This window comes from Phaenicophaeus curvirostris, chromosome 5 (genome assembly GCF_032191515.1).
Source record: "Phaenicophaeus curvirostris isolate KB17595 chromosome 5, BPBGC_Pcur_1.0, whole genome shotgun sequence".
NCBI lineage: Eukaryota > Metazoa > Chordata > Aves > Cuculiformes > Cuculidae > Phaenicophaeus > Phaenicophaeus curvirostris.
The window spans coordinates 65,291,239-66,372,128 of NC_091396.1; the positions used below are offsets into that span (position 1 = coordinate 65,291,239).

The 1,080,890-nt window shown below is 46.1% G+C and overlaps 7 protein-coding genes, 3 long non-coding RNA genes and 1 other non-coding gene across 19 annotated transcripts; 4 read left to right on the forward strand and 7 right to left on the reverse strand.

Annotated features, from left to right (window-relative positions):
• The first annotated feature begins 75,776 nt into the window (after nt 1-75,776).
• MDGA2 (MAM domain containing glycosylphosphatidylinositol anchor 2) lies at nt 75,777-435,039 on the forward strand. Its single transcript, XM_069856787.1, has 17 exons — nt 75,777-76,241; nt 207,325-207,464; nt 234,787-234,961; nt 267,563-267,759; nt 273,118-273,250; nt 294,406-294,675; nt 313,897-314,226; nt 327,118-327,411; nt 362,904-363,173; nt 388,809-388,957; nt 402,582-402,759; nt 410,897-410,917; nt 416,976-417,131; nt 418,147-418,305; nt 426,723-426,853; nt 433,746-433,851; nt 434,707-435,039. Exons 1-17 carry the CDS (start codon nt 76,169-76,171, stop codon nt 434,793-434,795), a joined length of 2,871 nt encoding a protein of 956 aa, XP_069712888.1. The 5' UTR covers nt 75,777-76,168; the 3' UTR covers nt 434,796-435,039.
• Nucleotides 400,533-719,964, reverse strand: LOC138720596 (uncharacterized). The gene is made up of 3 exons (XR_011337441.1): nt 719,845-719,964; nt 719,163-719,804; nt 400,533-400,564 (listed from the first exon to the last, which is right to left on the reverse strand). It is a non-coding gene; the product is annotated as an uncharacterized lncRNA (long non-coding RNA).
• On the reverse strand, nt 539,359-542,658 carry LOC138720766 (uncharacterized). Its single transcript, XR_011337471.1, has 3 exons — nt 542,401-542,658; nt 539,913-540,040; nt 539,359-539,397 (listed from the first exon to the last, which is right to left on the reverse strand). It is a non-coding gene; the product is annotated as an uncharacterized lncRNA (long non-coding RNA).
• A 9,683-nt stretch (nt 719,965-729,647) lies between the features above and the next one.
• On the forward strand, nt 729,648-749,043 carry NAA30 (N-alpha-acetyltransferase 30, NatC catalytic subunit). Of its 3 annotated transcripts, XM_069856881.1 has the most exons (5): nt 729,649-729,791; nt 730,108-731,040; nt 738,700-738,823; nt 740,813-740,868; nt 748,177-749,043. In XM_069856881.1, exons 2-5 carry the CDS (start codon nt 730,111-730,113, stop codon nt 748,312-748,314), a joined length of 1,248 nt encoding a protein of 415 aa, XP_069712982.1. In that variant the 5' UTR covers nt 729,649-729,791; nt 730,108-730,110; the 3' UTR covers nt 748,315-749,043. The 3 variants fall into 3 exon arrangements, with proteins under 3 accessions (XP_069712981.1, XP_069712983.1, XP_069712982.1); XM_069856880.1 differs by lacking the exons at nt 740,813-740,868; nt 748,177-749,043 and adding an exon at nt 739,560-740,584 and having other exon boundaries at nt 729,648-729,791; XM_069856882.1 differs by lacking the exons at nt 738,700-738,823; nt 740,813-740,868 and having other exon boundaries at nt 729,648-729,791.
• A 23,417-nt stretch (nt 749,044-772,460) lies between these two features.
• Nucleotides 772,461-783,685, reverse strand: CCDC198 (coiled-coil domain containing 198). Its single transcript, XM_069856908.1, has 6 exons — nt 783,378-783,685; nt 780,119-780,195; nt 775,702-775,788; nt 774,933-775,031; nt 774,353-774,518; nt 772,461-773,553 (listed from the first exon to the last, which is right to left on the reverse strand). The coding sequence occupies exons 1-6, from the start codon at nt 783,574-783,576 to the stop codon at nt 773,309-773,311; spliced, it is 873 nt and encodes a 290-aa protein (XP_069713009.1). The 5' UTR covers nt 783,577-783,685; the 3' UTR covers nt 772,461-773,308.
• Nucleotides 783,686-784,853: 1,168 nt separating this feature from the next.
• SLC35F4 (solute carrier family 35 member F4) lies at nt 784,854-917,974 on the reverse strand. Of its 5 annotated transcripts, none has more exons than XM_069856865.1 (8): nt 917,742-917,974; nt 809,389-809,577; nt 805,091-805,388; nt 796,342-796,561; nt 789,301-789,426; nt 787,981-788,173; nt 785,842-785,931; nt 784,854-785,242 (listed from the first exon to the last, which is right to left on the reverse strand). In XM_069856865.1, the coding sequence occupies exons 1-8, from the start codon at nt 917,842-917,844 to the stop codon at nt 785,001-785,003; spliced, it is 1,461 nt and encodes a 486-aa protein (XP_069712966.1). In that variant the 5' UTR covers nt 917,845-917,974; the 3' UTR covers nt 784,854-785,000. The 5 variants fall into 5 exon arrangements, with proteins under 5 accessions (XP_069712966.1, XP_069712967.1, XP_069712970.1 ...); XM_069856866.1 differs by lacking the exon at nt 917,742-917,974 and adding an exon at nt 823,623-823,679; XM_069856869.1 differs by lacking the exon at nt 917,742-917,974 and adding an exon at nt 809,902-810,182.
• Nucleotides 917,975-952,985: 35,011 nt separating this feature from the next.
• Nucleotides 952,986-955,838, reverse strand: LOC138720767 (uncharacterized). Its single transcript, XR_011337472.1, has 2 exons — nt 954,723-955,838; nt 952,986-953,358 (listed from the first exon to the last, which is right to left on the reverse strand). It is a non-coding gene; the product is annotated as an uncharacterized lncRNA (long non-coding RNA).
• A 455-nt stretch (nt 955,839-956,293) lies between these two features.
• Nucleotides 956,294-1,022,157, reverse strand: ARMH4 (armadillo like helical domain containing 4). Of its 2 annotated transcripts, XM_069856807.1 has the most exons (8): nt 1,020,799-1,022,157; nt 1,018,726-1,018,935; nt 1,017,298-1,017,516; nt 1,001,581-1,001,826; nt 961,741-961,772; nt 960,645-960,749; nt 957,281-957,415; nt 956,294-957,075 (listed from the first exon to the last, which is right to left on the reverse strand). In XM_069856807.1, the coding sequence occupies exons 1-8, from the start codon at nt 1,022,102-1,022,104 to the stop codon at nt 957,007-957,009; spliced, it is 2,322 nt and encodes a 773-aa protein (XP_069712908.1). In that variant the 5' UTR covers nt 1,022,105-1,022,157; the 3' UTR covers nt 956,294-957,006. The 2 variants fall into 2 exon arrangements, with proteins under 2 accessions (XP_069712908.1, XP_069712909.1); XM_069856808.1 differs by lacking the exon at nt 960,645-960,749.
• A 21,193-nt stretch (nt 1,022,158-1,043,350) lies between these two features.
• On the forward strand, nt 1,043,351-1,057,943 carry ACTR10 (actin related protein 10). The gene is made up of 13 exons (XM_069856887.1): nt 1,043,351-1,043,475; nt 1,045,383-1,045,455; nt 1,046,256-1,046,338; nt 1,047,288-1,047,396; nt 1,049,599-1,049,706; nt 1,050,087-1,050,154; nt 1,050,464-1,050,543; nt 1,050,941-1,050,976; nt 1,052,852-1,052,931; nt 1,053,022-1,053,095; nt 1,053,485-1,053,566; nt 1,055,434-1,055,635; nt 1,057,331-1,057,943. Exons 1-13 carry the CDS (start codon nt 1,043,399-1,043,401, stop codon nt 1,057,510-1,057,512), a joined length of 1,254 nt encoding a protein of 417 aa, XP_069712988.1. The 5' UTR covers nt 1,043,351-1,043,398; the 3' UTR covers nt 1,057,513-1,057,943.
• Nucleotides 1,057,944-1,058,941: 998 nt separating this feature from the next.
• TRNAK-CUU (transfer RNA lysine (anticodon CUU)) lies at nt 1,058,942-1,059,014 on the reverse strand. Its single transcript has one exon. It is a non-coding gene; the product is annotated as a tRNA-Lys (tRNA).
• Nucleotides 1,059,015-1,059,096: 82 nt separating this feature from the next.
• On the forward strand, nt 1,059,097-1,072,143 carry PSMA3 (proteasome 20S subunit alpha 3). 2 transcript variants are annotated; one of them, XM_069856914.1, is made up of 12 exons: nt 1,059,097-1,059,212; nt 1,060,729-1,060,811; nt 1,061,852-1,061,975; nt 1,062,785-1,062,886; nt 1,063,021-1,063,094; nt 1,063,681-1,063,753; nt 1,065,396-1,065,461; nt 1,068,804-1,068,850; nt 1,070,988-1,071,055; nt 1,071,194-1,071,258; nt 1,071,793-1,071,881; nt 1,071,983-1,072,143. In XM_069856914.1, the coding sequence occupies exons 1-11, from the start codon at nt 1,059,192-1,059,194 to the stop codon at nt 1,071,835-1,071,837; spliced, it is 768 nt and encodes a 255-aa protein (XP_069713015.1). In that variant the 5' UTR covers nt 1,059,097-1,059,191; the 3' UTR covers nt 1,071,838-1,071,881; nt 1,071,983-1,072,143. The 2 variants fall into 2 exon arrangements, with proteins under 2 accessions (XP_069713015.1, XP_069713014.1); XM_069856913.1 differs by lacking the exon at nt 1,071,983-1,072,143 and having other exon boundaries at nt 1,071,793-1,071,976.
• The last annotated feature ends 8,747 nt before the right edge of the window (nt 1,072,144-1,080,890 follow it).

The following is a 1,080,890-nucleotide window of genomic DNA, read 5'->3' on the forward strand; positions in this document are numbered from 1 at the left end:
CCAGTGGGAGGTGTCCCTGCCCCTGGCAGGGGGTGGAACTGGATGGGCTTTGAGGTGTCTTCCAATCCGAAGTCTTCCATGATTCTATGACTCTGTGACACAAGTTCCATAATGTGGTGCTTGAAGTGTCCAGAGTGGAAGAGGAGGCACTGATGGCAGTGAGTGCAAGCAGAACAGGAGGTGACTGGTCTTGCAGCGAGTGGTACATGGGCTATTTTTGAGCCACAAGTATTTTCTATGAATCACAGAATCACAGAAAGTAAGGTAAAGGCTGAAAAACACCTTTAAGATCATAAACCAAACACTACCAGCTCCACTAATAAACCATGTCCCTAAGCACCACATCTCCAAAACTTTTAAATCTCTCTAGGGATGGTGTATTAACATTTCCTAATACACAATCTAGACCTCACTTCTTCTCCAGGTTAAATAACTCCAAGTCCCTCAACTCTTCACCAGAACCCTTGTTCTCCAGCCCTTTCACCAGGTTTGATACTGTCCTCTGGACATGTTTCAGCCCCTCAATGTCTTTCTTCTAGTGAGGGGCCCAAAACCGAACCCAGAATTCAAAGTGCTTACATGGCTTTGTCCTGCATTTACCTACCAGCAGTAAGGCTGTTAGTGTTGCAGGTTCTTATTCTATTAACATTATTGCTCAATTATCCCATAAGGGCCCTTGGCAATAATTTGATACTTTGTGTAGTTTTACAGTCCACTGTCATCTGAGTCTACTGCGTCATCTGAGCCTACTGTGTTAAAAAAAATAATAAAATTTAATGGGTTTATAGTCAGGAACTGTGGTGGGTTGATCCTGGATGGACACCAGGCATCCACCAAAACCGCTCTGTCACTGCCCCTTCTCAGCTGCACAGGGGAGAGAATATATAATTTCTTGCTCGTGGGTTGAGATAAGGGCAGACAATGATTACTCACCAATTACCATCATGCGCAAAATCAGCTTGATTTGGGCATATTAATTTAGATTCAGATGAGAGCAGGTTAATGAGAAATAAAACCAATCCTTAAAAGATCTTCCCCTCACTCCTTTCTTCTTTTCAGGCTTAAGTTTACTCCTGCTTTTCTCTACCTCCTCATTCCCAAGTGTGCAGGAGGATGGGAATGGAGGTTGCAGTCTGTTCATCACACATTGTCTCAGCCACTCTTTCTTTCTCAGTGAGAGGACTCCTCACATTCTCCCCCTGTTCCGTTGTAGGGTCCCTCCTGTTGGAGAGAGTCCTCCTCGAACTTCTCCAATATGGTCCCTTCACAAACTGCAGTTCTTCACGAACTCCTCCAGCGTGAGTGCCTTCCATGGGGTGCACTCCTTCAGGAACAGCCTGGTGCAGCATGGGTCCTCCATGGCTCACAAGTCCTGTGAGGAGATTTGCTCCACCGTGGGCTCCTCTCTCCATGGGTCCACAGGTCCTGCCGGGAGCCTGCTCCAGTACAAGCTTCCCACAGGGTCACAACCTCCTTTGGGCCTGCTCCATGGACCACAGGTGGATCTCTGCTCCACCACCAACCTCCATGAGCTGCATGTAGGTACCTGCTCCTCCATTAACTTCCAGCTACCAAAACCAATGATGATGAAGGCAATGTCCATTGGATAAAAAAGTACAACCATATTAGGAAGTTATGAATCCTACCCAGGTCATATCAACAATTTAGCAGTCGTGCTCTAATAAACCATTGTGAAATTTGTCATTTCAAAGCCAGATTAAAGCAGTTTCATATAATAAAGACATCACATCACACAGCTGAGGAATTATGTTCAAGCTCTGTCTCCACAATGAACATCTGGGTGCCTAAGTACCGAGGGTACCATGACTTCTTTTGCCTGCTCTTTTCATGTTGATGAGTGAGCCAAACAGGGTCTTTAATAACTTGCCTCTGGAATGGTATTTTAATGAGAATCTAGAAAGACAGAGAGGGGGAGAAAAATCACCTTATTTAAATAATATAGTAACTATGGGATAGTCTGTGCTCTTATTTAGGAACCTGTGGATTCATGGCACTCATTACAGATCAAAGAACTTAATTCATAGAATTATAGAACCATAGAATCATAGACTCATGGACCACAAAATCATAGAATGGTTTGGATGTGAAGGGATCTTGAAGATCATCTCCCAAGTGACAGGTGGTAGGACAAGAGGGAATGTCCTCAAATTACAACACGGCAGGTTCAGATTGGACATCAGGAAAAACTTCTTCACTGGCAAAGGCTGCCAGGGAGATGGTGGAGTCAACATACCTGGAAGTGTTTAAAAGATAGGTAGATGAGTGTTCATGGACCTAGTTTAGCAGTGGACAGGTACAGTTGGAGTTGATGATGTCAAAGGTCTTTTCCAACCAAACGATTCTATGATTTTTCAGTCACCCAGCTCCAACCTCCTGCCATGGGCAGGGACACCTCCCACTGGATCAGTTTGCTCCAAGCCCCATCCAATCTGGCCTTGAACACCTCCAGGGGTGGGGCAGTTATGACTTCCCTGGGCAACTTGGTCTAGGCCTTCCTACCCTCAGTGTGAAGAATTTCTTCCTAATGTCTAGTCTACATCTTCACCTTTCCAATTTCAAGCCACTTCCCCTCATCCTGTCACTCCAGGCTCTTGGAGAAAAGCCCCTCTCCAGCTTTCCTGGAGCCCCTTTCGGTACTGGAAGCTGCCCTAATGTCTCCCTGGAGCCTTCTCTTCTCCAGCCTGAGCAATGCCAAGTCTCTCAGCCTGGCCTCGTAGGGGACGTTATCCAGTCCTCAGATCACCTCCATGGCCTCTTCTGGACCTGTTCCAACAGTTCCATATAATCTGTACATCCTTGTTTGTGAGCTGAAATAGAGAAGAAGTTAAAGAGTCAGCATATGCCAGTGCGAGCAGCAATCTGTTACGGTAGTGATTTCACTGCTTGCTGCACGACAGAGGGTTGTGCAGTAACACAGCTCGTTATAACGAATGTACTTTATTTTGTTCAGCCAGTCATGGTATAAAATATTTGGCTACTGTTTGCATTGTCTGCCATCTGTGTGGTCAGCAAGGTTGTCCAACAACATCTGAAATGTCACTGCTTCAAACACGGCCTTAATTGAAAATAAATCAGACAGATCTTTTTTATTAATCAAATACCAGCTGATTAATGCAATGTGTTTTGATGTGAAATAACTGCTACCCAGATTACACTGTGCTTTTGCATGGAGTTTCTCCGTCTGCCCACGGGTGGCTGCTGACTGCAGCACGGCTCAGGCAGTACAAGCAGTGGTGTGAAGGCTGACTCTGACCCCAAAAAGGCTTTTAAATACCATACATCAGAAAATTATGGAATCACAGAATTGTGGCATGATTTGGATTGGAAGGGACCTCAAAGCCCATCCAGTTCCACCCCCTGCCAGGGGCAGGGACACCTCCCACTGGATCAGGTTGCTCCAAGCCCCATCCAGCCTGGCCTTGAACACCTCCAGGGATGGGGCAGCCACCACTGCTCTGGGCAACCTGGGCCAGGGCCTCCCCACCCTCACAGCAAAACATTCTTCCCTGAGATCTCAACTCCCCTCCTTCAGCAGCTGATGTTTACAGTTGTCAGATACCATATAATCTAAATTACCTTCAATCTAGAGCTGGAGCCGTAACAAATATACAGTTAAAATTATTTCTTTTTTCTTTAAGACAAGAACATGGAAACCTTCAGAGTTTTATTTCCTACATGGATGTCCCCTTTTTCAAAAATCTCTTTAAGAGCCATAGACTTTAAGTTATTTTCCATCCCCTTCTAAAGTCATGGAAATGGGCATCCAGAAGTAACTGTGATTTGTCCTCCGCCTTAGAGCACACAGTTTTGATTGCCCTTATTCCACTGGCAAGGCTTCATGCTCAGAGGTTGTGTTGGTCAGTACCCAATTAGCAGCCCAGCACATCAGCTAAGAGGAACACAACGCTCCTCCCTGGACCACCGGTGTTATTAATGCCTCTCTCTGGCTGCTAAGGGATCTCCAGACCCTTTGGTGACCCTTGGTTTGGAGGTCTCCATGTATGTTTAAGGCACGGGTGGACGAGGTGCTGAGCGGCATGGTTTAGTGTTTGATAGGAATGGTTGGACTCGATGATCTGGTGGGTCTCTTCCAACCTGGTTATTCTATGTTTCTATGATTCTCCTGCCTTTGCATGCATCTCTGAGACAACCCCCTCTAAACAAGCAATAAACAAACATGTTCTTCCAGCAACCCCATGGTAAAATGAGAATCTGAGGTCATCTAGGGCTGAAACAGAGCCAGATGTATCCCAGTATCCTGTTCTTGACCTGACCAGTGATGAATTCTTAGGGTAAGATAAGGATAATAAGAGCTTTCCAGCTCCCTGGACCCATTAGGTTAGTGGCTGTGCTGGAGCCTGTATCCTGACTGGGTGCTACTAAATGTAACATCCACACATCTGCCAGCCCTTTTTCCACCAACTCACTAATGCTTTTTGGCCTCCTCCACATCCTTCAGCTACTAAAAATCTCAGTATATTATGTCCATAAAGTCAGTGGTGGGAGCCCTGTGGCCAACATCTGATGTCAGAGCCCTGCTGAATTATACAAGCTGTACAAAGCAAAGTAAGCGAATGTCCTGAAGAGTGTGCAACATGCTGGGTGAGAAGATGCATTGTGGAGGGGTGAACGGATCATTACCTGTCTTAAAGCATAAGGAACACAGACTTTATGTTTTGACCTGGGTCACAGGGAACTATGGCAGAGCCAGGAACATAAACACATCTCCTAAATCTCAGTATTGTTCCTTTTCAGAAAATCTTTGTGGTTTACAACATTTAATAAAAGAGATTCTTTTACCACAACATTTTTGGAGGTCAACTGCCTCTTCTGATCTTATTTCTTCACATTTCTAATTAAACTACCATGAATTCCCATCAGATTTCAAAGGGAGGGATCAGGAACCATTGCTTTCATGATCTGGTTAATATCTGTAAATATCAGCTGTTGCCCAGTTCCCACTGTGAAGTAATAGGTGGAAAGAGGAAGACACCATAAACCACTTTTTACTTAAAGGCAAAAAGCAGTAAATGATTTCTATGTACTTGGAAACCTGAGTGGGTTTTCCTAAGGCTATAACTTTCTTCTTTTTTTTTCAAAAGAACCCATCAGAGGTTCCCATTTTATCAGTTCATAATTTTGGGTTTTTTAAATGCTAGGTTTGGGGAGGTTTTTTTCATTTCTTTGGTCCTCAAATTCTCCATGCTTGCAGAATAGGTCTCCCTGCAGAGCAAGAAAGCTTTGCATGGCATAAAGACCCTAAATGTCTTTCCTGCATCACCTCCAGGCAAGGAGATCTAAAGGACATTACATGGGGCACAATACTAACTCTGGGGACATCGGAGCCGCGTCCACCTCTGTGCAATGCTCTTACTGGTCCCAGCACTACAGAAAAGCACTGCCTTAAACAATGTACACGACCCTCATTGGGAAGAATTCCTTCCTAAAATCTCATCTCAATCTCCCCTCTTTCGGCTTCAAACAGATCCCCCTTGTCCTTTCCCCACACTCCCTGATCAAGAGGATTCTTATAGCAGACGTGCTCTAGCCCTTGGATCATCATCACGTGCTCCTCTGAAACTGTTCCAGCAGATCCACGTCCTTCTTACCATACGGAACAGAAAGCATCCCATATTTCAGCTGTAGGGATACCAAGTGGGTATGAAGGACCACCCCATATAATACAAGTCATTTATTTATCTCATTGTGAGATGCATGTTGCGTTCTGAGCTACATGGTATAAAGTGAAACGCAAGATGCTAAAACATGCAAGAAGAGGTTAAGTAGAACAATAATTTGATCTAATATTTTTCCAGCTTTAAATAACCTGTAAGCACAGTGTAACAGTTGCAGAGCTCTTAAAACCAGTCCAGCTTTTTGAATAAATGACAAATATTATAAGCGTGTCTTCAAAAGGAATTTACAAAATGGAAAAGTCCAAGGCACAAAGTAATTCCTCATTTTCTGGTAGAATATTCTGCTGCTTTTAGAACATTGACCAGGAAGCAAAACAGTACCTTAAACAGATGTAAACTGATTAATAAAGGCATGCTGAGAGCCATTCCAGCATGGCAGATGAATAATCTATATTTCACCAATCTACATGATGAATCAGTCTTGAGGCTCTGGATGATATTAAAGTCGCTGGCCTCTTATTACAAAAACAAAGAAATCAAAAAGGGACCAAATGCCTAGTAAAATGTGTTTTCGAAATGCAATTAAATGAAAAACATTTTGAGGTCTTGATGATATGAAATGGTTATGTGGACAGAAAATAAAGAAAAACATCAGATGTTCCTTCTCCCCTACCTGGAAATGCCAAGAGCTGTCTGCTGCTCTGGACGGGTCTTGCTTGGCTGACACGAGCAAGACAGCTGCTTGTGGGAATTAGGCTTGAAGTGTAGGACTACAAAAAGCTTAAGCATATTCTTATTTAGTCTTGTGCATAAGGACCAAGTAATAGATTGGATGTTGATAGCTTGGATTAACGTGGTGAACCTGCTCCACAATCTTCTTAAATGCAAATTTTCAATGTAATGTGGCACCAAAACCATTACAATCACTCCAGTCAAACTTGAGGCAGGACAGGAATTCTCTCCCTCAATGCAGCTCTGATTTCAGGGCACAAAGTGCCTCATTTCCACTGCTGCACAATGTATTCCCTGACGGAAATTAACTGAGTATAAGCCACAGAGATCAAAAATCGAGAGGAATAGCAACAGAAGTCATAGAATCATAGAATCATGGAATGGTTTGGGTTAGAAGGGACCTTAAAAATCCATCCAGCTCCACCCCCTGCCATGGGCAGGGACACCTCCCACTGGATCTGATTGCTTCAAGTCCCATTCAACTTGGCTTTGAACACCTCCAGGGATGGGGCAGCTGCCACTTTCTTGGGCAACCTGGGCCAGGGCCTCCCCACCCTCACAGGAAAACATCTATCTCTAATATATAATCAAGATCAGATGATGCTGGATTGAAAGAAAGTTATTGGTATAGCTTAAGTTGTATGGGTTGAATGAAGTTCTCCTGGAGAGCCGGGCTTTGGGTGTCACTACAACAATTATTTCATTCACCTTATGGTAGAGCCATAAAGGAAGTGTTTGTTAAAATACTGCGAAGAAAATCCTTGTAGCAACAACAATTAATCATAGAATCATAGAATCATAGAATAACCAGGTTGGAAGAGACCCACCAGATCATCGAGTCCAACCATTCCTATCAAACAAGTTGAACGCGATTTGAGTTTGGGTCCATGTTGACTCACCTGTGAGTATTTTTATTTTAGTTGTGATACCAGTTCTGCCCCATATAGAGCTCCAGAACTGTGAAGAGTTTCACCTCCTGGAACTCTATCAAAAATCAAATCAAATTAGTCTGTAAGCCACTGTTGTGGTACAACATTAGCCAAAAAGCAATTGTGTTTGCAAAGTCCTCTGCCTTTCCTGACAGCTCTTCAGTTTTATTTCGAATCTACTTGAAGGAGCAAGAAAAGCAAAGACCTTGCTTGGAAATGCCGGTGGAAATGGAAATGCCTGCCTTTGTTTAAGCTATATTGTATTTTGTTTTCATCTGATAACTTGCTATGAATAGCCCCATTGACTCTGAAATCAGAAGTTTAATTCATTAAACAACTCTATAGGAGGTTGTAGTGAGGTGGGAGTTGGTTTCTTCTCCCTGGCAGCCAGTGACAGGACAAGGCAAAATGGCCTCAAGATGCCAGGGGAGATTTAGGTTGTATATTAGAAGGAATTTCTTTACTGAAAGGGTTCTCTTGCCCTAGCAGAGGCTGCCCAGGGAGGTGGTGGAGTCCCCATCCCTGGAGGGGTTTAAAAGTTGAGTAGATGCAATTATGTGGGGACATGGTGTTGTGGCAGACTTAACAGGGCTGGATCAATGGTTGGACTTGATGATCTCAAAGGTCTTTTCCAACTAAAACCATTCTGTGATTCTCTAAATGAAATTAGCTTTTATTTTCCAAATCTAATAGCATGGACAGACACAGAAGTCATGGGAAACCAAAGATCTTTGGGCAATCACCTTCTAATTGTGTCAGTGCTCCCTGCAGGTCAGAGTTGTCAGTTCTGGGCACAAAAACAATCCTTCAATCTCCATCAGGATGACTCAGACAGAGGACGATGTTGCTGGGAAGCTGCCTCTGCAGACAGTGGCGCAGTGGGAAACTAAGTCTCTCCAAACTGCTAGGAGGACAGTGTGATACAGTTGAGGATGTTCTGCCTGGGAATGACAAGGCTCCAGGGAGAACTTAGAGCAGCTTCCATTACTGAAAGGGGCTCTAGAAAAGCTGGGGAAGGACTTTTACAAGGGTCTAGAGCCATAGGATGAGGGGGAATGGCTTTAAATTGGAAGGGGGAAGATTTAGACTAGACATTGGGAAAAAATTCTTCGCAATTAGGGTGGGGAGGCCCTAGCCCAGGGAAGCTGTGGCTGCCCCATCTCTGGAGGTGTTCAAGGCCAGGTTGGATGGGGCTTTGGGCAACCTGATCCAGTGGGAGGTGTCCCTGCCTATGGCAGGGGGTGGAACTGGCTGGGCCTTGAGGTCCCTTCCATCTCAAAACATTCAATACTTACATAATTCCATGAAACTGAGGTTTTGGTGGTTGTTGATGGTTGGACTTTCCAGTCATGTTACAGTTGGATCTTCAAAATCAGGGATGATAGCAGAGTGGAAGTAAAAGTTCAGCAGCTGCAAAGCATCACAGGTGAATCAATGCACCTGCAGAAGTTATTTAAGCACCCAGGTGTTAAAGAAAAATCGAACGTCTTACCACCTCTGTTCGCGATGTTCATTCTGCCTGATCCTTTACCCTGACATCGTAATTTATTTAGAGTGATATTTCAAAGCCTTGAATTAGATATTTCTTGAAGGATGTTCTGACCCTCTCATCATCCAGTGTTTTTCTGCTCTGCCTTCCTTTGCACCTGTCGTTTGGTTTTATGCTGCAGGCTTAGTGAAGCAAAACTGAAGTTCTCACCATTCCCTGAGCACTGGTGTTACAGAATCATAGAATCGCTTAGTTGGAAAAGTCCTTTGAGATCATTGATTCCAACCGTATTTGTCCACTACTAAACCAGCTCCCTGAGCACCTCATCTTCCCGTCTTTTAAACCTCTCCAGGGATGGGGACTCCACCACCTCCCTGGGCAGCCTCTGCCAGGGCCCATGAACCCTTTCTGTGAAGAAATTATTCCTGATGTCCAACCTGAACCTTCACTGGTGCAGCTTGAGGCCATTTCCTCTCATCCTGTTGCCTGTCACTTTGGAGAAGAGACCATTATCCACCTCTCTACAACCTCCTTTCAGGCAGTTGTAGTCAGTAATAAAGTCTTCCCTCAGTCTCCTTCTCTCCAGGCTAAATACTCCCAGGTCCCTCAGCCTCTCATTTTCTCCAGTCCCTTCCCCAGCTCTGTTCTCTTCTCTGGACATCCTCCAGCCTCTCAATGTCCTTGCAGTGAGGGGCCCAAAACTGAACCCAGGATTCAATGTGCAGCCTAACCAAAGCCCAGTAGAGGGGCACAATCCCTTCCCTGGTCCTGCTAGTCACGCTGTTTCTGATCCAGGCCAGGATGCTGTTGACTTTCCTGGCCATCTGGGCCACTGCTGGCTCATATTCAGCTGCTGTCAACAAACACCCCAGCTCCTTCTCCTCCAGGCAGCTTTCCAGCCACTCTTCTCACAGCCTTGAGCTGCACAGGGTTGTTGTGACCCAGGTGCAGGTCCTGGCACTTGGCCTTGTTGAATCTCATCCTGTTGGTCTCAGCCCATGGATCCAGCCTGTCCAGATCCCTCTGCAGAGCCTCCCTACCCTCCAGCAGATCAACACTTCCACTCATCTTCTTGTTATCCATGAACTTACTAAGGGGACAAGATGATGTGTTGCTTTGCACAAGAAATTAGTGGTAAGAACTGATTAATGCTTACCCAGCAGATATTCAATCTGATTCAGATTTCAGACCAATTTTACAATGGTGTTCCTCTAGTGAGATTGATGGAGATGCTTCTGATTTACCCTAAGGTCCATCCCCTTAATAGAAATGAACTGACTAACAGAAATATGGTCAGATTAAAAACCAGACAATGTGATTTATCAGTTACTTTTTTTCATAGACACTGCTTTTAGGTTTCTCATTTGATGTTCCATCTTGTCTAGCATTTCATTTGTGGCCTTATTCCTGAGTGGTCTTTCTATTGACCTAAGGGTTTTGCTCCTTAGTGCATTAATCAGACTACATTTCTCACAGTCTATTTTAGCAGCATTCCTTTAATCTGAAAGGCTTCTCTCACTTTGCCAAAATAAAAGGGCTCATTCTATAAAATTTTCAGCAAAACCATTAATAGATGTTGTATCTTGCAGTACTCATTCTTTACAGAATCATGGAATGCTTCGAGTTCGAAGGGACCTCAAAGCCCATACAGTTCCACCCCCTGCCATGGGCAGGGACACCTCCCACTGGATCAGGGTCTCCAAGCCCCATCCAGCCTGGCCTTGAACACCTCCAGGGATGGGGCAGCCACCTCTGCTCTGGGCAACCTGGGCCAATGTTTCACCACCCTCAGAGTAAATGGTTTCTTCCTAATGCCTAATCTCAATCTCCCCCTTCCAATTTAAAACCATTCCCCTTCATCCTATCCCTGCCCTCCCTGATCAAGAGCCTCTCCCCAGCTTTCCTGGAGCCCCTTTCAGTACTGGAAGCTGCTCTAAGGTTTCCCTGCAGCCTTCTCTTCTCCAGGCTGACCAACCTCAACTCTCTCAGCCTGTCCTCATAGCAGAGGTGCTCCATCCTTTGCATCACATTTGTGGGCCTCAAATAATGCCCTCTGTTTTGTTAGTGTTGTGGGTTTTTCTTTTTTTTTTACTTGAGGACTTTAAAAGTCATCTTTAAAACTGCCACCTGTAAGCTGTTGGACTTCTACTCCACCTAACAATGTTCACAACAGTAATAGAGCCATTTCAATTCTCACTTTGTATGAGGCTGCTCAGCTTGCACCACTCTGGATCTGCAGGTCTTTCAAGACCCAGGTGTGAAAAACATTTTCCAAAAATAAAGTGAAATCCTGCAGCACCAATCAACACTCCAGAATGAATCTTGGCAGAATTATATCAGGGAGAAGCAGGAAACTGTTTCTCACAGAGAACATGGTCAAAAGTATCACAGAATCACAGAATCGCTTGGTTGGAAAAGACCTTTGAAATCATCGAGTCTAACTGTACCTGTCCGGTACTAAAGCAGATCCCTCAACATCTCATCTGCCTGTCTTTTAAAACCCTCCAGGGATGGGGACTCCACTCCTGCCTGGGCAGCCTTTACCAGGGCTTGAGAACTGTTTTGATGAAGAATTCTTTCCTGATGTCCAGTCTGAACCTGCCCCGGCACAACTTGGGGTCATTTCCTTTCACCGTATCACCTGTCACTGGGGAGAAGAGACCAACACCCACCTTGCTACATCCTCCTTTCAGGTAGTTGTAGTCAGTGATTAAGACAAGGAGATAAAAGAGCCCTAAACTGCAAAGATGATTTCTCCAAACCCAAGTATTCCTTGGAGCTTCAACTTTAATCCATTCTCTTATATTTGGGGGGAGTTGTTTCAGGGCAGTGGATTTGAGCCCAGTTCCCAGAGGATTTTTATAAGCAACCCCTACCCCACGCTCCAAGTAACGGGTCAGCAGTTGAGACCTGCCCAGTCCAAAGCTGGAGAACATTGGTGGTAGTGGGCTGATGCTGATCATAGCATCCCATAACTCTGCACAGAGTTTTATCGGCACTGTCAGTTTTATTATTTCATTATGACTTCAGGACTTGAGCCCTTAAGTCAAGTCCACGCTTATATCTGGTGTTGAGGCTTTTGAATTGCATTATATTTGTCTAAGGAAGCTCCCTGAAAATGAAGTGGGTGATTTCACTTCTTTATGTTTTTCATCTCCCAGTCAACAAGTGAGCTATTAAAAGATTCATAGCATAAATGATGAGCCAGAAAATCAATTCATATTGGTATTTTCACATCCCAGCCTAAAAGTTCCAGAAAGACTCCCACATTCATAAACATTGGAACAAGAAGGGACCACCAGGATGGGCACCTCTGAGCAGCAACTGGTGGAGAAACTGTGACAGTGATTGCAGTGGACTGCTCTACTCTGAGTTTGGAGCCGAATGCAGTTCTGGGTAGACTGAGATGAGATCTTAAGAAGAAATGTTTTGTTGTGAGGATGGGGAGGCCCCATCCCAGAAAAGTGGTGGCTGCCCCATCCCTGGAGCTGTTGAAGGCCAGGCTGGATGGGGCCTGGAGCAACCTGATCCAGCGGGACACGTCCCTGCCCATGACAGGGGGATTGGAACTGGATGGGCTTTGAGGTCCTTTCAAATCCAAACCATTCTATGATTCTGTGATACGATTCTATGATTCTGAAGAGTTTTCTGGGCTTGGTTAGGAGACTATGAAGGTTTGTTTGCAACCCTTTCAGAGCTATGCCAAGATCCTAATTAAAAAAAAAAAAAAGAAGAAAACCAGATTAGGATAACTAGTACCTCTTCTCCCATTGCAGCTCTTCTGGCTTTTATTTATAGTCATTGGATTTAGAGCTCTGAATTAAACAGCTGCTCAGGAAGAGGAATGTTTTTGCCCCTTTATGGATCCTTTATACACTGTGCACAAGCTAACTCCTAACTTTATTTTAAGCAACTGAATGCATTTCATGTCTCTCTGTAGAGGACCCTCTGAGAGCAGCTCTGTGCAGACATTTCCATTCTCCTTTCAGCGTGCAGATGCCCCAACTGGACCCAGAGTTAACCAATGGTCTCAGGAATGCTGTACACAGAGTGCATATTGTATCCCACATTCCTGTTCCCTTAGTCATGCACATGAAGACCTCGCCGCCTTTTCTTCTCCCTCCCCTCCTTGTGCAGCATATTTGCTTTTGTACAAGCAGGGTTTCCTATGGACATGGAAGACGGCGCTTGGGGTGAGGAGGGACTCACCTGCACTTACAGGCTTTCCCTTCAGCTGCGCAATCGCTGCATTTCACAGCTTTAAGACATTGTTTAACAATGAAAAGCATTATCAGGAAACCCATACACTTTCTCTTTAGTGGTCTCCTCTCATCTCAGTCTCACACTGAGAAGGCAGTTGTAGTTTTCTGCGATTACGTGGTTTGCTCTATCCAACCAGACCTTCAGAGGAAGGAAAAAAAAGCCGGTGTAGAAGCTAGAAGCTTTAACATTTAAATATGGATTTTCAGGGCTACAGGAGAATAACTGAGTGGTTAATTTTTTTATATAATGATTATTCCTGCATCTCTTCCAGGCATCTCCTGCACAGCTTTCAGGGAAAGCACAGATCTGGCTTCCACATCTTTCAAAATAGTCATTATTTTTGCCCTTTTCAGCATCACCTCATAAAAATAAATTATAGGAATTAAAATTGGGAAGGTGATGGTTTAATTTCTCAAAAGTGAAATAATCACTCAGGCTTATGGAAATTGGGTTGTCCAAAAGGAAATGGGGAATATAAAATGTGAATATCAGATGGTTGGAAGGAGGTCATGGTGCCAGCAGTTTTGGTATAGTCCTGGGGGCTCCTCCCCCACAGCAAAGCACCCGCTGAGCGTAAACCCCATACTGGCAAGGGGGATCACATCTGCATCATGATGTGTGGCTGAACCATGTACCATAAAATTGGACTTCAAAAACCATGGAAAAGAAAACCTGTTTCATATTCAGGAGGATCTGCAGGGTGCCCAGGATGTCGCTGTGGGATATAGAATCATAGTGTATTTGGGGTTGGAAGGGAACTTAAAGTCCATCAGAATCCACATCTCTCCCATAGGCTGGGACATCTCCCACTGGATCAAATGGAGCCCCTTCCAGTACTGGAAGCTGCTCTAATGCCTCCTCTTCTCCAGACTGCACAACACCAACTCTCTCAGCCTGTCCCCGTGTGGGAGGTGCTCCATGATCAGATCATCTCTGTGGTCTCTTCTGGATGCACTCCAATAGATCCATGTCCTTCCCATGCTGAGGACTCCAGAACTGAATGCAGGACTCCAGGTAATATCTCACCAGAGCAGAATAGAGGGACAGAATCTCCTCCTTCACCCTGCTGGTCCCACTGCTTTGGATGCAGCCAAGGATACGGTTTGGCTTTCTGGGCTTTCAGAGCCCGTGACCAGCTCATTTTGAACTTCTCATCCACCTAAGTCCTTCTCCTCAGAGCTGCTCTCAGTCCATTCTTCACCCACCCTCTGTTTGTGCTTGAAATTACCCAGATCCACATGCAGCACCTTCTCCTTGGCCTTTCAAGTGGCTTTTGCATTGCAGGGGCAGATCTTCCAAGGGGGAAAATCAGTGTGGGCGTGATTAAGTTGGTGCAGCTCAATGGGTTTGTACCCATGCTGTATGTGGCTGTTTGCAAAGGACATTCACAAACTTATCTTATTTTGCCTGTTCCTGCATTGAATCAGCTTGATTATTCATGAAACGAAAGCCAACGGTAATGAATGAAATTCATGCACCACACATTTTGCTGCCTAATAAGAATAATGGCTTAAAAAATTAGAATTGACCTAGCTTGTGAAGGACTTTGTGTTGTCACTGTGATGCTTTTCCTTGCAAAATTCCCGCTTTGATGTTGAGTGCAAAATCTCATACTAGATAGAAACATACGAGATGCTCCCGGCAGGCTCTTTGTCATCCTTGCCAGGAGAGGAGGGCTGAATTCTGGGATCTCAGAGCTCAGGGCATTTTGAAATGTGCAGCTCCTTTTCTTCATGGAGTCGTTCAATATTCAAAACTAGGTTTGTCAAAAATGTGCTAAGGAATATTATATTGAGGTGTTTTCAAGGGACAAGAAAGAGGGAAACATCCATACTGTGAAATAAATTAGAATCACAGAATCACTTGGTTAGAAAACACCTTTGAGATCATCAACTCCAACCATACCTGTCCACCACTAAACCAGAAACCTTAGCACCTCATCCATCCATCTTTTAAACTCCTCCAGGGATGGGGACTCCATCACCTCCTTGGGCAGCCTCTGCCAAGGCCTGAGAACCCTTTCTGTGAAGAAATTTTTCCTGATGTCCAGTCTGAACCTGCTCTGGTGCAACTTGAGGCCATTCCCTCTCATCCTACTACCTGGCATTTGGGAGAAGAGACCAACACCCACCTCACCACAACCTCCTTTCAGGCAGTTGTAGCCAGTGATAAGGTCTCCCCTCAGCCTCCTTTTCATCAAGCTATCTTGTTACTAGACTGTAAAATACTGCATCATTAAGAGAAGAGCACAGCGCATCTCCCCTGCGTTCTTGTAGATCCCAATTCATCACATAATTACTCTTGAGTAAAACATGTGCCAAACTTTCTGCATGTGCTTCTGTGCCTGGCTGAATACAGATGGACTTAATCATGTGCTTGTACACTTTGCTCAGCGGGTTTCTTAATTAGAGAAGTTGTTTAAAAAAAAGTCCTATGGTGATAGCTTTTCCATTCTTTCCTCAGGAACCAATGTCCTTTAAAACCAGGGATCTGCAATTGCATCTCAGCAGGTTACAAAATATTAATTAAAGCCACACTCATGCAAACAATCCTTCTTTACCAATGAGCCCAAGGGGAGAGAAATCCAGGCACCGTGAACTGCTTGTTTATCTGAGCACAAGTTCTTCTGTAAAACATTTTAAAAAAAGTGATGGGATCACAAAACCAATGTCATGAGGAATTCACTGTCCTGTATCATCATTCCTACGGCACCATCAACACAAGTTCAGTGACGTACTGAACAATGAGAGGCTTTGAGAAGCTTGATCTAGTGGGAGGTGTCCCTGCCCATGGCAGAAGGTGGAACTGGATGGGCATTAAGGTCCCTTCCAACCCAAACTGTTCCATGATTGCGTGCTAAGAAGACACGAGTTCATCATCACGCATAGACAGGAAGATAAAAATGCTGCAACTCGCTAATCTCCATACACTTGGAGACAAACCATGATGAAAATGTCCCCCTGTATCCATCCTGGCTCAGGCCAAATCCTGTCTTCAGTTTGGAGCTCCTTTCTCCAAGAAGGATATTGAGGGACTGTAGCTCATCCAGAGAAGGGAACAGAGCTGGGAAAGGGTCTGGACCCCAGGGATTCTGGGAGCAGCTGAGAGACCTGGGGCTGTTCAGCCTGGAGAAAAGGAGGCTGAGAGGAGGCCTGGTAGCTCTCTGAGGCTCCTGGCAAGTAAGTTGTGGTGAGGTGGCTGCTGGTCTCAAGTTGTACAATGGAAGGTTTCAATTGGATATTAGAATGATAAAATCATAGAAAATCATAGAAGGGACCATCTAGTTCCCACCACCTGCAATAGGCAGGGACATCTCCCATTAGATGAGGCTGCCCAAGGCCCCATCCAACCTGGCCTTGAACACCTCCAGGTATGGGGCAGCTACCACTTCCCTGGACTGTTGTTGAAATGTTTCTTCATGGAAAGGATCCTCAGGCATCAGCGGAGGCTGCCCAGGGAGGTGGTGGAGTCCCCATCACAGGACAGGTTTAAAAGATGGGTAGATGAGGTGCTCAGGGATCTACTTCAGTGGTGGACAGGGATGGTTGGACTCAATGATGTCAAAAGTGGTTTTAGAAACCACTGATATGTTGGCTGTAAAGGCAGAATGTTCAAAGGGCTTGGTGTGCTCGAGGCTCAAGTAAGGGCCTGGCTGAATAGTTTCTTTTAGAAGTGGTTAAAGGTGCCATTCAGCCAAGTGCCTGGCGATAAGCAGATTCAGTGCCAGGTTGGATGGGGCACTGATCTAGTGGGAGGTGTCCATGCCAATGGCAGGGGGTGGAACTGGATGGGATTTGAAGTTCCTTCCGACCCAAACCACTCTATGCTAAGCAAAGATATGTGTTCAACATCACACAGAAGCGTACAATAGACTTATAGCATTTTTTTTTAACAGCAGGTTTACATTGAAGTGCTTCACAGAATGTTTTCTTTCCGTGAACAGGGCTATCTGGGCATCACATACACACATGTATATTTTGCCATCACCCAAACTAAAGCTATGCGTGTATCGAAAACAATGGCTTTACTGACTCAAGCTTATGCTTCACTTAAGGTAATTTCTTTAAAATCACTCTCCAAATTCAATCTAAAGACCACGATCTTTCTTTTCTCTTGTTACCACTGACAACCCTTCAGCTCCCTCTCCAAAGAGAAGAGAAAAGCTGGCTATCGCTGAGGGACCACTGGAGCTGGAAATCGGACTGCTTTCCTGGATAGGTGGCAAGCAGCAGGACATTTGCTACAAAACAGGGAATGAAAATTACTTCTAAAAACTGAATATAGGGGGAAACATAATAACTTTATAATAAGAATGTATTTTTAGAACAGTAGCAGCTTAGATTTGATTCAGTTACTGGAAAAATTGTGAGAGGAGAGGAGAGGAGAGGAGAGGAGAGGAGAGGAGAGGAGAGGAGAGGAGAGGAGAGGAGAGGAGAGGAGAGGAGAGGAGAGGAGAGGAGAGGAGAGGAGAGGAGAGGAGAGGAGAGGAGAGGAGAATTGAAGTAGTCACCATTGCTCCTGCCAAGCTTCAGAGTGCAGTTTGAGTTTCCATTCACTACTATAAAATATATTATTTTTGTAGGCAGTTTTGATATACATTTGGGTTTCTCGAATGATCTGTGGAATTCGATGGTGCATGGGTAAAAAAGAGAGAAGAGCACATTGTAGGTCCATAAAAACAAATAGGCAATAGGTGTATGTGGATAATGTCTGTATTTATCCTCTCTAAGAGAGTTGAAACAGTTTTAATTCCATTCAAAGGAGTGTTTTGGAGATTATCAAAACATTTTACTATTATTGACACATTTCAGCTTTATCAAAAAGAGGGAGCTGCAATGATTCATTTTGACTCTTTTCTTTAGAAACGGTGTCAGAATTGACGTGTTCCCACAAAATATTTTGATCTTTGCTGAACAATACAGTTCAGCTACAAAAGCTCTCAGGAGAAAACAACTTCTCCCTGAAATGCGGACTCTTGGATCTTCCCACCTGTGCCAAACCCACTGCAAAGCTGAAGGTTCTGGAAGCAGAGGGTCACTGGCTGGATGTCCCTTACATGTGGCAGAGCACTGTCCAGGTGTACTCCATCTCCTTCTGCCTGCAAAGCAGTACATCCGCATGGAAACAATGGGTTGCTTGCGTTAATCATAGAATGGTTTGAAAGAAACCCTTAAACACCATCCACTCCAACCCCCGGGCAAAACCAGGGATATCTTCAACCCGATAAGGTTGCTCAGAGCCCCACTCAACCTGACCTTGAAGGTTGTGAGGATTGGGGCATCCACCACCTTTCTGGGCAACTTGGGCCAGTGCCTCACCACCCCCATTGTAAGCAATTTCTTCCTTAATTCCTGTCTAAATCTCTCCTCCCTCAGTTTAAAACCATTGCTCCTTGTACTGTCACAACAGGCCTTGCTAAGAAGTCTGTCCCAGGTATTCCTAGACACCCCCTTTCAGTACTGGAAGGCTGCTCTAAAGCCTTCTCTTCTCCAGTCTGAACAACTCCAACTCTCTCGGCCTGTCCTCATAGCAGAGGATCATCTCCATGGCCCCCTCCGGAACCATTCCAACATCTCCATCTCCTTCTTATGTTGAGGATTCCAGAACGGGACACCCTACTCCAGATGAGGTCTCACAAGAGAGGAATAGAGGGGTAGAATCACCTTCCTCACTCTGCTTGCCACACTTAGAATCATAGAATCATAGAATCATAGAATAACTAGATTGGAAGAGACCCACGGGATCATTGAGTCCAACCATTCCTATCAAACACTAAACCATGTCCCTCAGCACCTCGTCCACCCGTGCCTTAAACACCTCCAGGGAAGGTGACTCAACCACCTCCCGGGAAGGTGACTCAACCACCTCCCTGGGCAGCCTGTTCCAGTTCCCAATGACCCTTTCTGTGAAGAATTTTTTCCTAATATTTTTTCCTTCCAGCCTATACCTTCTGATTTTCTGTCTGACCCTGACTTCTCTTGATGCAGCCCAGCATACGGTTGCATGTGGATGAACCCAAATGACACTTGTTCCCCTGAGGGGCACGGCCACTCTGGTGGCTGATTGAGATCTGGCAACTGATTTAATGCCTCTGATCCCCTTCTTGCAGCAATAGCTGGACTTGTGATGGTGGTTTATTTTCCAAAGGAGCCCCCAGCTAAACAGGGTGAGGGGCCATGGGGCAGCACAGGATCCCTGTGCAGGCACCCACATGGTATTTGTGTTGTAGAAGTGTTAGGACATGGGGATGTGCTGGTGTTTGCACCACTCTGGATGTGCAATCACAGCCCTGAGGTGCCACAGCCGCTGCTTTTCTCATTGCAGAAACTCCCAGGTCTGTCCCCAAATGAAACTCTTCAACAAGTGAGCAACATTTTGAGGAGTAAAGTGAGTTTTCTTCTCAGGGGGAAGTGTTCAGCTGTTTCAAAGGGAAAACCCCAAGGTGGGATCAGCTTTACTCATCTCTGTCCATGATGGCTGGAGACAGGTTTCTTCCCAAAAATCAGTAATAAGAGACGCTGGAAGCTAAAATTAAACCAAAACAAGAGGTTGCAACACATCCTGCTCCTGTGAGGGGTGTTCACTGCTTGAATCCATGTTCCCTCTGCTCCCACAGCTTGAGAAGGATCCTCTCCTCCTGGATTTGAGAAGCACACGCTTAACTCCTGTGCCAAAGTGACTCAAGCCTAAAAGATGAACAAAAGATGAGTGGGGTCTTCAGACACAACCTGTTTGTCACATTCCCTTATAGTTGCTGACTTCCTTGACTTCTGGTGGCAGTGAGATGTAATTATTTCCATTTCATAGGAATGGATCCAATGGGGACACAGGGGAAGGTGAATGCAGCAGAAAATAATGAGGCTTCTTTTTTTCTCCGAAATAGCAAATGTCTACCATGATTCAGTCAAAAACCTGGTGCAACTTCTCTGATGTCAGAGAAAGTCATCATCTGATGGATCTCTTTGCATTCCTGACCTGAATTCCATGTGAAAGTGCTGGATGTGCTTTCTTTTGAAACTGTTCCCTGTAAACCAAGGAAAGAAACAAATTCATTCACCCATTTGACTTCTCTTTAAGAGAATGGGTTAAAAAGGAGCTTCCAGACATTGAGAATGTCCATCCTGTGTGAGTGAGAAGCAACTACACACCCCTCAGGACCAAAAAAGCCCCACCTTAACCTCCCCTCCCCTCTTTTGTGTCACTTTGGGTGTCCTAAGGGACACATCAGCATTATCAGGCGTAGGCAGCTCTTTAAAAATCTCTGCAGAACTGGGATGGGAGTTAAGAACATTTTGTTACTATTTTATGGCCAGCTGTTTTCCAGCCTCTGTCTGACCCTGACTTCATAAGAAGATTATCTTTGGAGCCTAGTGTGGGTTAGGGAAGAAGAGCCTATTTATATTATATTCAATTTTACATCCTTGAAATGATGTTGAAATGAAAACTCTCCTAGATCATTAGAATCACAGAATGGTTTGTGTTGGAAGGCATCTTAAACCCCATCCAGTTCCAACCCCTCTGCCATTGGAAGGGACACTTCCTACTGGAACAGGCTGCTCAAGGTCCCATCCAGCCTGGCCTTGAACGCATCCAAATGTTTTGTTTTAAAATAGACTGCGTGTCCTCTTATGGAATGGCTGAGGGACCTGGGGTTGTTTAGCCTGGAGAACAGGAGGGCGAAGGGAGACCTCATCACTCCCTGCAGCTCCCTGAAAGGACATTGCAGTGAGGTAGGTGCTGGTCTCCTCCGCCAAGCTGGGCTCTTGATCAGGGAATGCAGGGATAGGATGAGGGGAAAGGTTTTCATCTGAAAGAGGGGAGATCGAGATGAGATCTCAGGAAGAAATATTTTGCTATGAGGGTGGGGAAGCCCTGACCCAGGTTGCCCAGAGCAGTGGTGGCTGCCCCATCCCTGGAGGTGTTCAAGGCCAGGCTGGATGGGGCTTGGAGCAACCTGATCCCATGGGAGGTGTCCCTGCCCATGGCAGGGGGTGGAACTGGATGGGCTTTAAGTTCCTTTCCAACCCAAACCATTCTATGATTCTATGAAGTAAAAAATGATAGGGTGAGAGGAAATGGCCTCAAGTTGTGCCAGGAGAGCTTTAGATTGGATATTAGGAGAAATATCTTTATTAAAAGAGTTGTGAAGCACTGGAAGAGGCAGCCCAAGGAAGTGGTGGAGCCTTCATTCCCGAAGGGGTTCAAACAACATTTATATGTGGCATGTGGCGACACGGTTTAGTCAGCACAGTGATGTTGGCCTGATGGTTGGACTAGACAAACTTTTTTCCAACCTTAATGACTCCATAAATCTATGACTCTAAATTGGTGAGAAGTGCAGAGGAACTGTCACACAGAAAGGAAGGAGTGAGGAGGAAATACAGTTTTATGGCTTTGAGGAGTTGACAGTTAGAAAACCTTTCCTGCTCATCAACAAGACAAATAGTGGAGATGCTAAAGGCTTCTTACAGGGTAGGGGCTCGCCCCAGACCAGGCTGCAGTTTGGTCTCCCGCTGACAAGAACAAGTGAGGGCCAAGTTTTCTGTATGAATCAGGTCAAGCAGAAACTTGAAAATGCATTTCCCATCTCTTGGCAGCACATCAGCTGCCGGACTAACACCTGTCCTCGCTTCACACCTGGAAACTGTCAGAACTCCTCTGCTCCTGGAAAAGGCTCTGCTTTTGGCAGCTCCTGTCCCCTGACAAAGATGCTTTTGAAACCTCCTGTAGAGCCCTGTTTATAATCCCAACCTGCTTGTGGGAGGGTTGAGCTCCACTGATCATGCATGGATTCAAATGAAAAATCACCAGGTTAGCATTTAGGGCTGTGATTTTTTTTTTAATCTCTCACAAAGTGCTGCTTCTCCAGCTCTGCAGCTCGGTTTGGTCAGGTTCAAAGAGGAAGAGAGTTTTATCATTTAGAAAAGGCCAGAAAAATCTCAGCCTCTTTTTTCTTTCGACGTTAATAACCATACATTCGCTCCTCTACCAATTACAGCACAACTAATGTCAATTAGGGACTAAAATCTGTCTCTTTATTTGCTGTGTTCAACAAAAAGCATAAGGATGTGCGAAAACGCTCAGCAGCTGCCTGGCTTTTGCAGCAGCCTGCGTTGAGGAATGAGTTAGCTCCCAGCACCCCAGGAGACGTGGTTTGTGTCAGGAATTACATGAGTTTGATTTTCTCCCTTTGGAAGATCAAGGAAAGATCACGGCTAGTGCATCATTACTTTAATTATGCATTTGGAAAACAAATTTGGAGACCCAAAACGCAGCTCCTGGGGAGACCCAGGACTATGCCCCACCCGAGGGTCTGTCTTGGCCAGGAATGACATGGTGGCAAGCAATGAGATGTGTGAGTGACTGTTCAGAGCTATCCTCGTCCACCAGGAAAGATCTTCAGGAGAGGGAGATGAGTGTGAGGGATGAGGAGGGAGAAAATAGCTCTGCATGTTCTTCAGGTTGGAATATTTTCATTTGAGCTCATTATTTTACCAATAAAACTCATGTTCGAGTGATAAGTTGACTTGGTTAAAGGGTGTTCAAGGCCAGGTTGGATGGGGCTTTGAGCAACCTGCCCAATGGGAGTGTCCCTGCCCACAGCAGGGGAGTGGAATTGGATGGGCTTTGAGGTCCCTTCCAACTCAAACCATTCTAGGTTTCCCCGGTTTGAGACTTAAACCAAGAACTCAAGATGCTCCACGCTGTGAACAATCAAACACAAATATTTCTTTGCCATAAATTTTTAACAAGAGACATCATTTACTTGCTTGTACAGCTAACACCAAGAACTTTTGGAGAGTTTTTTTCAATGACTTCAAATTAATCAGTCTCTGGGCTGAGGAAGATGTCATTCACAATCAGAGCCTGCCTGATATCTCACTGGTGGTCTTGATTCCACTGTCTTTTTTTTCCCCAGAAAAATGCCCTGCGGAGATCAGCGTGTGGTTTTATAGCCAGGTAGAAGTAATCTATCAAGGGAAATTGCCAGGTCCAGAATTAGGAAGTTTTCTGTGGCTCCCTATCTCCACAAGGCTGTGAAAGGGCATGCTGAGATTGTTCTTCAATAGGAAAGAAACCAATAGTTTCAGGCCAAACTCACTCTTCCATAAGAAAGAAGTCAAATAAAGTCCAACAGTGACCTTCCTCGATTTGTTTCCATAGTAATCACAGAATCATAGAATGGTCTGAGTTCAAAGGGATCATGAATGACATTCAGTCCAACCCCCTTGCAATGGGCGGGGACACCTCCCACTGGATCAAGTTGCTCCAAGCCCCATCCAACCTGGGCTTGGACACCTCAAGGGATGGGGCAGCCACTGCTTCTCTGGGCAACATGGGCCAGTGTTTCACCACCTCAGCATAAAAAAATTCTTCCTAATATGTAGTCTAAACCTCTCCTCTTTTAGTCTAAAACCATTGCTCCTTGTCCTACTGCTACAGCCCCTGTTAAAAAGTTTTTCCACATCTATCTTATTGTCCCTGTTGTGGCTGCCCCATCCCTGGAGGTGTTCAAGGCCAGGTTGGATGGGGCTTGGAGCAACTGGATCTAGTGGGAGGTGGCCCTTTCTCATGGTTGGGGGGTGGGACTGGATGAGGCCAAGCCAAACCATTCAACGGTTCTATATCCCAGATGTTTAAGCTCTGCCTGCGGTCAGGCCAGGCCTGGATGTTGCCCCCAGCCAGGAGAGAAACACTAGATTACTTCATCTTTAAAAACTCCTAGAGAAACCTGGCCAGTTAGACACACGCACATATATACTCACAGAGTCATAGAATAGTTTGAGCTAAAAATGACGTTTAAAGGTCATCTAGTGCAATACACCTGCAAGGAGCAGATAAGGTTGCTCAAAGCCTCATCCAACCTGACCTTGAATGTTTCAAGGGATGGGGCATCCACCACCTCTCTGGACAACCTTGGCCAGTGTTTCACCACCCTCTCATTATAAAAAATGCACACACTTATTTTCCCATCCTGCAAAACACACACAGCAGGGCAGCTCATAAGCACTAAATAATCATAGAAGCATGGAATGGTTTGGGTTGGAAGGGATCTTAAAGCCCATCCAGTCCCACCCCCTGCCATGGGCAGGGACACCTCCCACTGGATCAGGTTGCTCCAAGCCCCATCCAACCTGGCCTTGAACGCCTCCAGGAAGGGAGCAGCCACCACTTCTCTTGGAATGTCAAATCCTTGGGAAAACTGGAAAGGGGCAAACTTCCAATATCCAGTGCTGGGGTTTTTGGTTTGTTTGTTTGTTTGTGTGTGTGTTTGTTAACTTAAGTTAATTAAAGTGCAAGCTACAAAGGATAATAAAGTCCAAGGAAATAAGAGCTTGGAAGGCATTATGGTAGTAGAAGGGGTTGTTTCTTCATCCTGTGCAAGCAGCTCCTACCACCATGCAAGTTCCCAGGGTCTCCAGCATCAGGAGTGATGCTCAGCAGCCTCAGAGACCACCAGGGTTGGGGGGCTGTGAGGCTGCAGAAAGCAATGGTGCCTGATGACAGTAATGCCTTTTCATTATCCTGAAAGCTTAGGTAATGAATTCAAAACCCAAAGAAGGTTAAACAGGATTAGAAGCATTCTTCTCTTCCAAATGCAGCTAAGAATAATCAAATTGTTATTCAAAACAGGGAGTGGGTAGTGTTTAATATATCAAGCATGCCCTTCATGAGGGTTTTTACCTCCCACATGCACTAATCTTTTGGCTGTCAGGCTCTTCTCCATGAGAGCGTCCAAGGTGGGATGTGGGAGATCTCACTCCTTGGGGACAGGGCCAGTCGCCAGCACAGCAGAGCCAGAGGGCTGAGGAGAAAAGGAAAAAGTGGATGCAGCACATATGGGGCAGCAAGAAATTTGCTCCAGTGTGCAAAAAAAAAAGGATATTTACTGTGTTTCTGTTGTCTTCAATACTGTCTTCTGTTGTCTTCAGCTTTTTGTCTGTTCATTATATCTGTGTTCAAGATGCATCTCGCATCCCCCTGTGCTCTGCTGTGCTTTGAGAAAGCTATGATGAGAGGAAGCAACCATTTCCAAACCTGCCTTCTCTTTCCAAAAAAACCCTCATCTGGTGTATTGTGTCCAGTTCTGGAATCCTCAACATAAGGAGATGGTGCTGGTGGAATGGGTCCAGAGGAGGTCGCAAAGATGATCAGAAGGCTGGAGCACAAAACAAAGGCTTGTAGTGATAGGATGAGGGGCAATGGATATAAACTGGAAAAGGGCAGATTTAGACTAGAGATGAGGAGGAACTTCTGCACAATGAGAATGGTGAATGGGAACATGTTGCCCAGGGAAGTTGTGGCTGCCCTATCCCTGGAGGTGTTCAAGGCCAGGTTGAGTGGTGCCTTGGGTAACCTGATCCAGTGGGAGGTGTCCCTGGCCATTGCAGGGGGTGTTGGAACTAGATGATCTTTAAGGTTCTTTCCAACCCAAACTATTCTATGATTCTATCATTCTATCGTTCTCTGATTCTATGATTCAAATCAGCACAACAACCAGGCAGCAACTCTGGTTCTCCTCTGCCACACTCAGGGTATCTCGTGCCTGTGACCACTTTGATTTTCATAGAATGATTGGGTTTGGGTTGGAAGGGACCTTGAAGCCCATCCAGTTCCAATGCCCCTTGGTATCACATCTCCATCACAACATGCTGATGAACCACGTATGTCAAAAATAAGTCTTTGAAAACCATGGCATGATTCCATGGATCTGCACCAGGATCTGCCACTATGCTGCTTCCTTCTCCCTAAGACCACCCTGCAGCATTGTGTTTTCCCTCTCCCCCAAGGAAAATGAAAACCCCGTTGAAATCAAACAGGCTTCTTGAGCTTTCCTCCAGCTGCCGTGGCTGAGTAAATAATTTACTTTGTCAGCAGGAGACACCATTGTGCCCCCAATCAATAAGACTGACATAGGCGAGCGTCCCTTCTTATTAAACGCTCCTCATCTGCTGAATTGGAGTCACAAGTCTATTTTACCAACACACATCATCTACATGGCTACATTAACAGTCAATACCTTTCCCCTGTTGTTTGTTAGGTAGATTGGGAGACACCAGGGAGTTTTAAATCTTATTCCCAGCCAGGGAGGGATTTTAATGTCATTACTCACACTGAGATCTTCTCCGCTCTACAAATAGGCCATTGATTTTAATGGGGCAACTTGTAGTGCGAGGCATTATTTAGTGTGATTAAGAGTATTATAATTTGATGACTTCTGTTCGTTACCGTAATGGGATGTGCAGATAGCGACAGGATAACTGGGCATTGGTTTCCCACTGAAATGAAGAAAGCGGTGTGTGAGATACGGGAAAGGGTAATCTGCTCTCCAGCTCTGGGAGGTATAATTGAAACGAAGGGGATGCTCATGTGGACTGCATTTGCCTGTATTGCGTGGCTGTTTCCGACTGTGTGCCAGCATTTGCAATTTCCAGAGTCTGGGAAATTTCTGGACTTTTTTTTCCGTATTTCAATCTCCCATAGGAAGATTCAAACAAAACAGTCTGAGTTTGCTCATTCTCAGTTGAGCCACAGCCTCCAGGGCTTTGAGGCTCTTGGTGTGCAATGGACCCTTCCCACTTTTATATGACTATAAAGAGCAAAACTATGGGTTTGGGTTGGAAGGGACCTTACAGGTCATTGAGTTCCAACCACTCTGCGATGGGCAGGGACTTCCTACTAGATCAGGCTGCCCAAGTCCCCATCCAACCTGGCCTTGAACACCTCCAGGGATGGGGCAGCCACAGTTTCCCTGGGCATCCAAAACTTCCCTGGGATCCCTCAGTAGGGACCTCTCGTGCAGTTGTGCCCACTGCCTGGAGGCCACGGAGGAGCCTTGTCACCTTGAAAGTCCCTTCCTATCCCGGGTATCATGAAGTGGAGGGGATTTGGTGTTCCCTGTCCTGGATGGAGAGCTATCTCTTGCCCAAGGATGTCACATGTCACGTGTTTGAGCAGCCTGGTCTACTGGGAGGTGTCCCTGCCTGTGGCAGGGGTGTTGGTCCATCAAAAATGCTGTTGCATCAATAGCTTATATGGCAGAGAGCAAGCAGTCCTCCTGCGTTGCAGAGCTACGGCCTCTGTGGGTATGTTTGTGCACACCGACTTTGGTCCTTCAAGGCAGGTGTTGTGTTGAATCTGGGCCTTCACCGTGGTTCATCTGAGGACAACCTGTGCACAGATTTGAAATGCAACCACAGCTCATGTTTAATTAGCTCAGCTCCAGACTTCATTATGGATTAGAAATTCAAGCCAAGCCCATCAAGAAGTGTTGGAGAGAACACAGGCTGATGTATAGGCTAGAAGTAAAATTAGTAACACCTTCCAAATCTGATAGCAAACCTGGGGAGGCATGAAGGACATCACCACAATTTACTGCTTATTAGTCACTGCATGGGAATGACCCTGTTGTCTCACAGTCCTTCAGATGCTGTCTGGGCAATGGTTGGAGGATGTGTGCCAGCATGCAAGGAATTGATTCTGCAGGTGCCAAAATGCCATCCCATCAGTGTGACGTCAGACACTGGGCTGGTAACAGAGGTGAGATGAAACCAGGCAGCTCCAATGCCCCAGCCAGCAGCTGCTGCAAATCCCGCTGCCCGTGGAGGATGAGTGCATGCACTAGGCTGACCCTCCCTTGCTTTAACTATAGGCAATTAACCACATCATAACATACAGGATGAGAAGACAAGTTATAACATGTAGGACAAGAAGAAATGGCCTCAGGTTGCTCCAGGGGAGGTTTAGACTGGATATTAGGAAAAAATTCCTTACTGAAAGAGTTGTGAAGCATTTGGAGAAGGCTGCCCAGGGAAGTGGTGGAGTCTCTGTCCCTGGAGGGGTTCAAAAAACATGTACCCATGGTAAAACAGTCTCCCATGCAAAGCTTTTTCCAGTGTGCAAAGCTTTTTCCAGTGTACAAAGCAAGAATCAGATGGTGCCACTCTTTCTTGCAGGCTTGCTCTGAGTTGTGGTGGGACAGAGCTATCCCATCTGAGCTCACCAGGTACCTCATGTCCCTGTCAGTAACACTCTGCAGGATACACACCATCCTGGGAACAGCAGCTTCATTCTCAGACCAAAGGTCTGGCTAATCCAATGTCCTGTCCATGATGGTGGCCAAAAGTGGATGCCCAGGGAAGATAGAAGCACCTCTCCCAAATGACAAGTGACAGGATGAGAGGAAATGGCCTCAAGGCGTGCCAGGGAAGGTTTGGATTGGATATAAGGAAAGATTTCTTCACTGACAAAGTGGTGAAGCGGTGAAGCCCTGCCAGAGGCTGCCCAGGGCAGTGGTGGAGTCTCCATCCCTAAAGGGGTTCAAAAAACACATGGATGTGGCACCTGGGGGCATGGTTTAGTAGGCAAGGCAGGGTTGGGCTCATGGCTGGACTGGATGAGCTTTGAGGTCATTTCCAACTTTAATATTTCTATGGCTCCATGATGCTATGATTCTATACCAATCTCTACACACACAAAGATAGGTAGCAGTGGCTGTGGACATTTTGGTTGCAGGAAAGCATTTTCCCTGGTGGTTATTCTTTCCCTTTGTGCCTTCTTTGGGGAGGCTGCCCTGGAGTAGCCCAGCAGCCAGGTGAGGGACTCTCCAAAATGAGAGCTCTGTGGAGGAGAACGTGTCACAGGGGAGAGCATCTGATTTCTCCAAAGGAGAAAGTTTTTTTGTCCTGGGGGATGAGAGAAGGAATGTAATGAGAATGTGCGAATACAATTAACAAGATAGGTTGTACTGCAGGGAACGCGGCCAGAAAACAAGTGTGCAGAGCACCCCTGGTTGCATTAAATGAGGCAAGAAACAGGGGCATTGAATGTTCCTCGCTTCAAATTAAAATCCCCAGGAAGAACAATGATAATTCCTTAATTCATCATTAAACTACCCTAAATATTCCCAGTCTTTCTATTTTCTTCTATATCTAGCAGATTTTTTCTGCCACGTTTGCAATCGCATGAGTTATTATAGACTATCTGGAAGCCTTCATTTAAAAATCTCTGTGTAATTACTCCCAGAAATTCCATTTTTCACCATCATGTGTATGGGTAGAATCATAGAATCACTTGGTTGGAAAAGACCTTTGAGATCATCAAATCCAACGATACCTGTCCACTACTAAATCAGATCCCTGGGCACATCATCCATCCATCTTTTAATCCCCTCCAGGGATTGGGACTCCACCACCGCGCTGGGCAGCCTCTGCCAGGGCCTGAGAATCTTTATGGTGAAGAAATTTTTCCTGATGTCCATCCTGAACCTTCCCTGGTGCAACTTGAGGCAGGTTCTTCTCATCCTATTGCCTGTCACTTGGGACAAGAGATCAGCATCCACCACTGGGAGTTGGGTTCCTTGAGTTGGGGAAAGAATAAAAAAGCTCCCCAAAGCCTTCTTGCATGCTTGCTGTTTCTTGCAAGAGGAAAGCAGGATTTCACTCTCTAATTAAGGAGGTAGGTTTATGCCTTGTCTCTCCTTTGTGGAAGCAAGGAGGTTAGCAGCTTGCTGGAGGAAACGTGGTGAGTGTGGAGCAGTGCAGTTTTGAATTCCTGCACAGCAATCCCTTGTTCGCTGCCCTCTTCTCCAGGTGGAGGAGACCATTGCTGTTTGGTGCTTCACCCCCAGTGGAAGGATGTGGTCAGTGGTATCGATGTGTGAAAAGATGAATATGAGCCAACAATGCGTGCTTGCAGCACAGAAAGCCAACTGTGCCCTGGGCTGCATCAGAAGTGGGAGCAGCAGGGGGAGGGAGGGGATTCTGCCCCTCTACTCTGCTCTGGTGAGACCCCACCTGGAATCCTACTCTCAGTTCTGGAGTCCTCAGCACAGGAAAGACATGGAGCTGTTTGAGCAAGTCCAGAGGAGGCCACAAAGCTGATTTGAGGACTGGAGCATCTCTGCTATGAGGACAAGCAGAGAGAGTTGGGAATGTTCCGCCTGGAGAGGAGAAGGCTCCAGGGAGACCTTAGAGCAGCTTGCAGCACTGAAAGGAAGTAACGCTTTCGAACTAAGGGGCAGGAAATTTAGACTGGGTGTAAGGAAGAAATTGTTTATGCTGAGGGTGGGGAGACCCTGGCCCAGGCTGCCCAGAGCAGTGGTGGCTGCCCCATCCCTAGAGGTGTTCAAGGCCAGGTTGGATGGAGCTCTGAGCAACCTGATGGAATTAAAAATGTCCCTGCTCCTGCAAGGGGGCTGGACTTGATGACCTGTAAAGGTCTCTTGCAACCCAAAGCATTCTCTGATTCTATGGTATGGGGGCAACCATGGACTCTCTCCCCAGAGCCATAATTTGTGCATCCAAGGCTGTTGTAAAGCTCTTACCATGAACCCAACCCAAGCAGGCAATCGCATCTCGATGCAATTATAGTGAAACACAGCATATTCAGGCTTCGAGAAAGCTGCTGTGGGCATTTGCAGTGCAATGTGAAAAGTGCTGTTCTCTCACTTGCTCTTCTCATTTCTGAAGCTTCAGCCTAACTTGATTTATTCCGGTTACTTTGTGGCTCTTCTGCATTTAGAGAAACAGACTTCTTTTTAAAGGACTCTTTGAAAAGATGTTTTCATCTTTCTTGTCTGGATTGAATTGATATCACAGCTTGTTTGTCCCTGACATTGGTAAACAAACAAATGCATTCTTCTGTTGTTAAATATTAAAAGAGTACCAAGTACAAACCAGATGATTAATGACTTGGATGCTTCCACCTGGCAAACCAAATTACTGAGAATATTGGACAGCACAAACTTCATAATAAATTGATTATTCCATCCCTGCTTAAATGTAGGGTAGAAGGAAAACAAACCCAGATGAGTGGGGAATGAACCAGTCATGCATGGACTCAGACCCTGAGACATCCTTTAGATCATTTCAAGGGACCACTTGTAAGCGCTGAATATTTCATCAGTGCCAACTGCTGGAGGTGGGAGTGGTCGGTGCGTAGTCAAGCCCTAATGCAGTCAGGACTGGATGAGCCGCTTTCCTACATGAAGCCAGGAATGAAATTCCTCTTTATTTTGGGGATGGGGCACTTCATTTTGGCTTTTCCTCTGCAAGCACACAACTGGACCCCTTGTCACTCTCTAATCCCCCTGTGCACAGCTGAATCCCTTAGTTTAACCGATAACAAAACTCCACTCCTTGTTGAAGATAGTGTTAGTCCTTATACAAACTGGCTTTTGAAGATCATGTTCAGCTTGATTTTCTCCTCTACTCTGCTCCTGTGAGACCCCACCTGGAGTCCTGTGTCCAGTTCTAGAATCCTCAACACAAGAAGGATGTGAATGTGTTGGAATGAGTCCAGAGGAGGCCACAGGAATGATTCAAGGGCTGGACCACCTTTGCTATGAAGACAGGCTGAGAGAGTTGGGGTTGTCCAGCTTGGAGAAGAGAAGGCTGCAAGGAGACCTTAGAGCAGCTTCCACTGCTGAAAGGAGCTCCAGAAAAGCTGGGGAGGGACTTTTTTATAAGGGTGTGAAGAGACAGGGCAAGGGGGGATGCCTTTAGATTGGAAGGGGGAAGATTTGGATTAGATATTAAGAAGAAATTCTTCAGGATGAGGGTGGGGAGGCCCTGGCACAGGTTTCCCAGAGCAGTGGTGGCTGCCCCATCCCTGGAGATGTTCAAGGGCAGGTTGGATGGGGCTTGGAGCAACCTGACCCAGTGGGAGGTGTCCCCGCCCAAGGCAGAGGCTGGAACTGGATGGGCTTTAAAGTCCCTTCTAACCCAAATCATTCCATTATTCTATGATTTTGTATTTTGCTTTGTATGAGCTTTTGTTATTTCTAAATGCTGAACGCCAAGATGACAACTACTGAGGGAATACCAGGTTTCCCCCGCATGCGTTGGATCTTGAAAACCTCCAGAAACCTTTTATTTTCTCTCATCTCCAAATAAAATGAGTCAGAATGAAATTTCAGAATGACTCGGTTTAATTTGTGGCTCACTGTCCTGCCCACACAGATGGACTCTTCTCTCTGCTAGACTCTGAAGTGCTGCTCAGCTCTGTATGACTTCTGTTCATGAGTTACAAAAAGGGCTGGAGAGGACAAACTCCATCCCTGTCCACATTTGACGGTGAGACTGTGGGAGTGGAGTAGCTGTGGACACCACACACATAAATTCAGGTGTAACGGATGAGAAATGGTTGTGTTGCTTTTTCAGCGTTGCTCTTGAGAGTCCCTTCCTCAGCCACCTGGTTACCCTCAGGGTCTGATATCATCAGCACACGACCAAAGGGTTTTGTTCAGAAACACAGCATATCTGGCTGCTTTCTTTCTCTAAGAGGTAGCTTTGACATAGTAAAAGATCATAGATTCATAGAATCATAGAATCATTAATGTTGGAAAAGAGCTCTAAGATCACCCAGTTCAACCATCAGCCTAACACCACCATGCCTGCTAAACCATGTCCCAACTTCTATAGGGTTTTTGGACCCCTCCAGGATGGAGACGCCACCACTGCCCTGGGCAGCCTCTGCTAGTGCTTCACCACACTTCCAGTAAAGAAATGTTTCCTGATATCCAATCTAAACCTTCCCTGGCACAACATTAGGCCATTTCTTCTCTTCCTATCTCTTGTCATTTGGAAGAAGAGACCAGTGCTCACCTCACCACAACCTCGTTTCAGGGAGCTGCAGGGAGCAATGAGGTCTCACCTAATCCTCTTTTTCTCCAGGCCGAAGTCCCTCAAACTCTCCCAGAACACCTGGGCTCCATCCCCTTCCCTAGCTCTGTTCCCTTCTCTGGACATGGTCTAGTCCTTCAATTTCATTCTTGTAGTGAGGGGCCCAAATGTGAACCCAGGATTTGAGTTTTGGCCTCACCGGTGCCAAATATAGGGTCAAGATCTCTTTCCTGCTCAGATACTGAGAAGTGGTGAATCCTGGTTGACCGTTTCTTACTTTTTAAGCAGATTAATCATTTATTTATTTGGCTAATTAGTTCATCCATGTTAAAAGCAGCCTCAGCTGCTTGGAACCACCCTGCCCCCAGCAAGCGGGCGTCTAATGGGGTTACCACCCACTCGAAGAAGCAGCTCTGAATGAGAGAAGGAGAAAAATAAACAACATTCCCCATTCTGTTTAAGGGAAGGATTATTCAGCAAAAGAAAAAAAAAAAACCAACTGTGAAAGGCTTTAAATAACACTATTTCTCTTTTCCTCTCCTCAAAACTGAAGTTTTTATTGCTTTTTGCGGTGAAGCCTAAGGCAGGTTACGCTATTTGAAAATAAACTGCCATCAACCTCCAGCAAATACAAGTTGTTGTCTCTGGTTTCCTCAAGCCAGCTCTGATTTTTTTTGCCTTTGTAAATGTTTATTTCCCCTAACAAAGCAAGAAATCCAGTAGAATTCATTTGATTAACCACACCTTTCTGTACAATTCACTGCAGGAAGTCAAGGTGAATTTGTAAGCAGACACACAATGGAAGGGCTCATAGCTTCACAGAGTGAGGCTGGTGGGATTTGGACAAGCTGGAGAAGTGACTCAGGGTGCATCTCAGGAGGTTCAACAAGGCCAAGTGCAAGGTCCTACACCTGGGTCAGGTAAGTCCACGCTTTCAATACAGGATGAGGGATGATGTGATTGAGAGCTGCCCTGAGGAGAAGGACTTGGGATGCTGGTTGATGAGAAGCTGGATATGATCCAGCAAGGTGCACTCTTGCAGCCCAGAAACCAACCGTGTCCTGGGCTGCATCCAAAGCAATGGGATCAGCAGAGCGAGGGAGGGGATTCTGCCTGTCTTCTCCACTCTCATGAGACCCGATTCAGTGGGAAGTTTCCCTGCCCATGGCAAGGGGTAGAACTCTTTGGGCTTTAAGTTCCTTTCCAACTCAAACCACTCCATCATTCTATGACTTTTATCCTATGTCTCACCTTGTCTTGTGCTATGTTGGTACCTTTTAAACCCCTAGGGGAGTGAAGCTCTCTTCCCTTTGGGACTGTGGATGACATTTCATTAAGGTTGGAAGAGACTTCTAAGATTATCCAGTCCAATTGTCAGTCCAATACCACCGTGCCTACTAAACCATGTCCCAAAGTGTCACATTTACACATTTATTGCACCCTTCCAAGGATGGAGACTCCCCCACTTTCCTTGGCAGCCCCTGCCAGTGGTTCAGCACTCTCTCAGTAAAGGAATTTTTTCCTAGTATCCAATCTAATCCTCTCCTGGCACAACTTCAGGAAATTTTCTCTCATCCCATCCGTTGCCAGTGACAAGTGGAAGAAGAGACCAACTCAAGACAACCTCCTTTCTGGGAGCTGCAGAGAGCAATAAGGTCTCCCTTCAGCCTTCTCTTCTCCAGGCTAAGCAGCCCCAGTTCCTTCAGGAGGGATAGATTGTCCCAGTGTGCCAGGAGCCAGCAGTGAAGAGTCCTCTCCAGCAGTCAAAGGTCAGGCTGTGCCAAGAAAAGCTGTTTTCTGTCTTGTTCTTCACAGATTCATAAGAGGTCCTGCTCGTAGCAGCTGGTTCCCTTGAAAAGCCAGTGAAGTGGTGTGTCAGCTGCAACCACACAATCCTTCCAGGCATGCTGGCTTGACCGGTGACCTTGGCTACATCTGATCCATAGACCTTCCAGAAGGCAAATGGATAAGAAGGTGGAGAGAGCTTATACCTCCTACTGTTGCTGTAGACTAAAATGCCTTTTCCTTACTGTGCAGATCTTCACATACCAAGGAGCAGCTCTGGACAGAGGCAAATAGCACAAACCAGACCCCAAGACACATGAGGTGCTTTGGAAATCATTTACAACTGGTTAAAAAGGAGCAACTGTAATCCAGTGGTGAGCTTCTGCCTTACAACCTTTAGTTCCTGATTCCTAGGAGCCCACTGGGTGCTGCAGAGGTGCTCAAGCAAGTGGGGAGCTGGAGCAGTAAGTGTGCACGGCCCCAGAGACCTGGACCCATGCTGACTCCATCCGTTTAGAAGCATCTCCATTCACGTTCTCTTAGCTTGACTTGTGAGATGATCCTGGTGAGGTTGTGTCACAGGAAGATCAGCTCAATCTTCCCAAAATAATTATTTTTTTTGCCAGTTCAGGGCAATTTCTTTGTCACTTGGGCAAAATGATGGCCCAGGTTTGCGTTGCATTGAAACAGCTCCTTAGGCAGACTTGGTTGAATGGCTCTGGCAGTTGTTTTAAAAAGAAAATGAAACCTTCTCTAAAGAAGGTGGATCTACATAAGCTCTCACAGATTTATTGCTTTAAGATCTTCAGACTCTTTTGAAACGTAATGATGAGGAGGGATGGTTTTCAGCTGCAAGAGGGGAGATATAGATGAGATCTTAAGAGAAATCTTTTCCTGTGAGTGTGGGGAGGCCCTGGCCCAGGTTGCCCAGACCAGTGGTGGCTGCCCCATCCCTGGAGGTGTTCAAGGCCAGGCTGGATGGGGCTTGGAGCAACCTGATCCAGTGGGAGGTGTCCCTGCCTATGGCAGGGGGTGGAACTGGCTGGGCTTTGAGGTCCCTTCTAACCCAAACCTTTCTTTGATTCTAGGATTCTATGATTTGGAGGCGAATAATTGAATCTGCATCTTTTCATAATGGGATTGAATTTGCAGTTTGATGGCAGCTATAAATCAATGCATACTTTCCCAGAAAGCAGCAGGAGTTTGCTTCGGAAAGGTAACAAGATTAGTTAAGAAGTTAAATACCATTACATGTGGAATTGTGGCAAATCGTTTGTGCCATGGTCTTCTGATTAGCCTTATTACTCAAACTGCCACAATTCCTAGCCAAGTTCTCTTTGCATCATCTATTACAACAGGTCTTCCTCCATCAGCACAGTGGGACTGTCCTTCCTCTCAGCCCTGACTTGAGGAAGCCTGCCAAGAATCTGGGGAGACCAGCTGATGTTGCCCGGAGAGATGGTCAATGCCCTGTCCCTGGAGATGTTCAGCGCCAGGTTGGATGCTTCTTTGAGCAACCTGATCCAGTGGATCCAAACAATTCTAGGATTCTATGATTCTGTGATTCTAAGCTACCATGTCTGCTCCTCTTTGTGAACAGAGGGTACGTTTTCTCCATACCCTGGCCTGAAGTTTTGTGATTCTATTCTAGATGGAATCAGACCAATTTGTGGTCCACATGGAGTTTCTTCTATAAGTGACAGTGAATATGACCATGGTCTATTTACTAACATTAATGCCAGATATTGTTTTAAAGAGCTTGTTCCTTCAGACATTTCTCTTAACATGAAGAAATAAAGCAGATAAAGAGGGTAAAAGGCATGCTGGGCCGACTCCATTGCTCCTAAAGTCAACACAACTAATTCCATCAGCTTCCTTGTGGTTTCCAGGTTTCCCAGAAGTTATGCTGACATTGAGAAGAGGAGGCTGAAGGGAGACCTCATCACTGTTTACAACTGCCTGAAAGGAGGTTGTAGTGAGGTGGGTGCTGGTCTCTTTGCCCAAGTGACAGGCAATAGGATGAGAGGAAATGGCCTCAAGTTGCACCAGGGGAGGTTCATATAGGACATCAAGAAAACTTCACTGAAAGAGTTCTCAGGCCCTGGCAGAGGCTGCCCAGGGAGGTGGTGGAGTCCCTATTCCTGGAGGTATTTAAAAGACGGGTGGATGAGGTCCTTAGGGATGTGATTTCATAGTGGACAGGTATGGTTGGGCTTGATGATCTCAAAGGTCTTTCCCAACCTAAGGATTCTATGGTTCAATGATCCTTTAAGTGACTTTTTGAGGCTTTGAGCAGCCCGATCCAGTGGTACATGTCCATGCCCATGGCAGGGGTGTGGGACTGAATGACCTTTAAGGTCCCTTCCAATCTAAACCATTCTATGATTCTATAACTTAGGAGCATGTATCCTTCTGTCAGTAGCTGACAGTGTGGTGCCTACATCTCACTGGCCTTGGTGGTACTTCAGTAGTGTATGTAGTCCCTTCGCGAAAAATGTGATATGGACTTTATTTCCACACATTCCTGTATGTGGCAGCTTCCCCCTGGCTCTTTGTTTATTGTCTCTCTGTTTTCTCTGCTGTTTCCCAGTAGTGGTTTGGGTTTCTCTTTTCAGCCAACAAAACCAGTTCACAGCTGGCAGGGAGGCCGGTCACCAGCAGCCAGATCATCTTATCCATGATCACCCACAGCTCTGACCCAGGGATCTGTCCCCGCAGAGAAGGCAGAGCCACTTCTGGCTTACAGCCCATGGTGAGCAGCTTTCTCCCTTAGAAACCATTCAGGGGGCTTGTGAGTGAGCTGGCAGGGCAAGGAGACAGTGTGATGGATAACTAAACAGTGGCAAGATCGCACCATTAATGATCTCAAGCTCTTTTGACACGGTAAGCTGACATGTCCATAAATACTGCTCAGGCTAGTGCCAAGGGCTCTGTGTTTCTCTGAGCTGTTCAAGTATTCGTCTGCTTCTCTTCTCACATGCAGGAACCAGACCTGCAAGTGCTTTTAGCTAAAAATCATTGCATGCGTTTGAGGTTTCCTGGAGCCAAAGAGCTGCAGTCAATAAGTGGAATCTCTGTGAGAAGTCAAGTTAGAAAAGGAAAAACTGAAGTTATTCAAGGGCTGCTTCTGTTCTATAGCTGTGACATGCAACTGGTACGTGGGTTGTTGATGAATACAAACCCCTTCCTTGCAGAGGAGCAAACACAAAACAAAGTGGTTTTGGGGTTGCCAGGTTGCTTTGGAGCCTCACATGAGATTCTGCTTCTCAGGATGGCTGGCAGTCTCCTGTTCCAGGCACCCAGGCTGTTTTTGTGAGATCTCTGGTTTGCTGGTTAAATTAGTGGGTTTAGGAAAGAGCACAAACCCAGAAACATGGATCAGAAGGCAGTTTTTATTTCATTCAGTTCTGGAAAATGGAGTCTGTGTTTTCTACACAAAACTGAGGATTTGATGCTGTGTGACTCCAATGTTAATATAAAATAACTGTACAATCATAGAGTGGTTTGGGTTGGAAGGGACCTCAAAGCCCAGCCAGTTCCACCCCCTGATATGGGCAGGGACACCTCCCACTGGATCAGGGGCTCCAAGCCCCATCCAGCCTGGCCTTGAACCCCTCCAGAGATGGGGCAGCCACCACTTCTCTGGGCAACCTGCCCCACCTCTGGAAAAACTGAAGGTGTCTCTCAGCCTGTCCTCATACAGAAGGTGCTGCAGACCCTTGGATCATCTCTGTGGTTTGCTCTGAACTCACTCCAACAGATCCGTGTCCCTCCTGTGCTGAATCCATTTTCCGGTATCTGTGCAACAACCTGCTTTTGACATGTGTCATCAGTGACAACCCCACCAACTGTAGAGCAGGCTGGAGCAGTTCAGTGGCTTTAATATTCAGGTGTTTAATGAGTTGTCCAATTAAGCTGTATCATGGCCATTTCGTGCTGCCATTGATCACAGAAACCCAGTGGAGTTAAGTGTCTGACTCATTAGGATTTCAACATAGAGATTCTTAGCATTTTTAAAACATAAAGAAAGAAGAAACTTAATTTCTTTACACGGTTCTGGTGGAGAACATAGGATAAAAAAGAGTAGAGCATAGAGGTCAGGTGTAGTGCAGCACTGCATGTAGAGCAAAGGTGGGGAGGCAGGGACTGTTTCATGCAAAACAAGTGAAACTGTTGGCCTCTGCAACTGGCATCTCTCCAGACCAAGCCAGATGCCATTTCAAGTCTTGAAGACAAGTTAACAGGATTAAAACTCGCTTCGCTAAATCTCAGCTGGTTCAGAAATGTACCCACCAACTTGAAAACAAGCTGGTGTCAAAGGGGTTCATGCTGTGCAACGAGAGCTTTGCACGGCTACAGCAATTGCAGTGTCGGGTGGGAAGATCATCCACTTCCAATGCCCCCTGCCATGGGCAGGGACACCTCCCACTGGATCAGGTTGCTCCAAGCCCCATCCAACCTGGCCTTGAACATCTCCAGGGATGGGGCAGCCACCACTGCTCTGGGCAACCTGGGCCAGGGCCTCCCCACCCTCACAGGAAAACATTTCTTCCTGAGATCTCCTCTCAAGCTCCCCTCTTGCAGCTGAAAACTGTTCTCCACTTGCCTTATCCCTGTGCTCCCTCCAGCTCCCTCCATTTGTTCATGCTTTCATGAGTGTTGTGTTAGCACAAGCAATTTCATGTGTGATTGGTTTTTGGAAGTGTGTTGAACACTATCCATTCTCAGATCTCATGTATTCACTATGAGGTTCATGTCATAAAATGCCAATTATCTGTTTTGAATTATAAAGGCTGAATCTCCCAGTACACTTGCTCCTCCAGGTAGAACAGACTTCAGTGAGAGCATCTCGCTGAGATTTTTCCCTCCCAGACATTGTTTTCCTCCCTCCTAACCCAGTAAATCATCTGTTGTGATCTTAAACCACTTCCTAGGCTTGGAGTTCTAATCTTTTATTGACTGAAGCACTGCTAATGGTTCTTAGGACAGTAATAAATATGTGTTCTCTGGATTGGCTTTAATTTATAGCAGAAAGTATAAACCTCAGGTTGCCGATGAAATCTCAGATCTGTGTGCAGTTATTGGGTTTTTTTTTATGTTAATACTCTAAAATATTAATGTGAGCAGGCTATGGTTGAGGGAACAGAAATGAGTTCTGGTCAATTACAAGTAAAGATACATTTTTATAATGTTCAACAGATTACATTTAAGTTATTGCTATTTAAAGAGAATTCAAAGCCCAGCTGTGTGCTTTCAAGCTAAAAGATGCCTGCACCCATACCTGGCTCCTCTTGAGGATGGGTGCTCAAAATTTTTGCTCAGAGCAGTGGTGGCTGCCCCATCCCTGGAGATGTTCAAGGGCATGCTGGATGGGGCTTGGAGCCCCTGATCCAGTAAGAAGTGTCCCTGCCCAGGGCAGGGGGTGGAACAGGATGGGCTTTGAGGTGCCCCAAAGGTGCCACAGTTGCATTGACTTTATATATTTAATGCTTTGTACTCTTAAGTCTAAATTAAATAATGAATTTAGATTAATCTAAAATTAACTGTTTATACCTATTGTCTTTATACTAATAAGACATTAAAAAAAATTAACCCCTGAATAGGAAATGTGAGAAGTTCATTCCAGCACACAGATATAATGTTCTCCATTGTCCTACCCTCAATTATAAAGTTAAAACAGTGGCAGCAAAGTCATCATTTATAGAATCATAGAGTCATTTGGGTAGGAAAAGACCTTTAAGATCATTGAGTCCAACAGTTAACCCAACACTGCCCAGCCCACCACTAAATGCTATCTCTAAGCACCACATCTCCATGTCTTTTAGTTACCTCAAGGGATGGTGACTCCACCACTTCCCTGGGCAGCCTCTGACAGTGCTTCACTACCCTTTTGGGTAAGAACAAATAGTTTAAATTGGAGAGGAAGAAAAGCTCAGGAAGTTATTCCCAACTCTACGTGTATTAAACACATGGTACTGCTATTTCAGGCTGATTCCTCTCTCAGCATCAGCTCTGTTCATCATTTCACCCAAAGTCATTTCCATCTGCAAATTCCAGATTGAGAATTTCCCCCAAACCACTCTATTTTTGTCTGCATGTGTGTGCATGCACGGCTTCAGCAGTGTGACATTGCCCCAGGATCTCACCAGTCTCTGCAGAGGATGCAGAACCATTTCCAGAGGTCCCTCAGTAAGGTCAGATCTCCACATGGCAACATGGGGACAACTTTATCCACCCAATGGGCCAGATGCCTCTGGGTAAGGGAGGAAGAAACCCCTGAGGGGATATTGATGGAATAAATATCTACAGGTGGGTTTTACCATGTTTTTGTTTGCTTGTTTGTTTTCCTTTGTTTTTCCAGATCTCTCCATTCCTTTCAGGTTGTCTCACACAGACACCGTTAAGTCCCACCTTCAACGTGCTCCTGACATGGACAATGTGGCTGCTGGAGAAGGTCCCCTGCTGCTGTGCTCTCCTGGTGCTGGCAGGAGTGAGTGATGTGGCATTATTTCCCCATCTTCTGGAAAATAAGATTTATCTCTGGGCAGAAGCACAGATCTGAGTTCTGTCTTCCCAGAGCATCTCAGAAAGCATCAGACAATGTTAAATCTCCTGGCTATTTAAGCAAATACCAGGGAAATAATTGCTGGCAATTCACTGACAGCTTGCAGCAAGCTTCCCATGAAGTTCTGCAATAAAACAAACAACTGATGCACAGAAAACATGACAAAAACACTGTGTTTATAATGCCATTTTTTTTCTTTCTTGCTCTAACTTATATTTAAATGTATTGAATAAATGCATCTAAATAAGTTTTCCACTATAACACTGGATGCTACGAGCTGATGTCTCATCTTACTTACTGATTTATTTTAGCATAAATCTGCTGTACAGGTGAGTTTGCTGGCTCCTGCCAGGTATGGGGAAATCCGACCCTGGCCCAGGTTGCCCAGGGAAGCTGTGGCTGCCCCATCCCTGGAGGTGTTCAAGGCCAGGTTAGATGGGGCTTGGAGCAGCCTGATCCAGTGGGAGGTGTCCCTGCCCATGGTAGAGGGTGCAACTGTATGGGCTTTAAGGTCCCTTCCAATCCAGACCATTCCATGATTCTATATAAAAGATGTCTCAGCCCTTTACAAACCTTGGCAACAAATGGTCTGAGATGTTTCCAGCTGGTGACACATATGTGGATTGGAAAATCTGCCTCTCATGAGACTGAAATCCAGCACAGAGTGAGGGCTGGGACTGTTTGCAGTCAATCAGAGAAATGCACTGTCTTGCACAGGAAAATGTGGTGATAAATCTAATAATGAAGTATTTTCAAGAGCATTCTAGAGGCAGCCTCTTCCTCCAAGCCCCTCATGCTCTGTGGCTGGGAGAGTGGCTGGGCTCTGGTCTTCTACTTGCTCCAGCTGTAGCAGCTCTAAAATTAGCTCAGCAATAAACCCTACTCCATCCGGGATTTTAAATGTCATTCACTGAACGCTCTGATCCTCCTGTATGCCCGAGCTCTCTGTCTGGTGGGGATTCAGTTGTTTAGGTAGAACCTGAGCAGCATTATTTACTCACAAATGCCACTAACAAGCTGTTAGGAGCTTTTAGTCCTGTGTACAGGAAACGCCACCAGCCTGGTCAGGTCTCTGTTGCACAGATCAAGAATAAAATCTACAATCAGCTGAAGCCAATGGAGTGTGAAAACCAAGCAGGAAGCAGCATCATAGAATCATAGAGTCATTAAGGTTGGAAAAGGCTTCTAAGCTCATCCAGTCCAACTCTCAGCCCAGCACCACTGTGCCTTCTAAACCATGTCACAAAGTACTAAGTTTACATGTTTTTTGAACCCCTCCAGGGATGGAGAATCCACCACTGCCCTGGGCAACTTCTGACAGGGCTTCACCCCTCTGTCAGTAACGAATTTTTTCCCAATACCCAATCTAAACCTCCCCTGCAGCATCTTCAGGCAATTTCCTCTCGTCCTATCACTTGTTACTCTGGAGAAAACCCAGCACCCACCTCACCACAACCTCCTTTCTGGGAGCAGCAGAGGGCGATGAGGTCTTCCATCAGCCTCCTCTTCTCCAGGCTAAACAGCCCCAGGTCCCTCACTTGCTCTCCAGTCCCTTCACCAGCTTCATTGCCCTCCTCTGGACAGGCTCCAGCAAATCAATGCCCCTCCTGTACTGAGGGACCCTTTTCTGAAGTCCACAAAAGCATTTGCTTTATCCTCATTACCATGATGAACCAAAATGGGTCCCATTGATGAACGTTAGAGAAGAGAGCTCGCACATTCTCAACCCAACCTTCTAACAGAAGCAACCCAGCATGAATGGGAGCTCTGGAAGGACAAGGAGCTCCCCGAGTGCTGTGTTCTACAAAGCAGTACATTGAAACATCTCTTTTCTGCAAAAAGAGATCCTTATGGGGATGAGAAAAATAATTATGATGCTAATATTCTCTAATTAGCAGGAAAGTGACTAACATTGCTGTCAGAAAGGACACCAGAAAAGGATGTAAAGGCTGTGCTCAGTGCTATGGCTACTGTAGAAAAGGTCTTCTCTTTTAAAAAAGTGTCCAAAACTGAGAATTAAAAGGAGGAGAACTACATCGGTTAGACAGATGCGATGTCCCAGAGGAGGGAAAGACAGGATTTTGGGGGATGCAAAGCTGTCTCACATAGCTGCAGTTTAAAAAGAGCCCTGAAAAGGTGTGCCAGGTCTGGAGGCCCCTCTGGAGCGGCTCTTCTCTGCTTTGCCACAAGACTGGGAGACTCCCCTGTAAAAGAGAAAGCTTTTTGAAACCCAGGTCATGCCACTCATTGTCCCCTGACCTCAGCAGGACACATTCCACACCACAGCTCCCTGCCAGAATTGAAACGCAGCTCCCCTCTGGACTCCCGCAGGGACCCACCTCTGTCTGCACTTTCCACTTCTAGCCCCTTCCCTCAATTTTTCTCAGTGCAGATGTGCTCACAGCCCAGAAAGCCAACCATGTCCTGGGCTGCATCCAAAGCAGTGGGACCAGCAGGGTGAGGAAGGGGATTCTGCCCCTCTAGTTGGCTCTCCTGAGACACCACCTGGAGCCCTGTGTCCTGTTCTGGAATCCCCAACATAAGGAGATGAAACTGTTAGAGTGAGTCCACAGGAGGCTGTGGAAATGATCCAAGGCCTGGAGAACCTCTGCTCCGAGGACAGGCTGAGAGAGTTGGGCTTGTTCAGCCTGGAGAAGAGAAGGTCTGCTGACCAGTCACCAGAGCTGGTGACTTCCATTCGCAACTTGCAATGTACGGCATCCAAATCTCACAGAGCTGCAGCACAACAAAATTTGTGTTATAAGCTCCTTCTAGGAATAAAAATATCCTGCATTATAATCTGCTAATCCTTGTTCTTCATCCTTCAATTTAGGGAAACAAAACAAAACAAATACATTTTAAACAAATAAACAAAATGTTTCACCCAGTAACTCCAGTTTAATCTGGAAAATTGTTATTCTGGGATCTGAAACAGAATTGTGGCAAAAACCAGGAACCTTTACCAAGAGGACTTTAAAAGGTCATCACTCAGAAGCAGGACTGCAGGCTGGGACCCAGCTGCCAGGAGGACAGAGAGGAGCAGTCCCTGTGGTACATACAGGCTTTTTATAACCACACAGTGAGCAGCAGGTAAAGCAAAACAGAAGCAAAGGTTATAAAAACATGCCAGGTTGGATGGGGCTTGGAGCAACCTCCTCCAGTGGGAGGTGTCCCTGCCCATGGCAAGAGATTAGAACTGGACGGGCTTTAATTTCCCTTCCCACTCAGACCATTCCATGATTCTGTGATCTGCTCCATTGCAGGTGTGGTTCCATATTAAGAGTTGGGTAGCAGATCTTCTCAATATTTAAGAGTTGCTTCTCGAAGTTCTAATATTCCTGGACAACAGGTAATGAAATTTAACCCTGACCTTTCTCTATTTTCTTTGTGATTGTAGCATCTTGGAGAAGAATAGAAAGCAAGCAAGCCAGGCATGCACATTTGCGTGGGCAATTATGCCCCCTAATTTGCTGCTGTAATTACGATGAGAGCACATTAAAATCATGTAATTGCATGCGTAATGGATAATTAGGCATGTATGTGGATACAATCTGATAGCTGGCACATTTAACTGTGGCAGGAGTGTAAATATTTTTCACAAGGGTTCAAAATAAAGAGCTGGTCCCTGCTAGGATGTGGGGCCACCCTCTCCAACATCTACTCCCCAGCTAAAAGGATATTTCGAAGTGGAATTTGTCGTATTGTCTGTTCAGTTTGACCCTGCCATGAGAAGGCTATGATGGCTTTTCTCTGCAGATAATGTGATGCCACCTCTGATGCTCTTGGTAGAAATTACAGGGTGCTTGTTCACAGCCAGACTGAGGAACCACCACAGCCTTCGCTGTGACTGAGCTGCCTTTACTTATCAGAGTGAGGCAATAAAGGGCTTGGGGAAGTCTTAGTCTCTTCTGCAGCTTGGTTGAGGGCAAAGGCAATTAGCCCTTCGACAATGACTTTAACAACTCAAACCTGATCATCAGCTTTGTCACTTTGTCATTGTCATGAACAGAGCAGGTCACTGTGCTATTGTTAGGGCAGGCTGACCCCTTGCTCGCTGCCCCTCTAGGGACCAGATGAGCTAGTTGCTGTAGAGATGTTGCACAATAGCTTGTCTCAATTCTCTAATTAAACTTTGCCGAGTGCAAAGATTCCAAGGGAAATAAAACATATAAATCGAAACTGAAGACGCAATGAAAAGACAGAATTATGGAGGTTTTAGAAAGAGCTGTTCAGTTATTGCTGTGATTTTTGTAATGCCATCTATAGAGAGTAATTTTGTCATTGTACTCCTCATCATCACTTTAAGTAACCTATTTATAGGATAACGAGATTAATTAATCTCATTAGTTCAGACTGCTGGAAGACCCTAATGGATTTTCATCTAGGATTTATGTCTTCCTCATCCTAAGAACCAGGTGAATACAGGAAATTTCCTTACTGGGTACTTGGTGTCCTCTTTTTCCTGAGAGTAGATGGTTTTTCTGTGAGGATGACAGCTCTGCTATCACTATCTGCTATCATCTCAGTCCCTGAGTTCATGTCTCAGGGTGGTGCAGAACCACCCTGGTGCAGAACAGGACCAGTTTTCATGTCAGGAGAGATTCAGTAGAAGTGCAAAACCCATGAAAAGCCTTTGACAGAGGACAGTAGGGTAAACGAGGCAGGAGAAGAAATGACAGCAGTGAGGACAGAGGAGCATGGAAGGAATATCATGGTCTTCTTTGACCTCCAAAAATCTGTGGCACTGCTTTACTGCTGGAAGCACAACAGTGACAGTCTGTGATGGCAGTAGCATCTCTGAGATAATAGAATCATAGAATTGTTTGGTTAAAGAAGACGTTTGAGATCATTAAGTCCAACTGTACCTGTCCACTACTAATCAAGATTCCTGAGCACCTCATCTACCCATCTTTTAAACACCTCCAGGGGTGGAGACTCAGCCACAGAACCACAGACGTATTTAGGTTGGAAAATTTCTTTAAGATCATTTAATCCTACTGTAAACCTAACACTGCCAAGCCCACCACTAAACCATGTCCCTAAGCAGCACATTACCTGTCTGTTCAACCCCTCTGGGGATGGTGACTCCACTGCCTACATAGGAAGGTTCTGGAAGTGCCTGAGAACCTTTCCAGTGAAGAAATTTTTCCTGATGTCCAATATGCACCTGCCCTGGTGAAACTTGAGGCTGTTTCCTCTTGCCCTGTCAAGGAGGTTACCAAAACAGGTTTGCTTCTCCAACATCTGCCAGCACCACTACCTGACGGGAGTCTGATCCTGCAGTGCACAGCCTTCTGCCATGGGAGATTGCAGCCCCATCATTGCATCCCATCGGATTCCCTGTGCCTGTCAGTGTCACCCAGTTACAGGGTGTGCTTCTTCACGGCACCTGGATCCAAAGTAGTGACTCACAAAACTGCAGCAAAACCAGGAGTGAAGACCCTTAGGGATGGAAGAGGCAGATGGGAAAAAGCAGCAGGAAAAACTCTGAGCATCTGGTTGTGGTTTGTGTCTGTCATGGGAGGTATGTTATCTTTCAGAGAGACGTGTCTTAAACAGTTTTCTATCAGACTCATCAGCTCCCTTTCAGTTAACGCAGCGATCGGGGCTGGGGTGCTGGCACTTCACATTTATCTTGTGATGTTTCCCGGCGCTCAAGCAGCGCTGGAGCGAGATGCACCGCAGAGGTTTTGCATATCGGGGCACCATCTAAAGGGCAGCCATTACTGCACATAAATATTCCAAAGCAATCCACATTTACACGACAGAAGTAGAGGAAAGCACAGCCTCCTTGAAGATATTGCTGGAGTTAGCACATGTGTTTAAGCAAAGCTGCTTTAACCAGAACTGAATTAAAGCATGTCTGGAGAACAAGTCTTATGAGGAGTGCCTGAGGAACCTGGGGTTGTTTATCCTAGAGAAAGGGAGGCTGAGAGAAGACCTCATCGCTGTCTACAACTGCCTGAAAGGAGGTTGTGGTGAGGTGGGTGCTGGTCTCTTTTCCCAAGTGACAGGTGATAGGATGAAAGGAAATGACCTCAAGTTGCTCCAGAGTAGGTTCAGATTAGAGACTTGGCACACGGTTTTTTCCCCTCCAAGAACTAAACCACACTGAGGAGCACCATCCTCAGGGCTGCAGAACTGACATGGGGCTGTCATGGCATCATGGAATGGTTTGGGTTGGAAGGGACCTCAAAGCCCAGACAGTTCCAACCTCACCTACCATGGTTGGAACCATGGGCAGGGACACCTCCCACTGGATCAGGTTGCTCCAAGCCCCATCCAACCTGGCCTTGAACACCTCCCAGGAGCTGAGTTTGCTCCAGGCATTTCATACACCCTGTCCTGCAACCCCATCAAAGCATTGGTCTGAACATCTGCATTGTGGCTATCCTGACTCATAGGCTGACGTGTGCTTCTCTTTCAGCAATGTCACCATTCTCCTTGCTCTTCTTGGGAGCTTTTCTGTGTCTGATGATCAGGTGTGAGACCCCTTCAGCGGTACCAGCCCTGAGTGGCACTACCAGCGTTAATAAGCTAATTAATTTCATCAGAGCTCTCACCTTCTTTTCACCTTACTTACTAATTCCAGTGAAACACATTGCTTCTTTCAGAGGTTTGGGAGAAGATAAATAAAACATTGCTTCAGACTGTTTATACCTGTCTTGACATTTGAAATGTACCAGCTCAGTGATACGTTGATTTGTTTCACCAGACTCATTCTTCCTCGGGAGAGTTAATTGAATTGCCATTTTATCTGATTTTACCCTCATGCCTCGCCTTGGTACAATCTTCACGGCTTCATTACAGCCTACACATTTATGAGCGTGGAAATTATTAGCAACTCCTGTTTTTATCCTCTGCTGCAGAGCAATGGCAGTGATGACTGCCAGCACCTAAAGTGTCTCCCTTCTTTGTTGTCCAAGTTGCTGGTTGTGTCATAAATATGCTGAGTAACTCTACAGGCACCTCCTGTCTAATGTTACCTCATTGTAAAGCTGCTGTGGACTCTCGTGGCAATGAAGTGTTAGGACATGATTATTCATAGAATAGAATCATAGAATCACAAGGTTGGAAAAGATCCTTGAGATCATCGAGGCAAACTTTATCTGTCCACTGCTAAACCAGATCCCTGAGCACCTACCCATCCTTTAAACCCCTCCAGGGATGTGGACTCCACCACCACTCCTCTGCCAGGGCCTGAGAACCCTGTTGGTGAAGAAATTGTTCCCAATTCAGAGGCTTTCTGTAAATAAGTCTCTGTCTAAGGGTTCAGGGGTGGGCAGGAGCCAGGAGGGTCTACCCTGGCACCTCTCTGGCTCACCCCTAATTCCTGCAGTGAGCAATTAGGTGTGCTGCCATTGTTTAAGGAAAATAACATTAATGGAGGGGGCATTCAGTGCAGAAATGACACAATTACTTGACAGCTGTTAATGAGGATTGAGGAGCAAACTGCAGCCACATACTGGATGTTGCTGCTTCCTGAAGCTGAGACAGGGAGCTCTGAGACCAAGTGCAAACAAGTCATGGGGAGTCTCCTCCCTGTGGCAAGAAAACACCAGAGCTGTAAAGCTTTGCAGTGCTGGCAGAAGGCCACGGGCTTCAACCTTACCTAAAACGCATCAAAGACCATCAGTATCTTCAGTTGACTTTAGTTGCCCAGAGAAGTGTTCAAGGCCAGGTTAGATGGGGCTCTGAGCAGCCTGGTCCTGTTGGAAGTGTCCCTGCCCATGGCAGGGGTTTAGAACTGGATGATTTTTAAGGTCCTTTCCTACCCAAGCCATCCTATGATGCTATGATTCTATGATTCTATGATTCTATGGCTTCAGACACTCATCCACAGGACACACAATGTACCTGTCTGGAGACCAGGCTGTGATCTGGATCTGCTTTTCCCGCATCAGGATGAGGATAAAGCCATTGAGGGACCATCCCTGTGCCCACTGCTCAGAGCAAAGATGGATGGCTCAGCCATCTATGCCATCACTGAATGAACCATAGAATGGTTTAAATTGGAAGGGACTATGAAGGTCAACCAGTTCAATCCCCCTGCAGTGAGTGGGGGTGTCTTCAACTGGATCAGGTTCCTCGAAGCATCATCCAACCTGACCTTGAAGGTTTCCAAGGATGGGGCATCTACCACCTCTCTGGACAACCTGTGCCAGTGCCTCACTACCCTGGCAGCATGGAAAAGATGTTCAGCATTTTGAAATACCAGATTTAATCTGATAAAATGTCTTAGAATCAGATTTTATGTGGAAGACAAACAATTGTGAAGAAACATTTTCAGTTACTCTTACTTAATCCGAAATCAATACATTGCTTACATGAAACAGAATTAAAGACTGCTTTACAGTTGTCTGATTTCATTCCTCAATAATAAAAATTGATCCACCTTTCTTTGAAAATAAAGGGAAAAACCCAGCATAACTGATTGCTTTCAGCAGCTTTCACCTGAAATATCACAAAATAACATTAATTGTAATTAATTCTATTAAAAAACATTGTTCCCTAAGGATGGGTCAGGTACCATAATGCACATTAGAAAGCAGCTCCTGCCCTGAGGGTTTTACTTTATGAAAATGATGAGGAAGAACATCAGATGCATAAGAGCATCTTCTTTGCTACCTCAGTGAGAAACTGAGGAATGGATTCAGTGCATGGCCATGCTCATTCAGGGAGATTCTAGTAGAGTAAAATCCATCCCCAAACCTACAGTGATTTGCAGCAAGGTGATGACCATCCTAATAGGTGCTAAGGCTGGTACCAGAACTGTATCCCTAGAAACAGAACAATTTGGGTTGGAAGGGACCTTTAAAGGTCACTCAGCCAATCCCCGCTGCTGCAGTGAGCAGGGGCATCTTCAACTCAATCAGGTTCCTCAGAGCCCCATTCAACCTGACCTTGAGTTTTTCCAGAGATGGGGCAGGTTGCCCAGAGCAGTGGTGGCTGCCCCATCCCTGGAGGCGTTCAAGGCCAGGCTGGATGGGGCTTGGAGCCCCTGATCCAGTGGGAGGTGGCCTTGCCCATGGCAGGGGGTGGAACTGGATGAGCTTTGAGGTCCTTTCCAACCCAAACTATTCTACGATTCTATGATACTACGATCCACAACCTCTCTGGGCTACCTGGGCCAGTGCCTCATCATTCTCAGCATGAAATCCTAAGATCTAGTCTAAACTTCTCCTCTTTTAATTTAAAACCATCATTCCCTGTCCTATTGCTACAGGCTCAGCTAAGAAATATTTCCCTATCTTTCTCATAAGCCCCCCTTTATATATCAAAAGGCACCATGAAGCATAGCTCTGCAGCACAGAGACAGCAGGATTAGGGAAGGGATTGTCCCCCTAAACTTGGTGCTGCTGAGGCTGCACCTCAAATCCTGGGTTCAGTTTTGGACGCTTCACTCCAAGAAGGACATTAAGGGGCTGGAGAGGGTCCAGAGAAGGGAATGGAGATGGAAAGGGGCTGGAGAACAAGAGTTATGTGAAGGAGCTGAGGGACCTGGAGTTGTTTTAGCCTGGAGAGGGGGAAGGCTGAGGGAGGACCTCATCAGTGCCAACAAATGCCTGAAAGGAGGTTGTTGTGAGGTGGGGTCTGGTCTTTACTCCCAAGTAACAAGTGATTGGATAAGAGGAAATGGCCTCAAGCTGCACCAGGGTGGGATCAGATTGGATATTAGGAGAAACATCTTCACTGACAGAATGGTGAAGCCCTGGCAGAGGGTGTCCATGGTGGAGTCTCCATCCCAGGAGGGGTTAAAAATAAGTGTGGCCATGGCACCTGAGGACACGGTTTAGCAGGCATGGTGGTGTCGGGCTGACAGCCGGACTGGATGAGCTTAGAGGTCTTTTCCAGCCTTAATGATTCTATGATTCTATGATGACACGCTAAAAATGGCTGTGGCTGGGGCAGGCTCAGCACTTAGGTGAAGCAATTAATTAAGCAGTAACGAACAGCATGACAGACGCAGGAAGAAAGGAAGATAACCAGGGTGGAAATGTCTGATAAATGGGAGGAAACATGACTATGAAATGAGCCCTGAGCTGTCACCGTGGCCCCTGACAGTGAGGCCAGGGAAGGCAACAGAGCCCTGAGGACAAAGTGAGCATCGTTCACCTGGAGCCACCAACCGTGAACCTGGTGTGCTGAGCCCAGACCATGCAGCTGCATTATGAGATGTCACTTCAGTGCCTGCTGTGCAGAACTTACAACCTCGAGCAGAAAGTAACATAAATACATCAGATCGATTTCCTTGAACCAGCATAAATCTATGAAGTCAGCAGAGCCACGCTGATTTACTTCCCGCGAGGAAATGGCCAATAAAGATGATGCTTAATCAGTGTCTTTCTCCTGCGGGACACATGAATCATCCTCTGTTGCCCTCATGCTGTGACCAACAGATTGGGCTTGTCCAAAGCCTCTTGCAGGAGCCCAGGCGTGAGAAAAAGAAACGTCAGCATCACCCACATCGCTGCTGAGCTGCTCCAGAGGGCGACTGCCCTCAGGATGGGTCTCATTCTACACTGAAATTTGTCTTTCACCTCCCACCCAGGCTCATTGCTTTCCCTTTTCTGCTGTTAAACATGTTTCTAACACAAAGGCCAGGCAAAGCATGGCTGAGAGAGAGGCTGTCTGTGAAATATCAACTGATGGGAAGGGACAGGAGGAGAGGAGAGGAGAGGAGAGGAGAGGAGAGGAGAGGAGAGGAGAGGAGAGGAGAGGAGAGGAGAGGAGAGGAGAGGAGAGGAGAGGAGAGGAGAGGAGAGGAGAGGAGAGGAGAGGAGAGGAGAGGAGAGGAGAGGAGAGGAGAGGAGAGGAGAGGAGAGGAGAGGAGAGGAGAGGAGAGGAGAGGAGAGGAGAGGAGAGGAGAGGAGAGGAGAGGAGAGGAGAGGAGAGGAGAGGAGAGGAGAGGAGAGGAGAGGAGAGGAGAGGAGAGGAGAGGAGAGGAGAGGAGAGGAGAGGAGAGGAGAAGAAATCAGTAGAGTATCCTGAGATCCCGCAGAAACCTAATTCTATGTCTGTTCTCTTTTCTTTTATTAACACAAAGGCAATCTGTCCTTTCACAAAACAATTCTTTGTTTTCCAGTCTGGAGTTTCCACGTGAACATCCATAATTTCACTTGATTTAATGTATAATTAAAATGAGCTAATCAACCCAAAATAATATCTCAATACAAACAAAGCTTTTCCTGCTTTCCAGAGGAAGCCACCATTCGAGGAGCAGATTATACTTGTGTTAAACCAGTGCACAAGTTTTAAATAACTTTAGTTTTAGAAATGACATCTTAAAAATGACCTAGTGGAAAGGGACCAACCTGAACACCACTGAGTTTTGACAACAGAGCCTTCCCTTAATGAGAGATGAAATGCATTAAACAAGAGATCACAGAATCATAGAGTGACTGAGTTGGAAGGGACCTACAAGGATCATTGACCTCAGCTCCTAATGCGTAGGTTTAGCACCCTGCCAGGACCTCTACCTTCTTATGCCACCAAACACAGTCTTCTTCAATCAACAAGTTCTGGGAGTCCTCAGAGCAGACTTCCATTACTGAAAGGGGCTCCAGGAGAGCTGGGCAAGGGGCTCTTGAACAGGGAGTGCAGGGACAGGATGAGAGGGAATGGTTTTCAGCTGAAAGAGGGGAAATTAAGATGACATCTTAGGAAGAAATGTTTTCCTGTGAGGGTGGGGAGGTCCTGGCCCAGGTTGCCCAGAGCAGTGGTGGCTGCCCCATCCCTGGAGGTGTTCAAGGCCAGGCTGGATGGGGCTTGGAGCCCCTGATGCAGTGGGAGGTGTCCCTGCCCGTGGCACATGGGTAGAACTGTCTGGGCTTTGAGGTCCCTTCCAACCCAAACCATTCTGTGATTTCTTGAAAGGTCCACAGTCTCAGTCCACTTTTTGTGTTATCTTGAAGGAGTAAAGCAGTTCCATCAGCGTGATGCACAGTGCTTTCACATACACACCATACCACTAGCTATAGCTTTGATCGACTACATGGCAGTGACAAACACAGAGCCATGTCTCACCTCTATTTCACACAAGGATCACTAATGCTTCTTGGTGCCTGGTGGTAAAGACTCACCTCTTTAGGGTTGCGCAAAAATGCCATTGGAAAGAGGCACAACAGCTAAAAACTGCCTTGTCTTCACTGGAAATTTAACTGGAGCAAAGCCAAGAGCACATCTATTATATTCATAGTGAGGATAAGTCCTTCATCATCTGCTTGTAACGTGGTACTTAGAACATCAGGAGGTAACACTGGAAATTGGTGCAATCGGTTCCCAGAACAGAAGCCTTAACACAGTAAAGGGAAATAACAATAACACAGAAATAAATTGCCACAGTTACAGTTGTTTTATTTCTCTCATATTGGTAGAAATTTAATATCCCACTAGAGCAATTTGGTTGTTTGTTTGAAAGTTAACTTTGTCCTTTAGGAAAGAAATTGTGAAGGAAGTGTGTAGATTTGTCCAATGTCAGAGAAACAGAAATCTTCCCTGTTTAAGCAGACAGCCAATGGTCCCAGCTTCTCCTGCAACCAGCATGGACGGTCTCTTGAAGAGCATTACTCACATTGTCTCACATGCTGTACTTAAATGATTAAAACCCTTGAACCCTCCTATAGGAAAACTGTCCCACATGCGATGCTTTTGTCAAGTGCACAAAGCAAGAACCAGACATTTGGATGCTGCTACTCCTGCTTGCAGGATGAGGAGCCCCAAGATGAGGTGGGATAGAGCTGTCCCACCCGAGCACTCAATGTGCCCATCTGTAAGAGACTCTGCAGAACGCACATTATCCTGGGAACAGCAGCTTTGTTCTCAGACCAAAGGTCCAGATAATCCAGCGTCCTGTCCCTGATGGTGGCCAAAGTGGATGCCCGGGGAAGACAGAAACACAAGGAAAATATCATAGAATCACAGACAGTTTTGGGTTGGAAGGGACCATTAAGTTCAACCCGTGCCACGGACAGGGACACCTCCCACTGGATCAGGTTGCTTCAAGACCTGTCAACCTGGCCTTGAACCCCTCCAGGGATGGGGCAGCCACCACTGCTCTGGGCAACCTGAGCCAGGGCCTCCCCACCCTCACAGCAAAACATTTCTTCCTAGCATCTCATCTCAATCTCCTCTCTTTCAGCACTGAAAGCTGCTTTAATGTGTCCTTGCAGCCTTGTCTTCTCCAGGCTGAACGACCCAAACTCTCTCAGCCTGTCCTCATATGGCAGGTGCCCCAGCCCTTGGGTCATCTCCGTGGCCTCCTCTGGACTCACTCCAACAGCTCTATGTCCTTCCTGTGCTGAGGACTCCAGAACCGGACACAGGACTCCAGGCTGGTTCTCATGAGAGCAGAGGGGCAGAATCTCCTCCCTTGCCCTGCTGGTGTCCCTACTTTGGATGCAGCCCAGGACAGTTAGCTTTCTTGGCTGGAAAGCAGGAAGGAACAAGGGTGCAACCACAAATGCTGTTACAAACCATGGAGTTAAATAATACCAACCTGTGTGAATAGCTGGAATGTGAAGGGAGGCTGTGTAAAGTATTTGCAGCGAACTAAAGCTGCCACTGATTTCAGGTCTCTGTTTTCTCTTCATTTTTGAGTCACTGGTGCAACTGCCAGGATGTGATGATTTAGAACCTGGCTGAAACATGGTCTCACATTTCTTCCCACATTGCCTTGAATGCTTTCCATGCACCATTCCTCAGCGAATCTTGTCAGAAGGATGTCTTTCACTGTGTTCTATCTCTCTAGAAGGGAATGCAGCATCAGATTGTTCTTGCCAACCAGAAATCTTCCCTCTCAGTGGTTATGGATGAGAAAAATCAGAAGCACATTCCAGAAATAAAGCTCCTTTGTATTCTAAAATCATTTTCTGGGCTACTTGTACCCTTTAGCATAAAGATTTGGTGAAGTGGTGAGTGGGACTGGATTTGTTAAGCAATCCCCTTAAAGGGAAAGGTTAAAGAGCTTTAATACACCCCACCCCAGACCTACCATCACGCAGTTGTTATTTACTGGCTTTAAATCTGTGATGCTTGAAAGCAGCAGGAAGGAGCAGCCTCGTTCAGTGTAGAAAGGCTCGATCAGACAGAGCAATCATTTAAAATGAAACTGCGTGGCCCAACTCAGGGGGATTCCCACTATTCTCCAGGATCAGCAATAATCCTAGAATGATCCTGGCCAGCCTGGAAGCAGCACCTGCCATTTCCAGTCCCACCAGGCTCTGCTCTGTTGCCAGTTTTTGGGTTTGGTCAATGGTTCTGTGACTCTGCATCCAGCACCACATTAATCCCACTTTGGTTTGGCCTTCGTGCTTCCTTATAAGCCAGGTAACGACTCAGCTGCTGTCAGGAAGATGCCTTCAGCCCAACTCAGTCAGGTTGCTCAGAGCCCCATCCAACCAGAACCTCAGTGCTCATGTTCCCAAGCTGATGGTAGGACCAGGGAGAAGATGCTGAGATGCTTTTCCTGCTCAGGGCTGCCAGGTGCAGTGGGGAGATGGCACCTTGATTTTAAAGTCCATCAGCAACCAGAGGGATCATTGAAGGACAGAATTCTTGAACCTCCCATCAGTCTGGTTCGTCTTTCATGCCACTGCTTCTCTTTTCTCCTCTTTTCCTAAGCTCCCTGGATTTTAATCATCAGAGAAATGGTTGTGACTACAGAAATTTTCAATTAGCCAATGTGATTGGCTGCGTGTAAGAGAATTAATGTAACATATGCTAAGTGTATGCATGACCTATTTAAAGTGATGGATAATCTTTCCTGGTAAAAGTCTTTTAATGGTACGTGCCTGCTACACAGCAGCTGAGTGTAAAATTGTGATTCTAAGTAATGTTACAGCTTGTGCAACTGCAAGGCAAAACCAGGAGCCAGGTGTTTAACTGATGCAAATCAATGCTAGTTATTTTAGACAACAAAATTGTGGAAATACTCTGAAAGGTTGAAGGTCAAAGGGTCGCAGACTTTGGATGCAACTAACCGGCCAAGGGCTTTAGGGAATTTACCAATATAGTGACCTTTAACTAGAAGCTGAACTCTTCAGTAAAAATGTGATTCTGGTCCTGGGTAACATTGAAACCCCAGAAAAATACACAAGTCTTTTTCTCCCTCAAAACTCAAGCTCCTTAGATCATATAATCATGATTTGGGTTGGAAAGGACCTCAAAGCCCAGCCAGTTCCACCCCCTGCCATGGGCAGGGACACCTCCCACTCGATCATGGGCTCCAAGCCCCATCCAGCCTGGCCTTGAACACCTCCAGGGATGGGGCAGCCACCACTGCTCTGGGCAACCTGGGCCAGGGCCCCCCCACCCTCACAGCAAAACATTTCTTCCTAAGATATCATCTCAATTTCCCTTCTTTCAGCTGAAAACCGCTCCCCTTCACCCAATCCCTGCACTCCCTGATCAAGAGCCCCTCCCCAGCTTTCCTAGAGCCCCTTTCAGTACTGGAAGCTGCTCTAAGGTCTCCCTAGAGCCTTCTCTTCTCCAGGCTGAACAACCCCAACCCTCTCAGCCTGTCTTTGTACGGGAGATGCTCCAGCACTTGGATCAACTCTGTGTCTTCCCCTGGACTCGCTTCAACAGCTCCATGTCCTTCCTTCTCTGAGGACTCCAGAACTGGACACAGGACTCCAGGCTGGTTCTCCACAGAGAAGTGCAGAGGGGTAGAATCCCCTTCCTCGCCCTCTCAGTCACAGATGCCTTGCAGGTCTCTGGTTTTAAATATTTATTGTATTGTATAAAACTTCCTCCCTGTTGTTTCATGTTGCTAAAGATGTGCCATTTCAGGGGGAGCAGAGAAGTCACTACTTGAAAGCCTTCAGTTTGGACTGAGCTGGTCAGAGCCCCGTGCCCAAAGTGCTCGCAATCAGCCTGCAGCTTCTGCTGATGTCGGAGCTCCCACAATCAGATTTAATCTTGATTTAGGGTCCTCGGGTAGTGTAAGAACCAGTGGAGGCTTAAATAAAGTGTTCGAGTGAGTAACTACTCTTCTTATTAAAAATTTCAGCTCGTTTCAAGTTTGAATTTTTCCAGGTCTGGGTGTTACGTGTTATCCTTAATTATTCCTTTTCCTGGTGGATGAAAGAGCCCTCTCTCATCAGATAATGTGTCACATGCAGGCACTTGTAATGATGAACAAGTCCCCTCTACGCCTTCTATAAACAGACCCATCTTGAGTCTCATTATGAGCAGGTTGCCCAGGTCTCATGCTTTCCTGACACCTCTGAGGTTTTCAGTGTAGACACCAAAATTGTATCTAGTCAGCAGGAATGGGGTCATAAACAATAGGTGCAACTGTGACACCACCTCCCTGATCTCCTTCTCGGCTGCTTGGTGGCTGCAGTCCTCTCCAGGCTTCCTGGTGCTGTGGCTGGTGCTCAGGGGCATGTTTTCAGTTTAGTGCTTTGCAGAATGAGGTTTGATAAATGCTGTGATTTGTAGTTGGAGAGGTTCTGGCTGCTGGGTCCAAAAAGTATTTCTGCAAAGGTAAGGACAGACACACGTAAGGACAGAGAAGAGGAGGCTGAGGGGAGACCTCATTGCTCTCTACAACTACCTGAAAGGAGGTTGTGGAGAGGAGGGTGCTGGCCTCTTCTCCCACGTGACGGGGGACAGGACAAGAGGGAATGGCCTCAAGCTCCACCAGGGGAGGTTTAGGCTGGACATTAGGAAAAAATTCTTCACAGGAAGGGTCACTGGGCACTGGCAGACGCTGCCCAGGGAGGGGGTTGAGTCCCCTTCCCTGGAGGTGTTTAAGGCACAGGTGGACGAGGTGCTAAGGGGCATGGTTTAGTGTTTGATTGGAATGGTTGGACTCGATGATCCGGTGGGTCTCTTCCAACCTGGTTATTCTATGATTCTATGATTCTATGAATTGGCGTTGGGATCTGTGAAGCAGGACAGCAGCGCAGCAGTCAATGGCTCAATGTCCAAATGGAGATCAGTGACAAGTATTGTCCCTCAGGGGTCTGTACGGGGACCAGTGCTGTTTAATATCTTCATCAACAACATGGACAGTGAGACTGAGTGTTCCATCAGCAAGTTTGCAGATGAAACCATTGACACACCAGAAGGCCAGGATGTCACCCAGAGGGACTTAGAAAAGTTGAAGAAGTGGGCCCACAGGAACATCACGAGGTTCAACAAGGCCAAGTGCAAGGTCCTACACCTGCATCAGGGCAACCCCTGGTATCCATACAGGCTGGAGGATGTGATTGAGAAAAGCCCTGAGGAGGAGGACTTGGGGTGCTGGAGGATGAGAAGCTCGACATGAAGCAGAAAGATAGACTCGCAGCCCAAAAAGTCAAATGCATCCCGGGCTGCATCCAAAGCAGTGGGACAAGGAGGTTGAGGAAGGGGATTCTGCCCCTCTGCTCCTCTCTTGTGGGACCCCACCTGGTGCCTTGTGTCCAGTCCTGGAGTCCTCAGCACAAGAAGGACATAGATCTGTTGGAGCTCTGCAGAGGAGGCCACAGAGACGATCCAAGGGCTGAAGCACCTTCCATATGAGAACAGGCTGAGAGAGTTGGGGTTTTTCAGCCTGGAGAAGAGAAGTCTCTGAGAAGACCTTAGAGCAGTTTCCAGTGCTGAAAGGGGCTCCAGGAAAGCCGGGGAGGGGATTTTTAACAAGGCCTGTTGTGACAGGAATAGGACTGATGGTTTTAAACTATGGTGCGGAGGATTTAGGCTGGATATAAGGAAGAAATACTTTTCTGTGAGGGTGGGGAGACCCTGGCCCAGGTTTCTGAGAGCAGTGGTGGCTGCCCCATCCCTGGAGGGGTTCAAGGCCAGGTTGGATGGGGCTTGGAGCCCCTGATCCAGTGGGAGGTGTCCCTGCCCATGGCAGGGGTTGGAACTGGATGGGCTTTGAGGTCCTTTCCAATCCAAAGTATCCTATGATTCTGTGAACGAGGGGAGCAAAACTGAGATGGGGGCTGAAGCATTCCCCAAACCTCAGCTCCCAGATGAGCAGCAGAACAAGCTAGGAAGCTGTCATCTTGATTTTCCAAGTCATGGGACCAAGCTGGCTTTTTGGCAGAACTATGGTTGCTTTCAATTGCTCACAGCTCTAGAATTTGGTGGCTTTGATGCTTGTATAATTTCAGTATAATGAACACCACTTTTATTATTTAATCTCCTTGTGTTCTGCTGTAGATTTAATGTTGCAAAGCACAATTCATCAGTCCTGGAGGAGCGTAATATGCCTGAATGCTGTTATAAATGTTAGGAGAAGGGCCACGGTCTGGCACAACCCCTCTAATTTATTTAGGTACTTACATGGCCTTCATCACCATAGCTACCTGAGTGGTATCATTAATGAATTCATTAACGTTAATGTGCTTTGTGTGATTTTTACCCTGGGAGGGGAAGAAATATTGTGCCTGGTTTGCTGAGCCAGAAGGCAGAGGGACATTTCGACGTCACACGGAAAGACTCTGTCAGGAGCAAGAAGCCAAGAAAGCTTACACTTTAATTTAATTTATCCTCCGAGCATGGTTCTTTTGAGTACACAGGTTCTGTGCCCCTTACAGCACGAAGGACACTGAGGGGCTGGAGTGTGTCCAGAGAAAAGAACAGAGCTGGGGAAGGGGCTGGAGAACAAGGGTTATGAGAGGAAGCTGAGGGACCTGGGGCTGTTTAGTGTAGAGGAGAGGAGGCTGAGGGGAGACCTTATCACTCTCTTCAACTGCCTGAAAGGAGGTTGTAGAAAGGTGAATGTTGGTCTCTTCTCCCAAGTGACAGGCAATAGGATGAGTAGAAACAGCCTTAAGTTGCACCAGGGCAGGTTCAGATTGGATATCTAGAAAAATTTCTTCACGGAAAGGGTTCTCAGGCCCTGGCAGAGGCTGCCCAGGGAGGTGGTGGAGTCCCAATCCCTGGAGGGGTTTAGAAGGTGGATGGATGAGGTGCTCAGGTATCTGGTTTAGTAGCAGACGGGTATGGTTGGACTCAATGATCTCAAAGAACTTTTCCAACCTAAGGATTCTACGATTCTATGTTTGCACCCATTGTCTGAGCCAACCTGGTGAGGTCTCCAGTTCCACACCAATGTATGTAGCTAAATGCTTTGGATTGCTTTAAACGTGCAATTGAAAAGCAACTTCTGGGGGGGGTTTATTAAACATATAGCTTGTTTTCTAATTCTTACAGTATTTTAATCTTGGATGTAGTCTTGTAGCTTCCTGAGGCCAATCAAAGGTGCAACTTTTAGTAAACTGTTTAACTTTCTGAGCTTCTTCCTTCTCCCTGTTGGGGAAGAGGAGAACAAGCGCTTCTTATCATATTTGTATAATTAAAGCAAAAAAGAAAATCACAGCCTCCACTGTGAGTCGCAATGGGGAATTCACGAGTGCAGAATACAGTGAAATACAATTATTTATCAGTCTTAGCCTGAGAACAGCTTTTATGAAAATCCTTTGTTATCCTTTCAGACAAAGACAGACAAGGCAAAACCACCCCATGGCTAAGTCACCATCTCCTTCAAAACCTCCCTTACTGCTTTATCCTTCTCTGTATTTTCACTAACATTATTTGCTCAATTTTGGGGACATTCCTGGTTGGGGTTAAGTTCGGTTTTCATGGAATCACTGAGGCTGGAAAAGACCTCTAAGCTCACTCAGTCCAACCGTCAGCCCAACATCACAGAATCTGTTAAATCACGTTCCAAAGTGGAACACGCTTTTTGAACCCCTCCAGGGATGGAAACGCCACCACTGCCCTGGGCAGCCTCTGCCAGGGCTTTACCCCTCTTTCAGTAAAGAAATTCTTTCTAATATCCAATCTAAACCTCCCCTTAAGGCCATTTCCACTTGTCCTAGCACTTATCACTAGGGAGAAGAGACCAGCACCCACCTCACCACAACCTCCTTTCAGTAGCTGCAGACAGTGATGAGGTCTCCCCTCAGCCAGGCTAAACAACCCCAGATCCCTCAGCCACTCTCAGAACCCCTGGGCTCCAGACCCTTCCCCAGATCAGTTCCCTTTGTCTGGACACGGTCCAGACCCTTAATGTTCTTCTTGTACTGAGGGAAGCAAAACCTGGAGCATTGCATGGGGTTGTGGTGACCAAAGTGCAGGACCCACCATTGGTTCCAAGTATTTCAACTCAGGTGCTCAGCCTTTGCTGATCTCAGAGGTCTTTTCCAAGCAAACGATTCTATGAATGTATTCTATGAAATGGAGAAATTCATATTCTTTTCTGTGAGGGTGAAACTGCAACCTGTTAAAGTGACTCATTGAGAGCCTCCCCACATGGTGCAGCACTAAAAGTGGGACCCGACCTAATCCCACACTTCACTGTTGATTTGTTTTTCAGAATATTGATGTATTAATCTAAACAAATAAGAAAAACATTTGTTGGAAGAGCTAATATTTCAGCTTTGAAAATGTATTCATACTGAATGCCCCTCTACATTTTTGACCCATCCCCACCAAACCAATTAGAAGTGCAGACTTGACCTCACTGGTGTGTGTAAAGTCTGAGAAGGAATTCAGGATACTCTGAAATAACAGCAAAGGCTGAATGGTGAAATAAGGATCGCAAGCTATGAGCCCTTTTCCTCTGAGAGTTGGCTGAAATCCTAAATTAAAGCCTTTCATCCCAGCAACTGGTTTGAAACTCTTGGTTCAAACTGAAAACAGTCAAACCCATCTCTTGAGACGTGAAGAGATGACCCCTCTGAAATCTGATCTACAGTGCACATCTTTAAAAGTTCCACTAATCCTCGTATAATTATTGTACGGTAGACTTATTTTTTTTCCTTTCTACTCCCCCATGTGCACTTCAATAGAAAAACACTCTTTATTTTTCTGTTTTATGAATAATACAGAAATACATCAATAATAGATAAGTTATTAATAAAATGGCCAAATATGCATTCCCCTCCAAATGCATGAATTTGAATGGAATGTCAAACAGATTACTGGATGAATATTTGATATTTTAATTTATTGGACAATTTCTTACAAGAATAGCTCAAGTCCTCAGCTAGACTTCATACTCCTGGCCCTCTATCACATTTGCCCCCAGCTCATGCCATGTTTTTACTATGAGGGTGGTGAATCACTCGCCCAGGCTGTCTAGAGAAGTTGTGGCTGCCCCATCCCTGGAGGTGTTCAAGGCCAGGTTGGATGGGTCTTGCAGCAACCCAATCCAGTTGGAGGTGTCCCTGCCCATGGCAGAGGGGTGGAACTGGATGAATTTTAATGTCCCTTCCCACCAAAACCACTCCATGGTTCTATAACTCTATGCCTATTTCCCTTGTGTCTTTAACCATTGCTGTGAGGTTTTCAGGACTTGTTCTGTCTTCTGACTTGTCCTCGGGTATGCAGGAGCAGGAACAAAGAGGGGACCTGAAGTGAACATAAGCCTTTTTTTCATACAGCAGCATTGCAGCACTGTTTGCATCCCTGTCTCTCCAGAGCAAGAGTCCTGCTCGCTTCAGAGGAGCAAGCTGGTGGGACTAGGGCTCCGCCAGGCTCACAGCTCAACACCTGGCCCTGCTGTCTGCAGTGTTTGGATCTGTTAGGTGGGAGGTTTCAGCTTTTGCAAAAGCTTATCTTTTCATGGACAAGTCCAAAGGTGTTGCTGTGTGATTTGAGGCTGTGCTGGACCCTCATTTTAGCTCCCACCTGAGGAACTTTGCCTGCTGCTCTGCAAATGCTCATCTGCCCTCTGACGTCTGCTGTGAGGAGATGTCTTTGCACCCCAGAAAGAAGAGACATCAGGTGCTGGGTGAATTTAGAGCACCCCAAAGACTGTTGTGATCTATGCTGAGGGACAGCCCATGTTTGACTGATTTTTTCCTAGCCATGACATCCTGACTGAAAATCAAATTTGACACAAGCAGGAGATAAACAACAGCCACCAGGGTTTCAGCACGGGATGTATCCCCACTCCTATCTCTGGCTTTCGGCTCTTCCCACTGGAGAAGTGGTAAAACAAGACAGGCAAGAGGATGCTCCAAATGGAGCAACTCCATAGAATCATTGAGTTGGAAAAGACCTCCAAGATCATCCAGTCCAGCCACCAGCCCAACCCCACCGTACCTGCTAAACCGTGTTCCCAAGTGCCACATGGCTGTTCCATCCAAACTGAATAGGTATAGTTTTGTGGTTCAGCTCAGATAATTTCCACTTTTCAGCCCACCTTGCTAAGCAGTTTGCAAAGATGAAAAAGAGACATCAGAAAAAAAACAGGAGTGGAATAAATGCCTGACTCACCCAAACAGCAATAGAAAAGCATCTTGTCTGAGAACAGATTAAAAAGGAATCATTTTTTGTCTTGAATTCACCTGCAAAACTCATAGCTGTAAGCTATTATTGAGGTGAACAGCAATTATTAGAAAGGTGTGTGAAGCACTTAATAAACTGGATGTAAATTAAAAGACAGATTTGTGAGAAAACTTACTGCAATATTAGACAATTACAACCCCTTGTAAAAGCCAGGAGACATTTCCTTTGATTTCACCCAGACTGAACCTCTAAAAGCATCTGCTCCCAAATTCCACCCTGTTTTAGTCTCTGATTCCTGAATTGGGAAAAAATAATTCGACACATAATGCAGAAGGGTTTTCAGGGTCTGACACGAGTTCTCGTTGAGCAAGACCCTGAACAGGAGCTGGACATCAAACACACTGCAGCGTTGCCTGTGCATAGAGGGAAAGCCCTATAGGTGCAGGAATACTCTGCTTTCAAAAGCACGTGGCCACCAAGCCAGAGCAACTGCGTTTATTACCCTTGTGGAGGGGCAGCATAACTGGAACAAATGTTTCCTAGAAACTCTACCAAAAGGGGCTGGGTTGGGGAAGATGGATAAGTTGCTAACATCACTCCAGGTTGGCACAGACCATTGCCTGTTAACCTGTGCACAAACGCCACGGCTCCAGACACTGCACATCTCTGTGGTGCAGTCCATGGAGTATCAGTCAGCTAAACAGTGGGGATTACTCCAACCTGTTTGTCCCCATAGTTATGCTCTAAGCACTTGATGAATATAAGGTCCCAGTTAGTGAAACTATCACCATGTGGGACAATCAGAGAATCATGGAACTGGAAGGGACCTCAAAGCCCAGCCAGTTCCACCCCCTGCCATGGGCAGGGACACCTCCCACTGGATCAGGGGCTCCAAGCCCCATCCAACCTGGCCTTGAACACCTCCAGGGACGGGGCAGCCACCACTGCTCTGGACAACCTGGGCCAGGGTCTCCCCAACCTCACTGGAAAATATTTCTACCTGAGATCACATCTCAATCTCCCCTCTTTCAGCTTAAAACCATTCTCCTAGTCCTATCCCTGCACTCCCCAATCAAGAGCGCCTCCCCAGCTTTTCCTTTCAGCACTGGAAGCCTCTTTAAGCTCTCCTCACAGCCTTCTCTTCTCCAGGCTGAACAACCCCAACTCTCTCAGCCTGTCCTCATACCAGAGGTGCTCCTGCCTTCACATCATCTCCATGGCCTCCTCTGGCCTCACTCCAACAGATCCATGTCCTTCTTGTGTTGAGGAAGTAATTTAAGGTCACTGCATCTCCTAGGCTTTTTTCTTCTCTCAAGCTCGTCATGCTATTTTCTAGACTCATGTTTCAGGCATGAATTTTGTCTCAGAACCAAACATGTCCAAGCAGACTTTCTCAGGAGATCTTCCAACATAGGCAAAGACACATTTGGCACCAGCAGGAGACTTCTCAGGCAAAAAAAAGCACATCACCTAGTTATTGAAAGCCTGTTTCACTGGGGTTTCTTAGCACCAATCAAGGCAAGCATAGTTTTTCAGTTTAAGAGTCAACAAAAACACATGAAATTCCACAAGAAGACAAAGGTTCAAGGAGGGGCAGGCAATCAGGGACCCTCAAAGTGAGTTCCACAGCAGCAATACTTTAAGAAAAAATCAATATAAGCCTTTAAGTAGAGGTCTTGGCTTGATTGCTGTTCTTTTACATGAATAACAATTAGTGGATTGAGATCTTCAAAGTGTCTGTGTTCTCAAGATGCTGCCCTGCTACCAGATGGGAGCTATCACTGTAAAGAGGATGATATCAAGTTGGGTGTCCAAGCTGCTGAAAACTACGTTTTTTCCCCTTAAGAATCCTCCATTTAATATCAGCAGTTTCGACTGGCTGCTTTAGGTCCAGATAGAGTAGACACCAGCTGCCAAAATCTTGTGTTTCGAAGAGGGGGCAATACATCACAGCCCTGACTTGGGAAGAGTGCAGGACCTCATGTCCCAGTGGTGCAACGGAGATAGTGGTTGGACTGGGAGAAAACCATAGGCACACAAAGCTGTGACCACAGCAAACACGTTATCCACGGGCCATGTGATGTTGTGCTCACAGCTTGCATGGTGACTGTCCCGGTGCTGCATCACATGGAGAGATGTGAAGCTCTGTGGCCACTGGAGCATGGAGAGGTGCAACACAGCTCCAAGGCTGGAACTTTACTTCCAGAAATATATGCTGGGCACAACCATAGAATCTTCAGATGGTTTGGATTGGAAGGGACCTCGAAGTCCATCCAGTTCCAACCCTGCCATGGGCAGGGACACCTCCCACTGCATCAGGGGCTCCAAGCCCCATCCAACCTGGCCTTGAAGACCTCCAGAGATGGGGCAGCCACCCCTGCTCTGGGCAACCTGGGACAGAGCCTCCCCACCCTCACAGCAAAACATTTCTTCCTAAGATCTCATCTCAATCTCCCCTCTTTAGCTTAAAAATGTCCTTGTCCTATGGCTGCACTCCCTGATCAAGAGCCCCTCCCCAGCTTTCCTGGAGCTCCTTTCAGTGCTGGAAGCTGCTTTAAGGTCTCTCCAGAGCTTTCTCTTCTTCAGGCTGAACAACCCCAACTCTCTCAGCCTGTTCTCATATGAGAGGTGCTTCAGCCCTTGGATCATCTTTGTGGCCTCATCTGGACTCATTCCAGGAATTCCATTTCCTTGTTATGTTGGGGACTCCAGAACTGGACACAGAACTCCAGGTGGAGCCTCATGAGAGCAGAGCAGAGGGGCAGAATCCCCTCCCGTACACTGCTGGTCACAGTACACATCCTCTGAGCATCTCCAACATGGAGCTGGTAGAAAACATAATGCAGCTGTAACCCAACTTTCCATCATGAGCAACTCAACACCTTTGAGAAAAAAGCATGGAGAAGCAGAGGCCATGCAGCTTTGACTAGATAGGTCCAGGCTCAGCCATGCCAAGCACACCTCACCTCCCTCATGCCAGCAGCTGCTTTGCTGGGGTAAATGAGAACACACGGATTTGCACCACCTGGCAAGATTGTCCTCTCAGCAAAAAAATTCTCCTAAGCTCTAGTGCAGTTCCGCAGTGCTCACCCTGCTGAAATATTATTACCACTTCCTCCAGACACATCTAAGCTCCCTTTCCATGGCCACGAATCATCAGCGAAACTCACGGTGTAATAGCCCAGGGAAAATTAATTTGTTCACCTCTAGGGACCCAGGAAGTGTGAGGCTCACAGAGACAATCCCTTAGCACCTTCCCCAGAGGTCTGGTCCCACATAATCCAGGAGTAAACCTGTCTGAACCCTGCAGGCGGTGCCCAGCATCCCATCAGCTCCACTCAAAGCCTCAAAACTGAATTAAAATGAGCAAATTCATTTACATTCTTAAGCACAGTGAGTTTAAAGCTCCAGTGGGTTTGTCTGGAAGGGGAATTGTCTTCAGGTCAGGAATCCCCAACATAAGGAGATGGAACTGTTGGAAAGGGTCCAGAGGAGGCCACAGAGATGATCCAGGAACTGGAGACCCTCCCGTAAGAGGACGGGCTGAGAGAGCTGGGGTGGTTCAGCCTGGAGAAGAGAAGGCTGTGGGGAGACCTTAGAGCAGCTTCCAGCACTGAAAGGGGCTTCACGAAATCTGGGGAGGGGCTTCTTACAAGGGCGTGGAGCGATGAGATGAGGGGGAACGGCTTTAAACTGGAAGAGGGAAGGTTTAGATTAGACATGAGGAACAAATTCTTCATACTGATGGTGGGGAGGCCCTGGCCCAAGTTGCCCAGAGAAGCCGTGGCTACCCCATCTCTGGAGGTGTTCAAGGCCAGGTTGGATGGGGTTTGGAGCCCCTGATCCAGTGGGAGGTGTCCCTGCCCATGGCACGGGTGTTGGAACTGGATGGGCTTTGACATCCCTACCAACCCAACCCATTCTATGATTCTTTGATTTCTGCAAGGATCTGGGGAGTGATAGCAAAGCAGAAACTGGTGCTGTTTCATCCCTCAGCCCACGGCCAGCAGAGTGCACTCAAAAGACGTTCTCTACTCACACAAACCTCTCCTGCTATTAAAACTCATCCTGTGTTTAATATGTAGTTGCTGTAGTGACGAGCTACTCAAACTTAATCGTTTCCCTCTGCATTATCAAGAAGAATAGAGATGCTCCAATGGGATTTCATTTTATTCAGGGAAATAAACTCAGGCTGATTGTGTTATTTTAAATAATTCCCAGGATTCATTTCCATAGTGCAACAGGGGCAACTTCACCAGCAGGAGTGGTGTGTATTAATATTTCCCTCAAACTTAACAAGACTTAACATTTTTTTTTTCTGCTGACGAGACATGAGACATTATTTTGGGAATGTCAACCATACTAGAGGGCTCCTTGTGCAATCCTTGTTTATGAAGCAGCCGGGCTCTGGGAATGGATGCATTTTTAGTGTTTTGTTCATTATTGCCAGAATGTCCAACTTCATCAGTTGCCCGTAATTTGTGGCTTGTGGCCACAATATAAAATGCACATGGAATCACAGAACAGTTTGGGTTGGAAGACACCTCAAAGTCCATCCAGTTCCACCCCACTGCCATGGGCAGGGACACCTCCCACTGCATCAGGGGCTCCAAGCCCCATCCAACCTGGCCTTGAACACCTCCAGGGATGGGGCAGCCACTGCTGCTCTGGGCAACCTGGGCCAGGGCCTCACCACCCTCACTGGAAAACGTTTCTGCCTAAAATCTCATCTCAATCTCTCCTCTTTGAGCTAAAAACATTTCTCCCTCATACTCTCCGTGCACTCCCTGATTAAAAGCCCCTCCCCAGCTTTTCTGAAGCCCCTTTCAGCCCTGGAAGCTGCTCTAAGGTCTCCCTGGAGCCATTTCTTCACCAGGCTGAACAGCCCCAACTCTCTCAGCCGGTCCTCATACAGTGGGTGCCCCAGCCCTTGAATCATCTCTGTGGCATCCCCTGTTCCAACAATTCCATCTCCTTCTTATGTTGGAGATTCCACAACTGGACACAGGACCCCAGGTGGGGTCTCATGAGAGCAGAGAAGGGGGGCAGAATCCTCCCTCACCCTGCTGGCTACGCTGCTTTGGATGCAGCCCAGGACGCGATTTGGCCTTATGGGCTCTGAGCACACATTGCCGGATCGCATTGAGCTTCTCATCAATCAGCACCCCAAGTCCTTCTCTGCGGGGCTGCTCTCAATCACGTCTTCCCCCAGTCTGTATTAAAACCGCAGAATATGAACTTGTGCAGCCCCATTTGTCATTGCTTAATTAAACGTGTCCCGTTTCTTTCAGACTGCCCTTCTCTTCCACTCCAGGGAATCGCTGTTCACATGCCAGGCAGTGTTAACACAGCAAGGCAGAATATTATTTTGATTATTTGCCACAACAGTGCTACATTTTGCAGCCAAAATTTATGTGTGTGCATACACATAAACAAGAACACACACATCTTGCTGGTGCAACAACATTGTCATTGTCAGAAGTCAAAACCTGGCAGCGGATGCGGCGGAGGGAAATGATTCTGCCCCTCTGCTCTGCTCTCATGAGACCCCACCTGGAGCCCTGTGATTAGTTCTGGAATCCTCAGCACAGGAAGGACATGGATCAATTGGAGCAAGCCTAGAGGAGGCCACAGAGATGATCCCAGAGCTGGAGCACCTGTGCTGTGAGGACAGGCTGAGAGAGCTGGGGTTGCCGAGCCTGGAGAAGACAAGGCTCTGGGGAGACCTTAGAGCAGCTTCCAGTACTGAAAGGGGCTCCAGAAAAGCTGGGGAGGGGCTCTTGATCAGAAAGTGCAGAGATAGGATGAGGGGGAATGGTTTTAAGCAGCAAGAGGGGAGTTTGAGATGAGATCTTCGGTAGAAATGTTTTCCAGTGAGGCTGGGGAGGCACTTGCCCAGGTTGCCCAGAGCAGTGGTGGCTGCCCCATCCCTGGAGGGGTTCAAGGTCAGGCTGGATGGGGCTTGGGGCAACCTGATCCAGTGGGAGGTGTCCCTGCCCATGGCAGTGGAGTGGGAATTCTACGGGCTTTGAGGTCCCTTCCAGTCCAAACCATTCCATGATTCTACATCTCAGAGCACAGCATGTTTAAACTAATAGAGTTCCCCCATCCCTCCTGATGTGTCCCTGTAAATAATGTCCTACAAGGGTTTGTTTTTTTTTTCTTTCCTCCTAAGTCCAAAGATATGGGACCTAAATGTGTTTTACAGGTTAACAAAGTGCATGCAAGAAGTCACAGAATCAGGGAGGAAAAGAAATGCTGCCTCTGAGCAGCAGCACTGAGGCAGCTAATTGTGTGTGTCTACCAGGTTCTTCCAAGGGTTATTCCTCCTTCATGGCCACCCCACACCCAACCCCGTGGGCACTGTTGGACCTGCTGCAAGGAGAGGCACTGCTGGTTTGCAGCTCTGGGGACAGCGAGCATCCAGGCGGCTGCTCTTCCTAGCTGGCAGATGGACTGCCGGGCCAGGCAGACGTAGTGTCTCACAGTCAATCTTATGTTTTTCTGCCAGTTTACCACAAGCCCTTCGGGACGATGAAGGAAAACTAGTGGACTAAGACAGGGTTTGTTTCAGCCTCTCACAGTGAAAGGACCTGGAGGGTATTTAGTTTCCATGTTACAGCTGGCGTGCCTAGCGCTCACTGCAGAGGCCTGCTCCTCCGCAAGATCCAGTTCCATCTCCCCTGTCCCTCATGTAGTGGAGTCCCCATCCCTGGAGAAGTTAAAAATTCTTGTAGATGTGGCACCTGGGGACATGGTTTAGCAGGCATGGTGGGATTGGTCTGGTGGTTGGACTGGATGAGATTAGAGGTCTTTTCCAACTGAATGATTCTTTGATGTGTTTCTATGATTCTATTACAAGCTGCAGCTCCTCGTGGAAACATCATGAAGAGATGAAGCTTATCAACAAAGTGAGCTGTTTGTTAAGGGCTCATGGTGCAAGATAAGGGTGGGGGTAAAATGTAGGTGAGACCAGCAGATGAAGGCAGAGGCTGCTTAGTGCTTCCCTTTGCTGAGCACAGACACCAGTGGGTGTGAGCACAGGAGCATCCTGCAAAGCCCAGCAAGCCCTGCCAAGTGGATTGGTCTGCTTCTTTCCATCTCTTTACAGCATGAAGCCTTTTTTACTGAAAATCAGTGGAAAGCAGCATTTTGCCTGGTTTTTTGGGCTGGGCTACAGTCGGGGAGAAGATGGATCTTAATGTAGATGTTAGTGCCCAGTGGGTGGTCTCCCTCTGTGTAAGGGTGAAGGGTAAGAGGGCTGCGGCCACTGCCATGGCACTTACATTGGAGTCACTTCTTTTCAGCCATTTCTCTGGATCCAGAACAATCACCGAGACAATAAATTTCAGCCACAAAGCATCATCCAGACCATTAACTGACATTATCCTGGGGTACAAAGATACAAAATGTAACAGTGTTTGACCTCAACAAACGAGAAACCCACCACAGAGAGCAAGCCCAGGGCACGCAGTGACATTTAGCTTGGCCTCAGAGCAGTGTGTCTCCCACCAGCTGCCCAAATTCTTTCATCCATGTAAATCCTTGGATGCCAGGAGGCTTCTTCTCAATTCACACCCCTCCTGGAGAGCAGACCTAGCCTGAAATGAGGCAGTTTGATGTAATTTATAATAGTTCTGAGACTTAAACTGCACCAGTGAAGATAACAGGTGTGTCTAAAAGGGTCCGTCACACTTAGTTATTTATCTAATAACTCCATCCCTCGGAGGTTTGGCCCTAAACATTGTTAAATGAACCTGTTTCAATTTTCAGAACAAACTACATCTTATCCAGAGAGTGTGACAAAGCGCAAGGCAGATGCTGCCTTGCCCTTTGGAGGATGTGGGTCCAGCCTTCAGTGGCTCTTTTCATTTCGAGCACCTGACCCAAGGAAGGGAAAGCCTCACAGATACAGCAGCTGAAATCCATGACTAAGGATGAAGTTGGAAAGGGCCTGTGCTGTTTAAAAAGGAGAGCACTAAATGTTTGCACTCTTAACCTGTTTCTCTGCTGGCATGAGATCTCACTGGGATCCCTGTATTCAGTTCCTCAGCACAGGGAGAGCACGGACCTATTGGAGCGAGTCCAGAGGAGGCCACGGAGATGACCCGAGGGCTGGAGCACCTCCTGTATGAGGACAGGCTGAGAGAGTTGGGGTTGTTCAGCCTGGAGAAGAGAAGGCTCCAGGGAGACCTTAGAGCAGCTTCCAGTACTAAAGGGGCTCCAGGAAAGCTGGAGAGGGTCTCTAGATCAGGGAGTGCAGGGACAGGATGACATGGAATGGTTTTAAGCTGAAAGGGGAGACTGAGATGAGATGATATCTTAGGAAGAAATGTTTTCCTGTGAGGGTGAGGAGGTCCTGGCCCAGGTTGCCCAGAGCAGTGGTGGCTGCCCCATCCCTGGAGGTGTTCAGGGCCACGTTGGATGGGGCTTGGAGCCCCTGATGCAGTGGGAGGTGTCCCTGCCCATGGCAGGGGGTGGAACTGAATGGCCTTTGACGTCCCTTCCAACCCAAACCATTCTATGAGTCTAGTCTATGATTTGCTAATTATGTATAATCTGTTCACACTCTAAATATGTTTCACATTATATGTGCACCCCAATTCAGCAGAATTATGAGACCGAGGTGAATTATTTAGTTTTGTCTTACTTTTGTTGAATGCTGGAAATCTCAAGCTCATAAAGGAGGCACTGGAGTATCAGTACAACTCACTGGCATTGCCAAACTACTCAGAATTTTAATGCTACTTAATGGTCTCCTTTAGTCAAATCTCAGTTATTTGTAGACCTGCTCCCGATGATGAGATAGAAAAGAATTTGCTTCTGTCTGGTGTTGGATGAAATGAAAAAGCTGCTAAGAAAAGAGCTTTTGAAATAAAAGGCTGCTGGAGTGAGGGAAGCATTCGAGTCCCAGAACTTTTGTTACCTGAGCAGTTAGCCTAATTCAGTTTGATTGATTTCATTTCATTTTATTTACCTCGCTTCCTCCTGCAACAGAGGGGCCGATAACACACACTTAGAATCATAGAATCGTTTGGTTGGAAAAGACCTTTGAAATCATTAAGTCCAACTGTGTCTGTTCCCTACTAAACCAGATCCTGGAGCATCTCATCTACCTGCTTTTAAACCCCTCCAGGGACAGGGACTCCACCACCTACCTGGGCAGCCTCTGCCAGGGACTGAGAACACTTTCCATGAAGAAATTTGTCCTGAATGCCAGTCTGAACCTGCCCTGGTGGGGCTTGAGGCTATTCCTTCTCATCCTGTCCCCTGTCACTTGGGAGAAGAGGCCAGTTCCCTCCTCTCTACAACCTCCTTTCAGGTAGTTGTAGAGAGCAATGAGGTCTCCCCTCAGCCTCCTCTTCTCCAGGCTAAACAGACCCAGGTCCCTCAGCTGCCTATCATAACTCTTTTTCTCCAACCCCTTTCCCAGCTCTGTTCCCTTCTCTGAACACACTCCAGCCCCTCAATGTCCTTCTTGGAGTGAGGGGCCCAAAATTGAACCCAGGGTTTGAGGTGCAGCCTCCCCAGCGCTGAGTACAGGGGCGCAATCACTTCCCTGCTTCTGCTGGCCACACGTGGGGCAACCAAAAAGTATACAGTCCTCTGAGTACTTGGCAATGGAATCCTGCTCATTGAGATGGACTTTGCCAATGGCTCCTTATTCATGAGGGCAGAAGAATATAGTCGTTGCACCAAGAAGTGCAGCAGAATTGCTAGCAAGACAGCATTGCTCACACAGGGTGCTTAATGCCCAGGGTCCTCTGAGACCCCAAAATGTAAGGACATCAGGCAGCCTGAGTGCAGCCTGGCAAGGTATGGGGAGCCTCTGAAGTCTCTCAGATACTTAATGGAGGCCAAACACCACTGAAAGGGGGAATGACCAGGTGAAAACCCAGCAGCTGGGGTGTGCTGAGCCACACTGTTGCCTCCCAGACACATGGAGCAGCTCCTTTGTGTCCCCTTGCTGCATCAACTCTTGTCACCAGGGTGTGGGACCCCCCCAGGATGGTGACTCTATGCCCTGGGGCACTCGAGCTTGGGCAAGTACAGTGTGTTTAGTCACTAGAGGATGGGGAAAGCAGCGCTGCTGCCCCAACGCCCCACCTGTGGTGCAGAACGATGCTGGGAGAAGGTCTGAACCCCTGGGCGTCCCCCAGCCCTGGGAAGAGGGAGCAGAGTGGAGATGGGGGATGAGGAGGGGACAGCGGGCTCTGCCAGGTCAAAACTCCTCGGAACCCGGAGTGGGGTGCCAAACCCCATGCATCCTGGCTCTGAGCAGGGCACATAGCACCACACATCTCAGCTCCAAGCGGGATGCACAGCACCACACATCTTAGAGTGGAGTCGGGTGCACAGCACTGCGTATTCCTGCTCTGAGCGGGGCACACAGCACCGTGCATCCCGTCTCCAAGTGCGATGCACAGCACTGTGCATCCCAGAGCAGAGTGGGCGCACAGCACCAGGCATTCCTGCTCTCAGTGGGGAACACAGCACCATGCATCCTGTCTCCAAGCAGGATGCACAGCACCACACATCTTAGAGTGGAGTGGGGTGCACAGCATCGTGCATTCCTGCTCTGAGCAGCACGCACAGCACCGTGCATCGCGGCTCCAAGCGGGATGCACAGCACTGCGCATCGTATCTCCAAGTGGGATGCACAGCACCACGCATCCTGTCTCCAAGTGGGATGCACAGCACCACACATCCCAGAGTGGAGTGGGCGCACAGCACTGCACATTCCTGCTCTGAGCGGGGTGCCCAGAACCACACACCCCGGCTCCAAGAGCACCTCACACCCTCGCTCTGAGCGGGGCACACAGCTCCGCACATCTTGGAGTGGAGCGGCACGCACAGCACCGCGTATCCCGTCTCCAAGCAGGGCGTGCAGCACCGCACATCCCAGCTGCAAGCGCGGTGCTGGGCATTGAGAATCCGTGCTCTGAGAGGGGCGCACAGCACCATGCAACCCGAAGAAGAGCGAGGCGCACAGCACCGTGCATCCTGGCTCCTAGAGGGCTGCACAGCACCGCGCATCCAGGCCCGAGCGGCGTGCAGAGCACTGTGCATCTGGAGCAGACCAGGACACACAGCACTGCATGTCCTGGTGCAAGAGGGGGGTGCACAGCACTGTGCATCCTGGCTCCAAGCAGGGCGCAAAGAAACTGCGCATCCTGGCTCCAAGCAGGGCGCACAGCCCCGCGCATCCTGACTCGGAGCGGGGCGCGCAGCTCCGCGCATCCCAGCTGCAAGAGGGGCGCTGCGCACCGCGCGTCCTGGAGAGGAGCAAGGCACACAGCACCGCGCATCCTGACTCCAAGTGGGGCGCACAGCACCGCGCATCCTGACTCCAATCGGGATGCATGTCTCTACGCATTCCTGCTCCGAGAGGGGCGCACAGCACCGCTCATCCCGACTCCAAGCAGGGCGCACGGCACCGCGCATCCCCGCTCCGAGCAGGGTGCACAGCACCGCACATCCTTACTCCAAGCAGGGCGCACAGCACCGCGCATCCCTGCTCCGAGAAGGGCGCACAGTACGGCGCATCCTTGCTCTGAGAGGGTGCACAGTACGGCGCATCCTTGCTCTGAGAGGGTGCACAGCACCCCGCATGCTGACTCCAAGCAGGGCGCACAGTTTGGCGCATCCTGGCATAAATCGGGGTGCCCAGCTCCGCGCATCCCTGCTCAGAGAGTTGGCGCACAGCACCGCGCATCCTGACTCCAGCCGGGATACACAGCTCCGCGCCTCCCGGCACAAATCGGGATGCTCAGCTCCGCGCATCCCTACACAAATCGGGATGCTCAGCTCCGCGTCTTCTGGCACAAATCGGGATACTCAGCTCCGCGCATCCCTACACAAATCAGGATGCTCAGCTCCGCGCATCCCTACACAAATCGGGATGCTCAGCTCCGCGCACCCCTACATAAATCGGGATGCCCAGCTCCGCGCATCCCTACACAAATCGGGATGCTCAGCTCCGCGCATCCCTACATAAATCGGGATGCCCAGCTCCGCGCATCCCTACACAAATCGGGATACTCAGCTCCGCGCATCCCTACACAAATCGGGACGCTCAGCTCCGCGCATCCCGGCTCCGAACGGAGCGCGGCGCCCGCTCTTGGCCCCGCCCGCATCCCTGCGCGCCCAGCGGCGGGGCCACAGGAGGCGGCGCGGAGGAGGAGGAGGAGGAGGAGGAGGGAGGCGGAGGAAGGCACGCAGCAGCGAGCCACGCAGCTTTGACGTCGCCGTGCTGCGGCTCCGCGGCTCCGGCTGCCGGCACGTAGAGCACAACGTGACGGCTCCTCGCCGCCCTCCATCCTCACTCCGCACCCGCGCACCAGCACCCACCCTCCCGCACGGCACAGGGGGGGCCCCCCGGACCCCCGGCCATGGATCCGCAGGCGCGGTGAGGGCTGCTCCTTGCGCTCAGAGCAGGACACACCTCCGCGGGCATCCTCCCCCCCCCCGCCCCAAGGCAGCATCCCACCTCCGCGCCCCGCGCATCATGCGGGGGCCTGGGCGCTGCTGCGGTGGCATCTGATGGCCACGGGGCGAGGGAGGCTGCGGTGGCCCCGCGCGGCTCTCGGTGGCCCCGGGAGGCGGCGGCGGCGGCGACCGCTTTGAGCCGGGGGGGGGGCCGGCTCGCTGCGCGCCCCTCCGCGCCTCTCCGCGCCGCCCGCTGCGCAGGAGGAGGCGGAGGAAGAGGAAAGAGGAGGAGGAGGAGGAGGAGGAGGACCGGAGCGGTGCCCGACGCCTGCCTCCCCCCTGCACGCCCCCCCCCGAGCCCTCCGCCCTGCTTGCGCGGGTTTGCGCGGCTCGGCGGGCGCTGCGCTGCCTCCCCCCGCGGCCCCCGCGCTGGCTATGTGGATGCTCACGCGAAGATGGATGTAGCCATCGGGCTGCTGGGGCTGCTGACGCTTCTGCTGGACGGCAGCTCCGCGCAAGGGGTCTACGGTGAGTGCGGGGGGTCACCTTGTCGCCACTGTCGCCGGGGGATGGAGAGGGGATGGAGTGGGGGGGGGGGGGGGTGACCTCCTCCTCCAGGGCCGCGGGAGCCGGCGGAGGCAGGAGCGGAGGCAGCGCCGTTGCCATGAGACGCTGACATTGCACGGCGGAGAAAGCGGGGCGGGGATGGGGGGGGACGGCGAGGGGCAGCGGGGCGGGGATGGGGGACACACACACACACAGGCGACTGTCCCCGCCGGGGATGCCCGCGGCCGCGGAGACGCCTTGGCCGCGCAGCTCCGCGCTTCTCCGCGCGGCTTCCCCCCTTGGACACCCTTCCCTGCGCCTCGCCGCGCTTCTCCGCGCTTTCCCACGCTTCTCCGCCCTTCTCCGCGCTTCTCCTCCCTTTTCCCCCTTCTCCACGCTTCTCCTCCCTTCTCCGCGCTTTCCCACGCTTCTCCCTTCTCCGCGCTTCTTCTCCCTTTCCCCTCTTCTCCTCCCTTTCCCCTCTTCTCCTCCCTTCTCCCTTTCCCCCCTTTTCCCCCCCTTCTCCCTTTCTCCCTCTTCTCCTCCCTTTCTCCCTCTTCTCCTCCCTTCTCCCCCCTTTCCCCCCCTTCTCCTCCCTTCTCCGCGCTTCTCCGCGCCCGCACTTGTCACCAGCAGCGCTGCCGCCCCGTTCCGCGGGCGCGGAGTGAGGGATGGGGTGGGGGGAGAAGCAAACTTCCCGGGGCTCTGCCGGGGGTGCGCAGCCTCCGCGGGTGGGTGCGCAGCCCCGCTCCCCCTCCCCGCTGTCTCTTCCCCTCCATCCCCAGGCAGTGACTTGCAAATCGGGCGCGGGGGGATGCGCGGAGCGGGGCGGAGGCAACGGATCCCGGTGGTTGCGGGGTGTCCGGCACCGGGATGCGGGTCTTGTTGCTTCCCGGTGATGCTCCAGTCCCGGTGATGCCCCATCCGTGGTGATGCTCTGGCGATGCCCCAGCCCCGGTGATGCCCTGGTGATGCTCCGGTGCTGGTGATGCCCCGTGCTTAGTGATGCCCCAGCGATGTCCTGGCCCTGGTGATGCCCCCGTGATGCCCCAGCTCCAGAGATGCTCCATTGATGCCCCAGCCTCAGTGATGCTCCAATCCTGGTGATGCCCCATCCACGGTGATGCCCTGGTGATGCCCTGGTGATGCTCTGGTCCCCATGATACCCCGGCTGCAGTGATGTCTTGGTCCTAATGATGCTCCCTCCCTGGTGATCCCCCGCTGCTGTCCTGGCCTCGGTGATGCTCCGGTCCCACTTATACCCTGGTGATGCCCCAGCTCTGGTGATGTACTTGCCCCAGTGATACCCTGGTTGCAGTGATGCCTCGGTCTTAGTGATGCCCCCATCCTGGTGATGCCTCTCTGCTGCCCTGGCCTCGGTGGTGCCTTGGTCCCAGTGATGGCCTGGCCCCACTGAAGTCCCTGCGCATCCCCGACTATGGTGATGCCCTGGGTCTGATGATGCCCCGGCCCCAGAGATGCTCCGTTGCCGGTGACGCTCTGCTGCCAGTGATCCTCTAGTCCCAGTGATGCTTCAGTGCTACCCCGGCCCCAGTGATACCCTGGCCCCAGCGATGCCCCAGCCCTGGTGATGTCCTGGTGATGCCCTGGCCCTGGTGATGCCTCGGCCCTGGTCATGTCCCTGTGCAGCCCCGGCTCCGGTGATGCCCCGGTGATGTCCCAGCCCCAGTGCTACCCCAGTCTCTGTGATGCCCCGGCCCCGGTGCTGCCCGGCGGTGGGGTTATGTAAGCGGTGTGGCGGTGCGGTGCTGTGCGGTGCTGCTGGAAGCATTGGCTCTGGCACTTGGTGTAGAGGAGAGACTTTATGAATTTACCAGTAAATGCTTCATTTGACATCTGCTCCAGTTCGGCACTGAAATATTTGCTTCCCACCAGCCTGTCAGCCCCAACCAGAGACGTATTTCCCCCTCCTTTCCTTTAATTTTGCAGGATTTCTGTGTAATTGGAAATGTCTGAGGGGTTCTGCTCGCAGTGGCTGGATCTCCGGCAGCGCTGGGGCTCCTGACACACAGGCACACGATTGTGGATGTGCTGGAATAGCAACTGCTGGCGTGAATAGGAGAGGGCTTGTTCAGGCAGAGCGTGGTTTGTGGGGGCCTACAGGAAAGGGAGCTCTCAGCATCGATGCACAGGCGATGTCACAGGCAGGTTTGTAGCAAGACTTTTGTTTAGCAGTGATGCCTTTTCCCTCCCGTAAAATGTAACGTCGTATTTAGGTTAAGGACGATGGGTGAAGGGCTGGGGAGCAGATCGGGGATGGGGGAGTGGTGTGAAATCAGTCATATGTAGCTGAGCTAGGTTTGAAACCTGTTCCGCATGCCTTTGTGTGTCTTTATTGACTCCCAAAGGTTGGTTTGAGAAAGCTGGAAAAAAAAAAGCAAGCCCAGGAGATGCATCCCAGCAGCCTTGAAGAGCCCTCTCTGTGCTCCAAGGCCATTTTGAGAAAGGAGGTTTTGAAGGGAATGATCTGAGTTGCATCGCAAGAGCGAGCCCCAGCCTGGGAAGAGGGAGCCTGCACAGCCTTCCTGCTTGGGAAAAAAATAGCTTTTTGTGGAATTTGAACAACTTTTTTTGGCTCTTATTGAAGATTTCAGGATCCTCACAGCTCAGCTTCCAAGCGTGGTGCAGTTAGGAGGGTGTCTTGCTAAGTTAACCCACTTGCTCCCAGCTTTTGTGCTGATCACCTGGGAATGCCGGTGTCCCTTCTGTGAGAGGGCAGAGTCCTAGCTCTGTAAGGAAGGCCTGGGGTGTTGTTCCACTTTGCCAAGGTGAAGGAACATGCCGTGGTGTCCATCCTCTCCGAGCCCTGCTGCCCTCTCCAGCCCTGCACGGAGAACTTGCTGCTCTGCAGGTCATCACTCAGGTGCCATCTGCCACTCCGACTTCACTGTCCCTCCCACTGGGGTTGTGTCTCCTCCACAGGAGGACCTGTGTCCTCGGGGTGGGATCTCGCTGGGGTTGTGAGCCCGAGCACCTCTGGGCTGCTCTTTGGCCCTGCCTGCCTGACCGCTGCCACAGATGCTCCTCTCTGTCACAGATGCTCCTCTCTGATGCTGCGGGAGGTGCAGAGAAGGACTGCTCAGCTTTTCCCTGCATGGACACAGTGCTTGGCACAGCGGCATGCGTGGCCACATAGAACAGTAGCACCTCAGAGCTGGCTTTGGGCCTTTAAATGCAGAATAAATGGTCCACATTTGCTTACTTCCAGTTTGTATAAAAAAAAAGAAAGTTAACATTCCGCAGAGTCTGGTTGTACATCTCACCGCTAACTTCCCTCTGTTGCTTCCCAATAATAAAGCTGTGAGGAAAAAGTCAGTTGCTTGGATAGCTGGAAACTGAGGTGCTGACACTGGGGACAGTTTCCCAGGGCTGAAGAAGATGTCAGGGCTGGAGCCAGGACAGTGCCCGCTGTCCCCTCCTCTGTGCCACACGCTGCTTCTTCAGGGGATGGGAAGAGAGCAGAGCTCCTAAATCCCCCACAGCAAGACCTACAATTCCTCATCTGTGCTGTGCCCAGCTTGTTTTCTTGGCTAAATCATCTTGAGAAGAACTCAAGTGCTGTAGGCACTTGCCCTCCCCTTTTAATTATGCGTGGCTTGCATGGTTAATAAAGCAGAAAATGCAGGTATTCAGAATATGATGGTTGTCTTTTCACCAAACATCAGGTTACAGGGGAAGAAATGGCTAAATGAGCATGCCAGTGTGGGCACGAGGTGTTTTTGAGCTGATAAGGGGTGGCTCATCAAGATGTGGGAGTTTCACAGGGATGAAGAGTGGATTTCCCCATATGTTTCTCCAGTGCTGAACTGTTCTGGCTAGGCAGCTTGCTGTGGGCTTGGGGTTTAGGTGTTGAGATGTGTGGGGTCTCCAGGGTCTCATCTTGTGTCCCATGGAGTGAGGAGCAGCAGAGTGAATGCTTGGAAAGGAACCTGAGCACTGCCATCACCTCCTGGGTAGGGGCTGGGAGGATGCCCAGGGAGCTGTAGGGACCTGGCGGTGGGTGGACCGCAGGGTGTGATTGCTCTGGTGTCACAGCCAACAATTTCTGACTCTGGGAAAGTGTTCCCTAAACATGGAAGTCTCCACAGCAATGGGGAGCAGCCACAGTACCAACTGGGCGAGGTGTCACTGCACCCATGGGGGTGTCGTGCATGGAGAGGTGCAGCCCCCCTGTGGCACGATTTCCCCATGGTCACTAGGTGCATTTTACACACTCCTTGCAGAGCTTGTAATTACTTTCCCCTGGAAAACAAGTGGGGAAGCTACTGAGGACAAGCTTTTCATGTATGTAAGCACCGGGTTCATAGGTGGAAGTGTGTGCGTGCAGTGTTCACCCCTCTGTGCACCCCCTGTTGAGTTTTGTACTGACTCCTGTAATAAAAAGAACTCAAAGCATCCTAGTGTGGATGTAGATAACGTTAGGATGGCTGTAAATGCCTCATGAAACAAGTGATCACAAGTGTGATGAGTATCCATTGTGCTCAGACATCTCAGAGTCTCCCCGAGGCTCTGGACCAAGTTGGGGTGTGGGACTCAATGTGCAAAGTGTTGGGAGAAGAAATCACGGCTGAGGGAACCACCAAGCTTTTCATTGCTGGGACAGCGTAATGTGGAAGTGTAGGTTTTTTATTGTATTAAATCATAAAGTGGTTTGGGTTGGAAGGGACCTCAAAGCCCATCCAGTTCCACCCCCTGCCATGGGCAGGGACACCTCCCACTGGATCAGGGGCTCCAAGCCCCATCCAACCCGGCCTTGAAGACCTCCAGGGATGGGGCAGCCACGGCTTCTCTGGGCAACTTGGGCCAGGGCCTCCCCACCATCATCATGAAGCATTTCTTCCCAAAATCTAATCTAAATCTTCCCCCTTTCATTGCCACAGAGATCGTCTTTGCTCCTTGTGCTGAGTGTCAAATGTCATCAAATGGACTTAATTTTCATTGCAGTTGTGCGTTTTATAGAGAAGCAGGTTTGGAAATGGGGAACCCAAACCCCAGAGCTGCTCCTTCCACCCCAGGTGGCAGCTTGATTGGGGTCTGATGAAGTGTTTCAGATCCCAGGGAAGTTGGAAAAAGGTCAGACATTGTTGGGAAAGATCTTGCCAGGGAGGTGGTTACCCAGGAAGGTGGTTGAGTCCTCATCCGTTGGAGGTATTTAGAAGACGAGATGCTCGGGGATCCCATTTAGTAGTGGACAGGTATGGTTGGACAACATGATCTCAAAGGTCTCTTCCAGTGTAGTGATTCTATGATTCTGCGATTCTGTTGCCTCTTTATAAGGATGATGATTACTTTGTGGTCTGCTCAGCTCCCCTGGGGGGATTAATGACGGCTGGCTCGGAGCCGGGATTGTCTGACCTGGCCTTTCCCTTGAGCTTGTCCTGGTCAAAGAAGTGCATTGATAGGATGAAAGGAGAGAGGGAGGGAAACCCAAACCCACTCAGAGCAAGAGCGTTTTCCCTATTAGCAGGGCCGGTTGCCCGTTTCTGCTGGCGAGGGCAGCCTCTGGATCACCAGCCCCAGATGGCAGCGCAGGGACGCAGGGCATTTCCGCGGCGCTGCTCGCCCCGGCCGGGTGTGAATGTGGGTGTTGTGTGGGCCGGTTTAACCCCACACAATTCGGGACATTGTGCAAGGGAAGCGTGGCGGCCCTGAGAACAGGGGAGGAATTATGTGATGCTGCAGGGGTTGGCGTTTCTGAGCAGCTGGGCGCTTTGCCGCCGCCCGCTCCAGGAGATTTTGCAGGAGCCAACGGATCATTGAAAGCTTTAACTCTTAACTGAGCCCCGGAGAGGGATCTCCTCCTCCCTCTCGCACCGCAGATGTTTACAGTGGGATTTCGGCAGCGGTTTGAGATGAACTTCGGCTTCACCAGCTAAACCTGGGAGAGTGCCGAGGCGGGGAAGCAGTTGTCGTGCCTCTTATGGACCCAGAGTGACCGGGATCAACTCTTCTCCCACCGTTCTTAGTTGTGCCATAGGTAAGGGGGTTGTGCAGCACCTGGCATTGTGGCAGCGAGGGATTCTGGGGTCTGAGTGCGCTGGTTTGTGCATTCGGGGGGGCTGGTTTCGCCCTGGGGTGCGGCAGTTTGGGGTTGAGGGGTGCCAATGGATAGAGTCAAACTAAAAATGCGCCGTAGTCAATGTGCGGGAGAAGAGCAGCGACGGAGATTAAACCTGACTGAATCAATGCAGAAACTTCCATCAGGTTTTGCATGTCCTGGGACGCCTGTGAAAGCTCAACACGTTCCTTCTGGCAGGCAGCGAGTTGCCTTCGTGCTCTGCTGGGTGGCATTGTGGCATGTCCCATCTTCCCAGTAGCAGCTGATGCTCTGGGCAGCTCTGAAGTTCTGGTCAAAATGTTGTCTTTGACTCTAGAGGAAAACTGGTGGCAAGGAAACAGTCCTTAAACAGACAAAAAAAAAGCTCTCCTGGCTCAGAAGAGCAAAATCCTGTTTAATTAGAATCTGTCAGATGAATTGCTGGGGAGGAAGGAAACAGATGAATGACTAAAGCTCAGTTCTGTCTTCTGTCCTCCTCAAATATATTCTGGGACCTCCTTGGGTGGAGGGATGAGCTCTCCCTGCATGCATTGCAGTGCCAGCCTATGTGGGGAAACACGATGCCCAGGGAGGTGATGGAGGCCCTATCCCTGGAAACATTCAAGGTCAGGTTGGATGGGGCTCTTGAGCAACCTGATGGGATTAAAGATGTCCCTGCTCTTGCAGGGGGATTGGGACTGGATGATCTTTAAAGGTCTCTTCCAACACAAAGCATTCTATGATTCTATGTGCATGTCTACTCCTGTGGGGCACTGGCTATTCTGCACTTCATCCCCTTCCTCCAGTGGAAAAAATGCTTTTGGATGGGAGGTGCTCGACCACAGGCCATGAAGAAGCGAATGCCACCAGGGAGGATGCTCCCTGCCTCCCTCTGCCAGTGCCAGGACCCTGTCACTCTGCCCCACTCAGATGGGCTCGGGACCTTAAGTTGTTTCTTAAACCATGTTTCTTAAACCATGTTTCTTAAACCTGGAAAAGACTCAGTTTCAGAGAAAGGGGCTTTGGAATGCGGCGTTTTGAGGGAAGACAGCTCCATCAGTCCCCACTACCCAGGTCTGACCCAGTGCACAGGTTCGGTGTTGGCAGTGCCACTTCATCACCACCAGGAGAGCCTTCCAGTGTAGCCTTGCCAAGTCCTCATGACTGCCTCCCTGTTAGATCCTTCGGTTTATCTTTTTATAGATCCTCTTTCCAATTTTGAGCTACGTCTGGATCCAGCTGAATTATTTCCTGCCATCTCCATAAATAATGGCCTTGCTAAATATAGCTGCAAATGGAAGGAAGTCGGTTTGCTGTTCTCTGATGGATTTTGAAGCCTGGCTCTTCTGGGAAGAGGACTTCTGCTCACAGAATCATAGAATGTCCTGAGATTGAAGGCATCTACAAGGATGACCAGAGAAGCTCCATGTGTTAAGCTGGTTAAGACTGACTGAGGTAGCTAAAAAAGGAGATAAATGTCTGTTACAATTATCAGGAATGAAGAGGCAGGCAGTGGTGAAGAGGTAGCTCCAAGCATCCACCTAAGGTGTTGTGTTGGAGAAGCCAACAGCAATCACTTGAAGTTACCAAAGCCCCCAGTGGAAATAAGGATGAGTTTTTTAGCTGGGGTAATTAGCGGTCAGAGCAGCTTGCTGAGAGATGTGCTGGACTCCCTGGTGTCCGGCATCTTTGATGTATAATCGAATGTTGTTTCTTAAATTGGTGAGCTTGATCCAGGTGGGGATTGCTGAGGGAAATTGCTGGCTGGTGGATGCATGGGAGGTCAGTCCAGACAAGACCCAGCGTCTCTCCTGGCCTCAGACTGGAGAAGGTAGTTAATCCTTTTTGAATATATCAAAGCAGTGATCACAGTAATAAATGTTACTTAGGCAATTATGTTATTAATGCATTACATTATTAAAACACTGTATATGAAATATGCTGGTTGGTAACTCTCACTGTGGGAAGGGGGGAGGAGATGGGATCAAGGGACTAGGAGGTTCCTTCTGCTCCTGCAGTATCACTTTCCATGCGCTTTCTGATGTGTACTGTGCTGTGTTCCAGCCGTGGCAGGAGTTCACAGCCAGGATTTTGTTCAGCATCTTCTGAGTGCCAAGATGCCCGACTCCCAGTAGCTTCCAAGTGAGAGTGGAAACTCCAAAACGCAGTGGCTGGGCAGAAGCTGGCTTGCTTCTCTCCAATCGCTGGCTGCTCTGCCGCTGCCACGTCATTGTGCTTCATGGCACCAGCAAACAGAGCAATCCCACTGCCTGAAAAGTTGTTTCATAACTTGGAAATGTGTTTTTTTGACAAGACAAAATAGCTGGTTATCCCTCATGTGAGGTGGAAGATGCAGTCTCTGCAGGGCAAATGAGTTGTGGAGCTGAGGGAATACTGGGGCCAGGACTGGGGCAGAAAAAAAATCAGGAATTGCTGGAACATGGCCAGAGTCTGAAGAGGTGGAAGAAGGAGGGTGCCAGGCACAGGAAACCTCATGCCAGGAGTGTACAAGGATGAGAAAGTGATGCAGCCCTTGGTGAGCTGGAATCTCCCTGCCTTGCTGCAAAATGTTTGCTCCAACCCTCCCCATCACCAGCCTGGGTTTTAACTGAGGAACGTGGGTGCAGAGATGAATGGAAGCCACCTGGAAGGGGGCGGAAGAGAAGGATCAGCCCTGGAGCAAGCCTGGGTGCTGAAGCACCTCTGCTATGAGGACAGGCTGAGAGAGTTGGGGTTGTTCTGCCTGGAGAAGAGGAGGCTGCAGGGAGACCTTGGAGCAGCTTCCAGCACTGAAAGGGGCTCCAGGAAAGCTGGAGAGGAATACTTGATCGGGGAGTGCAGGGATAGGGTGAGGGGGAATGGTCTGAAAAAGAGATTATCAAATCCAATCGTACCTGTCCACTACTGGACCAGATCCCTGAGCACCTCATCTGCCCAAGTAAGAAGTGATAGGATGAGAGGAAATGGCCTCAAGTTGTGCCAGGGCAGGTTCAGATTGGATATTATTCTTTACTGAAAGAGTGGCAAACCCCTAGCAGAGGGTGCCCAAGGCAGTAGTGGAGTCTCTGTCCCTGGGTGACCTTCGTGGTCTCTTCCAACCCAAAGCATTCTATGATTCTGTGTTCACAAACTTTCAGTACTGGACGCTGCTTTAAGGTCTCTCTGGAGCCTTCTCCAGGCTGAACAACTCCAACTCTCCCAGTCCGTCCTTGGATGGGAGGTGCTCCAGCCCTCAGATCATCTCCGTGGTCCTTCCAAGCGTGGTGCTGTGTCTCCTCTGGCAGAGTGATGAGATGCAGGTGACAAACACCCTGATTTCATGCAGCTGACAGCATCCCATGCCCCAAACTGCTCTTCATTCACCTCATTAGTTCAGTCTCCAGGATTGTTCCCTACTCCCTGATTTTCTTCCCTTTCCCCTCCACATCGCTGCTAAACATTGCAAAAGGGAATATTAGAAATCCGACACTTTCCTGCTATCTGCTCCCAAATTTAGCACAACCTCCCTTTTCCCTCTGTGCAAAAGCAAAGCTGCCAATGCAAAGCCTTGCAGAGCTGTTTGCAAGGGCCACCCCCGCAGCCCCACACCTGTAATTAATTCTGGTAATTACTTAAAGCCAGGCCAGAGGGGCAGTTTGGGTTTCTCCTCAGAGCTGTTAGGAGCAGTCTTCAAGTGAGGTGGCAAAGCCAAATGTAAGTTTTTCTTCTCTTTTTTTAATTTTTTTTTCATTAGAATGGCTCATTTGCTTGGGAGGGGGAAGGTTTGCGGGGAGAAGCTTTCTGATATGCACAGTATAAGAGAATGAAAACGTGATCAGTGAGGGGGCTTCTTTGTTGTTGTGCTCAGTTGTTTTGTGGGCTCTTGAGTAAAGGTCTTAAAGCAGCTTTGTGGTGGGTTTGTAGAGATGTGGTGGCCCTAGCATTGCTTCTCTGTCTCTGGGTCCCATCTCCTGGGTTTCTCCATGCTATCGTGTGTGATATTTGGCTGAATCCTGCAAAGGAAGAAAGAAAAATGACACTTGAAGGAGAGATGGGTCTCTGGGATGTGCCTGGTCTAAGGTCTCTGAGATTGGACCTTGGGGCAAAGGAAGAATGGTGGGGTTTTTTTGTGTAAATGGTAACTTCCAAGAGTTGTAGGTGTCATTGCAGGTGATCAGAGTGTTTTGAAAAACTGGGAGTGTGCTGAAGGCTTTTCTGTTTTAGGTTGGGTTTTTTTTCTGTTTTCTTGCATGAGTGTTTTATATTAAAACAGGATGGAATTTTCAAACAGGCTTTTTAGAATGAAAAAATAGAATGCTTTTTTCATCAAAATGACTCCTTTGTGGGGAAAGGGGAAGGTTTGGGGGAGAAACTTTCTTGTATGCGCTATATGGATACATTAAGACATGATCAACGAGCTAACTTCTTTGTTGTGGTCCTCAGCTGTTCTGTGGGCTCTTGAGTAAAGGTCTCAGAGCAGCTTTGTAGGGGTGTGGTGGCCTCAGCCAGGGCTGTTGTGGTCCCAGTGTTGCTTCTGCACCTCTGGGCCTGATCTGATTAGTGCTTTTTTTCCAGGTTATCATGTCTATTATTTGATGGAATCCCAGTGAGGAAGAAAGGAAAATGATGCTTGAAGGAGACATGGGTCTCTGGGATGTGCCTGGCCTCAAGTTTCCTGAGGCTGGACCTTGGGACAGAGGAAAAATGTGGTTTTTGTATATTGCAGGGGTCATTGAAGGTGATCAGAGTGTTTTTAGGAAGTGGGAATGTGCTGGGGGTTGTTCTGGTTTTGGTTTTTTTTGTTTTGTTTTCTGTTTACCTCTGTTATAAACACACTCTGGAAACTAAAATTCTGAGAGTTTAAAACATTTCTTTTATTGTGGAAGTCAGCAAAGCAAAGCACAGGGTGCTGGACACTGAGGCAGAGCTGCGTCCAGCCAGAAGCGTGCCCAGTCCTGGCTCCCCTCTTCTTTTATACATTTCTTTTTGATGTGAAAGCAGTTGCTCGTCTGTCCTCTATCAGTGAAGACATTCCACCCCATGACCTAAGCATTAGTCCTAAACTCAGGTATCTCGATCAGGATCAATACATTTAGATCTCCGCCTCCTTTGACCCTCACTCATGTTCCTTTATTCAAGCCAAAACACTGAATAGCCTGTTTATTATACCTCCATGAATGTTTTAATGTAAAACAGAACTGAATTTTCAAACAGGCATTTCAAAATGGAAAAATTGAACTGTTTCACTTCAGAAATGTCAAAACATTTAAATATTTTCCAGCTATTAGAAAAATACTGTCAGGAATTTATGGAGTAAGTCAGGCTTTGGAATTTACCTTTTTTTCTGGAGAAATGTTTTGTGGGAGGAGAGGGGGTAATGACTCATTTGAGGTTACTTAGCAGTGGGCTGTGTCTGGTGTGTTGTGTCCTAGGTCTTGGGGCAATGGGAAATGAGCTGATCCCAAGTCATGTGTTAGAACTTGTCCTCTTTCAGTAAATTCTTCCTTTATAATATGATTGTGTATGTACTGTCAGCTTCCTTCATGCTCATATTTGGAGTAATCTGAAGGTGAGCCAGAAGAGGTTCAGGTGGCCAAGAAGGCCAAAAGCATGCTGGCTTGGATCAGCCATGGTGTGGCCAGCAGGACCAGGGAAGTGATCCTTCCCCTGTCCTCAGCATTGGTGCATCTTGAATCCTGATTCAGTTTTGGGCCCTTTGCTCCAAGAAGGATATTGAGGGAAAGGAATGGAGCTGGGGAAGGGGCTGGAGAACAAGGGTTATGGGAGGTGGCTGAGGGACCTGGGGTTGTCTGGCCTGGAGAAGAGGAGGCTGAGGAGAAACCTCATGGCTCTCTGCAGCTCCCTGAAAATTTCTTTATTGACAGAGGTGAAGCCCTCGCAAAGGCTGCCCAGGGCAGTGGTGGAGTCTCCGTCCCAGGGGTGTTGTGTAGACATGACACTTAGGGACATGGTTTAGTGGTCATGGTGGTGTTGCACTGATGGTTAGACTGGATGATCCTAGAGATCTTATCCAACCTTAGTGATTTATGAATTAAAAGGAGCAAAGTTGTTGTCACTACTTGGCTTTCTTTGTGGCTAGAGGCCAGATCCAACTCCTGATGCCAGCTGGGTTTTGTCTAGCCTGCTGTGTCCTGTTGTATTGCAATGTAAATGAATTGATTATCAGTTAATCCATTGTACATGATGGTAAATGATAACAGGGGTGAACAGTTGTTTGAGGTGTCCCTTTCCATGTAGAAGCTGTGTCAGCAGAAAACAGGACTGAAGTGATTAATGTGTATGAATGATCCTTTTTGTGGGATGAGACTTAATTCGTGTTGATATTGATGCCTTCCTGGGATGCTGTGAATATTCATATGATGCCTGCTCTTGTCCAAATGCATATTTCCATACAAAAAGAAGGTCTTCATAATCTGTGGTCTGCCAAGTCAAAGAGCTTTTCTAATAACCAATGAAAGTGCTTATCTGAAGCAGAAGCTCTCACACTTTTGAGTTAGTTTAATTAATGTATCTATTTTACCTTATAGGAAAGCTTAACTTTACCTCAGGCGCCTGAAAAAAAAATTAAAAAAGGAATTTTACTGTTGTGGCTAAATATAAAGAGAACGTTTTGTTGCCCACAGCTGCTCTACGCTCAAGCAAGTAGTCCTCGCTCTTCAGGGCCTTTTAGAAGTGTAATACCAATACCCTGCAACTCAACTCCCATCTAGCCAAGTCTGATGGGATTTCACTAATGGGCTTTCCTACCCCCTTCAGCATTCGTGTAGGAGCCCCCTGGGAGCCCTCTCCCTGCGAGGTGTGATGAGTCAAGGAGAAGGGAGTGGTGTTTCTGGGTATTTTTGCTTTAAGGATTATGATGAGTTGTAGGAGGGATGCTGAGACTTGGGGCAAGCATGAGAAATGAGTGTGTTTAAGTAGTAGGTGGGAGTCCTTTCCCTCTGTGCCCACTAGACAAAGTCTGAATTCCTTCACTCTTGATGTTCCTTTGACAGCTGATGCTCTGGAGATGCCATGTGCTCTCCTTGAGCTGTTCAGGTAATAGTGAATGTGAAAAGCCAGAAATCTGGATACTTTATCTGCAGACAGTGTCGTGTTGCCAGTATGAGAAGCTGTTTGGTGAACCCTGGAACAGGCCAGGTGAATGTCAAATGTGGAAACTCAACAGTATGTTATTTAGATGGGGGTGTTGCTGTTTGCCAAGACCTTCTTCCTCTTGGTCAAGTGATGCGGCTAAGAAGTACTTGAAGCTTAGTTGGCAGGTTTCTTCAGTGACTCGTTCAGCATGGAAGCTGGATTTGTTGCATTGGAGGTGAATATGGCCAATTGAGCCGTAAGGACAAGTGCAGTCTTGTTCACCAGCTCAAGTGTTGCAAAGGTGGGACAGACCCGCTGTTCACATGACAAAGGGGATTTGCATATGAGGCTTCCAGTTTCAACCTTGGTCATCTTGGTGCAAGTGGCATGTTCACTGTTTGCAGGAAAACTGCTTGTAGCTGGGAGTGAGGAAGATGCATAACAGACTTCTCCTCTCAGAATTTGGTTCCCCATTGCTGCCTATGATACTCTTCTAGATGAGACTACAGCTCATCTGCTCTCTTGTGTAGAGCCACATCTACATGGTGTTCAGCCCACCAGGCTGGGAGAGGTTTTGCTGAGATGCTTTGTTATGAGATGGCTCAATTTGTGTTCAGAGATCCTACTGTAAGCAAGGTGCTCTTGAAGCTGTAAGTCCTTCTGTCTTGCATCCCATGGGAGGCCTGAGTTTTGTCCCAGTGCAGTAGGGTACAGGTGGGAAACCTTGAAGCCACCCAAGTCAGTGCAGTGAGTCAGCCAAGGAAAGGGTCGGAGAGGGCTGAGATCTCTTGGCATTGCCGTAAGTCAGATGGACAAACGAGTGACTCAAGGTTTGATGTAAATAAAGTCATGATCTTGTTCTGATATCATTCTTTTAATGAATGACCCTGAGTCAAACCAGCTGGATGGTGCAGAGGTGCTTTGAGTGCCATGACCATTACTCTTGGCATCTTCCAGGGCTAACAGAAGTTCAGAGCTCTGGGCTTGGCTGGTTTCATTCATGTTTTCCTTAGTGCTGGTTGAAAATACAGTATCCACAGTGCACGGGAGGAGACATTGCTGTGATCTCAAAGTCTCTCCTATGCTGATGCAACAAGCAAGCAGGGTTTCTCACCTCTGTTTTTCATAAAATCATGGCATGATTTGGGTCGGAAGGGACCTTAAAGCTCATCCAGTTCCACCCCCTGCCAGGGGCAGGGACACCTCCCACTGGATCAGGGGCTCCAAGCCCCATCCAACCTGGCCTTGAACACCTCCAGGGATGGGGCAGCCACCACAGCTCTGGGCAACCTGGGCCAGGGCCTCACCATGAAGAATTTTTTCCAAATGTCTAGTCTAAATCTTCCCCTTGCAATTTAAAGCCATTCCCCCTTGTCCTATCATTCCAGACCCTTGGAAAAAGTCCCTCTCCAGCTCTCCTGGAGCCCCTTTCAGTGCTGGAAGCTGCTCTAAGGTCTCCCCAGAGCCTTCCCTTCTCCAGGCTGAACAAGCCCAACTCTCTCAGCCTGTCCTCAGAGCTCCAGCCCTCAGGTCATCTCTGTGGCCTCCTCTGGACTTGTTTCAACAGTTCCATCTCCTTATGTTGGGGATTCCAGGACTGGGCACAGGACTCCAGGTGATGTCTCATGAGAGTGGAGCAGAGGGGGAGAGGAAAGTAGGGTGGGAGGCACGGTCTCGATTGGAGGCAAAAGTGGCTGTGGAAGAGCTCAGCCTGTGCTGTGAACCCGCTGCGGGAGCTGTCAGTGCTGGCAGCTGGTATTTTTAGATGACATCTCTCCTTGGAGGCAGGAGCCCAGGCTTCCTTTTTTCACTCTGAGTATGAAGCATGACTGTGCTGGTGCAGCGGATGGCGGCTTCGGTGAAGGTGGTGGGCAGCGGCCGTGCTGGAAATGCAACTGTTGTGAATGGGAGGAGGAAATTCCTTAACTGTGGGGCTACGATTCAGCCCTTGCACTGATTTATTTATATATAGTCTCTGCTACAGATATATCCTGCTACTAACACTGCCCTGCAGGCTTGAGCAGCCTTGCTGCGCTTCTACCGAATGCGCCTGCATCCTCACGGCTTGGTGGTCCATCATCTTTAAATGGTCTAAGAGCATCAAACCTCATGTGGGGCACCCCCAGTTTTGGCTGCAGGGCTCCCTCTCGGAGCTGCGCTGACCTTCGTCGGGCTCTTTCTTGGTTTCTGACGCGGGGGGATGTGTGTGCCTATCCAGGCAGGCAGAAATAAAGCAGATGGGAGCGTGTGGTAATGAGGACAGCGGAAGATTAATCTACGGGTCAGTAGTGCTCCACCATTGAGAGCTGCAGAACCGTAGCTAATACAGGAATAAATTAAATTGCAACAGTAGTTGGGATTGGTGTTGAAAGCCTGCTTGGCAAATTGGCTGTGCAGTGAAATATGTCCAGAGAGGAACCTGTCTATCACTGTCCCTATTTAAAACACTGTTTAGCTTTAGGGCCTTGTGTTTAAAAAGGGGTTAAAACCTCATTAACTTATCACAGTGCCAGCACGGGGGAGAATTCAGTACAGAAAAGCCCTTTTATTCTTCTCCCAGAGGGGTTGTGACATTTCCATCCTTGGAGATAATCGGAGTACGAGATGCTGGACAACCAGCTCTGGTTGGCCCTGCTCAAGCAGGTGGGTCAGAGCAGGTAACTTCCAAAGGTCCCTTCCATACTCAAATGTTCTGTTGTTCTCCATCAGCATGGGCTCCAACAGGAGCTGCAGGTCTTACAAGGACAGTTCTCTGGCAGCTAAAAACCACAATGCTTTCCTCTTTCTTCCATCATCTTCACTTCTGTTTCTTCTAAAACCAGCAAATACAGGTAATGTCCACGTTCCAGTTGGAAAACCAAAGAAAAGAGATGAAGGAAGAGGTAGTGGCATGTTTTCTACTGCGGCACAGGATGACAACTGGAAAATCCTGCTTTGTTTGTCATGCTGTCAAAACATTATGGCTAAAATTACCCCGGCAAACTAATTCTAACCACATGCTCTCATATGTTTTTTGAGCAAGAGCTGCAAAGCAAATCTAAAAGTGAGTGTACTTTGTGGCTGAGCCCCATCCGAAGAAGATGCTGTTGTGAGGCCACTGAGGACATGCTCGTTGAGGGATGCTTTACTGCATGGCTGTGGTGGGTGGATGCTGGTGGGTGCTCTGTGGCTCCTGCTGCTGCCAGGTTGCCAGTTGTGTTCGCAGTTGCATTTGGTGGGCATGCTTAGACTGGGAAAGAAAAAGAAGGTTATCAATGGGAAGGAAATTGAACCAGAAAGGTAGAGAAATCATAGAATCGTGGAATGGTTTGGGTTGAAAGGGACCTTAAAGCTCATCCAGTTTCATCCCCTGCCATGGGCAGGGACACCTCCCACTGGATCAGGGGCTCCAAAGCCCCATCCAGTGTGGCCAGGGATGGGGCAGCCACCATTGCTCTGGGCAACCTGGGCCAGGGTTTCCCTACTCTCACAGGAACGCATTTCTTCCCAAGATCTCATCTCAGTCTTCCCTTGTTCAGCTGAAAACCCTTCCTCCTTGTCCTATCCTTGCCCTTGCTGATCAAAAGCCCCTCCCCAGGTCCCCTGGAGCTCCTTTGAGCACTGAAAGCTGCTCTAAGTTCTCCCTGGAGCCTTCTCTTCTCCGTTAGGCTTCATAACATGGCTAACACAAGTCTGTAGCAAACACTGCATGTGCTTACATGCATGGCGATGTGCTTGTAGCATTAAACCCATGGGGTTTGGTGTGCAGGTCAGGCTGATGGTCAGTCAGCTCCTTGCACAGGGCTTTGCTTGTGCCATTCCCACGAAGGGTGGTGAGAGCCAAGGGCTGCCTATGAAGGAATCAATTCTCCAATCATCATGTGGGCAAAACCCACCAGGCGTTTGGCTTGCACATTTGATTTTGTAGCCAGGACTGTCTCTATTTCATAAGCCTGTAATGACTCACCAGTGGTTTGCTCTTGCAGGAATGATTATCTTGCTCCTTCCTTCCTCACATCCTTCAGATAGGGAATGTACAGCTCTTGGCTGCTTGCTCGGGGGTTATTAGCGTATAAAGCACCATATGGAAGGATGTTAAATAAATCACTGGCTCTTTCTGAGTGATGTTAACTGTTAGCACCAGTCCTTCTGAGAATGGCAGTTGTGTGGTTCTCCTGTTGTAGAGTTTATGCCGTATCCCTCTCAGAAGGGCTGATGCGCGTAAGAGCCACTCAGCACAAGAAGGAGCTGAGGTCCATAAAAGAGTTGGACTTCTATTACCTGAAAGGCTGTTGTATAACATACTCCCAAATCAAGGAGCTTTCTTTGAGGCTTGTACTGTGTGACTGCATGGAGTAGGCCTTGGTGGAGAGGGTTCTTCCCACGTGTGACTGTACTCCTTGATGGAAAAGTGCTTTTGGGTTGCTGCCTTCCAAAAATGCATCTCTGCTTTTGGGTGTAGCCTTTCCTTGCTCATATTCTCCAGTTACACATGCAGTGATAATGCTTCATCACGATTTCTCCTGTTACAGCAATGATACAGGTGTATCACAAAAATCAGGTGTGTGAGAATCTGTCTGGTTCAGCCATATTCAAAGTCTCAGTTTGTTGGTGGAGCAAATCAGATGTGGTATAGATGGACGATAAGAATGATCTTGAATGGTTTAAGTTGGAAGGGGGAAAGATTTAGATGAGACATGAGGAAGAAATTCTTGATGATGAGGGTGGGGAGGCCCTGGCCCAGGTTGCCCAGAGCAGTGGTGGCTGCCCCATCCCTGGAGGTGTTCAAGGCCAGGCTGGATGGGGCTTGGAGCCCCTGATCCAGTGGGAGGTGTCCCTGCCCCTGGCAGGGGGTGGAACTGGCTGGGCTTTGAGGTCCCTTCCAACCCAAACTATTCCATGATTGTGGTCTTATGGGTTTTTTAGAAGCAATTTATTATAGCTCTTAAAGTTTCTGCCCTGGCTCCCCGATACCCTTAAATATAAGGTATTGCTTAAGAGAAGCTGTTGTTTGTTGTGTTGTGCACTGGAATATACATTTACACTGGCTAATCCTGATGTCTCTCACCAGTTTTAGGTTGTTGAGGAGGTGGTTGTGGCTTGCAGAGGAGTGGTATGCAGTGTCTGCCAGCTGTGGTCCAGCTGGGTGGCAGTGGTGCTCATCTCCTGGTGCTTGTGCTGAGCCTGGGCAGAGCTCAGTGCTGATGTGGAGGTGGAAAAGGTGGCCCTGGGTGGTGCCTGTATTGTAGTGGGAAATGTGAGGCTGTAGATGCCCATGGTGTGGTGATTCAGTTTTGGGCCACTCACTCTAAGAAGGACATTGAGGGTCTGGAGAGTGTCCAGAGAAGGGAACGGAGCTGGGGAAGGTCCTGGAGCCGAAGGTTCTGGGAGCACTTGAGGGACCTGGGGCTCCTCAGTGTGGAGAGGAGGAGGCTGAGGGGAAACCTCATGGCTCTCTGCAGTTCCCAGAAAGGAGGCTGTGGTGATGTGGGTGCTGGGCTCTTCTCCCAAGTAACAAGTGGTGGGATGAGAGAAAATGGCCTGTTGTGACACTGGAGGCTTAAATTGGATATTAGAATTTTTTTTTTTACTGAAAGAGTGATTAAAGCTTTGGCAGAGGCTGCCCCGGGCAGTGGTGGAGTCACCATTCCCAGAGGGGTTCACAGAATGCGTAGCTGCGGCACTTGGGGACATGGTTTTGCAGGCAGAGTGGTGCTGGGCTGACAAATGGGCTGGATGATCTTGGAGGTCTCTTCCAACCTCAGTGATTCAATGATTCAAGATACGTCAAGTATCCCCAAAAGACTGACTCCTGCGTTGCTGAGAGACGCTATTATGTGTGCGGGGAAAGCTTCTGGTTTTAACTAGTTTGAGATCACTGTGAAGTAAGAACAAGATCTTACGTGGAATTGAGATCCTCTTAGGTTTCATTTTCCTCAATTAAAATCTTGAGTTTACAGCTGCGCACTTATAGCAGGAAATGCATTTTTCCACTTAAGACTATGGTTGTGCCACTAACTACATAATTGTAAGAGTGTTATTATACATTAAAATGTTAATAAAACTGACCTAAAGCATGGGGGCCCAAGTGGCCAAGAGAGCCAATAGCATCTTGGTTTCTATCAGAAATGGTGTGGCCAGCAGGAGCAGGGAAGTGATTCTGCCTTATACTCAGTGTTGATGAGGCTGCACCTTGAATCTTGGGTGTGGTTTTGGGCCCCTCCCTCCAAGAAGGACATTGAGGGGCTGGAGTGTGTCTGGAGAAGGGAATGGGGCTGGAGAACAAGGGTTATGAGAGGCAGCTGAGGGACCTGGGGTGGTTTAGCCTGGAGAAGATTAGGCTCAGGGAAGACCTCATCAGTCTACAACTGCCTGGAAGGAGGTTGTAGAGAGGTGGGTGTTGGTCTCTTCTCCCAAGTGAGAGGTGATAGGACAATAGGCAATGGCCTCAAGCTGTGCCAGGGCAGGTTCAAATTGGACATCAGGAAGAAATCCTTCATGGAAAGGGTTCTCAAGCACTGGCAGAGGCTGCCCAGGGAGGTGATGAAATCACCATCCCTGGAGGTGTTTAAAAGATGGGTAGATGAGGTGCTTTAGGGTTATGGTTTAGCAGTGGACAAGTACAGTTGGACTTGATCTCAAAGGTCTTTTCCAACCTAATGGTTCTACAATTCTGTGATATTTTGTGTATGGATCTTAACTTGTGACTCTGGATGCTCCCTTAGAGGTGTGGCTCTTGGTAGCAGTGTGTAGGGGAAAAAAAAGGTTCTCAGAGTATGAAAGCCCTCAATGTCTTGAAAGTGGAGGCTGGTTCACCAATACAAAAGCCATTTGGAGGGTGTGATCTGCAGGTCCCTGTGGAACTATGAAGGATGGGAAAATGGAGAGAGATAGAAATGAGTAAGTGAAACAAAGAGATTTCCAGGGGGCAGCAAATGAAGAGCTAATTTCCCTTCTTTTGAGACAAATTTACTGTGAAGCCTTAAGGGTAGGTCTGTGCTGCTTGTGCATCACCTGTCACAGTGGGATCAAGGCTCCTGGCAGGATTTCCAAGGCTTTATTGCCATGTAAATAATAATAATTAGCAGGTCCTTATGAAGCAGTTATGGCAGTGTGGAGTTTGGGGGGCGGGGAACAAAAGGAGAAATGTTAATTACTGTAAGAATTATTAAAGGCTCATTTGCCTTTCACAAAGGCAGGGTGAATGCAGGAGATCTGATACCAGGAGCTCGTTTTAGTGTGAATCCTATTGGACCTGTGCTGGCCCCATCCCTACAGCTGCTGAGGACAGGGCTGGAGCAGTGTGACCCCAGAGGTGGGTGACCTGAAAGCTGGTGTCCAAGTTGACAGTAATTTCTAGAAGGTCCCGTGGAACACTTTCTTTTTGTGTATATTTCTAAAGAACCCAAAGAAACTGCAAAGTTGGAAAGTACAGCAGGCTCTGCAAGGCTTGCTGGCTTGTTGCCTTTTAAAACAGGAAGGTGAAAATCAGGTTTATGGATAGTTGATATTGGAATCGAAGGATGGATGGTGATGGCTTTCTGAATTGTCTTAGAAGTACCTTCTAGGCGCATCAAAAAAGCTCGGAGCAAATCATAGAATCGTGGAATGGTTTGGATTGGAAGGGACCTTAAAGCCCATCAAGTTCCACCCCCTGCCATGGGCAGGGACACCTCCCACTGGATCAGGGGCTCCAAGCCCCATCCAACCTGGAGGCCCTTTCAGTACTGGAAGCTGCTCTAAGGTCTCCTCAGAGCCTTCTCTTCTGCAGGCTGAACAAGCCCAACTCTTTCAGCCTGTCCTCATGTAGGAGGTGCTCCTGAGCAGAGTAAGAGGTGGGAAACAAGGAAGCAGTGTGGGCATCTGATTCAGTTCATGGATGGTTAGTGCTGGCTCTGGCCTCTAATTAGCTGATAGAATGACTTATGCATGCTCTTATGGGAGGAGAAACCTGCTCTTGCTGTGGGCTGATAGTGTAACTCAACAGAATCCATTCACCTTTGCCTGGGAGAAAAGACTTTTTTTGGTTTTCCATTTGGTTTTCCATTACCTGCACACTTCTTTTGGGGTGTTACACGTGTGACTAGAACAGTAAATCACTGCAGTGATACAATAACATAAGGAATTGGTGTAGTGTGGTCAGGGCTTTTTGTAGGATAAAAAAAGCAGCCCAGGAACAGCAATGCTTAAGCTTTTGGGCATTTGTAGGGTTATGAAATGATGAAACCCAAATAATCTGAACAGTAAAGCTGTCTTATTGCTTGCTTTGAGGTATTGCGGTGCGTGTTCTTCAGAGGGAAGTCCGTGACATCTCTTGTCTGATCCCTGCAATAGTGGGAGCTCAAACAGGTCTAGGAGATCTGTTTAGAAAATAACTTTAGGGTTTGCTTATGTTTTTATTTTAAGATGAATCGTGAAGTTCATCCTCCTCCCTTAGTCTCTGAGCACAGCTCTGTTGAGTATGTGAGTTCTGTGGGCCCCTCCCTACAAGAAGGACATTGAGGGGCTGGGGTGAGTCTGAAGAAGGGAATGGAACTGGAGAAGGGTCTGGAGAATAAGTCTTATGAGAGGAGGCTGAGGGACCCGGGGCTGTTTAGCCTGGAGGAGAGGAGGCTCATTGCTGAGGTGGGTGTTGGTCTCTTCAACCAAGTGACAGGTGGTGGGATGAGAGGAAATGGTCTCAAGTTGCACCAGGGCAGGTTCAGATTGGACATCAGGAAAAAATTCTTCATGGAAAGGATTCTCAGGTGCTGGCAGAGGCTGTGCAGGGCGGTGGTGGAGTTTAAAATCCCTGGAGGGGTTTAAAAGACGAGTTACCAGATGAGGTGCTTAGGGATCTGGTTTAATGGACAGGTACGGTTGGACTCAATGATCTCAAAGGTCTTTTCCAATCAAGCAATTCTGTTTCTGTGAGTACCAGCTCCTCTGCAAGGGTTTTGGGACTGTTGGATTGAGTTGATTCAATTTTGTTCTGCAGTCTAGCAGAGACTTAGTGTCATGTGTGTCTAGCCCATCCCACAGACCTCTTGCCCCTGTGGGAGGGAGCTCTGCCTCAGCAAAAGGAATGGTGTGTGTTAGGAAAACAGCTTTTCAAGTCTTGTCTCTCTTGGACTGCATATTTCTTTTGATGGCATTTGGGGAGAAAATGGTGTTGAGCCTGCACAAGGTGGAATGGGGTCTTGAGAGGGAGTACATAGTGACAGAGCCAACTCTACTGGGACAAAGCTGGTCTGAAAAATGGGCAAGAAGTTCCACTTTGACAGCATCTCAGACACTATAGGAAGCTTTTGCCCAAACCTCCATGGCAAAAAGGGATTTAACATCCCCTCTTTCAGCTTAAAGCCATTCCCCCCAGTCCTATCCCTGATCAAGAGCCTCACCCCAGCTTTCCTGTAGCCCCTTTCAGTACTGGAAGGCTTCTGTAAGGGATTTTGGATCAGAGGTGGTCACTTGTGTCCCCCCAGATGAAGGGCAGCACTGTGGGAACAATTTCAGGGTATCTCTAAAGGTGTGCTTGAACCCAGCCGTAAGTCAAGGATGTGATGTGGAAGAACTCCAGGGGAAGTGGCATCGTTCAGCTGTGGCTGCTGGAGGTCAATGAATGGGTCATTCTAGGGTGGAGAGAGGTGAGGGGAATGGCAGGACCTGGTGCTGTGGCATTTAGAGGAATATGGAAACTTCTGGTTCAGCTCTCCGTCTTTGAAGGGAAGATACATGGAGATTTGTTTCTCCTCTCAGTTTAGAGATGCTAAAGAGAGTTTTCAAGCAGAAACCTTTCTTTTAGCCAGCCTGTCAGGCAACAGCAATCTTGGATTCTTTGAGAACATTGCAGTATCCGTGGGAATATGGAAGGGAACACAAACCAATGCAATGATTATGTTTGGATAAGAAGCAATAGTCTGAGTTTTAATGCCCATAGTGGCCAAGTGATTTATAGGCTCAGTGTCCTAGAAAAGCGAGGCTTACTCAGCCGTGCTGTCTGTCTGTTCCTCACTGCTGACTCTCAGAGCCGGAGAAGTGCTCTTGCTCATCTCAGGGTGTCCTCCAAGAGCAGGAAACCTGAAATCATCCCACCCTGTGCCCTCATTCCCGTACATGTGGCTCGTTTGACTTTTACTGTCAAGGACAGCTTTTAAAAACACAACCCATACACTTTATATATTCTTGTGCTGAGAATCTGGATTCATTGGAGCTCTGGGTGAAGTCACTGAAGGCTTCAATTTGCAGCAGTTTAATGCTTCAATTTTGGTCTCTTCTCCCAAGTAACAAGTGATAGGACAAGAGGAAATGGCCTCATGTTGTGCTGGGGAGGTTTAGATTGGTAGTGGACAGGTACTGTTGGGCTTGATGATCTCAAAGGTCTTCTCCAGCCAAGCTATTCTATGATTCTCTTGCTGGAGCCCTGTGGGAAGGTGGGTTAGTGCTGACTTGGGCAAAGGCTTGGTCCACTAATAAAGCAGCAAATGGAGCAGGGGAGGCTGGAGCTGTTTAATTTTGCTGCATAGGCACAGTTGAGGCTCACTTCTGGTGAAAGAGGAAGGTAGTCTGTGGTCTGTTTGAAAAGAGACTTAGGTGTAGGCCTGATTTGAAGGATGTGGCTGAGTACCCTTGTGAAAACAAAGAAGGATGTTAAATTCTTTTGGAAAGCTCTTCTAGATTTGCAGATGTAAAGTACTGAGAGCTCTGCATCTCTGAGGATTATTATTAATTAGGCTGTTGCAGTGAAGAGCTTCAGGCTATGGAGAAGCTCTGCCAGGGATTCACTGCAAGTGTGCACGTGGCATTTCAGTGTGGTCTAGGCATTAGGGTCAGACCAGAACTGTCCTACAGGGAGCAGGCAGAGCAGCTTTTCCCAGAGTATTTTGCTTGAGGAGTCAAGCTTGCTTCCTAGGGCTCAACATGCCCCATGCCTGTCCTGCTCAGGTTAGTTAGCTGGGTGAACTGCAAGTCATGTTGACTAACCCAGCAGATGTCTATCCTGCATCATTTGGGGCAGTTCTCACCTTGCAATTAAATGTGGTGTTGCCTTGAGGCAACATCCCAACAGGCTGCTCAACTTGGCCACCCTGTGTCCTGTCCCTTGCAGAAATCCTCTGCAATTCCAGGACTGGGTTTAGGAAAAGCCTTTACCTGCCCCAGGGGAACATAAGGCTTCAAAGCACTTGACCTCTGCTTCCTTGAAGAGCTGTCAGTGGTGTGGCCTTAGGTGTCTTAAAAGCAAGGTTGCAGGTGCAAAGAAGTCAAGTGGCCAAAGAGGCCTTTGGTTATAACTGTTTGTAATGGTTGTTGTGCAACTTGTGTTCCTGTTGTTTTGGAGAGGTCTTCATTTCATGTGGGCTGTGCTTTCTGAACCCAGTACAGTTCAAGATGCACAGCAATTACCAGTTCATGTTCCTACATACGGTAGAGATGGCTAGAAGTTCACGTAGGAGGGGCAATTACTGCTAGAATAAAGCTTTCTCTTATTACTGTCGGGCTGGTACCTGAGCCCTCTTTGCCATCACTGGAAAGGTGGTGGGTCTTATGGAGTTAGTTGTGTGACATGCTCCGTCATGGGGAGATAGCCTTCATTTTCTGTTAATTGAATAAAAACATGCACAATGACATCATGTTGCTCAAGCAAATGACAAAAGTTGAACTAGTTCAGCATGTTGGCCTTTTATAGCCCATGAATGAATTTGCTTGCTAGAGCAGCTGTGAGTGGAAGGGTTCTTAACCATGCATGTTTCAGGTAAATGGGTTCTGAAAAGTCCTTTCTTCAAGTCTCCAGAGAATGAGCAAGCAAGGAAAAAAGTCAAAGTGAAGGTTATTTTAAGGCACATTGTTTTTTGCTATGGAGTGCAGCACGGGGCTATGAAGCTCAGGAGGCTGAGCATTAAAATTACCATCCTGTTACATAAGAGCTAAATAAAGATTATAATCAAGACTTTACAGGAAAAGAGTTCAGATCATCAGTTTGAGTGCAAGAGTTTCTTTGAATTCCCACAGACACTTGGCTGTCTAAACACAATGTGGTTATCCTCCATACATGTGCCCTGTCAGGAAAACCACTTCTTACTTCTTTGGAAGCTCTTCCAGCCCTTCCCAGTCAATGACTTGCCTTTGGGTTTGAAGCAGTTATGCTTGTTGTGGTTGCAAGAAGCACAGGTTCACTTCTCCGAGGCATAAAGCCTTTAATTCTCTTGATTATGCTTGTATTGGTAGGGCATTTCTTTGGCCATGCTAAGTAGGACTTCATGGAACAGCTGCAGGTAGGATTTCGAGCTTTTATGGGTCAACACTCTTAACCCTTCAAGGTCTTCCTGAAATTCAGGCTCTTGGACCCAGATATGTTGCAGGACCTTGATGAGCTCACCTAAATGTGCCATCTAGACTTGTTAATAGTACTTTGTCCCCCCTGACTCATGGCCAGGGTAGGTTTGGAGGATGATTGAACATCTGATGCGGGTGATGAGTTAGCATCATCTCTCTTGGTGCAATGTGGAAAGGTGCTGGGATTGAGTGACTTTGAATTATTTTTTTAAGGCTAGTGCTTTTATGTATGAAAGGAAATGCCCTCCAGCTGTGCCAGGAGAGGGTTAAATTTGATATCAGGAAAAGTTTCTTTACTGAAAGGGTGGTGAAACCCTGGCAGAGGCTGCCCAGGTCAGTGGTAGTGTCTCCATCCCTGGAGGAGTTAAAAAAAAATGTGTGACTAGCACTTGGTGACAGGGTTTCGTGGGCACAGCGGTGGCTGGGATGATGGTTGGACTGGATGAGTTTAGAGGTCTTTCCCAACCTTAATGATTATATGATCCTATCTAGGAAACATCACACCTGTCCAGCAGGGTCTCTTCCATGCTAATGTGCTGCAGGTAGAGCAGAAGTTGTGACTTAAGCCTAACCATGGGCATAAGCAGGGTAAGGTCTGTTCTGGAGGTGGTGCGTCCCCCATGTGCCCTCCCGACTGCTACAACCTCTAAAGGATTGCCTGAAATGAAGGTTGCAAACACATCTGTATGTTTCAGAGTCTGAAATAAGCCTTTCCTTCTTCAATTCCCTGGGCTTCTTCTGAAACGCTTTCTATTTTTGGTCTCCAAAATATTCTCTGGGAGCAAGCTCTACAATTTCCTTGCCTGGTGTGAAGCAGTAGCCACACAATTTCACTGCTGCCTCATGGATCTTGTGTTATAAAAAACAGTGCAAGCTCACTCTGCCAGCTTCTCATGATATTAATGATTCTATGAGAGACTGCAGCACCAGGAGAAGCTGAGTGGAAGAACAATGTTTTATGTTATTACTGCTGCCATTTTTCTTTGCAGTACAAATATGACAAATTCAGATGCTGGTTCTTCCTGCAGATAATGGAAGTGCTCGTGTACCACAGTGGATGGTTTGTAACTGTGTGTGTCTGAATGGGACTGAGTTCTTCCACGTTATTCTAGAATCACAGGTTGGAAGGGATGTCAAAGCCCATCCAGTTCCACCCTCTGCCATGGGCAGGGGCACCTCCCACTGGATCGGGGGCTCCAAGCCCCATCCAACCTGGCCTTGAACACCTCCAGGGATGGGGCAGCCACCACTGCTCTGGGCAACCTGGGCCAGGGCCTCCCCACCCTCACATGAGAACATTTCTTCCTAAGATCTCATCTCAGTTTCCCCTCTTTCAGTTGAAAGTTGTTTCCCCTCATCCTCTCCCTGCACTCCCCCATCAAGAGCCCCTCCCTAGCTTTTGTGGAGCCCCTTTCAGTACTGGAAGGTCTCCCTGGAGACTTCTCTTCTCCAGGCTGAACAACCTCAACTCTCTCAGCCTGTCCTCATATGGGAGGTGCTCCAGCCCTCAAATCATCTTCATGGCTTCCTCTGGACTTGCTCTGACAGATCTGTATCCTTTCTGTGGATTTCTGGGCCTCAATTAGAAGCAACCTGTGAAATCCTCTGGTTATTTCTAATGCAGGATGGAGGCCTTTAAAGAGGTGTGTGTGTTTCCATGGTTGGAGATGGAAAACCCTTATTCTGCAGAGTGATGCTTTCAGTACATTTTTTTGTAGTTCTTTGCACTTTTTTTTGTTCTGGTTTTAAAGACTTTTCTGCTGTTTTAATTGGTTGCATTGGTTGTATCAGCTGATGAAGAAGGGGTGAAGGAAGAGTGCTCACGGGTTTCACGTCTGTGTGCATGTCTTACCTCCTGAACCTGAGTTCTGAAGTTACGTTTGTGGAGTGTTTTGGTGCCTGGGCAGGAAAAAAATGTGTGAGTGTTTTTTGTTGATAAGAACTTACAGGAATTCATTGAAGGACCAGTAGTATTTCTTCTACTTAAGACCTTGTCAGCTCCATGTGAAAAGTTCAAGACTGGCTCAGATGGCATCTGTGCTTTCAGTTACTTTTAAAGTGAATTTATGGTTCTCATGATAGTACAGAAGAGCTTGACAATATGATTCTTACGGGTTTGAAAAACAAGAACTTTGAATTGACTTCAAAGAACTCATGATGTATTGGCCCTTCCCATGGGTGGAGTATTGCCCCCCAAACACATCAACTCAGATTTAATGGTCTTGGTGAGAGCTTGAGGTCAAAGGACAGAGCAAAAAGCTGAAAATCGAAATGACTGGAGAATCAAGGAAAGAAACAACACCGTGCAGTGCTCCTGGCTTGAGGAAGAATAGCTGGGAAGCTGCCTGATGGAAAAGGCACTGGAGGTGCTGGCTGGTGGTGGCTGAACATGCCCAACAGCATCCTGGCTTGGATCACCCATGGTGTGGCCAGCAGGAGGAGGGAAGGGATTGGCCCCTGGACTTGGTGCTGGTGAGGCTGCACCTCAAATCTTGGGTTGAGTTTTGGGTGCCTCACTCCAAGCAGGATATTGAGGGGCTGGAGCATGTCCAGAAAAGGGAATGGAGCTGGGGAAGGGGCTGGAGCCCAGGGGTTTTGTGAGGGGCTGAGGGACCTGGGTTTTAGTCTGGAGGAGGCTGATGGGACACTTCATTGTTCCCTGCAGCTCCTGGAAAGGAGGTTGTGATGAGGTGGGTGATGGGCTCTTCTCCCTAGTAACAAGTGATAGGCTGAGAGTAAATGGCCTTAAGTTCCACCAGGGAGGTTCAGATTGGATATTAGGAGAAATTCCTTTACTGACAGAGTGGTGAAGCACTGACAGAGGCTGCCCAGGGCAGTGGTGGAGTCTTCAGTGCTGGAGATATTCAAAAAGTGTGTAGAGGTGGCACTTTGGGACACGGTTTAGTAGGCACAGTGGGGTTGGGTCGATGGTTGGTCTGGATGATCCCAGAGGTCTTTTCCAGCCTTAGTGATCTTGTGATTCTATGTTTCTGTTCTGATTCTTCTTTTTTTTTTTCTTTTTGCATGGAAATAATTGCAATAAGAGAGCTCAGAACACTCTGGCAGCCTTGTGTGGTTTCTCTAACTCTACCACAGCAATTAATCAATGTGAAAAGTAATTATGACATTAAATGACCAGTGACAGAACTTGTTTTCCCACCCACAAGCTTCTGTGATTTCCAAAGCTGTTCTTCCCCTGACTATGGTGGTGCAGTGGGAACTCTGATGCTGGTTTTCAGCGTCCTCTCCTTACTTCTTGAAGCATTCCTGGAACTTTGAGCAGGACAGTTACTTCCCTCCTGGCATATGGAGTAAGTGAAGGCATTTTGATAATGATGGGGAGGGGGGAAATTATTTTCTTGAAATAGAAGTGTTGACATCTGCTTCAGAAAATAACAAATGCTCAACCAAATAAATTCATTAAATACCCCTTGAGTGCCGTGGCAAAACTATAATTGTGCATCTTGCCTGACATCCTGAGCTTGCATGCAAGGATCGTTAATTATTCTGCAGTTTTCCCTCTTAGCTGAATGTCACAATAATGAATATTTATCGAACGGCTTCCAGAGGGTTGTTTTGGAGGGGTTTGATCACAGTAGTCTCACGCTGCTGATATGGAAACAAACGCCCAGGATATTTATAGAATCATGAATGGCTTGGGTTGGAAGGGAGCTCAAAGCCCATCCAGTTCCACCACTGCCATGGGCAGGGACACCTCCCTCTGGATCAGGTTGCTCCAAGCCCCATCCAAGCTGGCCTTGAACATCTCCAGGGATGGGGCAGCCACCACTGCTCTGGGCAGCCTGGTGATATGTATGTAAAATATAAGCATCTACATGTGCATTTGTTCAAATCTTCAGTGCGTATCCCTCTAAAGGCACTAAACCAAAATTGGTAGGAGAAGGTTCTGGCAGCTTTGCTGCCTTCACTTGGAGCTGCCCATCAGGGCAGAGTTCAGCTCTCATTGTGTTTTATTTTACATGAATAATTTATTCCCATGAAAATAGCTCTTGGCTACAGCTGTGTCTGAGAAATGGGGAAAGAACTTGAACTGCAGGAGTCCCTTTCAGTTGATCTCTTATTAAAATGATTTCGTTGTGGCTCGATATTTTTATTTGGCTTTTTCTTCATATTTAATAAAGAGATTAAATCCAAGCACAGCTACATAAATATTTTGGGGTTGAGTAAGAGGATCCGAAATGGTAATGTTTTGACAAAATTGAAAACCTAGCAATAACAACAAACACCATTTCACTTCAGCTTAATCTAAATCATTTTTCCCCTCCCCACTTTGGCAAGTGAACTCAAAAAATCAATATTTGCCCAGCTCCAGAATTGGGTCAAAAAGAGATTAAATTATTTCCCTGACATAGTCAGTGGCAGTGCTGGGAGCTGAATGTACGTGCGGAGCGCGCCCACCTCCTCCTGAATAACTAAACACTTGTTTATGTTTGTTATATCTAGAATTGAGGGCTGGAAGGGGAGATTTCTATGTATTAATCACTTTGCAGCTACATTAATAAATAAGACTGGGTGAGGCATGTGGCTGCGTGTTGGAACAAGCAGCCCTGCCCTGGAGCTGTTGGTGCTCGGCACCTACAGCTGGAGGAACGTGATGGAGCATCCTCGCTGTTTATCTTCTTAATCCCATTTGTTCCTTTCCATAGCTGTAACACTTGAAATGCGAGGCTCTCTGTGTGAGCATGAGCCAGCGGTGGCCCAGGTGGCCAAGAAGGCTGATGGAATCCTGGCCTGTATCAGAAACAGCGTGGCCAGCAGGAGCAGGGAAGGGATTGTGCCCCTGGACTCGGCGCTGGTGAGCTGGGGGTGGGAAGAAATATAGCTAAAACAATTATTCCCCTTTAAACTGAGCTGATGACTTGGTTATGTGACGCGTTGGCAGAGGCTGCCCAGGGCAGTGGTGGAGTGTCCATCCCTGGAAGGGTTCGAAAAGTGTGTAGACGTGGCACTTTAGGACATGGTTTAGTTGGCAGGGACTGAGGGGAGGTTGGACTGGATGAGCTTAGAAGTCTTTTTCAACCTTAATGATTCTATGATTCTAAATATTGGGGATTAGCCTTACTCTGCAGTGCTGCCAAATCTTGAAGTAGGCAGTGCTTTATTTATTCATGACTAATGCTGAAGCTGCTGAGGTGCTTTTACCGCTTCCTGATTGCTACTAGAAGAATGTAATAGGCTGGGCTGGGAGCCTGATGGAGGTGGCACTGCTCTTCCAGGTTGTGAAAGTCCTCTTTTCCCCTAATGGCACCTCAGCAATGTGTGATAGTTTGTCAGCATGAATTTACCCATAAAGTAAGACATAAGGAGGAATTTCTTCTCCACGAGTGTGGTGAGGCGTAGGAACAGGTTGCCCAGGGAAGTTGTGGCTGCCCCATCCCTGCAGGCGTTCAAGACCATGTTGTATGGGGCCTTGGGCAGCCTGATCTAGCTGGAGGTGTGGGAGGCTAGAGGGTGGGACTAGATGATCTTTAAGGTCCTTCCCAATCCAAACTACTCTAGGATTCTACCCACTCCCAACAGGTGAGGCCTTCTGCAGTCCCAGCCAGCTGCGTAAAGAATTGGAATCACAGCCTTGTAGAGTCATTGAGGCTGGAAAAGATCTCTAAGATCTTGGAGTCCAACTGTCACCACAACCCCACTGTCCCCCAAGTCTGTGTCCCCAAGTGCCACATCTGCATGGTTTTTGAACCCCTCCATGGACAGAGACTCCACCACTGTCCTGGGCAGCCTCTGCCAGGGCTTCACCACTCTTTCAGTAGAGAAATTGTTTCTGATATCCAGTGTAAGAAATCTAATAAGTTGGGGTTGGAGGGTTGTTTGAGCAGCCTTAGATCAGGCCCTCCAACTTGATAGACAAATTGATTTCTAAAGATCCCCACTCATCTGAACAGAGTATCTAGTGGACGGGTGTCCCTGCCCATGGCAGGGGGATTGGAAGTGGATGAGCCTTAAGGTCCCTTCCAGCCCAAACCATTCTATGATTTCAGTGTAATCTTCTCCATCTCGTTATGTTTTCTTTTATTGTTTTAAACCTGAACAGAAAATGAGTAAAGCGTTTGATCCAGGTTGCATGCTCTGTTGCATCATTAGTAGCACAATAAATAAATGGTGGTGGCATTGGAGTGGCTGTTGGGTAGGAACATAGCTGGCTGCGTAGCCACAGGTGCTCCTCTTTCTTCAGACACACCACAGGAACCACGATGCTGCTTAAAATACATGGCTGGTAATTCCTGCCTCTTGGCACTGTAGGATCCAGACTGTCATTAATGACTTGTGGAGGAGAAAAAAAACCTCAGCAACCTTCCAAGAGCAGCATCTGCAGTTTTGGTTCTGCTTAACTTTCCCATGTAACACTTTTTGCCTTTCTTCTTTGGTTTTGGAGGCATTGAGTTGTCCTGGCCACTGGTCACAGCCATAAATCCATCCATCAACAGGCAGTGCTGCAAGGTGGTGATGTTATTCCCCCCCAATAACAAATAAATAAAGTGATGCTGGGCAAGCAACTGCTAATTTAGAGCTACAGAAACTGCTGGTATAATTGAATTTATTTTTAATGCTTAGATTCATGGTTGTAGGAGGACTGTGATATCTTCTTGGGGAGACTGTGGGGAGTTTGCATGCCTGCCTGCAGGTCTCAGCAGTGCAGGACCAGTGGGGAGGTTAAGATTGGACATCAGGAAAAGCTGCTTCACTGAAAGGGTTCTCAGGACCTGGTAGAGGCTGCCCAGGGAGGTGGTGGAGTCCCCATCCCTGGAGGGGTTTAAGGGATGTGGAAGTGAGGTACTCAGAGGTCTGGTTCAGTAGTGGGAAGGTACAGTTGAACTCCATCTCAAAGGTCTTTTCCAGCCAAATGATTCTATGATTCACCAGGGTTGAGATGATGCTATGATTCACCAGGTGGGATGCTGGCGTGTGTTTCTGCGTATTCCTTTGTGCTGGGAACACGAGGGGATTGGCCAGGCCCTATTGACTCCAGTGTGTTTGGGGTTGGACCTTCTGAAGGGGGTTCTGAATTCTACCAAGAAGTTGCTTTAGGCTGCTATGGCTTCTTTTATTGACTTTGCTTCTAGTGTGTTGACTTGACACACTCCAATGATGGGAACGTGTTTAGTATTCAGTGCCTGATTAGAGGTCAGAGTTCTTGCATTTAAAGATGCTGGGATTTTAAGCTTTCTGGTTTATTTATCACTCTGATAACAGTTGCTAAATATTATTCCTACAGCTCATGAGACCCAAATTCTCAGTGTACACAGCAAACCACAAATACGCAGAAAAAGACTTTTGGAGGCCACGGACCTTGTATCTAAGCGAACAGCAGCTTCTATGCAAACACATTAAGCAAGTAATATCAGTTTGATGCTCGAATGAGTGAAGAATCCAAGTTCCCTTAGGTTATCGCTCTGCACATCCGCAGCCACTCCCTGTAATCTCGTTTAATCTGTTTATACGGAGTGGTATAAATTGAAATGACTGCCCTACCCGGCAAGCACTTCTTGTTTCTTCTAGCAAAAAAAATTAATTTTTATGGTTTTGTAGCTAAAACTGTCTCTCCAGCCCATCATGTTAGTGCCAGGAATGCATTTTAAATCTCCGAAATCAGCTTTTCCATAGATCTTCTCCTGCTCCTAGGTAGGATTTGGGTGTTAAATGCAGCTGGAGGCGGCTTCAGCACATAATGTATCCCCAGCCAGCAGCCTGCTGTGGTGACACTGTTTCCCTAAGAAACTGTACGTCTGTCTTGCTTTTTGTGAGAGAGATTTTTGGTAGTTCTTGTTACCTTATGTAGTGGAAAGCAGATGCCATCTCGCTTTCCATCCTTGTTAACATAGTGGCATTTCTGGCTGTGTACTTTCCCAGCACTGACAGCTCTGTGAGCAGGTTTGATGCTCTCCTGGAGCATCTCCCAGGGGATGGGGGAGCTGGAAACAACAAACTCTTAAGACCTGCAGAATGTCCACTGGACTTTGGACTGGACTTTGTGCTTTCGAAAACCAGTGTTAAGTGGCTCCTCACTTCATTAGAATCATAGAATAGTTAGGGTTGGAAGAGACCTTAAAGATCATCTAGTTTCAACACCCCTGCCATGGGCAGAGACATCCCACTAGATCAGGTTACCCAAGGCCCCATCCCACCTGGCCTTGAACACCTCCAGGGATGGGGCAGCCACAACATCCCTTGGCAACCTGTTCCAGTGTTTCACCACTCTCATGGTGAAGAAATTCTTCCTAATGTCTAGTCTAAATCTTCCAAATGTCTAGTCTAAATTAAAAAAATTGTATATCCTCTAAAATGTATTATGGGATTAATAGGTGGGGTTTATAATTCTGAATGCAGGTATGATGTCATCTTTTTGCTATGTCTAATATCTTCACATAGTTGGGTGGGCTGACTGTTCTCCTGGTCCAGCAATCGTTTATAGCTGGGATGATGAGGGGAGCTTGTCCCAGCTTTAGGAGTGCATTGAGCACGCTGGCCATGGGGTGTTAAGAAGGCTGTGGAAATGATTTTCGTAATTCCAAGTTAATTTTAGTTGGAAGCTTGAATGGCATATTGGAAATGAGAGTGGGTAAGGGATGCTGAGAACTTCATGGACTTGTAATAGCCAGAAGTTATCAGCATTGGAAGAGGTTGCCTAGGGTACTGGTGGAGTCTCCTTCCCTGGATGTGTGTAGGTGTGGTTCTTCAGGACATGGTTTAGTAGGCACTGTGGTGTTGGGCTAATGATTGGAGTTGGTGATCTTAGAGGTCTTTTCTAACTGTAAAGATTCTATGAAGCAGGAAAACTGTTGCCAGGGGCAGTTATTGATAGGGCTCAGGCTCAGGGCTCACTGGGGCTGCGCAGGAGATCCTGACATGCCAGGGTCTTTCCTTGGTTGCTGATGCTGAATAACAAAAGCTGTGATTACTGGTGAGCACAAGGAGAAGCAGTGAGATAAATACTTCCACCAAATGTGAATTTCTTTGAAGCTTACAGTGGCCACTGCCTGTGTCTGTGGTAATAACTTCAAAAGACAATAGTGTAAAACCAAACAGGACTGGAAATTTGGGGAGGTGAAGGATGTTGCTGGGGTACATCCCTCCCTGTCACAGGGTCATGGAATGGTTTGAGATGGGAAGGGACCTTAAAGCCCAACCTATTTTAGCCCCCCTGCCATGGGCAGGGACATCTCCCACTGGATCAGGGGCTCCAAGCCCCATCCAACCTGGTCTTGAACACCTCCAGGGATGGGGTAGCCACCACTTCTCTGGGCAACCTGGGCCAGGGCCTCCCACCCTTGTTGTGAAGAATTTCTCCCTAATGTCTCATCTAAATCTTCCCTCTTCAAGTTTAAAGCTATTCCCCCTTAGCCTTTCATTCCAGATCTTTGGAAGCAGCTACTCCCTGGCTTTCCTGGAGTCCCTTTCAGCACTGGAAGGTGCTCTAAGGTCTCCCTAGAGCCTTCTCTTCTTCAGGCTTAACCCCAACTCTCCCAGCTTGTCTTTGTAGCAGGGTTGCTCCAGTCCCTGGGTCATCTCTATGGCCTCCTCTGGACCTGTTCCAATGGTTCCATCTCCTTATTTTGTTGGGGATTCCTGAACTGGATGCAGGACTCCAAGCGTGCAGCCATCCCTTTACGCAATTAGTTCTCCCGGTCAGCGAACAAGTGAGAAAATAGAAGTGCAAACACTACCTGCATCAGTCCCACCTCTATATGCAAATTCACCACATCATTTCTTCCCATATCTGCATACACTGAAAACATACTATCAAAGCTTCAAGATGCTCCACCAGAGCCTCTGTAACACTTGTTTATCTCTTGCCTCTTTTACATATGGATTTGCATAGCTGAGCTCTGTGATGTAAATTGCAAACAGCAGGCAGAGGAGCCAAACCTGAGCTGTGTTATCGCATGTGAGGTACCTTCTGAAGGCATTGGTTTAATTGGAGTCCCTCCCTATTGCGTTGAACTCTCCTTTCTCATCCTTCACCTGCCATCCTTGACATATTCCTGCATGTTGTCCTGTGTGGGGCTGCTCCTGTCCAGTTCCTGCACAGGGAATGTGGTTGAAAAGCAAGCATTATGCTCCTGAGATTCCCTGTCTTGAAATTTATGGAGTAATAAAGCTCAATTCAACACGAGCCGTAACTCTGACACAGGATGGGTGGATCGGTTTCAGGGTGAACTAAGGCTGGTTTAGGCAAATCAGCCATCTGCCCGTGGTGAGTACAAGCAGTTGTGCAGCACGCTTCTGGGCAGTGTCTGAGCTCTGCCTGCCTTAGGTCTGTGACGAGGACATCATCCTCCAAATCAAGTTTTCTCCGTAGTTTGATTTCTTTATTCACCAGTTCTCTCTGGTTACGCAGTCTCTACTCTAAAAACCATCTCTTGAGTGAGGCAAAGCAAATCCCTCTCTCTGGAGTGGGTTGCTCCAAGGATGCTCGTGAAGTGCTGGAGCTCTCTGCAGCATGAGCAGGGATAAATGCTGTTGCTAGGGGAGCCTTGGTTCCACAAGGATGCTGATCTCCTCAGCTGGGTGCCTGTGGGCAGTTGTTTGTGTCTCATCGGCTGGTGCTGAGCTGCCTCCTCCACTGCTGGCAGTATCACCGCACCAAGCATGCCTTCGTTCTTCCCTGAGCATGTGTTCGCAGCTCCTAGAGTGGCTGGTGGCATCTTCTTATCCATGGCAGCATTGGAACTCTCTCTCCAGATGGCTTTGGATTAATGAGAACCACTGTGGATGGATGGGGGAGAGGATCCTTCTTGTTGAGGTTGTTTAAAGATCCTTTGTCCTTGGCACAGCTTGAGTGAGAAAGCCTGGAGATGTGCAGGAGGAAGAAGTTTCCCAAAAGGAGTTTTTCCACTCTTGTGTGGTAGGAAGAGGGCTAGAGAAGCCTCGTGCTGCTTTGAGCTGAAAGATCTGGAGAGCAGGTATTATGAGGAGTGGCTGAGGACCCAACACTGGGTCCAGGATTTGAGGTATGACCTCACCAGTCCTGAGTACAGGGACACAATCAGTTCCCTGCTCCTGCTGACCACACCATGGCTGATCCAAGCCAGGGTGTTGTTGGCCTTCTTGACCACCTGGGCCACCGCTGGCTCATTTTCAGCTGCTGTTGGCTAGCATGCCCAGGTCCTTCTCCATCAGGTAACTTTCCAGCCACTCTTCCTCAAGCCTGGAGTGCTGCACAGGGTTGTTGTCCCAAGGGCAGGACCCAGCAAGACTCTAGGGTGCACTGATCTGTGTGCCTGCCATTCCTCAGCAGATCTTTTTACAATTATATTCATTGTAGAAATGCTTTCTGTATGTTGTAGTGTTTGCAAACCTTTGTTTGCGTCTTCTAATAACCCAAGATTAACGCTTTGCACTTATCCTGGTTTGAAATGATAATGACGTGTTTTTTTCCCAAATATGCTTCATATAACAAAGTTGGTGAAGTAGATATTTTACATTTGAAGGTATTAGTTTCTGGTAGAGGAAGAGGGGGGAAAGAAAGAAGTTGCTGCATCTCTTTTTCATCTGTCCTTTGAGTGTTACTGGAAACCATTGTCAGTTCCACTGCGTGAAGGCTGTTTTCAGGGAAGTAGATATTTTGTGGCAGCGTTATTGTAGAATTATAGAATGGTTTGAGTTGGAAGGGACGTCAAAGTCCAGCCAGTTCCATCCCCTGTCATAGGCAGGGACACCTCCCAATTGCTCAGGTTGCTCCAAACCGCATCCAATCTGGCCTTGAACACCTCCAGGGGTGGGGCAGCCACCACTGCTCTGGGCAACCTTGGCCAGGGCCTCCCCACCGTCATGGGAAAATATTTCTGAGATGAGATCTCATCTCAATCTCCTCTTTCAGTTTAAAACCATTTCCTCTCATCCTATCCCTGCACTCCCTGATCAAGAGCCCCTCCACAGCCTTCCTGGAGCCTCTTTCAGTACTGGAAGCTGCTCTAAGGTCTCCCTGGAGCCTTCTCTTCTCCTGGCTCAACAACCCCAACTTTCTCAGCCTGTCCTCACAGCGTTGATCATGTTCCCATTCACTATACCTCTCAGTTTTTAAGCTGCAGAAGGGAGAAATGGTGACACTTCATTTTCAAAGCAAAATGCTTCTTGTATCTCGCTGGGCTTTGGTACGAGGCTGGGTCATGTCTCTGTTCTGCTCAGACACTAAAATCATGATGTGATGGGGTTCATGGCTGCGATGTCAGTGCAAGCAAATGCGAGCCGTGTGGCTCGTTAAGTGCCTGTCCCAGACCTGCACCTCAGCACCTCTGAAGTGGGGGATGCAGACCTAGAGGGCTTTTCTCGCCTTCTGCCCCAGTTAGCCGGCAAGTTTTATTGACATTGCTGACAATAAAGAGAATATTTAGCGTGCTGATCTGGCAAAAGGCAAAATGTTTTCTTTATCTGGATCAGCACCTTCTCTGTGCTCAGTTCAGACCCGCTGGTGTTGCTGACACAAACAGGTTTTCACTGCACCTCGGTGCCTCCAGCCAAAGCTGGTGATGGCTTCCCTGGTGCCTTCGGCTCCGATGGAGCTGGGCTACCTCGGGGGTGGCTGCTGAGCTCTTGGGGTGGAAAGCTGTGCCCGAGGTTGGGTATGGTCTGCAGGGACTGCAGGAAATAGAAAATGTGTCGTAGGGTAGGCTGTGCACCTTTGCTGTGAATATTACAGTGTGTTTATTATGAATATGAAGGTGTTCTATGCAGCAAGCTTTCATGAGGTTGATGTCCATCCAAAATTTACTCTGGAATCACGGGACCAGAGAATGCTTTGGGTTGGAAGGGACCTTTAAAAGTTATTCAGTCCAACATCCCTGCATGAGCAGAGACAACTTTAACTCATCGGGTTGCTCAGAGCCCCATCTGACCTGTTGTTGAATGTTTCCAGAGATGGGGTCCTCTCCAGACAACCTATGACAGTGTTTCACCAGTGTCACTGTAAAATGCTTTTTTATATCCAATCTGAATCTTCCCTCCCTTAGTTTAAAACCATTACTTTTTGTTTTGACACAACAGGTCTTGGTGAAAAGTCTGTCCCCATCGTTCTTGTAGGCCCCCTTAAAGTACTGGAAGGCTTCTGGGTGCTTGAGTTTGTCTTAATTTTTCCCATCTAACTTGAGTTGCCTCCATCTGAGCCAACCAGCTTTGACTCCCTGCCTCAGCCAACCTCTATCACTGAGAAAATGAGAGCTGTCAGCTGAGAAAGCGAGATGTCTGATCACAACTAACCAACCAATCTCTTCACACTCAGCTGGTGATGTCAGCATCCCTGAACAGACGGGTGAAGAGATGCCTGTTGAAAGTTTGAGTGAGTCCAGAGGAAATGATTCTGTGATCTGAGAGCATCTCTGCTAAGAGGACAGGCTGAGAGAGTTGGGGTTGTCCAGCCTGGAGAAGTCTGTGTGGAGACCTTAGAGCAGCTTCCAGTGCTGAAAGGGGCTCCGGGAGAGCTGGGGAGGGGCTCTTGATCAGGGAGTGCAGGGAGACGATGAGGGGGAAAAGGTTTTTTAGCTGAAAGAGGGGATATTTAGATGAGATCTTAGGCAGAAATATTTTGCTGTGAGGATGGGGAGGTCCCAGCCCAGGTTGCCCAGAGCAATGGTGGTTGCCCCATCCCTGGAGGTGTTCAAGGCCAGGCTGGATGGGGCTTGGAGCAACCTGATCCAGTGGGAGGTGTCCCTGCCCATGGTAAGGGGGTGGAACTGGATGGGCTTTGAGTTCCCTTCCAACTCCCATATGATTCTATGGCTCTGAAAGCCACCTTTCTAATGGGGTTTTCCACTGGAGGCACTTCTTGCTCTCTTCGTTGCCGAGACAGGGAACATTGGTGCTTATGTTTGCAGTAGTGCTTCATTAGCCACTGAAAATTTAATTGCATGTTAAGTGCAGGCTCTGTGCCATCCATTTTACTCTGGCCTGGAAGATCAACGTGTTGTCCTAGCTTGTGGGATCAGATAGCAATTTAGAAATGCAGTGGGGTCACTTCTGGCAATTTGGCCAAATTCCACGATGAGCCATTATATTCTGCCTACCTAAAATCTTCCCATTGCTTTGTTTAACCTCAGTTGGCAGCCAAACTGTTCCTCCTTGGCAGATGAAAAGTATGCCCGAGTGCTTAAAAGAGCAATGCTCAAGTTTTAATCGTTCAGCGTTCTGTTGAAGAACGTCAGTAGAAGATGATTAATGAATGTTGGAGACCCAAACTGGGCCTCCCTGCTTTACAGCAAAATGAGTGAGCAAGTGGAATGAGTGTGTATGGCTGTTTCTTTAGAAATCCCTGTCCTCCTTTGCCAAAGCAGCAGTATAATGTAGCACAGCTTGATTTACTCTAACAGCAAATTAGTTAATGATCCGGGGGGTTATTTGGGTTGGCTTTTAATTCGGTGCAGTGCTGATCAATCAGAATTCACAAGGGCACATGCACTTTCAGATGCTCTGGTCCTGAGCTGCTTTAGCAAATAATCCTGGGCTTGTTGATGAAGTCAGTTTTGACCCTGAGTGGGTGCGCCGTGTGCTGCAGCACCTTGATGTTATTGCACAATATAGGGAATTTCATCATCCAAAGAATATTCTTTATTATCATCTCCATTTCCTTTTTAGCTGGTGGCTTTGTGTCCATTTGATTGTGTCTGGATAGTGCTCAGAGGCAGAAGCAAATCTCTTTGTGTCAGCTGGAAGCTGGCAAGGGACACAAAGGGCTTGGAAATGCCGTTCCTATTAGCCAGTTGCTACCAGAGCTCGTTTTAGAACTGGAGTTAACTTGTAGTATGTAATGATGCCTCTTCTTTTTTTGCTGCACAAGAAGATGGAGAGTAGAGTGGGATAAGGTACTGTACATGCAGAGCAGAGCCAGCTGAACCAAACCACCCCACTCAGCTGAATCCATCATCGCTGGAACATCTGACCTTCGTACACCTATGTATGGGTTTTATCCTCGAGATGCTGCTGTGTGGTTAAGGCTCTGCAGAGGGACCTGGGCAGGCTGGATCGATGGGCTTGAGGCCCACTATATGGTACAACACTGAGGTCACAACAGCTCAATGCAGTGCTCCAAGCTTAGCAAAGAACAGCTGGAAAGCTGCCTGGCAGAGAAGGACCTTGGGGCACTGGTCAACAGTGGCTGAACATGAACCAGCAGTGGCCTAGGTGGCCAACAAGATCAACAGCATCCTGGCTTGGATCAGTTATGGTGTAGCCAGCAGGAGCAGGGAAGGGATTGTGCCCATGGACTCAGCGCTGGTGAGGCCACACCTCAAATCCTCGTTTCAGTTTTGGGTCCCTCACCCCAAGAGGGACATTGAGGGTCTGGACCATGTCCAGAGGGAGAACAGAGCTGTGAAAGGGTTTGGATCACAAGGGCTTCTGGGAGTGGCTGAGGGAGCTGGGGCTGTTTAGCCTGAAGAGAAAGATGAGGGGAGACCTCATTGGTCTCTGCAGCTCCTGAAAGGAGGTTGTAGTTAGATAGGTGCTGGTCTCTTCTCACAAGTATCAAGTGATAGGATGGGAGGGAATGGTCTCAAGTTGCACCAGAGTAGGGTTGGATTGGGTATTAGGAAAGATTTCTTCACTGAAAGAGTGGTGAAGCACTTGGCAGAGGTTGCCTAGGGCAGTGGTGCAGTTTCCATCCCTGGAGGGGTTCAAAAAAATGTGTGGCCGTGGTTCTTCAGGGCATGGTTTAGCAGGCACAGTGGTGTTGGGCTGATGATTGGACTGGATGAGCTTAAAGATCTTTTCTAACCTTAATGATTCTATGAGATTGGATTTATTTGTTTTGCTGAGGAGCCAGATAACAGGGCAGGAGAGCCAGATTTGGGACAGTATCAGCCACAAGTGAGTTCCGTGTAATTTCTCTACTTGGGGCAAGAATCCGTTTCTCTTCTGTGCATTTCTGAACTGTCACTGCAAGAGATGTTTTATATCTGATTGCTTACATCATAAACATGCCTCTAAAGAGCAAACATTCTCCCAGTGAGATGGTTCATGCAGCTCACAGATCAAAGGTATTTTGTAAATGCCCCCTGGAGGAGGTGGATGCAGCCCTTTACCATCCTATGCCTCTTGGATGTGGCTCTACAAGTCATACAGAGAGACACCAGTGTTGGCTGGAGGAGCAGCAATGGGTACCAAGGCAATGGAAGATTTGGGCTCTTTGAGTTGTGCAGGAAACATTCCTCACACTTTTCTGGCTGTGGCAAGTATCTTGGGAATGGAGAGGGCAGCCAAAGGGGTTCGTGCTTCGTGCAGAGTGAGCAAGCAAAGTGGTACTCCTGAAGGTGGATATTGTGTGGTCCTGTAGCACCCCTCAGTGCTGTTCTCATCCTCTAAAGTGCAGCAGGTGAAATTCTGTCCTCAATGAGACAGATGGGAACAATGCCACCTCATAGAATGGTTTGGATTGGAAGGGACCTTAAAGCCCACCACGTTCAACCTGTTCAGTCCCTCCCACGGGCAGGGACACCTCCCACTGGATCAGGTTGCTCAAAGCCTCATCCAACTTAGCCTTGGACACCTCCAGGTATGGGGCAGCCACCACTGCTCTGGGCAACCTGGGCTGGGACCTCCCTGCCCTAACCATGAATAATTTCTTCTAATGTTTAATCTTTTCCCCTCTAATTTAAAGCCATTCTCCCATATCCTGTCACAACAGGCACTTGGAAAAAGCCCATCCCCAGCTTTCCTGAGGCCCCTTTCAATACTGGAAGCTGCTCTAATGTCTCACCAGAGCCTTCTCTTCTACAGGCTGAACAGCCACAACTCTCTCAGCCTGTCCTCACAGCAGAGGTGCTCCAGCCATTGGAGCCTCTACTGGACCTGTTCCAACAGTTCCATATTCTTATTCTTCTTCTGGGAATTTCAGAACTGGACACAGGCCTGCAGGTGGGGTCTCACAAGAATATCATGACACTGCATGCTCTGCAGCTGGCCCTAGATGTATAAGGGGAACATTTGCTAGAAATACAGTTTGGATGAAGTCGTGAAAAATTCTTACAATGTCAACAAACTAAGTCTTATTTTCATGCAAAAGTCATGCATAACAATGGGTATTTTTAGCTTTAAATGAATATATGTTATCTGGAGAAGCAGGTTGCGTGCTGGATATGGGAAGGTAGCTGAAGGATTTCATGGTTGTCATTCTGTGTAATGTTCTACTTGGTTGTTAGCATGAGTGAAGCACACTTGTGCTGCTTACTGATCTTCTCATTATGTCTCCACAAATGCACGCTCCAAAATTAGCAAGTAATCCAGCACAGTTATTTTTAGTTTAAAGTTTTATTTCTGACACAATTGGTCAAGGAAAATACCTAGGACTTTCCAAGAAACTCTTGATGACAGTAGGAGAGCAACTCCTCTAGAAACCTCAATGATGTTGATGTCCCAAGCAGTTCAGACCATGTGGGTGATGCCCACCAGGGTCTGTAAGAACCTAATGCTCCATAAATCCAATGAATCAATACATTTTAGATCCCTGTATTTCAAAATCATGGGCCTGCATAAGTTTTCTAAGCAGCAGGTAGCACATCGTTCAGGGGATTCATAAGAATCATGGAATGTTTTGGGTTGGAAGAGACCTTAAAGATCATCCAGTTTTAACCCCTTGACATCTCCCAGTGGATCAGGCTGCCCAAGGCTCCAGCCAACCTGGCCTTGGACAACTCTAGGGATGGGGCAGCCATGATTTCCCTGGGCAACCTGGGCCAGGGCCTCCCCACCCTCAGAATAAACAATTTCTTCCTAATGTCTCATCAAAACTTTCCCCCTTCCAATTTAAAGCCATCCCCCCCGAGGTCTTCTTACTACAAGCCCATGGAAGAACTCCCTCAATGGTTTTCTTGTAGAAGAACAAGATGCTCTGATAATTGCTGCTGGTGATTGTGGTTTTTATTTGTGTATTTGGATATCCCCATAGAGGGTGTGTTTTGTGCCAAATATGGTTTGCATGAAATATAGAGAAGTGGTTTAGTTGCAGTGGTGATGTGCAACCCATTTTTGAAGTTGATTGGCAAAAATGTAATGAAAATGTTATCTTATTAGGAAAAAAAAAAATCTTCCCAGCGAGGGTGAGGAGGCCCTGGCCCAGGTTGCCCAGAGCAGTGGTGGTTGCCCCATCCCTGGAGGTGTTCAGGGCCAGGTTGGATGGGGCTTGGAGCAACCTGATCCAGTGGGAGGTGTCCCTGCTTATGGCAGGGTGTTGGGACTGGATGGGCTTTGAGGTCCCTTCCAACCCAAAGCAGTCAATGATTTGATATCAGTAGCCCATAACTGCATTTTCCCCTCAGCTGCTCAGTTGTGTTTCCTTTGCCACCTTGGATTGAGTTTTCTTCTTCTCCTCTTGTATTTGAGGTTTATATATAGGACTAAAAAAGCTTGTTGGGAGTGTCTGCATTTTTACCTTCAACAATTTCACCCATCATCATCCTGAGGGATGTGTTTGCATGTTGTAATTTCCTTACACATCTGCTCGGTGGTTTTTAACCTGACTTCTCTTGATTTTGGTGAGACTCCCACATTTGTTGGGTTCTGTTATCTGTAAAATGCAGTTGCAGGCACACTTTCAGAAGACATGCTTTTTATATGTAAATATATATATACACATCAACGTGTGCATACACACATTTACTCACCCTTTCTAGACTCCTTCCCATATCTACTCCAAGTCCTTTGCCGAACAAATTGTGATTGAGCCTTGATGCTTGCTTGGTCTGACAAGTAGTCAGCAGGCTTGAGCTAGGAAAATGTTGATGTTTGAAGGTTATTTGCTGATATCTGAGCTGTGCTGACGATTTGTAGACACCCTGGTTGTGAATTCCTTCTGCTCTGGGTCCTTGTGTTGATTTTTCCCTTATGGTAGTTGACATGAGAATCATTTCTCTTGACATGAGTGGGAATAAGGATGAATTTTTGGATTGGCAGAGTATGAGAAAGGATATTTTTAGAGCATGTTGTGGTTTTTTTCAGCTGGAATATACCACAAAGTCAGAGAGGTTGAAAGGTTGAGGCTTGTGTTTCTCCTCATGTCCTAGATGTGTATTAGGGCCATGAAGTTGGTGAGGGGTTTATACAGGGAAGCCACGTGACGAGTGACTGAAGTCACTTTGTCTGTTCAGCCTGGAGAAGAGGAGACTGAAGAGAGACCTCATTCCAGTCTACAGCTTCCTCACAAGGAAGCACTTCTTTCTGGTGAACAGTGACAGAACGTGAGGGAGGGGCAGGAAGATGTGCTGGAGAGGATTAGGTTGGACATCAGGAAAAAGCTCTTCCTCCAGAGGGTAGTGGAGCACTGGAACAGCTCCCCAGGGAAGCAGCCACAGCCTGGCAATATTCCAGAAGCATTTGGCCAACACCCTCAGCCCCACAGTGTGAATGTTGGGGTGTCCCGTGCAGGGACAGGAGTTGGACTCAATGAGACTTGTAGGTCCCTTCCAGCTCAGGACATTCTGTGATTCTAGGTGTGAAGTGGTGTTACTACGTAAATTTGAAAGGTCTTGGATTTCATTTGGTAACCTCTAGATGTAAGTCCAATGTGCTATAATTTAACTCCAAGAGAAGCAAATCTACTTGATGATAGCAGCCAATGATGTGTTTTTTAGTAGTGCTTGTGGGAAGAGTGGTGTATTTGTAGTCGGTCTCCATATATGTCCTTCCTTTGGCTCCCCAGCATAACAGGAAGAGGCACTGGGAGGAGCAGAAGATGCACATAATCTTATGCAGACAAATCAGATGAGATTGAGGTGGCCTGTGGGATGGTTAGGGAGGGAAAAGGAGTGGATTCCTGTTGTCTCTTTTCTCCAGGTGCAACTTTTTCCAGCCAGAACTTTGTGTTAATGGCATCTGTAAGCACTTCCATCAGCTCTTCTGCTCTGAGCTGGGTAGCTGGGTGTGGAGCGTGGCCACTGGTGAGCAAAGGAGGCTCTTGGGATGTAAATGAAGGAAAGCCTATTTCATTGCAGCTCTAGTTAGGGCTGTTTTCTTTACTAAATGCCTCCTATTTAAGACAGCTTGGGACTCATTCATTCCTGATTATGTTCCTCAGTTACCCTTGAAATAGCTCTGCTTTAGTCATGAGAAATATAAGTTCCTGTTAGGTCTTTTGTCAGCATTGTTGTAAAAATGACTGCCCTTTCAAGACTTGACTTAGGAACGTGCACGGCTTGGTGGATGTTTGGGGCACGTTGGTTAAAAGTGAGGTGAAACATATGTGACCTCTTCATTTCTTTAACCAATTTGAAGGTGGTCAGTTCCTTTGTGTCCATAGAATGGTATAGGTTGGAAGGGACCTTAAAGATCATCCAGTTCCAACCCCCCTGCCTTAGGTAGGGACACCTGTTTGGTGAGATGGTGCATTATGCAGGTGGTGGGGAATCTCCTGTACCAGAGAGACTGATAGCAATAATTTCAGCATTACTTGATCATCTCAACGGAACCACTGGACTGCAGGTCTGAATTTGTGCCTGCAGTTGAAATATTGTCCACTGTATGGATGGAGATGGCCTTTCTGTCTCCTTAGATCATAGAATTATAGAATGGTTTGGGCTGGGAGCTTAAAGCCAATCCAGTTTCACCCCCTGCCATGGGCAAAGACACCTCCTACTGAATCAGGTTGCTCCAAGCCCCATCCAACCTGGCCTTGAACACCTCCAGGGATGGGGCAGCCACCACTGCTCTGGGCAACCTGGGCCAGGGCCTCCCCACCCTCACAGGAAAACATTTCTTCCTAAGATCTCATCTAAATCTCCCCTCTTTCAGTTCAAAACCCCTTGTCCTATGCCTGCACTCCTTGATAATCAAGGCAATTCTTCCTAAATCGCTTGTGCCACTGGCTCTTGAAAGGCAGAGATAATTTCAGTAAGTAAAACTATTGTTTTAGTTAATTTTTTATTTCCTTGTATGTGTGTGTTAGATGTACCTGGCCATATGGGCAGTGTTTTGTCTACAACCCTTAGCAAGGTTCATGCTTACTGTGCTCCAGCCCCCAAACCCTGCTGTGCCCTTGCCACAACTCTTCCTGCCAGCAGGAGCCTCAAGCGTCCCCAGTGGATGAGGAGGTGTCAAAATTAGGCATGGAAAAACCTCCCTGTCCTTTTTTTAAAAGGTGTTGACCCTTTGTGTGATGCCAAGTAGCGAGCAGGTCATGGGTGCACCATGCAAAGGATCAAAGTGGCGGCTTGGCCAGTGCAGCAAGTGGTTTTCCTCAGCAATTCTTTAAGTGTTAATGATGTCTCCTTGAAGCTGTGGTGTGACAGCAGTGAGGGAGGGAGGTATTTTCCAGATAAAGATGGATATTCTTTTTTGTGTCTGTGCTCTGTGTCATGCAGGTCATGAACCTTCTCATCTACCCCTCATCATGGTATAAGCTTTAATTAGGACACTGCTTTGTTACTTCTTCTTTCCCACCACAGCAAGATTCTTTTTAGTCCTCCTCATCCTCAGGGTCCTTGCTATTAAGGTGCTTCTCCCCATGTTCTGAAGGAGGCACCAGCTGAAGAAGCTCCCCTGGTGCTGTGCCTGGGGCTGGTCCAGCCCTTCCCCAGCCTGGGCTCAAAGTCCTCCTTCACCTTTTGGGTGATACTTTAATGAAATTGGTTAAGAGTCAGGCTGATGCTCACCGTTTGCACACGTAACCTTAAGCACATTGAGAGGAGGGCGAGGTGGAATATTTCAATCAATGCACTTTGAATTATTTAAGAACCCATTCTAAACTCAGCTGATTTTAAAAAAAATCACCTTGAAAAAAGAAACGTGTTTTATGGATTCATTCCATTCTGACGTTTTCTAATGGAAACATTTTGATTTTGCCACTCTGAACTAAATTTCTACTTCTGAACCTGTTTAGTAGCCAGAAATGTGGAGAACCCCACAAATTAGCCAAAAAGACACTTTTGTCCAATTTAAATATACTTTCCTCTTTTCCCTCTGGAAATTATGAAGCTTATTTTACACTGTCAGAGCACGTTTGCTCAGCTGAGAAGCCTTAAACTTGGGCCCTGGCTTGCAGTCCTTCTAGTGTTGATCCTTGCTGTGCTGGCCACATGGCTCTGTGCAGCCAGCACTGTCATTATTGTGTGTGGGGGGGAAATGTGTTTCATTTTGAGCCTCTTCAACTGCAAAAAGTCTGTCTCTCTCAGGTTTGTTGTCTCTTGATGTGAGAATGGAAGGACTCCTCTCCACGGGCTGAGTCCCAGTTTGGTAGAGGAGCAGTGACAACTGCAATTGGGGTCAGGGTTATCACATTGACAGAAAATGCTCCTGAATGCTGGAGAGGAGAGGAAAATGCTTTGTGCCTTGCTCTTCTCTCTCAGCTTTTCTGACAGCTGCCCTAAGAAAAATCCTTAATCTTATTTTTTCTGGCCATGCTTTCGGTATCCTCCATCACGGGGGAGAAGAGTAGGGAAGGGATTGTCCCCCTGTAATCAAAACTGATGAAGCCACACCTTGAATCTTGGGTTCGTTTCTGTGCCCCTCACTTGAGGGGCTTGAGCATGTCAAGAGAAGGGAATAGAGATGAGGAAGGGTCTGGAGAACAAGGGTTATGAGAGGTGGGTCAGGGAGCTGGGGCTGTTTAGCCTTGAGAAAAGGAGGCTGAGGGGAAACCCGATTGTGCTCTACAACTGCCTGAAAGGAGGTTGTGGTGAGGTGGGTGCTGGTCTTTTCTCGCAAGTGACAGGTGATAGGATGACAAGAAATGGCCTCAAGTTGCACCAGTGTAAAAATTTCTTCATGGGAAGGGTTCTCAGGCCCTGGCAGAGGCTGCCTAGGGAGGTGGTGGAGTCCCCATCCCTGGGGAGGTTTGAAAGCTGGGTAGATGAGGTACTTGGGGATTTGGTTTACTAGTGGACAGGTGTGGTTGGACTCAATGATCTCGAAGATTTTTTTCATGCCGAGCAATTATATGATTTCAACAGCAGTAACTCTCAGCAATTTGACCTCCGAAATTTAAACCAATTGTTTAGTTTTATTAGCCCTTTCTCCAAGGCACAACCAACCTCTGCTTTGCACCTTTCTGATCCAAATCCTGTACACTTAGTTATAGCTGAGCAAATTTTAACATGAACAGTTTCCTACAATGAGCTTTCAGTTTGAGAAGCAAAACAAATTACTCACAAATTCAGATTACCTTCAGCAAACAGCAAGACAAAATTAATAAGGTGGCAATTAAAAGTGATATTTTGTTTCTGTTTCAGATGGAACACATTAATTTTTCATGTCAAAATGAGCTTTGATTTTTAAAGAAGTCCCAAGAACGAAAACAAAATAGAGGTTCAATCTGAGGCTGCCGAGAACATTTCATTGTGCCTGAAACTGTTTTCACCATAATTGTTTCTTTTTTTTTGAGAAAACCAAACCAGCTTCTGACTGCTTCTCCAGCTCTTGTGGGTGATGGTAAACTAAAGCAAGCCTGAGCAACTCTGGTAGCTCTTTGTGGCAGGTGAAGCTTGATATCACAGAATGGTCTGGATTGGAAGGGACCCACAAGGCTCATCGAGCTCAACTCCTGCCCTACACAGGCCAACCCCAATGTTAACACATTGTGCCTGAGGGTGTTGACCAAATACTTCTAGTATTGAAAGGTCATCTTTCTTGCTCTTCCAGGGTGGTCTTGCTGTTTTCTTCTTTGCTCTCGCACCGTGTTTTCTTCCCCCTTTTAATTTTCCTTCCTGTTTTCACACATTTGAAGCCTTTTCTTGCATTCAGTTGGCTTTTCCCTTGTTGTGTTTAACCTGTGTGCCTGCACTAGGGCTGGGCTATCAAACAGTGCCTTTTCTAAACCCCAAAGATGCTTTATTTACATTTGGGGCATCAGGAATGGAGCCAGAATCTCCTTGGAAGAGGCTGTCTTGCCTTTTTCCAGTAGCTTTTTTGTTTGCAAAGTCATTGCAGAGGCAGTTTTTTGTGTCAGGCTGTGGCCAGTTTGAAATAGAGCCAAGGGTGGCATCCAAGAACTAAGCTTGCTCCAAAATACTTGAGGAGATGTAAAAACACCCAATTATGTTATTTCAATGATTAGGAACCTGGTGCTGTGCCAGCCTCCCATTGGGTCAGCTGTCACTGAGCTGAAAGTTCTTGGTAGCTTGTAATAAATGACAATTTGTTTTCTTTTATTTTGAGATTAATTTTCACATTGTTATATCAGACTTTTCATTGCATTAAATCATATCCAAGTATCATCCATTTCACTTTAAAGGCATCTTCATTGGTTTATTGATATCTTTTTCTTTTCTGGTCTCTGTGCTGAAGGTAATTTTTGAGAATGGGGTTGATGAGAAATTGTGGTGTCTTGTAGACACAGAAGTCAGAATCCTGGAATGGTTTGGGTTGGAAGGGACCTCAAAGCCCGTTCAGTTCCATCCCCTGCCATGGGCAGGGACACTTCCCACTGGATCAGGGGCTCCAAGTCCCATCCAGCCTGGTCTTGAACACCTCCAAGGATGGGGCAGCCACCTCTGCTCTGGGCAACCTGGGCCAGGGCCTCCCCACCCTCACTGGAAAACATTTCTACCTAAGATCTCATCTCAATCTTGACTCTTTCAGCTTGAGCCAGTTCCCTCAGTGTGCCCAGGTGGCCAAGGCATCTTTGCCTGGATCAATAACAGTGCGGCCATCAAGACCAGAGAAGTGGTTGTGCCCCTGTACTCGGCATTGGTGAGACTGCACCTATGTTCAGTTTAGGGCCCCTCTCTACTAGAAGGACAGTGAGGGGCTGGAGTGCATCCAGAGAAGGGAAGGGGCTGGAGGACAAGTCTTATGAGGAGCAGCTCAGGGTTTAGCGTGGAGAAGAGAAGGCTGAGGGGAGACCTCATCACTGTCTAGAACTGCCTGAAAGGAGGTTGTGGTGAGGTGGGTGCTGGACTCCTCTACCAAGTGACAGGTGATAGGACAAGAGGAAATGGCCTGAAGTTGTGCCAGGGCAGGTTCTGACTGGATGTTCTTCACTAACAGGTTTCTTAGGCACTGGCAGAGGCTGCCCTGGTAGGTGTTGGAGTCCCCATCCCTCAAAGGATTTAAAAGATGAGTTGATGAAGTGCCTGGGGATCTGGTTTAGTAGTAGACAGGTATGGTTGGGCTCAATGATCTCAAAGGTCTTCCCTGACCAAGTTATTTGATGATTCCAAATGTCCTATCCCCACACCCTCTGCTAAAGAACCCCTCCCCGGCTTTTCTTTATAATAATAATCGTGGAGGAATGCAGCAGAGTTAAGTGGGGAAGAACAAAATCAAGAGACAGTCACAACATGCCTGTAGTAATGTCTTTTATAAGTATTATCCAGGTTTTCACAGTGAGCGAGCTGTGAAAAACAATTAAAAGGGAAAGACTTACAAACAGGCCAATGTGAATAAAATGTGTTGGGTGTGCTGACAGCCTGACAATGCTGACAGCCAACAGGTCACTTTGCTGTGGCTGCAGGAATGTTCTTTGAGCTGGGATGTGATGCTTAAGAAGGAGATGGAACTCTTGGAGCAGATCCAGAGGAGGATGATCTGATGGCTGGAGCACCTTCCATATGAGGACAGGCTGAGAGATTTGGGGTGGTTCAGCCTGGAGAAGAAAAGGCTCTGGGCAGAACTTAGAGCAGCTTCCACCACTGAAAGGGGCGCTAAGAGAGCTGGGGATGGGCTTTTTATGAGGGCCTGGAGTGATAGGACAAGGGAAAATGACTTTAAATTGAAAGGGAGAAGATTTAGATGAGACATAAGGAAGAAATTCTTGATGATGAGGGAGGGCAGGCCCTGGTCCAGGTTGCCCAGGGAAGTGGCTTCCCCATCCCTGGAGGTGTCCAAGGCCAGGCTGGATGGGGCTTGGAGCAACCCTGATCCAGTGGTAGGTGTCCCTGCCCATGGCAGTGGGTGGAACTGGATGGGCTTTAAGGTCCCTTCCAACCCAAACCATTCCATGATTCTAAGTGCAAGAACAACAGGGAGAAATTTCTCCTTTATATAATGTTTCACTTTGAATACAATAGTATTTATTTTACAAGCAAATCATTGAACTAGAAAAGGTGGGGAATTATGCAGATAATGTCCTTTCTCCCAAGACTGAGGAAATTCTTTAGGGAGGTGTCTGTCTTTGGTTTTCTTTCAGAGCTTTTCCATGGGATTGCAAGCATTTGGTTTAACTCCATACACTCTGGTTGCAATTTATTTGGGGTATTTGTGTCCCATTCTCTTCTCCTTGGTGACTTTAAGGCAGCTCTAAAGCTGCCAGCTTAGCTGGGACCCAGGAATTGGTGGAGACTTGGGGAATTTGTGACCCCCAGGCTAGAGCTGTGTGGAGTTGAAGGTTTGCGCTGCTGGATGCATCTCCCCTTGGGTTGGCCCCAGCAAACTCCTACTGCACAGCACAAAGAAATCCTTTATTAAGCAAAGAGAAACGTAAATGCCTATTGACTCCAAATTTGCAAGTGTATTAGTAATACTCGAATGCTTAAAATCCTGCATCCAAAAAAAGACTTTATTTCGGCTTGGGTGCAGAGTTCCTACATTAATTTTATTCCTTAGTCTGATGCCAACAGCTTATTTTTTCTCTGCCTGATTTTTTACAGATTGAAGTAATGTCATTAGTTCTTTGCACAAAGCCATCAGCTCGCTAAATTACCTTTAAGCATGACAAGTAGGTGACACCAGCATGATTGCCTACATTAGTCATGAGCCTTTTATGAGGCTTTTGCCAACCCAGAACTTCTTTCTGTCCAAGACAGTGTTTTGAAAACAAACATAGGAGAAAGATGAATTTTAAATAGCAGGGTTCATGGAAGTGCTTGGCTGGAAATGACCTCTGAGATAGAGTCCAAGTGTACCTGTTCACTACGAAACCAGATCCTAGAGCGCCTCATCTACCTGGCTTTTAAACCCCTCTAGGGATGGGGACTCCACCACGTCCCTGGGCAGCCTCTACCAGGGCCTGAGAACCCTTTCAGTGAACAAATGTTTCCTGATGTCCAGTCTGAACCTGCCCTGGTGCAATTTGTGGCCATTTCCTTTCATCCTATCACCTGTCACTTGGGAGAAGAGACCAGCACCCACCTAACTACAACCTCCTCTCATGCAATTGTAGACATTGAAGAGGTGCTTTTTCTTGCTGTATCTTGCATTGTGTGTTGTAAACCTTGCAGTGTATTCTTGCCATGAAAGTAGAGCAAGCTGTTCCTGAGACAGGAGGACTTGGGAAACCTCAGGGCAGGAACCCCAACAAAAATATGTGGCTATTTACAGGTGATTGTCTCTTGCACAGATACAATTGTGGGATGGAGTAAAGATGTGAAGTGCTTCTTCATTAGCCCCAGTTGGAGTCAGTCCTGATGTTCCCATGCAGCTGTGTCGGGAGTGAGAACTTGGGGACTCCAGCAGTGTGATCTGCTCACTGGAAGTGTGGTATAAAGCATACAGATTATGGAAAGGTTGTTCTTGTTGGTGGATAACCAGAATGGGGGCTGGTCCTGTCCTCTTGCCTGGTGGAGGAGAGAGTTAGGTGAGAAAAATAATGTACTGGGAGCTTGGCATAGGGTAATGCAGGAGTGGAGTGGGGAATCAGGATGGGAGGTTGCTGTCATAGGGGTGAGAAGAGGCTCTTTGCAGCACCTGAAGTGGGTGAGGCTCCCTAAAACATTGTTCCTGCACCACCCCAGTGCTTCTCCAGCTCCTGTGACCTCCTGCTATCAGTGATTGTAAACTGTGAGTGAAACAGCTCCCAGCGATCTGAGCAGCGTACAGAAACGCTGTCCTGTATGGCCACTTGAGCATCTGCAGGAACAGCTTCTATTGACTGCTTACAAGTGTCTTATCTCTGTATGGTCAGATCAATCTAGCAAACTGCCTGGCAGTCTCTGGAGCAGCCGGATTCTCCCCCTAAGTGGTTTGCAGAGACCTTAATAAAATGGCTTGTCCTCATGAAATGCTTCCTAGGGGCCTGGAGGTGCAGCCTGGTCCACAAGCAGTTACAGTATAGCTTAAATATTGTTTCTGTGGAATCTTTTACCTCAGGGCTCCAAATAGGTCTAACATTAGTGCAAGATGGGTGAGACAAGCAGATGTTAACGACATGAACATCCTGTACTTGGGACACAACAACCCCATGCAGCTCCAGGCTTGGGGTGAAGTGGCTGAAAACCTGCACGAATGAAAAGGACTTGAAGGTGTTGGTTGACAGTGGCTGAACACAAGCCAGCAGTGGCCCAGGGGGCCAAGAAGGCCAATGGCATCTTGGCTTGGATCAGCCGTTGTGTGGCCAGCAGGAAAAGGGAAGGGATTGTCCCCCTGTACTCAGCATTGGTGAGGCTGCATCTCAAATCCCATCTTCAGTTTTAGCCCCTCACTGCAAGAAGGACATTGAGGGGCTGGCAAACAAAGCAGGTCCCCATCGTGCAGCACCGAAGGTTCAGGTGTCCAAGGGTTTTGTCTCCCACAGCTTTTGAGGGAGTGATAAATTTGGTTATAAAATCACAGATTTCCAGCGATGGCTGTGTTCCATCTCAGTCACTCCAGGAGGTGTCTGAAGACTTCTTCAGACTCTGGTGTCCACTTAAAAGTCTAAATTATCATAAGATTACTTAGGTGGAAAAGACCTTTGAGAATATGTCCAACCATACTTGTCCACTACTAAACAAGATCCCTGAGCTCATCTACCCATCTTTTAAACACCTCTGGAGATGGTGACTCAACCACCTGGACACCCTTTTCCAGTGCCAGAGAACCCTTTTGGTGAAGAATTTTTTCCAGATGCCTAATCTGAACTTTGCCTGGTGCAACTTGAGGTCATTTCATCTCATAGGTTTCAGGAGAGGTTCCCACAACTGAAATTTTACTCCAACATCTCCTTGGTGAAGCTTTTCCTGCTATAATTTTTAACTGTATACCCAAGATCTACAGAGCCTTCTGGAAACTCACGGGGACAGATGGGTAAGGAGAATATTTTTGGAAGGCTTTCCAGTGTCCTACATCAGCAACAATCAACTTCATGTCTTAGTTTAGGAAGTCCTGGTGTTGAATGGGTGCCCATTCTTGTTGAAGTTGCTTGTGTGCTTTCCTGCAGAGCACTTTGCTGAATCACTGCAAGACAAGCAACAGCTCTTCCAACCAAAATTAAAAGTGCTATAAATGGTATTAAAAGATCAAAGAACCATCCTTTGAGTCGTCTTCAGAGGATTTAGTCAGATGTGAAAATAGCATTACTACAGGCAGGGGAACACATCCCAGCCAAACCCAATGATGAGAGAAAGGGAATTATATGCAAAAACGTCTCCAAAAGTAAAGAAATAGAGAAGATGCTTTTACCAGACAAGGTGAAATAAAACACAGACCACAAGAAGGGTTGGATCAAATGAGTCCTGCATGGTGATAGGCAAGGGGATGACCCTCAGTACCTGCGTGGTGTTTCTGAATGAATAGCAGGTCATACTTTGCATGGGGATGTGCATCAGGGAGGTGACACCCCTTGCCTGGTGCTGTGTGTTTCTGCGAGCTGGAATGAGATTGTCTGTTAATCCCTGTGAGCAGGTCTCCTGCCTATTGCAAAGGCGCTCACAGAGTGTCTGGCACGTTAGGAAGGTGCCAGGCACTGGGGAAAGGGGCACGGGGTGGCCAAGCGCTGGTGGCAGGAGTGCAGTTAGGGATGGGCATCATGAGGTGGGGTCAGAGGATAGGGAGCTGTTGGACTGAGTCCAGAGAAGACGGCAGAGGTGATCTGAGGGCTGGAGCACCTCCTATCTGAGGATGGGCTGAGAGAGTTGGGGTTGTTCAGCCTGGAGAAGAAAAGGCTCTGGGCAGACCTTAGAGCAGCTTCCAGTACTGAAAGGGGCTCCAGGAAAGCTGGGCAAGGGGCTCTTGATCAGAGAGTGCAGGGACAGGTTGATGGGAAAGTGTTTTGAGCTGAAAGATGGGAGGTTGAGATGAGATCTTAAAAATGAATGTTCTCCTCTGAGGGCAGGGAGGCCCTGGCCCAGGTTGCCCTAAGAAGTGGTGGCTGCCCCATCCCTAGAGGTGTTCAAGGCTAGGCTGGATGGGGCTTGGAGCAACCTGATTCAGTAGGAGGTGTCCCTGCCCTTGTCTGGGGGGTTGGAACTTGAATGGGTTTTGAGTTCTCTTCTAACCCAAACCACTCCATTACCATCCATTCTATGGTGATGGTAACTTTGTAAGTCTTCAAGAAAGCAGCTCCAGAACTGAACACAGCGCTCCAGGTGATGTCTTACAAGAGTGGAACAGAGGGGCAGAATTGCCTCCCCCCTATTATGTCAAGGCTGATGCTCCTCTTGGGTCAACCTTTGATTTCAATCCTTGACAAACCATGCCTTGATGGAGCACCCAGCTCCTGCTGGTGGCAGTGGGGTGACTTGCCACCTCCAGCTAGAGTTTCTGAGGCTTTTGATAGTAAAGAAAGGAATATATTTTGTCATGTTTTAATGTTCTTTGTTGGACTCTCTGCCCTGTATTGCTCCCGGTGTGGTAGACCAGACAGGACTTGGGAAATGAGCCAGCAGGTTCAGCACCAGAATGATCCCCGAAAGGAATAATCGATGTTGTTATCCTTACTTTCCATCTGTCTTGATACAGCAGTGGAATAAAAAGCATTACATCAGGAATATTTCACACTTGGAAAGCTGATAACAAGAGTTTAATTAATTGCAGCTCAGGATAAGCAGCAGACGTTTTCTTTTGCACCTTTGTGGTGGAGGAGGTGTGAGAGTGAGGAGCAGCTCTGGAGATGGGAAGTGAGCGAGGGGATTGCTGGAGCGGGTGTTTTTATCCCAGACACTTCAACTTGGGTATCTGGGAAAAATATGGGTTGGGTGAAACTTGTCAAGCCCAACAAATACCTTGTTTCTCTCAACCCTGACAGAGGGGCCAGTGTTTGAGGTGAGGTGGTTCTCCTAGAGTGTCCTTTCAGGTGAAGCTTTTCAGTGCTGTCTGATTGAAGATAGGCACCCCACTGCTTCCCTACTGAAATTCAATCTGGAAAGCCATGGGATGCCAGTATTTGTGTTCTTACAGGTGTCACCAGGCTGCCTGGTTTGCTGCAGATTTCTTGAAGTGCTTGTGGCTTTGTCCTAGAAGCTAAGGATGAGAAGTACTTCTAGGACTTGGCCTCCTTTGCAAGTGGCTCACAGACGTGGGGGCCACACAAGAACATGCAGGTGTGTGTGGCTGTTCCTGGCTGGGCTTCAAGGGCAGCAGTGTCCCATCTCCCTGGGAGTCACTGAGGGCTCTGCTGAAGAGAACCTGGTGGGAGCTGATCCTTAGGCTGGAGAAGAGGAGCCTGAGGAGCAGCCTCTGCAGCTCTGTTAAAGGAGGTTGTGGTGAGGTGGATGTTGGTCTCTTCTCCCAAGTGACAAGTGACAGGACGAGAGGGAGTCGCCTTAAGTTGTACCAAGGAAAGTTTAGATTTGATATCAGGAAATTTGTTTTTCCTGACAGGGTGGTGAAGATCTGCCAGAGGCTGCCAGGGCAGTGGTGGAGTCTCCATCTGTGGAGGGGTTCAAAAAACATGTAGATGTGGCACTTTTGAGGTGCTATGTAGTGTTTACTTTTGAAGTCGGGATCTGAAACAGGAGCTTAGTACACAAAATGTTGTCTCCATGTGTGCCCCTTCATGCATGCAGCTGCTGTCAACGCTGATTAGCCAGAGGTTTGTGTCCTGTGTGTTTAAGCTTGGTCTAGAAGTCCTGCAGGTCCATGAGATTACAGACAGTACTTTGAGGAATCACTGCACAACTGCTTTCAGAGCTGTCCCCTTCACTGGAGACGTAACTCGTATGATTCCTTCTCCTTAGAAGAAGAGGACTTCTTAAATGAGTTGATCGTGTTGTAGAAGACACAGGCACGGAGTCAGTCCAAGTTGTTCACCCTGCAGCATCCTTGTAGTCCCAGAACACATGTGGAGCAGTTCTTCCTGTTTCATGAGAAGCTGCCACAGCAGTTGCTGTGTGTGATGAGCCGTAAGAGCTGTGGAGGATTGGAGGGTTCATGTGAGGGCTAAGGAGGGGGTTTGTGCTTTAAAGTTCTCCAGCAGATGCAGCGTCTGCAAGCGCACAGCAGAGCTGCTCCTACTGCCTGCCATGTGCATCAGCTGAGCTTGTGGGTCAAGAGACAAGTGGGTGAATCTCCATAGACCTGTGTTATGGGAAGCATCAAAGCTGGTGGTGGGCTGGAGGTGCTCCCTGTCATAGAATCATAGGATTCCTTGGGTTGAAGGGGACCTCAAAGCCAATCCAGTTCCAAGCCCCCACCATGGGCAGGCACATCTCCCAGTGGGTCAGGTTGCTCCAAGACCCATCCAACCTGGCGTTGAACACCTCCAGGGATGGGGCAGACACCACTGCTCCAGGCAACCTGGGCCAGGGCCTCACCGCCCTTACAGGGAAGAATTTCTTCCTCATGTCTCATATAAATCTTTCCCCTTCCAATTTAAAGCCATTCCCCCTCGTCCTACCTCTCCATGCCCTTGGAAAAAGTTCCTTTAGCAAATGCCCTACTTACAGCTCCAGCCTTTCAAAAGCCGCATTAGTAGCTGCCAGCTTGGACTTGGTGAACTTTGACCTTGCTTGTCAAATCACTGCTGGGCTGGGGTTTCTACAAACCCCAGACCTTGCGCACAGTTCTGGTAGATGGAGTTTTGGATGCTTTAGTCATGTTGCTTGCAGGCCTTGGTTTAAGTGCAAATTCATTGCATTTAAAGTTAAAAATTAAAGATCAAACTTTCCCCCACCTTGCATCCTGAAAGGGTAATAATCATCTGAAATCTGTTCTTTTGGTAAATGTAGATTAGTTCATTATTTTTAGCCCATTGAGGCTTTCGAAGTTAATCTGTGGTTGACACAGTTTCTATTTTAATACAATTATTAAATGAGAGAAGCCGCTAGTTATGTATTAAAGAAGGTGTATGCCAAGGTTAATACTTGGTAAAAGAACTTTAATAACCAAACACCCATTTGTGGCTGTATAGCACAAAAAGGAGATGGAACTCTTAGAATGGGTCCAGAGGAGGCCACAAAGATGATCTGAGGGCTGGAGCACCTTCCCTGTGAGGACAGGCTGAGAGAGTTGAGCTTGTTCAGCCTGGAGAAGAGAAGGCTCTGAGGAGATATTATAGAGACCTGAAAGGAGCCTATGAGAAAGCTGGAGAGGCTTGTAGGGATAAGACAAAGGGGAATGGGTATAAACTGAAGAAGTGTAGATATAGACCACACATTAGGAAGAATTTCCTCACCATGAGTGGTGAGACACTGGAACAGGTTGCCAAGGGATGTTGTGGCTGCCTCATCCCTGGAGGTGCTCGAGGCCAGGTTGGATGGGGCCTTGGGTAACCTGATCTAGTGGGATGTCCCTGCTCATGGCAGGGTTGTTGGAACTAGATGATGTTTACGGTGTCCCTTCCAACCCTAACTATTCTATGATTCTATATATTTTGTCACATTTTAATGTTCTTTGTTGGACTTTCTGCCCTGTGTTGCTCCTGGTGTGGCACACCAGACAGGACTTTGGAAATGAGCCATCAGGTTCAGCACCAGAGAAGTCCCCAGAAGGACCAACCCAAATGTTTCAATGATATTCCTGGTGTCAACTTGAGTAGATCTCCATGTGTGAGCACTTACATGTCCACAAAATGTGATTCTGGCTCTATAAGTCTTAAGAGACTAAAGTAATGAAGTCTTCCAGGTATTAGAACTGTGGTGATCAACCTTTGTTGCTTCTAAAGTCAGATTTGAAAAACTAAGATGTGTGGTTTTGGAGTAGGGACCACTAAAGACTGAGCTGAAGGATGCAAGGTCTTGGTGGGGACAGCATGGTAAACTGCTTCAAAAGCAGTATCTTGCAGGATGGCAGTGCTGCCAGGTAGGTTTCCCACCCTTGTACCAATCCTCATCCCTCCTGACCATGGGGGACTTCAAAAGTCTGTGTGGTCCACTCAAGCTGCCACTCCATCTCTTTCCACTTTTGCAGGTGCATTGATTCACCTGTGATGCTTTGCAGCTGCTGAACTTTTACTTCCACTCTGCTATCATCCCTGATTTTGAAGATCCAACTGTAACATGACTGGAAAGTCCAACCACCAACAACCACCAAAACCTCAGTTTCATAGAATTATATAAGTATTGAATGTTTTGAGATGAAAGGGACCTCAAGGCCAACCAGTTCCACCCCCTGCTATAGGCAGGGACACCTCCCACTGGATCAGGTTGCCCAAAGCCCCATCCAACCTGGCCTTGAAAACACCTCCAGGGATGGGGCAGTCACAGTTTCCCTGGGCTAGGGCCTCCCCACCCTAATTGTGAAGAATTTCTTCCCAATGTCTAATCTAAATGTTCCCCCCTTCCAATTTCACCTTCAGGGATGGGGCAGCCACCACTGCTCTGGGCAACCTGGGCCAGGGGCTCCCCTGCCCTTATCATGAAGAATTTCTTCCTAATGTCTAACTTAAACCTTCCCCCTTCTAAATTAAAGGCATTACCTTCCATCCTATCACTACAATCCACCTTGCCTAAACATGGAGCAGAGGAGCATTTTGTGATTAACCTGTAGGTCCTCCTTCCTCTGGGTTGCTCTGAAACCAGTTGGGTTATGCTGGTGAGGACCTGTTTTCCAGGCTGCACGAATCTCCAAGGTGCTGCTATTTTTAGATCACTTAAATCTGTAAAATGCAGCTCTCTTTGACTGCTGGCACCTCAGTGATGTTTTTTAGAGATGTGAGGCTGTGTTGTCCACCACCATAGCGATCGTGAAGGAAATATGATTTGACCAAATTGCTGGCATTGAAACACAGTGATGCTGTTACTAAACAGTGCTGAGATCTTTAGACATTTTTGCTCTATTTTTGATGGATTACTGTGGTAAAATCTGCACTTGGCAGGCTGAGCTGAGGTTCTTGGGACCTGAATACTTTTCCAGTCTGGATCTTTCTAGAGACGGAGCCAGAGGCACCTTCTCTCAGGACAGGGCACACCACTGCCAGTTTAAATTGCTGCAGTTCCTAATGCTGATTACAAGGCTCATTTAAGCTTTTGTATGTTATTTCCTGGTTCCAGTTTCCTGCTTGAAAGGAGTTTCCAAGCTTCTTGGGTTTTTTTTTTTTTTTCAGTTTATGTTAACCTGGCAGCCAGATGGACTGTGTGCTGGGCTTTCTGCTTCTCTGCTCTCCCACTTCACTACTTGCAATGCTGTTGTTAATTAAGATGCTTTCCCCTATCTCAGCAGACAAATAGCTTCCCTCCCCTGCTGTGGGGCCAAGCAGCAATTCGGACCCTGTGCAGCAGTGATGCCTGTGGGGAAGAGATGGAAATAATTCTGGCTTTGTACTTGGCACTGATGAGGCTGCACCTTGAATCCTGGGTTCAGTTTTGGGCCCCTTACTCCAAGAAGGACATTGAGGGGCTGGAACACCTTCAGAGAAGGGAATGGAGCTGGGGAAGGGCTGGAGAAACAACCATTCTGAGAGGTGGCTGAGGAACCTGGGGCTGTTCATCCTGGAGAAAAGGAGGCTGAGGGGAGACCTCATCACCATCTGCAACTGCCTGAAAGAAAGTTGTGGTGAGGTGGGTGCTGGTCTCTTCGCCCACGTGACAGGGGCAGGATGCACCGGGGTAGGTTCAGATTGAACATCAGGAAAAAAAATTCTGCACAGAAAGGGTTCTCAGGCCATGGCAGAGGCTTCTCAGGGAGGTGGTGGAGTCCCCATCCCTGGAGGTGTTTTACAGACAGGTAGATGAGTTGCTGAGGGATCTGGTTTAGTAGTGGACATGTACGGTTGGACTTGGTGATCTCAAAGGTAATTTCCAACCAGAATGTTCTATGAAATACTTGCTGTGAAAATGCCTGTCTGCACTTCCCTTCAGCTGCAGATGTTGCTTCCCTGCAAAATGTGGAGTGAGAAACTTCCCTCCTTGTACTCAGATGAGTGTAACGAGCATTCAGCTTCCATGAGCAATCCTAATCCCAGCTCTCTGTCTTTCTGGCAGAACAAAACACCACTTTCTTGGGCTGTTTGTGTTGCAGCTTTCTGAGCTACTGTGCTGCTTTTGTGAGGCTGGAGCAGAGCCGGGGTGGTGGGAGTGGATCAGAGCCACTGCAGTTGCCAATCGTGCCCACACAATTGGCACGTTCACTGCTGGTGACTGTGTTGTGGAGGCCCATGCTACGTTGGTGGAGGTCATAGAATCATAGGGTGCTTTGGGTTGGAAAGGACCTGTACAGGTCATCTAGCTCCAGCCCTTGCCACGGGCAGGGACACCTCCCTCTAGATCAGGTTTTTCTAAGCCCCATCCAGCCTGGCCTTCAATGCCTCCATTGCTGCTTCTCCTGTTACAACAGACTTTCCTAAGCCATCTGTCCCTAATTTTCCTGGAGCCCCTTTCAATGCTGGAAGCTGCTCTAGGGTTCTTCCTGGAGCCTTCTCTTCTTCAGGCTGAACAACCCAACTTCTCTCAGCCTGGCCTCACAGCAGAGGAGTGCACGCTGCTGGCTCATGTTGAGCTTCTCCTCTCCCAGCACCCCAAGTCCTTCTCCTCTGGGCTGCTCTCAATCACGTCATTCCCCAGCCTATATGGATGCCAGGGGCTGCTCTGACACAGGTGCAGGACCTTGCAGTTGGCCTTGTTGAACCTCATGAGGTTCTCGTTGACCCACTTCTCCTTCTTGTCCAAATCCCTCTGGATGACATCCTGGCCTTCTGTCGTGTCAACTGTACTGTTTGGGTCCATCCCTTCTGCTCTGGGGAAAGCAAGGGCTGCTGCAAGGAAAGGTATTGGGGGAGAACAGCCTTTATCATGGGGTTCCATGCTCTTCTGTCACCCTTGCAACACTTTTTCCCATCCACATTCCAGACATGACATTCAAGAGTGACACACCAATAGAGGTGTTTCCTCTCCTCAAAGTCCTTTCTGCCCTTCACAGAGTATTCTTGTATCTTCAATTAATTAGCTGCAAGAAACATAAAACTGTATTTGCTCCCTAACGTCAGTTACTCTGACAGAAATATCCCCATGGCTTTGCTATCATTTATTACATTCACAGCCTTCTGCTTGTGCTTGGTGTTTTCATATCCATGTGATGTGTTTATATGTGCAGAACAGAGATCTTGGTTCCTAATCTTGAGAATGGAAAACACAGGAAAACAAAAAAATTGCATTTTAAGCTCAGGATCAGCAATAACAGTACTGGAGAGCTCACTCACAGGATCAGAAAAAGCATAAGTGATGATGTGAAGGAGAAATGTTAAATACAGATATCCTAAATAATGTTGCAGATACCTCATAAATACTTTGGATGGCCAAATAAATGGTTTTCTGCACAAAGAGAACAATTCTTGGTCTTTCTTCTATACCAGTAAATCCCATGAATATCAGTAAAATCGATCGTGTGGCACTCCTAGGAAGCAACAGTGCTTTTTCTGTAATTAATAGTGCTGCGTCTGGGTAAGGAAGGTGTAAAGCAGGTCAGGCATCATCCAAAGCCACTGGGGTGCAAACTTTTTCATAAGGGTGTGAGGCTCCTTGCGGCTGTCAGCATGGGTTCATTTACCCAAGGGTGGGGATAGAATCATAGAATTGCCTCATTGGGAAAGACCTTTGAGATTGTTGAGTCCAACTATATCTGTTCACTACTATAAACCAGATCCCTGAGCACCTCACCTGCCCAGCTTTTAAACCCCTCCAGGGATGGAATTGCAGGGAGGGTGACCCAAAGTTGTCTGACTTTTGTTTTATTTATTTTTTTTCTTTGATGGAAAGCTCTGGTGGTTCCTTGGGCAAAGTGAAACATCCCAACAGTGCAGTTGTACAGGGAACAAAGTCTGTGTCAAGCAAGAAGTCTCCAAATCATAGAATCACAGAATGGTTTGGGTTAGAAGGGACCTCAAAGCCCATGCAGTTCCACCCCCTGCATAGGCAGGGACACCTCCCACTGGATCAGGGGCTCCAAGCCCCATCCAACCTGGCCTTCAACACCTCCAGGGATGGGGCAGCCACCACTGCTCTGGACAACCTGGGCCAGGGCCTCCCCACACTCACAGCAAAACATTTCTTCATAAAATCTTAGTCTACCCTCTTTCAGCTTAAAAATGAGGCTATTATCTATAGGTCCTCAGTTAGCCAGTTAGTCACAACTGAATTTCCTTGAGTGTCCAGGATTAACAGTACCTATTAAACTCGTTTCTAAAATGTAAGGACAAGAAGTAGTCCTTGCCAAGCAGAAGGAAAGTTATAGACTTGCTCCAAATCCTTTTACCATCAGATCCAGTGATTTCTGATGGGACCAGACAGTGGATGCTAGGGCTGTGTTTCTGCGGTGTCTCCACCTGCTAGGAGGTGGAAATCACCAGGAGCAATGCCTTCCTAAGCCAGCACTGCTGCAGAAGTCAGGGCTGTGCATTTGCTTTGCTTTGTCTTCCATTTGTTTGTGTCACAAAGCATATTCAAAGAGCACGACCCAGACGAAGACCTTTGGTCTGGTATGAATACACGCTGTGTAAGGATGGTGTTACTGCTGAGTACAAAGGAGAGTCTGTCTGAGTGCAAAAGTCATTAACTCTTTGCTTGCCAAGAAACAAGGCAGGCAAGAGAAGAAAAAGCAGCCCAGATGGGGAGCAAGTGTTTTGGGAGAGGAGATGGGTCAACGAGGCTGGTGAGGGGCCTGGCGAACACGTCTTATGAGGAGCGGCTGAGAGAGCTGGGGGTGTTTAGCCTTGAGAAGAGGAGGCTGAGGGGAGACCTCATTGCTCTCTACAACTACCTGAAAGGAGGTTGTGGAGAGCAGGGAGCTGGGCTCTTCTCCCAAGTGACAGGGGACAGGACAAGAGGGAATGTCCTCAAGCTCCACCAGGGGAGGGTCAGGCTGGACATCAGAAAAAAAATTTCACAGGAAGGGTCATTGGGCACTGGAACAGGCTGCCCAGGGAGGTGGTTGAGTCACCTTCCCTGGAGGTGTTTAAGGCACAGGTGGACGAGGTGCTGAGGGCCATGGTTTAGCGATTGATAGGAATGGTTGGACTCGATGATCCGGTGGGTCCTGTCCAGCCTAGTGATTCTATGATTCCCTTTGTGTCCTGAGTCCTACTGATGTGTCCAGAGCACTAGGGTGTTTTAGGTTTTCCTGGCCTGTGGTGGGACAGTCTGCTCGACAGGATGGTTCATGAGCCTGGATTTGCTGGTAATTGCAGGTGAGGTGGTGAGGAATGTCCATGTGTCAGTGAGTTAGATGGGAGCTGTTGATGTTCTACCAGGATCTCAGACCTGCTTCTGTTCATGTCATCATTTAGTGGATGATTCAAGGATCAATGTGGTAATATTAGTTACATTGACTGAGTTGCTTGTCCCTTTGCAGGAAGATGTCTTTGTTCCAAGGGCACATTTTTTCCTGGTTGACTGGTTATTCTTCTAGATATTCTATTCCTAGATACCCATTCTTTCCCCTTCTTGCTTGTCCAATTCATTGGCAATCAGTGTAGTCTCTATGAGCAGGTGGTACTGGGTAGAAGCTGTTGGTGAGAGGTGTACCCTGGAGAAATGGGATGAGCAGCAGTGTAGAGGAGGTTAGAAGAGCTCATGGAAGTGAAGAGACAGTGAAACTCCTACTGGTGGGGGTGTTCTTGGATGCAGGGTGTGCTATTGAAGCAGAAACGTGATTGTTGTTAAACTAGTCTGCTCTCTGGTTTATGTTTGTGCTGAGATTTCAGAATGCCATCTCAGACCACGATGTCCGGGACTTCAGCAGGACTAAGATCCAGCTCATTGTTGGCCTTGCAGCACTGCTAGAAGAAGCTGTGCATCTTGAACTCATACCAGGGTGGAGGTCTTGTGCTTTGGGGAGCCTCTTGCTTAGCATCCCATGTTCCTACCTGGACATGGCAGCATGCAAAAGGAATGTTTTCCCTTAGAAATGGTTAAAATCTGTCTCATGCTCTACTCGGGTACCTAGTACATTTGAGAAGCTTGATCAGAGTGGAAACTTTTGTACTCTTTAAGACTGTCTTCATGGGTCTAACCAGGTCACTCCTAGCACAACTGATGAAGCACTGGCGCCAGCTTTTGGTAACTGGATTATCCAGGAGTTCTGTGGTTGTCGTGGTGCACTGCTGGTATTACATCTTCTGATGCTCGGACCGATAAGCCAAGAGAAAGGGCATCTTCAGTGGAAGATGAATGAGATGGCATTGAAATAGAAATGAAAATAGTTTTGGCAAGAGAGGTCCATGAATCCCATGTGCAGCTCTTGAGCTCAGAAGTCAATTTATTCTGAAAATATGGGAGTGTAAAAAGTACTTCTAAGCTTAAAAATAAATAAAGGAAATTATGAAGCATCCAATATGTGCTAGGAGAGAGAGAGGAAAAAATAGAAAAGACTTCACAGAATTGCTTGGTTGGAAAAGACCTTTGCGATCATTGAATCCAACTGTACCTGTCCACTACTAAACCAGATCCCTCAGTACTTCATCTGCCCGTCTGTTAAATGTCTCCAGCAATAGGGACTCCACCACCTCCCTGGGCAGCCTCTGCCAGTGCCCGAGAACCCTTTCAGTGAAGAAATTTTTCCTCATGTCTAATCTGAACCTCTTCTGGCACAGCTTGAGGCCATTTCCTCTCATCCTGTCGCCTGTCACTTTGGAGAAGAGACCAGTGCCCACCTCTCTACAACCTCCTTTCAGGTAGTTGTAGACAGTGATGAGGTCTCAACACAGGCTGTTTTTCTCCAGGCTAAACAGTCCCAGGTCCCTCAGCCACCTCTCAGAATGCTTGTTCTCCAGCCCCTTCCCCAGCTCCGCTCCCTTCTCTGGATGTGCTCCAGCCCCTCAATGTGCTTCTTGGAGTGAGGGGCCCAAAACTGAACCCGGGATTTGAGGTGCAGCCTCACCCGTGCTGAGTCCAGGGGTCAATCCCTTCCCTGCTCCTGCTGGCCACCCCAAAGTTTATCCAAGCTAGGATACTGTTGGCGTTCTTGGCTACCTGGGCCACTGCTGGCTCATGTTAAGCTGCTGTCAGCCAACAGCCCTAGGTCCTTCTCTGCCCGTCAGCTTTCCAGCTGCTCTTCCCCAAGCCTGAGGTGCTGCTGTTTGTTAAAAGCTTTGTGGCAGGGAATGGTAGGAAAGCAGAGAATGGTCTTCAGTAAGTGATATGAAGCTCTTTAAGGAATGAGCTATTTTCACTTTAGGGCAACACATTTTAATGGATTCAAGGAAACCCAGCAGGATAAATGACATGTTGCTCAACTTCATCCATGAGTTCTCTTTCTGTCCTTGAAAATCATATTTTGAGTACAGATATAGATAAATAGATCCAAAACATCAATATACAGGCACCCCAAATGTTACCTCGGAGCACTCAGCATCATCTCATGCCTCTTTCCTTTGATGCGAAGATATGAGGATCCCATGGGGCCATACGAAAAGCTAGAAGAAGTGGCAATGGAAGGGAAAAAATAGCTGCAGACAAATTGTTTCCTTTTTTGTAAAGAATAACTGAGTGCTGCTTTGCTGGAGACAGAGGAGGTTCATATCCTTAAAAGATAAGAAGCCAGGGTTGATGGTAGCACTTCTGTTTTGTGCTTAGTGACCTAATGCATGGTTGTGGCTGATATCCAGCTCTGTTGGGATTGCATAAATGAAAGAAACAAGCCAGGGAATGTCTCCCTGGCCTGTGGGAGGTGGTTGTGGAAGGGATTGTTTTCTCCCTGGGTCCCTAATTTCACTAGATGATTGTTCTCTATTTGAGAACAGTTTATAAACATCTGAGAAGGAAATTTCAAGTTGCTCCTCCAGGAGCAAAAAGACTTTTAAAGGGATTAAGAACTAGCAGGACCTGGAGGATGAAGGCTGAGTCTGAAGAAGTAGTAGGTGGGATCTTGTTATCAGTCCCTTTGTAACATACTTATGGTGCCAAAAATGTGTAGATATTTGAAGGTGGGGAGACCCTGGTTAGCATAGGATGACTAAATCAGCATCTTTATCCTTTCTAGGTTATGGGTGCAGCCTGAGGCAAAGAGCAGGGGCCAGCTCTGGTTCTTCTGCAAGACCGTGTCTTAATTTTCCTTCTTTTTGTTCTTGTTGCAATAATTAGATCCTTTCATTTTCTTTAGCTGTGTTCATACCTCTTGAGTCTCTCTAATGTATTTCATAGAATCATGGAATGGTTTGGGTTGGAAGGGACCTTAAAGCCCACCCAGTTCCAACACCCTGCCATGGGCAGGGACACCTCCCACTTCATCAGGTTGCTCCAAGCCCCATCCAACCTGGCCTTGAACATCTCCAGGGATGGGGCAGCTACCACTTCCCTGGGCAACCTGGGCCAGGGTCTCCCCACCCTCACAGGCAAATATTTCTCCCTAAGATCTCATCCCAATCTCCTCTTTCAGCTGAAATCTGTTCTCCCTCGTCCTCTCCCTACACTCCCTGATCAAGAGCCCTTCCCCAGCTCTCCTGGAGACCCTTTCTTTACTGGAAACTGCTCTAAGATCTGCTCACAGCTTTCTCTTCTCCAGGCTGAGCAACCTCAACTCTCTCAGCCTGTTCTTGTACAGGAGGTGCTCCAACCCTTGGATCATCTCTTTGATCTCCTCTGGACTTGCTCCAACAGCTCCATCTCCTTCCTGTGCTGATGGCTCCAGAACTGGACACATGGCTTGAGGTGAGGACTCACCAGAGTAGAGAGGGAGAATCACTTCTCTTGACCTGCTGGTTACACTTCTGTAGCAGCCCAGGGTATGGCTGGCTTTCTGGCAGTTTGCTCTGGCATCTGCTCTCATCTTTTTCGCTCTCTGGAGTCTCTTAACAGGACCATGTTCCTGTTTAAAACAGATGGACTGAAGCATCCCCTGGCATTTCTCCTCTTTCTACGCTAGTTATAGGAGCAGGCACCTAGCTGGGTTAGACCCTTTCTTTTTGGATTGCTAAAATTAAGTGGGATGGGTCCTGTACAGACTCTTTTTAGCATCCCTCACCATCTTTGATAATTGCGTTTACCCACCAGCTTACGTCAGAGTCTGAAGGTGACCGAGGGTCTGAGAGAAATAACATCTACGTACTTCACTCAAACATGTTGTACATAACCACCCTGGAGAGCCTCATCTGAGGGGGACAAGGCTACTCCAAGCTGGGAACAGGCTGTGTGGCACTTCACACCAAAGGACCGATTGCAGTAATATCCTGGGGTGAAAGTCTTGCAGAGACCAACAACAGGAGTTGCAACTAGTAGCAAACACAGCCTGACACGGTGGAGAAAACATCTGCAGAAAAACCCTTGCAAGAACCAGAGAGAGAGTTGAAACCAGAGGCTGGGGTGTGATACTTGCTGCTAAACAACTAATAAAAACTGGAACAGGCAGCACTTCCATGAGCTAATGGATTGTTGCCTGACTGATCATTTTGGCTTGAGTTGTTTTTATCTGGTGAGTTCCCTGTTGTCTTAAGCATAGGAGGTGCAATAAGGACACGTACCTTGCCACAGGACAAGGGTGAAGTGCATGAAAATGCCATATTTTTACAAAATGTTCTGTGCTATTTTCTGGAAATCATCCATTATTACAGTTGGTGTGATGATGTAGTGAAAGGACGAGAGGGGGTGGCTTTAAATTGAAAGGGGGAAGGTTTAGATTAGATGTTAGGAAGCAATTCTTCAGGATGAGGGTGGGGAGGCCCTGGCCCAGGTTGCCCAGAGCAGTGGTGGCTGCCCCATCCCTGGAGGTGTTCAAGGCCAGGTTGGATGGGGCTTGGAGCCCCTGATCCAGTGGGAGGTGTCCCTGTCCATGGCAGGGGGGTGGAACTGGGTGGATTTAAGGTCCCTTCAAACCCAAACCATTCCATGATTCTGTGATGGATGTTTGCTTGTTCTCCACTTGCCCCTCAGTCAGGGCCTGAATTTCATCTATGGTTTCAAAGTATTCTGATGTTCCTGATTTTGGGGAGAAGACTCTTTTCTCAAGGAGCTAAAACCATTGCAATAAATGTCTGAACGAGGGTGTCAGAAGTCACAAGGTCCATGTTTGTCTCACAATGGGGCATCTCAGGAGATAAGATACTAACAGTAGTGTTGGTTGCATTGAGGGAGACTGAGGACTTTCCACCAAGTCTCTTCCAAGAATGAGTATCAATACTTCTGTGGGACTGGTGCTTTGCTGTTATCCCCCCTAAATCCTCTCTGTCAGAGCAGTGCTGCAAGTCAAAATGATCCTTGTCCACTTGAAAAAGGTGGCAAATAGGAATCTGAAAAGTTAGGTTGTGAAAATGATGCAGGTGGAAAAATACACACATTTAGATCAAATCCTGGAAGCAGAAAGACAAGTTTCCATTCCTGAATTAAATCAGGAACAACTTCTCTGAAACCAGTGGGCTCATAGGTCCATAGGAATAATTCTAATTAGTATAAAACCAAAAATACATAACCTCTGTAGGTGCTGAAGCCTAAGCATGTAATCCTTCATCGTCTTCAGCTGAACGTTGTTTTGGGTTCAGTTTATGCAGTCCTAACAGCTGACCTTACTAGTGCTGCATAGGGTGATGGACAAAGTTTTTGTTTGTCTCTCCATGCTGATAACTACAGGACCATTTCTCATGACCAAACCTTTTCTCTTCTGTAGTGGCAGAACTCCAGTGCAATGGATGTTTTGTTGTATTGAACCCAATGAGAACGTAGCTTCGTTTCCGATAATAAATTAATGCCACATACATAAATTCACGGTAGTCTCCTATTGTACCTGCTTCTTCCTGTTTCCAGACAGCTCAGATGTGCTATTGGCAATAATTCTGTCTGGGCAGAAGATTTCTGAGCACTCTAGGGTTTAGAATGATTTACTGTGATGATTGGTGAGAAGGAGGTCTCTAAAATATGTTGAGTAATTTTGGATCTGGGTCAGAGTAGGTTAACAAGAGTTAGATGTTAACTCTGGGGAGCTGTGCTCAACCTGGACCCAGAAATGCAGGCACTTTGTTGAGTGCTGGAAAGTTTTAGGACTGGAAGATCCCCATGTTGCACCGAAGGAGTTGGGGTGCTGGTGGATGAGAAGCTCAATGTGAGCCGGCAATGAGTGCTTGCAGCCCAGAAAGCCTGAGCTGCACTGCATGCAAAGCTGTGTGCTCAGCAGGGTGAGGGAGGGGATTCTGCCCCTCTGCTCTGGTGAGACCCCACCTGGAACTCTGTGTCCAGTTCTGGAGTCCTCAGCACAGGAAGGGCATGGATCTGTTGGAGCGAGTCCAGAGGAGGCCATGGAGATGATCTGAGTGCTGGAGCACCTCCTGTATGAGAACAGGCTGAGAGAGTTGGAGTTGTTCATCCTGGAGAAGAAAAGGCTCAGAGCAGCTTCCAGTAAAGAAAGAGGCTCTAGGAAAGCTGGGGTGGGGCTCTTGATCAGGGAGGACAAGGGTAGGATGAGAGGGAACAGTTTTCAGCTGCAAGAGGGGAGATTGAGATGAGATCTTAGGGAGAAATGCTTTCCTGTAAGGGTGGGGAGGCCCTGGCCCAGGTTGCCCAGAGCAGTGGTGGCTGCCCCATCCCTGGAGATGTTCAAGGCCAGGTTAGATGGGGCTTGGAGCCCCTGATGCAGTGGGAGGTGTCCCTGCCCCTGGCAGGGGGTGGAACTGGATGGGCTTTGAAGTCCCTTTGAACCCAAACCATCCTATGATTGCTTGTCTATAATTACATGCTCAGGGCATAACTAGATCCTGTTTGTCTTCCCCTTTCCTTTCTATTTATTGCGTACCTTTCTGTCACAGGACTAAGAAATTGAATTCCTTTTTTCTTGCTCTTTACTTTGCAGTTCCTATTTGTTTGTCACTATTATAGCCACCTACAAGAAAGCACTCTGGCTCTGAAAGCCTCTTTCCTCCTTCCTTCCTCCCTCCTCTCTCACGTATTATCCTGGTGAACATCAAGCTTATATCTTAACTTTAGTTACATTTTAGTTTCTATTATGTAGTTTGCAAACCCATTAAGTCAAATGACAAAGGCGAAGAAATTCAGAGTATGAATGTCAAGGGAGAAAACCTTGTCAGCTGCATTTCTTCCCTTGCTTGATTTGATGTCACCCTGTTGTTATTTATGTAGTGCCAGAGCTCTGCCTGGCACTTTAAACACGAATGACAGACACAGGTTAGACTGAACACAAAACACACCAGCAGAATGTGGATTGGCACAGTCTGTACAGAAGTGTACGTAGAATGGTTTGAGTTGGAAGGGACCTCAGAGCCCAGCCAGTCCCCCCCACTGCCATGGGCAGGGACACCTCCCACTGCATCAGGGGCTCCAAGCCCCATCCAGCCTGGCCTTGAACACCTCCAGGGACAGGGCAGCCACCACTGCTCTGGGCAACCTGGGCCAGGGCCTCCCCACCCTCACAGCAAAACATTTCTTCCTAAGATCTTATCTCAATCTCCTCTCTTTCAGCTGAAAACTTCCTCCTTGTCTTCTCCCTGTACTACCTGGTCAAGAGTCCCTCCCCAGCTTTCCTGGAGCCCCTTTCAGTGCTGGAAGCTGCTCTAGGGTCTCCCCAGAGCCTTCTCTTCTCCAGGCTGAACAACCCCATCTTTCTCAGCCTTTCCTCATACAGGAGGTGCTCCAGCTCTCAGATCATCTCTGTGATCTCCTCTGGACTCGCTCCAACACATCCATGTTCTTACTGAAATGTTGTTTTTCCTGAAGTGGGAAGAAGGAAAATGTGGACACTTTTGGTCTCTTTAGTAGCTTTTTTTTTCCCCAATCAAATTAATTAACACACTGTTATGAAGGCTTTGATTCTATCTGTGGACTTTTAGACTAGGGTTTGCAAAGTGAGAGGTGAGAGATTTCTGAATTAGAGCCTATGATTATTATGTGCGGAAGATCTCTCTGATGTCTATAAACATCTCAGTGTGAATGTGTGTTGGGAAAAAGAGGAATTTTAGTAAAAGGCCACAATTGGTAAATATCTAAGTGGGCAAAACTGTCCACAGATAAGGTTATGCTGAGACCTTTAGAGGTGATGCCCAACAATGTCAACCATGGGCTCTGGAAACATACCCCTCTGGGTTTCATAAGGCTAAATGGTCCAAGTTCTACCTACAAGTCATGCAGGAGCCTGCGTGTGATGTAGCTGGGGGTCTCTGGTGCTTCATGATGTGCCTGATGTTGCTGTTGCATGCAACAGGCTTCAAATGCCTTGCACTTTAAATGTGAATGACAAGTGAAATCTGTTGTAAGGAGCAGTGTCCTTAGCAACATCTCACAAGCAGGTTTTTAATGAGCTGCAGATGCTGCAAAGCAAGTCCCAAGAGGAGAGACCTGTAGTTCTGAGAAACCTTTGGTGCCTTCTGTGTTTCACTATGCACTTTTGTGCCTTGTCTATTTTTCGTACTGCATGTTTGAAATAGGGGAAGGAAGCCCCCCCCCGCCCTTTTTCCTATGGTTCCTTGTTCAGGATGGATTTAGTCCCTTTTGAGTCTGGGTTTGGGCCTCATGCAGGAGCTCTGGAGGGAGATCAGCTTTGCTGCATTTCATGGGTTTGAGTTTCATCCCATTCTTCTTCAGCACATCACAAATACAGGAGATGGATGCCCAGGGAAGCAGTGGAGTCACCATCCCTGGAGGGGTTAAAAAAATGTGTAGATATGGTGCTTTAGGACACGGTTTAATAGGCATGGTGGTTGGATCCATGATCTTAGAGGTCTTTTCTAACCCTAACAATTCTATGGCTCTATAAATGCTACACAATATGGTCACGTTCTGAGTGTATTTTTAAGACTCAAGTTCAGAATCCCTTTCTTTCTGAAAGAAAAACCCCAGACACACGACCCTCGTCCAGTTGCTATCGGATCAATTGAGAAAATGCTAAAAATAAAGCAAGACAAAGAAGCCATTGATAGAGCTAATGGAGTTCCTTCAATACAGAGAGCCCTGAAGATCAATGCTATCGTCGTATTGTGGAACCAGCCACTTTGTGCAATCCGTAAAGTACGCTACTGCTTTGAAACAGCCTCCACTGTGAAAATAAATGCTGGAAGGCGTTAGATGTCAAGTTATTGGTTTGCAAGCAAATATAAAAACCAGGTAGTATTGCAAAGCAGAAATGTGGTAAAGGATATTTAAGGGTGTCCTTGGGAGCTAATAACTCCGAAATAAGCAATACCAATAAGCCACTTTGAACTACTTCACAGCATGATATATCCTATGGGTACATAAAGCCAGGCTCAGGGCAGGGGGCAGCACAAGTCATTTGTCAGAAACCACCAGGGATTCAAGGCCAGAGCTCACACAGGATCATGGATTGGTTTGGGTTGGAAGGGATCTTAAAGCCCATCGAATTCCACCCCCTGCCACAGGCAGGGACACCTCCCACTGGATCATGTTGCTTAAAAGGCCCATCCAACCTGGCCTTGAACACCTCCAGGGATGGGGCAGCCACCACTGCTCTGGGTAACCTGGACCAGGACCTCACCATCCTCATAGGAAAACATCTTGTCCTGATGTCTGATCTAAATCTTCCCCCTTACAATTTAAAGCCATTCCCCCTTGACCTATCACTCCAGACTCTTGTAAAAAGCCCCTCCCCAGCTCTCCTGGAGGCCCTTTCAGTACTGGAAGCTGCTCTAAGGTCTGCCCAGAGCCTTCTCTTCTCCAACCTCAACTCTTTCAGCCTGCTCTCATAACAGAGGGGCTCCAGCCTCCTGAGAACCCGCTCCAACAATTCCATCTCTTTCTTATGTTTGGGATTCCAGAACTGAACACGGGTCTAGGTGGAGTCTTAGGAGAGAGGAGTAGAGGAGGAGGAATCCCCTCTCTTGTCCTGCTGCCCACCCAGGCCATGGTTATACATATAAATCAAAGCTTAAGCATTGGGATGGTTGGAAAGAAGAGATGTCCCACTCGATTCTGGCCTGCATCCGCAACACGGCTCAGGCCAGTTGCAAAGCCTGCAGCATTTTGTGCTGCTTTTACTGATGGAATGCTCCATCCTTCTAAAACTACCACTAAGAAAACAGGAGAGAAGAAAATTCCTATCTGCCCTTGTCTTTGAAATAACTTTTCTCTCTTCTTCATTAATCAGGAAAGCCGTTACAGCTCTTGACAGCACTCTGGAGCAAAACAAAAGGGCCTAATTCACTAATAGGACCTAATGCATAGTTAAATTCTGTGGTGAGTCAGTCTATTTATCAAGTCAGTTCAACCTGAAAATTAGTCATGTAGAAAGATTTTGTTGGCGTGTACGGAGTGGGCACATTATCCTGAAAAAGGGACACGCGTACTGTGGGGACTTTGAGAACAGAAGCCTTATGCTTCCCTGAAGTGACAAATTTATTTGAAAGTCATTTCTCTGCCTGAAGAGTTGAGGTGATCAAGGTGCAGGGTACTAAGATTAGTAGAAATAAATTCTCCTCTGGCCTACATAAGAGCAAGGAGTTGTTGAAGCTCTCCCTGCAGTGTCCAGTTGTAGCCCAGGTTATCACTGAATCACAGAATGGTTTTGGTTGGAAGGAACCTTAAAGCCCATCCAGTTCCATCCCCTGCCATGGGCAGGGACACCTCCCACTGAATCCAGTTGCTCCAAGGCCCGTTTAACCTGGCCTTGAACACCTCCAGGGATGGGGCATCTGTGACTTCTCTGGGCAATCTGGGTCCTGTGAAGCTTGTCTAAAAGCTGTTTTAAAAAATATGGAAAGTGTGCTTCAGAAACCATCTTTGTGACAGACTTTTGTTTCCAGAAATATCTGCTGTGTACTTGTTGGAGAAAAAAAAAGTATTTAAGGTCTTAAATTAGCCATGCATTGAGTGCTCCAAGTCCATAGTTGTGTACCTGCCAGTGCTGATGTGTTGATTGTAGGCTTCATGTGCTGGTACTTAAACAAGATGGTGTTCTGTCTCTCCCCTCATGTGCTTGCAAAAGGAATTAAATGCCCAATAATGGAATAAACAAGTTCTGTCTTCCCCTGCTAGGAACTTCTCTGAGATGAACTCTTACTCCCATGTGCCTCCACAAAGCTGGTCCTGCTTATTTTTATCCAGAAATGACTGTTACTGTATATACTCAGTGAAAAGAGCCCCTGTGCCAGCTGGCGACGGAGCATGGAATTTCAAATTCTTGTGCCCCTTTGAAGTGGTGGCTGTCCCATCCCTGGAGGTGTTCAAGGCCAGGTTGGATGGGACTTGGAGCAGCCTGATCCATTGGGAGGTGTCCCTGCCTGTGGCAGAGGGGTTGAATCTGTGATGTACGAGGCTGTACTGAGGTTTGCGTGAGTGTGCTTGGGAGCCATCTAGGCAAGCTTAATGAAGGAGGATGAAGTGCTTTCTCCAGGCTCAGCTGGGCTGCTCTAAGTCTGATATATAGTCAATATGCCTGAGTACCATTTATTAAGACCCAGATATGGGTTTTCAGGAAGGCATTACCTGTGTATCAAGGATGCTTCTGGGAATAAAAGCCCGTGGCTGCTGTTTTTAAATATAATCCATCGTGACTACATAGGTGATGGATATGAAACCGTGCAGATGACCTTATATACTTTTTATCTTTATATGCTTTCCGAAAAATGGCTGTTGATTTCCTCTAGGTGGATGGAATGTTGCAACACGCAGAACTCCAGCTGAGATCTCCGCATTTGGCTCCCAGCGTGCTCAGAGGAATAAACCAGACTGGTTCCATTGAAAACACACTGCAATGGTCCAGAATGTGTTCTTAGGAGTGTTCTCCAGACTGATTGCCTGATGGGTTTATGGTGCCTAGATGGTTGAGTTTGCCTGATACATCCCTTTATAACGTCTGAGTTTATGTAACTTATAACTGAGGGACATTTTCAACTCTTCAGGCTTCAATTTTCACTTTTAGAGAGTCCTGCTAGAACTCAGGGATTTGGGAATGTTTTTGCTAGTATCTTTCAACCATTTGACAAAATGAGAGTATGGAAAATGGTCCTATTTTGCTCATCTTAAAAGACGCTCTTGGAGCCCTTTCCCTCAGGCATCTCTGGCACCTTCATTCTGTAGAACAATGCCTTGATGGTTAAGGGACAGATAATGCTTTTCTTGTAGAAGACACTCATTTGTCCAAGTTAAACTGCCTGAAAATCTAAACATCGGATCAGAAGCTTAGGGGAACTTTTTGTAACTCAACGTAAGAGAACAAGCATCCTAAAATTCTTATTCAATGTACTGAGTAGGATGGGAGGACCAGAAAAGCAGCCAGGAGGTGTTTAGAGGATGTGGACTATCTGGTAAGACACTGAGCATCATCTTGTGCAGCTGAGCAGGTGCTCCCAGAGAGAGCTGTTTCTCATACCCCATGCAGAGATCTTCATGTTCCCCTGTGTATTTTTCCAGAGCAAAAGAATTTGGGGCAAGGTTCTGGTTTCTGTGGACCAGGTACTGAACATGAATTTCTGGATTTGGCCCAAAGAAGATTCACATAGGTACAGAAAGAAATTTTAGAAGCACTGAGCCATCCAGTCTTTATCGATTTCAATGGAAGAATAGTTGGACACATCTAGATAAGTATGTACACCTCCATGTACCTTTAAATTTCAGCTTTAATCAACTACAGAGTCACCATCTTAGGGAAAAGACCACACAAGGTTGTTAATATCTTTTTATAGTGGAAAATGTGGCCATGGAAATAAAATGCCACCTTTCAGCATAGATGAATAAAAGGAATGTGGAGAAATCATAGAATGGTTTGGGTTGGAAAGGACCTCAAAGCCCATCCAGTTCCACCCCTGCCATGGACAGGGACACCTCCTACTGGATCAGGCTGCTCCAAGCCCCACTCAACCTGGCCTTGAACACCTCCAGGGCTTTAAGGTCCCTTCCAACCCAAACCATTCCATGACAATGTGCTTCTTTTGGAATAAGGAATTATTTCTTAAAATGAATAGATATTGTTATTTTTGTTCACTTCTGTGGGGTGAATCTGAGAACAGACAGACCAAAGCTTAGACATGGATTCAGCCTGTGAGTCAGCAAGCCTCAGGGTAGCCTGTAAAATAATCCTTGTGACCACATTACTGTGGCTTAACAAGTCCCTGCCAAGCCCAGAAGAGGGTTACTGTGATGGATCAGCTTGTATGTGGCAGCTCCTCATGAACCATAACAGGTTGCGTTGGAGCTTGAGATGTCTCTGAGCTGCTCTAGCTCAGCTTGGGGCATGCTGACCCCCATTCCTGTTGATGAATGATCAACCGAATGCCACAAGGGACAAGCAGGGGATCTGACACAGCGGGATGCTCCTTGGAAGCTTCTGGGATTCCTGGAGCCTACTCATAGGCTGGCTTTTCACAGGGCTTGTTTTTGTCATCTCCAGCACTTTTCTGTGATAGGATTCTGTTCTGCTTCTGTTTCTAGTGGAGGATTAGGGCTGCTGCAGCGATGATGATGGTTTGTGTCTTAGAGGTCCTGCAAGACATCCCACCAATAGCTAAGCAAAGCCATGGGGAGGTCAACAGGGTTTGAGCAACCTGATCCAATGGGAGGTATCCCCACCCATGGCAGGGGGATTGGAACTAGATGGGCTTTAAGGTCCCTTCCAACTCAAACCATTCCATGATTCTATAAGTGATGAGCTTTTTGCGTGGAGTGACATAAACCAGAGGCTGGTGGAGCAGCAGAGAGGTCTCTGCTCACAGTTTACGTGCCCAGTGCCCATGCTCTGCCTATCTCAAATTTGTCTAATTAGGCATTCCAGGTACTTTTCTACTTTGCTTTTAATTACTGTTTCTAGCAAGACTTGAAGTACCTGGACCTAAAGGATAATTACATAGCAGCTCACTAACTAACACTCCTCCACTTGAGACACTATGAAAACTGCAATATATCTGTTTCTTACCTGCAGAGAGCATTCATTCTTTAATTAACGTTTCTGGAAGACCGTTACAAATCTATTTGAGCCCCCTCTTTCTTTCTCTCCCATTGTTGCTCCTGTTCCTCATTTTTCATTAGCGTGGTTGTTCTTTCTCCAAATGGAAGTGTAATTGATGATCTGAGTAGTGTTTTGATAAACCTTAAAGCAGGATGGTGTGCAACACTGCCTTTCAGCTACCAGCTCCTGTAGAAATAAGGTGTCCTGCATCTCAGAGCCCTACACTGGCTGTTGCCCACAGTTCATAACGAAAACCCAACCCTTCTGCTTCTCATTCCTTCCACTGTTCTTGTAGAGGTTGTGTGGTTTTACCCATGTCTGGGTGCTGCTATGATTTCATAACAGCACCTCTCCTTGCGTTATCGGAGTGCTTGGTCAAACAGTGGTCATACAATTGTATGAGACCTATCAAGGCCAAGTGCTGGATCCTGCGCTTTGGTCACAAAACCCCCATGCAACACTCCAAGCTTGAGGAAGAGTGGCTGGGAGGCTGAAAGGCAGAAAAGGTCCTGGGGGTGCTGGTAGACAGCAGCTGAACAGGAGCCAGCAGTGTCCCAGGTGGCCTAGGAGGCCAACAGCATCCTGGGTTGGATCAGCCATGGTGTGGCCAGTAGGGCCAGGGAAGGGATTGTTCCCCTGTAATCAGCACTGCTGAAGCTGCACCTCAGATCCTGGGTTTGGGCCCCTCACTGCAAGAAGAACATTGAGGGGCTGGAGCATGTCCAGAGAAGGGAATGGAGCTGGGGAAGGGGCTGGAGAACAAGGCTTCTGAGAGGTGGCTCAGGGACCTGGGGCTGTTGAGCCTGGAGGAGGCTGAGGGGAGACCTCATTGCGCTTTGCAGTTCCCTGAAAGGAGGTTGTGGTGAGCTGGGTGCTGGTTTCTCATTCCAAGTGACAGCGGTACAATGAGAGGAAATGATCTCAAGTTGCACTGTGGTGGGATTTAGGTTGAACATGAAGAAAAATTTCTTTAGTGTCTAAGTGGTGAAGCCTTGGCAGAGGCTGCTCAGGACAGTGGGGAGTTCCCATCCCTGGAAGGTTTTAAAGAACATGTAGCTATGGCATTTTGGGGTATGGTTTAGCAGGCAAGGTGGGGTTGGTCTGATGGTTTCACTGGATGAGCTTAGAGGTCTTTTCCAGCTTTAACGGTTCTGTGATTTTAATCCCTTCAGCTGCCTTCCTGGCACAGCCATGGTGCCTGCAAGCCTGGTTATTGCCTTTATAAGAAAGCAGTTAAATGCAGGTTTGCAAATTCAGGCACACTCAGCGGGGTAACCTGTGATTGAGGTTTTTTCAAGGAGGTCTAACCCTATCCACATCAGCCTCTTAACTGAAATATGCAGTCATATCTCGGAAGAAACCCTTCTCCAAATATCAATGCAATTGATCTCCTTTGCACTTTTAATTAAGCCAGCGTGAGAGCACACCAAATGGTTTTTGTTGCTTGTTGCAGACACGAGGGTTTAGCCATAACCCTTCTGTTGATGCTGGAAAAGGGATAGACTTTCATCCAGAGTAGTCTAGAGAAGTGAGGGTCAGGAAAGCGCTTCCACAGGTTCTGTTTTTATAAGCGCAGCTGCATACAGAACCAATATGCTGCTGCAGTTTTGAAGCATCGTGGTTTGAGTGACGATGGCAGCAGGATGCTCTGCTTGGCTGTACAGCTGGAGAAGAAAATATCTGGCTGGATGCTTGGTGATGAAAGGACATGCGCTGTCTCAGAGGATTGACCTGGAGGTGCAATCGCTCTGATCAGGGCTGGATCCTCTCAAAACCACAGCACTGGAAGAGTTGCAGGTGGGAGGGTTACAGGTTGTGTATGAGGAGCACAAGCAGCAGCAGCAGCCATCCTTCTCAAACCAGCGACACCAGTGGTGACTGACCCCAGAGCTGGGAGATAAGATGGTGTGAATCCCTCCTCATATTTGTCAACTTTTGGTTGCAAGGATGCAGACGGGAAGGCAAAATTGTGCCTTGATTTATCTAGTAATACTGCCTCTGCAATCAGATTTTTAAGTGATGGTTTCTGTTCTGCAGCCCTGATTGCAGCACAGTAGCCCAGATGCATCTAAATCCTCTGAATGTGGTTTTCACTCAGTAAAAACAGTGGTGCCCTTTCTATGCTCCTCTCTAAATCAGATACTACCTTGGAGACGATACCAGAGCGACGTAGCATATCAATAACATTCAGTACGAATCCCATTCTGTGCTGTGCCCTTACAGGTATGGACGGGTATTACTTTATTAGAGACACAAATCTCAGTCTTTCTGTGTTGTTTCTCCACAAAATATGCTTTTGTCTTCTTAAATACAGCTGTTGGGTGATGTGGAGATGAAGACTATAATCTATGAGGTTCAACAAGGCCAAGTGCCAAGTCCTGCAATTGGGATGCAACAACCCCGCGCTGCCCCAGTCTTGGGGAGAAGTGGTTGGAAAGCTAATGGGCAGAGAAGAACCTGGGGGTGTTGGCTGACAGCCGCTGGACATGAGCCAGCAGTGGCCCAGGTGGCCAAGAAGGCCAATGGCATCTTGGCTTGGATGAGAAACAGTGTGGCCAGCAGGAGCAGGGAAGGGATTGTGCCACTGGACTCGGCATTGGTGAGGTCGCACCTCAAATCGTGGGTTCAGTTTTGGGCCCCTCACTATAAGAAGGATGTTAAGGGGCTGGAGCATGTCCAGAGAAGGGAATGGAGCTGGGGAAGGGGCTGGAGAACAAGGGTTATGAGAGGTGGCTGAGGGACCTGGGGTTATTCAGCCTAGAGAAAAGGAGGCTGAGGGGAGACTTCATCACTGTCTACAGCTGCCTGGAAGGAGGTTGTGGTGAGGTGGGTGTTGGTCTCTTCTCCCAAATGCCAGGCAGTAGGATGAGAGGGAATGGCCTCAAGTTGCACCAGAGCAGGTTCAGACTGGACATCAGGAAAAATTTCTTTACAGAAAGGATTCTTAGGCCTTGGCAGAGGCTGCCCAGGGGAGTGGTAGAGTCCCCATCCCTGGGCAGATGAGTTTCTCGGGGGTCTGGTTTAGTAGTGGACAGGTGTGGTTGGACTTGAAGGTCTTTTCCAACCAAATGATTCTATGTGTGGCTGTTGTGACACCAGGGAAGCTAAAGCTGTGGAAGGAATTGGCGTTGCAGGGTGAGGTCTGTGGAGAATCGGAGCTGACACTCATTTACATCCTCCTCCTCTGAAATGTGAACAAAGCCACATTCTTGCATTGCAGGCGTTCTGGGTGGGTTGGGGGGGGAAATTAAACTGTCTGTTTGTCATTCACAGCAGGGTTGGAGCTTTCTGTGCTTATTTAAGTCTCTTGTCTTTCCGTGAAGCAAGCTAACGTAGGTGCTAATGTTGAAATCTGCTGAAGCTTCCAACAGCATGAAAAAGGCCACGCTCAATGAACAGCTTATCAGTCATTATTAAAGCTGGCCAAGGTGGGAAACAGTGTGATCATCACAGATACCTCTCGTTATCGTTCACCGGCTGGCAGCCTTCCCAAAGGGAGATTGCCATCGGAGCGGTTTGCTGGGATGGGTGGAATGCAGATAGCTGACTTGTCACCGCTTACTGGATGCAAATGCAGCTCAACCTGGAGAGGAGAAGACTTAGGGGAGACCTTATTGCTGTGTGCCAGTGCATAAAGAGTGTCTGCCAAGAGGATTGAGACTCCCTTTTTCTGAGGAGTCACATGGAAAAGACAAGGGATAGTGGGAATAAGTTGCTCCTGGGGAGGTTCTGATTGGTCTCCAGAAGGAATTTCTCATCATGAGAACAGCTCAATGTTGGAATAACCTCCCCGGGGAGGTGGTGGATTCCTCTAGACTGGGCACTTTAAGGCTCAGCTTGACAGGGTGCTGAGCCATCTCATTTAAACTATAGATCATCTAAAAGGTTGAACTAGATGGTCCTTGAGGTCCCTTCCAACCTGTCATTCTGTGATTCATGCCATGGTGGACATATAGCCTGGATGGCTTAGATGCCTCATGGCTGTCCTGGGCTATGTGATGGAACTTCCCAGTCGTACTTCCCTGCACTGATACTGGCGAGTCATAGTTCTGCATTTTGGGTAACTGGATGAAGTTCTAGACCCTGCAGATCACTTTCTGTTAATTTACTCTCTCTTAGGGATCTGCGGTATTCCTAATGAGTTATCCGTCTCCTTCCTCAGCTGGAATGCACCAAGCCTACTTGTGTTATGAAACCTCTGAGCAGGTTTCAATGGGTTTTAGCCAATGGTGGGGCCACCTACAGTGAGATGCATCTGGTCTCCCACTAAATCTCATCCATCTTCCATCTAGATATTATTACTAAGTTTTGCCCTTGCTTAATGCAAAATGGGAGTTGAGCTTGTTTGGGAGAGAAAGATGACTGGGAAGAGCTAGGAGCTGGAAAGCCTTTTTGTTCTGTGGGTTTTGCTTCTTCTCCACAGCAAATTGCAAGCTGAGAGGGGATCCAGTGGTCTTAGCAGAAAAAAGGCACAAAGTAGTTGTTTAGATATTTTAGCCAGAGAATAGCACTTTGCACAGGAACAAATCAATACAAAACAAAGCTAGAAGATATTTGAGGTTCCCTTAAAGAATGAGGTTTATAATCAAGGGGACAGTGCGGCTTGGGAACAATTTCTCAGTAGTGGTAGGAGGGTGAAAGCCAGCTCTGGACTTCACAGGTGGCTGGTTTATAGAAGAGGTTGAGAGCAGCCCTGTGGAGAAGGACTTGGGATGCTGGTTTCTGAGATGCCGGACATGAGCAGGCAACCTGTGCAGCCCAGAAGGTCAGCTGTGTCCTGGGCTGCATACAAAGATGCGGGGCCAGCAGGGTGAGGAAGGGGACTTTCTCCAAGGGCGTGGAGTGATGAGGGGGAATGGCTTTAAACTGGGAGGGGGAAGATTTAGATGAGATCTTAGGAAGAAATTATTCCTGATGAGGGTGGGGAGGCCCTGGCCCAGGTTGCCCAGAGCAGTGGTGGCTGCCCCATCCCTGGAGGTGTTCAAGGTCAGGCTTGATGGGGCTTTGAGCAACCTGATCCAGTGGGAGGTGTCTCTGCCCGCAGCAGGGGTTGGAACTGGGTGGGCTTCGAAGTCCCTTCTAACCCAACCCTATCCATTCTATGATTGCAAGTTGAAGCCCATAATAGAGAGGTTCCAACATCTTTTATTCCTACTGACTTTATATTTGGGTACTTAGACATGAATTTGTCTTGTGTACATGGTGTTCCCCACTGTGAATGTAGGCATCTGCTCTCTATAGCTCCAAGTTTTCCACTCAGAAGGCCCTAAATTGTCCTAAATGAAGCCACGCAGCTGGAACAGTACTGTGTCAGCTCTTCCTTTCCCCAGGGGAGGGATATGTGCTGCTGTTTGAGCGTAAATAGTAATTGTACTCCTATTATGTATCCTCAGTTTCTGTTTAGATGGAAAACTTGTCTGTGCTCCCATTTATCAAAGTGCAATTGCAGTTTTTATATCCGAGTCATCCTCTGGAAAACTCCAACATTCCACAGGCATGAAATGAAACCAGTACAACAGCAAAGGAGAACATGTATGTTATTTTTTAATAAGGACTGGCTATTTCTTGGAGCAAAAGGTTCACCTTACTGAGAAAACTGCATTTCTAGAGCCTGCCATGCAAATCAGTTGAGGAAAACTTGACCTCCTGGAGGCACATCTGTACCTTGCAGTTACCCACTGCTGATGCACAGCTCCGAGTCCATTAGATTCAAAATAGCATCTTCTGGTGTTAGCTTTAATCTCTACTGGAAGGTAGATTCACTTGTGTTTCTATCTTTTATAGAGCCTCTTCCAGTCCTGCCTGCTCCTCTCCTTGAATTACCCTGAAATTACTCTTATTCTCCTGTCCCTGGGAATACTATGTTCAAGTTAGGAGGAGATGGCTGAGGTGGGGATTTTGCCTCCTGTGTTATTAAAATCATAAAAAGGCTTGAGTTGGAAGGGACCTCAAAGTCCCTCCAATTCCACCCCCTGCCATGGGCAGGGACACCTCCCACTGGATCAGGTTGCTCCAAGTCCCGTCCAACCTGGCCTTGAACACCTCCAGGGATGGGGCAGCCACCACTGCTCTGGGCAACCTGGGCCAGGGCCTCCTCACCCTCAGTGTGAAGAATTTCTTCCTAATGCCTAATCTGAATCTTCCCCCTTCCAGTTTAAATCAACTATCCCTTGTCCTACCACTCCAGGCCCTTCAAAAAAGTTCTTCTCCAGCCTTCCTGTAGCCCCTTTCAGCACAGGAAGCTGCTTTAAGGTCTCCCTGGAGCCTTCTCTTCTCTAGGCTGAACAACCTCAGCCTGTCCTCAGAGCAGAGGTGCTCCAGCCGTCACATCATCTCTCTGTGACCTCCTCTGGACCTGTTTCAGGAGTTCCATCTCCTTCTTGTGTTGGAGATTCCAGGTCTGGACACAGAGCTCCAGCTGAGGTCTCAGGAGTGAGGAATAGAGGGGCAGAATCGTGTCCTTGCTGGCCATGCTGCTTTGGATACAGCCCAGGACACGGTTGGCCTTCTAGACTGCAAGCACACATTGCCAGCTCATGTTGAGCTTCTCATAAATCAGCACCCCAAGTCCTTCTCTGCAGGGCTGAGAATTTCCATTATTAGGTGGCCATAGCAACAGGCTTGTAATCATCTGCTTTCTTCTGCACCAGAAAGCATCTGTAAGCCCTGCTGCCTCACGAACTGGCACCTGCTGGCATCTGTGAAGAAGCCGCATGTGGTGAGATGCTAGGTGGTGGGACCAGGTACCTGCCCTCATTCTTGCCTCTCCCCACCAATATCGCCCCCAGGTGCATCGGGAACATGCAGCAGGTTGGTGCTAATCCGAAAGTATCGCAGATCTTCTTCCAAACACACCAACTGCTCCCTGACGGGCTGTCCCTTTGCTTGCAGCAGTTTCAGGCTGCTGCTTCTCTTTGACGACACTGTTCCAAACACTCTCAGGACTCCTGCTTTATTTGCAGAAGAGGTCATCTCAGCTTCAGGCACCTGGAGGTTTTGGGGGCACGCTAATAACGCCTCGTGGGAGGTGGTCTCATTTTTACATAGTACTTTACTTATTAGGGCTCCTTTTAAAAGAATACAAGATATCTGGCATGGCCGTGGAGACAAGAAATGATTTGAAAGGTCAGCGCCAGCCTTTGTGTTTCTGCTTTTGCCCGTGGAGTTTTTTTCTTGTACAGGAAAGGCTGTGGTCTATAATTTATTGCTTTAGAAAGTGCTGAGAGGGCTGTATGAGGATTTTACGTGGACGCACAGGGCCATGTTTGCTGACAGCTCATCAAAGGAAGGATAGAAGGCAGCTCCCTGTGCCAGATCGTGTCTTGGCTACGTTGGTGAAATGCTAGCCCAGGTTGCCCAGAAAGGTGGTAGAAGCCCCATCCCTGGAAACATTCAAAGTCAGGTTGGATGAGGCTCTGAGCAACCTGATCAAGTTGGAGATGTCCCTGCTTAATGCAGGGTGGTTGGACTGGATTATCTTCAGGGTCCCTTCCAACCCAACCCATTCTATGATTCTCTTTCCACAGGTAACTTCAGAGGGCCAAAAGGGTTTTGTGTCATGCAGAGATTTATATGTTGCCTTCTGTTCTAAGAAAGAAGAACTGGAGCTTGTAGCTCAAGAACTTTGGAGAGATATAGCGAGCATGTACGGAATGGTAATTGCCAAGTCTCTGGAGCTAACAGCAGGTCCCGATTCCCCCCATATAGCTGAATGTGGGTTTGGCGCATTATGACTCACTCTCCTTTGCAGAATATGTGAAATCCTTGCATCTCCCCTACTCTGCTCGTCTTTTTCTCCTGAGGAAGGTGAAAATGAAGAAATTAATTTTCAGAGAAACCCTGATTGAAATCAGTGGGGTTGATTTCCAAGTACTTTGCACCTCTGATCATCATCCGGCTTCTCTGACTTCTCATTCTTCCAGTGTTTTACATTTTTATAGATTTACAGATTCCATGAAGAGCTTAGGGTTGATTGTAGGATTCAACAATTCATCTCCCAAGTGACAGTGACAGGGAAAGAGGAGGGAATAGACTCAAGTTGCACCAAGGGAGGTTCCAACTGGACATCAGCAAAAAGTTCTTCACTGAAAGGGTTCTCGGGCACTGGCAGAGGCTGCCCAGGGAGGTGGTGGAGTCCCCATCCCTGGAGGGGTTTAAAAGCCAGGTAGATGAGGTGCTCAAGGAACTGGTTAAGTAGTGGACAGGTATTATTGGACTTGATGATCTCAATAGCCTTTTCCAACCAAATGATTCTGTGGTTCACCATATTCCTACTGCATCTTAATTGGGACATCACCAAGATGGTACAAAATTGAGCTGGAAATGCTGGACAAGAATATGACCATGAACTTTTCATATTTAAACTAACTGAATTTGTATAATGGATAGAGTCATAGAATCATTAAGGTTAGGAAAGCCCTCTAAGATCCAGTCCAACCGTCAGCCCAACACCACCATGCCTACTAAACCATGTCCCTAAGTGCCTCATCTATGTCTTGATGCAGCAGCCTCTGAGTGATGATCCTAATGATGAGTTCCTCACTTTTTTCACCTCATCAGAATCCCATTATACCAAGAGATTCATCGCCCCTCTACCTTCCCTTTCTGATATATGCTTGAGGGCACCATAAAGCACCAAATGACCACGAATTCCAGGAACATTATAATCCTCTGGCTTTAGGGCTACTTTACTCATCATGTGAGAGCTCTAAGGGTGGAAATAGAATAAAATACAGACCAAATGCCTCAGCCACACGTGGCTGAGATCTCAGTGTAAGTGTAAATTGAATCGGAGCCAGGCTCCGCGAGGCAGGATGTGTTTTTGTGACAGAAGTGAGCTGAGGGAATCTTCAGATGAAAATGAAAGGGAAAAAAAGGAAGACTTGGGTATATTTTATTTGGATGAGAAGCTAAGGCTAAATGGAGTTCACCAGAAAAATAGAAATGATTGTGTTATTCTGTCACTGCAAAAAAAGAGAAATTCCTGAGAAAGTATTTCCACTCAAGGAAACATCAGCTGGTGAAGTTTGTTTCTTGGTTTTCTCTAAGGCCGTACAGCCCTGTGAACAGAAACAGGAGTTGCTGATTGGTGCTCATGTGTGGCTCAGGAGGTCGGTTTTGTAGGTGGTTTTCTTCTTGTGATGTACTGTAAATACAGGTAGCTCAGCTTGTGTTGATGAGCCTATGTAGGTTGAGAATGTGTGAATTTCAGGGTGGGAAGGCTGCTACCAGCTGAGATGCTGGAAATGTTCCACATTCAGGTCAAGTGTGTTGTCCGCAGAAGCTGAGGTGTATTCATCCTTTTGGACTGTTAAGACATGACTGTTCCCTGGAGCAACCTGCTCTAGCTGGCCTGCTTAGAGCCAGGGGTGTTGGAACAGTTGATCTTTAATTCAAGTCAAGTGACAGGGGACAGGAGAGAGGGAATGGTCTCAAGCTCTGCCAGGGGAGGTTTAGGCTGAACATTAGGAAAAAAAAAATCATGGAAAAGGGTCATTGGGCACTGTCAGAGGCTGCCCAGGGAGGTGGTTGAGTCACCTTCCCTGGAGGTGTTTAAGGGATGGGTGGATGAGGCACTGAGGGACATGGTTTAGTGATTGATGGGAATGGTTGGACTCAATGATCTGGTGGGTCTTTTGCAACCTGGCAATTCTATGATTCTAAATGTTCTTCCAGTCTTCAACCTTTCTGTAATGCTATAGTTTATCTCCACTTAAGTGAAAAGGACTGGAGCTATGTAATCCCCTTCACTTCCATCTACCTTCTTGGCCTTCTTCCATCCCAGTTCCTGTAGTGCCACCCAAACTGTGAAGCACTTTCATTGTATTTTGGAAGGTGTCCCACTGAGTGACTCTATTGGAATAACTGCCACGAAGAACAGAACAGCAGAAAGAAATAAAGCTTGTTATCTGTGCGAACTGGGTTTGCCAAAGCTGCACACAAAAAAATGAGTCGCTTTAAAGAAAAATATTTTGGATAATGGTACAAATAAAATTAAAATATGGAAATAAGCAATTAAAAGTAGATGAAAACATGTGTACTGCTTCCCAGCAAGCAAAATAATATGTCAAAACCCCCATTGTGTTAATGGAAGCCCATTGGAAAGTGTGAAACTGGTTTTGGGTGGTTGATCATTTGGTTTGGCAGAATTAAGAGCAGTTAAGCTGGACTCAGAACAGGCCATGCCTTGAATCCTGGGTGTTTAAAATAGGTGTAAAAGGAGGTGTTTAAAAGCTGAGCAAATGAGGAGCTAAGGGATCTGGTTTTAGTAGTGGACAGGGATGGTTTGACTCGCTGATCTCAAAGTTCTTTTCCAACCAAATGATTGTATGCTGTAGCTTTCATGTTTTCCTCACCCTTTAAAAAGCCTCTTCAACGCTGGGGTGACAGAGCAGTCCTACACATGATATTCATACAGCAGGGTGGAGGTCTGTCCTAGGATCAAATCTCTTCCCTACATAGAACAAAGTTTTCCTTCAGCTTAGGGCATGGTAGTGGTAAAACTCATTGCTTCAGTTCCTTAAACCTGAGTGCAGATCTACTGCATGCAATGAAGTCCTCAATAATTTATGATCTTTGTGTGGTTCTTAATAAGTCTTTGAAGTAATTGCAAGTGTACTACTGGCCTGGTTTAGTGTGCATATAATTATAGGATGCTGGTAGCCAGTGCCAGATACAACAGGGTTAAGATCTAGGAGAAGAAAGTGAGGGTGTTCTCCTCAACTGTGCCTTAGTTCCCTCTCCTTTCACAGAATCATTAAGGTTGGAGAAGACTTCTAAGATCCAGTCCAACCGTCAGCCCAGGCCCACCATGCCAAAAAAACGTGTCCCGAAGAGCCACATCTACAAGCTTTTTGAACCCCTCCAGGGATGGAGACTCCACTACTGCCCTAGGCAGCCTCTGCCAAGGTTTCAACACTCTTTCAATAATGATATTTTTCCTGATATCCAGTGTAACGCTTTAGAATGGAGGTTTCATCAGGTTTTCCTCCACTCAGAGAAGCCCTGATTGAATTCAGTAGAGTTGACTTCCCAGTACTTTGCTTTCCTTAGGCACAGCCCAAATACACCTTGGTTTGCAAGGAGCTCTGCTCTACAGTAGTTTCTGGTTTGATTCAGGCTTTGATCTCAAGATCTTCTGTCTTCCTGTTTGGCAAACCTGACTATTCTGGAGACATTTGAATTTGGAAGCGATGCTAAGTGTTGGCTTCAGCGTGCTGAGGGAGAAAAAGATTATCTGGCACTGTTGCTGAAGCTCAGCTGTAAGGAGAAAGAGGGAAGAGAACACAAGAGAGAAACATGTCACCATTGTGCTATCTTGAAATATGTCTGTGTTGTGTAAAGTACTCTTCTTCCTATAAAACCAGCTCAAAATCCAGGACCTTTTGAGTTTTTTTGGGAAAGTGTTTTGAAGAAATATCTAAATGAGAAGTTACTGCAGAAAATAGGCGTTTGAGAATTTGTGATCAGTGCTGGGAGAGGTCATGTATGATCATGATGCATGATGATCATGGTTCTGTGAGCCAGCAATGTGTGCTCACAGCCCAGAAGGCCAACCGTGTCTTGGGCTGCATCAAAAGCAGCACGGCCAGCAGGGAGAGGGAGGGGATTCTGACCCTCTGCTCTGCTCTCATGAGACCCCATCTGGAGTCCTGTGTCCAGTTCTGGAATCCCCAGCAGAAGAAGGAGATGAAACTGTTGGAACAGGTCCAGAGGAGGCCACAGACATGATCTGAGGGCTGGAGCACCTCTGCTATGAGGGCAGTTTGAGAGAGTTGGGATTTTTCAGCCTGGAGAAGAGAAAGCTGTGGGGAGACCTTAGAGTAGCTTCCAGTACTGAAAGGGGCTCCAGGAAAGCTGTGGAGGAGCTTTTCTGAAGGGCCTGGAGTGACAGGATGAGGTGGAATGACTTTAAATTGGAAGGGGGAAGATTTAGATTAGATATTAGGAATACATTCTTGATGATGAGGATGGTGAGGCCCTGGCCCCGGTTGCCCAGAGCAGTGGTGACTGCCCCATCCCTGGAGGTGTTCAAGGCCAGGTTGGATGGGGCTTGGAGCAACCTGCTCCAATGGGAGGTGTCCCTGACCATGGCAGGGGGGACTGTATGGGCCTTGAGGTCCCTCCCAACCCAACCCATTCTATGATGATCATCATGTTGTATCTATGATTCTCTGGAGCCAGGGCACCACATTGTAGACCGCTTAAAAAATGAAACCTTGGATGAAGAGGAAGGCAGTTTGAGCATCTGTGAGGACTGAACAGCATTCCAGCTTCTGTCTTACACTGGAGCAGAGCAATCTCATGTTCAGCACTTTGGCATCGCCCTCAAGCCTGGGCACTGCTCCTGGCAGGATTAGCCTGAGGGATTAAGCTGCTCCCTGAGTTCTGGTACACAAGTAAGAGTACAGTGGATACTTTGCTCTCTGGAGATGAGAAGATTACCTTAGTGCTGAGCTCGGGAAGCAGCAGATTGTTTTGTACCCAGCACGGTGTAGGTATTGCAGTTCAGCCCCAGCCCCACGCTGGATCTGTATCAAGCATGCTGGCCTGCAGCTCCTCATGTGTTCGTGTAAGTGTGGATGGCTTTAGTATCAATACATGTTCTGTATCAGGACACAGAATGAATAAAGCATGCATGAATAAATAATCTGTATTTCATATATAATCTTAAAGCTGCATCATCTGCTTTCCCTTCACTGTTTCCATTTCTTTTCCTTCTTTCCATCAATCTGTTCTCTTGAATAATTCATTTTTTCAAGCTTAGCATTTCTCTTCTCAAGGTTTCTCTTGCTCCCTAGGATTTCCATTTCTCTTTCCTCCCATGCTCAGTCCCTGTTCCTTGTGTTTCTCATGTCCTGCATCTTTGTGTAACTCTTATGTGCTCTGAGCCCAGCGGAATTGTAGAATCGTTTGGTTGGAAAAGACCTTTGAGATCATCAAGTCCGAACATACCTGTCCACTACTAAATGAGATCTCTGAGCACCTCATCCACTTGTCTTTTAAACCCCTCCAGGATGGGGACTCCACTATCTCCCTGGGCAGCCTCTGCCCATGCCTGGGAACCCTTTTGGTCAAAAAATTTTTCCTGACGTCCCATCTGAACCTGCCCTGGTGCAGCTTGAGGCCATTTCCTCTTGCCCTGCTGCCTGTCAGATGGGAGAAGAGACCAGCACCCACTGCGCTACAACTTCCTTTCAGGGAGCAGTGGAAAGCAATAAGGTCTCCCCTCAGCCTCCTTTTCTCCAGGCTAAATAACCCCAGTTCCCTCATCTGCTCCTCATAACACGTTCCCAGACACTTCGCCAGTGCAGATCTTTTCTCAAGGCTTGCACAAAACCTACTGAGCAGGCTTAGCTCAGCATGCAAGGAGTCTCATTAGGTCTTTTTGATCACCTCTTTCTTCTGCATTTTACCTGATACTGCGTGGCAGTATTGGATGGGCATTAGTAGGGATTGCAGCCAAAATACCTCCCTGAGCTTTCTGTAGCTCTGAGTGCATGGGTAGGGAAGCGAAGATTGAGTCAGAAACTCAGAATCATAGAGTAGAATCATGGAATCATTTGATTGGAAAAGACCTTTGAGATCACTGAGTCCAACCATACCTGTAAAACCCTTTGTGGCATTCGTGTTTGGAAATGGGAGGTAGGACAGTGTGAGGTTCTTCACGTTTGACGAGCTTGCTCCTGATCCCCCCCGGTTATAGTTGGGCACTGCTGGGAAGGGCTTTATCGCTTTCAGGGTTTATTTGTTCACATGGGTTATTTTAGGATCAGTGTAGTTTGACTTATCATAGGATAGTCCTGTTGCCTGGTGCCCAGCTAAATTTGTTCTGTTTCCAGTTTTCTCTCCTGTAATGCCAAATAATTTTACCCCTTCTCCTTGGAGATGTGCTGTTAATTTTGGGGTCTTCTTTCAGAAATTTCATCTTTCCAGATTAGTAAAAAAACTTCAGCGAGCAAACCCCCTCAAAACCAACCCCAAATCAGGTGCAAACCTTTCTGAGCTTCTAGGAGCAAATGATTTTTCATAGAATAATGGAATGGGTTGGGTTGGAAGGGACCTTAAAGCCCATCCAGTTCCAAATCCCATGCCATGGGCAGGGACATCTCCCACTGGATCAGGTTGCTCAAAGCCCCATCTTAGATCCCTTCCTTAAAGTATGTTATGCAAGTGTCCACCAAAACTTCTAATTCCTGGAGGAGTTTCACCAGTCACTGAAAAGAAGGCTAAACACACTGCCGTCTCCAATGGTTCAACATAAGTTTAAGCATTTCTGTTTGGAGAAATCCATATAAAAGGAGAAGGAGAGGATGTGGAAGGAAATTCAGGAACATTGCTGAGGCAGTAAGAAGAGAAAAAGTGATTGAGAGTTAGGAGGAACTGCAGAAGAAATCACGAGCAGATGTTTCAGCCTGATGTGGGAGCTTGGTTTTCTTTCTGGTTGTTAGATATATTTTTGCAAGGTACTAGAAACAGACATCACTGATAATGTGCAAGCCTTGCTTAGAAGAGTAAATGCAATAGAGCGGTCATAAAGTTCTATGTGTCAAAGAGGATGATCCACAATCACCTCATTGTCTCCTGAGCAGCCAGGAGCTGGAAGGTGGCTCTTCATATACTCACGGAATGGTCTGGAGTGGAAGGAACCTTAAAGCCCATCCAGTTCCAACCCCGCTGATATGGGCAGGGACACCTCCCACTGCATCAGGTTGCTCAAAGCCTCATCCAACCTGGCTTGAGCACCTCCTGGGATGGGGCAGCCACCACTGCTCTGGGCAACTTGGGAAAGGGCCTCCCCACCTGATCTTTGATCTCTGCAAGGCTACAGTGTTATAAATCAAGATAACTTTCAGAGTAAGGCCCGTAAATGAAGAGTTACGTAAGCTTTTAATGACGTTATCTTTTTTAACTTTCTTTTGGCTTCCCTCAGCATCTGGTTTATTGCATCTGCGGCACTGCTGGATTTTTAATGTCTGTGAATTTAAGTCAGGGCTGAACTTCATCAAAATGTAATAATGGCCAAATGTTGAAAGGCACATGTTTGAAATGCACAATTAACTGTGGCCTGAGCGAAGTAATTAAAAATCAGCCTGAAATGTAGGAGAGCTCCACACGGTATCGTGATTCTCCAACCAGCTGTTATCAAGTGTCCATCCTATTCCTTAATTATTTCTCTTCTTAATTCCATCCTGTCAGTGCCCAAGTGTGTATTTTTTCAGCAAAATAGCGATTTCTTTGGCTTTTTCAGTGTTAGCTCTTGTCTAACAAAGGAGGCCTGACTTTGAGGGTATGTGCTCACAATTGCTGAAATCAGGTCACAAAATGAACCACCCTGATTAAATATCTAAAGATGTAGATATGATGGACCATCACATCTACGTATCCTGAAGGTCCCCAGAAGTGATAACACAGTTTGGTCTTGAAAGGGTGCTGGCAAAGCCTTTGGAGATCCAGCTCAGCCAGAGCTGTACTCTGAGGACCCTGCAGTGTTCATCTTCCATGTTCTTGAGGGGCTCCTCTCAGCTTTTTGCTGGCTGAATTTCTATGGCACTTCTATCCCATTACTTTGGTTTCTCTTTGTGACATACAGTGAACATCTTGGGGGGGACAGTAAGGAATTTCGTAATTCATGAACATTTATGCTTGTAATGGAATGGTCAAGAGATTAATGTCTTACTGGCAGAGCCTGATGGGCTTTCTGCTTCTGGAGTAAAATATATAACTTTTTATTCTAGTAGTGCAAACCCAGACTTGAGCCAGGAACAGATCTGGTATCAAACCACTGGTGCAAAGAGCTGCTGTGAAACCTTTTCGAAGCTAAGAGCTGGATTTGTAAATTTTTTCATAGAACCATAGCATGGTTTGGGTTGGAAGGGACCTCAATGCCCATCCAGTTCCACCCCTGCCCTGGGCAGGGACACCTCCCACTCGATCAGGTTGCTCTAAGCCCCCTCCAACCTGGCCTTGAACACCTCCAGGGATGGGGCAGCCACCACTGCTCTGGGCAGCCTGGACCAGGGCCTCCCCACCGTCACAGGAAAACATTTCTTCCTCAGATCTCCCCTTAATGTCCCTTCTTTCAGCTTAAAATCATTCCCACTCATCCTGTTACTCCAGGCCTTTGTACAAAACCCCTCCCCAGGTTTTTTCTGAGCCCCTTTCAGTACCTGGAAGATGCTCTAAGGTTTCCTCTCAACCTTCTCTTCTCCAGGCTGAACAAACCAAACTCTCTCAGCCTGTTCTGATACAGGAGGTGCTCCAGTCCTTCGATCATGTCTGTGGCCTCCTCTGAACTTGCTCCAACAGGTCCACGTCCTTCCGCTGCTGGGGGCTCCAGAATTTCCAGGACACGCGCATTACACACAACTGTGAAATGGTGCAAGAGTTACACAATATCATTAAATCTTCCCTGCAAGCAAATGAAACTGTTTAAATGCTCTAAGGTGATAATGCTTCATTGTGTTTGAAGTTAATTAGTGTCTTTAAGGAGACATTTTAGTTGTCTGAATCTGGAAGGGTAGCTTGAACGGTAACTTCTCTCTGCTCTTTGCATGACCTCAGCTGTGCTGTCTGTCTGCTGAAATGGTGCCTCAGAGGGAAAAAAGGACCTGCTTTTCATGTGTCCTTCTCCTCATCCCACGCATTTGAAGTGAAATAATAAGTTCTGAGATAAGTGCCCGGCAGGCCCTTTGGGGCGTCACGGTGCATAAGGCTTCCTGGAAACCGTACCTACTGAGCCAAGCTAAAAATAGGGGAAACCTTGTGCTGCTTTTCATTACTTCTTCGGTGAGACGAGGGTGGCAAACAGGGGTTGACTTTCCTTGTTGGTGCGTGTTGTTCACACGGGTCTGAGCAGCTGTAGTTCTGTTCATCGCAAGCTGAAAAAGCACCTAAAAACCACAAGCTAAGGGGAAGTTTTTGTGTTTGGAGAATTCCATAGAGAAGGAGGGGATGTGGAAGGAAATTTGAGTACATTGCTGAGGCATTAAGAAGAGAAAAAGACTTGGTGGGTTATTGAGGGTTAGGAGAAGCTGCAGGAAGAAGTCAGGAGCAGATGTTTTAGCTTGATGTGGGAGCTTGGTTTGCTTTCTGGTTGTTAGACAACATTTTGGGAGATGCTAGATGTAGACACCATGGGAAATAGTTAAACCTTGCTTAGAAGGGTAAAGGCAGTTTTCCAGATCCCTATGTCCAAGAGGATGGTCTACAATCACCTCATCCAGCCACCAAGCAGCCAGGGGCTGGAAGGTGGCCCTTCACAGACTCGCAGAATGGTTTAGGGATGAAGGGACCTTAATACCCATCCAGTTCCACCCGACGCTGTTACAGGCAGGGACACCTCCCACCAGATCAGGCTGCTCAAGGCCTCATCCAACCTAGTCTTGAGCACCTCCAGGGATGGGGTAGCCATGACTTCTCTGGGTTCAATGTGTACCTAATCACGTGTATCTGGAATGATCTTCTCTATAGCTCTTTTTGTGGGCTCATCAGACTTAAGGAATAGAGATATCCTGGGTTGGGCTGGAAAAGGTTAAGGTAACCAGCAGAACTATGTGTTTTTCTCTCTTCCACGCAGTCTCTGCCTCTCTGCCATGCAGGAGTGCTAACCTCGATGCTTTAGAAGCTGAAGGCAAGCTGTGAAATAAATTGTTTCTCCTCTCTAAGCCAAGTCTGTAGGATCATCTGCAATAGCGGCCTGTTAATTTTCTACAATTATTAATCTACTGAGAAAGAGTATTAATAATGAAATCTCTAAATGTTTTGTTTACCCTTCAGTTTCTTACGAATGCTGATTAGAAAAGATGCTTTTTTATGGATATTTTGGAGAATTTCCAGTGCTGATAAATTAATCCACAGATTAAATGCGACCCACTTCTTTCCGTGTCATTATTTCACCTTAGGTATTTATATTCTAAAGTCCTTCCTCTATTGTACAGGGCTTCAAATCCTAGGAGGATTATGTGTAATTATGTGACAGACACATGGGATGGGAAAAGCTGAAAGTGGATGCGTTATTTTTCCCGTTAAGGGTGGAGAGGCCCTAGAACAGGTTGTCCAGAGAAGTCGTGGTTGCCCTATCCCTGGAGATTTTGAAGGCAAGGTTGGATGAGGCTTGGAGCAACCCAGTTGGAGGTATCCCTGTCCATGGCAGGGGGTGGAACTGAGGTGGCTTTGAGGTCCCTTCCAGCCCAAGCCATTCCATGATTCTACGATTCTGTTTTTTTAATTTACTAGCTGAGGAATTTTGTCTCCCTCTATAAGAGACAGGGTGAGGAGAGGAGGTTCTTCCTGCCCTTGATGCACTGGATGGGAGTATTTATTGCAATCATAGAATCATAGGATGGTTTGGTTTCAGTCCAGTTATCCCAGTTCTCATGCAACACTCACCACGCTTTCAGACCATGGAGTCAATATTAAAACTAATGAGCACACATTTGTCTGGTCCAGGCAGCATGATGCTGGCAGGCATGCCAGATGAGTAGACTTTTTTGGGCACCATAGTCTTTACAGAGCATATGTAGCCTGTAAATAGTTTGTGCATTATGGAAAACACATAGGAAATCATGGAATGATTTGACTTGGAAAGGACCTTAGAATCACCAGGTTGGAAAAGACCCACTGGATCATCGAGTCCAACCATTAAAGCTCATCTGATTCCAACCCCCCTGCCATGGGCAGGGACATCTCCCACTGGATCAGGTTGCTCCAAGCCCCATCCAACCTGGCCTTGAACCCTTCCAGGGATGGGGCAGCCACCACTTCTCTGAGCAGCCTGGGCCAGGGCCTCCCCACTGTCAGTGTGAAGAATTTCTCCCCAGTATCTAATCTAAGTCTTCCATCTTCCAATTTAAAGCCATTCCTCCTCACCCCATCACTCCAACCCCTTCCAAAAAGTCCCTCCCCAGGTTTTCTGGATCCTCTTTCAGCACTGGAAGCTGCTTTAAGATCTCCCCACAGCCTTTTCTTCTCCAGGCTGAACAACCCCAACTGTCAGCCTGCCCTGATAGCAGAGGTGCTCAAGCCCTTGCATCATCTCTGTGGCCTCCTCTGGACCTGTCAAAACAGCTCCATATCCTTCTTGTGTTGGGGATTCCAGAACTGGACACATGACTCCAGATGGGGTCTCACCAGAGCGGAGCAGAGGGGGAGAATCCCTTCCCTTTCCTTGCTGACCCCAGTGATGCTTAATCTTTAAAATAACAATCCAAGTTATTCCCCCAAGAAAGAGTAAGGCCAGTCAGTTCTTTAGGCTTTGCCCTGAAAATCTGTAGGTCTTGTTTGGCTGACAGGTTTGGTTGGAAATAGACTGATTATGAAATAACACATTTTATTGGTGTACAACCATTAAAATAGTTTGTTTTCATGGCTGTGAGCATATCTATAAATACACACGTATGATTTATATGTAAAATAGAGCGTGAGCTCATATCTTTGTAAAAATTCCGGTTTTGAACTGCTGGGTTGTTATTTTAGTTCTTCGAAGCGGGCAGATAAGATTTTTGAAGAGAAAATGTTTGAGTCTGAATGAAATGCCTCCAAGCGATGAAAAGTAATACCTGCTGCTCAAAGGGCTGGCGGAAAGTACAGATAAGTTTTCCTCTTCTTCCACAGAGAGACCCGCTCTCTCGTGCGTACCTGCCTGGCACACTGGGTCCGATGGTGCCACAGCTGGAAGAGCGCTCGCAGTGGCTCAGGGGTTGTCCAAGTTCATGTGCTGCTGTTCTTCGTGCATCACTTTTCAACTGTGCTGGGCTTTTTTTTAAGTTTAAATCCCTTAATTTGTGAGCAATTACAGAATGATTTGGGGTCGAAGTGACTGTGAAGGTCATGTAGTTTAGTCCCCCTGCAGTGAGCAGGGACGTCTTCAACTGGATCAGGGGCTCCAAGCCCCATCCAATCTGACCTTCAACATCTCCAGGGATGGGGCAGCCACCACTGCTCTGGGCAACCTGAGCCAGGGCCTCCCCACCCTCACAGGAAAACATTTCTTCCTAAGATCTCATCTCAATCTCCCCTCTTGCAGCTTAACATTGTTCCCCTTCATCCGGTCCCTGCACTCCTTGATCAGGAGCCCCTCCCCAGATTTCCTGGAGCCCCTTTCAGCACTGGAAGATGCTCTAAGGTCTCCCCGGATCCTTCTGTTCTCCAGGCTGAACAACCCCAACTCTCTCAGCTTGTCCTTGTATGGGTGTTCCTCCAGCCCTCAGGTAATCTCCATGGCCACCCCTGGACTCTCTCCAACAGATGCAAGTCCTTCCTGCACTGAGGACACCACAGCTGAACACAGGACTCCAGGTGGGGTCTCACCAGAGCAGAGCAGAGGGACAGAACTCCCTCCCTCCCCCTTTTACCACTGCTTTGGATGCAGCCCAGGACACGGTTCACTTTCTGGGCTGGAAGTGCATGTTGCTAGCTCACGGTGAAGTTCTCATCCACCAAACGGCAGCAAAGATCTCTGCTCTGACCACTGCCAACATCTTGGGCTAGAAGTAGGCAATATATGATTTTAATAATGAAAATGCTAAGGACAAATGTTATGTGTTTGGAGGCTTTTCTAATACTGACACTGTTTCTATAAAAAAATGTAACTATTCCTGCTGCAGAACTGTAAATATGGAAGAGGGTTGTATAAAAGTGAACATCTTTGCACTATTTATTGCACCTCAGCCTTAAGGGCAAGCTGAGAGAGTTGGGGTTGTTCAGTCTGAAGAAGGCCCCAGGGAGACCTTAGAGCAGCTTCCAGTGCTGAAAGGGGCTCCAGGAAGGCTGGGGAGGGGCTTTTTACAAGGGCCTGGAGTGATAGGATGAGGGATAATGGCTTTCAGTTGGAAGGGGGAAGATTTAGATGAGACATTAGAAAGAAATTATTGACGTTGAAGGTGGGGAGGCCCTGGCCCAGGTTGCCCAGAGCAGGGGTGGCTGCCCCATCCCTGGAGGTGTTCAAGGCCAGGCTGGATGGGGCTTGGAGCAACCTGATCCAGTGGGAGGTGTCCCTGCCCATGGTAGGCGGGGGGAACCATATGGGCTTTGAGGTCTCTTCCAACCCAAACCATTCCATGATTTAGTATGGCTAACAAATGTATTTCTATAAATCTGTTGTCGGGGACAGCACAATAATTATTCTGTTTTCTCTAAATGGACTTGGTTTTGGTTTGCTTTTGTTCTACAGATATTTCTCACTGAATGTTGCTCATATCTTCTTGATAAAATTCTGTGTTTTCTGGAAAATACTTGTTTTTGAACATGATATCAAAGTTTGTTTAGCTCTGTAGTTCTACCGTGGCATTCACTTGGTGATGAACAGGTTAGGAGCGTTATCCGTGGCATTTACCTGGCTGTGGAAAAGCAGTCTCGTCATGCAGACCTAATTTCCTCCCTCTGTGAGGTCTCAAGCTTATCCTGCAAAGCTAAATTCACCAAGACACTGAACTTAGATTATTGCAAACCATTTGACCTAGAACTAAATATCATTCTAATTAAAAAGCGATCCCTGCAGCCTATCAAAACCCGGCATATGGAAAGGCTTAAGACGGGCAGCTCCTGCGAGCAGGAGTAGTTCATGGAGGATGGTCAGTGGTGGGAATTGGTGCTAATGGGGTGGCAAAGGCTGGAAGTGACCTAGTTCACTCACCACCAATTACCGCTTCCACATGATGATTTGGAAACAAACGTGAGCATGCTATGATCAAGACAGGCCACTTGTGTAGTGCAGGCTGGAAAGTTGGGGAAAATAGAATCACTAAGGTTGAAGAAAAGCTCTATGATCATCCAGTCAAACTATCAGCCCAGCAGCACCATGTCTACCAAACTATGTCTCCAAGTGCCATGTCTACATGCTTTTTTGAATCCCTCCAGCAAAGGAGACTCCACCACTGCCCTGGGCAGCCTCTTCCAATGCTTCACCACTCTGTCAGGAAGGAAATAGGTTTGGTGAAATTTGCAAATAAATGTAGAGATGGTGATTGCAGGACATGCAGGGGGGAGGTGAGTCCTGGGGTTATATTGTAGTCTTGGAGGAGGTTTGGGGAGGGAAGTTTCTTGTGAAGATCTGAGATTCATAGCAATGTTCTAACTGAAAACAAGCTGCTAATGCTTCACCATGGCAGTATGAGGAGGTTTGGGGGGTGGTGGCATGTCCGTTTGTGTCAGTAGTGAGGATAGCACTAAACCACTTTTTTCCACGTTGTTTTAGTTGTTAGCATTTTAAAAATGGGTTTTGACTCCATAGAGACCTTAAAATCATAGGATCATAGAATGCTTCAGGTTAGAAGGGACCTTAAAGATCATCCAGTTCCAACACAAAATGGGTTTGTAGGAAATGTTCCCCACTTATGGGTTTTAGAGATTCAAAGCGCTTGATTTGTTGTTGCAGTACGCCTAAGCAGGGCTGAGGAGAACATGAACATGAACAAACCACCCTCCCTGGGGAGACATCTGGTCATGGTTATTACTTGCTGCTGTTGCTCTGCCCATGCTCAACAGTTAGAACTCCTAAATAAACTACTGAGCCCAACCAAAAGTTGTGGGCAGACAAAAAATTTTGCAGTAAGCCATTCAAAATCTTGAGATTCATGGATGTTCTGTCTTGACTTTGTTTTCTGTAATTATTAGGTGTTAAAGCCTGGCTTTGGACTACATAAAGGTTGTTTTTCCCTGAAGATCTCGAGAAAAGTAACTGAGCAGCAGTGTTTTTCCTCTAATATTTCAATTTTCAGCTCTATCTATAATATCTCTTCCCTTCAAATATTGCTGTATCCATGGGTTTAAGTGCAGGCTTATTACATCCCAGCATTTTGACCTGACTATGGGACTTCACAAATAGGCATCCCATTACCTCCAGAGTTGTTGCTTCTTCACAGCTTCTTGCAGAAGCTTATTTAAAACACTTTTTGTATTCTTCAAGCAGGAGACAAACATATTAGTAAAGGAGCAGCTAGTGTTTGCTTCCTGTACGGTAAACAAGGGCAGCTCTCTGTGAGGGGGTCTTCAAACCCTGCACATGTGGAAGAAGTCACCACTGAAGGTGCTTCTTCCTCAAAGCTGTTCCTCCTATGCTGGCTGTAGAGTTTGTGAATGTTACCAGGGCTACCTTCACATCCCCAAGCAACATAAATGCCTCTTGGATCCCTTTTCACCTTGCTGTCGTCAGTCATAGAATCATGGAATGGTTTGGATTGGAAGGGACCTCAAAGCCCACCCAGTTCCACTCCCTGCCACGGGCAGGGACATCTCCCACTGGATCCAGTTGCTCCAAGCCCCATCTAACCTGGCCTTGAACACCCCCAGGGACGGGGCAGCCACCACTGCTCTGAGCAACCTGGGCCAGGGCCTCCCCACCCTCAGCGTGAAGAATTTCTTCCTAACGTCTAATCTAAATCTTCCTCTTCCAATTTAAAGCCATTCCCCCTCTTCCTGTCACTCCAGGCCCTTGTGAAAAGCCCCTTCCCAGCTTTCCTGGAGCTCCTTTCAGTACTGGAAGCTGCTCTAAGGTCTCTCCAAAGCCTTCTCTTCTCCAGGCTGAACAACCCCAACCTTCCTCATTGCAGCTTCCTGAAGTCATCAGACTCCTCCGAGGAACAGGGACCTCCTTATTAAGCTGTTTCTGGTGGATCATTGGAAACAGTCTTGCCTTTATTTCCTTCACTCACATTTTCACACTGTCACATGTTTTCATGGCTCCAGCCCAAGACCTTTCCTGCTTCGCAAAGATGGGCGAGCAGCTGCCTCTCCAGCCAACATCAATGGCTTTCCTGAGAAGGTTGCACAGATAATCTCTTCATTGTGGCTGCAAAAAAACAAAGCCCTTCCTTCCTTCCTCCGTCACTTCCCAGCCCCATCCAACCCTTACTGAGCACCCGAGTGACTTGGCACGCGAGTATCAGTGGTGATGATTAAGCCACCGTAATTCTATCATGATGGGTTGTCTTCACCTTGTTGGGGAAATCTATAGCATGGATGTGAACAAGCTCAGCCCCGACTTTGGGATCGAAGGGTGGGTCAGCATGGTCTGTGCCACCTTTTGCTCTCTGCAGAACCTGCAGTTGCTGAAGGAGCAGGTTGTGTGTTTTAACTGCACCCATGACACAGAAGAATATATGTATAGTTTTTTAACTTGGCGTAGAAAAAACATGGAAAATTATTTTTATCACAGCTTTTCCTTGGCCAGTGATTAGTCATTGAAGTGTTAAAGTTTGCATTTGTTTTTAATAGATATAAATATTTATGTTTTAATATATTATAGATATTAAAGCCCACTAAAGTTCAGTTCACAACACTTTCTATGATGCAGGCTGTGTTGATTTTAGATAGGTATGGATTAGATAGGATTCTCACATACATCAGCTGTCAGAAGAATTCAGGGTATATCTTGGGATAGTCCTTTTTATCCCTGTTATCTGCTTTTTATCCCATCTACTGTCTGCCATCGTGTCTAAAATATTTGAGTGATCAATGGTGAATCTCTTGAAGTTCAGCAAGGCCAAGTGCAAGGTGCTGCATCTTGGTTGGGGCAATGCCAAGCACAGATTCAGGCTGAGTGGAGAAGGATGCTGGTGGATGAGCAAAATGTGAGCAAAGTGCACTTGCAGCCTGGAAGGCCAACCATGTCCTAGGCTGCATCCAAAGCAGTGGGACCAGCAGAGCAAGAGAGGGGATTCTCCCCTTCTACTCTGTGCTGGTGAGATCCCACATAGAGTCCTGTGTCCAGTTCTGGAGACCTCGGCACAGGAAGGACATGGATCTGTTGGAGTGCATCCAGAGGAGGCCACAGAGATGATCCAAGGGCTCGAGAGCCCCCAGTATAAGGAAAGGCTGAGAGAGTTGGGGTTGTTCAGCTTGGAGAAGAGAAGACTTCAGGAAGACCTTAGAGCAGCTTCCAGTTCTGAAAGGGTCTCCAGAGAAGCTGGGGAGGATTTCTTGAGTGCAGGGATAGGATGAGGGGAGCAGTTTTCAGCTGAAATAGGGGAGTCTGAGATGAGATCTTAGGAAGAAATGTTTTGCTCTGAGGACTGGGAGGACCTGGCCCAGGTTGCCCAGAGCAGTGGTGGCTGCCTCATCCCTGGAGGTGTTCAAGTCCGGGTTGGATGAGGTTTGGAACAGCCTAATCTAGTGGGAAGTGCCCCTGCCCATGGCAGGGGGTGGAACTGGATGGGCTTAGAGGTCCCTTCTAACCCAAACCATTCCATCTTTAAGGATGGCCATGGTGAGCAGTGGAAGCCCTACATCCTGCTGCCTGCACCTTCTCCCAGCCCTGCAGACCAATGCTATTGCTCAGGCACTGTGAATTTTCAGCTTTAGAAATGAGGAAAGAAGTTTCCTACTGTATTGGAGAGCAAAAAGTGTTTGTGTTGAGGGAAATGCTGGGGAGTACTTAACAAATGCTGCTTGAAAGGATCAGTCGCCCACAGGTCCGTTGTGGCTGCACGGAAGAGCTGTTTGCATGGTGAATCCTGCAAGAAAAGTTCCAGAAGCTGGAACTACTTTCAAACGTGATAAAAACAAACCAAACAGAATTCAGGTCCCTACCTTAATTAGATTAACCAGCCATTGACTTTAGCCCCTGAATGATTAACGTGCATGTGTTTCATCGAAATAATCTGATGTGGAAAAGGCAAAACCTGAGCAAGTCTGATAAACCTCAGGTCTTTAAATACTTGGGCAGATGTTGGGGGAGCTGTTTAAAAATAATTAAATCATTCAGCTTTTCAGTCACGTTTCAGTTAAACTGTTCAGGTTGAGGAACGTTCTTCAGCTAAGCTGATGCTCTAGAAGTTGCTCCGTTGTCGATAGTGTTTTATAATTGCTCCTCGTTACTTGAAATGGGCTGAAATGGATAATCCCATTAGGAGTGGTACCTTTTCAGCCGGTGCTATCGAAATGGGAGCAGTGCCCTCTTCTGAGGCTGGAGGTGGTGGCACAGTAACGCAGCAAGGCTGCCGAGAAGGAATTTGCAGCTAAATTTATGCTGGCACTCGTCCCTACCAGGCTGAGGAGTAAATGAAGGTTGGGTCCCAGTGGGCTGGGAGCTTAGCATCGTCTGGATATGCTTCTACCGGAGCATTTCTATGTGGCACTGGGCAGAAGCTGGCACAGGAGAGTCTTACTGCCTAATGCTGTAGCTTGTCTCAGGCTTAAGCCTGATTTTTGAGGTTGCATTATTGTGTGTAGGTGTATTTTATCCATTGGAAGTAGTAATTGTTACTCTCTAATGCATCATCCAGATGCTTCAAACACATTTAATTCTAGGTGGTTATTATAAGTTCCCCCCTCCTGTGATGTTCTCCCACCCTGGTGGAGTGAGAGAACTAATGTGGCAAGTAACAAAGGGCTCTTGCTAGACCCAGACATTATCAGAGCATATTGAGGTCTCCTGAGCTTCTAGCACTGAAAGGGAGCTCCAGGAAAGCTGGGGAGGGGCTTTTCCCAAGGGCCTGAAGTGACAGGATGAGGACGAATGGCTTTAAATTGGAAGGAGGAAGATTGAGATTAGACATTAGGAAGAAATTCTTGATCATGAGGGTGGGGAGGCCCTGGCCCAGGTTGCCCAGAGAAGTCTTGGCTGCCCCATCCCTGGAGGTGTTCAAAGCCAAGTTGGATGGCACTTGGAGCAACCTGATCCCGTGGGAGGTGTCCCTGCCCGTGGCAGGGGGTGGAACTGGATGGGCTTTGAGGTCTCTTCCAACTCAAACATTTCTGTGATTCTATAACAGATTTGCTTGTCAGCTACTGAGATGAGCATGGACCACTGCAGTTTTGAGGAGACGCAGAAAAGGAGGCAATTTATGAGGTGGAAATACACAGGGCAGAGCAGGCAGAGAGGGATGCTTGCTGACTGTCATCTGCCAGCTCCTAGAAACCTTCACTGCTGAGTCTCCCTGAGTCAAGGTGACATCTTTTGTGTTTAGGAGGATGCCCTCAATATGACTTTCTTCCATTAAACTTATGCTATGTGATAAGATATGCATAAAATATTCATCTAGTAGATAAACAGATGAACGAAGATGGTGAAGGGGTTGGAGAACAAGCCTCATGTGGGGCGTCGGAGGGACCTGGGGTTGTTTAGCCTGGAGAAAAGGAGGCTGAGGGGAGACCTCATCATTGTCTACAACTGCCTGAAAGGAAGTTGCAGTGAGGTGGCTGTTGGTCTCTTTTCCCGAGTGACAGGGGACAGGGTGAGAGGGAATGGCCTTAAGTGTAACCAGGACAGGTTCAGACTGGATATCAGGAAAAATTTCTTCATGGAAAGGGTTCTAAGGCTCTGGCAGAGGTTGCCCAGGGAGGTGGTGGAGTCCCCATCCCTGGAGGTGTTTAAAAGACGGACAGATGAGGTGCTCAGGGATCTGGTTTAGTAGCGGATAGATATGGTTGGACTCGATCTCACAGGGCTTTGCCAACAAAGCGATTCTATGATTCAGTGATCACATGAACACCAAGAGAAAGAGTAATGACTTAATAGTACAAGTTATAATGCTGGGAATAGCAAAGTATTACAATAAAAAACAGTACTGCAACCTCAGATCTTGATTATAGATCTCTATAACAACAAATCTCATGTCTTACACCAGTGTGTAAGTACAGGATGCCCTCACGCGATGTGGAGAGCAGGAGCCAATGACAATTGAGAGAGAGCTTGGCTCTTAAAGATAAATTAATTGCATATGATAAATTTAAGCATACAAACAACTGTCTCAGTGATTAATTTGTATTTATGCCACAGTAATATATTTGGAACATTCTCATCTCTTTTCATGAAGGATCACCAGGATAAATTATCTCCAAGTTCTCTAGATGTACATAGACGTGTTGTGTTTGGATTATGTTGAGAAGGGGGATTAAATCCTGTTGAGTAATTGCACAGCAGGATCTGGATTTGGTATTGAAGTGCGAGTTGCACTTTGAAAATGAAAGTTTTATGTATGAGGGAGAGAAAGAAATCAGGAACGACAGTTTATAAAAGTCAAACCAGTGTTTCTCTTCAACCCTGCCAGCTGAATGTAATCGGCCATCTGAGATGGTTTTCCTTTTATTCCGTTACTCCTTTAAAGAGATGTAAATTTTGCTGTTGAATAAGAATTGCCTTTGGAAGGGCAACAAAATGCATCTCAGCTCTCCGTGATGTATAACAAGACCATTAGAGCAACAACAGCCAATCTGATTTAGGAGAACCTGGAGGCACATTCGGAGAGACTCCAAGGAAGCACTGAGCCAAGCGTTGGTGTTGGTGCCAGGTAGGAGAATGAATCCTTCAGGATGACTGTTGGTCCTCGGCAGTCTTTGTGTTTGCACTGAGGGGAAGGAGCAGCCTGGAGAGCTGCTTTGTAGGACACAAACATGGAACTTGGAGGAAAATGGAACCACGGTGGTGGTTCTGGGTTACCAAATCCTGTGACTCTTTATTGCGGGCGGCTGTCTCATATAATTAATTTCATAAATAGATATAACTTCAACCAGAAGGTTGTTATGCTTCTGTTATGCTTGTTCCCATTATTGCCACGATATTCCAGAACCTTCTCTTCCCATTTGCAGCCTGAGGTAATTTCCAGCCAATCTGTTGTGATTTGTTCTTGTACGCTGAAAGGAATCATGAAATTATAGACTGGTTTGAGTTGGAAGGGATCTTAAAGCCCACCCAGTTCCAACCCCAGATATGGATACAGTTGCTCCATGCCCCATCCAACCTGTCCTTGAACACTTCCAGGGATGGGGCAGCCTCAGCTTCTCTGGGCAACCTGTTCCAACCCAATTCTCTCTACTGTACTTCTCCTGTGTGGATTTTTGTAGGCATTAATTGTGTCCCTGCTTGACTGTTGCTTCGGTAGCTCAACAAGCTAAAACAGTCTTTCCTTTTAAAACTGTCTGTCCCTTTTCTTGAGCATCCAACTGCAGACATCACATGTGAACCAAGGTGACAACTGGGTCAGCAGCAGGGAATTCTGCTGGTTGCACTGATGCTGTCTCATTTTGTTTTATCATCATAAGTGTGTTTTGGATCTGTTTATAGCCTTTATATAGGTCACTCTGGATTCCAAGGTGTTTATCCTCAAGGGACAGACAAGCACACGTCCTTGTTGACCTCTGATAGAGACGGGTTTTTTTCTACGGTTGTATTTTTGGCAAACAATTGAGACTTCAAACTGGGCCATTACATTTCTAAAGAGACCAAAATAAGTAACAGCAATTGGATTAAAATCTCTCTCTTCATCAATATCCTATGATGCTTGTGTCAGCTTTAGGACTACTGAAACCAGACAACCAGACCTAAAATAAATCGAGCCAAGGTGACTCAATTTCAATACAGAAAATGCGTTACCAAACAGACAGGGTAGCGTGTTACTGCTTGAAGGTGGCGGTCTGAATTTTGTGTGAGTAAATCCATCTTCCGTGGGAGGAAGGAATCAAATAATGGCTAGCTGGATGGGGCTTTGACCGACCTGAAAGGAGGTTGTGGAGAGGAGGGAGCTGGCCTCTTCTCCCAGGTGACAGGGGACAGGACAAGAGGGAATGGCCTCAAGCTCTGCCAGGGGAGGTTTAGGCTGAACATTAGGAAAAAAAAATTTATGGAAAGGGTCATTGGGCACTGGCAGAGGCTGCCCAGGGAGGTGGTTGAGTCCCCTTCCCTGGAGGTGTTTAAGGGACAGGTGGACGAGGTGCTGAGGGACATGGTTCAGTGATTGATGGGAATGGTTGGATTCAGTGATCTGATGGGTTTTTTCCAACCTGGTGATTCTATGATTCTATGATTCATGGGGCCTTATCTTGAGCCTGTTGACGTTAATGAAAGTTCTTCTGCTTGCTCTTCTTTTTTTCTGATTGTTAATTCTGAGTAAACAGCTTTGGGTCATCAAAAATCTGTTTATTTGAATTTATTTGCAGGTTAATTTGGGGAATTCATTTCTTCTTGAGCATGCAGGGCGTGTCGTGTTTGAAGAAGATGCTTCCAGTTGTTCGCATTTGCAGCTCTCACCCACGCTCTGTTCTGCATCCTGAGGAGTTGTTGTGAGCATCCTGATTCACTGATTGAAAACTTGCTTTTCCACGCATTTGTGGCTAAGTTCATGTGAACTTCTGACCTGCTGTGCTGAGTCTGGTCAAAGCTCAATCCTGCCGAGTGTGTCCTTTGATAACAGTTGTATTATAGATGTTTAAATAATGAGCACACAGAGCAGTTGTTGGGTTTATCTTCCTAATGAGCTGTAAAATCACAAATGACTAATAATTATCTTCCTTGGAACTTTATACAATGAGCATTGCAGCAGAGAGGTTGAAGTTCCCAGTCCATGTAACATCAGTGTGGAGCAGGAAATCTACTTCAAGACTTATCTTTTAATGTTTTCAAGAATTTAAATATTTATTGATATGCATATCTGATTTTTTTGACGTTATTCTGATATCAAAGCATGTTTTCTGGCATTCCTTTTTCATGTTCAAAGTGATGCAGAATCAGGAAGTGACTCTGGGGTTTCTGGTTTATCCTACTTTAGTAAAGGAGGTTGTGGTGAGGTGGGTGTTGGTCTCTTTTCTCAAATAAGAAGTGAAAGGACAAGAAGAAATGGCCTCAAGTTGTGCCAGGGGAGGTTTAGATTGGATATTAAGAAAAACTTTCAGGTGGTGAAGGCCTGGCAGAGGCTGCCCAGAGCAATGGGAGGCCTCCAACCCTAGAGGAGTTCAAAAAGCATGGAGATGTGGCACTTTGGGACATGGCTTAGTTGGGATGATGGGGTTGGGCTGACAGCTGGACTTGGGCTTAAAGGTCTTTTCCAACCTTAATGATTCTATGATTCTAAACATTTTGTGGGCCACAGACGCTTGAAGATGGGTGAGTGCTCAGGTACTGATGCTGCATTGAAAGAAGGAAGGGAAGTGTGAGCCACTGGGTTCTAGTGCCTGTAGCACAGAGCAGAGCCTGGTGTGCTGCTCACGCCATGTGATATGGAGCCCACCTGCTTGGCCCACACAGTCTCATCAGGGATGTGTGCAACCCCTGAAGAGCCACACACAGGTTACCCTTCGCAAAATCATGTTCTTCACTTAAGGCTTGTGCTTTATGGTTCTGGTCTGTGTGAGTGCTTTGGCTTGCAAAGCTGAGAGGACTGGCAATATGGGAAGGCAAATTCTGCTGCTGACTTCGGCTGTAGTCAAGGCTGGTGGAGGTTGTAGGTGCCAGCCAGATGGCAGTTCTCCCATGGTTGCAGAAAGTTGCTCTCTTTAAAGTTTGCTTAACTCATCCTCAAAGACAGTAATGGTCTAAAATTATGCAGCTCAAAGGGATTTTGTGCCATTTGGCTTCAGCCCATACCAAAGTATCTGGGCAGGAATCCTTCTAGACTGATCCTGCCCACACAAAGTTGCATATCATAGTGTGTCATCTTCTAAAATATGTATCTGCTGGTGTCTCTGGCATTCAGATTTTTGGAGCTCTCTTTTTAAGGAGGAGAAGTTCAGTTGATTTCAAGAGTGGCTATAAACATTTAGGCATCTGAGGTGGCAGGGAAGATGAGGCACAAGCAGGTTCCATGTATGCAGAATTGGTTCATAAATAGCGCTTGTTGTGTTAAGGTTGTCGGAAGAGAAGCCTTCAACACCTGACATGAAATACTGCTGAGAAGCACAAAAAAGCACGCCTGGATGAATTGTGAAGGTGAGGAGTGGAGGCATTGGTAAACAGGGTCAGTGAGGGAGCAAGCTCCGCACGGCAGTGGCGCAGGGTGAGGGATGAGAGGACATAAAAAAATCAGTGAAGCGCTGTAGGAAAGAGAATAGGCTCAAATGAAAACATGCTTGGTTATTTCAACAGAAAGAGAAAGTATGGATTTCTGCTGTCAATAGGTATAAACAGAGACACTGGATTTGAGCATCTCGAGGGCTTTCTGTATTAACACCTAATATTTACAATTCTAGTCCTGAAGGACTCTATGCTCGTGTCTTATGTCATGTGTTGTAAATTGTTCTTTGGCCTCAATGCACCCAGAGAAATAGAAAAAAGCAAAGGCAGGAGTGGGAGAACATCACAGCGTAAGAACAGGCTGTAGGTTGACACCATGTTCGCACATTTGCGTAGCGTGGGAACTAAATTGTACTGTGAAAATCTGTGTCATGCTCTGGCTGAAATCATAGACTCATAGAATGGTTTTGGTTGGAAGGGACCTCAAAGACCCTGCCTTGGGCAGGGACACCTCCCACTGGATCCGGTTGCTCCAAGTCCCATCCAGCCTGGCCTTCAACACCTCCAGGGTTGGGGCAGCCCCCACTGCTCTGGGCAACCTGGGCCAGGGCCTCCCCATCCTCACATGAACACGTTTCTTCCTAAGATTTCATCTCAGTCTCCCCTCTTGCAGCTGAAAACTGTTCTCCCTCATCCTATCTCTGCCCTCTCTCATCAAGAGCCCCTCCCCAGGTTTCTGGGGATGGGCTTTGAGGTCTCTTCCAACTCAAACCTTTCCATGATTATATGATTGTCTCTGCCTCCCCTTATTAGCCCAGGGTGCTTGAGGGCTAATATTAATATTTCAGTAGATTATGTTCTTTTTTACCAAGAGTCTTGTGAATGGCATTTTTACTGTAAAAGTCAGGCAGGTTTTCCTGCCAGGAAGAAACACAAGCAAACATATGTTCATATTAAATTGTTCAGTGTTGCCTAGCAAATAAATATTGCCTTTTAATACAGAAAGTTCTGGACAAGATGCCTCAGGTGAATGTCTATGGCAAGAGTATCCCTTCAGAGAGCGGCTGCTGGGTGACAGAGTGGCTGCTCTTGTCTTCAGCACTTTGGCTGTCAAGCTGAGGCTGCTGTCAGATGAGCTTCAGCTTGATTTCTAGTTGCTTTGTCCGGTTCAGAGGCATTGCTTCGTGTCTGCCATCGAGCCAGCACGGAGCAGAGTGAGATCTGGCCCAACAGCAGCTGCAGATTTGGGCTCATAGATCCTGTGGAACCTGCAGAACCAGCTCCACCAGCCTCTCGGTTTTCACAGAATCACAGAATCCCTTGGTTAGTAAAGACCTTTCAGATCATTGAGTCCAACCGTACCTGTCCGCTACTAAATGAGATCCCCTGAGCACCTCATCTTCCTGTCTTTAAACCCCTCCAGGGACAGGAACTCCACTACCTCTTTAAACTCCACCAGGGTCTGAGAACCCTTTCAGTGAGGAAATGTCCCTGATGTCTGATCTGAACCTGCCCTGTTGCAACTTGAGGGCATTCTCTTTTGTCCTATCACTTGTTAGTTGGTAGAAGAGACCAACAACTACCTCACCACAACTTCCTTTAAGGAAGTTGCAGAGTGATAAGGTCTCCCCTCAGCTTTTTTATGCCTAGGCCACATGGGTGGTTTCATCATCTGAGCTTCCAGAACATTGCTTATTTGAGCTTGGAAACGTCTGTTAGGCAAGAGTCATATGCCTTGTAGAAACTTCCTGTGCCAGAAATCCATCTTTTTGCATTTGAGTTGGTTTTCTAACAGCAGAAATCAGTTTGGTCAATTTTTTTTCTCCCAGTTTAAGAATAACTTTGTTTGGTTTAGTTTAATTGATTTGGAATTGATTTCAGATGAACTGTGGTTGTAGCTGCACAGATGCTTGATACAGCTTAAAAGTCACTGCCTCTTCTGTCACCTTCTCCTTCTTTCCACCTGCTTAATGGTCTTGTTAGCTTGGGGAAATGTTCCATATTCTTGTACAGAAGTTCAATAAAAGCTCTGAAGCAGAAGTCACAAACAGGAAGGAAGGCTCTCTTCCATTTTGGTTTGGGCAGGTTTTTAGATGTGGTTGCACCCTCCCTCCTCTTCCCCTCTCTCAACACATGGCAAGAGAGCAGCTCCCCGCTGATGCCAGGCAGCAATGCAGAGCAAGATATTGCTGTGGTATCATCCATCTTCTTGCTTTGCTTTTGGTGGCTTCAGTATGAAGTCACTGTTACCTTCTAGTTGCTGAAGAACTTTGCAGCCACCTCTTGGAAGGACCCCTGTGCTGCCGTGGGGTGGTGAGAGTGGAAATGGAGGTACCTGCATCCTCCAAAGGCTCAGTGGGACGGGGTGAGGCAGGGAGTTTTGCAGGATTGTTGCATGTCTCAGGTGACATGTCCCACTCAGGACCCTGGAACATGCTTTATAGAATCATAGACTCATTAAGGTTGGAAAAGACCTCTAAGATCATCCAGTCCAACCGTCCTATCACCTGACACTTGGGAGAAGTGACCAGCACCCACCTCACCACAACCTCCTCTCCAGGAGCTGCAGAGAGCGATGAGGTCTCCCCTCAGCCTCCTTTTCTCCAGGCTAAACAGTCCCAGGTTCCTCAGCTGCTTCTCATAAGACTTATGATCCAGAACCTTCACCAACTTGGTTGTCCTCTGGTTGCGCTCCAGCAACATGATGCCCTTTTTGTTCTGAGGGGCCCAAAAGCCAGGAGCAAGGATCTCATCTTTCGAGTCTCAGCTGAATATCAGCAAAGAGTGTTAGTTTGCTCTGCAATTTATAATTTAAATCAACCCATGAGGGCCCAAAGAGGGGTCACAGGTGGTGGAGACAGCTGAGTATCCTAATCCTTTTGCCACAAGCTCAGACCTTACTGAAATCTGATGAAGATGCTCTTGTGCAGGTGAATTTATGCTGACTGTTATGTTAAATATACGAGGCTATATTTTCTTTCTCTTTATGCCAGTTTTACTCTATAGGCATTTATTCCTCTTGTAAATCACAAAAGAGTGAGTCCTTATTAGTAGGTAATTGAAAATAGCTTATGTTATCCTAGCTGACCCTTGCAGTAATTCTCAACTCTTCCTTCATCCCCTGCTCTCTGCATGCAAATAAAATGGTCTGGGTGACTTTTCCCTTAAGAAAAGAACAATGTTGATTGATAGCCTGGTCAGGCAGGAGGTGTCCCTGCCCATGGGAAGGGCTGGAACTGGATGAGCTTTAAATTCCAACTCAAACCATTCAATGAGTTTTGCTGCTAATGTTGGTGGAAAATTTTGCTAAATCAAATTTTGATAGAGCTGATTTTTTCAGTGCATATTTAATTTAAATCAAACCAAAAAGGCTTTGCTTTGCTTTTTTCCTTTTCGGTCTCAGACTCTTCATCAACCTTCATCTTCTCTACTTAGATCTCCAACAGCCGAATTGGTTTTACAGAGTCATGGAATTAGAATCATCATAGAATTGTTCGGTTCAATAAGACCTTTGAGATGATTGAGTCCAATTGTAAATGAATGGAAGGGACCCTAAAGCCCATCCAGTTCCACCCTCCGCCACGGGCAGGGACACCTCCCACTGGATCAGGGGCTCCAAGCCCCATCCAGCCTGGCCTTGAACACCTCCAGGGATGGGGCAGCCACCCCTGCTCTGGGCAACCTGGGCCAGGGCCTCTCCACCCTCATAGGAAAATATTTCTTCCTAAAATCTCATCTCAGTCTCCCCTCTTTCAGCTCAAAACCATTCCCCTTGTCCTATCCCTGCACTTCTTGATCCAAGAGCCCCTCTCCAGCTTTCCTGGAGCCTCTTTCAGCAGTGGAAGCTGCTCTAAGGTGTCCCTGGAGTCTTCTCTTCTCCAGGCTGAGCAACCCCAACTCTCTTGGCCTGCCAGATCTGTGCTGCAGCCCTCTGATCATCTCTGTGACCTCGTCTGGAGTCGCTTGGTGCTGCTCCAGAGGGAAAGAAAACACAGAAAAAACCTTCTTGTGGTGCTGCTTCTTCCATGCAAGGAGCAGCCTAGCCCAGGGGTGCAGCAGCCCACAGATGGCCCCACTAGGGCAGCCCTGGTGCTGCAGCTTAGGTGTGGGGGACCTAGGCTGTCCCCTAATGTGCCACCATCCTAGCAGCTCACTCAGAGGGGAATTAATGCTGCCTTTGATGTATTATTCTTCATTGCAGTTTAATATCATTGATCAAAGCCTTCGCTGCTCTTTGAGCAATTGCTTAAACCCTTCTTGGTGCCTCCGTCCTCCTCTGTAGACTGGGTGCTTGTGTGCATGTGTGGCATGATGTTAAGCCTGTTGGATCTTGTTCTTCATATTAAAAAGACACTTAGGAAATCAGCTGTAAATTAAGATATAAAACTGTGACTTACCAAGACATACGTAATGAGGATATTAGCCATATTTTTATTTTTTGAGGTTGGAAGACGAATTTCTCCAGTCATTCTTTTTATTACAAACATTTTAAGCCATATGTGGGTATTTTCATTACTGAGTGCTATCTTTAGTGCTTTCAATTAATTTGAAATTCCTGGAGTCCATATAATCTGACAGAGTTTTCTGCGCTGAGAAATGTATTAAGGACAGCTTACAATGCACTAATTAGGAATGCATTTTAAGAGCCAATAATCTAATAGTTTTGAAAAAATCAGCCTATGCTTTTTTTCCATTCTCATTTCTTAAGCGTTTTGTTTTCCGAGATCACAGAAAGACTGTCAGGGCTGGATTGTCGGCTGCTGGAAATCAAAGTACCTAGTGCTTAGATGCTGCTGAATTGCTCCAGCTGAGGATATGGTCCCCAAATTTTGCCCTCAAGAATTCATCTGCTGTAGTTTCTTGTATAAAACTCTTCGAACGCTTGCACATTGAAGTCATAGATTCATAGAATCACTTGATGGAAAAGAGCTTTGAGATCATTGAGTCCAAATGTACATGTCCACTACTGAACCAGATCCCTCAGCACCTCTTTTACATGAGTAAACAATGTCAGGATAGGAGCTAAAAAGTGTTTTTTCATTTGAATTGAAAGGATAATGGGGAGTGCAGGCTGCTCGCAGGATCTGCAAATTAATTCTATGGTGCTGGCTGATGTTGTCTTCCCTCTGCTCATAAACAATATGATTTTGCTGTGTGCTGCTGAGCAGAGCTCAGCTGACAGAGGAGCTTTCAATATTTTCGTACTTTTTCTTTAAGTGTGGGAATGGGTGAAGCCAAACTTTGAGACTTTACGATGGGGAAGTGATTGACTTCGCCACGGTGTTTTATTAAGCAACAAGGTTAATGCCTCAAGTTACACCGAAGGAGATTTAGATTGGATATTAGGGAAAGTTTGTTTATCAAAAGAGTGGTGAAGCCCTGGCAGAGGCTGCCCAGGGCAGTGATGGAGTCTCCATCCCTCAGGGGGGGTCAAAAAACATGTAGCTGTGGCACTTTGGGACATGGTTTAGTAGGCACGGTGGGGATGGGCTGATGGTTGGCCTGGATGAGCTTAGAGTGCTTTTCCAATTTTAATGTTTCTATAGTTAAAAACTCTTTCTAGTGATTGCTATAAGACCTTTTTCTTCCCAAATGCCTTTTGCAAGGAATCTAAGTCATTCTTGGGCCAAAGGCTTCAGTGGCGTCAACTCCTGCTTCACCACCAGGTCAGAAGCTTTAGTGGGCAGAGTACAGAGTGAGCCAGAGTCACAGCCGTGCGATACGGGTTAGCTGAGCAGGTCAGCGTGTCTGACAGGGATACGCTCTGGGCATTTTACCTTTGCACTGCTGAGGTCATAGCTACAATTTCACAGTAGAATATAAGGTTGAAGAAATAGAGAGACAGATTGTGTTTCAGTTACATACAGGAAAATCACAAATTCTCTGTGCTAGAGGGTATTATTGACAATAGAGATGCTGCAAGGAATATAAGAACTGTGACCAGCAGGGTGAAGGGGAGGATTATGCCCCTCTGCTCCACTCTCAGGAGACCCCACCTGGAATCCTGTGTCCAGTCCTCAGCACAGGAAGGAAATGGATCTGTTGGGGCAAGTCCAGCAAAGGCCACAGAGATGATCCAAGGGCTGGAGCACCTCCCATATAAGGACAGGCTAAGAGAGTTGGGGTTGTTCAGCCTGGAGAACAGAAGGATCCGGGGAGACCTTAGAGCATCTTCCAGTGCTGAAAGGGGCTCCAGGAAAGCTGGGGAGGAGCTTTTTACCATTGTCTGGAGTGACAGGATGAGGAGGAGCGGTTTTCAGCTGAAAGAGGGGAGATTGAGATGAGATCTTAGGAAGAAACGTGTTCATGTGAGGGTAGGGAGGCCCTGGCCCAGGTTGCCCAGAGCAGTGGTGGCTGCCCCATCCCTGGAGGTGTTCAAGGCCAGGCTGGATGGGGCTTGGAGCAACCGGATCCAGTGGGAGGTGTCCCTGCCCATGGCAAGGGAGTGGAACTGGATGGGCTTTGAGGTCCCTTCCAATCCAAACTGTTCTACCATTCCATGATTCTGTCATTCCATCTTATACTCATCTTTTCTCCCTTATCTCTCTGGTTTTGTTTTTAAAGCCTGAGCCTCAATGCTGATCTTTATCATTACACTGAGAATGTGATGACTAAAGCAGAGCTCTTCTGCTTGATAACATTTTTCTCGCGTTCATCTGCAGAAATGCCCAAACAGTGTCTCAATGGCTGGGAGTCCCTCTGCTGGCCCCAACCCTGGGAGGTCACTGCTGGTGACTCTACCAGGGATCAGATGTGGCATTGCTGGAGCATATGGTGCTGCTGAACTTGAGGCTTGCGTGGTGTTGATGGTAAGGATCGTGCTTAGCACCACTGATTAGTTTTGGCTAGGAGAAATGAGCTCTATTTCCCACTCTGAATGCTTTAACAGACTTATGCGATTCTGCGAGCGACTCTGTAATGAAACTTAATGGCTAATTGCGCTGTGTTAATAAAACTGGAGAAGTCATCAGCCACTGAGAAGAGACTGGTGCATCATATCAACAATCATACACAACCTAATGTTGCCTGAGTACCAAGGTGGGAGTTCACTAATTTCCATCATTAATTTGTATTGATTTGTTGATCATTCATTGATGCCGATTCAAATAACTCGCAGAAATGCTGATTGCAAACTTAACTCCGAAGGCAAGTTGTGTGTTCAACGACACATCAATACTGAGCTATTAGCTTGACTTCCCAAGCAAATGGGATCCATTGGGAAGTGGTTTCTGTTTTGGCTAGTCTTATTGTCAATCCAAGTCTCATTTACGATGAAAAGGGTTGGGCCAGTTTGAAGCACACTTGATGGAGGAGCCTCAAAGACTATTCAGCTGCTAGGTCTCCTGGTACTAATTTAATTTCGAATGGTTGGACACAAAGGAGTATCCTAACAGTACTTCTTCTAGGAGGAAAACTGCAGTGTGAGCTCATCTCCTAGTAGGCATCAATGAATCACAAATATGAGAAGGCAAGGTTTGACTGATAGGGAGATGATGTAAATTCCCCAGTGCCAGGAGACCATCAGTGACAACTTGGATGGGGTTTTGAGCAACCTGATTGAGTGGTTGTCCCTGTCCATGGCGGGGGTGTTGGGACTGGATGGGCTTTAAGGTTGCTTCCAACCCAAATTATTCTGTGATTCTGTGAACTTGGCCCACACAGAGCCTCTCCCTAGAGGATGAGCCACTGCAAACTGGGCTGTTTTAAACATCTCCTTAATTCCTGGTAGCTCTTCCAAGCAGGCTGAGTGGTGGGTTTTGACAGTCATGTACAACTATCAGTCGTGTGTGGGCAGCTGGTGCAGAAAATCATGCAAGCATCAAACAGCATTTGAGGACCTTTGTCCTCTCCATTGTAAGTGCTCTTCTGCAGGTTCTTCTGTACAGCACAGCCTGTGAAGGGAAGGAAGATGCTCTCTTGCTTCACTTTGTCAGGGAGAGCAAGGATAGGATGAAGAGTTTTAAGCTGAAAGAGCAGAGATTAGATGAGATCTTGGGAAAAACTGTTTTCCTGTGAGCCCAGTTTTGGGCCCTCATGCCAAGAAGGACACTGAGGGGCTGGAGCGCATCCAGAGAAGGGAACAGAGCTGGGGAAGGGTCTGGAGAACAAGGGTTATGAGGGCTGGCTGAGTGGAGCTGGGGCTGAGGCTGAGGGGAGACCTCATCCCTCTCTGCAGCTCCTGGAAAGGAGGTTGTGGTGAGGGGGGTGCTGGTCTCTTCTACCAAATATCAAGTGACAGGACGAGAGGAAATGGCCTCAAGTTGCATCAGGGCAGGTTCAGATTGGATATTAGGAAATATTTCTTCACCAGAAAGGTTCTCAGGCTCTTGCAGAGGCTGCTCAGGGAGGTGGTGCAATCCCATCCCTGGAGGTTTTTAAAAGCTGGGCAGATGAGGTGCTCAGGATCTGGTTTAGTAGTGGGCAGGGATGGTTGGGCTCAATGATCTCAAAGCTAATAGATCAATGAGTCATTTTCTTGGTCCATCTGCTGTCTGAGTTGGTTTATTTTGTTTGTTTGGTTTTAACTGTGTTACTCTTTACCTGAAGCTACTCAGAATTACACAAGCTTTGGTAGTGCCTGGAATATATAAAATCTGGTGTAATAGGTTCCTAGCTTTATATAATGGAACATCTCCCAGTCATTCAGCAACAACTCCTACACCCAGTGTTTCAAAACAAAAACGTGAAAACTAGGTGTGAGACAGAAGCACAGGAAACCCTATTTTAATTCAAGGAATCATTTTTCTCCCTGAAAGGAGGTTTGTTTGTTCAATAGTCGCTGGGACAGATTGGTGCTAGCTCACAAGCAATGCAAATTGCTGTTTAAAAAGCTGTTTATTCTTGCTTAACACTATAAAGCAGCATCCTTTTCATTTGCATTCATGTAAGGGTATGTATTTTAAAATCCCTTTTTAATATTAAACCGTGATTCTTTTAGTCAGCAAACTCAAATAAAACCTTTGCTGAGGGCTGTGCAGCATTGAGGGAAACCTTCATTGCTGAGCCAGGCAAGAAAGGCTCCTTTCAGGACAGCAGGATCCCTGTTGCTGGTGATTGTGTGGGTTTTGTAGCACCTACAGCTCTTCCTTCTATATTGGGATGTCCTTATGAACTGGAATTTGGTTGCTTTTGCCTAAGCGGATGAGAAGTTCAGCATTGCACCAGGCTTTCAGAGGACGCAGGGGACTCTGTGTGTGTTTGAAGTGTGATTCTGGCAGCGCTTTGAGAGAAGGCTGACCCACTTTTCTGCATCTGCAAGCCCTGTGGGGCCAAGAGTCCAAGAGGAGGAGGAGCTCTGGGAATAGTCCTTGGGCTCTTTGGGGGCAGCGCTGGGATTGGGCTCAGCACTGGCAGAGGCTGCCCTGGGCAGTGGTGGAGTCCCCATCCTTGGTGGGATTTACAAGATGTGTAGATGTGGCGCTTAGGGACATGGCTGAACTTGGCAGTTACAGGTTAACAGTTGGACTCAATGACCTTCAACATCTTTTCCAGCCTAAATAATTCTACGATTTCTTCCCTTTTGGACTGTCTTTTATCTCACAGCTGGTGGTTCAGGCACCCAGCACCACCCACACAAGTACCGATTGTTGAGTTTAAGCTCTGCACCATTTAACTATTTCCATCCTTCCCCTAATGAGAGGCCCATGGCCCATCTGCAGGTGGTGGAGCACATCTCTGGCCCTCTTGGTGAAATGTCTCAGCATGCATCCCTGAATATTGTTCTTCCAAGTGTTTGTTCTGCCAGGCTATGCTTCACGATGACAAACCAGGATGGACTGGGCTTAGCTCCAGAGATGCTGGAGCTCAGAGCTATTCCACCTGAACTCAGCTGACATGATTGTTGATGCTGAAGATGCGTACAGGTCTGCAGAGCAGATTTTTAGCTCACTATGTCCTAACATTGTGTTAAAGCACAAGACTGGGAAAACACATTTTGATCTTCTTATTGGTTGCCAGCCTTAACCTTGTTTTCCTTGGTTGCACTCCATTGCTTCATCAGAAAATGCTCTATTATAGATGTGCCAGGATGTAGACCTTGGGCACGACTGTGGGCAAGGTGCAGCGTAATACTGGCACAATGAAATTCAAAGGTCCAGGTGTCTCTACATCTCAGAGTGAATCTCAATGAACTTTGCTTCATTCTCTCTGTGCTTGGCTGTAAGGGGATGGGAGATGGAGCCTGGCTAATTCTCCACCAGCTTGTTTAGCCCAGAGAAGAGAAGGCTGCAGGGAGACCTTAGAGCAGTTTCCAGTACTGAAAGGGTCTCCAGGAAAGCTGGGGAGGGGCTCTTGGTCAAGGGGTGCAGAGGTAGGATGAGGGGAATGGTTTGAAGCTGAAAGAGGGGAGATTGAGATGAGATCTTAGGAAGAAATGTTTTGCTGTGAGGGTGGGGAGGCCCTAGCCCAGGTTGCCCAGAGAAGTGGTGGCTGCCCCATCCCTGGAGGTGTTCAAGGGGCTTGGAGCCCCTGATCCAGTGGGAGGTGTCCCTGCAGGGGGTGGAACTGGATGGGCTTTAAAGTCCCTTCCAAACCAAATCACTACATGATTTTATGGTTTCCTTGCCCATGGTGCTGTTTGTCATGAAGTGTCCGGCTGGAGGTTTCTTGGTTAAAAATACATTTCTGAAAGGTGTTTTTTCATACTGGTTAAGAATTCAGGATTTTGAAGTGGTGATTTTTAATGTGTTTGATTTTCATGTGTCTGTGTCATTTTAGGTGGGGAAAAGTCAACATACTACTGTATGCTCAGAACAGCTAAATAAGTGAGACGTGTTTACTGCTAGACTATAATACTCTTGAAACAGGTCTGGCATCATCATCTGTTTTGTGGTGCCAGGAGCAACAAAGTGTTGCTTCAATTAAGCCTGTTGCTTGTAGATCATGTCTTATTTTAGAAGACTCCTTGAACCCACTGCCTGCAATCTGTGGGTTGCAAACTGCACGAAGAGTGGTTCAGGGAGGAAGATGGAGTGTGGGAAGGTTTCCCTCTATGCGTGTCTTGAAGAATTCCCTCCCAAATCCATGCGATCTTGGAAAGATGCCGTATTTGTTGGGTGCACAGCATGTTTCAACCTGGCATGTTGAGAACTAACCAAGGAATCATGAGAGTGGTGTTCTCTGAGTGTGCTGGAATAAGAGGCTGGAAATGTAGAATATCCAATGGCAGAGGACACAATTATGGAATAGGAGCTTTCAGAGAATTGTTTCTTGGAAAAGTCCTCTGAGATCATCAAGCACAACCATACCAGTCCACTACTAAACCACAGAATCACAGAATAACCAGGTTGGAAGAGACCCACCGGATCACCGAGTCCAACCGTTCCTACCAAACACTAAACCATATCCCTCAGCACCTCGTCCACCCGTGCCTTAAACACCTCCAGGGAAGGTGACTCAACCACCTCCCTGGGCAGCCTGTTCCAGTGCCCAATGACCCTTTCTGTGAAAAATTTTTTCCTAACGTCTAGCCTAAACCTCCCCTGTCGGAGCTTGAGGCCATTCCCTCTTGTCCTGTCCCCTGTCACTTGGGAGAAGAGGCCAGCACCCTCCTCTCTACAACGTCCTTTCAGGTAGTTGTAGAGAGTAATGAGGTCACCCCTCAGCCTCCTCTTCTCCAGGCTAAACAACCCCAGCTCTCTCAGCCGTTCCTCATAAGGCCTGTTCTCCAGCCCTTTCACCAGCTTTGTTGCTCTTCTCTGGACTCTCTCCAGAGCCTCAACATCCTTCTTGTGGTGAGGGGCCCACAACTGAACACAGGATTCGAGGAGCGGTCTCACCAGTGCCGAGTACAGAGGGAGGATAACCTCCCTGGACCTGCTGGTCACGCCGTTTCTGATACAAGCCAAGATGCCATTGGCCTTCTTGGCCACCTGGGCACACTGCTGGCTCATATTCAGTCGGCTGTCAACCAACACCCCCAGGTCCCTCTCCTCCAGGCAGCTTTCTAGACAGACTTCTCCTAGTCTGTAGCTGCTCAGGGTTGTTGTGCCCCAAGTGCAGGACCCGGCATTTGGCCTTGTTAAACCTCATGCCACTGGACTCTGCCCAGTGGTCCAGCCTGTTCAGATCCCTTTGCAGAGCCTCCCTACCCTCCAGCAGATCGACACTTCCACCCAGCTTAGTGTCGTCCGCAAACTTGCTAAGGGTGCACTCGATGCCTTCATCCAGATCATTGATGAAGACATTGAACAGGGCTGGACCCAGCACTGAGCCCTGGGGAACCCCACTTGTCACTGGCCTCCAGCTGGATTTCACACCATTTCCCACCACTCTCTGGGCCCTCCAGCCAACCAGTTTTCCACCCAGGAGAGTGTGCGCCTGTCCTGCCCAGAGGTGACAGTTTCCCAAGCAGAATGCTGTGAGAAACTGTGTCAAAGGCTTTGCTGAAGTCCAGGAAGACCACATCCACAGCCTTTCCCTCATCCAGTAGCCGGGTCACTTTGTCATAGAAGGCGATCAGGTTAGTCTGGCAAGACCTGCCTTTTGTGAACCCATGTTGACTGGGCCTGATCACCCGAAACCAGACTCATCTGCCTTCTGTTAAACCACTCCAGGGATGGGGACTCCAATACCTCCCTGGGCAGTCTCTGCCAGGGCCTGAAAACCCTTTCTGTGATGACATATTTCCTGATGTCCAATCTGAACCTGCCGTGGTCTACCTGGAGGTCATTTCCTCTCATCTTATTGCCTGGCCCTTGGGAGAAGAGTCCTAGGAAAACATGAGTGCAAAGCCTTAATTACCAGTTTAAGGGTGTCAAGAAGAAACAAGAATTCTAAGGCAGTGAGACTCAATGACTTTGCTTGCAGCAAAGACCCAGTTTAAAAACTAAACAAACCTCTCCAAAGAAATTTGTTCTCAGAAATCCTATCTGGAAATCCTGTTCCAGAGGGATGGATTCTCAGTGCTGACACTCCAGGTGATTCATTTTTTTTTCCAGGATCAAGAGAGAAACTGTTTCCATGACTATGCCCCGTGTGCAGCTGAAATGGAGTTACCCATGTTGTCCTCCTGTTTCGTTTGGAAGAGTAACTTGACAGCCAAAATCTGTAGAATCATCAAATGATTTGGGTTGGAAGGGACCTCAAAGCCCATCCAATTCCACCCCCTGCCATGGGCGAGGACAACTCCCACTGGATCAGGTTACTCCAAGCCCCATCCAACACCTCTTGGACACCTCCAGGGATGGGGCAGCAACCACTGGTCTGGGCAACCTGGGCCAGGGCTTCCCCACCCTCACAAGAAAACGTTTCTTCCTAAGATCCCATCTCAATCTCCCCTCTTAGAGCTTAAAACTGTTCCCCCTTTTCCTATCCCTGCACTCCCTGACTGAGAACTTGTAGTTTTATCAGAGTGTGTGCACATTAGCTGTCCTACAGTGTGCAGAAGAGCAGTCTGTCTCCTCGAATTGAATTAGATGACCTTTTGATGGGTGAAAGAAAGAGCAAGGGGTAAGTCAGGAGATAAATACTTGCAAGAGCATAGGGGAAATTATTCTTAATTCTTTGCCTTTGCAGGGCCACATGTGCACGACCCAGCTGTGGCAGTTGTGTTGGCAGCCCTTTGTTTTTGCGAAAAGATGACAGAGATGGTATTGCAGTGAGGTCTGTCTGATGGCTCAGCTGAAGCAGAGAGAGACAGAGTTGGAATCATAGAATGGTTTGGGTTGGAAGGGACATTTACTGGTCATCCAGTACAATTCTGCTGCAGGAGCAGGGATGTTTTTAACTTGATCAGGTTGCTCAGAGCTCCATCCAACCTGACCTTGAGTGTCTCCAGGGGTGAAGCCTCCATGACCTCCTTGGGCAACCTGGCCCAGGGTCTCACCACCCTGATGGTAAAAAAAAAATTCTTCCTTATATCCAGTCTAAGTCTGCCTTTCCTTAGTTTAAAACCTTTCCTTCTTGTCCTGTCATAACAGGCCTTCCTAAGAAGCCCCTCCCCAGATTTCCCAGAGCCCCTTTCAGCACTGGAAGCTGCTCTAAGGTCTCCCCAGATCCTTCTCTTCTCCAGGCTGTCCACGCAGAAATAGGTATGGTGGTTGGGCTTGTACTGAAGCCTTTCAAAGCTGAGCTCTCCCACCAGGAGGAACCTGGTGGCTGTTCTAGGAGGATGAGCAGGGAAAAGACTGCAATGTTGGATCTTCTCTGGCTTATTTGGATCCTTCTTTCATCTAGGAAGACAGCAGCTTTGCTGACCAACTTTGCTACCTACTACTAAACAAAGAAGGTTAAATGTTTAGGGACAAATAAATGCTGAGGATTAATAAGTATAGAGATGTTGAACCACAGAATGGTTTGGGTTGGAAGTTGGTTAGAGCCAATTAGAAACCAAGTTCTTGTGCTTTTAGGAACGGTTTCCTTCTCTGATTTTCATAGAAAACTCCCATTTAAAGAGCTTTTTGCAAACGATGCTCTACATTTGTGCTGCCTTAATTAACTGAAGGCTGATACAGCAGTGGTTAGAGTGGAAACCATCTGCTTTGGGGCTGCTGCCGAGCATGGAGAGCCCCAGCGCTGCAGTTCCTCCCAGATGTAATTATCTCTGACCACGGTTATTTGCTGGTGGAAAGTTTCACTTACACACCCAGAGATTTGATCAAGAGGATCTTGGGAAACAATGGTGAGAGACTTAAACTCCGAACAGTATCAGGACTCAGCGCAGGGAAGGGACTGTGATCCTAAATCTGGGGCTGGTGAGGCCACACCTTAAATCCTGGGTTCAGTTTTGGGCCCCTCACTTTAAGAAAGGTATTGAGAGGCTGGAGCGCATCCAGAGAAGGGAATGGAGCTGGGGAAAGGGCTGTAGTCCAGGGGTTCTAGGAGTGGTTGAGTGTGCTGGGGCTGTTTAATCTGGAGAAGAGGAGGCTGAGGGGAGACCTTATCACTCTCTGCAGCTCATGGAAATGAGGTTGTGGTGAGGTGGGTGCTGGGATCTTCTCCCAGGTTTAGTAGTGGACAGGGATGGTTGGACTGGATGATCTCAAAGGTCTTTTACAACCTAGGGATTCTATGATTGTATAATAAGGAGGAAATAATCTTCTTTTTTAGGAAGAGAGTGTTTAAAGTAATTGCAAATGTGTTTGTGACTCTCAGAACTAGATTTTCCTGTACTCATATCAGCTCTTATTTCTGCTAATTGCAAACAAAGTGACCAGGGATCTCAGTGCTGTTGCCATGATGAATGCAGTGCCCTGTGACAATAATTCTCATCAATGCTGAGTTTAGAGTTGTTTATTGACGATGATGTGGGATTTGTGGCATCCTTTTCCAATTGGAGGTGAGGTTCAGACCACTAATATATTCATTATTGGACCAGCTTTATTTCTGTGGGGAAGAATGGGGAATGGGAATTGTTATACAATTTTTCTTTCATTAAATAAACATTCAGGTTATTGATTACATTCTTCATTTCAGGTCCCATCTGAGTCAAAGGCGGTTGTAGCCACGTGGGGGTTGGTCTCTTCTCCTTGGTAGCCAGTGACAGGACAAGGGAAAATGGCCTCAAGATATGCCAGGGGAGATTTAGGTTTTAGGAGGAATTTCTTTACTGAAAGGTTTGTCAAGCATTGGAAGAGGCTGCCCAGGGAGGTGGCGGAGTCACCATCCCTGGAGGGGTTTAATGGAAGAGCAGATGTCGCACATGGGAACATGGTCTTGTGGTGGACTTAGCAGGGCTGGATCAATGGTTGGTCTTGATGATCTTAAAGGTCACTTCTGTGGGCAGCCTTAGCCAGTGTAGTTCTTGTCCAGTTGTAAACCATATCACGGAAAGTACTACTGAGCAAGCAGTACTCTTCTTGGGCATATGTCTGAAATGATTACTTATGGTTAAACCTCTTCGATATCTTCTCTTTAATATATCTTTTAATTTCATGTTTTAGATGGTCTCATGGCTCTGTGTCACCTTCAATAGCCTCAGTAGATCAGTGACAGCAGGGAGGAAAGGTCATAGTTCAGAAGGCTACCATGTGCTATAAATAGCAGTTCATATATTCCCGTAGATACATATTGGGTGTTTCCTACCCAGGTTGATTTTATACACATGGTAGCACCCATCATGTACTCTCTTCCCTCAACCCCTACCCACCAGACCAGCAAGAGAAGGATGAAGTCAGCTTTTGTTCCTCTTTGCTTGGACTGATTTTTAGAATCATAGAATATTTGGGGTTTGAAGGGACCTTGAAGATCATCCAGTTGCCACAGTATGCCACAGTCAGGGACAACTCAAACTGGATCAGGGTGCCCAAGGCCCCATCCAAACTGGTCTTGAACATCTCCAGGGATGGGGCAGCCATGACTTCCCTGGGAAATCTGTTCCAGGGCCTCCCCACCCTCATTGTGAAGAAATTCCTCCTTATATCTAGTCTAAATCTGTCCCTCTCCAGTTTATAACCATTGCCTCTCATCCCATCACTACAAGCCTTTTAAGAAGTGCCTCCCGATGGTTAGCCCCGATGTTTGATATCACCTGTACCTCTGTGACTTTAAGAGTTTTCTGGAGTTCAGGAAGCCTCCTTGATTGATAGCGCTAACATAAGAAGGCACCGAGCTAATTAAATCACTCTGCCACTTCCCAACACGACTGTCACGGGCTGACCTCATTCTGACACTACCCGGCTTATCAGCAGAGCATCTACTGAGTGAAGGGAACCGCAACGCTGTTTCTAGGAAAAGATAGATTTGGGGTTTTCTTCCCCTTACAACCCATTATGCTGGTGCTTATTGTTCCTCCTGCTGTGCCAGCATTAAAAACTTATGAGCTGTGGCATATGGTCTGTGTCTGTTGATATCTGCTTCTGGAATGGTGAATATGCTCCAGTTGGTCATGGGAAAAAAGGCGTGATAACCCTTTAGATGTGAAGATGGGCTAAGAGCCTTGTCTCCTTTAAGGACTTCTTTCTTATTCAAAGGGATTTGGAATATTGAAGTGGTCACTGTTGCACCTCCTGAGCTGGCATACTCTGCTCTCTTTCTAATCACAGTGAGCTGCTGGAGGCTGGAAGCGAATGGAGCTGGGGAAGGGGCTGGAAAAAAAGCCTTATGAGAGGTGGCTGAGGGACCTGGGGCTGTTTAGCCTGTAGAAGAGGAGGCTGAGAGGAGACCTCATCACTCTTTGCAGCTCCTGGAAAGGAGGACATTGAGAGATGGGTGTTGGTCTCTTCTCCTAAGTAACAAGTGATGGGATGAGAGGAAATGACCTCACGTTGCACCACAGGAGGCTTAGTTTCAATATTAGGGAAAATTCTCGTTACTGACAGAGTGGTGAAGCCCTGGCAGAGGCTGCCCAGGGCAGTAGTGGAGTCTCCATCCCTGGAGGAGTTCTAAACCATATAGATGTGCTACTTCAGATTCATAGGCGTAGTGGTGGTGGGCTGATGATTGGATGATCTTAGAGGTCTTCTCCACCCTTAATGCTCAATGATTCTGTCATTTCCTGCATCAGAGTGACTGGCTCAATTTGAAACCCCCTAGTTTTCTCCTTACTCCTGTACTGCTTTAGAAAATAAATGTTGTTGTGCATGTTTCCCTTCAAAGCTGACTAGCATTCAGCCCAGAAGCTGGTTTCTCCTTTGTCTCTTTTTGTTAAGTGTGTCTCGGTACCTGCCTACATATTCAATTTTGGATATTTCTGGTTTTGCCTTCACAGAATATTTATGGCAATTTTTCCCCAGGTCTGTACTGTCTGGAGAACTTGTTACAAGTTGAAAGGAAATTGCTTCTGTAGGCGTGGAAGGGTGTGCAAGGGACAGGGAAAGGAAATAAATGAAAATGGCTGGAAGAAAGCAACCAATAAAGGGGATGTACCTAACATCAGTGTGTAATGAGATATAGTGAAAGGTCAGGCTGGCCCCATTTTTCACCTGATAGAAGAAATCTCAGAGAATCATCAAGGTTGAAAAAGAACTCTAAGTTCATCCAGTCCAACCAACAGGCCAACTCCACCATGCCGACTGAACCATGTCCCAGACTGCCACATCTATATGTTTTTTGAACACCTCCAGGGATGGAGACTCCACCACTGCCCTGGGGAGCCTCGGACAGGGCTTCACCTCTGCTTCAGTAAAAATAGTATTTCCTAATATCCAATCTAAACCTCCGCTGGCACAATTTGAATCCATTTCTTCTTGTCCCATCACTTGTTGCTTGGGAGGTGAGACTAGCACCCACCTCACCACAACCTCATTTCTGGGAGCTGCAGAGAGCGATAAGGTCTCTCCTCAGCCTCCCTTTCTAGAGGCTAAACAGCCCCAGGTCCCTCAGCCGATCCTCACAACCCTTATTCCCCACCCCATTCCTCAGCTCTGTTCCCTTCTCCAGATGTGTTCCAGCCCCTCAATATCCTTCTTGGAGTTAGGGACCCAAAAGTGAACCCAGGATTTGAGATGTAGCCTCACCAGCATCTAGGCCAGGGGGACAATCCTTTCCCTACTCCTGCTGGCTATACCATGGCTAATCCCAGCCAGGAAGCTTTTAGTATTCTTGGTCACCTGGGTGTGTGGTGCCACACAACTTCTTTGCAGCAGAATGTAGGCAAGAGTTTTCTTTGCTTTGATGTTGTGGCTTTTCCCTTTGACCCGATACTTTGCTTTCCTCACATCGTGTGTGCGCATTGCCTCAAACGTTGCATTGGTGGACTCTCCCTTGCAATAGTTACTGTGGATAAACACAAGGCAAATTCTTCTAAAACGCCACAAACAAAATAAATGGCAAGGATATATTGCTTGAATGGCTTGTCTGGTATTAAATCCTTGGGGGCACATTTCAGAAGTGGTTGTTAATGAATATTCCTGCAGTAGAGAGGGAGGTGACATTTCATAATTATGCAATGGTTTCTGAACCATAATGCTTTAAACATAAAGAAATAAGAATATTTTCTATTTTCCTTTATTCCTTTGATCTCCTCTTAAAGCAATGTATTCTTTTCCCATAATAATACCCAGGGGGGTGTTTTTTCTTTTCTATATTGCTTTCCCAAACCCTAATGGATGTGGAACAGTGGCTGAGACACTAAAATGAAGGACACTTCAAATGTAATTTGAAGTTATATGAATATAATATGAGTGAAAATGTAATATTAATGTCATATAGATTTAAAAAGCAGCAGGATGTTGGCATAATGTTGCTGACTCTTCTAATTTTATCAGAAGGCTCATGATCTGTGCTGAACCTTCTTTTACCTTTCTGCTCCATGACTGCTTTAGAGTTTCAGTATGGAACCTTGTTTTACCTTTGTGCTGCGTGGCTCTGCTTTAGCGTTGGAGTATTTTATTATTTAAGAATTATAGTATCATGGAATGGTTTGGGTTGGAAGGGACTTCAAAGCCCATCCAGTTCCACCCCCTGCCGTGGGCAGGGACACCTCCCACTGGATCAGGGACTCCAAGCCCCATCCAACCTGGCCTTGAACACCTCCAGGGATGGGGCAGCCACCGCTGCTCTGGGCAACCTGGGCCGGGACCTCATTGTCCTCAGTGTGAAGAATTTCTTCCTAATGTCTGATCTCAGTACAAAGAGCGTTAGTGCTGCTGCTCTCTCTGCTGATCTGGTGGTCATCCAGACCTGCATTGCCTTGTATTGTTAGACCTGCGAGCACACCAGTGACACAGGGAACATCTAGGTTGGATGAGGCTTTGGGCAACCTGATCCAGTGGGAAGTGTCCCTGCCCGTGGCAGGGGGCGTGGAACTGGATGGGCTTTGAAGTTCCCTTCCAACCCAAACCATTCCATGATCCTCTCACTGAACGGGAGCAGTGCAGTGGCCGGCACAGAAAGTGAAATCCTGGGTCTTTAAAATCAGGATTACATTTTATCTCATCTGTTGTTTAGTTTGTGTTCCTTTATGTAACAGTAGGATTTCAACTCAACTTTCTTATCCTCCCAGTTGTGTCTCTGAAAATGTGAATAGTGGTGAATTTCACGGTTCAGAAATAAAACTGGAGAGCTAGAAATGTGCTTTGGAGACTTGCTGTAACAGAGCTGTAATTTGTAGCTGCCTTATTAGCAACAACAGTGCAGTTTTCCTACACGTACAATGTGTAAAACAGCTCAAGTTCCTGTCATTCGGGTTGGAAAGACAAGAAAATTAAAATAAAGGTTCTGCTTGAACTCAACCTCAGGTCCAAACCCTGATCCCTCTGACAGCAACAGAGTTTTGGTGTTTGCTTTGAATAGAAGCAGCATCAACTGTACTGTTTCTCTTGCTTAATTTTAGCGGTTTAATTAAGCCTTCTGATTTGCATAATGAGTGTGATAATACATTTAGGAAGATATATAATAAAAAAAAACCCAACCAGCAATAATGCAAAGTTCATTTGGAAATTGAAACAAAAATAACTGGAATGCAAATGAGTTTGGGAAGGTTTTGGTTGGGGATTGCTGGGTATTAATAACTTCTGTGGCAGTCTCTTCTGGCACTGAGCGTGCACGTGCTGAGTAAGCGAGGGAGTGTTCCCTGTGGTGAAAACACTCGGCTCCAGTTCTCCCATCTAATAGGATGCAGTTCTCCCAGGTTGCTGTGATGGAAATGGGTCTGAGCAAACGCTGGGCCTGGACCTTAAGGACCATATTGGGACCAGTGCTGTTTATTATCTTCATTAACGACATGGTGAGATTGAGTGCACCTGTAGCATGTTTGCAAGTGACACGTCAGAAGACCAGGATGGCATCCAGAGGGACTTGCACAAGTTGGAGAAGTGAGGCTGCGTGAGCCTCATGAGGTTCAACAAGGCCAAGTCCAAGGTCGTGCACTTAGGTCAGGGTAATCCATGGCTTCAGTCCAGGCTGGGGGGCCATGTGATCGAGAGTAGCCCTTCTGGGAAGGACTCGGGGGTGCTGGTAGAGGGAAAATGCTGGACATGAGCCAACTATGAATTCTTGCAGCTCAGAAAGTCAAACATGTCCTGGGTTGAATCAAAAGAATTGTGACCAGCAGGGTGAGGGAGGTGGTTCTACCACTCTACTCTGCTCTGATGAGACCCCACCTGGAGCCCTGTGTTTAGTTGCAGAGTCTTCAGCACAGGAAGGACATGGAGCTGTTGGAGAAAGTCCAGAGGAGTCCACGGAGATGGGACTTGGAGCAACTGATCCAGTGGGAGGTGTCCCTGCTCATGGCAAGGGGTGGAACTGGATGGGAGATTCCTTGTAGCCCAGACCATTCCACAATTCTGTGTTGATGCTCACCTGGTTTCTCTGTCTGGGTCTTGCAGCTCCCCCCACCGTGCGGATCGTGCACTCGGGCCTGGCGTGCAACATTGAGGAGGAGCGCTACTCAGAGAGGGTGTACACCATCCGCGAGGGCGAGACGCTGGAGCTGACCTGCTTGGTCACCGGCCATCCTCGGCCACAGGTGAGCCCCCACCGTGCCCAGTGGCAGCCTAGCACTGGTCACCGCACCTTTCCTGTGCTTGTGCTGACTCTCAGTAGGTTTGTTTCATCTTCTGCTAAGGACTAAACTGGTGCAGAGGGATCGAGATCAATGCAATAGGATTTGTTCAGGCCTTTGGTTTGGTATTGGGGTGCTGCAGAAGAAATATCAACAGCAGGAGGTCTTATGACTTTTTTGGGTGTCTGGCTAGGAACGTGATATTAAACTCAAAAATTTTACATAGAGTCCTGATGTGAGTGATCCACATACGTGGATAGAAGGAAAGGGAAAACAAATACGATGACAGGGACAACTGGAAGTGAGCAGTGTGGAGCAGAGTGAAGACCTGGAAAGTGGGCACATGAGAGCTGGGGGGAGTCTTGATGTGCCCTTGGGTCTTGGATGTCATCAGAACCACAGTGTTGCTGCCCTCTAGCAGATTAATTACCTGGGAGCATGGAGAGTTTTGGTGGGCTTAGATGGGTGATTCTACAGCAAAATGCAGGAGGCTTGGCAGGATTGTGTTTGAACATAACCTTTTTTATCACCTTCCCATTAAATGTCCATTCAGTTTTAGTGCTCTGGAAAGTCAAAGGGTCTCCAGGAAATCTGGAAGGGGCTCTTGATCAGGGAGTGCGGGGCCAGGACGAGAGGGCATGGTTTCCAGCTGAAAGAGGGGAGACTGAGATGAGATCTTTGGAAGAAGTGTTTTGCTGTGACAGTGGGGCAAAGTTGTGGCTGCCCCATCTCTGGAGGCATTCAAGGCCAGGTTGGATGGGGCTTGGAGCAACCTGATCCAGTGGGATGAATCCCTGCCCATGGCAGGGGGTGGAACTGGATAGGCTTTGAGGTCCCTTCCAACCCAAACCATTCCATGGCTCTGTTCTCCTTGCAGGTGGTAGTAGTGAAAATACATTTTTCTTTTTCTTTTTATTTCCAAGTGGCTTCCATCCACATTTTGTGGTAATTACCAGTTTTTTAAGTATTTCAATTTTTTTTTGCACAGGAGGTGATCATATTTAGTTTGCAAATTATATGGATTTTTTTTTCCCAAAATGATATTTATCAAGCGCTGGGAAGGAAATTTATAAAATCAGTAATTATGTATGTATTCTAAGAATGATCTTCAACTCGCTTGTGTTTCTCAAACTTTTTCAGTCATTATTGACAGGCATAGAAACTCATTTTGTTTTTAACACTGTAAAAAGTAAGCAACCCTACGCTAAGCATTTGTAAAGTCTCCATTGGTGTTCACTCTGTTTTCCTGAATGTCATGAGTGGGCAGAAAACATGCAATAACAGAGGAGAAAATGAAGTGGTGATTGAGTGCTGTGTGTAGTTGATGATAAGATCCATTGTGCATCCTTCCTTTGAAGAACTGTAGAATAATTAAGGATGGAAAAGACCTCGAAGATCATCAGGTCCAACCACCAGCCAACCCACGCTGTGCCGACTAAATCATGTTCCAAAATTGCATGTCTACATGCTTTTTGAACCCCTCCAGGGATGGAGACTCCACCACATACCTGGGCAGCCTCTGCCAGGGCTTCACCGCTCTTTTGGTAAAGAAATATTTCCCCATATACAATCTAAACCTCTCCTGGTGCAACTTGAAGCTATTTCCTCTAATCCCATCCCTTGTTACTTGAGAGAATAGACTGATACAGTATGTGGAATATTTCAAAGTGGAATAATTTGATTTAAGCTGAAGTACAGTAAAGCTTCATCTAAGCAGTTGTGGTTTTTGAAAGTTAGATAGAATGTCCCTCTGATAGCATGTTTTCTTTAAAGCAGTGTTTTAAATCAGAGGGAAATATATTCAGTAACAGCTCGTTGCACATGATTGATGGAGATCACTTCTGCATTTGACAGGCTGGGAGAGTTGGGGTTGTTCAGCCTGGAGTAGAGAAGGCTATGTGGAGACCTTAGGGCGAGTTTCCAGTACCTGAAGGGGCTATGAGAAAGCTGGGGAGGGACTGTTTGCAGAGTCTTGTAGTGATAGGAAGAGGGGCAATGGGTATAAACTGGAGAGGGGCAGATTTAGACTAGACATAATGAGGAATTTCTTCACAATGAGAGCAGGGAGGCCCTGGAACAGGTTGACCAGAGCAGTGGTGGCTGCCCCATCCCTGGAGGTGTCGAAGGCCAGGTTGGATGGGGCTTGGAGCAACCTGATCCAGTGGGAGGTGTCCCTGCCCGAGGCAGGGGGGTTGGAACTGGAGGATCTTTAAGATCCCTTCCAACCCAGACTATTCTATGATAAATGTTGCCCAGGCCTGATAAAGGGTGCTTGCTTTCTAAAACTCTTAAGAGTTTGATTTGCCGGCATTTTCAGCATCAAGAGCAGCACCCACCCTACTACTGGGGTACAAAGAAAGAGCATAAACAGGCTTTCTCAGAAGGTTTCATATGTGTCCTTCTCCTTTGTTTTGCAAGGTGCCTCCTGAATACCCAAGTTTTGTGTTTGGGACAGTTTTTACATATGAAGATAACTTTGTTGTGCACGTTAGTGCCTGCAAGTGAGTGCTTGTAGATCTGAAAGCTCCTCCTGGGGAAGAGGACAGGGCTGGAACTCCTAGAGCCAGAGTGCCTTTTGGAATGAGAGTGCCTTCAGCTTACCTTGTGTAAGCCCCTTCTGCTTGTGTCTGTTGGACTTTGGTGTTATTTTACACCGGGTATGAGGAACCGTAGCAGGAAGATTGTAGCAATGGGGAATTGGTTCAAATTAGGTGGGACCCATATTTTCTTCTCCTTCCTTCACAGATTGGAAAAGGCAGAGAGAAGGAGCTTCTTGTGGGGTTCCTCTTCTAAGGGTGTGCTCCTGGCTTTAAAACCAAAGCTGATGGAAGCTGGTGTGGGTGTGCATGCTGTGCTACGTGATCTGAGGCTGCCGGTGTCGGTGTCTGCTGCTGGTGTAAGCCTGGGAGGAGGAATGAAAGTTTTCTTCCCTTTCATGTCAGTGCTCCTGCGTGCTTTACCAAAGCGCACGTTTATGCCTTTTTGTCTTTCCAGGCGTTGCTTTTAAGTCTTCGATCAATAGATGCAGCTCTCAAAGAGGTTGATGACTTGTGTGTGCCTCTTTGTGATCAGCTCTGAGTCTTGTTGAAATGATGCTGCTCTAGAGGGGCCTCTCTTTGAAAATCTGTCCTCGGCTTTACTGCCTTCACACCGCGTGCTGCAAAATTGCCCCTAAAAGGAGTTACAGGCAGGTGGAACTAGGGATTGTCCAGTAGCCAGAGTGGTGGGCTGCACTTTCAAACTGGAAACAGCTTTGAAACTTGATTTGTGGTTTTTTTTGAGGTCTAATCAATATCGGTGAGGCCTTCGTGGAGAATAATGTAAAGCTACAGTAATTAATGTACCTGGGTTGGGGCGGTGCCAAACACAAATACAGGCTGGGGGGGAGAAAGGATTGAGAGCAGCCCCGAGGAAAAGGATCTGGGGTGCTGGGGGAGAAGATCAGCATGAGCCAGCAACATGCACTCTCAGCTCCGAAAGCCAAACTATATCCTGGGCTGCATCCAAAGCAGTGGAATCAGCAGGGATGGAATAGATTCTGACGCTCTGCTCTGCTCTGGTGAGATCCCACCTGCAGCCCAGAGTGCAGTTCTGGAATCCCCAACATGAGAAGTAGACGGAGCTGTTGGAATGGGTCCAGAGGAGGCCACAGAGATGATCTGAGGGCTGGAGCACCTCCCATAAGAGGACAGGCTGAGAGAGCTAAGGTTGTTCAACCTGGAGAAGAGAAGGCTCCAGGGAGACCTTAGAGCAGCTTCCAGCACTGAAAGGGGCTCTAGGATTGCTGGGGAGGGGCTTTTGATCACAGAGTGCTGGGATAGGATGAGAGGGAATGGTTTTCAGATGAAAGAGGGGAGATTGAGATGAGATCTTAGGGAGAAATGTTCTCCTGTGAGAGTGGGGAGGCCCTGGCCCAGATTCACCAGAGAAGCTGTGGCTGCCCCATCCCTGGAGATGTTCAAGGCCAGGCTGGATGGGGCTTGGAGCCCCTGATCCAATGGGGGGTGTCCGTGCCCATGGCAGGGGGTGGAACAGGCTGGGCTTTGAGGTCCCTTCCAATGCAAACTGTTCCATAATTCTGTGATTGGAGGGGAAGAGAACTGCAATGTAGCCTCCCCCCTAACAGACAGAAAGCTCTGAGCACCCCAACACATTCTTGCATGGCTGCTTTCTGTCTGTGTACCGACTGTGATGTGTTCGATGTATCAGTGCTATTCATAATTTGGAGCATTCTTATACACAGCCCTCATGACTTCATCTATTAAATGTGCCATTAGTTACCATGGAAACTAATTTTCCTTGATTAAGTTTTTCAAATGCCACATCCCTGCTCAGGTGAGGCTAATGGTGGGTGGGCAAATGCAATTTTTTTTTCCTGAATTACTGCTTGCAGAGTTTTGCCCAGAGGTTGGTTTGGATTTTTGAACAAAATTCTGCGAAGTCCTTTGGGAAGGAAAGCACACGGCAGTTCTTGCTCTGTTTGTGGCTGGCTGAGGTGAGCCCATGGTCTGTGTGGGACTCTGTGGGCTGGTGGTGGGTCCTGCAGGGCAAGGGCTTCAGTGTTGGGCCCCTCAGTGCAAGAAGGACATGGAGGGGCTAGAGCCCAGGGGTCTGGAAGTGGTGGAGGGACTTGGGTTGTTTGATCTGGAGAAAAGGAAGCTGAGGGGAGACCTCATCACTCTGTGTATATCCCCAAAATGAGGTGTGGTGAGACGGGTGTTGGTCTGTTCTCCCAAGGAGTGAGAGGACAAGAGGAAGTGGCCTCAAGTTGCACCAGGGGAGGGTTAGGTTGGACATTAGGAAAAATTCCCTCACCCATAGAGTGGTGAAGCCCTGGCAGAGGCTGTCCAGAGCAGCGGTGGAGTCTCCATTCTTGAGGGGTTCAAAAACTGTGTAGATGTGGCACTTGGGGACGTATCGTTTAGTGGGCACGGCAGTGTTGGGCTGATAGCTGGACTGGATGATTTTGGAGGTCTTTTACGACCTTAATGATTCCATGATTCTGTGATTCTGAAAGAGATGGCACAGGCTGGCTTTCTGGATTTCTGGTTGTTCACTGAAGGCTGGCAGATAAAGACCTTATTTGTCAGAGATTTTTTTTTCTCTGTATGTTTTTCCCTCATATCTTTCATCTCTGCGTGCTGTCACACCTCAGGTTACGCTTTCCTGTCACAAGTGATATGTTCTGAGATGTGATATATGCTGAGTGGAGGTAGGGTGATGCCCAAGTCCTCATGCAGTTGCTTCACTGTGTCTGCAGGGTGGAGTGTTCTCTGTCTCCAGCAGCATAGCCCAATGCTCTCTGGCCTGTGAAGAGATCAATGGGATGAGGTTTAACAAGGCCAAATGCCGGGTCCTGCACTTGGGGCACAACAACCCTGTGCAGTGCTACAGACTGGGAGAAGTCTGTCTAGAAAGCTGCCTGGAGGAGAGGGACCTGGGGGTGTTGGTTGACAACCAACTGAACATGAGCCAGCAGTGGCCCAGGTGGCCAAGAAGGCCAATGGCATCTTGGCTTGGATCAGAAACGGCATGAACAGCAGGTCCAGGGAGGTTATTCTCCTCGGATCCTGTGTTCAGTTCTGGGCCCCTCACCACAAGAAGGATGTTGAGGCTCTGGAGCGAGTCCAGAGAAGAGCAACGAAGCTGGTGATGGGGCTGGAGAACAGGCCTTCTGAGGAACGGCTGAGAGAGCTGGGGGTGTTTAGCCTGGAGAAGAGGAGGCTGAGGGGAGACCTCATTGCTCTCTACAACTACCTGAAAGGACGTTGTAGAGAGGAACATGATGGGCTCTTCTCCCAAGTGAGAGGGGACAGGACAAGAGGGAATGGCCTCAAGCTTCACCAGGGGAGATTTAGGCTGGACGTTAGGAAAAAATTTTTCACAGAAAGGGTCATTGGTCACTGGCAGAGGCTGCCCAGGGAGGTGGTTGAGTCCCCTTCCCTGGAGGGGTTTAAGGCACGGGTGGAAGAGGCGCTGAGGGGCATGGTTTAGTGTTTGATAGGAATGGTTGGACTCGATGATCCGGTGGGTCTCTTCCAACCTGGTTATTCTATGATTCTTTGATCCCCACAAATGTCCCCCTGCACTGCCCAAGCTTAAGGAGTCAGAGGAGGCAGCAGCTGCTGCTGACAGATGAAGTCCCAGCCACCTGAGAAGTCTGTGATCTCTGGTCCCAGCGTGCTCTGGGATTTTGCCTGTTTTGGGGATGGAACATGTCCTGATGGCACTGAGGCTTTCTTCTGCAGAACTATAGCAGATTCCTCCCCCTCACGTCCTTCTGCCACCCCTTCTTTTCTGCAGCACTATCAGATTATGTCATTTTATCCCCTTGAAATCAAGAGGATGAGACGTGCCCTTCATGCTGGTGGTGTGTGAAGAGAGCAGCAGATATCTTGGCTGTCATGGGAAGTGACGCATGGGAGGATTTACTTTCGGAAGACCCCCAGATTTGCTCCCTGCCTCTGTTTTGCTGTGTTTTCCTTCCACTTGTAGGAGTGGAGTGCTGTGCTGATGGCCACTCTGTCAACAAGCAGATCCTCCCCTCACAACCGAGAGGCTGCTAGGAGATACCTTCTGCTTCCCAAGCTCAGTGCTTGCACACCCTGAGCAGAGCCAGGACCGTGGCTCCTGTGGGGCCCTGGGGACATGCGCCATTCTGTTGGGAACATGGGTGATTTAAGGAGGTGGTCGTAGTGGCCCTGATGTCCTCCTTGGGCTGCAGAGACCCAGTGGGGGTGCTGAGCTGACTCAGGCTGTGCACCAGCTTGGTGGGAGCAACGAGGCACTGAGCACGCAGCCTGTCCTACAGCAACGGGGTGGTGGCTGGCAAGGGATGTTCTCAAGGTAGGCTTGATGCTTGAGGTGCATGGGCTGACCTGGGCAAGCCACGTTAGGACCAGCTGGAGTTACCAGAGCTGCCCCATTTTACACTAGTATTGTCCACAGTGTGTGGATGACAGGGTTTAAACTGTAGATTTATATTTCAGAGGAAGGACTGGTTTCATTTTAATTATCATCTAGTGTGAAGTGCTACAGTGGGGTTGAATAAACAAGTGGAGGAAGCAGTAGGCAAGACAGGGAAGCAGTGGTGTCACAGTGGGGGAAAGCCATGTATTGAGTTGCATTTGATTTGTTGGGTTTGGGGTTTTTATTTCCTTTCCAAAGCAAGCATGCTGAACCTAATGGTAAGGCTTAGGTGGGATGGATGAGGCTCCTCTTGAGGCACTTGGCAGCATCTTCCTGTGTGATGGGATGTCTGTATTCTCCAAACAAAGGCAGAACATGTTCAAAGAACAAGAGCAAAGTTATAAATTAGAGAATCATAGAATCACCAGGTTGGAAAAGACCCACCGAATCATCGAGTCCAACCATTCCTAAACAGAGGATCAATAAGGAGAACGTAGGGGTGGGGAAAGGGCTGGCTTGTTCCTCCTCAGAGCGAAACCATAGTTCTGAGAGAGCCTGTCCAGCCCAGCGCAGCCCAGGTCAGCAGCAATTTTGCTCACCCTTCGAACACTGGATTTAGAAGCAACAGCTGCCCCAGATGCAGCCCAGCACAGGGTTGACTTTCTGGGCTGTGAGTGCACATTGTCAGCTCATGTTGACAACTTGGGCCAGGGCTTCCCCACCCTCACAGAAAAACATTTCTTCCTAACACCTCATCTCAATCTCCCATCTTTCACCTGAAAACCATTCCCCCTCATCCTATCCCTGGACTCACAGATCAAGAGCCCCTCCGTAGCTTTTCTGGAGCCCCTTTCAGTACTGGGAGCAGCTCTAAGGTTTCCAGGAGCTTTCTCCAGGCTGAACAACCCCAACTCTCTCAGCCTCTTCTCAGGTGCTCCAGCCCTTGGATCATGTCCGTGGCCTCCTCTAGACTTGCTCTAGCAGATCCATGTCCTTCCAGTGTTGAGGATTCCAGAGGTGAATGAAAGGCTCCAGGTGGGGTCACCTGGGAGCTGAGCAGAAGGCCAGAATCCCTTCCCTGGCCCTGCTGGTCCCACTGCTTTGGATGCAGCGCAGGACATGATTGGTTTCTGGGCTGTGAGCACATGTTGCTGGCTCATGTTGAGCTTTTCCTCTCCCAGCACCCCAAGTCCTTTTTCTCAGGGCTGCTCCTAATTTGTTCTCCTCCCAGCCTGTAACTGTGCTTGGGATTGCCCCGATGCGGCAGAACGATGGAAATACACACCGTGCATAGTTAAACATGAGCTTTTTTCAGTCAAATGTTTATAAAGGGTTTTTTTCAGCATAAAATGCAGGCTAATTTAGTCATGAGTCAGGCTGGATTTTGTCAGGTGTTCACTGAACATTTGTAAAGCCTTCCCGTGAACTGAGGAGTGTCGTATGAAATCATCATCAATTCTCCTAACAAGAGCACAATTATTGTAATAAGGATGTGCAGAAGGCAGTAGGAAAACAGCTGTTCCTGTGTGAGCCCCCTCTCCTCACAAACTGCTTGCTTTGACCACATCAGCTTTTAGTAAGACTTCCTATCAATTAATATTGAAAATGTAGCACCCACTTTACCTCAAAGGAGCCTTTTATGTTTCACTCACAGCTGATCAAAGTGAACATCACGTGATGGTTTTGTTTTGTTTTCCTGAAATGCTGATTTTTTTTTATATTTTAAAGGATGAAGTGCCAGAAAATGCTATACTTTGTGCACGGTAATAAGGCGAAGGTAGGATTCTGCTCTGAGACTTTAGAGGAGGCTACACTGATCACACTCAGTAATCACGATGGTATGCATTTTAAATAACAAAGGTGTTTCTGTAACGGTGTCTGTTGATGGAGATACCTTGCTGCTAGGCAATGAGCTTGTGTGTCATAGTCTTAAGGTTGAAAAAGTCCCCTAAGTTTATCCAGTCCAATCATCAACCCAACTCCACCATGCCTACTAAACCATATCTTGCAGTGCCACACCTACATGGCTTTTTCAACCCCTCCAGGGATGGAGACTCCACCACTGCCCTGGGCAGCCTCTGCCGCCAGGGCTTCCTCCCAGTATCAGAAAGGGCTACAAGAAAGCTGAGGAGGGACTGTTAGCAAAGGCTTGAAGTGATAGGATGAGGGGCAATGGGAATAAACTGGAGAGGGACAGATTTAGACTAGATATAAGGAGGAATGTCTTCACGATGAGAGTGTTAAGGCACTGGCACAGCTTGCCCAGGGAAGTGGTGGACCTTTGAGATCTCTGCCCACCCAAACTATTCTATGATTCACCACTCTTTCAGTAAAATGCCCAATCTAACTGTTCCCTGGTGAGTTTTGAGGTGGTGAAGCTGGAAGGAGAGGTGAGTGAAGCATTGTGTGGTGCACATCAGCTGCTTGTCAACTCCAGACACTCATGAGCTGGAGTTTTGCTGTGTTCTGTGATATCCTGATGTACCCTGGGTGTTTGAAAAGTTTCCTTTGCTTTCTACTTTAAGAAGTGGTAAGATGAGAGGAAATGGCCTCAAGTTGCACCAGGGGAGGGTTAGATTGGATATTGGGAAAAATTTCTTTACTGACAGAGTGGTGAAGCACTGGAAGAGACTGCCCACGTTCCCTCTATGACTTTAAAAATGTAATTCTGTCTCAAATGCCATCATTTTGAAATGGTAACTCAGTCGTATGGTGCAAACAGCGTGTAGTCCCACTGAATAATTTGTGAATTCGCCACTGAAAGAAATGTAAATCCATTCCGTGGTGATGATGATTCAGCTGATCATCTGCAGGACACTGGATTAGAAGACACACGGTTTGCTAGCTGATAGCAGAATTACATTCCACAGTTGTTTTATTCAGAATAACTTAGCCAGTCATATCATAGTGATTGTCCTGATTCCAGAACAAAAAATACATTTGCATTTTTCTAAATAGGGCTGGGAAGTGGGAAGGGAAAGAGGTCAACTTAAATCAAGATAAATCCAAAATCAGGGCACGCAAATTGTGTATTTCAGTCACACTCTCTCAGTTGAGAATATCAAGCTTTCTAAAGCATCTGCAATCATTGAAATGAGGCTATCAGAGAATCACGTGGAGTAGGAAATGACAATCCAGGTTGGTGGTTTTTCACTGTACCAGTTTCATACTGACCTACGTGGAAGCATAAAAGCTATAAGAAATCCCCTATAGAAAGTTTCTAGTGAACACAGAGCATGAATTTCCCATCATTGGAAGAGGAACAGCAATATTTTCTTGTTAACAGAGCCATAGGTATTTCTCCTCTGAGTGGATTGCATCTGTCGTCTCCCTTTCCCCTGGATCTTCTCCCCACACTGTGCTCTGCAGTCTTTGATTTCTGTCTGTCTGTGGTCAGCTTTTGTTTTCCTTTTCTCTGATGGTCCTTCAGGGTTGGAATATTGACTGAAGGGATGGACAGTGTCTCTTGGATGCTGCAGGAGTAGCTGTTTTTCCATTACTGTTGTGCATGCTAATCTCATCATCAAAAATTAGGTGGGTGGTTTGGAATGAGGTCTGTTGCTGTGAGGTCTAACTTGCTGAAAAGGAATGTTTTTGATGAGTAAAGAGATGATTTAGTAACCCAGGGAAACCGGCAGCATCTGCAGATCAGCTGTGGCTTAAGCAGAGCTGCATTCATAGAATCACGGAAGGGATTGGATTGGAAGGGACCTCAAAGCCCATCCAGTTTCACCCCCTAACCTGGGCAGGGACACCTCCCACTGGGTCAAGTTGCTCCAAGCCCCATCCAACCTGGCCTTGAACACCTTCAGGGATGGGGCAGCCACCACTGTTCTGAGCAACCTGGGCCAGGGCCTCCCCACTCTCAGTGTGAAGAATTTCTTCCTAATGTCTAATCTAAATCTTCCCCTTCCAATTTAAAGCCGTTCCTCCTCATCCAGTCACTCCAGGCCCATGTAAAAAGCCCCTCCCCAGCTTTCCTGAAGCCCCTCTCAGTGCTGGAAGCTGCTCTTATGTCTCCCTGCAGCCTTCTGCTCTCCAGGCTGAACAACCCCAACTCTATTAGTCTGTCCTCATAGCAGAAGTGCTTCAGCCCTCACAATCATCTTCTTGGTCCTTGTCTGGACCTGTTCCCATAGCTACATTCTAGTAGCTGGTTTGTGAAAAGATACAGCCTAAGGAAGCACTCAAAGATTCTTTTTATGGAACAGAATAGGGATTCATCCTAATTGCTGTGGACATAAAGATATGTTCTCCCACATCTATGAAGGGAACCTCAGATCAGCGAGCTCCTTGCATGGGAAACCATAGCATCAAGAAGTGTTCATGGATCAAAACCACATTTGTTTCACTGCCCTTTTGAGTTCTCCAAACATGATGCATGTTAGATTGAAAAGTCCAGACATATGTTAGTTTTCCTGAGAAGGTGTGGTCTGACTACAAACTTGACCCTGGTGCCTTCTATGCTTGATTCCAGAGTTTGTCTCTGAAGCTGATGCCCTTGAAGGGGAGAATACCAGCATGTGCTTCCATGATTGGCAGTTCCATCACTGAATGATTGTTCTTCAGAGCCACTTTCTTATATCCCACTGCAGTCAGGGAGCAGAGGGAAGTTAGTTCTGTAGCACATTGTGGTTCTAGTTACTGTGAACTTAACTGTCCTGTTTTCCACCTGTCTTGAAAACAGTGCTTCCAGAGCAATAATTTGATGGCATCTGGATGCCAGGAGTTACATCTTCAACTACCAAATCAGGCTCTTGAGATAGTTGGGTTTGCATTTTAAGGAGAGAAATGCTACTCACAAACCCGAGTCCATCTGACCTGTCTGATAGTGATAAAAGTTTGAACAAATCAGGTTGTTTCTGGTCTGGCTGCTAAATGACCCTTCTGTGATCCTCCTGTATGTTTTCATTCTCTGTGCTGCTGCCAGCTTGTTCTTGTACTTAAAATGATGTTCTAGCCTGAGCTCTCCTTCAGGCACTGGCAGCTGGGAGTGGCTGTTTTTTGGAAGTACTGGGTTTATTTTTGCTGCTGTCCACCTGAGCGCTTGGATCTGGATGCTCTGCAGAGCGCAAGTGAGTTTATCAGGCTGGAAAATCCATCTGCCTTTTGCTGAGGGATGCTCTGGAATCAAGGCTTATTCCCTAGTGGGAATATGTTTGGTGGCACATTAGGCTTCCCCATCCACCCCCCAACCCACCTTTTGGAGTTGATTTAGGGTTTGATTTGGTTTATAGACCTGTTCTGCCTGTTACTAAAGGCAAGAAATCTAAACCTGAAGAGGGGAATATGAACTTTAAATATGCTTAACTCTTTAATCTGTGTGTAAACGTTTGCCTTCCCAGGCAAAAGCAATTAAGAAGGGAACTCAACTGTCACTGTCCTGATTCATTTGGTATGCGCAAAGTGTTTGTTTTGGTGCTGTACTACAGGGCACACAGCAGAGATGCTGAAATAAAGACAAACAGAACTAAAAATATTACTATTCTGCAAAATGTGGCTGCATTGGTTGTCTTGGAGGTGACTAAAAGTACAAGGAGCTTTAAACCTCATTTCTAGGGTGCAACAGTGCCATTCATTAGAACACACAGGAACAGCTTGTGTGGGAGAGGTTTAGATTGACACCAGGAATGTGTGGGATTATGGTGCCACTTAAGCCCCTGGAGAAGAGCAAAGCCTGAGCTGAATGTGTGACTCACATCTGCAACCAGCCCCTTGCACCAGCCCCACTCTCACCACGGAGCCCATAGCTCAGCACCGAGCATCACCCTGAGCACGCTCAGGAGGTGCCAAAGTCGCACCAGGGGAAGTTTAAAATCATAGAATAACCAGGTTGGAAGAGACCCACCAGATCATTGAGTCCAACCATTCCTATCAAACACTAAACCATGCCCCTCAGCACCTCGTCCACCCGTGCCTTAAACCCCTCCAGGGAAGGTGAATCAACCACCTCCCTGGGCAGCCTCTGCCTGTGCCCAATGACCCTTTCTGTGAAAAATTTTTTCCTAATGTCCAGCCTAAATCTCCCCTGGTGGAGCTTGAGGCCATTCCCTCTCGTCCTGTCCCCTGTCACTTGGGAGAAGAGCCCATCATGTTCCTCTCTACAACGTCCTTTCAGGTAGTTGTAGAGAGCAATGAGGTCTCCCCTCAGCCTCCTCTTCTCCAGGCTAAACACCCCCAGCTCTCTCAGCCGCTCCTCAGAAGGCCTGTTCTCCAGCCCCTTCACCAGCTTTGTTGCTCTTCCCTGGCCTCGCTCCAGAGCCTCAACATCCTTCTTGTGGTGAGGGGCCCAGAACTGAACACAGGATTCGAGGAGCGGTCTCACCAGTGCCTATTGGACATTAGGCAACATTTCTTTACTGAAAGTGTGGTGAAGCCCTGGCAGAGGCTGCCCAGGGCAGTGGTGAAGTCTCCATCCCTGGTAGGGGTCAAAAAACCATGTAGACATGGCAATTTGGAACATGATTTAATCGGCATGGTGATGTTGGGCTGATGGTTGGACTGGATGAGCTTAGAGGTCTTTTCCAACCTCAGTGTTTCTATGTTTTGTTCTGTGCTAGCTTTTTCTGCATGGGCTGTTATTCTTCCTAACAGCAAGTGCATTATTAGACCTTAAATAATCAGTTTTTCCCATTATTCTTATTAGTGGTGTTTTACAGAAAGATTTTGCTGCCCTGGGTGACTCCTCCCTCCTTAGTTTTGAGTGGTTTGACTGATTCTACCCCTGCCTGAAAGTTATAACTTTGGTATAGTCTTGATAGGTCCTTATAAATAATTATAGCAACATTATAGGCTGAATCCTTCGCCTCTTCTGGATTTCAACATCCAGGAGATAAAAATAACAAGTGAGATTTTTTCTTCCCCCTCCCTATATGTCTATCAATCAAACTGGTAAAGATATTTATGACTTGCACGTTTTAATGGTGTAATTAGGTATAATTATATGTTCAAATGATTACACATATGAACACTAATTACATAATTGGAGACAATTATGCTAACTAGGTAAATACATAATTAACTAAAAATCTCTTGTAAAATCGAGGCAATGGGCACAACAGCCAAAGAAAGTCAAATCACAATAGAAAGTAAATAACCCTTCCAGTCTGAAAACTCCAAGAGCCAGTGAGACGTGGAGCTGGAGAGGACCTGGCTGTTTAGCTGCTGGTAGGCTGAAGCTCAGTTTAGCTGCCTATCCTACTTTATAGTCCTCGTGTAAAAGGAAGGTAATAATTAAATGATAAAGCTGTGCTGTCATCATATCTGTCTCTGGCAGGGAATTTCTGACCTCCATAGGCTGGGCTTTGGTGGTTCTTTGAGGTTTGGGAGTTTTCAAGGTGGAGTTGTTTTCAGAAAATCAAAGAATTGTTTGGGTTGGAAGGGACCATGAATGTCATCCAGTTCCAACCCCCATCTCTAGTGATTCAGGGACACCTCCCACTGGATCAGGTCACTCCAAGCCCCATCCAATGTGGCCTTGAACACTTCCAGGGATGGGGCAGCCACCACTGCTCTGGGCAGTCTGGGCCAGGGCCTCACAGTCAAAACCTTCTTCCTGAGGTCTCATCTCAGTCTCCCCTCTTACAGCTGAAACCCCTAGTCTCCCTAGTCCTATCCCTGCACTCCCCGATCAAGAGCCCCTCCCCAGCTTTTCTGGAGCCCCTTTCAGCACTGGAAGCTGCTCTAAGGTCTCCCTGCTGCCTTCTCTTCTCCAGGCTGAACAACCCCAACTCTCTCAGCCTGTCCTCATAGCAGAGGTGCTCCAGCCTTCAGATCATATCTGTGGCCTCCTCTGGACTCGCTCCAACAGCTCGTGTCCTCCCCGTGCTGAGGGCTCCAGAACTGGACACAGGGCTCCAGGTGGGGTCTCACCAGAGCAGAGCAGAGGGGCAGAATCCCCTCCCTTGCCCTGCTGGTTCCACTTCTTTTGATGCATCCTGGGATACGGTCTTATGATTGTTAGTAATTAATATATAAGGGAGGGAAAGCTCAAACCTAGTCAGTTTGATCTTGTTTTAATGGAACAGTGCAACCATAATACACCAGGAGCAGACTCACAGTGGTGCTAGGGCCCTACTGAGGCTGCAGGGTGGAGACGTGTTAAACCCTCATCGTTGCCCCTGCAGTGCAATTTCCTCTGCACCAGCTTGCCTTCCACATCCCGTCCAACTGCAAAAATTTGCTATACCTCATGCAGTGGAAATGTCTGGAGCCTCAGTAACCTCCGCAGTGCAGGTCTGCGTTTGGGATCGATCATTACTCTTTTAGGCAATGCTAAACTGGCTGTAGCTCCTTTTCCCTGTGCTATTGACTTCTCCAATTTCAATATTCCCTGATTTGAAGCTATCTTGTCTTTGGAAATCATCTTGGTTCACTGTTGCTTAATATTGTGATGATTTCCTTAGCCTTCCCAATACAAATCCTTAATCCTATCCCTTAGCCCTGTCCTTTTATTTCTGGTTGTGAGCTGAACCAGGTTCTGGTTTTTCTCAATGTCTATTTGCAGTTCTCTTGATCTGCGGGAACTGTTCCCAGATCCCTTTCCTTAGCACTCGTGGGAGTCACTCAAAGGAATGCCAGGAGAGCTCAACAAGATGTGAGCGATGATATTTGTGATTCTTCATACATTTTCTTCTTGTTGGGTTCTGAATGGAAAATAAGAAATCATCTTGAAGCCAGTAGCATTCAAACATGTGCTTGGTTTCATTTCCCTGAACAAAGGTCTTGCAGAACCCTTTTCACCTGTGTCAGATACAGAAGACATTTAGCCCTTTACATTGGTATTTAATATTGGTTTAGATTGTCTGAAGCAGGTTTTGCCACTTCTTCATCCTTGGAAACAAAGGACAAATAAAAGAGTACATGGAAGCAAAACCATGACAGCAGGAGTGTGTTTTGGTGTCTGTCACCGGTAACTTCAAACAGAAACCTAAGGACTTAGCATTGGAAGAGGCTGCCCAGGGCAGTGGTGGAGTCTCCTTCCTTGGAGGGGTTCAAAAAATGTGTAGATGTGGCACTTGGGGACATGGTTTAGTGGGCACGGTTGTGTTTGGTGGATGGTTGGACTGAATGATCTCGGAGATCTTTTCCTATCTTAGTGATTCCATGATTCTGTGATTCTGAAAGAGCTGGCACAGACTGGGCTTTTGTACTTCTGATTGTTCACAGAAGGCTGGCTGGTAAAGATCTTATTTTTTGGTTCAACCTTACCTATATTGGGACTTTTTTTCTTCTCAATGTTTTTTCCCTCTTATCTTTCACCTCCTTCATTGCAGGGGTTAAAAAAACGTGTAGATGTGATGCTTCAGGACATGGTTTGGTTGTTACGGTGGGGTTGGGCTGATGCTTGGACTGGATGAGCTCAGAGGGCTTCTCCAACCTCAATGATTCCATGATTCTCTGAACTTCTACGCAGGCTGAGCCCTGATGTCCCTTGCTGTGTCTCCTGCCCAACCCCTGGAGGTTGTAGATAGGATGTGCTTTATCATCCAGCCGCTGGGTGTTGGTTGTTTTGGGACTACCTGATTAAAGGGTTGTGCCTGGTGACTGTGGAAGCCAGATATGGACACACTGACCTCTCATGAATGAGTATTCTCTGTTTCGGAATCAGTTTACAGCCCCAGACTTCATGTCATTGTGTTGGTAAATAATTTGTCCCTCTTGGTTACACAGCACAATTTTATGCTCTGTTTAGAAAATAAAAAAGGTGTACTTTTGGGGAAAAAGATGCTGGTTTGATAATTTCAGTCATTGCTTCTGATTTCTTATGTTACAGGAAATCGTGGGCTTGGTGCAGCATCTGTGACTTGTGCTCAGCAGCTGCTGATCTTTTCTGGCCTTAAGTTCTGTTGATAGCATTTCGTACCAAGCTGCCTTCTCAGCTGAGCTGCCAACTCTTGCTTGTCAAGATTCCTCCTCTTTCTCCTTTTCTCCCTGCTACCTCCCTTCCCAATTCTTCCACCTTTCAAGCAAAATGAAATGTCATCTCCTTTCTTTGTCATCACAGCTAAATCAAGTTAGACCTCAGGATCTCACCCTTGTTTTTAGCTCGATGAGATTGTAAGATGTAATTCCACATGTATGAGTGTTGGCACGACTGAAGGAAGATGGACGAGCCCAGCTGATGTTAGTGGATTGCTGAGATTTAAGGTTCAATTCAGAAAGATGTCTGGAAAAGTCTCGGAGAAGCTCTTGATGAGGGAGTGCAGGGATAGGACGAAGGGGGAGAGTTTTCAGGTGAAGGAGGGGAGATTGAGTTGAAATCTTGGGAAGAAATGTTTTGCTGTGAGGGTGGGGAGGCCCTGGCCCAGGTTCCCCAGAGCAGGGGTGGCTGCCCCATCCCTGGAGGTGTTCAAGGCCAGGTTGGATGGGGCTTGGAGCCCCTGATCCAGTGGGAGGTGCCCCTGCCCGTGGCAGGGGTGGAACTGGCTGGGCTTTGAGGTCCCTTCCAACACAGACCATCTCATGATTCTATGAAATGAGGCAGGTGAGCACTATCAGTCTTGGAGGGTGCAACACAGCGTGCGCTGTAGGAAGAGCTGGTAAGGTCTAATGCAAACCTAAAGTCAGAGCCTGGTGGTCATCAGCTTTCAATATTCAGGATGGATTTTCCTCTTAGTCTCTTCATGCACCAAGTCTGCTCTCAGTGGTGTTTGAAGTACGGCATGATTTCTCTGGATTATGTTTTATGAAGTTTTTAAAATGGGAACCAGTTTAAGTAAACAGAGCGATATTACATTGCAGGGAATCAATAACCTCGCTGCTATTTGCAGAAGACAATGTAGTGGAAAAAGAGCCATTTAAAGCCAGCGTTTTATGATGTTCAGTTAAGTGGATTTAATTTGTTCATGCAGAGGTGGGCCAAAAACGTGCCTGTGTTACTGTAGGAGTGTCCAAGATCACATGGTGGCCACGTGGAATGAGTGGTGGCACCTCTGCAGCTTCAGGCTGTGCCGGTGCAAGGAAGGCAGAGCCATGCTTGCTCCTGCAGCAATGAAAGACTCATAAAACTTTGCCCTTGGAGGTGCAAGCACCTTGTGGAAACTGAGAGTTAGCTGTTTAGTTTCCATGCAGGTGGAAAATAAGATCATTTTTCTTTCTCTTGTTGGATCATCTGTGTGAAGAGTGTGCTGGTCTCTGCCTCGTAGCCTTCTCCATCTGCACATGAATAGCTTCCAGTCACAATTCTGTTTTTGCTGTGCTGGTGTCAGTGACTGCTGCTTCTGTTTTCTCATTTGTGGAAACGTTTGTTCGTGACACTTATCAGTCAGTTTAAAGGCTGCACGGCTGTCCAAAATATTGCCCCTCATGAATGTTGGAGGAAATAATCGAGGTTTATGTTACTGATTTAGACTGCAGCATGGCTTTGAGCAAGGTGTGGTATATTAGTGGCGCTATGGAATTCAAAGGTCCAGGTGTCTCTACATCTCAGGGGGAATCTCAATGGATCTTGCTTCATTCACTCTATTCTTGGCTGCAAGGGGATCGAAGTGGAGACTGGCAAATTCTCTGCTAGCTTATTTAGCCCAGAGAAGAGAAGCTTGTGGGGAGACCTTAGAGCAGCTTCCAGTACTGAAAGGAAACCTGGTGAGGTGCTCTAGATGAGGGAGTGCAGGGATAGGACAAAGGAGTTTAATCTGACAGGAGGGAGATTGAGATGAGATCTTAGGAAGAAGTATTTTGCTGTGAGGGTGGGGAGGCCCTGGCCCAGGCTGCCCAGAGCAGTGGTGGCTGCCCCATCCCTGGAGGGGTTCAAGGCCAGGTTGGATGAGGCTTTGAACAACCAGATCCAGTGGGAGGTGTCCCTGCCCATGGCAGGTGGTGGAACTGGATGGGCTTTGAGTTCCCTTCCAACCCAAACCATTCCACGATTCTATGAAAGACCGAAAGAAATAAATTTTCTTCTTTCTTTATCAATTTACTTGTTGTGCGTCTCTGACAGCTCTTTGGGTGTGCTCTGCTAAAGCTGTTTCCCTCACATACTGTTTCTCCCAGGAGTCTTTCAGGGGGATGAAGTGGGTAGAGACTGAGAGAATGAGAAACAGAAATTACACCTGAAAGAATTGTTAAAAAAAGGAAAAAAGCGTAGATTTTAAACTGCCTGGATTTCAAGATGGCTTTGTCACTTTAACTCGATTCTGTTATGAAGAGTGGCTTTAAAGTAGAAAAATCCCATTTAGCAGCTGCTTTTTTTCTCTCTGTTTAGACTCTGGTCTTCTTAGTTTAATGACAGAAACACTTTTTTAATGCAGTTTTGCCTTTGAGGGAAAGTAGTTCTGCGAAAAAGGGAGGCGATCATAGAATCGTTGAGGTTGGAAAAGACCTTTGAGATCATCCAGTCCAACCGCCAGCCCAACACAACTGTACCTGCTAAACCAAGTCCTCGAGTGCCACATCTACATGGTTTTTGAACTCCTCTAGGATTGGAGACCCCACCACTGTCCTGGGCAGCCTTTGTCAGGGCTTCATCACTCTTCTGGTGAAGGTGGCTTCTGGCTCCCTACTGCTGCTTGTGCAGTGGTTAAACAGCAGCTTATCAGCTCCATTTTTCTCTAAAGTCCTCCCACATCACCTCTGGGTGCCATGAGGTGAGGGTTGTTCTGCGTAACCACACTGAATTTTGGGTAAAACTGGGCTCTGAAAAGTTTTGCAGGGAAGACCAACAGCCGTGTAGGGCACTTGGCTAAGAAAATTTGGCTATAAAGAGTTTTTTAGGATAAGGTTGGAGTTTTACGTCTTTGAGCACTGTGAGGACAGTGCATTGGTTGCAGTTGTGCAGAAGTACTGGGTGATGGAGGTCCAGAACAAGGTGATGGTTTGGGCAGTAGAGCCGATTCCTGGTGGTGAGCTCAAGGAGGGTACTTCACATCCCCCAGGAAAGTCCTTTGGTACCACTGACTCTGATTCCATGAGACATCTTGGATAGAAGATGTTTTGAATAAACATTTTAGGCTGAGAAAATAGAAAGTGATTTTGAATCCATTTTGCTACTGCTTCAAGTTTGCTTTTTATGTTGAAAATCGATCTGCTATCAGATTTTGGTCTCTCATGTATGTTTTAAAGATGCTGATTGCTTTCCCCTGATTTTTCATTTGATACTGAATTTGCTGAGCTTTACGCTCGCACTCTTGAGTGTGTTCCTGCTACTTCAATGTGTGCTGTGACTTTTCTCCATACCCTTGGCTGCTCTTCACCATCGTCTTCACATTTAACCCTCAGATTGACAATGTCACCTTAGTTTTTATTCCAAAGGCAATTGTAGAAGCTTCAGGGAAAGACCATGGAAACCTAATCTATCTGATTATTTCCTGCTTCATACAACCAAAAAAAGCTCTAATCTTTATGATTCACCAGTAGTTCAGTGCAGTGGTGGGACTGGCATGGAGCACATGGTTACTGAGATACTGCCTTCCTGTCCCTGATCCTTTTAAGCAATTGCAGCTTCTGAGAATTGCCTCCCTAGGAGGTAACCTTTGCAGAGCATCACTGGAAATATGTCATCCATGGATGCAGTTCTCCTCTTTGCAGCTCTTCCAGTGACTGGTCTACAGATTATTGACTCTCATACCATAGCATTGCTCTTGTAACTCATCTGTGTTAGATTATATGAATTTTTCTTCTTGAAAACTGTAAGGATTTTGGATAATTTCTGTACCTGTATGGCAACAACAGCAACTTATTATGCTCTTTGGGGAAAAGAAGACTCTAGATGTGAATTTCATAGAGTTCTCTGATGGTGTCATCACCAAGCTTAGTTCTGTGCTAGTGGCAGTAGCTACAGGTTACACAGTGTCTTGCATTGAGCATAGACTCATAGGATGGGTTGGGTTGGAAGGGACCTTTACAGGTCATCCAGTCCAACCCCCGTGCAGGAGCAGGGACATCTTCAGCTCGATCAGGTTCCTTGGAGCCTCATCCAGCCTGACCTTGAATGATTCCAGGGATGGGGCATCCACTACCTCCATAGGCAATCTCTTTATTTGCTCTTAAACCATTTCACAGAATCACAGAATAACCAGGTTGGAAGAGACCCACCGGATCACCGAGTCCAACCGTTCCTACCAAACACTAAACCATATCCCTCAGCACCTCGTCCACCCGTGCCTTAAACACCTCCAGGGAAGGTGACTCAACCACCTCCCTGGGCAGCCTGTTCCAGTGCCCAATGACCCTTTCTGTAAAGAATTTTTTCCTAACGTCTAGCCTAAACCTCCCCTGGCGGAGCTTGAGGCCATTCCCTCTTGTCCTGTCCCCTGTCACTTGGGAGAAGAGGCCAGCACCCTCCTCTCTACAACGTCCTTTCAAGTAGTTGTAGAGAGCAATGAGGTCACCCCTCAGCCTCCTCTTCTCCAGGCTAAACAACCCCAGCTCTCTCAGCCGCTCCTCATAAGGCCTGTTCTCCAGCCCTTTCACCAGCTTTGTTGCTCTTCTCTGGACTCTCTCCAGAGCCTCAACATCCTTCTTGTGGTGAGGGGCCCAGAACTGAACACAGTATTCGAGGAGCGGTCTCACCAGTGCCGAGTACAGAGGGAGGATAACCTCCCTGGACCTGCTGGTCACGCCGTTTCTGATACAAGCCAAGATGCCATTGGCCTTCTTGGCCACCTGGGCACACTGCTGGCTCATATTCAGTCGGCTGTCAACCAACACACCCAGGTCCCTCTCCTCCAGGCAGCTTTCTAGACAGACTTCTCCCAGTCTGTAGCACTGCATAGGGTTGTTGTGCCCCAAGTGCAGGACCCGGCATTTGGCCTTGTTAAACCTCATGCCATTGGACTCAGCCCAGTGGTCCAGCCTGTTCAGATCCCTTTGCAGAGCCTCCCGACCCTCCAGCAGATCGACACTTCCACCCAGCTTAGTGTCGTCCGCAAACTTGCTCAGGGTGCACTCGATGCCTTCATCCAGGTCATTGATGAAGACATTGAACAGGGCTGGACCCAGCACTGAGCCCTGGGGAACCCCACTTGTCCCTGGCCTCCAGCTGGATTTCACACCATTTACCACCACTCTCTGGGCCCGGCCATCCAACCAGTTTTCCACCCAGGAGAGTGTGCGCCTGTCCAGGCCAGAGGCTGACAGTTTCTCAAGCAGAACGCTGTGAGAAACTGTGTCAAAGGCTTTGCTGAAGTCCAGGAAGACCACATCCACAGCCTTTCCCTCATCCAGTAGCCGGGTCACTTTGTCATAGAAGGCGATCAGGTTAGTCTGGCAAGACCTGCCTTTTGTGAACCCATGTTGACTGGGCCTGATCACCCGGATCACATTTAAGAACTATAATGAAAAAAATTAATAGAGTCATAGAAACAATGCTTTGGGTTGGAAGGGACCTTAAAACCCGTCCAGTTCCAGGCCCCCTGCCACAGGCAGGGACACCTCCCACTGGATCTGGTTGCTCAAGGCCCATCCAGCCCAGCCTGCAAATTCCCATACTTTGAAATTATGAGGATGTATTTATGAATTATGTTTTCACATTGTTTACCGACATCAGAAGGCCACCATGAAAGTAAATAATTAGGAATTCAAATGGTGCTATGGCTGCTTCATTGTGCCCTAGTTAGGTTCTTTATTATGAAGGTGAATTCATTTTGAAGCAAGTTAATGCCTCTGAATAAAAAAAGTGGAGGGAATAATAGAATTATGACCTTCACAGATATTTGGGTTATTGCATGGATCTCCGTGAATAAATGATCTGAGGGCTGGAGCACCTCCCGTATGAGGACAGGCTGAGAGAGTTCAGATTCTTCAGCCTGAAGAAGAGACCTTATAGTGACCTTCCAGTACCTGAAGGGGCTACAAGAAAGCTGGGGAGGGACTGTTCACAAAGGCTTCTAGTGATAGGACTAGGGGCAATGGGTATAAACTGGAGAGGGGCAGATTTGGACTGGACATAAGGAGGAATTTCTTCACTATGAGGGTGGTGAGGCCCCTGGCCCAGGTTGCACAGGTTCGTGGTGGCTGCTCCATCCCTGGAGGTGTTCAAGGTCGGGTTGGATGGGGCCTTGGGCAGCCTCATCTAGTGGGAGGTGTCCCTGCCCGTGGCAGGGGGTGGAACTGGGTAATTTTTAAGGTCTCTTCCAATGCAATCTGTTCTGTGATACTAAAAAATTTCCTATCAGGAAGGCATAACTGTGTATGGTGCTTTTATGTCCTGCAGCTATTTCCCTTTTTAAAATGATTCTGATCTCAGTAAAAAGAAAGCTCTGGGACGCTGAGTTCAGTCCTTCCCAGTCAGTGCTAGAAGAGGTATTTGCCTGCCATGCAGAATGCAAAAAACTCTATCCTTCAGTGTGATATTTATAGTAAAATGTATATTGATTATTCAGTATAAAAGTGCTAATTTTTGGAAGCAGTGAAACATCTGAAAGTCATAAGGAAAAACATTATAGTCAAACCAGGATAAATTGCTTCAATTAATCATTTAGTGAGTTTCTCAAAGATGTTTGGAGAACTGGCGTATGGATTTTTACCCAAACACTACCTTTTCATAAAGAAATAAAATGGTTCAACTAAGTGAGGTGGTATGAGAAGGATCTAATAGAGAGGTGTTTGACCAGTTTACCTAGTGATTGCACTATTCCTTTCTTCAGCATCTACCCATGGATTCCTCTCTAACTGTTCAGTGATCACTTAAACTTTCTTCACTTATATCCAGTTAATATTTAGGTTTTCAGCCTTTGAGTGTAAGAAATCCTTCCTCTCTGCACTTTCAAAGCCACCACCCTCACAGTGAAACATTTCTTCCTAAGATCTCATCTCAACCTTCCCTCTTCCAGCTGAAAACTGTTCCCCCTCATCCCATCCCTGCACTCCTTGATGAAGAGCCACTCTCCAGCTTTCCTGGAGCCCCTTTCAGTGCTGCGTGGCTGCTTTTGGCTAAAAAGATTTTCTGGTAGGACTTGATTGCTTGGAACTTTGTGGGTTTAATGCTGGTTTTCTCTGTAATAAATAACCGTAATTTTTCCTTTGTTAATAAATAAAAGGAAGGATTTTTTTTTCCTATGCTTTATAGCCATCAGCTGGAAAATAACAATTTCTCTGTGATCTCTGGCACCGAATCATGGACCATGTCCTGGTCAATGGACCATGTCCTGCATGTTAACAGTTACTGTCACAGGCTCCTTTTAGTCTGATGAGTAAAAACTCATGCTTTTGCATGCCAGCCTACTGAAGTGTCAGTCTGTGTGTAAACATGAGCACATGAGTTGTCTCTTAAAGGCAACAGCATCAGGCACGTGCCTTGCCTGGGACAGCACTCACTTTTCTCCAGCAGGCTGAGAGAGTTGGGATTGTTCAGTCTTGAGAAGCAAAGGCTCCAGGAGGTCCTTAGAGCAGCTTCCAGGACTCAAAGGGGCTCCAGGAAAGCTGGAGAGGGGCTCTTTACAAGAGCATGGAGTGACTGGATGAGGGGGGATGGCTTTAAATTGGAAGGGGGAAGATTTAGATCAGACATTAGGAAGAAATTCTTCATGCTGAGAGTGGTGAGGCCCTGGCCTAGGTTGTCCAGAGATGGTTGTTGCCCCATCCCTGGAGGTGTTCAAGGTCAGGTTGTATGGGGCCTGGAGCAGCCTGATCCAGTGGGAGATGTCCCACGGCAGGGGTTGGAACTGGATGGGCTTTGAGGTCCTTTCCTAAACCATCCTATGATTCTGTTTCTGTGAAGTTTGAGCAGCTCAAGTGTGGACCAGTGAAACCCAGTCTTCCCTGGTGATCACATTTTGGCCACCACAAACTTGAAGCAATACAATTGGAAAGGAAAGACGCAACAGTTCTGTATCGGTTTTGCACTGATAATGGCTTTTTAGCCCCATCCAGGACACAGGTTCTTCATTTTTGACAGAAAGCAGGGCTTGCTCTGGGTTCGCTGCTTTGCTGCTCTAATATTCCATGTACAGATTTTTGAACAATGAATGGTTCTTTTACCTGAGGTTTTTTTCAAGCCCAGTATTTCAGACATTATAGTAGGAACAAAATACGATGAGAAGTTTTCATACTACTTGCATATCAATAGCTTGCAGCAATATCTGTTCCCATAACAATGGGCATTTGTATCATCAAGAAGTATGTAAAAGAAAGTATTTCACTTTTATAGTGTCAAATATTTTTCTTGTTCTGCTGCTCTCTTTTTGGAAATTAGCAGGTTTCGAAGCTGTGAAAAGTTGGGCAAAATGTTCTCAGAGGTTTTTTTTTAATCTGCTTTTTTAGTCTAAAAATGAAGTGACTCGTACTGAAGTTGCAGGAATGCTCACAGAAAACTAAAGCTGTAGGGTGAAATATGACTGCGTGTCTCCGGGCATCAGCTTAAGCCAATAAAATCCTGTCAGAGATATTGATGGTTGGAGAACTTATGGGCATCCACACGTCTGACCAGAACGTAGGTCATTCCAGAGCTGGATGGGTCATAACTTACTGATTTTTAGAAGTTGATTAATTTTTAATTGAATTGTTCATGAATCATTTTTACTTATGCATGTTTAGCAAGGTAAAAAAAAGAAAAGGGAAGAAAAATAGTGACCTTCCAATACCTGAAGGGGCTACAAGAAAGCTGGGGAGGGACTGTTCACAAAGGCTTCTAGTGATAGGAGGAGGAGCAATGGGTATAAACTGGAGAGGGGCAGATTTAGATTACACATAGCGAGGAATTTCTTCATCATGAGAGTGGGGAGGCCCTGGAACACGTTGCCCAGAGCAGTGGTGGCTGCCCCATTCCTGGAGGTGTTCAAGGACAGTCTGGATGGGGCTTGGAGCAACTTGATCCTGTGGGAGGTGTCCTTGCCCATGGCAGGGGGGTGGAACTGGATGGGCTTTGAGGTCCCTTCCAACTCAAATCATTTCATGAGTCTATGATCTAAATACACTTTGCTGTATTTTTTTGTGCAAATTACATGATATCAGCAGTTGCACATACTTATAGCACGTTATTTAGTTCGTTTGACAAGACAGACTGCCTTCCGCTGGAAACTTTTTGTGGGAGAGGAAGTGGAAGAAGATATAAGTGGTGGAATTAATTTTTTTTTCCAACTGAACATCAAACAGAGCTGGTTTTACATTTCTGATCACATGAAAGGAGAGAAAACACACAAGAGATTCAGTGAACATAAGAAATTCTGATTTAAAATACTTCCCAAGCATTTGAAATCCATGTGATGAAATTGTATCCTGCAGCATGGAGAAGCCGAGTGTGTGTTCCAAAATTATCCTGCAGCACATTGATAGGGATGATTTCAAGAGCCCCAGAACCGAGGGTTTAGAATAGATGTACAGACAGCTTGAGACTGGTAAATATAGCAGCACTAATAGCATCTCTCTCACACACAGACTGTATGTTGTGGATGTGGAATTTGGTTGATTTTCTTTATCCCAGAGCAGCGGAATGGTGTGAGAGTTGTGCAGATCAACTGGCAAGAAGGCAAAGTCACTTGGGGTTATGAATTCAATAAGCCAGAAAGAGATGAACATGCATGGAATGTGTTGTTTGCTGTACTTTCAGCCTCAGAAGCCCACGCCTGCTCTCATTCAAGAGGAGCGAGAATTTACACGAGCTAGATCTCGTCATGCATTTTTCAGTTCATTGCCTTTTGTAGATCTCTCCTGCCCAGGAGAACGTCCTGCTTGTGGCAAGGTGGTGGAACTGGATGATCTTTAAGGTCCCTTCCAACCCAAACCATTCTATGATTCTAAGTTCCTAATGAGGGGAAGGTTGACCCCTGCCCACCTTGTGCTTCTGTGCCATTTACTGGGATCCAGACCTCAGTTTTGGGTCAGGACTGGGAAAGGTGGAACTCAAGTGTCTCTGCACCCTAGGGGGATGATCTTCCTTCAACTAAGGCAACCCTTAGGGCCACTTTGGTGTCCACCAAGGACTTCGCAGCACAGTCATAGGACCTTTATTTGTGCAGTTGTCCCTGCATATGGCAGAAAGTTGGAAGTGGATGATCTTTGAGGTCCCTTCCAATCCAAACCATTCCATGATTCTATAAATGTGATTTCAATGAAAACTATGTTCAGTACATGGGTGCAGGCACCTTTTCTGGTGAACTCTGCTTCTTGCTACTAGTGGGCAGACATTCTGCAGCCATTCCAGCTCTGTGTAACTGATGACGGCTGGAGCTGCTCTCCATGTCTCTTCTAGAGGTGTTTATTTTTGGCAGCATTTCCATCAAAAGTAATTAACTGCTTCTAAGATACGATGGTAAACACATGATTGCTTTTTGGGGGCTCTCGAATGAAGTGTTTCATTGTAAGCATGAAACTGTTCAGTTTTCTGTAGAAGTTCCTCGAGTCCTCCCACATAAAATCATATGGTTCTCATTTTGGTGAAATATGTGCTCTGCTCACTTTTACAGATTTAAAGTAACGATCTTTTTTGGTGCTTGCTCAGATCAGGTGGACCAAAACAGCAGGAAGTGCCTCTGACAGATTCCAAGATTCGAGCGTCTTCAATGAAACCCTGAGGATATCCAACATCCAGCGCCACCAAGGAGGACGCTACTACTGCAAGGCTGAGAACGGCTTAGGTTCACCAGCCATCAAGTCTATAAGAGTGGATGTGTACTGTAAGTAAACCCTTCGGGAAGTCTTTACTCTGTTTTTTACTTACTAATTATAAGAGTTGACGTTAGAAAAAATGGCCAGCTCTTTGTGAAGACCAGTTTAAACAGTGCTTAGGGTCAGACTGCAGCTTTGGGGAGTGTTTATGTTTAGAATAGTTGTTGCTGCCCCCGGTGACGTCGGGTGGGGCTGCTCCCATGTGGAAATATCTTTGAAGGAAACCACAATACTTCAGTAAGAAGGATGATGTTCAGGTACAATTCAGCCTGATATCAGAGGAAGATCGGTCTGCAGCTTGTGTTGGGTGAAGGCCCAGTATGTAGCACGGCCCTTTATGGCCAAAATCGCCCTTGAAACTGGTGTGGGAATAAGTACAGATGGGCTTTGCTGTTTTGCTTCAGTTGCTGCTGAAAGGTGGTGCTCGTGAAAAATATAAAGCGTTGGGATTGCAATGCAATTGGTCACCAGAGCTGATGGAAAAAGAGGAAACAATTGAAAATGTCATGGTACAACAAATGCACAAAATGGATTTATAGACTTTGCATCTGATTTGTGTAGGAAAACCGCACACACTGTGGGTTTGTGTACACTAAGTGTTCAAAATCTGTTTGAATGCTCCAAAGACAGAAAGTCTTTGCATTATACACTTGGAGTCTCTTCTAATGCAAGTAGTGTCGTGTAAACATATATGCTTACATGCCGCACGTGTAGTTACATACCTAGAGCTTGAAATTAGCCTGTTAGTCCCTCAACAAGAAACCTGCTTATCTTATAACTTCCAAGCACTGGGGTTGTGTTTCCCCTAATTTTCTCTATGTCAGCCAAACCTCAATATGATGCTAATTTAGAGCCCCAAGTGGTGTTTGTGGGTTTGATATGGGATTGGTGGAGAGGGGCAGCTGCCTTGTGGGATATTTTCATGCCCAGTGTGTTCTGTTGGCTTCATGATGTGCTTAAGGAGCTCTAACAGTGCCGAAATTCTAAATCTGTTATGAACCATAACTGAATTAGGAAGTTGTTGCTCATTAGCTTGGAGCCCAATAAATGAACAGGCAACCGTAATGACTGCGTGTAAGCACACGATGCAAAACATGAATGTAATGGCACCAGGCAAGGTTTGCTGCAAGGGGTGAGCTGTACACCTGGTCCTGGCAACATTCAGGACTCAGTGGTGCAGATCAGGTCCCACCACTCCGGTTGTGCTGGGGCTTAGGCTGCCCTGGTGAGCCCCAGAGTCCTCTGCATGCACGTGGTTGCTGAAAGCGTTTTGTAAGTCATAGGATCATAGAAAGGTTTGGGTTGGAAGGGAACTCAAAGCCCATCCAGTTCCAACCCCTGCCATGGGCAGGGACACCTCCCCCTGGATCAGGGGCTCCAAGCCCCATCCAACCTGGCCTTGAACACCTCCAGGGATGGGGCAGCCACCACTGCTCTGGGCAACCTGAGCCAGGACCTCCTCACACTCACAGGAAAACATTTCTTCCTAAAATCTGATTTCTATCTCCTGTCTTTCAGCTGAAAACCATTCCTCCTCATCCTATCCCTGCACTCCTTGATCAGAAGCCCCTCCCTACCTTTCCTGGACCCCTTTCAGTACAGGAAGGCTGCTCTAAGGTCTCCCTGGTCAATAAAACCCCAAGAGGAAACATTTAAGCTTATTTTATGGATGCCTTTAAAACACTTCTCTCTTACCTCAGCACCCAGGTGTCAGTTTCTCATTAATTCTTAATTTTAGGCCTGGCTATGAAACTTCTGTTGTCAAGAAAAGCAGCCTCAAGCCTGGGCTGCTACATGATTTGAAATGTTGATTTCTCTTGAATTTCATTGAAGTTTTCTTCTGGAATAGATCTGGTTCCTTGTATCATATTTTGTTTAGCTGTTAATGTTTTCTCAGATTTGCTGCCTGGGATTTATTATGGGTGTAATTCTGGTTTTTACATCATACGCTGCTTCTTAACATAGAATCATAGACTAGTTTGGGTTGGAAGGGACATGGGAGATCATCCAGTTCAAACCCCCTGTGATGGGCAGGGACACCTCCCACTGGATCTGGCTGCCAACATACCTCAGATACAGATGATATCTTTTTGGAACAAGACACATGTCAGATTCCGGCTGTGATTAAATCCCAGGTGATTTCCCTTCATATGGAGGCTGCTATTTCAAAGGGGATTTTCATGATCAATTGTTTGCAGGCAGACAGTACAGCTGTGGCAAGCTTGGGTGCCACCAAAGATTGGATCTAGCTTTGAAAAAGACAGGAAAAAACAACAAGCCTGTGCCACACAAAACTCACAAGAAATCAAAAGTATATGGGAATTAAAATATTGCTGTTGAAATTTCCAAGTAGCTTAAAATAATTTTGTCCTTTTTAAATTGAAGGTTTCGGTTTGATTTTCTGTTTGCTGAGTACTTTGTAGATCAGGTGGTGTTTTCTGTGTCAAGAACTCTGGGCAGTACTGAGCCAGAATATTGGGTGTGTTTGCTTGAATAATTGCTCATGAGGTGCTACAGGGTAGGAGGTGCTGATGTCCTCTCTCTGGTGACCAGTGATAGGACACAAGGAAATTGAATGAAGCACCATCAGGGCAGGTTCAGATTGGACATTAGGAGGAGGCTGTTCCCTGAGGAGGCAGTTGGTCACTGGAACAGGCTCCCCGGGGAAGTGGTCATGGCACCAAGCCTGTCAGAGTTCAAGGACCATCTTGACAATGCTCTTAGTCTTCTGGTTTAGTTTCAAGTAGTCTTGGAAAGAGCAGAGAGATGGACTCAATGATGTTTATGGGTCCTTTCCAGCTTGAGATAGCCTATGATTCTGTGAAATAGACTGGTAATAACCTCTTCTTTAGAAGAAAACTTTCTGTCCTTCCTTATCTGTCTAAGAAAATAGGTTTTTGCTCTCCCAGCTTTGGCTGAGGATCCTCGTATCTGCCGTGAGATGGAAACAAATGCCCTCGGTCCTCTTGGCAGCGTATTCTCAGGAGGGAACCTTCCGTTCATGTCGAGCCACCGGGAGAAGAAACTGCCTCATCTATCTGAGCTGTGTTCATCCTAGACTTGAACTCTGTTTTTTCTTTCTCTGGAAGTGTCTCTTTAAAGTGCATCTCATCTTTCCTCTTTGAAGAAAAGCTTTTATACTTGACTCCTAGGAAGATTTTTTGCTTGACTGACAGAGGACATTTTCTCCTTTTATAAGGAAGGAAACTTAGAGTAAAAATGAAATATTTTGATTTAAAGAAGCAGAACTCCTACAAGAAAGCTTTCTTGCTTGTTCCTGAAGGGCAATTTGCCAGACCTTTAACAAAAGCATACTAATTGCTTCATTGAAAATATACATTTTTATTCTTCCTGCTTCACAGCCCTTATGGACACAAGGACAGGTGGCACAGCTTGAGTAAAAGAAGGAGGAGCAAAATGTCAGGTTTAGATTAAGAAATTAATTTGGAAGTCACTGTGACAAATGTTTATCAGACAGATTTGTTGCACAAATAAATTTCAGGATTAAGAGATTGATCTGGAGGTTTAGGCGAAGCAACCATTTCTTTGGCTCTGAGATTCATTAAAGTTTGGCTTACAGCTCTGTTTCCAGAAACCAACCCTTTACGCAAAGTTAGTCAGATCCACCGTAGGGTATTCTGTTCACGTGAAACATCCAACATAAACTGCTTCTGTGAGCCCAGATTTGACTTGTTTTTGCAGTGAAAAAACATTACAATCTGAGGGAGGCTGGGGCAGCCTGAATGTGGTTTATTCACTCTTTCAGTGAAGAAATTGTTTCTGATGGCCAATCTAAACCTTCCCTGGTACAACTTGAGGCCATTTCCTCTTGTCTTATCACTTGTTACTTGGGAGAAGAGACCAACTTCCCTCTCACCAGAACCTCCTTCCAGGCAGTTGTAGAGGTATCAACAAGTCTGAGAAGAGAAAGATCTAGCTTCCTCTTTCTGGTCTCAATTCCAAGCTCAACCTTGATGCCCTTATCAATAGGAATCATTTTATTCTGGTATTTTCATAGCTGTTGTGCATTAAATTCCTGTCTCAGACCAGAGACTTTGTTTGACAAAACATCTCCTGCAGCTGTAGGTGATTCTCAGGCTTTTTGATGCAACTCAGTCCTGGAGTCAGGAGGGATGGGACCTCTAAACTTCAACATTTGCCGTGTGGGATTGATTGAAACGTGTTCAGTGTTGACAGATTATTTCAGCAACCAAGGAGCATCACAGCTTTCCTGGCTTGGGATGACACAAGTGCTGCTGATAACGTGTCAAATGACACAAATATCAAACTGCTAATCTTCTTCAGCCTTGGCGTGTGTCTCCTGGTAACACGTTGCAAGCATGAGCCTGCAAGAGAAGTGTTATTCAGAGGGAACACAGGGTCTCTAATTCAGAGATGCTCATTTCTCTTATCAGTCTGGAAGAGGGTGCTGCAGGGCAACGCTGAGTGGCATGCAGAGAGGTTGAGTTGCTTTGCTCTCCATTTCCATCATTAGTGATCACGGACTTGACTGCTCTGTCCCACACTCACAGTCCATGTTCACTCCTTGTTTTATGCCCCTTGCACAAATCCTATTGTTAGAATCAAATGCAACTTCAATAATGATTTAACTCCCACTAATTGTTCTGCTGGGCCACTGTAGAATTACTTTGCATCGCACTTCAAATTCTTCAGTGATGTAGGATCTGAATGTGCCTGTCAGGAAGCCACAGTTTTGCTTTATCTCTTCATAAATTACACATACACAAGTGTGTGCTCAACTAACATGATACGCTTGCTGATATAGAGCAAAATAGACATGATAACAAAGATACAGCGCTGGCGACAGGGAGGGGAATTAGCTGAAACTGCCAGCTGCTCCTCAGATTGCTCCATGTCCTCAGCCTTCCCTGGTTCACCGCAGTCCTAAGAAGGCAGAGAAGCTGGATTTAAACTTGCTGGCATGAGGAGGAGGTGATGCTTTCTCCTGGAGTGCTATTTTTGTCTGGATGAGATAACTACGTGCTTTTCTTGAATGATAAGAAGGCTGCCCTCCAATTCCCTCTGCTAGTGTGTGACCAAGTCTGCCTGGCACTGGGAAGAGAGGCATGGGGGTAATTTTATGTGGACAAGTATTAAAAAATGGTCACTCTACACTAATTCTACTGAAACAATTAAAGCCAGAGTTCACGGGGAGGATTTATAGCAATGAGCTGTTTTATGCACATAGCATTAGAGGTAAAAGGGAGTATTGAATATGGTGTTTTCTGGCAAGACCTAAAGTACCTCCTTAGAGAACATCCATGCACCAGTCTTTCAGCATCCCATGGAGCAGGTTGCCCAGTGAAGTGTTGGCTGCCCCATCCCTGGAGGTGTTCAAGGCCAGGTTGGATGGGGCTTGGAGCAACCTGATCCAGTGGGAGGTGTCCCTGCCCAAGACAGGGGGTGGAACTGGATGGGCTTTGAGGTCCCTTCCAACCCAAACTGTTCCATAATTCTATGCTTTCCTGTTTCTGTTTCATGAGTGTGTTAAACTCTGTTCAAATATTCAACTCACTTAAAATTTTCCATCCTAAACAATCTCTATATTTTAAATTATAGGCATGGCAGCATCTTCTTTAGACCTGGATGTTATTGTTGCTGCTAGTATGCTTTTTAGGAGGGTGAGTGATGCGTATGTGAGCTGAACCTTTGTCCTGTCCGTGTTAATATTCCTATAATAATTTTTGTTCTGAATAACACGAAGCTGTTGGACTTAATATTTGTATGGTTAGAATACCTGAGTAGCAGCTTATAGAATCATGGAACGGTTTGGGTTGGAAGGGACCTCAAAGCCCATCCAGTTCCACCTCTGCCGTGGGATCAGGTTGCTCCAAGCCCCATCCAACCTGGCCTTGAACACCTCCAAGGATGGGGCAACCACAGCTTACTCTTCTTGTTGCCCTGAAGTGCACACACGGAGTATCTGAAGTCAGTAGACTTCATAGAATCATTAAGGTTGGAAAAGGCCTCAAAAGTCATCCAGTCCAACTGCCAGCCCAACCACATTGTGCCTACTAAACCATCTCCCAAAGTGCACCCTGAAAAAACATCTGCACCGCTTTTGAACCCCTGCAGGGATGGAGGCTCCACCACTCTCCTGGGCAGCCTCTGCCAGAGTTTCACTACTCTTTCGGTAAAGACAGATTTCCTAACATCCAGTTTAAACCTCCCCTACAACTTTGGCACTTTCTGATTGTGCTATGGGTGATGCTTGGGTGCTGAACTACTTGGCTCTGTACTTCCCATGATGTTAGCAGGGCTGGTCGAGATGCTGGTTGCAGATGTGCATCGCACGCGTTCAGCTCCGGTTGGGTTTTGCACTGCGGATAATTCCTCCTTGGGCTTAGATGCTACTTTAATCCCACACCTTCCTGGTGCCTATTTATGCATGCTCCTCTGCAGATATTTATATCAGTCTCCTGGCCACAGCAATTAATTCAGGGATTGAAAATGTAGTTCAGCTGCTTCATTATTTCCTGTGCTGCCTCTTTGCCTTGTGTTTGGCTGCAGTGAATCATGTGTTCTTATTGCAATGACAGTTTTAATTTCCATCTCTGGTATCTACCGATATTCATTGATGTGTTAGTTGATCATCTTTTTTGACTTTTCATTTATTAGAAGCCCAGTGACATGCTTAAATCCTCATTCACATGGTTGGATGAAAGACCAGAAATAATGAATGCAAATTTAAAATAAATAATATAAAGCAATAGCATAACCATTGGCATAAAAGGAAAGCAAATATATTCATCCTTCATCACTTTTTCTGCATGATACAATAAAAGAAGACACTTTGAAATGAGATATTATGCAGATGGAAAGTATTTCAAAGCTTTCTAGTATTGATAATTGTGATCTTTCAACATGAGAGAAATACAAATTTAATTTGTGGGTATGTGATTATTCCCTCTCTGAGGTCAAATTTGTGCGTTACAAACGTTGCAGTCACTGCAAAGGCTGCGCTTGGTGTTTACTGGCAGAGGGTGGCTTTCAGCAATACCCAGCCCAGTGGTGGGAGAGGTGAGGGTGGTAGAGGCTCTGAAGAGCCCTGGAGCTTGGATCTGTGCTGGACTGTGGACAAGAGCAGTTGTGGTGTCTCATGATGTGTCTTCATCACACCCTGGTTCATTTCCTAGCTTATAGAAATATGTATATTTAGGTTCAATCCTTAGCAGCTGGATTTTGGAGCTGCAAATGTGTTTGGACAGTAAGTTTCATAGATAGGTTGGAAGGGACCTCAAAGCCCATCCAGTTCCAACCCCTGCCGTGGGCAGGGACACCTCTCACTGCACCAGGCTGCTCAAAGCCCCATCCAACCTGGCCTTGAATGCCTCCAGGGATGGGGCAGCCACAACATCTTTCTGATGAATCTTTGGCTGGACAGTTGGATGACAGTGAATTCTGCCTCGTTGTGGCCTTAGGAGGTGCAAGCTTGCAGTGGAGGGTGTTTTTGGAAGCTGAAGGTATCTCACAAATAAATTGGAACCTGCTTAGTGATATCGGACTGAAAATAGTTTCCTACTAAGCATGCACACGTCATCCATGAGGGTAAGAAAGAACACCCAGCCAAGGGTGGGAGTGTTGAAGGATTTCAGAGGACAATGGAAAGTAAGTAAGCAAGCTACACTTAATTATCCAAAAAGAGATTTGCCTCAGGCATACAAGCAGAAATGCCTTTTGTGAAGATTTGTCTTTGGTTTATTTATCTAGCTCTCTTATCTATTTATTTATTTATTTTCATTGCATGTGTTTTTTTCCAGACACCTTTCTGTAACATCTCATCCTTTGTTTTTAATGGAAGAGAGTTTGAGGATCGAAGACTCTACTTTTCACTGCCTCAGATTTGGGTTATTCCTGCTTTTTAAACACTTGGTGCATGTTCGAGTAGAGGTCTCTGCTTCCCCTTTATGGCAAATTATTGTTCTTTGCTAGTATGTTGATATTTTTTTTTGAAGTCTTGATCCCTAGAGTGGGAGAGCAGGGTGGGCTCTCTACCATGGGGTTCAACTCTCATGGAGTTGTTGGGAAACAAGATCTCGCTCTACGTTCCCAAGAATCATAGAATAATAGAATAGTTTGGGTTGGAAGGCACTTTAAAGATCATCTAGTTCCAACCTCCTGCCATGGGCAGGGACACCTCCCAATGGATCAGGTTGCTCCAAGCCCCATCCAACCTGGCCTTGAACCCCTCCAGGGATGGGGCAGCCACCACTGCTCGGGGCATCCTGGGCCAGGGCCTCTCCACTCTCACAGGAAAACGTTTCTTCCTAAAATCTTGTCTCAATCTCCCCTCATTCAGCTTAAAACTGTTCCCCCTTCTATTGTCCCTGCACTCCCTGATCAAGAGCCCCTTCCCAGCTTTCCTGGAACCCCTTCCAGTACTAGAAGTTGCTCAAAGGTCTTCCCGCAGCCTTCTCTTGTCCAGGCTGAACCACCCCAACTCCCTCAGCCTGCCCTCAGATGGGAGGTGTTCCAACCTTTAAATGAACTTCGTGGCCTACTGTAGACTGGGTAGTACTGGTAGAAATGACACCTGCACCTCTGGTGCTTGTCCTAGCAGTAGAAGAGGTTTTCCTGACCTAAGTGGTGAGAAGCTGAGAGCAAACACATTCAGAGGGTTTAATAAAGCCTGGCACAGTGCAGGTGGATGTTATTGACTGCAGTGGTCCATGGCAAGAGTATGAAAGAAATTGGGAAGGACATAGCTGTGTTCTGTGGAACAAGTGAGGCAGCTCTACCATAAAATATGAATGCAAATGTGGAGCTCTTGCAGTGCTTTCAATACCTTTTCACACCCCCATAAGACACACGACTCAGACTGAATTAAATAGCTTTGCAGTGACTGTTAAATGTTATCAGTTCCTTACCTGCTTGTATGCATTTTTATTTTCTGCAATGAAAGTCTTTGTACAAGCCTGAAGAAGAAAAAAGAAAAGCCTGATGTTGTTCCATTGATGAAAGGTTGTACAGATAGTTGTCCATCAACAGCTCCTGGAAAGGAGGTTGTAGAGAGGTGGATGTTGGTCTCTTCTCCCAGGTGACAGCAATAGGGCGAGAGGAAATAGCCTCTAGTTGCTACAGGGTAGGTTCCTATTTGACATCAGGAAAAATGTCATCACAGAAAGGGTTCTTGTGCCCTGGCAGAGGCTGCCCAGGGAGGCGGTGGAGTCCCCATCCCTGGAGGGGTGTGAAAGAAAGGTGGATGAAGTGCTTCATGGTCAGGGTGGTGAGGCGCTGGCCCAGGTTGCCCAGAGAGGTGGTGGAGGCCCCATCCTTGGAAACATTCAAGTTAAGGTTGGATGGAGCTCTGAGTAACCTGACTGAATTGGAGATCTCCTTCCTTCTGCAAGGGGATTGGAATTCAAAGGGTTTTGAGGTCCCTTCCAAACTAAAGAATTCCATGACTATGCACCCTTAGCAAGTTTGCAGACGACACTAAGCTGGGTGGAAGTGTGGATCTGCTGGAGGGTAGGGAGGCTCTGCAAAGGGATCTGAACAGGCTGGACCACTGGGCTGAGTCCAACGGCATGAGGTTTAACAAGGCCAAATGCCGGGTCCTGCACTTGGGGCACAACAACCCTGTGCAGTGCTACAGACTAGGAGAAGTCTGTCTAGAAAGCTGCCTGGAGGAGAGGGACCTGGGGGTGTTGGTTGACAGTGACTGAACATGAGCCAGCAGTGGCCCAGGTGGCCAAGAAGGCCAATGGCATCTTGGCTTGGATCAGAAACGGCGTGACCAGGTTATTCTCCCTCTGTACTCGGCACTGGTGAGACCGCTCCTCGAATCCTGTGTTCAGTTGTGGGCCCCTCACCACAAGAAGGATGTTGAGGCTCTGGAGCGAGTCCAGAGAAGAGCAACAAAGCTGGTGATGGGGCTGGAGAACAGGCCTTATGAGGAGCGGCTGAGAGAGCTGGGGGTGTTTAGCCTGGAGAAGAGGAGGCTGAGGGGAGACCTCATTGCTCTCTACAACTACCTGAAAGGAGGTTGTAGAGAGGAGGGTGCTGGCCTCTTCTCCCAAGTGATAGGGGACAGGACGAGAGGGAATGGTCTCAAGCTCCACCAGGGGAGGTTTAGGCTAGACATTAGGAAAAAATTTTTCACGGAAAGGGTCATTGGGCACTGTCAGAGGCTGCTCAGGGAGGTGGTTGAGTCACCTTCCCTGGAGGGGTTTAAGGGATGGGTGGACGAGGTGCTAAGGGGCATGGTTTAGTGTTTGATAGGAATGGTTGGACTTGATGATCCGGTGGTTGTCTTCCAACCTGGTTATTCTATGATTCTATATCTGGAGAGCAGGCTCTTGGAGCATAGCTTCGGGATCTCCTTGCACCTTTGCACTGAGGTGTGTTGCAGGTGCTAATTGCAGCCCCATTGGCTTTGAGTCCACGACAAGATTTTAGATATCCCTCCAATGCCAACACGCCTGGCAGCTTCATCTCACCTTAATTTTTGAAGGCCAAGTGCTCGGTTTCATCAGAGCTGAATTTCCCGCTACCCTTGTTTAAATCTAATTGTAAATGCAGCTGCTATTTTAAGACTTGGCAACCTGCTAATGGCCTGATCCGAAATGATGTTGGTTTGCCTAATAGCTAGGGTTTTTATGCAGTAGGTGTTGGGACTGCAGAGTCCCTAACAGCATATTTGAGAGTTCTGATGGATTTTTAAATACCCTTCCAGCACTGAAGCAGGCTTTCTTGTAAGCTGCATTTCCCAGTAAAAGAGGATCCTGGCTGCCTCATGGCTGCCTCCTCACTGCAGGTTTTGGGAAGTCTAGTCAGGCTCCTTCACTCCTTTTCAGTGTCCCCTCTTTTTGGCCATCATCACCCTCTTGAGATCCACGCACAAGGGAGATGTCCTGGCCTCCAGCGCTTAATGGATGCGTTTTGGGCAGCATCCCTGTGCCAAGGGCGGGGAGAAGGAGGGGTGTAAGGGCGTTATGCCTGGAAACTTCAGTAGATGAAAAATGGGACTACAAGCTGATGCATGCCTTCTGTCCTGTGGACAGCCCGCAGATCAAGGCCAGGCTGGATGGAACTTGGAGCCCCTGATTGAGTGGGAGGTGTCCCTGCCCATGGCAGGGGGTGGAACTGAATGCTTTGAGGACCCTTCCAACCCAAGCCATTCTATGATTGTGTGATGATCCTCTCCTTAAATAAAGGAGAATCCGGCTGGAGAGCATCTGTGGACATGCAAATGTCCTTGTGTATTATATGCTTTGTTGCTTGTTCTCTCCAGATATTTTTCAGTTTACACATACACTCAAATAGAGCTTATAACGCACTCTGGTTTACAGGAATTCCTCTGGTTTTCACATTTCCTTTCTTTTTATAGAAATATCTGCATTGCCTATGCTTAATATAACTGTAGTTAAAATGAGGTGTAATATAACTTTGTGCAAAGCCTTAATGCTGTGTGTTGGGAATTTGGAGCAACTCATGACTTTTAAAGGAATGTAAGAGCATGTGTAATGTCAAAATTTAATGTTGCCTGTTTTTTTTTTTTTTGCTCCATTGCACTGGAGGCTCTACTCATCAATTAAACAGCTAGATATTAGGGGAAATCTGAAATACTGCATAACCAGGACTTGAATCATGGAATGGGTTGGGTTGTAAGGGAACTCAAAGCCCATTCAGTCCCGCCCCCTACAATGGGCAGGGACACCTACTGGATCAGGTTCTTCCAAGCCACATCCAACCTGGCCTTGAACACCTCTGGGCAACCTGGGCCAGGGCCTCCAGGGTCTCCAAAACAACCCAACACTCAAAAAACGTAAGTATATCATAAGTATGATATTGGATTGCAGTAAATATTATGTTATTAAAAACACAGCTCCAGAGCATTGCAGATAGAACAGCTGGGATTTTTTTTGTGTGTGTGTGTTTGAAATAGTAATTTATGTCTTTTTAAAGAGAAAAAGGCAATGAAGCTAGGGAAGGGGCTGGAGAACAAGATTCATATGGAACAGCTGAGGGCCCTGGGGCTGTTTAGTCTAGAGAAGAGAAGTCTGAGGAGAGACCTCAGCTCTGTTTACAACTGCCTGAAAGGAGGTTGTGGAGAGGTGGGTGTTGGTCTCTTCTCCCAAGTGACAGGTGATAGGATGAGAGGAAATGGCCTCAAGCTGCACCAGAGCAGGTTCAGATTGGACGTCAGGAAAAATGTCATCACAGAAAGGGGTTCTCAGGCCCTGGCAGAGGCTGCCCAGGGAGGTACTGGAGTTCCCATATGTGGAGGGGCTTAAAAGTTGGGTAGATGGAGTGCTCAGGGGTCTGGTTTAGTAATAGATCGGGATGGTTGGGCTTGATGAACTCAAAGGACTATTCCAACCAAGTGATTCTATGATAAAGCAGAAAATGCAAACCAGCTCAGGGGCCGTTATTTACTGTGTCTTTGCATAAATTCTTCAGTGCTGAGAGAAATCTGTACAAAATATTGAAGCTTTGCACTTGGATTCCTGTGCTCTTCCACTGCCCATTTGCTCATTATGTTCCTGCCGGATCCAAGAGGTCTCCTAAAATAAATTAAACCAGAGATGGACCCACTGTGTTGATGAAAGAGCACAACCCATCACCAGTGCAGCCTGCAAGGCTGTGAATGGCATGGGTTGATTTTATATTAAAGAGATGAACATGGAGTGTGTGAAAATATCCCAACTGAGGGCTGATTTGCCAGCTGTTTGATTGTTTTCCTCTGGCATTATCTGCAAAGCAATTATGCCTGAATCAAAACTTCTTGAGATGCTTTCAAGGAAATATTGACCGCTAACATTTTAATTAAGGCACATTGAAGGAGAAACATTTGAAGCAATAATAGGGACAATAGCAAAGCAGGTTCGGTTTCAAAAAAGGAGGCTTGTTTACCATCCTCCTCATAACACAGCCAGCCTGTATCCTTGACTGAAGTGTCAGCTTAAACGAGCTGGATGCATTCATTTTTCCCTCTTTGTCTTAAAAATAATAATAAATTGAAGGACAGGCAATTTTAAAATGAGCTTCGCCTATCATTTGCATCCATAGCCAGAACCTCTTTGTGCATGGAGCTCACGGAGCAGTGTGGGATGACTCTCTGAGTGCACCCAGCTCTTTACAGGGTGATTCTCAAGGGAAGCTGCTCTAAGGTCTCCCCACGACCTTCTCTTCCCCAGGCTGAACAACCCAAACTCTCTCAGCCTGTCCTCAAAGCAGGGGTGCTCCAGCCCTTGGATCATCATTGTGGCCTCCTCTGGACTCACTCCAATAGATCCATGTCCTTCCCATGCTGAGGACTCCAGAATTGGACGCAGGACTCCAGGTGAAGTCTCACCAGAGCAGAGCAGAGGGACAGAATCCTCTCCCTTTCTCTGCCTATCCCACGGCTTTGGATGCAGCCCAGGACTTGGTTGGCTTTCTGGGCTGTGAGTACACATTCACAGCTCCTGTTGAGCTTCTCATCCACCAGTATCCCCAAGTCCTTCTCTTCAGGGCGGCTCTCGGTGCATTCTTTGCCCACCTTGTAATTGTAATTTGCTTGGGACTGCAGATGACAGAGGGAGATGGAGGAATAGGCTGAGTGTTGTCTCTGGAGCTCATCTTGGGTGTTACTTGATTCAGACTTGCCCCCTTGCTTCAGGTTAACCATAGGCCTGTAAAACTGACAGTGGTGGGTTTGGGTCTTGGAGCTGTGCTGAAGAGTTAAGGGGAAAATTAGTCCTTTTCTCTGCAAAGAGAGGGATGGTTTGACCCAATCTCCACCATCCCCCTGAAAACCAAACGCTTGCACCACTGGCTTTGCACCCAGAGAAGTTCTTTGCCACTGAATTTTAAATGGGGTCCTCACACAGTGGTTTACCCCAAAATAAGAAATACACAGTTTCCAGGAAAATTTCTGCTCAAAATTTTTGTTTCTAAGCTGAATTCAGATGCCGTGGTGAGGGGAAGATAAACACCCTGCTTGCTTTCAGTCTGACTTGAGCTGAGACTTGTTCACGTGCCATTTGGGTTTTACCTGGGTGCTTATCTGCAGGTTCTAGTCATGTCTTGGGGAGCCAATTTTGAATAAATCTTTGTCATCCCCTCCTGCAGGTACCCATTGCCTTTCAGAAGTTACACTCCCTCATTTCAGCATTTGATCCAGTGGTTTCATAGAAACATGGAATGGTTTGAGTTGGAAGGGACTTTAAAGCCCACCCAGTTCCACCCCCTGCCTTAGGCAGGGACTCCTCCCACTGGATCAGGTTGCTCCAAGCCCCATCCAGCCTGGCCTTGAACACCTCCAGAATGGGGCAGCCACTACTTCCCTGGGCAACCTGAGTGAGAGCTTCACCATTACCATAAACTGTGTGAGCAGCCTTTTTGTTGGAACAGGGACACAGATCTTCCCCTTCCAAAAGAATTGCTGAGCTACAGACTCACACCCTTACTCACCATCTCTGTGTATCAGTTGATATTTTATTATCTTCTGGTAAATGGAATTGTTTTGGGAGGTGCTGCTTCACAGAACCACCTTTGGCAGGCTTATGGGAAGGGGAGGTTTAAATCTGAAACAGCAGCTGTGAGTTGCTATCCCACTTTCTCAGTAATTACTTTAAGCAGTGGGTGCCAGATATTTGGTTCGTTGTTTTTGACGCTGTCTCCTGCTGGAGTTCCCAGCAGATGTGCACTGGCAGTACTTGTATTAGGAGATCAAAAGAAGCAGGACCAGCAGGGCAAGGTAGGGGATTCTACTCTGCTCTTGTGAGACCCCACTTGAAGTCCTGTGTCCAGTTCTGGAATCCCCAACACAAGAAGGACATGGAACTGTTGGAATGGGTCCAAACGAGGCTATGGAGATGATCCGAGGGCTGGAGCACCTCTGCTCTGAGGACAGTCTGAGAGAGTTTGCGTTGTTCAGCCTGGAGAAGAGAGGGCTGTGGGGAGACCTTATAGCAGCTTCCAGCACTGAAAAGGGCTCCAGAAAAGGTGGGGAGGGGCTCCTGGTCAGAGAATGCAGGGATAGGAGGAGGGGGAATGATTTTCAGTTGAAAGAGGGGAGATTGAGATGAGATCTTAGGAAGAAATACTTTCCTGTGGGGATGGTGAGGCTCTGGCCCAGGTTGCCCAGAAACGTGGTGGCTGCCCCATCCCTGGAGGTGTTCAAGACCAGGTTGGATGAAGCAATCATGGCCCCAAGCCTGACAATAATCCAGCAGCATTTGGCCAACGCCACACGGTGTGAACGTTGAGGTGTCCTGTGCAGGGGCAGGAGTTGGACTCCATGATCCTTGCGGGTCCCTTCCAATTCAGGACACTTTAGGGTTCTATGAAAAGCATTCAGCCATGCCCGATCCTCATCCGCTTGTGATGCATGTGATTTGTTGATGTCCTGATTTCTATGAATAGGGTCATTATTTTCTGGACTAGAGCGGTGTTGGATTTACCTTGTTAATTAAGCCGTTATGCACTCAGTACTGGAAGTACAGGTGGTAACAAAAGCTGAGAGTGTGGTGTGTTTAGAGTTCCTCCGTTAATCTGGGATCTTCTGGAAACAAGCTGTGACCTTTTCTGTTGCTTTTTTGTGCGTGAGGAACAAAGAAAAACACATGGCATCTTAAAAAGAGCTTTACTTCTTCAGAGACTGGTCTGGAATAATAAGGATACTGCACTATTGATATTTTAAGGGAAACGCTGACTTGGCGTGACCATTTGTTCTCTGGCTTTGCTAAAAAAAAATTAACAAAAACCATGGAACCCACAAACTCAACCAAACAAAAAGAAACAGAGTCTTTCTCAATGGTTTTAATGTTAATGGCATATATGAAAAATATTTGCCATATTCTTGGACTATGGTTTTATTTAATTCCATAACTTAATTATGGAGGAATTTGGTGAAAGGAAAGTCACCTTGAGGAAAGTCAATGCTGGTCAAAAACACTCTGCTTTCACAGGGTTGCTCTTTTAATCCCTGTAACTCAATGAAATCAGGATCTTGAAAGGAAATGCTGGAGCAATTCAACTGGCTATGCATTAGAATTAACCTCTTATTTAGTTTCAGCAATGGGGTTTACGGCTCTCGGTGCTGCTTCTCCAGCCTTTCTGCAAATTCTGTGGTTTCCCTCACCTCCCGTTGTCAAAGATGTCTTAGTGGCTACGCTTGCTCCTGCTCCTGCTTTCTCTCGCTCCTTTTACATGGAAAATGCTGAACAAAAAGAGAAAGTCCATTAAAATGGTGCAGTCACTTCATAAAGGCTCCAGTGCGGCTCATGAGTGTTTGCTGGCCATTTTAATGAATATTCATTATTGTCAAAGAATTTATTAAGCATTATTTAAGCATATTTTATTATTTTTATTATAAATGAGGAAAAATAAATATTAATCTGTTGCCTGATTAATTTTGGAATAGGATAGGATAGGGTGGGACAGGATAGAATGGGACCCTCAAGGGTCATCCAGTCCAATTCCTTGACCACTTCAGGCTGACCAACAATTAGATTGTGTTAAGGGCATTGTCCGAATGCCCCTTAAACACTGCCAGGCTTGGGGCATTGACCACCTTTCCAGGAAGCCTGTTCCAGGGTTTGACCAGCCTTTGAGTAAATAAATTCTTCCTTCTCTCTAAACCGCCCCTGGTGCAGCTTTGAACCATTCCCACTCATCCTGTCACTGGATACCATTACATGGTGTATATGGCATGAGGATGCAAGTTGATAGAGGAATCAATTACTCAAAAGTACATGTGGATTTAAGTGTATGTTTGCTTTTCAAGGTCCTCTTGGAACTGATAACTTAGAGAAACTTGGACACAGTACTGAGCAACACACTTCTAGGTTACCTGACTTTGAGCAGGGATCATGCATCAGGTCATCACAAGAGACCTCTTCCAGCTCGACTGTCTGGGGATTCAGTGAAGACTTATAATTACTGATATACTGCACAATGTTTGTTCCTCTTTTGTTTTTAAACTAGACTAAGTTGTAGATTGAAAACAAATTGAACTGTCTTTGGAGATTTTAAGATGCCATTTCTGAAGATTTGCTTCTTGCTGGCTTTGGCAGAGGCTGCCCAGTACGGTGGTGGGGTCTCCATCCTTGAAGGGGGTCAAAATAGGTGTAGATGTGGCACTTGAGGACATGGTTTAGTCGGCATGGTGCGGTTGGGCTGATGGTTGGACTGAATGAGCTTAGAGGTCTTTTCCAACCTTAGTGATTATATGAAAAGCTTTCCAGTATCTTTATCTTCACTGGTTACTCAGATCTCTCCATATTCCTTGAGTGGGAGAGAAGTGAAATGGCTATGATACAGGGCAGATTAGAGGAGTAATGATATCCAAACCCAGCTCACAACCTGTCAGTTCTCAGTAGACCAAAGAGGTTTCTATGCAACCTTCTCTTTTAGGTGCTTTGCATTTGGTAGCTTCAACCGATCATATATTGAGTACCTGATGGACTGGATTCCCTGTTTTTTTACATAGCATCAAAGGGAATCAATCTTGCAAACTGGAGGGCTTCTGCATGCGTGACGTGTGCTGTTTAGCGTGAGAGACCTTCGCTCAGAGTCAGCCATGGAAGTAAGAGGAATTGACAACATGACTTTCCTTCTTCAAGAACATGTAATCGTGCAGTGTGTCCCTTTCTGTGTCACCTCTTAGTCCATGAAAGAGGGATGGGTGGAAGAATTGCCTTTAAAATAAACATGTCCCTCTATTCTCAGCACGTGGATATTGAGCATCCTGATGGAAATCTGTGTTGACTTTGATTGGGAAGCAAAGGAATTGTTTAGCCTAGAGAAGAGGAGGCTAAAGGGAGACCATATCACTACGTACAACTGCTTGAAAGGAGGTTGTGGTGAGGTGGGTGTTGGTCTCTTCTCCCAAGTGACAGGTGAGGAGAGGAAATGGCCTCAAGCTGCAGCACAGCAGGGTCGGATTGGACATCAGGAAAGATTTCTTCGCTGAAAGGATTCTCAGGCCCTGGCAGAGGCTGCCCAGGGAGGTGGTGGAGTCCCCATCTATGGAGCGGTTTAAAAGATGGGCAGATGATGTGCTTAGGGATATGATTTAGAAGTGGACAGGTACAGTTGGACTTGATGATCTCAAAGGTGTTTTTCAACTCAGGGATTCCTGATTCTATGAACAGAAGGTGACAGACTCTACTTATAAACCTCTTCCATTTACCGTATCTTTCTGGCAGCCTGTAAACCAGGGGCTCCATCCTGGCATGCTCCCTGCCAGGGGTTCAATAAACCTGGCCAAATTCACATGAGATAAAGCATAATGAATATGTATTTTGCTCTCTTTGTACCCCAATTAGATGGGGAAGAGCAGGATGCTTCACTCTGGGTCTTCATGGCCACGGAGAGCAGTGTTGCCATCACTGTTCATGTATAACTAAACACCCCTGCAAGGGTGGTGACACAGAGGACAGTACATTCGGGCAGCACATATTTTTCAAGGTAGCCAGGCTAAATCTTCAGGTCTCAGTGCTTACACGAACTTGTACCATCTGATAATTGTTGGTTTGTGTGTTCAGAGGCAAGAGTCAAATCCTGTACATCCCACTCATGAGATGGACCCTTTGTTTGTGATAATTTGTATCTGGCACAGCCTGGATCTCTGAGCTCACAGACCTCCTGGGCAGGGCACAGTTCAGCCCTGCTGCTTGAGCCACTGCCATACATGCAGCAGTTCCTTGGGGAACCTTCAGCTATTCCAGGAGAGACTCCTGGAGTTGATAGAAGGAACGTGAATCAAAAGATCTGATGATGTAGGACTTTTAGCCTAGAGAAGAGATGGATCTAGGGAGACCTCAGAGCTGGTTCCAGCACTGAAAGGGGCTCCAGGAAAGCTGGGGAGGGGCTCTAGATCAGGGAGTGCAGGGATAGGGTGAAGGGGAATGGTTTTCAACTGAAAGAGGGGAGATTGAGATGAGATCTTAGGGAGAAACGTTTTCCTCTGATAGTGGGGAGGCCCTGGCCCAGGTTGCCCAGAGCAGAGGTGGCTGCCCCATCCCTGGAGGTGTTCAAGGCCAGGTTGGATGGGGCTTGGAGCCCCTGATCCAGTGGGAGGTGTCCCTGCCCATGGTAGGGGGTTGAACTGAGTGGGCTTTGAGGTCCCTTACAACCCAAATCACTCCATGATTCTATAATTCTGTATTCAGGTGATATGACTCTGTGACACTGTGATTCAGGACTACTGAAATGGCATCACTTTGGGATGCTCATGCCCATATTTCCTGCAAAAGAGGAGATCCTTTCCACTCTGTGTGAATGCCGTGGTGTTTGGTGCTTCCCACAACGGCGCTAAGCGATGTGACTTGTATCTGTCAAGAGCAGTTTGTCTGTTGATTACTTACACCAAAGAACTTGTCTATATTCCAGGGCTTGCTCTACCAGGCTTTCAGATGCAATCACTCCACTTACAAGAAGTCTCTGATTTGTCTTGACCATTGATCTTGGCAATAAATATGCTGTGCTTTTTGAATCCGCGGTTTGCTCTCCTGAAACATCATCCAAACACAGTGTTGCTGGTTATCCAGGTTTGTAGAAGGTGTTTTTCGTGTGTACTTGTTTCTAACAAAGTGATGGATATCAGGAAGATACAGAAGGCACGAACTAGCTGTAAAAGCAGACGTTCACAGCCTTTAGTAAATATTATTAAAATTACAGCAATTTCAATAAAAGAAAACCAATAATAATAAAGCGAATGCAAGGGCGAGCATCTAGCTCCACAAAAGGGCTCTCAGACTTGCCTATTGCCATTTTTCATCACTCTGATTGCATCCCAGGCACTTGTTAAGGGCTATTTATTTGTATATGTTTGTAAATGTGGGACTGGTACCTGGTGATTATGGAAGCCACACAAAGAAAAGGTTTTAAGGTGGTTTGGTGGTGGGAAAAAGTTTTTTTGTTTCTGGCAGTTTCACGTATTGAAGGCAAGGTTGGATGGGGCTTGGAGCACCCTGATCCGGTGGGAGGTGTCCCTGCCCATGGTGCACCCGCCTTACCTGGTATTTCTTGGTGTCCAAAGACCTAGATCTTTTACAGTAAGCACTGTGTAGTACATACTGACAGACTTACTGGTGGAAATGAAGTAGTGAAGATTAAATATGCATGCATGCAGGAATGGAAATGTAAGATTTCTATTAGGATCAGCAAAGGAAGATTTGTATTTTCACGTTGAGCTCATTTCAGTGATGTTTAATTAGCCCTGAATAGCTGCCGAGGAAGTACTTTGCAGGGTTTGTTCAATAAAACACTCCAGACATCGGTGTTTTTAACTAAAGAAGAAAGCTTACAATTAATTACAGAGTATTAATTCCATAGTATTACCTGGCTGTGGATGCAGCTTTATTTTCCTCCTTGAACAAACTCTAGGAAGAGTGCTGTGAGGTTATTTCAATGGCTTTTACGCTATTCCTTTTCTAAATTAAAACTGTATCTAACAAAGGGTAATAGCTGAAGTTAGATCAGTCGGAGATGAGTACGTGTCAGATGAGGCTCGAGATAATTGATGCTGTAAATATCACTCCAGAGGAAAGACAGACCCTATTAATGGCTTGACAATTCGGTCTGTTTGTAGGAATCTGATTTGAGCCATAATAGGAATAGGCTGAGATTGTATAAAGTGCTGAGTTTATGGCTTATGGTGTCTTTCAAATTTGCTGTTGCTACTGGAAGTGCTACTACCAGCTGTACATGTCTGCAAACTTCCCTGGCTTACAGGTTGTTTCATATCTACTTCTTGACAATGCGAGGCTTTGCTGCTGTTCTGAGGGGACAGGGAATCACAAAATGGTTTGGGTCGGTTGAGGCATTAAAGTCAATTCAATTCCAAACCCCTGCCATGGGCAGGGACACCTCCCACTGGATCAGGGGCTCCAAGCCCCATCCAACTTGGCCTGGAACACCTGCAGGGATGGGGCAGCCACCACTTCCCTGGACAACCTGGGCCAGGGCCTCCCCACTCTTAGTGTGAAGAATTTCTTCCTAATGTCTCATCTAAATCTTCCTGCTTCCAATTCAAAGCCATTCCCCCTTGTCGCATCACTCCAGGCCCTTGTAAAAAGCTCCTTCCCAGCTTTCCTGGTGCCCCTTTCAGTACTGGAAATTGCTCTACGTTCTCCCCATAGCCTTCTCTTTCCCAGGCTGAACAACCTCAACTCTCCCAGCCTGGCCACACAGAAATGCTCCAGCCCCTGGATCACCTCTGTGGCCTTTTCTGAACCCATTCCAAGAGTTCCATCTCCATCTTATGCTGGGGATTCCAGAACCGGACACAGCACTCCAGATGGGATCTCATGAGAGCAGAGGGGCAGAATCCCCTCCCCTGCCCTGCTTCTTTTTATGCAGCCCAGGACATGATTGGCCCTCGATTTTGGGCTGCACATGGTCTGGGCTATCTTATTGGGATAAGAATTTGTGTCTTTTGAAGGCTTTCCAGCTCCTGAATACTTGCGTCTTAATGTCTTAATCTTAGTTCTTCTGAAGAGGAATTACTGGGAAGTGAAAATCTTTGAGCAGAGTCACCCGCTAGGAGTTCTTTGGTAGCTCCTGTCTTGTTATCTCGGTGGCCTTTCAGTCCCTGTGGTGTCAGACTGGCTTTGCCTCTTGTCTCGTACTCGCTTTGTTTGTGGGTAGTCACGGCTCATCATTTTCCCCAGCCATGTCCACACTGTGCTGACCCTCCAGTACTCTCTGATGCAAGCAGAATGAAAAGATAGTTTAAATAACTCCATTTCTTGATTCAAGTGCACTTGATGGAATGATAACAATCTGGAATTCTTTTAATCAACTCCAATTACCTTTTTTCATAGGAGTTAATATTAGACTTGACCGCAACACCAGTCTGGCGTGACCTCCTTTATCTCACAGCCCTGTCTGGTTGGGGTTTGTTCGCAGCTGTTGTTGGCTTAATGTAATAATTTATATTTCACTAAAAAGCATATGGGATTGGTTTGAGGAGGTGAGGAATCTTTTATATGCCTGGGTAGTCTGTTCCTCTCTTTAACCACTTTATCTTCAAAGAGACAAGTCTGATTCTTTCCCACACTAAATTGGGCTTCCTTGAGTTCCCAGCTGTTGTTGCTCCTTGTATATATTACCAGGAGCCTAAAGAGCTCTTTTGTACCTGCTGTTTTCCCACCATGAGATGCTTCCATCCTATAATAAAGTTACTGCTCAGTTGTCTTTGCTGAGAAATTAAATGTGTCTTGCTCTTTGCATCTTTCAGAGAATCATTAGGTTGGAAAAGACCTTTGAGTTCATGGAATGTAATCGTCCCTGTCCACTACTAAACCAGAGCCCTGAGCACCTTATCCACCCGTCTTTATACACCTCCAGAGAGGGGGACTCCACCACCTCCCTGGGCAGCTTCTGACAGTGACTCTGCCGCTGTGAGCGCACATCAGGAGTACTTTCTCCAGTGCAGTTTTCTATTGCCCTTTTCTTTGCTCTTTAATATCTTAATGTTGCTTCACAGTAGGCGATGCCAGATTAGAATCCTGTATCAGGTCATCAATTCTGTATACAAAAGAAAATGCTATCCTTGCTTTTCCTGCATGCAGTGATCGCAGAGCCCCATCCATTTCAGGACTGTGCCGGTGTCTCTCTCAGACCGTGCCAGGGTACAGTCTTGCTTTGTTAGCCTCTATGAAGAGTTCATGGATGTGTATCGTTCTGTGAGAGCATCCAACTCGCCAAATGCTGGGTCCTACATTTGGGACACAACAACCCTGTGTAGCTCCAGGCTTGGGGAAGAGTGGTTGTAAAGCTGCCTGGAGGAGAAGGACCTGGGGATGTTGGTTGACAGCGACTAAACAGGAGCCAGCAGTGGCCCAGGTGGCCAAGAAGGCCAATGTTATCTTGGCTTGGATCAGAAACAGCATGACCAGCAGGTCCAGGGAGGTTCTTCTCCCTCTGGACTCGGCACTGGTGAGACCGCTCCTCGAATCCTGTGTTCAGTTCTGGGCCCCTCATCACAAGAAGGATGTTGAGGCTCTGGAACGAGTCCAGAGAAGAGCAACGAAGCTGGTGAGGGGGCAGGAGAACAGGTCTTATGAGGAGCGGCTGAGAGAAGAGCCTGGAGAAGAGGAGGCTGAGGGGAGACCTCATTGCTCTCTACAACTACCTGAAAGGACGTCGTAGAGAGGAGGGAGCTGGGCTCTTCTCCCAAGTGACAGGGGACAGGACAAGAGGGAATGGCCTCAAGCTCCGCCAGGGGAGGTTTAGGCTGGATGTTAGGAAAAAATTCTTCACAGAAAGGGTCATCAGGCCCTGGCAGAGGCTGCCCAGGGAGGTGGTTGAGTCACTGCCCTTAGAGGGGTTTAAAAGACAGGTAGGTGAGGTAGTTAAGGGTGCGGTTTAGTGGCAGATAGATATGGTTGGACTCAGTGATCTCAGAGGTCTTTTCCAACCTGGTGGTTCTATGATTCTATGATTTCATGATTTGGAAAACCCACCGAACTTTATTCCTATGTGCACACGGTTGATCCTGCACATAGAAATTCAGTGTTGGAGGAGGTGTGGCTGTTTTCTGATGTTGCTGCTGTAAATATAAACCCCTCGGCACAAGTTTATCTACTTTCTAGGGACTCATAGAATCATTAAGGTTGCAGATGACCTCTATGCTCATCCAGTCCAGCCGTCAGCCGAACACCATTATGACCACCAAGCCATGTGCCACAGCTACACGTGTTTTGAACCTCTCCAGGGATGGAGACTCCACCACTGCCCTGGGCAGCCTCTGCCAGGGCTTCACTGCTCTGTCAGTAAAGAAATTTTTCCTGATATTCAATCTAAATCTCCCCTGGTGCAACTTGAGGCCATTTTATCTCATCACTTATTACTTGGGAGAAGAACTTCAATGCTAACTCAGTCTCATAAATAATGAGCATTGACTCTGTTTGGTGTCCTTGGATGAACAAAACAGTCTCTGCCCTCCTGCAGGGCTGCATACCCTGTGCTGTACTCCTGATGTCATTAGGACGTGCTGGCATGAATGGTTCACAGAAGTTTTGATCAGGTACATTTATAAACTCGTTAAAAGAATAAAGTAAACCTTCTCTGCATAACACTTTGTCACCAAGCATTTGGGAGGTTTCTCCTCTTCGATTCTTTGTTGGTAAGACTGAGGTCCTTAAAACATGAGAGCAGTCTCAAGCAGTGCAGGGTATTGTTGACTACTAAGGTCATTTTATTTGTCCTTTTGTTTTTAAGCACATTAACAGTCTCCTGGAATGTGTTTGATCTTCTCCACGTGGTGTTTGAAATCAATAGGCGCTCATCAGGGGTCTCCCAGGGTCACTATTAGTCTGGTGAGAGCAAGGAAGAAGAAAGGCTTGCATTGTTGGGGGATCTGGCCTTGAAAATGGTGTTGCTTTCTACTGCTGTATCCGTGCTGCACACGCAATGTGGCACCATAAATGCATCATAAATCTCTTTTAAAGGACTGTATGGGGAAAATATTTACGTGGAGCTCTAGGTAATTTATGTCCCCTGTTTCCAGCTCGTTGGGAGCTCTTGTCTCTCCATGCTGTATCAGAAACAATGTGGCCAACAAGACCAGGGGAGTCATCCTTCCCCTGAACTCAGCACTGGTGAGGCTGCACCTCAAATCTTGGGTTCAGTTCTGGGCTCCTCTCTACAAGGAGGACATTGAGGGGCTGGAGCACATCCAGAGAAGGACAACAAAGTTGGGGAAGGAGCTGGAGCACAAGTCTTATGAGGAATGGCTGAGAGACTTGGGTCTATTTAGCCAGGAGAAGAGGAGACTGAGGGGAAACCTCATCACTGTCTACAACTGCCTGAAAGGAGGTTGTAGAGCTGTGGGTGTTGGTCTCTTCTTCCAGGTAACAGGTGATAGGACAAATGAAAATGACCTTAGGCTGCGCCAGGGCAGGTTCAGATTGGACAACATGAAAAATTTCTTCATGAAAGGGTTCTGAGGCCCTGGCAGAGGCTGCCCAGGGTGGTGGTGGAGTCCCCGTCTCTGGAGGGGTTTAAAAGCCGGGCAGATGAAATTCTCAGGGATCTGGTTTAGCAGTGGACAGGTATGGTTGGACTTGATAATCTCAAAGGTCTTTTCCAGCAAAGCAATTCTGTGCTCTGTGCTGTGTGTACTAATGGATTCCATGCATGGCAGCTCATCGTCCTTCCTGTAGATGTGTAGTTATTTGTTGAATTTCTGTGCATTTCTGAATCACGTGTAACTGCTTTGTATCGTGCAGGACCATGAAGCGCTTCAAACCTGCATAATTACTGATAGTTTATGCTAGGTCAAGGAGGCTACAGTAAGGAAAATAGCATGAAAACCATTATACTTTTATATTTCAGCATAAATTCTGTGTTAGGCAGCCTAAATATATTCCTCGCTGCTGTCTCCTCTCTGGGCGTCTTGATGAAGCAGTGTCAATCAGTTTACCAGATGCGTGTTTTATTATTATCCTAACTTCCAAGCATCGCTTGCTTTGAACTTCTGCAGACAAAGGCAGCTAATTAACAAATGAAATCAGCAAGCTGTGTAGTCCCAGCAGCTGAAAAAAGATGAGATAGCAAATATCGCCAGTGATTCTGCTCTGTGTGTATGTGTGAATCTCCCCTGGAGCTCAGGTGATGGTTGCAGGAGATGGTCTGTGTTTCCTACTCACTGACGGTGTGATGCCTCCACTGCTTTGCAGGTTCAGGACAGAGAGGACATTAATAGCATCTGCCACTCTTCTGTGCACCTTCCACACCGATATCTCTGATCATCATGAGGAGACTCACAGTGCGTTTGGGTTAGACCCATTTTGAACAGCTTGTAATGGATTTTCATAGAATTATTAAGGTTGGAAAAGCTCTCTAACCACATCCAGTCCAACTGTCAGCTCAACCCTACCATGCCGACTGAACTGTGTCCTGAAGTGCCGCATCTACACATCTTTTGAACACTTCCAGAGATGGAGATTCCACCACCTCCCTGGACAGCATCTGCCAGGGCTTCACCATGCTTTCACTAAGGAAATGTTTCCCAATATCCAATCTGAACCTCCCCTGGTGCAACTTGAGGCCATTTCCTCTTGTCCTATCGCTTGGCACTCAGGAACACAGGGTTGTGTGAAGGCAATTTTTCCAATACAGTGTTTACGAAGCCTTTGCCATTTGGGTTTTGGAAACTGTTTGGTTCAATTCAAAGATTAAATACTGAAAAATTGAACCTGACGGTGGCATAAACCTCTGTGGAAAACAAACTTCTGTAATTATTTTCATTTTGATTAATAGACTTTATCTACATAGCAACACCCATGACTTCCATTTAATTGAAAGAATGATTAGCCAGTTAACTCTTGATAATTTGATCAGCCCCAAATTAAAGATATATGGTTTTTTTCCTCTTCTAAAACACTTCAGAAATTCATCTTGTTGAGCTTCCCAATGTTAAATCTTTCTCTATTGCAGTAAGATCTCCCTGTCTCTTCAGCGATTTCCTCTCCTTAGAATCATGAAATGACTTTAGTTGGAAGGGACCTCAAAGCCCATCCAGTTCCACCCCCTGCCATGGGCAGGGACACCTCCCACTGGATCAGGTTGCTCCAAGCCCCATCCAACCTGGCCTTGAACACCTCCAGGGACGGGGCAGCCACTACTTCTCTAGGCAACCTGGGCCAGGGCCTCCCCACCCTCACAGCAAAACATTTCTTCCTAAGATCCCATCTCAATCTCCCCTCTTTCAGGTGAAAACCACTCCCCCTCATCCTGTCCATGCAATCCCTCATCAAGATCCCCTCTCCACCTTCCCTGTAGGCTGCTTCTTCCTCCCAGGTTGTTTTCTGTGCAATATTCGAAGCCCATAGCTTCCCTTGCAGTCTGCTGAGTCTCTAACTGTTCCAGTGCTGCTAGGGAAGAACAACCACCCATAGATGCTAACACATATGCACAGAGCTTTAAATAGGTTTTTTTAAAGTCTATTTAGAAATTTGAATATCAATTAGTAACAATTCCATTAGGCACTGAAACCAGAGCTCTGGAGAGCTTTCCCAAGTGAGCCTTAGAATCATAGAATCGTTTGGTTGGAAAAGACCTTTGAGATCATTGAGTACAACCGTCCCTGTCCACTACTGAACAAGACCCCTGAGGACCTCATCCACCCATCTTTTCAGTCCCTCCAGGGATGGGGACTCCACCACCTCCCTGGGCAGCCTCTGCCAGTGCTTCAGCTCTCTTTCAGAAAAGAAATTTTTCGTAGTATGTAGTCTGAACCTGCCCTGGTGCAACTTGAGGCCTTTTCCTCTCATCCTATCACCTGTCACCTGGGACAACAGACCAGCACTCACCTCACAACAACCTCCTTTCATGCGGTTGTAGACAGTGTTCCCTCAGCCTCCTCTTCTCCGGGGCTAAACAACCCTGGTCCCTCAGCTGTCTACAATAACCCTTGTACTCTAGCCCCTTCCCCAGCTCCGTTCCTTTCTCTGGATGCGCTCCAGCCCCTCAATGTGTTAATTGTAGTGAGGGGCCCAAAACTGAAGCCAGGATTCGAGCTGTGGCCTCACCAGTGCCAAGTCCAGGGGCACAGTCCCTTCCCTGGTCCTGCTGGCCATGCTGATTCTGGTACAGACTAGGATGCTGTTGGCCTTCTTGGCCACTTGGGCCCCTGCTGGCTCTAATTAATGCCACCAAGTTCAGATGACTTTCAAACAGCCTATGTAAAGGCAATGACTTTGGCAGTTGTACGCCTCTATGGTGATAACTCTCCAGAACACCATGGCAGTGTCATAAAAAAAGCTCATTTTGCATTACGCTTGCAGATCTTGCTCTGCCTGAGTGAAACACAGCCTTGAAGAAGCATCCTGTCAAACACCGGTCCAGCCCTGCCCAACAGCAGTTGGAGTGTTCAGTGGAATATCACAATTGCAAGCATTGTTTTGTCTCCTATTAGTGCTCTTTCTTTTGCTTTGATGCAGTTTGTGAGATCTTTCTGGCACGGGAAAAAACCAGTCTGGTTCTGCAGTGCAGATTTGCTATTAAATGACAATTAAGGAGGAAAATCTTCACAATGAGGGTGGTGAGGAATTGGAACATGTTGCCCATGGAAGTTGTGGCTGCCCCATCCCTGGAGGTGTTCAAGGTCGGTTTGGATGGGCTTTGAGCAACCTGATCCAGCGAGACGTGTCCCCTGCCCATGGCAGGGGTTGAAACTGGGTAATCTTTAATGTCCCTTCCAACTCAAAGCATTCTATGAGTCTATGATTATGAAGTGCTTTGGCAAATTGCTCCCCACATTTGCATACCTAACTTGGACTTCTTGGAGGTTTCCTTACACTCTCATCAAAATCCATCTCCTGTCACAGTCCAGCACCATGGTTCTCCCTGTTGTAGAAGAGTATCAGATTTTCAAGGGATGAGCAGGCATCCAACGTGGACCCATTGCAAGAGAGCAGGTAGTGTAAGCAAGCGATGGCATCACAGCTTAGGATATCATGGAGGAATTATGGTTGGGAAGGAACTTTTGTCCAACCTGCAGCTCAAACCAGGGCCAGTTTCACAGTCAGGTAGGATCTCTCAGACGTATGTCCAGTCATGCTTTGAATGTCTCCAAGGGTGGTATCCTGCAGCCTCTCTGGGCACTTGTCTGATTGCATGAGGAACTTGATTTTCTTTTATAACCAGGAGGAATTTATCTTGGTGCAGCTTATACCTATTGGCTTGTGGTGTTTTGTTCTGCTCTTCTGAGAGTTTTTCTTCATCTTCTTGCTAACTTCCCAGTACCCAGCTGAAGAGAGAAGTTAGTTCACCCCTTCATCTTATCTTCTCTAGACTGTCCAAACCCAGCTTGTATGGTACCTGCTCCATCCCTCTGATCATCTTGGTGGTCTCCTCTTCATTCAGTCTAGCGTGTCCATCTCTTTATCTGGACAGTGCACTCAGGATGTTGGGTAGAGGAGAAGAATTCTTTCCTTGCACCTGCTGGCTGCCTTCTTGCTGTTGCAGCCTGGGATGTAGTTGACCACATCATGTTCAGCTTCATCAGGACCTTCAAGGCCTCTTCAGCAAAGCTGTCTTCTGACCGGCCAGCCTCAGCCTGCCATGTGTCAGGGTGTTGACTGCCACCTTATACTGTCAGGCCTTCACCAAGTCCTTTTTTGTAGGCTTTAAGTGATTTACTTTGTCCAGTCTTGATTAACTTCATTATAATGAAGCCAAGTCAAGACTTGGACTTCTTATGTTTTTCACCTAACAGAATGAACCTTCATCTGAGGGTCTCCTGACTCAATATTGGAGCTCTAGCTGCCAGATGTCCTTGTTTGTGGTCTAAGGATGTGCTTTAATAAGGAGATGCTGGGAAGCATTCATGTGTGAAATGTTCTGTTGTTCATCAAAACACGAAGAACAGGTGTTTCGGCCTAGAAATTAAAGCAAGCTAATTTAGTTCTTTTTATTTTCTATTGCGTGAGTCAAAAACATAATGTTTCAGCGATCTCATGCCTTTTCAAACGCTACCGTGATTTAAAATAACCTTTAAAACAAAAAGGAAATCTCATTAGGAAATGCCATCCTAATTTGGAGCAACAGTTCCATAATTTGTTTCTGTGATATTAAATTAAATGTTTTGTGGAGAAGAATGAAGGTAACATTTATTTAAAATCCATGTGCTATTACAAGATATTATTGCTTGAATTATTCCAAATTTTGGAACATAGTTGCTTTCCAATTTATCAAGAGACTCTCAAGCTTTGTTCTTGTTATGCAAATCAAAATGTAAGCATCTAAAGAATAATTTTAAGAGCAAAGTGTTCTTCAGTGTGGACGTTTGAAACAAGCCAATCTATTCAGCTTGTTAACGATAGGCTTCCTTTAACAATCCTGAGTATCTGCACTACACCTCTGATTTATGAAACTATCAAACCCCTAAAATCCCAAAAACTGTGATGCTGATGGTTCATCTCACACAGTACATGGTGGTGGTTACAGTGGTGGCACATGGAGGAAGGACATTGGAGCCGATGCGTGTGGTGCTACCCCCAGAACTACTGTCCCGTGTTCATCACCATTGGAAAGGGACTGAGGTGTGGAGGTGCCTTTGAGCATGACAGTGTTCCATTAGACATTGATGGTCACGTTAAGATTTGAGAACCTTGATCCTTGATCTGCATTTCTCTAAAGAGTGACGTCAAATAAAACTGATGAATTGGATCTGGGTAGTGTATCACACGAGACTTTGAAATATAGGGTTAAATCTTTGGGTGAGTAATTAATTAAAAATTACTTACATTTCATATATGTTTTATTTTAAGGAAGAATGGATTGAGAGCAGACCTGAGGAGAAGGACTTAGGGGTGCTGGTAGTAAAGGTCAACATGAGCCAACACTGTGTGATCGCAACCCAGAAAGCCAGCACAGTCCTGGGCTGCATCCAGAGCAGTGGGACCAGCAGGGTGAGGGAGGGTATTCTGCCCCTCCGCTCCACTCTGGTGAGACCCCACCTGGAGCCCTGTGTCCTCACCGTAAGAAGGAGATGGAACAATTGGAATGGGTCCCGAGGAGGTCATGGAGATGATATGAGGACAGGAGCACCTCTGCTATGAGGACAGTCTGAGAGAGTTGGGGCTGTTCAGCCTGGAGAAGAGAAGGCTGTGGGAAGACCTTAAGAACTTGAGTTTTTAATACTGAAGGGGGTTCCAGGAAAGCTGGAGAGGGGCATTTTCCAAGGGCCTGGAGTAACAGGATGAGGGAAAATGGCTTTAAATTTGAAGGGGGAAGGTTTAGATTAGACATTAGGAAGAAATTCTTCATGCTGAGGGTGGGGAGGCCCTGGTCCAGGTTGCTCAGAGGTGGCTGCCCCATCTCTGGAGGGATTCAAGGCCAGGTTGGATGGGGCTTGGAAGAACCTGATCCAGTGGGAGGTGTCCCTGCCCATGGCAGGGGCTGGAACTGGATGGGCTTTAAGGTTCCTTCCAACCCAAACCATTCCATGATTCTATGAAGAAGAATTGCTGATAAGGTTCTGACATTAGTTCAGCCCAGGTTGAGTCACACGGGGTAACATGCTGTTGCTGTGTCCATGCAGACCAGGTTGGTGCAGGTATAATTAGGCAAATTGTTCCTGTTCATTTTGGTAGCAGCATCGGTGCCTTTACTGTACCTGGCCGTACCTTTGAAACATAAGCTCTAGACTTAGAGAAGCACCTTCCCCTTGACTCCCAGCCCTCCAGGTTGCATAGCATCTACCTAAAGCTCCCTTGAGAGCTGCTGCCCATGTTATTTGGAGTTTGAAGTTGGTGAAAATGGCCATTGCATCTCTTTAGTTGTTGGCTTTGGGGGTGGTAGTGATGGTGTCCTTTTCAGCCTAATTGTACCTTCAGGGAAAACTCATTAAAACCAATAGTAAAACCACGCAAAAAGGAATCTACCCATTCCTGATGGAATAAAACCCAGATTAATTAATTATACTCACATTCCAGGGGCTATCGTTATTTCTTCCCTGTATGAGAGGAGTAGATTCTAATGTGAGGATCTAATTTTCTTGGAGCTGCTGCAGTGGGAGTAATTATAGCACATCTGTATTTTAATCAAGAGAAGCGTGTTCTGAGCCAGTGATGAATTTACCTGCTTGAAGTTAAATGCTTGTAACTGAAAGAACGGAATATGCAGTAAATTACTGTATTAAGTTGCCACTTTAAAGGAAAACAGCTGCATGCGCATGATCGTGTTCTAGTGGATCCTACCATTAGGATGCAAATTAGTCTATTTATTTCCAGAGTTTATAAACTATTTTGTCTAAGCCTCATTTGAGTTAAAATTGTAAGAAACCAGTAGGAGAGTTTGAAACCAAATGAAAGTGGAATGTTGGTGAAAACAACAGAAATGGAAGTGACATTGAAAAGAAACAGAATTGACTTTGGAATCCCCAACATAAGAAGGAGATGGAACTGTGGGAACGGTTCCAGTGGAGGCCACAGAGATCATCCGAGCGCTGGAGCACCTCTGCTATCAGGTCAGGCTGGGAGAGTTGGGGTTGTTCAGCCTGGGGAAGAGAAGACTGTGAGGAGACCTTAGAGCAGCTTCCAGTGCTGAAAGGGGCTCCAGGAAAGCTGAGGAGGGTTTTTTCCAAGGGCCTGGAGTGACAGGATGAGGGGGCATGGCTTTAAGTTGGAAGAGGGAGGATTTAGATGAAATGATACGAGGAAATTCTTCACAATAAGGGTGGTGAGGCCCTGGCCCTGGTTGCCCAGAGCAGTGGTGGCTGCCTCATCCTTGGAGGTGTTCAAGGCCAGGTTGGATGGGGCTTGGAGCAACCTGATCCAGTGGGAGGTGTCCCTGCCCATGGCAGGGGAGTGGAACTGGATGGGCTTTGAGATCCCTTCCAACCGAAACCATTCTGTGATTCTGTGACATTGCTTTATCTGTTATCACATTTTGTTATATCCACAAGGCTGAGGAGTAAGTAAAAGTCCAGTGGTGCTGGGTGCTGTGCCGATGATCGCAAATTCCAACACTGGATTCTGCTGCAGAAGTGCTAATGTTTACAGTAGTGGCTTGTAGAGCTGTGTCACCTCTCTTTTGCAGTTGACTCATAGAGACGACGATGCACACACTTCCAATCACAGAACCATCGCAGAGTCAACTGAAGACTGACTTCATTTGGGTTTTTTCTTCTCTCCTTCCAGATTTGGATGATCCGATAGTAACAGTCCACCAGAGCATCGGGGAAGCAAAAGAGCAGTTTTACTATGAGAGAACAGTGTTTCTCAGGTGTGTTGCCAACTCCAATCCACCTGTTCGGTACAGCTGGCGACGCGGCCAGGAGGTGCTGCTGCAAGGGTCTGATAAAGGAGTGGAGATCTATGAGCCCTTCTTTACCCAGGTAGGAATGATGGTATTTTTCCTTCTTTAGACTGCCTGCACCAGATTTATTGGTAACTGGACCTTCCCACACGTCTCTGCTGGGTTTGTCATGTGGGAATGTGGATGTGCCTTCCAGATAAATGCATCCTGTCACAAAGAGACCCATATGTTGTTATTCAAGTTGCATCAAGGGAGGTTTTGGTTGGACATTACGAACAATTTCTGTACTGAAAGAGTGGTGAAGCACTGACAGAGGCTGCTCCCCCGCAGTGGTGGAGTCTCCATCCCTGGAAGGGTTCAAAAAACACATAGACATGGTCCTTCGGACCGTGGTTTAGTCGACATGGTGGTGTTGGGCTGATGGTTGGACCGGATGAACTTATGCGTCTTTTCCAACTTTAATGTTTCTATGTTATTATAGCACTTCTGAATATCAAATATGTCTTTTAATTTTATGTGTCATTATGAAATAGGACTTTCTGGGAAGGTGCACAGTGAGTGCTGCCTGCAGGAGCTCCTTTGAAGTTGTTTTTCCTGGGCGCTTCAAGCTCAAACCTCTAATCTGGCTGCTATTTCCTAATCTTTTCCAATACAATGCAAAGTGATTCTGCAAAGAATTTAGAGCCTAAAAAGCTTTTCAAGGAGGCTCAACTCTATGGCTACTCCGTGTATTGGTATTTTTTGATTTTCTGCTTTTCCCTTCTTTGAATATAAGTTTTTGTTCCAGAATTACACACTTAAAAAATGAAGTGGCAGAAATGGAAAGAAGTGGTTTGTAAGGTCTTCCTACTCTTTCTCAAAGCCGTGACAGCAGACTGGGCCATTGAACAAGTCTGCCATATCAGATCAACTTAATTTATTGTTAGCATATTTCATGGAATCATCATAGAATCACAAAATGGTTTGGGTTGGAAAGGACCTCAAGGCCCATCCAGTCTCACCCCCTGGGCAGGGACACCTCCCACTGGATCAGGTTGCTCCAAGCCCCATCCAACCTGGTCTTGAACACCTCCAAGAATGGGGCAGCCACCACTGCTCTGGGCAACCTGGGCCAGAGCATACCCACCCTTAGCATGAAAAATTTCTTCCTAATGTCTAATCTCAGTCTTCCTTTTTTCTGATTTCAAGCCATCCCCCCTCATCTTATCACTCCAGGCCCTCATAAATAGTCCCCCCCCAGCTTTCTTGTAATCCCCTTCAGGTACTGGAAGGCTGCTCTAAGGTCTCCCCAACACCTTCTCTTCTCCAGGCTGAACAACCCCAACTCTCTCAGCCTGTCCTCATAGCACAGGTGCTCCAGCCCTCGGATCGTATTTATGGCCTCTTCTGGATCCATTCCAACAGTTTCATCTCCTTCCTATGTTGGGGATTCCAGAACTGGACACAGTCCTCTAGGTGAGGTCTCATGAGACAGAAGCAGATGGGCAGAATCCCCTCCCTCCCTGCTGGCCATGCTGCTCTGGATGCAGCCCAGGACATGGTTGGTTTCTGGGCTATGAGTGCATGTTGCCGGCTCATGTCGAGCTTCTCATCAATCAGCACCCCAAGTCCTTCTCCTCAGGGCTGATCCCAATCACATAAACCCCCACCCTCTATTGAAACCTGCATTGCCCTGACCCAGATGTAGGACCTTGCACTTGGCAGCATCATGAGGTTCACACAGTCCCTCTTCTCCAGTATATCCAGGTCCCTCTGGATGATGTCCTGTCCTCCCAATGTGACAACCACAACTCTCAGTGTGGTGTCATCTGCAAACATGCTGAGGGTGTCCTCAATTTCACTGTCAATATCCCTGATGAAAGTATTAAGCACCACTGGTCCCAGTACCAACCTTTCACTGGATCAGGTTGCCCATAGCATCGCTTGCAAAGCCTTGGAAAAAAACAGTGGCATCACCTGTTGTCGATGGGCCAAAGTGTGTTACAGTGTTTGCAAAATGAGAAAAAACAAAAGAAAAAAAGAGATCAAATTGGTTTTTTTGAATTCTCAAGCAATAATGAGGAAAGACAGAGGTGAAAACCCCTTCGTAATTTGGTCTTTGTAGCAGGAAGCAACCTACAACTTTCATAAATAATTTCCAGCTAATGATTTGCGAGCACCTTCATTTTTTCTTTTTATTGTACTTGACAGCTTTATATTGCTACAGTGGCTTGGTATTTTACTGAGAAATGTGTAGCCTGGAACCTTGCAGAGATGAGAATTAGATTACATCGTCAAGTTATCGGTTTCCTAAATGTGATGAGATTATTCTTAAATTAACATGTACGGACCCAGCTTAGCAAATCGGTGGCTCATTTCCGTGGACTCAAGTGTGTAAAGTGGAGGTTTTTAATGTTGTACTTAAAAATTCAGAGGCTCCCTGTGCATAGGCTGTTTGGTTCATATTTCAGTAAGAAAAATTTCCTTCAGGAGAGCTGGGGATTGGCTCTTGGTCAGGGATTGCAGGGATAGGATGAGGGGGAACGGTTTTCAGCTGCAAGAGAGCAGATTGAGATGAGATCTTAGGAAAAAATGTTTTCCTGTGAGGATGGGGAGGCCCTGGCCCAGGTTACCCAGAGCAGTGGTGGCTGCCCTATCCCTGGAGGGGTTCAAGGCCAGGTTGGATGGGGCTTGGAGCAACCTGATCCAGTGAGATGTGTCCCTGCCCATGGCAGGTGGTGGAAATGGATGGGCTTTGAAGTCCCTTCCAACTCAAACCATTCCATGATTCCATCAAATGCTAATGATTACTTTCCCTTTCCTTTAACAAGAACAATCAAATGAAATGCATCACATGAAATTAGAGTCAATATTTTTTCAAAACCAAATATATTTCTAGTTTAGTGGGGAGCATTCCTCCTACTACCTCTGTTGGGGTTAAATTAACGAATAAATCAGATTGTCATGTTGATAGTTGAAAGCTTATCTGTAATGTTTTTTACATTTATTGGAGGTCAAGTTAAATTAAATGTATCTTATCGGTGTGCCTACAAGATCCGATATATGTTTATAGGAGGAAAAGATAGAATTAAATGTTCAAGAGTCATAAGTGTCTACTGCACGTCTCTGCATAATTAGTTCAGCTTCTGGTACAGTAACAAACAGTGAGAGTTGATATGAGGAGGGACTGAGGGGATTTGACTTCAGAGCATAGAATCATGGAATGGTTTGGATCAGAAAGGACCTTAAAGCCCAGCCAGTTCCACCCCCTGCCATGGGCAGGGACACCTCCCACTTGATCAGGTTGCTCCAAGCCCCATCCAGCCTGGCCTTGAACACCTCCAGGGATGGGGCAGCCACCACTGCTCTGGGCAGCCTGGGCTAGGGACTCCCCACCTTCAAGGGAAAACATTTCTTCCTTAGTTCTCATCTCCACACTTTCAGTAGAAAACTATTCCCCCTCGTCCTGTCCCTTCACTACCTGATCAAGAGCCCCTCCCCAGCTTTCCTGGAGTCTTTTTCAGATCAAGAGAGATATGTTTCAAGTGGCAATTTTTAATGATGCTTTGAAGGTGGATGATCAATCTGAAAATGAAAGGAAATGCAAAGGAAAACAGATAGTAATTAAATATTATAACTCCCAAAATGGTAATTAATTTTTTCCAGTGGTTTTCTTGTGCTTTTAAATCATTGAAGTCATCTGGGAAACTGAGGAACCAGATCCAGTGGGAGGTGTCCCTGCCCAAGGTAGTTGGGTTGAAGCTGGATAGGTTTTAATGTCCCTTCCAACCCAAACCATTCTGTGATTCTACGAAATGAATTCTTGCATTCTGAACAGATGATTTTTGATGAGTCAGGTAAGATCGCCTACTTATTTTAGCTGCCGTGGGGAAAAAAACGTGACAAACATGCACATTCTCATCTGTGGGAGCAATTGAAATCTGGAATTTTCAAAACCAAAATCTTGATGCAGCATGTTTTCCGAAGAGCTTGTATCATTCGCCTTGCACGTTGCAATTGCACAGCCTGAGCGAAAGATTAAATTTGCTGTATTTACAATAATTATGCAATTAGACATAATTAAACTAATTATCTGATCCAATGAAGGAAATACATACATTTTTATAAATCTCTGCAATCTGGGGACATGATCCAGAGGCCATTGTGAGTTCGCTCCGCAAGTTGGACTTGGAGTCCAGAGCTGATGGTTGGGTTGATGGGATGTAGCTACTGTCTTTGCAGAACACAACGTCTTTGGTAGCCATGTTCCAGCTAACCTGGACTGGGTCCTTCTTCAGCCTAGATAAAGTACTTCTTAAAGTAGGATCTTTATCTTTAGAGGCAGCCTCTCAAAGCCCTGGTCTTGGAAGCGCTACATCAGCGTGTGCTTAATTATGTACTTAAATCACATAATTTCTATGGGACTGATTGCACATACAAAGCACTTGAGTTCCCAAGTTTGATTTCACGACTGTCACTTTTCTTTGCTGTATCTTCTCTTTTATTGATTTTTGCTTGGTCTGTACAAGCTTTTTTTCACAAACTACTATACTTCGCATGGCCTTATATGCCAGGGGCATTTAAAGGGGCAATTTGTGGATATGATGCTATAAGAAGGCTGAGGAGGGGCTCTTGATCAGGAAATGCACAGATGGGATGAGGGGGAACAGTTTGGAGCTGAAAGAGGGGAGATTGAAATGAGATCTTGGGCAGAAATGTTTTTCTTAAAGGGTGGGGAGGCCCTGGCCCAGGCTGCCCAGAGCAGTGGTGGCTGCCCCATCCCTGGAGGGGTTCAAGGCCAGGTTGGATGGGGCTTGGAGCCCCTGATCCAGTGGGAGGTGTCCCTGCCCATGGCAGGGGATGGAACTGGATTGGCTTTGAGGCCCCTTCCAACGCAAACCATTCCATGAATCCATGATTTCACCAGCTTCTTCTCTGGAGTTTCTGGTTCTGCAGTGTCCATTTCATATAGCACTGTGGTGGAAAACTTATATTTTCCAGTTCCCTCTTGACTGTGTTGGAAGGAACTCCTTCATTACATATCCCGTTCAGGTCCCTGCTCCATCATTTATGCTGCTGGCTAAAAATAAAATCCATCAGCAGCTCATTTTCAAAGGAAAACAGCAGGATTTCAGTAGCTTGTGATTTTATTCATCACGTAGATTGTACCTTAAGATATATTATCCTGAATAATGCTGCAACTTGAAAGACTTTGTCAAGCCAATTTCCCCCTTGCTGGTCTCTTTTTTTTTTTTTTCCTTTAAGTGGGGCTACAATTTTAGATTATGCCAACTGCCATTCTTTCAGGTAATTAAATAAAGTGTCTTTTCTGGACCACTTCTGATTAGCCACTTCTGCATCTTCTGCCTGGATCCTGGAAGTCAGTCTGAGTGTGTCCCATGTCTCTGCTTGTTCCTCTGCCTCCATCCTTTCCTAACGCTCTCTCTTGCTTACACAGGGGGAAACGAAGATCCTGAAGCTGAAGAACCTCCGCCCTCAGGATTACGCGAATTACAGCTGCATCGCCTCGGTGAGGAATGTCTGCAGCATCCCTGACAAGATGGTGTCCTTCCGACTCTCCAATAAGACAGGTGGGTCACCAGCAGCAACCTTCTCTGGACATTTGATTTCCCCGTGATCTTGCGTGGTCTCTTTCTTACAACACGTCTGGCCATATGCAATCACACGGTGGTCAGAGCTATTCAGGAGAAGTTGTAGAAGCCACTTTCAGGTTTTGAGGTTCCTTTTCCTCATCAAGGTTAGGATTTGAAGAAGAGTTTTGATTTATTGCACACAATACTTTTTGCTGTCTGGATTTTATATCAGGATTTATATCAGGCTACCAGAGGAAGCCATGGACATGATCCGAGGGCTGGAGCACCTCTGCCAAGAAGACAGGCTGAGAGAGTTGGGATGTTCAGCCTGGAGAAGACAAGGCTGCAGGGAGACCTTACGGTGGCCAGACAGTACCCGAAGAAGGCTACAAGAAAGTTGGGGATGGACTTTTTACAAGGGTGTGGATGCATAGAGCAAGGGGGGAATGGCTTTAAATTGAGAGGGGGAAGAATTAGATTAGAAATTAGGAATAAATTCTTCATGCTGAGGGCGGGGGGGGGCCTGGCCCAGATTATCCAGAGCAGTGGTGGCTGCCCCATCCCTGGAGGTGTTCAAGGCCAGGTTGGATGGGGCTTGGAGCAACCTGATCCAGTGGGAGGTGTCCCTGCCCATGGCAGGGGGTGGAACTGGATGGGCTTTGAGGTCCCTTCCAACCCAAACCATTTTGTGATTCTATGATTCGCATTTTCCCCTCGTTGTCAAGGTGTTCACTGCTCTGGGTAGACAAAGCTTCGAATTCTTGTCTTACTGCTTTGTTGACAGCGAGTTAGTTTTTATCAACAAAATATGTTAGAGAAGAAAATATATGTTTTTATATTCTTACATTAATTTGAAGGATTGATTTTGTGTTACTGATTTGATATATTCTTACATTGATTTCAACATTGATTTCTTACATTGATATAAACAAAAATATTTTCTTTCATGTTTAGTGTGTTCAAGTGAAAATATTCAAGCAGTTGTGTCAAAACGATTTGCAGGAGAATTGTGAGGTGGTTGCCTGTGGTCTCTGACCAAGGGGTGCCTCCATGATATGGCGTTTCTTGAGTATTCACTCTTTCTATGCTGTTGTCCTTGTGCAAGAAGGCACGTGGTTGGGTATTTCCCTCTCCTGGTGGCTGTATCACTGTGCATCTCCAGAACCCCATACTAGAGCTCGATCACAAGTGCAGCTGGGAATGCTGCTTTCCAGGAGAAGTACAGATGTTAACTCCCTTGAAGTGTCAGTGTCCAGGACCCACAGAGGATGGGACTGAAATGGTTTACAAATGTGATGCCAATAAGGAACGTTCCCACCTTAGGTTTCTGAAGGATTAGGACTTCCAGAGCAGCATTATCTGGAGAAGAGTTCTGCAGCAAGTGCTGTAATATGTGAAGACTTCAGGTTGGATCACATTGAGTGTGATAGCATGTGCCTCGGGACACTGAAAAACCTAAATGAACAAAACAGTTGAGGCATTAATATGCTGAATGCATCAAAGATGAATGATGAATTTTATTTGCACTTGCACATTTCACATTATTTCTGATCTTGCAGCTTAATTCTGAGGAGTTGCCTTCAGCTTCTTCTGAATTTCATATTTGATGGCAGCAACTTGAAACCTGTGGTATCTACCATTACTGTGCACAACCTGCTGCAAAGCCCATTCAAAGCTTGGCTTTAAAGCTGCTGCTGGCAGTAGGGGAACTGCAGACTCTGAAGGTATCTGGCAAAATGATTTTGATGACCTTAATTTGCTCACTCATTAATTTTCCTAAGGACAAAAAAATATCTCAATGTGTGGGTTTTCCTTCATGGGTTCCTCTGGTTTCATACCAGAAGAGGCAGGACATTCTGTCTGCCATGAAGAGGAGTAGCTGCTAGGTGGCTTTCCTCTCAACACCAGTAATGACATCCACCTTCATCCATGAGAGAAAGGATGAGCTGTTACTATTCCCATTTGTCAGAGAAATAGCTTTACTGCTGGAGCCAGAAGAGTCTCTGGTCACGTTGGACCTCATCTGCCACAGGAGTTCAGTTGTGTTGCAGCAATGGGGGGGTCATCAAACAGCAGAACTATTCCAGACTGGGGGCAGGTGATCATGATCTGATTTTGCAACAAGAATGAATTATTTCCTCCTTAGAAATGTCATGTTTATTTTCATAGAATCATAGAATGGTTTGGGTTGGAAGGGACCTTAAAGATCATCTCATTACAACCCCCCTGCCATGGGCAGGGACACCTCCCACTGGACCAGGTTGCTCCAAGCCCCATCCAACCTGACCTTGATTTTGGGAGAAGGGTGTCTTGATTCATTAACAAGAATTGCTCTTCTGAAGTAATTTACAAAGTAAACAGCTTAAAAATTAAAAAAAAAAAAAAATCATACTTTCTCATGTAAAACTTGGTGGCAACCATCATAAGGCCAAAGTTACTTAATAACTGCTGCAACAACTGATTAAAAGCAGTGACCTATGTGTTGATGACTCTGAGATGAAACTTTTCTCATTTGGTGTGACTTCATCTCATATGGAAGTTCTTTGGTAGAACTTCACTTTGTGTAACTCGTGGAAGCTATATAAATTGTAAATCCAGTTTAATCCAGGATAAATCCAAAGTAATGAAAATCAGAATCTGAACTTGATACTCTGTTTTGGTATAGAGCACTCCCAGCCTGCCCTTCTGCTTTGAATTTAAAGCTGGAGGAGTGTAATGGAGATGCCTACCTAATGGAAGCAAAGGAGAGACAAAGAAAAGGGTCTTTTCAGGTGTTAAACATGCATAATATTTCTTGTAATTGATGTGGCTACAAGTGAATTTAAGTTTAACTTCAAATCATTTGATTGTAATGTAAAATTACTTGCAGTCTGGCTGTTCTGTATTAGTCAGGTCAGTAAGGATGACTAGTGTGGGAAGTTCTTGATGCTTGGTTGCTACTGATGATTGAGGTGACTGAGGAGAATACTTGAGGCTTGCAGCAGCTGTGCGTTTCCGTCGCGTTCCAGTAATGATTTGGCTCACTGGGTTGAGGCTTTTATTGCAGGACACAGGGATGTTGCAAGAGTTGTCAGGCTCCCTTGACTGATCGACTCAAGAGCAAAGTTGGGAAGGTTTTTCCCTGCCATGGCTGTGCACTCAAGCTTGGGTTGCTCAGGGACATCAGCTGTCCCAGCAGCCAGATGGGGTTGGTGAGGGTTTTGTGGGCCATCTGTTCGCGGTGGCTTGCCATTCACCTCGATTGATTGACACGATGCGCGCACAACAGCTCGGATGCCGCAGGGAGCACCTTGGCTTCCCGCTGACCCTGATTGATTGCCACCACATGCTGATGCACAGCAGGACTTCTGCACGCTGTGACGAGTGTTTGTCACATGTGATGATTGGTGGCAGATTGTGCTTGAGGAAGTGTGCTCAGCACATGTGGAAAAAAACCCCGTGTAACTATTACTGCATACCTGGAAATCCTTACTGCTGTTAAGTATCCTGCTACTACCATGTTGAGGTTCTCACAGATGACAGTCAGGTCACCTCTTGAACCTTCTCCTTTATAATCTTCCCGTATTCATAGAGAATATGGTGACAGAGGCATATGAACAGAGTTTTTTCCCCTCTTTCTTTCTCTGAAACTCTCTCAAGTCTCCTCGCCCTTCCTCACAAAGAACTGTTGGTGAACGTAGACACTTGCTTCAAGGAAAGCATTGCAGACCCAGGTGCTCTGCTGCTAGTATTTATGCCGCAGGGTCTTTCATACATCTACATTCCTGCACACGCCAGAGTTGAGAAGCTAATTTGAGGAACACCAGGCACATCTCTGGGTGAGGAGTTCAGGTTTCTCTTCAGTGCTGCCTTGTAGCTTGTCCCTGTGACCTTTCTGTTTTCTGTGTTCTCTCCATCTTCCTGATTATTTGATTGCATCTTAAGGCATCACCAGAGTAACAATCAGTTACTGTGATATAACCAATCCAAAGGAAACTTTCTGTAAACTTCTTGAATAATCAGAGAGGTAATTAAGCTGATGCCATCAGATGAACATGTATCCATCAGTACAGGTTGGACATGATGCAGATTTAAACTGTTACACAGGCATCACAGAAAGGCAGAATTAGTTTGGTTGGAAAAGACCTTGAAGATCATCAAGTCCAACCATTGATCCAGCCCTACTAAGTCCGCCAACAGACCATGACCCCAAGTATGACATCTGCTTGCCTTTTAAACATCTCCAGGTATGGGGACTCATACACCTCACTGGGCAGCTTCTGAGAACCATTTCAGTAAAGAAATTAATTGAATCATAGAATCATCAAATCATAAAATAGTTAGGGTTGGAAGAGACCTTAAAAATCATCTAGTTGCCATGGGCAGGGACACCTCCCACTGGATCAGGCTGCCCAAGGCCCATCCAACTTGGCCTTGAACACCTCCAGGGATGGGGCAGCCACAGCTTCCCTGGGCAACGTGGGCCAGGGCCTCACCACATGCATAGTGAAGAAATTCCTCATTATGTCCAGTCTAAATCTGCCTCTCTCCAGTTTATACCCATCACTCCTCGTCCTATCACTACAAGCCTTTGTGAATATTCCTTCCCCAGCTTTTCTGGAGCCCTTTCAGGTACTGGAAGGTCACTATAAGGTGTCCTTGGAGACTTCTCTGCTCCAGGCTGAACAACCCCAACTCTCTCAGCCTGTCCTCATATGGGAGGTGCTCCAGCCCTCAGATCATCCTTGTAGCCTCCTCTGGACCCATTCTAACAGCTCCATCTCCTTCTTATGTTGAGGATTCCAAAACTGGACACAGGACTCCAGATGAGGTCTCACAAGAGAAGAATAGAAGGGCAGAATCACCTCCCTTCAACCCAGTTGCCACGCTTCTTTTGATACACCCCAGGATACGATTGGCCTTCTGGGCTGTAAGCACACACTGCTGACTCATGTCAAGCTTCTCATCAACCAGCACTCCCAAGTCCTTCTCTGCAGGGCTGCTCCTAATCATGTCCCATCCTGTATTGAAATTGGGGATTGCCCCAACCTAGGTGTAAGACTTTGCACTTGGTCGTGTTGAATCTCATGAATTTCTCACAGACCCACTTTTCCAGCCTGGCCAGGTCCCTCTGGATGACATCCTGTCCTGCCGGTAGGATTCCTCCTGATATCCAACCTAAATATCTTCTGGCACATCTTGAGGCCATTTCGCCTTGTCCTGTCACTGGCTACCAGGGAGAAGAGACCAACCCCCACTTTGCTACAACCTCCTTTCAGGCAGTTGTAGACAGTGGTGGTCCCCCCTCAGTCTCCTTTTCTCCAGGCTCAACAACCCCAGGTCCCCCGCCACTCCTCATAAGACTTGGTCTCCAGACCCTTCACCTTCATTAGTAGGTAGAGTCACCTCCTCATCATTTATCAACAGAATTTTGATAACTTCTGTGGTGTTTGAAGACCGAGGACACGCCATCATCTGTTCTGCAGGAGTTAAAATGCTTTGGCATCATTTTTCAGACACATGCATTTCTTTGTTCCAGTGCAGACTAGTGATAAATACAAGAAACAAAGTGGATGTTGTAACGAGCAAAGCTGAGGTCATCTCAGAAGCACTGTGACCATGCATATGCTGAAGCCCAAGGTGACAATTAGCAGTAATATTGTGCAGCACCAGGTAGAGGCACTTGTTGAGCACAGACCCATTTTGTATTTAAAGACGGCTATTATTCTGCCAATTTATTATCTAAGTCAATGAGAAATTTGAAGTGAAACAGAAGCGCTGTGAAGTGATTTACCTGCTGGCAGGTTGCTAGCGAGCAGCAGGAGAAGAAATAGAAGTCAAGATGTGAGGAAGAACAGCAGAGGGACCAATTTGGCAGCTCTCATTTGTTTTTAGTAGACAGAGTCCCTTTACAATCAGCATGTAGAAGTTAATTTGGGTAAGCTAATGCAAGCAGGAGTTGTGAAACCAAGTGCAGCGGCTTTCAACAAAATCAAGGAGTTATTCTGACAAGGAGGAACCCTGAAAATGTTCTCAGTGTATGTGCTTGAATCCACGCTGTCAGAAGAGCAGCTGGAAGGATGGGTGTCACACTGAGTCATGACCCCCATGCTTTCTATGTGACTCAGTTTTGTTGCCTCACTGCGTCCATGCACCCAAGAAGAAAGTCAACTGTTCTGATTTTGGCTCCTTCTTTACTCAGGTGGGTTTACTCCTGTCCAATCTCTTCCCCAAAGCCTCAGAGGGTTCTTACATGTGACGTTTCCCTCAAAACCTTGCTTGTCCTCTTTTATGCTATATGTTATATGCTATCTCCAACACCTTTCTTGTCTTCTGTTCACATTTAAGAGTGTTTTGGCATCATCTTCTTGGTTCCTCTTAGGGGTGGACGAGGCGCTGAGGGACATGGTTTAGTGTTTGATAGGAATGGTTGGACTCGATGATCTGGTGGGTCTCTTCCAACCTGGTGATTCTGTTATTCTATGATATACCTTCTCATCCTCTTGCCTTGTCTTTAGTGAGACCTTTGACAAGACCTCATTTAGTTTTCTTATAGCCAGGTTTGAGAGATGTGGATGGTTAGTGAAAAACTGACTGGACCTTTAGGCTTGAAGGGTGGCATGAAGCCTAACTGGTGATCATGTAATCTGCCAGCGATCTAAACTTGGAACAGGAGAGTACAATATCCTTATTAATGACCAAAACAATGGGACCAAGTGCACTTTTGATTAAGTCCTTGGACAATAACTAATTGGGAGTGGTGGTTAAAAGAAGGGTCTTGAGATGCTGGACAAAAAGGCAGTCAGGACCCTTGTGAAATCCATGCCACTTTCTGGCCCTGGGGAGGAATGGCCACCCTGTATAATGGTATGTCTTGGGGTCAACTGGCTGGAAAGCAGCATCACAAGAAAGGTGCTGGGTTGACCTGCAGACAAGTTCAACATGAGCCAGTAACGTGCCCATCCCAAAAAGCTAACAGTGAGCTTGGCTTCAGCCAGTGTGTCCAGGGCATTGTTCCTTCCCCACTGTTCAGTGCTTCTGAGACTGCATCCAAACTGTTGTGTGCAGTCTGGGGCTCCCTAGAGGAAGAAAGATATGGATGGAGAGGAGCAAGACAAGTGGAGGCTACCGGGATGGTCTGGATCTAGAGCATGTGACATGTGAGAGGAGGCTGAAGGAACTGGGTTGGCTCACCTTGGGGAAGATCCTCATATTTTGACAAGAAGAGGTCTAAGCAACCTGATTTAATTGGCATTTCTTCAAGCAGGGCTCTGACCAGAGGCCTTCAGATATCCGTTCTGATGAAGATCATTCTATAGATCTGTGACAAAAGCAAGCATATTAAAAGATGATAGTGATGTGGGAGTTGTTGTTTGAATTCAGAATGATCTCTTCTCCCCAGGATATTGTTTGCTGTGTGAGAACTGAGGAAAGTCCTGAAGACCTTTTTGGTTCTCTCACTCCAAGAAGGACATTGAGGGGCTGTAGTGTGTCCAGACAAAGGGAATCAAGCTGGGGAAGGGGCTGAGAACAAGTCTTGTGAAAGGCAGCTAAGGGATCTGGGGCTGTTTAGCCTGGAGAAAAGGAGGCTGAAGGGAGACCTCATTACTGTCTACAGTTGTCTTAAAGGAGTTTGTGATGAGGTGGGTGCTGGTCTCTTTGCCCAAGTGACAGACAATAGGATGAGAGGAAATGGCTTCAAGCTCTGCCAGGACAGGTTCAGATTGGACATCAGGAAAAATTTTTCACTGTAATGGTTCTCAGTCCCTGGCAGAGGCTGCCCAGGAAGGTGATAGAGTGCCAGTCCCTGGAGGTGTTTAAAAGATGGAGAGATAAAGTGCTCAGGAATCTGGTTTAGTAGTGGACAGGTGCGGTTGTATTTGATGATCTGAAAAGTCTTTTCCACCCAAGCAATTTTATGATGCTGATCGTCCTGCCTAACCTGGACCATGCATTGGTAAGGAGATGCTTTGCTTGAAGATGCTTAGCAGGAACTAGTGCAATCTCCTCTAGAAATACATGGATTATGCTTTTCCAGTGATATTTCTGCTTCATGTCAAACATGAGTTATTGACAGATGATATTAAAATCTGTCACCAGTTTCATGTGACTCACTGTTTAATCTTCAGAGCTGGGAAAGTTAACTTCAGATGCAGCTAACTCTGAATCGCACATCTGAATGCCCAGATCTAATAATAACTTGATGAGGGTGGGGAGGCCTGGCCCAAGTTGCCCAGAGAAGTGGTGGCTGCCCCATCCCTGGAGGTGTTCAAGGCCAGGCTGGATGGGGCTTGGAGCAACCTGATCCAGTGGGAGGTGTCCCTGCCCATGGCAGGGAGGTGGAACTGGATGGGCTTTGAGGTTCCTTCCAACCCAAACCTTTCTATGATTCCCTGATTCTTTTAAGAGCATTCATGATTTTTACCCGTAAAACCACAGCATTTCTGGACTTCCTATAGTATTTCTTCTAATATGATTCAGTAAAAGCAAATAAAACTTTTATCTTGATCTATAAAGCATTTTTATTTCCACAAATTAATTGAAAATGTGTATTAGTTTGTATATTAGCAGACAATTCAGGCTGCTTAGTGCAGGTCATCATTAATATGTAATATTGAGGCTGATTTTTGGCATCCTCCAACAGAAATAATCCGCAGCAGTAACTTCTGCCAAGAAAGATGAGTATTTCAAGACATGATTTTTCAGCTTCCTGACAGACTTCGATGAAATCACAGCTGAAGCTAGTGTTGTGTCTGGGTCATGTGGTGGGATATGGATTGAAAAATAATTAATTCACTTTTAATCTTTCCATGAGGCAATGCTCTGTCATGATGAAGTTGCTTTGTTTCCGTTCATTCAGACAATGTTGTGTTAAAAGAATTATCTCATTTGGAAAAAAAAAATATGTCTCTTAGCATCTCCTGGCAATCTCAGAGCACGACAGCGAGATGTGATCCCGCACTAAAGAGGCTTGAAATCCTCAGATAAAGAATACAGCCAGTTGTATGCTCAGAGCTGAATACTGGACATGGGTGGGTTTAATACTTTAGTGCAAAGGAATGATAGAAAATGAAGCTGAGAAGGACCCCAAGAGGTCATAGAATCATGGAATGTGTTGGGTTGGACGGGACCTCAAAGCCCATCCAGTTCCACCCCTGCCATGGGCAGGGACACCTCCCACTGGATCAGGGTCTCCAAGCCCCATCCAGCCTGGCCTTGAACCCCTCCAGGGATGGGGCAGCCACCGCTGCTCTGGGGAACCTGGGCCAGGGCCTCTCCACCCTCACAGGAAAATACTTTTCCCTGAGATCTCATCTCAATCTCCCCTCTTTCAGATTCAAACTATTCTTTGTGGCAGAATGCACTAGATCTGAAGCTTGTCCTATCAATGTTCATTTAACCCAGCTGCCACCAGCAGAGGTGCTGTGTTATTGGCAGGTGGTCTGGCCATCACTCTGGTCTTGTCCACCATGGCATGAAGAAGAGATTTTTTCTCTGCAGCAACGTTTTGTATCTTTGAAGGTTGTTTTCTTCTGATGGATAATGAACTTGGCTCCTTAATTTTTGCCTCTGAGTCACATCATCTCTACCTCACACTGTTCCTGTTCATCTCATCTGTCTACCTCCTTGGTGAAGTTGGGAGCTTCAAGACATGTAGATTACTTCAGTCCCATAAGCATGGGTTTCAGTGCAGGACTTATTTCATACATAAAATCATAGAATTATTTGGGTCAAGATCACCCAGTCCCAACAATCCCTGCACATTTCTGAACAAAGTTCTTGTTTATGCATCCCTGTAGGATGACTCCCTTTCAGGCAGCGCATATTGCTAATGTTTGCTTTGTGTACAGATTGCCATCCACCAGAACCCTGAGGGTCCTTTGTCTGCGGCTCTTCGTTATCCAGTCATCCCTAATCCACTAATTGTGAGGGATATCGGTGGTGTTGCAAGATGGGATTCATCTCACCTAACTAGCAGTCTGAAAGCTTCATTGTTGTAGTCCAGTGGTTGGTTGGGGAGCACTGTGCTTGGTAGAGACAGGGCTCCGAAAAGCGAGTCATCCCATCTATTTTTGGACAGGAGGAATTATGCTTTAGGGGTACTCCCATCTCATCGAGCTCCATGACCTTAGGTTGCGTGCCTGACTTTCGAGCGGCTGAAATTACCTAAGATGGATTTAAGCCTACATGTACAACAGCGCATCTAAATATAGTGATGAAGGGGACAGTGTCGTGATTGGGTTCAGTTGATTTAACACTGCTCTGCTGTAAAAGGGAGGATCCTGGCTTCCCTTCATCCCCTTCTGATAAAATGTCCACAGAATGAATAGTTCATACAGTGTGGGAGCTGTGAGCTATTGTCGTCGTCTCCAGAGCGTAACCAGCGAGGAAGTGCTCTGAATAGCAAATGGATCCGCCTCCCTTCCTCCCTGTTGGAGCTATCAATGCCACATCTGTGCGTGAACGGCAGCACGAGCAAAGTGCGAGTCATCAAAGTGCTGCTGCTGCTGGATGAAAAGCAGCCAGGCAGATCGGGAATAAAGAGATGAGTCATCAAAGCTGCATCCCTATTGGTTAAAAAACAGAGGATTTCAGAAAAAGTTGGAGGAGGAGGAGGAAAAAAAAAAAAGAAGGCTATTGAGAGTGGAGGGGGAGCTCAGGGAGTCCTGCACCGTTACCTGGGCTGCTGCTCACATACAAGAACCAGGGTGGTGTTACACAGCAGGAGGACTGAGTCAAGCTGAGAAGGGACCTTGTTAAACAGAATCTCAGCCTTTGCTTAATTTCTTTCCTTTAACTCCCTTCCCTGCTTTACTTACAACTTCATAATTTTCCATTCTTGATAGTACGCTGGATGTGAGCTGGCACTGGGTGCTCACAGCCCCAAAAGCCAACTATATCCTGGGCTGCACCCACAGCAGCGTGGCCAGCAGGGCCAGGGAGGGGATTCTGCACCTCTGATCCACTCTTGTGAGATCTCATCTGGAGTCCTGTGTCTGGAATTCTCAACGTAAGAAGGAGATGGAACTGTTGGGGTGGGTCCAGAGACTATCTGAGGGATGGAGCATGCCCCATACAAAGACAGGCTGAGAGAGTTGGAGTTCTTCAGCCTGGAGAAGAGAAGGCTCTGGGGAGACCTTAGAGGAGTTTCCAGTACTGAAAGGGCCTCCAGAAAAGCTGGGGAGGGACTTCTTAGCAAGGCCTCTTGTGACAGGACAAGAAGTAATGATTTTAAACTAAGGGAGAGTGGATTTAGGCTAGATATTAGGAGGAAATGTTCTGCTGTGAGGGTGGGGAGGCCCTGGCCCAGGTTACCCAGAGTAGTGGTGGCTGCCCTGTCCCTGGAGGTGTTGAAGGCCAGGTTGGATGGGGCTTGGAGCCCCTGATCCAGTGGGAGGTATCCCTGCCCATGGCAGGGGGTGGGACTGGCTGGGCTTAGAGTTCCCTTCCAACCCAAACCATTCCATGATTCCTGCAAGAAATCATGGCTGTACATTAAACAGATGCATGCACACACATATATAGAGGGTATAATTCAATTACATTCTCTTACTTCATTCTGCATATAAAATAATTCACAAAACTGGAGGAAATAATGTCTTCTCATTTTATTCAGCATAGATGAGTGAGTTGTCAAGGGCATGAATTTCTGGCTCTACATTGATATTGCTGTTAAAGTATTAGTTTTCTTTTGCATTTCCAGTTAATCCCTGAAGCCAGTTGTGACATTTTCTCAATTCCATATTCCCACTCCAAGTACATATATTTGTCTCACTGTAATTATAGCACACGTTGCCATCATGGTTTTTTCCGTACGCAGCATCAATGACAGATATCTGACCTCACAGTGCTGTATCTGCCTCAGATACCCACCCCAGGCAGTAGCAGAGTTTCTGCTTCTTTCAAGTTCAGTGAACATCAATATTGCCTCTTTGATTAGAAGACGTTTCCAGTCTCCCTGCCTACGATCCCATGGCAGCTCAGTTTAAACTGGGAGGGTTCACCAAAAGGGATCTTGGGCCCTGGCAGAGGCTGCCCAGTGAGGTGGTGGAGTCCCCATCCCTTGAGGGGTTTGAAAACTGAGTAGATGAGGTGCTCAGAGATCTGGTTTAGTAGTGGACACAGACAGTTGGCCTCAATGACCTCGAAGGTCTTTCCCAACCAAGCCATTCTATGATTCTAGGATTCATTTTGTTGCAGAGCTGCATTGTTATGTCAAAGGTGCTTGGTGAACCAATCTTGTTAGGGGTGCATTCTAGGGTGTTAACGATGACTGAATGACTGCCAACTTTCTGCTGGATCTGAGAAACTTTGTCCCTGTCATTAATCAAACCAGGTGAGCATTACGTGCTGTATTATTACTCTGTGATGATCAGTATATGTTGTAGCCGCATTCTCTAATTAATCTCTATCTGTCTGTCGTCAGCACCTAACTTTTCTTGTTCACATCCATTAATAATTGCTAAAAAACTGATGCCATTCTGATTTAAATTCTCTGTAGTGACTTGGCTTGCAGAGCCGCGGATTGTGACCCGGTGCACTTCCAAGAGCACTTTGTCATATGCGCTGTGGAGTTCACAGCCAGGCTCTACTGCCCGATGAAATACATTGGACGCAGAAGCAATACTTGCCCACGAAAGCCTCTGAATTGAGGTCCCTTCAAAAAGGATGCAGCTGCAATATGAATGGGAACCTGAACGGTTTCCCTCGGCATGAGTAGCGCCTTGTTCTTTGCAGGGAAGAGCTCGCGGTGGCACTGCGGCTTTCTTTGTTCCCTGGCAAACCAACCATGACTTTCAAATGTGGGCCTGGCGCTGAGAACCCCCTGCTTCTAAAGGACGGTAAAGATGCAGAGCTCTTTTCAACACTGAGCTGTTCTCATTGCGATGTCCAAATACAATGTTTGGAAAGCTTGTTCCATGCACTCACACATGGAAATATTTACCAAAGCTTGCCATTGTTTGGTAATGAATTTTACTATTCCTGTCAAAGAGGTGAAGGAAAGTTTCCGCTGGGCAGGTTGCCTGGCTGAGTTTCTGCCGGTGCCAGGCTGAAGGTTCTGGCTTGGACATGCTTTGCTTGCCAAACCTAGGTGGCCCAGTGTTCATCTCATTTATCATAGAATCATGGAAAAGTTTGGGTTGGAAGAGACCTCAAAGCCCATCTAGTTCCACCCCCTGCCATGGGCAGGGACACCTCCCACTGGATCAGATTGCTCTGAGCCCCATCCAACCTGACCTTGAACACCTCCAGGGATGGGGCAGCCACCGCTGCTCTGGGTAACCTGGGCCAGGACCTCCCCACCCTCAGCATGAAGAATTTCTTCCTAATGTCTCATCTAAATCTTTCCCCTTCCAATTCAAAGCCATTCCCCCTTGTCCTGTCACTCCAGGCCATTGTAAAAAGTCCCTTCCAGCTTTTCTGGAGCCCTTTTCAGTACTGGAAGGTGCTCTAAGGTCTCCCCAGAGCCTTCTCCTCACCAGGCTTAACAATCCCAAATCTCTCAGCCTGTCCTCATTGTAGAGATTCTCCAGTGCTCAGATAATTTTCATGACCTTCTCTGGACCCTTTCCAACAGTTCCGTCTCCATCTTATGCTGGCGATTGCAGTACTGAGCACAGGACTCCAGGAGGGACAGGGGTTCCAGGAGAGAGGAATAGATGGAAAGAAAGACTACCTGGCGGTCATCTAAGAGAGACCTCAGCCAGGGTGAAGTCTCTATCCTATCATGAGATGATAGGGTTTTCAGTTTTAGGTGAAGTGAAGAGGGTGGTTAACAGGACAGTAGCATTAAATTTCCAGAGGGCAGACTTTGAACTCTTCAGAAGGCTGGTTGGCAGTCTCATGGGAGACAGTACTTAAGGGCAAGGGAGCCCATGAGGGCTGGGAGCTCTTCAAAAAGGAAATCCTAGCAGCTCAGGAGAAAGCTATCCCCATGTTCTGGAAAAAAAGCCGGCAGGGGGAAAAAACAGCTTGGTTGAACAGAGAGATCTTGAGTGATATCAAGAAGAAGAGGAATGTTTATGGGCTCTGGAAGAGGGGACAGGCCTCTTGGGTGGACTACAGGAGGGAAGTGAGATTGTGTAGAGAAAAATCAGAAGGGCTAAGGCTCAGCTAGAAATCAGATTGGCCAAGTCTGTGAAAGATAACAAAAAATCCTTCTATAAATATATAAATAATAAAAGGAGGACTAGGGAGACCATACAGTCCCTATTGGATGCAGAAGGAACAACAGTGACAGGGGATGAGGAAAAGGCTGAGGTATTTAATGCCTTCTTTGCCTCAGTCTTTAATTGTAAAGAAAGTTGTTCCCTCTGTGCACAAACCCAGGAGCTAGAGGAGCAAAATGAGGCTCCCATGATCCAAGAGGAGGTGTCAGAGCCTTGCTAGCCCAGCTAGACACCCACAAGTCTATGGGGCCGGATGGGATTCAGCCAAGGGTATTGAAGGAGCTGGCAGAAGTGCTGGCCAAACCCCTTTCCATCATCTTCCAACAGTCCTGGAAGACTGGGGAGGTCCCACTGGACTAGAGGCTGATGTTGTGCCCATCTACAAGAAGGGTCACAGGGAGGATCCAGGGAACTCCAGGCCTGTCAGTCTGACCTCAGTGCCAGGGAAAGTCATGGAGCAGGTGATCTTGAGTGCAATCATGAAGCACATGCAAGAGAACCAGGTGATCAGGCCCAGTCAACATGGGTTCACAAAAGGCAGGTCTTGCCAAACTAACCTGATCGCCTCCTATGACCAAGTGACTCGGCTGCTGGATGAGGGAAAGGCTGTGGATGGATCTTCCTGGAGTTCAGCAAAGCCTTTGACACAGTTTCTCACAGCATTCTGCTTCGGAAACTGTCACCTCTGGCCTGGACAGGCGCACACTCTCCTGGGTGGAAAACTGGTTGTCTGGCCGGGCCCAGAGAGTGGAGGGAAATGGTGTGAAATCCAGCTGGAGGCCAGAGACAAGTGGTGTCCCCAGGGCTCAGTGCTGGGTCCAGCCCTGTTCAATGTCTTTATCAATGACCTGAATGAAGGCATTGAGTGCACCCTTAGCAAGTTTGCAGACGACACTAAGCTGGGTGGAAGTGTTGATCTGCTGGAGGGTAGGGAGGCTCCAAAGGGATCTGAACAGGCTGGAGCACTGGGCTGAGACCAATGGCATGAGGTTTAACAAGGCCAAATGCCGGGTCCGGCTTTGGGAGTGATAGTGCACTCCGTTTAATATTGACTCCATTTGGCAGAGATATTTTTGTTGCGTTAGGAATTCTGTATCATTTGATAAGTTTTCGTACATGAGCACCTCCTGTGTCTCTGTCAATTCTGGTATTGAACAGTTATGTGGGTTCTGATGCCCAACTTTCCAAACCAGTACTGAACAATACTTAGAGCTATGAAATACATCACTCAACCCAACCCTTGCTGGTGAGACTAAATTCTGCAAAACTTAAATAATAAAATCACAGAATCACAGAATCATTAAGGTTGAAAAAGACCTCCTGAGCTCATCCAGTCCAACTATTAGCCCAGTCCCACCATGCCAACTAAACCGTTTGCCATGTCTACATGCTCTTTGAACCCCTCCAGATATGGAGACTCCACCACTGCCCTGGACAGCCTCTTCCAATGCTTCACCACTCTTCCAGTAAAGAAATATTTCCTAAAATACAATCTAAACCTCCCCTGGTGGAATGTGAGGCTATTTCCTATCATCCTAGACACTGGAGGAGTAAATTGCTGCCTTACTGCCACTGCAATATATATCTTTTCAAGTGGTTTTGGTTGGGACCACATGAAAGCGTGCTTGAAAGGATGTGAGGGCCTTCTCAAGCCTCCAAGAGCTTAGCTGTGTACCTTTCAAAACCTGAACAGTTAGAATGTCTGTACTAGCTCCAACCATGTTTTGAGAAGGCAGGCTGGGCTGTAGAAGTGGAAGCGAACTCGGTTCGCAAGTTGATGTGGATACCATGGTGTGAAACCACTTGTATCTTGGAGGCTCCCCAAAGCGATAGATATAGGAGAGGCAGACCCAGCACATTCCAGGCTTATGCTTGGAATACATAGCTTTGTGTACTAGTTTTTACAATAGTGTCATTTTAATAAGAGTCAGATCATTCGTAGAAGCTTTTATCTCCTCTTCCTTCTGACTCAATGACACAAGTTCCTTCTATCTAAACAACAATCACAGCTCGAGCTGCTGGGACTGCATTGTGTGTCTCCTGATTGGAGTTCAATCATAGTGAATGCTTTACAAATGCAAAGGCTGTATAAAGTTACGCGTTGTCCTCGAGGCTTATATCTCATGTCTGTCCTTAACAAGAGCCAGCAGGAGGCATTTCAGAAGGATGCAGAAAACGCGTGCGGCAGGCAGATCTGTGATAGTCTGCCCTCCCAGTCCAGAAAGAGAGACCATTTTCTGCCCTGAAGCATGAGTTCTAATAACCCTTCAACAATATTTGCATATAATCATCAACTATTATAATTGCTTGGGATCATCTTGCCATCTTTACAAATGCCTGCTCCATTTTTTAATCACGCTGGACCAAAAAATATGGTGCAGCAGTGAATTACAGCAGAAGTATGAACAGTTTAGCCCCAAAAGTTTAGAAATCAATAAAAGAGACAACAAATCCATTTCAGAAAGAGGCTTAGGCCAAATTTTCCGTTTCCTGAAAGTGTAGGGATCTAAGAGGATTTGCAAAACACAGGGGTCGATGGGAGATTGGCACATGTGTGTTGCTAAAACCAGCACTCTCTGCCCATTCCCATCTCTAGGCTCCTGATGCATTTGTAAATCCTCATCTTGAAGGTGGGATTGACGTCACCCATCTTCTGCCATCTAAATTGTACCTGTCGAGATTAGGCTAATCTTTGGACTCCGTCTGCAGACAGCAGAGAGAGACCGATACCACAGGGGAAGGTTCTTGCCAGCAGATAGCTTAGGGTAGATAAGAGGAATTGCCTGGTGGTAGCACCTCTTGCTGTCATTGAAACTGGAACAGGGAGAGATCTCACACAAGAGCAAGCGGCACCTCCCAAGCTCAGACAGTAGCAAGTCCTAAATTTTGTGTCTAACAAGTTTGCTTAGAAAGTCTGTAAGGGAGAGCGATTCTGCAGCAATGCTGAGCAGCCTAGTCCACGGTTTGCTGACCCTACTGGTACATGGAGTTTTGTTGTCGTGCCTTCATTACTGCTTTCTGTGTTACAGCTTCACGTTCCCAGTCTGTAGGGAGGAGCATCTGCATTGCTGCAGCATCCTACTGGGAGCAGTTAGAGGTGTTACTTCAGTTTGGGAGGGGAAAGCATTTCTGGATGGAGTCAAGCGTATGTGCTATCCATTAAAGCAGACCTGCAGAAGCCCTTCACGCTGTTAATTAACCCAGAGTAATTATTCCATGTCTTCCAGCAGGTGACTAAACTTAACCTTGTTCATTTCTGCATCTAGATCCAAGCTAATGTACAGAAGCAAACATAAGCATGCTCCTACTTAGAGATAAAACCATTTTTCTGCCACTCATGATGCCTCAGCTGGATTTATCGAGTATTTGGGATTTTAGCCATTTGCCTCCTTCGTTACCTCACTAGCTGTCCCTGCTTCTCTCTTTTTCTTTCTCCCTTTTCTTTGATAAAACAGTCAGTCAGAGCTGTTATGAGAAGCCACGTGTCTCCAGCTTGTGTTTAGTACATTAGCCTCTGGATACTATCATTTTTCCCCATTCATGACTGGAAGGAGAAATGGTCAATGTTGATTGCATTGCGAGAGTGGGCTGTGCTCTCTGAGATGGGTGAGGACAAAGCTGAATGTGCTTCAGTGGTGGAAGGACAAAGTCCAAATAACCACTAGGAAACTTCATATATTCATAGAACATGTTCTGTGGTAATAGAACATGTTGGAAGAGACATTAAAGTCCATCCAATTCCAACCCCCTGCCATGGGCAGGGACATTTCCCACTGGACCAGGTTGTTTAAAGCCCTGTCCAACTTGACCTTGAACACCTCCAGGGATGGGGCAGATACAGCTTCTCTGGGCAACCTGGGCCAGGGCTTCACCGCCCTCACAGGAAAATATTCATTGTAAGATCTCATCTAAATCTACTTCTAATCTTTCCATTCCTAGAGAAGAATTCAGCAACATGCATGTGGCAATAATTCAGACAAGCAAATGTGGTAAACCCATTTCTATCCTTGGTTGCACTATAAAGCTGAACATAAGAGGCTGTGTGTTACTGGTGCATTGTGATACAGTGCATTGCAAGCAGAGCAATAACAAAGAATTGTAGAATGGTTTGAGTTGGAGGGGATCTTCGAGATCATCTAATTCCAACCTCCTGCTATGGGCAGAGACACCTCCCACTGGATCAGGTTGCTCCAAGCCTCATGCAGCCTGGCCTTCAACACCTCCAGGGTTGGGGCAGCCACCACTGCTCTGGGCAACCTGGGCCAGGGCCTCCCCACCCTCATTGTGAATAATTTCCTCCTAATGTCTAATCTAAATCTTACCTGTCTCCAATTTAAAGCCATTCCCCCTCATCCTGTCCCTCCATGCCTTTTTACAAAGTCCCTCCCCAGCTTTCCTGGAGCCCCTCCAGGTACTGGAAGGTTGCTCTAGGGTCTCCCCACAGCCTTCTCTTCTCCAGGCTGTCCTCCTATGGGAGGTGCTCCAGAAACAGCTCATCATAGGTGTGGATTCATATTCTGTTCATAATAGCCCTTTATATGCTGTGCTGAGTTTTATTTGCTGGTAACCTTAACCTCCACTCTGAATTTCTTAACATCCTTAGGATTAAAGGAGGATTTTAATGGCAGTAGTTGAGTGTATTGCTGGATTTTTGTTTGTGTTTGTCTGGGGATAGGTTGTAGTTAAGTGCAACTTGTGGTGTAAGCAAAGAGAAATCACTTTATGGAAACCATAATTTTCATGTACTTGAGTGTTTTGAGTGCTGTGATGAAAGGGATGCATTGCAGCATTTTTATCACATCAACCACTATCTTTGTCTCCCTACCTGAAGGATAGCAAAGGGTCCTGTTTCATCTGGAAGATTATGAAGCCATCAGGGTAAACAGCACCACCAGGTTGGGTTGACGATGTTGGAGCTTTCATGCTTTGTTCTGAGTTTTTAAGTGTTATTTGTGGTTCTCTTGTTCCCTGTTTCATGACCTGAAGTTTAGTGAGATCAGAGAGCAGCTGCGTGCCAGAGCTGTTCAGCAAAAATCATTAAACTCAGGAGGAAGAGAAAGAAAGCGAGGCTAGCTGAGTGCTGCCCTCTGGTTGGAGATGATCCTACCGATCTGGAGCTCAGCTGTACTTGTACAGTGGTGACCTGGATCCCCACTTCTGCTGCCTTTACCCAAGCAAAATCTACTTAAGCATGAAACATGATCTACTGCCCAGTTTCAGACCTGTAAGCCCAAAACAGGAGTCCATCAGCTGATGGATGCATCAACTATAAGGTCAGAGGATGTGAGCAAAGAAATGCTGACGCAGTCGGCAGGGCTGACTTGTTTTCTGTTCATAACTGCACCCAGCTTCTTCACCTTGAAGTTGGTTACATGAACCCTGGAATTCATGCTGGGAAGGATCTGCAGGGTCTCGCACTGGAAGACGCTGGAAGATGGGGTGTTGCTTGTAAACCTCTGCTCTTTTGCTCTCTTGAAGTGTTACCCTGGCTGAGGGTTGCCTGTCCTCTCAGCACTGGGGCAGGTTAAATGCAAGTGGCACTTCAGGACATGGTTTAGCAGGCATGATGGGGTTGGGTTAGCAGTTGGACTGGATAATCTTAGAGGTCTTTTCCAATTTCAATTATTCTATGATCCTATAAAAAGCTTCCCATTTGTGTGCTCCAGGTTCTGAACGCAGAGGAAGCCGATTCCTCTTGAGTGAACCTCAAAGTAAGAAAACTTATTCATAGTTGACACTTGCATTTGCCTTAAAGGATTAGTGTGTGTAACTTTAATATTAAAATAAGATTCATCTATAAAGCAGAACACATAGGAATATCTGCAATAATGAAGATACTGATATGATTTTTGAGTGTAATATTTTTATTTCCTTTCATTTTGTTGCTCTCTCATTTTCTGGTCTTCTTCACCCAGAATTTCAGCCCTTTTCCTTTATCCCTGTTTTCATTTAGCATCACTTCTCATTCTGTCCCAGCAATCTGTATTTATAGATTGGCTCATCATTTATGTGGTTTAGGGTTTGCCTTCAAGTGAAGCCTGAGTCCAGCACAGGTGGATCCCTCAACACAAAGAACAGGGGATGTCACAGCTCAGACTGTGATTTTGAATTGTAGAATCATAGAATGGTTTTAGTTGGAAGGGACCTTAAAGATCACCCAGTTCCACACCCCCATGCCAGTGCCTCACCACCCTCATTATGAAGAATTTCTTCGTAGTGGAAGAAATTTTTCCTGGGGAAGAGAAGACTCCAGGGAAACTTTAGAGCAACTTGCAGTACTGAAAGGGGCTCCAGGAAAGCTGGGGAGGGTCCCTTGATCAGGAGGGGCAGGCATAAGATGAGAGGAATGATTTTCAGCTTAAAGAGGGGGGATTGAGATGAAATCTTAGGAAGAAATATTTTCTTGTGAGGGTGGGGAGGCCCTGGCCCAGGTTGCCCAGAGCAGTGGTGGCTGCCCTGGGGGTGCTGAAGGCCAGGTTGGATGGGACTTGGAGCAACCTGATCCAGTGGGAGGTGTCCCTGTTGGGGACACGCAACAGTTATCTCAGTTGGCAGCCAAGTCCCAAGGAGTGGGACTTGGGAAGGCCAGTGGATTTAAGAGGGCTGGTTTTCAATGGGTAGGATCTGACTTGGAGGGAGTGACATGCTTTCCGTTCCAAATAAGAAGATTGTTATTAATTACTTTCTCCCACGGTGTAAAATCCAGCGTGCTGGCACCTATCCCTTACATTGTATGTTCCTTCCCAAGTACAGCCACTGGGTAGAAAATCCTCATCTGCTATTTGAACAGCAAGATGAAAGATGACTGAGCATGGTGAGAAGTGTGGTATTGAGGGGAACACTAGGATGGGGAGAAACCATCTTGGAGATCACTCAGTCGATCGGAACGCTGTAGCTGAAGTGCCTTTGGTCATCTCAGTTGGCTTAAGTGTGCTTGTCAGGGCTGAGCAATACTGCAGATGTAGCTCCACTACACCTTTCTCTTCCTCTTGTGTCTTGCAGCATCTCCTTCAATTAAGCTTCTTGTGGATGACCCAATAGTGGTGAACCCTGGAGAAGCAATCACGTTAGTATGTGTGACGACAGGAGGGGAGCCAACCCCCAGCCTGACGTGGGTGCGGTCTGCTGGTGTCCTTCCGGAGAAGACAGTCCTGAATGGTGGCACTTTAACAATACCTGCCATCACGTCAGAAGATGCTGGCACGTACAGTTGCATCGCCAATAACAATGTTGGAAATCCCGCTAAGAAGTCCACCAACATCATCGTAAGAGGTAAGATGAGCTGGTAAACAAGCAGCCTTTACCTTGGAGGATAAATTGTGTCCTAACTTGATTGGATAGCCATGTTCACATCATGTGTCCTGTGTTTCCAAATGTATTTCTGGTCATTTCTAATGATGTATGAGATGGATTAGTTCTGGCTTCAAATATGCAGTGGCTCTTGTGCTCGGCTGAAACCTCTTAGTTGGGGCCACGTTCCCATCCAAACTAGAGACAAATCACATAATCACGGAATTGTTTGGGTTGGAAAAGACCCTTAAGGTCATCAAGTCCAACCGTAAACCAGACACTACCAAGCCAACCAGTCCCGAAGTGCCATATCCACATGGGTTTTAAATCCCACAAGGAGTGGTGACTCTACCACATCCCTGGGCAGCCTCTGCCAGAGCTTGGCAGCCTTTTGGTGAAGGCATCTTTCCCAGTATCCCATCAAAACCTCCCCTGGGACACCGTGTCATCTGGGCATTGCCTGTCTTGGCAGTGAATGCATCCCGAGCTCCTGGAGATGTCATTACCTACTTCACCGTTTTCTTCTTCCTCATCAGCTGAACGTGTTACTGAAATTAAGGCTGTTGTGCCTGCTGTGAATCTGCTGCCATCAGACAACTGCTCCCTGGGTAGGAGCTTTAGATTAGTACCTATGCTGTAATTATAATAAATAGCAGGATGAATGCCTGTCTTGGCTAAAAGCAAGAGAAGAGTCCTTGCAGAACAACTACTGCTAGGTCAAGACAAGCTCTCTCTGGTTGTTTATTGCTTTCTCAGTAACCTCAGGGACATGGCCACTTGGTTTGAAGGAGTTTGATTGGCCGATAGGCACCATCGGAGTGGATTAATCTCCCTGAACCTAACAGTTCATCTGAAACTAATTTTCTATAATCTAATCTGTGAATGGTGGTGAAACATAAACTCTAACACTATAGGAACATTAAATAATAGCATGTGATTAATCAGACTCGGGAAGAACTGCTGCACGAAGAGCCGCTGGGGTGAATATTTTATGAGAGCCATAACCCCTGTTCACTTCTCATTGCCCAACGTATCGTCATCTTCATCAGGATGGGGAATTGGAAGCTATTTTGGTTCTGGGGGTCAGAGACATAGCGTTGCATCTGCAGAAGTTGATCAGGATGTCCACATATTTATTTGTAATATTTTATTTCCATTTGAGTTTTGACATTTGGCTTTGGGGTTTTGTTGTCAAGAGGCGAAAGCAGTCTTGTTTGAAGAACAGAGCTTCAACATTGATTTGCTGTGATTTACAGTGGTGATGAGGCTGTGAAGTGGAGATGCGAGTGAAACGCACACTCAGAATAAGCGAAGGGAAAGGGAAGGCTTTCTGTGAAAAGGGATCTCGATGTTTTAATTGACCCGGCAGGCACCACCAGAGAGCTCAGAGGAAAAGCCAAAGTCCCCAGGCCACTGCAGATACAAATTCCCTGAGTCACAGCAGAATAATAATATAGCCTCACATTTTTATTTATAGAACGTGCCCTGAGATGCCTGGGAACTGCAAGATGTTGAACAAAATATCATTAAAGCATTTGAGGCGATTTTTTTCCTTTGTTCCTCGCCACTGTTAATTCGGAGAAGGGACCACAAGGTGGAACAGCCCATTAAATAAATGAAACAGAGCTCACTTCCAGCACCAATCCATTGCTACCTGTTCTGAATTTCCCGTTATTTCTGTTAGAGGGAAAGAGCTGTCTTTGAGAAAACAGACTTTATTCTGGTCTTGGTTGATTTGATTGATTTCAGGCTGAGAGAGCTGGGGTTGTCCAGCCTGGAGAAGAGAAAGCTGTGAGACCTTAGAGCAGCTTCCAGTACTTAAAGGAGCTCCAGGAAAGCTGAGGAAGGGCTCTTGATGTGGGAGGGCAGGGATAGGACAAGTGGGTGTGGTTTTGTGCTGAAAGAGGGAAGATTGAGATGAGATCTTAGGAAGAAATATTTTGCTGTGAGGGTGGGTTCTCTGGCCCAGGTTGCCCAGAGCAGTGGTGGCTGCCTCATCCCTGGAGGTGTTCAAGGGCAGGTTGGATGGGTCTTGGAGCAACCTGATCCAATGGGAAGTATCCCTGCCTGTGGCAGGAGGCAGAACTGGATGATCTTTAAGGTCCCTTCCAACCCAAACTATTCTATGATTCTATAAAAACAAGAGAAAGAATAAATGCTCTCTCATTTCATCAGTGCTGGCTGCTCACCAATTCCAATTAGAAAAGTCTCTTTCCGAGTGTTTTCTTTAGATTAACGAGTTCTTTAAATGATTGCATGTCTGCTAGCATTTGAGTATTGGTGGGTGTTCTCATCAGTGGCATCTCCACATCCTGCACTCAGGCCAATACTTAGAACAGCTTCCCACAATGTATTTCTAGACAAACCCACTAGAAAGCAGAGGAGGCTCTGAGGGAATCTTTGTGTGCTCTTTTTCGTCATGTTCTACTCTTTAAAAACCAAAGAAAACGCTATCTAGCAGCCAGTCCAACACCCCTCTCCGGATAAACAAAGTCCCTGATAACCTCCATGGCCGATGTGTGGATTTTTGGCTGTTGTTTGAAGGACACTTGTGCATCAGCTTGGGAAACAGAGAAAGGTTGTACACATCTTAAAGTTGGGAGCACTGAAACGACTTGGAAGGGTGTCACTGTGCACCAACTTGAATTTGTTGCCTCATCAGCACCTTCTCCTGTTGCCTTCTTTAAATAGATCTTTCATCTCTCCCATTGTGACTGCAACATTTATTTTAGTGCCAATTGACTCCGTGTGACTTTTCCTGAAGTGGAAACATAGTGTCTGGAGTTAATTTTTCAAAGGGGTGGGATTCCCCATCAGCTTAAATACAAAATAATAATTTTATATGACCAGTGCTCCAGATTAGCACAAAAGCTTTTGCTGAACAAAAAGCACTCTGGGGAACTGCATTTTAAGGCCGAGATTGCTGGAAGGACCTATTCCGTTATGTCTTTAAAACTCTATGTGAACTGTGAGGTAGTGACTGCTAAACAGAAGGTGGGAGGGGGAAGACCTGGATTATGAAATAAATGAAATTTTTATTGCTTTGTAATGAATTTACAGAAGGAAATCCTGTAACTTGGTATTTCTGATGTCCAGTCTGGCACATCTGCTGACCCTTCTACTGCCCTGCAAAGGATCTGTTTATCCCTGAGCTTTCTTTTAGGAGTTTCCCGTGTTGATGCAGACCAGTTGCATGATTCCTGGGTTGGGGCACTTCCAAGCACAGTCACTGGCTGAATACAGAATGGATTTGGAGCAGCCCAGAGGAGAAAGACTTGGGGTGCTGGGGGAGGAGAAGCTCAACAGGAGCCAGCAATGGGCACTCACAGCCCAGAAACCAACCGTGTCTTGGGCTGCATCCAAAGCAGTGGGACCAGCAGAGTAAGGGAGGGGATTCTGTCCTTCTGCTCTGCTCTGGTGAGACCCCATCCTGGACTCCTTAGCACAGAAAGGACACGAATCTGTTGGTCTACAGGAGGTCACGGAGATGATCCAAGGGCTGGAACATCTCCGATTGGAAGACAGGCTGGGAGAATTGGGGTTGTTCAGCCTGGAGAAGAGAAGGCTGTGGGGAGACCTTAGAGCAACTTACAGCACTGAAAGGGGCTCCAGGAAAGCTGGGGAGGGGTTTTTCCAAGGTCCTGGGGTGATAGGACGAGGGGGAATGGCTTTAAATTGGAAGGGGGAAGAATTAGATTAGACATTAGGAAGAAATTCTTCACGTTAAGGGTGGAGAGACCCTCCCCAGGTTGCCCAGAGACATGGTGGCTGCCCCATCCCTGGAGGTGTTCAGGGCCATGTTGGATGGGGCTTGGAGCAACCTGACCCACTGGGAGGTGTCCCTGCCCATGGCAGAGGTGGAACTGGATGGGCTTTGAGGTCTCTTCCAACCCAAACCATCCTGTGATTCTGTGATGTGCAGGATAAAAATAAATCTGTCTAGTTCTGCGTCAGCATCTCTGCTGTCGTACCTCGAAGGTCCGCAAGTGCTGTTAAGAGCTGTGAGCAAGGCCCCCATGGGCTGGTGCCGAGTGCCAGAGCAGAGTCAAGGCTCACAACTGTTCTCCAGAAGGTGGATACGGGGTTTTGGCAGCACCCATGACAGTCGTCACCCATCAGTTTTGCAGCTGCTGGATGCTGACCAGTGGCCGAGTGATGGGTCCATCTGACGTGCTTGTTCGTTAGGTGGCATCGTCTGTGATGGTGACAGCGCTGGCCGGGAATGCTGGGCCCAGCATGCCAAGTCCAAAACATTACGTTTTTTATGCAGATAGAAGGACCTTTCTTCTTCCTCCTTTTTTCCCCTCTCTGTGTTCTGGGAAGGTCTCAGAGCAGACTGATGATACTCATGATTATTTCATGGCTGGAGAAAGCTGAAGGCCTTGGCAAGTATCCGTACTCATAAACCAGGCGTCGCTGCACCGCACAGAAGTGTCGATCACTGCTGACTTTATAATGAGGGACTGAGCAGGCACGTGGAGCTTTGTCAGGCAAGGTGCGGGAGGCTCCAGGAGGCTGGTGGGGATGAGCTCCCCAGGATGCTTCAGGAAGATGGAAGTATGGCAGCCCCCACGCTGGCTTTCAGTACCCATGGATGGTTGTGCTTTCCTCAGGGCAGACAAGAAAGCAAGAGTGAATTCATGAAAGTGCTAAGGTTTTGAAATTCGTATTCTGGAATAAGACTAGAAGGGTCCTCCTGGGTCATCGAATCCAGCTGTCTTTATCCCAGGCATCCATTTCATCTCATCTCTTGTATCATCTTTCCTTGTAAAATGACCACATCCACCTGCATTTTCAATATCTGCCCTCCGGCATCCTCTCAGTTTATCCCAGGGCCCTCTCCCCATATTTCACTGTTCTGACATTGAAATTCTCTCTCATTACCAGCATAATGCGTATGTGGTGGCTTTGCCATCCCTTGTAAGCAGCTTTGGAATGGATTCAGGCAACCTCCGCAAAACCATGTCAGGATGGAGGGCTGGGGTTTGCCTTTGCTGAACCACCCTGACAGTCAGGGACCTTCACCCCGTGGGGGCTCTCCCTGCCCTCCCTCTTGCGTTGTGTCAAGTTAGAGACTTTATAATTCTCTGCAGCTCCCTGAAATGACGTTGTGGTGAGGTGGGTGTTGGTCTCTTCTCCCTAATAACAAGGGGTAGGAGGAGAGGAAATGGCCTCAAGTTGCAACAGAGGAGGTTTAGGTTGAACATTAGAGAAAACTTCTTTGCAGAAAGAGTGATGAAACACTGGCAGAGGCTGCCCAGGGCAGCGGTGGCATCTCCATCCCTGGAGGGGCACAAAAAAAGTGTAGATGTGACTTTTCAGGACATGGTGGGGTTGGGCTGGCAGTCAGGTTGGATGAGCCTAGAGGTCTTTTCCAACCATAATTATTCTGTGGAGTTTTTTTTATCAGAATATTAAGCCTTAATTTCCTCCTTGTTTTAACACTCACCACCCTCCTTACTTTCTGCAATGTCTTGATGAACAAGAGAAACTACCTTCCTCCAGCGTGGGGTTTAAATGGACCTTTCAAAAGTGTTTGCAAACGGGCTTTGGGAGAGACTTCTGTGCTGGATGGAACAGCTCTGTAAATTGGAGACTGGGTACCAGCCTGGACTCTTACCCCGCAAAAGCATCCCCAGCTCTCCCGTGGGAGCCAGCACCTCTGCAGGCATCTTCCGAGGGCTTCTTCTAGCTTTTTAACCACAGGATCATGGAATCATGGAATGCTTTGGGTTGAAAGGGGCCTCAAAGCCCATCCAGTTCCACCCCTGCCATGGGCAGGGACACCTCCCACTGGATCAGGTTACCCAAAGCCTCATCCAACCTGGCCTTGAACCCCTCCAGGGATGGGGCAGCCACCACTGCTCTGGGCAACCTGGGCCAGGGCCTCCCCACCCTCACAGGAAAAATATTTGTCCCCAAGATCTCAACTCAATCTCTCCTCTTTCAGCCATAAACACTTCCTCCTCATCTATTCCTTCACTCCCTGATAAAGAGTCCCTCCCCAGCTTTCCTGGAGCCCCTTTCAGCACTGGAAGTTGCTCTAAGGTCTCTCTGGAGCCTTCTCTTCTCCAGGCTGAACAACCCCAACTCTTTCAGCCTCTCTTCATATAGGAGGTGCTTCAGCCCTCAAATCATCTTCGTGGTCTCCTCTGAACTCACTCCAACAGCTCCATCTCCTTCCTGTGCTGAGGACTCCAGAACTGGACACAAGCCTCCAGGTGAGGTCTCACCAGAGCAGAGCAGAGGTGCAGAATCCTCTCCCTCACCCTGCTGGTTCCACTGCTTTGGATGCAGCCCAGGACACAGTTGGTTTCTGGGCTGTGAGTGGACTTTGCCAGCTCCTGTTGAGCTTCTCCTCCCTCAGCACCCCAAGTCCTTCTCCTTTGGGCTGCTCTCAATCCATTCTGTGCTCAGCCTGTAATTGTGTTTGGGATTGCCCTCACTCAGGTGCAGGACCTATCACTTGTGCAGTTTAGTCCATGAAAAAGAAAGACATGCAGCCGCTTGTAACTCTTCCACCTAGAACTGCACCCTGTGGATGAGATTTCAATGAGACGAGATTTTAGCCTTGAAAACTTGATCCTACAGCACATCCAACTGCTGTCATAAGTTACCTGTGCGCTACCCTAAAAGTTTACTGCTCTGAGAATGAATGTGTAAAAAAGTTGAGCCTCAGACTTTAATAAGTCCATTTATTTTTATTATCTCCTATAGCAGTCACAGGCATGTGTGCTCTCTCCCAGGCTGGGCTGGATCATGGGCGAGTTCATAAACCAGTCCCATATAAAAATGTAGATGGGTTATTGATTCTTCTGCCCTTTCATTAGGGCTTGCCAGCGCTGTTGTGCACAGAAATTAGATTTTTAAATAAGTTTGCTGCTCTGCAAAGCATCTTATGGTGCCTATTGGGCACCATGGATCTATAAAGGTTTAAGAGAAAGGATTTAAAGAGGTAATGTTCATTTAATCTCTCTCCTTCTGACTCTTGCAGTGTGGCTTCTTTTGATAGCCACCTTCTTGGTTCTCCAGGGGGGCAAGGAAAAAAAATTATCCTCACTGTGACTTGGTGTGCCAGCAGCAACTACTAATTAACTACAGATTTAGAGTAATCTCCCACATGAGGCTGAGAGAGTTGGGGTTGTTCAGCCTGGAGAAGAGAAGGCTCTAGGGAGACCTTAGAGCAGCTTCCAGTACTGAAAGGGGCTCTGGGAAAGATGGGGAGGGGCTTTTGATCAGGGAGTACAGGGACAGGATGAGAGGGAATGATTTTCAGCTGAAAGAGGGGAGACTGAGATGGGGTCTTAGGAAGAAATGTTTTCCTGTGAGGGTACTGATGCCCTGGCCCAGGTTGCCCAGAGCAGTGGTGGCTGCCCCATCCCTGAAGGTGTTCAAGGCCAGGTTGGATGGGGCTTGGAGCCCCTGATCCAGTAGGAGGTGTCCCTGCCCATGGCAGGTGGTGGGACTGGATGGGCTTTTAGGTCTTTTCCAACTCAAACCATTCCATGATCCTATTGTTTTGGCAGAAAAAAAACTGTGTTTTTCCAAGTTTTATCTCATCTTGAAGGGAGAGGAAGAGAAAACAGTGCATGAGGTTTTGTTTCAATGTCATAGAGAAAGTTTGATGACCTTGAAATGTGTTTTAAGATACTTGCATTGTATCAGGCAGCTGTGGAGGAGATCAGGAGGCCTCTGCTGAGACTCACAAATCATTTTGGAAAGTTTTATGGGATCCGGATTAATTTTTGAGGCACGGAACTGTGGAATAAATACAAAGCGTGGAAGGGAAATGCATCCCACATTAGAACAAATCCAGGCTCTAACAAAACCCTTCAGTTGAATAAAGCTCTTGAGCCACACAAGAAGGAGGAGATGAGGACAATCTGATGTGCAACCTTTGGAAACTGGGGGTTTGCTCCAGGCTTTTAAGAAAGGCAAGTACCGTGCGCTGGGTGTTGTTTGCAGTGTGTGGCCAAAGAGAAGAGCAAAGATTTGCAATACATTGCTTTTTGGCATCCAGGAACACTCAGCAAGGCTATTATTTTTTTGACAGCTTTGGCACAAGGATTAAACTTCATAAAGGCACTGGCCCTGGAAAACACCCAGCTGTTATGTGCCGAGGGTTTATAATTGGTTTGGCAAGTGCTCAGCCCACTGGGGGTTGTGTCAGCTCCTCTGGATTGTTTAATTTAGATCCCAGTGCTTGTCTGGCTTGTGACAAGGCTCTTGAAGCTCCTGTTTGCCAGTGAGATGGGCAACCAGAGGGATGAGGCAGCCCTGCACCCTCTGATCTGGTCAGAATCGCAATCATGTTGGCTTGGTGAGCTGTGCCAGTGTGGGATTTGTAGTATGGAGAATGGTTGGGGGTTTTGCCCTTTCTTCTAGTTGGGGTATGAAAAAGTAATGAATGCCAGCTGCTAATTCATCTCTGTTGCTTATTGATCAATCTTCAGTCTGGTGGAGAGTGCGTCCAGAGGAGACCACGGAGATGATCCAAGGGCTGGAGCACCTCCGATAGGAGGACAGGCTGACAGATTTGGGGTTGTTAAGCCTGGAGAAGAGAAGGCTGCAGGGAGAACTTAGAGCAGCTTTCAGTACTGAAAGGGGCTCCAGGAAAGCTGGGGAGGGGCTCTTGGTCAGGGAGCGCAGGGATAGGAAGAGGGGAAATGGTTTTGAGCTGAAAGAGGGGAGATTGAGATGAGATCTTAGGGAGAAATGTTTTCTTTTGAGGGTACTGATGCCCTGGTCCAGGTTGCCCAGAGCAGTGTTGGCTGCCCCATCCCTGGAGGTGTTCAAGTCCAGGCTGGATGGGTCTTAGAGCAACCTGATCGAGTGGGAGGTGTCCCTGCCCAGGGCAGGGGTGGAACTGGATGGGCTTTGAGGTCCCTTCCAAACCAAACCATTCTGTGATGCTATGATTCAGCCAATTTTTTTAAATATTTCACCCTTATTTACCCACCTCAATACATGTCTGCTTAAAACTGGAGGTGAGGGCAGCCTTGCACTAAGCAGGTGGCAGCGCATTGTGTGCTGGTTGCTTGCAGGATGCTGCAGTTTCTGTCCCCAGACCAGCTTTATACTGCTGTGATTCTACTGGGACAACTCCTGCTATTCATCAGCAGGGAACCACAGCCAGAAGGTTGTGCAGTCTTCATCCCTGGAGGTTATCAAGCCCTGAACCACCTGGTCTGTGATCATGTCTGGCCTTTCTTTGAGCACGAGATTGGTCTAGAAACCTCTTCAGATCTCTCAGCACCAGAATATTTCCATGAACTTGGACGTATTTCCATGAACAGGTTTCCGTGAACATAGGTTTCTTGTCTTTCCTGTTGTGATGGTGCCTATTTCTCTTGCATATTTACTTCTGAAAGCCGTTAAAAGAGAAACTCTGCTGTATTTCACATACTTTGATCTTGGCTTCAACTTTTAATGGACCATGTATTGAGTAACTTGTAAACTGGAATATTCTTCATTATAGAGGAGTGCTTACCTCCCCTTCCTTCAAACGTAAAGCAGGGGAAGAAGTAGGAGCTAATTAACTAGAGCACACGTAAATCCAGACACCTGCCACATGACACCTCCAGAATAATAAATCCTTTTCTTTTAAAAATAAGAAGCATTTATAAAAATAAGAGAGAAGGTCCTGAAATCTCTGCATAGTATTTGCATTTAAATTGAAAGTGTGAATGCATCTGGTCTTGTAAGTGCAAAATAATTACTCAATATTAAAAAATTTGGAGATGCTCTGGTGGAAGGTGCTTGACAACTTAATTGTCCTGATAGCTGCTGGAAGTTAAGGTTTGAAAAAACTTTAAGCTAAAACATTGTTGACAGAAGCAAAATGAATTGTTGTTAAAATGCAGAGAATGTATCTTTTTTTAGCAAGACAAGTCTGTCTTCGGAGAGGAAGGTGACTAAAGGGAACATGCAGGCAGCATAATTTTGTCCAAATTATTAATGGCTTTAAATTGGAAGGGGGAAGATTTAGATTAGACATTAGGAGGAAATTATTCACAATGAGGGTGGGGAGACCCTGGCCCAGGTTGCCCAGAGCAGTGGTGGCTGCCCCATCCCTGGAGGTGTTCAAAGGCAGGTTGGATGGGGCTTGGAGCAACCTGATCCTGTGGGAGGTGTCCTTGCCCATGGCAGGGGTTGGGACTGGATGGGCTTTGAGGTCTTTTCCAATTCAAACCTTTCCATGATTCTATGCTGACCCTGCAGACCTGGTGGTCCCCCATCAGACTAGCAGAAGTAGAAATGGCAGAATGCAAAATAGACCCAGCTCCTGTGTGGCTGAGCTGGCAAGGGTTTGAGTGCTTAATTCAAAAGATGCTGTGAGGTGGTGCTGCACCGAAGATATTGAGGGTTATATCCCATCCACTTTGTTTTTTTCTTATGCAGTTTTTATTTCTGTAAGAGGAAAAGGTGAAGCCAGTGGCTGGACACAAGATCCACACAACTCAAGGCATTTCTAGGTCTTAAGAATGGCTGGAAGTCGAAACAGGTATTGGCAGGTTTCCACAGTTTTGGTTTTCTGGGGGCTTTATTGCTTTGTTCAATTCAAGAATGGCCAGGGAGGGTGACTTCTTACTGAAAGACATTGAAATGTGCACTGATATTGTCTTGCAAACCCTGCCAAGGCCACATCTCCCTTGCCTTATTGTTCAAAACCCAGTTTAAACACCCCAGGAGACAATGGCTGCCTGTGATCTGTGGTGCGGGAGGGTTTTCAAGATTGTTCAGAGGCAAAAAGCAAAAGCTGGATGGAGAGAGGTGTCTTGTCTCACAATCACTCTTTGATCAAACCACTGTCGTTGGAGCAGCCGAGCATTAGAATAGAACAAAAAATCAGAGGTGAGCAGTGGAAAGAGGGGAGCAGAAGGACTTGAAGAAATCTTGGCATATCCAGAGGGAATAGCTTAGGCACCCAAGGCAGCTACTTAGGAAGCTCACTTTGCTCCCAGTGTGCTAATTGGAAGTGCTTAGTACCCAGTGAGAATCATCAGATCGTTTGGTTGGAAAAGACCTTTGAGATCATTGAGTCCAACTGTACCTGTCCACTACTGAACCACATGAGGAGCTGCAGATGGAACTGTAAGCTGTGGCTTCACTTTGCTTTGTCCATTATTTTAATTAGTCATCAGCAGATGCGTGAGCCCATATCCATGTATTTCAACCTTTATTAAATGCATCTTCTTTCAGTAACACTGAATTTGGACTTACTTCCCTTACCACCCCCTGCCCTTCCCCCCCCCCCCCATTTATGTAATTCCCCAGAGTCATACCACGCTCCAAACTCAAAACCACCAAAGCATCATGAGGCAGTTTCACTAAAGCAGGGTTTTCTACCCCTGTCTGCAGGTTGCTTCATTCAAGTATGGCAAGAAGCACATGTCCAACTTGGATCTTAGGTATGTTTGGACTTGAGGCTAAGCTGAGGCTTGAGGCTAAGCTGAAGCATTACTCTGCTTGAGGTGCTCAGGGATCTGGTTTAGTAGTGGACAGGTACGGTTGGGCTTGATGATCTCAAAGGTCTTTTCCAACTAAGTGATTCCATGGTTCTATGGTTCAGGTGTTGATGTGGCCATGAAGTTCACAGTAGAATAGCATGGCCTTAAAAAGCATTTTGTTTATAAATGCAGTCTCTGTTGTTATTGAAAGTGTCCATGCCTAGTTGCATGTCTATAACAGTGGTGACTGTGGACGGTGATCATCAGAAAGGAACAGAAGGGATTAGTCATAGGATGCTTCAGAGCAGGCTCGTCTGTGTCCAGATTTGACATGTAGACCATACCGGTGTCACTATCCAGATGACCTTTCCTTATAGAGAGCTGATATCTGCAAGCTTTGTTACTTGGACATGATTTCGTTCTTCTGGTTTAGAGTTAAGCTGAGGAACTGTAAAATTTTTATTCTGGTTGGCAAAGCAAACTGGTATTTTCTATGTTCTTTATACACAAAACAATGTCAAAACGTATTTTAATGTAACAGAATGAAGTTTAATGGACTACACTATGATACTCACCGGCGACAAAAGGTATTTTGAACAGTTGTTCAATTGCCTCTACTCTGCTGAGCTGTTTGATGATATAGTTTAAGGCAATATCCTGTGGAATACAATGCAGCTTTGTTGCCCACGGCCAAAATAAACAAAGACTTCATGTTTCTTTGGAGCTTATGATAGGAACTTTTTTTGCTTCTATTGATTTGATAGAGGTAAAGATGTTTCTGAAGAAAGAAACATCAGAGAAGGACTTCCAGGAGTATTTCTGCAGTGGGAATGACTTTTTATTTGTACAGAGATCCATTTATGCGAGGCTTTCAAAGAAAATTAAATAACATAGACAGTTTCCAAGGTGTGGCTCAGGGGTGGCTTCCTTTGTTTCATACATTCATACATTTAGTTATTCAAACAGTGGAACTCAGCCCGGTTGTGTAAATGTTGGATGATAGCTTTGACAAGCTGGTGTCAAAGAAAATATTAAGGTGCGTTAATACAAAATAAGAGAAATAAAGACTTGGTGAAGAATGGACTGGGAACAGCCCTGAGGAGGACTTCGGGTGTTCATGGATAAGCTCAACGTGAGATGGCAGTTTGTTCTTGAAGCCCAGAAGGCCAACCATGTCCTGGGCTGCATCCAAATCAGAGGGACCAGCAGGGCGAGGGAGGGGATTCTGTCCCTCTGCTCTGCTCTGGTGAGACCCCACCTGGAGTCCTGTGTCCAGTTCTGGAGTGCTCAGCACAGGGAGGACATGGAGCTGTTGGAGCAAGTCCACAGGAAGCCACAGAGGTGATCCAAGGGCTGGAGCACTTCCCACGCCAGAACAGGCTGAGAGAGTTGGGGTTGTTCAGCCTGGAGAAGAGAAGGTTTCAGGAAGGCCAGGTCGGATGGGGCTTTGAGCAGCCTGATCCAGTGGGAGGTGTCCCTGCCCATGGCAGGGGAGTTAGAACTGGATGGGATATAAGTTCCTTTCCAACCCCGACTATTCTATGATTGTCAGTGATGGGATGCTTAGGATTTAATATAATCATGCCTTACTCATGGAATCCACCAAACCAGTTCCAGGTTAAATACATCCATTATGTATGTTGGACTTGTTTATTTAACCAGCTGATATATTTATTGATTGCTGAAATACTATATTTCAAAGCTAGTGCCTTTAACCTGGACAGGCACTGGAAAGCGGTGTCCAACACCTCTGTAATTGCAAGCAGAATCAGTGAATTGCTCCTGGAGGAGAAGAAAGTTGAGTTTTTATTTTCCTCTACACAATCTGGGACCCAGCAAAGACTGCAAGTATGAGCAGCAGCATCCAATAAGTTGCCTTCTCAAGATGTCTGGAGAGATTAGGAAAAAGGTTTAGGTTTACAAATATACTTTACGAGTCTTTTAGGGACTATCTAAAACCTTTGTTGTCAGGCTGTGAATCTTTGGAATTGCTGTTGTGTGAAAGCAGGATTGCTTTTCGCCTCTACAGAGATGAGGGACCTGGTGTGACTGAAGCAAGAGCTGATTATGAGAGTTGACTTCCTTTACCCACTGCCTGCCTTATATCTTTCTCTCAAGAAGCAATGAATCATCCCAGTAATCATCTTTCGGCACAAAGATCACAGCAGTAATATGCTTCTCCATCTTTTAAAGCCAGCAACCTACATTTGGATTAACAGACTGGAATTTCTAGAGAAGGAAGCTGGACTTGCAGCTCACTTCCCAAGCAAACTGTTCCCGTGGAGCTCTTCCTACCTTTTATCATATGATCACAGAATGGTTTCAGTTGGAAGGGACATTAAAGCCCTTCCCATTTCAACCGCCCTGCCATGGGGAGGGACACTTTCCACATCTTCCACCTGAGAAGCTGTGGGTTCCCCATCCCTGGAGATGTTCAAGGCCAGGTTGGATGGGACTCTGAGGAACCCAATCCTGTGGAAGGTGCCCCTGCTCAATGCAGGGGGGTTGGACCTGATGACCTTCATTGCCCTATCCAACCCAAAGTATTCCATGCTTCTATGATAATGAAAGTTAATGGAATCCATTTCTGGTGGCTGCATATAGATGGGACCTCATGTGCCATCCAACTGCTCGGTCAAGGTTATAATCAATGATTCGCACAGTTCTCCTATTTTATTGCTGTTGCTGGGGGCTGCACGTGGACACAGTCATCAGCAACCACAAAGCCAACTGTTCTCCGATGTCCTCTATTAACTTAGGAAGCAGCCAGTGACCAACAGTTATTACATCAAAGCCTACAAGTAGTGCAGCAGCTCAAGTGTTGAGTTATGATGTTTGCTGCCACTCGCTTGAAAGGTGCATTGAGGAGATATGAACGTTCTGATGCATTAAAGAAATGTTTGGGGTTGATCGGTGTGGGGGTGGGAAGAAATGACTAAACCTGATGAATGCAAATAGACCTTGGTTGAGATCTGCAATGCATTTTATTACTTTGAAATGTAATTAATGAGGGAGGGCAAAGACAGTTTAGTGAGGAGCCTGAGAACAAAAAGTGTTTCATCTTTGTTTATTTGATCACATTATAGTTCTTTGGGGTGTTTTTGGAAAAAGACTGGCACTTTCCTGAGTCTCTAAGTACAGTTACAGACTTCTTAGCACATTTACTGCTATTTTGTATCTCTGTGTGATGATGATGATCTGAAATTTCTCCTGGGAGGCAGCTGTGGTTAGCAGGTCTGCAGCACCATCTCCCACAGTTTGCTGGATAATCATACAATCATAGAAAATAAAACAAACACAAGGAATGATGCTGAGTTGCTGGAGCACATCCAGATAAGGGGAATGGAGCTGGAGAAGGGCCTGGAGCCCAGGGGTTATGAGAGGTGGCTGAGGGACCTGGGGTTGTGTAGCCTGTAGGCTGAGTGGGGACCTCATGACTCTCTGCAGCTCCCTGAAGGGAGACTGTGGTAAGGTGGTTGCTTGTCTCTTCTTCCATGTAACAAGTGATGGGACGAGAGGAAATGGCCTCAAGTAGTGCCAGGAAAAATATCTTTACTGATAGAGTGGTGAAGCATTGGAAGAGGCTGCCCAGGGCAGTGGTGGCATCTCCATCTCTAGAGGAGTTTAAAAAACATGTAGATGTGGTACTTTTGCACATGATTCAGTCAGCACGGTGGTGTTGGGATGACGGTTTGATGGTGTGATCTTAGAGTTCTTTTCCAACCTCAATGATTCTGTGATTCTATGAATTATAAGAGTGTACACTCACATGGCTTCAGAGATGTCAAAAGGTTTTATCTGGAGAATAGAGCAAAGAGAACTTTTCCTTCACTTCTGAATTTCTAGAAACTCCCTTAACTTTTTAGATGCAGTGAGCAGAGTCAGAGACCTCCTCTGAACTCCTTCTATTTGGTTGTAGAGAAACAAACTTAGCTCAGGTACATTCTCTGCACATGCCTTTGTTGGTTAGCATGCATGGTAGCAGATGAAGACAGTGGACCATACAGCCCACTTATTTCTTGTATGTAACACTCAGCTGGCATAAAACCCGATCAACAAGCGAAAACGACAGAACTTTGTTGTTTTTTAATTTAGTCCATGAGCCAGAGAGTAGACTTCATGAAGTAAGTGGCTTATGGCCCGAAGTTTGAGGTACTTGGAGAAGAGAAGGCTCCAGGGAGACCTTAAAGCAGCTTCCAGTAATGAAAGGGGCTCCAGGAAAGCTGGAGAGGGTCTCTTTCCATGGGCATGGAGTGATGGGACAATGGGAAATGGATCTAAATTGGAAGAGGGGAGATTTAGATTGGACATAAGGAAAAAATTCTTCATGCTGAGGATTGGGAGGCCCTGGCCCAGGTTGCCCAGAGCAGTGGTGGCTGCCCCATCCCTGGAGGTGTTCAGGACCAGGCTGGATGGGGCTTGGAGCAACCGGATCCAGTGGGAGGTTTCCCTGTCCTTGGCAGGGGGTGGAACTGGATGGGCTTTGAGGTCCCTTGCAACCCAAACCATTCTATATTCTGTAAACCTTATTTTAGCTTTCAGACAGTGCTGTAGCACTAACCAGGGCAGAAGGTAGATGGAAGTTAATATGACTTTCCTCTTAGACCTTGTTGTTCCATTATGTGGGTGAGAAACAGCTGAAATGGTTTGTAGGACTGCTCGAAGCAAAGAGACAAATTCAGAAATGAGGTTATTAGCAACTAATTGTGGTTGAAACGTGCTACCATGGGTTATTTTTAATTTTTCCCTGTCTGAAAATCATTTGCATAATATATTTACTGGATTTTGCGTATATAAGCATTGTTTGTTCTTCCATTTTCAAACCAAAAACGTCCAGCTTGTGTTTCAAAGTCAGTTGCTGTGGCAGTTTCCAGCTGTCACAGGATGGGTGGTTCATCCTCTTGAATCAAAGCACATCTTTGTTCTGCTTCCCAGGGGAGCTTTGAAAAGAGAATGAGAGATGCTCAGTAAAGACGTGTTTTGGAGCAAATTTACACTTGATAAAAGTCATGAAGCTTTCTTAAATAAATGAAATAATAATTAATTCTTCAAAACATATCAACTATTTGGGTTCTTGTACATGCAATTGCAACTAAATAGCAACATCCAGACCAACACCGTTCATGCCAGGCCTGATCAGCACAGCTAATGCAACAGTTTTTCATAGAATGGTTTGGGTTGGAAGGGACCTCAAATCCTATGGGCAGGGACACCTCCCACCAGATCAGGGGCTCCAAGCCCAGTCCAACCTGGCCTTGAAGATCTCTAGGGATGGGGCAGCCACCGCTGCTCTGGGCAACCTGGGCCAGGGCCTTCCGACCCTCATGGGAAAACATTTCTCCCCAGGTTCTCATCTCAATCTCCCCTCTTTCAGCTGGAAATCATTCCCCTCCCCAGCTTTTTTAGCCTTGAGAAGGGGAGGCTGAGGGGAGACCTTATTGCTTTCTACAGCTACCTGAAAGGAGGTTGTAGAGAGGAGGGAGCTGGCCTTTTCTCCCAAGTGACAGGGGAGAGGACAAGAGGGAATGGCCTCAAGCTCCACCAGGAGAGGTTCAGACTAGATATCAGAAAGAAATTTTTCACAGAAAGTGTCATCAGGCACTGGAACAGGCTGCCCAGGGAAGTGGTTGAGTCACCATCCCTGGAGGCATTTAAAAGATGGGTAGATGACGTGCTCAGGGACATGGTATAGTGCTTGGTAGGAATGGTTGGACTCAATCCAAGAGGTCTTTTCCAACCTCGTGATTCTATGATTCTATGAATCCAATTCCTGCCCCTGCACAGGGCACCCCAACATTCCCTCCGTGGGGCTGAGGGCATTGGCCAGATGCTTCTGGAGTGTTGTCAGGCTGTGGCTGCTTCCCTGGGAGCTGTTCCTGTGTTCCACCACCCTCTGGGTTAAGAACCCTTTCCTAATGTCCAACCTAACCCTCCCTTGGCACATCTTCCTGCCATTCCCTTGGGTTCTGTCATTGGTCACCAGAGAGAGGAGACCAGCACCTGCTCTTCCTCCTCCCCTTGCTCCTTTTGTGATATATAAACATACATCCATACCTATGCAGGCATATATGGAGGAAAGGGATCTTGGGATTGCAGAAATAACATTTTATAGTCAGGATATCAAAATATATGTGTATTTGAAAGACTTAATGGCTGATTCTGAAGCACTCTTCCAAAAATAAGTGTCATACCCACACTGCTTTAGAGCAGTCACTTTATTGATGTAAATGGTGATGGTTTCTGGAGAGTTGTGTGCTCATTTTAAGAGTGAAAAGTGAGTTGCAGTATTATTTTTCTCTTGTGCAGTAGATTGATGAGGGAATGCTACTTAAAGATGCTGGTCTGACCTGGAATAGGGTGGGAAATAATGTTTTCCAGAGCTGCTGTGCCCCTGCATGTGTATAGAGCAGTACCGAGTGCTGAACCTGCTGTTGAGATGGCCTCAAAAATTCATCTGGCTTGGGGTCCCCATCTGAAACACCGAGATGACCTTATCTCTGCTTTCATGGGGGTTTATCTCTGCTTTCATGGAGGTTAGAGAGTTAATTGAATTTGTGCTGCAGGCACGAATAGTCTTGGATACAGGTAGAGATCCTTGGAATAGGCTAAATTGCACACTTGGGAACAGTAACTGTTCTTTTCAGTTACATGTGCGACCTTCAGCCTTGGGTTTCTCCTGCAAGTGCAAGATGGGTTTCCTTCATCTTACAAGACCCAGAGAGGGAAGTGCAACCAAGGTGCTTTTGGTGATGGGCTTTCCTGCGTGATTACATCTCAGAAGAGGATCTTTTTTGCCTTTTCAAACTGATTATTACCTAAAGATGTACTTTCAACCTCCTCACCTTTTAGAGCTGAAGCATTATACTCAAACAAGGCAGCACAGTTGGCTCTGCCATTTGGTTGGATGAAACCAGAGGAAGACCTTCAGGCTGCCACAGGGAAGGAACTGTGTGTAAACCAGGGCAGGCTGTAGCCTCGGGCATGTGCTCACTTCTCATTTAACAGCTGACACACAACTATTTTGCATGGCTGTGTTTGTTTCCAGGTAGAGTGGAGACGACAATACTGGTTGTATTAGTGATGTTAGGTTGATATCTCTATTTTCTCTGCTTTCACTGCTCTGATAGCGTGGGGGTGAGGAAGGGCTTGTAAATACCTTCAGAGAGAGCTAACAAACACTGAAGGTTCATGAATTATTTTGGTTACTCTTCAGCTGGCAGCAGCTCAGCCTAGTTTAGGTGTTATGACTTTTTATTTGGAAAATATTGGAAATGACAGATATTTTAGCAACATATACTCAGTGATGGTAGTTAAGATTTGATCCTACAAAACATGAACCATGTGCTAAACGTGTGCATTATAAGCTTGAGTTACTCCCAAAGCATCATAGAACCGTAGAATGGTTTGGGTTGGAAGGAACCTTAAAGCCCACTGAGTTCCAAACCCCCTGCCATGGGCAGGGACATCTTCAACTCAGGTTGCTCCTTCCAGCCAACCTTAAACATTTCCAGAGATGGGGCAGCCAGACTTCTCTGGGCAACCTAAGCCAGGGCCTCATGACCCTGAATGTAAAAAATGTCTTTCTTATATCTAGTCTCCTTTAGTTTAAACCCCCTTTACCTATCACTACAGGCCATACTAAAATCATATATAGATATAAAATGACAAGCGTGAGTATCAGTCTTTGCAAAGACAGACTATGCAAAAATTCTCCTTTATCACAGTAAACTTTCTTTTTTTTTACCTCTTTCAGCCTTAAAAAAAGGACGGTTTTGGATCACCCCTGACCCCTATCACAAAGACGACAACATCCAGATCGGGCGAGAGGTGAAAATCTCCTGCCAGGTGGAAGCCATCCCTTCTGAAGAGCTTACGTTCAGCTGGTTTAAGAATGGACGTCCCTTGCGAAGCTCTGAGAGGATGGTGATCACACAGACTGACCCCGACGTTTCACCTGGCACCACCAACCTGGACATCATTGACTTGAAATTCACGGACTTTGGGACTTATACTTGTGTTGCGTCTCTAAAAGGAGGTGGAATATCAGATATCAGCATTGATGTCAACATCTCCAGCAGCACAGGTGAGGAGACTTCTTTCATATCAGTTTTACTTTGATGTCAGCAAGCTCTGGTTTTCCTTTATTCAGTCAAAAAAAAATGTACACACAAAGCACCTCTCACCACAAGGATATCCAAGCAGACCCTAGAGCAGAACTGAGATGCTTTGATTATAGGACAGAAACCTGAATAAGCAGCATGTGGTGCTCTCTCCCAAGGACACAGGAACATCTCATTTACCCAGACATGTCATATTTTGCTGTCAGAAAAGGTAGGGCTTCTATGAAATGATTTGGCCTTTGTTTAGGATCTAACTGGAGAGGCTGAATCCATGAGCTGAGACCAATGGGATGAGGTTCAACAAGGCCAAGTGCCAAGTCATGCACTGGGGACACAACAACCCTGTGCAGCTTCAGGCTTGGGGAAGAGCGGCTGGAAAGCTGCCTGGCAGAGAAGGACCCGGGGGTGTTGGTTGACAGCAGCTGAACATGAGCCAGCAGTGGTCCAGCTGGCCAAGAAGGCCAATGGCATCTTGGCTTGTATCAGAAACAGCGTGACCCATAGGAGAAGGGAAGGGATTATGCCCCTGGACTCAGCGTTGGTGAGGCTGCAACTCAAATCCTAGTTTCAGTTTTGGGGCACTCATTCCAAGAAGGACATTGAAGGGCTGGAGCACATCCAGAGAAGAGAGTGGAGCTGGGGAAGGGGGTGGACAGCAAGGGTTATGAGAGGGAGCTGAGGAACCTGGGACTATTTAGCCTGGAGGAGGCTGAGAGAAGACCTCACCACTGTCTACAACTGCCTGAAAGGAGGTGGTGGTGAGGTGGGTGTTAGTCTCTTCTCCCAAGTGACAGATGATAGGATATGACTAAATGGCCTCAAGTTCCACCAGGGCAGGTTCAGATTGGATATCAGGAAAAACGTCATCATGGAAAGGGTTCTCAGTCCCTGGCAGAGGCTGCCCAGGGAGGTGATGGAGTCCCCATCCCTGGAGGGGTTTAAAAGATGGGCAGATATGGTGCTCCAGGACATGGTTTAGTAGTAGACAGGTACAGTTAGTAGTGGACAGATTCCCAGAACCCCTGCACTCCTGCCCGCCCCCCCGCACCAGCTCCGTTCCCTTCTCTGGACACACTCCAGCCCCTCAATGTCCTTTTTGTAGTGAGGGACCCAAAACTGAACCCAGGATTCAAGGTGCCACCTCACCAGCACCAAGCCCAGCGGGACAATCCGTTCCCTACTCCTGCTGGCCACACCATGTCTGATCCAAGCCAGCATGCTAGTGGCCTTGGCTGCCTGGGCACAGTTCTGGCTCATGGAAAAGGGAACAGCACTCCTTTTGGCTAAAAGAAAAATGTTCTTCAAGTTTATTATTACACATTTCACTGGCAGGTAAAGAACTGAGAGGATTGTTATCGGGTAAGAGCTGAGCTTGGCGTGATAGATGGCAGTTGCATGCAAACTTTGTTAGCTTCTTGCCAGGGTGAAGCGGACAATGATGTCTGTGCAACCGTGCGTTGCCCATCTGGAACACACTATGTTGTCTGTATGCACTGGGGAATCACTTAGGAAATAAATGGGATTGATTGGAAACATCCATTAGATGGCCCTACCTATAAGTTCATCACAAGTTCTGCAAGCAATGTTGAATTATGGCAGCTCTAAAATTTACCGTCCTGTAGAATTCAAGAAAATCATTAAGCAGGAAGAAAAACTAGAGTTTGGGATCAGCCTTGTTTAGCATCCTCCAGGAAATCCTGCCTGTTTGTGTGACTTCATTACCCCATAAGTGGGAGCTGGGTTTCAGGGTGCTTTTGAAGGTCATTACTGATTCATCAAGATTCATTACTGCCAGGGTAATTAAGAACATAAGGCCTAGGCACAAATAGGTTTTTTGACTGCCAGGACTTGCATGGATATACTAGTATGTATGTTCAGTTCAGCTCTGGAGTCCTCAGCACAGGAAGGACATGGAGCTGGTGGAGCGAGTCCGGAGGAGGCCACAAAGATAATCTGAGGGCTGGAGCACCTCCCATCCAAGGACAGGCTGAGAGAGTTGGGATTGTTCAGCCTGGAGAAGAGAAGGCTCCAGGGAGACCTTAGAGCAGCTTCCAGCGCTGAAAGGGGCTCCAGGAAAGCTGGGGAGGGGCTCTTGATCAGGGAGTGCAGGGACAGCAGAAGGGGGAAGGGTTTTAAGCTGAAGGAGGGGAGATTGAGATGAGATCTTAGGAAGAAATCTTTTCCTGTGAGGGTGGGGAGGCCCTGCCCCAGGTTGCCCAAAGAAGTAGTGGCTGCCTCATCCCTGGAGGTGTTCAAGGCCAGGTTGGATGGCCTTGGAGCAACCTGATCCAGTGGGAGGTGTCCCTGCCCATGGCAGGGGAGTCGAACTCAATGGGCTATAAAGTTTCTTCTGACCCAAACCATTCCATGAGTTGGTGAACACTGCTCTGTGTCTCTCTTTGCTAGTTTACAGGAGAATTCTCTTTCCTGATGTGCATGTGATTCCTGCGGAGTTGCAAAGGGACACAGGAGGTGCTGGGTCACCTTGTAAGGAACGAAGGAGATGGTTAGGTCTCCTGTTTTCCTCCAGGAGATTGGAAAGGGACGTATGACAGTGCAGAGGACATGCCAGCCTCCTGGCATACTCAACATTCCACTTGTTTAACAGCAATATTTTTCCCTTGACATTCTGTACTTTCAGCAGGAAAAGCTTAGATTTATGTCCTGAGTATCTTATATAAATGGACCTGAAGTAATCCCCTAGCAGCCTCCCCCCCTGCCCATCTCCGTAAAGTAGGTCACCGAAGAGTGGAAATGAAGACTCAAATGTTGAATCTTTGCCCTATAAAAGCCCTGTCATCCAGAAAACCAACCCTGGGCAAATGTTACTGAAAGACAAGATGCTTTTCTGTGTGTGTGCATGCATCATGGGGAATCTGAAGGCAGGATATGTCAAAACAGCAACAAAAAAACCCAGTAAAATGGACTTACTGTAAGCAAAAAAAGAGAGGTGGATCATGCGAGTGTGAGTCTTTGTAAGCGATCTTTTTCTCTGCCTTAAATATTGTATTCAAAGCAGGAACAATAAGGCTTTAGGTGATGTATGGTGTGCTCTGTTCAACATGGGTTCTTATGCTATCTTTATCCCCCTAAAATCAGAATCAGTAGAGTAAGAGCTGTAACATCTGTCACTTCTGGGTTATCCTCTGTTCCTCTTCCCCCGGAGGTAGTGTTGTGCAGTGAAGTGAGTTGTCACTTCAGGGGGGTTCTTTTACTTTGTTCACTGACTGCACTTGCTCTGAATTGCTCCTAGAGGGGCTGGGTGGAGTAGATGGCTGAATCTCGGGCTGGAGGTGGTGGTGACCCTTCTTTTCCTAAGGGAGTCCTTCCTACTGTTTCTCTCCTGTGCATTGTAGACGCAATGAGATGTCCTACATGGCAAATGTCACCCAAATCCTTCATCTCTTGGTGAACCTGAACCATACTGAGCACGTAGGATCTTAGAGTGGACACTTCCCCCAAGAACATGGGCTTTGAGCGTCAGCATGGGGCAGGGTGGTGGCCTCCAGGGCTGCTGTCCCACCTCTGAGGTCAGTCAGGTCAACAGGTAAATTTGGTTTTACATGAGTGCTGCCAGAGGCAGGCATGGAAATTCCTGAAGAACTCATTTCTGTGAGGCTGTGCATTCTCCTCACAGTACAGTAAGAGGGCTTCCCTCTTAAGTTAATCAACTATCTCTTAAATAATGAATTAATTAAACACTGATGTGTTAGGACGTGTGGCTGGGATTTGTTAGTGAATTATATGTCCTCTGGTCATCTTGTTCCTCCTTTGATGGTACATAAAAGAGGCCTTCATTTTACCTCTAAATGTTTATTAAAATCACCGTATTGCCTCTTTGCATAATGAAAAAATGCTTTTTGTGAGATAATTAGTGGCTCAATTAAGATATTTGTAAACCTTAAGCACTGTCCAGAGTGATCGTTCACAGCCAACCCTGCGACATAGCAGAAACCAGACAGATGTTTCATTATCGCAGTAAATTGATTATTTTTGCGAGCCGTTATCTTTGGAGACAACTTTGAGCGGAATAGGTGAACAGAAGGGACAGATAAACGCCAGATCTTGTTAAAAAGCTTTTTTCTTTTATAGTTCTATTTTAGTACTTAATGTGCAGAGATTTTTCTTGTTTAATTCTCTCCCTGGGAGCCGCTGTCCCATCCCATCGCACAGCACGCGGCTGGCCAAGCTGCTTGGCTGCAGTGAGGGGGAAGGACGGGTGATCTTCTGCTCTGCAGCTCCTTCCTTCCCCAGCAGCTGCCTCCCTCTGGGAAATATGATTTCTCTGGATGTGTTCCTCCACCGCGGATTTGACTCCAGCTGGGTTTCGGGGGGCAACACCCTCTTTAGCAGCCACGTCTTGTGGAGTCTCTTTATTCTTCTCTGGAGGGCTGTGGAGTCAGCTCATCATCTCGCGTTTCATACGGCTCGTGGAACAACTCAGCAGGACTCCTGCGAGATCACTGAAAGCTAATTTGGCTAATTTGCCGCTGGCTGTGGATGTTCAGGGCTTAAAATGTGCCTCTTCAGAGTCTGACTGCAGAGTGAGGTGGTGTATTAAGGTATTAAAAGTATGTTAAGGTATAAGAACTGATTCTGGAGTTGTTTTACTGTCGTTAACAAGCTCCCACCATGAAATCTGGGGCTGATGTTTGTGTCTCCTCTTGTGATTAGAAATGGCCCAAGAAAACGTGGGCTGTGGTACTTTCTCTTCTTTGTGTATGGGCAGGATGGCACACGGGCAACAAGAACAGAAAGCAGATGTGAAAAAAGACGACACGCTTGCCTTACAGGTCGCTCGACTTGCTTTCTGCATGAGTAACTAGATAGATCCTCTTTCACGGTGATGAAAGGCCAAGGAAAGGCTAAAGTGAATTCTCCTGACTTCAGCGGCTTTTCCAATCACTTGGCTGGATCCACAGTTCCCCCTCCAGGGCTCTTTTCTCACCTCTGGAGACACTTTCTGTTTATACTCCCTGGTATTCCCCAACACTTCTTCAAAAAGCAGTGCACATTAAGTGTGCGCTGAGCAGTTTTAGTCTCGATTTACAGAAATGCCTAAAGAATGGGAATATTTATCGCTCCCTCCCTTCAAAGGCTGGATGAACTTGCTCAGATACATTTTGAGTACCAGCTCAGCTTGCTATACTAATGCTTCACCTGCCGTGTCTTAAAAAGCGCCCCCCCCATCCCTGTGAATCATCCACAGAGACCAAAGTGCATGGATGGTTATGACAGAGGGTGATAAATACAAGAGGTTCAGACCTCCACGTTCGTAACACTTCTTTTGGGATATTATTTCCAAGTAATCTTCAATACTGATTATTTCTTGATGTGAGGCTCAAACACTCCTTCACTCCACTTTATCCTATAATTACTGGTTGTTACCATTAGTACGTTTTAAGCAGCCTGATCACACTGCCCTACAACTCCTCCCAGCCCACAGCCTCCCCATCACTGCTGAGACTGGTAGTCATTGCATCAAGGCTCTGGCTTTCTTTTCTGCCTGTTTCAGTTTGGATGCTTGGACTCGATGACAGATTGTTGGACTTGAAAAAATTCTTCATGATGAGAGTGAGGAGGCCCCAGCACAGGTTGCCCAGAGAAGCTGTGGATGTCCCTGCCATGGAAGCGTTCAAATTCAGATTAGATGGGGCTTTGAGCAACCTGATCCAGTGGGAAGTTTCCCTGTCCATGGAAGGGAGTGGAACTGGATGGGCTTTAAGGTCCTTTCCAACTCAAACCATTTTATGATCTTTGAGGTCTTTTCAAACATTAATTATTCTATCATTCTAAGACACCTGAGGAAACACCTCAGGGAGGTGCAGGGACACCTCCCACTGGATCAGGTCGCTCCAAGCCCCATCCAGCCTGGCCTTGAACAACTCCAGGGATGGGGCAGCCACCACTGCTCTGGGCAACCTGAGCCAGGACCTCTCCACCCTCATAGGAAAACATTTCTTCTTAGGATTTCATTTCAATCTCCCTTCCTCTGTCCCTTTGAATGATTTCTGTGTATGCAAATTCTTGCCGCTGCCTCTTGGGCAAGTCCAAAACAGGGGCAGGAACTTGACCTGTTCGGATTTCAGAGATTCAGAGTAGACTAGAACCAAACTGTGGCTATCCTGAAGACATATTTTGGGCTAACACATTTTGGTTTTCTCTTTGAAATGGGGTGTTGGTTGACAGCCGACTGAACATGAGCCAGCAGTGTGCCCAGGTGGCCAAGAAGGCCAATGGCATCTTGGCTTGGATCAGAAATGGTGTGACCAGCAGGTCCAGGGAGGTTATTCTCCCTCTATACTTGGCACTGGTGAGACCGCTCCTCGAATCCTGTGTTCAGTTGTGGGCCCCTCACCACAAGAAGGATGTTGAGGCTCTGGAACGAGTCCAGAGAAGAGCAACGAAGCTGATGAAGGGGCTGGAGAACAGGTCTTAGGAGGAACGGCTGAGAGAGCTGGGGTTGTTTAGCCTGGAGAAGAGGAGGCTGAGGGGAGACCTCATTGCTCTCTATAACTACCTGAAAGTAGGTTGTAGAGAGGAGGGAGCTGGCCTCTTCTCCCAAGTGACAGGGGACAGGACAAGAGGGAATGGCCTCAAGCTCCACCAGGGGAGGTTTAGGCTGGACATTAGGAAAAAATTTTTCACGGAAAGGGTCATTGGGCACTGGCAGAGGCTGCCCAGGGAGGTGGTTGAGTCCCCTTCCCTGGAGGTGTTTAAGGCACGGGTGGATGAGGTGCTGAGGGACATGGTTTAGTGTTTGATAGAAATGGTTGGACTTGATGATCTGGTGGGTCCCTTCCAACCTGGTGATTCTATGATTCTATGAAATAGTTCCTTTGGTCCTGTCCCCAATCTCCTGTAGACATGGTAACTGTGCTGGAGCATTGATCCTACGGGATTACAGTAAGACTTGCACAGGAGATCAGATGGAAGGCTCCGGTCTGGTTTCCTGTCTCCAGCAAAAGACAGACACATATGCCTAAGGAGCAGTTAAACAAAAACCAAAAGAGGGCAAGAATACAGAGCTACCTTCTGCCATCTGACCTTCTGGTGAGTCAGCAGTTTTCAGGGGCAAAGGCTGTCTCAGATCATTTTGTTTAAGAGCCAGGAGTGGACATCCATCAGCATCACCCGTGTTACGCTCCTGCCTCTGCCAGTTCCAAAGGATGATAGTATGTGTTTTTAAACTAGGTGCTACCACAGTGTTACCAATGCATTTGTTTTTCAGGTGATAACCCTCTGCTTTAGGAAACAGATTTATCTGCTAAGCGTCTTACCTTATTTTTGAAGCCACTTGCTGCATGAATAAGTTAATGTTTGTTGTTTCAAATGGAAGGTTTAGCTGATTTATTATTCTGCAGCAGCAGGAACAGAACTGACCTTTATTTGCAGCAGGCTCTGTAGCTGATGCTGCAGGAGATGTGCTGATGCCTCGGTGAGGAGGGCTGAGCCCCTCCGAGGCTCTGCTTGTGCCACAGCAGCATCTGCTGGGAGAGGGAGGCTGGCACAGCTGGCAGCACCCTGGCACATCTGGCAAGACCCCAACAAGCCCTGTCTGTGCACATTTGCTTGTGCACCCTTGCACCTTTGCTCCTACACTTGAACTTCTGTGCCCTTGTTTGACTACCTTTGCTCATTCTTCTTTGCTTGTGCATCCTTGAGTGATGGGACCAGGGAAAAAGGCCTCAATGCACCAGGACTCAATGATCCGGTGGGTCTCTTCCAACCTGGTTATTCTATGATTCTGTGATTTCTTTCCTGACAGAATGGTGAATCCCTGGCGTAGGCTGCCCAGGGCAGTGGGGCAATCTCCATCCCTGGAGGTTTTTAAATGATGTCGTGCTTAGGAACATGTTTCAGTGGTGGCAGTGTGAGGTTTATACTTGGACTCAATGATCTTAAAGGTCTTTTCCAACCTACATGATTCCATGGCTTTGAGGTCCCTTCCAACCCATCATTCCATGATTCTTTGATAGTTTAAGCCATATTTGACAGTGGAATAGACATCCCAGAGAGAATTAAGCACCTGAAAGTCTGTGAAAACAGACAGATGGATATAGAAAGGGAAATCCATCCAAACCCCATACCTGAGCAGAGTCAGTGCTGTTCTTCTTCCTAGTTAGACAGCAGAGAATCAGCATTTGAGTTAAGGGGGTCCCGTAGCTGTGACCACTGTGGTGGGACAGAAAAATACAGGGAGCTCCCTGTCTTGGGCACTGCCAATTAAATCTGATACATTACAGCTGCAGCCAGGCTTCGTATTTATGGCATTGCTCACCGAATGATTTCTTTTAAGCGACAGCCTTGTCCATCCCCTCTCCTTCTCGCTTTCCAGTAATGGTACATAAATAAATACAGTAAACCAGGATAATATATTGGCACACAAAGTGACAGACACTGGTTGTGTTGTAAAATGCCACCAGAGAAGATGAGTCAGGGTATTTTAAGGTATCTTTCTATCTCAGGTACTGATACAGTCTATCTTATCAGCCTGCCTGCAGACCTCATCATCGATGGTCCTTATCAGTTTTTGCAGTACTGTTATCTGTATTTTTCAGGAAGAAAACCGAGTTAAAGAGGGGGTGGATTACTTGCTAACAGCTGTGCAGGATGTTTTGACATGCATCTTTTCTTCCACTTTCCCCCAAAGATGTGCCATTCTTTCTCCTCCCTTCAAATGCCACCAGAAGCTACATGTGTCCATCAGAAGGAGGGGAAATTCTTTCCTGGTTTCTTCCTTACACGTTTCATAGTTTGCTCCCAATGTGCAAAGTTTCTGAATTCCCCCTGGCTCAGGGTCTGATGTGCTGTTCCTGGCTGGAGATTGGGGCTCATGCCTTCCTGCATCTCCACTGTGCAGCTTATGGACTCATAGAATCATTTGGTTGGAAAACACGTTGAGATCATCAAGTGTAACCATCCCTGTCAGCTGTCCCATCTTTCAAACCTCTCCAGGGATGGGGACTCCACCTCCTCCCTGGGCAGCCTCTGCCAGGGCCTCAGAACCCTTCCCATGGTAACATTTTTCCTGATGTCCAATCTGAACCTGCCCTGGTGCAGCTTGAGGCCATTCCTTCTCATCCTATCACCTGCCATTTGGGAGAAGAGACCAGCACCCACCTCGCTAACACCTCCTTTCAGGCAGGTGTAGACAGTGATGAGGTCTCCTCTCAGCCTTCTTTTCTCCAGGCTAAACAATCCCAGATCTCTCAGCCAGTCATCATAACCCTTGTTCTCCAACCCCTTCCCCAGCTCCATTTCCTTCTCTGGAAGTGCTCCAGCCCCTCAATGTCCTTGGGGGCTGAAAACTGCATGGGAATTCATTCACCATGAGAACCAACTTGCACTTGTACATCTCTGCTGCCTGTTCCTCTCTAGATCCACCTCATGGACATATTTGCAGTGGATCACTTGCTGTGCCCAGAGCAAGTCTTGCTTCTGGTTCAGTGCTTGAGACGAAAAGTTACAGCCCTTCCCCAAGCCAGAAAATGGGTGATTTCTAGGCTAAGGCAGAATGTGGTTTTATAGTCCAGACCTGTTGCTCTGATGGCAGTCTAGAAAGGATAGAGTCTGGGACAGGCTACCAGCACCACATGTCCAGTAATAGGTCTACACAGTCAACCACTAAACGGAAAGATTTTGGTTGGATATTAGAAAAAATGTCTTTACTGACAGAGTGGTGAAACCCTGGCAGAGGCTGCTTAGGGCAGTGGTGGAGTCTCCATCTCTGGAGGGGTCCAAAAAACTTGTAGACATGGCACTTCAGGACATAGTTTATTCAGCAGAGTGGGGTTGGCCTGTGGCTTGGACTGGATGAGTTTAGAGGTCGATTCCAACCTCATATCCTGGACCCACCTGGACCAAGGGATTGCAAGCAGAACTGTAGACAGCGCTGGAGGCTGGGATATGACAGATAGTGACCTTTTGCCTCCTGACAGCAGGTATTTTGTTTTAGGACTGTGACCCCATGGTCACAGCTCTCATAGTTCTGATGGTCAGTGAATCCCTGAGATGGGAAAACGTCGTGCTTCCCTGGGGCAGGTGGAGATGCTGGAGGGGTTGGGAGCAAGATGCGAACTATGAGGGAGCCTGCAACATCCGTACCAACTGGGACACACTTTGATCAAAGCACATTCACCGCAGCGAGCAGATCCACTGCCTGGGGCGGGGGACGGACAAGGTAAATGTTGTTTCACTGATCAAGACAGAGCTGTGTTATTTGAACTAAGCTGAGAAGCTGCATGCAGGTGAGCTGGAAAAAATGTTCAGAAGGATGCTCCTTCCTGCAGAGCGTGTAGTGTGCTTGCAAAGGTTTCACTTTAAACTGTATTTTCCTTCTTGAAAAAGCACCTTTCCCAGGTTAGTATGTCTTTTCATAGAACATTGCTTTAGGAAATAGACGTTTGTTAGACTCTCTTTCAGGAGAGAAGGTGGAGGAGTCCCACCACAAGCACATCTAGCACAAGTACTGTGTACTTCATAGAATCACAGAAAGGTTTAGGTTGGAGAGGACCTCAAAGACCATCGAGTTCGACCCCCCTGCCAGGGGCAGGGACACCTCCCACTGGATCAGGTTGCTCCAAGCCCCATCCAGCCTGGCCTTCAACACCTCCAGGGATGGGGCAGCCACCTCTGCTCTGGGCAACCTGGGCCAGGGCCTCCCCACCCTCACAGCAAAATATTTCTTCCTAAGACAATCTCCCCTCTTTCAGCCTAAAACCATTCCCCTCATCCTGTCCCTGCACTCCCTGATCAAGAGCCCCTCCCCAGCTTTCCTGGTGCCCCTTTCAGCACTGGAAGCTGTTCTTCTCCATGCTGAACAATGACAGCTCTCTCAGCCTGTCCTCATAGCAGGGGTGTTTCATCTCTCAGATCACCTTTGTCATGGTGAAAAGCTCTTCTTCGTAGTGAAAGCATGGGATGTAGAAATGGTGGAGAGGGAAGGGCTGGTGGAGAAATGCAGCCAGAATAGCTCAGAGGACAGCAAAGCAGTGCTTATCTGCTCCTGCTGTCTCATTCCTAGCCACCTTCAGCACCCTTTTCCCTCTGTATTTTTCCTCTGAGCTCTGACAGAGCTCTGACAAGGCTGCTGTCATGGCTTTCTACCACCCTCCCTTTGCTAGGGTGGACCATCTCGTGTCCCACAGCCCTTCCTCACCAGGGCCTTTGGGGCATGTTCGTGGGGGCTGGTTCTCCTCTGGGCTCCCTCCAAGTTATCCCAGTCTCCCGGGCACCGGCCTGTGCTGAAACTCTGCTATGGCACGTGTGGGCGTACATGAAAAATAAACATGTTTTATTAATGTTGGAAATGTTTTCTTAAGCAGAAAATGATTCTTTGTCCTTTTTTTTTTTAAGTATAAAATATTTTTTTCTGTATTCTCCCATGGAAGAAGTGATTTTCACTTTTGCATGTCCCACCAGATCCAGGAGGGACTATTAAAGCCTTCAAAACCAGCTGAAACCAGCATTTTAGTGCCTGTGAACGTCCCTGATTGTAACTCCAGTTCCTAGCAGGTTTCCCAGGTCCACAGCCATGGGGTAGATCCTGGGGGAGAACTGGAATTGTTTCTTGCTGGTACAAATCTGTTTTTTCTGTCTTTGGGGGCCTGAAAATAGCCTTTGATTATTTCTTTCTGCAGACACGAGTTACGTTGCAGGCTGTATTTTGTCAGTCCTGGCATTGAAGCAAAGTAGTTTGAGGGCAAGGCAGCGTGGAGAGGTAATGGTCCTCGGAGGGGCTGTTATAAAACAGAAGGCATCTCTCTACGTGGTTCAGAACAGAAGACCCATAAAGGCAGCTGAGCTTTCAGGAGGCAAAAAAGGAAAGAGAGGATGGGCAGTGTTTAAATCAGGCTTTTCTGTATCTTCACCCACCCCACAACAGCCCATGTCCTCCACCTGCATGAGGGTCCTTGGTGGCAAAGGCCACCTGGTGTGATCACAGGCAGCTCCAGAGGTGGAACTGTTGTTTGTGTTGTTCTAAGGAGGAGTAAGAGGTTGGCTGTAAACCCAATGAAGGTGTGATGAGATGGGAATGATTACTGGACGTGGCAAAGCTGTGCTCATAGGACCAGTGGAGCTTGCAGTGCTTTGTCATTATCAAATGTTGTCACCTATAAGACTGAGGCAGAAGGGCCAGCTCTGACGGGCTGGTAGTTCTCTACTCTCGTGAGACCCCAACCTGTCACAACCCAGACCCATGAGCCTTTACACACCCAGAGCCCTGTGTCCAGTTCTGGAATCCCCCGTGTAAGAAGGACATGGAACTGTTGGAGAGAGTCTAGAGAAGGCCACAAAGATGATCCGAGGGCTGGAGCACCTCTGCTATGAGGACAGAGATTTTTCCTAATATCCAATGTGAACCTGCCCTGGTGCAACTTGAGGCCATTCCCTCTCATCCTATCACCTGCCACTTGGGAGAAGAAACCAGTGCCCACCTTACTACAACCTCCTTTCAGGCAGTTGTAGATAGTGATGGAGTCTTCCCTCAGCCTCCTTTTCTCCAGGCTAAACAGCTCCTGGCCCCTGAGCTGCTCTTCATAACCCTTGTCCTCCAGCCCCTTCCCCAGCTCCGTTCACTTCTCTGGATGCTCTCCAGCCTCTCAGCATCCTTCTTGTACTGAGGGGTCAAAACTGAACCCAGGATTCAAGGTACACCCTCACCAATGTTGAGTGCAGGGGCACGGTCCCTTCCCTGGTCCTGCTGGCCACGCTGTTTCTGACAGAGGTCAAGATGCCACTGGCCTTCTTGGACGCTTATCCACATCTCTGACTCACACTGTAACAAAAAAGAAAGCCTCCTGCCTCTCTGTCATGCTAACTGTTGATCCCTCTCTTTTTCTCCTTTGAAGTCCCACCCAATTTGACTGTTCCTCAAGAAAAATCACCACTGGTCACCCGGGAAGGGGACACAATCGAGCTGCAGTGCCAGGTGACGGGGAAGCCCAAACCTATCATTCTCTGGTCCCGAGCAGACAAGGAGGTTGCAATGCCGGATGGGGCAATGCAGACGGAGAGCTACGATGGGATCCTGAGGATAGTGAACGTCTCCAGGGAGATGACGGGAACCTACAGGTGCCAGACCAGCCAGTACAACGGATTTAACGTGAAGCCCAGAGAAGCTTTGGTGCAGCTCATTGTACAATGTAAGTAGACCCTCATTTTCTGTCCATGTGGTTTTGCTGGGCAAGCAGCAAAGACCTTATAGTTGTCACATCTTTGATGCTTTGGTTTTTGGCTCTTTACTTCCCTGAATCCGTGAATTTAATGTAAATATAGAAGTAAAAATGACATAGGAGTCCCATTTATATTAAAAAAAAAGCACGAAGCAGTCATTATTTTCCCAATGCCTGGCTTTAAATCTCTTGACAAAGGAATAAGAACATGAGATAGGAGGACGTATCGCTGTAAATGCAGATCTGGTACTGATCTCATTTGTTGATACTGTGTAAAACAAGAAGAAAATGAGAGAAAGTGCTGTTCTATCCTAGCTGATCTGCATGCAGATCTGCGTAGCCTGCTCTGACTCTGTATGCAAACCATCAGCATCAGGAACGGGAAGGAAAACATAAGGGGAAATAAATTATATCAGAAATGCTCGGCATTTATTACTGGAAAATGAAAAATCTGGTTTGATGTGGTTTGTGGGGAATAACGAGCCACTCGTTGCTGTCGCGTATCTGATAAAGATATTCACTAAATGACTTTCATGTGTCTGTTCCATCATGTTGTTTTGCTTGTTTTCACTTTTTTATAGAGTGACTTGTGCAGCTTTCATTTATTCAGGTATCCAATGCCCAAATATGATGGCAAATTTGCTTTTTCACAGCCTTCTGTGCTCAGCACAACTGACCTCTTTTGAGGCCTCCAGGGATAGGATGCTGAATATACATAGTTATCACTAATAATCAACTGATTTGTTTTTTCCAAGGTCTGTTGTGTAACAAATTATTTATGCACTTGATTATACGTTGTGGTGTCTGCAGCGCTTTCATCAGAGCTTATTTACTGGTGTGCAGGCAAGGGTTTTTATCAAAGCGTGCTTCTGTCCCAGCCTGCAGACACATGGATAAGTGGCACCAAGAGCTTCCTGAGAGTTCAGGCTGCAGGTGAGGTTGAGCCTTCTCGCTTGGGCTCCTCCTGGTTGTGGGTTCATTTGCCTTAGGACTGACTTCATCGCACCTGCACTAATGGGTCGAAGTTGGGAGCAAAGGTGGCTTTGGCTCCGTTTCTAGAGGTTGCAAAAAATAGCTTGGATCTTAGGGGGTCTCTTCTCCCAAGTGACAGGTGATAGGACAAGAGGAAATGGCCTCAAGTTGCACCAGGGCAAGTTCAGATTGGATATTAAGAAAGATTTCTTCGCCCGAAGGGTTCTCAGGACCTGGCAGAGGCTGCCCAAGGAGGTGGTGGAATCCCTATCCCTGGAGGGGTTTAAGAACCAGGCAGATGAGGTGCTCAGGGATCTGGTTTGGTAGTGGGCAGGTGCAGTTGGACTTGATGACCTCAAAGGTCTTTTCCAACCAACCGATTCTATGATTAGATCATCCTCTGGTGAACACTGTCTTTCCCAGTAGAGCATTAAAAGGTTGCTGAGGGTTTAGTCTCTTACTAATGGCAATTTTAAAGCACATGGGTTGTTGTAGGGAAGACTGGCTCCTGTGTGAAGGGGCATGAGCACTTTGCACGAGCTGCCTTCATTCAGAGCTGTGGTGGCACTGGAGAGCCCTTACTGGCATAAGAATTTGTACTTGGTTGAGTCCAGGTCTTAGGGAATGATTCCCAGGATTGGGCTGAGGTCTTCCCACTGGCTGTACTTCTTCAGGACCTGAGGCAGTCCCTGGTGGACCCAAGGGGATGACTCCTGCTGACTTAGAAAGGGTGGTAGATGCATTGCTTGGATTACTTTTATTTTACTGGTGGGGAAAAAAAAAAAGCTAAGTTTTTATATATTTTTAGTGCTGCGTTAGCTGCTGCAGTTTGTGTTTCTGAAAGAGATGAGAGACACCACTTGAAAATGGTTATAATGAACAGGAGTACAGCAGGTATTTACAGGAGATTTCCTTTAATCTGCTCTTGTTTAAGATTTCTACTTACTTTATTCAGATCCTTGCAAGTGACAATTGGGAGACGAATGGACAAAGCAGATATTATGCGATGCTTTGATTTGGTTTTCTTGTGGGAGGCAAGTACGTGCGCTTACATCGACCTCAGCATCAGTTCTGTAACCAGCACAGCATTTATTCAATTGTCATAAAAGCCAGTTCTTTTCAGTAGTTTTGCAATCTTTATTTTAGATGCTTCTATCAGTAATAAATGGGAAAAGATATTTAATGAAACACTTTTATTTGTGTAATAACTCATTGATTTGTGGAGGGTGCACGGGTGCATGGCTCTACCAGGGTGTGCAGGGACAGGAGGAGGGGAATGGTTTTCAGCTGAAAGAGGGGAGATTGAGATGACATTTTAGGGAGAAATGTTTTACTGTGAGGAGGGGAGGAGGCCCTGGCACAGGTTGCCCAAAGCAGTGGTGGCTGCCCCATCCCTGGAGGTGTTCAAGGCCAGGTTGGATGGGGCTTGGAGCAACCTCATCCAGCTGGAGGTGTCCCTGCCCACATCAGGGAGTGGAACTGGATGGGCTTTGAGGTCCCTTCCAACCCAAACCGTTCCATGATTCTATGATTCTGAGGTCTAAATGAGCTGGCCTTAGGGAAGAGTTTAACAGAAAATTGTAACCATCTGAATGTTGGGTACCTGTGCTCCCTGCGTGGCTTTGGAGGGTGAAGCATCTACAGAAAGCAGCAGTGCCTCCCCAGAGGACCTGTCTGGGATGGTTTTCTTTGTTGCAGTTTTCTTTCTGTAAAACAGAGATAACGGTTCCTATCCTAGAGATTTTGGTGATGAGATTCTGAGGATGCTGCAGTTATGAAAGACACACAATATCTGATGTGATCAATAAACCTCGTATCCTTTGCTTATTGCTGTTATTATCGTGTCATGTTTTGTCTTAGGTGTGTTGGCACTCGTCACAAGCCGTGGGCTTTACTGCTTTTGATCTTTATTGTTTGCAGGTTTTGTGAGCCTTGCTAGCTTTTCTCTGAGAGATTTATTAGGATCATGGAAGTACAGCACCAGGAGAGCTAAGCGCCTCCGGTGGGATTTGTTACTGTAGTGTTTGTCTCCTGTGGGAGATAGGAGAAGACCTCTGGGGGTAGAACAAGGGTAAAAGACCTCCCTGTAAAGTGCTTGCTTTCATTTCTTGCTCTTCTCTGCCTTCTGCCACAGAATAAAAGAAGGATGAAGCTAGTCATGATCCTAGGGACCAAGCTGAGGGAGGGCTGTCACCGTGGAGAAGTCATAAGCAGAGCTTGGCCCACGAAGTCCTTACAGTGCAGGTTTCCCAGGAGCTGCAGAAGCAGAGAACAGAGATTTTCTCAGGGCCTGTGGATGTTATCTTGGGGTCTCTGCCCTGGAGAAGTGCAGGCAGCTCCAAATAACTTTGTTTGCTTGCAGCCAGTTCCTCCGTGCTGCCTGTGCAGGAGCTTTCTGCCTGCTTCTTACCCATGATCTGGCTCTTGGAGTGTGCTGACCTCTATAGTATGGTCAATGTATGAACCCTTCAAGGAATGGCATCTCTCCTTCTGCACCTTCCTTCCATGTTTTGGAGAGCTTTTTCCACAGGCAAGACCATTTGGTGGGTCCAGGAGGATCTCTGGAGCAGGTCTAAATGACACAAGTGGTTTACTGGGAGGGCTGGGCTAACTCTGCAAAATCAGCCTCACAAAGCAGCAGTGCCGGCGTTGAGCTTATTCATCTCCCAAGCATGGCTCACTGCATACCTGTGAGTGGGAAAGGGATGCTGGGTGGGGCAGAGGAGACACCTGTGTGACATATTTTTTGAACCCCTCCAGTGATGGAGACTCCACCAGTGCCCTGGGCAGCCTCTGTCAGGGCTTCACCACTCTGTCAGTGAAGAATTTTTTTTCTAATATCCAATATAGAATCATGTAGACATCTGCGCTGGCTCTTGGTGGCTTAAGGTGCTCCTGCAATGGCACTGTTGGTATTGTTTTGGTGCTGCAAGATGCACTGCTCGTTCCCCCAAAGCTGGTGCTCAAAGATGAAAGTTCCTTGTCCAAATGGAGCCCCAATTCATTCTGAAGCCTGTTTCTACTTCTGGGGGAACGATCAGAAGCTCCACCAGCCATGAACCTTCCTGCTGTAGGTCCAGGAAGGTCTCTAGCACATTTCCTTGCTCTAAATTGAGATGGTGGTTTCTGAAAAGGAAGGGTTTTCTAGACATGTGCTTCTAAAGGCGGCTTGTCCCTGTTGAGTTTGAGGAGAAGGGTACTAAGAAACCCAAGCAGACAATGAGATTTATGAGTAGTGACAATGTTCAGAGTCCTGCACCTGCCTGCAGCCCCAACCATTTTCTTGTGTGCAAATTTTGAGAAATAAAGTTAGAATAAATAGGCAAAGCCTGCTGTTGGCAGCGAGGATGCAATCCAGTAATAATTTAAATGCACCACTTTTACTGCTGGAAGAGAATGCTCGGCAAATAAAAATGCCATCAGGTACAATATAATCAAATGTTTACATCGTGTACCTTATCAAGCGATGATAGCGGGAAGGACAGGATCATTTTTCACAGTGGACATCGCTGCATGTTGGGCTCGCATTTTATGTGCTCGAGTTTTACTTTGGAGCTATATAAAATATTGTTTATAATATAAACTGTTTTCCAAATGCATTGGTCTCCAAGTACTTGTAAAGGCTCTTAAAACATCAAAGATATTTCATGGTAACCTGGTTGGCAGAACAGTCAGCCCCATTGTGACCTCTGAATTCTCCTTTCTGCTTGAGTTCCAATTTATGATTGATGAGAAGCTCAACATGAGCCGGCAACGTGTGCTCACAGCCCAGGAAGCCAACTGTGTCCTGGGCTGCATCCAAAGCAATGTGGCCAGCAGGGTGAGGGAGGGGATTCTGCCCCTCTGGTGAGACCTCGCCCGGAGTCTTTTGTTCAGTTCTGGAATCCCAAACATGAGAAGGAGATGGAACTGTTGGAATGGGTCCAGTAGAGGCCCTTGGATCATCCACAGAGATGATCCAAGGACTGGAGAACCTCTGCTCTGAGGACAGGCTGAGAGAGTTGGGGTTGTTCAGCCTGGAGAAGAGAAGGCTCCAGGGAGACCTTAGAGCAGCTTCCAGTGCTGAAAGGGGCTCCAGGAAAGCTGGGGAGGGGCTTCTTCAAAGGGCCTGGAGTGACAGAACAAAGGAGAATGGCTGTAAATTGGAAGTAGGAAGATTTAAATTAGACATTAGGAAGAAATTCTTCACACTGAGGGTGGGGAGGGCCTGTCCCAGGTTGCCCAGAGCAGTGGTGGCTGCCCCATCCTTGGAGGTGTTCAAGGCCAGGTTGGATGGGGCTTGGAGCAACCAGATCCAGTGGGAGATGTCCCTGCCCATGGCAGGGGGTGGAATTGGATGGGATTTGAGGTCCCTTCCAACCCAGTCTGTTCTCTGATTCCATGATTCTGTCTGTCATTCCTACTTGGTTATAAATTCTAAACCACTAATGAAATCAGGTTGAAGGGGAACGTTCTTCAGGGATTGTATTTGAAATGGAACAGAGCTAATTAGTAAGAAATACGAGGCTGAATTATGATCTCAGGTGCATCATTGCAAATCTGGAGTGCATCAGTGAGGCATAAATTAGTTGTTCAGGTTTTACATTGGCAGGAGAATTCAAAACTGAGTCCACTTTGGTTTGATTGTAGATTTATTTGCAGCTGAGGATGGGAGAAAATAATCTTTTATGCTTTAGACAGGCAATTTGGCAGCTCTGAAAAATTGCCTTATCTACTCTATGACTGTTTAAATATGTGCCTGATGAAATATTTATATGTAAATATTATATATTATATTAATAATGAAATAAAAGGTTGCGAGAGAGAGGAATCAAGCATTCTCCATCCAAAATAGAGCTTGAATTAATAAGCTTGTGGAGGTTTAGGAAAAATCATTATGAGTAATTTTGAACAGGTGGAGGGGTTAATGCCTGCAGGACTTTGCCAGATTTACACTCTGAGCCCATGGATGGAGTTGTTTTGAAGCTGGGTGGACAAAGTCCTGCATGGAGTGGATGGGCAAGAAGGGGGATGAAGGCCAGGATCACTGCTCTGGTTTGGGGATGAGTAGGAAGGAGGATGAGGACAAGGATCACCACTCTGGTTTAGAGATGGACAGGAAGGGGGTGGAGACCAGGATCATCGCTGTGGTTTGGAGATGGGCAGGAAGGGGGATGAGGACCGGGATCACTGCTCTGGTTTGAAGATGTTCACTGCTCCAGAAAAACATGCTCTGTGGCTCCTGGGGCCATGACAATAGCTCATGTCTTAGCAAGACTTTGCACTCCAAGTTCTTCTTTCATGTTACTGTACAGGGGCAGGTGAGATGGTGGTGTTGTTTCATGAGTGGGGATCAGGAGTGGAAGGAGAGCTCCACAGAGTGGAAATTCCTAGATTGTCAAATCTGCTTATCAAATTTTGGCTATGAAGTTGTGTTTAAAAGGCAGTAGTCAGGGAATCTCCGTAGGTGAGAAGAGTAATTGGATGGGGAAGTTGACTTTATTTTTAAATAAACAGTGAAATTTTTAAGCCCATTGAACTGATAAAAAGATAGTATGTACATTCTGAATTTATATTGTTTACATCACAGTGATACTGTTTTCTTCCTTACGTTATGATTGAAGTTTTGAGTGGTAGAAGCTGATTAGTATTCATGACAAGTGGTGAAATAATCCAATACATCCCCAGACTCTTTGTTTTATTAATTTCCAAATGACTTCCATCTCTATAGAAAGGACGTGGTTTTTATTTGGGCAGTTTGAGATAGGAGAAAGGGCAGGCTCCAAGGAAACCTCAGAGCAGCTTCCAGTGCTGAAAGGAAAGCTGGGAAGGTGCTCCTGGTCAGGGAGGGCAGGGATAGGACAGGCGGGAACAGTTTTCAGCTGAAAGAGGGAAGATTGAGATGAGATCTTAGGGAGAAATGTTTTGCTGTGAGGGTGGGGAGGCCCTGGCCCAGGTTGCCCAGAGCAGTGGTGGCTGCCCCATCCCTGGAGATGTTCAAGGCCAGGCTGGATGGGGCTTGGAGCCCCTGATCCAGTGGGAAGTGTCCCTGCCCATGGCAGGGATGGAACTGGATGAGCTTTGAGGTCCCTTCCATCCAAAACCATTCTGTGATTCTATGATCCTGGTGTGTTGTGTCGGAGGGGTTCCACACCCTTGGGTTGCAGGTTTCTCCTGGAGTTGCTCTCACGTGGCACGAATCTGTGCTGCCTACCTGACCCTAAAAATTCACTTTGCCCTATGGGGATTTTTACTTATGCAGTTCAGCTATTGTTTAACCTATGGGTAGAGTTCCCAGCTGCTTATTTCTTAGAGTAGAAATTTCCCAGAAAAACTCTCTCAGTGCTTTTATGTAAAGCAAAGGTCAAAATCTCATCTATAAAACCCTCAGACAGAGAACCATTTCAGCATAGTCCATAAGCAATTACGGCTTTCTATGTAATGTACCCAAACGGAGCAACGGAGGAAAAATATATGGAAATAATTGATGGCTTGATCAGCAAAGCAAAATAGTAGGAGCTTTTTGACATTTAGCAAGGTCAAAGGCGGTGTGCGTCTTGTGACCTGGAGAGGTAATGAATATGCAAACTGTGGCAACATGGAACATTGTAAATGAGAATGAGATCATTTGAATTTTTTCTTATTTAATATTAAAACTGTAGTCATTGGGAGAACCTCCTGAGATGCAGCTTTTTCTTGTTCACAATTCCAAAAGACAACAGAGAAGCGAGAACCCCAGAACCAGGAGCATAAACACAGATGTTATTGGGAGAAAGTGAATTATTCATAGAGGTTTCTTTCTGACAATGGGTCATGTTGAAGAGAGTCTTACACCACAGAGCAGTTCACAGCAGAGTCTGAGGGCAAGACCAAAGACAGTCTTCTAGGCAAAAAGTTTTCTGTTCTTTTTAAGAAGCAAGAATGAGAGGAGGAGTGGGAGTAGATACATCCCTCATCCCTCTTTCTGCCCATCTCCTGGAGTGATAGGATTAGAGGGAATGATTTTAAATTGGAAGGGGGAAGATTTAGATTAGACATTAGGAAGAAATTATTCATGATGAGGGTTGGGTGGCCCTGGACCAGGTTGCCCAGAGCAGTGGTGGCTGTCCCATCCCTGGAGGGGTTCAAGGCCAGGTTGGATGGGGCTTGGAGCAACCTGATCCAGTGGGAGGTGTCCATGCCCATGGTAGGAGGCGGAACTGGATGATCTTTAAGGTCCCATTCTGTGATTCTGTGAATTGTGAGTTTGGCCGTTTAGCCAGGGGGTTTTGCCATTGCCCATTTTAACTGAAGAAGCTACAAGGTTAATACATTTCCTTTTTTTTTTCTTTTGTTCCATATTACTGAGAAGACTTATTCCCATAATGAAAGAAATATGCATTTCAACTAAAACTATGATTGCAAAGCGAAGCATTCAATGTTTAAGCTTATTTGGATTGACATAGGCACGCAACTAATTTTGTCTGTGAATGCTTCTGCGTTACATCATGTACTTGTTTGTGTGGTTATTTATCTTGTTCTATAAATCGCTGTCTTTCTGTCTAACTTTCAGATGTTTGACTTTGCGACTAAAAGTGTCTCATAAAATAGAGTCTTTTAAGGCTTTATACATATTTAAAGAAGGATTGACCCTTTCTCTGTGATGCCTCATGGCAGATTTTATGTTTATTATTCAGTCCCGTTGGCCAATGCTGTTCATAGGAAGTTTTGCAGATCATTGTACTTGTGGATTAAAAACAATGATGCCAGCAACTGCATTCCTTTCCCTTAGCAGCAGGAATGAAATTAGACCTCAATTGTGCTGGTACATAATCAAGTTTTACTAATGGAGCTAATCCAGAGGATGTTGAACTCATTAAAGCAGCCTTTGAGATGCCTTGGAAGCTTGGAAAATCTTTCTTGCTCTGAGGTGATGATGGTTTTTTGGACAACCACATTCTTTGGGTCGCTCCCATCAGGCTTTGTAAAAATTTATGCTGTCTGTGTTGCATGAGATCCTCTTGTGCTCCTCTCCTCCCAGCAAAGAAACCACATTATGAGTTAAATCAGTGAAGATTATATTAGAGTATTGCAAGAAACAAGGGTTCCAAAGAGTTGTGGTCACTTAGGTTGTGTGTCTTCTAAGTCAATGGTTTAGTTGGGCATGGGTTTAACTTTGTGCTCCCTTTGCCTTGCTGCCCAGCTCCACCACCCTTCTGGGGAGCATCATTCTGCTTGGTGCAAGGAGATTTAAATCATAGAATGGTTTGGGTTGGAAGAGACCTCAAAGCCCGTCCAGTTCTACCCTCTGCCATGGGTAGGGACACCTCCCACTGGATCAGGTTGCTCCAAGCCACATCCAACCTGGCCTCGAGCACCTCCAAGGATGGGACTTCACAGCAATGCCGCACACTGCTCTGATCTTAGTTTCTTCCTGTGGGAACCACAGTCATCTGCTGTGGAGGGTCTTGGAGGGCCAGTGGCAGCGTTAGGAAGCATCACAAGTTGCTTTCTTGAGGAAAGTTGGTGCTAGAAAATTCCACATAACAGGATTTCTCATGCTCTCCTTCTTTTGCGCTGAATCTTTCCACTTAGTAAAGGGAAATTTCACACCTTTCATTTCTCATTGGGTCGGTAAATAAAAATTCTGGAGTAAACAAAGAGGTGGCATAGCCTTGGCATTTTTAGATGAATTGTTATTTCTAGGTAGTCCAGGCCCTTGAAAATACATTTAAAGCATTCACAATTGATACATATTTCTTACTTTTCCAGCCTCCTTTGTAGTTATTATGCCCATTAATACCTATTCATATCAGTAAAGCCATTTTGATCCCTCTTTTAATTGACTGTTTCCCTCAAGGTGTAGCAGCTTATTCATATTTATTTTATCTCTCATATTTATTATTGGCGTAGTTTCTTCTTTTTTCTGGTGATGAGCTTGGAGAACAAGTCTTATGAGGAACAGCTGAGGGACCTGGGGCTGTTTAGTCTGAAGAAGAGGAGGCGATGGGAGACCTCATCACTTTCTGTAGAATCCTGAAAGGAGGTTATGGCGAGGTGGTGATGGTCTCTTCTTAAAAGTAGCAATCAATAGGACGAGAGGAAATGACCTCAAGTTGCACCTGAGAAGGTTTAGATTGGATATTGGGAAATATTTCTTTACTGAAAGAGCGGTGAAGCCCTCACAGCGGCTGCCCAGAGCAGTGGTGAAGTCTCTGTCTCTGAGGTATTTAAAAGCCACGTGGATGTTGTGCTTAGGGACACGGTTTAGTGGTGGGCTTGGCAGCGTTAGTTTTACAGTTGGACTCAGCGAGCAGCAGCAAGAGATAGTTTGTGAAAGAGAAATATTACTCCGAAGGGAGGAATTCCACAAAAAGCAGTCCTGGGGACAGTTATGTTTAATGTCTTAGTGATGGCTGTGACACAAAAGATGGGCATGTTTTGATGGAAGATGTTAATGCCATGTAGTAAGGTCCACGTGCCCCAGGGCAGTTCCAGTTACTCACTGAAGCTGTCCTAGAGTAGCCAGAAACAATTTATCTGCACTGTTCTTGCACTCTGTGCAGGCTTTAACTTCTGATTCTCAAAAGTAAAATTAGACAAAGCCCAGCAGCAGAGAAACATTGAACCAACATTGCTCTGCTTTAACTAAAATCTGCCTGGGAAGCATTGCTCTTGCAGAGGAATATCATAGGATGGTTTGAGTTGGAAGGGACCTTAAAGCCCATCTAATTCCATCCCACCTGCCACGGGCAGGGACACCTCCACTGGATCAGGGTGCTTCAAGCCCCATCCATCCTGGCCTTGAACACCTCCAGGGATGAGATAGCCACAACTTCCCTGGGCAACCTGGGCCTCCCCACCCTCATCATGATGAAGATATCATACGGGAAGAACCTTGGTGATTTTGGAAATGCAAATGTTAAAATGAAAGCTGCTGTTCTTGGGGACCAAGGTGAATATATTGCTGACGTGGGTTGTCCACAAGTGTTTTGGAATAGAGAGAGGTCTGCCTGGCTGCCAGAGTTGGTCCGTGGGTATAGCTGGCATGGAAACCTGCTCCTGAGATGCACTGGCAGGGGAGTGCCCAATGTGAAGTGTCTCTTTGAGCTTCTCTGCAAGGCAGCACCAAGACCTGTGCAGTTGAGCGTGTATTTGTGGTGGCTGGATACAAAATGGAGCATCTGTGAAGCAGGATTTGATATTACAGGAGGAGAATCTAGCAACTTGCCATGTTTCATCTTCCTGAGGAAAGACTAGGAGATGCAATTGCGCTCTGAATGTACATCGTGGGGCTAACAAAGAGGGAAAGTAAATGTTTAAAGTTATAAAAGCCAGCTTGGATGTAAGAATACACAGATATAAGTAAGTCATAAATAGGTGTACATTTTAAATCATGACAGCAGTGAGATTTTCCAGACAGTTTCTAGCCTAGATGAGTGATGCTAGGCAGTGACTCTTGCCAGCAGAGCAAGGGAGGGGATTCTGCCCCTCTATTCAGCTCTGGTGAGACCACGCATGGACTACAGCATCCAGCTCTGGAGGTCTCAGCACTGGAAGGACATGGACCTGTTGGAGTGAGTCCAGAGGAGGCCACTAAAATGATCAAATGCTTGAAGCACCACCCATGAAGACAGGCTGAGATACTTCAGGTTGTTCAGCTTGGAGAAAAGAGGACTCTGAGACCCTATTGCAGCCTTTCAATACTTAGAGGGGGCTTTTCGCAAGTCAGGGTGGGGTAAGAGCTGTATACAATACAATACCCCACCTCCAGCAGAACTTGTTTCTTATCAGCAACTCCCCCTAAGCATCCCCTTCCATTCAGATATCAGTGTCTTCAGTCATTAGAGTTGGCCTCTGGGGCTGAAGACATGACCATGTTCCACTTTAATTGTTTTAGGAAATCCTTCTTCTCAATTCCTTACAAGTACCTAATCTTTTAAAAGGAAATACTGCTGGGCGTAATGGTATAGATTCCAATGAGATGTGGTTTGTTTTCCCCTCCAGTAAGAAATCCTGGTGTTTGTGTAATGGACCTGTGGTTTGGCTGGTGCAGCTCTGTTGGAAAAGGGAGGCAAGATTTGTGGAAGGTGAGAGGAAATGGCCTCAAGTTGCACCAAGGCAGGTTCACATTGGACATCAGGAAAAATTTCTTCACCAAAAGGGCTCTCAGGCCCTGGCAGAGGCTGCCCAGGGAGGTGGTGGCATCCCCATCCCTGAAGAGGTTTAAGAGAGGGAGAGATGAGGTGCTCAGGGATCTGTTTTAGTAGTGGGTGGGTACAGTTGGACTCAATGATCTCAAAGGTCTCTTCTAACCAAGCAATTCTATGATTCTATGTGTAGAATAGTTGAAAAGGCAAAGAAAACGCAGGAAGGAAGGACTTGCCAGTGTATTTTTCATTACAATGAGGTAGAATAAACCCAGCAACACCACTAAGTATGCAGAGTTCCAAAATAGATCTAACACGAGCCCTGGCGGAGTTCAGAGAGGAAATGAAAATAGAGAAAAACATATTTCTTCAATAACCTTGAAAATTCAATTTTCGAGATAAAACAGGGCCTGATAAAATTGGTTGAGAGGGTAGATGAACTACAACAGTGGCAGAAACAGCTGGAAGAGACTGAATAGCAATGTGTACATTTACTGAAGACAAAAAGGCAATTATGTGTAAAACGTTGGGGGAAAAAACACCCCAGACTTAGAAGAAATAACATAAAATTTTATGGAATAAAGGAGAAGGAAAAAAATTAAATGTTGGACTTCATTCCCTTGTGCATAAAATTGCTAGATGTAGAAGACAAATGTGGCTGCCCAAAAACCAGCCCCAGAATTAGAGGCTATAGTCTTTATTTATGCATTTGTGTATTTATTTGTACTAGTATTTATTTATTTGAGATTGTATCTGAACACTGGACTCGCTCCAACAGCTCCACGTCCTTCCTGTGCTGAGGACTCCAGAACTGAATGCAGGGCTCAAGGTGAGATCTCACCAGAGCAGAGCAGAGGGACAGAATCACCTCCCTCGACCCACTGGTCACACATTTGCTCTGTTACCTGTCCAAATTCTCCAGCTTTCCTCTGCAAGGACTGTTTTATCCCTCCAGCATCATTTGCTACCTCCATCAGTGGGGCTCTCCATCGATGTTTCTTCTTTTGAAATAGTTTGCTTTCTTTTGAATCCCTCACATGAGTAAGGAGTGGAAATGGCTTTGGGAGGTTTTGTTTCTGTATTCCTGCTGTCTCTGGCATCTGTGCTTTCCAAGATACATACACAGATAAGTCAAGATGTCTCAAATCCAACGACTGGTTGGTTGTTGGGTAGACCTGTTGCATATACCGGTCAAGACTGGCTTATTTTCCTCCTCCTTGAAGTGATCATTAATGGATGCTGCAGTTTTTAGGACTATCGAATGTCTGTGCTGTGACTGCATTTGCTTTGGTTTATTTTTAGGGAGCCTCACATTTCATTAAAGAGGGCAGCAGATACATTTTCTGCCGTACGTCTTCTGGTTTGTTTTTCAGTTGAATTATGGTATGTTCAAAACCACAAGCAGAGCTGTCATAGCCCCCAGCTCGTTAGATGATCTAATATGATATTTTCAGCCAGCTCACTTGTCAAAGCAAAGACTGGTGGTGGATTAAGTGTCACAAATCTTTAGAAACTGATTTCTGGGTTGGCTTTGCTTGATTTTGTTTGGATTTTTTTTAATACTATTCCAGAAAGACTCACACCAAGCCGCAGGGCAATGGTCATTCTGACATAGAGTGAATACCGACCTCAAATACAGCGTTTTTAGAATCATAGAATGATTTGGGTTGGAAGAGAACTGAAAACCCTTCTAGTTCCACCCCCTGCCATGGGCAGGGACACCTCCCACTGGATCAGGGTGCTCCAAGCCCCATCCACCCTGGCCTTGATTGTTTCTGATTGCAGTCTCATGCATCAATGCAAAAACCTGGCCTCTAACCTGCAAGGTTCCTCCTTAATCCAACAAAACGTTCAGCTCACGTACTGGTTTCCTCTCCCATTGTTCTACAGCCCTGGAAGCTGAAAGTCATAGCAGCTCAGTGGTGATTTACAGACAGCCCAGAATATCAATGTGCTGAAAAAAAAATAAGCATCAGGGTCAAGATGGGCTGAAGTAGTTCCCTGGCCTGAAAGGGCAACAGTTGCTGTTCTCCCGCTGCATGTCATTATCTTGCATCTTCCTGCTGATGCACTTTCTTAGGGCTCTCAGAAATTAATATCATTTATCATTTTATTACTTATCATCATATGTTAATTGAATATCAGATTGGTAGAGGCTACACCGCTTTTATAATTCAGCACACTCTCTTCTCCGCTTTCACTTGATCTGGAAGATCAAGCGTGGGTCAGTGCACATGAAGTGGCCTGACAGGTAGTGAGGATACCCAGCTGAAGGACAAATGCTCGCCTTTCAGGCAGCATGGAAGAAAAACTTCTTCTAAATCAACTTTTAGGCTTTTTCAGTTTGTGTAGCAAGAGCTGTAAATGATATAGAAGCTGAAAGAGTGGACATTGAGATGAGATATTGGGCAGTGAGACTGGAGAGGCCATGGCCCAGGTTGCCCAGAGCAGTGGTGGCTGCCCCATCCCTGGAGATGTTCAAAGCTGGGTCGGATGGGGCTTGGAACAACTTGATCCAGTGGGAGGTGTCCCTGCCCATGGCAGGGGGGTGAAACTCGATGGGCTTTGAGGTCCCTTCCACCCCAAACCATTCCATGAATCTATGATTTTTAACTGTGAAAGTCACAAAGTGGGAAATCACAAAGGTGGGAAGAAGGGATAGGAACTGTTCTGTTTTAAGGGAGAAACAGGAGTGTCCAGAGTGTCCCATGCCAGTTCTCAAGGAATTTTGTTAATCAGAGTGGGGAAGTGATTCGTTCACCTTGTCCCTAAGCTAGGCTGCTGCAGTTAAATACATAGATTATTCTGCTCAGCGGTGCAATTCCTGTAGTAGAATTGCAGAGAGCAGGTTTAAGCTTCTCTCCCTTGAGCAAGAGGCACCAAACAGCGTCTTCACCTTTTCCTGTTTGTGTGCCACCCTTTAAGATGTGCTTAACACAGGACAACTAATTCAAATGGAATAAAAACACCCAAAACTGTATGTAAGGTGTTTAAGGGATGGGTGGATGAGGTCCTGAGGGGCATGGTTTAGTATTTGATAGGAATGGTTGGACTCGATGATCTAGTGGGTCTTTTCCAACCTGGTGATTCTATGATTCTATGAAAACTGATTGTTCTGCCTCAGCTGATAACACCTTGTCTGGCTCTCACTGCTGAGGATGCAGTGAGGAATGGTCTGGGGGAGAAGAGGCTGTTTAGGCTGAGAACAGACTTGCTCTAATAATCCCATTCCACTCCCATCCTGCTTTTGTGTCCCTGAGCTGTTCTCTCCTTGCACTAATTCCTCACCTACTTATTTTCTTATCTTTTCTTTTAAACTTGCCAAAAGTTGTCTTTGTGACCTACAAGACAATTTGCCTTCTAATGCAAAACCCATTCCCTCTCATTTTCTGTGGCTGCAAGAGTCCCAGGCTGAGCCATCTCTGAGGTTTACATTCCTGACCTCCGGATTTAGAAGTGTTAACCTTGGCTGTGTAAGAAATAGGGCAAGTTCATTCAGCTTCAGTGCAGCTGTAGCCTCTGATGTTTATGTGTCCCGGCCTCTGAAGGAGATAAAAGCCCAACCTGGCCCAAAGGTGCAAGTGTGAAGTAGCTAAATGTGATGACTTTTGCACATGAAATGGCCCAGATCTCCCAAGGACAGAGCCAGCCTTGACACAGAAATAAATACATTTGCTTTCGTATTGGTAACTCTGCTATAGATCTGCCAAATAAAACCCCATTTGGTTATAAAGTGACCTTGTCCCCAAGAGAAATAAAACACGTGAGTGAAGAAACTGATATCTTATTCAAGACAAATAAAGGTTGCTGCAGACACTATCCAGAGCAGCAGTAAAAAGGATTTCTGGGTGGTTTGAAGTCCATACACTTGTTTTATGTTCCCATTTATATATTTTCTGCTCTTCCTTGAATATCTCTTTGCTTTCCCTGTCCAGGTAAAAAAATGCTTTTTATTGCAAAACATCATGCAGAAATCTCCCCCAGGTGTTTCTAGATGTACTTGGCTCCTTGCTCAGTGTGTTGTTACGCTGCTGCCTTGACTGGCCTGTGTTTTCAGGTTTATTTCTGTGGCAATTTGTACCCTGGGGTGATAGAATCCTTCTCCAACGCCTCCCAGGGAGCCCCAGGCTTGGGAGGGTGCATAGGAAGGGCCACAGTGACGTGACCCTGGCAAGGAAGCAGCAGCATCTCTGGGTGCCCATGCTTTATCATTTGGGAAACAGGATAGAAAGAGTCTGAGGGTAGACCTCATCGACCTCTACAACTCCCAGAAGGGAGGTTGTGGTGAGATGGGTGTTGGTCTTTTCTCCCAAGTGACAGGGCACAGGACAAGAGGAAATGGCCTCAAGTTGTACCAGAGAAGGTTTAGATTGGACATCAGGAAACATTCCTTTACTGAAAGAGTGATGAAGCCCTGGCAGAGGCTGCCCGGGGAGGTGGTGGAGTCTCCATCCCTCGGGCAGTTCAAAGAGCAAGTAGACGTGCCATTTTGGGACATGGTTTAGTCGGCACAGTGGGGTTGGGCTGGCGGTTTGACTGGATGAGCCTAGAGGTCTTTTCCAAGCGCAGTGATTCTATGAAGGTCACACTGGGATGGATGAGCATGCTAGCACTGTATGAGCCTGGTGGCACGTCTGTAGTTATGGTATGGCTAAGCCTGCTGTTGGCTGCTCTGCTGGGCTGCTGCTCTCCTACCTCATGCTGGGAAGCTGCAAAGAGGTCCAGCAGTGCCTGCAGGAATGGGGCACGGTGATTAAAATTCCAGTACCTGAAGAGGCCCTACAAGGAAGCTGGGGAGGGTCTTTTTCCAAGGGCATGTAGTGATAGGATGAGGGGGAATGGTTTGAGCCTGAAAGAGGGGAGATTGAGATGAGATCTTAGGGAAAAATATATCACTGTGAGGGTGGGGAGGCCCTGGCCCAGGTTGCCCAGAGAAGCTGTGGCTGCCCCATCCCTGGAGGTGTTCAAGGCCAGGCTGGATGGGGCTTGGAGCAACCTGATCCAGTAGGAGGTGTCCCTGCCCATGGCAGGGGTTGAAACTGGATGGACTTTGAGTTCCCTTCCACCCCAAACCATTCCATGATTCTATGAAACCGTGAGGACCATGGTTGATGGCATGACTCCCGTTGAGCAGTCATGCAGAAGAGTTGGATCTGGCATGGTGAATGACATTATCACCTCTGCCTATGCTGAGCCTCCGAAAGTAGTTATGCTCTTTCTTCAGGTGATTCTGGGTGTAGATGCCCCTGTATCATTCATTTCCTCTTTGTCAATATTAACCGATGTGTTAGTGATTAAGTTCAGCCAAGGCATTATTGCGTTGCCATTAATCATGCCTACGTCTGTCATAGAAGTCATTAGAAAGAACCCATCGCAGCTATTTTTATACTCCATTTAATTTTCATGCAGGCATTGCATTTTAATTCTTGTAATGTATCTTCCCAATGATAAAAATTTGCATATCTTCATTCACTGAAGAGGATCTATTAACCCAAGCACAAATAAAACGCCGTTTGTGCCATGGTGGGGGTCTGTAGGAACTGAATTCCAGTGGTTGTGCGTTTGGAGTCATAGAATTGGTTCGGTTGGAAAGGACCTCAAAGCCCATCGAGCTCCCCCCCCTGACATTGGCAGGGACACCTCCCACAGGATCAGGTTGCTCCAAGCCCCATCCAACCTGCCCTTGAACACCTCTAGGGGTGAGGCATCCACCACTGCTCTGGGCAACCTGGGCCAGGGCCTCCCTACCCTCATTGTGAAGAATTTCTTCCTAATGTCTAATCTAAATCTTTCCCCTTCCAATTCAGAGACATTCCCCCTCATCCTATCACACCAAGCCCTTGTAAAAAGCCCCTCCCCAGCTTTCCTGGAGCCCCTTTCAGTGCTAGAAGCTGCTCTAAGGTGTCCCAGGAGACTTCTCTTCTCCAGGCTGAACAACCCCAACTCTCTCTGCCTGTCCTCATAGCAGAGGTGCTCCTGAACTCGTATCATCTTGCCTACATACGTGTACTACATTAAATGCAATCGCTTCATAGGTGGAATTACTACCCTGGACAATTCTAATTTGTTGGAAATTAAACATAAGTGGTTGATTCTGGCTGCTACATGACATAAATTACTACCAAATTGCTCTGTGCGATTTCATTATAAAGTACATGCTGTTGGGAATGATTTGCTGCTTTAGTCCTGAACTTTTATTCATGTGCCAGCACTTGAAGGACAATGGCAGGACTTAACTTTGGTTTAAAGTCCCACAAATGTATAATTGATGCTATTTATTCATCTTACTTTGCTTTAATCCAAAATCCAAGCACATAAGGTAGTTATCAAAACATATTAGGATCTTCTATTAATGCATTCAACTCCGGAGTCCTTGGCACAGGAAGGACATGGAGCTGTTGGAATGGGTCCAGAGGAAGTCACAGAAATGATCCAGGGGCGGGAGAACCAATGTTCTGAGGGCAGGCTGAGAGAGTTGGGGTTCTCCAGCCTGGAGAAGAGAAGGCACCAAGGAAACCATAGAGCGGCTTCCAGTAATGCAAGGGGCTCCAGGAAAGCTGGGGAGGGGCTCTTGATTGGTGACTTCAGGGACAGGATGAGGAGAACATTTTTCAGCTGAAAGAGAGGAGATTTGGTGGGATCTCAGGAAGAAATGTTTTCGTTTGAGGGTTGTGAGGCCCCGGCCCAGGTTGCCCAGAGAAGTGGTGGCTGCCCCATCCCTGTAGGTGTTTGAGGACAGGTTGGATGGGGCTTGGAGCAACCTGGTCCAGTGGGAGGTGTCCCTGCCCATGGCAAGAGATGGCCTTGAGTTCCCTTCCATCCCAAACCATTCTGTGATTCTATGAAATAAGTTACTATGTCTTATTGATTCTGCAGAGTACTTTTAGTAAATGCAGAGCATCATCAGATTGATAGGCTGGTGTAGCACTATTGGCTTTAGCTGAGCAATAACAATGCTTAAATGTAGCTCCAGTGAGAGTAATAGCTCTGAAATGTGATGATCATTCCAACGGGAAGACTTTTTATTCATGGAATGTTAAGGCTGAAAAAAACTTCATTACTGTCTGCATAAAAGTCCCCTTGGCAAAACTGGCTTTAAATGCTATTCCACCATGGATCATCAAATCATTCTGTGGCTACTACAACGCACTGATGTTGGAAGGCTTTGGCCATCATCTTAACTTCAGGAAGTTGAGCAGCAGCTGTCCTTCCAGTATCTGAGTGCAGAATACCTCAGGTGGTTGTTGAAGGCAGCTTTATATTTTTGGGACATAGATTCATAGAATTATTAAGGTTGGAAAAGGCCATGCCATGAAATGCTGTGATATCATGGTAGCGCTATGAGCAAAAGGTTGTTGCTGAGGATTGTGAGATCTAGTGGAAGAGGATGATTTTCAATGAACCCCAGAATCATAGAATGATTTGAGCTGGAAGGGACCCTAAAACCCATCCAGTTCTACCCCCTGCCATAGGTAGGGATCAGGTCGCTTGAAGCCTCATCTAGCCTGGCCTTGAACACCTCCAGGGATGGGGCAGCCACCCCTGCTCTGGGAAACCCAAGCTAGGGCCTCCCCAACCTCACAGGAAAACATTTCTTCCTAAGATCTCATCTCAATCTCCCCTCTTTCAGCTTAAAACCCTTCCCCCTTCTGCTGTCCCTGCACTCCCTGATCAAGAGCCTCTCCCCAGCTTTCCTGGAGCCTCTTTCAGTGCTGGAAGCTGCTCTGAGGTCTCCTTGGAGCCTTCTCTTCTCCAGGCTGGACAACGCCAACTCTCTCAGCCTGTCCTCAGAGGAGAGGTGCTCCAGCCCTCAGATCATCTCCGTGGCCTCCTCTGGACCCATTCCAACAGCTCCATGTCCTTCCTGTGCTGAGGACTCCAGAGCTGAACATAGGGCTCCAGGTGAGATCTCACCAGAGCAGAACAGAGGGGCAGAATCCCCTCCCTTGTTTTGTTACAGGAAGATCTTGATTTTATCATGAAAGACTTAATCCTCAGGAGATGATTTCTGCAAAATTTTCTTTATAGAATCATAGAACAACCAGATTGGAAGAGACCCACCAGATCATCAAGTCCAACCATTCCTATCAAACACTAAACCATGCCCCTTAGCACCTCGTCCACCCATGCCTTAAACACTTCCAGGGAAGGTGACTCAACCACCTCCCTGGGCAGCCTGTTCCAGTGCCCAATGACCCTTTCTGTGAAATTTTTTTTCCTAAAGTCCAGCCTAAACCTTCCCTGGCAGAACTTAGTAGAGTGAGTTGCCCTTCCCGTTTTTGTAGCCTGTAATTTTTACTGTAACATCTAATATTTCCAGAGATCCTAAACTGAAAATACATAGAGCAGAAAGACTTCTAATAATCAAAATAAGCTTGTACTTCTCTTACCAAAATAAAGGAAATAAGATGTATAGACAGAGCTTCCTTTTATTGAAGGACCAAGTGGTGATCAGAAAAATAACTTGGTAACAAAATTGGATTCAATTTGAGTGTGGATGCTGGTGATACCAAAGCCTGCCTTTGTCGTAAATGGATTTGAGGCTGTGCTGAACTGGGGAGGCAGGTTTGGGACACAGCCACAGATTTATTGGCTGTACAGCACTGCACATAGTGAAACAGCTCCCCGTTGGCACGTTGTGCCTTTGCACCATGCATAGTTGTGATGTACATCGTAAATTCCCTGATTCATTGCACTTCTTAGCACTTGCTTTTCAGAGGGGTGGTTCCTGGGAAAGGCTGTTGGGCAGGTTGTCCTCCTCTCTGCTCTGTACATGGAATCATAGAATGGGTTGGGTTGGAAGGGACCTCAAAACCCATCCAGTTCCACCCCGTGCCATGGGCAGGGACAATTCACACAGGATCTGGTTGCTCAAAGACCACCCAGCCTGGCCTTGAACACCTTCAGGGATGGGGCAGCCACCATTGTTCTGGCAACCTGGGCCAGGGCCTCCCTACCCTCACAGTTCATATGTTGTTCAATATTCTAGATTCAATCCTCCAGATGACGTAGTGCTTCTTGTGGGACTGAGTGACCTAAAAAAAATTATTTGGATGCTAAATATTTTAAGGAAAGTGGTATGAGTCACTTCATGAAAGTGCAAGCATGTGACTGACCTGTCGGGAGCTCTGAGGGAGGAGAGCTGAGCACCTTGGTTCAAAGACACCAGGCTAGGAAGGACTTCATCAATATTCATAATTAGGCTTTTAAGAAGGTTGTTTGGTACAACAGGTGACAAATAGTAAGTGAATATTAGATGTTACTTGAATAGATAAGTGCTAAAGTGTGTTAAAGTTTTCTTTATCCTTTCATGTAGTTGTTTAACCACAGTGGACGCTCTCCCTTGCAATTAAATACTAGCATCTTCTGATTGAAGCAATAACTCATGGGTGCACTATAATATTTAACAATACAAGAAAGATTTGAGCTGCTGGAGCGTGTCTAGAAAAGGGCAATGGAGCTGGTGAAGGGGCTGGAGCCCAAGTCTTATGAGGGACAGCTGAGGGAACGGGGGCTGTTTAGCCTGGAGAAGAGGAGGCTGAAGGGAGACCTCATTGCTCTCTGCAGCTCCCTGAAAGGAGGTTGTTGTGAGGTGGGTGTTGGTCTCTTCTCCTGATTAACAAGTGATAGGATGAGAGGAAATGGCCTCGTGTTGCTCTGGGGGAGGTTTAGATTGGACAAAAATTTCTTTACTAAAAGAGAGGCAAAGCCCAGGCTGTCCAGGGCAGTTGGGGAGTCTCCATCCCTGGAGGGGTTCAAAGAGCATGTAGATGTGAAACTTTGGAACATGGTTTAGTCAGCACAGTGGGGTTTGGGTGATTGTTGCACTAGATGAGCTTAGAGGTCTTTTCCAGGCTGAATGATTCTGTGGTTCTATGAACAGTGAAATATTTAACTCTTCTAGTAGTTTTCCAAGTGACTTTTAAAGCGACAAGTAATATGTGTGAATTAAGGGTCTCTTAATTCTAGAACTAACATTGTTACATGGGCTACCTGAATGGTTATTTAATTGTCTCTTACAAAGCATCTAGGCATGGATAGGAGTTAAACCAACACGTTTTAATCAATATCATCTGCTATTTCCAATAGTTCTTTTATCATAGTTTCATGGAATGGCTTAGTTTGGAAGGGACCTCAAAGCCCATCCAGTTCCACTCCCTGCCATGGGTAAGGACACCTTCCACTGGATCAGGTTGCTCCAAGCCCCATGAACTCCCCCAGGGATAGGGCAGCCAACACTGCTCTGGGAAACCTGGGCCAGGGCCTCCCCATCCTCACAGCAAAACATTTCTTCCTATGATCTCATCTCAGTCTCCCTTGTTTTATCTTAAAATCATTCCCCCTTGTCCTCTCCCTGCACTCCCTGACCGAAAGCCCCTCCCCAGCTTTCCTGTAAGTAGGAATTATATTCATGTGATCTAGGTTTTTTCATTTGTGTTTCAATTATCTTAACCTACCTAAAATAAATCTGGAAGAGAAATATTGGATTATCTTCAAAAGTCTAAACACACAGTTTTGTAAAGCCAGACTTTTGCTTCCCTTGGTAGGGGTTTTCCTGCAGGGATTTTGGAAAATATGCCGCTCAAATATTATGATGGACTGGCTTGAAAAGGAGAAGCAGAGACCTTTCTGGTCTTTGCAAGGCAGAAAGCTGGTTTTGAGGTTTAAGGAGAAAGTTCCTCCTAAGAACTGGAAAGGCACATCTCAGAGTGCAGAAAATAAACAAATAGAGCACAGGAATCAGAAAGAGATGTTGAGTCTGGTACTGAAATAATAATAGCAGTTCCCATGGCTAATCAGGTAGTTAAGTTGCCAGGTTTTTTTTTCAAGTCACATTGAATCTTGAGTTTCTCCCCAGCTGTGGAGCTTGTTTGGAGCCTGATTAAATATCCAGGAGGTCTGTGAAGAGATTTGATAGGGGAAACAATATAGTTTTAACAGCAGGGAAGAGGATGATTTTATCAACAGCACTTTGGGTTGGGGTGGTCTGGAGGAATGAGATGTTATGAGGCCACCCTGAGATGCAGTAGAAAGGCAGTTCTGCTAGGACTCCCTTTACGTGTTGCTTTGAATTGATCTATGTGTAAGTCAACCATTGTTATCTGTGGGAAATCTGCTCCAGGGTGGAGAAGAGACAGATGGAAATCTTCCCCTCATATCTGAATCTTAAAGAAGCTTCCTGGGGTTTGACATGTCTTTGGTGCAATTTTTTTCCATAACTTTTTCATCCACTTCCAAAACAAAAGTCCTGATTCATGACCATCAGCTACTGGTGAGGAGAAACTCTAAGCAGAGGCAACTCCCATGCTGTGCAGCCGTGCACAGCCCGATGGCGACATGCGACGGGGCCATACAGCTTTGGTTTTGCATCACAGAGTTGTTGTGGGATTGCAGACCTTTTTATGGATCCATAAAACACTTTGAGGCCGAATGCATGGCTAGCAGAACTAAACACAGCTCTGACCTACCTGGAAAGTTGGCAGATGATCTTGTGTGCAATATCTCGTCGGCTGGAAAATGCTTTAATATAAATACCCAGTTAATTCCAGGTAGCTTTCTGCAAGGTGTGCAGGCTGGAGAAGGCCACCAGTGGGTCCCTGCTTCTCTAGAGACATTCTTCTATCCTGGGAAGGTGGAGAGAGGCTGGATCCGTGGGCTGAGGCCAATTGTGTAAGGATTAGCAAGACCAAGTGCCAGGTCCTGCAGTTTGGTCACAACAACCCCATGCAACACTCCAGGCTTGGGGAGGAGTGGTTGAAAAGCTGCCTAGTGGAAAAGGACCTGTCAGTGCCAGTCAACAGTTGCTGAACATGAGCCAGCAGTGGCCCAGGTGACCAAGAAGGCCACCAGCATCCTGGCTTGGATCAGAAACAGCGTAGCCAGCAAGACCAGGGATGTTATGCTTCCCCTGTACTTGGCATTGATGAGGCCTTACCTCGAATCCTGGGTTCGGTTTTGGACCCCTCACTCCAAGGACATTGAGGGGCTGGAGCACCTTCAGAGAAGGGCAAACAAGCTAGTAAGGGGTCTGGAGAACAAGGGTTATGAGATGGCTGAGGGAACTGGAGTTGTTTAGCATGGAGAAAAGGAGGCTGAGGGGAGACCTCATCAGTGTTTACAATTGCCCAAAAGGAGGTTGTAGTGAGGTGGGTGCTGGTCTCTCAAGTAACGAGCAATAGGATAAGAGGAAATGGCCTCAAGATGCACAGGGCAGGTTTGGATTGGATATTAGGATAAATTCCTTCACTAGCAGAGTGGTGAAGCCCTGGCAGAGGCTGCCCAGGGCAGTGGTGGAGTCGCCATCCCTGGAGGGGTTCAAAAAACATGCAGACATGGCACTTGGGGACATCATTTAGTGGCCATGGTGGGGTTGGGCAGACTGGATGAGCTTAGAGGTCTTTTCCAACCTTAATGATTGTACGAGACAAATTTGAGTGCCATGACTTGCCCATGCAGACGGAGGGACAGCTGCAGTTAGGACACTGCTGGCTTGGTGATGTCTTGTAAGATATAAACTGTTGCCATGGTATTGTTCAAGATTTATATTTTCAGACATTACAATTTTCATCTCCCAAAATACAAGGTACAGGATCACAGCCCATAAAAGATCATCAGCAGAGTAGACTTTTGAAAGATTATGGATTATACCGGTTTCATGGCTTTTTGAAGCAGCTCATCATTATTCCTCAATCACGTTCTCGCTTGAGCTAGTCAAATAAAGCAAATAATGATTTGCAGATACAGGGGAAAATTAATGTTGCAGCTTTACCTCTAAGTTATTTCTTGTTTGTTTACTCATTTGAATATTTTTCACTTGCAAAAGTTACACGTGCTTTAGCACAAATATTTAATCTTATGATACTCAGAGCTGCTGGGTGATGCTCGCTGCTTGTTGGAAAAGAAAATTTATTGACCTGTCAAGAAGCCAAACCAGGACAGAGGCAGCAGCCAGGAAAATCCCAGCAAACTTCTGCAGCCGGTGGGTGCAGTTTGAACCACAAAATCAAAGTTGTCAGATTCTCGAGAGTGGTGAGGAGGCTTATGCACTTGTAAATCCTGCAAAGCCCACGCTGAGATGCACTGCTACAGCCAATGGAAAAGATATTTCCACTGCAATCTACCTTACTCAAGATCCATCTAACTTAGAATTTAAACTTTGTTAGGTGTGAAATTTAGATTTATCATAAAATCATAGGATGGTTTGAGTTGGAAGGGACCTCAAAGCTCATCCAGTCCCACCCCCTGCCATGGGTAGGGACACCTCCCACTGGATCCAGTTGCTCCAAGCCCCATCCAGCCTGGCCTTGAACACCTCCAGGGATGGGGCAGCCACCAGTGTCTGGGCAACTTGGACCATGACGTCACCACACACAGGAGAACATTTCTTCCTAAAATCCCATCTCAGTCTCCCCTTTTTCAGCTTAAAACCGCCACCCCTCATCCTGTCCTTGCACTTCCTGATCAAGAGTGCCTCTCAAGCTTTTCTGGAGCCCCTTTCAGTATTGGAGGCTGCTCTAAGGTCTCCTTGGAGCCTTCTCTTCTCCAGGTGGAACAACTTGGAAGACTTTAGATCCTGTGAAAATCTAACTCTGGTGCCTTCTGTCTCCTGTCTGGATGAAGTGTGATAGTTTAACTCAGTCCTATGGACAAGGTGACATGCAATCCCTTGTGTGCCAGGAATGAAAACCAAATTGTGTCTTGTCTTTGAACTTCTTCATGCAGGCGTTGTCTGCATCCAGGAGGAGAGATCACCTGATCATCTTCAGCAGCACACCTGCACACCTTTTGAAGCCAACCAGGGATGGAGACTCCACCACTGCCCTGGGCAGCCTCTTCCAATCCTCTACCACTCTTTCAGTAAATCACATTTTTCGTAGCTGATCCAAGCCAGGACGCTGTTGACCTTCTTGGGCACCTGAGCACACTGCTAGCTCATGTTCAGCTGCTGTGGACCTGCAGAAACCTGTCGGATAAATTCTGGTGACATCCTGGTGTCACTGCAACTTCCCTACCAGGCTGCTGTTATTTCAGTTTTAGTATGTTAAACGGAGCATGAAAAGCACCTTAAAAGGCGCCTGCTGGCAATTTGTGCCTCGTGTGACCTTTCCCTGCTGTGAGCTCAGGCCTCCTCTTTCACCTTTCCAGCTCTTGCTGAATGCCATCGCCACGTGCCATGTCTTATTTATCCTATTAGGAGTCCTGGAGCAGAAACCGGAAAGTTTTTTGCTGTGAGAATCTGTTTTTAGACTCACTTCACAGAAGTGTTCAAGCATTCAGTAACAAAGAAAACCACTTTGTTTTAACCAGATTTATCTGAAAACTAATTAGGAGTTGATGAGCTTGAGCTCATCCTGGCTTTCAAGGAGGAAAATAGCAGTTTGATGAAAAAGAAACTTATTTAGGGAAAGTCAGTTTTTCATTGAGCTGTTTATAGGACCATTCTTTTTGACCAGTAGGCATGAAAGCTGCTATTTAACATTATTTTGACAATAGAAAAAGACATTGGATGCCATTGTCTTAGAGTCATCATCATCATAGAATAGTTTGGGTTGGAAGAGACCTCAAAGCCCATCCAGTTCCACCCCCTGCCATGGGCAGGGACACCTCCCAGTGGCTCAGGTTGCTCCAAGCCCCATCCAACCTGGCCTTGAACACCTCCAGGGATGGGGCAGCCACCACTGCTCTGGGCAACCTGGGCCAGGGTCTCTCCACTCTCATAGTGAAGAAATTCCTCCTTATGACCAGTCTAAATCTACCCATCTCCAGTTTATACCCATTGCCCCTAGTCCTGTCACTACAAGCCTTTGTGAGCAGTCCCTCCCCAGCTTTCAGATACCAGAAGGTCGCTATTATGTCCTATAATCTCAATCCTGCCACCAAACCCCCCACACGTTAGCTTCAAACCATAAAGCTATTTATAGTTTATGGGGCTGCTTATTGTTTTTCCAAATGTGTGCATATTTGACTTTGTTCATCTAGCAAAATACAGTGTTTAGCTTCAAAAGCATACAGGCTGAGGTTGAGACGCATTTAGCTGCTTCTGGGAGTCATTGGAGGTATTTTCATGAAGATCATGCCTTGCCTATATAAAGGGCTTACAGCAGCTGTAAATCACTTAAGAGTTGTAAAGACTGACTAATTTAACTGTCTAGACTTGTGCAGTGCTTTCACCATTCTCCTCTCTATGAGGGTTGTTAAATGGCACTGCGAGAGGTGACTTGTGTTGTCTTTGCAGTGCGCAAAGCGAGGGCAGCTCTCTTGCAGCTCCAGCAGAGCGAGTGGACAGGTGAAGGTGCTTCTCCTTCTCCTGCATCTCCAGGCAAAGCGTCCTGGGCTTTGGGGGTGGCTGGTGGATTTGGCGGGGTGGGTGCAGGCAGAGTCACTGTTGTCTCCCAGCCATGCTGTTTGGTGCATCCTTTGCCGTCACAGAGTTCGTAGAGGGTAGTTTGTTTTAGCTTAACCGGGTCACAAGGAGTTTAATGGTCCCAGTTGAGTGTTTATACAACTCCCTTGGAAGGGAACACCCTCCAGCCCTTGCCGTCACTGTGGCTGCTTCTCCACAGCAGTAAGGAACCTGATTTGAATTTTTGCTTGGTGGTGTTTTGTTTTCCACTGCGTTAAATAAAACCAAGTCAGGACCTGGGAAGCTTAAAGTGCCATTTCAGTTTAGTTTTCAATTGCGTGTGGAGATAATTCTCAGAATAGATGGAGACGCCTGGAAAGAACAGCTGGAGGATGGTGAGACATAGGAATAACTGTGGAGAGATGAAAATGTAAGGCTTTGCCAGCATCATAATAAGTCCTGCAGTGCAGATGAATAGAGCAAGCTTTCCCCAGCCTGGTTCAGCATCCACTGAGCTGCTGGAGGTTGTATTCCCACCACCGCTTCTAGCAGCCACTCGTAGGCAAGTTGTGCCCGGACGGTTCTGACTCTGTTCTCACTCTGTTTAGACTAGACGTAAGGAAGAATTTCTTCACCATGAGGGTGGGGAGGCCCTGGCCCAGGTTTCCCAGAGCAGTGGTGGCTGCCCCATCCCTGGAAGTGTTCAAGACCAGGTTGGATGGGGCTTGGAGAAATCTGGTCCGTTGGGAGGTGTCCCTGCCCGTGACATAGGGAATTGGAATTAGATGATCTTTAAGGCCCCTTCCAACTCAAACCATTCTATGAAATATCCACAGCAGCTCCAAGATCTCCTTCCTGAAAGGCACCGCTTCATTAGGCTCTGTTAGATTGGACGTTATTAGGAGCTGGGGTTTCCATTGCAACTGATGAATTAATTAACGTACGTGGGTTTTTTTACCAATTTACTCAGTATTGCAGTATTCTTCTGCAGTTGCTCTTAGCCAGATTGAGCTTTAAATCCCTAGCAATGCATCTACTGTTGCAGTCTGTCACAGTGCCAGTGAAGGTGAACAGCATGTGTCTTTGGATGTTTTGGGGGGACCACACCAGCATCTGATGACATAGAATCATAGAGTGGTTTATGTTGGAAGAGATCTTAAAGCCCATCCAGTTCCAACCCCCTGCCATGGGCAGGAACACCTCCCACTGGATCAGGTTCCTCAGAGCCTCAGCCAGCCTGGCCTTGAACATCCCAGGTGCTGTGAACTCAGCAGCTATTAAAATCATGGAATCATTAAGGTTGAAAAAGACCTCTAAGCCCATCTAGTTCAACTGTCATTGCAACCCCACCATGCTGAGTAAACCATGTCCTGAAGTGCCACATCTATGTGCTTTTTCAACTCCTCCAGAAATGACACCACTTCCCTTGGCAGGGAATAATAATATTTAATAATATCGTCTTTCCCTGTATCTTCTGTCTTCAGATCTAATACAGAAGAAGACTCTCCCATCCACACCTCTGCACTCCAATCCATGAAAGCTTGGTGTTTGTTTAAGAGCTTTTTGTGTTTTAACAAAAATAGAGCTCTACTTTCAATCTATTGACTGTCTGGTACAGGGGCTCCAGGAGAGCAGCTTCTCTGAGCGGCTTTGCTAGGGAAGTCTCCAGAGCTGTTTATCAGATGAAAGAGTCCCTTTACTCTTAGGTTCTGAACAAATCATACTGGGGGAAGGTAAAGCCTATGAGAATATTGGAATAGATATTATCCATATTATATTGACTCTATTTGTCTGTACAAGCACATACATATAGAACCTGATCCAGTGGGAGGTGTCCTTGCCCTGGCAGGGTGGTTGGAACTGGATGGGCTTTAAGGTCCCTTCCAAACCAAATCATCCCATGATATCAGACAGCAAATTTCCATGCATCTAATTCTGGTGTATTTACTCATGTATATTAATGAGTCATTTTTTTGCTATAAAAGCACACAAACCCCATTTCCGATAACATAATGTGTAATATCGACTTTGTAGATGTAAAACACTTGCTGATGTGGCCTGGGAGACAAAGTGCTGCCTCTACTGGAAGTTGAAGAGAAGCCACACAATGTTCCTGAGAGTAATCAGCCAAACCTGGGTTTGATAGATCAGAGGCACAGGCATAGACACAACATAAGAAAAAAAAAATTGAATCCCTAGTTGCAGCCTTCATTATCAGGCAGGAGAGAAATCCCAGCAAGTAACTCTCCCTCACAGGCAAACATGCCCTCAATAACCTAGGGAGAAAGAAAAGGCAAGATGAAAGGCTGCCTTTTTGAGCTGGAATGACTCTGAGTTTCCACATCACATCCCTCAGGCAATAAAATATTTTACATTATGTTTCAGTCAGACATTGGAAATGGTGCTTGCTCAGATCTTCTCAGATTCACTGGCATCTTAAATACACAGTGGTTAGCACCATTCCAGGCTGGGAGGGTAATAGTCCCCTCTCCTGCATCATCTAGCCCTTTCTAGTCTGGTCTGCAATGCAGTGGTGTGGTCCCGAGCCCATCCAGACCTCTGTCCACCGTGAGATGGTACCACCTCACCTGATTCATCATTTACTGGTCTTGTTTTCTGGGATGCGAATCCTGCCCCAAGAGTGTTTGAAGGTTACTCCTTCTCTGTATCTGACATAGATAGATGTTAGACTCATAGAATGGTTTGGGTTGGAAAGGAGCCTACAAGAATGCAAGAATGTAGGAGAGGAGCTTCTTACAAGGGCGTGGAGTGATAGGATGAGGGGAATGGTTTTAAATTGGAAGATTCAGGTTGGACATTAGGAAGAAATTCTTCACAGTGAGGGTGGGGAGGCCCTGGCCCAGGTTGCCCAGAGAAGCTGTGGCTGCCCCATCACTGGAGGTGTTCAAGGCCAAGTTGGAGCAACCTGATCCAGTGGGAGGTGTCCCTGTCCATGGCAGGTTTGAGATGGGATTTTAGGTCCCTTCCAACCCAAACCATGCCCTGATTCTATGGCTCTATGATCATCCAGTTCCAGCCCCTCTGCTATGGGCAGGTTCAGTGTTAGAGTAACATTCCTGTTGAGTGAATCAAATAAAAAGCAGCCAGGATACAAAAGAAACTGAAGCAGCAGCATCAGGTTTTCATATTCATTCCTGTTGCTGGAGCAGGGAGAGAGAAACTAATTAATTTCCTTAGGCTATAATGCAAATTGGAGAAACCAAATCATCAGGTAAAGTCTCTGCTTAAGGCTACAAAGTCAAAATAAACTCACTGAATGGTGTGTTTTCTACTTCACAAACCTTACAATAAAGACCATGATAGGATCTGCGCCATGAAGAGCAGCTGTCTGGTTTAAAACAGACAAGCGTCCTTGCTGTCATTTCTCTTGATGGAGAGGGAGACTTCCTTTTCCATTTTCTAATCCTTAAGACATGAATGTACTTAGGCTAAAAAATTCATTAAATATTAATATAAAGCACATTTTTACTTCAGCCTGTTTGCTTCCCAAAGATAATTGTTTAAGAGAACGAACTCTACTCCCTTTGCGGCTCTTCCATATATTTTTCCAAAACTAATACTAGAATTATGAAAAATGGAAGTAAGTACAGCAAAGTAAATTAAATCAAATTGCAAAAGCCTTGGGGAAGAGCTAATGCAAATGAATTAACCATGTATAAGTTCCAAACAGAGTGAGTTTTCCTTCAGCGCATTGTTGCCCTGTGGAGAAGGACTTGGGGTGCTGATTGATGGGAAGCTCAGCATGAGCCAGCAATGTGTGCTCACAGCCCACAAACCAACCATGTCCTGGGCTGCATCCAAAGCAGCGTGGCCAGTGCATTTAGTGAGGGGATTCTGCCCCTCTGCTTCCCTCTGGTAAGACCCCACCTGGAATCCTGTGTCCAGTTCTGGAATCCTCGCTGTAAGAAGGAAACAGAACTGTTGGAATGGGTCCAGAGGAGGCCACGGAGATGATCTGAGGGCTGGAGCACCTCTGCTCTGAGGGCAGGCTGATAGAGTTGGTCTTGTTCATATGGGAGAAGGTTCCAGGGAGACCTTATAGTGAACTTCCAGGTACCTGAAGGGGCTCCAGGAGAGCTGGGGAGGGGCTTTTTACAAGGGCATGGAGTGATAGGATGAGGGGAAATGGTTTTAAATTGAAAGAGGAAGATTGAATTAGATATTAGGAATAAATTATTCACAATGAGGGTGAGGAGACCCTGGCCCAGGTTGCCCAGAGCAGTGGTGGCTGCCCCATCCCTGGAGGTGTTGAAGGCCAGGCTGGATGGGGCTTGGAGCAACCTGATCCAATGGGAGGTGTCCCTGCCCATGGCAGGGGGTGGGACTGGATGGTCTTTGAGGTTCCTTCCTAAACAAACCATGCTATGATTGAACGATTCTAATCTTGGAAGATGCCTGAGACACTGCCACCTTCTTTTTGCATCCAGCCTTGTTCAATGTCTTTATCAATGACCTGTATGAGGGGATTGAATGCACTGTAAGTAAGTTGGCGGATGACACTAAGCTGGGAGTTAGTGTCGATCTGCTGCAGGACAGGGAGGCTCTTCAAAGGGATCGGAACAGGCTGGACCGCTGGGCAGAGTCCAATGGCATGAGGTTTAACAAGGCCAAATGCCAGGTCCTGCACTTGGGGCACAACAACCCTGTGCAGCTACAGACTAGGAGAAGTCTGTCTAGAAAGCTGCCTGGAGGAGAGGGACCTGGGGGTGTTGGTTGACAGCGACTGAACATGAGCCAGCAGTGGCCCAGGTGGCCAAGAAGGCCAATGGCATCTTGGCTTGGATCAGAAACGGCGTGACCAGCAGGTCCAGAGAGGTTATTCTCCCTCTGTACTCGGCACTGGTGAGACCACTCCTCGAATCCTGTGTTCAGTTCTGGGCCCCTCACCACAAGAAGGATGTTGAGGCTCTGGAGCGAGTCCAGAGAAGAGCAACAAAGCTGGTGAAGGGGCTGGAGAACAGGCCTTCTGAGGAACGGCTGAGAGAGCTGGGGTTGTTTAGCCTGGAGAAGAGGAGGCTGAGGGGTGACTTCATTGCTCTCTACAACTACCTGAAAGGAGGTTGCAGAGAGGAGGGTGCTGGCCTCTTCTCCCAAGTGACAGGGGACAGGATGAGAGGGAATGGCCTCAAGCTCCACCAGGGGAGGTTCAGGCTGGACATCCGAAACAAATTTTTCACAGAAAGGGTCATTGGGCACTGTCAGAGGCTGCCCAGGGAGGTGGTTGAGTCCCCTTCCCTGGAGGGGTTTAAGGCACGGGTGGAAGAGGTGCTGAGGGACATGGTTTAGTGTTTGATAGGAATGGTTGGATTTGATGATCCTGGAGGTCTTTTCCAACCTGGTGATTCTGTGATTCTCTGGCTGCAAGCTCACTGTCTTGTAAAAACAAATAGCATAAAAATAAGCCATTAGCTCTGGCTACATTCATATATATTAGTTTTTATCATCTCTTTCCTTTTCCATTAATGTTATTACCTGCAAAATATAACTTGAAAATGAGCAACCAAACTTAATTCTTTTTTTCTGTCACTGGATATCATCTGTTCGTGGATGGAAATTCTGCATTTTAAAGACTATTTTCATCTTAAAGGCAGGGGAAACTTTCATTTAAAAGCTATTTTCAAGGCTAAAGTATCCCATAAGGAAATAAACCAGGAAAAAAAACAGGGAACTGTTTTCCTGTGAGGGTGGGGAGGCCCTGGCCCAGGTTGCCCAGGGCAGTGGTGGCTGCCCCATCCCTGGAGGTGTTCAAGGCCAGGTTGGATGGGGCTTGGAGCAACCTGATCCAGTAGGAGGTGTCCATGGCAGGGGAGGAACTGGCTGGGCTTTGAGGTCCTTTCCAACACAAACCATTTTATGACTGGTATCGGTTATGGAGTTACCAAGCAATGGAGAACCTGAGGACAAGATGTTCTTGGAGAGATAGTGGTAAAAGAGAGGTCCTTCTGAAAGGAGCATGATGTTGACTCTGGGAAGATTATTCTCATGCAGAGCTCATCAGGGGCTTTGTATTTTTGCGTTTCATATCTGTAAGACAGGTCTTTTAATATGGATGCAAAGTTTTCATGTTTCTTACTGGCGTAGGAGGCTTTCAGGATTTCTTCTTCCTCATGGGCTAAAAAACGAGCTGTGTTTTTTGAAGAGCCAGGATGCCTTGTCGCTCACTGCTCTGCATCTGATTGCAAACAAATGCACGTTACCTTATCTAAAAAGCTGTGCTGACAAGAGCCGAGTGCCAACATTATTCTGTCCAGGTTGCCCTGATTTTTCAGCAATGATTAAATTATCAAAAGGCAAACAGGAGGGTGAAGTTAGGTTTTTGCATACGCTCTATCTTGCCTATATTTTATTTATTTTGTGTTTTGCTGGAATCAAAAGTCTGTCAGAGTTTGTAGCTGCAAATCTACATTATTTAAAATGCAGTTTAATTCAAGTTATGGGAAAATGGTCCATTTTGTGCTTACTGGAATATCAAAACTACTGCCTGAGTGGATAGAAAAGATTAATATATGATTATATATTTGTTCAAGCCTGAAAGGACCTGCTGGGATGGGGTGTGGAGGGGCATCTGTGGCTGCTTCATCAATTCATCTTCTGCTACTGCAAAGTCAGGTCCCACTGAACACAGAACCGCTCACCGCCTCAGCTCTACCATGGTTATCATTACCTTGTGCACTTTAACTAAACCGAGTCAAGGATTTTAGCCCTTGTTTCTCCTCCTTCCTCTTCCAGAAAGTGCCATGTGTGTCCATGGTTCCTCTGTGAGGCTGTGGAGGGCTGAGCCTCCTGGGCTGGATGAGTGTCGCATTAAATAGAATCATAGAATCATGGAATGGTTTGGGTTGGAAGAGACCTCAAAGCCCATCCAGTTCCACCCCCTGCTGTGGGCAGGGACACCTCCCACTGGATCAGGTTCCTCCCTTTTGCACAGTTCAGTATTTGCCATCCGCAAGGCCTGGCGAGTCCATTAAAACACACATGGGCACAGGACCTCTGACTGCATCTCGAGTGATAGTATCAGTGAAGCAGCAGAGCATCTTTGAGTACTCAGCAGGAAATGTCAATAAGCAGAACACAGCCCTTTGGATGTGTACATTCCTGTTACCGGCTGATCGGTATCTACCAGGGCTGTGTATTTACCATTACTGAGTTTCCATCTCATGGATGCTGGGTTCTGCTGTGAGCTCCAGCCTGTCCACAGTGGCTGGTTAATTGTCTCTCACGATAATTCCTACACCTGGGTCAGGGCAATCTGTGGCTTCAATACAGGATGGGGAATGATATGATTGGGAGCAGCCCTGAGGAGAAGGACTTGGGCTGCTAATTGATGAGAAGTTCGGCATGAGCTGGCAATGTGCACTTGCAGCCCAGAAACCAACCATGTCCTGGGCAGCATCCAAAGCAGCGTGGCCAGCAGGGCGAGGGAGGGGATTCTGCCCCTCTATTCCTCTCTTATGCAACCTCATCTGGAGTACTATGTCCAGTTCTGGAATCCTCAACATAAGAAGGAGATGGAGCTTTTGGAATGGGTCCAGAGGAGGCTACAAGGATGGTCCAAGGGCTGGAGCACCTCCCATACGAGGACAGGCTGAGAGAGTTGGGATTGTTCAGCCTGGAGAAGAGAAGGCTCCAAAGAGATCACATAGACACCTTCCAGTAGCTGAAGGGGCTACAAGAAAGCTGGGGAGGGACTGTTCACAAAGGTTTGTAGTGATAGGATGAGAGGCAATGGCTTTAAATTGGAGAGGGGCAAATTTAGACTATACATAAGGAGGAATTTCTTCATGATGAGAGTGGTGAGGCCGTGAAACAAGTTGCCAAGGGAAGTGGTGGCTGCCCCATCCCTGGAGGTGTTCAAGGCCAGATTGGATGGGGCTTGAAGCAACTGGATCCAATGGGAGGTGTCCCTGCCCATGGCAGGGGATTGGAACTGGTTGTGCATTGAAATCCCTTCCAACCCAAACCGTTCTATGATTCTAATTCCCTTATTTATCTCCCTCTCTCACTTCCTGTCCCCCCAGACCCTCCCGCCGTGGAGCCCACCTTCCTGGAGATTCGGCAAGGCCAAGGCCGGAGCATCACCATGAGCTGTCGTGTCCTGAGGGCGTATCCCACCCGGGTCCTCACCTACGAGTGGCGCCTGGGCAGCAAGCTGCTGCGCACTGGCCAGTTTGACATGCAGGACTCCACCGAATACACCGTCAGCAGCCTCTCCCGTGACAGCTACGGCATCTACAACTGCAACATCATCAACGAAGCGGGCGCTGGCCGGTGCAGCTTCCTTGTTACAGGTAGGCTTGGTGGTGTCTTGGTGCACTGAGATGATGGATTGAGCACGCGATAGGTTTGCGTGTCATTGAGTAATTCTATTCCTGCTTTAACTAATGGATTGCCAAAGAGATCTATCCCTCAAAGCACAATCATAGCTTAAGGCACCTGGTTTATATTCTGAGAAGGCTGGTAACAAAACAGGAGATTTAGCTTCTTTCAGTGGTTGGAATATAAAGATTTTTACATGCAAAACATAAATAGCCCTTCTCTGCAGGCATCTGTCATTCTGCTTTTGTGAGAGGCCTGAGAGAGTCATCAGGCAGCGAATTTCTTCTATTTGAAGTTTGTAATAAGGCTTGAATTTCCTCTTCTCTTCTGGTACATTGAACGTGCTCGGGGACCAGGGTGGGCAGACCACAGTCTCGAGCAACTTCAAGCTACTCGAGTACAGAGGGGCTTTGAAATATGTTCCTGTTCTCAAAAAAACAAAGGGTTTTGTGAAGTTATTACCCAAGATCACAGGCGCAGGGAGGATGGGCAACCCCTGCCATGATCTGCCAGCGCTGTGTAATCAATTCACTGGGTTGAGACAAACTTGATATGTCTTTTATCTTCAGTGTCTTGGATCTGAATGTTAAACTGGGTGTTCAGTCATGCACGTCTTGATTCTTCCTCTGTGGGAGATGAGCTGCCGTGACTGGAAGACTCAGCTTCTTGATTGTGCAGCAGATGTTGTGCCCAAGCTGAGCTCCTCTGATTTCTGGAGTCACATCAGCAATAGGTTCCCCTGTCCCTCAAGGCTGGTCTTCCCAGGCACTTTTTAGGACCACTGGAGTGAAAAAAGCATCTCTATTAAGTGAATAATTTCCCATGGTCTGTAGTGGGTTGGAAGCCCTATGTTCCTCCCTTTGAAGGCCATCATGAGCAACCCCAGCCTCCCAATGGATGTTGAAATAGTAGCATAATTTCAGTTCAAAATCCCTCCCATCAGCAACTTGGAAAAGAATCCAACAAACACAAAATTCAGAATATGTAGAGGAGATCCCTCATCATAGTTGGGATTTTCTCCTTGTTTACCTATTTGGTTCTAGCTACGACCAGATCTAAAGGAGGTTTTGCTTTTGAGGTTGCTGGCAGCTCCCTGACCCCTGCCATTGTTTAAGAAAATGGGAATCATTATCAGCTTTAATCCTATTAGCAGAAAGGGTGTGGATATAATGGAAGAGCTGCAGAGCACCTCTTGTGGACACTGTTCTGCACAAACCTTGGATATCAGGGTAGATGCTCCATACTCATTTGTCCTGGGAATAAAGGAAACAATTCAGCTCTCTGGTGCTTTTCAGCAAAATTTGGTTTTACAGGAAGAAAAATGGGCTTGCTTTCCTGTGGATTCTTTATTTTTCTGGTTTGGACTTAGCTGAATGGCATCTCATTGGCAGGGATTGCGTTGCACCAGCGGCACGTGGCACAGATGTGGTGGGAATGCAGCAAGCACCTCAATGACCGAGGGCTCTTCTTTCAAAATGTAATCAAGCCTTTGGCTGCTTAACTTTCAGAGCCTGCGTGGAAATATTTTCACAACTACTGACTTCTCTAGGTCTTTGGAGTTTAATCCAAAAGGAGACTCTGAAGGAAACCAGTGAAACAGTCTTTTTCTCAAATGAGTAAATGCAGTTCAATTTACTGTTCATCACACTTTGGACCCAAGATTGTGGAAACCTATTCTAAGGCAATTATTTTAGCAAAAGTGGGGCAATCTGAGTGCCTTTCTGTGATTTATTACCATGCCAAAGCAAACCACGTAAGTGAAAATTAGTACTAAGCCAGTTTTATGATCCACCCCGTCTCACATTCCTCCACGTGCTGTGCTCAGTTGGATTTGTTCAGCCTGGAGAAGAGAATGCTTTTGGAAGACTTTATAATGGCCTTCCAGTACTGAAAGGGGCTCCAGGAAAGCTGGGGAGGGGCTCTTGATCAGGGAGGGCAGGGTCAGGACGAGAGGGAATGGTTTCCAGCTGCAAGAGGGGAGGTTGAGATGAGATCTTAGGAAAAAATATATCACTGTGAGGGTGGGGAGGCTCTGGCCCAGGTTGCCCAGAGCAGTGGTGGCTGCCCCATCCCTGGAGGTGTTCAAGGCCAGGTTGGATGGGGTTTTGAGCAGCCTGATCCATTGGAAGGTGTCCCTGCCCACAGCAGGGGGTGGAACTGGGTGGGCTTTAAGGTCTCTTCCATCCCAAACCATTTCATGATTCTATGATTCTTTACCACGTGGAATTAAAACTGCTCTTAGGAAAGAGCAGCAGCCTATTCTGGTCCCAAGTCTCATCAGGACAGGAGGATTTAAAGGACCGGGGAACTGAACATGCATAGAAGAAAAATGACAAAGTGAGTGGAATTGAGGCTTACATTTCACCAGGAATGTGAATACAGAAAAGAAATGGGTCACTTCGACACGCTCAGGGAGAAAAAAGCCAAATAAATAACCCAGTGGCAGGAATCGGGTGATAGCAGGGAGCTTTTCTTTTGGGTGGAATAATGAGAGTTGTTGTAGCACATTTGTAGGTGGTTTTATTTCCAGGTTTTCATGTTGCAGTGGATGCTGCAATGCTCATGCTGCGGAGAAGCGTCAGTAGCTCAGAGAAAGGGTTTTACTACAGTATTAAAAGCAGCCTGGATGAAAAACTGTAGCGGCCCTAGAGTTTGCAAAACCTGTGTTTACTGCATTTGTATTTTGAGCCACATTTGAGAAGATGAAAGCAAAATAAATCACATGTGGAAAAGGGGGTTGATTTATATCAGCTGGGCCAATCTGAGGCAGATTTAACCTGCTACTGTCTTCAAAATAAATGAGAACATACAAGCAAAATTGTATTTGCTGAAAGCAAAGCTGACTTCACGGTACTTGCAGTTTCAGTATCTGTGTATTTTATTCAGTGGTTGGTACTGCACATCACATTTACAGAGCAACAAAAAGTCTTTTTTTCAGGCATTGTGTCCTTAAAACCCTGCCAAGGCTGGAAGTAAATGAACTAAAATAATGGATGGACAATAGTTGCATTGCTCACTGGGCAAGGGAGGGAGTTGTCCTGCTCTGCTCCACGCTGGGACACCCCCACGTTGAGCTCTGGGTGCAGTTCTGGGGCCATAGGATGAAAAGATCTAAAACTCCTGGAAGGCATCCAGAGGAGGGCACAGAGTTTGTGGAGGATTTGGAGGGGAAGAGTGTGAGGAGCGGCTGAAGTCACTTGGTATGTTCAGCCTGGAGGAGACTGAGGGAGGACCTCATCACAGCGTGTAGCTTCCTCAGAAGGAAAGGAGGAGCAGCAGGTGCTGACGTCTCCTCTCTGGTGACCTGAGGGAATGGCAGGAAGATATGCCAGGGGAGGGTTAGGTTGGGCATCAGGAGAAGGTTCATCTCCCGGAGGGTGGTGGAGCACTGGAGCAGCTCCACAGGGAAGCAGCCACAGCCCCAAGCCTGACAATATTCCAGAAGCATTTGGCCAATGCCCTCAGCCCCACGGTGTGAATGTTGGGGTGTACTGTGCAGGGACAGGAATTGGACTCCATGATCCTTGTGGGTCCCTTCCAGTTTAGGTCATTCTGTGATTCTGTGATACACGAAATATCATGAATGACAGAGAAGCCTCCGTGTGGGCAAAGGAAGGAGTTCAGTGCTGGAGGAACCCACCCCAGGGACAGCTTTTCCACAGCATATTGGGTCTCATCACTGCAGGGGAAGGTAAACTCTGCATTTTCTAGGTTCCCAATGTGCAACAGATCGATTAAGCAAGCCCTTGCATTGCTGGCAGAAGAGCTGGTGCTACAGCAGGGATTGTTTAGCAATATTCTGCACACCTGGGGAGCTATTTAGGATTAAGATTATTTGTAATTGAGGTTACCTGACAAGTCTCAGTGTAAATCTTTATCTGCTGCAGCTCATAACTTTGGCAAGCTTTAACCTCTTGTGCTGAAATGCGCAATGCTGGTGGCTGCCTCAGGCTGAATTATTCACCAGAGCTGCTGTCCAGAGAGGTTTTTATAGGTAAAAGAAATGATATTTTGTTTGAACCACATTAAATTCTTGCAGCTGTTTAATTGAAGGAGTACAATACGCAGCCTTGCATGATTCCTTGTTTATGTTACATCATGACATCTGTCCATCATTTATGGTGCTGTCTTGACAATGTTATATATGATTTTTGAGATACTAATTAAAGTGGTAATCATAGAATGGGTTGGATTGGAAGGGACCTCAAAGTCCATGCAGTTTCACCCCCTGCCATGGGCAGGGACACCTCCCAGTGGATCAGGTTGCTCCAAGCCCCATCCAACCTGGCCTTGAACACCTCCAGGGATGGGGCAGCCACCACTGCTCTGGGCAACCTGGGCCGGGACCTCAGTACCCTCAGCATGAAGAGTTTCTTCTTAATGTCTAACCTAAGTCTTCCCCTCTGCAGTTTAAAACCATTCCCCTTGTCCTGTCCCTGCCCTCCCTGATTAAGAGCCCCTCCCCAGCTTTCCTGGAGCCCCTTTCAGCACTGGAAGCTGCTCTAAGGTCTCCCTGCAGCCTTCTCTTCTCCAGGCTGCACAACCCCAACTCTCCCAGCCTGTCCTCATACCAGTGGTGCTCCAGCCCTCGGATTATCTGCATGGCCTCCTCTGGAACCATTCCAGCAATTCCATCTCCTTCTCATGATGGGGATTCCAGAACTAAACACAGGACTTCAGGTGGGGTCTCACCAAAGCAGCGCAGAGGGGCACAATCCCCTTGCTCAACCCACTGGCCACAGGTAATGCCAGACATGATTTGAGAGATACTAATTAAAGTAGTATTCATACCACTGGACAGTGCTAAACAAAGCTACTAATGACATTATGTAACGTATCTACTTTTACCAACTAACCTCTGATCCCGCTTTTCGGAAGCTTTGAATGTGGATTTTGTAGTGTTCTGTTTCATGGCATTTTTTTTACCATGAAATATTGCACTAATTAATAAGCCAGTCTTTAATTATTTACTTATCCAGTCATGTGTCACGATTGCAGTGTTTCTAGCCAAGAGCAACATCAAGCCAATCAGCTTATAATTACGTAGGTTATAATTGTTAACTACCAGCATGACCACAGCTTTTGCTTTCTTTGAAGCTTCCCTGATGTGACTGAATTAAAGGCAGAGCAGAGCAAACTTTAGGTTTTGCATGTACCCACCCATATCCCCATTTTTGCTGGTGTGTCTGCTCAGTTTGCCTGAGGATCTCACATCTCCTGCCTTCCTTTTCCCCATGCCTTAGGGAATCATAGAATCACAGAATGCTTTAGTAGGAACTTTGCAGCTCACCAGGAGCCCTGTGTTCAGTTGTGGAGTCCTCAGCACAGAAAGGACATGGAGCTGTTGGACCAAGTCTGGAGGAGACAACAGAGATGATCCAAGCGCTGGAGCACCTCCCATAGGAGAAAACAATCAGAGAGCTGGGGTTGTTCAGCCTGGAGAAGAGCAGGCTTCAGGGAGACCTTAGAGCACCTTCCAGCACTGAAAGGGGCTCCAGGAAAGCTGGGGAGGGGCTCTTGATCAGGGAGGGCAGGGATAGGACAAGGGGAACGGTTTTCAGCTGCAAGAGGGGAGATTGAGATGAGATCTTAGGAAGAAATGCTTTGCTGGGAGGTGGGGAGGCCCTGGCCCAGGTTGCCCAGAGCAGTGGTGGCTGCCCCATCCCTGGAGGTGTTCAAGGCCAGGCTGGAGGGGGCTTGGTGCAACTGGATCCAGTGGGAGGTGTCCCTGCCCATGGCAGGTGGGGGTTGACTGTGTGGGCTTTGAGGTCCCTTCCAACCCAAACCACTCTATGATCAGTATCTTTTTGGAGCAAGGGGCCCAAAATCGAACCCAGGATTCAAAGTGTGGCCTTGCCAGCACTGAGTCCAGGGGTACAATCCTTTTCCTGCTCTGGCTGGCCACGCCATTTCTGGTACAGGCCAAGATGCCATTGGCCTTCTTGGCCACCTAGGCCACTGCTGGCTCATGTTCAGCCTCTGTCAACCAGCCCCCTAGGTCCTTTTCCACCGGGCAGCTTTCCAGCCGCTCTTCCTCAAACCTGGAGCTACACGGGGTCATTGTGGTCAAAGTGTTGAGTCTCATACAATTGGCCTCAGCCCATCAATCCAGCCTGGCCAGGTCCCTCTGCAGCTGTGATGCAATACAGAAGGACAAGAGCATCCAAGTACTTGACAGAGCAAGAGATTTTCATGTGCGTTTTTGATATATTTGTATGGACGTTCTTTGACCTCATGTGGCTTTTTTTTTTTTTCCATGCTCTGAAACCAGCCTGGGCTATACAGGGAAGGGAGAGGATGAGATGGGTGAGAGCAGGGAGGCAAGAGCATGACCTCCCACAGTCGTCCTCCTCTTTTCATTCTTCCATGTCACCCATTGTTTGAGTACTAAATTTGGCTTAAGCTGGAGGGAAAGGATATTAAGTGCCTAACAAATACGCTAAGGGAGAGGGTAAAATTGAATTTCCTCATACCGTGGCAGAAAGCTGGTAGAGAGCAGCTCTGCACTGCCCTCCATCAGTGGCCTCCGAGGTGCCCACCTGCAAAGACAGCCCCTGCTCTGCAGTAAGATGATCAAATGACAATGAGGACACAGAAGACAGATGTAAGCAGGCATTGGGAAGATATCACAGCATTAGAGACGCAGATAGCATGAACAGGGAAGATTTTGATTTAAAAAAAAAGAACCCCGACCCTCAAGCCCTCTGTTTCTGACTCTAAAGAGTTTGAATTCACCAAAGTGGATCTTTAGACTTGAGGGTTTTACCCTGCCAAAAATACTGACAGTAAACGGTTTGGAGGAAAATGTCACCTATTAAAAGAAAAAAGATAAATATTGAAAAGAACAAAGCAAATATAACTCCTTAATTCCCACGGAGGGAGAAGTGTGAGAGAAAGAGAACTGTCTCTACCAAGGAGATTTGATTTATTCTATGAAAAGAAAACATCTGTATTTTGAGCAGAGCACTCGCCTTTCCCATACAAGATTCCTGAGAGACCACCAGTGGTCCCTAACCTGCCCCAGCAACACACAACTGCCAGTGACCACTGGCTTTGATTTCTGAAATTAAAGAGACATCACCAATTGAACTGGTGAAGCCACACCTCAAATACTGGGTTCGCTTTTGCACCCTTTACTCCAAGAAAGACATTGAGAGGCTGGAGCGTGTCCAGAGAGGGCAGCAAAGCTGGGGAAGGGTTTAGAGATGGGGTTCTGGGTGCGGCTGAGTGACATGGGGTTGTTTTTTCAGGTCACTGTACCTTGGTGGGACCCATCCTGATGTGTGCCCCAGACTGGACTGTTTTTTCCAAATCCTCCCTTCTTAGAAGGAATTCAGCACTTACACCATGCAAAACATTGACATTATTTGCATTTTGATCTTTTTTTTTTTATGCCACCGTGTGCAGACAAGTTCATAACTGCTGCTCTGTGCAGCGCGTTTGCCTGCATGCAAATGGCTTATAATTTGCCAGGACTGCTCACGTTAAAGACCTGGATGCAGCAAGGACAGAGGCAGTATTAGAAGCAGGCAAAGTCCTTGGTTCCTCTAGACAGGTTCCCAAGCACAGCAGGGGTAGCTGATCCCCATCTGACTTGTTTCTTCTGGGTTTTTTTTACTGATTGTTTTATTAAAAAGCGACCTTCCAGTACCTGAAGGAGCTTCAGGAAAGCTGGGGAGGGACTGTTTGCAAAGGTTTGTAGTGATAGGAGGAGGGGCAATGGGTATAAACTGGAGAGGGGCAGATTTAGACAAGACAAAAGGAGGAATTTCTTCATGATGAGGGTGGGGAGGCCCTGGAACACGTTGCCCAGGGAAATGGTGGCTGCCCCGTCCCTGGAGGTGTTCAAGGCCACATTGGATGGGCCTTGGAGCAACCTCATCTAATGGGAGGTGTCCCTGCCCATGGCAGGGGATTGGAACTGGATGATCTTTAAGGTCCTTTCCAAACCAAACCATTCTATGATTCTATGAAAGGGCTTACGTGCTTCTGTGCTGCCTGTGGAGTTTACTATGTTTATGGGAGGTGTCCAGGATGCTCTGTGGATCCACTTCCATGTGTGGATGCTCTGCAAGTCTGGTGGCATTGTGAATATCAATGTCTCGATTGAGGGTGGTGGAAAATTATCATGGGGAAGCTGAGGGAAGAAATGACGAGGTATTTAACAGCACTGATAGCTCAGAGTGTTGTTTGCCCTCTTCTCAGAAAAAATATATGTCACGGGGTTGGGTCTGTCCAGCCTGGTGGGAAAAGCTCTGGGTTTTGGTGAAGAACTTGACAGCCTTTATGGGGTGGAGGAACCTTTACGTCACAGTTTAGCTCTGGTCCAGCCTGACTGATAGCCAAACCTGAGCAGTTGTGACCCCAACCTCGTCTTGCTCACCAAGAAAGAGGACAGGGAAATAAGAGAGAGACTTGTGGGTTGGAAACTAAAACATCCAGGTTGGATGGGGCTTTGAGCAACCTGATCCAGTGGGAGGTGTCCCTGCCCATGGCAAGGGTTGGAGCTGGATGATCTTTAAGATCCCTTACAACAACAACATTAATAATAATAATAATAATGAAATAATAAAATATATACAAACATATGAAACCACCGCCCCTCCCTCCATGACCAGGTCACCACAGATGCTGCAGAGCAGGCACAGGGAAAGGTCCTCGTCTGGACTCAGCAGGAGAAGGAGGTGAACTCAGGAACATGATTCAGAAATGCACAGATCTGGAATCAAGGGCAAAAAGACAGGCAAGATCCACATTGGACAATCAAAGAAGAGAGCTTGACCCCCGTGATCCCTCAGTTTTATACTGAATATGATGTCTGTGGGATTGAATCCTTTGCTGTTCAGTTTAGGGTCACCCATCCTGTAGATGCCACCCTTTATACCCATTTGATTATGGGGTTCCACGAGCTCAAAATGACCTTGGATTCCACAGAAATAAGTGTGAGCAATGGCCTTTCTTCATCCCAGTGCCCAGTGTGATCGCTGCTAGAGAGAAACACTGCCTGAAAACATGCCGTTAACTTTCATTAAATGAAGTTTCTCAGATGAGGCTCGGGTGAAAAGTTAGAGAACTGGTTCTACTTTAGCTCCGACCACCACACTTAGCCCGCATGGGCTGTTAGGTTTAAATATGGAGAGAGCTGGTAGAGTGAGCAATTTGAATTGCTGTTAGATGAATTTATTTCTTTATGAAGACATCCACACAAACTACCTGTAAATCCTTGCTGTCTGTAGCACTGTTTCTCAAAGGAAGATTTGATTACAAGCGAACTATAAGTTATTAGCTTTCCAGTGAGTCTAAATGAATGTTACAGGCTATAAACTGCCTATATAAATTACAATCTCTCATGTAAAGCTTAATGATGGTTGCAGTAACATTTATATCTTTCCCAAGGACGGGAGAAAATGTCTTACTGTGTCACTGATTACAATAGCCTCATATTCCGTTTTCATGCCTAAAGTCTGGCAGTGTGTGGTTTTATTTGTTCTCACCTTTGGTCTGAAACTTAAAATACATTCCGATGCACCTCATTCTCTTGAGAACGTCACCTCGTGGCAGTGTTGTTTCGCATGGAAAATGCATGGTGGGCATGGACCACCATCTCTTCCTCCAGGAAAATAAGCTTGTGTCCTCTTCAGGTTTGGTTTGGTTTTTGTCTCTCACTGTGTTTTTTGCTCCTCGTGAGCAGGACACGTCTGTCCACCTCATCTTCCTTCACAGAGGAGGCCATGAAGGTGTCCCAAGGGCTGGAGCACCTCTGCTGTGAGGACAGGCTGAGAAAGCTGGGTTTGTTTAGCCTGAAGAAGAGAAGGCTTCAGGCAGACCTTGGAGCAGCTTCCATTACTGAAAGAGGCTCCAGGAAAGCTGGGGAGGGACTTTTATAAGGGCCTGGAGTGATAGGACAAGAGGGGTGGCTTTAAATTGGATGGCAGACAATTTAGATTAGACATTAGGAAGAATTTCTTCACAATGAGGGTGGGGAGGCACCGTCCCAGGTTACCCAGAGCAGTAGTGGCTGCCCCATCCCTGGAGATGTTCAAGGCCAGGTTGGATGGGGCTTGGAGCCCCTGATCCAGTGGGAGGTGTCCCTGCCCATGGCAGGGGGTGGGACTGGATGGGCTTTGAGGTCCCTTCCAACCCAAACCATTTTATGTCTCTGTGATTTGTGTCATCCCAGGTTTGGGAGCAGGAGCTTTCTGTAGTCCAACCAAAGCTTTCCCAGATGATTCTGCTGTATTCTCAGCCCTTAGCAGTAAGAAGTTAGGCTCTGCGTTAGTTAAATGTTAACTTGTCAATGCTTAACTCAGAAGCGCATCCAAAAATATCACAATAAGTAATTAGTCCCCCCACTTGTTTAAATATTCCTCAAGTTTGCCAATCTAAGGACAGTCATGGATCTCTGAGAACTGTAGGAAGTGGAAAAAATAGTCCAAGACCATATGTCACCTACATTCTAAGCCCTGCGTGGTCTTGAAATTTCTACTGAGGTATCGCTACCATTTAAAAATGTATTTTTTCATTCATCTGCCAGGCACAGTAGGTGTTTGATTTTAATTAAAGACCTTGGAGGCCGAGGAGATTCTAACAGTGCTACGGTGCCCAAAGCTGCTTCTGAAAATGTACAACAGGAAAGACCCATTTCCAAAGCACGCAGAGTATCAATGCTGTGTTGTTTCCCGCTGAACTCGCTCCTGCTGGTGGAGAGTCTGAATTAAGAGGAGCTTTGCCAGCCCCCTCGGAAGCAGATTGCAACCCTGCCCCACACGCTTGACCAGGGCAGTTTAAACCACGGGCGGTCAAATCCGAAAGACGGTTCTTACTGTGGTAACAGGTTTTTCCACCAATCTCCTGGTCCAAAGCCCAGTAAAGGCAGTGGACTCGGAGTCAGAGGCTGCCTTCTTGATAATTAATTTCCCAACTCGGCAGAGTGTGGAAGTTTGGGATATTTACTTCTCGCAGGTCATCAGTGGAGAAGGTGGTGCCAAATGTGACCTTTTAACAAGGGTGACAAGGTGTTATTACCGGATCTCAACCATGCTTTCCCTGTCATCTGGCAAGAAGACAGAGATGCAGTGAATTAATTGTGTCCTAAGGCTGAAGTCTCTAATTTGTGGAGTAGAGGGAGGGGTTATCCAAGGTTCTCACTGTGATTCAGACTTGCTCCGTTTAATGAAGTCTGCCTCAGGGGAAGAAGGAAAATAAAAGTAGTTCACCCAAAAAAGGAAAGGGTTGTGAATGCAGCAGTGGATTTCACCACTTGAGAAACCACTGCTTGCACAGACTGCTTAGGTTTAGCTGTGTTTCTGTGTGCTGCTGCTTGAGAGCCACGGAAGGACCTGACAAGCCTTGCTTGGTTCTCGTTTTGCTGTGCAATGGAGCTGATACAAGGCAAATTACAGTGCTAAGCCAAGCCCTGGGCATGTGTTTCTGATTTTCAGCAGTGAACACTCACAAATGCTCAGTGTGAGCCTAGAGTAGAGACCTTGCTATCTCCTGCTTTGTGGTCAGCTGGCAAGCAGTACCATAGATGGTTCCCAAGCTGCTGTCCTAGGGGCATTGCTGTTTCTCACCACTGATGGATGTTGCTTCCCTGAATGTGTCCGAACTTCTTCTTGATGTCCTTTCAGCCTAATAGGAGTAAAAGTCTCCCTTCTCGTTGAACACAGGGTGCTTTGTGCGACTGGGTTGTTTAGTCTGAAGAAGAGGAGGCTGAGGGAAGATGTTATCACTTCCTACGACTTCCTGAAAGGAGGTTGTAGTGAGGTGGGTGTTGGTCTCTTCTCCCAAGTAACATGCGGTAGGACAAGAAGAAGTGGCTTCAAGCTGTGTCAGGGTAGGCTTAGGTTGTATATTAGGAAATATTTCTTTACCGAAAGAGTGGTGAAGAGTGGTGGACCCACTTGAGTTGGTTGAGTAGGCACTGTGGGATTGGGCTGACAGTTGGACTTGGTGATATTAGAGGTCTTTTCAAACCTTAACAATTCTATGATTCTAGAATAATGAACAGGAGTGATGCAGCTTTTGTATTAGAGAGCTCTTGGTAGCTGAGCTGTAGGCTGTGAGTCTATGTCTGGGACCAAACCGGTGACTCCAAGACTTAGACAACATGCAGCTGCCTCCCTGTATGATGCAAGAGCTTGAGTGGGTAATGCTCAGGGCTTGTGATAGTTATTTTATGTTGGATAAGCAGAACAATGAGTGATCTGGGCAGCAAGAGAACAAAACACATTCCTTCCATGGGCTCACTGCTCTGTACTGCAGTGCTGAGGGTGTGCTTTTGGGGATCATAGAATCATGGAATGGTTTGAGTTGGAAGGGATCTCAAAGCCTATCCAGTTCCACGCCCTGTCAGGGGCAGGGACACCTCCCACTGGATCAGGTTGCTCCAAGCCCCATCCAACGTGGCCTTCAACACCTCCAGTGATGGGGCAGCCTCCACTGCTCTGGGCAACCTGGGCCAGGGCCTCCCCACCCTCACAGCAAAACATTTCTTCCTAAGATCTCAGCTCAATCTCCTCTCTTTCATCTTAAAACTATTCCCTTTCATCCTATCCCTGCACATGATCCTGGTACATGGAAGTGAACAAGTCTCAGTTAATCTTGGAGCTGAACCAGACCCTTACCCTGAAAAAAACGTGCCTGCTGTGTTTGCTGCAAATAATTACGGAGTATTTCAGTCCCACAGAGCCTGAAGAAATTGCACTAAAGACCATTTAGCAGGGAGCTCTCGAGCATCGTCACTGCAGAGCTGACCTGAGGAGTGCCCAGCAAGGAGTAAAAGGCTGGTTTTAAGTAGTGCTGGTGGGAAGCAGAGGCCATTCAGGTGCTGGCTGGGCATTTTGTTTAGTTTCTTCCTCCAAAATGCTTGTATGTCTGTGTGATGTAATAGCATTGCTTGTTGATTCTGGTGTGCATCGGAGCAGCCACAAGCTGTTGTATTTAAAAGGGACTGTGGAGCCCACGGTAGGGAAGGGATGGGGCTAAGGCAGCTGCACTGCTCTGATTGCCAACAGGGGAGAGCCTACAGCTGCCTTCAGGAAGTCCTGATAAGCTTAGAAAGCAGCAGGGGAGCCTGGACAAGTAGCAGGGCTTGAGCTGAGACTGATGGATGGAGCCGCAGGCGGGCATGACCATGGGTCAGGTGCAGAGGAAGACCTGGCGTACCCATAGCATGAGTGGTGCTCTGGAAGGGCATGGGGTGATCACAGAATCATAGAACAGTTTAAGTTGGAAGGGACCCATCCTGTTCCACCCCTGGCCATGGGCAGGGACACCTCCCACTGGGTCAGGTTGCTCCAAGCCCCGTCCAGCCTGGCCTTGGACACCTCCAGCAACGAGGCAGCCACCCCTTCTCTGGGCAACCTGGGCCAGGGCCTCCCTACCCTCATTGTGAAGAATTTCCTCCTTATGCCTAGTCTAAAGATTCCCCTCACTGATTTAAAGCCATTCCCCTCATCCTGTCACTCCATGCCTTTGCAAAAAGTGCCTCCCCAGCTTTCTTGTAGCCCCTTCGGGTACCTCAGGTGATGGCCCCAAGCTCAGCTGCAGGGCAGGAGGGATGGAGCCCATCCAGAGGCTGCTGCCTGTCCCTTGCATTGCTCCCTAAGGACTACACAGAGCCACATCATCTCCCAGCTGCAAATGCTTCTTCTGTGACTCTGTGCTATGCTCTGATCCCGAGATCTGTGTTTTGCCAGGCGCTGTCAGAGCTTCCCCACCTCACCTCCTTCTTGGAGGCCGCCCTTTTCTTCATGTGCATGTGATGACATGTTATTATTTACGATTTCACAACAGCATCCTGCTCTCTGCATGACACGGCTTTCCTTTCCTTTCCCATCCTTCGTCTTGTCAGGCCTCCAGATTACCTGGCAAGTGGCGCTGCTCCCCTCTTTCCGCGCCTGCGGGTCCCACGGGGGATCTGGAGAGTTCACTTTGGTGACAGCAAAATTACTGCCTCCCCCTCAACAAGATGCTTCGCTTCGCTTTCTGTTGAGCTGTATTTCAGCTTGCTTTAGGAAAAACTTTCTAGTCAGGCACAGACACGTGTCTGCAAACATGGATGCACGCGTGTAGGATGTGCATAAGAGCATGCATTTGGGTGTATTCAGACAAATTAATATGTGAAATTATGACAAGTGTGTGTGTGAGCTTGGGTGAATCAGCCAGCTTCAGAGACCGCTTTGAACTGGATTTATTTATCCTTCCAAATGTCAATGCCCAGCTTACATTTTATCCTGGCCTGTTTGAAAGGAAATCCAAATATGTTGTACCATGTTAAAAAACAAATTCGAATTGTATTGAAGCTTTTCATCAACAAACATGATGCGTTAAGCCCAAACAAATTGAAATCATTAGAATTACAGAATGGTTTGTGTTGGAAGGGACCTTAAAGCCCATCAGCTTTGTCTTTAGTTCTCCGTGAGATCTGCTCCAGATGGGAAAAGGAACACCGTTTTTTACTGTGAATCCCATGTTGGAAGGAGAAGGAATTACAGAGAAGAGCACTGCAAGCTCTTCCACAGCTCAGCCAGTAGATGTCACGTTTGGTTATCGGTGGTGAGGCGTTCAATCGCTGCACTGAGTTCCTGCAGCTGCAGGTGTGAGGGTAGCGGTCAGTGCAGCAGAATCTGAGGAGGACGGGAAGGATTCATTAAAAAGCATGTGGAGAAGGCGTTTCAGGGATGAAGTGTGTAGCATCCTCCATGGCATAAACTTATATGAGTTTTAAGTGTTAACTGGGATGTTTCATGGTTTAAAACATATTTTTCTGTACCTGGAATCACAGAATCGCTAGTTTGGAAAAGACCTCCAGGATCATCGAGTCCAACCATTTCTATCAACCACTAAACCATGTCCCTGACCACCTCATCTACCTGTCTTTTAAACACCTCCAGGGGCGGGGACTCAACCACATCCCTGGGCAGCCTCTGCCAGTTCCCAATGACCCTTTCTGTGAAAAATTAGTTTCTGGTGTCCAGCCTGAACCTCCCCTGACAGAGCTTGAGGACATTGCCCCTTGTCCTGTCCCCTGACACCTGGGAGAAGAGCCCAGCTCCCTTCTCTCTACAACCTCCTTTCAGGTAATTGTAGAGAGTAATGAGGTTTCCCCTCAGCCTCCTCTTCTCCAGGCTAAACACCCCCAGGTCCTTCAGCCTCTCCTCATAAGACTTGTTCTCCAGCCCCTTCACCAGCTTTGTTGCTCTTCTCTGGACACGAATGGGGAAATCACAGTGTTGGCAGCAGTGGGTACATGGTCTTCTGTTCTTGCAGTGAAGAATTTCTGAGAAGAGCAGCCTCATCCACCTACTTTGCAGGTGTTATTTATTATTAATGTTCACTCTAGCTTTAGCACTACTCTGTGCTTAAATGCCTCCTCAGCTGTTCTGTTGTGGCTTAGACTGCCCTTTCCTGGAAACCAAAGCCCAAAGATGCTCCCATGGACAAAGCTGTTTGTGGTAGGGCAGGAGCTCTAGTTTCTGGTTTTCTGCTCTAGGCTCCAATCTGGGCTTTGCATCGCAGCTTCCTCTGCCTGCTACCTGTCTGAGCAGCAGGTATCAGCGTTCGTTTTCTCATATGAGGATAAGTGAGTATTTCAGAGCTCGCCTTGCAGGTGGGGCTACAGGTGCAGAATGTATAGAACTGTGACTCTCAGGATCTGTATTTGACATCCTGGAAATCACTCCTTAGGAGGACTAAAGGAGGGCATGGCTGCACAATTTGCTGTCAGACCTCAAGTTTTGGTCAGGCAATATCTTAGCAGATGAAACCTGCAATGTCCTAGTGAGAATGGAAAGATTCTCGTTGCCCAGAGACGTGTTGGCTGCCCCATCCATGGAGGTGTCCAAAGACAGGTTGGGTGGGGCTTGGAGCCCCTGAACTCATGAGAGGTGTCCCTGGAACTGGCTTTAAGGTCCCTTCCAACACAAAAAAATTCCATGATTCCGTGATTTGAGCCTCTAAAGGAAGTTCCAAATGACAAATGCCATTGAGAAGTAAGTGATGTGAGGATGATGGTGGTTACAAGCAGGGGAAGAGGGGATTTGTAGCTGCATAGCTTGAGAAGGGAATGAGCCAAGCTTTACTTTGTTTCAGGTGAGGCTACTGTGGAAGAAAAGGCACTGTTTGCGTATGAAATAAAGAATCATAGAATCCTGGAATGGGTTGGGTTGGAAGGGACCTCAAAGTCCATCCAGTTCCAACCACTGCAACGGGCAGGGACACCTGCCGCTGGATCAGGAGGCTCTGAGCTCCATCCAACCCAGCCTTGAATATGTCCAGGGAGGGACATTCACCACTTCCCTGGGCAATCTGTGCAAGTGACTCACGACCTCGTCATGAAGAATTTCTTCCTAATGTCTAATCTAAACCTTCCCCCTTCCAATTTAAAACTATTGTCCCTTGTCCTGTCACTGTATGCCCTTGTAATATCCAGGAGGACCATAGCTGGAGCCTCTAAATGATGTAAAAGAGGAGGGGACCCTTAGAAACCCACAGTGAGGACTGATCTATGAAGCACAATGAGCTTTCAATAAGGAGGAAGCATTTTTAGTAAAGCTGTTAAACTATTTGGGGAGAGCAGGGGTGGATGGTTGGTTCTGGTACTTGTCCAGGTGGTGTTTCTAAAAGGTCTGAGGTTATCTGGAAGTGGATGGTAACCTGTAAGTGATGTTTTGGCAAGGAAATCATGGGGAGAGACTTTTGCAAATGCTGGAAAGCATTCCTCTGTGCTGTTCATCCTGAACTGCTTGTGTATCAGCCACTTTCCAGCCTGCATCGAGGATGGATGACCACAGGCAGTAGGGTCAATGATGATGGAAAGTCCAGACTGGAATGTGGAGAGCTGGAGAATGTGGGATAACGGGGAGGCTGCAGGTGAGGAGAGTGATTCAGTTGCAGGATTGAGACTGTGTTGGCAGGAGGAGCAGAGCTAGAAGACATATGTTTCCTCTCACGTATGCAAATAAAGAACAAAGTTTCTTCCCTTCCTTATTGAAAATTCTTTGTAATATATATATCCTGTAATAAAACAGAGCGCAGTAATGGGCAGCATTTTTCATGAACTCCATGTCTCCCAGTATTTTACACAGTTAAATATATTGTTTTGTTTAGGATTTATACTCTTCATGCATTTTAAAGACAGAAAGGTCTGGAGCTGAATTTGCCAAAAAGGGAAGCATTTGTAGATCTCTGATTTATTTTATTTCCCTCTAAACGTTTATGGCTGCTGTTATAAAGTGCAAGACACCCTGATCATCGCTTATACTGAACTCCTTGTCATGATAAGCTAAAGTGCGTGTGTGCTACCAGTATGGAGCAGAGATGGTAAAGATGCTGCATTCTCAAACAATCTAACGCCAAGGGAATTAGCAGAAACAGATATGAAGAGGAGGGGAACATAGACAAGGCAAGGAAATTATTCCTACAGTGCGCTCTGCTCCACACTGGTGCAGCCCCGCTTCGAGTATTGGATGCATTTTGTGGTACTGCAGTATAAAAAGGAACTAAAGCTACTGGAGAGTGTCCAGAGCATGGCATGGAGCTGGTGAAAAGTTTAGAGGGGAAGAGTGTGAGGAGCAGCTGAAGTCACTTGGTATGTTCAGCCTGGAGAACTGGAGACTTAGGAGGGACATCATCGCGGTCTACAGCTTCCTCACAGAGGATGGAGGAGGAACAGATGCTGAGCTTTTCACTCTGGTGACCAAGGACAGGACCAGAGGTAGTGGCAGGAAGATGCACCAGAGTAAGGTTAGATTGGACACTGGGGGAAGGTTCTTCCCCTAGAGGGTGGTGGAGCACTGGAACAGCTCCCCAGGGAAGCAGCCACAGCCCCAAGCCTGACAATATTCCAGAAGCATTTGACCAACATCTTCAGCCCCACAATGTGAATGTTGGAGTGTCCTGTGCAAGGACAGGAATTGGGCTCGATGGCCCTTGCAGGTCCCTTCCAGCTCAGGACATTCTGTGATTCTGTGATTCTGTCTGTGTGTCTGCTAAAGCTGTCACTGTTCCTGGTGCTTTGCCTGCACGGTTACTAATGTTTGTTTCTGTGTGACAAGCCAGCCTAAACACTAACCCAGGACTCCTAGCTCCATCTGGGCAATGTAGTCAGCTGCCGTAATTAGGGAGAGAACGACGTTGTTCAGTTTATTGCCATTGCTTGAAATCAGTGGGTTGTGTTTGCGCTCATTACAATTCAAATTTGCAGTGCATGTTCTTGATTTCTTACGTTACTTTGGAAACCGTTTTTCCGGCAACTGAGAAGAAGCAATTATTTTAGAAGATTATTTTATTTTCCTAAGATTCTAAGGGATGAGTGAGTGAAAAAAAAGAAAAACCTGGAAGATCTCCTATGCCTACTTGAGGAGTTTCTTTCAGAGGTACTAGCTCAGGACCCATTTGAGTAAGTGCATCAACCAACTTCTGTTTGGGACAGTACTTCAGCATTTGGTGCAATGAGATGCAGAGTGAATTTAATAATAAGCAGTTGGAGTGGCTTTTCTGTTTGTTTGCTTGTTTTCTGAGTCAGTTCCATATTGTCTTCTGTACCCACACCAGCAGAGAGTCTGTAGATAAGACCTGGGATGTCCTGCCAAGCAAGGGGTGGCCTTAAGCTGCACAAGAGTGCAATGAGTGGCAGAGGCTGCCCAGGGAGGTGGTGGAGTCCCCATCCCTGGAGGTGTTCAAAAAATTGCTTGGGAACATGACCTAGTAGTGGACAGGTACGGTTGGAGCTGATGATCTCTAAGGTCTTTTCCAACCTAATGATTCTATGACTACAACAGGGCTTTGTGAGTGAGAGGGTGCTCTTACTGGGAAAGAGCCATGCATTTCTTCCGCAACGCTGGGACTAGTGAGAGATGAGGCTTGTTCCTCTTCCCAACCTAGTCTCAAAATCATTATGAAATAAGTAATTACTGAAAGCAGGCTTATAAATTAATGACTCTTATCCATCAGAAAATAATGATGTTTTAACGCTGCATGCTATAGTTTGCTCTTTGATGCCAGTGAACTGCTGTCACCTCATCCATACATCAACAAAACATGTGTGTGCTTACGGTTTGATCAGTGGTTGCACTTCAATTTAAAAGTAATTATTGTTTAGAAACATGGATAAATGCATCATGTGTGGATAAATGCATCATTGGTGGACGAGAAGCTCATAATGGCTGGCAATGTGGGCTTGCAGCCCAGAAAGCCAATTGTATCCTGGGCTGCATCAGAAGAATTGTAACCAGCAGGGCAAGGGAGGGGATTCTCCCCCTCTGCTCTGCTCTTGTGAGACCCCATCTGGAGCCCCGTGCCCAGTTCTGGAGCCCTCAGCACAGGAAGGACATGGATCTGGTAGAGCAAGTCCAGAGGAGGCCACAGAGGTAATCTGAGGGCTGGAGGACATCCATCTGTCCCATCTGAGGACAGGCTGTGAGAGTTGGGATTCCTCAGCCTGGAGAAGGCTTTGCGGAGACCTTGGAGCAGCTTCCAGTACTGAAAGGGGCTCCAGAAAAGCTGGGGAGGGGCTCTTGATCAGGGAGGGCAGGAATAAGATGAGAGGATTTCTTTTCAGCTGAAAGGAGGGAGACTGAGCTGAGATCTTAGAAGAAATATTTTGCTGTGAGGGTGGGGAGGTCCTGGCCCAGGCTGCCCAGCACAGTGGTAGCTGCCCCATCCTGGAGGTGTTCAGTGCCAGGCTGGATGGAGCTTTAAGCAACCTGATCCAGTGGGAGGTGTCCCTGCCCATGGCAGGGGGTGAAACTGGATGGGTTTGAGGTCTCTTCCAACACAAGCCATCCTATGATTCCATGACCACAGCAGCCTGTACACTCTATCCATGTTCAGAACTGATTTGCCAACTGCCCTGTTGATTTCTCCTACTTGTACACATCAGTGGAGCAGCCGCACTGCTTTTTGGTATCCAATGCTGTCTCAAAGCTGGCTCAGATAACTGCTGCTGTCTGCAGGCAGTAAGATGATTTTCCCCATCAAAATACCTGTTTAAGGTGTCCCTCGCTGACTATCCACTATTTGAAGTAGTTTTCAACTGAATAAGTCCTCACGCTCAATACATTTTAGAAGCGAGCATATTCTCATCCCACCCAGAGGACACGTTAAGGTTTGGAAACTGCTTCTCAGAAAGGACCTTGGGGCAAACGTTCCTTTTTTTCCACACTAGTTAATCACAAATGAGACCTGAGATCAGTATTTCTTGAGATGTGATGGCACATCTCCCAGAAGTCCTATTTCAGACTTTCATAGAAATTAATATGTGGCCAATTCTAACTGCAGTGCTTGGGGACAGAGCAGGAGGACTCTGTAGAAGTGGCACTTCAGGACATGGTTTAGCAGACACAGTGGGGTTGGGCTTGATGGCGGGACATGATGATCTTTGAGGTCTTTTCCAACCTTAATGATTCTATGACTCCATTATAAAAGCTGTGGCTGCTACCCTGGCAGAAGGACTGCGGGTAGGACGTTCCCCTGGCTGCTGATCTGATGGGTGTGCAGAAAATCCACCAAAAATACCCAATAAAAAACTGTTTGACCTCTTGCAGACACAAGAAGGAAAAAGTTCTAACTGGGACCAATAATCATAGAATCATAGACTCATAGAATAGTTTGGGTTGGAAGAGGCCTTGAAGATCCTCCAGTTCCAACCCCCCTGTCATAGGCAGGGACACCTCCCACTGGATCAAGGTGCCCAAGCCCCAGCCAACCTGGCTTTCAACACCCCCAGGGATGGGGCAGCCACAACTTCCCTGGGCAACCTGGGCCAGTGCCTCACCGCTCTCATCATGAAGAAATTCCTCCTTATCTCTACTCTAGATCTGCCCCTCTACAGTTTATACCCATTGTCTCTCGTCCTATCACTACAAACCTTTGTGAACAGTCCCTCCTTAGATTTCTTGTAGGCCCCTTTAGGTACTGGACAGTCGCTATAAATTTTCCTCGGAGCTTTCTCTTCTCTAGGCTGAAATGTCTCAGCCTGTCCTTGTATGGAAGGTGCTCGAGCCTTCGAATCATCTTTGTAGACTCCTCTGGACCCGTTCCAGCAGCTCCATCTCCTTCTTATGTTGAGGATTCCAGAACTGGACACAATATCCAGATGAGGTCTCACAAGAGAGGAATAGAGGGGAAGAATCACCTCCCTCGCCCTGCTGCAGTGTTTCTTTAATTCAGGAGCACGGCAGGGCTAGGATGTGCTTGTCAATCCAAATGAATGGGAGCAGGGAATTAGGTGCTGGGTTGATCTTCCCGCTGTGCCAACCCAAGGAGGGAGATAGCTGAAATCCTGCCCAAGCCCAATTTGCTGAGGGGTGCTGTTGGCCATAATTGGCTTCGTATGCAGATGCCTTCAGGTTGATGGAGCAACAGCAACAAATGCAGTAGGATGTGAATGGTGCTGGTCAGGCTGAGTGGCCTCTGCAAGCATGCTAGGAAGGAACTGGCACTTTATTACAGCTGTGTAGTCTGCAAACACTAACAGTTTCTCAGCTTGTGTATTTTTGGTCTCTTGCAGGGGCCAGCCCAGATGAAAAAAACTGCGTTCAACCTGCAGGAAAGCTGGGGAGGGGCTCTTCGTCAGGGAGTGCAGGGATAGGACAAGGTGGAGTGATTTCAAGCTGAAAGAGGGGAGGCTGAGATAAAATCTTAGGAAGAAATGTTTCCCTGTGTGGGTGGGAGGCCCTAGCCCAGGCTTTCCAGAGCAGCGGTGACTGCCCCATCCCTGCAAGTGTTCAAGGTCAGGTCGGATGGGGCTTGGAGTGACCTGATCCAGCAGGAGGTGTCCCTGCCCATGGCAGGGGGTGGAACTGGTTGGGCTTTAAAGTCCCTTCCAACCCAAATCACTACTTGATTTTACGGTTCTGTCGCCTTTCCTTACCCTGCTCCCACCATCCCCTGTGAACAACCCCATCTGGGACATGCTAGAGTGGCTTGTCAGAGGGAGGCTGCCCTTTGCAGGCATGTGGCACTCCTGGATGTGTAGAAGTTGCCCTGCCTTTGTCCCTGGATCGATGGCCATGGCACGGTGCCCCTCTCACCAGCACTTTCCTTAGGACTAAAAAGACTTTCAGCCTTTTCGCCCCAATATGCAAATCAGCATGGAACTGAGGTGCCTCCCAGTGCACCAAAATCCCTTTCCATGGGCAATAGAGGAGTGGCCCATTGGGCACAGCTGAAGCCTGGAAAGATTTGGTCCCTGGCATGGGCTGAGCTCTGCCTGCTTGTCCTGAAATGTTTTAATAAATCCTTGAATGCTATAAAAGCATTCCAACATAACCCCAACATAAGAATCCCAACATGAGAAGGATATTGAACTGTTGGCATGGGTCCAGAGGAGGCTATGAAGATGATTCAAGGGCTGGAGGACCTCTGCTATGAGGACAGGCTGAGAGAGTTGGGGTTGTCCAGCCTGGAGAAAAGAACGCTGTGTGGAGAACTTAGAGCAGCTTCCAGTACTGAAAGGGGCTCCAGGAAAGCTGGGGAGAGGCTCTTTACAAGGGCTTGGAGTGATAGGATGAGGGAGAATGGCCGTGAATTGGAAGGGGGAAGATTTAGATTAGACATTAGGAAGAAATTCTTCACGCTGGTGGGGGGAGGCCCTGGCCCAGGTTGCCCAGAGCAGTGGTGGCTGCCCCATCCCTGGTGTTCAAGGCCAGGTTGGATGGGGCTTGGAGCAACCTGATCCAGTGGGAGGTGTCCCTGCCCATGTGAGGGGGATGGAATTAGATGATCTTGAAGGTCCCTTCCAACCCAAACCATTCTATGATTCTGTGACTCTATGAAAAGCTGAAGAGAGTGAAATGTCAAGGGAAATGTCTTGTATACTCAGAACAAAACAAATGGGTTTCCTTTTGGAAGGTGAAGCTCTAATGGTTGTAGGAATGCAGGCAGGTGGAAGTGGAGCTGGCAGCACCAAGAGTTGCCCAGTTGGGGTATGAGGGACAATGACCCCACACTTGAGGCACTTCTGCATGTGGGGAATTTCTGGTAACTGCTTCAAAGTTCAACCAGGGCTTGAAGCTGGCTGCTAAGCTAACCTGTACTGCAGGTGGTTTCCTCCATGCAAGCTGCTGCCTCCCCACAGTCAAAGCATGATAAGCCAAGGGCTGTAGCTAGGTCTGTTACACCCTTCATCATCTCCTTATTTCTCTACTGGGAAATAATCTTTGCTGGGCAGCATCGCGTCTGGAAAGCAGCGCAGTTGGATGGTGGCAGGCTTCATGTGTTTATCCTGAGCCAGAGCAAATAGTCGTGGCAATGGGTGGCACCTGCCCAGCTTACGTGTCTCAGAGCTCCCATGCCTCCAACCGTGATATCTGCTTTTCCTGTGCTCTAAAGCACTGCCCAGCTTTCTTGTCCTTCTGAAATTTGCAAGTGAAGGTCTTCATGTTGTGTTGTTAAATTTTCAGCATCTCCATTCGCACCAGAAAGCTCTTTGGTTCGGAGGGTTTTAGAATAATGCAGCTCTTCATGGGTCCTCATTATTTCTCAGAAGGTGACTGTGTTGTTCAAGTGCCCATATTGTGACAAGTGTCTAATTATGGATCTTTTCTGGAGACCCCCAGAGATGCCATTGTGTCCACCTGCAGTAGAAGGGGAAAGATTATAATTTGTATTCAGCATGAGCTTTCTCCATTATTTCTGCTTCACATAAATAAGGAAAACAAATCGTATCGACCACTGATCCTCTTTATATTGAGCTAGCATTTCATTTTTTTTTTAAAAAAGCAGTTTGATTTGGCTTCTTTTCCTCGGAGTGTTGTTTGCTGCTTCATCCCTAGGAAGTCTGCTCTGCCCTGTTCTGACTGAACATGCACCTTCAATGGGCAAAAATACCTCGACTGAAAGGTCTTTTTATCCTTTGAAAAGAAAACATGGCTACAGGGGATGGCATACCCAGCTTGATCAATAACCACAAGATGCGTGTCTATTTACATGATTTCTTCTTTGTCACTTTTCATTATATATTTCATTTATTATATATTTTATTCACACATAAAGCAACGTGGCCAGCAAGGCAAGGGAGGGATTCTGCCCCCTGCACTGGTGAGAACCTATCTGGAGATCTATGTCCAGTTCTGCAATCCCCAACATAAGAAGGAGATGGACCTTTTGGAATGGGTCCAGAGGAGGCCACAGAGATGATCTGAGGGCTGGAGCACCTCTGCTGTGAGGACAGGCTGAGAGAGTTGGGGTTGTCCAGCCCGGAAAAGACAAAGCTCCAGGAAGACCTTACAGCAGCTTCCAGAACTGAGAGGGGCTCTAGGAAAGCTGGGGAGGGGCTCTTGATCACGGAGTGCAGGGATAGGATGAAGGGGGAGCAGTTTTCAGCTGCAGGAGGGGAGATTGAGAGGAGATCTTGGGAAGCAATGTTTGCCTGTGAGGGTGGGGAGGCCCTGGCCCAGGTTGCCCAGAGCAGTGGCAGCTGCCCCATCCCTGGAGGTGTTCAAGGCCAGGTTGGATGGGGCTTGGAGCCCTTGATCCAGTGGGAGGTGTACCTGCCCATGGCGGAGGGTGGAACTGGATGGGCTTTGAGGTCCTTCCAGCCCAAACCATGGGTAGGCAAATATTGTGTGGTGTCATTTTTGCTATTATACACAAATCACGCTTTATGGGATAATCTAGAGGCAAATGGTAATTTGCATAGAATGATGTCACTCATATTTGTGGCTTTAAGCCAAAGGGAACTCAAATTTAGTGAATTAAAGTGATATTTTGTTGTGTTTGGGAAATCATCCTTCGAGTTTTCATACTAGTAAAAGTTGAAGGCTGTAATAACATTCTGGTGACACACGGGTGTACCCAAAGTGCATTATGAGATGTCTCTACTGAAAGAGTGATGAAGCCCTGGCAGAGGCTGCCCAAGGAGGTAGTGGAGTCTTCATCCCTGGAAGGGTTCAAAAAGCATTCAGACGTGGCACTTCTGGAAATGGTTTAGTCGGCACGGTGGGGTGGGCAGATGGTTGGATTTGATGAGCTTAGAGGTCTTTTCCAACCTCAGTGATTCTATGATTCTGTGTCATTTCTCTCTGTTATGCAAATTGTTGTGTTCACCTAAATAATATTCTGTAAGAACTCACACTTTAAAAAGGACAGCTTGTATGCATTTTCACTTGTGAGGCTGGAGAGGAGATGATGTGATGAAGGCAGCGGTCTCTGGAAATATCCATCTTGTATTTCCAGGTCACGGATATCATTTCGCATTATTTGTGCCAGGTAGAGCAGCTGTTGCTGAGTCTTTCTGTGCTCAGTGCAGTGCAGCTTGTTTTGATATCTCTATTTTAGTCAGCTGGGCCATGAAAAATTAGTGTAGAGGCATGGTACATCTCTGCAGCTTGCCTTTTGCTAGGGGCTCTGATAATTTTTCCCCTCCCCTGCCCACACCTGAGCCACAGATGCCCCTGAGAAGTGAGGAATCGATAAAGGCATTGCCACAAAGCCTTTTAAAAGAGGATGGAGGCAAAGCATTCCAAAATGCCTTTCTGAAGAGGATATTTAATGGAGTGGCTCAAAACGCAGAGGTTGTATCAACACTTGGCTCCAAAACTGGCTGCCTGATCATTCTCCTGTTTCTCTGTTTTCCCCGCTGTTGTTCCCATCTCCTGCAGGCAAAGCCTACGCCCCCGAGTTCTACTACGACACCTACAACCCCCTGTGGCAGAACAGACCCCGCGTCTACTCCTACAGCCTCCAGTGGACCCAGATGAACCCCGACGCCGTGGACCGCATCCTCGCCTACCGCTTAGGCATTAGGCAGGTGAGGAAAGAAACTCATTCATGCAGGATGTGCCTCATGAGTGCTCACCTCCATGAGGACACAAGCCTAGGGGTGTTTTGGTCTTGTTTTACACCCTCCCGTTGAGCTTACTTTTCTGTAGATAATACCACAACTGATTGATTTTGAAAGTACGCATGTGGTTATTCAGTGCCTGAAATAATAGTTTGTGCAGGGAGAGAGAGATCAAGGATTACGAGAGGTTTTTGAAGACACCTATTTTTTCAAATGTGAGTGCAGAAAGTATTTTCTACTCCCCCAGATCTCCTACTGGGAGGAGCTTTGTAAGCTGAAAAATAAATATATAATTTGAGCGTGATATTTATGCTGAGTGGATGGGGTTTTTGCTTGTGTAACTGAGGTGGAGTTGCCTGGGATGCGGCCAGGGAAGGGCTGTGATACCTGGAGGGTTCTGGCTCTCCTGCACTCAGTTTGTCTCTGTCTGAATTTAACTAATTTGAAATGAAAATCGGTGACTTTTAGTACATGTTTATGCAACTGTTTGCATCGCTGGGCACAAATCAGTTCTGTTGTTCCCAGTACCCGAGAGGAATTACTAAATTAAAAACATAATTTGCTGAAGTAAAAGAATACATAATGGAATTAATTGTGTTAGGATTTTTAGCTTCTTTTTTTTTCCATTTCATTTTAATTTACTTTTAATTATCTATTTATCTAATTATCCAGAGTTATTTTAATTTCCTCTGTTGGCCTAATCTAAATATTTTCCTTTCCTCTCTCAGAAGCCACATTTCCAGCATGGGTGATTTCGAACCTAGTGAGCCAACCGCTCACACTTGCAGTGATTCCCCCTGCAACAAGGGTGATAATTCACAGAATCATATAATCAATGATTTGGGTGGGAAGGGTGGAAGGGACCTCAAAGCCCATCCAGCTCCACCCCCTGCCATGGGCAGGGACACCTCCCACGGGATCAGGTTGCTCAAAGCTCCATCCAACCTGGCCTTGGACACCTCCAGGGATGGGGCAGCCACCCCTGCTCTGGGCAGCCTGTTCCAGGGCCTCCTCACCCTCGCTGTAAAGAATTTCCTCCTAATGTCTAATCTAAATCTTCCCCTGTTCAATTTAAAGCCATTCCCCCTCATCCTGTCACTCCAGGCCCTTGCAAAAAGCCCCTCCCCAGCTTTCCTGGAGCCCGTTTCTGTACTGGAAGTCTCCCCAGAGCCTTCTCTTCTCCAGGCTGAACAGCCCCAACTCTCTCAGCCTGTCCTCAGAGCAGAGGTGCTCCAGCCCTCAGATCATCTTTGTGGCATCCTCTGGACCCATTCCAGGAGTTCCATATCCTTCTTATGTTGAGGATTCCAGAACTGGGCACAATACTCCATGTGGCATCTATTTTTTTGACACCAACTGGTACTAGCTACCAGCTGATTGCCTTCTGAACTGTTGGTCTTTAGCCAGTTTATTTGACTCAGCAATGCATTTTTTACTGCAGTTTGCTATCAGTTTCATTTAACAATAAAGCTGGGGAGGAGCATCCTTGGGGAGAGAAGAAAACGCTGCTAATGGCTGTGAAAACTCACTGCAGAGGCAGGATTTCCTGGGCAAAGGGAGGGTTGAACTTAAGAGCAGCCTGCAGCCCATCACGCAGCTGTGGTAATTCATGACTTGCTCTTAATCTGTCTTTTAATCTCCTAATGCATCGCGAAACACCAGCGGTGGTCTGTGTAGTGGGTCACTGCGTCGGTATCTGCTCCTGATTTGATTAACACCGTTTCCTTTATCTGATCAGTAAATTGCTTTTGCATTAAGAATGCGAATGGCAGAACGTGAGCATCTGTTCCTTCATACCCAACCTCTGCACTGCTGCTTCACTTGAGATGGAATCCAGGCAGGAATTTGGTAATATTAAGTTGATAACAGGGTTAGACTTCCTGAATTTTCTCTGCAATTATTCATGTCTGTAATATTGACGATATTTTAAATGCTGTTTTATAAAAGCAAGACTTTATTTTGAGAAGCAGAGTGCTTTAGCTCCATTGTTTCATTTTCCAGGTGATTGGGGGAAGCAACACAGAAAATCACAGAATCACAGAATGTGTTGGGTTGCAAGGGACCTTTACAGATCATCTAGTCCAGCCCTGTTCCACTCTGCATTAAAAAAGGATGTGTGTAATAGCGAAATGTTAAAGGGCAAGGGAGCCTGATAATAGGATGTGGCACACTGGGTCTTTAACAATTTTCTCTGCTACAAACAATTAGATTATAGAGCATTATATCTCAGGGAATGCAGGGATAGGACGAGGGGAATGGTTTTCAGCTGAAAGAGGGAAGATTGAGGTGAGATCTTAGGAAGAAATGTTTTGCTGTGAGAGTGGGGAGACCCTGGCCCAGGTTGCCCAGAGCAGGGGTGGCTGCTCCATCCCTGGAGGGGTTCAGCGCCAGGCTGGATGGGGCTTGGAGCTTCTGATCCAGTGGGAGGTGTCCCTGCCCATGGCAGAGGAGTGGAACTGGATGGGCTTTGAGGTCCCTTTCAATTAAAACCATTCTGTGATTCTGTGTTCCTAGAACAACAAGAGGTGGCTGCAATGATTGGCACACAGTGAGATCGTAGAGTGAAGAAATCTCTGCCGTGGCCAACCAGGCAAGCAGAGTTCTTAAAAGTTTTGCTGGCAACAGAAATTATCACAGAGAGATGTCCAGTGGCAGAGGTACTGGTCAGGCAGAAACCAGGCTGGGACACAGGAGCTGTGCTGTGCTGAGCAGGGTATGCAATGGAGATAATTCAATTCTGTTTCTGTAGAGGTATGAACAGGCGATACAAGATGTTCCTCCATGCATGCCAGGAGCAGCTGCTGTGCTATCAGGGTCTTCAGGATTCTGTGGTTGCTTTGTAACAGGAAAAATAAAGTTCTAGGAAGAAACCTGATCAATTTAAGAGGTGAATTGAAAATCTCTAAGGATCACTACATTTATATGTGTGTTATCTATATGACTTTCATAGAATCATAGAATGGTTTGATTTGGAAGGGATCTCAAAGCCCATCCAGTTCCAACCCCCTGCCATGGGCAGGGACACCTCCCACTGGATCAGGTTGCTTCAAGCCCCATCCAACCTGGCCTTGAACACCTCCAGGGATGGGGCAGCCACCACTGCTCTGGGCAACCTGGGCCAGGGCATCACTGCTCTCGTCTTGAAGAAATTCCTCCTTGTGTCCAGTCTAAATCTGCCCCTCTCCAGCTTATACCCATTGCCCTCAGTCATATCACTACAAACCTTGGTGAACAGTCCCTCTCCAGCTTTCTTGTAGCCCCCTCAGGTAGTGGAAGATCACAATAAGTTCTCGGAGCCTTCTCTTCTCCAGGCTTTCACTAAGGTCATTTTTTACCTCCCCCTCACCCTTTTATTTTGAGCTACGACTGCATGTACAGAACCGTGATGGTGAGCAGGAGTTTGTTCAGTAGAGCATGTCCTGCTAACATGGGAATGTGTGACGGATGCTCCCTCCTGGGAGAACTGGGGAGGAACAGGAATTATTCAGAGCACTTTGCTTTTTGTTTAAGCCCAGGCACTCCCGTGGTTGCCTTTTGGGGATTCATTCTGTGCTTCATGTTATTTTTTAACAAGCACAGGCTGTTGTCTGCGTTTTGAGTTGGCGCGGTACATGGGCAGTGGCTTTCCGGAGCTGGGTTTTAATCCGCTTTGAGAATGCTGAGCTGCAGTATCTGCCAAGCCTGCCGTGATGGAGCATTTAGCTGCCAAGCAGTGGGCATGGCTGTTCTCCTCTTTAATTGAACAGTGACAAATAACATTTTTGAAAAACGAAGCGCTAACTAAATGGCCATAGACTTTACTTGTTGTGTAAGAGTGGTAGTTGGTGTGGTTTGACAGCACTCAGAGCCTCAAGCATGTCTTGAGAAGACAGCACAGCCCTGCAGCATGCATCCAGGCTCCTTCCCTCCAAGGAGCTCTTATGGATGTGGTCTTGTCCTCATGGAAATTTCTGGCTTATCACTTTGATAAAAAGCATTTAATTGGTGAGAGAGAATAGCAATGAAGCTGGTCTGATTTGCAGACAGTCCACTCCAGACAATTTTGGCAGGGTAAAAGGGACTTGAGGGAGTTGGTCCCTTTCCCAGAAGGATTCTCCTTTCTGATGGGCAGGGGCTCATCAGGGAGTGCAGGGATAGGACAAGGGGGAAGGGTTTTCAGCTGAAAGAGAGGAGATTGAGTTGTGATCTTAGGAATAAATGTTTTCCTGTAAGGGTGTGGAGGCCCTGGCCCAGGTTGCCCAGAGCAGTGGTGGCTGCCCCATCCCTGGAGGTGTTCAAGGCCAGGCTGGATGGGGCTTGGAGCCCCTGATCCAGTGGGAGGTGTCCCTGCCCATGGCAGGGGTGGAACTAGATGGGCTTTGAGATCCCTTCCAACCCAAACCATTCTATGATTATACAGGTGGACAGAAGCTGTCCTAAAGATTTCACAGCGTGCGTTTCTTTCTTGAAGTCCAACCAAGGCTTTTCTTTTTTTTTTCCTGTTCTATCTGCACTTGTGAAGTGAGACAGAGAGAATTTGGTAAAAAAAGAATGTGTGAAACATGCAAAGGCATGTTTCTGATTGATTTCCATGGGTCTGGTAAATTGAATTAGAGGAGCAATGGTTCTGTTTTACAACTTTCAGTTTGCAGTATTGATACCTGCTGTGTTTGTTCTTCACAATACTGAGGCTTGAGTTTCAAAATAGCAATCTCAGGGCTATCATCGAGATTTATACCAAATCTGTTTAATTGCCATTAAAAATGGTTCCATTTACTAGTCCTCCAGTAGGTCAGGAGATTTCTTAAGCGTATTTTCTTTAAAAAAACTCTACTTATTATCTCTACAGAAATTAAGAGGTAAAGATTATACCCATGAATAAGATTATACCCTTTTGTGTCCACCAGGGCAAGTGAGACCTCCCATGCAGTACAGTGTTCTTTTCCAGAGCCCTCAGCATAGGAAGAACCTGGAGCTGTTGGAGTGAGTCTAGAGGAGGCCACGGAGTTGAATGAGGGCTGGAGCACCTCTGCTATGAGGAGAGGCTGGGAGACGTGGGTTGTTCAGCCTGGAGAGGAGAAGGCTCTGTAGAGACCTTAGAGGAGCTTCCAGCACTGAAAGAGGCTCCCAGGAAGCTGGGGAGGGGCTCTTGATCAGGGAGTGCAAGGATAGGATGAGGGGAATGGTTTTAAGTTGAAAGAGGGGAGATTGAGCTGAGATCTTAGGAAGAAATGTTTTGCTGTGAGGGTGGGGAGGCCCTGGCTTGGGTTTCCCAGAGCAGTGGTGGCTGCCCCATCCCTGGAGGTGTTCAAGGCCAGGTTGGATGGGGCTTGGAGCAACCTGATCCAGTGGGAGGTGTCCCTGCTCATGGCAGGGGGTGGGACTGGATGGGCTTTGAGGTCCCTTCCAACCCAGCCAATTCTATGATTCTGTGATCTCATTCTGTCAGGTTCTGCTGCTCTGTCTTCGATCCTGTGCTGTCTTAGTCACCAAAGATGCTCCTGGCTGTAAGCACACCCTCTGGTTGGGTTGCTGATCTGTGTGCTTGTGCTTCTAGAGTAACTAGTTCACTTGTTTTGGAAATGGTGGGCTATATTTTCTAATAATGCAAACCAAAGACATCCCAGGCAGAACTCTGCCCATTCACATTACCACAAAACATGGACCCTAAAACTAAACTCTCTTTTTTTTCACAAAAAACATTACAGGTAAAATTTATCATATTCATTTCATCTAAGCAATTACTGCCAGCTGGGACTGCCTTGTTTGATTTTCATTATATAAACATAAACTCCTGACATTTCATTACTAGTTTTAATATCTAATTCATATTAACTTTTTTATTTGGTTTCTTAAGAAAACAAGACACTCAGGAATGTCCTAAAGTTACAGCCTATGGTTTCTGAACCCAGCATTTCATTTTCGTACATCACAGAATGATTCAAGTTGGAAGGAACCTCAAAGCCCATTCAGTCCTACCCCCTGCCATGGGCAGGGATATCTCCCACTGGATCAGGTTGCTCCAAGCCCCATCCCACCTGGCCTTGAACACCTCCAGGGATAGGGCAGCCACCACTGTTCTGGGCAACCTGGGCCAGGGCCTCCCCACCCTCACAGAAAAACATTTCTTCCTAAGATCTCATCTCAGTCTCCCCTCTTTCAAGTTGCATTTTTGTAGATTAGGAGTCCTAGATGTCTGCTGAACACCGGCTTATCGTTTACTGGGCATTGCGTCATTGTATCTCACCGTAACTTCTGTCCCTACTGAAAGAGATATAGGTAGTTCTGAAATAAAATCGTTGTAAAAAGTGCATTTTGCCAATAAATTAAAAAAAAAAACCCAACAAAATAACAGCAGTGCTGTTAACCAAAACCTGTTTCTTCTTCACAGTAATGCCAGGTCTATGCTCATCCATCAGAGACTGGGAAGGATTTCTTTGCTTTTTGAAGCCCTGTAGAAAATTTAGTTGCAGTTTGAAGAGGAAAGATGGTAAATCAGAATTGTCCTTTTTCAATAATGCAATTAGGTTGGCAGTTCCTTAAAGACAGGGTTTGCTTGCTCCTATGAGGGATATTTGTAGCTAAATCATAACATACCAGCCAATGTATTTAATATACATTTGCTATCACTTTTGTCAATTAATGTGCTTTACAAAAATTATAACTTGTTGCCTTGAGAGTGATTTTTTTCAATACTCAACTGCTTCCTCCGTGCTTTTGCTATTAGAGAATTCTTTATTCTTCGAAACATACATATGTTTAAACTGAACATGAACCATATTGCCTTTCAATAAGCAAATGAGCACCCTACTGCAATACATCTGTGGTTTTGAGCTGATTTAATGCATCACATTTACATTCTGAGGACTCCATTAAGCGTCTAGTGGCTATTTCCTTTCCTCTCGTGCAGCAATTGTCTCGAGTATTTAAGAAATGTCTGTTGAAACATTCATATTTGACAGTTGAGCTGTTATTTATTGGCAAAAATTCACTCTTACTTAAAAAGTTAAGCAAAATCAGTATGTTCACTTCCCTTAGAAATGCACTTTGGCACCAAGCGCTTGTCTTCTCGGATTATTACTCCTTGATCTATTTATGCAGCAACTCATGGAGGTTGCTTAAAATGCAGCCTTGTTTTTCCAGTTCATTTCCCGAGACAGCCTCGCTTGTTCATCGTATTGACTAAGCAGCGAAGCTTCAGTGTGCTGTACTCTAAAAGGGTCGGCTTTGTCATATGAATTGCTGCTATGGTCATTAATTTGGCACAATCTAATTATTTTGTATGAAAAAAAAAATTATGGTCATTTGTAAATAGCTTGTAGAAATCAGAAGAAAATTAGTTAGTTCAGCGGTGAAAGGAGCACCCTATCCATCATTTGGAATTTTAGGTTAGACTTTAGGAAGAAATTCTTCATGATGAAGCTGAGGACGTTGCCTGGAGAAGTGGTGGCTGCCCCATCTCTGGAGGTGTTCAAGGCCAGGCTGGATGGGGCTTGGAGCAACCTGATCCAGTGGGAGGTGTCCCTGCCCATGGCAGGGGTTGGGACTGGATGGTCTTTGAGATCCCTTCCAACCCAAACCATTCTATGATTCTATTGCAGATAATCTTGTTGCTTCATATGTGAAACCACATCTGTGTTGTTGGCAGGAACATTGTTGGCTGTGTCAGGTTTTTTTGAAGTGTGGAATAGATTTCTGCCAGGTTTCACAGTACCTGAACTTTGAGATAGATGTGTCACTAAGAAGGAAGAAAAAAAATTTCTCTGAAAACTAGCCTTAATGTGAGTCAGTAATTAACCTGGGTTTTGTGACTACCTAACAAAACAGGTGTTAAAAATAGAAAGTCTCTTCCTGTAGGTTTCTAACTGTAGCAAAAGAGCAGGAGAAGCTGCTCACTTGGGTCAGGAACAGTGCAGCTCCTGTTTAATCCCACAGACTTGAGTGAATTCATCTGGGAGCCAGCCAGTTTCAAAGACTTAAAATGGATTCTCTTGGTTTATATCACATTTCAGCCTTTCTTTGAGGAGGAAAAAAAAATATATATATATTTCCTTGAATGCAGTGTCATCACATTCAAGGTTTTGATGATCATTGTGCGTGCATTAGAGACGTGCACATCGTGACCCTTACCAAGAGCAAAATCATACCACTTGCTTTCAGTCCATGGACTTTTCCACTGTTAAAATGTGAACAGAGGGGACGCATTTCCCGTGGGTGAAGCCAAACGTTGGCATGGTACAATGTAACAGGGGTAGGACTTCTTGGGTGATGGTGGTGACAAAGATGTTCGTTGTGCTTTGGGGAGCCAGGGCCACACGTTAGAGCCCTGAGTGCATTTCTGTTACAAATTCCATAAGAAGGACCCAAGGGAATGGTAGTAAGATGCACCAGGGGAGCATTAGGTTGGACATTAGGAGAAGGTTCTTCCCCTAGAGGGTGGTGGAGCACTGGAACCGCTCCCCAGGGAAGCAGCCGCAGCCCCAGGCCTGACAATATTCCAGGAGCATTTGGCCAACACCCTCGGCCCCACGGTGTGAATGTTCAGTTTGTCCTGTGCAGGGACGGGATGTGGACTCCATGGTCCTTTTAAGCTTGTCGAAGCACATACTTAGATTTGCCTGGGTGGCACTGGATGGTTTTCTGCTTTCCCATACCACCTCCTCAGTGGGCAGCAGCCGTGCCCTCACCACAGCACCCCATGCAGCTCCATGCAGAACACTTGGGAGCCATCGGGGCATCTCCTGGAGGTGCTTCCATAATTTGTTTTTCACCAAAGACAGATTCAGGTAGGGTTTTTTAATTTTTTATTTTTTTTAAATGACAGCAGTTAGTGAATCCTGAGTTGCGCAAACATTCAAGCAGCAACGAGCGAGTGCTTCAAGCTCTCTGATAGTTACTGTCAGCAGGATGAAAGCAAATGAAACAAGTGATACTTTGCCGGAGCAGACAGGAAGGATTTGCAGCTCCTGTCTCCATGGGAGCTGCTCTGCTCCTCGGCAGGCGATAGCTGCGTTCCCGGCGCCGCCGGCAGCGATGCAGCTGCGGTGACCTAGAAAACAGACAATTTCGCTTTAAAGAAGTAATAAAAAGTCGAGCAATACCTGTAAACCAGAGAGTAACTTGTTCAAGCTTGTTATTTGAAAGATTGAAGTTCCTACCTTTCCTTTATTGTCACTCAACAGATGGCTGCGGTCCCAGCCGGCTGGTAATGAGAAAGTCTCTTCAGAGAGCCCGGAGCAGGTCACTGCTCTGTACGATTCCTTCCTGTCACCGTTCGGCTTTATTGTGTTCTTAACTCCTGTTTTCATTCAGCAGCGTGCAGGGTCAGGCATATTCAAATCCATACGATTTGCTGGTGAAGGGGTTTTCTGTGCAGGTTGTGTGGCCACTGGAAATGTGGAGCAGAGAATTCTCTGTGCCGTAGTGCAGTTCTCACACCCGTCCATGACCAGGTGTGCATCACATTGGCTACAAAGGGAAAAGTGAACGGGGATAGTTTATTGACTTTCTCATTAACAAAAGTTGTAGAACCACAGAATGATAGAATAGTTTGGGTTAGAAGGGACCTTAAAGATTGTCCAGTTCCGACTCCCTTGCCATGGGCATGGACATGTCCCACTGGATCAGGGGCTCCAAGCCCCATCCAACCTGGCCCTGAACCCCTCCAGGGATGGGGCAGCCACCACTGCTCTGGGCAACCTGGGCCAGGACCTCCTCACCCTCAGTAAAAAAATATCCCTTCTAACCCAAACTGTTCTATGATAGGGAAGAATTTCTTCACTATGACAGTGGTGCCACCATTTTTATAGGAGGATACAGTAGATTAATTTGCATTGCATTCAGTGTTCATTAATTAAAGAGATGCTTGTCAGACTTTTTGAGTCAATGAAGAAATTTATGATGGGAAATCAATAGGCCAAGTACAATGGACTGAGGATGTGTTTATTTTTTCTTAACATAACTGTGCATATAGGCAATCAATATTTAATCATCCCATAGGATTAATTTCTCATGAAAACTACATATTCAAGTCTTTCAGACAATACAGTGTTTCTCAACAAGAGGCACATAATAAATACGCTTTCATTGACAGCATAGAGGAGATGGTTTCAGCCTGCTGCAATAAAACACTGCATTTCAGTTCCCTTCCTCTGATGCCAGGGAAATACAGTTTGCTGCTAGCATTACAGAGCAAAGATATCTAAATGTTACCATAGGAGACCAGTTTGGGTTGGAGGGGATCTTAAAGCTTATCCAATTTGCTTATATTCAGCTGATAGTTTGATTTTAAAAAAATAAAATCAAGTAAATATTGGAATCAAAACTAAAATCAAGGGATTTTTCCTTTGAAGGACCAGCAGTCTTCATGAGGTCTGCAGAGCAGTTTCTATTCCAGTGTAGCAGCACCACTTCAATTTCTTGCAGACCTGTTGAGGTAAAATAAAAACAGAGAGACTTTATGTTTCTGTTCTGTTTCTAGACATAAGGAAACAGTGCCCAGAGCTGCTCTAGGTTCTTTTTTGTAATCTGTCTGTAAAGATTAGGGAAGCTCAGCTCCTACCACAGCTTGGTCTGGTCAGAAATAGTGGTCAGGACAGAGTTTCTCAGGTTTCTTCTTTGTTTTAATGTAAATATTTTTGGAACAAGGGTGTGTGATGAAAAAGTTCCTCTTTAAGAAAAGAATTCTCATTTTTCTTGGCCGTTTTTAGATGTACTTGAGGGAGATATCGAAGTAGGCATTTTGAGCTTAGAAAATTTAGAAGATGTGTTTGAGCAATACAAACCCCAAAATGCACATTTAAAATAGAACATTTTATTTGACTGGCCAGATAACTTGGTGAATGCACAGACACTCACAAGGGCTTTCCAGTTCCTCCCCGACAGCAGCGACTTTTCCCTAGAAGCACTTCCCACTTTGACCACACCAGGTGTGGCGAGTGTCCATCCAAACAGGTCTAGTGAGAAGATCCATATGTGCAAATTCTCCACGTACCGCTTTAAAAATGCAGTGTGAATCTTACTGTACTTACCCATAATATCTTCTCTCAGCACACTCATCCCTTTGCTCTCAAGGACAACGGATGCCTGGAGAGAAGGCTTATCCAGTAAGACTCACTCGGATTTGGTGGCAGCAAAGCAAAGCTGATGTCTAGAGCTGTTCCATCACCTCAGCTTTCTTAAGTAGCCCTGTTGGGTTTTCTCTTCATAGTCCAAGTTATTTAATGGCCATAGAGCTGTACTTGTGTAACGTTCTTTAACGATACAGTGTTGATGTCTCTATCTCATTGCTCCATATTTAAAGCTTGAGGCCTGCTAATATTGCTGCAAATATGGTTTATTTGGATGGAATGTGGTAGATGTAGTGCTAGGTTTCAGCAATTTCAATGTACCTTTTTATTTCATCAGCAAATTGAAGTTTTGGAATAACAGGTTTTCTGTCCTTCATTAACCCTATATGGGTAGCCAGTGACAGGACAAAGGGAAATGGACTCAAGGGGCACCAAGGGAGACTTAGATTGGATATGAGGAGGAATTTCTTTACTGGAAGGGTTGTCAAGTGTTGGAAGAGGCTGCCCAAGGAAGTGGTTGAGTCCCCTTCCCTGGAGGTGTTTAGAAGAAGAGTAGATGTCGTACTTGGGGACATGGTCAGGTGGTGGAGTTAGCAGGGCTGGACTGATGGTTGGACTTGATGATCTTAATGGACTTTTGCAACCAAAACCATTCTGTGATTCTATGTAACAAGGAAAACCTCAGTGTGCAGCCAGTTGTAGAAGATACAGGAACATCTCATCTCACCATCACTGCACCTGCACAATTCTCTTGGGATGGGTGGTAAATATTGAATGTATTTTCCTTTGGTTTCTGCAGATCATTTCTGTAATAAGGCAGAGATCTGCAAGTTATATTGCATTGTTGAGTCACTCTGCTGCCCAAAATGTGTGTGATTTCTGCTTGTCTATAAACAAGTTAAAGTAATGTTGGAGAAAATGTGGCACTCTCTCCTTGTGATGCCACCTTTATAATTAGATTTTGTTTTCCTTTTCATTTCTTGGTAAGGCATATAAATAAAAGAAACCGAGTTTTGATGTGAAAAACACTCTGCAGTCTATAAAGCAAAAAAAAAAATCTATGCTTTGCTTTTTTTTTTAATAAAGCAGCCTCTTGTTTGCTCTTATTGACTTTCATTGTTCTCTGAAATCCATCAATCTTTGAGACTACAAGGACTGCTGATAATTATGCACTAAGGCCATTAATGGGCAGCCTATTTCTTTCTCACCTATCAACAAAACTGGTGATTGTTTGGAAATCAAACTGCACTTCAGTTCTTCAGTATGCTCTCATTAGCTTTAGGTGATGACAGCTGTGAACCTGGTTGTCTCTAATGAGGAGGCAGCAGCCAGCTCACAGACCATGACTGGTGTGCACAGAGACAGAAAACAACTCTGCCACTGGAGTTGGCCAATAGTCCTTTAAAATCATGGAGGGAGCAGGGCTACTGGACATCAGGAGCCAGCTTGTCTGGTCAGGTTTCATAGAATCATAGAATAACTTGGTTGGGAAACACCTTTGAGGTCATTGAGTCCAACCATACCCGTCTACAACTGAATAAGATCCCTGAGTTTGAAGGGTCAGTTTTTAACCTGGAGAAGAGAAGGCTCTGGGGAGACCTTGGAGTAGCTTCCAGGACTGAAAAAGGCTCCAGGAAAGCTGGGGAGGGGCTCCTGATCAGGAAATGGAGGGATAGGACAAGGGAAACGGTTTTCAGCTGAAAGAGGGGAGATTGAGCTGAGGTCTTGCAAAGCAATATTTTGCTGTGAGGGTGGGGAGGCCCTGGCCCAGGTTGCCCAGAGCAGAGGTGGCTGCCCCATCCCTGGAGGGATTCAAGGGCAGGCTGGATGGGGCTTGGAGCCCCTGATCCAGAGGGAGGTGTCCCTGCCCATGGCAGGCCTGGGTTTTGGTATCCCTTCCAACCCAAACCATTCCATCGTTCTATGGGTAGAATTTGAGAGCTGATCAATCCAACCTCAGTAAGCTGATGACATTAACTGAAGTGAGCAGCACTTTTTTAAGGAAGAAGAAGATGGTTTAACTTTTTAACAAAAGTATTTGAAACATATGGGCAGGTTTGCAAAGAAATTTAGGCTCCTAAAGGTGGAAGAGCTCTGTGAGATCTTCAAAATCACTGCAGCCTCTGCATGGGTACCTACACACCATCACAAACTGGGCACTTCATGTCTTCCATAGTCTCTGTTTGGTGAGCATCAGAATTCATTGTGGCCTTCATTAACCCTATTCTTTTCCCTGCACGGCACCTGCAGCCGCTGTGCTCTTGAAGTTTGGTGTAGGACCTGCTCAGGCAGAGGAGAAGTGGATGGAAGGCAGGGATGGTCTCTCAGTAAAATGGATTTGTGATCTGTGGTCTCATCTGTTTGCTACAGAATTGCTCAGTAGCAGGGTATTTCATGAAATTCATGTCCTTGCTGTGCCTCTAATCCCCCTGGGTTGCTAGAAAGTTGGAAGCACCTGGAGTTGCACAGCACTATTAGTTTCTAAGGTGAAGACAACTTCTATCCCTAAAGCTCTGACGTTTGCATCCTTCTTTTGATTTTAGGCTGGGCAACAGCGTTGGTGGGAACAGGAAATTACAGTGAACGGAAATATTCAAAAGGGAGAATTAATTACCTACAACTTAACAGAGCTGATCAAGCCAGAGGCTTATGAAGTCCGTCTAACGCCCATCACCAGATTTGGAGAGGGGGACTCAACTATCCGGGTCATCAAGTATAGTGGTAAGAAGAACTTTGTGTACAAGCAAACGTGTTGTGGTGGGTTCTGTCTGCGGGGCACGTTACGGCTGTGCCAGTTTGCTCTGTGTGAGCTGATGGCCAGTCCTGCAAATAATTGGAAGGAAAGTTCTATGGAGAAGGGAGTAGAAATGATGGTCTCCACCTCTAGGAAGTTTCACAATTAAGAAAAAACATCTCTGAACAGCCAACATGAAAAATGATATTGAAGTTTCTGTGAAATGAAGGGAAAAATAGAGCAGATTAATGTTAGCTTCATGAAATAGCTCATTTCAAGAGTTTACTCTTACCTAGAAGACTTTGAAGGGCAATGAGGTTTGAAGAAAAATATATAAAGCAAGTAGTACTTTGAAGGTACCAAATCAGTTTTTTGATATCATCAAAATACATTCTCCCCCCGCCCCCGAATGAGCACTTCTGGAGAAGTTTTTATTTGGATGTGAATGATTTTCTTTTTAAGCGGTGATTGTTTCTAGTCCTATGCAAGTGGAAAAGGGCATTTAGACATTTCCCTCTAAAAGGTCATGCCGTAAAGATTTGTCCACTTTAATCTAACAAGAAAAACACAGTGTTTTACATCCTTCCATGCAGTCTCCTAGCGTTGCCAGAGGTAATTCCTAACATGCTGAAAAATCCCTCAAAATCCCTTTGTTAGGCTATTTATTTAATGAATAACTGAACCCTTTTTTTTGTAGTTCTTCTGTAAATAAGAAAATAAATAGGCAAAAGCTATGTCATAGCTAGCCTTGTAGGTTCAATTGCTCCTGGGGCTGGATCTGACAGTAAATAGTGTCGTACAGATACCTAAGAGAGCCCAAAGCAGGACATTGTGTGCAGCAGAAGGCCCCAAAGCAACGTACAGATCAAGAATTACTTTCAAAAATCATTGTCAAATAATTTAAAATAGTGAAAGATTCTGAAAAGAAATTAGATGTCTTGTGCTTCGTATGTGCAATTCATCATGGTCAATTATTAGCTCAGCCCTACTCAATCTCATCCTAAATTATTTCTATCTCTGTATTAATATCAAGGGGAAAAATTACATTAAGTAATCAGTGCTAAAGAATGTAGTTGCAAATTTCACTAAATGCCAGATCTGCTAATGATGGTAATAGATGAATCTTAGGTCTTGCCTGTTATAGGAAAGTGTTTGCAAAGTCTGCATTTCCCAAAGCTTATGAGGACAAAATCTCGAATAAACAAAGGACTTGTTTAGTGTGTCTATGAGCCCACAAATGAGGTCAAGGGAGGTGATTCTGCCAGTCTATTCCTCTCTTGTAAGATCTCATCTGGAGTATTGTGTCCAGTTCCGGAATCCTCAGCATAAGAAGGATATGGACCTGTTGGAGTGGGTCCAGAGGAGGCTACAAAGATGATCCGAAGGCTGGAGCACCTCTGCTATGAGGCCAGACTGAGAGAGTTTGGGTTGTTCATCCTGGAAAAGAGAAGGCTCCGAGGAGATCTTATAGTGACCTTCCAGTACCTGAAGGGGCTACAAGAAAGCTGGGGAGAGACTGTTTACAAAGGCTTGTAGTGATAGGACGAGGGGCAATGAGTATAAACTGGAGAGGGGCAGATTTCAACTGGAAACAAGGAGGAGTTTCTCAACGATGAGAGTGATGAGGCACTGGAACAGGTTGCCCAGGAAGGTTCTGGCTGCCCCATCCCTGAAGGTGTTCAAGGCTGGATTGGATGTGGCCTTGGGCAGCCTGATCTACCAGGACATATCCCTGCCCATGGATATTAGATGATCTTTAAAGGTCCCTTCCAACCCAAACTATTCTATGATTCTGTGACTCTAATATGAGCATTCTACTACAATTCCTGATGGAATTTGGCTCCTTGTTGGGCCTCTGTACCTAAGCAAAAAACCTATTTTCTGACATGAATTTTAGGAGTCTTGTTCTTGAAGGTGATCAGGAGCAGAAGCTTCATTCAGGCAGCTGGGATTTCTCTGCAGCAATCCAAGTCCCACCTTGCTGTCTGTGACAGGGAGACATCTGTACTCACAGGCATCTCATGTCCCACAACCACTACCCATTTCCATGGACCTCAAAATTTCTCCCATCCCCTAAATACTGACCATTGCTACAAGTGGGGGGAAACCCTTCTTTTAGGTCACTCAGTCGCTACTGCTTGATTTTTGTGGTGGTTGTACTCCAGCAAGTCTCAGGAGGTTGATTGAGGTCCTCAACTATGCTGAGTTTGAGGTTTGAATGGAACGTGATGCGATTTGCATTTCTAGCCTCCTAGCTGGCAGGAAGAACATTCCCATCCAGCACAAAAGGCGTATTTTGTCTACTGCAAATTTTCCTGCTTGAATCTGCCATTAACACAGATGTGAATAACGTCCCATTTCAAACGTGCTGATGAGGTGCCAACGCAACCTCCAGCCGCCTAGGAGAGAGGAAGCTGTTGCCTCGTGCCCCAGATGGAGAGATGCTTTCGGAGGGATACTCAGTGCTGAGAAATTCACAGCTACAGAAATGATGAGCCAGATGCTAATCAATAAGAGAAACCTAAAGTGACTTCCCTTTGAAGAGGGATCCCAGAACTGCTGGGTCTTACTGAGCTTAAAATACGCATTTTATCTCAGCATTCACCCAATGACTGTAGTGTCAGCAAACTGTTACCATGCTAATTGTAGGGATGTTATAGCATCAGCTATAAAATAATGATATCCCATACGTTTTTATAGCGCAAACCCAATACTTATAATCTGAAATGCTGTAGTCTTAGACAAGCAGTTAATGGTGAGTAGGATGCACAGCAGCAGGCCTGCATTGATGTAAGAATTAGTTATAAACATTACCCAGGAAATAAAAGGCATGATGAGAATGTTTCTGGAAAGGAGAGCGAAGATGATTTTTAATGTTTTCTCCCATTAAGTTTTTTTCCTAATTGAGACCTCAGGCGAAGAGGAAAACATTTGAATTTTCCTATTTTCAGTGGGATTTTGTGTGCCTGCGTAGGTTCAGTTCTGATCAATACTCCAGAAGCACACTGGCCCCTGCCTGTATCAGCCCTTCTTTCTCATCCCACCACTTTAGGAATAGTCTTTTTGGAGAACCAGAACCCAGGACCATGTCCGTTCAGGTTGTGAACATCAAGCATGGACACTTCACAGCCTCTCTGAGCAACCTGTTTGGTGCTTGATCACCCTCAGGGTAAAAAAGCTGTTTTCCTAGGTTTAAAATGAACCGATGTTTTTGTGTTGCTGGTGAGGATTCCTGTGGCAACCATGTTTTGCTGGTTTTTTTAACCCTTAAAGAGGCTAATAGGGTTTCACCCCATTCACATCAGAAGTGGCTGAAGTTACTTGGTCTGTTCAGCCTGGAGAAGAGGAGACTGAGAGGAGACCTCATCTCAGTTTACTGCTTCCTCACAAAGGAAGGAGGAGGAGCAGGCACTGAACTCTTTTCCCTGATGACCAGTGATAGGACTTGAGGAAATGGAAGGAAGATGGGCCAGAGGAGGGTTAGGTTGGACATGAGGAAAAGGTTCTTCCCCTGGAGGGTGGTGGAGCCCTGGAACTGCTCCCCAGGGAAGCAGTCTCAGCCCCAAGCCTGACAATATTCCAGCAGCATTTGGATGTTTCCAGCATCCTCTGGACCTCTTCCGACAGTTCCATATCCTCCTTATGTTGGCGATTCCAGAACTGGACACACTGAAGCCACGTTAATCCTACCTGTGAAGGCATTTTTATTGGATTGCACTCCCGTGTACATGATGCAGAGCACATCGCATCTTAAATTTAAGCCCACAACTGGAGATGAATATGGAAATTGCTAATATATAAAAATCACAGCCCCCGACTTGCTGGTAGCCACCTGAGTGTCCAAAATAAGGACATCATTAAAACAGGAAAACCTCAGTAACAAGCTCTTTTCAGTGTTCCCTGTCATCCCAAGCTGGAGCTGTAAATACATCATGAAAACTCTGCAGTATCCAATCCCATGAACGAAAAATTTGCCCATGGTGGAAGCATTTCATAGGGAAATCCCTCGCCTGCCATGAATTATTCTCTCCTCTGCACAATGAAAGGACAGGAGAAAAGAGCAATCATCACAGTAGGAGCGACATTGATAATTACAGCCAGACATTGCTTGACAAGTTCTTTGGTGGGTACATATGTTATTCTGCTAGTGAGCACAGACTGCCTTGTAAATACAAACAGAACCATTTCAGTAGCACTAATGAGTGTTTTGTAGGCTAACACAAACCAGATACATCTTGTAGTAACAGTTTAAATATAATCTCCATCACTTTGCATAAATCTGTGTCAGCCTATTTGATACAAACAGGCTGTAAAGACCTCCAACTACGCCAATTAAAACTGCAGTTCTTGTTCCTTTAAACATGCACTTAGGATAACAGAATGGTTTGGGTTGGAAGGGACCTCAAAGCCCATCCAGCTCCACTCCCTGCTGTGGGCAGGGACAACTCCCACTGGATCAGGGGCTCCAAGCCGCGTCCAACCTGGCCTTGAACCCCTCCAGGGATGGGGCAGCCACCACTGCTCTGGGCAACCTGGGCCAGGGTCTCCCTCTCTTTTTAATGTCTCATCTAAATCTTCCTGCTTCTAATTTAAAGCCATTCCCCTTGGCCTATCACTCCAGGCCCATATAAAAAGTTCTCCCAAGCTTTTCTGGAGCCCCTTTCATTACTGGAAGCTGCTCTAAGGTCTCCTCAAAGCCTTCTTTTCTCAAGGCTGGACAACCCCACCTTTCTCAGCCTGTCCTCATATGGGAGGTGCTTCAGCACTCTGATCATCTTTGTAGCCCTCCTCAGGACCTGTTCCAACAGCTCCATTGTCTTACAGCAACATTAAAAGAGTAGGTTTTCTGTTTCTTCTGTTTGGTTGTGGTGGCTTTGTTTCATAGTTTATGATGTTAGATAAGTTCAGCCTAATTGTTTTAATTTGCTTTTCTGCTTTTGTCAATCAATTTGAACTGGTTTGGCCAGAAGCTCCTTTTGCTCTGCTGAGAACAACCTCAACAGCGTGACTCAAGGTTACGCGCTGATGTTAGCCTCCATACAACCCCATACATTTAGATACAAATCAAGCAACAGTAAATGTAGTTCCTAGCAATTTCAGCTAATTCCAAGTTCAGTCACTCAAAGATGCTCACAAAATGAATGTTACAGAAATGTTATTGGAAAATGAAAGTTACGTTTTTGTTGAAATCCATGAGGTTATCTAATAGAATATAATGACTGAGTTTCTTAAGAATATTACACTAGGGACACTCGCTGTTCATTTGAAGGCAGGATAAAACAGGAAAGCTAATTTAAAGCTGTTTTGAAAACTTATAATTGAACCGAGAGCTCTGCAGAATCTGTGGTTTGGTCACAAACTAAGAGTTTATGTCTGTAAACAGAATGTGGGAAGGGCAGTAAGAAAACATGAAGCAACACTCATGGTGAAGTCTGGTGTTGCCAGATGCCCCTATGATTTGCAGATAAACTTTTATTTCAGTTTTTCTATTAATAGTACACAATTCCAGCCAAGAGCCTAGCATTCTTGTGTTTCTTGTGCGTAAGTGCTTATAGCAGAAGGGGCCTATTTCCTAGGTTTTCCAACTTTTGCCTCTATCAGGATCAGTATGGCCAGCAGGAGCAGGGAAGGGATTGTGCCTCTGTTCTCAGCACTGGTGAATCCTTGAATCCTGGGTTCAGTTTTGGGCCTCTCACTCCAAGAAGGACATTGAGGGGCTGGAGCGCATCCAGAGAAGGGAACAGAGCTGGGCAAGGGGCTGGAGAACAAGGTTTACGAGAGGAGGCTGAGAGAACTGGGATTTGTTTAGCCTGGAGAAAAGAAGGCTGAGAGGGGAGCTCATCACTGTCTACAACTACCTGAAAGGAGGTTGTGGTAAGGTGGGTGCTGGTCTCCTCTCCCAGGTGACAGGTGATAGGATGAGAAGGAATGGCCACAAGCTGCACCAGGGCAGGTTCAGATTGGACATCAGGAAAAATTTCTTCACAGAAAGGGTTCTGAGACCCTGGCAGAGGCTGCCCAGGCAGGTAGTGGAGCCCCCATCCCTGGGGGGGTTTAAAAGACAGACAGATGAGGTACTCAGGGATCTGGTCTAGTAGTGGACAGGGACGGTTGGACTCAATGATCTCAAAGGTCTTTTCCAACCAAGCAATTCTCTGATGAATTTTACCCTTCTGCAAACAGGTAGCACAGAACCTCAGACTAATTTCTCTTTCAAACTTGATTCCCAGTTTTTAGTGTTAGACAGGTTACTCTGGACTTACACCACGGTAGCCATTCCCATGGTTAAGTGCCCTGTAGGGACTATCAAGATTTGACTTTCATTCTGCTTCATCCTATTAAAGTATTAATAAGTGAATTACAGTATTAAAGAATTATAGATGTAGAGGGATTTGTAATTTTGCCAAAGGTTTGTGAAATACAAGTACCAGTTTCCTAGTTTCCCCAAAGATTCCCGGTACCCAACAGCCCTGCGTGTCACGCAGGGCATTCCACAGACCCAGGAATGAACAGACAGAGATTTGTTTTCAGCAAAGTTGTCTCAAGGCTTCTCTGCAATGATGGCAAAATGATTTTTGATGTCTCCCAAGGTGAAAGGTCAGCATGGGCTGCTCCTGTCGTGGGATGGGGAGTGGGAAGAGGTGGGCTTCAGAGAGCTGAGTAGAACGAAGAGAGTCAGGTGGGATGCAGAGAGGCAAGAGTGATGCAGAGAGGCGGGGGGATGCAGAGAGGCAGGAGAGATGCAGAAAGGCTGGGGGGATGCAGAGAGGCTGGGGGTTGCAGAGAGGCAAGGGGAATGCAGAGAGGCAAGGGGAATGCAGAGAGGCAGGGGGGGATGCAGAGAGACGGGGGGATGCAGAGAGGTGGGTGGGATGCAGAGAGGTGGGGGAAGCAGAGAGGTGGGATTCTGCACTGGTTCACCTTTGTCTTGGAGGGCAGTGTTGAGGACCCATGTGTACTGGTGGGTCCCTGTCCTGGTCACTCAACGTGGCTCCTCCAGCAGGCACAGGGTGAGCTGGCACTGCTGGCAGCTTGCTGTGGCAACAAGCTTCACCTTCCTTTGTCCTCATCGTGGATTTCTTTAAAGCCTGTCCTCCCTATAAGAGGACTTAGGTGCCAAAAGATTCTCATGGTTTTTCATGGCTGTGTTTCTCAGTCTAATGAGATCAAACCTCTTCTTGCAAGTTTACTGTGCTTATGTGCTTATGCAAGTGCTGCCTGTTTCTTAGGATGCGTGTGCAGACATCTTAAATTACAAAGTAGTACTATTCATTGAGTGAAAGTGTAAAACATTATGTTAATTGTCCTTGAACAATGCTAAAATGAAATTTTAAGTGATGAGCAAGGTCTGATGCAGAATCTCTGCATTTCGTGAGTTCATCCCTTCTGTAGTTTGTGTTAGATTCCCACACAAAGGCATCACCATGGAGATTTGCTTTGCAGCTGTACCTGGCCATGAAGATGATCCAAGGCCTGGAGCACCTCCCATAGGAGGCCAGGCTGGGAGAGTGGGGGTTGTTCAGCCTGGAGATCAGAAGGCTGTGGGGAGACCTTAGAGCAGCTTCCAGTGCTGAAAGGAGCTCCAGGAAAATTGGGGAGTTGTTCCTCATGAGGGTGGGGAGGCCCTGTCCCAGGTTGCCCAGAGCAGTGGCGGCTGCCCCATCCCTGGAGGTGTTCAAGACCAGGTTGGATGGGGCTTGGAGCAACCTGATCCAGTGGGAGATATCCCTGCCCATGGCAGGGGTGGGACTGGATGGGCTTTGAGGTCCCTTCTGTGGGGATCTTTCTATGATTCTACAATTCTGTCCATACAATATCTGTGCCAACAGACTAGGTTGGATGATTGCAGCATCTTGTTCTCCAGGCTGGAGGTACATGCGATTAAGCATACACATTGTTGATGGGAGAGGCTGTCTTTCCTCACTGAAATCATTGCCTTTGAGTTGCCAGGGAGCCACAAAATTTGTGAAAAGAGGGATTTACCAGTTTTCCTGGCTGTCTCAGTGTAGGAGCCATGATCAAAGTCCTGAGAGGGAGGGAACAACAGGGAATTTCAGATAGTCTGAATATTGATTAATTAGAATTTCTCCTTTGTGCTAATTTTATTCTTCTTCTGTCTTCCAGCTCCTGTAAATCCACACCTACGTAAGTATATCTTTTAGCTTTTTTTTTTTTTTCCTGGTATGTGGACTGCAAAACTCACCTTCTGTTGCCCAGGGAAGTGTTGAAGTCCCCATCCTTGGAGGGGATTAAAAGATGGGTAGATCATGTGCTCAGGAATCTGGTTTAGTAGTGGGCAGGTACGGTTGTACTTAATGATCTCAAAGGTCTTTCATGACCAAACGATTCTGTGATTAGCTTTATGTGCAAGTTTAGCCTGTGGCTGAAGGTCTCATTCTTTTTGTTCTGCTAAGGCTCTAAAGTGTGAGTAGATGGAGAAAGGAAAAATTTGAGTTCCGGCTCATCTTTCTTTCTCTCTGCCCAAACAGTTTATTTAAAGGAAAATATTAATGTTCTAAAACTAAACTCTATTTGTGGACATTGCAGCTCACTGTGTATGGGTGACGCTATGGGAGTTCAGGTTCCGTGTCGGAACTGTGTCTACACTTCACCAAGTGTGGTGAAAATCTTGAAGGAAAAGTCTGTTTATGCAATTTTACCAATTCATTTATCTTTGGGTAAGAACTGCATTTGCAGTTCTTGAGTTATTTTGATGCTTCCAAGGGTAGTCAGAAGTGAAGAAGCCAAAAGAACCAAAGGAACCAAAAGAAGAATGTTTTTTCATGCAGTGCATGCAGGAATTGTGGACCTCATTTGCACAGAGAAATGCGAAGACTAGAAGTGTGACCAGGGTTTGAAAGCATTTAGACAAATCCACAGGAGACAGCTCCACAGGAGTGATTGAAAACCAAACTAACTCTGATAAGTACTCAGTAATGTGCTGGTGCACAGGGCTGTTGCAGGGGAGGAAGGACTTCTCTTATATTTTTTGTTCTTACACTTTTCCATGGGCTCCAAATCCCTACAAATCCTACGCAGGAGCTTTAGTCTGTCCCAGTAAAGCCACCCTCTTCCTGACTGTCCTCACATCTATCTACTTGATGATTTTCTTTTGCATCAGGGTGAATGAGTGTTTTGCAGGGAATGGCAGGAAGATGCACCAGGGGAGGGTTAGGTTGGACATCAGGAGAAGATTCTTCCCCCAGAGGGTGGTGGAGCACTGGAACAGCTCCCAGGGAAGCAGCCACAGCCCCAAGCCTGACAATCTTCCAGCAGCATTTGGCCAATGCCCTCAGCCCCACGGTGTGAATATTGGGGTTGTCCTGTGTAGGGACAGCGGTTGGACTCAGCAGTCCTTGTAGGTCCCTTCCAACTCTGGACATTCTATAGTTCCATGATTCATTCCTCTTGCTTTTAACAACATAAGCCAAAAATAAAAGGAATAGGTTTCTGTCTCTCGTTATTGCTGCTGTGATCAGGCAGAAAAGCCTCTCTCTCCATCTCTCCCACCTGATGGAAGAGCCTTTCTCTAAATTTTAAAGTTATTTGCAGAAGATCTTGTGCAATGAATTAATAATTAATCCGGGCTTAGTTGAAAGCTCGTGGGAGCTGGAGGAACCACTCCCGTTGACTGAAATGAACAGTAGATGAGAACCTTGCTAATTAATATATTAAATATATACTCTGTGATGTTAAGAAAGAAGCGCATTGCAATCCCAAGTGCTTCACACTGCAGTCCTCTGTGATGTTAAGATCTGAGACTGTCTCACTTTCACGTGTCTCTAAAGCTCGATTAAAACCAATGGCTTGCATAGGCACGTGACGGAATGCTGGTGGCACCCAAATTGCCCATACAATAGGGAATGTGTTGGCTTGAGGGAGGGAGGATATCTCCAGCAACCTGTCTATTGTTTCCCTCATCTGCTTTCTTGGTCTGCCTCTCTGCACTGGTGGCAACGGGAAAGTTTGCTCACCAGAGCTATAGGGCACCCAGTGTCCCCTCTTTTGGATGACCAAACTGATACTAAAATTTTGGTTTGCTTTATTTCCCCGAAGACTTTTTGAGTGAAATCCTTTGACGGGAAAGAAATCTTGGTCTGCAAACAGGTTCAAACCAGTAAGTTGAAGAAGAGAGATTCTCTCATCTCCCATAACAAATTCAACCTCATTGTTATGTGTGCTTTCTACAAAAGTTCTGGTTTTTTCTAAACCCGTTTGATTGAATTCAGGTTTTATTTACACTATTATGAATGAACAGTGAGAGCTGGATTCAACTGGGACAAGGTACCTGTACTGGGATCTGAAGCCACGTTCTTCCTGCTTCAGTTCTCTTCAGTTTCTCCTGCCCTTGGTGTCCCCATTAATGACCAGGTCAGGACCATCCAAATTAATTGAAATGCTCCTTATTCTTGTGTTAAAAAATTACTGAAGTAATCCTATGGAGCTACTTCCCACTTTTATTCTTCTGTCACTAACCTTTTCCAATGTATGACACCCCTGTACTCATCATCAGTGAGGCCACACCTCGAATCCTGGGTTCCGTTTTGAGCCCCTCACTCCAAGAAGGACACTGAGGGGCTGGAGCACGTCCAGAGAAGAGAATGGAGCTAGTGAAAGATCTGGTGAACATGGGTTATGAGAGGCAGCTGAGGAACCTTGGGCTGTTTAGTCTGGACAAACAGACTAATGTTTACCAAGGTGGGTATTGGTCTCTTCTCTCAAGAGACAGGTGAAAGGACAAGAGGAAATGGCTTCAAATTGTGCCAAGGAAGGTTCAGATTGGACATCAGGAAAGATTTCTTCAAGGAAAGGGTAGATGAGGTGCTCAGGGATCTGGTTTAGTAGTGGACAGGGTCAGTTGGAGTCGATGTTTTCAGAGGTCTTTTCCAACCAAACGATTCTATGGTTCTATTGCAAATGATAGCCCCACACGAAACTGGTGTTTTCCTATTAAATAAATGGCAAACTTTTACTTATCTTTTTTTTTATCTGGACTGAATCTATTTTTTTTATTTTTCTACTTGAAGAAAAATCTTCTCTTCTGCTGATGGGGAATTTCTTAATGAAGATCTGAGGGCATGGCATGATGTGCAAATGCAGCTTTTAAGGTGCTGGAGGGGCAGTGTTAGAAACTGCTGAACGGCTGGAAATGCTTTGTGTTAATTCACTTTGCTGCAGGACTGGATCTGGTTGTCAGAACTCTGCTCCTTTAGTTACTCTTTGCCCTTGGGTTTTCTCACCCTGTGTAGAAGCAGCACCGTTTTCGCTGTAGGCAGGGCTTGCATAAGTGGAGATAGAAGCCAAATGCATAAAACACAGTGTAAACCAAGCAAATACGGAGCTCAAGTCATGTAAAAGGTGTTCTTGGAGGTGAGAAGCACAGATGGTATTTTGTTCATAGTGCTTCACTGGAGTCCCTATGTTTTTCAAGTGCTTTGTCAGGATCTTTGCCTTCTCTTCCTGGATGAAGGCAGAGGGTCTGCATCTATTCATGTGCTTCTCTCTCGAAGGATTTTGGATGTAATCTGCCCATGTGTGTTCCTTCCTTATTCTTTGAGTTGCTCATCTCTCAGCAAGAACCACAAGCTGGCCTCCGCTTGTGTTCCTTCTCTGCAACACTCATGATGGTTCTTCTCCAGTGAAAGATTCCCAAAATTGCCACTTCTTCATTCATTCAGAACTCAAGGAGCAGAAGACTTTGTTTCCAGAAGCAGAGGTGCATGGTGCAATGGTGGTTGGTCACGTTTGCCAGTGAAGGAGCTACAATTTAGGAAATTCATTCTCCTGGAGGATCTAATGAAGTTGTGGATTTATTGGGAAATCAAGTCAATCTGCTTGAGGAGCCAATAGCCACGGAATTTTCTGTGGACCACGTTTTTTTTGATAACCTTGTTTTATAGAGCAGTGGTTTATGCTGATTGTTGTGGAAGGGGTTGTTGCTGCCCAATGTGGGCCCTGGGTCCCCCCTGTAGATTTAGGTATTCCTGTTAGCTGACTACGGTAACAAATAACACCAACGAGTGCTGTTGGAAACGGGTCTTGGAAATAGGAAAAGTGTCGGCTTATCAGACCCTCAGGGGGAAAAATGAGGAGGAGGAAAATGAAGGAAAGGAGAGAAATAAAGAGGAAATAAAAGAAAAATAGCAAATACCCCCCACCCCATGGCTCCACCGCTGAAAAAGTCCTTCCAGGATGATGGGCATACAAATGGCCCCGCCTCTAGGATATTATTTATAGTTTCCTGGTGGGCCCGCACAGTGCTGCTTCTAGGAAAGTTCTGCACCTGAGTTTGGGGGGGCTGCTTCTACCAAGTGGGACTTTTCGGGCAACAAGTGTAGCTCGGCTGCTTGTTAGGGTGAGATAAAGTGTTGGAGGACACTGCCTCTGCTACAGTCTCAACCAAGATTTAAGGTGGCCAAACCAAGTGCTTTAAGGCCAAAACAAATCAGTCTCTTACAGGGGTGCAGTTTGCGTTGGTCTTTGGATGGGCAGAAGCAGTGTGAGGAAGGCTTGGAAAGAACTCTTGAGTGCACTCTGTGGGTTGTGAGGAATTTTTCAAGCCTGCTTTTTCAGTCTGTAACATTATCTGATTTTAAATAAGCTCCGGACCAGCATCCTTGCTTAGCAGAACGCATCCAAGCTAAGCTCCAGGTCCCTCTCTCTTCACTGATTTACAGGGAGGCTCCAGTGGCTTAAGTGGATTTATAGTTCACCGAAACCCCAAACCTGCAAACATTTATATACCTCCTCAATTTAACACAGATGAATAATCCCATGACGCCCAGTGTTGGAGTTGCTCATAACAATGAATATAAATTGCACCTCTATAAAGCTGGCCGTAGCTGACGCGGTTTGCAGTCGGCTGTATTCTCCCTAGAGAAGAGGGATTTGCTTGTTTTCTCAGATAAATCAATTGACTTTCCTGGAAAAGTAAACTCAGCAGGAACTCTTCATGTGCATAAAACTAAGCTTTGCACATTTTACAGTGTGGGGTCTTACTCTGTTCCAACGTGAAAATGGAACCTTTCAATTCTGATTTGTTTTGATTCCTAAATATCTGACAGTAGGACTTTCTCATCCCATCATAATCCAGCAGATAGGGTCACTGGACTGACGTGTCTCATGATCCTCTGGTTTGCAAAGGAGAGGATCCCAGTAATCCTCTCTAAGGTTCTTAGCATTTTTATTCTTCAGACCTAAGCTTTTGCCTCTTAACCTCAAGTACGTGATGGAAATCTTAGGGAAAGTCTATGAGATGTCTTCAGGACATCTGAAGATAACGTTGAGGGCCTGACCCAGGCTGCTCAGAGCAGTGGTGGCTGCCCCATCCCTGGAGGTGTTCAAGACCAGGTTGGACGGGGCTTGGAGCAACCTGATCCAGTGGGACGTGTCCCTGCCCATGGCAGAGGGTGGCACTGGATGGGCTTTGAGGTCCCTTCCAACCAAAACCATTCCATGTTTTTATGATTCTATGACATGATACAATCACCTGTCCTGTCCATACAGGTTCAGATAGACCTAAGCCTTTCTCCTAGGTATTTGTCTAATTAGTTATTATCATCTAATCATAGGGACACAAGGCTCTTCCTTAGCAATCCTTTCTTTTACTTCACTATCTTGATTTGCAGAGATTTCCTTCATGTCTCCCCTAAAGCTCCTTTGCTCTCATTTTTAGCCATTTCTTGCTTTCCCATCCCTGTTGAAAACCAGGAGTAGTTTAGGAGATGTTGCTTAGATATAATGTTTTTGTTTTGAGAAGGTGCAGTCTTTTTTTCCCTAAAGTTCTTATCCCTACACCAAAACAACCCACTTCTCACTTTTCCCCCCCCCAGTTGATGGTTTATGGATGTGCTGCCTGTTCTTCTCAGCTTTTTAGAAATGCTATCTGGGTAAGGAGAGACAAAGTTTCTGGGGGTAGTTGTGTCCATCCGAATATGTGATGAGCAACCATACAATAAGATTTGAACATAATTTCAAGTAACATCCACACAGGTTAATGACCATGATTTTTTTCCATTGAGGTTATTTCAAAAGAAAACATAAACACTAAAAGTGATGTAAAATAAAGGCGCCTCTGTTTTCCAGTCCTGTTAATAAGCATCAGCCCACAAAGTGATTATTATAATTGACAAGTTCTTTGACCAACAAGCGTAGGATGCAAAGCTTTAGCCACTAAACTTCTGCTCATTTGCTGCCTTGGCAGGAGAGTTCCACTGCGGGTTTGAGGACGGTAACATTTGCCTTTTCACTCAAGATGATACGGACAATTTTGACTGGACAAAACAAAGCACTGCCACAAGAGACACAAAGTACACCCCCAACACGGGGCCGAACGCAGATCGGACTGGCTCCAAGGAAGGTAAGTGCCAGCATTGTGCTTGCTCACCTGGCACTGGGAGCTCGGCTCCGTTGGGTTGAGGGACCTGGCCAGGACAGCCAGTTGATGCAGCTATGGCATTTGTCCTAATGATACCAAGAATAAGCAAACTTAGATGACTTCTGATGCTGAGGCAGGCGGCTGGTCCCAACACACAGCCTACTAATGGTGCCATTAACCATCTTGTATTGTTTCTGTTGTGCCATTTTCAAAGCTATTGCTTTCACGTTACAGTCTAGTGGGGAAATATTCTGGCACGTCTTGAAATAATCTTCCTTTTTTGTCATTGGAATTCTACCTTGGACTCTTTCAGACCATCATGATGAGATTCTTTTTTTTTTGCCCCATTTTTACTCTGGGCATTGCTAAAATGTGTAATCTTCAATCTGCTGCCCCGGCTAAAGGACGCGTGCTGTCTTGACTGCTGTGTGCATTTGCATTACAAAAGTCAAACGCATTGCACTGAATTTATCAAGTATTGCAGTAACTTACACTATTTTATTGTATGCCCCCAAAGGGGAAAAAAAGTCATACTGTATAGTATTTGCATGGTTGGAATAAGTAAATTTTGTCTCTCTTGTTGGCATAGACCAGGATCAGAGTAAGGGGGCCTACAGGAAAGCTGGGGAGGCTCTTGATGAGATTGAGATCTTAGGAAGAAATGTTTTGCTGTGAGGGTGGGGAGGCCCTGACCCAGGATGCCCAGAGCAGTGATGGCTGCCCCATCCCTGAAGGTCTTCAAGGCCAGGTTGGATGGGGCTTGGAGCAACCTGATCCAGTGGGAGGTGTTCCTGCCCGTGGCAGGAAGTTGGAACTAGGTGATCGTTAAGGTACCTTCAGACCCAAACCATCCTGTGATTCTATAATGATTCTATAATGATTCTATGAAATATGTGTCAAAAGCCACGATGATGTCAGATGAATGTGAAATCCTGCGTGTATATGTGTTGGAATTTGAAGACTGCAACCTAACAGTTTCCATTTGGACTTCCTCTAGGTTTCTACATGTACATTGAGACGTCACGCCCCAGGCTGGAAGGAGAGAAGGCCAGACTCGTTAGTCCTGTTTTCAGTGTTGCTCCAAAAAACCCTTATGGAGCTACCAACACAGCCTATTGCTTTAGCTTCTACTATCACATGTATGGACAGCACATAGGTGAGAGAAAGCCAATGACCTTGTCTTTTCACTTTGGGCAAAATAACAGGAGAAATGGGAAAGTTTACCCAGAGTTGTTGTGGCTGCCCCATCCCTGGAGGTGTTCAAGGCCAGGTTGGATGGGACTTTGAGCAAGTGAATCCAGTGGGAGATGTCCCTGCCTACGGCAGGGGGTGGAGCTGGATGGGCTTTCAGGTCCCTTCCAACTCAAACCATTCCATGATTATGTGATTCTTTGAAATTTCCTTTTGCATGAAACAGAAATACGGGAGGACTGCCAACACCTGCAAGGGCCATTTGCAACCACAGCTGGCGAGAGAGGTGCCTGATATCATTCTAAATGCTGCAAAACTGTCTTTTCCATGAAACAGCACAGTAGCAGGAGCCTCTCTTACAGATGGGAAGTGTTTCATGCATAAGTGAGTTTTTGAACATGAGAAATTTAGAGTGTGAAAATAGAAAAGTCAGTGTTTTCTAGGATGTCACCTGATACTAACACAGTTTTTTGAGTCACTCTTCGCTAGCTTCAGGGTTCAGAATTCCTCTCCCAAATAACAAGTGATAGGACAAGAGGAAATGGCTTCAAGGTGCACCAGGGGTGGTTTAGATTGGATATTAGGAAAAAAAAATCAGTACTTAAAAGGTGTGGAAGCCCTGGCAGAGGCTGCCCAGGGCAGTGGTGGAGTCTCCATCTCTGAAGGGGTTCAAAGAATGTATAGATGTGGCACTTTGGGACATGGTTTAGAAGGCACAGTGGTGTTGGGTTGATGGTTGGACTGGTTGAGCTTAGAGGGCTTTTCCAACCTTTATGATTCTATGAGGATCAAGCGATTAGCAGCAGTGCTCCTTGCCTGCTGGCAGCTGGAGCAGCGCAGCCTTGTACAGTGCGGCATCGCATGGTTACTTTATAAAAGCCAGGAACAATTCACTCACAAGCTGTGGCAGTTTATATAGTCAAAGTGGATCTGTAAGTCTGGTTTTAGTCACAGCTTCTACCAAACACACATTTAATTTCTTTGCATAGTATGAAAAAAAAGCGTGGAAAATAAAAGTATAATTGCACCCTTAGCAAGTTTGCGGACGACACTAAGCTGGGTGGAAGTGTCGATCTGCTGGAGGGTCGGGAGGCTCTGCAAAGGGATCTGAACAGGCTGGACCGCTGGGCAGAGTCCAATGGCAGGAGGCTTAACAAGGCCAAATGCCGGGTCCTGCACTTGGGGCACAACAACCCTGTGCAGTGCTACAGACTAGGAGAAGTCTGTCTAGAAAGCTGCCTGGAGGAGAAGGACCTGGGGGTGTTGGTTGACAGCGACTGACCATGAGCCAGCAGTGGCCCAGGTGGCCAAGAAGGCCAATGGCATCTTGGCTTGGATCAGAAACGGCGTGACCAGCAGGGCCAGGGAGGTTCTTCTCCCTCTGGACTTGGCACTGGTGAGACCGCTCCTCGAATCCTGTGTTCAGTTGTGGGCCCCTCACCACAAGAAGGATGTTGAGGCTCTGGAGTGAGTCCAGAGAAGAGCAACAAAGCTGGTGAGGGGGCTGGAGAACAGGCCTTATGAGGAACGGCTGAGAGAGCTGGGGGTGTTTAGCCTGGAGAAGAGGAGGCTGAGGGGAGACCTCATTGCTCTCTCCAACTACCTGAAAGGAGGTTGTAGAGAGGAGGGTGCTGGGCTCTTCTCCCAAGTGACAGGGGACAGGACAAGAGGGAATGGCCTCAAGCTCCACCAGGGGAGGTTTAGGCTGGACATTAGGAAAAAATTCTTCACAGAAAGGGTCACTGGGCACTGGAACAGGCTGCCCAGGGAGGTGGTTGATTCACCTTCCCTGGAGGGGTTTAAGGCACGGGTGGACAAGGTGCTAAGGGACATGGGTTAGTGGTTGGTAGGAATGGTTGGACTCGATGATCCGGTGGGTCTCTTCCAACCTGGTTTTTCTATGATTCTATGATTCTATAAATGCTAGACAGCCAGTTATTGTAAATCCTGTAAATCCCTGTGGGGTGCTCGGTGCTTACCATCGTGTCAAGAGGCTTTCCAGTGCCAAGCTGACCTGACTCAATACATTTTTATATATATTTCAAGGGCAAGCACATCCTCACAGTGCATTCTGGTGGTTGATTTGGAAAGCCTTCACCTGCCCTCAGGCAAAATTCAGGTTTTAAATAGAGCAGACAAGTTCACTTCATTTTTTCTTTGTTGTCTCCACACGGTGAGCACATGAATGCAGCCCCAGGTCGAAATTCTCCTGGCTCTGTGTTGCAGCAGAAGGAAAAAATATAAACAGCCTTACAGAGCTTTGTAACAGGTTATTTCTGGTGTGTGACAGTGAAGAGCAAGGTTATAAAAAGAAAGGGTCAAAGAGTTTTTTTCTGGAATACCTTACGCTTAGGATAAAATGTAAGAAAATTGTTGTCCTCAGAAGCTATTGGTGCCCCATCCCTGGAGGGGTTCAAGGCCAGGCTGGATAGGGCTTGGAGCCCCTGATCCAGTGGGATGTGTCCCTGCCCATGGCAGGGGGTGGAACTGGATGGGCTTTGAGGTCCCTTCCAACCCAAAGCATTCTATGATTCTATGAAAAACAACATCTAAGGCGGACATTTATCATAAACCTGGGCTTTATCAGTGGTGTAATTTGGGTTTTGTTTTGCTGGTTTGTCTTTTCAGCAAGTGTCTGTGCCCTTTGCTTCTTGACTGAGCTCACCCTTTCCTGTTTCTGTGTTATTTCTTGAATGGGTACATATAATGCTGGCTGCAGGAGGAGCTGCCCCAGGGGTGACAATGGTGGCAGCAATCAGTGATCACAGAATTTATTAATGGCAACATGGACACGTAGTTGTTGCAAACCAAATCTGCTCAATATCACCTTTTTTCCTTAATGTCTAAAAATAGTCACTATCATCTTAGTTTATATTTAAACATGATCTGCTTTGGAATAGCTTTGTGTAATATCATGTATTTTTCTGTTTTTAAAGAGCAGATGGATAGAAAAATAGTAAATTCATAGCGTCTGCCATGTGTTTAAATGCATGCTTATGCTAAATTCCGTATTTTAATTCCTGATCATGACAAAATGTTATGAAAAACAGGACAATGCAGTAAGCATACAAGAAATATGTGATGAAATCAGCAAATCTGTACCATTTGATCCCCTAGATGTAAAATCTGTCAGTGGAATTGGTCATGTGAGGATAATGAAAAGAAAAACCTGATGAGTGATGATTTTAGCACATGATTGTTGTCTGAGTCATTGAATTGATGAGGTAACTCCTGGAATGATTTTTTAAAGGTTTGTGCTCTTGGAAATTTCTTTGGGTTAGGAAAGAGGTTATTACAACACAATGATTTGCTGAGATGAATCAGGTCTAATCCTGAGAGAGCATTTCAGATGATGGACCCTTGTGGTAAAGATGGTCACCAGCCTTCTGGGCTGCAACAGGCAGAGCGTGGCCAGCAGGGCAAGGGTGGAATCCTGCCCCTCCACTCAGCTCTCGGGAGGCACTGGCAGGGTGCTGGGTCCAGTGCTGGTCCCCCAGGACAAGAAGGACATGGACTTACTGGGGAGAGTCCAGTGAAGACCAGCAAAGGTGATGAAGGGACTGGAGCATTTATCCTATGGGGAAAGGCTGAGGGAGCTGGGACTGCTTAGCTTGGAGAGGAGAAGGCCTAGGGAGATGTCATCAACAGATGGAGATGTCATCAACAGAGGTCCCAGACTTCCTGAAGGGAGGATCTAAAGAATATGGAGTTTGGAGATACATGGGAACTGGGCAAGAGACAATGGGCACAAATTGAAATAGAAGCAATTCTGTTTAAATATAAGAAAATTGTAATTTTTTTTTTTTTCCCCCTCTGCTAGGAAGGTGGTTAGACACTGGCAGAGGTTGTGGAGTCTCTGTCTGTGGCAATATCCAGAATCTGATTACATGTGGTACTGGGCAACCTCCTCTAACCTCTAACCTGTTGTGCTTTAGGCAGGGGTTTGGACAGTGTGATCTCCAGAGGTGCTTCCAACCTCAGTGATTCTTTATGAAGGATTAATCCCCTGTGGGGAATTGTAAATCTTATTGCTAAAACAGATTGACCGGTTTATCACAAGCTGTTAGAAGCCTTGACCCTTCACTGCTGCTCTGGAATTAGCAGCCAACATGCAGAAGGTGCTTCTCATCCCCATTTAGGAGTGAGCACTGCCCGCTGGGGCAGCTGTCAGCTGAACTGTGGACTGCCAGCTCATTGATTCTTTCACAAGAGCAGTTTAGGAGCTGCTAACTGAGCCCTCGTGTATGATCTTTGTGCTGTAGGCTTTCTCTTTTGAATAAACTTGAGCTGCTGATTCTTGACCTGACTTCACAGAGAATTTGAAGCGTCTTGCAGGGGAATTTGCCTTAAGTTAATTCCAGCCTGTTCCTTCTGAACAATGTGTTCAGAGAAGATATGTGGCTATCAAACTTTGATTTTTCATACAAAGTGCTATAGCCCTGCTCAGCAGACTTTTGTGCCACAAGTGTTGCTTTATTGTCCCTAGTTATCCGTACCCAGATGACCTCAAGCTGGACTAGATCAGATATTAGGAAATGTTTCTTGCTCACAGAGAGGTGAAGCCCTGGTAGAGGCTGCCCAGGTCAGCAGTGGAGTCTCCATCACTGGAGGGGTTCTAGAGAGGTGTAGATGTGGCACTTTGAGGACATGGTTTAGTTGGCACGGTGGGGTTGGGCTGACGGTTGGACTTGAAGATCATAGAGGTCTTTTCAGACCTTAATAATTCTATGATTCTAAGATTTCCAAGCAGTATTAGGGTTATTATTTCCATGTCTCAGGGGCAAAGTACTCTGTTTCTGAAACAGTTTTGGTGCTCATCAAAATGTTCGTGCATTTCTGTCAAGATTTTGAAGGATCACTTATAAAATGGAAAATTATCCTGGAATGATGCTCTGTTGCTGATGTGGACTGGTCCTGGAGGCTCAGAGGAAAAGAACCTTCATCCTCCAGTCTTAAAAATGAGTGACCTCAATGACATCAATTTGAGAAAAGGGCTGTTGTGCTGTATTGAAAACAAACAGCATATCAGTTTATCCAGCTCAGCTGCTGTGCCTGCCATTCAGGTCATCGGTGTCTTGGGAGAAGAGGCTGAAAATTTCTGTAGCGATAAGGAGAGGCACTTGGGAGTCTTTGCAGGGAGCAGAGCACAGATCCGAGATTAGCACTGATGAGATAAACAGGGACCTACATCCCGTGCCGTGGCAGTTCTGTTCAGGATGATAAAGTGGGGGGTTTTTTTCACCTGAAATAGATGGCTCTTACTCACAAGTCAGAGTGTAATTCCTGATGGATCACACAGAACTGAATCTGAGAGTGCTGGTACATGTGCTTTGCTCCACTCCCTGATTATCCCTAAAGCATAAGAAAAATAGAAGTTTCCATCACTTGATTTGCAGCAAACAAGAAGCCATTTCTGGTGAACAAGAAAATGAAGAGTCACTGCCCTTATTGTGTCTCTATGTCGAGTCAGAATGCAGGTGTAGTTCCATTATAGCTTTCACCATCTTTTAAAGCAATCTGTAGTTCCAGTTTTTCCATCTACACCACAGGAAGGGGCATTTCCAATTGGCATTCCAAGAACAATAAATTTCTCCTGTTATTGGAGAGCCATCACAAGATGAAAAGTGGAAGCAAAACATTATGTTCATAGCACGCTGTGAAAGCTGTTTGTATTTGCACAGTGATGAGCACTCCAAACGTCACCCCAGTGTTGCAGCTGGCGATGTCTCCGGAGAAGCCTGTGCTTTCTTGGCAGGATGCTGTCAGAACGTCCTTAATTCACAGCTGTTACCCCTTCCCCACTGTTTTTGTCTCCTACTTAAGAATCATAGAATCGCTTGGTTGGAAAAGACCTTTGAGATTGAGTCCAACCGTACCTACCCACTACTAAACCAGATCCCTGAGCACCTCATCTCCCTGTCTTTTAAACCCCTCCAGGGATGAGGACTCCACCACCTTCCTGGGCAGCCTCTGCCAGGGCCTGTGAACCCTTCATTACCCATTTCTCTAGAGTATGGAAGAGTTTGAAATCCTTAGATGAACTCTTGCAGGACACACATGGATGTGAATGCCGTAGCCAATGCATCCTCCACCAGCATCAGCTTTGAAAAGGCCGTGTAGCTTTTCCAAGATCCTACTCGCATAATTTCAAGGAGAAGCAAGTGTTGCATGTGTCATTAGTTCAGTTTTCAGGTGTGTGTGCATCCCTAGCAAAGAGAGTCCAGCAGGTTCATGCATACAAACCATCATCCTGGGCAATGACTGAGCTTGTCTGGTACAGTCAAGGCTATGTTGCATTTTAAGTAAGATTGCTCTTATTCTGCTATGAATTTGAAGATATTATGTGACACACAGAGGCTGAGTGTGCTATGAACAATCTTAAATCTCTGTAACCTCAGCAGAGATGGAATTACAAGCTTTTCACATCTGAATTATTCAGCTCTTCCAAACAGCCCTGCAGCATGGGCTATATTCAGCCTGTACAGGCAGGTGAAACAATCAGCCAGCAATTCATCCCTTGCACGAAAGGGGTATTGCTTTTGATCAGTTAGAAAAATAACATTATCTATAACTCTATTTTATAACTTTAGATAGTCTTGTCAAAGACCCTGTCATTTTTCAGTCCAGAGACCCAGCACAGCTGTTGAAAAAAGTCTTGGAGAGAAGCAGTTGGGAAGGAAGGGGAGTGGTTGTAGCTGAATAATATCAAGCTTACCCAAGAGCTGTTGCTGTTTGGAAGGGGGCTGAGGCTGAGCAGTGCTTGCTATGAGCAGCCCGGCACCGTCTGGTTCTGAGGTTACTCCAGGGAACCCTCCTGAGCATCCCCCTTCTTGCCAGCCCTCTCTGTTTCTTTTTCTTTTGCCCAGTAGCATGCTTGTAGGCAGAGGGAAAATGTCCTCGTTGGAAGCCGTGTTTTCTTTGTGCTGCTTCTGCATCCTCCCCTGCATTCGGGCAATGAAATGCTGCAGTGGCAGGCAGGTGGGAGACATGGGGCTGTCCAGGCTCTTGGGCAAGCAGCGCTTCCCCCACCTCCTTCAAAGAAGATGTATGGCTTCATTCTGGGCACCCTGTTGAAACAGCCGTGATGGGAATATTGGCTGCTCCATTAGACGTTTAGCCTTATGTTTATCAAGGCACCGAGTTTTGCTGTTGCTAGAAATAAGAACTTTTTATTAGCAGGAGCTGAGTCACTGTGCAGCTGCCTTCAGATCTAAGAGGTTTCATTGCAAGTATAATTTGTATGAGCTTCCCAGCTGCCATGCCTAACGCCCTCTAAAAACAGTAGTCTTGTGTCAACTTGGCTGTCTGAACTTTCTCAGATGAAGGCGAATGTGATGATTTACACAGTATAAAGAGACACCACTGCCCCGTGCTTGTACAGAGAACTGCACTGGGCAAGAAGGAACAGAAACCCCAAACCTGCTAAATGTATTCAATGCATTTGCTGTCTCTTGGGGCGTCAATACAGTCTGTTTTCTGTTCATGGTCCTGCACCAGGGGTGGTTTAGATTGGATATTAGGTAAAATTTCTTTATGGAAAGAATGGTAATGCCCTGGCAGAGGCTGCCTATGGCAGTGGTGGAGTCTCCATCCCTAAAGGGGTTCAAAAATGTGTAGATGTGACGCTTCAGGACATGGTTCAGTCAGCACGGTGGGGTTGGGCTGACAGTTGGACTGGATGAGCTGAGAGGTCTTTTCCAACCTTAATGATCCTATGATTCTGAGATGGTGAGGTTAACCAGAGAGAAGGACCACAATCTTACCTTGTTGCAAAACGCGTCTGTGCTGGAATCAGTAACGTAATGGTCAGCAGTGGGGAAAGACTCAGGTCTGTGGGGTTTTTTTTTCTTCACAGCAAGACTCTACCAAAGGTATTTTAACTGAGAGAATTACATTGTCCTTCAAAAATACTCCTTAGCCGGAGTAAGGGCATCACATCTATCTCTGAGATAGATACGCCAGGCTCTATGGCTATCTGTTATTTAAATAATGTGCAGAGTAAACGAGAAGCTAGACAGTCTATAAACTAGAGCTAAGCATAAAGCAACCAAGTTGCTTATTTATCTGTGGATAAGGAGGTTATAAATGCTTCATTTGCACTACAGCACAAAAAGCTCACCCTGAGAAGCCTTGCGTCCTTCGGATGCAACTGCCCTGTCTACTCCCTGCATGCTTAGGAGTGAATTCACATCGTGAGTTCCCAGTGTTCCCAAGTTTAAAAGCTTTTGAATTTACAAGAAACTCTCCCACACACACTCCGACCTGGCAGAGGCCCATGGAAAGCAGGAACGGGGGTGAGCAGGGGACTGCTGCTCTTCCCAGCCCAGCATCCCTGCTCCATCAGAGCACCTAACCAATTCCAGTTCTCCACCTCTCTTCTAGGAAGCTTGAACGTTTACCTGCGGTTGAAAGGTCAGACCGCGATAGAGAACCCCTTGTGGTCTTCAAGTGGAAATAAGGGACAGCACTGGAACCAAGCCCGTGTTAATATAAACCCCCCAACTTCATTTCAGGTAACGACTGGTGCCTCACACACCAGGAATGGGAGTATTCGGGATTTGGAGGGGGGACATGTGTACGCTGACCCTTTCCTTCTGACACAGGACTTCACAGCTTCATTTCAGCTCTGAAAGCTGCTTTATGGACAGATAATTGCTTTCCTTGCTTTAAATAGGTGAGCACCATAATGCACAGTTTAATAGAAGAACAGCAGCTCTTTTTGGAAGACAAAATATCTTTTGGTTTTCAGAAGATGCTGGTAGCCGATATAAAATGTTTTTATATTTCAGATTAACAATTCAAATACAAAACTACTGCCTGTGAAAGAATATTGAGGGTCTATGGTGCAGTACCTGTGTTAGAGATCTCTTGAAATACATGCACAAAAGAACTGATCTCCTGAGTCTGTGCTGAAAGGCACCAAAGCAGCAGCGCTGCCTGCGCAGAGCCCCTGGTACAGCAGAGCTGCACGTCGCATCCCCTAAGCGTATGCAAGTTGTGACAGGTTTTCACACATCTCAGTTTTGGTTCGACAGTGAGATGCTGATAGACCTATTACGGGCAGTTCTCATTCACGCTGTGAGCTGTTTGTTGCTGGAACAGACCCAAAAAGGCAGCTGCTGCAAGCAAGACCTCGTGTGTTTGAGCCTGGGAGCATCGTCACGGCAGACAGGAGTCACAAGCTGTGGCCTGCAGTGCAATGTTCTCCAGGCTCCTCCATCCCTTCTCTGTAAACCCTAGGTCCCCTGGGGGAAGAGAATGGCTTTGGGGGAAAAGAGTCATTCAGTGCAAGTCAAATCTGCTCTCTTAAACACGTACATTGGGATTCACTTTCTGGGTAATTGCTGATCCTGACCCTTTGTTTTTATTTCCATGCATGAGAGGCAATGACAGAAGAGAAATGGTTTGGCATACATGAGTGCAGAAGCATTGCATGGGAGGAAACTAGAGGAAAACTGAAGGAGAAGGATATGTGATGTAAAATGTTACGATAATGACAGCCTTAGAGCAGTTCAAGTACTGAAAGGGCTTCCAGGAAAGCTGGAGAGGGGCTCCTGGACAGGGAGTGCAGGGACAGGATGAGAGGGAATACTTTTAAGCTGAAATACGGGAAATTCAGAGAAAAATGTCTTGCTTTGAGGGTGGGGAAGCTCTGGCCCAGGTTGCCCAGAGCAGTGGTGGCTGCCCCATCCCTGGAGGTCTTCAAGGCAGGTTGGATGGGGCTTGGAGCCCCTGATCTAGCAGGAGGTGTCCCTGCCCATGGCAGGGGGTGGAACTGGATGGGCTTTAATGTCCTTCCAACCCAAACCATTCTGTGATGTTTAAGTGGCAGAATTTAGGAGGAAGAGTGCAGAAAAGAAGGATGAGTGTTAAACAACACTCAGAGCGTGGGAGCTGAGCTGAGTGGGTGAGTTTTGCATTGGTGAAGTCAGGGTAAATCCACGGAGTCCGAACACTGAAGGAGGGAAAAATTATTTAGTTTCTGGATGTAATGAATGGACTGGTAAAGGGAGGGAAGGTGTGACTGGGGAAGCTGAAACTGAAGTGATCACAGTTGTGTCTGTGAGGGATTCCTGAGACTTGGGCAGGGCATTAGCAGAAGTAGAGGAAGGGTAAGGATATCAGGACATGGTCAAGCACTGGAAGAGGCTGCCCAGGGCAGTGGTGGAGTCCCCATCCCTGGAGGGGTTCAAGGAATGTGTAGATGTGACGCTTCAGGACATGATTTGGTCAGCACACTGGGGTTGGGCTGGCATCTGGACTGAATGACCTTAGAGGTCTTTTCCAGCCCTAATGGTTCTATGATTCCATGATCAGCCTCAGGCAGAGAGATGCAAAGGATTTGCCACCAGCAATGCAGAGGAGTGGAGGAGGGTGATGTGGTTTAAACCTGGGGTAACCTCCCCAGCATGGCGAGGAAGACATGGGTTTGGGTGGCAGAGCAAGCTGAGGCATTGGTAGAGCAACCAGAGGTCACAGGCAGCAGCTCCTGGTACCCAGGTTGCTGTTTTCACCGAGGAGTCTGTGCATCAGCCTTTGCATGGGTCCACGTTGCTTTAAAAACACTTACAGGGGTCACTTCTGCTGCTGGTGCAGCTCAACCCTCATTGCTTTAAAACCACATTCACTGGTGCCACGAGCTAGTGCACACAGTGGCAGCTCCTCTGCTTGGCTATTTTTCATCTTTTACAGTGTTGTGCTTAAAAGCTCCAGCATAAAATGAATGTAGAGCCATGAAGCTCTGCACAAATGTTACAAATAAATGTCAGAGTGGTTGGAACCTTAAATTACTTTTTTAGCAGCTCTTGCATCAAGCAAACTTTATTTCCCATTTCTGAGTCTAAGTAGGAAAGATTGTAAACCTCCCAGTTAAATATAAGGAGAGTGAATCAAAGTGAATCTTTGCAGTGAAACAGCACACAGACACAGAAATTAAAACCTTTTATAACTTAATTTATAAGAGTAGTGTGCAGCCCAGATTTTTTTCATACCTTCCCTGTCCCCGTGATATATAACTGAGCTTCAGTCATGAAGGACTGAGAGGACTACAGTGCTTTGAATCAGAAGTAAGTTGCATATCTCAGGACGATATTCACTTGTTTGATGTTTTTGAAGGATAAGCCCAAAAAAACAGAGCACATGAAAGTGATTTGTTGTGCACTGGTGTCTAGGAAGGTGTCAGTTTTAGTTTGGGTTTGAGCAGGAGCAGTGCCATCACCCTCAGCTGTGCTTCCTTCGACAAGGTCTTGTGTTAAAGCTGTTTTTTTTTCCACAAGAGGGACCAAGCTGCCCTTAACCAAATGACCCTGCCTGACCACTGGCATTTGCAGCCCCTTAAAGTGAGTGTGAGGGGCTTAAGCCTTCTCATCACACTATCCAGCTGGGGATGTGTGTGAGGCTCCACTCTGCTCCCTATGAGGACAGTAAAAGAGGTCAGGACAGTAAAACCTGTGTGAAATCCTGTGTAAGAAGCACAAGCTGAATTCCCCGGAGACAGGAGGGGTAAATTTGGAGGCACTACAGGGGTTTGTTTAGCGATGCCGCCCCTCTGCTCCACTCTTGTGAGACCCCACCTGCAGTCCTCTGTCCAGTTCTGGAATCTCCAACATAAGAAGAACACAGATCTGTTGGAGCAGAGGAGGCCACAAAGATGATCCCAGGGCTGGAGCATCTCTACTATGAGGCCAGGCTGTGAATTGGGGTTATTCAGCCTGGAGAAGAGAAGGCTCCTGGGAGACCTTAGAGCACCTTCCAGCACTGAAAGGGGCTCCAGGAAAGCTGGAGGGGCTCTTGATCAGGGAGGGCAGGGATCGGATGGGGGGGAGAGGATCGCTTTTTAGCTGAAAGAGGGGAGGTTGAGATGAGATATTAGGGAGAAATGTTTTGCTGTGAAGGTGGGGAGGCCCTGGCCCAGGTTGCCCAGAGCAGTGGTGGCTGCCCCATCCCTGGAGGTGTTCAAGGCCAGGCTGGATGGGGCTTGGAGAAACCTGATCTAGTGGGAGGTGTCCCTGCCCACGGCAGGGGTGGAACTGGATGGGCTTTGAGGTCCCTTCCAACCCAAACCATTCTGTGATTCCATGATTATTTCCATGTTCTCTGTTCAGAAAGCAGAGTGGCCTTTACTGGATGCTAACTCCGGTTAAACACAGAATTTTTAGCAACAGCTTTGTCAAGCCATAGCCATGCAGATGACAGGTTTTGCAGGATACTGATGGGGCATCCTGATCATCTGGCACCTTCTGCAAATCACTGTGCACTGCGGGCTGGATTGTGCTCCGTGCCTTGCCAACACTCATCTGCGGTGATTTGTTCAGAGCGTGTGGCCAAGCTGGCTAATCACACCCCGTCTCAGAGGCCCATAAAACACCCTGCCAAATGCAGATTTTAATTAAATGCTGGCCATTGTATTTCTGTCGAGGCCTTTTGTCTGGAAACTGCATTTGTCATTATCAGGGAAGGTTTGATTTTAAATGGTGTTGACTGGTTTATGCCTGCAAGGAGCAGGAGAGCAAGGTGGGGGAGAAGAGAAGACACTTTCCTCTTGAGCTGAATACTTCCCATCATCAGAGGTAGAGACAGAAAATTGTCAGAGGGATAATTATTGTGACACTGTTTTCAGACAACAGGGTAAATTATGGAAAAAGTTACTGTTTTCCCTATTACAGTTCCCTGTTGCATTAATATCCACCTTGTTAGAGTCATTAACCCACAGTGTCGCACTTCGATAAAATATGAATGGTGTCTCCTGCTCCAAATGCAGAGCTTTCATGTTTATTTAGTGCTCCCAGACCTTGCTGCCTGGCTTAGGACTCCATGGGCAGGCTGTAAATACACAGCTTACATTGCCAGCTCTCCACTGCAGGGTCAGGCATCTCCTAGGGATGCTCAGACAAGATGTGGCTGTGGCCAAGGCTGAAGGACGTGCCCTCTGTGGAAAGGCAAAGTCAACAATTGCCCAGGCAGTGCTATGTCTGGTGGCATCATGCATGCTTGTGATATGGTCCTTGGATGATACTAAGCTGGGTGTAAGGGTCTACCTGCTTGAGGGTAGGGAGGCTCTACAGAGGGATCTGAACAGGCTGGATCCATGGGCTCTGACCAGCGGGATGAAGTTCAACAAGGCCAAGTGCTAAGCCCTGCACTTGGGACACAACAACCCCGTGCAGCTCCAGGCTTGGGGAAGAGTGGCTGGAAAGCTGCCCAGCAGAAAGGACCTGGGGGTGTTGGTTGACAACGGCTGAATGTGAGCCAGCAGTGTGGCCAGCTGGCCAAGCAGGCCAGTGGCATCTTGGCTTGTATCAGAAACAGTGTGAACAGCAGGAGCATGGTAGGGATTGTGCCCCTGGACTCGATATTGGTGAGGCCACACTTGGAATCCTGGGTTCAGTTTTTGAATCACTTACTACAAGAAGGACATTGAGGGGCTGGGACATGTCCAGAGAAGAGAACGGAGCTGGGGAAGGGGTTGGAGAACAAGGGTTATGATGACTGGCAGGTCAAATTAGACATCAGAAAAAATTTCTTCACGGAAAGGGTTCTCAGGCTCTGGCAGAGACTGCCCAGGGAGGTGGTGGAGTCCCCATCCATGGAGGGATTTAAAAGACCGGTAGCTGAGGTGCTCAAGGATCTGGTTTTGTAGTGGGCAGTTACGGTTGGACTTGATCTCAAAGGTTTTGTCCAACCAAGCAATTCTATAATTCTGTGATACTCATCCATTTGGAATAGCTACCAGACCCCTGTGATCTGCAGGGTCATCTTGCACTGCCCAGAGTGTTTACTCATTATTTTTAATGGAAGGTATTAATTTCAAACGAGTGGCTCTGGCTGAACTGTATTAATGAGCAAAGGCATGTCAGGAGAGGCTCAGATCTGTGTCCTGCTGAAATCAATGACAACAGAGAGAGCCCCTCCAAACGCCCTGGACCTCTCCCAGATGCAGTTAAACCATTATGAAGTGTAATTGAAGTATTTGGGTCCAGATGGAATGAATATTTTCTTTCTCACTTGACTCTACCCCAAGAGTTAGTGTCTCCATTGGTTTCACAGCACTCCCTCATGGAATACATTGAATTTCATGCATATATTGTTGCAGATTAAAGTTAAAAAACTTGTCATCTAAGTTAATGAAGAATATTTCAAAGGACTGAGAGGAGGGTGGGGGGTGGGAAAGGAGAGAGATCTGTGCAAATGGTGCTGCTTGGGAAATGCATTCCTTACGTAATTCCTTCTTCTCTTTAGAACAAGTCTTACAAGGAGCAGCTGAGGGACCTGGGATTGTTTAGCCTGGAGAAGAGGAGGCTGAGGGGGGACCTCATCACTGTCTACAACTGCCTGAAAGGAGGTTGTAGCGTGATGGGTGTTGGTCTCTTCTCCCAAGTGACAGGCAATAGGACAAGAAGAAATGCCTTCAAGTTGCACCAGGGCAGGTTCAGATTAGGCATCGGGAAAAAACTTCTTCATAGAAAGGGTTCTCAGGCCCTGGCAGAGGCTGCCCATGGAGGTACTGGAGTCCCCGTATCTGGAGGTATTCAAAAGACAGGTAGATGAAGTGCTTAGGGATACGATTTAGTAGTAGACAGGTACAGTTTGACTTGATGGTCTCAAAGGTCTTTTCCAACCTAGGGATTCTATGATTCTAGTGCAATAGTAAGTCATAGCTAATAACAAACAGCACAGCAAATGTTAGTGACCTTGCAACAAGCCAGCCTGCCCAGGAAGCCAACCGTGTCCTAGGCTGCATCAAAAAAGAAGTGCGGCCAGCAGGACGAGGGAGGGGATTCTCCCCCTTTACTCCTCTCTCGTGACACCCCACCTGGAGTGCCGCCTCCAGTTCTGGAATCCCCAGGAGAAGAAGGACACAAAACTGTCAGAATGGGAGTGTCTTCAAGAGCCAGAAGCCTCATTTTACTGTGGAGTATTTCTGGCTCCTGTGTGTTCCATGTGGTCTGTGGTTGAATGGATGCTCAGTCCTCCAACACCCTGCAGATGCTGTTCCTCAAGCTGTGCCTCTGCTGTTTGCTTCAAGTGGCAGGATTTTCTGGGGAAAACACCCCAAATCTCTTTAAAACTCTCTTTAATCTTGCTCTTTGCTCCATAAATATCACACTTAGTTAAAGAAACACATTACAGTTAGCATAGTGGCGATGTGGATCTGGAGACACCAAGCAGACCAGCAGGCAGATGACTACCAACTCCACTTATTCTGAAGTGTAAAAGCCTCTAAGGCTTTCCCATCCTCTATGTTCACCTTACCAGTATGTGTGAACTGGATTGTGGTTTTCTGCACCATAGAAAGTTTTTTTATGTTATTCCAAGCCCATCGATGTGGTTTAATGCTGGGCAAAGCACAGCTCAACGTCTTTGGTTCATCACCCTCTGATCCGCTGCTTCTTTGTCTTTTCTCAGCTCATATTTGAAGGGATCCGGGGCCCTGGCATTGAAGGGGATATTGCTATTGATGATGTATCGATTGTGGAAGGAGAGTGTATGAAATCAGACCAACCGGCCAACAGTAAGTGGCTCTTCCACACACAGGGAAGAGCAAATTACTTCTCATGGTTATAAATCTGAGACACATAAAATGGATGTTCTCCAGGAGAACAACAGAAGCAAATTCTGGAGACAGAATGTCTTTGTTCAGATAGGAAGATGCTGGTTTATCAAAGATGCGAGTGAAAGGCTCTTCCATACATGGGGAGGAGCAAATTACTTCTCATAGGTATAAATCTGAGACACATAAAATGGATTTTCTCCAGGAGAACAATGCATTGGAAGCAGCTCTGGAGTCAGAATGTCTTTGTTCAGAAAGGATGATGCTGGTTTAGCAAAGGTGCAAGTGAGAGGCTGATGGGCGTTAGGCGGAGACAAGAACAGTGGGGCTGGGCTGGCTGGCTGTGATTTTAGATGGACAGACGGGTAAAGGACCATCAACAGAATGTTCAGTGGGTCCGGACGATATGGAATTAATGAATATTGGTGTTGGGATTCTCTGTGGGCCTTGTTTCATCCCTCCATCCCCACATGTGCATTGTAATACAGGCCTTAACTCCACAGCCCGATAGTGTTTTATCCCGACGTCTCCTGCCTCATTTATTTGGTGAGCCCTGTTCTTGTCCCCTTTTTGTAGGAGGTGACCTTGCAGAGGTGACCTTCAGAGATCAGGGCTCCTGCCTCATTCATTTGGTGAGCCCTCTTCTTGTCCCCTCTTTGTAGGAGGTGACCTTGTGGAGGTGTCCTCCCCGGCTGCCTCTGCGTTGGCGTGCAGGACAGGTTATGGTGGCTGAGCCTTGTATCTTCTGAGCCTTGTAGCAATGCTGGCTGTGTCCAAGCAGCTCTTTAACTCCTCTTTTTCCCTCCCTTTCTGTAGATTTACGATCAGGTGCTGTTGGGACATTAGCGCATATACGACTTATCCCAGTTACCATCCTCATGTCTGTCTTAAGTCATCAGAGGTGACCTTATCCTGGCAGAGGCTACAAAAGATTCACCAGGCACTGGCATGAAGAAAGAGTCTTTGTAAAATGGACATTTAAAAACAAACTACCAAAGATTCCTCCACTGACTGACTCAAAAAGTTAAATAAATACGTAAATAAATAATAATAATTAAAAAAAAAAGATTAAAAAGCACTGGGGACATAAAAGGCATCATGGGAGCGTAACTCGCTATGAACCACGCGTGAGAACGAGATCTGGCCTAAGTAAGGAAGAGACCTTCAGGTGCTTTTGTGGTCGATACTGGATACAGCATCATCTGGTTGAACTCTCGGAAAAGAGCTATGGAAACCCTTGTCAAAGCACAAAGTCATGGCTGGTTTTGTTTCAAATGAATAGTTTGCTTGTTACCATGGAAACCTAATGGCCTGCCAAAAAAAATAAGGAAGGAGAGAGGAAATAAAAACAAAAACACAGACAGAGAGAGAGAGAAACACCTCACTGTACACAGGGTATGTGAAGAGCTGGCATTCATTTTTCCCTTCCAGAAGGTTTTTAGTCTAGAGTTCAATCAATGTAGGCCCTTTCTACTTTGGCTGTCACCTCCCCTAGAGGATAACCCTAAATCCGAGCTGTTTTCGGACATTCCTGTTTCATTTCTCATGGCTATATGCTCGATAACTGTATGCTGTCTCCTTTTGCATGCATTCCTATCCAGGATGTGCGCCCTGGGCTTACATATTACACAGGCTTCTCGGAGTTTGCTTGCAGCCACTCGGAACACCCCCTCTCCCCTCCCTGACCAAGTCATCTGTTCCAATGAAGTGAAGAAACCAAACCACCGTCTTTTATAAGATTGCCATGGAAACCAAGTGCCTTCAATGAAACAAGCCTGATTTAACAAAAAATACAAATGAAATACAAATGAAACGGTAATAAGAGTTTCGACGCAGAAGCTTGCACTGCTGAAATGTGGTTTGTGCAAACTCTTTTCTAAACAAACTACGGAGCCTGGGTGTTCAGGCAAGGAGATGAAGCCGCTTCTGGAGACGGACGGACCTAAGCTGCTGCGTAAGCCCTTTTGGATGAGATATGTGTTGTTTAACCTTCCAGACAGCCATGGCCTTTCAGCTTCTTATCCATTAGAAAATCGCTTCCGTTGGTCCTGGAAATGGGAGCAGCACTCTTTTTGTTGTTGTCGTTGTTGTTTTTTTTCAGGTTATCGAGTGGGTCAACCAGAGGGAAAGGTGGTTGAGGTGCACTTAGCGCAGAAGGTGGTAAAAAACACAGAAGTGATTTTCTTACTCTGACCTCCGCTCGCAGGACGGGGAAGTGGGCGCGGGGTGGGGACGGCAGCGCGACACCTAGAGAACCACCGAGCCCTGGCGCCGGCCAAGCCCCGTTGGGGCCGTGCCTCTGCCCTGCAGCCAGACTCTGTGCAGATCGCGAAAGATTATTTTATTATTGTAGCGAAATTTAACAAAAAACAAAAAATAATCCACTTTTACAACAAAAAAACCCACAAATAAAAGCTGTACGAATGGTTTTGAGCTACCCAAACACGTATCGTTAGCCAGCCGATTTTCCACTGCATTGTGAAGTTCCCTTACAGTTGGTTATTGCAATTTGAAGACCTTTTTCCTTAAATTATCTCAGCTTTTAACTTCATTTAAAAAAAAAAGACTTTTGTCTAAAGAAGAGTATTATTATTATAATTATTATAATTATTATTATTCTTCTGTCTTCTCTCGACACCCTAGGATTAAAAACAAAACCTGATATGCAAATAATTGGAATACAAACATGAAAACAAACAAACCAAGTATAGCATTTGCAAATATGAGTATAAAAAGCACAACGAGATGCAGTAAAACAATGACAAGGCTTGATTTTTTTTATTCTGTAGAGAAATGTTTGTGCAAATTCAGTAATTCAACTGAAGAGATAATTTTACAGCTATGTTCAATAAAGCCTCTTTCCAGGTAAGGTACGTTAAGTGGTACGTGTGTTTGTTGAGCAATGTGTGCTCTGTATGGGCACGACTGGGATTGCTTCGTTTTTCCCCTGCTAAACTGGTGTTGTCTGAGGATATAATGGTCCATACTGGTGCATGGGGGCTGAGCTTTCTGAGGATGCTGTTGGCTTTCTGGTTTCTAAGCGGTATGTGGTGTCTGTAATCCCCTGCACCGCAGCAGGAAGTCTGCTCGGAAGATAGTGGGAGCTCCAAGTGAGGATGGACTCTGGGGTTTGACACCCTTAAAGAAAAAAGCCAGTTTCCCACTGATAAGGACTGGATTTTAATTATGGATGGAGGAGCAGGTCAGGTATGGTGAGACCCTGCTGCAGGATTTTGCTGAGGAGGTTGGTATGTCTCATAATCCATGATTTGTGGAAACCAAACCTTCTCGTGTATCCTCCTTCCTGCTGAGCTCTCTGAAAGCCAGAGGACTGTGGGATCATCTGAGAGGCTTTCTCGTGGGCGCTTTTGGCACAACTGCCTTCGGATGGGCTGGCTTTGCCCAAGGCTGCTGGGAGCCCTGCCAGGAGTGGATGCATGGGATTTTAGCAGTGAGTACTCTTCTTCCATTTCCTATTCTGTCTCTCACCGTTGTGTGAGCTAGGCAGCTTCTTTTGGCTCATTTTGTGGTTTGAGCAGCAGCTGCTGCAATGGTTCTGGCTGGAGCTGGGCTGGAGACACAGCTGGTGGAGCACAAGGTCCCTGCCGCTCGGGGACAGGCACATGCGCTGGTGCTTCGCCGTGGCACCTTGATAACAAACCCTATTCTGCTGTGGTTTATGATACTCAATTTCACTGCCCTGATCAGATTAAATGGGGAATATGGGGAAAAAAAAAACCAGAGTGGCAATTTGTTAATCATTTTTTAATTAAAACGTGAAGTATTCCATTTCCCTTGAAGTATTTTCCTAGTTTTCTCTTGAATTTATCCCTTCCAACAACAGACTCAAAGTAAAGTGGACTTTGGATGCCCGATGATCAGCACGGGCTAGGAGAAACATCTTGGAAGCACCGGGCAGGGCTCCAGCCTTAGGGCTGACAGCAGTGGTGTGATGGAGTCTCCATGGGAAGGGAGGATTGGGAAAGCACCTTACGATGTCCTTGTGCTTGATGAAGATGTTCTGAAGATACTGAAATGAAGGTCATGTTTGCTTGTTTAGAGTCAAAGCTAAGACAGCAAACTGAAATCTGTTTTTCCTCTTCGTATTTTGATTTTTCTTTCCCTTTGTTGAGGACCATGTCGGGTATTTGATAGAGGGTTTTGATTGACAACCAAAGACTGCAGTCATTGTCTTTTGGGGCGGGATAATTTGTTTGTCCTGAGAAGACCAGGTCTTTATGTGAAAGGAAAGTTATTCCCCATGCCTACTTAAGTTTTACCCTACTTGCTTGATTGTAGAAGAAGGTACTAAGAAAAGCTGGTTTTCTCTTTCAGATGTTGATTTAGGTAGTGTTCTCTTTCTTCCCAATGCTACTGTAAGCCACTGAAAAGGCAATGGGATTTGACTTTGTCTGCGATTTGTATTTCCTGGCCTTGGGATTTATTTTTTTTTTCATTTTAGTCTGAAAATGAATGTACTATTTGTAACATTTTTGGACTGAAAATCAAAAAAATGGGAGTTTGAGCTTCAATGGGATTTGCTGAACGCCTTGGTTCAGTTGTTGGGTATCTGATATAGTAACGTTCCTGATGGATATTTAAGTTGAACATCAAACAAGTCATTGTGCAAATGTGGTCTTTGCAGTAATTACAGTGCTTGGCTGTGGGATCAGCAACCCAACTTTGGGGGTGCCTGTGGGAGTTAACTTGGTGTTCCCAAGGTAGAGGTAGGTGATGCCCATGATAAACCTTCCACTTCTTTTTCTTTCTCAGGATGATGTGGGAGAATAAAGGAAAACTCCCCTTCTATTGCCTCTAACAAAGCCGTCCAAGTTCATTTCTTCCACAAAGCACATGTGAAATCCCACACACAGTTACAAAATGGTGTGGCCAGTAGGAGTAAGGAAAGGATTGTCCCACTGGACTCAGTGCTGGTGAGGCTGCACCTCGAATCCTGGATTCAGTTCTGTGCCTCTCAGTCCAAGAAGGACATTGAGGGGCTGAAGTGTGTCCAGAGAAGAGAACGGAGCTGGGGAAGGGTCTGGAGCCCAGGGGTTCTGGGAGAACCTGAGGGACCTGGGGGTGCTTATCCTGGAGAAGAGGAGGCTGAGGGGAGCCCTAATTGCTCTTTGCAGCTCTTGGAAAGGAGGCTGTGGTAAGGTGAGATGCTGAGCTCTTCTCCCAAGTATCAAGTGATAGGACAAGAGGAAATGGCCTCAAGTTGTGCTGGGGGAGGCTTAGATTGGATGTTACAAGAAATTTCTTCACTGATAGAGTGGTGAAGCCCTGGCAGAGGCTGCCCAGGGAGGTGGTGGAGTTGCTATCCCTGGAGGGGTTCAGAAAATATGTGGCCATGGAACTTTGTGAAAAGATTTAGTAGGCACACTGGTGTTAGCCTGACAGCTGGACTTGGTAATCTTAGAGTCCTTGGATCTCACTGTGATACCAACCCACCACTTCTCCAGCCACCTCCAGCCAGGCTTGAATCCTGGGGCACAAGGTTTGATCAAAGAGCATAGACTAAAATGGGGCAAACACATTACAAATCACACTACAAATGCACAATTACGATTTAAAGGCAGGAAAATCTCCTTGAGAACCTATCAAAGTGCTGATGGCAGCTGTGATGAAAGCTGATGGAGGGCAGGGTCTGTGCACGGAGCCCATGTCGTATCAGCCAGATTTTGGAGAATGTTAGCTGAGGGTGTGCTACTGTCAGGCCCCCAGATATCCTTGGAAACGTGGTATTTCTTAACTGGAGAGAGGTACTGCTGGTTCACCCAAGCAAGATGGAGCTGGAGCTGCAGCTGCCGGTGCCCCCGTGGGAAAGCACCCTGGCACTCTGCAGGGAAAAGTGCCCCGTGGGACTCAGGCTGGGGAAGGATGTGCTGGACACTCCTTGATGCTAGCAACCACCCACCATGCCCTTGCTCACAATAACATCAATCTTAACATCAACCAAAAGGTGGAAGAGGGTGGATGCGTTTGTTTTTTGCCCTCTATGCTGCTCGTAAGGCTGTTGCAAAAGCTCGCTGCTGGGAGGTTTTCTTGTCACCAGCATCAATGTGGTCATAGCCAGTTTAGAGTCATTTGTTCTTGTGCCAGCAACGTTAAAACAGTTTCCTCCCTTTCTGGTGTTCAGTTCCTCTCCCTTTTTACCCTAGACCACCTTCAGGTCCCCTTTTTTTCTGTTTTTGGCCAGGTTACAATATTTGTATCTCTGGGTTAGTGAAGTTATATAATAGACACCAGGAGCTATCGTTAAGCCAGACACAAGCTACTTGACATAGTTGGTGGGACATTCTAAAATACAACAAAGGTGGGGTTTGTGTCTAACAGATTAGGGAGTTCATACTATGAGATTCATATTATGGGAAGGATGTATTTTCTCCCCAAAACACCACATCCAAAGTCTGTGAAGATGGCATCCCACTTACACGTGAGTACTTCTGCAGAGCAAGTCTTTCAGAGGGTCTAGTGGTGGCTTTCCTTCAATAAGATACCATCTCACCCAAATCTCTCGTAGCTGTGTTATGATGAGACTACTCAAGAGAGAACAAACTGATCAAATCATGAGAGAACACAATGATATTATGTATGTGGAGAGAAATTCCCTCATACCCATGTGTCCTTCCTCAAACACCCAAACTGATCCAAGTTCAACAATGAGCTCCCGGTCATTTGATGCATCTTTTAGCTTACTGAGAGCAACCCTAGTGTTTTAATTGAAAAACCTGTTGGATGCCTGACATTGAAGAAGTTGAGACATAGACAGGACAATAATGTTTGCATTCACTATGTGTATGTGTCTCCATACACCCTGTAGCTTCACCTAACATGGTCTCTCCTAGCCGGTTCTTTGTATGACGTGATCAGGTTGGACGTCCCCTTATCAGAGCCCACCAAGAACCTGTGACAGGTGACTTACAACCAATTTCCTTCCATTTCTATTCTTGGTAAATCATTTTCCGTTGAGAAAGAGACTTGAATGTTGTTAAGTGCTTGGACAAACCAATATTAACATAGCTTTGCTCGCAGCTAAGGTCATGGCTGACAACTGGAGAAATGTCACCACCAGTTCCTCAGGATTCAGGATCTTTGCATGCTACAAGCCTTCACCTTGCTGGGGGTTTGCAGTCCTTCGCCTGTAGGGATGCAACAGGAGCAGTGCAACAACTGCAATTGTAAAGGCAATTGAATTGGTTTTGATGGAGATGACCTAAAAAGAGATGGAAGAAACACACGTTACTGCAAGTAGGAATTAGCAGCCTCAGCTCCTTCTCAGGAAAGATCAGATGTGCTTCTGCTTGCACACTACCAACAGCAAAGGGGAAAACTCTGTGTGTTTGTGTGTGTAAATATTATATAAATAACTGTAATTGTATGTATTTAATGTATATCATTATATATACATTAAATACATTACAATCTACAGTTATTTATATACCATACCTCTTACACACACAAACACACTGTAGTTTTCCTTTGTGTGGTAGTGTGCAAGAGAAGCACATCTGATCTTTCCTGAGAAGGCAAGCTGAGGCTGCTACTTCTACCTGCAGTAACGGCTGTGTTCTTTCATCTATTTTTAGGTAATCTCCATATTTTTGGTTACCTTTTCAATTGCCAGCAGTATTTTCTGTCTCTCCTCCTTGGCTCTGTGGTGCCTTTGCTTCTGTCCCTCAATCCGCTGTGGTAAAGAGTGGTGGGCAGCTGGGAGGGACTGGGTTGGGTGGGCAATATTTCTTGCTTGATGGGTCCCAGCTGTCATGGGAGATGTGAGAAAGAATGACTGCGTCTCCCATCTCATCCACCCACCTCTTGCTAGGTACTGCAAGGTTTTGATTATGAAAAGACCACACCACCCTCTTCCCTTCTGAGGCCTTTCCTTTCCTTCCCTTGCTTTGTTCCAGCAGAGTAACAGTTTTTTATGCAGCCATATGGACAACTGAGGGTTGAAGTCCATTTCTTTGACTTTCCATAATTCCCACCCAATCCCTGGGAAGCAAAACAAGAGAAACCTGCATGAGGATATGTGTGCCATGCCAGACCAGGCTATTTCAGAGCACTCCTCCCCATGCAAGCCATGTGGGTGCAGATATGATGTGCACATAGAGTGTATCTCTGCCTTTGTGTCCCGGTGTGGCACAGCATCTCCAGCTCCAACCTGAACTTAACTGCATGATGAGTTTGGATTTCACAAGTTCAGTGGCTACATGGACCAATGTGGAGGTTGCCCACCTGGACCTCAGCAGTCATAGGGTTGATGCCCAATCTCTGCTGCAGGCATGACCTGGGAATTTCTGTTTCTTGTTCAGCTCTTCTGTTGAGAAGGCCATTTGGGGCCAGGAGTTATCTCCAGCTTTGTGCATGTACGACACGATCAGGCACACTTTTAATCAAGTAATCACTATAATGTGAAGAATTAGAAGAGTTATTTCTCCCTGAAATATGGTGTTAGCTCATTTAAGAACATGAAGGCTCTGGGTTTTCACTGGCTGGCTACTGTATGTTTTGGAAAGGCCTAAACAGACTTCTCTGGTGTTTGGTGAAAGTCAAGGGTAAAATGCTGTGCTCTGATGTGGCCGTGTTGTGTGTGTCCATGTCTTGCTGCTGGAGAAGTGAATGCCTAAAGAGCAAAGAAGAGGGAGCTTTCGTGTGTGGTTCCTTCTGCAGCTCTGTTGTGATGGGCTGTGTGGAGATAAATGTTTCTACAGCCCCTCAGAATTAGAAGTCTATTTCTATTGTAGGTGGAATGAGACTACAATCTGCATAAATAAAAGCATACTTTGTTTCTTGTTATGTTTTGCAAACGCTGACATTTCTTTGCCCTTTTCAGTTACGGTGCTTGCCTCCATCATTTTCCTGATTAGATTTATGACTGTCAGTTGTCAGCTTCTAAGTGCCTGTTCAAATTCATTCACAAGATAAAACTCAAGAGTTTCCAGACAACTCATGCTCTCCAGTGGCCTCCACCACAGACACCGACAAAAAGCAGCACACTGAGCATGAAAAAAGAAATATGCTGCTCTCCTCTTTTTCAGCTTCAAAAATTCCATTTACTCATCAGATCTCACAACCTGAAAGCCTTTCTGCATGCCCTTATCCTGGAGGTGTTCAAGGCCAGGTTGGATGGGGCTTGGAGCAGCCTGACCTAGTGGAAGGTGTCTTTGCCCATGTCAGGGGGCGGAACTGAATGGGCTTTGAGGTCCTTTCCAATCCAAACCATTCTATTCTATCCTTAGCATATTCCATACTCACACTAATGGGCTGAAGCTTGTTCTTCACTTTCTTTCAGACATATTAACCTGCTCCCTCTCCCCCTCTTGGTAATTACATCTTAGCTCCACATTGGGTCAAGAGAAGATCCAAGGGGACATTCCATGGAGTATGAGTGCAGCCAGTACTAATTACTGTTAAAATACACATTGAATTTGCTGTGCCTGAGTAAAGTACCCACTGTCAAACCAAGGTGCTCTGTGTCCTTGCCTGCAGTTGCCACCCAATATGCCTCAGGGACCAAGTCCTGAACCTCCCGGTCCCCATCCCAGCCAGTTCCACAAAGGTTTGCAGAGGCTGGTAAGACTGACACATACATTTCTGCCAAAGAAATGTTTGATATTGGCATTATTTTCCTAAGAAAAACACGCTTAAGTTTGTTGGATGGATTTTATCTGACTTTTGGATTCTGGGAACCTGGTGGGAACAATCTTGGCGTTTAACATGGGCTGCATGGATAGGTCCATGCCTGTTCCTCATCAGTTGTTTGTGTTAATGGTATCAGTGAATTAGCTCCCCGAGTGTGACTGGCACAGCACTGCGAGCTGCCAGGGCTGTTGGTTTTGTCCCCCTAGGGAATACTTTTTATTATTTAACTATGTCGCTTTTGTATTTTAATGATGGGGGACAGGGGTGTATTTGCAAGGATTAAAGTATTACTGTGGTGGCTCTGGGCCTTTCACAATCCCCATTACTTGCTCTAATCCTGCTAAAACAGGCTGCTTCTCTCATATTCCTTAATTACAGAATGAAAACTAGTAGAAAATAAGCTATAAAAGTGACATTTTGAGGAGAGATGTAAATCCCAGTGTATTTTGGGGCAGCAAAAATTTGTGGTTTTGCTTTGTGCGGTAATACTTGACATTTTCAGCCCAACTCCTCAGGGAACAGGGCTTACACAATCCTCCTATGAGTCATTTTGTGTATCCCTCTCCTTTCATTTTAATAAGCCCTGAAATTTTTGTCCCATTTCAAATCATAGAATGGTTTGGGTTAGAAGGCACCTTAAAAATCATCTAAGTCATGGGCAGGGACACCTCCCACTGGATCAGGGGCTCCAAGCCCCATCCAACCTGGCCTTCAACACCTCCAGGGATGGGGCAGCCACCACTGCTCTGGGCAACCTGGGCCAGGGCCTCCCCACCCTCTGCATGAAGAACTTCTTCCTCGGTTGGGCTTGAAGGACGCTTGAGATCACAGTAACAATTTGTTTATGTAGAAGTGGGGATTTGTTTGGAAATGAGCCACCTGGTAAGGATGTTTTCTTACTGCACCCCAGGGAAGGGAGGATGGAGTGAATCTCTTTCAAGTGCGAGGAAAACATAGTGGCCAGCAGGAAATCTAGAGAGGAAAAATCCATTTCATTTTAGGTTTTTTTCCTCCCTTAGGGTTAGCGTTGCTACCAGCATCCAGTTCTGGGAGCTGAGGGCTGTTCAAGGCCAGGTTGGATGAGCCTTGAGTACCCTGATCCAGTGGGAGGTGCCCCTGGCCATGGCAGCACTAGTAACTGAATGGGTTTAAGGTCCCTTCCAGTCCAAACCATTCCATGATTCTATGATCAGGCACTATCTCATACTTGCATGGCTAATTTGGTCCTAATAAGGCACCCTAATAACTCAAGAAGCCAGAATTTTAAAAAGCTGAGCCATGGTCCCAAGCATCGAGCAGAGATTTCCTGCCTGTGCCATCTGAGTCGAGACGAGTAGAAGGGATTGTGGAAGGATTCAGAGAAGTTTTGTATGGGGAGAGACAGAGTCAAGGCTCTTCAGCCTGGAAAGGAGGCGCTGAGAGAGGGTGAGACAGGGGTCTGTTAAATCCATCAGGGGATGGAAAAGAGGAATAGTTGTCCATATTTCTCCTGAGAAAGAGTCACTCAGCCTTAAAACAGCTTTTCCTCCCAAGTTTGTCTCAATGTGCAGCACACACCATGTGCCGAAACAGTCCTGTCCTTCTGGACTGCAGCCTGGCTGCCTTCTTCTGCATTTTCCCAGCCATTCCCTACAAGGTTCAAAAAACACGTAGATGTGGCACTTCAGGACACAGTTCAGTCCTTACAGTGGTGTTGGACTGATGGTTGGACCAGATGAGCTTAGAGATCTTTTCCAACCTTAATGATTCTGTGATTGTCTCTGCCAACTCTCTTTCAATGCTGCTCTTCCAATTCGCTTGTGAAACATCCCTGCTGTTCTCCTGAGCTTTCACCTCACTTCATCAGACCCAGAGAGACCCTCCCAAGGGGTTATTAATGTCTCTAGACTCATTTTTCCTTACAGAAAGTGAGAAATAAGACAGGTAGAAATCCTGTTTTGCTTTAAAGGACAAAATTTTCAAAAACTCACTAATAAATTGTCATCACTGCTAATAGGTGGTAAGTGCATTCTGTGTGAAGGCTATAAGAGAGACTGACTGAGGCTTAAACAGCCTCTAAACCTCTTTTAATTGTCATTAGGAGTCCGGCTGCTCATTCAGCAGAGGCTTCTCAGTGCAAGTCCCATTCCCTGCTGGGTTAGAACGTAGCCAAACACTAATACGGAGCTAATGCAGAGGAGATGGACCACTTGAAAGAAAAGAAAGTATTTGATTTGATTAAAAAAATAATTCAAGAGCTCTTTTTTAATTAAAGAGACTGATTTGACAGGATAACTGGCTGGAAGTGCAGTCTGGTATTTTCCCTTTGATTTGGTGTAGGGAACATCTGGGACAGCATCCCTTTGCATGGTGGGGAACGTGTGTCCCTGGGTATTTGTTCAGTACTGGGTACAATAAGGCTGCCTGATAGAAGTGCTGGATGCAAATTCAGTATTAGCGCTGTTACCAGTAACAACAGCTTTGGAATAACGATAGCAACATGCTGTGGGACATGAGAGCTGTCAGGATGAGAGGCAGCATCTGTCTGCATTCAGTTGGACTCTGGATAATGAAGATTCAATCATATTTAAAAAAAAAAAAAAGGAAAAGTTTAAGGGTGCTGTGATTTTACCTTGAATCTTAACGTATAAAAACAACTCTAAAAAAAAACCCAAAAGCAGGGACTGACTCACCCTGGGGACAGCATGGGCTGGTGGGTGCCTGCAGGTCTCATAGGAGTCCCTAAGCTACATGTGAAAACTTGCTTGCCAAACCAATTGTGAAAGCAACATTTACAGCAAAAAAAGTGCTTTGGATACTAGAGGACCACGTGTTTCTGCATGTGTCACCATAGCGAGGCTTTGAGCGCCAGCAATGCCATCCAGTTTAGAAAGACCCCAGGTACGTCTCTGAGAGTTGAAATACCAGACCAAGTCGACTTTAACATTAATCAGTGCATGGAGGTCTGCCAGCTTTAGGATACCTGGTGTCAGTGTCTATCAGAAAGGTGGCTCTGTTTCCTGCTTGGCCTCACAGAATGTTAGGACAATGAAGAAAAATGAAGAACGCAGGCAAATCTTTTATTAGCAACAGCAGCCCTTTCCTAGTAAAATTAGCATTACTTGGCAAGGCTCTTATAGTCTTAGTTTTTTATTGGTAAATTAAGAGGTTACTGGTGGAGGAAAAGAAAGTTTCCTTTGTCTATACACCTCAACATGAGGAAAAGCTTCATTTCTGTGAGGGAACAGGATACCCAGTGAGGATGTGGAGCCTTCTTCTTTGGAGATCTCCAAACACACCTGGACACGCTCCTGCGTGGCTGTTGGAGCTGCTTTCATGGGGGTTGAACTGGATGAGCTCCGGAGGGCCCTTCCAACCCCGACCACTCTGTGAGTCTGTGATTCTGTCTGACCCAGGAAACAGGGCATTGCCATAAGCAAACAGCAAGCATCAGGCTACTGAAGTTTATTGCTGTACTGCAATGGGATATCCAACCCCTCCTGGATGGTCCTTTGGGATCAGCACTGCCTCCAAAGGAGTTGCATTAGTTCTATTAATCTTGGAAATAGGATGCTATTTGCTAGCAGTACATAAATGCAAATATTGAAACAGCCTGCCAGGAGAAATCATAGAATCACTAAGGTTGAAAAAGACCTCTGAGCTCATCCAGTCCAACCATCAGCCCAACCCCGTCACGACAAAAGAACTTTGTCCCCAGGTGCCACATCTACGCATTTTTTGAACCCCTCTAGTGATGGAGACTCCACTACTGCCCTGGGCAGTCCCTGCCAGAGCTTCACCGCTCTTTCAGTAAAAAACATTTTTCCTAATATCCAATCTACACCTCCCCTGGCACAGCTGAAGGCCATATCCTCTTGTCCTGTTACTTGTTACTTGCGAGAAGAACCCAGCACCCACCTCACCACAACCGCCTTTCAGGCAGTTGTAGACAGTGATGAGGTTTCCCCTCAGCCTCCTTTTCTCCAGGCTAAACACCCTCAGGTCCCTCAGCCACTCCTCACGGCCCTTATTCTCCAGCCCCTTCTTTATGGACCCAGCATGCTGTGGGTTAATGTCTCAAGCAGGTGACATTCCCTCCTCCCCAGTGGCAAGACCTGATGTGCTGAATAGCATATCTAGACCTGCCTAGCAGGGGACAAGTCCCCTTGCTATTCTCTCTTTCTCTCCTTTTCTCTTTCCCTTCTTTTCTCTCTTTCCTCCTTTTCTCTTTCATCTCCTTCCTCTCTTTCTTCATTTTCTTTCTCCTTTTCTCTCCCTCTTTTTGTCTCCACCTTTCCTCTTTCTCTCCCTTTTTTTTTGTATTTCTCCTTTTTTTCTATCTCTCTCCCTTTTTTTACTCTTTAATTTTCTCTCCTCTCTCCTTTTCTCTATTTCTCTCTCTTTTCTCTTTCTTTCATTTTCTGTCCTCTCTCTTTTTCTCTCTTTTCTCTCCCTTTTCTCCTCTCAACACGTGCAGCCACCGTAGGCTGTAGCTGGTGGTTGTTTTGGTTTCGGTTTGACCCGGGCAGCGTTAAGACTCTCGATGCTATTTTCAGTTTGGTTAAGCAGACTGTTATAACGTGCCAATCGTTTCCAAGTAATAACTTTGGCTGCTGCAGGTTTTCTGTCAGTTCTCCATCATTTATGGGTTGCTTGATCATTTAAATCCAGTGTTTTAAGGGCGTGCACGTTGTTTAGCAAAAATATTGTTTACATCCTCCTGAGTGATTTGGATTGCTCTCCACCGTGCCAGGATAAAGATCTCACTTTTTGAAGCAAGCCGTGACACCTTCCCCAGCTCCATTCCCCTCCTCTGGACACACTCCAGCCCCTCAGCATCTTTCTTGTACTCAAAACTCACTCAAAACAATGATCATTCCCTCAGTTTGGGTGTGCCAGGTGAGATAAGACTTAATCGTAAAAGACAAGCTTCATCCTGGGAAGAGAAACCCAGCCCTGGTCAGCCTTCCAGTCCTCTTAAAGCTCAAGGTCTGCGACTCTCCACAGCTCCCATCCCACCTTCATGGGCAAGAGAGGAAAGAGGAAAACCTGCCTTGCCCTGAGCATGCTCTGAACATGTCAAGGCTGTGATTATAATCAAACCTCATCTCTTATGGCTTCAGGCAATTGCTTGCAGGTGCCAGGAAGGAATTCACCTCCCGGCACAGCTGCTCACACTCCTTCTGGCTGTATTTCCTTGCCATTATGTTGAAGCAGCGGAGATTTGCCGCTGCTGGAGATGGACACTGTGGCTGTGCGCATTGTGATCGTGTCTCCTCTGTCTGGATGCCTGTTCTTGTTTGCATCTGTAGGGTAAGCTGGCATATTTACTGGTCATGTGGCAATTTACCTGCTGGAGGGTAGGGAGGCTCTGCAAAGGGATCTGAACAGGCTGGACCTCTGGGCTGAGTCCAATGGCATGAGGTTTAACAAGGCCAAATGCCGGGTCCTGCACTTGGGGCACAACAACCCTGTGCAGAGCTACAGACTAGGAGAAGTCTGTCTAGAAAGCTGCCTGGAGGAGAGGGACCTGGGGGTGTTGGTTGACAGCGACTGAACATGAGCCAGCAGTGGCCCAGGTGGCCAAGAAGGCCAGTGGCATCTTGGCTTGTATCAGAAACGGCGTGACCAGCAGGTCCAGGGAGGTTCTCCTCCCTCTGGACTCGGCACTGGTGAGACCGCTCCTCGAATCCTGTGTTCAGTTCTGGGCCCCTCACCACAAGAAGGATGTTGAGGCTCTGGAATGAGTCCAGAGAAGAGCAACAAAGCTGGTGAAGGGGCTGGAGAACAGGCCTTATGGGGAACGGCTGAGAGAGCTGGGGGTGTTTAGCCTGGAGAAGAGGAGGCTGAGGGGAGACCTCATTGCTCTCTACAACTACCTGAAAGGAGGTTGTGGAGAGGAGGGAGCTGGGCTCTTCTCCCAAGTGACAGGGGACAGGACGAGAGGGAATGGCCTCAAGCTCCGCCAGGGGAGGTTTAGGCTGGACATTAGGAAAAAATTCTTCACAGAAAGGGTCATTGGGCACTGGCAGGGGCTGCTCAGGGAGGTGGTTGAGTCACCTTCCCTGGAGGGGTTTAAGGGACGGGTGGATGAGGAGCTAAGGGACATGGTTTAGTGATTGATAGGAATGGTTGGACTCGATGATCCCATGGGTGTCTTCCAACCTGGTGATTCTATGATTCTATGAATTTTTGACCAGGTGGAACTAAGAGAGACGGGTTTCTCTTTCCTGTCATCCTCAAAAGGACAGTCTGGCACGGGTCATCTCTCCAATTAGCTGCCCTTGCATCCCCAGCGTGTTGGTCTCCTGTGGCATGGAACAGCTTATCCTTTTGCAGAGAATAAAATATTTCCATTTACTTGCTGCCATGAGAGTGGATACAGGCGTTTCCAATGAGGTTTAATGGTCTGTGACGCTCAGGTTATGATCCAAGTGATTTAAGAATTTCATCAGCACTTAAACGGAATGAATCTTTTCTTAGTTAAGATGCTGGCCTCACAGCAGAAGGGTATTTTTCAAATGAGTAATCAGGCAAGATTTCGTATTTGTTATGTGTTTAAGGGCAGAAATAGCATCAGACACTGTGTGGTGTGCCACAGTTTAGCCCCAGCCTGGCTGATTTTAGCAGTTAAAACCGAGCAGTTGGGCTTTCAGTTCCCTTCTCTCCCACCCCCAGGGAAAGGGGAGAGGAAAATAAGAGGAAAAGACTTGTGGGTTGGAAAGTAAAACTAAGGCTTTAGTGAAATAATAATAATAAAGAAAACACAATTAATAAAAGAATAATAAAATATATACAAATATATGACATTGCACCCTCATCCCACCCCTCAAGGACTGTTTCTCACCATGGTGCTGCAGGTCAGGCTGGTGAGTAGCAGGAGGGAGCTGGACTTGGGAATGCAATTCAGGAATGCACGGATCCGGGATCAGGGGCAAACAGGCAGACGAGGTCCTCACTGGACATCAGCCCCCACAGAAGAGAGTGAGACCCTTGTAATTTCTCAGTTTTATGCTATGTGACATCTCTGGGATGGAATCCTCTGCTGGTCAGTGTGGGGTCATGTCTCCTCTCTGCTCCTTCCTGCAAGTGCCACTTTTTTCACCCCTTTCCCTTATGGCTCCTCCAGCTTGAGGTTGGCCTTGGTTTCTCTAGAAATAAGCATGAGAAGTGGCCTTTCTGCATCCCCGTGCCCCGCTGGAGAGACACCCTGTCTGAAACACACAGAGCTGGCTTTCAGAAAATGAAGTTACTCAGACGAGACTGAGCTGAAGTGAGAAACTCATAGAATCATAGAATAACCAGGTTGGAAGGGACCCACCGGATCATTGAGTCCAAGCATTCCTATGAATCACTAAACCATGTCCCTCAACTCATTCTACTTTAGTTTAAACCAGAACAATGGTGCTTTCCTGATGACAACTCCATCCTTCACAGACCTGTAAAATGAGGCTCCATTTAGTTAGGACTTCTCTGTGTACCTAACACCAGAATTTAAATTTCACAAATCCAGCATCCTGGAATGGAGAGATACACAGGAGTGGTGTTTGTAGGTCAGATGACAGAAGTTGACTTTGGAGATAGCAATATTTAAGTCACACTCTGTGGAGGATTTATTATTACAATTAATCTGCTTCCATGAGCTGCTGTCATCTCCACCTCATTGGACTCTGGATGACGTTGAAGCTTGAAGCAACTTGGGAAAAAAGGAACCGGAAGGCAGAGACATGTTTGGAGGAGATGGAGGTTGTGATGATTCTATGATCCTCTGACCTTCTCCGACCTTCTCTGACCTCCTCCGACCTTCTTTGACCTTCTTTGACCTTCTCCAACCTTCTTTGACCTTCTCCAACCTTCTTTGACCTCCTCCAACCTTCTCCGACCTTCTCCGACCTTCTCCGACCTTCTCCGACCTTCTCCGACCTTCTCTGACCTTCCCTGACCTTCTTTGACCTTCCCTGACCGTCTTTGACCTTCTCTGACTGTCTTTGACCTTCTCCGACCTTCAAGCCTTACGAGGAGGGGCTGACAGAGCTGGGGTTGTTTAGCCTGGAGAAGAGGAGGCTGAGGGGAGACCTCATTGCTCTCTACAACTACCTGAAAGGAGGTTGTAGAGAGGAGGGTGCTGGCCTCTTCTCCCAAGTGACTGGGGACAAGATGAGAGGGAATGGCCTCAAGCTTCACCAGGGGAGGTTTAGGCTGGACATTAGGAAAAAATTCTTCACAGAAAGGGTCATTGGGCACTGGCAGAGGCTGCCCAGGGAGGTGGTTGAGTCCCCTTCCCTGGAGGGGTTTAAGGCACTGGTGGACGAGGTGCTGAGGGACATGGGTTAGTGTTTGATAGGAATGGTTGGACTTGATGATCCGGTGGGTCTCTTCCAACCTGGTTATTCTATGATTCTATGATATCTGCCCCAACTGGATTGAATCTTGCAGTGAACAGTGCAGGGAGTCTGCATGTGAGAGGTCCGCAGGGGCGCTGGAGCTGAGGGCACAGCCAGGCATATGGAGACAGAAGGTAGGGTTGATACTAGGATGTATCTCCCTGGTGAGAGATGAGGACCACCAGCAACAGGAGGCTAGAGGAGACTCTGAGGGGAGGCTGCAAACCTATACCTTAAGCCAGGACAGGACAAGCCCAGCTGCGTTCCTGCTGCCAGCTCCTGCCCTGGTCCAGGTGGTGTGTTGTGGTTATATACTCAGGGCTTTATCTGACAGAGGTTTTGACAGAAGATTCCAAAGTTGCAATGAAAATAACCCCGGCAAACTACTCCATCCTGGAGTTGCCCACACCCTCTAAATGTGTCCCTACCACCAGCCCTTTCAGCCTTTGCACGCCACATCATTTCTGAGTGTGCCAAGAACTTTTGGAGTTCCAGCAGGTCAGCCTGGCTTTTCTCTCCAACCTATTCCTCTTCAGGGATCTGTGGTGAGCATTCATAGCCCATACCAGCAGGACAGTGCTCCCTGCAAACACAGCTCTAGCCAGTTCCTTCTAATGAACACTTTCGTACCGTATTTCTTCTCCTCATGGTCTCTGCAGTGGACAGGCCAGATGAGTCCAGATGGCAGCTATTTCCCTGATTGCATTTGGCCTGTTCAGGAAAAAATCTCAGAATTTGCAGCATTAAAGAATGTAACCACAAAAGGCAACGTGGCTGTGTCACCTCCTGCCTGGCATCTTCAGATGAAGCTGGGAGAGCTGCGTGTTTTGGCCTCCGAGGATGGGAGGATCCAGCCTCAAGTTGTGCCAGGGAAGGTTTAGATGGGATATCAGGAAACATTTCATAACTGAAAGAGTGGTGAAGCACTGGCAGAGGCTGCCCAAGAAGGTCATGGCATCTCCATCCCTGGTGGCATTCCAAAGATGTGTAGATGAGGTGCTCAGGGGCTCTGGTTTAGTAGGGACAGGTATAGTTGGACTCAATGACCTCAAAGGTCTTTTCCAACCAAGCGAAGGAATTCTATGTTTCATGGTCTGTTATTCCTACTGAAAACCTCCTCACAGCTGGGACTCATATATTACATACCTTGCTGGCACATTAAATGCATTTCCTCTATAATATAGAGAGGTTTTTTTTTTTATTTAAGATGAAAAATTAATTGAACAGCTAATCTTCCAGCTTCTGCTCTTGCTGTACGTATTGAAATTAAATTTCATTACTAAAAGTACATTTTCTGTTTCAGTTTTTAAGTGGTATATTTATTTTTCTAATACACTTTAATTTTAGTCCCTTAAGGAACATGATCATATTGAGATCCAGGCTAAATTCTGCATTTTGCTTTGAGTTGTAGACATTAGTCAGAATGTATTAGATTTATTGGTTCTTTTGATTAACCTTAAAGGAGACAAGACTTCATAAGTAACCATCGCTGGGAACATATTTCTTTTTTTTAATGTATGTTAATCAGTTTTCCAGGCACACCTCCATGTGCTGCTGAGGTTTCTTTTCATCTTGGTTACTTTAATCCAATAGTAAACTCATGTCAATTCTAATTATTCCAGCTTTGGTCGAATTTTCAGAGTTCCACCAACACTCATTATGCTGCACTTTGAAATAACTTGCAAAATGCAACTAAAGTTCTTAATCCTGTCAAACTTAGGTATCTGCTCAGTTTTGCTCCAGTGAAACCCCCCCTGGATTTGATCCTTATCATGTAATTATCTACCTAAATCTCTGGGACCTGAGAGATTAAGGGTGCAGCCCCATCTTGCGTGCTGGGAGCGGTTTTGGGTGCCACAATATAAAAAGCATCTAAAGCTCCTGGAGAGCTTCCAGAGGAGGGCACAGAGGTGGTGAAGGGTCTTGAGGGGAAGTCGTATGAGGATCAACTGAAGTCACTTGGTCTGTTCAGCCTGGAGGAGACTGAAGGGGAACCTCATAGCAGTCTACAGCTTCCTCACAAGGAGGGGAGCGGGTGCTGAGCTCTTCTCTCTGGACCCAAGGGAATGGCAGGAAGATGTGACAGGGTAGGTTAGGTTGGATATTAGGAAAACGTACTTCCCCCAGAGGGTGGTGGAGCACTGGAACAGCTCCTGAGGAAGCAGTCACAGCCTGAAAATTTTCCAGCAGCTTTTGGCCCTCAGCCCCACAGTGTGAGTACTGGGGTTGTCCTGTGCAGGGACAGGAGTTGGACTGGATGATCCTTCTAACTCAGGTCGTTCTAGGATTCTATGATTCTATGGTACATCCATCAGGCAGCAAATATCTGAGAGATCCGAACTGCTGACCTGGCCCAGCGTGGGTCTAGAAAATGTAGTGCGGTAAAACTTTATTAGAACTTTATTACGTCAGGATGCAGAAGAAGGCTCATTTTCTCCATGGTGCCCCCGAGCCAACAAATCCTGCTTCTTTGTGCTGGCTTTTACTCTCAAGATCCCTCTGCTGCCAGCTCTTAGTTGAATCCCTGCTGAGATTCATCAGGAGCAGCTGGCCAAGTGTGCAGGGGCACAAATGTGCCGGTGCACTTGGCCAAGCCTCAATGCAAGAGCTACAGCAGATGTGTTTGCTGGTCCACTTCAGTTCTGCATCCTCTACCTCAGGGGGCTTTTAGCTGGTTTGACAACAGTGATGACCCTTCCCCAAAAGTAGTTTCCTGTGATGAACTCTAGTTAGGAGCTTTTTAAGAGGAAGGAAGTCAAGAGAGAGTGTAGCTGGAAAATACTTGTAAATAGTATTGAATTATTCCCTGGGCTGTATCAGTTCTAATTATTTTATTGAAAAAGTCAGCCTGGGGTTCCCAGCCAGGTCTTTGAAAGGGGTTTTCCCATGCCCTTCTCCAGGGCTTTGCTCAGAGCTCTTTAGGTGCTTTAGTAATAACTCTTCAACCTAACAATTTTTTAATGAAGAGTTCAATAGCCATTTCCTACAAGATATATGTCCCACGAATAGAACAGTTTTTCCTTACTGTAAATCAAGGCAGTTCCTTCTCGTGTGAAAAAAAATCTCCATTACTCAAAGGAAGAACAATGAGAAGAGTTTTCAAGGCCAGGGAGCCACTTAAAGAGACAAGTAGGTATAACAGCTTATAAAAGGCACCCTGGATTTTTTGCTGATCTAAAGATACTGGGAAACCAACAGCTGGCAATTATTTAAGAAATTGAAGGCCTACTTGTCTGTTTTCATATTTTTCCCCTTTCCTGAGAGTCATAAAGAACTAATGATGAGCAAAAAGGGAAACCCTAGGTCAAACACCCCAGGTGTCCTGCAGCTTTGAGGAGCCCCACCTGCGATTTCCCTCAGTCAACCACTTCCAGGTGTTCCAGTTTAATTTAAGTGGAAGACAAGACTCAGCCCTCCTTCTGTGCTTTCAGTTTCTCTAGGGCTGAGTTTCCTGAAGAGTGAGTCCTTCTTGTGGGTAAGTTTGAACTAGGAATATCGTAACTTGAAGCAGAAATTTAAAGCATTCTAACTTGGTAACTTTTATGCCAGGCTCCTATTCCTCTGTTACTTTTGAATCCTGCCTTTAAAATTGTGATTAAGTAGTATTTTCTAGTCTTGAAGATTTTAAGAGACTGAACAAAACCATTTTCCCTCGCAATTGATTTTTACAGCTAATGACTCTACTAAAATGCTGTGACGTATTTCTTTCCCTATTTTGTCAGATTCAGGTGGGAATATCTCCTTATGGTTTATCTCTGTTATGTTAAAAAGATCACTTAAATTATATATTCTCACTTAAAATGCTTGTGAATCTCAGTAAGTTTGGCTCTCCTCCACTTCAAGGTTGTTTTGGGGTAAACTAAGCCATAATCTGTTGGTTTAAGGTGGCTTTGGTACAGTGGAATAACTATCATTGAAACAGAGTCACACAGCCATAAAATCTGTGCAAATCAGAACAGGACCAAAGTCTCCAAGGCAGCAAATGATTTAGTAGTCACAAAATACTGAAGAATATGTGAAGGATATGGTTCCAATTGTGTCTGCCAGCTTCTAGCTAGGCGGGTAGTTTACTCTATCTACTTGCAAATGAAGCCAACATAGCTCTAAATGTCTGCATTATAAATAAGAAGAAATTAAATTATTTGCAGTTCTGTGTATAAAAAACCACTGATCAGCTACAGTGAGAGTCTTTTTCCTTCTCCTGTATCTTTGTTCTCTGGGTAGAAACCCTGGTATGCCTTAAATTAAGGGACAGCTACCTCTGTTGTAGCCTGGAACATATGGTTTGGGTTGGAAGGGACCTCAAAGCCCACCTTGCCATGGGCAGAGACACCTCCCACTGGATCAGGGGCTCCAAGCTCCATCCAACCTGGCCTTGAACACCTCCAGGGATGGGGCAGCCACCACTGCTCTGGGCAGCCTGGGCAAATGCTTCCTATGCTGTTACACTTGGACTCTTCTGAGATGCCTAAACTGGCCTTCTTAAACCTAGGTGAGATGACTTCTTCCCTCCACTGGACTGTTGGTGTATGCAGGTTTCTGAAGAAAATCATTGATCTGCTAGACAAGGTGCTCTATAATTTATCTATAAATATTCCTTTTCCTGTATGTCCTGGCTAAAAAATGAAGCAAAAATATTGTTGAAGAGCAAAGCTGTCTTTCTATAAAAGTAGATTGTGAATAAGCCAGAAGATGAAATTTTGAGTTTAATGGATGGACGGCCAGTATCAGCTTCTTATATTATTAATAAGTCCTAACTTCATCAAAGCCCCATTACACCTCAAATGAGAAACTGTGCATTTGTGAGCCAAATCTAAAACTGATAATCTATTCTATTGTTTAAATATAGCTTTCCTTCCAGGTAAGGACTTCTGCTTGCTGGAAATCAAATTGGTGTCTTGTCTGGTTTCATATCCTGTAATAAACTGTAGGAGATAGAAATATATTAGGGGTAAGCTGAGGCATGTACAGGCTAGGTCAAATCAGCTTAAATTTCAAATATTCTTATTTTTATTCTCTCTAAGTTAATACAGATACAGAAAGATAAGAAAATGTTTTGGAAAGCTGAAAATGTCTAGGTAAGATGCAGGTGTGAAATTTGAATACCTTGTTTAGGAGAGGAACCCTTTGTACCAACTTAAAAATTCAGCTTTGGCATTGAATGAGCCATTAAAATCCTTCAGCTGAGGAAAAAACATATTGAGAGATCTCTGAAAATATTATCACCGTATTGCTGGGTAGCAACGAGAGAAGTAGAAGATCAGAAACCTGAAAAGCAAACAGTCAGGTGGCAGCCAGGAGCAGCGTGTTCCTGCTGCTCATCACTGCCCATCCGGGCTGTGGAGTGCAGGGGCTGGGGGAGAGGGTGGGCAGGTGGGTCAAGTCCTCCCTTGTGTTGCTGGGATAGAAAAGAACACTCGAGAGCTTACCAGAGGAATACTTTGGAAGTGGTTTTGTGCAAGGAAATCAAGCATATTTTGAATTGTTCTTAAATTGTGTTGGGTTTGTGGGCTCTGTCAGCCCAAACCAACCTATGAGGGCAACCTCAGTGCTGAGAAGATTTATTGTCCCTTTATCAAACCATTTAAATGACTGGGTCGCTGCTCTTGAAAGCGCCCTAGGGAGAGATCCCTGTTCCCTTGCAAAGTCCTGTAAGTGAATTAAATGTGTTACAGATGCTTTGGATTGTCCCTGTGGTCAGCCAGCAAAAATGTTCATGGGAATCACTTAGGAGTTTGAGTGTTCAGTGCAACAGTTGTTTTACTTAAAGGCTGAATTGTTAATAACACAGGTATGCACTTCTTGGCAATTTATGTACTCCCACAGTTCCTGGCTGGCTGCTCACGAATGCCAGATTTCTGATTTTTCTCTCCAAGGTGAAGTTGACCTAAAAAAGAATTTAGCTTAAAAGTAGTTATCTTGTGCTCTCTGAACAGTGATAACTTACTTTTTATCTCCACCTGACTACATTGCATTTATGAATCTATCAAACTTGATTTAGTTTCCCAAGTTTAAATAACACCATGGCAAAGTTATTTTTTGTGCTATCAAAATAGCCAATGGGAACAGTCTGCCCAGCACTAGCATGCTTTAGTGTTTAAAATGCATTTAAAAATAATCTATATTTCTTTAAAAAAAACTCAGCTGTTAAAAACAAGGATCAGTTGGTGTGACCCGATTGGAAAAGGTAGAAAATTGTGTCTATCTTCCTTCAAACTTCTCAAGTCTCATCTTTCCTTGTTGCCCAAAAGAAGGTGAAGCCACAACAGAAGGGGAAGGGGCTGCAGGGAAACAGGAAAGTCTTTGTATGACCTGCCCACGCTCTCTATAAATAAGAATACGCATACATATTCCAATATAACATTTATCTTTGGTGTCAGACAATGAATTAATTAGATTTCTTTCTTTCCTGCTCCCCAGTATTATGGTTAACTGAGAAGGGCAAAATGTTTTATTCCTTTCTTTTCAAAAGCTTTTGGTGGTACAACTTTATTTTAGCCGTATGGTTTCATTCCCATGAGATGAGCAGAAATCTTCCTAGTGTGTGGCCATCAGCATTGCTGATGATATGGTAGTGACTTAGCCAGGAGATTGGTGACAAATTACTGTATCAGGTGAAAAACATCATTGTGTTGAGACCACAGGTGGAGTGCTGGGTCCAGGTCTGGGCTTCCCAGGACAAGACAGACAGGAACATAGTGGATAGAGACCCGCAAAGGACCATGAAGATGATGGACAGACTGGACCACCTCTTGTCTGTGGAGAGGCTGAGAGAGCTGGGGTTGTTTAGGCTCAGGGGGATTTATCAATGTGGGTAATTACCTGAAGGGCAGTTGAAAAGATGATGGAGTCAGGTTGACCTTGTGGCACCCAGAGACAGGATCAGAGGCAGAGGATACAGACTGAAACACAGGAAACTCCAACTTTTTTTTCACTGTGAGGGTGACCAAGCACTGGTACAGGTTACACAGACAGGTTATGGAGTTTCCATCCATGGAAACATATATCTGGATGCATTGTGGGGCAACCTATTATAACCAATGCTGCTGAAGCAGGAGGTTGGGCCAGATGACCTCCAAAAGCCCGTTCCAACCTCAACCATTCTGTGAAACATAGCTCATGAGAGAGAAAAAATAATTGTCAGTAAAAAAATCTGGTACAGCCTAAACTGGTCCCTCCACTGGATGTAGCTCTGGGAGTAATAGGATTCACTGTTGATATAGTTGATGTAAATGATGAAAGGTTTAGTTCCATATAAATTTAGATTAAAAAATCATCTACTTATCTAGGCTTATGATGTCACTGTGGAATGCAAGAGGTGCTGCCAGAAAGGCCATTTAATTTTCTTTTTTGGATAGCTCTGGCAATGTGGAGTGCTCTATTCAGGGGTGACTGTTGCTCTTGTTAGAGAGAAACTGGACTAAAGCAAAGTGACCAAAGCCAGCTAGAGGATTTGGCTGGGCTGTTCCGTGGGGAGCTCTGCTTCAAACCCCAAGCTGTGCTCATGCTTGGCAGAGAAGTCCCACAGGGCCCTGGGAAAGCTGAACACTGCTCGAAAAATCTCACCCTTTATCTGTTGTTCAATACATGCAGCTTAATTCTTGATTAATAATGATTTACTGGTGCAAGTACATGAATAATTTACAGAATCCTAATTGAGGTTGTAATAGCTGCTGTGAAGCATAAAATACACAAGTCCTTGGGTATCTTGCGTGAAAACTGGGTCCTTCTGGAAACCAACGTGTGCTTCAGTGTGACAAGCTCTCTCTTCTTGTAGTAACAGCAAGCAATTGTTTATACCAGATCTCTTTGGGTATTTTTATTTGTGAATTATTAAGTTCACTGACTCTAATGTTGACGTGATAATCTGGTTCTGGGTAAATTTTCTCTATTCATCCTTGAAATCTTTTATCCTCCATTTTTCCCCACTTCCACCATTTATCCTCTCTTGCTTTTTCCCTGCTTTCATAATTTATTTAATGAATTGGAATATTTAGATCTCTTACACTGCAATTATGTCAGTGCAAGCTGACATCGCTGTCTCTTTCAGCAGAGCTGCTAAACATCAGTCAACAAAACGACTATGGAAAAACGGAGCTTCTGCTGTTCAATCTGTGATAAACTTTGTTTCTGAGTAGATCTCGGCATAAACTGTTTTCCTAACTACTTTTTGATATGGGCTGGAGGAAGATGGGTATGTCATTTATAACTATATTAAATTGTGCTGGATTGAAATACTTTAATCACTGACAGTTTTCATGGCAAGCTGTATTCACGCACTGGAGTGTTTATAGCTTCTGGAAAGTTTCCTAAGGACAGTTTTCTCATTGGTAACGGCCCAATTCTTATCCTGACTAATGAATTGACTCTGTTTTGTCAAATATTACATGCATACATATTGGACCTGGATTCATTCCCTATTTGTAGCAGCGTTGAACATGGTTGCATCAAAACCTGATAAAATCGCTCTATTGTTTTCATTTCCAACGAGGGGATGCAGGGTTGTACTCCTTTTCTTTGGGGGTTGTGTAGAAGTGCAGCATGCAAAAACATTATAAGGGGTTTTACTTTGTGAGTCTTTTCTCCCGTATCTTATATTTGAAATGCGGTGGCTCTATTAAGTTAAATGTGTGAAATTAATATGAAATTAGTGAGAACTAAGTGAAATCTCCTTGTGATGTGCTTCAAGGTGACTGTCGTCTTCAGTAACCATCCTTCGCTTGACATGGAGCTTTCCTGTGCAGAAATAACTGTCTCCATGGGAGATTTGCTATGTCCCTAGGACAGGAAATTTGGTGATCAGGCTGCCTGGAGAAAAGGCAGATTCATTCATGGAATACCTGTTCACCTTGTCTGTGAATTGAGTCCACTTGAAATTAAATGTTTGCCTTTTAATTAAGTCTTTAAACAATGTGGTCCCAAAACAAATAAAACCCCCACCTTCAGGCTTAGCGCTGCTTTTGTGCTGGTATAAATGAGCAGTGATGCTGTCTCAGTGATGGATTTTCTCCCAAGTAACAAGTCATAGGACAAAAGGAAACGGCCTCAAGTTGCAGCATGGGAGGGTTAGAATCAATATTAGGGAAAAGGTCTTTACTGAAAGAGCGATGAAGCATCGGAAGAGGCTGCCTAGGGTGATGGTGGAGTCTCCATCCCCAGAGGGGTTTGAAGAACTGGTAGATGTGGCACCTGGGGACAAAGTTCAGTCAGCTTGGTGGGGTTGGGATGCATCTCACACTACTGGTCGGGGTGAGAGCAGAATCAGACCCACGTCGTGCCTTCCACTGTATGCTCTTTGGTTTTCTTTTATATTGTAGCAGGCAGGTATAAATTGCTTCTCTTGTAATATATGTAAAAGTCTGCAGTAAAAGAGCAGGGGGCAAGGGATGTGTTGAAGCGACTTCAAAAACTAAAAATACTCAATCTTGTGAAAATTAACTCTCACAGAGCTGTTGAACAAGTCAGAAATACTGACTAGTGGGTAGAGGCCTTCTAGTTATCAGCGACAAAAGACCCCAGCCATCCATTGTATGAACATTTGGGCTAATTTATTGATACTGACTGGCTTTCAATAATAGGAAGAAGTGTCAAACCAACCAAACAAGCTATGTAAAGAGAATTTGGTTTGGCATTGGAATATTTCATCCTACACCCGTTGTTAACATGCAGTCTATAGTTATGGTTCTGTTACTGTAATATGAATTAGTGCCTTGCACTCTGTATAAATAACACATCCATTAAAAACTAGGGCACCATTAACACCATTGTGCCTTTGATGGATGTACTTGAATCTTTGCTCGCCTCAAAAATTTATAAGTTATACTGAGCTTTATGTAATGTAGGTCAATTTTAGAAATTAAATCAACAATAAAATAACGCTTCTTGGTTTTCCTCTTTTTTTTAAGACTTAGAACAAGAAGTGAAAATGCTTCAAGTCTGTAACTATATATTAGCTACAAATTTGATTTTAGTTCTTCATTGCTTCTGCTTTAACCATTCTAGTTGACAGCGTGTTTCAGACTTAATGTGAGGGTCAAGGTAACTACAAATTATCTTAGGAGTGTGAGCAGTAGCACATTGAAAACAAAACTCTGCTGTGGGTTTGCACAACTCTCAGAAAGGAAGATCTCTTCGAGTCCATGTTATATTGGCAGGAAGGGATTTTACAGAGTATCTGTGTGATGCGTGAAGGAGAATCTCCTGTCTCTGCTGTGACTGTGTCCCATCTAATGCTGTTTTGCTCTTTATTGGAAGTGACAGGAACAATTATTCCCTGTACGGTTTCTTCAGGCCATTCATGACTTTGCAGACTTCTTTTAAACACATCCTTCCAAGCTGAGTTCAGGCTATTTAATTATTGCTCGTGCAAGAGGCTGTTCATATAATATTTCATATTTGTTACATTCTTTATGCATTTTGCACCCTCCTTTTGGCTTGATTGGTTGATAGAAACGGCCCTGAATTTAAGTTTTTAAATGAGTCTACACGTGAACAGGTAAAGTTGATGATGGTTTTGTTCTTTTACCTAAATGGAGAGCACGGACTTGATACCGCAGAGGTGTATTTGGCATATCTGTACAATGTCCATGTGGACCAGTAGAGGTGACAAGTCAAATCTCCACTGAGAGAGCAGCATGTTCATAAAATCGTAGACAGCTTTGGGTTGGAAGGAACCTTAAAGCTCATCCAGTTCCAACCTCCTGCCACAGACAGGGGTATGTCCCACTGGATCAGGTAGCTCAAAGCCTCGTCCAGCCTGGATGAGGGTCCACCCTGTGCGCACCCAGAAATGCCCTTCTGCCATCTATCTATCCTTAATGTATTGGACCAAGTAAATAGAGAAGTGGATGTTTAAATTGAACTTCCAATATCATGATGTCCCACTGCTGTGCTTTAAAATGTTCTTATAATTGACTGCAGACAGCAGCAAATTATTAATTAAGAGCGCCAAGTATTGATTCCAGCTTCTGCTGCATTTGAGCTGCTCAGTAACAAAACATTTAATGGAAATAATCACAGAATCATGGGATGGTTTGGGTTGAAAGAACCCCCAAAGCCCATCCAATTCCAGCCCCTGCCATGGGCAGGGACACCTCCCACTGGATCAAGTTGCTCCCAGCCCCATCCAACCTGGCCTTGAACACCTCCAGGGATGGGGCAGCCACCACTGCTCTGGGCAACCTGGGCCAAAGTCTCCCCACCCTCAGAGCAACAGATTTCTTCCCAAGGTCTTTCCATTTGTTTTCCAAAAAAAAATCAATGAAATAAATATACAGTGTTCTAGGAAATTATGTTTAAACAAGTAATCTTTTAAAAAGCATTTCTTTTACAACAAAAAAATCAGTCAGTTGCAGCATAAACACTCTTTTGATAAATATCACATTAAAACTGATCTGTTTTACACTTTTTTTCCTGTATATTTGCAAGGTGAGCAATGCTGCCCTGACTGAGCAGGCAGAACATTGTGGCTGCACCTGTGTGTGTCCTGAACCTGGTTTTTAACTCTGGGTGCTGCAACTCATGAGCCCCAGCTTGGATACCTCATCTAAGGGAAAAAAGCTAACTTTCATGGAATCATGGAATGATATGGGTTGGAAGGGACCTCAAAGGCCATCCAGTTCCACTCCCTGCCATGGGCAGGGACACCTCCCACTGAGTCAGGTGCTCCAAGCCCCATCCAGCCTGGCCTGACAATGATGACATTTTACTGTGTTGTGAACGTGACCCAGGCTGCTGCGGTCGATGCAAAGAGCAGAGGAGGAGGCAGCAGCAGCGGTGGGAAAGGCATTTTTCTGTATTAGTTCAGATCCTTTTTACTTTCCATTGGCTTCTCCACGCACCACTAAATCTGTCATTGGATAAATTGGAAAATGTGTTAAAAGCTGTTCTGAGTACAGTGAAGTGAGCAGAGCCAGCACCAGCAAAGGCAACCAGGAGATAATGCTGAACATGTACTTTTGAGTGTGCGTTGCATAAGATGCAGTAAAGCATTTCAAATGACACAAACCAGCCTGAGATGGAACTGCAGTCACCCTGCCAGGCAGCACCTGCATCTTCACCAACAGCAAACTTGAGCAGGTACAACCTGAGCATCATTGTTCAGCTTGGAGAAGAGAAGACCTTAGAGCAGCTTCCAGTGCTGAAAGGGGCTCCAGGAGAGCTGGGGTGGGGCTCTTGATCAGGGAGGGCAGGGACAGGGGGATGGGGAACTGTTTTCAGCTGAAAGAGGGGAGATTGATATGAGGTCTTAGGAAGAAATGTTTTCCTGTGAGGGTGGGGAGGTCCTGGCCCGGGTTGCCCAGAGCAGTGGTTGCTGCCCCATCCCTGGAGGTGTTGAAGGCCAGGTTGGATGGGGCTTGGAGCCCCTAATCCAGTGGGAGGTGTCCCTGGCCATGTTAGGGGAGTGGAGTGGAACTTGATGCACCCAAACAATTCCATGCTTCTATTTATTTAAGAGAGTCACTATTGCAGCAGCTGGCATGGGGGGGTGTGGGTGTGTTAATAAATAAACTACCTTCTCTGTGAGGTTGCTTTCAGGAGCTCAAGATTTATGTATCCGAGTGGGATGCTTGTTACAGAGAGAGACTTTAATGTACTTTGGTGGAGCAGAATTCAAACTGAGGTCTTGCATCAAGGATGACCTTGGAGCAGGAGCTGCTGAGCAAGTGCATGCCAATATAATTGTGTAGGTCTGTGACTAATGGCATTAGTTATCACATTGGGAGAGAGCAGTAACACGTCTTTCAGCTGCTTGGAAATGAAACCTCAGAGTTGTTTTGGAAGTCAGGAGTCATAGGTGTGACCCATTGTCTCCCCTCCTCCAGGACCCACTCCTGAAGTGAAGGCAAGAAGAAAACCTATTCGTGTTAGTAGGAAAACCAATCTCCATCTGAACAGAGGCACTGCAGGCACAAGCTAGCCTTGTGGTCCTGGGTGCTCTCCCTGGCGCTGATGGCACCTGCCAGTCTGTGAAGGTGCAAGGCAGGATGAGTTGGGTGTGGAATAACCACCAACTTTGTTACCTCTGATGACCGTGGGTTTCCACCTCCTTTATTTAGCAGGCACGAGGATTTCATAGTTCCTGCAAAACTCTGTACTGAAGGCTTCACTCAGATTCTGTACCTTCGCTCTTGTAACTTCAAATCTTATTCTGTATAATGATTTTAGTCTTTCCCCCATCCCTTGTGTCCTCTGACAATTAATTTCTTAGGATGACTATGCATTGGGATAGAAAATATTATCCATCTAGTGACTTTTCAGCCTGTCCATGTTTTTGTAGGGCACTTAGAAAAGCCATGGTGAATCACAGAATTGCTTAGTTTAAAAAGACCTTTGAGATCATCAAGTCCAACAGTACCTGACCACTGCTAAACCAGATTCCTGAGCACCTCATCCATCCGTCTTTTAAATCTCTACAGAAATGGTAACTCCATCACTTCCCTGGGCAGCTTCTGCCAGTGCTTCACCACTCTTTCAGCAACAAAATGTTGCCTGATGTCTAATCTGAACCTCCTCTGGCTTGAGGCCTCTTCCTCTTATCCTTTCAGTTGTCACTTGGGAGAAGAAACAAGCACCCACCTCAGCACAACTTCCTTTCAGGCAGTTGTAGACAGCGATGAGGTCTCCACTCAGCCTCCTTTTCTCCAGGCTAAACACCCCCAGCTCTCTCAGCCGTTCTCCCCAGACCCATGGTTGCTCATCCTGTGCTATTGCAAGCACTGAGCCAGCTCCTCTGCAGAATTCTGAGATATATTCCAGTATTTGGGCTTTCATTAGTTCACTTGCCTCACCAAGTTGTTTCCCAAACAAAGCAGCGATGCCAAGCAAAGAGATCCATTATCTACAGTGAAGTTTGGAATGCAAATGGTATCTTTTCCTTTTCTTTAAATTCATTCAACATATCTATTTTCCTTTGAATCGATTTATAAGAGTTCTTAGCGGGCTTATATATAATTCATAAACAATTTCTATTTTTTATATTCCTTAAGCTGGTTTGATTACTTCTTTCTTATCTTTGATTCTTGCCTCACGTGGTGCTGGTTGCTATGGTAACTTCTCCTTCCTACCACTTTTGGGATAGTTTTTTTCCCCTCCTCCTATTCCTTCCCAGAAGAAACTTTTACTTTGTTTGCAGACCTCTTCCCTGTTCCCCCAAGCTTGGCCACACAGAATCATAAAATCAATAAGTTTAGAAAAGACTTCAAAAGTCATCCAGCGCAACACCACCCTGCCCACTAAACCATGTCCCCAAGTGCCATGTCTAAATGCTTTTTGAACCTCTCCAGGAATGGAGACTCCACCACTGCCCTGGGCAGCCTCTACCAGGGCTTCACCACTCTGTCAGTGAAGAAATGTTTCCTAATATCCAATTTAAGCCTCCCTTGATGCAACTTGAGGTCATTTGCTCTTGTCCTTTTCATTGTTACTTGCAAGATGAGCACATCTTTGTTCTGAGCAAAGGCTTCAGGAGATGTCTGGAACCGAACTGTAAAAAGCAAGTCACAGGCTCTCTCTAAGCTTTGTCAGTCCCAGGGACACCCTCAACCCTTGTGTAGGTGTCACTGGCTCCTTGCAATGGCTGCTTGCCCTGTACCTGGTGACATGGGCCAAGGAGGAGCTGGGACAGACCCTGGTGCTACACCACTGCCCCCAGTCCCACCTCACTGCCCATACTCACCCTCCATCACCTCATCCTCTGAAAAAATAAAACCGTGGGGAAGTAGGCATAAAGAAAAAAGACAGAGCAGTTGATACCTCTGGGTTTGCATTAGCAGCTGTCCTGAATCCCTCTGGCCCAGTAGATCTCAGCCTGCTCTACTTGAAGAGCTGAACCACAGGGGCAAGAGGATGGGCAAGAACCCAAACTTGTAGATTAAGAACTTGGAAGGCAGCCTGAGGTATGCTTGCTGATTGATGTGGGTTATGGGACTTCTGAGTTAGCACTGTAGTAAAATGGTTTGAGATGGAAGGGACCTTAAAGATCATCCAGTTCCACCCCTTACCATGGGCAGGGACACCTCCCACTGGATCAGGGGCTCCAAGCCCCATCCAACCTGGCCTTGAACATCTCCAGGGATGGAGCAGCCACCACTGTTCTGGGCAACCTGGGCCAGGGCCTCCCCAACCTCATTGTAAAGAATTTCCTCCTAATGTCTCATCTAAATCTTCCCCCTCCAACTTACAGCCATTCCCCCTTGTCCTATCACTCCACACCTTTGTAAAAAGTCCCTTCCCAGTTTTCTCTTAGTCCCTTTCAGGTACTGGGAAGTTGTTATAAGGTCTCCCTGGAGCCTTCTCTTCTCCAGGATGAACAACCCCAACTCTCTCAGCCTGTCCTCACAGCAGAGGTGCTCCAGCCCTCTGATCATCTTTGTAGCCTCCCCTGAACCTGTTCCAACAGTTCCATCTCTTCCTTATGTTGAGGATTCCAGGTGGGGTCTCACAAGACCAGAACAGAGGGGTAGAATAGCCTCCCTCATCCTGCTGGCCATGCTTCTTCTGATGCAGTCTGGGATGTGGTTGGCCTTTTGTCCTCTGGGTCCTATAGGGGTCTTCTAGTGTTTACAATAGCAAAGTGAGTGAAAGGAGCACATGAGGTTTAGCGTTTTGACTGACTTTTTAAAATGTATTAACTCTAGTATTCTGGTTTCACGATGCTCCTCATACTAGGAAGTCCTAACCAAGGTGCTGTTTGGATGAAACTTCATCTCTCTTGCTGGCTTTGCTCATGCAGTGGGAAACATAGGCAACTGTGAGTCCCCTGCTCTGTATGGCCATCCCAGCCATGGTCTGCAGATAAGCTGGTGTTGTTCAGATGAATACATACAAATGTGGATGCAGCCCAGATCCTCCCCCCATCCCTTTCCACATTCCCTAGAAAGGATGGATCCCCTGCAGTGGAATTCTTGCCACTACCTATCTGCTGCCGGGAAAAAACTGCTTGGCACACATAGTTTAATCCAAATCAAGGCTGAAGTGGTTTATCGATTTATTAACTACACTTAATTAACTGGCAATCAGTGAACTGCACACTTGGGATCAGTACTGGTGATACAACACTGGACACTCACAAAATTGTGATTCGTGACTCCAGATTCCTGAATATGTCTTTAATCACAGGAAGTTGTACCTACATGTGCACACAAAACTGCTGAAGTTATATATGTCCTCAACTACCCTGAATGCAGCGTCCAACAAAAATGCTGCTTTGTGTGGCCGTGGAGACGTTGAGGTGGCATCTGAGCTGCTTCTGGTAGCACGAAACCAACTTTTACCTCTTTTCACCCCAAGGTCTCTTTCTACTATTATGAAAGTTAATGCTTCTTCATTTCCACAGTCTTTCTGTGATTGCCATCTCGTTGTTTAATCCGGGTGATGGTCACCTTCCTCTATAACATGGTCAACCCTTGGGCCTCAATGCACTTGAATTTGGTGCATTTGCCTACGCTTGTGTGATTTGCACCTATATTCGCTTCGTGTCGGGTGGTTTTATCCACGTCATTTGCCAAGGGTGAGTGAGAGGAACTCCTTCTGCCACCATCTTCTACACCCAACCAACAAGATCTTTAGGGTGGAGGTGGACAGAGGAGGACACAAAATGATCCAAGGGCCGGAGCACCTCCTATAGGAGGACAGGCTGAGAGAGAGTTGGGATGGTTTAACCTGGAGAAGAGAACGCTCTGGGGAGAGCTTAGAGCAGCTTCCAGTACTGAAATGGACTGGAGGAAAGCTGGGGAGGGGCTCTGGATCAGGGAGAGCAGGGATAGGATAAGACAAACAGTTTTCTGCTGAAACAGGGGAGATTAAGATGAGATTTTTAGGAAGAATTGTTTTGCTGTGAGTGTGGGGAGGCCTTGGCCCAGGTTGCCCAGAGCCGTGGTGGCTGCCCCATCCCTGGAGGGGTTCAAGGCCAGGTTGGATGGGGTTTGGAGCAACCTGATCCAGTGGGAGGTGTCCCTTCCCATGGCAGGGTTGGAACTGGATGGGCTTTGAGGTCCCTTCCAGTCTAAACCTTTCTGTGATTATGAAATCTCACAACAAAAGGCAGCACAAAATCATCCTGCTCCACCGTCCCATGTGTGCGCGGAATGCTAAGACTTTTCAATCTGCATTAGCAGCCCCCAGAATTAGCATAGGAAGCCATTCTCTAAATCTGCAGCGTGACCTTGCTTTTTCCTGCTTTAAGAGAGCAGGCTGAGGGCCAAGTTCTTTTGTGCTGTTCTTTAACATATATAAATAATACATGTTCCAAAGGAAAAGAAAAGCTGTTGGCAAACACACAAGCAGCAATAGGGGCCCACACTAAGTGCATAATTTATTCCTCCCATTTTCCTTCAGATCTAAAAAGGATGGGGGGGTTGCATGAATTTGCTCCAATGTTTAGTTAATCACCGTAAGCATTCCAAAACACAGGCTTTGCAAATATTTTGCAATACTAATTTGACATAATTAATTTATACCATATTCAATAAATTACTGTTGTGGTCTCTTGGGACTTGGCTGACAATCTGACACAAGCCAGATGAGTGGAGGTTCTGCTTTCTCACCTCCGAGCTTAGTTTGGGGGTTTTAAAGTCGCTGAAGCAACATCCATTGATGTGTGTTCAGTGGTGAGACTGTCAGCTTTGTATTTTGTATTATTGTTGTCCTGGGCTGCATCCAAAGCAGTGGGACCGGCAGGGCAAGGGAGGGGATTCTGCTCCTCTGCTCCACTCTGGTGAGACCCCACCTGGAGTCCTGTGTCCAGTTCTGGAGTCCTCAGGACAAAAAGGAGATGGAACTGTAGGAACAGGTCCAGAGGAGGCCTTGGAGATGATCCAAGGGCTGGAGCCACCTCTGCTATGAGGACAAGCTGAGAGAGTTGGGGTTGTTCAGCCTGGAGAAGAGAAGGCTCCAGGGAGATCTTGGAGCAGCTTCCAGTGCTGATGGGGGCTCTGGAAAAGCTGAGGAGGGGCCCTTGATCATGGAGTGCAGGGACAGGATGAGGAGAATGGCTTCCAGCTGAAAGAGGGGAGATTGAGATGAGATCTTGGGAAGAAATGTTTCGCTGTGAGGGTGGGGAAGCCCTGGCCCCGGTTGCCTAGAGAAGCTGTGTCTGCCCCGTCCCTGGAGAGGTTCAAGGTCAGGCTGGATGGGGCTTGGAGCAACCAGACTCAGTGGGAGGTGTCCCTGCTCATGGCAGGGGTGGAACTGGATGGGCTTTAGGGTCCTTTCCAGCCCAAACCATTCCATTATTATCATTATTTTTTGTACTTCTGCAGCCACAAAGGCTCTGCGATGCTCAATGCAGAATGCTGTTCTGATAAAATATTCCTGATCCAAAGAATTTACAGCCTAAGAGGGAAGGTAGAAGACAAGAGAAGAAGAGGAGACAGAAAGCCATGTCCAGAATGCCCATAGCACCATCTATATTCTAGGAAGTGATAAAACACTGGTGCATGTAGCCTCTGAGATCCTGGCTCTGACTGGTGAAGGGAGACAAATAATGTCTGGAGGTCCTGTTTTATCTAGAGCTGCCCTTGCTGGAACCCATGTCCCAGAGCAAAACTGTGGCTGCTGCTCCTTCCTATCCTCCTCTGCCATGTGTCCCTCGCTCCAGATCACTGTGCAGCATTTTGTATGGCTGTACTGCAAACTCAGTCACCAAAGGGCAACCTTTCTTCCTTGCAAAATAGGGCTGTTTACTTGCTCTTCTCCCAGATTCCTGTGAAATCCATGTAAACAGCATGTATAATATACCTGGAGCTGTATTTCTGGGTTGCTTGAAACAGGTTTCTGTGAGTGCATAATATTTATGGCTTAAAAAGGTGTAGAATCCGAGGCTACTGTTGAGCAAGCAGGGTTTATTTCAGAACAGCAGTCTGACGGCTGTTGTGTAATTTCACTTTTTCCAATTTAATTAATGCTTTTTAATCTGATTTCCTAAAGAAGTCATCCGGCTCTCGGTAACCAGGCAGGTTTATATGCTGTTCATGGAAATTTGTAGTTTACTTGCTCCTCTGTATCACTCCAAAAACTGAGAGTTGCTTTTTAACATAGAATGGTTTGGGTTGGAAGGGACCTCAAAGCCCATCCAGTTCCACCCCCTGCTATGGGCAGGGACACCTCCCCCTGGATCAGGGGCTCCAAGCCCCATCCAGCCTGGCCTTGGACACCTCCAGGGACGGGGCAGCCACCACTTCCCTGGGCAACCTGGGCCAGGGCCTCCCCACCCTCATCATGAAGAATTTCTTCCTAACTTCTAATCTAAATCTTCCCCCTTCCAATTCAAAGCCATTTCTACTCATTACTCCATACCCTTGTGAAATATCCCTCCTCTGCCTTCCAGGAGCCCCCTTCCCTGCTGGAAGCTGTTCTGAAGACTTCCCAGAGCCTTCTCTTCTCCAAGCTGAACAACCCAAGCTCTCTCAGCCTGTCCTCAAAGCAGAGGTGCTTCAGTCCTCAGATCATCTTAATTTATATATCATATATAAATTATCCCGCAGCATCTTGTAATTCAACAGTATCCACAGGAACACTGTGCATCGAAAGATTCAGTTGCTGGACACTGATTCTGCAGGAAAGCAAGGTGTAACAAGGAGAATTGCAAAGAACAGGGAAATATGAAACTAACTGATCTCCAAATCTAGGGACTCGCCTACTGTAGGATCAAATAATGCAGTACATTTCCATCAGCAACTTCCTTTGAAGTCAGTATGCGATGATTTTTATGGGAGAAGGTGGGAAACATGTAATCCATCACCTGAAAAATATGAAACTGCTTGAAATAGTCCTGTGAAAGGTGGTGGTTATTTTGGAGTTTGCTGTGACTTCATATTCAACTCATTCCGTAGCAGGCTTGTCAGGATATACACCCTGGAAGAAATTGTCTGGAGCCTCCTATCCACACACTGAAGTCCACCTCTGAAAACAGAGCAAGATGTGGAGAACCAAGACCAGGTTCTGGGTTGAAACAGAGCACTCTGGGAGGCAGTGGAAGGACTGATATTTAAAATAAAAGGTGTGTGCCCTAAAGTTGTGCCAAGGGAGGTTTAGATTGGAGACTAGGAAAGAATTTCTTTCCTAAATGGGTGGTGAATCCCTGTCAGAGGCTACCCTGGGTAGTGGTGGAGTCTCTATCCCTGGAGCAGTTAAAAAATATGTAGATGTGGCACTTCAGGACATGTTATACGAGTGTCTGAGGGGGAGACCTTATCACTCTACAACTCCCTGAAAGGAGATTGTAGTGAGGTGGGTGCTGGGCTGCTCTCCCAAGTGACAGGGGATAGGATGAGAGGAAATGGTCTCAAGCTTTGCCAGGGCAGGTTCAGACTGGACATCAGGAAATGTTTCTTCACTGAAAGGGTTCTCAGGCCCTGGTAGAGGCTGCCCAGGGTGGTGATGGAGTCCCCATCCCTAGAGGGGTTTAAAAGATGTACCGATGAGGTGCTGAGGGATCTGGTTTAGTCATGGACAGAGATACATGGACTCGATGATCTCAGAGACCTTTTCCAAACAAACGATTTCATGATTTTAAATGAAATGAACAATGTATAGAGTTTTTGCTAAAAAAAAACCCCACAATGGGTCATCCTCTGTCAACAGTATTTTACAAGAAAACTTCTCTTGGCTGTAACTCAAAAGACATAGACCATGCTGAAATTACGCTCAAAATACACACTAATCTTACTCATTTCACAACAATTGTGTTCTGTTCCATTACAGTTTACAAGAAAATAACACTGACATTTTGCCGGGAGCCCAGATGACCTCCAGTATCTCCCAGAGTTGGGCTGAACAGTAAGTCTCAACATTCATCTTGCATTGTTCAATTTTTCTAATGTTTTTCAACCGTTTTGATTGACATTAACAGCTTGACAATGTTAGAAGGGAGAGGAGCTTTTCATTGTCTGTAATTATAAGTAGATTTGATGCTGGATGAATCAATAATTCTATATCAAGCGAACGCTTAAATTTGTAGCCTTTTATTCCAAGAAATATGACACATATTCAAAGAAGGCATCATTAAATAAAAGTAGTGATAATTGTCTTCCTCTTTTAAAAAAGAAAAAATATTTGACCCTGCATATAAATTTTCCCTCAAGGAATCCATTAGTCTTTTTTATGTTCGTTAGCACAGTTGGTAGTAATGATTCAGAGAAAAAATGAACTAATAGCTTTATGCATAATCTGGGGTGGCAGACCTGAAATGTCTGGGAAGAATTCATATCAATCCCAGTACGCTTAATTTGCTGTCAAATGCTATTTTGACTTTCATCACAGAATCATGGAATTTTTGGGGCTGGAAAGGACCTTAAAGCCCATGCAGTTCCAATCCCCCCCTTCCTTGGGCAGGGTCACTTCCCACTGGATCAGGAGGCTCAAAGCCCAGTCCAAGCTTTGAATGCTTCCAGTGATGGGGCATCCAGAGCTCCTCTGGGCAACCTGTTCCAGGGCCTCACAACCCTTATCTGCCTTATATCCAATCTAAGTCTTACCCTTTTTCAATTCAAACTCATTGACCTTTGCCCTACAAGGCAAAAAAAGTCTTTCTCCATCTTGTAAGCCCCATACAAATTGAAAGACAACAATAAGACCTTCCTTCTCTTCTTCAGGCTGAGCAGCCCCAACTCTCTCAGCCTTTCTTCATGGGACTGGTCTTCTAGTCCTGTGGTTATTTTTCTGGCCCTCCTTTGAACCTACTCCAACAGGTCCGTGTCTTTCTTGTACTGGGGACCCCAGAACATCTGGCTCCAGGTGGGGTCTTCCCAGAGTGGAGTAGAGAGGCAAAAAAGTCTTTCTGGCCACACTCCTTTGTATGCAGTCCAGGATACAGTTGGATTTCTGGGCTGTGAGTGCACATTGCTGGCTTTTATCTAGGTTTTCATCTGTAAATATCGCTACATCCTCCTCTGCAGGGCTGCTCTCAAGTAATTAATCCCTCAGTCTGCACTGATACTGGGGTTGCCTCAACCCAGATGCAGGATCTTGCACTTGGCCTTGTTAAGCTTCATGAGGTTGTACAACCTTTCTTCGTGGGCATATAGATCCTTCAGCTCCTAGCACAGGTCCCAGAGGGGAGAAGAAACTTGTGCCATTTATTGCCATGAAGGTGCTCCATGCAAACTACTGATTGCACGAAGGCTGCATTTCACAGATGAGCCTTGACTATCGGCTTCCTTTGCTTTATCCCCTTCAGAACATCTCTCCAGATGACTGGCACCGAGACCAGGGGAATTTTTTATCAGGGCATGATGTGCTTCTGAAAGATGGATGGAAATTTTAGTCAGTTTAAGATGTTGTCACTGCATTAGACCACAGAATAGACATTGGAGGATTCCTGTGCCTGCACTGGTGAGATAGCAGTGTCCTGCTGTGCCCAAAATTGTTGCTATCTTCCAAAATTATTCTCGTTCTTTTATTTTTTTTTTGATCAGCTGCACTGCAGGTCTGCTTAAGTCTGTCCATATCTCTGTTTCCTGGAGAGTGCTCTTCCACATGAGTGATCAAGCAGATACTGTGAAGACCGGAGCCACGGTACAATTGCTACATCCATGTCTTTATCAGACAGCTCCTTTGAGGTCAAGATCTTGTCACAAGCTGAAAGAAGTCTTCAAAATAGCAGCTTTTAGGAGATAAACTGCTGAAGAAATAATTCAGTTCATCAAGGCAGTCCTTCGGGATGTCTGACAGAGTTCCCAGAGCAGTTGTCACTGCACGTTATCCTCTCTATTCTGTGTAAACCTCTTAAAGAGTGGATGTTACGGACTCTTTGCTTATTATCTTTACTAGATGCTCATCTCAAGGAAAGTTATCTGTTAAAATGCAGGGAGGATTAGGGGAGATTCAGATTGGACATCAGCGAAAACTTCACTGGAACAGCTGCCCAGGGAGGTGGTAGAGTCCCCATCCCTGGAGGAGGTTAAAAGCTGGGCAGATGAGATGCTCAGGGATCTGGTTTAGTAGTGGACAGGGATGGTTGGACTTGGTAATCTAGAATCATAGAATAGTTTGGGTTGGAAGGGACCTTAAAGATCATCTAGTTCCAACCCCCTTGCCATGGCCAGGGACATCCCACTAGATCAGGTTACCCAAGGCCCCATCCAACCTGGCCCTGAACACCTCAAAAGTCTTTTTCAGCCTAGGGATTCTATGACTGTGTATTTGGCTAGAAAAGACCCTGAGATTTCTGAATCAACTAGGTCCCCTCATCTGCACAGAACTGTCCTGACAAAATGTTCAATTTGTTATTTCTTTATTCTGGGGTGTAGGTTTGTTGGTTTTTTTTTTTTGTTCTGTGAACTATTACACTCCAACCTTAAACAAGACGGTGCTTGTAACAGCCTCCCAGGTGAGGGCAGTAGCTCCAAGGTGGATGGTCCTGGTATCATGGACGAGATCAGCAATTGCAACCTCTATCTAACAGCTGCTCCATGGGGCATTCCATTTTCTGTAACTGCTCCAGGTTTGATCATCATTCAGAGGAGAATGTCCAACACACAGTAGAGGAGCATCCTCTGCAGAAAGATTGTTTCTGTCTGTACATGGACAGAGCAGCAGACCAGCATAGCACCTGGCTCTGGTTGATTTGTTCTCCTGTGCTTAGGCTGAGGGACAACTCTGCTTTTCAGCTGACATCTCCATATTGTTGCACCAGTGGTGAGTGAATCAGACAAGGTCTGCGACACTCAAGCTTTTCACAGAACTAGAGATATCAGTTTACATAAGGCCCCCTAGAAGCCAATCCAAAGAACCAGGGTGCTTGTTAGAGCAGAGGACAAATAAGAAGATATTTATTGCTGCTGACATGTCAGATAAATATTCCAGTACTGCTATCAGCTCTTATTGAGCAGTTGTCCTTACTTTGTATTCATGTTTGATGCATTCACATGATGAAATCTTTCCACTAAAATACATGTTTCCTTTTTCTTCCCTGATTTCTAAGCCTTTAGAAATCATATTTTCCATAATTGCTTGGCAATTCAATAACTGGAAGCTCCCTTTATAATACCCTAAATGAGAATTGAAAACATGATGCTAAAACACATCCCTGGGTACCCCCCAAGTCTCCTATGCAGGGATCAAATATTGTACACACTGGCAGTGCTGGGTCTGGATGGAGCACTGGGAAAAGCTTCTCCAGGTCATGACCCAATATCTTCCTTGTCCTTTGGCACTGTTCAAGCTTCATATGGTTTTACAGACTTATATCAGCTCCACTGACATCTCCAGGCCTTCTGAGATCCCAGTAACTTGTCTGGATTGAGATGTTCCCCATTAAATCCAAAAATAGCTTAAGGAGTTTCTGAAGCAACAGTGACTGAATGATGATATTCCCAGCAGCAGAGGTGCAGACGTAGGAATGAAAGCAGATCATTTGCAGATTAGCAGTGAAACTTGTGCACTTGAGGAATACAGCAATGCTCAGTCTGTCGGAAAGCGGAATTCTCCGCTAAGCTGAATACTTCAGATGAAATTTCCCTAAAAACCTTAGAACTCAAGGAGTCCTTGTTGCAGCCTCTACAGTAATAGCACCACTCTAACCTGATGAGTTGTTGGTACCAGAAGGAGCGATGAACGCTGTTTGTCTCCAGGTGGATGAGAAACTCACTATGAGTCGACAGTGCATGCTTGCAGCCCAGAAAGCCCACCCTATTCTGGGCTGCGTCCAAAGCAGTAGGACCAGCAGGGCAAGGGAAGGGATTCTGTCCCTCTGTTCTGTGCTGGTAAGACCCCACCTGGAGCCCTGTGTCCAGTTCTGGAGCTCTCAGCACAGGAAGAACATGGAGCTGTTGGAGTGCATCCAGAGGAGGCCACGGAGATGATGCAAGGGCTGGAGAACCTCCTGTATGAGAAGAAGCTGAGAGAGTTGGGGTTGTTCAGCCTGGGGAAGAGAAGGCTCTGGGGAGACCTTAGAGCAGCTTCCAGTGCTGAAAGGGGCTCCAGGAGTGCTGGAGAGGGGCTCTTGATCAGGGAGTGCAGGGATAGGATGAGGGGGAATGGGCTTCATGTGAAAGAGGGGAGATTGAGATGAGATCTTAGGGAGAAATATTTTGCTGTGAGGGTGGGGAGGCCCTGGCCCAGGTTGCCCAGAGCAGTGGTGGCTGCCCCATCCCTGGAGGGGTTCAAGGCCAGGTTGGATGGGGCTTGGAGCAACCTGATCCAGTGGGAGGTGTCCCTACCTATGGCAGGGAGTGGGACTGGGTGGGCCTTGGGGTCCCTTTTAAGCAAAACCATTCTGTGATGCAGCTGACAGGGTTTGCAGCCCAAATTTGTCCTGGGAAGCACCTTGCTCTTCAATGGTTTCTGAATCTGTGTGTTACAAAAGAATTAAACAGCCGTCAACCCTAACTTCATGAGGGAAAGAGGAAAATGCGCGTTTGATTAAAAGAATAATGAAGTATGAAATAATCAGGCTCTTAGACTAAGCAGTGGGAGTTCAAAGTAGTATTTTGGTATGGTGTAAAACACACTGTATTGAATTAATGAATTAATAGTATGGTAGAAAGAATTTTAGCATTGAAATATTGTAAGCAAGTATGTTGTATAACTTCCTCTTTACATTTCAGAGCAAAAGGATCTGGAATGTAGAAGTCTCCTGATGCCATCAGAATGCATGAAGGTGAGTCTACCACCCCCAGGAAGAGAGCAAGGGACAGATCTGAGGTTGTCTCTGGAAAACTGTAAGTTCAGCACTAGGTTTAACAACCTCTTCTTTAAGAGATTCACTTGTGTGTTGCTTTGAGTCCTGAGAGACACAAGCAGAAACCTGATCCAGTGGGAGGTGTCCCTGCCCATGGCAGGTGGTGGAACTAGTTGGGCTTTGAAGTCCTTTCCAACCCAAACCGTTGCATGAGTCTATGACTACAAGCAATTTAGAGTAGTATTGATAGGCTGGGTATTGACAGAAAAAACAAAAAGACTAGAAAAGAGGAAGGAGGAGGATGGATCACCTTCATAACACAGAGGTGACATCATATCTCTTGCTTTCTGGGAGATGCAGACACCAAAGAAGAGGTGAACGCATCCTCAAGTCAAGGAAGGTTTAGCCTGACCACCAGGGAAAGCACGAAGTCACTTAGACCGTGCAGCGTGGCTGCTGTGTGAAAGCAGGAGGGGTTTGCAATATTGACTTTCTTTCTTAACAAGAAAATGAACCATTGAATATTAGTGTTGAAGAGGAAATGACACAAAATAGAATCTCCTAATAAATCACTATCTGATTGGATTTACTGGAGCCAAAAAAATTAACCAGGGAGAAAGAAAATTACTCAGAGCTGCAGCTTAGACAGTGGAATCTCAGGTTTTTCCTATTCCCTGTAGCAAGCTGTGCTCGGTCATTATTCATTTCTAAGGTGTCCACATCTCCCATTCATAAATTCTTGTCAGGCCATTTGATGTTATCTGCTGTGCTGGAAACATCCTTCCTCTCCCAACCTCCAGCTAAAGAGAAAAGGCAGTAAAGAGGAAATTTTAGTGCCAGTTGGAGGGGTTTTGAGGGACACACTTACTGCACTGTCATCTCCTGCCTTAGCACCATCGCTGGACAACCTGAGGGTGTTTGGAACAAGGGGGTGCGTAAAAACAGGATGGGTGAAGGTTTTAGATGGTGCTCAGCACACCATGAACATATTCCCATCAAAGAATGAATAATTGGCCTGTGCCATGACTAGCAAGTCTAATCATTGCCTGGAAGACTGGAAGGGCACAGCTTGGATGAACTGCAAATACAGTTTACAAAACCAGTATATAGCTTAAATAGCCCAAAGGCAGGACCAGCCACACTGCTGCATTACTATTATTCGTGTGTAGCTCTCCTTGCCTTGAAAGCATACTTTTTGTTTGGTGTCACTAGTATTTTTCTCCTCTGTTTCTTTCTACAGCAGATTCAGCCTCGGCCAGCATTCATGCTGAGCACTTGCTCTCTCCTCCCTAACAATTATGTGGCTTTTTGGGATTGCACTGATCGCTGTTGGCTTTGCTCTCCACATGGACTCCCACTGCTCTGCCCTGAAGGAGACTCTGAACTGGGATACCTTTTCAAATCAGTAAGACAGCACCAGACTTCTGCGGCAATACCTGTTTCAGTAACCCCCCTTTCCCCTGCTATTCCAGTTCTCTTTATCTCTGCCTTGCTCACAGCATTGGTAAATGGCTTGTTTATATCCATTTATTTTTGTTCTCCTGGTGTTTGTTCCTCCTCACTGCAGTTCCCTGTAAGAGCTGTTGGCAGGGCATAAACTGATGGCGTTTCTTCCTCGACTGCAAACCGTGCACTTAAAGTCATGGAATGGTTTGGGTTGGAAGGGACCTCAAAGCCCATACAGTTCCACCCCCTGCCATGGGCAGGGACACCTCCCACTGGATCAGGTTCCTCCAAGCCCCATCCAGCCTGGCCTGGAACACCTCCAGGGATGGGGCAGCCACCACTTCCCTGGGCAACCTGTTCCAGGGCCTCCCCATTCTCATAGTGAAGAAATTCCTCATGTCTAACCTAAACCTGCCCCTCTCCAGTTTAAAGCCATTCCCCCTCATCCTATCATTACAAGCTTTTGTGAACAGTCCCTCCCCAACTTTCCTGGAGCCCCTTTCAGTACTGGAAGCTGGTCTAAGGTCTCCCTAGAGCCTTCTCTTCTCCAGGCTACACAATCCCAACTTTCTCAGCCTGTCCTCATATGAGAATGGCTCCTGCAGTCTTGGATAGGCAGATCTCCAGCCTGAGGTGCCTTTCTCTGTGCAATGGAACAGCCATGGTGGCTTCTCACACTGCTTTGTCATCTGCAGGTGTCACTCTCTGCTATGTAGCCCCCATAATTGCTTCAACTTTATGCACCTTATGGCCATTACAGCCTACTCAGGGCATAATACTTACTATAAATGCAAATAGGTTCCTCTGAACAGAGTTAAAGGAATACGGCAGCAAACTGACTCTGCAACTGCTTAGTGCTGTTTGAGAAAAATCACATACCAAACATTGGGGAAAAGTGCCAATATTTCAAAGCACTGGCCTCAGAAATCCTCCTGTTCAAGATGATACAGGTGTATTTGGCCTAGTGGTTTTATAGTAGCAAATTGTAACGATAAAAAAAAAATCATTAAAAACTTATTGGATATGTCTAGGGCCAGTGGTGAGCGATTGCTTGTCTTATTAATCACATTAATATTCTGTTGGTAACAAACTTTGGTTTCAGTGACTGCAATTCATGTATGGCATGCAAAGATGATGACTGAACTGTAAAAGCAAATTGTAGTTATTCAGAAGGAGCTACTTCACTGCATTTCAGAGGATTGGAGCATCTCCTGTCCGAGGACAGGCTGAGAGCATTGGAGTTGCTCAGCCTGGAGAAGAGAAATCTCTCGGGAGACCGTAGAGCAGCTTCCAGTAATGAAAGGAGCTTCAGGAAAGCTGGGGAGAGGGGCTCTTGATCAGGGAGGGCAGGGACAGGATGAGGGGAACTATTTTAGACTGTGAGAGGGGAGATTGGGATGAGATCTTGGGATGAGGTTGCCCAGAGCAGTGGTGGCTGCCCCATCCCTGGAGGTGTAGAAGGCCAGGTTGGATGGGGCTTGGAGCCCCTGATCCAGTGGGAGGTGTCCCTGCCCACGGCAGGGACTGAAACTGGATGGGCTTTGAGGTCCCTTCCAACCCAAACTGTCCCATGATTTCTCACTGTGGCAGCAGATGGACTCGGACAAGCCCGATGGAATGAATCTCTTGGTCTACCAGCCCTGCTGCCATAGGAGTGTTTTCAGGAACAGATCAGCCTCAGAAAACAGCAGGCTCTGTTCTCAGGTTTCATGCGGAACAGCCTCTGTTTCTACTGCAATGTGGATCTGTTTCGCTACAAGGTAAGACTGTGATAGGGAGAGATTTCCTTGTAGAGGAAATTCAGCATAGAGAAAATATAAATATATATCAAGCTGCTTAATATTTTTGTAAAGTGTAGGGAAGGGAATAAAAATAATTTAAAATAACTGCTTATTAATTTCTCCTTCACTGACCTTCTTGTTCTATTATTTATCTAGTTTTAATATTTCTCCTCTCTGTTTGCTGGCTTGTTTCAGAACTCTACCTCATCTTGCACAGTGAATTCTTCATTTTGGTGAGGGTCATTAATCTCTGCTTTTCCTTCAAAAGATAATACATTTTTAATGGCAGGGTAATGTAACATGCAGTGAGACAGAAGTATTTGACACACTTTTGAAGGACGTTAGAATAACGCTCCTCTAAATTTATTTAGATGTCTATATTTCATTGGTAAGATGTTCAGTGGTCTTTCAATGGCTTAATGGGTTTATGTGGTCCATCATTATTTTGGAAAGGGGCATAAACGCACCTTCCTTAGGAAATAAGACAGCAGCTTGCAGACGGGTATGAGGAAATATTTTTTTTTTGTTATTGTATTTCTTATTTATTCATTTCAGGACTTCCAGCGTTTTCTTCAGCACAAATCCATACTGGATGGAGAAGGGATCTGTAGAGCATAGAAAGCCCTGGCCCAGGTTTCCCAGGGAATTTGAGGCTGCCCCATCCCTGGAGGTGTTCAAGGTCAGGTTGGATGGGGTTTGAGCAACCGGATCCAGTGGGAGGTGGTGTCCTTGCCCATGGCAGGGGGTGGAACTGGATTATCTTTCAGCTCCCTTCCAACCCAAACCATTCCATGACTCTATGATTAGCTCTACTGTGCCTTGGATTTGAGGTTCTCTTGTAGCATATCCTGCAGCTACAGAAGACGGTGGTAAACAACTGCTTTAATCCAGACTAGAGAGAAAGCAGGACAGGAGTGCTGTGTCCTCAGGGTGGTGGGCTGGAAGGTGGAAGCTGGGATTCCTCCTGTCACCATACAGTTGGCCCATTCCTTGTGCAAGCCGCTGCTCCCCAGACAAAAGCACCAACACAAAGTTGACAGGGACATTTGCACAGACCAGGAGGCATCTGTCTACCCACCTCAGCTGGATGCTGGAGGGAACACTGTGACCCTTGAGAGGCAGGCTGTTCTGGGAAAATGTAGGAGCAACATTTGCTCTTTCATTGACACTGATGCTGCTCAAAAAACCACAAAATATGAGACAAAAATATCCTTTGCTGGCTGCTGTCACTAAGAGAAGAAGGTAGGGATGCTTCCATTTTAGGATCATCTTCTTTTTTACCCAGACACTACCTTAAATTTCACAGAAGTGGCCACTTGCCTCAAGGAATGATTCAGGCTATGTCTGTTGTTAATAACTAACATGTAACTATTAATAAGCTTCCATGTTACTGTGCAGTTAAGTAGCATTTGGGTTAGTTTTCCTTTCAAATAAGGTCCATAAAGTGCTTCAAGGACAACACAATGGTGTATCTGAGTCTTCTCTGCATTTTAAAATCAAAAAGAGGAATAATGATTGTGAAATAGATTATGCTTTATCTTGGAGAGAAGAAAAATGTTTGCCAGTCCTGCAAATGTATCTTGTTCCTAGGTGGGGTGGTGGCAGGAGACAGCAATGTCCATGGCAAATGCACGGAACCAAAGGCCAAAGGGTAATTAGAAATATCATAAAGTAATTTGGATGCTTAACTTGCTGCAAGTCCTGGGCATCTTAAGGAGCAAACGTTACCATGGTTGTTTCTCTGAAGGAAACCAGCTGTAAAGGGATGACAGCTCACATATGCGAGGTCTTCACTGCTGGGCTGGAAAAAGCCTGCAGCTAAATCTTTAAATCCGCTGCAGTTCTGTAAGCTGAAAAGCAAAGTGTGGCCACTGTTACTGTCACTGCCCAGTTTACAGCTCAGGGGACACAGAAAAGAGTAGCATTTGTGGGGAGGTCTGAGAAATAACAGACCACAGCCGCGTCCTCATCCCTTGCAGAGGGATTCCTGCTCCTTGATCCACGCCATCCCGTGTCACACAAGGCAGTGAGTTGTCATGCTGCTTCTCACCCCGGCCCTGGATTTTAAATGCATAGAGCTCTACGGCTAAGTGCAGGATTAATCCATTGGTGCTCTCCGATTCCTTGTTTTTCAAACAAAGCAATGGAAACAGCTCTGCTCTTCTTCCCACTCTTGTTCAGGCATGGTCCCCAGTGACCACCCAGGGCTGGTGTTGAGAAGTCCACCTTCTCTACTGCCCATTCTTCATTAATTATGTTTGAAATCATGCAGATTGGGGGCTGGAACATGTTTTGGGAGTCTTCCTTTGCACTTTGCTAACTGATGTGCTCATGGAGGAAGTTTGGGATAGCGCCACACCCAGTCCCTGCCCAGCCTGGAGGAGAGCACATTGTGCACCACCATGCCTTGGAAAGGCGCATCATCAGGTACACGATGGGTATGCTTGGAATCAATGATCTTAGAGGTTTTTTCCAACCAAATAATTCCCCTGAAATTCCCCTCTTTCAGCTGAAGATGGTTCACCCTGTCCTACCCCTTCACTCCCTGATAAAGAGCCCCTCCCCAGCTTCCCTGTAGGCAAAGGCAAAAATATATATGTCTATTTGTTATTTGTTTTTTGAGATAGGGACAATTGTAACAGATCTCAAGCACAAGATATGGCATGGGAGAGCCTGAGACAAATTACAGAGCATGGAGATAGCACTGCTGATGCACAGCATGACCAACAGCAAATCCCACCTCGCCAGCTCCTCACTGCGAGCAACTTTGACTCACAAGAACAGTTTAAACCAAAAGGACTAATAAGTGAGTAACAAGAAGGGCATCAAATCAGGGAGTGCAGGGAGAGGGTGAAAGGGAATGGTTTTAAGCTGAAAGAGGGGAGACTGAGGTGAGATCTTAGGAAGAAATGTTTTTCTGTGAGGGTGGGGTGGCCCTGGCCCAGGTTGCCCAGAGCAGTGGTGGCTGCCCCATCCCTGGAGGTGTTCAAGGCCAGGTTGGATGGGGCTTGGAGACCCTGATCCAGTGGGAGGTGTCCCTGCCCATGGCAGGGGGTGGAACTGGATGGGCTTTGAGATTCCTTCCAACTCAAATGATTTTAAGATTCTAAATATACAGGGGTGAAGAACAATGTTACAAGCCACCGATGTGTCTTCGTGGTAGAGGATGGGCACCAGCCTCTTGGGCTGCATCAGGGTGATGGAGCAGACCCTGCCCCTCTGCTCAGCACTGGTGAGACACAGTCAGGGTGCTGGGTCCAGCGCTGGCTCCCCTAGAATGAGAGACATGGGCTTATGGAAAAGAGGCTAGTGAAGGGCCACAAGGATGATGAAGAGACTGGAGCATTTGTTATATGGGGAAAGGCTGAGGGGGCTGGGTGATCCTGATGGGTGGTAGTAAAGGCAACAGAACCGGACTGTTCTCAGTTGCGCCCAGTGATCGGAGCAACAGGCACAAATTAAAAACCATAGGAAGCTCCACTTAAACTTATGAAAAAGACTTTTTATCGTGAGGTTGCTTGAACACTGGAACAGGTTGTGCAGAGATGTTGTGGATTCTCCATCCCTGGAGACTGCGAAAACCCAATGGGACCCAATGGTGAACATCCTGCTCTCACTCCCCTTTGGAGGAGACTATCTCCTGAGCTGCCTCCAGCCTCCATGAACCTATGAAATACTTTATTCCAGCTCAGACTCAGCTGAAGTTTTAAATTTGATAGCTGGTTACATCCTGTAGCTCCGTGGTGCTCCACAGAACGTATACCCATGTAGATGAAAGCGAAATGTGCCTCTTCTTGGATTTATTAATCTGTCCATTTTACATTTGCAATCTGTGCAAAACGATCGGCCTTTCTTATTTCAAACTTCTTATGGTGAAACATATGGCCCTGTACGTGTTGCGAGGATCATTTCGAGTTTCTAAATTCAATCTAGACACAGAGGTGAATACCCAATAGGAGCAAAGGAAATTTGAAAGCAGTTTAGACTAAGCCTCGGGTATAATAATCTGCAAATGAAATGCAAATTCCTCTCAGCAGGAGTGCAATATTCTGTTGTCTCAACAGGGGACTATTTACTGTTGCTTTGGAAACGCTTCCGAGGGGAAGCATGGACCAGCGCTTAGAAAGAGGGTAAAAGGCAGCTCATCCTGCTGTTCTGCTTGACTTCCCAACCTGGTTTTTGGAAGTGGGATGTTTGCCTTTTAAGGCTGAGTTGTGCAGTAACAGGAATTCCATTTGTACGGAGTCTTCTAGAAGCCCTTGTCGGCTTTTGGATCTGTAACAAGAGACACAACCATCTTGCACCTGCATGAGTTAAAATGCTCTTAAAGATACCCTCACAGCACACGTGAGCTGCACCACGGATGAGCACTGGGTGCAGTTTTGGGCTCCACAGGATAAAAAGGATCTAAAGCAACTGGAGAGCATCCAGAGCAGGGCACAGAGTTGGTGAAGGGTCTAGAGGGGAAACCCTATAAGGAGCAGCTGAAGTCACTGGCTCTGTTCAACCTGGAGAAGAGGAGACTGAGAGGAGACCTTGTCATGGTCTGCAGCTTCCTCACAAGGGGAGGAGGAGCAGGTGCGGAGCTCTTCTCTCTGGTGACCAATGACAGGACCTGAGGGAATGGCAGTGCCAGGGGAGAGTTAGGTTAGACATTAGGAGAAAGTTCTTCCCCCAGAGGGTGGTGGAGCACTGGAACAGCTCCCAGGGAAGCAGCCACAGACTGACAAAATTCCAGAAGCATGTGGCCAACACCCTCAGCCCCACAGTGTGAATGTTGGGATTGTCCAGCTCAGGAACAGGAGGTGGACTGGATGATCCCTGTGGGTCTCCTCCAACTCAGGACATTCAATGATTCTATGTGTGATACGTAAACACCAGAACACTTACTATAGCCAAAATACTGACTTAGATTGCCATCCTTACATTACTGTTGGATTGCTGGTGAGTAGCTGGATAGCTCTTGCATCCCTAAATGTGCTTAGGTATCTGGTTTAGTAGTGGACAGGTATGGTTGGACTCGATGGCCTCAAATGTCTTTTCCAACCAAGTGATTCTATCATTCAGACCTTTGAACTTTGGTCCCCATGGCTCCGCCTGGGAACTTTTCACTCTGCTGTCTTTATGGATGTGTATAGGGACAATATTTACAAATATCCTGCATCAAACTCTCCAGCTAACAGCTATAGAGCAAAAAGTATAACTGGAACTGCAATCTGCAACTTATAGCCAATAAAAGGAAATTCTCATCCTTCATTTAATTAACATTTGTACCAAGAGAATTGTTAAAATCTGGGCATCTGTTATTGTCCATAGCTTCACTACTTTAAACGATGATGGCATTGGTCGCAGATATTGCAAACACTTCTGATGCCAAAGTAGCTATAAAGATTCTATCGCTGCTAACGTTCACTTCTCTTGTTGTTCAAGTTAATACTTAAATCTATGCTTTGTGGTAGGCACACTGGTGGGATGTGATTCACCGTTGATTTGTGAGACTCTGGAATTTCATCTGCTTATCAGAAGACCCTGAAATTTTAGCTGTTCAGCCAGCAGAAGCACATTTTATCACTAAATGACCATAGAATCATTAAGGTTGGGAAAGCCCTCTAAGCTCATCTAGTCCAACCATCAGCCCAAGCCCACTGTGCTGACTGAACCATGTCCCCAAGTGCCACCACTACGTATTTTTTTTTAATGCCTCCAGAGATGGAGATTCCACCACCCTCCTGGTCAGCCTCTTCCAATGCTTCAGCACTCTTCTGGTAAAGACATTTTTCTTCCTATCTATTTTAAACCTCCTCTGGTGCAACTTGAGGCCCTTTCTTCTCATCCTATCACTTGTTACTTGGGAGAAGAGACCAGCACCCACCTCAATACAACTGCCTTTCAGGTTATTGTGGACAACAAGAAGACAGAACTGAGGGTATGCCAAGTACGTGGGGTTTGTCTATTTATTTAGTGCCAGATTTTATCTAAGTTGTTGGGTGAGGCACAAACTTTCCTGGTTTAAGGATGTTCAACAGCTTTTTCTTACCTGCTTCAGTAACTTGAAGCCTGTGAAGCACTTTGAAATGCAAGGAGGGAAACTAAGAGGGGTGTTCAAGGCCAGGTTGGAGCAACCTGATCCAGTGGAAGGTGTTGGGGGGGTTGTAAGCAGATAGGCCTTAAGGTCCCTTCCAAAACAAACCATTCCATGATTCTGTGGTCTCATGAAAGAGAATCAATAGCCTGCATTCAGTGCTCCAGTACGTTCATAAATAATCACTTTGAGCATTCAGGGTAATCAAGCTCATTTCTTAAGTGTCATTAATCATCATTTCTTAACTGATCAGGCAGAAATGTCAAAAGAACAGTAACAAGAAAGGATCATAGAAATACGCTGTTTTAAGCATGTGGAAGATCTCCTGAAGTTAATTTCAATTTAATTTAATTGCTTTAATGAATGTGACTGCCAGAATGGAAATAGAGTGTGGGTTTCTACGTTTTCTTTCTGAATCTCCTAGGTACCATAAAAAATGACATTTTTCATTGTGCGGTGCTTTGCATGGCAAAGATTTTAAAATAAATATGTGTGTTATGCCATCAAGTGTCATTAAATGTCGTAAATCATGAGGGTTGAGACTGAAAGGGTAGGTAATATGCCATAACACTAATTTATAAAAGGCCAAGAACTCATCCAGTCTCCTGTAAGTGACATTATTGACACAAAATGTTTTGTGTACAAGATAAAGTAAGACAAACAAATGGTAAAGCATGTCCCAAGGAGATAGAAAATGACAATGGAGTTCAACATCTTGAGCCTAAATTTCATGCTTTGGAATTTATTTTCATTGATGCTAAATAGCACTGCTTTTCATATTAATATCCATAATTACTACTGTAATTCTACAGATGCCTTAGACAAGAAAACCAACTGATAACAGCGGAGAGTGGAGCTACATCTGGAACCACAACCTCTATTCTGAAGCGCTGATGGTCTTTGTGCACTAGAGAGCCAAAGGCTGAGAGGTAGGAAGCACTTCTGTTCTCGTTATATGGGTAGGAAATTAATGATAGAGCATATAAAATAGGATTAAAATGAAACTATGTTTTCAATATTCAGGCTTGCATGAAAATCTAAGGCTGATTTTGGACGTGTTACATATTTTAAAGTTCAAGCTGACTAACAAAGCGGTGTGCACCACATGAAAGGAAAAGCGAGGCTACTTTGCTCTCTACAACTACCTGAAAGGACGTTGTAGAGAGGAGGGTGCTGGCCTCTTCTCCCAAGTGACAGGGGACAGGATAAGAGGGAATGGCCTCAAGCTCCGCCAGGGGAGGTTTAGGCTAGACGTTAGGAAAAAATTCTTTACAGAAAGGGTCATTGGGCACTGGAACAGGCTGCCCAGGGAGGTGGTTGAGTCACCTTCCCTGGAGGTGTTTAAGGCACGGGTGGACGAGGTGCTGAGGGATATGGTTTAGTGTTTGATAGGAACGGTTGGACTCGATGATCCGGTGGGTCTCTTCCAACCTGGTGATTCTGTGATTCTGTGATACTTGGGTGAATTAGAGGTGAGCACACAAACAAACCCTTTTATTCAAATACAGGATGCTTTTAAATAGTCCAGAGATGTTGTTAGTTCTTTATCTTAATGGATGAGCAGCAGAGGAAGAGAGAGAGATGGCAGATGAACTCACAGTTAGGTGTTGGTTGCCCTCTCTAAGGTGGAAGAAGGTACATGGCGATGATGGATGTTATTCAAAGCCAGAGACAGTGGGGAGAGGCTGGCTTTTGGTGCAGCTGCGGAACAGGCTTGCAACACTTCTAGGACAACCAGTAATGCAGGACTTCTAAGGGCAAGAGAGCTGGGGAAGGGTCTGGAGCACAAATCTTATGAGGAGCTGCTGAGGGCCCTGGGGCTGTTGAGCCTGGAGAAGAGGGGGCTGAGGGGACACCTCATCACTGTCTGCAACTCCCACAAAGGAGGCTGTGGTGAGGCAGAAGTTGGTCTCTTCTCCCAAGTAACAAGCGTTAGGATGAGAGGGAATGGCCTCAAATTGCCCCAGATGAGGTTCAGATTGGGTATTAGGAGAAATTTCTTTCCTGACAGAGTGGTGAAGCCCTGGCAGAGGCTGCCCAGGGCAGTTGTGGAGTCTCCATCCCTGGAGGGGTTCAAAAAGAGTGTAGATCTGACACCTCATGATGTGGTTTAGTAGGCGTGGTGGAGTTGGGCTGGATGATCTTAGAGTTCTTTTCTAACTCTAATGACTCCATGACTGGCTTTGGGAACAGGAAGAGTTTAGTGCACATCAGGCACATCTTTTTACTAGTGTGGATGAATTACTGAGGTGAAAGCCTGCTGCTAGGGTGCAGGATTCCCCATGGCACAGTGGGGAAATAATGCCAGCTCCTAGGGAGAGTCCCACTTGCAGGGAATGGTCCTTCCTGGCTGAGCAGTTTTTTTGACCTCTTTGAGTGATAATCTGGGTGCCGTTTCACCTTCCCTTGGAACAAAGAACAGCCTCGTTCCAACCCTCCTGCCATGGGCAGGGACACCTCCTGCTGGATCAGGTAGGGTGGAACTGGACGATCTTCAGGGTCCCTTCCAACCCAAACCGTTCTATGACTGGGAGATCATTATCTCCCTGCTGTAAAACGCTATCAAAACCTTCTAAGCAAACTTAGTGCTGATACTAAAGAATATCCTAAGAGTGGTTTCACAGTCACTCATTAATATATCCTAGATTCTCTGTCTCGTTTACATGCTAGCAAAAATATTTAAGAGTACTGAATCCAGGGCAGTCTTTTGCAAGACACATTTCATATGCCTTAAAATAGACCACAGGTAACCAATAGTGGAGCGTTTCAGCTGATGGCCCATAAATACAGTGGCAATTTCACCTTCATCGTATTTCATTCATGGGGATGTCAGCTACAACTCTGTAAAAAGAGCTGCCAGAGCAAAAATAGTGACTCTCTTCCAATTGCTGTTCTGATAACAGAAAATTTGTTGGCTTGACACTACTGCCTTTGAGAAAATCACATTGGATGTTTTATCATCTTACCCTTAGCACTTATAGACTGCTAAACAGTGTTCAGTGTCCTTCTCTGTAGAGGTTATGCTGATAAGTCTCGGGTTCCGTCTCCTTATCTCTCCTCTTTTGAAGACAGGTCCTGTATTGGCTCTGCCCTGCACCCTGGGGACCTCACCAGCCCTTTCCAAGTGTTTCTAATGATTTAGAAATTGTGGTTTAGTTCCCTAAACGCTCAGATGGATTTCACCAGGTCTTGATGAGTTGAATATTTATAACTTGGATAAATAACAGTGCACTGACTCTGCATTTAGTTGTTGTTAGATGCATTAATATTAATTCCCAGGAGATTCTAATTAGTATTCTTTTTTTTTTCCTTGAAGACTGAGAAAAAATGCGCTTTAAGCATTCAAACCTTGTTGTTTCTTCTTGCCCATGAAATAACAAAATGACATTTTTCTGTCTCTCATTAATTCTAGTGTCTCACTGCTACTTTGTCTTGTTCTTTCCAGCTGTAACTCCCTCTGCTCCCAATTCCTCCCTGTTCTCTGCTTTATTTTGTATTTGCTTTTCCTTTATTCTCGTCCTGCTGCTGTGAAGTGGTGAATAACTGCTTATGCAGCTGCGTGTTTTCCAAACACCCTGTGGCAGCACAGAAGTCAGACCTAGGAGCGTGGCCAGGGACCCTTGGGGCGTGGAGGCTGTAAATCCAGGTCTGACACATCCAGCATGGGCCTCCGCCTCTACCATCTCACAGAGGACCTCCCTAGGGCAGGCTCACCCTTCCACATGGGAGCAGGGTCTTTGAAAACAGGCATCTGCGTGAAGTAATTGTGGCTTTTCTGGACTCTCCTTTCCTTGGGAAATTTTACTTAGTAAGGTTGTGTCAATCCATCTGGATGAAAACGACTTCGCGCAATGTTCTCAGCATCTTTCTTTCTCCCCTTTCTCTCTCTTCTTACCATGATTAATTAGATTAATTAGTTAGAATGGATAACTCCATTATACAAATCCAACAGTAAATATTTCCACTGGCGATTGTCACTCCGTTCCCACAGTCACTGAATTTGGCTTTAGAACTTCATTTGGCTTCTTGCAGCCTCATTCAGATTGGACTCCAGCAGCAGATGCTTTTCCATTGGAATGAGTCTGGCTACCAGCACTGCTCAACAAGCATTTTTATTTCATAGAATCATAGAATTATAGAATCATTTAGTTGGAAAAGACCTTTGAGTCCATCCATACCTGTCCGCAACTAAACCAGACCCCTGAGCACTGCATCTACCCATCCTTTAAACCTCTTCATGGGTGGGGGCTCCACCACCTCCCTGGGCAGCCTCTGCCTGAGAACCTTTTTGGTGAAGAAATGTTTCCTCATGTCCAATGTGAACCTGTCCTGGCACAACTTGAGGCCATTTCCTCTCATCCGATCACCTGTCACCTAGGAGAGCTTTGACTGTGAATGGTTTCTTCAGCCAAACATCCTTGAAATTCATACGAAGGGCTCACAGTTACCAAGCATCTATTATGTAAATTAACTGAAGAGAAATACTCGTCTTCTGGCCAGGTTTTGCAAGCCAGGCCTCCTAAGACCTAAGCTTGGCAGAGTTGTCATGCCTCTTGTATCAAGACTGTATGATATTAAAATATCATTTCAACAAGATTCTGAGTGTTGCTTACCAGTCTCAGTAATATTAGTGGTGCTATTTATATCATAACTCTTTTCTACATTTTAATGCCCAGGAGATGGTGGAGGAGTTATTATGTATAATATACCTTGGTTTGTATGCTTTAACATTTAAAGGATGAATATGCCTCGTACTCTGCAGGCATTCATCTATTAAAAAGCCAGTGTAATGAATCAGAAAGCTTTGGTGGGGAGAAGAATAGGAATTTTTTCCTTTCTTTGAGCAAGATTAGCCTGTCCTGAAAATGATGGATCATCCAGAATGGAAAATGGGAATTGATACCCAAGATATGGCTTTGTTGTGGTTAAGTGAAATTTATCATGCTCTGCAGCAGGAGAAATTGTGGTTTTTTCTCACAATGCATTTAATGCAGCTGGTAATTTAGGAAAGTAGATATGAATTCTCCTGGAACTTAGAGACAAAAACCTTTCCCTCGGCAGGTGGCTGATGACTGTTCCCCCAAGCTGAGAGCAGGCTGAAATGTTCACTGTAGTGAAACCATAGACCTTCTTAGGGGAAGAAAACGTACTGCCAGAAAGCTTAGGTAGACTTTCTTTTTCTTTCCGTTCAAATTTTGTCTGCATGTGATTGGATTTAGACCTCTGTTAAATTAAATTCTATGTATTTCATATTTATCTGCTGCAGCAGCAACCTCGCTGATACCTGGAGATGGCATCGACCTTTCATGTTGCTGTAATGACAGGGGAACCACTCCTAATACCAGACAGATTGTGCATTCAGTTTCAGAAGAAAGAATAGCCTGGCTGTTACATATTTCTTATCTCCAAATCATGCAGGCATTTTTAATTATCAATGGAAACTTTACTCAGAGACTTATCTGGATAAACCTGTGAAGTTTTCGAATCATCTTTCCTTGAAAGTTATGGACAACTGCAGCATGTTCTCTGTGCCTCTCTTTCTTTCTCATTCTTTTCTTCTGCTGCTCCTCCCTTCTTACGCCTTTCCTCTGATAACACAGGCATGTGTTATCCCTGGGCCACATTCCCTTTGGAATTGTACCTGCTCTACCATGGAGAACCTCCAGCTGCTCTGACCTTGTTCAATCTCCCTCTTGTCTCCACTCCAGACACCTCTGACTGCACTTTCTTCATTTGTCTTTTCACAGAGGCACCACATACATTGCTGGGGTTCCCCAAAGAAAGAAGCATTTCTCGTCTCTTCCAACCTGGTTATTCTATGATTCTGTGATTCCTTCTGAGGTTGATGGACATTGGGAAGAAGCCATCCTGTCTGCTTTATCTGGAAAGGCAAAACATAAACTGACAATGCCTGTCCCTGAGAACCAATGTTCTCATGTGGAATTGGATACAGCAACAGGAAGAGACGGTAAGAAGGGCAAAATTTAAAAGTCCAAATTTATCATGTGAAAGATCTCACATTTTAAAGACACAGATGAGAAGATGCATCTGCTGATACTGGAAACAGATGCTTCTGGTCCCAGTCGATAACGTGAAGGAGGTGTCTCTGTTCAGAAATCTTCTGAAAAGGTATCTGAACAGAGATATCGTCAGGAAAATGTGAACAAAGAAATCTACCTAAAAAGTCTGTTTGCCACACCTAAAATTTCCCACTCCAAAGCCAAGCTTTCCATATCTTGCATCCATTTCATCGAAGTTGAAGCCAACACTGCTATTCCTAAAATGCAGAGAGATGGTGATGATAATATTAATAAAGAATATAATTTATTTAACATGGAGAATTAGCAATAGGCATTGCCTGTTGGCAAGAAGTAGTGAGTACATCATTGCCAACATAAAATCACAGAATGTTTTGAGTTGGAAGGGACCTCAAAGCCCATCCAAATCCACCCTCTGCCATGGGCAGGAACACCTCCCACTGGATCAGGGGCTCCAAGCCCCATCCAGCCTGGCCTTGAACACCTCCAGGGATGGGGCAGCCATCAGTTCTATGGGCAGGTGCAGTGTAGTTCTTCTTGAACAGGAAACAAGAAAACAAGTGATAAAAAAATGTAATATAGTAAAAACTGCGATACCACAATCCATAAAAAGTAATTAATGGGTGTCATACTATGCAAACTGATGGTTCCTTATAACACACAATCCATTCCTAGTTTATCCTAACTTAGACCCGTGAATTTCACTTCAAAAAGTCTGTAATTGTCTATTTTGTCCCATTTATGTAAAGATAATTCATAAGATAATAGATACTTGTTCAGAGCATGTAAGCTGTGACTGCTTTCATGTTTCAAATGAGCTGCACGATTCAAGGAGTTGAGAGAATGTCATTTTTAAAAGGTCTGTTTAAGAAAATACACGGTTAGTTACAACTCAGGTTTAATATATTGTTCTATTTACTCTTTACCCTTAGGATAACTTCACTCATTGTACTCTAATTTGGTACTGAGGAATGGAATGAGCAAAGATGTGAGTTATTTAGCTGTTCTAATCTGCTAAATGAAAAATAATCGCTTCCAACAAAGATGGGGCATTATTAGCTACTCACGACATATGCTTTTGTAGATTATTATCATTCCAACAACCTTCCCATTAATTTACTTTACAGACTATCTGGACAGAAAGTGATCTCTGGTTTTCTCCAAATTCATCAAGTTAGTCCTGGAGTAATCATTTCTCATTTAGAGTTGGAGTGCTCCACTCAGATGGCACATTTATCATGACCGACACCAGGCTATGAAATCTCACAGCTCTCCATGAGGTGTCTAAAAGCAGGGAGCACTTCTAGGCACCATGAGATGCTCAAGGAGCTACAAGTCTATAAAAGCACCCTAACTCTTGCACTGTCATAATGAGAGAGACATTGTAGACCTCAACAGTCTCTGATTGCCCGTGGGCTTGGGTGTTTGCTCTGATACTTGGAGATTCACCAAGGCCAGGTGCCAGGTTCTGCAGTTCAGTCACAACAACCCCATGCAACATGGGAAACCTAGGGAATCATGGCTAGAAAGCTGCCCAGTGGGAAAGGACCTGGTGTGTTTGTCAACAGCAGATGAACATGAGCCAGCAGCGAGGCCGACAAGCATCCTGGCTTGGATCAGCCATGGTTTGGCCAACAGGAGACGGGAAAGGATTGTGCCCCTGGACTCAGCACCGGTGAGGCCACACCTCGAATCCTAGGTTCAGTTTTGGGCCTCTCAGACAAAGATATCGAGGGACTGGAGTGTGTCCAGAGAAGGGAACAGAGCTGGGGAAGGGTCTGGAGCCCAGGGGTTCTGAGAGCGGCTGAGGGACCTGGGGCTGTTTAACCTGGAGAGGAGGAGGCTGAGGGGAGACCTCATGACTCTCTGCAGCTCCTGGAAAGGAGGTTGGAGCGAGGTGGTTGCTGGGCTCTTCTCCCAGGTAACAAGTGACAGAGTGAGAGGAAATGGCCTCAAACTGTGCCAGGGAAGGTTTAGATTTGGTATAAGAGAAAACTACTGATGAGTGGTAAAGCCCTGGCAGAGGCTGCCCAGGGCAGTGGTGGATTCCCCATCCCTGGGGGGGGTTCAGAAAATATGTAGACGTGGCACTTTTGAACATGATTTAGCAGGTGTGGTGGGTTTGGGTTGTTGGCTGGACTGGATGGGCTTGGAGATCTTTTCCAACGTTTACAATTCTGTGATTCTATGAGTCCATTTGACAAAACAGATGCCAGAGAGGACAGAAAAAAATGAAACCTCCTCTTCCAAAGCTCAGAGCACTCTTTGGCACGATTAGCCCTGCCAGTGTAATACAGGTAATATTTACAAAATTTAGGAAATGTTTGAGGACAGGGGCTCACACACAACAAAATCCCACAGATGCAATAAAATCAATGCAGGGTAAACCACCCTCATATTTAGACAGGACTATGGGAATGAGTCTGGTAAGAGAAGCCAAGTGGAGCAAGGATAAGGCAGTGACCAGGGAGCAGTGGCAGAGTTTCTTAACGGTGAAATACGAGGCTTTTGAGGGAGGTCGATCACATAGAAAATGCAGATGTAACCATCAGATATATTTTTGCTGTTGTAGGTGGAATGAGAGTTTCATCTTTGTCAGCAAGACAGATGTGTGATCGTATCTGCTAAAATCAAACACCACAGATGAAAGGATGCAAGCATCCCAAAGGAAAACATCGATGAGGTCTGTGAACCTCTACTTTGCTTTGAAGCAAAGCTTGGTTAATACTTAATGGTTAACTGTTTGCTAGTGTTGTCCTAATAAAATAAGATGGGGAGATGATCCAAAGGAAAGCAGCGATGGTTAATAGTATGAAAGGTTTTTTTCCTGGGACTAGCGAGATAGGTCTGAAAAGAAAGAATTGCTGTCATGGGGCAGCTTTGGTCGTATTATTCTGTTGTCTTCTTAAGGGTGTGTTTGTATTAATGAAAATTAGCAGATCCGTATGCTGAGCTGCATCAGAAGAAGTGGGATCAGCAGGTCAAACGAGGGGATTCTATCCCTCTGCTCTGGTGAGACCAGTTCTGGAGCTCTGAGCACAGGAAGGACATGGAGCTGTTGGAGCAAGTCCAGAGGAGGCCATGGGGATGCTCTGAGGGCTGGAGAATCTCCCATGTATGGACAGGCTGAGAGAGTTGGGGTTGCTCAGCCTGGAGAAGAGAAGGCTCCAGGGAGAACTTAAAGCAGCTTCCAGTACTGAAAGGGGCTCAGGGAGTGCCGGGATAGGACAAGGAGGAATCTTTGTCCTGAGTGATTGTTGCAGATAATCTGCTTTCTGCAGAGGTCTGAAGGGCATTGGAGAATGGTTACAGGTTAGCAAGAGGTGGGCACTCGTAGACACAGGTACTGCTGAATTGTGGTATTTACAGTCCTATTGGGTGCTGGATTTGGACCAGGAAGGAATATTCCCTGTGGAGACACTGAAGTGTTCAGTGCTCCAGCTGACTACAAAAGCTTTTCTCTTCATTAAAGGGTGTGTATAGACTCCAACCAGCTACCTTAGCTCTCTGCATGCCCCAAACTGATCCAGATTTGGGTCTTATCTGCATGCAGGAGAGCAGACTGTGTCCCTGGGATTACAGAATTGTCTTAACATGTCACTGCATTTCCAGGAGAGTGACAAACCAGCTCAGTAGCATGCAGCACCTGCAGGAGCACGGCTTTTTTATGATCATTGTTTTGGGGCAAAACTTATAGATATTACATTTGGGCTTGTTTTGTGTGGTTTTTTTGCTGGAAAATAAATCGATTTATTTACACACATGCACAAAACTTAGTTGGAGAGGTAGGATTTAAAGAGTAGTGCAAAATGTAGGGGAAGTCTTAAATACCTCCTGAAATAGATATATCTGTGAGCTCTTGGGAGAGCCAAAGAGGAGCTTTTAGTGGATGCTTTTCATCTTGCATCAGCAAATCCATGGTGAAATACTCAATAAATAGATCAGCCAGCTAAAGGTTAATACTTTCCAAGGTGTTATTGGAAGCTAATGATTGTGTTTGAGGTATTTCAGCATCTTTCCTTTCCTGCCTTTCATTCCCTAGTGAAATCCCTGAAAGTAAAAGCTGATTTGTAGACAACTTTCAGTGGGACTCAGCAAAACAGTTTTAATGACCGGCTCCTGCTTATGTATATACTGGAAAGACTACATGTGGCTGAGGCTAAAGACATGTATATGCACGTGGATCAGCAGGAACTGCATAGCTCATAAATAAAACAGGAGAAAATGTAATTTTTTTTCTTTTATATCTTTTTACTTGCTTTAAATTTATTGTTTAAAGCAAAAGAAAGAGGGTAAAATCATCCAGTTAATTTGGACAGAAGCTAGTGAAGGGGCTGGAGAACAAGTCTCATGAGAAGCAGCTGAGGGACCTCAGAGTGTTTAGCCTGAAGACGAGAAGGCTGAGGGGAGTCCTCATTGCTCTCTACAGCTTCCCGAAAGGAGGTGGTGGTGAGGTGGGTGCTAGGCTCTTCTCCTGAGTAACAAGGGATAGGATGAGAGGAAATGACCTCAAGTTACACCATAAGATATTTAGACTGGATGTTAGGACAAATTTCTTTCCTGGCAGAGGCTTCCCAGGGCAGTGGTGGAGTCTCCATCCCTGGAGGGGTTCAAACCACCTGTAGATGTGGCACTTCAGGACATGGTTCAGTCAGCATGGTGGGTTTGGGCTGTTCGCTGGACTGGGTAAGCTTAAGAGATCTTTTCCAACCTGAATGATTCTATGAATCTATCATTCTGTGAACAGAGATATTTAACAGGAACACCAAGAAGCCCAACCACAGAGAACACCTTGTTTTTTCTCTTCTACAGTCTTGTGCGTTTCCATATTTTTAGGCTTCCTGAGGCGAAGGCTTCTGTGCTCAGTTCATTATGCTTTAAATTCGTAGCCTTTCCTTATCACTCCACCAGACCCATATTAGTCTTTGAGCAAATAAACAGATGGCAAATAGAAAATAGATGTATAATTCCCGCTATTTTGTGTTTCTGCCTTAAGCAAAACAAATTTCTCTATCCAGCACATCAGTGGCCAGTGTCCCATAAATAAAGGACAAAATGGTCTGTCAGTATTAGAGAGTTTGCAGTATTTCTGCCTTCTGGCTTTCTGTGGTGTTCAAATCACTTCCTTAGCAACAAGCTACCCAAGAAATGACCTTGGCTTCATAGCCCAGGACCAACACTGGGTGCCAAGCATCTCTTAAACAACAAAAAAAGAGCAAAGCAAAAGAATATAGAGGATGAAGAGAAATTAGAGAAGTTAAAAAGGTAAAAGGTAGAACACAAGTCCCTTCTAGCATCTCAACTGGGGTTGTTTAGCCTGGAGAAGAGGAGGCTGAGGGGAGACCTCATTGCTCTCTACAACTACCTGAAAGGAGGTTGTGGAGGGAAGGGTGCTGGCCTCTTCTCCCAAGTGACAGGGGACAGGACGAGAGGGATTGGCCTCAAGCTTCACCAGGGGAGGTTCAGGCTGGATGTTAGGAAAAAAAATTTTCACAGAAAGGTTCATTGGGCACTGGCAGAGGCTGCCCAGGGAGGTGGTTGATTCACCTTCCCTGGAGGGGTTTAAGGGACGGGTGGATGAGGCGCTGAGGGGCATGGTTTAGTGTTTGATAGGAATGGTTGGACTTGATGATCCGGTGGGTCTCTTCCAACTTGGCAATTCTATAATTCTATGAATTCAACCACAAGTCAGAAGGCAGGATGAGAGGACAGGATGAGAAACCTGTATGTGTTGACTCTGTGCAATTAGGAGAGCAAAAGAGACAAGGCTTCTGCTTGTGTTCATATTTCTCCTTGACTCTGTGGTTGATGATCTCAGAGATGCCACAGTGGCCCTAGGAATGTGCCAAGATGTGGAGAAATGAAGTTGGTTTCACATTTAGCCTGCAGGCCGCTTACCCACCATCAGGATACCTGGGAGGAGCAGGAGCCACAAAAGCTCTGTCTGTTCCTCCTGGGCTGCAGTGAGACCTCTTGGAATCATGGAATGGTTTGGGCTGGAGGAGACCCTAAATATCACCCAGTTCCAACTCTTAGGCTGAGAGATGGGGTTGTTCAGCCTGGAGAAGAGAAGGCTCTGGGGAGACCTCAGAGCAGCTTTGAGTACTGAACGGGGCTCCAGGAAAGCTGGGGAGGGGCTCTTGATCAGGGAGGGCAGGGATAAGATGAAGGGAGATGCCTATAAATTGGAAGGGGGAAGATTCAGACGAAACATTAGGAAGAAATTCTTCACAATGAGGGTGGGAGGCTCTGGCCCAGGTTACCCAGAGCAGTGGTGGCTGCCCCATCCCTGGAGGTGTTCAAGGCCAGTTTGGATGGGGCTTTGAGCAACCTGATCCAGTAGGAGGTGTCCCTGCCCGTGGCAGGGGGTGGAACTGGATGGGCTTTGAGGTCCATTCTGTGTTAATAATAATCCCTAGAACTGGCTTATTTAAATTTCTAGAATGTCAGACCATGTCTCTCACATGATAGATCACCTGCTGTTCAACGTATACTGAGGTTCCCACAGCTCTAATACAAGGACTGCTCAGTGATGCTCTCCTGGAGTCATGTTAGATGTAGCTAAGAAAAAATAGACAACAAAGATACAGCCAGTGGCGATGAGATAAAAAGCTGGGCTGGTGCATTGTCTCCTGGGGAAAGTGCAGTACTTTCTGCCCTGAATTACGAATTCTTTAAGGATAAAGTGGGCATGCTTCACAAAGCAGCAATGTGTCTTTTTCTGTATTTCCAGATTCTCATTGCAATAGGAGAGGATGGAATTGTGTAAGGGGAGTCTTCCCTTGGTAACACTTCAACAAACACAGAGTGCTACAGCAGTTTAGCTGAAGTGCTTCTCCAGGCCAGCCTCACTGAACCTTTGCAGATGCTTTTCCCCCATGAAAAGCAAAAAGGCAAACAATCGCTTCTTCTGGAGTAGATCCACCTGCCTGGCTGTTCTGGATCCTGGTGATAAAATATTGTAAAGGTGATTGATTCCAGCTTTCACAAGGAAGGCAATTAGCTGTAAAGGCTGGCCAAAGGAGCTGCTCCGGTTTTATTTCTGGAAGCTAAATGCTTCCAGGCACTGTGACTTGCAGCTGGAAAGCTAAACTGTGTCTCATCTCATCAGCATCACTGAGGTGTGAAAGGAAACAATGGTGAATTATAACTGTAAACTCAGGTCCTCGCGAGTGACAGAAAGTAAATAATACAATTTTATAGCCTGCAATGTCACTGCACCAGATATCCCTCAGAAATCTGCCTGAATAAAGTAGGTATTAGCCAAAGCACTGCCTACTTTCAAAACCATAAGGGGGAGAAAAGAAGAATTAGTTTCATAGAATCATAGAATAGTTTTGGTTGGAAGGGACCTCAAACTCATCCAGTTCTACCCCCTGCCATGGGCAGGGACACCTCCCACTGGATCAGGCTGCCCAAGCCCCATCCAACCTGGCTTTGAACACCTCCAGGGATGGGGCAGCCACCACTACTCTTAGCAACCTGGACCAGGGCCTCCCTGCTCTCATAGTGAAGAAATTCTTCCTTATGTCTAGTCTAAATCTGCCCCTCCCCAGTTTATCCCTATTGCCCCTCGTCCTGTCACCACAAGCCTTTGTGAACAGTCCCTCCCCAGCTTTCTTCTAGCCCCTTCAGGTACTGGACGGTCACTGTAAGGTCTCCCCGCAGCCTTCTCTTCTCCAGGCTGAACAACTCGAACCTTCTCAGCCTGTCCTCGTATGGGAGGCACTCCAGCCCTCTGATCATCTTTGTAGCCTCCTCTGGACCCATTCCAACAGCTCCATCTCCTTCTTATGTTGAGGATTCCAGAACTGGACACAATACCCCAGGTGGGGTCTCACAAGAGAGGAGTAGAGGGGCAGAATTCCCTCCTCATTCTGCTGGTCCCACTGCTTTGGATGCAGCCCAGGACATGGTCTGCGAGTGCACGTTGCCGGCTCATGTCGAGCTTCTCATCAACCAGCACCCCGAAGTCCTTCTCCTCAGGGCTGCTCTCAATCGCATCAACCCCCAGCCTGTATTCTGTCTTGAAACTGTGTATTTCTCCCCGAAAGTTTCTTTACCAATTTCTGTTGCTTTTTAATGGCATTTACCTGTCATGAGAAAATGAAAATGCTACTTGTGCTCCATATAGTTCTCTTTCTTTTCCATTGTTAGATACACTGATAAGAGAGGAAAAAAACAGAAGTGATTTGGAAGTGATCACCATTGCTTTGAGTTGGCAGAAAGGGGGTAGAACAATTCTTTTGATTTAACACATTCTTAACAGCATGCTCGATTCATGTGTTTAGGAGAACCATTCTAGCAGTCAGTACAATACAGATAGGGAATTGGTTTTGAACAATTAAAATTTAGTGATGATTTTAGTAGCATTTTAAGTAAAAGCATGCATTTAAATCAAGAAAAAAGACCAAAAAATGTGGTAATTTTTTATCCGTATTATAAAAGGCAGCATTATTTTTCTCTTTATTCCAGCAGCACTGGCAAATCACTGCAGAGCCACCTCTTGCCTGCTCTCCCCAAGGATGCATCTCAATGTTTCAGTGATGGAAACCTGCTGGGGGTGACACGCGTGGTGTCTGCAAGGGAGGAAGCAGCTTGGACAAATGTGAAGCAGTCTGAGAGGTCCTTGATACTTCAACTCTTATTGCAAATCCCTACAGGTATCTTCTTCTTTTCCCATGAAATTTCTTAATCAGTTCTTAAACCCACGTCCATTTTTATCACTTGTAGCACCCTCAGCCCGAGCTGTGCAAGAGCTTTGTGCTGTATGAGGAAAACTGCATTTTCTCTGTCCCAAACGGAGTGTCTGCTGGCTTCATGCTGCTGTGAATTTACAGCCAGGCTGGTAAAAACACAGCACAGAAAAGAGAAGAACTACTCTGAGGCTGCCACTGAGTCTGTCCTTCCAGCTCTGGAACTGCCGGTGTCACCTCCTCGCTCCCTAAATGCAGATTTACCCACAGCCTTTTGGCAGGAAACAATCTAGCTAACGTTTACCTGCTTTATTTCCAGCCCTCGTCTTGCTCGACCACCAGGACGACGTTTGCAGCTTTTCATGTCGGTGCTGGTTTTGTTGGCTGTGACGGAGTCTGCGAGACCTCCAGCCTCCCCAACATGCCTCAGCACACTGCAAACACTCGCTTTAAACAAATCAAATCCAGCACCCTGCTGCAACCACACAAGAGCACACAGGGTTCAGCTCTTCCCGGCGTCGCGTTCGTGACACACAGGCAGGACGCCTTGATTTTCTTTCAATCCCATAGAAATTGAATACAAAGCAAAACACTGGCTCTCTGCTGTGCATAGTACTCTGTTATAAAGGACAGGGAAGAAAAAAAGCCCTCCCCTCCGGCTCTGGCAGCTGTAAGGATGTCTAGAACAGAGTGAGAATGATTTTTAACACTTATTTCTCATTTTGCATCAGCAACGGTGTAGGCAGCAGCCTGACTGTCTGCCACGGACCCCGACGAAGGTGACGGGAGCCTTTTCCTTACTGCTCGGCATTGCATGTTTTTCCAGCTTATATTAAACCTCTGTACTTAAATGAAACCAAAGACATGAACAGCTTGAGATGTACTGTAAACGGCAATGGAAAAACATGCACCAGAAGGAGATTGCGTGGGTTTGTACCCATGTACAATGAAATTGGATTGGATAGTAGGAATGATTCCTCTCCTGACAGAGTGGTGAAGCCCTGCAGAGGCTGTCCAGGGCAGTGGGCGAGTCTCCATCCCTGGAGGGGGTAAAAAAATCATGTGGCCATGGCACTTTGGGACATGCTTTAGTGGGCACAGGATGAGCTTAGAGGTCTTTTCCAACCTTAATGATCCTAACTGTTTCAATTACTGCCAATCTAAACAAATCCTTCAATTTTTACACTTCTGAACACGTTAAATAGTTGCTTCTGTTTAATGCAATTGTGGGTTATTGGTTGAAACCAGTTGTTTCCCGCTGCCTTTTTCAGTTTAGGGGATTTGGAGTTTTCTGGTCAAAAATATTAAGTTAAAAGATGATGAGTCTGGTGTGGTCTCAGTGGGCATTAACAGAGTTTGGTATTTCCAGGTCCCAGGGCTGTTTTGAGCCAGCAGTGGCCCAGGTGGCCAAGAAGGCCAATGGCATCTTGGCCTGGATCAGAAACAGCGTGGCCAGTGGGAGCAGGGAAGGGATTCTGCCCCTGGACTGGGCATCAATGAAGCCACATCTCAAATCCTGGGTTCAGTTTTGGTCCCCTCAGTACAAGAAGGACATTGAGGAACTGGAGTGTGTCTGGAAAAGGGAACAGAGCTTGGGAAGGGGCTGGAGAACAAGGGACATGGGAGGAAGCTGTGAGACCTGGGGCTGTTTAGCCTGGAGAAAAGGAGGCTGAGGGGAGACCTCATCTCTGTCTAAAGCTCCCTAAAAGGAGATTGTGGTGAGCTGGGTGCTGGTCTCTTCTCCCAAGTGACAGGTGAAAGGATGAGAGGGAATGGCCTCAACTTGCACGAAGGCAGGTTTAGATTGGACAGAAAAGGGTTTGCGGTCCCTGGCAGAGGCTGCCCAGGGAGGTGGTGGAGTCCCCATCTCTGGAGGGGTTTAAAAACTGGGCAGATGAGGTGCTCAGGGATGTGGTTTATTAGCTGACAGGGATGGTTGGAACCGATCATCTGAAAGGTCCTTTCCAACTTTATGATTCTACGATTCTAAGCCTTAAAACCAAAGAAATCTTTTACTAAAATTTGTTCCCTTTATTTTCTTAGGAATCTGGGAAGGAGTCTGCCATGTGGAGGCAAGGAGAGGCTCCTTCATACGAGAGCTGAGACTCAGAGTTTCTGGGCTATTTTTTATTATTTTACCTACAGTGGAAAGACTAAAATTTGCTTTCTATTTAGAAATTTCTGTTTGAAGCTTGCAGGAATGACATTCTTTTCTCTAAATTCAGTTTTAAGTAAATTTGTTTTTAACATAGCCTTGAAATCTAAAACTAAAATTAAAATGCTTCTTCTTGGAATAGCCAGAAACTCTCCTTCCCATTGTTGGTATAAATATAAAGCCAGTGTTTTTCAATGTTATTTTACTTTTTTTCACTGATAAAATATAGAAAAGTAAGGTCAAAATTGTAAAAAGGAGAGTTTCTAAAAGACTTGGACAGAAAATGAGATTATTTTAGCATTATTCTATTAAGAAACTGATGGGAGTGCACCCATAGTCATAGAATCATTTAGGTGGGAAAAGACCTTTAGGATCATCGAGTTCAACCCTTAACTGAGTGCTGCCACCTCCACCACTAAACCGTGTCCCTAACTAACTGCCTCATCTACATATCTTCTAAATCCCTCCAGGGCTGGGGTATTTGTCATGTACACCCTTACCAGGTGATGTTTGGCTATGAGCAGGTGTCCAGGGGTGTATTCTCTACATCAGTTTGTCTCCCGCAATCCTCACCCTCATATCTGCAGTGACTTCAAAGGGCACGGAGCTCTGGGTCCTCAGCTGTGCTTTGTGCTGCATTTTCTTAGCAGGGAAAAGGCTCTCGTCTTGCTTGGTCTGGTGGCGCCGTATAAATCACTGATGATAGATGCCAGAGAAATGCAATGCAGCAGCAGGACGTTTCAGGGTCTGCATTTCTGGGTCTGAGCGCTACCTCTGGCTGGTGATCCACCAAACCAGGCAGCATTTGCCCCTTCACATCCCCTTGGTGCCTGGACACTCAATGAACTCGTTTTCCCAGGTCCATCGGAACGACCAGCACTCCTAGGGCTCTTCTGAAGTACTCAAGTCGATCCCCAGTCTGGATGAAACTACACATTTGCTTGCTCCCTTCAGCCAGTGGCAGGGAGTTAATCATTGCAACAACTTAGCAAAGTCACCAGTGAATTCTCCATTCCGTTATTTTGGTTTTCTAACCCTGTTTTGCTCTCTCCTGTGCTCATTCCAGCTCCAGCTGTGCTATGATGGAAGGACAAACCCTAAGGCTTCCAATGGTCAGCTCGGGTTGATAACTCGTACATCTGAACTCATGCCAGGAGCTTGTGAAACTCTCCCGATCTTGCCAGTGAGTCTGTTACAGCTTCTTCTCTGCTTATTCATGTTGGTTTCTTGCTCTCTTGTATTTGTCAACAAGATCCTAATCTATAATTCAATTTAAGCACTTTGATTTTTCTCTCTCAACGGCCAGGCTGGTGAGAGACTTTGATATATCCAAGACTGGACTAAAATGTAAATTAGCTTAACCAAATCTTTCTTTTTAATTAGAATAATTGTTTTGCTGCATTTCTTACATTCATGAGGACATTCAGCCTATGGGTAAGTAAATTAAATTTAAGGGTATGTAATTCACATTGTACTTCTATTGGACTCTGACTCATAACTTGGTTTTCATCTTAATTAGAACTGCAGTTCCTCTAAATAAGCAAAATGTGTCACAACAGTTTAACACATTATGGGCCAATAAATCTGGTGCTCAGCAAACAGCGCCACGATTTGATGGAGCATAGCCTGGGTTAGAAGCTTGCACCCTCTTTACCAGGAATGAAGATTTAGATGAGACATTAGAAAGAAATTCTTCACGCTGAGGGTGGGGAGGCCCTGGCCCAGGTTGCCCAGAGCAGTGGTGGCTGCCCCATCCCTGGAGGTGTTCAAGGTCAGGTTGGATGGAGCTTAGAGCAACCTGATCCTGTGGGAGGTGTCCCTGCCCATGGCAGGGGGTGGGACTGGATGGGCTTTTGAGGTCCCTTCCAACCCAAACCTTTCCGTGATTCTACGAATTGTCGACTGTGATGCAGCAGGAAAATCAAGGCTGTCCCTAGCTGACGGCAGCAGCTCAGCTGCTGAGTGTTGAGTTGCAGTAATGAAGAGTCACCAACTAGAACCAGCACAACAAGATGTCAAGGTAGATCTACCTTGTCACATTGAGCCAGTTAATGAACTCAGATAAACCAAAATTAACTTCTTTCTCTCGTGGCTGGTGACAAAGCATCCAGGCTGCTCTAACTGTTGGATCAACATTCCCTGTATCAATCAGGAGCTATAGGCTTAACTGCAACCTGAGTGCTCAGTGAGGTATCGTGGTTTGTAAGATATGTATTCCTTTAGAAGCTGCTGGGCATCAGCGTTAGGGATCAGCTGGTGATGCGACAGTCGAAACAGTGAGGGTCACAAGACATTAATGATGAATTATAAAGTAGCTCAGTTGGAAAGGACCTCAAAAGACCATCTGTTCCAGCCTCTTATGGAAAAGGGAGGCAAATGAGAGCCTAATTTCCAGTTTTAAGAACACATTTAATTCCTTATATAGCGGTTTGTGATTTCTGGGAGCTCTTTGGCATGTGGTAGTGTAAATGACCAGAACATTACTTAACAAACTGACTGCCCCTCAACACTAAACCCATTATGAGTAGACCCTAATCCTGGGGAAACTAGCTCTAATTATCATAGAATCGCTTCGTTGGAAAAGACATTTGGGATCATGAAGTTTGACCGTACCTGTCCAATACCAAACAAGATCCCTGAGCACCTCATCTACAGTATTATCCTAATGCTGGCCTGTCCACCTCAGAATCACTAAGGAGCTCATAAAGTTGTGACAGAACACAGTGCCAGGCAATGGTGGAGCTGAAACACCAATATCCTTTGGTCCTAATGACACACTTTTGAGCTAAGGCTACGTAGGAAATATTTACCCTGCTGTTATTAAAGACAGATTCACCTTTTATTTTAAGGTCTGGATGTATCTGCAGCTCTACCTGGATCTGATAGAACTGTGACAGAGTGAGCAAAGCAGAGCTTGAGGAAATCTCTGTAAGGCGAGGTGGAGAAAAGCAGGTAGGGTAGAACCAAAGGACCTGGCAGAGGATAGAAGTTGAGACATTTCTGACAGTCAGAGCTCTAAAAGTGGCAAAGAAGAGAAGGAAAAAGGCTGGAGAGAGCACTGTAAATACCAGCTCTTCCAGGAGAGAGGGCTTTTAAATTTCTTAAGGATTTTATGAAAAAAGAAATCTTAAAAAACTTTGATTTGGTTTTTTTGTTGTTGTTTTCATTTCCCATTCTTATTGTGTCTTTGAAATAAGAAGAGGGAAAGCTAAGAAAATACAAGAAGTAGGAAAAAAAACAAAGGGAGGAAAATACCAAATAATAGAAAATAATGTTAATAAACTACTAATTTACATGCTTTAAATTAAAATGAGAATGGAACTTCAATTATCTTCTTTAACACAACAAAAACAACCTGATTTGGAAAATATCAGTATTCAATGGTAACTCCTTAAGCATGGTTTGTTTTTCCCCAGCTCTCATCATGCCCTGGAGCACATAATACTGTGTCAGTGAGTAACAAGACTCAGGAACATGGAATTTCCCACCTGTTGGCTCAGTGATGCGATGCAGCTCTTGGACAATTAGCACAATAACCCATCTGTATTTTTACTGTGTTCTTGGGTAAAAAAATACAATTTTCGTGTAGTGCAATCAGTTGTTTTCCCAAAGTGTCTCGGGATAAGCATTCTGCAAGAGAGCAGGGGGCTCTTGAGAACAAGGTAAGGGCAGTAAGAAAAGGCAGAGATGACACTGCATTAACTCAGAAAGGTTAAAAAAAAAATAAAAGCATTAATTAAATTTGGGAACAAAATTTAGATTGCAAAATTTCAGCCTGGAGAAGGGAAGACTCTGGGTGACCTCAGAGCAGCTTCCAGTACTGAAAGGGGCTCCAGGAGAGCTGGGGAGGGGCTCTTGATCAGGGAGGGCAGGGATAGGATGAGGGGGACAGTCCTGAGCTGAAAGAGGGGAGATTGAGAGGAGATCTTAGGGAGAAATTCTTCACGCTGAGGTTGGGGAGGTCCTGGCCCAGGTTGCCCAGAGCAGTGGTGGCTGCCCCATCCCTGGAGGTGTTCAAGGCCAGGTTGGAAGAGGCTTTGAGCAACCTGATCCAGTGGGAGGTGTCCCTGCCCGTGGCAGGGGGTGGAACTGGATGGGCTTTGAGGTCCCTTCCAACCCAAACCATTCCATGGTTCTATTCTACGATTTCAATCCAGCTGAAGCCTTTCTGCAGCTTTAGCTCTTAAATTCAGAATATCCACATAGGCACCGATCAGCCCCTGCAAAAGCCCTGGGAGATGCCTGCTGCAAAGCATAAATTCAAGCGATACAAACAGCATGAATCAGATGTGATAGTTTTTAGATGATGCACAGCAGGAAAACGGAGCTTTGCCAGCTTCATTATTGAGCAGCTCTGCTCTGGGCACCTGAGGGGAGCATCTTCTGGCTGAGGTGAGAGAGGAGGGAGCTGAATCCAAGCCAACACTGCTGTATCTGGAAGCGGAACTATGAGATGTTGATGACATGAAATCTCTCGTTGCTCATGACCTTTCAGTGATGGGGGAAGCATTTGTTCCTGTCTTTCAAGTCAGAAAGCACAGCAGAGAATTCTATTTTAGGAATATCAACAAACCCTACAACATTTTAGGAAGGTGAGCAGAAGAAAATAGCTGTGAAAACAGCTTCTCTACTGCAGCAGTGCAAATGCTGGAGCTCACACCAAAGACATCCATGCAGGACCACAGCTGAAATGTTGCTAAGCAGCATCACAGCCTTAAATCCCTGAAGTGATGTTTGAAACCAGGATCGCGTCTCCAAATTGCAGGAGAGCTTGTTTCCCCTCCTACCTTCCCAGCTCATTTTCATTCAGGGTGGTGGAAGCCGCAAACTTTATGACTTCCTCCCAAACTGAGCTTCTGAGCTGCGTTCCCCAGGCTATTGCAGATGCCAAGGCATCAGCAGAGGTGAGCTGTCGTGCTGGAGGATGACTGATGACTGACTGCTGACCTATTCGCAGGCAGAGCATCCTCCAGTTGGTTTATCCCAGACGGTGCTCATTAAAGAGAGAACTCGGGCAACAGCAAGTAGCGAAAAGACAGAAACATTACAAGATTTTGCACCAGTCAGTTTAATTTGGAACTGTATTTACATTAGAAGGATATGAATCACCTGAGTGATTTTAATATGCAGCTCCTTCGGGGAAGCTGGCAGAAATGCTTTCTGGCAGAGCTGTAAATTAATGTTAATTAATACACCTAGAAGCTACGGCAAAAAATACACGCCAGACACACTACACTGGTGGCTCCCAAAGCGTCTTCACTCGTGATCCCAGTTCAGGCACAATTCCCCTCCTGTTGCCAACTCCAGGATCAGGACACTGAGCCCCGGCAATAATTTGTGAAACCCCTATAATAACATACTCAGTTGCCCAGAAATCCCTACAATAATTCTTCACTGTTGCCCAGGGAAGCTGTGGCTGCCCCATCCCTGGAGGTGTTCAAGGCCAGGCTGGATGGAGCTTGGAGCCCCTGATCCAGTGGGAGGTGCCCCTGATCCAGTGGGAGGTGTCCCTGCCCATGGCAGGGGGTGGAACTAGATGGGCTTTGAGGTTCCTTCCAACCCAAACCATCCTATGATGCATTTTGGTTTCCTTTGGCTTCTTCATTAAGCATTTCATGCATGTTCCTTGTAAAACTCACCTTGGGAAGTGAGGAACCCTGCAAAGGCAATGTCCTTCTGCCAGTAGCTCCAGCAAGTACCATGCACCCAGGACGTCCAGACAACAGACACCATGGCATCAGGTACCTGTTGCCACAAGTCTTCTCCTTCTATAGTTCTGCCCATGTTCTGCTACCTTATTCTCACTTCTAAATCCTCTAACACAGCAACACATGTACGTCACACAATAACTGGGCATGCTGGAGGGATATTACATCTTGCTCCTCTTCACTGTGCCAGGGCTGTGCCACATCACCCTGTCCTATGTGTCCCCACCCTGTGCCAGCTGTATCCCTTCTACCGGAGGGGATATATCAGCACGAAGGTCGTTATGAGCACATCTTCATATTCTTTCCCTGTTGAATCTATATGGGACAAAAGTACAGGGCTGGGTGATTTGCCATCTGACTCACCATGGCAGACCTTATTTTTAATGAATGAGTAAAGTGGGCTCATGCAGTCATAGCGCAGCATTAAGCACCTAAAATGTGAGCTAGAAAGTATCTAACAGGGACCATAATCATAAAATCATTTGGTTGGAAACGACCTTTGAGATCATCAAGTCCAGCTGTACCTGTTCACTGCTAAATCAGATCCCTGAGACCCTCATCCACCCACCTTTTAAACCCCTCCAGGGCTGGGGACTCCACCACCTCCCTGGGCAGCCTCTGCAGGGCCTGAGAACCCTTAAGTTAAGAAATATTTCCTGATGTCCAATGTAAACCTCCCCTGGCACAGCCTGAGACCATTCCCTCTCATCCTAGCATTAAACTAATGACTACTTCTCAGTAATCCCAAGCCTGGGAAGTTCTCCTGCAACTGGTGTTCAGGTGATCAAGGAATCTGGAGAAGATCCAGCCTTGCCCATGCGTGGTTTCTGCTCCTGACAGGGTGCTATAGCTCCTCCAGAACATAGCGTAAGCTGCCTGTGAGCTCTGCCTTTCCCATCTAAGTTGATTTATATGCTGTCCTTCATCACATCTCACTGCATAAAACATCGATCTACAGCAGCTCTGGTGGATAACTACTTTATGCAGGGCATAGATTTTGCTGAGCTCCAGGTTCCTACAGGGAAATGAAACGCCTTACCTGGAGCATCTTACGAAAGACACTGGAAAACTGGCTGAAATCACCAGCAACCCAAGGGATTTGTGCAACGACAGCTGGGAGACAGTGCAGTATTTTTTTGCATCTGTCAATGAGAACCTTGAATGTTCCGCTTGAACACTGGGCTGCAGGGGAAGAGGTGAAGAAGGAAGGGAAATACAGTACTTCCAGCTCTAAGAAAGCAGACTGAAAAGATTAACTAGGAGTCTATAGTCAGCCCCGGAGCTTGCTTGCAGTTTGTGCAGCTGTATGTATTTTACAGCTCTCGAGCAAGGCCAAGGAGGAGCATTCTCAGGAGATGTGATGGTGCTTTTGGCCCATGCCGAGCTGTCTCAATGTCAGATTGTACTGAAATTGTAATGACTGGGATTCTTCAGCCTTCAGAAAGAGCTTGTCAGCATTTAACTCATTGAATATCATGACCTTACTCTTGCGTTTTAACCCTCACCCCTGTGCTAGCACAACATCAAACTCTTCTATAGGCAAAGCAAACCATAAAAGTACAATTTATGTGCTTGTTTTCTTTTTGTATGGCCATGCTGACCACATGCTCAAGGTGTTGCAAGCATAACATATAGAAAAGAAAATTCAGGTTCAAACATAACCAAGATGCAGCAGTGAAACGCAGGCTAATTCGCTTCGAGCACAAGGAATAATTCAATTGCCATCTCCTTTCTAGCTGTTATATCCCATATTCCTATACACAGGAATCGCTTTTCCCAAATGATGAGTGATAGGACGAGAAGAAATGGCCCCAAGCTCCGTCAGGGCAGGTTCAGATTAGACATTAGGAAAAATTTCTTCACAAAAAGGGACCTCAGGTCCTGGCAGAGGCTGCCCAGGGTGATGGTGGAGTCCCCGTCCCTGGAGGGGTTTAAAAGGCAAACAGATGAGGTGCTTGAGGTTATGATTTAGTAGTGGAGAGGTACAGCTGGAGTCAATGATCTCTAAGGTCTTTTCAAACTTAATGATTCTACGGGACCACAGATGATTTCAAGATGAGCACACACAGTGCAAAGAAATCATTCAGATCACAGAATCATAGAATGGTTTGGGTTGAAAGAAACCTCAAAGCCGGTCCAGTTCCACCCCCTGCCATGAGCAGGGACACCTCCCAGTGGATCAGGGGCTCCAAGCCCCATCCAGCCCGCCCTTCAACACCTCCAGGGATGGGGCAGCCACTGCTGCTCTGGGAAACCTGGGCAAGAGCCTCCCCACCCTCATCCTGAAGAATTTCTAAATCTAAATCTTCCCCCTTCCAATTTAAAGCCATTCCCCCTTGTCCCATCACTCCAAGCCCTTGGAAAAAGCCCTTCCCCAGATTTCTCGTAGCCCCTTTCAGGACTGGAAGCTGCTCTAAGGTCTCCCCATAGCCTTCTCTTCTCCAGGCTGAACAACCCCAACTCTCCCAGCCTGGCCTAAGAGCAGAGGTGCTGCAGCTCTCAGATCATCTCCATGGCCTCCTCTGGACCTGTTCCAACAATTCCATCTCCTTCTTATCTTTGGGATTCCAGAACTGGACACAGGACTCTGGGTGGGGTCTCAGAGCAGAGCAGAGAGGCAGAACCCCCTCCCTCACCCTGCTGGTCCCACTTGCTTTGGATGCAGCCCAGGATACAGTTGCCCTTCTGGGTTGACTTAGATTTGGAAGCGAGACTGCCTTTCTTTGTATTTGAGGGGTGGATTTCTCTGTTGGCCAATTACTGTGTCAGAACTCTGGTCGCTTTCTGTGCTTACCTGTGAAAGCCTGGGCTTGGGGCAAGATTTACCTTGTAAGAAATAAATTTTTCTTTTTTTTTTTGTTCCAAAGTGCTCTTTTGTCTTCCCTGAACACATTGCTATAAATGGAAAAGGATTATGAGGATGCAGTGGAGTACTAGATGTAATTCATGCAGCGTACGGATCCCTCTGGGGAGATGGGTGCAGGCAGTCACTAATATTTTGGCACGGGGTACCAAACTGCCTTTGCTCAGACCACAGGTGGCTAAAATGAAGAAACTACTGCGGATCCCCACCCCAATGGTCTTCCTGGTCAGTGAACGGAGACAGACAGATCATCTGATTCCACTACCAAGAAGCTAGGATCAGCTTTAGAGGGAGAGAGCCTGGCAAGCGGCATTGCCCTGGTCTCCTGGATGCTGGCCAAGCCACCAAAAGTCATCTTTGAGTTGCTACGCTTCCTCCAAACCCAAGTGAAGCCACAAGCAGAAACAACCTCTGCAAAACGAGAGCTCTCTTCCACCAGCAGAAATGTTTTTCAGCCAATCACTCAGCTTGAAACCCACACAAGCCTGAAATCTAAGTGCTTGGCCCTCCGTCTTCTGCCGCGGATTAAATTTGTATCTTTTAAATAAACTGTGTTTAAGGAATGGAGATGAAATGGCACTAATGGCATGACATTTCCTGGCACTGTCTGCTGCTTTTCATTACACAAAAATCTGGGTCAAGATTATTTTAAAAGTAGCTTTCCAAGTGTGAAGTATCAATCAGCCAGAGAACATTTGCCTGAAAATAGCTAATATAAAATAGGTACAAAACTGCCGGATAAGCACGGGGTGCAAAAACATTGTTCCTGCTCTCAATAATGTCTCAGCAGCTTCCCAGCACATAAAAACAAGCTGTAATCACACATTTTCCTTTCCTTCTCTCTATCACGCTGATGGCCAATTTATCCCCAGCAGCGTATTTGCAGGCCTGTTTACCCAACTGAGATTCTGCTCCGGAGCGGATGCTGCATCGCCTCGGAGCGCCCTAGGATTTAATTGAAGCGGCATGAGAGAGAGCTGATGAATGGGATGCTCGCAAGGAGGGGGTGGGAGCTGGGGCAGAATTTCAATGGAGGAATTGAAAAAGCCTGCGTTAGCCATTCTTAGCAGGTAGCAGAGCTGATTCAAGATCATCTTCCAAGCTATTGGCTTCAACCTAGTGACAGACACCCCGTTTCCAATCAAGTACCAAAGTTAGCAGTTTAATTTGGTGTTGGACGGTGCTGTACATGGGGACAATATATAAGACATATTCAAGATGCTGATAGAACACCAAGTGCTTACATAAATTGTGGAAGATGGGCAACACAAAGGCTTTTTCATTTTATTTTCTTCTTATGGGCTTCACACATGCCAAGTTTTGTCCTCCAGTTTTTACCTCAGCCCTGTAAATGCCATAAACCATCTTCTCATCTTTGGGACCAAATAGCATGCGGTTACAACATCTCCTGTACTAGGACAGGCTGAGAGAATTGGGGTTGTACTGCCTGGAGAAGAGAAGGCTGTGGGGAGACCTTAGAACAGCTTCTAGTACCTGAAGGGGCTCCAGGGAAGCTGGGAAGAGGCTTTTTCCAAGGGCCTGGAGTGACAGGGCAAGGGAGAAAGGCTTTAAATTGGAATGGGGATGATTCAGATTGGACATCAGGAAGAAATTGTTCATGCTGAGGGTGGGGAGGCCCTGGCCCAGGTCGCCCAGAGCAGTGGTGGCTGCCCCATCCCTGGAGGTGTTCAAGGCGAGGCTGGATGGTGCTTAGAGCCCCTGATCCAGTGGGAGGTGTCCCTGCCCATGGCAGGGGGTGGAACTGGATGTGCTTTGAGGTCCCTTCCAACCCAAACCATTCTATCATTCTGTGATTTGCTAATCGTGAAGAACCACACACACACACACGTACACCAGTTATTCTTGACAACTCCTAGAAAACCATTCAGGCTAGACTGGAAGGTATTTGCTCTCCTAAACTAAGGTCTGTATAAAGACTGTATCAGTTTTGTGGAAGCTCTTCCTTCTTGGAGACCTTCCATGCCAGGCCCATGGAGCTCCTAGCTTGAACATGCACTCATATCCTGCCTTTCCTGCCAGAGTTGAGATGGATTCTTGATGAGTCCAAATCTTCACTTCACTCTCATTACTGAAGGAATTACAACCAATAAAGGAGAGTTTTCATATTCCTAGTCCAGAAACATGTATTTAAAATAAAAATTAAAACCCACGTGGAGTCTAGAGCTAAGGAAAGATAAAGATATAAATGAATTGAAAGAGGGAAACTAACAGTTAAGGAATCCGAATGACTCAGCTCTGTCTACATGTTAATAACATCCACTGCAATGCAAGTACTTCAGTTTTTCTGAGAACACAACCTTGCTGAGCTTTTTTTAAGATGTATTTTAAAATGTCTATGTATTATTTTACCTACCATTCTTAGCTGAAAAGCCTGTTCAGGGTAAACCCATTCTCATCATATGAATAGCGATCCTACATTATGTGACCATTCTGACTTACAGTATTTATTATCTTCCATTGCGTATTTTTTCATCTAAACATTTACATGGGCATTTAGTACAATTATTTATTCTGGAGTGTGTAGCAGAGGAAAAAGGTGATCCATTTATCTAAAGATCATTATGTACTGTAGAAAAAAATCATTTTCCCAGCCAAAGCCTGGTTTCATAAAATAATATTGGTAATTTTATTTATTTAATTTTTCTTCCCAGCAGTTTTCAGGAATTTAAAATGACAATAGACCCATTATTATGCTTCCATAATAACTTGTGGTGGTTGGTAGTTTATGGAAATCCATGTTTTGGAGGTGTTTTTTTGTAATGGCAGAACATGGAATCATAGAATCATGGAATGGTTTGGGTTGGAAGGGACCCCAAAGCTCATACAGTTCCACCCCTGCCATGGGCAGGGACACCTCCTACTGAATCAGGGGCTCCAAGCCCCATCCAGCCTGGCCTTGAACCCCTCCAGGGATGGGGCAGCCACCACTGCCCTGGGAAACCTGGGCCAGGGTCTCCCCACTCTCACAGGAAAACATTTCTGCCTAAGATCTCATCTCAATCTCTCCTCTTTCAGCTGAAAACTGTTCCCCCTCATCCTCTCCCTGTACTCCCTGATCAAGAGCCCCTCCCCAGCTTTCCTGGAGCCCCTTCCACTGCTCAAAGCTGCTCTGAGGTCTCCCTGCAGCCTCTTCTTCTCCAGGCTGAACAACCCCAACTCTCCCAGCCTGGCTTCCAAGCAGAGGTGCCGTGAATTGACTCCCACAAGAGCCAGAAAATGCTAATTAAAATTCAATAGGGTTTTTTTCATTACCTTCACAAATGCAAATAATGTACTCTAAACACTTGCAAATAAGCGTTATTGATCCTTTGGAGTCAAAGCAGCTTACTGCTAATAGGGCTCTCAGGTCGCCTTTGTACAGCTGAGAGATTAATTGGACTCACTTAGACCCTGGGAGCCCCAAGCTGTCCAAGCCGAGCAGTGTCTGTGCCTCGGGAACGTTGCCAGTCTGAGGATGTGATTTTGTGCAAAGTTCAGCCTGGAAATCTTTTACTCTATTGACTTGGGAAGGGATGCACTCCCCTGCGAAAGCAGCTGAACTGGCACTGGGCAGCACTGGGCAGGAGCTGTTTTGCAAGAGAATCTGGAATTTAAAAGCTGTCTGGTTTTGAACAGAGCACAGACAAAGCTATTGAGAAAAAACCCATCACAAGGGTGTTTGGAGCAGACTGAAAACTGTACTTCAATAAGCAGAAATTCTTCCCTCCACACTATTTAACTCCAAATTGGAGGAGTTGGTTAGAACCAGGAGATAAGTCAAAAAAGAAGTCAAACCCACTTCATTCTTGCATGCTTGCATCTTTGTCTTCCAATAGAAAAAATTTAAAGAATTAGCATATCTCCATCGATTATTTTAATTTCTGTTAACTGATAATGGACAAATGCCTACTGGAAACAACTGATATGAGCACACTTTTGCCCCATCTATGAGTGAGGCTGGAAACATCCTAAACCACTGCTAATTTCCCCAAATGGAGCAGCTCTCAAGCAAACCCCAAATACCAAATATGTGACCAAATTTGTCACCAAATATGTGACCAATTTGTGACCAAATACAATGGCTCATCTGGTCATGTCAGCAAGCTTTTCTACTTAATATAATCCATTTTACATGAACGGGTTCAGGTTTAAAGCCTGGCTTGAAAAAAAGATGTAAGCACAAATTTGGCAACAGAGATGGGAAGGCTGGGAAGAAAACACAAGTGAAGCCCTGCAGGTACGTTTGGGAGCAGGACGGGGCAGCAGGGCAAACACAGGGATAGCAATTGTACAGGCTGAAAGGGCTTGAGACCTCACCTGGAGTCCTGTGTCCAGTTCTGGAATCCTCAACATAAGAAGGAGATGGAGCTGTTGGAATGAGTCCAGAGGAGGCTACAAGGATGATCCGAGGGCTGGAGGGCCTCCCATTCAAGGACAGTCAGAGAGAATTCGGGTTGTTCAGCCTGGAGAAGAGAAGGCTGCGGGGAGACTTTAGAGCAGCTTCCAGTACCTGAAGGGGCTACAAGAAAGTTGGGGAGGGGCTGTTTACAAAGGCTTGGAGTGATAGGACGTGGGGCAATGGGTATAAACTGGGGAGGGGCAGATTTAGACTAGACATAAGGAGGAATTTCTTCATTATGAGAGTGGGGAGGCCCTGGAACAGGTTGCCAAGGCACGTTGTCACTGCCCCATCCCTGGAGGTGTTCAAGGCCAGGTTGGATGGGGCTTGGAGCAACCTGATCCAGTGGGAGGTGTCCCTGCCCATGGCAGGGGGTGGAACTGGATGGGCTTTGAGGTCCCTTCCAACCCAAACCATTTTATGATTCTACGATACGCAAAAGCGTTTTACTTTTAGTTGGTTCCTGACGTCCTTACTGGTAGGCGAGTGATGAGCAGCCAGATGTGTGTTTCTGCAGCAGGGCTGCAGCTCAGGCTGCTTTTCACTCTGTGTTTCCACGGCTCAGATCAGGCTGCAAGGATGAACAGACACGACTGTGGGACCGGCTGGTCCACACGCAGTGCTGTCTGAGGGATGAAAATTGATGGCAAAGGACAAGAGATGCAGAGACACAAAGGGATTTAAAAGGAGTTACGGGGTGCTTGCTAAGAGGTTTGCAGCCTGTAACCATCTGGAAGATGATGACAAAATCCAGAATGTCGGGGCCAACAAGAACGACTCAGCAAAACGCACCCTCCCAGTCTTTCCTCAACTTTGTTGCAGTGGAAGAACCTACACACACACACATATATATGTATATATATATATTTGCCTGAGATAGTTAAAAGTCAGGGAAGTCAGAATTGACTATGGAAAATTGCTGCTCACTGAAGTAGAGTTGTTAATGGGACTTGGAGTGATGCACACACTTTGCTGCAGCCATAGATAAACCACCATGTATCAGCAAAGGCATTTTTCTACCCCAGTGGGATTGTTTCAAAAATGCAAAAGAAATACCAAAACCTGGTGAGCTACAGAAGGTTGGAGGAGGACCAAAACGAGTCTTTTCTAGGCACAGCACAAATCTTGCTAAGTCTTGGAGTGGGGAATCTCAAAAGTAAAGAAAATAGAGCTTTGAAATATTTGATAATTTAGACACAGTGCCTAAAGAGGTCTAAATCACAGAAACAATTATAAAAATAGCCTGACTTATGCTGTTGCCTTGAATTAACTTGCTTTAATTGATTGGAGAATTTTAGATTCCTGGTGGACCTCCAAGGTCTTTAACAGCACTGCACCATAGAGAAGACGGTAGTAAGTCTGAAATGGAATGTTTCTCCTCTGGTTCACAACTCAACTGACACTCTAGGCTTCCATAAAAAACAATATTCTTTTTTAATTGAAAAGTGTTGCCTCACTCTAAATTGCTTTCCTACGTGTTTTCATCTTGAAAACAGCAGGGCAATGTGAACAAGCCCAAGCCTGTTCTTAATAGTAATTCTCACCTCTATGAGGTTTGCAAGGTAACATCGAGGAACCAAGCTGATGCTGGTGGGCAGGAGACCTTTGGGCAAAACCAGACAGATTTGGGGAGAACAGAAAGAGTCTTAATTTGAAATTATAAAATCATTATTATCAAGGTTGAGACAACCTCTAAGATCATCCAGCCCAACTGTCGATTCAAACAGAGTTGGCACAAAGACCCCACAGTCCAACACCAGCACAGTTCTCATCATAGCTGGTAATCCTGGTGTCAATGGACTTTGTTCAGCCTTAGCTCAATCCAGTCTGAAATGAATTCAAATTAAACAGAGATCATTTCATCTGATATCAGTCTCCCTGCAATCTGTTTTACTGTTGGATACACGATATCCAGCAACAGAAACTGAGCTAACTAAAGATCATTAGACTCTACTCTCCCATTTAAACAAAGCTATTGAAATGGTGACTTTCACAGTTTATCAAGTGACAGTTTAAAAGTGGGTTTGGCTGTGACATTGACATGTTTTCTTTGTTTATATTTAAAAGAAACAGATATTTTGACCAAACATATTTAAAATTGAAACACACCTCCTTGACGAGCCCTGCTTGCAGCCAGCGGGCTGGTAAGTTAAGCTTTTTGACATGCACGAGAAGGCAGCCTAAGCCTCCACCGAGCAGCTGTATCTCTAGCTTTTCTTATCTAAAGTAGAGCCAACTTTGCTGTTTTGGAAGTGGCCTCAACTTGAGCCAGGTGAGGTTTAGATTAGGTATTAGGGAAAATGAGCAGTGAAGCCCTCGCAGAGGCTGTCCAGGGCAGTGGGGGAGTCTCCATCCCTGGAGGGGGTTCAAAAAGCGTATAGCAGTGGCACTTAGGGACATGGTTCAGTTGGCACAGGCTGATGGTTGGGCTGGATGAGCTTAGAGGTCTTTTCCAACCTTAATGATTCTATGATTCTATCCTGGGTGATATTCTGAAGGGCTGAGGTGCTGCAGTGCCTGGCATCATCTACGTACCGAGCTGTACCTGCACGGCCTGCAGCTGGGTGCCACCAACAATAAAGTTGAATCACCTTCCCTGGAGGTGTTTAAGGGACGGGTGGACGAGGCGCTGAGGGGCATGGGTTAGTATTTGATAGGAATGGTTGGACTCGATGATCCGGTGGGTCTTTTCCAACCTGGTGATTCTATGATTCTAAGCCCAGGTTGCTGGAGCCATCCCGGTATGTATCTGTCCTACATGTCCCATAGAGCCTTACCAGCTGTCCCTCAGGTGCTGTGGGTGAGGAGGATGTGGAACTGCAACTCTACATAATGCCGGTTGTGGGGTGAGGTCACAGATAGTTTGAGAATATCTACCAGGCTCCCCATGAAGTAAGACAACTGCAGGTGTCCTTATTTTTCATCATAGAATGTCCTGAGCTGGAAGATACCCACAGGGATCATCAAGTCCAACCCCTGTCCGTGCAAAGCACAACCACAACATTCACACTGTGGGGCTGAGGGCCAAAGGTTTTTGGGATATTGTAAGGCTGTGACATCCCTGGGAGCCGTTCCAGAGCTCCACCACCCCTGGGAGGAAAAACCTTCTCCTAATGTTCAACCTAACCCTCCCCAGCACATCTTCCTGCCATTCCCTCAGGTCCTGTCATTGGTCACCAGAGAGAAGAGCTCTGCACCTGCTCCTCCTCCTCCTCCCTGTGTGAGGAAGCTGCAGACCATGATGTGGCCTCCCCTCAGTCTCCCAAGTAAAATCAAAAGTCAAAGAAAGCACGTAACTACTCTTACATCTAACGATGGACCCAAACTCCGTAACTATTTTCTCCCAAGGTTTTGGTTTGCCTTACACAATAAAGACAGTTCTGCTTTAAAAAAGCCGATGGATGGATTTGAGACACTTTCACCATTCAGTAACAGCTGACTGAGTCAGAATCACAGTTTTGGGCAGGAAAGGCTAAATTTCCCCTGAAAACTCTGTGCAAACTGGCAGTTGCATTGCTTGCCCAGGGGAGACGTTCCACTTGCAAGGGGATGAATTCAGACCACTCCAGGCATTCAGGCAAACATTAGTTTCCCATGGCAAGTGTTTTACTCACTGAATGTCTGCTCCATCCATCCTCAAAGGGAAGGAATAAACACCAAGAAGTACAAAAGGAGTACTCAAGTAAGGTAAGAAGCTACAATTCTGGACTGAACACATAAAAAAAAATAAAAATAAAAGCATTTTTCGCCTGAAGAAAGAATACAGACAGAAAATGAGACTTCAGCAAAGGCATAAATGCAGCTTTTCAGCTCAGAGTTGAATGATGGGTCAGAGCCTCAAGGCCTCTTCTCCTGTGCTAAGGTGCTCAGAGATGGTGAGGCAGGCAGAGCACGGGACTGGCTGAAGAACTGGAGCTAAAAGTAAAGTCAATAACAAAAGAGAAGCAATTCAGAGGAGCCAAGCTTGGGATGTGAGTTAAGGGAGAAAACCAGCAGTGATAAATGGCTGAGGAAACCAGCTTCAAGGCACAAAACACATTTGTAATAGAATCATAGAATCATTAAGGTTGGAAAAGACCTCTAAGCTCATCCAGTCCAACCGTCAGCCCAACCCCACCATGCCAACTAAGCCGTGCCACGAAGCACCTCATCTACACATTCTTTGAATCCCTCCAGGGATGGAGACTCCATCCCTGCCCTGGACAGCCTCTGCCAGGGCTTCACCACGCTGTCAGGAAAGAAATTTCTCCCAATATCCAATCTGAACCTGCCCTGGTGCAACTTGAGGCCGTTTCCTCTCATCGTACCCCTTGGCAGAAGAGCCCAGCACCCACCTCACCACAATCTCCTTTCCAGGAGCTGCAGAGAGCGAAAAGATTGCCCCTCAGCCTCCTCCTTCCCAAACTAAACAGCCCTAGGTTCCTCTGGGGATTGAATGCAGTCAGAAACAATAAATACAGTAAGCAACACGTAAAAATAAATATACATTAAAAAATACAATGAGCAAAACGTTCAGAAATAAAAAACCTGCAAAATGGTGCAAATCAACATTTAAGAGAGGCTTTTGCCACATGAGCATCACTTCTGTGCAAAGCCTGTGAGCTGGGGCCATCGACCAGGTCGGTCCCACTGCCTTTCCCAGTTGTGTTGCAGGGAAGAAGAGAGTTTGTGACTCCAACCATCACTGCACCAAGCTCAAAAAGCACCAGTTGTGCCTTTGGAGGCTTCCTGGTTTCTGCACATCTTCCCCTCCTCCTTCATGCTTTATTCTTAGAAGAAAAGCTTTGTAGCTGCATCGCTTATTCTACACCCAAAGCACGTGCAAAATGCATTCCACTCCCTTTCCTCAACAGATTTATAGGGCTGCATTTCTTCTTTATTTGAAAGTTCATTTTTCACGGCGGATGCAGCACATGGGAGCCAACCCCAGCAATTCACAGCTGGGGAGGCACTGGGAGGGGGCTGTGGGCTCCCTGGTGACTGGAAGAAGGGTAATGTTGTGCCCATTTTTAGAAAGAGCAGAAAAGATGAACCTGGGAACTATCGACCTGTCAGCCTCACCTCTGTGCCTGGGAAGATCGTGGAACTGATCCTCTGAGAAGCTCTGCTAAAGCACATGGAGACATGGGGGTGATTAATGGCAGCCAGCACAGCTTCACCAGGGACAAATCCTGTATGACCAACCTAGGGGCTCTCTATGACGGGGTAACCGCAGCAGTGGACATGGGTAAACCGATGGATGTGAGCTATCTAGACTTCTATAAAGCCTTTGACATGGTCCCACATAATATCCTTCTCTCTGAACTGGAGAGATACAGATTTGATGGGTGGATGTTACGGTGGATAAGAAACTGGTTGGATGGTCATATTTAGAGTAGTGGTCAATGGCTCGAAGTCCAGTTGGAGATCCATGACAAGTGGTGTCCCTCACGGGTCCGTACTGGGACCACTGCTTTTTAATATCTTCATCAATGATATTGACAGTGAGATTGAGAGCAACCTCAGCAAGTTTGCAGATGACACCAAGCTGAGTGGCGTAGTTGCCACACCAGAAGGATAGGATGTCATCCAAAGGGACTTGGACAGGCTGGAGAAGTGGGGCTGTGAGAACCTCATGAGGTTCAACAAAGCCAAGTGCAAGGTCCTTCACCTGGGTCGGGGCAATCCCCGATTTCAGTACATGGTGGGGGATGACGTGATTGAGAGCTGCCCTGCAAAGGAGGACTTGGGGTGCTGGTCGATGAGAAGCTCAACATGAGCCAGCAATGCGTGCTCACAGCCTAGAAGGCCAAGCGTGTCCTGGGCTGCATCAAAAGCAGCGTGGCCAGCAGGTCAAGGGAAGTGATCCTGCCCCTCTGTTCTTCTCTTGTGAGACCTCATCTGGAGTATGGTGTCCAGTTCTGGACTCCTCAAAGTAAGAAGGACATGGAACTGTTGGAACGGGTCCAAAGGAGGCCACAAAGATGATCATAGGGCTGGAGTGCCTCCCATACAAGGACAGGCTGAGAGAGTTGGGGTTGTTCATCCTGGAGAAGAGAAGGCCCCTCAGAGATCTTACAGCGACAAGGCTGCTGCAAGTCATCATGGCAGGTAGCTGTGCTGGGTTGACCCTGACTGGACTGCCCACTAAAGCTACTCTGCCACTGCCCTCCTCAACTAGACAGGGGAGAGAAACTATAACAAAGTGCTCGTGGGTTGAGATAAGGACAGGGAACAATCACTGATCAATTACCTCAGGAGCAAAATGGACTCAACTTGGGGAAATGAGTTTAATTTGTCACCAGTCAAATCAGAGTGGGATAATAAAACCAAATCCCCTCCCCTTCTTCCCAAGCTCAACTTCACTCCCCATTTTCTCTACCTTCTCCTCTGGCAGCAGTGCAGGTGGACAGGGAATGGAGGTTGCAGCCAGTTCCCCACACGTTGTCTTTGCAGCTCCTTCCTTCGCAGGGGGAGGACTGCTGATATTCTGCCCTTGCTTACTCCCACAGGAGACAGTCCTTCATGAATTTCTCCAACCTGAGTCCTTCCCACGGGCTACAGTTCTTCACAAACTACTCCAGCATGGGTCCCTTTCATGGAGTGCAGCCCTCCAGGAACAGGCTGCTCCAGTGTGGATCCCACATGGGGATAATAACTCCTGCAAATAAACCTGCTCCAGCACAGTCTCCTCTCCAGTTTCCACCAGTTCTTCTAGGAGCCTGCTCCAGCACAGGTTTCACACGGGGTCACAGCCTCCTCCAGGCATGGGGCTGCAGTTGGATCTCTGCTGCTTTGTTAACCTCTAAGGGCTTCAGGTGGAGATCTGCTCCACCATTAACCTCCAAGGGCTGCAGGTGGAGATCTGCTCCACCATTAACCTCCAAGGGCTGCAAGGGAACAGCCTACCTCACTATGGTCATCACCACAAGCTGCAGCTGAATCTCTGATCTGGTGCCTGGAGTACCTTCTCCCCTCGTTCTTCACTGACCTTGGTGTCTTCAGAGTGGTTTCTCTCTCATATTCTCACTCCTCTCTCTGGCTGCAGTTTCCACTGTGCAGGACTTTCTCCCCTTCTTAATTCTGTTATCCCAGAGGTGCCACCACTATTGCTGAATGGCCCAGCCCTGGCCAGCAGTGGGTTCCTCTTGGAGCCAACTAGTGTTGCTGTATGGGATGTGGGGGAGGCTTCTATCAGCTTCTCAGAAAAGCTACCCCTGTAGCCACTCCACTTAAAAAACCTGGCCATGCAAACCCAGGACAGGAACCTTTTGGCCTCTTGCCCCAGCTGGTGTCCATCTCCCTCATCAAACTCCAGTTTGTCCCTTACATCAATTAGCCTCACCTGAAACATAAGTTGCCAGAGGATGGAGACAGGAGATTGAGTTGTGCCTTAAACACAGAGGTTGATTAAAACCAACCCTCTCTAAGAGGTGAATTCAAGAGTAATAAGTTGGATTCAATGCTTGGAGTAAGTACAAGGAGCTGCATGACCTTGGCTGCATGTACTGGTCCATAGGTAGAAACCTAAAGCTCTTATGCATACAAACACGCACAGTTTGATCGACTGCTGCTATTTATGCCTTGGGTTTGCCCCAGAGCAGAGCACAAGGAACTTTGGCCAAGCTGCAAGCTGGCCCTTTGTTCTGTTTACTTGGCTGAAGTGCAGGACGACCATCAGGAGGGTTTTGGTGCAGCTGACAACTTCAGACATTGATTTCTTTTTTGCACATAATCATAAACCCTCCAACCTTGCCCCTACAGAGAGGGAAGCTGGGAGATACTCTGCAGCATGGAGCTGGGTCAAAGTCCAGGGATGCTCCTGCCACTTCCCCTGCTCCATGTATTGACGGGATAGAAAGGGCAGTGCTACTATTGGAGCGTGTACTGGAATGAGGAATGCATGTGCTTTCATTGCTCTCCACCTCCCCTTCCCACCCCAGACTCTGTGTTGCACTATAAATCATAGAATCATAGAATAACCAGGTTGGAAGAGACCCACTGGACCATCAAGTCCAACCATTCTTATCAAATGCATCCCTGCATGACATCGAAGGGTTAAGAAAGCCTGTACCACTTCATAGTAGTTGTTCACATAACAGGGTTTCCCATCCCAAGACAGAGACCAAAAGGTATAGCCAGGGAAGAAAAGAAGTACTGCTCTTCTCCAGGCTGCTCATCCCACTTTCACCATCTTCATGGTTTAGTATTTGATAGGGATGATGATCCAGTGGGTCTTTTCCAACCTGGTGATTCTGTGATTCTATGATTCCCTTCTTGTCAGCAAACTCACACAGTTTCCCTTTCCAGATTCACTGTAAGTGTGGGCTTTGGCACAGAAGGATAAATAAGTACTTCATGTTTTATGCAAATTTGATGTCCTAACTCCTAATGAGCTCCCTGCTTGTTACACACACTGCTGTGCGCTCTTCTTTTCTCGCATTTGTGTGGGATGGGACTGACTCTCTGAGCTAAGAGCATCCTGCAGGGCCTGATGGGGTGCAGTGGATGGTCAACAATTCCAGCCTCTCCCTGCCTGTGTTACAAGAAATTCCCTCGGTGGAGAGAGTGCTGACATCAGCCAGGTGTGCAGGTCAGTGACCCTGACTTGAAACTTTATATCGAGTCTGTGTAGTCATTTGCAGGTGGAAGTGGCTCTGGAACACACTCAACACAACCACAGAAGTGCCCCATGAAGTCTCAGCTGTCTAGAGTGAGAGCACGTTCAGGATGTACGCAGCTCTCCTTATATCACACGTGGCAGACCCCACACCACCAGTGCCTCTGCAAGTCTGACATCACAAGCCCGTTCAACACACTTAGAATCATAAAGGTTGGAAAAGATCTCTAAGCTCATCCAGTCCGACCGTCAGCCCAACCCCACCGTGCTGACTAAACCATGTCCCAAAATGCCATGCCTAAATGTTTTTTGAACCCCTCCGGGGATGGTGACTCCAACACTTCTCTGGGCAGCCTCTGCCAGGGCTTCACCACTCTGTCAGTGAAGAAATGTTTCCTGATGTCCAATCTAACCCTCCCCTGGTGCAGCTTGAGCCCATTTCCTCTTATGCTGTCACCTGTCACTTGGGAGAAGAGGCCAGCACCCACCTCACCACAACCTCCTTTCAAGGAGCTGCAGAGAGCAATGAGGTCTCCCCTCACCCTCCTCTTCTCCAGGCTAAACAGACCCAGGGCCCTCAGCTGCCTTGCATAACACTTGTTCTCTAGACCCTTCTAGAGATTCATTGCCCTCCTCTGGACATGTTCCAGCAACCTGGGGCCCCAAAACTCCAAGAGGTTGCGAAATCAGATGAGCAACAAAACACATTTTACCCTGTCAAGAATGCGATCACATGAAAAGGGAAAACTGATATGTGAACACCATTAACCAGTTTGCATTTAGCTCACCCGTCCTCAGAGCATCCTCCATGCACATGAAGTGACGTGTGATCCATGCAGCCCCGCATATGGTGCTGTGTTTTTAGGGGATCTTCTCAAAGCTGGGATTTCTACCCTAACGCAAGCAAATGCAACCTCGTGTGCAGACACGGCAGCTGGGAGAACAAGGCAGAACACATCACCGTAGGCTTTGCAGGTCTTTGCAATTGACATCCTGAATAATTCAAAAGCTGATAGTCTATCACCGGGTTTGGCATTTTCTAACTGCTGCAGGTATTTTAGCATTTACGCAGCTAAAGAACCATCTGAACCATCAATCCAGCGGCTCTGGATTCGTGCCTTGCCTCAGCTTGTGATGCAACACCAGCAGTTGAATGCAATATTTGGGCGTGTTTCCCTGGCACACACGTGCTGCCTGGTCTCAGAAGCAGAGAGGAGTTGGCCGGCGAGGAAAAGGGGCTCCAGAAGAGCTGGGGAGGGGTTCTTGGTCAGGGAGTGCAGGGATAGGATGAGGGGGAATGGTTTTAAATTGGAAGAGGAAGGTTTAGATGAGACATTAGGAAGACGCTCTTCACGCTGAGGGTGGGGAGGCCCTGGCCCAGGTTGCCCAGAGCAGTGGTGGCTGCCCCATCCCTGGAGGTGTTCAAGGCCAGGCTGGATGGGGCTTGGAGCCCCTGATCCAGTGGGAGGTGTCCCTGCTCATATCAGGTGGTGGAACTAGATGGACTTTGAGGTCCCTTCCAAGCCAAACCATTTCATGATTCTATGAAAAAGGAAGCAGATCCTGCAGGATTTCAGAGCTCAGACCTTCACAAAAATACAGAAGCAGGAATGTCAGGCAGTGTAAATACAGACTGCTGTGCTGAAGTCACAAATGTTACCTTGAATTACGTCAGACGAGGCTGTGGTGCTGCAGGAACAGCTGCAGACATAAACTCCTGAAGTCCTGCCGCCAACTGTAAAACACAATAAATTGTTACTTAGGAAAAGCAGCAAAAACAGTGACTCATTTTTGGAATCTTTTTTTTTTGTCCTCCTTTAAAGAAATGCTGGTTCCGGATACCAGAGGCAAAACTGCCCAGAGGGTGTTGGGGCACTGGAATATCTCCCAGGAAAGCAGTCACAGCCTGAAAATATTCCAGTAGCGTTGGCCAACGCCCTCAGACACACAGTGTGAACGTTGGGGTTGTCCTGTGCAGGGACAGGGGTTGGACTCCTGATCCTGGTGGGTCCCTTCCAGCTCAGGACTTTCTATGAGCCTACATAAAAGCAGATGTGTCAGAATTTGATTAAGAATCACTTATTAAATAGTTTTTAATTTCTATTCTTTATCCATTCATTAAGTTCTCCTCAAATGGACAGCTCAGACTGGATAATTACATAGAAGTTCCAACACGCACTAAATGCAATGGACAATTGGATTTGGGCTTTATCACATCTTTCCTTTCCTGTGTCAGTGACTCCTGTTAAGAAGGGAAACAGTGTGGACAAGCTGACTTCTCTTTCCAGACAGAGACATTTAATTCTCTGCATTGTGTAAAACAAAGTGATCTTATGAATGCCTGGCATTTTCATGCTGAATGTCCCAATGCCATCATCCACCGAGATGGTTGAAATGTCTCGGTTTAGAGCAGAATGACTCAGTTCATTTTAATTGCAGTTCAGCGGCTAAATTTATCGAGGTCACCTGGGGGGAAAGCAGTCTGCTGGCTCCAGGTCCGCTGCAACAACGGGCTCTGCATGCTAATCTCACCAAAGGAAGGAATTGCTCCCCAGCTGCTGTAGAGGGGCTGGGAGGCTGGCAGAAAAATACAGGCTCTGCTGGAAGGAACACAGGAAAAATCACATGCCTGGCATTCGAGTGAGACTTCGGGGACTTTGTGTGGTAGAAGTGGTGCAGAGACCTCAACGGGGATGAAAAAAGTAAAAATATTCTAGTTCAGTTCTCAATGACCTGAAAGTAAATATCTCAACAGATCATCTTTTTTATTAGGAGGGAGGTAAAACTCCCCAAGAGGATCGCAGTTCTGGAGAAACTCTTATTCATTCAGTGAAATGAAATGTCTGCAAAAAAGCTCTCAGTCAAAGAAAATCATTCTTCGTGACTGCCATGAGCAGAGCGTAAGAAGAGACTTAAACTTCACGGTATTGTTGTAGTGGATTAAATATACAGCCTGGTCTCCTCCATGTTCACCTGAATTTTAATATCCCGATTGTTTTGGAGTTCCCTATACAGGTTTTCAAAGTACTTTCATGTCATTCAGAGCGACCTGGGCAGGCTGGAGAGGTGGGGCTATGTGAAACTCATGAGGTTCAGCAAGGCCAGGGGCAAAGGTCCTACACCAGGGTCAGGGCAATCCCAAGCACAGGCAGGGTAGAGAATGGATTGAGAGCAGCCCTGAGGAGAAGGATTTGGGGGCCTGAGGGATGGGAAGCTCAAAATGAGGTAGCAACACATGCTCACAGCCCAGAAACCAACCGGGCTGCATCCAAAGCAGTGGGACCAGCAGCATGACAGAGGGGATTCTGCCCCTCTGCTCTGCTCTGGTGAGACCCCACCTGGAGTCCTTTGTCCAGTTCTGGAGTCCTCAGCACAGGGAGGGGACGGAGCTGTTGGAGCAAGTCCAGAGGAGGCCGTGGAGGAGATTCAAGGGCTGGAGCACCTCTCGTAGGAGGACAGACTGAGAGAGTTGGCATTGTCCAGCCTGGAGAAGAGAAGCCTCTGGGGAGACCTTAGAGCAGTTTCCAGTACTGAAAAGGGCTCCAGAAAAGCTAGAGAGGGGCTTTTTGCAAGGGCTTGGAGTGATAGCACGAGGGTGAACATTTCTCAGCTGAAAGAGGGGAGATTGAGATGAGATCTTAAGAAATGCTTTCCTCTGGGGTGAGAAGGCCCTGGCCCAGGTTGCCCAGAGCAGTGGTGGCTGCCCCATCTCTGGAGGGGTTCAAGGCCAGGCTGGATGGGGCTTGGAGCCCCTGATCCAGTGGGAGGTGTCCCTGCCCATGGCAGGGGGTGGAACTGGATGGGCTTTGAGGTCCCTTGGAGCCCAAACCATTCTGTGCTTCAAAGGATGAAGGATGTTGTGACGGAAACGGTATTTTTTGTACTCAATCAACACGAAAACCTTGAATTTTGTTGGTTTACCTCAATTTAATGATTCTGGTCCTGCACAGCCTTCCGGGCTATGATGGGAAACAGCCAGCGCAGTGCAAACCTCCTCTCGTTCCTTGTCTTTGGATGCATAACAGGGCTAAAGCTGTTCTGGCTTTGCAAGGTCCCCTAAGTTGGCATGGGAAAGTGTTTTTTTCTCCATACAAAACCTGTTAATTAGCACAAAAAGGAATCATTGCAATTAGCTTTTCCTTAGGCCATGTTCTGATTGTTTTGAATGTGAGGAATTCTCCCTTGTACATTATTTGCTCTCACCCCACAAAGCCAATATTCTACTTAACAAAGCTGATACATCAACTACTCTGAATGGCTTTTCAGCTGTTAACACCGAGAACAACTTAATTAGCCATGGTGAATTGCAAACGACCTCATAGCTCTTGTAATGCCTTCTGGAAGGCTGCTGCCATCCTGCAGCAGCCACTGCTCCTGAGAGCTGCTTCTGCTTTCACCTTTAATAGCTGTGAATATAATTTAATATGGAATAGCTATGTAATAATCTAAGTGCAGGGTGTGACTCGTTTGGTGCAGTGAGATGATTATGCCTTGGACTGTAAGACTTTTTTATGTAAATGCATGATTTAATAAAGAGATATTAAAAAAAACCCCTAAACTAAACCCAAACCGAACAGGAAAATGGTGCTACAAGATATGCACAGCTTCCTCTCCAAACAAAGAGGATTTATAAGCGTGTCCTAGGCATGTCTTAGCAGACTGTGGTCTGAGTGACCAAGAGAGCACTGAAAAACAGAATCATAGAATTACTTAGGTGGAAAAGACCTTTGAGATCATCGAGCCCGATCATCTCTGTCCACTACTAAACCAAATCCCTGAGCACTTCATCTGCCCAGCTTTTAATCCCACCACCTCCCTGGGCAGCCTCTGTCAGAGCCCGAGAATCTTTTGATGAAGAAATATTTCCTGATGTCCAACCTGAACCTGCCCTGGTGCAACTTGAGGCCATTTCCTCTCATCTTACTCCCTTCTACTTGTGCAAAGAGCCCAACACCCACTTCACCACAACCTCCTTTCAGGCAGTTGTAGACAGTGAGGAGGTCTACCCTCAGCCTCCTCTTCCCCAAGCTAAACAACGCCAAGGTCCCTCAGCCGCCTTTCATAACCCTTGTTCTCCAGCCCCTCCCTCAGCTAAATTCTCCTCCCTGGACATGTTCCAGTCCCTCAATGTCCTTCTTGCAGTGAGGGGCCCAAAACTGAACCCAGGATTTGCAGAGCAGCCTCACCAGTGCCCAGTCCAGGAGCACAATCCCCTCTCTGCTCCTGCTGGCCACACCATGACTGATCCAAGCCACGATGTTTGCCTTTTTGGCCACCTGAGCCACTGCTGGCCCATGTTCAGCCGCTGCTGACCAGCACCCCCAGGTCCTTCTCTACCCAGCAGCTTTCCAGGTGCTCTTTTCCAAGCCTGAAGAGTTGACAATCTGTGTTTGGTGGGGAAGGGGAAGGAGGCTTGGAGGTCAGAGATGTAGAACCCACAGGGAGAAAACTCCCAGAACACGTGGGACTCCTTCACAGTAACGATGTGTCCCAGGACCAAAGGTTGCCAAATGGATGACAAGCTGCCTTTATAGGGATGGAAGAAGAACTTCCAAAAGTTACCTAAGAGGTCTTAAAATATAGCAGTTAAATATTAATTAGTTCTGATTTAATTTGATTTGTATACTGTGAGTTTTACCTGAGGGGAGAAAGGAGAATAAATTACACAACGAGACCATGATAATCTGCATTAATGAGTGGTCTTACATTTCCAGCCCAGGCTTGCCCTGCTTTTGGGAAAGGGAGCAGCCTTCTTCATCCCTTGGTAACCTTTCCCAAGCCACCAGGTCCTATGTGTGGAATTGTAATGCTCAGTGTATGCCCTCTGCGGCATCTGTCTTGCTAAACGAGGGGTATATTCTGACCTCATACCTCTCTGCAACAGGATAATCCAGCTTTCCACACGCCACTCCAATGTCTCCTTCTTAAAATCACCCCACAGCCCTTCTCATGGCTGGGTTGCTTCACTGTGATTCTTGTGCTATTTGCCCAGCTCAGAAGTTTGTCGCTAGCTTCAAAACTCGCTCAGTCATTCCTAGGTGTGATCCACCAACTTTGTGGACGTGTTCTTTATTCCATTGTGCAAGCTATTAAGAAAGTATTGAACAGAACTGAACTCGAGACTAAATCCTGTGGGAATTCATCTGAAATGTCCTCTGAATTTGACAAAACATTGATTGCACTTACCATATGGTGGCTTCACATAAACTGCCACTTTTCAGCTTCTGAAAACGTCATGTGAGGTAGCATCAGACAGATGAATATGCCTTGGTAACAGCAAAAAAACAACATAGACTCACAGAGTCACAGAATGGTTTGGGTTGGAAGGGACCTCACAGCCCATCCAGTTCCATCCCCTGCCATGGGCAGGGACACCTCCCACACCTCCCGGTTGCTCCAAGCCCCATCCAACCTGGCATTCAACACCTCCGGGGATGGGGCAGCCACCACTGCTCTGGGCAACCTGGGCCAGGGCCTCCCCACCCTCAGCATGAACAGTTTCTTCCTAATGGCTCATCTAAATCTTCCCCTTCCAATTTAAACAGCTTTTCAATATCCAGAAACAACCTTCTTATAATTACACTGAGTCAAGATCTCCAAACGAACAGCATACAGTGAGGTGGTGGTGGATGGGAGCCCATGTGGTTGTCTCACCAGATTTGACCCAAACTCAGACCATGTAGACTTGTGCCTTCTAAAAGCAATGATCCAAAGCTTATGGAGCTGCTGACAGCATAGCCCGGAGGTGGGAATGTACAGTGAGAAGTACTAAGACAGCAGGTTTTAAAAATAACCTACTTGCCGTTCATGATTTTTAAATTGGCTGAAAAATACCCTCGTTAAAAGAATACAGAGGGGTTTAAACTGAAAGAGGAAAGATTGATACGAGATCTTAGGAAGAAATGCTTCCATGTGAGGGTGGGGAGGCCCCGGCCCAGGTTGCCCAGAGCAGTGGTGGCTGCCCCATCCCTGGCGATGTTCAAGGCCAAGTTGGATGGGGCTTGGAGCCCCTGATCCAGTGGGAGGTGTCCCTGCCCATGGCAGGGGTGGAACTGGATGGGTTTTGAGGTCCCTTCCGACCCAAACCATTCCATGAATCTGTGATTCAGGAGAGGAGGAGTTATTGAAAATTAAAAAAAATCAAGAAACTCCATTTGAACAACTCTCAGGCTGATGCGCCCAGGAAAAGATAAAAACTGCAAAGCTGGATTCTGATACTAAAATAGTACTAGAATATAAATCCTGACAAAACAATTAGTCTTGTTCCTAGTATAAAATGCAGTTTGCAGTGTATTAAAATCTTGACAAGCTCCATCTGCCCAAACTCTGCTGCCTTATAATTTAATTACACAAGGTATCCGAGCCTGAGTCATTAACAGCATTATGAATAATGTGATTCATTAGCAGTGGCCCTACATGTGCTGTTTGTTTCTTTGTTCCCCAAGATGTATATCAGTTACTTACCAAGATTTATATTTTGACAATCTCCATCTGGGCTACTCTAATACAATTTTCCAGGACATGTTTGTTCTGTTTCAGTGAGCGAGGCGTGTTGCAATCTTTCTCTGAGGTCTGGAAACAGCTTTATAAATGCTTGGACAGATGTGGAGTTCCACAGCGTCAGCAGACTTGCAGTTTCTCCAAATAAACCTCCTATTTCACAGCTACAAGCAATATTCATGTTCAGCCTGGAGAAAAGGAGGCTGAGGGGAGACCTCATCGTTGCTTACAACTCCCTGAAAGGAGGTTGTGGTGCGGTGGGTGCTGGGCTCTTCTCCCAAGTAAGAGCGATAGGACAAGAGTGAATGGCCTCAAGTTGAACCAGGGCAGGTCCAGATTGGACATCAGAAAAAGCTTCTTCAGCTAAAGGGTTCTCAGGCTGCCCAGGGAGGTGCAGGAACCATTTCTGTGGGGTGTGGTTGAGAGCAGGATGCTGCAGAAGGTCAAAGTTTGATCTGAAATGATGCAGCTGGAAAGAGATTTTACTCAAGTGACTTGATTTTCTTTTCCATTGCTCATTAGAGATAAGATACACAGCAATTAATACATTTTCTAGTGCCATCAACAAATGTTTGCAGTGTAGTTGACCCCACACGAAACAGGGACTGACCTCTGGTTCCCCTCCAGAAAGGTTTTTGATCTAACCCTTCATGCCAGGATGAAGAAGGAAGACAAATAGTGTTATTTGATAAATAAGATGCCAGAGCTGAAGTTGGAGAGAATTTATTCTAACAAGTAGAACCTATTTTTATTCCTGCAGCAGGTGGGGAGTGGGATCCCTCATGCTTTAGGGCATAAAGGCATCTTAAATACAACATTAGTCTGCGTCGAAGCAGTATATTTTGCTCCTCACAAGGTAAATTTTTCAGGAATGGTGTCAAACACCTGGTCAGAAAGGGCTAAAATCACTGGCAGTCAAGCCAGACTGAGGTCCTCACAGTGTCTGCTGCAACATGCCCTGTACCCTGGACACAACTGAAAGCCACTCTGCGCAGACAGCAAAGCACATGGACAGTCCATCATTCGTCCCAGAAGTCCCCTTTTTCAATGAGAGGTATTGCAAAAGCAGAATGGATCTCTCAGATCCTCATCAGTCCACGGTTTCAAGGAATTTCATGCCTTTTAATTTCTGAACGTCCTCATTAACCTCCAGGGGAGGTCCCAAGCAATCGCATGGTCAGTCTGGGGATCACTGAAAGAGGCAAGTGGTTTCAGCTGAAAATCTTTTCCTTTCTGGAAAACCTACACATTGGAATCATTGAGGAATTCAGGGAGGACAAACTGAATCCTCCCAAAAGGAAGAAGGGCAACGGTGTTACAAGGAGCTGGAGAACAAGGGGTATAAGGAGTGACTGAGGGACCCTGTTCAGCCTGGAGGAGGCCGACGGCAGACCTCATCACTATCTGCAACTGCCTGAAAGGAGGTTGTGGTGAGGTGGGTGCTGGTCTCGTCTCCCAAGTGACAGCAGTAGGACGAGAGGAAATGGCCTCAAGTTGCACCAGGGCAGGTTCAGACTGGACATAAGAAGAAGTTTCTTCATGGAAACAATTCTCGGGCCTTGGCAGAGACAGGGATGGGGACTCCACCACCTCCCTGGGCAGCCTCCGCCAGGGCCTGAGACACCTCTCCATGAAAAAATATTTCCTGATGTCCAATCTGAACCTCCCTGGCACAACTTGAGGACATTTCCTCTTGTCCTGTCACTGGTTACTTGGGAGAAGAGACCACCACCCACGTCTCTACAACCTCCTTCCAATTACTTGAACCTCCAACTTCTCAATTCCTCTAAGTCAAACGTGTGGGCTGACTTGACTATTCTGTTATGTTTACCTGATGAACACAACACGTACAGACATTCTCCCAGGCTCATTTCACATGTACATGCTCTGAGAAGCAATGGAGAGAATGCAATAAATATGATAACTAGCAGGTGATGAGGAATCTGGTACGAATAAATTCAATGTGGCTATGAAGACTAAATGAATGTCTTAGTACATATATAAAACTTCTGCTCTTTATTAAGTCCTGCAAAGATTTATTAAATTTCATACGGTTAAGAATTACAAAAGAACTGTAATAATAAGAAAGAGAGGATTGCATATACTTCACATTTTAATAATGGTCAAATGGGTTGATTTTATCTTTTCTGATATGATGAATATTACTTTTACATAAACTAATATTTGTGGAAAATTTATGCAACCCAAAGGTGTTCAGATGATTCAATCTTAAATAATAAAAATAAATAATTCTGCAGCTTTAAATATCTTTGGTATCAAGGTATCAGCATGACTGAAACCAGAGTCACTATTTTTTTGGTGGAACATTAATTTATACAGATGAACAATGTAAAGATTTGATTTCTTCCATTCAGTATCAGCATAACTTTCTTGTTTATTCCAAAATGTTAATGCAGGACCAACTATGAGCAACGTAGGCATGGTGGTGTCAGGCTGATGGGTAGATCTTAGAAATCTTTTCAAACCTTAAATGATTTTGCCCAGAGCAGTGGTGGCTGCCCCATCCCTGGAGGTGTTCAAGGTCAGGTTGGATGGGGCTTGGAGCCCCTGATCCAGTGGGAGATGTCCCTGCCCATGGCAGGGAGTGGAACTGAACGGGCTGTGAGGTCCCTTCCAACCCAAACTGTTTCATGATTCTATGATTCAATAAGCACCTACTCCTAGACACGTGCAATAAGGACTTCCATCAAAGCAAGAGAAGGTAACACTGACTGCCCAAAAGACTGATAGAGATCAAGGCAGTGCTCACCAGCCAGTGCCATGAAGACCACATCCAAAGAAATCGCATATGAGGAGGCAGTAAAGGGAAACAGCACCATGAATAACCAGCCACAGCCTGGGAAGGTGTAAGATCATCAGTGGACGTGGCACTGGAAATATGTGGATGAATAATGGTCAGATCTTAGGGGTGTTTTGCTTGGAAAGATGCCCTCAAGTCCTATAGTAGAGCAAGATGCCATGTGCTCTAAAAAGACACCGTTTAACCCTGCAATCAATTTTCTGCACTAGAGCTGCAAAAAATAATGCTGAAAAGATAAGAGTAAGGAGAAATGACTACTTACAAATATCCCATCACATTGGAAGGAAGCAGCTTTCAGAAAGATTTTCCTGTGGCCTAGTTGTTTTACCTGAAAATAATGGGGAAAGCCAGATTCTGTCTTCAGGCATGAAGTACACGGACACACTGCTTCAGGTCTTCCTTTTCAGCTGCTTGTGTGGGCAGGCTTAGCCAGGACTTCTGAGAAAACACCTCAGGTTCTCTTGCAACTATTTCTTTGCTGGAGAGCAGGAACTTTCCAACCAACAAAATACACAGAAACATTCATCACCAAAAGGAGCTGATGATTTCAAACCTTCACTTACATCACAAATAGCTTTGGATAAAAAAATAACAGCGACTAAAAATTCCTAATAACAAGACAATTTACTGGATGGTCATGGAACCTCTTGATAAGGAAGAGGAAATTAATTGATTGAAGGGTGGTGAAGTAGCCAGAAAGTGAAATACTGGGGAGTTGATTCATCTTTCCATTTAAAACTCAGTGCAAAACTTCTTTGTGCGAGATTGCTGGGCATGGGAACTTAGAATGAGACCCTGACGGAGACCAAAGTCTCTCAGGAACCTAATGACAAAAAGCATCAGAAATTCAAGAGCAGCAAACCCTCGGGAGTCAAAATTCTGAGGATTCTGAAAGAAATGAATTGTGAAATGATAGGGATAATAGGAAACAGTCACATTTCTTTGCCATGGTGCGATATGATACACATGGGGGCTACAAGGCTGACTTCTTTAAAGAGAAGAGCTAGGAATTAAACTCTGGATATTAGGATATTACATCAGTATCACTGAATGCAGATTGCAGTTATCTCTGCCCAACACAGACAGCTCTACTTATACTTGTTGTTCAAACATTGGAGAAAAGTGGTTTTCCCTGTAAGATCTGAAGGTCATTTGTGTTCCTTTCTTCCTCAGAAAAGCATGAAAAATGCAAATTCCAAGAGTAAGTGGATACTCCCCTGCAATATTGACTGGGGGATTTTCCAAGTGCGGCTTCTAGATTTGGGTATATTTAAAGGTGTGCTTTTGGCAATTTGTGTACCTATACAATAAAATAAATCCAGTACTATCTGTTAATTTAATCAACGTATGATGTTTTTGTAGAGTTGGACGTATTTTCTCTGAATTTACCAGGAAAGACATTTGCAAAAGATTGCAGAGTCATGAATGAAGACAGGGATCATAGAATCTCAGAATTATTTGGTTGGAAAAGACCTTTGAAATCAGTGAGTCCAACGATTCCTGTCCACTGCTGAATCAGATCCCTGAGCACCTCATCTGTCCTTTAAACCCCTCCAGGGACAGGGACTTCACCACCTCCCTGGGAAGCCTCTGCCAGTACCCAAGAACCCTTTCCATAAAGAAATTTTTCCTGACGTCCAATCTGAACCTGCCCTGGCACAGTTTGAATGCTCCACAGGCTATTTGGCCAAGTGGTGTAACCTAGACCTTGTCTGAATAGCTACAGAAGCTTGTGGGGCTGGCCAAGGAGGAGGTCATTTGGCTGATGGTGCAACCTCCTAAGAAGCTTATGGAATGATGAGAATCATGGCCGTGAAACTTGAAGGACAATTTACACTGGTAGTTTCAAAAAAAGCTGAAGGTGGTTGGTCTTCAGCCTCCTCATCTGCAAGAGAAGAGGCAGCAGGGAGGCTCAGCTCCTGTGTTCACCCTGCTTGCTCACAGAAGACACAACACCGACACTGTGTTGTGTTTGTCACAGCGACGGTGTGAACTGTGCTTCCTCTGTGCTGACAGCGTGAATGCTGGGGTTGTCCTGTGCAGGGACAGGAGTTGGACTTGATGGTCCTTGTGGGTCCCTTCCAGATCAGGACATTCTATGATTCTATGAATAAATTTACAGAAGGGATTTCACAATGAAGTGCTAAAATATCAGGACATGGGACTCAACGATACAGAATTTAATAATGACACCTGCGTCATTATTTAAGCCAGCTGTTAATGAAATGCAGGGAAGACAATTCCACTGTGCTGATAAAGCTTATCCCATATGAACCTCAAAAACTGCTTTTGCTCCATTGTTCTTTGGCATCACTGAGTTTTAATACTGCCTATATTGTTTTCCTCTCCTCTCTGGCCTCTACCATCCCCAACAGACATTATATATATAGCCAAATATATTAGTGACGTGGTTTATCCTACCTACCTTCTTAAATTTTGGTTTATCCTACCTATCTCCTTAATTAAAATCTGTTGATTAAAAGTCTGTACTCTAACAGAGCTGGAAAATGGTTGTTCTCTCCATTCACTATCGGAGACAAGGTGTTTACTAAAGATTCTGCAGGAAACAAGAGCTTTCCACAAGCTTCTTATAAAGGTTTACACATGAGTACGAATGGAAGGATCTGTGGAATGAACCAAGTTGCCTTATTTCATAGTGAGAAATTAGGAGAAAGCGTTGGGACAGGTGCATCGAGGCAGTGTCAGGGAGGAGGGATGAGTTCATAGAAACATAGAATGGTTTGGGTTGGAAGGAACCTCAAAGCCCATCCAGTTCCACCCACTGCCATGAGCAGGGACACCTCCCACTGGATCATGGGCTCCAAGCCCCATTCAGCCTGGCCTTGAACACCTCCAGGGATGGGGCAGCCACCACTGCTCAGAGCAACCTGGGACAGGGCCTCACCAACCTCAGCATGAAGAATAGCTTCCGAATTTCTAATCTAAATTTTCCCCCTTACAATTTAAAATCATTCCCCCTCAACCCGTCGCTCCAGGCTGTGGGAAAAAGCCTCTTCCCAGCTCTCCTGGAGCCCCTTTCAGCACTGGAAGCTGCTCTGAGGCCTCCCCAGAGCCTTCTCTTTTCCAGGCTGAACAACCCCAACTCTCTCAGCCTGGCCTCACAGCAGAGGTGCTCCAGCCCCCGCATCATCTCTGTGGCCTCCTCTGGATCCATTCCAACAGTTCCACCTCCTTCTTATGTTGAAGATTCCAGAACCAGACACAGGACTCCATGTGGCATCAAACAAGCCAGCAGATTTTTGCTGCTGTGAAAATCTTTATACTCAGGTTATCATGGGATCTTCAGCAAAGCCGTGAGCAACAGCTGGCAGAGAGGAACAAGAAGCTTACAGCTTCCCACTGCTTTTGAACCAGACTCCAAACCCAACATTACAATGCCTTCTAGATGGGCCTTTAGAGACGTAGTAGCTTTGTTCCACCACCAACCAGCAACCAAGGTTCACTTCTTCACTGAAAGCGTTGCCAAGCATTGGAAGACGCTGCCCAGGGAGGTGATGGAGTCACCACCCTTGGAGGTACTAAAGGATGAGTAGGCGTTGTACTTGGGCATGTGGTCTAGTGGTGGACTTACCAGGGCTGGATCAATGGTTGGACTCGATGATCTTAAAGGCCTTTTCCAACCTAAACCACTCTGTGATTCTTTCCTGTAGACAGAGCAGAAATCTGGTCATAATAACATTCTTCTTTTAAGATAAAAAGCACTTTTAGCTTCAGGCTCCTACTTGGTTTCTTTTCACTTCATCAAATAATAATAAAAATAATCCATCTGTATTAAGTATTTAAAAACCAGATGTGGAAAGGGAATTAATTTTGTTCATGGTCATTTTCAGGTTTATATTCAGCTTCACGAGATCTTGGAAAACGATACTGGTTAAATGCTATTCTTGTAATGAAGATTCATCCTTCAAATGGAAGCTCCAATCAGTAGCTGTTTTTCTCCAAGGTAGATGGCAGCCTCACAAAGATCCATCTCATCCCACTGAAGACCAAAGCAGCGTTTTCCAACCCCAATGCTGAGAATTTTCGCATTTATTACCTGTCAAGCATTTTCCCCCATTGTTATTCCTGCTGATTGCAAAGATTTTTCATACAGCTTTGTACTCAGCCCTTCTTCCTCTTCATTTATTCATTAACGCTACAGCCCATGTTTGCCATCTCAAAATTGTTCCCATGGTGACAAATGGGTAATGTCACAAAAACCCACTACTGCATGGACAGGGTAGGAGCTCTGGCTAAGTGCAAATGGAAGAGCCGCTGTTTGCCCACAAACATCCTACTCACCAGTAATGAAGGCAAAGGAAATGTAGTCAATTCAATAGGTGTCTTGACTAATGGGCTGTAACTCCTAATCTTCCAAATGTGGCAATGCTTCCTCTTCATGTGGAGAAGATGACAATCTGTGATGTGAGCTGTAAATCTGGTGCAAAAATATTACTAAGAAGCTACAAAATGCAAAGATTTCCATCCAGATCTGTAGAATCACAGAATCGTGGAATGGTTTGGGTTGGAAGGTACGTGCACCAGTGGTTTACTGGTCCCTTGAATACAGAATCATAGAATCCCTAGCTTGGAAAAGACCTTTGAGATCATCAGTTTGGACCATTCCTATCCACAATTAAACCAGATCTCTGAGCACCTCACCCCCCCGTCTTCTAAACCCCTCCAGGGATGGGGACTCCACCACTTCCGTGGGCAGCCTCTGCCAGGCCCTGAGAACCCTTTTGGTGAAGAATTTTTTCCTAATGTCCAAAATATAAATGGTGATATGATATTTTGTCTCTTCTTTCTCTCTCATCTTCTCTCTTCCCTTTTAGGTTGTAAATTCCTTGGATCAGGAACACTTCATCAGAACAGCATTCTGCACCTGGCCTTGCAGAGCCTCCATGGCTGCAGAAGTGCAAATAATAATAATAATGATCCCAGAATGGGTTGGGTTGGAAGGGTTGTACTGGATGGTAAAGCTCCTCCAGTTCCAACCCTGCTGCCAAGGGCAGGGACACCTCCCACTGGATCCAGTTGCTCCAAGCCCCATCCAACCTGGCCTTGAACACCTCCAGGTATGGGGCAGCCACCACTGCTCTGGGCAACCTGGGAAAGGGCCTCCCCAGCCTCAGTGTGAGGAATTTCTTCCTAAAGTCTAATCTTAATATTCCCCCTTCCAATTTAAAGACATTCCCCTTTGTTCTGTCACTCCAGGCCCTTGGAAAAACCCCTCCCCGGCTTTCCTGGAGCCCCTTTCAGCACTGGATACTGCTCTGAGGTCTCCTTGGAGCCTTCTCTTCTCCAGGCTGAACAACCCCAACTCTCTCAGCCTGTCCTCACAGTAGATGTGCCCCAGCCCTTGGATCATCCTGGTGGACCTTGTTGGGTGTTGGAAATCTTCCTACATGACTGAGACAGAAACTACAAGGTGAGCTGAAGCTAATTAAAAACCACTGACCTGCTCAAAAAAATCCTGTGGGTGAAAACGGTAAAATTTAAAATGAAAATTGATTTTTATGTGTTTTCTTTTTTCCTTTGCCATAGAAAAAGCAGTAGAAGAAGAGGATTTTTAGGTAGCTTTAGGAGCGTGAAGCCAAAGGAACCGCTTTTACTAAAATAAACAAACCCCAAACACCTAGAAAGGCCTTTGTGCCCAGGACAGCGCATAAGCACAAACTGTAGCATATCAGAATTTTCCAGATCTGGCTTTTTTGGCAGTGAAGCTCTCCTGATCCCCAGTTTTCAAAACCTGTGCAGGTCATGATGAGGCAGTTCTGCATCTTTTAAAGTAGCTTCATCGATTTTTTTCAATAGCTATGTGGCAACATTTTTGTAGAGTATGAAGTGGAGAAACAGCCATTTATTCCATGGTTCAGACAGAAATTCAGAAATAAACATAGTTTTTGGATTCTCACATGGGATTAGAAGAAAGGTCTTCTCCACCACCCTATTCTGTGTTAGACAACCCCAATCTACACAGAACAACACTGCAGGTTGCATTAGAGCTGGAGAAGGAACTCATGGGCTAATGAGGAACTCGTGGCTTTGGGCAGCTGTTAAAGTTTGTAAATTCACATTGTAATTCTGCAAAGGCTGGCAGTGCTTGCAAACAGAAAGTTTGGCTTCAAGTGGCTTCTTGTTTTCTCTTGTCACATCCTTCATACCTTAGTCAAGAAACTGGGGAAGGGGCTAGAGAACAAGTGTTATGAGAGGTGGCTGAGTGGCCTTGGGTTGTTCAGCCTGGAGAAAAGGAGGCTGAAGGGAGATCTCATCACTGTCCACAACTGCCTGAAAGGAGGTTGTGGTAACATGGGTGATGGTCTTCTCCCCAGAATGACAGGCGATAGGACAAGAGGGAATGGCCTCAAGATGTGCCAGGGCTGGTTTAGACTATACATCAGGAAAGATTTCTTCACCAAAAGGGTTCTCAGGCCCTGGCAGAGGCTGCCCAGGGAGGTGGTGGAGTCCCCATCCCTGAAGGGGTTTAAAAGCTGGGCCGATGAGTTGTTGAGGGATCTGGTTTAGTAGTGAGGAATTACAGCTGGACTCAGTGACCTCAAAGATCTTTTCCAACCTAGTGATTCTATTCTGTTCTATTCTAAGACTTTTTGCAATATCCCTGACAATTTATAGAGTAAAACTGTAATGTGATCAAGATCTGGTTTTAATTTTCATTGCCCTAACAGACTCCTGAGCTCCATCCAGCCAGGACATATGCACTCACACACTGTTATGGGAAAAACATGGAAGTGGAACAAAATGTTGAAGCATTATGAACAAAACAAACCTATTTGCAGATGATGGCAAGAGGCTGGTCCTGATTCTGCCATAATTGACCTTGCTATTGTCCCACTTCCCAAATTTTTCAGCTTCCCATTTTTCAGATGAGTTCATTTGGGCTCTGGAAGGAAATGAACTAGAAGGCAAACACAATTGCAAAATCAGTGAGAGCTGAAGCCATGACCGGTGCTGTCTGACTCAGCTTTGAGGCCACCAAGTACCAAGATCATTTGGAGGAGAACTTTCCGTGCCTATACTGCAACTATGTTCCTTCCTTCAACCTACTTATTAGAATAACACCTTGAAGGTGGAGGTACCCACCAGCTTAAGAGAGCTGGTGCCAGCCCTTCCTATGCAACATGCAAATGAGCCAAGTCCTATATTGTCCAGATTTTGGGTTAGTCCAGTTTCTGAATCCCTTAGCATCACCTCTGACTGTAGGAAATAATTGACCAGCTGTTCTTCTATCAGATGCAACAGCAGAGGCTGCAACAACAACAACAACAGAACTATTTAGGAATAGAAATGACAGCAGTTAGCATACAGAAATCATTAATCCCCTCGCTTTCCATTATCACTTGCATCCCAGGGTTTGTATATCGGATTATTAAGGGTGTTCATGCTAATGGCACTATTGGTTCTAGAAGCTCTTTGAGCACAGAGAGTATGAACTGAAAATCACTTCAGAAACAGGCAGGTTAGAAAGAAGGGAACAAGAAACGCAGGATTCATCCACATCATTTTGTCTGTAATGCGCATCTTGGGGAAGAGCCAGTGAAAGAAGTCACCATCTAATGAATCACAGAATGGTTTTGGTTGGAAAAGACCTTTAAGATCATTGAGTCCAACCTTGGATCCAGCCCTAAGTCTGTCACCACACCATGTCCCCAAGTACGACATCTACTCATCTTTTAAACCCCTCCAGGAATGGGGACTCCACCACCTCCCTGGGCAGCCTCTGCCAGGGCCCAAGAACCCTTCCAGCAAAGAAATTCCTCCTTCAATCTAAAATAATGAGTGAGTCCTGAACACAGAGAGGTGCTCTCAAACCATGCGACTTCTTTCCCCCCCTTTTCATTTTTCTGTTGTTGCTAAAATATCCACTTTTTGTAGGAGAAATAAAATGAGTAGAACTAAAACTTTGAATTACTCATTAATACTTTTGCATAAAGCAATATTAAAGCTCAGCAGAATTTTGGTTTCTGGTTGGGGAGATTTTAGCAGTGCTGCCTGTCTCTACACAACAAACAGGACAACCTTCCATATGGGTGGCACCACAAATACAAGTGTTGCCTCAATCCTTGCCCCAACACCTTTCTTCAAATAGAGCCCACCTGAAACCAGGAGCTCAGGTTTCTGCTGCCTGCAGGCAGCCTCTGGCAGAGAAACAACAGCCTTGAGTTTTGGAAAGGCCTCCTGCCCTCTAGGCTTTATTCTTAAGATCCAGGAGGCAATTACAGATCAAAGGAACAAAACCACTGCATTGTCCAGCCTTGATGCTTTTGTAACTCTATCAGCTTCCACCAAGCCCCTTCAGACTCCTATTTGCCATGGGAGTTAAAGGTCTAAATATATCTTGGAGGAGCAGGGCTTAACCTTTCTGTTCCACAAAGATGACCAGATGATCCGAGGGCTGGAGCTCCTCCCACACGAGGACAGGCTGAGAGGTGGGGTGGTTCAGCCTGGAGAAGAGAAGGCTCTGGGGAGAACTTGGAGCAGCTTCCAGTGCTGAAAGGGGCTTCAAGAAGGCTGGGGAGGTGCTCTTGACCAGGGAGTGCAGGGAGAGGATGAGAGGGAAAGGTTTTAAAATCAAGAAGGGGAAATTCATACTGGATATAAGGAAGGAATTGTTTACGCTGAAAGTAGTGAAACACTGTCTCAAGTTGCCCAGAGAGATGGTGACTGCCCTATCCCTGGAAGAGTTCAAGATCAGATTGGATGGGGCTCTGAGCAACCATTCAAGTCAAAGATGCTCCTGCTCCTGCGGTGGGGTTGGACTGGATGACTTGTAAATATCCCTTCCAAGCCAAACCATCCTATGACACTATGCTTTCTCAAGGAGGATGCTGTGTAACACACCCAAAGCATCTGCTGCACGGTGTTCAAAGTTGCCATGGAGAGCATGTAGTGGGAAGTGAAAAAACAAATGTATGACATGAACCTGCCGATTCATTTGCCTTGTTCCAGACAGTGATCTGCCCAAAACCCTCCGGCACCCCAGGAGACCTCAAGGCTCTCTTTGCCAGCTGTCTTCAGCGAGGCTGGCACTTCCACTACAACATCCTGATGGGCAGTCCTGCTAGCACACTTGGAGGAATGGACTGCAGCAGTTACGCCAAATGTCTTGCTCTGCATCAACTTTCTCAAAGCAGCTTGCTGCGCCCCGCTGGCTGGACACTCCTGGCTGGAGTAAATTCGCTTCAGTGTGTGCTATTAGTCTGGTTGTGCCTGACTGAACAGATGCTGCCAGGGGATCTTCCCCAGGGAGCTGCACACCAGAGCCTTTGCTGTCCACCTGCATGGCAATGAGCTCTGTGCAGTGCTGGCAGGGACGCAGGGCTGGAGGACAGGCTGGGGGAGGTGGGGTTGCTCAGCCTGGAGAAGAGGAGGCCACCGGGGAGACCTTAGAGCAGTTTCCAGTGCTGAAAGGGGCTCTAGGAAAGCTGGGGAGGGGCTTTTCCCAAGAGGATGGAGTGACAAGATGAGAGGGAACAGCTTTAAATTGGAAGGGGGAAGATTAAGATTAGACATTAGGAAGAAATTCTCCACTGAGGGTGGGGAGGCCCTGGCCCAGGTTGCTGAGAGCAGTGGTAGCTGCCCCATCCCTGGAGGGGTTCAAGGCCAGGTTGGATGGGGCTCTGAGCAACTCCAGTGGGAGTGTGGTTGGAACTGGATGATCTTTAAGGTCCTTTCCAACCCAAACCATTCCATTAATCTATGATTTTGTGATTCTATGAAGGTGGAGCCTGTACCTGCTTGAGAGGGCTTTGTCTGATTTGTGTCGAGTGCCCCAGGGAAGCCCTTGATGTATAAATGAGTGCTAATAAAGGAGGAAATCAGCTGTATTTTGACGCTACAGAGTACAACCGTGCTGAAGAATGACCTTCCAAATATCCATCAGCCCAGGAGCTAATGGCCTTGGCTCACGTATCCACAGGGTACGTGAAGAAGCACAGGGTAGAGGACCATCCCTGATACATGTACCATTGGGTACATGCCCCATTCCTGAAGATGTACAAGGCCAGGTTGGATGGGGGTTGGAGCAACTTGATCCAGTGGGAGGTGTCCCTGCCCATGGCAGGAGGTGGAACTAGAGGGGCTTTGAGGTCCCTTCCAACCCAAACCATTCCATGATTCCATGTCATTCTATACCAACTTTAGATTAATAGCCAAGAAAATATAAACACACCTATCAGTTACACAGTGTTTCTGCAGGGTCTCCACACACCACGTGCCCAGTACAGGCACATTTATAGGAGAAAAAAAAAAAAAAAGGTTATTCCTGCACTGAAAGGCTTTCAAGCCCAATAGATATGACAGAAAAGAAGAATTATGACACCCATTTTCCCTTTTAGAGCCAGGGACTAAATAGACTGAATAACATGCCAGGCAGCCAGCAACAAAGCACAAATCCTTCTGTCATTTACAGGTCCAAAATGGGATGCTGCCAGGACCCTCCTTTGAAACCAGTCCATTTACAGGCCGTGAAACACTGTTTATTCCAAGCACACATTTTTTTTCCCGATATTTCTTTCTCTGAGAAAGCTGAGCTTGGAAAGTGCCCAGTCAGCACTTCAATAATGAAGGTCACTCCTTTTGCTGACTCCCGTTAACAGGGTCCCTGGGTACCGCTTCAGTTACGGGCGGTTCAGCGAGCAGACAGCCTTTCCTTTTTCCCTTTTCATTCTGTTTCTTTTTTTGCTCTTTGCAGCACTTCATAGTCCAAAGCACCTGATTAATTCAGCACTCTCTGCACAGCTGTAAGATCAGCCTCTGAATGTACTTTAAGCTGATACGTGCCGAACCGCCACGGTCTCCCATAAATTCTTTTATTACCATGAGAAGAAACTACCCATTTAATAAGGACAATCTCTATTAATTTTATCATCGCACAATAGCCCGACACTTTGTTTAGGGAAAAAAAGATGCATCTTTCACCTTGGAATCATAGAATCATAGAATCACCGGGTTGGAAGAGACCCACTGGATCATCGAGTCCAACCGTTCCTATCAAACACTAAACCATGTCCCTCAGCGCCTCTTCCACCCGTCCCTTAAACACCTCCAGGGAAGGTGACAATGTTAATAATCAAACTACTTTTGCTTTTCCCACCCTTACCTTAGGGTAGACTCTGTTTCACAGCGACAGGCGAGACACAATGTGGTTTATCTCAAACAACGTCTCAGCCCTGCTTCTGTCATTGAGTGTCAGGCAGGTAGATCTGAGTCAGCCATGAGGAGTGGGTGATCAACCTATTAAACAGGGAAAAGACAAGTACACAAACACATCAGCAGAAGGTTCAAGAGAGGAGATGCTTGTCAGAGTGAACACCTAAACCAGACAGAAGAGAGAGCTGAGGACTCAAAGAATCATAGAATCATTAGGGTTGGAAAAGACCTCTAAGCTCATCCAGACACACTGTCAGCCCAACCCCACCGTGCCAACTAAACCACGTTCTGAAGGGCCACATCCAGGCATTTTTTTAACAGCTCTAGGGATGGAGACTCCACCCTGGAGTCTCTGCCAGAATCTAAACTTCCCCTGGTGCAACTTGAGGCTATTTCCTCTCATCCTATCAGTAGTCACTTGGGAGAAGAGACCAGGACCCACCAAAGGAAGAAGAAAGCAAGAATGCATCCAGGTTAATATGCTTCAGAAAGATCCAAACCAATGAGAGGAGACAACAGATAGGCAGTTACTTCAACCTCTTCCCCCCTCCTCTCTCAAGCTTTGCTGCTGGAGCTCCCTGCTTTGCAGAGCACTCTGCAAGCTGGACCTCTCTGGCTTTGAACATTGTCGTGGTGGGGCTTAGTTACAGCCCAGGAAAATACTGGCCATGCTGTGCAGCTTGAGCCCGGAGCTCAGCAAATAAGTCGTGTTTCTAGGCTGAAAGAAAAGCATCTAGTAAAGAAAGTGAAAATTCTCAGAAGTCCTGAAAAGCAAAGCACCTTAAATCCTGTAAATGCTGCAAGAAAACCTTGATGACTCAGCCGAAACCTGGCTTTGGACTGCAGCATCTCCCAGGAGAGAGGGGCTTGCTGAGACACTATCAGGGAAGACAAGAAAAGAACACAGCTTCGAACAAAGCTTTCAAATGAGGATGAATGTGTTTATCAGCGGTCAGTGATGAACCCTTGATACGCCTCAGAGGAGCAGGGATCTCATGCATAAAACATAATCGCTGTACTGGGCCCTGATCTGGAGTCCTCGTTAATGGGATGCATTTTGCATTTGCATCGCGGCACGACGAGCCTGCTAGGAATGTTTATTCCAAAATACAAATCTAATCTCACACCCAGTTTCCTGGACCACTCTGCTCACAACTTCACTCGTGCAAAAGCCCTTTGATTGGAGGAAACAAAGTGATTTAAGAAAGATATAAAGTATTCATAAAGCGCATGTCAAAAACCAAGGAGTAAAGATACGACAGATTTCATATCTGGGAGAAGCACGGCTTCAGATTTTAAAAAGGCTTATGCATAATTTGTGACATGTTCCTGTTGCAAGCCCTAAATCACATTGGCATCGAGCTGGGCTCTGTATCAGGTGAAGGCAGAAATTATTTGAGAAGTTTATGCTCTAAAATGGTAAATAACATGAACAAACCCTGGTAAGGTCCCATAATTAACCTGCAAATTGAAACTCTGTCCTCCAGGAACAGTCATTCCACAGTTTGAGGGTTCCTTGCTTTTGACCATGATGGCCTTTTTCGCTCTTTTCTGAGACCTGTTACTTCTCCCCAGTAGCAAGTGACAGGATGAGAGGAACTGGCCTCAAGGCGCCCCAGGGGAGGTTTGGATTGGATATCAGGAAACATTTCTTTCCTGACAGAGTGCTGAAGCCCTGGCAGAGGCTGCCCAGAGCAGGGGTGGAGTCTCCATCCCTGCAGGGGTTCAAAACCCATGTTGATGTGGCACTTCGGGAATCACTTGTATCAGTTTAAAGCAAAATGGCTCTAAATTTCCCTGTTTCTTTAAGAAAGTTGTCAGTCCTACTAAAACACAGCAGTTAGCCCTTCAAGAAAGGTCTGAGCCCTTTCCAATAAAATGGTAATATTCAAGTGCTGACACTTCTGCTCACTGCAGGATGTTCCTCTACAAATACCATTTGTGCAGTTTAAAACATTCCACCAGAATCTCGTATTTCCCCAAACAATATTTATAATGCAGTGATTTCTTTATGCTTGGAATAATTACCCTTGATTTATTGTGATTGCTTCTGATTCCACTTTACATATCACAATGTTAGATATTGGTCTTTATTATCGGTAATTCTCCTGACAGTGCTGGGCTGATTCTTATTGCTGTTAACAGCCCAATGTGTAACACATTAACGGTCCATGGCTTAGCCTTAGGAAGGCCAACTAACGAACCAGTTGTTTATGGCTGGTAATGATTGATTTGTCAGTGATTATACTGCTTAATTCAACAGTGGCATGAATCAAAGATGACACTTCTTTCTTTTTAGGCTGTCACTTGAGCTTTAGTGCTCTTCACCATAATGGGTGTTGAAGGGTGTTTATTGTGACAGCTTTTCTCTACGTTCCTTTCTTACAGCACTGCCATAAGCTATTTTTTTAGCACACATGGCTACGAACATAAACAGCTGATGATTGAATTGTGCAGAGAAGGAAAAGGTCCCAGATATTAACCTCATCCTGACAGCCAGCTTGGACACGGTGCTACTCCTTCTTGGAGCTCAGGCATGGGGTTGGGTTCAACACGATGCCATACACTGAGGGACATGGTTTAGTATTTGATAGGAATGGTTGGACTCAATGATCCGGTGGGTTTTTTCCAACCTGGTGATTCTATGATTCTATGATTCTATGATATGTCAGCTGAGCTGGAATAGCCGTCCATATGGCTGAGTGTCTAGGCAGCAACAAACAGACTTGCTCAACCTCGCTCAGGCTGCAGCAGAGGGGGGTTAAACAAGCTGAATTGCTCCATGGTGAAAGGCACACCCAAACCTCAGCTCCTGCGTGCTGATCCCTTAAGCATCAGCAATTCAGTCAGGTTTCTTCGCAGCCAGTTATGTCTAAGTTGCTTTACAGAACTTTGGCAGCATGAAGGGACCATAAAGGAGGTATAAATGATATAAAAGAGGTATAATATATCACAAAAGAGGTATAAATGATGGGTTTATGCAGTTTCAGTTTATGCAGTTTCAGGATCATTTAAATGCTCACAGAGGTGTAAAGGGGTCTCAGTGTAGCATCAGGTCAGGGAGCCAAAACCAACCTTACAGCAGCCAGGTTACTGTGCATTAATCAATGAAAGTCACTCCTCCAAACTGCCTCCAATGACCACATGGAGACACTTTCCTAGCGACACAGCTGCTGCAGAGCATGGCTTCACAACCTCAGTCTGGTGGGGATGCTGACATGCTCTTCTCCAGCTGCACCGGCTTCCAGAAGACCAAAGTCCCCACCCTACACCTCCCTCTGCATGTTTGGGAATGGAAGGGCCAAAGGGGGTGGCTCTGCCTCCAAGTCACACCTGCTTGTGCCTGTGCATGAGTGATGTACAATATGCAACACCCGGTACTGATGCATGCAGTGTTGTGCACGAGGGATGTGCAATGCCCAGTGTTCCTGTAGCACTGGGCATGAGGGACGTGCAATACCTGGCAATAATTCTGGTAGTCTGGGGTTTCTGTTCTCAAACTTCTCTGCTTGCTGGGCTGCAGACTGGTTGAGCTGATTTCCATAAGAATCTGAGGCGAGTAGAGACATATTTCTGTTACTTATTCATTTCCAAGCACCTGCACTTAAAAAAACAATAAGGATTTATGTAGAATGACAGCCCTTCAATCTTCACCCCCTCCCACATCTTGTCAGACCCATCTCCCTGGGCAGGAGCACAACAGTGCTGTACGGGGTCCGTGCTGTGGAGCAGCCTCAATCCCTTGCTCCAGAAAGACGGACTGCCAGGAACCTTCTGGAGAGCTTGACCTGTTCACATCTCCCCCGTCAGCCCCATGAAGGGTACAGAATCTTATCACAGAATCGCTTGGTTGGAAGAGACCTTTGAGACCATCAAGCCCAACCATACCTGTCCACTACTAAGCCAGATCCCGGAGCACCCCATCTGCTCCGCATTTAAATCCTCCAGTGATGGGGACTCCACCACCTCCCTGGGCAGCCTCTGCCAGGGCCTGAGAACCGTTTCTGTATCCACAAGAATAAAAGAAGAGGACAGACCCACAGTTTGAACACTTTGCTTCTCTGCTTTCAAAGGGCTTCGCGTTCTGAAAAAGTCCCAAATCTCATGACCAAATATCATCACTTTTCCCACAGGCAAAGTGAAATGATTTATTCACCTGTTTGACATGAACAGAAGTCATTCATCTCTGATGGAAGTTTATAAAAGACATTGCCACCTATAGAATCATGGAATGGTTTGGGTTGGAAGGGATCTCAAAGCCCACCCAGTTCCACCCCCCTGCCATGGGCAGGGACACCTCCCACTGGATCAGGGGCTCCAAGCCCCATCCAACCTGGCCTTGAACACCTCCAGGGATGGGGCAGCCACCATATCTCTGGGCAACCTGGGCCAGGGCCTCCACACCCTCAGCGTGAAGAATTTCTTCCTAATGTCTAAATCTTCCTCCTTCCGATTTAAAGCCATTAAAATCTTTTCTTGAAGTGCTCTGGGAAGACTTCCTTGCTGAAGTCGTCAAAAAAGCTTTTTTCCAGCCCTGCACAAGCCCAGATAAATGGCTGGAAATTCTCCTCACCAAAATAAAGACCACAACACCCTTTCCACTCACCAGATCTATTGAGTCTTTTCTCTGCTGTCTCCAAACATATAATTGCAAGATGATTAATAGCACAGTTAAAAAGACAGATCCTTCGTTCCCGGGGCAGCAGAACCACTCATACTTCAAACACAAAAAAATGACAGAAAATAAAAATGCTTCATCTCCCATTACTTCACAGACCAATTTAACTGAAATGTTCATGAATTAACCAGGACAGAATTGCTTTGAAGACAGCCTGTTTGTGGAAAAAAATCCACTTATTTCAGGCTCTTTTTTGCCAAATATCCTCTTGTGCCTCCTTTGTGAACTTCCGGCTTTGATGCCACGTAGAATATCGGTAGAAAAACATTATTTTTTGAAACAAACTTTGAGCAACGATACCATGTTGAGCAGTGTTAAGTATTTGATAACTTGGCATCACTAGTGAACTCACTATTTTTTTAACAAATATGTATCTGGGTGTGAAATTTCGCATTTTCCAACTTGTTGCTTCGGTTCTGTTTCAGCAGCTCACGCCTTAGAAAACCCAGTTACACATTTACAAGTTTCAGAGGTATGTGAAGAGCTCATGCTTCTCACTGATCATTTTTTCAAAGGAAAGAACTGCAGACAACCCAAAGCTCAGCTGATTCTATACTTGGAGATGTCAGTCAGTCTGGTGAATACATGCATATTTATCTCCCTTTGTTTTGAAGAAGAATGAGATAGCTTGCAGGTCTCTGAGTACATAGAATCATAGAATGGTTTGGGTTGGAAGGAACCTCAAAGCCCACCCAGTTCCACCCCCTGCCACTGGATCAGGTTGCTCCAAGCCCTATTCAACCTGACCTGACCTTGAACAGCTCCAGGGATGGGGCAGCCACCACCTGGGCCAGTGTTTCACTACCCTCAGTGTCAACAATTGCTTTCTAAGATCTTGTCTAAACTTCTCCTCTTTTAGTTTAAAACCATTTGCTACAGGCCCTGCTAAAAAGTCTCACCCACCTTTCTTATCAGCTCCCTTTGAGAACTGAAAGGCCTCAATAAGGTCTCCCTGGAGCCTTCCCTTCTCCGGGCTGAAAAATTCCAGCTCTCTCAGCCTGTCGTCGTACAGGAGGTGCTCCAGCCCTCCATCTCCATGGCCTCCTCTGGACTTGCTCCAACAGCTCCATCTCCTCCCTGTGCTGAGGAGTCCAGAACTGGACACAGGGCTCCAGATGAGGTCTCACCAGAGCAGTGCAGAGGGGCAGAAAAACCTCCCTCCCTGCTGGCCACGCTGTTTTGCGTGCAGCCCAGGACGTGGTTATACTGGACATTAATTTTATACACTCATATATAAGAATCAACTCAGTTTTATAAAAAAACCCAGTATAATTGTAGTTGAAGTGCTCGGGGTGAATTGATAAAAACTGATAAAATGCATAGGTCAAACCACAGATTAGTGGTTTTTCTTTCCGGAACATAATTAAGATCACTTAAATTCACAGTATTGTGTTCGGAACTTCAGTTCAAGCTGCTGATTAAAACTTACCGGAATTAAAGGGAGACCAATACTTCTTGCACCTGGGCATTCTGGATTGGCACATGTGAGGATTGCACAGGGAGAGGGTTCAGGTCCTGCTTTAATGAGCTGTAAGCGAGCACGCAGGACGCAGAGGCTGAGAATGCCAGGAGGAAAGATGATACCAGAAGACGTGTGCAGTGCAAAGTCCCATCTTGTTTTCTGCTTCACTTTCAGCTACATCTACTTCACAGTGACATTGCCTTGCTCTCACTCTCACCCAAACCCAAATCCATGCAGCACTGCAGCCCAGCTCGGTTTTGCAGCGCAGTGAATAACTCGCCCTGCTCTAAACAGAGGAACCAAATGGAAAAGGGTTTACATAGCCAGCTCTGGCCTAGGACTTACCAAAGTTAGCATCCTGCCTCGGATTACTCGGAACTACTTATGGGTCCATCTGTACCAATTTCAGCCTGAGGCAGCAGAAAGGACATGGAACTGTTGGAATGGGTCCAAAGCAGGTCAGGGACATGATCCAAGGGTTGGAGCACCTCTGCTATGAGGACCAGCTGCGAGAGTTGGGGTTGTTCAGCCTGGAGAAGAGAAGGCTGTGAGGAGACCTTAGAGCAGCTTCCATTGCTGGAAGGGGCTCCAGGAAAGCTGAGGAGGGGCTCTTGATCAGGGAGGGCAGGGGTAGGACATGGGGGAACGGTTTTCAGCTGAAAGAGGGGAGACTGAGATGAGATCTTAGGAAGAAATGTTTTCCTGTGAGGTTGGGGAGGCCCTGGCCCAGGTTACCCAGAGAAGTGGTGGCTGCCCCATCCCTGGAGGTGTTCAAGGCCAGGTTGGATGGGGCTTGGAGCAACCTGATCCAGTGGGAAGCGTCCCTGCCCACAGCAGGTGCTGTGGAACTGAATGGGTTTCCAACCCAACCCATTCTGCGATTCCGTGATTCTAAGACTGTGTCCAATTTTATCTGTCTTAGCTTCAGAGAATCCCACCCTAACTGCCTACAGCAAACCCCACCTTTCTGCTTATGTTTGAAAGGCATTGTTTGAAAGCAGGAGCGTGCTGAAAGTCAACGGAGTGAGGCTGCATGAGAACAGAAGCAAAAAGAGACAGAATACAAAATACAGGAACAAAAGGAACAAAGCAGAAAGTGACAGCGCCCTGCATTATCCAAGGCATCAAAATAGTCCAGGCAAACGCATATGGCAAACCCAAAGGAAAGGCATGAGGGAAGCCCAGAGGATCTGCCCTGCTACTATTTTAAATGGGAAACAGACAAAAGGATGAAGTCTGGATCACATGGATTGGAATCATGAAGCATTTCATTATTGTCAGGGCTCCTGGAGAGCTAATATACTTCAATGGCCTCTGATCAGCTACTGCTATGCCTATGCCCAAACACGGATCATGGTGCTCCAGATCCAGCCCAGGCCTGACTTCCCATCTTGACCTTGGACCTGCCCCATCACCACAAACTTGTCTGATGGTTTGAATTCCATTAAACATCACTCGCTGACTTGCTTTTGCCTGATGATCACCAGACTGTCAACAGGAGCTGTCGCTGTCACCACTTCTCATCTGTCCCATACCCTGGTGGTACAGGCTCCAGCTGCTGAGCTCCCCATCCCACTCACCACACTGCACGTGGCTCCTCATCCTTTAGGGAAGAGTTGGCCCATGCTGATCCCTGACACTCAAGAGGAAATGTCTGGGAGCTGCTCACCTCATCTCTGTTGGACCTGAACCTCTGAGTGTCTGTGTGCTCCAGTGGATGTATCACTTCTCTTTGCCTTCCTCCCAGGCTAATAGGAGCTGTAAGCCCAGACACAAGAAAACAGTGGAAAATACAATGTTAAACCACCTCTCACTTGGAGTTAAGTACCATCCCCAGCCCTCTCTCAAAACTCAGAGCAGATGGCACATAATTCTGCTACCCACGATCAAACAGCATTTACCTTGGATCTGGAGGCTGCTGGGGGTTTTTAACCTTTTGGCTACAAGTTTCATCATCCTTCCAATTCAATCTCCTCCAATTTGCAGTTCAAAGTTCTCCAAAAGACATCTTCTAGGTAAATTAGTTAATGTGCATGCAGTAGAAATCTCTGGGTGCTGCAGGAGGTCAAGACCGATGAGCACGGGCAACCTGTTTTACAAAATGTCCTTTTAGCTATGGTTTTGCATCAAAGCAGCTCTGCAGAGCTGGGTTTTATGAGGCTGGAGTAGTTTCTGCTCCCTGCAACTGGAAGCTTGCCTGGATGGAAACTCTCCTCTGCATCTCAGTGAGCAACAATGAAAACAGAGAATCTGATATGCAGGTATTTTGCAGGTATTCATTTCACCCTCTCCAGAGAACATGCAAAAAGGCTGCAACACAGAAAGCCCAACAGAGAAAGCCTGAATTTGTGAAGTTCAAAGGAGGTGGGCAAGCTCCATTTTAGCCCCTGTAGAATATGAGGAACCAAACTAAACTGGGAAGTAATAAATCATTGCCCATAGGTACAGAAAGCTCACTTAGCAACTGAATGAGCTCTCTCTCTGGGTATGTAGCTTCTCCATCATTGAGATAGACAATCATGGCTTTTGGCCATCAATCCACACACTTGAAATTCATTGAATTCTGCTGTGGAAATAAGACAGAAATAACATAGCCTTTGATTTTCAGGCTGTTTCCCTGTTTTCTTAGGTCCCTGGAACCCTCTGCCTTTCTCTAATGCTTTTTGTTGTCATTGTTCGGGTTGGGCTTTTTGCATTACCATTTCTCCAAGCATCATGCTTTATTCTGTAGAATCATGGAATTGCTTGGTTGGAAAAGACCTTTGAGATCATTGAGTCCAACCTTACCTGTCCACTACTAAGACAGATCCCCAGGCACCTCATCTGCCTGGCTTTTAAACCCTTCTAGGTACGGGGACTCCACCACCTCCCTGGGCAGCCTCTGCCAGGGCTGGAGAACCCTTTCCATGAAGAAATCTTTCCTGATGTCCAATGTGAACCCGCCCTGCTGCAGCCTGAGGCTGCTTTGTGTCTGTACACAAGGCCAGTGGCACCCAAAGTGCTCTTAGTGAATGTTGGCTGTAGTTAAGGAGCTCTAGGATCATGAGACTGTGCTTTTTGCTCTTCATTGGCAGCTCGCTGTGTTGTAAAGCACCAGAACTGGGGTTAAACGCTGGTTTTAATTCACGCCTCTTTGTGTCATGGCACCAGCACATTTGCTGTTGCTCCATCTTCCCAAGAGCGTGCCTGGGAAAGCTTAGATATGGGACAACGAGTAAAAAATCCACAGTCATGCTTGAATCCTTAAGATTCTGTGGATTTTTTCTTACCATCAAAGGGGGAGGGATAAAATCTGAGAGCAGACTTATAAAGCTGTAAAAAAGGACAGTATCTGGCTATTAAAATACAAATTACTCCTAAATCCCATGGAAAAGAGGATAAAGCCGGCAACATTAGAACTAGATCTAATCAGCAGTATCTAATTAAAGCTTATATGTAAGGATTCAATGGGCATTAGCAGCAATCTGGATTCAGTCTGGCATTCACGAGCTTTCATTACTGTATCCTTGTGCGGATGCAGTGATACCTACACATAAAGATGTACGGGATGTGCTGCATGCAATCAGCACAGAGCAGGAACGCAAGGATGTTAAGTAATTCCGATTTATTGGATTAGCTCAGACAAACGGAGCTTGCGCTTTTGTATCGTTCCATCTAAATAAGATTGACGCAGGGATGGGGGCGCGGGAAGAGATGCATGGTTGAAGCAATGCTCAGAGAGGAATTACTCGGATGATAAGCGCTGGGATCAGGATGCTTGACGGGTGCAAGCGTGGTGGGAGTGGTGACAGAACAGCCCCAGTGTGGGTGCTTTGAACTTCTGCACGCTGGGAGCACCAGAAGCATTTTAGAAGCTCCGCTTGCTGTCTTGCTGACATTAATTCTATATAACTTCATCTTTGCAGAGCTACAGGCTCATATTCTTAACAAAACTCCCAGTGTGCTTTAACATTTAAATCAAGAGGTTTAAGTCAACCTCAAAGTTATCACCTTGATGCTGGAGATGGCACTGAGCACACAGCAGGATCACACCAGTAGTGTGAGGGACAGGCCAGGGACTGGGGAAAGGGAGAAGGGACCAGTGGGAGCTGCGCTCTAGCAACGAAGCTGGTGAGGGGCTGGAGAACAGGCCTTCTGAGGAGCGGCTTAGAGAGCTGGGGTTGTTTAGCCTGGAGAAGAGGAGGCTGAGGGGAGACCTCATTGCTCTCTATAACTACCTGAAAGGAGGTTGTGGAGAGGAGGGAGCTGGGCTCTTCTCCCAAGTGACAGGGGACAGGACAAGAGGGAATGGCTTCAAGCTCTGCCAGGGGAGGTTTAGGCTGGACATTAGGAAAAAAAATTTCATGGAAAGGGTCATTGGGCACTGGAACAGGCTGCCCAGGGAGGGGGTTGAGTCACCTTCCCTGGAGGTGTTTAAGGCACGGGTGGACAAGGTGCCGAGGGACATGGTTTAGTGTTTGATAGGAATGGTTGGACTCAATGATCCGGTGGGTCTTTTCCAACCTGGTGATTCTATGATTCTGTGATAGGTGCCAGACTGTCTACAAATTCAGTCTCATGGCATAACAAACACAGCATGCAGAATTAGGGTGAGCTTTTTGTTTGATCTCTGTTTTGTCCACAGGCAAAGGAGTGAGAATATTTGGTTTCTACCGTTTGCAGGCATGGTGATTTTGGGTTGATGGTTGGAGATCTTGGAGGTCTTTTCCAATCTTAATGATTCTACGATTCACCTCACAGTTCATTCAAAAACCACATCTATGAAGCACTTTGATCCTGTACTGAGTGCTCGAACCCTTCCAACTCCAGGAAATTGTCACCCTCTTCCCATCTAGACCCAGGTCTGATTTCTGCCCAGGAGAAGAACGCTAAAGCAAGGGGCTGTGTAAACAGCATAAAAAGCATAAAAAGCACACCTTCAAAGGGTCCTCAGTGGAGGAGAAACACTACATCCTCAAAAGCTGTGCCGCAATGCGTGTCCCTCAAGAGGAATGAATGAAGCCCCTTAATTCTGCTCCCTGAGAGGCTTCTCTAACTGTCACCAAAGGTTCTGAGTGGTACTCATCCACCCGTATAATTAAAAGCTCCCTGTAACCCAGTTTGTCCTTTGCAAAAGCAACATTTCCTCCATTCTGTTATCTACAGGGAACTGACCGGCTAGCTTGATCCTGCTCAAAGACCAAGTCCTGGCTCTCTAGGTAGCCATTGCTTTGTTTTTGTGATGCCCAAACCCCCAGGGCTACAGCAGGAAGAGTTACAGCCATTAGCTGCTTCTCCACAAAACCCTGAGCAGAAAGCGCTAGAGCTCCAAGTCCTATTGATTTTACTGAGCCACTTGAAACAACAATTAACCTTTCTAACTACCCGTCTTTCTTTAAAATGCATCTCGGTTGCTTTTCAAAGTTTGCTTTTAAAAATTAATGAATCGATGCAATTTTACATCTATTGACCAACTTAAAATGTCAAGGTTGGAGGAGGAAAGAACACTAAGGAGATGCAAATCTTGTTATGCAAGCACGCCGGCACAGCTTTGTCGGACACTTGACTCTGAACACTCAGCTCTCAGCTTTCGTTCCTGTCTTTTTAAGTTTTATCTCCTTTAAATCTCCTAAGTGAACACTGTGGATGTCATATCCATTTATAACGCCTTGGAAAACGTCCTGGTCTGATTTAGAAATGTGTGTGTGCTTGTGTTCCAGTTACAGAGACTAGATCAGGCACACACAGCATTTATTATTTAAACCAGGGCTCAGCACTTCACTTTCATTCAGAGACATGAGCACAGCTCTTCAGAGCTGAGCTCCTCAGCTCCTTATCCAATTTGAAGTCCTACCAGGATTCAATCCTTACGTAAATCTCCATCTTGTAATAGCTTTTTTAATTCCTAACCACACATTAACGATTCTGCCCCTCTGCTCCACTCCGATGAGACCTCACCTGGAGTCCTGCAACCAGCTCTGGAGTCCTCAGTACAGGTAGGACATGGATCTGTTGGAACAGGACCACAGGAGACCACAGAGATGATCCAAGGGCTGCAGCACCTCCACTATGGGGACAAGCTGAGAGAGTTGGGGTTGTTCAGCCTGGAGAAGAGGCTGTGGGGAGACTTTAGAGCAGCTTCCAGTGCTGAAAGGGGCTCCAGGAAAGCTGGGGAGGGGCTCATGAACAGGGAGGGCAGGGATAGGACAAGGGGAAAGGTTTTAAACTAAGAGAGGAGAGATTTAGACTGGACATAGGGAAGAAATTCTTCACAATGAGGGTGGTGAAACCTGGCCTGCGTTGCCCAGGGAGGCAGTGGGGTCCCCATCCCTGGAAACGTTCCAGGTCAGGTTGGATGGGGCTTTGAGCAACCTAATCAAATTAAAGATGTCCCTGCTCCTGCAGGAGCGTCGGACTGGATGACCTTCATGGTTCCTTCCAACCCAAAGTGTTCTATGATTCTATGTCAGTACTAATGATTTTTTCCTGACAACAACATGCAGTTTCTGTCTACAGGAGCCCCTTTTGCTGAGGCTGCCAAACATCTGGTGCAATTATCTGCTGATTAACACGGGGCAACAAATCGGTTGGGTTTTTAACCACCTAGACAGAACGGCACAGAAATATTGAGATTACTTGAGGTTAGAAGCATCTATCCATGTAGATCTGATGCTGGCTAATAGCCATGTTTTACGACTTCAAATTAGCTAAATTACTGTTCACTTCAGTGGTAGTTTGCTTAATTGAAAGTACAGAAACTACCACTACAGTGGTAGTTTGCTTAATTGAAAGTACAGACTGAAATTCTCAGTAAAGTCCAAAGCTCTTAGAGTCTCAGGACTTCACCACTGTGTTTGCATTGGCTCCTGGTTGAAGTTGGCAAGGCAAAGGCAAAAAAGAAAGACAGTCCTCAAACTCCTCGCTCTGTTGTAAGGATCAATACGCACATTAGTGGTGGTAAAAAATCTTGGGCCAGGGCACCCCCACTCTCTTCACAGCAAAACATTTCTTCCTAAAATCTCATCCCAATCTCCCTTCTTGCAGCTGAAAACCCTTCCCCTCATCCTGTCCCTGTCCTCCCTGATCAAAAGTCCCTCCCCAGCTTCCCTGGAGCCCCTTTCAGCACTGGAAGCTGCTCTAAGGTCTCCCCACAGCCTTCTCTTCTCCAGGCTGAACAACCCCAACTCTCTCAGCCTGTCCTCATATGGGAGGTGCTCCGGCCCTCGGATCATCTCTGTGGCCTCTTCTGGACCCATTAAAACAGTTCCATCTCCTTTTAATCAAGAACTTAGGCTGCTCAGTCTGCTTGCATCTGAATAACAGGCAAATGTGCCTTCTAATTAGTTCATAGGAAGCACTGATGAAGGAAAAATCTTAAAGAGAAAGGAAGGATGAATATTAAATAAATTAAGGTGATCGGAACGTTCTGCATTTTCTTGTCCTATAGATTAGATTGCTGACTACTTTTTTCTTTTTTTTTTTCCTAGGCCTTTTAATTATACATAGAAATCTCATCAAATACAGATGAAGAAGGTCAGTATAAAACAAACACTTCAGCATAATGCACCATAATGATTATTTTCGCAAGAATCAGTTAGCAAGCTCCAAGAACATTTGATGCATTTCAGACTAAGTCAGTATCAGAGTTTCCAAATAATCCTAACAGTTCTGCAAAATGCCAAGCTACGCTCCCAGGGTGAGGCCAGATTCTTTTAACTGGATGTTCCTGAGGGGAGCTACAACTTGGCACAAATCATGCTCAGAAAGGTGATAAATAAGGATAAAATAAATTGATATTAACGCAGAACTTATCACTCTCCACAACTGCCTGAAAGGAGGTTGTGGTGAGGTGGGTGTTGGTCTCTTCTCCCAAGTTAGAAGCAATGAGATGAAAGGAATTGGCCCCAGGTTGCACCAGGGGAGGTTCAGATTGGTTCAGATTAGCATTGGAACTTCCAGTGCTTCATCACTGTTTCAGTAAAGAAATTATTCCTGATGTCCAATCTAAACATAAGGTACCTGAAGCTCGGTGTGTGACACCACCCTCCTGGACCATGGGAAGCGCTCAGCAGGGCAGCGGTGAACACGGGGGAAGCACACACACACACAGGTATCATGCAGTAAAACCCCAGGCAGAGGATTTCAGAGACCACAGGCATCAGAGAGACACTCGAAATGGAGTCAAAGCTCCTTAGCTCCAAAGCACATCAACATCTACCTTTGTGCCACACTGAATTAAGGGCATGCGGACTGGGGAACAGCCATGAAAACTGCCTCAGCTTTTTCTGTCAAAACGGAGTTTCACTCAACTAGAGAACCACAATCGCAGAGCTGGCAGTTCAGTGGCTTTTCTTAATGACACACAAACCCTTCTTGACCTCTCACCACAACCATTACCTCCCACATGACCCTCACGGTGCTGCAGGTGGTGTGGTCACTGCTTGGGAGGATCCAGGCTGGGTTTAACGTTGTAAGTGTGAAGCCCAGTGCGTGGTGGATTCAAGCTGTAGACGTGTGGGATCGATCACCAGCGCTGTGAGGTCAGTGGGTGCCCACGAGTGACTGAATATTAGAAGAAACAAGAAAGCTTTTCAGGAAGGCACCATCCCCTCGGTACGATGGGTTTAACTCCCCACTGCCCCACCAGGCACATGGGACATATTTCAAATATCTGAGAATAACAATGGAAAATGCCTCTGTGATATAAAGTAAAAGGGTGTTTGTACGTTGTAAGTGTTCCAGGAATGACCTCTTTGTACAGCAACGTTGAGAGAGACATTGTGCCTTTAGGGTCTTCTCCAGAGCATACTGGGAGTCAAAGGGAATCGTTCCACTAGCTGTAAGGGGTTGCACTGGACCTTTACTGGCGCTGTTCATTGTAGAGGTGTGGAGGACAGAGGATGGAAAGGCAGTGAGAAGGACAGAGGACACAAGGACTCTTCCCTGACGCAGCTCCATGCCTGTGTGCACAGTCATGGCCCAGCATTCACCAGAAGTCCTGCCACTTCTGTTCCTTGCTTTTGGAAATGGCCAAGGCAATGGCTTCAGCAGCCCCCGAGTGTCTGGAAAGCTGCAGTTGCCATTGGCCACATGTTTGTCCCAACCACCTGCCTGTGAACTGCCTCCTGTGACTTTTATAGTTTCTACAGTCTTGGAACGGTTTGTAACTAATGTCTTTTTGATTTATGCGGCATTAATACAAAGTCACCAGGCAAAATGTAAATGATTTTTCAAATAGATGCTGTAAATGTCCTTGATTAGATCTGCAGTTAAATATTGGGAGCAAGCTTATAACTGCTTCATTAGCCTTTCCCTTGATTTTCATTAACGGTACACAAACCAAACCACCACAGTGATGGTTGTCTTAAACATAGAGGACAAGGCAGCTACCTAACCTTCTGCAGAGAGCTTGAGCTGGGCCCAGCTGTTAACCATGGAATGGTTTAGGTTGAAAGGGATCTCAAAGTCCATCCAGTCCCACCCCTGCCATGGGCAGGGACACCTCCCACTGGATCCGGTTGCTCCAAGCCCCATCCAGCCTCACCTTGAACACCTCCAGGGATGGGGCAGCCACCACTGCTCTGGGCAACCTGGGCCATGGCTTCCCCACCCTCACAGGAAAACATTTCTCCCTAAGATCTCATCTCAACCTCCCCTCTTTCAGCTTCAAACCATTCCCCTCATCCCATCCCTGCACTTCCTGACCAAAAGCCAGTCACCCATGTTATCAGAAGCCATCTGCTCTGATAACTGCTGTCATCAATGTCTGTCACGCATGATCTCAGCTCACCTGTCTTCACAGGCTCGTACGCCCTCTCTAAACCCACACACCATTTATTCAGATCCTACATCCCATTTTTGCATCATCTTCCCTTACTTTTTTTCCCTCTTTTTTCTTGTATTATGTGAACAACCCAGACAAACCGTGTCCTCAGTGTCCTTAATATCTCAGATAAAGCAGGATCCTTGCTCCAAGAAGAGTCTCTGGTTTGGTTTGTGTGTTCTCACCAACTACTGAAAAATCCTCCCTGCCTCCAAACCTGAGTATTAGAATGGTCTTTCAAGCTTAGAGACTGAACAGCAAGCCTCTTCCACTATGTATGTTTTTTAGAGGTAGATTATGTGTGTGTATAAAACACACACACATTTCTATAAATATATATATAAATACATACGATTGTGTATTCCATGTCTTATGTGTATATAGAGAACCTTATCAAGAAAGGAACTGAAGTGTCTCTTACATGGAGAGCTATCATCAACAGCTACGTCTGAAAATGCAGATGCTGCACTCATTGCTTCTGAAGATGAATTTTATAGACAAACTCACGGGGTTAATGCCTACCTCATGCTCTGTCCTTACACTCTTGGCATGGTTTTTCTTTCCAGATTTGGCCATCTCGTTGCTTTCCTTGTTGTTTATGAATAAGGAGAACCCTGAAAGGAAAAGTGAGCAGAGGATGCTGTCAGCTACCGAGCTGTACAGTGAGAAAGTGATTAATCCAGGTTTGAGCCACTTAATTTTCAGCCAACATAATGAGTACATTTGTTTTGCTGTTCTTTTAAGCTTTCTTGTCAGGGATACTATGACATCCTCCATGTCAGAAGATGAATCTGTTATGAAGAACTACTTTTCATTGGCATTTACTCAATCAAACTTGACATGAAGGCAGCATCTGTCCAATAATTTTTTACTTAAAGTAAAGTCATTATTTATAATATCCAGCTCAACCACAAAACCATAAATCTTTCTGAAAGCCAGCTAGAGTGACACTGAATGCTGCTTATTTTTAATGTGAGAAATGTCAGAAGGAAGGGCTCTGTAGTCATCACGGAATCATGCAATGGTTTGGGTCGGAAGGGACCTCAAAGCCCATCCAGTTCCACCCCCTGCCATGGGCAGGGACACCTCCCACTGGATCAGGTTGCTCCAAGCCCCATTTAACCTGGCCTTGAACAACTCCAGGGAAGGGGCAGCCACAACTTCCCTGGGCAAGTTGCTTCTTCTTAGAAACCAAAAACCCCTGCCTACGAGGTCTCCCAGCACAATGCTCCAAACAGATCAGCTATGCACACAGCAAATCTATCATCTCTCCATCACTCACTGACCACTTGTTTGAAAATGAAAACATTAGCTGTTCCCTCCCTGCTTTCTTGAAGCACAGATTGGGATCTAAGAAGAGGTTTTATGGCAAGTTTGTGGCTCGGGCAGCATTTAACCCCTTGCTCCCACAGACGGTGGCTCAGGGAGGCTGATACACTGTCAAGACTTCTTGCCACAAAGGGTTGGTTTTCGTGGCAGTCTCTCTTGATGCCAGGAGTGATTGAGATCTTTTCATTCTTAAGCAGTTCAGAAAAGTACTGACAGTACAATTTATCAAAAAATATATCTTGCTAGCCAAACCTGATTGGTTTTATTTCAATAGACTTATCAAAGCAGATTCAAGGAATCAGTATTATATCTGGAGTGAAGTGTCAGATACAGTCTCAGAGAAATTCTGCCTTGAAAACTAATTAAATAGGCTTAGATAGAAGCACTTTCATGTGGGCTGGAAATTAATTGAAAGGCGGCACACAAAAGGTAATGATGAATATTAATGTGCTGAGTTGGTGGCAATATCTAATAGGGGGAGATTTTTATCTACTGTGGACAGGGAAATATTACAAAAACCATTAAACTCCATGTGATTTTAAATAAAGAAAAAATTAGGTTAATATACCCATTGGCTTGGAAAGAAACATGCTTCACAGAAGCGTGGAGTTCTAAATGAAGGGAAGATACACTGATTGTGACCGGTTAGGATACAGGGGTGGATGTTCAGGTGGAGCACTGACCGCTCATGGCTCTGGCCTTTCCTTCATTCATGGCCGTGTGCTGCCCAGACTGCTGAAAACAGAGCTGCTGCTGAGAGGGACCTTTGATGAAGGGTGTCATTGTAGATGAGAAGCTCAACATGAGCCGGCAACATGTGCTTGCAGCCCAGAAACCAATCATGTCCTGGGCTGCATCCAAAGCTGAGGGAACTCTATTCCCCTTCTACTCTGCTCTCATGAGACCCCACCTGGAGCCCTGAGTCCAGTTCTGGAGTCCTCAGCACAGGAAAGACATGGGGTTGTTGGAGCAAGTCCAGAGGAGTCCACAGAGATGATCCAAGGCTGGCGCACCTCCCATATGAAGACAGGCTGAGGGAGTTGGGGTTGTTCAGCCTGGAGAAGAAAAGGCTCTGGGGAGATCTTAGAGCAGCTTCCAGCACTGAAGAGGGGTCCAGGAAAGCTGGGGAGGGGCACTTGATCAGGGAGGGCAGGGATAGGATGAGGGGAATGATTTTCAGCTGAAAGAGGGGAGATTGAGATGAGACCTTAGGAAGAAATGTTTTCCTTTGAGGGTGGGGAGGCCCTGGCCCAGGTTGCCCAGAGCAGTGGTGGCTGCCCCATCCCTGGAGGTGTTCAAGGCCAGGTTGGATGGGGCTTGGAGCAACCTGATCCAATGGGAGGTGTCCCTGCCCATGGCAGGGGTGTAAATGTATGAGCTTTTAGGTCCCTTCCAACCTAAACCATTCCATGACTCTATGATCTTTGGGAGCCCGTGAGCCTCCTGTCCACGCTGCATTCTGGAAGCGTGCAAATGTCCAATGAAACTCCAGTATTCAGGTGGGGATTGAACACACTGTAGGGGTTCAGAAACATCCCTCCTTCCCCTTTTACGTCAATGTGATGCACCTGATTATGCATCGCATAAATGGTTAATATATGTGTAAATACATGTTCTTCACAATAGAAGCTATGGTGAACTATTTCACAACCTCTTCCATCTAGATACATCCTTAGATCATCTGAGTCCTGCTTGGACTACATTAATAAAAACATCAGCCAAGTGCTGCTCTTAAACTATGTGCTCACACATAGGCTCAGGCAGAAAAAGTGGTTTTTTCACTTACTGCAAATATTGCTGGAATAAATAAACTGTTCTCCAACTTCTTCTGCCCTGAGTCAAGCACACACATTATGAGAAGGTACAAGAAATACTATTTATGGCCAGAGGTCCTCGTTACAGGGCCAGCCCAGAGACCCTCGCACTCATTTTGAAGCACTTCCAGTAAATCGGCAAAGCAGCTTAGGGAATAATTAAAGATCAGAGCAATCTCTCTGGCAGAATATCAGGGAAATAAAACAAGGCCTCAAGACTCATTGGTTCTCCAGACTGTTGAGATCTTCCTTTGAGCTGAGATTTGCAAAGGGCTACAAAGACAATCCGAGGGCTGGAGCACCTCCCATCCAAGGCCAGGCTGAGAGAGTTGGGGTTGTTCAGCCTACAGAAGAGAAGGCTCTGGGGAGACCTCAGAGCAGCTTCCAGTGCTGAAAGAGGCTCCATGAAAGCTGGGGAGGGAATTTTACAAAGTTCTAGAGTGACAGGATGAGAAGGAATGGCTTTAAATTGGAAAGGGAAGATTTATATGAGACATTAGGAAGAAATTCTTCACAATGAGGAACCCTGGCCAAGGTTGCTCAGAGAAGTGGTGGCTGCCCCATCCCTGGAGGTGTTCAAGGCCAGGTTGGATGGGGCTTGGAGCCCCTGATCCAGTGGGAGGTGTCCCTGCCCATCACAGGGGTGTGGAATTAGATGATCTTTAAAGTCCCTTCCAACTCAAATCATTCCGTGAGCTCAGAAACCTGCAACCAGGAAAGAATTATTTTGCATCTTTTAGGTCCTGCTGGTACGACCTTTGCTGAAAAGCAGAGCTGACACCACTGGCATGAATCACATTGAGGGGTCACTTCTTCATGCTAAAAAACTACAAGCTAGCCCGCAGGCAAGCACAGAGATCAGTCACTTGGTGGAAGCTCAGAAACCATTTTCTAGAGCTACCTGAAAATAAGAAAGAGAGCAAAAATATCACCACATGTTTTTGTCTGAGCCTAAAGATGACTTGAGTTTCTAGAACTCCTCTTCAAGCGTGGACAAGGTCCTCTGCTGAGAGGTGGAAGTGCAGCAACACACAACCTGGGAAAGAAGACTGAGGGAGGAACAAGAGCCTGCGGAGCAGCTCTTCAGTGCGTGGTCCAAGCAGATTTGCTGCTGAGAGCTCGTTGCTGGGCTGCCCTCTTGAAAACCTAGCGTTTTGCATCCCTCCATCTGCTAATCACCCACACGGCGGTACTCCAGTGCTTTCACACCTCTGGCTTCAAATATTGACAGACGGATCACTGTCTCCTGTTACTCAGCGAAAGCTGGGAGCGTCACGCTAAGCTGATTAAATGAAAAGGGATCACCGGCTATATCCATTTCTTCTAAATGTAGAAGTCTCTTCTCATTGCTTAAGGGACGTATTTTTGTAAGACCCTGCTCCCGAGCTTGCAGTACAAACACTCCTGGAATGCTCTTGCAAGGAGCAGACTTTCTGCTGCTGCTCAAAGAGTTTTCCCATTCCTTTTCCTGCTGTGTAAAAAGAGCAGGTTTTTCTCTCACTTTGCAATACAAGAATCAATTTTGTGCTTTCATTGGAGAAAAAAAAAAAAAGGAAAAAAAATAATACACAAAACCTTAAAAGGAAAATTGTTTAGCATCTCAAGGTTCAAACTTACAGCAAACTAAAATGCGCAAACCACTGCCTCTGCCCAGCCCAGCGATTCCTCTGAAGAGACAAAAGGGAAACACAGGCACTGGGAAATAAAGAGGCTGTTTGAGCCTCAGCCAGCAGGGAAGTGGCAAAGGCAAGAAAAGCAGCCAGCAGTTCAGCCTCTCTAAGGTCCTGCTTTGCTCCCTGGGCCAGATCAAAGGGGCATTTAATCTGGGTTTTTAGAAGCCTTTATTTTTATGACTCAGAAAATGCTAATCAATTGTGTGGTTCTCATTTTCTTTACTTTACGTTGGAGGGGGGAAGACTTAGATGAGACATTAGGAATAAATTCTTCATGTTGAGGGTGGGGAAGCCCTGGCTGAGTTTGCCCAGAGCAGTGGTGGCTGCCCCATCCCTGGAGGTTTTCAAGGCCAGGTTGGATGGGGCTGGGAGCAACTAAATCCAGTGGGAGGTGTCCCTGCCCGCGACAGGGGGTGGAACTGGATGGGCTTTGAGGACCCTTCCAACCCAAGCCATTCCATGATTCCATGATTCTGTGATTACACCCGCAGCTTGTCATAAGATTCTGCTGTAATCAAATGTGGTTTGAGTGTAAATAGACTGGAAGCTTGCATCTACTGGTCTCTGTGGTGGCTCTACGAGGTCCAAAGCACTGAGCCTGTGTCCAGTGCCACCTCCACTCTGCCAGCAAATGTCTTTTCACAGCCATTAGCAGGTTCCTAACTGTTTTCACATTGCTCCATTGACAGCTGACCCACTAAAAACTATCAAAGCGAAGTAAATGAAGATGGAAAACAAGTCAAGGGAAACCAAAATTAACATCACTCTTCCGAGACCATGTAGGCATGAATATGTATGGAACATTGTAGATTTGACTGATGAATGACCCATAACTCATCAGAAGTAATGGTTTACACTGAATAATGGAGGTTCCCCTTTCAAGATCAAACATGAGTCACTTGATGCCTTCCACATCACACTGAACAAAAACCTTTTGGCTCTTTAACTTAAGCACTGCTTGCTTTATAAGAATCAAAAAACCCAACCTTTTTCTAGTTTAAATATGGTGCCCCCTTAGTCAAATAAATGCTCCAACCTCTATTTCCTTGCATCATCCTTGTCTTTGCTGTTGTTGCTTGGAAGTTCTTTGTTCAAAAGGGGGAAGGGACCAGGAGAGAGACCACACATCAAACAGGCTTCCCTCACACAGGAATGTATGAAGAAAGGACTCAGCCAAAGGATCGCAGATATTGGTAAAATCCAGTTAATATTGTGAACAACACTGCTCAGATGCTCTGAGCACCCACAAAGAATGAACAACCAACAGCACTGCCCACTGCATTCCCCACATTCACACACAGTTTGTCTTTCTGCAGTGGCTCAACCATAGCAATGAAACCAGAACCACCTGGGGCTTTGCAAAGCAACAGTTTGGATCAGGAACAGTTTGGAACAGACCTGTTCAGTAGTGTTAACTGGTCACATCCAGACTTGTTCATTTTCATCAAGAAAGATAGAGGAATTTTGTCCACACAAAACCTTAATGAAATATGATGCCTTTTTCTGCATTTGCTCTGAGAAGTGGTGACTCTGTCCCAAATAGTTTTCATTGAATCATTGAATGGTTTGGGTTGGAAGGAACCTCAAAGCCCACCCCATTCCAAGCCCTGCCACGGGCAGGGACACCTCCCACTGGATCAGGGGCTCTAAGCCCCATCCAGCCTGGCCTTGAACACCTCCAGGGATGGGGAGCCTCTTCACCCACAGCATAAAGAATTTCTTCCTAATGTCTAATCTAAATCTTCCCCCCTCCAATTTAAAGTCGTTCCCCCTCATCCTATCACTCCAGGCCTTTGTAAAAAGCCCCTCCCCAGCTTTCCTGGAGCCCTTTTCAGCCCTGGAAGCTGCTGTGAGGTCTCCCCAGAGCCTTCTCTTCTCCAGGCTGAACAACTCCAACTCTCTCAGCCTGTCCTCATTGTGGAGCTCTTAAACAATTAAAGTATGGGCATTTTAATTTAATCTTTCTCTTTGCCCGTTCCCTTTACACAAAGCTCTCCACATCATCAAGTCTGCCTGCTAATGTCACGCTCCCCTTGGGCTTCCTGAGGAGGAGGAAAACAGGCAGAGAGCTGAGGTGCCTTCTACCTTCTCCACGCTCTGTGCACCTCAGCATCTCATGAATCCTTCCCTTCTAACCGATGACGCTAGAAGATATAAAAAAGGCCTCGTGTCATTGCTACCATTCATTAAGTAAAATTGATTTTGTAAAGGTAATTTTGCTAAGGAATTCAGCAAAAACTGAAGCAAACGCCATCTGAGGTCACTTTTTCTACTCAGGTTTACAAGGCAGCACTGGCAAAGTAACTGCAGAACGGTTTGTGCTGCATTGTATCGCATTTGCTATTTGATGGTCTGGTAACACTTTAATAGTCTTGAATGAGCATTTAATTTAGATTTAATAGGGAAGCTTCTCTGCTGTAATTAAATATCAATTGATTGTTAAAAGAGCGCTTGCTAGATTTAATATATAAGAGATAAACCTGGTTTGCTGTATAATTAACTCAGAACACAACAATAAAAGTGCGATTAAACTTCTAGAACATAGAAGCTGTAAAAAAGTTCATCGAGTTGGCGGACATGAGAGGAATTTAATTAAAATCATGCTAAAAAATGTGTTTAATAATGACCCAAAGAGCTATTAATTAGTTTGGTTAACTATTGATGATTTTGACCTTTGATGTGGAGATTCCTTTGAGATGGAAATCAAACAATGAAAGGAGCTGTTCCCACCAGGCAGGCAGGCTACCAGGAGACCGTTTTCTTCAAACAGGTATAGGAGAAATGTCAGGCATCTAATGGAAGTTTAATGGTTTTTTTTCTGCCTTAATAGTTAGTGTTTATCGCATCTGCACTTCAAAAATTCAGCCTTTTAAATATTTAACTTCACCATAATTTACAGACAGGTAATTAATTTCCATTCTATTTTTCTACCATTTGCTTTTGCCATCACTCCTGCAGGGTTTAAAAATGAAACAACCAAAAAAACAGGCAGAGGAAGGGTTTTGAGTGTTAACCATGAAAAGCCACCCATTCACTTCAAATCTTGGGTTCAGTTTTGGGCCTCTCACTCCAAGAAGGTTGCTGAGGGGCTGGAGCACATCCAGAGAAGAGAACAGATCTGGGTAAGGAGCTGGAGAACAAGGGCTATGAGAGGTGGCTGGGGGACCTGGGGTTGTTTAGCCTGGAGAAAAGGAGGCTGAGAGGAGACCTCATCACTGTCTAAAGATCCCTGAAAGGAGGTTGTGATGAGGTGGGTGTTGGTCTCTTCTCCCAAGTGACAGGTGAGAGGATGAGAGAAAATGGGCTCAAGCTGCACCAGAGCAGGCTCAGATTGGACATCAGGAAAAACTTCTTCACAGAAAGGGTTTCCAGGCCCTGGCAGAGGCTGCCCAGTTGGAGTCCCCATCCCTGGAGGGGTTTAAAGGACAGATGAGGTGCTCAGGGATCTGGTTCAGTAGTGGACAGGAACAGTTGGACTCAATAATCTCAAACGTTTTTCCAGCCAAGCGATTCTGTGATTCTAATCTGTAGACCATTAATCCTACAATCAGAATCAGCCTCTACCAAACCAGTTGGAGAGCAGTAAAAGCAAAAAGGATGCAAGCATCTCAGAAATTCACCTCAAAGCATGTTCACAAGGCTTGCATTGCCCTGAATTTCCCTGATCTATGTAAGTCCCCTCATTACAAGACATCACCAAGGCTCTCCTCACAACTCTGTCGCTCACAGGCACCTTGCAATGTGCTTGTGAAATGGTGACCATGCCTGCAACACCCCTTCCTCCTCCCAGCACATGCTACGCACTGCAAACAAACAACAGCAAAATCAACAGCTCCTCTTGTGCCCCAAGGCCCTGGCACAGACAGCCCAACCTGCTGCCTAGCAGGTATCTGCAAGCATTATTCCTCCACTTGAATGCAAGGAGGAAAAGTTTTTTTTCCAATAAACCCTATTTAAAATAATGCAGTTGTGGTTCCATTCTGGGATCTCCCCATGAGTTGGCTGCTGCTTGGTGGGACACGGCGTGAGCAGAGCAAAGCAATGCCTGTGTCCACTTGCCATGACCTTCACAAATCATCGCATCATGGAATGGTTTGAGTTGGGAGGGACCTAAAAGCCCATCCAGTTCCACCCCCTGCCCTGGGCAGGGTCATCTCCCACTGGATAAGGTTGCTCCAAGCCCCATCCAACTGGCCCTGAACACCTCCAGGGACCGGGCAGCCACCACTGAGCTATGTGAAAATGTTTCTTGGTTTCACAAAAACAAATCCCACAAGCCCGAGTGCTCTGAATTTTTCTTTTTTGGGAGGGTGTGTCTTCTTTTTCATTTCCCCTACAGTTACCTGTCAGAACTATTCCAGGTATTTGACAAAAAAAAGTAAAACCAAGACTGATTTTTAAGTCAACTCTTTCCCAGAAGAGCCCTGGAGGGGTGTGTTTTATGCACTGAAAATAGAACTGCTAACAGAGGAAAGTCTTCTGGGGGGCTGGTGCATTGGGCAAAGATAGGAGGAGCAGGAAGGAAAAAAGAGATAAGATGCTCCGGCCAGTGTGAGGGGCAAACAGAAGACCCAGGTTGCTCAGAGCAGTGGTGGCTGCCCCATCCCTGGAGGTGTTCAAGGCCAGGCTGGATGGGGCTTGGAGCAACCTGATCCAGTGGGAGGTGTCCCTGCCCATGGCAGGAGGTGGAACCAGATGGGCCTTGAGGTCCCTTCCAGCCCAAGCTGTTCTCTAACTCTTGTCACACAGCCTCTTCGAGTGCTGTGACTTTGAAAAGAATAGTGGGACTTCCTTTTAATTCCAACTTTTTCCACTGCACAAGAGAAGCGCAGGTAAAAAAATGACTCCAGCAACCGCGGCGGTAAGTGCCGAGTGGACAGGCTCTTCAATCACACTGTTTGCTTTTGTCCAGATAGTGCTTTCTGATGAGTCCGGACAGAAATGAAGTGTAACACGATAAATCCTCTCGCAGCTGCCGTATCCAGATCACAGAGCTCTGCTTTTATTTATGTTTACGAGGTGTAACAAGCCTGCATTTACAGCACACCGGAGCCAGCTTGGAGGACGTGGATAGAAGCAGGTTTACCCACAGGCTGACTTTTATTAGAGCTTGAAAAGCTAGTGAACAAGGAGTTGTGGAACAAATATCACTGCCTACGAGACAATGGCACCTTGCAAACCACGGTGAAAGTAATGGAGTGAATTAATCAGTGGTCGAGCTCGGCTCTTGTTCCACTACGCCCATCTGTTCCCAGCAGAAACTCGCCCGGAGGAGGATCTGCACGGCTGGGACGTTCGAAAGGAACTGAGCGCAGCAGAAAACATGGGAAATGGGAGGGGTGGCTGCAGGCAGGCATTGCAGTGCTGGCCTGAAGAATTTGCAGCGTGGCACACGTCGGGGTGTGAGTGCCCATGTGTGCATGCCCAGCCCTGGGCACCTCTCTAACTCCTGGCCAGGACCAAACCATCCACAGCTTGTCTTCATCACCATCTATCAGCCATGAGGAACACAAGATTTATAGACATTGTTTGTATTTGACCAACATACCCAGGAGTAAAGAGGCAGATTTTGGACCTCCTGCTACCAAGACAGCTAAAGCACCCAGGCATCTTTAGTTCCTATGAAAAATATCCTTGTTCATAGAATCATAGAATCATAGAATCATAGAACCACCAGGTTGGAAGAGACCCACCGGATCATCGAGTCCAACCATTCCTATCCCTAAAAGCCTGGCCCTTTAGCACACGCACTTCTAGGATGAGGACAAGCTGTCACTAGAGACTTGCATATCTCCTACAGTAATGAAGCCCTAAACTGGATAAAGCCTCTAAACTCTACTCTAACATTGAATAATAACGTGAAAATGTCCATTAAGGACAAAAAATGCCATAATTACTCAATGCAGACAAAAGCAGAACTGAGCAATGTCCCTCTCGATGGGTGGAGAGAAAATCTAAACAGTCATTCCTCCAGAAGAGCAACCACTAAATAACATGGGGGAAAACTGCTGTGGCAGACAACTTGTTCTGCCTTCATAGCTTCACAAACTCTTTGTCCTAAATCACTTCTCAGTCTTGACTGTTCAATGTAAAAATTGAAATTAAACAGAAAACTTACCTGGCATTACTTTTAGCACAACAGGAAGGACACGCCTGGATGTTTGTATTTGATTTAGTCTCTTCTCCCAAGTGGCAGGCGATAGGACGTGAGGAAACGGCCTCAAATTGCACCAGGGCAGGTTCAAGTTAGACATCAGAATAAATCTTCTTCATGGAAAGGGTTCTCAGGCCCTAGCAGAGGCTGCCCAGGGAGGTGGTGGAGTCCCCATCCCTGGAGGGTTTAAAAGACAGATGAGGTGTTCAGGGATCTGGTTTAGCGGTGGACAGGGAGAGTTGGACTTGATGATCTCAAAGGTCTTTTCAAACCAAGCGATTCTGAGTCTATGATTTTGAGGACGTGCTTGCATACCTTATTTCTCCCCAAACTGCTCGCGGAAAATTAGCATCGACTTTCTGCAACTCACAGGGTACAATTTACCAAAGTGTAAATCTTACTTTCGCATAGTTCAGAAATAGCAAAGCTTAAAGGCTTTGCAGCTGAGAGCTGCAACTGTCTGGAGAGTTAATGCAAAACCTCCTATTGAGTTTTAAAGGTGTCCAAGCAGACCTTGGGCTCACTCTATCATCTACAAAGTGAAAATAATTGAGATTTCCAGAAAATTGGCTCAGCATTATTTTAACACTATAAATATTTCTGCTCGGAAACAGTAGACTTTGCATGTTTCACTCCCAATCCAAAGATAAAACTGCTCCCATAAAAAAAGACTTTGTTAAAATGCTTTTTTGGAGAAGGTCCCACCTTTGAAAGATGCATTTGCTGAGGGTATCTCAGAACTGACTTTCTCATTTGAGATCACCTCATTTCCACCACAGTGGTAATTGCTCATTTCATTACTTTCTAAGTATGCAGTAACTTTCTTTCTCCTTCCTCTCCTCCTGCCAAAAGCCTTCCCACTCCTGTCTTTATAGTTACTCTTCTCCCCACCCCAAGCCTTTTATTATAGCAAGGAAGTAATTAAAACCCAAACATTTTGAGCATTGGCACAATAGGAAGGATATAGATCAAGAACATGACATCAAAAATACAAAGATTAAGGTTCTTGTAACTTAACCGGAGCTTCTTTTTCCCAAGCACTCAGCAGGGCCAAACCCAGAAGTTTTAACCCTCTCCTCCAGAGGTGCAGGATGAGACATCCTCTTACTGGGACTCAGCACAAGATGACAAGGATTTCCTCCTACTGAAAGGGCATGAACAGGAATGTGTTAAAACACAGCAATCAGATTGTTGAGCTGAAAGCTGAGGGAGAGAAGGCAGATAAAAATCTTAATTTTTAAAATTATGCAATTACTCAGAATTATTTTAGAGAAATCCAAGTCCTCAGCCTTCGCAGTGGATTTGTGCTAATTTAGCAAGTTATTTTTGCATCCATTTTTGCTAATTTATTTTTCAAGATAGAAACGTCACAAGAACCAAGAGAAATTTTGCTGAACAAACTCTAGGAAAACCCTCTCCTTCTCCAGCTCCCTCAAAAAAATCATTTACTGTGAAAATGGGTTCTTTACTTATTTGAATACCTTTACTTATTTGAGTACTTGCAGGATCAGGAGTTGGATTCGATGATATTTGTGGGTCCCTTCCAACCCAGGACATTCTATGATTACATGATTCTATGATTTCAGAGTTTTGTGGTGGCTTGGCAGTGACAGGTTTACGGCTGGACCAGATAGGTTTGCAGTTGGACTCGATGATCTTAAAGGTCTCTTCCCACTCAGATGATGCTATCTTTTTGATATGGTAACATCCTCATTGAACCATATAATCACTAAGGTTGGAAAAGACCTCTAAGCTCGTCCAGTCCAACCATCAGCCCAGCCCCACCATGCCGACTGAACCATGCCCCTGAGTGCCATGTCTGCATGTTCTTTGAACCCCTCCAGGGGTGGAGACTTCACCACTGCCCTGGGCAGCCTGTGCCAGGGCTTCACCACACTGTCAGCAAAGAAATGTTTCCCAATATCCAATCTAAACCTCCCTTGGTGCAACTTGAGGCCATTCCCTCTCATCCTACCCCTTGTTCCTTGGGAGGAAGCATCACCCCAAACCTCTTGCGTTTCCCCTTTCTGAGTGAGGTGCTGAAAACGCGCGCACACACACAGACGATTAGAGGCATACAAATCAACTGGTGCCTGGCTAATTCCCACTGCCACTCCGATTTCCCCCCTCGCCTGCCTGCCTAGAGGTCTGGAACACTCCTGTAGGTGGGGAGCTCGGCTGCAGCCTCTCCGCTAACAAGCGCCTTCATTAGCATTCACTTTACATCAGCAGAAATGAAGCTTCCTCCTTTTTTTTTTCCTTGCGGGAAGAACAAACAAAAGCTTTATTATTCTCTGCATTGTCTGCAGAAGTCAGACAACTCTTTGGCTTCAACGAAGATCAAATATTAATGTCATATTCCAAGCAGGATTTTTGAAGCTATCAGCATCTCATGCTTATTGAAAACCGTGGCTGGAGAAAACTCTTTACAGTGAAGTCCTTTAAAGTGTGTGATGCTCACAGATGAAAACCAGTGGGTTGTTGAAAGAAATTGTTGAAGAAATCAGGGGAAGCTATGGTAGGCCTGTCAGAATCCCCTGCCACATAAAAAGCGTGGAAACCAGTGGAGGAAGGGATTGGTTTTGAGATACGGAGCTTGAGAAACAAGCAGGAGAGAGGCCAGGGCTTGCCTGGTCCCCGGGGTGCACCCGCCACGGTATCAGGCTCGCATTAAATCTAATGCCATCCCACAGCCACCAGCTTAAGGTAGAGAAGATGTGAGAAACAGTGACAGCTCCTCTAAAACCACCCCTATCGACTTGCCAGCTTCAGGTGCTGAGAGTGATTTCCAGACAACAATTTCTTTTCTCTTTTCTCTTCCCTCTTTTATCCTTTCTTTTTCCACTTCTGTCTTCCCTCTTTTCTCTTCCCTCATTTATCCTTTCTCTTTCCTCTTTTACCCTTTCTCTTTGCTCTTTTCTCTCTTTCTTTACATTTTGCCAGCCCCTAACTCTTGTGGCAGGGGTGGGCTCCTATTTGGTTTATGTTCACACCGAGCCCTGTGACACATGGGGGTCTGGAGAACAGGTAAGAGGGAAGGAGGATGAAGACCACAAGAGTGGGACGGTCCTCCAGCCTCAGAGAGAAGGTGGAGGGAGATTTCCTAGAGAAGTGGGAGCATTTTAATGCTTTGGACTTGGTAGGTTTTGGTTTAAGTATCAATGCCTTCCTAGGACAGTGAAGTGCTGCCTCTTGTTGGAGAAGCAGCGTAAACTCCAGAAGAAATCTCTGCAGGGGCCCTACAAACACCTCCTGAACCAGAAGACACTGCAGACCTCTACCAGCTGCTGAGAGGAAAGGAAAGAGCCTTCATTCCTGGGTGAAGGCTGGTTCCCATCTCTTACCACTGTTGCTGAAGGAGATGCTGAGGTTGGTGGCCATGACCCAGTTGGTGGCAGAATCCAATCTGGTCATGCAGAACCCCAAAGGGACAGGGCACAACCTTCCTTCTGAAACAGAGACTCTGATTGCACCTGATGCTCGTGAATATGGCCAGATCTCTCAGGCTTTGCTCTTGTAGCAACTACTCCAACTGGAGGAATTCCAAAACAACATTCATCCAAAATTCCAGCTGGACCTTTCTACTTGTATAAAGGTTTGTGAGCTCCTACCTGGAGCATCTTTCTGAATTTCCAGCAGTTTATGTGCCAAAACACCTGACTACTCATTTTTTTCAAGTCACCATCTAGTTAAATCTGCTGTCTAAAACCATCTTGCACAGAAGAGCAAGAGTTCATGCTTTCCAAATTAATTTGATATTCATGAAACCATCATCCTCTAAATCTTTTCCAGCCTTGAAAGAGCAAGCGTGGTCACTCAGATGTCCACCGCCTCATCTCCCTGCCCACATCAGCAGCTGAAAACTCATAGGAAATATTATGTAAAGTTGATTAAAAGACAAGCACTGAGTCAGAGCAGAGGTCCCTCCAGGGTGACCTCTTGTCTCTGACCACAGCCATGGCTAACTCAGCTTCTAGCCGGGAGCTCTGCTGCATAGGAGGTGTGACAAAAGCCTCTCCATACACTACAAACCCTGTTTAAGGGACATCGGTTCCTCTTCAGAACTGTTGGGAATAATAAAGCCTATTGAAAGCCTTTGGAGAACGGTGTTATGATTTACAACAAAGGAACCCTCCAGTCTTTCAAGAAGGGACCACAAACACAACATGCATCCCCACTCAGAGGTAGACTTCTGGATGTGCTTTGTTTCTGAAGAGGAGTATTTTCATTAGGTTGGCTGCTAATTAAAGGGTTTTTTACATCGCTGGGTACACAAACACATTTCTTCCTCCCGCTGCCTCCGTTGCATATCATCACAAAGAAACCAGAACGCGTTCTTTCAAAGTCCTTACGGCTCTGCGACAGCTGAGATCACAGCGAAATAAAGGAAGAACAAAGTTGTAGCGAATGTAAATATTAGTGCGAGACTGCACTTCATCTTTCTCATCCTTGGGGCTTCGGAGAAACGGCGCTGAGCCATGGATCTGCTGCTCTCAATCGTCAAAGCCCCGCAACTGCATTCCCTGCAGCGCAATTCCCTGCGGGCTGCACTGCATCCCCCCAGCCTTGCAGCGCACAAGCCTCTGCATTTTCCTTCCCTTAACCCCCCCAAAAAAGAGCCAGAAATACGTGTTCATGGGGAACACCATCGGACAGCACTAACCCTTTAACAACCACACTCTGCAATGCTTTTTATGCTCAGGCAACCTGCATTTCACACTTATTTTGTCCCAAGGACACAGGCGGTGAAGGAGGAATCGCAGCTTTAGCAGACTGGGCGAACATCTAAAAGCTCCTTTGCCACTCCAAAGCAATAGTTTTGCCTTTGGGATGACAGAATTACTTTTCTTAGAGTAGACCCCGACATAAGGCAGAAATTCTTCACTGGGAGGGTGGGGAGGCCCTGGCCCTGGTTGCCTAGAGCAGCGGTGGCTGCCCCATCCCTGGAGGTGTCCAAGGCCAGTTTGGATGGGGCTTGGAGCCCCTGATCCAGTGGGAGGTGTCCCTGCCCCTGGCAGGGGGTGGAACTGGATGGGCTTTGAGGTCCCTTCCAACCCAAACTATTCTATGATTCTATGATTCTGTGATTCTTCATCATCCACTCTATCTGGGCTTAGGTATTTTGGAGCCATGAAACATTATAAGAACCTTGAAAATGCTACCAGTGTGGTTTTGCAGCACAGGATCCTTTCATTTCTCCGTGAATGTTGGTGTGGAGCACTCAGTCTTTTTTGGGCTGGCCAAGATTTTATGGAATCAGGCTAAAGAAGCACAGGACAAGGAGTCCTCTCCATCTCCAAACACTTACAGTACTGGCAGACCTTCAATAAGAGAAAATGCCCCTATTTCTTAAAGCAAGCAGTGTGACACTACAAAACTAAAGGCCCCTGTCAAAAAGGAATATAATTTGTGGAGGAAACAGGCATTTACTTTTCAAAAAGTGATCTCTAAAACCTACTTTATTCCAGTAAGGTGTCACGAACACCATACAGGTACCAAAGTTCTTTCTATCCATCTCCTGTTCTCGATGTGCCGCCACCGGTGCCCTTGTCTAGCAAATAATAAATAATGTTCAAAATAATAAATGAGTCTGTCTTCCAGATGGATATGAACAACGTGGCCACACTCGCCTTGTCTCAGAGAGACGTCTCAGGGAGACATCTCAGTGCACAGAAAGGCCACAGCCCTGTCTGCATCATCTCCCGAAGTCGACTTGTGCAGGGGCTGTTAACCCCTTCCCTGGCTGCAGTTCCCACCGCAGGACAAGTGCCCTGGTTTCTGCCACTTTCCCATTTACACAAGAGCTGGATCGGGGTGTCGGTAAGCAAAGGGAATGATGACAAACTGACACCACCCTCTTGTAGTCCCTGTGCTTTTTGATATCGATGTTGATATCTGGATCTGCAGAGGTACCCTCAGCACTCAGAGCCTACTAAAATAAACGGGAGTGGGGAGTGGTCAAGAGAAAGCTTTAGCAAAGAAGAAGATGACAGAGGAAGAGCATCCTAGGATGGTTTGGGTTGGAAGAGACCTCAAAGCCCATCCAGTTCCACCCCCTGCTATGGGCAGGGACACCTCACACTGGATCAGGTTGCTCCAAGCCCCATCCAGCCTGGCCTTGAACACCTCCAGGGATGGGGCAGCCTCCACTGCTCTGGAAAACCTGGGCCAGGGCCTCCCCACCCTCACTGCAAACCATTTCTTCCCAAGATCTCAGCTCAATCTCCCTTTTTTCAGCTGTAAACCATTCCCCCTCACCCTATCCCTGCCCTCCCTGATCAAGAGCCCCTCCCCAGCTTTCCTGCAGCCCCTTTCAGCACTGGAAGCTGCTCTAAGGTCTTCCTGACGCCCCCTCTTCTCCACCCTAACTCTCTGAGCCTGTCTTGAAGGACAGATCGGAGATGAGGATCCAGCCCAATGGCCACATTAAGCACGTCTTTGTCATGCCAACTCCTCTGCCAGCCTGGCACTAATATTAAGTAAGAAAAATTTGGCTTTTAGCAGCATGCATGAGTGCTTCAATGACCTTAAGATGACATTAATTTGTTGTGGCTTCTTAAAGTAGATTTCAATTATTGCAGATTTTTTAATACCAATGGGGAAACCGGAGAAGGCTGTCAGTGTTGGCTGATTTGAAATGTGATGTAATTATCATCAAGCCTTAGTAAAGGATTTTAAATTAAAGACAACTTGGTCTGTAAATACTTTGTGTCTAGATTATTGTTCTCTTTTCCTAATGGCTTTTGGCATAGGCCTTGTCAGTGGTTTATTGTACAACCCTTTGGCTGTGACAGTGGCTTCTATGAATAAATCATACACTTCGCTAAGCACCAGACGATGGCAAAATGCAACAGCAGATGAAATAAGCAATAAAGAACCATTACAGCTGCCTGTTCTCCTCTGCAGGTTTACATCACCATCTGATTTAATTTCCTATTTGTAAAGGAGCTGCTCACTGCAATGCCACTACGAAACAGAATCAGAACTGGTCACACAGGTACGAACAGAAAGTGAGGCACCTGCTTCGGTACGAGGCATTGACTCCCTCAGCAAGGTTGTTCAGCATCTTTATTTCTATGCTCGGCTCAGGAAGATGCTGGAGGGTTTACAGAGGATAAAATATCTTGGGTATATTACTGCCACAACCACAGACCTGCGTGTATTCTGCAGCTTAGACCTGTAAAAGAAATGCAGCTGGAATGAGGCGGGGGTAAAATAGACTGCCTGTGCATTTCTGATCTGGATTCAGTGGTGACATTGAGCTTACCTCTCTCTGGAGCAACAGCAGTTGTTGCTCTGGCATTAGAGACAATGAGAAAATCACAGAATTGCTTGGTTGGAAAAGACCTTTGAAAACAATGAGTCCAACTGTCCCTGTTGACTACTGAACCAGATCCCTGAGCACCTCATCTACCTGGCTTTTAAACCCCTCCAGAGACGGGGACTCCACCTCCCTGGGCAGCCTCTGCCAGGGCCCAAGAACCATTTCTGTGAAGTTTTTCCTGATGTCCAATCTGAATCTGCCCTGGTGCATCTTGAGGCATTTTTCTCTCATCCCATTGTCTGTTACTTGGGAGAAGAAACTAACACCCACCTCTCCACAACCTCTTTTCAGGCAGTTGTAAGACAGTGATGAGGTCTCCCCTCAGCCTCCTTTTCTCCAGGCTAAACAACCCCAGGTTCCTCAGCCACCTTTCATAACCCTTGTTCTCCAGCCCCTTCCTCAGCTCCGTTCTCTTCTCTGGACACGTTCCAGCCCCTCAATGTCCTTCTTGTACCGAGGGGCCCAAAAATGAACCCAGGATTTGAGGTGCAGCCTCAGTGATGCAGAGTCCAGGGGCACAATCACTTCCCTGCTGGCCACACTGTTTCTGATCCAGTCTGAGATGCCACTGGGCATTGAGTGACAAAGAGGAGGGAAGATTTGCAGTGTGGACCTGGAAGAGGAGCAGCTCTGCCTGTTAAGCTCAGGACCTCAGTGTGCTGCACCATGACAGCATCAACCAGATGATTCTCCTCTTCAAAGCATGAAAAAGCAAAGCTATACAATTTGCTCTGGGATACAAACGATGAGAAGAGCAAGGTCAGGGTATAACTCAGCCTCTCTTTGCTCACACACTGCCTCCTTCCAGCTCAACGCCTTCCTGACACATCAAGCCACGAACCTGGTCATCTGGGTATCTCAAAGCCAAAGCTTTGAGGGACAGAACCAGGCACCAGAAACAAAAGCATCTGTAGCAGCAGCTGTTCTGCAGACTTCTTGTGGAAATGTGGTGCTTAGCAGAATTGATTTTGGTCTCCAGTCATGTTCGTGAGTTCTCTTTCTAGTCATCCCTCATAAACGCAAGCGGCCATAACTGTGTGGACATTTTTGCTGACCACATTTGTTTCTCAGCAGACATGCAGTTATGCCTCTCCTCTCTGGAGGAAAATACCATCCGTGACATTCAGTTGTGTTGTCAAGGAAAAACATCCTGAATAAATAGGAGGAAAACAATCTTAGACCCAAGTTTGCTCAAGTGCAGATGCTCGCCTTTACCCTTAGCTGCCCATCGGGCAGTCAGCTCATCAACAACCCTGCAAGCAAGAACAAATCCCTGTTTATTCACGGAAATCTGGACTTCTCAGGACTTCCCAGCTTAGGGATTTGATTTAGTAGTGGACAGATACAGTTGAAGTTGATGATCTCAAAGGTCTTTTCCAACCTAGGGATTCTATGATTTGCACGACATCGGAGATGGTCCTGGTGGGCAGCAGGGAATGGAACACAGCAGTGTAGGGCTACCTTCCCTGCTCCCACATAATGCCTAGTGAAAGGCTGTGATTTACTTTGCCGACAGAAACATTGCTTCTACCAGAATTGCCCCTGCTTCGGGCTCCTCTTCCTCACCATAGTGAAGAAAAGCGTCCCAGGGGGAGCCTGGGCCGATACATCTGGATTTATTATAAAGGATCTGCCTCTGCTCAGATTACTCAATTAACACAAGCATCTGCTTCATTTGTCAGATGATCATCTCTGTGGCCTCCCCTGGACCTGCTCCAACAGTTCCCCATTCTTCCTGTGCTTTCTGTCCTTTCTAGGACATCTTCAGACCACGTCATAGCTGCATTATGTGTTGAAAAAAATCTGTATTTTCCTATGCTTTGCTTGCCAAAGGCTCTGTTGGTGGGTGTCTCCTGCAGCCAGGTAATTCCCTGCCCTGCAAAATCCTTAGCGGACTGCACGGGTATGGAAATGCAGCACCCGGGGAGCGTGCATGCGATGGGCGATGACATGACATGGTCTGAAGTTGTGAATTCCTGGTGCAGTCCAATCCCAATAGATGCAAAGGTGTTTTTTTTAATGCTGCACCACTGCTGTTTGCTTCACTGCAACCTCTTGGAAAGCAGAACACGTACAATTCCCAAAGAGCTTCTGCACATAGTTTCCTCTCTGTGAGGGTCAGCTAGAGCTCTAACAGTGGTCCAGGAAGGTATTCCTGGATTACAGCTAAAACACAGGCACTGCCCTTTCCAAATATAATCTTAATCTAGTGGAGCTAAGATAAGGAGGAGCAAATGGAAAGCTCACAGCTATACAGGGATTGGTATCCATTACTGCCTACCGTTAAACTAATGGAAAAAACAGGAAGCACAGGAAGAACATGGAGCTGTTGGAAGAGATCCAGAGGAGGCCATGGAGGTGATCCAAGGGCTGGAGCACCTCTGCTATGAGGACAGACTGAGAAGAGTTGGTGTTGTTCAGCCTGGAGAAAAGAAGGGTCTGGGGAACCTTAGAGCAGCTTCCAGTACTGAAAGGGGCTCCACAAAAGCTGGAGAGGGGCTCTTTAGTAAGGCCTGCTGTGACAGGGCAAGAAGTAATGGTTTTAAACTAAAGGAGGGGGGATTTAGACTGGGTATAAGGAAGGAATTCTTTACAATGAGGGTGCGGAGGCCCTTACACTAACAACTTACCAAAAATCTTTTCCCTCCTTTAGCCTGAGTGTTTACCTCTTTGATGGCTTTGTTGGCTGTTGCTTTCAGTAAAGACAGAAGGAAAGAGAAGCACTGGTCCTTCAGCTGCCTCTGACGGCATCACCCAGGGCTCCAGCACTTTTTTGGGGTAAATAACCAGGAAATTAATTCCTCTTAAATCCAACTCCTTTTTTTTTCTACACAGTCCTTTTAAGATAAGCAGGTTTTGTGTGGCAGAGCTTTACCTAGAGAAGGGGAGGGGAAATAGAAGAGATGAAATCTCAGCTCCTCCCATGCAACTCTACCTTTAATTCTTTTTCCACTACACTTTAAAAATGAAGCATTCAAGGAGGAACAAGCACTGAGAGCCGATGACACAGAGCTGTGCTAGTGACCTAATACATCGCCTTGGTTAAATTACTTTGTCTTTCTAAATGCCGCCTTCTGCTTGCGCAATGAAACGCCTGCTCTCTGCAGCGAGAAGCAACGGGGATGCGTTATTTAGTGCTCACACAGGATACTGAATCTGAAAGCGTTACAGAGGTGCTTTAAGACATGAATTACTGGGGACACCAGAGTGTGGCATCAAACCTTCAAGGAAAAGTTCCCATAAGAGAAATATTTCTCAATAGAAGTGACTGTAGATTGGGATGAAGAGAGGGGAGGGGGGGATCCTTCCATGACCACAGTGAAATTGTTTTAGGGTGGATTTATGGGTTCTTTTGGCCCTCTCTGGTGATTCCAGAGCCATAACCAAAACTGCATTCTCCACCGCGATAGTGGGGATCACGCCGCAAATGGGCAGCTGCAAATAGGATAATTGCTTACATCTTGGAGACAGCTTTTCAATTAGTCCAAACTCGTGACACGATTCAGCAGCCCCAGTGGGTTGTAAAGCAGCCACAAAAGAAACTTTGAACAGACCTTAATGCATTTTCTGTTCTGGGTGGCAGAACAGGAATGCAAGGCAGTGGGCTTCTCATCTTCAAAGTCTGTCTTTTGTACCATGCACTTATAAATTTTTAAGAGCATCTCATGTAGCTCCAAAACACCAAACAGAGAAAGTGCATTTGGCAGAAGGCTTTGAATGTCAGCACAATGTTAAGAATGATAAAATCAGTCACAGGGTTTAGTGCCTGCTGTTAACTCCAAAAGCACTGGGTGCTGTAGGAGGTCAGGTTCACTGAAGAAATGTTTGGTTTCCCACTCAATAAATGTTAAGATATGGTTGGACTTGATGATCCGGTGGGTCTCTTCCAACCTGGTGGTTCTATGATTCTATAGAAAGGTTTGGGTTGGAAGGGAACTCAAAGCCCACCCAGTTCCACCCTCTGCCATGGACACAGACACCTCCCACTGGATCAGGTTGCTCCAAGCCCCATCCAACCTGGCCTTGGACAACTCCAGGGATGGAGCAGCCACCACTGCTCTGGGCAACCTGGGCCAGTGATTCTACAATTCTAAAATTGGAATTCACAGCCCCACACTACAGGAAGGACATTGAGATGCTGGAGCGTGTCCAGAGAAGGTCAACAAAGCTGGTGAAGGGTTTAGAGAACAAACCTTAAGAGGAGTGGCTGAGGGAGCTGGGGTTCTTTAGTCTGGAGAAAAGGAGACCAAAAGGAGAACTCACACTCTCTACAACTGCCTGAAAGGAGATCGTAGTGAGGTGGGGGCTGGTCTCTTCTCCCTGGTAGCCAGCGACAGGACAAGGGGAAATGGCCTCAAGATGCACCAGGGGAGATTTAGGTTGGATATGAGGAAGAATTTCTTTATTGTTGTCAAGTGCTGGAAGAGGCTGCACAGGGAGGTGGTTGAGTGCCCATCCTTGGAGATGCTTAAAAGACAAGCAGATGTCATACTTCAGGACAAGGTCTGGTGGTGAACTTAGCAGGGCTGGATCGATGGTTGAACCCTTAAAGGTCTTTTCCAACTGAAACCATTCTATGATCCTATGATTCTAGGATTCTAATTCAAAGATCTCCAAGTGCAGTGTATTAGGTACGAGCAAAATTAACAGAAATGTCACGCGCTTCAATTAATTCAAACTTACATGAGCAATAAATGCATCACTTGCATTAGTACTAACACATACAATTTAGAGGCATGTTTGGATATGAATCTAACATGATAGCTTTAGTAAGTTAATTAGATAATTGTTAAACATACTAATTGATTTTTAATTACAGAGAGTGAAGCTTGCAGTGAAGCCAAGGCTGGCAGACTTCTCTGTCATTAGATTACAAAAGGAACTTAAGCAACGCTTCAGCATCATCAGACTGAGCCGTGCCCTGTTTTCTGTATCTTTTTCCCCGAGTCATTTACAAACTCACCAAGATTTCCCCAACCTTGGATTTTCTTACTGGTTTTGACATCTTCAGTCAAAAGAGAAGCAGATTAAAAACATCCCAGGAGAAAGATATTTGCACATATTAGCTTAAACTCAGTTTTCTGCCCATAAACATTAAGTTCAGGACCTAGATCTAGATGATCTTTAAGGTCCCATCCAACTCAACCCATTCTGTGGCCTAAAGACACCGCTTCTACAGATTGGCCACCATGAACAACTTCCAATTCCCATTTTGATTGAGGCTTTACCACCTTTTTCGAGACTGATTCAAAGAGTTGGGACATGCAATTCATAAGAGAAGCACATCCCAAGTCCCCACAGTTCAGGGCAGTGGCGCATGAGACACAGCCACCACTGAGGTGGCTGAAGAGTTTCCTCCCCATCTTGCAGAACAGTCTTGAGGAGCAAAGACTCAAGGTGCACACACTAGAGCAGCCACAGGTCTGGTTTTGACCAGTGCAGACAAATCCTTGCTTGGGAAGCACAGTAGTGAGGCTGATCCACTGCACAAAGCTGAACCCTTTGCTAGAAAGACACGACACCCAATTTTGCATGCACACAGTCTTCTCTGCAATGAGCACCTGTGCCCACACTGATGCTTGCAGATGCTCAGCAATAGATGCAGCAGCCACAGTGGGTCAGATCCAGCCCCCATACCTGCCTCAAGAGGATATGGTCCTCCTGTGCCGCGCAAGGCTTGGTGCTATTTGAGGAAACTTGACCCCAAAATGAACTTCTATAGACTGTGCGGCTCACTCCAGATTCCTAAGTGGTAGTGACACTTGATGGCCAGTAACGAAAAAAGCAAGAAGCCCAGCTGATGGTTGTTACAGTGTTCGAGCCAATGCAGGGACCTGGATGTCTCAAGGTATGTTTTACTCCAAGTAAACAAATTAAGATTTGATAGGTGACAGGACAAGAGGAAATGGCCTCAGGTTGCACCAGGGCAGGTTCAGGTTGGACAGCAGGCAAGATTTCTTCACCTAAAGGGTTCTCAGGCACTGACAGAGGCTGCCCAGAGAGATGGTGGAGTCCCCATCCCTCGAGGGGTTTAGAAGACAGATGAGGTGTTGAGGGATCTGATTTAGTAATGGACAGGGATGGTTGGACTTGATGATCTCAAAGGTCTTTTCCAACCAAGCAATTCTATGATTATCACTCCATTACACCTGAGTGGAAAGCCTCCCTGCTCCATCTGCTGCTTCACAACTGATTTAATGTTAAACCCCTTTGCAGGTTGTAAAGATGAGTTATTTTGTGTTGACCAGTGGGTTTAAGCAGCTTCTCTACCTGATTTTTCTTCTCATCCACCTGCACTTCTGCCCCTGAGACACTTTAGCCAAGAACTTGCTAAATGTTTCACTGAAGCTCAGTGGATCTCCTTGACTACCATTCCCAGAATAGCTTTTCCAGCTCGGAGGGAAAACAGGAGGCCCAAGGTGACTTTGATGCCGTATTTTTGGTGACACTGAACAGCTGACTGTGGGTGGGTGGGCAAAGGCCTTTAATAAACATGACTTGACTCTAAATTCAACATGCCCATACCTCAGCACATCCACACGGACACCATTTTCACTGGGTCAATAACCTTGCTAGGCTTTTTCCCCCCTCTTATTCTTCTATTTTCTTGAGGATTTATCAGGTTAAAACCCCCAAATCATCCTAAATTATTCATCCTTGAGTAAAGACTATGAAATATGAAAACCCACTTACCAGCACACTATGTACAAATAGAAGGGCTGGACCATCTCCCATATGAGGACAGGCTGAGAGAGTTGGGGTTGCTCAGCTTGAGCTAGAAAATGACCTTAGTGAAAGCCTGGAGAAGAGAAGGCCCTGAGGAGACCTTATTGCAGCATTTCCATATTTAAATGGGGTTGGTAAGAAAGATGGGGAAAAACTTTTTAGTGGGTGCTATAATGATAGGACAAGGGGGAATGGTTTTAAACTGAAAGATGAGAGATTTAGATGAGACCTTAAGGAGAAATTCCTCATGATGAGGGTGAGGTGGCCCTGGCCCAGGTTTCCCAGAGAAGTGGTGGCTGCTCCATCCCTGGAGGCCAGGTTGGATGGGACTTGCAGCCCCTGATCCAGTGGGAGGTGTCCCTATTCACTGCAGGAGGGTTGGACAGGATACCTTCATGGTCCCTTCCAACCCAAACCATTCTATGATTCTGTGATTTAGCAGTGGGCAGGTATGGTCGGACTTGGCGATCTCAAAGTTCTTTTCCAACCAAAGGATTCAATGATTCTATAACGTAAAAAGTGCTTTTTACAGTACACACCCAACTTGTTATTGCTGTTTGTGCCTCTTGAAATACATTGCCAACTCATGGGATGAGAAAACTGCTCACGAGTTCAGAGAGAGCTGCAGGCCCCTCTGTGGCACAGCCCATGCCCCGCGGCCACCTGTGCCAAGCTCCCTGGGGAATTACTGCTGCGAAAAATTGGGCTGTCGCAGTGACTGATGGGCTGCTTTTGAATGGTAGATTCATACTTGCGAGTAACAACGCTCATGTAAATAATTTATCACTAAAGGATTTTATTGGAGCTATAAAATAAACTTCATGGTAAATGTTACAAATGCATGAAGTTCAGCGGGGCTATTTAGAAGCACGGCTCTGGGAGCTGGCAGACAGCCCCGATGCCTCACTGGCAAGGAAAGAAGCCCTGAGCTTGCCCTGGAGCTCCAGCAGGACTGTTGGCACAGACTGATCTACACCAGCAATGCTGGAGATGTTCCACGTGTTCTGAAGTTATTGCTGCTCACCATGATGAACATTAGGAAACTTTGAATACAAATTGGTGTAAGAAGAACAGAGAACACAGGACACAAAGAGCAGAGAGCTGAAACTCCTAATATTTAAGGGGATTTGACCAAAATATCACACCTCAGTTTTGCTGCATAGAACCACAGAATTGTTAAGGCTAGAAAAGACCCTTAAGATCAACAAGTCCAACCATAAACCCAACACTGCCAAGCCCACCACTAAATCTTCTCCCTACGTGCCTCATCCACATAGTTTTTAAATCCCTCGAGGGATGGAGACTCCACCACCTCCCTGGGCAGCCTCTGACAGGGCTTGACAAACCCTTCAGTGAAGGAATTTTTCCTGATACCCAATCTGAACCTGCCCTGGTGCAACTTGAGGCCATTTCCTCTCATCCTATCCCCTGTCACATGGAAGAAACCAGCACCCACCTCACCACAACCTCCTTTCAATGACTGTAGGGAGCAATAAGGTCTCCCTTCAGCCTCCTTTTCTCTAGGCTAAATAAATCCAGTTCACTCAGTTTCTGCTCGTTAGACTTGGGCTCTATATTAGAAGTGCACGGTGGTGCCTTCACCATGCCCTTGACAGCCTTGAGATACCTTCACCTTCTGCACTGAGCCAAAAACTCACCTTCACATGGGCCACAACAACACACAGCCTATTGTTCCCCTCACTCAACAAAACCAGCAGTTACATCTCGGTTCATGGCTGGTCAAACTGATGATCCAGGGCCTCACCACACTCACCCTCTGTTCTGTGGGAAGAAGTGAAATGACAGATGTTATATGGGTGTTTCTGCCGCAAAACAAACCCAAAGCAGCTGCCAAGAGGAGTGTCTTTCCCAGAAAAAGCAAAGTTGAAAGCTTACAGTGTCAGGCTCAGGTTTTGAAGCTGGAGAAGACATAAGAAAATAGAAAATCACTTCCTTCCCTTATGCTTCCGGTTAAACGTTTGCTTTTGTTAACCCTGGAAGACTCTCAACCAATCACCTCTGCAGCCATTTCTCACAAAAACGCTCAGGTCGCTCTGTAAATTAGGCAATTTTTCATCCTTCTGGCTCATCTAACACCAAACTCTCGCTACTGTTCCTCCATTCTGAGGGAACAACTCTCTTGTACCTCCTTCTAAAATGGATTTATTGGAACTATCTCCGTTTCAACAATTGAGTTCTGACTTCTCAGCCTTAGGGTTCATTTTTAATTGGTGCAATTTTTCTGTTTGCTAGCGATCCCTCCTCTAAATGTTTGTAAAATCCATTAATTTGTCAAGGGAAAAATAATGTCCTAGTACACCTTCCTCATTACAGCCCCGTTCCTATGAGTTGTAGGTTCTGTGGAACAGACAAAGCTTCTAATTGAGAAATTGCATTTAGGAGTATTTTGTATTTAAGAAGAAAAACGTAAAGGAATATTTGAACTCCCATGCAAAGGAGCTGCATCATTTTGTGGGTTTGGCAAGAAACCTTTGGGCAGAGCTTTCAGACACAGAGTCATACTCAAAATCTTTCTATCCAAGCAATTAAAAAGGAAAAAATCAGGGTTGCTGATCAGGTTCTTCAGTCAAACGGAATAAAACAATTTACCATTCAGGAGCAATCTCTGTCTAATCCCAACATTAAACAACGAGATTATTCATTGGTATTTGGGGTAGCAAAGCCATCAAAACTGGGTTTAAATATCATCGTTTCTTTAATCCTGTTAAATTCTTAACCTCCTACAGTAGCCTAATAGACACCCAAACTGGTACTCTGCGCAGCGCTAAGCCAACACCCCTCTTTCTTCACTTTTTAACCAAGTCTAATACAAATTAACGGTCAGTTCTGCATTTGTTTTTCCTCTTCCATTCAAAATTTGAGGTTGTGGTTCCAGAACTGCAGTTCATTAAAGCTGGATCCATATGCTATTGCTCTAGAATCATAGAATGAATGACTAAGGCTGGAAAAGACCTCCAAGTCAAAGACGCAGCCCAACAGCGGCTAGAAACCTGCCTGGCAGAGAAGAACCTAACCTGGTGGTGCTGTTCAACAGTGGCTGAACATAAGGCAGCAGTGGTCCAGGTGGTCAAGAAGGTCAATGGCATCTTGGCCTGGATTAGAAACAGCGTTTCCAGCAGGAGCGGGGAAAGGATTCTGCCCCTGGACTTGCATTTGTGAGGCCACACCTCAAATCCTGAGTTCAGTTTTGGCCCTTCACTCCAAGAAGAACATTGAGGGGCTGGAGCACGTCCAGAGAAGGGAATGAAGCTGGTGAAGGGGTTGGAGAACAAGCATTATGAGAGGTGGCTGAGGGACCTGGTGTTTTTTAGCCTGGAGGAGAGGAGGCTGACGGGAGACCTCATCACTGTCTGCAACTGCCTGAAAGGAGATTGTAGAGATGTGGGTGTTGGTCTCTTCTCCCAGGTGACAGGCGATGGGCTGAGAGAAAATGTCCTCAAGTTGCACCAGGGCAGGTTCGGGCTGAATATCAGGAAAAAATTCTTCCCCAAAAGGATTCTCAGGCCCTAGCAGAGGCTGCCTAGAGAGGAGGTGGAGTCCCGATCCCTGGAGGGGTTTAGAAGCCAGGTAGATGAGGACCTGGTTCAGTAGTGGGCAGGGACAGTTGGACTCAGTGATCTCAAAGGTCTTTTTCAACCCAGAGATTCTATGACTATATGAGGAGTGATAATTTTTGAGACACTATCTCTTTTCAAGCAGTTCATAAACTCTATATCTGAATGCACCAACACTTTCTTTCTCTCCCCTAAGGCCCTTGGATTATGAGTATTTGGGATATGGATTGATGTTCTGGGCGGCGCTGTCAGAAAGCCAGCTCAGCCTAATGGGAAGATGCAAAAAAAAGAAAAAACTAACTTCCAAGGAAGAAAGAAATAGAGAAAGAAGTATCTGATTTATATAACTGCAGAAGATAGGAGAGAAAATGGCTATATTTAATAAGCAGAATGCATGCTATGTATGCGATTTTCCTGATCCTACTCATTTAGGACTTTTTCTGCAGTCAGAGAATCAGTTCTGACTCATTTAGGACAGTTCTGCAGAACTGCGTTAATAGAGCAAAGAAACACTTTCCTCACTGTCTCCCTGGATTGAGAAGTGTCTGAGTCCAAAGCACAGATCTTTATTTTTATCCTTTATCACACATGGATATACAGGCTTGGCAGAAAGTGCCTCGTGTCTCACTTTAGCCCTGTCAAGTCTGGTTTCATTACTGACATTTGGGAGAGCAGTGCTGGCACATGAAGACCCCTCTACCTTATGGACACTTTTTCTTGGTTATTTTGACCTGATTCCAAGGCATCAAGGGAAGGGGAACCTCCATCTTGTCTCCGATGGACTTTGCCAAACCCATTGGAGCTGTTGAGGGAAAAAAATTGGGTCACCGTGTCCTTAAAAGCTGACTAAACTGATGGGTTTATTTGCATTGGTTATGGCCAAATCAGTACAAAAAGGACCAGCTGGAAACTAGAAATAGTCCTTCCTAACAATTTATGAATAATAAAAAAAAAAAAACAAAAACAGGAAAAAGCAAAAAGAATGGGGAATAAATGAACAGGCTGTTATCCAAAACATAGAATTTCTGATATTGTTGAGCTTTGCTTGATCAAACAGAAACCTATGGAACGGAGGAGGCGGCTGCATTCACATAAGTTATTCCAGGAACTGAAATAGTCTGGGACCAACACAACACGGAGACCATCCCGGCACCAGCAGCACAGCGCAGCTCAGGGATCTTGTCACCATCCTCTACAGTGTTAATGCTCCTGCGTGACAACATCTGGCCATTGGAAAAGCCACTTCAGAGTATCATGAAACCATGGAAAGGTTTGGGTTGGCAGGGACCTCAAAGCCCACCCAGTTCCACCCCCTGCCATGGATAGGGACACCTCCCACTGGATCAGGGGCTCCAAGCCCCATCCAACCTGGCCTTGAACCCTTCCAGCAATGGGGCAGCCACTGCTGCTCTGGGCAACCTGAGCAAGGGCCTCCCCACCCTCAGCGTAAAGAATTTCTTCCTAATGTCTCATCTAAAATCTCCCCCTTCCAACTTAAAGCCATTCTCCCTCATCCAATCACTCCATGCCCTTGGAAAAAGCCCCTCCCCAGCTCTCCTGGAGCCCCTTTCAGTGCTGGACGCTGCTCTAAGGTCTCCCTGGAACCTTCTCATCTCGAGGCTGAACAACCCCATCTGAGAAAATCTTCTCCGTAATCAACGGGTCTATAAAAAATAAAAATAATTTCTGGAGGTTTAACAAGCTCCTAAATTCATCACTACCCCAAGGCTCCTCCAAGCAGTTCCCCCAGTGCTTCATCTGTGTCCACTAAAGAAAAAATTAACTAAAAGAAATATTTCTATTGATTCTTGTTCTTAACTGCAGCTCTGGTCACTGCAGTCTGCATGGGTGAAAACGCCCACAAAAAGGAATATTTTAACTCCTGGCACTGTAATAACTTTTTAATTAAGCTGAGAGTTACGATTTTTCCATGTATTTATAAACACTGATTAAAGAAAAACACACAGAATTTCCTCTCTAATTTCATTTCAGCTAAATGCTGGGAATTAATTTGGAAGCTCGGTTGTAATATCTGCCTTCTAAGCCGAAGATGAGCCGGAGTCCTGGTGGCTCGTGACACACAGGGGCGCAAACCCAAGAGCTCAGAGGTTCGAACCGATGGTTGCTTTTCATCCAAATTTCCAAATGCCATTTTCAGTCTTTAATGGCAAAAAAAGGCTGTTAGGGATGAGAGGAAATTTTTCACAGAACAGAGAAATTACACATAGGCTGCAGAATAAAAATGGTCTCTTCCAGGGAGACCTCAGAGCAGCTTCCAGTACTGAAAGGGGCTTCAGGAAAGCTGGGGAGGCGTTTTTACCAAGGGCCTGGGGGGATAGAATGAGGGAGAATGGCTTTAAATTGGAAGGGGAAGATTTAGACATTAGGAAGAAATTCTTCATGCTCAGAGTGGGGAGGCCCTGGCCCAGGTTGCCCAAAGCAGTGGTGATTGCCCCATCCATCCCTGTATATCCGTGTGTGAAAAGGAGGTGGTGGAGTCCCCATTTAAAAGACAGGTAAATGGTGCTCAGGGATCTGGTTTAGCAGTGGACAGGGATGGTTGGACTCAATGATCTCAAAGGTCTTTTCCAACCATGTGCTTCTCTGATTGTAATCTTTGTCCAGCTGAACTGGAGAGCCGGAGGGGAGCTGCGACTTCCAATCCCAACTCCTTTGGCTGGATTCAGCGCACAAGCCCTTTCCTTGCTGCTCCTGAAAATGACTGATTCTTTGGCAAATCCCTCTTTTCCTGCAGCGAAGCAGGCAGAAGGCAGTGGTGCGTTATGGGGCAAGAGCTACAGCACAGTTTGAACACCGACGTAAATCTTACAGCACTTCCTAATTACGAGCACATAACCATTCACGGGGGTGTCAAGGACCTGCCAGGGCTCTGTCCCACAGCAGGCAAGTTTAAGATGAATGGCCTGATAACTCTTTTTCCACGTGAGATTCATAGTGGGTCCTGCAGGCTGTCATGTAATTTTGCCATGGTGACTGTCAAAAGAATTACTGACCAATTTTAAGCCTAGGAAAGATCATTAGATCATGCAGTCTGATCTCTTCTGTAGCACGACGCATTACATTTTATCCTGACACTCCTGTACAGAGCTCGAGCGCGTGGCTAACTATGGCACAGAAGCAGAGTTGTTTGGTTGGAAAAGACCTTTGAGATCATGAGACCCAGCTGTCCCTGCCCACTACCAAACCACATCCCTGAGCATCACATCTACACAGCTTTTAAACCTCTCCAGGGATGGGGACTCCACCACCTCCCTGGGCAGCCTCTGCCAGGGCCTGAGAACCCTTTCAGGGAAGAAATCTTTCCTGACGTCCAATCTGAACCTGCCCTGGTGCAACTTGAGGCCATTTCCTCTCATCCTATCACCTGTCACTTGGGAGAAGAGCCCCGCACCCACGTCAGCACAACTTACTTTCATGCAGTTGTAGATAGTGATGAGGTCTCCCCTCAGCCTCTTTTTCTCCAGGCTAAACAACGCCAGATCCCTCAGCTCCCTCTCATATCGCTTGTTCTCCAGCCCCTTCCCCAGCTCCGTTCCCTTCTCTGGACGTGCTCCAGCCCCTCAATGTCCTTCTTGGAGTGAGGGGCCCAAAACTGAACCCAGGATTTGAGGTGCAGCCTCACCAGCACTGAGTGAACACATGCCTGCATTGATGGTATCTTTGACAACTTGATTCCTTTTACCATACTTTATTATGGCTTCTGGAGGCGACTCCCTCTTGTCCCTGTGGTTCATTAGCACATTAGAACTTCATCAGTCTTTTTAAATTGCTCCAGTCTTGTGAGCTCTATTTTACTTACTCGCTTTACCAGTTAATATATTGTTACATCCAAAAATCCCCTCAATCATTTGTTTTAGTTCACTTGGAAGCAAGCAAGCCAGTTCTCCTGACTGAAAACAACATTTATTTGTAAGGATTGCTTAGTATTTATTCCACTACAAAGGACAATAATTTCATACTAAATGAGTGCATCTGCTTCTCTCCAAGCAACGCCCAGCAGCAGTTCATAAATATCAGTATTAATAACCTGTCCATTTGCATCTGGTAACACTGCTCTCAGGATTTCTTTTATCACAGAATGGTTTGGGTTGGAAGGGACCTCAAAGCCCATCCAGTTCCACACCCTGCCATGGGCAGGGACACCTACTGGATCAGGGGCTCCAAGCTCCATCCAGCCTGGCCTTGAACACCTCCAGGGATGGGGCAGCCACCACTGCTCTGGGCAACCTGAGACTCCTCTCCCCACCGTCATAATGAAGAATTTCTTCCTAATATCTCATATAAATCTTCCCCTTCCAATTTAAAGCCATTCCTCCTCATCTTGTCACTCCAGGCCCTTGGGAAAAGCCCCTCCCAAGCTCTCCTGGAGCCCCTTTCAGTACTGGATGCTGCTCTGAGGTCTCCCTGGAACCTTCTCATCTCGAGGCTGAAGAACACCGATTCTCTCAGCCTGTCCTCATAAGTACAGGTGCTCCAGCCCTCAGATCATCTCTGTGGCCTCCTCGGGACAGGTTTCAACACTTCCATCTCATTCTTACGTTGGGGATTCCAGAACCAGACACAAGGCTCCAGGCGAGGTCTCATCAGGGCGGAACAGAGGAGAATTCCCTCCCTCAATCTGCTGACAGCGTTTCTTTTGATGCAGCCCAGGATATGGTTGCCCTTTGTTCATTTCCATAAAGATGAAGCAACAAGGAGTTGGTAAAAGACCAGCAAAAGAGATGGCATTGAAGTGAAGGCACAGGCACGGATGTAACAGTGAATACGTAAGATGGATCAGCTTGAAACACCTAAAAGCTATGGAAATTCACTTTGTGTCCTGAAATATATAGACAAAAAAGATGCACTTGGAAAAGACAGCCCTGCTCACAAAAGCTTGCAATGCAAGCGTGCTACAACCATAACGCATCGGCAAGGGCAGCACTTCAGAGGATGATGCGCTACCACCTGTACCATGCTCCCTCAGAGAAGAGCAAGAATAAGAACAAAAACAGGAGGAGCACATTTTGCTCATGTTTTGTGTAGCTAACCTTAACTTCTCAAAGTTCTGGTTTCTATAAACATTTTTTTTCCTGCTTTCTTTAAGAAATGAAAAAGTTGAAAGGATTTAACAGCAAAGGTTCTGATTGTCCAGAGTCGCCCACAATGCATGTATGACTCTACATTACACCAAGCTATTGAACACCAGAATTATCAGCAAACACACACATCCCTTTGTACCACATCCTCCTCGTTCCTCACTGCTCTGCATGCAAAGACATTAAAAGCAGTAAAAAGGGTTCTGAGCAATCCTTCAAGCCCCATGGTGCTCTTCCCCATCCATTCGTTCAAATGGCCTCAGGGCCACAAAATCCTCTCTGTAACTCATGGAAGCAAATGTTGATTTACTGTGAAATCTCCCCCGTGGCTCAGTACCCCATAGCAAATGCACCATACAATTTATTCTGTTAAGTAAAAAAAAGTTATTGCATGATAGCAATGGAAAATTTACACTCTAATCTTAAATGCTGTGTTGTTTTCCCTCAGTGCTCTGCAGCTCTGGACTTCAGGTATCAAAGGCGACCTGCAGGTTTCAGCCTGAACGTTACTCATAATGAATAACATGATCGTTGCAGGAACAAAGTGACAGTCCTCTTACACACCATCACAGAATGGTTTGGGTTGGAAGGGACCTCAAATCCCATCCAGTTCCACCCCCTGCCATGGGCAGGGACACCTCCCACTGGATCCAGTCACTCAAAGCCCCATCCAACCTGGCCTTGAACACCTGCAGGGATGGGGTACCTCAAATGCTTTTTCAAACAAGAGGCAAACTTCCAGTTTTAGGAAAACTTCTGGCTTGTTTGTGTCTTTCTGTAGCTTCCCTGGTGGTTGCAGTCATGGTGGGAGCTGGGACAGGACAATTCTCATCAAGTTTCTTTAAGCAGAGACAACTCCCCAAAGCCTAGCAACCACCAGCGATGCTCAACAGGATGTTTATGATGGGGAAAAGGGAGCTGCTACACCCTGATTATGTGCTGACTACAGCTACCTCTGCTGCAGCGCTTCTGCATGAACATCAAGAAAGCAGAAGACCCCAGGAGTTACCTGATCTGATGTATTAGCAGCGTCTTAAAGCATCAGTTTGAAAAACCAAAACACAAGTGGAGGAAGAAGCAAAACCTTCCAACTCAAAACTTAACTTGCGGTCACATCTAGCTGGTCTGGCATTGCCAGTCCTCTGAAAGGGCATGAAATCTGGGTCAGCAGCTTCAGCAGGTCCTTCTTGCTCCTTCCCATACAGCCAGATTCCAAACCCAGAAACAGAGCTCTTGGACTTCACAATCCCCACAATGCAAACTGCACTTTCAGACTCTGAAATTCTCTCCATAAATCCACCGAAATCCCTTTTATTCCCTGCCATCACCAATAACCAATAAGCCACCAAATTTTAGATGCTGAAAGGTATTGACCATGAAGGCAGACATCTCTGGGGGTTGTTTGAGTCCATCCCAGGTTACAGGCAGAGGAACACTAAAGAGGATGAATCACAGGCACTTCTAACCTCTCATTTCTTTGGAAAAGCAAATACATTAAATGAATTTCTGTTCCTATGTACATTACGTACTAGAGGGGGCAATTTTAAAAAGGTTCAGATGCTTGGTTCAGATTGAGCTGATACAGTTTCCAAGTCCTGTGCAACAACTGCATGCGTTACATTAAATTCAGGGATGTAGTTACACAGAATAGCTTGGTTGCAAAAGACCTTTGAGATCATCAAGTCCAATCGTATCTGTCCACTACTAAACCAGGCCCCTGAGCATGTCATCTGCCCAGTTTTCAAATCCCTCCAGGGACAGGGACTCCACCACCTCCCTGGGGAGCCTCTGCTAAGGCCAGAAAACCCTTTCCGTAGAGACATTTTTCCTGATGTCCAGTTTGAATCCACCTGACACAACTTGAGGCCATTTCCTCTCATCGTATACCCTGTCGCTTGGGTGAAGAGGTCAACACCCACCTCACTACAAACACCTTCCAGGCAGCTGTGGACAGCGATGAGGTCCCCCCTCAGTCTCCTTTTCTCCAGGCAAAACAGCCCCAGGTCCCTCAATCACCTCTCACAACCCTTGTTCTCCAGCCCCTTCCCCAGCTCCATTCCCTTCTCTGGACACTCTCCAGCCCCTCAATATCCCTTTTTTGTTTGAGGAGCCCAAACCTGAACCCAGACCGTGTGTTCAGTGAAGAATTACTGCCAGTCATGTCTGTTATTCCCACAAAATATACAGCTTAGAAACCCTCCCTACGTAATGCTATCCTTTCCTTGTATATTAATTTCCTGGAAGGTCTTGATATTTGAGCCTCATGAATAGTAAAATCAGGTCTGCACCAAGGCGTACAAGCTCCACGTAGCCTCTCGCTGTACTCTGCATGCCCTGAGTGAGGGGAGCTGCGTTGCACTGTGGTTTATGATCTTGGGTAGGTCAACGCATTCCTGCTCAACTGTTCCCCTGTGTTTAATGAAAGTCGTAAAAGCCAGTGAGAGCTGTAATACGTTCTTATTTGCATATCCACGTATAATAATCCTGCTCCCTCTTATGCCTTCCCAGCTTGTTGTGCAGCTCATCTAGAGTACTAGAATAAAGAGTTATTTTCTTGGTCCAAAACTTATACAATGAGAACAAAAAAATGATCCCTCAAGGCCTTTCCATCAATAATTAATCTTTCAAGAAAGCTGCCCTGATAAATAAATAAATAAGCCTCACAAAGCTACCATTCAAGGTCATCTTTGCCAGTCATCCACTACCCAAGTCCTACTATTTCCTGAAGGTGAATGCTCAAGAATATGCATAATTCATGGACTGTTTTTGTTTATCATCTCACCATCACCCAGCGCACTCCCTTCCTCCCCTCAAAAATCTTCGCAGAGAAGTCTTCAAGAGAGGACATCAAGGAAAAACCTGACATACAACATCATAAAAACTTTAATGTCTTCTGCGCCGGGTGTGAAGTGTCCATTAGAGAACATCAACAGAAACGGAGCATATGGAAAATAGCAGAAGGCAGTATTTGAAGTTGTTTTGTTGTTTGTTGGCTTTAAGGACCTCCCAGCACAAGCTCAGGCGTTAGCCTCAAGTATAGGAGATGGTGTGAAAAGCACGAAAGCTGCACAGAGGGAAAACATGAAGTGGTCAACACCTCGAGTAGGAAGGTCAGTGCATGGAAACTAGAAGGCATCCACAAAGTATCTCTTATCATTGCAAACAAGTTAAGATAATGTGCTCCATTAAACTCTATGGTGCTAAAGCTATAAATCTGTCTTTCCAGGATCCCACTATCCACACAATTATAAAATAGTCGGTGAACCCGTGTCATTTAGGTGAGATCTCAGGAAGAAATGGTCTCTTGTGGGGGTGGTGAGGCCCTGGCCCAGGTTGCCCAAAGCAGCGGAGGCTGCCTCATCCCTGGAGGTGTTCAAGGCCAGGTTAGATGGGGCTTGGAGCAACCTGATCCAGTGGGAGGTGTCCCTGCCCATGGCAAGGGGTGGAACTGGATGGGCTTTGAGGCCCCTTGCAACCCAAAACATTCCATGATTCCATGATCACGTAAATCACTCAAAAAGCAGCTCATTATAAATTACTTCAGAACACATGTGAACCCAAGGGGACAGGTTGAACCCCAGGCTAAAACCCTGTCAGTGCAACAGCGCCATCTCTTAGGCCAATAAAAAAAAAGCAAATTGAGTACAAGTGCCAGCAAAATCTAAAACAGGCTGAAATGAGATGAGCCACAGCCAGAAGCCTCACCAGCAGCTGTAAGCCAAGCGTTACACGTCCTCAGGCAGACACCAGTCAGATTTACCACGTAAACTAGAAGAAAACTACTAGAGAAGCCGCGCTCTCTAGCTGCATGAATGAGAACTTCATGCTTGGGGAAAGCCTTGCAGATAACTTCCCATAGTAAAATGGAGAAATCAGAGAAACCAATCCAAAAGGCTCTCTGAAACACACCAATATTTACTGATAACGGACACTTGCAACTACATCCTCATCTCATTGAAATCATCCTGCTTTCACCAGTGTTGGTGAGATAACACCACCTGAGGAAGGGCAAAGACAAACAGCTGTGACCAAAGCAGAATCAGGATCATCACACATACAGTGACCTTTCTCATCTCTCCCTGACCCCAGTACTCCCACCAAAGTGTACGTGACCTGGGGCCAGCAGAAGGACAATTTCCATTGGCCTGGACTTCATTTGAACCAGACCAAACACTACACCAGTTGCAGAGCAGAGCAGAAGGATAGCGAAGATTCTGAGTCCAGCAGAAGCACTGGCAGAGGCTGCCCAGGGAGGTGGTGGAGTCCCCATCCCTGGAAGGGCTTAAAAGACAGGTGGATGAGGTGTTCAGGGATCTGGTTTGGTGGTGGACAGGTACAGTTGGACTCGATGATCTCAAAGGTCCTTTACAGCATGCGCAGCTTTCAGACGCATGCTGTGACTGACGGCAAAAAGAACGATGCTGGAGAGCAACCACCAAAAATCACGGTGATATAAGAGTGCCTGAACTATGGGACACTAAATAAATCTATTCTTTACTGAATCCTTCTTGTTTCAATACAGCTGTGGTGCTACGTGACCTTAAGTGTCATGGCAAGCAAGGAACATCAGCTCCCAGAATAACAATATGTCCTGTCAGAGCAGGATTAAATAGAAATGTTTAACCTCTGAACGCTGCGCTGCAGAAGTCCGTGCTGAAAGATGCATAGGGAGCTGCGTGCTGACATTTTTTTTCTCTATTTTCTGGATGAAAAACTGGAGAAGATGGAGGGAAGAGCCACCAGCAATACTCAGAGGTTAAAGAACATTTCTTATGTGAAGGTAGAAAATATCTTATTTGAGGACAGTCAAAGAATTCATTGGTTTTGTTCATCAAAAAGTGAAAAACGAGAGGGACTGTTACAAACATGAAAGCACTTTCACTAGGAGGAGTGAAAGCTGCTTTAATCTCGTGAAGAAAGGCATGGTAAGAAGAAATAGTTAGAAGCTAAACCCAGGGAAACTGAAGCTGGAAAAGTGATGGGTTTTTTTCCAAACAAAGAATAAGAATCATCGGAACAGACTGTTAATCCCTGCAATGTTTGTTTTGCATGCAAAGCAGGAATGTCTAATGTCACATAGCTCAGCCCAGACATGGAGTATGGCTCACTCTGTCACTCAACACGGAGCATCTCATGCTGCCCAGAGGAGCAGACCCAAGAGGGACGTGAGAAGAAGGGATGTTCTTCACAAAGGGAAACTACAAAACAGCTTTAGATAATAAATACGTCCTTTATACTTCCTTGGATGGGACTTGGAACAACCTGATCCAGTGGGATTTGTCCATGGCAGGGTGTTGGAAATGGATAGGCTTTGAGGTCCCTTCTAACCCAAACCACTCTGTGACTCTAAACTTCTGTGATTCAGGAAAACAGCCCATGGTTGCTTTGGGTATTCCTCTAAAAATCTTGTGATCCAAGTTGGAAGGATGTGGATAGTGTTGCAGGATGACACACAGAATCAGAAATAACATGAGCTTAACAGAGATGCACAATAAATCTTCCAAGTTCAGGTCTCTTTCAGATGAGGTTCTACCACAACGTGCTGGGCTGGGTGAGTCCCAGCACCAGCAGGACAGGACTTTTATATGGGGAAATTCAGGAGCAGGTATGAGATGGACTAAAGTATCGGTAGAGCCAGGTGGTGGTTCCTGGTGAGGCCTCAGGATGGGAAGGTGACACCTGTATTGCCTCAGGCTTCTATCTCCTCAGGAGCACATCTTTGCTGGGACTCTACAGGCCTTGACAAGCCAAAGCAGTGAAACCTGAAGGCAGGTGCAAACCCTTATGCCCTGTGATTCAGATGCTGTGCAGGCTCTTTGGAGCTTCATGCAAATTTATCTAAGGACTTCATGCCAAGTTGAAAGAGTCAACAGAACAATGTAATGGTTTGGGTTGGCAGGGACCTCAAAGCCCATCAAGTTCCACTCCCTGCCATGGGCAGGGACACCTCCCACTGGATCAGGGGCTCCAAGCCCCATCCAACCTGGCCTTGAACACCTCCAGGGATGGGGCAGCCACCACTGCTCTGGGCAACCTGGGCCAGGGCCTCCCCACCCTCAGCGTAAAGAATTTCTTCCTAATGTCTCATCTAAAATCTCCCCCTTCCAACTTAAAGCCATTCCCCCTCACCCTGACACTCCAGGCTCTTCGAAAAAGCCTGAAAGGAGGCAGCAGAGAGATGGATGCTGGCCTCTTCTCATAAGTGCCAGGCAACAGGATGAGAGGGAATGGCCTCAAGCTGTGCCAGGGCAGGTTCAGATTGGACATCAGGAAAAACTTCTTCATGGAAAGGGTTCTCAGGCCCTGGCAGAGGCTGCCCAGGGAGGTGGTGGAGTCCCCATCCCTGGAGGGGTTTAAAAGATGGGTAGATGAGGTGCCTGGGGACATGATTTAGTAGATGGCAGGAATGGTTGGGCTCAATGATCTCTGAGGTCTTTTCCAACTTAATGATTCTATTAACAAAAAATAAAAATGCTGCAAGTCTTCATTTTCTCCAAGACATTCTCCACTGAAACAATGAGTTTCTGTGATGTCACCAGAAGAACCAGCAGAGAGCGAAACTGGGGAGGTGAGCATGAGAACGATGAAAGAAACTTAATTAGACTTGAAAAAGCTAATGAGAAATTGCCTATAATGGATTAAAACAGCAGCAAAGATTTCAATCAGAGGCATTTCCTCAAAGATTTTTGCCACTGACTAATTATAAAAGTAATTAAAATGTTGAGCGTAGGAAGGCCCCGTCTGGAGGAGAGAACAATGGACACAGAGAGGGATGAGTGGATAAGAGCTTCATGCAGAGGCCTTAATCAGAAAGTGAGAGGAAAGGACCCTCCCATTCTAACGAGTTGTAGTTCATTGCTGCACCATTTCAAACCAAGCTTTTGCAGTAGCAGATGTTTAACTCTGCTCACACTGCGAGGGTTGACCTCTTCGAAGTGACTCTAAAATAGCTGCGGCTACAGGAGAAAAAGCCATGAAGTAGAAATTGCATTGAACTACCCAAAAATATCCAGTCTGGCAGAAAAAAATTACTTTGAAGAAGAAAAAAAAGAGATTTGGAAGGGTTGGAAGACCATTTCTTCTCTGCTTGAGGTTCACCAGCTGGTTTTTTAGAGACAGTCCTCAATGACCTTCCCACCCCTGAAAGGTGACCATGCCAGGAGCTCCTCTGGCTGCCTCCAGGACAGAATCAGAAGCACAAAATCATGTAATGGTTTGGGTTGGAAGGGACCTCAAAGACCATCCAGTCCCAACCCCTGCCATGGGCAGGGACACCTCCCACTGGATCAGGTTGCTCCAAGCCCCATCCAGCCTTGCCTTGAACACCTCCAGGGACGGGGCAGCCACCACTGCTCTGGGCAACGTGGGCCAGGGCCTCCTCACACTCATTGTGAAGAATTTCTTCCTAATGTCTCATCTAAATCTTCCTCCCTCCAATTTAAAGCCACCCCCCCTTATTCTGTCACTCCAGGCCTTTGTAAAGCCCCATAGGGGTCTCACTAAGGCAGAGTAGAGGAGAAGGAGAACCTCCTTCACCCTGGTGGCCCCACTCTTCTTAATGCACCCCAGGACATCAATGGCCTTCTTGGCCACGAGGGCACATTGCTGGCTCCTGGTTAGTTTGTTGTCCACAAAGGTTGAAAGGTCAGTATGAATAGGTAAGTGGTTTCCATCTCAAATGTCTGCAGGACAGGGGAATGGACATGCTGAAAATGCCTTTATCTAACATCCCATTGCTGTGTGGGTCCCCGAGATGGGGTCAGAGGGCAGCCAGCCTCACCGTCGCTTTGCAAGGAGGCAGAAAAATCAATCACACATGACATTTGCAGAGAGAACCTACTTCACTCTGCCATGATAAGCTCCTTAAAGCTTTTGCAAAGGTAAAAACGTTTTTAAGTGAACATAATGTCCTGCATAATTGTCTCGACAGCAAACTAAGAATTCAACATGTCAAATATAGTGAAAACGCACATCTCTTAAACCTGGAAATTATTAATGTGCTCAAAAGTACTCATTTCACAGCCCTAAACCTGAAAGGAGAAAGGTAATTAAGATTCCTTTTAGTGTATCAGACCAGCAGACCTCAGAAAGATCGCCTCGGTGGAGGAAGGGCACTGAAGACGCCTCCTGCAAGGCTGCAAACTCTGGTGTCTGCCAAGGAAGGGAATGGGGATGGATTTGGGATCACCAGGTTGCGGGTAGGACAGAGAGTGCAGGACAGCAGAGAAGACGGACCTCAAGCAATCTAATCAATAAGGGCTGTTGTCATCACCCAAACCGATAGACCCATGTGTTCTTCTAATTTACAAAGGCTTTCTTTTAAATTAATCAGAATAGTTAAAGTTGGAAAAGACTTCCAAGATCATCCATCCCAACCATCAACACAACACCATCGTGCCAACTAAACCATATCCCGAAGCATCACATCTACACATTTTGAACATCTCCAGGTGACTCCACTATCTTAAGGGAAAAGTAATTGAAAAATATGATAATTAAAGGGAAGAGTTATTACCAGACAAGAGCAGCAGGAAAAATCAGTGGGAAATGAAACAGCTTTATGGTGAAGCACAGTGCAGAGAGCAATTTTCTGTAGCTGCATCGTTGTATTTCAAATGTCTTTAGAATGAGCCTAGTGAAGCAAGAGAAAATTGAGGACATAAACACAGAGTTTCCCCAAGGCTTTGGAGGACACTGAAGCCTGACGTGCTGGAGAGGTGAGTCACCACTCGCCCCGTGCCACAGAGAGCTGCTTGTTGAGCCAAACCAACTGCCAACGGGAAGGAACACGTCTTTATGGTGTGGAGATAATACGGAGCAGTTAAAAGTCATCGAAGCACGGAATGGTTTTCAAGGGACCTCAAAGCCCATTCAGTCCCAACCGCTACCATGGGCAGGGACACCTCCCACTGGACGCAGTTGCTCTAAGCCCCATCCAACCTGGCCTTGAACACCTCCAAGGATGGGGCAGCCACCACTGCTCTGGGCAACCTGGGCCAGGGCCGCCCCACTCTCACAGGAAAATATTTCTTCGTAAGATCTCAGCTCAATCTCCCCTCTTGCCGCTGAAAACCGTTCCCCTTGTCCTATCCCTGCCCTCCCTGATCAAGAGCCCCTCCCCAGCTTTCCTGGAGCCCCTTTCAGTGCTGGAAGCTGCTCTAAGGTCTCCCTGGAGCCTTCTCTTCTCCAGACTGAACAACCGCAACTCTCTCAGACTGTCCACACAGCAGAGGTGCTCCATCCCTCGGATCATCTTCTCCACCCATTCAGAAGGGAGATTGGAAGTGTATGAGCTTTAAGGCCCCTTCCAAACCAAACCATTCCATGATTCTACAATCCTCACCAACACCCTCTGAATTCTCCAGGTCTAGGTCACTCCTGCGCTTCTGGGGTTGTTTTCTCTTCTTTCAGAATCACACACACCTTCAAACTAAACATGAAAAATGAAGCGAGATGAGGAAATTCTGCCAAACCTGACTTGAAAACACTTGCATTTCATTAAAAACAGAATTAACGTTCTCTTGCCGTTTGTTTTGAGCAGATAGGTATCGGCACTGGGCAGAATGCCAGAGTTACGGAGATGTTTTGAAACACTAAATCCTTTCCCATTCCGCATGAATCACATTTTTAACATCTAAATTCTACGTCTCCGAAATCACTGGCAGACGTTAAATCATTTTCGACACCACAATTAAAAACAGATTAATACTCACTCAAGATAAGTCTCCTATCAATGAGCAAGTGAAGAGAACATCATAAGGACCAGAATAAAAATACAGTCGCATGGTGCAGCAAAGCAGAACATTTCAATCCATCTCCCTTCTAAGAGCTGGTGTTTCTGTCTGCTCCTGGGACAGAGTGGAGCATTCAAATGAGCATGCATGGAAAACAAAATAAAGCCCTGCTGCTCAGCATTCATTCCAAGAGATTAATTTTATTAACAACCCCAATATTCCAGTCATGCTTTGCTTTTTGACTCCCAACCCAAGCATCAAACCCATGGAATACAGAATTATCTTGCGCACTAGAGAAGACTGGGAATGGACTTTTTGTTTAAGATGGGAGACAGCGTTTTACTCAGCAAAATTTTATCCCTATATTCACCCGGAGCCCTGCGTCCAGTTCTGGAATCCTCAGCAGAAGAAGGGCATGGAACTGTTGGAACGGGTCCAGAGGAAACCATGGAGATGATCCAAGAGCTGGGGCACCTCTGCTCTGAGGCCAGGCTGGGAGAGTTTGGGGTTATTCAGCCTGGAGAAGAGAAGGCTCCAGGGAGACCTCAGAGCAGCTTCCAGTACTGAAAAGGGCTCCAGGAAAGCTCGGGAGGGGCTCTTGGTCAGGGAGTACAGGGACAGGATGAGGGAGAATGGCTTTAAAATGGAAGGAGGAAGATCAAGATGACACATTAGGAAGAAATTCTTCACACTGATCATCCATCACAACCATCCCATCCATCATGATCCACCCATCCGCCAGTGGGGAGGCACTGGCCCAGGTTGCCCAGAGCAGGGGTGGCTGCCCCATCCCTGGAGGTGTTCAAGGTCGGGTTGGACTGGGCTCTGAGCAACCTGATCCAGTGGGAGGCGTCTCTGCCCATGAGGGTGGCTGGAACTGGACAGGCTTTGAGGTCCCTTCCAACCCAAACCATTTCATGACTCTAGCGAGCAAACCCCCGTCACAGCGCTGTGATTTGCAACACGGAACACCCCTCCTCCCTTTTCTGTAAGCAGACCTTGTACGAGCCTCTGAAGGTTCACCATCTGCTGAGCCCCTAAAACATTCTGTTTGCCTTCGGTCACTCAATTCAGCAGATTTGCTTCAGATTTTGCTCCTCCTGCCCTTCCAGGTGTTTTGCAGAAGCAGAAGTTACACCTTTCCTCTGGCTGACTCGATGCAAGTAAGCTCAAACAGCATCTACATTTTAATTGGAGTTCAGACCAAACAATCCTCACCCAAACTTCTTCCTCAGATGAACAAAAAGTAATGTTCCATCTTTCAAAAGTGAGAACATTATGTAATTAATTTAATATTAATGAATTTTAATACATGCAGAATTTTGCAGGGGTTTCTATTCCATAACTGCATTAGGTTTATGGAACTTCTCCGAAAAATAAAACTTTCAAATTAAACAAAAGCTTTAATGGAATTTACAACCAGAACTTAATTACGGCAAGCTGGGTTTTGTTCTTTGCAGGCTAAGCCAATGCGTCGCTATCATTTGTTTATAAAAATAAATCCTAAACTCTACAGAAATCATTAAAATATACGCAACAACAATCCTCAAGACAACACTAAAGAAAAAGAGAGCAGGAAACAGAATTGTAATTATGCTTTTTCTTTCCTGTCCCCAAGCCCCAGATATTGCATTTCTTCTACTTTTATCTACAATTTAATAGGCAAGAGTTGCTCGTCACAGCATAAACAGACATTGGCCATCATGACCTCAGGGTGACGTTGGATGGGCCTTGGGCAGCCTGATCTAGTGGGAGGCGTCCCTGCCCATCGCAAGGGGGTTAGAACTAGGTGATCTTTGAGGTCCCTTCCAACCCAAACCATTCTATGATTCTATGACAATCAGGAGCTTTATTCATCAGAACTTTGAGCACTACAACAATTTAACTGCAAGGATAGATAGTCATCATCACTGAAACATCTCAAATTTGGTTTAGACATCTAAGAGGTGCACAATGAATAGCTCTCATGAACTTGCTGAGGAACCACCTCTGGTCCACATCGTACAGGATCAAGGTTCATCAGACAGCCTTGGCCAACTCCTCTAGCTTTCCAATCTGAGAACCACCAGGTTGGCTCGGGATGTTCCCTCTTCCCTACCCACACCTCTTTCAACCACTGTGCCATTACCAACCCATATAAAGCTCCTGGAACATGTTAGTGTTTGAAAGCTAGTCTAGATAACCACCTAAGAGTGAAGGAACATGAATTTTCCTGGGAATCAGCTACCTGACTTGAAAGTTTCAGGCCTTGCCTTTGCCTAAGGCAAAATTGCCCTTCACTCTAAGATGGCTCCATATACAAGCTGTCCTTCAAAGTCTATATAAACAGGCTTTGGTAGAAAATCCCAGGACCAAAAAGGTTAATTCCTGTAAGGACAAGAAGATGTGAAACGAAGGTTTAGAAGAAATATGCAGAACTCAGCTCTATCCACCCACAGCCATGTCCTTGTCAAGCTATTTATACCTTTTCCCTTAAAATTAAGTTCTAAAATGCACCCTAATAATTATGAGATGATATGTGATACATAGAGGCTTCTTCACTTTCAGAAAGATTCCATAAATCATGAGAGATAATAAATACGTGATTTAATTTTACTTTCTGCCTGGGATCTTGGGGCTGTTCCTGATTTTCATACAGTTTATCACTAATCAGGATGGACCAATATGGATACGTGCACAACACACATTTCAAGTTGAAGCAAGAAGCCCTCAGCAAGTTTGCAGATGACACCAAGCTGACTGGTGCGGTTGTCACACCAGAATGATGGGTTGTCACTCAGAGGGAACTGGACAGGCTGGAGAAGCGGGACAGAGTGAACCTCCTAAGGTTCAGCCAGGCAAGTGCAAGGTCCTGCACCTCAGTTGAGGCAATCCATGGTTTCAATACAGGTTGGGGGACAATGTGATGGAGAACAGCCCTTTGGAGAAAGACTTGGGGCACTGGGGGAAGAAGAAGCTCAACATGAGCTGGCAATAAGCACTCGCAGCCCAGAAACCAACCGTGTCCTGAGCTGCATCCAGAGCAGTGGGACCAGTAGGGAGGGAGGGGATTCTGCCCCTCTGCTCTGCTCAGACCTCACCTGGAGTCCTGTGTCCAGATCTGGAATCCTCAACATAAGAAGGAGGTAGAATTATTGGAACATGTCCAGAGGAGGCCGTGGAGATGATCCGGGGGCTGGAGCACTGCTGCTGTGAAGCCAGGCTGGTAGAGTTGGGATTGTTCAGCCTAGAGAAGACAAGGCTGCAGGGAGACCTTAGAGCATCTTCCAGTGCTGAAAGGAGCTCCAGAAAAGATGGGGAGGGGCTTTTTCCAAGGGTCTAGAGTGACAGGATGAGGGGAATAGCTTTAAATAGGAAGGGGAAAAATTTAGATGAGATATTAGGAAGAAATTCTTCACAGTGAGGGTGGGGAGGCCCTGGCCCAGGTTGCCCAGAGCAGTGGTGGAAGGGCTGTTTAGCCTGGAGAAGAGGAGGCTGGGGGGGAGAACTCATCACCGTCTACAGCTCCGGGAACGGATGCTGTGGTGACATGGGTGTTGGGTCTCTTCTCTCAAGTTACAGGTGATAGGATGAGAGGAAACGTCCTCAAGTTTCACAAGGCCAGGTTCACATTGGACATCAGGAAAAATTCCTTCATGGAAAGGGTTCTCGAGCTCTGGCAGAAGCTGCCCAGGGAGGTGGTGGAGTTCCCATCCCTGGAGGGGTTTAAAAGCTGCGGAGATGAGGTGCTCAGAAATTTGGTTTAGTAGTGGACAGGTATGTTTGGACTCAATGATCTCAAAGGCCCTTTCCAACCAAATGATTCTATTATTCTACACCACTTCAGGTTCCCAGAGCTCTTTGCAGTTACTAAGAGAAAAGCCTCTGGCACAAAAAAAAAAAAAACAACAAAGCCTTACCCAGGAGTTAATCCAAGCAAAAAAATCCCTGGTGTCACCCCTGGACACTCTTCACACTTTGTGTCGGTGCCTGCACTTCCCTGCAGCGCCCTTCACTGCTTCAGGTGGGTGCTGCAGGGCAGCCTCTCCCCTTCCCAGTCTGGGTCTTAACACAGAACTCATGCTCTTATTTCCCTCATTCATGCACTTTGCTGCTTTTCAGGTGACAGTACAAAAGGTGCAGCAACCCCTCCCCACCTGTGTCAAGAAACATCAAGTATGGAACGTCTACAGGTCCAGCAGTGCCCTCAGCTCCTGTTCTTCTCTAAAGAATGGAGACAAGGGTCTGAAAATTCCAGGATGACGAACCCCTACAGACCATCGCAAGCTTCTACGCTGCATCAACCACACAGAATGGCCAATAGATATCTCCCTTAAATTATGGCTGCCTGCAGCAGGGTAGAAGAAGATGAGATGTTAAAGCACACACAACTGCGTTACACTGTTCAGTAACACTGCATTTTAGTGCAAGGAAGTATTGAACCATCTAACAGTGCCTGAGCCCTCTAGCATAGAAAGCTTTCTCTGTACATCCCACAGAATCAAGAAACCCAGGTGAGGAAGGACCTCTGGAGTTCTCCTGTTCAGCCCTCACTCAAAGCAAGGCCGACTTTGAAGTCTGATCTAATTTGAAAATTAGGTCAGGTTGCCAATGGCCTCATCCCGCTGAGTTTTGATCTCTGAGGTAGAGATCAAACATCATCTCTGGGCCCCTGTTTAAATCTGTCCACTGCCCTGGGGGATTTGAGTCTTCAAATATTTAATTAACACCTTCCTTCTTGAAACTTGTGCCCCCTGCATCTTATCCCATCACAATGCAAGTAAGAGAGTTTGTCCAGCAGGACCACCCAGGACCTTCTCCACAGAGCTGCTTGCCAGCTTCTCAGCCCCAGCCTATCCTGGGTACTGGAGTTACCAGAGGATCCTAGAATGACCTGAGCTGGAAAAGACCCACAAGGATCATCGACTCCAACTCCTGCCCCTGCACAGGACACCCCAACATACACAGCAAGGAAGTCTGAATTCACAGTATTTCCTACAATCACACTGAAATGAGTGAATCCTTCCTCCTTTCTTGTAATCTGTTTTTTCCCTTCTTTATTTCTTTCTATGTTTGGCTGAACAAATTAACATCAAACCACAGAACTCCACCCAGCTGCCACAGAATCACTGAACGGTTTGGGTTGGAAGGGACCTCAAAGCCCATACAGTTCCAGCCCCTGCCATGGGCAGGGACACCTCCCACCACATCAGGTAGCTCCAAGCCCCATCCAACCTGGCCTTGAACACCTCCAGGGATGGGGCAGCCACCACGGCTCTGGGTGACCTCGGCCAGGGTCTCCTCACCATCACAACAAAACATTTCTGCCTAAGATCTCATCTCAACCTCCCCTCTTGCCGCTGAAAACCACCACTCCCCATCCTATCCCTGCAATTCCTGACCAAGAGCCCCTCTCCAGCTTTCCTACAGCCCCTTTCAGTACTGGAGACTGCTCTAAGGTCTCCCCAGCACCTTCTCTTCTCCAGGCTGATCAACCCCAACTCTCTAAGCCTGTCCTCATAGCAGAGGTGCTCCAGCCCTCACATCATCTCTGTGTCCTCCTCTGGACCCCTTCCAACAGCTCCATCTTCATCTTTTCTTGAGGTCTCCAGAACTGAACACAAGACTCCAGGTGGCCTCTCACTAGAGCAGAGCAGAGGGGCAGAATCCCCTCCCTCGCCCTGCTGGTACATGGAAAAAGTGCTGAATAAGTTTCTTCCAGCCTTCCCTCCACATTGTAGGAGGGACTCACAAATGACCGTCTGCTCCTGACAATTTGCTGTTCAGGTGGAAAGCTCCTCAGCCATCTTAGATCTCTGCCAACAAGGAGAAGACCAGACTAAATCCTATTCACGGGGAAGAGCTACTTAAAATCAGCCTGACGTGCGCGCCAGATCTGGCAGGGCTTTGCCATGATATCTGGACCCAGCTCCGACCGTACAGTCTCACGTAGCACACAACAGCTCAGACAAGCACCCAAGTGCCAAGGAGCAAAAGAAAGTCAATTAGTTTGTCCTCTCAGTTTTTATTTGCTCACAAAGGTGATCCAAGGGTGGTTCTCCAGTGAGCATCTCGGACCAGCTCTCAGCCTGCAACTCTGAAAATCATCCCTTATTCCTTATCAACTTCTTATCCTAAACAGAATACAAAGTAAAATGGCTTCAGCTAAAGATACCCCTGTGCTGTTGTAGCAGCTTCCCCCAGAGGCACATCATTAGGCAGGACTGCTCCAGCCAGAGGCGTTTTATCCTTTGAACTTCACTCTTCTTGGAGCAAAAACATTGATTATGGCTCTGAACACAGTCTCCCCCATCACTTCCCAGGTTTGCTTTGGGAACCCAGGAGCTGGAGCAAAGCAAACACAGGAGCAGAAGAATGGCTCAGAAGTCACCATAACGATCCCACCCGCAGTAAACGGCTTCAAGAATCACTCTTGAAGGCAAAATTCATTAAATCCGAACAAGCTCAGAACCCGATACGGTCGCTCACATAAAGGCATTCAGTGCTGTTTGAGGCCATCAGAAACCACTGTGGGACACGGCCCATGACCCGCAGGGGACGTCTGCCATCCTGACACAGCTGCTGGAGACCAGGCAAGGTCCCGCAGGGCAGCTCAAAGAGCTGCCGATGTTCAGGCATCCCTCCTCCCAGACACGCTCTTTTCTTGTCAGCTCCTGAAGTGTGTTCTTTTCTCAACTTTCTCTCCCTCTTCATGTACAGTGCTTTTCTTTGTATGACTGGACAAATGCTCAGCACGTATCTTGTCCTCATTTCATCCATACTTTTATAGTGTCCTCATTAACTCTGCACTGGCTTTGGTTTCCAAGGTAGAAGAGCAGCCACCCTCCCTCCAGCTCCTGTCCCTGCCAGGTCACTGCCAACAGGGACAAGTCAACACCATTCTTGTACAAAAACACTTTCCTTTTCCTCACCGCTGAATTTTATTACCATGGCATCTGGCTGACACACCATAAACCAAATATTAAATTAATATTAAATTAAATCCAGATTATATGCCCAGAAGTCATTTTTTTTCCGTACTAAAAGTGAAATCATGGCTACCCCATCCCTGGAGTTGTTCAAGGCCAGGTTGGATGGGGCTTGGAGCACCGTGATCCAGTGGGAGGTGGTACTGGATGGGCTTTGAGGTCCCTTCCAACCCAAACCATTCCAGAATTCCATGATGTTACTGCTGAAATGTCTTCCTTTCCCAGGCGTCAGGCTCCTGTTTGGATCTTGCACACATAACAAGTTTTACTGGTATAAGAAGATCAATTTTTAAATCAAACCAATCCAGCCTCTGTAATGCTTGAATCAATACACAGCTGGGTGGCTCATATCAATACAGTGTCTGGAAGGGATTTAGTGCTGTTTTATTGATATTGGCGATTAAGCCAATATCAATAAAGCAACACTAAATCCTTTCCAGAACAGCCCTGCAACTGCTGCAGCCACTCAGCTACATCTGTTGGACATCTTTTAAAGCAGGATGATTTCAGACAGGGGAAGCTGTGAGCCACGCTCCATGGGTCCCTCCTCGCCCCGGTAAATCCAGGCCACTGTCACTCAATGCCCCACAGCATCCTGGCCTCGATCAGAGACAGTGTGACCAGCAGGAGCAGGGAAGGGATTGTGTCCCCGGGCTCAACACTGGTGAGGCCACACCTCGAAATCTGGGTTCAGTTTTGAGCCCCTCACTCCAAGAAGGACACAGAGAGGCTGGAGCGCATGTGGAGAAGGGAACAGAGCTGGGGAAGGGGCTGGAGAACAAGGGTTATGAGAGAAGGCAGAGGGACCTGGGGCTGTTTAGCCTGGAGAAAAGGAGGCTCAGGGGAGACCTCATCACTATCTACAGCTCCAGGAATGGAAGTTGTGGTGACATGGGTGTTGGTCTCTTCTCCTAAGTGACAAGGTGATAGGATGAGAGGAAAAGGCCTAAAGCTGCACCAGGGCAGGTTCACATTGGACATCAGGAAAGATTTCTTCCACAAAAGGGTTCTCAGGCACTGACAGAGGCTGCCCAGGGAGGTGGTGGAGTTCCCATCCCTGGAGGGGGTTTAGAAGACAGATGAGCTGCTCAAGGATCTGGTTCAGTAGTGAACAGGGACAGTTGGACTTGATGATCTCAAAGACCTTTTCCAAGCAAGAGCTTCTATGGTACCTTTTGCTGGTTCCCCTGAAAATACTTGGGTTGATCCAAACTGCAGCAATTCTACATGAGCCAAAAGAGCGAAGTTGGCTGTAACATCAGAGGATCAACTCCTGGCTGTCCATGGAAGCCCTTCACATTAATATCAGCTGAAGTCCATGCACAGGGATTAATAAACCATCGGAATTGAGGAAAACTGCCTAATGTTTCTGGTCTAATGCTCTACAATTGGTACATCCTATCATCTTTGGGAAAAGGGACACCTTGACCTTTCAGAAAACAGAGAAAAATATCCCCAATCTCCATAAGAAAGAAAGGTTGTACCTACAATCTTTTAAGAATGATAGAGACAAGCATATAAATTTAACTGACCAAGGAAAGGCAATTAGAGTGATGGATTACAGCCAATTCAATAGAGACGTGAAATATGGAGACAATCCTCAAATACAAATTATTACACAAAATTATCCTCAGCCCACTCAAACTTTTCAGAAAATCAGTTGTTCACATCCCCACCATGTTTGGACCATACACCAGGCTGGCTTTTTCCCTCCTAACATTAATTGAGCATCACAGAGTCGTTCTGCAGTTGGCATCTCAACCGGATGAGGGACAAGGTCCTCTGCAATCAAAGAATCATAGAATGGTTTGGGTCAGAAGGGACCTCAAAGCCCACCCAGCTCTACCCCCTGCCATGGGAAAGGACACCTTCCAATGGATCAGGTTGCTCCAAGCCCCATCCAACCTGGCCTTGAATACCTCCAGGGTGGGGCAGCCACCACTTCCTTGGGCAACACCCACCTCGCTACAACCTCCCTTCAGGCTATTGTAGACAGTGACGAGGTCTCCCCTCAGCCTCCTCTTCTCCAGGCTAAACAGCCCCAGGTCCTGCAGCCACTCCTCAGAAGACTTGTTCTCCAGCCCCTTCCCCAGCTTCATTCCCTTCTCTGGACATGTTCCAGGACCTCAATGTCCTTCTTGGAGTGAGGGGCCCAAAACGGATGATACTCCACAGTCAGTGTGAACCGGGTCCAATGTGAAATGAGGGAAATTGAAATCCCCAGAAATTCAGCAGGTGAAGTGCGCAATCACAGATGGCCACAGAGGTTTGGTCAGCTCCCTTTCTCTACCCAATCTGCTGCGCTCTCCGATACGGTCCTTGCTCTCCTGCACTTCTGGAGAGAGTTCTCTCTCCTAAATAGCTCTCAGCAGACTCAACTCATTTTCCCCTTCAGTTTTCAGGAGCAAATTTACCAGCTTTACTTTATTCATTGCCATGCATTGAGTCGATATGACCACAAACTCACTCATATTTTTCTTACATAAAAAGTTACTTAATTTTACGTAATTTAAACATTCCTAAATCCAACTCAGATGATTCAGAACAGTGATGATGCTCGAAAAAAGCAGCGGGCAGCAGCTTCTTTAGAAAAAGACAATATTCCTGCCTTCTCCAAGCTGCTGGTTCTCTTACAGTGAAACATCACAATGTGATGTTGTTTCAAGTCATATTAGGTAATTTAATTGGCCTTTCTAACTTCACACTTAAAACTCTTTCACATCCTGTCATTCCTATGAGATAGGAGATGTTTAACAAGAACTCAGGACAGCAAACAAGGGATACCAAGAAAAACAAAAATCAAGGAAAACATAAGACAGAACTATAAGGTATCCAAATGAAACCCACAGCCTGTCAAGAGATGAGGCTGGAAATCCTCAGGTTTCCATTTAAAAGTATTTCTGGTACCTGTAGGGGGCCTCTCAGTACCTGAAGGGGCTACAAGAAAGCTGGGGGGTGGGGCTGTTTATAAAGTTTTGTAGTGACAGGATGAGGGACAATGGGTATAAAGTGGAGAGGGGCAGATTTAGACTAGACATTATGAAGAAATTCTTCATGCTGAAGGTGGGAAGGCCCTGGCCCAGGTTGCCCAGAGCAGTGGTGGCTGCCCCATCCCTGGAGGTGTTCAAGACCAGGTTGGATGGGGCTTGGAGCCCCTGATCCAGTGGGAGGTGTCCCTGGCAGGGGTGGAACTGGGTGGACTTTGAGGTCCCTTCCAACCTAAAGCATTCCAAGGTTCTATGATTAAGTTTCCTTGACATCCCCAAGTCTCAACATAGCATTTCCCCCACCTTAATATCCCTGGTATCGCTCTGGCGTTGAAGTAGGCAGCACCCACAGAAGAAGATGAGCCACTGAAAAGCCAGCATTGGCAGCAGCTGCCCCAGGCAATTTTTACATAAGTAAAACAGACCTCAGCAACAGTTACAGACTTTGTGCAATCCCTTTCTCCATTGTCACATCCCTGCCACTCTCCCAGCTGCACTCGCTAACCTCAGCTCATTACCTATTCATGCTCATCTTTCAGCATTTCTTTTCCTCCATCATTACCAGTATTAATAATTTCACCCTTTTCTACACCATTATCACCTCACCCATCTGTGAGCCACTCCAAGTTATTCCTTTACGTACGCAGGCAGCTGCCTCCTCTCAGTTTAAAGCAGCTTTTGTTTCTCTCACCCAAAACTTATGCTTGAAATTCATAACATTCACACACCTTTGCATTTTCGTCACGTTTCATTGTTGGTTTGGGTTTTCTTTGGCCTCGCTACGGTTTCTATTTTGTGCGCTCCAAGCACAGTGAGCCCATGTGGCCATAAAGAGGCAGAAGAAGAAAAAAGAAGACGTGATTTGTGCAAAAAAAAGACAGCGCCCACCCTTCCATTTGAATTTCCAGTAAGTGGAGCACAGCGTATCGGCAGGTACGAACCCACTAAACAGGGCATTGCAAATGACGTGAGATCTCATCAGACAAGACCTGGAAGAGGAGACCAACAGCGAGCAGAAGAGGTTGCAGGGAATTTAGTCAAGATAATTAAATTGCTCTTGCAGGTGAAGATTTGAAGGGCAATAAAATGGTGAAGAAAATTCAGAATCTGGCACTGCAAAATAACACATGTAAGAAATAAATGTCTGTATGTTTGGACATAAGAATAGTTCATTGAACAATGAAAAAGAGGTATAGATAGGGCTGGAAGGGACCTCAAAGCCCACCCAGTTGCACGACCAGCCACGGGCAGGGACACCTCCTGCTGGATCAGGTTGCTCCAAGCCCCATCCAACCTGGCCTTGAACACCTCCAGGGATGGGGCAGCCACCACTGCTCTGGGCAACCTGGGCCAGGGCCTCCCCACCCTCAGCGTGAAGAATGTCTTCCTGAAATCTCATATAAATCTTCCCCCTTCCAATTTAAAGCCTTTCCCCCTCATCCTGTCACTCCAGATCCTCATAAAAAGTCCCTCTCCAGCCTTCCCGCAGATACTTGCCTCCAGGCAAGAGACGGCAGAAGCACTGGAGAAAGTTGTTCATAAACATCAGCTCAAAATCCAGAAGAAGAGAAAAAGACAAAGAAAGTTAAAAAAAAATAAGAAGAGATTCATAGCATAATGAATGACAAATAAATTAAATAAAATTGCATGTCCAGTCTTTCACTGGTGGCCAAAACCTTTGCAATAGAACAACACACCAAAATCAAGTAGTGAAGGATGCCAAGAGCTACAGGATGAGAGACTACATGGATTCCTTCACTTGACCAAAAGAGCAAAGACAATGACACATGAAACACAACCCCACAGCCTCGTGAGGTGTGCAGAGATTGAAAACATTATTCCTTGTCCTTTAGGGAGAGCTCATCGCTCTCTACAACGGCCTGAAAGGAGGTTGCTGTGACGTGAGCATTGATCTCTTCTCCAGAGTGACAGCAATAGGATGAGAGGGAATCTGAACCTCACCACGGGAGGTTCAGATTCAACATCAGAAAGATTTTTTCAGGGGAAGAATCCTCAGGCCCTGGCAGAGGCTGCCCAGGGAGGTGGCGGAGTCCCCATCCCTGGAGAGGTTTAAAATACAGGCAGATGAGGTGCTCAGGGAACTGGTTTAGCAGTGAAAAGGGATGGTTTGACTCAATGATCTCAAAGGTCTTTTCCAACTAAACAATCCTATACTCTTCCAAACACAGGGAAGACACATGTCAGCTGATTTGTAAAGTCCATTTTAACCCATTCATATGCTTCTAAATGATAATATTTGAGTGTGCCGTGCCAAAGCAGTTCTGACCTCACAGCGCTCGGTGCCCGAGCACCATGTGCAGCTGGAATGGCCACACTCAAAGCAGCAATAAAAATAATTTGATATTTGTCACAGACTTTTCCAGTGGTGCAATACAGAATAGGGATTTTTAATTTATTGTAAATAAATGATGCATGAAATACTTTTTATGCCTGAAACATTAGATGCAAAATTGCATGTGTAAAAAATAATCTGATTTCGTTCTCCCCATACAGATTCAAAGGATTTTAAGGCCCATGTGCATCATTAAGCAACATCAATGATACCTCTCACATTTTGCAATTAATGCTGCTTAGATGAGAATTTCCTCCCTACCCAGTCCCATACAGAGCGTTATTAGCCAGCCTGGGGTTGGTGCTGTGTGTGGCTTCAATAAGAATTCTGGATAGGGAAAGAAACTAACAGGGCTTCAGGGGCTGAGAGAGGAGAAGCTCAACATGAGCTGGCAACATGTGCTCGCACCCCAGAAACCAACCATGTGCTGGGCTGCATCCAAAGCAGTGGGACCAGCAGGGAGGGAAGGGATTACGCCCCTCTGCCCCGCTCTGGTGAGACCCCACCTGTGTCCAGTTCTGGAGTCCCCAGTATAAGAAGGAGATGGAACTGCTGGAAAGGGTCCAGAGGAGGCCACGGAGATGATCCAAGGGCTGGAGCACCTCTCATATGAGAACACCATGGCCTTGAACACCTCCAGGGATGGGGCAACCACAACCTCCCTGAGCAACCTATTCCAGTGTCTCCCCACTCTCATCATGAAGAAATTCCTCCTTATGTTTAGTCTAAATCTGCCCCCTCCAGTTTATACCCATTGCCCCTTGTCCTATCACTACAGCCTTTGGAAGCAGTGCCTCCACAGCCTTCTTGCAGGCCCCCTTCTTCATTTTAGTGTGGTGGTTATTCCAGTTTTTGGTATTTTCCCTGACCAGCCACTACTGACTCTGATCCCCAACCATGGTTAGATCTCCCCATATCATGTGAGGGAGGGAAGAGGAGATAAAGCCCATTCCCTAGAGGTGGCATTGGGCCAGCTGCATTAGTTGTCTGCAGACAAAGATCCTGTTCTTACAGTCTGTGCCGCTTATCCATGCCCAGAGTTGGCTGATGGGGCTACTCACTTCCGAGACAATCACCCTGGGTAACCCCAGCCACCAACCATCACACCACAGTTCTATAAATGACAGTGCCACAAAGCAAAGTTTCACCTCTGATACTTGAAGAAACATCAGATTTGGTTGCGACTATTACATGTTCATCTTCTGTTGCCTCCTGCCATCCCCAGAAACTCATTTTCCAGACTGAAGCACTTCAAACAGAGCTCTCTGCTCCTCCAAGAAATGAGATCTTCATGCTAATGCCTTCCCCTCAGCCACAACTACGTGGATCAGAATTGGTGAAAAGCATATAAAAACACAAGATGTGGCACAGGCTCTGGGGGCAGGATTTTAGGTCAGCTCAAACAACAGCAGCATTTTGGATCCACAAGGGCTATTGAGTCCAACTCCTGTCCCTGCCCAGGACAACCTCAACATTCAGATTGTGTGGTTGAGGGCCAAATGCTGCTGGAATACTGTCAGGCTTGGCACTGTGGCTGCTTCCCTGGGGAGCTGTTCCAGTGCTCCACCACCCTCTGGGGGAAGAACTTTCTCCTAATGTCCAACCTAACATGCCCCTGGCACATCTTCCTGCCATTCCCTTGGGTCCTGTCATTGGTCACCAGAGAGAAGAGATCAGCGCCTGCTGCTCCTTCCCTTGTGAGGAAGCTGCAGACTGTGGTGAGGTCTCCCCCTCAGCCTCCTCCAGGCTAAACAGACCAAGTGGCTTCAGCCTGTCCTCATACGGCTTCCCCTCTACTCTTCACCAACTCCATGCCCTCCTCTGGATGCTCTCCAGTACCTTTAGATCCTTTTTATCCTGCGGTGCCCAGAACTGCACGCAATACTTGAGGTGGGGCAGCCCCAGCACGAGCAGAGGGGAATGGTGTCCCCACCTTGCCTGGCTGGTGCTGCTGTGACAGATGAACCCCAGGACACAAAAGCCGCCAGTGTGAATTTTAGGGTACGATTTAGCCCAAGAGATGCAGTAAAAGGGATGCAGAACAGGCTCGTGCACCTCTTCATGGGCTTTACCAGCTGATAGGTTCGAGAATCTCAACCAGCGAGACCCTAAGGGGCTGGGAGCAGAGCACTCTGCCTATTACTAACAACTGCCGAGCTGGCATTGCTAACATGAGTCAGACAGCAGGGTTAGGGGCTTTGCCCTTTGTGACCAGCTGAGGCAGCAAGAGCCACCATGAAGCTTTCAAATAGCTTTTTGAAATCGGTGGTTTCTTATCCATTAACTTGTAAAGCAGATGCAAACTGGGGGCAACAGCTGCAGCTGTACATCATGACTAAAATGAAGAATTAATGGATGCAGAGCATGCACAGGGCTCAGGACCAGGGGCTTTTCCAAGGCCAGACCCCCAAGATTCAGCCAGCGAGTAAAAGGGCAGCACAGCATCTGTCTTTGGTGCAGCACAACTTTTCCTCTCTTTCTCTACAGGGAGACAAACACCCCATGAGGATGAAAAACCAGAACAAATCAGTACCAGGGAGCACGCAGCTCAGTGTGGTCTCCAGCAATGGCAATGGAAGAAACCAACAGACCCACCTTGTTCTTAAATTCTTGGGCATTGGTCTACTTCCATTCAGGTTTTTTTTCTGTGGGTCTTGTCATTCTCAAGTGCCTCTCACGTTTTTGTCATCAAGTGGTCCCATTGATTCCCTTGATGGCTTCCCACTTCTTCTATCAGCTGGAGCAACCCTTGAAGAGTGCTCTTCAAAGCCTTTTCTCTAACTATCTTAATTTCCTCTTTACAATACCCAGAGCAGCAGTGGCTGCCTCCCCCCTGGAGGGGTTTAAGGCCAGCCTGGATGGGGCTTGGAGCAACCTGATCCAGTGGGAGTTGCCCCGTCTTTGGCAGGGGGTGGAACTGGATGGGCTTTGAGGTCCCTTCCAACCCAAACCATTCCATCCTCTGAAGCGCCATTATTTAGAGTCTTAACTTCTCTGCAGTTTTGAAGTGAGACAATTCATGAACTTCCAAGATCAAAACTCATTTCCCTGCTGTTTTCCAGACCTTTGCAACAGCATAAGTCCATCAGTGAAACCAGAGTGGCAGGAACACAAAAATGGCATTAAATAGCATTCTGGTTTCCCTGGGCATGCAATACTGGTCCTGTGTAACTCCTCCTACATCTACCCACACTAGTGAGGGTAGGACAGTGCTGCTTAGAGAAAGATGCATCCACCATTTCTAACAAGAAACCACCTAGTAAATAGATGAGGTCCATCTTTTTGTTCTTACAGCTACAGAAGATGCTGATGGTCATTAGAATTTCTATCCAAACCAACTGCTCTGATGCAGTTGTAGCTTGACAGAGGCAAAAGCATCCCTGCGACCACAAACAAATTTCTGGGTAGAGTCCATGCAAAAGGAGCTTAGATAAGGAAGAATCAATGCCACTCTGAAGGTGTTAGAATGAAGTATTGATGTTCTAAATCTACGTTAACAGTAATGGTAAAACTATAAATCACGGGCGGGCTTAATAAAAAGGATCCTGTCTCGTGACTGCTCAGAAGGGCTCTCCGATTTGTAGCATCAGTCAGGTAATTCTGAGATCAAAAAGACACAAAAATCCACCGATTTGCTTGTTAGTAGCAGAAGTACATTTTGCAACACAGACAGACTCGCTGCAGGGCCAGGGAGGGGATCTCATCCTCTGCTCTGGTCTCCTGAGACCCTTCCTGGAGGCCTGCATCCAGTTCTGGAATCCTCAACAGAAGAAGGAGATAGAACTGTTGGAAAGGGTTCAGAGGAGGCTGCAGAGATGATCCGAGGGCTGGAGCACCTCTGCTATGAGGACAGGCTGAGAGAGTTGGGAATGTTCAGCCTGGAGAAGAGCAGGTTGCAGGGAGAACTTAGAGCAGCTTCCACTACTGAAAAGGATTCCAGGAAAGCTGGGGAGGTGCTTTTTCCAAGGGCCTGGAGTGACAGGACAAGGGGGAAAGGCTTTAAATTGGAAGGCAGAAGATTTAGATGAGATTTCAGGAAGAAGTTCTTCACACTTAGGGTGGGGAGGCCCTGGCCCAGGTTGCCCAGAGCAGTGGTGGCTGCCCCATCCCTGGAGGCCAGGTTGGATGGGGCTTGGAGCAACCTGATCCAGTGGGAGGTATGATGTGGTGGTGCTTCCAGGGGACATGAGGATGAAAGAGGTGATGCCTGTATCTGCATAAACCTAACAGGCCCATAGGAACCACTGAGGAAGGAGGGAGGTTCCTTCACCCTGGGAATCAGCCTTCCTAGACTCCTATTTCCAGTGATATTCTTCCAATTTGGGGTGGGTGGTTCAACCTGCTCCTCAGCAGCAGCTTTTAAAATGCCAATGAGGAGAAGCTGCATTTGTTTCCTCTCAGTAACACGAGCCACCCTGTGGAAGGAGTGGGATTTCAAATCAGTGACATTTCAGTTTATGGAAAGCACATAATTCACACCATTTTTTGATAATTGTGATCTATGAACTGAGAGGACATGGGAGAAAACCATAAATTATGACCCAGAGGCAGTGATCGAAGAGGCCAAGATGAGACGGGGCACAGGAGAAACTATGGCTATATTGCCACCAAATAACGCAGGATCTGGGGTCAGCTTTCACAGTAATAAATGATAGAACAGTTTGGTTGGAAAAGACCTTTGAGATCACCGAGTCCAACCACCCCTGCCCACTACTAAACCAGATCCCTGAACAAAGCGCATCATCTGCCTGGCTTTTAAACCCCTCCAGGGATGGGGACTCCACCACTTCCCTCGGCAGCCTCTGCCAGGGCTGGGAACCCTTTTGGGGAAGTCTTAAGAAAATCACTTTAAAATACATTTCTCTATTCCTCCGTATCCAATTTATTTCTATGCTGCCACAACAAGCTCTGTTAAGTCTGTGAGAAAGCCAAGGAGAGCTTTTGGAGAGAGTTGAGAAATCCACTAACCATGTCCAGAGCTTACTGACATTTCCAACCGCACAAGCATTTCAGCAAATATCAATTCACAACTTGGGGGATTCCACTGTCTTACCAAGGTAATAATGAGAGACGCTTTGTGTCATATTCTCATCCCCAAAAGAAGATAATATTTAATAATTGCTCAGAAAATAAACTCCCAGAAGTTTCCCAGTACTTTGATGTTTCAATAATTGCCTCCAATCGGCCAGGCAAGAACTGCTTGGAGGCAGAAGCTGCTCACAGCAGGCTGATCAGACCTGACTAAACATGGAGCTGTTGGAGCAGGTCCAGAGGGGGGCACAGAGATGATCCAAGGGCTGGAGCACCACTTGTATGAGGACACGGGGGGAAAGTTGGGGTTCTTCAGCCTGGAGAAGAGAAGGGTCTGGGGAGACCTCAGAGCAGCTTCCACTGCTGAAAGGGGCTCCAGGAAAGACGGGGAGCAGGTCTTGATCAGGGAGTGACAGGATGGGATGAGGGGGAGCGGTTTTCAGCTGAAAGAGGGGAGACTGAGATGAGATCTTAGGAAGAAATGTTCTCCTGTGATGGTGGGGAGGCTCTGGCCAAGGTTGCCCAGAGCAGTGGTGGCTGCCCCATCCCTGGAGGTGTTCAAGGCCAGGCTGGATGGGGCTTGGAGCAACCTGATCCAGTGGGAGGTGTCCCTGCCCATGGCAGGGGGTGGAACAGGATGGGCTTTGAGGTCCCTTCTGACCCAAACCATTCCATGATTCATTCAATATCTAACACCTGGAGACAGAAGTGGATAGGCTTTAGGGTGTCTTCTGGCCCAAACCATTCTATGATTCCATGAACTAATCCAATCCCAGGTGGAGGATACACATCAGGAAAGAGCAACTGAACCCTAGGCTTTTCCAGAGACAAAAAGCATCTGTGCTGGCTGACTGTGGTAAAGTCTGCTGGATTGAAGTAGCGACTACTGCAAGCCATGACCAAGTTTCCGAGGAGCACCCGGCCCTGCTGCTTGTCACCCTTTCCCTGTTCTGCCGCAAGGCAGCCGGTTACCCACAGCTCTCCTCTGATCCCCGACAAACACCATCATCCTGGGCAGCCCAGCCTCTATCTCTGCCACACGCATTCTAAAACATGCTGGGAACTGTGTGTAATAATAATAATAATAATCCAATAAAAAGGATTATAAACCATTTTATAATCCATGCGTTAAAATGCCTGTAAGTGTTTGCACAGCAGTTCCCGCAGGTGTGTGCCCCTTTATGAGCACATTGAGCAAGTCTGAAGTTTTTGACTGCAGAAAAATGATTGATGGGTGCTTAAACACTGGTTGTCAAAAATGCTACAGGAGACACTTTTCAGGAAGGACAAGAAACAGATGAAAACTTGTTGTGGTTCGAGCTTAAGTAGAATCAGTTTCTGACTTCAGCTCAGTCTCGTCTGAGTAATTTCATTTTTGGAAAGCCAACTGTGTTTCAGACAGGGTTCCTCTCTAGCTGTGACCACATGAGCCCAGGGATGAAGAAAAGCCACTGCCCACACTTAATCCTACAGAAACCAAGGCCCAGCTCGAGCTGGTGGAGCTGTGAGGGAAAGGGGAGGAAAAGGTGGCACCTGCAGGGAGCAGCAGACAGGAGAGGTGGCCCCACACTGACAACAAAGTATTCCACCCTATACACATCACACTTAGGATAAAATGAGAGATTACAAGGGTCTTGCCCTCTTCTGTGATGGCCAACACAACCTGGGCAAACCATTCCAGGGCCTCACCACTCTCATGATGACGAAATTCCTCCTTATGTCCAGTCTAAACCTGCCCCTTTCCAGTTTATATCCATTGTCCCTCATCCTATTACTCCAGGCCTTTGTAAATGGCCCCTCCCCAGCTTTCTTGTAGCCTCTTCAGGTATTAGAAAGTCACAATAAGGTCTCCCCAACACCTTCTCTTCTCCAGGCTTAACAACCCCAACTCTCCCAGCCTGTCCTCATAGCAGAGGTGCTCCAGCCCTTGCATCATCTCTGTGGCCACCTCTGGACCCCTTCCAACATCTCCATCTCCTTCTTCCATTGAGGATTTCAGAACTGGGCACAGGACTCCAGATGGGGTCTCACAAGAGAGGAATAGAGGGGCAGAATCCCCTCCCTTGCCCTGCTGGCCACGCTGCTCTGGATGCAGTCGAGGACACGGTTGGTTTCTGGGCTGCAAGCGCATGTTGCCAGCTCATGTCGAGCTTAATAGGGAACGCATTCCTAGATTTTAAACATTACAGCCCAAAGCAAAAGATCTCTGGAAAGCACTGCCTGGTGCACGAGTGACACCGAGAGTGACTCACAGTTGTCACTTCATTAAGAGACTCATCTGGGCTGTCCCAGTGATCTGCAGTTGTCCAACCCTGCCACAGAGAAGAGAAATATTGCAGTTTTTCCTGCTTGGGCTGCTAACAAGCACCAGGCTTGGGACACAAGGGCACCTATGGCCACAGCAACACTAGGACAGGCTTCCAGCTTAGGAAAATTGGAAACAATCAGAGTAGGAACAAAGAACAGACATTTTAGAGGTTTGAAACAGCACAGCTCTAAGCAGGAAGAGTCCCTCACCCAGCAAGGTCAGCGTGGGTGCCTCCAAACCACACAGGGCTCACACAAGGAGTTACCTCTCTTCTCTCCCACAGCTGAAAATTTTAAGGCACTTTGGGAGGGCATTAGAGAAATGTCTCCTAGTTTAAGTGGCAAGATATAACCAAAGAGAACCATATATAGGGAAGACACTTTGGACAGCAAGGGTTGTGAAACATTGGCCTGGGTTGCCCTGGAGGGAGCGGCTGTCCCTTCCCTGAGAACGCTCAGCACCAGGTGGGATAGGGGCTCTGAGCAACCTGATCATGTTGGAGACCTTGCAGGGTAGTTGGACCAGATGACATATAAAGGTCCCTTCCAATCCCCTGGTGTTTGGCTTGGGTTGAAAGGGATTTCAAAGTTCCACCCCTTGCCATGGACAGGGACACCTCCCACTGGATCAGGATGCCCAAAGCCCTATCCAACCTGGCCTTGAACACCTCCAGGGATGGGGCAGCCACCACTGCTCTGGGCCAGGCCCTCCGCACCCTCATAATGAAGAATTTCTTCCTAATGTCCAATCTAAATCTTCCCCCTTCCAATTTAAAGCCATTCCCCCTTGTCCTATCACACCAGGCCTTTACAAAAAGTTCCTCCCAAGCTTTCTTGTAGCGCCCCTTTTATTTAAGTGCAAGACCAACAGATGTAAGACTGAGTTCTAAAACACACTGTAGATCTTCATGACATCCAAGTACTCCCCCAGGTCATCAGCAAGGACATTTTTCAGTATTGCCACTGGAAGGACATTACAAAGGTCACAGAATATTGCCAACTACAACCTAGCACAGATGGTGCCACTGGAGGACGCATCTACACAGTGCAACCATGTCGACAGGAGAGACACCACAGCCCCAGCCCGTTCCAGGACATCCCAATCCAAGGACACAGGCCACATGGCAGCAGTGTGGCCTTTCCAAGTCTGCAGGGAGATGATCAAGTAAAATCAGAGCTCGTGGCACTCTGGACTGATGGGCCAGCCTGGAGCAGCACAGGAGCTGAGCTCCCTCTCCCTGCCTCAGCCCCAGCTGCTGCAAAAACCTTAAACCACACACAGCAAGGAGGATTGCGACCCAGAAAGCAAATAGAAACAGAACGTTACATTATTAGCATTTCACATTTTAAGGCTGTTTCATGGATTTTTAGCTTTGATTCCAGATTTTTTTAAATGCCTGGAGCTGGCTGTACCGTAGCCATGGAGAAATCGATATCAAAGGTTCCCAGCTTCTTCAAATGCTTTTAAGCATCAATAGATGCTTCCTGTGCCCTGTAACTTACCCAAACTAACAGGCTGGGCTTATTAATTACACATTTGCTCTGTGCAGAGGTAATTCCACTGCTTTCCCAGCTCCTGCTCCAACTCCACTGCACGGGAACTGGGCAGCAGCTAAAATTTTGCAGTCAGATACACTGTTCTTTGAGCAACTTCAGCATCACACAGAACACCCAACGAGTCCAACCACCAGGACAGGGATGTTCTTGTATCCAGAGTAATTTTATGAGGTTTCTCCTTGTAACAAAACACAGTCTCTGCCCCAATTTGCTGCAAATAGCTCAGCAAGTTAAGAGAGAGATAATTAGAATTTAGAGTCATATAGCTCCATCCATGGTGAAATTACAGTTCATAGTTCCCTCTCACAGGAGGGACTTAATCCCTTCCACTCTGGGAAATGTTAATCAGGATCGACAGGCTTTGCACCAGAGTCACAGCGAAGCAGGAGCTTGAGTTTGGGAGAGAAGAGCCAGGCAGGGACACCGCTTCTGAGCATCTCACACTCAACTAGCTTCAAATTGGAGGTGGAAAGATTTAGATTAGATGTGAGAGAGAAATTCTCCACACTGAGGGTGGGGAGGCCCTGGCCCTGGTTGCCCAGAGTAGTGGCAGCTGCCCCATCCCTGGAGGTGTCCAAGGCCAGGTTGGATGGGGCTTGGAGCAACCAGATCCAGTGGGAGGTGTCCCTGCCCATGGCAGGAGGTGGAACTGGATGGGCTTTGAGGTCCCTTCCAACCAAAACCATTGCATGATTTCATAGGTAATGAAAGAGAACAGCAGACGAGATCCATCCAGCAGCACTTTTGACCGCAAATGTCTCTGTGTTTTTACATAATACATGATTTTTAATGCCCTTTTACTAGAACAGCTTCTGCCCCACCCCAGCCTCCTCAACCTCCCACTGCTATCTGACCTTTTGGAGCCTCTCCTCCTTTCACCATAAGGGTGTGTTCGGCAGTTCTGCTCTGAGCACGCTAAGGCTTATCAGCACTAGTGCCCAAATGTCAGCAAGTTAAAAGCCTCCACAGTCAGTACGTAGGCTCCAGAGCTCAGCTTTTGGTAGGAATTTAGAGATTGCACTTCTTTCCTTTTAAAATTCCTGTTGAAAAAGAAACAAAGGATTTGTTGAGTAGAAATCACAGAATGGTTTGGGTTGGAAAGGACCTCAAAGCCCATTCACTCCTACCTCCTGCCATGGGCAGGGACACCTCCCACTGGATGAGAGACTCCAAGCCCCATCCAGCCTGGCCTTAAACACCTCCACAGATGGAGCAGCCACCACTGTGCTGGGCAACCTGAGCCAGGGCCTCCCCATCCTGACGTTGATGCCAAAATCCATGTAGTTCTTATCACCTACTATCCAGGGTTGGCAGGACCTTGGTGCCCAAGAAGGGATGGAGAGGCAAAGCTCTGCATCAGGGTCAGACCCACCCGTAACTCGAGGGCCAGAAGCTGAGGGTGCAGCCTGGGCTCCATCACCAGCTATAGGAACAACCTGCCAAGCAAAGCCCTGCTGTTCAATGCCTGCTCCCAGCTTTCCTCCCACAACAAAAGCTGTTTGCCAACCATCTCCCATGTTTTCTTGCTAGCACCAGTGCTGCAGTCTTGCAATGCAAACACTCTGCTTCTCAGCACTTTTCAACCCACGATTTTCAAAACTGACATAACCACAACATCATTTTAAGCCAAGAGCCTGAGAACAGTGAAGACAAGACAAATGCAGCACCACCACCCAGCCCAGAGAAGGCTTGCAGCTCTTCAGTCTCCTCTTGGCTTCAACAGAAGCCAAATGCTACCTTCAGTTCCCAGGGAACCTCCAGGCTGGGGCACAACCCCCACCAGAGGAGCAGAAGGTTCTAGGTGGGGAGGGTCCAGAGCCAATCTCTGTATGGCAAGGTGACTGTGCCATCTACTGTGGCTGCTGTGCTACTTCAGTGCATGACACCAACCCACCCTGCCACAGAGAACACTTTAATCAACTCTGTTCCCCAGATAAATTATTTAGTCCATGCCACACTAGATATTAATGTATGCAGAGGAGGTTACTTTAGCCAAGAAGAACATTATTACGAATAAGAACCAATCGAGCATGGAGCTGATAGGAATATTTATTTCTCTTTTACTTACAGTTTTCTTCTATTATAAACTTCGTTAGCGTTAAGATTGCCATTTTGTGCTGCTTCTTTCTGCACTGGTTTATGGCTCCTCATTTCAATCCTCCTCCCTCAACAGAATCAGCGCATCATTTGGTTGGAAAAGACCTCTCAGATCACTGAGTCAAACCACCCCTTGTCCACTGCTAAACCACATCTCCAAGCACCTCATCTACCCATCTCTTAAACCCCTCTAAAGATGGGGACTCCACCATCTCCCTGAGCAGCCTCTGCCAGGGCCTGAGAACCCTTTTGGGGAACAAATCTTTCCTTGATGTCCAATGTGAACCTACCCTGGTGAAGCTTGAGGCCATTTTCATCCCATCACTTGGGAGAAGAGACCAACACCCACCTCACCACAACCTCCTTACTGAGAGCTGCAGAGAGGATGAGATGCCCCCTTCTCCAGGCTAAACACCCTCAAGTCCCTGAGGCTCCTCTCACAATCCCTGTTCTCCAGACCATTACCCAGCTCCATTCCCTTTCTCCAGATGCACTCCAGCCCCTCAATGTCCTTCTTGGAGTGAGGGGCTCAAAACTGAATCCAGGATTTGAGGTGTGGCCTCCCCAGCACTGAGCCCAGTCCCTTCCCTGCTGCCCCTGCTATTTTTCCCCTCCGATGGCTCTGCTCATTCTCCCCCTCTCCCTCTCAGGCAGCTACAGCATCAGTGTGAGCACAGCAATCAGCTTTCGAAGCCATGGTGAGGGCCGCAGGGCACAGCTCGAAACTCTAGCAGCAAACCCAGCCTTCAAACCAAACCACAAAGGCATGGGGATGGATTCATCTGTGCGGAGGGTTATTTTAATGATGCAGAAACAAACTAAATATATTTTTAATTTCATATTTTAATTTGTCAAGAGTATCTCCATTGCTTTTAAATGAGATTTAAAGTGCATTTTATTCCGCCAGGAATAAATCCAGTCACTGGCTCCAATTGCATTAGTGGCTCCAGTGCCTAATTAGCAACAGGTTTGGAGGCTGCAATTCAGGACCTTCTGGGCCACATCTCATTAACCCGGCTTTAAGTGACTTTCTCTACAATTTATACATAGAGGGGGATTCAGGAAAAAGACACAAATGCAGGAGATCTTTAATGGTTTATAACTTGACAGTGGGGCAGGGAGCCCAGGACCCACAGAAAAGCTGGGCTGGGAGCAACAAGGCTCTACGCTTTGCCCTGTGCTGCAGCTCCTGGACATCCCAAATCCTCTGCAAGAAACTGGAAAATGCCATCGGGGAATTAACTATGGTACTGCTAACATTTATGATTTGGTACAATTCCACTGCTCCATGATGGCTTAAGAGAATTGGAAGGTTGGAGGCTCCTTTCCAACTCAAACCATTCCACGATTCTATCAAGGACAGCAGTAAAGCTGAGCTAGAACACGTGTATCCCAAATAGCAAACTACTACTTCTGTGTAAAGACATTAAACTGGGGCGCAGTGGGGCACAACACATTCCAAAAACAGCGTAAAGCAACCAAACACCACTTCATAAGAATGAAGTTTTCAGGTCAAACCAAGTCCTGTGAACACAGGAGAATTTTGACTGTGATTTGAAGGAACAGACCAGCAAACCCAAGGAGAAACAGGCTAAAACTTTAAAGGATGTTCCAGTACCCAGAGTATTCAAATAAACTCAAGCCTGTAAACACATATGAATTACAGATAAGGAGGTTCAAAAAAATACACACAAATCTGGCATCCTACCTCACTTAAGGAGAGGCAAGAACTCCATGTTCAGGAGCATCAATAACTTCTAACTTATTTTGAAAGTCTGGACGCATCTTTCAGGAGCTTAAGAAAAAACTAAACTGACCTTAAAAAAAAACCGAAACCACTGCAATATTTCCCCTCTGTTTTCTGCATTTTTAATGGCTTAATTTTCACAGGACTTTGAAACCAGCTCAAAGAGGTAGAAACCTTGCAGGCACCAACCTGTGCTTTACTGACAACCCAAACACAGGATGTTTTTCACTCGCATCCCTGGATTCACAGCCCTGAGATAAGCAGGAGCGAGCTGAAGCTCCTCTCCCTGCTATCATCTTTCAGGAGCTCCAATGTGATTCCTTGCTGTCCACAGACACCTGCACATCCACACAAACACAGACTTCGCTGAGCCCCAGCTCCCTGCTAAGGAAATTAATTTACTGTAGTTTATCTTCTGCACTTACACAGCACACACTCTGCAAGATATACATCAATAATGCGGCTGTTTCATCTCATTCTAGCCTTCTTCCCCAATTCCCAGGCTTTCCTCTGAAGGTCTCTCACCTGTGACATCCAGCAGAGCTAATGCTTTCTCAAGAGACCTTCCCACCAAAAGCTGAAAAGTTCTTGTTCATTTCTAACATCTCCCTTGCCGTTCTGCAGAAAGCAAATCACACAAAAGATTCCTTTATTCCTATTTTCCCTGCTGCTGTGTCTGAGCAGCAATTCCCAGCATGCAGAGCCTGTACCACTCCTGCTTCCCTGGTAGAAGTCAAGCCTGCACAACAGAGATGTTCCCCCTGTTCAAATCATGGAATGGTTTGGGTTGGAAGGGACCCTCAAAGCACATCCAGTTCCACCCCCTGCCATGGGCAGGGACACCTCCCACTGGATCAGGTTGCTCCAAGCCCCATCCAGCCCAGCCTTGAACACCTCCAGGGATGGGGCAGCCACCACTGCTCTGGGCAACCTGGGCCAGGGCCTCCCCACCCTCAGCGTGAATAATTGCTTCCTAATGTCATCTCAGACTTCCCCCTTCCAATTTAAAGCCATTCCCCTCATCCTATCACTACAGGCCCTTGTAAACAGCCCCTCCCCAGCTTTCCTGGAGCCCCTTTCAGGACTGGAAGCTGCTCTAAGGTCTCCCCAGAGCCTTCGTGCTCCAGGCTTAACAATACCATGTCTCTCCTCCTGTCCTCAGAGCAGAGGTGCTCCAGCCCACCAACACAAACCTTGCATTACAGCAATAACAAACAAGTTAAGGAGCAACGTTTCTCCCCCTTGAACTAGAGAAAACACAGCAAGGGGTGGGGTTTTCCCCTCCCTAACCTCATTACTGCTGATTAAAGAACACTCACAAGTTTAAATCTTTTTTAAGACTGTTCTAATTACTCTCATCTCCTTTGCTGTAGGGCCGACAGCAAGGAAATTAAACCTAACTGGCACAGTGTGAGACAGCTTCCACCTTGGTGGATCCAGAACTTCTACCAGGCTCAGCAGCAGTCTCTGCAATGCCCAGACGGAAGCTGCAGAGGAAACAAAAACTCAGATATTCCTATAAAACAAGCAGATCTTTCAAGGCCTCAAGTCAACCACAAAGCCTGAGGGTTCCCAACTTTGCAACAGCTAAGCACAGTCTCCCAGCGTCCACACTGGCCCAGGGACAGAGGCTCAGGGGGCGCAGAGCACAGGAGGAGTTCACTCACAATTGCCCAGACCCCAAGAAATAAGGATGAATATCCAGGAGGTGAAACAGAGACAGCATAGTCAGAGACTCATTTGAAAAGAGAAAGCAGGAGGGGAGACTTCTGCCAATACCTGTGCTGCAGGAACCCACCTCCACCTCATCCCAGTTGCTTTAAGCTCCAAGGAAATGAGACGATCTATCACAGTGACAGATGTGCAAAGTCTACATTACATCCTCCACTTCTCTTGGAACATCCACGTCCTCACTGGCCTGACGACCCTTTCTGCTACGCATGGTTTCTACTGCTCAAAGAACATCAGCAGTGCAGTGAGAACATATTAATATAATTTATTTATACCATATCTTGACCCAAGCTGTTGAATACTTACCCTATGAGAACATTGGTTTGCTCTAGTGAAGTCCCGGGAATGAGAAAGTTGTGAGAAATCACTTCTCTGCAAACATCAGATCTACTCTGAAATGGTCCCAGGCTGAGAGAGTTGGGGTTGTTCAGCCTGGAGAAGATAAGGCTGCAGGGAGACCTTAGAGCAGCTTCCAGCACTGAAAGGAGCTATAGGAAAGCAGGGAAGGGACTGTTCACAAAGGCCTGGAGCAGCAAGGTGAGGGGGAATGGCTTTAAATTGGAGAAGGGAAGATTCAGGTTAGACATTAGGAATAATTCCTTCACACTGAGGGTGGGGAGGCCCTGTCCCAGGCTGCCCAGAGCAGTGGTGGCTGCCCCATCCCTGGAGGTCAGGTTGGATGGGGCTTGGAGCAACCAGATCCAGTGGGAGGTGTCCCTGCCCATAGCAGGGGGTGGAACTGGATGGACTTTGAGGTCCCTTCCAACCCAAACCATTCCGTGATTAGCTCCAAGTGCTCTTTCACATAGAAATGAATTTGAAGATAAGGGAAAATAAAGCCTGGATTTTAAAAGGTCAAGCCTGGAGAGGTTGTTGACAGGCACCACAACCTCATGCTCAGCCAGGCTAGGGAAGGGCTAACCCAGCACTTTCTGAAGTAGTTGAATAAAGTTCACTGCCTTTCCTAAAGAGCAAGGGGAGTCAGGAGTTTGCTGAAGCTTCGTGCTCTTTATACTTTATTATTGACTTCCTGACATGAAATGGAAGGTTCTTAGCTAATGTCAATACAGATTTTCTTGCATTCAATGCTCCTCTGCCTTTTTTATTTCACCAAATCACAGATAACATTTTATTTTCTCCTCAACTCCCCAAAAACACCTCCCAGCAGAACCACAGAATAACCCGAGCTAGAAGGCTCATCGAGTCCAACCCTTGTCCCCGCACAGGACAACCCCAGCATTCACTCTGTGGGGCTGAGGGTGTTGGCCAAACGCTTCTGGAATATCATCAGGCTGTTCTCTGGGGAATTTATCCAGTGCCCCACGACCCTCTGGGGGAAGAACCTTCTCCTAGTGTCCAACCTAACCCTCCCCTGGCATATCTTCCTGCCATTGGTCACCAGAGAGAAGAGATCAGCACCTGCTCCTCCTCCCCTTGTACAGAGCTGCAGGCCACAATGATGTCCCCCCTGAGTCTCCTCTTCTCCAGGCTTAACAGACCAAGTGACCTCAGCCACTCTACACATGGCTTCCCTTCTAAACCCTTCATCAACTCCACGCCCTCCTTTGGATGCTCTCCAGTACCTTTAGACCTTTTTTATCATGTGGTGCCCAGAACTGCACCCAGTGTTCAAGGTGGGACTGCACCAGTGTGGAGCAGAGCAGGGCAATCCCCTCCCCTGCCTGGTGGCAAAGCCCTGCTGTAGATTCCCACTGTCACCTTTGGGTCTTCCCAGCTTGGAAAAACTGGATTTAGACAGAAATACAGGAACGTTTTTCTTGGAGTCAATCCCCAGGCTTCTCCTTCCCTGTGCCAAGGAGGACCAGCCCAGCACGTCAGAACAAACCAACCAAGTTTCATGTTCCAAACAACTTAATGACTTCTGTGGGAGCCTCTGAAAAATGTTTACCCAATCCTCATCCAGGGAGGCCACACTGTGATGCCACCTGCCTGCTACAGAGGACACAAACTGGAAACAGCCCCTCCTCCCAGATGTTTAAACTTCAGAGAGGTTTGTTTTCAGAGAATTTTATGGAGAATTATTCAGGTCACTTTTACTCTGCTTAAAGGGAGTTCAGCCAAGATGGGTATTGTGCTCCGCAAGAATCCACAGTCCAGATTGGACATCGGGAAAAATTTCTTCACTGAAAGGGTTCTCAGGTCCTGGCAGAGGCTGCCCAGGGAGGTGGTGGAGTCCCCATCCCTGGAGGGGTTTAAAAGCCAGGCAGATAAGACACTCAGGGACAGGGTTTATTAGTAGGCAGGGACACCTGGACTCTATCTCAAAGGTCTTTTCCAATCAAACAATTCTATGATCTATTTGAACAAGTTGCTCCTCCTGGCAATGAGAGCATTAGGAAATTACAACCTTCCTAACAGAATCCTGTTTCTAAATACTCAGGAGGAGCTTCTTTATCAATTTAGATCGCTTAATAGTGTGGTGTTCAAGAAATAGGAAAGGAGAGGAATTGAAAGCCAGAGAAGCTGGTTCTGATACTCCTCAAAATAAGAGGAGATAAATTTAAGTATCATGAAGTCCAATGAAAGATGAATCAATAATTTGGAGTTGTGTGTGTTTATAGAACCTTAGGCATGTAAGTGTACCAGGGACACTAGAGCTGCTTTTAAGAGCAGGCTACGGATTCCAGTAGGAATGACAGCTGTGCAAACCAAGCCCTTGACAGCATAGCTCTCCTGCAAGAGCAGTAAGGGTCACTTGAGTTAAGGTGTCAACACATCAACTTGACAGCCAGTGTTGAACAGTAAAAACAAAGTGAGAAACATGAGGGCAGAGGAGATGGAGTTGGTTCTGCAACAGATTGTGGCAGGCACACTCCACCTTGGAGATAAAGCCTGAATAAGGAGGAATTTCTTCACAATGAGGGTGGAGAGGCCCTGGCCCAGGTTGCCCAGAGCAGTGGTGGCTGCCCCATCCCTGGAGGTGATCAAGGCCAGGCTGGATGGGGCTTGGAGCAACCTGATCCAGCGGGAGATGTCCCTGCCTATGGCAGGGGGTGGAACTGGATGAGCTTTAAGGTCCTTTCCAACCCAAACCACTCCATGATTCTGTATCTTACCAACACCTCTTCGAAATTCCTGAGATGCAGCAGTGAGCAAAGCCAATAAAACAGTTGAGGATCCAATGAAAACTGGAAAGAGCAGCAGGATCCCCAGTCCCGACTGTTCTAAGTACAGTCATGCAAGCAACAGCCACACACCCACAGGGCTGGAGGTGTCAGTCAGACCTGAGAAGGTGGTCATTATAGTGGAAATACAATCATTTGGATTGGAAAAGACCTTGAAGATGATCAAGTCCAACTATGTAATTGTTAAAACACCAGTTCTCAGAACACAGACCAAGTTTGTAGAACTTGCACACTCATAATGGTTTTTCTTGTCACTAATTAATATCAGATTAAATTCCTTAGTATTACAGTATTGTTAACATATTAAAGAGGGTATAATTTTGTAGGCTCCTTCCCATCTGGCAGGGATGCAATTATCCCTTATCTATCTCCACAGCCAAACCAAGTAAATACAATTACAGAAGTCTACATTCATTCGAGTGTGAAAAACAGTAATAAAATTAATATTGTCTTTATCCTCTTCCTTTTAATGGTTATTAAAATGCACCAGTGGTTTCTTGACTATTGCTTTTCGTGGCAGCTTTTGACTGGAATTAATTTTGACTTGGGTTTCCTACTTGTTGACAAAGTTTTACCCATTTCTCAGAGTCAGGCCTCAAGCTACAAGCTTTCTCTCCTCCTTGATAATAAATCAGGGAATGGTCTCAGTTGAAAGGGACCTCAAAGTTCATCCAGTTCCACCTCCTGCCATGGGCAGGGACACCTCCCACTGGATGAGGTTGCTCAAAGCCCCATCCAACCTGGCCTTGAACACCTCCAGGGATGGGGCAGCCACCACTGCTCTGGGCAACCTGGGACAGAGCCTCCCCACCCTCACAGGAGAATATTTCTTCCCAAGATCTCATCTCAATCTCCCCTCTTTCAGCTGAAAACCATTTCCCCTTATCCTGTTCCTGCACCCCCTGACCAGGAGTCCCTCCCCAGCTTTTCTGGAGCCCCTTTCAGTACTGGAAGCTGCTCTAAGATCTCCCTGGAGCCTTCTCTTCTTCAGGCTGAACAACCCCAACTCTCTTAGCCTGTCCATGCAGCAGAGGTGCTCCAGGCCTTGGATCATCTCCATAGTCTCCTCTGGACTTGCTTAAACAGATCAATGTCCTTCCTGTACCAAGTACTCCAGAATGGAACAAATATCACCTTGCATCACTTGTTCACAAATTGTCTGCTGCTAAACAAGTTGGGGAAAGCTCTCATTTCCGTTCAGTTGTAGCTTATGCTCATCACATCCCCAGATAAACAGTTCTGACAGCCTTAGGTCAGCAAGACAAAAGACAACAGCTTCCCAGACCCTTGGTGCAGATCCTTGCCCTTTCCAGCTCTCAAACCCTTCTCATGGCTTTTATCAGGCTGAATATTTTTATCAGGCCTTTCCTCTCCACAGCTTGGGGCACTCTTGTTAATAGACCCATTTGCTTCTCTCCAGAGCACTGAATAAGAGACTTCTCAGCCTCCCAAAGGAGGATCCATACCTAGTGGAGAACCCCAAAGAGAAGCATCCTGCTGTAGCACAAACAGCACTGGAGGAGAACATTTGCCAGCCCAGGTCCTCTGCCATCTAATCTACTTCGGTCACATCAGCACTAAGTACTCCAAGCAAGACATTTTTTCACTAAAATGCCTCTAAATGAATCTCGTTTATATGCTTGGGTTTAGTATTTGGATGCTGCAGAAAATACATTCTCAGAGGAACATTTGGAAGTTGATACTGCACCTTCATGAAGTTTACGTGCCGCCTACTTAGTCAAGGATTAAATGAACACATCCATTTCCTCTGTGTTTACACAACATCAGCTCCAAGAGAACAGCATTTTTCAAGCTGTCAGGCTTGACTGAGATAAAGAAAAGCAAAATGGAACAACAAGGAAGCAAAGACTTCACTCTAATTCCCTCTTTTCCCCCCTGATTTCCCACTGTAGAAGAGAAAAGAGAAGAAAAACTGCTTTATTACACAGACGGTGACACTGCTGCATTCACTGACGCTGTTATGGATACCTGACCACCTTGAACTACCACACACAACCACAGAATTGCTTGGTTGGAAAAGACCTTGCTGATCATCAAGCCCAACTATACCTGTTCACTACTGAACCAGATCTGAGCACCTCATCTGCCCAGCTTCCAAACCCCTCCAGGGACAGGGACTCCATCATCTCCCTGGGCAGCCTCTGCCAGTGCTGAGAACTCTTTCTGTGAAGAAGTTTCTCCTGATGTCCAATCTGAACCTGCCCTGGTGCATCTTGAGGCCATTTCCCCTCATCCTATCGCCTGTCACATGGGAGAAGAGACCAACACCCATCTCACTCCAATCTCCTTTCAGGCAGTTGCAGAGAGCAATGTCTCCCCTCGTCTCCTTTTCTCCAAGCTAAACAGCCCCAGGTCCCCTAGCTGCTTCTTGTAAGTCTTCTTGTCCAGCCCCTTCCCCAGCTCCGTTCCCTTCTCTTGAGGTGCTGGAGTGTGTCCGTGTCCTTCATGGAGTGAGGGGCCTAAAACCAAGCCCAGGATTCAAGGTGCAGCCTCACTGATGCCAAGTCCAAGGGCACAATCCCTTCCCTGCTCCTGCTGGACACACCCTTTCCGTTCCAGGCCAAATGGGCATCTTTAAACACTTCAGAGCAAATAGGAGTGACCACAAGACAGCAACACTGCAACATCAGTGGCTCTACCCCAGCAACTGGCCTACCACAGCTCCCCCCCACCCCCGAGACATCCAGACCAATGTTTCATTGCCTTCTTGACGAAAGAATCTGCTCTACCATTTAATCATATTTTCCCCTGCTGCGACTCATCCTGCTGCCTCTCCCCCTTCATTGCACTGTTTGGAGAAGCCCAGATCTCACCAACACATCCCCATCAGGTTCTTGCTGCAGGAAGACACCTTATTATAAGGCCTACATCCTTGTCTCAGTGCCAGGACCCAGAACTCCAGCCATGGTTTCAAGCCTTGCCTCCAGGGGGAAGGTGCTTTCCTCAATCCACACTCCAGTCAGTGCAGCAGAGCTTTGAAAGAGATAGGGGAATGTTGCTGTCACGGTTTAACCCCAACCAGCACCACACAGCTGCTCGCTCACCTTCCCTGCCAGCAGGGTGGGGAGAATGAAAAAAGTACAGCTCGTGGGTTGAGATAAGGACAGGCCACTAGAAAAAAATGGGAGATAATAGGGATGATAACAGAGGATACAAACCAAATGATGTGCAGCAAATTGCTCTCCACCTGGCATCCAATACCCAGCCAACTCCAAGCAGCGAGCCCATTATACTCACAAGCATAATACTATGTGATATCAAACACCCCTGTGGCCAGCCTGGGTCAGGTGCCCAGCCGTGCTCCCCTCCACATTCTTGTGTACCTACCCAACAGCAGGGCACGGAAAGCTGAAAGAGTCCTTGATTTCCTGGCAACAACTAAAAACATCAATGTATTATCCAAATCCATCACACATAATGCAAAACAGCAGGATGAACATTCATTCTAATCCAGCTGAAACCAGGACATGCCCTGCCCCAAGAACTCCCTGCAGGCACCAAATCATAGAATCATAGAATAAGCAGGTTGGAAGAGACCCACCGGATCATCGAGTCCAACATGTAGCTCCTAACCCAAAAGGTCCTGCCTGGGGAGTTCTGCAATGCTGCTGCCATTTCCAGTACCTTCTGCTGCTTTTTTCTACCCCAGATACTCATCAATCACTCAATATTTTTAATACCCATTTACCTCTTGTTTAAGCTCATATCAGATTCCTGCTATTTCTGGAGAAAAAGTGCTGCTGAAAGGAGAAAGTATCAGTGCTGGCCCCAAAATTACCAGAAAAGCTCCATTTTCATTTATTTCCACTTTCTGGAGAAAATGCTTCTTATTTCCACCAAACAACACCAAATTCACCCTTTTCAACTCCCAGATGTGCCTCAGACAGGACAAGGGGCTGAAGCTTCCAGGAGACAACAGCCCACCCTTGAGAAATGAGCCAGCATGGAGTGACAGGATGAGGGGGAATGGCTCTAAGTTAGAAGAGGAAGGATTTAGATGAGACATTAGGGAGAAATTCTTACGCTGAGAGTAAGGAGGCCCTAGCCCAGGGTGCCCAGAGCAGTTGCAGCTGCCCCATCCCTGGAGGTGTTCAAGGCCAGGCTGGATGGGGCTTGGAGCAACCTGATCAGTGGGAGGTGTCCCTGCCAATGGCAGGGGGTGGAACTGGATGAGCTTTGAGGTCCCTTCCAATCCCAACAATTCTGTGAATTCTATGAAATCAGGTCTTCTTTGCAAAGCAGAGCAAGCTTTGAGGACATCAGTTGGTTTAAGTGTGCTATTGAAGAGGGGGAAACTGCTGAGGTATTTCTTCTCCCAAATGACAGGACAAGAGGAAACAGCCTCAAGCTGCACCAGGGCAGGTTCAGATTAGACATCAGGGAAAATTTCTTCATGGAAAGGGTTCTCAGCCCCTGGCAGAGGCTGCCCAGGGAGGTGATGGAGTCCCCATCCCTGGCAGGGTTTAGAAGATGGGCAGATGAGGTACTCAGGGATCTGGTTTAGTATCGGACAGATATGTTTGGAGTTGATGATCTCAAAGGTCTTTTGCCACCAAGTGATTTTATGATTCCTTGCTTTTCTAGTCCAAATGCCCAACACATCCCTTGTCACATGGTGCTAAGTCAAGCCCTCCCCAGTGGAAGCCTTGCAGCCATATTCATATTCATCCAGATAGTTAGTATAAACAAAACATCAAGACTGCCCAAAATGAAAAGGCTCCAGTTTGAAAAGCTGAGGTGCCACCAACCAGCCATTTCCATTACTGTCCTTGTGACAATAAGTCAACATCCCAATTTATTTCTCTCTCCATCCATTTTCTTCCCACTTCACAGAATCACAGAATAACCAGGTTGGAAGAGACCCACCGGATCATCGAGTCCAACTGTTCCTATCACTTCCTGCAGTCTAAGGATACACTTCTGTCACAGTGTGACATCTTCTTCCACAATGGGCATGATAAACAGGTTCCCCCTTTTCTTTATTCTTGCCTGAAAACCTCATCCCAGTTCCATTATTACATTATTATTCTTATTTTTGGTGAAATTCACGAGAAAGGCATTTCCCATAAGGGATGCTGACAGCGTTAACAGCTCTCACTTTGAAGCAGGTTTTTATGGCCAGCAAACAGGAGAAAAAAGTAGTGATACAGGAGTGATTGATGCACTTTCTTAATTAAATCAGCCATTGTCAGAGCTGTGGAAGGGAAACGTACCCCAGTGGTAACGTGTACAGCGTGCAAAGAGCAGCCAAGGCAGCAGGCACAGCGTAGGCTTGGCTGGGAGTGATTCTTCCCCAGGAACTGGAGTGGGACAGGCAGATACTGGATGCCAGGACCTTCCCTGGGGTGGAGCACCCATTTCGATGCTCAAAGAGGCAGGAGGTGTGTCTGAGGACGCCAGAAGGAGCATCAGCCTGTGGTTGGGAAGGGCAGCCAGTCTGGGATGGAAATCTGAAATAGGATGGGTCTGAAGTCCTTCCCCCCCTCCCCCTCTTTTTGACTCTGATTCCACTCTCCTGCAGCCCAGGGTGAAGTCCCAATAGCTGAAAAGCCTGTAGTGGTAATGATGACTTTTATTGCTCCTTCTTAAATCATAACGGTTCAGGTGTGAAGGGACCTCAAAGCCCATCCAGTTCCACCCCCTGCCAAGGGCAGGGATGCCTCCCACTGGATCATGGGCCCCAAGCTCCATCCATGAACATCTCCAGGGATGGGGCAGCCACCACTGCTCAGAGCAACCTGGGCCAGGGCCTCCCCACCATGTTTGTGAAGAACTTCCTTCTAAGGTCTCATTTAAACCTTCCCCCTCCAGTTTAAAGCCATTCCCCCTCACCCTGTTACTTCAGGCCCTTGGAAAAAAGAGCCCCTCCCCAGCTTTCCTGGAGCCCTCTTCAGTACTAGAAGCTGCTCTAAGGTCCCTTCTCCAGGCTGAACAACCCCAACTCTCTCAGCCTGTCCTCAGCACAGAGCTCCTCCAGCCCTCAGATCATCTCCATGTCCTCTTCTGGACCTGTTCCAACAGTTCCAAGATACCATATGAACATACCACAGACGCAGCCCCCCAGCCTCAGCTCCATCCCTGTACTCCCGTGAAAACATAAAAAAAAAAACCTGAAAAAACATCCTTTGAGCTTGATACTGCTGTGCAAGTTCCTTCGGAAACACAGAGAGGAGACAGTCAGGCTCTCCAAGAACACGCACATTATGTTCCTCAATATTTACTTTCACTTCACTGTCCCTCGAAGGCCAACAATTCTTCTCTGTTTATAACTGACTGCTAAACCTGCCAAGGGCTGTATTTTATTAATCCTGCCTGGTTTGCCATAAGCACCATGGTATCTGCACCAGGAGACTCAAAGTGATCTTAAGCGATAAAGTTGAAGCACCTCCAGTAAACATTGCTTTTAAAGAAGTCATTTACAAGCTCGACACTACCCAGCGATGCCTTAAATAAAACAAACTACCTCCTTGCATGGAATGGGCTTGAAGGGTAGAAAAATAAGTAAATAGGCAAGGCCCCCCAAGTGCAAAGCAAGTCTTCTCATTGATCACAGAGGGTGGCTTGGTCCAACCCTGACCCAGCCCTGCTAAAGGGGAGCATTGGCCCGTATGGACCCAGAGCACCCAAAGCACCAACAGCAGCTCTGGCCCATGGTCAGAACGGCTTGTGTTTGAGGCCCATCATGGTTCAGCCCCAGCTCACCCAGCTTCAGGAGCTAAAATTGATCTGTTAAGCTTCTCCACACCCTCAGGGAAAGGGAAATGAGAGGGGGAAAAAACCCTAAACCCACAGCTTTTATGAAGTAACACAAATGAAAATTATTTGGAAGCAATAAGATCTACACAAATAAGAGATCACAGCCCTACTCCTCAATGTCTCCATCCCTGCAGTGGAAGGGTCCAAGGCTGGGAGGAGCTGGACTCAGGAGTTCACAGATCCGCAGTCAGGGGCAAACAGAGACAAGGTCCTGACTGGACATCAGCTGTCAAAGAAAGAGAGAAACCCTTGTGATCGCTCATTTTATCCCAAGTGTGAGGTCTAGGGGATGCAATCCTCTGCTGGCAGTGTGGGGTCACCTCTTCTGCCCACCTCTACCTCTAGATGCCACCTTTCTTGCCCTATTCCCTTACAGCTCCACCAGCTCAAGGGTGGCCTTGGTTTCTGTAGGACTAATCACAAGCAACAGCCTTCCTGCATCCCCATGCGGTCACTCCTAGAGACAAACTCCACCTGAAACACACAGCTGGCTTCCAGAAAGTGAAGTTCATAGAATCACTAGGTTGGAAAAGACCTCTTAGATCATCAAATCCAAAGTTACTCAGAAGAGCCCAAGCTGAAATTAGAAACTGATCCTACTTTAACTTCAACCACAGCAATTCCTCAGCAGCATCACTGCAGAGGTCCCAGCTCTGAGGACCAATGGGTTGCTAGGCTGCAGAAGCTGTGCCCATGAAGAAGTGCTCCCTCCTCCAGCTGCACCAAGCCCTGCACTCCTCGGGCTAAACAGGTGGAGACACTAACATGCAAGAGGAGGATACTGAAAATATAGAACCAACTTAACGATTTGGAGAGATATGTGTTGTTTTCTTTGTTTTTTTTTCCCCAAAGCTACCAAAGAAACCCATTCTTGAGAGTTTCCAAGAGCAGGACAGCTGTTGTTACCACTCATAGCCTTGGGAACGTTCTCAGCCTTCAGCTACACTCTTTGAACACCCACAACATGAACACAGTGGTTGCAGTGGTGCAGCTTTGCCATCCCTGTGCTGATGTTGTGTCATGAGATGCCCCCAGAGAATCTCTGCAATTAGGGCTCAAACACTTCTAACGCACTTCATTATTCTGAAGTTCTCCATGTTCCATGAGGCTTTAACAGCAGCTGAATTTCTGCTCAAACACTGCTATTTCCTGCATAAAAGGCTTTTTGTGGTGCAATAGTTGTGTTTTTTTGCTTAAATAATTACTCAATCTAGCCTTTAAACTTACCCAAACCTTGGAGACTATATGGTCTCTTCATTTTTGTAGTCCTTAGAGAGGGTGTTCTCATCTTTGAGATTCATGAAACATTTATTTTAGCACTGCTAGATAAGCAATTAATTCCCCAATTAATATAAATATTTTATATGCAACTGGGTTCTTATTTGAATAAGCAATTATGTTAAGGTGCTTTGATTCCAAATTAATGGGAAAAAACATCCTGGCATAGGGAAATTATTCCAGAAGTTTGTTTAGATATAAACTATCTGCACTTGTAGAAGAGGAACACAGTCACATTACAGAATTTCTGAGAGTAACTAGAGCATTTGAAGAAATCCCTCCCTCGGTTCTCAATGGAGATGGCTCCCCCTTTCCCTGAAGGCTCTGGAAAATGTCTACCTTGAGATCATGGAATGGTTTGGGTTGGAAGGGACCTCAAAGCCCATGAGTTCCAACCTCCTGCCATAGGCAGGGACACCTCCTGCTGGATCCCTGAGCACCTCATCTACTCATCTCCTAAGTCTCTCCAGGGATGGGGACTCCACCACCTCCCTGGGCAGCCTCTGCCAGAGCCTGAGAACCATTTTGGAGAAGAAATCTTTCCTGATGTCACCCAAATCCACTTAGCTGCACAAAAGAACCAAGGAAAACAGTCTGGGCACTAGCACTGAGCCCACTAACTAGGCTCCTTCTGGACTTCAGGGATAGGCAAGGACCCAAAAGGTAAAGGGGGGACAGGGAACAGATATGTTTGATTTTCTTCCTCTGCTGTGCTGGAACTACATCGGTGGCCGCTGAAGATCCAGCTTGGAGCTCAGCAGCAGGCAGGTGCCACCTCCTCCCTAGCCACGCAGGGGCAGGGGGGAAACGGGGTCAGCTCAGAGCAATGCCCAATCCCCAAGGAAACAGGGGTCACAAGAACATGGCTATGATGAGAAGGGCCAGCAGACAGGTGGGTCTGCTCAGCAGAAGGGCTGGTGAGCCCCACCCTGGTGACGAGCTCCATGCAGCCCAGCTGGGGCTAAGCAGAAACCAGCTGGGCTCTGGTGCTTCCACCACTCACCACACTGCCTGCAAGGCTACCAACAACCAGTCACCTTGACTTCTTTCAGAAGAAGAAGGATTTTACTTAGGAGCTCCTGACTTCTTTGGTTAAAGAGCTACCCCCCCTGTGCTGCTGGCACCACAAAGTGGGGTTCTGCAGATCTGCTACAGCAAATTACTTTCCAAGGGGAAAGCAAACAACTCCCTCCTCCCTTTGAGTCAAAACACACCTTATCTGCAACAACAGCACTTGCAGTAAAAACCAAAAGTCTTAAATTAGGTTTACAAGTACCAAAATCACCATTTCACAGAATGGTTTGGGTTGGAAGGGACCTCAAAGCCCATCCAGTCCCACTCCCTGCCGTGGGCAGGGACACCTCCCACTGGATCAGGGGCTCCAAGCCCCATCCAACCTGGCCTTGAACCCCTCCAGGGATGGGGCAGCCACCACTGCTCTGGGCAACCCAGGTCACGGCCTCCCCAGCCTGATAGTGAGGAGCATTCCACTCCAAGCTCACGTGCACAAGCAGCCAGTCAGCCCAGTGCCTTCTCCACAGCCCCAGCAAAGGGCAAGCCACAGGGCTGTCATCTCCAGCCCATAACCACAGCAAGTGGAAGAAAATGACACTTCAAAACACTCAGTGTCATTTATTCCAGCAGCCTGGAGAAAGCAGCTTTCCCCCATCCTGACACTGTTCCCTCCTCCTGAGTTATTAAACAAAAGAGCATTTTCTCCACACTACATCAGGAGATCACCTCCTGAGGCGAGCAGCTGGTCCCAGAGCTGCTGGGCAACCAACATTTAGAGATGCCCCCATTAAAACAAGAAAACACAAACAAAAAAAAACAAACCAAAAAGCACACAACAAGAGAACTGCACAAAGCACAGCACTTACCAGCTCCAAGGGAGAATAGCTCCAGGACAGGGCTGTCCTCAGCACAACAAGAGCTCCCACCCCACTGTTCTCCTCCAGTCACAGCCCCTCCCTCACCCCCACCTCTAGTTTTAAGGTTTCCTTGATAGAAACTGGAAACACCTGGGTTCAGAGTCACGCAGAGTTTGGATGCAATCCTGGGTCGCTGCTCCAGACCCTGCTGGTGCTGGGCAGCCTGACTTGAGCACTCTGGGGACTGCTGGGCTCCTAGTGACCATCCTGCTGGTTCTCAGCACCCTCCTGGCACTCAGGACTCACAGGACACATCCAGCACATCCACTTTGCTGCTAAATAGCTCAGAAGACTGGTTATGAGGAAGAAATTCTTCATGATGAGGGTGCAGAAGCCCTGGCCCAGGTTGCCCAGAGCCAGTGGGAGGTGTCCCTGCCCATAGGAGGAGGTAGAACTGGATGAGCTTTGAGGTCCCTTTCAACCCAAACCGCTCCATGATCCTGGTGACAGCAGGGCACCGTGCAGCCCAGCTTCTCATATGGACAAACACATTAGGCTTTTCCTCTTCCATCTCTGGGACAGAATGGGTTCCACTGTACAAAGCTCTCCCCAGCATCCCCTTGGTGCGCACTTTGGGCTGTTATCAAAACTTTTTAATCACAGTTTATATGCAGGAATCCTGCCAAAGTGTAAGTGAGTCAGTGCTGCAGCACAGAGTCACAAAGGCAGTTCCTATAGAGGATGATTAGCTAATTGCAGTTAATTGCTTCGAAAACATAACCAGACCAAACAAAGTATCATAAAGAAGTTCTTTTTTATCCCTTCATGCCTAACAGGGTAACAAGGATCCAACTATTTTCCTACAACTGATTCTTTGTTTGCTTACAGTCTGATACCTGCTGATGAGAAGCTTTGCTTTCAAGTGATAAATTATCTTAATTAACTTTAATTGTTGGCAGACAATTTTATGCAAATTGAGGCATTTAAGGAAGAGAAGCAGAGAAGTAGCTGGTTTGGGAGGTGGCTGAAGAGCACTAAAGTGAAGTCAGCAGGACTTGTATTCTTAAAAATGAGAATATTTATGCAGGGTGGGATGCTGCAATGAGGTGGGACAGCAGCCACGTGCTTGTGTGTGACAGCAACAGCAAATGCAATCACAGATCATGTTCTCAACCTTTCCCTGTGGAGATCAGTGGTTTCTCAACACCAGAGTCTTAGTCCAGCTCTTCCTGACAGACTGGAGGCACCATGAGCACAGGTTGCCCTCTCATTGCAGCCACTCTGGCTCTGCACTGTCAGCCTTGGAAAATCATCAGATCACAGAATGGTTCAGGTTGGATGGGACCTCAAAGCCCATCCAGTCCACCCCCTGCCATGGGCAGGGACGTCTCCCACTGGATCGGGGACTCAAAGCCCCATCCAACCTGGCCTTGAACACCTCCAGGGATGGGGCAGCCACCACTGCTCTGGGCAACCTGGGCCAGGGCCTCCCCACCCTCACAGCATAACATTTCTTCTTAAGATCTCATCTCAGACTCCCCTCCTTCAGCTGAAAACCCTTCCCCTTTATCCCATCCTTGCACTCTCTGATCAACTGGGTGGGCTTTGAGGTCCCTTCCAATCCAAACCATTCCATGAGTCTATGAAATTCCGATTTGCAAGGGTCTTTTATCAACAATGAAAAAACTTTAGATTGCAAATAGGTAAAAGCATTTTTTCACTCTTCCTTACATTATTTCAGCCTCCTGGCTTAACCGTCTTTCCCAGTTAAGGGTAGTTTAACGCAGGTTTCTACCACGCCTTCGCTTCAACTCTTTGCTCCAGGATGTGGTTTCCCACCCAGCTGTTTCGAACGGTACTTGTGAAACGCCCACCCCCATTTTCCACTTCTTTTAAAAGCAGAGAACCCAAAAGCCCCAGATTTGACTTCTAAAGGCACCCGCAATTCAGTCTCTCTCGAGACACCATTGTGTTGTTTACTCTTAAACCAGGGTCGCCACCTTCTCTGCTGTTGTTTCAAGGCTGACAGTGATTTAAACTCAGTGTATTTTTACAACCCGCACCTAATCCAGGGTATAAATCACTCTGAAGGACACTTCTTTCTGCCTGTCACCTTGCGGGGAGATGCTATTAAAGCTGCGCTCCCTACGAGATGCAATGCAAAAATGTGCCGCTGATGACTTCAACACTCATTACATTTTCATTAGCGACAGAGAGAGGCAGCAGCGCGGAGCAACACCAGCCGCTTCAGCTCAGGAAATGAGAATTGCTTTCCCCTTAGTTCAGAGCATGGCACTGGTTTGTTTTGTTAACAAAAGGTCATTTGCATTTCAGCCACACCCCATCACTTTGATAGAGACTAAGTAGGTTGGGCTCACTGGACATGGATGAAGGGAAGGCAGAGGTGTTGCTCTGTCTTTAAGGTCCCTTCCCACCCAAACCAGCCCATGATCCTATGATATTCCACGGCAAGGCAGCTGGAACTGGATGGGCCTTAAGCTCCCTTCCCACCCAAACCAGTAAGGCCACAGCAGACTGGAAAGCGTGTCACCACCATCGCACACTGGGTATGAATTCAACCTGGCTGACAATTTTGTTACCACTTCTTATTTTTCAGTGGAGCTTTGCAGTGCAGCCTTTCTTCAATGAAGAATAGTAATAATAATAGCAATAGCCTTAAAGAAAGCAAAATCCAATAACCTCACCTAATTAGCAGGCTGCTCTTGAATTTGCCAGATGTACTGCAGCCCTCGCCCTGCAGACCCATCACACAGAGGACAAGTCTTACTGTGACACCCAACAGGTACCTCTTGACAAGCTTCAGTCGATGAAATTAATGCCAATGGAACCATTTCTTATATTATTTTTTAGAGCACAAAGCCAGAATTCCTTGTACAAATCCCATTAATAACCACTTTGAAACTCTAATCTGCAAAGCCCATTAAATCCAGAAAGATATATTTAAGGCATAACCTAAAACTATATGAACTTTGCAGGGTGGGAGATGCCACTATAATTGCACAGCAAACAGAGCATTTCTAATCCTACCCCAATGAGAGAAGAGAGAGCAAAAAGGACAAACACTTAGAAGGGAAATCAACAGCAGAGAGGGACAGAGCATGGTGGTCCTGAGATAGCCGTGCTGCAGAAGGATGGGGGTTCATCACAGAGCCGTGGAACCACGGAATGGTTTGGATAGGAAGGGACCTCAAAGCCCATCCAGCTTTGATGGGGCTTGGAGCAACCTGATCCAGTGGGAGGTGTCCCTGCCCATGGCAGAATGGAACCGGATGGGCTTTGAGGTCCCTTCCAACCCAAACCATTCCATCATTCCATGATTCTTTCTAACAGACCGATGCCATAAATAACTGTCCCAAGCAGACGTGACTCAGGGCAGGTTTTAGCAGGTATTTCTACTCCCCACAGCAGCTCTGGGCTGCATGTCACCATGGAGGACACTGAGCATTTACTAATGAAACCCCATCCATGCAAAGATCCAAACTGATGGGAGAAATTCTTCATAATGGGGTGGGAGGGGAGGCCCTGGCCCAGGTTGCAGAGGGTGGAACTGGATGGGCTTTGAGGACCCTCCCAGACCAAACCATTCCATGATTCTATGATTCGTTTCTAAACAGAAAGTAATTTGCTCTCCAGCAACGCCCAATCTGTACATTCCGTCCAGAAGAGAATCCCAGTGCAGCTCAAGATCATGGTGCTGCCGTCAGCCCAAAGCAATTAGCAGCTACCCAAAATAGAAGCCAGAAAGGAGATACCAGAAACTCTGAACTGAATTCTACCAGATCCAAATTATTATGAACGCTTTGAAGCCAAGTGGCCAATTCCCTCGGGCTCGTCACAAACTCCGCCCTTGCTCATTTGTTGGCAAAATATTGAAAACTTGACAAGCACCGCAGGGCAAAAGTCAAACGTTGGAACCATGTGATTTCTGTTAAGGTATTAAATTTGCAAGAGAACAGCCTTTCCCATAACCTTAGAGATTAAAAAGATGGTGAATATTTTCCTATAATTGGTCCAATTCCTATTTGCACTGCATTTATGAATAATATTAATTCACACCCAATTGAAGCCATATGGTGGAGAGAAAATGTAGCAGTTACACAAAGAAAATTGGCTGTTGGTGCGTTCTGCACGTCTGGGAAGCTTTCTGGTCAGGTTTCAAGTTTTAAATGTCTTTTTAGCTTTAAATACAAGCAAATAGAATGGGGTTTTTTTAAGATAAAAAGCCAATCTTTGTATTCCTGATCCAGTGGGAGGTGCCCCTGCCTGTGGCAGAGGTTGGAACTGGATGGGCTTTGAAGTGTCTCCCAACTCAACCCGTTCTATGATTGTATGACCTCTCAGCAAAGATCTTTCAAAGACAAAATCTGAATAAAGTCCCGAGCATACTGAACCTCCGTGGTCTGGCTGAGCATGATCAGGCAGTGGCCAATGCCATCTTGGTCTATATGAAATCAAGCGTGGCCAGCAGGAGCAGAGGAGTGATTGTGCCTCTGCACTCAGCACTGGTGAGGTCACACCTCAAATCCTCTGTTCAGTTCTGGCCCCTCACTCCAAGAAGGACATTGAGGGGCTGGAGCAAGTCCGGAGAAGAGAATGGAGCTGGTGAAGTAGATGGAAAACAAGGGTTAAGAGAGGCCGCTGAGGGACCTGGGGCTACTTAGCCTGGAGAAAAGGAGGCTGAGGGGACACCCCATTGCTCTCTACAACTGTCTGAAAGAAGGATGTGGTAACGTGGGTTTTGGTCTCTTCTCCCAAGTGAAAGGCAATAGAATAAGAGGGAATAGCCTCAAGCTGCACCAGGGCAGGTTCAGATTGGACATCAGGAAAGATTTCTTCACCAAAAGGGTTCTCAGGCCCTGGCAGAGGCTGCCCAGGGAGGTGGTGGAGTCCCCATCACTGGAGGGGTTTAAAAGCCAGGCAGATGAGGTGCTCAGGGATCCGGCGTAGTAGTGGACAGGTATGGTTGGACTGGATGATCTCAAAGGTGTTTTCTATCCAAACGATTCTATGATTCATTCAATGATTCTCCAGCCGCTCCTTGACAGAGTCTCTGCCAAGGCATCCCTGCAGGTGTTGTACATGTTCATACATATCTCCTCGGTGTCTGTCCGGTGGAGTTATAGTCCTTTTGCAGTAAAACCACAACGGTAACGGTTCACAAAAACTGTGTGTCCAACTGTACTGTTGGACTTGACGATCTTAGAGATCTTTCCAACCTTAACAATTCTGCGAAAACGGCAGCAGTAGGTCACCTGCCATGGGGGAACCAGTGCACATCAGGCAGTTAAATCTCCCATTAAATGCCGAGGAATCTCACACATGAAATTGAACTGTATTCTGTTAAAATCCTCAAGAGAAGACTCGCCCCATCTGCGCAGATGAACATCAACAGGAATCTTAGCTGGTCTTCCTTGCTTCCTCCATCCACTTATGGGACATTTCATAGAATCACAGAATCCTTTGGTTGGAAGACACCCTTGAGATCATCCAGTCCAACCATACCTGTCTACTACTACACCAGATCACTAAGTACTTCATCAACCCGGCTTTTAAACCCCTCCAGAGATGGGGACTCCACCACCTAGGCAGTCTTTGCCAGGGCTTGAGAACCCTTTCAGTGAAGAACTTTTTCCTGATGCCCAATCTGAACTTGGCATGGTGCAACTTGAGGCCATTCCCTCCTGCTCTTGTCATCCTTGGTGTAACATGAATTGTACTCAAAAGGGCGTTTTGGAAAACAGACCCAACCACGTTTAGAGAACTCAATTCTCTTTGTGTTCCTTTAAGTTGAACAAAATGAGACTGATATGCTTAAGAAGTTCTGGAGCAGTACAATTAACACCATTACAACTCAGCAGTTTGCAATATTGACTTCGTGATGGAAATGGAATTGGCTTTCTCAGGACTGATGGGAACTCCTGCATTCCTAATGGGAGACATTTAGGAGAGACTTACACTTTGTCAACGTTCTCTCTCATCTGTAACTACAGGAAGATATTTAATCCTTGGATGCAATGCAGTTTTCTCCGTAGTGCAGTTGGGTTTCCTGGTATTTGTCCAGCAATGTTTCCCATGGCCCTGTGGTGACTTTGCTGAGCTTCCTCTGAGCTGGTGGCTCAGTTGAGCTGGAGGTTTAATAACAGATAACAACTCATGAAGCATTAGCATGATTAAATGCTCAATCAAAACATTCCCCAACTTCAAATGAGCAGTTATTTCACAGAGCTCAGAAATCTCAGGTGAGATCAAAGCATCTGGTCCTGGGGACTTTTCACACCTCCCTGTGCTGGTTGGATTTGACCCTTTCTCACCTAAAAGAGAGGGTGTGAGCCCAAGGCACCATGTGGTGGGTGCAGGAATGATCAGCAGAGCTGAATGTCCTTCATAGAATCATAGAACTGCTTGGTTGGAAAAGACGCTTGAGATGGAGTCCAACCGTCCCTCTCCACTGCTAAACCAGATTGCTCAGCACCTCAAATCCCGGTCTTTTAAACCTGTCCAGGCACGGGGACTCCACCACCTTCTGGGCAGCCTCTGCCAGGGCCTGAGAACACTTTTGATGAAGAAATCTTTCCTGATGTCCAGTCTGAACCTGTCCTGGCACAATCTGAGGCCATTTATTCTTGTCCTATTGCCATCACTTGGGAGAAGAGCCCAGCACACAACTCACAGAATCAAAGAATCACTAAGTTGGAAAAGACCCACAGGATCATCGAGTCCAACCATTCCTATCAAACACTAAACCATGCCCCTGAACACCTTATCTACCTATCTTTTAAACACCTCCAGGGATGATGACTCAACCGTCTCCCTGGGCAGCCTCTGCCAGTGCCCAATGACCCTTTCTGTGAAAATTTTTTTCTGATATCCAGACTGAACGTCCCCTGATGCAGCTTGAGGCCATTCCCCCTTCTCCTGTCCCCTGTCACTTGGGAGAAGGGGCCAGCTCCCTCCTCTCTACAACCTCCTTTCTGGTAGTTGTAGAGAGCTATAAGGTCTCCCCTCAGCCTCCTTTTCTCCAGGTTAAACAGCCCCAGGTCCCTCAGCTGCTCCCAGAGCCTCTGGGCTCCAGCTCCTTCCCCAGCTCCATTCCCTTCTCCGGACATGCTCCAGCCCCTCAATGTACTTCTTGGAGTGAGGGGCCCAAAACTGAACGCAGGATTTGAGGTGCAGCCTCCCCAGCGCTGAGTGCAGGGGCACAATCCCTTCCCTGCTCCTGCTGGCCACGCTGTTTCTGACACAGACCAAGATGCCATTGGTCTTCTTGGCCACTTGGGCACACTGGGATGTCATGTCACTAGGATGGAGAATTTGACAGGTAGGAATAAGGCTTTGAGGCTAAAGGAGGAGAATTCTGTTGCTCATCATAAACTGTGCATTAAAATTTAAGCAGCCACCATGTCTTCACTATCTACTGCCTGAAAGGAGGTTGTAGAGATGTGGTTGCTGGTTTCTTCTCCCAAGTAACAGGCAATAGGATGAGAGGGAATGGCCTCAAGTTGCACCAAGGCAGGTTCAGATTGGACATTTTCTTCATCAAAAAGAAAGATTTCTTCAAAAGGAAAGATTTCTTCATCAAAAGGGTTCTCAGGCTCTGGCAGAGGCTGCCCAGGGAGGTGGTGGAGTCCCCGTCCCTGGAGGGGTGTAAAAGCCAGGCAGATGAGGTGCTCAGGGATCTGGTTTGGTAGTGGACAGGTACAGTTGGACTTGATGATCTTTTCCAACCAAGAGATTCGATGATTTGATGATCAGATTGCTGTACTGTGGAGAAACACATGCCCAGCTTTCAGACTGTGCAGCTGAGCAAAACAAGTCACTTGTCCTGTAGAACACTACAGGAGACTGAAGAAATGCACCCTCACTACTTGGAGATGACAGCTTTTAGATATTGAAGCTTTCCATCAATTTAATATCTCAAACGGCTTTATTAAGTATTCGGTTGAAAATCACATATTGGGAAAATATGTTGCGGTTGGACTCAATGATCTCAAAGGTCTTTCCCAATCAAACGACTCTGACTCTGTGACAAAGGAGTGTAATCATACCCAGCTCAAGCATGTGATCCCACACTGCCAGGTTGAAACAGTACTGATTGCTTCATTTTTTGCTGAGCAAACTACCTAAAGCTGCACCATGGTAGTTCAGATGATTCAAATTAGATATGTTAAAAAACACTGTTCTCTGAGAGAGCTAAAGGCTCCTGGGTGACCTTCCAGTACCTGAAGGGGCTACAAGAAAGATGGTGAGGGACTTTTTACAAAGGCTTGTAGTGATACAACGAGGGGGAATGGCTTTAAATTGGAAGAGGGAAGATTTAGATGAGACATTAGAAGGAAGTTCTTCACAGTGAGGGTGGGGAGGCCCTGGCCCAGGTTGCCCAGAGCAGTGGTGGCTGCCCCATCCCTGGAGGTGTTCAAGGCCAGGCTGGATGGGGCTTGGAGCCCCTGATCCAGTGGGGGGTGTCCCTGCCCATGGTAGGGGTGGAACTGGATGGGCTTTGAGGCCTCTTCCGATCCAAACCATTCCATGATTCTATGAAGTCTCCAGTTCCTGTGGATGATAGAATGAAAGCCTTCACTGTGCACTGGTTCTCTTCCCCTCTCCAGGTGTCATTTCTTTCTTCTGCTCCCCAGTGACTGCTACACCCTGCCTGGGCATAAATATTTTAACTTGAAAGTCATTTTATTGCTCTCTGCATTTCATTGTCAAGTGTCTGAACAACAGAGAGACCGAGGGAAGCAATTTAGCATCTCTAAGCAGAGCTGAAAAGGAGATCCCATCCACTTGATGAAGTCAGGAAAGCAAATTGACTGCAGGACTCGGGGGAATCTCTGCGCGCTGGGATTCTGATGGGTTTATCTGCAGCTCTAACAGAGCAGGTCAGGGGCTGCAGCAACGGTGAGTTCAGTGGCACAGCATTCCCTAATTAACAGCGGAGTTGTGGCACCCCTTGCTGCTGAGCACAACCCCCTCCAAACTCCGCTGGGCTTGCGGCAAAGCCAGGAAAGCTCAGGCTCTCAGAAAACCACAGCAGTTTTATGGGTGTGGGAAGTATAAGAGAAAACCTGAGCCACAACCTATCACGCAACACGTTTGGGGTGAATTTCCAGCTGCTGTGGCCAGTTGTACCTTCATTATGCAGCACCACCTCCCTTCACATGGCTAGGAATGCACGAGTGCCCTGATAAAGGAGCGGGTCTTTATCTCTAAATGCAGACAACACAAAGCACCCTGATAAGAGTAAAGAATTTGTTTACCTCTAATGGATTTCAGCTACTGGAGAGAGAAATAAATGTCCTGTCAGACTTAAAAATATATATATACCTGCATTATCTATGGTATTAATCTAAGGAAGTAAAACTTGTCTAATAAGAAGCTCTACCATTCATTTAACTTCACAACACACCCAATGACAAAGGAGTTCCTGCATATTCACAGACCAGGAACCATGTTATTTTGAGATATTATTTATGGACATTCGTTATCTCTTTGGATTAAAACAAAATTACAGCCTTACACCGCTCCCTACTGTAAATACAGTCACGGGGTCAAACCCACAAGGTTGGAAGACTTTATGAAGTGTTAACCTTGGTGAAGCAGATACGGGGATGCATCTCCAAGCAGGATGATCACTTCTTATCTGAGACCTTGGCTCAAAAAGCACCTTTAGAGATAAAACTTTGCCAATTAACTGAAATGAGAGTTACCCGCAGAGAGACCTGGAAGTTGCTAATGTGCTGCCTGGAGTCCCATCAGGATAAACAATGTGAAAATCTTTCATTTCCAAGATTTCTGCACTAAACCCAGGGAAAGAATGGCTGCATTGATCACAGAACCATGGTGTGATATGGGTTGGAAGGGACCTCAAAGCCCATCCACTTCCATCCCTTGACATTGGCAGTGACACCTCCCACTGGATCAGGGGCTCAAAGCCCCATCCAGCCTGGCCTTGAACCCCTCCAGGGATGGGGCAGCCACCACTGCTCTGGGCAACCTGGGCCAGGGCCTCCTCACCTTCACAGGAAAACATTTCTTGCTAAGATCTCATCTCAATCTCCCCTCTTTCAGCTGAAAACCATTCCCCCTCATCCTATTCTTGCACTCCCTGATCAAGAGCCCCTCCCCAGCTTTCCTGGAGCCCCTTTCTGCCCTGGAAGTTACTCTGAGATCTCCCTGCAGCCTTCTCTTCTCCAGGCTGAACAACCCCAACTCTCTCAGCCTATCTTTGGATGGGAGGTGCTCCAGCCCTCACATCATCTCTTTGGCCTCCTCTGGACCTGTTCCAACAGCTCCATGTCCTTCCCGTGCTGAGGACTCCAGAACTGGACACAGGGCTCCAGCTGGGGTCTCACCAGAGCAGAGCAGAGGGGCAGAATCCCCTCCCTCACCTTGCTGGTCCCACTGCTTTGGATGCAGCCCAGGACACAGTTGGTTTCTGGGCTGTAAGCGCACGTTGCTGGCTCATGTCCAGCTTCTCATCAATCACTCCAAGTCTCTCTCCTCTCAATCCCATCATCCCCCCATCCTGTACTGGAACCATGTATTGCACTGACCCAGGTGCAGGAACTTGCATTTGGCCTGGCTGAACCACCTGAGGTTCCTATAGACCCTCTTCTCCAGGTTGTCCAGGTCCCTCTGGATGCCATCCCGTGTTTCTGGTGTGACAACTGCAGAAGCAGGTATCTACTGTGCTGGCTTGTATTTTCATCCTTCCCAGATTTTCTTATTTGGAAAATGCTTACATTTCACACAGGTTGGTTTTTTGGCAAAGTCTGACGAAACCCCACCCTGAGCAGCTGTGGAACCAACACGGGGACAGAACGATGCAGATGCACCGGTGTCTGATCCTGCAGGCCCCGGGTCAGGGAGTGACAGATGGATGAAGCAAATGACGGCAATGGGTTTTGCAGGACATGGTCCCTGGCCATCTACCAACACTTTGCTCCTCACTGTCCCCTCGCTGCAGAGACCCTACCCTGTCCCTCAGCAAGCTCTGAGAGAGCACAGACCCTTCTGGTTTGCAGAGCCAGGTACTGATGAGCTGCCCTGTGTCATGCTAATTGTCCTTCCTTGAGTTTTCCCTGTGTTTGCCTCTAGATGGGCAACACTTTTGAGCTCTTTCATTTTCAGCCACTGCTTTCCCCAAAAGCCTTTGGACTTTGTACTTTTGATCCTCCTGGTGGCCCTTTGTGCTTTGTTTGACTGTGTTAAAAGCCGTGCGCTGACAGATGGCAGCAGGCAGGCCATACAACCCCATGAGTCTGACCCCATCAAGAAGTCTATGAAGTGGAGCAGAACATGTCCAGCAGGAGGTGAAACCCGCTGGGGAGAGCACTGGGACAGTCCCTTCCAATATGCACCATCCCATGATTCAATATTGATTCCATCTCATCCCTTTGGGTTGGGAATTTGTCAGATTTTGTGAAATAATAATTTATGTGAACTTTAAGCATTTTTTAAATGATAAAGTCTGTGGAGGTGGAAAAGACAAGCCAGCACAGTGGACATCCAGCTCCTGGCCATGTGTCTCCAGTAGGCACTGACTCAGGAAGCATGTATGGATCTCCTTTATCTTTCTTCAAGAGCCTTTTCGAGGGACAACATGACATTTCAGAGCTGCCGCCCCTCCCCTCGACACCGCTCAATGGCATCCGTCACATAAAAGGATCCTGCTTAAAATTCAGGTTTCGTAATTGAGGAAACCTCAGGGTGCCACTAAGATTTAACTTCGGGAACACCTCAATGTCAGCCCATCAAACTGTTTACAACAAAACCAGCCACCTCAAATGTCTTATCTTCTCTGTCAGGGGCTTGTTGCATATAATTTAACACGACAAAGCACAGCACCGGACTCAGAGAATAATAAAACCAGATGGAGCGCTCTCTCATTTACGTGACCTTTTGGTTCCTTGACTTGGATCAGGCAGTAAATCAGCTGCGCTAGGCGAGGAGTCCTCCCCACACACCTGCACACTCGCCCAGCCACATGCAACCTTTCCTGCCAGGCAGTTTGGTTTAAAGGTATCACTCTGACATCAGGCAGATGGGACTCGGATGCTGACAGCATGACGTCAACTCTGCTAATGGAACCTCAAAGTCAACCTTGAACAACAAACAGCAACCTTGAACGTGAAGCTGACAAATAAAAAATCGGCTCTAGCTGGCAGGATTGCAAAGGAAGTCTTGGAAACGCAAGCAGAGGAACCTGGGGGTGAGTCCCTTCCTCTTTGTCTAAAGTTCCTCTTGGCAAAGCAGTTGATGTGGGGAAGGGATGAGTGTCAGCAGAGATGATGGCGTGGGCGTGAACATGATAATCAGCATTATACAATGGAAGTGTTCAAGGCCAGGTTGGATGGGGCTTGGAGCCCCTGATCCAGTGGGAAGTGTTCCTGCCCATGGCAGGGGGTGGAACTGGATGGACTTTAAGGTCCCTTCCAATCCAAACTGTTACATTATTCAATGTCCCTGCTCACTTCAGGGTATTGGACTGGATGACCTTGATGGTCTCTTCCAACCCAAACCATTCTACGATTCTATGAATTAACATGTTTGAGATTGAGGATAACATTTCATTTTGACAACACTGAGATAGTTCTTCCTGTGTCTCTCCGAATCAAAAGTCATTTCTGAACACAAAACATTCTGACCCTTTAGGAGTGAAAGGGGTCCTTTGGGACTCCGAAAGAGCTCTCAAAACCTGGTTCCACCTACAGGTAGCATGTTTTCTGACAGGCTGCTCTTCCAAACTTCCTTCCAAAGACCCGTAGCTCCTGGTGCCATCCATCTGTGTAGCCTAGACAAAAGCCCTACAGTACTTTTTCACTTCCATCCAACTGTGCTGCTCTCATTTGAACTTTTGAAATGGATGCCCTTTGGAAATGAAATGTTTTCTATCTCCTTACTCATTAAGCGTGGAAGACTGATCCTGTGCCGTGGCTCAGTTTGGCTCCTTTGTGTGCGATCTATGTGCACTGGAGTCTGTCTGCCTATGGCACCAGTTCCCTCACCCAGTTGCTGCAGTTTAATCACCACATTACGTCCCTCTTTTCCTTGCCATGGATCTCACGTCTTCTTCATACAAGATGAAAGACACCTTTTAAAGCTTAGTACAAATCAGCTTACTTATAAATATTACTTGGACCAGCCTTGCTCCCTCTGCCTGATTATTGTCTTTGGACCCTTACACTAAGAGCTCTGGTCAGGGTGAAAGCAAAGCACATTTAGAGCATGTGTGTGAATGAAAACTGAGCGCTACTACCCTGTTTCAGCCCTCACCCAGGGTGCAGCCTGGGCTGCCAGAAATAATGAACGTACAGCATGGGGAGGCAGCAGTGGGGAGCCGCTTTTGTTTTGGACTGAAAGGAACAGAATTGAGGCCATGGATTACAACAGCAGAACACCCGGGGCAGATTCCTGTCGCCAAATTCTGCAGAACAAACACAGCCTGCTCAACCATCACGGACCACAACATTCTCACAATACAACAATTGCAGCAGCAGGAGCCCTACACCAGCAGAGACACAATACGAAGAACTGTTGGCTATAGGATAATGCCAGGAGATGAGACTACTCACCTCTGGACTTCGGAGGAGAAAAGTCCTTCAGCTATAGAATAACGTCAGGAGACAAGAATCCTCATCTCTGGTCCTTGGAGGAGAAAAGTCCTTCTTTGACAGACCATCAACGTAAGTTTTCTTGGGTGCACCCACCTACGCAAAATACCATAAAGAGAACGGTATGCTTCTCTAGAAACCATTGATGATGGGACAGAATACCCTGTGTCCCCTTTATGCTACCCTGCTCTGCTCCAGCGTCCCTTTATCACGACCAAAGCGCTGAAGCTGTGGTGGTGCAGCATGGAGCGTCCATGAGTCCTTCACCCAGTGCTTCAGACTGGTCCTCAGGTACAGCTCAGAATGTGGCTGTCCCACACGACCAGGGCAGTCAGACCCCCATGAGATGACCTGCCATACAACGATATCATCACACAAGGGGAAGGATGAGAGCTCAGCTCTATTCTGAATGTCTCTGTTGATAGGTTAGCCACTGAGGAAAGCTTCAAATGCCACAGCCGTTCATGGTGGCGCTGTTAAAGATTTAAAGGTTATTGCAACAATTTTTGTAAGGATGCTGTGAGACACAGAATTCATTCTGGACCTGTAAAATCAGGAACTGGATGATTAACTTTTGTTGATTACAATATAACACGATGACAGTCCTGTACGACACCACCGTGCATTCCCCACGCAGCAGGAGCCTATCAACACACACCTGTTAGTAGGGCTGAAAACCCACAGCAGTAAAAGCTCTGCCACCGGGTCCTGGTCCAAACCTTACAGGAACCAAGGCAGATGACATTTTTCTTTGCTATCAGCTTGGGACAAGGTTCCCATTACCCCAAACCAGCTTTTAAATGAAGTGCTTTTCATTGTTCTCTGTTGAAGTTCCTTGTAAGTGCTTTTGTTCATTGTTCACTCATGAGGTTCAACCAAGCCAAGTGCAAGGTCCTGCACCTGGGTCAGTGCAATCCGTGGTTTCAGTACAGGATGGGGGACAACGTGATTGAGAGCTGTCCTGAGAAGGACTTGGGGTGCTGGGGGAGGAGAAGCTCAACATGAGCCACCAATGTGTGCTCGCAGCCCAGAAACCAACCGTGTCCTGGGCTGCATCCAAAGCAGTGGGACCAGCAGGGCCAGGAGGGGATTCTGCCCCTCTGCTCCGCTTTCGTGAGTCCTGGAGTCCTGTGACAAGCTCTGGAATCCCCAACATAAGAAGGAGATGGAACTGTTGGAAGGGATCCAGAAGGCACAACAGAGATGATGTGAGGGCTGCAGCACCTCTGCTCTGAGGACAGGCTGAGAGAGTTGGGGTTGTTCAGCCTGGAGAAGGCTCTGGGGAGACCTTAGAGCAGCTTCCAGTGCTGAAAGGGGCTCCAAGAAATCTTGGGAGGGGCTTTTTTTACAAAGGTCTGGAGTAATAGGATAAAGGAGAACAGCTTTAGATTGTAATGGGGAAGATTCAGATTAGATATTAGGAAGAAATTATTTGTGATGAGGGTGGGGAGACCCTGGCCCAGGTTGCAAAGAGCAGTGGAGGCTGCCCCATCCCTGGAGGTGTTCAAGGCCAGGTTGGATGGGGCTTGAAGCAACCTGGTGCAGTGGATCAGGGGACTCAAGCCCCATCCAACCTGGCCTTGAACACCTCCAGGGATGGGGCAGCCTCCACTGCTCTGGGCAACCTGGGCCAGGGCTTCTCCACCCTCACAGGAAAACGTTTCTCCCTAAGATCTCATGGCAGAGGGTGGAACTGGATGGGCTTCAAGGTCCCTTCCAACCCAAACTGTTCTCTCATTCTAAGAGAGCAACAGAAAATGATGCACAGAGCCTCAGCTTCTGATGCCAGACTCACCCTGACAGGCTGTTAGAAATGCTTTGTACTTGTAATTTAATATTAAAATCAATTTAGAAACTCCTTGTTCCTTAATTAGGGCCAAACGCATATGCGAAAGTATACGACAGATTTTTCAATAATTTAGCTAGAGTGGAAAGCTGGAAAGAGCAAACAGTGTTGGAAGGTATTTAAAGCCCAGCGTGACAAGCAGCGAATCTGAATTGAAACGGCAGATGTTTTTCCTCTGTCTCCAACAAGCATAATTGCCTAAATATTAGGGGACAAACACTGCAGAGCAGGTGATGGAAAGCGGGAACAAGGATGGGAGGACGGCACGTTCCACCTGATGGTATGCTGGATCTAAGAGGGTTCCTCAGTACCACTCTCCATCCCCTCCTCACTTGTTCTCTAATTTCAGAAGGGCAACGGAGCTGGTGAAGGGGCTGGAGAACAAGTGTCATGAGCTTGTCTGAATGCCAGCTGAACATAAGCCAGCAGTGGCCCAGGTGGCTAAGAAGGTCAATGGCATCTTGGCTTGTATCAGACACAGCATGATCAGCAGGAGCAGGGAATGGATTGTGCACCTGTACTCAGCATTGGTGAGGCCGCAACTCGAATCCTGGGTTCAGTTTTGGGCCCCTCACTCCAGGAAGGACATTGAGGGGCTGGACAACATCCAGAGAAGGGAACGGAGCTGCGGAGGGGGATGGAGCCCAGGGGCTCTGGGAATGGTTGAGGGACCGGGGGCTGTTTAGCCTGGAGAAAAGGAAGCTGAGGGGACACCCCATTGCTCCCTACAACTGTCTGAAAGAAGGATGTGGTAACGTGGGTTTTGGTCTCTTTTCCCAAGTGAAAGGCAATAGAATAAGAGGGAATAGCCTCAAGCTGCACCAGGGCAGGTTCAGACTGGACATCAGGAAAGATTTCTTCACCAAAAGGGTTCTCAGGCCCTGGCAGAGGCTGCCCAGGGAGGTGGTGGAGTCCCCATCCCTGGAGGGGTTTAAAAGACGGGTGGTTGAGGTACTCAGGGATCTGTTTTAGTAGTGGACAGGGACAGCTGGACTTGATGATCTCAACGGCGTTCTCCAACCAAGCGATTCTGTGAGTCTGTGAACATCGGCCTTCGTGGGTCACTGCCAGCCTCGTGATTGCTGCAGCTGCCCCCCTACAGAGCAGAGGAACAAACTCTCAGGTGCGGAGCAACCGGAGCAGCGCTTGTGCCTTTTGTCTTCTTTTGACTCTCGCCAGGATGTGCAATGGAACTCATGGGAAGCAAGTCCTTGGGACCAGCTCCCCCCTTAGAGAGTCTGTTTCCAATTTCAGCTTCACGCTCTGTTTTCTTCCCAGAACAATCCTGTGTGAGAAAAGCCCTGAATACCACCTGTGTTTCTGCAAATGAGGTTGCACAACACAGCCCAGCAGCTGCAACCGCAGCACAGATCATCCTGCCAGTATCAATCAGTGGTGTTAGCCCAATTCCACTGGAAATGAGATAAACAAGAGAACTTGGAGTGCAGTTCTTCTCTTCCAGAGGACACAATGCCAAAGGGGCATCTGCATTCCCCTGAAGTCCCCAATCCCTGTCGTGGTGCCCAGCCTGGTGCCTGGACAAAGCCCACCAAGGCTCCACCAGTGGATTTGCAGCTACTTCACCTCCTGCCCCGCTGTCCAGGTGCTGTCAGCAAGTCTGAGATGCTTCCTAGGAGTGAATTTCATTTGCAATGCGGAGGAGAAGGATGTCTGATGACAGAAGGCAGGGCAAGGTTGTGACGCAGCTGAATGGTGCTCGTTTCACTCCACCCACAGACCCCAGCAGATAGGCCAACACCAACAAATCACTGAACCACAAAATGGTTTGGGGTGGAAGGGACTTCAAAGCCCATACAGTTCCACCCGCTGCCATGGGCAGGGACACCTCCCACTGTATCAGGGGACTCAAAGCCCCATCCAACCTGGCTTTGAACACCTCCAGGGATGGGGCAGCCACCACTGCTCTGGGCAACTTGGGCCAGAGCTTCCCCACCCTCACAGGAAAATATTTTTCCCTAAGATCTCATCTCAATCTCCCTTCTTGCAGCTGAAAACCACCCCCTCCATCCTGTCCCTACACTCCCTGATCAAGAGCCCCTCCCCAGCTCTCCTGGAGCCCCTTTTAGTGCTGGAAGCTGCTCTAAGGTCTCCCCTGATCCTTTCCTTCTCCAGGCTGAACAACCCTAACTCTCAGCCTATTCTTGTCTGGGAGGTGCTCCAGCCATCGGATCATCTCCATGGCCTCCTCTGAACTTGTTCCAACAGTTCCACCTCGTTCTTACACTGGGAACTCCAGAGGTGGACACAAGATTCCAGGTGGGGTCTCACCAGAGTGGAGCAGAGGGGTAGAATCCTCTCCCTCACCCTACTGGTCCCACTGCTCTGGATGCAGCCCAGGACACAGTTAGTTTCTGGTCTGTAAGCGCACGGTGCCACCTCATGTTCAGCTTCTCATCAGTCAGCCCCGCCCTGTCCTTCTCCCCAGGGCTTATCTGAATCACGCTGTTCCCCAGCCTGAACTGAAACTGCAGATCTTTCTTGCAAAATGCTCCCAGAGGTGAAGCCACGTTCAGTCCTGTAAGACAGACCTATGGCAACACCAGCACAGTAGGCTTGGGACTGGAAGCCTAGGGAAGGCTGAAGTGCCAAGTGTCCCATGCCCTGCAGCTATTCTGCACCTGTGAGAGGACAGAATCATCATATGGTTTAGGAACTCAGTGAGGAACTGAGACCAGCAGAAAGGCAACCCTGGAGTTGCTCAGTGCCAGCTTGGATGGGGCTTTGAGTAATCCGGTCCAGTGGGAGGTGTCCCTGCCCATGGCAGGGGCTGGAACAGGATGGATTTTGAGGTCCCTTCCAACACAAACCATTCCATAATTCTATGATTTGATGATTTCTGCTTGACATCCTGTGCTGCAGGGGAAGGGAGAAGCAGCCACAGATGCTGGGAGGAGGAAAAGAACCAGGGAAGAGCTAAGGAGAAATCCCTGCCCAACGTGGCCTCTCAAAGTCTTCCAAGCACACCTGAAACCCCACGTCCGTTTCTGGTCCTGCTCTCCCCTGTGCTGCTCTGCACACAGCGAGCTGGAGGTGCTCCCTGCCACTTCCCCACTGCTTTGCCGGGTCCAAACCCTGGTATCCAGGCCACAAGATGCAAACCGCATTATTTTTGGATCAGTAAAACAATTATTAATCCTTGAAAACAAGCTGCAATCCATTCACATATAATTCCTAGTTTTGCTGTCAATGAGCTAATTTAACTTTTAAAGAAGTTTGCAGCTCCCTCATTAAATTTCCTCAGAGCATTTCTCTTACCAGCATCGTAATGACCAGCGTAACTCAGTTTTAGTGGCTGCATAAGTGGAACAACCTCTCTGATATTAAATCCAGGAGATACGACTTCAGCAGCCATGTTCAATGTGTATTTAATGTTGAACGCACACTAGGAAGTGGTGGCTGCCCCATCCCTGGAGGTGTCCAAGGCCAGGTTGGATGGGGCTCTGAGCAACCTGATCCAGTGGGAGGTGTCCCTGCCCATGGCAGGGGCTGGAACTAGGTGGGCTTTGAGGTCCCTTCCAACCCAAACCATTCTGTCATTCTATGTCTCAGCACTCAGTTTATCATAGAATCACAGAATCATTAAGTTGGGAAAAGACCTCTCAGCATATCGAGTCCAACCGTCAGCCCATCCCCACTGTGCCAACTAAACCATGTCCTCAGGTGCCATGTCTGCACAGTTTTTGAACCCCTTGAGGGATGAAGACCCCACCACTGTGCTGGGCAGCCTCCGCCAGGGCTGCACCACTCTTCCAGTGAAGAAGTGTTTCCCCATATCCAATCTAAACCTTCCCTGGTGCAAGTTGAGGCCAAGCCTTCAACCATGTTCTTCCACACTCCCTATTTACAACCATTTGCATATCATTGCTGCAGCTCTATGATATCAACAATGGACAACCAATAGAAAAAGCCTCTGTTTTAATGTGTGCTCACCAGATACTTCACTAAAGGTTCAGTCTCAATTGTACTTCACTATGAGCTGATGATCCTAGGGCTGGAGCACCTCCTGTACAAGGAGAGGCTGAGAGAGTTGGGGTTGTTCAGGCTGGAGAAGAGAAGGCTCCAAGGAGACCTTTAAAGTAGCTTCCAGCACTGAAAGGGGCTCCAGGAAGGCTGGAGAGGGGCTTTTTCCAAAGGCCTGGAGTGATAGGATGGGAGGGAATGGCTTTAAATTGGAAGGGGAAGATTTAGATGAGACATTAGGAGGAAGATATTCACACCGAGGGAGGGCCTGGCCCTGGCCTGGGTTGCCCAGAGAAGTGGTGGCTGCCCCCTCCCTGGAGGTGTTCAAGGCCATGATGCAAGGAGATGTGAGTGCTCTTATCCAGTGGGAGGTGTCCCTGCCCATGGTGGGGGGGTGGAATTAGATGTTCCTTAAGGTCCCTTCCAACTCATACTGTCCCCTGATTCTACAGTTCTGTTAATAATGGTGTGAATAGACCCTGATCAAACACTTCTTGTTCGAAGGGTCTGAGGTGCCCAGATGCTGCCCACCTGCTGCCGAGCTGCCTCCCATGCATGCGGTGGTGCCAGGCTGCTCTGCGTCATGTCCTCTATTTCTTCTGCAAATAGGAGATCACAGGGATCCCCATGCCAAGCCCTTGCCAACACTGCCTTCTGTGTAACCTGTTGCAAGGACTGGGTGCCAGTCCCCCTCCGGAAAGGGGCTGGGGGATCTTGGATTTCAGGCTATTGCAGCTGGGAGGCAACAAATAAATATCTGCTAATCACACATTAGAAATTCGCGAGTGAGAGAGGAATAAATATTTCATCAACCCACTCTTCGTTAAGACCAAAGTGTGCATTGCAAATCAGCTCGCAAACAGCCTCTAGATATGACCATACCCCTCCCCTCTCAGGAGGAGGCTGGCTGTACCACTGCCACCACAAAATCCTTTGAGTACACATGCACACGTTACAAAGAGGGAACTGTAGTTCAGGTTTGACAAAGACTCATGGAATGGTTTGTGTTGGAAGGGACCTCAAAGCCCATACAGTCCCACCCCCTGCCATGGGCAGGGACACCTCCCGCCAGACCAGGTTGCTTCAAGCCCCATCCAACCTGGCCTGGAACACCTCCAGGGATGGGGCAGACACCACTGCTCTGGGCAACCTGGGCCAGGGCTTCCCCACCCTCATTGTAAAGAATTTCTTCCAAATGTCTAAACTAAATCTCCCCCTCCCGACTTAAAGCCATTCCCCTTGTCCTGTCACTCCATGTCCTTGGATAAAGACCCTCCCCAGCTTTCCTGGAGCCCTTTTCCATACCTGAAGCTGCTCTAAGGTCTCCCTGGAGCCTTCTCTTATCCAGGCTCAACAACCCCAACTCTCACAGCCTGGTCTCACAGCAGAGGTTCTCCAGCCCTCGTATCATCTCCATGGCCTCCTCTGGACCTGTTCCCACAGTTCCTTATCCTTCTTATGCTGAGGATTCCAGAAGTGGACACAGGGCTCCAGGCAGGCTCTCATGAGAGTGGAGCAGAGGGGCAGAATCCCCTTCCTCCCTGCTTGTCCCACTGCTTTGGATGCAGTGCAGGACAGGGCTGCGAGCGCATGTTGCTGGCTCATGTCAAACTTCTCTTCCCCCAGCACCCCAAGTCCTTCTCCTCAGGGCTGCTCTCAGTCACATCATCCTCCACCCTGTATTGAAACCACGGATTGCCCGGACCCAGGTGCAGGACCTTGCACATGCCTGATTGAACCTCATTACCCTGCCCTTTGTCTCATGAAACACTGGATTAAAGAACTCTCATTACTGTCATTAACAAACTGAACAGCCTTGCCATTATAAAAGATGACGTTAATTATCCTGGGTTTCAGCTTGCCTAGCACCAGCCTTTCCATGAAAATGACAAACAAAAAGGTCCCATAATGAAATCAGAAGGCACATAGCAATACGCTGCCACCTTCCCCACCCAGACCCATTGGACTCTTTTAGCTCATTCCTTCTGAGCAGTTTTAATGGCTTTGTGGAGCAATTTATGAAGAATAATAGACTGCTTAACTGCAACAGCTTTGAGTCCTCACAACGATTCTACTGGAGGAGGAGAGAAAATTAAAGGTTCGTTATTAGGGAGAAAATGATGATTAGACAAACAGTTCATGTGGTTATTGATGGCCAAGTCATTGATAAATAGGCTCTTCAAGTAAGCCCGGAGGAGGCTGGCATCAAGGCTAGCGTGGTCACGGGGAACCCACTGGCAGAGATCAATAACATTCAAACTGGCTGAGCGTTTCGTCATTAATCACTTTCTCATCGGAAAATGCTGGGTTTCTCCACGTAAATGCCATTTCAGTAAGGCAAACATCAATTCTACACGCTTGGCATTCCCTCAAGCCTGACAGAAACTCCACACACGGCCAGCAGTGTTTGTAGATCTCTCTGAATACACGGCATCGGCTGAGTTTTCATGACCACAAGTAATTAAAAAAACAACATTTTCAGGGCTTTCCCTGTCCATAGTGAAGTACTTTGAGATACAAAGCGCTGCTTTCCACTGACAGCAAGCAGAGCCACCACAAACTGGGCAGCTTTGCTTCATCCTGAGCCCTTCTCTACATTTAGGCCCCTCACGCCAAGAAGGACATCGAGGGGCTGGTACATATCCTGAGAAGCGAATGGAGCTGGGCAAGTGGCTGGAGAACAAGGCTTCTGGGAGTGTCTGAAGGGACCTGGGACTGTTTAGAGGAGAGGAGGCTAAGGGGAGATCTCATCACTGTCTTTGACTTGCCAGCAAACCAAGACAAACCCTTGTTCTCTAGGTCCTTCTCCAGCTCAATGTCCTTATTGGAGCAAGGGGCCCAAAACCGAACCCAGGATTCTCGGTGTGGCCTCACCAGCGCTTAGTCCAGGGACACAATCCCTTCCCTGCTCCTGCTGGCCACACTGTTTCTGACACAGGCCAAGATGCCATTGGCCTTCTTGGCCACTTGGGCTACTGCTGGCTCATGTTCAGCTGCTGTCACCCAGCACTCCCAGGTCCTTCTCCTCCAATCAGTTTTCCAGCTACTCTTCCTCATGACCTGGATGAAGGCATTGAGTGCACCCTTAGCAAGTTGGCGGATGACACTAAGCTGGGTGGAAGTGTCGATCTGCTGGAGGGTAGGGAGGCTCTGCAAAGGGATCTGAACAGGCTGGACCACTGGGCAGAGTCCAACGGCATGAGGTTTAACAAGACCAAATGCCGGGTCCTGCACTTGGGGCACAACAACCCTGTGCAGTGCTACAGACTAGGAGAAGTCTGTCTAGAAAGCTGCCTGGAGGAGAGGGACCTGGGGGTGTTGGTTGACAGCGACTGACCATGAGCCAGCAGTGGCCCAGGTGGCCAAGAAGGCCAATGGCATCTTGGCTTGGATCAGAAACAGCGTGGCCAGCAGGTCCAGGGAGGTTATTCTCCCTCTGTACTCGGCACTGGTGAGGCTGCTCCTCGAATCCTGTGTTCAGTTGTGGGCCCCTCACCACAAGAAGGATGTTGAGGCTCTGGAGCGAAAACAAAGCTGGTGAGGGGGCTGGAGAACAGGCCTTATGAGGAACGGCTGAGAGAGCTGGGGGTGTTTAGCCTGGAGAAGAGGAGGCTGAGGGGAGACCTCATTGCTCTCTCCAACTACCTGAAAGGAGGTTGTGGAGAGGAGGGTGCTAACCTCTTCTCCCAAGTGACAGGGGACAGGATGAGAGGGAATGGCCTCAAGCTCCGCCAGGGGAGGTTTAAGCTCGACATTAGGAAAAAAAATTTTCACAGAAAGGGTCACTGGGCACTGGCAGAGGCTGCCCAGGGAGGTGGTTGAGTCACCTTCCCTGGAGATGTTTAAGGGACGGGTGGACGAGGTGCTAAGGGGAATGGTTTAGTCTTTGATAGGAATGGTTGGACTTGATGATCCGGTGTGTCTCTTCCAACCTGGTTATTCTATGATTCTATGATTCTACGATTCTAAGTGCAGGACCCAGCACTTGGCCTTGTTGAACCCCATCCCATTGGTCACAGCCAATGGATCCAGCTTGTCCAGGTCCCTCTACAGAACCTCCCTGCCCTCCAGCTGATCAACACTTCTTCCCACCTTAGCATCATCTGCGACCTTGCTAAGAGCATAATCAATCCCCTGAACTCAATCCCCCGACTCTTTGGGCCCCGCCACCCAGGCAGTGTTTTACTGAGCAGAGGGTAAATATTTAACTCCATTCTACTAAAATGATGAGCTATTCAGACAGACAGCAAGGTTAATGGGGTTTGTGACTGTGAGCCACGTGGTGTGTGAGCTGCTAGGAACAGGCCTGACCAGGCATGATGGACCCCGAGCGCTCTGCAGCTCTAATTCAAAATAAAGTTGATTTATTGAATGTTTTCTAAACTGATTGATGCAGCAAGCACTCCACATCTCTTTAGATTTCTACAAAGGTTGCATTTTATAATAGGATGGTAAATTTGATTATAATGCTAGAGAACTGTAAATCTACAAGAAGACGTCACAGTTCAGCCCCAGCGTGGCCAATTCTGGCAGCTAAAAGCAAGCAGCCAGGCTCCTAATACCCTTCCCCTCCACAAGGGAAAGAGAAGGAGAGGAGAAGACTTGAAGGTTGGAAACTAAAACTGCAGCTTTAATGGAATAACAGTAATAAATGAAATAATGACAAAATATATACAAATAGAGTCATAGAATCACCAATCTCATATATCTGAAATATCTGAGATCTGCTGTCACTCGTGTTAATGCAAAACTACAGGAAAATAAGATTTCCCAAATTTTACCATTGTTTTCAAAGACTCATAGAATCCTGGAACAGTTTGGGTTGGAAGGGACCTCAAAGCCTACCCAGTTCCACCCCCTGCCATGGGCAGGGACACCTCCCACTGGATCAGGGGCTCCAAGCCCCACCCAACCTGGCCCTGAACACCTCCAGGGATGGGGCAGCCACCACTGCTCTGGGCAACACCGGCCAGGGCCTCCCCACCCTCAGTGTGAAGAATTGAATGACGCGCTACAACTGTGCTGAATGAACTTCAGGGCACCACAATAACACCAATAAGTTAGTGCTTGTAAGGTGTGAAAACTGTCACCATGCAGGCAGTGGCAAAGTATGAAGACAAGTTATTCCTGTCATTATGGACCTCCGCACACAGCCACACTGAGCAGAGAGAGCAAAACAGAAACTAAATGTAATTAAACCATTAAAAAGTGTGCTCACAGCCCAGAAATCCAACCGTGTCCTGGGCTGCACCCAAAGCCATCTGTCCAGCAGGGAAGGATTCTGCTCCTCTGCTCTGCTCCAGGTGAGACCCCACCTGGAACCCTGCATCCAGTTCTGGAATCCCCAATATAAGAAGGAGACAGAACTGTTGGAATAGATCCAGAGGAGGCCATGGAAATGATGCGAGGGCTGGAGCACCTCTGCTCTGAGGACAGGCTGAGAGAGCTGGGGCTGTTCTGCCTGGAGAAGAGAAAGCTCCGGGAAGACTGACATCCAAAGGGCTTTTGATCAGTTAGATTAATTTCCTCGTTCAACTCTAACCAGAACACATGGAGATAAATTTATTACAGCGCTTTTTGTTAATCAAAGAGTCTTAAACATTGATGAAAAGAAGACTTTGAGGCCAATTCTAACTGAGAGCTTGTCATCTCCAAACTCCTATTGAACTTTCAGGTCCTCTTTGAAGAAGCAAAGAATTTTAAAAGTTTCCTAAGGTGGCACAAAACTTCCAGTTTCATACATTTTACAATAAACCATATTTTTCTACTGAACCCATGTGGAGACCTGACACCATGGAGCAACAACTTTGCCTATTAAAGCCCCTGTCCTTTGTCAGATATTTCACTTGCATTAAGTAGGAAATCGGGTGGCCCTATTGTTGAGAAGTTAAATGTGTTCTCACCGGAAAACCTTGGCAGATTTTAATAGCGGATTCCACCTCGTGGTTGCGTGTTTCTTTCTGGATACATCGTAGTGGTATCTGCTTTGAAGTTCTTTATCCTTTCTTCTTTAAGGAGCAATTTCTTGTTTTTTCTTGCACTGGAAGCAGCCTTTCTGTAGAGAAGGCAGAGAGCACAAAGAATAAGTGTCCAGCCTTGCAGAACTGGGAGCAGCTGCCAAATGGAAACACCTGCTTTTTCATAAGAACTGAAACTGTGTTACAGCCTTTCAGCTCTCCCTGGAATGTGAATGCACTGTAAAACATGACATCATGGTTTCCATTCAGGCTCTCTGATCAACCCCAGGGACAACCGAGTACTCTTGATGCAAAGCATCAGCAGCTGCCAACATCACCTGGATCCCTGCTGAGGAGACATGTGAGCAGAGGCAGGAAAGTAAATCATTGAATCATGGAATAGGTTATGTTAGAAGGGACCTCAAGCCCCCCACCTCCCGCCATGGGCAGGGACACCTCCCACTGGATCAGGTTGCTCCAAGCCCCATCCAGCCTGGCCTTGAACACCTCCAGGGATGGGGCAGCCACAACTTCTCTGGGCAACCTGGGCCAGGGACTCCCCACCCTTGCAGCAAAACATTTATTCCCAATTTAATCTCCCTTCTTTCAGCTGAAAACCATTTCCCTTGTCCTGTCCCTGCATTCCCTGATCAAGAGCCCCTCCCCAGCTTTCCTGGAGCCCCCTTCAGTACTGCAAGCTGCTCTAAGGTCTCCCCAGAGCCTTTTCTTCTCCAGCCTGAACAACCCCAACTCTCCCAGCCTGGCCTGACAGCAGAAGGTCTCCAGCCCTTGTATCATCTCCGTGGCTTCCTCTGGACTCGCTCCAACAGATCTGTGTCCTTCCTGTGGTGACCAGACTCACCTTTACCCAAAAGCGAAATCTGAAAATCATTTTCTACAGTACAAATATGTTTTCACAAAAAACATTGTGCTGCTTGGAATAACTCATTATTTTGGGTAAAGAACAGCCTCTTCTGGGCTAAGACAGGAAGGACGACAGCATGACCTAAACAGGATTCTAGAAGATCCATTCTCACACTGGCTTTCCAGTTTGCCCAGCACTGCTCCTCTGTGGATGCTGGGTCTGCATCCAGCAGTGCACTCGGCTGCGGTGCTGAATGTGTCCAACGGGACGCTCTGCAGGGTTACAGCAAAGTCTGCTTTTAGCATTCCAGCAGCGCAAACCCCACTGGAGGAGGGAACAGGCACCAGGGCAGGAGAACAGCTGTCCCAGGATCAGCCACTCGTGTGAGTATTAAGAGAACACAACTTTTTGCCATAAAATATTCAGGGTAGAACACATACATATTTATTACTCCTAATCAAACAGAATGAGAAAGTTGTTCTCACTTGAGCTTTTGGAAACCAAAACAAGTCTGGGCTGACAACTGCTCCCTGCTTTCTTTCCAGAAAGGAAATAAGTTTGGGGAAGAATAAACATTCCACAGGACAGAGTCTGGGAACCACTACGAGGCACAGGCTCCGTATGCCAGAAGGAACTGAAGTCAGCAATTTCATAGAATCATGGAATGGTTTGGGTTGGAAGGGACCTCAAAGTCCATCCAGTTCCACCCCTGCCACGGGTAGGGACACCTCCCACTGGATAAGGTTGCTCCAAGCCTCATCCAACCTGGCCTTGAACACCTCCAGGGATGAGGCAGCCCCCACTGCTCTGGGCAACCTGGGCCAGGGCCTCCCCACCCTCACAGCAAAATATTTCTTCCTAATGTCTAATCTAAATCTTCTGCCTTCCAATTTAAAGCCATTTCCCCTTATCCTATCACTCTAGGCCCTTGGGAACAGCCCCTCCCCAGCTCTCCTGGAGCCCCTTTCAGCACTGGAAGCTGCTCTAAGGTCTCCCTGGAGCCTTCTCTTCTCCAGGCTGAACAACCCAAACTCCATTCACCTGTCCTCAGAGCAGAAGTGCTCCAGCCTTTGGATCATCTCCGTGGCCTCCTCTGGACCCGTTCCAATAGTTACATCTCCTTCTTATGTTGGGGATTCCATGACTGGACGCAGGGCTCCAAGTTAATGATGCTAACAGTCACCCTTAGCTTTCAAGTTTTCAGAGTAATTCAAAGGGCTTCTACTAAAGTTATTTGATCTCAGGCTTCACTTGCCAGCAGCATTTTGGAGCCTCTGTAATGCCTGAGAAACATCATGTCCTGAATAGAGAAGGAAACACAAGACTAATATCACTATTTATTCCTTTTTTTTTGCTACTCAGTCAAACTTAAATCACACGCACAGATCTCCAGGCTGATATGAGGTGCATAAACACCCATATTTAGTATTTTCATTGGTCGCAGAAGAAAGCAAATTGTGAGCTTGTCTGTATGAGTTGCTGAGGCACTGACAAAACCTTTCAGAAATAAAGCTGAAAAATATTGAAATCTGTTTTTTGAATGAAGTTTGTGTCAAGGTGAGACAGAGCTCCCCACAGCATTATAAACAGGGCTTTGATGAAACTTTCATAAATGGTTTAATTTTTCTCTTTTATCTTCCCCCACCCCTCCCCACCCCCCACTCCTCTCTCCAGCCTACCCGTCTGCAAAGCAGCATCCAAAGAGGAACAGATGGTTCAGGAGGTGGATCCTCCTGAAGGTGACAGGATAAGGCTTGTTGGAGAGAGAATACAGTCATGGGCATCAGCTATGACCAGAGAGACAACCAGCCTCGGTCCTGCCACCTGGACACTGCCAGGGACAAAAAGTAGCTCAGATACAAACAGCATCTTCATTCAGACAGCAATGGCTTGACAGAAGCTATTGGTCTGTGCAAGATTCCAACCATCCTCTAGTAGAGCCACTCTGCCCTGTAGGAAGGGTTGAGTACTTGCTGAGATGTAACCTAGAGAAGGAAAAACACCCTCTGGAATGGAAATCATCTCACTAAACTGCAGACGGAGGACACAGTAACTGTAGCCTTTACCACAGAATCATGGAACAGTTTGGGTTGGAAGGGATCTCAAAGTTCAGCTGGCTCTGCAGGAATCTTTCCCCTCCGAATTCCTGTTTGATACCTAACATCGTGGATAAATGAGTCTGCGCTGCAAGTGTTGCTTGGTCACCCACAGCTTGCACAGAATGACTGCTCTGTTAGTCTTTTGCTGTCTCAATAAATAATGCACTCCTGGTCTTCTCTGTATTTTTTTAATTAGGATATGAGAAGTTGAAAGATGAAAAAGTTTCACACACAAACCTGAGTGGACACTGAATCCTCTCTGCGAGACTGTGTAGAGGTTTCACACCTCCAGGCTGTGGTGCATAATTATCATCTGCTCCCACCACAGCTTTCTCTTAGAGAAGGTCCTGGATGGTATCAGAAAACACCTTCTCTAATTTTAGCATGCAAAATTCTAATTACAGCATGAATTTTTTATTTCTTAATTCTTTACCATTTTTATTCACCCTCTGGGTACCAAAATACAATTAATTCTGCTTTACTTTCTCTAATAGACCGATGTCTATTATCATATATATTAAATTTTCACTTCTGTAACTTTTTTATTGCTTCCCACACCGACAGCGTTCGCTTCATTACAAACACATAATCCCTGCGCTGTGATCAAGATGTAATTGCTCATTTTTTGATTATAATAGTATGCATGTTCTTCATATTTTATCAGCAAACCCCACTGTTCTGCTTGGAGAACTTAGAAAAACCTCCTAAAGTCCAGGTGGTGACCAGTGATCAGCAGTGTCCCTCAGGAGTCGCTACTGAGGCCGGGGCTGTTTAACATCTTTGTTGCAGATACAGGCAGTGAGATCAAGGGCACCCTCAGCAAGTTTGCAGATGACACCAAGCTGAGAGGTGTGTTTGTCACACCAGAAGGACAGGATGTCACCCAGAGGAACTTGGAAAAGCCGGAGAAGTGGGGCTGTGAGAACCTCTGGAGGTTAAACAAGGCCAAGTGCAAGGTCCTGCACCCGAGTGAGGGCAATCCCAAGCACAAACACAGGCTGAGCAGAGAGTGGATCGAGAGCAAGCCTGAGGAGGACGTGAGGTGCTGGGGGAGGAGAAGCTCAATAGGAGCCAGTAAAGTCCACTTGCAGCCCAGAAAGCAACCATGCCCTGGGCTGCATCCGAAGCACAGTGGCCAGCAGGGCAAGGGAGGGGGATTCTGCCCCTCTGCTCTGCTCTGGTGAGACCCCACCTGGAGTCCTGTGTCCAGTCATGGAATAGCCAACATAAAAAGGAGATGGAACTGTTGGAATGGGTCCAGAGAAGGCCATGGAGATGATGCAAGGGCTGGAGAACCTCTGCTCTGAGGACAGGCTGAGAGATTTGGGGTTGTTCAGCCTAGAGAAGAGAAGGCTCCAGGGAGACCTTAGAGCAGCTTCCAGTGCTGAAAGGGGCTCCAGGAAAGTTGGGAAGGGGCCCTTGGTCAGGGAGTGCACAGATAGGACAAGGGAAACAGTTTTCAGCTTAAAGAGAGGAGATTGAGATGAAATTTGAGGAAGAAATGTTTTGCTGTCAGGGTGCGGAGTCCCTGGCCCAGGTTGCCCAGAGCAGTGGTTCTGCCCCATCCCTGAAGGTGTTCAAGGCCAGGTTGGATGCGGCTTGGAGCAAACTGATCCAGTGGGAGCTGCCCCTGCCCATGGCAGATGGTAGAACTGGATGGACTGCAAGGTCCCTTCCAACCCAAACCATTCCATGATTCTGTGATGATTCTATGACATCAGCGGTGGCAAAGGACACAGTTATCCCATAGCAAAGAGAGCACCATCATGATTCTGTGACAGTCTGATGTGCTCTGTGTTCATCCAGGTAGGAGAGCTTGGCACAGCACTGAGCCAACAACACACAGTGGCAGACCCAAGCTACAAAAGACACATCAGGAACATGCCCTGAGGCAGCATCGGCTCCATAGCACAGACCACACTTGGTACCCCACTTGATGACAGTGTTTTACTTAACCTCAGCAATCTCAGCTGTGTTCCTAACAGGCACAGATAAACACAAGCTCCTGTCAGAGCAGCATCGATCGTTTGTTCAGCTGTTTGCATAGGAAATCCCTAAAACCACAGCTGATCGCACAAATCCAAAGGCAGGAAACCAAGCTGCGGCATGGAGAAAAGGACTCGAGGTGCAGCCTCACCAGCACTGAGTACAAGGGCACAATCACCTCCCTGGAGAGAAGGACACTGTGGGAACCATGTCAAAGGCTTTACACAAGTCCACCAATTCTTCAGTAACCTGTATAAGCAGCCCCAAATCTGACCAACTTGTGGCAAATCCAGTGTATTTAATTGGTTAATTAAAAAGGCAAGTGTTTCACACCGCATGGCAGGACGTTGGATGCAAGAAATAGGATGCTGAGCTCACGGAATTAATGGGATTGGGGGGAGCAATCCGTAACACCTGACTGACAGAGCAAGGCCCACCTTATTTATCACCAGAACCTCCACCGCGGCGGAGGCCAGCACGCTGATGCAGAGCTTCATTAAAAAGTAGTGTCAGTGCTCCGTTATCTAAATTACACTTAGATCCAGGCTTAATTGCATTGGATTAGCCTAAACAGGAGCCCCCTCTCAGAAAATAATGAGCTTCATACCTGACACCGGAAAGGACGGGGATGGATTCAAGAGTGCTCTGACTCTTAATCAGGCAATTATATTTTCTTCTTACTCCTGAGTTAATTAAAGAAGAAAATACCTACAGCATTAGGACAGCTTTACAATGAAAACAGATTCAAGACCATCTGTAAAAGGCAGAATGATCCATACAAACAGGAGATGTCCGGAGATTTCTAGTCCCCAGCCAATTCCTCCTTCTAAAGTGATGAAAAAGGGGCTCCCGTCAGCAGCGCTGGCCAGGTACGGCCATCTGGGGCTCATCCCATCCCTCAGTATGACCCTACTAGGAAAGCCTGTCAACATTAAAAGATTCTGTATTCCTTATCCTCCTTATGTTTGTATTCCTGATTCAGAGGGAAGTGTCCCTGCCCATGGCAGGGGGCGGAGCTGGATGGGCTTTGAGGTCCCCTCCAACCCAAACCATTCCATGGTTCTATGAAACCAGTAACACGCAACGAGCCATCTGACAGCCACACACCGCTGTTCCGGTCCCTTACCAAGTCATCTCCTCACGTACCCTCAAGACTGGACTCATCGGTGGAATGGCCCCCCACCATTTCAATGTTTAATTTGGGGATTCAGAGAATAAACCTGGATGAATAAACCCAAGCAACCCACAGAAAGCAGGACTGCAAGGGAAGGCAGGGGAGCCCCCGCTGCAGCTAGTGGAAGCCCCACCGCAAGTCCTGAGAAGCTGACATAAACCATAGAATCATTTGGTTGGAAAAGACTTTAGAGATCATCAACTCCAACCGCCCCTGTCCACTAATAAATCATGTCCCTGAGCACCTCATCTATCAGCCTTTTAAACCTCTTCAGGGATGGGGACTCTACCACCTTCCTGGGCAGCCTCTGCCAGTGCCTGATAACCCCTTCTGTGAAGAAACGCTTCCTATGTTCAATCTAAACTTCCCCTGACACAACTCAACACCATTCCCTCTTGTCCTATCGCTTGTCACTTCACCCACTTCACCCACCTCACCGCAACCTCCTTTCAGGTAGTTGCAGAGAGCAATGAGGTCTCCCCTCAGCCTCCTCTTCTCCAGGCTAAACACCCCCAGTTCTCTCAGCCGTTCCTCATCAGGCCTGTTCTCCAGCCCCTTCACCAGTTTCATTGCTCTTCTCTGGACTCGCTCCAGAGCCTCAACATCCTTCTTGTGGTGAGGGGCCCAGAACTGACCCCAGTACTCATGGTGTAGCCTCACCAGTACAGAACACAGGGGGAGAATCCCTTCCCTGGTCCTGTTGGCCACATCTTTTTTGGTCCAAGCAAGATGCTGTTCGCCTTTGGCCACCTGAGCACACTGCTGACTCATGATCAACTGGCCGTCCACTAAAACCCCCAAGATTGCAGCACATCAGCAGTGGGAAAGATGACCCATCAGTAAACCCTTCCAATACAAATCGCCTCCCAGGAGACAAGGTTGTACGTTATTCATGAAAAGAACCCTGCCAGCATGAAGGTTTGCAGAGCATTTCAATTGCCCTGAGATAATTAAGAATTTGTTCAGTGAACAAAACTGGAAACATAAAATTCACAGCAGCTGAACAAATTATTCCAAAATCTGCCTCATTTATTTCACAGCAATGCAGATTTGCAGCAAATTAACAGAAGATGCAACTTCAGTAGCTTCTGTTAAGCTGAGAAATACGAAAACCTGAAGAGCCATACCCATGGATCTCCCGGAGTCACTTTGCATCAATCTCAGCACCTCTGCTCATAAGCCAACACCAAACGAAGCTCTGCTTTTGGTCCATTTCTTGAACCACCTACAACGGATTCGCAGTGCAGCTTTGGTCCTGATCGTAATCAGTCTATGTCACATCTACAGTTTAATTACCAGCCTCTGTGATGGACTTCTAGCACCACCAAAATGCAAGGCACAGAAGGAGCTGGAGGTGTCGGTTGACAGTGGCTGAACATGAGCCAGCAGTGGCCCAGGTGGCCAAGAAGGCCAATCATTGCCCTGGACTCAGCGCTGGTGAGGCCACACCTCAAATCCTGAGGGTCTGGAGTGTGCCCAGAGAGGGAACAGAGCTGGGGAAGGGGCTGGAGAACAAGGGTTATGAGAGTGGCTGAGGGACCTAGGGCTATTCAGCCTGGAGAAGAGGAGGTTCCGTACTCTCTGCAGCTCCTGGAAAGGAGGTTGTGGTGAGCTGTGTGCTGGTCTCTTCTCCCAAGTGACAGATGATAGGATGACAGGAAACGGCCTCAAGTTGCACCAGGGAGGATTTAGATCAGATACTGAGAAACACTTCTTCTCTGAGAGGGTTCTCAGGTCCTGGCAGAGGCTGCCCAGGGAGGTGGAGGGGTCCCCATCCCTTGAGGTGTTTAAAAGACAGGAAGATGAGGTGCTCAGGGATCTGGTTTAGTAGTGAACAGGTACAGTTGGACTCGATCTCAAAAGTCTTTTCCAACCAAACCATTCTATAAGTCTATGAAAGTCATTCCAATGTGGCTTTAGATAATAAGCTCGGTCCCCTTTAAAGCAGATCTAGCATCCCAAAAAAACACCCCTTAGCCAGAGGGTATTTTATCCAAGGCTGTACCATGTTTCCAGATAGCAAACATCAGCCCACAAGACCTAGCATTGTATTCCCAAAAGCTCACACCAGGAACTGCTCAGTGATACATCCTGCACCCTTGAATTTCACAGCGGTCCTTCTTTTAACTACAACAGCAGTGACACCTGGCTTTTAACTTCATGTAACACATACAGACTTCATAATGATCTCAAACTCTGCTGCTACGTAGACTTCCTGAGAAAGCAGAGTGTGCAGTGTTTGCTAGAGGTGGCTGTTCCCTTCAAAAAAAAAGGAAGCTGATGTTTCAGCTTCATGAAACCGAGCACTACCTTACATATCTGGCATGTCGAGAACAGATCAAAAGCAACCTGATGTTGCCTCCAGCCTGGAGAGGGGAAACAAGATGTGCGAATGAAATACATACAGTGAGACCACAAGAGGCCACGGAGATGACCTGAGGGTTGAAGCACCTCTGCTCTGAGGACAGGCTGAGAGAGTTGGGGTTGTTCAGCCTGGAGAGGAGAAAGCGCTGGGGAGACCTTAGAGCAGCTTGCAGCACTGAAAGGGGCTCCAGACAAGCTGGGGAGAGACTCTTGATCAGGGAATGCAGGGATAGGATGAGGGGGAACGGTTTTCAACTGAAAGAGGGGAGATTGAGATGAGATCTTAGGAAGAAAGGTTTTGCTGTGAGGGTGGGGAGGCCGTGGCCCAGGTTGCCCAGAGAAGTGGTGGCTGACCCATCCCTGGAGATGTTCAAGGCCAGGTTGGATGGGGCTTGGAGCAACCTGGTCCAGTGGGAGATGTCCCTGCCCGTGGCAGGGGGTGGAACTGTAAGAGCTTTCAGGTCCATTCCAACACAAACCATCCTGTGAATCTAGAATCTCAAAATAAGAACAAACCAAGCATAAGCCATCCCCTCACGAGCATCCCAGAGAGAAGCACCGGGTCTGTCATCTGAATGCTTCATAGCATTCATTTGTTTTCCCAAAATACCATTTTGCAACACCCTGTACAGGAAGACACCCTCTCAAATTGCTGCTGGGGCACCAAATCAACAGCTGTACCGCCTCCAGACTTCATCGTACTTGCTCACATTTTGAGGTGCTGCACACCCTGTGGTGGCCACGCACTGCACCTCAGGAGCCGCAAGGCACCCCACAGGCCTCTGCCTGGCTGGTGACCTCGCTGCTCTGAGCCCAACAGCCACCTCAGCAATCCTTCATGTTACCAGCACGCCGACCTTTGCAGCTGCTGGCATTTGGGGAGCTTGTGGAGCAGTGAGCTCCAGTAAACCTTGTCAGAATTAATGGAAAAGCAGACACGTTTATTAACATCTTCCCACAAATGAGGGCTGGCTGGCTACAGCATCTTTACGGAGACACCACCAGTCGCCACTGTCTGCAATGCAAAGCTGGAAGGCGAGTGATACACCAGGAGTGGCAGAGGGAGATGGCTTGCACCATCAGTTGGCTTGATGACCTCAAAGGTCTTTTCAAGCCTAGTGATTCCATGATTCTGTGATCTCCTGCTATTATGAGGAGGGCTTGCCCAGCCAGCCTGGAGGTCCCACAGCCAGAACAAGACAACACGTGCATCCTACACTCATGAAATCCAACCCTCTGTGCCACAGGAGACCCCTGGTCTCCATATTGGTACCCCAGCAATTTGGGGAAGCCCTTTTCTGTGCATGCCAAAGGACAAACCTCTGCAGAAACGTTCACCGAGGACCACAGTTCATTACAGACCTGTTACCGATCCACGCAACAGCTCTGAGGAGTTTCAGTGCTCTTATCATTATGCTGCTGCTGACTTCCCTCATTGTGCTTTCAGGTCGGGCGCAAGAGGCAGTCTATCACAATCGAGTGTAATTAGTGATCCATGAAGTGCATGCAGGTCACAAACCTGTCACGCCCCTGACCTCCCCGTTCTCCCACCAGGGCTGATTTCAGATGCAGCCCAACAGCTTGTCCTGCACCAAGGCAGGGTCCTTCTGACCCCATCCTCCCCCAGAGCTTCCTGACAGCTCTCAGTGCCACCTCAACACCAGCACCCGAGCACGTCTGCGTTACGGGATTTGCCGTGACATGCATCTTTCCACTGCAAACCTAAGGGATCCCAAGCAAAGACAGAAACATCCCTGTGCCTGCACAGACTGAGGAGAACCAGGACAGAGCTGATGCTGCAATGGGGCTGCGGCAGCCCAGAATGAACCATTCTCTGCTCAAGGACAACACGCTTATGCCAAATACACTGAGGGAGGAGGCTGGAGGGCTCTTGGCTTCCTTAGAGTCACAGAACCTCTTGGTTAGAAAAGACCTTTGAGATCATGGGGTCCAGCCACCCTTGTACACTACTAAACAGATCCCTGAGCACCCCAGCCACACAGCTTTCAAACCCCTCCAGGGATGGGGACTCCACCACCTCCCTGGGCAGCCTCTGCCAGGGCCCAAGAATCCTTTTGGTGAAGAAATCTTTCCCGATGTCCAATCTGAACCTGCCCTGGTGCAGCGTGGGGCTATTCCCTCTCGTCCTATTGCCTGTCACTTGGGAGACAAGACCGGCACCCATCTCACCACAACCTTCTTTCAGGTGGTTGTAGACAGTGATTAAGTGTCCCCTCAGGGGGTACACTTGAGCCTCTCATAAGGCTTGTGCTCCAACCCCTTCCTCTGGGAGCAGAACCAAGAAGGATGGTGCCTGCATCTCCCCACCCACAGGCAGAGAAGCAATCACTGAACCACAACGCTCATGGCCACGGCTCAGCAGACTATGCTGTTGCTCTGTGTTCCTCTAAGGAAGAGCATTTGTTGCCAGCCATTTTCTAGGCTTTAATCTGTTCCCTCCACCTCCCATGGCAGACCAGAAACCAATTAATGCTGAACAAAGTGGTGAAAGTTATCTTGAGTTTTGCTTTGATGCCAAACCACTGAATCCAAAGCCTAAAGCAACACAGTTCCAGCTCCCTTGCTGCAAAAAGGCAAGATGGAAGGGAATTACTAATTCCACCTCCCATTGTTTCCAGCACTTCAGGAGGTTTTTCCCAGCAAGGGAGCAGTAGGTTTTGAATCTGCTTCCAAAAAGTCTTCATCTGTTAAAAGTCCTCAGAAAGATGTGTTAAGAAGAAAAACTTCCCAGGAAAGCAAGTGGAACCTTTTGAGTGAAGAGACAGAATGTATTTACATTCCAATTATAGAGCCTTAAAGCAGTCACAAAGCCACCAGGGTCAGAATTTTGCCAGTGTTCCTCCTTTGAAGAGAGCAGCGTTTCCTCTTTGACGTCTCTTAATGTAGGAAGGCAGGTGTCTTTCCAGACAGTTCCTTGCAATGAATGATTTACATCTGTCACCGTGATCGCAGGCAGAAACAACAGCCAATCACTGGGCTGCACGACAGTTTTAAGAGCAAAACGCCAAATCCACATCTATTGGTGTTAAATCACATCACTGATCACCAAAGAGTACTAGCATGTCCAGTTCTGGAACACAAACAGAAGGAGATGGAATTCTTGGAACAGGTCCAGAGGAGGCCACAGAGATGATGCAAGGGCTGGAGCACTGCTGCTGTGAGGACAGGCTGGGAGAGTTGGGGTTGCTCAGCCTGGAGAAGAGAAGGGTCCGGGAAGACCTTAGAGCAGCTTCCAGTGCTCAAAGGGGCCCCAGAAAAGCTGGAGATGAGCTTTTTCCAAGGGCCTGGAGTGACAGGACAGGGGAGAATGGCTTTATATTGGAAGGGGAATGATTTAGATTAGAAATTAGCAAGAAATTCTTTGTGATGAGGGTGGGGAGGCTCTACCCCAGGTTGCCCAGAGCAGTGGTCGCTGCCCCGTCCCTGGAGGTGTTCAAGGATGGACTTTGAGGTCCCTTCCAACCCAAACCATTCCATGATTCTATGATTCTACCAGTAAAGCTTCTTCTGTAGGAACTCAAAGGAAAATAAGAGAGGCATTTTCAGCACAAGAGGACATTGATGTCCCCAGTGGAGATTATTTCCCTTCCTTTAAAGTATTTTCTACCAACAGAGCGATCCATGGATTAGCCCCTGGGCACACCTCTGCTCTTTATTTCATCAGCCCTGTGAACCTTGTGCCCAGACACCTCTATCAGCCTGAGAGGGTTGAAGCCCTTATCCACAAGCACAGGGTGAGGAGATTGGCATTGCCACAATTCCTGCCCTGCTGCCTGAAACATGGAGCCTTCGGAAATGCCTGCCCAAGGCCATAAATCCCCCAGAATCCCGGCACCTCCTGCTGACCATAATTTCCCTGATTTCTCATCCTACCCAGCATGGTGCCAGTTTTAGAAAGACACCTGCACTGAGCCTGTCCCTTGCCAGGTGAGAAAGATAGTCAGAGAAGTCATATCCCAAGCGATTCTTCTGCCCAGTGGGGTGAGGGCAGTGGATCTGAAGTTCCTGAGTCTGGTTTCATGGAAGAGCAAGTCAAGTCTCGGAGCTACAAGTCAGCACTCAAACTGCAGGTCAGCCACTCCAGTCAGCCCTTATTTGTGGAAAAATTGGCTCTGGGCAATTTGCAGCACTCAAGAAACAAGTTCTACAGCAATGAGGAGCACCAAGTTCATCTCATCCCTTTCCTCCTCCAGCCTGTTTGTGATTTTATTACGCCAAGTATTGTCATTTTTCCTTATTTGCTCAGAACTCAGGCGACAGTGTCCCTCATCCATCACAGAGCTTCCTGAGCGGTAAAGACTTAGAGAGAGCAGCAACCAAGCCACCAAGCAGCCTTTTCAATAAGGGAGGAAACAGTAGAACTCACACACAGCACTGCAGCCTTCCCAGCATGGGGCAGCAAGAAGAGCATCCTCTCTTCCACCCAGCTACAGCCCCTTTCTACTCTCCCCACCCCTCAAAACTAAAGCCCGTTACTTATTTATGAGGCATTTGAAGCCCCACACAAGAAAGGTAAGAAAACAAAGCCCAGACTCTGTCCAGTGACTTCCAGCCTCAGCACCCAGCTCCAGAGCTCAAGTTTTAGCCTCCAGTGAGCATTTGCAGATCACAACTCTGGAAGGCATTTCATGAGCATTTCTACACCTATCAGAAGTGTGAAGCGGATGCTGTTGGTGGAACAAACCGAGCCCATGACAGCAGAATTTGCTGCCTGCACAAATCAAGCACAGCCAAAAATAACATGAAGCACAACTGAGACGCTGCAGCATGGGAGAAGAGAACAGAACTAGGTTCAAAATGAGCTTCTTGTGCAGCACAGAAAACCAAGTAATAAAATGAACTGCAAGACAAATCGGTTGTGAAGAGAGACGTTTCACTGTGTCATCTCAGTTATGTACGTAAACCTTCTGGCTGTGCTTGGGTTTGAAATTGTGTGAACATCAGGACCCTCGCTGCTGTGACACCGAGGCACACGAACACAGGCTGTCATTTGCTTTAATTCATTGTCATCGCCAGTCCGGGTGAGCCAATGCTTTTGTGGTGGTGGCCTCAAACGATTCAAGACTGTGAGGTGACAGGGACTGATCAACAGGTGACCAGGGAGGATTTGCATCGCCTTACTGTGGGCATCACTAGTACAATTTGCACCTAAGTTGCTGTCAGCAGCAGAATCGTGTCGTGTTGGTTTTGAAATGCACAGAGCATGAGAAAATGCATCAGAGTTGCACTCTCAGTAGAACTGGGCTGTGCCACCTTAACTGTAGCTTCTTCAGTACCCATAGGAGGTGAGAAGGAACATCTCAGAGATAAGCAAGAGTCACTGGGCTCAGGGACAACATGTGATCACCATTCTGATTGGTCATCAACACCTTAGCTGACCAACCAGCAGAGCAGGGATGGGAGCAAAAGGAGAGGAGGCTTGCAGGAATGCTGCACCTCAGCAGCTCTTTAGTTCAGAGATAAGAGATATCCAGCAGCTCCCTTGATCTCCCTCCCCGGGCTCTGGCCAGGCTCCAGGAGGGGGGCAACAGGGCAGCTGAGACCAGAGATTCTGCATTTTTAGAATGATTTCAGTTGTTTATTTAACACTATAAAAGCTGTTCTCTCTCAAAGTGATTTTGGAGACCCCATCTACAAGTGGGCGCACTGCCTGGGACCTCCCAGTTGCTGGGACAGGCTCTCCAAACCCTGTGACCAGGGAACCTCCCAGCTGCTGGGACAGGCTCTCCAAACCTCACTGTGACCAGGGAACCTCCCAGCTGCTGGGACAGGCTCTCCAAACCCTCACTCTCCAAACCCTCACTGTGACCAGGGAACCTCCCAGCTGCTGGGACAGGCTCTCCAAACCCTCACTGTGACCAGGGAACCTCCCAGTTGCTGGGACAGGCTCTCCAAACCCTGTGACCAGGGAACCTCCCAGCTGCTGGGACAGGCTCTCCAAACCCTCACTGTGACCAGGGAACCTCCCAGCTGCTGGGACAGGCTCTCCAAACCCTCACTGTGACCAGGGAACCTCCCAGCTGCTGGGACAGGCTCTCCAAACCCTCACTGTGACCAGGGAACCTCCCAGCTGCTGGGACAGGCTCTCCAAACCCTCACTGTGACCAGGGAACCTCCCAGCTGCTGGGACAGGCTCTCCAAACCCTCACTCTCCAAACCCTCACTGTGACCAGGGAACCTCCCAGCTGCTGGGACAGGCTCTCCAAACCCTCACTGTGACCAGGGAACCTCCCAGTTGCTGGGACAGGCTCTCCAAACCCTGTGACCAGGGAACCTCCCAGCTGCTGGGACAGGCTCTCCAAACCCTCACTGTGACCAGGGAACCTCCCAGCTGCTGGGACAGGCTCTCCAAACCCTCACTGTGACCAGGGAACCTCCCAGCTGCTGGGACAGGCTCTCCAAACCCTCACTGTGACCAGGGAACCTCCCAGCTGCTGGGACAGGCTCTCCAAACCCTCACTCTCCAAACCTTCACTGTGACCAGGGAACCTCCCAGCTGCTGGGACAGGCTCTCCAAACCCTCACTGCGACCAGGGTCCCCAGCGACTGCAATAGGGCAATTGGTGATGGATCTTTCCTAACTACTGTACTTATTCTCTTGCAGTAATTACCAGACACATTGGCTTTAAAGCTGTTAACTTGTTGTTAATCACTATTTCTCATATTAATAAGTGAAGTAAACTTAATTACACAGAGTGTTTGGGAGTTTGGGTCTTTTATGCTGACTGCGCTGTAAAAGACTGATAAAGTGAAAAAGAAGAACCTATCACTGCACATGGGGCCAGAAACATGTGGGAACCTCTGTGATTCTACAAAACATATTCAGCCACCGAGAACAACGTAAGGCATGGAGCACAACATCTGATCTGCTGTGCCCCACAAAGCAGGGAGGAGGGCTTTGGAGCACAGTATTGAGGTTCTCTTACCTGCACTGCCAGAACCCCGTTGAGAGGTTTGCACCCCAAACCAAGCAGGGCAAGGCAGCTCCAGGATGCCAGCAGGGTCTTTTCCGTTTCATGCAGGGACTTTTGGTACCTTCAGTCTTTTGAGATTTGAATTCAATCAAAACTAGGAAGTCGGAATGAGGAGAGACACCACTTGCCTGTCCCGCTGAGAAAAAGCAGAACACTGACTCCACACCATTCCCTTGCAAGCTGACTTGAAGCCATCCACAGCAAAATGACTCTCCTATTGGTGTGTTGCCACTGGAGCAGCACCTGCGGAAAATAAACAGACTCACGATACAGCTCATAGAATCATCAAGTCCAACTGTTCTTGCAGTGTTCTGTGTCTCACTGAAGCTATGAAGTCCCTGACCTCCAGAGAAGAAGCCGCTGGTCAGCTCTCTACTCAGATTTACATGTGGTGGGAACAAAGGCTGGGCCCATGGGTCAGGAGCAGCAAGACAAGGGTGGTTTTAGCGGCATCTCTCATGCTGAGCAGTGCCTGACTGAAGAGGAAGCAGGCAGTGAGGGGAAAGCCAGACACCCAGCTTTCAGCTACACACGCACAGCCCTGAAATGTCAGCCAGGCAGCAGGAAATCAAAGGGTACCCACTCTGACAACCACGCAGTAACCAAGCTGGGGAAGGGGCTGGAGAACAAAGGTTATGAGGAGCAACTGAGGGCCCTGGAGCTGTTTAGCCTGGAGAAAAGGAGGCTGAGGGGAGACCTCATCCCTGTCTGCAATTGCCTGAAAGGAGGTTGTGGCAAGGTGGGTGCCGGTCTCTTTTCCCAAGTGACAGGTGAAAGGATGAGAGGAAATGGCCTCAAGCTGCACCAGGGCAGGTTCTGACTGGACATCAGGAAAAGTGCCTTCACCAAAAGGGTTCACAGGCACTGGTCCAGGTTGCCCAGAGCTGTGGCGGCTGCCTCACCCTTGGAGGGGTTCAAGGCCAGGTTGGATGAGGCTTGGAGCAGCTTGATCCAGTGGGAGGTGTCCCTGCCCATGGCAGGGGTGGAACTGGATGGGCTTTGAGGTCCCTTCCAACCCAAACCATTCCATGACTCCTCAAGCAATTGTACAGGAGGCAGGGCCTACATCAAGGTCTCCTCCCAGGCTTCCACAACTCTTTCCCTTTCCAGGGGTCAAAAAACATTCGCCTGCAAGGAGCACCTTGGGCTCCTGGACTGCCTCCAGATAGAGCATCCAGTTTCACTGGCCTAGTTCACACAGCAGAGCCTGGCTCTTCTGATGGACCCAAACACAAAAGTGTTTCTGCCACCTACCGACGTGTGAGGATCAATTCCCCTTAGATTTAGAGATCGTCTTATTTTGCATGGCTACAAAGGCCAAGCCGAATCATGGCAGCATCCAAACCAGGCTGTTTCTCAGAGTGGTCTCCTATTAAACTAAGCGAATAAAAATTGACGGCTAAGAAGACTTCAAGATATCTTGGCCAACTGCTCAATAATCTTTGGCTTCACTCTGAAAAGAAAATCGTAGTTGCAGGTAGCAGGGAACACTTGTGTCTAACTGCAAGGCTACAGATTCCCCTGTTCATACCACAGACAAGTCCCAATATCCCCCACATTACACAGCCTAAAGCCGGTTCAGAGCAGCTTTATTGTTCTCTGTTAAAACAAACAAATGAAGAAAGCCAACCACAAAAATCACTGTGTCCCAGAGTCTGCATGTTTACTCATTAAAACAACGCCTGGCGCCAGAGTATTCACTGCGCTCACCAGAATCGATAAAAAGTGAGACAATACTCTCCAGATGAGAAAAAGAACGAGATAATAATTATGACTGTCTCCTAAATTAGCTGAATTATTAATGTTTTCATTATGTCTGGGAGAATAATAATAGAAACTCCGGTGAAGATCCATTATCTCCCAAAACCACAGGATGAGAGCAGGCAGGAGGCTTTCTTGATGCTTGTCTTAAAGAAGAACCTCTCCAGGCTCAGCACAGCAGACCCTCCCCTTGGTCAATGAGGTTGGTTGTCCCATGGCTGTAGCCAAACAAATCCTGTTTGGACTCCTCAGGAAGACAAAGTTAGGAGCTGTGGTTGTGAAATACCCAGAAGGCAGGACCCATACCTGGAGAGGCGCTGCTGGAAGCCACTGACCTAATTCTGCTTCCCAACAGCCCCTCAGAGCTCTGAGCTCCTGTCACCCAGACCCAGCCTTGGTTCACAGCAGCCCTCACACACCTCACACTCAGGACAAATTGAGAGATCACAAGGGTCTCACCCTCTTCTGCGATGGCCGATGTCTAGTGAGGTGCTCGTCTGTCTGGTTGCCCCTAATCCCAGAGCCATGTATTCCTGAATCCAGTCCTTGGTCCAAGGCCAGGAGGAACTGGGCACCTTTCCCTCATGTCTGCGTCTGTGGGGACACACAGTCATCAGGGCTGGGGGTGCAATCTTATATATTTTGTATATATTTGATTATTTTCTAATTATTTTTATCATTAGTATTATTTCACTAAAGCTGTAGTTTTAGTTTCCAACATGCAAGTCTTTTCCTCTCATTTCAGTTTCCCTGGGATGGAGGGAGAAGGGAATTGGGAGCCCAACTGCTCGGTTTTAGCTGCAGAAACTGGCCTGGACAGGGCTAAACCGTGACTGACGCTGAACACACATTAAAGACAACAACCCTTGTTTTGTCAGACTATTTCAAATGGCACGTATGCCAAATGCAAAGACTGGGAGGGATCAGTAGGAATAACTGATTGCTCTTCTCGACCAGCCAAAACAAAGCAACCATCTCACTTGACCCCCTTCTTCCGCTTCTGCGAGGCTCAGCGCCGGCAAGACAGAAGGCAGGATTGTGTTGTGAGGACCCTGAGCGAGACCCAATGCCTGAGGCAGAGCACACGGAGGACAGCTGACCTTGAAGCACCTCTCCAGGATGCCTCCTTCCACGGCGGCAGCAGATGCCTGCTGCTTGCAGGCTCCATCACGGTGAGGCGTGCTACTCTAGGGGCGCGAAGCTGGCACTTCCAACACTTCCATGTGAAAAGCTGGCAAATGTACAAAAATCCAAGAGCTGCTCTGCATGCGTAAGTGATGTCAATATGTACTGTAAGGAGGAACTCAAGCAGCCTGCAATGTTTAATTTATTAACTTGGTTTCCACCGGGAACAGCTATGAAACCAATCACGCTTTCATTCAGCCTGTCAGTTCCTATCAGCCCACCAACACACGGCGCAGAACTCCAGGTAGGGTGAAAAGGTGACACTAATGACTTGGCAGCAGGACTCTGCAAGTTGTCCGGCAGCGCAGACTTCCCTCACAGCCTGGCTGGGGCCGTTCCCAGCCAATGATCCAGAGAAATCAGTCTCTGTCAAACCCCCACTGCTCAGGGCGGGAGGAACATCGCATGGGTGCAGCACGAGGGGTTTCCACCAGCTGTAGTGGTGGAAAGCAAGTAGGAAGCGTTTTCTCAGAATCAGAGTGACCTGAGCTGGAAGGGACGCACAAGGACCATTGAGTCCAACCCCTGTCCCTGCACAGGACACCCCAACATTCACACTGTGGGGCTGAGGGACAAACGCTGCTGGAATGTTGTCAGGCTGTGGCTGCTTCCCCGTTCCACCACCCTCTGGGGGAAGAGCCCTCTAATAACATCCAACGTAACCCTCCCATGGCACATCTTCCTGCCATTCCCTCAGGTCTATAGAGAAGAGATCAGCGCCTGCTTCTCCTCCTCTCCATGTCAGGAAGCAGTAAACCACGATGCTCTTCTCTAGGCTGAACAGACCCAGCAATGCCAGCTGCTCCTCATATGGCTTCTCCACTAAACCCCTCACCAACTTCACAGCCTCCTGAAGTGCAGGATTCAGCTCCAGGAGAGCTGGGGAGGGGCTCTTGATCAGGGAGGGCAGGGACAGGAAGAGGGGGAACAGTTTTCAGCTGAAAAAGGGGAGATTGAGATGAGATCTTAGGAAGAAATGTTTCCCTGTGAGGGTGGAGAGGCCCTGGCTCAGGCTGCCCAGAGCAGTGGTGGCTGCCCATCCCTGGAGGTGTTCAAGTCCAGGTTAGATGGGGCTTGGAGCAACCTGGTCTGGCGGGAGGTGTCCCTGCCCATGGCAGGGGGTGGGACTGGATGGGCATTGGGAGTCCCTTCCAACCCAAATCTATGATATTAGCCAAAACCAATTAACAAAGCAAGTTGCTCGCTCCTCTCTCATAATCCAGGGACCCCCTCATACAGATCAGGTAGGGGAGTTTCAAACTGCTGGGCCTGGATTTGTTGAAGTTCAAGGAAAGATCTTTGAGTTTTCTCTCATCCAGCTGTAATTACAACTGGAATTTTAACTCGTACCATTGAAAGAAACCACTGCAACATGCAAGCAGGAATTATGAAACCTGGGTTCTCCCATTTCTCTTTCCAACTCTCATTAACGTGCAGATATTCAGAAGTTTAGGCTATCACAGGAAGGCGCTTGGCATGGATTTCTTTTAAGTGTGGGATCAAAACACAACAAAAACCTCCTTAAGTAACAAAAACGCTGCGCAAGAAGCACAGAGTGTGTGGTGAGAAAGCCCGTCATCTCCTCCCAACCAAAAATAAGAAGCAGCAAGTGACTGACAGCAAAGTACAGTCAACAGAGAAGAAAACCTTCATACATTATGAGTCAAGTTTCCCTTTGTTGACTACACTTTGCTGCCGATCATTTTTAGCTTCTCTTTACATGAGGTAGGGAAAAAGGTTGCTGTTTCCTCCTTCCTGAGCGAGCCGAGTACCTTCTACCCAAGGTATTTAAATGTTCTCATCTTGTACTGAGCAGAAATAGATAATAAACCTCCCAATTACCTTCTGCCCTTTTAAATGTCAAACCAATCAAAAGGCTGAAAGGGGAAAAGTAGAGCCCATTTTCAGAAGAACATGACTGACCTTCAGGAGAAGAGCAAGATAACGTAGTGTTTCCAACACCTACTCTGGCTTCCAGCCTACAGGATCATAGACTCCTGGAATGGTTTGGGTTGGAAGGGACCTCAAAGTCCATCTATTTTGACCCCCCTGCCATGGGCAGGGACACTTCCCACTGGATCAGGAGGCTCAAAGCCCAGTACTGGGACAAACCTCATACGGAGATGAATTAGTCAGGAATTCATTTAGACTGGAAATGGCAAGAAAGTCCCCAGGCCATGCAGGAGGCAGCTGTGTTTCCAAACACGGTGCAGGGCCTTGGCATCAAATTGCTGGGAGATGAAGGTCAACAAGCTCCACCCAGAGCTCTGCCATGGGCCAGTAGAGACACTGGAGCAAGAAAGTAAAAGCTTACATCAGGCTTTAAGGTGTGCAAAACACTGAAGAAACTGATAAGGGGTGTAAGGTGCCTTCATTGTTATGGCTCTGCACGATGTTGTACTCAACCCATGCTTCAGGGTTTCCATTTGCTGCCAGGCAATGGGACAACTTTCTTTTTAGCAATAAATTCTCTGATTTCATTTCATCTTAGAAAGTGGCCGTCATTTCAGGTAGGATGGAACGTGACATGTGCTATGCCCTTGGTAGCAGCAACACTTCAGGAGTCTGCTGTCCTGCTCAGCTGATCTAGAGGTCACAGGAGAGCTCCTGCTTGGGTAAATACCCTCCTACAAGGAAAATTGCCTCATCTTTCTTTTTGACTTTCACCAGCGTGTTGCAGTGTGGCAAGTGCTGGGACACCTGACATGAGCTCTAAATACCTGCCACCCAAACTAGGTCAGGACTGACCAATTTTCAGCCATACCATAGCAAGTGTGGTAGAACGGACTTCATGAAAGGTTAGAATCATAGAATCATTCAGGTTGGAAGAAACCTCTCAGCTTATGCAGTCCAACTGTCAGCCCAACCCCACCATGCCTGCTGAACCACATCCCAAGGTGCCACATCAATAAATGTTTTGAACTCCTCCAGGGATGGTGACTCCAGCACTGCCCTGCCACCTCTGCCAGGGTTTCCCCACTCTGTCAGCAAATAAACTTCACTGAATATCCAATCTAAACATCTCCTGGTGCAACTTGAGGCCATTTCCTCTCATTCTATCACTTGATAGCTAGGAGAAGAGCCCAGCACTCACCTCACCACAACCTCCTTTCCAGGAGCTGCAGAGAACAATAAGGTATCCCCCTCAGCCTCCTCTTCTCCAGGCTCAACAACCCCAGATCCCTCAGCTGCTCCCAGAACCCCTGAGCTCCAGCCCCTTCCCCAGCTCTGTTCTCTTCTCTGGATGCACTCCAGCCCCTCAACGTCTTTCCTGTACCAGGGGGCCCAAAACTGAACCCAGGATTCTAAGTGTGGCCTCACCAGTGCTGCATCCAGGGGGACAATCCCTGCTCCTGCTGGCCACACCATGCTTGAACCAAGACAGGATGCTGGCAGCCTTCCTGGTTCCTTGTGTTGCCCTTGGCCCACCCACCAACCACATCACTTCCAGGTCTTCCTGCTCCACAACCCCTAAAGCTGATGAAAGACACATCAGGCTTAGGAGCACTGTCAGGTTCTGCTTCCAGGACAGGAGCCTCAGGATAAGAGCTCAGGGCTGAGGGGACAGTTTCACTTCTGTTAAGACAACAGAAGCACAGCCAGGATCTGCTTCCCAGAGGAGCAGGGGACACAGCCCCTGCAGCAGCCTCAAATGAACCTGTGCTCCTCTCACCTCAACTACTTCTCCCAGTACAGTCCCAGCTGAGGAGCTTTCACACTCTGCTCCGCAAGCCTCGAGAGCTTGGAACAGCTAAAAAGGCTGAGGATAAATGAAAAGAGAAAGTAGTATTCTTATTCTTTGGGCTCTTTCACAGAAGGTACAGAGCAGGGAGCTGCAGAAAGGAGTGAGGAACGTATGGCAAGGGAGAGCCTGTTTGCCAGGAGAGAATGAAAGCCCAGCACTCCTACATCCAGTTTTTTCAGCAGGAGAGAAAGCGAGGTGGAACAAAGACAGAGCCTCCACACTGCAGCAGCTGTCCCTTCTCCTCCCTGGTTCCGAGATGCAGGGACACCCCAGCAACAGTAGAAAGCAGCTCTCTGCTCACACTGGAGCTGTGGTGGGGCAGGAGGACCTGCAGGCAGATGCAAGAGGCTCAGCGCCAAGGGATGGCGTGGTTAACGAAGGAGCTGTTGGGGACAGCGGGAGGGAAGGGCAGCCCAGCCTCACCCCAACAGCTCGCTGAGGCAACAGAATCACAAAATCAATAGGTTGGAAAAGACCCATAGGATCAACAAGTTGAACCATTCCTACCAATCACTAAACCATGCCCCTCAGCCCCTCATCCACTTGTTTTTTAAATACCTCCAGGGAAGGTGACTCAATCAGCTGCCTGGGCAGCCTCTGCCAGTGCCCAGTGACCCTTTCTGTGAAGAATTCTTTTTTGAGATCCAGCTTGAGCCTCCCCTGGCGGAGCTTGAGGCCATTCCCTCTTGTCCTGTCCCCTGTCCCTTGGGAGAAGAGCCCAGCTCCCTCCTCTCCACAACCTCCTTTCAGGTAGTTGGAGAGAGCAATGAGGTCTCCCCTCAGCCTCCTCTTCTCCAGGCTAAACACCCCCAGCTCTCTCAGCCGTTCCTCATAAGGCCTGTTCTCCAGCCCCCTCACCAGCTTTGTTGCTCTTCTCTGGACTCGCTCCAGAGCCTCAACATCCTTCTTGTGGTGAGGGGCCCAGAACTGAACACAGGATTCGAGGAGCGGTCTCACCAGTGCCGAGTCCAGAGGGAGAATAACCTCCCTGGACCTGCTGGTCACGCTGTTTCTGATCCAAGCCAAGATGCCATTGGCCTTCTTGGCCACCTGGGCCACTGCTGGCTCATGGTCACTCGCTGTCACCCAACACCCTGAGGTCCCTCTCCTCCAGGCAGCTTTCCAGCCAGCCTTCTCCTAGTCTGGAGCTGCTCAGGGTTGTCGTGCCCCAAGTGCAGGTCCCGGCCTTTAGCCTTGTTAAACCTCCACGCGCAAAACCCCAAACGCTGATTAAAGAGTTAAAGCTGCTGGTGGCCGGGGGCTGCCAGGACGGGCTCCAGGCTCACCCTGTTGTGCTGCTGCTGCGGCCAGAGAGCAGTTTCCATGGCAACGCCAGCCCCGCTCTCCCCCCCCTTCCAGCTCTGGAATGACTCTGTGTTAAATTCAGATTCAAAATGCTCTGGTGCCACCTGCAGTACAGCCCTCGGCCACACGCCCCTGCACAGCAGCCCCTGCCTCGCCAGAGACTCCCAACCCCGCTGATCCGCCCCTCCCAGGGCACTTGCCGAGAGCCAAACTGGAAAACCCTCACACAAAACGGCAAATCAGGCAGTCCGGATCGCATCGCCTTCCTCCACTTTGTTTCGGCTTTCGCATCAGGAAAAGAGAGGACACGGAGAGGGCAGAGGACTGCCAAAACCTCCCCTGCTTTTCTCTTTTCCCACCTGCGTGATAGATGTGTGTCCATCTTTTCATAAATGAGGATACAACACGGCTGGGATACTTCAGCATCTCTGCCTCAGAGAGGGCACCCCGACAAAGGGAAATCATAGAATCAAAGAATCACCAGGTTGGAAAGGACCCACTGGATCATCGAATCCAACCGTTCCCATCAAACACTAACCCACGTCCCTCAGCACCTCATCCACCCGTCTTTTAAACCCCTCCAGGGAAAGTGACTCAACCCCCTCCCTGGGCAGCCTCTGCCAGTGCCCAATGACCTTTTCCATGAAAGATTTTTTTCCTGATGTCCAGCCTAAACCTCCCCTGGTGCAGCTTGAGGCCATTCCCTCTCGTCCTGTCCCCTGTCACTTGGAAGAAGAGCCCAGCTCCCTCCTCTCCACAACCTCCTTTCAGGTAGTTGTAGAGAGCAATGAGGTCTCCCCTCAGCCTCCTCTTCTCAAGGCTAAACAACCCCAGAAACAGAAGCCAGTTTTGGAGGCATTCATATATTTAAAGAATGAATAAATAAATAAAATCAGCTGCACTGGACTTGCTCCTCATGCCCACCATCTCTGCAGGGAGTTCATGACACTGTGCTGGAGTGGAGAGGTGTGGATCACCCAGCATTAATCATGGAATGGTTTGGATTGGAAGGGACCTCAAAGCCCACCCAGTTCCACCCCCTGCCATGGGCAGGGACACCTCTCACGGGATCAGGTTGCTCAAAGCTCCATCCAACATGGCCTTGAACACCTCCAGGGATGGGGCAGCCACCACTACTCTGGGCAACCTGGGCCAGGGCCTCCCCACCCTCATCGTTAATAATTTCTTCCTAATGTCTCATCTCAATCTTCCCCCTTCCAATTTGAAGCCATTCCCCCTCATCCTATCACTATAAACCCTAGTAAAAAGCCCCTCCCCAGCTTTCCTGGAGCCCCTTTCAGCACTGGAAACTGCTCTAAGGTATCCCTGGAGCCTTTTCTTCTCCTGGCTGAACAACCCCAACTCTGCCAGCCTGTCCTCACAGCAGAGGTGCTCCAGCCCTCAGATCATCTCAGTGGCCTCCTCTGGACCCGTTCCAATAGTTCCATCTGCTTCTTATGTTGGGGATTCCAGAACTGGACACAGGACTGCAGGTGGGGTCTCAGGAGAGCGGAGCAGAGGGGCAGAATCCACTCCCTTGTACCACAACACACCTGCAAGTTCCAGGCAGGGACAGAGCAACAGGGGGACAGAGCAGTGATGTGGTGGCAGATTCCAATGGGAGAGGGGAAAACCTCATTTAGCAGCTCAAGCAAACAGGAGAAAGCACATGAGCAGCCAGGACACAAGGTGACAGCTTTATGTACTGTACGTACCATGCACACAATCCCTTTCTGAACCAGCCACACTGGGCTGTGAGAAAGTGCTTAAGGAATACAGACACCCTACTGCTCCCTGAAATACACGAAATCACAACTACAGCGGTGGGGTTCCCTTCCATCCATATTTCAAAGCCCCAGGTGCTCTTTTGAGCACACAAATACATGCAGCTCTGCATTGAGATGCAGTTTCTGTGCTTCCAGAGCAGCCTTGTGCAGTACAATACAGGTGCCCATCCAGTTCTAGCCCCCTTCCATGGGCAGGGACACCTCCCACTGGATCACGGGCTCCAAGACCCATCCAACCTGGCCTTGAACACCTCCAGGGATGGGGTAGCCACCACTTCTCTGGGCAACTTGGGCCAGGGACTCCTCACCCTCAGCGTGAAAGATTTCTGTCTAATTTCTAATCTAAATCCTCCCCCTTCCAATTTAAAGCCATTCCCCCTCACCCTATCACTCCAGGCCTGTGTCAAAAGCCCCTTCCCTGCTTTCCTATAGCCCCTTCAGTTACGGAAAGCTGCTCTAAGGTCTCCTTGGAGCCTTCTCTTCTCCAGGCTGAACAACCCCAAGTCTCTCAGCCTGTAAAAGGATCCTTCTGCATGGTCACAAACTCTATTTCTTGCCCTCTCTCCAGCCAACATCACACACGCGTCCCCTCCATCCAGCCTCAGAGCGGGCAGTCCTACCCAGCCCCTGGATTCCAGTGAGTTTCAAGCTGGACCCGTGCTGCACATGGGTGTCCTTGTCCCATGCCCAGCAGCCGCTGCAGCATCCCCACCTCCATATTCCTCCCTGCCTGCAGCAAGGGCAGGAATAACTTTGAAATAACAGACATTCTCCAAAAAAAGACAAAAAGAAAAAAGTACCACCGCTTTTATGAACCAACATCTGCCAGCAAATAAAGCAGTTTGTGAAACTGTTTCCAACCAGTTTGATTTAAACACACTGTAACTGGGGCTCCCAGAGGGAAGTCTGGAAGGTTCCTTGGGAAGAAGGCATAACTGATTGGAAATATCAGGTAATTAAACACTCTTCTACCTAATGGAGAAAAGGACGTGAAGCACCACCTGCATGAAGATAAAGTCAGAAATGTTCAAATCACCTATTTTTAACAACCAGAGTGACTGGAATAAACTCTGAAAGGAAAGGTCTTCTCTCCTAGTTTCTCTAGGTCACAACTGGGTGCTCTGCATATGCAGGAGCATCCAGGGTCCATGCAGGGAGTAAAATTCAACTGTGGGGATTGCAGGGAATTCACGTTGCATAACCTCATTCTCCCACAACTTCATAGAATCATTTGGTTGGAAAAGACCTTTGAGATAGAATCCAACCATCTCTGTGCACTACTAAGCCATCTCTGAGCACTTCATCTGCCCAGCTTCTAAACCCCTCCAGGGATGGCAACTCCATCACCTCCCTGGGCAGCCTCTGCCAGAGCCCCAGAGCCACTTCTGTGAAGAAATCTTTCCTGATGTCCAATCTGAGCCTGCCCTGGTGCAACTTGAGACCATTTGCTCCAAGTGAAATCTGATGCACTGGTTATTCATCATGTTTATGCCTCAGTGAAGTTGTCCACTTTGTCTCAATAAACCACTTCATCTCCCTTTGCCACTGGACCCCCAATGAGTTCTATCTGCTGAGGGCTTAACGCCGTCTGTCTGCCAGGACCTGACCTGGGTGGATTCTGAGAAGCATCCCTGTCTGACAGCGGGCCCAGCAAAGCTCCCTTAGCGCATCCGTCACGCTCATCCCGCCTGTCCAGACTAAGCTGCTGGCCTGAATACAATCTACGCAAGAAGTTTTGCAGAAGTGACAGAGGTTTTTAATCCCCAATGATTTGTTGTGACTCAGGAAGCGTCAGAATAGCTTCCGTGGAGAAGGGGATTATTTCCCCAAGCCCCATCTGCCCTTCAGTTAAAGCTTTTCCTGGAGGAAAATCATAATAATAATACTTCAGCCTTTTTTTCTTAAAGAAGGAGAGATTTCAACCCATGCAGCTTTGAAACAGGTTGTCTTGGATCCTTTTCTAACCTGAAACTGTTGACTCAATACCTGCTGTCTGGGCAGGCAGGAAGGTCATAGAATAATAGAACAGTTCAGGTTGGAGCGACCTTAAAGATCATCTGGTTCCAACTCTCCTGCCATGGGCAGGGACACCTCCCACTGGATCCCTGAGCACCTCATCTGCCCGGCTTTTAAACCCCTCCAGGGATAGAGGGTGTCCCACCTCCCTGGGCAGCCTCTGCCAGGGTCTGAGAAGGTTTTCCATGAAGAAATCTTTCCTGATGTCCAATCTAAACCTCCATGGTGCAACTTGAGGCTATTCCCTCTTGTCCTGTTGCCTGCCACTTGGGGGAATTGGCAGCATAGAACATACAAGCACCTCAGTGCCGTGATCCGTGCTCGCCTCTCAGCCGGCTGCGGCTGCTGCACAGAAAGGTCAGGAAGAAGTTAAAATGTGGAACAGAAACAAGGAGCATGCGGTGGGGAGGCAACACCTCTTGCCTCTGGAAAGGGCTCAGCTGCTGTCCTGAAGGCTGGGGTTGCTGTTGCTGTCTCTGCAGAGAGAGAAGGCAACCTTCCGTAGGATCACTGTGAGGTCCACAGCATCCCACAGCCACCTCCTCTCCATTCTTCACCCTAACGATATCTCACATGCCAAAGCTTAAGGGCGGTGTGCTCGGCACAGAGCTCAGCACTTCTTCTCAGCACCCTCCACATCAGAGCCCAGCCCTCCATACCTGCCCACACCCCACGCCAGGTGAGCTCCACAGCACGGCATGCTCCTTTTCACCCAGCAGCTTACCTAGGATCCAGCCTAACAAAACCAGCACACAGCCTTTGCCAAGATCTCCCACTCCATCTTACACCAAAACTCTGTCTAAGGTGTTTTTCAAGGCTCCCAGCGACTCCAGAGTCAGTAAGAAGCCACCTCCTTTCCCACAGGCTTGGAAGAACCTCCTCGTGCTTGGTCAACCAGCAGCCCAAGCACATCCGAGCCCTCCAGAAAAAACTTTCTCTTGCAGGTGGAGGGAGCAGGCAGCAAATAACAATGAGGTGAGGACTGCCCCAATTAACAGTGAGGTGAGGGCTGCCCCAATTAACAGTGAGGTGAGGACTGCCCTGAGCCCCACCTGTGGCCACACTGAGATGGAAGCACAGGAACTGGGGATCATCTGAGGCTTCCCTCTGCTAACCCCTTTCTCAACTGTTTCTTGTTATTTCTAACAGGTTTGTCATTAATTACTACTCCTTCCCTTTTATTTTGGACATTCAGCCACGGCATCACCGGCATGGCAGCCTCAAAGCTGTCATCCCTTGAGGGAGACTGTTATAAATCTACTCCCCCATAAGACCTTACAGACACTGCTCACATGAGGTACAAACATTTTATGGCACACGCTAAAGTTGGTGCACACAGCAGCAATTTTTCAAGCAGAAACATCTCAGACACTTTAAAGAGAATTTGTTCCCAAGCAGCATTGGGTCACGCTGAGATCTGCACACCAAAAAAACCCCAAAAAATACACATTTTAATCAAGTCTAGCACAGCTTTAGAATAGTTTCTGAGACCAGATGTATATTCATCTTTTTAGCCCATACAAACATTCACTGTGCAAGCAATGTGCATGCAGTGTAATTAATATTGTGTCTTGCAAGGATCAGAGAACCACGGAATGGTTTATATCAGAAGGGACCTCAAAGCCTGTCCAGGAATGGAGGTTGTGGGGAGGTGGGTACTGGGCTCTTCTCCCAGATAACGCATGTAGGATGAGAGGAAATGGCTTCAAGTTGCACCAGGGGAGTTTCAGATTGGATATCAGGAAACATTTCTTTCCTGACAGAGTGCTGAAGCCCTGGTGGAGGCTGCCCAGGGTAGGGGTGGAGTCTCCATCGCTGGAGGGGTGCAAAGAAAGTGCAGATGCAGCACTTGGGGACAGGGTTTAGCAGGCATGGTGGGGTTGGGCTGATGGTTGGACTGGATGAGCTGGGAGGTCTTTTCCAATTTTAATGATTCCATGATTCTATGAATGCACAATCACAACAGCAAATAACGCTGGGGACAGATGGGGCAAGAGGCCACCTCGTCCACCCTCCAGCTCAGGCAGAAGCAGCCGGATGTGGATCTCTCCTAAAACAGCTCTTTCTCACCAGGTTTCAGCAGTCCATAATGGGACAACACGTTGCCCACGAGTCTGCTCTGTGGCTCGGCATGTTCGGCTGTTCTTTCTGCTTCTGTACTTTGAGCCCTAATTATAGCGGAGTAGCCCCAGGAATGACATTTTAAAATACAGGCTTCCAAAAATGTAACACAAAAGGGGTAATAAATCACACCGCCAGCTCTTTAACCATCGGATTTACTCCTTAGTGCCCTGGGTGGGTTATATTTGGAGAAAGCCTCCAACAGTCAAGGCCTGCAACCACTTAAAACTTTTTATTGACCAAACCAATCAACCTGCCAGCGTTAAGCACAAGGTATTTAACAGGATTAACTCCCACATTATCCATTTCCTCACTTATTGTGTTCGCTCGTATATAGAGTTTTATTGTGCTTTTCCTTCCAGCTCCATTAAATGCTGGTGAAATCACGGTCTTTGAGACGATGGAAAATACCAGGCTGCTAAGGGCAGAGGCAAAAGGCACCCAGATTATATTTAACTCACTTACAAAATTGTCATTTAAGCTGCTAAAGGCCATTAATTTGAAGTCATGATATGCCCATCATTTTAATTTTGGGTTCATTTAAGCTACACAGACATAAAAGAAGTAACTCCTGGATTTTCCATCCAATTATCACACAAATGCATTGCAGAGCCAATCCAAACCATTCCAGGATTCTCTGATATTGTTGCAGCACTGGCTCTGCAATGCATTTGTGTGCAGGGACACCTCCCACTGGATCAGGGGCTCCAAGCCCCATCCAACCTGGCCTTGAACAGCTCCAGGGATGGGGCAGCCACCACTGCTCTGGACAATCAGTGCAGGGAGTGGATACTGGGGTGATCTTGGCATGGATCACATGGGGATGATACCTACATTCAGCACAGCACATTTGGTTTGATATTCACAAGAATGTTTCCAGCATTAACCTGTCTTACGGTGAAGGGTTTCCCACCCGACTGCCGAGGCATGCTCATGCACTTACATAGCAGAGAATCACAGAACCATTAAGGTTGAAGAATGCCCCTAAGCTCATCCAGTCTAGCTGTCAGCCCAGCCCCACCGTGCCGACTAAGCCATGTCCCCAAGTGCCACGGCCACACGTTCTTTGAAACCTTCCAGTGATGGAGACTCTACCAGTGCCGTGGGCAGCCTCTGCCAGGGGTTCACTACTGTGTCAGGAAAGAAATGTTTCCTAGTATCCAATCAAAACCTCCCTGGTGCAACAAGGCCATTTCCTCTCGTCCTATTGCTGTCACCTGGGAGAAGAGCCCAGCACACAACTCACCACAACCCCCGTTATGGGAGCTGCATGGACCGATGAGGTCTCCCCTCAGCCTCCTTTTCTCCAGGCTAAACACCCCCAGGTCCCTCAACCTCCTCTCCTTCAAGGAGAATCTTGTTCTCCAGCCCCTTCCCCAGCTCTATTCCCTTCTCCAGACACACTCTGGCCCTTCAATGTCCTTCTTGGAGTGAAGGGCCCAAAACTGAACCCAGGATTCAAGGTGTGGCTCCGCTAGCACCTGGTGCAGGGAAAAATGCCCACTTTTCCTTGGTTTCTGCAAGTGAAAAAACAGCACCCAGATGCAGAAGAGTGTCTAGATAACAAAATGGGAGAGGTCATATGGGTCCCGGACACCTTCTTTGCTTCCCCTGTTAGAGCACAGAGGTTTCCATTTCTAATAAAGAGGTCTATGCAGATAGCATCAAGCTGTAAGTAAAGAACCTCTCAGATATTTAGGGAAGCAATTCTTCCTGCTCCTAATCCTGCCAACACCAATTTCAGATAAAACCCATAAAACTCAGCAGTTTATGTTGGAACGGATTTAGTTTCTATGCTACCATGTAGGGGAAAATAAACCCCAAATGCAGAGCACTCTGCTAGCAGCGGATGCCTGCGTTGGTTGTGACTCGTGGGGTTTTTAGGGAAATAAAGGGAGTTACCTCTCCAAATGTCTTCAGTGGTTCTTTATGTTACAGCATCAGGCTATGAACCAGGCAAAGAGCAGAAACGAGCTGTGCCTGTTCCAGGGAACAGTTAAACAGGGGGGTCATCATCCTGATTTACAGAAATGCAGACAATAAATCTCAGAATGGCAGTGTGTTGGAATTTCTTCTAGCAAATAAAGGCGGGGAGGGAGAAGGATATTCCTCCAACCTCTAAAAGCCTGCAGACCAGCAGAGGGTGTAATGGGATGACACCTAAACATGCTGGTAGGTGGAATAAAGAAGCCTAAACAGCAGCGTACAGGGAGAGCACCAGAAATAAAGTGATTTTACAAGCACTTAACCTGCTGTGTTTGGTTTGTGTCAAAAGAAATTCAACAACTTTGTTGCTGTTTCTTTTAAGTTTTCAGTTTTCAGCAGGGTAGAATCGCACTGCACAGACAGCAAGAGCGGCTTCTCGTATAACCTGCAGCAGAGAGAATTGCTCCAAAGAGACGACTTTCCTTCTACAAACACACACGTGTTTAACAACAGTCCCACTGAAACTAGTGGCACTTTTTGTGGAAATAAACTTCCATATTTGTGTTTCATGCCTGTGGAGCCCAATCACACAAACATTTTATGCCATCTGAAAGTAGTATTAATACCGAGATGGTTGTGGAAGCACTGGGGGATTTTGTTCTTTTATTATATCAAGCATATGGAAAACATTTTATTATACGAGACACAACATAATCATTATAATGCAATGCTGTCAAATGAAAACTCCTATATGCATCTGAAAACCCTGCCCCATTGTAATTACAAATGGAAACTAAGAACATTAAGAATAAAAGACTGGCAAAAATTATTAGCTTGCTCCATTTTGTTAGCTTTGCAATCCGGGCAGCATTTCCTCAGCAATACAAGTTCTTCCTGCAAAAGGAGTGAAGCGCACCAGCAAGGGAGATGAAAATGGTTTATCTAAGGAGGAATTCTATTGTTTCAGCTCCAGATATGCAAGTTAACAATTGACTCACCCTGGGCTGCATCAAAAGCAGCGCGGCCACCTGGGCGAGGGAGGGGATTCTGCCCCTCTGGTGAGACCATCCCTGGGGTCTTGTGTTCAGTTCTGGAATCCCCAACACAAGAAGGACATGGAACTGTTGGAATGGGTCCAGAGGAGGCCACATAGATGATCTGAGGTCTGGAGCACCTCTGCTCTGAGGACAGGCTGAGAGAGTTGGGGTTGTTCAGCCTGGAGAAAAGAAAGCTCCACGGAGACCTTATGGCAGCTTCCTGCACTGAAAGGGGCTCCAGGAAAGCTGGGGAGGGGCTCTTGATCAGGGAATGCAGGGACAGGACGAGGGAGAATGGTTTTCAGCTGCATTAGGGGAGATTGAGATGAGATTTTAGGAAGAAATGCTTTGCTCTGAGGATGGGGAGGCCCTGGCCCAGGTTGCCCAGAGCAGTGGTAACTGCCCCGTCCCTGGAGGTGTTCAAGGCCAGGCTGGATGAGGCTTGGAGCCCCTGATCCAGGGGCAGGTGTCCCTGCCCATGGAAGGGGGCTGGAACTGGATGGGCTTTGAGTTCTCTTCCAACCCAAACCATTCTATGATTCTATGATCCACTCACCAAAGCCACAGTGGCAGAGCTCCTGTCCTTCCCTGTATGTGCTGAAGCAATGGGAAATGCTAACAGGTAGGATGGCAGTGGGATGATCCAAGGCAAAGCTGAAGACATTCCATTTGGAAATCATTCCACTCTCCCCATCCGTACAAGACTGCTCTACACTCCCTGCTGCTGCGGTCACCCTAGCTCCAGGGTCAATACAGTCCCTGAGCTGCTGTGTGAGTTCCCTTCACCTCATTTTTGCTGTCTGGAGCCTTGGGAATTGCCAGTGGCAAGAACCCAGTATCTCCCATGCGTGCTGGTCCTGCCTGGCATCTCTCCATGCTGGCAGGAGAGAAGGTGATTGAGCCGATGCTCCCGGCGCTGGCTCCCTGGCTGCTCCCTGTGCTCGGGGAGATGCAGCCCAGGGCTGGCATGATCCCTGTGCTCGCAAGCAGGGTCATGCTCAAAAATCAATTGAGGTATAAATTTCACTCCATTTCTGATAGCCCCGCTTGCAGAAACACATCAATAATTAATTGCATTAGCAAGCTGTCACTCAGCCCTGGCTTTGCTTCACTAGAAACCAAAAAATGACCGTTTTAAAGACAAAAAAACTGTCAGGCACTTAATCTTTATTCTGTGCTGTTGTCTCTTCCCCTGCTTTAAAAAACCCTGCTTCTGGGTGGAAGCAAGCAATTATGTCTGAGGAGGATTACCCATCCTAGAGCCCGGTGATGGGATGTTATCCCTGATTGACCCTGCAAGAGGAGGAGGATGGCACGGAGCCTCTAGGAAATGAAGAGCAGCAATGTCAGATCCTAGAAGGCCCGCAGAATTTTGCCAACACTGACCCACTTCCAGAGCAACTCCAAGACCAGTTTTAAAGGACACATGAAAGCTTTTTTTGTTATCGCACAGCTAAAGCACCAAGATGTGGAGGGGACATGGAAAGTTTGTTTGAGGAAAGGAAGATCTGATCCCATCTCTTCTGGTTCTTTAGGAACATTCATAACGCAGCATTGATGGGATCAAGCAGAGCTTCTTCCAACCCTTCTCAGCAGTAAAGGTCAGTTCATTAACTGAGCAGCGAAGAAAGCTCTCCTGCAGCCTGCAAGCCTGTGTATCCCCATTTACTTCTGATGTGTGCACCAGAGACCTGACTGGGATGACACTGCTGGTGAGCTCTGACCTAGCAGCAATATATCCATCTTCAGACCTCTAAAAGTATTGTGGGACATCGTCCTCCATGAAGATTGATGCCAACTGCATCCTGGGCTGCACTAAAAGAAGTGTGGCCGGCAGGGCAAGGGAGGGTGTTCTGCCCCTCTACTCCTCTCCCCTGAGACCTCACCTGGAGTCCTGTGTCCAGCTCTGGAATCCCCAACACAAGAGGGAGATGGAACTGTTGGAACGGGTCCAGAGGAGGCCGCAAAGATGATCAGAGGGCTGGAGCACCTCTGCTCTTAGGACAGGCTGAGAGAGTTGGGGTTGTTCAGCCTGGAGAAAAGAAGGCTCCACGGAGACCTTATGGCAGCTTCCAGCACTGAAAGGGGCTCCAGGAAAGCTGGGGAGGGGCTTTTTCTTAGGGGGTCAGGGACAGGATGAAAGGGAACGGTTTTGAGCTGAAAGAGGGGAGACTGAAAAGAGATCTTACGAAGAAATGTTTTCCAGTGAGGGTGGGGAGGCCCTGGCCCAGGTTGCCCAGAGCAATGGTGGCTTCCCCATCCCTGAAGGTGTTCAAGGCCAGGTTGGATGGGGCTTGGAGCCCCTGGTCCAGTGGGAGGTGTCCCTGCCCATGGCAGGGGGTGGAACTGGATGGGCTTTGAGGTCCCCTCCAACCCAAACCATTCTGTGATTCCATTAAATTGTTAATGAACAATAAGAATAAACCATTTATTAAACAGCAGAAAAAGGTTTATTGCCCTCACAGCTGGAAATCCAGTGCTCTTTAGAAGGGCACCTTTAACTTTAGCCAGTTTCAAATCGGAATCTTTGTTTGTCTGTCCATTTTGCAGAGTAACTTCACTCCGTGGAAGACCATTCAATTCCAAATGCTTTAGGACAACCTGGTCAAGCCCATTAGCTCTGCTTCCCCCTTGCTGCATCTGGCAGTGCTCAAAAGCCTGGCTGAGGGCACCCCATGGTCTCTTCTCCTCCCCACAGTGAGCAGATAAACTGATCCACGTTGGAATCAATCTCCATTTTATGAAGAGGGGCTGTTTTTAGGATAACATCTACAGACAGAGGTAGGTTCCTGAAGGATACTGTGCCCATTCAGACATGAATTTGAGATTCTGAGTTAAAGGATAATGAATTCATTGTCTGGGAGAAAGTGAAGTGGTGCCTCCATCAAAAGAACAAACCATGCGTCTTAAACCAGTGTCACTTCAGGATGATGCACTGAAGGTATTTAACCCGGTACAGCATCACTTTTTCTGTCTGACCTGATGAATGAGTCCTCTCCTTCTGATCTGCACAGCAATTGAAGTCTCCAGCCTATCTGCACGACCACAAATAAATTACACGTTCGCTTTAATGACTGTGAAATTTCCCTCTGACAAATTCTAAGGGTATAAATAATCTTGGGAGCCTCGCAGGAAGATAAACAGCCATGTTTTAATAATCATCATTCACAAAGCAAACAATGCTTGGGTTTAAATCAAAATGCAGCATCATTCTGCCAAAAAAAGTGTGAAAGACGAAGTGTGAGACGCATGGGGTTGATCATCTCCCAGGCAAGTCAGGCTCAGAGGGGTGTCGGAGTCTACAGCACGTACCCCGACATCATTGAATCATGAAAAGATTTGCGTTGGAAGGGACCTCAAAATGGAAGGGATCCAAAATGGATCACCAGCGATGTAAGACATGAGCTACTGCTCGTTGCTGTAAGAAATCACCACTCCCTAAATAAGACCAATAACTGCAGAACTATAGACACTCAGTAAGCCAGACACAGTCCAGCTTGTAAGGGCTGATCACAGAATCACACAGAACAATTTAGGTCGGAAAAGACCTTGAAGATCAATGAGTCCAACCATAAACCCAACACTGCCATTTCCACCACTAAACCATGTCCCTAAGTGCCACAGTCACACAGTTTTTAAATCCCTTCCAGGGATGGGGACTCCACCTCTGCCCTGGGCAGCCTCTGCCAGGGCCCAACAGCCCTTTCAGGGAAAGAATATTTCCTAATATTCAATCTGAACCCCCCCTGGTGTAACTTGAGGCCATTTCCTCTCATCCTATCCCTTGTTACTTGGGAGAAACCAGCAGCCACCTCACCACAACCTACCTTCCGGAAGCTGCGGAGAGCAATTAGGTCTCCTCTCATTGCTTTCATTTCTAGCAGAAACTGACAGTTTTCAGCATCAATTTTCCCTGTCCTTGACCTCACATCACTGTTTCTTTCTCTTCCATTTCGGAACACCTTCTGAAGAGCCAAACTCAACCCTTGGTTTCAGTGAGGAAGAAGCCCACAGAGCACTAAAAAACCCAAGATTCACCACCAAGACCAAATAAAAGCATTCATCTCCCACTGGCAATGAAGTCAATTTACCTGAAGGACTGATTTTACTGAGATATTACATCTGAGACTCAGGGTATTAGATAAGTCTGTTGCTTTCTATTCCTGGTTTTGAAACATCAAGTGGCAGAAGAGGAAATGAAAACAGTGGAAAAGAAAAACTCTTCTGAGGACATAATGGTCCATTAAGCAAAATCTCAAACCAACTTGTCTGTGGCTCTCAGATGCAGTTCTGTTCCTTCCCTTCAGGTTGTTATTAACACTTCTATAATGAGTAACTAAAATAAAACTCAAGTGAATAAATACGCTCAAGGCGTTTTGTTATTTCTGCAATTAGAGACAAACTGTCACAGCGGAGCGAAAAGCACTGGGGAAATGATATTCAAGGAAACACTTACCATAACTACAGCAATCCTTGGGCTGCTCCTAGCGACTGCGGGGAATGCGGCGTCGAGGCTGGGTCTGTCATTAGCCACCAATAAAGGACAATTTGTCATCTGCTGCGGCACGGCACAATTAAACAGTGACAAGGCTCAAAGTTCTGCAAAATCCCAACTTAGCAGCAAGGCTCACTAATTGTTGTAGGGTTGCAAAGAGATTCCCAAACCTATTTACTCCTCGAAGACAAGCACGACAACCTGAAAGGAGGTTGTAGTGAGGTGGGTGCTGGGCTCTTCTCCCAAGTAACAAGTGACAGGATGAAAGGAAATTGTGGGTCCAGATGGTGATTTGCTAACCAAAAACAATGAAGATATTATTGCCTTGGTAGGCAGGAGACTGTGGGATACAGAAGGGAGAAGACCACAGGACCCTGGTTGTTGCTAAGAGCTGTAGATAATTATGCTAAAAACAGACTTTGCAAGGTTGAAAAACAAGAAAGCATAACTGAGCTATTTGGGCATGTGGAAAAGCACTCCCTCAACGAGGCAGGGATATAAAAGGGACTGCTTGTGCTTAATAAAGTGATTTCATTTGTCACCTCAAAACGGAGTCCTTGCCTTAATCACTACAGGAAATGGCCTCAAGTTGCACCAGGGCAGGTTCAGATTGGATATTAGGAAACATTTCTTTACCAGAAGAGTAGTGAAGCTGTGGCAGAGGCTGCCCAGGAAGGCGTTGGAGTCTCCATCCCTGGAGAGGTTCAAAACTTTGAAGACATGGTGTAGTCACATGATTTAGATGGGGCTTGGAGCAACTGAGTGCCCATGGGCAGCCACCAGACATCTCTCACCAATGCTCATCTCCAAGGGGTTTGAGCATCATTCCACAAGAGCTGGGAACTAAACCTGGTAGCCCTAGGCCACTTACTAATTCCTTAGCAACCTCCCTCTCCCAGTGAGTGCAGTTTCTGGCAGGATCCACACAATACATGCTTAATAAAAGGCAAAAACAACTCAGCTTCAAAAATGAAGATGATTTGAAGACTGGAGCACCTCTGTTCTGAGGACAGGCTGAGAGAGTCGGGGTTGTTCAGCCTGGAGGAAAGAAGGCTCCACGGAGACCTTACGGCAGCTTCCAGCACTGAAAGGGGCTCCAGGAAAGCTGGGGAGGGGCTTTTTCTTAGGGTGTCAGGGACAGGATGAGGGGGAACGGTTTTGAGCTGAGAGAGGGGAGATTAAGATGAGATCTTAGGAAGAAATGTTTTCCAGTGAGGGTGGGGAAAGCCCTGATCCAGGTTGCCCTGAGCAGTGGTAACTGCCCCATCCCTGGAGGTGTTCAAGGCCAGGTTGGATGGGGCTTGGAGCCCCTGATCCAGTGGGAGGTGTCCCTGCCCATGGCAGGGGGTGGAACTGGATTGTCTTTAAAGTCCCTTCCAACCCAAACTGTTGTGTGATTCTATGAACCCAGAGAAGAAAAACCCAGGACAAATTGCTGACGCACAGATACCATGGCTGACTCAGAAGGTCCCGGAGCCACAACCTATGGGCAGCTAAGGGATTATACCGGGAAATTGCCAATATAGGCACAGACCTCTGTTGTTCTTCTTTTCCGCGAGCACCCCTTGCTGTTATCCACTGCCAAAGGTGGGACACAAGCAAGCACGGTGCTGCTCTGGCTCACAGCAGCGCTTACATCCTGCTGGGACAGACCCAAGGAATGGGAATGTCATGCTCTCTCTCCCACATGCCTGCCAGCGAGGCTGCAGAGACAGAACAGTAATTGCTGTGCATTGCCAGAAGATTAATAACCACCTCTAACATCTAATGGCACTTCATTTCATGCCACGGTCTGATGGACATAACCTGCCCGTGATCCACACAAAAGCCATTTGATAGATCAGTTAACAGTCATCAAAAGCATCGATACTAAATGCATTGGTTTTTAGTATTAATGAAATACAGATCTTTAATCCAAAAGAATTTTGATTTTGTCACTTAGAAATGAAATCCTTATCTCTCCTCACGGTGGTAAAACAACATTTTACTGTGATATACATGAAATGCTCTCTGGGTTTTTCTACTTCCTATGTTTTTGTTGTCAGAGAGGCTATTTATAACATGGTTCCTCCAGATAGGTCTCAAAAGCAGGCAGAAAATACCTGGATTCATACTCAATCACTCAAAATGTTCATTCCATATAAAAAGGCTGTTTCACTCTAGGCTTTAAACCTACGTATATATTATCAGATGATTTCCATGATTCGTGACATGATCGAGTTGTAGATAATACACACAGAGACCACGTTCCCTGAATGCCAATGGCTAAAACAAACTTCTTCAACACCAAACTTCCCTTCCCTTCCAGCTGCAGCTCTGGAAACGATGGCACAGCCTCTCACCTCTGGGTTCGACCTTGCAATAGCCTGAGGCAAAACCTGATATGAAGAGGTTTAAAAGCATCCCACCAGACCAACAAGAAAAGGCACAGGAGGAAGAACTGAGTCTCTTAGAATCACAGAATCGTGGAATGGTTTGAGCTGGAAGGGACCTCTAAGCCCATCCAGTTGCACCCCCTGCCATGGGCAAGGACACCTCCCACTGGATCGGATTTCTCAATGTCCCATCCAACCAGGCCTTGAACACCTCCAGGGATGGGGACTCAACTACTGCCCTGGGCAGCCTCTTCCAATGCTTGACAACGCTTTCATATCCAACCCTTTCCTCATATCCAACCTAAATCTCCCCTGGTGCATCTTGGGGCCATTTCCCCTTGTCCTGTCACTGGCTACCAGGGAGACAAGACCTACCCTCACCTCACTACAACCTCCTTTCAGGCAGTTTTAGAGAGCAATGAGTTCTCTGCCACCTTGGGTAACTTGTCCCCGTCCTTCATTGCAATGAAGACTGGCTTGGTGCCTGTTCCAGACAGTCATCCCTGAACAGTGATACATGAGGGATGAAAAAGCACTCCTCTTGGTGACTGAAAGTGCTGCTCTGCTAACCCTGAGGTGTCGGAGGGCAATGGTCAGGCAGGGGCACACAGCACCCACTGCTGTTTGTGCATTCAGAGACCAAAGGGACAACTGGGTGTCATAGGCAAGATCTGCATCTCCGTGCCTGGCACGAGCTGCATCAGCTGATGTTCAAAGGACTCCAGATGTTGCCTTACAGCTGCTGGTTTGCAAGGCAGTCGGTGAAAGGCATCCCTGGCTGTGGCAAACACACTATTATGGTCTTATGCGATGTGACATATTATCTGACACGTTTTATTCAGTATGTCATCCCCTCCCTCATGGAGGCTAACGAATGAAATCACAGCTGCCAGCCACCCAAATTAAAAACAAATCACTCCGCTGACCCTCGAGCCCAAGGTGACAAGCCATTCCCCCACCCGACGTCATCGCATTCGCTCTGTTTCCAATCCTCTGCTGTCATCTATGCCTTAATATCTTTTGCAGTCCTGGCCTGGCAAAACTAGCTCTGCCTGGGAGCAGCTCCGTGCAGCACCAAGCTGGCGGGTTGGATGATTCCACGTGCTCAGGGGAGATGGGACTGAGGGGATGTGCCAGCTCTGGGCTGGGGAAGCGGCTGGGTCTGGGCACAGCTCCTGCTCACTGTGGCTGTGCCGATAAGGCTGTTTGAGAGGATGAACAAGGGGACTCATCAGAGCCAGTTGAGCCCCAGCCTAGCACCTGTCTGCTCCAAGGATCAATCCCTGCTTGTGTGCCCTCTTCAGGCAGCTGGAGAACCTCCTACTGACAGGCCCTGGTGGGCATCACCTGCCCGTGATCCACACAAAAGCCATTTGATAGATCAGTGAACAGTCATCAAATGCAGCGTTGATAATAAACGATGACCTTAAACAGCTCAGTATCTGCAAGGTGGGTACTATGGCTGGGTGCAAGCAACCGTGGAATTACATGGGTTTTGAGGTTGTATCCAACACAAACCATCCCATGATTCTATGATTAAGTATTGAACAGGCTGGGCAGAAAGGTTGCTGAGTCTCTCAACTTGGAAGCGTCCAAGACACTCCTGGAGACAGTCCTGTGCAGGCTGATGCAACTAGAAATGCTTAGAGTGAGGGCTGGACCAGATGACCTCTGGAGGCCCTTTCCAACCTAAAGGATGATTCTGATCCTTAAAGTCTCCAGGCTCTGATTCTTCAAATCACAGAATGGTCTGGGTTGAAAGGGACCTCAAAGCCTGTCCAGATGCAACCCCCTGCCATGGGCAGGGACACCTCCCACTGGATGAGGTTGCCCCAAGCCCCAACCAGGCCTTGAACACCTCCAGGGAGGGTGCAATCCATCTTGGAAGGACTGCAAGAACCGGTCCTAACTGAAGGGAGTAGGGGACTGTTAATTTTGTGGGACTCTTAGTGAATGAACTGAGTACAGACAGCATGGGGTGCAGCCTGACAACACACACACACTGCATTTATTCCTAATTATCTCACCTCCGTGTTTGCCTTTGTGTCCTGTAGCCTGCCTCTCTGAACCCACCCGAGGAACAGTCAGATCTCTCCATAAATGAAGGCAATTGTGGAGAATTGATGTGTTTAATTAACCATTCCAGGCGGTACCCACAGAAGATGAAACCACAGTTACAGATGAAGCCCCTGAACTCTGTTTTCAATTTCAGACACATGTTCTGAGTAACAAAAGAAACTCCTGTATATTTTAATAGTGGAACTCATCAAGAACTCATGTTTCTGAGCAAACTGCTGTTAGGATGTTCGGCAGCATCAAGAAGGCCTTCAGACAGACCATTTTGCAAACAGCCTTGCCTATGGGAGCTGAAAGATTGAGCAACGCAGAGTAATTTATGTCCTGCATTTCACAGGGGCAGGTAATAAATCACAGAAGATATTTTACCTGAAGAAACAGAGAGAGAAGGTGCTCTCTGCTCTGCACCTTCATTATTTGTCTTTACCTTCAAAGCACAGAGCCAGTTTAAAGCTCCAGAGGGGACACATAATGACACCCCGAAACAAGCAGAGTAATCATGAGATGGCTGCGTTACAGGACTCCTGAATACTAATGGAGTGGGGGCATTGCAGTCTGATGTGCAAGGAGGGTTTAAAACCCTTCTAAATAGTTTTCTAGTCCATTATTCCTCATGCTGCGCCACCCTGTTATCAGGGCTGAGAACAGAAGGAGGAAGGCAGTTGTGTAATTCGCACAATCCACATCCCCTCCCTGCAGCATCTCCCTTCTGCAGAGCCACAGAAGTAGAATTCAAACACCGTGTGTAAAAAGCAATGTGGGTTTGACCTCCAGCAGCAATCCTGGACTCACTTAGTCTTCAGGCCTCTGGGCTGGACAGGCGCACACTCTCCTGGGTGGAAAACTGGTTGGCTGGAGGGCCCAGAGAGTGGTGGGAAATGGTGTGAAATCCAGCTGGAGGCCAGTGACAAGTGGGGTTCCCCAGGGCTCAGTGCTGGGTCCAGCCCTGTTCAATGTCTTTATCAATGACCTGGATGAAGGCATTGAGTGCACCCTTAGCGAGTTTGCGGACAACACTAAGCTGGGTGGAAGTGTGGATCTGCTGGAAGGTAGGAAGGCTCTGCAAAGGGATCTGAACAGGCTGGACCGCTGGGCAGAGTCCAGTGGCATGAGGTTTAACAAGGCCAAATGCCGGGTCCTGCACTTGGGGCACAACAACCCTGGGCAGTGCTACAGACTAGGAGAAGTCTGTCTAGAAATCCGCCTGGAGGAGAAAGATCTGGGGGTGTTGGTTGACAGCGACTGAACATGAGCCAGCAGTGGCCCAGGTGGCCAAGAAGGCCAATGGCATCTTGGCTTGGATCAGAAACGGCGTGGCCAGCAGGTCCAGGGAGGTTATTCTCCCTCTGGATTCGGCACTGGTGAGACCGCTCCTCGAATCCTGTGTTCAGTTCTGGGCCCCTCACCACAAGAAGGATGTTGAGGCTCTGGAGCGAGTCCAGAGAAGAGCAACAAAGCTGGTGAAGGGGCTGGAGAACAGGCCTTATGAGGAGCGGCTGAGAGAGCTGGGGTTGTTTAGCCTGGAGAAGAGGAGGCTGAGGGGAGACCTCATTGCTCTCTGCAACTACCTGAAAGGAGGTTGTAGAGAGGAGGGTGCTGGCCTCCTCCCAAGGGACAGGACGAGAGGGAATGGCTTCAAGCTCCACCAGGGGAGGTTTAGGCTGGACATTAGGAAAAAATTTTTCACAGAAAGGGTCACAGGGCACTGGCAGAGGCTGCCCAGGGAGGTGGTTGAGTCACCTTCCCTGGAGGTGTTTAAGGCACGGGTGGATGAGGTGCTGAGGGGCATGGTTTAGTGTTTGATAGGAATGGTTGGACTCGATGATCCGGTGGGTCTCTTCCAACCTGGTTATTCTATGATTCTATGATGAGGTGCCAAGTAGCCAGAGAAGTCACCCTGGGCCACAGAGCCAGCATGGATGCGCCCTCACTGGCGCTGCTAGCTCTGAGCCTGTGCTGAGCCCTTTGCAGGGTGAACATTGGAGAGTTTCTGAGAGTTTCTTCCTCAGGTGGAAAAGGGCTGGGAGGTCCATTCTGCAGGACAACTCCATGGCATACCCTGCCCCGGGGAAAGCATCAGGATCCACACGAGGAGCTCAAATCTCGTCCCTACTACCTTTGGATGCTAATGCAAGAGGAAGAAAGGACTCTTTTCTGTGCTCTCTAAGGCTGTCTCTGCTTTATTCCTGCCAGCAGGCTCCTGGCACCGAGCAGGACACGAACCGCAGACTCTTCTCGCCACCTGGTGCTTCTGCTGACAATTACAGGAGAGCGGTTCTGGGATGTCCTGGTCCTACGCTTCACCTGTCCTCCCAGGGGAGCTGCACATGCGACTGGACTGTTCTAATTGCTGTCAGTAGAACCAGATGGAAAAAATTGTCTTGGAGTCCTGTCAGTGCCACACAGGAACAGTGTTGACAGCAACACTGCAATAGTGCAGCCTTTCCAGAGAACAGTAAACAGATGGTGTTTCTTCCATCGGCATCAGCACTGCAAAGCGGATGCCCTGGGCTGAGGTTCGGTGCAGACCCATTCCTCAGGATGGGGATTTGATTTGTCCTAGAAGATCTGCTAGTGTGATGAGAGCTTTGCATCTTGCAGATTCAGAAGCAAAGAGGCATCTTGGCTTGTATCAGAAACGGCGTGGCCAGCAGGTCCAGGGAGGTTATTCTCCCTCTGGACTCGGCACTGGTGAGACCGCTCCTCGAATCCTGCGTTCAGTTCTGGGCCCCTCACCACAAGAAGGATATTGAGGCTCTGGAGCGAGTCCAGAGAAGAGCAACGAAGCTGGTGAGGGGGCTGGAGAACAGGCCTTATGAGGAACGGCTGAGAGAGCTGGGGGTGTTTAGCCTGGAGAAGAGGAGGCTCTACAACTACCTGAAAAGAGGTTGTAGAGAGCAGTCTGACAGAAGCAGGAGCAGGCTGTCCGCATGTGCCATAAAAATAACAGCAGGGAAGACAACTGGCCAGGATGAACAGAGAGCTTTTGCTGAGACTCAACAGGACAGCTTACTGCTTTCAGAAGGAGGGGAAGCAGCTGAGGAAGAGTACAGGGATCCAGTCGGGTCATGCAGACAGAAAATGTCAAAAGGCAAAAGCCAGGCTACAACCCTGCCTGGCCACTGCAGTAAAAGATAACGAAAAATATTTTTATAAACCCACCAACAGCAAAAATTGAGCCAAGGAGAATCTCCATTCTTCATTGGATGCGAGGAAGGGGGGAATATTGCCACGACAAAAGAGGTAAAGGCTGAGGTGCCTCAGTCTTTAACCATCAGACCAGTTATTCCCAGGGTATTCAGCCCCCTGAATGAGAAGTCAGGGACAGGGAGCATGATAACCACACACCCGCCCCGTAATCCAGGAGGAAGCAGTTAATGACCTACTATGTCACTTGGACTCTCATCAGTCTACGGGGCTGGATGGGATCCACCCAAGAACACAGCAGGAGCTGGCAGAGGAGCCTGCCTAGGCACTCTCCGTCATTTATCAGCAGTCCTGGTTAACAGGGCAGGTCCCAGACCACCAGAGGCTTGCCAAAGGGACACCCAGCCACAAGAAGGTCCGGGTGGAGGGTCTGGGGGACTACTGGCCTGTCAGCCTGACCTCGGTACCCGGGAAGATTATCATAGAATCATAGAATCACCAGGTTGAAAAAGACCCACCGGATCACAGAGCTTCCTAAGCTCCCTTGTCCTTAAGGACTGTCTCCCATGGGACTTTGCCAACCAGCCTTCTCAACAGCCCAAAGTCTGCCCTCTGGAAGTTTAATGCGACTGTCCTGCTAACCACCCCCTTCACCTCACCTAGAACAGAAAACCCTATCATCTCATGATCGCTTTGTCCCAGGCGTCTTCCTACCACCACATCCCCCACAAGGCCTTCTCTGTTCTCAAACAGCAGGTCCAGGAGGGCACCTTCCCTTGTCGGTTTGCTCACCAGTTGTGCGAGGAAGTTGTCTTCCACGCACTCCAGGAACCTCCTGGACTGCTTCCTTTCTGCCGTATTGTACTTCCAGCAGATATCTGGAAGATTGAAGTCACCCATGAGAACAAGACGCATTGACCTAAAGACTATGCCCAGCTATTTATAGAAGAGCTCATCAGCTGCTTCTCCTTGGCTGGGTGGCTCCCATCACAAAATCTGCCTTCTTTAGGGCTCCTTTGATTTTAACCCACAGGCACTCGATCTCCTCATCACCACAACCCAGCTCAACGGTATCCAAGTCCTCTCTTACATAGAGGGCTACCCTGCCTCCTCTCCTACCCTTCATGTCCCACCTGAAGAGTTTGTACCCCACCACAGCTGCACTCCAGCTATATGAGTCATCCTACCACATTTCCGTGATGGCAACAACATCATAGCCTCATTGCTTCCAACAGCTTCCAACTCCTCCTTCTTATTCCCCTTGCTGCATGCATTGGTGTAAATGCATTTCAGCTGGGCTGCCAAACCTTCAGCCTTCTTAGAGGGAATAGAGTTTATTCCCAACTGGCTGCTCGTTGGAGTAGCTAGCGCCAGAGTGCCCGTATCTTCCTTACCGTCATCAGGTTTAATCGCCCCCACTTGTTCCGTGGTGATGTACTGGTAGCCCACAGCCAGGTTCACTCCTGTCTAGCCTGGTCTAATCCCCCTCCCCCTTCACATCTAATTTAAAGCCCTGTTAATGAGCTTAGCTAGGTTTTTAGCAAGGGCTTTAGCCCTGCTAGAAGACATGTGTGTCCCATCCCTAGTAACAAAGCCTGGAGGTGCGTGAGACACCCCATGATCAAAGAAACCAAAGCCCCTCTCCTCGCACCAGGCTCAGAGCCAGGCATTAATCAATTGTACAATAGAATCATAGAATCATAGAATAACCAGGTTGGAAGAGACTCACTGGATCTTCGAGTCCAACCATTCCTATCAAACACTAAACCATGCCCCTTAGCACCTCGTCCACCCGTGCCTTAGACACCTCCAGGGAAGGGGACTCAACCCCCTCCCTGGGCAGCCTCTGCCAGTGCCCAATGATCCTTTCTGTGAAAAATTTTTTCCTAATGTCCAGCCTAAACCTCCCTTGGTAGAGCTTGAGGCCATTCCCTCTCGTCCTGTCCCCTGTCACTTGGGAGGAGGCCATCACCCTCCCCTCTACAACCTCCTTTCAGGTAGTTATAGAGAGCAATGAGGTCTCCCCTCAGCCTCCTCTTCTCAAGGCTAAACAACCTTCTTCTTGACTTTTTTTCTTTGACTTTTTTTTTCTTTGACTAAATTGCTTCTTCTTGACTTCCTGCTCCTCTGTATTTAGCCTTGGAATGGAGCAAAATACTATTTGAGCCCCAGAGCCCTCCATCATTTCCCAAGAGCCCTGAAGTCTCTCCTAATGGCTTTGGACTTCCTGTTCTCTGTATCATCACTACCAATTTGGAATAGTATCAGAGGATAATAGTCCGTCTCTTGGACCAGGGATGGAAGTTTTCTAGTTACCTCCTTCACTGATGCCCCCAGTAAGCAGCAGACCTCTCTGTGGAGTGTGTCTGGTCTGCAGATGGGTCCCTCCGTTCCTTTTAGAAGGGAATCCCCTATGACAGTCACTCTCCTCTTCTTCTTAACGGAGGATGGCGCAGCCTGAGGAAATATTCTAGGCTGTGGGAGCCATCATCCTCATCCTTGGGGATGGATTCCACCTGCAGTGCTTCGTATTTGTTCTTCAGGGGGATCTGGGGTTTTGTTGTCTGGGTGGAGGGAGCAGGTTTACTTTGCCTGGCAGGAACTTGCTGCCATTCCCCATCTCTTGTTCACCCAACCTTGCAGTTTGCAGGTGGGTGGTGCTCAGACACACCAGTCCCAGCAGCCCACTGAGTTAGTGAGAGGACACTGCTCCACTGGTCTATATCCCTCTCACATTCCCTGATAGTCCTCAGCCTCTTTACCTCCTCCATTAGTTCCTCCACCACACGAAGGAGTTCCCCCACACGAGCACCACTTCCACAAGTGGAGCCAGGACCAGCACGAGCAGGGAGGGCAGCACTGCCTGCAGCCCAGGGTCTGGGGAGCTGCATGCATCCACTGGATCATAGAATAATAGAATCACCAGGTTGGAAGAGACCTACCAGATCATCAAGTCCAACCGTTCCTATCAAACACTAAACCATGTCCCTCAGCACCTTGTCTACCTGTGCCTTAAATACTTCCAGGGAAGGTGACTCAACCACCTCCCTGGGCAGCCTCTGCCAGTGCCCAATGACCCTTTCTGTGAAAAAATTTTTCCTAATGTAAAAAATGTTTCCTAATGTTCCTGAACCTCCCCTGGCGGAGCTTGAGGCCATTCCCTCTCATCCTGTCCCCTGTCCTGGCCTCAAGTTTTGCCAGGGGAGGTTCAGATCAGGAAAAATTTCTTCGCCTAAAGGGTTCTCAGCACCAGAATGGGTGCCCAGGGAAGTGGTTGAGTCACCATCCCTGGAGGGATTTAAAAGATGGGTAGGTGAAGTGCTCAGGGATCTGGTTTAGTAGTGGACAGGTACGGTTGGACTTGATGATATCAAAGTTCTTTTCCAGCCAAACAATTCTATGATTTTAAGTGTTGCAGGAGATATTGCCAAGGCTCATTTGAAGGATATTTTTGAAAGCCTTAAAAAAAAAAATCCCATGAACTGTTCTGAGCACTGCAGGCAACACTTTTCTGCCTGAGAAAGGAATGTGGAAACTTGTATTTCTTCCCTAAAAGAAAATTGTCACTGCCTATCTCTGATCCTGCATGAGCCAACTAAGCCTTGTTGTAGAACAGGCAGTATGAGTTGAATTCTTGCTCTGGGGAAATCAGAGAAGAGTTATTGTTCAGTGGCATCAGGATTTGATTCAGTGTGAATGGGAAAAAAAAAAAATCAGGGCAAAGATATGAGATCCTAGCCAGCAATACACTTAAATCCACATTTAAGCTTAAGGTCATGAATAGCCCCAAATCAAAGTACTGGATGTACTGGTCTTAAGTGAATAAAAAATGGTTTTATGCATGCACAGCAATAAATTTTAAGAAGGATGATGTTCTAAGTTGCCTTGTTCCTTGCAGCATTTTGCAGTTTCTTTTTCTAGTTACCTTAAATATCTATACCATGATAAAGGGAGAGTGACAAAACCAGAATTGCCGCAGTGTGGTGTGGAGCAAGTGAGAACTTCACTTCCCAGGCCAGCTATTCTCTCTCTCTGCTCCCTGACGGAATCCTATTGAAGGGGAAATCTGCCCCTGTAATGTCAGAAGAGCAAAGTGAGCAACAGTTTTAAATGCCACTTTACACTGAAACATTTGTTTAATATAATTAATTAACAGTCCAAAATACTTACCTAGTTCTGTCCTGGTGCCCTGCCAGTGAATCATAGAATCATAGCATCATAGCATCATAGCATCATAGCATCATAGCATCATAGAATGGTTTGGGTTGGAAGAGGTCTTTACAGGTCATCCATGGGCAGGGACATCTCCCACTGGATCAGGTTGCTCCAAGCACCATCCAACCTGGCTTTGAACACCTCCCGGGATGGGGCAGCCACCACTGCTCTGGGCAACCTAGGCCAGCACCTCACCACCCTCACAGGAAAACATTTCTTCTTAAGATCTACTAAAATTCTCCCCTCTTTCAGCTTAAAACCATTCCACCTTCTCCTATCCCTGCACTCCCTGAAAACAATCCCCTCCCCTATTTCCTGTAGCCCCTTTCAGTACTGGAAGGTTGCTGTAAGTCTCCCCAGAGCCTTCTCTTCTCCAGGCTGAACAACCCTAACTTTCTCAGCCTTTCCTCATATAAGAGGTGCTCCAGCACTCTGATAATCTTCCTTACTCTCCTTTGGACCCACTCCACCAGATATATGTTCTTGTGCTGAGGACTCCAGAATTGAACATAGTGCTCCAGGTGAGAATGAGCAACATGACGTTAGCTCCCTGTTTGACACAAATGTCTGTGACATGAAGTCCACTTTTGACAATAAAATTTCTGGAATTTTAATAAAAGCAGACTATGGAAAGGCCTCAAGAACCTTCTCAAATCTATCCCTGTGTAACAAGAAAGGATGGGTTTTTGTTCTCAAAAGCCTTCCATGACAACTTTCTCCAGGAGCTTATTGCAACACTTCCCAGCCTGCATAGTTAACAAATTTTTCAAAATTCTCTTGGACAGTATTTCTTGTCCTGTCCTCCGTGGACGTGATGATTACAGTGTCCTGTGTTAGTTTAGTCTTTCATAAGGTGCAGAACCTCCATGTGCTCACTTTTCCATCACAGGTCCTGTTTTCAAGCCCTCTGATCATCGCTGCGTGCTACTCTGCATGCTCCTAAATTAGTCCCTGTGATTCCTGCAGAGCACAGTCCAAAGCTGGGCTCCAGCTGGTGCTTCCTGATGCCTAAGTGGTGAGAAAGAGCTCTTCTTCATATTGTTTCCCAAAGAACTTGAGCTCTTCTCCAGCTCTTCGCCAGACTGTATTTGTTTAGCTGTTTGTTCCTTCCTAAGCTGAGCATCTTGTGCTCATGCTCATTGAAGCGTCCTCCCTTTTTCAGACTGCATTTCTGATTTCTCAAGATCCTTTGCAACACTGGCCCTGTCTTTGTCAGGGATCCTTGCAGGGCTTTGCCTCCAAATATAAACAATATCATTTATAGCCCATTGAAAATCCTGAATAACACACCAGCTCACACAATGCCTCTTACATTTTACAGCTGAACCACTGAGAATTGTTCTCTGAAACATTCTGCACTGAGACCTTTACAACATCACATCTACCGTGTTTCCTAGGTTGTGATAATGGCTTGTCAAAAGTCTACCTGATGTCTAGAACTCTGCCTCTGTTTCTCTTCTTTCTCAAAGCCTGTTACCCTGTCATGTAAGGAAAAGAGATTGGTTTGACATGGTTTGTTCTTGACAGATCCATGTTGACTGGCACTAACTTCATTGTTTTTCTCTTAAATGCTTTCAAATTATTTGATTATTTGTCCAGGATTTTTCAGAAAACTGAAGACAAGCTAACGTATCTGCAATTCCTTAAATCCTCCTTCCAACCGTTTCCTTTTTCAGTAAGTTTCCATACCTATCTTCTTCATCCTCTACAGTTTTTAAGGGTGCTTACTCCACTAAATATTTCATACCACAGGGAGTCTATCAGCAAAAGAAAAAGAGCTCATGGCAGAGGTCCTTCTAAAAAGAATTATCATACTTTAATGATCATCTGTTAAATCATATCTTCAACAAGTTGAGGTAGATTTTTTTCAAAAGACTATAGTGTTAGTTTTCTCTATTTCTGCTGAAGCAAAGAAGAGATTTCTCCTTGGTGCCAATGGAGAAATCAATAGGCGCCTATTGAACAGCTTCAGTAACCTCATATAAAAGGATAGTCACTTCATTTTTTTTTAATACACTGTAACTACATTCTCCTTTTGCTTGACAGCTGTAAAATGAACTCAATTGAAGCTGAGCTTATTCAGCCTGGAGAAGACAAGGCTCCAAGGAGATCTTATAGCGACCTCCCATACATCACATTTGCAGCTTCTCCCAAACTCTTCATACTCTGCCCCCATTTGATAAAGGGCTGGAAAGAGAAGAGCTGGCTCTGGCTGTTTGCAGTGCAGCACATTATTTTAAATTAAATATTCCCCATCACAGGCCAGGTGCCATACACAGTGGAATCAATCCTTTTCTATGAAATCATCTCTAAATAATCATCTCTGTTACTAAATACATTTTCACCAGGTTTCTAAGCGCATGTCAAACCCATTGCAATAGAAAGGCACAGAGATTCATTCTGCTTTTCCTGTTGTTTCTTCCAATACCAAAGAGAGAAGAAATGAGACTGGGAGAACTGAGAGGCGGCTTGGTAAGATAGCAAAGTTGGAAAGAAACTCTTCCTGGAAAGCTCAAGAGCTCCTTATTAGAAGGAGCATTTTTGAAAGAGTTTAATGACACGTCTTTTACTCCATTTCTTCTTGCCATTGAGAGTAGGCATGGGTAAGAGAAGTCAGCATTAGTTATCAGGGAGCCAAATGACTTCACCAATAGCAGGGGGAAAAAAGGGTAAGACCAAGAAACGGAAAAAATATTGTTATGATTCACAGGTCTCTGCTTCTTTTATAACCTGCCAAACCCTTCTTGTGTTCATTTCACACTTGGTTTCAACAAAGCTACAAAGGTGGAGATGGCGATTCTGCTGCTGTATTGATCCTGACATTACAAGTCCTTGTCTCACATGGAGAAAAATGTCATTCTCCTGGGGACTGCTGTCAGAGGAGATGCAGACAGTGAATTTGTATCTTCCTCTGGTGAAATAAACTTGGTTTTGTGGAACAAGGTCACTGATGTGGGAATCACAGATTGGCTGGAGCGCTGTACAACACTACCCTCTTGTGATTTCTCTTGTTACAACACTTCCAAAGCTACTTTTTTCCCAGGCTGACTATGTTACATGCCCCTCTGAGCACAAATCCAAACATTAAACAGACAGTTTCCTCAGCAGGAACTGGACAACACTCCTTGATACATACGCATACATTTTGTTTCATTCAATTCCTCTTTTCTTGCGCTTACAACCTTGTATAATTTTTATATGCTTCTATATTTGCTGCTTCAGGAACTGGGACAGACCTGATATTTCCATCACTCCTAGCTCATGTTGCATTTCCTCTCTGAATGCAGAGTTCAGTGTAGAAATTTCAGACTTGCATGTACAACTTTGCTATCATCTTATATTTGTTTGAGCTGCTGAGGACCAAAGCCAAACACCTTTAGAATCATAGAATCATAGAATAACCAGGTTGGAAGACCCACCAGATCATCGAGTCCAACCATTCCTATCAAACACTAACCCATGTCCCTCAGCCCCTCATCCACCCGTGCCTTAAACACCTCCAGGGAAGGTGAATCAACCACCTCCCTGGGCAGCCTCTGCCAGGGCCCAATGACCCTTTCTGTAAAAAAATTTTTCCTTATGTTCAGCCTGAACCTCCCCTGGTGGAGCTTGAGGCCATCCCCTCTTGTCCTGTCCCCTGTCCCTTGGGAGAAGAGCCCAGCTCCCTCCTCTCCACAACCTCCTTTCAGGTAGTTGTAGAGAGCAATGAGGTCTCCCCTCAGCCTCCTCTTCTCCAGGCTAAACACCCCCAGCTCTCTCAGCTGTTCCTCATAAGGCCTGTTCTCCAGCCCCCTCACCAGCTTTGTTGCTCTTCTCTGGACTCGCTCCAGAGCCTCAACATCCTTCTTGTGGTGAGGGGCCCAGAACTGAACACAGGATTCGAGGAGCGGTCTCACCAGTGCCGAGTACAGAGGGAGGATAACCTCCCTGGCCCTGCTGGTCACGCTGTTTCTGATCCAAGCCAAGATGCCATTGGCCTTCTTGGCCACCTGGGCCACTGCTGGCTCATTTTCAGTCGCTGTCAGCCAACACCCCCAGGTCTCTCTCCTTCAGGCGTCTTTCTAGACAGACTTCTCCTAGTCTGTAGCTGCATAGGGTTGTTGTGCCCCAAGTGCAGGACCCGGCATTTGGCCTTGTTAAACCTCATGCCATTGGACAGGCTTTAGTTGAATGATGGCATCTTTGCCAACACAGATCGTGGCTTGGCCCTGAGGAGACCACAGCTCAGCTAGAGCAGCCAGCACAGTGCTGGGGAGATGCTAGTTCAACTCCCACCCCAGTACGGGCATGCAAGTGCAGCACACAAAGTATTAAAACTGCTTTAGCAGTAGCCCCACTCCACCTGGCTTCACAAATCTGAACTGCCTGCCAACTGTTCATACCCTGTCTTCATCCTGAAAGCATCACAAAGCAGGCAAGGAAATCAGCATAAGGTACCCTGCTCTCCATCATGAGGTGCAGGCATGCTTTAACACTTAGGTTTCAAGGAAGAGCCAAGTAGGATGCTGGTCCAGAAGGGAAGGAGAGCCATGGACTGAGTAGGACAGCAAGGGCAGCCTTTCTGTCAAAGACATGGCCCAAGAGTGCCAGAGCAAAGCAAGCAGAGACACTTTGGCGACAGTAACCAGGTTCAGTTGAGATTCCAGGTAGCCAGAGAGGTCCATGCTGATGGGACAAGCGCCAGGTTGAGCAGGCACAGTTATGCTCGTCAGCCCCCAACTCCACCATCTCTGCTCCCTGACTCCAAATGGTCAAAGCCCTTGGGCTGCATCAAAAGAAATGTGAGCAGCAGGTCAAGGGAGGGGTTTCTGCCCCTCTGCTCTGCTTTCATGAGATCTCACCTAGAGTCCTGTGTTCAGTTCTGGAGTCCTCAGCACAGGAAGTACATGGAGCTGTTGGAGCAAGTCCAGAGGAGGCCATGAAGATGATCAAAGCGTTGGAGCACCTCTCATGAGGACAGGCTGAGAGAGTTGGACTTGTTCAGCCTAGAGAAGAGATGGCTCTGAGGAGACCTTCCAGCACTTAAAGAAGGCTTAAAGGAAAGCTAGGGAGAGTCTCTTTATCAGGGAGTACAGAGATAGGATGAAGGGGAATAGTTTTAAGCTTAAAGAGGGGAGATTTAGAGTAGACGTTAGGAAGAAATTTGTTACTGTGAGGATGGTGAGGCACTGGCACAAGTTGCTCTGAGCAGTTGTGGATGCCCCTTCCTTTGAGGTGTTCATGGCCAAGCTGGATGGGGCTTTGAGCAACCTGATCCAGTGGGAGATGTCCGTGTCCATGGCAGCGGAGGTTGGAACTGGATGATCTTTAGGATCCCTTCCAACCCAAACCATTCAATGATTCTATGATTCTAAGATAACACTGACAAGGCTAATGAAAAACTTCTACATGCCTGCCTGAAAAATCAGATTCCAAAATGTGTCATTTATTTTTGACTTGGACAAGTGGAAAGGAAAGAGAGACATAATATTACTATTGCTTTGCTGCTGAATTCAAGAGTTGAAGTAATGTGGCCATTGTTACATGCTAGGTAAGTTTTTAAAAGAATCATTGTTGTTCAGTGAAGAACAATGGAGAACATTTTACTTGGAAGGAATTTTACTCCCGTGTCAAACACTCATGTCAAACTGATTCCCCTTCTCTGAGAAAAAAAAAAGAAAAGAATGCTTCTTTGTTAAGCATTGACCTGCTCCTGCTGTTTATTGCCCAGATTAAATACAACTCAGTATTCTACCTCCAACATCCTCATCTCTTGTGCAGCTGGGATGTCACCTTTATTACGACAGGAACACGGCATGTATAGATGTCCACTTCCCACCAGGGCTCCCCCAAGCTCTGATCTAATGTAGAGCAACTGTGAGGGTACTGTCTTTGAATGCTCAGGAGAAAAAGAGGAAGGCCATCAACAGCTCCCTTGCTTTTCATACAGAACAGAACTGTACAGGAAGAGTTTCCTACATATGTGCTGTTTTCTTAGCAAATAAATGAGCGACAGCTACACCCAAGGTCACAGAGTTACTGAACAAACAACCAGAAACACTAAAGCTTGTGTTCAATCTCCAGCCTTATTTCAGGCGGTGTGGTTTGCAACAGCATAAGGGTTCTCAGGGCTGCTGGAGGTTCAGAAAACTGTGCGAGGGAACTAAGGAGTAGAACAGACCTAAAGTTAAACAGACCTAAAAAACGTACTACTTTGGGCTCAGAACATTTAAAAAGCAGCTGTGGTCGTAGAAAAAAGGACAAGAAATAAGGCAGCCAAGAGGCATGGTATGCACTCAGACTGAGAACATCTCAGCAGTGGCCACGGGATGTCTTCTACACCTCACAGAGTGACACTGGGGTATCCAGCTGAGATAAACAGGTTGTGCTGAGTTCCTTTTACTTAATGGGATGTTGGCACCTCCAAAGCACAATTCATCTGAGCCGCTTGAGAAATCTACAAGCACACGAGAGTTTTTTTCCATGGTACCTGTAACACAGTGTTTCCACGGTGAGTTAGATATCTTCACTTCCTTCAACAACATTTGCTGGTGCTGGATCATCTTCTTAACACAGATATCACCCTAAGATGTGACTCAAATGCTCTCAATCACAGTGCTGCAATGGGGCAAATGAGAATGGAATTTGGGCCATCCCTACAGTGACAAAACCTTTGTTTGATAGAATCATAGAGTGGTTTGGCTTGGAAGGGACCTTAAAGATCATCCAGTTCCAACTCAATGTTCCATCCATCCTGTCCTTGAACACTTCCAGGGAGGGGGCATCCGCAACTTCCCTGGGCAACCTGTTCGTTTACTCTTTCTGTTTAAAGGACTCGAGCATGGTGAGTGTGATGGCACTGCTGGCGTGCCAGAGCACTTCAGCTCCAGCTCAGGCCTACAAAGTCCCTTTGGTGCCTGAAAACACACATAAAATCAAAACTTTGAACAGAATTACATATGTGAAAACCTTTGTAGAGCAGATACAACTGGCTAAAAACTGATTTGCAAAGCAACTGCAGGACAAAGCAAGCCAACACGAATAGCAACAACATGCATTAATCTTTCTGAATCGTGTCTTGGAAAAGAAATAAATCTTCATTCTCAAAAGTTAGGTATTTTCATCATTCATTACTTTGAAAAAAAACCTTATAATTCACTCACTTTGAATCAGGTATTTTACTCTTTTCCTACTTTACTTCAGAACTCGGCAATTCATCAACAGAAGCCTGTAACCCCTCAGTCTATTTTCTTTCTAATTAAAGAACTCTGTTAAGACTTGTAGAGAAGTTGCTGGATTTTCCTTTTAAGCCCAGACCTGTCACTTCCTTGAAAAATAGCTGTAGCAAATGAAAAGGAGCAAGTCTTACAACAGTCCCGCAAAGCTTTCACGTAAGAATCATAGAACCACAGAATGTCCTGAGTTGGAAGGGTCCCACAAGGATCATCGAGTCCAACTCCTGTCCCTGCATAGGACAGCCCCAACAGTCACACTGTCTGTCTGAGGGCGATGTCCAAAGGTTTCTGGAATATTGTCATCCTTGAGGCTGTGACTTCTTCCCTGGGGAGCTGTTCCAGTGCTCCACCACCCTCTGGGTGAAGAACCTTTTCCTAATATCCAACCTAAATCTACCATGGCACATCTTCCTGCCATTCCCTATTTTCCAACCGCCTGTATCTCTCTAATTTGAAGGGCTATCTATGTGCTTTAGTAGAATTCTCACATCTAAAGACCTCGTTGCTGTGGGATCTAGTAGCACATTCTTAAAACAAGGATGATTTAATGTGGAACAGCAGTGATGAAACTGGATCACTTGAGATGGCTTCTGCTTTGCTGAGTTTCCACCATTACCAGTTGCACGATGCAGTCCGAGGCTTATCCAGATAAGGAATGATGTCCCTCACACCGCATGAAAAGAAGCTTGGCCAGCAGGTTGAGGGAGGTGATTCTCCCTCTCTTCTCTGCTGTGGTGAGACCCCACCTGGAATGCTGCATCCAGCTCTGGAACCCTCAGCACTGGAGGGACATGAACCTCGGGTCGTATCCAGAGGAGACCACAAAGATGATCTGAGGGCTGCAGCACCCTCCGTGTGAGGACAGGCTGAGAGCTGGGGTTATGGAGCCCGGAGAAGAGAAGGCTCCATGGAGACCTAGTAGCAGCCTTCCAGTACTTAAAAAGGCTACAGAAAATATGGGGAAGGACCCTGTTACTGGGACCTGTAGCAAGAGGACAAAGGGTGATGGCTTTAAACTAAGAGGAAAGGTTTATCCTTGAGAGCACGAATAAATTGTTTTTACAATGAGGGTGGTGAGGCCCTGGCCCAGGTTGCCCAGAGAAGCTGTGGCTGCCCCATCCCTGGAGGTGTTCAAGGCCAGGCTGGATGGGGCTTGGAGCCCCTGATCCAGTGGGAGGTGTGGACTGGATGGGCTCTGAGGTCCCTTCCAACCCAAACCATTCAATGCTTCTGTGAATTCACAGAAAAGCAGGTTGGAAGGGACCTCAGGGACCACCTGGTCTAATGTTTTAGGTGATCTAGAGTTTAAATGAGCCCAGGTGCACAACAACCCTATCCAGTGCTACAGACTAGGAGAAGTCTGTCTAGAAAGCTGCCTGGAGGAGAAGGACCTGGGGGTGTTGGGTGACAGCGACTGACCATGAGCCAGCAGTGGCCCAGGTGGCCAAGAAGGCCAATGGCATCTTGGCTTGGATCAGAAACAGCGTGACCAGCAGGGCCAGGGAGGTTCTTCTCCCTCTGGACTCGGCACTGGTGAGACCGCTCCTCAAATCCTGTGTTCAGTTCTGGCCCCTCACCACAAGAAGGATGTTGAGGCTCTGGAGCGAGTCCAGAGAAGAGCAACAAAGCTGGTGAAGGGGCTGGAGAACAGGCCTGATGAGGAGCGGCTGAGAGAGCTGGGGGTGTTTAGCCTGGAGAAGGGGAGGCTGAGGGGAGACCTCATTGCTCTCTATAACTACCTGAAAGGAGGTTGTGGAGAGGAGGGAGCTGGGCTCTTCTCCCAAGTGACAGGGGACAGGACAAGAGGGAATGGCCTCAAGCTCCGCCAGGGGAGGTTTAGGCTGGACATTAGGAAAAAATTCGTCACAGAAAGGGTCATTGGGCCCTGGCAGAGGCTGCCCAGGGAGGTGGTTGAGTCACCTTCCCTGGAGGGGTTTAAGGGATGGGTGGATGAGGTGCTGAGGGACATGGGTTAGTGTTTGATAGGAATGGTTGGACTCAATGATCCGGTGGGTCTCTTCCAACCTGGTTATTCTATGATTCTATAATTCTAGGCGGGGCTGCAGCTCCCAGCGGGACGAAGGCACTGGGCGGCGGGGACACAGCCGGGCAGCCTGGCCCCGCCCACGGGTGCCCACGCCCATTTTATAATGTGGCCACGCCCCCGCCGTGCCTTGGCCACGCCCACTCCCAGCCCGTCTATGCTCCGTTCGCCCCTTGGCCACGCCCCCTCCCTTCTTCACCGATGTAATCTGGCCACGCCCACCCCCCGGTCTGGCCACGCCCACTCCCGCTTCCCCCACTTGCAGCGTAGCCCAAGCCCACTCCCCGCCCCTCCCCCCGTCGCTAAGCCGCGCCGCCAAGGGAGGAAGCGTCGCAAAAGCGGACAGGAAACTTGTCCGCGGGTTACGGCAGCGGCGGCCGCGCTTGGCGGCCGCGGGGCGAGCGGCGAGTGGGAGCCGCGGCGCTGAGGAGACGCGGGGGTGAGCGGCGGCGGGCCGGGAGTGGGAGGAGGAGGAGGAGGCCGCGGCGGGTGGGTGGCCCTGCGAGGCAGCGGGGAAGGGACCCGGCGGCGGGGGGAGCGGGACGGCAGGAGGAGGCGGCGAGGCGGGGCCAGGCGCCGTCGCTGCCTTTGTTCGCGCGCCCCCCCCCCCCTCCACTTCCCCCCCCCCCAAGCTCCGGTGAGGAGGCCGCCCCCCCACCTCTCCCTCTTTTTCTCTCCTTTTTCCCCTCCTTTTTTCTCCTCCGTCTCCTCTGACGCCCTCTCCCTCCGTGGGTTTGTGTCGGTCTCTCCCGTAGGATATGGCCGAGGTACCGCCGGGGCCTAGCAGCGTCCTCTCCCCGCAGGGGGATTCGCTCTCCCCTTTCCCCGGAGGAGGAGGGGGGGCTGCTTCCTCCTCCTCTTCCACCTCCTCTGCTGCCGCCGCCACCGCCTGCACCGGCGCCCAGGACGAGGAGGCTGAGGAGGAGGAGGAGGAGGAGGAAGAGGAGGGACCCGCGGGCGGACTGGAACGGGAGCAGCAACGAGGAGGAGGAGGAGGCGGCCGCGACGGCGGCAAGGGGGGCCCGCAGCAGCAGCACCGCCTCCACCACCACCACCATCACCCCCCGCACCACAACCACCAGCTCAACGGCCTCATCAGCCCCGAGCTGCGGCACCTGCGGGCCTCCCTCAAGAGTAAGATCCTCAGCTCCTCGGAGGCAGGGGAGGTCCCCGAGGGGCTGGAGAACAAGCGAGCCAGCAAAACAATGGGCTCCGGACAGCAGCAGTCATCGCCCCCGACCGCAGCACCGTGCTCGTCCCCCCTTACCAACCACCTCCCTCCCCAGGGAAGGACTGCACCCTCTCCTCCTCCTTCTCCCCCAACAGCAGCGACCGGGGACAGGAGCCAGCCTGCTGCCACAGCTACGACTGCTGCTAAGACTGCAGCCCGCAATGGACTGGCAGGAGGGACTGGCTTGGAGGAGGAAGAGCAGGAGGAGGGGGATGAAGGAGGGGAGGAGGAGGAGTCCCAGCAGCTACTCTCCAGGTCCTTAGCAGCAGCTTGCAGTTTGAAAGGCTCGGGAACGGACTCTCAGCCCGAGGAGGACCTAACGATACGATACGTCCGATACGAGTCAGAGCTGCAGATGCCCGATATCATGAGACTGATCACCAAAGATCTGTCTGAACCCTACTCCATTTACACATATAGGTATTTTATCCACAACTGGCCACAACTTTGCTTTTTGGTAAGTGCCGGTGGGGGCAGGGAGGGCAGGAATTGGGAGTGGTTTGGGGCTGGGGAGGGGAGGATTAAAGGGTTGGTATTTGTGCAAATACTTATAATAATCCCTCATTGGATAAGACCACGAGTTTTTTTGGAAGTCCTGTCTTCCCGCTGAAGTCGTCTTGTGACCTGTGGTTTTATAAGTAGAGAAGACACCTACAGAGAGAGAGAGTGTCGCTCCGTTCGTTAACAGATATTTTAAATGATGGGGAAAGGCTTTGAGTACAGAGCTGGGATCCAGGAGTTCAAGGCTTTTAATCTTGGTTTTGACATTGACTTTTGTGACCTTTGGTAGCTCTTTTTATCATTCTGCCTCAGTTCCTAGGTTTGTTTTAAGAAGAAAGTGCTTAGTCCACTTGTGTCTTATGACGCCTTAGTAATTCTTGAACAATGGTTTTAAGACAGACTTCAGTGTGTCTAGCATATAAATGTTAAGTGGTACATGGACAGACACTCTTAAAGGGTAAGCATTTTTGTCTTTAAAAAAGGCCAGTACAACCGTATTGCTTCTCACAGATGTGATCCCGTATGCAGCGTGCAGAAAATGCTGCTTAGACCGCCTTACTGTACTAATGATGTAGTTAGTTTTATATTCATCCTGCTGCACTATTAAAAGAAGTGATTTAGCTGTCCCCCTCTCTTTCTAAATGTTTAGCACTTCTTATGGAAGAACCCGTGTTCAAAATGTGCTTTTAGGATGATAATCTGTCCACAGGTACCTGACAGTGAGTTTAAGTTGGCCTGAGGTGTAATGTGCACGGTGGGTGCTGAGCTGTGTTTGATTCACTCCTAGGAAAAGTTAGGTCTCCAAAACAGAAAATTTACGGGAGTGTACGCCACTTCCTTGCAAAGGTAAATGATGAATTATCTCATGATGTTTTAATTGAGGCTGGACACCGCTCTGAAAGGCAGGATTTAGCCAGAGCCAAGACTCCCTTCAATTTGGGAGTCTTTCTGTAAAATTTTAATAGGATGTGAGTACAGGAGGTGAGGCTAATGGAATCCATCTGGCCTTAAACTTCCTGTATGTTCTTTATTTAAGGTCTAGTATAATTTATAGCAGGATTTCTGTGATTCATAGGAAGGTTTTCAGAACTGTGCCTCTTAAAACCCTGAAGAGAGTACAGTGGGATTTTAGGAAGTTGAGCAAAGTGTTATTTTCTGGAACAAAATAGAAATACAAAAATATTTGAGAATGTTGCTTGATGCAAAGTTATGTTTAACACTATAAGGATGCTGATCAGAGCAGAATGGCATTTTTCTAGCACTGAGCTGTGTATGTGAATGGTTTGTTTCATCCTGAAAAGAAATCCCTCTGAACTACAAGTGTCCATAGTTTCAGCATCATGTGTGTTGCTGGTAATCCCAGAGCAGTGCTGGGTGCTGTTAGATCACAGTGCATCTGTTTAGACTTTAAATCCTTGGGTTTCTGTCAGGGAGTAACTTGAGAATTTTGTTATGAAAAGAGCAATGGCAAGTTGTGTGACAGAGCAGTAAACCAGATGCCTTCTAATATTTAACAAGTGTGTTCAAAGCAGAAGGTATCACTCAAGGAAAAGACAGTGTCTTCAGCTTATTTTGTAGTGACACCTTTTTTTAATAGCCTTGAAGACCAACAAAACTTCACTTGAACTCTGAGCAGTTCTTCACAATTTCCCATTTAAGCTGTTGGTAAATTGTCATCTGCTTAATCTGAAGCTCTTGCAGTACATTGAGTCAAATTTGATGGGTGTTTTTTTGTGACTGGCTTTCATATTTTTAAGGTTTGCTTTTTGGAGGCTAGCTTGAAGACACTCTGTTCTATAAAATTTGTTCGTGCTGTTAATGGATTCCTGAACTACTTCTATCTAATAAGTCACTAAAATATTTATCTTCAGCCAAGGACTGCATATTCCAATTAGTACGAACAGTCTCAGGATGGTGAGCAGAAACACAGTGCCTGATCTCACAGAATGATTTGTCTTTGCTTTGTGGTCTCACACCCTTCTAGTTCCAGGCTTTCTGTTGTTTTTTTTTTACTGGTCTTGGGGAAAGGAGTTAGACTGGAGTTTGATTTTATCTGAAAAAATATCGGTAGGGGTTCAGTCAGTTCCTTTACTGATTTTCACCATCACCATTTTTAGCACCTGCCAGTGCATACTCCTCTGTCTTCTTTGCACTGCTGTGGGCTCCTTTCCCTCTTTCAACATGTGAGGGGAAAATATGAACACCACTAAACTGAAGGTGGGATGTGTATTTTCCATAAGTGATCAGCAATTGTCCCTTGCTAATATTTATTCAGTATACCATTTTACGCACCATGGTTTTGGTATCTAGTATTTTGGATGCCTGACAAAGCAGAGCTGTATTATGTGGCCATTATCATTATTATTCCTGTTGATGATTAGTTATCTCATAGGTTTGAAACTTGCTGAGTTTTAGCTTGGCTTTCCCAAAGCACACGATTGCTCTGATGGCTAGTGCGACCAAATGGGCTGCTTGCCCATTCTATTCAGCTGTCTTCTCCTGGCTCTTGGAAAGCCTTGTGGTTTGGGAAGCTACGATAGCCCTCCCATCACCACCCTATCTTTATAGGTAGGGGTGGGTGGGTGGGTATGTGTCTTTTAGGGTCAGATTTCTATTGGTCTAAGGCTTCAAACATTCATAGCAGGTGAGAGGGAAGAGGTGCAAATGCGCAGCTGGAGGGAAGGCACAGGGCTAGTCCTAAGTAATCACTAGCATGGTTTTGCTGTATCAAACCACTTCCTAATGGTACGCTAAAAAAAGAAGCTTGTATTCCACTTTAAAAAGACCTGTAAGTACTAGGAAATCCTCAGAACCTCTTCACTTTAATGTCAAATTCATATGTGTAACTGTCTTCCTGACTTTAGGAGTAACAAGTTGGGAGTGCTCGATCAGTTCTGATGTGTTAGGCTGCAGCTTTATCTGACTGAGCTGTTGCAAGGTTAATAACCTTCTCCATAAACTAGGACTCTTGCCTTAAACTCAGGTGTCGCCTGTCTTTGGAAGAGCAAGTTCGCTTTGTGCGTTAGGTGTGGATGCGCTGTTAAGTGCCTGGATCTTACTTATTCCCAGGAGCTCTGTCAGCCCAGTTTCTCATCAAATGACCGATGATAACTCATTTCTCTGTCAAAAAATGGCAGAGGAAAAGAGGTATCTTCTGTTTGACATGAAGTATTTTTAAGCATCACTACAGCTTTGTCCACTTACGGATTGTAAATATGTTTTCAAAGTTGAGGCTTCCTTTGAAAATGTTTTTGTGGCTTCCAGTCTGAGCATTGTTAAAGCTCTAAACCTTCTATTTAGAGCTGATACATTAAATGCTTCAGAAAATTGTTTTCAAAATACTTCAGCGTGGGAGAGGTGAGCTTAGGAAACTTTGCTCCGTGCCAAAGTTTGGATAAGATGGGACATAATAAAAGCAGAGCTCTGGCTGGGTGTTGTAACTTCTCCTATAATTCATGATACTGCACCACTCAGCTGCCTTTTAAGAACAATCTGGAAAATCTGTTCTCTTATTGGGTTTTTAACGTTGCCACTAGCTATAGCAGCATTTATAATTTAAACTTCCACAAGTTTGAAAGTAACTTAATAATTCCATATAAGTGGTTTTAGATGTGTTGTAAATCCTAAGTGACTGCAGTTAAGATCTTGTTCTCTTCTATTGCTTTCCCTTTTCCCTTTTCCCTTTTCCCTTTTCCCTTTTCCCTTTTCCCTTTTCCCTTTTCCCTTTTCCCTTTTCCCTTTTCCCTTTTCCCTTTTCCCTTTTCCCTTTTCCCTTTTCCCTTTTCCCTTTTCCCTGAAAACTTGGGGCATAAAAGAAGAGCCAGAAAAGTTAGGAAACTGGGAAGTTTTCCTGGCCTCATGGTAGACATAGGAAGAAATTCTGTAACTTCCATTTCCAATTTTAAAACTCTCTCTATTCCAGTTTCCTCTGAGGAAAAACTGGGGTTTCAGATAGAGGCTTGCTGTGCCACCTATCAGTGACAGTGGCTTCGTGAAAATTCACAGAAGCATTGAATGGTTTGGGTTTGAAGGGACCTCAAAGCCAATCCAGTTCCACTCCCCTGCTGCGGGCAGGGACACCTCCCACTGGGTCAGGGGCTCCAAGCCCCATCCAACCTGGCCTTGAACACCTCCAGGAATGGGGCATCCATGACGTCTTTAGGCAACCTGTGCCAGGGCCTCCCCACCCTCACAGGAAAACATTTCTTCCTAAGATCTCATTTAAATCTACCTTAAAACGCTGGTCATTGCAGCATCTGAGTACATAACAACAGCTTATGTGGTTATTCTGGCAATGCCTTTGCAGAGGAGGGAATTACTCGTGTCGGGTTTCAGAGAGTGGAAACAGAGTGACTTAGTGATTCCCCCCATTATCGTGAGGAGCTCCAACTGAGCTGCCAGACTTCAGGTTAAAACCATTAGCCTAAATGTATCCTCTAATGGCATTCTCTAACACGATTGCTAAATGTAAGCCAGAGCATTCACATGGAGCCCTTGCTGTGATTCTTTGGGAGGGAGTTTGGTGCGTGTGCGAAAGGGAAGCTGTGTTGCAGTAGCACAGGTTCTATGGCATTTGAATCGCAAAATATTTCTCTTCCAGCGGATAGATGGTTGTTTTACTCTTCTTTAAATGGGAACAAATGTCAAAAGATCTGGATATGAAATGTATGCACAGACTTTGGCTGGCAGACATAAAGCCATCTTTGCTAATGAAATTAATGCCAGTTGTTTAACTTTTGTGAAAAGTAATGTTACAGCTGATTTACAGACGTTTCTGTGCTAACTATTCTAGGAATGCATGATTGCAATACGAAGATATTAAAATCTAGTTTGCTTTAAACATTTAAACTCATTCAGAAGAACAAAGTTGATGCAAATATTGGATTTGAATTCATGTATGTTAATCCTGCTAATACCTTACGATTGAAGTAAATCTTATAGCAGTCTGTGGAGTTTATAACACAGAATAGTAACTTGAGCTGAGCTCTCTTTGTAGAAACTCGTATGTTTAGAAGTACTCTGATACCTGAATAGAGTATTTGGCATGTGATTGTCTTTTCATAAGTGGCGTGGTGTGGCAACTACTTTTTGTCACTGCTCCCCGTTCTCCCCTCTTCAGTCTGGTTCTATTTATTTATTTACACAGTTTAACCTTCTCCAGAGAAATAAATTACAAAGTTTTTTACATCATGTCTTATGTTCATTTTGTCCTCTCTCCAACCTTACCTAAAGCTGGAAATGAGAGGAAAGCCAATGAAAACCTCAAATTGAGGTGGAAATGATACATCGCTCCCTCTCCAAGTGGAACAACTCTAGATTAATTGGCAGGCTTAACCTGCCTAAAGACAGAGAAGTGGATTTAAGTGTTTGGGGAACTGGTAACAAAGTCATACTTTATTCAGGTCTCTGGCAGCATTGGTAAAACCAGTGAGTATTTGCTCCTTTGATCACTGAAACAAAATTCTGTGTTGTTCATTTGTCATTTTAAATACGATTCATGAACGTAGCTTTTCAGAAAAGTTCCCTAAACAAGAAAAAACCACAGATAATGCAGTTTCTAGAATGTCACCACTCTTAAAGTGTGTTTAAAAAAGAATAAATCTTAAATTCTCCTCATGGCTGTTAGGATCAACAATTTGCACATGTTCATTTCAGGGCAAAGCATAACTGTAGCATGCTAGTTTGTGGTGGTGGTTTGTTTTTTTTTTTTGTGAGGTATAAGATTACATCTAGGTGCTGCGCATAATTATAGCAATGTTATGAACCGTCTGTCTGAGGCTGCTGTTTATTTAACTCCCTGGTTTTCTCAGGCCAGAGTCAAGATACAGAACTTGCCTTGAGCTGACACTTTGCATATACAGTTTTAGTATAAGTGCAGCTTTTCTTTGCAAGGACTGAGCTGTGTTTTGGAACAAATGAAAGACTGCTTAGAGGCAGTGTGTTTCAATCCATTTATGTCATGGTTTTTTTGTTGTCTTGAAAACCGTTTGTTTAGATTGTTCAGGGTTGTTCTTGGATACTGCTAAAAATGTGCTTTCCTGCCAAATAAAACCTTAGCAATAATTAGATTTGCCTGATGAGCTTAAACTACGTTAGAAATGGTGTTAGGATTGTGCTGTATCATAACTGCAGCTTGTGCGTTTCGGGTTGCTTCATTTCACCTTTGGTGCAGCTCCTGCTTGGCAGGTAACTTGGTTAATAACCGCTCCATCCAGGTAGAGATGCAAGAAGACATTAGTCTTCCTGGGTTGAAAAAACCGAGGGTCTGTGCCTTCCATATCATAGAATCATAGAATCACCAGGTTGGAAGAGACCCACCAGATCATCGAGTCCAACCATTATATGATCTGTGTGAATGAAAACCTAGAGTCTTAGCCTGCAAGCTTGCGTACAAAGAGGTTCAGATGATGGAAGGCTACAGAGTGTACACTGTAGACTTAGGGGATGTGAGTGTTGGGCTCACAGGTGGGCTGTGCTGAGGCCTGGCAACGCTGGCTTCATTTGACAAACTGAAGTGTTGTAAATTTGGATTATTCAGAAGCGCGTGTACCAGCAAAGTCTTGTGCTTCAGTCCTGGTTTAGTTGCTCCACTTGAGTTGGAGGCTGATGCTCCCCTGCAGGTACAGGTCTATCAGAGCCTGTGGATCCCCTTATACACCCACATGTACAGTTATGATTTTCTTTTTTCTCTCTGTCAGACTTTCCTGGGTGCGTAGTAATTCATTCTCCCCTTGAATGCTATCCTGCTCTGCAGCATTGTTCAGTTTTACTGCTGCAGGTTATGATGTCATTAATCTCTCACGCTGCCTAATGCTTCAGTTACCATGTGATTTAGGTTTCCTTACAGTCTTTAATGTATTTCATGCTAAAATTTTGGTGAATGCAGTGGTTGTGCGGGTGGTTTGATGAGTGTTTGGGGAAGAGTTGAGTACTTTTCTTTTGGTGTTTTTTTGTTACTATTTCCGAATAACAACATCTCCTTGACCACACTTCTTGTGACAATACTGTTGGGATTAACTGTCAGTGCATAGCTCTTCATAAATGGACTCTCTGAACAGTTAAAATGTGTGAAATTAGCTGTGTACTTTTTTGTTTGTTCTTTGGGCGTCATGTAGCTGAAAATGACAGTTTCTAATGATTAAGCACAGCAACATTTTTCTGTGATTCATTGTGGCCCTGACATTAAAACCAGACAAAAATTAAGCATCTTATCTACCACAGCGCTTGAACGTGAAAATTTAGATCACTATAAAACAGGAATGGACCGTTTTCCTCTGTGGCAGCGCATGTGAAAGAGTAATTTCTACCTTAACCTGGTCTTTTTTTTCACACGTGTTCTTGCCTGTAGACTTCATAGAGTAATACTGTGGTTCTCTCCAGGACGATTCATTGGTTGATCATTGACTGTAACTTTATTTGAATGTAATAAAGACATAAGAGTCCCTTAATCTTATTTGTACTTCTGGAAGATGCTTTTAAAATTTATTTAATTACTTTTATAGCTTAAGAAAACCAGTTTTGTGTGACTGTTTCACTTAAAATGAACGGGTTTACTACTTTTGGTAGCACTGTATATCACAAACTGAGAATGCATACGTGTATGTTTGTCTTTAAGGCCATGGTAGGTGAGGAGTGTGTAGGTGCCATCGTCTGCAAGCTGGATATGCACAAAAAGATGTTCCGCAGAGGTTATATAGCCATGTTAGCAGTGGATTCCAAATACAGAAGAAAAGGAATTGGTAAGAATAGCCTTTTTTATTTCTTACTTAAATCCTGTAGTTGGAATAACTGTAGCTGTCATAAAGGTTTAAGTAGAACTCAGTGTGGTGGTTTGTCTGTCACCCCCACCTTACTCAACCGCACAAGCTCCTCAGTGGCTTTATTTTGTTAAAATAACCTGAAATGCCCTATGAGATTGACACCTGCTAAAAAGAAAGTCAGTCAGCAGCCCCTTACCTCTGCCTTTTACCACCAAAGGATGACAACAGTGGCACTTGCTTTGCATTTTTCTCTGTGCCCTTACCATGTATTTCTATGTTCAGTCTGTCTTTTGTCAGTGAACTTATTCCCTGGCCTTCCCCTATCAATTATACGTATATTGCCTGCTGGGGAGAATGTATGTAGCTCATTGTTGTGTTAACAAGTGAAGAAAAATAGTTGTGTATTGCTGCTTGAATGACTGAAACAGATCTGTTTTGTTGGGAAGTTAAATGACAAAAGAAATCTTTCTTAGCAGAGAGTTTGCCCTCCCTCATCAATTGGTTTTGCTCTGATGAGGGAATTTTCATTCTAACGCCAATTATCTTACTTAGTTGTTTTAATTAAAGACCAGTTCTTTGGAACCTAAATTTTTGTGTCAGTTATTGTGAAATTTGTAACGTGTTTTTGACTTAAAAAGTAGACCTTGGCTTTAAAGGCTAGAAATGTGCTTCACCACTCATTCAGACTGAACAGCTCATACTTTTGTGATTAAAGACATAAAATTACTTGCAGTGGAAAAAAAGATGGTGATGCATTGCAGAATGCACTTGTGTTTGTTCTCATCTTCAAAAAAAAAAAAAAAATTCTCCCAAAAACTTGAAGCACTCCATATTATCGTGACTGTCCAAGCATGTACTTTTTTTTCCCCACTTCAGTGCAATTCAAAAGCCATTGGTGGTTTCTGTAGCGGAGCAGAGGAGAGAGGATACCGAGAAATCACTGTCTCTCCTTTTAGCAGTCATGAAGGAGCCTGCTATAATTTAATTGCAGGTGCTTTCATTCCTAAGTAAATAAGAACTAATGTTGTTATTATAAAGATCTCTGCAATATTTTCCCCTTGCTTTAGTCAGTTCATTATTTTAGAATTTGTATAAATAGAATTTATAAAGCCTTGTTTGCTTTAGCATCGTGTGTTGACTTTTCCCTACTTTTGCTACCTTGCTGTTCCTCGAAGTATGCTGTTAATCTGAAGATTTGTTCTAACTACAGTACAGTTTTGTCGTGTGTTCAATGAAAATCTTAACTGATTAAAGTTCTGAGACTACTTTAAAACATTCTCTAGATTCCTTGGGTTTTTTTTCCTTTTCCTTAGCCTTGTTATGAAAGTGAAATTTATGTATTTTCATTGAACAGCAGTTTTTTCCACTAATAACTTTGAAATCAACTTTCAATTTCACCTCAATTCTGCAGACAGGTAGGGATCTTGCATTTGTAGAACTGTTGTGAAATAGATTAAAAATAATGATAAAGAATTAAATTAATGCTTGGCTGAGGGGAAGGGATGGGCTTGAACCTCGTTATAAGATACTAGCAAATCCAAATGGGATTGAGCCACAAGAAAAGTGGTTTCATAAGTTCTGTTACTAGTAGAAGCATTTGTTTTAGTAAGAGGAAATTCCCTTGGAAGATGAATGTCCTTCAAGTACGTGCCAGCAGATTTTGACTTCAAATGCAACGAAAAGGAATGAATCACTTCTTGGAAGGCTATATATAACGCTATGTTAAACATAGAAGCCTGGTTCTAATATCCTTGTGTTAGTCTTGCGCTCAAACTGAGTCTCTGGATAACTATGGATTATTTTAAAGTTCAGACTTCAGATTCAGCTTGACTGCAACTTCTCGTTTCTTTCTTTCCTCCTTTCCCCCCTGCCTTCCCCAGGTGTCGTGTAGATTAGTACACGTTAGTCATGTATAAACAAGCATCTTTTGCATTGCGACTCTGACACTTACTGAAATCTGTATTTCAGGTACAAACTTGGTTAAGAAAGCTATTTATGCTATGGTTGAAGGAGATTGTGATGAGGTAAGATTTTATAATGAAAACTTTTCCTAATGTAAATGGTTTGCTTTCTCCTGTATATGGATTCATTTCACAGGTTTTTCTTTTACAGGACTTTTTTTAGGTGAGGAGTGGGTTGGTAAGAAGCTATTCCTTTTATAATAAGTGGAAAAATAACCTCAGAAAAATATATGGCACAAATAGCAGATGGATTTTCTAAACTTGTCCTAAGGGTTCAAATTCAGTGTTTCTGGTTTTGTTTTACTTTGTGCTGCTGCTTCGGCCTTTGGTCGCAGGCATGTGTTCCTCCAAAGTTCCTCTAGTTTGAGGTGCTGCTGACCAGTCTAACTTACATGTCGTGCGTAATACTGCCATGCTTTCAGAAAACACAGAGGTACTGGAACAGTATGTGCTTTAGGATTGCAGAATGTTGTTTTTATTGAAGTAAGTCTCAAGCTGTTCTGACAGCGCGAAGCTGTATTACATAGCAATAACAAAACACTCATGGTTTAGCATGTCAGTGAAAACTGGGAAGGAAAGGTGAATGAATCACTGTCAAACTTTCTCTGGCCTATATCTTATTAGTCTTTCCTTTTACCAGATTACAGTCCCTACCTTTTTTTATATATAGTAAGCAGATAACTATCTTTATGCGCCATGTGTAACTTGTGAAGAACTCACCCTACATCCATCCTCCTTAATCCAGTTATCTTTCCCTTATTGCTTGCTACAATGCAATTGTGAGCTTGTTCCTGATCTGTGAGCACTGTCATTTCAGCGTGTCCCTAGATAATGACCCTCTGATCTCTCTGTTATCTCCTTTCAACTGCTCCCTCAGTTGTCCTGCTGCGATGTGGCCAAGTTATGCAAAACTACAGGTTTTCGTGCAGGACTTCTGGCACGTACTCTGTTTATTTTTCCACTTGTGTTATGCCTCTTGCAGCATCCTTGCATGTGTTCTGACTTCATTCATTGTTTGAGCTATTTATTCTTCCCTTCAGGTTCCTTCATGCCTCTGCTCACTTGGGTCTTTATTTTTTTTCCCCCTCTGTAATTTATTCTGTACTCAGGCAGCATAGTGCAATCTGATAGTTCTGTAATTCTTTAAGCTCTGTTTTGGCTTGCTGCCTCTATCATCATATGTAATATGCTTTGCTCTAATCTGTTTTACTACTCGCTACATCGCACTAATCAAGAAAAGTGGATTGGTCTTGTTTTTTTTTCCCATTGCTTTCCACTGTGGGCTTGAATTCATTTGCCTTTCCTAGAGTATTCCAGATTTTTAAAAAATTAATAACATAATTAAGGAATGATATCGAACTGTTCGTATCGCCGTTGGAGGATCGAGGTGCAGAGATGTGAATTGCTGACTGTTGTTAGAGTCAGTAGTAGAACTGGCTATTTTTACTCAAGCTACCAGAGCTGCAGTAATTATGATATGTTTTATTAGTGTATGTATTCCTTCTTATGTAACTTCGGTTCTGAACCAGGTACATACATGAGGACCTCTCCTGTTTCTATCTTTTTTTCTACCACTGTAATTTTAGTCCAAGAGTCCTCCTTGATGTTTATCTTTGTAAAAATGAAATAAATGATACGGATTGCAGGCCAGGCTGCAGCGAGACCTCATTACACCTTACTCAGTTTTTAATCTGTGGTGCTGTATAAATGCTTTGTACTAAGAGCAGAGGGCGTTTTTTCAGTGAGTATTCCTGTCCCTCTTTAGTTGGAGGCACTACAATTCCAGCTCCTGGAAGTGGAGACCTGTTTCAGTTCCAGTGTGGAAACTGTGTAGCCGTGTTTGTGGGACAAAGATTCTGAACTAATTATGCCCTGCTTCTTGGGAGCTTTTGCATCAGCTGAGTCTTGTGCTGGCGCAGAATTTTGAAATGGGAGCTCATGATGCCCTGACAATGTGGAGCACAAGCAGACTGTGTTTCTGAATTTCTACATAGGTCAGTAGAGGCATACTCATACTAATCTGATGTAGTCGTGTAGTTCTTTTTGATATACAGGTTATCTACAGCCAATAGTGCATGTTTTCTTTTCTTCGCTACCAAATGTAGGCTTCTTCCTGATGTACATGGTACCAAGTGATGATGTTGGTTACTTGTACCACATGGTAGGTTGCTGAGTTTTCAGCCATGAGCAGAATCTGAAAAATCCAACCAGCCAAGCATTAAAAGCTTCGTCTGACAGACCTTTATCTGCACCAATTTTTACAACAGTTGTTAGGAGAATGATCAGCTCTAGGTATCAATTCAGAAGCCAGAAACCAAAGTTGTGCATCACAGTAATTTGTCTTTGTGAGGTGTGTGAATAATCATCTCTGTTGTTCTTAAGATATTTCTCTGCATCACTTAAAACCAGAATCATGATGAAAACAAAGAGATTCTGCTATTTGATGAACTGCAATTCAAAACCACAGCATGGTTTCTGAAACTTGCTTGGAAAAGGATTAAAATCATGATTATGCAGCTGCGGGTATCATGAAACATTTCCCGATGGCTGCTTGGAAACTCTTCCCTTCAATCCCTTCAATGCCTTTTAATAATTTGAGGCATGTAATCTGATAAATGCTTAGTTCAATGTGTATTTTGCAAAGTACCGTAGACTGGACTTTTGAGGTATCAACAGTAAGTCCTAAAAAATAAAGGATTTCAACAACACCATAGGTGACAATCTTGAAAAGTCACTAGTGGTGTGCTGGCATTTCAAAATATGCTGCAATATTTTAGTAATTAAGGATGCTTTTTTTTTTTTTTTCCTCCTGTAAGCTAATTTAGTGGGAATAAACTAAGCTAGCCTTATGGAACACAGGTGTCTTGCAGTGCAAGCTACTGTGGTCAGCCAGCTGCCCAAGAGGCAGTTTATGCCATGTTTCAAAGCTGTGAGGCAATATCTTTCCAGCCAGGGGTTGTTTCCTGCCTTGAAGAAGCTGTGGGATGAGTAAGTGAAGTGAATTGACTAGGGTGGAATCTGTGTGGAGGAGATGGCCCTGGAGCTGTACAGGAATATATGTTAGAATAGAAACAAAGGAAGTGATCTGATGTTGGAGGTGGGCAATTGAACTAGAAATAGCCGTCAAGCCTGAAGAAAGTACTCAAAGCATGCTTTGAGCTGGCGTCTCTGGATATAACATTACTGGAGAGGTCTTTGATTTTAGTTTTAATTTATTTTATTTTTTTACCTTAGTGACTTTCTTAGGCATGTGATGTTAAATGAATTCTAATATTTGGGGCACCAAACTGAAGTTTTTCAAGATTATAATGGCCTGAGTGTCCAGTACATCACAATGATTTAGAATAACTTCATGGGCAGGTTGAATAGATGATGTGAACTATGGAAATGGATAAGGTGAAGGTGAATAGTTTTGCTCCCATCTACAAAGTTTTAAAGAGATTTTTCTTCCAGTGTAAAAAAAGGGAAGCATGTGCTAACTCCAGCAAGTTGGGGTTTCTGTCTGGTTTTGTACAATGGCTTTAGTTTTTACTGAGAAGCAGTTTTCAAGAATCATCCTGCTTAAGATGTTCAAGTGGAGCTGTTGCAACCCTTAATCACAATTAGAAAGGAGGAGTTGTTCCTTTGTATGTAGGTTTTCCATCTGTGACAAATGACTAAGTAATTTCATACGACGCATTGACTTTGTATTACTGAAATAACGCACCATCTAACTGGCAAATAAAGCAATAAGTAAAGAAGTGAAACTCTTCTAAGTGGGACTTTGAAGAGCTTCTCTATGCAAAATGTAGAATGTAAAAAGGTATTGCAACTTCTTATGAGAATTTCCATTGAAACTTTAGGGTGATTTGAAGTAGGGGCATTTGACCACTTCAGATGATGTCATTTTAATTCAGTACCACGCTTGTAAAAACTAAATGCATGTTTTATATAATTCTATTTGAAATTATCCAACTGTTGGCATTTTAGCTTTTTCTTTAAAAGTTAAGGTGGTGAAGCGTATTTAGGACACTGGACAAGCACCCATAACTCAAGTCTGATACGCCAGACGTATGAGTAAGAATAGCCACCTCTTCTCAGAGTGCTTTCTTCATTGGCTTGTTTGATTTAGCAGTGTTGCTACAATGGCTTGGTTTCTAAACTTGAGTTCATTCAGGCTTTGGACTGAAGAAGCAAGAAGCTTTGACCTGTCTTTTTTTCTTCCATTTAGGTAAAATTCTGAGTATGAAAGCGTAATAACAAGAAATGTTGCACTCCACTCTCACTATAGAAGATTTCTAGCTTCTAAGGCCAATTAAAATTAAAGCGTTGAGATAAAATGTTAGGCCCATAAAATTTAAGAGAAAACATAAAAGAAAGTAGCAGCCTTCAGAAAGGTGCAACTTGCAGAAAATGCTGTGAAGTCCAGTCTGACTTTCGCTGGTCTCCAGGGGAGGAGGCAGTTGTGGTGTTAGAGGATTTAATGGGCATATACGTACAACAAGATAGACCCTATGAGACCAGAAGTAAATAATTGAGGGCTTGGAGCTTGATTGAAAATATCACACAGGATTTGAACAAAATATGACTGTGTTTCCTTTTAGAGAGTAGAAACAAGTCTTTAACCCTTTGAGCTAAGTGCAACATGTTATAGAATCATGGAATGCTTTGGGTTGAAAGGGACCTTTACAGGTCATCTAGTCCAAAGTCCCCTGCAGAAGCAGGGACATCTTTAACCAGATCAGGCTGATTAGAGCCCCATCCAACTTGATTTGGAATGTTTCCAGGGACAGGGTATCCACTGCTTCCTTGGGTAACTCATGCCACCGTTTCACCACCTTCATTGTGAAAAGTTTCTTCCATATATCCAGTCTAAATCTACCCTCCCATAGTTTAAAACCGTTACTCCTTGTATTAAAACCATTGCTTCTTGTAATGATGTTGAGATCGGGGAATTTTGTTGTGCTGAGTCTTCCTCAGAAGTACTGGAGCAAGTTTCTTGCGTTTGCTTTCAAGCTGAGCATTCACTCAGGTAGTGGGATTCCAACAAACTTGAATTTCAACATTCAACCACTCCCTGAAATTCAGTGATCTGCAGAGTAGAAGTCTTTTAGCATTGCAAGGTGTGGGAGCTTGCAGTTGAGCGCAGACTTGTTATATCACCCTGCCAGATGACTAAACTTTCATGAGAGAGAATGACGTTTGTAGCTGGAGTTGAAATAAGTCTGTTCAGTGGATTTACAAGGGTCAGATTTCTTCTTTGGCATAATGCTTTGTTTTAGCTTGAATTAGAAGTTGTACAATAATAGTGTAGAAAATAGCACTCTTCAGGAAAACTGTTGCACTCTCATAATTTGTTATAAATTGTTATCCCTTCTAATGAATTAAGCATGTCAAGAGAACGCGATCAAGTCTCAGTGGTGGTAGTATTCTGAGGTGCAAGTTTTTTCTTATTCTACAAGTCATCTAAGGTATTAATTGTTATATTTTAGGTACTGCCTTTCTTTTGAAAGTTAAGGTAGTAAACCTGATTTAGGACACGAATTCTTGCCATACAACGTAGAGTTGAATTAGGTTGTCCTAACTGTGCAAGTACAACAGACTGTCCTGCTGTAAGTGAAGAAATCTGACTTAATGTTTTAATGTGTGACTCTTCCTTTTCAGAAAACAAACTTCCAAGTCTTATGTTGTTTGTTGGGTCGTTAGCCCCAGGTTTACTATTCTTTCAGCATTTTTATGCTGAGAAGCACAGCGAGAATTATCCTTTGGAATGTGATTAGAGTGGCTTGAAATTTGAGTACTGGACAAATATATACATTAAATGGGGTTTTAAATCCGATTGAAGGTGACCAGTCTAACTGCTGGTTGCCTCCCTCTTTTATGTTGTCTTGGCCGCTCCTCTGACTGCTGAAAACAAACCTGATGGAGAGAAAAAGGAAAGGTTTTTTCCCTACCAGCCTGCTTTTAGAAGTAGCTCCGCAACAAACCTAGTGAGCTGGCAGAAGTGAGGGAGAATGGAAATGCAAGTCTGAAGGCAGTGTAGAAGGCATAAAATAGATTGACTTAAACTGCTCTGGAAATACAGGCCTAGTATTTTGTTCCTGGGTTGAGGGGAATGTTAACCAGTTCTCCCATTTTTTTATTTGAAGGGAGTCCTGGGTTTTGCGGTGGGGTAGATGATGTTTTTTTGGACTAAGGTGGTTTTATGTATGTAGTTCTGATTACATGGAGTGGGTGTCAAATGCTGGTTTAGAAATAGCCATTAGTGGACCTAACCCCAGCGATGATCGTTGGTTTGCTGCAGAAATTGCTTGGGCTGTATTTTCACTCTGTGATCTTTCTGCAGCATCTACCAGGTCTTGTTTAATATGTGAACGTACATTGTCGTGCAGCTGCAGTCTAGTCAGCTTGTCAGTTCAGCCTGCGTTCTTCCACAACTACAATCTGTCCTTAATGGCAGAACCCTTAAATAATTGAGTCAGACGATTCAACTGTAAAGAAGCAAACCTGATTTTTATCATTTGGAGAAGATACACAGCTTACCAGTTATGCCAGAGCTTCTGGGGAAAAGAGGGGAAAACAATTCATCAGCAGTTTTGTATTTAACTTCTTGTAAATGCCAGTGTAGTTTTTTTTCTGCACTTGAAACTTCTAGGAGAATTTTGAGTCTCTGTTTAATTTGGGCTGCTCTTGGACTTGAATTTCATCTAAGCTATTTATGAGAGGTCTTCCTGCAGCTGGAATCTTACGAACAGGGCGGGAGGGAGGGAAGATGGAAAAAGCTGCTTTTTCTTCCTGGTGTGCACTCTGATTTGAGTTTGAGATGCTTGTGTTGAGCACAAATGTCTGTGTACAGCTAGCTGTAGAACACCGAAGCTTGTATCTAGGTCTAAATCTATTGAATTAGAGGTCAAAGATATTAAATGACTAAACAAAACCTTATGTGCCAAGTTCTTGCGACGTGCAAGAGTTCAGTTGCTCATTCAAAATTCAAAGTATGCCTTGGACCCTGACCTGTTTGGCTGTTTGGTATGTTGGGATTTTGCGGGAGGGGGATGGTGTTGGGAGGCGGAGATTGGGTTTGGTTTGGTCAGTAGGGGTTGGGGTTTTTTTGCCCTAGCTATTAGGTAATGATTTGAAATACTGTTTTCAGTAAAGAAGTAAGATCTTGATATGAATGAAAATTACTTGCAGTGACAGTTGTTGCTTAACTGCCGTGGTTGTTTTTAATGTGGGGATGGAGGGGAATTACTTGAAGTCATGACAAGAAAAATGAGTTCCACTCATTGCTAATAAATGTACCTTTAAATGAAAGCTTTGAAATTGCTTCAGCAGTCATGTAATTGCAACTGCTTTCTAATGTGATGTGCTTTTTTTTCTTTCCTCTTAAAGGTTGTATTGGAAACAGAAATCACAAATAAGTCTGCTTTGAAACTTTATGAAAACCTTGGTTTTGTGCGAGACAAGAGGCTGTTCAGATACTATTTAAATGGAGTTGATGCACTGCGTCTTAAACTATGGCTGCGTTAAAAGAAACCATCACATCAAGCAACTGACGTCCCAACAGCACAGAGTTGTCCTTTGCATGCAATGCAATTTGTACGAAATTGCTTTGCAGGTGGACTTAATTTCCATGCAGCTCTTTCTGTCAGTGTCTCATTGAGTGTCGCACATATTTGTTGCACTTTGGCATGGCGCATTTGTTCAGAATTAAAACAGGTTGTTTCAGACTTCGAGTTCTTTTGGTACCAGCAAGATGTGCCAGTTGATAGCCAAGATATATCGATTCATTTGCAAGTCTACTGACTGTATTACATACACAGTGAACATTCTATCAAAGAACCGGTCTGTGGAACGCGACTTTTGGTTCCAGAAAAAAAAAAAGCCAATGTAGATTGTAAAATCCTATAAGTATACTAACATTTCATACAAAAAATTGCCATAGTTTTCTGGAAAAAGGCTTCAATTTTAGGTTTTATTTTTCAATATTGAATTTTCCATTCTTAAATATTGGTACCTCAGTGATTAGTGAATGAAAAAAATGTATTGTAGGGTGGGGTGTGTGTTACAATGAGTAACAGTAACAATTAAATTGCGTCTGCCAGTGCCTGTATAGATAAGTATATTTGTCTTCACCTCTAAGTTTGGAGTGCATGCTTTTATTCTTTTACTTTCTTCAATTGTCTTTGCAAGAAAATTTCTGCTTTTATTTAAATTCTGGATTTGATAATAAATTATTTCAGATTTTTATAATTTGGATACTTCTCCCAAATGAGGGTTTGGAAGGCCCTTCTTTTCATATAGCAACAAGTGTAAGCTATTTTGAAAACCTTGAGTAGCTGCTAAAAGAGAACCTGATGTCACCAGTAAATCTGCTGGGTTTGGATGCACTTTTTTCATTAAAAGAGCGAGAGACTTTTAAAAGAAGATATAGAAAATTAATGTAAATTGGTATGATTTTATTTAATCAAAATTATTGCTAGGAGCTCTGAAAAAACAGCTATTTTGAGATAGTTGGAACAATTTTTTTCAGATTCAGATGGCTTTGCTTCGGTGTTCTAAAATGCTTCAATCTTTGGTTCTTGGTCTTGGAAATAAATTTGGAGGTGTATTGTATCCATTTTTAGCTGCTCTCATTTTCTCTAAACTTACATGAGTTAAATTCTTGGGGGATTTTTTTTCCCTCCAAAATCAAAGCAGCGGGGAAGGACTTCTCTCTTTCTTTCTCTTTCTTGCATTTGCTCTTGCTCTGTTTTTCTCTGCTTTTCTGTTGGTTTTTTTTTCCTCCTTTCTTTAATTTGGCTTACATAGGTTTTACCAACACCTATCAGTTTTTTCAGTGATCAGTGTCTCAGCTTTCTTGTTCAGTGTGATTATATGGTCCAGTTCTATGAATCACTTGGGGTTTTTTTCATCTTGGAAGAAAGAAGTATTAGCTGACTTGTGGAAGAACCTATGTAATCTGCGAAAGGATGAACTCTCAGTGAATCCGCTCTTCTATATTTGAGCATACTCTTCGGATTTGCCTTACTACACTTTTTTTTTTTGTTTGGTTGGGTTTGTTTGTTTGTTTGTTTTAGGGTTTGGTTTGAGTCATGGGGGTTTTTTTGTTGGTTTTCTTTTTTTTTTTTTTTTTTTGCTAATTACTGTACATTTGAAAACAAAACCACCAAAACCCCTACCTCCAGTGACATTTGGAAAAGAGCCCTGTGCAGGAAAACTGGATTTAAAGGAAAGCCTTATTTTGCACAGACCAGTCACACATGGTGATGGACATTTCTTACCATGTACAAATTGAGTTGTATTTGGAAATAAAGATTTTTAATGGAAATTGGCCCTTCTGAGTTTTCTACTTGTAGATACCATTAGTGCTTTTGAGGGGGCTTGTTCCCCTCAGTACAGAAAACTCATTCAAAAGCCAAGTCTGTTCCCAGGATGTGTTGGAGCTCAGAGTAAACCTGTGTGTTGCCACTGCTGCCTTGTAACGTGATAAAACCTTCTGTTCGCATTCTCCCCATCACTTGGGTTTGCCAGTTTTTCTGGGTGGCTTTTCAGGAGGTTCCGTTCAGTTAAGATTTAAATGTTGGTAATGCTTAATCAATCAAAATGGACTTCTCTCAACCGTCTTCTGGTGGTCCAGGACGTAGTGACTGCTCTGGCTTGTTTCAAGAAAGGAGACGGAACAGGGAGGTTTCATACCTTGTTAACAGCTGTCGGACTCGTATCGCAAACTGGGCTATCTTGTGTGTCTGCTGATGTTTAAAAACCAGAAAGCCAGACAGGCAAGTTTTCTATTGGTTAATATTTAAGCCATGGGTGTCTTCACATTCAAAAGCTGATTTAGAAGTCAGCCGAAATAACTTTTCATGAAGACACTGCCAAAAGCGTCGCTTCTGAGCAAGCTTCAAATACAATTCTGTTTGTTTATTGTAAGAAGTAATTGTCGCCATGCACGTCTTGAAAATACTGCGCAAAATAGGTGCACGTTTCTTTTACAGGAGCACAGAACATGCAAGGTTCTGCTATTGCTGCTGTGTAACACAGTTCACTACAGAAGATACTGAAGCTGCATGTGTTGGTTCATAATAAAAGAAACAGATTTGTTCTCTGTGTTGCTTGGGATTCGGGTATCGAGTGGGAAGTTCCAAATGTGCAAAGAGATGAAAGTAGGTATTGAAAAGAAATCTAGTGCTGAAAATTGCTTATTTCTCATGTCTGTTGCTGAAACACAGTCCTCCTCTACCCCCTCACCTTTTGCATTGACAAATCTAAGGAGTTGATCACTTTTATGTTTAAACTTGCCCAGACGTTGCTGTTGGCTGACATGTTGGTATGGGTGTTTGCGTTATATTCTTTAAAAAGCGATCAGGTTCATCACCTTCAAGACAAGTAGGTGTGAGTGAGCTAATTGGCATCGCATAGTGTGTCACAAACCCTTTTTCAGGCCACTGCAAGACGTTGCTGAAACTGAGTGCTATGTTAAGTTGCAGATCTAGTATAACCATCACAACCTATATTGGAGTTCAGGTTATCCGGTGGGCATCTATGAAAATATCGAGTGTATCGCAAAATACCAGACTGCTGTTTTGGGTGGATTATATTCTTCTGTCCCTCTATCCTTTTTGATGAGAACAAAAACCGTGGGGTTATGAAATGTACAAGCTGTCTAAATACAATGCAGTCAAATAAATGGTTAAGTTGTTTATCTATTTCCTTTTGAATGGGAATGTTCTAATGGTTGTTTTGCTGTGTCTGTAAAACACAAACACATGCTTCTGCGTGAGAGAGAAGTGGTGGGAAAATTATTACAAGAGAATTGCATATTGCTACTTGATTTTCATTTCCATGCCTCTGTTAGCAGCATCTTGAATAACATTAATATGAGCTTTGGTATTATAGATGAACTAAAGTGGATCCCTTTTTCAGGTCTATTAAGTTATAAGTCAGGGCTTTCCTGGGAGAGAAGGGGTGGGGATTTATTTTGTTTGTAATAAGTATGAGTTGAGAACTGCTTGCAGCCCTTGCAAAGCTGAGAACTGTGTCTCGAGTGAGTCCACAAGAGGCCACAAAGATGATGGGAGGGCTGGAGCACCTCCCATACAAGGACAGGCTGAAAGAGTTGGGGTTGTTCAGCCTGGAGAAGAGAAGGCTCTGGGGAGACCTTAGAGCAGCTTCCAGCATTTAAAAGAGTGCTTAGAGGAAGGCTGGGGCGAAGCTGTTAATCGGAGGTGCAGGGATAGGAACGGTTTCAAGCTGAAAGGGCAGATTTGGATGAGTAATTAGGGTGAAATGTTTTCCTGTGAGGGTGGTGAGGCACTGGCACAGGTTTCCCAGAGAAGTCGCCCCATCCCTGGTGGTGTTCAAGGCCAGGTGTTCGAGGATGAGGCTTTGAGCAACCTCATCAAGTGGGAGATGCCCCTGCCCATGGCAGGGAGTTGGAACTGGATGATCTTTAAGGTCCCTTCCAACCTGAATCGTTCTATGAAATTCTCTTAAAAGTGGACGGGGAATGAATGAATTTTGAAAATCCTTTATGCTTTTATTCCCTCTACAATTACATTCAGGCTCCTAAAACTTGCTGAGAAGCTGCCAGCCAGCATCATGCCTGTTTGGTCGTGTGTTTTTAAGAGGTGTGCTTGGCTCTGAGAGCTGTAACCAACTTCTGCTAGAGATCACTGGTCACCTGTCAGCATCTCTGAGACTTCTTCCAGCTCCCTTTCTGATTTCTTACAGCCAGGCTACCTGATTACTAGAGTTCATTATGAATTAAGGCTTCACAGTCATTTTACCACTTCTTACACTTCTTTCTATTTGTCGCAGCAGTGGAAACATAAATGAAAATCTCCTTCCAGCCTCAGGAACTGAATGCTGAGTATTTCAAGTAACTTTTTACCCAGTCGTAAAACAGCGAATCAACAGCCCTGCTGATTTTTTTACTCCTCTCAATCCTCAAAGTATTGGCATCTGTCCAAGACAAGGGTTAAATTATTTTTCCTTGTCTTGCACTGTGATGTATTTATAGCCCTAGTATATCTAGTTAGTATGTACGGGCTAAAATAGTTATGGAGAGGCCTAGCATTTCTTTTAATGTGAAATTATAAGAAGAATTTTTCTCACAGATAGTCCAGACTATGCAAGACTAGGTAATATTTTTAGGAATGAACGTTTTATGTATTGCCTGCCAATGCACACTTTAAAAATCTCTGAGTTCTTTAAATAGGCGGTGCAGAGGGATTCCAAGATATGACTTGCACAGGGAGAAGAGAAATGGCTCTAGGTCTGCAGAAAGGTTTTTGGTGATGAAGCTGAGGCTTTTCTCCTTGCATTGCTGTCTGACTCCCTGTGGAGGAGGGCAGATCTGTGATTACTCTTGATCATTGCTCTTCAATGTAAGATTCATGGGTAAGGTGAGAACGACTGAAATCTTGCAGTTTAGAACAGATGAAGTATTGATCTTCTGAACTTAATGTCCTCCACAGGAGGACAGTCTGACAGTCCCCCTTCAGTGCAGTCTGTATAAGCCCTCTTCAAAGGAAATCCTGGATGCCTGCAGTTTCTGTGGATCTGAGGAGAGACTGAAAATATGCTTTAAGAGGGATCTGTTGAGAGGTGCCAAGTAGACAAATTGTACTAGGCTCAGGAAGCCTCCAGAGTGGAAAAGCCTCAAAATCTGGGAGATCACTGATCAAAGTATCGTCTGATATGTATGCTTCCTTTGCCCAAGACATCTTGTGGCAGCTGTTGCTGTATTCCTATTTTATGGCCAATATTTGAGATTAGAGACTGGACTGGATGGAGTCCTGGTCTGACCAGGGTACCAGTGTAGGCAGAGTGATGCTATCACAGGACAGTGACCTGCCCAGCTTCCAGGGGCTGCTCCCCATCTGCACAGGTATTGCAGGTTGGAAAGATTCTTGACTTGCAGGCGTCCGATCCGGGGCTTTGTAGGACAAGTGGGGCTTTTGTTCAACAATATTCCTTTGCTGGAGGTGTTCAAGGCCAGGTTGGATGGGCCTTGGGCAGCCTGATCTAGTGGGAGGTGTCCCTGCCTATGGCAGAGGGGGTGGAACTAAATGATCTATAAGGTCCCTTCCAGCCCAAGCTATTCTATGATTCTATGATTTTAATACAGTGGGAGGAAAGCTGCCCTGGAGATAATCAAGAGTTTTCTGTGCCTTTTCCTACCAGGCCAGGGGTTTTCCTTCTGCACAGTTTGGGATAAGTGCAATACCCTGTTACAACTAACTGGTTTTTGACCTTACTCTTTCTAAAAAGTGCTTTGTTAAATGATCATCTGTTCTTGCACCTTGCTAGGATTGCCTTTGGTGTGATCTCCTGCTGAAGTGCAATTTTCTTCCTTCACTGAACATCTGTTATCGTTTAGAAAACACAGCTAAATAAAAGAAACATCCCCTCTGTCTCACTGCTAGCAATCCCTATAGATTTTTCTTCAGCGACATAAAATAGGAAAAAGGTCAAATCCAACTGATGATTTGTGGTCTGCACAGTCCTCCAGCAAAGCCTAAGGGCAGGTCACTGCCTGGTTTCATCGTATGTATCTATTAGCATAGGCCATAGGTTGGTGGTTCCTTGACTTTGGGTGATTGAATAGGGAGCGAGAAGAGATTTTCATATAGAATCGTAGAATGATTTGGGTTGGAAGGAACCTTAAATATCATCCGGTTCCACCCCTGCCATGGGCAGGGGCACCTCCCTTTGGATCAGGGGCTCCAAGTCCCATCCAACCTGACCTTGAACACCTCCAGGGATGGGGCAGCCACCACTGCTCTGTGCAACTTGGGCCAGGACCTCCCCACCCTCACAGGAGAGCATTTCTTCCTAAGATCTCACCTCAATCTCCCTTCTTTCAGTTGAAAACTGTTTCCCCTCATCCTATCCCTGCACTCCCTGATAAAGCGCCTCTCCCCAGCTTTCCTGGAGCTCCCTTTAAGTACTGGAAGGCTGGTATAAGGTCTCCCTGGTTTTAAAAAAACTGAGTAGGAACAAGATCGTACTGAAAAGTTTTAATAAGACTTTTTCAGAAAATTCAAGTCTCTGGGGAATAGATTCGACACCCTCAGATTCATATCTTGTTAATTAGATCTCAGTATTTCCCTTCATTTTAAGCAGGGATGGAGGGTGGTTCCCCAAATTTTTAGCCATTGCCCTGCAGGTAGCTGGAACATGTAATCTCCAGGTGGGAGAGAGGGATTTAAATTCCATTTGCCTTGAGCAGAACTTCCATCCTGGACCTAAGAAATTCTCCAACAATCAAAATCCTGACCCCAAAGAGCAACAAAATAAATTGTCCACTGTTTTTGAACACTGATAGATGTTCTTCCAGTACTTGAAAGGGGCTGCAAGAAGGCTGGAGAGGGACTGTTCACAAAGGCCTGGAGTGATAGGACGAGGGGGAATGGGTATAAACTGGAGAGGGGCAGATTTAGGCTAGTCATTAGGAAGAATTTCTTCATGATGAGAGTGGTGAGATACTGGAACAGATTGCGTAGAGAAGTAGTGGCTGCCCCATTCCTGGAGGTGTTCAGGGCCAGGTTGGGATGGAGCTTGGAGCCCCTGATCCAGTGGGAGGTGTCCCTGCCCATGGCAGGGGAGTTGGTACTAGATGATCTTTAAGGTCCCTTACAACCCAAACTATTCTATGATTTTTTGCACCAGCCACTACCTCGAGTTTTGTAGTTTGTGGTTTGTTTCTTTTTTTAAAGAAAAAGATGAAAAAACCAGGGAAAGATAATTTCTGCTGAAGTGAATGCTTTCCAGGTGCTGGAGAGTGGGAAAAGCTGATAAAGTGGATGTAGTGGCTGAAGATGTAACATGGCAGCTTAATAGTAACCGGTTTCTACTTTCTGTCCGTAATAACAAGACAAGCAAGAAAAATGAAGCAGCAGGTTGTAAAATACCAATAAAGATGAAGGTTGAGAAACGGAGCAGCTTTGTGAAAGTAAGAGAACTTTATGCAAAGCTAAAGTTGTTTTGTTATTATAAAGGAAAGGGCTAAAACTGTTAGCGATGCAACCTCCTTCCAGACAGGACTTTGCAAATACACATTCTGTCCACGTGAACGCACTCCTTTCCATGAGTAATTTAGAGCAGACAACTAATTCAATACTCTCGTGTTGCCACAGTTCCCTCCTGAGGGATGTCTGCACTGGATAAGGCTCTTAGTCTAAATCGAAATTAGTCTTTAATATTGGAAAGAACGAACAAATGATCCCGCCGAGTTGGATGCATTTGATGAAAGTGGTTGATGTGTGTCACTTCTGAATTACGCTAAGTGCGCTTCAACCTCATTGACTCCAAGCGTAAGGGCTTGCTGGAGGAGCTAATTATATTAAGAAGGAAACCAGCTGCTCTTCAGCCAAATTAAGGATGTCCTTCTTTCTCATCTCCTTTCTCCACGCAGTGACGTGCTGATCCGAGGATCCTGCAGCTTTCCAGGGACTGAATGGCAGTTTCAGGTGTGCGAAGCTGCCTTTCCCTAATTAAGGGCTTGCACCATCCCTGGCTAATGCTGCTGTGCAGTGATAGAGCGCGCCAGAAAATGTGATTTCTTTTTTTTTTACCTCCCTTCCCTCCGTTTTTTTTCCACAGTTGACTTGATCAGAGCCTTTCAGTCGCCTTAGATCTGAAGTCTCTCTCGTGGCTGGCACTGAGAGCATTTTTACAGCTCTAAACCGAGCTTGTGGGGGACGAGTGAGCTGGGCCATCTGAAAATGTAAACAGCTGCAAAAAACTAAATAAATTGGGAAGTGGTTCAAGCCGCAAGTGGCAGCCAGAGCCTTTTTCTGCAAATAGCAGAGATTTTTATCTTGCTATCTGAAAGTCACATTCCAGAACTTACTCTCTTGGAGCTGGAAGAAAAGTTGTTCTTCATTACAGAAAATAGGACTGGATATGATTAAAAAAGTGTTCTCCTTGGGTTTTTTTTTTTCTTTTTTTTTTGTTTTATTGAAGTGAAAATTGAAAAGGTGGCAATCTCTGGGCTGCCAGTGAGCTAGTGATCACTTGACCAGATTTATACAGAAGATGACAAATGGAATATGTAGAAGACATCTCCATGGGTATACGCTGCATTGGACAAGGGTAAGAGACTGCTCAGACTCAGGGTACACAGTCCTCTGTACCTTATCAAAAATACACCAGAAATAACTTTTATTGAAATGTAAACCCTCCGTGGTTTGGGATAGTCCTTGTAGAAATAGCTTTTATACCTCTCAACAAGAATTTTGTAGTTCTCTGTGAGATTATTCTGCAGTAAACTCTGCATTCATGGCAAGTCCTTTGGAATAAGTGCTCTCAGAAAACTTCCAGCATCAAAATCCCAGGAACATTTTGAAGCTTACAGAAAGAACCCCTTTCTGCAGATCCTGGAAGTGACTTCTGGTTATTTGCTCGCCAGCAAAAGAGCTTAGTAAATATTCCCAAGAGTGGAAATAAAAAATCAAAGATTTCAAAAAACATTTTTAATAATTTTTTTTAAGATTTTTTTTTTCTCTGTTTCAGCGACTCCTGTTCGAGCTTTGCAGACTTTTGTTCTCAACCTGTTCTAACACTGAAAAAATGCGTTACTGTGAGTAGGTTTTCCTTGGTAAATAGTAACCAGAGACATTTAAAATTCTTTAAGGTGCAAATTTCATAGAATAGTTTGGATTGGGAGGCACCTTAAAGATCATCCGGTTCCATCCCACCCTGCCATGGGCAGGGACACCTCCCACTGGATCAGGGGCTCCAAGCCCCATCCAACCTGGCCTTGAACACCTCCAGGGATGGGGCAGCCACCACTGCTCTGGGCAACCTGGGCCAGGGCCTCCCCACCCTTACAGGAAAAGATTTCTTCCTAAGATCTCATCTCAATCTCCCCTCTTTCAGCTGAAAACTGTTCCCCCACATCCTATTCCTGCCCTCACAGATCCAGAGCCCCTCCCCAGCTTTCCTGGAGCCCCTTTCAGCACTGAAAGCTGCTCTAAGGTCTCCCTGAAGCCTCCTTTTCTCCAGGCTGAACAACCCCATTCTTAGGTTAGGAAAGGGCTGCAGTCCTAACACAGGGAGAAAAAGGGGAAACTGAGGCAGGAGAGTCTGGGTGTGCTGGCTTCCTTTGAGACGCACAGACTCTGGAAACCAGTACAGCTGCTCTCTTGGTTGCAAGCTCTGTCTCACCCCTTGGAGTACAGGTAGTGCTTGAGCCTTGTACAGATGGGAGGCTTGGGATACACCGTGAGCGTGTATTCTTAGGAAACCTGCATTTTTCATCGGCTGTGCTTTTCTTTTCTCCGTACAAGAAAGCATGACCTCCAGCAGCACCAACCTACTTAAAACACCAGCTCCTACATTGCTAGGGAAAATGAAAAAAACAGAAAGCAAGAATTTGGTTTGGGAGTTACCCTTTATCGCTGCTTCGTTAGTACAGGAGCCTGATCCCGCGGACTTGTGCCAAAGCAGTTTTTGCTGGGGGTTTATGCAGCCACAGGGATTAATCCTTAAAGCTGGTCCTGACACGGGATGAGGCCACTGCCTCCTGTGACTCAGATGAGGCTCAAGGCTTTGTCTGCCTCGCTTTGCCAAAGAGAAACCAAATTTTTCTTTAAAAATGAGGACTTCAGGGATAAATGGCAAACCGCAGGAAGTTATAGCTAACAAAATTGTACTTAAGCAAACCATGCTTTCGTGGTCAACTGAAATAGCAGGGACATCAGGAGCTGTCTCAGCCTAAGCAGGTCTTAGAAACATTTCTGGAACAGAAAAGTGACTTTAGTTAGCACTTCTGCATCGTGGCTGTAACGCTGCCTTGGGACACTGCTCCCCGTTTCCCAGCACTCCCATTTCACAGGAGGACCCCCTGGCTGTGAAACTACAGCCGTACCCTTGTATTTTGTCCATTTTCCTCATTTTTTTGCTGTTGTCCAGCGAGTTTTCACCAGGGTGCCTGCAGGCTGAGGAGGTGAAGGTGTTGAAGCAGGTAAAGGGGATTGGGTTGATTTCAAAAGGCAGCATGAGAAGTTTGTAGATATGCATAAAGAGGAGGGCTTAAGGGGTTATTTTCACTGTACAAATATCAGGTGTGGATAAATATGCAGATCCTCTTCATGGGATGTCAAATCTCCTTTAGGATTCTGCTAGTTTCCTAGCACATTTGGTAAGCTGAATTCCCTTCCCAGAATTCACAGGTCATGGTGCTACCCTAACCCAGGCCAGCTCAACCCCCACGCACACATGGATTTAAGCAGTGAAGAAAAGCAAAATCCACCTTTCCTAAACCTTAGGCTATGCATGATTTAAATGGTGCTCACAGCCTGCTTTTCCATAGACCGGCCCAACTTGCTTAGAAATGAATAAAAAAAACCTATTATTCCTTTAATTTAGAGGCCAAGGAGAAGTTGAAGTTCTCAAACACAGCGCCCTGCCTTCTCCTGTCTGTAACTGCTTGGCTTACTGCAGAATAGTGAGTAAAGTTCCTGACTGTTCCTTACGATGGGCTTGCATGTGTTATTTGGTTGATTGAAGCCTGCCTGACTCCTCTGACCACAAGCACCTCAGCATCGTTTTGGCTGTGAACACCTGGGTGCAGTGCTGGGGAGGAGGAAGAGGTCAGACTTAGAATCATAGAATCATTAAGGTTGGAAAAGACCTCTAAGATCATCCAGTCCAACTGTTAGCCCAGCACTACCAAACCATGTCCACATTTGCACACTTTTTGAACCTCTCTGGGGATGGAGACTCCATCACTTCCCTAGGCAGCCTCTGCCAGTTCTTCACTACTCTGTCAGTAAAGAATTTTTTCCTACCGTCTAAACCTCCCCTGGCACAACTTGAAGCCATCTGCTCTCATCCTCTCTCTTATCATAGAATCATAGAATCATAGAATCATAGAATAACCAGGTTGGAAGAGACCCACCGGATCATTGAGTCCAACCATTCTTATCTTGTTACTTTGGAGAAGAGACCAGCACCTACCTCACTACAACCTCCTTTTAGGGAGCTGAACAAAGCAGTAAGGTCTCCCCTCAGTCTTCTCTTCTCCAGGCTAAACAATCCCAGCTCCCTCAGCTGCTCCTTGTAGGACTTGTTCTCCAGTCCCTTCACCCACCTCATTGCCCTGCTTCTCCCCATCCTTGCTCTGAATTTATGGTGGTCACTCAAAAATCTCAGGACAGGGTCCCCATACAAAGGATTTGGCTTTCCAGGAGAAATGTTTCATTCAGAGTAGCCAGTTTTTGCTCTATGTTAACATCTAGGCACCTTTAATAGATGAAATTTACTGCCATTCAAGATTTTTCCCCTTATGCAAAGCTCTGTAAAGCTTCCAGCTGCTTTAGAGTCTGCTGGCTCCCACTGCTGTGCCCCACGCTGCTCTTTATCTAGTTCAACAAGTATTACCAGGCTGCTTTCTAAAGATCCGGAGTATCTACAGTGTATCTGGGTTCTGCTGGGAGTCTGCTCCACCTCTGTGTGCACAATCCAGCTCCTATGTGTTAGGTGAATAAACTGCAGCAGCAGTGGTTTGGGCTTGCTGGCATGACTGATAAGAGCTTTACATAGAAATGAGGAAAGAGAAGGTTGGGATACACAGGTCTAATCGCTCTGCTTGGGTTTTAATAGGAAATAAGAGGAATCATAGAATCACCAGGTTGGAAAAGACCCACCGGAACATCGAGTCCAACCATTCCTATCAAACACTAAACCATGTCCCTCAGCACCTCATCCACCCGTCCCTTAAACCCCTCCAGGGAAGGGGACTCAACCCCCTCCCTGGGCAGCCTCTGCCAGTGCCCAATGACCCTTTCCGTGAAAATTTTTTCCTAATGTCCAGCCTGAACCTCCCCTGGTGGAGCTTGAGGCCATTCCCTCTCGTCCTGTCCCCTGTCCCTTGGGAGAAGAGCCCAGCTCCCTCCTCTCCACAACCTCCTTTAAGCCGCACTCAGGAAAAGCAGGTAGACAAGACTATCAATGGATAAAGCAGTACTACAGGGCAGAGAGTAGAGAGCAAGGACACCCAAGTCCCATATTTTCATGTGCTTTGCACAGCAGGGTTAACTAACCCTGGGGTTAACACTTAATTAACCCCAGAGTTAACTAAGGGTTAACCCCAGGGTTAGTTAACTCCAGGGTTAGTTAATACCTGTGTTAACTAAGCATGGTTAAACAGATTCTTCCTTGACTGTAAGTGATTGGTTAACCTACCCTCAAATTACCCTGCAAGTGTGGCAAAAAGAGAGAGGAGCTGGGATCAATAAGAAGAGTCATAGAATCATAGAGCTGTTTGGGTTGGAAGGAACCTTAAAGATCATTGAGTTCTAAACCCCTTGCCATGGCCGGGGACACCTCCCGACCGATCAGGGCCTCCAAGCCCCGTCCAACCTGGCCTTGAACACCTCCAGGGATGGAGCAGACACAGCTTCTCTAGGCAACCTGGGCCAGGGCCTCCCCACCCTCACAGGAAACATTTCTTCCTAAGATCTCATCTGAATCTCCCCCCTTTCAGTTTAAAACCATTTCCCCTTGTCCTATCTCTGCAAATCTCTGAGAAAGAGCCCCTTCCCAGCTTTCCTGGAGCCCCTTTCAGCACTGGAAGCTGCTCTAAGGTCTCCCTGGAGCCTCCTCTTCTCCAGGCTGAACAACCCCAGCTCTCTCAGCCTGTCATGACAGCGATGGGAAATCAGAGGTGTGGAGTGGTTCAACTGTCTCCCTTGTCTCCTGCATGCATGGAGACAGGCCCTCTGGCTGGCTTGCAGGGGTATTCTGCAGACAATCCATGAGTGAAACACGTGAAAACATGATGCCTGTTGCATCAAGTTCTTCACTGACAGGGTAACAATTCACGTGAGGGGCTGCGTGTGGCCAGAAGGAGTTACCCAAATGGGTTGAGAGGTGATGTCAGGAAGACTAACCGAAAGACTCTCAAACTCCTTGTGCAGAACAGACCACCAGATCCCATGGTGAAAATGGGGTGAAAAAGCCATCTTGGTGTGTGCCTTCCTTTGAGAAGATTATATCCTTTGGCAAGAATGTACATCTTGTGATGTATTTCTGCCAGGCTAGTGAGTTGAACCACCTCCTGGAATAGTTCAACCACTAGAGGAAAGTCTGAGAGCAAAGGAAGAGAGAGGTGGACCTCTTTATATCAGCTGTGATGAACCAAGAGATCAGCTCAGCTGCGGTGAGTAAATTCCTCCTGCGACCATTCAGGTCTCAGCTGAATGCTGGCAGCACTAACCACTCTTTCTGGGTGTGTTCCCATTGACTGGCTTCCAGCTTGGTTATAAAATAACCCAGATTTTAAACCCAGATTAAACCCTGCCCTTTGTGTACATCTCCTCTAGGAATAAAAATACCTGCCCTTGAGCCTCTGGGTTTCCAGCCCCTCTGATTAACTTCTTTTCCCCAAATGTGATGTGGCAGGAAAGCAGGACTTCATAGAATCATAGAATAACCAGGTTGGAAGAGACCCACCAGATCATCGAGTCCAACCATTCCTATCAGACACCAAACCATTCCTCTTAGCACCTCGTCCACCCGTGCCTTAAACCCCTCCAGGGAAGGTGAATCAACCACCTCCCTGGGCAGCCTGTTCCAGTGCCCAGTGACCCTTTCTGTGAAGAATTTTTTCCTAATGTTCAGTCTTCTCAAGCAGTTGCTCCTAAATTCTGTGTCCATCACTTCCCATGCTCTGACATGCACGTGGACAGGGAAGAGCCACATCCTTCTTGTACGGACGTGCTCTGGGTGCTCTGTCCTGTTGTGGAGCTGAGCCTCTTTTGGGGTGGTTTAAGCAGGCAGATATTTTCTTTCATGTGTAAGAGCAGGGAATTAATCACACCTGCCAAATCCTTCCTGGTAAATAAGATTAAGCTTTACTAAGGAAACCTGAAATTATAAAACCTACTTTTCCATTTGAAAACTTGCTTGTTTCCTTTTAGTAAAGCTTTTCTTCTCTTAGGAATCTTTGTTGCAGTTATTGGCTCCTTTTGGCCAGTCACTGAAATGGGGAAAAATAATGGAATTTTGTGCAACAGACCTTTCTGCTTCAGGTATGAAGAGCCACTGTAGGAGGGAGGTGTGGGCCTTGTACCCCTGAGCCAGCTGCATCCTCCCTGTAGGGAGATGGATGCTCAGAATCCCTCTTCAGAGCCTTCGCAAAAGCCACAGCTTTATTTCATCTGCTTCAGTCCCAAATATCATGATGTTCAAGTCCTCAAGAGGCCCCTGAAGGGAACTTCAGCCCAAGACTGTGTACATCTCTGAACAAGACTCAATGGAGAGAAATACATCGGCTACAAAACACTGAGGATCTATGATGCTTAAACCTTGAGGGAACGTCCTTCTGCAGCAGAAGGCATTGCAGGTTGGGAACATGGGCAGAAACTGCTCAGTCTAAGAGAATGTAACCTGGGGGAATGGAGAAAAAAAAAACATGTGGTTCTTTCAAAGCAGGCTCTGTTCTCCTGATCTTCTAGACTGTTTAGCCCAAGACCTCTGTCTAGGAGAAAAGGCTGGAATTTATGTTAACAGGCTTTAATTCTGTGGGTAATGCACTTGCTTCTCCAGGTGTTGGGTTGCTGCCTGTCCTCTGACAGCAAGGACATTTCTCCTAAGGTTAGGAGCTTCACGTGCATTTGTTTGCCATGTCACCAAAGTAAAATGTTTCTTCACGTTACATCGGGAAGGTGTTGCTATCTGTGCTGTGAAAAAAAGCATCAGCAAAAAAGCATCAGCAAAAGAACAGTGATAACGTTGTTCATGCATTTAGGGCAGTTGTTTGTTTTATTTTTCTGTCTGAGATCTTTTTATTTGTCTTTTCAAGAAAGTCATCTCTCTCGGCCCCTTTGAAATGCACCGCGTGGATGATTAAGTGCAGGAAGCAGTCGGTGTCTGGGCGTGATCTGTATGCTAATCAATGAAACCAGCACCGCTGAATCGTTATTACACTTGAACATCAAAGCAGGCTATTAGGGAAGGGCTGGAAGAGCTCCAGTGATAACCATGGGCCCCAGGAGCTGGTGGTGGTCGCTGGAGGTACCCCTGCAGGTGTGGAAATCCCGGTGGCGAGCAGGGTAAGACAACTTTATACTGACTCACCGGTGTTGTCTAATAATAGAATCTGCATATGGTTGGCAATTCTGCCACTGAAGGGAAGTCACTTCAGGCAAAACGGTGCCCTAAAAGCATTTCATTATTTTTATGACAGGACCCATCTGAATAGAATCCTAGAATCATAGAATCACCAGGTTGGAAGAGACCCACTGGATCATCGAGTCCAACCATTCCTATCAAACACTAAACCATGCCCCTTAGCACCTCATCCACCCGTGCCTTAAACACCTCCAAGGAAGGTGACTCAACCCCCTCCCTGGGCAGCCTCTGCCAGTGCCCAGTGACCCTTTCTGCGAAAAATTTTTTCCTAATGTCCAGCCTAAACCTCCCCTGGTGGAGCTTGAGGCCATTCCCTCTTGTCCTGTCCCCTGTCCCTTGGGAGAAGAGGCCAGCTCCCTCCTCTCCACAACCTCTTTTCAGGTATTTATAGAGAGCAATGAGGTCTCCCCTCAGCCTCCTCTTCTCCAGGCTAAACAACCCCAGCTCTCTCAGCCGTTCCTCATCAGGCCTGTTCTCCAGCCCCCTCACCAGCTTTGTTGCTCTTCTCTGGACTCGCTCCAGAGCCTCAACATCCTTCTTGTGGTGAGGGGCCCACAACTGAACACAGGATTCGAGGAGCGGTCTCACCAGTGCCGAGTACAGAGGGAAAATAAAAACACTTTAATATATTGAGCCAAGTTTTATCGTGCTTTCGTCCTCAGTGTTGTGAAACCTTCTTTGAAAAACACCAAAACTGGCCCTTGGTGACCACCAGTCTCATCAACGCCAAAGGCAAAGGACTTCAGTCTTTACTAACAAGCAAAACAAACAGGTCGGGTTGTCATCGGCAGGTGTTACTTTCTCAGTACTGAGCCTGAATCTGAACACATCTGGGTTAAGAGTGATGATGGTCTTTGGAGGTTTTTGTTAACATAAATTCACCCTGTGCTCCAGATCTCAGTGTCTCTTTCCAGTGTCTTTTCCAGGCAGGTCTTACTGTGCTTAACTAGAACATCGGTTACAAAATCTGAGGTCTTGAAAGCTGGGAAATGAAAATATAAGACCTCATTCATTTTAACTATTTCCACATCATAACCACTTTACATGACTTTTCTTAACTATAAATAAAAGACTTTCCCCTCTCTGCAGCGACCTAGTTCCAAATCAGACAGATATTTAGCAGCCTTCTCTGGCTTGTTTTTTTATTAATAGTTTTTATTTCATTTTTTGGTGTTTTGTAATTATTTTTCTTCTTGCACAGATGAAGAACGGGTTCCTATAATTTAAACACCTGGATCAGAATACTCATCAGTGCATTTAGTCAAAAGAGGAAAACCGGTGGCTGAACTTGTATTATGTGCAGCTGAACACCTAGTTTCCCATGGTACGTGAAGATGCATTGCACTTAGCTGCACCCTTGGTCCTTCAAGTCCCCTGTCCAGAAGCGACACCTTTCTTCAGCAGCCACAGTTCTACAGAGAGGAGAACAAATGTCTGATGCTATGGCTACAAAATCGCATGCACTTGACTTTGCTTGAAAGGAAGCCCTCTGCCACCTTCACAGACCACCCTACCCATGAGGACCACCAACCCCTACAAGCCAGGTGCTTCCACGAGGCCATAAAGCTCATTCACACAGAATAACAGAATCACTAGGTTGGAAAAGAGCTCTTAGATCAATCGAGTCCAACCATTCCTATCAATCACTAAACCATCCCCTCAGCACCGTTCCCTTAAACCCCTCCAGGGAAGGTGACGCAACCACCTCCCTGGGCAGCCTCTGCTGGTGCCCAATGACCCTTTCTGTGAAAAAATTTTTCCTGATGTCAAGCCCAACCCTCCCCTGGTGCAGCTGAAGGCCTTTCCATCTCATCCTGTCCCCTGTCCCTTGGGAGAAGAGGCCAGCTCCCTCCTCTCCACAACCTCCTTTCAGGCAGTTGTAGAGAGCAATGAGGTCTCCCCTCAGCCTCCTCTTCTCCAGGCTAAACACCCCCAGCTCTCTCAGCCGCTCCTCATAAGGCCTGTTCTCCAGCCCCCTCACCAGCTTCGTTGCTCTTCTCTGGACTCGCTCCAGAGCCTCAACATCCTTCTTGTGGTGAGGGGCCCACAACTGAACACAGGATTCGAGGAGCGGTCTCCCCAGTGCCGAGTCCAGAGGGAGAAGAACCTCCCTGGACCTGCTGGTCACGCCGTTTCTGATCCAAGCCAAGATGCCATTGGCCTTCTTGGCCACCTGGGCCACTATGTTCAGTCACTGTCAACCGATACCCCCAGATCTTTCTCCCCCAGGCTCTTGGATGTCATTAGTGACCTCCCATCAACAAAAACATAGAATTGTAGAGTCATAGATTGGTTTGAGTCGGAAGGGGCCTTAAAGATCGTCCACTTCCAACCCCCAGAGCAGTGTGTGGGTGCAACAGAATTGGAAAGGGAGGAGCCCCTCGTCCTTAGAAACTGCACAAGGCTGGCTGCTTTCAAAGCAATTTCCGAACATTAACAGAGCTGCACAAGATCCCCGCAGGTAGTTAATTAAGTATCATCTTCTTTTGAAAGATGAGAGGGAGGAGGAGGAAAAAGTAAATGAGGGCAGAACAACGCAACATGCCCAAAGGATGAAGGAAGTGAAATCCAGAGCAGCACTGGGCTGCTCCCTGCTCCTCGTCCTCAGCTTCAAAAGGGGACTGGGCAAGGTTTTAGCAGGTAATCCTTCAGCAAAGAAAAGATTTAGGGTCTGCAGGAAGATTTTAATATTTTTTGCTTTATGGCCACTTCCAGTCCTTCTGCTCGCAACAGCAAATCGGACCCGGAGAGCCTTGGGAATGAGAAAATTCAAAATAAAGGTTGAAAGCAAGGGTTGCTGCAAAAACTGGTTTTAAAGGTTGAAGATCCTAGGTTTTTTTCATCTCTGGCTTGAGCACAATACTTTATTCCACCTTTTTGTGACTATTTTTAGTAACATCTAGCCAGATCATTGTTACAAATCAGCTTTGCAAAAATAGTGACAATAACTTGTTGTGGCTGAAAATGGGGATTTCAATAAATCAAAACCGGAGAAAACCCAAACCAAAGCCAGTTCCTATAGACGCATTTCGAATAAAATAAATTTTGCTCAAAATTCAAGTTTGGAAAGACATCCAGACCCATGTCAGCACCATATGCTAATTATCCATCTGACATGAGAAAAAAGCTTTAAGCATGTTATTTTATCAATCCCCGTCATGCCGAAGCATTAATGGATTCAGTCGCCACTTAGCGCAATATAGGGAAATGAAGTTTCAGTAACTTTTTTTTCAAGACAGAGGAGCACTGTAAGAAAAATTGGCTGCAGTGAGGCTCACAAGGGAGGCTTTGTGTGGCAAAAAGCTGTATTTTTAGGTCAGCTCGGCTAAACTGAAGGAGGTGATTTGTGTGTTAAACAGAAGGACTGCGTGGCTTTTAAGCTCAGCCTCTTTTTTTTGCAGTGCAGATATAAGTTGCGAGCCACACTGGTTGCTTTTGGGTGGTGTTTGTAACTGGGACCAAGTGGCTACAAGTGAGGGGCAAGACCTTGATCATATCATAATCAGAATTATAGAATGGTTTGGGTTGGAAAGTACCTTAAAGCCCATCCAGTTCCACCCCCCTGCCATGGGCAGGGACACCTCCCACTGGATCAGGTTGCTCCAAGCCCCATCCAGCCTGGCCTTGAAAACCTCCAAGGATGGAGCAGCCACCACTGCTCTCAGGGTGCCTTAGGAGGAACAAGGAAATTCGAGGCTGGATCAGCAGTATAACAGGTTTCTGCTCTCCCCCATCACCAAGGGTGTGCATCAGCCAAGCACGCTGCTGGGAGAGTGCAGGAGAAGGAAAGCTGCACACACCAAAACGGGAGAAGTTCTGAGAAGGTGAGGCTAGCTGAGCTTCCCTGCAAGTCTAGGAGGTTCTGAGAGCCATGGTAAAGCTGCCGCTGCAGAGAAGACACCTCATTCATCATCTCTGGCAGGACACACAAATGTGTGTCTGGCTCCCTCGTGCAGGGTGAAGTCCACCCTGAGCAATGAGTTTGTGCATTGGTTAAGCCATCTAAACAGGATTTGAATGAAGCTTAAGCAACGCACGGGGTCCTGCAGCGACCTTCTGTCCTCTCATCAGAAGCCCTCAGCAGACCTCAGGAAGAAAGAAGGTCCTTGGGTAGGGGCCAAAGCCAGGCAGACACTTTAGGGGGAAAAGAAAGGGGGAAAATAGATGAACTGGGGGAAAGATAGAAGGGGAAGAAGCCAAGGCTTTGTTTTGCAAGTAAAATGCATGATTTCTCCCATGCTCCTGCTCTCTGGGAGGATAAAGCAAGTGCTCAAGGGAGACAAGGAGGGAATTATAGCAGGGAACAGCCCATTAAATATGTGTTGCTCTCCTGTCAGTGTGCCAAGTGCTGTATTTACTCTTACTTTTATTTTTGTGGACCGCTCAGCTGATGCTGAACGCACCGCCAGCCAGATCCAGCACACAATTAATCCTTTCTGCAGGAATTCGCAGGATGAGACATTCCCACAACATGTCAGTAGGTGGCAAAAAGCTACAACCCTTGTGCTAAGCAAGAAATAAACATTTTTCTTACTCCTGCAAGAACAGGAGGTGTGTGGGGGCAGTTCTGTTCCATCGGTGGAGGCACATTGTGCTGCCAGAGGTCCCTGCACCAGCACTCCTGGGAGTGAAGGGACATCCCAGAAAGGGCAACATCCCATGTCTGGAGCCGATAAAGAGGCTCGAAAGAGAAACAGGAGCTGCCTGCCTACTCTTAATTCATTAGGGGAGCCTTGTGCCATCGCTTCACCAGAAATTATATAAAGAAAGATGGAAAATGTAAGGGCTTAATCATTGTTTCCTGCATTGGAAAACAGCAGATTTAGGGCTGTGCTACCACAGCACAGTCTGAGGATACCTAGTTAAGCAAACAAAACATGCCATGGATGATATTTTTCAAGCTGGTGGCAATATTTTAATCTTCATGTACATCCTGAAACAAAGCTGCTCAAGTCAATGTTCTTGGGTGCTTTTCTCTCATGGCTTTGTGTAAGCAGATTGAAGCAATACCAGTTGCCTGTCACACACCTTCCAGGGAGGCAGGGCAGATGAAGGCTTTAATAAGGTTAGTGAATACATCCCACTGCCTTTGATAGTGGCTTTTGTTCTGCTTTTGAATGTGTGCCTGTGTTGGAGAAGGGAGGGCATTGCACTATGCTGAAAACTTGCATTACTGAGGAGGTCAGATACTCTGAGCATCAGGTGGGACAGAGCCCAGGAACCACTCAATGAGATCCTGTTACAGGGTGGCTTTGTTCAATTTTGTTTACCTAACTTTTTACTAAGTGTAAGCAAATAATTTTTCTGCTCAGAAATAATAACAAAGATATTATAGCAACTCCGGCTGCAAGGTCTCTGAAATCCCTTCCTGCTTTTGTAGATAGAGAGGGAAGGTCCATCGACATTTCCTCTTATACGTTGTATGTTTAATTCCTAGCGACTTTGCCAGATGTTAACTACTGGTGCTGGCTTTCCCCAGCTCTGTTTTCTGCATCAGACTGATCATTCTGATTTTATTTTAACATTTCAGCAAAATTGGTTCAGCTAATCCTGGGCTGGAGGAACTTGAGTTGCTCTGGCCATGTTCATACCACCACTAAAATCATAGAATCATAGAATAACCAGGTTGGAAGGGACCCACCGGATCATCGAGTCCAACCCTTCCTATCAAAATCATCCTATAATAAATTCACCATGTGCTTTGGGGTAGGAATCTAGCTGATCCACATCTCCCCTTTCTTCAGGACTTCGCCATTTGCTGGTACCCATAGTCACGTCATTAATTGTTTAAAAAATCTCCATGCTCTGTTGTTTTGGTGAAAACTGACAACATGAATTCTCTGAAGATGCTGCATCTGGTCTGAGCAGCCCCTGCCTCAGCACAGCTCCTGTCTGTGACTAGCTCCGAGAAGTTGTGGATACTCCATCCTTGGAGGTGTTCAAGGCCAAGTTGGAGGAGGCTTTGAGCAGCCTGATCCAGTGGAAGGTGTCTATGCCCACGGCAGGGGGATGGAACTGGATGGGCTTTAAGGTCCCTTCCAGCCCAACCCATTCTATGATTCTGTGATTCTACGTGGAGACAAGTTTAACCTGTAGGAAGGGTCCAGCCCAGCTTCAAAGCTGGGTGGCTGATGTGAGATACAGACACACCTTTTAAGCCAGCAGTTAACTAGCCCCATCCCAGGATGGATCGGGGAAACCTCACCCTCTGGGGATGCCCCTTACTTCTTGTCTTGTTCTCTCAGCTATAAATGGAGAAGGTGGTTGTTTTATATCAGCTTCACAGCCCTTAGATAGTAGGAACTAGGTCAGACAAATCCCACTCCCTTGCTCTGAAACCTTCCCTCTCGGGTCTCCCTCCTCTGACTATGCCTTGTTCCACACCATCAAAATCAAACCCCACACAAGTTTCCTCATCATTATCCTTTAAAATTCATCTCAGATGAGTGCCTGCTGCCAGGATGCACACTGGGGTCAAGGCGAGGGGGTCTCCTAAAAAACAGACACTGGTTTCTGTGATGCGTGACTTAGACTGAAGCCTTGTGTGCCCAGTTATGTTGAGTGGCAAGTTTCATCCTCTTTGTAGTTGACTGCAATGACTCAGCCTTCAAACTATGAGCTAATATCGAGCGTTTGGAATCGGGAGCTCTTCAGAGAAAAATATCTTTGTAAAGCCTTCCTTGCTGAGACGCAGCATATGAGTTGTGGTGGGTTTTTTTTTCCCATCTTCTACAATTTATAGAAAAGTCTAGGTTTCACATTTAGTTACAAAGAAAACATTTTATTTCCAGCCTCTGAAAGGATGTTAGAAAACATGAGAAGAAGATGAGTTGCTGTCTGCTTCTCTACAGATTATGATGAATTCATACAATCAAGAGCAGCATAGTCAAGTAATTTTGAGCACCAGAAGTAGGAAGTGGGTTTGCTGATTTTATCGCCCCCGTAAAAGCAGATTTTGCACACTGGAAGTTGATAAATTAATGCTCAGAGTCTCTTCTTGTCACAGTCTGTGATATGGATCGACTGGTCCACACGCTTTTCTCCGTGGGCAGCATTCTACCCCAGCGCTGGCAACGTGATTATTGGGAAACTAATCAGCTCTATCTGAGATAAATTGCATTTCCACCAATTATAGTTTAATTGTTGACAGATGGGAACACAGAAGGGAGATGTGTCACATCATTAAGCGGACAGGTGTATAGACAAGTGCCAGATTAATTGTTACAGCCCATTAAATCATTGACCTTTTCAGCATACCCTCAGCATCAAATTCAAAGCTCTCACGATATTTCCAGCTCGCTCATGATGACCACGTTTATCTGCAAAGTTTGGGTGTTTTTAAAGCACACAGACTCCAGACACAGACGCATTAGCCATGAGTAGTTCTCCTTTCTCATTAAAATCAGTCTCTTCTTCCTCCTTCTCTGTGTTGGGGTTTGCGTTCTTGGCTTTTCATTGAAATCACGCATGGCGTGTGGGCTTTCTCCAATGAACAGTTTCCTCTGTGGAGCATGTAGACATGCTGTAATGGGCTATGCATTTAGGAATGGCAAAAAAAAAGGGAGAGAGGTGAAAGCAGGACAGAGAAGCTCAGTTCTGGGCAGCTGTGCTGAAGGCTCCAGTTTGATTTTGGGCTTTGGCTGTGATTTCCAGCTCCTGTTTTGCCTGGGATTTTCAATAAAGCATGAGAGAGACAAATAGCTAAATACCATTTAAACTGAGTCAGTCATGAGTGTCTAATTCCCCTAAATATGTGTAAAAATGTGTCTCCTGCTCTTTTTCTGGCTGGGTAATCCAGAAAGCTGAGGATGCAGCACAGACACATCTGAAACAGCTTTGTGGGAGGTGGTGCAGGTTCCAGATAGTTATGCAGGACATGCTTCATCTATCCTGAGCTACCCAAGCCCTGCATCATCCTGGATAACTGAGAACTGAGTCCAGATCTGGTTGTTGTGGATGTCCTGATTTGAAAACTAAGAGGATAAGAATTCCCTCTGAAGGAAATTAAAGGCACTGTGATGATAAACATATTTTTTACTCCTGCACCACTGAGATGATTTGAAGATGTTTTACTTTTAGGTAGGTCTTAGAGATACCAAGTGGGAAGTAAACCAAGCAGGAGGTACAAAGAAGTTATACCACCCTTTGTCAGCTCTGCAACTTCAAACGGAGGTAGAATCGATACTGGGAATCAGGCAAATCTTCCCAGGACCAGGGCTAGTGGTGGACTTTCTCCCTCCCATGTGTAGCACTGGTGCCCCCCACCTTCAGTTTGTCACACTGTAAGACACATAACTGAAATCCCAGGAAATCATTTTATATATGTGCTTGAATCACTTACTGCATTCCACAAAGCCGATGCACTTTTACTGCGGTGACCTTTACAGACCCACAAAGATAACCAGATAGGAGACAGGAGAACTGTGTGACAGTCTCTCTCAGATAGCAAACAATTTCATAAGGAAAAGTGGATAATTTTAGGAAAAAATTACAGTTTAGGAAAGGTGGGAACTGCATGTATCTCTCTGATGAACCTAGTACCCTTCATATAGCCCTCTTCTTCAATTTGCTTGGAAATGTGAGGTGGCAACAGGGCAGTCTGATCAAATTCCTGGTGGATGCAGCAGCCTTGACCAGCACCCTGCACGATCAGGGTATGTGTCTGCAGGAGATGCTGGAGATCTCTCTGTTTCCACTACTCAGTGCAGCACGGAACCCTGAATGGAGGAGGCAACTGAACAAAAGCCAGATTTTTAGAGGATTAACAAGAAAACTGGAGGTTACTGCTGAAGAAATCTATGTATTTCAGTGTCCAGGGCAGGGGAGGAGAGGAAATTAAAAAAAAAAAAAAGTCAGAAAGGAATTTTAGAAACACCGGAATATTTATTTTAAAGATTTCCTAAATGAATCATTTTACCCTGTATTTTGAACTGGAGTTTTTGTGGTTTAGAAAAGGGTATAAGATTAAAATTAAACAGAAAGGCTGAGTAACCCAAATACAAGCAAAAGATTTCTTTTCAGCAGGAACTTACTATCTGGGGTTAATCCAGAATATTTTCCAGCTTCTGCTTGATTTTTTTTGCCAGCCTGCTCCCTCTACCCCTACTTCATTGTTGCTCAAACCAAGCCATTTTTTTCCCCAGGTATTTTGATTCAGCCACATAATCCAGACAGTCATTATTCTCTCCACATCAGTCATTCACTCCACATCAGTCATCTCCTCTTTTCCAGCTCTCCATTCCAACAGCCTGTACTCCCAGAAATGCCACTTACTACGAACATCTTGTCTCCACCCTCCGTGTAGCCATCCAGGGAGGTTCAGTCCCCAAGAGCTGTGGCTTCTTACTTCAGCACATCCCTCTCCTTCCAAGCTACGCTACTAGAAATCCTTATCAAAGAAGTCATCAAAGAGAGAAACTCTCTCTGTCTTGGTTCTCACGAGTGTAGGTTTGTGGTGAATCTTCTCTTCTCTGTCCCATTCCTCAGAGCCTGTGCTGGAGGTGTCCCAGAACAGATCCCTTGCCTGTGGCTCCTTGCAGAACCACAGGTCAACCTTCCTGCTTCTACTCGGAGAGAGTTCAGTCCCATCATGTTGTCTGGAGGGTCCTCCACTCCTTGTGTCTCCTTGGGGAAGAAAAAGAATTCATAATGTTGTGGAGCTTCACAACCCCGTAGGGTTTGGTTGGAAATGGCTATGGGCAGATGGAGGTATGTAAAGCAGATGCTGAGAGATCCCTGCAAGATCAGAATTGATGCTCAGGGCTGGGCAGGGCCGGGTCTAATATATTTAGAACTATATTTGATGAAGTTATCGAGTCTGGCAAGAGCCAGTATGGTTTTATCCCTGAGCAGAAGAGATCTGAGGTAGAGAAATACAAGGGAATAGGAACAGCCAATTCTGTTCCCCTTTCTCCTGATGGAATTTCATTGGCAGAGAAGTTTTTCACTGATTTAAGACTGTTCAGCAGTCTATGTGCACACCTCCTGGGATTTTTCTGCCTGATAGATCCCCAGCTCTCCAAGGATGTTGGACCCCAGGAACACCCTTTGTCCTCACACTCAGTTTGCCTCGCAACAGATATGTTAGGCAAGCTGAGACTCTCCTGCTGGTGGGAACCTGCCCCTGAAGATGTCTGGCCCTGAGGATTTTGCTTTTTTACCCCTATGGCTATTCCATGGTTCTTGATTAACATCTACTCAGGTCTGTTTGGACGGTACCAGAAAAATCAGCACCCTCCTCTGAGGTACCCTAACACTTTGCCTTTACAAACAGATCTCACTGCTTTCCCTCCCAGCCTTTTGAACTTGCACCATGTCATGGCAGGAGATGGAGCAGTGGAAGCAGCTTCCATAGGGAATCTTCTGTGATGGCATTTAAGAGGCTGTGAGGTTCTACATCTCCTTGTAAAATTGTACTACTTACCATGGTCATCTCTATGAAAACGCTGATTGTGCTCAGCAGGGATCAGGTCTCGACATTCGGTGCTGCTGCCCGGCTGGAGAGTGTCAAGGACTTTCTTCGGGCTGAATTCCTTGATTTTTTGTTTACTGATTCTTGCCTCCCTGTGGAGATTCCGCTTCAGCTCTGCCTGAGTTTGCAAACAAGTCATCAACACAAGCAGCAGAGGAGTGAACATGTTTAACAGCTCGATGAGGCAGATCATTAGGGGGCTGGGGCTGGAAATAACTACAGAGTTGAGTAGTTTAAACAGGGCAAACAGTATTTGCCAAACAGAGTACATGACAGAACATGACTCAGAGAGAGATTTTTGGTTCCTCCGTGCCCCACAGCAAAATGAGGGCAAAGCACTGGAAAAATTATGGATCACAGGGGCTGTGAGAGTGCTCCCCACTTCTCTGCCAGAGCCACTAGGAAAGCTTCATTTGACCTTCCCAGGAACAGTCTTTAAACCTCCTGGCCCATGGGAGAGGCACCAGGGATGTGCAAAGCCCTGTCTGAGGTGGGAAGCCCCAGCCTATCCCCAGATCCATCTCAGCATTACCTCTTGGCGCCTGCGGGTCAAGTCCAGCATTTGCAGCTTGTGCAAGTGCTGCCGCCTGCCAGGGGGGTGTCTCAGGCTCTGCCTCCTCTTCTCTAGAGCCTACAAGGTGTTTAAAAACGTAAATAAACACACCTGCACTTTCTGATAGAGAAGGAAACAGCCACCAGCTTGCAAACCCACGCCTGGCCCCTGGGCTTCTCCCTGGATAAAGGCAGCAAGCACCTCCCTGCATAACCAACTTGCAGCAATATATCACAGGTTTCCACCGTGTTTGCAGTTTATCTCACAGCTTTGGGGTATGGTGGGGAAAATCTTCATTAAAACAATGTCTACACCTCAAGGTGTTACCACTTTTGAGTTGTCTGTCCAAGATAATCTCATGATTTGAAGGGAGGAACCACTTTTGCACATTTGGGGTTGCAGGGGGTGTTTGCCTTCTCTCTGTTGACTGCAAGCAATTCAAGCTCAAGTTGCTCAGCCATTTAAAAAAGTGGTCCTTAAACCTTTGACCTCAAAAATACTTGAGGTCCTGGCTCAGCAGACCTGCCTCACCCACAGAACTGTCATGCTGGAGATTCAGAAACTTTCCCCTTATTTTGCATCCTTTCACCCACACACCCATGTTGCAGCCAGTTCCTGAGCTCAGCCAGGGGTAGGAGCCCAGACAGTGTAAAACACCAGCTTCTCCTCTTCTTGGTTCCCAAACCGCAAGGGAAAGAAGCCCGTAGCCTGCAACGACCCATGCACAGGGCTTAATCCCTGAATTTACCTGCTTTTTTGGGCTTGCAGCCACTTCTTGCTGACTCCAGGGCTTTGCAGGAGGAATTGCTTGTGGACGGCCAATAGGTTCAAGCCTCTGCAAGTCAAATAATTATAATATTCAGCATTGCTTGTTCTACACAATCATAAAACCTAACATGGAACTACTTTGACATTTTTCCAGCTCCAATTCTGGCCTAGCTGCTTGGATACAGGAAGGAGATTGACATCTCCAGCAGATGCTCAGGGAGTTTAACATCTCCTTAGGTGTTTCAGGAGTGAACAGAACTGAAGGGATCTCCTGCATTACAGCAGGTATTTCTTTATGAACATGAACGGTGCCCAAGGCTCCAGCCAAGACCACGGTGAAGACAAACCTCAGCCCACATTTCTTCATGTCAAAGCTGAATCATGGAGTTGTATCATAATTTAATGTAAATTTTCCTAGCAGGTCATCTGAGGGCAGATCCCAGTTACCTGACACCCAAAGCATCAATCCCTCCATCCAACCACCCCTTTTATGTCGGCCTGAGTGTGACCTTTCTCTGCAGGACTCTGCATGGCACAAAGTGCCTTTCCTGGTGGCTAATGAAGTGGGCAAAGACTTGCTTTCCAGACTGTTCAAAGCATAGATTTTTATCTTAAGGAGCCAAGTTGTCTCTTTAAATTGTGCCAAGCTGCTAGATGGGAGTCATTTCATGACCCCCCCTAGATGGGAGCTAAAAAATAAGGGGAGCATCATCGAGGACTTCATCAGGAAGGCCTGACTTACAATTTATGTGGGGAATCATTCCTCTAGTGGAAGGATCCCCCTTAAAGAGCATCCAGATCCAACCCCTGGAAGGAGCCCCTGCTCCTTCCAGGGGTTGGATCTGGATGCTCTTTAAGGTTCCTTCTGTCTCAAACCATTCTACAACAATTCTACGATCGTTAATCCCTAGAATATGAAATAGAATGTCTACTAAAAGGTGATATGCCTCTGACTGTCTGCAGTGAACTGCCAAAGCCTGAGGTGCAATTTTCAAGCATCCTGTAAATCAATGCGATGATCATAGAATCACAGAACAGTTTGGCTTGGAAGGGACCTTAAAGATCATCCAGTTCCAACCTCTGCCATGGGCAGGGACACCTCCCACTGGATCAGGGGCTCCAAGCCCCATCCAGCCTGGCCTTGAACGCCTCCAGGGATGGGGCAGACACAGCTTCTCTAGGCAACCTGGGCCAGGGTCTCCCCACCCTCAGAGGAAAACATAATGTTTCCTTCCTAATATCTCACCTCAATCTCCCATCTTCCAGCTTAAAACCATTCCCCCTCATCCTATCCCTGCACTCAGCACCATCATGTAAACACAGCATCCCCCATCCGCCCCCGAATGCCAAGTTCCCACGTCTTTCAGCATCAAAAAAATCCACTAAATTGAATATGAAACTTGAAAAATGGCACTAGATGGCAGCATGTGATACCACAAGCTGCGCTCTGGGCTGTGCATCCCTCCTAGATGCCACCAAGGCAGCCAGCACAGAGTGGCTGAAGGCAGATTAACTCCTACATCTATCGGCTCATCTCGCAGCTCCCAGCAGGGAAAACAAGTTTCGGGCTTTCAGCAAAAGTTGTGTCGCAGGCTGGAAAATTGACTCTTTTTCGTTGCCTCTGTGAACCTCACAGGATTTTCCTCTGGAAATAGTCCCAGACCAAAATCCTCTAAAAGTCCTTGGGAAGGACACATCATTCTGCTCCTCTGCCTTTCAAAATATGCCTGCAGGAAAAAAGGCTTTTGTTGAGACTGTTTATGCTCCCCGCCAGCAGTGGCAGAAGCATGAGGTAGGATTAACAGTGTTGTGCTGTCCTGCACTAAGTATTATCAGTGTTTTAATAATACATAAGTTCAGCTGTCATGGAAATACGATCAGTGACTAAAAATTATACCCTGATAGGAGGTTACTAAAATGATTCCATGCAACAGCTCACCGGGTGCAGCTAGGCTCATTCCAGGGATGCTGCCTCATCCTCCCACTAAGTCCAGGAACACACTATTCAATAGTCAGTGGTTAGTTATGCTCTCTGAAGCCACCAGTCTTGGCCAAAGCTGGTTTCAGCTGACCCTGTCTGGTGGCTCCTATGTTCATTATTACATTAAAAAGACCTTAATTACAGCAAGGAAGCCTTGAGTGAAGTCATAGAATCATAGAATCACCAGGTTGGAAGAGACCCACCAGATCGTCGAGTCCAACTAAATACCTCTGCTTCAGTGAGTTTGTTGTTGTAGAACATGGGCAGAGGGTTTGTCACCAAATTTTGGGAGAGTGGAGGTGCTCTCGGAAAGGAACAAGGAGATCTCGGAGCAGCAGAAGGAAGTTAGATGTTCTCCCAGGGATTTTTATTGCTGGTGGTTGTACAGGGGGCCGGGAAGGAAAGTTGTCAGTGGTAGCTGGTCCAGGCTGCACTCCATGCTGGAATGACCCAGCACCTACAGGACTGTTACAACAAAGCACATAGCCAGCTGGGGCAAATGAATCTCTTTCATCAGTTAAACAGCCAATAAGCACATTTGCCTGCTTATCCCCAACCACCAACATCTGTAGACTCCCTCCCACCACCTCATTAGGCTGCTGCTGAGCCCCTTCACCTGTGCTCTCTCAGAAGCATTTGGGTACAACATCAGCCCTTAATTGCTAGTGAAAAGTTCTGCCTAAATGAAAGCATGGGGAGGGGGTGATATTTCCAGCAGCTGAGCATTTCTTTGAGCAGGAGACCCTGCTGCAGCCACATTTGAAGAAGTCTGCTCAAGTTATCCCTTTTCCCCATCTGCTTTAATTCCTCTGAGCCCTATTTGCTTGCAGGTTTGGAGCCTCTGGACCTGCAGGGCCAAGCAGCAGGGAAGAAACAGAACTGCAAGCTTCAGGCTGGGGCTCTGAAGAAGAAAGATCTGAGGAGCAAATTGCGGGAGCCACAGCTTTGGGGCACCTAGGGTCTGACCCTCTGTGTTCCCTGATCCTCTGTGGGAAAGAGAGAGAACTTGATCATGGCCAAACACTGACACCTTGGCACCTGAAATAGTGAACAGGTAAGGCATGGGAAGTTGGAAGGTGCTGCTGACTGGTTTGGGAGGGTGTAAAGAGGCAATAAAAATGGAGGTGGAGCACAGAAAGCAGTGTGCTTCTCTGGGTTGGGGTTTTACATGACTTGATTCACAGCAGGAGTTGTACAGCCCCAATAATACAGCTCCATTCTAGCCCATGAGCACGTGATGGCCAGAGCCTCACTCAGGTTTTATATTGTATAAAAGCATCAATGTGTAAAAATATTAGTACAGAAAATGCATGAGGAGGGCTTCTTGCCACTTTTGTTTTTTTAAAAGAAAAGGAGTGTAAGTCTTATGAGGTGCAGCTGAGGGAACAGAGGTTGTTTAGCCTAGAGATAAGGAGGCTGAGGGGAGACCTCATAACTCTCTACAACTACTTGAAAGAAGGGTGTGATGATGTGGGTGCTCGTCTCTTACCCCAAGTTACAAGTGATAGAATGAGAGGAAATGGCCTCAAGTTGTGCTAGAGGAGATTTAGACTGGATATTAGGAAAAATTTCTTTACCAAAGGAGTGGTGATGCATTCAAAGCGGCTGCCCAGGGAAACGGTGGAGTTGCCATCCCTGGAAGTTTTCAGAAAGCATATAGACATGGTACTTCAGGACATGGTTTAATAGGCTCAGTGGTGTTGGACTGGGTGATCTTGGTGGTCTTTTGCAACTTTAATGATTCTGTCACACACACAGCATGCATAGAAATTCTTAAAACCTAAGATCATTGCTATGTACTTTCACTGGCCCCTATTGCAAAGCACATCTCTCTGCTTCATCTGTCTCTTCACCTCTAAGATGATGATGGACCTTGGTGGGATATTTGGCCCTAAGAGCCAAAACCAGCCCCACAAGATGCAAGCTGCCTCCCTTCTGCAAAGGGAGCACTAAGACTTAGCTCCAGGTATTCAGATACCACAAAGGAAAGTGGATCATTACAGGAGAAGTAGCCTCATGACCAGTGCTGGGACACATGTTGGGTGTCTCCATAGCACACAAGGAGTGGCCCACAAGACATGACCCCTGGAGTCAGGTTGGAGGGCAAAGGCAGAGCCTCACTCTATTGGCCCCTCTTAGTTTCTCCTTAGAAGATGAAGTCCTCTCCCTGGTGTTAATGAACCAAAAATAACTTCTCTGTGGTCAACATACCTGCTCTGTGTTGGGTATCAAACTTGGGCTCATGATAAAGCTCATCTAGGGATAATCATCTAGAGATAGGACCTCCTGCTTGCATTGCTGTAGGATACCCGTTTACCCCCCTGTGGTGCTGTGACATGTGCCCATGTCCCCAAGAAAGCCCATGTCAATGGTTCAATCAGAGCAACTCATAGGGAGCTTCTCAGTCTCGCCTTACTTGAGGTCTTCGAGGTGGATGCTGTTTAATGATGCTGGTTTCTCCTTCTTCTGGCATGGTGTTGAAAGAAAGGGGCCCTTGAAGATTAGAGAAAGAAGATATGGATCGCGTCACTTCTGGGTTATCATCAACTGCTAGGCTGTACTCAGCCACAGTTTTCTGCCGTATTTTTTGGTTGGCATGTCCTACTGACGTCTCTTTAGGTGCACCATCAGATAAGTTACTCTATTAGCTGCAGAAATAAAGTGAGAATGTAGCCTTGCCTGTGGTTTCTACCAGATATCTGCCACGCACCTCTCCTCCACCTCTCCTCCACCTCTCCTCCACCTCTCCTCCACCTCTCCTCCACCTCTCCTCCACCTCTCCTCCACCTCTCCTCCACCTCTCCTCCACCTCTCCTCCACCTCTCCTCCACCTCTCCTCCACCTCTCCTCCACCTCTCCTCCATTTTATTTGTGATAATAACCATCCTCTACATCTCCTGTTGCCTCCATGAGTCCGTGGGACCCTGAAATAACCAAGAGTCGACCTTGTCCTCTGCGACTTTCTTGCTGCCTGCCCTTTTAAAGCAGAGAACAGGCAGCAGTTTGTGCCTTTTCTTGCTGCTCAGCCTCTGAGACTCTATTATTGTTGAGATTTTTTTGGTGGTACTGAGAAATATCTCTGATTCTTTTCTTGACCACAGCAGAGCTGGGCTACAGCCAACCAGTGGGTTGGGAAGTTAATGGGTTACAGTCAGACAAGTGGTATGATCACAGACCATCATCTTTGGAAATCAGCCCAAAATAACCTGCTACACACCAGTGATCACCTGTTAGTTATTAAAGCAGCACTTTCAGTGGGGCTTGAACGTGATCTGAGCCCAACTCTGTTCCATGCTGGTGCTCTAGAGTGGAGAGCCTTGTTTTTCTTGCTCAAGTACTTGTGCATTACTCATTTCTTTTGTAAAAGAGTTTTTCTATCCCACCTTTTCTTCCAAAAACCAGTCCTAGTGCATCCCAATGCTATTTCATACATGGAGCTGAGTGAGTTGTTGCTGAGCAGCTCCTGCTCCAGTATGGTGGGAGCCCTGAGGTGGCCACAGGCGGGGAGAGTTGGGGATAAAGTGCATGAATTACATTATAGTTGATGTCAAATTTAATAGCTATGCTAAAAAGAAAATAATAATTTGGAGGTCACCTCATGTGGGGCTTCAATGGTCCCTTTAAATGAGCCCCATAGAAGCCAAGGCTTGGCTTTTGAGGAGAGAAAGTGAAGGAGGGTGTTGGGATGTGGGAAGAGATGGTGACTCCATGGGATAAATGACTTTTGGGTTCTGCTGAGCCCTGGCAATGATTAACTGCTGAGCAAAGCTGCAGCTGCTCCGCTCATGCAGGAATGGGTGCCTGAAGTGAAAATTTCTAGTGTAGACAGCTCCTCTGCAGACAGACTTCAGCTGCTGGGGAGCACGTGCTGAAAGAGCAGCTTGTAATAGCAAAAGAGAGAGTTATTAAATTATTGCCTCTTAATCTGCAGGAAAAATCAGTGCAGAAAGAATTTCTAAGGGGGAAATAAAATGTAAGAAGGCGGCGCACGGTGCTGGGAACATGGATCCAGCACAGGGGGCTGGGGGGAGGGAGAGGCTTGTTCTGGTGAGGGGTACGGCTCTGGGGAAGTTATTTCTCCCTTGTGAGGTCTGATGGTTTGTGTTGGCGAGGGGTGGTGGGTTTAAATTATTGCCCCTCATTCTACGCGTGCACCTTATAGGAGATTTGCCCTTATTCTGTACTAATACAGAACTGGAAACCAGGGGCTCACGGTGTCCCCAGACTGGTCAGTCCTGGGGCAGGGACACACACACCGTTCTCCTACCCCACAGCCACCGCTGAGGGAGCATCAGCCATTCTTGTGACTTCTATCTTTTACCCTTGCACTTTAGCAGCAGATCCTGCCTGCTGGAGGAAGAGGGATTTAACATAAGCCAAGATGAATCCTCATAAACCAAATGAAACCTATTCTCTTGGCGGCTTTGCTTATTTAGACAGCAGCTCAAGCTAATACATTGCTCAAGTACTCTTGAGCATACTCTCTATTTCTGAAAATTAAAAGTGACATTTATTGAGGAGTTCTAAAAGCGTATTTTTAAATAAAATTACATATTTTACAAGCACTTGTTACATACCCAGTGATGATAATTTTCCGGAATAGGAATACTTGGTTGTTCTTGCTGTCATGAAGTACTTGAAACTGTACGACAGTCACACCTGATCTGTATTTGGCCCAGGACTTCTGGCTCCTGGAGTGTCACTGCTATCATGCCAGAGCTTTACTTGCTTTCACCTCCTCCTGATGCCTCTCAGTGGGTGATCCTGATGGAAATATCCAGCCCTTGGTGAAGCAGCGTTGCCTAACGTTGCTTGGCATGTGTCAGAAATTCAGTTTTGGAGATTGAATAGAGGGGAGGAGGATGCTAGGGCTGCAGATCCTCCTCCCACTGCGTTGCCCTTTCTCAAACCACGTTGGTGTTCGTGGAGGTTTCTCCCTGCTCTTACCTAACGTGGCTGTGAGAAGCCGTTCATATAATCATAGAATCACCAGGTTGGAAAAGACCCACCGGATCATTGGGTCCACCACTCAGCTCATTGTACAGAGCTATGCATCCAATTTCAGAGGGATGCAAACCTCCTTCCTTGCCCCCGAGAAGGGTTTGAATCTGGATGGAGTTTAAACCCTGCTGTGAAAGGCTGCAGGAGAGCCTGCACGATGCCTCTTGTAGAAGAACACACACAGCTACACTATTGCCTTCCTCTGCCTCTTGGCTTATGAAATTAGCCCTGAGACGTGGCTATAACTTATTTTTATGCCGAGTGTTACCTGCTGAGCACATTACCCAGAATCTAATTCTAATTAAGCTAATGATATTGATATGCCCGGTGGCAGCAAGTGAGCAGGATGGGTGTATGACCAGGAGTTACGGGGCTGCTGTATGAGGGCTACGCATGTTGGTGTCACTGCATGCCGCATTGGTGTAGGGGAGCAAGGCTGTTCCCAGGGGACAACTGATGGAAATAAGAAACCTGTGATGTGGGCTCTAGTGACTGAGATGCTTTCTAAAACAGGGGAGCAAAAAATGCATTTCCCCAAATATAAAATGTCCTGGAAACAGCAATACTTGAGCAGAACAGCATGTGCACAGACCTACACCCACCCCTGCTCTGCAGTGAACAAACCTGCAGACCCCCAGCTTCTCTGCCCTGCAATTCCACAATGACCTCCTTACCTGCAGAAGCTCTCCCATACCAAGTATCCCGGAGCGGTGGAAGTTGCTGGTGCAATGTAGGTTTTCCCCACTCCACTGCAGTTGGCAAGTGCAGGCTGAGCTCTCCTGGCACACGGGGGAGAGCAGGGATGTCCTCCCTGGCGTGCATCGGTGCAACTTTGGTCACCTTGGGGTGTGTCTTGGAAGAGCTCAGGCCCATTTTTCAGAGCAGTGGCTTTGAAAGTAGAAGAAGAAGAAGGAAAACGCCTCATGCGTCGTCCTCCCTGAATGCCAAAGGGACCCTTGTGAGCAGCTGCAGTTCCCAGGGAGCTCCCTGACCGCTGCTGAGGCCAGGGTTGGCTCCCACAGATGTGCCCACACGTCCTTCCCCACTTGGTTAAACATTAACCCGGCCCCGTCCATTCCCTGCGGGAAGGAGAGGTGGCTGCTGCTGACGGACAAATGGAAAGCAACTGGGGGAACCAGTGCCGAGTCCCAAGGAAGCTTTGTTTTTTCCCTACAAGTGAGAGCACAACCTCAGTTGGCTGTTTGCTGACCTTGCTTTGTTTTCTTTCAGTAGGAAATTCAGTCCTCAGAGCACCAGAAGAGTTAAAGCATCTCCCACCCTGTGTAGGAGAAGCAGCCTGAGGACAGGGGCTGGCTGAGGAGCATCCTCCACCCTTGTCCCTGCTGGCTGGTGGCACTAATGAGGAAAAATGCAACTTTAGCACAAAAGCACCTGAAAATGTCAGCCAGAGTGAGTATATTCTGCAGTTTTGGAGCTGGCCCAGGACTCGGGCCAAATACAACAAGATCAGTGCACAAGGGGAAGATCTACACGTCTCCATTTGTTTCTTCTTTTGAATTCCCAAGGCATATGAGGGGACTCAAAAGGCACAGGTTCCTCAGAGCTGTAGGGATTCATTCATTCATTGCCAAGGTGGAGCAGTTCAAAAATAGGTAGGGAGGATTGTAAGAGGAGGTCAGAGCACCTGTGGACTCAGCTATGAAACGCAGTTTCCATGGAAACATGGAAAGATGACGGAAACATGGAAACTGCACTGTAGCGCCTCGAGGTCATGCGTGAAGTGTCTTACGTGAAGTTTTCCACAAGAGTGTACCTCAATGAAAAATTTATGTTTTGTAAGTCACAGGATACTTCTTCTGGTAATAATTCCTGTTATCAATGTGAACATTGGCTTCCTTCTGAAATGAGTTCCCAAAAAAGCCAGAAGTGGCTTTCCAAAACCACAACCTCATCCAAAGGTCACTTTATTTTGAAGGTTAAGTTGGCATGTTCAGTTTTGAGATTTAGCTGGAAATAACTAAGATTAAAATCCTTCAGAATAGCTCTACCTTTCCCACCAAATGAGATGAACCATGAAGACTTGATCCCTATTTTAAGCCACCGCTTCAATAAGACACAAGCTTAAATGGTTTTTATTACAAAACATTTTACTGTAGTTATTTACACCCATTCCTTCATAAGTGTATAAATGTAAACATATATTATAGATGTATTTCTCTTATCTTACAGTTCATCCTCAGTTCAGAGTAAATGTCATTTTTAAGCATACAAGTAGTGAGGAAATTTAAGCTATATTCACAGAATATACACCCGCGTGCAGTTACAGTCCACCAGCCCTAAGCTAGTGGTATAGACACTGTCCCATTAGCTCTACTTCTGCTTCTCGTGTGAACGCTGGAGTCTGTGATGTCATCGGCGTGATCCTCGCTTTTCTTCTCCTTCAAGCTGTTGATGAATCTCAGGGTTATTTCGTCCCATTCCTCGGGGAGCAGCATTAGCAGAAACCCAATGCAAATGATGATGGTGGCTCCCAACCTCACCACGCTGAAGATCATTTTGTGCTTCAACAGATCCACAGCTGTAAAGAAGAAACAGCAACGCAGCAGGGTGACATACAGCATCAGACCAGCCTGGCCCATTTCTGCAACCTGGGTTTGCACTCAGGCCGTCACAGAATCATAGAATCACCAGGTTGGAAAAGACCCACCGGATCATCGAATCCAACCATTCCTATCAAACACCTAAACCATGTCCCTCAGTGCCTCATCCACCCATCCCTTAAACACCTCCAGGGAAGGTGACTCAACCACCTCCCTGGGCAGCCTCTGCCAGTGGAGGAGACTGGAAGAGCAGCCATGGAGCTATTTAAGAAGACAGGACTCTGGAACAAACTCCCACACATATACCCTTACAGCTCAGCAGCTGCCAGCTTTGGTCTGCTAGCCAGGGATCAGCCTGTTCTCTCCTCTGCATCATATGGACACATCCATCATTCCCAGAGAAAGGAGGCAAGACAATAGAAAAGGCTTTCACCAACCGCAACATCCACCATAACCAGGAACATTGGTGGAAGCTGAAGGAGACTGAACTGCTTTTGAAATACGTGGCAGCTGATGTTTCACTATTTAAACAAAGAATTGTTGCTTATCTTTCCACCCATAACCATGGTACTTGTACCTGCATTTCCAGGGACGCTGAGCACTGTGCCGATAGAGATCAGAATGGGGTATGTAAGGACGACACCAACATTAACCAGAATGTTGAAAGCTGGGGGAAAAAAAAAGAAAATAATACATGATTATGGCAAAAAGCACCAGAGTGAGTTTTTTTCTCCTCCACCTTGATCCTACAAATATGATATATGCTGAGTATGCACACTATAATGATGTAGTTCATAAAACCATAGAATGGTTTGGTTGGAAGTGACCCTAAAGATCATCCAGTTCCAAATGGTATCGGGTGGCTCATCTAACCTGGTCCTGAGCACCTCCAGGGATGGAGCATCCACAGTTTCTCTAGGCAAAAGTTGTGACAGAATGACTGATTTTTTTTTTTCATGTATGTGTATGAAAAATGGGTAAGTGCTGCTGGATGGGGGAATATGTATGATGGCTGTAGGTCCATTCACAAACTGCAATACCAAGGTTATCACACTCCTCTTTCCCAGCTTTGTCCCAGCTTTAATCAGACAGCAACAACTTAGTTTTGTTGCCGTAAAACATCACTTCTCCTCCTACCAGGACAGTGATTGTAGCTTCCCGTCTTGGCTGAGGCTCTGTTGTCCTTCTCATAGGACAATTCACTGCTGAAAGGCCCCACACCCCTCTAGCTGGACCACACCCCAAAGGTGATAGCAGCAGGGAACTCAGACTCTAAAGGACATTAAATGCAATTAGCTGATGAAGTTACCTGCAGACTAAGCAGACTGGAGTGAGACCATGGTCTTGCGGCCACGTTGAAGGCAAGGTGAAAGCTGACAGAAGTACAAACATTCAACACCTATAATGTATGGGTTTAGGTTTTTTTACATGACAGCATTCCCAGCCAGCTCCAATTCCATTGAGAGATCAAAAGCAAACTGCCAATACTTTCCTTTCATACTATTATCTAGGATGCTGTGGCAAGGGAGACAGCTGGCTCTTCCAGCTCTCACAGCTTCTCGATCACCCACCACCCATTCCTCTTCTGTTCGTGAGTCCTCTACGTGAAAGGTGCAGGTTGGCTCCACAGGGTTGTTCCCTCATGGCTGGGATTAAACCCTTGTGTGGATCTCTGGGTAGGAATTATCCCTACTTTTTGTCCCTAAGGTGCCCACAGAGCAGCTGCGATTCAAATTAGAGCAGTCTCAAGGTGCTCACAGCCCTCAGGTCAGCCCTGTCTCAGGAGGCTGCAAGGATGGGCAATGAAATCCTCTCAGCTTCCATTTAATATACTTGTAGTGGAGACAAAATCCCCTTCAATTACAAAATAATGAAGAATTTACTGAAGGAAATGATGTTGCTATACCTGCAAATTAAAACGCTTCTGGGCTGAATCCAACAGATATTCTGCCTGGTTAGAGGAGAGCAATCGTGGCTGTGAAAGAGGGAGCTTAGTGAAGGAGCAGAGGGGAGGTGAAGTCCACAGGAGGGGAGAGAGCACCAGGCTTTGCAGGCTCTTGCGAAGCTGTGTGAGCTGTGCCCAGAGCCCCACAGCACTCACAGACTGGATAGTAGAAAAAATTTCTTTACAAATAGAGTGGTGAAGCGTTGGAACAGGCTGTCCAGGGAAGTGGTGGAGTCGTCATCCCAGGAAGTGTTCAAAAAGCACGTAGAGGTGGCACTTGGGGACATGGTTTATTAGGCAGGGTGGTGTTGGGTTGACCTGGATGATCTTAGAGGTCCTTTCCTACCTTCATGATTCCATGATTCTATGAAAGGTGCCCTGCTGCTATGGATCCCCATTTCAGTGAGCACACATCCCACAGAGCATGCCAGCAACTGACTGGGTACACACAGCCCTTTGAAATTGTATTTATAGCAATCAAGCTGCACCAGAGAAGGGGAAACACCAATGAAAGCAGGGGAGGAATGCAAAGATGGAGTGTGGGTAATTAGTCTGACTGCTTCATATTCATTCTCTGCTATTAGTATGAGCTGTAAGGCTTGTTAAGAAAAATAGGAATAATTTCTGAAGGAATCCCTGTTTGCACTGGGATCAGATTTCATCCGTGAGAGAGGTCTGCTGCTCAAGGGGGTATCGTTTGTGCCCAAGCCTAATTTTGTACCAGGGAGAGGAGAAGTGATAGAAAAATGAGTAAACGATTTTACCACATACCTAACCAGAGGCCAGCTATGCCACACAGGTAACCCCACGGCACAGCAGAGAAGGGGGACCAGTACTCCACTTTTGTAAAATACAGTATGATTGGGGTAACAGAGATGAATATTAAATTGAAGAAGCCCAGAGTAGAAACAAAATGAGCCGCTTCCCCGAAGTTTGCACTTCCAAGAAACATTTTGAACAAAACCTGCAAAGGAGAGAAGAGAGGAGGGGTTTAGACTTCATGCCTGGCATGTGAAGCAAAGTTCTCCTGCGCTGAGTCTCCGCTCCATGGGACAGCCCTGACCAGGGCAGCAGGCTACAGCCTCAGCCCTTCCTACAGAAGAGTTTGCAAGGTGAGCTTTGATCCATTTTCTGCCCTTTCCCGTGTTTTAGCAAATAGGGGGATGCTGTGTTATTACTGTGGGGACAGTTGAGCCTGTATAACAAAGCCTAATAGAAAATGCCACGTGGAGCAAGCGTAGGTAAGAACCCAAGGACAACAACACTCATACAATGAAGTTGCAGGGTTTGGGAACCTGCTGTGAGAGGAAAGCTTGTCCCACATTGTCTCACTTCAGATTCACAGGCAGCATAAACCTTGGGAAGGATCTGTCCCACCTGAGCCTAAATTCTTGCACTTTGAGTGATTTGCGAATGGTCACAATAAATTTATTAGCAAGACAAGCAAAGTCTGAAGCTGGGAGGCAATTTCTTATCCTGCTACAACCAACTCCAGGCTTCTGCTCCTTTTTACACACACCTTCCTGAGCTGACAATAAATACAGCCACATTTAGTGCAGGCTCTTTCTAAGTCAGAAATGTCCCTGCCTTCTTCACCCCTCACCTTCAAGGAGGGGGAAAAGCCAAGTGTCCTCTGATGCATTTCCTGCACCAGGGACATACAGGGGTCCAGCATGAGCACAGAATATTCAAGAGAGCTGCAGTGCAGACCAGGGATGAGACATCCCTTCCCACTCAGGGAACGCAGCACTACCAGCATTCAAGCTCCCCTCCCTGCTGCACACGGCAAGTGCCTTCCAAACTGTGTCGATAAACTGCAGTGGCAGGAAATGATTAAGACATGATCCTAAACTCCTCGCAGCACAGTAGTGGAGATTTCATTAAAGGCTCGTAAAGCAAAGTCATTCGGAATATTTGGCAGCTAACAACTAATTACCCTCAGAGTAGATTTCCTGACCTCCTGACATCGCTTGGTCACAATGCAGGAAGGACGAATAAATATTTATTTTATAGTGATTTGCTTTGTACTCGTGCATTTTTAACACCCATTATTAAAGCATATAAGAATACTAATAAACAGTTATGACCTACCTTATATAATGCAGATGTAGAGGCTGATCCAACAGCATATGCCACCCCGATAATTGAATCGCCCTGGAAACCATCTGCATAGGCCATCATTACAATTCCTGTGATTGCCATTATTGCTGCAACTATCTGCACAGACAGAGCAAAGCAATGTAAAGCTCAGCACAGTATCGTTACACAGAAAGAGATTAGCACTGTACAGGGTTTTAATGAGTGCCACTAGCTGCTTTCTGCAACTTGAAGCTTTTTTGCTTTCCCTTAAACAGGGGAAAGTATGTACTTTTGGGAGTGATGTAAAGCGTAACGAAAGTGTATGCACTGATAGTGACATGGATCTATAGCATTTCAGATTATCCTGCAGCCTCCTGACACAACATCCATCATTATTTTATAAGCTAAACATCCACTTTGGAGATGTGAATCCAAGATCAAGAAATTTTAAGACATTATCCTCTACTACACAACAAGAGAAATAGTTAGCAATGCCACCAGTTTGACTTGTGTGCACACTTCAATGGTTGACCCTCCTGGACACCACTCCAGGAGAACGATTCCGGCACTGTGGAATACCAGCGTACTACTGGGAGCTCTTCCAGCCTGCTCCGGTTGCACATGGAATTTCCTAACGGCACTACCAGCTTTCTTGGACAGACATGACCAAATTTCTTTAGAAAGCCTTTGCCTTTGTGCTTAGGGTTTTGGCCTCATTTGAAAATCCCAGAGAGACCTTTTAAGGAGCTTCAAAGTAAAAGAACATAAATAATTAACTACACCATATCTGAAATCCTACGTCTTGACACCAAGAACCCTAAAGATATATGGATCTCAATATGTTTTACTGTTTGAAAAACTACCCTCTCTCTACCTAATTGCCCTCACCAGGTAAATAGGGAATCTGAATTTCAAAGACACTAAGTAGCAAAATCCCATGGAGTGCAGAGGAAAAAGTGTTTCCTCAGACCTGTAGAAAGCCACAGCTCCATTTCTGAAAGATAGTTTTTTGAACAGAGATTTAAAAAGAAATACTGGTACGATGTTAAACATGTTACCGTTACAAAAAAAGGTTGTTTGTGTATTAGAGCTGGGTGTAGAGCAGAAGGTGCACAAATGCCAATAGCCAAAGCTGGCTGTTACAGAATCACCAGCAACATTTAAGGTTGAGACCTTGTTCTCTATTCCCAGATATCCACTGAATCACACAGCTCCCCAGGGAGAGGCCAAACAGGCTTTCTCCATCCGTAAAAAGGAGAAACTAATGCAGTTTCCCTCGACAACACTAACCTCTACAAACACTGCCAAACTCAACTGCTGAGCCAGGCAGGGCTTTTTCTCTCCTTGCCCCTGCAGCTCCTGGTACAACTCCTGAGCCAACACCAACAGGAGATGGGCGCTTGCTTCCTGGAAAAGCTCATTAAACCTCATTTAAGAAATAATTACTAGTAGGTAAACCTAAGCTTCATGTGCTTCACACCGCAGCCTTTTAAGGCATCTCGACCACACCACGTGCCCTTTGGCAGAGCAGTCCGACTTTGAGATCTCACATAGTTCTACCAAGAGGCTCAGAAAACCGACTGGTCTTCACACTGAGTAGATGTGAGCCACACTGCGGCAATAAGCACAAAAATCCCACCAAACAATTTCAACAGAGTCAGTCGCTGGAGCAAAACCGTGTTTCAAGGAACAAATGCCTGACTCAGGGAAAGGTGTCCACACATGGGACACAATGGAGAAGCAAGAATCTATTCCCAGGGTGCAGCCAATCTCTGAGACTACAGGTAAAAGTGTTCGCCCTCCTACAGCTTATAGATATTTAGAACAAAACCTTCACAGGAAGGCTGATCTCCTTGGTGCATCTTCAAATACTTCTCTCTCCCTGTTAGCTCTATTTTACCAGAAACTGAGGTCCAGGCACCCCTCCAGATTGCAGTCACAGTGTGTTGATGGCAGAGTCACAAACCACAGTGCGTGTCTATATCCCACCTTACTTCTGTTTAAAACACTCAGGCTCCAAGCTCTAGTTCAACACAATCGCCGTCACCAAAACCTGAAGATACCATTGGTACATCCAAATTCAGCATGAAACGGTACTTGAAGTCCAGGTCTCCCAACTCAATGACAAGGGCTGGAGTCACACGTGTCATCACAGTCTCCCAGGTATAACACAATGGTTCAATGAGGTCTGGGAGGGCTTTGGCAAGAGGGACCCAGACGGCTCCCATCCTTCCCCGAACAACACAGGACACCTTTGCAGGAGAGCTCGATGGAGGGACACGCATCCAACATTGCCACCTCTGAACTTAGGGCGTTCACCGGTGAGCTGCTGAGGAGGACGGGAGCACACTGCACTTTCCAGCACCTACATGGGAATCTGGTCTTCACTCTTTCAGTGAACTGGGTGCTGGAAGACACCACCCTCTGCTGTTCACCCTGCTGAAAAGCCAGGGCTCACCTGGAACAAGACGCACATACCAGCGCCCAAGATGCAGCAACACTTTTTTTGATCCCCCAGCTTACATCTATACAAGGAACTGCAAACAAAACACAGCTAAATTCTCTTAGAGGAACAAGTTTTAGTCCTGTCAGCAGGAACAGTCCTTACAAAGTTTCTCCCTCCTACCTTTGCTTTAGTGAGCACTTTGTTAGTAATGTAATTGCATAATACAACAGTTCTCCTTATACCTTTTCCAAAGCCACCACTACCACAAAGTCCAGCCTTGACTGCTCCCATTAGCTTCCAGAATCATAGAATCACCAGGTTGGAAAAGACCCACTGGATCATCGAGTCCAACCATTCCTATCAAACACTAAACCATGTCCCTCAGCACCTCGTCCACCCGTCCCTTAAACACCTCCAGGGAAGGTGACTCAACCACCTCCCTGGGCAGCCTCTGCCAGTGCCTAATAACCCTTTCCGTGAAAATTTTTTTCTTAATTCCCAGCTTCTCTTGCTCTGCTGGCTTCATCATAGGCTGCAGTGTAAATCTTGCCCTTCACATAAATTCAAATGCAGCATTTCACCCATTTCACCTGGAATATTGGGAGAAGAAATGCCTCCCATAAGGCAAAACAGCAAAGTCCAACGTAGTTATTCCCCACTTCGTAGGGAAAGGATCAGATTAAACTCTTTGAACTCACTGCTCAGACCCAGCAAGTGAGTCTTTTTCCCTGTATCAGTGGAAATGAGTAGATCCATCATCCCCAACAGGAGATTCCCCTTATTGGGTAAAACACCTTCCCAGTCTGACTACACCAAATTCAGAGAGACAGTTCCTTAATATAATCAAATATTTAGAAAGCCAGGCACCTTTTTTTTTCCTGAAACAATTGAAATGATGGACACATATGGAGCATCCTCTCATGAGACATTAGATAAATAAGACCTGACATTGGAAAACAGCAAGAACATTATTTAAGTTTCATGTTCAAAGCTCTTCCTGCAAATTATGCACCACTGCATTAGCACAGTTGACCTCTGCCTAGCAATTGTCATGTGTGCGCTTTAAAAACCTGAGAGCACATCCTGCAGGCTTCTGTAAGCTGATGAGAAGCAGCAAGGTCACAGGGAAGCAAAGCTGGTTGTTACAGCTGACAGATCGTTAAACAAGGCTTTTAATTAAGAGAAGAGGGTAGTAACTTTCTTTTGGAGCCTCCTAGGGTAAGGAATGAAATTAGTCTGCCTCTTTTTTTTTTTATTTTTTTTTTTTATTAGTTTTCCCCTTGGAAGAGATTGAAGCCAACCAATGTTTAACTCAGGACCTTTGTATTCCCATGTGGAGCAGAGTAGCAAACGAGGTGCTGTATTAATGAAACTTGCCTCTGAGCTAGTGTCAACCTTCTGGTGAGGGGGGAAACGCCCCCAAACCATTCAATACCTACTTAATAGCCATTAATTCAACTTCACAGATAAAACACAACCAAGGGCTCAAATACGCAAATATTTAAGCAGGTGGCTCAATATAAGCAACACAAGTCAACAGAACTACTCAAATATCTGAAGCCTTTTAAATATTTGTGCTTGCTCTCTGCCAAAGCTATTTGGACTTCCAGAAGTCCCAGTGTAATGTAGATAAGTTATTAATTTCTGAGATGTTCAGAGATGTCCAAGGAAAGAAGATTATGGTGCAGGCAGGGATTGTGTTACCTTTCCTTTTGCAGGGCAGCAGGTACTTAAGGTTTACCTGAATTACTTTTACAGGCAAATAGCTAAACAGTCATTGCTGTGATTGTCCTTCTGATATGAACACTCCTTTCTCCAGCTGGTGCTCTTCTCTCTTGGGTTGTGGGCAAGCTCCTTCCCATACCCCAGCATCACCACTGAGGCTCAAACACAGCCAGGGCAGTCAGACTTCTGCGTGGAGCTCCTTGTAGCACATCTACAGCCATGGGCGAGATTATGCTGCACCATAAGGAGGCCATCGAGACAGGTTTGTCTTCAGACAAGTTGTTGGAAAAGCCAGCCCTCCAGCTTGGCTGGCAGCTGCTTTCTGGGTTGTGCAGGAACAGTGCGCTGGCACGCAGGCAAGGGATCGGTGAGGTGGTGACGTGGCTCTCACATGCCTGTGGGCATCTGCAGACAGTTTAGAGGCTGCCTGCAGCAACACCAGGCAAGCAGGGAGCCAGCAGTGATGGAAATCTGCTGCAGAGCTGCTGAGTTTGGACAGCTAGTGGTTCTCAAGCCCAGGTAAATGAAGGCTGTCGCGGGTCCACAGGTGCTGGCTGCATCCCCACGTGCGATGCTCTGCAGACATGCCCAAAGGCTCTAATGCTCTGAAATTGCTTCTGGGAGCTGAGCGCCTTTGAAAAACTGGCTGTGCTCCTGGGCGCTGAGTGCTTTTGCAAAAACACTGGCTCAGAGTATATGATTAAGCCCTTATTTCTTTTTGTCTCCTTACTGTCCGAATAACCCAATTACATTTGCTCTCTGAGAGGCTGGGGGGTGAAAGCAGTAGAGGCATTCGAAGCACAAAAGGCTAGATCCACGCTGTTCCATCATATTTTAGTTCTCAAACACTCTCCTGCATGGTTATTAACATCATTAAGTGTTATTCTGGCAGGAGAGCTGCTGGAAAATGCTGCTAATTACCTTTCCAGCACTGTGCATCCAGAATCTGCCAGTTACCAGTGAAAACAATTTCTTTTATGTGCAGGATTTACCATTTACTTCTTCTGCCAGTCTTTTTTTCTTGTGTAAAACTCACAGTGTTTACAGCATTAATATTAATGCATATTTATAGCAACTCTTTTTTTAGTCAGTGAAAAATAACTAATAACTGAAAATAGCTTTAGTACTCATCTAGGTATCTTTAAGAGAGTAGTCTAGAAAAGACAATGGCTGTGTTTACTCTTCTAGACAGAGGTTGCTTTAGGATGAAAAGTAGCTTAAAGGGATCAAAATTTCCTCTTTTTTTTTTTTTAGCTGGAGTCACTATCATCTTATATGAGTGAGTAATAATAGCTGGAAGATGATAAGGGCCAGAGGAGGGAACTACAGCCTTAGTAATTACCATTCTGGTTGATTTCTGTAGAAAAGAACTGGGGATTTCAAACCTGGCTTAGTCATCAGCAGGCTGAGAGTAGGTCACATTTACCTGACAATTCTGTATTTCCAGTACTTTGTGAAATAGATATATAGGGGTCTGGCTTTAGCACTGCAAGATGAAATGTTCACGTCCTTACCTTCAAGAGCATCGTGGCTGAGCTCCATGAAACACGGGTTCACCCCCTCAACTTTGCCTGGTCTGGCCAAACCTTCCACTGAGCCAAACGAACAAACCCTTCCTGATAGATCCCTTGCCAGGAGCTCACTTGTGTGATGGCAAACACGTCTTGAGGTGCTCAGTCTCTGTGTCATTATTGATTGCCCAGCCAGCCCTGTCTCACTGGGAAATTAGAGGAACTGTTTTCCTTTAAACAATTTCTGCTTTTGTTTCCAAACCCCAGGCACGGTGCTCTCTTCAGTGTGCTGGTATCTGCTCCAAGAGCTCAGTCAAGAGCCTGTGAAACAATATGCCTTCTCCTTTCATTTTTGAACCCTTCTATCACATTATTAATAAAAAAACCCCAAACCCAAACGACAACAATAAATTAAAAAAACCCACACAGCTGCCTCATATTTTTAGACACAAATTCTCTCTGATGAATGTGCTTATCCATCACGCTTTCCACTGAACTCAGATCAAATTTCTGGTGGACCCTTTCATCACAGGCATCATACCTGGCCCCATCCAGTTCCTAATGAAGCTCAAGGCTCTTGATAGCTCCACCAGGATTGTACGCAACACACCAATTAGACCTCGAGCCATTTCAGTGGGGGGATCTACACCAGCAGAACTGCCAGAAGGCTTAGCTACTCCCTAGCAAAGGTCAACAGTTTAAATTGCTGCATATTAGGAGATTTGTACATGTAAAATTAGAGGAAAAGTGCTTGCTGTCCCCCAGATCCAGGCACACGTCATTTTGCTTGAGTTATTTTCTTCTTTTTCTGCAGGGTCCACATTACTGCCAGTGAGTCCTATACCACCTTAGTGCAACATACACCTTCATGTGAAGCAATTGCTGCCCCTTTTAAACTGCATTTGGCACATACTCATGTGTATTCATTGATGTGTAGGCAAAAAGTAATAGGGTGGCATAAGAAAAATACATTATGTATTGAAAATATCTGTCTACCCAAACAAGGAATAAAATTGCTTTGGCTAGAACCAAAACATTTATCACTAACTTTAAAATAAAATTAATTGGCTGTCCTTTAGCACTGTAACCCAAGACAGAATAGATTTATATGAAACTGGAAGTCCTCCTATTCTAATTTATCAAATTACACTTAGCTGTAATAGCTTCTTGAAATCCCTACACTGAATTACCTCTGGAGCCTGAGATCTCTAACTGATCTTCAGGCTCAGGCTTGCAGCTTAAAATTAAAGGAGAACTGGTTTCATGGCATATATAGACCACAATGAGGCAGTACTAGAGCGGCACAATAGCTTTTGGATTTAAGGGCAATAATGAAAACTAGAGAGAGTGGAAAATTAGGCATGTCATTACCCTTGCGCCCATGAACCTGTCTTTCAGCACAATCCAAGAAAGCAAGAAGACAAAAGCTTTGTTACAACAGAATAGGGCAGAGACGTCTGTGGCTGTCAGCTTCTTTAAAGCCAGTAAATACAGGTAGTTAGTCAAAGTCCACAGAATAGAAAAGGGAGCAGTCCTTTTAAGAAAGAGTTTCAGCGTCAGACCATCTTCACCGAAAATCCGACTGCATTCCCTATGAAAAGAAAAGAATTTAAAACTCAGCAAGGATTTTCCTTAGCGCTCAATCCAGCACGACAAACATTCATTAGACTCTTATCGCATTCAATTAAATGCTTCTCCTAACTACTCCGCGCACCCATAAGAATCTATTGTTTAATTCACACAGGGAAAATTACCTGCAATCTTCTTAAAACAGCAGTTTTGCAAATAGAAAAGTAACTTACCTGGAATAATCACACTCTACACAACAATAATGCCAGGGACTCACAGACAGAAATGAAGGTTATCTATAATGCACCGGCAGTTCTCAGACTCTGCCTTCGAGGCCAGAAACAGAGGGATTATTACCGTAATTTTTTTCTCTGTAGCTTGACAATCTTTTCTTGCTTTGCTCCAAATCCTGTTTTTCTTTTTATTGAAATATACTCTAATGTGTGGCCAAATAAGCTTCAAGAATTGCCTGAAGATACTCAAAAATACTACCATCCGCACCATCATGGTGAGAAAGAGAGCCCTTGGCTAATGAGACTGAGCCAGTCAAAAAAAAAAGAGTGTTAGGGAAGAAAGGAAAGGGTATTTAACAGCTGTAATTTATTATACAGTGAAAAGTTGTGTTCGCTTGGAGATGATGCTTCATAGAATCACAGAATGATCCGAGTTGGAAGGGATCCACAAGGATCATAGAGTCCAACTCCTGTCCCTGCATACAACATCCCCAACATTCCCACAATGTGTCTGAGGTTGTTTTCCAAAGGCTTCTGGAATATTGTCAGGCTTGGTGCCATGACTGCTTCCCTGGGGAGCTGTTCCAGTGCTCCACGACCCTCTGGGTGAAAAAACATTTCTTAGTGCCCAACCCAACCCTCCTCTGGCACATCTTCCTGCCATTCCCTCAGGTCCTATCACTGGTCACCAGAGAGAAGAGATCAGCACCTTCTCCTCCCCTGGTGAGGAAGCTGCAGGCTGCAATGACATCTCACTTGCATGGACTAAGAGGAGACCAAGCATGCAGCTTGATTAAAGGCACATCACTGCACCCCTCCTGAAGCATCTCTACCTTTCCCAGTCTGGGAAGGATGGATTTTAACAACTCACTGTTTTCGTTGTCATTTAAAGGGATTCCTCAAGATACTCCTCAAGATATAGAATCATAGAATCACCAGGTTGGAAGAGACCCGCCGGATCATCAAGTCCAACCATTCCTATCAAACACTAACCCATGCCCCTTAGCACCTCGTCCACCCGTCCCTTAAACCCCTCCAGGGAAGGTGACTCAACCCCCTCCCTGGGCAGCCTCTGCCAGTGCCCAATGACCCTTTCTGTGAAGAATTTTTTCCTTTCTGTGAAGAATATGCTTCATTCCTGGACATGGCAGGCTCTCAGACAGGTCTGTTTATAACAGGAGAAGCTTCATACAACCAGAACACCAATGGACTGAACCACGGTACCACCAATCTGCAACACAGCCTTATGAGGCAACACTAACTGACTAATCTAAATTCCATGAGGCCTCAGGGCCCCAAAGCATTCGCAGCCACATATGGCTCTGTTTGGAAGACTGCTAAACACTAATTATGTAGAGCTAATTAGTAACTTCAAAGAATGCACTGCAATGGGAAGTCAAAACCATTTGTTATTTGGGGGCAGGGAGTGGTGACATTGTAATAATTATCCTGATTTGACTGTGCCATTAGAACAGAATTGTGCTCAGGTCTCCTAAACCACTTTTAGTAATTCTGGGATATTCTGCTGCTAAAAATACTGCCGTTTATTACTACCAGGAATGGAAACCATCACTCTAGTTTTGAGGAAAGTAGAATAATAGCAACTATGTAATATATGAGACCAGCCAAGCCTTACTTAATAACCATTCATTCCCTGCTGCCACTAAAATGACCTGGGGTACAAAGCAGTCATCTCTGGCAACAATAAATTCCTTTCTCAAACTCTGCCAGGGTGCCCAACAAGCTAGCACTCAGGCAGGCAGATCTGCTAATAACTCCTTCCCTTTGGTTGACCTAAACTTGCTCAGAAGTCAGCCTGTTCTGCAAAGATCAGAAATGTTACATACAGAAAGAGAAGAGATAATGCTGTGTATCACTTATCTGAAAGGCAAAGTAAATATCCAGTGAAGTAAATCATAGAATCATAGAATAACCAGGTTGGAAGAGACCCACCGGATCATCGAGTCCAACCATTCCTATCAAACACTAAACCATGCCCCTTAGCACCTCGTCCACCCGTGCCTTAAACACCTCCAGGGAAGGTGAATCAAATCAATGCTTAAGTTTAATCACAGGCTTTTGTGTCACTGATTTCAACGGCAGTTAAACGTGATGAGTTTCCCTGTCTGAGAATGGATTCAATGGTAGCAAAGACTTGAATGTTCGTTGACATGCAGGCATAGCAGTTTACGTTTAAAAGATATTTTTCTACTCATGAGACTTAGGTGGATGCAGAGGGTGATTCTGAACTCAGACTATGTCTCATTTCAAGACAGGTGACCTCTGACTTGGACGCACTGTGGCTGTCTCACCATTACACGACCCCAGAGCCAGGGTGTCCCATCTCCTGATAAAAAGATGGTGAACTATACGGAGCCTACTCTCTCCAATCCAGTGGGAATTCTGCCATCTGTTCTGATGTACAATTGGGTCGTTGCACAGTCATAAATCCAACCTATCTCAGAAGCTGTGAGCATCCATCTTAGAGAAAAGAAGCTTGTGCTGTGTTAAAAGAAGAGAGAAAGGCGCTTGGGCTGCTTACAGTAACGCAGGACAGTGACGTACCCCAGTGCTACGCTGGTAGCATAAAAGGCAACAGCAAAACTATCCAAGCACATCACTCTGGTGGAGTCTGTAAGGCAGCAGGGAAAGCTTTTCTGCAAGTGCATCCCTGTCATCTATTGTGGCCTCCCACTGCCAGGGAGATGCTGGGAATAAGCCCAGTGCTTCTGCTGCTCCGTCCATGGGGACGGTGGGTGGCTTCCAAAGCAAAAGAATGGGGAAGTATGTGTCCCAGAACTGCTCAGATTTTGTTGTCCTACCAATCTCTGGGATGTCTGCACACAGACAAACTCAAAGGAGAGTCAGGAGGATGGAATCCAAAGTGCCCTGACTATGAGCCCTCCTAAGAAAGAAGCCTCAGCGATTACTACAGTCATATCTCGTTTTATTGTACTTTGCTTTAGATGCTTTGCAGATACTGTGTTTCTATTGTGTCATTTTTTTAGCAATAAAGTATTTTTAATTAAGGTATGTACACCGGTTTTTTAGACCTAATGCTACTGCACACTCAGTGAATTACAGTATAGTGTAAACATAACTTTTATATGCACTGGGAAGCCAAAAAAATTGTGTGATTCATTCTGTTGTGATATTCACAGTATTGCAGTGGTCTGGAACTGAATCTACAATATCATAGAATAATTAAGTTTGGAAAAGACATCTAAAATCATGAACTATAAGCCCAACACCACTGTGCCTACTATACAACGTCCCAAAGTGCCACGTCCACACAATTTTTGAACATCTCCATGGATGGCGACTCCACCATTGCCCTGGGCAGCCTGTTCCCATGCTTCACCACTCTTTCACTAAAGAAATCTACCCCAATATCCAATCTAAACCTCCCCTGGTGCAACTTGAGGCCATTTCCTCTCATCCCAACTCTCGTTACTTGGAAGAAGAGACCAGGACCCACTTCATTACAACCACCTTTATAGCTCAGAACATTAATAATCTGTCTATTATTATTACTCTGTGGACTGGTCAGCTCTTTGGGGGAGGCAGTTGTGGCAATGCTGCAAATGTCACTTCTCTCTGAGTTTCCAAAAGCAGTAAGAGGGACAAGCACAGATTCACAGTTAGGAAAATGCATCTGGAAACACTTCACAGGCTGCGAGCAATGGACTGTGTACGCAGATGGAAGAGCCTCCACCACACACAGCAGTGTACAATGACCAGACAAAACAGAGGCCAGTGGATCTTCACCTCTCAATTAAAAATGAACAGCAAAGTCTTGTGACAAGGTTGTGCTGAGCAAGACAGATACTTGATGAATTCACCTCTGTGCCGAGGAGAACTCCATGAATAATGCTCAGTGACTGTGGAGATAGGAAGAATACTTTATTTTCCCAGTCATGGCTAGAGTAGATTGCCTCAGGCTTTGTGAAGGCTGGTTGCTCAGTGGTTAACTCAGCCTCTTTGGCACGCAACTAAAATTAAACTTGCAGGAGTCATCAGGACATGACAGTGATTAAAACCCTGGGCTCAGGAGAGACTGCTCCACAGATCCCTCCCCATACAGATGATATCTGCAGGCTGTTGACTTAAAGGCAGAGACATATCTAAGGGCAGCTGACCCTGAAACTATGACACAAACTATTTCCAAATGCACAAGAAGTCTATTTAAAACCTGCCCTCTAACATAAATAGCTCTTTTTATTTGCAGGTACCCCTCAGTTATCAGCTCTGGGCAGTGTGCCATGCCCACAGGAATTACAGCACCTCAGGCAGTCATGTAGCTTTGCCTCTGGCACCCACTAAATAGCTTGTGTTGCCTCTTAGTTATTCTGATGCCAGCCCCTCCAGAAGAATGGGTTTATTCACCCCTGGCGCGCAGAAGCCTCTGGAGTGCAATGCAGCAGCTGGTTTTAAACCAGTTTTCAGGAGAAAAAGCAGAGCTAACAGACGCTACCTGGGATATGCGAATACAGCGAATGTAATTACATCACCCAGATTAAAACTTGGCAAGGTCATCAGTGACATGGTAGCAAGCAGCACCATGGGACCTTTTGTAAGCACAAGTTGTTACTACATCATTTGGTCCCTCTATCTAAATGACGGCATCTGCTGCAATGAAACATTTTCCAGCTCTGTTTCAGAAGACGGACACCAAACAGAGTAATGGTGGTTAAGCAACCGGTGAATTGTTTTCAAGAAGACCAACCAAGTTCTCATTTTGCTTCTCATCTGAACATTAAGAAAGAGCCTGGACAGCTGCCTTTGTCTGCTCGAGAGATGAAGCAAACGGAAAGGGAATTATGTGTGAACCATGGAATGCTGGCCCCCAACAAGAAAGGGCCCAAGGGAATCCCTGTTTTGTTCCACTGGTCTCCTCCCTCCCTACCATTGAGCCAGTTGGGGCAGGAAAAGCTTCAGGAAATTGAGATCCTCATCTCTCCTCTGAAAACACTTACAATGAAGATGTAGATCTGCAGCGCTATTCCAGGAGTGGCTGGGGAAGCTGGGCTGAGCTACTGCTGCAACGTAGATGGAGAGATTTGTAGGTGACAGCCTTGCAGATGACAGATGACAGCAAGTATCAGCTAGTTATAACTCTGTGCATCAAGTGATGCTCACTCACATCTTGTTATCCTTCTTGCTAGAAAACTAGCTCTTCTCAACCCGTTCATCTCTCATTAAACCTGCACCTAACTACATCCTTCCTAGCCAGTGCCTGAAGGCTGCAGAGCGCCTGTAGGACCAACTTCAGCTATTACAGCATGGATGTATTCTGGCAGAAAGCTGCTGAATACCAAGAGCGTTGTCCTCGAGAAGCCAAGACAGCGGATGGGGAAGCACAATTTATTGACATTGAAGATGTTATCTACTATCCCAGATTATAACTCTATTAGGATCCTATGTCAAGTCCGTGGAGTGTCTTCTGCTGTGGTAAACACCGGTAGGGTTAGATTTTTATTGCTGAGCTTACTGAGCTTCAGATCATTTTATTCACCGCTATTGCAAAGAGTTTCAACTTCTTTATGTGGGACACACCATTTATCTACAATACTGAGGGGCTACCAAGAGCTGTGTCTTCTGCCTCAAGACAACAAACATACTTTACTGAAATGCAGAAGGCAGGTAAAAACCTGGAGTCAGTTTGTAAGACCACAAAATTTAAAGTCTAAGGTAAAGCGTGAAAGGTAAGAAATACAAAATTTATGGATCTCAGTGACTGTAAAACTTTCAGAGAGCCAATCTAAAGTCGACAATTGAGACTCCTATCCTTCCAAGTGGGATTTATTAAAAGTAACAGTGGCTCAGCCACTGCTTTTCCAGCCTGGGGCAGCACTCTGCAAATCACTTGCATGATCACTGAGTTTTGCCAAGATATCATAGAAATTGTTTGTTCTGATCCACTGGGAGTATCTGCTGGACAAAATGCCGTATATCTTCAAAGCATCTAGTGAGTAACTACATCCTCCAGAAACAGAAAGACAAATCACCTCTGGACTCTGACATAGACTTGGAATGGCTACAGGACAGGCTTTATTGACAAGAACAGCTACGCCACAGAAACAAATCCAGCAAATGAAGCATAAAGAAATCTTACAAAATGTACTAAAAAACCCTATAAGAGGAACAATATCAAGAACATAAACAATACAGTCATACAAACTATAGATCTAGCTTTGGAAATGACCCTGTTCAGGGTAGAAAACTGCCTTAAACGACCTCCAAAGCTCCTTTCTGAACCACACACGTCTAAAACTCTGAATTTAAAAACTACAAATGATGCTTTTCAATTCTATAAGTCATCAGAAAACCAAGTGCTCATCATGAAGAGATGTGTATTCCCATACTGAAAGAGCTTGTCTTGTGAAGTTATAACACAGCAAAGACCAAGCAGTAGGTTGCCATCATCAAGTCAGTATTTGCCATCAGTTGCCTTCTCCCTGGGATGCACGTTGCCAACGTATCTGTAGTAGGAAGTGAAATCTAACACCGGTCTCCTGTTTCCACACATTCACATAACTACTTCGCATCTCCCTGATTGCAGAAATTCCTTTGGGCATGTAAGCAGGCATCCTCAACTTTAAAAACTGAACTCCTAACAGCTTGGGAAATGTATCAATTACTTAAACATACTTTTATTATGCCTTGCCACACATTTTGTTCTGATAGATATATAACCAACCAACTAACTGGAGAGGATCTGTATCTGCAGGGATGTTTATTCTCACTTTCTTCCTTACCTGCTGTGTATTTGTTATTACTTTACCCCATACCCAGAAGCCAATGCTGTTAATGCCCTCAAAAATACTCCAGCGAGAATCTGAATGAAGGCATCATGAACATACAGAGCACCAGGGTTTTCAGAGAAGCAGCTAAGTAAGTGCAACTGTTCCATTTCAGTCACACTGATCTGATAGGAACGATAACTTAGGGCCAAATTACATCCCAGATCCTGGCAAAAGCAGATCAGGGAAGAATTTAGCCCTGCTACACTCCAGCCTGATGGTCACAAATTGAATTCCCTGTGTGCTCAGTGACAACTGTGCTGAACCCTCTGTCAGCGGGAACGAGGTAGAGGCCACACACTAGCTAATACCTTGTAGAACAGACAATTCTGCTCAAGTCAATAAGATCGTTTTCACAGCAAGTCTACACTGGAGTAACAGAATTGGGTCCCAGCTTATCCTCCTTCCATAAGCAAGGTGTGTTATCTCTCAGCAAGATGAATTTAGCTCCAGCCTTTAAAGCAGCTTCTACTTCACTGTCAGATTGGTAGAGTAATGGAGGTGGAGGAGGAACATTGAGGTGAATGGTCCCAGAAGGTGGTGGTGCTTCTATACCCTAAGTACAGGTGAGATAAAGCTTTCTTAAGAAATCGCTAGGGTGAAGCTAAGGCAGCTTTGATCATGCTGCAGTGCTGATTGTTAAGCAGGACGACCTCTTTGGGTTCCCCTTCAATTTTGTGTTTCTATGACTTCACAGTGGCTACCGAAGAGGGCTTTCTAAATTTCCAACCCTACAGACCAATGTCAAAGTTAGTACTACGGATTCCTTTGCACGTGAGGTTGACAGTTCAATTAAAGCAAGCAGCCACACGGCGTTAGGAGAGGCTAGGGTCAAAGAGGCATTTTCCCCTGGCTTTTGCAACATAGAGGAAGAGGCATTCCAGCACGAAGCCTGAAGGAGGATGGGACAAAGCCTTCACATCATTTCCTCAGGATGACAGCCACTCAGCTATGCAATGTACCCCTCAGAGCTAGAGGAGGAGGAGAAACAAGAGTCTGCACCCTGATTTCTTTCCTATCACACGTAAAAGAGAGCAGAGAAGGCTAGTGGGGTGTTCTTTCTCCATGGTATGATCCAGCAGGAGGAGGAAAGGATGGTTTTTATTCTGCTTTACTTGCTGGCCATAGAGAGCAAACCATGGTCTTCCTCATGGAAACCATCTCCTCAGCTTTGAGCACCTCCTCCACTCTGAATTGTTTTGGTTGGACTTTATACTAATGTTATATCATAAATGGATATGAACAGATTAAATAATGGCCAGTCAAAGCCTGATCCAGACATAAACACAAAACTTAGAGATATAACATTGTAGCAGGTTATAAACAAAGTGAGTGTTCCATATCAACAAAAATAAAATCTCTAAAAATCAATTATCTATTTATTCAAGCATATAGCACTCATGCAGCACGATCTTTATTCTGCCTTCTGACATCGTGAGTCAAACTGAGAAGAATAGTGATCTCAGTCCACAGAAATCAGGTTGTTTAAAGGGATATCACCAACATAAAGCCTACCTGAATTTTTTGATTGGAGACTGCTTTTCCTGTGTAGTTGCAAGGTGCCCAGAATAATAAATGGGAAAAACCATAATGTTCCAGTTTGTTGAGAACCAAGTCATGAAAAAAGGACAGTCAAAGGTCTCATACGTAATTTTGACAAACTGTGTGGTCCCAACCCAGGAGGAAAAGACGGACAAAATTATCAGGAATCTCCAGATAAGCTTGAGAAATGTGGATGTGCAAGACTGGCATCGTGTCTGTCCTTCAGCTTCTTGGCTGCTGCTCTCCGTGTGCGCTTGTGTTCCCTCTTCTCCTGGAAAAAAAACAAAAAACCAACAAAACAGAAAAAGAGAATAGTTGTACACATAAAAAACACATTCAAACAATTCTTGCCCTCTCCCTATAATTTCTCTCTGCCCCCCAAACACTGAAATCCCACGCAGGAATGCTTCGGTAATACCGTCTGTGTCATTTTAAGGGGATAGGAAATACAAAATACAAATACAAACACAATATGGAGTCCTGAGGTAACAGAATTACAGTTAAGTTGTTGCCACTGCTTGCTTTCTCAGCCATTATTTCCCCCTGTCAGCCAAACCTCTTGAATAGAGCTACATTACTTGTAACCAACTACATTATAAAGTCAATTACTGCACTTGTGTGCGACATAAAATCTATCTGAGCCTGTACATCTGAAGCCAGGAACAAGTTCTCATTATTCAAGATTTTAACTCAAGAATCACTTTTTCTTTTTTTTATTTGCAAGCTGCGAGGGCAAAAAGAAACAGTTGGTGGTTTCATATACCCAAGCATAGAAAGCCTTTTTTTTTCAGTCAAGTCAGTGTATTCACATTTTTGAAGTTAAAAAAGGAAACTGGACAAAACCAAAGCTTTGTATGCCTACAAGTAAACCTGCACACAAAACCAAGGAGGATTTGGAAGGTTGTCATTCCCATTTTAGTACAGCGCTTTTCAGATCTAATCTGCAGACCACTGCAGATTCCCTAATGGAAGTGTAGAGAATTTAATTTAATCTTTTTTGACTAGCTCTCCAGACACATCTTTCAGAGGTGCAACCCATGAACCCTAGATTGATTTCACAGATCCCAGCTGAAAGCAATGGATGGAACTGTGTTGGATACCGAGTGCCCAACAGCACTGAGCTCCAACAATTTACCCCATCAGACAATATCACATCAGTTTAATAGAAGAAACAGGAGTTTCTCATAAAAATCATGACCTGCAGCTGTTCTTAACAATTATCACTCTTATCAACATATGATGTGACATATATAAGACACACAATGTAATTGTTGATGATCAGAGGAGCGATACATCTACTGCAGTGAAACATACACTGTCCTACATTCGACTTAAATGTGGAAAAGGTACCTTTTCAGACTCCGTTTTATTTTCCTTTTATATTACTGTTTCTGCTACAGCCATTAAGAAACGTCAAAGTGAGGTTCCGAGTTATTACATCAGACCAACATCACACGTAAAAACTGATTTATCATAGCAGGGAGTGCATTTGCAATCAAGAATTTGCCTAACCAAGACATGGAGCTTTTTGCAATTGTAATTGTAATTGTAATTATAATTGCAATTGTATGGTGCATTTTATTTCTAAAAATAATCAGTGGCTCCGTTCAGTGAGAAATCAATAATTTAAATAAAATTACTGTTTATTAGAAACATGCAGGGGATAATCAGACACAGGTATGAAAAAGCAAGCAACATCTTAGCATTCCTTTTGGCTGCTGAGAGAAAATAGATATTTTTATTGTACTAATAATGACTGACATCTTCTATTAAAAGGTAAATTACAGTTTATTTGCAAGTTAGAATAGCTTAAAAAGAATATATTATGTAATATTCACTTGCAGATTTTCCCACTGAGCAGAACTACTATGCTATTAGTCCTTCTTGAGCTAACAGTTAAAGTAAAGCACATTTATCCACATTTTCTATTCTTCCATTACGAAATGACTATGTAATTGCGGTTATGCGCAACACTACCATTAGTATTTGACTTGGATTTTACAGACCCAGGTCTGAATGTTAGGGAAAAGCACAGAAACACACACTTGTTGCAAGTCTTACCTCGTATTTAAAGAACTATGTAAGCATTAGCCTGATGAAATATACAGTGGGGAGTTTTTGTAAGTGGCTAAGGGGTAGGATTCATCCCATGTAATGTAGTTAGGAAATTGTGTATTCAGACTAAATATGTTGCCCAGGGCCCCCTTCCATTTAATGATAATGGACAGACATGGTGAGAAGGTAGCTGATTTCAACCCTATTTATCTAAGCCCACTGGAGGCATTTATTTCTCCCTAGACTAGATATTTAAATTGAATTTAAGTGAAATTAAGATGGATCCCTGGCCAAAGTGATGTAGTATCTCGGCATAATTGCTTTCAAAATCCATGGGATGTGTACACCTAAATCTTGGCCAAAGAATCAAAAGAATAAAGTAAGAAATTCCTATAAAGAGAAAGGGCTTGAACTCAAAGACACATGGTGAGCAGGTCCACAATTACTACTGAATAAGCCTAAGGATTTCCAAGTCATGAACCTGGGGCTGGATTGAGCTAGAAACACTTGCGTTCAGACAGTGAATGATATTCTAACGAGGAGAAAACAAATCGATTTGGTAGGAAACATTTCGCAGTTAGCAAGTCAGTAGAAATCCTTGGAGAATCCTTTAGTCTGGTCTGAAACAAACCAATAGACTTACCCTGTCAAGAGCACAGAAACAATCTGAGAACTCAACAAGGACGAAACATCAGGAAAAGAATGCAGATGGCACTGCAGGTGACACATGGAGATGACACAGGTCAATGGCAAAGCGTGCTGAAAGGCAGCTAGTCTAGAATATAGTTGTCTAGAATATAATTCTTGCTTGTGATGTCTCTGTGACAAGACAGCAACACAAATGTCTCTTGCTTTCATTTTTTCAGAAGAGTGAGATGAGGAAAACCAAAACCTATAGCTTTTCTTCTGAACTCTTTTCATTATTTGGGACCTAGAAAATAATATTCTTTATATTTGTTAATCTACCTCTCAGGTCAGTCCTACTTAGATCTCACTGGTGAAGAATGGAAGGTCAGGAGAAAAAGATCAATAGATGCAAAATACATGTTTAGAAGATATATGATGTCAAGGGACAACTCTTTTCTCAAGTGGGATAAAGTTCTTTCTCAAACAAGATGAATTCTTATTTTGAATGTACCCTAGTGCCAGCATGCACAGAGTTATTTCAGCCCGATATTGGCAAAAATGAGACTAGATCACTTTTCTGCTATCTTAGATATGATCTTTACTGCAAGATGCTGTATCATCCACTCCTTGCAGCAATAATCACCTCCATTATTTTTCTGAGGGTTCCCATCAAGAGAGTGTTCCTGGAGCATGAGATCCAATCATTTTACAGCACAAGAAGAGAATGGATGACTCTTGCTGCCATCAGTGGTGAAGTGACAAGAGAAAGGTTCACCTCCCACAGTTCCAGTGTGCAAGGGAGATCCAACCTGTTCTTCCTCCTCTTTTTGCTCACAGTATCTACATAGACAACATTCCCAAGAACTTGGATGGTTAAATTATTTCAGTCATTCAACATCTCTCTCCTCCTCAACAGCACAACTCAGCAGACTCAAACGCCTGTGGCTGCGTCTTGTAATTGCTCCCATCCCTACTGGTGATGGATGGACATCACGGTGAAGAAGTCAGCGTTCACCATACCTACAGGTTCATTTGAGCTAAACTTCTGCAGTAAAGTGGGTGACACATTCCTGATGGAAGCCCTGAAATGCATCTGATCGATGATCTGAACTGTGATGGTCTTCCCTAGATATCCTTCCACCTGTTGCTTCTCTTCTTCATCAGATAAGCTGTGGCACGAGGTGAGATTGTCATTGTATTTCAGACAGAACACGGCTGGCTGTTAAGGGTCCTGGTCTCTGGCCAGGCTGAAGCTGAGGAAACATAACCACTTTGTAAAAAATAACTTGCGTGCTAATATTAATCATCCTTTCAAGATCTTCTGTGCCTACTGGCCTTATGGTTTTTCAGATATCTAACACATTACACATACCTGCTGAGGCCCAGGGCTTTTCCTCCCATCCTTGCTTCCTTCCCACCTAAGCCCAGTTTGCACACAGGTCCAGGGAGGACTTTCACATGGCTTTGCTCTTTGCAGCACCATAAACCAAAGTCAACATGCTCGGACTCCGTACCATCTTTCAAAAGACAGACGAAAGGGGCCTTTCGCAGGCACGCTGTGACGCCGGGAATGCGGCCGTTATGCCTACCTGATCTGCTCTGCCTCTCGACTCTGCTGTGCCGACAGATTCCCGAGGGACTTCGATTCTGCAGCTCAAGAATGGGAGCAGCAGAATCTTCAGCAACAGATAGAGGGGAGAGCTGCCTAGTCATGCCTCTGTGTCTGCTGGGGCAGTTGCCTCCTGGCTTGCATTGGATGACAGATGATCGTGAGGCACCTGAGAAGAAAGAGTTTGCATCAGTTTGGCTGTAAACTCCCTGGAGGAAAGTCGGGCTTTCAAACACTCTGTCAGTGAAACGCATACAAACGATTCAGCGGGAGAGAGGAAGAACACTGCAAAAAATCAAGCTTTCAGCTCTGGTCAGAATAAAGTAAATAAGAAAGTAAATAAATACATAGTTCTCTCCCCCCTTATAGATAAAACGGTGCTGTATTAAAATCAGTCTTTCCCCTGAAGAAATGAGCACCTTGTGCTGCAGCATAGTCTTAGCCCCAAGGCTCCATCCTTAGGGTCTGAACAGTCAACATATTTTGTACTCACGTGGGCCCCTTACTGAGCACTGATACTGAATCGGGCAAAAGGAGAGGTCACCATTCTCCCTCAGGGTGGAAGGAGGGCTGAGGATCAACTGCCTCCCAGGCTCAGTGAGTTTCTCCTGAGGAGAGTTTCCTCTTTCCATCCTCCACAGTGATCCTTCGAGACTCTTGTATGGAATGAAGCAACAGTCATTGACAGGTCTTCTGGACAAAGACTTCTGCTAAACCATTGAAGATGCCAGTTTCAAGCCTTTCTATGCACCAAATCAGAATCTCTCCATCTTCAGAGAAGCTGCTTTTCTTCTGCTGGTGCAGACAATGCTGAGGTGCTGCATTTCACTCAGAGGCTGTATAGAGGCACGAGGACAAGACCAAAGTCCCAGAAATAACCAGTGACATCAGATGAAGGTTTTGCCAGTGAGAAAGACACCACATTTTATGAATAAGAGCTTGAAGGACTTGAATTAAGAACCAACAAATGACAGAAAAGGGTGCAGTGTATGAATCCAGCAGAATGTGCCCAAACATCTTGCACGTACTCCCAAATGTATGGAAAGTATCTGTGTAAGAAGTCAACACCTGAGCAGCACAAGAGAGTCCTCAGTCAGAAAGTCAAGATGATGGGTAATTTTGTTGAATATAGATGTGTGTTCATGATCAGCTGAGACAACCCACCACTTATTTTGCAGCTGCTACTTCAACTGGTGACCATTTTACCTAAACTTAGGGAAGACGCATATAGCCAGAGCAGCCACTGACCCTGCTGTGACTTAGAAGTATTTAATTTGACAATAACACTTATTTTGCATTGTAACAAATACAAAACCAGACACAAACCCCATGTGTAAGGTGTCAAATGTGCAACAGATAAGGCAGACATCCTAGAGGGCAACATTCTTCCTGGCAAAATGAGTCATTCCAGTACACGTCATGCAAATAACCCCATGACAAACAACAAAATAAAAGTATACTATAAATCAAGGACAGTATGCAAGATTCAAGACTGCATGAATCAGGTTAACAGTCTTTTGCCAGAGGAAGCTAGGGTTCCTACAGCCTTCCATGAACTTAACTCTATGTTTGATTCGGCAGGTTTAACTACAGAGATAACAAAAGAAGAGATGTACAGAAGATGGTATTATACAAAATAAAATCCTCTCTCAGACTACTTAGAGCTTCCAAGGTTAGTTTTAACTCAGCAAGTGGACAAGCGACTGAACCAGCAGCCAACCCCCCCAGAGATGATCTTTCTCAAAGATGTTCTTCCCTTCCTCTTCCCTCCAGTATGAGGGTACTTCAACACAAGCGGAACACCCAGATCTATGTTCCACCTTGTCACATAGTCCCATCTTGCTCCAGAGTCCTACAAATTCAGTCAAGACAGTATGAATCCCACAGTCTATGACACCAGACCCACACAAGTCAACTTTGAAAAATTAAGACCTATGTGATGTCTAAGCACTGTGTTGTCTCTTCTAATTTTCTGGTGACTGGTACTGTCCACAGAGCTTTTTGGAACCAACTGGATATTCTCAGAGCTTTAAAAAGCCATTCACATTCATATATTTACTTTTTAATGCAGAAAATAGTGATCTACCAAGCACACAACTGCCCTCATAACTTTGTTCTATTTATTTCGTAACTCCAAGTGTCACCTCTCCCACTTGTCAAAGAAGGATAATATTACCTACTTCATTACACTCCATATAACATATTTGCAATAGTATATTGCAAATCTTCCTGAGGTTGAAAAGTGCATTAGAATTGGCAGCCCCAACTTACCCCACAAGAAGAACACTATCTGAGAGCTGAAAGTTAATTCCAGCCTCCATGAGGTTAAGACAATGGTACTTTGGAGGCTAAATATTCAAAAAGGCGCTTAGGATTTTTCAGATCCCCAACTTAAAGAAGTTTTATTTTCAGAAAGCATCTCTTGACTACTTGTCCTCAGAGAATCAGCCACCAAGGTGCCTTGACCGAAATCACTATTCACTTTGATATGCATCATTTAAAGAGATTTCATGAAGTTGAAAGACACGTGCTAGATCTCTCTTCAGATACAATTAGAGCATGATCAAGTTCACATTACCCACAGCAGAAGTCTAGCAGATGACCTGCAACCAAAATTTCAAGGAAACCTATTCTTCTTCACATGCAAAAAGAGCTCCGAGTTATTTATATCTGGTACAACAAAGCAGCATCAATTTTTTCCCATACATTGAGAAACTCAGCAGTTGACACCCAAACTGCAATTCAAGAGATTGCATTTAATTGAAAGGCACTGCTTGATTTACTGAAACCTTCTTCCCTTGTAGCTGAAAACAACCAGATAGCGCAGTAATTTATCAATACTTCCTTGTTACAGGTAGAATGCCTGGGCCATCTAATGCTACTGAATCAGAACATATTTTAAGCATATACTCTGACAGCAAAGGTGGCTAGATATATGCTGGAGTAACTAATCCGAACCCGAGACCAGCAGCAAGGACAACAAATCACCATTACACAGTAAAACTCACACGTGTGCACTGTTATTCTACATTAGAGGAATGAAGGCAAAACTCACACAACTCCAGTTCTTTGTCTCACGAAGCAATTGCCAGATATCAAGTAGGGATCCACTAATAACCTCCAAATTTAGAGCATCAAGAGCAGCATTTGCCACTGAGCTCCTGTATACCTTCATAAATCCCATACACCTATAGAGACCTCGTGGTCTTAGGTAGTGAGTCCATGTCCTCTCCAGAGAGGACAATAGCAGGTTGCTGCCACGACTTGCCACGTGCAAATGGAGAAGCAATTATGAACTAAAAATGTACCAAAATCCATATCCTCCACAGTGAAGGAAGAGTGATGCTGGATCTGATTCATTTAACTTGTTTTAGCTATGAACCTTAGGGTAAAAAGAACAGTGCTCCAGGTCTACCTGCATCACCCTGTGACTATACAGGGAATACGAAACACAGGATGGTTTGGGTTGGAAGGGACCTTTAAAGCTGATTTAGTCCAACCCTCTGACAACAAGCAGGGACATCTTCAAGTTGATCAGGCTGCTCAAAGCCCCAACCAGTCTGACCCTGGACAACCATCCTGAGCAGAGATGTTTACACTGGATGGGACTTTTTACCTGACTACTTTACTCAACCTTCTTTTAACTTGACTACTCAATGCAAGAGCTTGCAACAGGCATCTGAAACTTACCGTATACAGAAGGCTCATCTGGTTTCTGTGAACTGACACAGTCAATACTGAGCATGAACACAGTCCTTGGCTTCAGCAGAGATGAATCACAGGTTGAGAATGAATCTACATTTTGAGAATTATTTGTATTTTAAGGGAATACTACTGAAAGAGATTGGGGGGATGAGGGGAAATAGGTAAAAACTTGCCAGACCACTAGATCTTGCTGCTAGAAAGGTTCCTTCATGAGCTGGAGGTAATAATCAAGCGTCAAAGCAACACTCAGCCAATGGGATTGACAAAGGAAGGAAGGGAGGACTGGGAAGGGCCACACATGATTGTATCAAGCACATCTTAAAGAGTCAAATCTACTTGAATTACGTTTACGTCACTGGAAAAAATCAAACCCCTGCTCTTTCCCATTTTTCAGGATTATTTTTAGTTTATTCTGTTTCAACAAATCTTTTTACTTGCCCTGCAAATGTTTAAGAAGCATTCACAGCATAAGAAGTAAAGCCATTTCTCTGCCGATGGAGACCAAAGGGAAACCAGCAAGGGGAACCTGTGGCTTTCCAATCCGCTTCTAACAAACTCTGTATTTGTCTTGCATTAATTATTATATACATATTCCAGTGTGCTTCAATTTAGCAAGGTAATTATGCTTGTAATTAACCTAAACCACATGATTAATATCACTGAAGTCCGTTGCTTTTCACGTTCTTGAATATCATTCTGAAGAAGTGACCACCATGCACCGCAGCCGCCGTGTTCCTTCAAAACACGAACCAGCAGCACATACCTTGTCCTGACAACTGTTTTCACCATCCATCTGTAAACTGTTCACAGATATCTTGACCCCCGGAAAGGTGCAATGCGTGACTTGTAGGTCTTTGTTCATACACAGAACTGGAAATACGTAGCTCACACAGTGAGAAAATCTGTCCTCATCTCAGCTAGAGAAATCACTCTTGTTCTGCAGGGGGCTTGGAGAGAAGGCATTATGCTTTGAGGTTCAAAACCAATTATTTGCACATTATTTTCATGCACATGACACATTTAGCATGTGACAGCTGTGCTTTGAATAAAATAAAACCCCAAGCCATTTTACTGGGGACAGGTCTACTGGTCTCAAAGTTGTTACTAAAAATGGATCGATGGACTGCCAGTAAAATAATCAATGGAACATAAAAATAAAGCCCTGGAACTAATTTTTATGGTCAAGTCATTACAGAATTGATTTTTTCTTTTTCTTTACTTTTTTAATCATCTGCCCAGATGAAAATTTAGAACCTCTCAAAAAGGTAATTGAATTCCCTTCTGAAAGTCATCCATGCATTCACAACACTGGACTACCAGCACAAAGCGTTTGGTTATCTGGGAGACAGCAACATCTGGCTTGCTGGTATGTGCCAAAATGTATACCCTTTTTCTGATTATGCAACTAAATCAATGGTTAAATAGGTGATGTTAATGAGCTAGACAGATTGTTTGCATTATAAAGGATGGGGTAACCCAGAGGGACCTGGACAGGCTGGAGAAGTGAGCCTGTGAGAACCTCATGAGGTTCAACAAGACCAAGTGCAAGATTCTACACGTGGGTCGGGGTAATCCACGATTTCAGTACAGGATGGGGGATGATGTGGTTGAGAGAAGCCCCTCAGAGAGGGACTTGGGGTGCTGGTTGATGAGAAGGTCGACATGAGCTAGAAACGTGCACTCGCAGGCCAGAAGGCCAATCATATCCTGGGCTGCATCCAAAGCAGCGTGGCCAGCAGGGTGAGGGAAGTGATTCTGCCCCTCTATCCCTCTCTTATGAGACCTCACCTGGAGTATTGTGGGCAGTTCTGGAATCCTAAACGTAAGAAGGAGATGGAGCTGTTGGAACAGGTCCAGAGGAGGCTACAAAGATGATCCGAGGGCTGGAGCACCTTCCATACAAGGACTGAGAGAGTTGGGCTTGTACAGTCTGGAAAAGAGAAGGCTCCGAGGAGAACTTACAGAGATCTTCCAGTACCTGAAAGGGCCACAAGAAAGCTGGGGAGGGACTGTTCACAAAGGCTTCTAGTGATAGGACTAGGGGCAATGGGTATAAACTGGAGAGGGGCAGATTTCGACTAGACATTAGGAAAAATTTCTTCACTATGACAGTGGTGAGATAGTGGCCCAGATTGCCCAGGGAAGCTGTGTCTGCCCCATCCCTGGAGGTGTTCAAGGCCAGGCTGGATGGGGTGTTGGGCAGCCTGATCTCGTGGGAGGTGTCCCTGCACATAGGAAAGGGGTTGGAACTGGGTGATCTTTAAAGTCCCTTCCAACTCAAACTATTCTATGATTCTATGATTCTTTTCCTAAAGCCCTGCAGAGGAATGGTTACCTGTGGTCAGGAGAGAGACCAGCTTTTCCAAAAAGTCAGTCAAGGCACCTACAATCTGCCTTTTACTCATTCAGTATTAAAATATACTTATTTTACTGTGCCCTTAAACTCTCAGCTCCTAATATGTCACTGGTTTTGCATTGACAAAATGATGTCTTCATACCACTGCCGCAGAAACAATTGCTGGGTTTTGACAGATGGATGGAGGTAGAATCCGGTCTGGTGTGATGTGGAAAGTACGTCAATTGAATGTTCCTGCTAAATTGGGCCCCGGTGAAAGAATTGACAACATTGCCTTTACACTGCAGCGTTACCTGTTAGAGTGAGCACCCGCAGCGATGACGGACACGCTCACACATCACAGCCTATTGTTTCCAGCAGCCTGTGCCTACGCTCAGGATGGTAACAGTTCATGATCGCGAGGGCTGGATACTTCTGCAAGGAATTTCTGGTTTTAATGTGAAGAAGGCAGTGCAAATTTTGTGGCCAGGAAAACATCAGGTAGACATGACCCTACAGGAAAGGGGACCAAGATGCACTGCTATTGGTAGAGGTGAGGAGACCTTATTCTGTCCATTTTACAATAAAAATTCATTAGGCTGGATTTGCCGTAGCTTTAACCAGATTGTTTGCTACTCTTAGCACACAGCTAGGGGCAGGGTTATCCAACACCATCAACATAATATCATAGAATCACTAGGTTGGAAAGGAGTTCAGAACCAGCAATCTGATTCAGGACGCGAAGCATAATTACACTCACAGAAGTGAAGTAAACAAACAATAGGGAGGGTATTTTTGCAGATAGTGCACTCCACAGGTATGAAGAATAAGCATCTCTTATTCAGTGAAGAAAAATCATTTCACCGTGTCTCAGATGTGAGTAGATGATGTTCTCCATTTAAACACATCCTTCTGAGACGCTGCAACAATCTTTGTGTATTAGAGTTGTGTGCGTATGTCTGTTCAGAGTAATGCCTTGTTCATATCCTATTTGCATGTTCTGGAAGTTTTTATGTTTGAAGGGGATGAGAAGGTTATATCAATTTGGGTTTTTTTGTCCTAGGGGAAAACAAGATTTTCAGATTTTAATGAAAAACAAATGACTCAGTGATGGTGTACAGCGTTTCTCTTGTACTATGATTAGCTATTGTCAAGAGTAGAAAGCGAAAAAACAGATATTTTTGTTGTAGTTTAACAGTGACATCCATCAGCAGTTTATGCCAATTACCCCTTCAATGTCTGTACGCAGCCATTCACTTCAAATCAGCAGAAGGCAACTCCACTCACAATTAGAAACCTCAACAACTTCCACATGCTCTCCTACCCTTGCTAAAAAATGAACAAAGAGGCAGAAAATAGAGTAAGTAACTTAAATTTCACATCCGACAACTAACTTAGTGTCTGATCAGGGATGTGTCACTCTACAGTTTGTACCTAATTACCCTTCCAGATGAGCAGTTCTAGCCTAATTGTCAGGGGAGTAAATCCAGGTTAGACAGTCAAAAAAATCCCACTCTCCAGTACACACCAGTCACGTCTTGTGCTTAGGTACAATAAGGCCACGAATGTTGATTCCACTTATAACTAAGATTTGGAAAAAAAGCAGAACAATCTAAACTAATATATAAACAGCAAGAAAACCTCACAATAACTGGATAGGCCAAGGATGAACCATTAAATCAAAGAGAAAAGATGCACTCAGTTCTGCCAAATGCAATATAATAAGTCAGTTTTGAGCAAAAGAAATATAAAGAGCTAATGAGAAGGAGTTGAATGCATCTGCATCTAACACTATTAGATCTGGCAACCTGAGGATTTCAGAATTAAATCAAAGCAACCAGAAATGAGCAGAACAATCTGTGCATGGTCCATGTCAGTTGTGAAAACAACCTTGGATTCCACTTGATCCTGTTACCTGCAGCATGTATTTGCTCAAGCTTCTTTGGTCGCCACACAGAAGAAGGTTTTGGACTGCACTACCAATATGAAAGCTACATCATGCTACTGTCCTCATGCCTGATGTGATCTGCTAGACAAAATTTGCAGTCAGATTATCAGTGGCATCTGCTCATACAAAGTTCAGGGTCTGTGAAAGGCCCCAGTAAGACAAGGTGCAGCATTTGCACAAACTGGCTGTGCTTGGAATGGAAAGATGGTGAGATCTATAAACAAAGTGCATCCAAACAGACCATATCATTGTTCGAAGAAGCAGTAGTAGCAATAACACTGAGATTTAACACATATATATTGAAGATTCAAGGAGTTTCCATTTACGCTCAATGCAGCCAGGTCATATAGTTAGATATATGTATGATTATGCACCTTTTGCTGATAAGGGCAGGGGGAAATAATTGCTAAACGAGTTGTACAAAGGCATCTCCTCAGGCAGCTGTTGATGCTCATCCCTTAATCCCCACAGCTGGCCACAGTTCACTTAGACTGGGTTTCCAGTGTTAATTGTCATACACTTGATGCCTTGCGTCTGCACACAAACCTGAAAAACACACTTGCAACATGAGTTTTTCTTAGGAAGAACCTGCTCTGAGCTGCATCATTTCTGAGCAAATGGAGAGAACACGATGTGCATGGTCTGCATCCAACACTATGTCCTGACTGGGGACTGCAAAATAAAATGAATCCAGGCTGCAAACTACGTTAGCTTCAACAGCTGCAACCATTAAAAATTAAAAAAAAAACCCAAGCTGAACCCTTTGCAGGAAGGATACAAAGGCTTTGCTGGCTGTAAGCAATCTGAAGACCTCCTTCTCAGGAGCCCTGATGCATGATTCTCAACTTGTTCCTTACTGCAGTAAAAGACTCCTCTTTGTATTGCTCTGAATTGAGACCCTTCCTCAAAATACAAAAAAAAAAAATATTAAAAACCCAGAACCTCTCTTTGTTCCACTTGTTCATTCTTCTACGTTTTACTGAAAATACAGTTAAAAGTATGGAAATATTTTTTTCCTGGCTTTCTTCCCTCTTCACTCATTTCAAGTCAAGATGCCTTTCTTCCCCATTCTCATTTTACCATAACTCAAACATATAGCAATGCCTCTCTGTAAGCACTGACAAGGAATCCCATTCATTCGACCCCAGCACCAGTGTGGTGGTGTCAGAACAAATCTTGGGAAAAACATTTATTTGTCAACATCCGTAGCAGAACCAGCAGCCGGAGAAAGCAATGATGTCTTTTGAATCACACTGGCTAGGCATATTTTAAAGTTACTGGGCGTGACATAGAATATTTAGAGTCTGAAAGGATGTAGAAGAAAGTGCTGCAAATGAAGAAGGATTTTTACATGTTGAAATCAAAACTTCTATAACTTCTATATGAAAAGATCCACATTCATCTACAAAAGAAAAATGGATTTTAAATTTCAGTTAGGAGTAGAATACTTTGGATTGAGTTCTGCTGTCAGAAAACATTGCTGGCATCCCCATTCGCCTTGATCTATAAACACTGCATCAAAATCTCCAACTTAGCTGTGACAACTGGAGTTTGGGAACACTGACCTTCAGTAAAGGTATGAATATCTAAATCCTACTTCAGCAACAAACATTTTCCACACAAGGAGCTCCTATTTATTGCTCCTTCCTTACCAATCTGGACTCTGTATCCAGAACGAAGCCCATGAAGATCAGAGAGTAAATTTCTGGCTAAGTGCTGCTGAGGAAGAAGAGGGCAGTGTAAAGGCATCTGCACCCTGGTCCTGGCAAATGACTCCAGATCATGGGGACTGATCCAATCCCTGCTGCAGTTCCTGGGAGGACCAATTTATTTTAGTGAGGTTTGTCTCAGCCTTCAAGGAGGATGACTGAGGATAACTCCACACCAGACCGCTCTGTGAGGAGCTGGAACTGGGGGTGTTTAGCCTGGGGAAGAGGAGGCTGAGGGGAGACCTTATTGCCCTCTAGAACTACCTGAAAGGAGGTCATAATGAGGTGGGTGTAAGTCTCTTCTCCCAAGCAACAAGTGATAGAATGAATGGAAACAGTTTGAAGTTGCACCAGGGGAGGTTTAGATTGGATATCAGAAAAAACTTCTTCGCTGTAAGAGTGGTGAAACATTGAAACAGGCTGCCCAGAGAAGTGGTGGATTCTCCATCCCTGAAGGTGTTCAAAAAACATGTAGATGTGGCAATATGGGATATTGTTTAGTAGACAATGGTGGTGTTGGGCTGAGGGTTGGTCTTGATGTTCTTAGAGGCCTTTTCCAACCTTAATGATTCTATGATTGTATGTTTTAATTCAGTTGAAGTCAACACAGACCTACAGAATCATAGAATCACTAGGTTGGAAAAGACCTCTTAGATCAAATCCAACCATTCCTGTCTGAGGAAACAACTCCAAAGGGACTTACAAGCCTTCGTCCCCTTATTGCCACTCCAGAGCAAGAACTTTAAGATTTTGCTTACATAAAGAGTCCCTATGAGATCAACTCAATATCAACTTCTGAATGAGTCCCTTGAACACATATTCACATATCCTTCACTATAGCAGATCGACATCATATTCTTTCCTCCAGATACACCTGATCCAACACCAACTCAAGCAAATCAGAAGATTCACTGTCCTAGGGTCAGACCAGATTCTCACCACTTCAGCACTGACTGAGCAACAGATGAAGACAAATAATTTGATTCAAAGCTGCACACCATCCCATTAAAAAAAGAACCTCTCTTACCAACTTTGTAATAAATTATACCAGATGCACCTCCAAGAGTTTCAGAATTCATATACTTCACTCCAAAATAAAAGGTTATGATTCTCTACCAAAATAAAAATTGGAAAATAAATTTCGCCGTTGCTAAAATTCATGACATTTCCAAAAAGAAACAGATTTTCTGTGTTAAACTCATTTTATTTTCACTGCAGTAAATCAAGAGTAGCTTCGATGAAAGCCATGAGCCTGCTTTGACATAAAGTTATTGTGAAAGGAGCTGAGACCCAGGGCATTCCAGAAATCACGTACATGCATCTCATTATTAAATAATTAGCATATGGCTTCTGCTTTCAAGAAACACCGCAATAAATCCAGGCTGGTTCACAGGTCTCCTAAGATCCCAGTGTAAGAGCAGTCAGCACACTGACACACAACTCAATATCAAATTGATTCTATTTATCTCCTACATAAACTATTGTCTCTCCTGTTTGATGGGTGCCTCCAGAGGGTGATTCACTCCAGCTCCCTTAGATACCAATGTGAGGCTATGAATCACCTCTCAGAGGTGTCCAGCTCTCCTGCTGACTCCAGGAAGCTCAGACGACTTTCTTAGTACTTACCAAGATTTAGACTTAGATGCCTCTGGATGAGTCCAAATGTGACTGTCTCAGGCTCAGTTCATGGTAGTGTTGTGGTATATGTGTAAAGCACACACTTCAGTTTCCTCGCCTGACTTAGAGCCTAATTAACTACATTTGAGATAGGGTGAGTTAGAAGAACACATTACAGGTAAGCAGCTGAGGCTAAAGTGAGTATTTATCACTGTATTGCTGCATTTTGTAACACCAGGAGATACTCAAGACACCTCCTGACTGTTTTCTGCCTTGGGGCAATAGCTCCAATACATGTCACCACTGCCTTTCCATGATGGCACGTTTGGGATAAGTCTCCTCACCACAGCGGGTACTCACCTGGCTCAGGCACTATATAGGATCATAGAATGGTTTGGGTTGGAAGGGACCTTAAAGATCATCCAGTTCCAACCTCCCCTGCCATGGGCAGGGACACCTCCCACTAGAAGGTACATACAGCCTTCTCGCTCTGGCTGATGCTGTGCTCAGGAGGGAGGTCTGGCCAGACCAAGATGAAGACACATTATCAAAAGTGTTTGGTGGCTGTGGGTTTCAGCTCAATACACACCTCACATCTTCCAGAACCACTCGCCAACCTTTCTTGGCAGCTGTCTCCACTCCTTTCCACAAGAGCAGCATTTTCTAACCAGTGATTTGCAAACAACTGAGTGCCCGTTTACAACCAAGGGAGTTTTCTTGCCCAGACTCTACTCCACTATTCAGAAGTCAGCAGTTTCTGTGGTTCTGCCAGAAGATACCTAGGAAGCCACAAACCTCAACTGCTTGAAAACTGCCACCGTAGAGTGCCCTGCTGCCCTGCTCTCCTCCCAGCCTTCAGGCCCAGCGTCCAGGTTGCTGCAGCATCTCTTCCACATGCCTTTCCCATGCTTGGGATGGAGAGTAGGGACAGGCTCAGTGCTCTCAGGAAGCCTTACTCCATTAAGATTCTTTGGGACTCCCTGCTAACATCTTTGCTGATCTGTAAAACTGGCTGCACACACTCACATTTAATGTATGTGCCCAGTATTAGTTCAGCTTGGCCAGCTTCATCCCCAGAAAGAACCTTTCCATTTTCAGCCTGTCAGATATGAGAAGTGCTGTCATGTAGTCACTTCCAGTCTATTGCCCTTTTTTTCCTACGATGACTGGATTTTCCCTGCCTGAGGAAACCGTCAGGGCAATATTTGACACTGCTGCTCCAGCCCAACCTGGGGAGATGGTTAAGGCTGGAATGAGCAGAGATGCTCAACAACATTCAGACTGGTTAATCTGGAGGCAACCAGAGCCTGTGAGTTGCCCTGGACCTTAAGGATGAGAATGGTCTCTAATCCTCTGTGTCTACTGCCTGGCATGAGATGAGTCTGGTCCATGCTGGGAACTCTCAGGGAATGAAGAACAGCAAAACACTTTGTTAACCAGCACAGCAAGCCAGCTGACCTGGCCAAAATGCTGCTACTTTCACAAGAGAGGAGTGTACTAATTACTAATACAAGTGTCCTAAAATCTGGTGCTGAGTAACAGTAATAGACAGACATAAGCAGCCAGTTCTAGCAGCTCCTTCAACCTGCTTTAAGACATTTTAGCCTCAAGAAAGAAACATCAAGTAACTACCAAGCCTGCAGAATACTCAATATCACACATATATTCCCAAGAAGAATGACACAGACTATACCCTGCTCTCTCAAAACCCAGCCTCGTTTGTAATTTCCTAGAATCATAGAATCATAGAATAACCAGGTTGGAAGAGATCCACCAGATCATCGAGTCCAACCAAATATAAGCCAGTCTGATCCAGGTAGATCAAAGAACTGGAAGGCATGCTCTGCTGACAAGCACTGGACCGTGTCTCTTGTGTTGTTTGTATCCTAGATGTAGCGCTGAATCTAACTCACCAAAAGGAAACACATTTCCATTGCTGGTTGACACGGCAAAACTCAAACCAGAGATAGCACACGCCTTGCAATATTACGACTCCAGTGCTCTTAACCAATGTAGTGGGAAAGAGCTCATTCCTGGCAGAACAAGCAACTTCAGAAAGTCCCACTCACCTCTTTAAAACATCTGAGCATAATAAACTTAGAGCAGTGCATTTCAAGCCTGAGATTTCTACAGACACTTCAGCCAAAAACTTGAACCCAGATATTAGGAAAATTTTTAGAAAGCTTTCCTTTCAGCTTTTGATTTACACTGCACATGTACCTGCTGTGTATTTTCAGCACGCTGAGCTTTATATCTGCATCACAGCTACCTCATGCCGGACAACAGCACCGCATTTCAAATTGACACAAAAAGTGTGATGTGAAGTTGCTTTGCACTCTGCAAGGCACGAGGCTGTCATGTCCGATAGAGAGCACACAACAGATTTCACAATTTCTATCTTGTGAGGTTTGTATAAAGGAATTTCTTTAAAGCCAACACTTCTGAAAATAAGGGAGAAGGGGGGAAAGCAATTTAAGGGAACAACTGCTATCTCAAAAAAGTTGGTGCCTCTGCCTTTAAAGCAAAAAAAAAAAAGATAAATCTAGAGCACAATACTAAAAATCTACAGAAAAGTGGATAACGCAGTGGACCTAATTTCACATAGTTTTAAAAGTCAGAATTGAAATACAACAACTTCATCAGTTGTTTACATTTCAGCGTTAGTGCCTTCATCAGAAATCATTCACACAGCAGCTGAACACAGGCAATAGAAATTTAACTGCACTTATCCTAGATGATATTAAAGTGCTAAAAATGCTATCCAAGCATAAGTTACTTTAAAAATAGACACACACACACACACACAGAGTCACCTTACTTTGCACAGAACAGAGCAGGAAGAGCATGCAAAGTACATTTCTGGCAGGGGTTAGATATAGGGAGGGGAAAAAAGCATTTACCGTCTGGCACCGGCGCATTTAATTCAGAAACATTGTAAGACAGTAATGGTGCTACTCTTGCCGAATGTTTCTTCATCCTTTGAAATTGTTCTCCTACTCATACGCTCACTCCGTCTTTAGCCTGCATCGCTTTTGGTCGCGAGTACTATAGCAAACACGGCTATGGCTGGTGGCTGGATGTTGTTCAGGAGATGCTGCAGTAGGCTATGAGTACTGATTTGCTGTTTCCCTGGGAAACCATTTGCAACACATTCAAACAATGCTTGACCTCTGCTAACACTTTTCTTTCATTCAGTCGTTAAGCGCACCAGATAAAATATAAATATATTAGCTACCGCGCTTTGTAAACTTGAAAGTGCGGCAGCCCCAATGCACGAAAGCAAGGATTTCATCAAATATCTACGCTGTGTTAGCAAAGCAGACAGGAGATTTCTCAGACAACTGCAAGGGAATTATGCAGTGCAATTTTCTGCTTCCTTACACTGTGACAATATATGGATGATTACAGTAATTATTTTAAATAAACTTTGAATAATGTAACTGCTATAGAGCCGCGGAATCAGGAATGCCTTGGGCAAAAGAGCCAGGAACATGCAGCTCTATATCTGATAACGAAGCAATGGTATTGCAGGAGTCTCTTCTCTTTTTATTGCCCTACAAAAACTGCCACAACCAGGAGATATATATAGGCCATAGTTGGTCTACATTTCTTCCTCACTTTCCCTGAGGCAACTAGGACATTTTGGTTTCTCATTCTCCAACATCTTCTTTCTCTTCTACTCCCTTTTTGTTATTATTTACGGCATTGGAAGTTCATAGAATCATTAAGGTTGGAAAATATCTCTAAGATCCATCAAGTCCAACTGTCAGCCCAGCCCTACTGTGCCCAATAAACCACATCCTGAAGTGCCACGTGCTTTTTAAACACTCCACTTCCCTGGGAAGCCTGTTCCAATGTTTCACCTCTCCTTCAGTAAAGAAGTTTTTTTCTAACATCCAGTCTAAAATCCCCCTCGTGCAACCTGATGCCATATTCTCTTGTCCCATCACCTGTTACCTGGGAGAAGAAACCAACACCCACCTCGCTACAAGCTCCTTTCAGGTAGTTCGAGAAGGCTTTCCCTCAGCCTCTTTTTCACTTGGAGCAATGAGAAAATTTCACTGAGCAAACCAGTGACAGCCCATACAATTTTTGGAAGTCTTGGAAAATCCCATCCACTTGTGCAACTTAGCACAGTGCTGGGAGCTTTCTTTGCCAGAAGGTGGGTACCAACACCTCTCAAGAACCTTGGCTCCAGAGCTCTTCACCAAGAGAACTAATATCGAGTTTTACCCAAGGATTTGTAGGTAGGAAGATTTACCATTGCTATTCAAGGTATTTGCTATAGGGACCGTGAGAAATAGAAAGAAAAAGGGCAGAAAGGCAGCTTAGGTCTACCAGAATCTGCTAGCAAAGCTGCTCAATGGTTGGACTCGATGATCCGGTGGGTTTCTTCCAACCTGGTGATTCTATGATTCTAATTTTTAAGGCCCCATTTATCTAAAGTCTTGTGCCTTTGATAGCAACTAAGAGGGCAAGTTCCTGCCCTCCACCCCCTACTATACCACCAAACAGGAAGAAGTTATCAGCTGTAAGGAAAGTCATAAAGCAATCGGAAAAGGATCAAGGGTCACTAACCTAGATTGTCATGCTTCCTAAAGCAGCCTGCTGGGATCTCACGTTTGACACAGTGAGAGTACCGTGCATGGACTGCTCCATTCACCCACCCACAAGGAGGCAGGACACACGAGGAGCAGAGCCAGCCACACAGGGTATTATCTTAAACACATGACCTTGCCCTGCACATCCCTCTAATGCTGCCCTCTTATTCCGTTTTGGGAGACACACTCAGATTTACTATTCGGGTGCGGTGACACAGTAAGGAAGAGTAAGGTTAACACTATGAAAGGTATGGACAAAGTACCTCATCACCCCCTCTCCTGAGATCATTCCACCCAGTGTCAGGTACCTGGGACACACAATGGAAGAAGCGCCAGAAAAAGAAACGTTTTCAGCTGCCTGGTTTTCCACCCAGAGCGACCTTTCCTTGAAGGCTTGGATCTCTCCTTTAGGATCTTCAATACATCCCCTGTGACTGAAACAGCTCTCCACCATGAGGTTTTTTTCCACAGCATCACACTGCACCACATAAAGCTAACCAGCTTTTATTGCTTATCTGCATGCAGAGGATTTCCAGCACTGTGTAACAACCACTGTTTCAAAGAAAATTATCTTCCCAATTTGCAGAAGGAATTTCATTCTCCCCTCCAAAGTGCTGAGAGACTTTGTGATAGAGTAATCACCAGCCAAGTAATTGCTGGCTCCACAATCACAAGGCTATCTATTAATACATGTCTAGTCCTTGAGCATTTATATAATATAAACAACATCGTAATATAACACAGAGATTGTTTTTAGAAAACCATTTCTGCAAACAGGAGCTTATAATGGAATCATTAATGAACCTTAACAATGGTGAGAATGAAACGCATGAGACAATGTCAAGCAATTCCAGACATTTCTTTCAGACAATTTCAACATTAATGGCAGAACGTGATTGCATCTAAAAGTTGCTGCTTTTTCTTTTTTTTTCCAAAGGAAAATCAGCCATCGATTTAACAGTAACTCAGAGCCATATTCTAATCCAGAAAGCACTCTCTCACGTGTCTGCCCCAGCAACCTCCACTTCGTACAACAGTTACAAGAGAAACAGAGTAGACAGAAAACTGTTTTAAAAATATGTGTGATTGGTACCTTTAATCCCATCAAAGATTGCAGCTTGAAAGGCATCAGCTTCTCTGGCTACACAAGCAAGAGCTTTGGCCATCTGCTTCTTCTCCTACTATGAATAGCTGATTGCATTTCTGTATGAGATGCTATTCATGTAGGTCCTCTGATCCTATGTACTCTCTATCTCCACTCTAAGTGTAAGAAAACGTTAAACTAATATGGATTAGAAGTAAGAGAAGCGAGTCACTTTGTCCTGAGGAAGACCAGACACAAATCCATCCACAAGTGGAATGCGATGTCCAAATTTACCAGGATGGCATCACAGTTACTCCGAGGACTGCAAGTCAACATGAAATCTGTGGTCCTGTGCTACCTTACTCACCTCAAGATTACGCAAGGCACCACAGTGGGAAAAAGATAGGGCTCTCCTCTCAAAATTCAACAGGAACTTAGTTTCCAGGTACCTTTAAAATAGATCTTAAAGTTTTCTTATTTGCAGAGATGAAAAGCTGTGCGATACCTGGAGATCTGGCTGGCAATTTCTATTACCATGAGCCGTAACCCTCAATCACTGCTGAGCATGCTGGCTCACCTATCTGTAATTAACAAAACTCAGTATAATGATATAATTTAATACTGTATCCAATGCTCCACAGAATCAATCTATATATGCAATTACTTCCTCTCAGGGAGCCTCTGCTTGTTGTGGAAACACACGGTACGCATTATAATAATGTAAATTATAGAGTTTGAAACCATACAGTGTAAATGTTAAGCTGGGTTGCAGGCTGGGAACCTCCACAGTGGCTGGTAAGACATTGACCAAGGCCCTGGAGACTAAGTATCCAGACCCTTGCATTGGTTTTATTGTAGAAGACAAGCATTGAATGATCCCCAGCCAAGAGTTCCAGCAGTCAGAGGCCCCTGAATTGCATCCAGATCGCTTCCCACCGTCCTCTTTGCGCAGGCACCGTGCATGCTGCCTGCAGCAGTCTCTTTCCCTCTGCTCGCTAAATATGAATCCAGACTAGAGCACGGGGAAGCTGTGAGTTTGCTGACTCACTAACCAGACAGCAAACCAGCCCTGGAAGCAGATGCAGAATTAGAGAGTGCTGAATCGCAACCACTAACGATTACTCCATGCTCACAGCAGAAAGGGGCTGGTGACATCAGAACGTTCCCTGTCCTCTTGGCGTACAACTTCTCTGTTTACAGCAGTCAGACATACATATTTAGGGGACCTACTGCAAAAGTAAAAGCTATTCACTCTTCTTCACCAAAGTTGCAACCTACATCAAAAGCTGTAGCTGAACTCTGGGTAACAACAGGTTTATCTCAAGCATCAGCCCCACACAAATCAACGTTTTCTTGCAACAAACTCTGCTCCAGCCACAGATGTACTCAGTTTCTGCTAAGAAAACCAGCAAGACAGAGTAAAATCATCTGGAGGTTTATCTTGTGGTAAGATATAAAGGATAAGGTCTCCACGAAAGACACTACACTGTCTCGCATCACTACTAGGTTATGGTGTCCAGGCTCAGTTTGGGGAGCTTATTTTCCCCTATGGGAAACAATTAATAAAGAAAATTACACTATTAATCTAATCACAATAAGGAGTGACAGAATATCTGATTCAGAGAACATGATAAGCATGCTACAGCCCCAGGGAGACAGAATTGTATCCACTAAAGAAAAACAGCTGCACAAATACATATAAAACTGCATTTACACATTGCTAATGGAATTCATCTCACTTGACTTCGGACACTGAAGTCTGAACCAGCTACAGCAAAATCCTCTTAAGCTTATTCGTGGGAAACTGGTAACTCTAGAAGACAGCTTGCCTGGTGTCTCTTAGATGTCTATTGTAAATTGAGATTAGAAACTCTCTGAAGGCGCCCATGGACTATGAGGGTGGGAGGTGACCTGCTCACACCCGGTCCCCTGGCCTGGTCCCACTAAATACCCTAGTTGGGGCAGATGCTCCCAATGGGCAACGCTTCATGTGAACACCTGATAAAGACATGAAAGGACTTACTTTGACTGTAATTGGTTTTGGAATGGTGTTCAGATAAAGACTATAGCCTTTGTTTTGAACACCACTCCTTACGAGATCTGTATGAATTCCACATTGCACACATCCCTGCAGCCGACAGGTCAGTCCACTCCTGATCACTAGACTGTAAGCTTCCCATAAACATGACTTTCATCAGCTCTTCCAGGCTGAGCATGTGTTTTAAGATGACAAGCTAAAAGGCCATTATCAAGTCCATTTTATCCTGTTGGAATATAAATTAGCTGCATGATGCAGAAGAGATAAACAGTCAAACTGAGATCAAAACAGACGTATCCTTCAAAAGGGAGTTTTATGTAGAGTGAAGTCAAGGCTTTGTTTTGAACTTCTACCATGCTTCTAGCAAAACCAGGAAGAATACAGCAAACATTACTTGATTCAGAAAGCAATCTCGCTCCAAAACAACTTCCAAGGCTCACAGAAAAAAAGAACCGTAAACCTCACTGCTGTGTCAAGTTATCCCATTTGGATTTTAAAGCATCAAATACTTAATTTTTTACTGTGCCATAACTCTCATTGGCTTAAATACTGCTGGATACCCCTGCTCAACAACCCAAAATATCAACTCTGGTCTGCTAAGCATGCCATTAACATTTACCAGGCAGCTTGGGGTCCTTCAGTCCCACCAAGAAGGGCTCACACATCATGTAGGGGGGGACAAGACTGCATACACTTTTTCCCTCTCTACTGTGGATACACGAGCAAACACACGACTGAACCACAGAAATACGGACACTATAATCATTCCCTGAGTGTAGATCAACCATAGATTCCGTACTGAAAGGTTGCTATGAGTCCTCTCAGGAGCCTTCTCTTCTCCAGGCTAAACAGCCCCAACTCTCTCAGCCTGTCCTTGGATGGGAGGCACTTGTTTAAAGTAATTGTGTTCTCCAGTGCCTCGCTGATGGTATAAAAACCACCATGTCAGAAAGGGCAAGTTCCTGCCTACTTTCTCCAGAACTTCCATCCAAAGAGCCAGAGCCAGGTGAGCAATTCAGCGATGTCATTTCAACCTACGAGCTGCCAGTTTCAGCCGTCACTTGGCTTCTGGCAGAAAGACAGCCTTAACTCTGACCTGGCTAATAACCAGCTATGATTTGTTTGAGAACATCCACATGGAAGGCACACTAAAGTCTCATATGTTTTATTGACTGAGGCAGAAATCAAACTTTATCCAGATTGCCAGGTGTTGTGCAGATACCTTGAAGCAGGGTACCCATTACCTCACCTAATAACTGCAAGAAATATCTACTAAATGTGAAGAGATTTTAATTCCCTTGGGCACTGAATGTTTATATACTGATTTCTAGTTCATGTTAACATGGGTTGCTGTTTCCAGTAAATCAGCCCAGGAATTTGGTCTTTAATACCCACTCTGTTTTCCTAATGGAAAAATGCTATGGGGTCTATTTTCAGGCTTCCCAAGCAGGCAAGTTCCAGAAATAAAATTAATGGCACCAGCTAAGTGTCCGCTCAAAGATTATGATGATACAAAGATTTGCAGAAGTACTCCAGTATTATCTGGGACAAGAAAGCTCCTTGCTGCCTTAAACAAAGTCCTCTGTGTCCCACCAGACCTCGAGGAGCTGTTGCTAACCTGCCAACTGCTTGACATGCTGCTGGTCCCACATTGCTGTGGAACCCTTTCCAAAACACTCAGGTCACCCACAGTCAGTTGTGTCTTGGCTACCAGTGGCCAGATCCTGTCTGCGCCTGAGCGGATCCTAACAGTTGTGATGCTACCAAGTGGGTAAGATGCTAGACATCACTGCAATTCTATGTTGCTTACCAACAAGCCTGAAGTCTCTGGTGCTTCCCTCAAGCACTCAGCTGACTTCAAAGTACTTAACATCTTCTATTGTGGTGCTTTTAGAAAGCTATTCATTTGTAATGTTTTTGAGCTTTCCCTAGGAAGCACAGGGATTAAAAATTTCTGTTAAAATAAAACTCAGGTTTTCCTTAATCATGCGGCTTCTGAAACAGACCACCCACCTACAATGATCACAGAATTACAGAATCACTAGGTTGGAAAAAACCCACTGGATCATCGAGTCCAACCATTCCTATCAAATACTAAACCATGTCCCCGAGTGCCTCATCCCCCCGTCTTTTAAATACCTCCAGGGAAGGTGACTCAACCACCTCCCTGGGCAGCCTGTTCCAGTGTCCAACAACCATTTCTGTGAAAAAATGTTTTCTGACATCCAACCTGAACCTCCCCTGGTGGAGCTTGAGGCCATTCCCCCTTGTTCTGTCCCCTGACACTTGGGACAAGAGGCCATCGAACGTTTCCAGAGCTGGCAATGCAGCTTCTTAGGTTTTATATTTGGTTGCACCATGAAAATATCTTATAGTAAGAAATAAGATATAAGGAAAAAATATGAATTGTGGGCACGGAGAGTTGTTTGTCGATTTTAGTAAAAGTCATTCAGTGATTCACGGGAACAGCAAATACATCAATTTAGATCCGTCTCACATATAAGAAACAAACCAAGGATTTCAGGTTGTCAAAAACATTAAAAGTTACTGCCAAGGTTAGAAACTCCCTGATAATAACAGAAGAAGCAGAAGAATGCAAAAAGAGCTGTTCAACAGGAGTCCAAAAAGTATTACTGGCCCCAAAGCTTCTGCCAGGCTGAATGGATCCTGCTGTCCTAAACAGGAATCAATAAGCTGTGTTTTGTACTCCATCATTAATTTCAGCTTATGGGCTTTACCAAGAGCCAGACATGATGAATAGCAAGAACCTCATGGGGAAGACACAGACATCTCATCTTTGGCATGCAGAGGCCTCATTTGAGAAGACAGACTCTGGTGGGATCTGCCCATGTAAGAAGCACTGCAGGCAAAGTAAGACTATAAGATCACGCCACGAGCTTCTGAAAAGCTACCTGGGTAATCTTCAGCTACTCAGAGTCTGGGCATCCCAAAAGTTTCCTGAATTTCAAACTTTTTCCAAGTTGTAGGAATTGTGAGGAAAGTTCCTACTTCAGCTTGGCCACTCTGAAACCCACTAGAAGTAAAATGCAGCACAAGTAGCTAACTGACACACAGACTGTTCAACAACAAAGAATAAATCTGGTTTCAATTTCAAATATCCAATTCAGACTTTCCAGTCAGAATAATAAAATTAGGCATCCCAGCACTTAGACTGTTTTTTTTCCCAAGGAAAACAGCTTAGACGTAACTGCATGTCAGATAATTATTTGACTGCACAATGTTTTATTAACAGAACTGCCACAAGTGAAATAAGCTGTCTCCATGTTCTGGTTCTGCAATTATGAATTGCCTCTTCTTTACCACAAGTGAGCATTTGAGTTGAGAAAACTTCCAATTTGTGTTTGTCATCGTGACTGCAGAGCACATCAGTGAGACAGTAAATCACTTCTCATATTTGCTGCCTTTTGGGCAGCCAGCAGTTAATTAGATGGCTTAGAGCTTTTTTCAATACTGTAATCAGAACAGCAGAGCAGGCTAGAAATCCTGGGCTGACTAGTCCCAAAATGTAGACAGCAGCAGGTTCCTCTCTAGGAATGTTCTGAGGCAGGAGTAGGAGCTTGCGCCACCCAGCACTACAACCCCTGCCACCCGAGATGGCACCACAAAGTTCCTTGGATGAAGAAACGTAACCAATTTTTAGGACAAATTACAGCATGAGATCAAATCAGAGAACCATTAAGGATGGAAAAGATCATCAAGCCCAACTGTCAGCCCAACATCACTACTAAACCATGTCACAAAGTACCACAACCACACAGTTCCTGAACACCTCCAGGGATGGTGACGCCACCACTTCCCTGGGCAGCCTCCTCCCACGCTTCACCACTCTTTTGTTAAAGAATTTTTTTCCTAATATCCAATTTAAACCTCCCCTGGTGCAACTTGAGGCTATTTCCTCTCTGCCTGTCACTTGATACTTGGGAGAAGAGTTTGAGAGAGATGATGTTTGTTGTCACGTTAGTGGCACTGCGTCACATTTCACAGCCACTCTAATTTTAAAGGCTGGATGCAGAATTCACAGAGCTTTTGAAGAAAGACCTGAAGCTTCAGAAAAGATCTGTAACAAAAAAAAAAAAACAAACTAGAATGATCAGAGGTCTAAAAAAACCACAGTCTGCACATAAAGACTGAAAGAACTGGGGTCAAACAACTTCAAGAAGACAGACAGGAGACAGCCAGTCATCTTCACGTAAAGGTTCCTGCACAAAAGAAATGATTAAATATGCACGTCTGTGCTGACAAGGCCAGAAGCAAGAGACTTTAGTGGCATTAATGGAAAGTTCAGTGGGACAGCAGGCCAACTGTTGAACAAGATGAGCCATGAACCACTGAATGAGATGATGCCAGGTAGAAAATCCCTATTGCAGGAGGGATTTCAGATCAGGCTGTCTTCATAGATGAAGTGGAGTTCACTGCTTCAGAGCATGAGGGCAGAGTAGACCCACTTTCTATCACAGAATGATTGTGATAAATAATTTTACTTCCCAACGAAGAACAGATCTCCAGAAGGTGCTAAATATACTCAGAAATACCAGTCCTTCAGTGTGACTATGTTTGGGTACTTAAGTCCTCTTGGAAGCAAAAGCCTTGGGTCTCATTTACCTTGTCCCATTCAGTCACTCAACCTATATTCATCAAGCAACACTGAGCTAACAATAAAAAGGAGCTAATAATAAAAATACAATATTATTAGTTGAGTTAATAATAAAAACCAGGGTAAAGGAAACATACTGTGAGCTTACGATGGGTGTCAGAAGTAGGATGCTCTGCAGAATTCCCAAATAATAATCCTATCACTACATTCAAATCATTCCAAGTGATGTTTTCCAACCCATATACCACAAGCAACTCAGGACCACTGCTAAGGACAGACATGAAATGTTAGAAAAGCAAACCTGCTGCCAGCAAGTACTGCTTATTTTTCAGGCTTGTATGCCTTCTTTGGAAAGAATTTAAATCTCTAAATGTCAAAATAGCTTGACACCTACTAGCATCACACACTGGATTTTAGAAGGCTCCCAAGGCAGATGTGAAGCTTTGTGAAAGACTCCTACAGCAGAGCATCAGCACTTCACGGGGCAAGAACCTTAACAAGCCACTCTGTGTCCTAGCCTGGCCTCAGGAGCTGATGTTGAACACACAATATTTTAGGTTTTAAAGGAGAACAAACTGACCAAGTCCTGATTCAATGGTCGATTCTGGTATAAGTCCTACAGTAAAATTAATTTCCAGTGGCTCCGATCATTAATCATAAAATCTATCACCACTTGGCTTCTGCTATTTTATTTTGAAGCATTTTTATTTTCCACATTAAGTGCCATTCTGATGACTGAGTGGCTTCGCTTCTGCAAAATTACAGCTATTTTTATTCACTGCTGATGAAATAACAGTCCAAAATCTCAGCTGCAAGACACCAGCCTTACTTGACCACAGCCAGTCCTTGGAGCCAGTAGTTCAGTAACTGTGGTTGTAAATACTGAGGGGAGAGCTCATCACAGTCTACAGCTTCCTCACAAGGGGAGGAGAAGGAGCAGCTGATGATCTCTTCTCTCTGGTCACCAATGATAGGACCCGAGGGAATGGCAGGAAGATGTGCCAGGGAGGGTTAGGTTGGAAATTAAGAAGTTCTTCCCCCTGAGGATGGTGGAGCACTGGAACAGCTCCCCAGGGAACCATTCATGGTACCAAGCCTGACAATATTCCAGAAGCCTTTGAACAACGCCCTCAGACACACAGTGTGAATGTTGGGGCTGTCAAATTCGGGTCCACATTTAAAAAAAACCTAACCAAAATAAAACCAGATGACAAACTCACCATGTACTAGTCCAAAAAATAACCAGCGCTGGTGCTCAAGAGAATTCTTTTGAATAGTGACAACTTTTTGAATTTTCTAGCAGAAATCCTCTATAAATTCTTTATTAAAAAAAAAAACAACAAACAAACCAACCCAAAACCCTTGCACTGTACAAATTAAAAATTTTTATATTTAGAAATCTTCAATCTTCTGTGAGTACTTCTTGTCTAATCTTCATATAATCCTCCCTAATACCTTTCAGTGTAAATCTCCGTTACGTGCAACATCTTATTAGCAAGACAATGAAGATAACACAAGAGAAGTCTGCTGAGCAGCATTAGGGGATTAAGGAAGGATTAAACAGTCAGGACACAATGAAAATGTTGAAGCCGTGTTCACCATAATTAGTTTGGTTTCTAATACTCTCCCTGAGTTAGTTACTCAGTTAGTCCCTGGACTGTCATGTGGGACTGTGCTCACTGTGACAAGTAGTGGCAGGACCAAGCCATCATCTCATGACCGTGGACAGTCTTCCAATGTAAGAAGAGGAACATGGGCTCTGTTCTTTACTTATATGAAAAGTTGAGTGCATATGCACTAGGAAATGGTTACGGAAAGAGGCTCTTCCTTGAAAGATCAGCTTTGCATTTCTTTAGGATGATGATACCTTTCAGTAATGTGGTTTTATGGTTACCTGGAGGGTCTCTTTTCTGGAGAAGTAAGTGGCAGTCCCATGCATAATGAACTTCTATCAGAGATACTGACAGCTCACCCTCCCCACATGGATCCCCACACACCACCACAGTGACATGTCCTGGGTCCCAGCCCCATGCAAACTCACTTTACTTGATGGAAATGGGAGTTATTTTTATGACTTATCTCCCTCAGGTCACCCCACTTCACAACTGACTGGTGGCTCAAAACAAAGTGGTTCAAAGTGAAACTGTTCCAATCAAAGGTACCCCAGAGATTTTTGCTGCCTTCCAGTTCCCATCGAAGAGACACCCCTGTTTTCATCGGCTCCCCAAGCAAGGCTTTGTAGGAGCTGAGATCTGGTCAAGTGGGGCCAGCAGCCATCCACAGACTTGATCTGCTCTTTACTTGAAAGGCCAGTGTGCCCTCTCCTTTAAAAATCAGCCCTTAATCTGAAATAAATTCTTAATACTTAAAATCAAGCCTATTTACTGCAACAGAGCATGGTATTGATCTGGCACTGGTTTAACTTGCCAGAGGTAAATCGGAGCCTGTAGCAGGATTCTATTAAGTTATTGGAGAGACCATCTCCTGGTTAGGGAATGCTCTATGATGTCTGCACTCAGCCCCCCAAACAATTAATTTGCACCCAAGAGCCCTCTTATGTCCCCTGCTGGCTCATGGCACTTTCAAGCCCAAGATAACACTCTGCTTACCATAACCGTGAATTAGTTCAGCTCGTCAACAGGTAGGAACTGGTGGGACTGGTCAGAGCAAGTCATGCCCGTAGTCTTCGAGAGACTCAGCAGAGAGGAGCGCAGCTTTCTGCAGCCCGTGGGACTCAGAGGCTCATTTTCTAACACTCAGGGACTTATTTCTAACATGTCAACATCCACATTAAATATCTGAGGAAGGGTTGCCCAACTTTCCTAAAAATCTTTCAGCACCTGGAATCCACAACAATGAAAATATGAGGATATTTTAAACCTTTTTTTTGGTCCCTCTAATAATTCTTCTTGCAAATGTTTTGCCCTGGCCACGAGGTAAATCACAGGGTAACAGCCAATCTCCAGCATTCCTGATTAGGCACCGGTGTACAAAAGGTCTCCTCCCAGTAAGCACTGTCCAGGGAATAGAGGGACCATGATTAATCCTGGCTCTTAAACTTACTCTGTAAGGTTCCTGGTGCCATCTGGATCACGTAGAGGGAGGACCAGCCACGCGCTGGCATTAAAGCACAGCTGGTGTGTTCAGCCTCTCAGAGTGGGTGTATTTGCTGGCACGGACAGATGCCATAGGCTCGTCTCCCTGGCACATCCCACCAGCTCTCCTGGGCTCCAGCACAGACAGCGGCTTGGACCTCTGCGAACTGGCACTATAGAACAAGGCTGGCCCAGCACGCCTGTGACTAAACTGATAACTTTGTGGGGATTAAAAATCCAACAAGCGCAAACCCAGGCAGAGGCGCATCGGTGAGGAAATGTGACCTTGAAAATAAATTATCCGCCTCATCAGGAGATAAAAGGGCACAAAATTGGGGTACTCCATGGGGTGCTTTGTGGCAAGTTACCCAAGGCTCAGACTAGGGACAAACAGATCCAGATAAGGGCAAGGAAAGAACAAAAACCCCACTGCTAGGTGGGATGTGCTTCCCTCAGGTGTCCTGGGTATTGAGTTACTCCTGAGATGCAGCAGAACCAACGCTGCTGGTTTCTCCACTGGGGACTTTTAGCAGCTGGATGTTGGGATCTAGCAGAAAGGCTCCTTTGGGAGCAGCACTCTGGAGATACTGGGAATGCAACATAATGGTGCAGAAGCCCTGGCAGAGTACACTGACTCTTCCGGTCTTACAGATGCATTTTGACAGTAAGAAAACTTTGCATTAGTTTTCCATGCACATAAAATGCCTGAAGGCCACACTCCACAAGAGCTTAGTACAAATGCAGCTTCCTGGGAGAGAGCTCAGTTGCTCTAAGAACCTTTTTTCCTCTATCCACAAAAACTTCAAGAGCCTGGAGAAGACAAAGAAGAAAAAAACAGATTTCCATGTGTCATGCACACCCATGCCTCTCCAGCTTGGTTTGTGCCACTGCAGCTTACCCAGAGATTCAGCTCTGCATTTGCTGTGAACACAAACTGCTCTAATAATCACAGAATCATAGAACGGTTCGGGTTGGAAGGGACCTTAAAGCCCATCCAGTTCCAACACTGCTGCCATGGGCTGGGACACCTCCCACTGGATCAGGTTGCTCCAAGCCTCATCCAGTCTGGCCCTGAACACCTCCAGGGATGGAGCAGCCACGATTTCTCTGAACAACCTGTGCCAGTGCCTCACCACTGTCAAAAGAAAACAGTTCTTCCTAAGATCTCACCTAAATCTCCCTTCTTCCAGCTTAAAACCATTCCCCCTCATCCCTTCCCTGCACTCCCTGATAAAGAGCCCCTCCCTTTTAGCACTGGAAGGCTGCTAGAAAGTCTCCCCAGAGCCTTCTGTTCTCTACACTGAACAATCACTATGCCAAGTATCCAGTGAACTCACCCTGGAGAACCACACATTATAAGTGGCACTAGCCTGACCTTTCTCATACCACGCTCTCACTTGTACAGCAGCTCATGGATTGCCCCGCAACCGGTATTCTGAACCCCTTTTACCCTGCAATACACTTTCCCTGGTCCGAGGAGCCATATTTCAGGAGACCTGCTCCAGCTGTGATCTCCTGGGCTTTGTAATGGAAGAAAAACTCAGCATTAACCTAACTAATTACTTTAAAAGGAGGTTGCAGAGGGTTTCATTCTACTTGTTCTTTTATCTCTCCTTTCTTTTTTAGATATACTCCCCTGCCCTCTGCTCTTTCCATTGTGGGATTCCAGGGGTTTAACACAATTCTCTTCTGAATGCCAAAAGCAATAAAAGAAGTGTAAATGAAGAGAGGCACAGGTCAGCCCACCCGAGACAGGGATTTTATGCACATTAGCAAGTTGGTCTTTATAGCAACACAGAGTAGTGCTGTAGCTAATGAAGTTTTGGCCTCATTTTCTTGGGCCTATGAATATGTCTGTGCCACTGCGTGTCTGTGTGTGTACAGCCATATACACACACACACACATATTATATTTAGGGTCTGTGCTCTGTCGCTGCAGCACCATGAGACCAGCTGGCATGCAAGGACACCAGCCAGCAGTGCAAGCAATTGCTAGAGCAATGCAGCATCTCTCCCATGAGCAGCCAGGGAAGAGGTATGTACTGGCTCATACAATCATTCTACCTGTTGTACAGCAAGAAACAGGCGTGGGTTTCACCCCAGACCATTGAGGAAGCAGCACCAGTCATTCCTGGGGCTCGGCTGATGCTGTCAATGACACCCAAGTGTTGCTGGCATAAGCTTGTGGAGCGGTGCTGAGCCGGGTTCTGCGATGAGTTCTAACCTGATTCCCAGATAACCTCATGATGACTATGTTGGGGTAAGCTAGGAGCCGAAAAACAAGACAGGAACAAATGGCTAAGCATGCACCGGCCAGGGACGATGCTAGACCAGCCTTTGGGCATCATGGCCTAAGTTTGTAAACTGATCTTGAAACTTCTTCCCCATCCCTTTAAGAGGAGCACGGGCTACTGAGCTCTGGGTTCAAGGAGCAGCCAGACCCCACCAGACCAGGTACCACCACGAAGGACTCCAGAGGATGCAGCATGGAGTCACATCTGAGGGACAGGAGGCAGCTCTGGGAAGAGGGTGGGCATGGGGAAGATTGAGAAGACAGCTACTGAGATCAAAGCTGAGGGCAGGATGGAGGGCAGCAGCACAGAAGGAGAAGCAAGGAGGCAATGAGGAGGGAGGACGGCTGACTCTGAGCAAGCCTGAAGCCACGCTGGTGTGGTGGCTTCAGATAGCATTGATAGGAGACCAGCTCTCCCAGATAAAACTTTAGAAAGCCACATAAAACAAACTCATCTTTAACTTCCTTTTCCTGTAATTCCTGCTTGTATAAAGTAGCTATTTAAACATTTTTCCCAAAGAGGGAATAGCTGTGTTGGGAGAAGGCATGGAAAACAGACTGAAGCAGCTGCTTTTCCTCCAGCAAAGCCCCGAGCCATGAAGCAGGATGCCAAGTACTCATCTGGGCATATAAACACACAGGAGGCTTTGGAGAGAGAAGTTGGAGGCTCTCGAGCCAACAAAGAAAACCTCTTTTGGATGCTCTGCATGCAAACAATTTTCTGCTTGATACTCTATCTATGTTTTGGTTTTGTAGAGCAGAGCCCCAGGTTACATAGCTGTAGAAATGAGAAATCCAGCAACCACATCCTCAGTAGCGCTTATCATCTTCTACCTCTGCCTTCATAACCAGAGGCTCAATTTAATTACAAAAGCTGCACTAAGCACAGTCACCAAAAATGCAGTCAAAGGCCTGAAACTATTTTCCTGTTGGCAGGTGAAGCAACTATCTCTCTTGGCTGTGTCAACAAGCATCTATCAAACCAACCCTCTTCAGTCATTCCTTCCCTTTGTCGCTCCAGCTACAGCTCCCTTTTACTTGATTTGCATGCAATCAACACTTGAGTGTTCTCCTAAAGCACAAAGCAAATTAAAAGACAAAAGCAATGTCTGCCCTCCAGTGAGATTTGGCCATTTCTTCCACTTGCAGAGCCCCTGTTTTCCAGGCCAACTCTCCCAACTTTTCCTAGAGCAAGGAGACCCTGTAAGGAGACTTTTCAGAGCCATGAGGACCAGGCATCCATCTGGCAGGTCCTGCCACTGCACTGGGAGTCTCCAGAAGAACACACACATCACCTCCCTTGATGATGATCTCCTGCAAAGTAGCTATGGGGTCCACTCCCTTTATCGTCTTCCCAGAGAGCTGATAAATCTTCATAAACTAAAAAAGACTGTTTCTCTGCCCATTTTCCACTGACTGCTTGGGTCAGCAGACCTTGTACGTGTGAAGGCTTGGGGCAGGCTGCAGAGCTGCTAAGCAATACATGGAGTCATAGAATCATTAAGGTTGGAAAAGATCACTAAGTCCATCAAGTCCAACTGTTAACCCAACACCACCATGCCTACTAAATCATATTCTTAAGTGCCAGGCTTTTTGAACACCCTCCAGGGATGGAGGCTCCACCACCTGCCTGGATAATCCTTCGCTCGTGTGTTTTGGGTGGTTTACAGGAGGGTACCAGCTCCCTGATACAGGAAGCATTCCAAACAATAAAGTGCACCTCGTTTGCATGACTGAAATACTGCCTGGAAACTGATCTCAAATAGCTAAATTGCTGGGGTAATGCCAGTGTTACACTCTCTTACATTAAAACATCAACTGCATTACACAGCAAGCAGCACCCTCGCAGAGTGCCTTTCCATGAGCACAACGTCAACCTGCCATCCCTGTTCTGATTTTCACCTCTGAGTGCAAAAAAATCAAAGACCAGGAAATCTACCTGTGGGCATTTCTAGTTGTGCTCATTACTGTGATAATTTAGTGCTGCACACTCAGCTGGGTACTCTAATTCTACCTGAAGACCAACCCGAGAGCTGCCATGATATATCTACAGCTGTATTATTCCATATGCCTAAATTCCAGATTTTATTTTGTTTTATTTTGTTTTGGGCACTGGCAGAGGCTGCCCAGGGAGGGGGTTGAGTCACCTTCCCTGGAGGTGTTTAAGGGACGGGTGGACAAGGTGCTGAGGGACATGGGTTAGTGTTTGATAGGAACGGTTGGTCTCGATGATCTGGTGGGTCTTTTCCAACCTGGTGATTCTATGATTCTAAAAATATCTTCACTCAGCCTCCTGACTGAAATGCTGTTGTACTCCCATGGACAACAACGGGACTCTAAGAGACTCTAAGAGAAGAGAGCTGGCACACATTAGGATAATTACACGGAGACAAAATTCTGCGGTTAACCTCCAGCCATAACTCACCAGTGGCGTTCCTGCAGCAGACCTGCAGATGAACCCATTTCAGCAACGTTTAGATCAGGGTAACGGTTACAGCTGCTGCCAAATGCCTACAACCACTTCTCACACAAGCCACAGTGAAATAACGGATGTGAATTCAAGGACTTGCAATGTTTCACCGCAGCGAAGTAAGCGACTCTACACTCACTCTTTGATTATCTCATATTATTGCTTATGCACAAAAGGGCCTTCCTCCCCAAAATTCCCACTTCACTCTGCTTCTAAGGAAGGGATTGACCTGGTGCAAGCTTCCAACCTTTCACAGAATCATAAAATCATAGAATGCTTTGAGTTGGAAGGGCCCCCTAGAGACCATCCGGCCCAACCCCCCTGCAGGAACAGGGACATCTTCAACTCTATCAGGTTGTTCAAAGCCCCATCTACCCTGGCCTTGAGTGTTTCCAGGGATGGGGTCTCCACAACTTCCCTTGGCAACCTGTGCCAGTGTTTCCCCACACTCAGTGTAAAAAGGTTCTTCCTTACATCCAGTCTAAATCTGCTCTCCCTTAGTTTATAACCATTAGTCTTCATCCTGTCACAAGAGACCCAGCTAGAAATTGTCCCCATCCTTCCTGTAGTCCCTTTTAAGTACTGGAAGGTCGCTATAAGGTCTCCTTGTATCCTTCCCTTCTCCAGGCTGAACAATGTCAACTCTCTCAGTTTTCCCGTGACTTAGCCTCTCCAGCAATAACACAGTGGTGGAGATCAGGCTCTTCCACCTGTGCTTGGGACGCAAATATTAAAGTGACCTGATTTCCAAGAGTCCCGAGCATCACAAATCCCCATTGAAGTAAAGGATAACAACAAGATTCAGCACCTCAGAAAATGAGGGCATATACACTCTGAGGTGGCTAGGCACAGATTTAGAAGTGTGTTTGAAAATCTGGCCTGCTAATTTTACTTTCCAACAAACTGCTTCTTATTTATAGCTCAGACTGTATCAAGTATAGCACGTAGTATCCACCCAGGAACTTGGGTGAAAGGCAAGAATGAGGACGAAAATGCAAGAGAGCTTAAAAAGCTTTAAATGAGAGAGGAGGAGGGAAAACAGTGATTTTCTTCGAGCAGAATTACACTGGATATTTGAGAAGAGGCAGAGACCAAAACACAGGGCAGGCTATGGACCAATGGTCAAGGGATGGTGACGGTGCTCAAAGCTACAGAACACCTGACCACACCAGTGATTCTATTATCCAGAACTTAATTGAAAAGGCATTGACCAGTCATCACGTGGAATTACAACCAGTTGTAATTTAAAAAAAACCATGTGTAAATAAGTAATGGACAAATGGATAAATAAGCTATCCAAATAACTAGCAACTGTAATTCCCCACATCTCACCTCTGTGTCCATAATAGCACTAGATTTAGAAACAGGTATCTCTTACTTTCTATCTCTGTTTTCCCCAAGCAAGAAGTTTTCCATTCTGACTCCCTCTCCTTATCATTCAGGATTAACTAGTAGTTAAGTGACCCCAAAAGTACCAGCACAGTAGACGCCTGGTCTGTCTTTCCAGAGGCTGCTGTGTTCCGAGATCTCTTCCCCTGCCCATTCAGGTGTGCTTTTATGCCTGGGTGAACCTTGCAGCATCTCAGGAGAGTCCATAGCTCCCTCTTGTGTCACTAAAGCATTGCTGGAACTCGCACCTATGAACTCTCTGGCCATCCCTTGCATCTGGCCACAGCACCTTCAAGCACAAACTCATCCCACTCACACCATAAATTCACTGGAAACCTGCAGTGCCTCTGGCTCAGCCTGCAGTCTCCTATTTTTTATGCCTCCTGCTTGCATACGGCGCTTTCCAGGCTGCAAGGTCATAGATCAATATTTCAAGGCAGTGCCAAAAGGATCCGGGAGAGTGGATGAAGTCAGCATCCCACAACGTGCTCTGGGGCAGACACTCTATCTGGATATATTTGTGGGAAGACAAGAAAAGTCTGCAGTGACATAGTGCTGTAATTCTGCACCTGAGTAAAGTGCATGGAGTTGAGGCTTCGAAATACATTTGAAGCCAGCCTGGGAGAATAGCATTTCTTACATTTTTATGAGCCTAAATTATTCATTATTCCAAAGAACAGAACAATTTAAAGAAAATAATAAAATTTTAAGAGTTAGGAACAAATTCTGAGAGAAAGAAATCGAATACAGAAAGATGTCCCAGAACACCCTTATTTGAAGGGAAATGTGTTAAGCATCCTGCTTTTTTGCAGCAGAAAGTGTCAGATTGCCTGAGCACAGCTACATTAAGACAGTATATTTCCACCAGTATTCTCCCAGTGAGGCTTTTCACACACAGTCCCTTTCCAATATTCCTCTTCAGATCCAGAGGAAGTGAAGGACCAGCTGAATCAGAGCCAAGATGCATTTGTATCCATTTTTGCCCATTTCCTCTCAGTTTTTATCACCAATTAAGTGTTACCGTTATGTATTAAATGGAATTAACTTCTTGTTGAAAGGCAGCAACAGACAGAAAAGAGATTTATGTGCTGTGCTGTTCTCTGCTAAGCAGCTTGACTCTGATGGATGTTACCAGATGTTAGTTACCATCAGATGAACCCAACTGAACCATGCAGGTAGTGGACCCTGCATGAGGAACTCCTTTTCAAGGTGACACCATCACAGAAAAAGTAGGGATCACCATGCCAAATACATTTGAAAGAATCAGTACCTGGCAAGCCAGAGGTGGGTTTTTTTCTGCTTTTGATCTCTGCTGCACCAGGAGGGAGTTAGCTTTAGGATGCTCTGCCCTCAAAGCCAGTGAAGGAAGACAGATGTGCATGATGGGAACAGCCAATGTCATCACTCCCATCATCCCCGCAAACAGCGGTCCTCACCACAGGACCTGTGGCATGTCACGGGGGTAGCCACAAGTGGAAGGACAGATAGCCTCCTTGCACATCAGATGAAGCTGGGACACCAGGTCTGCAGCAGGGACACCATGCCTCCACATAGATCAATGGTCTAGGGGACAGACCCTCTGGTGGGTCCCCACAAGGCTTCCAACAGGGACAGTGTCTGGGATGACAGGGTAGGGTGTGTGGTAGGATCATGGGTGGAAGCAACTTAAGAGTTGCAGAACCCATTATGATCAGAAAAGACCTCTGAGACCATGCAGTTCAGTTGTCAGTTCAACACCACTGTGCCTACTAAACCATGCGCTGAAGTGCCATATCTACATGGTTTTTTAGCACCTCTGGGGTTGGTGAATTCCCAGGGCAGCCTGTTGTTCCAAAGTTTCACCACTTATTCATTAAAGAAATTTTTCAATATCCAATCTAAACCTCACTTAATGCAGCTTGAGGCTATTTCCTCTTGTCCTATCTTTTGTTAATTGCGAGAAGAGACCAACACCCATCTCACTGCAGTCTCCTTCCAGTTCATTCGCTGATCTCCCACTGAGCTTATCCCCCCCATTGCCTTCAGCCTGGCTGTGGTCTCCTTTCTGTGTCTTCTTTACTGTCTGTCTCCTGCCATCTATTCTTCTCCTTCACTTTAATCTACGAGACATCTCCCAGCCATTCTGGCCACTCAGTATAACCCAGGCTAGCCACTCATTCAGACACAAGTTCTGAATGGCACCACTGCTGAGATGGGGAACTTCCAACAGGAGATTTGAATCCATGGGAAACAACCTGTGGGTTAATCTCCTGCCTTCACACAGACAAGTCTCTTCTTCATTCTTCTTCTTGTGCAGAGATGAGCCATTCTCTAGCTGAATGTAATGACTTCACTAATGAGGCTAGACTTTCAACTGATACTAAGTGACTTTATTTTGCTCCCTCTTCTAGAAGCTCTTCTCAAACAGGGATTATTCTTGCCAACTCTTCATTATCATAAGCTGTTTGTTATAGTTCTGGATCATTTAGAAATTTCATCCTCTTTCCAGAGGTTTATCACCTTCCAAAACTGCTCCTTTTCAAGCCAATATTTCTCACACTGGCATTCAGCCTGAAGGTGAATTTCTTTAAAGAGCCTAAATATAATCTGTTCAGTATTTTCTTTATGCTAATCAGCATACAGAGCAGCACAATCTTCTGATGGCATATTTAATCCAAAACTGTGCTCTTTTATTTTGCCCTAAAAGGTCATCTATCACAGAAGATAGGTGTGTTTTATTGGTGAAATCAGACCTTGAATTGTACAACATCCAGAGATGGAGACATAAAGCTGCAGCAACGGCCCTGGCTCTCTCCCTTCACATTCCTCTCTATTTCATCCCTATGCAGCAGCACAAAAGGAAAGTGAGGCACGCTCAGAAAAAAACACTACAAAATGGGAAAACATAGTCACTCCTCCAGGAAAGTTACAAATGACTTCTAGTTTTATACAAAATTTTATCTTTAAACTGTACTTTCCTGTGAACTGTCTGGATACACATGCAGCTTTTTGAGCCACTGGCTTTAAAATGTAGAACCATGAAAGGACATGAGTGTAACCAGGGAGAGACAAATACAACTAGTTCTGGGAATCTTAACTCAATTCCCCAATTTTACTGAAGTTAAAATCCTGAACTTACTTAGAGGGAGGTCGAGTTTTCTCTTAATTCAATGCAAGCTTTTGACTTCACCAGAATCTCAGGAGGGTAGGTAATTATTCACCTCTTCTTTTCCCTTTAGGAAATTCTAAAGTTCCAACCCTCCTGCCATGGGCAGGGACATCCCGAAGGATCAGGCTGCCCAAAGCCCCATCCAGCCTGGCCTTGAACACCTCCAGGGATGGGGCAGCCACAACTTCTCTAGGCAACTTGTTCCTGTGCCTCACCACCTTCATCGTGAAAAAGTTCCTCCTTATGGCTAGAGTTCCCCCTTTTATCTAGAACAAATCTATATGGCAATTAAATTTGGACCACTAAGCATGGATGTTTGCCCAAAACTCCAAAGTAAATGAATATAATGTCCCTAATAAAAAATTTCTCAATAGAGATACCTGTTTAATAGACACTACATTTCATGCTTCAAGAGTCAAACTCAGCTGTTACAAATCACCCTTAAAGGGATGTGAGAGACATCTTAACTTGCCTCTGCTTTGTGTCAGCTCTCCAAGACATATCAACTGGTGGCCACCACTGCTGAGAGGGCATGGAGCTAAACGACTCAGCAGCTCAACAGCCCATGCAATTCTTCACTCCTATAAGCCTACTGCACCCAGAAACAGACCAAGCCTGTAAGAAGCACTAGGGGCAATGTCCACAATATTAATTTTATGCAATTGCCAAAAAAAAAAAAAGGTATATTCTTCAAAGTCACAGATTTTGATCACAATGACACCTCCAGAGACCACTCAACCCACTTCTCCAGTACAGTGAAGGATCCACTCAGCCTTGCAGGAGGAGGATGTGTGCTGGACCTGCAACCTAAACCCTCCAGCAATGACTCCACAATCTGCTTGAGAGATTCACTGCCCTGAACAGATAACATAACTCTGCCTGACTGCAGTTTAAACCTGTTACCTCTCATCCTGTTCCCAGTGCCCACCATAACTAACACAGGTTGACCACCTCAGTCTGGAAGATTCTCAAGCTTTTCAAGCTATGTCATCTGCTCCAACATCTTGCCATGCTCCGAGCTACTCAGCTCATCAGATTAGAGCTCTGGTAATTCTCTCACAAGCGGTGAAGGGCAGGCTATAGCTGTTTCTGTGGCAGCAGCAGGTAAGAGATTTTCAGCTGCGCTGCCAGTAGCGTTGAAACAGATGTGAGCAATGGTCACACTGTGGGTTTTGAGGGCAAAATCCAGGAGGGAAATTGCTGCCCTTACATAAGCAAATAAGCTATTAAACTTGACAAATGTAGCTCAGCTCATCCCAAAAGGTATTTCCTCCTAAATTAATTGATGAGCAAGGGACACATACTGTGCAAAGTTTACACAGCTCAAAGATGGATTTTCACACACAGAAGACAGCCCTACAGGCAGTGGTTAGTCTGTTATGGTTAGAAATAGGAAGAATCATCAGTATTTGAAGGGTTGTGAGGTTTCTCAGTAATTCTTTTTGCCATCTTCTTATAGCCCATTTGCAAAAGGTATGGGGCAGTGAGGGAGATGCTAGCCTAGCCAAACATCTCCAGTCAGTCCCACTGAGGTGGTCTGCAGGAATCATAGAATCACCAGGTTGGAAGAGACCCACTGGATCATCAAGTCCAACCATTCCTATCAAACACTAAACACAGGAAGCACAGTGAAGCTACGTCACTGCCTTCCCCAGCACTGTCCCACACAAGGCAGCTCTCACCCTGAAGCATCCTTTCTTCATTGGCCACAGAAGGAGACGGGTTCCTCTAGATGATGCCATCAGGATCGGGTTTTGAAAGAAAGCTGTCCTCACTCATGTCTGCGTGTCTGATTAAAAGCATAAAGACTTCCCTTTTCATGGGCAGCCAGCTCCAAGAGACATCACATTTCATTGCCAGCACAACTCTCACAAAGCTGTCAGACTACCCTAAAACTCTCCGACATTCACCCTCCTCAACCCATCCAACTCTATGCGTGTTTAGCAAATAAATCCCACAAGGCAACACAACTTCTTTAAGGAAAACATCAAAGTGCTGTTCTCTGCTCATCACCGGAGGGTGGTGCTTCACTCTGCCTTTCATGATTCCAGTTTGAAGGGACCTCGTGGTGTGGCTAACACAGATACCTGATTATGGAAAAACTCCATCAGCATCAGAGAGCTCACCTGCACAGCACGGATCGAGCTGAGCTCAGCTGTTCAAAGAACTGCCTGCTCCTCTCTCCACTTAGGAAACAAGATCTCTGGACAGTAAATGGTTCAAACCACTCATTGTTGTCTTAATTAAAGACGCTCGGATAATCATGTTACATAAATTAGGTATCTGTTGTAAGCAGCCTACGTGAGACTTTGAGTCCATATGTGAATTGGGATGATTTAGCTGGCAGATGAGTATATGCTACTTATCTGCTTCACATGACTGTGGGAAAATTTCAAACAGCTATTAATAATTCCTGGGAACTGCTCTGAGATCCACCAGCAGAGAAAGTCAGAAAAACAGACCAGCATCAAAACAGCTCAGTCCCTTGGGAAGGAATTGCACATCGGTAGGTTGATGGAGATCAAGGTACCAATAAGTTTATAAAGCATCACAGATCCATTCTTTGAAAATACAGCTACCAAATGATGTCAACCACATTCATCAATCAAGCCCTGTATGCACCAGCCCACTATTCACCACTACTGTAAAAGATCATAATAAAAGTTGGCATGAACAGTTTCTTCTTGATTTTGCCAGCATTTGGGAAACCAGATTTTGTACCATTTTCCCTCCAGTTTTCCAGAGTACAAAGCACTGGCGACTGTAAGCCCTCTAAAAGCCATCTCATCTGGCAGTCCTGACCTCCACTCCAGGGACCTGGCTCAAAAGCCTCTGGATTCATTTCAAGGTGAGGTTGGACGAGACTTCGAGCAACCTGATCCAGGGGAAGGTGTCCCTGTCCATAGCAGCAGGGTTGGAACTGAATGTTCTTTAAGGAACCTTCCTATCCAAACCATTCTATGATTTGCCTCCCTTATCTCCATGCAAACTACGCATCAGGACTGTACAAAGTTGTGCAAGGTTAGGAAAGCGTGACGATTCACATGCTTCTTGAGTAGGTATCACAAACAGCAACTACCACAGAATGGAGGATGAGACTCCAGTTAAGGACATTTTTAGTCATTTAGGTATATTTAGGGAACTTTGGGAGTGGGAGGGAAGACAGAAGATCCTCACTAAAATTTACGATTGAAGTTAATGACCTCTAAGGTCTTTTCCAACCTAATGATTCTAATTTACACATCAGTCAGAATGACAGCCAAGCTACCCTGGGGCTCTCAAACCCACAACAGGAGAGAGGGCACCATGAGGGCTTTGTGCCTAAGGTGTTGTTTTGAAGAAACCTCAGAGGGCAACACAGGCAGCACAACCCAGCTCCACCAGAACCATGAAGATTTGAATCCACCATCTCTTTTCTGCTAGTGCTAGAAATCACCCTGGCCACCAGCCTTTTGGGAAACTTATGTCAAGGTTAATTCTTTGTTGCCAGAAAAGAGCCATGGCACCTGCTTGGACAGCAGGAGCCAACCCTGACTATAGTTGGCACTGCAAGCACACCACGAAAAGCTGATTCCTGGCCCAAAGAGGCTGCATGCAGAGATATGAGAGAAATACTTAAGATGGAAGAGAAAGGAGGTATAACTGCTTTCATACCATGTATGGTTGCAGATTGGATTCCATACATCCTTTTCAAGGACAAAGACAGGTCAAATCCAGAACTGAACTGAGACCTCAGCTGATGCTCAATGACTTTGCGGCAAGCCTGTCCTCTTCCTCCTCCTGCCCAATGTCACAAAGTCAAAAAAAAACCCAAACCATAAAAAAGCCAACAAACCACACCAAAAAATACCCCAAACCCCATACCAGTCAGTTAGTCCACAAAAGGCATTCACAGTTTAAAGGTCAGCATGAAACTTAAAAAAATGCTAGAAGAACAAGACAACTACTGTGACTGCAACCACAGTTGAAGTAAAATCAACCTGACCCTCAGCCCTGCAGTGTGATGTACTTCATGGCAAGGATAAGAAGCAACCCATGTTTTCTTTAGACATACACCTTCTGTTGAAGTAAGAGGGAGTGCACATTCCCTAGAAGACTCTAGAAGCTCTAATCACAACATCCAGTTCCACAGAAAATCCCAATACAAATACCTTGTATGAGGAAAAATAAAATAAAACTCTTTATACAAGAGGCATTCTTGAAACAATGTGATTACAGTAATTCGGAGCGCAGTAGTGCCCCAGCCCCACATACCAATGGCAGAGAGCTGCTAAGGATGGCCATTCATCCATCCCCTCCCAAGACCTACAGCCACAGGGACCACAGCCGGGGCAGGAAGAATCAGTCCAATCCTCTGTGACCTGTTCTCAAGCCCCAGCCTGCAAGATGCCTGCAGCTAGAACTGGATGCATTTTTAAATGTACTTAGCCAGTGCTCGACTGAAAACCTCATGGATCAGCGCTTCAGTGAGAAAAATCACTGCAACAGAGAGAGGGTATATTCAAATCCTCTTGTTTATTCATTTCAGTACTTAACTCAGTAACAGCTTCTGCATTGATCCTACAATCTCAGTAGCCTCCCTGTAAATCATATAAACATTGTTTTGACTCTTCATGCCAGGGAGCAGAAACGATGGATGTTAACCAGAGGGAAGGGCTTCATTTTTTCCTGTTTGCATAAATTGCAAGTTGACATAAACAACAACTGACAGGGAAGTGCACAAGGAATTAAGGATTCGACTGCTTTGAGGAAGGATGGGTAGAGAGGTAAGGATCACCTATAGTTGGAAGTCCTTGTGAAAGGGATGAAGCTGGATGGCTCAGCTTGGCAGGTGAAGGAGAGGTGATTGACAGGAGCAGAGTCAGAGGAGTCTCATGATTGCTACGACCAGGTCACACTCTGTTTTGCAGTATCAGAGCTCATTTCCCAGTCTTCCTCCTCTCTTTCCCCCACATCCCCTCCAGCGTTGTTTGTCAAAGTTTCCAACCCAGCAGAACTTGATGCCAAGGTTTTGAAAATCTGCGTTGCCTTGAATTAGACACCTCAAACCACGTTCATTCAGCAATCCAAGGTGGCCTAACAGAGTCCTTCACAGAAGGAAAATATTAACAGACCCTGATTGCTCTGACTTAAGCACCTGTATACTACTTCCAGAGACTCAGATGAGGAATCTGAGCTCAACAAACACGAACTATTTCAAGTTGTTTTGATACTTTTTACACCTGCTTTAATACCTGTGGAAGCACAACCAAGCATATCAAAAGGAGGCTGACATGCCACAGCATCAGCTCCTGCTCCTCTCCCTGCTGTCTGATCATAGAATTATAGAACTGGTTGGAAGGTCATCAAGTTCCTACCCCTGTGCCATGGGCAGGGACACCTCCCACTGGATCAGGTTGCTCAAAGGCTCATCCAACCTGGCCTTGAACACCTCCAGGGATGGGGCAGCCACAACTTCCCAGGTCGACCTGGGTCACGGCCGCTCCACGCTCACAGGAGAAAATGTCTTCCCACTATCTAACCTAAATCTCCCCTCTTTCAGCTTAAAGCCATTCCCCCTCATCCTATCCCTGCAATGTCTGATCAAGAGCCCCTCCCCAGCTTTCCTGGAGCCCCTTTCAGTACTGGAAGCTGCTCTAAGGTCTCCCCAGAGCCTTCTTTTTTCTAGGCTGAACAACTCCAACTCTCTTAGCCTTTCCTAATATGGGATGTGCTCCAGTCCTCAGATCATCTTTGTGGCCTCCTCCAGACTCACTTCAACAGATCCATGTCCTTCCTGTGCTGAAGACTCCAGAGTAGGTAAAAGAAAAAAAGAGATTTTTGGATGATTATCCTGGAAACAAGTCATCATGTTCAGTATCTTGTACATGTGGTGATCCAGCTGCAGAGACGTAAGAGTTTTGTGTTTAGTAAGTCTCCAATATGTGAATTGTATGGGAATTGGTGCTGTGCATCCAGTGGGCAAAGACTACAGCTTCACTTGGAGAGCAGAGGTGACACCCCAAGGAGAACAAGCTTCTCATGTGCATTAAGAAAGCTGTTGGGTTTTTAGGGTGGGTGGTTTTCTGGGTTCTTCTGCATTGGGTTTTTTGGGGAGAGGAAGCTGTCCTTTATGGCCATGATCCTATTAGGGTCTGTACACATCATTACAACTGACCAAAATGACTAACTAGGTCTCCACTTCAGCACCATTCAACTGTATCCCGGGACAGGACTTTCGTCCAGCTCTGGATGAACTCTGAACTCCAAAGCAAGGGTGGTTCAGACAGACTGCATGACCACATACAACATTCCTCTGCCTGAGAAGCCAGCATCCCACTGTGGTAGCCGTGGTCAAGAAAACCTGACTGAAAATGCTCGCTCCTTCTGATTCAAAGTGTTTTGCATCAAGGAAAAGAGTATTTCATAGCAAGGTTTCCCCAGGGTGCCTGATGAAAGGCAGGAGTTTCAGGTCACTTCTGCTGACATAGAGTGAAAATATTCAGGAAAATTGAATATTTTTTAACACTGCTGCTTACTGTGGAAGTCACCCAGCTTAGGGTTCTTGTCCCCACAGGTAATAAGAACAGAGACACGAAGGAGAGCATCTGGTCAGTCCTGAGAAAGTCTCATGAATTTGCCTTTGGGTGTAAGGGGATGGGTTACGAGAGTTGCCATGGAGGTTTGGGTGCACATCAGGAGATGAAATTTTTAAGCAGAGATTAGAGGAACAAGAAGAAAGGATGTGGCTGCTTAGAGGATGCCTCCCTCATGAAAAGGGCATCAGAGGTGAAAGCCTGCAGGTACTTTGTGAGAAGTTGTCTTGAAGAGGCAACGAATAGCAGCTCTGCAAAGCAAAGACAGCCAGGAGACTGCAGACAGGACATGGATAGGTCAGCAGAGCCCATACAAAGGCTGGCACACAATTTACGTCAGAGGTGGTGGAAAAGAAAGGAGGTAAAATAAACAAACGGTGGCTGTACCACTCCAGGGCAGTGAAACCTACAGCAACCCTTGGATAGGCATAAAGGAGGCAGAGAGAAATACGCACACACAGGGATCTGTCAAGGCTGTTTAGCTTGCTTTCTTTCCATCTGAGCCAGAGAAGATAGGAAAGGCACAACAGCAGTTGCTGCAGTTGGATTTCCTTATTCATACAGATTCCCTATCTCTCTCCCTCTACTTGCAGAGCTATAACGGTGATGAGTTCTGCTCTAGGCACATCATTTGTGACCAAGGTTAACCATGTTGCGTAGTGCAATCTTCTTCCCACATGCTGCTCGCATTAGTGGAACGTGACCTTTCTGCACTGTAGGACTAGACTCTTTCACACGTATTCCTCAGTGTCTCACTGCTTATCTGTTCACGATGGACAGAATACCAACATACCTGGCATCTGCTGACTACTTTCCACGCATTTTTCTCTTACAAATGTGAAGCTAAACCCAGCTGAAGACAAATCACAGGTCTGATCTGTCGTGCCTTCATGTCCGTACCACAGCTAAAGCTTGTTCTGGTGTCTGCCTGCCACTCTGAAGAGATAAATAGCGACAACTCCTAAACTGCAGCGCAGAGCCCTTACGCAGACACTGACCCCAGCTCTGGCTGTTTGGCTGTCACTGAACAGCCACGGAGTGGCAGACGAGGTATCCTGAGAGCACATCAGAACACCCTCAGCTGACAGCCTCCCAGCAACTGTCTGCAGCACAAATCTCCCTGCCCACAGCGCAAGGAGCTCGAGCAAGGAGTCTGCAGTGTTCCAGCCTTGCTGTGCTTCCCAGAGTTAAAAAGGAGCCGCCCTGGGACAACTCTAGATTTTGCAAAGAGCACCTACATGTCTGGCCAGCCAGCCCTTGTACCATCCTCGCCTATAGATGATCGCATTCAACCATCCCATACGTAACTTTGTGAAGCCGAAACAAAACAAATGAATTGTTTATGGGTGGGTGAGGTGCTCAGGGGCGTGGTTGAGTGGTTGATAGGAATGGTTGGACTTGATGATCCTGAAGCTCTTTTCCAACCTAGCGATTCTGTGATTAAACAGCAAGGAATTAACACAAGGGAGCCAGTGGTGTGGGCAGCACACCCAAAACCTCCACTTAGCTGGGATTCACCAACCACGTTCTTCAGAGCACAAAATACAGTGTAATCTCCACACAAGGCTCAGCATGTCCCAAAGGCTCCTTGCTCACCACCACACAGCAGGATGATGTTGGGCTAGACTTGCTGTCATGGCCCTGGTCAACAGTGTCTAATCTCCCCCTTCATCCCACGGGGCATCCTTCAGCATAGATCAACTTCCAGCTACACAAAGCCACCCCATTCCTATTGCCCTTAAGACACATGTGGCCCAGAAGTCCCAGGCTGGCCACTCTAATTGTGATTCAGTCCTAAATAAAAATCAGAGCAGAATTGGGCCCCTTTTCGCTCTTTCGCTAATGGTGGATTGCACATAGAAGCCCGTAACCCAAATATGCTGGCTTTCCACCTGGAGTCAGCAGAAAGAGCTGGCTTCAAATAAAAGCCATATTATCTTCTGGGAAATATCTGTGCCATAATATGCATGAGCCAGAAATAGACACTTCAGTAGAAGAGAAACTGCCTCCGGTAGCAGCCAGCCATCGCCAGTCCCCTGCTCTGTTTCTGTTGCAGTTCTCTGCTTACACACCAGTGCATCCCTCCTCAGCTGTCCCACGGTAATAGGAACAGGCTGGAATGTGCTTCTCACCCAACAAACTTGATTACTTCATATGCTTTAAATCACTGAACTATAAATATTAAGAAAGATGCATGAAATCTTACCTAGCTCACATTTCAGCGCTTGTCTCTCAATGGGAATTTAATAGATAGCCAAACTTCTCTTTTCAAGTCACGTAAACAGAATGAGGGAATGCAGGTTGCTCGCTTCAACGCAACCACTAGAAAAACGCTAGCGAAGAGCCAGATTGCAAATGTCAAAGCAAGTGATTGGCTTTGAAATATGGTGAAAAGTTCATTCTAATGATCCTAGCAGCTTACATACTTATGTAACATAACAAAAAAAAAAAAAACCCAAAAGAAAGCAACAAAAGCCTTCTCTAACTTCCCTTCATTTGGTGGGGTGACGGCAAACATGACGTGCCTACCAAACGCATCCCTCTCAGCCCAGCCTGGTGAGACAGCAGCCTGTTTACAAAAGGTACCACAGTCTGCAGTGGAAGAGAGTTCGTGAGGATTTTGTTTAATACCTGCCTCTTCTACAGACACCCAGACTTTGTCTTAATACATTCACCTCTCCGCAACTTCCCTGTCTGCTTAAATTGGATGCTCTTGGGGCAGGATCTGTCTCAAATTCAAGCTTATGAACAGGGCTTCAGCACAACATGCTTCACGTTTCAGAGAGAGCCTCTCAGGTGCTACCACAACGGAAAGAAGAGTAAATATTTGCTGTAATTCTTCAGTACTGGGGGATTTAAGCCTGTCAGATACTGATGCAAAAGCATGTCAAAAAAAAAAAACTGGAAATCACACGGGCCATACAGCTGATAAGGCTCTGAAATTTGATCTCCTGTCCCCATGGGATGCATTGAGATGGCACTTCCAAAAGACATTCAAGCCTAAAGATGGTCCAGACAACTGAAAATATCACTGGCAGCAGCAATGGGCCACCCAGAGGAGCCCAGGGGCCAGAGCTGTGTTTGATTCAGAGCTGGGTACAAGGTCTGGGGAGCTAAACTGGGAGCTGACCAATGCTCAGCGGGAAGGACCTGGCTCCTGCTTAAGGGTGATAGCACGCAGCTGCCACAGGAGTGGTCTGGAAAACCATGCCTGAAAATCTGCCTGTCCCTGGTCAGTCAGGTGCCAAGGAAGAAGAACTAACCTGAGCACCCAAGAGAGCAGAAGGGCTTCAGGATAACACAAATCCTGGGACTGGTCACTCAGAAGTGAAGTTGTGGATGCCTCATCCCTGGAGGTATTCAAGATCAGGTTGGAAAAGGCTATGAGCAACCTGGATGCAAGTAGATGATGCAGTGGAAAATGCCCCAGCCCATGGCACGGGGGTGGAACTGTATTATCTTTAAGGTCCCTTTCAATCCAAACCATTCTATGATTCACAATTTTATCTCAGAAGTGACCGCAGATGACAAGGTCACTCTTATACCTAAAATCAAATAATCTGGTGGCCAATGCCACCCCTTGCACAGCTCATTTTTTGAGGTCTTGGTCTTACCTAAGGCAAGTCATGACCTTGAGGGCCTTAAAATCAAGGCCAAGAAGATCAACAAGCTTGGAAGCCCATGCAGAGCATGACGAGATTTGAAAACTGATGTCTCGTCTACACTGGGACAGTAACGAGGGTCCTCAGTTGCACACCACAGCAGAGCCACAAGACAGGAGGAAGGAACCAGACCAAAGATCAAGAAGACGACTTAGTTTACTGGGTAAAATTCCAGCACATTCTTCACTGTTTCTGGTGAGTCCAGTAGCTCTTCAAATTAGGAACTGTTCTCAGGTCATATGGCTTTGCAGAAAAAATAATTAGGTTCCAAGACACTTTAAACTGATGGGAAGAGGCTTTTTTGATTCTTCTTTTTACACGTTTTTACTTATTTTAGACACTTTTTACCCAAGCAGCACATTTTAAAAAAAAAAAAAACCAAGAGTAGAGAATACATTTATTTCATTGATTAAAAACACATAGTAAATTAGTCTTCACTTTTTGCTTTGTGACCAAGCGAAGGCCTCAGAATTTGGCTTAATAACAGTGCTGCAAGATACTTCAACTGATGAATTATGGCATAATAATTAACATCCTTGCAGTTGTCAGGCACAATGCCCAGTGATATACAAAGCTTCTGCAATACACAGGCTATAAATTATTCCAGTAGCCCACAGTTTGATATGTTTATAGCTGCAATATCATAGCTGCTAATCGATGTATCTGTAAAATATCCTGAGACTATTCTTTCTTTCAGTTAAAGAAGCTGTAAACATATTTAAGCTCTAGAATCAAAACAATAGATTTAGCACAGTTAGGAAACAAGCCCTCACCTAGGCAGTTTTGCCTCAAGAACCCATTAAAAACAGCAAGTCAAATTTTGCTTTCAGAAGAATCATTTTAGCATAAACAAGGGAGCTGTTATCAGCTCTACAATTCTTTAATCTTAGTTGACACCAGCTTGACGTAAACCAGAGTGATTTATAGCAGTTAAATGGTGTTGTAGTTCATGTGTACCCACCAGCTCAACACACATGTCCCCTCCTTGCAGGTCCTACCCAAGCAGCACACTGCACACCATTCCATCTCCTCTAGCTTTTACCCAAACAGCTTATAACAGTGTGGACAACTCCGCTTTCAAAAGAAAGAATAATTCAGTCTGGAAAGAGGGAAATTTTACAGCCCATTTGGACAAAGCCATCTGAAAACACAACTGGTACAGCAAAGACTCATCTGGGTGTTTCTATCCTTTCACTAAGCAGCCCGAGTAAAGCCAAAGTTGGCTCAAGTTCTACTGGAATTGATGAGGACCACAAGACCAATTCAATCAATAAGACAAACTAGCACAGCAACATCAATGCAGCCTAAGTTGTCTGGATACAGCCTTAAATATTAGAGCATGAATTTCCCCAAAGGCATTCAGTTTGAAATAGGCATCGTTCAGTCAGAAACCAACATGACAATCAAGTCCATGTGAAAATCTTAGAGAACAAAATCATGGAATCACTAAGGTTGGAAAAGACCTCCAAGATCATCCAGTCCCACCATCAGCCCATGCCTACTAAACCATGTCCCAAAGTGCATGTTTTTTGTAGAAAACAGAATATTGTCCATCTTCAAAAAAAGAGCAGCAAATAAATATCATCTCGGCTTATTTAGCTGTAAAGCAATTGGTTGTGTGCAGTTGACTGGGCTGCTTCATCAGAAGCTGGACATCTCTGAAGCCTCTGAAGTGCTGCTCTCAGGATGAGTCAAGAGCCAAGAGGCTTTTTGTAAGGCCTGTGTGAGTTTTCTCAGGCCTTCTGATCACACTCATCTATCCTCTCTGGGGAAAAGGAACCTGTGAAAGTGTCTGTGGGGTGGGGGAACCTAGAGACACTGCTGTATCAAGGAGACATTGAAATCCATCTGTTTTACCAAAAGCAGCAAAATAAAAATGAGGAAGGCAATAACACTGCCTAGAAACTGGTTCTGTTACAGTGTTAAGATACTAGTCAAAGCTTCAAGACAAAGCTAAAAAGTGAAGGCTTGAGCTGTGACTTCAAAACATGTTTTTCTACTGAGGTAGGTTTAGCAGTTCCAATCACCTGGTTCGAGGAGTTACTCTGTTGACACTGGTGTAATTGCCTACCTTGGCTTGATAGAGTGGCCCCCATTCCCAACAGTGGTGCGGCTGCAACTGCATCCACCTTTGCCTGAAGAAAAGTTTAAACTTGAAGAGTGCAATTTCTGTACAAAAAACAATTAAAATGGAAGCTTTGCAGCAGCCCAAGCTGCTGGGGAATTTGTCAACCCTCACGACACCCAAGTGCAAGTGATCTCTCCGACTGTCAGGCTGTCTAGCCAACGTGGAAACAACTGCTGGCTTCTTGCTTCCCTTGCAGTAAGACTATATTGGCATCAGCAGGAGCCACAAACTTTCAAGGGCAGAGAGCACACTAGCTGAGCAGGCTCTGCCATGTACTTGGTGCCACTTTGTTTTAGCAACTAAATCGGTGCATGCTGGACATCAAGTGACTCTTCCAGGAAAAGGGTCAAGTTTGGCAAAGTTCAATCATAGAATCATAGAATAACCAGGTTGGAAGAGACCCACCGGATCATCGAGTCCAACCATTCCTATCAATCACTAAACCATGCCCCTTAGCACCTCGTCCACCCGTGCCTTAAACACCTCCAGGGAAGGGGACTCAACCACCTCCCTGGGCAGCCTGGGCAGTGTAATCAATTCTGAATGCTCAAGACTGAGCTTAAATAGGCCCCCTCTGATTTCTTAGAAGTCATCTTAGGCATGAAAAGGATGTTTCAGCAGAGAAGATGATCCTGTTCTGCTAGTACCTGCTTCACCGAGCACGCTTAATCAGAACACCTGATCAATCCATTTAACGTAAAGAGACAGTTTGCCTGCACGCGCAGAGCTGAATGCGCTTTATTTTAAGCCCAAGTGGTAGAACTTCAACCCGACAATGAAAAACATCACAGTGATTTAATGACCATGTTTTGGCCAAGCCAGCAGTTTGCTGACATTCTGTCTGTAAAAGCAAAGCAGATGCTCCTCAGCTTTCTTGTAATGATTTTTAAACCCAAAGGTTTTAAATGTACCATATGGCAGGCTTCAAGGCCCAAGGATGACTTTAAAGAAGAGACAGCTTTACAAAACCTGTAAGCGTAGACAGGAAACGATGGCAGAAGTTAGCATCATGGTCACACAGCCCTTGGTGAAGAAGGAAGGAAGGAGATTAATAGAGGATACAAGGAGGGAAAAGCAGAGATACCAAAAAAAATTCACCGAAAGGATGCTGAGAAACAGTGGAAGTTGGCATGGAAGAATACAGAATAAAAAAGGGAAACTGGAACGGAGGAAAGACTCCGAGGAGGGGAATTAGCTTGAAGAGCAAGAGCTCCAGCAAAGATAGTGCATTTGCACAAAAGTTTTGGCTGTGAAGATCAGAGGAGAAACACCTTGGAGCCAACAGGCAAAAAAAAGTTTTTCAGGACCAGTTACAATACCTGTATGCTCTTCAAAGCCATCCAGCATAGCACAGCGAACAGCAACCCCATCAAACCTCAAAACACAGGTCTGCCACTGCCCTGTGCACGGTGCAATGTGTCCCTTCCAGGGTGATGCTTGCAGGCAGATTTTGTGCATCCCAAAGAAGATGTCAGAATGATCCTTCAGGAAGAGGATTTACTACAACCATATGCTGCCCCATATAGATTTCACAATTGCCCTGCACCATTCCTCAAAAAATGTAAAGAAAGTCAAGTTTTTAAGCCTCCCTCCTTCATAAGAGCAGTAAGTTCTGAGAAACGGTTTTCTGGGTCCTGCTGCATTCCATAAGGTGCCATTGCCAGCAATCTTCTCATTCTTTACAATAAAAATCAAGGAGTTTTTCAAGAGACTTGTTCTCCATTCTCATCTGTCCTGATCTTGGTCCACAGGGACAAAGCAACATTCAGCCACCAGCACCGCTCCATATTACAAATCAGCACACAACAACCCGATATCACCTCCCTCGCGGAGCACAAAACGTTCTGGCAGCAGAGCTAGTTGGCACAAAACGCAACCAGATCTCTCTCAGGCTACGACAGGGCAGCTCGAGATGTCTCAAAGCACTCCAGCTACTTGGCCAGATGATGTAAGGATGCTGTCTCCTGGTGAAAGCCACATCCTGCCCTGGGGGAAAACTCAGCTGAAACACAGCTCCAGCTCTCTGAGAGAAAGCTGTGGAGAAGTGGGGACAAAGGAGTTTGTCCTGGCAATACCTTGCACTCTGATGGTACCCTGGTTCTGGTGTTCCCAGCAGGACTAAGAGCTCTCTACAGATCTTCTGCAAGGGATGGGCAGGACTCAAAGATGAAGGGCAGCTGGGAGGGACCTTCCTGGTGCTAGGATACAGGGCCAAGCTGAAAGTCCATAGAGGAAGATCTCTGCACCTTCTAATTAAGTCTCAGAGGAGATTAGCTGTAACTCTCTTCGGGGAAATACATGCGATTGCTCTGCAGGTAGCAGACCAACTGAAATGCCACAGTTTGAAGGCTTTTGAGAGCTCCAAACTGGCTTTGAACTAAGGGGCTCAGTGTCTTTGAAGAAAGTTATTTTGGCAGGAAGCTTTATAGGAAGAGATGAATTGAAGACCCATCAGCACGTTCCAAAGAACTGACTGGTGATCAGAGACCTCACAACTCTATCAGGTACACTGCAAGAAGTCTATGTGAAATACTGTGACTGTAAAGTTCTTGCAAACCTCCTAGCAACAACCATGCCTCAGGTGTATGTAGGGTTCAACGTGGAAATTATCACAAAGCCACAGTTTCAGAGAGAAAACTGCAGAACACTTCCATGCTGCAGCACAATAAATGGTGGGACTCCTTTCTGAATAAAAAAAGTGCTACTTTGCCAACAACAGACTTATGTGCAAATAAGAGTAAAACATTGTAAAGTGGGCTGCTAACATCATCAGTCAAATCTTGCCTCAGACATACGCTGTAGGACATTAGAATTTCTCAAACCCAAGATAGGAAGAGCAGGCAGACCCTTTGCATGAAGATTAGCTAAAAAGATAGCTTAATCTTTCTTCTCGTCTGTTTAAATCCACACTTTTCTTCAAGAATCCAGAAGGCAAAGTAAATGCAGATAAGGTCACTCTCAGCATAGGAAGGACTGGTGAAAAAGAGCCACAAACTCTTGAAAATATCTCTATTAATTAATAAAACACTGAAAAGTGTTCTGTCCGTTCAAGTGATGAAGATTACAGCTGCAGCAGAGAATCAGGAATAAACCTTTCCTGGTTGCCAGCAGAATTGTTTGAGTTTATACTGGAAAGCTAGGAAAAGGACAAGCCAGGGCCTCTTGACCATGACCAGTAAGAGCCAAAGAGGTTTAGTAGCTCCTCTAATTTCCCACCTTAACCAAGGAGAGTAGATCATAGCAAGATCATATTGCAGCTCCAGTCACTGACAGATGAGATACCACCATCAAGCAAAACTCCTCTCCCCCTCTACTCTGCTCTCCTGAGACCTCACCTGCAGTATTGCATTCAATTCTGGAGCCCTCAGCACAGGAAAGACATGGAGGAGGCCACGAAGATGACTTGAGCACTGGAGCACCTCCCATACAAGGAAAGACTGAGGGAGTTCAGGTTGTTCAGCCTGGAGAAGGCTCTGGGGAGATCTTATATAAGTCTTTAAGTACTGAAAGGGGGCTGCAGGAAAGCTGGGGAGGGGCTCTTGATCAGGTACTGAAAGGCTAGGATGAGGGGGAACGGTTTTAGGCTGCAAGAGGGGAGATTTAGATGAGATGCTGGCAAGAAAAGTTTTCTTGTGAACTGAAATCAAACCACATACCTATTTCCAGTCTTACCCCAAAATCATGCTTTGTCTTTTATGCAAAGGCTCAGAGGAGATCAGATTTAAGATCATTCGCAAGCTCTAAACAGAGTATAGAGAATGGAAAATAACTTTCAGTGCCTACAATATTGTCCCTATTTAACTAACAAGTATTGATTTTTCCCTCAGCCATTCCACTGCAGATGAAAGCAGCACAGATTTGGTTCTTTTGTTTAATTCCCTGAATCCAATCAGTGTTACTGATGCTACCACCAGACTCTGAGGACCCATGTGCTATTTAAAGTCAGAGATGCGCTTACAACTCATTTTATTTGGGACCAGCAGGAATTGTAGGTAATGCAGGAAGTTCTAACTGGTTTTCTTTTCTGTTGTTGTTGTTGACAAAGCTCTCCCATGTGAAGGGACAAATCTCTGAAAAAACAAGCTGTTCTCAGAGCAAGAGAACAGATGATGCCTTGTTCTCCTACAGATTTATCTCTTTTCCACACAGGCACAGAAACCTTGCTTCCACATTCACCACAGTTCTGTATCTCCATGAAATTTTGAAAAAACTACTACCTTCCATAAATCGCCTTATAAAGCTCTTATCCTGTCATTTCAAACTGAAGGAACTCAAGTGGTCACACACCAGCTATAGCTGAAGTTTTCCACCTAAGACTGAGAAAAACAAAGTCGGGGAATAATTACCTATATATTATTTATTCCTTCTCTGTAGGTAGATCTTCCCTCTCTTAATTCAGATGTAATGAGCACTCAAGCATTTGCCTGCAGTCTCACCAGTTGTTCAACACTGTTATGAAGATGAGCCACCTTGACAGAGACGACAAATAAAAGATGGTAAGCAAAAAGCCCCGGAGTTTGCAGGCAGGAACGTCACAAGGCATCACTTCAGGCCTCCCAACTGCCCAGCTGAAGGCAGGAGTAAACTTTGGAGATATTTACAGTCTTTACAACTCTTTGCCTTTAAAGCCATCCCACCGGAAAACCTGTTCTGCCTGCTCACACAAAGCAGAGCTGCACTCAGGGCTTTCTGCTTCAGCTCAGCTTTAGTTTTTTGTCGCCAAATTGAAGATGCCTAGTCTTAACGTCAAGATTGCAAGTGATAGAGGATTACAAATCGGGCAGGTCTGTATGCACCTCCACTTTGTATCCCTCCTATCCCATACAGGCTCACGTACCAGCCGCATTCACTATCTCTCTGCAAAAATCTTCCCCCAAACCAGGTACAGCAGTATATTGAAGAGACTGCTAGTGCATTTCTCACTACTAGTCAAGGGTACAATCACAGTCAGGGTCATCCTGCAAGTAAATTCATTAAGCCCCCAGAGACAGTCTTCACTGCTGCTGCAGCAGCATCCCTGGATGACTACAACATCCTTAAGAAACAGGAATACAAACCGCAACAGCAGCAAAGAGCCATCTACATTCTACACCTGTCGCCACACTTCTTTCCCAGAGTTGTAAATCTATTATCAAACATACCCCCAGACACAACCTGGAACATGTGCCTGACGCACATGGTATCAGTCTATAAATAGTCAGATACAGACAATCATACTGGATATACTGAAGATTATTCGATGAAGCTGGGACTCCGTCCTGCTGAACAGCCTCTGATCAGTACAGAGACCTTGTAGAAGCTAACTTGGATCAGCACAACCACCTCCTGGAACCAGAGAGATGCTGAAATTCTGCAGTGATACTTTGCGCCCTTGTAGTCTTACATTCTTTTAGCTCTCATGACCAAGATATTTCTTGTAGGTGGAAAATTTCTACAAGCAATAATTGAAGAGCATAGGGTCAACTGGAAAGTCCAGTAAAGCTTATATGAATTTTCAGCCGCATTTTTTACTGGTCCTTGGTGGTTTTATTTGAGGATTCAGGAGTAACCAGACGCTCACTGCTTCATTAAAAAAATACGTTGCTGGCAAGCACCAGTAGAGACCATTTGAGCATTTGCAGCTGGACCTCCTAGAAGGCAGGCAGGCAGCACCAGAAGGGCCAACTACCCTAAATACACATTATCTTCATCTTATCTAATATTTCCGTAGAACCCACAGGCACTGCAAGATTTTTAGCATCAGGGGAGCTGCACTGCTCCCTTAAAGCTGCCACATTTCATACACTGGGCATTAAATCAGTGTGCATTCCCACAACAAGAAGGCAACGAGTCCTGCATTACTGAAGTGACATTCAAAGCATTTCAGACCACACAAGTCCTAGCCCCACCAGGGCAGGGAAAAACAGGATAGCAAACACTGAACTACACGTTTAAATGTGGCACATGCCCTAAACCCACTTCTGTGTACCTCATCTGTGTGCTCATCTTCTAAAGAAACACTGAAAGACAGCAGGCTGGATTCTCCACTGCCTCATATTTGGCTTCGTCTCACACCTTTACAAACCAGCATGGCACTTTTCTTCAGATTAGATTATCTGGAGTACTTCACCTTGCCTTGTTCAGATATGACAAGTTTTGTAAACCACATATAACAGTCAGACCCAAAGACTAGAAACTAGTTTGGATTCAGGGCAGAAGAGGAGCATTTGCAGCATTCAAAACCTGTGTTTGGAGTCCAAAGTGAAACTCCCAGCAAGAACCAATTCCCTGCTGCAGCTGACAGGGCAGCAACCTCCCTGCCTGCAAACAAGATAAGTTATATATAAACCAAAATACCTGCTGTGAACATCCAGGAGCTGCTGTGACTCCTGCAACAACAGTCACTGTTGAGTTGCTGAGCCAAGCTGAGCTCCTGGCTCGTTGCAGTGGTGACCACACTGGGACACAGTCAAGATAAGCCACAGCAGCTTGTGAATCTGTTTTCCACATCCAGTCCAGCCAGGTGGCAGAGATCTGACTCACATCCTAGGGTAAGTGCTGTTTTTTGTACAAAATCCAGTTTAAAGTGTTGCCTTGCTCCTTCCAAAGGGATGAAGCAGCAGAGGCAGCACCACAGAAAGCCAGCCCAGGGAGGTTTGACAGTGCTCCTTTTGCTATAATCACTCCTCCTATATGAGGACAAGCTAAGAGAGCTGGGCTTGTTCAACCTGGAGAAGAGAAGTATCTGGAAAGACCTTATAGCAGCCTTCCAGTACTGAAAGGGGCTCCAGGAAAGCTGGGGAGGGGCTCTTTATCAGGGATTACAGGGACAGAACAAGGGGAAATGGTTTTAAACTGAAAGAGGGGAGATTTAAATGAGATTAGGAAAAATATGGTGGTGGGGAGGCACTGGCCTAGGTTGCCCAGAAAAGTCGTGGATGCCCCACCCCTGGTGGTGTTCCAGGCCAGGTTGGATGGAGCTTTGAGCAACCTGATCCACTGAAAGATGTCCCTGCTAATGGAAGGGGGTTGAAAATGGATGATCTCTAAGGACCCTTCCAGCCCAAACCATTCTATGTTTCAGAATCAAGAAAATTCAGGAAAAACAGGATGCTTGCTCTTCTTCCTGGAAAGAAATGTGACCCACCTGCTTTTCCATAACATCACTATTCATCACTACACGTGCATAAAACTCACAAAACACTTAGGCACATAGAACTACTAGAGAAATAACTGCAGTAGAATAAAACAAATAATTTGGGAAAACTAGAGGTGTTTTGTCTCCTGCAGTTACTTAGCTTTGGCATCCAGAATGACGCAAACATGGTCTGAAGCATTTCTTGGCATTATAAAGTGAATAAGGACCATCTGCTTGTTGTTCCTCCGATGGCTGAGAGTTGAGCTCATGCTACAGACTTTCCAGGTGCCAAGGACTTGACTTCCTATCATGCCTGCTGTATGCGCAGAACTAGCAAAAAAAAATCTCTTTGAAATTAAGTCTGAATTCAAATGAGATTCCAAGAGATCCAAAGGTCCAAGCGATGCAAAATTCTGCAGAGGATAAGAACCACAAAAACACATGCATACGCACACACACACACAGTGAACGCAACCTTAGCGCCTCATGTTCTGAGAAAATGAGACTGGAAGAAGAATTATTTCACCAAGTGTTTGAAATATGTAAATGAACAGCCAGCCACACATAGAAGATCCCAAAGAAATTGAGACTGAAAGGATTAATAAAGTCCAAACCAATATCTCTTAACAACAAAATGAACTTGTGTGAATGAACATCCGGTAGCTTCTATCACTTACAATCTTTGGAGGCACGTGTGAGAACTAGCCTCCGTCTTCTTATCTGGCAGCAGTGAAATGAGTGGAGGGAAAGGGACCAACATCACTGATGCAACTTTACTGGTCACGTAGTAAAAATATTCAGTAGTCTCAGGAGAGAAGTTGAAGCAAGTAAAACAAGATCTGCTGTTCCCTGGAGACTCCCGAAAAAGCAAGCAATATCAAAGTCATTCCGCACCCTTCCTCATTTGAGGTAAGTTCATTTTTTTAATAAGCTGCAAATCTCCTGCAAGCAGAGCTTGCTTTTAGGGAGAACATCGTCTTTCATTAGCCAAATTGATACACGGTCATTAAATCTGACACTTGGGCACTTCCAGCTACTAAGGACCAGGGTTATTTTTTAAAAATAGCATTAACCAGAAGAAGTTTCTCCAGCAACCCACAAATGTTTTCAGGTAAAGTGGTTCACTGCAAGGAACAAATCCAGCTGGAGAAGTTTCTGTGTTTCAGAGCATTAGTCTTCCTTAGCGATTAATTAGTTTATTGAAGGCTTAGTGAAATTTTACTTTTTAAATTGCACACAAAGAAATTTCAGGCTTTATTGTGTTTCTAATATGTTTGTGCAGCTCAGCAAAGCCTAAGTCCCATTCCCTAAATTAGTAGCTTGCATGCTCTCTTTCTAAGGACAACAGATTAAATTAAACTGTCTGGGGAGCTATATGCTTTTGAGAATTCTCGTTGGGAATTTAACTTGAAATACTGAGTTTTTTTTTTTTTTTGCAAATAGCTCTGAACGCTTTTGTTAGAATTTGAAGAGGGAAGCTACATTCTGGAGATAGAAATTCATCTGCAGGCAGGCTAATTTGAGGACAATTCTGAAAAACGAAGCCTTTTTTTTTAAAGAGAGGAAAAAATTCTGGTGCTCGACCACTTGGTAGGGAAGCACCCTTCAGCAGAATTACCTGGTCTTGGTTACATTGGTTTGCTTGGACAATCACAGAATCACTAGGTTGTAAAGGACCCACTGGATCATCGAGTCCAACCATTCCCATCAAACACTAAACCATGTCCCTCAGCACCTCATCCACCCGTCCCTTAAACACCTCCAGGGAAGGTGACTCAACCACCTCCCTGGGCAGCCTTTGCCACTGCCCAATGACCCTTTCCGTGAAAAATTTTTTCCTGATGTCAAGCCTGAACCTCCCCTGGCAGAGCCTGAGGCCTGTCCCCTGTCACTTGGGAGAAGAGCCCAGATCCCTCCTCTCCACAACCTCCTTTCAGGTAGCAATGAGGTCTCCCCTCAGCCTCCTCTTCTCAAGGCTAAACACCCCCAGCTCTCTCAGCCGTTCCTCATAAGGCCTGTTCTCCAGCCCCCTCACCAGCTTTGTTCCTTTCCTCCGGACTCGCTCCAGAGCCTCAACATCCTTCTTGTGGTGAGGGGCCCAGAACTGAACACAGGATTCGAGGAGCGGTCTCACCAGTGCCGAGTCCAGAGGAAGAATAACCTCCCTGGACCTGCTGGCCACACCGTTTCTCAAACAAGCCAAGATGCCACTGGCCTTCTTGGCCACCTGGGCAATGTCCACCCCAGTTTAAAATCTCCAGGACAGATTATTACTGGTGTTTTAGTTTCTATTGGTATCAAATTTATTAATAAATTAATATCTGCTATAAGAATCTGGGAATTCCTCTGCAATGAAGATGACAAGTGACACATACTCAAGAGTATTATTAATAAAGCATTGGTCTGCCACCTTTTTTTGCACAGCAACTAGTTCGCAGGTCCCACCCACTGAGGGGTTAGCCTGCTCCATCAAACAACTGCTATTCTGAATGCTGCCCCTTTGGCAAGGGGTAGCTGAAACCCAGAGGGTTTTCATTGATGCTTCCTTATGGAAAGAGATGAAGAACTCAACAATCCCTTGAAGTTTCCTTATAGCTACATCGAGAGAGTTGACAGACATTTTAGAAGCGTTTGTTGCGATAGGACAAGCGGTCATGGGTTTAAACTAAAAGAGAGGAGATTCAGACTGAAATTAAGGGAGGAATTGTTTACAATTAAGGTGGTGAAACATTGACACAGGCTGCCCAGAGGGGTGGTGGGTGCCCCATCCCTGGAAATATTCAAGGTCAGACTGGACAGGGTTCAGAACAATCTGACTGAGCTGAAGACCTCCCTGCTCACTGTAGGGGTGTTGGATTGGGTGGCTTTAAAGGTCACTTCCTACCTCAATTGTTCTGTGATTCTGTAGCTGGCGGCATGAAACACCATTTCTTCTACCGGATACTGGGGACCAGAGCCAGTAACTGCTCCTGAGAACTGTTTGCAATTAGAAACCAAGTCAAAAGAAAAATAACAGTCTATATTCAAGGTAGAAGAGAAATCACAATCTCTAGCATTATAGAGTCATGGTCCTTAACCAACGCCAGTGCTGTACAGCCACCATGGACATTTTGCTTGCAATGTGCTCCACTAATCCAGAACTGGCCTCTTTAGCAGCTGGCAGTAAAAAGAAAGTGCGAAGTCATCTATTTCCACATTTGGGGATGATGAAAAGCACTTGAAAATGCTCAGCACTTCTGCAATAATTATAACAAGCACAGTACTTGTTTTGGGAAAGTATAATGTATTCTGGTGAGCAGAATCACATCAAAGAGGAAGCTTTCAGACACTTCAAGGAGAGAGAATATGAAGACATATATAAAGAGATATAATTATCACCACAGTCACAAGCCCCTCTTGGGCAAGGATCATAGGAAGGAGGAGCAGATGAGTGAAGCATACTGGACATACAGCTAAGGCTGTAAGCTGGCATGATCTATGATCTAATTACCTGGATATGGTGCAAGCTGAGCAGGTACTGTAGCAATGCCACTGACTTTGCATGGTTCTTCTACGTGGGGATGAGCTCTAGCTGTTCAAAAAACCCAATCTTTCCCTTGGGACAGGGTTCCACAGCTGTCTGCTTCCCCTAAAGGGCTCAAGTCCGGTCAACAGCTCCAACACAATGAATCACAGCCTTTCCAAAGGTCTCCAAAACAATCCTTGGTTCCTCCCAACCTCCATATTTTGCTATGCCTGCCTGCTAAGGCATCTGTGCGTGTCTGGCTGAAAGATACCTCCACCCCAACACCTAATGGATGTGAATGCACGCGAGATAAAATGTCACGTACGCATTTTGTCTCTGCCTATAGCCCCAGGCTAGCTTACGGAGAGAAAGGTGGCTGAAAACAGTAAAAAAAAATCAGAGAGATTCAGCCATTATGGCTGCTGGATAAGCCAAATTTAGGAAGTTTGGATAAATCTTCATTGTTTAATTGGCAACCAAACAGTTTAATCAGTTCAGCCTCATCATCAATTGCTCAGAAATCTCATGCAAAGTAATGTGCAGCATGACCTAGTCACAGATGCAAGGTGAAATTACATGAAAAATTACTTTTATTTCAGTTTTGGCAGTATGTAGGAAATAAGAGGATATGGCCTCAGTCAGAGGTAGGAGAAAGAAAAAATCTGGTGCATCTGGGAAAAAAAAAAAGTGGAATGAATCATAGAACAGTTTGGTTTGGAAGGGATCTTAAAGATCATCCAGTTCCAACGCCCTTCTCATGGGCAGAGACACCTCTCACTGGATCAGGGGCTCCAAGCCCCATCCAGCCTGGCCTTGAACACCTCCAGGGATGGGGCAGCCACAACTTCTCTGGGCAGCCTGGGCCAGGACCTCCCCCCCCTCACAGGAAAACATTGCTTCCCAAGATCTGATCTAAAACTCCCCTCTTTCAGCTTAAAACTGTTCCCATTGTCCTATCCCTGCACTCCCTGAGAAAGAGCCTCTCCCCAGCTTTCCTGTAATACAAAAGTAAAATGCATTTGAAAATCTCCCTTGATATTTTTTTTTGCCTTTTCACTTCCAGTCATTGCTGGATGTGCTTGAGTCCCCTTGGCTCTCTCTAGTATTGAAATAAGCAAATCCAGAACAGCAAAGCCAGCAAAGCCTGGATCGTATGGATTGCCTACTCCACAACAGCCTCTTGCATGAGTCTTCCGACTCCCAATATCAACTAATTACTCAAGGAATTTATAGGATCTTAATATTAATCATTAATTGTTATTCCAAGAAGGATAATTTGGAAGACCAAACAACCCCAAGATCTATATCTGAGTAAGAACAAAGGGAACCACACCAACACACAGTATCAAGTTTTCCCCAAGAAATTATGCTAAAATACATCAAGGAAAAATTCTGACAGCATTTTTTTATCCACCTGAAGCCAGGATTTCTTGAAAACACCGTGCAGCTTCTCAGAAGCATTTTCTCTGCAATGTTTCATACCGTAACCTGTTATTTTCAGTGAAGAAGATTAAGAACCGAGGTCGTTTGCTGAACACTGAGGCTGGCAGCTTTTTCTTGTTAGTTAACCACAGAAGCCCTTCGCCTGGCAGGGTGCAAGCATGCAAGTACTAAAAATATACAGCTGAGACAGGGCAGTGTTATCTTATTTGAATAAAACGAAGGGGAAAGCAAGCACAGAACAGCTACTTGCACATTTCCATAAACAAAAAGCATAACTCACTCCCAGCCCCCTTCCCAGATAGTCAAGGGGTTTCTTTCGGGTTTTTTTATTTATGGATTCTTCTTTTTGCTATAGAACTTCAGCCTTAGAGAAGATGAGATGACAATGGCACTGTCCCAAGCTGAGTGTAGCAGAGATGCCTTCCTCCCTCCTGCCAGACCAGCAGCTCTGCTCCTTTCCAAAGCATTTACTAGAGGCTGTACGCACCCAGCTCCAAGATGAATCACACTTCCCACCCTCACCTAATGGCTCTCTCCAAGGGGTGGGAAAGCAAATCCTGCTCCCCAGTGCTCTTTATTACAATTTTGCAAGTTTCCTTTTCCTGTAAGCCTGAGATGCTGTTGCAACATGCTTGCGGAAGACCCCTGCTTAACTTGTGAAGTTGTAGGTATATTTTGCACCATAATTACTAACAGGTAAGGTCTCTCCATGCCCGCTACCTATCCTTGCTCTTCCTTCTGTAGCGATCCTGGCTTTGCCTCTAGCCACACAATCTCAGCTCTCCCCTGCACAGCTCACAGCGTTTAAAACTGCTAGTCTGGAAAGACGAAAGAATGATATTCATGGTGCTTTTCCCCCTACTCTGTGTTTGCTTTCTGCTGTTTCCATTAGTTAAATCAGCACAGCATTGAGTCAAAGGCACCCAGAAAAGGAGAATCAGGGTTGCAAGATGGACCCCTCTGAATCCCTTGAATTTTGCCTTGAGAATGCACTGCCCAGTCCATCCTCTGTTATTCAAAAGCCCCTCGGCCCTCATCGTCATATACAGGTATTGCAAATCCTGTTGTGGCTGGTAACGTGTGCAGCATGACATTCCCCATCCTCCTCCACCTTCCACCGGCGTGGCAGAGACCTTAGATCAGGAACAGTGATTTGCATTAGAAATTAACATCAGCTTGCACTGGTGGTTCTGCTGAGCCCAGCTCAGCTGTCACAGCATCCCCCAGCAGGAGTGGAGAGAAAGGGCAGAGAAGGAGGAAGGAATTCAAACCTGCATACAGAAAATAAAATAAAACTGCATGTTTTCTGCAGTGAAAATTCCTCCTTCCTATTGTTCTTCCCCATGGGAAGATTAACAACATCTTCTGGGTCACCTGAAACCATCCTTCTCCACAAGCTTCTTCTGTTCCACAATCCACATACCTCAACAAAGCCAGAAATCACAGAAGACACTGCTGAAAGAGGCCTTAAGAGTCCTTTATCCTTTGCTCAGCCTTAAGGCAGACTCCTCTGTATTTACCACTGCTGACAAACTGCCACCCGTCCTGCTCACAAAAAATCACCAGCAGTGAGTACTCCAGTCTCCTTCTCAGCCAGTCCCACCATTTAATAATGTTTATCCCTCCTAAGTTTTGGGAAAGTCTCTTCTGATAAAAAGCCAAACTCCCTTGCATCATCTTAAGTCAAACAGTCCTGAAGAATGGTTTGCTCCTGACTTTCTTTCACACATTTGAAAGCTCAAGTGTATTCCTCAATGCTCTCTCACCTGGCCTCAAAAACCCTGTAGGTCATGTTCACCAGACCTCTGAACAAGGGCAACCCTTAATATTCCCAGACAGTGGTACCGAAAAGCCAGTCTGATGCTCCCCAAAACCTTCACAGCACTCCCCCAGTGGAATAGGATGACACCACACAGTTGACGTGTGATGCTCTGTCTGCACAGCAGAGTACAGGACAACTTTGCTCACAACAGCCGTGACCATGTAGATCACCTCACATCACCAATCCCAAAAATTGCTTCTTTCAGAGCCCACACAAGCAGACAGGCCAGCCCCGTATTAATCCCTGAGCAACGAACACACTCAGAAAGGTTTAAGGTCTTTACTGCATAGATATGTCAGTTTAACCTAATACGAAGTGTCTATAAGAGAGAGACATGGAAAGGGAAGAGGAATCATAGAATCATAGAATCACCAGGTTGGAAGAGACCCACCAGATCATCGAGTCCAACCGTTCCTATCAAACACTAAACCATGTCCCTCAGCACCTCGTCCACCCGTCCCTTAAACATCTCCAAGGAAGGTGACTCAACCACCTCCCTGGGCAGCCTCTGATAGTGCCCAATGACCCTTTCTGTGAAAATTCTTTTCCTAATGTCCAGCCTGAACCTCCCCTGGTGGAGCTTGAGGCCATTCCCTCTCGTCCTGTCCCCTGTCACTTGGGAGAAGAGCCCAGCTCCCTCCTCTCCACAACCTCCTTTCAGGGAGTTGTAGAGAGCAATGAGGTCTCCCCTCAGCCTCCTCTTCTCCAGGATAAACACCCCCAGCTCTCTCAGCCATTCCTCATCAGGCCTGTTCTCCAGCCCCCTCACCTGCTTTGTTGCTCTTCTCTGGACTCACTCCAGAGCCTCAACATCCTGAGGAAAACTCAGTCAGCAAATATTGGACAGACAGACAGGGCAGATCCAAGCTCTCACCTTGGATGAGGTTGCCTTCTCCAGCCTGCTACTCAGCTGCTCACAGGAAACCACAAATACCACAGGATGGGTCTCTTTTAACCTGCTAAATAAGATGAACAGCAGGGAGCAGCTGCTTGGAAGATAATAGGGAGCACTCAACCTTGCACCTAGAAATGAGTTAGGATATTGAACAAAGCATGATCACAACACCCATGGGATTGTCATACTGATAATTGGCTTGAAAGTGTGTTCTCTTCCTTTGTGCTCCAGTGGCATACACAGGAAGGCTGCGTGGTCACAGGAGAATCTGACGGATGCGAGCTGCTAGGGCAAGGATGCTGGAATAGCCTGGAGTCACCAGGCAGAGACTCTGTTAGGAGGACTGAAAACAGAGTCTTATTCTGAAAGGCAGCACACTGAGACAAACACGTGGGTGCCTGCCTGTATTTAGTGGGAGAAAATACACACAAAATGGAAAAACAGAGTGATGACCTTCATTTACGCTGAAATTCCCTCATCAAGAAACCCAAACACAGAATTTCATACAATTACATGACAGCACCACATCAAAGAAGGACAGAAAGTATAAAAGCAATTTTTTTTTCTGCACAAGTTCTTACATTTCAGTCATAGCAGCCCCACCAGCAGAAGGAAGAATGATCCTAAAGGCACTAAGAGACAAGTTTGAACCTTCCCTGCCCCAGATTGCCCAGGTAACCTTGGGAAAATTACTGCATCCACCCGAGGTGCAATCCCCTCACCTGTAAGATCAAGGTGACACAGCTTGACCCATGGCATAGCCTCAGAATGTCCCAGAAGGGCAATAAGTCACTGAAGTAGCAGACACCAGTTTTGATAGATGTTACTTCCACAGCATCAAAACAGCCCCAACGATTACTGTTATCATCACAGTCCTAAGATAAACGAGGGCCTAATCAGAAGAGAAGGGAAATGACCACTTTGATAGCAAGACAACTCTTCTAGGAGGAAGAGCAAATGAAGATTTTTTTCTCTTCCTCACCTCAGCCATCCATCAATAAGTCTTCTAATTGGGAAGCAGCAGAAGAAACTGCCTTTGACCTGATGCCATAAATCAGCTTTCAAATCAACCAAGCAACGATATTCCCTTCCAAAGCGGAAAAATTCCTCAGCGTTTCTCTGCTTCATACTTGTAACGGCTTAGTCATCAAACCAGACAGGCCTTGGGTAAAGCTGTGTACTTCATTAGCATCACAGAACCTGCTGGGTGACTGACAGAAGGAGCTGCTCATTGGCAGTGCCACTTTTGGGCCTGTCACCACTAGAGACATTGTTCCTCTGTGGAACCACCAGCACAGCGCACACACACACCCCACCACGCCCCAGATGCCAGTGAGATCCAAGGAGCGTTTTTCTCATAAAGACGCGTCTGGAACCAGTCGAGCCCAGCTGGAGCATCTGCTCTGCCTCTGCATCACTTCACTGGCTTCTTCGCTGCAGAGATGCGAGCAATTTAAAACCTCTGTGGTTCTACCTGTCTTACCTTGGCTCTCTGATTATCATTGAGATAATCACAACAAAAACTGGAGCAGAAACTCTGCTCTCAGTGAAATCATCTGCAGGCTCAGAATAAACTATGGGCTTAAGAGCTTTGCTGTACTGAGCCTTAAATAATGGAGACGGGAAGGGAACAGAGGCCACAGCTACTACAGCACCGTGAAAAGCTAAGTGAGACCTTGCCTGAACAACTCAGACAATACAGAGAATCCAGACATAACCACCTTGACACACCTTAATCAAATAATAAAAACCACTGCAGAGCATGACAGCACTACAGGCGAGAGCGCAGGAACAGGAGTGCTGTGAGCGTTGCACACCAACCCTGTCAACCTGCTTCCACCTAAGCTATCAGGGTCACAAAAGCACTCTGGAAAAAGCCCCCTCTCTGCTCATTAAGAAGCCAGAACAGAATAAGTGAAAGAAGCCAGATGTTTTCTTGTCTCGGGTCACAATCCTGTTGATATATTTATCAACTCTGAAGGGAGAGAAAATAAAAAGAAAAAGAGAACAATTTGCTCACATTAGTTTCTCTTTTTGGTTGTATCCTGGACGACAGAGTCACAAGTCCAAAGAATGAAGACAGCTACATTTTCACTCAAAGATAGGCAGAACTGAAGCAACACTTTTCCTGCCTTCATCTGTCAAGAGCTTCCAGGATATTTCATCCTACCCAAGTCCGGCTTCCCATCCACCACTGACCAACAGCTGGTCCACTCCTCTGATGCAAAGCGCATCATTCTTGAGGCTCCTGTGGCACTTCGGATTTGAGGAATGCTCACCCACATCTCACATTTCCGAGGTGAAGCGAATCAGGCACACGTGGCTGGCCACAGTAAAGGTGAATTTAAGATGCAAAGCAGAGGGGGATTTACACAGATGGGACTACAACTATCTATCTAGCTCTAAATATCTAGCAAGGAATAATGCATGGGGCAAGGACTTCAGAGGTGACTTTTGCATCCATTAATATGAAAATGAAGTCTGATGGGGAAGTCATGGGACAGGAAAGCAAATTCTGATGAATCATCAGCACCCACGAGGACAACTCTGTACCAGATCCTCTGGTGGAATGACTTTGCTTTGGGATCAGAAATCAGGATGTCTCTAAAAGGCTACACCATTTCCAAATGTGAAAACTTGTGGCAGGGTTTTTAAAGTGGTACTGGGATGGAATTTCAATAGAGTTCCAAGCCAGCCGAGCAGGGATTGGCCAGTCTGGAACATCAGAAGGACAGTGAAGCCAGCCGGTTCCTGCCTCTGAAGAGACCTTACCAAACCACGTCCTGACATCGCCCAGGCCAAGGCTACTGTGTGCAAAGCACCCAGCATGTATAAAGATGTTTCAGTGGATGGGCACGTTGCTCAGTTTGCCTGAACAGATTAGAGTAAGGAAAAAAGGTAATAAAAGGCAACATCCCTCTCCCCTTCTCCCTGGGAAAAAAAAAAAATGCAAAAACCCAAACCAAAACCACAGAAATTTCTTCTTCCCAGTGAGCAAAACAGTATTTCCCAAATACTGGAACAACAATTCCTCAGAGAGGTACTTGCCACAATAAATGCAAAATACAGAATCTCCTGAGCAAAGAGTCTACAAGAACACAGATCATTAATGGCAAGCAAAAACATGTTGGATACAATTCAGCCTAGACTGCATTGTGCTTAAGTAAAAGAGGTCATTTTTATTTCCAATTATGTTGGTTTTAGTAGTATTATTATTATTTTTGCCTTATATTAGCAGCGTGGGACAAATGAAAAACAAACCCCTGTTTCAATATGAGCCTTGCATATTGCAGGGGACGCCAGCACAACGGCAAGAGGCCAAGTGACTGCCACAGGGTCAAGAGCTAACAGAGATGACTTCAGCCTTTCCCTGTTAGATCTACAAGAGGGAGCTAATTAGCTGAGGATGGAGTATGGTCCAGGGCACAGAGCAGTGGTCAGGATTCCATTGCCCTCCAGCTCCGCTGTTGGTTAGCCTGCCCAGGGGAGGCAAAGCATCTCCCAGTTCCTACCCAGCACAGAGGCTGAGGAGCTACTCAGTTTCTACAGGAAGAGTTGAAACTACGTCCCCAGACTCTGTAAAAGCAGAGAATTATCTCAGTAAAATAATAAAGCATCAAACCTTGTGAAGGTGATGAGGCACTTGAAGATGTTGCCCAGAGAAGTTGCGTATGTCCCATCCCTGATGGTTTTCAAAGCCAGGTTGGATGAGGCTTTGAGCAACGTGATCCAGTGAAAAGGTGTCCTTGCCCCTCTACAGAGGGGTTGGAACTGGATGAGCTTTAAGGTCCCTTCCAACCTAAACTATTCTATGATTCTGCAATTCTAAACACTAAATATAAGGAAAGCCTATCCAGGAAAACATCTTACAGCCCCATCACTTAAAACCTCACAACAGTAGAGAACAGTTACGAAGCATTTAAAAGTACAAAAACCCTGGTGGGCTGAGATCAGGAACAAGAAACCTCATCTCCACAGGTAATATTTCACAAAGTTATGAGCAGGCAGAAACGTGACTTTGAATAAAAGAGTCAACTCAGCTTCCACTGGAGCATCAGTACTGCCACACCAGCATAAATTTTAATAAAATAGCAATATGAATGTAGTCTTTTCACCCCTTGAAATGTTGCTGTATACAGAATGATACTCGCAGGCCTTTAAATAACAGTCTTTGAAGCATTGCGATGAGCTATTTTGCCTGCCTAAGTAGGCACTCCATTCCAGCAACCAGACAGCGATTCGGAGAGCTGCCTTTCCCCATTCACAGCAATAAAACCACTCCACATGCCGACAGACTGATCTGTAGGGTCTACTGCTTCTACAAATTTTTTTTGACCCGTTAGTCTATGCCCCCATTGCCAAACAACTCAAAGTCAAGGGGTATAAAAATATTTCTTTATGGTCTAAACCGAGATCAATATGAGCAATCAAAGATAGCATAAATACATGACGCTCCTTGCCGATGTACCACAACGCAAACCAGCCCTTAACCAGTAGGGAAGGCTGAGAGAAATACTCTTCCTTTGAGGCAGCAATTATCATGGCTTTCTTTGCATGCTGTTTTGATGAATCTAATCGCAGCCACTTTCAGACACACGAGGCTGGGCTGGAAGGGTGGATCAAGCAGAGCAATTGTCCCGTTCCTTCACAATATAAGTTGTGCACATGGTGAACCCAGGTACAGACCAGAGTCAAAGAGGCTCCACAAAGACCCTTCATTGCTTCTTACAGCTGTAAAAAAAGGTCTATCTGCAAATGTATCTGTATAAACATATATCATTTCACTACTTTTAAATTATGGCACAACCACACCAATTTCACAGTTAAGGTAGGAACCAACATTAATATTTGGAAGACATATTTCTTTCTAACTTGCCCCAAAAGGCTGCTTTCTTAAAGAATTTTCACTGCATGTCTTACTAACCCAAGCTGAACTTGGCTTGTAGAGTCTACCATAAATCAGACACAGCAAAATAAAGGTGAGATTCCCTTTTGCACAAACTACTCTCCCAGTACTGCACTTCAAAGAGGTCAACCTACCAAATCCAGAGCCACCCAATTTACAACCCTATGTGAGGGACAGTGTTTGAGAATTTAAAGACTCAGGGGTTAAAGGAAGAAAGCAGCACAGTTTCTAAACAAAAACATCAGCTGGTTTTAATTCCTGCTGACTCATTTCGTTTATGGGATTTACATGTTAGATGGCTGAAGTGAAATGGTGCTGAGTAACAAGACAAGTCAGCATCATCTCCATTGGGAATGAGCTGAAAACATAAGTAAAGGAAAGGAGAAGAGAGCATCACTGAGCAGAACATGGATAACCTGTCCACCTCAGACCAGGCACACAGGTTATCTACACACAGAACAGGAAAGTGAGATGCATTACATAAAGGTGCATTTCTTATATCCTATCTCATTTTCTTGCAACCCTTGGGTTCCTTACAGTACCAGCATTGACTGCAACAGAAACAGGATAACAGCTTCTCCTGACTTTATCTCAAAATGTGGCATGGAGGGGAGGTGATGCAAAGACAAACAACAGTAGGGAAAGAAATTATTAGAAAGGAAGCTGCTCAGACAGGAAACCAAAATGATTCCAGCAACGCTACAACTGGAGCCAATCAGCAAGAAAAGGGACAGGACCTTCTAGCTACAAAGATCACCTGGATCAACCACTGTCCTGGGCAGACAATGAACACATCCGTCTTGAGCAGTCCTGTGGTGCAAAGCAGACCTGGCACCTTCATTTTTTCTCAGGTGGCAATTTGATTTCAGGGCAAAGCTGGCTTTTGTGCCAACATCACAAATCCATTTTGGAGATCTGAAACAGAACAGCTTGTTCTTCCATCCACGTTTTTCACAACCATGCAGCCCCAGGAGCTGTCAAGCTGTCTTGTGACAGATGGCTTTAAGTCCAACACGGGCTTTCTGGAGGACAGCAGGAGCCATGCTGTTTTCTCCTGGAAAGCTGCAAACCTTGAGGATGGTTAATAGAGATGAGGTGGTTGTGGCTCTGCCTCCTGCCCACTTCCACCCTGTGCTTCATGCCATAAAGGCAGAAGCACTCAGACTATCCTCTCTGACCTACAGAATCATAGAATCATTAAGGTTGGAAAAGACCTCTAAGCTTTCATTTGGACCACCCAGTTCAATCATAAGCCTGGCACCACCGTGCCTACCAAATCATGCACTGAACTGCCATGTTTCCATGCTCTTTGAATGTCTCCAGGGACGGAGACTCCACCACTTCCCTGGGCAGCCCATTCCACTGCTTCACCACTCTTTCGGTAAAGAAATTTTTCCTAATATCCAATCCAAACCTCCCTGGAGGCCATTTCCACTCATCCTACCACTTGTTATTTGGGAGAAGAGACCAAAACCCACCTTACCTCAGCCTCCTCTTCTACAGACTAAACAATCTCAGTTCCCTTAGCTGCTCCTCATAAGACTTGTGCTCCAGACCTTTCACCAGCTTGGTTGCCCTTCTCTAGACACGCTCCAGCAAGTCAATTTCTTTCTTGTAGTGAGGGACCCAAAACTGAACACAGGATTTGAGATGCATCCTCATCAGCTACGAGTACAAGGGCATGATCATTTCCCTACTGCTGTTTGCCACACCATTTTTTATACAAGCCAGGATGCTGTTGGCCCTCGTGGCCACCTGGGCCACTGCTGGCTCATGTGCAGCTACTGACAACCTGCATCCTCAGATCCTTTTCCACCAGGCAACTTTTCAGCCTCTATTCCCTAAGCTTCTTTTTGTGTTGGAAATAAGGAGTCGTTCAAGCAGGTGGATCAGCTCCATGGATTTTAGGGAAGATTACCGACGTGTAACATCAGCATAACAGTCACTGCTTTCAATGTATTCTGTGCCAAAATATCTAAAACAATCAAAACATGCATAGAAATGTGGCTGGATCTCAATTTATCCTCTCTTGTTCCAAGACATGACCATACCATAACCAAACCAAAATCACCATCCAGAGATCCATCCCTGCACCTCTGAGCACTGACCTGAATTGTAAGCTGAACATCGCTTGTTTCAATCTCTACCCAAGTACTTCTTGTCCTTGCCTTCAAGGAATATGGAGAACAACTCGTTCCTTTCCTTTTGATGTTTTGAAGATACATACTGTACACGACCTCAGCTTTCTCTGTGCTGTACTGAACGAGCCTGTGCTTTCAGTCTTTGAGGACGCACCACGTACTTGGCTCAGTCACAAAGGTCATCACCCAGCTGCTTTCAGAAAGGCATTGGTGTGACCTTTTTGGGACATAAAAATTGTGATACTGGATCTAGATGACAGCCCAAATGGTTTAAATTTTACTAACAGCTGGGACATGATTCTCCTTTGCTGAACAAGCAAAAGATTGCAGATTTTGCTGAGAACAAGCCTTGCCAAAGGCTGCCAAGCTGGGAGGTACACTCCGTCTCCTCCAGATCTCTACACTTTCCCACGACAAAACACTTGACAAAGATTTCTTTCAATGTCAGGCCCAGTGTGAACATCAAGTTTATTCCCATTAACTTGCAGAATGTCTTAGTGCAGCATACACCTTTACAATGAGGCTCCTGCCTTCCCCTACAAGAGCCCCACAAGCTGTCCAGGTGATGACTGCATGGAAAGAGAATATGTGGTTCAGCAGGCAAGGACTCACTGCTACATTTTTCCTTAGGGCATGAGCCAACCCCATGCTCAGGGCCCACGATTATCAGTTCATGAACCTTCCCTACCCACACCCCAGGTATTTCCTCTCTCCCACAACAAATACCGATCTTACAGGGCATCCTGAAAACACAAAAGCTGCCCAGGAAACAGACATTAAGACTTCCATATTAAGGTTTTTTCAACACAGAAAGAAGGCTGAGAACCAATAACATTTATTATGACAAAACAGGGACAGGGATCCTGCTCTTTTGGAGCAGGGAGTCCCTCCTGCAATCCAGCAGCCCAGAGAGGAGCCCTGTCTCTTCCTTTGCAGGCTGTTCAACCACTAAAGTAGAAAAGCAGACTCCTCTTGCTCCCACAGGATATACCACCTCACCCTACAACAGCTAGGAGCGCTCAAACAGGACTTGGAAAACCAATGACAGAATAACTGACGTTGGAGGGAACCTCCATGTATTTGTCCAAACTTCTGCCCAGCGAAAAAACCCACATTACAGTTAGGTCAGGTCACCAAAGACCTCATCCAGTCAAGCTTTTAATGTCTCCAAAGATGGAGACCCCTCAACTGAAATAGGACCCCTATTTCAACACTTACCTGCTCTCGTGGATTTACACACACACACACGATATCCAGTTGCATTTTCCTTATTGATATACACATCCATTTACTTTTACCCTTCTGCTTTGCTGCTCTGAGGAGAATCTGGGTACATCTTCTAAGCAACACATCTTTAACCACAACTACATGCTGTGGTTTGGCCTCTGACCACCTTGGTGGCCTTCACTGCACCTTCTCCAGTTTGGAGATCTCCAGCCTCTCTCAAACCAAGGGCCAGATGGTGAAAAACAGCAGGCCAGATGCGTTCTCACTGGCACCAAGACAAGGGAATTAATAACTTCCCTCGGTTTGCTGTTGAAACTCTAGCTAATCCAGCCCAGTATGCTTTTTTTCCAACACCACAAGAGCATACACTGACTCATGTTCAATGTGTTGTACCCTGGAAACTCTGGCTCCTGCCTGGATGAATGATTACCTACCCCATCCACTTCAATGCAACAGATTGCTCCATTCCAGAGGCAGGATTTGTATCTGTCCTTGTTGAAAATTCCAGCAAATGACAAGTTTTGAGCCCCACACTCCAGCAGCACAACGCTAGTGCTGTGGTACTGGTTATTCCCTTTGATCAGAACTCCTTCTTTGACTTGAAAGTTATTCCTTGTTTGTCAGTTCAGATGAAGCAGTCCCACAAGAAAGCCAACCCTCCAACAAATTGCCATTTCCTGGCATTTATCAGCTGGAAAATTCCCAGCTGGGTGTTATGTGATAAAGACACTGCTACCCTCCAAGATCCATCTTGTCTCAGTTGGCTACTCTTCTTACCACACTGTGTGCTGCCCAGAATATATTGATAAAAATGTCTGGTATGGGGTGAAAAAGGAGGCAAGGTAGTAGCATCCAGTCAACGATACGGACACCTTCCAGTGGCAAACCAGTGCCTCTATTAGATGGGCGAGAACCAAATAGAGCTAGTTTCCAATCACTCTTGCACTGACTAAAGATAGTGACACTAGCGATAACAACAACAACAAAAAAGTAATCATTTGAACCTGTCTTCAGCTTATCATAGAATTATAGAATAACCAGGTTGGAAGAGACCCACTGGATCATCGAGTCCAACCGTTCCTATCAAACACTAAACCATGTCCCTTAGCACTTCATCCACCCGTGCCTTAAACACCTCCAGGGAAGGTGACTCAACCACCTCCCTGGGCAGCCTGTTCCAGTGCCCAGTGACCCTTTCTGTGAAAAATTTTCTCCTAATGTCCAGCCTAAACACTCAAGTTAAACAAGGATATCAAAACAAGCCAAGAGTGCGCATCAATAAATAAAAGTAGAGGACGGTCAATTTTAAAGTTTTTACCACCAAAAAGCAGGATGTGATCGCTGTGAACAGCTAATCTAAAACATATTGCTCGCTTTTACAGCAATATACACTCATGTTTGTAACAGGATCAGATAACAACATCAGCAATAGGAACTTGAAAGTTAAGACTGAAGTCTTAACAATGCAAGACTATTCAGACTTGTGATGGATATGCAGGTTTGTGCACTAGCATGATCTTTACTCTGCCCTGCTCATCAACATGGAGCAAAAGCTGTACGAGTCGAATAATGATACCTCGGCACCACGAGGGCAGAATAAAATAGATTGAGAAGTGGGGTTTGGACTGAGCTTAGTTCTCAGGCTCCTCTCCACCACCTTCTGCCTGCCCTAGAAACATACAATGGGAATATATTTATTCTGTGCAGCAAAACAGGAGCTCTAATACCATGACTGATGAGTTAAGTGTTCCAAACAACAATATATCCCATACCTGCAACTGAAGTATTTCATTCACAAGATCAGCTGAAGAATTCTGAAGTGTTTAAGTGGTTTAGGAATGAGAGGCCTAGAAAGAACATAACTGTTTCTAAATTCCTTGGACAACTCCAAGTACTATATTTAGATAACTAAGAAGCTTGGACATATGCCAACCTCTCCCCAAAGGCAGAGCCTTGATATTTGGGCAAAACTACCACATAACATTCAGAATAGGCACAGGAAGAGGATGCACTGGCTCTGCTCTAAGGGAAACTTTGGAGAGAAGAATTAAGCTCCATCTCACTCTGAGGAGTTAGAAACTGTGCTGCACTGTCCAACTCCAGCAGGGCCAACGCGACCAAGCAACTGCAAAGCTGGGGTGCAAGTCTAATCACTTGTCATCAGTCTTCATCAGATCGCATCTGCTTTTTGAGTCACCTTAAGCACTTGTGCTGTTTCACTGAAATCACTTCCATGTACGAAAACCTCCACTAAAAAGACTAAAAAAGCCAAACAAGAGAGGCAAGATTATTTGTTTAGCCTGGAGAAGAGGAGGCTGAGGGGAGACCTCATTGCTCTCTCCAACTACCTGAAAGGAGGTTGTGAAGAGGAGGGAGCTGGGCTCTTCTCCCAAGTGACAGGGGACAGGACAAGAGGGAATGGCCTCAAGCTCCTCCAGGGGAGATTTAGGCTGGACATTAGGAAAAAATTTTTCACAGAAAGGGTCATTGGGCACTGGAACAGGCTGCTAAGGGGCATGGTTTAGTGTTTGATAGGAATGGTTGGACTCTATGATCTGGTGGGTCTCTTCCAACCTGGTAATTCTATGATTCTATGATTTGCATAAGTTTAATTTACCAAGTTCCTCTCCTCTGTAGAGTTGGTGTGCAACCTGTGCATCGCAGACAAATGAAGCCGTGATAGAGAGCTGTCCTGAGCAACACCAACCATAGAATCATAGAATCACAGAATCACCAGGTTGGAAAAGACCCACTGGATCGTTGAGTCCAACCATTCCTATCAAACACTAAACCACGTCCCTCAGCACCTCGTCCACCGTGCCTTAAACACCTCCAGGGAAGGTGACTCAACCACCTCCCTGGGCAGCCTCTGCCAGTGCCCAATGACCCTTTCCATGAAAAATTTTTTTCTAATGTCCAGCCTAAACCTCCCCTGGCGGAGCTTAAGGCCATTCCCTCTCATCCAGTCCCTTGTCACTTGGAAGAAGAGGCCAGCACCCTCCTTTCCACCAAACAGCAGCAAAAAACAGCCACAGGGGGATAAAACCTACATGGAGATCCATAGGTTTACCGGCTTCCCCGTGCAGAAGTAGCTGGACTCTCTCAGTCTGAAACATATTTCTGTTGCTGTCTGGTCCCTGTGCTCCTTTCTCCTCAATGTAGGGCTAAGAAGTCGGAGTTAGGCTCAAGCTGAGATCACAGAATCATAGAATCACTAGGTTGGAAAGGACCGATGCTCAGACTGACTCATGGAAAACCCCAAGGGCAGACCTGGACAGGAGTAGCCACTGCAAGAAAGTGTATCAGAGACTGAGCTGGCACAGAGGGGTGTCAGGTTTGTGAGTTACAAGATACAAATGACTCAGCCACGCTGTGAGCACAGGGAAGGTCCTAAAGTCACTTGAGACATTTCTGAGTGCATCAGAATCCAGTCCACGCGAACCAGCACATCCTACATGCCACAGGCAGCACTGCTGTGCCCTTCATCACACCATAAAATGGATCCCAAGCAAAACAGGATATGCGTTTGTTTTACTATCAATCAAAAGCAGGAAAATACAAGTTATTCTTACGGTGGTACGACTAGAGCAAAGCCTTCTGAACAGATCACTGGAAAACACTGTTATCCTCTTCAAAATTATCCATGCTTCAGCAAAACATTTAGTGGAATTACCCAAGGATCAAAATTATTAAATGTTCCATGAAGACTTTGGGTTATTGCGCTGTTGTGTTGTGTCAACAAGATGTAGATATAAAGTGCCAGAAAAAAAATACCCTTCTTGCAACTAAAATGAGGATTGTGCTCTCACTTGCCCCATTACTACACCTCCAAGTAATCAAACATGGATATAATTTTGCTCTTCATTAAAATGCAACATTTCAGTCAAAAATAAAAACTTCTCCTCCAACCCAATGTCATTAATCCAGCAATGCACACACCAGGCAATCTACTTCATTACTGTTTTAACAAGAAATGATTACACAAATTCTCTTTTTTTCCCCTCCCCTGAGATGTCCGCGGATTGGTGATAATTTAGGATTATAGCAGTGCTCATTCCATTAACCAATCCATTTCCCAAAGGCATCTATGATTTCAACACGCAATTCTGCAAAAGGCTGGATGCTACTGTGTGTTTCCAAGGACATAAGAGGCCCAAAGCATGGAAAGTACAGACTGGAATGTTCCCAGTGACTTGAATGCCTACACAGTCTGAGGACTGAGATCTTGGGAGTAATTCTCTGCTAGTATTGATCAGAAAATTCTGACAAACTCCATGGAACTTTCTCAGTTGTTGGTTGCTTACTCAGTTCCATGGAGTACTCTGCACTTGTATGGCCCCATCTCAAGTACTGGGTGCAGTTTTGGGTGCCACAGTACAAAAAGGATCTAAAGCTACTGGAGAGTGTTCAGAGGAGGCCATGAAGTTGGTGAAGGGTTTAGAGGGGAAGCCGTAAGAGAAGCAGCTAAAGTCACTTGGTCTCTTCAGCTTGGAGGAGACTGAGCAAAGACCTCATCACAGTTTACTCCTTCCTCACAAGAGGTAGAGGAGGAGCAGGTGCTGGTCTCCTCTCTGGCAACCAACAACAGAACCTGAGGGAATGGTAGGAAGATGTGCCAGGAGAGGACTAAGTTAGATATCACAAAGTGTCTTCATACAGAGGATGGTGGAGCACTGGAACAGCTCCCCAGGGAAGCAGACACGGCCCCAAGCCTGACAATATTCCAGAAGCATTTGAACAATACCCTCAGACACATGGTGTGAATTTTCAGGCTGTCCTATGCAGGGATAGGAGTTGGACTCAATGATTCTTCTGGGTCCCTTTCAACTCACAACATTCTAGGATTCCATGATTCATTCTATGATTCCATGACTTTACTTCAGCCTGGGCGGTCACCATACATCAGAAGCACGTTTCCATCATCCAGGTGTGAAGTCCAGATTTTGAGCCGAACGTTACAACAATAAGCAGCTCAGATTTTTATTATCAACAGAAAGATGAACTCTGACCCAAAAAGATACTGCTTTCCTCTTTGCCTTCACTTCAGAGTACCATCAGCCAAAATGTTCCCAAAACAAGTACTGATCCACATGACAAGCACCATTCTCTGCGTGGAAACCCAGCTGCTTCAGAAGATGCAAGTTAGTTATCACCAGTCAGCCAGAAGAGTGAAAAAGGTCTGAGGAAAGCAGCCTCTGAAACAAATTCCAGATCACAAGGGAGTGTTTATAACCACTCTTCACTGCTGCTAGTCTCTTTTTTTCATTTCTGAAATGCCCAAAACCAAATCAAACTCACTGAGAGGTGCCCTTGGATCGACATGCATTGCAGCAAATCCAAGTCAGCTTCTTCAGAATATCCATAAGGTTCTCACCTCAGCGTGAATCACAGAATCAGTTTGTGTTGGAAGGGACCTGAAAGATGATCTAGTTCCAAGCCCCCTGCCATGGGCAGGGACACCTCCCACTAGATCAGGCTGCCCAAGGCCCCGTCCAACCTGGCCTTGAACACCTCCAGGGATGGGGCAGCCACAACTTCCTTTGGCAACCTGGGCCAGGGCCTCACCACTCTGACACTGAAGAAATTCTTCCTCATGTCTAGTCTAAATCTGCCCTTCTATAGTTTATACCCATTGCCCCTAATCCTATCACTACAAGCCTTTGTAAATAGTCCCTCCGCAGTTTTCTTATAGCCCCCTTCAGTTACTGGAAGGTCTCCTCCAAGCCTTCTCTTCTCCAGGTTGAACAAGCCCAACTCTCTCAGCCTGCCCTCACATGGGAGGTGCTCAACCTGCTGGCCAAACTTTTTTGGATGCAGCCCAGGAGACAGTTGGGCTTCTGGGCAGCGAGCACACATTGCTGGCTCATGTCGACCTTCTCATCAACCAGCACTTCCAAGTCCTTCTCCTCAGGGCTGCTCTCAATCACATCATCCCCCATCCTGTACTGAAATCGTGGATTACCCTGACACAGGTGTAGGACCTTTCACTTGACCTTGTGGAACCTCATGAGGTTCTCACAGCCCCACTTCTCCAGCCTGTCCAGGGCCCTTTGGATGACATCCCCTCCTTCCACTGTGGCAACTGCACCACTCAGCTTGGTGTCATCTGCAAACTTGCTGAGGGTGCACTGAATCTTGCTGTCAAAAGGCAAGGCAAGAACAACTCCTCCAAGTTCTGTTATTTTCTAGAAAGTGTGCCTGATGGTAGCAGCTAAACTGGGCAAATCACAAAATGTTTAGGTTGACCGCAGTGTCTGTTTTACAGTCTGTGGGAGATTACCTGCTTAAAGAATCTTCCTAAAGAAAGAAAGAACTCATCTCTGATAAACAAATACTTTGTTAGCATTCCAGTAAAAGCATAAAAGCCCCACTGAGGTAGGTTGATGGATTATGTAAGGCATTGATCCCAGCCTCACATATTTTTCACTCTATAATAAAGATGTTTAAGAGCTTCAGCAGCTGCAGTGATATAGAATATGTGACGCAAGAGAATTTACTGTAACTAGCAGACAATCACAAATTTGAACTTTTTCTTGATCTCTAAAAAAAAAAAAGCAAGCATAATTAAACACTAGGAGGTGAAAGGGAAAAAATTTACTCAATACACTCCAAATCATTCCACACCAATATGAAGTAAAATTCAAGCAAGTCAGATCAAAACAGAACTTTTGCCTGCATCAACCAAAACTGACAGCAATACTGTTAAGGAGAAAAGCACCACAGAAAACCAAAGCAATAGTCTTAATTTACTGCTGAATCTTTCAATTCTGTTTCCTTCCTTTGCCTTCCTTGGAAAGTGCATGTTTTATTTATGATTAGAGGAACTTATTCCTGAAGGGCATGCCACACTAAGCTGATCTTTAAGGGGACAAAGTAAATTTAATATGAACTTTGTCTGCTTCAAACTGCCAGAATGTTAAATGAGCATGCATATTTTTATCAGGTTTCCCTATCTAGTTGCTGTGTCTTATTATAATGACTTATTTTTACTCGATACCTCCTTTCACCATCAAAGACTTCTCACAGACAAAATAATAACAGAATACAGAAAGACAAGGAAAGCTTCTTTAACTGGTAAATTAAACCAAAGCTCTGCAAAAAAAGCTGAGAAAAATAGCTAAAAATCTATGTACTTGCCTTTCTTCAATTTCATCCTACAGAGAATTTCAAGAGATCAGACACTGACAGATCATTGTGAAAGGTACACAACAAATTTTTAAAATAACAAATAACAAAAAAATAATCCCCACACCACCACACATACCTCTAACCCTAAAAACACAGCCTCTGGCTGTGGAAGTTTCCAAGTACTCACAGTTCTTTACTCAGCTGACCTACACCCCTTTCTAAAAGTTTTCTGAGACTTCATAGAATCACAGAATGGTTTGGGTTGGAAAGGACCTGAAAGATCATCCAGTTCCAACCCCCTGCCATCGGCAGGGATGCCTCCCACTGGATCAGGTTGCTCCAAGCCCCATCCAACCTGGCCTTGAACAACACACTCAGATATGACACACTCCTGTGCCATCACTGAAGATGACACAACAGTGTCCTGCTCACCCCAACTTGTTATCAGTAGGGGCAGCAGACACAGGCTCTTGAACGAGGTCAGACTTAATGAGAAGTTAAAGGGAGAGTGAATAAGCTTCACTGAAGGACAGACAGTTGATTTAATCAGCACGGTTTCACCTATTGTGGCAGGACTCCTTCACCAAGGGCCAGACCTAAAGAAACATTACAAGGTTTTAACTTCTTTTTCTCCACAGCAAAGAGATGAATATGGGAAGAGGCGACCGTATGTTGCTCAGTACATCAGTTCATTTGTTTCCTGCCTCCAGCAGATGAAAGCAATCCTCCCGTCAGCTGATGACTAAGTAGTTCAAGGGGAGGGGAAAAAAAAGATAGCCAAGGATTAGTACTATGAAGCTGGCTATTCTGGAGCTATTCAAATCTTATTTGCTCCAATTTGATCCTTATTAGACTTCACAAGGAAGTTTTTCCTCAGGCCATCTAAAAAATTCCTTTTCCTTTTTTCATTGTCATGCTGTTTGTAAAAAAAGAATACATTTACATACAAAGAGCAAACTATCTCCAGATTCTCCAGCAACTCTGAGATGCTGTTTGCACAGAAAATCCTCTAGAAGAAAAGAGAGCAGGACTGCTCATGCCCAACGTGCAAATTTTGGTTTAGTTCTTCCTTCGAGTGCTTGTTCATCCCACTAGAGAACTCTTACCACTTGCAAATTACATTAAGTCCCTGCCAGGCCAATCCTGCCGAGTCAAATGCTTCACTCAACAAGGTAATTTTCTAAGTAACCCTCCATCTCTTTAAATCAGACTTTACCTCCAGCTTTCTCAACTTTATCACACCAGTCTTGAGTTTTCCTGGCTCTATTAGAACTAAGTTAACACGCAAGTAGTACAGAATTGTCCACAAAGACAGAATGGAAATGTGCATCAGAAGCTACAAAAAAAAGTTCCTTACGGTTTCTTCTAAAGTGCAGAGGTCTTGCACGCTGCTTCAGTCACAGTAGCAGAGTGGACACAACAGCAAGCAGGCACCACATCCCCCTAGGGCTACAAGACCCCATTAGGATGGAGCTCTGAGTTAATATGCTGGACATTCTGTACTGTTAAGGCAGTTCTCATACAAGGAAAACAAAAGCAGTTTTTCCATCATGCAAGCTTTCCCACGTTAAAACTCTGAGAAGTTAGATCTAAAGAGCTAAATGATGACAGCTCATCTTACCTTATATCAAGAGAGTTGAGCTTGTTTAGCCTAGAGAACAGAAGGCTCCATGGAGACCTTATAGAAGCCTTCCTGTACTTAAAGGGGCTACTTCCAGTACTTACAGGGAAGCTGGGGAGGGGTTCGTGATCAGGGAGTGCAGGAATAGGATGAGGGGGAATGTTTTTAAGCTGAAAGTTGGGAGATTGAGATGAGATGTTGGGAAGAAATGTTTTCCTGTGAAGATGGTGAGTCACTGGCACAGGTTGCCCATAGAAGTCATGGATGCTCCATCCCTGGAGGTGTTCAAGACCAGGCTGAATGAGGCTTTGAGCAACCTGATCCAGTGGGAGGTGTCCCTGCCCATGGCAGAGAGGTTGGAACTGGATGATCTTTAATGTCACTTCCAAACCAAACCATTTTATGATTATATCATTCTATCTCAAACTTCTCACCTTGACATGGGCCACAAATATTTGTGGAACAAGGAACAACACAAGTAAAGAAAATATGCCAAGTGCAAAGAATGAAGTCAAGTTCAGCTCTCTAAATGTCAAGGACAAACAGAGGGAAAAGTGCTTCATTCTAGATCCTACTATTCTGGATGCTCACACAAAGTCAGGTGCTAAACCTACAGAAAACATTCACGAGACCATGGCACCTATTCTGTTCTCTTGCCCAGTTCCCTGGACAGAAAGAAGCAGGTAAAAAAGCCACCACAACAAACACTCTCTCCCTCTCAACAACAACAGTAATATTGCTGGAAACCCACAGTGCTGGGCACTAATTAAACACGACTTCTTAATCAATTATTTATAAAAAGCAGATGCTCTGCTACACAGAAATGTTGGGGGCATTCAAAGGTCCCTTGCCACCAACCTCTTGCTAAAACAGGTACCAAGGCCAACATTAGATCGGGTCAGCCGTGGCTTTATCCAGCTGAATCTTGAACACAAAGGATGGAGATTCTGCCATTCCCAAGGACAGCCTGCTCCAGTACGGTCCTACCTCTTGTGAAAACCCCCAAGCTGCAACATGAAGGACGTTGTCTGTTATCATATCGTTTGTATTACACTGAAGAGTTTCCTTCTATCTGCTTCGCAACATCCTAACAAATAGGCTGCTAGGATTCGCTGTGAGGTTCACCTCCAGCTGGGGCAGCAAGGCACAAGGAACAATTTTAAAGGTTCTCAAAAGATGAGATTGTAGCTTCTGCAAAGGTTAATACATCTTGTATTGTGATCAGAACAGCAAGCATAGAGTCACTGAGGCAAAAGAATTCAACAGTCAAGATTCAAACGTCCCATTACTATTCACTTGCACACATACAGAGTGAATGGTGGAGCCAAATGACATCAAAAAAGGCCAAAGCAAAAGTCTGGATGGCCACAGAAAAACTCTAAAACACACTCTCTAAAATGAAAAGTCACAGTTCAGGGCAGACTCAACACCATTCTCGTAGATGACTTTCAGCCATCATCTCTTGGGCACGGGAACACCATTAAGATTTGAAGTTTGGCAGCATGGATTAAGCAAACAAGATGTGAGAGCTGGTCCTTTCCCTATCCCTGCTGATGACAGGTTTGTGACTGTGTTACATCTTTCTTCCTAGTCTCATCAATTCCTAGTTACATCAATTCTTCCTAGTCTCACCCTCTTGTGCCTCAATAGAGGGGATGTTCTTCTGTGTATGGGCATTGTCTCTCTCTGTTTCTGTGTGCATAGCAGGATGAGACCTTGATTCCAACTAGAATCTTCAGACACTTCTGTAAAACAAGTAATAATTCATTACTGCAACAACAAAACACCCCCAAGACTCCATGAAAAGAAACAGTAAAGTTTTCCTTTAGTAAGTTATTGGTAACACACAAAGTGCAAACTTCTTTTCTTCTCTCTCAAGATGAATATTCCTTAGGCTTTGAAGCATGAAATAAGTAAGGCCCACAGAGAACGGTATTTTTAGACTCCAGGATCACATGATGTGCCAATGGTTTCTGTCGGGATCATCAGTCTTGCAAATTTAAATTGATTGAAGTAATAAGAGTGCTTGGCAAACATAAGAAGTTGAAACATATAAAAGGCTGAAACTTCTAATCAGACAGCATGAAGTAAATGCAGCTCTCTATAAAACTCCTAAACAATTCATATTAGCAGTGCTGGAAAAATGCTTACTGTGTTGCAAAACTATAAAGCATTTCTTTGTCCTATTTTTTAATTTTATCATAGCCAGTTAATTGTTTTGACATCACTCTCTTTCTTTCCAAGTGCTTATACAAATCAGCCTCATCTGCATTAAGAACTAATTAATTCAGCATCACACAATAATTTCTACTACAAACAGCTGGATACTTGGAATTATCTTTGCATTATTCTTATTCTGGATAGATGTGTAATGCAGTACACAAAAATACATGATGAAATACTCTTACAAGCCTAGATTTATACTGATCAAAGACAGAACAGCCAGAGAAATACTTCAGAAATCCTCCTCAGTTTTGGCATGGGATTTTTTGTTTCATTGTGATCAAACATTAGAATAAAAGCCCTAAGCACAGAGATTCTCCATTCCCATGGCCAGCTGTGAATCACCATTCTGACTTTAGCTGGGAGGTCTACACCTGCTGAGCATCCACCAAACATCCCTCCTCCAGACACTCCAGTGGCTTAAGGGCAATAAAAGATAAAGTAACCAAAGATGAGAGAAGGTCAAGGTCAATGAAAACTGGCCAACCTGCACAGTTTCCTAGCATTGTACATTTTTTTCAGTTTTACTGATTTCCTGCTCTGGATACGATGCATTGACTGTAAAATATTAAATGTGATTAGGATTAAAGAACAACCAACCAAACAACACATGGATCAGATTTTCTCAACTGCACCAGGATAAATCTCCAGCAATTCCAGCAAAATCTGTGGGTTTCTACTGGGGTCAGAGAGGTGGTAAGATCTCCCGCAATTGCCACTATTATTCTTGAATGACACTGGCAAAGGGAAATAGAATTTCTCATCAAGGCTGGTCCCTTTGGATATTTAGAATCTGAAAAATCAAAACTTCATTCAGAGATGCAATCTGTCAACTAGAGAACATAATTACGGTCAGATTTAATTGCTAAAAGCAGGTGATTTTTGTGCAAGCTCCACTGAAATGAACTTGAGGTAGGACACACACCAAGGATTAGGTGTTAGAAGAATCCTGTAGGCTATAAAACATTTTGCATTTGCTCACAGCTAAAAATAATTGTATTCCCTTTTTCATTGATTGATGGCTATAAATATTCACTTTGAGCTTGAAATGACTTTCCCCTAAGCAGGGATTGACCGGTTAATGTCCAAAAATGGGAGGCCAGGATCTGAGCACAGCATCTGAGTTCATAGAAGGCTTGAGGCATAAAGCTTCACGTGCCCTTGCTAAGATCCAGAGACTCCGAGTCCAGCCACGGAGTCCACACTGAGTCTCTAAGGATTTGTCATAGCTTGAAGAAAAAAAAAAAAAACTGCTCTACTACAGTTTCAACCCACATGCATTGAAATTGTATTACATGTATGTGTTGATTTACATATAACACATTAAACTATATATAACGACATATAGAGTTGTATATAATGTAACAGAAAAATAAAGGAGGTCAGATTTGGCGACATGAACTGTGCCTTCTGGCCTTAAAAACATCTATCAGTCACAAGGTTTTAAGAACACAAATACAGAACCAGCTGATCCAGCTGCCAGACAAACTCAGTCAAGGGAGTCTGAGGAGAATAGAAGCTGCCTCATTCAAAGGTCACTGAAATCGAAGGAAGCTACTGGTGGTAGCAGACAAAGCAAGCCCAGGATTCACAGTGAGCAGGCTGCCTCCAAAGGAACTACATGAACATTGCATAACAGACAGAGAGTGGGGCTTGTTCAGCCTAGAGCAAAGAAGGCTCCAGGGAGACCTTAGAGCAGCTTCCAGTACTGCAAAGGGGCCAACAGGAAAGCTGGGGAGGGGGTCTTGATCAGGGAGTGCAGGGATAGGACAAGGGGGAACAGTTTTAAGCTGAAAGGGGGAGATTTAGATTAGATAATAGGAAAAAGTGTCTCCCTGTGAGGGTGGTGAGGTTGCTTAGAGCAGTGGTGGCTGCCCCATCCCTGGAGGTGTTCAAGGCCAGGCTGGATGGGGCTTGGAGCCCCTGATCCAGTGGGAGGTGCCCCTGCCCATGGCAGGGGAGTTGGAACTGATGGGCTTTAAGATTCCTTCCAACCCAAAACATTCTACGATAAGAACAATGAAAAAAAAAAAAAAAAGTCAGACTGTAGTTTTGTTTAAAGGTAATTTCAATTTTTTTTCAATTTTTCAACTTTTCATTTTTTTTCAATTTTTTTCAATTTTTCAAAATTTCATTTTTTTCAAAAAAAATTTTCACAGAAAGGGTCACTGGGCACTGGCAGAGGCTGCCCAGGGAGGTGGTTGATTCACCTCGCCTGGAGGTGTTTAAGGCACAGGTGGACAAGGTGCTAAGGGGCATGGTTTAGTGTTTGATAGGAATGGTTGGACTCGATGATCCGGTGGGTCGCTTCCAACCTGGTTATTCTATGATTCTATGATTCAATTCCAAGTTACCACATAGCTCTCTAAAACTCATCTCTGTTTCTGTAGTCCTTAGGTATCCAAGAGACTGAGAAGTCTCTGCTCTGGGTTACATCAGCATAAACCTGAAATAAATTCCCATGCTGTAAAGGAGTTACTCATAAGCAGTGTCTTCAGACTGAACCCAAGCTCACAAATGGCCACACTTCACATCTTGGAGGGGAAGGTGACAGCTTAGCAAGGAAGGATTAAAAGAAATATTTTCAACTTGAGCAAACTCTGTATTTGGCATTTAAAAACTACCCCAACAATCCACAGGAGCTTATGTGTCAAATGCTCAAAATCTGTGCTATAAATAGACTCCAGCAGCCTTCTGAAAAGCATCAATACATAAGAATTGTCAAACACAGACAGAGCATCTAAATATTTAGTGATCTAATTTTGATCCCACTCACACAACGTATACACTGGTGTAATACCCGAGTTTTTTAATGGAGAGAGGATTTATCTAGACACAAGATTACTACCCTATATTCATTTCTATTTTTAATCCTTGTGATTAATTATTAATGTTACATGGCATGTTTAAGATAACAACATATTGGTGCTCTAGAAAAACTAAGGGTAAGCTTTCTTGCTTTTCCAGATAAAAGAAAATAACACAGATACAATCTTCTCTAATTTCACACAACAGCCCTGTCTCCCTCTGATCCCTAAATTAACAGTGCTGCTATCGTTCTGAAATGATATGTAACATTTAAGATTATTAGTCAGCTGTTTGCTTTTCTACCAAAACCTCAAACAAACTAACTCCACAAGGCAACAGACAAAATGTGAACATATTCCCAGAGATCTACTCTCCCAGTTTCATCCTTGCGGGCTTCCAAATCCAGAGGAGGCCACAAAGATGATCTGAGGGATAGAGCACCTCCCATATGAGGACAGGCTGAGAGAGTTGGGATAGTTCAACTGAGAGAAGAGAAGGCTCCAGAGAAACCTCATAGCTGCCTTCCAACACTCAAAGGGAGCCTACAGGAAAGCAGGGGAGGGGCTTTTTATCAAGGAGTGCAAGGACAAGATGAGGAGGGACAGTTTTAAGCTGAAAGAGAGGAGATTTAGATGAGAATTTGTGAAGAAACTTTTTTTTCTGTGAGGGTCATGAGGCACTAGCCCAGGTTGCCCAGAGAAGCTGTGGCTGCCCCATCCCTGGAGGTGTTTGAGGCCAGGTTGGATGGGGCTTGGAGCAACCTGATCCACTAGGAGATGTCCCTGGACATGGCAGGAGAGGTGGATGAGTTGACTTTTGAGGGTCCCTTCCAAACCAAACCATTCTAGGGTTCTATGAAATTATCACTGAAGAAGGCACAAGAAACAATTACCAGCTTAGTGCTGATAGATGAGTACCCACAAATAAGTGGAAGCCAAAATCAAAATTACTCACATTATGCACCAGTAAGTTGAGCGTATTTGCAAGCAGATTCAAATGAAACAAAAATGCTGCAATAGGAAAACAAGGCTGAGGGCTGACTTCTGCAGCCCTGACTCAAGGCAACATTCCCATTAATTTCAGCAGTTTTGACTGAGCACCAGCCTGCCATCAGCCTGCTCAACCTAACCCCAGTCATTGCTCCCTGTTCATAAGATGTCCTTTACAGCCTAATTACAGATATTCATATTTTTCAGACACAAGCTACATGTTAGTTTTTCATTCCAGCCCTTTTACTCTTTAGGCCTCCCTTGGACACAGCTGCAACACTTGATCCACCTCAAGAGCCTTTTCAAGCCATGACAAAGCAGTAGATGCTTGGCTGGTGGATCCAAATGCTATTTTAATGGATATTCTCTACTCCTCAAGGCCACGGGTCAAAAGGGAGCAGGCTAGATGGCCTGGACTGGAGAACCTCAAGCAATCTCCTAAACACACCTACAATAGATTAGCTTATTGGGACCATTAAACACATTTCTTCTGGTATTTAAACAGTCCCTCCTTTATTCATTTGGCCTCCTAAAGTTTTGTTACATAGATAATTTTTCAACCTGGGCAAAGGTCAGGGTAATGTCTACAAAGCACCTAAATCTAACTCCAAATGGTACCTGAACCTTTGCTTGTTGTATACCCACCTAACAATGTCACCATCTGTGAACAATATGCCAAGATGACTTCACTTAAAAAACATTGGCAAAATACTGGAAAGATCACAAAAGAGAAAAGATCACAAAAGAAGAGGATTACAAAGTTCATTTCAAAGTCACTGATAACTTTGCCCATAATCTTGCCTCATTATCTGCCCAGCTCTGGCCTTGATCATCATAAACATAGAGGAAAATTAGAAATTCATCTTAAGATATAAATTTTGAGTTATTTTAGAGAAATGAAATACTGTATCTTAAACAGCAGCCACTGTTCCATAGAATGGCAAATTCTAAAGAGAAATGAGGTGGCACCAAACCAAGATCTGTCCGGAACTTCTTTATCTAGGGGGATGCATTTCATATCAACAATCTCATCTCTTATATCCAGGGAAAACAGCACGGTTCTCAGTTCTAGGATCTTAGTTTAAAAATGTTACAGGTACCTTCGGCAACTCTAGGTAGGGAAAAGAAATTCTGAAAGATTGGAAAAGCACAAACTTGAATTAAAAAAAAAAAATATGAGCAGAGGGATAGAATAAGCAGCCTGTGTCCTCCAATGCCATAAAAATACCAGATGAAATAATCAAACAGGCTACACATGAAACAGCTCAAGAGAATGACAGTCAGAGGTTCATCAAGACTAAAACCAATCAGATTAACTTCATTTCTTTCTAAAACAGAGTAACAGATTGTCAATAGTGAAGGACAGGAGACACCAGTACGGCTGCTGATACTGCCCAGCATGACAGGACAGGGAGATGATGTCACCACATGCTCAGGAACCAAACCTGGCACTGCTATCAGTGGCTCACTGTTAAACAGAAGGATGTTAATTGAGGGTCCTTCTAACATTTAATATTTAGGCAATAGGGAGCTTTATCATTATGTCTAAAATTATATAAAACAGGAAGGCTGCAAACACCTGGATAGAAGAATAATTTGCAGAAGTGAAAGGTTACTCCCACCAAAGCAGACAATCAGCTCTATAGATACGGTTCAGGGAATAGCTGTGGTTTGCTAGAAGAAGACTGGGAGTTTAGAGGAAACCCCAAGCTGAGGCTGCATCGCTTGTTATAATGTTGCTGAAAATTCAGACACAGAACTGAGACAGATAAACCACTGAACTCTAAGGACGTGAAGTAATTATTGTCTGCAAGACCATGCTGGTGAGACCTCAGCTGAAGACCTATATCCAGTTTAAGGAACAGGATTTTAAGAAAGCTGTAGGCTCACTGGATAGAGTGAAGATGAAGACGAAGATGAAGACGAAGATGAAGACGAAGATGAAGACGAAGATGAAGACGAAGATGAAGACGAAGATGAAGACGAAGATGAAGATAGGCAGTTTTCTAGAAAGTATGACTGTACAGAATGAGTGGAAGAATTTGGCTGGATTAGTGAAGATGAAGGAAAACAAGGAAAAAGGTCTTGAATTCTATAAGATATTGCTGCAGAAAGGCCAGTCACAAGGTGACCAGAACAGTACTGAGGGTCTGAACTACACCAGAAAAGATTTAACCCTGAGGAAATAACAGCAAGTGAAGCACTGGAGCAGAAAGATGGGCAATCTCTACTACTGATGTTTAAAAAAATGGATGAGACATATCCATAAAGAATAATATATGTGACTGCGCTCATTAAGACACTATTTATTTCTCCATGCCTCTGACAGTTCTGCAGTCCTCTTGTTAAATGACCGCTGCTTAACCCTTGGATTTCACAAAAAAACAAACATTCTTTAAAAGTGGCCAAATCCCAAACATCGTAATTGAACAAAACTTCCCCTCACACTGGAATCTGGGTCAACGGCAAAAATATCAAAGACCACGTCAGGTCCTGACAGTCTTCACCATGTAACCTCATTTGAGGAACAAATCGTTATTTGGCCTGGGTCATCCCACTTGAGAAAGACGATCATAGACCAATTCACAATTTGGATGCCAGTCCATGATTTTGTAAACTTTTAGGACTACCGTTGTAAGTTTACACTTGCATCCAATCTCCACAATTACCTTAAAATGTTCTGCTGTAATAGAATAATCAGAGGCAATTATGGAGGGTCAGAGAATGAGCAGGCAAAATATATTCTGTCAGCTCCTTCTGATAATTCATGATGCAGAGCTTTATTAATGTGTCTGGGACACATCTCTCAGCCCACTTCAGAAGTGCCAGTGCTCCCTGGGGGCACTGAGGGGATTCACAGCTTTCAGTTCCCCTTTCAAGAAGATAATGACTTTCAAAGAAGTCAAAGGGAATTAGAAAGCTTTTGCCTTACATCAGATGGGGGTATGCATAGCTGTAGGAATAGGTGCTGTGGCAGAAAAACTAAGGCATCTTCTCTCCAACCCAGAAGTGTAAATGTCAGACTTGGTCCAGATTTGCACCAAAAGCTGCATTCCTTATTAATTCAGCTCCAAGCAGCTCCTTGCTTACTCAGACCTAGCACTGAAATGCAATTGGATATAATATTAGCCACTACATAACCTGAAGATGTGGTGTGAAATCCAGCTGGAGGCCAGCTGGAGGTTCTTCTCCCTCTATACTCGGCCCTGGTGAGACCGCTCCTCGAATCCTGTGTTCAGTTGTGGGCCCCTCACCACAAGAAGGATGTTGAGGCTCTGGAGCGAGTCCAGAGAAGAGCAACAAAGCTGGTGAGGGGGCTGGAGAACAGGCCTTATGAGGAACGGCTGAGAGAGCTGGGGGTGTTTAGCCTGGAGAAGAGGAGGCTGAGGGGAGACCTCATTGCTCTCTACAACTACCTGAAAGGAGGTTGTGGAGAGGAGGGTGCTGGGCTCTTCTCCCAAGTGACAGGGGACAGGACAAGAGGGAATGGCCTCAAGCTCCGCCAGGGGAGGTTCAGGCTGGACATTAGGAAACAAGTTTTCACAGAAAGGGTCATTGGGCACTGGCAGAGGCTGCCCAGGGAGGTGGTTGAGTCACCTTCCCTGGAGGTATTTAAGGCACGGGTGGACGAGGTGCTGAGGGACATGGTTTAGTGTTTGACAGGAATGATTAGACTCGATGATCTGGTGGGTCTCTTCCAACCTGGTTATTCTATGATTCTAAGATTAGAGGCACTGCTGTGCTTTAACTTCACTCATCCAACAGAGCACAAGGTGAACAGACACCGTGACCAAAATCCCCAAAAACGGCTGAAGAGGGAAACTCAGAACTTTCTTCTCTGCTCATCTCCCTCATCAATGCCAGCAAGTGCAAGTTCAAATTTATAGGTTGTTTGCCATTCTTGTCCGATCCTCTCCAAACACACAACATGTTATTTCCCCTGCTTCTTGCACTTCTATGCTCCGACTAAGCAGACATAATTGCCTTTGCATCTCCACTACTGGAAGATCTTTCAGAGGGCAAAGAGCTAAGCTTCTGATACTCTTCCACATTTCACATTACGGGCACATTTATAAAGAATACATGGCGTGTGAATCAGTTGGTAGTTATGTCTGTAACAATTGAACTCAAAAGATCACCAATTGATCTCTAAAATCTATACTCATCTAGTGACATGCTTCCAATGACCTGTTTATATTTCTGTCAGTAAGACTAATAACCCTGATTGTCCTTAGAATAAATTCTTACTCTGTTTAGAAATTGAGGACAGGGTCGTTTCTGTCTCAGACATGCCCTGCAAATGACTTCCCCTATGCTCAACACCTCCCTCTGCCACACTATAACTGACAAGTTACATACAATCACGGTTAACCTACAACTTTTTCCTTCTGGCTAGTAACAAAGACACGTTTATAAAATTCAATTAAGAAACTGATAACGCTGACACACCTGCTCTTTAACCTCTGCTTTCTGTATCCTACTCTCTTGGAGAAATACTGAAATTAAAGATACATCCTCAGAGTTTTTACAGGCAGATATCAGCAAGTCGTAGCCACATTTAGAATCATAGAATCACCAGGTTGGAAGAGACCCACTGGATCATCGAGTCCAACCATTCCCATCAAACCATGTTCCTGAGCGCCTCATCACCCATCCCTTAAACATCTCCAGGGAAGGTGACTCAACCCCCTCCCTGGGCAGCCTCTGCCAGTGCCCAATGACCCTTTCCATGAAAATCTTTTTCCTAATGTTCAGCCTAAACCTCCCCTGGTGGAGCTTGAGGCCATTCCCTCTTGTCCTGTCCCCTGTCACTTGGGAGAAGAGGCCAGCACCCTCCTCTCCACAACTTCCTTTTAGGTAGTTGTAGAGAGCAATAAGCCCACCACACACGCCAGCACTCATTAGAGCTAACACAGCACAGAATGCTACCACAGTTCCTGACTGGGAGTTGTCTAGCATCCCCAGCATGAGAACAGTAAACCCACCTCTACCCAAATATTAAACACACATAGCAAGAAGTTAAAGCCACTCAGTCTAGGGCCTTTGGCTCTGCCAACAGAACAAATTCATTGCCAGTGCTGTACCTCTCCATCAATCATAGAATCATTAGGGTTTTAATCCAAGATCATCAAGTCTTACAGTCAGCCCAACACCACCATGCCTACTAAATCATGTTCTGACGTGCCACATCTACACGGTTTTTTAACACCTCCAAGGACGGAGGCTCCACCACTTCCCTGAGCAACCCGTTTCGATGCTTCACATCTCTTTCTGTAAAGAACATTTTTCCTGTGAGAGTGGTGAGGCCCAGGCCCAGGTTGCCCAGAGCAGTGGTGGCTGCCCCATTCCTGGAGGTGTTCAAAGCCAGGCTGGATGGGGCTTTGAGCAGCCTGATCCAGTGGGAAGTGTCCCTGCCCACGGCAGGGGTTTGGAACTGGATTATCTTTAAGGTCCTTTCCAACCCAAAGCATTCTATGGTTCTACAATCTCAGCACTCTCTTACTGGTCTCAGCATGTTTTTTCCTGTCATGCTCCCAGATTACAGAATCACAGAATCACAGAATAACCAGGTTGGAAGAGATCAGCCCAGAGTACCTGGCTGCTGGTAGCTGGATGCTAAATCTGCTCAAATAGTCTCTGCCATCAAGGATTCTCTGCAAACCCATAAGGTAAAAACAGGAGAGAACTTCATAAACTACATTCCATAGGTTTGCAAACATTATCTCTGTTTCAGCCACTTCTTTGCACTTCTGATTATGAAATCAAGACAAAACTTTGTATTTTACCTCCAAAGCAAAGTACTCCAATCTGGCAGCAGTACGTAAATGAGTTTCACATCAGTGGGAAGAGCCTAATAGATTTTGTAGGTCAGTGCTTCTGGCAGGTATTCCTCTAAAGACCATCTTTTGAGTTCAAGGGAAAAGGAAAAAAAACCCTATCCCTCAACTATATTTTGAAGGCACAGTCCAGTAAAAGTTAATAAGTGCAAGGAAAAACAAGAAAGAGGAAAGCGTTTGATTGATTTGTTGTAAGATGAACAGAAAGTGATTCAAAAATTCAGGGCATGCGAGGACAAAATAAAAAAATATATATTCTAGCAGAGAAAAACTCAAAAATAAAAATAGCAGCAGCAGCAGCTAAGTTCTTCAAAGGAATGTCAGACCTTACAATATTTTGTGCAGTAGCAGTGACTAAAAAGGCTTCATGTCATTGCTACGTGGTGATATTAAAAAACAGCATTGATTTCTTTGGGGGAAAAAAAAAACAACAACAAAAACACAAACAGCAGAATAATAAAATGCAACCATACGGAGGTTGCTTTAAATCCTATTTATAAAACCCTGAGGCATTGTTCCTTGTTCAGTGCAGTCACCACAATGTCAAATTCTAATTTTCAACACAGGTCAGAAGTGTTGTAACTGGCAATGCACGGATGGCACGGGTGACAAAGATAATTTCTAGGAACTTAGCCTTTAAAATAAACACACAGAACTGGTGACATTTCTTTATTACCTTTTTTAAAGCTATGAGTTACACTGAGCATTAAATTTGTTGTCATAACAAACTAACTTTAATGCTCTGTGTGAGTCCTTTTGTGCAGCAATATTTTTGTTCCCTGGGCTGTTAAGAAGCCAAGACATCTGAAATGACTGCAGAAGCCTCTCTCTTTTCCTAACCTGCAGAAGAAACAGAGGGGAGCTTCTTTTTCCTTCCCTGGGTGTTACAACATATTTGTGAGCCTAATAACACTATTGCGAAGTAGATAAAACATTATCTCTACATTACACCAGCAAAGAAATTGAGGGCCAACAGTCAGCCACCAGTTTTCTGCTAGTACAAAATTAACATTGGATTTATTATTTCAAATAAGAGGAGATGATCATCATGAATATTTTATAACATTTTCTGTTGCTGTAATAAAATAACTCCATTATCTCCCTTTTTTTAATGGTTCACAACCATTGTCTGCAATGCTCTGCAGACTTTTACTAATAACTGCAGTTGTGGAAATCCATCCTTTATTCACTAAATTTCAGACCAGAACCTGAAGCTGTCCTGTAGAACTATTTTCTTGTTTTCACTCTATTATCTTGAAGTCCCAAACAAAAGCAGATGTACCTTGTGAGACTCCTGGCATCCCAGCATAGTCTGGAGAAGTAGCCAAGCAGTAGGAAGCCACCATCTCTCCTCCAAGGCTAGTTTCTCATCCATGTGCTAGAAAGGCTTTTTCTTTCCCCTCCTCTCTGTCAGATATATTGGGCAATGATAAGGGTTTCCTGACCCCAGGACTAGACGGGAGTTACCCTCATTTCTCAGCTGCAGAATGATACCCAAAGAACCACCACCAGCAGCAGAGACAAGCAATTCTACAGCAACAAAATAGACAAGGCCACTTTCCTACAGAATTGGGTCTTCTGGCCAGATTCTCTGTTATCTCTAATCTTAGAATCATTAAGGTTGGAAAAAACCTCTAAGATTATCCAGTCCAACCATCAGCCCAACATCATCATGCCTACTAAACCATGTCCCAAAGTGCCGCTTCTACATAGTTTTTGAATATCTCTAGAGATGGAGACTCCACCACTTCCCTAAGCAATTCTTCACCATTCAACCTAAAAAACAATTAAACTCACGAAGAATTTCCACCAAAGGCTACTATAAATATACACACACCAAGAAACTCTCAAGTACAGATCAACAGAGAATGGAAGCAAACCAGGAACCTGCATTATACTCTGCACATCTCCTGTTGACCATCCGAAGCTGGATGTTAACTAGAGGCATCGATAAGACCTCAAAAATTTTAGGCAGCGTGTCTTCGGGCGTGAGCTAATTCCACAGCTTTCCCACTGTGGGAGAACCAAGAGGACCCCCTCTTTTCTAGCTGGCCACCTGTTTTTGTAAGGTCCATCAGCGCTCCATGCCTTTCACACTCTCTGACTCCTGGTAAGCTTGCTTGGATTTGTCCAAGCAATGCAAAAGTTACCGGGGGAGAATCAAAGAATAACCAGGTTGGAAGAGACCCACAGGATCACGGAGTCCAACCATTCCTATCAAACACTAAAACATGTCCCTCAGCACCTCGTCCACCTGTGCCATAAACACCTCCAGGGACAGAGATGTGATGTTCACATAAGCCTTGTTTCCTTAAGAAACCAGGTTAAAAAAAATCAACATATGACGAGTTACAAGACGTTCTGTAATCTGCTTTTAAAACACCTAGGAATGAAGTGCGAAGTCCTAACAGGGCATACGAGGATGTGTTTGACAAGGAGTAAGTGCTTACATTAGGCAAAACAACATCATCTTTAAAGAATGATCCTGTGATAAAAGAGAGACCCAGTAGCGACTTCAAAGAGCAGGAACCTGCTCACACAGAGACCTACCACAAGGCACAGGGCTATTCTTTCCTTCCTAAATCATCCCTTTTACTCTCGTCCATGCCTTAACAGACTGCTAAAAAAATACCATAAATTATAGAGTATGGATGATGTCAAAGCCTGGTTTCAGAGGGAGACTAAGAACAGCAATCATGTATTCTTCAGTTTGGGAATACACAGACACAGTTTTTATTCACAGCCCATAAAAAAAGGCTCTACACATCAAAGACACCAAATATATTTCCCTTCAGATCTTCCCTTCAATGAGACCAGTCCAATACCACAGACAAAGGGAGAGAAGGGAGGTGGATATGTTGAAATGGGAAAGTCAGGACCAAGAAAAATGGCTTAAGCCACTGAAATACACAGGGAAACCATACATACAGAAGACACAGAATCTACATACTCAGTCCAAACTGCACTGCGTTATTCCAGTTGGCTTCCAGAGAGACCCATTTCTGAATATCGGAACGTGACAGGAGAGAACAGCCATTACTCTCAAAGGAAGGCCTATAAATCTTCTCTTCATGTGCATAAAGGGTATTTGGTAATTCAGTCTGCTCTAAACTACAGGGAGGATGTGAAGGCCAACAGTCATTAAGCCACCAGAGGATTCTCCTGCTCTAAGATGCTCTTTTGCCAGGTAACACATCATTAGAACTGCTTCACTGTAAGGGAAAAAAAAAAAAGTGCAGAGGACATGATCAGAACCTTGATGTTGTTCTCCACATCTGTGTTCATCAGAAAATCCCAGAAAAGGGGTTTAACTTTTGTCTACAAGTAAATAAAAAACATCCACAGTTGTTGACATCCCACATATGGGAGCAGTTTTGGAATTAAAGTAAATCTGAATCCAGATAACTGAGGTCCGTCCCTTACTATTATTTGTATTCTTAAATCAAAGCCCCCTGCTAAAACAGAAGACCGAAACCAACACCTGCTAATAACGTGCACAGTGATAGTGATGGATTCCTTCTACCTTCCATCTCCCTAGACAACATAACTCTACAAAGTGCTATGAAATGTCACTACACTGTATGAATGTTTTACACCAATAATAATTAAGGGGAACATTCTTAAATAACCACAGAATCACAGGACAGTCAGGATTTGAAGGGCCCTCTTAAGCTCATCCTGTCCAATCCCCCTGCTAAAGCAGGTTCACCTTGAGCAGGTTGCACAGAAACACATCCAGGAGGGTTTTGAACATCTCCAGAGAAGGGGACTCCGCAACCTCCCTGGTCAGCCTGTTCAGTGCTCTGTCACCCTCAGAGTAAAGACGTTTTTCCTCATATTAAGGTGGAATTTCCTGTACCCTAGTTGGTATTTGTTGACCCTTGTGCTGTCGGTGGGCATCACTGGAAAAAAAAAGTCTGGCCCCATCTTCTTGACACCTGCCCTTTAGATATTGATTAGCATTGATGAGATCACCCCTCAGTCTTCTCCTCCCGAGCCTAAACAGACACAGGTCTCTCAGCCTTTCCTCATAAGGGAGATGCTCTTGTACCCTCAATATCTCTGTGGCCTCTCTCCAGTAGCTCCTTGTCTTTCTAGAGCTGGGGAGCACAGAACTGGACACAGGACTCCGGATGGGGCTTCACTAAGGCAGAGTAGAGAGGGAAGAGAACCTCCCTTGCCCTGTTAGCCACACTCTTCTTGTTGCACCCCAGGACACCGCTGGCCGACCTGGCCACAAAGGCACATTGCTGGCTCATCGTCAGCTTGTCCACCAGGACTCCTATGTCCTTCTCCACAAAGCTGCTTTCCAGCTTGTCAGCTCCTCACCTGTACTGGTGCAGGGGCTTGTTCCTTCCTCCCAAGGTGCCTTCGTTGAACTTCATTAGCTTCCTCTCTGCCCAACTTTCTAGCCTGTCCAGGTGTTGAATAGCAAGACATCCTTCCACATACCAGCCACTCTTCTCAGTTTGGCATCATCAGCAAAAAGAAGAACCTCTAGAAGTATGACTAAATCACATGCGCACACTCACCCGAGTGGTATTTCCAGGTGTTAGCTTAGAAACTTTGGCTCTCAGGAGAGCCACTGCTGCATCTCTGCAGTGTGAATACCTGTGTTTAAACAAGTTCTCTAGACTCTGCCCACGTACAAACACCTTTTCTTCTAGCTGACTTCTCAAAGCCCATAGCCGAGGACGCCTGCCTTCACAAGGATGCTCAAAACAGTTGCTCTGAATTCACTTCAAAGCAGACATGCACAAAGGCACCACACAGACCCTATCTAGAAATAGACTTGCCCTAATTTGATCTAATTAACCTCCTTTCCAGCACTGAATATGTGGAAACAAACAGGATGCACTGAAAACCCAGTTAAGCTTTCGCCTGCCGCAGTGTATCTACAGGTGAATTACAATCTCAGCTTTATAAGCCAAACCTTCAAACAACCAGCAAGGTCTGCATAGAAGAGCAGATGGCCTTCAGAAATCAAATTCCTAGACCCACACCTCCATGAAGACACCAGGCCAGGCAATAGCTGGCCACTTCACTGCACGCTGGAGTCGCTCCAACACTCCCTGCAAGCATCAAGCTTTGTGGCACGCAACCGCAGATAAATCCATGCCCACTGAGAAAGGGTCGCCCAAGAAGAGAGACAGAAGGCAGGTCTTGTACTGGATGAGTCACCCCAACAAGACACAGATGATTCAGCACACCAACAACAGCTCAACTATGTTTTTCAGCTGAAAAATTTCTTTTGTTCCCTTCTCCAAAATTCTTTTTACAATGCATGTGAAAAGTGGGACCTCTTTAGTGCTATTCCAGTCACTTCACCAGTCTGATTTTTTTCTCAGAAGAAATGTTCTCAAAATTTTTAAAGTTTTCTTCTTACCTAATTCCTCACTTATTTTTTTCCATTCCATCCCACCCTGGAAAGAAGCAAGAACTGGTAGAAAATTAGGAACCTTCATCAGATATGTTCTTTCCATCCAGTCATCTTCCACCTGCTCTTGGTGTTAGCAGCCTCACTGAGCACTAAGAATTAAGTGCTTTCTCACATGTAGAAGCAATCCTCTTCAGGTAGAAGCCCAAACCGTGGTACAGAAACACTAAGAAGAGTTCACCTTCCTACCATTCATGCTGTTAGCATTGAAGAATTTCCTCTGGTGGAGCACTGCGAAGCATCCCACTTGCACACAAGCTGCTACAAATCCTACCCCCTGTAACGTATCACACAACAGGTTATTTCTAGCTCTGCAGAGAAAAACCCCAATCCGCACCCACACAATTCCAAGGCTGAAAACTCCACATGGCAAGCTTTTGTCTAAGAAAGGATTTCAAAGCCCCAGGATTTAAAACATATGAAAGAAAAGGGCCATAACAACTGCACTTTATCAACTGCACTATAACAACTATGCCATCTTACTATCTTACTTTCAAGCTGCCGAACATAAATCACATTGTGTGAACTAATGCAATCGCTTTTCTGTGTTGGAGCTCTCCACCAGAGAACATGCGTTCCAGCCCCGTTTCACACTTATCTTCCACAGGAATGCCAGCACATGATTTCAGTATTATCCTCAGACATTCCCGTATGCGATTAGCTGAAATGGACTTGCACAGTTGTGGTTTTATGAATCACGTGAAAAATCAGTTCCCAGTAGGAAACTAATTTTTGCCAAGTGCACAGCATCCCACAACTGTCCCATTAATAATACAGTTGTGTGTTAACCCTCATCAAAAATGTCCCCCAGAAGACAGCCTCTGTCGGAAGAGAGGTAGCTGTACTTTATATTGCTTCAGCAGGCAATTGCTCAAGCAATACAGCTTTGGTGCCATAAACTGCCACTTCCCAGTCATAACGCAAGCATAAAATGGGAAGAAATAAAACTGGAACAGTTGCCAGGTTGGCGTCAAGCTACAATTTCTTTCTCACTCTGGATAGTGAGATCACTATCAGGTCTATAAGTGATCTAGTAGTGGATTTGGTACAACTGTTTCGGTGGAGTCGTATTGACGCATGAACTGCCATGCTGGCGCTTGTCTCCCTACCAAAAATGTAACCGGAAACTTAAATAAGACTCAAAACCAGGTATGGGAGCTCTTCTTCTAGAATCACAGAATCATTACGGTTGGAAAAGTCCTCTAAGACCATCAAGTGCAACCATCAGCCCAACACCACTGTGCCTAATAAACATTGTCCCAAAGTGCCACGACTACAAGATTTTTTAACACCTCCAGGGATGGTGTCTCAACCACTTCCCTGGGCAGCCTGTTCCAATGTTTTGCCACTCTTACAGTAAAGAAATTTCTCCTAATACCCAATTGAAACCTCCCTGGTGCAACTTGAGAACATTTTCTGTCATCCTATCAATTGTTAGTTGGGAGAAGAGACCAGAACCCACCTCAATACAACCTCCTTCCAGGTAGTTGTAGAGAGCAATAAGGTCTCCCCTCAGCCTCCTCGCCTCCAAGCTAAACAGCCCCAGGTCCCTCAGTTTCTCCACATAAGACTTGCGCTCCAGCCCCTCCACCAGCTTTGTTGCCCATCTCTGGATGCAATCCAGCACCTCAATGTCTTTCTCATAGGGAGGGGCCTAAAACTGAACATAGTTCAGTTCTTGCATCATATAAAATAAACTGGATGGCTTTGAGACAAGGAATAGCTTTAAGATTTCCAGATACAGCACAAAACATCATCTTCCACCCTAGGCCATATCCCGTTTCCTTGCTTTAGCTCATAAGGAAATGAGAACAGGAGGACATCAGCTTCTCCTTCCTTGCTTCTATGAAAGGACAGCAGAGACACCTTTCTCACTTCCTCACTCTGATAACCCTGATCCAGGCTAGCTGAATGCAGAGAAGAGCAAGTCCATTTTATCACCAGTATTTGCAGGTGAAGTCTAGGAAGAATCAATATGGTTTTAAAGTAATAACAGAAAGGTTGTCTTAGTGTGGCAGATACACCGAGAGCCTGTAACGCGAACATGTACTTCATGCCTTTGAATAAATTCACTCAAAGTACCTGGGATGCTCTCACTTGCAGCTCTGCCATCACGGTGTAAGCCATACCTTGGGTACTAGCCAGGTAAAACATTACAGATTCCATCTCTGTGCAGTGAAATCTGCCATTCTGCAGAGGGCCAGACCAAATGTGCAGGGCCACCAGGGAGTCCCACTTCACCCTACTGCAAGAAAAAAGATTTCCAGTCTCACTAAGTAAAGCTGGTCCGCTTACTTGCAGTGAATAATTTAACCAGTCAGTTAAGCACTTCACTTCCTTCCCCACCTTATTTGCACATTTGCCACAAAGAGACAGTGACCTTTTATTTTGCAGGTGTTTTCATTATTCATTATTGTGATCATCCACCAGCAGTTTTGAGTGAAAAAAACACCTGCCATCAGTTGTCCAGCTAAGAGCAAGCCACAAATTCACTTTCATGGGTGAATTCCCATGCAGGTAGCTGAGCATGAGCCCATCATTTTCCAAACGCACAGAAGATATCACAGAATCACAGAATGGTTTGGGTTGGAAGGAACCTTTAAAGCCCAGCCAGTTCCACCCCCTGCCATGGGCAGGGACACCTCCCACTGGATCAGGGGCTCCAAGCCCCATCCAACCTGGCCTTGAACATCTCCAGGGATGTGGCAGCCACAACTTCCCTAGGCAGCCTGTGCCAGAGCTCATCACCCTCAAAGGAAAACATTTCTCCCTAATATCTCATCTAAATCTCCCCTCTTTCAGCTGAAAACCATTCCCCCTCATTCTATCCCTGCACTCCCTGATAAAGCGCCCCTTCCCAGCTTCCCTGTAGCCCCTTAAAGTACTGGAAGGCTGCTCTAAGGTCTTTGATATAAATAGCAAACTTTTAAAATCACCAAGAAAAAAAAGGAATGCAAGCACTGGAAGCATAAAAGTCTTCTTGGAGCCATCCATCACTTCGGAATGTTTTTCACCCAGTTCAACCAAGACCAGATATGCACCTGCCTGCCAGAGTGGATGGGGAAGACAACATAAGGGAAAGAGCACTAGAAGGACAGTCAAAAAGAGGGATCTCTCTTCTGAGTACTCTAGGAGAGCACCACAAGCTCATCGCATACCCAGGCCATTTCTCAATGAGCTATATGCAGCAGCAAGTCTTTTAGGAAAAAAAGAAGAAAAGAAGGAAGCGTGCAGCTCCACGCTGCCATGATAATATCAAGTTGAGTGAGCTTAAAGCCACCTTGGGTGAATTGGTGCGAGTGAGGCGAAGCAGCAGGCTTCCTGAGAGCCACCAGGGAGCACAAGGCACAGCCCAGAGGGCCAGGCAGCAAGCAAGCCTTGCTGTCAGAAAAGCTGGAGCGAATGAGCAAGAGAAGGTGGAAGAAAAGCAAGCAGAGAGAATGTGTAGAAAGCTACCAAATTACTGAAAGCATCTCTACTAACCTTAGCACTAGGCAAGATTCAGCGCAGGACCTGCTGGGTAGTCTCCAGTGGAGGAAGAGTTTGCTCTATCAAACATCATGGCTTGTGCTGTGCAGTCTCTGACAAATTGATGTCCTTCCCCACCACCCTACTGTCTACATCTCCCTTGACAAATAGGAGTCATTTTTCACAAAATCTTGGCAAACTTCTTTATGGGGCATCTTTAAAGCTTGGCTAATAATTCTTATTTAGATACATAAGACTGGGAGAGACTATTTGCCCATTAATTTCAGCCTTCTGCTAATTTCCAGCCTTAATTTATTCATGGCTTGTTCCTCCCCATTTGTCTGTGTGCCAACACGCAGTTTCAGTTTAAATAACTCTTCTTGCCTACATTTCCTTGTTCACCCTCCCAAGATGTAGTTGGAGCAGCAGCCGTGTTCCCATCTGGGCCAGCCAATGCAAGCCAAGCTCTGTCAGTCCCTTCTTGCATGGGTAGGCTCACCATCTCCCTTTGTGTCCTTGCTGGTTTAAACTCATCCCTGCTGCCCTTAGTTGTTCAGAACTACATCCATACATCATAGCATAGAATTACAGAATCATTTAGACTGGAAAAGATCTCTAAGATAATCAGGTCCAACCATCAGCCCAACACCACTGTGCCTGCTAAACCATGTCCTGAAGTGCCAGGTTTACATGCCTTTTGATCACCTCCAGGGATGGGGACCTGACCTTGGCAGCCGGGTCCAATGCTTCATCGCTCTTGCAGTAAAGAAACTTTTCCTAATATCCAATCTAAACCTTGCCTGGTACTATTTGAGGCCATTCCCTCTCATCCTATCATTTGTTACTTGGGAGAAGAGACCAGCACCCACCTCACTACGATCTCCTTTCAGATTGTCGTAGAGAGTTGTACTGCAGTAGTGAGGTACTGCGGTTTCGTGGCCCATCTGCCCAGGGATTTGACCCAAAGAGACAGAACCAGTCCAACACAAAGACCAAGGACTGAACCACTTCCCTCTCCTGCCAGCTAGCGAGACCCCTCATCCTCCAAATCGCTTTGAGTCCCCCAGATGAAGGGGAGGTCCCACACTCCAGACACAAGTACACGATTGCCTAAACTGTCCTGTCCAGCACAAACAGAAACCTGCACAAAGCCTGGCCCTTCTCCATTAAATACTACATACCCAGTCTTGCCAAAATTAGTGGGCAAAGGAGTATTCATAAAATCTTTTTTTGCTGAAAGAAATTAATTCATAAGTTATTGCTACCAGGGCTGATACATAGCAATATGTTTTCAGTTGGTTTTTTTTGCCTGGATAGATAGACAAGCCTGCAAGGAGTAAGCAACGACAAGACTGCATCCTATGCCAAGAAATCCAGATGAGGGGAAAAGAGATCGTTACATCCACAGTTTGTAATCCAGCCCCACTGCAGCACAGCATCCCTAAAAGGAGGGCCCTCAAGAATTAAAGGGGTCTAGAGGAAAGCTGAGAAGGGGCTCTTCATGAAAGAGTTGAGGGATAGGACAATGGGGAATGTTTTTAAGCTGAAAGACAGAAGATTTAGATTAGGTATTGGTGAAAAAATTTTTTACCATGAAGGTGATGAGACAGTGCACAGGTTGCCCAGAGAACTTGTGGATGTCCCAACCCTGGAGGTGTTCAAGGCCAGGTTGGATGAGCCTTGGGCAGCCTGATCCAGTGGGAGGTGTCCCTGCCCTTGGCAGGGGTGGGATTGGATGGGCTTTAGAGTCCCTTCCAACCCAAACCATTCTATGATTCTATGAATTACTCTCCTTTGGGAAATCCCTGTCTAGCAAGGAAGGGAGAGCTTTGAAACAAACCTTATTGTAGCCAGCCCTGCATCTGGAGTCATAGAATCATAGAATCGTTAGGGCTAGGAGGGACCTTAAAGATCATCCAGTTCCACCTCTCTGCCACAGGCAGGGACATCCCACCAGATCAGGCTGCCCAAGGCCCATCCAACCTGGCCTTAAACACCTCCAGGGATGGGGCAGCCACAACTCCCCTGGGCAACCTGAGCCAGTGCCTCACCACCCTTGTGGTGAAGAAATTCTTCCTAATGTCTAATCTAAATCTGCTCCTCTCCAGTTTATATCTGTTTGCTCTTGTCCTATCACCACAGGCTTTTATGAATATTCCCTCTCCAGCTTTCTTGGAGGCTCCTTTCAGGTACTAGAAGGTCGCTATATATATATATGCTTTGGGTCCTTGCAACCCAAATGCTACCAGGTAGAACAGGAGCAGCTGCCACACCTGGTACAAGCAACACAGCCCTGAGACTTCTTCAGCTTCCCCAGAGGCTGATCCAGACACCACTGCCTCCCTCCCAGACCCACTCGAACACAGCTCAATGAAACCAGCCTCACACACCAATAATGACACAGGACCCTTCCTCAACTGCTCCTTTCCCAGCCTCTCCCAGTGTGCGCGCTCTGCACAGAGTAACAAGAGGGCTCTGCAAACTAGGTGCCTCCAGTAAACACACTGCAACTTTATTCCTCTCGCTGGAAGTGACAAGGCACCAGGAGAGCATGGTGCTCAGTAAGCACGGAGACAATCTGGGTTTGCCATGTGATTCGTACTGCAGCAAAGCTGCTGGCACAGCTGCTGTAATCACCAGAAAAAAAAATTCTCTCCAATGTTTCGGAGTTAAGATTTCCCCTCCACAGCCTTTTACTCTGCTCGGAGAGCAGGAGAGCCCAACTGCCAAGCCACCGATGCTGGTTCAGCGTGCCTGTAATCCCAGTCTTATTAAGCAAAGCAATTAAGCATGGACTTAACTTTAAACACATTGTCAAAGCCCAGTGGCTTAGTGCAAGTTCAGACTTAAGCAGATGCTGAAGTTCATTGCTGACTTGAGGCTTAACTTGCCAAATTGAAACACCAAACCTTGCTTGAGCTGTCCCAGGGAAGTAAGAACACAGGGGTTTTTTTCCTGTTTCTAGGGAAGCACAGACACAAGACACCATTCTCTGCTTCTGGGAGCCTACACAGTCTCAGGATTTCAAGGCAGGTCAAAAGGGGAGGGGTAGGGGAGCTCAAAGCAGAGTGGGGCAACATAACAAACCTTTAGAAGTCCAGCAAATGCCTGCTGAAAGCTGGCATTCATGGCCTGCTGCAGTGGGACCCAAACCCTCCAGATCTGAATGAAAGATGCCGAGGGGAAGAGACAAGGAAGAGAAGGGGATGGCCCATGTGAAGAGCAAGGAGAGCAAGCGCAGCCACCGCAGTCCCTGTGCTCATCCACGTCTGAGAAAACAGCATTACAGGAACGCAGATTGGCACCAGGAAAAGACATAAAACTTTGTGGATGGTGAAAAGATCTCCTGCAAAAAGACATCACACAGGCAGAAACTGCTCAGCTTGGAGGTGGACTTGGTGAAGCTTGGGCTGGAGCAGTTTTAATTCAGTGGAAAGCACAGAAAAGGTGTTAGGACAGACTTGAAGGAGAGGAACTTTGTACTGTGAAAGTGAAATAGCTTTCAGTACTGAGATGAAAGGCGGATAGGGTGGCAGATGGAAAGAGTCAAAAGAAAAAGAAAACAACCTACAAAGGAAACCCTTACGTACTCTTAAAACTGAAGATACTAAACATGATTGTATTCCCGGCAACAAAGTCAGAGGGAATGGGAAGTTATGGCAAAGCTCAGGAGAGGGAACAGGGTTTGCCACTGTTTGTACTGATGGTAAAGCTGGATCAGACCAAAAGAAAACACAAGCATTGAAATATGAAGCCGAAGGGGCCAGGAACATAGAAACACGATAGTCATAGAAATCATTAAGGTTGGAAAACACCTCTAAGGTCATCAGCGCAAAACCATGCCTACTCAACCACATCCCAAAGTTCTACTAGTAGCCCTAGGTCTAAGGCTGGAGCTTCTGTTCTACACCAGCTCTGTGCTCTAGGAATTACAGAATAACTTTGAAGAAGTTTACTTGAAGAGAGACTCAGTTCCTCTGCCTCCCCATAGAAGCCAGAAACCTCATACCCACTCTGTACATTTTAAATGCAGGAATTGAGGGATCAAGCCATGCATCCAAAGGTTCAGGATGAACAGGATCAGGAAGAGCCCATTTCATTCCAGAAACAGGTTGAGGGGGAGGAGGAATCCCACGTAATATCTTGCTCTGATTCCTATGACTTATTATGTGGGATATGGGGTGGGGTTTTTTTGCAATATACATCAATGCAAATACTCTACTAAAATACAGGCTTCTGCTTAATCAGATGACTTACAGAGAGCTAAAGAAGATATTTTCCTTCTCTAACAGCTTTTTTTTTAAGGATAAATAAAATTATACAAGTGCCTGACATAAAATTAACAAAAGAATCACCATATGCACTCCCAAGTCTGAAGTAGGTTAGTACACACAAATATAGAAGATGAAGCAAAAGTCTCTAGAAGATACTGCAGTTGTTCATAATAACAGCTCTTGAACACTACCATCCACTGACATTAGATTTTATAATGATTTGTGACTGATCTTCAGCCTTCACACACAGAAACCTAGGTATGATCTCCTGTTAAACCATGGAATACAGGCCAATCCACTAAGGGAGGGATTTAAATCAGCAGCATGGGGCTTTTTTGTCTTTTTCCAGGACCTGCCAAGAGCGAGCAGAACAGCAGCCACCCATCCCTGCCTTCACCTTTCCTCATCAAGGGAGTTCACCCTGTCCCTAGCTGTGCACAGCAGGCTGGGGACAAAGAGGAGCCTCAAGGAAAGTGGTGACAATAAGCAGGCTGTCATCCTCCCAATCACATCCCCATCTGGTGTCTGGCCAGCTCTCTGACCAGACCCAAGAGGAACCAGCGTTGTTCAGCTGCACTAAGTCACTATTTGGGTAGCAGTGATAAAATCATGCCCTCACTGAAATAAACTACCAACTACAATAATAAGTTGTATGAACTTCCCACCTTGAATATTTACATTTTGACAGCGCTGTAGCTGTAATGAACAATTAGCTACAAAAACTGTCAGTCAACACCACTTTGAACCAACATCACCTGATGGTGATAGCTTCAGCCTAGAGTTCTTACTCTGTTTCCATGTCTAAGTTGTACCTCCAAGAGTGACACTCACTGCCCCAGTGCCAAGAAGCTGTGTGTTCAAGACACCTGAAGGATGCTTCTACATTCTCCAGGTAGGGGCTTGGTGAAAATGCTAACACGTGAAAGCACTTTATAAACCCAAACCACCCAGCTACAAGAATGAGCTAGTCATCCACCAACTGCAAGCAATCCAAAAATTATAATCATAGAATCACAGAATCACCAGGTTGGAAAAGACCCACTGGATCATCGAGTCCAACCATTCCCATCAAACACTAACCCATGCCCCTCAGCACCTCGTCCACCCGTCCCTTAAACACCTCCAGGGAAGGGGACTCAACCACCTCCCTGGGCAGCCTGGTTTTGGTGTTTCCAAAACTTATGGAACTGTTTTAAAAATCATTCATAGCTTACAAGGGGCATTTGTTTTTATGAACCTGAGGGCATTTAAGTATTGGGATACCTCTTGGCTACGCACTTCCAGTTTTTCTCTTTAAGCATGATGACCGCAAATTTTGCTTATTTTCTTCAAACGGCAAAACCTGAGATACTCATCACTTGTTTTGCCCCAGCACCCAGTCAAAGGTACAAAAGGCTAGGAGATTTGCACTAAAATCCCAAGAGTCAGCACTTTTGAAAGCCTTGGCCTCTCCCAGCATGCTTTATCTAATTTTGAGCAGATCTGCAGAACCTGGCCCTGGACTAAGCGAGCTTTTCTTTGTCCGGGCAGCCCTCTCCCTGATGCACCCTGTGCAGAGCCACTTGCATTGCCAACACTGAATCCAGGTCTCTGCATTTTGACAGAGAGTGGGAGTGTTGCTGCAGAATGAAAAATTGCATTCTGCCACGGAAGCAAACTCGCGACAAAGTATTAAGCCAGCATCCCTATCCTTCTCTGGTACATCACACTGTAGAGATCCTCTGGAGCCACTGCAGAATTTGGGACGCAGGTCTCACCTGGCTCAGACTTAAACAGTCCTTGGGCTGTCATGCATCCATCTCTCCAGATTGTTCCCAGCTTCTTCCCAACTCCACTGACCTACAAACAAACCAACTGACCTCACCCAATGACCAGAAGTCCTGCCCTGCTGTTAGGATGCTACCAAAACCAGCAGAGTAAAACCACAGGGATTACTTGTTTGCTTTTTCAGGTGACCATTACACAAAGGAATTCTCTTTTTTAATGGTTTCACTGCATGGCTTTCTTCTGTCATAAAAAAACCCCCACAGATATGTTTATCTGATACATTAGCAGTTTATTAATTGTGCTTTTGTTTACTGTTGCATTAGAGCTGGAGAGCACGACACTGTCTCTTTTGGAAAGCAATTCAAGCCCTTTGATTCCAAGTGGAATTTAAACATGCAAAAGCAAATCTGCTCCTTAGTACTCACCTCACCTAAGTGTTCGGGGCTTTTTTTTTTGCTGTTCCCTCCCCTCCTAGTTTTTTGTTTGGTTTTTTTTGTTTGGTTGGTTTTTTTAACTGTGAAACTCCACAGCTTTTGCAAACTGCAAAGCAACTACTAGACAGTTAAACCCTAATGCACCCATTTCCTGGGTGGTAAAAATGAATCATTCCTTTCATTAGCCTAACTTTCCCGTTAAATAGCTCTGGGACAACCACAATTCCAGAGGAGCCTGCTAAGGTTCTCCCAGCTGCTAGAAACCCGCTGCTCCTAATTAAAAACTCCAGAAGCAAAAGAAAACAGTGAATTTCTGCAAGAAGCAACTGCTTTCATTTCAGCAGCTTCTTATGAGGCAAGAAAAAAAAAAAAAAACCACAAAACCGAGCAAAATAAACCCAAACAGACACCAAACCTCTAAACCACAAGTGTCTCGCATTTAGAAAGGCACAAAGGAAAACCCTTCGTTAACTCCACGCTTCTCTGGAAAAATCTAATTAGTTTTTTTGAGGAAGGTGAGGAATCCAGGAGCTCCAACCTGGAGCGGCCGCCCGGGAGGATCCCCCGGGACCGAAACTTTCCCGGTGCGGAGCAAAATCTCCTTGTGGAGGTGGGCGAGGGGGGGTGGGAACACACAATTAAACTTCAGGACGACAGCGAGAGCTGCTTGCACCCCTCGGGACCCTTTCTCCAGCCCCCTCCAAGCCGGTCGCCACGGGGCTAGCAGCGAGCATCCCCTTCCATGGGGGAGGAGGATGGAGAGGGCATGTAGGGGAGCATCCTCAAGGCTCTACCACCACCCTCCCTCCTCGCACGCCCCCCCAACATCCCCCCCACAGGCGTTCCAAGGGCTTAGGGAAGGCGGGAGGGGCTCCTTACTTTTCTGGCTGGAGTAGCCCGGGTAATATCCATAGTAGCCAGTGATGCGCAAGATCCTGTCCTCGATGGTGGCCACGCCGTTGGGAGCTGCCTTCCCATCCATAGAGGGGTGGGAGCCGCGCACGGGGCGGCCAGCCGGGACGCTGAGCCGAGCAGAGCCGGGGGAAGGTGGGGGAGAAGGAGGGGAAGGAGGAGGAGGAGGAGGAGGAGGAAGGAGGCAGAGCCGCCGCAGCCTGCGGAGCCGCCGGGCGCTCGCTCTGCCTGCGCCGCTTGGTGCAGGACCGGGCTCCGCAGCGCCCAGCCCCGGGAAAGGAGGGGGGGGGGGGGGGAGAACTGGCCCTTCGGGCACTATTTAAAGGCAGAGGAGCAGGGGGACAGCGGGCTGGCTCCTCCGGGCCGCGGCTGGGCTAGGGATCGTAGGATCAGTGGGGTTGGGGAAGATCTCTAGGAGCATCCAGTGCGACCGCCAGCACAGCACCGCTGTGCCTGCTAACCGTGTCCCAAAGTGCCACGTCTACACGCTTTGTGAACGTCTCCAGGGATGGAGAGTCCACCACTGCCCTGGGCTGCCTCTTCCAATGCTTCATCCCTCCTTCAGTAAAGGCATTTTTCCTAATATACAATCTAAATCTCTCCTGGCACAAATTGAGGCCGTTTCCTCTTGTTCTATCGCTTGTTCGCTGGGAGAAGAGACCAGCAACTAATCTCACCACAACCTCCTTTGAGGGAGATACAGAGAGTGATAATCATAGAATCATAGAATCACCAGGTTGGAAAAAACCCAAAGGATCATCGAGTCCAACCATTCCTATCAAACACTAAACCATATCCCTCATCCACCCGTGCCTTAAACCCCTCCAGGGAAGGTGACTCAACCACCTCCCTGGGCAGCCTCTGCCAGTGCCCAATGTATTCCCTCAGCCTTCTTTTCTCCAGACGAAGCAACCCCAGTTCCTTCAGCTGCTCCTCATAAGTCTTGTTCACCAGATCCTCACTGATGCCAGTCCCTGAGGTACCAGCACATGGGGTGACCAGTAGGGAAGTGATTGTCCCCTTGTACTCAGCACTGGTGAGGCTGCATCTCCAATTCCAAGTTCAGTTTTGGGCCCCTTACTACAAGAAGGACATTGAGGGGCTGAAGAAGACCCTTCCTTGGGAGAAGAGGCCAGTGCCCATCATCTCACTACAACCTCCTTTCAGGTAGTTGTAGAGAGCAACTCTCCCTTCAGCCTCTTCTTCTCCAGACTAAAAACTCATAGGTCCCTCTCCCGCTCCCCATAACTCCTGTGCTCCAGCCCCTCCACCAGCTCCGTTCCCTTCTCTGGACACACTTCAGCTTCTACACCCTACTCCTGCTGGCCACACCATTTCTGTTACAAGCCATGAAAGGGAAGGGGACGTAAGGGCTGGCTCCATGCTCCCAGCATGCTGAGAGGGTCTTTCCCAGGCTCAGGCAACTTTGGTTTGCGTAAAGAAACCCTGGTGTCATCCTGCTACTGCCTAGCCTCCAAAATCCTCCCCAGGCTGGTGACTGCACAGGGGACACCACTGTCTGTGGAGCTAAGGGGGGTTACTCCAGTTTGCAAGAGGGTCAACAATTCCCCACATGCTCGTACCTCAGGGACGGGCATCGGTGAGGATCTGGAGAACAAGACTTATGAGGAGCAGGTGAAGGAACTGGGGTTGTTTAGTCTGGAGAAAAGAAGGCTGAGGGGATACATTATCACTCTCTGGAAGAGGCAGCCCAGGGCAGTGGTAGAGTCACCATCTCTGGAGGTGTGAAAAAGATGCGTGGACATGGTCTAGTAGGCACGGTGGTGTTGTGCTGATGGTTGCACTGGATGATCTTAGAGGTGTTTTCCAACCTTATTGATTCTATAATTCTAAGTCCTGGTACTTACCTGCAGGTCTAGATCCTCAGACCTATCCTCCCAGGGGCTGCCCACAGATGTCAGAGATAGGATAGAGAAGATAAGATATTTTGCCTCAGAGGGCTTGTTGGGGAAGGTCACCACACTGCGTGCTGTCCATGTCCCACCAGAGGAGCTGTGGTTGCCTGTGTGTCACTCAGAGGCATAGATCCACAGTAGCTAGGCTGGTTCCTAGAAAGTTCAGAGGAGGAGAAGGGATATTTGCCCTCTGCCACCCTGGCAGGCTGCACGCCTGCTCTAACTAAGATCTGCCCCTAGCATGTCTTCTAAATCTTTGCCTGCATTAGAAAAAAGTGGTGAGAAATTCACCATTTGGCTTTCTAACTCATTGGTAATGATCAGGCTTTGAATTACTTGACTGTTCCTGCTACTGGTCCTCGCTATGCTTCTCTGCTGGACTGATATTATTAATAAATAGCCTTTTTTCCTCCAATATGTATTTCTGTCTAGTAATCACTTTTTTTCCAGCACTTTCATTGTTTTGTCTCTCTTTCATACCTTATCTTTTCCTACTCTTTTTCCATCCAGCCATTTCCAGTAACTGCTGCATGGGGAACCCGGTCAAGCTATTTCCCTTCCTTCCTCCTCTGTTCACAGTCATTCTTCTCCCTTCTGTGCTTGGCTAAATAAGCTGATGGCACAAAACAGCTTTTTATGAGCACAAACAAATAATGGATGTTTTAAAAATAGCCGTCGCTGTGGCTTTGCTTGGGAGTCATTAGCTGGTTAGTGTTTGTACGGTGCTGTGAAGACCAACGTTTTCCTGAGTATGAATGCAGATGTAACAAATGCACTTAAGATATTAAATTCTCTTTTGATCTTGATTTCTTGTCTCCTGCCTTGCTGCTTGGTTATACTAAGGGCGGTTACAAATCAGCGATAAATCAACTACCTATAAATCAGGAATTCAAGGCATAGCTCATTTCACAGCTTCTTCATCCCCTTTGAGGCTGGCTATGAAACGAGATTAGTGATTTTTAATGTTTTTCAATGCATCGATTTCTTTGTGTTTGTCCAACAGAAGCACAGGCTCCTGCACAGCAAATTTACACCGACTGCCAACAGACATTTTCTTTTTACTTCTCATCTGTGGAGTGTTCTAAGCAGCTCACACCCCTCCAGGATTTCAGAGACCATGGGACAGAAGTAGCTGAGAGCCAGATCATGTATTAGTTGGCTTTTAGAGGTGCTGGGTCAGTAGGTGCTGGTAACACTCTAACCCCTTCTGCAAGATTAAAATCCTCTGTCCTAGTTAGGGAAGCACAGTTGATGCAAAAATCACATGCCTGGTGTGTTGTGTGGAATCTCTGAATAAACCACAAGTCGTGTCCCCCCCCAATTTCACCTCCAGTGGGAGTTGGTGTTGTGAGAACATTACCAGCATTGATCTCATCTTCAAAGTCAAACTTCAGGACTTAAAAGTGTTACTTTGCATAGAAGGAAAGGAATGCCTGGTTCATTTGAAGGTTAAACTAATGTGCCCAGAAACAACTCTAAGCTTCAAATTCTTTCCAAACACCTTAGTTCTGGCTTAATTTTTCATCTCCTCCCTTCCTTTTATCCCTGGGCTTTCAAGGACATGCTGTGCGTGTTTAAACATCACTAGATGATAATATAAACAAAGCCACTTGTGAAATTGCTCCTGACTACGGTTCCGTTCCAACATCACCCTATATGATAGATACACAGTGGTACCCTCTGTCTCTTTGAAGGCTTATAATGAATTGCAGCTTCGTATTATTTCCGAGTTCTCAATATGCTGGCAATTTTTCTTTTACAAAAAATCAAGCAGACTGCTTTTTCTGCAATTAGGCATTTTGCAAGTTATGGTTAGAGAAGTACAGAGGCAGCCTAGCTGAGTAAGATGTATGAACTACGATTTATTACCAGGAAAAAGGTGCTTACATTATTAGGGGCACAGGGAGACTTATTTGTTTCATCTTTTCAAGTTAAGAGGCTCATCAAAGTCGCTAGCTGTGTAAGTATGCTAAAGTGATTTTGCAGAAAGATTTGTATATTTACTGCTCTGTGACTAAAATCCAAGGGCTGATCCAGAAAAGAGCTTTAAAAGCATCAATTTAATGTGGAGCTTGTTGTGCAGGTTGAATTTTCCCCAGACCCTACAAATGGGCCTATTTCTCTAGAGAAAGAAAGAAACTTATAGTGTTAATAGCCACAGAATTTAGCCACCGTTTTTCAAAAAAAGCATATTTAACTCCAGGCCATATGTTTGCAAAAATAACCTCTCAAGTGAGAGAACAATGTACATGTCTCCTGACCATCTTGCTGATTCTGCAGACAGACAGTCCCAGTGTCTATTTTGCTGTTCGCAGCTTTCCCAGACAGCCTCCAATAGAAAGGAACAAGAATCTGGGTATTTCACAGCTGCCTTTCAAATCCCACTGGATGGTGCTGTCATGAAACAGCAAGTATCCTCACGAGTCGAGCCTGAAGAAGCAGATTTTTCTTTCCCTGCCTGTTTTCTGACCACATTGGCCCTTGTTCTTCCTCCATGCCCAAAAGGCATCATTTCCTCCTTTTCAGTTCCTTGCTTCATAAAATCATAGAATGTCCTGAGTTAGAAGGGACCCACAAAGATCATTGAGTCCAACTCTTGTCCCTGCATGGGACAATCTCAACGTTCACACCATGTGTCTGAGGGCATTGTCCAAATGCTTCTGTAATATTGTCAGGCTCGGTGCTGACGCTTGGCTTGGCACTGTGACTGCTTCTCTGGGGAGCTGTTCCAGTGCTCCACCACCCTCTGGGTGAAGAGCCTTTTCCTACGTGCCCTAAAGAGCTAACGGGTTCCCCGTTGGACAAACAGCCCAATGGATTTATGGAAAGACACTGAGCAAGAGGGGTAAAATGCTTAGAGTTGAAGGAACTGCCTGAGATCCTAAAGGAGATCAAGCACAGGCTTTGAGGAACTTTGACAGGCTGAGAGAGTTGGGGTTGTTCAGCCTAGAGAAGAGAAGGCTCTGGGGAGATCTTATAGAAGCCTTCCAGTACTTAAAGGAGGCTCCAGGAAAGCTGAGGAGGGACTCCTCATCAAGGAGTGCAGGGATAGGATGAGGGGGAATGCTTTTAAAAAGAGGGGAGATTGAGATGAGATCTTAGGAAGAAATGTTTTCCTGTGATTATGGTGAGGCCCTGGCCCAGGTTGCCCAGAGCAGTCGTGGTTGCCCCATCCCTGGAGGTGTTAAAGGCCAGGTTGGATGGGGCTTCGATCAACCTGATCCAGTGGGAGGTGTCCCTGCCCATGGCAGGGAGGTCAGAACTGTCTTTAAGGTCCCTTCCAACCTAAGCCATCCTATGATTCTAAGAAGAAGCTGAACCCATAGATGGGAAAAAGAATACCTGTAGAAATTAAAGTTCCCCCAGTTGTTGTACCCACGAAAGTCACTGGTGCATAGCCAGTTCCTGCGCTCTCTGCCTCAAGCTCCAGAGATGAGGGATGGACTAGTCTCTCCACTGACAACAAGGTCAAAAAGGACTCACTGACAGTATGAAACCACTTAGTGCAGAGATGTCTGAAACTGGCAGCTTGGTTTTAAGAGTTTTTCCCTTCTGTTAGAAAACTGGGCAGATTCCAGTTTGGAACAAATTTTGAAGTCCAGTTCCAAAATGTTTCAGAGCCTCACCAGATATTAAAAGGGTTTGATTTGGCAATGAGCTAGGCAGCATTTTTAATGCCAGTTGATTTCATTGAAGAGAGGCAGAACAAGAAACAATCAATTCTTTCTGAAACTAAGACACAAGGATGGTATTAAAGATGGAGGAGAAAGCTGACAGAAAAAATAACAAAAGGAAAGTTGAAGAACAAGCAAGAGAAATGGGAATGAGCAGGAAAGGAAAGAATACTAAGAAACAGAATTTTGAAACAGGAAAATGTTGTCACGCAAGATGTGTCCATGCAGACAGCAATTTGTATGAGTACGTCCATGTTCTGATCCACTTGGGGCACGAAGAAACAGAGAGGTAGTTAGCATTTGCTCCCAAGATGTATAAAAATGCAAGCCCCTAGCTCTGTACATTTACTTTAACTAAAGCTAACAAGGGTGCTTATCATTTTTTCTTCCAAGCAGCAAAGGGAGGTAGTTATTCCTCTGAGCCCATGCTCTCAAATATTCCCTGGAAATATTTGTTTCGCAGTAGCACTGCCACTTTATTGATGACTGTTGCAAAGACAGGGTAAACAGATAGAAGAGAGACTCAGTCCAAATTTCTATTTGTTATGGCAGGTATTTGCTCCCAAAGGGCTATCCAAGGCACCTCTGCTCAGACTCAGTAACAGAAAAGCATTAAGAGTTACAGAACTCCATAGCAATGCAATATAGCCCATGGCTACTGTGTTCTACGCCACTTAATAAGGACAGAGACCTGTTCTTGCAAAGAACTGACCATGACTTTTGCCTTCTTTCTTCAATAGCTAGAGTTCAGCTGATAAACTGGTTTGTACCCATTGCTCTACCTTTTCAACTCCACTTTTCAGCAAGGTCTGAGAACGATGAATGACTGCAAGTAGGTTGTTGTGCTGTTTTTAGCAGAGCTGTGGCCATGTAGACCTGCCCAAGATGTTCAAAAAGCATGTAGATGTGGCACTTCAGGACATGGTTTAGTAGGCACGGTGGTGTTGGGCTGACAGTTGGACTTTATGCTCCTAGAGGGCTTTTCCAACCTTTATGATACTATTTTCCTATGATTATGAGATCTTTCTTGGGAGCAGTGAGAAATGGAGTTGACAAAGTCTGGCTGGTCTTTCAGATGCCAGTCTGACAGCAGTAGCAGAGATTACTTCTAGAGAAAAGAAGGTGCTTTTTGGAATAAATTTAGGATGATATTTCCAAGGAATCACTTTTCTAGCTCCTGACCTTTCCATTCAAACTAGGATTTGATCTCTCAACAGTCTACAGCTTGGGAGGCAGAGAGGAATTGGAGTTCTGCACTGTGACTCAGGACTCAGTTGTGATGAGACCCACACTGATTTCTGAGCACCTGGTAAGATTTTATGTGCTTCACCCTATCTCTGGACTTGGAGGCCTGTGTCAGTGGAAAATGCTGGTGCCCTGACATGGAAGTGTCGGAAAGGCTGTCTGTCAGGACAATACTGAGCTCATGATGCAGTGTCAGAAATCTCCTCTGCCCTGTGATCATCTATGGCAGTTTTTCAATTGCTTTTGGCACCAGCAGGAAGCACAGCAGGACCCACAACAATCCACTCTGTGTAACACATGCAAGAAATCTGCAACACTGGGCAGTTTTACAAATCAGCTTTTTCGCAGACGATAAAGCCCTGACTTGTTCAGTATCTTTGTGCCTATGAAGTTTCCCAGATGTTTTTCTCAGGAGACAGTTCACAAAAAGTGGCATGAAAATCTCAAAAATCTCTACTACCTCCTGGTGGCAGAAATTTGCACTCTGTGTACACAACAAAAACGGTGACAAAATGATGCCTGATCACCTGACATCACTGGAAAGATTTTAGTCTCTTCAGATCAGCTCTATAACCCCTAAAACTTCCCAGTGAGACATAATGTATTCCCTCAGCAGCAGATGTCTGGCCTATCCTCAGCTATTCCTTCCCTCATTTCTCCCTGCATACACAAAATCAATTTCTTTGGTGCTCCACACTCCAACCAGCCAAATAAAATACAATCTCCTCTTCTGCCTTCTTTCTTTTGACGTATCTTGTGCTGGAGATCACTTTAGAGAAAGTGGTCTGCTCTGCACACTCAATCCTAAATGCATGAAGATTAAAATAGGAATGGTTGATAGGAATGGTTGGACTCGATGATCCGGTGGGTCTCTTCCAACCTGGTTATTCTATGATTCTAAAACAAGCAATGTTGACTTAGTCTTTGCAATAGAATTAGCCTTATCCCCTCTCCTTCACAAGTCCTTTATATCAATACACTATAGAAGGATACAGCCTTCTTTTAATGTCCTAGACTGAATCGGTACCTGATACCTGAAGAGAGGAATAGCCTTACTGATTATCTCCTGCTCAGGAATGAGCAGCTGGATGATACAGATGAGTGAGTTCCTCAGATTCTCCAATCCCAGCTCTCAAGAGAAGAGCTGCAGATCCTCCTCATAGACCCTTTGTGCACAGTCTCCCATCACACAGGTCACACTCTAGAAGGCTTCTTAATACATGTCCATTCCACTTCTTAACACGAGTCAGGGCTCAATCCATTGACCTGAACATCATCATCTGGTGTTTAAGATGTCGTAGGACATCTGAGAAAACAGCAGGTATAACAGAGGATCTAAGGAGATGGTACATTTCTGCGCTGGCAGCTGGAGGCCGTGAAGTGTTTGATAGCACATCCCAAATGCCTCTAAAGGTTTGTGTGAATCAAGCCCTCAGTGTCACCCCTAAATAACTGTGTGACTTTACTTGGAGAAAAAAAAAAGAAAATAAAAAGAAAAAAAAAGTTATCCTTGTGCTTCTCAAAGCAGGGATGTTTCATCCTGAGTCATGTGTACTTCCAAGAGGCAGGAGGGCTGGCTGTTCCATTGTCCCAAGGCTGATGGATTTGCTGACTGCATGCTTTGAGTTATCTGACTTGCACTTGGGAGGGTACAGGGCAGCACAATTCAACAGAGGCCAACAGCGAGCGCTCAGATTAGCTGAGTAAGTGTGCCTCTGTGCATGTGTGTGCGTATCTCCCTTCAAAACATGTTGGCCCATCAGAAAGATAAATTATGTGGAGAAAGGAAGGGCTCCCAGACTTGGGACAGTACCATTAGCTGTGCTATGTTTTCCCTGCCAGCCTCAGGAAACTGGGTACATCACCCTTTCAAGGAGTGCAACCTTTTTGCTTTAGGGAATGAGGGTTTCGTACATGAACTCCGTGAAGGTGAGGTGGATTTTTATCCTTCTCTTTCCATCTGTCTACTGTGCTGGGCTAAATCAAGCAGATTGCAATTGGTCTTCACTGCCCAGTCTCAGCACGCTGGCTTTGTCATATTGCCCAGCAGCGCTGACATCCCTACCCCTCTCCAGAAGGGCCTCATGAATTCAGATTGCCTGGATTTCCTTCAGTCAGGTTTGTCATGGTTTTGCACCTTTATCGTGTGACGGATCTGGCTTGAACTCCATGCACTTTCCTCTTTGGGCTCATACCTGCCACGTTTGCGGATTACACTATGCTGAGTAGAAATGTGGATCTGCTGGAGGTTCAGGAGGCTCCAAAGGGATCTGAACAGGCTGGACCGCTGGGGTGAGACCAATGGCATGAGGTTTAACAAGGCCAAATGCCACATCCTGCACTTGGGGCACAACAACCCTGAGCAGCTACAGACTAGGAGAAGTCTGGCTGGAAAGCTGCCTGGAGGAGAGGGACCTGGGGGTGTTGGTTGACAGCGACTGAACATGAGCCAGCAGTGGCCCAGGTGGCCAAGAAGGCCAATGGCATCTTGGCTTGGATCAGAAACAGCATGACCAGCAGGTCCAGGGAGGTTCTTCTCCCTTTGGACTCGGCACTGGTGAGACCGCTCCTCGAATCCTGTGTTCAGTTCTGGGCCCCTCACCACAAGAAGGATGTTGAGGCTCTGGAGAGAGTCCAGAGAAGAGCAACGAAGCTGGTGAAGGGGCTGGAGAACAGGCCTTATGAGGAACGGCTGAGAGAGCTGGGGGTGTTTAGCCTGGAGAAGAGGAGGCTGAGGGGAGACCTCATTGCTCTCTACAACTACCTGAAAGGAGGTTGTGGAGAGGAGGGAGCTGGGCTCTTCTACCAAGTGACAGGGGACAGGACAAGAGGGAATGGCCTCAAGCTCCACCAGGGGAGGTTCAGGCTGAACATCAGGAAACAAGTTTTCACAGAAAGGGTCATTGGGCACTGGCAGAGGCTGCCCAGGGAGGGGGTTGAGTCCCCTTCCCTGGAGGTGTTCAAGGGACGGGTGGACAAGGCACTGAGGGACATGGGTTAGTGTTTGATTGGAATGGTTGGACTCGATGATCCGGTGGATCTCTTCCAACCTGGTGATTCTATGATTTATGCCAGCACCGTGACCTTTCTTCTGCCCCACAGTGGATGTGTCAGATCTGCTGCTGATGCTGCATATTTAGTCCTGCAGCAGCGTGACATCCCACCTAAAGAGCCTGCCAAAGGAGCCCAGCCACCTTGTGCCAAAGAATACAATGAGCTGGACCCAGCCTCCTTATCCAGGTCTCATTGCGCACTGCAGCCCCATAACCCAGAGCACTTAGTTCTGTTTCTGTCATATATCCCAAATATGGGACCTCTCATGACAGGACACAAAATAAACCTGGAAGGGTATCCTAAAAACATTGGGAGCTTTTTCCATAATATTTGCTGCAATGTGTATTTGGAGACTTGGTTTTCCTGGTTTTGCCACTACTTCATAGAAAGAAAACTTGGAGCAACTAACGCTTTCTTGAAAGGATCCAGGATCTCGAAAGGACCAAGTTTGGTTTTTTTGACACCTGGTTTCTCTCTGTAAACTCCTTGGATTAGACACATACATAGGAAAAAGAAATCTGGTGTCCCGCTCCCTCTGCTGGTACAATTCTTCAGCTATTATTTTGGACCAAAGGCAAAGATGTTCCAGGGCTCTGTTTTCCAAAGATGCAACTGGGAGGTCTATCACTGTATCCAAGGAGAAAGCTTAGAGAGGAACAGCAGATCTCTTTTGCAGACAGTTTTCTAATTAAATCCAAGCTGCTCCCAGGCGGCACTGCATGTTTTATGGCTGGCACTGTGTGAGCCCTGCTATTTGGAGATTTATTTCCATGGCCATAGAGAGACCTGCTGCTGCCCAAACTTTTCTGCTGGTGTTTTTCCCTGCTTCTGTAAGCTTTTCAAAATTCACCTGTATCACCACATCTCTTCCTTTGAGATCACCTGGCCTGCTGCTTGTTTCGTTTTAGTGCTTCAGCTATGAGGAGTAGGATCCCAGCGTACGCATCTCTTTCTCCCCTTCTCATTGACTTTGTATTTAAATAGCCTTCCTAGCTATTTGTTAATAGCTAACAAGCACTGGGTAATCCTTGTAGTCTGATGTTCTTGTTTATAATAAGCCTCTTAGGCTTAACATTTGTTAAGAACAGGCAGAAAATGAGGTATGTTGCCTGTTATCACTAAGCACAAGCAGGGATGTCTTGTCCAGAGACCTGGACCAGTTGTGCATCTCCAGGTACTAATGTACCAGAGGATTAGTCCTGTCCTCAAGAGCCCCAAGAACCATAAATCCACTGATAGCTGCACCTGAAGAAGCATCTCAGGAGGTCATGGCAGACAAGCCTTCCTCACAGGCTGGACAATCGGCTCAACCTGTAGCCACTCTGTATATCTAAAGACTCCCACAACAGAGTCCATCCAACCCCAGAGTGCCAGGGAATCAGTCCTAGCTGCCTCTTTATTTACTGCAATATCCCATTCCAATTCTAGTTACTTCCTTTTTATTATGCAAAATATGATCAAATGTGACCTATAGGACCAAAAGGAAAAAGGCAACATGGTTCTTCCTTTAACAATTCCACATATTACACTGGAACCACTTAACCACGGTCTTTGGTGTTCACATGATCAGAATTCAGCTTGTCTCTCTAACAGGGCCTGTCAAGTATCAGCACAGATCAACACATTCCACAGCCAGAACAAGCTGTCATATTGAAATACTGACCCTGATAACATCAAAACTATTTGTTATTCATCACATAAATTATTAAATATTTCATCAGGAACAGTGCCAGCTGTTAATGTCTTTAGCTAAATCTATTATTTTTAGATTGTTTCACTTTTTTCTATTTTCCAAAGTACTGCAACTTGCCATGAACGATATTTTCAGTGTAAGGCAATGATTAATCTCCTGCTTCCTCTCACATGATTTGAATCTTCATCTTTAGGAGGAGCCAGTATTTTTCTTTACTCAAAAAGAAGAAATGCTCGATTCAAATTAAACACTTCTGGAAGCATTGGTTTTCAATGACAAAAATGATACTTGGGGTTGCACTGAGATGTACTTAGAAGAGTGACACAGAGCACTGGCTCTGAAGAACAGTGGTTTCATTTTATTTTATTTTTCATATGATAGCCCAATAGTATTTGATAGAAGTCACGCAGCAGGGCAGGAAACCTGCTCCTGCCACAGCCAGGATAGTGCTGAGTTTCTGCTTGAAGTATGATGTGGAATGGGCATGTTTGCTAGTATTATCTCTAAAAGAAATAAACTTACTAATCCCAGGGCTGTGTCTGTGGTGCTATTGAATTTTAGAGCAGCAATAACCATTTCCTATCAATTGGTGTGAAGAAGAAGGCCTTCCAGTCATTTCCCTTCATTTGCAATAAATTACCTCCCTGCTAGCTATTTGATTGTGGTATAAATCAAATCTTTCCATTTCATGGAGATGTTGTGTGCATCCGAAACTTCTGTTGCCACCCCTCAATTTATTACAGGGAAAACAGAGACTGTTAATGTTACGATTACAAAGTCAAGCACTATAAAGTTCAGAAATGCCAAACTGAAGTTTGTCTGTGCCATCAGGACTGTGCTGGATGGGTTTTAACCACGTGTTGAAACCATGTCCTCTACCAAAATTTGCTGTCATTAAATGGCTCCGGCGAGCCCCCCATTCCCTGTATAGCTGCCCCACTTCCAAAAGCTGTATTATTTATGCCTAGTTCAAACGATGGCTCATCCTCCTCATCCTCATCCCCTTTGACGCAGACACGGAGCCATCCCCATTCTTCCTACCACACACATCCTCTCTCACATCCCTAGGAGTTATTAAGAAATACAACCTCAAATCTAGCTCATACACAACCTCAAATCTAGCTCATACTTATCCCCCTGAATCCAAGCCCATATTCCATGAAATGACTGCTTATTATTTTTCCTGCAAGCCTCTTACCTCCTGGAGGTGCTGACACAGTTGGGACAAGACACCAACTATTTTGTCAGCCACTATTTTTCCACATTCATTAGTTCTGTGTGAGAGCTGAGCCCCTATTTTCTGCACAGTACCAAACCTCTGAACTGAATAGAACATGAATAATTCCCTGTGGGACTTTTCTGGGACACTCATCACAGGAGAAACTGGGAGTTTTGCAAACAAAGTGCAAAAGTCACTTTTTTGACTTAGTCTTCACAACACCCTGCTAACGTCGTCCTCGCTGCCCTCATTTTACACACGGGGAAGTAGGTGCAGAAAGAAAGGCACCAATTTTCCAAATATTTAACTGGGGTTTTGCACTTTATATGTTCAAAGCACAGCTTCCGTTACACCTAGGAGAGCAGAAAACATCTGCAAATCAGGCCCAGCAGGTGTTCAAGTGGACCTCACAAAATAAATCGCTAATAATCGCTAACCACACAAGAAAATATGGGATAAGAAACTTGCCTATCCTTGGACTCGATGATCCGATGGGTCTCTTCCAACCTGGTGATTCTATGATTCCTCCTCCTGCTTTGGTTGCCTTGCTGTGGCACGCTTGGCAATGAAACACTGACAAAGGTTTTGCATTCTCAGAGCAAATCTCAATCTCCTTAACAGAATAACAACCCTGTGCTTAGTGCATGTACCATCCTATTTGTCTGAGAGAACATTTGCTCTGCAAGAGCGTTTCTTGGTGAGATACAGGAGGAAAACCAGAGGCAAGATGATATGCCTCAGACAAAACCACATCAAGACTGTATTAAATAAAAATACAAACCACAAATACAGGCAACTGCTTTGGAAAGTAGGCTCAAAATTTGACTTAAGGGATTACAAAAACATCAAAACGAACCCAGTTGGAACTGTAATACTCAGAATTATTATCACATCTGAGGGAACACTTACAGCTTCTGGCACTTTTAATTCCCTTTCAGTGTGAGCAATGACAATGCCGTTTGTGTACCAGAGATATGGACTGTCTTTCCTCCTGCCCCTGCTCCACTACGAGCTTCCCCATCTTGTTCCACTCCCTTCTGGATGTGCTTCATATGTTTTCAGGACACCGACTGCTGCTCCTGTGCTTTTCCAGCACTGAGCTTGAGAATCCAGCTTTTTGCTGACTTGGTCACAACTTGGGCTCATCACCTTGTACCTGAAAGAATTTATCTTCATACAAGCCTTGTGCAAGTCAGTTCCAAGGAGAACTTGTCAGAAAGTGTGAGAAGAATGATCACACCCACACCTTCCTTTAGCTGTCCAAAATGTACACATTTAGCATAAACTGAACCTTTATGTTCCTGCTGTAATCGATGGAGAAAGATAAACAGTTCCAGAGGGTGCTTCATCTCACCTTGGTCCAAATGCTTCAGGCAGGTGGCATGACATTTTTCCATGTGATTGTTAAGCCACATCTAAAAGGACTTTTCTTCCCTGGTTTTTTGAAAGTCTGCTTTTCTATAAGCAACATCTTACAAGTTCCTCACATTAAAATGCATATTGTGAACAAATATTTGTTCTATTATTTTAAAACCTCCCACTTGACCACTTGTTAGTGCCGCTTAGTCTCTTCATTACAAGAAACAGGCTGCCCAGGGAGGGGCTTGAGTCACCTTCCCTGGAGGGGTTTAAGGCACGGGTGGATGAGGTGCTGAGGGACATGGTTTAGTGGTTGATAGGAATGGTCGGACTCGATGATCCGGTGGGTCTCTTCCAACCTGGTTATTCTATGAAAAAATGTTTAACTGCTCCCTTAAATCTTCTCCATGTGCTGCTGCTTTTACAAAACTCCATCATATTCTCTCCCTGTTAATCTCTGCTTCAGGCTGAAAGGTTGTATTTATTTCACTTTTCCTTGTACAACAGTTGTTGCTTATCTTGGGCCATCTCTGATGTCCTTCACTGTCTTTTTCCAGTTCTGCTGAGATGGGGGAGCAGCTCTGCAGTCACACTATGGATCTGCAGCAAAAGCCAACTAATAGTTCCAAATTTGTTATTTATTCCTGCCTAATAATCCCCTTCTACGCTGTTTTCCTTTTTGTGCACTGCTGAGACTGGAAATGTTTTCTAAGATGTTGCCACAGTTTGAAGATCTCTTTTCTAGGTGGTAGTAGCTAACTTAGAACTTCTGAATGTTTTATAATAATATATTCCTCCATATTTAGTAACTTTTAATGCCGCCTAATATTTTACCGCCTCTTTAGTATCTAAAGATCCTTTATTTACATTTGTACTTGCTCTGCGTTTGTACCAACCTGAAGAGATGGAGCCTCTATGACACCCTTAACGCATGCCTACCTTTTAGGCACTTGGAGGAGGATTAAACAAATAACTTTCCAAAGAAAAATCACTGAAAGCAACACAATCTTTTCCATGGCTTGATGTCTAGCTGCCAGTGTTACTTTAGGCCAAATTTCAACTCCCCCTGCCTCGGGCTTCCTCAGCTGTAAACCAGGGATGCATTTATAGTGCATGAAGGGACCAGAAAACTTCCCCCACCCATTTCTACCTCCAGCCTCACAGGCTACCAGGGCTTGTGCATGTTTCAAGGCTGAAACCCTGTCTCCTTGAGATTTCTCCTGCTGAGGAACACCTAACTGACTTGTCCAAACAGACAGTTATTCCCATGATGGAAAAAAAAGTCATTACATAAAGCTTCAGTTTATTCTCCTTTGTAAGTAGCTTGTAGGTCTGCAAATCCTTTTAAATGGTCAGAAGCATGGCACAGTGAAGGTTAATCAGCTTTCCTTGTAGACAAATACTCCCTTCAGCCTGATCTCCCATGCAGTAAAGGTGATACAAGTAAAAACCATCACTGCTACCTACCTGCAAAAAATAAACATCCTACATTTCCTTCCAGCACTTAAAGGGGCTACAGGAAACCTGGGGAGAGGCTCTTTATCAGGGAGCGTAGTGATACAAGGGGTAATGGTTTTAAGCTGAAATAGGGGAGATTTAGGTGAGATATTAGGAAGAAATTCTTTACTGTGATGGTGATGAGGCACTAGAACAGCCTGCCCTGATAAGCTGTGGCCACCCCATCCCTGGAGGTGTCCAAGGCCAGGTTGGATGGGGCTTGGAGCAACATGATCCAGTGGGAGGTGTCCCTGCCCACAGCCCATCCAGTTCCAACCCAAACAATCCTATGATTTCCTCTAGAAACACGTCCAATAGTATTTACCCAGAACCTCTTCAAGAGTGAACTCATCATTTGTGAGCCCTCAGTTCACAGCTCAACCCTGCACTAAAGCAAAGCAAAGCCTCCATCCCACTACATTCAGAAGTGTTTTGTTCAGGCTGTTAGAAAGTAGAGATTGCCAGGGGCATGGGCAGAGAATGATTTATTTTCATTATAAGTTTTCATTTCTGATCTGCAAGGAGTAAGTTACCTGCTCCAGCAGCTTGATCAGCAAAGGGTGATAGTACATGGACAGGGGATACAAAAGCAGGAGATACCACTGGATCTCCAGGCCAGCTCCAGTATCTTTGTCTACCTGACATTTTGTAATGGCCAAGAAAAAATTTGCTTGTTCCAAATGCCATCTATCAGCTGGTCCACAAAGCAACATTAACATCAGCAGCCAGAGACTGTCAGTTCCAGTCTGCTGGCCACAGGATGTGCCCCGCGAGTGGCAGATGAATCATAGAATCACTAGGTTGGAAAAGACCTCTTAGACCGTTCAGTCCAAACATTCCTATCAAACACTAAACCGTGTCCCTGAGCACCTCGTCTACCTGTCTTTTAAGCACCTCCAGGGATGGGGACTCAATCATCTCCCTGGGCAGCCTCTGCCAGTGACCAATGACCCTTTCTGTGAAAAAAAATTTCCTGATATCCAGTCTGAACCTCGCCTGGAGCAGCATGAGGCCATTGTCCCTTGTCCCATCAACTGTCACTTGGGAGAAGAGCCCAGCTCCCTCCTCTCTACAACCTCCTTTCAGGCAGTTGTAGAGAGCAATGAGGTCTTCCCTAAGTCTCCTCTTCTCCAGGCTAAACACCCCCAGCTCTCTCAGCCGTTCCTCAGAAGGCCTGTTCTCCAGCCCCTTCACCAGCTTTGTTGCTCTTCTCTGGACTCGCTCCAGAGCCTCAACATCCTTCTTGTGGTGAGGGGCCCACAACTGAACACAGGATTCGAGGAGCGGTCTCACCAGTGCCGAGTCCAGAGGGAGAAGAACCTCCCTGGCCCTGCTGGTCACGTCGTTTCTGATCCAAGCCAAGATGCCATTGGCCTTCTTGGCCACCTGGGCCACTGCTGGCTCATGGTCAGTCGCTGTCAACCAACACCCCCAGGTCCCTCTCCTCCAGGCAGCTTTCTAGACAGACTTCTCCCAGTCTGTAGCTGCACAGGGTTGTTGTGCCCCAAGTGCAGGACCCGGCATTTGGCCTTGTTAAACCTCATGCCATTGGTCTCAGCCCAGTGCTCCAGCCTGTTCAGATCCCTTTGGAGCCTCCCGACCCTCCAGCAGATCCACACTGAACAGCAGCGTAAGGTGATCCGTACCAAAGGTACAGCAGCCTCAAATACAAGACAGTCACAGTCCTGGTGAAGACAGAACCTCTGCAGAATGGAAGAAGAAGGGGCCTTTGAGTTCTATTTTAACACTAATTTTCTCTGAGTGATCAAAGCTTCCTCGTCACACATGCAAGCAGGAGCTGCTCTCTGCTTTGTCTGCATCAGGTGATAACACAGACAGCAAGGCACAGCTGTGAGTCTGTGCTTCTGATCTGAGATGCAGCATGACAATAAGAGGGAAGATCACAGGATCATGCCAGAAAACGGCACCCAGAGACCTGTGACACAGCCAGGCGGCAGCTCCCTGAACTGACTGTGGGAGGATGGATCCTCACAGACTCACCAATACTTTACTCCTAGCCACGCTGCTGGCACAGAAAATCCTCTTTATGGTGTGTGGCTCCAAGGGTCACTACACAGAGCACAGGGAGAGCTGATCCAGGGGGATGGGATGCTCAGAAATCACACATAAGATTGAGTGCTGCACAGCAACTGAACGAGCTTGGGTCTTGCAAGCAGAAAAGACGCATGAGTTCAGTGCTTTGCCCACTCTAATTAGCTCAACTTATCGTACGGCTGCATCCAGTGTCTGAACACACTGCACTAAATGCCTTCACAGTACCTTTCAGATAAGGAGAAATCAAAGAACCTCCTCCAGTCAGAGGTAGGGGAAAGAAGGGGTTGAATTAAAGGGATTAAGCAGCTTGTCTGGTCAAAGATAAATCACAATCCATGTAGCATATTAGGACATGACCTTTTTCCTCCCGGGATTAGTCTGTTGCTCTCAAAAGAGAATAAACTCCATACCAAGAGTAGGTAATAGGCTAGTTAGTCAGGCTTGGATATAGAAATCCTCTCCCTGATGTGGCATGGGGACTTATACTTGAATCTCCCAATGGTCAAAGGAGAGCATCCTGACCACCAGTGATGTGACTTTTGGCCAGCCTCTTCTCTTGGAGCTCCTCTGTACAAATAAGTAAATGTTTATTGACCCCAACTTTGGTGTGTTTATGGTATGAACTAAAAGACTTCATCTAGAAATCGTTTGTGAATAGATATAAAAATGACAGCTAGCTCTGTTAAGAGAAGGAATAAAAACTCTGCACTGTGTCACAAGAGTAATGTCATATAAACCGGTGGCCAGCACCAGTTTATTGCTCCTCTTGCTTCTTCCACAGTGACTCTGCCAAATGAAATCCACCACAGAGGTTGCCTGTGCAGCATTAAAGCATTTAGCGTGTAACAGGAAGAAAACATCCCAGCACCATTTGGGGAATGATGAAAAACGTAAGTAATAAGGAAGGAAAGATCTGTATTATAGCAAAGTGCACAGAGGGAGCTTGTAGTTCTCTCTGCAATCAGTATCAGTGTTTCTACTAGCCCGAGGAAATGAACTCACACTGAAAACATTAGTCATAGTTGAATGAGGTAGTTAAGACAACAAGCTAGACAACCTCAAAAGGGACCCCCCAACATTGTCTTCTTACCAGCAATCTTACCACTCTTCACTCTGCCAGGGAGCAACCGTAGGTGCAGCATCACATCAGAGTAGTCACAGCATAGATACTGCGTGTTGTTTGTATATTAGGAATCATAGAATCATTAGAGTTGGAAAACACCTCTAAGATCATCAGCCCAACCCTACCATGTCTACTAAACCATGTCCTGAAGTGCCATGTCTACACATTTTTGGAACACCTCCAAGGATGGTGACCCCACCACTTCACTGGTAGTCTGTTCCAATGCTTCACTGCACTTTCTGTAAAGAAACTTTCCCTGATATCCAATCTGAACCTACCCCGGTGCAACTTGAGGCCATTTCATCTCATCCTATCACTTGTTACTCAGGAAAAGAGACCAACACCTACCTCACAGCAACCTCCTTTGAGGTTGTTGTAGACAGTGATGTGGTCTCCCTTCAGCTTCCTCTTTGCCAGGCTAAACGATCCCAGTTCCCTGGAGTGCTTGGTATAAATACTACAGTGAAGCTGTGGATAATATGCTCAGATACTCTAAAATGTCCAAAAAAACCCCACCATTACTGAAAGTCTAATAGAGGCATAAAAATAAAATTAACAATAAAAATTAAAGAAGTCTCACATTTATTCCTTAGCCATGTGGCACAGTTTCAAGATGCACTTGCAGTGAGGGAGATTTGGGAGTAATTACAGTGGCCTTTACAAACTAGTAATTTTTATATTTACAGTTCAGATACTGATAGTAAATATGACAAAGGGGCGTTAAACCCTTAAGTACTCAAAATATTGCTGTGCTCAAAGAAAGGAAAACTGAAAGAGAAGCCAGAAGAACACTTATGCAAACCATGTTATCAGCAACATTTAAGGAGCCTGCATTTATAAAGAAAATTCTTACAGTCAGTTATTAGTCAATAAGTGGAGCAGTTTGTTGGCAAAGACACAGTAGCACACAGCAGGCTGCTGGAGCTCTTAGGGAAAATACAATTAACTGGGTAACAAAATTAAATATAGTAGATCTATAATAAGTGTGAGCAGCTTATAGTAAACCCAAAGGGAGTACTAAGAATTCAATCCATCAATCATCACAGCACATAACCACCCACACACCCAACCTTCCTAAAAACCTGCTTGTAATTTTATGTCTGTTACTGTTACTGTATGAATAAATCTGATCTTTGACTGATTTTAATAGCTATGGCTCCTTGAATTTCACATTTACAAAAACGCTACTTCACACTAGCATATTATTTTTATATTCTTAATTTATACTCATGTTAACAGTTGCAGTGTCGTAGCTAGACCACTGAACCATCTCCACCTCTGCCAAATGTTCTTTGACAAGATTTTCACTGAAATTTGACTCACTTTATCCCTTTATTAAGTGTAGATCCCTGGAGGTGTTCAAGACCAAGATAGATGAGGCTTTGAGTAACCTGATCTACTGGAATGTGTCTCTGCCCATGGGAGGGGGTCGGATCTAGATGATCTTTAAGGTTCCTTCCAACATAAATCAATCTGTGATTCTATGATTAGTTTCTATTATGAATTCACTGGAGAGCTAAGGCTGCTTAACAGAAACACGCTGGTAGTGCTGCAGCCAAGTCTCCTTTTACCTAACCTAATGTATTCATGAGTAATGCCTCAAACTTGGTGAAGTTATTATGGTAGAATCTCAGCACAAAAGAAGACTGCTTCTAAAGAAAAAGAACATCAAGAACATCATTGCAGCTTAATGAAAACAATCCTGTGTAAAAAAAATCGCTGCCTGCTCTGTCGTACTGTGATAATCAAGTCTGGGCTCCGCAGCAGTGATTTGAAATTACAACACGTTCACTCAACAACTTGTCATTCTTCTCAGCTTCCCATCTCCATCACAGGGACAGAAAAACATGCCCCGTCTCAGCCCCACAAGGAGGACCCTGCTCCAAGCACACCTCCAACTGTGACAGCAACTTCAAGGAGACCTTACAGTAGAGTTCAAATCATTTAACTGCTCTCACAGCCATGGAACAATTTGCTTCTCTCACCTTGGATGAGGCTTGGCACTGAGGAGAGTGCTGGTACATAAGTACTCAGGTGCTCCCATCAGCCCGACCATTCACAAACCTGGCTAAACTGAATTATTCCATAAGTTCCCCTGGAAAATCATAGAATCACTAAGTTGGAAAAGACCTCTTAGATCATTGAGTCCAACCACTCCTATCTGCTGCTAAACCATGTCCCTGAGCACCTCGTCTGCCTGTCTTTTAAACACCTCCAGGGATGGTGACTCGATCACCTCCCTGGGCAGCCTCTGCCAGTGCCTGATGACCCCCTCTGTGAATTTTTTTTTCCTGATGTCCAGTCTGAACCTCCCCTGGTGGAGCTTGAGGCCATTGCCCCTTGTCCTGTCCCCTGTCACTTGGGAGAAGAGCCCAGCTCCCTCCTCTCCACAACCTCCTTTCAGGTAGATGTAGAGAGCAATGAGGTCTCCCCTCAGCCTCCTCTTCTCCAGGCTAAACAACCCCAGTTCCCTGGGGTTCCTTTCTTCTTCTTTCTGTTCAAGATCACATTAGCCCAGGTAGTCAGAGGTGTCTTTAGGTGGAAAACTCAAAATATGCTTCCAAAAGGTACCAAGACATAGGCAACCATTCCTAAGACTGTCTCGTACTTCCAAAGACCTACTGGGGCACGTGGCCCTGGCATGCACTGGCTCCCTTGCTCCAAAGAAACACAGAGAAACTGCAGCACAAGGGTGGACTTGTTAGGACCCAGAACCTGCAAAACCACAGGAAAAGGCGGAAATTAAGGTGATGCACTTAGAAGCAGAGGAATGCTGGTCTGAGATATCAGCCAGTGGAACACTTAGTGCGAGCCCTCTCTGAAAAGCTGCCACTGTCTGCCTCCCCAGCAACAATGAATGCTACCTCCAGTGGGTGTGAAGTCAGTGCTGGTGTTTGCAGTGAGGTTAGGCAGGGAATGAAAGAGCAGGATAGGTCTTTCAGACACCTTATTGGTCCCCACAAAAGGCAGACAAGTTCTGATTATAGGCAAGTGAGCTGAGGCCAACACTGCCATCACCCTGGCAGCTTCGCAGGTCCTCACCACAAGCTGCATCTCCACTGCAAGGAGCAACAATCTGTCCAACACAGAGGAAGAAAAGACTGAGGACAAGGACACAGCAGCCTCTCACTAGTGCCCAGGGCAGGGCTCGTGAGGGCTGGGATGAGCCCCTTCTGCCCAGCAAGTCCTGCAAGGCAGCTGCAGTCTGAGAGAGCAAGTTTGGACTCGTTTCCATTCCCTGATTTATGAATGGAAATTGGGTAAGTACTAAAGCAAAAATTCCCACAGTAGGAGAATTTTATACTCAGACGTTCTCCACCCAAGGCAATTACAGAGAGGAGCTGTTAATCACCAAGCAGACAGGATAAGCTTTCAGAGCTGTGTGATGAGAATTTGGGGAGCTGGAGTGGAAGTGTTTGCTTGAAACATTTTGATTCCAACACTGAATTTTCTTTGGAAATACTGATGAAATGGTCCACCTCTCCACAATTTCCTCTCTAGATCTATTCAGCAGTCATCCAGAAAGAAAAAGCTATCTCCAGAGCCCACTAATCACCAGTACTAGGAAACCTCATTGAGAGAGAAAGTCTGCACCAGCTGCTTTTCTAGAGAGATGAGCCAAATGTTTCTAATCTGCATGCCCTGGGCATTTGGAAGACACTGATGCTGACTGAGCTCTCAGTGCAAAACAGAGCTATCATTTCACCCACAGAAACCAGGGGCTGCACACAGCAAAACACAGCAAGCAGAGCTGCTGCTGGTGACCCTCCAGCAAGTACTTCAAGCACCAGTTACACAGCACAGACCAGTGGTGAGAGCAATAGGGGAAAGCATGGGCTTTGAATAAGTATGTTTACAATCCACAGGGTGCTGCTCCAACTCTTGTAATGCAGACCATGCTACAGGATCGCCCAGAGTAATCCTTATTCACCTGAATTTTACTATGGAATATCTCTAAGGGCTTGAGCAGACACTTCACCTTTTTTCTCTCTGTTTCTATGGCTCGAGGTGGCAGGAGCTCTCTTCTCTCAGCAGAATTAAACCCTGCCTTTCTTCCTGCTTCCCTCTTTCCTCCTGCCATCACCATCAACACTCAGTCCAAAGATCAGCAATAGATCCAAGACAAGGCAAATATCTACAAGATCATAGAATCATAGAATAACCAGGTTGGAAGAGACCCACCGGATCATCGAGTCCAACCATTCCTATCAAATTCCAACCATTCCTATCAATCATTCCTATCAGTGATCTGTTCTCTCGGGTTGACTGATGGCTTGTTTCTTACATGGATAATTCCCTGTTCCAAAGGCACTGAAATGTCCATTGCTTCTATCTGAGGCGCTCCAACAGAGACTTGTCAGCTGGCAGTGTTAGAGATGCCCCTCTGGTCCTGAGAAAAAACAGATCATGGAAGCTGTGTGGGTGATTCAAAACCTGGAACAAAGTGGATTGGAGCATTCCCAGGCATAACAGACCCTCCTTGATCTCCAGGTGGCTGTTGCGGTGATAGTCATGGAGATGTTCACTAGGGCTTTGATCAGATCCAAGGAAGGTCTACGTGAAAGATACTATTCATTTTAGAAAACACAGAATCAACTTTGTTTTGCTGCCACCCTAGGCAGCACTCGGTCAAAGGGGCAGGTAGGGTGGATTAATACATTTACCACGAACAGTAGTGGCAAGAAGATGGTTAATGACACAAACCCTATTTACTCAGGGTGAAAAAGGTGTTTCTCACATGGGAATGTTCTTCAGAATGCATCTCTGTTAAAATCTTTAAGCAGAGCAGCATCTAATGTTTAGTAGAACCAGTATCTTAATCACCAAGAAATCCCTGGGCCTCACACATGAGACATTCTGATTTAAATTGCATTAACTGAGCCCTGTACTCAGCTATAGAGATTTATAGAGGACCTTCCTCTTACTGCTGGCCATAAATGCTCAAGCCAACAGCCACTTGGAAGTGCTGGCAGCTTTGATTCGTGTGCATGTGAGAGAGGGGGTTACTTTGATTCCGACAGGCTTTGGATCATCCCCAAGTACACCTGGTTAAAGTAGCTATTATGTTAAATCACTGTGCCAGCACACGCATGCATCAATCTTGACGGTTTCAGAGCAGGACATAAATTTTTGATGCGGAGCTGCAGCTTCACTGGTGAAGTGCCACCTGTAATATTTCGCAGGGCTGCCACAGCTCAGCTACAGCAGTAATGCATCAGGAACCAAATGCAAGTTCAGAGAATTCTTTATTTCACTGCAGAGCAGAACCAGCAGCCTGGGCGGTGACAGGCATGGGCTTTGAGTAAATACAGAATGAGCCAAAACCAACAGCTACTTGCCCTCTCACGTGTTATGGCTTTTTTATTGTTCATTGCTAGCAAGTTTGCATGTGCCTAGTGCAAAATTCTCATTCTTACACCAAAAATGGAATTAAAAGCAAGGGAGAAAGCTTCTTATTAAGTAATTTTGTTCCTACTCAGCCAGAAAATCCTTTCACAGCCCAACAATTACTGCGTTCAATACTTCATAGAATTATAGAATCATTAAGTTGGAAAAGACCTCTAAGATCATTCAGTCTAACGGTCAGCCCCAAACCACCGTGCCTACTAAACCCTGTCCCCAGGTGCCACCTCTACACATTTTTTGAATGCCTGCAGCAATGGAGACTCCATCACTTCCCTGGGCAGCCTGTTCCAATGCTTCACCGCTCTTTCAGTAAAGAAATTTTTTTCTAATATCCAATCTAGACCTCCCCTGCTGCAACTTGAGGCCATTCCCTTTTATCATATCTCTTGTTACTTGGAAGAGGAGACCAACACCCACCTCTTGCAATCTCCTTTCAAATAGTTGTGGAGAGCAATAAGGTCTCCCCTCAGCCTCCTCATCTTCAGACTAAACAACCCCAGTTCCCTCAGTTGCTCCTCACAAGACTTGTTCTCCAGACACTTCACCAGTTTATTTCTCCCATGTAGCCTCTAGAAGCTGTGTGAAAATTCCCTGAAAATTACGGGAAGCTGTGTTGTTCCTCTTTGGCACAAAGATGTTTCATAAATCCATCTAAACAAAGTCATGAAACACGAAAAATCCATCTCAACAAAGTAAGTCATGAAAGTCAGTGGCTGCAGAGAAAGCCTGCGCTGCTGCTCAGAGTATTGTGGTGACTGCCCTGATACTCGACAGACATCAGAGAGCAGCAGGTCCTGCAGTCCTGAGAACTTTGTCTAGATTCAGTGTCTTTTCAGAGATGTCTCTTGTGTCTGCTGGAAGAACTTGAACTCAAGACTATCCTCTTCTGGGTTTATCAACAGTGTTTCAGTATAGCCCAAGGCAGGACCAGTGCTCACGTGCGGCTGTAGCACAAGCTGGGCAATGCCACCTCCTTCACCCTGGCAGACAGGGTGATGCCACGACATGAATCCAGACAAGGGAGCATAGGGCTCACTCACACAGCATAAAGCATCTCCAGGCTCTCCACCAACAACAAGGCTCTTGTGAGGCAGTTTTTATATTTTAGGTACAAAGGCAGGCTCCCATTACAACCCATCCTTCACTCAGGGTGCTGTAGAGTCACCCCTAGACCAGCTCTCCTCTTAGGGCACAGCTGCCATCATATGTATTATTTCTCCCCCCTGCTCCCCCTATTTTCAATTCCAGTCCTGCTCAGTAACCAAGATGCAACAGAGTTGTATTTACTCATTGCTAAGCTTGAGATAAAGAGATTGGTTTGTGAGGAGCTTACCACAGGCTTACAAAGAGGACTTAACAAAAATATCCTTCTATTTTTTCTGGAAACTAAGAGGTCAGCTGTAACTCCTTTTCGCAGCGGGATGCAGATTGGCTATTTTAGCTGGGAAGTCATGTACTTCTGACTTAAACAAGCACTATTGAGATTGTTTTCACCATCCATCAACCTACCTGTGGTAGAAGAGACCTTTGGCAGCATCCAAACCACCTTGTGCTCCTCTAACTCACCCCAGGCACTTCCCTCTTGCACAAACAGTCCAGCTGAAAGTAAATAGATGGCTCAGAAGGAGGTGGGCTTGCTGCTATGAAGGCAGAATAATCTGCTCGTTACACACTTGGGATAATAATACCCACCTGAAACTTTGTTAGTGTGAATTGGTTCAGCTCATCACAGCAGACGAAGCTGTGCTGATTAATAAGATGTGAATGTGTTGAGAAGTCTTAGTTGTGGTGAACTTGGGGCTTTTCCTAAGAGATGATACTAAGCTGGGTGGAAGCATGGATCTGCTGGAAGGTCGGGAGGCTCCAAAGGGATCTGAACAGGCTGGACCACTGGGGTGAGACCAAGGGCATGAGGTTTAACAAGGCTAAAGGCCGGGTCCTGCACTTGGGGCACAACAACCCTGTGCAGCTACAGACTAGGAGAAGTCTGGCTGGAAAGCTGCCTGGAGGAGAGGGACCTGGGGGTGTTGGTTGACAGCAACTGAACATGAGCCAGCAGTGGCCCAGGTGGCCAAGAAGGCCAATGGCATCTTGGCTTGGATCAGAAACGGCGTGGCCAGCAGGTCCAGGCCTGGCTAGCAGCCAATGCACCATCCCTACCATCCACCTGGATCATGTGTGCAAGGAATTACGGGCAGAGAACATTTTACTTCTGTGAAAGACAATGGCACAAATCCAATTGTCTGCAGAGAAGGCACAACAATATTTATTTATTAAAAAACTAATACATGCACTCTGAAGGAAGTGTTCAGCAGTAAGAGCAGAGTAGGTCACAGCAGCATTTGATCTATGGACTGTAAAGCTACTGGTGGACATCATGTTCTTTATGGGTAATTATGTACCTCTTCTGCCTGTATCAAACTGATTTTTGCAATAGCAGCCATTATTTTTTAAAGGACTGAGCATTTAAATAAACCATCAAAATAATGATTCAGGCCTCAGCCTCAGCAAGTGCCACCACAAACGGACAGATGTGCTGCAAGGACACTGTGAACAGGCTCTGTGGTTGCCCTGTCCACGGCTGTAGTGTCCCCATCCCAAATAAGAGCCTCTCCAGGAGAGCAAAAGAGCACCACTGATCGAGAAAAGTTGCCCTCAGTTCCTCAGTGGCATTTTCTGATCTATATTCAGAACTGGGCTGTTTTCTGTGCCCTAAAACATGCCAGGATCCGGCACTCACGGCTCATTTTGTCCACCAGGACTCCTCAGATCTCACCTTGAGCTGCCAGCTGTTGACTGGGGCCCATGTTGGGCTGTATAGACCAGGATTTTGAAGGGCTTTGAGGTCCTGTGACAGTTGCCACACTCTGGCATTCCAAACACGATATGTGATGGGACAGCCTCTTCCTCTGTGACCTGAGCAGCTCCTGCAGAAACCCTGAGGAGTCCTTTCAGTAAAAAGAACCTGACAACAGCTTCCTGCTCAGCGCCGCTTGTTGGGTAGGTGTGTTTGATCATTGAGTTGTTGTGCACTCAGCATCCTCCCTGCATGGTTGCTCCCAGGGCTTCACTGCAACCAAGGCACCACCCAGGCTACTGAATTCGCTCTCCTTTATTGAACCTTTCATTTTCCTGTTGCATCTGCAGCAACACAAAGAATTGAAGCTTGATCTCCTGCATCCCAGGTCACTCCTTGGCTACTGCATCATCATTCGCCCTCAAAAAGGGGATTAAAAAAGATCCATTAAACCATTTGCTTTCTGGTCCTTTATTAGACACTCCAAGTTTCCAATTTATCAGGACCAGCACTGCAACAACTCCCTTCTCATTGGGGATGTTATTTTAAAGGGCAGAATAACTGAACATCACACACAGGCTTTCTTGCAGCATTTGAAAACAAAGTTCCTTTAATCTGAGATATGACACATCCTGATCAGGTACAGGCAGGGGAGTAAAACAGATCAGAGAGGTTTTGCTTTCATGTGGCTACAAGATAAATCATCATCCCGGGCAATGAGTTTTACAGTACATCAGAGATCTGCAAGGGCTGAGATTGCTCTCCCCAAAGTCCTCAACTTACCATCCCAAAAAAAAAATCATGTATCTTCTGGCTGTGATCATTTAAATGTTTCAGGGCAGTAACATGTAATTTTAAGCCCAGTAGGCTGACTGCAAAACAAATATCCAATTAAATACTCATTTTTTAATAAATGCTGTACAGCTTGCATGCAGTCAAATCCCTTTATTAGCTTTTTATTTGTAATGCTATTAAACCTCATTCTTCATTTTCACTTTTAGAGGAATGTCTTCTCTAGCATGTGCTCACCAGCTCATCCATGGTTATTGAACCTTTAACAATTCACTGCCCTCTCCTCTGCTTTACTGGAAATAAGTATGGACTTGGGCTATTTCTATTTTGGTTTTTTTTACAGAAGGCAAATTCAATTACAAATTATAAAAGTCACCTTTGGCTTAGAGCTAGACATGCAAAGTCACCCCTGCACATCCCTGAGTTATTATTTTATCAAACCATCTGGAGAAATTAAAAGCACAGCAACCTCTGTGCCACTAAGAAGATGTGGTCACCACGCATGAGCCATCCTCCACCCAAGCAGCATCAGGGCCACCACCTCATCTCACAGCCTTTCCCCACTCAAAGACCTCACCAGTGCTTCACTGCCAGTTTTATGAAGGTTACAGGGATGGTGAAGGCGATCTTCATGTGATGGTGCCTCCCAGGCCATCACCATAGGTGGATCTAGCTCTCTGCTTCCACTCAGGTGGAGTGAGAAGTTAATTTTTAATCACCTGCTTGTGGAAAAACCATCTACCTCCTGTCCATCGTATTGAGGTTCGTAATTTTTCACCTGATCCTTCCATCTTTTGGACGGCTGCTGAAATGCTGAGTGTCCTGAGCTTGCTGGGCTGTTCCTGGATGTTCCCTCCAGCCTCCTGCATCACTGGTCCTCCTGTCCCAGTTCTCTAGCCCTTGGCAGAGGTTGAGCCTCCCCATGCCACCACCACGTGCCCTCACTCCCCAAAATTTGTCCTGTCCTCATCCCTCTTGTGCCTGCACATCCAGCACCACTGATCTTTCCACCAACAGCCAGACAAACACCTTCTCCTCTCTCTGTTGCCTGCGCTGCAGGACCAGCCCCAGTCACTGTTGTGTCTCCACCATCCTTGAGGAGCAGCTCTGCCCTCAAGGTCTTCGGACAGAGGTCAGATAGTCAGTGCATCACCCCAGAGTCACATGGGAGCACAGCTCATTCATCAACGTGCTGAAATGTCTGACGTGAAAGCAAACGGATGTGTCATCCCTGTAATTCTTTTTGCATTACAGCACCCTGGAGCTGTAGAGCAGCCACATCCCTGATCTCATCCAGCACCTAAGTCCATTGCCCCCTGTGAAGGAGATTAAATGTCATCCTCAGGATTAAGTTTGATGTCAAAAACAATATCTTTTGATACCACAGATTAAAAAGTGCTTTTGTCTTGCGCTGACACGCAGCTGATTAACCTGAGCAGGGAGCGACGAGCACAGCAACCAGCCAGCAGCAGCTTTCAGTGCCTTCCTCCTCCCATGCTCAGAGGTCCATAGAGCCAGTGCTCCCGTGGGGCAAGGTCCCACAGGCAGGTACTTATCATCGCTGAGCTTGATGTCAAATTCTGCAGCTGCATTTCCAAGCAACGGCTGCTTTCTGTGATCTGTCACACTTGATGGGACAGGCGCTTCCCAGTCAGACCATGATGCTCAGCAGCATCAGATATTAGGGGAGAAATCCATCAGCAAAGCTTCGCTTGTCTCATGAATACGAGCATCTTCCACAAAGACGTGGCAGAGCTGGCAGAGAGGATACACGGCAGCTGGGGCAGATCTCTGGTGATGGGATGTGCAGCATCGCCCTCCTCTAGCCCCATGGCAGCAGTTTCATGCCTAACACCCCCATCCCGTAAGCACTACTAGTTTTAGAAACTCTTTGGGCACTTACAGCAAGAACAAAACACTCTGACAAACAAACGGCGTGACCAGCAGGTCCAGGGAGGTTCTTCTCCCTCTGGACTCGGCACTGGTGAGACCGCTCCTCGAATCCTGTGTTCAGTTGTGGGCCCCTCACCACAAGAAGGATGTTGAGGCTCTGGAGAGAGTCCAGAGAAGAGCAACAAAGCTGGTGAGGGGGCTGGAGAACAGGCCTTATGAGGAGCGGCTGAGAGAGCTGGGGGTGTTTAGCCTGGAGAAGAGGAGGCTGAGGGGAGACCTCATTGCTCTCTACAACTACCTGAAAGGAGGTTGTGGAAAGGAAGGAGCTGGGCTCTTCTTCCAAGTGACAGGGGACAGGACGAGAGGGAATGGCCTCAAGCTCCACCAGGGGAGGGTCAGGCTGGACATTAGGAAAAAAATTTTCACGGAAAGGGTCATTGGGCACTGGCAGAGGCTGCCCAGGGAGGGGGTTGAGTCACCTTCCCTGGAGGTGTTTAAGGCACGGGTGGACGAGGTGCTGAGGGACATGGTTTAGTGTTTGATAGGAATGGTTGGACTCGATGATCCCGTGGGTCTTTTCCAACCTGGTGATTCTATGATTCCATGATTCTATGATCTCCCCTGGAATGCAGAGACTGAGGTTGCTGGTGTGTTATTTAGTCTCACAAACCACAGCCCCACCAGCAAACTCCACTTCTCCTTGTGCCCATAGGCAAAGGTTTGCAGCATAAACCAGTCCTGTATGATTACACAGTGCAAAAGGTCCCACCCTCAGCAGCTCTGCTTCTGCTCCCACCAAAAAAATCCAATTTCTGGGTATTTCAGTTCCATTTCATTCCGTAGCCAAGTGAAATTTAACCGAATCAGAGTCTAAGGCAAAACCAATCAGCCACTGGATTGGAAAGATGTTATTTGCTATTTTTTAAGATTAAAAATGCAAAGCGTAAGTAATCTGAAAAAAAATAAAATCAAAAGCCCTATAATTCCTTAACTGAGCGTAAGCACAGAGTAAGTTGTGGCAAAGAAAAAGCACAACTCCCTGAGCAAACAACTTCCACAGGCAAATCGATAAGTTTTAAAGGGCATATTGAACAGCAAGAATGAACCTTGGGAAAAATATTGAAAAATGAAAAACTAGCTAGTCGATCGATTATTTAAAATAAGGAAAGTATGTTTAAAGTGATTTAAATATTTTTTACTTCAAAATGCCAGGTCAAATTACAGCCTGATGCTGGCAGATTATTTCTTTGTCTAGTCTTTGTTTGTGTAGTAGCAGCTTTTCTTGTGGAAAGTCTTGATTTTATAGGAATAAGGTCACACTTTTGCAGGAATTTTCTTTTCTCTTTTTTTACCACATTACCAGCTTGTTCTCCATTCAAGAAAGAAAAGATTAAAAGTGAAGAACTGAAGTACAGTGAAACTATTAATATCAGCCTTTTACTCATTTCCCGGTTCCATTTCTTCTACTTCAGATTAAAATGAATTTGTTAGTGGAAAGCCTCGCTGACTGCAGTTTAGCCTTCGAGTCATTCTGTGCGTAAGATTTGGAAAATTCATTTTGCTTGAGTGAACTCGCGCCTCTCGTGGTGATACTTGCAGTAGTGTCCAGGCAGCCTTGCCAGGCACTGCACAGGTCCCTTTCCAACCCACCGCTAGAGATTTATCTCCTGCTGAACCCCTGAGGTACCAGCACAGGTCGCCAAGAGAAGTCATGGGTGCCCCATCCCTGGAGGTGTTCAAGGCCAGGTTGGATGGGGCTTGGAACAACCTGATCCAGTGGGAGGTGGCCCTGTACACGGCAGGGGGTGGAACTGGATGGGCTTTAAGGTCCCTTCCAACCCAAACCATTCTATGATTCTATAAAAACTATAACTTAGCCTATTCCTTCAAGGAGCCTGGGGAGATTTTCCCCACCTTCTGGATGCTAAGAAGCCTTTTGATGGACAAAAATAGAGTGTGGCACGTTTCCATCACTCTGGAAAGAGATTTGCCATGTTTACCAACCTACCCTCGGGTTCTGCTTCAGAGGCTCTGCCCCCAGAGCCCCATCAAAAGCCGGTGCCTCAGCCACCACCTCCCCTTCCCTCCCCAACATCTTCTCTTCTCCTTGAATTGCAAAGTTCAGACGGTGCCTGTTTTGGATCCCTCTTGTGTCTCCTTCAGCAGATTTCTGCAGGCAATAAGCCTCGTGTTAGATGCGAGGTAAATCTGCAGGAAATGAGACTGAAAAAAAGTCAGAATTCAAAGAGGCAAAGCGTAAATCAGAAAACCCCACTGTGCCTGGCAGGTGGAAAATTTGTGTTGCAGACACCATGCGGTTCTGTGTGTATATAACCCACTGGGTAAACTTCTATGAATGCGTATATCTTAACATAAATGCATCCTAATAAGGTAATGTGCTCACATGTAGGTATTTGGATGTTAATACAGTGAAACACAGGGCACCATGAGGAAGGGACTCACTGGTGGAAACGTTTCTGCTGGGAAATGACACTATCATCTCTTCTGACTCCCTGCTGCTGGCTCAGACCCAAACTCTTTCCTTCCAGGTGGGGCTTGTCTGGCTCCCGAGGCCTTAGGAGAGCATCACCATTGGGGAAATAAAGGGAGAAACTACTCTGTGCATCACAGCAAACCTTGAGCAATGCAAGAGTTGACAACTACAATGGCATGTAGTGATAGGACTAGGGGGAATGTCTATAAATTAGAAGGGGGAAGATTTAGACTACACATAAGGAGGAAATTCTTCACAATGAGAGTGGTGAGGCACTGGAACAGGTTGCCCAGGGAAGTTGTGGCTGCCCCATCCCTGGAGGCGTTCAAGGCCAGGCTGGATGGGGTCTTGAGCAACGTGGTCTGGTGGGAGGTGTCCCTGCCCATGGCAGGGGGTGAAACTGGATGGACTTTAAGGTCCCTTCCAACTCAAATCATTCTATGATTCTATGATCTTTGTGCACTGAATTTTTGGCCATTGAGGTTGAACCATGAAGCTCTTATAAACCCCATGGGGTTGCACAGGTCGATGATGAGACTTGCCCCAAAGTAAAGGAGCTCACCCCAAGCGCAGCCCCTGCAGGACTCAAGCTCAGCAGTGACCACCCATGTCTGGCTTCACCACCACAGCAAGCACGGAACGACATTCAGTTTGTCCTTCCAAAATACAGCGATGAAAACAATGCTTCTGTGCTGTTGTGCATGGATCAGTGCCACACAGCTGATGGTGAGCTTGTAATTGATTTAGGCTGAGCCCTGTGCCAGAGCATCCTCGTGTTTTCCTCTGCCCCCAGAACCCACGCAGGGCAGCAACGCTCATAGATGTCTGGGACATCCAGCTCATCCCCTCCATCAGGGCACATCTAACCTTTGCAGCCTCAGAACAGCTCCATCCATGTTTTTCTTATGGATATTTTAACACAATCTCTCTTCTTTCCTCTGTTTTTATAAACCCAAGGCTTGGCTGGAAGAATAAGAGACATCAGGAGGAGGCAGGCTGATGGACAGAGGCTCACAGCTAGGCAGTGTGATCATGAAGAGTTATTTCCTTAGGAAAGAAACCAATGGAAAAATCCCATTGTCATTATTTATCTTCTTTCAGCAGGTTTTGGTTTTTTTCATTGGAAAAAGTCAGCAATGCAGCAAACAGCTTCATGAATATACAGATTGGTTTTGGCAACTACCAATTAGCGGAGAATGTGTTCGCGCAATCCCCAAATGGCTATTTCCCTGGGAAATTCTTGTTCTGAAAAAGCCATTTTTTCAGTAGAGAAAATACATTTGGGCAAATATTTCTTGCTGGCTCTTATTAGTAGAGGAAGCCCAGGGGGGGCAGGTACTACCACTGGCCAGCTGTGTGCCCTACTGGCTCACGTCCTGCATTCGACTGGAGCACCTCCCATATGAGGACAGGCTGAGAGAGTTGGGGTTGTTCAGCCAGGAGAAGAGAAGGCTCTGGGATGACTTTAGAGCATCCTTCTAGTACTGAAAGGGGCTCCAGAAAAGCTGGGGAGGGGCTCTTTATCAGAGAATGGAGGGATAGGATGAGGGGGAACAGTTTTAAGACAAAAGAGGGGAGATGGATGAGATCTTTGGTACAAATTGTTTGCTGTGAGGGTGGGGAGGCCCTGGAACAGGTTGCCCAGAGCAGTGGTGGCTGTTCCATCCCTGGAGGTGTTCAAGGCCAGGCTGGATGAGGCTTGGAGCAACCGGATCCAGTGGGAGGTGTCCTGCCCATGGCAGGGGGATTGGAACTGGATAACCTTTAAGGTCCCTTCCAACACAAACCATTCTATGATTCTATCATTCTATAAGAAGTATGTGTACCCAGTCCATGTACTTGCACACAATCACACAACTGCAAAAAAGGACTCGGAAAGCAATTATTAGCCCATAGTTATAAGCCCACCCACCTTTTACCACTCTCAAGTCTTTCCAATTCTTCTGCTTGGATCGCAGGTCAATCGAGATGTGTGTGATAATATTCATCTGCAATAAGGCTGCTCTTTTATGAAACATTTGCAGCACCTACATCCAAGACGTAAAGCTCACCAGTGCCACACCTGAAAGCTGTGTGTGCAGACTGGGCAAACTGGGAAGGACAAATGTCCTGATATGCACAGAGAGACACCTGGCTATGTGTAAAGATCAATGGTGTAAACATGTCCATGTAGGGGTTCATTACAGCTACTGGAAACCCAGCCAAGAGAATTGGAGCCAACAGTCGACACCTACCCCCAGGTAAATCCTACCCAAAACGTCCCAGGCTGAGGCTCCCCACTGCTTGCATCACACCTGCAAGCCCCATTCGAGCCCCTGCACCCTGCACCGACCACACAGAATGGAAAAAGAAACACAACACCTGAGTCTTCCAAGCAATCATTTCACAGCTTTATCCAAGAGAAAGGGAACGCCACAAACCACAGTTCAGGAAGACAAGGCGCTTGAAGTCAGATATGATGGACAGCTTTTTATTTCCCAATGTTTTAATTTAACAAAGTGCTACATTCCATAGTTACAGTATGACGAGTTGTTCTTGTCCAAAATAGAAAACCACACGAAAGCACGAGGACTGCTAATATCACTCTATGGAAGCAGTGCAGTCCAGAGAAACCTCACCTAGGGTGAACATCTGGCGTAGGAGACACTTCAAAAAAATCAGCAGCTGTTGAACGCAGGTGCATTTCACCAGGGCAAGAGCTACACATCAGGCAGGCTGGTTCCTCCCCTTCGAAATGCGGCGGCAGATGTCAAAGCTGTTGTGTGATGCCTACAGTAAATTCTGGCTTGTGCTATCAGGAAAACCCAGAACAGATGCAAGCAGCTCATCTTGTGCTGAGGCAAGAGATTATTATTGCTGCAGCGAAGTCACCATCGCAGCTGCATGAGGCCACAGCAGCGTTAGCAGTGTCACGACCCACCTCTACATTCAGGGGCTTGCGGCTCACCCAGCACAGAGGATGAGGAGGGCACTTCTTGGCTGCTTTTCTTGCCCTGTCTCTTTCAAAAGAATCTGCTTCTTTGGCAATGCAGAGGTACAGATTAAATCAGTAGAGCGTTAAGAGACTGGAGGCTTCAGCTCCTACATGAAACCCTCCTCCTTGCCTGCAATCTGATTTCAAGCAAATGAATCAAACTCCAGGAGTTATATATGGAATATTTTTAAAAGCCAAATCCAAAGTCTACTGGCTGTGGACGAGAAGGGAAAGAGTTGCATGATGCTTGTGCTCTAAGGGCTTGCAGAAATTGCACTGACATCAGGGGCACTGCAGAAAACCTCGTCCTTGGGTCCTCATTGGGATCCAAGGCTGGGTTTGACTCCCTCTTGCCTCCTCTCTAAGAAGAACTAAGCTTAAGACACAGGGAGCCTCCAGGCTCTGGGGCAGGTGCCTAACCAAAACCAACTATTCAACAAATAACTCCACTTCAAATAGGCACCGGCTGGGATCTCTGCAATGCTAAGTGGCTCAGAAAGTTGTCTTGTGCCAACCAGCAGCCCCCAAGCAAGGCACCGCTCCAAAATTTGCAACCACCCACCAGCCCCACTTGCAGAACCACTGATTTCGAGCATCCCAGCTACCCACTCCATGTCCTTAGAGTGAAGCCAGGCTCCTGGGGGCTCCAGGGCACCCAGCTGATGCACTAAAACACCACCTTTGTCATTCTGATTGGCAGCACTGCCTTTTAATTGCTTAAGTTCATTATGTTGGGGAGGGAGAAGAAAAGAGACAGGGAAACTGCTTGCCACTGTAGGAGGTCGGTGTTTCCCAAACTGTGGATTTATTAGCACAATGAAAGACCATGGCACCTACCCACTAGCCTTTCCAATCCACTAAACTGACAACCCATCCATAAAGCTCTTTTTGTGCTGCCAGAGCTGAGGTACTTAGACTCACACCAGCAGCCTCGCTCAGCCTTCCTCCTTCCAACCAGCCAGGAGCTCTGCATTTTAATGGTTACTTAACACAACTTGTGCCATTACCACACACTGCGCGGGCACAGTGCCATCAACAGGGAAGCAAGAGGAAACTGTCCTTCACAGGCTGTTATTGCGCAAAATCCTGCTGATCCCCAGCTGCTTGGGTCTTGCTGGTACATCTGCTCTGTTCTGCAGTATCACTGGCAGCTCCTCTTTTCCAGTGTTATCTCATAGAATCATAGAAACATTAAGGTTGGAAAAGACAATCAAGTTTAATCGTCAGCCCAACACCACCATTCCTACTGGACCATGTCCTGAACTGCCACATCTACACATTTTTTGAAGACCTCAGGGATGGTGACTCCACCGCTTCCCTGGACAGCATGTTCCAATCCTTCACCGCTCCTGCAGTAAAGAATTTTTTTCCTAATATCCAATCTAAACCTCACCTGGTGCAATTTGAGGCCATTTCCCCTCATCCTATTGTTACTTGGTTGAAGAGGTCAAGTCTCTCTTCAGGCTACAGTTGCATGCAAAGGTCACAACCAGCCCAGCTACCATCCTTTCAGCTCCAAGACTGACTCCCTCTTGCAGATCAGTCAATGCCCTTCATCACTGCTTATTCTCCATGCCTCCCTGGCTGGAACAGGTTAAAGCATTTCAAGAACATCTTGCAGCTGCCTATGTAGCCTTGTTTCCAGCCCCCTTAGTGCTGTACCTAAAAGACAAGCCTTTTTGGAGATGATCTCAAGCAAAATGGAATGAAGGAAAAGTCATTCCACCTTGCTACCCTCATCAAGCCTTGCCAGGAACAATATATCCTGATTCTCAAAGCTGCAAGGCAGCCAGAACATTCAACTGGACTGTTAACATCTCCCAGAAAAAATCCAAGCTCTAAGAGACTTAGGAATGAGAAGTAAGTAGGGAGAGATCCGTCTGGAAGGAAAACCTCTTCTGATTACTTGTTAAGGAACAAAGAGGCTTTAATTTTGGGTAGGGGTATCTGGATTTAACAGCGGGCTGCCAGCTAGTGCCTGTTAAAGAATGAGGCTGCAAGGCAAAATTCTCCTGGTCAAGGTTTCAGGAATAAAAAGGGAGAGATGCAAGCACTGTGGAGCCCTGGCTGGGAAAGCCTGTCCTACAGGGATTAGGGAGTGAAGATTCCCCAATATGTTGATGGTCCAGGTTTTACAGTGCTTCCCCTGACCTGCTTTCCATGCGCTCAGCAGCAAACGTTTGAGGGATCACGCACAGCTCTTCAACTGGAAGACTAGCATCAGTAGCAGCATATAGCAGAATACAGGCTGTCCCATCTGTCCTTCTCCAGGTGACTCAGTAGATGTGTGGATAAGGCCTACAGGAAGCTACCTGGGCTCTGAAGAACACTGCTTGTTTGGAGATGAACATCATGTCTGATGACTTAATGCCCAGAGGAGGCCCTGACCTTCTCAAGGGAGAACTGAGCTTCAGGAGGGTCTTCCAAATGTCCGCTCTACCTTGCAAACGCACTCATGTGCCCACAAGGCATTTGCTTACAATCATCTACATCTACCCTTCACAATCTGATAAGCTTTTTCACCTTTACAAGGAACGAAATCCTGCATGTGCACCTCCTCAAACTCTCCTCCCTTCCACTTCTTCGAAGATTCAGTGGGATCTCAGTGGATATGCAGCCTGGCCTTATTTGCCTACTCAGGTCTCCTCTGGCAACAGGCGCTACTCCTTGTATGAAGGATGATTCCCCACAGAGCAATGATTCCCACCTCAGGAACGTGAATGTTTTGCACAAATGTCAGATTGAAGTCATTTCACAACTGGAAGCAAAGATAAACTAACGCAGCCCTTTTTCTAGTTATTTTGACAGCGTTTCTGTGCAAAGTAACATTAGTTTCCCTTGCTAGATTCCTGTAATGTCTCAGATGATGACTATCTCCACAGCCCTCTGCAGTCATCTGTCCTACAGCATCATATTTTCCCCCGTGGCCAAGGATTCCCAGCGGGATCTTTTCACCTCCCCATAGCAGACATCCCTCCCACTGTGGCTGCTGCTGCTTTCCAACTATTAGCCATAAATCCCTCAACACTGACAGCCACCCACTTCACAGCCTTTTGTGCCTTTCTGCGTTTGGTGGTCTGGAGACAAGATGCATCCAGATCTCCCCTGAAAGTTGCACGTTTGATTTCCAGTGGGGAAAAGGGACAGATCCTCCACTTTCATCTTTATGTGAATGCAGCCTTGTGAAAGAGATGAACCCATAACTAGTGTCATTCAAACAGGAGGCAGAAGCTGAAGAAACCTCTGTCCTGCCTCTTCTTTTACCTACTTGCACACTGAACAAAAGCTAAGAGATCCATGCAAGACTGCCCATCAGTACGTGAGCGCTGGTATTTATTGTGCTGTAACAGACAGTGCTGGTTGCAAACGGATTAGGATTTTTTTTTTTTTTGTGAATCAAGTGTTGAGGCTATTCCTGTGTGTCTCCAAAAAGCATTGGAGCAGAGCTGAAGGAAGAAAGAAGGGGTGAGAGTCGAGGACCCGAGCGCAGAAATGTGCTTCAAACTGCATCAACAACACTGTACGTGGGCACTTCTCAGGTGGCAGGGGATACAGTTCAAGTGTATAACTCATTAATTAAGCAGAGCAGCTAATCTTAGCACTAATGAACTCTAGCTCAGGTAATGTAACATTTAAAATTAACAAATTGGACAGAAGTCATTCACAGTAAAGATTTCCATTCCCAGGTTAGGTGAGAGCTATTGTTATGATTAGATCACTTGCCAGCTAGGACCAAAACAGGACACCAGGGTAATAGGAAAAAAATCATCCATATGGATCAGCTCCAGCTGTAACAAGACGCGCTGTGGATTTGAATGCGGCGCCGGGTGCAAATGTGAAATCTCACTACTGTATCAAAACAAACATCACTGCGCGGTACACATAGAGCATAGCATGCCGTTTCGCCGGGGTGGTACCCACCACTGCTCGGTGGCTCGGGGTGGCGGAGAGCAGCGATGCAGTAGAAAGTCACTAGTTCTTTCTCTCCCCTTTCCCTCTCTTTAAAAGTCACGGGCTAGCACAAGGGCACTGCAGTTCGATTCAAAATTCATCTTCAGAGCTGTCAGCTAAGAGCATGACTCGGTCTTGCATGCTGTTAAATTCCCTCTGCTAGAGGAAGAAAAGAAACAAGAGCTCCATGTGCAAAAAGGAAATGAAAAGCATTCAAATTTCCCCCCAGACATGCTCTAACCAAGAAGTCCCAGGCACTTCAGCCCAGACAAACCATAACCATAACCAGACTGCACTTGCTTTACAGCCAAAATGGTTAACAGGAGCGTGGGTGGGATTTGGGTTCTCTTTGCAGTAGCCATACCTTTCTTTTATGTCTCTTTGAGCCATTTCTCCTTCGGCGATTCATAATCTTAATGCTGTAGAGTGCTCCTAGGATAAAGAGGGCTCCGGCTATTCCGACTCCTACAGGAACCAGCATTCCCGACATGTACCCTGCCTACGCAGAAAAGAGAGAAGCAGACCAGCACTCATAAGACCATATTTTCAGTCATTTTTCACCAGTCTAGGACTGCAATATATCCCTATGCTGCTTCCATTATTGTAGTTTGGTCCCTATCACCCACCTGCGTAGGATGAGCCCTGCTTCCAGGATCGCTAAGCAAGCCCTCAACCACTCCAGGACCAAGATGTTAACCACCACAACTCACTCACCAACAGCTCTTGTTAACAGATACTTCCCTGTGATAGCTGAGATGAGACACTGCGGTGTTTTCCCACCTTTTAGAGAGGAAGAAATTTCAATGCAGAGTTGCAAGTGCCTGTTAAGACAAGTGCACGTGTGATGGAAAACCTTGACCATCTAGGGCAGGTGACTTTGAGCCACAACAAAGACGTGTGCAGACCCAAACAGCTTCACTACACACCATGTAGAGCAGGCTTAGTGCTGCTCCGAGCTCCACGGGTACCGTCAGCATAAATCAAGGCATGACTATATGTCTGCCTACGTGCAACAGAGCTCAATCCAGAGAGCCAAGATGCTTTTTGGCATGAATCTGGACTAGCAGCTGCCCCCAGCTCTCTGCATCATCCCATAGCCCTCGGGGCAGCAGGAGCAGGCAGAGAAGAGCACGGTGTGGGCAGAAGAGCCAGTGTGTAAGAGGCAAAACAGCAGTCAGGGGGTGGGAAGAACAGGTGAGGAGCTGTCTTCAGAGAACAGCTGCACTGACCTCCCAGATGGTCAGAGATGCTGACCTCCATCATGGAAGATGAATGGGAAAATGACCCAGCATCTCCTACCCAGCTCTGGTTGCTGGAATGTGTCTTACTGTGGCCAAGCTGCTAAATACACTTCCAACAAAGAGTATTACGCAGCTTCCATGCTTCCCAGAGACACACTGGCATGGGAAAGCAAGTGTCCTGGGATAACAGTGCCATATCTCAGCATGGGGACAGCAGAGGCTGCCCAGGGAGGTGGTTTAAGGGACTTCCCCGGAGGTGTTTCAGGGACAGGTGGACAAGGTGCTAAGGGACATGGTTTAGTGTTTGATAGGAATGGTTGGACTCAATGATCCGATGGGTCTTTTCCAACCTGGTGATTGATTCTATGATTCAACACCCACATGGGTGTTGAACATGTGGGTCTCTGAAGGAGCTGAAGTGCAGAGCCAGGCTGTGCTCACTTCTCATAGGAAGAAGAACCAGTTTGTTCTCTCCCTGCCCAGCCCAGCTTGAGCCTCCTTGGCTTTGTACTCAAAATCTTTGGAGTCCTGCTTTGCACTCAAGATCTTTGGACTTCTGCTTTGCATGGGAAGGGGTCACTGGCACGAGCAGGGCAACAACATGGAAGCAGGGCAAGCACGCCTTCAGCTGGCCTTCAGGAAAGCACAGCAAACATAATTCAACTCTAATTCAATAGCTGTGATCCATATGTTTGCATTGCCCAATAAAAATTAATCAGCATAAGTAATTTAAAATTACACTTTTAAAAATCTAAAATTACACATGTAAACATTTTAAATCCTTCAGAAAATATTCCCAAGTGCTTGTTATTTTATGTGTTACTGCTTGAAATTAAAATTAACTCTAATTTTTAAGTGCCAGATTCCTTCAGCATCCTCTATTAATTCAGGCTGGGGGGAATCAATGGAGCAAGGGAAGCAGGTACAGACTGACTCTCTCTCGTTAGCGTTGCCTTCATTCACAAAGCAGCAACAGAATCCTCAGCTGCCATAGTCCACTGAGTTGGGGAAAAGAAAAACCTACCCAGCGTGTGCTGCTTCGGCTTCGTGTGCTTAAATGGAGAATAAAAAGAACAGATTTCATCTAGGGCAGATACGAGGCTAACAAGGGTTGGTTTGCTCTCCCAAACCCTTCCAGATCCTGCTTGGCATTTTAAATAGCAACAACTTCATGCCTGGATCCCAAGGCTTGAGGGATCTTCAGCTGCGAACGCTCTCCCAGAAAATCCAGCCCTGCTCAGCCCACGTGCTTGTTGCGGGGCTGCGTTCCTGCACCCCAGTTCCCAAAACAGGAGGTTAGTGAGAACACAGCAAAGAGATTGTATTTCCGCGAGGCAATTAAAGTCTTAATTGGGTGACCTAATTAGTGCAGCATGGGTTTTTCTATTTCTGGAACTTTGCTGCTGGCACAGGCAGCAAAGGAAGACTGGAATTCACTTTTAGCTGCTGCCCAGCTGAGTTTCCATATTAGAAATCAATGGTTTCAATACGGTGAACTTTCCAGCCCACCCGTGAGCCCTTATCACACCTGGCTTGGCCAGAAGGAGGGATTCTGCACTTGCCTGGTAGGTTACCCCATTTCACAGGCAGCTCTAAAGCCACTTTTTTACCCCTTGAACATGTGGAAGATCCTAAAGATGATTTTAATACATCCAATCCACGACCATGCCCTTCCTGGCTCCACTGGACTTCAGAGGAACCTCATGTCCATCGTTCAACATAACAAATGCAATATTTACACAGTGTTTGCAGGACATCAGATATAAACCTGTTGCTGATCCCTGCTCCTGGTCCCATGCTCCCTACAGTCTTCCCTCCATCAGCAGGGCAGCCCTGATGGACAGAGGAGGACACATCTCTCAGGGATGGGGCCATCGTGCCATGATACTCTTACTGGATGGTGGGACTGTAAAATAGAGAGGTCAGGGCTCTGCCAACGGCAAATGAGAGGGGTACATTTTATGACTGGTGCTGATAAACTCGACAAGGAAAAGGAGGAAATGGGGTGTGCAGGTTTATTGGGGAGTGATTTGCTTCACCAGCATTTGTTTGGGGGTTAGGGAGTGGTTTTGTTGGGCTTCTCTAAGTGAAAATGTGAGCAAGGTGAAGGATCTGCCTTCACACATCTGCCGTTCCCCACAGGAGGGAGATGGCTCAGGACCAAGCGTCTCTTTCAAGTGGACAACAGCAGAGCCCCAGCTACACCAATTCTCGTGCTGGGCACTGCCATGCAGTCCAACCTCTGCCTGCGAGAGATTCAGACTCTACAGAGCAATTCTGTGGGAGACTGGAACACGCACCTTGCTCTGCAATGGGGAAGGACAGAGGTGCCAAGAGGAAAGAAGTGAAAGCTACAGCTTCAGTGAAGAGATGCCTGATGCCCCTGAGCTTGTGTTGTGCCTCCTGGGTAGGGCTGGCATGAGCAGGTGACCCGTGCATGCTACATTCACTCCAGGCACTCAACCAGTCTTGGTGTCTGCTTTTTACCTTCATCGGGAAAACCATTCTCTGTCCTTTCAGCATTCTCTCTGGCTGAATCCCAGGCCAAGGTGCTCTGCTATGAGCATAGATCACACTAGACATGCCTCCTTCCTATTGTGAGCAGAAAAGCAACTCAACAAGGGCTAAGCAGGAACCCATCTTAAACCCTTCCAGTCCCCAGTCCTGGACAACAGATACCCAGACCCCATCTCTCTGTTCAGACTTGATGGAATGATGCTGCTGAAATGTGGTGGGGATGATGTGGGGACAGCTGGGCTCACTGGGTGACAAACTCCTTAAACTCAGAGATGTATTTACACAGGCTGGAGTTTCCTATCAAGCCATTATTCCTTGTGATCTTTTTATCTATTAACTCTGATCCTGTTGAAGAATTTTCAAGCCACGTTGAGTCACAAAATATTCTTGCCTTAAAACACTACTGTCACCTCATTTCTAGCTTCATGGCTTTGCGGTCAATCAACACAACATTTGGAAGGTTTCATAATTATTTAAAAATGTTAATATTTGCTCTAGGACAGCAGAGCCTAAAAAGCCATCACTGCTTGTGGCTGGCACAACTCCTGATTCTATGTACCACCACACTGTAATGTCAGGGAGAAAAGAACAGGATCTGTTATCTTTTCAGTCTTCCTGTGTTTGCTTTTTCCTTCCAGGAATTTGCAGCTCTTCTTGCATGTGGAAGCAGGAAAGGTCTCATCCAGAGGCAGGACATGCAACCTCACACTTTGCTGCAGGAAGGATCCCAAACCAAGCTCAGGACTTAGAGGAAAGGGGTGGAGGTAAGTTAGAGGACAAGTAAAAAGATGTAATTTGGGTAGCCTGAAGAGGTCATTTTCTAGCACAGAGAAGTCTATCAAATACCCCTGTCCCTCCTTCTGCTCTTAGTTACTACTAATCTGGGATGTACTGTGGAATTACACCACTATATACAAGAGCAGCATCTGCTTCATTGCTTCCCAGAGAAAATTTTAAGCCCCTCCCCAATTGTCTTTGTAGAGATAACGAACTGCACTGACAAGAGTTTATTTCTGCAGGTAAAATGTTTTTGCTTGTAAAGTAATTGAAACACTGAGCCTCCTACCTTATCTTTCAGCTTCTCCATCCAGCTTCTCACTGAAAAATAAGACAAAAATTTGTAATGATGTTACTTATGTTATATTAATTAGCAATGAATGATCATAATGGTATTAAAACAGACACTAATTAACTTGACAAGATGATAACACTTGTCATTAGATTTCCTCTCTTCTCATTCATGAAAAAGAACCAATGCAGCAAATCAACACGAGAAACTCTTCAAGTGAGATGGCAGGCAAGAAGTAGTTCACATCTTCAGAGTGATTAAAAAAGGAGGATGAAAAACAGTATTTCAGGTTGTGGGGTTTTAGCCAGCGCAGTGGGATGCCTGACAAGGAGAAAATCTTACAGGGTGGCTCTCCCCTTCCACATAGATTTTCTTCCCTCTATTTGGCATAGCCTGGAACAATGCCTAAAAAAGTATTATTCCCTGTCTTTCATTCCTTTGATTTTCTGGAAGCAGCCACTGCCTGTTCTGGAAAGTCACCAGGTAACATGTGAGGACTGGGCAGCCCAGAAGGCCAATCGCATCCTGGGCTGCATCCAGAGCAGCGTGGCCAGAGGGTTGAGGGAGGTGATTCTTCCTCTCTATTCCTCTCTTGTGAGACCGCACCTGGAGTACTCTGTCCAGTTCTGGAATCCTCAACATAAGAAGGAGATGGAGCTGTTGGAATGGGTCCAGAGGAGGCTACCAAGATGATCAGAGGGCTGGAGCACCTCCCATATGAGGACAGGCTGAGAGAGTCAGCTTGGAGAAGAGAAGGTTCCAAGGAGACCTTATAGAGACCTTCCAGTACCTGAAAGGGGCTACAAGAAAGCTGGGGAGGGACTTTTTCTGAAAGCCTGGAGTGATAGGACTAGGGCGAATGGTTGTATACTGGAGAAGGGCAGATTTAGGCTATACATAAGGATGAAATTCTTCACAGTGAGGGTGGTGAGGCACTGGCCCAGGTTGCCCAAGGAAGTTGTGGATGCCCCATCCCTGGAGGCGTTCAAGGCCAGGCTGGATGGGGCCTTGAGCAGCCTGGTCTGGTGGGAGGTGTCCCCCTACATGAAGGTTGGAACTAGATAGTCTTTAAGGTCCCTTCCAATCCAAACCATTCTATGATTCTATGAAATTACTAAACCAAGCACCCTGTCATCACGGAGGCTTTCATTTCCTAACAGTTAATGTAAGTCCCACGGAATACAATATCTAAGAATTAAAAGTCATTAATGGCACGTACTTTGAGGTGAAATACTCGGCTAATCTCAAAGAACTGCAGGCACTTAGCAGCGGGTGTACAACTCATTAACTCCACAGGTGACTGGATTCATCTGCACTGCACCAAAGGCAAAATGCTCAGCCTCTGAGAGATCTGCTAACATTTGAATGAATTCCTGCTCACTGGCAACAGACAAGCAAGCAGGGTTTTTTTTCAGGGGTCAAAAACTGTGTTTTATGCCCTGGTCAAGGATCCCTGTTTCTCCAGGCAGATAAAGCTACAGGCACAAGGAGATTCTCAGATATAGCAGTGTCCCTCTGAAGGATATTTATCATAGAATCATAGAATCATAGAATCACCAGGTTGGAAGACACCCACCGGGTCATCGAGTCCAACCATTCCTATCAAACACTAAACCATGTCCCTCAGCACCTCATCCACCCGTCCCTTAAACCCCTCCAGGGAAGGTGACTCAACCCCCTCCCTGGGCAGCCTGTTCCAGTGCCCAATGACCCTTTCTGTGAAGAATATTTTCCTAATTTCTCCCAGGATATATTAGATCCCAAATGTAATACACCATTTATGGAGCGAGGCCCTATTTCCAAGCCTGCTTTCTTACAGAAGCTTCCTTCAAAACTTGAATTGGCAGTATCAGTGTCTACACACACACACTCTCGGGGTAACCATCCTTCTTAAATAAGAGCCTTACTGGGGGTGAAGAGGGTGCAGCAATAGGGCCACCAGTAAATGGCCTTTTTATGTCTCAAATACAATACAGAGAAGACAAGCAAGGTTTAGATTGGATATTAGAAAAAAAAAAATCTTTCCTGAAAGAGTGGGGAAGCATTGGAACAGGCTACCCAGGGAAGTGGAGGAGTCACCATCCCTGGAGGTGTTAGAAAACCATGTAGACGTGGCATTTCGGCACATGGTGTAGTAGACAAGGTGGTATTGGACTGGATGATTTAAGAGGTCTTTTCCAACCTTAATTCTATAATTCCATAAGCACAGAAGCGAGGAGGTAGCACTCACCCCAGACATCAGCGTCACTGAATTAAACTGCATCATTTTAACAGGTTCAAAGTGATCTGAATACTCTCTTTTTAACTAGTAGAAACATAAACGTTTCCTAACAGCAGGATCCCAAATTACCTAGAGTTGGAAAGAAGAGGCACAGGAGCATACATGCAAACTCATCTATCCCTGATAGGTAGCTAGGAAATAAAAGGAGTTATCTAGGAGACGTACTCAGACACCCACAGCACTAGAGGAGGACAAGATGTCTACTGTTACCAACTCTTCCCACCATCATTCCTGACCTGCATGGACTAAGCTGTTGCAAACTCAGTTTATGAAGGTGCTATCACCATCACCCTCTGCCAGTTCAAGCCTGCATGCCCTGAATTTCACTCCCAGAGGAGTAACAGAGATGAAAGAAATGCATGGTTCCCCTGGGCTGGTTACTTAGCTGGGTTTCTAGATGTAACACCAAAACAAACACTAGGTGTGAACATCACTTAGATTATCAAGGGGAGTCCCTGTGCCTCTGCCTTGCTGACAGGCACGGGGGAGACCAAACACTGGGAAAACTCTGCTTAAAACATAAATACTGCAAACCAAAGGAATTCATCCCAAAATTCTTGCCAAACAGTCTCCTTATGACTTCTGTTTAATGATGCTGTTGTATTGTATTCCAGGCTCCCAGGAGGAGGAGTGATGGTGAGTCAAGTCACGTAGTAACAATCACAGCTTTAAAGCCACAGTGCATGTTTTGAAGCTTTGGACTGATGTCACAGAATCACGGAATGGTTTGAGTTGGGAGGGACCTCAAAGCCCATCCAGTTCCACCCTCTTGCCATGGGCAGGGACACCTCCCACTGGATCAGGGGCTCAAAGCCTTATCCAACTTGGCCTTGAGCACCTCCAGGGATGGGGCAGCCACCACTGCTCTGGGCAACCTGGGCCAGTGCCTCACCACTCTTACAGGAAAACATTCCTTCCTAATATCCAATCTAAATCTCCCCTCTTTCAGCTGAAAACCATTTCCCCTCACCCTATCCCTGCAGTCCCTGATAAAAAAACCTTTCCCAGCCTTCCTGTATCCCCCTTTAAGTACTGAAAGGCTGCTATAAGGTCTCCCTGGGGACCTTCCATCCTCCATGCACATCCAGACAGCTACATACACACACACAGTGCATGCACGTAGCCACTTGAAGCTGCTGTGATGCTTGGTGGCCTCAAGTCAAGCTAAGCACAAAGCCTATTTTTACGTGTCTTTCACAATAACTAAATGGGATCAGTGATCCCATCAATAGTTGACCCGCTTCCTTGCAGCTGAACAACAACGGTGCCGCTACAGCAGCAATTAACTCCGATGTATTTCTGACAAGTCATACGCAGGAGCTCATCTAATAACGTTCTACTGCCTTCTTCCAGTAAACACAAATTCTGGCTTTGTTCCCCTCTGTTCCGCAAAGCGACAGCAGCACATCTGCTGGGACCCAGTGACATTACCGTGCAAATCTTTATTTGCTGTTTATACAATTGCTCATTATTAAAACTGACCTTCTTATCAACCGTGTAGAGCACGTCAGACACCTTTGTGAATCAGCCTAACCACAGTAAAAACAACACAACTTGATTTCTCCCAAGCTGGACACCTATCTGAGAGATGCTCTAATGCAGCCGCAAGCCGGCTGGCTGGGTGACAGCCTCTGACCTGTGCTAGAGGAAAATAATGGTCCCAAATTTGAGAGTTTAAGGCAGCAGGAGGTCAAAAATCTGGCTGGCCAGCCTGTATGGGTGTGCGGCAGCAGCAGATCCAGCTCTCCTGGGCAGGAACAGAGAGCAGAGAGCAGCAACAGCCGTGATTTCTGACACCCCAGTGCTGCAGTCAGTCAGGCTGGGGCCATGACAAGTCAAGGAGCACCGGATTACCCTGAATTACAAACCTTTTGTCACTAATAGACAAACGTGTGCTAACACCTTTGCAAAAATGATACGCCACTGTGTCATTAAAACCAAGCACTTACTGCTACAATTATTTACCCACACGCAGACACTACCAGGCGTGGGTAGGAGATAAAGCACTTTTTCAAGTCAGAATTGTTATCTATACTAAATGGCTCCTATCAATTAATTCTGGACTTCAGACTCTAATTATGCATCATTATCCATAATTAATATTCTGAACTTGGTCTTGAATGAGGAATATTGCGGATGGCACCTCCTCATAAAAATGCAATGCTCTCTAAAAATGCTAGGTGACTCACCAATGAGGCTAAATAATTAGTAACAAATACTCTAGCCCATATATTTTTAATCATCTTTTTTTTTTTTTTTCCTTCCCTGATCACTGAATGTCCAGAACAAATGAAACAGTCTCTGGGTGTGAAATTATTATACTAACAAGTGTCTGCAGTGCTGGCTCATCTTCCATGGTATTTTAAGGATGGTGACGAGTCCAAACTCTCTGCCTTGGCTTAATTTTGATCCCTTGGTTTTCTGGGGATCTGAGTTAGATGAGTGCGGAGCACTTCTGAAAATTATATACATAATCTGACATTTCCGCAGGGATTTATATAATGTCTGCATCTCTGCAAATTAATTTTAGATAACATATAGTTTAAGATTAAGCAGGTCAGCAGCACAGGGCAGGCTGGGCGCCTGGCATTGCTGTCAGAGCAGCCCAGGATGAATTCAGACAGTTACAGATGCACCATGCTATTTTTAATCATTTTTACCCAGCTTTCCCCTTGAAAGCTTGCAGCCAGCAATTAAGAAGCCATGGTGCCAATTAAAAAAGTTAGGCTAATTTGCAGAGGTAAGCAACAGCCTGTGGTACCTGCCTGGCCTTTCCCTGGAGGAACGTGGTCCAAAGGGACAGTCAAACACCCCCATGAGCAAAACCTTCTGCAAGTTCAAGTTCTGCCAGACACAAGCTGAAGGCTGAGGAGAGAGGCGATAGGTGACATCTGAGGGTCTGCAGTACAGCCACCACCCAACATCTCCTCTCACCACTGAACTCTTCAATGCTATAAATCCAAACTAACCTTCATGGGAGATGGCTCTAGGTAATCCTACCCCTCTCATTTCCACTGCGTCCTACAGCTTTGCATCTTCTAAAAGAACAGATTCAGCCAGCTTACCCAAGCTGCTCATTTGGTTTTTGTGGGGCTCCTCTTTACAAAGGGGGTGACAAGATATAATTTACAACAGAGAATCAAAGGGGAAGAGGTTTGGAAGCTGTCTCCACATACAGCTGGAAAGACCCTCTGATAATTAAGTGTTTGCATGATTTATATCAGCGGAAAATCCAGTATGTCTGAGGTGAGAGACTGGAACAGGTTGCCCAGGGCAGCTGTGAATGCCCCCTTCCTGGAAGTGCTCAAGGTCAGGTTGGATGGGGCCTTTGAGCAGCCTGATCCAGTGGGAGGTGTTGCAACTAGATAATCTTTAAGGCCCCTTCCAACCTAAACCATTCTACAATTTTATGATTTCTCACTTCTGACCAAGGAAAATGAAATAAGGTAGCATGACAGACCATATCGACTGCAAGTCTAAACCACCGTCTGACACTGTCCTCTTAAGGAAGAGTTTGACCTCTTGGTGCTCTGTCCAGGGATCTTGCAGCATCCTCAGTTTATGGTCCTGCAAAGTCTTTGCTACTAACAACTCATCTGACAAGAGAGGGAATGTTAACTGAGCACAAAGATCTGGAAAAAGCCCACAAAATGATCACTGCACAATAACTCCCATGGCTACTTGTGCATCCCCATCATGGAAAAAAAATAGGTCCACATGTACCATTATGCTCCTCCACGAACCCTTACACTATTCACAGCCTCACTTGTTGTTGCTGTTAAAGGATGACTGCCCACCTTCAAGTAAGTTCTTTACCAGTCAGGTCTCTTGAACCCTGGAAGCTGCAGGATGCTGGATGCTAGAGCCTTTAAGTTTCACTGTAACACATCATCAAATCTCTTGGCAAAGGTTTTTCCCCGATTCCCTCACCACCCTTGTCTGAAATCAGGAGCACGAATCCTCTGGGCTTCATGCTTTGCCAACTTTTAGTAATCCTAATTGCCTAATTATCCACTCCAATGCAATGATAAAGATGCTTAATAATTCTGTTCACTTCTCATTCATTCTCTCCCTTCTCAGATAAGAAAACGGAAAGACTTTACCTTCTGGTGGAGATTTTGATCAATAATTCATGCCCTCCTGCCATCAGTTCTGTCTCCCCCTCGTATACGCTGCTGCTTTATCTTGTCACTTTAGTTTCATCTTATCACATTGTTTTAATTATATTCCCATTTTTAATCATCTAAATCATCTAAAGCTATTCTGGTTTTCCACGGCAAAGCCAGCACATTATCCTTCTACTCTGCACATCTCACGGTATTTCCAAATCCAGAATTTGTATCTTCAATCCAGAACTTCATCTTGATACGGATCTGTACACCCAGCACCTTTTCTTTTAACTGTTCTCCACCATGACCAGATCAGTGGTGAAAATGTGACACCCAAGCTCCTATATACTCTACAAAGGGCGGAGAAAATGACTGAGGGTGGTTTTATGGTTAAGCTGGAGCTCAAGCAACACGACTTGATCATTGGATCTACAATTCCTTAAATGCAATAGGCTGACAGAACGAGACCAAGCTTTATTCACAGAAATCAGAAATTATCAGTCACCCCTACATGCTCAGGGCATCCAGAGATTTTGATCTATCAGCTATTGCTAATTCAAAGAATCATAGAATAGATAGGTTGGAAAAGACCTTTGAGATCATTGAGTCCAACTGTACCTGTCCAGTAATGCTAAATCACGTCCCTGAGCACTTCACCCACCAGCTTCTTAAAACCCTCGAGGGATCGAGACCAAACCACCTCCCTGGGCAGCCTCTGACAGTGCCTGAGAACACTTTTGGTGAAGAAATTTTTCATAATATCCTATATAAACCTCCCTGGATGCCACTTGAGTCCATTTCTTCTTGTCCTATCACTTATTACTTGGGAGAAGAGACCAGCACTTCCTTTCAGGCAGCTGCAGACAGTGATAAGGTCTCCCCTCAGCCTCCTTTTCTCCAGACTAAACAGCCCCAGGTCCCTCAGCCACTCCTTGTAAGACTTGTTTTCCAGCTCCTTCACCAGCTCTGTGCCATTGTCTGGATGTGCTCAGCCCCTCAATGTTTTTTCTGTTGTGAGGGGCCCAAAACTGAACACAGTACTCAAGGAGTACAGGAGGCAAAGACAGATGGAGCCAAGGAGCAAAGAGAGCGGCTCTTCTTGAGCACTGGCAATGCCTGCAGGGGATGGTGGGTTTGCTCTGCTTTCCTCTGGCCAGAACAAGGTCTTTGTCCCACGCACAGTTACGGTTGCTCTAAGGCAGGAAAAGGCTGGCTTGGCGTATTTGCAAGAGAGTGGAAATTATAAATAGGTAATGAGGAGGCTTTGTGTATGTCATGATAAGGTGAAATGTAACTGCAACTCGCAGCTAATGCAGCTCAGCACGGCTCTGCCATCCCTTTCTTCCCCAAGGGCAAATTTATTCACTTCTGCGCTTTCCCATCACCTCGCTCTTCCTGTTCGCTTTTCCTACAGTGAAATGGTTGGGGTTTGGCATTGCTTACTGGTGGTAGTCAGGAGGACTAAACTTCACCCTTGATGTTTAGATTTGCTAGAGATCTCACTGCCAGAGCACCTACCCATATAAACCTCTGCAGTGGGAAAATGGGACATTACTGTCTTCTTAAAAGCCTGCTCAACTTCCATCACATACATTAGATTTGCTATAGTTAAGTGTTCCTCTTCCCTCATTTACTTGCACAATTTTCAAGTTGTATTTCTTGTTCCACCAAAGGAGAGCTGGCTAAAGTGCAAAAAATAAGGAAAAGATCTATTATTTTAAATCCATCTACCTCCAGCAACCTATCTGCCTTATTACATTACAGATTTCATCCCTTTTTTTTGAACATAAGACTTTCTTTTAAATGAGACAAGTGAGAACAATTTTGCAGAAATGCTCCGTGCCTCTGCTCAGCTCTGACAAGTTAATGGCACGAGGCTGCATTGGCTCCTTTTCCTTAAAAAACACAATGGCCAATTTACTTACTAGCACAAATGAAAAATACAATAAATGGCATTTGGCTGGAAGGCAGTGTGTTTTTAATTCCAGTAGAAAAACTACTTTTCAACCCCCTGCCCAGCTCAAGAAGACTTGAATGGCCAGATAAGCAAACAAACATCACGCTGACAAATGCCATTTAGTTGTCAGAAAAAAATTTGGTCGGGTGAACTCTGAATTAACAAGGTGAACTTTAATAGTGACCATGCAACTGTCTGGTTTATTAACTGTACCGACTACAACCCTTTCCCTGTGCACTCAGCTACAACCCAAGCCTCGCTGCACAATATCATCTGCTGTGACCTCCCCAAACCTCTTCAGAGAGAAAGGAAGATGGGGAGGAACTAGCCACACTCACTCAGAAAGTAGAAGATCATAGAATCATAGAATCACCAGGTTGGAAGAGACCCACCGGATCATCGAGTCCAACCATTCCTATCAAACACTAAACCATGTCCCTCAGCGCCTCGTCCACCCGTCCCTTAAACACCTTCAGGGAAGGTGAATCAACCCCCTCCCTGGGCAGCCTGTTAAAATATAGATAAAATAGGCCTCTTAACTCTTTCCCTGATCAGGAAAAGGCTGTGTCTTTCTCTGACACAGCCTTACCCATGGCAATAGGCCAGGTTTCTCCTTTTCCCTTATGCTCTTTAAGCTGTTTTCCACTTCGATGTGCCACACAGAGTAGCCCCTTGCTGAGCTTCTGCCTTTGCATTTCTCAGTAAATTCAGTTCTTCTGCAGAGCTTTGAAAACACTTCTCAGCCTTAGCAAACTATTTCTTCCTGAGTGATTCCAGACAGGCGCAAGATGTTAAAACAAAGCCAAGGTAGAAAACTTCTCAGTATCCTAAAAGCAAAAGATATCAGCAGGATGCTCCTCTGATTTGGCTTTACCATTTGTTGTACAATTAAACATTGCTGGAGTTGCTAGAGCGTGGCCAGAGAAGGGCAATCAAGCTGGTGAAGTGTCTGGAACACAAGCCTTCTGAGAGGAGGCTGAGGGAACTGAGATTGTTTAGTCTGGAGAAGAGGAATCTGAGGAGAGACCTTACAGCTCTCTACAACTACCTGAAAGGAGGTTGTAGTGAGGTGGGTGCTGGTCTCTTCTCCCAAGTAACAAGACTAGAAGAAATGGACTCAAGTTCCATCAGGAGAGGTTCAGATTGGATATTAGGAAACATTTCTTTACTGAAAGAGTGCTGAAGCACTGAAACAGTCTGCCCAGGGCAGTGGTGGAGTCACCATCTCTGAAGACGTTCAAAAAATGTGTAGACATGGCATTTTGGGACATTGTTTAGTAGGCACGGTGATGTTGGGCTGATGGTTGGACTGGATGATCTTAGAGGTCTCTTCCTTAATAATTCTATTACATACTTGATTGTACTGTATCCAAAAACTGCTTACACTGTGGGAGAGGAAAAGCAAACCTTGCTTATGGAAATGGTGATGCCTCTGCTGCAGCACATGGTAGACCAAGTTCTCTGCCATCCTGTCCTGGCACAGCTCCTAGAGCAACACACTCAATTCTCAGCAGCAAGAATCCACCTTGTTTTAGCTAATGGGTTTTCTTGTGAAGTGAAAATGCTCATATTCACCAGCTTGCACTCATTGCATTATCACAGTGTCCATATTGGGAATATAAAGCAGTCTTAAAAATTGAATTGGAGTGCTTTAGCTGCTACCAGCTCTGTCACTTGTAGCTAGCCCTCCTTTTCTGTAAAATGTATGTCATCACCTGAAAGGGAAAAACTGTTTGCAAGACTTCAGGTATATCCCATCCAACTTCAGGCACTTATCTGAGATGCTCAAATTACAAGCCTATCTACCTTCAGCTCCCAGAGTCACTGAAAGAGAGACCACCACCAGCACAAAGTCATCCAACCCACTCTAGGTCTGGTTTTTACTCTGAAGAGCCCTTCTCTTCTGCTGGGTGCAGACAACCAAGCAGTTCTGATGTCAAAATGCCTGGATGTTTTGAAACAGAAAGTTTCACTTGGGAGAAGTGAAAGCACGAGACAAGATGGGTGATAGTGAAGAAGAAAGCATGAAGGCAGTGAAGATGGGGGACCTGGAATGGAGCACACACAAGACTAGTATTGATGTGTATTGTGATTTATTGCACACAGAAACTGCCTAATTCCTGCTCTGACTGTGATATTATCTTCTGTCCTTCTCTCTGTAGTCCTCTGTACCACGAGTCTTGCTGAACCATAAAAAGAAACATAAATACCTTAAAGTCTCCTATAAAGACCTGGGTCCCCTTGGTTGAGATACAACAGAATTCAAGCTGCCTGTCTTCACACAGCATTTATGCTTCGGCTCCTCTCCAAGGGAAGCAGCGTGAAAGAAGTGGGGGAGCACTTTCACAGCAGTTTTGGGTTCCTCTTTATTGCTTTTTGGAGATTTTGAATCCATTCTCTGGGTTAGGGGATTCCAGGTTAAAACCACACACCTGGAATCTGCAGCGAGCCATGAGGATGCCTACACAAGGCCAGACTGGCCCAGCATGACTTAGGCTGGAGAAGAGGGAGTGACAGAGGGACCTAAGCTGGGTTGCGGAGTAAAACATCTGTACAGCAAAATTTTACAAGAATTCAAAGTGCAGGGGTTAGCACAAACTCTGGAAGAGACATATTAGTGCCCTGAAAAAAAGCACTGAAAAAGCCCACAAAGGCTTTTTTTGATAGGACACGTGGCTCTTGAAGTGCTGCTTTTATGTAGTAATATTTGGATAGTGATACCTAAATAAACAGCCCACAAAAGCCACCTTAAACGGTTATTAAAGCTGCAAAGTCAAGACTCAAAGTCAAGAACCACTTTGTATTCAGCAGGATATCACTTCTAATTGCCCATTATCTTTTCCTCAGAGGTTTCCAGTAAAAAAATCATTGATGGTTTATTTTTCTTCTCTCTTCATACTCCAGAGCAGGTGAACTCCTGCAGCTAAAATTTTCTTTAAAAGTCTGGGGCAAGCACCATGAAAAAACTATGGTCCAAACAGCTAAAATTTAGTAAAGTTATCAAGAATCATAGATTCATAGAATCATTAAGGTTGGAAAAGACCTCTAAGATCATTCAGTCCAACTGTCAGCCCAACACCACTGTGCCTACTAAACCGTGTCCCAGAGTGCCACATCTACATGTTTTTTGAACATCTCCAGGGATGGAGACTCCAACACCCACCTCACTACAACCTTCTTTCAGGTAGTTGTAGAGAGTAGTGAGGTCTCCCCTCAGCCTCCTTTTCTCCAGACTAAACAACCCTAGTTCCTTCAGCCTCCTCTCATAAGACTTGTTTTCCAGAGCATTCACCAGCTTGGTTGCCCTTCTCTGGATGTGCTCCTGCCCCTCAAAGTCCTTCTTATAGTAAGGGGCCCAAAACTGAACACGGGATTCAAGATGCAGCCTCACGAACACCAAATACAGGGGCACAATCCCTTCTCTGGTCCTGCTGGTCACACCACTGCTGATCCAAGCCAGGATGCTGTTGGCCCTTCTTGGCCACCTGGACACACTGCTGGCTCACGTTCAGCTGATGTTGACCAGCACTCCCAGGTCCTTCTCTGCCAAGTAGCTTTCCAGCCACACTACCCCAAGCCTGCAGTGTGGCAGGGGGTTGCTGCGAGCAAAGTGCAGGACCTGGCATTTAGCCTTGTTGAACCTCATACAATTGGCCTTGGCCCATCAATCCAGCCCGTCCAGATCCCTCTGCAGAGCCTTCCTGCCCTTAAGCAGCTCGGCACTCCTTCCCAACTTGTTGTATCGTAGAACAAGATTAGTAGAACTAGAATACACAATATAAATCCAACAAATGTAATGACTGGCATGACTGTTATTGCCAGACAATCCACATGTATGTGCAGATTTACAGGGCAATATCTTATCAGGGAAGCAGTTCCCTTCCATAGTAAGAGCATCTCAACCATGATGAGAGCTTTAAAAGCTTTAAGGTAAGCTGAGTTCCTTCATTGCCCATTTCCTGATCTACAGCAGCTGAGGATGTGGCCCTAGAACATAAATTCTTCCTGCCATCCACAGGCTGTACTGTGTTTGCAATCCACCCAAGTCATCCTAGGGATTAGAGAAAACAAAGCGTGATAAATAAAGGCTGGGAAGCTGTGCCATCTGACACCAAAAACCAAGCTGCAGAAACGGTTCAGGGACCTTTGTACTTACATTAAGCCAATTTTTTAGCTCTTTCTGGCACCCTGAAACCATCGGTGGTTTTGCCTGAGCTACGACTGTAGGATTTGACCCCATATATTTGTCAAGAAAGAACATGAAATGGAAATCGGTCCCACGCCACCTTTTAATGTCCATTTTTCCACAAGCCTATTTTCCGCTCCATAACCCAGTACCCTTTCCCATAATCTTGGAAAGACAGATACATTTTTGCAAATTAAAACTAAATGTCAAGTCGCTGCGATGAGGGGAGTGGAAAAGCCAGAGAGGTTGCAGATTGAGAGCGCCTTACACATCCCTCTGACAAACAGCACCTCATTTCTGCTGCAGGACAGAACCATCGCTGTTCTTTAAATACTTTCCAGCCACATGACTTTCCCCTCTACAGAGAGGAGAGGGCATTTCTCCACACGGCTACTCAACCCAGTCATTCAGCCCTCTCTAAATGCACACCACATACACAATTCCTCTTCTGCTGACAGAGCCTGCATCCTTATCTACTTTAAAAGATCAGCAGCTAAACTGCAAAATCCCTTTCTGTACTTCAGTTTACGTCTGATATTAATCAGGCTCAGAAAAGATTCTTGATTTGCTTTTTTCCTTCCATAAAATGCAAAAGTGATGTTCAGAATCATTCTTCCTGAGGATTTGCCTGTAGCTAGCAAGGCTGAAATACTCATTTTCCATTTTTGAATTTAAGAAAAAGAATGTTGCCTTCTTATTTCAAGTTTTGGCCTCTATTTCAGCTGGCAAGATGCAGCACTCTTCATATAACGACATAACAATCAATAAAGAGCTAAATAGTTGGAAATGAAAATGATGGAGTCAACCTTTAAAGGAAAAAATAGATATTGAGCTGTGTTTTCAGCAAACAATAATTCTAATCAATTAAACCACAAAGTCCTGAGCATCGATCAGATGCCAGAAATAAATTCTGATTACCTAAGAGACTCGTTTTCATGCAAATTCTTGGGAACACGAGCACTGCCCAGTATTAGTCGCAAAAGAAAAATGCACTTGCTTATATTTGCTAATAGAAAAAGTCTAATCCCACACTCCTCTTGCATCAAGAACTGAACATTGATTCCATGCTTTTGTGATGAAACACCAAATGGGGACTTAGGGTTCCTGATGCTGATTCAATAGCATTGCCACTGTCTTCTTGTATAACCACAGGCAAGTAAATAAATCTTTGTTATTCCACTTCCTATCCTTACCATGGGAACATTATGGTTACAATATATAATATTTAATAAGTCTTTTCTAATTCTGTTGTGATTTGCCTGTGTCAGAGCTTCCTCCTACATATTTTAATAGCCCCTACTGTAATATCTCCATTTGTATGTGATGTTCTAGAAGCAAATATTAAATCATAGTAAAAAGGTCTAATTAAGAAATAAATGCTCTTTAGGAGACCAATATTTTAAATATTAGAGTATCGAGGATGCTGAGGAAAAACAAATATATTCTCCTTTCCCTACCCTCATTAGCATCCACTCAGACTGTATTCCCTGCTTTTGAAGACAGAACATGCAGGAAAGCTTTTAACGAACATTTGCAAGAAGAAACTTCTCATATAAATATAGGAATGAAGAGGGAAAGCTGCTCTCAGCATTTATTTGTGACAGAAAGCAAACTTGACCTGAGTCCTACTCCGAGAAGGAACATGAAACATGGAACAGACCAAACTCAGCCTTGCCCTACATGGTGAAACATTATCCACATGTAGTGCCCATTGATATCTTCAATAACACAAGGAAAATTGCATGTGTTGCCAGGAGAAGCCTGGCTCCAGGGAGGAGGCGACATCAAACTGCTACACAACTAACTGTGCCTAGCTGGACTTCATACTCGGTGCTGACAAACAGTCCATGAAAAGATGCCGTTTCATGGCAGAGGGATTGGAACTAGATGATCCTTAAGGTCCCTTCCAACCCTAACTATTCTATGATTCTATGATTTAATTCATACCAACTGTCCGCTAAGGGCAACGTGACTAAAGACTCAAATGCACTACATATTAAGCCAAAAATGTTCAATACCCGTCTCCAATTTCAGTAAAATTCACGGTCGTGAAGGCTGAAAATCTGTGGAGCAAAGCATCCTCATCCAGCTGGGGAAGAAAAATGAAACCTCTCCCAACTATCTGTAATGTTCACAGTAGAACTGTGGGAACGAGCCCTAAGTAAATCACAAAAAGGGGAAAGGAAATGAGCAAAGGGAAAGCAAAACAGTAGGGAAAGGATATGGAAATGGTCAGATCTTACTAGCAGTACAGTGATTTTCCAGTGTGCTTACGCTTCCTGGTGATTTATTCTTGCTGTCTACAAATGGGCTCTGCCACTGGCAGATTTTATCCCTTAAACACCAGAAAAGCTCCAAAAATTATGGCACTGTTCAGCGGGCAGGTCACTGAGAAGGTCGCAGGAGACTGATGATTACACTCCAAGCTCCAGGAAAGCGAAGGCACAAAAAGGCTTCGTGTCTGGAAGCAAGGTAGACAGGGAGGTAATGACACACAGCACCACACCAAGGAAGCACAAATAATGCCTTCTACTTGCTGTAACACATTTTGAATGAACATCACTACTCTAAATTTACAGCATATGAAGTGGAGGAGGGAGAAGCCCTCTCTGTACATCCCATGAAGTCATGTAAGACCAGGTTGAACCAGAAACCACACGACAGCATCTGATGTGTCAGAAAATGTTACTACAGCACCGACTGAAATGAAAAAGAATCCAGAAAAGTAATTCTCATTGTACCAGGCTGCCTGCTGCCTACAGGAACCAGAGTGGCTGTAAGCCAACATCCAGCCACAAGAACCTGGGTGATAGATCCATTCGCAGTAGATACCAGCCCCTCCAGTGGGAATGTGCTCCACTCCTTGCTGCTGGCAAGCCCCACACAGAGTCTGGCAGCTGTCTTAAAATGATTTCCTAGGGGAAGGGGCTCAGGTTAAGGAAGATTTTGAGTTGAATGGTCACCTCCTGGGTGAAGGCTCTACGAGAGCTGGGGTTGTTTAGCCTGGAGAAGAGGAGGCTGAGCAACCTCATTGCTCTCTACAGCTACCTGAAAGGAGGTTGTAGAGAGGAGGGAGCTGGGCTCTTCTCCCAAGTGACAGGGGACAGGACAAGAGGGAATAACCTCAAGCTCTGACAGGGGAGGTTTAGGCTGGATATTAGGAAAAACTTTTTCATGGAAAGGGTCATTGGGCTCTGGCAGAGGCTGCCCAGGGAGGTGGTTGAGTCACCTTCCCTGGAGGGGTTTAAGGGATGGGTGGATGAGGTGCTGAGGGACATGGGTTAGTGTTTGATAGGAATGGCCCTCTCAGCTGCTCCTCATAAGACTTGTTCTCCAGCCTCTTCACCAGCTTCGTTGCTCTTCTCTGGACTCGCTCCAGAGCCTCAACATCCTTCTTGTGGTGAGGGGCCCACAACTGAACACAGGATTCGAGGAGCGGTCTCACCAGTGCCGAGTACAGAGGGTGAATAACCTCCCTGGACCTGCTGGTCACGCCGTTTCTGATCCAAGCCAAGATGCAGGCAGAAGCGAGTTCCTCTATCCAGTTTTGTGTTTGTGAGCCTCAGTAATGGGTTTACTACTATAGGGCAGTGTTTTTCTCACCATAGTGAGATGAGTGGTAATGCTTCCAATTTTTCTGCTTGAAACAAGCAGATGAGGACATATCACGTTTGAATACGCTGAAGTGGCTCTAAGCATGAGCTGCAGAAGCTGCTCGAGGATTTCAGCGATAGAACGCCAGCACAAGTGCACTTCAGTGCTCTCCTCCCGCTCATTCCTCTGCCCTCAGCCTCTCAAACAGGGTAGCTGGAGCTGTCATGGGCAGGGATTGCTGCTTACGGCAGGCACTGTGCTGGTGTCTATCTGCAGATCAGCATTAATGCTCTGGCAGCGCTCACGCCTTGTCAGTCCTGCCATAATTCACAGGATGCCTTGTGCAACGAACAGGCTTGGGTTGGGATAATTGAAATCAGCGCCCACTCATTTATTCCACTTCAAGAACATTACATGCCATCTCCTGGACACTAAGCGTGGTCTACAAAGGGGAGGAACTCAGTGTATGGAGAGGAACAATCATTCAGGAGGCTCACTCAGCTATACCAAAGGCTGAAAGGGAGCAGCATCGCACTCTAGAAGTACATCCTAATGTGTAAGCACCAGGACAGGAAGAAAAAATGCTATGGAGAAGAGGTAATTAAATGACCACATTGCCCCAGGGACAAAGGGAACATGGACAACTTACACTGCAAAGCCAAAGACTTCTCATTATCAGAGTAGCAAGACTCTTTTCATAGCATTGACGAAACCTTGAAGGAGCTCCAAGGTAGAGCTTGCTGGTGGAGAAGGATGTTATGATACACCTACCCATCATACAGAAGTGACATGTTCACCATAATTTCACATCAATGCACTAGGACTTCTCCCTCCTACTGCTGTGCATCACAGCTTCTTAAAATTGCCTCTTGCCACCCCACAGAGAGAAGCTTGGGTTGACCTGCCCCTGTCATTGGACAGGACAGGACAACAAGAAGAAGGGATGTAGCTGAAATGGAGGATGAGGAACTAGTTTATCAATGCAATGGAAATCCACAATCAGAGTGGGCAGGGAAACTCACAGATATTAGAATCATAAAATAGTTTGGGTCGGAAGGGACCTTATAGCCCATCCACTTCCGACTCTCCCGCCATGGGCAGGGACACTTCCCATTAGACCAGGCTCCTCAAGGCCCCATCCAACCTGGCCTTAAACACTTCCTCATCCTATCACTACGTGCTCTTGGAAAAAGTCCCTCCCCAGCTTTCCTGTAGAACCCCTTCAGGCAGTGGAAGGCTGCTCTAAGGTCTCTCCAGAGCCTCTTCTTCTCCAGGCTGAACAACCCCAACTCTCTCAGCCTGTCCTCACAGCACAGACGCTCCAGCCCTCGGATTATCTTTGTGACCCTCCTCTGGACCCATTCCAACAGTCCTATATCCTTCTCATGTTGGGAACTCCAGAATTAGACCCAATACTCCAGGTGGGGGTCTCATGAGATCGGAATAGAGGGAGAGAATCACCTCCCTTGACCTGCTAGCCATGCTTCTTTTGATGCAGCCCAGGATATGTTTGGCCTTCTGAGCTGCGAGCGCACATTGTTCCAAAACAGCAGCTAGGGGTTTCCTATCATACTTGGACTTTCTAAGCCTTAGATGAGATACTCTTAGAATTCCATTAAACTCTCTAATCACCAACAACAGTGGCCAAACGCAGCCTTGATCAAGCAAAATCTCTGCAATATGCCAGGGAATGGGGCTTGGGGATCACCTCCCTGACTGTGATGACAAAGACAAACCGGGAAGCTTAATGCCAACCAAAATGATGGCGCTGGTTTTGTATTGTGAGAGCAACAAAGAGATGATGCTGTCCAGAAGGGATCCAGGAACAGCAGAAGTCCCCTAGGGAAGTTACTTCATATATCTGTGTCTCAGCTTCCCAAACACAGGAGAGGGTTAACGAGATCAGTCACCTTTGAGAAGCATCTTGCACAAGATCTGTTCTGCAGAGGGAGCTGGACACTATTACTCGTACAGCCCACCCTGGCACTGCACAACAAGGATAATTATTCACTCTTCTATTTCTAAAGAAGCCAGCACTTCACAAGCATTGGAAAATGATAATGTGTTGTTTGCCATAAATGTGGTAATTATATCTAAAACTCTTCATTAACATGAAAATGACAAATAACAAATTAGAATCAAGCGTCTACAATTAGGCTAAGAAGCCCTGGTAATTAATTATTCTTTGCAAGAAATCATTTTTCACATCATTTACTGTGAATAAGGCCTCATTATGCAATGATATTTAGCTGTTCCACTACTTTTCAGCTTTGTAGCTTTATTAATTGCATTCACAACAGTTCCCTAATATAAACGAGCAGTATTATCTTCATCTATTGACTGAGAATCTAAATCCAAAAGCACTGACAGGATGTACTTACAGTCAAATGGAGGCAGGAAGACTCAGTGAAGAAAGCAAGGGCAAAATCTGCAACTATCTTGAGCACAGATCACAGAATGGTTTGGGTTGGAAGGAATCTTAAAGCTCATCCAGTTCCAACTCCCCTGCCATGGGCAGAGACACCTCCCACTGGATCAGGCTGCTCAAAGCCCCATCCAACCTGGCCCTGAACACTTCCAGAGAATCCACAAACCATTCTTTGATCCTATGATATAATTCTGTACCAGCTGAGAAGAGGAATTTGCATTTCATTACTAAGAGTTTCAGCCGAGCATCGAGTTCTTCTGCCAACTTCACCCAAAGCCCTCTTTCACTGTCATAACAAAAATTATCTCAATGACACTTCCCATTCAGTTAATGGCAAAGCTTCTTAATGAAAGTTGGGCCATGAAGCAACGAGCGTTCAAAACCAGTGGGTATTTCTCAGGAACAGCAACTCAGACACCTAATGGCAATGCAACCAAAATGGTTTTACTGAGCCTGTAGTGACTGTGAAGAAAGCAAGTCTGATAGATAAAAACCCTCCTAGGAGCCAGAACGAGAGTGTCCGATGCTGAGCTATCCAAGTGAAGGAGCCATAGATATATTTGGTGGACAATACAAAATATATATATATAAAAAGTAAATATATATTTGGTTGAGGCTCTGGAGCGAGTCCAGAGAAAAGCAACAAAGCCGGTGAAGGGGCTGGAGAACAGGCCTTCTGAGGAACAGCTGAGAGAGCTGGGGGTGTTTAGCCTGGAGAAGAGGAGGCTGAGGGGAGACCTCATTGCTCTCTCCAACTACCTGAAAGGAGGTTGTGGAGAGGAGAGAGCTGGGCCCTTCTCCCAAGTGACAGGGGACAAGACAAGAGGAAACAACCTCAAGCTCCGCCAGGGGAGGTTTAGGCTGGACATTAGGAAAAAACTTTTTCACGGAAAGGGTCATTGGGCAGAGGCTGCCCAGGGAGGTGGTTGAGTCCCCTTCCTTGGAGGTGTTTAAGGCACGGGTGGACAAGGCGCTGAGGGACGTGGTTTAGTGTTTGATAGGAATAGTTGGACTCGATGATCCAGTGGGTCTTTTCCAACCTGGTGATTCTATGAAAAGGTGGAGAAGGCAGCTCCCTTTGTAGCTCGCTGATCTTGAACACTTTAACACTAAAAAGACTTTGAATGGAAATGCTTTGAAGGAGAGGAGGAATTTTGGTTACTAGCTGGACTGGCAACTTCAGAATATACATTGTGGTAGGACCAGGCTTTCTGTCAGTCTGCATGCAGCCACATTCAACCCTCTGACAAGCAGACATGGTTGCATGGGGCTGATGGTGTAAAATGGTACTGGTGGGATTCAGTACTGCCCAGAGAACTGGGCATCAGTGCCTGCCCATCACAAGACCCTACAAATTCTGGTTCCTCCTTAGATTTCATCCATCGTGGAGAGGTGCCTTGGCTGGAGAGAGTAAACTTCAAATCAAGCACCAGCCCCTACCTCCACACCCATCTGGCCCTGCACCTTCAGCCTAGGTCCTCATATATTAACGGCTATGGAGTGGCTATACCAGGGGCTGCAGAGAAGCAAAAATTCCTTTTTCTCTGCAGCACCTATTAATAATTATGGATGAGACTGCAAGCAAACGAATATCTCAGAATCTTATTGAAGTTTACTGCCACCCAATGAACCTTTTAAAGCCATCAACACCTCCAGACAGCTCTGTATGGTTTGGCAGGTGAAAGGGTTAATTTATCCTCAGATCATCTGTTATCTGCATTTTCCATTTCTTTCACATGCGGCACAGAGCACGGTTCCTGCTCAGCTGAGAAGGCTGGATTAACATCTGCGTGACTTCATTCTCTGTGGGGTTTGCTGCTGCCTCCAAGCACCCGCACTCGCTGCTCTGGCATCCTCCATCCCAATCCTTCTGCTCAGAAATGAACGGCTCCAGTGTTTCTCTGAGCAGATTAAGATAATCTGTAACAATTTACTTAGACTGAAAGGGCATTACCCTGATTGGAACTGGTCAGAGACCACTCTCTGATTAGGACAGTGATATGATACGGCTCTAAGAAGACACTCTGCAATATGAACACCTCTGAATGAACTCCTGATTTTGCTGCCATCATCTGTTCAAATAATGAAGACATGAGTTGACGTGCAAGAACCTCCACAAAATTATCTGGATAAAGTTTCAGAGCTTAATCTGCTTTCAAAGTAGCAGCAAATGTTTATTATCTACAAGCTGAGTGCCCCTCTCTACTGCTCAGTTTCCAAAGCCCACGGCATGGGCCAGAAAGATTTCTGCTGACAAGTGTTACATGTTCTCTATAGGAAGACAAACTCTGCAGAGACAGACATGTAAAGAAGCACTTAAAAGCCCCAAGGAAGGAATAAGCAGAAGTCACTTTCAAAACTCATTTTTATATTGGCCTGATTGCACTGTGGTTTTCAGGCCAGTAGAATCATAGAATCACCAGGTTGGAAGAGACCCACCAGATCCAACCATTCCTATCAATCACTAAACCATGTCCCTTAGCACCTCGTCCACCCGTGCCTTAAACCCTTCCAGGGAAGGGGACTCACCTACATCCCTGGGCAGCCTGTTCCAGTGCCCAATGACCCTTTCCGTGAAAATTTTTTTCCTCATGATCAGCCTGAACCTCCCCTGGCGGAGCTTGAGGTCGTTTCCTCTCATCCTGTCCCCTGTCACTTGGGAGAAGAGGCCAGCACCCTCGCCTCCACAAACAGATACACAGAAGAACTGATTTCACACGTACAGCCTTTCCAACTACACACAAATTGATTTTTCCTTTATGACCACTTTCCACAGCTTGATTTGACCTTTACATGCCAGCAGAGCAATGCTACGGGCTCTCTCCTCCTCCACGGCCCCGTACACCAGGCATGAGTCCTCCACACCATACTGACCAGCCGCTTGGTGCCCACCAGGTGAGACATGCAATGGGGTCAGAACTCAAAGGGAGCCTCCCACACTCAGCTGTGGGGCAGCCACTCCTCCCGAGACCTCTAGGTTCTTGTCAGATGATGGGATGCATCAGGCTACATACTACATCACACAAAAACTCGTTCGCACCTCAAACAAGTGCAGAGATGGGAGATCTTTGTCAAGATTCACCACAACTGATTCTCACCTCCAGTCTGAAAGGTTTGTAAGACACAGCATGGCACGCCCACCAGGCAAGAGGATGTAAAAAGGTCAAAAAAGACAAGAAGAAGCAGCAGGAGAAGGTACTATGAAATATTTAGAGACCTCAACCAGGAATTATCTCTCCCTGTGTGCAGATAAATCTCCACGTTACATGCAAAAAGTAATCAACCTGGAGAAAGACAGAGACATTTCATCAGACTTCAAGCAGCAGGCTGGTCTCTTATCTTCCACGAGGTCTTGAAAAATCCTGCAAAGTAGTCAGTGAGCAAGCTCTAATCTGAAAGGTAATGTTAATAACCTTCGCTGAGAAGGAAATCGTGATCTGACAGCACATTTCAGAAAAACATGAAGCCAAGAAAAAGTTGGGAACCAGAAGTTTCTTTTGGCTGTTTTAAAGGTATCAACAGTCCATTGGTCAGAAAAGCACAGGAATCCACCAGGAAAAGGCTGCCTTATCCATGGCACAAACAATATCTACGTTCTGCTGAAAATGTGCAGTGCTTTGTAGGTACAGAAAAAAATGAAACTGCAGAACACTGATGACATTTAGTCCTAAACATTAAAATCATTATTGTATAACATTGTGAATCAGATGACAGATTTAGGTAACTGCTGATAAAGCCTACTTAGAAGTTCAATCAACAGACCAGACAAACTGCTGACTTAAACTAGTTAATCACAACACCCTGATTTATTAATCTGTCCCTGGACTGAGAAATGCTATTTGTCTACACTTACTTCAGCTCAAAGGGATATCGGAGCTTAAGTTTCATTTTCAAAGTCCATTTCTGAGAGATAACAAACGGATCTACTGAAGCCAAAGAAGCCTCAAACCACACATTTCCATACGAGCTGGTGGACCCATAACCCAGGTGGCTTTGAGGATCCACAGGCAATTTATGCATGCAAGAAAATTTCTATTCTGGTATCTGTGACCTGGTGAAACAGAGCAAAGAAAACCTATTTAGTGTTTTGCTGAAAATGCCATTACTTTCTCTGCTATTGCACCAGCTTTTTTTTCACTGAAGACTTCAGATAAGATCCTGCCAGTGGGAAATTAACTCAGCCCAACAGCGACAGAAACTGCAGAGCAAACCTGCCGCAGAATAAAACATGCAGAGCCCTCAGCAAGGGAAAGGAATGACAGTCTCATGCTGATGCTACACATCTTTGGCTCCTGAGTTAAATTATCAGAAAGGTCACAACTTTGATTGCAGCATAAAAATGTTCTAAGTGGAGCCTGGTGAACCTGAAAGACACCGTGCAGATAAGCAAGTTGGAAAGCACCTTTACTTACTGAGTCACATCTCCCTGCTACCACAGAAAACAGGGTGGTTTATGGGGTTTCTGTGCCTGGCTGGTTAAGAGCTTGAAAGCGAAGCTTGTGCCGAAGGAAAAAAATGTAAGAATGGCTGGATGGGACCACCTTAGCCCCACATCCCATCTCATGCTCACAGAAAAGCCTAAATGCAAGGCAAAGACAGCGATACCTCCCTGCCTCCCTCTCCATCAGGCAGCAATTCACTGCCAGTTCAGGGGTCACAGCTTTCCACTTCATCAGGCTTCCATAATTACTTTTGTCTCAGCAACCCTTCATATTTAATTTATGAGTAAAAAATGATAAAAGGAAGGAAGAGAAGGAATCTCTTGTTAATTACTTCTATTATTGTGACAGCTGAAAGGCCATCTGACACACTCATGTGATAAATACTCCATGAACATGTAAAGAGACCGTACCTGCCTAAAAGAACCTAAACAACTAAACCACCACCAAAGCATTGATATTGTCCTGTGTAAGAACAGCAGGACTGACAGACAGGATAGGTAAGAGATTTGCTTAAGAACACATAAGAAAAAAGTGGTACTGCCAGTAATTAAACAGATGAGGAGACTAGGCTCTGCTAAAAGCCAGTCTAGGTCAGACCAAAGGTCTGGCTGGCTTAGTAAAGCTGAGAGAGAGGCCAACAACAGTGTTTTAGGGAAAGCTTATGAACAGAATGATCACAGAGCGATATTCCCCTCACACATGCTCCTGGCACTCGGTGCTTTGTGGCTCAGAGACCTGCAGAGCCCAAGCCAGAACTTCTGCATTTGAAAGATACGGATGGATTTTCCCTCTGTGAAATTGCCTACCCAGACGAAAAGGCAAGCACACAAACTGCAGGCACCCTCAGCATCCTGTAGACACACATTCTTCCATGATTAGTGACGCATGGAGTGACAACTCCTGTAATTTGCTACAATCCTGCCTTCTCCTGCCTGTTTCACGTGATGCTCCCCTGGTCTGGTGGGAGGAGGCTGTCACTCACTGCTCCTCTGCTCAAGACCCCTTCTGATTTTACCCACCTCGGTCAAGGTCTGTACAGTTCCTTGCACAGAATCCCATTTATATTCTGGTTATTCTTGTTATTCTATGCTTTTGGTTATTCTGTTATCCTTCTCCCACATACCTTTTCCAGCTCTGCTGTATCCTTTCCCAGATGGGCAGAACAGCACGGAATATTCAGGGTCAAAATGATTGTTGTTGTTTTTCTCTCTGTTCTTATGTTCCCTCACATCCCACCAGATTGCTGTTCTGCATGTATCACCCTCTCCCTCCTCTCAGAGGGATTTAGAGCAGAAGATTTACTTTAATTTCTACTCTTTGCCAACAGACTCCCAGGATCACCATCCAAACTCACTCTATTATGGTGACAGGACTAACAACAACTCTTAGCCTAAATTTCTACTCTCCTACTCATCCAGACATAAGTCAGTCCTGTTTTCTTCCATGACTCAGCAGGGATATTTACTCTGACTATTAACGCTCACCCATCCCAAATTCAGGGTGACAGTAGAGAAAACCTCTACAGCAAGTTGCACCAGTGGAGATTTAGACTGGATATTAGGAAAAATTTCTTTACAGAAAGAGGTGAAGCATTGGAACCAGCTGCCCAGGGCAGTGATGGATTCACCACCCCTGGAGGTGTCCTGGCACTTCAGGACATGGCTTAATCAGCACAGGGATGTTGTGTTGATAGTTGGACTGGATGATTTTAGAGGCATTTTCCAACCATAATGCTTCTATGATTCTATCACCACCTGTGGCCCTGGGCAGGGCGGGTCCAGTACTCACTCAGGAACCCTATTAATAAAGTCTAGTTTTAAATAGTGTGGAACAGAGGAGAGAAGCACAAAAGGAACTGAGCCGCAGGACATGAGGAGGGACTCTGGCAACCTCAGCAGCACTCCAGGTGACTGCAGACCCCTCCTGGTACAACCCAGGGAGGTGAGGACAAGGGGACGCTCCTGCCTGTCCATGCTACGTAATATACCCTGTTTCACTGTTGGCAGGAACCTGAAACAAAGTCAGAATATATTAAAAAGTTAAGAGTCCCACTGTTTTTTAAACCTTCATATTCATCTTCAGAGCCCACACAGTAGTGACTGATTAAACCTTAATGACTAATCATTGCTGCTGTCAATTAGTACTGTTGAAGAACACTTTGTCTACAGAAGAAAACCCAGATTTAGGGATGCCACCTCTGGTTTGGAGGGATGTCATCGCTGCATCCATGTTACACATTGTCTCAGGAACTCCCACTGGCTACAGTGATGGCTCTAGAAAACATCCTCGGGGACAAGATCCCCTGCAATACTCTGTGAAGGAGCCATGCAGAGATGCAGCCCAAACCCCATTCTGCTCCTGAAGGCACTTCTGTGTGTTCGATGCAGGATACAAGGTTTGCACCATGGGCCAGTGACACAGCTCTACTAAGGATGAAGGTCCCAGAGAAGGGTCTTCACAGACTTCATGGCAGCTCCAAGGCTGTGGGACAAGAGCCTCCAGCAAAGCAGCCACTTCTGCTAGCTGGGATTCTGACTTAATCCACTCCATTAAGATACATATGTTAGCAAAAAATGCTTCTGGCTTGCCTCTGTCTAGCAGAAGTTAAGTTAGCTCGTACCTGAGCCACACAGAGCAGCCAGGGACACATTCCCAGCCAATGGAAATGAAAGGTGAAGGTCAGCTCATTTCTCTGAGGCCAGATGATGGCACACGACTAAGGACACATGCACAAGCAGCTACCAAGCTGCAGCTGATGCTCTGTAACCTGATATAAGCCTGAGCCAGGAGACCACATGGAAGGCTGCAATCAGGAAGAATTTGCTGGCTACAATAAACACAGCAAAAGGTACCAAACTCCAGCCTAGATGTTACACAGCTGCACACTTAGAAGCAGCACATTTCTATTGGAAGACTATATCCTTGCCCACTAAGCCCCAAAATATCTTCTAAATCAATAGCATATTATATTCACACATCATAAAAATCCAGCCTTCATAAACCACACTCACACGAACAGGTTTTGGCTAAAGGAGAGAATATATAAGCGCTGCTTCCACAAGGCTACTCATTCAGTCTAACGCTATACTCAACCCACTTAACCAACACTCCCTACAACCAAAAAATAGAAAGACTGCATTTAACCCATTCTTACAGATACAGGAATTAAAAAAAAAAACACATGAGGAAGATATATTTCTGACAGGACTTCTATACTGAATTCTACTTCATTATTTTCCAGAACCTGGTTATGGACAATTGCAAAGAAAGCCAGAATTGAGCTGGGCAAAGCAACCTCTTTTATTCACAGAAGGAAACAGCTTCTGCCTAGAGAGGAAGAGCAAATGTCAAGATCCCTCCTCAATCCTAAAACAAAGCACACGCTCAAGTGTGGCTTTAGGAACAGATGTGTTGAAAGGGAACAAAATCAGGGAAATTCCAGGCCATGTTGATGGGGTATGTGGAGAGAGAGGCCATAGAGAGACCTTTGGAATCCTCCACTGGTGCTACACCTGTCCTCAAGCGTGCAAAGAGAAATGCCAACTCCACTTGCACGTGCAGCAAATGCACAGAAGGACCATCACGATGCCACATGTGCAAGTGCCAGGCTCCTGCCAGGACCTCAGGGCAGCATGCAGACCACCTTGCTACAGGCATCCATAAGCTGGTATGATGGATGCAAGAACACAACAAATTTATGGGGATTGTGACAGGAGCATAGAATCATAGAATCACCAGGTTGGAAAGGACCCACTGGATCATCGAGTCCAACCATTCCCATCAATCACTAAACCATGCCCCCCAGCACGTCACCCACCCGTCTTTTAAACACCTCCAAGGAAGTTAACTCAACCACCTCCCTGGGCAGCCTCTGCCAGTGCCCAATGACCCTTTCTGTGAAGAATTTTTACCTAATGTCCAGCCTAAACCTCCCCTGGTGGAGCTTGAGGCCATTCCCTCTCGTCCTGTCCCCTGTCACTTGGGAGAAGAGCCCAGCTCCCTCCTCTCTACAACCTCCTTTCAGGTAGTTGGAGAGAGCAATGAGGTCACCCCTCAGCCTCCTCTTCTCCAGGCTAAACACCCCCAGCTCTCTCAGCCGTTCCTCATAAGGCCTGTTCTCCAGCCCCCTCACCAGCTTTGTTGCTCTTCTCTGGACTCGCTCCAGAGCCTCCACATCCTTCTTGTGGTGAGGGGCCCAGAACTGAACACAGGATTCGAGGAGCGGTCTCACCAGTGCCGAGTACAGAGGGAGAATAACCTCCCTGGACCTGCTGGCCACGCCGTTTCTGATCCAAGCCAAGATGCCATTGGCCTTCTTGGCCACCTGGGCCACTGCTGGCTCATGTCAATGTGACACTGCTAAAAAAAATGGGGGGTTCCCCAGGGATGCACACGGTGGATGCAGAATGAGTAGCCAGGAGGACAGAGCCCAGCTCTAATGATTACATCGAGTCCCTTGCTAAAAACAAGCATAAACCTCAGCATGCGCTACTGCAAAACCAGGTTGTGCAAAAGCCTGAGTGAACAAGGCAGCCTGGGCAGTCAGAGGAAAACGGGGGAGATGCAGAGAAAGCAACCTCGAAAAGGAATAAAACTGGAGAAACTCCTGGCCTCACTTCATATTAATAAAGCCTCCAGCACAGATGGCATTGCTGGTGAATTAAAATAAATGATAGGCTATCAGGGAACAGCCGTGCTGAAGCCCTTTATTATATCCCAGGCTTGGATGGGACTGTGATTAAAAACAGGTAGGGGGGAAAACAAAGCAAAAGCCTCCAGTAATTCTCACCCCTCTCTGTGATTAATGCTGATACCTAGCATTTTTGCTAAACAATTGTTTGAGGTTTGAGGTAATTCTGTTATTGTCCGTCAAAATCTAAGCAAATTGCTTATTTCCAATACTTGTTCCTAACTCGCTCTCAGGCACAGCAGGATTTATGTGTGTACCAAGAAAGCATCCTTCCAGGAAGGAACCTGGATCTCTTTTGATCCTCAAACAGTCTTAATTTGAACAAACACCAAAAGAGAGGTAGGTTTAGCATCAGTCATTTGTGGTTTACACGGCCCAAGGAGAGAGAAAACATATACACAGCCTCATGAGAAAGGAAGGGACTTAAAGGGGGCTACAGGCAAGGTGGGGAGGGGCTCTTTATCAGTGAATGCAGGGACAGGACAAGGGGTAACAGTTTTAAGCTGAAAGAAAAGAGATTGAGATGAGATCTTAGGACAAAATGTTTTCCTGAGAGGGTGGGTTCTCTGTCCCAGGTTGCCCAGAGCAGTGGTGGCTGCTCCATCCCTGGAGGTGTTTGAGGCCAGGTGGGATGGGGCTTGGAGCCCCTGATCCAGTGGGAGGTGTCCCTGCCCATGGCAGGGGGGTTGGAATGAGATGATCTTTAAGGTCCCTTCCAACCCAAACCATTCTATGAATATTTTAAAACCATCTTCTCAATAAATTACTCACTCTCTCCCTGCTACTTGTCGCAATGAGCTTTTCTCCTCTATTTTTTTTCTCTTATCGGCTCTGCAATGGAGCCAACATTTTAACCTGAAAGATCAGCCTCTGACGCAAATCCCCACAAGGACAGAGCCAATTCAAGGGTGCCAAACCTCTGCATTCCTTCTCTCTACTTTTTTGGAGGACTGAAATGCCATGAAAACAGACATCTTTAGTACCATACTATGGATCACTATTAGAAAATAAATGTGATTTCTCCAACATAAGGACAAGTCTCTTTTTACAAGGCAAAGGCCACCCAGGCTAGTACATAAAGGAAAAATTAATAACCCTCACCCAGGGAAAGCTACTGCCCTGCCTGTGATTTTTAATCAAGCTAAGTGATTGCTAAAATCCAAAGGGAGAGAGGGCTGAAAACCATCTCCTCGGTCTAAATGGAGCCAAGTTTTCTGACACATATATACAGAAGGATAGAGGAAGAGGTAAAACACACTGAGACATGACACATGCCTACACTAATATTGCAGATATGAGGGAAAAAAAGAATTACTGCAGATTAAAACACAGTGAAGACACTACAATTTATACTAGAGCAGGGCTGACAGACAACGGGACAGACAGACAGCACCAAGGCAGCTGACAGCCTAGAATTTTGCCTTCTTCACCACACTGTGCAGAAATCCAGATGGTGCTTGGTTAGCAGATGCAGTCGAGCCCTCGCACCACGGAGCTCTGCACAGGCTAATGGACCCTATCCTTTAATTCATGTGAAAAACCAAGATAAATTACTTGGAGAGGCAAATGCCCAGCTGTGCTCCAAGGTAGACACATCCTAACTCTAACGCCTGCAGCAAAAGGATGGATCAAGCCAGACAGCTGGATAAGATCAAAAATGCTCAGCCATGCGTTTGAGTTTTCCAGCTTGGCTTTCTTGGGCCAATAAGAACAACTGGAAGTGCAGGCAGAAAGCCTGTTAGGAGTCCTCCAGTGTTGGGAAAGCCCAGGAGCTTGGTACTGCTGCAGGCAGCCTTTCAGTGCTTCCCAGAAAGCAGAGAAGGGTGAGTTGGATCAGCTATGGTCTGCCAGGCAACTTGTAGGTGAGCGGTGGCCCAGACTTCAGTTCCCCTCAGAAAAGTTCCCCTAACGCTCTCTGCACACAAGCATCACCCAAGGCTCCTCTCTCCCAAGCTAGGAAGACAGACATTTCACACAATCACAGAATCACTAGGTCGGAAAACACCCACCAGATCATGAGTCCAACCATTCCTATCAAACACTAAACCATGGCCCTTGGCACTTTGTCCACCAGTCCCTTAAAGACCACCAGGGAAGGTGAATCAACCACCTCTCTGGGCAGCCTCTGCCAGTGCCCAACGACCCTTTCTGCGAAAAAGTTTTTTCTGATGTCCAGCTTGAACCTCCCCTGGTGGAGCTTGAGGCCATTCCCTCTCGTCCTGTCCCCTGTCACTTGGGAGAAGAGCCCAGCTCCCTCCTCTCCACAACCTCCTTTCAGGTAGTTGTAGAGAGCAGTGAGGTCTCCCTCCCCTCAGCCTCCTCTTCTCCAGGCTAAACACCCCCAGCTCTCTCAGCCGCTCCTCATAAGGCCTGTTCTCCAGCCCCCTCACCAGCTTTGTTGCTCTTCTCTGGACTCGCTCCAGAGCCTCAACATCCTTCTTGTGGTGAGGGTCCCACCACAGAAGCTGTTGCTCCCTCCTTGCGGGTATTTACAGAGATTTTTGCACAGCAGGGTTGCAAGGACTAGGCCACGCAGCCATCAGAGTGGGATTCATCCATGCTTGAACATCCACTAGAAACATCCCTGTGGTCAGCCAGACCTCAGCTGGGACATCTCATACCACATCAGCCACGGTGACCAGTCTCCTCTCTCCTCCAAAATAACAGCAGACTATTTCTCTGTGAGTTAACACCATCTTACTCTGAAATGAAGAAAAAGAGGCAGAAATACTGTGAATAGGCAGGACCTCTTTGTTCCCACCAGTAACTCCACTTTAACAGCTTTGTCTGATGGGATCCAGTTTTCTTCACGGGCAGGGAGAGAGAAGACAGGGCCAAACCTGAGCAAATGCCTCTAAATCCACCCCAACTCCCAGAGGCGGCACTTAAGGACTGGTAACAAATGGCCTTAAGCCAGGCTTCCTCTGACACAGGTTTAACAAGATGCATAAACCTTGTGGAAGGGCTGCTATTTCAAAGTAATGTGTCTCAGGATGTTATAATGCTGCTGTTGCTTGATATATTCCACTAAAAACATGAGGCTAATATATCAGCCCAAGCTTCCCGATGGAGGTTTCCATGTAGAGAGGCCCCTGCTGTCTCCGCTTTCCCAATGATAAATTGTAAGCACATACATTTTTTTCCTCACAAACTACAGCTTTATTTCACCTGTTTCCAATAGCTGCTTGCTTTCAGAGCTGGCAATCACCAAAACACCCTCCAATCTCCTGTTATCTCTATTGCCTTGTCTTGGTCTTGATTTCTGCATCGAGGACAAGAGTTGAGGTGCTTCCAAGAGGTAGGATGTGGCTCCATCCCATTAGCTTGTCATGCTCCATGGCTTGAAATCCCTCATTCCAGTTCACAGCAGAACAGAAATCCTGTCAGCTTCTCCTATTTAAAAAGCTCGTGCCTTGTTCACAAGGGCACAGAAGTTTGGTGAATGAAAAAAGGGAAGAGTAGGGTGGTAGGTAAGGACCATGGGGCTCAGACTTGTCCATGTTTCACACCTCCTGGAAGGTCCCATTGTCCGAGGTCCCAGCACAAGGTACAAAGCTGCTTCTCATCATGCCACTGAATACCACACTGCAGAGCCTGGGCAGGACTTGTCTGCAAAGCTCGTTATCTTAGCTGGCTTCAGAGCAGAAGTAGGAGCAAGCCAGGCTGAAGAAGGAATCACTATAGAATTATAGAATCATAGAATCACCAGCTTGGAAGAAACCCACCGGATCACTGAGTCCAACCATTCCTATCAAACACTAACCCATGTCCCTCAGCACCTCGTCCACCCGTCCCTTAAACCCCTCCAGGGAAGGTGACTCAACCCCCTCCCTGGGCAGCCTGTTCCAGTGCCCAATAACCCTTTCTGTGAAAAATTTTTTCCTTATGTCCAGCCTGAACCTCCCCTGGCGGAGCTTGAGGCCATTCCCTCTCATCCTGTCCCCTGTCACTTGGGAGAAGAGCCCAGCACCCTCCTCTCTACAACCTCCTTTCAGGTAGCTGTAGAGAGCAATGAGGTCTCCCCTCAGCCTCCTCTTCTCCAGGCTAAACACCCCCAGCTCTCTCAGCCGCTCCTCATAAGGCCTGTTCTCCAGCCCCTTTACCAGCTTGGTTGCTCTTCTCTGGACTCGCTCCAGAGCCTCAACATCCTTCTTGTGGTGAGTGGCCCAGAACTGAACACAGGATTCGAGGAGCGGTCTCGCTCCTCGAATGGTTGGGTTGGAATGGTTGGTTGGAATGGTTGGACTCGATGATCCGGTGGGTCTCTTCCAACCTGGTTATTCTATGATTCTGGCAGGAGACAAGGAAACGCACAAGCACTGATTTAATTTACCTCGTTGAAATCCCGACTCTGCTAAAGGCTCCCTTGCGAAGCTGGTGGGGTCACTTGGCCTTCCTGTGTTTTTGCTTATCACCTATAAAACACGAACACCCTTTCCAAGGTAATTAAGAAGATAAATGAGTTAAAGATTAAAAGACACTCTGATGTTCCAATAATGCGAGCTGGAAGAGTACTTAAAAATAGATCCATTTCGGGCAGTAATTAAGGAACACGCTACTAACTTTTGAGTCTCAGCTTCTGTCTTCCTAAAGCTGGTTATTTTTGCCTATAAAAGCATTAATTCTAGCTTCTTGTAAAAATGACATTTCAAGTATTCATCTTCCACTACTCTGCCTCTGTTACTCCATCATTAACCAGTGGCAGCCGTTACATGGTTTAAGCAGCAGAATTTGCAACCACAGATCTGCAGTAGAGCTAAAGCAATTTTCTGTCTAAGTAACTATGCCAAGCTGCAAATACTATTTTATCTGTTAAAAAAAAAAAGTCACATTCAAGAAGTGTGTTTATTATCCAAGTGCCTTGTCATTACCTAAGTGGGAGTTACATGATCTTCCACTACTGTAAGAACTAAGATCCTACACACAAAAATACACGGAATGCAGACATGGGATATATCTTTTTGAGAATTACACTGTCACACTTCATAACTTCTTTCTAAATTGTCATTCCAATTCTGTTTATCTTTAATTCCCATCATCAGGGATAGTCCAAAATCCACTGCATACCACGCCTCCATGGGTAGATGGAAAATAGTAACAGATGCTGGGGAATGACTCAAATGACTTCTTACAAGCTATAACATCATCACATAGCCCTGTAATGTTGCACTGCCACGGCCATAAACAGGTGGAAATGACACACCAATGGTCGCTTAAAGAAATGTAGAACTGGACAAAAAAGGCTTTAAGGTAAACAAGAAGCCAAATAGTATAACATACATAAAAGCCACCACATACAGTAAATTCCGATGTAAAATGGAACTGAAGGTCAATGAAGAAAGAGTGAGGTGCAAAAGCATGTTAGTAAACATAAAAAAAGGATTTGAAGTAGAAGAAGAAACTATCAATGTGAATATCATATTCCTCCTGGCAAAGGACTCCAGATGTTGATGATCTACCCTAATAAAGTCACCAACCTCAGGACCCACAGAAGCAAGGGAAGGACAAGTATAACACCAGGATAGAGCACAGAAATTATGAAATGTGTGTGAAACATCCTAATTGCATTATTATTTCTTTTCCTGTAATAATTAGATCTGGACTAATAATTATCATATTCTTCAAGTATCAGTTATATTAGCAATAAATTCTCGGGTTTATATATATTTGAGGTGCGCCTCCTCTTTGCCCATAAAACAAGATTTGAGGATAATAATGGAGTTCCCTTTGATAAATTTTCTGGTTCAAACCAGTCTCTCCTCTGTTTACTGCTGTTACCTCATATTAGAATCATGGAATTCCAGAGGTTGGAAAAGATTTCTAAAAATCATCCAGTCCAACCATCCGCCCAACCCCACCGTGCCTACTAAACCACGTCCCCAAGTGCCACATCTACACATTTTTTTGAACATATCTGAGGATGGAGACTCCACCACTGCCCTGGGCAGCCTCTTCTAATGTTTCATCACTCTATCATTAAAGATATTTTTTCTAATATCCAATCTAAACCTTCCCTGGCGCAACTTGAGGACATTTCTGCTCGTCCTTTCCCTTGTTACTTGGGAGAAGAGACCAACACCCACCTCACTACAACCTTCTTTCAAGCAGCTGTAGAGAGTGATAAGGTCTCTCCTCAGCCTCTTCTCCAGACTAAACAAGCCAGTTCCCTCAGCCGCTCCTCATAAAACTCGTTATCCTTCACCAGCTTCATTGCCCTCCTCTGGACATGCTCCAGCCCCTCAACACCCTTCTTGTAGTGAGGGATCCAAAACTGAACACAGAATGCGAGGTGCAGCCTGAGCAGTGATAGCCTAGGATAAGCAACTGATTTCGGTCAACATTTTAAACCACCTAAGTCCACCATAACAACCTCAGCTCAGGTAATTTGAGCCACACAGTCAAAGTGTCACAACCTCGTATGCCTCATGAAGTCAATGCCATTGTCTCTCCATCATAAAACCATCAAACTATTGCATGACCCAAAGCAGCAAAACTAAAGGCTTAGTAAACAGGCCCAGACTTCCAGCTGCTACCTTACTATGGATAGCAGGAGATCCCAGTTAAGAACTTCATTTGGAACGTGAATGATAGACAAGCGATATGGCATTAATAAATAGTTTGGGAGCCTGGGGACAATTTCATGCTCTGTCACAATGTTCCCATACCAGCTCAAGCTAAGCTGATAGGACTTGGCTCATGGTCTGTAAAATAAGGAGTGTCCCAGACACTGGGAGAATAAATACTCTTAAGAAGTAGGAGAACACCAGTCACAGCAGCCACCACCAACACAGAAGCAGAAGGGCTTTATCTTCATGGAGGTGTACAACAAAGACCGTCACGAGGAATAATCAAAGGAGGACCTAGAAACTGTTCACTGAGTTTGAACCCAACCAACTGCAGTTCTCCTTATAACACAAACAATCACAAAAGAGGGAGAAGGGAAAAATTATGTATTTTTATTCACTGCCAGAAAGACCAAGTGTCCTGCCCCACTGATGCTCTCTGAACAGTTAGTATTCACTTACCACACATCACCCATGAGCAAGCAAATCAAGGAACAAGCAGAGAGAGGTCAAAACCACCTTGCACACGTTGCGGAGAGGTCCCCAAGTGCCCTTTCCTGGCAGACTCTGAAGATAAAGGATTTGAACGAGACAACAAGAGATCTCAAGGCATATTCAGACCTTCTCCAAAGGTACAGGCCATCAGAACAGCTTTTGGAAGTTTCTATTTTATAAAGGCACAGATGACATCATCTTCTGCATTACTTTTTGTTTAAATATCCCTGGTTAGAGAATCAGCTGATGGACTGTAAAACTGACAGCCTCATTCCTGGCACTTATAAATTACTTTTGCTCAGCTGGGGCTAATGTAGGACCATCTGAATTCCCAGATTTGACATTTTTAATGATTCTCTTTCTCCAGCACTTTCTCACTGACCACTACAAAAATCCAAACCGCCTCTCACTCTGTCAAGCCATTTGCAGATCAAGTTACTTGTTCTCTAGGGATACGCAGTGTGTCATCCATCAGACCAAGCAAACTCAATAATAACTCACCTGAGAATAGCCACTCCAGTACTTCTGGGCTCTTCTGTACTATAGATTTTAGTGCTAAATATCAAAATTCTGAAAGCCAGAGAGAACAGATGCATCCCCAGGAGAAGAACCTATAGGCAAAGTATATTAAAAGAGGAAAATGCCAGCTGGAAAAGTTTGGTGCTTAGAGTTTAAACAATAAAGTTTGGTGTACCCTCATCTTGCACTTTTCAGTTGGATACCGTTATCTTTCTTCAGGACTTCAGGTCTTACGAGGAGCAGCTGAGAGAGCTGGGGGTGTTTAGGCTGGAGAAGAGGAGGCTGAGGGGAGACCTCATTGCTCTCTACAACTACCTGAAAGGAGGTTGTGGAGAGGAGGGAGCTGGGCTCTTCTCCCAAGGGACAGGGGACAGGACAAGAGGGAATGGCCTCAAGCTCCGCCAGGGGAGGTTCAGGCTGGACATTAGGAAAAAAATTCGTCACAGAAAGGGTCATTGGGCAGTGGCAGAGGCTGCCCAGGGACGGGGTTGAGTCACCTTCCCTGGAGGGGTTTAAGGGACGGGTGGATGAGGTGCTGAGGGACATGGGTTAGTGTTTGATAGGAATGGTTGGACTCGATGATCCGGTGGGTCTCTTCCAACCTGGTTATTCTATGATTCTATGTCATATCCCAGGTCAAGCACAACAACTTCCCCTTCTAAACCATATTTCTCTCACACAAGATGGGAAATTCTTCACATTTCAGCACCATTTGGCTAGGGAAGGGGTGTGCAGAGCTCTTCCCTGGGATGTACAAAGCCGCACGCCGCCGGCTGAGACAGGCGGGAGCACAGTGCCCCTGACCCACCTGCCTTTGGAACTGCAGCTCCCCGCTCCAGGGACTGCGGTTATGAAGCAGTCTTAAAATTAAAGGCAAGTTAATTTTAGCTTTAGAAGAAAAACACTCAAAGGAAATGGATTTCAAAGAGGTAGCTATAAATGAAAAGCCCTTAGAGGAAAAAGAGGTTCAAAGAGAAATAGTCCCTACATGCGTCCAGCAGATCTAAAGCTTCATGAGCCCTTCATGGTGAGTATGGTCTCTTCAGGCCTCTAGCAGAACAATGTGGGCAGCTCTTCTGGCCTCCTGCCAGGTTTGGGGGATTTCATCTGTTCTTAACAATCCTCCTGCTGACATGAGCTATACATTTTTTCTCCACGCTTCTTGTTCTCCCTAATAAATCTCTTAAGGCTTCAAAATGAAAGGCAATCCAAACTATTTGGATCTGGTGACACCTAACCCAGACAGGCACTTCCAAAAAACACAGAAATTCATATTTTTCCAGTCTTTCAGGTGCCCAGACTCAGTGCTTTGCAGCTAACCCAGCTCGATAGACTTCACAAGGGGCTCCTCCAATTTGCACAAAGCCCAATAAAACATGATTTAGAGAGATAAATCCTGCCTTTTGCCTCAGAGTCAAAAAATTCAATGTCAGAAATACTTGGAAAGATAGCCTTTCCAATGTCTAAGAAAGAGAGAATATAGAGGGCAATGAAGGCTGAAGGATCAGAAATAGAACTGGACTCATTTGTTCAGAAGAACATATGAAAGGAACAGAGAAGAGATACTGCAACTTGCATCCTCCAACACGGCTCTGCCTAGGATGAGGACCTCTCAAAACAAAAGATACCACACAAGGAGTGTTAAAGCTACACATTGTTTCATAGTCCAGGCGCGCTTATTTTCTGAGCACAGCTATTACAACCTCTCCAGCCAGATGCATTTAGAATCATAAGATCACTAGGTCAAAAAGACCCATTGGATCATTGAGTCCAACCATTCCTATCAAACACTAACCCATGTCCCTCAGCACCTCATCCACCTGTCCCTTAAACCCCTCCAAGAAGGGTTCTCTTGATTGTTGGAAGCAGACTCTTGAGCAGAGCAATCTTCACATGGGTTTGGGATTAGACATCGCAATAGCCTGAGAAAATAGGAGATTGTATTGCCTGGAGAGTGTTTGATAGGAACGGTTGGACTCGATGATCCGGTGGGTCTCTTCCAACCTGGTTATTCTGTGATTCTGTGACTCAACCCCGTCCCTGGGCAGCCTCTGCCAGTGCCCAATGACCCTTTCCATGAAAAAGTTTTTCTTCATGTCCAGCCTAAACCTCCCCTGGTGCAGCTTGAGGCCATTCCCTCTCGTCCTGTCCCCTGTCACTTGGGAGAAGAGCCCAGCTCCCTCCTCTCCACAACCTCCTTTCAGGTAGTTGTAGAGAGCAATGAGGTCTCCCCTCAGCCTTCTCTTCTCCAGGCTAAACAACCCCAGCTCTTTCAGCTGCTTCTCATAAGACTTGTTCTCCATTTCCCAGACAGCAGGGACAGCTTCAGCCTTTGGTCACTGCTCTCTCACCTGCTTCATTTACCAATGCATCTCATAGGCATCTCCTACCCCAAGCCTTCTCCTCCAGCAGCAAAGACAGCAGGGCTAGAAACAGCTGTGACTCCATTTGAGACCTGCATCAGCAATGAAGAAAGATGCACATGACGGCTTACGCAGAACAACCTCCTCCATAGCCCCAAAGCTGATGGTAACAGCCTGTCATATGCCACAGCATCTTCAGCAGACTCTAGGCACCCTTCCAGACAAACTGAGCATTGCCCACAGTGCTTGGCCCTGCTCCCACCATGGGAATAGCGTCCCCAACAGAGCCCTCTGGACACCCAAACCAGATGCATTGCATCAGACACCCTAGCTGGGATAGTTAGAGGTACCAAGAGCGCTGAAGATGTACCGTGCTGCACAATGTGGTGCCCGGTATGTGGGGACACATCTCAGAGTTTGGAGAACGCTGCCTCTCTTCAACACTTCACATGGCATCAGCACCCATAGCCAAGACTGACTAATTCAGAGCTGACCAAGCAAGCCCACTGCTCCCCTGAGCGTGAAAAACACGCTGCTGCTTTCATGTTTTCTCTCAGGTCACCACAAAGATCCTGCACCAAGGAAATGAGCAAGATGACCACAAAGCTGCTGGTGTGACTCCTGTCATAACCCTGTTTCTTACACACTTCTCCTCTGAGCACTGTCATGTACTTCTTAATCCAGTTTACCAAAGACAACCAGAAAGCCTTAAAGACTTAGAATTATTCCTCTCACACAGCTCCTGCCCAGCCTGGTGCGATAACAGGACACACAAAAAAATCTGACACAGCAACCATCAAATAAAATGTTTTTCAAGCAGCAGTTAGTGGGACAGGGAGACATCAGACCTGATGAAAACTCAGTCTGCCCTCAAAGATCAACCCTCCCATGGCATTCTTCAAATACACCCTTTCATTCAGTTCAAAGAAAGGTTACACCACTAAAGCAGGCTAGAAACAGCATTACAAGGGGAGACCCAACAGGCTGAAACAAAATTAAATATTCAGGGGAAGTGGTATTTCCATTAAGACAAAATATAAGAGCTTCTCAAAACAGCTAGTTCACAAAATCATAGAATGGTTTGGGTTGGAAGGGACCTTAAAGATCCATCCAGTTCCAACCCCCCTGCCTTGGGCAGGGACACCTCCACCTGGATGAGGTTGCTCCAAGCACCATCCAACCCAGCTTTGAACACCTCCAGGGATGGGGCAGCCACAATTTCCTGGGCAACCTGTGCCAATGTCTCACCACCCACACAAAAAATAATTTCCTCCTAACATCTAATCTAAATCTTTTCCCTTCCAATTTAAAGCCATTGCCCCTCATCCTGTCAGTACATGCCCTTGGAAAAAGAACCTCCCCAGCTTTCCTGGAGCCCCCTTCAGTATTGGAAGCTGCTCTAAGGTCTTCCCAGAGCCTTCTCTTCTCCAGGATGACCAAGCCCAAATCTCTCAGCCTGTCCTGAGATGCTCCAGCCCTCTGATCATCTTTGTAGCCCTCCTCTGGACCCATTCCAACAGTTCCACATCCTTCTTATGTTGGAGTTCCCTAACAGACAGAGACCTTCTGTGGTTCAGCTCCCACCTCTTCATCTGAAAGGTTCCCACTGCTTTTGATGGGGCTTAGCTTGGAAACTTGAGTATGCTGGGAAATGACCCCAGTGCCCTCAGCTAAGCTGGACACGCCCTATTCTCAACTCTGCCTTGTCCTACACCAGCTTTGACTTACATCAGATGGACATCACACATACAAACACTGATAAGCTAGTCCTAGTTGGAATAAATCAATCCAGTCATTAAACACATGGCCTATATGTACAGTGGGAATAAACCGTATAAAGCTTTATAGAGGCATTGCACCCACCTCATGCAAAGGGAATGGAAATTTCCCCAGAAATCTCATCTGAGAAGTTATTTATTTGTCCATTTTTGGAGCAAGACAACGCTAAGCTCTAGAAATGAAGGCCTAATGTATTCAGAGCAGTTCTCCCCAAAATGAAAACTCAGGTCATGTTGCCTGGGACGCATCCAAGTTCAACCAGTGGATGTTCAATTGGTGGATGGAGTTTCCTTGGTAATAAACCTCCTGTGTGTTTAGCTTGACAGCCATCCTGTCAGATTTCCCAGCACAAGGGGCTGTCCCTATGTAAAGTGAAGAGCAGGAAACTTGGCCCCTGTAAGGAAAAAGGAAGAGGAGTTTTTTTCTCTTACCCAGACCTTGGTTCTGCTGCTCCCATTCAATGGTGTCAGGAACCTGGTAGGACACCCCCGCTAGCTGGGCCACAGGGTTTTCTAGGCCAGCCATGGGCTCCTGGGAGGTCTCGCCTGGAAGTGTGAAACCTGGAAGCTCTGTGTCACCTTCCATGCTTTCATCCATCGAGTCTATGTCCTTATCTTCCTCTTCCTCCTCCTCCTCTTCTTCTTCTTCCTCCTCCTCTTCATCCTCTTCCTCACCCTCTGGCCAGGAAGACACAAAAGCAACATCAGGAAACATCCCACAAGACAGAAGGTTCATATATCTCTATGGGTGACTACCAAGACACACCAGCTGAAGGAACTTGTGTCAGGAGAGACATCTAAAGCCATTAATTTGGAAGAGCTCACCACCATCTGAAGCTGCTACATAATAATCAGATGTTGCCTTAGACCATCGAATACATTAGCGAGAAATACTGCTATTCTGCTTCCTAAGAGTGGAGTACAAAAAGCATCTGCATGTGTACAAATATCTGAGCGGAGATAACTACGGTGCTCTCTGCACAACTAATTTCAGCCTAAGTGAGAACTATTTCCCTGATTTCCCATCTTGGAGACAGCAGTAAGTTGTTCCTATTTTTAGCTTTCATTAGGCTTTTCACAACCCTGGAAAGGACGCCGCTTTCCAGCCCAATTAGACTGATATGGCTCCTCCTTCATAAAAAGCCTCTTGCTTTGATGCGTGCTGGCAGATTGGCTCTTGGGTGTGGGAGAACAGCGGTAATGCCAGTGATCCTCAGCAGGTTTATACCAGCACTCCTGTCATCAGAGATTTACACCAGACAAAGGCACAACCAAGGAAGACTTAACTCAGTATCAGAAGGAAGGCAGCACAGCCAGTACTTCGTGCGAGAGCAGATAAATTTGATGCTGAGGAAATCCCTGTGGATTTGCTACCCCTCTTATTCCAAAGCTGATTGCATCGTTAACATATGCAGAGACAAATGTTTAAGCCATATTTTATTGCTTGAATTGCAAATGGCAACACAAGAACAACTATACTGGATCAAACAAGAGGTCCTTTCTGCCCACATCCTATTTCTGACCACAAATAGCCACAGATACTGAAGAAATACTACAGCAGAGCATGCGTAGAGCCAGTCTTCCCATGGTCTTTCTTCCTAGCTATCAACAACTGAAGGTTTTCTTGAGCCAGAGTTTGCATCCAACCTATTTAATAGCTACTAATGGAGCTACCCACCACAAAAAGATAGTATGTGGAAAAACAAATTTGAATTTCCCATGATTAGTTTTCCAAAGCTGAAAAATAAAACATTATATGTATGAACTTTATCTGCTTTACACGAAGCTCTGCTCAGCACTGTAGAAAAACTCCCTCTTAAGGTACTATGGACTGGGAGAGCCCCTCACCCTGCATCTAAGCAGCTGGTTCAGTTGGGCATCTAAAACCATGTTAAAAACTAAAAATCCAGCAAAATCATCATTTTCTATCCAGACATACCTTTATTTATGTTGGAATTGTACCTCAGATCAGTTACAGATCCTGCAACAATACGGTGGACCACGTGTAGACACAGCATTTTGGGACATGGGTGAGCAGGCACAGTGGTGTTGGGCTGATGGTTGGACTGGATGATCTTAGGGTCTTTTTCCAGCTTCAATGATTCTATCTGACTTGAACTAAACAGGTGATCTGGCCTCTGCCTCACAGACTGGAATACCAATGCAAATCATAAAACCACAGCATTCACTGTGCTGTTACACGACATCTCCATTCCTTCTAATACAAGGATTTACTTTAAAACACTTCATGTTTTTTTCCAGCTCACCAGACAAGACAATCCCACACGCCACCTTCTAGTTCTAGCCTTGCATTTCATCCCAATGAGCTGCTGTTTGAATTCAGCTGCATCATCCTCCTATAGCACAGCTTTCAGTACCTGGAAAGGAATGATCATCCCTGCAATTATACCATGCAGAGCATCTAATGGCGCTTATAGGGATATAGTTAGCCCCTTAAACTCCCATTATGTTCTAAAGGCAGTTTCTGTCTTACAACGTGCCCATCATTTCAAATCAACATAAGACTTTTCCGTTTCCATACAAAACACACAGCTTCTATAAGCCTGAGAATGGTACCTGGAGAGCGCTTGCAGGAAACCTGCAAAGACAAGTTAATAGAGGTCTTTTGCCTCTGCTGAGAGCAGCACAGCTATAAACACTTCAAAACTTTAACAGCAAAGGCACTAAACAGCTAGCAAACAGCAGAGGTGGAACACAAGTAGAGGTTTTCCTTAGATGGACTGGGTGAAAAAACAGCCACGAAAAAGCAGATCAAATATCTATGCCTGAAAAACTAGTTTGAGACAAGGTGTTTAGAAACTTCTTGTGATTTTAGCAAGCCAAATCAGGCACACCTGCATGTATCTAGTTTTGAAGCAGGAGGTAGACATCTCTATACCTCCAAAGCCTAGCAGGCAGCCAAGCTGAACACCCAAATTGAAAGTGCCAAGGCTACTTATCACATCTGATCATCACCAGCCTACATCAATCATAATGGAGCCACAGCACAGAGATGTGAACAATGCAGTTCTTGCAGTGCAACCACTGCGAGGGGAAAAGAAAGGGCTTGACTTGTTTCCTCCTCCTTTCTAGCACTTTTCAATTTCAGGAAACAGCCTTTTAACCCCCCACCCCCAAATGCCAGCAGCTTAGCCTTGCTGCAAGGTACAGCGCAGAGCACCACTTGGTGGTCATAAGGAGGAAGCTGCACATGTAAAAAATGCAGAAACTTCAAAAATATCGGATTTCAGAGACAGAGGCGCAATAGGAGCCCAGCAGCCATGGGCAGGCTGTGCAGAATGCTTGGTGGTGTCATAAGATGGAAAATAGAAGCAAGTACCACAACCTCAAGCTGGAGGTTTGTGCTTCTCACAAGAACCTTTTACAAAAATCATACTTCCACTTCTAAATTAGCACTTTTTGGCCTTACAGGGACCTCAAGAGCAGCTTTAAAATGAAAGAAACGGAAGAGTCTTCAAGTAGCAAGGACTGACAGTGCAAAGCCAGCATATTCATGAGACACTCAGATTTACACATGCATTTGCAGCCCTCTGTGAGCAATATTGTGTATCAGAGTTGTATATACCCCTCAGTTTTGGCTAAAGTTCATCTTGCAAAAGCAGCAAGAGGGGTCACAAACACCCCTCACCCACTGAAGCAAGCAGGTATCCAGCACCTAGAGCAGTTCTGCTGTGAGCCATCCTTCTGCTATAGATCTTCAAGTTACATACAAAGTGATCCTGCTACTCCGCCTGCATGCATTGAACCTTAGTTCTTGCTTGTGATGTGCCATGTGGACCTATCAAGGAGGGATGGTATCCTGTCTCCACCCCCGTGACACTAGGAGACTTCAGCACTGAAACATGTGTAGTTCAAGCAGACATTTGTATTTGCTGTTATTTTTCATGATAGAATCATAGAATCACCAGGTTGGAAAAGACCCACTGGATCATCAAGTCCAACCATTCCCATTAACCACTAAAACCATGTCCCTCAGCATCTGATCCACCCATCCCTTAAATCCCTCCAGGGAAGGTGACTCAAGCCCCTCCCTGGGCAGCCTCTGCCAGTGCCCAATGACCCTTTCCATGAAAAAGTTTTTCCTAATGATCAGCCTGAACCTCCCCTGGTGGAGCTTGAGGCCATTCCCTCTCGTCCTGTCCCCTGTCACTTGGGAGAAGAGCCCAGCTCCCTCCTCTCCACAACCTCATTTCAAGTAGTTGTAGAGAGCAATAAGGTGCAAGAGTAGGCTGGGGCAGAGTTAAAGACTCATCTCCAAGAGGGAGGAAATCTAAAATCTCTCTTTGTCAGACTAAATAAGCACTGTATCTTGTACAGCAGGCTCTGCTTTCCTTCATTGAAGCAGGGAAGAAAAAGAACCCCAAGATACTTAACACATCCCTGCTGTGACAACAGTGCGACCTAAGAAAGATGCAAGCAGCAGGAACACCCACGAAAGAGATTCCCAGATCACCACTTAAAGATTTAACGTTGAAATATTTGACAGCATTGTAAGAGGCATTCAAATTTTCTGGTTTGAGGAAGCTGTAAGAGAACACCAAGAAAACAAATCTAACAAAAAATTACAGATTTTTAATGAAGATTTGGGAAGGTTCTCAGCTTTATTAATAGTCATTCATAACAGCCATGGTTGGGCTTCATCATGGGGCTCTGTGCTGATCTGTTAGCAAAACCAGCTAGACCCATAGGGTGGGATTTGTGTTTCAGGGTGGTAAAAGCTCCCTATGCTGCTTCAGAAAAAGGTTTTGTACTATAAAACTGTACATATCCATGGCTACGTTTGTAGCTTAGCACAGAGAAGACAGACCACCTCACAACTCCTTCATCAGGCATTTCCATAACCCAGCAAGAACCCACAACCAGCACTGTCCACAGCAGATGGACAAGAGCCAGCATCCTGCAAGGAAAAGCCTCAGCCCATGATATAAATGGGGCCCTTGCAAATCAACTGCACAGAGCGACTTAGACCCCTCCAGACCATCCCATGCTGCAGAGGAGGGCATCACAGGGCCAGCTCTTCCTCATGGCTACTCCAAGTGCCAAAAGACCATTCTTCACAGAGGACGTCTGCTGGAATCCATGCTTCTCAATAGGTTTCACACAGCTGCAGAAGCCCACACTCCTCCCAGGCAGGAGGAAACAAATTGCTCACATCACTCCTATTAGCACCAGGCAGCAGCTGCAACCCTATGCTGAGGGGAGAACATCACCAGCAAGGCACTCGCACAACCACCACCATCAGAAGCGTGCTACAAACAAGCCATGACAGCAGTGAAGTAAGAAGGGGAGGTTGTACCATGGCCTCTAACAAGGTGGAGCTGAAGCCACTACTGTTACAACCTTGCTGAAGGCAACAGACATCAGAGCCTCTATTTACAGTTGAGGAAACCTTCACTGAAAAGTGATGTTTCTATCTTTAGATATTTTCTATTAATGTTTGCAAACACGTTTACTCCTCAGAAGATTCAAGAAACCATCATTTGTCAGGTTTAGCACACAAGAGAAATGGCTTGCTGTGCCCTGAGCTGCAAGAGTCTCTCATTAGAGGGTGATAGATGCACTCACAATCACAAACTGAAAATAAAACCCAAACAAAACTAAAAAGGCAGTAACAGGACAAAACCTGAAGTTCTCATTTTCTCTGTCCCTTCCCTTCCCAGCCTTCCTCACACCAAATCCCGAGGACAACGCTACCTAAACAGTAACATGGAACATTGTTGTGCTTCAGGATAGTTTAAGATGTCATTTTGTACAGTAGGCAGCACTGTAGGGTGTGAATGCCTAGGAGCCCCCGATGAATGCCAAGTAAGTTGTGATTAACAAGCAACTGCCACTAATTGGTTTTCAGGAAGGCATAGTATGCAAAAACCTCTCCTGCACAAGCACTAAGCAAAGGCTCCTGCAACCTGAGTGACTGCTACAGGGTGCATATCTAGAACCTATCTGCATGATGTGCCCACGAAGAAAAGGAGAGCACTATTGGAGCACAATGACACCCAACCACTCTGTGACTTGGGTTCACACATCATTGAGCAAAATTCTGCTTTTCAAGAAGTTCTGGCTGGCCAAAACATGACAGAAGACTCAAGGTCTGCTTTGATCTCTGCAACAGCCCCACAGACACCAAGCAAGCCATCTAAGAGGTATCACGATGCTGCCTCTTCAAGCAATGCTAGGTTAAAGCTACCCCTCTTCCCTCCATCTACAGGTCTTGCCACACGAGAACACAGGGATTCACAAATGTTCAGCCACAGAGTTCAAAAGCCTGGGAAGACCAAGCTACAGGAGCAGTCTTGTACTCATTCATGCCCCTGCTTTAACTTTTCTGTGGTATGAAATAAGGAATGGTGTGAAATCAGTTCTACCCTCTCCTGGGGATGCTGCACCAGGGTGGAAAGAATAACACCCACTTCACAGATGGGCTCTGGCATCTAACAAAGCAATTTCTTTTCCTCCTGCGTCTACTGAAGCCATTCACATGGGAAAAGAGCAGCAGGGGCAGGCTGAGGTATCTCGCCCACTACTCATGCCATAGTTTTATCTTAGAATCATAGAATCACCGGGTTGGAAAAAGAGTGAGTCCAACCGTTATTATCTGCCACTAAACCACATCCCTGAGCACCTCATCTACCCATCTTTTAAATCCCTCCAGGAAAGATGACTCAATCACCTGCCTGGGCAGCCTCTGCCAGTGCCCAACGATCCTTTCTGTGAAAAATGTCTTTCCAATATCCAGTCTGAGGCCACTGCCCCTTGTCCTGATCTTCTTTCCCTTCCAACCTGCATGGCAGCACCGGGCCTTGGTCACCCATGTGTCCATATAGAATAGGAAGCAGAAAAGCATAAACAAGGACAGGAGGTGGTTGAATCGCCTTCTCTGGAGGGGTTTAAGGCACGGGTGGACGAGGTGCTGAGGGACATGGTTTAGTGTTTGATAGGAATGGTTGGACTCTGATCCAGTGGGTCTCTTCCAACCTGGTTATTCTATGATTCTATGAACTGCCTCCTGTCCTGGCAAGAGGAGAAAGATGCATTAAGAAGTCTCTGCCAAACACTTCCTTCCAGTGAGGTGTGTTTTCTGCATTGCTTTTACGCTCACAGCTGATAGTCAAGGCAGAAAGGCCTTTCTAGGACAACTCTTATCAATCTGTTGCTTTCACCCAACCAATAATAATGTCACCATCCATCATCTCCAAAATGCTGCCAAGAACAGTCGCATGTGTAAGGAAATGGCTGGTAGGAATGTAGATGAGATTTCATTATATGCCAGCTGCATTTCTGGGCAGAGAACTGTGCCCTGGTGGGTTAAGACACCCAAGCAAGCAGTGGGCACAAGCTATGCAAAATCATGAAGGTGAAAGCCCCACCTTGATGAGTTCATCCAAGCCCAACTTGCTCACTGCAAAGCTACCTGGAGTCTTTAGAGGCTGTGCTGCATGGATAATCTTAAATGCTTTGCTCTGGAAACAGAGCAAAATCAAGCATGGCTTTTTGTGAGAAATACTGTAGAACCATTTGTGTTCAAACGGACCTTAAAGCCCACCAGGTTCCAACCCCCTGCCATGGGCAGGGACATCTTCCACTGGACTGGCTTGCCCAAAGCCCCATCCAACCCAGCCTTGAACATCTCCAGGGATGGGGCAGCCACATGGAACCTGGCCCAGGGCCTCCCCACCCTCACAGGAAAACATTTCTTCCTAAGATCTCAACTAAATCTCCCATCTTTCAGATTAAAACCATTCCTTCTCATCCTATCCTTGCACTCCCTGATAAAGAGCCCCTCCCCAGTTTTCCTGGAGACCCCTTGCAGTACTGGAAAACTGCTCTAAAGGTCTCCTCAGTGCCTTCTCTTCCCCAGGTTGAGCAACCCCAGCTTCCTCAGACTTTTCTCTTATGGGAGTTGCTGCAACCCTCAGATCATCTTCATGGCCTCCTCTGGACTCATTCTAACAAGAAATATCAAGCATCTAGCCTATTGCACAGAGCCAAGGAAAGAGACTATTGGGAAGAACACATCCATTGGACGGGATCCTATCACAGAAAGCAGGATAACCTCATCCTAACCCATAGAAGTTCCAATAGGAGAGAAATGCTACATCCAAAGCTTTTCTGTAACAGAGGAAAATCCTTGCAACATCTAGGAGAGGGAAAATGCCCCCATCAGCAGAGCTGAGCTGATGTTTGAGCTGCAGTGCCTTCAGCCTGCAGAAGCCCAAGCACTGCAGAAGCCACTTCCCAGCAGATGGCTCTTCAACATCGCAAAGACAGTACAAGGAGAGATGTGGATTCGGATCCTAACCTACTTCCTCTAAACCTGCGGGATTCACACTCTTTCCACGGTCTTGACTCATCACTTGTCACAGAGGAGCCAAGGCACTGAAGAGCAAAAGATATTCCAGCATGGACTAGGGGTTTTGCTTCTGTATTAAGACTAGAAATAATCATTCCCAAGGATTTCTTTTCCAGCACCATTCACCACAGAATTGCTTTCACACTGAGCAAGGCTACAGAGTCCATTTAGGAACAGAGGGCTATTCTAAAGGGAAAAAATACTACTATAAAATAAAGAGTAAGGCCTCTAAGTTTGCTGTAGAACAGCTTGTCCAACATGAGGCATGCAGTTACTGCACTAATCAGTACAAAATTCAACACAAGAAAGCTCATTTCTTAAGTGAGGGCATTCAAATCAGTCCAGATTTAACTACCATGACTTGTAAGTCAATAAGGCAGAACATGACTGATGAGGGCAGGTAGATTTACTTCTCCCAGCAAAATGCTTTCCCGTGTAAAAGGGCTGTAGGCATGGTACTTGCTTCTAAAGACCAAAAAAATGGTCATTAGAATGGTTCTAATGACCCAGCAGAGACATCAAATTAATTTTCACTTGCAAAAAGCTCTTTATGGTGTCTCTTCAGCAGTATCCACCAATTCAGCCACAGTGCCTGGGCAAGGAACAACCAGCAGCACAAAGAGGCAAGAAAGCATTAGATTTAAGCTTCATTTACTAGGCAGACCCAGCATGGATTCATCACAGATGATATAGATTAGGGGACAGATCAGTTATTATGGGCTAGTCTCCAGGATACCAAGTCCTATCAGGTGCCAAAAAGGAGAACGACTGCAAGCTCACTCAGCTCGCTTCTAGTCAGAGCCCACACTTCTTTCCAAGTCTAGAATCACCGAATCCATCACCAGGTTGAACAAGACCCATCAGATCATCAAAGCCTCCAGAAGAAATCACCACGTACCTGCTTATCTGAAACACCTCCCTACAGCTACAAGCATGAACTGCTTAATCCTCCAATTAAAACAAAAACTCATTAAAACTTTCATCCATGCAGTCTAATTACCTTTCAGTAGCAACAGCAGGGGGCTTCTCTTGTTTTTAAGCTTGAAGATAAGCATGGGAAAACTACAACATTCAAGTAATATTTAAGCAGACTCTAATTTTTTGGACAGTATGTCAGATACAATTAAAAAAAAATCAAGCGTAGCCTGGTCAGAACAGCAACCAGAGCAGGTCAGACTAAGAAGTGTCACCTAACTTGCTGGAGGCAGAACAGGCCTTATGAGGAGCAGCTGAGAGAGCTGGGGGTGTTTAGCCTGGAGAAGAGGAGGCTGAGGGGAGACCTCATTGCTCTCTACAACTACCTGAAAGGAGGTTGTGGAAAGGAGGAGCTGGGCTCTTCTCCCAAGTGACAGGGGACAGGACGAGAGGGAATGGCCTCAAGCTCTACCAGGGGAGGTTCAGGCTGGACATTAGGAAAAAAATTTTCACAGAAAGGGTCATTGGGCACTGGCAGAGGCTGCCCAGGGACGGGGTTGAGTCACCTTCCCTGGAAGGGTTTAAGGGATGGGTGGATGAGATGCTGAGGGACATGGTTTAGTGATTGATGAGAATGGTTGGACTCGATGATCTGGTGGGTCTTTTCCAACCTAGTGATTCTATGATTCTAATATCAAACAAGGTAACTTACTCTCATTCTCCTTCCAGAATACAAGAGTAAAAGAGCCCTGCAGCTCAACACCTCCCCAAGAGCAGCTGGGCAGACACATGCCATTTCCCAGAAAGCTCAGAAAGGCAATGGAATGATGCTTTAAACCATTCCTAGGGATTCTTGTAGGAATTGCCATTGGAGACGATAAAACCCAGCAGAAATGGTATTTAAGAGATAAAGCCCAAGAGTGCATCACTTGGCAAACTCAGCCACTTAGGAAATCATGTGGTTTTAGTTCTGTCAGAGCTGCTCGCACATCCAGAGCAGAGCGGTTGGACCACCTCCTGCCTCCCTTCCCAGGGAAGCACTGACAAGGCTGAGCTCAGCACAGAGGCTGCACACAGCAGGAGCTTCCTCAGGCCTGCTCTTAGCAAGTCTTTAATTAGCCCAACACCCTCTTAGCTGTTCACCCATAAGCTCTCTACTCATTAAGGGCTCAATCCACCTTCCAACACTCCTCTTCCCTCAACTCTCAGGCAGATTTCATGAAGCAAAACGAGTCGCCACCAGATTTAGCAGCAGAGATGTCTTTGGTCAAGGACTTTCAGAAGAAAAAAGTTGGTCTTGATGCAAAATTTGACACTTTCCTCTTTAGCTTCCTGTTACAAAGCAGGAGGATGAGGGATGATCACCACGGAGGTCAACCTGCACCAGAGGGAGAGCAGTTCCCATTTCACTGGCAGCAATAAACTGGAAGTAAGACAAAAGTGCATACCGAGAATATTGAATAATTAATTAATTTTGCACATGCTTTGTTTTAAGCCTTCTCTCCTTGCCAATTCAGCTGATATCCAACAAGCTACTGAAGAATTCGAGGATCAGGCTAGTTAACCATGCTGGGCTAAGTACCTGCCTTATTTATACCCCTGCAACCTCATTTAAATTTTTAATGGGGTTGCAGAGATTTAATGAGACAGGTCATAAACCATGCAGTCAGGGTCCAAACAGCAATTCCAATCAGGCTTTATTTCCACAAAAAAAATACTCTTCATATCCACAAAAAGAAGGTTCCTTGTACTGTGACAGAGCTGAGAAGAAAAATGTAAGGAGAACGTGAAGGGTCTTTTATGGAATTATGTAAATGGCAGCCACGTCCTTCACTCTGAAGTTGAAACGCAGCTTAGATGACTGCATACAAGAAGATGCAGAGGAAGCAGAGGGAATAGGAAGGAATGGAGAAGAGGACTAAGAGCTCTTCTCATTGAAATTAAACTATGCTTTCCTTGGAAGGGTAAACTTTGAGTTAAGAGTATTGGAAATGGTGCTGTGCTGTCCTAGGCAGCAGATATCAACATTGCCTTTCCACTCCCTAGATTATTCCTCCACCATAGTGACTGGGGGCTGCCAACTGCATGCTGACAGCCAGCCTGATTAATCAGGGACACTTCACAATTTGAGAGCCACGTGGCTCAGATACCCCTCTAGAGCAGCTGAGTTCAAGTTGTCTGTTTTCAGAGCTATTGACTGTCCCTGACACCAAAAAACACAAAGCATCTTCTGCTTTGAGAGCTCTAAGCACCCTCCACATCCAACTGCCTACGTAAAAGCTGAACTGTGTACAGGTCACCCTCAGCAACGACAGCTTACAGCAAACCAAGACAATGGAATGGGAATCAGCCTTAGGGTTACAGTTGACATGATGGCAGGAGGTTTAACAAGGCCAAGTGCCACGTCCTGCACTTGGGGCACAACAACCCTACACAAGCAGTGCTACAGACTAGGAGAAGTCTGGCTGGAAAGCTGCCTGGAGGAGAAGGACCTGGGGGTGTTGGTTGACAGCGACTGAACATGAGCCAGCAGTGGCCCAGGTGGCCAAGAAGGCCAATGGCATCTTGGCTTGGATCAGAAACGGCGTGGCCAGCAGGTCCAGGGAGGTTATTCTCTCTCTGGACTCAGCACTGGTGAGACCGCTCCTCGAATCCTGTGTTCAGTTCTGGGCCCCTCACCACAAGAAGGATGTTGAGGCTCTGGAACGAGTCCGGAGAAGAGCAACAAAGCTGGTGAGGGGGCTGGAGAACAGGCCTTATGAGGAACGGCTGAGAGAGCTGGGGGTGTTTAGCCTGGAGAAGAGGAGGCTGAGGGGAGACCTCATTGCTCTCTACAACTACCTGAAAGGAGGCTGTAGAGGGTGCTGGGCTCTTCTCCCAAGTGACAGGACAAGAGGGAATGGCCTCAAGCTCCGCCAGGGAAGGTTCAGGCTGGACATAAGGAAAAAATTTTCACAGAAAGGGTCACTGGGCACTGGCAGAGGCTGCCCAGGGAGGTGGTTGATTCACCTTCCCTGGAGGGGTTTAAGGGACAGGTGGAAGAGGTGCTGAGGGACATGGTTTAGTGTTTGATAGGAATGGTTGGACTCGATGATCTGGTGGGTCTTCCAACCTAGTGATTCTATAATTCTATGACATCTGCCCTTCACGTCAGAAGAGGTTAATCAGCACAGTTAGATGAATGCAAACACATCTTCCATTCTCCACACCACAAGCCTTGCTCCACAATCACCAACTCCAGCCATTCCAGCTCAATTTTTGCCATCTCAGCAAGGTGCTGGCACACAAGGAAACCAAACCTTGAGACTGCATTAACAGATAAAGATCCAACCTCAGCAACAGCCACAGGCAAGCAGTTCTGCAAGCTGTTCACACTGAACCAGCCTATGAACCGGGCTGTGATGGCCAAGGCATCACTCCTGACAGTCAGCTAGTTCTGTACTAACTGCTGGTCTAGGATTAATGTGCAAGGACAACATAACTTTCCAGATCTTGACAGGAAGTGCTCTAATCCAACTTCTGCTTCACCTCAGTGCATCCCTGGATCACATCCCATATCATAGAATCATAGAATCACCAGGTTGGAAAAGACCCACCAGATCGAGTCCAACCATTCCTATCAATCACTAAATCATGACCCTCAGCACCTCATCCACCTGTCCCTTAAACACCTCCAGGAAAGGTGACTCAACCACCACCCTGGGAACAATGACAAGAGCTAGTTGAGGACCAGTTTAGGGGAGCCAGCTGCTGTTGTGCTCTCTCAACCAGGTTAAACTAAACACTGAAAGGATACGGCACAAGAGGGAACGTGGCAGCTTGCTTGCCACTTTGGAAAAATAGACCTGCCAATGCTGCTGTGCTTAAGGAGCACAGCCACCTCTGCCTACACTTACATGGCAGATGTTAAGGTAAAGAAGTCTAGTCCAAAACGAATGTGCTTTCTTTCCAAAGAGGCACCTTTCAAAAAGCATCAGGAGGCTTAGACAGCGGTCCCAAGTAGACAAGCTGTACTAGATTATATCTCCAGACCCTAGAAGCCCTACAGAGAAAGCTGCAGTGTTTAGCTTGCTAGATACAGAAATCCTGGGCACAGGAACAAAATATTTCATTAAGTCTCCCAAACAAGTAAGCCTCATCCTCTGCTGTGTCCCAACCTCATATCCTATAATCCCTTTATAGGATTTCTCGGACTAGGAAGGGCAAGTAGAACCAGTCTTACCACAAAGTCAAGGTAGGAGGATATTTGTGACCCAGCTAATCTCTCTGGAGTCCACCAGAGGAGGATAAGCTTATCTAGAGACATATTCAAAGCAACTCATGTTTGTCTGTGCAATTTGATTTTTAAAATGGTTTTGCATCCAAGCCAGGTAAGGGAATACGCTGATGCAATTAACTGCAGGCAGTTTGGCACAGATGGTCCCCAAGAAACAGAACTAGCTAAACAGCAGGGGTTTATATTTAATGATGAGCCAGGCCCACAGTCAGGCAAGTTCAGCAAGCCCCAGTGAGGGCAGCTGAGACCAGCCTTGAGCTCACTCAGCTCTCCTTGCACTTCTCCCAGCAGGGAGCAAGGCACAGCCTCCTACAAAGCCCCCTACAAAGGGCCAAGACCACTCATTAGGGACTCCATCATTTGCCTGCAACAGCAATGATATTTGACCTTGCCTTCCACAAGAGGCTGAGCACCCAGGGCTGGAGCTCAGTATGGCTTCATAGGAAAACATCTTGAAACTGGCACCATCCAGATATCAAGAGAGTAAGCACCAGGCACTATAGTTTTAGTGGGGAAGCAGAAACCAAACTTCTCAATGCCCCTCCACCATGAGGATGTGGTACCCCTAATTAACATGGTTCTGCCTAATGGCAAAAAGAGTTGCAGCTCAAAAAGCTTCCTTTATACTTAATTGGGGCAGCAGCATCGCCACACAGAAAGCCTGTCCCCAAGTGGTATTTGTCCTATTTCACAAGATGTGGATTGGTGATACCTAAACACTAGGGAACATTCTGGCTCACTGCACTAAGGTCTAGGTTGATCAGAAGAGATTTAGACCACAAAAGCTGCACCAGTTGTCAAAACCTCACAGCACACCAGCAAGAACCATGTCCCTTGGATGACAGGTACCTGCAGAGCAGCCGTACCCCAGAGCCAAGAAACTTGGCCTTCCAGTGGAGTCACCATCATCGAGAAAAGATGGTCCTAGCCACAACTCACATTCGCCCTTGGAGCAGCTCAAAGCATATTCAAGAGCAGAGAAAACAAGCCTGTGGCTGCATAAGAGTTCAGTAGGAACCCAGGAAAGTTGCAGCAGTCCTACATCAGAGCAGAAAGTGGTTGTTTTTTTTTTTTAAATGCCTATGCAGAAAGTCTCATTAAAAAGGACGAAACCAATGCTCAGCTGAGACAGAAATCCCTCTTATCTTCCTGTGCAGAAAACCAGGCTTCTAAAGGAGATCCCAGAGGGCTCAAACAATTTAGCCTCCTGAATCATACTGCTCTTGCTAAGCAAGGACCTTATTTCCCAGATCTTCCCCACACACATGCCCTTCTTTCCCTGCTGCCACTCTCCCATCGGCACCACATCCTTGCATTACCAGATACATGCAAAACTCATCCTGACAAGGAGTGAGGACTGCAAGCTGGAGGCCCCGAGAGCTCACCAGAGGCTTAAAAGCAAGCAGCAAGCTTGACAGCAGGAGCTGCAGCACCTCACACACGCGGTGGGGAGGGCTCCCAGCTTCTGCTGCCCTCTACGCTTAACAGGAGCGAGTTATCGCTTCATGCGGAGAAAAGATGCTGATTAGCTGTTGTCTGTGGCATTCCATCCATAATCCAAAGAAAAATACCATCTGGCATGCCACCCCTGGAGAGCTGCCAGCCTTTGCAGTAAAATACGAAGGCAAGAGAAGGTCAAGACAGAGGAAGGGGAGCAAAACAAGCAGAAAGATTAATCCCTGCCAGGTGGTGTCAGTCTAGACACTGGAGTACAAAACTGCATGGATGAGCAAGTAGAAGAGTTTAAAGTAGGAGAAAGCGCAAGAAGTAGAAGTGAAACAATTCTGTGCAAGAAAGTCATGGATGAGCTGAAGATATATCAGATCTGAGCTGCAGACCAACTCCAGAATAGGATCCACTTAAACCAAACCTTTCTTGATGGGTGTTTGCCCAGGCAGGATTTGCATCACTGGCTTTCAACTGTCTGAACACAGTCAGGGAGCAGAGACTCCAAGACTGGCAGTGGGGAAAAGCAGCTTAAGAAAAGGGAGCCAAGGCTGGAGGAGCCAGTGATAGGAGAACAACTTAGCAAGCAGCATTGAGTTGGAAGACTATCTCAAAGAGGATGAATCCTTTGACTCTCCCAGTGTCAAACAGGAAGGTAAATAGGAGATAAATAGGGCATTACTTGTCCTGGCAAGGTTTCAGTCAGCTATACACCAAGGTAGCCATCTCATGCTGAATTGTACACAGTGAGGATTTCAGCAGGAGGGTAGCAAGGGCTCTCCAGCTGTTGGAACATGCTCCCATGAGTGCCACCTGCTACAGGTGCTCTGCAACCACCACACACCAGCAGTTACGGGTGCACAGAGGAAGACTACTTCAATATCAATGCCTTTGCTGCTCCCCCTCCCAGAGAAAATCCCATCCCTCCCGCTACAGCCACTTGAAGTCCAAGCATCCTCCATGACACTGTTCACCACTTGCTTCCCGTCACCCCTGGAAGGGGACAGGTTGTTCGACTTTATTACCAACAACAACATTCGCACATAGCTGTGAGCCAAACAGACAAATTGGAAACTCTCTCCAGGGAAATGTGCCCCTCCAGATTAAACTGCCTGCCTCTTAGTTTTAGGATCAGCAGTACCTTCTGACTCCAGGCGGTCCAGCCCATAGGTCACAGCTGTACTGATCTTCCTCACAGATGGAAAAGCTGTCCTCCTGATAGAAGAGGCCACTGATGCTGGAGTTACCAGGACCACAGTTCTGCTGGATGGCTCCTCTGTCTGTCCAGACTGGGTAGCAGACAACTCGCCAAGAGCTGGAATAGCCTTCCCACTGGTGACCAGGACTACATCTGTGACGTCTAAAGAAGACAAAGCAACTCAAGTTTGGCACAACAATACTAAAAACCCCATCATTAAAGAAAAATGAAAACATCACTCGGAGTTGAAAAGTTATTAAACTCTTGCCTCTTTCAAGATGCGTGAGTGATTCTGCTGCAGCGAAAGAGTCTCCTCCAGGACAGCCAGCATAGGGGGTCCCCCTTAATGAGAACCCAGCTAGGTTTTACTTCCAGTGCTTTGAGGACTGCTAACCACCACCCAATGGCAAGATCAGAGCACTGAGACATTGGCTGAGATCTGAACTGAGTGATAGATCTAATTGTTTATGGCAAAGATGAAATTACTTGAATTCATAATTAAATCCCAGAAGCAAATGAATTAGTGGAAACTGCCAGAAAAGCCTTCTCTCCCCTACAAGGGGACCTTAATTTAAGGGATACAGAGCAAATAGGTTTTTCTTTTGATGCCCTGTGATATAAGAACTACCAGAAAACCCATCCAGCAGCAGTTTCATTAGTGGTACCTACTACTACTGAAATACAGTCAAGCTCAGCTTCGTGCCGAAGGGAGCCTTGCTATACACTCCCGTCAAGGAGACTGGCTCCTATATGCACCTGCCAAGGTGACATCAAGCCAGTAGGCAGCAGCTAGATGAACACAACAGCTTAAAGCATTTCAGTGAGCTACATCAACACAGTAACTCCCCACTCCTCAACAAAATTAGATATCAATGAAGGCTTCCACACCCCAGGGCTGGGCAGAAGCTTGCAAGGCAACATCTACCCCCTGCCACTGCTCCCACATTACCCTCATGAAACATTTTAATCCTCCAGATTGATCATCATCAGTCTGTGACTGCCTTTGGCTCCAGAATTAAGAGCTCTGCCCTCTAAGGAAAAAAATTACTTAAATGGCTAAGGCTAAAAGTCAGCTTGCTAGCAAGGATAGAGGGGGGTGTTTGATTTGGGGCAAATTGCTTTTAAAACCCCTCTGCTCCACTGGTATTTGGGGTAAAACAGATACAGGCCTATTTCAGCATAGTGGATCTGGTAGCACGAGCAGAAAGTGGCAGCCCAGGGCTAGAGGCAGCCTGCAGAAGGCTAGAAAAAAGCCACTTTGAATATGGATGCTGTGCGTTGAGATTTGAGTGCCCACACATAGATATTTGTTTCAGACGCACCATCTCATCTTGGTGGAAAGAAACCCACACCCTTGAAGCAGAACCCTACCTTCTAGGTCTGGAGCGTTTGCTGTAGAAGTACCAGTTGCCTCCAGCACCTGGGTGGCACTAGGAGCAGTCAGCATCTGAGTGTCCTCCCCACTGTTCTCCTGGGGAAAGCTCGCAGCTCCTGTTCCTTGGGTAACACCAGGTAACAGTGTCGTAGCCGAGAGTGGGGCATCAGCCTCCTGGGCAACTGTTGTCACCTCCTGAGTAACACCTACAGCAAAAACACATCAGTACCCAGTCACAGCAACAGAGCAGACATTTGAAGGACTATAAATTCCGTGCAGTGGCATTTCCAGAGCCACAGAGCAAGCAGCAGGTCCAGGCAAGCGTCAGAGCAGTGCAGCATAAAGACAGATGTGGGAACAAGCATAACAGGAGTGAAAGCAACAGAATTTGTCCTCATTTTCTTAATTGCCCCTTAGGGACAGGTGGACCCACATGGGAGCGATGCCATAGAATCACAACACTGCTGGCCCATGGTGCAAAATACAATTCAAAGCAAGCGATGCTGCCAGAGCCGTGATTGCCTCTCACAGCTAAGAGACTTCAGCTTTGTAGAAAGCTTCATTTTTGTTGCACAGGTTTTGACAGAGTTGTTTCCCCAACATCTGGGAAACAGAGAGAGAACCTGCTGACAAGTCGAGTGCTTATAAATTAATCTAGAAATTAATCAGTCAGGTTTCAGCACCGCCAGGCAATTAGCTTTCCCTTCTTCTATAGAAAAAGCTAGATCTTTTGCATGCAGTGAGAGGAAGTTGTCCTTTTGCCCCTACAGCTGAACAGAGAAGATTAAAACCATCTAGCAATTAGAACAAAGTCCTAAACCCCAGCTCGTGTTCATCATCAGCCTAGGAACGTGTCACTGTCCAAACACCTCACCAGAACTTCTTCCCCTTACATTTCTACCAGGTTTTTAAATAATGAGTGAAAACATTGTCTACGTGCTGAATGTGCCACCTCCACAGGGTGACACCACCAGCCTCTAGCAGGCTGTCTAGGAAGACTTCCACCTGCTGCTAATGGAACTGGCACAAACACTGGACAGTCAGTCTGATCACAGCTTCCCTCTAGGGTGAGCACAACCCCAAGAGATCAACTGGATGGATCTTCTGATCAGAGCATCCTTGTAACATTACTGAAGATGTCAGCTACTTGCAGGCAACCGGCACAGCTCACCTGTTTCTGGATTTAGGAAGCATTTACAGCCATTATTGTCACTGCATCTTCTGTACTGCCTGCAAATGTCCATAGCTAGCAGCCGAGAGCCAGATGACCCCAGATGCCAATTAATTTAACCCTCTAGGAACTATTCCCATTCCTTTCCCAAGGCTTCAGAGCAAGCTAGTGCAAAGACTACCTTCAGGTTGCTAAGCTTGCCCCAAAGGAATACTTGGAACAGCATTATCCTCCTTGAAATAAAGTGTTTAACCCATGAGTCAGAGGCTGGGCTCCCTCCCTAGTCACAGGAGAGGCATACCAGAAGGTCACTCAAAGCAGATTGATGTATTTCCAGTGAAGGAAAGATGCCTACAACCAGGCTAAAGCTGCACCCCCTCAACTGCTGTAACAAACACCAAAAGCTAAGCCCCTACTTTAGTAGCACGCCACACATGCAGAACAAACAAAGCAAGTTTTAAGTAGCACCAAGCCTCTGCTGATGAAATTCCAGCTCTCAAGGATGCCCTTCAATTCCAGGTTCAGCTGCCACAGGCTTCCTAGTCTCAGCTTTCCTGCTTGCTACCCTCTCTCAGCTTGAAGAGCAGAAGAGGCAACTCAGCGAGTTGCTTCTCAGGATACCATCCAGACCGTGCTTACCTGTACACAGGGACATTACACCTAGGAAAAGCCAAGGCTAGGCAGCACTTTATGGATGCAAGTTACCCATTCAGGCTGCTAATTCCACAGAGGCCCACAGCCTTTCCCAGATGAGGGGAAGGGGTGTCTCACCTCTGTTGAGGGCACCAAGGTCACAACTTTCTCTACTTTATCTCCCTGAAAGGAAGCAAAGGCTCCAAAGAGCACCCCTCCTAAGCTTACACTTAAGAGTCAAGCATCTTTAACAGGCAAGTTTTACCTTTCCACAAGCTTTCCACAGTAGGAGAGAGATCAGCCTGTGTACCTGTCACCACAGCAGCCTCTGGCTGTGATAGCAGGATGCTCTTTCCCTCCTCTGTGGTCACTGTGTTTATGTTTTCCAGCGAGTCAAGATCAGCCATGTCTACACCTGTCAGGTTTGCAGTGTGAACATCATCACTGGTGCCTGTAGAAGCTGCTGGCATCTCCTCCCCTTGCACAGGTGCCGTGCAGTTGGCCTCCTTGGCAAGCCCAGGAGTTGGTGGAGGGGACGCTGGGGACAGCAGCGTTCTTGTCACATTCTCTGACTCCCCCACACTTCCCTGCAGGGTCTGCGACAGTTCTGTCACCTGCTCCTGAGACAGGCTTCTTCCTTGACTTATGTCCCCCAGTTTTGTGTCATCCCAGTCAGGTGGCACAGCATCCGTAGGGTGGATGGGGACAGTGCCAGCCCCAGCAGGCAGCTCTCCTTGCCCAACACTTGTCTCTGCTTCCAGGTGGAAAGGGGTCTCAGTGGCTGCAAGGGGATGTTTTGCAGCCATGGACACTCGCACAGCCAAGGACTTCAGAGGACGCCCTGTGTGGGCTCTTGGTGTTTCCACCTCCGAAGTCACGCTGGGAGCCTGGGGAGCCCCGATGACAGGCAGCTCACTTGCCATTTCCCAGCTGGGCAAGCTGGAGTGCAGCACGGGCTGGGGTGTAGCTGAGGGGTGCGAGCTGCTCTCTGCCTCTTCCACAGCTGTCCCAGAAACAGAGTTGGCCAAAAGGCCAGCAGAGCTGCGCTCTACTTCAACACCCCCTTCCATGGAAGCCTCACTAATGGCACCACCCACAGACTCCTCCAGGACAGTAGGGTTTGGTGTGGTCACAGCTGTAGTCAGCATGGCCTCAAACACACCATCCTCACCCAGCTCTGACTTTGTGGGTCCAAACTCCTCCTCATCTGCTGCAGCCACTGCCACAGCAGAGGCGTAAGCACCCAGCCCCTGGCTGCCTGGGATGACGTGGCTTGGAGGCAGCGTTTCTCCTTCTGCAGTGAAAGCTTCACTGAAGGGCATCCCAGAGGGCTTTGCTGACACCCCATGTGGCTCTTCAGAGACAGGCTGCTCAGAAAGGTCCATGTTATTTTTCAAGCCCAGCATGCTTGTCCTTTCATCTTCTACCCCATTCCCTGCCCAGGGACCATGCTGGACCTTTGTCATGTCCCTCTCCTCCAGTGGCTGAGACGTGAGGCATAGTGGACAGGAAGACAAGAGCAGGATGCTGCAGGTGACCACACAGATGTTAAATCCTATTGATCTACTCATAGCTGAGAAGAGATGTGCCCAGAAGCCTGCAAGGCTAACAAGTCCAGAGTGCAAGACCTAGAAAGGAAAAAAAGGAACCAAGATTACACATACCCATAACCACCTTATGACCCAGGGCCTTAAATAACTGGGTGAGAAGCTCCAAGCACGCAAGCCTAGTGCCAGTTCTAAACTGACACCTCCTACATAAAGCAAGCAATGTATCCCTCCATCTATTTTACTGTTGTTAACCTACCCAATCTGAAGTCTCATATCAGATAAAACCAAACCTTGATCTGAAAAGATTGAGACAGGCCTTGCCAAGCTCTTGCTCCAGTGGTAGAGAGCCATGCTCTGCCCACCAGGCATCAGATTTGCAAGCACATGATGAGCACCAACCTGCTTGTCCTTTACAAAGTCCAGGACTAACGCTTGCCACGGCCACACTGAAGTCTCAGGGCAGTTATGGCAAGCCCTGTGCTGTGCGTGATCACAGAAGGAAACCAAGGAACTCACACAGAGAACAAGGTGGATCCACAGATCGCAACACAGGACCAGAGCAAAACCAAGAGGCTTTAGGGCTGCATTAGTGGCATGCCCTGTATGGGCTCCTTGGACCCACTGAGAAAGACTGCAACCCAGACAGCAGCACTACTGCATTCCCACAGCACTTACGCTGCACTGCACCATGGAGGCACTTCCAGAAGGTTTCATGTGTGCCTCAAGAGCTTCCAAGAGAGCGCTGAACCAGTAGCCCAGCAGAGATCCAGACAGCCAACAACCTGCTCTTGGCAGGCTCCGCTGCCTCCAGTACCACAGCCTGGGCTGCCAGACAGATGGAGAACCTCACAGCAGGAGCTGCCAGCTCCCAGCCACCCCCCTCCAGGCAGAGGTGTCTCCATCCTGGGCTTGCTGCACTCAACAGCAAGTGACCATCCCATGCACAGCCCCACTCATTCACTTGTAACATGCAGGACAGTCACACAAGTCAAATGCACAAAGAAAACAGCCCTCCACCACACAGCCAATCTCATAAGGTCCTCCTCCAGAGTCAGGGAGCAGTTTACCACAAGAATCCTCCAACAATCAACAGCATGACTTGCTTTGGCTGGCACATCCTCAGTTTCACAAGTGAACTGCTCATGCTAATAATATCCATTTGTCCCCTGCAGCTCAAAGGTAAGCAAGGGAGAAGGTTGGAGTTGTCAGAACCAACTCTTGGTCTTCATAGTAAGAGAGGCAGAGGTTAGCCTTTGCAGTCTTGTTCACGGAGAACAGCATGAGTCCCCCAGCTTGCTGGACTCCTTGTTTCCCCGTCCAAACAGTGTGTAGGTAAATGTTACTTGCATTTGCACACACAGAGTGCAGCAGCAACTGCTTTCATAGAATCATAGAACCACCAGGTTGGAAAAGACCCACCAGATCATCAAGTCCAACCATTCCCATTAATCACTAAACCATGTCCCTCAGCACCTCCTCCACCTGTCCCTTAAACACCTCCAGGGAAGGTGACTCAGCTACCTCCCTGGGCAGCCTCTGCCACTGCCCAATGACCCTTTCCATGAAATTTTTTTTCCTAATGTCCAGCCTAAACCTCCCCTGGCGGAGCTTGAGGCTATTCCCTCTCGTCCTGTCCCCTGTCACTTGGGAGAAGAGCCCAGCTCCCTCCTCTCCACAACCTCCTTTCAGGTAGTTGTAGAGAGCAATGAGGTCTCCCCTCAGCCTCCTCTTCTCCAGGCTAAACAACACCAGTTCCTCCAGCTTTGCTGCACAAGGGTCTATTACTCCACCACGACTCTTCATGCACCCATGTGATGCTGTGCAAGAAGTAACTGCTGGTGAGGGGAGAGGGATCTCAGTAACATTACATTTACACTAATCCATCTAACTCCAAGGCTTCCCCATGTCCAGCTGCTCACATACATTGTCTCCTTCTGGGAGGTGTTATTGTATTTACCCAGTCAGCTAAACACAAGCCAGACATCAGAAAGCTTAGAACAGATGCAGTCTGCTCACACAGCTGTGTGTATTTCCATTATAAAACATACCTCTTGGTCCACACAGGAGACACTTCTCTAGCAGAAGGCCCTTGTGCAGAGCTGTCCATAGCACAGAAGACTTCAGCACTGCATTAACCCCTTAGAGACAGAGGTCAGAGTCAACTACTGCCAGCTCTATCATCCAGCTGAGCCTTCAGGGCACACATCATTTTCCACTCTCCCTGCAGCTCCAGTCCACACTTCAAGCTGGAGTCTTTCACTGTCAGGGCCACACATGCACATGGTGCTCAGGGACAAACAGAAGGTACCAAGAAGCTCTTTACCAGGAAGAAACACCTACTTTTAGCATCTCCTTTCTGCAGAGGATTCACAGCCTCTCATCTATCTCCTCTACTCTCCCTGCCCGAAAGGTTGATAGCTGACAGCGTTCAACTGTTCTTCCAGGCTAATCCTTCATGCACTTTCATAATTAAAAAAGCACTAAGAGTATATTAAGCAAGTGAAATTGATAGTGCCCGATGACATGCATCTGCCTTGCGATGCTGATGAATATAAATTATGTTCCCCTCACAGCCCTTTAGCAAGAGCTGGTTCAGATCAGACATATCAAAACATCAAGAGGCTTTATTTTTAAATAAAGGAACAGTTTGGATCTAAATACAGACTCTCAAGTAGAAGGCTTTTTAGGCTACACAAGCCATTTTAGCAGTAATTAAATCTAAACAGAACTCCAGCTGCACCTGACAGAGCCCTAGCACTTCCCTTGCTGTCATATACATTATACACACCTCAGTATATACGTTTGTAGGTCTCTAGGCTCCCAAGTACACCAAGACATTCAAGAGATGAGGAGCAGAACTACTGAAACATTAATCTCTTCCCAACAAGCTTTCTCCATCTTTACCAGGATCTGGAGTGTCAGGGACTAACAGGGAAAAGTGCTCCCTAAAAGGCTGGCTTAGAGATCCATTAATTAAAACAAACTGATAAGTATTAAGAAGCTTTCCCCCTTCTGGCTAGCAGATAACATGAGTAGTCAGTACTAGTCTGATAAGAGTTCCCAAGGTACTTTGGGCAGCCTCATACTTTTCCCCCTCATCCAAAAAAAGCTCTGTTGACTGTAATTAAACAATTGTAAAGGGGGAAAAATAACGTTGGGAAGTTATTTGCTCAGGAAATCCACAACAACTAGATGTCAGCTAACCGAGACCTCTACATTCAGTGAAAGCTGGAGATAGCGGCACAGAGCTCGCTGCAGCATAATGGCACAAGTTCACACTTCAAAGAAGATTAGTCAGAGCTTACGATCTGCTTAGCTTTAGGAAGAGGCTGGATTAGAGTGTGTATGAACAGCAGTGACCTGGCTATCTCCTTAAGCAGAGCTTGACACCCTGCTGTAGCACTTTCACTTAACACAAAAGCAGTCCAGGTTTTAGCAGGTAGCTGGCTGCAGAGCCATTTGTTACTCAAGATGCATCGGGCTATAAGTTTATCCTCCCCATCTGGCTATTTTTATAGTCAGTCTGCTCTATAGCCTTAGCCAAGCAATAAAAACAAACCGGACCGCACTGCTCTGACCAAGCACTTCCTCTGTGGCAAGATTAAGCTTCTTCATTACTAGCCTGAAGCTGCAGAATAACTCGATTTCTTGCCGCAGGAACTCCCGGCGCCCAAATTTCACCTGGCATCCTCCAAGCCAAAGCCTGGAGGACAGCTGCCAAGCACCAGGCAGGCTCTGAGGAAAATTAATCCTTGCTTCAAACAAGAAACAGACACAGAGGGCGAGAGACACCACCAGCTACTTCCTTTGCTCTTAATAAGAAGAAATCCCAGGAGAGACAGCTCCCCTAGCCACAAAGGCAGCTCAGCTGCAAACAGCCAAGTAGCTTTATCTTCAGCATGGAAAGAAGTTTTCTTCTAACACCTGGTAGGCTGGAAAGAAGCACAAAGGACTGCCAGGCTAAAACAGGTGCCAAAGCTGAGCACCTCCAGAAGCCACCCATCAGAATAAGAACCATCAATTACTGTGGACAAGTCACTAAGCAGAGGGGTAAGACAGACAAATTGGCCACCAGGTGATTCAGTCTCACACTCAGTTGGATCTCTCTAAGCCAGGCTGCTCTAAACAATTAGCACTAGCAAGACCAATTCAACCATTAACCCCTTCCAAGGTTGAAAGGCTCGATTGAGGACTCTGCTCTTGGGAGATCTAACAAAAACCAGCTCAGAAAAGAACCCCAGCCTGTTATGGTCACTCCAACAGGGGGAAAAGCACAGAGCAGATCACATTCTCTCATTCCTTACATGCACCTGCAGCTCATAGACACAATCTGCAAAGGATAAAACTCCCCTCTCTGTCCCACTTGTACACAGCTACTCCCTAGGATGGCTTTACAGTCTCCCCCAGCCAGTTTACTTAAAGAAAACTCCCAAGAAAACCCTTTGCTGTAATTTTCTGTCTTCAACAAGCCCTGGCTGCATTTTACCCCAATTGTTGAAACAGAAAAGCAGCATCAAGCTTTCAGCTCACTTCAATTAATAGCCCTGTTGTAACAATCCCTCTTCTCACACAGGGGCAACACTTCTGCTCCAAAGCCAAAGTGGCTGAATGCATCATATAGCAGAGAGCAGAGGAGATGAACAGGTCACCCTCTGCCAAATCACTGCGTAGCCTTCACAGAACACAGCTTTTTGAACCTCCAAGTACAAGCTTGATTATGCCAGCTTTGACTGAGCTGTCCTGGGCATGCTCAGCTCTGCAATTCATCCACCAATTGATAAGGGAAATGGACAAAACCACAGCAATTCTTTTCATGTGAAGATTTCTCCAAAAACATACAAGTCAGCCAACTGCCAGCAATCAAATGCTATGTTACCAGAGTGCTAAAGCACTTGCTCTCCAAGCCTTATTGCTCATGCTGAATACAAAAGCCAGCAGATAACACACTGCAGAGCTCCAACTCCTACTTTTACACACAAGCTGAGAAAAAAAATGCCTTCCTTTCATCTTGCATTATGTCCTTGCCCAGTTCAATCAAGTGAATTGTAGAGCTGATGCTCCTACAGCACATACTTCAGATAAACAAACCTCAACCAGTGAAGCCACCCCCAGCAGCTCACGGTGAAATACCAGCGGTGACACGGCTCTACACCAGCCACCAACACAGCCCGGGTCAGATGAGCAAAACTATGCAGACAACCACACAGCAGAGGGGCAGCACATCTTCATCTACCTCTGAGGATGGATCCTTACAAACAAAGAAAGGGGATATTGATATTCTGCAAGGCCAGCTTCCTATCAGACCTAGTGAGGCACCTTAATGCATAATGCATCACCGCCACTTCCAGCACTGGGGCTCCAGCAGTAGTTCTTTAAGGAGTGAGAGACATGACATGTTTTAAGCATTATCCCCCCTCCAACCCCTCCGCTTTGTTCAGAGCGGCACAGACCACCTATGGAAATCCCTACTCAGATTTGCAAGTAAAAGCTGCACAGCTCTTCATGGCTTCTGACCCAAGCCAGGTTCCCAGCATCACACAAGTCTGAGGTCTCCCAAATTCCTGAGGGATTAAAGAGACTGGGAGGAGGGGGGATTTTAAGAATGAGGCCAAAGGGTGAAGCAGTTTCCTAACACTGGATGAGAACGCTGCTTTCCAAACCGACTGGGAGCTGGGAGGCAGCGTTCACATTCCAGTCAGCAAGAAACACTCAGAAATTTCAGTGCCCGACCTAACACAGACAGCAATATCACACTGTAAATCTCCTGAAGGATCACGAGTCTCCACCGGTGAAGGTTTAAAACCAGATTAAATACACCTTTGCCAGGCAAATGATCCAGTGGGTCTTTTCCAACCTGGTGGTTCTATGATTCTATGAACAGCAGAAATTGCTTGTTGACCAGGGAACAGAATTGGGGGCTCAAGGCTTGATTATACCCAGCACACCTCCTTGCAGGGGTACAGATCCTGTCCTCCTTGGTCATATTTACAGGTGAGCTCTAAGACCTAGAAGCACATCCTTTCCCACCCAGGGATGCGGTGCAAACAGCCCCCGGGGGTTCCTCCAGCCCAGGCCCGCAGCAGGATGGAGGGAAAGCGACGCTCACCCCCCTCCAGCAGAGAAAATCCCCCCTTCCCCAAGGATTTTCAGCGGAGCCACCCGCATTCCCGCAGGGCAGCATCCCCCGGGGCTGCGAGGACCAGAACAAAGAGCCGCGCGGAGGATGCGCTGCCCCGCGGGTACCACAGCATCCTCGCCCTCCCTAAAGAAATCGCCAACGAAAACGAGCAACCACGGGGCAAATCCAGCCGGAGAAGGGTGCTGGGTACCCGGTGCCCCCCCACACCTCCTCGGGTCGCAGCCTCACCTGCCTCCTCGCCGCTCCGCTCGCCCCGACACCGCCCCGAACGGGGGCGGTCCCTGCCCGCCCCGCCTGGCAGCGGCTTCACGCCTTCCCAGGGTGGGCTTGGGACCCGACCCCAACCGCAGCACTTGGCAGAGGGGGCCCGCAACCCCGTTTCGGGGTTTATTCTTCTCCGAAAGGAAGTTTCAGCATCCGAGGCGGAGCCTCAGCATCACGCTCCAACTCTTCCCGCAGGCTGGGATCAGAGCCGGACCCGACAGGCTCCTGCCTTTGCTTACAAGGAGACAAAAGCAAGGCCTGCAGGCCAGTTCTCCATCAATTACTGAGTCTCCTCCAGGATTTTCGGCTGTAGAGGTCACCTTCCCCTAAGATTCTTTCTGCAAAGAGGGAGGATTTCCTAAACAGGACCCCACACCACTAGGGGAGCTTATTTCAGTTGCTCTGTTTTAAGCACCAATTTGGCCAGGGAAAAGAGAAGTAAACAATTTTACTCTTGTTTTACACCTCCCACCTGCTTTTTTTTTCCTACCAGGAAGCCACAACAGAAACAGAAACCTTTACACTATGCTAGAGTATATCACATCAAATTGTTTAAATCAGAAGGGACTTGAAAGCCCATCCAATTCCAACCCCCCTGCCACGGGCAGGGACACCTCCCACTGGATTAGGGGCTCCAAGCCCCATCCAACCTGGCCTTGAACACCTCCAGGGATGGGGCAGCCACCGCTGCTCTGGGCAACCTCTGCTAGTACCTCATCACACACATAACACCTCACTTTGCCAAAGAATCACAAAATCACAGGGTTGGAAAAGACCCACCAGATCATCAAGTCCAACCATTCCTATCAAACACTAAACCACGTCCCTCAGCACCTCACCCACCTGTCCCTTAAACCCCTCTAGGGAAGGTGACTCAACCCCCTCCCTGGGCAGCCTCTGCCAGTGCCCAATGACCCTTTCTGTGAAAAATTTTTTCCTAATGTTCAGCCTAAACCTCCCCTGGCGGAGCTTGAGGCCATTCCCTCTCGTCCTGTCCCCCGTGTTGTAGAAAGCAATGAGGTCTCCCCCCAGCCTCCTTAGAAACCCATACCTTACCTCCAAAGCCCAACAGAGGCCAGCTTACCATCCTCACACCTTCAGCCTAGGATCAGGAGCACCACAGGTTCCCAGCTGCACACACAAGGTTTTTATACCCCAACCCAGGCAACGACACATTCTGAACGGGGCTGCAGCAGGTGCAAAACATTTGTGGTGAGCAAGGACAGGTGAGAGAACAGCAGAAGTAGTGCTCATTGAAAGAGGGAAATGATGGGGGCAGAGAGATCTGGAGGGGGAGTGCTAGGAGGAAAAACAAGAATGATATAGGAGAGGAAAAGGAAGGGTGGATGATGTGCTCGGGGACATGGTTTAGTGATTGATGGGAATGGTTGGACTCGATGATCCAGGGGTTCTTTTCCAACCTGGTGATTCTGTGATTCTCTGAACGGGAGTCAAAATCTTGACTTTGTTATGGATGCGTTCTACCACATAAAGCAAATCAGTGACTCTCTCTGTACTTGCAGTTGTAAGAATCTATAAAATAAGGCTCTTTTTTTCATATAAGAGAGTAAGATTTAACTTTTTCAAACCTGTCAGACTCTGGACACTCTAAATAAACAATATCCATTTGATAGGACAAGGAGGGGCAGTTTTAAACTAAAAGAGGGGAGATTGTGTTTGATAGGAATGGTTGGACTCGATCTGGTGGGTCTCTTCCAACCTGGTTATTCTATGACTCTATGATTTAGACTAGATATAAGGAGGGAAATTCTTCACAATGAGGGTGGTGAGGCACTGGCACAGGTTGCCCAGAGAAATGATGGATGCCCCATCCCTGGAAACATTCAAGGTCAGGTTGGATAGGGCTCTAAGCAACCAGATCCAGTTAAAGATGTCCCTGCCCATGGCAAGGAGGTGGGAGCTGGATGAGCTTTAGAGATCCCTTCCCACCCAAGCCATGCTGTGATTCCATGGTTCTGTGAACATAAAGATCTGATTAAGGAAAACTGAGATATTCCTCATCAAGAAACTGGGGTGGATTTTTTTTTCTGTTGTGATATGGGAACGGTTGGACTCGATGATCCGGTGGGTCTCTTCCAACCTGGTTGTTCTGTGATTCTGTGTGATTCTGTGATACTGGAGATAACATTTGTATTAGTGGCTTATTCTCTTTGCTAGACTCACCCCAATGTTTTACCTATCTAATTTTAGAGAAATAAAGTGTTTTCTACTGGATTTCAACCAAACTGGAACCAACCCAATTCATTTTGGTTGAATTCCGCATCCAATATTAAAACTTTTAAAAGACAGATTTGTTGCAGGTCAGGCAAATTTCTTTCCGGGTAATATTGCTAACCTCTGCTTAAGTTGAAAATAAAGTGTAAAAATGCCTGATTCAGCAATAAAAGCAGTCCCTGGCACAAGATATCAGGAAGATCTTCATAGATAGGGTTGGCGAAGCAAACAGCCAAACAAAACAATGGGAATAGTCCCAGCTTTGCATCTACGAATTGTAAAATCTGGGTAATGATTTATGAGTCAGTATCTACAGTGCTGCAACATCTTTCTAAAAGAAATACAAATGCATGAAAAGAAAGAATGTTTGGTCCCTCCTGTAAGGAAAACAGAGGAACAGAGGAATGAAAAGATAAGAGCTGCATTTTTGTGGCCATTTTGAATGCCATTAGCTCCCAGATTAGGGATCCAGAAGTCTCTGCAGGTTTTGTTTTGGCCGAGGGCTCTGACTGAGAAGAGGAGCTGGCTCAGCCGTGGAGGTGCCACCTCTGAAGTAAACAGCATAGCCAGATTTTACAGCAAACCACAATCAATAGTGGCTTATTTTTCACTGCACATTGTGGCAGGGTAGGGATTGATTCCCAAGCTGCTCAGCCATCCGTGTGCAGGGAGAGGGGCAGGACAACAGTGTCTCCCCCTGCCAAAAATTAGAGCCACCAGCGATGAGTCCACCAGGCTCCAGCCAGAGGTTTGGCTTTAGCAGCTGCAAAATTCACCCTAACAATCGACCTGGGATCCAGAATGAGGGATATTGTTTTCAACCTCTTTTCTATCAAACCTTTAAAATTATCAGGAAAGTTATTTAAGATGTGAAACATGTGTAACTGATGCTCTGCTGTTCTCTGAGGGTTGCCAAGCATTTAATACATCCGAGAGGTTTTCACTTCCCGCTTGTCATTGAGTGACTCTGAGCCTAGATCAGCACTGTAAACTCTCAAGGTTAAATATTTCACTGATAATCTCTTTAACCAAAATAGCCGGTTATCTATGGTTTTTTTCCCTGTCTGAAATTACAAATTCCTCATACGCTGCAAGTTTCTCTGCCCCGCATAACCTGCCAAAATCATGGGCTTCTGCGTTATCAACAAAAAAAACCTGCAGACTGAAAGAAAGAGGCACGATGAAAGAGGCAGAAATCAGAAATCACCAGAGCTCTGGTTTTTTTATTCATTTCTATGGTTTATTAATTGGAAATACTAATTTTTAACTGAGTTCAGTATGTCAAAGAGCATATACAAACCAAACAAAACCGGCCCCACTTCCACAGCAAGTTATTAAACATCCATTCCTTTCCTCCTTCATCCTTCCAGAAACATCCTTCTTTTCCCTGCCCATGCCACTGGGGCTGGAAGGGGATGATCTTTAAGGACCCTTCCAACTCAAACCATTCTATGATACCATGATTCTTACCAGTGCTCTGGTTCAGGGCATTTCAGTGCAATCCTCTACTAATTTCATCCTTCCAAGACTTCCCATCCCCTCAGACGAAATTCAGAGATTAAATTCAGATGTAAGTTGGTTTATTCTTCCTTGCAAGTAGCACGGCTGGTGAAGAGCATGGGGCTCACATCCCATTGCCAGCTACGGTTTGTTAGATGACTTTCAAAACTGAATTTCACTGTTCTGTGCCTTCAGTTCCCCTTCTGTGAAATGGAAATTATGATACCTAATTTTTGTCAGAGTCCCTTAGAAGAGCTGCATATCATTAGAACAGCAAATTCTGTTGTACAGAGCAATAAAAGAATACAGTGGATTTTTTAAAAAGGTGATGCCTTCTTGAACAAGCCAAAAAGTACAAACATGTCCTAATTAAGAAGTAGAGTCACTTTAAAATTTATATGAAGATGTACTTCCAGTCCATAAAATGGACTGGAAATTCATTGTCCTGACACAAGAATACTGTGTCTTATGATGCTGTCCCTGGCTTCGGTGACGAGATGGTATTAGCTATCCTAAGTATGTCAGGATGTGCCACAGAAGGTAAAGGCAATTTTAAAATAGTTAACATTCATTTCGCTCCTGAATGACTTTCCCAAACTGAGTATCGGGGACACCCAGCACATAAATCAGTGCACATCTTCATCCGTATTTTTACTTCACAATTCTCCTTTACACCAGCCAGTAGCACCTGTTCTAAGGGGACTTGTTTTTCCCAATAAACAGCAGCAACTGGAATTGAGTATTGATGAGTCTAATTCAGGGAAAGGGAGAACAGCATCCCTTGTTACAGAGAGGGAAGTGGGTTGAAAACAAGTCCACTTGGAAAAACATATCAGGAAGTTTACAGCCAATGAATTATTTGAAAAGAAATCATGTTACAGATGAACAGATTTCTCTTCCCTCCAACTGCAGACACGATAAATGCCATCTACAATTAAACCACTATCAAGAGAATCAAGTTGGATTCCTTTCCTCTGTGTTCCTCACTGCTGGCACTAACAGAAAAGCTGTGCAAGGCCAAGCGATGCCAGTGCAGCCCCACTGCTGGCTGTGATTTATGATAATTAGTCCTACAAGGAGGCACAGGATCCAGCTTCGTGGTTCCGCAGTGGTCACAGAGCAGGAAAGCCGTAAGAACTTATTTTTGTCACTAAAGTCAGCAGATGTGACTTGGAGAGCACACAGCGACCAGATCTGCTGAGTAGCAAAATGCCGTTTTTACACAGTCACTTTTCAGAGTAGAACCAGGCTTTTGCTGACTGGTCCAAGGTCACAGGAATCTGTTGAAGTGGCTCTGGGAATACAGCCCAGGAGGACCAGTAGTCACGTCTTAACTGAACGCTGAATACAGCCCTTTCTCTTCTTCATATCCTTTCACCAAATCAATGCAGTTAATATTAAAGTACGCTGCATATTACAGTTTTCCCAGAAATATAGTGCTGAGAAAGCCATGCCATTGCATACTGGAGTCTCAGCTAAAACGTGAACCATCTCTCAATTCCCTGTAGTACTTGGATATTTTTTCCCCCCCGTCCTACATAATCCACTACAAAATTAGGCTGACAATAAAAAAAGCACTTAACACAGCACCCCAAGCAGGCTAACCCTAAGCACTGTTCTGACATTACACGCTTTGCTTCTCCATCACCATAAATACGGTTGTTCAGATAATACCCAGATGGATTTTGAGATCTTTAGCTTTCTTTTGCTTCTCAAAACTTGAGGTTAAACCAAACCCCTGAATCCACAGGTTTTAAAGAAGTGCAGTTTCCATGCTGCTGCTCCATCACCAGCACAGAGGGGCTGCGAGCACCCAATTACAGGGACAAACAGAGACTTTGCCATGGGTAACATGAGGTACCAGGATGCCTGGATGGGAGGTGGACTGTGTTTGAGTGTGAAACAGCGATGCTTTCCATCCAGACACCGCCAGTGTTGTCATTATTCCCCTCCTGGGGGATTTTCAGGGCAGTACAGAAAAAAAATTGATGTTTATGAGCAGAGAAATACACAGTGTTGTGTTGGAAATATTCAAATCAATTAAGCTGAGATCCTACAGCAGGAATCAGGTCCAGATGTTAACAGAACCTCAAGCAGTAGAAAGACTACAGACTTTTTTCCTCCTTCTCCTTTTGGAGAGCTGATAGGAGGATCCTCTTGAATTTCTGTGCTGGTGAAAGGTGAGGATACACTCTGTGAGCTCCAGAAGCTACAACAGATCTCCAAGCAACTGCTTTGTTATGTCTAAAGCTGGCCCTAAGTATGCAACCACCTGATTTTGTGAGAAGAAACGGGTACGTGCATCAGTTAGTTTGTATATAAGGATTACGGAGGCTTAAAAGCGAGTACACAGACAAAGCCATCCAACGCAGAGACACAAAAGACCATTTATTTTATGACCAAGAAAAAATAATACTGCTTCGCTGTTGAAATATGCATAGGGTTCAGCTGAAATCCGATTCCCTGCAGGGGTCCAGATAGGCATGTCGGCATTAAAGGCAACAGAATATTATCTGGGCACAATGCCTCCTTGCTGTACCCATTGGAGCCTGCAGTGTTTATGCTGCAGGACACATTCTTTTACGTTTTCAATGTTTGCAAGTGCACTGTGGGGATTAATTCAACCGAGAGCTGCCGCATTTCAGGACTCATACAGAAAAGTCATTTTCTTTATGAAAAACGCTCCCTCTTTAACCCTCTGGGACAGTTCTGTAGCTGCCACTTCGAGGCACCAGCACCGCTTTCAGCGCTGCTCCATGCAGAGTCGCGCGTGGTGCTGCTCTCTGACAATAACGTGTCTGCATGAAATGTGAAAGGATTTTTTTGCTGCCAGTGGCTTGAATACCAACAGGGTCTGGGAATAAAAAGAAAAAAAAATAAGAAGGGAGTACTTCAGCCAAGAGAGACTGTCCTATAAATTTAATACAAATCACAGGATCATAGAATAGTTTGAGTTAGAAGGGACCTTAAGTCTCACCCAGTTCCAACCCCCTTGCCAGGGACACCTCCCACTGGATCAGGTTGCTCAAAGCTTCATCCAACTTGGCCTTGAACACCTCCAGGGATGGGGCAGCCACAGCTTCCCTGGGCAACCTGGGCCACTGTCCTCACAGGAAAAAAAATCTTCCTAATATCTCATCTCAATCTCCCCTCTTTCAGCTTAAAACCATTCCCCCTCATCCTATCCCTGCACTCCCTGATCGAGAGCCCCTCCCCAGCTTTCCTGAGGGCCCCAAATCAGAGAGTTTTCACTGATTTCAATAGACCACTTTTTGTAACTTGTATTTTTATAGAATTATGTGACCTCTTCTGGTGAGGGGGCTGGAGAACAGGCCTTATGAGGAGCAGCTGAGAGAGCTGGGGGTGTTTAGCCTGGAGAAGAGGAGGCTGAGGGGAGACCTCATTGCTCTCTACAACTACCTGAAAGGAGGTTGTAGAGAGGAGGGAGCTGGCCTCTTCTCCCAAGTGACAGGGGACAGGATGAGAGGGAATGGCCTCAAGCTCCGCCAGGGGAGGTTTAGGCTGAACATTAGGAAAACATTTTTCATGAAAAGGGTCATTGGGCACTGGCAGAGGCTGCCCAGGGAGGTGGTTGAGTCCCCTTCCCTGGAGGGGTTTAAGGGACGGGTGGACAAGGCGCTGAGGGACATGGGTTAGTGTTTGATTGGAATGGTTGGACTCGATGATCCGGTGGGTCTCTTCCAACCTGGTGATTCTATGATTCTATGATTCTTCCTTGCTTGTCCAAGGACACCACCACTCCCAAGAGTTACAGGAATGAGCTGCACTTGAGGAATAACGTTTTATTGTGTTAGGGAGATCGTGCTTTGTACTCCCCTCAACCTTCTGCTTACTAGCTGGCTTAATTGTCCTACCAGCTCCTTAGGCTGTGAATAATTGTCTTCATTTATATTGTTATTTTAAATGTATTTACAGTCTGATTCTTACGGGTTAGCATCGCCATCTGTTTCTTCGACAGTTACATATTTGGGAGAGCGCGAGCGCTTTTCACATTATGCAAGCAGCTTCCTTGATTAAACCAGCCCAGCGTGGATGGATTTTATTATGAAACCCTGGCACATTTCTAAGTCTGCCTTCTATTATCAATAGCTTCTAGGCTCTGGAAAGACCATCCATTAAATTAAGCTGCTTTTAAGCTGCAGCTTGCATTTCAGAACTCATGTTAACTGTGATTGATTAATGTAATTTAAGGAAAGATTTCCAATCAACTATAAAGGCGGTGATGTGATTAGCAGTAAACTCTGATCTCTCCTAACCCAGTGATAATACATTTAGGAACAAGCGATGGGCTATGTAGGGATTGTGATTTTTGTGAAAAAAATCTAAGTAATTATTTTTACCTAAAACATTGAATTTAAAACATAAGCAGAATGTTTAAACATGTAATCAAGGCACAGTAAAGTATCACAAACAGGTGAGATCTGAGGATGAAATGGGATGAAAACATCACATTTACACTTTAGGCATATATTATCTAAACATTTACTCTAATTTTTAGACTATAATTATTTAAAGAGTGACAACATTAAGTACATTGTATTGCCCCTTTATAAGGCCCCGGTAAAAGAGATATTCAGACGTGTTTTACAGAATTTAAAAGAAAAAAAGTCGCATATCCACAAGAGCATATTCTCACCAGGCACAGGAACCAGGGAGCTTTCCTCCCGCTGTCCTTGAGCAGCAGTGGCAAACTACACTCCAGGTAATAACCTATCCTAGGATCACAGGATACTAGGTTGGAAGGGACCTCGGGGATCATCTGGTCCAACTTTTCTTGGTCACAGTATCCTGTCCAGATGAACCTTAAAAATGTCTAATGTTGGGGGATCCACCACTTCCCTGGGGAGCTTGTTCCAATGGTTGGTTGTTCTCTTGGTGAAAAATTTCCTCCTTGAGGCCAGTTGGGATCTCCCCAGTAGTAATCTAGGGAATCTGGAGATCTTTTCCCTTACAGAAAGCCTAAATCATAGAATCATAGAGTCATAGAATAACCAGGTTGGAAGAGACCCACCGGATCATCGAGTCCAACCATTCCTATCAAACACTAAACCATGTCCCTCAGCACCTCATCCATCTGTGCCTTAAATACCTCCAGGGAAGGTGACTCAACCACCTCCCTGGGCAGCCTCTGCCAGTGCCCAATGACCCTTTCTGTGAAGAATTTTTTCCTAATGTCCAGCCTAAAAATAATAGAGCCTAATAGAGAAAAAAAACATTCCTTCCATTCCTAGCCCCACATTCCCTGATCAAGAGTCCCTCCCCACCTTTCCTGTAGCCCCCTTCAGTACCAGAGCGCCGCTGCAAGGTCTCCCTGGAGCCTTCTTTTCTCCAGGCTGAACAACCCCAACTCTCTCAGCCTGTCCTCATATGGGAGGTGCGCCAGCCCTCAGATCATCTCCGTGGCCTCCTCTGGACTGGCTCTTACAGATCCATGTCCTCCCTGTGCTGAGGACTCCAGAACTGAATGCAGGACTCCAGGTGGGGTCTCACCAGAGCAGAGGGGCAGAATCTCCTCCCTCACCCTGCTGGTCGCTCTTCTTTTGATGCAGCCCAGGACACGGTTTGGCTTTCTGGCCTGCAAGTGCACATTGACAGCTCATGTTGAGCTTCTCATCCACCAACACACCCAAGTCCTTCTCTTCAGGGCTACTCTCTATTCTCCACCCAGCCTGTAATTTGTGCTTGTGGTTGCCCTGACCCAGGTGAGGGACCTTTCCCTTGGCATTGTTCTATTATTGGCACACCAGGGTATTGCTCCTTCATGGCAGAGTTAATGCTCTGTTGAGAGACACATTTCAATGTATTTTCGGGCATCATTGTTTTCACGTGCTTTAAAGTTCAGCCGCATTTCCATATTCCCCAAGGGCAGAAAATACCAACCTTAAAAATAATTTAAAGAAACATTAAAAACATAAACCCCCACAAAATCATAAGGCAATCTGAACTCTGTGGCAAAGTTTTTAATTGCTACAGTCTTCTGTTTGTTTATTTTTTTATGTGTCGGCATCCTCCACTGTGGCAATGATTCCTCCTACTCCAGAACCCGCTGGCTGTGTGCTAGTCCTGTTCCTGCATCTCATACTACCACTGCAATCTTCCTCTCGGTCCTCAGTTTTCCTCTCCAATGAGACCTCTCTGACAGGATGGAAAGCTGGTGATAGGTCATACGAAGAGTGCATGAACTCATGTTGAGGAGTGGGATAGCATCTGGAGGACAGGTGTGAGATACAGAAGCGTAGAATCATCAAACGGTTTGGATTGGAAGGAACTTTAAAGCCAATTGAGTTCCACCCCCTGCAACTGGATCAGGTTGCTCAAAGCTTCATCCAACAACTTCAACCTGCTTCATCTCGTCCAGCCTGCACTCCTGCTCCACACACACACATGGACCGTCACTTCTCAACTCTGCAATCTTGTTCCCACTTTGTGACCCAGGTTATGTTTAGAGAGACCAGGAGCGGGAAGGCATCAGGAGCAGAAGAGAAAGGGCTTACGCAGAGCTGCTAGCCCAGTGACGGGCTAGTGCAGAGGTTTGCTCAGGCAACAGAGCAGATGGCGACAGCTTTTGGTGTCTCACATCACTCCCACTCATCGCCTGAGTCTCCCACGCGCCTCTGCCTTCACAGATCTTAGATAAAAAGTGTGGATGTGGGACAAACAGCGCTGCAGCAGAGCACGTGAAAACACAGCGTCTGTGAACAAACAGCTCACAGCTCAGGGAGTTTACATTCAGTGGCAACAGAGCACAGCAGTGTGACGACATCCTGCGCTGAAATCCTCTCACTTCATTAGAGCCCTTGTCCCCCTGCGTGTATGCACTCCGTCTCTTTGCCTTGCCTGGCTGGCAGTCAGCAAATGTCTGGAGCCAACTCACCAGTTCAGAGTTTTTTAATATTCATTTTGCTTCCCTGAAGAAGAAACGGGTCCCACACGCTGAGCTGATATAAAGGCCCTGTGAGAGATTTCTGGGGATATGATCTGGGCTGTAGCTACACCCCTGGGCAGGCATAAATGCTGATTTTACAGATGCGCTACCTGTGGGGAAGGGAAAAAGGGAAGATTGGTAGAGGAAAGGAGGTGGTTGCTGGGATTTGGATAAGCATCTCCTTAGAATCATAGAATGGTTCAATTTGGAGGGTTCCTGAAAGATCCTCCAGTTCCCCTTCCATGGGATCAGGTTGCTCAAAGCCTCAGCCAGCCTGGCCTTGAACCCCTCCAGGAATGGGGCAGCCACAACTCCTCTGGGCAACCTGGCCCAGGGCCTCCCCACTCTCACAGGAAAAAAATTCTTCCTAATATATCATCTCAATCACCCCACTTTCAGCTTAAAAACATTCCCCCTTGTCCTATCCCTGCATTCCCTGATCAAGAGCCCCTCCCCAGCTTTCCTCTAGGCTCCCTTTAAGCATTGGAAGGATGCTATTAGATCTACCCAGGGAATGCCTTGGGAATTTCTCAGGTGATTACAAATTTTCATTACAGTAGCCAACATACTTTATAAACTCCCTTTTTCCAGCTGGGGGATCAAGTCACAGGAAAGAACATGTCACAAACAATATTCATTAGAACACCTTTTATTCATTAAGCTCTTACTATTAATAGAGTCCAGCTGTTATTAAAAACAGATAACTAATTGCACATGTCACTTATGCACATGCTGATTTTCAGCTGATTTTCAGCTGAAGCAACAGCTGGAAGGCCAGCCCCAGCTGTTCACCCAGAGACAGAGGCTCATACTGACACAGCAGTGGCTTCTAGGTGGGTATTCCCAAAGCTGCTCAAAGAGTGCCTTGTTTTATCTGGCATATATATATATATATAATCCTCATCTCTCTCACCATCCAGCAGCCACCACCTTTGCGGATGCAGCCGAAACTGGACAGCCCATTGCTGATGCTGGAGTCTTTGCACAGATGCAGCAAACCCCCCAAGCTTATTTGTGGCAGATTCAGCAGGATTGCTAGCCTGTGAAGCTCATTCATTCTTCAGGGACTTCCACATGCTGCCTTTGAGCACATACTTCTCTCTGCAGTCTTTTGGATAACTCTCCATCCACACCTGTTGATGCTGTGAAAAGCCAAACTCAAAAATCAATGCCAATTTGATTATTAAGCAGGTATTCTTTTAATAGACAGCACTGGGGTACAGATGGGGTATTCCACCTAATAGGTCCAACTACTGAGACTGCTTATATGACATACTAGTTAAACATAAGTATTCATATAGATTCCTGGAAACATAGAATCATAGAATCACCAGGTTGGAAGAGACCCACCAGATCATCGAGTCCAACCATTCCTATCAAACACTAAACCATGTCCCTCAGCAACTCGTCCACCTGTGCCTTAAACCACTCCAGGGAAGGTGACTCAACCCCCTCCCTGGACATGTTACATGTCTGTTGTTTTTCACCCACTCTTGTATGCACATCACAGTTTCTTCATGTCTTCAGAAGCCTCTTTATCTTATCTCCTTCCTCACTGTGTCCTCTTGGTGAGCTAGGGTCTGTCCTTTGTTCCTGCTCCGGGACTGTTCTATCCAGACTTGATTTGTTCCTTGTTTCTACTAATCAACAAGTTAAACTCCTGTTACAACCACATTCTCTCTAACTGCAAGCTGGCCAAGACATGAGTCTTATTGTTATTATTCTTATTATCACTTAAGCTAATTAATTCCCTTAACATAATTTATTCCTTCCTTCACTGTAGTACCCATTCCCACTAACTCATGCCAAGAGGCTTTCATGACACGGCAGGTACAGACCAAAATGTCAACACCATCCAAGCAAGGCTGTGGATTTCAGGCACTTTGAATAACTCACTTGTAGACAAGTGCCGACTGACCTCACCTGTAGCAGACCTGACATTTAGCTGTAATGCAGAGACAAGGTTTGTTTAGAAAAACTTAACGTTTCCTAACCTTGATGGGGTTAAAACCTCAACACTGGATTAAAATTGTGTTATGTAGGCACATACACGCTTGCACACAAACACAGCTTTTCATAGAATCATAGAATCATAGAATAACCAGGTTGGAAAAGACCCACCGGATCATCCAGTCCAACCATTCCTATCAAACACTAACCCATGCCCCTTAGCACCTTGTCCACCTGTGCCTTAAACACCTCCAGGGAAGGTGACTCAACCACCTCCCTGGGCAGCCTCTGACAGTGCCCAATGACCCTTTCGGTGAAGAATTTTTTCCTAATGTCCAGCCTAAATCTCCCCTGGTGGAGCTTGAGGCCATTCCCTCTTGTCCTGTCCCTTTTCTTTGCTGCAAAACTGAATTAAGATTCTAGTTTCAACAGCCTCTTGTTTCATGAGGGTTGGAGGCAACACAGCGCTCCCACAAACTTCATGAAATGTTTCTTGTGGTGTGGCTCTGTGGCTATGGAAGTCCAGACCTCCACAAATCCTACGTTCGGTTTCAGGCCCCTCACTCCAAGGAGGACATTGAGGGGCTGGAGTGTGTCCAGAGAAGGGAACGGAGCTGGGGAAGGGGCTGGAGAACAAGGGTTATGAGAGGTGGCTGAGGGACCTGGGAGTGTTTAGCCTGGGAAAGAGGAGGCTGAGGGGAGACCTCATTGCTCTCTACAACTACCTGAAAGGAGGTTGTAGCGAGGTGAGTTTTCATCTCTTCCAAGTAACAAGGGACTGGGCGAGAGGAAATGGCCTCAAGTTGTGCCAGGGGAAGTTTAGTTTGGATATTGGGAAATATTTCTTTACTGAGAGAGTGGCAGAGTCACAATCCCTGGAGGTGTTCACAAAATATGTGCTTTGTTTCAGGAGTTTCTTTTTATTAATTTCTGTTAACAATTACGTTGCGCAATCCTACTTTGACAAAAAGTTGCTTATTAGGTTTCCACATCCTTTGTCAGGATAAGGATGTCCTCCAGGTCATCTTTAAATCACGAATTCTCCCTATCTGACGTCCTTCTTGTTTCATCACACGCTTTTCAGCCCTGAGTCGATCAACTACAGAACATGCTGAGTTCCAGCACCTGAAGGGGCTACAACAAAACTGGGGAGGGACTATTGACAAGCACATGGAGTGACATGGAGTGTCCTGGGGGTGTTGGTTGACAGCAACTGAACATGAGCCAGCAGTGTGCCCAGGTGGCCAAGAAGGCCAATGGCATCTTGGCTTGGATCAGAAACGGCGTGACCAGCAGGGCCAGGGAGGTTATCCTCCCTCTGGACTCGGCACTGGTGAGACCGCTCCTCGAATCCTGTGTTCAGTTGTGGGCCCCTCACCACAAGAAGGATGTTGAGGCTCTGGAGCGAGTCCAGAGAAGAGCAACAAAGCTGATGAAGGGGCTGGAGAACAGGCCTTATGAGGAACGGCTGAGAGAGCTGGGGGTGTTTAGCCTGGAGAAGAGGAGGCTGAGGGGAGACCTCATTGCTCTCTACAACTACCTGAAAGGAGGTTGTGGAGAGGAGGGAGCTGGGCTCTTCTCCCAAGTGACAGGGGACAGGACAAGAGGGAATGGCCTCAAGCTCCGCCAGCGGAGGTTCAGGCTGGACATTAGGAAAAAATTTTTCACAGAAAGGGTCATTGGGCACTGGCAGAGGCTGCCCAGGGAGGGGGTTGAGTCACCTTCCCTGGAGGTGTTTAAGGGACGGGTGGACGAGGTGCTGAGGGACATGGTTTAGTGTTTGATAGGAATGATTGGACTGGATGATCCGGTGGGTCTCTTCCAACCTGGTTATTCTATGATTCTATGATTCTATGACAGGACGAGGGGGGATGGCTTTAAATTGGAGCGGGGAGAAGATTTAGATTAGACATTAGGAAGAAATTCTTAATGATGAGAGGGTGAGGCACTGGAACAGGTTGTCCAGGGAAACTGTGGATCCCATCCCTGGAGGTGCTGAAGGCCAGGTTGGATGGGGCTTGGAGCAGCCTGATCCAGTGGGAGGGGGTGGAACTGGATGCGCTTTGAGGTCCCTTCCAACCCAACCCACTCTGCGATTCATTAGGTTACACACGAGATGGGGTTTCGGACAGGCACTCGCGCGGGCACCCACACTCGGGCGGGCACTCCCGCCGACAGGCAGTGGCGCGGGCAGCTCTCGGCGGCGCGCGTCACGCAAGGCCCCCTGGCGGCGCGCCGGGCGCAGGGAAGGCCCCCGGGGCTGAGGGGCAGGGAGGCCGCGATGCCGCTGTACGAGGGGCTGGGCAGCGGCGGGGAGAAGACGGCGGTGGTGATAGACCTGGGCGAGGCCTTCACCAAGTGAGTGGCGCCGCGCTCCCCGCCCTGCTCTGTCGCGACGGGGTTCGCCGCGAGGCCGGTGTGGCGGCTGCGGGGCGGGGGCTGCTCTTGGGATGAGTAATGGAGGGGAGAGAGGGTTCCCCCCGTTCTCTCATCGCCTCTTCCCCCCCTTCCCTGCCCTTTTCTCCCCTTCTTTTTTCCCCTTTCTTTCTCTCCCTCTTTCCCCACACTCTGTCCACTTCTCTTTCATAAAAAGAATCATAGAATAGTTTGGGTTGGAAGGGACCTCAAAGCCCATCCAGTCCCACCTCCTGCCATGGGCAGGGACACCTCCCACTAGCTCAGGCTGCCCAAGGCCCATCCAACCTGGCCTTGAACACCTCCAGGGATGGGGCAGCCACAGCTTCTTTTGTCAACCTGCTCCAGTGTCTCACCACTCTTATGGTGAAGAAATTCCTCCTTATGTTTAGCCTAAACCTGCCCCTCTCCAGTTTATGCCCATTACCTCTCGTCCTATCACTACAAACCTTTGTAAACAGTTCCTCCACATCTTTCTTGTAGTCCCTTCAGGTACTGGAAGGTCTCTATAAGGTCTCCTTGGAGTATTCTCTTTTACCGACTGAACAACCCCAACTCTCTGAGCCTGTTCTCGTATGGGAGGTGGTCCGCGCCTCTAATATTCTTTCTTGCCCTCCTCTGGACCGCTTCCAATAGTTCCATATCTTTCTTATGTTGAGGATTCCAGAACTGGGCACGGGACTCCAGATGAGGTCTCACAAAAGAGGAATAGAGGGGCAGAATCCCCTCCCTCGACCTACTGGCCACGCTGCTTTTGATGCAGCCCAGGACACGATTGGCCTTCTGGGCTGCAAGTGCACATTGCCAGCTCACGTCGACCTCATCGACCAGCACCCCAAGTCCTTCTCTGCAGGGCAGCTCTCAATCACATTATCCCCAGCCTGTATTGAAATCGGGGATTGCCCCGACCCAAGTGTAGGACCTTTCACTTGGCCTTGTTGAACCTCATGAGGTTCGCACAGGCCCACTCCTACAGCCTGTCCAGGTCCCTCTGAACTCCTCTTTTTCCTTCTCTGTCTTCGTCTTCGCCCCGTGCTCCTTTTTCCCCACCCTGTTTTTCCATCCCTCAATCAAATGGGTCTCCAAAAAGTTTGTTTCAGAGTTGCTGCTGGTTTTGTTATATCACATGCAAGTTGGATGCAGAGTCCTTGTGTTTCCTCAGGAATCCTGAGTAGTAACCAGTCATTTTGAATTGTAGAATCATTTGGTTGGAAAAGACTTCAGAGATCATTGAGTCCAACCGTACCTGTCTGCTACTAAACCAAGTAGTAATGCCTTAAATCCCCTGGGATGCCCATAAAGTGAATGCATTTCAAAGTATTAAACAGGAAAAAAGCGTTGCTGGAATGATGCTCGTTAGTAGTGAAACAGGACCTGCATGGTCATTGTTGTTAAGTCTTTTTCTCTTGTTTCTTCTAAATAAACGTCACAGAATATGAGAATAGGGCAGCTTAATCTTGCCTCTGTTTACTGAGAATTTCGGTGAAAAGTCTGAGCCTGTGGGGAGGAGACAGAGAGGTTGTTTCCGTTCCTCCATTTAATAGGCACTAAGGAAGGTTCTGCAGGTGGGCAGAAAATTGTACCCAGTGGGAAGCAGGAGGCACATCAGTGCTGGGTGTTACAATCCCTATGGAGTGAAGAAAACTTGTGTTTGCTGCAGCTTAGAGGGATTCAATGATATGATAAGATATGATATCTTTCTCATTCAAAATGGATGGAAAGAAGAGCTCTGTGCAAAACACCTCTTTGCAGTCACAGAAATATCTCTTAATTAATTTTGCTTTAATGTTTTCCAGACCCAATACGTTAAAGAGCAACTTATTGATAAGCTTTTCAATGTTTTCTCGTAGGTGTGGTTTTGCAGGAGAAACGGGACCAAGATGTATTATTCCTAGTGAAATAAAGAAACCCAATGTTGCTAAGGTAACCTCTTCCACCTGAAATGTTTTGCTTTTACAACTTTTGATGTGTTCCTTTTAGAAGGAACTTACAGATATGTTTTCTGTCCATCATAAATTATTTGTCACTGTGTTACAACTGCTGCTAGTAAAAGATTGTGACTCGATACAACTCAGTGATACCAACATTAATGTTAATTGGTGCTCATCAGCCCTGCAGCTTATGTTTGGGGCAGTTATTGAGATATTTCTTTGCAGAGCTATGGGTTGGGTTTTCTTTGGAAAATGAACGTTGGCATAAGTTAACGGCATGAAGAACTAACATAGGATCATAGAACGGTTTGAGTTGGAAGGGACCTTAAAGCCCATCGAGTTCCATCCCCCTGCCGTGGGCAGGGACAACTCCCATGGGATCAGGGGCTCCAAGCCCCATCCAACCTGGTCTTGAACACCTCCAGGGATGGGGCAGCCACCACTTCTCTGGGCAACCTGGGCCAGGGCCTCCCCACCCTCACAGCAAAACATTTCTTCCTAAGATCTCATCTCAATTTCTCCTCTTTCAGCTTAAAGCTCTTTTCCCTTATCCTGTCCCTGCACTCCCTGACCAAGAGCCCCTCCCCAGCTTTCCTGTAGTTGTTAATAAACTCTGGAGTTTAGTTACGGGGTTTATGACTTTGAGATACATTGCTGAGGACGCAGGGCGAATCAGTCACATCAGTCAGGAGTGGGTATTTCTTTATCTGTGTCAGATTATATATGTTCAGATATAATTTATGTAATCAATACCTGTTATTTAAGCTGACTGTGGATATTTTTACTTTCCAGCCTGTCAAAGTCGTTCAGTATAATATTAATACGGAAGAGCTGTATTCGTATCTGAAGGAATTTATTCATATGCTGTATTTCAGGTAAGAGATCCTTGGATGCTTGTTATTCAAGCCTCCTGTGACTCTGAGGTGTTAGGAGTGTGCCTGGAAACTGCTGTCTCATTGAATAAGAAAACAAAACCAAGATTTTGCTAGTGGCTGCCTGTGTCCTCACAGGAGAAATTTAGTGCTGAGGTTCACGTTGTGTTACAGAGCGTTACTGTCCTTTTAACTGTAGCACTGATAAGGGATGTGATAGGGGAAAGCCATTACCTCAGGAGTTGTTTGGATTTTGATAGGGCTGAAGCTCATCTTATATCGGTGCAGAACGTTCTTCGCGTGACAGCGATTTGGAAGGAGTCATCTTTACCTGTGGAAAATTTGTACTTCAGTAATACATCTCTATTATATTTTTAGTACCATCAGTGAATAATGAACTTGGATTTTGTCTTTTTACTTCCAGTCCTTATTTTTACACTGTAAAATCCATCACCTGACACAGGGAAATGAGGACTTAATTTCTGTGCCTCAGATCTTCTGGTATGGGTTTGTAGTGGGTTTTTTCTGTCCTTGATCATCATTTTGTAATTGAAATCGGGACAATCCTGTCCTTTTTCACTGAAATCAGGAGATCTGTGTCATCATTATTCCTCTTTTATGGATGCACTGTCTGACACTAGACAAGACACCACTGGCTATTTTGCACATCTATTTTTGCATATCTTAGTATTGATTTAGAAATGTATCACAGCTATTCAGAACTACAGCCTGCTGGCAGATAGCTCTGTGACTTGTTTTCTGTAACTCAGTTTCCTGACTTTCTTTTTCTGAGATGTTGGAATTTTTTTTTAAGTTTTTTGGGATCTGCTCTAGAAAATGCTCTATAAATGCAGATTTTTTTGATTTTTGAGGGGAATTGAATATGACAATAAGGTAAGCCTCACAACCTATGCTTAAGCTTATTTCATTTTACACACCTTGCCTTTTTTAGACACCTGCTGGTGAATCCCAGAGACCGGCGTGTTGTGATCATAGAATCTGTCTTGTGCCCTTCACACTTCAGGGACACCCTCACCAGGGTCCTTTTCAAGCACTTTGAGGTACGTGTTTGACCTAACTACCCTGTGTGCTCAACGTAGCACTCATCAGTAGAAATATTACTTACAGTCACTACCAGATGTAGACAAAGACATGAAAATAATGCCCAAAGAATGAGAGTGGCATAAAGAAGATGGAAAACAACTGATGGTCGTCTGGGGAAGCAGGGCTTGGAGATCAGCCTGAGGGCCATTTTTGCTCCATTCTGACTCTTCCTGAGGCCACAAAACAGGAGCTATTAACAAGAATCCGAAAGCTTTCTGTGGCTTGTACAGAAATACATCTCGCATCAGGCTGTTCCAGACAGAGCCAATAATCCCCATCGAGCGCTGCCTGAAGCTAGAATTTATATTTAAACACTTTTTAGTGCTCTGTCAGCAAATTGCCTGACTTCTACCAGCATCAATATCTTTGCCTAGCATGTGGTCTCGCCTCTGACTGTGCTCATTTACAGAAGAGCTTACCTGAGATTTATTATCTGCTCTGCCTTATCAGTCTTTTTGAAGAAAAATCTAAACGTAACCCTTGCTTAGTTCTAACAAAATGTTTCAGAAGGTGATTCCGTACTTCTTCAGTTCAGATAGAACAAAGGTTAAGGTTCTTCTATTAAGAAGTGATGAAACTAGTTTGTCTGCAGTACTTCTCGCTTCTTCTACAATACAGTTTACCAAATAATCTTAAACAAGATTCTTCTTGTTTACCAAATAATCTTAAATGTCTGCATAATTCTTTCCCCCTATTGATGATAATTTTTTTCTGATTGCTTGAAATTGCTGAAAGATTTAAATGACTTAGAGTCTTTTTTCTGTAGTCCCTTTACAGGGAAAAAATGTCTCAGATAAAACACTCTCATGCAAAATTGGTTCTTGAAAATGACTGGTGACCTGGAAGGTCATATTTGGATTGAGAGACTTTGTAACTTTTTAAGAAGCCAGATAATGCTGATTGGAGGTTAATTCTCTCTCTAGTATTTCCATTTGGTGCAAAGAACATAATAATACAAAGTCAGTATTTTAACCAGAATCTCTGGGGTAGAGCATTGACTCACAGAATGCCTTTGGTTGGAAGGGGCCATGAAGGTCATCCCATCCGACTCCCTGCTGGAACAGGGACATCCTCAACGCTATCAGGTTGCTAAGATCCCCATCCAACCTGACCTTGAATGTTTCCAGGGATGGGGCCTCCACTACTTCTCTGGGCAACCTGTGTCAGTGCTTCACCAAAATATCAGGATTTATTGAAACAGCTCATTCCATTCACATTTTGTGGTGTGATATTCATTAAAGGAACTGTTGAAGCAGAAGAGGCTGTGGGGAGACCTTATTGCTCTCTACAACTACCTAAAAGGAGGTTGTAGAGAGCTGAGTGTTGGTCTCTTCTCCCAAGTGATGGGTGATAGGACAAGAGGGAATGGCCTCAAGGTGCGTCAGGGGAAGTTTAAATTGGACATTAGGAAAAATTTCTTCACAGAAAGGGTCATCAGGCACTGGCAGAGGCTGCCTAGGGAGATGGTGGAGTCACCATCCCTGGAGGTGTTTAAAAGGCGGGTAGATGAGGTGCTTGGGGTCATGATTTAGTAGTAGACAGACACGGTTGGAGTTGATGATCTCTAAGGTCTTTTCCAACCTTATGATTCTGTGTTGCTATCTAGGAAACATGTATGGAATTCTGGGAGAAGGAAGTAATTCTCATGTAATTTTGGCTTGAATTTCCACATTGCTTTGGGGAGAGAGTTTTAAACACCTCTCCTGTGAGTTTGTGTGCAGCCATGGGTTGTTATAAGGCACACTTCTATGGGATTTATGTATGGCACCTTTGTTCACAGCTTCAAGTCTTTGCAGAACATTTCAAGTGCCGTGTTTCAGTTCCTTTAGTTTCTTATTGGTGACAGTGACTATAAGAAACCTGATTTCTGACTTCAGCTGAGTTCTGTAGTTACTACTTGCTTGTCTTACTAGCCCATTCCAAGATTCATTATTCCTGAAGTAAAAGGTAAATGTAGGACAGATAAAATGAATGTAGAAATTAGAATCCTGTGGTATTTTGTTCATTACTACACTACCATAAAAACTAAATTTAAAATGGATGCCTCAGGATAGTTATCTGGGGCTTACTTTTGTTATGATGCTTGGAGAAAGCACCAGTGCTTTGGGTGTTGGGCTTTTTCCCTTCTTTTGTCAAGTGTCCTCTTGGTTTCCATGTAGGTTCCTTCCGTTTTGTTTGCTCCAAGTCATCTAATGTCTCTGCTGACCCTTGGGATCAATTCTGCCATGGTGCTGGACTGTGGATATGCAGAAAGCTTAGTGCTACCTGTATCCTTTAATAGTACAGAAATGACATTAAATGCAGTAAGGCTTTTGTGACAGGATGATGTTTTCGTAGACTCTAAGTGTGATAGGATGTGATAAGAACAGATGAGCCAATCCAGCTTTTGAGCATGAGATATCATGGCTTGGGGAATCTTTTCACAGCCAACGTGCTGTCTGTGTTCCTGGAAACTTGGGGAGGGTGGTGTGGGACTTGTAAGTGGCTCCTAACACCAGCCTTTGCATAGAGAGAAGCAGTTAGGAAGAACACAGAGAAGTTTTCCCAATAGCTAATGCAAGAGAATGTCGGGGGAAAAAAGCTTTTGGTTCCAACAGATTGAGAATCCAGACCAAAAAAAAGAGAGACTTTCCTGATCGCCGTGTAGATATATGAGGGAATTCCGATTCTGAGCTGCTGGGGTTCTCTGCCTTTGGGAGGAAAGGCTATCCACAAGTAAGTTCACAATTATACGTTCAAGGTTACCAATAATTTATTTGTGAAAGTTAATCTTTGCCTAATGACCAAAGACTCCTATTGAACATGGCTTAAATCATCCCTATTGCTGTGTGACAGCATCCAGTTTTTCAAGTTGCCACTGTCTGGCTTTTGTTCATGTAGTAAAAGCTGCAGAAATCAGATCTGCTCCAATTTATATTTAGAAAAACGTAACTGAAAGGAATAAATACTGTCTCTTAAGCATAGTACAGAGAATCAGTCTGAGTTAATAGCTGTCTTTAAGTTAGTTATTGTGCTGTGTTTTAGGGAGCTGGAATATCAGCTGCTGGAGCAGTGCACAGTTGATACAGGATCAGCCAAAGGACAAAGCCTTCCATCTGTGATGGGTAAGGCCTGTTTGGTGGAACATATGCTCTGTGAATTTGCACTGGGGAAAGTGGATTAATACCAACAGTGAATAAGATGAGTTTAGTATTCACTGCATCTTACATGATCTACTCTGATTGTTTCTTTCTCCATATGTGACAATTTTGTTGGTTTTATAGTAAGTCACTCATAACAGCAGATTTGAATGATGGTTGAGGTGAAAGTTCTGTGGTAATTTTTCAGTCTATTTGAGAGAAGACACTTTATTTCTGTTCTTAATAGCCTTTCTTCCTTAGAAATATTTAAACGCTGCTGTCATAGTAAAACTTTAATGTAACATGGTTTAAACTTAGTTTCCTTCTTAAATTCTCTTTCTAATTAAAAAGCTTTGGTTCTGAGTTGCTTTTTTTGTTTCAGGCTCAGTTCCAGAAGACATAGTAGAGGATATAAAAGGTAAAATGTTCTGCTTCATGAAACTCTAGTTATTAAATTGTGCAGTAGATCATGGTAATAGCAAGTGGGCAATACTTTACATGTAGGAATTTATTCTATCTTCTCTATTTGCCAAATTTCTTACCTAGTAGAGGAGATTGCAGTGTTCTTCCTCTTTGAAACCAAACCCAAAACCGTGTTGAACCCCTCTTTCAGGTTTAGCCTATGTGTTGTTAAGACAGCTCGTAGACCTGTTTGGTAGACTAACACAGAAGGAGTATTGCACTAGTTTGTGGTCTGCAGGTCAGGTTAACTTCGTGTTGTATTTTTAACTGCTGACATTTTGTTGCTGCGGATCATAGAATCATAGAATGGTTTGTGTTGGGAGCGACCTTAAAGATCATCCAGTTCCACCTCCTGCCACGGGCAGGGACACCTCCCACTGGATCAGGGGCTCCAAGCCCCATCCAGCCTGGCCTTGAGCACCTCCAGGGATGGGGCAGCCACCACTGTTCTGGGCGACCTGTTCCAGTGCCTCCCCACCCTTATTGTGAAGAATTTCGCCCTAATATCTAATCTAAATCTTCCCTCCTCCAATTTAAAGCCGTTCCCTCTTGTCCTATCACTACACACCCTTCTAAACAGTCCCTCCCCAGCTTTCTTGTAGCCCCTTCAGGTACTGGAAGGCTGCTCTAAGGTATGAATGTGTACAATGTGTGCCCTGTGTGAGACTTAGTGTTAGCAGATCTAGATAGATAGATTGTGCTTGCAAATGCAGCATTTAAGCAGTCTTAACATCATGGCATAAGAATGTTTTAAGTTAATTTAGTTCATATATTAACTAGGAAGGCACAATTTGCCCTCAAGTCCATTTTGCGGAAAAGAAACCCGAACAAAGTATGAATAAAAGACTTTTTGGCATGTTAATTGGACAGGGTGAGTCAAGGACCACGTTTACACCAGAAAAAAACAGATTCTATCTTTGGGAAGAACTTGGATGAATTCCGATGTCATATTTCACGTGCAACAGATATAAAACTATATATAAAAATCATAGAAAACAGCAACTAATATACGTCTCTTGGGCCAAACTGGGAAGAAATCCATAAAACTATATACATAATCATAAAAAATAGTACCTAATATATGTCTCTTGGGCCAAATTGGCAAGAAATCGATCAGTCAAATGCAAAGTAACTTAAATGCCTCTGGTGCTTTGTTAAATAGAAGTTGCTTTTCTAACTCCTGGACTTGAACACAATTTTCTGATCAGTTCTGTTTTTATGCAGCCTTTTGGAAGCAGATATAATGTGCTAGCATTGAAATTATGATTGCCTCTGTATTGTTCATTTGTGACAGCCTTTCGTGTAGAGGGTACTCATAATATGCTTATTTATTGCTGTCTGGCAGAAATAATGCCAACAGCTTGGATACAAATGAAATTGTGCTCCCTTAGTGTTGCCTGGGGAATAAAAAACCCTCTGGAGTTCTTGGGGTGATGGAGAATTGCACTAGGAAAAATATTCCATAATTACAGCTTGTTTAAAGGACGAGCGATGTCTCATTTGAAGCCACGGTGGCACCTCATGGCAACTGGAGGCATGATCAGTAACACCCCTCTGTCTTTAAGTCTTATGCAGTTTGTCTGAGAAAAGAAATCTTGTCTGCCCTAGCGCAGTTGCAGTGTCAGCTTCATTTAAACTCGTGTTCTAGATTGCATCTGAGCTCTGCTGAAGTGCGGAGACCATTTTTCTTTGCATTTATTTGATGATATCTCAGGCCAGCAAGGCCCTGAAGGGCATGTTCTTCTCTAAATTAAGCACTATTATTGTCTGTATTGGTGACAAAAAGATCCAAGAGAACCTCTTCTCTACCCCTTCCTTTTCTTTTATGAAGTCCGCACTTGTTTTGTGAGCGATCTCCAACGTGGACTGAAGATCCAAGCAGCCAAGTTCAACATTGATGGCAGTGCTGAGGTGGGTGGAGAATGAAGCTTACCCTGCTCTTCCAAAGTGGATGCAGCCTTTCTGGCCTCTAAAGCAAAACACGTATGTTTTTATTTCTAGCGTCCTTCACCGCCTCCAGATGTGGACTATCCTTTAGATGGAGAGAAGATCCTCCATGTAGTTGGTCCCATCAGGTGAGAAATACCACAGCAGAGTATTTTTCTTTAGGAGGATCTCTTTTCAACTCTAAAAGCACATAAATTCTCATAAAACTGAATTTTAATGAAACGCGTATGCTTTTAATATCTCTTAAATTAAGGCTTTGTGCTGGGCACCCTTGCAAGCCCATTATAAGAGGTGTTGGCTTCTCCAGAGAGTTCACAGATGAAGATGAGAGCAAACAGATTGGAGGGATGGGGAAAATGGAACTGGAACATTAATACATGATGCCGAGACAGGTTTAGCAAGCTAGGATGTGCTGTCAGAAGGGAGTCTGTAGTTTTTTCCAGCCCTGCATTCCAAAACGCTGGTTCAGAGCATAGAATTGCTTCTCATTAACATTCATTTCCTCTCTTTTCAACAGAGACTCTGTTGTGGAAATACTGTTTGAACAGGATAATGAAGAGACCTCTGTTGCCACTTTGATCTTAGATTCACTCATTCAGGTATCTATGTTATAAACCATTTATTGAATGCCTCCATCCTTGAAGAACCTGTGGTTACAAATAACTCTTCCTAGAGTAGCTGAGGTTGTTTAATCTGGAGAAAAGGAGGCTGAGGAGACACCTTATCCCTTTCTATAACAACCTGAAAGGAGGCTGTAGGTGGGTGTCAGTCACTTCTCCCTGGTAAAAGGCCTCAAGCTACACCAGGGGAGATTTAGGCCAGATATTAGGAGGAATTTCTTTACTGAAGGACTTGTCAAGCATTGGAAGAGGCTGCCCAGGGAGGTGGTTGAGTCACCATCCCTGGAGTGTCTAAAAGACAAGTAAATGTTGTATGTGGGGACATGGTCTAGTGGTGGACTTCGTAGGGCTGGATCAATGGTTGGACTTGATGATCGTAAAGGTCTTTTCCAACCAAAACCATGCTGTGATTCTGTGATTCTGTGGCTGCAGGCTGCGATGGGTTGAAGAAGTTCAGCACTGGATGACTCCTAGGGTGCTGCCACATGACGAAATTCTGTGGAGTACCAAATCAGCATGTGTCATCCGTGCTGTGGTTGTTTCCTTGCTCCTTGCTGGGCTGCAGCGTGTGTAGGAGAGATTTCTAAGAAACGTGGTGCTTGCCTCTCAGCAAAAGTAATAAACTGCCTTGCATTTGTTTGAGGGCGAGGCTCTGTGTATGTCATGATGCAGGAGTAGCTCATACCTGGCGTTACAGGAATTACACTGCTCAAACAGAACTGACAGAGGTGTTCTGCTTCTTCTTTTTTCAAGGTGGTTTGCTAAGAGTTAGAGTTTGAGTCCTGCAGGCTGCTTGTTAACCTAAGGTAGAATGAAATTAGTTTGGACGTCTCTATTACAGGCAATATGTTAGCTATATTATGGAAAAATGTCTTGGCATACACAAACATTTAATTTCTTATTATATTTAGGAAAAAAATGATTACTAAACCACTACAAATGGAAATTTTCATTATATGGTGGTGTACATATGTTCATTAAGGTTGACTTGCTGTAGTTATTGATGCCGTTTAAATTACTTTGCTGAGACATAATTTATTGGAGAGCCATAGGATTGGATGACATGGCAAACCTTTCAATGAGAATTCTTTGTAGAAACAAATCGTTGAACAAGATCGATAATTCTTGAACAAGATCGATAATTCTTGAACAAGATCGATAATTCTTGAACAAAATGTGCCTGGAGCCCTCTGAGCATTTACCTTGCATCCCTTTTTGGCCAAAGGAAAGACAAATGCTACGTTTACAAGTGATAAATAGCATCCAATTACTTTTGCTGGGCAGGAGGACCACAGCGGTCTGGAATTTGTTTCAGAGGGATAGCGCAGAGCTGTTTGTAAGAGGCAGAATTGACAAAGCTTGATTTTCTCATGCTTCTGTGTCTTCTGCTTGGAACATCTGATGCTTGAGGCAAGATCCAGCAGAAACCTTTTCTGCCACTGAAACTTTTATAGGCCCTTTCTCCCACATGGAGCTAAAAAGAGTCAGTCTCATAGGTCACAGTTTTCCCCCTCTGAGAGTGCTGGTTGAGGCTTCTCCTCTCTGGCACATCTTCTCCCAGAACTCCTGGGAATTACTGTTGCTGGAACCTCTGTCACCGTGGCCTGTCTCAGTTGCTGGGCATTAGAGATGCACTGTGTGCTCACATAAGCCTCGGCTGGGCAATTCCTTAAGTCTGGTTTTCTTGGAAAGTCTGGGGAATAAAATTACATCAGTTACATATGAGCTAAGTATGAGAAAACAGCAGTCAGAGTGCATAGAAAGACTGAATTTCTAACAGACCTTTGAATGCTTGTTCATACAACTGTGGTTAAAAGCAGGTTTTTTTTATTCTCGTTTGCATTAGTGTCCAATAGACACCAGGAAGCAGCTGGCAGAGAACTTGGTAGTCATTGGTGGCACCGCAATGTTGCCAGGATTCCTCCACAGGCTCATGGCTGAAATCAGGTACCTGGTAGAGAAACCGAAGTACAAAGAAGTGCTGGCCACGAAAACCTTCAGAATTCACACTCCGCCTGCCAAACCCAACTGCGTGGCCTGGCTGGGAGGTAAGAATGAAAGCTGCTGTCAAGAGAAGGGACAAAGGGGAAAACCAAACCTTCCTAGTGGGATTTGTGATGAGTAAATAACAGTAACGCTTAGCTGAGCTGTTGAAATGAAGCTGCACTGGGGCTCTGTGAAATTGCTGTGCCCTCCTGGAAAAGACCTTGTGGAGTAAAGCTCCCTTGGGACGTTAGGCGGGCAGAAGGATGCAGCAGGGAATGGGAGCTCCGAGCAGGTGACGTGCAATATGGAACAGAAATGTGGGTGAGTAGTTGTTGACTCAAGTGCAGGATGCGGCTACTGCCATACGGTGGCACCAGCAAAGCGAGGAGGCAGAGCAGAACCACTTGCTGGAAAAACAAATTTATTACTGACTAAGGAGCTGTCAGCTGGGGAGAGGTGGAGGCTACCTGGGTTGTTCCCAAGGGCCAGGAACAAATACAACAACTCTGCTGTGGATTTTGGTTGCTGTCAGTGAATCATAGACTAGATTCATAGAACCATTAAGGTTGGATAAGACCTCTAAGGTCACCCAGTCCACCTGTCAGCCCAACACCACTGTGCTTACTAAATCGTGTCCTGAAATGCCACGTCTACATGATTTTTAACACCTCTGGGTATGGTGACTCCATCACTACCCTGCACAGCCTGTTCCAATGCTTCCCCACTCTTGTATTGAAGACATTTTTCCCAATATCCAATCTAAACCTCCCCGGTGCAACTTGAGGCCATTTCCTCTCATCTTATTTGTTACTTGTGAGAAGAGACCAAAGCCCACCTTGCTAGAACCTCCTTTCAGGGAGCTGTAGGGAGTGATGAGGTCTCCCCTCAGCCTCCTCTTCTCCACGCTAAACAACCTCGGATCCTTCAGCTGCTCCCCATAACCTCTGTGCTCCAGCCCCTTCCCCAGCTCCCTTGCCCTGCTCTGGACACACTTCAACAACTTGATGTCTTTCTTGCGCTGAGGGGCCCAAAACAGAACCCAGGATTCGAGGTGCGACCTGCCCAGCCTCGAGTAAATGGGCACAATCACTTCCCTGCTCCTGCTGGCCACAGCATTTCTGATAGAAGCCAAGATGTTGCTGGCCATCTTGGCCACCTGGCACATTGCTCAGGAAAAAGAAAGTCTTCCCATTGTGAGCAACTCTTTGATGGTATTTCTGAGGTTGATAAGAATTCATGCTTTTCTAAATTTCAGTGACTGAGCTGAGTCCATATGAGGAACTGACTTTAACTGCCAAAGTAAATTTTATTTCCATGTGCTTTGAACTGTAAATTTTATTTTTAAAAACTTTTGAGTCTGCTTTTAGGTTTATCAAATAAGAACTATGTCTCTGCACTGAATCCTCTGATACTTTCCTTCACTGGCAGCGCCAGTCAGCTGCTGAGGGCTGAATCCACTCACAGCCTTGTAAACCTCTTGGGGGTATTGTCTGACACCCTTTTTTGGGTAAAGGGAATTCCATTAAACTCAAAGTAGTTTATTTAAAGTGCTTCAATTCAAAACTCATAGGAAAGTTTGTCATAAGGAGATCAGCTAGCCCAGTTTTGCTGTCAGCAGAGCCCAGGCGATTCTTTGCTTTCGGTTTCTTTCAAAGGACATAAATGGAAGCTATTTGGGAATAGCTGGGGAATGGAAAACAAATAGAAGAAACTCAGTACCTCAATTTAATGCAGCATTTTTTTCCTCAATAATATAGGAGCCATTTTTGGAGCACTTCAGGACATCCTTGGGAGCCGGTCCGTGTCCAAGGAATATTACAGCCAGACAGGCCGCATACCTGACTGGTGCTGTCTTAATAATCCTCCACTGGAAATGATGTTTGATGTTGGAAAAGCACCCCCACCGCTGATGAAGAGGGCTTTTTCGACTGAGAAATAAGCACCTGAATATTACGCAAGGATTCCTCTCATCTGTTTCAAGCAGACATCCATGCATCGCCTTTTTTTTTTGTGTTAAGTAATTTGTGTGTAACACTATTAAACATGGACACTGTGGAAGTTTGGGGTGGGAATATAGTGGTAGGTACTAACGCTGTTTAAAACCACGTCCAGTTATAGTTTAAAAACTTAACTCTGGCAACTGCTACACTGTTTTGTCTTCTCCTGAAGAAATTCTACACCGTCATGAGTTGTAGCCTGCAGAGTTCTGTGTTATTTATATGTACAGTAAGTGACATTGTCAGTAAGAGAATGTGTTTTAAGATATTTGGGGTTTAAATATACTTAGAAGAATGAAGGGCAGTCTACTATGGGAAACACCGGCGGAGGCTTTTCTGCCAAATTCTGCATTAAAGTATTTCCACCCTTGAATCGCGTGTGAGGAAATGGTTTGGGGCTGTTTAGCAAAGGTGCTGGAGCAGGATTTCTCCTGGAAACTGTCTGGTCTTGAGTTTTAGCAGAGAACTCTGCTGCCTGTACTTGTCACGTAGTGCTGAGCTACTCACTCTCCTGGTATCTCTCCTCCAAGAAAGAATTCAACCATGTAAGCGAGAAAATCTCTTATGGAGCTGTGAGCTTAGAAGTCTTTGCCCTCCTTCTCACCATCAGAAATACTGGGTTTTGTTGTCCCACAGCAACAGGTGCTAAATGAAAATGCAATACAGAGCCCCTTGCTCAAGGGAAATGAAAGTACATTGGGATATGAACACTGTATTTAGAGACTTTTGGCTGATCAATAGGCTTATAGAGATGTTATAACTTTGCGTAGAAGGAGCATTGCTGTGGGAAAACAAACACATAGGCTGCTATTCTGCTGCTCCTGCTGCTGATCTGGCTTTGTCACGATTCCCACTGTCCTTTGAGGGTTGGAGAGAGAAGGAATCGCAGAATCATTTAGGTTGGAAAAGACATTATAAGATCACCTAGTTGGAAGACCAACTGTGCTACAAGAATAAGCTGAGAGAGTTGGGGTTGTTCAGCCTGGAGAAGAGAAGCTCTAGGGAGACCTTAGAGCAGCTTCCAGTACGCAAAGGGAGCTACAGGAAAGCTGCGGAGGGACTGTTTACAAGGGCCTGGAGCGAGAGGATGAGGGCGAATGGCTTTAAATTGGAAGGGGGAGGATTTAGATGAGACGTTAGGGTGAAATTCTTCGCAACGAGGGTGGGGAGGCCCTGGCCCAGGTTGCCCAGAGTGGTGGTGGCTGCCCCATCCCTGGAGGTGTTCCAGGTCAGGCTGGATGGGGCTGGGAGCCCCTGATCCCAGTCAGGGTGGGCTGAGGCGGCGTTTTCCGCGGAGAACCCTTCAAAAATGAGGCCAAAAAAGTGAAAGAAGAGAAAAAAAATGAAAAAAAAAAATAAAAGACAACTCCTCGCCCAACGTGGGGCTCGAACCCACGACCCTGGGATTAAGAGTCCCATGCTCTACCGACTGAGCTAGCCGGGCGCTTGTGTTGCAGCGCCTCAACCCGCCCTCTTGAGCGCGCGGCACGTGACGCCCCGCCCCGCCCCCTGCGATTGGCCTGCGCGCCGTAGCCAATGGGCGCTCGCGTTGCTGCGCGGTGCTGGGCGCGAGGGGCGCGGGGGGCGCGGGAGCGGCCGGGGCTGAGGCGCCGCCGCCGCCATGAGCTCCATCGGCACCGGGGTGAGTGCGGGCCGCGGCCGCGCCGGGCCCTGCCCGCAGCCGCCACCCGCAGCGCCGCCGCCGCCCAGAGGCACCGCGGCCCGGCCGGGAGCGGCCGCTGAGTCACGGCGGCGCCTTCGGGCGGGGAGAACGGGGTGTGGGGGGGGGGGGGTGGCGGCTGTGGGAGGCCCACTTTCCCCCTCCATTCCCCCCCATTCCTCCCCTATTCCCCCCCGTATTCCCCCCACATCCTCTCACCCTGGAGCCCCCGCATCTCCCCCCTCCTCCTTGGATCCCTTGCATCTTCCCCCGCCGCACCTTGGATCCCTAGCATCCCCCCTCCTTGGATCCCTAGCATCCCCCCCTCCTTGGATCCCTAGCATCCCCCCTCCTTGGATCCCTAGCATCCCCCCCTCCTTGGATCCCTAGCATCCCCCCTCCTTGGATCCCTAGCATCCCCCCCTCCTTGGATCCCTAGCATCTCTCCCTCCTTGGATCCCTTGCATCTCCCCCCCTCCTTGTCTCCCTTGCATCTCTCCCTCCTTGTCTCCCTTGCATCTTCCCCCCCATCCTTGGAGCCCTTGCATCCCCCCCTCCCTCCTTGGATCTCCCCCCCGCCTTGGATCCCTTGCGTCTCCCCCTCCTTGGATCCCTTGCGTCTCCCCACCCTTGGATCCCTTGCATCCCCCCTTCCCTCCTTGGATCTCCCCCTCTTGGATCCCTTGTGTCTCCCCCTCCTTGTCTCCCTTGCATCTCCCCCCCCTCCTTGTCTCCCTGGGATCTCCCCCCTCTTGGATCCCTTGTGTGAATGTTGAGGTTGTCGTGTGCCGGGACAGGACAGGAGTTGAACTTGATGATCCTTATGGGTCACTTCCAGCTCAGGGCATTCTGTGATGGAGCATTATGTGTTTCAGTATATCCCTGCTATAAAATACCTAGTTTCTTCTTAAAATATACATAAAATCAATCTGAAAGGCGTGCAGGCACTTCCTGTAGATTTTGAGCGTTGTGCAATACTTGGTGATTCAGCCCTGTGCGAGGCCTGAATGGATGGGGTTGGAATTATGGGTTTATGCAGCACAGATGCGACAACTCCTTGTAGTGGTTAGTGTTCACTTGCATCTTATCATAGAAAGGTTTGGGTTGGAAAGGACCTTGAAGATCATCCAGTTCCAACCCCCTGCCATGGGCAGGGACACCTCCCACTGGATCAGGGGCTCCAAGCCCCATCCAAGCTGGCCTTGAACGCCTCCAGGGATGGGGCAGCCACCACTGCTCTGGGCAACCTGGGCCAGGCCCTCCCCACTCTCAGTGTAATCAAGTTCTCCCTTATATCCAGTCTGAATCTCCCTTCTTTCAGTTTAAAACCATTTCCCCTTGTCCGATCACAATGGCACCTGCTAAAAAAATCAGTCCCCGTCTTCATAGCCACCGGTGGCCCGCAAGCGACACTCTTGAGCGTTCAAATAAATAGGCTTCTACTGAAAATATTGGGATATAATGTTCTTTTCCCTGACTAGTGTGTTTTCTTCTTCAGTACGACCTGTCGGCATCCACATTTTCTCCAGATGGCAGAGTGTTTCAGGTTGAATATGCTATGAAAGCTGTGGAGAACAGCAGGTAAGATACAAATACCTGCATCTTTATCTGTTTGTTGGTTGATCTTTTTTTAAAGCAGCGTAACTGGACAAGCGTGATGACATTGCAGATATGCTGCTAAAATTAGTTCTGAGCAACTGTGTCCCCATGTTCATTCTGAGAGGGTTCACATTAAGCGTAGAAGTAGTACAATCAGTGTTGCTTGCAGGGAATTGCTGTGCACACTTGCTTGGAATCACTTTTGCTTGCTGGAAACAGGTATGTTGTGGAGGATGGGAAGAATGGATGGGCATTTGTGTGAATTAAAGCCAATAAAAATCTTACGCTCTGGGGCAAAATCTGCTTGCAGGTCTCGTAGAATCATGGAATGGTTTGAGTCAGAAAGGACCTTAAAGTCGATGCAGTTCCAGCCCCCTTGCCATGGGCAGGGACACCTCCCACCGGGTCAGGTTGCTTAAAGCCTCATCCAGCCTGGTCCTGGTAAGGTTGTGTAGTTGTTATGGTAGTTAGAGCTGTGGCAGCACCTAAATGCCCATGTGAAATGAGGTACTGAAACACTGATATGCTCAGAGCCTTCTAAATTTATGACTTCATATGTATTCCTTGAGAATCTGAGGACATCCAAGTTCTGCTAAAGCTGCAACAGCTTCTCTGAGAGCAAATGTCTTCCCTCAAGTGCATGCAAAGGAGTGCTGTAAAATCACAGAATAGGAATGATAGGAATGGTTGGACTCGATGATCCGGTGGGTCTCTTCCAACCTGGTTATTCTATGATTCTAAAATTCTTTACTGATGGAGTGGTGAAGCACTGGAACAGGCTGCCCAGAGAAGTGGTGGAGTCACTTTTGGCTGCCGCCTTCTCCTCCATTTTAAGAAAATACTTGTAGGTTTAGTGACCTTTGGTTTTTTCTCACCTTGTTGTCTTCAACGCTAAAGCAGATCTATAACAAATCTACTTCTGGGCAATTACGTTATTTTCTCCTCATTTTGTTAATTCTCTGTTACCTATTTCACGCTACGGTTCTGTGTGCGAGAAAACATACGTTTATCTTGTCTTTCAGTACAGCAATTGGGATCAGATGTAAAGATGGTGTTGTCTTTGGAGTGGAAAAACTAGTTCTATCCAAGCTTTATGAGGAGGGTTCCAATAAACGCCTCTTCAATGTAGATCGACATGTTGGAATGGTAAGAGGCTGTTTAATTTTAGTTTTTCATAAATTGAAAGGGACACCCCCAACAATAGAAATCTGTGAACTGGAGAATGAATAATAAGTAGATTAAGAAAGCAATGTTAATATTTCTGTGTGCAGTTGGAAATGCTGGCTTTTTTTTACTCCTTTCTGTTATTTATTCTTGACTGCACACGCATAGAAGTAAAATCCAAATGTAAATAGAAAATGTACACATTTTGAGGCTGGTTTGGATTTTTCTGAAATGTTTTTCAGTATTCCAGTTGTTTGGACTTGAAGATAAATATAACTCTAAGTGTTAAAAGTGGTACTTTTGTTATGCAGTTAATGAAGAGTTTCTTAATGGGAAAACACGCTGCATACCAACGCTCTTCCCAACAGTGTGAGAGTCACTGATTTCTTTAGAGCCTGGTGTACGTCTTACAGGCTTATACACAGCAGCGATGTTGGGATGTTATCAAGTAGCGGTTACTGTGTGACAGAAATGCCTGAAATTATCTGTTGAATATATATTACATGAAGTGTTGTTTGGGTTAGTGTAATTGTGGCAAATCGATAGACACTTTAACATAAAGATAATTTTGGTTACTGATTTTCCTAGAGAAAAACTCAGTTCTGTATTAATACATGATCGTATTGACATGTTTTGAGCTTGCTAGCAGATGGACGCTTTGATTGAATTCACTTGTAGTTTGTGGGATTCAGTCAAGATCTCAGTTAAGTCACATAACTAGATTTAGTCCACCAGTTCCATTAAGCTATTGCGAGGTGTGATGGGGTCGCTGATCTCCACTCCCCTTTCAGGCGGTCGCGGGGCTCCTGGCAGATGCTCGTTCCCTGGCAGACATAGCCAGAGAAGAGGCTTCTAACTTCAGGTCGAACTATGGCTATGATATTCCTCTGAAGGTAAGAAATCGGTGCAGTTCACTCAGGTTTCCTTCGCGCTCTCAGTCTTGACACAGAGAATTAAATTGTACTGCTTGAAGTTTCCTTATATCTGAAAATAAGGGTTTTCTGATGTGTTTTCTTTTCCCTTTTAGCACCTTGCGGACAGAGTGGCCATGTACGTGCACGCATACACGCTGTACAGTGCCGTCAGACCTTTTGGCTGCAGGTAACTCTTTGAAACACACACGATTTGTAAGGACCTTTTGTTTCACAACCGCTGGAACTACTTGGGTTGTCTGACGTCTTTTTTTTTTTTAACTTGGAACTAGAAACCTACAGTTATCTCGTAAAAAGACTTCCTTTCCCTTTCCTTGTGTGTGTCAAACCTTAGGTGAAGAATTCAGTTTTGCACAGGACTATGCCAAGCTTGTACAGAGATTGCCTGAATTTTAAAGTGGAGGAGTTGATGGTATTAGATCTGTTAAAGTGATGAAAGTAGGACTTTCCTCTGTGACTGTCCTGCTTACTCCGATACCCACAGAGCAGGTTAACAGCTCCTGTGAGTTGTGGTGCAAATGGACTGATACGCAGAGATCTGCTCTCTGGTTACAGAGGAGTAAAGTGCTTCTGGCAGCTGCGCACAAGGCTGTCACAGTAACACTGAACCGCTCAGACAAATTGCTTAATGAAATGTAGCAGGACGGTAGGAGTTCTGCTCCAGGGAGAGCACAGGGAGCGTGAGCTGGTGTAGTCTCTGTAATCCTGTGTGGGTGGGTAGAAGAAATGTTTCTAATTTCACGTTTCCCCTCCAGTTTCATGTTGGGCTCCTATGACGAGGACGATGGCGCACAGCTGTACATGATCGATCCATCAGGAGTTTCATACGTGAGTGTGTCAAAACTATTTTCATCTTGGCATAAGTTTGCCTTTAAAAGTTCCTAGTTAGGAAAATAGCGTCATTCCAAAAGGGCTGTTTTGGAATTAATGTTTTTCCTCTTTTTGCCTGGGAAGATCTCTGGTGAATCACTGCTGGGAATGAACAGAGCTGTGTTTTGCTCATTCGTGTGTCCTTGTTACACACGCGTTTAGAAGTAAAGTCTCCATGAAACTAGTTCCAGAGCTTGTCTATCAAATATTTGGGAGTCCATTCCAGCTGGTTATAGCCAAGGAAAAGACCCATGTGCTGCCTAGAAAGGGCAGGCACTGTACTAGCAGCCCATTCACAAAATACTTCAGGTAGGAGAGGGCTGCTGCTGACACTGGGTGCAAACAGTAGGTCAACTCAGTATAGGTCACTTTGAATCATAGAATCATAGAATAACCAGGTTGGAAGAGACCCACCGGAACATCGAGTCCAACCATTCCTATCAAACACTAAACCATGTCCCTTAGCACCTCATCCACCTGTCCCTTAAACACCTCCAGGGAAGGTGACTCAACCACCTCCCTGGGCAGCCTCTGCCAGGGCCCAATGACCCTTTCCGTGAAAAATTTTTTCCTAATGTCCAGCCTAAACCTCCCCTGATGGAGCTTGAGGCCATTCCCTCTTGTCCTGTCCCCTGTCACTTGGGAGAAGAGCCCAGCTCCCTCCTCTCCACAACCTTCTTTCAGGTAGTTGTAGAGAGCAATGAGGTCTCCCCTCAGCCTCCTCTTCTCCAGGCTAAACACCCCCAGCTCTCTCAGCCGTTCCTCATAAGGCCTGTTCTCCAGCCCCCTCACCAGCTTCGTTGCTCTTCTCTGGACTCGCTCCAGAGCCTCAACATCCTTCTTGTGGTGAGGGGCCCAGAACTGAACACAGGATTCGAGGAGCGGTCTCACCAGTGCCGAGTCCAGAGGGAGAAGAACCTCCCTGGACCTGCTGGTCACGCTGTTTCTGATCCAAGCCAAGATGCCATTGGGGGTGGTCAGTCACTGTAAACCAACACCCCCAGGTCTTTCTCCTCCAGGCAGCTTTCCAGCCAGACTTCTCCTAGTCTGTAGCACTGCACAGGGTTGTTGTGCCCTTTGTTTGCTGTCAGTGCTGCCTCTTCAGCTGCGTATTGCACACAGGATGATACACACTCGTGCTGTTCTCTTTATTTTTTTCCATTTTCTTTCAATATATCCAGTGCCAGAGCTGTTGAGGGAAATAGAAATCTTTAATTGTTACGTGCTTACACTTCAATATATTTTTATGGTGGGTGGGTTTGAGTTTTTTTGGTCCTATAGAACTTCTCCAATTCTAGTTTGTCCTTCCATTTACTGTAATAACAATGAAAAAAAAATCATCTATTGCAACAAATTGCAAATTTCTGTCCAGGAACTACTGAGCTCTTCCATTTTCTGTCAGTAGGGGTAGTGCTTAACCCAGCCCTTGGGTTCTGTTCAGCAATTGGAAATGTGCCCCAGGAGAGAACAATACCAGGGTTTACTGTGTATCAGCCTCTCACTGTGTGAGTCGGGTGGGGTTGTCAAACATTAAGTGACAGCAAGGACCGCAGAGGACTCTGTATTTAATTAAATTTTCTTTTCTTTTTCTCTTTTTTAGGGTTATTGGGGATGTGCCATCGGCAAAGCCAGGCAGGCTGCAAAGACAGAAATAGAAAAACTCCAGGTATGAGGTTACAGTTTTGTTGTGTTGTTTCAAGACATGTTCCTAGCTGACTGTGTTACCTTTTTGGATGCCTAAAATACAGAAGATGCAAGAGAAGCAGAGTATTTCCTTGTATGTTCTAGGATAATGCTGCTTCTACTAGAGCAGAATATCCCAGGGCAATGGGTAGTAGGGAGTGCACGTGTTTAGTGCAGGAAGCAAACATGCGCTCCCGTGCACGTCAGTGAGCAAATTAACTGAGCGAATGTGGAAACCTAAGTAAGTTTTCAGTTGTGGATGAAAACCTTAGGGCAGCATTGTACAGGGTGGTATGTCTATTTTTTTCCAAAGGCTTTTGCTTAAAAGTTAAGAAGAACTAGGCTTATTAAGGATAACGAGTGAATCTGCAGAGTACTGAATGACCATTGGTGTGTTATCATATCGTATCAAATGTAAGGGAGAGAAATAAAATCCTTTCCAGTGTTTCCCCACTGACTGGTGTTGAGGTTCTGCCTTTTTTGAAAGGATCCGTTCAAGCAGCTGTTGTTGCTGAGTGCAGGACACCTTTCAAAACGTCTTTACGGGCCTGATGAAAAGGATTTCAGTGCTTTGAAGACTGGGGAGAGTACAACCCTATGTGGTGTCATCATTGTTACAAAAAAGCCCTGTTTGGCATTTCCTGCTTGCGCAATACTATAACTTGTCATGTGTTACAAGGCGGTTGAGGGAGCACACGCCGAGTTGTTTTGTAGCCCTTGGAATGGGCATCCAAACAGCTCACTGTGTAAAACCAACCCGGAGAGAAGACAACTGGTATGTGCTGAGCTGCGTTAGAATCTTAAAAGACTTCTGCCCTTCTCTTCTGTGTTAATACTTGACACTCTGGAACTAGAGGCAGTTAACATGGGACAATGCTACTCCTGGTCTGTCTCATGTAACTCTTACTTTATTCTCTGCTCTGCTTGCATCTTTTTTATGTTGTTCAGGGAAAGGTTCAGAGTTCATGCAGGTGTCATGCTTCAAGACTAGCCTGCTTGTGGTGCTGTAGTGTCAGAACTTAAAAACTACAGGGAAAAACACAAATGTTCCTGGACTCGCTTCTGTCAATCTTGAATCCGGTCAGGTCCTTGAATACCAAATCCGAAGTGGAGGCCTACAGGATCATCTCATGTTAATCCAGAATCTTGGTGTCTGAGAAATCATAATTTCAGTTTTCAGGTGTGCAAACTGGCAGAAAGGTAATGTTGGGTAATAGATAATGTACCCCAAAAATTTCATTTTCTGTGCAGTGCTGGGATTTTCAAAAATTTGTTTCATTGCCTGAATTTTCATACAGCTAATAAATCGTAGAATGGTTTGGGTTGGAAGAGACCTTAAAGGTCATCCAGTCCCCACTCCCCTGCCATAGGCAGTAACACCTCCCACTGGATCAGATTGCTCCAAGTCCCATCCAACCTGGCCTTGAACACTTCCAGTTAAAGTTTGATTTAAAAGTATGTGCTGCTTGAACTTTACAGTAGAGCCTGTAAAATTCAGTACGTAGTGTGCCACACGGCCTGACTGCATTAGACTTATTTAATTATTGAACAGCTCGTCTGCAGAGAGTGTTTGGTAACATGCATGATCTTTTCACAGCGATGTGAAGCAAGCCCAGTCTTGAGTGCCAACACTTTTTGTTAACCGTAGTCCAGGCAGGTTTCCAGGTCAGAGTTAATGTTGATGACATGAGTTTGTCAGAACTGAAATGGGAAAAAGGCATAAGTACAAAAACTCTTGGGGAGTGACATATGTAAACTAAGGTTTGATCCTGTGGAAGAAGTGACTATGGGTGGCAAGTAAGAGGCAGGTGGGCAGTCAGAGCTTTAAACCTGCTTGACAGGTAGTTCAGAGCAGATCCTGTGCTGGGAGGGAACGCAGTAAGTGAAACCCTTGCGTGTTGCTGAGGGTGCAGGCGGAAAACACCTCTGTTCAATCTTATGCAAATGTCTGATATCTGCGGCTGTGGGACAGCTTCTAGTCACGCAGCGAGTACTTGAGTCTCTTGGTCTCTTCTTCAGTGCTTCTCACCTAGCTAGATGCTACCTGCAACTTTTTGATACATGGAGATAATTAACTCCTTCAGTACACTGTTACTCAGTGTTTACTCTCGTTGTCTGCAGAATACTTGGCAGGGGAGAGGAATAATGGCAAAAAGTTAATTTACTCCAGCTTTTTCTTTCTTAAATATGTTTGATAGTAGCAAGCCTTTGGGTTTTCCTATTTCACTGCTAACTTTATCGATGCACACAGTAAGTTAAATGTTTGAGTGACGTTATATTTGTGCACAGCAGCCAGTGCTGTCTGAAAACGAGCTTCCATGCATTTTGAGAATCGGAAGAGATGGTGAACTATGCATAATGGTTTACATTCTAAGCTTAGTGTAAATAATTGGGGGGGAAATGATAATTTATGTTGAGCTTGAAAGTCATTTCATGCTAGAGAAAAGGTTGGTTAAAGGGGCACTGTGTTAGCCTGTATTTTGTGGCTAATGGCTCACTGTTTCAGTGGATGCTGACAGGTGTTTCTGTGAGTGCGGTGTCCAAGGCTGATGTTTGTCTGGTTTGTGCAAATGAAAACTTGTGAAAAGAAACGAGGCTAATCTTGTTTTAACTGTGAATTAATGAAATATAGTAGAACATATCGCTACTCCATAGGCCAGAAGAGTTGACTGGGAAGACATTTGACCTACAAAACAGGAGTTTATGATGTCACGGAAATTGGCACAAGGCCTTCTTTTGATCAGCTGTGAAACTCAGAAGGCTGTGATGCAACAATGACAAAATGGGAACTGAGATGCTGATCCTTGCTCAGCCGTGTTGCTGGTTGTCTCCCTGGAACAACAGTCTCCTCTTAGGGCATTACTTAAAAGTCAAAACTGCTTATGTACAGTGTTAGTGAGATCAAAAGCATTGCTGAACTGGCTAAAGAGAATAGGAATATTATCCATGAAAGTATGTTGCCTCCCCTATATTACACGTGTAGTTATTTTATGTCAGTTGATCATAAAGCATTCAAGAACAAGTCAAGCTTTTACAGTGCTGAGGTTTATCTGTTCAGCTTCCAACCTTCCAGCTGATGGGTGCTTAAAACTAGCGAAGCTTCCATGTAATTGTTTTTCAGAGAATCTTTCAGTTGTACAGTTCTTCACTGGATAAAGCAGGCTGAAAGATGCACTCTCCGAGGGCATATCAGTTTGGTTCTAGTCTTTTTATCACTTTTATCATGACTGAACAGTAAGGCACATGCATAGCCGCTTGTGTTCTTGCTGTGTGGACGTGGAGAACAGTACCTTCTCTTAAGCTCTGTGTCTTTCTTTGTCTGCAGATGAAAGAAATGACCTGCCGTGATGTTGTTAAAGAGGTTGCGAAAATGTAAGTCTACACCTTGTTTTTCCAACTCAATAAAAATCTGTACTGGTGAGCTTGCTGTGGTTTCAAACTGAAGCTGCCCCTTTTAAATGGGGTACCAGGTCTCATTTGTACTAGATGAGTGCTCATGCTGACTTTTAACTCTGTTAACTCTTTAACCAGTTCTTCTCCTTTTGTGAGATGGGATGCACTACTTGGTACTGAAAAGGCCAAAGGATGTAAAAAATACACCTTTTGATCTCCTCTGCAACTTGTTTATAGGTGCAACTTGTAGCAGCAGTGGATTAAACCTTAAACTGTGAATTGGTTCTAAAATATATAAACCAGGTGACGCAGGGAGAAGCTCCCTGGTGTCCTGTTTCTAAGATGTACATAGAGTGTAGCTGGTCTCATTTAAATGATTAAGCTTGATACCACATTAAGAGACCGGAAATATTTAATTTGCTATTTATTGATGCAATTTAGGATGACACAGCAGTGATGTAATTGTCTGTAGCCACTAATACTGTCGTGTAAACTCTTTGTGAGGGTAGTGGCCTTCGGGAGGGGAAGAGGTGCCATTCGGTAAGTCAGGTGCTAGTGAGGGGGAAAATGATACCAGGAAGAGAGAACTTTCTGTTAGGTAGAGCATGAGTCGGCCAGCAGTAAACTCGTGGATTAGTAACATAAGTAATCCTTCCAGGTATTTATAAGTCATCATTTGAATGCTTTAGGGATGCACCCTGTTTGTCACACACGTAATCAGCTGCAAAACTGTCACCTCCAGCCCTTAATGGCTATTGCGTAGAAGGCTATAAAGATGTAATAGGTGTGCTTCTATCATTGGTGTTGCAGCCTCTGAGTTTATTTTGGAGCTTGTGTTTGAGGCTCTCATGGCAGCAGCTAAAGGAAAGAATTTGTAGGACCTTTGTTCTTGAAACGTAGCAAGGACCTGAAAGCAGTTACAACAGCACAAGCAAGGCACGGATTTTCAAATCATGAGAAGATTTCTTTAATTCTACCTTAGCAGCAGCTGTAGTTCTGTTTTTCAGGTCAAACTTAGCTCCTTAGCGGCATTTAGAAAGAAAGCAAAGATTTTAACCATTTTTTGTAACCTTAAAGTACCAGCTGGAGTCCAGAATAATGATTCTTCAAGAGCCTGTAAAGGCTCGCTTTGTTGCAGAAGTCTTGTGACCAGCTGAACGCGTAGGAAACACCCGGAGATCATCTTGGGTGATGATCAGTACATGCAGTCTAACAGTGACAGAGGGTGTCGGAAGAACATAAGCACGTAGTGTTTACTCAGTTCTTTGTATTTGTTTCACAATACTCTTATCACGCTTTAACTGGGAAGTACTTAGTGTACTGCTGAAGGTATCCTTCCTTCTTCCACTGTCTCCGAGGTTTATATGTGAGCTAGAAGTAGCTGATATGCTTCAGCTTGTGGCTTATTAATGCTTTCTGAAATAAACTAAGGAAGACAACCTTCTACACAAGTGAAGCCAGAGGTTATTTTAAGTTCCGCTGTTGGTTTGAGTTTGTCTCTCAACCCAGGGTTTTAGTTTGTTTGCCTCTGCTGCCAGTGAGGACTGAATACGATGATGCAGTCAAATCAGTGTTGCTATTATAGTGTAACATTTTTATCCACAGACAGAGTGATTTTACTGGTCAGGGTGGTACCGCATATGATGTAACATGTCTCGTTTAAATTCTGATTATTATCATGTTTGCCATAAGCGTGGCAGGCCAAATGAAGATCTAATTAGGCACAAGATACTATGGTGTTGGGATTTAGCCCTAAGCGTGAACTGAAATGAGATTTACAGGAGAAATACAGGATGCTCCTGGCTGTATTACACCTAATCTAGCTGAAGCAGGCAGTGATGATGTAGCCTTGGTTGTGCAGCGAAATTTAATGTGTGTTCTGATTAGGATAACTTGAACATCTCAACCTGCATCTTAGCTGTAATCATTTAATGTATTGTTATATTAGCAATTAAGCCTGGAAAATTCTCTGATTAATTGGGGGGGGGGAAACATGGGGAGAGCTTCTCTTAACCATAAGAAGAGTACTTCAATCAAAGAAATCTGTGAAAGGAAGAAAGTTTATTTAGCCTGTTGATCAATCTGCTCTAATCCGTACTTTCTCTGTTCCTTCCAGAATCTACATAGTTCACGACGAAGTAAAGGATAAAGCTTTTGAGCTGGAACTCAGCTGGGTTGGAGAAAGTAATGCATTTCTGCAGTTTCTATAATCATAGAAAATTGATAACTTTCCTTAACTAAAATGAAACACTGCTTGACTTCACTCTGTATGTCAAGGTCTTTATGTGAATTCTATTTAAGATGTACTCTTTCTTTTGGCAGTAACCAATGGAAAACATGAAATTGTTCCTAAAGACATCAGGGAAGAAGCAGAAAAATATGCCAAGGTAAGGTGTGATTTTGGTGTTGTCTCAGTGCTTCAGCTGGCAAACAAGCTGGAATAGAAGGAACTCACTGAAGCTCAGGCTTCTGCTGTATGTGACTGGAAAATGCATGGTTACAACACATCACTTCAGCGTTAGCTGGTGTTACTCTGAATAGAGAACAGTGTATGGTGTAATCCAGGGTTAGTTTCTGCTTTCAAAACCAGTGTAATGAGGCAGGCTTATGTGGGTGGCGTGTTTCTCCTTCAAAAGTGAAGGTGTTAACTCTTGCACAGTGGTACGAGTGAGTATAGAGGGAGCCAGTCCTGTTTCCTACAACAGGTTTAAAGATAACCAGCTGGAGACAGGTAGACTTCTAGCAGTTAACAGCTTTGCTTTTGTTCTGAAAGTCATAGTCATGCTTGGTGTTACCTTCTAGAGGTATCAACAGGCCTTGGACAGACTGAGAGAATTGTAAAGCTACAGCAAAACTTGTTTTGCTTATAACCTGGATTATAAAACTGTTTAAAACTATTTTTAATTTATTTTTTTTAATAGGAATCTTTGAAAGAGGAGGACGAATCAGATGATGACAATATGTAACATATTGTTACTTCAAGACAAGTTCAACTTTTCTTACCTTACAGGTTTGTTTATAATGTATTGAGCATGACGCTATTATGTACTTGTTGGCAGAAACTGAGTGACCAACTTGCACTAATAAATTTTCCATTTTACTGTCTGTTAGCTTTTATTTCAAAAGAGAATAGGTCAGCGTCATCAGAAGTAACTTTGTCAAAACATTAAGCTGGAAAGAGATTACCAGGCTGGTCTTGCTTCCTCTTACTCCAGCACTTCACTAGAGCCAGGCTCAGTACAGAAAACCATCTGCTTCAAAGTCTGTGACAAGTCTTGTTTATATTGCATAGTTTAATATTAAAACCTAGTACTTGGTTATTCCTTGATGAACAAGTATCACGGTTTGCAGTTTGTTCATAGCCACAGTCTGTAATTGCTCTTGGCAGAACCAGAACCTAAAGGTAAACCAGCCAGTTACACGTTAAGGTGATGTGCACAGTGGACAACTTCAAACGGTGAATAAAACAAGCGAGAGTGCAGGAAAAGGAATTATCATTAAGTCTAGGCTTACCTGAAAAGCTGGAGAAATAAAAAATAATTCAGTTTAGAATAGTGCTTGTGTTAATAGATCTCACAGCTTTAGAGCTTCAGCAGCGTAACTGGAATTAACGCTTGAATAGCTAAACTTTTTTTTTTAAGCTGTTTCATTCAGCTGTAGTTTCTCAAATCACTTCTGAATCAGCTTTGTAAATTGCTGACCTTCCCAGGAGTTGAAAAGCTTTCCTGCTTTCTTTCCCCTCTTTTCTTTTCCTAGTCTTCCTAGGAAAAAAGACTGTCTCTTCTAAAGTCACCTCAAAGCCTTGTCACAGCCTGTTCCATTCACTATCTTAGACTTCAGTTAAAATTGAAGTCTTGTGTGTACCTGCAGTCAAAATTCTACTGGTTGTCTTAACCTAAAATGCACACTATTCTAACAAATCAAATTCCTCAGCTTTAGTCCTACACACTAATGATCATCAGCCCTTAAGACAAAGCTACCACCTTACTGGTGTGTCTTTTAAATAGTTCTTTTCCTGGGCCGCTACAGTCTCTTTAGTAATGGGATTAGAAGATGACTTCCTTTTTGTGACGAAGGGAAATCAGTAGATAGAGATGGGTCTCAGAGAGAGATGGTGGCTGTCTCAGGCCAAGCCTTAGCTTAGTCACGCTACCTGACCTCCTCCTCCTGCAGCTAGGCGTGGCTTTCAGAGGCTGCTGGAACTCTACCTCGGGCCTGAGCCAACGCTGCTGCTGAGTGTGCCAGCCAGCCTCCCTCCTGAGGCAGCAGCAGAGCAATTACACGGAGTCAGCCCTCAGGTCCCTGTCACAGGTCTCCAAACTGAATCTGCTGCTGACGCAGCTGTTTGAGTAATTAGCAAGTGCCAGTAGGGAAACTCGTCAGCACTCTGAGCATTAGCCAAGGGCTGGATGTCACAGCAGAACTACCCTGTTTTCTTCGCCTTGTCTTTATTCTGTACCTAAAGTGTTGCTACATCCTGTGTTGTTACATCCATTCACCCAATCCTTTCAGTGACAGCCAGTCCACATCAGGGACAGGGGGTATAATGGTGACACAAGCCAAGTTTCGGGGTTAAGTGACAACAGCAAGATCAATTGTGAATATTTAGAAGATGAAGTGGAAGGAAGATGTTCTGCAATATGTGAGAAGAGATAGATAGGAACAGAGCCACCTGCTTGCATATGCAAAACTTCCAAACAGCTACGTGTGAGAGAATATGGCTCCTTTGAGGAACCATACTCTATTTTTTTTCTTGCTTGTTATGGAAAGGTATAAAGTCCAGTGAGAAGCAATTCCAGAGTGGGTGGGTGGCAAGCAGTACATACAAAGTGCTGCACAGCAGTCCTGCCTGTCGTGGGAACGCCTAGTTAAACAATACCAAGGTGATGTCTGCTGCCAGATTTGTTTCTGGACTCTGATAACAGGTTGAGCCTAAATCACTAAGTTTATAAGAATTGATCCTTATCTATGATAAGGAAAAATATTGACTTTAGGTGCGGAAAGAGTGGAAGAAAGGGAGCATTAGAAGGTGGGGAAAAATACTTGCATTTATTTGGGGGGGAGACAGGTGCCAAGGAGGAAAAAAGCTGAATACTGAATAAGTTATTTTGGTATTGAAATTTCCCTTGACTTCAGAAATGGAAAGCTAGCAGGCTTCTATTTGATCTAAAATGAAGTATTGCTACCTTCTAACAGTAAGACCAAGAGAACATTAGAATAGATTTCTGGTCCAAAAGGACTCTCATTTCAGAAAAAAGCTACTGCACAAACTCCCCAATGACAGCTATTTTTGTAGCCTTAACCAAGTTGTAGTTCCAACTGGGATAATGAGCGAGACAACCACATTGTGTTTAACTAGTAACTTACTAATTTGAAGCTAGTTACTTAAGCACGCTTAATCATACAGTTGTGCAGTAGCCCTCATAATGTTCCACTAGTTTAGTCCACAGCTGATAGGCTGAATGCCAACTTTAATGACTTTTCCTACTGGGAATTAGTACTTACTTGTTGCTGTGTCAAACTGTGGAAGCTGAACAGGGGAAGAAATCTTCCAAAAAGAAGGAAGTGGCCACTCACGGCCACACTGACCACATAAAGACTTAAAAAGGCAGTGGGATGGGACAGCATCATTAAATTTCAATTAAACGTTGAAGACTCTGAGGGTTTTTTTTCTAAATATATAGAGCTGTCTGAGGCAAATCAGTTGTTGTGAAAGGTCCAGAAGGGCTCAAGGTGTATCTTAGATTATTATTACTGAAGTGAGGACTAAATCTGTTAAAGATCAAGAGAAAATAATATTAAGTCTCAAAAAAAAAAAAAGCTTACTCTTAGCAAAGACTGTTTGCAGTACAGAACTAGGAAAAAAAAATAATCCAGCTGTATTGTAGATACTCCCATATCTTCCAGACTTAAACAGTATCTAGGGGGAAGAGTTTTCTTTAAGCCCAGAGAACAACAACTGATCAGGTAACTAAAACAAAGATTTGAACCCTTCTATGAGTCTCCTGTAGCTTCAAGCATGGGGCATGTCTGAAGAAAGCAGGTGTGCTTAAAGTCTGTGGAGCTGGAGCTCCAGAAGAGCTGTTACAAGAGAAAGGGTAGCATGTGTTCCTACTGAAACCTTAATACTTTTGAGCAGGATCGCTCCAAGACCAGTGAGTCTCATAAGATGTGAAGGACCAGGGCAGCCCAGCTGGCTGACTGGGCTCTGGGCTGCCTGCACCACAGGCAGACCCAACAGTGGCTGTGACAGTGACAGTGACCAGAACCAGTCCTCAGCAGCAGACAGCACGCTTTCCTACAAAAGCAGGGCCTGGATTCCCTTCCCTCAGATGAAAATTGGCTTGAAAATGATCAATTATAACCTCAGTGTAACACTGAAATGTGAAAAGGCATTGCAAGGCTAAAAGAAAGGGGCAGGGTAAAAGCTTCTGAATCAGAGGTTTGAGCAAGAGGTGATTTTTAACAGTCTCAGTTGGATTGTTTCTGCCAAAAGCTCTGGCAAGTTTCAGTTCTGAAGATTATCAGAAAAAGCAGAATTAGCCCATACCAAGCAGCACTGCTTGCTTCAAGCTCCACAAGTAACCTACTTAGTCCAGACTGGCCATTTATGGGAATACATAATAGAGCAGAGAGTCAAATACCCACTGGGAATGCACAGTTCTTGCCATGCAGAAGCATTTTACGTTCAGAGTTTTATCGGCATGTGCTGCTGCTTAAGACCCAAAGCACAGTCTTTAGTAGAACAGCAGAACATAAGACTGTACAGAGCAACTCATCTCACAGCTTAAAGTCATCCGTCCACCACAGAGTTTTAGAAATACAGATCCAATGATGATATGAGAGTAGGATGTACAGCAAGATGTTTCCTTTCCCTTTAAGTCTCATGCATCCACTGACTGTTACTCAGCACCCGATGAATCACTGCTCTGATATTTAAAAGGACTGGATGTGTCACATTCCCTGTTATAATTATTTAGTCAGCAAGTCCACACGCAGAAGCTTTGTTAAAGAGAACTAAGAAGGGGACTGTGGTGAACTGTAGATGACAAGTAAAATAAAACAATCCCCAGTATCTGGTTTATTTACATCTCCTGGATTACACTAGGACATAGTATGGAATGTGCAACTGCATGGTTCAAAAATGAAGTTTAGGCTATTGCATCAGGATAATCAACTTTCATTGTTTGTACCTTTATGTAGCCATAAAAATTACAGGCTTGAATAGTATTTTCCTTACAACAGACTAGGACTGCTGAAGAAATCATGCTAAGATTGAGCTGTTAGAAGCTCACAGAAGAGGAATTCATAGAAGTAACCCATATGGAACATTTCCTGTGTGGCAGATATCCATAAGGGTATCTCCAAAAGAAATACTAATCTGTATTTGGTGCTGACTCCCAGAAAGGAAACAGTTCAAAGATCATGCAGATCTGAAGTATGCCAAGCATCAGGTCATTTGTTACTTCCTTCTCATCACCAAAAATAGCCTGATGGCCTGAGGTTAAAAGCCTCACACTGGAAGTGTGACTGTCCAAACAGAGGCAGCGCTGCTGGGATGCTGTCTGGCTTTATATTCCAAGTCACTCCTAAGGAAGGAGATTTGGAATAACTACAAGTTTGGTGAGTCTCTTCAGTAAGATAAAACTGTAACCATAGAAGGGAACACAACACAGTGAATGCAACAATGAGTCTTAAGCATTTAGCAGCTGCAATATAATCATGACCTTAAAATTAAGTGCATGGTTTCAAAATTCTGAGGAGAAAAACAGTATTAGTTGTCATGACAATTTGAGACCATAATAGCACCAAATATGAGTACAGAGACTGTTCTCTCCCCCTCATTTTGTTCCTTCATTGCGTATGCCGATACGACAAGGACTAGCTTTTCCTCCACCCACCGGATTTTCAAGTTACGTGCACAGCACAGAAGTTACTTCTACTTAAGAACTGAGAGCTATTTTGAGACACCAACTGTTTGTAACTTTCCAACATAGAAGATCTTGCTACCTGTTACGTCTTGTCGTACAGCGTTGCAGAAAACAGGTGGTAGCAGAGGTAAGAGCACAGCCGTACTGTTTGCCCAGTAAATACATCTTAGTATTTGAGAACGTGGGATCTACAATGAAACTCGGACTGAGTTTCCTGTTTCCACATAGACTAAGCAACCACTGTGCAGCGCTCTTTCATCATTAGTACACTGCTATTAAAGGACTCAGTTTAAAAATGGTTCTTAAAAGTTGCTGTGCCAACCAAAAATGGGCAACTGAAATAAAGCAGGCGGCATCATCACACGGTTTATAGTGCAAGCAAGCACATATAATCAGATGCAGGAAAAACTGCAATCCCCTTAAGTCTCCCCTGGAAGCAGTATAAGAACTACCCACTGAAAATACCATTTTAGGCACGTGGTAAGACAAGCCAAGTAAGAGTTAGAAAGAACCTGGGGCAGTTTATTGCTGCATAAAGTTAGATGTCATTTGTTGTATGTACTGTCTGCATATCCAAAATACATTCGCTAAGATTCCCATTTCAGCAGGTTAATAGGTTCATTTATAGTACCTTCACGCAAAGGCTGATACCTTCCAAATGCACACAAAGCCCAAAAGTCCACTCAAGTGAAGCCGACGTTTTTGGAAGTGAAATTTATATTGTTTGCAGGGCTTTTAGAAAAGCAGGAATCTGCTACTCTCAGTGTTTCAGGGAAGTACAGAGACCCATTACATTAGGTGGCATTAACAGGTGTCAGGAGCAGCAAAAGAAGCGCTGGATGAACAGAACATCACTGGATGAAAAAGCCCATCTCGGCTCTAATTTAGACTGTTTCCACAGTCCATAAGGCGTGCCACTTAAGAGGCTCTTTTTCCCTGAGTACTTTTTTTTATACGCATCAGGATTAGAAAAAAAACATCTGAAATACTGTTCTAGGAGGCAGAGTCAACGTAAATGTAGCTTAATGTGTTTCCTGTCAGTCAGCTGGTGTAACAAACAGCTGCTTCTACCAGCCAAATGCTTGTTTCTGTGCTCATACCAGTTTGTTCCCTGTTGTGCTGCTTGCAAGGAAGAGATCATTCCCACAGTAATAAAAGAGCTTTCCTTGATCCAGAATAATTAAACTCTCCAAAACGACATGTATTTTGTTCTTTCAGAGTTCTGGGTGTCACAAAGTAGCTCACATCAGTGGTTCTGTTTGCAGCTCTGCTGGTGTAACTAATGGGCTGACAGACTACACAGAACAACTGCAGGAGAAAGCGCATCCCTGAAGGTACAAACCTCCTGCCAAGGGCAAAGTCTCACAATTAATTCACAAGTTAAGTGTGTGTTTCACAGTGTCAATTGGTCAGCTAACTCCCTGGCCACCTGGAGATGAGCTCCCTGTAACAGTATCTTCTGAACAAATAAAAAGCATCTTTGTAAACAGGCAGCCAAGTAGGAAAAAATCAGAACTAAATCACTGGTTGAACTGTAGATCCTCACTTGCAGCAGCTATGTACAGTGAGCAATATTTAATTCAAATACTGAGAGCACCAATACCTTTAAAGAAGAATCAATACTGACCAGCTAGAGCCTAGCAAGTTAACCAACCCTAAGCAGTTAAAGAATCGCAGAATGGTATGGGTTGAGAGGGATCCTTAAGGGTCGTCTCCTTCAGAAGTACTTTGGACAAGCAGAAGCCCTACAAGAAAGGCCGCGTAACGACTGCCTTCCAAGCTGAGCAGCCGTGCTTTGCACAAGTAGTCCTGCTGCTTGTGCTAGGCTGCATGCTACCAGTGTCACACACACATCGCTTTCTGGGGACTACTTACAAGGAAAGGCCTTGCGTCCGCAGTCCTGATTCAGTTGGATCATATTGTTCACAACTGCATCTCTAACGATCCATCATCCTAATCAACAGCTTGTCAGGGCTGACAAGCTTGAGAGCGATACGTATGCTGGCAGGGGGACCACATCCAAGGACTCGCTCTCGGTACCAGAACTCTATTTATTTATCTCTACAAGGAAGAGAAGACATATTTTAGTAATATTTTTCAGACCAGTGTCTGAAAAAGCTTGTGCATGAGAACATAGTTCTTAACAGCCTTACTTGCTTCTTGTACTGTTAACATAGCTACTTCTGCAGCAAGAATTCTTATTGGGAGTTGGATGGAAGCCTTCCAAGATATAAACTAGCAACAGGTAGCGTAAGCCAAGAAGATTCTTACTTCAGAGGGGCCATGACATGTCACTCAAAATTACTTCTGAAAAGGCAAAAAGCCAAGATAACCCTGAAGCTACTAACACAGGTATTGAGAAATGAATTCAACCGAGGCTAGTTCTCTGCCAAAGTAAAACAGCTGCCTATTTCAGCTCTGCAGCTTCAGCATCAATCAACATCTTAGATTGTGACAGTACTAGATGCTTACTTGGTGTACATTTACTGCCAGTCTGGTACCAAAGGCTGAAAAAGTGACTGCACTGTTACTCCAGAAATTTATATATTTAAGGAGGAACAGCTTCTACTTCAGAAGCTTATTCAGAAGATTGCAATGAGGTTCTTCAGCTACAACATGCAACCTCATTTAAATGTTAAAACCTCAAAGGCTTTTTCCCCTGATAGCTTTCACAGCAATGAAATACCTAATTGCCACTCCCCCCAAATCACATCTTTTTCATTTGTTCCACCCTGTGTATTTGATTTAGATGGAGGTTATTAATGCCATAGTATTTATACAGGAGATTTGGCTCTGTTAGGAAGCTTGCAGACTATTTAGAGATTTACATGCAAGTTTAAATGTTTTCAACTGAAGTTTATTTCAGGACCACTAAACCTGTATTTGCTCTGTACACTAGTGACTGTATTTATACAGAAAGCCACACCCCCAATCCTGTAGAGGAAAAAAAAAACAACCCTCACCTCAAAAGATCAAAACTTCCACAGATAAAATGTTTACAGTAGTAATAATGTCTACATCTCAAAAGAAAAAAAAATTAAACTGAGTGCTGTAGAGATATTTTGGAAGCCAGTTAAAAAGTATAGAGTTTTAAAAATTGCACTTTACCCCACTGGAATGGCTGAGGCACAAACACAGCCCATACGTGTATATGCAAAGGACATTTCCGGTACTAACCAGTGTCCTGTGCCTCTCGCAAAAAAAGTTCCTTATAAAGCCTGAAACAGAAAATTTAATTACTCATTAATGACAGGTAGATCTAGTCCTTTACCTTTACTGCTGGCATTCAAACTGTTCTTTTGAAAAAACATGCAAGGTTGCTCTCCTTCAGCAGCTGCATGAAGTAACACTACTAGTCAGAACAGTAACTAAATTCTCATTTCACGTTGAGCATCTACTTCAAGTTTTGAAAGACAGCCTGATCGCTTGATTGCAGATGATGACAGCTGAAGTCCTCTGCCACATCTGAATTAAAGCTGCTTTTCTCTGCAGTACTGGGTGCTATTGTTTTGCAGCGCTGCATGGCTTCCGCAGGGCAGTTGTAACAGCCTCACTGTTGTCACCACTGTGGACTTGTAGTCCTTAGAAACCGTGCAGGAAATTAAGTGTCTTTGTAATCAAATTCTCTATCTTGCATCCCTTTGCTAGGCAAGGGAAGAGAAATTAAACATCCTTATTCAGGTAATTTAACAGCACATGACAAAACATTCAAAAATCCCCTTGACAATCCAATCTTAAGTAAACCCTGGCACCGGGTACCTCCTTCCATAGGGTTAAATTAGCCAACGTTAACATTTGACACAAATATGTTAGCCATCTTAATATAAAATTACATATCAGGAAGAATAAAAATAGTCTCTTACAGTACAGCTCTTACTCTGTCTAAACACAAGATTGCCCAATCAGTCTTCAAAAAGGAGCATTTTCTGTTTGGAATGAGAAGATTGCACGATCCATGCCAAAACACCCGTCGCAGCTGACAGGCCAGGATGAAAGCAGCGGTTATATCCACTGAGAAACCTCTTCCCTCGGTGCTAGGCTGCTAACGACACAGATCAGGTAACGCATCACTGATTTCTGCACACGTT

Coding starts and splice junctions, on each gene's coding strand:
- MDGA2 (XM_069856787.1), top strand. CDS start 76,169: ATGGATGTAGCCATCGGGCTGCTGGGGCTGCTGACGCTTCTGCTGGAC. Junction 267,760..273,117: donor ATGAGCCCTTCTTTACCCAG/GTAGGAATGATG, acceptor TTGCTTACACAG/GGGGAAACGAAGATCCTGAA. Junction 410,918..416,975: donor TCCTGTAAATCCACACCTAC/GTAAGTATATCT, acceptor CTGCCTTGGCAG/GAGAGTTCCACTGCGGGTTT.
- NAA30 (XM_069856880.1), top strand. CDS start 730,111: ATGGCCGAGGTACCGCCGGGGCCTAGCAGCGTCCTCTCCCCGCAGGGG. Junction 731,041..738,699: donor GGCCACAACTTTGCTTTTTG/GTAAGTGCCGGT, acceptor TTTGTCTTTAAG/GCCATGGTAGGTGAGGAGTG. Junction 738,824..739,559: donor ATACAGAAGAAAAGGAATTG/GTAAGAATAGCC, acceptor TTGTGATTAAAG/ACATAAAATTACTTGCAGTG.
- CCDC198 (XM_069856908.1), bottom strand. CDS start 783,576: ATGGGCCTGAGCTCTTCCAAGACACACCCCAAGGTGACCAAAGTTGCA. Junction 780,196..783,377: donor GTATGGGAGAGCTTCTGCAG/GTAAGGAGGTCA, acceptor CTAATCTTCAAG/GGCCCCTTTCTTTCAACACC. Junction 774,519..774,932: donor TGACCCGCAGGCGCCAAGAG/GTAATGCTGAGA, acceptor TTGCAAACTCAG/GCAGAGCTGAAGCGGAATCT.
- SLC35F4 (XM_069856869.1), bottom strand. CDS start 810,040: ATGGAAAGAGGAAACTCTCCTCAGGAGAAACTCACTGAGCCTGGGAGG. Junction 796,562..805,090: donor TCTCCAATCAAAAAATTCAG/GTAGGCTTTATG, acceptor TTCTTTTCATAG/GGAATGCAGTCGGATTTTCG. Junction 789,427..796,341: donor ACAGGTTCATGGGCGCAAGG/GTAATGACATGC, acceptor CTGTCTGTGCAG/ATAGTTGCAGCAATAATGGC.
- ARMH4 (XM_069856807.1), bottom strand. CDS start 1,022,104: ATGAGTAGATCAATAGGATTTAACATCTGTGTGGTCACCTGCAGCATC. Junction 961,773..1,001,580: donor GCAGCAGAACCAAGGTCTGG/GTAAGAGAAAAA, acceptor CTTATTTTTCAG/TGAGAAGCTGGATGGAGAAG. Junction 957,076..957,280: donor CAAAGAGACATAAAAGAAAG/GTATGGCTACTG, acceptor TTCTTCCTCTAG/CAGAGGGAATTTAACAGCAT.
- ACTR10 (XM_069856887.1), top strand. CDS start 1,043,399: ATGCCGCTGTACGAGGGGCTGGGCAGCGGCGGGGAGAAGACGGCGGTG. Junction 1,047,397..1,049,598: donor TCCTTTTCAAGCACTTTGAG/GTACGTGTTTGA, acceptor GTTTCCATGTAG/GTTCCTTCCGTTTTGTTTGC. Junction 1,053,096..1,053,484: donor CATGTAGTTGGTCCCATCAG/GTGAGAAATACC, acceptor TCTTTTCAACAG/AGACTCTGTTGTGGAAATAC.
- PSMA3 (XM_069856914.1), top strand. CDS start 1,059,192: ATGAGCTCCATCGGCACCGGG. Junction 1,062,887..1,063,020: donor GCTATGATATTCCTCTGAAG/GTAAGAAATCGG, acceptor TTTCCCTTTTAG/CACCTTGCGGACAGAGTGGC. Junction 1,071,056..1,071,193: donor ACTCAGCTGGGTTGGAGAAA/GTAATGCATTTC, acceptor TTCTTTTGGCAG/TAACCAATGGAAAACATGAA.